The following is a 1,153,433-nucleotide window of genomic DNA, read 5'->3' on the forward strand; positions in this document are numbered from 1 at the left end:
GAAAGTGAAGTTGCTCAATCATGTCCGACTCTTAGCGACCCGATGGACTGTAGCCTACCCTACCAGGCTCCTCTGTCCATGGGATTCTCCAGGCAAGAAGTAATGGAGTGGGGTGCCATTGCCTTCTCCAAAATCAAGATGATAAAGACACAAATGGATATACACAAGACAAGCAAAGAAAATCACCAAGGAGGGGTGCAGACACCACAATGAGATTTAATGATGGAGAAGATAACATCAGACCTGGAAAAATCAGAAAAAGCCTCTTGGAAGAAGCACCATCTGAAATGGGCCATAAAAATTGAGGATTTTTTTTTTCAGGGGAAGAAGAGGCATTTCAGAAAAATCAAAAGCTCAGGGGAAGAAACGTTCAGAAGTTTGCAGGAATAGGTAGTGGTCAACTTGGATGGAAAGACAGAGAATGGGTAAAAACAGTGCTATATAGTTGGGAAATATGCATCTCAAACCATACTTGGGCCTAATGCACGGTTTGAGATGCATTATTTCCCAACTAGATAGCACTTTTATCCATTCTCTGTCTTGCAGCATGGGGCTTCCCTCATACCTCAGTTGGTAAAGAATCCACCTGCAATGCAGGAGACCCCAATTTGATTCCTGGGTCAGGAAGATCTGCTGGAGAAGGGATAGGCTACCCACTTCAGTATTCTTGGGCTTCTCTTGTGGCTCAGTTGGTAAAGAATCTGCCTGCAATGTGAGAGATCCGGGTTCAATCCCTGGGTTGGAGAGATCCCCTGGCGAAGGGAAAGGCTACCCACTCCAGTATTCTGGCCTGGAGCATTATTGCTAAGAGTCAGACATGACTGAGCGACTTTCAAAAACCTTAGTGGCTCAGTGGTAAAGAATCAGCCTGCCAATGCAGGAGACATGGCTTTGACCCCTGATCCAGGAAGATTCCCTGGAGAAGGAAATGGCAACCCACTCCAGTATTCTTGCCTGGAGAACACTGTGAAGCCTGCCGTGCTACAGTCCATGGGGTCGAAAAAGTCAGACATGACTTAGCAACTGAACAAATGTTAGCATCTTAGCCTAACCCTGCACGTTCTATCTCACACACACACAGACACACTACCATCACCACCACAAGCAAATATTTGGAATTTTTAGGTCATAATCTAATATAGTCCTGTATCTTCACCACAGAACACTGGTAGTCTCTCATTGCATTTAATTTCATCTTGAAGAAAAACTTGCAATATTTTTCAGTGTCATAGAACCCCATGACAGTATTTCATAGATCATGTACCAGATTTCCATACCATCCCATTTCATGTTCTATTTTTTGCCTTTGTGAGGGGAGGATACTATAAAGTTCTTTTCCATCATCATGTTAGTAATTTTGTTTTAAAGAGCCTTGAGTAGAAATCTTACATTTTTTTTTTTTGAGGGGCCCCTTGGAGGATTTTGAGCAAAGGAATAAATGCAGGGGGAGTTAGCAAGCATCAAGATACAGAGAAATATATATGGGTATGCATGATAATTGGGAAAACAGTTTAAAGCTCACAAAAGTCAGAGTAAGAAGTACTGTTTCTATTCACAGGTAGGAATATAAAAAAAAATGTGTGAGAGAAGACAGTTGGGAGATTTTTTCAAATTAAAAATCTGAAGAATCTAAGAACTGCTATGAATGACAAATAAGAAAGATCAGTAAATCTGTACAGAGAACAGTAAAAACGAAGGTGTCAAGAGAAGCAGAAATAAAGTATGGCTTTGGACAAAAGGCTGATGAGTTTCCTTAGTGCTGCATTACATGTGATGTTAAACTGTCCAAAGTTTTAATTATTTAAAGGAGTAGTTGGTAGTAGGAAAGAATGAGGAGATAATAAAAAAGTTTTCATGAGAAGACTCCTTGCTTCCACAAATATGAACCAGCATTTAAGTTGCATCACATGCTTATTTAACTGGGAGAGACCAGAGAGGGAACAAATTTAAATAATGAATATGATTCCTCTTTGTTGTTGAATGAGATGGGAGCTGTGAGTTTACTGTTCCCAAAGGCGTCAGTTCTTGCTCACCTCTAGAAGCAGGAACACTGATCTATGTGATTGTGGTAATAATGTTAGCCCAATCTCAATTTTTGCCTTTCATATTGGTTTTAGAACCTAACCCCTCAGTAGCATGATCTCACAGTGTGGTCTGGAAAGGAGAAACATGAAAAACTTAACATCCAAATAATCAGGTGTCTGGAGCATTTAAAAGTCCCTCTATATTCATGCTTTAAAAGAACTTAAATTTGATAATGAAGACAGTACTTCCAATCTGGTATCTAGTACTTTTACTTCCCAGCAGCATAATACCACTTTGGTCAGGTTGAACCACTGCACAATTTTGCAGCTCTTTCAGAAAAATAATGAAAACAATTAGAAAGACACAGTCACATGCAATGGTGAGAAAATAGTATTACTATCGCCCAATCTTTCCCGATAAATGTGAAATATCCTTGACTCACCTCCACACTGTGTATTTATTATAAGCCCTTATAGCAAGGGATTTTGTTTCTTTCAGGGTTTTTTGTAGCACCAGATAGACACAGTGGCTAACAATAAATAATTCGGAAAAGTCATTGCAATATTTATCCCATGTCAGAAATTGTCTGAATCTGTATGTTTATCCATTTCCCTGGCTTGATGTATTCTTCACGAGTAAGCTGCAACATAAGATTGAGTTCCCACTCTCTGCCACTGATGTGGTTTGCCAATCACACTTTACTAATATCTCTTTGTGTACTACTTTACAATTTCAAAGTACTTTTTATATACAGTGACACATTTATTTTAATGTAATGGTATCCCCCAAGCCACAGAAAATATGAAGACATATGAGCTCTTGTGTTACACTGTGTGGGTTCAAATCCCAGTTCCATCTGCTCTGTGACCTTGGACAGGTCACATACCTGTGCTTCAGTTTTCTCATCGATAAAATGGAACCTACTAAAAAGAGTTGTTGAAGGGATCCAGTGATATAGTCTATGAATGTCCTGAGCACAGAACTTAGTAAGAGCTATGTGTTAGTTATGAGTAAATTATTACCTACCTTACTGGCGTCTATAACTATGGTTTTGGATTCCTTGAGCAGCATATTTGTGTGGTTTTTTAGAAAAGCAAGCTTACATAAATATGTGCAGAGAGCCTTTTATGATTTCCATGGCATAAGGGATTTCATTTCTCCTATCAGCTGTGAAGAAGGTCCCATGAGATGGTAAACTCTAGTTAATTGCTAGAGCAAGTGTTGAGTTCCTCACAGCAAACTCCAAGGGGTGGCTATATCTGTCTTGTTTGCCATTTTACATCCCAAACCTAGCATATAGTAGGTACACAATAAATGAATAAACTCATTGAAAAGTCTTAATTGCTATGTGATTAATTTTTAGCTCAGATATATTCTAAGAATCAAATGAGAAAGGAAAAGTGATTTTTTTGAAAGCAGAACATTTAGAGATGGTGTCTCTAATCACAATGAATTGCCTTAGAGAAAAGTTGTTAGTGAACACTGAAGGACATATTATTAATAATATGCTTGATAATTTAAATTTTTTTTAATTAAAATATATTTTACAAAGTTTATAAATGGAGTTCCATGTATGGATCATAACTCAGGGAGATTTCATAAATAACAAGAAAGGCTGAGTTTTATTCATTGTAAAAACTCTGAATATGCAAACATGCCTATCTAAGTGTCCTCAAACTCTTGAACCCTTTGAAGTAATTGATTTCAAATTCATATATCTAAAAAGTATGAAGAGTCAATTCTAGTTCTAATTATGTAATTCAGAAGTTGCCCATCAGTATAAAATAAATTGGTGAATTTTTTCAAATTATTGGAAGGTAAAACTCATTTATTTAATTTCATTCATTTATGTAATTGTTTATTCATTCAGTAAGTATTAACTGACTGCCTCTATTGTGCTGGGCATGTTTCCAGATGCCAGGAGACAGCAGTCCACAAGGCTCTTTCTCAGAGATTTTATAATCTAGAGAGGGATGACATAGGCAAGACCACCCCATGTTTGGGGAGAATTTCCCTTATGCTGGTCTCCCTGAATCTTCAGAGCATTAATTTCTACTTCATGATGCTATGAAAGCTGGTCTTACTAAAAAGCTGTGTTCATGACAAACCCAAACTAGCCAAAAGATGAGAAATTCAGACATTATTCACACATCCACAAATACCTATAGATGTTAAAAATAATGTAGACAAAACTGCTCAATATCTCGGAGTCCTATGGGCACAGCTTAGTAAAATGAACTGAGATCAGATCACTTTGATTTGTCACGGTTGAAAACTGCATTTGTAAATTGGTGTAATCCATCTCTAGTGAAGTTCTTCAGAGACAGCCTTGAATTCTTAAAAAGCTCCTGAATGATAGATTTTGCATTTAGAGCTCAGCATTGTCTTAAAAGATAGTTGTAGTTCACATAAGTAGAGAATTCCCTATTGATTACATGATTGAGGAAGCACAAAATCTGTTATTCTTTCCAAAGTCAATTGTAATTTAAGCCCATTATCTCCCTGTGGATGTTCTACTTCAAACAGCAACAGAATCAAAATGCAAATACCTCAATGAAAAGGTTTGAGGATTCTTTTACTGAACTATGCTCTGTGTATTTTGCCTTCAAAAATCATAGCAGGAAAGAGTTTAGAAAAAGCTGGCTACCAACCAGGCCAAGGGAAAGAACTAAATTTCATTAGGATCACTGATGAATAGTTACAACAAATTTTCACCCTTTTAATATCTCACTTGTTTATGATAATAAAGTTTGAGCTTCATATAGGAGCAACCTATGTCTTTATTTTGATATGATTTTGGACATCTCAGTGGCTCTAATGTGATCAGTAATAATAAAAGGCATTAATACAAGTTGTAGTAATTTTTTTCCTTTTCCCTCTGACTTCAATGAACCTTTAGGGAACCACAAGGGACCTCTCTGTCTTAGGGATAGCTACTTTTGATATAATCTTCACAGAAAGGCTTACATTTCAACAACTAGATTTTACTGAAGAAAACTGGCCATTTGGCTGGTCGTTTGTAAGCAGGACCAATGTGACATGTAATCTGCCCTTAGATGCCTTACGTGTGATGGACTGCCCCTTCACTTAGACGACTTGGCATACATTTATTAGCACTTAATATTATGCAAATGAAGTATAAAATACAAAGACTTCTAAAAACACCAGTGTAAGCTATCTGCTCATTTGACAGTTGCTTCTGTAACACCATGACAATATTTATGCTGACGTGAAAACACATGATAATTTAATATTAACCAACCACTTACAGCTAAATGAAAATATACCTTAAGCTCCAAATTTATACAAGGTACTGAAATGTGTTGAAATGACCATTTCCTCATTAGAAGGGTGCAATGATTTCCCTTTATGAGAGTATGTGGCATAGCCTGAATAACTTTAATATTTTTCTGTTAAATGATAACTAAAATATATGTTTTATTAAATTTTTCTTATAAAAATGAGAACTACCTCTTTCAAACTGAATACTACTCACATATTCTCCATTCACTCCCTTTAGTCATGCTTATCTCTTTTGTAAACCTATTTTACATAACATTCAGGGTCCTCACCCTTGCCCCCCTCCCCCCCACCTCCATTCTCTCTAGTAAAAAATGATATGTGTGCAAGAACGGGAATCTGTCACCATGGCAGGACACTGCTGAGACAGGCTCACCTCCTGATTTCCTTACTGTCTGTCCTCTGCTGAGTGATGGACTATGAAGAATAGGAGAATTTGGTACTGACCGTAATGACCACCTGAAAGGGCAAAATGAAACGTGTGGTGGTTCCAATTGGTTTTATTTTCAAGAAAGCAGTTCCTAAACTGAGCTTCTTAAATTTCTAATTTGGGGGACTATCTGAAATGTGAAATTAATTGTCTCTTGGGGAGTCAATGGCTGCATTTGAAAAAAGGGAATATTCAAATATTTCTCTCAGTTTTAATGATCTCTAGAATGTTTCAACTGGACATTTATTCCTTCTTCAGGTACATGTATGTGGCTAAGGTATTTAAGTGTCCAAATAATTCTTGCTTCCTGCTAATGCCATAAAGTATAATCAAACTTTTGTGCCTAGATTCACAAGTTAAAAGTTATGATCAGCATAGGTGCCTCTAACAGATAATTTTCTGTATATGATACTTTCTGAAAGGAGATGTCTCACTGTCCATTTACCTACATAAACATGTGTAATAAAGTAGGTGGATTTTCACCCGGGAAGCAGCAGTAACTTTTCACTCACAATATTAATGTCACTGGTTTCTATATGCCTAATTTGAAAAAGTATTATCCTTTTGATCTTATATTGCCAAAAATATCCATTTTATATTTGAGAAAACTGATCGAGATTTTGTATGATGTATTTCTGTATATATGCACATCTATAATGCAGTTTTGTAAAGCCCTAGGCTTTAAAATATCAAATAGACTTCTATGATAGAACATCAGTGTAGGTAAAAAGAGTTGAGATTTCTTCAGTTTATCAGTCAAAAATATAAAGTTAACAAAAAATATTTAGAGAAGGGTTATATATAAATATTATATGATGATCAGTTCATCCTTGTTTGTATTCTCTTGCCAGATTCATAACACTTGGTAAGAAAAGACCTAACTTTGTAGCAAATATACTCTGATAATATTTACTTTGTGAAATAAATAAACATTATATTCTGTTAGAACTAATAAGAATAGATACAAAACTTAAATAAAAAAAAAACAAACCAGTACTAGAGTTCTCTATCCTTGCTTCTAACGAACTGAAAGTTGAACTGAAATTGCCTCACTATTAATGCATAATAAAATTCATGGAAATGGAAAATAAAAAGCCAATTGATTCTAGAACCTGAATAGAGTATAAATATAGTATAATAACTTGCCATTTTCAGGAGGGGAACAGAGGTTGAATTTGCAATCAACTGGAATTCTCATTCGGACAACTCAGCATTACGGATGCAGAACAGGTCTAGGTGAGGGGCAATGTGTAGATTTCTTTTAAGTAGCGACAACCTTGAACTGATGCAGTTTGAACTATAGCCTAATAAGGGATTTGTTAATCTCTGGAAAAGCTACAGACCCAAGATTCACTTAACCCTGGCCTTGGTGATTCATGTGAAAGTCACAGACTTTACTCTTCTTGTACTGTTTCCGTCTGCAGACTGGAAAACCTCTCCCTTCACACACTGAGGACTCCCACTGCAGTGAATGGGAGGTCGGTGTGTGGGAAGAGCACGTGAGCGGCGGGGGATCAGCCCCAGAGAAAGAAAGGTGTCGAGCTGTCTTGGTAAAGAATTTATACACCACGTGTTCACAGTTTCTTGACAGGTATAATTATCAGTGTTGTCTTTTCCTTTACTATGTGCTGGGATTCTGAAGCACGGTTTCAAATTTGTGACTATCGAGTGTTTGATCAAGGAGCTTCAAGGACCTGAAAGGGTGGAGGGAGAGTGGAGAGAAATCAGTGATTAGTATTCATTTGTCAACTACAAAATGCTAAAAATATCAAAGGAGCACCTGCTATATGAGAACAGCGAGGATAATTTTAGGCGCTATCATTCATGCAGTCTTCCACAGGCAAAAAAGAAAAAAAACTGATGTTTGCAAAGGAAGTAATTATCAAATGAGGATGGGAAAGACATAGTTATTCCCTAAGATTAAATTTTTAAAAATCAGTTTGGAAACATCTTAAAAGTAAAACATTTTTTTCCTCTCAATTCCAGATGACTCTATTTTTCTTCACGAAGGCAAAGGAGAGATAACTTTTATATGTTATGACTCTGAGTGGCGCTCCTGCTGAGGTACATGCAAGTGCAGCCTCTCTCTGATAGGCTGAGCCTACCAATACCCCTCTGTGAAGCAGTCAGGAGGCCCGGCTCTTCTCCCACGAGGTCAGCCTGACACAGGGCAGAACAGTAGAGGCAGATGCCCCAGGTGGTCAGACCCGGGGGAGCAGCACCCCCAGACACTCCCCCGGACCTGGCACTTTCCCACTGTCACGGAGTCACTTCTTCAGAAAGAACAGTGGTTTCAATCTTTGTTTTTAAAGCTGTGGATATTTTTATTTCAATGAATGTAGAACACCATATTAAAAAAAGATTAAGGAATTGGTCGGGTCGATGTGAAAGTGTGCGTTGCGTGTAGGTTTGCAATCTGCCTCCTCTGCATAAGCACTCTCCAGCTCGAAGCCTTCTAGAGAAATGCCTAAAAGCACCTCGGGCCTACAGGATGGAACTGAAAGTCAAGCATGAGGCCCCTGTACTTCTTCAGGAATCACTTAACAAGATACTGCATAAACATATCTACCATTAATATTGTGACCATTATACCAACGCTACTACCGTTACTAGAGTGCTCCTCAATGGCCACATATTTTAAGTTCTGCATATTTTTTCTTATTTAATTTCCATAAGAGGCCATTTTAATAAATCTTACATTGAATAACTTCCTCCTAGTCCCTTAGCTTCCAAGTGACAGAGCTACCAAATGATTGAGTTTTTAATTACTTATCACAGAGTTACATGTCCCAAGGGAATGGGACTCAGCAGGTGAATTTCAGTAAGAGGCTTGGGTCTCTTCATCTACCCAGAGGGGAAGTGGGCCCATGGGCTATGCCAGCAGCTGAGAGAGCACTGGACCTCCGAAGGGTGCGTCACTGAAATACCCACGGGGAAGAACCACCTGCACAAAATGTTCTCTATTTCCCTCACTCCCCTGACTTGTAATTGAATGGATTCGTGATTCTTTTTTTTTTTTTTTTTAAAGCCTTTCCCACACAGTATAAATTTTATTGATCAAATTGCTTTCCAATTTTTGAATGAGCCATTATAGTAGGCAGAATAATGACCTCTGAAATATGTCCACGTTCAAATTCCCAGAACCTGTGAATGTGTTAAGATTCCATGGTAAAGGGAAATTAAAGTTGTAGACGGAAGTAAGGTTGCTAGACAGTTGATGTTAAAATAGGGAGAGTGTCCTGAACTGCCCAGGTGGGTTCAATACCTTGTACTTAGAAGTGGAAGAAAGTGAGAGAAGAAAGAGTCAGGGAAGGGGAGGTGACGGTGGAAGCAGAGGTGAGTGGGTGCAATGTGAGGACTCTCCGGTCACTGCTGGCCTGGAGGAACGGGAGGATGGGGCTGGTCTGGAGGAAGGGGAGGACGGAGCTGGTCTGGAGGAAGGGGAGGATGGGGCTGGTCTGGGGGTGGGGAGGATGGGGCTGGTCTGGAGGAAGGGGAGGATGGGGCTGGTCTGGAGGAAGGGGAGGATGGGGCTGGTCTGGGGGTGGGGAGGATGGGGCTGGTCTGGAGGAAAGGGAGGATGGGGCTGGTCTGGGGGTGGGGAGGATGGGGCTGGTCTGGAGGAAGGGGAGGATGGGGCTGGTTTGGGGGTGGGGAGGTTGGGGCTGGTCTGGAGGAAGGGGAGGATGGGGCTGGTTGGAGGAAGGGGAGGATGGGGCTGGTCTGGAGGAAGGGGAGGATGGGGCTGGTTGGAGGAAGGGGAGGATGGGGCTGGTCTGGGGGTGGGGAGGATGGGGCTGGTCTGGAGGAAGGGGAGGATGGGGCTGGTCTGGGGGTGGGGAGGATGGGGCTGGTCTGGAGGAAGGGGAGGATGGGGCTGGTCTGGAGGAAGGGGAGGATGGGGCTGGTTGGAGGAAGGGGAGGATGGGGCTGGTCTGGGGGTGGGGAGGATGGGGCTGGTCTGGAGGAAGGGGAGGATGGGGCTGGTCTGGGGGTGGGGAGGATGGGGCTGGTCTGGAGGAAGGGGAGGATGGGGCTGGTCTGGGGGTGGGGAGGATGGGGCTGGTCTGGAGGAAGGGGAGGATGGGGCTGGTCTGAAGGAAGGGGAGGATGGGGCTGGTCTGGAGGAAGGGGAGGATAGGGCTGGTCTGGAGGAAGGGCAATGGAACCAGGAGGTGAAGAGTGCAGGCAGCCCCTAGAAACTGGAAAAGGCAAGGAAATGAATCTTTCCTGGAGTCTCTGAAAGCCCAGTGAGATTGCTGGGCTTCTGTCTTATAATACTGCTAGAAAATTAATTTGCATTCTTTAAAGCCAGTGCACCCCAACATTTTTGGCACTGGGAACTAGTTTCACAGAAGACAGCGTTCCCACATGTGGGGGTGGGGAGTGGCTGAGGTGGTGGTGTGAGTGATGGGGAGCTATAGGGAGCGGTAGATGAAGCTTCCCTTACTCACCCCACTGCTCACCTCCTGCGGTGTGGCCTGGTTCCTAACAGGCCATGGACCGGTACTGGTTCACGGCCCAGGGGTTGGGGACCCCTGTTTTAAGCCATTAAATTTGTAGTAATTTGGGGGGCAGCAATAGGAACCTAACAGACCTGTGATGCTGAAGTACTTTGAAGCATAAGGCACTGTTTTAGAGACAATTGGTGGTGGTTAATGCCAGCTTGGAGCAGTGTGAGACTGAATTCCTGGAAAGCTCATGCAAACGTGTCTACGATGAAGGATGGGACACGTAAGGGCAGGTGTCACCGAATACAGAGGTGGAGCAGCACAGTTGTGAAAACAAAGAGGCTTTGTAGCCCACATCTCTGAGTTTGGATCATGGCCCTATAACTTCCTAGCTGTGAAATCAGTAGACTTTAAAAAAAATCCTACATGACTCAGTTTCCTTCTTTAAAATGAGATTTAAAATAGTACCTAATAGTCAAAGGATGATTGTAACGGTTAAGTGATTTTACATATATGAACCATTCAGAAAATTTCTTGGTGTACCCTGATTCCTTAACAAACTTTATCCAGCATTATGATTATTTTCTGGTTCAAGTTTTCTGCTTGATAAGTCTGGGTTCCTTAAATTCAGTTTTTAATCAGAGTTATCCTTTGGGACCCTTCAATAAGTGGGCTGGCAGTTCTGGCAGTGGTTCCCAGGATCAGAACACAAGGCCGGTGACTGTGGCAGAGGAAGGTACAGAACAGGATGTCGTGGATGCAATAAGGGGAGTGGGGCCCTGAAGAGCAGGAGGAGAAAGAGTCAGTGAGGCTGCTGGCAATGGTCAGCTGCTGTGTATTAATAGATTTGCTAAGATGCAGCCTGTATTTGAATGTAAATGAACTCTGGATCTGCCAACAGAAGCTCAGAGAAATTAAACAAGCTTTTGGTCTTGACTTCTTCAGAATACTGAGAATCTGAGTGAAATATGGATTTACATAGACTCACACTTTTTAAAATGAGATGCTTATGGGGATGGAAGGCAAAATAGGTGAAGGGAATTAACAGGTACAAACTTCCAGTTATAAAATAAATAAATCATGGGATATAATGTACAGCATAGGGAAAATAGTCAATAGTACTATAATAACTCTGTATGGTGATGGGTGGTAACTAGACTTATTGTGATGATCAATTTTTAATGTATTATAAATGCTAAATCACTACGTTGTTTGCTTGAAACTAATAATCAAAGTCAACCACACTTCAATTAAAAAAATAAATGCTTAAAGAAATGTAATATTGTTTCTCAAAACAGTGGTTATGGTATTTTTTTTTAAATCCTATATTCATAGGTTTCTATAAAATAATTATAAAGTGATCATACTTACTACATTTTAGAAAATGTAATCTATTCTTCCTGATAAACAAAGATGGAAGTTAGGGAAAAGACAACTGAGATGTACTTCAGGGGAATTTAAAATTAAAAGTAGGCAGAAGACACATTGTCCACACACTACTTGCATTAAACCTGTTTTCCATCTGTGTGCACCACTGACGATTGCTAGTTATTTCATTACTTCTACCATTTCATAAAAATATTATTTCTAATTTATAGAATATAAATTATATTTCATGTGATAAAAATAAGATAGTATCTGACAAGTAATTTTGCCTTACCTGGTCTTTGCTTGACTTGTCAAAATTAGAAAAAAATTAGCAATCTATTCAAAGTAAACAGTTTCAGATCTCTTCTCAAAAGCAACCATAGACCACAGTATGAGTTAGCAAGTGTAACAAATCCCATTTAATCCCTAAAAATCTAATTAATTAAACGTTGAATAAGAGCTAATGAAAAAAAAAAAAAAGAGCTAATGTAAGTCTCTCTGACTGAATCCACCATAAAATCCATGGATGATATGACTTAGTTGTACTTTGCTTGTACTTGAAATGGTCACTAGTTTAATCTCAAGGGGCCATTATATCATCTATTGCAAGTGCTATCTTGGCAGGCACAAATATAAATTTCATGTTCACTTAAATAGAACTTTACCCTATCCTGTGTAACAAAAAACATGGTTTTAAATGCTTTTTATTAAAACTGTTAGTCTTTGATAATGAGACAGTAGGAAATCCTCAAGTGATTTCATGAACACTGATGGAACAGAGAATGGTCCATCAGTATTTGTGGCCAAGTTGGATACTTCCAAGGATGACTGAATGAGCACAGGAGGAAGCTTTTAGTAAGATCTTAGAAGTCTGAATGTCACATGCTTCTTTCAAAACACTTTTAAACAATTTTACTAAGGGCCAGTGCGGTAAAACAATTAGGGGAATTGGTACAAGTCTGTATTATTGAGAATGGAAGAAAAAATGAGTTCATGAAAAGAATGCCAATGTTTGGCTGAAGAAGAGTGAGTTGTTATTATTAGCAAAAAGACATTTGGAAGGATTCTGGAAGTACAAATGGTCAGTACCTTTGTGTTTGAAATGGATTAGAGAGGAGGAGGAGATGGACAAAATGACTTGTCTGTATGCATCCAAATCATTCCATCATCCCAGTCCAAACCACCATATCTCTTGCCTATTATATAATAGTATCCTAACTGGTCTCTATTTTCACTCTTATCCTGCAATAATCGATTCTCCCTGTAGCACCTAGAGTGATCTCTTTTAACATATAAATCATGTCACTCTTTTGCTTAAAAACCTTCAGTGGTTTCCACTGCAATAAAATCCAGCTTCCCTCAGTGGTTTGAAAAGCTCTCTGTAACCTGGCCGCGTCCGCCTCACCTGTCCTCCTCACTCTTTATCACCTCACTATCTCTGCTTTCTTTCTATTCCTCAAACATCAACTAGCCTCATATCTGTCCCAGAGCTAATGCGCTGGCCTATTTCCTTCACTTCCGATGCCTGTTTCCTGGCTTCTCCTTGTCATTCAACCTCAGCTTCAGTGTCACCTCCTTGGAGAGGTCTGGCCTGATCACCTCCCAGAAAGTCATCACCTGGACAGTCTCTATTAAAACACACTATTTTGATTCTACCAAGTACTGGTCTCAACAGGGTATTTTTTACCTACTTGTTAATTAACTATGCCCTCCAACCATAATGTAAGCACCTGGATAGCAAAGACTGTGCTTTATTCATGCTGTTTCCAAAGTCCATTAAATACTGCCTGGCCCCTCCCAGTAACAAATAGATATTTATTGTTGAATAAATGTAGTTTTTGGAATGGAATGTAATTTCAGACAAAGACACCAAACTGTGGTATCTGTAATAAAATAGGTTATAAAAGAAAGATAGTTGAATTCCCAGGACCCTCTGCGAACAGGTCCCATACTCTATTTAACTTCCTCACGTAGCTTCTTTTCATGAGTTGTCACGAAAAATTGAAAATCTCTTCTCATATCCAGTGTTTCTTGTTGTGCAAACAGTAATCTGATATTGAATGAGTTAAAACCACTATTACCCACTGTCATCTTCCCAAGAATATTTGAACCTCATTTTAAATACACATTTGCATATATTATAGTACAGAGGTATCAAAGATTCAAACTCTTTCAAAGGATAGAAAGGAAAATGTATGTAACTCCAGAATTCCTAATGTTGGCAGATGAATTACTTGGCACAGTAAGAAGGAGAAATAATTCTTTGATACTTGTAAGCGTGGCTGTGGGGAATCCACTGAAACTATTGCAGCTTCATATGATTCATCTAAAAAATGGTGTTTTCATGATACTGCTGTGAAGGGTTTTTGAGGATTAGGGATAACACGTTGAGAAGGGCCTAGCACACAGCAGGCACTTCAGAGATGGTGATTCTTACTCGTAACAGTTTTTCCTGAAGTTTCTCTCTCTTTCTCTCTTTTTACTATTTCTAAAAACATGAAGCAAAACCTGACTTACCCTTGTCACCAAATGGAATTTAGAAAGACAGGTACACCTGAGACACATTTTAAGTGCAGACCCAAAGAGAACTCCAAAGTCTCAGAGCATAGACACTGGCAGGCCTCTATGTCGTCCTCGTCAATGGAGCAGCTTTCTAGTAAACAGTTTCAGTATTGTAAGGGGCATCTTCCCAGGGTTAGCACTAGATGGTTGTTTAGTTTGTACCCTGTGCTAAGGCAGCTGGCCAGGGAGGTAAGCGGGGCGGGAATGGAGCCCACACTCTTGTCATGAAACCGTGTGCCGATCTGTACAAAGGCATCATATAGTTTGTACCTGGCCCTCCTCAAGTATACAATTTTTTCAAAATCGCTTACATTTCCAGGGAATTTGGCTAAATGCAACATAAAATAAGCAACTGTCTCGTTAACATTTCCTGAGGTCACTGTTTTTCTGTTTGATTGATTTTGTTTGGATTATTAAGTCTAATGGTTACGTCCCAGCTGCCTAAGGAGCTGTACTTTTTAAGAAGACCAGACTTGGGTGTGCACGGGGCTCTCCCTGCATGGAGGGCACCTCTCACCTACGACGTGTGGTTTTGCTGTGTTTGTTGCTGCTGCTGCTGCTGCTGCTGCTGAATTAGCAACTGCTGCTGTTGCCGACGCCGGGCTGTCCGCAGCTTTTCAAAGCGAGCCTCCATTTCTTCTAGGACTTTCGGGGTGTATCGCACCACCAGCTTGACGCTGTCCTTAGCAGCCTTAAGCAGTTCTACAGCTTTTTCATGGTGCTCTCCTTCCACACTCTGAAATGACAGTGATATCTCATAAGGGGACAGTTCCCATGTTCTTTTCTCTGGAGCGAAATGCAAAATGAGTGTTATAGTACAACCTCTAAGAACTTGAAATTTAAAGAAGGTATGGCAAATTTATGGCCACCAACGTTATCATTTACTGCACGTGTAGTTGAACCACAAGCAGGTTAGCTGCACTAGGATACAGGATGGATGAAATGGAGATTCAAGATCGGAGGAGGAGAAATAATGAAGACCTAAAAGATAACACTTTTAGAATAGGATTGCTAAATATCAACTGGCAGAGTAATTGCACTGGTCCAGAAACCTTGGAAAAAATTTAAAAGGAATAATGAAGGGGGTAATGAAAAGGAATTCCTACCTGGTATTAGCACTTAAAAACAATCTACAATGCTTAAAGTAGTGTCTTATTGATGTAGTAAGAGGAGAATGAAACAGAATCTAAAGCAGATCCACTGCATAAAACGTATGTTACATGATAAATGTGAAATTCAGACTAAAGGAAGAAAGGATTGTTAAATAACGATGCTGGAACAGATAATAATTAAATGATACAAAAGAATGGGGATTCCAGTCTCACAGTCTATGCTACATATAGCAGAGTGATTAACAATTTAAATATAAAAATAAAACCATGAAACAACTAAATTAAAGCATAGGTCAGTGTTCATCATCTTGCAATGTAAAAGCAATTCTTAAGTAAAAATATCAATAAAAGACACCCCCACAATATCAGACCTAAAAATTGGAAGTTTTTAGACTGAAGAGAACAAACCTATGGTTACCAGCAGGGACTTGTGGTAGGAAGGGATAGTTAGGGAGTTTTAGATGGACACGTACACACTGCTATATTTAAACTGGAAAACCAACAAGGACCTATTGTACAACACAGAGAACGCTGCTCAATGTTATGTGGCGGCCTGGATGGGAGAGGAGCCTGGGGGAGAAGGGATACGTGTGTATGTGCCTGAGTCACCCTGCTGCGTGCCTGGGACTACCATATGTTTAACTGGCTCTGCTGCTGCTGCTAAGTCACTTCAGTCGTGTCCGACTCTGTGCGGCCCCGCAGACGGCAGCCCACCAGGCTCCCCCGTCCCTGGGATTCTCCAGGCAAGAACACTGGAGTGGGCTGCCATTTCCTTCTTCAAAGGAGGAAAGTGAAAGTGAAGTCGCTCAGTCATGCCCAACTCTTAGCAACCCCATGGACTGCAGCCCACCAGGCTCCTCCACCCGTGCGATTTTCCAGGCAAGAGTACTGGAGTGGGCTGCCATTGCCTTCTCCTTAACTGGCTATATTTCAATATAAAATAAAAAGTATTTTTTAAAAATGTAAGTTTCTATGTCTCACACACTATAAAAAGGTCAGATAAACTAAAACAAATATTTTCAATATACAACAGTCAATTCGTTAATATTCTTCAAACAAAGAGCTCTTCAGTTCAGTAGCTCAGTCATGTCCAACTCTTTGGGACCCCATAGACTGCAGCACACTAGGCTTCCCTGTCCATCATCAACTCCCAGAGCTTGCTCAAACTCACATCCATTGAGTCGGTGATGCCATCCAACCATCTCAGGCTCTGTCTGCCCTATCTCCTCCTGCTTCAATCTTTCCCAGCATCAGGGTCTTCTCCAGTGAATCAGTTCTTCACATCATAGTGAAAAGTACAGAGCCAAAGTATCGGAGCTTCAGCTTCAGCATCAGTCCTTCCAATGAACACTCAGGACTGATCTCATTTAGGATGGACTGGTTGGATCTCCTGGCAGTCCAAGGAGCTCTCAAGAGTCTTCTCCAGCACCACAGTTCAAAAGCATCAGTTTTTCAGTGTTCAGCTTTCTTTACGGTCCAACTATCACATCCATACCTGACTACTAGAAAAACCAAAGCTTTGACTAGATAGACCTTTGTTGGCAAAGTAATGTCTCTGCTTTTTAATATGCTGTCTAAGTTGGTCATAGCTTTTCTTCCAAGGAGCAAGTGTCTTTTAATTTCATGACTGCAATCACCATCTGCAGTGATTTTGGAGTCTAAGAAAATAAAGTCTGTCACTATTTCCATTGTTTCCCCATCTATTTGTCATGAAGTGATGTGACCAGATGCCATGATCTTAGGTTTTTGAATGAGTTTCAAGCCAGCTTTTTCGCTCTCCTCTTTCCCTTTCATCAAGAAGTTCTTTAGTTCCTCTTAGCTTTCTGCCATAAGGGTGGTGTCTTCTGCATATCTGAGGTTATTGATATTTCTCCCGGCAATCTTGATTCCAGCATATGCTTCATCCAGCCCTGCATTTTGCATGGTGTACTCTGCATATTAAGTTAAATAAACAGGGTGATGATATACAGCCTTGATGTACTCCTTTCCCGATCTGGAACCAGTCCGTTGTTTCATGTCTGGTTCTAAGTGTTGCTTCTTGACCTGCGTACAGATTTCTCAGGAGGCAGGCAAGATGGTCTGTTATTTCCACCTCTTTAAAAATTTTTCATAGAGTGTTGTGATCCACATAGTCAAAGGCTTTGGCATAGTCAATAAAGCAGAAGTAGATGTTTTTCTGGAACTCTCTTGCTTTTTCAATGAACCAACAGAAGAGCTCTTACAAGTCAATAAAGATCTAAGCAAAATGGGCAAGTGAACTCTTGGACAAATAATAATTTTTAAAAATGGCCAATAAACCTATGAAAAAACTGTCCAACCTCCCTCATAATCAAACAATGCAGATGAAAAAATATTTTGCTTTTAATTTAAAAATGATGAAGATGTATTTTAAAATATGGTGTATTGACAAGGATATAGGGAAAAGGTACTCATACACTGGTAATATTGTGACAAAAACTAATACAGTTTTTCTGCTGGGCACTGTTGTTATGCAATGGATAAAACCCTTTATAAATAAAGAATTTTACTTTAGAGAAATGTGCTAATGAAAAAATCAGACATGCACACATACCTGTAAGACAGATATGATATGACAGAAACAAACAAACAAAAAAACACATCAATTCTTAGCTTTTGAATCTCAAAAAAAATACTCTTTTGAACATAATGGCATAGACAACAGTTGGGGTAACTAAGTTTACTATAAGTAAACATCAAGAGGCTTCTCCCAGAGCTTTAAAAGTATCTCTAGGTTGGGACTGATGGTTTAATTGCCAAGTTGTGTCCAACTCTTGCGACCCCATGGACGACAGCCTGCCAGGCTCCTCTGTCCATGGGATTCTCCAGGCAAGAATACTGGAGTGGATTGCCATTTCCTTCCCCAGGGGATCTTCCTGACTCAGGAATCGAACCCAAGTCTCCTGCACTGCAGGCAGATTCTTTACCGACTAAGCTACAAGGAATTAGGGAGAAATAAAACAGAAGAAAATTATAATCAGACACCATAGAACCCTGAGTAGAGGAGACAGTCCTTTCCACTCAGCTGACCCCAGGGCAGATGACACAACCTCTAGTTTATAGGATCAAAGTGCAAAGGCCTTTTTTTACTTATTTCCCAGGTAAAGCTCAAAGAAATGTGTGTGATGTGACAGACAGGGTTCAAGACAGGCTTAAATACTGCCAGAACACTTAAGAGTGGCTCTGAAGTGGCAGAAAAGGCCACCCCAAAATCGGTTTAGATTACATTTTCACAACCCAAGAAGGGAGACTCGAATGAATATTACATTGAGTTACCAAAAAATGATTTTCAAGCACACAAGTTATATCTTGAGATTCATAATTACAACCATCATACATATTTGAAGATTTAAGAAATTGTGTTCCATTCTATCATTTGCTTCGGCAAGGTGGACGTGGACTGAGGAAAAAAAAAGCTTTGAATTAAACAATGTCATCGGTGGCCTTCAGTCATGTCTGAGAGCCAGGCAGATACTAAGGACTTAAGAAACGACTATGGAGAGCCCTGGGGGCAACTTATATAACCACTCTTTTGCCAAGTCTGGACTAACTAGAGAGCAGGGGGTTATAAATAGCTGTTGAGCAGAGTGAATTTTTATCTGTGGCTGAAGTCTAGGAAAGTAGGCTCATTCCTTGGTTAATTTATTCATTTAACTATTCACTCAGTCATTGACTTGGTCATTCAACAGATGTTTATTAAGCATTTATTTAGTTTACTAAGTTCTTCGGAAGAACATGCACGGGGGAAACTTTGACAACTTTGTACAGTATAAATTCTCTTTCAGTGTGGTTGAAATTTCTTTGTAATTTGCCCCAAGGTGAACTGTTAATGTATGGAATTCCCCTTTAAAAGGAAAACTGGATGATTTGCTTGTTTATGCCCTTCCCTAATTTCTTTTTTAATATTAAAACTAACAAGTTCTATGTTTTAGTAACAATGGTTCACCTGTTTTCTAGGCCAGATGATTAGTCTCCAGACTTCTTTTTGGCATTTGTCCTATTTGCTTTCATTTAATAAGGCTGGAAACTCTAGGTCAGACCTTGAGATGCTCATTATCCCTGGGTAGGCACTCTGCCTACAGTTCAGAGTTGCCCCAGGAGGGCTGTGGGATTAATACAGGGAGCCATCAGGTTCTCACCAGAGTGGATGGCTGAGAGAACTATGACTGGGGTTTCATACTCCACCCTGCAGAACTGGCAAGACTACCTCACTCACCCTCAGCCCTGCTCTCCACCATGCGTGCATGGTTGCATACTAAGTCACTTCAGTCATGTCCGACTGTGCGATCCCAAGGACTGCAGCCTGCCAGGCTCCTCTGTCCAAAGGAGAGGGTTACCATTTCCTTCTCCAGGGGATCTTCCCGACCCAGGGACCAAACCGCATTTCTTATATCTCCTGCATGGGCACTGGCAGGCAGGTTCTTTACCACTAGTGCCATCTGCTCTCCACCACACACTTAGCAATTGATAAAAGGCAGACTCCAATGTTCTTTGAATCCAGAATTTTTTTTTGTCTCAGTGCTCTATCTTTGGCTCAGATAGTGACTCTGATTTTTAGGGGCTCAGCAGAGTTAACAGGCCTCTTGGTCTGAATGTATGTTTCACTGTCTGCCCCACCAGGGCACAGAATTCACATGCGATCTGGTCAGTGTCACGCTTCAACATTTCCACTACTAAAAATGCTACGTTAAAGATAATATACATTACATGATTAAGCAGTATAATAGAAACCAAGAGGTTTGAAGAAATATAAGCATCTTTGTAGAATGTATCATTTCAAACACTTGTTAACTTTGTTGTTTAAACTGTTTTCAGAAAATCTGCATCTAGAAGACTGTTCTGGATGTCTCTCCTTTTCCACTGGCATTGTCTACTTTATTGATATTTTTGAGGGCATATGTTTGTCTTCTTAATCTATAATTTATCTCGGAAGTGCTTTCAGTTCATCAGTATAACTTCTTAATAACAATAAGACAGTTTTCTCTCCTTTCTTTCCCTTTTAAAGTAAGAACAAAAAAGCAGACAACCTTTCTATGGAGTTCCTGTTCCATGAACTAAGGAAAGGTCAAGCTCTCTGCTCCGTTAGGATACACATGCTGATGAACAAACACCCATCAGTAGGGTTCCCTAGCCCTGACAGTTTATCATTTGTTCCTACTTTTGACTTTGTCTCTTTCTCACTCTTAATGAAACTAAGCCTTATTTCAAGCTAAATATTTGAAATATGTTTTGAAATATGATAGTTTATTTGTAAAACAGTTAAGCTGTCTTCCTATTACAGATATATTATACACACACATTCAGGAATTGTCCTTTATAAAAATTAGCCCAGTTTGAGAAGTCACTGAAAACTTGTAGCACTAGCTTTTCACATAGGATGAAAATGTGGCCCTTATGTGATTTGAGGAGACCTAGGAAAACTTCTCCTCTATGACCCACCTCCCAGAATATTGGAAATAAAAGCAAAACTAAACAAATGGGACCTAATGAAACTTAAAAGCTTTTGCACTACAAAGGAAACTATAAGTAAGGTGAAAAGACAGCCCTCAGATTGGGAGAAAATAATAGCAAATGAAGAAACAGACAAAGGATTAATCTCAAAAATATACAAGCAACTCCTGAAGCTCAATTCCAGGAAAATAAATGACCCAATCAAAAAATGGGCCAAAGAACTAAACAGACATTTCTCCAAAGAAGACATACAGATGGCTAACAAACACATGAAAAGATGCTCAGCATCACTCATTATTAGAGAAATGCAAATCAAAACCACAATGAGGTACCATTACACGCCAGTCAGGATGGCTGCTATCCAAAAGTCTACAAGCAATAAATGCTGGAGAGGGTGTGGAGAAAAGGGAACCCTCTTACACTGTTGGTGGGAATGCAAACTAGTACAGCCGCTATGGAAAACAGTGTGGAGATTTCTTAAAAAACTGGAAATAGAACTGCCATACGACCCAGCAATCCCACTTCTGGGCATACACACTGAGGAAACCAGATCTGAAAGAGACACGTGCACCCCAATGTTCATCGCAGCACTGTTTATAATAGCCAGGACATGGAAGCAACCTAGATGCCCATCAGCAGATGAATGGATAAGGAAGCTGTGGTACATATACACCATGGAATATTACTCAGCCATTAAAAAGAATTCATTTGAACCAGTCCTAATGAGATGGATGAAGCTGGAGCCCCTTATACAGAGTGAAGTAAGCCAGAAAGATAAAGAACATTACAGCATACTGACACATGTATATGGAATTTAGAAAGGTGATAACGATAACCCTATATGCAGAACAGAAAAAGAGACACAGAAATACAGAACAGACTTTTGAACTTTGTGGGAGAATGTGAGGGTGGGATATTTCAAAAGAACAGCATGTATACTATCTATGGTGAAACAGATGACCAGCCCAGGTGGGATGCACGAGACAAGTGCTCGGGCCTGGTGCACTGGGAAGACCCAGAGGAATCGGGTGGAGAGGGAGGTGGGAGGGGGGATCGGGATTGGGAATACATGTAAATACATGTAAATTTTTGTAATTTTAGATTTCATCCTCTTGCTTTAAGAGTTCTGTTGTACCTACTGCAATCTGAGGAAGTCATTAGAATGGATTAAGTTAACAAGACTTTCCAACAGACATCAGATAAAAGATGTATGTCATGAAGGAGTTGAGGGATGGTGAGGAAGGCATGGGGTAAACTAGGTATCCAGGAAATATTTAGACCAAAGAGAAGTGGTCCAAAAAGAGAAAAGCCCTGAAAAATATTACCTACCCCACAGAAGCACCTAGTCTGGACATGGGCCTTCACCAAATTAAAGGGCAGAAGGAAGGATGGACATTCCCATCTTGAAAATATTTCTTTCCCTTGCTAAAGTTTTAGAAAGTACACGTAGAAATCAAAATGAAAAGGTGAGTTCAAATGGTTCTATTACCATTTCCAAAGGCTTAAGAACTGGATCTTCTATAATGTTAATATATAAAGTAATATATTTTCATTCAGGAATGTGAGAAAAATTAGCTCAGTAAGTAACGAGATGCATACTTGTTTCATTAGTAATCTCATGCAGTAGTAGAAAGCTCTGGAAAGCTTTAAAGTTAATCTGATTGAAGTTTAACAAATCAGTAGATGGCGAATGAACCAACTTTTCAACATGGTCGTGTTCCGATTTTTCAATAGTTTTTATTTCCACACATTGTGAGTTATCAAAGTGGCTACTGTTTCTTGGTACCCTCAGTGTCCTGGCTGATTAAGAATCTTAATAAGAGGGAGCTCTGGATTACATTGCACACTTGCTCATGATAGGTACTCTCTCTTCCCTGTTATAGAGAAACTAGCTGCTAAATTTTGATCTCAGACCTCCAGTGGAAGAGATGCCTGCCTGGAAAGGGACCTCATTATCTGAGCACAATCAACTGCCAAATGAGCTGCACCCAGCACTCCACGGAGTTCTTTCTCTGTGAGGATTACAGGGACACAGTCCTGACCCCGCTTGCTGATAAGCTGTTTAAACACTTGGTTGGATAACCAAGAGTTGGCTATACCTCTCAGTTACTGTAGGAATATCTAGAGCCAAGTTCATGTTTAGGGTCCTACATACATCAGCCATTCTTTTGGATTAAAGGCTAAATGATGTCATCAAGAAATAAATGGAAAAAAAAAAAGAAAAATAAATAAATGATATCAAGGATATTGGGTTATAATATTTGGGTACAACTAAGCCTCTCAGAAACTCAGAACCTTCACGCTGTAAAGGCCCTGAGAAACCACCTCATTTGTCTCCTTGCATCTTAATACACAAGAAAATAAAGACTTGAGAGTGGCCGTGACCTGGTCCATTTTATAAACTTGTTAGTTGCAATGCTGGATTAGAACACATTATCTTTGATGACAGTTCTTTTAACAATCTTGTTCTGCATTTCGAGATTAACTAATTTAGATTGTGGTGGGTCAGTTTTTACAGGATGTGAGGGATAGGAATATAGGAGTATAAAATGTGTCAACCCTAAAAAAAAAAAAAAAAAAAAAAAAAGATGTGTCGACTCCTAGCTCTAAAGCATATAAGTTGGCCAGTGAAGAAGCACTATGAAACTACAGGCTCACTATTAGTGGATTATAATTCTCAACATTGAAAAGGCCCTCTATAGCCAAAGACAGACCCATTTCTTTCCTACAAAGGTAACTGTGGAAAATTATTCCATCTGAAATGAAATGATCATTTATACATAATAAACATGGGTGTGTGTGTGTGTGTGTGTGTGTGTGTTCTAACATTCATTGAGCACTTAGTGCAAGGCACTGCTAGCTGCTTTGTGTGCATTATATCTAATCCTTATAACACCAAAAGAAAGGCAATACAGAGCTTAAGAAATTTGTGCCCGGTACCCGACTAGTCAGTGAAACAGATGGAACCTAACTGATATCTGTTTCCAGAGACTAGACTCTTACCAATCCATAACCTTGAACAAGATAATGGAAAGTAAATATCGTATCAGTGGCTCTCCTTTTCATGGGTACTTTCAGATCAGTTGTTCTTGAACTTGAATGTACATAGAAATCAACTTAAGCACTTACAAAATACAGAGACCTAGGCTGTATCCTACACTTGCCATATCAAGGTCCACAGCAGTGTGACCTAGGAACGTGCGACATCACAAAACTCTGATGCAGCCAGCCAGTCACTGACATGAAGATTAGTGTTTAGACATGGTGCCCTTGACTATAACTACCTTGAATAGTAAATGCCCTCTTGAACAGTTCCTTTACTATGTCACCCCAGGAGAGAGGTCTGGGTAGGTGAGGGACATCTTATAATACTGCCTTGGTGTAGCCCTCTAGTCAGTATTTTTGGTCATTAAAAAAGGCATATTGATTGGATGCTTAATTAAGAACAGAATATCCCCACACAAATTACAGGATGTATTCAGGAAAAAAAGCAAAAAAAACTTTATGACTCTCTGATCCTCTCCTTTTCTCAAATATGTTAATATCCTTTCTAAATGTATTCTTTTTTCCTGAAGAAAAGTGGCAAGTATAAAAAGTATGATGTTTATCCTTTGGAAAAAATATGCTAATTCTCTCCCAAAGTACTTTGTTCCTGCCTAAATGCTAATATCTTTTTCAGTGCACTGTAATTTACAATTACAATCATTCTGCAGACACCAGACCATCCTAGAGCAGGATGAGTCTTATTTATCTTTGTGCAGCATCTATTGCGTGCTCCATAAATACCGAGTCAATGAATAAGTCATACATACACACATATATATTTCCTATTAAGCTAAGGAGCCAGTACCACCTAGGTTTGAATTTGAGCTTCTTCACATAGCAGCTTTGTGAGCTCAGACAAACTGCTTAGCATCCCTGAGTCTCAATTTTCTCATCTGTAAAAAGGGTATCAGAGAGTATCTACTTTATAGAATCATTACATTTAACATACACAAAGCACATGGAAGAGAGCCTGGCACTTTAAAAGCGTCCAACAAACATTGGCTCTTTGCTGAACCGTTTCCTGTTCGATCATGTTACTGTAGGGCTTCAGGCTTTCAAGGACAACAGCAGTAACAAAATATAATTTGCCTTTGGAATAGGTAGACGTTTCTTTTCTATTATCTAGGAAGTAAAAAAAATATATTTACTAGATTAATAAATAATGTATGGAATGTTGGAAACAGGTTTAGAACTACTTAGGTTAATCAACGGCTTCTAATCACAGTCAAGTAATTTAGAAGCACCAGTTCCCTACATAACAACTGTTATGCTAATTAAAAATGAAAATTCATGACAAACTGCTCTCTCCATCCCTCCACAGTGCCACACTTTGTTAGGGAAAGAAAGAGTGTGCTAGAGACTCATCATGTGCGCAAACCTGAGAGGGGGGAGCTACTACAGAACCAAACACTAGGAGAGAGCAATGTGATCATCACCTGGAGCCAGACATGCTGGAGTGTGAAGTCCAGTCGCCTTAGGGAGCACTGCTATGGACAAAGCTAGTGGAGGTGATGGAATGCCAGTTGAGCTATTTCAAATCCTAAAAGATGATGCTGTTAAAGTGTGGCACTCAGGATGCCAGCAAATTTGGAACAGTTGGCAGTGGCCACAGGACTGCAAAAAGTCAGTTTTCATTCCAATCTCAAAGAAGGACAACGCCAAAGAATGTTCAAACTACCGCACAAACGCACTCATTTCACATGTTAACAAGGTAATGCTCAAAATCCTGCAAGCTAGGCTCCAACAGTACATGAACTGATAATTTCCAAAAGTACAAGCTGGATTTAGCAAAGGCAGAGGAACCAGAGATGGAAGACTCAACATCTGCTGGATCACAGAAAAAGCAAGGAAATTCCAGAAAAACATCTACTTTTGCTTCATTGACTACACTTAAAGCCTTTGACTGTGTGGATCACAACAAACTGTGGAAACTTCTTGAAGAGATGGGAATACCAGACCACCTTACCTGCCTCCTGAGAAATCTGTATGCAGGTCAAGAAGCAACACTTTGAACAAGAAAAGGAACAATGGACTGGTTCAAAATTGGGAAAGGAGTCCCTATTTATTCAACTTCTATGCAGAGTACATCATGTGAAATGCAGGGCTGGATGAAGCTCAAGCTGGAATTAAGACTGCTGGGAGAAATATCAATAACCTCAGATATGCAGATGACACTACCTTTACGGAAGAAAGCAAAAGAGGAACTAAACAGCTTCTTGATGAAAGTGAAAAAGGAGAGTGAAAAAGTTGGCCCAAAACTCAACATTCAAAAAATGAATATCATGGCATCTGACCACATCACTTCATGGCAAACAGATGGGGGGAAAGTGGAAAGAGTACAAGAATTCATTTTCTTGGGCTCCAAAATCACTGTAGATGGTGACTGCAGCCATAAAATCAAAAGATGCTTGCTCCTTGGAAAAGCTATGACACACCTCGACAGCATACTAAAAAGCAGTGTCATCACTTTGCTGACAAAGTTGTGTACAGTCCAAGCTATGATTTTTCCAGTAGTCATGTATGGATGTGAGAGGCGGGCCATAAAGAAGTCTAAATACCAAAGAATCAATGCTTTCAAACTGTGGTGCTGGAGAAGACTCTTAAAAGTCCCTTGGACTGCAAGGAGACCAAACCAGTCAATCCTAAAGGAAATCAATCCTGAATATTCATTGGAAGGACTAATGCTAAAGCTCCAATATTTTGGCCACCTGATGCAAAGAGCCAACTCATTAGAAAAGACCCTGTTGCTGGTAAAGATTGAAGGCAGGAGGAGAAGGGGATGACAGAAGATGAGATGGTTGGGTGGCATGACTGACTCAATGGACAGGAGTTTGACTAAACTTTGGGAGATGGTGAAGGACAGGGAAGCCTGGCGTGGTGCAGTCCACGGGGTCACAAAGTGTTGGACACGACTGAGCAACTCAACAACTACAACAAAACATATATATGGCTTCCCAGGTGCCTCAGTGCTAAAGAATCTGCCTCCCAATCAAGCGACTCAGGAAACACAGGTTCAATCCCTGTGTCGGGAAGATCCCCTGGAGCAGAAAATGGTAACCAACTCCAGTATCCTTGCCTGGAAATTCCATGGACAGAGGAGCCTGATGGAGTATAGTCGATGGGGTCACAAGGAGTCAGAGATGACTGAACACACACACATGCAAACATATGCACAAATGCACACATATACACACACATATACACATATGCATACACATACATGTACATATCTACAGCCATCTTCAACAGTACAAATGTGAACACTAGAGATGTGAAACCAGAACAAAGCTGTGTGGAAAAATATTCCTAGAAAATGAGATCTTTAAATCAGTCTGTTAATTTTTGAGTGGTAGGCTTCATGTGGGAAGTAAAGATTACAAGGAACCCTACCAATCATGATTCATACTGATTTGTGCTTCCAAAATACAGGGTCCGCCCACCTACACTCTCCCAAGCCATGACACTCTGACACTAAATCCCCCCACCCCCACCCCACAACCCCAAGCAGAGCATTTTGCAAGTGTTCAGAAGCAGGAACATCAAAACTGCTGACTCTCAATATTTGCTTCCAGGTCTGGTTTGGTATCTTTTTTGGTGGTGTTAGTTCTAGAAGGTCTTGCAGGTCTTCACAGAACTGTTCAGCTTCTTCAGCATTACTGGTTGGGGCATAAACTTGGATTACTGTGATACTGAATGGTTTGCCTTGGAAATGAACAGAGATCATTCTGTCATTTTTGAGATTGCATCCAAGTACTGTATTTCAGACTCTTTTGTTGACTATGATGGCTACTTCATTTCTTCTAAGGAATTCTTGCCCACAGTAGTAGATATAATGGTCATCAGAGTTAAATTCACCCATCCCAGTCCGTTTTAGTTCGCTGATTCCTAGAATGTCGACATTTACTCTTGCCATCTCCTGTTTGACCACTTCCAATTTGCCTTGATTCACAGACCTAACATTCCAGGTTCCTATGCAATATTGCTCTTTACAGCATCTGACTTTGTTTCTATCACTAGTCACATCCACAACTGGGTGTTGTTCTTGCTTTGGCTCTTGTCTCTTCATTCTTTCTGGAGTTATTTTTCCATTGATCTCCAGTAGCAAACTGGGCACCTACCGACCTGGGGAGTTCATCTTTCAGTGTCCTATCTTTTTGCCTTTTCATACTGTTCATGGGGTTCTCAAGGCAAGAATACTGAAGTGGTTTGCCATTCCCTTCTCCAGTGGACCATGTTTTGTCAGACCTCTCCACCGTGACCCATCCATCTTGGGAGGCCCTACACGGCATGGCTCATAGTTTCATTGAGTTAGACAAGGCTGTGGTCCATGTGATGAGATTGGTTAGTTTCTGTGATTGAGGTTTTCAGTCTGTCTGCCCTCTGATGGAGAAGGATAAGAGGCTTATGGAAGCTTCCTAATGGGCAAGACTAACAGGGGGAACACAGACTTCCCTGGTGACTCAGGTGGTAAAGCATCTGTCTACAATGCAGGAGACCTGGGTTCGATCCCTGGGTCAGGAAGATTCCCTGGAGAAGGAAATGGCAACCTGCTCCAGTACTCTTGCCTAGAAAATCCCACGCACGGAGGAGCTCGGTGCTGGCTACTGTCCATTGGGTCGCAAAGAGTTGGGCACGACTGAGTGAGTTCACTATCTTTCTTTCTTTCTTTCTTTAACAGGGGGAAACTGGGTCTTGTTCTGATGGGCGGGGCCATACTCAGTATATCTTTAATCCAATTTTCTGTTGTTGGGTGGGGCTGTGTTCCTTCCCTGCTATTTACCTGGGGGCAAATTATGGTGGGGGAAATGAAGATAATGGCTACCTCCTTACAAAAATCACATGCATGTACTGCTACACTCTCTGCCCTCAACCCTGCAGTAAGCCACCACTGACCCACGGCTCTGTTGGAGACTCCTGGACATTCCCAGCAAGTCCTTTTCATTATAGGGGACTGGAATGCAAAAGTAGAAAGTCACAAAACACCTGGAATAACAGGCAAATTTGGCCTTGGAGTACAGAATGAAACAAAAGCTGATAGAGTTTTGCCAAGCAAACACCCTCTTCCAACAACACAAGAGAAGACTCTACACATGGACATCACCAGATGGTCAACACTGAAATCAGGTTGATTATATTCTTTGCAGACAAAGATGGAGAAGCTCTATACATTCAGCAAAAACAAGACTGGGAGTTGACTGTGGCTCAGGTCATGAACTCCTTGCTGCCAAATTCAGACTTAAATTGAAGAAAGTAGGGAAAACCACTAGACCATTCAGGTATGACCTAAATCAAATCCCTTATACAGTTATACAGTGGAAGTGAGAAATAGATTCAAGGGATTAGATCTGATATACAGAATGCCTAAAGAACTATGGACATGACTATAGACATGATGAACTATGACACTGTACAGGAGACAGGGATCAAGACCATCCCCAAGAAAAAGAAATGCAAAAAGGCAAAATGGCTGTCGGAGGAGGCCTTACAAATAGCTGTGAAAAGAAGAGAAGCAAAAAGCAAAGGAGAAAAGGAAAGATATACCCATTTGAATGCAGAGTTCCAAAGAATAGCAAGGAGAGATAAGAAAGCCTTCCTCAGTGATCAATGCAAAGTAATAGAGGAAAACAATAGAATGGGAAAGACTGGAGGTTTCTTCAAGAAAATGAGAGGTACCAAGGGAACATTTCATGCAAAGGTGGGCACAATAAAGGACAAAAATGATATGGACCTAACAGAAGCAGAAGATATTAAGAGGTGGCAAGAACACACAGGAAGAACTATACAAAAAAAGATCTTCATGACCCAGATAACCACGATGGTGTGATTACTCCCCTAGAGCCAGACATCCTGGAGTGTGAAGTCAAGTGAGCCTTAGGAAGCATCACTACGAATAAAGCTAGTGGAGGTGATGGAATTCCAGTTGAGCTATTTCAAATCCTAAAAGACGATGCTGTGAAAGTGCTGCACTCAATGTGTCAGCAAATTTGGAAAACTCAGCAGTGGCCAAAGGACAGGAAAAGGTGAGTTTTCATTCCAATCCCAAAGAAAGGCAATGCCAAAGAATTCTCAAACTACTGCACAATTGCACTCATCTCACTGGCTAGCAAAGTAATGCTCAAAATTCTCCAAGCCAGGCTTCAACAGTACATGAACCGTGAACTTCCAGACATTCAAGCTGGTTTTAGAAAAGGCAGAGGAACCAGAGATCAAATTGCCAACATCCGTTGGATTATCAAAAAAGCAAGAAGGTTCCAGAAAAACATCTATTTCTGCTTTATTGACTATGCCAAAGCCTTTGACTGTGTGAATCACCAAAAACTGTGGAATTCTTCAAGAGATGGGAATACCAGACCACCTGACCTGCCTCTTGAGAAATCTGTGTGCAGGTTGGGAAGCAACAGTTAGAACTGGACATGGAACAACAGACTGATTCCAAATAGGGAAAGGAGTACTTCAAGGCTGTATATTGTCACTCTGCTTATTTAACTTATATGCGTAGTACATCATGAGAAATGCTGGGCTGGAGGAAGCAGAAGCTGGAATCAAGATTGCTGGAAGAAATATCAATAACCTCAGATATGCAGATGACACCACCCTTATGGCAGAAAGCGAAGAAGAACTAAAGAGTTTCTTGTTGAAAGTGAAAGAGGAAAGTGAAAAAGTTGGCTTAAAACTCAACATTCAAAAAACCAAGATCATGGCATCTGGTCCCATCACTTCATGGCAAACAGATGTGGAAACAGTGGCTGATTTTATTTTTCTGGGCTCCAAAATCACTGCAGATGGTGACTGCAGCCATGAAATTAAAAGACGCTTACTCCTTGGAAGAAAAGTTATGACCAACCTAGATAGCATATTAAAAAGCAGAGACATTACTTTGCCAACAAAGGTCTGTCTAGTCAAGGCTATGGTTTTTCCAGTAATCATGTATGGGTATGAGAGTTGGACTATAAAGAAAGCTGAGCGCCGAAAAATTGATGCTTTTGAACTGTGGTATTGGAGAAGACTCTTGAGGGTCCCTTGGACTGCAAGGAGATCCAACCAGTCCATCCTAAAGGAAATTAGTCCTCAATATTCATTGGAAGCACTGATGTTGAAGCTGAAACTCCAATACTTTGGCCACCTGATGCAAAGAAATGACTCATTTGAAAAATCCCTGATGCTGGGAAAGATCGAAGGTGGGAGGAGAAGGGGACGACATGGATGAGATGGTTGGATGGCCACACCAACTCAATGGACATGAGTTTGAGTAAACTCCAGGAGTTGGTGATGGAGAGGGAGGGCTGGGGTGCTGCAGTCCATGGGGTCGCAAAGAGTTGGACATGACTGAGTGACTGAACTAACTGAACTGAACTGGTTTGGTATAAGAGTGGAGTTGTGGAGGTGGTGATAACATAAAACTACCACCTAAAACTACCTCCCTCATACTCATAGTCAGTGCTATTACAGCTCCACTTAGGCGTGCAAATACATCTCAGTCACTAAAATCAAGTGTGATTCCTTAATGAAATCATCAGGCCAGCCCTCCGTACAGCCAGTGTGAGTGTGACAGGCCATAAAGGCCCGGGGTTTGAGTCATAACAGATCACAGCTGAAGAGTGTGACCTCAGAAAGTGACCTCTCCTCTTTGTCAGGTCTCAGACGGACACAGTCCCAGTTTAGTACTGAAAGTCCCCAAAATGCCTTGGTCCTGGGCTAGCCTAGACAGTTGGTCACTGATTAAGACACAGGTTGTAAAGACTGAAGGATGCATGGTACACTCTATTTCTTCAATAAATGTTTGTCTTTACAGTATCCCTTGTGGAATTTGAATTTTCAATAGATATGAAGGGGAGCAGTTTTATTAAAGAAGGAAGGGTGTATTAAACACCAAAGGGCAGTATGAGGAAAGGGAAGGAGAGATCTGATATAAAAGAAAGGTTTGGAAGAATAGGTTCAAGGGCAGATGAGTCATTTTGGTTTACTCTGAAATTCTGGCAACACCTTAAAGACAGAACTCATACCATGGAGCATCCTCTGCTTCTGGTACTGCAGAATCCCAAGGATAACAGAGTCTGGTTTAAATGGCAAAGCTAGTTTAGAAAAAGTACCCAGATCCAGTTTCATTAAATGTTACTGAACCAAGGCAGCATGCCTGGACACAGGCTGGATCCCCAAGGACAAATGCCAAAGCCCATCCCTCAAATAGAATCCACTGTTTTTTATGGCAGGTGAGTTCTGATGTGCTGGAGACAGGACTAACGCTGGAAGGTTCTTTGACAGACTTTGCAACCTAGACAAAAGCTTAGCCTATACAAGGTTTTGGAAACTTTCACTAAGTGTGGCATACATACATCATGCCATCTCCTCTCTCTAGATGTCAGCTTGTATCAAGATTCTGTCAACCAGAATAGCTTTCTTTTTTCCTTCACTATCTTATCCTAATGATTTCACAGAGATCATTGTTTTCTAAGTGGTATCATGGAGACAATAACAGGTCCCTGAAATTATTCAACAAATCCATCAAGGGTACGCTTTACTATCTAACCTGTTTCAGAATCCTAAAAGCCCTACCAATTGTATAAAGCGTAAAGGAGAAATACAACAAGTCTCCACAGAAGTTGCCTCAATCCGGAGCTGTCCAATGTGTTTCTTGTACAGTCTAAGACAGCAGGGACTTTTATGTTGCTACGTACCACGAATAATAAACATTAACAATAGCTATAATGCTTAATTTAATTACAGACGCCTTCTTGCAAGAGGAGGAGTGAAAATTTAAGGGATATTTCAGGTTTCAAGTTTTTTAGGTAATTCCCCAAAATACAGCTTTACTGATTTTAAATGCTCTAACTGGCTCTAAACTCCAAAGATTATTTTTACCCCTCCCCTCTGACTCCTGCTGTCACTAGGCAATTACTACTAGAAATAATTTGAAATCACAGTTCAACATGCTTTTGCTGTATGGCATTTCATTGTATGGATAAATGATAATTAACCAAACCTCTCTTTTTGAACAGTTGTGCCCAGTCCCTCAGACATGTCCGAGTCTTTTGCGACTCCATGGACTGAAGCCCACCAGGCTCCTCTGTTCATGGGGTTTTTCAGGCAAGAATACTGGACCAGGTTAGGTTACCATTTCCTCCTCCAGGGGATCTTCCTAACCCAGGGATGGAACCTGTGTCTCCTGCATTGGCAAGCAGATTCTGTACTGCTGAGTCATCAAGGAAGCCCATCACTAACCACACGGCCACCCAAACTAGGCTTCCAGGGGACGCTGTTAACTCTCCCCTCCACCCACACACAGTTAACCGCAGATACTTGATGTTTATTGACATTGTTTATTGCTGTTTACTGATGCTGTTTATTGTTGTTGATGTTTATTCCCCATTTACCATCTCATCTTCTCCTCCCTCTTATTTCTTATGATTTTAAAATATCGTCCAGTTTCTCTCCTGTCTAGATTCTCCAGATTCTAGCCTGAGTCCCTTGGTCTTCCCGCCCTTGCTGACAGTTCAGCGAAGGGCAGAAAGAATACAGCTCTGGTGGACTCTGTCCTTGAAGGCATGGACTGGTCTGCACTGACTGTTTCTCCCCAGAACTCAGCACAGTGCAGAGTCCCCAACCAGCTTGGGGAGCACTGGCTTTGAAGCTTAGGCCCAAAGATTACCAGCTGTACTTCAAGACAGGCAAGTTATTTCATTTCCTGAGCCTCAGTTCCCAACATGCAAAATGATGTGAATAACACTGCCTTTGAAGATGTCATTTAAGATTTAATCAACCACCCATGTAAAGTGCCAAGTGCTACACACCTGGCCCATAGAATGCACCAACGAATGTAGGTCCCCTTACCGCAGTGGCCCTCAACCTCCTTGGCACCAGGGACCAGTTTTGTGAAAGACAACCCCTCACTTCCTGCTATGCAGCCCAACTCCTAACAAGCCATGTCCCGGTACTGGTCCCCGCCCATGGGTCAGGACCCCTGCCTTACTCCATGTATATTTCTCCATCTTCTGGAAATGAAAATAAAAATATCCTGTTGCATGCAAAGCATTTCCATCACACAGGCATGCCCAACTCTTATTTCCTTATACCCAGCTTCAACATGAGCATGAGCACCATGCTCTTGAGTTCACTACATATTTTCGTGTTTCTGTAATCTCTCATTTTATTTCCTCAGACTCGATTGTTCTGTCTCCTTCTCCTGTCTTAGTTAAACCTCCACTCATCATTCAAAATCCATTCCAAATAGTACTTACTCTCTAATATGTTATTTTCTTGCTCAAAGTAAAGTGTAACCACCTTATGACGGCCTGTAAGGACCTTCATTCTCCACTCCCAACTGGCCTCTCCAATTCTAACTTCTAAGACTCTCTTCCCCCTCATTCAAACCCCAAATTAAACTGGAGTTCTTTTTTGTATTGTACATGCCTGGTTCATTCGTGCCAGGATTTTGTGTGACTACCTCCCTCTCATAAAATTCTCAGATAAAAGATGTTTGAATTTACTATTAGTTAGGGAGATCCAGATTAAATCCAGAAGGGAATAAAAACTGTTCACTTATTTTAAAAAATTGATAAGGTATTGCTGAGGATTTGGTGAAATTCGTATTCTCATACAATTGAAATATAAGTTGAAGGTCAATTTGGCAGTATCTATTAAAGTGTGCCCATGTTCTCCTCACCTGGGTTGCCACCTATTCACCTGAAGACATAGTTATTCATATACATGAAGATTTTCACTGAAGCAGGGTTTACAATAACAATGAAGCAAATCAAAACAAAAAAACTCAACTGGGTAGCAAGCTAAATGTCCATCAACAGGGGGATGGTTGAATTAATTCTGCTACCCACATACCATGGACTACTCTACAGCAGATTAGAAAACTTGAGTATGTAGTAAGAAGACAAGATATCCAAGATCATTCTAACTGAAAAAGCAAGTCATAGCAAAGTACATATGGAAATATTAGTATATTTTGAAAACTTAAAATAGTAAAAACTAACATTCCTTGAGTGACTTCTATCAAGTACTTTTCTAAGTGATTTAAATTCATCAAAATAGTTCCTCTTCCTAACAACCTGGTAAGGTATGTAACGTTGTCCTCCCAATTTTATACATGAAGAATCGGAAGCACAGTAAATTTCCATGGGCACACCATGGAGGATAATAAATCTGTCACCAAGCCTGGCCTTATGTATGGCTCTGTATTGTCTTTTACACTTTATATCTAAAAATGAACAAATAATTGTGTGTGTCTCTGTGTGTGTGTACTTGAGTACCAAGGAAAACACTTGAATAAATCCCCACCATCACATAGTGTTTCCTCATGGGGGGAAAAGAACAGGAATGGAGTGATGGAAAGGAAAATGATTAAAGAGGCTTTTTTAAAAATCAGATTTTAGTTTTTTAACATTGAATTCTCCAGAAATTTAAAAGGATTCATTCAACATATTTCTTGTATAATTTGTTCTGATACAGTATCCCAGAATCATCATGAGGAAAGTGAGCGGGAAAGGCATTCTAGGATAAACTGAAGAAGGCGGGACAAAGGATAATTTTAAAAGTGCTTTGAGGCACAGCTTTGAAGTAATTTGAGCAAAAAATAAATTCTACCTGCAATTGCCTGGGCAATTTAGGTGAAATGAAGGGGTTTTTGCGACATTACCTCAGAAATTATGGACATAGAATAGTGGTTTGTGGGGAGCTTCAAAACCCCAATTATAAGGGAATGCCACTGAGATTCCATTCCAGCGGTCATGACTGAATGCTTTTTCTCCTGGCAACACTGTTAATTTGTTGAAACCTGAATTTTCCTTCCCTCCATTTCCTCTTGGTAGTTTATTTGTCCATGCTAGCTTCAGTTATGTGGCCTGCTACATCACTCATGTTTAAGTGTGAATGCTATAAATCCAGGGTGATGTTTGACTGAGAAATGGTGAGGAAGGATTATGAAATACTGCATGGTCAAGTTTTTGTTTCTCACTAATGACTCCTGAAATGAAAAACTACAGTGATTTCAAAGCTTGATGGATGGGAGATCCCAGAGTGAGTTACAAATCAGTTGACCTAGAAATTCTTTTAAAAATGAAAGGAGTTGGTTTTATATTTTTTCTTTGGTATGATTATTACCATCCTCTCCTCCCATTTCCCCAAATAACAACGTGTTGCAACCAAGAAACATAGCTGTTACATAATATCTGTTTCTTCTTTTATTAAACATTCAGTTTAGTTCAGTCGCTCAAGTCCAGTCAGACTCTTTGCAACCCCATGAATCACAGCACTCCAGGCCTCCCTGTCCATCACCAACTCCCGGAGTTTACTCAAACTCATGTCCATCAAGTTGGTGATGCCATCCAGCCATCTCATCCTCTGTCGTCCCCTTCTCTTCCTGCCCCCAATCCCTCCCAGCATCAGGGTCTTTTCAAATGAGTCAACTCTTCACATGAGGTGGCCAAAGTACTGGAGTTTCAGCTTCAGCATCAGTCCTTCCAATGAACACCCAGGACTGATGTCCTTTAAGATGGACTGGTTGGATCTCCTTGCAGTTCAAGGGACTCTCAAGAGACTTCTCCAATACCACAGTTCAAAAGCATCAATTCTTTGGCGCTCAGCTTTCTTCATAGTCCAACTCTCACATCCATACATGACCACTGGAAAAACCATAGCCTTGACTAGACGGCCCTTTGTTGGCAAAGGAATGTCTCTGCTTTTTAATATGCTATCTAGGTTGGTCATAACTTTCCTTCCAAGGAGTAAGTGTCTTTTAATTTCACGGCTGCAATCACCATCTGCAGTGATTTTGGACATCAAGTTATATCTATCCCCTGGTTACCCTGCTTCAAATTCCAGCCTCTTCTAGCCCACTGCTCAGATTGCAATCACAGTAATCTTCCTAAAACGCAAATGTGATCATGTCATTCTCTTGCTTACAATTCTTCTAATCCTCATATGGCTTCCCTGATGGCTCAGTGGGTAAAGAATCCGTCTGCAATGCAGGAGACACAGGAGCTACGGGTTTGATCCCTGGGTTGGAAAGATCCCCTGGAGGGAGAAAATGGCAACTCACTCCAGTCTTCTTGCCTGGGAATTCCCATGGACAGAGGAGCCTGATGGGCTGCAGTTGCCTGATGGGCTGCTAAGAGTTGGACACCACTGAGAGACTAAGCCTCCAAATCTCCGTGTTGCTCAGATACAGCCCCAGGTTTGCAGTCCAGTTTGCTTTGCATTATGATCTGGCCCCTGCTTATATTTTTAGCCTCACTAGCCAACTCTTAAGGGTCCAAAGAGATGAACTGGCAATTTTCTCATGTCTGGCCTCTAGGATTGTTTACTCTGAGGTGGCTCTTTCACCTCACTTACTGCCTCCTTTCACCTACCCAACACCTACTTGCCTGTGAATTTTCTTCAGAGAATAAACCATCTCTGGCCCTCCCATGCCTGGGTGAGATGCCTCTTTTATGATCTCCCATGGAACCCTATACTTAACTTCATTTACAAAATAACCTATGTTGCAAAGATTATCTTCTTCACTGCCTATTTCTCCTCATACTTGTAAGGGTGAAATCAGGGGTATTTATTTTTTTATTTCACCAGTGACTAAAACAGTACCAGGCCCAATAGTACTTTGCCAAATGAATGAATGAATTCATATCTAAGTTTTATGGATTAAAGTTCATCAACAAACTTGTAACTTAACTATGTTGTCACTTCTCTGAGAAAACATAATGATTTCTAATTTAAACCAGTGGCTGCTCCCTTAATTATGAACTCGTGACAATCAACACAACTAACTTATATAGTACCTACTATGGGTCAGGAACTACATTATGTCACTTAACCATCAAAGCATAAAAACGAGGTAGCCACTGTTATTATCATCTCTTAGCAGTGAGGAAACTAAGGTTCAGAGAAGTTACCAGATGGCTCTTCAAGTTTCATAAAGTACACTGAATTAGCTTGTGAAATTAAACTGCCCAGTGCATGTAGAGTGCTGAGCGAATGCCTGGCCTCTAAGCTCTCAAAGGGGCTCTTTTCTGTTACTTCTGTTATCAGCTTTGTTACAACACTTGGGGTCTGCCTGCTTTATTTCTAAACCTCATGTTTGGGGACTTTCAAACTATGATGCTAAATGGGGCATATATATTGAGTAGAAGATACACTTTTTTAAAAGTTGCATTTTTTTTAATTAGAAAAAACTTTAAAAAATTAAAAATGTAAGCTGCTACTGCTGAATTCATCTCGGGCTTCCGTGGTGCTTCTCCAACATGCCAGTGCTCTTCCATCTTAGCGTCTCTGCACCAATTCTTCCCGCTGCCTGGAATGTTTCTCCCTAGATACTCACGTGACTCCCTGCCCACCTTCATCTTGATTCTTCTCAAATATCACCTTCTCACTGAGGCTACTCTGCTCAGCATCACATCCTCCCCTCTCTACCCTGTCACTCCTTGTACTCCTTCATATGTACTGATTTCTCTTTTTTCATTAGTACTTGCCACCATCTAACATTATATATATATATATATATATATATATATATATAAAACGTGCATGTATATATATATAAAACATACACATTATTTACATGTTTATTGCTTTCTACTCTACCAAAATGTAGACTCCAAGAAGGAAAGGATTTTTCTTTTTCTTTTTCACTGAAGAATCCAGATTGCCCCAAGTAATGCCTGGTACACTGAGATGCTTAATAAACTTTTTTCAATGGCTTTTTTTGGGAGGGTTACTTTAATTGAAGTATAATTGATAATAAATACTTTTTGAATGAATGGATGAATATTGCCTATGTCCAGGCAATGTTGTATGTTGTGTAACCTCATTTTGCCACACATGTGCTCCTGATACAGGGTATTTATGTATATTTTGTTAACATACTGCCCTATTCAGTAGCTCTCACACTTAGGGTTTGGTAACTAGCTGAGCAGGTGCTCAAGGTTTGATCTAGGAAGAATAACACAACCAAGAAAGGTAAAGCTAAAAGTTCAACATAGGTTACCCATGTTCCTATAAGTATCAGTAATAAAAAGTGCGTCAAAGGGAATTTTAATTACTATATTTGACTTGTTTTCTTCATGGAATAATAGAACATGCTTACTAAAAATTGAACATAATTAAACCCCTAATGATTTCCTTAAAATTAAATAAGTTTATTAGAGGTGAAGAAGGTTAAAGTGATTGGCTACTTTGTGGAACACTCAAAATGTGTGCAAAATTATATTCAATGCAACTGGAGGAAATTACATTTTAATACCTATAGCTGTTGATACCATAAAATGACGTGAGATCTGATAACCAGCATCAGAAAGTTCTTGCATTATCCCTTCTGCCAGCTGCGTCCAACAAAAGAGGACCCATGTGAAACAGTATGTGTAGTAGGTCCCTGTGGGAATTAGCTGGAAATTGCTACAATCTGGTCAGTAATATTTAAAACTGTTTCTAAGGTTGTGTAAGAGTGAAGAGCAATATAATAGTTATCATTTCATATAAACTGCAAAATAATTTAAACAGATTATGGGCACCAAAATACAGAGAATTTCAGAACGAGAAGCTGTCCCCCTCCTAGCCTTGTGGCCTGCCTTATTTCAGATCCACTGTAAAACTCAGAGGGCTCACAGGTTCCCTATAAACTTCACTTTTGGTTTTATTGAGTAGTCAGATAGATACTGTGCCTTCTAGACTTAAGCAGAAAAGTAGTGAGACCTTACCATATTTCTGTTTATGACATACTGACACAGAATTTCTACAAATCACCCAAAGCTACAGCTCAGGCCAATTATGAGTAATACGGTTATCTCTATTTATGAAAAATTTAAATTGAGGTTTCTAGGAGAATTCAATAAAAGTGAGCTCCTTTAAGGTATGAAAGAAAGTGAAGTACCTCAGTCATGTCCGACTCTTTGCGACCCCATGGACAGTAGCCTGCATCAGGCTCCTCCGTCCATGGGATTTTCCCGGCAAGAGTACTGGAGTGGGTTGCCATTTCCTTCTCCAGGGAATCTTCCCAAGCCAGGGATTGAACCCAGGTCTCCTACATTGTAGACAGACGCTTTACCATCTGAGCCACAAGGGAAGAGGTATGTTTTATTAAACTGTCCCTTCCCAGTGCCAAGCACATGGCATGTGGTTAATAATTCTTTTTTGGCAGCCTGAATGAAGCCTTTAAAATGGTATTCTTAAAGTACTGTTTGCCTGTAGAGACAGGTTCAATAATGGGTTGTCAATCTCCTGGCCTTTGTTATAGACAGTAATTAGGATCAACTGCAGGGCTCTGCCTCACAGATCCTCAATTCAGAGACAAGCCTTGGATAAAGTCTCTTTGCAAGAATTGGCCTCATTTGTGGAATCCCCTGCGTGCTGTGATTTGGGAGAAGTCCATTCTATTCACATACACCATACAGTGTATAATGTATGCAATTTAGATTTTAATGGTGCAGCTAATATTTGGTTTTTATCAGTCTCCAGGAAATTGTACCAGTTTAGTTTAAGGAAATGGTTCTCAGCTAGGCATGATCTGACCGCTCTGAGGAGAGCTGGCAATGTCTGAGACTCTTTCAATGGTCCCCACTGGAAAGCGGAGTGTGGCCAAGGGTGCTGCCAAACATCCTACAATAGATAGCACAGCCTCTCTAACAAAGACTTACCCAGTTTAAAACCTCAACTGTTCAAAGGCTGAGAAACTCTGATTAAGACAAATTTAGAGAAGACTTTACAGAGTAGAATTTAAAAAAATAAAGTTTTCTACTTTAAAATGCTGCCAGTTTGCTAAAACTCAGTTACTGCATTTAAAATTACCCATGGCCTAAAACCTATGTCCTTCTCCAAAACCAGATGGCTCATTCTATTTTGTACACTTTCACACTGATGACCCACAGACACTACAGTTTGCTGAGTACTGGGCTTCTCACTTTCTTACCTGAAACATTTTTTTTTTTTTAAATTGCCAAGTCACCAGAACACATTTTGGATCATCACCAAGTGGAAAGGTACTCTTGGGCCTGGAAATGCAGTTTTCCTTACATCTGTCCTTGATGACTGTGGGCTCCTGCCTCTGATTGAGGCCACCGAGAGCTCCGGCTGAGACATCTTTCCTCCTGTATAGCCAGGAGGCAGGATCCACGCCAGAAACCTGGGACTTTCTTGGTAATTCCCTCCCCTTCATCTCTCATGTCCAGTCAACCGCCAGGTCTTGCGTATAGTACCATTGTCTTCAAAATAGTTTTCAAATCTCTTCCTTTCTCTTTACCCTTTTTATTTCCTCACAAGACCGTCATCACATCTCTCCCAAACTCATAGGTGTTCCCTACTTGATCTCCTCACGTCCAGTTTTTCTCCACTCCTTCACATACTCCTACAGTCACATGCTGGCAGTTGCCAGAACAATTGTATCAATGCAAATAAAAGCATGTGATGCTGGCCATTTTCTACAACCTTCAAATGATAAGTCCAGGTTCTTTATTGTGGCTTATGGGGCACACGACAACATAGCCCTAGCCCATCCCTCCAAGACCAATCCCACATACTGTGCCTTACTCTTTAACTGCAAACATCATGTTGTCCCTTATATGTTTGTGCGTATGTTTTCTCCACTTCCTGGATTAACCCTCCATCAACCTACTCGCTCTGACATTTCTGTCGATAACTACTCTTTATCCTTTTAAGATGCTATTTGTATATTATCTCCTCTACAAAGCCAGAAGGTGTTGTTTTGTTTTCAGGAATTCTGAACTATCAGCCAACACTGTCCATGTTATCCAGTGACAGTGACTAGCTGCAACTGTGATGGGGCATCTCCTCTCTGGACGGCCACAGCTCCCACTTGGTCATCCCCGTCTATGTACATAATCTCCTCTTGGTCCTCACCGTAGTTACATCTTTCACTCCTACTTCTACTTCAAGGAAGCCAAATGTACTCTTACAAAACCAAGTCTACTACAGCACCATGCTCCCTTGGCTTTCAGAGGTAGAAGCTCAGTGACTGTCTAGAAGCCTCAAGTTTTCTAATGTCACAGTTTACTAAATTTCTGAATACGGACTAACTGCTGCATAATGGCGATGAGCTCAGAACAAAAAAGTGAGTTGAGATGCTGGTGCTGGGTGATGAACTAGGCTGATGCTAGGAGATCAGATCTTGTGTATACCAATCATACAAAGATTTAAATTCCTGTTCCATCAAAAACATAACTGCAACATATGCAGATTCTAACTCCAGGATGTAAAAGTCTCAAGCCTTGCCTCATATTCAAAGTTACATTCTTAAATCTTAAGCTACCCTATATTTGCATAGTTGCTGGTGATGCCCGGCACACCTATGAATAAAAACAAGATTTCTGAGAAGCCTTTAGATGCCACTGAAGAGCTACAATGTAATCTACATTTCAGAGTAAAGTCAACAGTAATAAAATTACCAGCTGATGATTCTGCCTCCATGAGAGAAGAGAGAGCAAGCTAAGGAGGGAGAAGGCTTACAGTTCAATATGACACGCATTGCAAGTTTATTAAAACTGTCCACACCCCATGACTGAACTTAGAAAGGTGTGGTTCTGGTACCATAACTTCTAAGACTCTCTCACTGAGTTTCCCATTTCTGAGACTCAGCAACTAACATCTGACTTAAAGTTCAGGCATCTTCCATGAACCTGTCGGTAACCACATATAGTGTGATTACTCATGCAGTGTTATTTGATTCCCATCTGTATCAGTGTCTTCTCTCTTTGAGTACAAGAGAAGAAAGTTCTTATTTCTTTAAGAACCAAGTTCTTGTTTCTTCGAGAACAAGAGAAGATCAAAATCCATTCTAGAAAACTATACAAACTCGGAGATTAACTTGGTTTGAATTTTATTGGACAGACCTATGGAGCTGTGGCTATATTAAAAATTTTCCAACTTTGCTTTAGGCTGGTACTAGTAGTCTCCAGGCCAATATTTAGTTAAGTGAGAAGAATGGTCCTTCTCAGGCAAGCTGGGCTTAAATTGAATCATAAAGAACAGCTTTTAGGCAACAGAAACTGGCTTCTCCAATAATGGTTAAAATGATAACTGATAATTGGGTTTAGTGAGCTCCATAAAGAATAAATGATGCCAGAAAGTGACCTAGCACAAAACTTGAAGGCAAACCCTGTATTCCTTCACAGGGAGCTGCCTGCTTCTCAGTCGACAGAAGAATGATCCTTGCTCGGCTTACATTTTCTGCTTTTGTAAATTAAGACTTTGCTGCCACAAAAGATATGAAGACAGGGGATTTTATGAAAAGGTTGCTTAATAATAATATACAGCAATAATGTTTTATTTTTGTGGGAAGAGAAAGTCATACATTTTTGCCAGTGCTATATTTATCAATTCCCTTTTATATTCATTAGGAAAGGTAGTTAGGACAGGTGTCATTACATCAGTTTTGCTGATGTAAGGACACCTAAAATCTCAATGACTTGCCAATAATCAACAGCACACAAGTGGGAGCCAACTGCCTCTGAAATTAGAATATTTAGTGGGAGACTTTTATTGTCTCTTGAAAATAAATAGAGAGCAGAGGAAATCACTTAGTCTGAGCTAAAAGTTTAAATCTACATGCAGGCAAAATTGTAAGATAGGAAGGAGACTATTACCTCCTTCCAGAAAAGAAATTTATATTAACAGTTAATAATAACTAATAGTTAGCAGCTATTGAATTTATAAAAGTTTTCTGCCACAGTGGCAGATACTTTCACATGCTTTCTTTTATATAACCTTCAGATCAGTCACGTGAGAAAGGTTTTATTATCTGTTTTACAGATGATGAAATAAGAGTCCCTAAATTGTAAATAGTCATATTATAGTTAGACTAACCTCAAGCTCTTCAGAAACTGTAAGAACTTGAGCTGTAACGGCATTTGAAATTTTGAAAATATCAATTGTCAATAAGCCTTTCTAATTTTCATTAAAAGTAGAAATAGAAAGATGACGACTTCTAAAGTTATCAGATGCTAGACCTTATTCAGGTGGTTTAAGGGTTTAGAAAGAAAATTTCAATATAGAAAAAATAATACTACTATACTAAAACAGAAAATGTATAATACATTTCATTTTGTAGTGACTAGCCATAGTTGTTGCTGCTCAGTCCGTAAGTCATGTCTCTGCAACCACATGGACTGTAGCACGACCAGCCACAGTAGGTATCAGAAACTCTTGGCACATGACCAGATTTTAGGATTGATGGACAACACAGAGATTCCTACTGCCCTTAAAATAAAACATAACCTTTCTGGCAGCACCTCTAAGAATCTGACCTGTCTGGCTCCCACCTCTCCTCAGCTCCTTTTGTCCGTCTCTCCGTGACCCACCCCCCCGCTCTTCTTTCAGCCAAGGCTGGGACCACCTGGGACCCCTTGCTGCAGTGCTCGCAAATGGACAACTGTCTCCTCCAGCAACAAAGTACAGAGAAACTATAAAGGACTAAAAATAACTGTGTGCGTGAACAACTGGGGCAGATTATGGACAACAAGATATAAAAAGATCCAAAACACACTGCCTCTTTTGAAGAGCCAGGAGCAAAACCAAGGTGTTGGGAGCTAAAAACAGGGTACCTGTTTTTACATGAACCCTACACTCAACATCACAAAAACAGGTGGGCAAAGCACCTGATCCATCCCTCTGGCCTGACCCCTACCCTCACCTTATATACGGAACTAGCTTCACCCCCTTCCCCTGGGGAGTGAGCGAGGGATCCTGTTACTTGTTTTCACACCCACCACCCACTGCTGCAGCGAAGGCCCCAGTGAAGGCTTTCCTGGATTTCTTCTTCGGCTTCTCATCAATCTGTAGTAAGGAAGGCCAAGAATCCCGGTTGGTAACAATCTTTCACGAAAGGCACGGGCTTTCTCACCTGGATCACGTCACGCCAGCTCTTATGATGATGACTGACTCTTCCTTGCCCTTTTTGTTTTTAGTCACTAAGTCGTGTCCGACTCTTTGCAACCCCATGGACTACAGCCCTCCAGGATCGTCTGTCCATGGGATTTCCCAGGCAAGAATACTGGAGTGGGTTGCCATTTCCTCCTCCAGGGGATCTTTCTCAACCCAGGGATCAAATCTGTGTCTCCTGAATTGGCAAGCAGATTCTTCACCTGAGCCACCTGGGAAGCCCCTTCCTCGCCTTCAGTCTCAGCCTAGATGTCTCCTCTAGAAGCGGCCATTCCTAACACTATCAAAAGGGGCTCCTCTTAGTCTCTTACATGGCGCCTGTTTTCTTCTCCTCTTCCCCCTTTAACACTTCTTTCAGTATTTCATCATGAGGCAGTGTTACACTCTGAAGTACAAATTTGTGGGGTTTTTGTGTATTTCCCTGCCCCTTTTGCTTCCTTCAGCCCACACCTAGGGAACAAACAGAACTCAAAACTAGCTGAGGCAGAAGGAGAGGGCTGCATTTTCCCCCATTATCTAAAGGCTAGGTGAAGGCTGGGGTTGGGGTAAGAAGGAAGAGAAGGAGGACAAGCTTCACTGACTGTACAGGCAGAAGTAAAAGGAGAAAAGTCCTCAAAGTGGGAGGGGGAAAAGAAAGTTGCATTGTCAGAACCAGGAGTAGGGTGGAAAATACTCAGCACATACTATCCAGAGAGTAGAAAAACCAGTGTGCTTATGGGCTGTGGACAACTGATCCCTTTCGATGGTCCTGGAAACTCACAAGTCCTCTGAATTTAGAATAATGGTTTTCCATGACCAAGTCTTACTCACTGGAACTTGTAAATGTTGCCTTGTATGGAAAAAGGTCTTTGCTGATGTGATTAACTGAAGAATCTTGATCTTGAGATAAGGAGAGTATCCTGCCTTATTTAAAAGCTAAGACACTTTAGTCCTGAAGGACTCTCCAACCCTAAGGACTGTACCTCCTCTGTCCATGGGATTCTCCAGGCAAGAATACTGGAGTGGGCTACTGAGCCCGAGTCCAGGGGATCTTCCCAACCCAGGGACTGAACCCACATCTCTTATGTTTCCTGCTCTGGCAGATGGGTTCTTTACCACTAGCACCACCTGGGAAGCCAGGGAAGCTTCCACACAGAAGTTACAAGAAGAGAACTGTCTACCAGAGCCTCTGGAGGGAGTCCAGCCCTGGCTGACAGCCTGGTGTGGGGTCATTCAAGCTGACTTCTAACTTCCAGTCTCCAGAACTGTGAGAGAATAAATTCTATCAATTAAACCATCAAGTATATGGTAATTTGTCATAGCAGCTGTAAGAAACTAATACACACATGGAACAAAAATCTCATTCCTATGAGCAGCATGGAACTGACCTGAATCTCTGAGGGACTTTCCTTTATGCTAGGATAACTGGTGGCTATGTCCACAGTTACATATACCTTTATATGTATACAGGCATATCTCAGAAATACCAAGGTAAATGCCTCCTTTTCCAAAATGCTACTATTTTTAGGAACGGTTCTCCACTTTTTAAAAGTCAAAGCCCTTTATAAGAAATGGAAAAGCAATACTCATCCCAACCAAAACTGCTTATGCAAACCTATACAAGTGAAGAAACCTTGATCTTTTCTATACCATACAGGAAACCACTAGTCTTTAAAGGACTGAGAGGTTAGCTGACCCCTACGTTAGGAGGAATGAAGCCAGACCGTCTTTAAAGGACTGAGAGATTAGCTGACCCCTACGTTAGGATGAATGAAACCAGACCGCCCAGGTTACACTCTCCAGCTGTACCATTCAGTTGGCTGTGCGACCTTGGGCCAGTCACCTGATCTCTCTCTTCCTCAGTTCCCTCATTTATGAGAGTGACGATAAGAGCACTTACCACAAAAGAGCATCATGAGGAAGCAATTAACTCAATATGTAAAGTGCTTAGAATGTTGCCTGGAGGTACATATATATGCAGCTTTGACTATGTACATAGGTGCTGTTCCAAGGGGGCTTCCCTGATGGCTCAGTCGTGAAGAAGATGCCTGCCAAAAGGAGATGCGAGTTCGATCCCGGGGTCAGGAAGATCCCCTGGAGAAGGAAATGGGAGCCCACTCCAGTTTTCTTGCCTGAGAGTCCCATGGACAGAGGAGCCTGGCAGACCATGGTCCATGGGGTCGCAAAGAGGGGGGCACGACTGAGCACACAGGCGTGCTGCACTAAGACTGCAGAGAAGGCAATCAACAAAAGTGACTGCTGTCAGTGGGGCATGCGTTTCAGTGCAGAGCTTAAATGTTCAGAGAAGTCTTATGGTGTATTTCACAGTAATTTAAAAAAAATCTTTGTATTTTCTCTTTGTCCAGATAATAGATAAATAAGATTTAATATAGATTTCCCATGTGGACTCCAGAGTTTCACAAAGCTCAAATCTAGAGAGTTCTAACCTTTGTTTCATCCTCATTCCACATCTGACCGCCTTTCTGCGTAAATAATTCGGGCAATGAGTACTCACCCTACCTATGAGTACTTCACCCTTGGCAGAAGTATTTATAAAATGGGAGAAAAGCCAGGTTCCAGGAAAACAATCTATTCTGTTCCATCCCTCAACTTTTACTCATTCATTTGTTATGCTTAAAAATAAATTAGCAATGTTCATAGACTGTATCAACAGCTTTATTTAGTATTAACTACAGAGCTGGGCAAATTTAACTGCCATTTCCCCACCAATGATGCTTAAAAACAATGCCTGGATTTCAGGAGCTAATGAAGGTCTCCTTTTCACTATGACATAGATTCAAATTTCTTGTGCTTTTATTTTCTCTTTCTAACCTCTGCCTCCCTGTTCCCCACCTGCCTTCTCCCCCGTCAGTATAGGAGGCTATCATACTGATTCTTTTGGACCTTCTCCCTTTTAAAATATTACTATGAAATAATTATTAAGTCAGATGCAGTTGAAAAGAAGTGTACAAGGAGACCCTGTGGACCCTTTAGCCAACTTTCCTCAATAAACATCTTGTAAAGAAACAACTGATTTTTTTAGTATTAAAATCAGGGCATTGACAGGCACAATCCTGGAGCTTACTCAGATTTCCTTGGGATTTACTTTTTCAGTAACCAATTATTACACTTGGTAAGCATCAGTTATGTTAATAAGAAAGGCTGAAATTCACTTTTATGCATGTATTTGGTATGGGCTTGGGGGTGCAAAGGTGTATCCATTTCTCTGTGTCTATCTGTGGGTGTGTGTGCATGTGCGTATGTGTAAAAGAGAAAGAGAGAGAGAGAAACAAGCTCTGGCCCTATCCATTCACAAGACTTTTTTGAGGAACAGATGAGAGAATCTTAGGTAAATACTGTTCATAAATTGTAAAGTACTAAATTAAAAAACAATTATATTGTATTCCATGCCTAATACTTCCATTTAAGATAAATTTCCCATTAGTAAGGTACACAGAGCGCCTCCTTACACGTACGAGGAGAGTGTGTGTGTTTGCGTGTGTGTAGGGGTTTACAGGAGTCTGAGCAAAATACCATCTGGAAACACAGAGTCACAGAGTTAGAAGGGACCTTGGGGTCAACTGTTGTAGCCCTCTATATTGTACACATAATATGAAGTATTCTTGCCAGTTGGTCTTCTAATCTTTGATTAAAACTTCAAAACTTCAAAATCAAAGTTTAATCTTTGATTAAAACTTCATATTGTGACTTGTGATTCTGTCTTTTTCACAATAAGCCTTTCCTAAAATCTGCCTTCCCTGTGGCTTTCCCCCACTGGCCTTGGCTCTGCCATCTGCTGCCTCGCACAATGGCGGACACGTGAAGGCAGTCATCGCTCCCCTGAGTCTCTTCTCTGTCCTAAACAAGCATTCTTCCTGTACAAGACTGCTTGACTCAGGACGAGCTTCTTGTTCTTTGCAAAGTTGGAATCAGGATCAGAGCGCAGTGGGGTGTGAGCTGAACAAATCTCTTCTTCCTTCCATGTTTATACATATTTGTATTAATGGCCCCTATAATCACATTTTCCCCCCTTAACTTGCTTCAGATTTCTCTTAAAATCAATTGAAACCCCCTACACATTTTTTTTTCTTCAGGGTTGTTTTTTTTTTTCCTTCAGGTTTTGATATTTAGCCATTCCTTCCTGATTCTGCCTAATTTTGATTTTCCCTGCCTGATTCCCTGGCGATTCAGACTGTAAACAGTCTGCCTGCAAGGCAGGAGACCCGGGTTGGTCCCTGGGTTGGGAAGAGCCCCTGGAAATGGCTACCCACTCCAGCATTCTTGCCTGGAGAATCCCATGGAGAGAGAAGCCTAGTGGGCTACAGTCCATGGGAAAGAATTGGACACAACTGAGCTACTAACATACTTCCTGATTCTGCACATAGGTAGAATGTTTGGCAAATGGGCAGGAATTCACATAGATTCTTATTAAATTTAGCTTACTGTACCATTCCATTGGCATTTTTTTTTTCCTTTTCATATATCCAGACCCAATCACTAAATGTATTTACTGTTCCTGCTGGCTCCACACTGGCTGCAACCTTCATATATGGCCCTTTAGTTCTTTCTTGATATTGCTGATGATACATTTGGGTATAAAAGAGTGAAAAGGAGATCATTAGGAAGCTATAAATTCTAACTGTAACATTTTGACTTCCTGTTAACTTTAAGTTTTAACTGAGTATTCAGTTCTAAGTTTTTATTGAGGGTTGACCTAAGAAGTAGCCATGCGCAAAAGGCCTCGGCATTTTCTATAAAATTGTATTAGGTAATTCAATATCTCATTTGTAAAAATCCCAGGGGAAATTTCTCCTGGAGCTCAGGGACAGAAAAAAAAGTCTCTACCAACGATGGCTGAGCTGGTGTGAGTCTCCTGTTCTGATTTCTAAGACAATGAAAGAAAAAAATATTACTTGCTCTATTGCTCTATCTTTTAAAAATTTCTATTTATTTTTTCTCCCTTTCTATGCCATGACGTGCCATGTTAATAATTCTTCATTAACATGTTTTACTTTTTACCAGATATCATGATTAAAAAAAAAGTAGTCGTTCAATCACGTCCAACTCTCGCAACCCCTTGGGCTGTAGCCTACCAGGTTCCTCTGTCTATGGAATTCTCTAGGTGAGAATAGTGGAGTGGGTGGCCAGATCAAACCCAGGTCTCCTGCACTTCAGGAGGACCCTTTACTATCTGAGCCACCAGAGAAGCCCAGATAATCATGATATATCCCTTCTAAATGCAGTAGAGCATACATGTAAACATACATAATCAAGACATCTTTTCAGGTATCTTTTCAGATGTTTAAAAGTCCATGCAACAATTTCCTTACTTTTTAAGTAGGACAGTAGGAAATTTTCCCCAGAAGACTTGTACTACTTGACTTCAGCCCTTCAAATCACTCTTGCAAAATTTGTTCTCAGTTTAGGATGGTATGTTCTGAAAATATTCCGTATTAATTTTCCCAAATGGTACTTTACTTTAAAGTGTAAACTGGATCATTTGCTAACATTTTCTCTTTTGTGGTCCTTCCATTACAGAACAATTTTTTTTTCATTAAATACTGCTATCTGCCTGGAATTATTTATATTGAGAAGACGTGTGGATTTAGTGTTAGCAGCCCAGGGTTATTGCCTTGGATTAACTACTTTGACTGACAATTGGAAACCCACTAGGTCATGAAATTTCTCACTTACAGAATGAAAACTACCTTTTGATGAATACCTGATAAATACTAGGTGCTGTTAAAATGTATATAACTTACCTTTAGGTACTTTAAAATAGGTAGTTTACAATACATAGTTTGATTTTATAGATATGCAATATTTTACATTACAAATTGAGAAGCCTAAATCAGTCTAGGTGGTCAGCAAACATTACATCAGAAAGGTATGACTCCAGAGGCTGGTTGCACTACAAAAGCCTTTGTTATACCCATCTTAAGGATGTTTTGTTTACTAGCAACAGTTTTTCAGAAATGGATTCTTACTGGCAAAATTAGTGACTTATGAACTAGCATGATAAATGGAACTTAATCAACAAAATTAAAGGTTTTAAATATAACTGGAATACTAAAGATACTGGAGATATTTCCCACCTTTGCATGACCAGGTTGCAAAATTCTTAAGGAGGCTCACAGCTTGCACCAAAGGATTAGTGGCACAAGTTTGATCACTAAAGCTTCTTATTTCCAACTGCCAGTTTAATAGAATTTCTGGTTGTCTGATGCTGACTATAACAAAAATCTTGGCTCTGGAATGTTATTTCATCTGCCTCAAATAAACCCTTTTTTCAAGGTAATGTTTGGAACATCTGAATGGACCAAGAACTAGGATGTTATCAAACTTAACAGAATGAGTCTATTAATGCCTTTTTGCTAATAAATGTTTGCTAAAAGAAGCTCTTATGGACAACAGACTTTGCTTTAAAACTTACATAACTAGCATTAGCAATATCATAGGGGGACTGCTAACTCTCTTCAAGTTCCTTCACTAACCACACTTACACACTTCATTTGTGTGTAACAAATTATCACAGGATAGTTCTCAACAGACATTTTGCCTCATTTTAATTTTCATTCAACCTCTTAAAATTAGTCCCTGCTCACCTTATTCAGATTAGGAAATTCAGTTTAGGGCTTATTAATCCATTAAATAAATCCTTTTCTACTGACTGGAAAAGGTCAGTCTTCATCCCAGTTCCCAAGAAGGGTAGTACTTGAATGTTCTAACCATCGGACAATTACACTTACCTCCCATGCTAGTAAGGTCATGCTTAGAATCTTGTGTGCTAGGCTTCAGCATTACATGAACCAAGAACTTCCAGATGCCCAAGCTGGGTTTCGAAATAGCAGAAAAACCAGAGATCAAATTGCCAACATTTGTTGGATCACAGAAAAACCAAGGGAATTCCAGAAAAACATCTACCTCTGTTTCATCGACTATGCTGAAGGCTTTGACTGTGGATCATAACAAACTGTGGAAAGCTCTTAAAGAGAGGGGAATACCAGACCACCTTACCTATCTCCTGAGAAACCTGTATGCGAGTTAAGAAGCAAGAGTTGGAGCTCTGTATGGAACAGATAACTGGCTCAGGACTGAGAAAGGGGTATGAGAGGGCTGCCTGCTGTCACCCTATTTAACCTATACATTGAGCTTCCCTGGTGCCTCAGATGGTAAACAATCTGTCTGCAGTATGGGACACCTGGGTTCAATCCCTGGGTTGCGAATATCCCCTGGAGGAGGGAATGGCAATCCACTCCACTATTCTCGACTGGAGGATTCCATGAACATAGGAGCCTGGCGGGCTCCGGGGCTGTGGAGAGTTGGACACGACTGAGCGACCAGCACACACTGGGCACGTCATGAGCAATGCTGGGCAGGATGAGTCACAAGCCGGAATCAAGACGGGCAGGAGAAACGTCAGCAACCTCAGCTATGCAGATCACAGCACTCTGATGGCACAAAGCGAAGAGGAACTAAAGAGCCTCTTGATGAGGGTGAAGGAGGAGAGGGAAAGAGCTGGCTTAAAACTAAATGTTAACAAAACTTAAGATCATGGCATCCGGCCCCATTACGTCATGGCAAATAGCAGGGGAAAAGGTAGAAGTAGTGACAGATTTCCGATTCTTGGGCTCTAAAATCACTGCGGATGGTGACTGCAGCCATGAAATCAGAATACAACTGCTTCTCAGCAGGAAAGCTACAACAAACTTAGACAGTGTGCTCTGTATAGTCAAGGCTATGGTCTTCCCAGGAGTAATGTAAGGTTGTGAGAGCTGGACTAGAAAGAAGGCAGAGTGCCATAGAATTGATGATTTCAAACTGGGATGACTCCCGAGGGTTCCAAGGATATCAAGGATATCAAACCAGTCAATCTTAAGGGAAATCAACCCTGAATATTCATTGGAAGGACTGACGCTGAAGATGAAGCTCCAGTATTTTGGTTACCTGATGCAAACAGCCAACTCATTGGAAAAGTCCCTGATGCTGGGAAAGATTGAAAGCAGGAGAAGAGGATGTCAGAGAATGAGGTGGCTGGATGGCATCACCGACGCAATGGACATGAACCTGGGCAAACTCTGGGAGATGGTGAGGGCCAGGGAGACCTGGCATGGTGCAGTCCATGGGGTCTCAAAGAGTTGGACATGACTGGGTGACTGAAGAACAACAATCTATTAAATCCATGGATACTGAGTGGTAGAGTCTGACGTGTCTGATTCCATTGCTTCAGTTCTGCCCACAGTCTGCCAGATGAAGTCTCAGATCATTGCACGGAATGGCGAAGTGATTATTAAATGCCAACAGCTCTGTTCCCTACAAATGTATGGGTTAAACGAAGATTCTTTTGCCCTTTTGACAGACAGCTTAAATAAAGGCAACTAAATATTGATTTAATATAAATTTCCTGTGGCTTTACATAAATACACTTACTATGAATATATTTTTGGTTCTTTTAAAAATATATATACTCTTCCTTTGATCTACTCAATACATTCAGAGAAATCATAAATTCACACAGTGAGGCACAGATTACTTTGTGACATAATTGCATGACCTAGCTTTAGAGTCCTCCCCTAGAAAACTTGACTATGAAATTATCAGTTGAAACATGCTTTGAAAAAGTGCTAGTTATCTAAATGTCAATAAAAAGCTCATCTTAAAGCATTGTTGCATAGAAAAAAGTAAATGAAATGGTAATTTTAGAATTGGAATGCTGAAGGGATATAAAATATTCATGGATTGGTGATTTTGATGTACATGAGAGATCAGCAGAGTTGAATAATTTGGGGTTCCATAAAACTACTAGTCAGGCCAAAAAAATTCAAGATATAAATACAGAAGAATTTATTTCATGGCTATAAACAAAATATCACCTTTCAAATGCATTTATTTTGGATATTATGTCCTTAGCAGAAATCACTATGACCACAAAGAACACAAATCTTATTTTTTTAAACCTTAAGTTCTTAGAAGACAGATCCCAGGTGAAAAGAAAGGTAAGTTTTGATATGTTTCTATTCATACTTCTGAAATTTTTGCTTTTGGGTTATTATTTTTTATTTAAGTAGAAGTTATAAGGGAAGAATTATTCATTTCACATGACACCATCTCATTAACAACTCATTATTACATGTGGAGGTAATGGCATCCAAAGAATATGAGGCTGTAAAAAAATATATGTTCATACTTTTAACTTCATGTGAAAACTAAGATAAATATAATGGATACTCGCTCTTTTTTTTTTTTTCTGGGAAAGGGGCTAATATATTTTTATTTCACTGTAGCTGTTTACTTGACTTAAAGAATTACCTGTGCATTAGTCTTTTCCATGTGTGTTATTATTATACGTATTAAAGCCATCCTTCCTCTATAATGAAAGTGAAAAACAAATAGGGTAAAAGTTCTAGCTTTGTTTTTTAAATGTGTATATTTGCTTACAGTAACTTTGAACAACTCAATGGACATGAATTTGAGCAAACTCCGAGGGAAAAAATGAATTTGAGCAAATTCATTCATATCTCTGATGAAGGAAAGGGGAGTCTGGTGTGCTGCAGTCCATGGGGTTGCAGAGTCAGACACAACTCAGCGACTGAATAACAACAAACTTTGAATAAAAGTGACTTGAAATTATGTTCTTTTAAGTATTAATTCAATTAGAGTATTATGTGGGGAAAATTCTACTAGCTGGAATAATATCTTGGGATGATTTTCCCAGGAGATCCTCTTTATTATCCCTGAACAAGACAAAATGAGACATCAAAGCTATAAAATTATCTCTTTTGTAGGTTTGATATCCATCAATGCTTAGGAAGTTGTTTGGACACAAAATAAAGATTTGCTCTAGGATTTCAATACTGATTCAATAACAGTGGTGGGGGGAGGGGAGGATGTACTTAGAGTGAAAAACCTCTGATTATGTTATGAACATACCACTCCATTCACTGACAGCAGCTGGTCTCCTCTCTTGAGGCCTCCGTGTCTTTCAGCCACCCCTCCAGGAATGATGCGAGAGATATAAATGGGAGAATTTTGCTCCTTTCCTCCCATCACGTTAAAACCAAGGCCTTCATCTGTCTTTGGCAGTTCGACTACCCGAGGGTGGGAATGGCCTTCACTAGCTGCAAAAGCTGCAACTGTAGCCTGAAAGAAAAGATGATCATTTGGTGATAAATGAGGGAAATAAGGCTATTCACACGGTTTGCAGTGTAGACCAGGCAACTCCTCCTATTTTTATAGCATTCTCCTGTGAAAGAAAGAATACAAAAGGGAGGGGCTTTCTTCATTTAGATGTCCTGCATTTCCTTTCTCTGGTAAAGCTCAGCCCAGCTATTTCCACCTTTCTACGTCTTACCCATTATGATAAAGTTTTCCCTTTTTCATAAAGATCTTTCCCAGAGACCTTGGTTAGATGCAATTCCTCCTATCCTTGGATTCCAAATAGCTTTGGTGCATATAATACCTACATACAGTACATAAACTATAATTATTGCATATTACGTGTGGATCACCAGCACCTTAAGGGCTGAGATTGTGGCCTCCACTTTTTTGTATTACACAGTCTAACCGGGTGTTTGTGCATGCATGAAGTAGCTTCAATTGTGTCTGACTCTGTGACCCTATGGTCACACATGGGGTCACACATGGGGCTCTCTAGGCAAGAATACTGGAATGGATTGCCGTGCCCTCCTCCAGAGGATCTTCCTGATCCAGGGATCGAACCTGCATCCCTTACATTTCCTGAATTGGTGGCCAGGTCCTTTACCACTAGCGACACCTGATAAATATTCATAAATATTTACTCAATACACCACGTATATATACACACACACATATATATATATACACACATATATGTTTCTATATGCATACATATATATACATATACATGTACCCTGATGAATACATCTAGAATTTTGCTATTGTGAAACCACTGGCTTAGCAAATTTAGTTCCTTTTTCCCTAAATTGAAATTGCCTAAAAGAAAAAAAAGCTAAAACAAAATAATAGATTCAAACAGATTATAATATTTCACATCAGTATTCCATATTATTATGAGAGGTCCTCTTATCTGGCACAGGTTTTTTTCCCCCTATATTTAAAATTAATATTTCAACTACTCTAGCAATGTAGGTAAAATGAGAAGCCCATGGTTTTACACCTAGATGTACAAAATGCAATTTAATATGGACATAAGTTTATTTTAAAATTCATATATATTAGTTTAAAAAAATAAGTTAAAGAAACAACTTACCATTAGTTTTCACCCCCTCCCTTCCATGGAAATAAAGAAAGAATATTGCCTGCTTCTTATTTTCCACCTCCAGTAACCTGCCTTAACCACAGCTGGTTAGATGTCTTTTATAAAGTGATTTACTCAACACTGTGAAAATACTGATTCCCAACAACTGTACGTTCCTTTTCACACACAGCATTAACACATCAACTTAGCATTATGTCACTGTCTGCATTTAGTGAAAGATAGTGAATGAAATGGAAATAATGGCTTGTTTTTAGCTACATGCATTTGCTCATGCAAACCCTGTTCTCATGCATAGATTTTAATGGCTGACATGGATGCAATGCAGACAGCCCAGAAACAACCAGAAAATATTGTGCTATTGCAACATTATGCTGCTATCCTGCTGTTCTACATGAATAAGAAATGAGAATGGTAAAATACTACATAATTCACTTTCCCCTTAATTAAACCATGTAGGGATCATTTTTCTGTGTGTGTTTCACTTCAGTACAAGCAAAGCATGATGTAATGATAATAATACCCTTTTTGTGCCTGGGTTAAAAAAAATTAAAAAAAAAACAAAAAAAAAATATTCACAAGTCTACAGTGTTCAGTTACAGAATGAAAACTTAAAAGTCAGGAGAGAAACCAAGTAAGAGGTGATGTAACACAAAAGAATTAAATGGAAAATTCTGATTATTTTCAACAGTTATTTCTTATATATTATTAGAAACAGAAAAGCTTTTAAAAAGCAAATGTTTATCTACTATAACATTTCTGCACTTATAAAATAAGAACTGCACTAGTGATTTTAGGTTAAAACTGTTATTTCCTATGGCCTATTTCCCATATAATCTCACGATCCTACTGTTGTAACATTTTCATTCGTAGGGTCTCTGCAATCTCTGGATTGGAGTTTTTCAAGAGCAAATGTAGTCTCTACCATAATAGCTGACAAGCCTTCCCTTTAGGTCAATATTGTATTCGTTCAGCTGCTCTGCTGAGTAGTACATGGGCAAATCCTGCACCAGTGGGTATCAGGTGAGTTCTTGCCATGTCTAGCTTGAGTCAAACCTTTAGACTTGTGCAAATAAATTTCCATGCATTGAATAGTGAACAGGTTCTTTTGGATCAGAAGAATGTGTCAGAAGTATTTCCTACGATGAACCAGTAGATTTGCTTGTGCCAAATGAACATTTAGTGAGTTTAATGAAATCATTCTCCTTTCTTAAGCTACAGAAGCAGCAGAAACGTTCAATTTTCCATTAGGATTTTTACCTGGGAAGTAGTACTGGTTCTAGACTCTGGGCTGCCACTGATGTCTAAATTCTCTTACAGTGTACACACGAGAAAACCTGAAACACACACGCGCACAATCAATTACTAGATCACTGGGGTTACGTCTGTTTCTAAAGCTGCTCAAGTCTTACCTTTGCTGTGGCCCTGGCGCGGAATTCGGGACAGCCATTAACAGTTATCGTTTCATGCATGTATTGATACACCTAAAATGTGCACATAAAAAAAGAATGCGTAAGAACATTAAGAATATCAATTCTTTCATTGCAGATAGGACAATAAATTTTCATTGTTAAGACACAAGTTCCCTATCACAAAGTGAAACAGGTCTGGATCAATTATCCTGATGATTTGATCCAAAAGTTCCTCCTATTTTTTTTTTTGGATGGGGTGGAGGAAATTGCTGTAGAAAAGATAAGGCAATCACTTTTATTCAGAAGTTTTAAATTTGGCATCCTTGTTTATCAAGTAATAAAACTTTTATATCTGGTTTTATTAAAAAAAAACCCTTTGGTAAAAATTTTTATCATTATTTACAGTTCTCTCTCTCAAATATGTAATAAAAATGATGTATATAGTTATTTCCTGAATCTAGGTGATACTTTAAAAATAGTTTTCAAAATTAATATTCCACAACACTGAGATTACAATATCTTTTCCTTGAACATTGGAAGGCATGCATGTTGGAATGTGTTACTGATACATATCCATAATTTGTAACTACAGAGATTCAGGAGCAAATACAAGTAAAGTAAGAGAATCTCAGAAGTGATATACAGAACAACATATCAACCACAGGTTCATGTTAACATTGAGGTGAAACAGAGAGAATGGAGGCGTAAAATCTGAGTCTACAGTGACTCAGTTATAGTAAGCACATAGGTTTTGCTGACTAATGGACCTGTGTTTGAGCCTTTTAATACAATTTGGGAACTATGAGGTCTTGGTTGAACCACTTTACCACTTTGATTCTTTTTGTCCATCTGAAAAATGAGTAAATAAGAATAATTATTTAGTATGGTTCCTTTCATCTGAAATAACACTCTCAGAACGCCAACCCCAACAGGTACCTCTTAGAAAGAACATATTATTACTAAGTATGATTCTAGACACAACTATAGAGATTTTTTGAAACATAACAGAAATACTGTTTTTCCTCTAAACTACCAGGGATGGGGCTAGGAAATCAGTCGCTAAAATATATTGCTTAATTTTAAATAAACTGAACTGTAGAAGATGACTTTTAAAGGACAGTTTGAAGAAGATGTTTTGAAAAATAACATGATTAAATATGCTTGTTATATGCTCATTTTGAAGATTTAAATAATAAATCTTCCCATGGTGGGAACTGTTCATGCATGCCACATCAAGCCTCTCATTTAAGTTGCTAAAGTAAGAGTCCTGTCTTTCTCTTACTCCCAGCTTAGGTCTCTTCCTGGATTCAGTTTCCTCAAAGTGGCACCTCCCTCTTCCCATGGTGGTTCAGACAGTAAAGAATCTGCCTGCAAAGCAGGAGACCCGAGTTTAATCCCTGGGTCAGGAAGATCCCCTGGAGAAGGAAATGGCAACCCACTCCAGTATTATCGCCTGGCAAATCCCATGGACAGAGGAGCCTGGCAGGCTACAGTCCATGGAGTCGTAAAGGGTTGGATATGACTGAGCGACTAAGCCCAAGACAGCAAAGCACAAAGGTAAAAGTCCATTTGGCATTATACTGGAGCATATTTCAGGAGTGACCTGGAAGCTACATCAATAAAAGATAAAATCGGAAAATTTAAATTGAAGATTTTTTTTCCTTTCTATTAATCTTACTTTATATGCTTAAGTTAAAAGTTATTAAGGTCAATTTAAAAGTTGATCAATTCATCCATCCAATAACCATTCATTAAGTGTCTGGGACTAATTTCCCAACATTTTTTTATTGGCTCATTTCTCAAATACATTTGGTTGAAAATCCCCACTAGTGCTGATTCATCTTCCCCAGGTAGCATATTTAAGGAGGAGAAAGACAAAGTAGTCTGGACTAGAAAGGCAGAAGGACTACTTAGAATCTACCTTTTATCTTGTACTTCCACTAAATAACCGGTTTATCCAATTTCTGTAGGAAGTCTAAACAGGGAAGAGCACAGTTTTCTGAAAAGCATTTTGTGGAACTGGGATCTGTTCATTCAAATTCTTCAGATTATCAAAAATAGCTGCTATACATGCTTCCATGCTACTTCCGAGACGGTACATCATTTTGTTTCATAGAAATAGCCCTTCCACAAATGCCGCTTATTTGCTCTTACAGCCTATTTAAGAGGAAGATTTTCTCTAGCCTGTTTCACTTGTTAAAACTCTCTCAAATTTGACCCCTTTGCTCCATCCTGACTCACTATCTGTTGCTCAAAGCACTGCATTAATGTCAATTGGGTCTTTCCACCAACAGAGCACTATGGACTTTAGTTATCACCATCAACCAGACCATGCTGCTGTGGTGCTCCTGGCTCGCTGTTGCCCTTACAGTAAAGGCTGCAAAGTCAAATGCTTACAAAAGTCCAGCCAGCAAAACAATGCAGAACCCAGGCTCCTCTCTTTAGTCTTGTTTTCCTACTTCCTTTCCTCCTCTCTGAGCATTAACCAGACACAGCACACCCTTGAGTTGTTCAGGCCTTTGCACAGGCCGTGTGTTCTGTTTGGAATGCCCTTCCATCAGGAAGACTCTCATTTATCTAAGTTTAACACAATCTACAGATTCAATGCAATTCTTATCAAAATTCCAAAGACATTTTTCATAAAAATAGAACATAATCCTAAAATTTATATGGAACCACAAAAGACCTTGAATAGACAAAGCAATCTTGAAAAAGGAGAACAAAGCTGGAGGCATCACCCAACTTGTTTTCCAACTGTACTACAAAGCTGTAGTGACCAAAACTGTATGGTGTTGACACAAAACCAGACATAGATCAGTGCGACAGACTGGAGAGCCCAGAATTAAACCTGAGCGTGAATGGTCGATTAATTTATGATAATGGAAATAAGCGTACACAATAGGGAAAGAGCGGTCTTACAGATAAACACTGCTGAGAGAACTGTACAGCCACAGGCAAGAGGATGGAACTAAACACTGATCTTGGACCATACGCACAAATTCATTCAAGGTGGATTAGACATTTGAATGTTAGACCTAAAACCATAAAACTCACAGAGGAAAACATAGGTGGTAAGCTTCTTGATAGTGGTCTTAGTGGTCTTAGAGATAATTTTTTGGATCTGACGCTAAAAGCAAAGGTAACAAAAGCAAAAATAAACAAATGAGACGACATCAAATTAAAAAGTTTCTGCACAGCAAGGGAAGCCATCAACAAAATGAAAAAGCAACTTACTGAATGGGAGAAAATATCTGCAAATCACATATCTGATAAGAGGATAATATTCAAAATATACGAACTCACACAACTCAACAGCAAAAACAAAACAATCTAATTTAAAAATGGGCAGGGGATCTGAATAGACAGTTTTCCAGAGAAGACATACAGATGGCCTACAGGCACAGGAAAGGAAGCTCAGCGTCACTAACACATCACTAATCATCAGGGGATGCAAATCAAAACCATGATGAGATATCATCTCACACCTGTTAGAATGGCTATTACGGAAAAGACAAGAAATAGCAAGAGTTGGAGAGGATGTGGAGAACAGAAAGCTGCCCTGCACTGTTGGTGCAATTGTAAATTAGTGTAAAGTGAAAGTGAAGTCGCTCAGTTGTGTCCAACCCTTTGCGACCCCATGGACTGCAGCCTACCAGGCTCCTCTGTCCATGGGATTTTCCAGGCAAGAGCACTGGAGTGGGATGCCATTGGCTTCTCCAGAGGATCTTCCCGGGGATGGAACCTGGGTCTCCCACACTGTAGGCAGATGCTTTACTGTCTGAGCCACCAGGGAAGTCCCATTAGTGTAACCACTATGGAAAATATTGCGGAATTTCCTCAAAAAATTAAAAACAGAACTGCATTATGATCCAGTAATTCCACTTCTGAGTATTCACCCAGAGAAAATGAAAACACTGACTCAAAAAGATATACGCACACACCATGTTCACTGCAGCATTATTAAGGCGAGCCAAGGTATAGAGACAAACTAGGCAGATATCAATGGATAAACATGCAACGGGATACTAGTTAGCCAAAGAATAAAATCTTGCAATTTGTTATAAAGTAGATGGATCCTGAAGGCATCATGCTAACTAAAATCAGTCAGACAGAGAAACATAAATACCATATGATCTTACTTATATGTGGCATGTAAAAAAACAAACAAACAAAAAAAAAAACAAGCAAACAAATAAAACCAAGCTCATAGATATAGAAAACAGATCGGTGGTTGCCAGAGAAGGGGGATGGTGTGGGCAAAAAGGTCCAAACTTCAGTTACAAAATCAGTCCTGGGAATACAGTGGACAGCAAGGTCACTGCAGTTAACAGTACTTGTGTACATATGCCTGCTTAGTCATGTCTGACTCGTTGCGACCCCATGGAGCTATGTATTGGATATTTGAAAGTTGCTAAGACAGCAGATCATAAAAGTCCTCCTCACAAGGAAAAAAAGAAAAAAATTTGTAACTATTCACAGTTATGGATGCTAACTAGACTAACTGTGGTGATTATTTCAGAATGTAGACAAATATTGAATTGCTATGCTGTACATTTGAAACTAATATATGTTAATTATATTTCAATAAAAAATAAGAGGAGGAAAATTGAAGCGCAAAAGCAAAAAATAATTTTCTAAGAGTCTGAGAGAAATACAAATTAAGAATAATTATCCTTAACACCCCAGTATGAATTGTGAATTTAAAAACGGGCTACACAAGAAGTAGTGTGTATAGATAACTGCACAGGCTCTGAAGGAAACAAACCCTGAGCCACTTATTAATTGTATGATCTTGATCAGTTACTTGATTTCTCTGCAGCTCAATTTTTAATTTGAAAAATGTGCTTAAAGCAGCAACTAACTTGTAGTTCTTCTGTTGTAAAGATTCAATGAGATACGAACTGTCCATAGGATATAGTAAATGCATAAAAAATTAATTACTATTATCACTGTTTAATGCTTCCCAATGTATTTGACCCTGGGAACTTTGAGGAAGAATCTTCTAGGACTAGGAGGCTGTGAACACTTTTAGGAAAAATTGATGAAAGACTGTGGTTCTCCATAATTATTAAGACTGGGAAGACCCAGAGGAATTGGGTGGAGAGGGAGGTGGGAGGGGGGATGGGGAATACATGTAAATCCATGGCTGATTCATGTCAATGTATGACAAAAACCACTACAATAAAATAAAAAATAAAAAAAAATTTAAAAAAAGACTGTGGTTCTCAACTAGGGACAATTTTGCCCCCACCTCCAGAAGACACTGAGCAATGTCTGGAAACATCTTGGGTTGCTACAGATGGGGAGAGTGATGGTGTTGCTGGCCTTTAGTATGTAGAGGCCTGGGATGCTGCTAAACATCCTACAATGGTCAGGGTAGCCTGCCCCCACTCCAATAATGAATTATCTACCGAAACGCCAATGAAGCTGAGATTGGAAAACCCTGAACTAATAAATAAAGATACCTATTTTCTTTCGATATGTAATAATTAGTGAGCTGTAAAATATAACTTGTATAGCACTGAGTAAAGGGTCTTGTAAATGTTCAATGAATAACTTTTGGAGTCAAATATCAAGTATAGGCCAAGTGTAGTGCTAAGCATTTTTATATCTGAGTTCATTTCATTCTCACAACTTGTGGTTCAGGCATTCTGCACACAAGAAAACAGCCGTGGAGATGGCAACATGCCCACAAATCACACAGCTAGTCAGTGGTCAGTTTGGTCCAGAAATTCATATCTAACTGCCTCCCACATCTTTCCTCTTTTAACCACATCAGGTCTTCTTATACTGAGACATCAGACCACTACTGTTTTGACAGCATGTGTTGAAACAGATGTGCAGCTGTCACAAGTTTTTATATTCAGAATAAAAGTTTCTGGATTTTATATGGTATCTACCACTAAACAAGTGGTGGTTGTAAATTTACAAACAAATATATCACTCCAAATGAAAGTGAAACAGCATTTTAATCCTCTTTCCTGGTTATAACATAACTAAGTGAGATCGAGCATTATTGTCAGCTTTCATCTTATAAAATACAATAGATTCTGATTACTTGGCTTTCAAAATTGAGCTATAAAGGTCATGTTCTAAGTCAAAGCCTGGAGACATTAATTATTTTTTCATTAGTTGTGTCATCTTATGAACGTTTCTTAGCCTTTTATTTCCTAAGGGGCAAAGCCTATCCCTGCCTATCTTACTTTTCAAGGACAATTGTAAAAGTATAAATTTTTGAAGAAAGTTGTTAGGGAAAGCTAAAGTACTTTCCAGACACCCTGATAAAGCTTCTGAAGGGAAAACAGAAAACTGTCGTACAGGCTTCTTCAAGGGACAGTGGATGGGGCTTATGGTCCTCTGAATCTTTTGGGTCCCCAAACGTTTGGCAAACTTCACCTACACTATTTCTAAGCACATTCTACTGGATATGATACATTTAATTCCTAGTGAAAAGTCAAATAATTTATAAAAACTTTTCTACAGAGTTTTACTTTACATTTTAATCAGTAATTCCCTAACCTTGAATAAATCCCACAAGTTCAACAAGCATTTTGTGTATCTAGAACCTATTCTGCTATGCTGTGCCATGATGAGTTGCTCGGTCGTGTCTGACTGTGCAATCCCACGGACTGTAGCCCACCAGGCTCCTCTGTCCACGGGGGTTCTCCAGGCCAGAATACTGGAGTGGGTTGCCATGCCCTCCTCCAGGGGATCTTCCTAACCCGGGATTGAACCCAAGTTTCCCGCATTGCAGGCAGAGCCACCAAGAGAGCCCAGAATCTATTCTAAGATACTGAAAATCGACAAATACAGATCAACTCAATAAAAGCATTGGAAGTGTAGTGAGTTGGTCCAAAAAGATTCATTCATTAATTCATTCAGCTAATATTCACTTGTGGGCTATTCTACTCAGTATGTTAGGCATAAGGGCCAAAATATGAAAAAATACTGGCTGCTTCTAAAACTTTGAGCTAATATTAATGTTTACTATAGAGGGGCTATTTTAAAATATTTTAAGTGAAAAAGTTTAAATTTTAGTTTTTCTTTATATTTAAAAGCGGATAGTTTACTTTTTCTGGAGAGAAAAAATGTTACTGAGAGAATAACAAATGCAAATATAGCAAAAGCTTCTCTTGTGTACCAAGTTTACAGTTCCCATTTAGATAGAGTTAAAACAAATAGCTAAAATTCAAGTGTAAGAGGATTTTTGCCTCTGAGCTTTCATTTATCATAGACTATGTAGACAGTATCAATATAAACTTTACACTGAATCATTGTTCTTGATCTTGAAAACTCTGATTGGTACAGAGATGTAGGAAAGGGATGACAACTCTATACCATGAGTTTCTTGTCCTCAGTCGCTTTTTTATGTGACTTTAAGGGACGTACTATCTCTGAATCTTACTTTTCTACTGTGTAAAACACTATCTTCAAGAGTTAGCCAAAGAAGAAAAAGTTATGTGGCTTCATGAACCATGACATCTTATTCTTACACTTTTATTATAATAGCTGCCATATTTTTATTATTACTATTACATGCATGTCTAGGATTCAGTTGGAAAGATGCCTTTAGTGTTTAGCTGCTTGGCCAGCAAGTATAGAAAAAGCTTTTGAGTTCAAAACTAGATTCTGATTGCTGTCTTCTGCTCTTGCAGACAGTTTTATTGACTTGTGCATTCTGATGTTATTTTAAAGTTGCTGCGTGAGACAGACACAGGTAGGCTCACCTTACCCAAGCCTTCTTTTCAACCCCCTCCTCCCAGCACCGACTAGACACATGACCCAGTTCTGTCCAGTGAGAATTCAACTGGAATAGATGAGAGGTTTCTATGAAAGTGTTGCTGTCTTGGTACAGGTACTGTCCTTTTTTCTCCCTCTGTTTCTCGTCTGAGTGAATATTATCAGCTGTGATAGCAACCTTTAACTGCCAGAGAAAGGCCAGCAAAACGTATAGACATTAGCTCTGATCACATGGGACTCCTGAATCCCTGTGATCAGCTGCCTACTCTCAACTTCTTGTAATGAAGAAGAACAGTCTTATTTGTCTAAGCACTCAAGTTGGATTTTATGCTATTTTCAGCCAAGAAAATTCCTCATTGCTGTATTATTCAAGTAAATGTTATATGTAACTATGCCATATTTGGAGTCTGTTTTCTTCTAGCCTCTTCCAATTCCAAAAGTTGCAAGTTTTGTTAGAAATCAAAGTAAATTTGTTAATATGAGGGTTTAGAAACTAAGAGTGAAGAATAAAAACATAGTTAAAAATGCAGAAATTAACTAGGAAAATGAAAAGACAAGTTGACCAAGAGGAAATGTTTGCAAAATACATAGCTAAAAATGACCTCCTATCCAGAATATATAAAGAGCTCTCAAAAGTCAGTAACAAGAAAACAATCCAATTAAAAACTGGGTAAAATAGAGTTTTGGTGGCCGAGCAGTTAGGATTCCAGACTTTCACTGCTATAGCCCAGATTCAATCCTTGGTTGGGGAACTGAGATTCCATAAGCCTCCTGGCAAGTCAAAAAAAAAAAAAAATGGGTAAAGTATCTGAACAGGCATGTCATCAAGGAAGATACATGGGTGGTAACTATGAAAACATAGTCAACATCATTAATCACTAGGAAATTCAAATTAAAACCATAGTTAGATCCATGTACACATTTACTAAAATGTTGAGATTTTTAAAAAAATCCTGACAATAACTAGTATGGAAAGAGTGTTAAATAACTAGAAATCTTGTACATTGCTGGTGGGAATGGAAAATGCCACATCCTCCTGAGAAACAAAATAATAGTTTTCTATTGATTAAAACCTAACCTTGTAAGATTCATTACCTACATTTAGCTATTTATCCAAGATAAATAAAAATGTGTATTCATATACAAATGAGATGAAAGCATGCTTTATTCATAATCACCACAAACTGGTAACAACTCAGTAGCCTTCAAAGGTAGATGAATAATCAAATGGAAGCATGTCCGTACAATGGAATACTGCTGGGCAATAAAAAGGAGTAAGCTATTCATACATGCAACCATATGGATGAACCTCAACTGCATGTTGCTCAGTGAAAGAAGCCAGAATCTCTAATGATTTCATTTATATGACACTCAGGAAAAGGCAAAATAATAAATAAGGACAGAAAACAGATTGAAGGTTGTCAGTAGCTAGGGGTGGGAATAGACTGACTACCAGGCACGAGAAAATTGGGGGAGTGTTAGAACTGTTCTACTACCTTGATATAGGTTATGGTTAAGATGACTGCATGGGATTAGTAAAACTCTGAAACTGTACACTGAAAAGGGGAAGTGTCACTTTATGGCAATTATACTCCTGATTTTTAAAAAGGCAGAAAATATTTCTTACGAGATGAAAATATTCAGAAACTTAACTGTTATTTTGGAAACTAAAAGTAGAGACTTCGAAACACAAAAACCTACATATATTTAAAGTGAAAGTCACTCAGTCATGTCCAACTCTTTGCAACCCAATGGACTATACATATACAGTCCATGGAATTCTCCAGGCCAGAATACTGGAGTGGGTAGCCATTCCTTTCTCCAAGGGATCTTCCCAACCCAGGGATCAAATCCAGGTCTCCCATATTGCAAGCAGATTCTTCACCATCTCAACCACCAGGGAAGCCCTACATATATTTAATAAACTATTTAATATAATAATAAGATGACATTAGCCCCCATTCGTCAAAATTTATAAATGTGGAAAGCAACACATATTTTAATGAATGGTAATATCTCTTTCAAACACAGAAAACTCCAGTGCCTTATTACAGACAAACTAACTACTAATATGTCAATAGAATTATAGTCAAGATTAAATAAACCCCTCCATATCAGTGACTGGAAAAAAGAAAGAAAACTTTCAGCAACGTTGTAAAAAATGAAAATGACATTAAACCTCAAGAGGGAGAAAAGCAGGAAGACATATGATCAAATTACAGAAAACAAATGAAAAAAGTCTAAATGGGAAAATTACATGGCCCAAATCCTACCATATTATCATGTTCATTAAAGCTTGTTAAGTGTAGGTTTTTATTAAAAAGTAAGCAGGAAAAAAAATGCAATGTGAGTATTGAGACTGATACTTATATCTACAGCTATCTATAATTTTTAAATGAATTTCTTGATTTTTCAGACTTGGAAACTCAGATCAAGAGTTGAATAAAGAAAAATTATTTGATGTGGACTCTGATTTTAAAATATTAAATATTTTCATAACATTAAAAGTGAAGGTTGAGATCCCTCATGTTCTTATATAATTAAAGGCCACCTAGGTTTTTGGACAACATTCACAGTACTAAGCCAGTGTATTTATCAAAATATAAACTCAGCAGTTTTTATTTTAGTAAATTTTAGGCCAAGGGAGGTATTAATATATAAAATATATCTGTGTGGCTCTAAATTTAATTGCATTTAATGGAGTCCACGCATGCAGAAATCAAGTGCCCTGATGTGAATATGCATACTGTACTAGATGTGACTAGAATAAAATAGAAATAGAGATTACATCACCAAATACATAGTCTACTTATTTTAGGAGGTTTTGTAGAAATAATTTCAGATCAATTGAAAGTGGCCCATCTATTAAGGAGGAGATATTTTTTAAAATATCTAATTTTTGTCTAGAATTTTTTCCTTCATTTTGGAAAAACAGCAGCCATAATTAAATTTTACACATTTAAATCTATAGCTATTCATGTATAGATATAGCCCCCATATGCTTTTCTTACTGTGGTAATGTTCTGTTTAAATTCACAGTGTTAGAATTCCTATAATCCACAAACTTAGGGTATAAAATTTAATGTCTACAACCAACCACTTTTTCAAAAGAAAAGAAAAAAGTACACACTGGTTACAAGTCATGTCTACTACAGTTAGGATCATCAAGGGTCAAATCAATCCTGTGAAAAAAATTCTCGAGTAATGTCTTTTCCCAGATGGCTCAGTGGGTAAAGAATCCACTTGCAATGCAGGAGACACAGGATCGATCCCTGAGTCAGGAAGAGCCCCTGGAGAAGGAAACGGCAACCCACTCTAGTAGTCTGCCTGAAAAATCCCATGGACAGAGGAGCCTGGCAGGTTATAGTTCAAAGGGCTGCAAAGAGTTGGACAGGACTGAGCGACTGAGCACACACTACATCTCTCTAGGACCACTGACTTGGATGAAGACATGCCAGCCTTTTGGACAAGAAAAATACTGACAGGTATAGAGAAGCAAAAGGTAATACACCTCTATTAGGTTGAAATGATTGAAAAACAGGGTTTAGTCACTAAAGCAGATGTTTGATGGTAATACTGGTAAAATCAATATGTCAACTGACATTTCCTGCCAGAAATGATGGCATTACTTATAACCAAAACCAAAAATAATAAATGCTGAACTTGGAAGATTGAAAACAAATGTGACATGTGGGGGAACTAAATGTTTCTGGTCCTTCCCTTTCATGTGTTAGCTTCTGTACAACTGTCTACTTATTGCCTCAATATCCCCCGGGAAAGAAGACCTGTCTGCTCAGGTGACTGGTCAGCATCCAGTAACTGTTATTAGGCCATGGTTACTGGTAGGGTTTCTAAAAGGTCAGGAGGCATGAGACCCATCTTCTGCTCTTTTTGCACCCATGTCACAGGAACTCAGGTAGGGGCTGCTGGCTTGGAGGAGATGGACCTGTTCCTCTCATTTTCTATTCTACCTTCTAAAGCCGAACCTGACATTGCAGATTCAGACTGGAGGAAATGGGGAATTCATTTGGGTATCTAGGCCCAGACTTCATTCTCCAATCTACGTTTTACCAGAAAGAGACACACTAGAGAGGAGGATTTGGGTGCTTTCCACGCTAATAACAAAGTGGTCATTTGTTTTCTATTTGGGTCCTTCTCTTTGGTTGGTACCCCTTTAAGAAGATGGATGGAATGCAGGAGAGGATTTGTGCACTCCTGGACCACTGGCTATGATGCCATCTTGTGGGGGTGGTAGTGGTTGAGTCACTCAGTCATGTCCGACTGTTGCGACACCATGGACTGTAGCCTGCCAGGCACCTCTGTCCATGGGATTCTCTAGGCAAGAGTGCTGGAGTGGGTTGCCATTTCCTTCTCCAGGATGATACCATCTTAATAGCACTGAAATCTAAAGTCTACCTCTCATGGTTCTCATTTCAAATCTCATTTCAAAACTCAACTTCGTAACTCAAGACTTTCTGCTGCAATGTGATACAACCATTTGCAATTTGCTTTAAAGGACACAAGGAGACTACAACAGCAGAAAAGCCAAATTAAAATGGTCCATAATTTGTGACCTAACTCGTGTGTTACAGTGAATTTATGAAAACAGTATAACCAGGCTTAAGGAAAATACAGTCTCAAATTGCAAGTGATCATCAATGCTTAGATATAGATGAAGGTAAAACTGATGGCTTTAAATACCTATCCATCCTCCTAAGCAAGTTATAAAGGGATGGGAACTTTTTCTAAAATGTTGTTCATGGGCTAATTCTAATGAGAAGTGCACATTAAGAAAGTTCTCCAGCACTCTACTTCCCAAATGATGTGGCAAGGATGAGAGGACCCTCAAGGAGGGTAATGTGAGATCACTTCCCAAAGAGGATTAAATGCCCTCTCATGCCTGATGGCATGTTGTATTTTTTTCTTGTTTTAGTTCTGGAGGAGCTCAGTAGGGAGGCATAAAACTATTGGTTTAAGTTACATATCACAGTCTTCAGAATCTCCATCATTTTAAAAATTACCAGAAGTTAGTTATATCATTTGTTTTAAGTGAATTAAAATGATTCTGGATATACTTAAATTTTCCAAAAGGAACAGAAGATACTTTGTTCGGTTTTATAGTTTCACAACTAATTATAATTATTCTGTTATAAAAAGCAGAAGCATTAATTGTGAAACTATAAAAGTGAAGGATGATTATAATTTTAAAAACTATGCTGTTTACTATTAATGTCTCTATTTATTTTTATAATTGGGTTATATTTCCTAGTGGTTTCTTAACACACAGAACTTTCATAGGGTTGAACAAATTAAATATTTTGTACAAATTATTTAATAACTTTAAGGAAAAAAATGAGATCACAATGGAGAATTTCCACAGGGTCCACATGACAGGTGGCCAAGCCACCAGGGAGAAATCTCCTTCCTTTCCGTTGTCTAAAAAAGAAATCCCTTAAGGCAGCTGTTCCCATCCTGTCCTTGTTACACAGCCAGAGTCCCCTGGGACAGGATATGCCTGAACAAAATTTTGGGAAGATGTCATTTCTGATTAGTATAACACCAAAGGAACTGGACAATCTCTATGTGCTTATTTTGGGTAAAATTCAAACAAAGTTTGGGGCTTAAAATCTTTTTTTCTGATTGAATTAAGACAATGTGAAATCTCAAGAAGGATCCCAAAATTCTAGGATATTGGCTAAGCAGACTTGAAATTTACCAGTGTACTTACAAGTCTGCAAGATTTGTAAAGTCAATCTCTACTTTTTTAAATTATGTATTTATCAGGAAAATGAACTACACATTTTGGATCAACTAGGTATATACTGTCATTGTCATATGAGTTGTTTAAGCTAATCGAATGAATAGTAAAGAAAAAACTTAACCCAGTAAAAGCCAGTCTGATTATTCAGTTTTGGAATAAAATTATTATAGCTAATAATAAAGTTGCTAGAGGTAAAAGTAAAAATACAGGATGCCTCATTAGATTGGATTTTGAGATAAACAATGACTAAATTTTTAGTTAAAGTATGTTCTGTGCAATATTTAAGTTGTTATAAATGGATTATGGTTGAAAATGAGACTATTATTTTCTGGCAAGCAAGAGATGCTGAATATACTTCAGAGAAGGATGGTAAATATAATTAAGGAGTAAACCAAACAGAATTGGGTGTTGGAAGCCTCCGGGTGAGAAAAGATGGAAAAGGGTCTAGTTTGGTGGCATGGGCATGGATGCAGGATAATGAGCTTAAATCACCGTGTCATCTCCAAGAGATGCTCAGTAGACAGTTACATGTAGGTCTGAAGGTCAGAGGAAGAATATGGGCTGTATGATATAATTTGTGAGCTATCTATTTAGTTAGTTGGTAACTGAAGTCCTTTGTGTATATGTTATCCTCTGGGAGAAACTTAAGAGTCAGAAGATGTGAGGGTCTTGAGGGATTCCAACATCTATTTATGTAATTTATAAACTGAGCCTTAGTCTTATATTTAACTTATAGAGCCAAGGCATCTTTTTTTTACTTTAAATAACTCATATATTAGCCTTTTTCAAAATATATTCAGGAAAGAGGGAATATCACAAGATACATTTTTAAAAAGTGATTTGACAGTAAAAGTAATCCACATACACTACAGAAAATTTGTACAACTGTACAAGAAACTAAAATTATTCATAATTCTGTATCAGGATATAACCACTATTAACATTCTGGGGGATTTATTTCTAGTCTGTTCTATTTATTGATTTTAAGAATTCGGTATCAAGTCAGTCATTGCATATCTTTTATAATCTGATTTTTCACTTAAAATACTGGATACATTTCCCCCATGTATTAAATATTCTTCTATATTATTTTGGTGGTGCCATCATATTTAATCTTATATACGTGCCAAGTGTATTTATGAAAGTGACTGAAAAACAAAAGATGCTCTATATGTAGATCTTATCATCTGTTCATGTGAGAGATCTGTTCATTTATCAATTACCCATTTACCATAGTTTATATACTTCATACTCGGTTATTCCTACCTCTGACTTGTGTTCTGACAGACTAAAGAAAATACAGGCCCATTTACTACTGGTAACTAGAAGCCTGATAAAAAATGAAAGAAATGGGATGGGATTGATAAAAAAGATAAACAGTATTCATAATTATTTTTTGATCTACTTTAGCATATTCACTGCCAAATTTATATTAACTCCTGAGCATAAAAGTATACACTGTATAATTTAACTAAGTATTTCACCAACTAGATCAGAGTCAGATTCTTAAAACGCAAAACCAAATTCTATCTATAAGCATTACTCATCAGAATCCTAACGGCACAGACATGTTAAATAGTTGGTTCTGATATTCATAACAAAATGTGAATTAGGGAAAATCCTACTGAAGACAGCCATAGCTTTTTAAACTATAGAATTTTATGCCTAACCCACCCACCCCCAATTATCAGAATCAGCTTGTGTGACTTATTTTATAAACTACTAATTATTTTTGTTTTGTTTTGCTTTTTTTCCTATTTTGATTACTTGAAAGTTAAATGAAGTTAAAACTGAGTTATAGACAGGTCAATAAGAAGAGAAGATATTAACAAATTATAGTTTTAGTAATTCCTTATCTGATTTTCTGCCAAATTATGTGCATATAGGAACAAAGTTCTTATATACTTACATAGGAAGCAATGCTTGCAATAGATAAATTTTTCTGTTAACAATTAAATGGTGAAAATTACTAAAACAGATTATTTCTGAAATTAGGTCAGTACAAAGAAAGACTATTTAATAAATAAAGCTTCAGAGTGGAACAGGTTATAGACACATGTCGAAAATGAGTAAAAAGGAATACTGACTTCTGGTCTGGATTTTAATACCAAATGATTTCATCATCACTTAAACTTTCCAAAGGTTCTACAGATTCTCCTACTATTTAGAAAGTGCTTTTAAAACATGTGCCAACTCACCACTTAAAGACTTTTTAGACAGTAGTTGTGTAGCCTTCAAAGTAGATCTTTAAAACAGAGAAGCAGAATATTTAGTCCTTTTCCAAATAAGTTATCAGGCAGAAACTATAACTGTCTTGGTTATGACCAAATCCTTCAGTGTACACTAACCCTACAATGAGGCACATTTTGGTAATCTCTGTGGACCCTACAAAAATAGCTTAATCATGTTTCACAATGTCCAGATACCTGGAGAATTATGAATTTTGATTCTGTATATTATACAACTGCATTCCTAGGCTTGATCTCTCCTCTTGAATTGATTATATTGAAAATGAGCAACACCACTGATTCCTTTTAGTTGAAATATTTCTAGTCTACAAAGTCTCTGCAAACACTGAATTAGCAAATACTGAACCACTCAATTCAGTTCAGTTGCTCAGTCATGTCCGACTCTTTGCAACCCCATGAATTGCAGCACGCCAGGCTTCCCTGTCCATCACCCACCAACTCCCAGAGCTTGCTCAAACTCATGTCCTTCGAGTCTGTGATGCCATCCAACCATCTCATCCTCTGCCGTCCCCTTCTCCTCCTGCCATCAATCTTTTCCAGCATCAGGGTCTTTTCAAATGAGTCAGTTCTTCACATCAGGTGGCCAAAGTATTGGGAGTTTCAGCTTCAGCATCAGTCCTTCCAATGAATATTCAGGACTGATTTCCTTTAGGACGGACTGGTTGGATCTCCTTGCAGTCCAAGGGACTCTCAAGAGTCTTCTCCAACACCACAGTTCAAAAGCATCAATTCTTCGGTGCTCAGCTTTCTTTATAGACCAACTCTCACATCCATACATGACTACCAGAAAAACCATAGCTTTGACTAGACGGACCTTTGTTGGTAAAGTAACATCTCTGCTTTTTAATATGCTGTCTAGGTTGGTCATAGCTTTTCTTCCAAGGAGCAAGTGTCTTTTAATTTCATGGCTGAACCACTGCTCCACCACTGCTCCTATGGAAAATTCAGAATTGGGATCCTACAAGCCTCTGGTTACATTTCCATCAAGCAATTATTAGTCTTTTTATGTGAGTTTTTGTCTAAAGAGACCTTATTCAATACATACTGTTGATCATTAACATTGAATTCAAGGCCAACAGCACTAAAACTCATGCCTAAACAAAGTTAATCTAGCAAGAACATTCTCTGTGAAAGCTACATCATAGCTTTTGTCCTTAAGAACACCGGACACTTCTGGGCATACACACTGAGGAAACCAGATCTGAAAGAGACACGTGCACCCCAATGTTCATCGCAGCACTGTTTATAATAGCCAGGACATGGAAGCAACCTAGATGCCCATCAGCAGATGAATGGATAAGGAAGCTGTGGTACATATACACCATGGAATATTACTCAGCCGTTAAAAAGAATTCATTTGAACCAGTCCTAATGAGATGGATGAAGCTGGAGCCCCTTATACAGAGTGAAGTAAGCCAGAAAGATAAAGAACATTACAGCATACTAACACATATATATGGAATTTAGAAAGGTGATAACGATAACCCTATATGCAAAACAGAAAAAGAGACACAGAAATACAGAACAGACTTTTGAACTCTGTGGGAGAATGCGAGGGTGGGATATTTCAAAAGAACAGCATGTATACTATCTATGGTGAAACAGATCACCAGCCCAGGTGGGATGCACGAGACAAGTGCTCCGGCCTGGTGCACTGGGAAGACCCAGAGGAATCGGGTGGAGAGGGAGGTGGGAGGGGGGATCGGGATTGGGAATACATGTAAATCCATGGCTGATTCATATCAATGTATGACAAAACCCACTGGAAAAAAAAAAGAAAAAAAAAAAAAAAAAAAGAACACCGGACAGCACCTACCCATAGATGCACACGAACTTCACCAAGCTGCTACTAATGGCAGATTTCATTTGACTTGAGTTATCCAGATTGCTCAGGTCCCTTCCCATTCTATTCTGATGAGTTCTTTATGTAGTATGTCCTAATGACTATGATTGCAGTGTCAACAGCAAAGGAGAAAGAAGGCTCAGAATAACCCCCTGGCAGTAAATAAGTCTTGAAAATGAGAATATTTTGATACAGGCCATCTGATGTCACATTTTGACATAGTCTTCTAACATAGACAAGTAAACATAAAACACTATATATTTTTTAATGACCAAACGGTGGGTACACCACACATCTCCGGTCCTCATCCATCCTGTACCCCATCTGCGTGTCTGGGTCAGGCTTATGGTGATGCTCAGAAATAAACATAATGACTTTCAGCCATGCACAATGCTTACAAATAGGATAAGTGCTAATACTGCTTCAAGATCCTGATTTCAATTCTTCTGGATAAATACCCAGAAGATGGGCTGCTGGGTCATATGGTAGTTCTATTTCTAACTTTTGAGGACCCTCCATTTGTTTTCCATAGCAGGTGCACCATTTTGCATTCTCACTGACTCACTAACAGTGTAGAAGAATTCCAACTTCTCGTTAAAAAGCCCAGACCTGAAAATGAGCTGAACTTCACTTAACTTTTGGGAGAACCCTTCAGAATGCTCCTCTGAGGGTAGGGCAACAGCTAACATTCACTTAAACACCAAAACGTATCTAGAATTTAGTTTGGAAAAATCTCAGTTGCGGTTTTGCAAAATTTCAGATTTTTAAAAAATAAAAAAGATTTGTTAAATTATATATCAATTGTACTTTAAAAAATTTATTTAAGATTATTTACATAGATCTTTCATTATTTCCATCTCTGTAAATCTCTAAAGCAAAGTCACACTCTTAAATTTAAGGATATAATACTAAGAGCAACTATATTTATTTCTTTATTGAAACCAAATGAGCTCACCTATACATAAGGCTCAAGATAGCATGGCAAATCAATTTCAAGAGTCAATTCCCAAAGATTGATGCCATGTTCTAATTGTAACCTTACGGCTCTAAATATTCCCACTCCACTTGGAAATCATGTAAGGTTTTGAAGAAACTGGTTCCATATCAACACCAGAAAGAGAAGTTTCAAAAAATGATTTTATGGCTACAATAGAATAGAGCAAAAATGATGTGGAGAAAGTAATGGACTGTTTACATTTGCCATCTTAGGATAAAAGCATCTGAATTTTTCTGTTTTGAAAAAATGGTATGTTTTTATTTGCCAGGAAGTAGGCATGCATTTTCATTAGGGATATTGTTGGAAGATTCTCACAAAGACAAACATCTGCATCATTATCACTACTGTCAAAAAATTCTACAGCATGCAAAGCAGTGAATGCCACTTGTCTCAGGCAGCAGAGATGCTAACTCATTAAAAAGCCCAGACCTGAAAATGAACTGAAATTCATTTAACTTTTGGGAGTGATATGCCAGGTTTAATTATAGAATGTAAGAAGAAAGGCACCAAAATGCAATATTTTTTATGTGAAAATATTTCATAAGACATTTTCTCTCTGAAAGAAAAAGTGGGTCAATTTTATCAATGTGGAAGATGAGCTGAATCTGAATGCATAATTAACCTGTCCTTAGGCATGACAAAAACCTGCCTTTGTATTTCCAAATCCTTCAAATTAAATCCTATAAGAATCTAACTTTTGAAAGGAGGGTGGGGTGGAAATGCTCAGAAAGTTTTAATTAGGCTGAAGTGTTTCATTGGTATCTACCCTCAATCAGGTAAATGCTATCAATCTAGACTGATGGCAAGAATCTTTTTCTCAGCCACTGATTATTCCCATCACATTGCTTGTTCATTTTTATCAGAGATAACTGTCAGCATAACTCAGCATCAAAGGAAAACAACCTTCTGATTCCATGCCTGGTTCAAACTCTATAGTGTCCTCTTTATTTTCTTACTGCCTATATAAATGTATATTTTAAAAAGTATTTAAAGAATAAGGTTGTGTAGTCACTCCTGTCCTCCGTTAAGCAAATTATCACTGTGTACTATAAAATTAAAGAAACTTTACATTAATATGACCAATAAAATGAAAAGCCCATATACCTGTCAATTTACCAGGCTTAATTTTTTAAATTGAGTGGTCTATTCTGCTGTCTAATGAGACCAGAGATGTTTACTTATTATATAATATCTATATAGATTTTATTATCTTACATAAAGACAAAGAAATCAAAACCCCAGTACAGTGACTAAGCAGTGGAAAAGAGGGATGGGGTCAATGACAGCTGTGGGATATCAAGAACATCTTTGACGAAACCAGAAGTTTTTTTTCTGGCAGCTGTCATATTAGATCATGATCTAGTGTCATCACATACACGGTCAGGATGTAGAGTGCCCAAAATATCTACTCTTACACAACAAGGTGACACTGAAATTCTCAGCAAGATTCGGAGTTCAAAGCATAGTGTTTTATGGAAGTGTGAGAAGAGAAACAGGCTGCTGTCCTCTGGCTCTTAGAGAAGGAGATGAACTGAAAGAGTTATTCCTCTGTGATCGTAAAGGCGGATGACAAGAAACTACCCTCCTCAACATAAGAGGAAGTGCAGCCTTCCAGACAGTGGAAAATGTTTCTCCTATAAAGTGGCTGAGTCACAAAACTGTTGCCACGATTCACCTTGAGCTGTTAGGATTGTTGCCTGTATCTCCCATGTGGGGCATGAGTCACTGTGGACCATTTCTTAGATGCTTTCTAAATTCAATATTATGATAATCATGGGCCAGATAAGAAGATATCAGACAGTCTTAATCTAATTCACCAGTGTTAAATAAAAGTGTGTGTGTGTGTGTGTGTGTGTGTGTGTGTGTGTGTGTGGTTGAGGAGATTTCTAACAGCTGACAAGAAAAATAAATCTTCCTTTCTTGAAATCACATATAATAAAAGCCCATATTTGTTTCTATTTGTAGACCTACTCTTCAAAGGCTAAATGTAATAAAGATGAAAGAATTCTCTCACTTTTAATTATTTTTACATAAATTAAACTTCAGGTTATTAAATAGATACAAAGCTTTATAAAAAAGGAAATAATCAGTAAGACTACTCTATCAAGAGTTGTAGGTACTTAATTATTTTGAATATGGTTCAATTAGATTGCTAAGTAACTGACTTCACAATTCCTTTTGCTAAGTTCCTTTTGAAAACTATTAAAGCATTTTTCTGACTTTTTATTATCATTTTTTTACTGTTATTTCTTTTTTGTAATCCAGTATAGTTATTCATATAAATTATGTTTTTAGTTTAAACTTTTTTTTTTAGTTTAAATTCTGTTGTTTCAGTTAGGGAGCACTCAGATGAAAATAACAAATGAAGTAATTCAAAATGGCTCAAACCAGATGGTTCCCAAATGGTGCTGCATGATGGAATCACCGGGGAATCCTTAAAATATACTCATGTCTGGCTTCCTACCAACACTCTGATCAAACTTCAGTGGGGTGAGAGTGGGCATTAGGATTTTTGAAAGTGCTCCAGGTAATTCTCATGGTGCAGTGAAGTTTGGGAACCATGGGCTCAAGCACTGAGAATAGCTAGTAAAAAGAAATTTCAAGGTAAGGTGAATCTAGACAGTACAGAGTCTTCATCTTGTCATCAAAGACCCAGGTTTTTACTCCTCTGGCATGCTCAGAATGTCAGTTTTGTCTTTTGGAGGCCTGGTCTCTTTGTAATCCTCAAACGACTGTTATAGTTTCAAAAATTATATCCAGACAGGACAGCATCTAGTAGAAAAGACGGGATTACTTGCTCGGATGTCTCTTTTTAATAGCATTGATACTTTCTCAGAAACTCGTTGCTGGACTTGGACTCATGCCACCTTGGCTACATTAGGGTCACCTTCCCATCCTGTTGCACTTCCCTGGTGGCGCAGACAGTAAAGCATCTTCCTGCAATGCGGGACACCCGGGTTCGATCCCTGGGTTGGGAAGATCTCCTGGAGAAGGAAATGGCAACCCACTCCAGTACTCTTGCCTGGAAAATCCCATGGACGGAGGATCCTGGTAGGCTACAGTCCATGGAGTTGCAAAGAGCTGGACATGACTGACTGACTTCACTTTACCACCTTGCTAAACTAATCGCTCACAAGAGGAATACCGCTGTGGCATCTGCCTTATATTGACCCTTCTAGCTGGGGCTTGGGTCACTCTTTCCTGAGTCCTGCTGGGGCCAGGAGTAAACAGGTAGCGGTGTAGCACCTGAAGGAAATCGTATTTCTGCCAGTTAGAAGAGGAGTTGTTTGGTAGGAAGCCTGGAGGATCTGCCGGACTCCTTTTTTCCATTTTCTACTTCACAGCGTGCCATCTACCTTGACTGGTTTCCTCTTATGCAAGACTTCTGTGCATTTTTTCCTTACACTCCTTTCTTTCTATGAACAGTATGCTCCATAAACATGAGAAATCAGGAAGACGTCAGGGCTCAGGGGAATACCACCTAGAACATCTCATTCTCAAAAAACGCTTCCGTGATAGAAGTTGTATTATAGGAATTTTTCATTCTTTTCGGTTTACACTTTTCTAGTATATGCAACCTACCCCCTTCACACCCAGAAATGTGTAAAAAAAACTTTCGCTGCATGCTTCTTATACTGGCAATTTAACATATTAGTAGTATTTCAACTTTCACTTAAGCATACTTCAGATTTACAGTCCACATGAAAATACGTATCTCTGAAGTGTTACTACACTGAGAGCAGAGCAAGGGAAAGCTGAAAACAGCTATTTTAAGCCCCATGCGGTGAAATTATGGATGGTTAGCAAGTTGACTGCACCTTGGTAACTTCTCTTTCCTCTGATCATGCTGAAGTTGCCTCCCACAAGCTTGTAATAATAATTATGGGAGGTCATTCGCCTAGGAGCAAGGTAATCATTCACAAAGTCAATCCAATACGTCACTGTTTTGTCTACTCAAGGATAAAGACACTCTAGCCCTGCTGATACTGAAGGAGTTATACCGTTCTTCACAACTGTGTGTTATTTGTCTTTTGGCATCATTTGGGGTCAAAGTTGCCAGGAACTAATTGATTCAGAAACCAAAAAAGTGGCCAGTGGTATCTCACTGAACTGCCCTCAGACAAGACAGATCAGAAATGCTACCTGCCATGGCGCTCAAGAGACCCACTGCTGAGCTTTAGTCTACTAATTGAGCATATACAACCTACTGGATGAGATCCCTGCAGGCAGCACCTGCCTCTGGGCTGGCTTCACGAGGGGCTCCGATCAACCATAACGGCTATCAAGTCGCAGGACAGGCAGAGCCTTTAGGAAACCCTAGAGAAGACACTGTTTCCAGTGTCAAAAACCTACTCACTGTATCTCAACTGTTCTGCCCTTGACAGCTTAGGAAGACTGATAAGGATATGATATCCAATCTAAACAATGACACAATTCCCAGCAAAAAGCTGCAAGGTGAAGCATAAGGAGAGCTTGAGGGGGCCTAAATTGTGGCCTAGGTGGAGAAAGGATGCTGGCATTCAGCAATGCATATATGCTTTCTGGTCCCACATGAACAGAGCATGCAGTCTGATCAGAGGATTCCCCAGTGGGGGCCGTTGTGGACACCGGGACTGTCCACCCTTTATACCCAGTGCAGTCAGGATGGTCAGAGTGCTTCGTGGCCTGTGAACAGAGTCATCCTCAGGCAGAGGGCACGTGCTCCATACCAGCACCATGGGGTGTGCTTGGCAAAGAGTCTCAGAAGGTTAGGTCAAAAACCAAATCTGCTGGCACCTTTTGATTTTTTTAAATTCACCTTTCAAGTATCCTCAAATAGCCATATCCTTAATTATAAAACTGCTGGGAATCACTTCACTGAATAACACATTTTGGAAGATTCTAAGAAGTTGATAACCATACAATAGTATTTTGTTGTTTAGTCAATGACTCTTTTGTGACCCCATGGACTGTAGCCCACCTGGCTCCTCTGTCCATGGAATTCTCCAGGCAAGAATACTGGAGAGGGTTGCCATTTCCTTCTCCAGGGGCTCTTCCCCACCCAGGGATGGAACTCAGGTCTCCTGCACTAGCATGTGGATTCTTTACCAGTGGACCACGTGAGAAGCCCCGAACAGTATATGCATTGCTATAGATTTAAACAACTATACAGTTACTAAGAGCCTAACTCATCTGAATTCTTCCTTATGCAATGTTTTGTTTTGTTTTGTTTTGACAAATTTTCTTTTCTTTTCAGTCTAAGAGAAGGTCACATCTGAATACTCTTAAATCAGGCCCATGGGTTACTCAGAGTAAGTGGACGTGAATTATATAACTGTGTTGTACATAAAACAATCATACAAAATAGAAAATTATAGAGGCAAATGTTTCCAGTAAGCATTTCTCATAAACTTTGGAGTTCTTCATGGAGAGGAAATAACTAGACGATTTAAAGGAAGGGACACCATGCTGTAAGGGGAAAGTTAAAAGAAACGATGATGTTTAAATCAGGAAGAGGAAACTTGCTGGTTTCAGAGCTCCAAGAACTTCTGCCAAATCCTAATTTGTGGTCTCTCTCAGAATGTCAATGTACATAGTATTGCCTCTCCGTGATAAATGCACAACATGACAAAGAAAATGTTATGAGAAATCCAGTCCTATTCTTAGCACAATTGGAGCTTCTGTGCCTATTAGAAAAAGCTGGCCCTTCCTCAAGACACAGCCATCTGCCAGGAAATTGTAATAATATTCAAATTCAGGACAACCACAAAACTGAACGGTGCACCTAAAAGGTTCAGTGCACATTTTTACATGGTACTCTTGAGAAGTTCAGGAGACTTACTAATGTAAATATACTCTCCTTTTCAATAAAAGGAAGTTGTTCCTTATAACAACTGACATTACATACAAAAAGTGCCCAGAAGTACTGGGTAGAGGGCTAAGGACAAGCAGTTGCTGCAAAATAAGCAGAAATGGGGAGCAGAGCAAACATAGAGGACTCAAGAAATGTTCCAAAGGTACACTAAATTTTAACTATCATCACAAACACCTACCATGCTTGGCACCATCATCTATTGCCTACTGGGAGGCCACAAAGGAAGACAAAGCCCTTCTATAACTAGACGTTGTGAGCAGAAGGTAACTCTCCAAGTTTCAACTGAGCCAAGACTGTGGCCAGGCTGTATAGAGATGAGTTATGAACTTCACCAAGAGCTCCTCCAGCTACTAGCTGCATACCGAAAATCAGCATTTCTTTGCATAGGGTATAGTATTTTTGTTGCACTATCATAGGTTCATTCAGATTCACTAATTTCGAGCCTAAATTACTGTTGTACCTGAAAAGTGTAAATGTAATATGTCTGTATCATTTTAGGCAGCAAATAAGGATTCTAAGGAATTATGTGTATACTTTAGGAAAGGTCAATGGAAAATTCTGCTGTAAATGGAAAAAGCATTCATATAAAAAATGATCTAAGCACCAAGGTCAGAAACCCAGGACTGCTACATTTAAAAAGAAGAAGAACAACCAGTATCATACACAGAATTAAAGAACCTTAGGCTAAAAAGAGAGTGGATGTGGGCTGGAGGGGGAGTGCACCCATCTCACTCTGTTTCTTTCCTTCTTCCAGATTCTAACAGGTAAAGGCTTTGGGAGGACAGAAGGTAAAGAGAATATATCAGTGGTTACTAGGTTTTCAGAAGCCAAGTGAATGGAGAGGTGGAGAAGAGTGGGAAATAGGAAATGTCGCTCAGAGTTAACACAGCATATAGTTTATGTTATTTATTTCCTAAATAACTTGCTCCATTAACATCAAATTATACATGTTGAACTGCAGTATCTGAAATGATATCTCTACAAGGTTACTCCTCTATTAGGAATAATAGAGGAATTACTAAGTAAATCAACAAGCTTAATTACAAGGCAACTACTTCTGAATCCATTAAATAGTTTTATATATTCAAATTAGCCACTGTATTGAGGAAAACTCTCATTTTGCTCCTTTCAGTTGCTAATATGTACATTGACACACTTCCCAGGTGACTCAGTGATAAAGACTGGTGTGTGCGTGTTGCTCTTTCAGTCATGTCCAACTCTTCGCAACCCCATGGACTGTAGCCCACCAGGCTCCTCTGTCCATAGGACTTTCCAGGCAAGAATACTGGACTGGTTGCCATTTCCTTCTCCAAAGCAGTGATAAAGAATCTGCCTGGAATTCAGGAGACAAAGGATGTGTGTGTTCGAGCCCTGGGCCAGGAAGGTTCCCTGGAGAAGGAAATGGCAACCCACTCCAGTATTCTTGCCTGGGAAATCTCATGGACAGAGGAGCCTGGTGGGCTACACAGTCCATGGGGTCACAAAGGGTCAGACACAACTTAGCAACTGAAAACAAATATGATGTACATTGATAGCAAACACACTGAAATATAGTTCAATAAGCATGTGTTTTTCTAATAAATGAAAATGCTGCTTTCCTCAAAGGAAACCAGTATTTGTAAACATCTGAACACTTAACATTAAATAAATAAATAGCCAGATAAATGATTAACTTTTGAGTCTTTTGCCTGTAAACTCATATCTAATTAAGCATCCTTGTAAAGCATCTCTCAAAATTATATAAGTATTTGATGGTCAAAAACTTTCCAGAATCTTATAATAAATGAACAAATGCAAACATTTAAATCACTAGAAATTCAGTGACTGAAAAACATTTTATCTTCTACAGAATGCAGATATTATAAGAAATATAATCACATTAGTCAATATTTATTTTTCTCATTATTAGATCATTATAACTAGCTAATAAAGATAGAATAAATGTTATGGGAACTTTTTTTAAGCTATAAACTTCACAGGGTCCAATTTCAATTACACAGAAAATCAAATTGGGGAAATTCATATGTGTAGTCACATGTTCAAGTATTTGGACACTTCAATCTGTCTTTGCATTTGGCAATGCAAATATTATTAAAGTTGTAATTATAATAACAGTCAATTTCATTTGCTTTTATTTTTATACCATGATGACTAAATCATATTTTATATGGATTCTTTATTACCCAAGTTTACTCTTTCTAAAATGAAAATCTGAACATCAGGTATGATGCAGAGCAGGGTCCAATGGGGCTCCTAGGCATGAAGGTCTTTTTGTCCCCCATTTCTTATAGGCAAGACTCCAGACTTGAGGACCTGAGATCCAAAGGGCAGAACAGTTCCTAATCAAACGAGAAGCAGCCAGGAAACCATTTGAGGCAAGATTAAAGGACAAGATAATCTCATCAAGATTAGGAGACTGATCACCAGACCCTGCACACACTCTATTCTTGACAGCAACCTCACCATTTTGAAACTTTTCAGAAGAAAAAATACAAGACTCTTACTGCCTTGATCCTTTTCACATACTCCTCCCCAGACTATATAACCTCTCAGAGGTGGGGGGAGGAACGGGACAGTTCTTGAGGCGCTAACCTACTGTGCTTCCTCTGCCTGGCAAAGTAATAAAGCCACTCTTTCCTTCTCCTCCATAACTCTGTCTCCATATTTCTGTTTGGCATTGGCCCACAGAGAGCCAAGATTTTGGCAACAGGTATGATTCAGCAATTCTATTACTTTTAAGTCCTTAAGTCATGGCTGCTGCTGCTGCTAAATCGCTTCAGTTGTGTCTGACTCTGTGCAACCCCATAGACGGCAGCCCATCAGGCTCCCCCATCCCTGGGATTCTCCAGGCAAGAATACTGGAGTGGGTTGCCATTTCCTTCTCCAATGCATGAAACTGAAAAGTGAAAGTGAAGTCACTCAGTTGTGCCCGATTCTTAGCGACCCCATTGTCTGCAGCCCAACAGGCTCCTCCATCCATGGGATTGTCCAGGCAAGAGTAGTGGAGTGGGGTGCCATTGCCTTCTCCACTTAAGTCATGGAGATCTTGATAATTCCTCCCTCAGCTGTAGTTGTGTGATACAATTAATCAAGGTAAATGAACATTCTAAATGGATTTCTTCTTTAACTATCATTTGAATAATTGCCTATGCTTGACAAGGTATTTTGCATGAAGTATCAACAGTGTGATTTAAATCATACTCATGATTACAAACTCTTCAACCACAGTAATTAATACATTACTGACCTCTCATGGGACTATGTTCAAACATTTAAAGTATTTATTATTGAAAAGTTCTACTGAACTACTACAGGGCCTCCATAATTTTCTAAGTCCTTTAATTTCTTCCAACTTAATTATTTGGATATATTATTTATTGAAATATAAGTGACATGAGTCTTTGTCATATCTGGAGGAAGGACACATTTTATAGCTTCTTGACACTAGTCTAATTTACTTAGCTAGTGTCTGGTAATACCAATTCTCTCAATGTGCAGTGATAGTTATTTAATCTCTATCCTAGACACAAAAGTAACTGCTGTCCCATCTGTGAGGAAACTGAATGATTTTCAAAGAAATTTTTAATAGAATCCAGTTATAATTCACTTTCTGAAATAAGGAGTCAAAAATATCTGGCAGTTAAGTAAGTAGTCACAGAGTAAATTTAACAGAATACTCTTTCCATCAGAAACTTCAGGAGGCAGTATTCTTTAATTTCACTACACAGCCAGTAACCTTTCCCACGTTGATTCCATACGAGTCTGCAGTTCTCAGAATAGTTAGCCCTGTGTATTCTTTAAGAAATACGTGCTACAGCCCTGTCATCTTTGTGTAATTGCATGCCTACTGATATTTCCAAGTGGACAGGATCTAAAAATTGTATATCAAGGTGTGTGGAGAAAATTATATCAAGAAAATCAGTGAAAGAGAAATAATCTATTCTACTGGGAGTTCCAGAGAGGGCTAATTTCCCTTTCTTTTCTTGACCTTAAAGAAAGAGGAGCATTGCTGTATTTAATGCAGAAGGTACAGATCTGTCCACTGTTATCAAGATGATGCTTCTGTGAGCTATCCAGAAGTCCATGGTTTTCTATTACTGGTATTTCTGGCAAGCCCCATCTTTCCAGTAGCAAGACAGAGGAGAGGAAGAATGTGTGTGGCAGCTAGGCCCTAATGGTTTACTGAGTTGCTTTTGCTGTTTTCTAGTTAGTTCTTTGTTTATGTGATTTTTATATTTGGTACATCTTTGCATAGCCCCTGAGAAACTTGGAAAGATGCCTTTAAAAATGACTGTTGGGGAGGAGCCAAGATGGCGGAGGAGTAGGACGGGGAGACCACTTTCTCTCCTACAAATTCATCAAAAGAATAGCTGAACACAGAGCAAACTTCGCAAAACAACTTCTGATCGCTAGCTGAGGTCATCAGGCGCCCAGAAAAGCAGCCCATTGTCTTCGAAAGGAGGTAGGACAAAATATAAAAGATAAAAAGTGAGACAAAAGAGCTAAGGACGGAGATCCGTCCCGGGAGCTCTTAGGCGGCATTGCTTGGGGTAGGGTCCGGGCCTGAGTGCCCTGAGGACAATCGGCGGGAGCTTCTGTGAGTTGCCAACTTGAACTGTGGGAGACCAAAGGAGAGAGAGTAAATTAGCCGGCCCGAGCACACTGCCGGCCGTTTGCAGAACAAAGAGACCGAGAGGGTCCAGAGAGGAGCTCGCAGGCTGCGGACCGGCCCAGCCCCGCCGGAGGCAGGAGGCAGGGGGGAGGGGAAGGTCGCGGCGAGACACAGGGCGCAGGCACCCGACCGGCGCGGGCGGGGACTGGGGCTGGGACGCGGAGGGCAGAAGGCGCGCGCACCCGACTGGCGCCAGCGGAAACTGAGACTGGGTCCGCGGAAGGGAGTGGGCGCGCCACACCTGGGGGGGGGGGGGGTGCGCCCACCAAGCCCCTGGCTGCCTGGACCGCTCTGACGGGGAAGGCACAGAGAGCAGGCGCAGCTTTTCCTTCCGCGCTTTTGTGGAACACCCGAGGGCTGGAACCTCGCGCAGCGCGGGGCGCGCTCCATATAGAACAGCCGGGAGCCTGAGCAGCGCAGAAGGAGAGAGCAGCGTCAGCCCCTCCTGGCAGCCCCAGCCCATCCCGCGGCGCAAGCCCCGCGGCGCAAGCCCCACCCCGCGGAGCGACGGAACTAGCTACCTGAATGGGAGTCCACCTCCGCCCGCCTGTGTCAGGGCGGAAATGAGGCTCTGAAGAGACCGGCAAACAGAAGCCAAATAAACAAAGGGAACCGCTTCAGAAGGGACTGGTGCAACAGATTAAAATCCCTCTAGGAAACATTGACTACACCGGAGGAGCCTGTAGATATCGAGTAGCATAAGCTGGAACGAGGAGCTATCTGAAACTGAGCCGAACCCACACTGACCGCAACAGCTCCAGAGAAACTCCTAGATATAATTTTACTTTTTTCTCTTTTTTTAATTTTTTTTTCTTTTTTTCTTTTTTCTTTTTATTTTTTCTCTTTTATTTTCCTTTAAAATCCCCTATTACTCCCCCATTACTCCTTAACTTTCATTTCCATAGACTTTTACAATTTTTTAATTAGGGGGAAAAAAAAAATTTTTTTTTCCTTTTTTTTTTTTCTTTTTTTTCTTTTTTTTTCTTTTTCTTTCTTTTTTTTTTCTTTTTTTTCTTTCCTTTTTCTCTTCTATTTTCTATTTTTCTTTTTCTCTTATTTCTTTTAAAGTCCTCTAGTACTCCTCTACTACTCCTTAATTTTCATTTTCAATACACTATAACCTTACAAAAAAAAAAAGAAGAGAAGCCCTATTTTTAAACCGAAGATTATTCTCTCCCAATCTTGACTCTCTGTTTTCTACCTCAGAACACCTCTATTTCCTCCTTTCCCCTTCTCTTCCCAATCCAATTCTGTGAATCTTTGTAGGTGACTGGGCTACGGAGAACACTCTGGGAACAGACAGCTGTGTAGTTCTGTCTCTCTCCTCTTGAGTCCCCCTTTTTCTCCTCCTGTTCATCTCTATCTCCCTCCTCCCTCTCCTCTTCTTCATGTGACTCTGTGAACCTCTCTGGGTGTCCCTAACAGGGGAGAATCTTTTAGCCATTAACCTAGAAGTTTTCTTATCAGGGCTGCATAGTTGGAGAAGTCCTGAGACTACAGGAAGAATAAAACTGAAATCCAGAGGCAGGAGACTTAAGCCCAAAACCTGAGAACACCAGAAAACTCCTGACTACAAGGAACTTTAAGTGATAAGTGACTGTCCAAAAGCCTCCATACCTACACTGAAACCAACCACCACACAAGAGCCAATAAGTTTTAGAGCAAGACATACCACGCAAATTCTCCAGCAACGCAGGAACATAGCCCTGAACATCAACATACAGGCTGCCCAAGGTCACACCTAACACATAGACCCATCTCAAAACTCATTACTGGGCACTCCATTGCTCTCCAAAGAGTAGAAATCAAGTTCCACGCACCAGAACACTGATGCAAGCTTCCCTAACCAGGAAACCTTGACAAGCCAATTGTCTAACCCCATCCACTGGGTTAATCCTCCACAACAAAAAGGAACCACAGACCTCCAGAATACAGAAAGCCCACTCCAGATACAGCAATCTAAACAAGATGAAAAGGCAAAGAAATACCCAACAGGTAAAGGAACATGAAAAATGCCCACCAAGTCAAACAAAAGAGGAGGAGATAGGGAATCTACCTGAAAAAGAATTTAGAATAACGATAATAAAAATGATCCAAAATCTTGAAAACAAAATGGAGTTACAGATAAATAGCCTGGAAACAAAGATTGAAAAGATTCAAGAACTGTTTTATAAAGACCTAGAAGAAATAAAAAAGAGTCAATTACAAATGAATAATGCAATGAATGAGATCAAAAACACTTTGGAGGGAACCAAGAGTAGAATAACGGAGGCAGAAGATAGGATAAGTGAGGTAGAAGATAAAATGGTGGAAATAAATGAAGCAGAGAGGAAAAAAGAAAAAAGGATCAAAAGAAATGAGGACAACCTCAGGGACCTCTGGGACACTGTGAAATGCCCCAACATTCGAATCATAGGAGTTCCAGAAGAAGAAGACAAAAAGAAGGGCCATGAGAAAATACTCGAGGAGATAATAGCTGAAAACTTCCCTAAAATGGGGAAGGAAATAGCCACCCAAGTCCAAGAAACCCAGAGAGTCCCAAACAGGATAAACCCAAGGCGAAACACCCCAAGACACATATTAATCAAATTAACAAAGATCAAACACAAAGAACAAATATTAAAAGCAGCAAGGGAAAAACAACAAATAACACACAAAGGGATTCCCATAAGGATAACAGCTGATCTATCAATAGAAACCCTCCAGGCCAGAAGGGAATGGCAGGACGTACTGAAAGTAATGAAAGAGAATAACCTACAACCTAGATTACTGTATCCAGCAAGGATCTCATTCAGATATGAAGGAGAATTCAAAAGCTTTACAGATAAGCAAAAGCTGAGAGAATTCAGCACCACCAAACCAGCTCTTCAACAAATGCTAAAGGATCTTCTCTAGACAGGAAATGCAGAAAGGTTTTATAAATGTGAACCCAAAACAACAAAGTAAATGGCAACAGGACCACACCTATCAATAATTACCCTAAATGTAAATGGGCTGAATGCCCCAACCAAAAGACAAAGATTGGCTGAATGGATACAAAAACAAGACCCCTATATATGCTGTCTACAAGAGACCCACCTCAAAACAAGAGACACATACAGACTAAAAGTGAAGGGCTGGAAAAAAATATTTCATGCAAACGGAGACCAACAGAAAGCAGGAGTCGCAATACTCATATCAGATAAAATAGACTTTCAAATAAAGGAAGTGAAAAGAGACAAAGAAGGACACTACATAATGATCAAAGGATCAATCAAAAAAGAAGATATAACAATTATAAATATATATGCACCCAACATAGGAGCACCGCAATATGTACGGCAAACGCTAACAAGTATGAAAGAGGAAATTAATAGTAACACAATAATAGTGGGAGACTTTAATACCCCACTCACAACTATGGATAGATCAACTAAACAGAAAATTAACAAGGAAACACAAACCTTAAATGACACAATGGACCAGCTAGACCTAATTGATATCTATAGGACATTTCACCCCAAAACAATCAACTTCACCTTTTTCTCAAGTGCACACGGAACATTCTCCAGAATAGATCACATCCTGGGCCATAAATCTGGTCTTGGAAAATTCAAAAAAATTGAAATCATTCCAGTCATCTTTTCTGACCACAGTGCAGTAAGATTAGATCTCAATTACAGGGAAAAAATTGTTAAAACTTCAAACATATGGAGGCTAAATAACACGCTTCTGAATAACCAACAAATCATAGAAGAAATCAAAAAAGAAATCAAAATATGTATAGAAATGAATGAAAATGAAAACACAACAACCCAAAACCTATGGGACACTGTAAAAGCAGTGCTAAGGGGAAGGTTCATAGCATTACAGGCTTACATCAAGAAATAGGAAAAAAACCAATTAAATAACCTAACTCTACACCTAAAGCAATTAGAGAAGGAAGAAATGAAGAACCCCAGAGTTAGCAGAAGGAAAGAAATCTTAAAAATCAGGGCAGAAATAAATGCAAAAGAAACTAAAGAGACCATAGCAAAAATCAACAAAGCTAAAAGCTGGTTTTTTGAAAAAATAAACAAAATTGACAAACCATTAGCAAGACTCATTAAGAAACAAAGAGAGAAAAACCAAATTAACAAAATTAGAAATGAAAATGGAGAGATCACAACAGACAACACTGAAATACAAAGGATCATAAGAGACTACTACCAGCAGCTCTATGCCAATAAAATGGACAACTTGGATGAAATGGACAAATTCTTAGAAAAGTATAACTTTCCAAAACTGAACCAGGAAGAAATAGAAGATCTTAACAGACCCATCACAAGCAAGGAAATTGAAACTGTAATCAAAAATCTTCCAGCAAACAAAAGCCCAGGACCAGATGGCTTCACAGCTGAATTCTACCAAAAATTTAGAGAAGAGCTAACACCTATCTTACTCAAACTCTTCCAGAAAATTGCAGAAGAAGGTAAGCTTCCAAACTCATTCTACGAGGCCACCATCACCCTAATTCCAAAACCAGACAAAGATGCCACAAAAAAAGAAAACTACAGGCCAATATCACTGATGAACATAGATGCAAAAATCCTTAACAAAATTCTAGCAAACAGAATCCAACAACATATTAAAAAAATCATACACCATGACCAAGTGGGCTTTATCCCAGGAATGCAAGGATTCTTTAATATCCGCAAATCAATCAATGTAATACACCACATTAACAAATTGAAAGATAAAAACCATATGATTATCTCAATAGATGCAGAGAAAGCCTTTGACAAAATTCAACACTCATTTATGATTAAAACTCTCCAAAAAGCAGGAATAGAAGGAACATACCTCAACATAATAAAAGCTATATATGACAAACCCACAGCAAGCATCACCCTCAATGGTGAAAAATTGAAGGCATTTCCCCTGAAATCAGGAACAAGACAAGGGTGCCCACTCTCACCACTACTATTCAACATAGTGTTGGAAGTGCTGGCCACAGCAATCAGAGCAGAAAAAGAAGTAAAAGGAATCCAGATAGGAAAAGAAGAAGTAAAACTCTCACTGTTTGCAGATGACATGATCCTCTACATAGAAAACCCTAAAGATTCTACCAGAAAATTACTAGAGCTAATCAATGAATATAGTAAAGTTGCAGGATATAAAATTAACACACAGAAATCCCTTGCATTCCTATATACTAACAATGAAAAAACAGACAGAGAAATTAAGGAAACAATACCATTCACCATTGCAACAAAAAGAATAAAATACTTAGGAGTATATCTACCCAAAGAAACAAAGGACCTATACATAGAAAACTATAAAACACTGATGAAAGAAATCAAAGAGGACACAAACAGATGGAGAAACATACCGTGTTCATGGATTGGAAGAATTAATATTGTCAAAATGGCTATTCTACCCAAAGCAGTCTATAGATTCAATGCAATCCCTATCAAGCTACCAACGGTATTTTTCACAGAACTAGACCAAAGAATTTCACAATTTGTATGGAAATACAAAAAACCTCGAATAGCCAAAGTAATCTTGAGAAAGAAGAATGGAACTGGAGGAATCAACCTGCCTGACTTCAGACTCTACTACAAAGCCACAGTCATCAAGACAGTATGGTACTGGCACAAAGACAGAAATATAGATCAATGGAACAGAATAGAAAGCCCAGAGATAAATCCACGAACCTATGGACACCTTATCTTTGACAAAGGAGGCAAGGATATACAATGGAAAAAAGACAACCTCTTTAACAAGTGGTGCTGGGAAAACTGGTCAACCACTTGTAAAAGAATGAAACTAGAACACTTTCTAACACCATACACAAAAATAAACTCAAAATGGATTAAAGATCTAAATGTAAGACCAGAAACTATAAAACTCCTAGAGGAGAACATAGGCAAAACACTCTCCGACATAAATCAAAGCAAGATCCTCTATGACCCACCTCCCAGAATATTGGAAATAAAAGCAAAACTAAACAAATGGGACCTAATGAAACTTAAAAGCTTTTGCACTACAAAGGAAACTATAAGTAAGGTGAAAAGACAGCCCTCAGATTGGGAGAAAATAATAGCAAATGAAGAAACAGACAAAGGATTAATCTCAAAAATATACAAGCAACTCCTGAAGCTCAATTCCAGAAAAATAAATGACCCAATCAAAAAATGGGCCAAAGAACTAAACAGACATTTCTCCAAAGAAGACATACAGATGGCTAACAAACACATGAAAAGATGCTCAACATCACTCATTATTAGAGAAATGCAAATCAAAACCACAATGAGGTACCATTACACGCCAGTCAGGATGGCTGCTATCCAAAAGTCTACAAGCAATAAATGCTGGAGAGGGTGTGGAGAAAAGGGAACCCTCTTACACTGTTGGTGGGAATGCAAACTAGTACAGCCGCTATGGAAAACAGTGTGGAGATTTCTTAAAAAACTGGACATAGAACTGCCATATGACCCAGCAATCCCACTTCTGGGCATACACACTGAGGAAACCAGATCTGAAAGAGACACGTGCACCCCAATGTTCATCGCAGCACTGTTTATAATAGCCAGGACATGGAAGCAACCTAGATGCCCATCAGCAGATGAATGGATAAGGAAGCTGTGGTACATATACACCACGGAATATTACTCAGCCATTAAAAAGAATTCATTTGAACCAGTCCTAATGAGATGGATGAAGCTGGAGCCCCTTATACAGAGTGAAGTAAGCCAGAAAGATAAAGAACATTACAGCATACTGACACATGTATATGGAATTTAGAAAGGTGATAACGATAACCCTATATGCAGAACAGAAAAAGAGACACAGAAATACAGAACAGACTTTTGAACTTTGTGGGAGAATGTGAGGGTGGGATATTTCAAAAGAACAGCATGTATACTATCTATGGTGAAACAGATCACCAGCCCAGGTGGGATGCACGAGACAAGTGCTCCGGCCTGGTGCACTGGGAAGACCCAGAGGAATCGGGTGGAGAGGGAGGTGGGAGGGGGGATCGGGATTGGGAATACATGTAAATCCATGGCTGATTCATATCAATGTATGACAAAACCCACTGGAAAAAAAAAAAAAAAAAAAAAAAAATGACTGTTGTCACAAAAAAGACTGCCATCAGAAACAGACCCAGAGACAGAGAAAACAAACTTATGGCTTCCAAAGGGGAATGGGCCGGGGAGGGATAAATTAGGAGTTTGGGGTTAACATATGTACACTACTTTATGTAAACCAGATAACCAACAAGCATCTACTCTATAGCACAGGGAACTATACTCCGTATTTTATAATCATCTACAAGGGAAAACAATAGGAAAAAACAGATATCTATGTACATATAATGGAATCATTTTGCTGCACAGCTGAAACTAACCAACATTGTAAAGCAACTATGCTTCAATAAAAAGAATTAATTAATTAATTAATATGACTGCTGTTTCTTGCTCATTAACTGGTAGGACTAGATGCTGTGATTTCACCTCCAGTTGCTGGCAATTGGGAATAGAGAGCAAAGGAATTTTTGGCTGGACTTTAGCCAGTCAGCCAAGTCTGGGATGTGCTACTGCTGATTTATGGGAAACAGCAGCAAAGAGAAAACGCAGTTCAAAAGTTTTCAAGTATCAGGCTTAATAAATACTAGGGGTCTCTTATAATATGACTAACAGGCGCACATGAGGATATAATGTAGTTCTGGAAGATAAGATTACCGGTAACAGGTTTCTTTTCTCTTTATCTAGGAAAGCAAGCCTTCTCCCTAAAGTTGTGGCTATTGGTTGAAACGGCTTCCCTGCTTGTAGAGCTGAGGCCTCCCCAGTGGTTCAGGAGTAAAGAATCTGCCTGCAATGCAGGAGCCACAGGAGACACAGGTTCAATCCCTGGGTCAGGAAAATCCTCTGTAGGAGGCATGGCAACCCACTCCAGTATTCTTGCCTGGAGAATCGCATGGGCAGAGGAGCCTGGTGGGCTATAGTCCATGGGGTTACAAAGAGTAGACACGGCTGAAGCAACTTAGCACACACACACACGTGCATAGAGCTAACTTAGAAAAGGCCCATGGACACATTTGAACAGACATGCATGTGTGTGATATATTCTTAAAGACTTCCTAAAGCTTGATCTTAAAAATGCTAAACTAAAACATAAGCAGACTCACAGATCTAGAAAACAAGTGAGTGGTTAATTACCAGAAGGTAGAGAGGCTGAGTAAGGTACAGTATAGGTGAAGGGGATTAAGAGAGACAATTTTATAGGAGGCATAAAATAAACGAGTTACAAGAATGTAATACGCAATATATAGCACTAGGAATATAGCCAATATTTTATAACTTTGGAGTATAACCTATAAAAATATCAAATCACTATGTTGTGCACCTGAAACTAATATTATTATAAATCAGCTGTAGTTCCCCCCAAACCCTAAGTTATTCCAGAAGGGACTCAAATTTTCTGGGAATGTCATAACTGTTTTGGTGATATAATGCCAATTATGCCATGATTAGTAATTAAATTTTTACATTGCCTTCTGGAAATCTGTATAATAAACATATGATATAATACATTATGAAAACACCATGCATTGTCTCATGCTAAATGAAGCAAAGAAAATAACTGGAGGCAAAAATTTTAAATAATGTTGTTGGCATACATGGAACATGATATGAAGAGGAATTATGGAAATGGAATCATGATGCAATTTTCCAATTATTTTAGCTCATTACCAGTAAGTAGTGAAACAAATGTTTCACTGTTTCCACATTTCAGAATATTCTGTTTTTGCCACTGTTCACAACAAGTGAAACCAGATTAGACTAGGAATCATGAAATTTGATTCTATACTAATTCAGGCTCTAACTAGCTTGAAAGACAATGTCAACTTTACAGATCTTATCTTCTCATCTGTAAAATTAAGAGATTTAAAAAAATCAAGACACCAAAAGGATCAGTTATAGAGGATTCATCAGCTTCTGAACTAAAAAAAAAAAATTTGCAAATTTACATATTCTGGGAAAAAATTGTCCATAGTTTTTACCAGATTCACAATCATCAGAATCACAAAGAAGTTTATAACTTCCTAAAGGTAAGAAACACATGTTTTACCTGGGATTTGTAAGAACTCACGAGTCCTATTTGAAATTCAAGATTTATGAAAATCAAATATGTTTATCTACAAATGAAGATAAGCCATCTTAATGAATTTCTTCATGCACTCAACAAATAATTATAAATACTCATGATTTGGCACACACTATACACTAGATGCTAATTATACTGTGATGATTGAAACAGACATTCTCTTACTTCATTCTAGTAAGACTAGTTAAAACCTTAATTAACCTTGATGAAAGAAATAGAGACCCACAAATCATGAATGTGAAACTGTTCTCTGAGTACATTTGGCAATGTGCTCTTTTTTTTCCCCCTCATTGGACCTCAGGTGCAAAGAGCAGAATTGGAATTATCATAACCTTTAATTTATGGCGTATATTCATCATTGTCCACTGATCCATGAATGACTTGCTCTTATTAATTTACACACACAAAAAAGCTAGGATCAAAACCAGATAGAATTAAAACTATTCCTCATTCCCTGTTCTCCCCACCTCCAATATTTATTGCCTTGGACCTCCCAATGAGCAAATAGCGAAATGATGAAGAGATAGATAAACTGACTAATCAATCAGAAAAACCAGAAACAGATCCATGTATATAGCTTTTGGTATACAATGATGCAATAAATCAGAGGAAACCATGAATTATTCAATAAATATAGCTGAAAATAAAGTCATCTTTACAGATTAAAAACACTGGATTCCTACCTCATACTAAGGACATAAATTTTAAAAATAAAAATTTTACTTTTAATAGAAAATACAGGTGGAATATCTTTTAGAACCTGAGGTAGGGAAATATATCTGAGGCGAGATAACAAAAAAGCACTGATTATTTAAAAAATGATCAATATGAATATTTAAAAATTAACAATTGTAAGAAATCTTAAAAATAAGGTACAAAGTAGCAGAATATATTCACTATATATACCAGTAAAGAAATGAAAATAAGAATATACTAAATATATATGTATATATACATACATATATAAAAGCACAAACTAATAGGAAAATACATAAACTGATGTTTCACAGATAAAGAAACATATTTCACCAATAATCAAAAGAAGGGATACTCAACAATTTAATGATCAATTAAATGCAAATGATGACTGCAATGAGATCCCATTTTAGTATATTCAGTTGGTAAAAATTCAAATGTTTCATATTCAAGGATTAGAGGTAATGCAAGTACATAATTTCTATACTGCATTTGGGGTATAAATTAGAACAACCAAGTTTAAAAACTGGTATTCTCTCTTAAAAAACCGAACATTTTATACCTTATGATCCAGAAATTCTATATCTACATATATATATATCCATGAGAAGTCTTAATTATCTAATAAATACACATACGCTAATAGCAGCACCAATGATCATAAGTGAAAAAGTAGAAACAACTCACATCCTCACCAATGAGAGAGTGAATATCACACAACAGTAAAAACAAGTGAATCACAGCAATACACACAATAAAAGCTTGAACTTAGCCCTATAATATTATTCCCTGGAGAAGGGAATGGCAACCCACTCCAGTATTCTTGCCTGGAGAATTCCACGGAGAGAGGAGACTGGCAGGCTATAGTCCATGGATTTGCAAAGAGTTGGACATGACTGAGTGACCAACACTTTCACTTTAAGTGGAGAAGAATATATTCCCAAAGATTTCATCAGCATGATACCTTTTTATAACATTTCAAACACATAAAATTAAAATAAATGTGCTTCAGAATTAAACACAAGCACTCAGACTATATAAAAATCAAGGAAATTATGCATACAAGATGCAGTGGTCAGTTTTCAGCCCTAAATCTTATATGAAAGAAAAAAAAGAAGGAAGAAGGGAAAAAAGAAGAGAGGGAGGAAGTTAGTAATTGCCTTGCATATATTTGAATTATAAGTGATACTAATTTCATTCCCTTTTCTGTGTGCAAATCACACTCAGGGATAAAAGCAATCTTGTTAAAAACACCAATTTGTAACTTAACATTCATTTTAGATGGCTTGTACAAATGGATTTGTCTCCACATGTGTTGGCAATATTGAAGCAAGGGAAGGTTAAATGATTTGTTCATTGAGAAAAAAAAAAAAAAACGTAATCATCATTGGTGCCAAAAATAGAAGTTCTGATTTCCAGTCCTATGATCTCAACAGAAGGCAGAATGTTCACTTTATCTGACTGATATAAAACACAACTTCTCTGAAGACTCTATTATTTTGAACTACTGTGTAAGTATTACATGTAATTACACATTTCTGGAAATATGTACTGTTTATTTTATCATTTGAGGTAGCAAATAGAAAGGCTGGAGCTGAGTATTTATTTACCCAACAGTGATGCTAACAGCCTAGTGATGCTCATCATTACAGACGATTTATAAGGGTCTGTTTAGATATCTGTAAGATCAATGACCCTTTAGTGCAATTACAGTCTGAAATGGTTCCTGCCACACAGACCCTGTTCTTGCCACCAGAAAGTGACATGTTGATGCTATAAATGCTCTTCACATTGTTTAAAATGCATCTTCCCTCTGAAAAAGCTGCAGGAATAGAAATAGAACTATAACTGTAGTTTACAAATTGTTTCTCATTGCTTTTGCAATTTCCTGTGATAAAATGATATTAATAGGTTAGGTTCTACAAAAAAACTCAACCAAATGAGGATACATGTTACTATTTTTATCAGTTTAAAAATCTTCATGGTATCTGTCTTTCCCATATCTAATTGATACAGAGTCTCACATAGTCTCATATTCCTACCATGCATACATGCTCAATTTTACATAATTCCATATAATCTACACCAAGGAAAACATTAATTACTTACTACATAACTATGTGTGGATTCATAGAATTGGAGGGACCTTAAGTCAGATGAACTAGTCATGAAGTTTTTCTCAACTGATACCATCACCCTTTATTAGGGAGTTTTCTTGATTTTTTGAGGAGTGAGGTGGGAGGACATATCATGGACCTTTTCAGAGTCTAATGAAGTATACGGTGTTATCCCAAGAAAAACAGATGTGTAAATGTTCATGCCATTGTTTTCCCTTTGACACTGAATCACTTTACAAACAATACTACAGCTCTCTTTTTTTTTTTTTTTTTGTAAAAATTAATCATTTCCTGGAAAATACAATAATTCCAAATTCATATAAAATAGGAAAACTGTGACTACTTAAAGTATGCTTCAATAAGAAGGCTGCTTTATTTGTTTAGAAAAGGGAAAATTTGGACTGATCTTTACAAATATTTAGGTCATTTTTAATTTCCAATCCATTAGTGTCTGTTCTCACAGCAGCAATTGCTCAAAGCTGCAGTTCAGATCAGCTTCAACAGCAGTGGGTTAAATCCTTCATCAGAGCAGAGTAGGACTTCTATCGACACCTGAGCTTTCTCTAACACACTTCAGGTTGAATCAGGTTCTAGCAAAGCCTTTATCCTGAGGTCAAATGATGTTATTTTTGGAAAGGCTGGCATCAGCAAGGAGGCCTCTGTCAGCAAAGAATGACATTTGAATCCTTTTTTCATTTAAATCATCTAAGCAGAAGTAACCTTTAGAAGAGTTTTGTAGGCTTTTCAGTTGTTGCAGATCTTCCCTGTGGATACACTGACAAGGCTTTCTCCTTTTCAACTCCCTTCCCTTCACAGATACCCTTTCAGCACTGGAAACATCACAAATTTTCAGCTCTAAATCTCTCTGGCCAAAATGGCAACTGTTTCCAACAGTAACCATAATAAGATCAGCAAACCTGGAATCTAGGGACTACAGCCTCCTCCTCATGTCCTAATATCGCTACAAGAAAATCCAGCCATGAAGAAGCATCTCTTGTCAAACTTTGCTAAGATATTAGCAACACTTCACTTAGAAAAATAAACACTGAAATTTCTGACCCAAGTTCAACCAAGCATATTAACACTTATCTTCTGGAAAGCCATGAATCTTTTGTCAAATAAAAAGAAAACATTTTGTTCCATGCCTAAATAGAAACTTGAAAATATACATTCCAGGCTAGGGCTGTGAAATTACTGGACCACTTTCCACAGAGTAGGGAAGGCCAAGCATCTTTTAGGATAATTATCAGAGTCCGTGACACTAATTTACCCTGATGCTAAAAGAAGTAAGTCTCTATGAATAAAGTGGGAATGCCTGTCTTCACCAGAGCAAGCAAGCTGGAGGCTGGACCCAGAAATTCCACATGTAGTCCACATTTGCACATGGTGGCAAAGAGTTTTCTTCCATTAGAAATTCTGCTTGACAAAGAAGCTGTTCACTGTTGGAACAACTGGCCTTGAAAATACTCATGAGGTATGTTAACACACACACACGTTAGGGTATCAGCATTCACGAGACAGATAAAAATCAGAACTTCACTGAAACAATCATAGTTTTCACCCAATAATACCATGCCAAATGGAAATGTACAGCTATTATTTTCACCATAACTGGCTACAAAATATTAGCAAAATATCAAAGTTCAGAATTAGGTGAAGTGAACAGAGACACTCATAATTTTTTTGTTTGACACTCTTTTTTCAAAAGACTCAGAAAAAAAGACACTCTTTTCTGAGTAACCCACCAGTTCAAACATTTCTAGAGTACATGATTTGATCAAGCTTTTTTCAATTACTTAATGGTTTCTTTTTGCTTGGAAATGTGTCAAGATACACTGGGAAAAATAGAAGTCTTAGATTTTCACTTCTTAAAAGCTGAGCTTTTTCTGTAAAAAAATGAAAAATTCTATAATGTGTAATGTGCTTTCAAGATGCTCAGAAATAAGCTTCCTTGACTTCACGTTCTTGTTGGCAGGAAACTTATCACAAAAGAAAGTTTGACTTTTGTGCCCCATCACATTTAGCAATGCAAATAAAATCAAAGGAAATGTAAGAGCAACGAAGCTTTCTTTTCTTTGTCATCTGCCAACTTACACTAAGTTCAATACAAACAAAAGATATGCATAAACATAATTTGAGATACATTTTTGTTCATTCTGATCTGTGTAATGCTATTCAAGATGCCATTATGTAACAAGGATGATAATTTTATACAATGAATCCATGCCACTTTATTCATATTTGAAGTAAAACTTTAAAAACATATTTTGCCATAAAATTTTTGCCAATAAAAAAAAGAAAGAAAAATATATATACTTGTTCTTACTTCATCTACAACATGAAGCCTATATATGGTGTGTATTAGTCATTCAGCTGTGTCCCGCTCTTTACGAAAGCATGCAAAGTGGCTTGCCAGGCTCCTCTGGCAGTAGGATTCTCCAGGCAAGAATACTGGAGTGGGTAGCCATTCCCTTCTCCAGGGGATCTTCCTAACTCAGGGATCAAAACTGGGTCTCCTGAACTGCAGGCAGATTCTTTACCATCTGAGCCACCAGGGTCTATATATTACATTAAGTTAAAAACTCTTGTTCTATAGTAACCTGAAATATGACCAAACAACCCCTGTTGTTATTAACTTCTCATCATATGGCAAGGTTTCCAGATTCCTTACTATATTTGTTTATTCTAACACTACTAGACTGTCAACATTTTACTTAAAATGTGGATCCTCCTCCTAAGAAAAAAAATTCTACATTTATTTGGATGATTGATAACTATAGACTATTCTCTATATTTGTAACTAATATTTCTATTAAAACATATTAAAAGTTTGTATTATCACTAAAACCACTAAATTTTTCACCAAAATAGGCACCATTTCCTAACTACTTCCTCTTTTAGCTAGGTACATTAGTCAAGGTATTTTGGGTTTGTTTTTTTTTTTTTTATCTTGTTTGATCTAAAGTTACCTTATTTTATGTAAAAAAAAAAAAAAGCTAAACAAAACCAAGATCACAGAGTTTAAGTAACTTGCCCAAGATCACACAGTTAAGTGGCCAAGCAAGGATTTGAATACAGGCTGTCTGAATGCATTGTCAATGTTCTTTCTGACTCCACGTAACGCTCCTTCTGTCTTTCCATTATAGTACATTATGCCATGAGTAACATCAACCAGCCTCCCTTCTCGCCTTTCTTCCTTCATTCCTCTCACTCTCCCTTCCTCCAACTCTTCTTTCTCCTTCTGCGTATCCTTGTTTCATCTCATCTTGTCACTATTGATTTGAGGATATGTTTTCTTAAGATAATTAGAAATCTATATGCTATGATATGACCAATCATTAGCCGCCTTCTCATAAAGGTAATTACATTTGCTGTTTGTGTTCTCAGCACAGTAAATTAAGATGAACAAAGAGCATCAAGAACAAGCACTTGTGTCATGATGCTATGACCCATATGATTGTGAAATCAGGATGCGACGGCTCAATTTGTTTTAAATGGCAGTGGGGGCAATGAATATGTCTATTAGCCTCCTGGGTTTTCTTAGATCTAGTCTATAGAGGCTACCATTTCTCTCCCTAATTGTTATCTATTTCATGACTTACTAAAACACTATACCTAGTAATAATCTGGGACTCTACTCTTTGATAATAATAGCATTCACTGGTTTTGTAATTATTGGCTGCCAGACTGTACATGGTGGTTGTACATGTATGATCTCTAATTATCAGAATGACCTCAAAGCTGATGGTACTACTCCCCCTATTAAAAATTGACAAATAAAATTTTATGGAGGTCAAAAATAAGTAACTAAGTTGGGGTTCAAACACTGGAGGACTTTACAACAACCTGGCTCTAATAATTTTGCTGCTCCTTCTGATCAGACAAAATATCTCATAGTGACATTTTTTCCTACATATTAGTGGTGGGAGAATTGCAGAGATGATTCCCAAATTACACATCGCTCTAGGAAAAAATCTTACTGGAGACTAAAGGCACTTGAATAGCAGACCAATACATTCTATTTCTTTTATGTTGACTATACCTTAAAGTATATAAAACAAAGAAATTCCTTCATAAAGAAATGGTGTGGGAGTTAGATAGGGTGGGAAGTGGTGCTGGAAGGTTAGTAAGCTCCATCCTAAGGAAGAAAAAAAAGAGTGTAAGAGCAAGTGGGAGCTAGAAGCAAACAAAATATGAGCAAATGCATGAGACACCTAATGTGCATTGGTCCTTATATCAGATACCAATTTTACATAGTTTCAAAATGATTTATCACTGCTTACTAAACATACAACCTACCTTTTAAAAATTAACTTTGTTTTATAGTAGTGAAAGGGCTGATAAAAGCTTATAACCCTTTGCCAAGGTAAATTTGGCTTTGTAACTGTTTTAGTGTCAGTCAGGATAGCTGGGTATTGCTGTGGTATGATAACCCCAATGTCATGGGGGCTGAGAGTAGCAAAGATTTATTTCTTTTTGCTGAGCCGATAAGTTCATTAAGAGCTGGCTAAACCCTGTATTTCTCACTTTATCACTCAGTAATCCAGGATGATTGATTATCACATAAAACATCACTTTGTTGTTGTCTAGTCACTAAATTGTTGCCGACTCTATGCAACCCCATGAACTGCAGCACGTCAAGTTTCCCTATCCTTCACTATCTCCCAGAGTTTGCTCAAACTCGTGTCCATCAGGTCACATGAAAAGGGCAGGGAACATAGCCAACACTGCACTGACTCAAAGGCTTCCATGAGGAAATGGCACGCGTAACCTCGAGTCGCATTTCCTTAGCCAACACGGCTCCCGTAACCCCATGGAGCTTAAAGGAGGATGCGGAAGTCCAACTGCAACATGTGCTAAGGAGACAAGAGAACTACAATGTTTTTCAATGATCCTGTGTAGAGTCGGTTTTATTTCCTTATTCTAGTGTTCTACTACATTAGAAATTACTAACACATACCATCTGGTGATTGCCCAAGGAAGGCAGTCTTTGGTAACTATGTCATTCAGGTCTGTATATTTGGTGACAGGCATACTAGTGGAGTGAGTGCTCACCACAGTCCACATACACCAGATCAGTAAGCACATGACTCTGAAAAGCAGGAAGCCTAGATGCCTTAAAACTTGGAAGATAACGGTAGTAAATAGATGGCTAATTCTTTTTTCTTTTTAAATCATTTTAGTTTCAGAAAGAAATTTTTGGTATTCTGTTGCAGAAATTGGATGTCCTCTTAAAATATGACCATTCCTATATTATTGATTTCTTACTCTGAGGCATGAAGAATACAAAGTGTTGGAGGAAAGTCCATATCTTGCCAGTTGAGCTATTTGAACTGCATTTCAATTATCTTAGGAAATTCTCTTATCAAAAAATCAACATTTAATAATCCTTTTATTTCAATCCTTATTTTCCCCTATATTTTAATTTATAAGTTTGGATCACTCAAGTTAATTAACACAGGGATGAACTAAAGCTTGAGAAAGCCACTTAAAGTCACAGAAATAGTTTTTGCTGAGAATACAAGGAGAATAAATTTATAAATTTCACCCCTCATGCTAAACTTTGTATGAACTTTCCTTGTGAGCCAATGCCTTTCACTTTGGAAAAGCAGCATCACTCGTCACTCCATTTTTCTGTCATGTACTCCAAAATTACTTGTACTGAATAGGTACAAGTAAATTATTAATCAGTCCTTTTAAAATCACTGAGCAAAAAAACACAATCAAGATAAGTATTGCCAACCACTATCTGTATTCTGTGAATAAAGCTCTGCATGGACTGTCATTCAAGTGTAACTCATTTATTAATAGATCAGTGCTTTATTTGTTGTATATATAGATGGCCTTACTTCAGTACCGATCACAACAAAACCTTTTCCGTCTTTTTTACAGACTAAATAAAATTAGTTAAGTAGAGAAAACATGTAATCTCTTTTAACCATCCATTTTCATAAAAAAAAATTAAATTTCATTAAATTATTCTCCCCATATAATTGCTGCACATATGCCAGAAGCTGATTCAGTGGCTTTACCTGAATGTAAAGCAAAATATGGGAGTGCTTCAACATAAAATAATAATTACCATTAACACTTATATATGGGGGGGGGGGAACTACAAAAAAACTGCAATAGGTTGTTCTGCTTTCTTTGTAAGCATAATTTGGGTTGGCAATGGGATGACCTGCACCTATTCAGTGAATAGGTGCTCCAGTGAATGCAACTAAGAATGATACCTCAGACTTCCATGGTGGCGCAACAGACAGGAAGCCACCTGCCAGGGCAGGAGGCACGGGTTCGATCCCTGGTCCAGGAGAATCCACATACTGCAGAGCAACTAAGCCCGTGTACCACAACTCCCGAGCCCACACTCGAACCCAAGAGCCACAACTCCCGAGCCTGAGCGCCACAACTCCCGAGCCTGAGGGCCACAACTCCCGAGCCTGAGGGCCACACCTCCCGAGCCTGAGGGCCACACCTCCCGAAGCCTGAGGGCCACACCTCCCGAAGCCTGAGCGCCACACCTCCCGAAGCCTGAGCGCCACAACTCCCGAGCCTGAGGGCCACAACTCCCAAGCCTGAGCGCCACAACTCCCGAAGCCTGAGCGCCACAACTCCCGAGCCTGAGCGCCACAACTCCCGAGCCTGAGCGCCACAACTCCCGAGCCTGAGGGCCACAACTCCCGAGCCTGAGCGCCACAACTCCCGAGCCTGAGCGCCACAACTCCCGAGCCTGAGGGCCACAACTCCCGAGCCTGAGCGCCACAACTCCCGAAGACTGAGGGCCACAACTCCCGAGCCTGAGCGCCACAACTCCCGAGCCTGAGCGCCACAACTCCCGAGCCTGAGGGCCACAACTCCCGAGCCTGAGCGCCACAACTCCCGAGCCTGAGGGCCACAACTCCCGAGCCTGAGGGCCACAACTCCCGAGCCTGAGCGCCACAACTCCCGAGCCTGAGGGCCACAACTCCCGAGCCTGAGCGCCACAACTCCCGAGCCTGAGCGCCACAACTCCCGAAGCCTGAGGGCCACAACTCCCGAGCCTGAGCGCCACAACTCCCGAGCCTGAGGGCCACAACTCCCGAGCCTGAGCGCCACAACTCCCGAGCCTGAGGGCCACAACTCCCGAGCCTGAGCGCCACAACTCCCGAGCCTGAGGGCCACAACTCCCGAGCCTGAGCGCCACAACTCCCGAAGCCTGAGGGCCACAACTCCCGAGCCTGAGCGCCACAACTCCCGAGCCTGAGCGCCACAACTCCCGAAGCCTGATGCCACAACTCCCGAAGCCTGAGGGCCACAACTCCCGAAGCCTGAGCGCCACAACTCCCGAGCCTGAGGGCCACAACTCCCGAGCCTGAGCGCCACAACTCCCGAAGCCTGAGGGCCACAACTCCCGAGCCTGAGCGCCACAACTCCCGAGCCTGAGCGCCACAACTCCTGAAGCCTGATGCCACAACTCCCGAAGCCTGAGGGCCACAACTCCCGAAGCCTGAGGGCCACAACTCCCGAGCCTGAGGGCCACAACTCCCGAGCCTGAGCGCCACAACTCCCGAAGCCTGAGGGCCACAACTCCCGAGCCTGAGCGCCACAACTCCCGAAGCCTGAGGGCCACACCTCCCGAAGCCTGAGGGCCACACCTCCCGAAGCCTGAGGGCCACAACTCCCGAGCCTGAGGGCCACAACTCCCGAGCCTGAGGGCCACAACTCCCGAAGCCTGAGGGCCACAACTCCCGAGCCTGAGCGCCACAACTCCCGAAGCCTGAGGGCCACAACTCCCGAAGCCTGAGGGCCACAACTCCCGAAGCCTGAGGGCCACAACTCCCGAGCCTGAGGGCCACAACTCCCGAAGCCTGAGGGCCACAACTCCCGAGCCTGAGGGCCACAACTCCCGAGCCTGAGCGCCACAACTCCCGAAGACTGAGGGCCACAACTCCCGAGCCTGATGCCACAACTCCCGAGCCTGATGCCACAACTCCCGAGCCTCAGCGCCACAACTCCTGAAGCCTGATGCCACAACTCCCGAGCCTGATGCCACAAGTCCCGAAGCCGCGAGCCTGCACTCCACCAGGAGAAGCCACCACAGTGAGAGCCTGTCTACCACAATAAAGAGTTAGCGTCCACTCACTGCAGCCAGAGAAAATGGCACACAGCACCAAAGCCCAACACAACCAAAAAATAAACAATGATGGCTAAACAAGAAGGACGCCTCTATAGTTCTAGTTCTTTTCTCCTCCTGTGATGACAACATGTATAACTTTCACACTGGAAAGTATTAACTGGCAAATATCTCTGAAAACTCAAATAATTTAATCAGAGAGACTCTGAGTATTATTTCTATTAATGAATAAGAAACACACACTTAAGTGGTTTCACTCCAGCATAACAGTCAATACCGAAGAGACCAGGAGTAAAATTAAAGCTAATTTTCAGGTAGTCAGCATCTTACATCATACTTCTTAGTTGTACTTTTCTTTACCGGCTTGTGGATTTACCAATCCATCAACATGCATTCATATCTTATATTTTACTGAAGAACTTTCATTAGATGAGGTCACAATGTTATTCTATGATTCAGAATTATTGTATACACATTGGCTACTTTTATCATTACTTCCTATGGTTAACATAAAAATACTATAAGGATGATAAAAATTCCAAACTTAAATATAAACAACACCATGCAACTACTATGAAATGTTAGCTGAGATGAAGGGACCAAATCAATGTTTATATAACATGTATTGCCTTTAAAATTATTACTAAGGACAGCAATGTGAATATAAACTAACTTTATTATAATTTATAAAATATATATAATATATATTATATATATAATTATATTATATAGTATAAATTATAGTATAAATAGTATAGTATAAAGTATAGTATAAATTATAAAGTATAATTTATAAAATATAAGGAAGATAAATTATATCATCTTCTTTCTCCCTTCTAAAAGTTCTGAACTGCTTATACATCAGTTATAAATTCCAACTACCACTAATGATAGCATACTTTACCACAGAGTTTGTAAGATGTATTTATAATATCTATACAATGGCTCCATATTTCTTTACATTTTTCCTTTTCTTACTCAAATCTTCTCTTTCCTTAGCAAACTCTTTAAAGAAAAAGGCCTGTGTGTTTATTTGAACAGCTATCTACACTGCATTTACATCTCGAGCATCAGCTTCTCCCCTGAGCTTCAGACTTAGATGTCTACCAGACATCTCTAGGTGGATTTCGGAAAAGAATCATCAGTTTGATCCAGAACAGAGTGCTTGTATAGTCTACTCCAAAGCTCGTCCACCCCCGAGGATTCCCATCTCGTTACATCACATTGATCCAATTGTTCAGGTCCAAATGTAAGAATCCGTTGAGACTTCTATCATTCATATAACTCTGTAAGTCAATTCCTATTGTCTTTATTCTCAAAACCATATATATTGAATCTGACAACTCCCTACAAATTGTATTGTCGCCACCTTCATCCGGGCTGCCATCATCTCATCTCCTGAACTGCTCATTAGCTTATTACTGATCTCTTTGTTTCCACTCTTGCATGGACCCATGTATTCTCAGCAGTCAGAAAAACATTTTTAAAAAGCTGAGCAGGTGAGGTCAAAATGCTCCAAGGGCTTCCTATCATGCTTAGGATAGGATCCAGTGTTCTCACCATGGCCTGTGAAGCCTAGTGTTTCCTGCTCTCTAGCTGCCTCTAGGAAGTCTACCTTCCTTATTTCACTGAAGGCATAGCCGGCTTTTGGACTATTGCTTCCATGGATTAAGGCAATTCTCGTCTCTGGGTTTTTTCACTTGTGGTATGCTCTGCCTGGTACACTATCCCCTCCAATACCTGTGTGATTTGTTCCGTGACTTCAATTATTTTCTGATCACTCTAATTTAAGAGAGTCCTACCCATACTCCCCTAATTCTGCTTCATTTCTCTCCATAGTGCCATTTTCTGACATTGTATTATATATTTATTAATCATCATTTTCTCACTGGAATTTAAGTTCCATAAAAGTAGAGACTTTACATGGGTCACAAGCCAAATTCCCAGTGAGCAGAGAGATATATTTAATGGATACTATTCTTCAGTTAATTCTGTGGAAAATAGAAAGGTGACAGAATATCTAAGATGAAAAGTCAGCCACCAAATCCCAGGGGAGTAGCACTCTGTGAAGGAAGAAAAGAATGTATAGGGGATGTAGCCTTAGTCTACAGAGTGACTGCGGGAGGCCCGCGGGGTTTCTCGGATCTTATACCTTTCCCACTGAGCAGTGGATGGCCAAGAATTCATACACTTGGAGAAATTTTCTTTCAGTCTTTGGTCAAATTCACAGATTAAAACTTAGAGATAGAATTATGGCTACTTCCTTAAGCTGTATTCACTGTAAACAAAAATTAAGTAGTTAACAACCTCACCATAGTAAAGATTTAGCACAAGCACCGTCTAAGTCAAATCCTAGCAAAATTCAAATATTAACCTCATTGGGTAGGCATGGCTTAAATATGCAGTGAAAGAGGTTTTGTGTATCTTAAATGTTAGTCACGTGAGGCTTTCTACTTAGTGACAACTCAGAAACTAGCACTGTTCAGGCAGAGAACATGCATTAACCACAAATACAGTTGCACAGTGGAAGGCTGAGGACTTCCCTCATGGTAGAGTGGATAAGAATCTGCCTGCCAATGCAGGGGGTGCAGGTTCAAGCCCCAGTTTGGGAAGATCGCACATGCTATGGAGCAACGAAGCCCACGTGCCACTCCTGGCCAGCGCACAAGAGGCCGCGAGTCACAACCACTGAGTCCGCGTGCCATGATGACTGGAGCCTGCACTCCTGGCGCCCGGGGGCCACAGCTGCCAAAGCCCACACACCCGAGGGGCAGCAAGTCACAACTATAAGCCCTTGTCTGCAACTACTGAAGCCAGCACCCGTAGAACTTGTGTTTCACAACAAGAGAAGTCACTCCAGTCAAGAGAAGTCACTACAAACAAGAGAAGCCCGCAAACCACAGCTAGCGAGCACAGCCCGCTCTCCACAACTAGAGAAAGTCCACCAGCAACAAAGACTCAGCACAGCCAAGAGTAAATATATGAATAATAAATAAAGATAGCAGTGTGTTTATGTCAGAAAAATTTTTTAAAAAAAAAAAGGAAGGTTGATACAAGCTTCTCTGAGAGATGCATGCTCTCTGCTACAAAGACCCTCTTGGAAGCCATTGGGATCAACTGACTTTGGAAAGGACGACAGTACATAATTTACTAATTGAGGACTTCGGGCAGGACAAATAATGCTGGATATATGTACTTTAGGTGCTAATTAAATGCAGAAGAGGTGATGGGCTTACTGAATAAAGCATTGTAGAGTATATACCTTAAGTGAACTATCTTATAACCCGTGAAATTCATTAATTGACTAGTCAATTCCACCACGAATTAATAAAAAATTCAAACAGTTATTTTAAACACACTTATTCTACCTCAGGCTTTTTGAAACCATTAACAGGAAAGCATTGCAAAGATTTGTTGAAGAGCATATCAGCCTATTCCCATTACTGCACTAGACAGTAATTTTCGGATACCTATAACTTTAGTCAGTAGTGAGTTACTCTTTCAGATTTACCTGAGAAAAGATTTAGTTGAGTGTTCTTTTAAGAAAAGCTCAGTCCCCATTAATGATGACTACTTCTACCTGAATTTCCAGATGACTTCAAGTGACTACTAAAAAGTTTAGACTATGTGTCAGAGTCACCCACTGAAGTAGTCACTTCATGGGTACCATAAGCTCAACATTTGGTTGTACATGAATGCATAAATCCTAACTGAATCTAATTTTGGAATTTAGCAGACTAAATTATATTTTATCATCTGTCTAAGCAGTTAAAAACAGAAAGCTTAAGTTACAGTTACACTCTTAACTAGTTCAACTGTTTGTGTGGAGAAGACATGCTTTCTATTCAGAAGGCATAGAGCAGAATATAGTTATAAAATATTAGTCCCATACCTCTCGAATAGCAGTACAAAACTCACTCTGAAGCACTTTTTTGAGGGATTGTAGTTTGTGCACTGGTACTTCTCCAGATTCCTGTAGTTTTTCCAGTAATTCAATTGCTCTGGCAACATCTGAAAGAAAAAAAAAAATCAAAATGGAGAGAGACATGCGGTAAACTGTATCTTATCAAAAAGTACCATTACTCCAATTAAACAGTGACTATGAAAAGTAAGTGGAATTTATTGCAAAACCAGAATTTACAATTCATAGTTTTTTAATCTCAGTTTTTGGTAAAAGGTCATTTAAATCTGTTCCATACCACTTGTCACATAATACATCTTCCTCAATGGTATTTCTCATATGTTATTTCTGTAACACAAATTAGTCTGAATATTCTTTCAAAAAAGAAGAGCAGGAAGCAGGTCTTTTGTATATTCTGATACCCCAATAACGAAATGAGTTCTGTCAATTTTACCTCTGAGAGGCTTTTTTTCAGTTTTTCTTTTCTCATTCCAAATTTATCAAACCTGCATGTTTACATTTATTAGTATGATGATCTGATTTATTTGAGTAGAGAAGATGATCTTCTCTACTTGTCTATAATCTCCTTGAGGGTAAGAATTTAATTGGGCTTATTCACCACTGCATCCTCAGAGTCTGGTGTAAACCAGTAAATAAATACTTGATATCATTTTTATGAAAGAATGAACGAGCTCTCTCCATTTTACTGCCATTGCATTATTACAGACCCTCAACGTCATCTCTCCTCTGTCCAACTGGAATAATTTATTCTCCTCCAGCCACTTCATATGATCCATAAAGTTGTCTTCTGAAAATAAAAATCTGATCATGTACCCACCTAGCTGTCTCTTAGCACCAAAAGAGTTTTTCAACAACAATTAGCTTAAATGCTTCTCTTTCACCTGATGATATATATCAAGAAACACAGTCGTTTATAACCATAGCTTTAAAATTCCCAGGATGGTTTTGTACTGTCAAGAGAAAATGATAAGATGAAGGCCATTTAAAAAATATTCACAGTGATCCCTTCTACCTCTGTTGCTGTGGCCAATAACTCACTGAAAAGACACTGAGACATTACATACAGAGATTTTCAATTCCTACGTGATTAACTCCAGGAAGTACCCATATCCCTGCCATCAGATTATTAATTAATTAAATAATTCATTCATTCATCCATCCATCACTTTGTATACTTGGCACTAAGACTGACAGGAAGAATAAGACAAACTTCCTTTCTGAACAATCAGATGAGGGAAAAAAATATAACAGTATAGTCACCCATCATAATAAGACTGAAAGTGAAAGTCGCTCAGTCATGTCTGACTCTCTGAGACCCCATGGACTATACAGTCCACGGAATTGTCTAGGCCAGGATACTAGAGTGGGTAGCCTTTCCCTTCTCCAGGGGATCTTCCCAACCCAGGGACTGAACCCAAGTCTCCTGCATTGCAGGCATATTCTTTACCAGCTGAGCCACAAGGAAAGCCCAAGAATACTGGAGTGGGTAGCCTATCCTTTCTCCAGGGGAACTTCCCGACCCAGGAATCGAACTGGGGTCTCCTGCATTGCAGGCAGATTCTTTATCAACTGAACTTTTAGGGGAAGCATTGCTACCACCTAAAAATTCAGGTGGGGTTGGCATAGGTTTATGTATTTAACCAAAGACAAGAACCAAAAAGTAACTTTAAGGGAGGAGACTCCCTTGAAGTATTGCCAATTGCGGCCCAAGGAAGCACAAATCATGAAATCAGTAAGACACTGTCAGTTTCAAAAATCTGTCTTTTTGTACATTAACTGAAAGTCAATATAGTCAGTTGGACAAAACCAGTCGCATCCACAATCAATAAGATACCAAGCTAAGAACTGTATGCACTTCTAACTACATGAAAGACTCTATCTAGATTCCAATAGGTACTTGGAAATCTCAACATGTTTAAAACTGTGCTTGTTATATTTTTTTCCTGAAAGTAGCTCTTCTCTTCTTACATTCCGTATTTCCATTAATAGCATCTCCACCCAGCCGTATTTCCATTAACAGCATCTCCACCCAGCCTATCTTCCAAGCCAGACCATGGCATCATCTTTTACATTCATCTCCACATGTAATTAGTCAGCAAGTGCTATAGGTTCAATCTCAAAATGCCTTTTGAATGGAAACCCTGTGCTTTATTGCTTCAGGGAAGCCTTTATTATTTTCCACCTAGGGACTATAATATCTCCTAATGTTCTTTAAATGGCTTTTCTTTTTCAGTCCACTCTCCGCACTGCTCCTAGAGTGATAAACCTCATTATTATACTCCCCTGCATAAAACCTATTTCTGGCTTCCTGTTGCACAGGGTGAAGTTCAGACCATTTAGGAATACATACAAAGCCCTTAACAATCAACCTCTTCAGACTCATCTCTAAAAACCTCCTCCTGCCAAACTTATAGATTGATCATCCAAAGTTTTTGCTATTCTAGAACACAACACAGAATACCATGTCTCTGTGATTTTGAACATATCATCCCGTTCCTGGAATGCAATACTTTATTCATCCAGTAGTTCCAGGCATGAGAGACAGTGGTAATAGAGACCACCGGTTGCTCTTGCTTTCATGGCATTCACAGGTCTGAAGGACCACAGATACCTAATAAAGGGGGCATGAGCTATAAAAGCAGCTCTATAGGCTAGTACATGGATGTCTAACCAGGACATGTAGCATCATCCAGGAGGTCAGTGAGGAGCTCTTTGTGAAAATGACAGCTAAGCGGAGCCCTGTGTAGGAGGTACAGATGAGGAAAAGGAGAAAAAAGGTCCAGGCAAACAAACGCAGACTACTGAAGTTTTATCAGAAGAGTGTGGGGCATTCAAAGAACTGAGAGTTTAATATGTTCAAAGTTGAAACCAGATCAAGAGTAGCAAGAAATGCAGTAGAGAGAAATCACATCATGGAGGGTGTGACAGGTCATGTAGGGAGGACTTGGCCTAGACAGCCTCTCCTTAGACATGTCTTCCCTGACTCTCCAAGGCAGATTCAGTTGCTATCATATTGGTATTCCCACAGTCCTTTGTTCACTTATCCATTGTAACAATTACTACTCTCTGCGATAGCTCTTTTTATATGTATGTCTCCCTCCTTTGCCCTGCAAATACATAAGATTTTTGAGAGGTCAGGAGCAGTGTATTATTTATCATCGTATCCATAGTTCAATGAAGAGTCCTTGACAAATACTGGGTGTTTATATTTGCTGAATGAATGATAGATTAGTTGATGAGACTAGAAAAGAAGGGGTTCGAGGCCTATGTCTAGGTGGACATATAACTAACTTCTCATGAGAATAAGCCTCCAGATCACCATCAGCTTTGGCCAAGACTGGGTTGGGTCTGACATGCAGAAGGATGAAAGCCTGAATGTGTAGGCTAAAGGGTATCAAGTGACTGAACTGGAATTTCAGAAAGCTGAAAATGGCTATTCAGGAGTTCTTATCTTGGGCTGCACTTTAAAATTACCTGGGGCACATTTAGAAATTATTTATTTTCCCCTCAATTTCACTGACACACATTTGACATAGAACATTGTGTTAGTTTAAGTGTACAATGTAATTATTTGATATATGTATATTGCAAAATGATTGCCACAGTAAATTATTAATGCCTGAGACTCACCCCAAATGAATTAAACCAGAATATATGGTACAGTGGTCCTCGATCTTGGCTTCAGACTGGAACCATGTGGAGAGCTTTGACAATCTTGGATGCCTGGGTCTCACAAAGAGACTCCAGTGTGACTGGCACAGGTGGGGCCTGAGTGAGAGCTTTTGGAAGCCCTCAAGGGGATGCCAACGGTTGATAAAGGCCATGTTTGAGAACCCCTGGTCTAGTTGGCATGGGTGTTTTTACAGCCCTGTGTGATTCAAATGTGCATGTTGAGAACCTCTGCTAGAAATGAATGGTTCTAAAACATGAGTGTGCCTAAGAATCCCCTGGGGAAATGCATTAAAATATACGTTCCTGACATCCCCCCAACTGCCACTTGAGGGACATTGATTCAGGAGGCATGGGGATAAGGCTCAGGAATTTTAAAATTATTCAAGTGATTTTTTTAGTTTTAGCTTTTATAAAAAAAATTACTAGTGCATGGTTGATTTAAAATGTTGTATTAAAAAATAAATATTGTATTAACTTCTGCTGTACAGCAAAGTGAATCAGTTACACATAAACATATATCCACTCTTTTTTAAGATTCTTTTCCCATATAGGTAATTATTAAGTAGAGTTCCCTGTGTTATACAGTAGGTTCTTATTAGTTACCTGTTTTATATGGAGTAGTGTGTATATGTAAATCCCAAGATTCAAGTGATTCTAAAGTTGTTGTTTCACAGAGATGTGAACAAAATGATAGTTCAGGTTTCCTTTCGTCCCAGCATTCCCCAAACTCCTGCACTTTCTATTATTCTTTGACATCCTATATAACAGGATACTGAATGGGATTCTTTTGAGAGTCTTGGAATTATTGATAAAAAGTCTATAAATGAAAGTAAGTAGTGTCAAGTATCTACCCTATTCTGAAACAGTGCTCCTAGCAAAGGCTGGTCGCCCTGACAGCTGTGGAGTCGTAAAGCCAGCCTGCTCCCCAGACTTGTATAATTGTATTCACAATCTCTAAGTGTGGAATTCAGTCATCAGGTTCTTTAAGATTCCAGATGATTTCTATGACCATTCAAAATTGAGAAATACTGTTCAAAAATGAGCTATCAAGGAAACTAGCCACACTTCACTCCACCAAAAATTACTAAAAGCTGGGTCAGCTCTGTTACATTACACCATAGGCCTTTTCCAGTAGATATGAAGAGGTAACTGTGAGATGAAAAAAAAAAAAATTCATGAAGAATTGTTAAGTCATTAACTTTGGACAAAATACTAGGTCTTTTCCTTTCTTCAACGAGCCAAGCAAGGCGTGTTCCTGCAGCCACCGGGGGTCGCCTGCAGAGGGAGACGGCCGCTTTCCTAGTGGCACAGGTGACCTGCCTGCCCACTGCCCATCGGGTCGGAGGCGGAGACGTGGACAGCAGGCTCTGGCCTGCTGGACGTGGACGTGGATGACAGAGCCGGCTCGCGGGCACCCACCCAAGCGAATCTAGCAAGGTGAGGTCACGGCGTTATACGGCAGTTGGTAAAAGCCAAAAGAAGCCCCCAAACTAAGAATGGCAGAGATCGGGTCCTTCCAGCCTAAGTCTGGCTGGTGCTGCCAAGATGTGGTGAGTGACAAATTGGATGTTAAAATGCAGTTTAAATGGAGTTTAAAATTAATTCTGATTCCCTTTAGCTCTGTAAAAGTACCAGAAACCGGGAAGGCCCAAGATCTGTAAGGAAGTCAAATAAACCTTTCAATAATTTAAAACAACTACAATAAATTGTGTGTAGTTTATTTATGAGCCCCCTTAAGGTTCTTGCTGAGAACCTCCTTACACTCACTTTATGAAACTTCTCTACAATATCTGGTTACTAACACAGATGTCTGGGTTTACCAGGATAGCTCACACTGGACAGAATATTAGAAAAGGCCTGGGGAGGCTACTTGATAAACACTAAGCAAGCAAGAAGATCTCAGAAGCTTCTCCTGAAATGAGCTCCTCCTCTCGTCTACCAACTCTCAGGTCCATACCTCCATTATCCGTCCTATTATCTAAGCACAGTCCTTGGGCATTGCCTTTGCCCCTCCTCACTCTCCCTCACACTCTGGATCCCATTAATCTCACTTCAAAAAGCAACCATAACAATAAACCTTTATTTAATATCTGTGGAGTAGGAGTCACTGCAAGCCAAGAGCTTTCCATCTCTTTACCCATTTTATCCTTCTAACAACCCTGTGTGCTGCATGCCTGCGAAGGCACTTCAGTCGTGTCTGACTTTTGTGACCCCATGGACTGTAGCCTGCCAGACTCCTCTGTCCATGGGATTCTCCAAACGAGAATACTAGAGTGGGTTTCCATGTCCTCCTCCAGGCGATCTTCCCGACCCAGGAACTGAACCCTGTCTTTTATGTCTCCTGCATTGGTAGAGGGTTCTTTATCACTGAGCCACCTGGGAAGCCCCTAACAACCTTATGTGGCAGTAAATATCCACATTTTACAATGAGAAAATTGAGGCTTACAGTGAATTTAAGTATTGCATTAACAAATAGGAGACCTGGGTTTGGAGTCTGGATCTAAGTGATTCCAGACCCTGTGCCTTTTATTTTTATTCCAATAATAGATTTTCTTTTAGTAGCTGTTTCCTTCAACATTCAATACTTTTATAACAGCCCTGTGTCCTGCAGGCTTTCTTGGTCAGAGGCTGAGCTCTTAATTTCCCTTTCTCAATAAAGATTAACCTCTACTTCATTGACCAGTACACCTCTCTCAAGTAATACTCAGTGGTCATCAGAATTATCTGGAGAGCTTTTCTTTAATTCATTTATTTATTTTGGCTTATGGGATCTTAGATCCCCGACCAGGGACTGAACCCAGGTCCTGACAATGAAAACACCGAGTTCTAACACTGAACTTCAGGAATTCCCTGGAGAGCTTTTAAACGACAGGGAAGAATTTTTATCAGCCTTTGCAACCCACTGGAATCACCTGCAGGAATTGAAAATAAACAAACATACAAACAAAAACCAGATACCTAGATCCTAGCTACATATTATTTCTGATTTCACTGTTCTCGCATATGGCCTGGGCATCAGAACCTTCAGAGCTCCCCTGTGATATAATGTGTGGCTATGCTGAGAATCACTGCCATGGCCTCTTAAGGTGTACCCTGTGGGTTCTAAAAACAATGTTACTTATAATACTAATTGTTGTCATGTATTGACTTTAGTACAGCATGAATTTTCAACATTTCCTTCTCTTAGCATTATGAGGTGCATACTATTATCTCCATTTTACAGGAAAGGAAACAGAGACCCATAGAGTTAAAATTACTTCTCTGGAGAAAGAGCTAGTGAGTTGTCGAGTTACGATTTGAATCCTGGCAGCATGGCTCTAGAATCTGGACTACATTTGAGATGTGGCTCAGGAAAGTGTATTCTTAAAATCATTCCCAGCACTTCTTATCTAAGCCTGTTAACAGAGATTAAGCTAATCTGATCAATAAATCCTTGCCTGGAAATGAAATCAGTGGTTCTCAAATTTTAGTCAACAACAACAACAACAAATTAACCCTGTACCATTTATTAAAAATTAAGATGAAAAAAAAAAAGAAGCTGACAGGGAAGCTTTGAAATTTTGTCTTTTACTAGTCATCTTGGGTGGTGCTGATGCAAGAAGTGGTCCACAAATGCACTTTGGAGGTTAATGATAGTTTGATATGCAATCCAGAAAAAGGTGAGTTAAAGGCCATCATTCACTTTCATTTGCCTTACTTAGATCATCTTATAAAATCCTCAAAAACATGTAAAAGGGTTACTTACTACTGTCCTCACTGAATAGTTAAAGAAGAACTTTAAAAAACAGCTAAGGCTGAGAAAGATGAATTATCTAGCTCAAGGCTACATAGCTAGGGAATGGTAGAGTCAGAATTCAAGATCAGATGTGTCAGACTCCAGTGCCCATGCTTATTTATTTTTCTATCCTGCTGTTAAAAAGGATTAGAAATGAAACAATAAAGGTATTGCAAACTTATTTTTAAATACAGCATCATTGCAAACTGAGGCAAACAGACATAACATCACTCAAAGTCCTGGAAGATAACCTTTCAATATGCTACAGTATAATCAATGTATTCTTGCCTTGAGAAACCCATGAACAGTATGAAAAGGCAAAAAGATAGGACACTGAAAGATGAACTCCCCAGGTTGGGAGGTGCCCAACATATTACTGGAGATCAGTGAAGAAGTAACTCCAGAAAGAATGAAGAGACAGAGCAAAGGCAAAAACAACAGCCAGTTGTGGATGTGACTGGTGATTGGAAGCAAGGTCCAATGCTGTAAAGAGCAATATTGCATAGGAACCTGGAATGTTAGGTCCATGAATAAGGCAAATTGGAAGTGGTCAAACAGGAGATGGCAAGAGTGAAAGTCAACATTTTAGGAATCAGCAAACTAAAATGGACTGGAATAGGTGAATTTAACTCAGATGAACATCATATCCACGACTGTGGGCAAGAATCCCTGAGACGAGATGAAGTAGCCATCATAGTCAACAAAAGAGTCTGAAATATAGTACTAGGATGCAATCTCAAAAATGACAGAATGATCTCTGTTCATTTCCAAGGCAAACCATTCAATGTCACAGTAATCCAAGTCTATGCCCTGACCAGTAATGCTGAAGAAGCTAAATTTGAACGATTCTGTGAAGACCTACAAGACCTTTTAGAACTAACACCCAAAAAAGATATCCTTTTTGTTACAGGGGACTGGAATGCTGAAGTAGGAAGTCAAGAAACACCTGGAGTAACAGGCAAATTTGGCCTTGGAGTACGGAATGAAGCAGGGCAAAGTCTAATTGAGTTTTGCCAAGAGAACACACTGGTCATAGCAAACACCCTCTTCCAACAATACAAGAGAAGACTCTACACATGGACATCACTAGATGGTCAACACTGAAATTAGATTGATTATATTCTTTGCAGCCAAAGATGGAGAAGCTCTGTACATGCAGCAAAAACAAGACCGGGAGCTGACTGTGGCTCAAATCATGAACTCCTTACTGCCAAATTCAGACTTAAATTGAAGAAATTAGGGAAAACCACTAGACCATTCAGGTATAACCTAAATCAAATCCCTTATGACTACACAGTGGAAGTGAGAAACAGATTTAAGGGACTAGATTTGACAGAGTACCTGAGGAACTATGGATGGAGGTTCGTGACATTGTACAGAAGACAAGGACCAAGACCATCCCCAAGAAAAAGAAATGCAAAAAAGCAAACTGGCTGTCTGTGTAGGCCTTACAAATAGCTGTGAAAAGAAGAGAAGCAAAAAGCAAAGGAGAAAGGAAAGATACACCCATTTGAATGCAGAGTTCCAAAGAATAGCAAGGAGAGATAAGAAAGTCTTCCTCAGTGATCAATGCAAAAAAAATAGAGGAAAACAATAGGATGGGAAAGATTAGAAATCTCTTCAAGAAAATTAGAGATACCAAGGGAATATTTCATGCAAAGATGGGCACAATACAGGACAGAAATGGTATGGAGCTAACTGAAGCAGAAGATATTAAGAGGTGCCAAGAATACAAAGAACTATACAAAAAAGATCTTCATGACCAAGATGATCATGATGGTGTGATCACTCACATAGAGCCAGACATCCTGGAATGTGAAGACAAGTGGGCCTTAGGAAGCATCACTACAAACAAAGCCAGTGGAGGTGATGGAATTCCAGTTGAGCTATTTCAAATCCTACAAGATGATGCTGTGACAGTGCTGCACTCAATAGGCCAGCAAATTTGGAAAACTCAGCAGTGGCCACAGGACTGGAAAAGATCAGTTTTCATTCCAATCCCAAAGAAAGGCAATGCTAAAGAATGCTCAAACTACTGCACAATTGCACTCATCTCACACGCTAGTAAAGTAATGCTCAAAATTCTCCAAGCAGGCTTCAACAATACGTGAACTGTAAACTTCCAGATGTTCAAGCTGGATTTAGAAAAGGCAGAGGAACCAGAGATCAAATTGCCAACATCTGCTGGATCATCGAAAAAGTAACAGAGTTTCAGAAAAACATCTATTTCTGCTTTATTGACTATACGAAAGTCTTTGTGTGGATCACAACAAACTGTAAAATTCTTCGAGATGGGAATACCAGACCACCTGACCTGCCTCTTGAGAAATCTGTATGCAGGTCAGGAAGCAACAGTTAGAACTGGACATGGAACAACAGACTGGTTCCAAATAGGGAAAGAAGTATATCAAGGCTGTATATTGTCACCCTGCTTATTTAACTTATATGCAGAGTGCATCATGAGAAATGCTGGGCTGGAGGAAGCACAAGCTGGATTCAAGATTGCTGGCACAAATATCAATAACCTCAGATATGCAGATGACAGCACCTTACGGCAAAAAATGAAGAAGAACTAAAGAGCCTCTTGATGAAAGTGAAAGAGGAGAGTGAAAAAGTTAGCTTAAAACTCAACATTCAGAAAACTAAGATCATGGCATCTGGTCCCATCACTTCATGGCAAATAGATGGGGAAACAGTGGAAACAGTGGCTGACTTTATTTTTCTGGGCTCCAAAATCACTGCAGATGGTGACTGCAGCCATGAAATTAAAAGACGCTCATTCCTTGGAAGGAAAATTATGACCAACCTAGACAGCATATTAAAAAGCAGAGACATTATTTTGACAACAAAAGTCCATCTAGTCAAGGCCATGGTTTTTCCGGTGATCATGTATGGATGTGAGAGTTGGACTATAAAGAAAGCTGAGCAGAGAAGAATTGATGCTTTTGAACTGTGGTGTTGGAGAAGACTCTTGCAAGTCCCTTGGACTGCAAGGAGATCCAACCCAGTCCATCCTAAAGGAGATCAGTCATGAGTGTTCATTGGAAGGACTGATGCTGAAGTCGAAACTCCATACTTTGGTCACCTGATGTGAAAAACTGACTCACTGGAAAGGACCCTGATACCGGGAAGGACTGCGGGCAGGAGGAGAAGGGGACAACAGAGGATGAGAATGTTGGATGGCATCACTGACTCAATGGATATGAGTCTGAGTAAACTCTGGGAGCTGGTGATGGACAGGGAGGCCTGGCATGCTGCAGTCCATGGCATCGCAAAGAGTCTGACATGACTGAGCGACTGAACTGAACTGATAATCAACGTGCTCCTGTTGATAACATGCTTTAATCATCAAAAATGATTGATTCATCATCAACTGCCATAACTACTGTTATGACAGTAAGATAACATGTTCTGGAAAAACTTCCTTTAAAATAACTGTGTATTATAACCAAAAACAAAATATTGAAACTTAAGTGGGAGGAGCTTTCAGTCATCTGGAATACTTCAATTATCATATTGTCTTTCCTTAATGATGACTTTTTATTAACTTTGCTAACATTTAGACTGCAGAATTTAACCATGACTCATTTGCATCTGGAACTTGGATGAAGATGGAGCTGGGTCATTTAAGACATATCATCACAAATTTCATAAAAATTTATTGAGTACTATGGCAAACAACATGAATTATCTACCCCAAAGTCATCCAAACCCTCATGTTCCTTGTCTTCTTCTACTACAAAAGCTGGAAAGCAAACACACTTCTCTTTCCAGACTCTTCTGTCATTTGGCCAAGTTGTTTTAAGTGGTAAAGTCACTGGGCCTGGCTTCCAGGAGGCTTTTTAAATGAATAAAATGCTGGCACACACTTCAGCAGTTTGGTCTTTGCACCCTTACTCTTTCCCCATCTCTTGCCAGGCTCAAATGTGCTGAGACATGAACTGGCTATTTTGCGATCATGAAAAGACTATCATGTGCTGAGGAAGGTGGGATATGGAGAAGGATGGGACCAAGCCCTTGATGTCATCACCAAGCTATGCACTGGCCTTGAACTGTACAACCAACCCCATGATTTTTGTCTATGAGAAAAACACATGCTAAACTATTTGGTTCTCTGTGACTTGCAGCCAAATACAAACTAATACCAAACGAAATGACTTTAAAGGCATTATTCTAGCAGGAATAAGGTTGATGTTATTGAGAAACTATAGTCACACATGGATGGTGGTCCTTTGATTAAGATAGTCATGGAGGGGCTTCCCTGGTGGCCCAGTGGTTAAGAATCCTCCTTGCAATGAAGAAAATATGGGTTTGATTCCTGGTCTTGGAACTAAGATCCCACATGCTGCAAAGCAACTAAGCCCACATGCCACAACTACAGACACCGCATGCCTCAACTAAGGCGTGACACAGCCAAATAAATATATTTTCTTAGAAAGATGGTCATGGAAAGCCTCTCTGAGAAGGTGACATCAGACTGAGACTTGAATAGTGACAAGGAGCCAGCCATATGAAAATCCAAAGAAGGAATATTCAGACAAGAAGAAGAGCAAGTAAAGACCCTAAACTGAAGGGAGCAAGCCTACATATTAGAACAGAGAAAACCAGTGTCAGAGGAGCACTGAGACAGGGAGGAAGCAACAGCCACAATGGTATACTGGTAAATGATTAACAACCACTTCTCTAAAACACAAAGCAGAAAAAGTTATTTGTAGCACTTTCTGATTTCTGTTCATGGGGTTCTCATTTAAAAAATGAAGATCATGGTATCCAGTCACATCACTTCATGGCAAATAGACGGGGAAACAATGGAAACAGTGACAGACTTTATTTTCTTGCATTCCAAAATCACTGCAGATGCTGACTGCAGCCATGAAATTAAAAGACACTTGGCTCCTTGGAAGAAAAGCCATGACAACCTAGGCAGCATATTAAAAAGCAGAGACATTACTTTGCCAACAAAGGTCTGTCTAATCAAAGCTGTGGCTTTTCCAGCAGTCATGTACAGATGTGAGAGTTGGACCATAAAAAAGGCTGAGCACCAAAGAATTGATGCTTTTGAACTGTGGTGTTGGAGAAGACCCTTGAGAGTCCCCTGGACTGCAAGGAGATCCAACCAGTCCATCCTAAAGGAGATCAGTCCTGGATACTCATTGAAAGGACTGATGTTGAAGCTCCAATACTTTGGCCACCTGAAGAAAAGAGCTGACTCATTGGAAAAGACCCTGATGCTGGGAAAGATTGAAGGCAGGAGGAGAAGGGAATGACAGAGGATGAGATGGTTGGATGGCATCACCAATTCAATGGACATGAATTTGAGCAAGCTCTGGGGGATGGTGAAGGACAGGGAAGACTGGAGTGCTGCAGTCCACGGGGTCACAAAGAGTCTCAGACACGACTGAGGGACTCTCCAACAACAACTGATCTCTGTAGTGCAAATACTCCTACCATGACCAATTTCAAACTACTGACATGTTATCATTGGCTTGAAAATTCTTGACTACTTAACAATCAGCTCTCACAAAGCAGAAAGTACCAATTCCAACATACCATTGTATAGGAAACAGAGGTTTAGACTTTATGCAAAGATCTTATAAGAAGATTTTATTTTCGTGTAATTACCAAAAAAAAGTCATTGAAGAATTTTTGGCAGAAGACTGATATAATTTGATTCACGTTTCATAAATATCATTATGATCATTGTTTGAAATTAGTCGTAGCAGATCAATGGTATACAAAGAAAACCAGTTAGAAAGAAGACTATAACTGTGGCGTTGGCAAGAAATGGTGAAGACTTAGATTAAATGGTGGCTGCGGGCACAGCAAGACATGGACAGCACAGGTAGGGAGAATAATCAGTACCCCAAAAGGATGCACATCTGTGTGATGAGGTCTCAAAAAAATGTCTCTTGAGCAGAAAAGCATTTATTAGTGAATACAGTCATACATGTTAGCCTGCTTCATCAGTAATTGTGTCTGCTGCTTTACCCATAAGCAAATGGTATCACAAACTTCACAAGTAACGAGAGTAACATGGTAGAAGAATAGCATCAGAACCCTGAAGACAAAATTATTTTAAGGAGACATTAATAACAGGGTGACATTTTCTCTCCTGCTTAGCCTCTTTCTGTCCATATATGACCCCTCCATTCAGGGTCAATTAGGGATTATATAAAATGTTTTATCACTGCACCAAGTGGTTGGAGAATATGGATATAAACCCAAAAGTCAGAGACCTGAGAACTATAAAATGTGGTAATACTGATCATATAGCTATTATGAAGTCTGAAAGAGAATATAATTATGATGAGATTTTCATAGAGAGTGCCTGGCACACGAGCTATATATGAGATCTATACTTCTAACCCTTTCTTTCTATGAGTCCTCACTTCCTGTTCTAGTTAGTGGAAATGTTTGAAGAGGAAATGTTAAATTACAGGAATGAAACTATGCTACTCAAATTTCCTCTGAAAAGGTGAGTAGATGTCCTCTTTTTAATGACATATGACCAACAGAGTTTAAATAGGATGGCTTTGAACCACTAAATTTAGCCATACATTAGTATTTCATGTACAGTATTATAGAAGTCATTATTAAGTCTACATTTTAAATCGTGTACATGAAATACTGACTGATTACTAGCTTTATGATGTATCCAAAAATTGGACCAAAGAACGTCCAGTTTAAAAATCGAATGCTGCACAACAAAGCATGTGTACCAATGAATTAACATATGTGGACAATAAAGCTTTGCACTTGCATTGCTCTGATATGGAAAGCAACTCTGCCAATTTACAAGTTATAATGAGACAAGACAGCCAGTGTGTCCTTCTCACATGACACTCATCTCTGTTTGGATCCACTCACAACTTTCCATGTTCTTTAAATGCAGACAATTTGGTAAATCTCAGGATGAACTAGCTCAATTTAAATGTGCTCAAATTAAAACCCTTACTTAGTATGCTGTTAAAAAATAATCCCACTTTATATTTATTATCAAAAGCTGAATGAATTCTCTTCCCAGGATTCGGGACGACATTGAAGTGTCACCACAAAGAAGTTTGACAATACTAAAATCATAAAATTCTGAATTTATAGAGTGAAAAACCCTGGTCCAGACTCTGCTCAAAGTGTTTGCCAAACCTACTGCAGTCAGAGGAACACTTTATGTAACAAAATGAAAAGCTGTGGTTACTAAGCGATTCTCTGAAGTAGTAGCTACCTGTTTCATTTGAAAGTGACTACTTACTCAATAAACAAATCTTTAGGTATACAAAGCTTAATACAGCCTTCTTTGTCAAACAATCCCTGTTACATGGTCTGAATGAGTAACATGTTGCCAGTTTTTCCAGGAACTATATTCAACCTTTTCTTCTTTTTCTTTTCTTCCTTTTTAAAAAAATTTATCTGATTTTCCCAGGCAGCTAAAATTGAAGCTTAATTTGCCTACCATTACCTGAAACCTCAGGAAATCAAAAGTTTCAACTTCCTTTTCTGTTTGAGCTTTATCTCTACTCTATGTGATGTCCTTCCCTTTTTTCTATATTTTCACCTCACTTTTCTTTTTAATCTTGCCTCCATGTCTTTACATAATGAAAGCCAACTATAACCTTACTTCTAATGATGGTGCAATTAGCTCATCTCATTTTTTCTTGTTTCCAGCCTTCTTGGCAGCTACACAAATGAACACCTGATTTGACTGTATTAGGGAAATATACGAGGACTTAGACCTCGTATGGCCAAAATGTAATCTATTCTTGCATGTCTAAAAGAAGTGGGACAATCTACAACTTTTTTTCACACTAAATACTAGAACACCAGTGTCCTACTAATTTCTGTATGCTCTGTTGTATCCACTACAGAATCATGATAATTGTAGGCACTTAAAAACTGGTTGCTGAATAAGACTGATTGTGAGGAATTAGATGCTGTTGTGAGATAAGTAGTATATATTATACACTTTTAATATTATGTAAGTATTTGTCCTCACTAGTTAACAATGATACTATATTAAGCCTGATTTGACAAGATTTAGATTTTTTTTACAAAATGTGAATTCAGAGAAAATTAGGATTTAAGGGAATAGACTCCATCTTTTTATAAAGATCAAATTTAACCGTCTACAAATGGGAGGAGTAAGAACCATGGGGATGACTTGGAAAGTAGATCAGAGTTTATTTTAGAACTTGTGAAAATTTTTAGAGAAGCCTATTTTTAACTCTCTGGGAGGTATTTTAAAATACTTTCTCAAAACTACATTGTGTATACAGACAAATTGTTTCTGAAATTTCTTGGAAAATGAATATAATGGGTGTTACTTCATTAGCCAATTAAGTACTGGGAGTATAGTTTCAGGAATACAACTAGCACATACAGATTAGCAAGATGATACTTCAATAGTGCATCACAGCTAACCAGCCTGTCCATGCACTATCCCCTATTTATATTTCATCTAAGACCTCAACCGACTTTAGATGCAATTGGATGAAAGAACAAAAACACTTTTCACAAAGCTTTACATTGAACTCTGTATTTTACTTTTCCTTTCATAACTCTTTACCTAATGTTTCTCAACAAAAAGTTAAATCATTATTGCCCAACATCTTAAAATACTGTATAATGTCACGCTGCTTAATTAACTTACATGCAAGGTACATCATGAGAAATGCTGGGCTGTATGAATCACAAGCTGGAATCAAGACTGCCAGAAGAAATATCAATAATCTCAGATATGTAGGTAACACCATCCTACTGTGGTGTTGGAGAACTCTTGAGAGTCCCTTGGACTGCAAGGAGATCCAACCAGTCCATCCTAAAGGAGATCAGTCCTGGGTGTTCATTGGAAGGACTGATGCTGAAACTGAAACTCCAGTACTTTGGCCACCTCATGCAAAGACTTGACTCATTGGAAAAGACCCTGATGCTGGCAGGGATTGGGGGCAGGAGGAGAAGGGGACGACAGAGGATGAGATGGCTGGATGGCATCACCAACTTGATGGGCATGAGTTTGAGTAAACTCCAGGAGATGGCGATAGACAAGGAGGCCTGGCGTGCTGCGATTCATGGGGTCCCAAAGAGTCGGACACAACTGAGCGACTGAACTGAACTGAACTGAACTGAAAATGAAGAGGAACTATAGAGCCTCTGGATGAAGGTGAAAGAGGAGAGTGAAAAAGCTGGCTTAAAACTCAACATTCAAAAAGCTAAGATCATGGCATCCAGTCACATTACTTCATGGCAAATAGATGGGGAAACAACGGAAACAGTGACATACTTTGTTTTTTTGGGCTCCAAAGTTACTGTAGATGGTGACTGCAGCCATTAAATTAAAAGATGCTTGCTCCTTGGAAGAACTAGACAGCATATTAAAAAGGAGACACATTACTTTGCCAACAAAGGTCTGTATGGTCAAAGCTATGATTTTTCCAGTGGTCATGTACAGGTGTGAGAGTTGATAAAGAAGGCTGAGCACCAAAGAACTGATACTTTCAAACTGTGGTGCTGGAGAAAGCTCTTGAGAGTCCCTTAGACAGCAAGGAAATTAAACCAGTCAATCCTAAAGGAAATCAGTTTTGAGTATTCACTGGAAGGACTGATGCCGAAGTTCTAATACTCTGGCCACCTGATACAAACAGCCAGCTTATTGGAAAAGACCCTGCTGCTGAGAAAGATTAAGGGCAGGAGGAGAAGGGGGCAACAGAGGATGAGATGGTTGGATGGCATCACCGACTCAATGGACATGAGTTTGAGCAAACTCCAGGAAATAGTGAAGGATAGGGAAGCCTGATGTGCTACAGTCCATGGGGCTGCAAAGAGTTGGACAGGACTGAGAGACTGAATAGCAAATCTTAAAATACTAGACACAAAAGAGATATGGATCCTTAGGCTCTATGAGTTTTATTATATCTCCAGCTTAGTACATCAAAAATTACCAAGCTTTTACATTGGTAGTGATTCCACCTGAAGTAATTGGCAATGAAGGAGACAGGAGTACTAACTCCCTTCAGTCATGTCCAACTCTCTGTGACCCTATGGACCATAGCCTGCCAGGCTCCTCCATCCATGGGGTTCTCCAGGCAAAAATACTGGAGTGCGTTGCCATGCCCTTCTCCAGGGCATCTTCCTGACCCAGGGATCGAACCTGTGTCTCTCATGTCTCCAGCATTGGGTTCTTTACCACTAGCATCACCTGAGAAGCCTGATTCCTCCTGTGTATATGGCAAAACTGAATTTTTCCTGGTAAGTATTACTAGCACATTCCAATTCCCTTTTTTATAGTGCTCAGGAAGTTGTAAGTGAAAAGTTTTATCTGGGAATTGCTGGAGAGACACCCAATCAAGCTGGGTGTTTTCAAAGAGCTCATTATAAAGAAATCTTACAAATTTAACTTTTCATGTCCTCAAATATCTCCTAAACTAGAGAACAGATGAATGTTTTTATCTAAACTGACACTCTGATATATTATTCTGCTATCAAGCTACTTAATAATATGTTTCCTCTGTTACAGTATCACCACTATATCATGCTGTCACTCGATTTTTTAGTTACTTTGAGGCCTGTATGGTGAGGTTAGTGTGGTGCTATCTTTGTCTTTAAAAGATTAGAGGACTAAGTGAAGCTTGGTGTTTGCAGCAATTGCTATGGTGAATGAATAGTTACTGAGAATGTGATTATCATCAGGCTGTACAAAAGATGACTTAAAATTCCAACTAAAAATGAAGAAATAATGAGTTCCTCCTCATTAGGTTAGACTCCCTGGGGCTGCTTTGTCAGACTTTTCATAGATGTTTCTTTTCTAAAACAAATCTTGGGAATAGAGGAGGAGGAAAAAATAATTGAGTAAGTTATTGTATTTGCAGAGCAAACTAATAGTAACTAATAAAGTGCTATTTGGTCATGAGTATAGTTACACAATCTATTGAATAAATTTAAAGATGACAAGAAGCAAATGGCTACTTTTCCCCCTAATTACAAAATAATTCACTTCTCAGGGTGGTTTACAGGTAAATATGAATTTTACAGGTAAATATGAATTTTAGTCCTATGCTTTAGATATTTTTCTTTGTTTAAAAAATGTATAAACTGTTATCAAGACTATCACTAATCCATTTTTCTAAAATTAAAACTTTCAAAGATGATTCAAAATAATTTAAGTGAATAACTGTAGCTTAAGATTGAAGTAGCTTTTTTATTTTTCTCTAATTCCCCAAATTCATTATTTACAAAGACTTTTAATTATGGGTATATGGCAATTTCATTTCTTTAAAATTTGAGTTTTATGATAATCATTTTCTTTATATTCAGATCCTTTATATAATAAATAGAATTCTATCTAGTATTTTACTTACTGAGTTACCAAATATTTTCCATTAATGTTAACATATACTTTGGAATAAAAGTATTTTTCTGTTATTTGAAAAATATTTTTGTAAATTCATCAGGACCCGTGACCTTTCTTACAGTTAACTTTTACCTTTTTTTTTCCCCCAATGTCTTCTGTTACTGGGCTGTTATGATTTTCTATCACTTCATGGTCACTGTGAAGAATCCCTATGGTCCTACAAGGTATTGCTGTTGTTTGGTGACTAGCTTGTGTCTGACTCTTTTGCAACCCCATGTGCTATACTCCACCAAGTTCCTCCGTCCGTAGTATTTTCCAGGTAAGAATACTGGAGTGGGTTGCCATTTCTTTCTCCAGGGCATCTTTCTGACCCAGCAATCAAACCTGTGTCTCCTGCTTTGGCAGGTGGGTCTTTACCCCTGAGTCACATGGGAAGTCCCCCTACAATGTATATATATTTCATCTTAATTTTTTCTTTTTGTCTTCTTGCTCTAAGGTTGTATACAGTGCTTGATACTTAAAAACAAAACAAAACTCTTCAATATCTACAGCTATGTTCTACTTCTTATTTCAAAGTTATTTATTTATAACATTGCTCTTTTCCTTGATCAAACATGGCAATATATTAATTCATTTTCTGGTCTTTTCAAAGACCCAGCATTTGATTTTATAAAACATATTTTGTTTCATCACCATTTAGTAACATCTACTTTTATCTATACAGCTTCCTTCTTTGTCGTTTGCTTAGACTTATTAATCTGTGTGTGTGGGGTGTGTGTGTGTGTGTGTGTTTTAATTCCCATTCTCCTGAGGATCTTCCTGACCCAGGGACTGAATTCAGGTCTCCTGCATCACAGGTGGGTTTGAGACACCAGGGAATCTGTGTGTTTTAATAACCCTACTTTTTTCTCAGAATCCCATTATACCAATATCTTGCTTCTTTTGACAGATCATTTCTTTGTAGCCCACCATTTAATTTTGATCTATTAAAGTGAACACTTTACAGAAAAATGATTTTTTTCAAGGGAATGCTTTTAAGAGAACTGTACTTTACTCTTTATTTTTTGATTGCATCATATATTGATCAGAGAAAATTACTTGTGTGAGTTCTCATTTCACATTTTAACAAATTTTTGGAGTAATACATGGTAAATATGTCACATATGTTTGAAAATAACAGATAATACAGATACAAACATACATAAAATGTGTGCTTGAGCTTGTTAAATGTTTTACTGAGATTTTAAATAGTCTAACTTTTTATTGTCTATTTATTAGCTGTCAATCTATGAGAAAGTTGTGTTGAACTGCTGATTTTTTCCACTAACAGTTTCTGAATTATACACATATACTGCTAAACTGATGCTAGGTTTAGGATTCTAATAGATTCTTACTAATGTTTCTCTACTAAATATCATCCTTTGTCATAATTAGTTTTGGCTTGAATTCTATTAATATCATTCTGCCTATTTTTGTTCTAACTTCTCCCTGGTATGGCATTTTCCATCTCCTTATTTTCAAATTTTCTCTTTATGACTGTTTTTCATATCAGCTTATTATTTTGATATTCTGATATTTGTTAAAGCAGGTATTGTTTGTTCTATTAACTCTATTTTCTGAGTAATATTTTCTCTAACATAGGTGCCTTTATAAAAATTGTCCGTCTCAAACAGTGGGTGATTTTTTTTTGTTTCTACTTAATATTTAGCTTTAGGATTTAGATTAAATGGTATTATACTTCCACAATCAAACAGGCATTCCCATTCATCAGTGAATACAGTTTCTAATACTAAAAGTCTATTTTCAGGACTAGGTATGAAACTACCTGAGGAATGGCCACTTCAGCAAGGAGGAAAAGGGATGCTTGGCCACTGGATGTGATGGTTCAGTCACATTTTATATTTTCTCTGTAGTCTGACATGTCAATGATGAAGTCGGAATTAGAACTAAGATACTCTGAACCCCAGGCCTGACCTTTATCCACTACACTACTCAATATTTCATTGAAATTGTTCAGATTTGCCTTTGTCACTTGGTCCTAACTAAAAATAGCTTACGGTATACACAAATCTGTACAATTCATGAGAATGACTGCAACATTTTCTAAATCAATATTCTCATATCTCCTACATCCTTTCATATGTTTACCTGCCGTCTGTACATCTTCTTTTCTGGGGTGTCTATCTAAATTTTGTGTTTATTTTTTGAACTAGGTCATTTATTTAAATTGTTGAGTTTTAAGAGTTCTTTATATATTTAGTGTGAAAGTGAAGTGTTAGTCACTCAGCTGTGTCTGACTCTTTGCAACCCCACAGACTATAGCCCGCCAGGCTTCTCCGTCCATGGGATTTCCCAGGTAAGAATACTGGAGTGGGTTGCAATTCGTTTCTCCAGGGCATCTTCCTGACCCAGGGATTGAACCCGGGTCTTCTGCACTGAAGGCATATTCTTTTTTTTTTTTTAATTTTTTTATTAGTTGGAGGCTAATTACTTCACAACATTTCAGTGGGTTTTGTCATACATTGATATGAATCAGCCATGGATTTACACGTGAAGGCATATTCTTTACCATCTGAGCTATTCTGGATACAAAGCCTTTAATAGATATATTGTGTGAATATTTTCTCCTGGTTCTTGAGTTGTTTTTTAATTCTCTTAACAATACCTTTTAATTGAAAATTTCTTTAACAATACCCTTCTTGACAATACCAACAAATTAAAACTTATTATCATTTTCTACTATACTTCACGCATTTTACATTCAGTCTAGGAAATCTTGGATTAACCCAAGCTCTCAAATATTTTCCTCTATATTTTACTTTAAACGAGTATAGTAATTTTAGCTCTTACATTTAGAATTATGGTGCATTTTTGAGTTGAGTTTTGAGCATGATTTTTGAATATGATAGGAAGTGACAGGTTTGATTTTTTGCATAGAGTATCAAATTCTTATAGTACCACTTATTAAAAGGACTAGCCTTTCTCCATTGAGTTTCCCTAGTACAACTATTGAATATCAATTGACCATACACTTGTGGGCCTATTTCTGACCTCTATCCTATATTTCACTGCTCGGCATATCAATACTTACACCAACATCATCTTGGTTACATACCTTTATAGCAAGTTATGATATGAAGTAGCAACATAAACCTTCCAACTTTGTTCTTGGTTTTCAATTTTGCTATTCTATCCTATCTGTATTTTCATACAGATCTTACAATTAAATTATCAATTTTTAAAAAATCACTAACATTTTATCTGGGATTGTGTTACAACTGTGTAACAATTTGGGGAAAAATGACATCTTTACAGTGCTGAATCCCTAAACACATGAGCATCGTATACCATTCTATTTAAATCTTTATGTTCTCTGAGCATCATTTTGTACATTTTAGAATCCAGTTCTTACACAAACTGTGTTAAATTTGACTCTAAGTATTTCATGATTTTGATGCTATCATAAATATTATTGTTTTTTGAATTTTAGTTTTCAATTGCTCACTGCTGTTATATAGAAATACAATTGATATTTTCCTAGTAACCTTACATCTTCTCACCTACCAAAGTCATCTATTCATTTCAGGGGGATCCCCTGGTGGCGCTAGTGGTAAAGAACCTGCCTGCCAATGCAGGAGACATGAGACATGGGTTTGATCAATCCCTGGGTCAGGAAGATCCCTGGAAGAGGACATGGCAACCCACTCCAGTCTTCTTGCCTGGAGAATCCCATGGACAGAAGAGCCTGGCAGGCTGTATAGACCATGGAGTCACAAAGAGTCAGACACCACTGGAGTGACTTAGCATGCACACATACAGGATTTTGGCCACAGACAATCATTCTGTCTGTGAATGAAGACTAATCACTCCAGTGTCTCTGGCACCATGTTCTATTTTGAACTCTTATTATAGGCTTACTCTCTTTTATTTGCCATGGTCCATCTTGCCACAAAACCTTGTTTTTCTCTTTGTTTGAAACTCTCTTTCCTATACTATTTACCAACTGAGTGATTATTCATGCTTCAGATCTCAGGTCAAATATAACTTCCTCAGGGAAGCTTTCTCTAGGATAATTCTCCATATTATCCCTTTCATTCAATTATTTTTCATTAACCCAGCCAACAAATATTAAGTACCTACTATTAAATGCCTACTCTGTGCCATGGTTCTTCCATAGTCCATCTCTGTTTCCTTGTACTTATTATTATAATTTTATGTTCATCTCCAGGATTATTTGACTACTTCTTCTCTCCTGTAGATTGTAAGCTTCAGGAAAACAAGAACCGTGATTGTTTCTGTTCTTTGCTGTCCATGCCCAGTGGAAGGCCGTTAACAAGGCAGGTACTCATTAAATATTTACTGAATAAACAAATGAGCCAGAAGAAAACACACGTCCAGAGATGGAGGAAATATTTTGGAGTAGGGGTGACTTATATGATGCTATTCAACACACTGCACAAAAAGACTGTCCCACTGACTCTGTAACCATAATTTAACTGCTGTATGCATGAAAATGTATCAGAAACATTTTTCAAATGTAATTCTAAGGAAGTTCTAGGAGATGGAATTTGGAGGTTGGGATGCAGACTCTAAGCATGAGGAGCTAAATTTAAAATTCACAAATAAAACATTTAATTGGATAAAAACAGATGCTGCAACTTCAGATTAGATTAAAATAACAATATTTTCTTGTCAGATGAAAAAAAATTTAATCCCATAGACCATTAGATGCCCTTAAAATTATACTTGTACCTTTTCTAATTCATGAGTCATTAGGATCTAATTGACCTCAAAACAAACAGGCAAATGCAATAAACTTGAAATGACTTGCTCAACAAGGTCTTGAATTTATAGGAAATAGCTGGGTTTTGTTCCATTTCAGAGAAAATTAAATAAAGTAAGGTTAGCTTTGTTTTATCTTTTGAATAAGATAATATCCCAATACTTAAATCAGAGTATGAATTCACATGTTTTAATGCAAAACAAGCTACTCTTACATTAAAAAGTTTAATTTGAAAGGCATTATTTTTCAAGTGTCATTAACATAAGCCACACCTGCCATAATTTACTGAGTAGTTTTATCTTATCTTTAATTATACATACACTGAATACCTTAACTCAGGTGCAAGAACATCATAACATTCTAATAAGGCTTTAAACAACTTTACTTTCGTTACATTTATCAAAGATATCTTTAACAGGAAAGGAAAAAGATTAACATGTCTCTCTTAGGAATCCTTCTCCTACATGCATCTCGATGGCAACACTTATTAATGCATATAAATGAAGCAAAACAAAGAGGAAATTGTGTTGGTTTATTAAGCTTGGATAGAGGTAGCGTTACTATTTTTATCTGACATTTCAATAACAGAATGCCAGTTCAAATGCCACAGAGGTCTGAAAGCAGTGGCTAAGAAAAACATATTGTTTACCTGAAAATCACTGTGTATTTAAAGGCATTATGTTCTTCTTATATATGGGGTTAAATGATGTACTTAACAACAGACTGTCACCATCAAGGAACATTTAGACTAAATTAGACATGAAATCAATACAGCTATTTTTATCACGAACCATAGATTTCCTTTAAAAATACATTCTACAGGAAAAAATATATATATACATATATACACACACACACAACTTAAAAGTCCTTAAAAGTTACTCAAGCCAGTGTCCTGAGAAGTGCAAAAAGAAATCCTTTATGTGAGTTGAACCACTATCATACCAGGCAATAAATTGTAAAATTCAAATAAGCCTTTTAGGAATTCCAAAATATGAATAAGTGTTATTTCATTTCAAGAAAAAAAAATATGGGGGTTCTGGTGGAAAAAATCAGAACTTATTGTTTTTATTTGCAATTAAAATGTCAAATGTAAGAATTCACATGGCACAGAGTGAGTTGAAGAAAACACAGGTGCCTAATTCGCAAACTACAAAAAATACAGTATAAAGATGACCATCTGGGGAGAGCTGGCTGACTTAATTTTCCTATGAGCTTACCGTCTGCTCCATATTTTTCTTCCAAACTGCACATTCTGACCTTGAAAATGCATCTACATGTTTTGTGACGTGCCCCTCCTTCTGAACAGAAATGCAAGTAGATGCAATTATGCAAAGGATATTAATACAACAAAGGACATACTGTGTTGTATTTTATTTCATCTCAATTTTCTGAGTTTTTAAAGGTTTTATTTCTGATACTTTTTCAGCCTTTCACAACCATTCTATAACTTCCTAGACTTTCCATGATACACCTGTAGGTACCGACAGCACAGTTCTAGAGAACAAGCGCCTCTTTGAGAGCGGAGGTTCACAAGGAGGCCCAGAAGGCAGACGTGCGAGAACGTCAAGGACAGGAGTCGTAAACCTAGGATGGTCCTCCTCAGATGGACACAGTGGACAGATGACAAAGCTGAAAAAGTGAGGAATTTCCAGCTTATCACAATATACCGACTACCCAAGTATGCAGAGGATTTTAACTGACATCCTTCAGGATTTCTGAAAGAAGCATCACACTTTACTGACATGGGGAATTAATATGCTAAGCATAAAAACAGATTTCACACAGGTTATCTTTTTATATCTCAGTCCAAACACTGAAAATGATGCTTACTTTCAAGTACTTGCTGCTGCGTTTTTTCTAAAACTAGTCTTTTGCTGTACCCCACATTTTTTTTCTGAAAAATAAAAAGCCTGCAGCTATACTTCTTCAGTATCCCTAATTTATGCTTTAATCGTTTCAAGATTATCCTCGTGCACCATATGCTACATGGTATCTGCGCTCCTAAAACTTATTTCCAGCCTTGAATCAAGCCTTCCAGGTTAAAGCCCTAATTTAATTATTGATTTACAATATTATATCGGTTTCAAGTGTGCAGTATAATGTGTTGTACATTTTTTCATTACAATCGTGAAACTATGGTGGCAGACAATAAAAGTATTCTCAGGGGAGAGGAACCCTAATTTACTCATTGGTTGTCTTCCAGCATCTTAAAGTTCACGAGGTGCTAAGCTAAGCTCATCAAAGCTGTGGACCCACATTTTCCCTTTGACTTTTTCCTCTCCCATTTTCACCACCTATCATGCCTATCATTATCTCTTCCTTCCTTTCCATTCTCAAAACTCCTTGTCAAATTCATGTTAGGTCATTCAGATTACAACGGTAATACGATGATAGTCCAAAATTATCAAACTGTTCCAAAGAATAACAGGGTTCCTGGAATAAAGAGTTCCATGATCTGCATATTCCATACAATTTGTAGATTCACAAAGTATCTTAAAGGCTACACATTAGAGAAACATCTTTCAGTTTGTTTAGCCTGACGTTTCGGAAACCCAATATTTCCTAATTCATTTTACCATGGAAAGTTTTTCGAAGAGCATCCAATAAAATCTTCCAGAGTTATGTTTGTAAAGCATTCATCTTCCCCATATATTAAATCCTGCAGCCAATTTTCAAACTAACCAATAAATACACAGCTCAGATGATTTCACTTCCCTGCTCAAAAGTTTAAAAAAATTTTCTTTAATTTTCCCTGCTCTAGATTACCCATCAAACAAACCTAAGTGCCTCTCACGGCAACCTACATGTTTAATCTTATCTTTCATGAAATGGTATGGACCTAACAGAAGCAGAAGATATTAAGAAGAGGTGGCAAGAATACACAGAAGAATTATACAAAAAAGATCTTCACGACCCAGATAATCATGATGGTGTGATCACTCACCTAGAGCCAGACATCCTGGAATGTGAAGTCAAGTGGGCCTTAGGAAGTACCACTACGAACAAAGCTAGTGGAGGTGATGGAATTCCAGTTGAGCTATTTCAAATCCTACAAGATGATGCTGTGAAAGTGCTACACTCAATATGCCAGCAAATTTGGAAAACTCAGCAGTGGCCACAGGACTGGAAAAGGGCAATTTTCATTCCAATCCCAAAGAAAGGCTATGCCAAAGAATGCTCAAACTACTGCACAATTGCACTCATCTCACACGGTAGTAAAGTAATGCTCAAAATTCTCCAAGCCAGGCTTCAGCGATACGCGAACCATGAATTTCCAGATGTTCAAGCTGGATTTAGAAAAGGCAGAGGAACCAGAGATCAAATTGCCAACATCCGCTGGATCATCGAAAAAGCAACGGAGTTTCAGAAAAACATCTATTTCTGCTTTACTGACTATGCCAAAGGCTTTGACTGTGTGGATCACAATAAACCGTGGAAAATTCTTCAAGAGATGGGCATACCAGACCACCTGACCTGCCTCTTGAGAAAATGTATGCAGGTCAGGAAGCAACAGTTAGAACTGGACATGGAACAACAGACTGGTTCCAAATAGGGAAAAGAGTACATCAAGGTTGTATATTGTCACCCTGCGTATTTAACTTATATGCAGAGTACATCATGAGAAATGCTGGGCTGGAGGAAGCACAAGCTGGAATCAAGACTGCCAGGACAAATATCAATCACCTCAAATATGCAGATAACACCACCCTTATGGCACAAAGTGAAGAAGAACTAAAGAGTCTCTTGATGAAAGTGAAAGAGGAGAGTGAAAAAGTTGGCTTAAAGCTCAACATTCAGAAAACTAAGATCATGGCATCTGGTCCCATCACTTCATGGCAAATAGATGGGGAAACAGTGGAAACAGTGGCTGACTTTATTTTTCTGGGCTCCAAAATCACTGCAGATGGTGACTGCAGCCATGAAATTAAAAGGTGCTTACTCCTTGGAAGGAAAGTTATGACCAACCTAGACAGCATATTAAAAAGCAGGCACATTACTTTGTCAACAAAGGTCCATCTAGTCAAGGCTATGGTTTTTCCAGTAGTCATGTATGGATGTGACAGTTGGACTATAAGGAAAGCTGAGTGCTGAAGAATTGATGCTTTTGAACTGTGGTGTTGGAGAAGACTCTTGAGAGTCCCTTGGACTGCAAGGAGCTCCAACCAGTGTCTCCTAAAGGAAATCATTCCTGGGTGTTCATTGGAAGGATTGATGTTGAAGCTGAAACTAATATTTTGGCCACCTGATGCGAAGAGCTGACTCATTTGAAAAGACCCTGATGTTGGGAAAGATTGAAGAAAGGAGGAGAAGGGGACGACAGAGGATGAGATGGTTAGATGGCATCACTGACTCAATGGACATGAGTTTGGGTAAGCTCTGGGAGTTGGACAGGACAGGCCTGGCATGCTGCAATTCATGGGGTCGCAAACAGTCGGACACGACTAAGTGACTGAACTGAACTGAACTTCATGACTTCACTCATCTCTGTAGTCACCATATGTCAAGCCTAGGACCTACTGTACTTCAACAGCTCATCTTCAAATCAAATAAATATGTTTCATCAAATAAATGTGTACCATCATTTAGCAATGAATCAACCTTTCACACACAACTCTGATACTACAAACATCTCTTTAAAGACTTAATGGTTTCTCTGCTATGCTAAAGAAAAACGTACTTCCCTTCTTATCTCCATGATTTGAAAAACTATACTCTAGATAAAGTTACCTGCACTGAATATTTTTAGCAAATTAATTTGTCATTATTGCACTGTTTTCCTGAAATAAAGGTGGCATGTGGTACTTAGCATAATTGAGCCAGATAGGAAATTGCTAAGTAGATATAATGATCACATTATCTGTGACCACTTCATTTCTTAACCAGTGTCAAAATACCTATTCTTATCCAATTTTAAAAAAGTAACATCTCTTGAAAATACTTCTAAACCTTAAAATTTTTTATTACAATTTTAACTGAAACGGTACTTATTGTTCAAGAAATAATTAGTTGTACATTTGCTTTTGGTCAGGCAATGGTACCAGGCAAAATGCAGTCAATAAGATGGATATAGTTGTTATCAGTGTAGTTCTTACCATTCTTAGAGACACAGGAGTTGCAGGCGTGCTGAGTATTTTATCTCCCTCTAGCTAGTACTATACTATTTCTCTGAAAGCAAAAGTTATCCAAAAAAGTTGCCCATACTGTCACTAACATCTCTCTTCTTATTCTCTCTTGAGCCTATACCAATGAAGCTTTTACCAGTATTCAACCACTATTTCAAACCAGTGTCAGGACCATCAGTGACCTTTACACTGCTAACCACAGTGGTCAATTCCCAGAAAAGATCTTACTTCACCTGTTATTAATACCATTTCACATAGATAAATCTTTCCATCTTTTTAAAAGGTTTCATTTACTTGGCCTCTGATCACCGCTCTCTAGTTTTCCTCCCTGGCTGGTGCTTCCACATCTTCTCAACCTTTAAGTGTTGTAATTACCCAGAGCTGAGTCACCAAACATTTCATTTTTGCATCCTCCATAGGGCTTTCAGTTCAGTCGCTCAGTCATGTCCGACTCTTTGCGACCCCATGGACTGCAGCACGCCAGGCCTCCCTGTCCATCACCAACTCCCAGAGTCCACCCAAATCCATGTCCATTGAGTTGGTGATGCCATCCAACCATCTCATCCTCTGTCGTCCCCTTCTCCTCCCGCCTTCAATCTTTCCCAGCATCAGGGTCTTTTCCAATGAGTCAACTCTTCACATCAGGTGGCCAAAGTATTGGAGTTTCAGCTTCAGCATCAGTCCTTCCAATGAACACCCAGGACTGATCTCCTTTAGGATGGACTGGTTGGATCTCCTTGCGGTCCAAGGGACTCTCAAGAGTCTTCTCCAACACCACAGTTCAAAATCATCAATTCTTCAGCACTCAGCTTTCTTTATAGTCCAACTGTCACATCCATACATGACTACTGGAAAAACCATAGCCTTGACTAGACAGACCCCAGACACCTTTAAATACCATCTATATGTTGATAATTCCCATATTTGTATCTCCATCCTGGCGTCTTCTCTTGAGCTCCAGAGTTTTATATACAGTTGCCAATTCAAACTCTCCACTGGAGTGTGTCTAATAGATACCTCTACAAGTCCAAACTCGGTATTTCTCCTGGACATAACCCGTTCCCTCCGATGTTCTTCTAGAGCCTTTTCGATATCAGGTGAAATGGCAGATTGTCTGATTCTCAAAGCAAACACCCGATTCTCTATTAACCACTTTGTTTCTTCTACACCTTATACTCAATCAAGCCTTCATCAAATCCTGCTGGCTAAGTCTTCCTAGCAAGTCCAGAATTTGACCACTTAGCACTACCTTTCCTGTGACTACCCAGAGCCGAACCACCATCATCTCTGATATGGACGGATTCTTTTAATTACTTTCTAATCTCCCCGTCTACCTTTTACCCCTACTGTCAACACAGCTGCGAGAGCCCGTTCAAAGTAAAAACCCTACCACCTGTAATTTTATTATCTTAGGAATAAAAGTCAAAGTCCTCAAAACAGCAGGCGCCAGGCTCCTCTGGGCGGAGGGCCCGTGGCCTACCCCAGGCTCCTCTGGGCGGAGGGCCCGTGGCCTACCCCAGGCTCCTCTGGGCGGAGGGCCCGTGGCCTACCCCAGGCTCCTCTGGGCGGAGGGCCCGTGGCCTACCCCAGGCTCCTCTGGGCGGAGGGCCCGTGGCCTACCCCAGGCTCCTCTGGGCGGAGGGCCCGTGGCCTACCCCAGGCTCCTCTGGGCGGAGGGCCCGTGGCCTACCCCAGGCTCCTCTGGGCGGAGGGCCCGTGGCCTACCCCAGGCTCCTCTGGGCGGAGGGCCCGTGGCCTACCTGCAGCGCTCGCTCCGGACCTCGTCCGCCCCACAGTCTTCCCAGAGGCGGCCAGACGGCCCTCAGCGGCCGCAGTCACCCCGCAAGGCACGACAGCACCTGCGTGCCGACCGGGCGGCCCCAGGACCCTGCCCCGGCCACGCTGGCAGCTCTGAAAACTGCTGCGTGCAGACCTTCTGCCGCGGCGGCTGCGCTGGGCTGGGACAACCAAACTGTGCCTGAAACAGATGGGCGCCACCAGGCCAGGCCCCGGACCGCAGCCCGAAGCCAAGCCCTTCTAGTCTGTCCGCTGGCCCACCCGCCGGCAGGCTGGGCCCGCCAGCGTCAAGGACCCCGGCTCCCAGCCTCGGGCCGCACTTCCGGGAGCGGCCTGGCGCCGCCTCGCGGCTGCTCCTGGGACTGCACCTTTAGGACCCGGCTTTCCGAGGACTGCCCCCCGCAGAACCCACACCCTGCGCCTTCCCCCTCAGCCCTGCCCATCTCACACGGAACTGGGACAACTAAAACGACACCGCTTGTCCGAGTGCGATTCCTGCTCAGTCGTGTCCGACCTTTGCGACCCCATGGGCTGTGACCCGCCAGCTCCTCTGTCCACGGGATTCTCCAGGCAAGAATACTGGAGTGGGTTGCCATTTCCTCCTCCAGGGGATCTTTCCCACCCCAGGATGGAACTCCGGTCTCTTGCATTACAGGCAGATTCTTTACCATCTGAGCCACCACCAGGCAGGCCCCCTGATCCACCGCCCCCCACCCCCCAAAAAAACTGGAGACCCAAAAGTCTCTTTGTCTTCATCGCCTTCTACCCTTCCCGTTGTTGACTCTGCCCCAGGCATACCAGGCCTCAGTGCTTTTCCTAAAATACTTTCCGAATATTATTCATTCAGGCCTTTACCCTTGCCTTTTCCCCTGGGCTGCTTTTCTCCAATTATCTTCAGGGGAAACTCCTTATTTACTAACACCTAATGCAGGAGGACTTCCCCGGATCCACCCCTACTTTCCTTGCCCTGTGTGTCTTCAGATGACTTAAAGTTATTGAAAGTTCTATGTAGTCTATGTTTGTCTTGTCCACTCTCCACCCTCACCTCACTAGAGTATATGCTTCACAAGAGTTGAAATTATGTCTGTGTTCACTGCTGTATCCCCAGGACCTAGAACAGGAGTTAAGACTTAGTAGGCACTCAAGAAATATTGAAGTGAGTATCTGAGTGAATTTACAAAAGGACAGGCTTCACAGATACCTCCAATGGTAAAGAATCTTCCTGCCAATGCAGGAGATGCAATAGACGTGGGTTCAATTCCTGGGTTGGGAAGATCCCCTGGAGTAGGAAGTGGCAACCCACTTCAGTACTCTTGCCTGGAAAATCCCATGGACAGAGGAGCCTGGCAGGCTACAGTCCACGGGGTCACAAAGAGTTGGACACAACTCAGTGACTGAACACACACACACACAAAAGGGCATTATAAACTGCTAAGGAAGCATAAAACGGAGGCAACTAAACTAGTCTCAGTGATCAAGAAAAGATCCTTTGAGGAATCTGAAACCCAAATGCTAAAAAGACAAGTAGGAATTTGGTAAGAAAAGGGAGGAAGAAGAAGGGAAAGTTTCTCCCCACAAAGAGAACAGCGCTAAGACTCTGAGTTTGTTCATTCAACGAACATTCAGTAAACACCTACAATGTGCCAGGCTGTGTTCTTGGCATCTGGGACATACATAGTAGAAAGGAAAGGCCATACATAAATTATTTTTGGCATATGGTCAGTTCATAAAATTAAGAACACATTAAGGTATATTTAAAATGTTGGAAAACGATCAGCCACCAAAGAGTTTAATGCAGAGTGACATGATCACTTTCGCATTTCAGAAAATCAAAACTAAACATAAACCTTACCCCCAGTTCCTGGCTGTTTTGATACTTAACCGACAATAGCTCCCATTCAGGTTCCACAGTCATTTCTAATTTAAACCCACAGTATCAGATAAAGCAAAACAGTGCTAATGTTCCTATATGGAAATTTTTTAAATGGTGTTATAAATAGAAGTTTTCAAGTTTTTCAAAACTTTAATATAATTTAATGTCATTTTATTTTTAAAAAGTCTTCTCTCTTAAGCATACTTACTATTTTTCAGTGTCATGTTTTTTCCTTATACGTTCTATTTTTTAGAGTGCACTTTTAAATCATTATAAATATGCTTATGGTCTCTTTCTGATTTCTTCTATATTTCTCATTCTTCTCTCTGTATTTCTGTTCCTTCTGCACAAAACACAGTTCTCACTCACCCCCTGACTTGTCCGCACTGACTCACTCCTTTTCTCCTCCTCATTTGTTTCTAATGTTTATTTGTGAGCTCCCATTTGGCAGGGATTATTTCTTCTATGAGAAACCAGTGTGACTGGATGTTTCTTAAGAGTGCTTTCATTTTACTTCCTCTAGTCTGTCCTAGGCTCAGATTCATTTTATCTAAGTTCCTGAGAGAAAGTGTTTTGAACTAACTCAGTGGTATATAGTCAGGCTCCAAGCTAAGTAATACAGTTTAGGGTACGGGTATAATGAAAATTTAACATATTCCCTCCAGTACCTGCTTTGTCCCCGGCCATGGGGCTTATTTCTCAGTCTGTGACCACTTGGCATCCACTTCATCTCCCTCTGTCCTCATCTACCAAGATGTCAGCTCGATATCACTGCCATTCCAGCCTTCACTTCCCCTTTCATTCCTGGTGCCTGGAGATTATGCTTTCTCACTTGCAATCCAAACTAGAGAGAGTTTTTTAATTGTTAGTTTTTATCTGGCACATCTTGATGTTTGTAATGGGAGAGGTTCTGTGTTAGCCCAGTCTGCCATACTATGGACTCACTCAAATTAATCTCTAAATGGAATTTTAATTTGAAATGTGAGCAACAACATAAAGACAGTCTGCCTAGCCAAATAGTTGCTCAGATGTGCAAATAAATACCAAATATTATCCAGGCTGCAAAAATGCTTTCAAAGTCTGTCTTCCCAACTGGGAACACACTTTCTTACTCAATTAGGTTAGTGTGAATTACAGCTCACAGAAGATGAGCTAACTTTGCACAACACAAATAGTAAAAGGTATAGAAACCCATCCAGGCAGAGAGGGAAGGTGATCCAGGCGGAGAGGGAAGGTGAGCCAGGCTCACACCCAGCACGGCAGAAGAGACACTAGGTGTCACACAAGTGGGGAAGGAGAATTAGCTAAAATGTTTAACTGACTGAGGAAAGTCCAAACATGAGCTAACATGACAATATAAAACCTCTGGGAGTGGCATATAATTTTAGACCTTCTTTTCTTCAAGATTTTTTTTTAATATGGGCCATTTTTCAAGTCTTTATTGAATTTGTTAACAATAATATTCCTGTTTTATGTTTTGGTTTTTTGGCTGCGAGGCATGTGGGATCTTAGCTGCCTGACCAGGGATCAAACTCACAACCCCTCCTTTGGAAGGCAAAATCTTCGCTGGACCGCCAGGGAAGTCTCTGACATGCTTTTGCACAAACTTTTACTGGGAGCTGGTGAGAAAGAATGGATCACAGTTAAGAGTAAAAGTAAAAACCCATTAGAGCTAGGAGACAGATAAAAGAAAAAACACTTCTACCCCAAGGTGGGGGCTTCCCAGGTGGCTCAGTAATAAAGAATCCTCCTGCCAATGCAGGATATTCGGGTTCGATCCCTGGGTCGGGAAGATCCCCTGGAGGAGGAAATGGCAGTATTCCCCCAGTATACTCCAGTGTTCTTACCTGGGAAATCCCATGGACAGAGGAGCCTGGCAGGCTACAGTCCATGAGGTTGCAAGGAGTCAGATACAACTGAGCAACTGAACACATACTCCAGTATTCTTGCTTGGGAAATCCCACGGACAGAGGAGCCTGGTGGGCTATAGTTCATGGGGTCTCAAGGAGTTGGACACAGTTGGGCACCCATACATGCACTCACCCCAGGGTGGAGGGAGAGGGAGGTAGGGAAGAGTGCTAACTCTGTGATCTAATACCAGTATTACGGGTGCTCCTCTGCCACTGAAGAAGGGACAGGGAGCTCTCCCACCAAGACCCTCCAACAATGAGGGAAAGGTTTAGTCTGGTAGACCAGGGAGAGACAGGATCACTGAGAAAGCCCATTCCTGAAACTCAGGAACAGGGTCTTCCTGAGACCAAGGCTGGGCTGGGACAACAGAGAAGCTCCTTTGTTGCCCACCACCAGGCTCACAAGTACCAAGAATTGAGCAACAGTAGTCTACCTCTGGGGAAGTGGAGAAAGCAAAGAGCAAAAACCATCTGGGACACTGTGTACAAGGAAGACTGCAAGTTGAGGGTCAAGCAACTCAAATGGTTAAACTGAATGCAAACATAAAAGCCATTCTCTCTTTCCTATTTCTTTAATGTTCTAAAAGATTGGCAGGCATTATCTGTAAAGAGCCTGAGAGTAAATAGTATTAGCTTTACAGACCAAATGGTCTCTGTTGCAATTATTCAACTCTGCCCCTGTAGCCGGAAAGCAGTCATAGACAAATGAATGAGCATGGCTATGTTCCAATAAAACTTTACTTATAAACATGGAGATCTGAATTTAATACAATTGTCATGTGTCACAAAATATTTTTCTTTTTTATATTTCCAACCATTTTAAAATAATGTAAAAAAAAATTATTTTTAGCTCACAGGCTGAATTTGGTTTGGGGTCTATAACCAAGCCCTGATTTAAAGCACGATTAGTAGCATTGAATTATGCATTTATGGCACAGAAATAGCAATAGCATAAAAGCCAGGAGGAAGCAGCCAGAAATATATTAAGGAAGGCTGTGATAAGTTAAAGACACATTCTGTCAACTCTACTCCTCAACATTACAAGAAAGACTTACAGCAAAAAACCTTTCCCTTCTCCAGGGGATCTTCCCAACCCAGGGATCAAAGCCAGGTCTCCCACAGTGTGGGCAGATTCTTTACCATCTGAGCCACAAGGGAAGCCCAAGAATACCGGAGTGGGTAGCCTATCCCTTCTCCAGCAGATCTTCCTGACCCAGGAATTGAACCTGAGTCTCCTGCATTGCAGGCGAATTCTTTACCAACTGAGCTATTAGGGAAGCCCAAAATAAGCAAAAGTGAAAGTGAAAGTGAAGTCATTCAGTCGTGTCCAACTCTTTTCCACCCCGTGGACTGTAGCCTATCAGGCTCCTCAGTCCATGGAATTTTCCAGGCAAGAGTACTGGAGTGGGTTGCCATTTAATAAGCAAAGGCTTATATAAATATTAGATCAGTAAAATATTATTTGAATGTAACACGCTTGGTTACAGCTCCTTTACATTTGGAAAAGACGTAATTTACAAACAGAAGATTTCATCTTGAAAGATACCCAGGAGAAACCTGTAAGAAAAAAATAATTAAATGTATTTAAATAATTCAATGCAATGGTGGGATGCAGAATTTCCCGTTGAGCCATGCAAATAAAACCTCATCCTTCCTTTAGTAACATGCACTGGTGTACTGCTTTACTTATTTTATCTTCCACTATATTTTTACAAAAACTTCATTTTCCAGAGAACATTTGCTGTACCCAGAAAAGAGAAGGAAATAAATCCTGTATTTTCAGGTGAAAAATGGTTAAAAAATTAATAATTTTGGCCTAAAGGAATAATTTTAAGTTACCTTACAGGAGGTTTGCTTAGGTGCTAGACAAATACAGCATAGCTTGGACCACTGAAACACATGTTAAAACCCCAAGGCATTTAGTTTAATGATCATGGGTAAGCATAGTATACCCCTTCAGGATATTTAGAGCCAATCTTGAAGGAAGAAAAAGAAGTCACAATTTTTCTCTTTGTGCCTGAAAAGTCAGGTTGTGCTGCACTTGTTCCACTTAAAGAAAAGATTGTAGAGAAAGGGACCCGGGGCCCTGTTATCACTTTTCCAGCTCCCTCTGTGAGCCTGTCAACACTCCAAGTCTGTGAAGTTTCACCTGCCCATGACAGATCACTGAAAGAAAATCCGAATGTCACAGTCATTATCTCTGGGTTCACTGGCACAGCGTGGAAAGAAAGATCAAAATGTGGCTAGTACTTTCTTATAATTTCATATATTGGTATTCTCATCTTTTGTAACTAAGAAAGTAATAGACATGATTAATAGTAAGAACAACCGTGTGTGAAACACCTGCTGTTTTCAAATAATTGTGCTAGACCTTAAAAATACATCGCAATTAGTCTCTACCAACATTGGTATACGTCCCTTCTGTAAGCTTTGGCTTTCCCTTCCGTCTGGACAACCGACTCTCCCGGTGGTACCTCCTACCTGTCCGTCTGCTCTTTGAAGCCTCTGCAGGCACCTCGGTGCCTGCCATGCCTTACAAGTTCAAGCTCCTCGAGGCTTGTTACAGACCCTGTTACAGACCTGTGCGCTTGCTCTCCGCAGTGTAGCCCCGGGATTAAGCTCAAGGCCTCAACATCAACCAGCCTGAGTTCCAATCCCTTTATTTAGCCTCTTTCTGCCTCAATTCCAACGTCTTCAAAATACTAATAGCACCGACACCAGAGGTTTGTTTTCAGGACTAATTGAAATGAAATATGGAAACCTCTAAGCACAATGCCTGGCGTGTAGTAAATACTCAACCTGTGTAAGCTGTTGCTAAAATACTCAAACTCTGTTATAAATTATCTGACAATGTCTGTCTTCCCTGGGCTGCACGCTCTAACCCTAGCCTTGGACTCGGTACCTGGCACATCGCAGATTCTCCTTCTGTCTTGCGTGGCTAAGAGAGGGAAGAACCAAAGGAATGCATCACCACACAAAGTGGGCATCACTATTGCTATGTTAAGGATGAAAGAAATAGAATGTGGAGAAAGTAAGCAGTATTCCAAGCTCCCACAGATAGTAAGTGGCAGAATTGCAATTCAAATCCATATCTGTCTAAATCTGAAGCTTGTGCACTTTACATCTATCACACTGGGAAAAATCCATGCCCTGGGGAGAAGGGGGTGGGGACTAATCAATCAATATTGAGCACTTATTTAATAGTATCAACTTGGCGGTGTTCTAAGCACTTACATACGTTTTCTCACTTTTACAGTAAATTCAGGAGGAAGACACTACTACTATTGGCAACTTTATAGATGAAAAGTAAAGGACAGAGAGACGATTTTAACAGGCTGAGATTATAGAGCAAAGGAGGGGGCAGGTATAGGTAGGATTTAAACCCAGATGTCTGGATCTAGCGCTCACACCCCTGAATGGCACCTGTATGCCTCTCTCAGCATCCTGGGATGCTTCACAATTAAACAGCTAAACAAGAGTCAGAGAGTCACTCTTGGTGATAGATTCAATCATTATTTTTAACTTCTTTATTTTACATAACCGATTAGAGTACAGCTGAGTAACAGTGTGTTGATAGAATCAGATGAACAGCAAAGGGACTTGGCCACACATGTACATGTGTCCATTCTCCCCCAAATTCCCCTCCCCAACAGGCTGTCACGTAACATTGAGCAGAGCTTCATGTGCTATACAGGAGGACCTTGTTGGTTATCCATTTTAAACACAGCAGTTTGTACCTGTCCATCCCAACTTCGCAACTATCCTTTCATCCCATTCTTCTTCCCTGGGAAGCACAAGTGTGTTCTCCGAGTCTGTGAGTCTGCTTTTGTTTTGTAAATAAGTGCATTTGTATCACTTCTTTTGAGTTTCCGCATGTAAGGGATGGCACACGATACTTCTCTATCTGACTTACTTCACTCAGTATGACAATCTCTAGGCCCATCCATGTTAGTACACTTTTGATATCTGCAGATAAATAGAATAAAATAAAACCCCCAAACATCTACATAAATTCTGGTCCATGTCCTTAACAATGACTAAATCTTGAAAGTCCATCTATAACAACTTTTCCAATTTGTCATTCGACTTTCGCCTGTACTTTCCCAGTAATCCAGTAATAGGATGTTCATGAATTCCCGGAAGGCACCTGTTCTAATTTTAAACAGAATAAATGCAGGAAATTTTTTCTTGAATAAAAATTCTGTCATCTTGTATCCTTTGGTAACTTACCTAGGTTTATTCCCTGAAGGTATGCAGTATTTGAAGGAAAAAAAAAATTAATTTATTCAGCACACTTTTGAGCACTTATCTTTCAGGCACTGTGATAGGCAATGCATACACAAAGATGAATATAAATAACTTATGCTGCTAGGGTGACAGCAGCGTAAATGAAAATTTTCTATATTGTGTAGTACAGTTATGAAAAATAATGTTACAGAAGCATCAAGAAGGAAGTGATTTGGGGAAAGAGGTAGCTGACAAATTAGGTAATTGTACAGGAAACTTTTTATTTTGACCTCCAGGCGTCTCTAAGTGCTTCTTGCTTCTACAGAACACCAGAATAAACATGGTCTCTGCCTCTTAAGTGAATAATGCAAAGAAATAAGCAAAACAATGGAATGGGAAAGACTAGTGATCTCTTCAAGAAAATTAGACTAAGGGAACATTTCACACAAAGATGGGCACAATAAAGGAAAGAAATGGTAAGGACCTAACAGAAGTAGAAGAGATTAAGAAGAGGTGGCAAGACTACACAGGGGGACTGTACATAAAATTCTTAATGACCCAGACAACCACAATGGTGTGATCACTCACCTAGAGTCAGACATCCTGGAGTGTGACATTAAGTGGGCCTTAGGAAGCATCACTACGAACAAAGATAGTGGAGGTGCTAGAATACCAGCTGAGCTGTTTCAAATCTTAAAAGATGATGCTGTTAAAGTGCTGCACTCAATATGCCAGCAAATTTGGAAAACTCAGCAGGGACCACAGGACTGGAAAAGGTCAGTTTTCATTCCAATCCCAAAGAAGGGCAATGCCAAAGAATGTACAAACCACCATACAATTGTACTCATTTCCCATGCTAGCAAGGTAACACTCAAAATCCTTCAAGTTAGGCTTCAACAATATGTGAACTAAGAACTTTCAGATGTACAAGCTGGATTCAGACGAGGCAGAGGAACCAGAGATCAAATTGCCAACATCTGTTGGATCATAGAAAAAGCAAGAGAATTCCAGAAAAACACCTACCACTTCATTGACTACACTTAAGCCTTTAACTGATCACAACCAACTGTGGGAAAGTCTTAAACAGATGAAAATACCAGACCACCTTATCTGCCTCCTGAGAAACCTGCATGCAGGTCAAGAAGCAAGAGTCAAAATCAGACATGGAACAACAGACTGGTTCCAAATAGAAAAAGAAGTACGTCAAGGCTGTATATTGTCACCCTGCTTATTTAACTTATATGCAGAGTACATCATGAGAAACGCTGGGCTGGAAGAAGCACAAGCTGGAATCAAGATTGCCAGGAGAAATATCAATAACCTCAGAAATGCAGATGATACCACCCTTATGGTAGAAAAGGAAGAGGAACTAAAGAGCTTCTTGATGAAGGTGAAAGTGAAAAAGCTGGCTTAAAACTCAACATTCAAAAAATGAAGGTCATGGCATCCAGTCCCATTGCTTCATGGCAAATAGGGAAAAAATGGAAACAGTGACAGACTATTTTCTTAGGCTCCAAAATCGCTGTGGACAGTGACTGCAGCCTTAAAAATAAAAGATGCTTGCTCCTTGGAAGAAAAGCTATAACAAATCTAGATAGCATATTAGAAAGCAGAGACATCACTTTTCCAACAAAGGTCCATATAGTCAAAGCTATGGTCTTTCCAGTAGTCATATATGGATGTGAGAGATGGACCATAAAGAAGGTTGAGCGCTGAAGAATTGATGGTTCTGACTGTGGTGTTGGAGAAGACTCTTGAGAGTCCCTTGGACAGTGAGGAGATCAAACCCATCAATCCTAAAGGAAATCAACCCTGAATATTCATTAGAAGGACTGATGCTGAAACTGAAGCTCCAATACTTTGGCCACCTGATGAGAAGAGCCGACTCATTGTAAATCAGACCCTGATGCTGGGAAAGACTGAGGGCATGAGGAGAGGGGGGTGACAGAGGATGAGATGGCTGGATGGCATCACTGACTCAATGGACATGAGTTTGAGCAAACTCCAGGAGATAGCATGGAGAACTATCCACGGACAGGGAAGCCTGGCATGTTGTAGTCCATGGGGTCACAAAGATTAGGAAATGACTTAGCAACTGAACAACTGCCTCTTAGTACCATATGCTTGAAGACAACGAGTCTTATCTAGCCCTGCCTCCTGGCAGTATGGTGGGAGTACAGTTGACCCTCCATATTTGGGGGTTCACTGTCTGCGGATTCAGTTAATCACAGATGGGTTGCTTGAATCTCGGAATGCAGAACGTAAGGACCTAAGGATGCAAATGATCAATTATATCACACCTTTCTATATAAGGGACTAGAGCACCCAAGGATTTTGTTATCTGCAGGCAGTCCTGGAACCAATGCCCTGCAGATATCAAAGGATGCCTTTCTGGACTTTGAAGACTCGGAAAAAATAACTATCATTGATAAATGGTTCCCATGTGTCAGGCCTGTTTTAAGTATTTTGCACATATTAACTCATTTAAAGTCCATCTAACTTGAGTTTAACTATTATTGCCATTCGTAATTCCCATTATTCTATCCCCTTCCCTTCTTTTGGTGAAAGATGATTCTTGGATAGAAAAAAAAAAAAAAACAGATCATACTGAAATTTCGTTAACTATCACCACAATAGGTAAGTAAACAAAAATAGCAGAACCAGTTGAACTTGAAATAGCTACTGTGTTTCTAGAGGAACTTACCACCAGTTTAATTTAGAAGCCCTTGTTTTCGAAGATAGATACCATCTGAGTATAACTTCAGTTTAAGTTTCAATTCAGCATGACTTTTTTTCAAGTAGTCTTTGGGCATATTTACTTTTAATAGGCAAATCTTCAAATTCAGCTAGCACATCAGGTAGGAAAACTCAGTCATGGAGAATAAAAAACAACTTTATCACCTAGACTAGAGTTACCTTTGGTAACATTGATGTAATCAACAGGACTTAAAGGTTGTATTTTCATTTGCCAACCCAGAGTGATTTCAAATTAAAGCCATTCTAACTTGTTTATCAGGACACATCTCTATCATTCATCCATTTGTGGTTAAAAGAAAAATAAGGCAGTATAGCTTATGTGTGCGTTTGGGGTTGGTGGGGAAGAGATGGATTCTGCTTGGCCCTCCTCCTGTCTCTTTTTTTAAGCTTTTCAGTTATCTTCTGGCATTAACTTGTCTGGTTCAATTAACAAGTTAAGATGGCAGGTGGATGCAGGCAATGGACATTGGGCTACAAGCCTCAGCACTGGCAACTCACATCCCTTCTTGGCCCTGGATAGCATTCCACATTTAGGTCTGCTACACACACACACATACACACACACAAAGCAAAGTGATCAAGTATGGTAGCTACCACTTTTACATTATTACAGGTTGGAAGACTTTATTATTATTAAGAATGACTCTAAAATAGCTAGTCCAACTAAGTCAATTTCATTCATCCATTCATTCAATCAATCAATCAATATGAAGAGTGCACCAACCATGTACCAGATGATGCATTGAGCTCTCTGCAAACAAATTCAGCATAGTCTCTGACCTAATGAAGACTTCATCCTAATAGACAGGTGTCAGAACTAAGTAAAGAGTTTCTCCAAGAGAAAGCTTATAATAGCACATCTAAAACTCAGTATATATCTTCCAATTTGATACTACTCTCCAAATAGTCTCTATTCCCTATTAAATAGCTAAACTCTACCTAGTGATTCTGAAAAAGTACTCCAAAAAAAAAAAAAAAGTACTCCAAAAGCAAAAGCATTACTTTCATAAATGACCAGAGTGTACCAAATACAGCTCAGAGGTTAGACGGCTGACACAGGAAACTTGAAGGTATTCACCAAACTTCTGTTTCTTTATCTGAAAGTTCGATCCTTAATTTTTCAATTTCAATTTTAAACTGGTGTCTAAAACTCTCATTAAGTGGAAAATACCTTTTTCAATAATCAAGACTTTTTAGAAGTTTGGTTCCTTCTCTTTCAAACTTTTCATATCAGACAAAAAAGTATAGTGCAAAAAGAAACTCGAATATTGATTTCCAAAGAAAATTCAATAAAAGTATATTTTTTAAATGTGTAGTGAAGCTTATGGAAAACACGAGAAAGAATGCAAATACTTAATGTTTGTAGACTAAAATATACCTGGCTAAAATATACCTGATGTAAAAAGATTTTAGGACAAGAGTCAGAAAATACAGTTAAACCCTCTTTCTTTCCTCCCCACCACAATCAGGGCATACAACCTTAAAACTACATAAAGACTAGTTTGATTTTTACTTTCCTTCTTCCTTAATCTCTCCCTATACTAAATAAACAAAAAATGAAGACAGAGAGAAGAGGAAAGTCCTTTGGACTGTGAACAAAAGTGATTTTCAGGCAAATACAGATTTTATATAAACTGGTGAATACAGCTGATTAGAAAAACTATAGGTTGCCCAAGGCTAGAATTGGGAAATACGTAAAGTAATAAGCTCTGCTTGCCTTGGAAAGGGAAAAGGGAAGAGAGAAAAAAATTTAATGTATCACAAATTTTATGAAAAGTGTGGCACTCATGGGATTTTCATTTGCATTCAACTTTTGCACTCATTTCTTTTTCATAAGGTTGAAACCCACAAAATAAAAGCTCTTGGTTTTCTATTAGAATTTTTAAAGGGCAAAAGTTTTAAGTTCTTAAAGAAAAAACACATCAAAATTTGTTTAATCAATATTTTAGATTACAATTTATTTTAGAATTCAAGAAATCAAGATTTACATTTTTGCAGTGTATCCAAGTTGAGTTTAACTCACAGAAATATTTGATGGCTGTGACACCAGCATTTTATTTTATACTGGTGCCTAAACACAGACTGTAAACTATTGATCATGTTATAAGTAAGGTCTCAAGTATTGAATATTACACAACTTCAATTACTCTTGGAAATTATTTTAATTATCCATTTTTCTCCAGAGTTGAATTTGTGAGTCTTCTTTATAAGTCATGTAAAGACTTCCTTGTAAGTCATGATTTTTTTTTTAAAAAATCTGCTTAAAAATAAGGGTAAAAATATAAGCAGAAGTAAAATTTTGAAGAATTCCATTGTATTATCTTTTCTGACCTTGAGATGGAAAGTGAAAGAGAGTTGGAGCTACTGGACTTAAGAAAAGTGCCTGAATCCATGCAATTTTTAAGACAGTGAAGTATTCCTATGTTCTTTGCTATGATGGTATTAAGTATATGGATTGCACACTGCTTTACTCCCTTGATTTTAGCTGAAGGTCATTCCTGGTGTAGAGATTAAGATCTGGGCAAAGATGTAGGAATTGCACTGGACATTTTATATTCTGGAAGAGACTATTCACACTAATCTCCTTATCAGCATCCTCTCTTTGCCACAAGGGTAAATTACAGCTACTACTTTCTACATCGCAGTCTAAGATAAGATATTACACTGCAAATGAATATATCTCATCACCACTTGGGTTCCACATGTAAATCTATACATAGTGACATGTACATTATAATGTTCAGGATATCTTTGAAAATTTAATTATAGTATACAGGGCTTTAGTCTAGCAATAAGAAGCAGCCAGTTGATCTATAGATTCTCTTGGTACACTTATAACCAAATGCCTACTCCAAATACATACTTAGTGTTGTTATTTCTTGGTGGTTTTTCTTTCCGATCATTCGCTCGGTTATGGATGTCCTCATGGGATGGTCGCCAAGTTGTGGATGTAGAACTGCCCTTTCATGTATTCTTCGCCCTATTCATAATGCTTTTTCTAAGGATCTTATTAACACATCAGAACTCAGATGAGATTTTACTTTCTCAGTGAACCATCTAAATAGGTCCTTCCTCATTATTCTCTCTCTTTGTGTCATGTTCATTGTTTTCAGAGCACATCATATTTTCAACTAATCTAAAATCCTAATTATAAATTACATCATCTGGCCCCTGTCCAGTTCACAAACCCTTTGCTGTTTTGGGTTTTTTTTTTTTTGCCACTCTTCCCTGTGCTCACATTTTCACACTGACTTTCTTGATGCTCCCAGGATGCAGGCATGAGGTCCTTCTCTCGAGTACATTTCTCCAGATATCTGTAAATTTTGTTTCCTTACTTTCCTCAGATCTCTTCTCCCATGGCACCAATTCTTGACTATCGAGTTTCAAGTTAGCACCACATCCCTCCCTTTGATTCAGTGCTAGTTTTTCTACTAGCACTCATATACCTATGTGTTCAGTGTGTGGATCTCACTGGTATGTCAACTCCATTAGCCTTTGTCTACTTTGTTCATTAGGACCACCACACTGCTTAAAACAGTGCTTACCAAAAGGCGGACACTCAGTACTTAGTTGTTGAATGAATGAATTTCTTACTGATGTTTCCTTAGATTCTTAAGGACCATAAAAGCAGAAACTTTGTCTCTGGTGTTCCTGTAACATCTTGTATACAGAAGGTGATAAATGAATATTTATTCAATGAATGAATGAATGATTTACATGAGCATGTGTGTGTGTGCATTTAATCTCTTTCCCTCCTTAGACTCTAACTACCATGAAGACCATGTGGTATTCTGTTTAGCTCCCCAATATGCAGCAACGCCACAGGAGGGTCTGATTTGCTGTAAGCACTCAATAAGTAGTCCTAAGGACAGGGAAAAGAGGGAACAGGAACTCACTATGACCAAAGCCACCCAGAGGCCCCCACAGAGTTAATCTGAGGTCTTAGTTGCAGAAGGAAAAGAGTTTAGGATATACACAGAGCAGTGAAAACGTGAAGCCACCCTATTTGTCCTTTCAGGGGCCAACCTGGTTCCAACCAAGGCTTGCTTCCCAGACGAGACCCAGGAAGCTAGTGCAGACTACTGAGCTTTACTTTCAGATGATATCTTTGGAATTCTGGGGGTGTTCCATCTTAATTTCAAGCTCTAGCTGTGATCTGATTGCTTAAAACCGCTGCCCTAAAGATTCCAGATGAATCTGTGGATAATGCCAAAGGGCATCAAACAAGAAAATTAGATTTTAGCATAAAATCTCCCACTGACTAGCAGAGTAACCTTGAAAACATCTCTTATCATTGCTTCTTTCATGTTTTTCACTTGAAAAATGAAGATGCTAGAAAAGAACCTGTAGAATACACATGGCATACATGTGTATTCCATAGAATAGAATAGAATAGAATAGAATTCTATTCCAATAGAATACACATGGAATACAAATATTCAGGTTTGCTTGATAAGATGCCTGGGAAGGGGGCTTTATGAGGCATCTTCTCTCTCTCCTTCGCCCACCTGCCATGACCCTCCTTGCTTAATAATCACAGCTCAATGAGCTATGGCTGCTGATGGAAATCTGTCAAGAGCATGGGAGGAAAGAAAGCTTAAGAATCACTGGCCTGTGTTCTCCCTGCCTTTTTTCCCAGGGTTAAAATGTTGTGAATCTATGAGCTGTACTTTTCTGTTCACAATGCTGCTGCTGCTAAGTCGCTTCAGTCGTGTCCGACGCTGTGCGACCCCATAGATGGCAGCCCACCAGGCTCCCCCATCCCTGGGATTCTCCAGGCAAGAACACTGGAGTGGGTTGCCATTTCCTTCTCCTCTGTTCACTATGAAACCCCTGTATTTTAACAGTGCTTAAGTTGTTGCAATCCTTTAGTTCACGTACATTAATTTTTTATTTTCTACTGTAATCAGGGACTATGGAAGGCTTTGAGAACACAAAGATGAATTTAGAAATGGTCCCTTCCCTCAAGGAGTTCCGTTCGAAAGGAGACAGATGCAACAGTTTGAGAAATGCTTCGATGAGGCCGAAGTAGTTGGTGACCTCAGAGCACGTCAAAAAACACCTGGAAGAGGTGGGCGAGGAAGTCATCTGTGAAATCCTCCAGTAGGTGACCAGAAACTGAGTCCTAATTTTAATTCACTGAATTCTAGGCTCCTAGAGTTGCACATTGTCTGAATCATTCACTCCAAACTCCTTATGTGCCAAAAAGGAAAACTGCTCCCCAAAGAGGCTGACCAACTCCTCGAAAGCAAGTATCAAGAGGTATGCCTAGGAACCAGATAAGTACTATCTTTTCAGAGATTTTTTACTTTTTGTAGGAAATTTTTCATCAGTTCATCAATTTTATGATACAATTAACAAATTAATCATATTTTAACAACTTAGAGGGGAAATTATGAATATGTATTGACTTCTTACACAGTAATGATGTCAATAACCCACCATCTGTAAATTACAAGACCTTGAAGCCAATTTATTCAGATACATTCAGTCTCACCCAACTTGCCTCTTGAGCTACTGAATCACAACTGGGAAGGAGAGGTACAGTCCGGCTGTGAACAAGAACAAACTTTAAGAACAGATCTTAATCTGATTGCACTTCCTCTCCAAAATTGATCAGGCATTTAAGGTAAGCCCTTCAAAGTGGAATGTTTTTAGTAGTAGTAGTATATAAAATTGCTCAGGTATGCAATTTTCTTGGAGTTTGCTTGCTTTTTTTTTTTTTTTTTTTTCCTTTCTTTCCTAATGCAGTCGTTTTACTTGGGATGTTTAAAGATGGTGATATAGGAATGGGACAATATAAGATCTCATTACATTAAAACAGAAATACTTGGGAGTCCATAATTTCTAATAGCTTGCCATCTGTTAGGTTCTTAGAGGCAATGGATTTATCCTGCTTAGTGGAGATGATGATACTGGGGAGAAATCATGGATTATGCAATGGATTTCTGAACTCTTTAACTACTATTATTAATTTACTAGCAGGCAAACCAACATTTCCCAACATAAAATCAATTATTTTTTGTCTTTCAACTCGTACCCCGAGTAAGGTTGCTATGGGCACCACATAACATCTCTTCTGGCGCCAACAGATTGCGTTAAAGTCACCCCACAATCTCTCCAAATTAAAAAACCTCCCTAACTTTGCACTGGCTTTTTCACTGTACTCGCAGCAGGATGCTCTTTTGCCTTGCCCCACAGTCCGGTTTAATCCTCCAGAAAGAATATTTTTAGAGGCACATCGGACTGAATCATTTTCATCTGAGCACACCATTTCCAAATGGCCGCACAGGGTCCTAAATCCGGTCGCTGCGGGCCAGGGAGAGCAGGTGTCCTCCGCAGCAGAGTCGTGGGACCCCGGAGCATTCATAACTGGACGTCGGAAAGCCAGAAAGAAAACTCGAACACGCAAGCACAGCTATGACCCCGCAGCGGTGCGCGGGAGAGGCCGCGATCGCAGCGAAGGACTCCATCCTTGGGCTTGGGGAAGTCCTAGAAAGGAAGCAAACGCTGCTTCCCCAGTCAAGTCAGAAAGCAGGACGCACAGGGTCGCAGGTCAGAAGTTGAATTGCAACCCAGCCTGCGCTCCGTCCCAGCGCCTTCCGCAGCCCGGGCATCGCCGTGGCACCGGGCTGGGAGAGAACAAGGCTGGCTGGGGCAGGAGAAACTGTGAGCTGCCACGGCCGGAGAGCCGCCCCCGGCGAGGGCAGACGCGACCCCCGCCGCCTTCCGAGCGCGAAGCCGGGAGAGCCGGCGCGGCTGCCGCGACGCTGCGCCCCCGGCCCCGGCCCCGCTGCCCGCGCTTCGCTTCGCCCTTTGCGCCTAGGGCAGCTCCCAGCCGCCGCAGCCCCGCCGCCGTGCCCCCGGGCACCGGCCGCCCGCGGGGACGCCTGGCCCGCCCCCGGGCAACTGCCGGGGTCTCCGCAGCCGGACCGACCCTCGCCCCCCGGCGCCGGGACAAACTTCCTTCGTCCTGGGCCCCCAGCCGCGCAGACTGCCAGGCGGCTCCCTCGGCAGGCTTCCCTGGGCTCCGGCTGCAGGCGCCCTCGCCCGGCCAGGCGAGCTTTCCTCCCTGCCCCTCTCCAACCCCGAGCCCCGGGCGAGCGCCTGGCGGTCCCCGCGCCTCCGCTTCAACAAAGCCGCCGGCCGGGAGGCGAGCCGCCGAGGGGCTGAGAGGGGCGGCGTGGGCTGCTGGAGCCCCGCAGAGGCACCCCTGGGCCGGGCGATGGCAGCGCGAAGGGGCGACGGGGACGCGGCGGGCGGAGAAAGGGGAAGAAAGTGTCCTCGGCGCGAAAGCCCTCGCGGCTCGTCCTCGCCGGCCGGCTCCCCCGGCCCGAGCGCTGCCCGGCGGTCCGGGCGGGAGTTGGCGGCGCCAGGGGAGGCGGCTGGCGGGGGACGCGGTGGCCTGGAGGGCGGGCCGCTCCCTTACCTCTGTCCAGGGTGAGTGGCTGGACCACTGTGAGTGTCGCCATGGCTGCCGTGGGAGCCGAAGTGACGCTCGGCTTCAGCAGCAGCAGCCGCTTGTAGTGAGAAAAAGAGGAGGAGATTGGGGGCGGGGGTGGTGAGGGAAGACGGAAAGGAGGGGGCGGAGGGAAGGTGGCGGTGGTGGAGGAGAAGGGAGCCTGGGCGGGTTGGCAGCCAGATGGAGACGCAACTGTTCCGCGGCGGGCAGACCTTCAGATGCGGCGTGAAGCGGAGCAGGTATCGGAGAGCGAATGCCTCGCTGGCTCTGGGAGGGAACTTTGCCGTTCCACCCGAGGAGCACCGGGTGGGTGTAGCTAGCGTGTTGCTTTCTTTCAACTTTCCACTCGAATAAAATGGTCACAGCTTACGTGCGTTTGGGGGAAGGAGAAGAATGAAAGGGGATAGAGGGGAGGGAGGCAGAGAGATTTTTTTTTTTTTTTTTTTTTTTCTGATTAAGAGAGTTTGTCAATCCCCTAGTTGTAATTGAGGGGATGTAATCCCATCCCCTAGAGAGAAAATGCTTCTAGTTCAGAAATGTTGGGTTGCAATTGTGGTTGCTGTTAATTTCTGTTAACGTTTATTTTGGAATGTTGACTCTTAACAGTACAAAGGATAACTGACTTAAAGCCAGGCTTCCATTACCCCCAGGTCTCCATTAAGGACCTCAGTATATTGCCTAGAAAATAAATTATTTTACAAGTAAACTTCTTTTAAAATGGTTTTAAATTAAAAATCACAAAGAGAAGTTTCTATCACAGAGTTTGAAAGACAGGTACCTAGCACTTTTCCAGGTTGTTCTATAGCCAGTGGTTACTCAGAGTTGCCACTTGCTGATTAATTAACATATTTGACAGGCATTGAACTAGGCCATCGCCTGACTTGGGGGATTCAGTACAGTCCCTGATTCCAGTAACCAGCGATCTAGTGGGAGATGATGTTTTTATTTTTTTTAATTTTTTTATTTTATTTTATTTTTTATTAGTTGGAGGCTAATTACTTCACAACATTTCAGTGGGTTTTGTCATACATTGATAAGAATCAGCCATAGATTTACACGTATTCCCCATCCCCATCCCCCCTCCCGCCTCCCTCTCCACCGCATCCCTCTGGGTCTTCCCAGTGCACCAGGCCCGAGCACTTGTCTCATGCATCCCACCTGGGCTGATGATCTGTTTCACCATAGATAATATACATGCTGTTCATGTTTTTAAAAGGGTGACTTTAGAGTCAATCAATCAGGAATCAGTGACTAGAACTTTCAAATATTGGTTGTGACCCCTTCACCCTAACAGATTGCTTTCACTGTCTTGCCACATAGGGACTCTCATTCTGATCAAGAAATTAAGATATAGTTATCTTATGTAAGCAGAATGGTGATGACTATGAGTTCAGGATTGGAAATGACAAAGCTGCCTCCTTCCCTCTCCTCATGACAGAGCAGAATTGTTTTGGCTAACAGTATACTCCTGAAGACAGACACTGTTTTACAGCAAAATATTTGCACATAATTTACATCATTGTCTTCTGATTACAATATGGATGGTTTCTGAAGACCTTTCCCATCTCATGGTTTATATTTGAAAAAGAAAAAAAAAAACACACAAACAAGATTTCACGAGTGATTTGAGAAAGTCAGAGATGATTGGTCAAACACTAACAGACCTTAAAGACATACCTAAAATAATAGTTGTTGCTTATAATAGCGTGCTTATATTTTCATTTAGTGTCTAGAAAGAACCCTGATCTTGAAATTCAAGGCTTAGTTATATGCTCTCCAGAAACCACATAATCTCTCGCTGATCCCCAGTTTCTTCATCTGTCAAACAAGGACACTTTTAATCTTCAAGCTTATTGAGATTCTGTAAAATGAGGGAATTAATTCTTGCCTGCAAGCTCACTGAGTTTTGTGAGGGTCTAATGAGTTCATGCACATGTATGTGCTTTGAAAACAGTAAAGTATATACAAATATATGCATACAACAAACACATTCCACCTGAACTGTGTGGCAAGCACTCTGCTAGGTGCTAGCCAAACAAAGATGAATAAGATATGGCCCTTTTTCCAGACAGTACTCAGTACAAGTTGGAGACAAATAATGAGCAGGCTGTGAGAATATGAGTAAGCTCTGAGCGAAAATGAGAGCAGTAAGTACTCTAAGCACCGTGGAAAGATAAACTGGGAGAGAGAGAAGAAGCAACAATTCTGGCTGATTGTCATTATTTACATCCCCTAAATCAAACAAAAGAAAGAAGTTGAATCATGGACAATAGCAATAGAGTATGTGCCAGGGCTTTGCACAAAATATCAAACCTCATTCAATAATTTAGGGTGAAAAGAATATACAGATCCTTTGGCCACTTGAGTAGTTCTTAACAAGAAATGTTATCATGAATATGTATTTGAGTGGCTTGATTCATAATTCTAAAAGCCATTTCAACACAAATCCCAGACTGTGAAGTCCAAGAAAGTTGCCTTTTTGTCTTTGGGTTTCCTGATGTATTCTCAGCATCAAATATTTAATAGCATGTTTCTGGACTTAGGCTTTGAGCTCCCTCATTGAAAATTTACTCTGCCATTCTCCCTCTGTGTTGACTCTGGAGAGTTCTTTTAAGGATTGAAAGAGAAAGTAAGAGGAAGAACAAATCACCATATATCTTTGCAAAGAGTCAGACATTTTAATTATTGTTTCTAGTAGTGACAAATTCAATGCCTTTAGCTTATGTCTGCACAGGTGTAGAAAATGAATAGTAAATAATTTATTATCTGTCATGAAGGATGAGTAGCTACTGTCTCTCCAATAACATTTGTGAATTTCTGTTTGAGATATGTATAAATGTAAAGTGATAGTCACTCAGTCATGGAAGAAAAGCTATGACCAACCTAGATAGCATATTAAAAAGCAGAGACATTACTTTGCCAACAAAGGTCCGTGTAGTCAAAGCTATGGTTTTTCCAGTGGTCATGTATGGATGTGAGAGTTGGACTATAAAGAAAGCTGAGCGCCAAAGACTTGACACTTTTGAACTGTGGTTTTGGAGAAGACCCTTGAGAGTCCCTTGGACTGCAAGGAGATCCAACCAGTCCATCCTAAAGGAAATCAGTCCTGAATATTCATTGGAAGGACTAATGTTGAAGCTGAAACTCCAGTACTTTGGCCAACTGATGTGAAGAACTGACTCACTGGAAAAGACCCTGATGCTGGGAAGGATTGAAGGCGGGAGAAGAGGACAACAGAGGATGAAATGGTTTGATGGCATCACCAACTCGAGGGACGTGAGTTTGAGCAAGCTCCAGAGTTGGTGATGGACAGGTAAGCCTGGCGTGCTGCAGTTCGTGGGGTTGCAAAGAGTCGGACATGACTGAGCGACTGAACTGAACTGAACTGATTTGAGATTTGTAGAAACACAATCTTGCTTTGGCAGATAAAGGCCATATTTGTGCTGCGCTGGGCTTAGTCACTCAGCCGTGCCTGACTCTTTGCAGCCCCATGGACTGTAGCCGGTCATGCTCCTCTGTCCATGGGGATTCTCTAGGCAGGACTACTGGAGTGGGTTGCCGTGCCCTCCTCCAGAGGATTTTCCCAACCCAGGGATCGAACTCAGGTCTCCTGCATTACAGGGGGATTCTTTACCGTCTGACCCACCCGGGAAGCCATACTTAGGTCACTTGAATAACTGTGTGGATCACTCCTGTACCAGCCACAGTGTTTCATCAAGGTCAGTATACTTGATCTATTCAAGTATACTGAATATGCTTTGCTGATTGTGTATTAATTAGGAAATTATCAAAGACGCCTGTGATTATACTTTTATCTTAGCTATTTGGTTACACAGTCAATACACTTTTTCATTAAATTATATGTAGCAGTATACTTCTGTGGCATCTTTATTTTCAATGAAATTCATTAATTCAGAAACACTTAGTGAACACTTTTTGTGTGCCAGGCTTGGGGCTAGGTTGGCTTCTCTTTCCTTATCTTTTCAGCCTAAAGGATTAGGTATTATTATCCCATTTTATAGATAAGTAAACTGAGACTCAGAAAGGCTAATCAACTTGCTTAAAAATAGTAGCACCTGTATTCAAGAGCCCCTGTTTGTTCTACTGAAAAACACACTTCATCCTGTACTATGCAAGATTTAGTGATTTCAGCCTTTTATTTCAGAGTGAGTGTATGTGTGTGCATCCTTTATCTTTTCATGTTATGCTTGAGATATACTCAAAGAGAGAAATGCATGGAGGAAATTTAGGTCACAGGAGGAAAGAACTACAATACTGGTTCCATTTTATATAAATACAGGTTAGCATTAAAGCTGACTACTTTGAATATAAAATCTGTTCTTGTTAAAAAAATTCATTCAAAGTTACGTTAAGGTCTGTTTCACTTATTTGAATCTTTGTGAATTATATGACAAAATCAAGAGAAGGTTTGCATAAAGTATTAGCATACTAAGAAAATGTGTTTAGTTAGATTATAAATGTAGTAGAATAAGCACAGTTTCATATGAGGAAAATAGCACCTTCAAACTGGAATTCTTTCAGCCTTGGGTGTTAGAAATTATTTTTGACTGATTCAAGATATCACTTTATCTTCTTTAATTCTCACAGCTTAGTCAAAACAGTGCTAGATTAAGAGGAAGTGCCAACCTATACTTTGGAATATAAATGTTTGTGTGTTTTTTAAAAATAATCATCGAAAATCTTGTTATATTTATTTTTCCTTAGACTTTTTTAAAAGTGGCAAATATGTTCATGGCAAAATATCTGAATCCTAGACTTGTTTAATAACTACTATCTGTTTGTTCATTCAATTGATCCTCTACTTACTGTATCGCAGATGCTGTTGTAGGCACTGCTATATTGTAGTGAACTCGAAAAGGCCCTGTTCTCACCTGGCTTATATTCTACAGGGGGAGAAAGACAACAGACAAACTAAGAAACAAACAAGAAAGCAGTGAATTAGTGACTATGTGTTGTGCAAAGAATGAGTAAAGATTGGATTGAATCTAGAATAATGTCAGGATTACAAAAGACAGATAAGGGAAAGGGGCATTCTGAGAAGCAGGAGAGAAAAGCCAGGGATCAAAAAGCGGACGTGGTATATGTTTGGGCAAAACAGGCAGTTCAGTTGGGAGCATAAGAAGCGAGCCTGAGAGGGCCATGGAGAGGCAAGTTGTGACGGACAATGTAATTAACAGAAATGTGATGAGCCTTTCACGAATTGCCTTGTGCCCACCATACAATGAAATGTACAAAGACCATCTAGGCTAAGAAGAAAAAAATTGTGTTGTAGCATCTAGATTAAAAATTACTAACATCAGAATGAGTTCCTAATTCAGTGTTGGATGTTAGAAAATTGAAAATGCAATAAAAATATAAAATGTCAATTTTAATTATTTTTCATTTCCTTCAGAAGAAATTTTTTAAAACTCTGAAAGAAATATGAAATCTGAGTAATTAATCTTCACTTGTACGGTCTTATTTGCATTACTTTACATTATCTGTTATGCAAATAATGAATATAATAATGTTTGCTCTAATTCTGCCATAGGCAATAGCACATATAATAAGTGCAAAGGCTTCCTGGTGATAAAATGTTTTATTTATGCTTGTTTAACTCATAAAATATAAAATGATGTTTTTGTTTCATTTTGAAATGAACATTTTTCTATTTTCACAGTTAGAAGTTATGATTGATATTTTATAATAAATTTAAATTCAAAACATAATTTTCTTCATTTTCTTTATTCACTCCATCCTCATATTTCCACCTTTGGGAAAGCCTAATAGACACAGAGAGGCAAGATAAAATGACTTTTAAAAGTGATACTGGACTCATCTCTTTCTCACATATACTCAGGTAATATTTCTGAACTTTTAGAACCCACAAATTTTAATGGTTTTTTAAAAATATTTTTATTATCATTACATTAAAATTTTTTAATATATTCAATTTTGAGTCTATAGTTATATGCTTTTTATCCAGCAAATGTTTATGAAGTGAAGTGAAGTCACTCAGTCATGTCCGACTCTTTGCGACCCCATGGATTGTAGCTTACCAGGTTCCTCTGTCCATGGCATTTTCCAAGCAAGAGTACTGGAGTGGGTTGCCATTTCCTTCTCCAGGGGATCTTCCCAACCCAGGGATTGAACCCAGGTCTCCCGCATTGTAGGCAGATGCTTTACCGTCTGAGCCATCAGGGAAGTCTCAAATGTTTATGATGCACCTTCTATATACCAGACACTGTTCTATGTTCAATGGTAAACATAGGGAATGCCTTTCCTTATAGAGCTTAGTTTTTATGAAGGAAACAGATAAAACACAAATAATCAATAAATCAGATAATCTTAGAGAATGGTAAGAGCCACACACAGAGATGTGCCTGTTTACACTGTTATGTGAGATCCAGTTATTGTGGCTTTTGCCACAATGTCATTTTTTGTGACATCACATTGGAATCTTTAAACTGGCCAAGGTAGGAGTATTTAGCTTGCTTGCTTTCTTCTGGAAAGCTGGTTGTTAAATATTTACCAGCATACCATAAAGTCCACAAAGAAAATAAAATAGAAACTAGTGATGAAATATGCAGCAGGGAACAGGCAACGTTAGAATAATCAGAAAATAAGTCACATTACGCTTGATAGAAAATTTTCAAAAATAACTATCCAGTATTTGATGGAGTATTGACTAGGATGCTGGACCTGGGATGGAGTTAGAAGAAATAGGAGACATTCAGGTAATTTTTGAGGAATTACAAAATATTTGGAAAGAAAATAGAAGCATCAGTGGAAAATCAAAGATTTGATTACACAATGACATAGCAACAAGAATAAGTAGCAGTAAATCTCTGTGTTAAAGGCATACAGAATCAAAGGAAAGTCCAGATTCTTTGACTGCTTCCTGGAGGCTGTTTGCAATCACATTTAGAGGAAACTTGGAGCTATTGTTTCTCCTGTATGCAGATAATAAAATGTCACACCTCTGGGGAGAAAGCTACACTGTGCAATTTTGAATCAAAAGATTGCTAACCAAGTGGACCAGGATCTTCTACAGGATTTTCTGAGAACTAAAGAAGAGGAGGGACATGATTATCACAATTGAGTGTCTTTGTTGCTAGAGAATCTTACCATGGTGAGGGGACAACTCTATTGCCTTGATCCTTAAAAAGGACACTAATGATGGTTAAGGCTTATTTGTTTCGGACTTTGGCTTTATTTAAAATTTGGTTTCAATGGCTTTTTCTTTTCAACTTAATTCCTGATTTTCATTTTTTTCCTTAATCCTGCCCAACTTATTTGTTTCTCTCAAATTCTGGTACAATGGAATTAATTAGAAATAGTAGGAATAGATGCAAAGGACATCTTCAAGTTCTTCCCAGATTGTGGCACTGTACAGTAAATGAGGCAGTAACAGAATTTACTGAAGGTGAATTTACTACAGAATTTACCTCAGAATTTACTGAGGGCCATACTGCCAGTAATGAGCAAGCTTGAGAGCAAATTGCAACATTAGCATGGACAGCATGTTCAGGAGAGGTTACAAACTCCTGTTTTTATCCTCCAATGCTCTAAGCAAAAATGATTACAAATTTAATTGGTTTAATATGATCTTTCTGGGGCTCAAACTGAAGCATAAAGATCAATTCCTTAAACTTCTCAGTAGGGTCAAATTATGCTTTTCTTAAACTAAGTGCCTCATTCTCTCCTTCTCTGTCTTCCCTCCTTTCCTGGTCCTCAATTAACTCCCATCCCCTTGCTCGTGCAGGTAGATCTTTCTGTTGCCTATAGTCTTATTGTGCCATTCCCCGAGTCCATAGATATGCAAGGTATATCCACTTACTGAAATACCATCTCTGAGAAATTTCATCTTTCAGAGATTTTTAAATTTTACTTCTTGCTAAAAGCATTGACTTGCATCAGTTCAGTTCAGTCACACAGTCGTGTCAAATTCTGCAGACCCCGTGGACTGCAGCACACCAGGCCTCCCTGTCCATCACCAACTCCCAGAGCTTACTAAAATTCATGTCCATTGAGCATCAGTGATGCCATCCAACCATCTCATCGTCTGTCATCCCCTACTCCTCCCGCCTTCAATCCTTCAGAGCATCAGGGTCTTTTAAAGTGACTCAGTTCTTCGCATGAGGTGGCCAAAGTATTGGAGTTTCAGCTTCAACATTTTATTCCAAAATACACAGGAAGCTGTATCAGTTCAGTTCAGTCACGTCCAAATCTTTGCGACCCCATGAACCGCAGCACGCCAGGCCTCCCTGTCCATCACCAACTCCCGGAGTTTACTCAAACTCATGTCCATCGAGTTGGTGATGCCATCCAGCCATCTCATCCTCTGTCATCCCCTTCTCCTCCTGCCCTCAATCCCTCCCAGCATCAGGGTCTTTTCCAATGAGTCAACTCTTCACATGAGGTGGCCAAAGTATGGGAGTTTCAGCTTCAGTATCAGTCCCTCCAGTGAACACCCAGGACTGATCTCCTTTAGGATGGACTGGTTGGATCTCCTTGCAGTCCAAGGGACTCTCAAGAGTCCTCTCCAACACCACAGTTCAAAAGCATCAATTCTCCTGTGCTCAGCTTTCTTTTCAGTCCAACTCTCACATCCATACCTGACTACTGGAAAAATCACAGCTTTGACTAGATAGACCTTTGTTGGCAAACTAACGTCTCTGCTTTTTAATATGCTGTCTAGGTTGATCATAGCATTCCTTCCAAGGAGCAAGTGTCTTTTAATTTCATGGCTGCAGTCACCATCTGCAGTGATTTTGGAGCCCAAAAAATAAAGTCTCTCACTGTTTCCATTGTTTCCCCATATATTTGCCATGAAGTGATTGGACTGGATACCACGATCTTAGTTTTCTGAATGTTGAGCTTTAAACCAACTTTTTCACTCTCCTCTTGCACTTTCATCAAGAGGCTCTTTAGTTCTTCGCTTTCTGCCATAAGGGTGGTGTCATCTGTTTATCTGAGGTTATTGATATTTGTCCCGGCAATCTTGATTCCAGCTTGTGCTTCATCCAGCCTGGCCTTTTGCATGATGTACTCTGCATATAAGTCGAATAAACAGGGTGACAATATGCAGCCTTGAGAGGAAAGTGAAAAGCTTGGCTTAAAGCTCAACGTTCAAAAAACTAAGATCATGGCATCTGGTCCCATCACTTCCTGGCAAATAGAGATGGGGAAAAATTTCCCATAGTTTGTTGTGATCCACACAGTCAAAGGGTTTGGCATAGTCAGTAAAGCAGAAATAGATGGTTTTCTGGAACTCTCCTGCCTTTTCAATGATTCAACAGATGTTGGCAATTTGATCTTTGGTTCCTCTGCCTTTTCTAAATCCAGCTTGAACATCTGGAAGTTCACGGTTCACTTACTATTGAAGCCTGGCTTGGAGAATTTGGGGCATTACTTTACTAGCGTGTGAGATGAGTGCAATTGTGTGGTAGTTTGAACATTCTTTGGCATGGCCTTTCTTTGGGATTGGAATGAAAAACTGACCTTTTCCAGTCCTGTGGCCACTGCTGAGTTTTCCAAATTTGCTGGAATATTGAGGGGAACACTTTCACAGCATCATCTTCCAGGATTTGAAATAGCTCAACTGAAATTCCATCACCTCCACTATCTTTGTTCATCGTGATGCTTCCTAAGGCCCACTGGACTTCACATGCCAGGATGTCTGGCTCTAGGTGAGTGATCACACCATCGTGGTTACCTGGGTCATGAAGATCTTTTTTGTATAGTTCTGTATATTCTTGCCACCTCTACTTACTATCTTCTGCTTCAGTTAGGTCCATACCATTTCTGTCCTTTTTCGTGCCCATCTTTGCATGAACTGTTCCCTTTGTATCTCTGATTTTCTTAAAGAGATCTCTAATCTTTCCTATTCTATTGTTTTCCTCTATTTTTTTGCATTGCTCACTGAGGAAGACTTTCTTATCTCTCCTTGCTATTCTTTGGAACTCTGCATTCGATTGGGTGTATCTTTCCTTTTCTCCTTTGCCTTTCACATCTCTTCTTTTCACAGCTATCTGTAAGGCCTACGCAGACAGCAAGTTTGCTTTTTTGCATTTCTTTTTCTTGGGGATGGTCTTAATCCCTGTCTCCTGTACAATGTCATGAACCTCCATCCATAGTTCTTCAGGCACTCTATCAGCTCTAATCCCTTGAATCTATTTGTCACTTCCACTGTATAATCGTAAGGGATTTGATTTAGGTCATACCTGAATAGTCTAGTGGTTTTTCCTACTTTCTTAAATTTAAGTCCAAATTTGGCAATAAGGAGTTCATGATCTGAGCCACAGTCAGCTCCAGGTCTTGTTTTTGCTGACTGTATAGAGCTTCTTCATCTTTGGCTGCAAAGAATATAATCAGTCTGGTTTCGGTGTTGACCATCTGGTGATGTCCATGTGTAGAGTCTTCTCTTGTGTTGTGGGAAGAGGGTGTTTGCTATGACCAGTGCATTCTCTGGGAAAAACTCTATTATTAGCCTTTGCCCTGCTTCATTTTGTACCCCAGGGCCAAATTTGTCTGTTACTCTAGGTGTTTCTTGACTTCCTACTTCTGCATTCCAGTCCCCTATAATGAAAAGGATATCTTTTTTGGGTGTTAGTTTTAGAAGTTCTTATAGGTCTTCATAGAACTGTTCAGCTTCTTCAGCATTACTGGTCGGGTCATAGATTAGATTACCGTGATATTGAATGGTTTGCCTTGGAAACAAACAGAGATCATTCTGTCATTATTGAGATTGCACCCAAGTACTGCATTTCAGACTCTTTTGTTGACTGTCATGGCTACTGCATTTCTTCTCAGGGATTCTTGCCCACAGTAGATATAATTGCCATCTGAGTTAAATTCACCCATTCCAGTCCATTTTAGTTTGCTGATTCCTAAAATGTCGACATTCACTCTTGCCATCTCCTGTTTGACCTCTTCCAACTTGCCTTGATTCATGGACCTAACATTCCAGGTTCCTATGCAGTATTGCTGTTTACAGCATGAGGCTTTACTTCTATCACCAGTCACATCCACAACTGTGTGTTGTTTTTGCTTTGGCTCCGTCTCTCCTGAAAAATGTAGGGCTTGATAAATGCCAGAACAGTAAAACATGAGTAAAAGATTTCATGGAACATGGTTGGCATCATGAAAGAGATGGCATTTATATTGGGTCTTCAAAAACAAAACAATTTCTTTAAAAAAAAAAGTTTGTGTATTTGGCAGCATCAGGTCTTAGTTATATGTGGGATTTCTTAGCTGTGGCATGTAGCATCTTGTTCCCTGACCACAGATTGAAATGAGGTCCTCTGCATTAGGAGTGCAGAATCTTAGCCACTGGACCACCAAGGAAATCCCAACAAAAGCATTTCTTAGGTGGAGGTAGAACTGAATAGACTTTCAGTTGAACTGAACAGAATGTATAAATGTATGTCTCAGAAAGCAATGGCATGTATGTTATTATTGAAACAGTATGAAGATGTGAAGGAAGCAGCAAAATTGTAAAATTAGGAAGAAGCTGGTAGGGAAATGGAATGGCAGGTACCATAAAGGGCTTGTGAAGTCACTCAAAAAAGTCAGAATTTATTCAAAAGGCCGTTAAAGCTTTTTGAGCAGGCAGGTGATATGAGGTTCTTCTTGAAATAGTATATTAAAATTTATTATAGAAAAATGATTATAAACGCTGAATAGAGTAGCAGAAAGTCAAAATTATCCATATCAACTGATAATGTTCTAGTCACATATGAAGAGAACAGACCCATTCTGAGGTCACACAGACAGGCCTTCACACAGAACTATAGCTTGGTTGAGTGGTTGGAAACACTCAATGCCATCTTCACTGTCACCATGGCAGATCGGCAGCCCACTCTGGTATGCTTGCCTGGATAATCCCGTGGGCAGAGGAGCCTCGTGGGATACAGTCCATGGGGTCGCAAAAGAATTGGACATGACTGAGCAACTAAACAACAAAACATAGAAGTAATGCTGGTGTACAAAAGAAAAGTAATCAGTGGCTTAAATTTGAAATTCTGAGGACTTAAGATTTCTTAACACCTTACATCTTTCCTAAAACATCACTGTTTATACCCCAAGTAACTCTCTGCTTTTTTGTGAACTCCTATGAACTGTAGTAGCTTATCTTCAGGTAGTCTAAAAAGAAGAATGAAGTAACAGGAAAAAATATGAGAGATTTTGTTATAGATAGGATGTGATGCAGATACTGCTATTACATCAATAAAAAGATCTTCATTAGGATAGATTTTAGGGACTAATTGAGGAAATCTGTTCATTCCAATATAAACTTCGAAGTAATGATATGTTCAGTCAGTTGAAATGTTTTGAAGAAACATTTCTTCAAATGTCCTCCCTGAGGACAGGGAGTGGTTATAGAGATTTAAAGGGTGGTGTCTATACTGGGTCATTTATGTCCATTGTAATTATTATTAACACCAGTTTTAAAATTAGAGACAAAGCCTGAAGAAAAATATGGAACATGTTACTGAGCCTGTAGAAATTATAATATCAGGTGGGAGGTATCTTCCTTTCCTTAGTAAGTAAGTGTTAGCCACTCAGTCGTGCCCGACTCTGCGACCTCATGGACTGTAGCCCACCGGGCTCCCTGTACATGAGATTTTTCCAGGCAAGGATACTGGAGTAGGTTGCCATTTCCTTCTCCAGGGGATCTTCCCAACCCAGGGATTGAACCCAGTTCTCCTGCACTGCAGACAGATTCTTTACCAACTGAGCTACAAAGGAAGCCCTCTAAAAGAAAGTGAAAGTCGCTCAGTGGTGTCCGACTCTTTGTGACCCCATGGACTATACAGTCCATGGAATTCTCCGGACCAGAATACTGGAGTGGGTAGCTGCTCCCTTCTCCAGGGGATCTTCCCAACACAGGGATGGAACCCAGGTCTCCCGCATTGCAGGTGGATTCTTTACCAGCTGAGCCACAAGGGAAGCCCAAATGGACGTTTAGATTTGGTTTTCTTCCAAGCAGTGCGTGAAGGAGGGATCCAGCTTCCCTCTGCTTAGAGGCTCTATTGTGGTGGTTTAGTCATTAAGTCGTGTCTGACTCTTGCAACCTCACGGACTGTAGCCTGCCAGGCTCCTCTGTCCATGGGATTTTCCAGGCAAGAATACTTGAGTGGGTTGTCATTTCCTTCTCCAGAGGATCTTTCTGACCCAGGGATTGAACCTGGATCTCCTGCATTGCAAGCAGAATCTTTACCTACTGAGCTACGAGGGAAAGCCCTCCTTTCCTTATCCCAAGTCTTTTTGAACAACATTCCCACCCTTGATTTTCAGCGTCATAATGTTAGTGTATAGTGACTGGCATGTTTATCCAGATTAGTTGTTATAGAAAGCTAAGATTCATAGGTGTGTAAGACATATTTTAAGCATAGATATGAGATTTTTAATCTTCTATTTTAATGTGAGATATATATAAATGTTATAACTCTTAAGACTTAAAGTATCTGTATTTGATGCCAGTGGAACTTTTACAGTAAGAGATGAGATAAAATATTTAGGGAATAGGAGAGATGGTAAATGAGCAAGTTAACAATTTTGTGTTATGTGCAGCTCATAATTGTAGCTCTGTGAAGAGCTCCCACTGAGTCAATGGGAGGTGTGGGTGGAGGTTAGAGCCAGGTTAATTGTTGCATTCAACGTCATTCAGGAGAAAAAGTAGAGATAAAATTGCAGCATCTATATTTCTGCCCTTCAATTTTCCTTCATCTCTATACTTGTATTTTCTTCACTCGTTATTATTTATTTCCCATGTCTGAATTTTTTCCTCCCTTGACTCCTTTAGGTTATTGAAAAAATACAGTCCATAAAGTTGACTTTAAAGGTGTTTTAAAAATAAAGAAAATGCCAGTCATCTATTCATTTTCAATATAGTGTTGGAAATATAGTTCCTCAGAAAGTATTACCAAGTAATCGGATTGAAAAATAGATTTTGGGAGGAAAGAGGTATTTTACTACATGTCTCTCTGGCAAGCTAGGGACTGTGGTGCACCATCACTGCTAGGCCTGCAGGTATTTTAATTATCATCCGACAGGTCATTTTTCTCTTTTAGTAGTTTTCTAGTCCTTTGGGATCCACCTTCTCAATGACTATTAGTTTCTTCTATGTAAGGAAAGAACCTCTGACTCCAAATATGCAGCTTCAGTAATTTGGCCTTCGTATTCTCTGACCTCTCATCTTCACAGTGTGATTTAGATCTGGTTTATGGTATAATGTGTCAAGGATACTACTGCCTAATTATCGCCAACTCCAGGTTGCAATTCTCTTCACATTTGAGACTTTAAATTATTATCAATGTTCTTTCACTACTTTGTTAATTTAGAAAGTTAACATTTGTGTAGATTAAAGAATGCCTGTATTTTGCTTCTTGTCTTCTTATTTTATTCTTCTCACTCTTCCAATTTTCTACTTCTGTGTTTGCTTTTATTTTCACCCAGGTTATTTTACCAATATTAACATTGTCTTTTGAAATTTTTTTGAGATATTCCATTACTAAATTTGGAAAGCATTTATACAAATCCTGAGGGAACTGAAGGTATCAGAAAGAAATATAAAATAATAGTTTATGGACTGTTAAGTTGTCATGCTTATTAAATGCAAAAAAATCCTTTTAAGAGGAATAAACAAAACTTTCTTTTGTGTCTTCACCTTTCAAAGAGAGCTCTGGAAAACAACTTTCCATCAAGTTACAGATTTTATTGCATAATTTAGTGAAACAATCACGCAAACCAAGTTTGTTAGCTTTGGGCATTAAATGCACATGTGTATAAATTTATCATTACCTTGCTTATCCCATAATTTAAGTTTTTTGACAGAAAAAGTCTACTTTGATTTTTAAAAAATCACTGAAAATTGTCTTTTAATTTTTACAAACCTGAATGTATTCTATCGTAAAAATGGTTGTATTTGTGTCACTGGCTTATTGGTGACCTTCATTTTTCTTTTAACTTCATAGAATCCATGAGTCATACATTCGTTTTCCTGGATATACAACATATAAGTTCATTGTAAAATTTAAACAAATATGTTAAAATGTCTTTTTAAAACTTGGCAACACCTCCATTAGATGAGATCTTCTCAGATGGGCATTACTTTATGGCAATGAAGAACTGTAATTGTGTTTCCTCCAGAATGAGATGTAGGTTGAACTTCCTCATCTTATTGGTCTAGAATCTCTGTCTCCTACAGAGTTTATTTAATAATATTCTAATGTTACTCATGTCCTAGAAGTTTTCATTTGTACATGGTAGCATTTGGGCATCAAACTTGTCTGATTTTATTTGTATCATTGGAACAGTTTAGAAGCTAAAATCCAGGAATTTTTATTCAGAAAATTTTAAATGTAGAAATATAAAAACAGAATATAGACAACTGAAACTAATTTCCCCAGCTTGATAACAGATGGACATTTTTAAGGCTAAACATATTATTTCTATTATCTAGAATTAAAAGAAAATATTGTGATGACAAACAAATACATTTACCAAATTCAAATAGGATCCTTACAATCCTTATCTTGTACCAGAATTTTACCCATTAGAGTTCTAAAATATTAATATGAAAGCATAATTCTATGCATTTAAAATTTTTCTGTGGTTTTAGGCAAAAGATTCAGTTCCACTAATGAACACCGGGCATGTTTCTAAGAATTAAGCCAATACTGAAAAATATGAAAGCTCCTTATTGTTTTAAAGGACATAAGCTGAACATGGACAAGACCATGTTTGAGTTTTGTTTTCTTTTGTTTTAATTTGTCCGCATACCTAACATACAGTAGTGAATGAATACTAAATAGGTTGAAAGAAAGAAGGAAAAGAGGAAAGGGACAAATGAATGAACAAACAAATGAAGAGTGATCAAAATTTGTCTGAAAAGGCAATACTGCAAATAAAAAATATTTCTAAGTATTTATTTTATATCTTAAATATCATACACTAGCTGCAATACAGCAAGTAGACTAGTGTTACCTAAAAACTTCTGAGTCCCAGTGAATAGATAAGCTATCTGTAATTGGCATATCCCAGCACCCTGTTAGGGAGAACTGACTTCCACTTATGTTGCATTTTCTTCACAGGCTGCAGTGATCTTGCAAATTACAGTGAGATTGCTTCTTTCTAGGGTTAAGTTCTAAAGTCAGCTACTAACGCAAAAAATGCCCTTGAAAGATCCTTTCTATCATCTATAAAACTTGATTTGGGATCTATATCCTTATACAGTGGGCTTCCTGGTGGCTCAGACAGTGAAGAATCTGCCTGCAATGCAGGAGACCTGGGTCTGATTGCTGGGTCAGGAAAATCCCCTGAGAAGGGGATACCCACTCCAGTATTCCAGTATTCTTGCCTATATAATTCCATGGACAGATGAGCCTGGCAGGTTACAGTGTTCTGCCCGTAGTCCGAGTCCCCGGTCGGGAAAGAAGACTCCTCGAAACAATGCAACTTGCAATAGGGGAATTTATTACTGACTCGAGCCAGGGCCTCCCGCCCTCACCAAGTGTGTGAGGACGAAAGGCCCCGAGCCCCAGTTCTCTCGGGTATTTATTAGGTCAAAAAAAAGCAGCAGGTAGTTGGCGCAATCGGATTGGCTACACAGTGGGTAGTTGGCGTGAGCGGATTGGTTACACAGTTGCAAGGTAATTTTTGTTGGCCCAACGTGTGGCTTTCAGCTTTCCCCTGATAGGTTCCCTTTTTTCTGGCTAGGCATATGTTGATTGGCTGGCTCCAGGAGGCCTGATAATTATGTTACCCTGGGAAACCAGGCCTACTCCTAATCTAGGCTGCCTGCCATGGTGTTAGCCGTGACAGCCTCACATTTCCCCCCTGTCTGTTGTTCAAGTAGAGGAATCTTCCTCTTCACCCTGTGAAACTGACTGATATTGTTGTCTCAATACCATAATTTGGATGGTATTTAGGCGCTCCCTAATAAATGAGACCAGACGGTTTAAAATGCATGGACCAAAGGTCAGTAACAATATTAATATTATGAGTGGACCTAGGAGGGTGGAAATCAAAGTGGTCAACCAGGGGGAGCGCTGAAACCAAGATTCAAACCAGCCTTGTTGGGCTTTTCGTTCTCTCTTTCGCTGGGCTAGTCCCTCTCTTACTTTCTGGAGAGATTTTTGTACCATCCCTGAATGGTCGATATAGAAACAGCATTCTTCTCCCAGTGCTGCACATAATCTTCCTTGTTGCAGAAACAGCAAATCTAAACCTCTCTTATTCTGTAACACTACTTCAGCCAAGGAGCTCAAGGATTCTTGGAGGTGCGAAATGGACTGTTCCCGTGGTTTCGCAACCCCAAGCGGCGCAATAAAAAGAGTCAACTCCCCCACATTTTTCAATTTGGTTCCGATCCCTTCCTCCCCCCAGGCAGACATAGACAGGCACCTGTTCATAGTACTGTGGGCCTTTTTGCTCACAGTTACAGGTGAACAGACCGAAAGAGCCGTGGGCAAAGAACTTGGTCAGTTGGTGGGGACCAAACCCATTACCGTCAGCCGCCAGCACGCACAAATCAAAGGTCAGTACTGGCCACCATGTCCCTTTGGGGGCCACGTTGGAGCTCGAATTAAGCACTTTTCCAGTCTTAGGATTGTAGATCACCCAAGTCAGGTTAGCTGATGGGGGTTGTGGCTGGTTGCTCCTGGGCCGATGAAAACTGTTATAAACAGGAGAGTTAAGAGGGCTCCCGTCGTACGAGTTTCAGTTTCAAAGGATTTGATGGGTGAGGTCTCGCCTCCCATTCTGCTTGCATCTTCTCCTGTTCTTCCGGGGTGGCTTGCTGCACGTGATTGCAGTGAACCCAGGGCCCGATCCCGTCGACCTTAACAGCAGTAGGAGTGGTAAGGAGAACAACATAAGGGCCTTTCCATCTAGGTTCTAATGCTTTAGATTGGTGTCGTTTTACCCAAACCCAATCACCCGGGCCAATATTATGTGAGGGGATGGTCCCTTTGCTTGGACCCTCGTGTATCTCTCGAATTAATTTCTAAACATGGCTATGCACCTTACTTAATGCCATCAGTGTTTGCTGAAATTGTCCCAAGGTAGGGGGTGGTAGGCATTTTCCCTCGAATATAGGACACACAGGAGGGGGTCTTTCATACAGAATCTCAAAAGGGGTAAGATTCAGCTTATAAGGGGTGTTACGCGCTCGAAAGAGCGCGAAGGGAAGGAGGGTCACCCAGTCCCCGCCAGTCTCTATTGCCAACTTTGTCAGAGTTTCTTTTAGGGTCTGACTTATTCTCTCAACCTGTCCTGAGCTCTGGGGATTATATTCACAATGTAACTTCTATTTTGTCCCCAGAGCTTGGGCCAGCCCTTGTACAATCTGGCTCACAAAGGCAGGTCCGTTATCAGAGCCCATAGTCACTGGCAGCCCGTACCTAGGCACTATCTCCTCTAAGATCTTTTTAGCAACCACTGTTGCTGTCTCTCCCTTAGTGGGGAAGGCTTCTACCCACCCCGAGAAGGTATCTACCAGAACCAACAGATAGCGATACCCATACTTGCCTGGCCTTACCTCAGTGAAATCTATCTCCCAGTGTTGCCCTGGCTCTTCCCCTCGGTACCTCGTTCCAGTGTGCTGCCTCTTCCCTGTCCTCATCAGCTGGCATGCTTTGCAAGCCTGGATTATCTCTCGTACAGTTGCATTTCGTCGAGGGAACCTCAGGCAGGCCGTCTGGAGAAGAGTCAAGGTCTTTTTTTTTTCTCCCAAGTGTGTAGTTGTGTGCAGGTGTTCACATAGGTGATGACCCAGGATGGCAGGCAATATCAGGTTGTTGTTTTGATCTCGGTACCATCCATCTTTGTCATCCTTCTGGAGGGTGGTATCCTCGTTGATCCAAACGAGGTCAAGGAGGGAATAGTCGGGGACTGGCGGCAGAGTCCCCATACCAGGAGGTGGAAGTCCCATGGCTAATATGGGGGCGGTGTAGTCCCGGCTGGCCACTTTTAGTAGGGCCCGTCTGAGTGTCTGGAAAGCCTGTTTCATTGGCTCAGTCCAAGTCCAGTTTGGGGTCTCTTTACTTCCCTCATACAAGGGCTGGGCCTTCTCAGCAAACCCCATGATCCACAGTCTACAGTATCTAACAGTCCCCAAAAACTCTCTCACCTAGCGGGGGGTCTTGGGCTCTGGTATCTGCAATATTGTTTCTTTCATGGCCTGAGTTAGCCACCTTTGTCCCTGCCTGATCTTATACCCCAAATAGGTGACCTCTTGCTGGGATATTTGCGTCTTCTTTGCGCTAGCACGATATCCCAAGGTGCCTAGAGTCTGTAAGAGGTCACCGGTGGCACGGCTGCATGCCTCCTCTGTGGTTCCAGCCAACATAAGGTCATCTACATATTGCAGCAGGATGGGTGGCGAGTCCGATATTCATAGAGGTCCTCACTCAAAGCCTCATTAAACAAGGTAGGGGAGTTTTTGAACCCTTGTGGGAGGCGGGTCCAAGTTAGTTGTACTACCGGTTGGACTCCCCCCTCAGTCCACTCAAAGGCAAATATCTCCTGGCTCTGGGCCGCCAGGGGTAGGCTGAAAAAAGCATCTTTCAAGTCCAACATAGTGTACCAAGTGTACTCAGGCAGCAGACTGCTCAGGAGGGTATATGGGTTGGGGACAGTAAGGTATATGTCACGCACCCACTTGTTGACTTCTCGTGGGTCCTGGACAGGTCTGTGATCCGTACTCCCCGGCTTCTTCACCGGTAGTAAGGGGGTGTTCCAAGGGGATTGGCACCGCTTGAGAATTCCGGCATCCATGAGCCGTTGAATATGGGGAGTGATCCCCCGCCGAGCCTTCTGGCTCATAGGGTATTGCCTCACCCTCACAAGAGTCGCCTCGGCTCTTAGTTCGATGACGACCGGATGTCTCTGTTTAGCCAGTCCCATTCCTGCTGTTTCTGTCCATGTCAATGGGTATTTGTGGACCCATGGTTGTATATCTGGTGTTATAACCTCTGAGGGCTTAGGCACAAAAAGTCTGTATTCACCTTAAAGCTAGAGAGAAGACATGTATCGGCTGTCCAAGTCCATCCATGACTGACATTCCCCCAGGGTCAAAATGGATCTGAGCATTAACTTTAGTCAACAAGTCCCGTCCAAGTAGAGGGGCTGGGCATTCTGGTATCACCAAAAACGAATGGGACACCTGGTGGGTCCCCAGATTTACTTTCTGTTCTGTGGTTCAACAATATCTTTTTTGTCCCCGTGGCTCCCTGCACCAAGCTGGTTTTCTTAGACATTGGTCTCAGTTTTTTATTTAAAACAGAGTGTTGGGCACCAGTGTCCACCATGAAGCCAAGGGGTTTCTCCTCTACATGTATGGTTACCCAGGACTCGGGGAGGGGTGCCGAGTCTTGACTCTTGACACTGTCTTCCCCCTCATATAGAACTCGAGTTCCAGGAGAAATTTTTTCTCTCTGGGTTGTTCTTCTCTTCGGATCCCTCTTAGGGCACTCATTTTTCCAGTGCCCCCGTTCTTTGCAGTAAGCGCACTGATCTTTTTTAGGGCCTGCCTTTTTGGTCTCTCTTTTTCTCCCGACAAAGTCGTTCCTCCCTTTCTTCTGGGGTCTCCCTATTATTAAATACCTTTTCAGCTGCTTTCAGTAAGTCTTGTATTGTCTGTTCTCCTAACCCCTCTATCTTTTGTAATTTCCTCCAAATATCTGGGGCTGCCTGATTCACAAACGCTAGTAGAACTGCAGCGCGTGATTCCTCAGCCTGGGGGTCCATGGGTGTATATTGCCTAAGGGCTTCCATTGGCCTCTCTAGGAAGGCTGACGGGCTCTCAGTGGGCTCTTGCCTTACTAAATTCTACCTTTGCTAAATTTGTTGGCTTTTTAGCTGCGGCCCGCAGGCCAGCCATTAGAGTCTGGCGGTACACTCGGAGACGCTGCCTACCTTCCACTCGCTCAAAATCCCAGTTAGGCCGCAATGGAGGAAACCCCTCGTCCACGAGATGAGGCTGGGTGGTTGGTCTCCCGTCGACCCCCGGGACCCGTTTCCGTGCCTCTGCCAGGATTCGCTCCCGTTCTTCCGTGGTGAAGAGCACCTGCAAGAGCTGCTGGCAATCATCCCAGGTGGGGTTATGACTGAACAAAATGGGAAAAGGGCCAGTACTGATAGGTTCACCCTCCGTCTGGGTTAGCTGGTCCCACCCGGACGGGGAGTGCCGGTACAGTAGATGAAGGTAACTCTGGGTCCCCATGATCTTCCTCTATTTTTTCTCTGGGGTCGGGGTTTCCTTATCCCTTCTGATTCATCGGGGGGGCTCTTCCCCCCGGGGGAACCTCCAATGGAGGAGGGGCATATGGCAGGGGCCTAATTTCTGTCTCCAAGTCAATCAGGTACGAGGATTCCTGCAAGACCGGTTTTGGGCCCTTATTCTTCTTGGCTTCCTCTGGGGGAGTGGGAGTTTCCATAACCAGGGCCTGTACATTAGGAGAATCAGGGAGTTTGTGAACAAAAGGTTTTAACCATTCGGGCGGATCTTCTACTAGATCTTGCCAGACCATAACATATGGGACTTGGCTCGGGTGGCCCCAGGGATCAGGAGCCATAACTTTTTCTTTCACCGCCCGAATAATAGAAGGTTGAAAAGTTTCTTCTGGAGGCCATCCAACTTGGAAGGTGGGCCACTCTGCAGAGCAAAAGGTTATTAATTTACTCTTTGTAACCAGCAGCGACAGATCATATGCTCTAGCCCTGACATCCGAGAAATGATCAGTCATGCGAGAGAGTGGGGTGGATTTTCCTTGCCCCATAGCGAGAGTCAGAAGAAAGTCACCGAGAATTACCACCAATAAATCCTATCGGGAGTGGTGGCGGCCAGGAGGTTGGGCTTGTGGTATGCTTCGTGGAACTATTTGAGTGCGTTAGTCGTTGCACGGAAGTTTTCTTGTTGGGGGCGGGCACCCTAAGGGTTTCTAGCCCTTTCCGTGACCCCCTTATCCTTTCACGGGAGTCTTCCAGTGGCATGCGCCCTATCGGCTCTTTAAGTGCCTGTTCCGTGCCCACACAGACGGGTTTTTATTTGGCCAGATTCTCGGTTTAGAATACGAGAAAAAAGAAAAGAGTTTCACCCTCTCGGGCTCCCGTTACTGGGGCTGACTTGTTGGGAGGCCTTCAGAATCCGCCAGGGAGTAGCCCTGGCCGGGACTCATCAGTTGCCCCGACAACTGTCTGCCTGTTCACTGAAACTCCCAGAAACAGAAATGAGGCTCCAAGGCTTTATAGGAAGAAGTAGACAACGACACACCAGAGAACAATGAGACAGGAGACAATGCCGGCAGTTATACAGAAAAACACACAGACAGACACACATCAGCCGACAACACAGATCCTCTGGAACAAGGGTCACCTTACCGAATGGCGTCCACTGTTCCCCAGATTCGGGCTTAGGAGAGGAGGTCTCCTTCCCGCAGAGCTGGCTGCCTTCCAGCGCGCTCGCTGGCCTCGGCTTCATGCCAGCCGGAACGGCCAATCCGTTCCCTCATGGAAAGCTTTCCTTCACGCCAGACACCTTCCTGCCTTTTAGCAGGGCCTCGGATTTACTCTGGTCTTTCTGCGCCAGATACCTTCCTGCTTCACAGCAGGGCCTCAGATTAATCTGGGCTTTTCTAGACCTGCTTGAGCACCGGTGCTATTACCTGTCCTTTTTCCCCTTTGTTCCAAAGAGCGTTCTTCCCTGGTCAAGGGATCCCGGACGAGCCTCCAAATGTTCTGCCCGTAGTCCGAGTCCCCGGTCGGGAAAGAAGACTCCTCAAAACAATGCAACTTGCAATAGGGGAATTTATTACTGACTCGAGCCAGGGCCTCCCGCCCTCACCAAGTGTGTGAGGACGAAAGGCCCCGAGCCCCAGTTCTCTCGGGTATTTATTAGGTCAAAAAAAGCAGCAGGTAGTTGGCGCAATCAGATTGGCTACACAGTGGGTAGTTGGTGTAAGCGGATTGGTTACACAGTTGCAAGGTAATTTTTGTTGGCCCAACGTGGGGCTTTCAGCTTTCCCCTGATAGGTTCCCTTTTTTTCTGGCTAGGCATATGTTGATTGGCTGGCTCCAGGAGGCCTGATAATTATGTTACCCCGGGAAACCAGGCCTACTCCTAATCTAGGCTGCCTGTCATGGCGTTAGCCGTGACAGCCTCACAACAGTTCATGGGGTTACAAAAGAGGCAGACTCAACTGAGTGACTAATACTCACTTTCACCTTGATACAGTAGTTCTTAAATGCATTAAAATTTTAGGAGTACTGTGCTAAACTTAAGTCAAGACAAAGTTGAAACCCTCAGGAGTGAATGACTCAGTGCTCAGTGAGAGGATGGCTTCAAGATTAAGAGTCTCTGCTTTGATATCAGCCTGCTGTGTAAATCCCAGGTCCAGTGATTGGAACCTGTGTGACCTTGGCTAAATGACAGTATGTCTTGCTCTGTTTCTACATCTGCAAAACTGGATTACTTAATAGGTTGTTATGAAACTAATAGGTTGTTATGAACCTAATAGGTTGTTATGAACCTAATAGGTTGTTATGAAGGTCAAGTGAGATAATCTGTGTAAACTATTTGAAATGGTCTGGCATGCAGTAAGCGTGTTTGCTATTCTTCCTGACTTTATGACAACTATTAAAATTCCTAATAGAGAACAAATGATGGATGAGAATTATAAAATGTTTTTGTTTGCCTGAAGGATTTACTCCATTCTGTTTTAATAAATCAGCCTCTGTAAACTTAATGAATATAAATAAATGTGTCTTAGGAGGAGGTAACAAGATAAAGTGTCACTGGCCCACAGTAGGCAACGCTCACTGGATTTTAACCAAAATTTTGCATGTGAGCAGTTGGACATGCATACCATTTTTGAAAAAGATAGGGCGATGACCTTGACAGCTTACATCTATCTTTCCAGACTGTCAGTACCTATTGAGGCCTCACTGAACAGGAATCAGTCTCCTGTGCTTAGGCATTAAATGCAAATTAAGTGAGGGTTAGGTTCTAAATCCCACTCAAAAGTTGTATTCCTATTAATATAATTCTCCTACACTAAAATATACCAGTTCACTCCTGCATATTTTATTTTATTTTTTTGCCTACTTGACCAAAGAGCCTCCTCTACTATTACACCTGGTAATGATTTCAATCTTATATGTAGCCCCAGCTAGAATTCCAAAAAATGTTTTCTCTAGGTGTTCTGCCTTTAAAGTCTCTGGTTCTGCTATCTACTCTGCACCTCCCTACCTAACACACACACACAAACACACACACACCCTCTGTAACTGTAGTTCCTTAAGCTTCAGTCCTGTCAGACTCTTTGCAACCCTATGGGTGTGACCCTCCAGGCTGCTCTGTCCAGGAGATTCTCCAGGCAACAATATTGTAGTGGGATGCCATGTCCTCCTTCAGGGGATCTTCCCAATCTGGGGATTGAACCCTCATCTCTTGAGTCTTCTGCACTTGCAGGCAGGTTCTTTACCGCTCGCGCCACCTGGGAGGCCCAAACTTCCCCTTTGTCATATCACCTCCATTGAGCTTTTGCCTGAGGAGTCCTGCCTCTGCATGTGTATAAGAACAACCTGTATCTTTTCCTCCTGAAACACGGTAGCAGATGTGTCCCTTGCATACCTAGTCTGAATATTTCATTCATTCATTCAACAAGCATTAAGTCAGTATGGCAGCACACCAGGGATGATACTCTTAGGATACTGATAGGTGAAGGAGGTACACTGATCTCTGGCACCTTTGAGCTGGGAAGAAAGAATGAAAATCATGTTAGTGAAAATTTGTCATATGTCATCAAAGCAAAGCTGTAGCTAACTTTCTTTTGTAGGCTGGCAAGACTGGAATACATCCTGCATAAGTATGAAACACTTGTGAGCATTCCGATACAGGCACTGTTTGTATTTGAGTGGCAAGGGGAGTCACTTGAAAAATAACCACTTTTCCGTGTTCTACTTTTCATCTATGAAGAGAAGGTCCAAAAGAGTTTGACATTTTTCTCATTCTACCAATTGTTATATGATCTCATTTGGGGTGACTATTTCTTTTTTGTTTTGAAGTGGGAAATGAGGAAAACACTGTTTCATGGACACTGTACCTCTGGCATATTTGAGTAGAGATATTATTTTTTTCCTCACTTTTTCTCATGCATGTAGGAGCCAAGTTTTTAGGATATGAAACTGTTGGCCAAAGCTGATCATGATTTTTTAGAAACATCTGGACATCTTATAACATCACAAAGTGTTGCTTTTTTAACTGATATTTTTTAGTTATGTTAAAAAGTAAGGTTCCAAAATAACAGATATAATGATAGTGATAGTGACTGAGGGCCCATTATGTGGCAGGGACACACAAATATTAACTATTTTTCATTTAATCTTTGCTGAATCTCTAGGAAGAAGATATTATTATTCTTTATTTACAGATAATAAAATCAATACCCCAAGAAGCTAAGGAATATAACCACCCTCTCTCATGACTCTAATTTCAAAGCTTACCTTTTCTCATTCTGCATTACCCCCCGCCTCCAAAAATGACATTTAAAGACTGGCTATGGACCATATCAACTTTTCACCACTATTCAAAAACTAATTTATCTATTGCCATCCCAGTCTGTTTCATGTTGATAGTTCTGATATTAATATTCAAGGTTGGCAATTATTTAAATGCCAGCAGGTTGCCTGGCTGAGAGGATCTGAATTGATATGAACACGTTTTTGAATAAGACTCTAATGTGGACAAAGCAGATAGAGACACTGTAATTACAGAAGACAATGTAAATCAGCGAAGAGATTGATTTATTTGATGCTACAGTGGATTACTTGTGGAAAACTAACACTCTCAAAAATGTTTTTCTTAGCTTTGTTACAGATGTACCTGGGCTTCCCTGGTTGGTAAAGAATCCACCTGCAATGCAGGAGACCTGAATTCAATCCCTGGGTTGGGAAGATCCCCTGGAGAGGAAATGACAGTCACTCCAATATTCTTGCCTGGGAAATCCCATGGAGAGAGGAGCCTGGGCTACAGTTCATGGAGTCACAAGAGTTGGACATGACTTAGTGACTCAACAACCACCACCAACAACAAAGATGTATATAATTGGTCCTAAGAATTGCCTAGTGGTTTGAATACACGACATGCATGGAGGAAAATCTTGTTTCTTTTACATTTTGATCTCTTTACTCATTTAAAGTGTCCATCTTCTAGCTTCTTCTGAAAAACCTTCAAGTATTCTCAAAGTGCAGAACCAATGCCTTAAAAATTATTTGCATTTTACATTCAGCTATTTTAACTACCGTGAATGACTTCCTTTAGTTTTTGCTCTGTCTTTATGCTTTGTTCTGTTACCCAAATTGCTTTGAAAAGTTTAGCTTGGAAAACAGCAAAGGACCAGATGCTTTAATTTTCTTAGCTGGCTCCTTCTATCTTAATAAGATTTCTTGTCTGGATTCAAAGTAACTTTTGTCATATGTATGTTCCCTAACGTGATAGCTTTAAACCAGCATAAAGCAGGGACATAGATGTAATATCTCCAAGATGTTCTCTGAAACTGTTTCCTCACAGAATCCCTTATTCATATCTCTCCTACCTTATTTTTTATATTCTTTTAAACGTTGTACTCTGTAACTTTATTATTGCTATGAATGCACTGAATGAATTCATATGTTTAAATCTTAACCCCCAACATGATGGCATTTGGATGTGGGGCCTTTGGGAAGTGATTAGGTCATGAGGATGGAGCCCTCATGAATGAGATCAGCGCCATTATAAAGGAAATCCTAGAAAGCTCCCTCTTTCCCTCCACCACGTGAGGACACAGAGAGAACACGGCAATCTGAGAACAATGCAGAGGGCCCTCAGCACAGAGAGAATCTGCTAGCACCTTGATCTTGGACTTCCCAGGCCCCAGGACTGTGAGAAATATATTTCTCCATATAAGTCACCCAGTCTCTGATATTCTATTACCAGTCTGAATGAACTAAGACAGTTATGAAATTTTATGTATCAACATATCAAAAATAGTTAGCAAAAAACTTTTAAACTTGCACCCAAACTTATCTGTCCTATAAATGTCAAACATTCAAGTTATCATTTCATCCTTTTTTTTTTTTCGTATTTTTTTATTTCTTCAGTGTGAAATTTTTTTAATAGCTTTATTGAGATGTAATTCATATGCCTTAAAATTTACCCATTTAAAGTATTCAATTACACACACTTATGAAGTTGTACATCCATCACTACTATATAACTTTGGGCTTCCCTGGAGGCTCAGATGATAAAGAATCTGCCTGCAGTGTGAGAGACCTGGGTTCAATCCCTGGGTCGGGAAGATCCCCTGGAGGAGAGCATGGCAACCCACTCCAGTATTCTTGCCTGGAGAATTCTATGGACAGAAGAGCCTGGTGGGCTACAGTCCATGGGGTCACAAAGAGTCAGACACGACTGGGTGACTAGCACTTTCACTTTCACTATATAACTTTAGAATTTGTTCATCACCACTCCGCATTCCCACCTTCCTAGCCCCTAGCAACCACTAAACTTTTACCTCTCTAGATATCCTAACCTGGACATGTAATATAAGTGGAATCACACAATATATGCATTTTTATGTTTGGTTTTATTCACTTAACATGATGTTTCAAGGTTCATCCATGTTATAGCATAAGTACTTAATTCCTTTTTACTGACAAGCACTGTTCCTATATTTTTAAAAATATAATATATTTTAATATGTAAGTTATATATATATATATATATATATATATATTGCTGCTTGTGGGCTTTTTCTAGTTGCGGCAAATGGGGGCTACTCTTCATTGCAAGGTATGGCTTCTCATTGCGGTGGCTTCTCTTGCTGCTGAGTCCAAGCTCTAGGGCACTGGGGTTTCACAGCTGTGGTGTGTGGGTGCAGTAGTTGTGGTTCCTGGGCTCTGGAGCACAGGCTCAATAGTTGTGGAGCGCAGGCTTAGTTGCTCCACAGCATGTGGGATCTTCACAGACCAGGGATTGAACCCATGTCTCCTGCATTGGCAGGCAGACTCTTTACCACTGAGCTACCAGGGATGGCTTAGTCTTTACCTTGTTCCTAGGCACAGCATCAGTATCAGTCGAAGGTGAACTATTAGGGCATTCCAAGTTCATTCCTGGGGATATGCACAGTCCTGCATATGAACATCACCTTCTAGATTTTCAGGAATTTTTGGACTCTTTCAAATCCCTCAGTAAATATCTCATACCCTTTTCTTTTATGAGACTTCTGGTCAACCTCTTGTTAGCTACAGATGGTATCACTGCCTCAGCTAGCTATAATATCAAACAATTACTATTAAATATTTTCTACAAATATCCTGGAGATAAGAGTCACACAGAGAGAGTTCTGGGTTAAGTCAAATAAAGGCAAGTTCTAAGAAAGAAACTTTGCCTAGCAGCTGCTAGAAAAGTCAAATAATAACATTTCTCTGGAGATGAGACTAGGAAAATCCAAGCCAGATTTTCCTAAATTTTCTATCAAAATCCAGAATTAGGAAAATCTGTACCTCCAGTGGTTGCTAGACTTCTGGTTGTTACAGCTGTCTAGTTGTGAGTCTGCAAGTTTTCAGTTCTACAACAGAGCTGAAGAGAGGGTAATGGGAGTCACACAAGGTAAAATGCCACAATGCTTATTCTTCTTATTGAGATCCAGTCATTTTTATTGCATAATAGCTTCTGTAATTGTTGCAAGCCTTTAGTTAATGTCAGGAGTCTTTAAAAAGTTGACTTTGAGAATAATTGCTAATGTTCTCAAGGAGCAGATTTTTGGAGATCTTCACTCTGTCATTCTGAAAGTGCTCCTTGGGTCATCCCTTCTTGTATGTTTCAGTGGTATCTTAAAATGAACATCCTAAAATTGAATCATCAATTACACATCACATTTCCCCAAATTTTAATAATCTTCTTTTATAGGCTGTCTTCAATACCCATGAGGCTGTACTAACCAGAAGTCTCTTTTATCTCCCGCCACTATATTCAACCCATCAACAAGTCCAGTGTATATTATTTCCTAAATGGCTCTCAAATCTATCCATTTTTAGCAGTTCCAGTAAAAACATCATGCCTCCTCTTCTCAAAAACTGACTTCTAAGTACTATAATAACCCTTTGAGCAATCTACCTGCTTCCAGCCCAGCCTCTCTCACCATTTATCCACACATAGACTGCATGACATTTTTTTAGATGCAAAAATAATCATGTAACTTTGGGTAAAACTCTTAAACACTTTCCCTGTCCTCTAAAGGCAAACATTTTTACCATGATCTTCAAAACTTATCCATGGTCCAAACTATCTTCCACAGTAAGTTAGTAGCATACATTCTACTCTCTCCCTGGGAACTTTTCCTTCTTCTCTTGGTCCAATGAACTTTTTAATCACTATATCTGAGCCCAAGTATGACTCTCAGAGAAACTTTCTCCAAATCTGACTAAATCACATAGCACCACGCACTTGTCCTTCCTAGGAATTATAATAAGAGCAATCTGTCTCGTTTTTTAGGCTATAAACTCCACGAGGACAGAGACTCTGATTTTGATTACAGTTGCATCCTCTGAGTTTTAGCACAATAGCTGATGAAAATTTTGCCATCAATTAACATTTGTTAAATAAATGAATGTTAATAAATGATCTATTTAAGGCAATAATGGAATAAGCAAAATTAATTCCTTTAAGCCAAGAAGTTAAACAATATAACTAGCAAGCAATCAAAGGAATCAGTCTGTCTGTTTCACCTTAAATGTTTTACTCTTCATTGAAAGAAATATTAGTTGCTTTAAAAAAAAAATGTTCAAACTGTGGACATCAAGCCACATGTGGACAAAACAGGCATATGTAGAATTTATATATTCAATTTGGAGTTTATCAGTAAAATCAGATTTTGAAAATTACTTTGAGAATTAAGTTCATAACAGCAAATTGTATAGATTTTCTACACTTAGCATAGAGTACCAATAAACTAATAAATATTTTCTACTTAACAGATATTCTCTGATATAGCATCACAAAGTAGATACAGTTAACTTGCTTGAGTTGGTTGAGGACTATCCATTTAAAAAATCTATTTTCTACACAATGGCAGGGTGGGTCTAATTTTTTTTTTTTTTTCTGTTATGTCAGAGGAAACTCTTGAAACCACTCATTGTGGTTAACTACATTCCTAATAATATGTCTTTTGAAAGGACTATCATAGGTCTTCTACATGATTAGATTGCTTATCTTCAGGTAGATTGAAAAGAGTTGGACCTTAAAGAAGGCTGAGCACCAAAGAATTGATGCTTTCGAACCGTAGTGTTGAAGCAGGCTCTTGAGAGTCCCTTGGACTGCAAGGAGATCAAACCAGTCAATCCTAAAAGAAATCAGTTCTGACTATTCATTGGAAGCACTGATGTTGAAGCTGAAGCTCCAGTACTTTGGCCACCTGATGTGAAGGGCCAACTCATTAGAAAAGACCCTGATGCTAGGAAAGATTGAAGGCAGGAGGAGAAGGAGACGACAGAGGATGAGATGGCTGGATGGCATCACCGACTCAGTGGACATGAGTTTGAGCAAACTCCAGGAGATGGAGAAGGACAGGAAACCCTTGTGTGCTGCAGTCCATGGGGTTGCAAAGCGTCGGACATGACTGAGCAACTGAACAACAAGATTGAAAAAGATATTTCCTGAGTATTGACTCAAGGTCTATCACTTTGCTTCTAGCATCAGAGGCCCAGGATATCCGTGATACCTTATTCCAACTTGATGTGACATAGCCCTTGTGAAGTATCATTACTCTTTCAGTAAGATTGCCGGTATTGCTTCATTTGGCTTCGAACCATCATTTTATAACTAAGCGTGTTGTCACAGATTTCAAATGCTTCAGATGACAGCTTTGGATTTCTTTGCTTAAGTTTTTTTAAAGTATTGAAACTTTAGCAATCTCTTCAATGAATTGTGTGTCAATTTTAGACGTATTCTTGACATAGAATTGCCCTGCATTTCAAGCAGCACATTATAAGCTGCCTATTTTCTACCTGGGAGATACTTATTTGGGAAATATGTTCATGATGTAGACTATTTTTTTCCTTTAAATGTGGAAAAACTTGTTTTCTTTCTTATTATGCTGATTTTTCCCTCGAAATATACAAATGAATTGTCATTCTATTGTAGCAGGCACTTTGATTTCCCAGATGTTATGCTAACTCTCTTACTGCTTTTGGGTAGTTTCCAAAATACAATACTTGGATTAAATGTGTCCCCAGTAGATCTTACCCTTCAGCTGTGTCCTTCTCTCCTTTTTATACTGCTACTATATAGAGCCTCTCAATGACTTTATTATATTTCAGCGTATGACTGCTATTTCCTGTTATTTTTGTCTTTTCTACTTGAAAAAGAGTTTCTTATTTCTCTAGCATCTTTAGGATTGGAGATCATTAGTTATATATTCAAAAGGTACACATTTTTCATATAAAACATGTTAGTATGGTATATGACTGTGAAAGAATAAACATATTTGGAACTCTGTCTTCATTTTATTCTGCTTTGTTGGATCTATAAAGTGAAATAATTTCTGTATCAAAATGTATGATTTGTGGTCATCAAAATATAATAACTTTTCAAGCATTCTGCCAAATATTAAAACATTTTGTTTTACAATAGTTTTAGATTTACAGAAAAATTACAAAATAGAGCAGAGTTCATGTATACCCCAAACCTAGTTCCCACTATTGTTAATAGCTTATATTAGTATTAAACACTTGTTACAATTAATGTGGGAATAAAATCAGAACATTATCATTAACTAAAGTCTATAGTGAAAGATTTCCTTAGTTTTTACCTAATATTCTTTTTCTGTTCCAGAATTCCATCCAGAAAAACACAATGCATTTAGTAGTTATATCTTCTTAGCCTACTCTGGGCTGTGACACTTTCTCAGATTTTCCTTGTTTTTGATTACCTTGACAGTTTTGAGGCATATTAGTCAGATACTTTGCAAAATATCCCTCTATGGGGATTTGTCTGATGTTTTTCTTATGATTAGATCTGGGTTATATATTTTGTGGAGAAAGACCAGAAAGGCAAAGTATCATTCTCATTATATCATATCAAGAGTACATTCACATCAATCTGACTTATCATTGATGATGCTGACCTCGATCATCTGGCTGAAAGAGTGTTCTTCAAGCTTCTCCACTGTAATGTTCCTCTTTTTTCTTTCCCTTTTCTCTACTGTAACTCTTTGAAGGAAGTCACCATGTACAGCCCACTTTGAGAAGTGGACAGTTATGTTTCGCTTCTCAAGAGCAGAGTATCTACATAAAGTATTTGGAAGTTTTCTGTACAGTAGATTTTTGTATCACCCCCATTATTTATTTATTGAATCACTTATTGAAATCAGTATGGATTCATGGAAATTTATTTTAGACTTTGAGCTATAATTGGATAAAACCTATTTATTTATTTATTTACTCAAATTGTTAGCTTTGGGAATTGTCTCGTGTCTCCTGTGTCCTGTTGACACACTCCTGCTTTTTGTCTGTTTAGTTTTTATTTTTTGCATTTCTTTAATTTCTGGCACTATAAGATGCTCCAGGCTCATGCTATGTATTTCCTGCCTCAGCCCATAGAATCAGACATTTCTCCAAGGAGCTCCAGATCCTTTTATTAGAAACCAAGATCTGGGCACTAGATGTTCTGTTGTATTATTTTTCTAGCTAAAGAAATGAGACTAAAATTTCTTGAGCTTCTACTATTATTTAAGCCAGAGATAAGCAAATATGTTCTGTAAAGGACCAGACAGTAAATATTTTAGCCTTTGCAACCTATCATCTCTCACAATGACTTTGCTGTAAAAACTGACTTTGATGTGAAAAAACAGCCTTAGGCAATATGTAAACAAATGGATGTGACTATTTTCTAATAAAGCTGTATTTACAAAAACAGATGACAGGCTGAATTTGGCCTGTGGATCATAGTCACCTAACTTAAGATATAAGCTGTAGGTGTGGCCTGTGTGGGGTGTGTGTGTGAGAAGGAAGGGGATAGAGGAAAAGGGAGAAGCAGATAAACAAGATATGAATTCATCCTTAGAGTGAAAGAGTCAGGGACTGAGCTCAAATGGTCTGATTACAAAGACAGTGTTATTTTTCTTTTGCCATACTGGCTTCTGGGCTTCCCCAGTGCTTGCCAGTGCAGGAGATGTAAGAGATGCTGGCTCAGTCCCTGGTCAGGAAGATCCCCTGGAGGAGGACATGGCAACCCACTCTAGTATTCTTGCCTGGAGAATCCTATGGACAGAGGAACCTGGCAGGCTACAGTCCGTGGGTCATAAAGAGTCAGACATGACCAAAGCGACTTAGAACAGCATACATAACTGTCTTCTAATCAATGATTCTTCAAATTTTATCCCAGAAGTTCCTTGTATTTTGTTTTTCCAACTTGCGGAAAGTCTCACGCATAGACTAATCAAATGTCTCAAGTGGTATAACTATAATAATGATGCTGGCTTACATGTCATTCCTGGATATCAGTCTTATTTACTTTCAGTCACACGTTATATAGTTACAAACTCTAGGTTATTAATAAAGAGGTCAAGATAGCCAAGCAAACTGTTTGCTGAAATAAACTGTTGGAAAAACTTCATTCAAAGTAAAGACATTTTCTGACTGACATAGTTCATGACCAGCTATATTGTGTAACTGTGTAATGAGGAGTCTCTTGCTTGCCAGCGAAAACCAGAGTAAAGAGATGACAGTTCAACAATAGTCTTCTCCAGAGACTAACAGAGAAAGACAACGAGAAAAGATGAGTATGGCTGTTTCAAAACAGAATTCAACTCTTAAAGAGAAGGAAGAATTAGAACAAAGGAAAAACGTGAGCCAGATCGATCTCTGAACATTTCAAGTTAATCGTTGTACTTTTCCTTCATATCAATTCTTTTACAGACCATTTTCCAGATTGTTCCCCAGTTTTAAGCTCTCACATTCACAAATCCTTCTATGAATTTATAATTCTGGGTGCTAAATCCATTGATCATAGTTTCTCTCACCAAGGCATTTTCCCTTACTACATTAGCTTCAGCTGTGAAACAAAGTTACTTAATGGTATATGTTTTCTCCTTCAAACTGTGATAAGTCATGGGTAATCAATAAAGAGCTGGAGAAAGATAATGTCATAAAGGTTAATCACACAATATGCCTTATATAGGACATAAGAACTCTCCTGTTATTGATTATATATTTTTTTAATTGTTCAAAGTCCATTCTCCAAAATAATATGATCTTTCTTAGACTGGTGTCAAATGAAATAAATCTCCCTACCTACTAGTTCATCGATCAGTGACAGATATACACCTATAGTGGTGTATTTAAATGATAAACCAGTTCATATAACGATTGATCATTCACTCTATATGCTTCTGGCTCAAGGATGAAATCGGTAGAAAAAAATGACTAGAGTGGTAGATTGGAAAAATTGGGTAAGAAGGTTATATTTTTAGAATTTTGGTTCATAGATAATATTTCAGAGGATATTAATAATAACATCTGTAATATAATTGACATTAATAATGGAAATAATATAATATATAATTAATAATGGATACAGTAGTGACTGTGTCCATCAGTCAGAAACACAAAAACCACTCTAGATATTTCAAGTGTAAAGGGTTTTAATGCACAGAATTAGTTAGAAAATTATTGGAAAAGCTGGGTGAACCAGAGTTTAGTGCTCTATCCATTGATACAGAGCTGGTACCATTCCTGGGCTGATGCCTTGCCATGCCTCTACTCTGACGGAGGCTATGTCCCCAGTGGTATTGCAGCTGAGTGGGAACCTGGGTCATGTATGGATGTGAGAGTTGGAGGCTACGTTGGAGGATGTGATGGAGGCTGTGTCCTCACTGGTATTGCAGCCGAGTGGGAACCTGGGAGCCACATTCCCACTGCAGAGCCTGTGTGGCACTCCTGCCACTACTCCTGCTGAAGGCATCTCCAGAAGCAAAGAAAGACAGCACCTCTCTTCCTCTTGCTTTCCAACATTCTGTACCCAACTAAAAAGGGAAATGCAGTTTGCAGGCTCCTACTTCTACAATTCAAAAGGGAGTGAAGGAAGGCAAAAAATGGAACTTATGCCAAGAGATTATCAAAATGCATACAATATGATGGGTACCATTTTAACCATTTTCAGATAGACAAATATTAATTTAGATCTCATAACAACCTTGTGTGGTAGATATGCTTTATACTTATTTCACTGATGAGGAAACTGAGGCATAAAGAAGCTAGGTAGTATCACACAACGATTAAGAGGTGGAATTAGGATTTTAACCAGGAAATATAACTCTAGTGTTCATACCTATAGTCATGGTACTACAAGTCAACAAGCCAGGTGTTCTGGACCCTGCTTCATTTGTCCAAAGTAAAAAGCTAATTTTTTCTAGGACCCCCATTCAAGTGTGTCTGATACAAACCTGCCCAAGTATTTCTGATATGTACCTGCCCAGGTATCTCAGATACATGCCTGCACAGGTATTTCAGATGTCCGATATTCGCTGGTATTAGCCACATTTGATCAACATAGCACCTCTCTTATATGACCAACAATTTCAATGGTGAGTGATTTCTCTTGCTAGTCATCCCCTTTAGCCACTGTTGTCAACATGAGGAAACCACTGCCCTTCCCCTTTTACTTCATGCCTTCCCTGATGGCTCAGACTGTAAAGCGTCTGCCTACAACACTGGAGACCCGGGTTCAATCCCTGGGTTGGGAAGATCTCCTGGAGAAGGAAACGGCAACCCACCCCAGTACTCTTGCCTGGAGAATCCCATGGACGGTGGAACCTGGTAGGCTACAGCCCATGGGGTCCCAAAGAGTTGGACACGACTTAGCGACTTCACTTTCACTTTCACTTACATGGATACCTCATGCAAACAGAAAAGAAACCCCCTCTGTAAGTTCCCACAACACAGCTAAATGTGAGGCTATAATACCACTTGGCTGGATTTTATTGAAGGCTGGAGATAAAGGATTTGAAAATACAGAATAAATTATAATTACACTATAACAAGGTTGCTCTTGGAGTGTGCCTGTCCAGGCCCATCTCTGAAGAGTCCCAGTCCCAAGGCACCTCCTGGTATTATTTCAGACCTGTCTCTTTTTTTTTTTTTTTATTAGTTGGAGGCTAATTACAATATTGTAGTGGTTTTTGCCATACATTGACATGAATCAGCCATGGATTTACATGTGTTCCCCATCCCGATCCCCCCTCCCACCTCCCTCCCCATCCCATCCCTCTGGGTCTTCCCAGTGCACCAGCCACGAGCACTTGTCTCATGCATCCAACCTGGGCTGGTGATCTGTTTCACCCTTGATAGTATACTTGTTTCAATGCTATTCTCTCAGAACATCCCACCCTCGCCTTCTCCTACAAAGTCCAAAAGTCTGTTCTGTACATCTGTGTCTCTTTTTCTGTTTTGCATATAGGGTTATCGTTACCATCTTTCTAAATTCCATATATATGTGTTAGTATACTGTATTGGTCTTTATCTTTCTGGCTTACTTCACTCTGTATAATGGGCTCCAGTTTCATCCATCTCATTAGAACTGATTCAAATGAATTCTTTTTAATGGCTGAGTAATATTCCATGGTGTATATGTACCACAGCTTCCTTATCCATTCGTCTGATGATGGGCAGCTAGGTTGCTTCCATGTCCTGGCTATTATAAACAGTGCTGTGATGAACATTGGGGTGCACATGTCTCTTTCAGATCTGGTTTCCTCAGTGTGTATGCCCAGAAGTGGGATTGCTGGGTCATATGGCAGTTCTATTTCCAGTTTTTTAAGGAATCTCCACACTGTTCTCCATAGCGGCTGTACTAGTTTGCATTCCCACCAACAGTGTAAGAGGGTTCCCTTTTCTCCACACCCTCTCCAGCATTTATTGCTTGTAGACTTTTGGATAGCAGCCAAAAGTCAATCAGTCAATCAGCCAGTCTGATTGACCTGGTGTGTAATCAGACCTGTCTCTAAATGGCTGGGGCCAACTTCCTCTTACCACCTGGCATGTTTTTGAGTCTGTCTCCATTCACAGAGTCCTGGCCCACTGCCCAAGCTCCAGTTAGAGAAGTCCCTCTCAAGACTGAATTCCCAGCTTTTGTTTCTTTTCCATTCCTAAAAAAAAGTATTCAAAACTTGGAGTGCAATATAAACTCAGATTTGTTTGATTAATGATTTACTAATGATAAAGTTCCACACTCTATGCAGTGAGAACTTAACCTTTGAAGTGAAAGTGAGCTTGCTCAGTCATGTCTGACTCTTTGCAACCCCATGGACTGTAGCCTACCAGGCTCCTTTGCCCATGGGATTCTCCAGGCAAGAGTACTGGAGTGTGTTGCCATTTCCTTCTCCAGGGGAGCTTCCTGAGCCAGGGATTGAACCCAGGTCTCCTGCATTGCAGAAAGATTCTTTAATGTCTGATCCACCAGGGAAGCCCTTGTTAACCCTTCAGTTCAGTCGCTCAGTCGTGTCCGACTCTTTGCGACCCCATGAACCGTAGCACGCCAGGCCACCCTGTCCATCACTAATTCCTGGAGTCCACCCAAACCAGTGTCCATTGAGTCGATAATGCCATCCAACCATCTCATCCTCTGTTGTCCCCTTCTCCTCCTGCTCCCAATCCCTCCCAGCATCAGGGTCTTTTCACCTCTTCACATCAGGTAGCCAAAGTACTGGCATTTCAGCTTCAACATCAGTCCTTCCAATGAACACCCAGGACTGATCTCCTTTAGGATGGACTGGTTGGATCTCCTTGCAATCCAAGGGACTCTCAAGAGTCTTCTCCAACACCACAGTTCAAAACCATCAGTTCTTCGGTGCTCAGCTTTCTTTATAGTCCAACTCTCACATCCATACATGACCACTGGAAAAACCATAGCCTTGACTAGACGGACCTTTGTTTGTAAAGTAATGTCTCTGCTTTTTTAATATTCTGTCTAGGTTGGTCATAAGTTTCCTTCCAAGGAGTAAGCATCTTTTAATTTCATGGCTGCAGTCACCATCTGCAGTGATTTGGGGGCCCAGAAAAATAAAGTCAGCCACTGTTTCCACTGTTTCTCTATCTATCTGCCATGAAGTGACAGGACCAGATGCCATGATCTTAGTTTTCTGAATGTTGAGCTTTAAGCTAACTTTTTCACTCTCCTCTTTCATTTTCATCAAGAGGCTCTTTAGTTCTTCTTCACTTTCTGCCATAAAGGTGGTGTCATCTGCATATCTGAGGTTATTGATATTTCTCCCGGCAATCTTGATTCCAGCTTGTGCTTCCCAGCCCAGTGTTTCTCATGATGTACTCTGCATATAAGTTAAATAAGCAGGGTGACAATATACAGCCTTGATGTACTCTTTTTCCTATTTAGAACCAGTCTGTTGGTCCATGTCCAGTTCTAACTGTTGCTTCCTAACCTGCATACAGGTTTCTCAAGAGGCAGGTCAGGTGGTCTGGTATGCCCATCTCTTTCAGAATTTTCCACAATTTATTGTGATCCACAAAGTCAAAGGCTTTGGCATAGTCAATAAAGCAGTTAACCCTTAGAAGATTGTTAAATTGTTAATCATTTTTGTTCATTTGAGATACAAATGATTTCTATCTAATTGAAAAGATAACCTAAAAGGTTACATTTTATGGTCATGGAAGCTATTAAACAGTTTTGCATTTCATTCAGCAATGTCATTTCAGCATTTTTTTTCTCTGACTGTAGTATATACTTTGTCCTTTCTTGTATTGCATTGAATCAGTTTAACATTTGGCTTAATCCCTCACTAATGCTTTTGATTTGAGTCTACATTTTGTTTCTGTGAGTTATATTTTTAACTTTTAGAAAATTATACTTCGATACTTTGATTAGCTTCTTCACAAGATTAGTAAAAATAGAAATGACTACTTCCTTCAGAGTAAATCATCCTCAGATTTATACCTAATATTTGTGGGACTTGGAAAATATTACAAATGTAGGTCCATATACAGTAAGACTAAATGTTTGAAACATAAATTATGACTACAGGCCATTAAATGAAATATATTCTTCTCTCCTCCTTTGACAAGTGTCACTTCATAGTAGGGCTTCCCTGGTCGCTCAGAGAGTAAAGAATCTGTCTGCAATGCAAGAGACCTGGATTCAAGCCTTGGGTTGGGAAGATCCCCTGGAGAAAGGAATGGTAATGCACTCCAGTAATCTTGTGTAAAGAATTTCATGGACAGAGGCGTCTAGCAGGCTAAAATCCTTGGAGTCACAAAGTGTCAGATATAACTGAGCAAATAACACTTACTTACTTCATAATAAACACATTGAAAAATATCCATTAGGCTCTGGTAATTTTTATTACCAAAGGTCAGCAAAATACCAAAAATGAACAAGTTTAAATATTATGATGCATATTTGGTTAGTCTGTTGAAAATAGGAAGATATTTGGATGAATAATAGAGCAAAGCAAATTGAAATTATATATTTATTTCATATAACTTAATATTTTAGCTAGCCCTCAGCAAAATTACTTATTACATTGTTATAATCAAAGTTTTCATATAATTTGTATTCTATTGACAGTAATGCCAAATTAGATCTTGGCTGAATATTATAATTCTTAAATATGTTTATTTGCTTTAAAAACTTCAATCTGGAAAATTTTGTCTGGAATTGTTTATAAAGTTATAATGCAATACTTGGAATTAGTCTATAAAGTTTCATGTTCGAATAGTATAATGAAGGTAACACTTGAAAAATTAACACTCCACAGAAACTATCATCATCTTATGTGACCCTGACTCATCTTTTTATTTCATAAGTAACTTTCCAAAGAAGAATACACAATGTCTACACAGCAAATACTTTGGCATTGCAGGGCATCTTTCTGTAAACAAATTCAAACAAAAGAGAGAAAGACATTTTGGACAAAAGAATAATCAAGTAGAGCTTCGATTTAAAAGCTCCAAATAATTGTACCAGTTTCCCTCAAGAACAAAAAATAGGAGGCAGAGTGCTTGCTTTATTTGTGTAACTGAATAGCCTAATGAGGTGTTTCCCTTCCCCAAGAAAGCAATCAATGTTTTAAAGGACTATTTGAATTCCATCACTTTCTCCAAAGTTCCTTTCCAAGCCTCCTTTTCTACTTTTATCTAATGCTAGAATAAAAGAGTAACATTTTTTTCCAAATTGAGATCCAAAATTGTCAATGAATTTTTTTATTCATTCACTCAAATATTTTATATTACATTAATTCTATCCCACAACTACTCTAGTTTCTGGGGGTTAAACTTCACAATCCACGTTTTTGATCTTTTAAAGGATATATGCCATTGTCTGACTTATTTATTTGTCCAAGTGAAAATATTTCTGTAGGCAAGGTGCCTTGGGAACACAGAAGAAGGATCTATTAGATGAGCAGGCATAACATCCATTCCCAGTGCTATTTCTCCAGAGTAATGAGAATTAAATTCAATTCCCTATATTAATCTGCATTCATTTTCTGACTGTTGATGACCTTGAAACCATGAATAGCCACTGGCAAGGGGGTTGAAGAGCACAGATGGGACTCCCCTTCAGTAATATACTAAAGACATAGAAAGAAGGAATTCATCCTAGTAACAGCCACATGTTTAGTTCCCATAATGGTCCCCTTGTACACAACTGCTTACTCTGTGGAAAGGATCAATGGATTATCTGTTGTTTCTGATAACTTACATCATTATTTCTCTCTATTTAGGAATAAAATGGTGGATTTAAAATAAGATTAAGATTGAAGATAACACAATGACTTTTAAAAGTTAACGTGAAGAATATAATTTGTTAACTTTAGATAGCCACTGACTTACCTGTTTGTAGTTGTAATGCAGGGTAGGAGGCTGTGGGTGTGTTTCCGAATCTAGGCTCAACAGACCACCAAATGTGCTAGTGAATGTTGGCCTGTGAGGACTTCCTAGAAGGATCAGAAATAACAAAGTCAGGAGGAAATCTATAGCATTTATTCTGAGTCACCTGAATCAGGGGATGTGTCACGTCACTGATTCTTTTACTGAAATATGTTGAATATATTTATGCAATTTTCTTTAAAGTACAAAAATCTTATTAAATGCTCATTCTATAGCTCCTCAACAAAAACTAACATTAGCCACATTCTAATTTGTATATTCTTTCAAATTGTCCCAAAAGCATGCTCATTCAAATGTCCCAAAGCATGTTCACATATATTATTCCAGTTATCTTCATAGTAGTACCTAGGAGATACAGAGGGGTTATTATTATCACCTCCTTAGAAACAGGAAAGTGAGGGAACAATAGGTTAAATTAATAGAGGCAAGCATAAATTGATTCATAGCTTCAAAGCCCTGCAAAATAAAATCATGCTTAGTTTACAATTTATTTTTAGAAATTATAGTTTTCCAGGTATTTTAAAAGCAATATTTATCACTTAGACTTTATCTGATAATTGTTAAATGTAGTGGCATTTCAATTTCCCTAGAGGCTTTTATTTTATTTCTGGAGACACACTGCACATAAGAAAATAATGCCAGAATGATGTATATCCTAATATTAACATGATCTTGGTCAATAATTAACATAAGAAGATAATTCAACAATTTTTCCTCATGCATGAATACTTGAGTAATTAATTTATGGATAAATGTCAAAAATGCAATTCACATTTCCCAGTACGACTTTACTATTCTAAACATACCTCATACAATCATTCACTTTCAAAAGTGTCATATTGAGAGATTTCATGAGGATGTAAAATGGCTAATATATAATTCAGAGCACTTTTATAACCTTGGTTCAAATGAAAACATAGGAGAAAAAAGTCCATTATGCTATAGTTACAAAAAGAAACAACAAAAACCCAGACAATAAATAAGACAGTCTCTCAACCTTGCGTTAATAGACAGTCTGCTCTTGTGAGGCAACCCTTGTGGGGATGGATTAATTCATGTCCTAGCCTAAGGGTGTATGCCACAGAGGCTCTCAATCTGCGTTCCAGCGTTTGGTTCTTCCCTTCATCTCCTCCCAGTATTGACATTCTCTTTTCGTTGCTGATCTTACCTTATAAAATGCTTTTTTAAAAAAATCAGAGGCAAGACAATAGAATCCTTTGTTTACTTTCTTTCTTGTCCTTTGTTTTCTATTTCTTTTATCAAAGATATTATGCATGTATAATATGCAAACGGTTACAGCACAGAATTCTCCATCTCTTAAATACAGTCTCGATATTGATTCTGTAAATATGCACTTTTAATCTTTTATGAGTTTGTGTTTACTTGTCTTATGGGAATATGCACACTGCTCTCTTGAACTGATAAACTATACAGAAATGGATCCTCCCTGTTTATGCCCCAGTAAATGCTGCAGAATGACCTGAACATAACTGAAGAGTGTGTAGAAGGGCCAAGGTTGATATGCTGGTAAAATATTCCAGTTGGAAATGGAAGGGCACCTGGGATGAGCAGCCACCAAAAACACTAAATAAAAAGCGGTTATCTTTTCCTTCTTTCCTATAGTCTGCAGGTGTCAGGTAAGTGATTGTCCAGCTTTTGGAAAGTCATCCTCTGTATGAGCATGAGTGAGAAATTCAGAGGGAGATTTTTTAGCGTTCCACGCACTGAGGCTCAATAACTGCCCTCCTAGATGTAAATGAAAGACACAAATCCACTGTGCATTAAGTCTTGCTGACCACGTAATCCACGTGCTATTAGCTTTTCTAAAGGACTATTTCATTTACTGTCGACAGAGAACAAAATACCTTTGGTATCCCCAAGGCACTTGAACTTGTTTCATTTACTTTTTAAAAAGTTTGGTTTTGATTAGAATAATTTGCCTTTTCATATCTGTCAATAAAAGCTTTGTGATGAAAGTGAGGGTCTTTAGTGAATATAATACTGATGATATTTTCAGATCTGAAGTGAATTGACTTTGCATGTCTCCAGGCCTGGGGCATCACTCAGAGCCAAATGCAGAGTCAGAATGTAGTATGATTCACCACTTTCATAAACCCTGATCTTGTTCTGGTGGAAATTTGTGGCTAGATTTGGATCAGGCCTGATGGGTTGGAAGGGGAGCCTGGCGTGCATAGTAACACAGATTCTCTGGAGTCAATCTGGTCCTAGTTCTTCCCCAGTTCACTAATATTTTGGAGGGTAGTTTTCTATCTTCTACTATTTTTGTTTTGCTTCCAGGTGTGTAGTCACTTGGATGAGTCCACAAGTAAAGCAAGGAGTCTTTGCTGACCACCCAATCTAAAGTTGGAGAAGGCAATGGCAACCCACTCCAGTACTCTTGCCTGGAAAGTCCCATGGACAGAGGAGCCTGGTAGGCTGCAGTCCATGGGGTCTCTAAGAGTTGGACACGACTGAGCAACTTCACTTTCACTTTTCACTTTCATGCATTGGAGAAGGAAATGGCAACCCACTTCGCTGTTCTTGCCTGGAGAATCCCAGGGATGGGGGACCCTGGTGGACTGCCGTCTGTGGGGTCGCACAGAGTCGGCCACGACTGAAGTGACTTAGCAGCAGCAGCAGCAGCAATCTAAAGTGATCACCCCCAGGCACTGCCTAGTCCAATAACTGTTCAATTTTATTTGTAACCCATATCACTATCTGACATTTTCTGATTCCTCTGGTTTCTTGTATATTATTTATCTGTCATCTCCATGAGGGCAGGGCCACCAGTACTTAGAAAACTACCTGAACTACTTATCATTATAGAGTAAATATTTATTTCAATAAATAAATAAGTGAAGAACGCAAGGGGTTTTAAGGGTTTCCTCCGTAGGTAAGTAATTATTGTTCTCAGGCTGATGTGTTTAATTTAGGTTAGAACTGTTCAGTTATTAGAATAGGAAAAAGGAGTCCAAAATGGTGGTGGCTAAAAGACAAGGACGGGAAAAGCCTGCAAAAATAGAACAAAGGAAGGTCCAAGGACCTCAGGTAAAACAAACAGACCCCTGGCTAGCCCAATTTACATAGGGTAGGTTCATGGGGAGGAGAAAAAACATATTTTAAAAAAAGGAGCCAAAATTGAGCCAGGAGCTTCTCTTCTCTTCATGTCTTTTGGGTCGGCCTGCCCTCATGCCTCGAGGATGTATTTTCCTTTGCTTGCCAATGAAACTGAGCTATAACACTGGTCCGTCTGTTGCTTCAGATTTTTGCTGCAGCAAGAGAGAACTGAAGAAATTACAAACTCCACCCCAACAGAACTATAGATGCATCCCTGGGAAACAAGGAAACAGTTCTGCTCCTATTACACACTTCATTTTCCTGCAGTGAGAAAAAGGAAACCGGAATGACCTAGCCTTCTACATTTCTAAAATCTGTGAGTAATGACAGCTACTTTTAAGTACTATGAAACAGAGACCAAAGGAACACTGGGCTATATCAGATCACAGGAGCTAGGCTGGAACTGAATATAATCAGGAATGCAAGGAATTCCCCCCCCCCAAAAAAAAAATGATTGATGGTAATTATTTTGAGAAGGTAGAATTTATTTGTAAGAAGGGTGCTGGATAGGAAAGCATTCTTTTAGTCATAAGGATTTGTCTTTTATCAGGGTAAAAGTTAAAATATCAATAGAGAGAAATAGTGGCTATTTTACTTGTGGTAGCTGTCCATTGTAAGCTAGAGATTTTTCTATATTATTATTTTAATGGGGCTTGCAACCTTCCTTTAAATTCTTTATCAACTGCCAAGACACTGAGAGATGGACCAATAATACTGTGAGGTCAGGCTGAAACTCAGTGTAGCTAATGACTTGTGTAGCCCAAGTGATCAACTTTTTGAAAGATACATATGTCTAGGAAGTTTCAATAAAGTTTACTCTTTATTTATGTTACATATATGAACTTGGGTTAGCCAGAAAACTGTGCATATCATGGTGACACAAGGATATGCTAGTTTACAAACTGCTCTCTTAACGTGATGCTTCCGTCTTCACTCTGGCAGGGAGGAGACAATGAACATTTGCTCTCCATTTGGAAATGCTTCTATCCAAAAGAAGAAAACAGATACTCATTACTGCTGCTCACATGTAACAGACCTAAGCAAGTCACATGGACGTTCCGATTTTAAGAGGACCTGTTTTCTTCTTGTCTATCCAGGAAAGCTCTAGTTATGTCTGCCATAACAGCTCTGAGTATAAAAGAATGGTTACAGTAGAAACTGGCTGTTGCAGGGTAGCATAATGTAAAAAGATGTGGAGGGGGGAAAAAAAAAACACTCTTTAGCAAACAATCCAGAAGTATAGGCAACAGGAAAGTGAGGATGGGCATGGTGAATTCAGTAAAAGGGAGAAATGTCACCTCCAACCGTCTCCTCCTTTCTTTTCTTTACCTTGACTTTCCTTTCTTTTTCTTTATTTCCTCCTTCCTTTCCTTACTTTTCCTTCTTCCTTCCTTTCTTCCTTCTTTCTCTTTCCATTTCTCCCTCTTCCTCTCTCTCTTTTTTCCCCTTTTTTCCTTTTATCTTTCACCCAATGTCTGATGTGTTACAAGCATTTTGCTAAGAATTGTGGTTATAAAGTGTTTTATTTAAGTGCATGAGTGATGTCTAAGGATGTTACTCTGGTTATAGACCTGACTCCATGTCTGTGTCAAATTCTATGCTTTAGTCAAATGATGCCTTTCCCAGGATGTCGTCATGGCAGCAGAGCAGGCAAGGTGCTTGTGTGGCTCCATTAAGCTGTTCCTGAAAGCAGGCCTGGCACCACCACCTTTCAGATAGCTGAGCAATTGAAACGATGTTTCTTCTCTGCCATGACCAGAGATGCTCAGCGGGTTCACTTCAGTTCTTCCTAGTCCATCATGCTATTTAAATACAAAGCGACATGTACATCATCATAACAAACTGTCTTCAGTAAGAGCCTAAGGAACTTCCCTGGAGGCCACCTTGCAAATGCAGGGAACATGGGTTGGATCCCTGGTCTGGGAACTAAGATCCCACATATCGCAGGACAACGAAGCCTGTCCTCCACAATAAAAGACCCCGAGTGATGCAACAGAGGTCCCGCATGTCACAACTAAGACCTGGCGCTGCCAAATAAATAAACATTACAAAAATAGGGGCCTAAGAACTTTTTCAAAATTTTTAAATTTCAAGTTGCCAAATTTGTCAACCAACTAGACAGTCTTTGGCAGAGGTAACTATTAACTATCAAGCCCTGCCTAGAATATTGCCAGGATTTTCTCTGGTCAGAAACACAAATACTATGTAAAAAGAATTTATAATATAAAAGATAGAAAAATAAAAAATAATAAGAACCAAAATTTTCAATTTGCTAATTTTATATTTTTGGATAATGTTTAGTAATAAAAACACAAAAATAATAACAAATATTTTGATGAGCATTTACTGTGTGCTAGGCACTCTGTTGGGAGAAGGCAATGGCACCCCACTCCAGTACTCTTGCCTGGAAAATCCCATGGACAGAGGAGCCTGGTGGGCTGCAGTCCATAGGGTTGCTAAGAGTTGGACACAACTGAGCAACTTCACTTTCACTTTTCACTTTCATGTATTGGAGAAGGAAATGGCAACCCACTCCAGTGTTCTTGCCTGGAGAATCCCAGGGACGGGGGAGCCTGGTGGGCTGCCGTCTATGGGGTCGCACAGAGTCGGCCACGACTGAAGTGACTTAGCAGCAGCAGCAGGCACTCTGTTGAGCCTTTTACATGGATGATTAATTTCCACAGTGAACTTATGACTGAGGCATAAGGCATATGCTTACACACATATGCAAGAAGCTACGGGAGCAGAGGAAAAGTTCTGTCCAAGTTTCTCTGAAGAAATAAAATCATAAGAACCTTCACAGAGAAGGTGCTGTTTGGAGGCAAGACATGAAGAATGATTAGGAGCTTGCCAGCCATGTAAGCATTGCAAGACAGAGGGAAAACGTGGTAGAATAAGATATAGATTGAAAGAAGGAAAAGGAAGTAAGACAGTAGGTTCTGGGGATCAAATAACCAAGTGTGGTATGTATAGTATAGTAAAGAATGAAATTTAAGCCATACTAAAGAGTGTAGGTGGTAGGGAACCTCTGAAAATTTATGAGCAAGAGGTGACTATATTAGTTGCTTATGAAAAAAAGCATCCCGTGATAATGGAGGATGGATTGGAATAACATAGAAGGAAGTCATAAACTTCCTTAATAAAGGCATAAATATAGACTCAGTCTTCTCATAAGAAGTCAGAGAAGGTTCTATATATCATCCATGAGGAGACATCTGGTGAAAATAGAAAGAACATTATATGGGCTATGGCTTTTCAGGGGATAGAAAGCAAAATCCATTATGCCACAGGGACTAAGACTCTGATCTCAGCAAGGCATATGAGTGGAAAATTTTTGCTCTCTTGTAGATATTCCAGATGGAGCTACAGCAGTATCAAGGCAAGGGAAATGGCAGCAAGAGAAAGCTTCTTAACGATAGTTAAGGCTTAAAAAAGACTTAAATGTGTAAGTATAATTTTGATTCCATGGTACTTAAAAATATGTGTGTAGCATATCTTCCAACATAAATATATCAGTTATACTTGAAAAATAAACACAAAAATTACTTTAAATAATCCAAGAGGAAGAGATTTAATATAAAGAACTGGAAGCTTCAAAAACCATTGTCTATGTTGGAAGAGTAAAGGTAAGAAAAAGCTATCATATCTTTCAGATTCACGGCTAGCTTTCTGAGACTCAGGCTATTTCAGGAAATTGTAGGGATCTACTATGTAGGTTTACAGTTGCCTGAAGCTCCACGGCAGATAATTTGCAGAAAAATTCTTAGAGGTTATTGCAAAATTTCACATCCACTGAAGCTCAAATATATCCCACTGTTGACCAGGAGCAATGCTTTTTGTTTCTCACATGAGAGCCTTTCTTAGTAAATCTAGGCCACAATCTTGTTGACAAGGGAGACAGACAGTGAATAGAATGATTCAGAAATGGTCCTAAGTTTCCAACTAACATAGATGAGGGAAAATGACATTTATACTAATCCAAGTAGGTACACACTAAGTGAGATAAAGGCATTTATAAAGTTTTTAGCCTGGCCTTTTTTTAAAAAAAAGAATGAAATTTGATTTTACTGATACATGTACTTTCAGTATTATTTATTTATACTGTGTTATGTTAAATATATATATATTTCATAGATGAATAACAAGCAAATAGAAATGCTAGTTGTAGCCATTAACAATTAGGATAGTCTTTCAACAGAAAAGCACTAGGAAAACTGGTTATCTACATGCAAAAGAATGAAATTAAATCCCTACCTCACATAATATACAAAAACTAACTCAAAATGGATTGGAAACCTAAATGTAATAGCTAAAACTATAAACCTCTTAGAAGAAAACATAAGAGTAAATCTTCATGATTTTGGATTAGGCAATGGTTTCTTAAATATGATACCAGTGGTATAAGCAGCAGCAGAAAAAAAATGGATAAGTTCATTTTCATCAAAACTAAAATGCTTAGCTTTATAAAACAGCATCAATAAAGTAAAAAGTCCACCCAAAGAGTAGGAAAAAATATTTGCAGGAGGGAATCAAAGTTGCAAATCATATATCTGATAAGGGAATTGTATCAAGAGTATACAAAAGACTCTTACAACTCAACAATAAAAAGACAAATGATCTAATTCTTAAAATGGAAAAAAAGTATTCTAATATAGATAAACCAATGAGACAAAAAATACACATGAAGAGGCACAACACCATCATTCTTTCATTATGTGTACTGTTAGTCACTCAGCCATGTCCAGATCTTTGTGATCCCTATGGCTGTAGCCCTCCAGGCACTTCTGTGCATGGAATTCTCCAGGCAAGAATACTAAAGTGGATAGCCATCCCCTTCTCCAGGGGATCTTCCTGACCCAGGGATTGAACCCAAGTCTCCTGCACTGCAGACAGATTCTTTACCATCTGAGCCACAAGGGAAACCCCCACTCATTAGGGAAATGCAAATTAAAATTACAGTGAAGTACCACTTCACAGACACTAGGAGGGCTTAAACAGAACAGATAATACCAAGTATTGGTTAGAGTGTGGAGGAACGGGAACCCTCATATACTGTGATGGGACTGTAAAATGCTACAACCACTTTGAAAAACTGCATCACATTTTCTCAAAATGTTAAACATAGAGTTACAAAATGATGTAGCATTTCCAGTCCTACCTATATTCATACCTATATACATACTCAACACAATTGAAAACACAAGTCCACAGAAAAGCTTGCGTATAAATACTTATAGCAGCATTATTCATGGTAGTCAAACTGTAGAAACAACCTAAATGTCAATCAACTGATGAATGGATGAACAAAACGCAGTATAATCCTATAATCCTATTCGTCCTAAAAAGAATAAAGTATTGATACATGCTAAAGCATGGAAAAATCTTGAAAATATCATTGTAAGTGAGTGAAACTAGATTAAAAGTTCACATACATGATTTCAAACGAGTCAATCTTAAAGGAAATCAACCCTGAATATTCATTGGAAGGACTGATGCTGAAGCTGAAGTTCCAGTGCTTTGGCCACCTAATGCAAAGAGCTGACTCATTAGAAAAGACCCTGATGCTGGGAAAGATTGAAGGTGGGAGGGGAAGGGGACAACAGAAGATGAGATGGTTGGATGGCATCACCAACTCAATGGACATGAGTTTGGGTAAGCTCTGGGAGTTGGTGATGGACAGGGAAGCCTGACGTGGTGCAGTCTATAGGGTTGCAAAGAGTCAGACACGAATGAGTGACAGAACAACAACAACAAATACATGATTTCATTTATATGAAATATATTGAATGGAAAAATCCATGGAGACAAAAAGTAGATAGTGATTTCTAGGGACTGAGGTAAAGGAGGAATGAGTAATGATTGCTACCAGGTTTCTTTTGGGAATAATCAAATGTTCTAAAATTAGATAGTGGTGAAAATGCCAAAAACTACTGAATTATACACTTTAAGTAACTGAATTTTATGCTATGTGAATTATATTTCAATATAATTGTAATTTAAAAATGGCAAAGCTGAAATCTGAAAATGAAAACAAAGAAAAGAATGCTAGTCATTTAACCTTCTACTCTGACAAACACTTAGAATTGTAAGCTATAAAACACAAAACAAACTATAAAGCAATGAAATGAGATTTTAAAATTTTATTTACTCATTTTATATAAAATGAGGAGGGATATGGAGTGGCTTATAAATTAGATTACATGCTACCAGATGAAAATGAGCACTTATGCTTTATATGATATTTAACATGGTGTCAACTCTACAACATGGATGCCTAATACAAACTCATGCGAAGAGTTGACTCATTGGAAAAGACCCTGGTGCTGGGAGGGATTGGGGGCAGGAGGAGAAGGGGACAACAGAGGATGAGATGGCTGGATGGCATCACGGACTCAATGGACGTGAGTTTGTGTCAACTCCGGGAGTTGATGATGGACAGGGAGGCCTAACGTGCTGCAATTCATGGGGTCGCAAAGAGTCGGACATGTCTGAGTGACTGAACTGAACTGAATACAAACTTTTAATGATGCTTCTGTCTCAACTTCTTCCAGCACTGCAGTGTTAAGAATGTGAAATTCTGAAACTTTTAGACTTAGTGAAATTAAATAATCTAGAAGTATATTCTGATTTTTAATAAGTCTGTTATTTGCTCATTACCATAAAAATAAAGGTATAAAATGTGAATTTTAAAATAAACAAAATAATTATTAAATAACATTAAATTGGAAGAAACTGGGGGCAAATATGTTTTTGTATTTATCATGTTAAAGTTGAACTAAAGAAGTCTATTTTTAAAACTAGCAATATCTTTCTGATTTATAACAGTAGCATGAAGGTGACTAACTTTACTAGGAGAGAATGACATTGAATTATTCAAGAGAAATATTTAAATTTTTTTAGAACAATGGCAACTAAGAAAATGAAATAATGCATCAGCATATTTCAGTTTTAAATATCTACATAAAGATGAACACTGGCCATATTTAAATTTCAAATAAAACCTATGATTTTGCTGCATCAGCATTGTAGCAAAATGCTATTTTTTTCTATACCAGTCATGTTTGCTTTTAGCACCAGGGCTATTTTCCCTTTCATAGATACTAATTTAAAAAAAATAATTATAGTAGACAGAATAATTCATAAATAGATTATCCCAGCATTCTTTATAATCATTGCTTTTTTCACCTTGTCTTACCCACACCTTTGCTTCATATTCTTTCAGTTCAGTTCAGTTCAGTTCAATTTAGTCGCTCAGTCATGTCCAGCTCTGCAACCCCATGAACTGCACCACGCCAGGCTTCCCTGTCCATCACTAACTCCCAGAGCTTGCTCAAACCCATGTCCATCGAGTCGGTGATGCCATCCAACCATCTCATCCTCTGTCATCCTCTTCTCCTCCTGCCTTCAATCTTTCCCAGGATCGGGGTCTTTTCCAATGAATTATTCTTCCCATCAGGTGGCCAAAGTATTGGAGCTTCAGCTTCAGCATCAGTCTTTCCAATGAATATTCAGGGTTGATTTCCTTTCGCATTGACTGGTTTGATCTCCTTGCATTCCAAGGGACTCTGAAAAGTCTTCTCCAAACTCATATTCATTATCTTTCTAAAATTCAATTTTAATTTCTGACTTCTATCCTATGATCCTATTTGTTAGCTCTTGCCATTTCACATGCTTACTTTTTCTTTTTCACATAATACTTTTATCGTACTCTTAGATATCACTTTTATTCACTAGCTTTATTTTATAAACCTGCTTATTAGATATGAAAATATTTTGAATCTTTCTAAAGCAGTTATTCACATAAATTAAAACCCTGTAGTCTGTCTTTGAAGTTAAACTCATAAAAAATATTGCTAATAGCAGGTTTTTTTTTTTTCACCTACCAGGATTATTTTAATTTTCTACATCACCACAGGAATTCTCTATAGAAATCTTAATCATCTCTTCAACCCATAGCGTTTGGGGTTTACTCATTGAACATCCTTTGAACATCTAGTTGGTTGATATGCCAACAAATTTCTCAGATGCCTTGGCATTACAAACAATGCACTGGAAGCTGAGTAATAATCTTCAGGATTATTCCAGGCCTTGCTCTCTTGGTGAAGTTTCCAAAGTGTCATTGGCCTGTGTCATGATGACATAGTCCTCCCAGAGTAACAGACAAATTGCTTCATCTTGCACCTCACCCCCTTATCGTGGAGTAGAAGGCCCCTCTAAATTTCATAGGCCACTTGCATTGCCACAACTCCCTCCACATGCTTTGTGACCTCATGAGAAGGTTCTTACAGCCAGTCATACGAGAAAAGAAACCTTAAAGGATGGTTTACACAAGAGAACAGAACTGCGACCAGTCAGAATGACACAATATACCATAACAACTCCCCTCATTTGGGGTCCTAGCAGACTTGGCGAGACCTGCTTAGTGGGCAGAAGTTTGAGCTACAGTACATTTAGTGTTTCACTTAGCTGGTAATGGAAATAGCGAGATACATGGAAACAGATCTTCCTTGACTTATCCTGGGGTTACATCTCGATAAACCCATTGTAAATTGAAAACACTGTAAGTTGAAGATGTTTTTAGTATACCTTGCCTATCAAACATCATAATTTAACCTAGCCTATCATAAACGTGCTCAGAACACTTATACAAGCCTACAGCTGGGAAAAAAAATCACCTAACACAAAGTATATTTTATAATAGAGTGTTGAGTATCTCAGATAATGTGTTGAATACTGTAGTGAAAGTGAAAAACAAAATGGGTGTATGGGCACAGAATGGCTGTAAAAGTGTCCGTTGTTTATCCTCACGTGACTGACCAGCATCGCTGGAGAGTATCAGATTGCTTATCACTAGCCTGGGAAAAGATCAAAATTCAAAATCTGAAGTAGAGTTTTTACTTGATGTGTATCACTTTTGCACCATCATGAAGTTGAAAAATCATAAGTCAAACCATCATAAGTCTGTATATACCAATTAACAGATGGTCTCAATGAATTTACTGAGTAACAATGAATATGGAAGGAACATAATTGGAGCATAATTAACAGGGACGTCAGAGGAGGAAGAAAATGGGAAATCAACAGAAGAGAACCTTTTAGGTAATTACTGAATGTGAAGAAAATTGTATTCTATATATACCCTGGCTTATCAAAGGGCATACAGTGCCAAGACTCTCAATAATCAAGTAGCTAAGATGACATGACCTATAGATGTTAATCAGTCTCTCTCAATAGCTACCCCAGTGTTTGCTCAATAATTAAAGAACAGTGTCCAAATCATTCAGATGGAAGTAGAAAGTTAAGCCACATGGGCGTATTTTCTCTAAGGGTAATCTGGCCACTATCTGGTAATCTGAACACTATTGCTGAATATGCAGTCTGGCAAGACTTGAGATGAAAGCTGAGTCCCTAGTATGGTACCACTAGTATGGTCCATATGGTCCTAGTATAGTCCCAGGATCAGCCACTCACCTGGTGACAAACTGACATATTGAATTTTTATATCTTATTAAGGGTAGCAACTTGAGCTCCTTTAGTTCAGGTCAGTTGCTCAATCGCATCCGACTCTTTGCGTCTCCATGGACTGCAGCAAGCCAGGCCTCTCTGTCCATCACCAACTGCTGGAGCTTGCTCAAACTCATTTCCATTGAGTTGGTGATGCCATCCAACCATCTCATCTTCTGTTGTCCCCTTCTCCTCCCACCTGAAATCTTTTCCAGCATCAGGGTCTTTTCCAGTTAGTCAGCTCTTCGAATGAGGTGACCAAAGTATTGGAGTTTCAGCTTCAGCATCAGTCCTTCCAATGAATATTCAGGACTGATTTCCTTTAGGATGGACTGGCTGGATCTCCTTTCAGTCCAAGGGGCTCTCAAGAGTCTTCTCCAACACCACAGTTCAAAAGCATCAATTCTTCGGTGCTCAGCTTGCTTTATAATCCAACTCTCACATCCACACATGACTACCGGAAAAACCATAGCTTTGACTACACAGACCTTTGTTGGCAAAGTAATGTCTCTGCTTTTTAACATGCTGTCTAGGTTGGTCATAGATTTTCTTCCAAGACGCAAGTGTCTTTTAATTTTATGGCTGCAGTCACCATCTGCAGTGATTTTGGAGCCCCCCAAAATAGTCTGTCACTGTATATGAATATTCCTTATTTCTGTAATCCTTTCCCAGAATCCTTTCCCAAAGTTTTGGGCCCCTGAATGTCTTATTCATTGTCATGGAATCTCAAACATTGTTTCAGACGAAGAAACTCATTTACTGTGCAATGTGATGCAATAAAATAAAACCCTAGGATTCACTGACCTTACCAGCTACCCAATCATCTAAAAGTACAATGAGAACATATAGGTGTGGAACTAAGGGAATAAGTGGGAATGATTCAAATCAGTACTATTGTTTCCATTCCTGTCCTAATAACTTCAGGCTCCCTGACACCTAAGGGAGGAATACTTCTACCCTGGAACCAAACAAAATTTCTATAAAACTAGAAGTTGAGATTGCCAATGAACCAGCAGGCAAAGGAGAGGTTTACTGAATAGTCTTAGATGAAGGGTCCTGATAATTAAGGAAAAATAGGTCTTTGCTACACAGTGGAGTGGCCTGTGATACAGAAGGGATTCTCTGGGAAACTCATTGCTTCCATTTAGGGTGGAAGAAATGAATGGAGAATTACAGCCGCCAAATGAAGGTGGGGACTACAGAACTCTTTACCTGGCACTCCACCAGATAAAAAGCCAAAAGAGCAGCTGAGGGAGAAGGGGACAAAGAACAGCTACCAGAGAAAGGAAGTAACTAATATCAGCTGTTGACTCACATCCAGGTGCAGACATCACTGTAGTGCCCAGGCATGGTATAATTTCTTGCTTAATTTGCTGTGAATATATTTATGTATATTAACCTATGTCATTTTTTTTGCTTTCTACTATTTCAAGTATTTTGGTGGTGATTAATTTTATCACTTATTTTTTAAAGTTTGGGCTATTTATCCCAAAAGAATTGTGACCAAACTAGAAGGATAAGTATATCACCTTATTTGGATAAAGTTCAGTTCAGTTCAGTCGCTCAGTCGTGTCCGATTCTTTGTGACCCCATGAATTGCAGCATGCCATGCCTCCCTGACCATCTCAAACTCCTGGAGTTTACTCAGACTCATGCCCATCAAGTCAGTGATGCCATCCAGCCATCTCATCCTCTGTCATCCCCTTCTCCTCCTGCCCCCAATCCCTCCCAGCATCAGGGTCTTTTCCAATGAGTCAGCTCTTCGCATCAGGTGGCCAAAGTATTGGAGTTTCAGCTTCAGCATCAGTCCTTCCAATGAACACTCACGACTGATCTCCTTCAGGATGGACTGGTTGGATCTCCTTGCAGTAACTGATGGAATTTGGGACCATACCTTTACAGGGAGAGAGCTAGCATATATTTATTTGAGTAAGAAATAATTATAATATATTAGAGTTAATAATGTTATTTTAAAATTTGAATATAGGTAGAAGGTTCTATATGAATGCTGAATAGCCAAAGGAATGACTGTGTTGTGTATTATTTGAGGGGAACCAACCAGCCTACACTCTAATTTCTTTTCCTTGCTGTCCTTATTCCACAGTGACTGGAAGCCTAGGAAATCCATTTCCCAGAATCTCTTGTCAGTAGGTTTCTGGCTTAGAGTCCACCAGGAGAGGCCACAAAGTCTGAAATGCCAAGGGAAACAGAAACCGTTGCTCTTCATCCAATCAGGAGACCTCCTGGGCTTCAACAAGAGATGCTTTGCAGCTCCACTGCATCCTCCTGGAAGTTGTTCGTCTGGTTAGCGGTGACCTGAGATCATCGCTGGAAGTTGCCTGGGATCCTGGAAGTTCCTAATGCCCTTGTGGCTGGAGATGCAACGATGCAACAGTGACTAATAAGGAATGCTTTCTATGGTCGTTGCTTCCCCAGCCCTTCCTATGTATTTTTAAGCCATTAGTTCACTGTATTGAATGTCTTCCTGCTTGCAATACCAGACTGGTTTCTTCATTTTTATGACTGAATTCTGACTGATACCACTCAACTGCTTAAATCAATTTAAAAATTTTTAGATTTGGCAATACTGCTTATTTTAGCCTCAATCTTGAAATGAAAATTTTATAGATCAACTCTTACCACACTAAACAAAATCCTTAAACAGGCCTTTCAGGGTAAGAAATGAGAGAATATTATTGATTCTTGGGGAAGAATATAAAAAATCTATGATACTTTATAATTACATTGAGTTAATACTTATTGAATGCTTACTTTGTGTTGGGCTGTTTTCTGAAAGCTTTGCAATCCTCACAACAACCCTATGAGGCAGACACTATTTTTACTCCTATTTTAAGGATGTTGTAACAGAGGCTCAGATAGGTAATTTGCCTGACATTGCAGAATTTGAAAATGGTAAAGATTACATTTGTATCCAGGTATTGTGACTCCAGAGACATGACTTTTATTTAAATTTTTTTACATTTATTATTATTATTACTTCAGTTTAAAAACAGATACTTATTGCTTCACAGTTCTGGAGGCTGGAAGTCTAAAAGTCTCAAATCAAGCTGTCAAGAGGCTTGGCTCCTTCTGAGGGCTGTGAGAGAAAGATCTTTTCCAGATCTCTCTCCTTGACATCTTCTCCCTGTGTCTCTTCACATTCTCTTCCCTCTCTGACAGTTTCAGTGTCCAAATTCCCCTTTTTACAAAGACTCCCATCCTGTTGGATTCGAGAGCACCCTAGTGACCTTACTGCTTCAGTCATGTCTCACTCTTTGTGACCTCTTGGGCTGTAGCCTGCCAGGCTCCTCTGTCCATGGGATTCTCCAGGCAAGGATAACGGAGTGGCTAGCGATGCCTATCTCCAGAGAATCTTCTTGACCCAGGGATCGAACCTGAGCCTCTTATATCTCCTGCAATGGCAGATGGGTTCTTTACCCTAGTGCCACCTGGGAAGCCGTCTGTGCATGCTAAGTTGCTACTCTGCTATGGACCGTGGCACTCCAGGCTCCTCTGTCCGTAGTTTTCTCCAGGCAAGAATATTGGAGTGGGTTGCTGTGTCCTCCTCCAGGCAATCTCCTGACCCAGGGATCGAACCCATGCCTCTTAACACCTCCTGCACTGACGTGTGGGTATCTTTACCACTAGCACCACTTGGGAAGCCCCCAGAAAGGAAGGAGTGTGGGGGATCCCCCTCGTGACCTCATTTTAACTTTACTTCTGTAATGACCTTGTCTTCAAATAAAGTCACACTTCCGGGTACTGGGATTAGGACTTCAGCATATGAATTTGAGGGGCCACAATTCAACCCTTAACATTTCTCAACGGAAAAGTCTCTATCACTATGAGAACTCATAAGAAGGGGCTTGAGGTAGTTAGAGTGACTAAGGAAGGTTTCCTAAAAGAAGTAAAGCTGAGTGGAGATCTGAGGATGAATGAGCATTTACTAGCAAAAGAGGAAAGAGAAGGTTGCTAGCCAGAGAAATCTTTTGGCAAGTGAGAGCATAGTGACTACAAGCAGCTGAAAGAAGGCTAGAAAAGTTGGAGCAAGGCAAAAGAGTGATGTGACTTCCATAATTTAAAATATTTTTTGGAAAATCTTGTTGCTGTGGTTTAGTCGTTAAGTCATGTCTGACTCTGTGAACCCAAGAACTGCAGCACGCCAGGCGTCCATCACTCTCTCCCTGACTTTGCTCAAATCCATGTCCATTGAGTCAGTGATGTCATCCAACCATCTCATTCTCTGTCATCCCCTTCTCCTCCTGCCTTCAATCTTTCCCAGCATTGGGGTCTTTTCCAATGAATTATTCTTCCCATCAGGTGGCCAAAGTATTGGAGCCTCAGCTTCAGCATCAGTCTTTCCAATGAATATTCAGGACTGATTTCCTTTAGGATTGACTGGTTTGATCTCCTTGCAATCCAAAGGACTCTCAAGAGTATTCCCTAGCACCACTGTTCAACAGCATCAATTCTTTGGCACTCAGCCTTCTTTATGGTTCAACTCTCACATCTATAGATGATTCCTGGAAAAATCATAGCTTTAACTATATGGACATTTGCTGGCAAAGTGATGTCTCTGCTTTTTAATACACTGTCTAGGTTTGTCATAACTTTTCTTCCAAGGAGCAAGCATCTTTAATTTTGTGGCTGCAGTCACTGTCCACATTGATTTTGGAGCCCAAGAAAATGAAATCTGACACTGTTTCCACTTTTCCCCCAACTATTTGCCATGAAGTGATGGGGTCAGATGCCATGACCTTCATTTTTTTAATGTTGACTTTTAAGCCAGCTTTTTCATTCTCCTCTTTCACCTTCATCAAGAGGCTCTTCAGTTCCTCTTCACTTTCTGCCATTAAAGTGGTATCATCTGCATATCTGAGGTTGTTGATATTTCTCCTGCCATTCTTGATTCTGGCTTGTGAGTCATCCAGCCCAGTATTTTGTACTATTTCAAGTTAAATAAGCAGGGTGACAAGATACAGCCTTGATGTACTCCTTTCCCAATTTTGAACCAGTCCCTTGTTCCATGTCCAGTTCTAACTGTTGCTTCTTGACCTGTATTTCAGTTTCTCAGGAGGCAGGCAAGGTGGTCTGGGGTTCCCATCTCTTTAAGAATATTCCACAGTTTGTTGTGATCCACCCAGCCAAAGGCTTTAGCGTAGTCAATGAAACAGAAGTAGATGTTTTTTTTTTAATTCCCTTCCTTTTTCTATGATCCAGCATATGTTGGCAATTTAATGTCTGGCTCCTCTGCCTTTTCCAAATCCAGCTCAAACATCTGGAACTTCTCAGTTCATGTACTGATAAAGCCTAGTTTGAAAGATTTTGAGCATAATATTGCTAGCATATGAAATGAGTGCAACTGTGTGGTAGTTTGAACATTCTTGCCATTGTCTTTCTTTAGGATTGGAATGAAAACCAACCTTTTCCAGTCCTGTGGCCACTGCTGAGTTTTCCAAATTTGCTGGTATAATAAGTGCAGCACTTTAACAACATCATGTTTTAGGATTTGAAATAGCTCAACTAGAATTCCATCACCTCCACTAGCTTTGTTCATAGTAATACTTCCTAATGCCCATTTGACTTCACACTCCAGGAAGTCTGGCTCTAGGTGAGTGACCACACCATTGTGGTTATCTGGGTCATTAAGACCTTTTTTGTGCAGTTCTTCTGTGCTTTCTTGCAAAAGTAGTAAGTGAAGAGATATCTGGAATAACAGGCACATTTAGCCTTGGAGTACAAAAGGAAGCAGGGCAAAGGTTAACAGTTTTGTCAAGAGAATGCACTGGTCATAGCAAACACCCTCTGCCAACAATGCAAGAGATGACTCTACATATGGACATCACCAGATGGTCAGTACCAAAATCAGACTGATTATATTCTTTGTAATTGAAGATGGAGAATTTCTATACAGTCAACAAAAACAAGACCTGGAGCTTACTGTGGCTCAGACAATCAGCTTCTTATTGCAAAATTCAGGCTCAAATTGAAGAAAGTAGGGAAAACCACTAGGCCATTAAGGTATGACTTAAATCCAATCCCTTATGTTTATACAACAGAGGTGACTAATAGATCCAAGGGACCAGATCTGGTAGACAGAGTGCCTGAGGAACTATGGATGGAGGTTCATAACATTGTACAGGAGATGGTGACCAAAGCCATCCCAAAGAAAAAGAAATGCAAGAAGACAAAGTGGTTCTCTGAGGAGGCCTTACAAATAGCTGAGAAAAAAAGAGAAATGAAAGGCAAAGGAGAAAGGGAAAGATATAGCCAACTGAATGCAGAGTTCCAAAGAATAGCAAGGAGAGACAAGAAAGCATTCTTAAGATAAAGAAGCTTTCTTAACTGAACAATGCAAAGAAATATAGGAAAACAATAGAATGGGAAAGACTAGAGATCTCTTTAAGAAAATTGGAGATACCAAAGGAAGTGAAGTGAAGTGAAGTGGCTCAGTTGTGTCTGACTCTTTGTGACTCTTTGGACTGTAGCCTACCAGGTTCCTCCCTCCATGGGATTTTCCAGGCAAGAGTACTGGAATGGGTTACTGTTTCCTTCTCCAGGAGATCTTCCTGACCCAGGGATCGAACACAGGTCTCCTGCATTGTAGGCAGATGCTTTACCATCTGAGCCACCAGGAAAGTCAAAATAAACTTCAGATGGTAGCTAACTCTACAGTGAGCTGAGCCAAGAATACTGGAGTGGGTAGCTTATCCCTTCTGCAGGGGATTTTCCTGATGCAGGAATCAAACCAGGGTCTCCTGCATTGCAGGCAGATTCTTTACCAACTGAGCTATCTGGGAAGCCCTACCAAGGGAAAATTTCATGCAAAGATGGGCACAATAAAGGACAAAAACGCAAAGACCTAACAGAAAATCTCACCAAGACCTTACTTTTAAACACTGTAATGTGCTGCTTTTTCATACAAGCAATAAACAAAAGTTAATCCAAAGAGGTATAGTCAATGCTGCTGCTGCTAAGTGCAGAGTCGTGTCCGACTCTGTGCGCCAATAAAAGTAGTTAAAATGTATAATGTAGGTGAGCATATTAAGTTCAAATGTTTTCAGAGGCTGTCTCTTGTAACATAATTATGCTCCTTGCCTGTCTTTCTGCACCCGCCTTCTCTTGACTCCCACCGTTATTCTGGTATTGGCTATTTGTTAAAAAATAATGATGATGGCTATATTAACAACTAATGTTTATTGAGTGGATATTGGCCAGGTACCATGCCAAGCATTTAAAAAATGCATAGCAACCTTATTGCTGCTCTCATTTCACAGACTGGAAAAGTTGAGGCTTAGGTGATGGAGTGATTTTTTCCATGTAGATGACAGTATCAGTAATAACCCAGCCTATTCTCTCTGGAGCCCGGCACCTAATCAAACTATCATGTTTGGAAAACTGCCACCATGAAGGGAATCCATATGTTCATGTGCCTCAGGGAAAGCCCCAGTATCTTGAAGGCACTGGAGAAATTAAAATGTAAACTTCTCTCTTTTTCCTCCTTCTCTTTATAAATACCTCTGTGAAAATAAACTCATGCCCAGGGCCTAAATTAAATGAAAGTGGCAAAGAAAATGAGGACAGGAGGCCTAAGAGAAAATCTACTTTCTGCTTTGTGGATAGTGGATTTTTATAGGACACTGCTTCTTAAGGAGAATTTTGGATTTATTTCGTGTAGGTGAGAACTTTTATATTCTTAGTTTAAAAAAAAGTGGAACTAACCAGGGGAGGATGCAGAGATATAAGGCAGAGTTTTGCAGATATCTTGATGCTTGAAGCAAGCATAAGGCATGCATTTGCCTTTCTATTCCTCTCCTTCTCAAGTGAAATGAACACCTATTTTGGGCTGGTGAGGGGAAGAAACCTGGATCTTAGCTCTTTGAGGTTTCAGGTTCCAGAACTCCAAGAGGAAGTGAGGATTAACACAGCATTTTGATGTCAGCAAACTGGCACACCACACATTACCGTGTGCCTCCGTTTGATCTGCATTTAACATATCAGCTGGAGAAGCCCTGTACCCATCAGTTGCCAGCCTTAGAGTGATCCAGATCTCATCTTAGCATTCCCCCGAAACACACACTGCTTCTCGCAGAGGCAGTTATCTGCCAGGTGCCTCATTGTGTGATCTCACATCACCCTACTGAACTTGGTGGCACTTACCACAATTGTTCTATTTGTAAAAGTATTCTGTTTCTATTTGTCTCCTCTTTGGCCTGGAGATTATGTTCTGCTGTAGACTAAAGAAATTGGTTTAGTTGTAACTGTTGTAAATTAATAGTCAAAGGCAATAATCATATGGTTAAAAATAAACAGGAAAAAAAACACTTTTTCAGGGGATAAACTAGTGAACGTAGGTTTATGTTCTAGAACTTTGGTGACTATATCACTGAGCAGGAAAGTGAAAAAAAAAAAAAAAAACCAACACCCAGATTTAGAGCAGGCTTTATCAATAATTCTAATTCTATTGACACATTAGTATTTGGGAGCTATCAAACCACCAGGTTAAAAATAAAAGTAGTTTGGAGATGCTACATGTAGATTCAGTTATGGTGTAAAACATCAAGAATTTTAGGCTTGGAAGCAAGCCAAATGATGGTTAAATCTTCTAATTTTACAAGTGAAGAAAGCAGGTGCTCAAAGTCAACACGGTTATTTAGTTTCAAAGCTGAAATTACAAGTAGAAGGGACTTCCCCGGTGGTTCAGTGGCTAAGGCAGGCGGTCCAGGTTTGATCTCTGGTCAGGGAACTAAATCTTACGTGCTGCAATTAAGAGTTCACATGAAGCAGCTGAACATCCCACACACCACAATGCAGATCGAAGATCCTGCCTGCCGCAACCAAGACCTCATGCAGCCAAATAAACAATTATTTTTTTAAAATGATGACTGTATTGAAACAGAATGAAAGGCAGTAAAAAAAATTTTTTTTATTTAAAAAGTAGGTGTATTCATATTAACACCAGTACCTTTTCCAATCAATGAAAGACATCGATAAGTTCCACAGATCTGCATCAGCCAGTGAGTGCCCTCTATTGTAAGCAATAGAAATGAACTCCAATTAACTTCAGCAGAAATGAAATTGACAGAATAGTGTCAGGAACTGTGAAATAAAATCACCATGGACTTGTCTTCAGTTGGGCCAACCAAGAGGCAGACTTTGGCCAGAACTCAACCAACCATCAACAAATAATGTTCATGAATCAGGACTCTCTGAGAAGTGATCCCTTCAGCGCAGTTTCAAATTATATTGCTCCCTCTTTTGTGAAGCATCCTCTGTTTTCACACATTTACACACATAAATATCAAAGTTCTGAAGCTCTCTGAGTCTGTATGAAACATGCTGATATATGGCTCCAGTTGGAAGCCTGGAGATCATGAGTATGATTGGGCCATTGGATATGAGGAAATTGATTTAATTGTCTACAGGATACTCTCATGCAAGGTGATTAGTTGTTAAGCAAATGAAAAGGACTTTTTAAATCTGGTTCATAGGATTGGATAATGAGGGTACATTTTCAAATCCTAATAATCACACTTGTATAACCATACCTACTGCATCTTTACTCTTTTTGAACCAGTGCCATAAATTTTGAGCCAGAAATGTGAGTTCTGCGCCCTAATGTTCCCCATAGCACTATTTATAATAGCCAGGACAGGGAAGCAACCTAAATGTCTATCAACAGATGAATGGATAAAGAAGATGTGGTACATATACACAGTGCAGTATTACTCAGTGATAAAAAAAAAAAAAGAATGAAATGATGTCATTTGCAGCCACATGGATGAACCTAGATTGTCATACTGAGTGATGTAAGTCAGACAGAGTGAGACAAATATATGATAGACACGGTGCCTGAAGAACTATGGACAGGGGTTTGTAACATTTTACAGGAGTCAGTGACCAAAGTCATCCTTAAGAAAAAGAAATGTAAGAAGGTAAAGTAGTTGTTTGAGGAGGCTTTACAAATAGCTGAGGAGAGAAGAGAAGCAAAAGGCAAGGGAGAAAGGGAAAGATATACTCAAGTGAATGCAGAGTTCTAGAGAATAGTAAGGAGAGATAAGAAGGCCTGCTTAGATGAAAAATGCAAAGAAATAGAGGAAAATAATAGAATGAGAAAGACTAGAGATCTCTTCAAGAAAATTGGAGATACCAACGGAATATTTCATGCAAGGACTGGCATGAGAAAAGACAGAAACAATAAGGATCTAAAAGAAGCAGAAGAGATTAAGAAGAGGTGGCAAGAATACACAGAACTATACAAAAAAGGTCTTAATGACCTGGATAACCACGATGGTGTGATCACTCACCTAGAGATAGACATCCTGCAGTGTGAAGTCAAGTGGGCCTTAGGAAGCATTACTACAAACAAAGCTAGTGGAGGTGATGGAATTCTGGCTGAACTAAGTAAAATCCTAAAAGATAATGCTGTTAAAGTCCTGCACTCAATAGGCCAGCAAATTTGGAAAACTCAGCAGTGGCCACAGGACCAGAAAACGTCAATTTTCATTCCAGTTCTCAAGAAAGGCAATGCCAAAGAATGGTCAAACTACTTTACAGTTTTGCTCATTTCACATGCTAGCAAGGTTATGCTCAAAATCCTTCAAGCTAAGCTTCAGCTGTACTTGAACCAAAAACTTCCAGATGTATAAACTAGATTTCGAAAAGGCAGAAGAACCAGAGATCAAATTGCCAACACTCGATGGATCGTGGAGTAAGCAAAGAAATTCCAGAAAAACTTCTACTTGTGTTTCATTGACTACACTAAAGCCTTTGACTGTGTGGATCATAACAAACTGTGCAAAATTCTTAAAGAAATGGGAATACCAGACCACTTCATCTGTCTACTGAGAAGCGTGTATGCAGGTCAAGAAGCAACAGTTAGAACCAGACATGGGACAAAGTACTGGTTCAAAACTAGGAAAGGAGTACTACAAGGCTGTGTGTTGCTACCCTGCCTATTTAACTTGTATGCAGAGTACATCGTGTGGAATGCTCAGGGGGATGACTCACAAGCTGGAATCAAGATTGCAGGGAGAAATATCAACAACCTCAGACATGCAGATAACACCACTCTAATGGCAGAGAGTGAAGAGGAACTAAAGAGCCCCTTGATGAGGGTGAAAGTGGAGAGTGAAAAAGCTGGCTTAAAACTCAACAACCAAAAATATAAGATCATGGCATCAAGTCCCACCACTTCATGGTAAATAGAAGAGGAGAAAGTGGAAGTGGTGACATATGTTATTTTCTTGGGCTCCAAAATCACTGGGGATGGTGACTGTAGCCATGAAATTAAATACTTGCTCCTTGGAAGGAAAGCTATGACAAACCTAGACCACATATTGAAAAGCAGAGACATCACTTTGCTGACGAATATCCATATAGTCAAAACTATAGTTTTTCTAGCAGACTTGGGTTCTATTCCTGGTTCAGGAAGATCCCCTGGAGAAGAAAATGCCAACCCACTCCAATATTTTTGCCTGGGAAATCCCATGGACATAGGAGCCTGGTGGGGTACAGCAATGGGGTTGCAAAGAGTCAGACATGAGTTGACTAAACAGCAGCATGCTGTTAAATACTTAAAATTTTAAAAATTATATTTCTGGTTTTAATAAGTCAAATTTAAAAAAATCATAATCCTTCGTAAGGTTGCCAATGTTAATAGTTTGGTAGGTTTTTTTTTTTTTTCTGTGCCAGGAGTACAATTTTAGAGGCTCTCTGACTGAATTATTTTGAAGTGATAAAAAAGCCTTCATAAACTCTTTATCTTTGTAATTTTGAAGTTTTCAGAACTTTAAAGTTTCTAAGAAAAAAATAATTTAGCTTTGAAAACAGCTTTAAAAAAAGCATTAAAAATCTTTTGTTATGATATAAGGGCAGTGGTATTCAATAATTATTTTTAGTGCAAGAGGAAGACAGTCACAGAACTTACTGTTTATATTCATTTCAATGTCACAGTACTAGGATTTAAAATGCATTTTTATTACCATTTATCATGTCATCTGTTTCAAAGGTTAGAAAAATAATGTATGTTATGCCCCAATCTTTCCCATGTTTCATTTTCTCCATACAATGAAACATAAAAATGACAGGACAGTGAGCTCTGTGGGATCAAGGGATCCCACATCACAACCTCATCACAACTGACTAATAAAGCCTCTTAATCAAGAGAACTGTATGCGGGACATAGGACAGCTGAAGTGTGATTCAGGGGCTGGCAGACATATAGCAGTGAAGAACTAGGGACATTTAAAAATGAGTTGTAATCCAGTCTTGATTGACTCTAGATGGAAAATGACAAGGAAATTCAGGTGCTAAGTGTTACAAGTTGCAGTCTGTTTTGTCTCAGCACAGATTTTCAGGTAATCGAAAGCATTCATTGATACCTAACAGAGTTTACGATTAGGACAATACTGCAGAGCCATAATGTAAAGATAAGCCTAGAATTACCAAGAAATCAGTTATGATTTTATTCTATTTTTTATTAAGTGCCTGCCATGAGTACATACGAAATACATAATGTTAAAAACCACATACCGAGGTACTTAATTCAACTTCCTTATAATGGTTTAAAATGCCAATTTGGTAAATGTGTCCTAGCTGATTAAGTTGGGAGTAATTTGATGTAATCAGCCAGCTAAGTGACTATTCTCCACCTGGCATATTGCTGCTTTCTTCATTCTGCTTCAGGTACTAGTGGCAAAATGAGCTATGATTTTAGCTGCTGTGGTATTGATGCACCTGCCTTCTCAGTTATAGAACAGTTTGCTTCATGAAACACTGAGGAGCACCTTAAATAGTAGAGAAACCAACTATATCAAGAGTTTTTATTCCCCAGAGTACCATCCATGCCAAAGACAGGAAAAAATCAACCAGATCCGAGCTGTCTTGTATCTTTCAAGCAGAGTGTTCTTTACAGTGAGAGGCAAGTCACAATGAAGATGACCGAATGGGACCCAGCATCTGAAGGGAAATGGAGAAGCAACCTAGCACAACATAACTGACTCAGTTTTCTGGCTCCTACTACATTCTTACCCCTTCATAACCCATACTCAGATCATTATTTCACTGCTAACTTAACATCTTTATTGTAAACATGAATCCAGACTACTGAGACTTCATTCTTATTTTCTATCTCAAGATTATGCCAAACGTTGCTTTCTTTATAACACCCCTGACACTTTCTATGTGTATTTTTCTGTACGGTCCACATCATTCCGTTTCTTTTTTCCTTTTTTTTTTTTTTGGTTTATTCAACAATATTTATTGAGAACCTACTGCATTCCAGAAACTATTCTGGCAGCAGAGACTGGAACGTGGACCGGGCACATATTATTCCTGACATCAGAAAATGTAAATTCTAAAGAGGAAAGGCAGACAACAGATAAATAAATAAGTAAAACAGACATTATCAGAGGATGATAAATGCTATGGAGCAGGCTTCCCTGCTGGCTCAGTTGTAAAGAATCCGCCTGCCAGTGTAAGAGACATGGGGGTTCGATCCCTCGTCTGGGAAGATCCCATGTGCCATGGAGCAGGAAGCCTATGCATCACAACTACTGAACCTGTGCACCTAAGTCCCGGAGCCACAGCTACTGAGTCCACTGCCGCAGCTACTGAAGCCTGCGTGCCCTGGAGCCTGTGTTCTGCGACAAGAGGAGTCACCGCAGTGGAAAGTCCACACGCTCAATGAAGAGCAGCCCCGGGCTCATCGCAACTAGAGAAAGTCCTCACAGCAACGAAGACCCAGTAAAGCCAAAAAATAAGTAGAAATTTTTTTTTTTTAAATGCTATGGAGCAAAATATTTCAGGATAGAGAATATAGGGGACATTGGAGGTATATTTTTAAATAGGATGGCCAAGAAAGATGTTGCCAAGAAGATAACACTTGAGTTACCACGTGAAAGAAGAGAAGGATTGAACTTTGTAGATATCACAGTTACGTTATTAATAAGAAAATGGGTTGATGCCCTTGGTGTGAACTACATGAAAATGTATCAATGTAGGTATCATAGAAATTATTAATGTAATTACCACAACGCTACTAATACTTTTGACAAAAGTATCTGGTTTACTCTTAGCAGAGTCCATAGAGCCTTTGCAAACTACTAATCAAGTTAACCATGGATGTGTATGCATGTGTGCTCAGTCAAGTCCGACTCTTTGCGACCCCATGGATTATAGACCACCATTCCTCTGTCCATGGGATTTTCCAGGCAAGAATTTTGGAGTGGGTTGCCATTTCCTGCTCCAGGGATCTTCCCGACCCAGGGATTGAACCTTCCTCTCTTGAATCTCCTGCATTGGCAGGCGGATTCTTTACCTCTAGCGCCACCTGGGAAGCCCCAGTCAAGTACCCATAAAAGGTATGAATTAAAATTGCAACCTAAGTGTAAAACAAAAGACAATATGCGGCATTCAAAACGATAACCAAGGACTTTCCTGCTGGTAGAGTGGATCGGAATCCGCCTGCCAATGCAGGGGGCGCTGTTAAGATGAACATCCCTGCGCTGTTCAGATTCCACGTGCCTGGGGCAACTACAGCGCTCCTGTCACAACTACTGAAATCTGTGCACTCGGGTCCCGGGAGCCACAACTACTGAGCCCGTGTGCTGCAACTACTGAAGCTCTCGTGCCTAGAGTCTGTGCTCCACAAGAAAGGCCGTAATGAGAAGTCGTGGATCGCAACCAAGGATAGCCCCCAATCATCGCAAGTAGAGAAAGCCCGCATGCAGCGGCGAAGATCAAGTGCAACCAAAAACACATACATAAATAAAATTTTAAAAACTGAAACCAAAATATAGTGTTGGAAATGAGCCAAGCAAAAGGTAGCAACTTTTAAAGGTAATCATATATGGCAGTTTGAAATGTGCATGCAATTTAATATTATGAGACAGGTTAGTGCTCACTAATATAAGTCTACCACTAGAATTTTTACAGAGAAATTAAGGAAACAATACCATTCACCATTGCAACAAAAAGAATAAAATACTTAGGAGTATATCTACCTAAAGAAACAAAAGACCTATACATAGAAAACTATAAAACACTGATGAAAGAAATCAAAGAGGACACAAATAGATGGAGAAACATACCGTGTTCATGGATTGGAAGAATTAATATTGTCAAAATGGCTATTCTACCCAAAGCAGTCTATAGATTCAATGCAATCCCTATCAAGCTACCAACGGTATTTTTCACAGAACTAGACCAAAGAATTTCACAATTTGTATGGAAATACAAAAAACCTCGAATAGCCAAAGTAATCTTGAGAAAGAAGAATGGAACTGGAGGAATCAACCTGCCTGACTTCAGACTCTACTACAAAGCCACAGTCATCAAGACAGTATGGTACTGGCACAAAGACAGAAATATAGATCAATGGAACAGAATAGAAAGCCCAGAGATAAATCCATGAACCTATGGACACCTTATCTTTGACAAAGGAGGCAAGGATATACAATGGAAAAAAGACAACCTCTTTAACAAGTGGTGCTGGGAAAACTGGTCAACCACTTGTAAAAGAATGAAACTAGAACACTTTCTGACACCATACACAAAAATAAACTCAAAATGGATTAAAGATCTAAATGTAAGACCAGAAACTATAAAACTCCTAGAGGAGAACATAGGCAAAACACTCTCCGACATAAATCACAGCAAGATCCTCTATGACCCACCTCCCAGAATATTGGAAATAAAAGCAAAACTAAACAAATGGGACCTAATGAAACTTAAAAGCTTTTGCACAACAAAGGAAACTATAAGTAAGGTGAAAAGACAGCCCTCAGATTGGGAGAAAATAATAGCAAATGAAGAAACAGACAAAGGATTAATCTCAAAAATATACAAGCAACTCCTGAAGCTCAATTCCAGAAAAATAAATGACCCAGTCAAAAAATGGGCCAAAGAACTAAACAGACATTTCTCCAAAGAAGACATACAGATGGCTAACAAACACATGAAAAGATGCTCAACATCACTCATTATTAGAGAAATGCAAATCAAAACCACAATGAGGTACCATTACACGCCAGTCAGGATGGCTGCTATCCAAAAGTCTACAAGCAATAAATGCTGGAGAGGGTGTGGAGAAAAGGGAACCCTCTTACACTGTTGGTGGGAATGCAAACTTGTACAGCCGCTATGGAAAACAGTGTGGAGATTTCTTAAAAAACTGGAAATAGAACTGCCATATGACCCAGCAATCCCACTTCTGGGCATACACACTGAGGAAACCAGATCTGAAAGAGATACGTGCACCCCAATGTTCATCGCAGCACTGTTTATAATAGCCAGGACATGGAAGCAACCTAGATGCCCATCAGCAGATGAATGGATAAGGAAGCTGTGGTACATATACACCATGGAATATTACTCAGCCATGAAAAAGAATTCATTTGAACCAGTCCTAATGAGATGGATGAAGCTGGAGCCCATTATACAGAGTGAAGTAAGCCAGAAAGATAAAGAACATTACAGCATACTGACACATGTATATGGAATTTAGAAAGGTGATAACGATAACCCTATATGCAGAACAGAAAAAGAGACACAGAAATACAGAACAGACTTTTGAACTTTGTGGGAGAATGTGAGGGTGGGATATTCCAAAAGAACAGCATGTATACTATCTATGGTGAAACAGATCACCAGCCCAGGTGGGATGCACGAGACAAGTGCTCCGGCCTGGTGCACTGGGAAGACCCAGAGGAATCGGGTGGAGAGGGAGGTGGGAGGGGGGATCGGGATTGGGAATACATGTAAATCCATGGCTGATTCATATCAATGTATGACAAAACCCACTGGAAAAAAAAATAATAATAATAAAAAGTCTACCACTAGAATTTTTAAAGATGATTTTGTTAGCTGGAAGAGAGACGATGCTATTATGATGAATAATTAGCTTATATGTAGCAGGCTCACGTGTAGCTTGGGTAAGAGTGGATCTTGTGTATAGATCAATATTTATAGCCTGTAACCTAAAACTTGAAAATCAGGATCTCAGTAATACTCTTTTAATGAAAGATATTTTTAAACTTACATTAATAAATATTAATACCTTTCCTCCATTTAGAAATCTGGATGGACTTTCATTTTATATTTAAAAGCTAAAAGAGTCTAAAATACATGGTGACTTGATCATATCATATCATACATAAAAGTCAATCAAATCAAACTCAGAAAAGAAGTCAAACAATAATACTTCACTAAGTCATATAAATAACTGAGTCCATGATAAAAAAAAAATAGATTATTCTAGCCATTTACTTAGTTTTCTAAGTATTAAAAACATTCAGACAAAATGCTTTATAATATAGCTACCACTGTTGGTATAATTCCCTAGGTATAAAGTCGATTTAGTTTTTAAAATGTTAATCATACATTCTCTGAATAGATACAGGATGCCTGAACAGTAATTAAGGTTAGATTAGTTGATGAAAAAGTTTAATTTAACATTAATTTTAGTAGTAATGAGACACTATAAAAAGTATATTCCTATATTCAATGAGCAGAGACCTTGGTGGAGAGAAAAGATTCTTTTTGCTGTAGCAGATTTATTAAGTTGCTATAAATATTTTACAAATTCAGTCTCCAAAAAATAGTAGCAATGGCTTAGTTGTTTATCTTCTCATTGCTCTTCTAGAAACCATACAGAGCATCGAGGAGAATGGAGAGGGGAAAAGGAGGAATCTACAACCTATATTTTCTACAAAACTAGGAAGCATGGAGATTGTGGAAACCACATGTACATATAAAGAAAGCATATGAGACCTGTGGAATCTGAAGGAGAAACTGCTAGGTGCAGGATGTCAGGGGAGAAAAAGAAGTTCTGATTGGCAAGTATTAAACATTGATAGGAAATAATCTCTCTCAGGAGAGAGCCTTTCAAAGGGTAAGAATTTAAAATTTTAATTTAAAAATTCCCAAAGCAACCATTTGTTCAAATAGAAAATAAAATCTGCATTAAAAAACTTCTTGGATAAAAAGAAAAATGAGAACTTAGGGGATACAGCCAAATGTATACTCAGAAGTAAAATAACATCCTTCAAAGAGGGCATCATGTTTTAAAAAAGAAAACATTGATAAATTATTCATATAAAGAATATAGAAGAGATGAAAATAGTTTATAGAAATATGAGAATGAAAATAAATGGGATCAAAGTAGAAAGATGAAAAATTTTAAAATATTAAAAGAGAAACAATTCATAGGTAAATCCAAAATTTGTGATTTCTGTTGTACTTATTTTTGTTTTTGCATGTTTGTGGAGAGTAGGGATAGAAAGAATGTGTAACACATAGATCATAAACTCTATAACAAATGTGATAAAAGAAAATATTAATTTTAGACATAAAATAGAGATACAGTCAGAGATATGAAATTTGAGACTTTTCATAGACCCACTAATAAATTTGAAAATATAATCAAAATAGGCAATTTTCTGAAAAATTACCAATACTGACTCCAAAGTAAAAAAAATTTGAATGATATCCATGGAAAAATAAAAAAATACATTATTAAATTTATTAAAGAATTCTTTCCTTTATGGCTTAATTGTAGAGGCAACTGATTCTATACAAACTACCACAGGTTAGAAAAATAGAAAGTTTTTCTGTCAATTTCAAAATGAACATCCTCCTGAGCTCAGAACATAGTAAAATTCTCTCTCTTTCACTCACTGTAGGCAAACCTGCTTATGAATATGTAGCATACAAAAACACCTTCGGGATTCATTAAAAAATCACAGCAGAAGCAGATACAGGCTCACAGAGAATAGCCCTGTGGTTGCCAAGGGGGATGAGAAGTGGAGGAGGACTGAATTGGGAGTTTGGAACTAACAGATGCAAACCATCATATATAGAATAGAGGAAAGGCAAGGCCCTATTGCAGAGCACTGGGAATTATATTTAATATCCTGTAATAAACTATAATGGAAAAAGAAAATGAATCACTTTGCTATGCACCAGAAACTAACTCAACACTCTGAGGTGGCTCAGTGGTAAAGAATCCGCCCACCAAGGGAGACGCAGGAGACCGGGATTCAATCCCTGGGTCAGTAAGTTCCCCTGGAGTAGAAAATGGCAACTCACTCCAGGATTTTTACCTGGAGAATTCCATGGACAGAGGAGCCTGGCAGGCTACAATCTGTAGGGTTGCAAAGAGTCAGACATGACTGATCGACTGAGCACACGCTTCGGTAAAAAAAATCACAAGATAATAACCCTCTACAACCACATCGGTTCAGTTCAGTTCAGTCGCTCAGTCGTGCCTGACTCTTTGCGACCCCGTGAACCGCAGCACTCCAGGCCTCCCTGTCCATCACCAACTCCCAGAGTCCACCCAAACCCATGTCCACTGAGTTGGTGATGCCATCCAACCATCTCATCCTCTGTCCTACCCTTCTCCTCCTGCCCCCAATCCCTCCCAGCATCAGGGTCTTTTCCAATGAGTCAGCTCTTCGCATCAGGTGGCCAAAGTATTGGAGTTTCAGCTCCAACATCAGTCCTTCCAATGAACACTCAGGACTGATTTCCTCTAGGACGGACTGGTTGGATCTCCTTGCAGTCCAAGGGACTCTCAAGAGTCTTCTCCAACACCATAGTTCAAAAGCATCAATTTAGAGTTATCCATAGGAATTCAAGGATATATTAGTATTGGGAAAGATACTGATATTATATCATCAATGTATTATAGAAACATATCACCATCTCAACAAATTACTAAAACTATATAATAGAATTACACATCTAGAAGCTGATGAACCAGGAGGAAAATTAGGCAAAACTGGTATTATAGAAACGTAGAGAAAAATGTTTCAGTAATGGGTGGGGTTTTGGTTCTAAAAGTTGAAATATTATGAAGATAGAAAGAAAGCAATTGCGTTAAGATGGCAAGTACTGTGACCAAGATAAACAGAGTTTCAGTGGAATGCAGGGCATAAAAGGGAGAGTAGAGTACACAGAAAGGAAATATAGATAAATCTATGATATTGGCTATGAGGTCAACAACATATAAATAATCGGATTGTGTGGCAAACAATACAACTACTTTAATATCAAACTTTGGAATAACTAGAATTTAGAGGATTGTATACCCAACTAGAGATTCTATCATCTATCATATACATTCATTCTTTCATTCACCAATAGCTGAGCAGCTACTAGGGGGAAAACACTGTAGCAAAGGATTCCAAATTATATTCTGTTCATGAGGAGTTTGCATTCCAGTTTTGGAAATTAAGATAATAAAAATACATAATAGAAGGTTTAGAGCTATAAAAAATTTTGTCTAGGCCAAACACATACACACATGCACATGCAGCAAGACACTTCATAATTATTTCTTGCAGATCATAGTTTAAAGCATATTCCAGAAAAATGCACACTAATACTTTAAAAATCATATTTTAGCTCAGAAAATAAAGGCACAGATAGTTAAATATATTATACCATGATAGAGTGTAAGTCTAAACAAAAGACAATTACTTGGATGCTTCAGGCATAATGAATGATTAAAATGAAGTCATGATCTTTCAAGGAAAACTGTTGGTTGTTCAGAATTTGTTTGGCTATCTCAAATCTCACTTTCTGTTTAAATATTGACCTAACTTTAGCAGTTTTTTTGAAGAATATAAGTAAATCAAAACCTAAAAATGCCAGGAAAAACAGAACTGGACTAGGAAAACAAAATTGTGGAAGTTGGAGAATGATAGGATCGATCGTGCAGATAACTAATCCAAAACTACTTTTTATTTGTTATTTAACTACAAACATGGATTCTGAAAAGATTATTTATTATTACCCTGTGTAAGGTATTGTGACATGCAATAGGAAGAATATATAAAGGAAGCAAAAACAGTCTGCCCAGTCACATTTTATAAAGTCTTCAACATTTCCAGTAGCGTAGGTATCTGAAATGAATTCAGTTCTGTTTTGGCTTATCTCAAAAAAGTGTTTTTTATTCTTACTGTTAAAAGAATAATTTTCCTAACATCAAATTCTGATTTCTTAAAGCACATAGAATTCTGATTTCTCATTAAAGATGCTATTGCATTTTCTTTGTTTTTTTTTCCTAATGAGAAAGAAGTTTACTTAATTCATATAGCTATTCCTCTGATAGTAATGTGTCTTTTCCCCCCTCTTGCTACTTAAGACACTTTCTTTGTTTTTGATACTCATTTGTAGTTTGATTATGATCTCTCTCAGTGTTTTTTCTTTGTATTTATCCTGTGTGGAGTTAGCTGAACTTCCTGTTGGTTTCCACAGTTGTGTAAAATTTCTCCAATTAATCTGCCCTATTCTCCCTCTCTTATATTTCTAGAACTTCATTTGCATGAAAGTGAAAGAGGAGAGTGAAAAAGTTGGCTTGAAGCTCAACATTCAGAAAACTAAGATCATGGCATCCGGTCCCATCACTTCATGGCAAATAGATGGGGTAACAGCGGAAACAGTGAGAGACTTTATTTTGGGGGGGTCCAAAATCACTGCAGATGGTGATTTCAGCCATGAAATTAAAAGACACTTACTCCTTGTAAGGAAAATTATGACCATCCTAGACAGCATATTAAAAAGCAGAGACATTATTTTGCCAACAAAGGTCCATCTAGTCAAGGCTATGGTTTTTCCAATAGTCATGTATGGATGTGAGAGTTAGACTGTGAAGAATGCTGAGCACCGAAGAATTGATGCTTTTGAACTGTGGTGTTGGAGAAGACTCTTGAGAGTCCCTTGGACTGCAAGGAGATCCAACCAGTCCATCCTAAAGGAGATCAGTCCTGGGTGTTCACTGGAAGGACTGATGTTGAAACTGAAACTCCAACATTTTGGCCACCTGATGGGAAGAGTTGACTCATCTGAAAAGACCCTGATGCTGGGAAAGATTGAGGGCAGGAGGAAAAGGGGACAACAGAGGATGAGATGGTTGGCTGGCATCACTGACTCAATGGACATAAGTTTGGATGGACTCTGGGGGTTGGTGATGGACAGGGAGGCCTGGCGTGCTGCAGTTGATGGGGTTGCAAAGAGTTGGACACTACTGAGCAACTAAACTAAACTGAACTGAACAGACCACGTAGTATTTATCACGGTTCAGTGACACTCTTTATTTACTTTTTTATTTTTACTATTTTTTCTTCTATCTTCACACTGGAGAATTTCAGTTGACCTATGTTCAATTTCATTGACATCTTTTTCTGTTGTCTCCAATCTGCTGTTAAGCCCACTGAACATATGTAAAACCCTTATCTGCCATTTTCAATACATCAGCCATCTTAGAGTTTTTTCCTACTGAATACTTAAAATTCTTTTTTTATTGACAATGAATCATTTTTCCCTGATTCTTTGAGGTTGAGTACTTTTTATTACATGTTAGACATTGCAGGGGAAAGATGTAAAAACTGAATTCTGTCATCTTCCTCTGAAAGTGTTTACTTTTGTTCTAATAGTTAAATTATTGTTCATTCACCTTGACTTTGTGGAGGCTTGGTTTAATACATTACTACTTTGTTTTAAAATCTGAAAAGTCTCATTTTAATGACTGATATTTCAGTAAATATAAGTAAGATGTAGTTGAGAGCAATTATAATAACAATAACAAAAACACTAGTGGATTACTTGACAATCACTTTTCAAAGGTATTCAAATAGAAAGAGAGAAAAGAAGAAAGAAAACAAGTTGGTTGCCTTCCCCTTGCCCTTAGGATAAATGCAATCTCCCCAAACTGAGATACATCACCCTTTATAGTCCCATCTCAGAGCAACTTTCCAGTTTTCCAGTCTCTTCTGTCTTCTAACACCCAGCAGTAGAACCTAACTCAGTTCAAGACTCAAACTTTTACATGTGTTCCCCACCCTGAACCCCCCTCCCACCTCCCCCCCATCCCATCCCTCTGGGTCATCCCAGTGCACCAGCCCTGAGCACTTGTCTCATGCATCCAACCTGGGCTGGTGATCTGTTTCACACTTGATAATATACATGTTTTGATGCTGTTCTCTCAGATCATCCCACCCTTGCCTTCTCCCATTGAGTCCAAAATTCTGTTCTATATATCTGTGTCTCTTTTTGTGTCTTGCATATAGGGTTATTGTTATCCATGGCTGATTCATGTCAATGTATGGCAAAAATCACTATAATACTGTAAAGTAGTTAGCCTCCAACTAATAAAAATAAATGAAAAAAAAAGACTCAAACTTTTGCAAATGCTGTGTTCTACACCACAAATAGGCTTATGTCCAATATCTTTTCAATACTACTCACAAATTACTAAAAAAAAAAACGTGTCCTAATTCTGTTAGACAAGGTTAGGTCCTGCATCCTGAGACCTTCAACAATACTTTTTTCATGTGTCTATAACAGATTTTTATCTCATCATATCAGTTCTCTAGTGGAATTCTTGAACATTTATTCATTTATTCAACAACAGCTATTCTGTACATAAGATGTAAGAGGTATTGGTATAGGTGCTCAGAATACCATGATGAAAAAAATAGAAGTGATTTTTTTACCTCAGAATGTATTGGGTTTTGTGTTTAGATTTTGTCTTGAGAAGCACTAATAGACAGTGGCTAAGGAAACAGACTTTGGAACTAGACTGCATTGTTTGCAGCACTCTCGACTATTTATGAGCTAAATATCCTTGAAAAGTTACTTCTCTGTGCTTCATTTTCACCATTTGATAATTTCAATAGTATTTCATAGTTTTCATGTGAGCTTAAAATATGTAAACCAGTAGAATGGAACCTGGCATACAAGAACTCAATAAATATTTGATATTATTTTCCTCTCATGCCTATATTATGATGTCCAAAATATTGTAGGTGCAGACAACATATTGTTGAATGAATGAATACAGAATATGTTTCTGTTTTAAAAGGTACATATCACTTATTGAAGAAATTTTATATTGCTTCTCTGTTTTTTTCTTAACCAATAAGAAGCTATATAAGAAGTCAGAACTCAGGTTCAGAAATATTAAAAGTGGATTTGTTAATGCAATAATAGCATTTGCTTCTTTTCCACTTGCTCATTCAAGAAATTTTTTTTTGCTCCTCTTCATTAAAAACAAAAAATGTAACTATTCTTTTCTTTGGGAGTTTATAAGTTAGACAGGAAATTGATATGTATTTAATTACATATAATAAAATAAAATGTAGTATACAATGAGGAATGAAATAAATCACACATTTGAAAGCATACATGAACTTCTTGTCATATATTAATTTGAATTATATAAAACTACCAATATTTTAATGGTTTGACTAGTCAAATGGCAATTTTATATGATTCAAAACAATATCAGATAATAAATACATTCATGAATCAGAATAATATGTTATTCAGAAGAGGAGAAAACTTTCAAGGATTCCATTTCTCAGGATGACAAATAAAGCTTTAGAATAAGAGGCAACTGGAATAGATTTGAAGAAAAAGTAGATAAAAACAAGTGACTCAGTGATTCTTGAAATGTGGTCCCACAATTTTAGATGAGCATAGGAAGTAATGACCAAAATACAGCTAACCTGAAAGAACAGTGGTCAGATATTTTTAAAAAATATTTCTTTAATTTCATTTACTTTATTTTTGCCATAGTTTTCCATTTTCTGAAGTTGGAAGGGGAGGGGAAAATTGCTCAAGACAGAGTCTTTCTAACTAATGAAATAAATGTTCTTACAATTAAACTTTATAGATATAGAAATTTTATAAATCTAATATTTTTACTTTTATGTTTTGGAAGCTCCACACAGCGGGAAGGATTTTGGTTCCCCAACCAGATATTGAACCCAGGCCTGCCAACAGTGTGAAGGAAGTGTGAAGTCCTAACCAGTAGACTGCCAGAAAGTACCCTAGAAATCTAGCAATTTTAAACACCTATGTCTATGTACTTTATGATAATATTTCCTCCCAGTTATTCTTACTCAATATAACTTCTAAAATGTAGTGCACTAAAATATTCTGTGTTAAGTCAGAAGAATTTAAGTTTATTTTCTTGATCTACTTAGTCATTCACTTAGTAAAATGCAACAGCATGCGTTTCAAGGACTCAGTTCTTTGTTCGAAATATTCCTTTAATGAATAGAAGGATACAGAGCTGCAGGACACTCATACTTAAAGCACTGCATAAAATTAAAGACACTGAGCGAATTTAAACTAAGGATTTTTAGTAAAGTTTCATGCTTCAAAGTGCAAGTAATTTGAACTGTAATTAAAGACAGACTGTTTATTAATACTTCTCACTTGAATACTTGGATTTATGCTTTTTAAAATGGAAATTCCAAACAATATATGTGTTATATATAAGTCCACTTAGCTAAGGGAGAATTTTGATTAGATTTTATATTAACTTATATGCATTTAATAGGGACTTCCCTGGTGGCTCAGATGGTAAAGTGTTTGCCTACAGTGCGGGAGACTTGGGTTCAATCCCTGGGTTGGGAAGATCTCCTGGAGAAGGAAATGGCAACCCACTCCAATACTCTTGCCTGGAAAATCCCATGGACGAAGGAGCCTGGCAGGCACAGTCCATGGGGTCACGAAGAGTCGGACACAACTGAGCGACTTCACTTCACATATGCATTTAATACTGATCATGTCATTTCAGCATCTTCACATGACATGAAAATAAGTAAATAATTACTTAGTATTTGAACAAAATATACACTAAAACATATGACTTCTACCTCTGATACTAATAGCTAGTCAACAGTGCTTTTTCTAAAGCACTTACTCAAAAATTACCTCAATATGCTAACTAATCTGAACACTATTGTCTTACAGATATTAGTTCCATCTCTGAAACAACTATAAATAAAAATAAACATGTAAGGGAGACAATAGCATTTTGATGTTGTGGAATCACCTCTGAACTGGGATTTAGGAGATTGTTTGTCACTTGGGAAATGAGGGGTATAAATCAGATTGTCTTTATCAACTCTAAAGTTTCATGAAGCTGATACTAGATTGCAAAGATTCTGAAATTCAAAGATTCCATTAGGGGCTTAATGGAAAATACAAAGGGTTTGCCAGAAGATAAGCTGTGTGTCTTCTTATCTTTTTCTTTCCCATAGTTTAATCTCAGTCTGTATATATCTACTGGGTTTAGAAAAAAATCTTTCCTGCACAAAGAGGTATTTGTTTAACTGAAAATCTTTCAAATATAGCAGACAGGAGAAATAACTCTCCCTTCATTTAAAATAACCCATATGAAAGGATTAAAAGTATAATTTGCAACTTTAATCAAAGTGTCTTTTTCAGTTGATCCCACTTACAAAATAAATGTATTTTGGCAAAATCAACATACATAAATATATGACAAATCTATAGGAAGACGCTTACTCCTTGGAAGGCAAGTTATGACCAACCTAGATAGCATATTAAAAAGCAGAGACATTACTTTGCCAAAAAAGGTCAATCTAGTCAAGGCTATGGTTTTTCCGGTGGTCATGTATGGATGTGAGAGTTGGACTGTGAAGAAAGCTGAGTGCTGAAAAACTGATGCTTTTGAACTGTGGTGTTGGAGAAGACTCTTGAGAGTCCCTTGGACTGCAAGGAGATCCAACCAGTCCATCCTAAAGATCAGTCCTGGGTGTTCATTGGAAGGACTGATGCTGAAGCTGAAACTCCAATACTTTGGCCATCTGATGGGAAGAGCTGACTCATCTGAAAAGACCCTGATGCTGGGAGGGATTGGGGGCAGGAGGAGAAGGGGATGACAGAGGATGAGATGGCTGGATGGCATCACCGACTCGATGGACATGAGTTTGAGTAAACTTCGGGAGTTGGTGATGGACAGGGAGGCCTGGCGTGCCGCGATTCACGGGGTCGCAAAGAGTCAGACACGACTGAGTGACTGAACTGAACTGGTAGGAAGACAGCTTTCTGCATCCCAAACATTTAATACTAACACTATTTTTAAACTGATTTCTCTCTATAAAGCAAGTGTTCAGCAGTGTAAGGTATGAGCCTACCCTGTGGAATATACGTGGATTTTAACAATGAGGACCAAAAGGGGATGAGTACTTAAGTGGTCAAAAGGGGATGAGTACTTAAGTGGTGGAATCTGAATACTATAATATATTTAAGCAATGTTCTGGTTCATCAGACCACCAAATAGATACTGACAGAGAAAGCTGGTCATACATTTGCAACTCCGTATTAAACCATTACAGATCTATTTCCTTGGGTTTTAGGCACAAACTCAGGTTTACCTTGGCATAAGAAAATAAATGGCATAAACCATTTAAGCATTAAAGATATGGGTAATGATGGACTGAGGTCTAGACAGAGGCCATCAAAGGAATGTTTGGCAGCAAGAGGAATGAGTAGTTGGCATGTCAGCTGAGTATCAGCCAGAACCGACCCAGGCAGAGAGAGGGGGTAAAGCGTTGAAGTGTACAGAAGGGACAGCCTTCTGTCGGACTTCAGAGCAAACACAGTATATGTACCTGGTGTGTGAAACACTGATGACGCTTATTACACAGCTCAGGATATTTAACTCATACATGTCCTTGTCTCAGTATGCATGCCTTCCATCGATCCCTCACTAACCCCTCCAATAACTTGCTATATCCTTCCAAGAGTACCTAAAACAAAGCAAGAGAGTGAAAACACCCATCAACCAATGAACAAAGTCAGGCAATTTTTATTTGCCTGATTTTTGTTTTTTTACTTTATACAGAACAGTATAAATTGAAACTTTGTTTCTTTATACTTTGTAAAAATAAGTATCTCTCTAGTTGACAAGAGGATGATATAGTATTCTAAGATTAGTTTCAAACAAGTAAAATTTTGGTACAATTATAAGTATTGGTAATAAGTAAAAACTAAAAGACATAATAAAGAATTAAAACTCAAAATTCCAAATGTTTAGTCTAATACTGTCATTTCATATTCATGAATTATTCCCAATCTTTAAAAAATATTAAAATTGTATTTATATAAACACTAACTATATGGTAACAAGCGGCTTCCCTGGTGGCCCAGGCAGTAAAAAGTCTGCCTGCAATGTGGAAGACCTGGGTTCGATCCCTGGGTAGTGATTCTCTGGAGAAGGAAATGGCAACCCACTCCAGTATTCTTGCCCGGAGAAATCCATGGACAGAGGAGCCTGGAGGACTGCAGTCCATGGGGCTGCAAATAGTTGGACTGAGCAACTAACACACACACACCCCCCCACACACACAGTAACAAATTCCAGATTTCCCCAAATTCAAGTGTGTTTGCTAAGGTGACTCCATGGTAAATAATCTGACTGAAATGCAAGAGATGCAAAGACATGGATTCAATCTCTGGATGAGGAAGATCCCCTGGAGCAGGAAACAGCAACTTACTCCAGTAATCTTGCCCATGGACAGAGGAGCCTGGGGTCACAAAAGAGTCAGACAAGACTCAGTGACTAAACAACATCAACATATGGTAACTAATTCCAGATTTCCCCAAATTCAGGTGTATTTCCTAATACTTTAGTACCTATGTACAAAAGTGTCTCTAGAATACTTAAAAATATATATCCATATAATGAATGAACTAGTCAAAATATCATGTATTTTAGGTGGAAGCTATCAATATTCAATGGTTATGCAGATTTTTCACATTTTATTAGGATATTTTGACATTATGAAGACATGAAAAAATTCATTTTTATTGTAAGGTATATCCACATTTGGTGACTTATTGAGAGGATATTTAGATGACTAATTCATGACAAACTGCAGTGGATGGAGTAGCATGCAAAGAACAGCCTGAAGTCTTTTCAAACTTTTTACTAGCTCTCTGACTTTAGCTACTGAGATTTCACTAGCAAAATTTATAGAAACAAAAGCCTCTTTTTAAAAAAGGATTTAAAAGACACAAAATATAAACAAAATTTACTTGATTGTTGTTTATGGTCAATTAGTTATGAGACAGAAATAGAAATTTTTCAAATATCTCAACCATTAATAGTAAGCTTACTTAACAGCTTCTAAAGAGTTTATGTCAATAATTAACTTACTCTCTATTGGTAGCTGAGTAGGGGTAGAGATTCTAGAAGCCTGGACTGAGACTAACACAGAAGGACAACAGGATAAATGACAGGAAAAATTCCTTAACAAAGATAATTTACCAAAAATGACATAATAAAAAACAGTTTCTGAACAGTTCTATACCTATGCAAGACACTGAATCTATAAATTAATATTCACAAAAGTATAAATACCAGCCATTACTCATGAGTCCTTCTAAACATACAAAAAACACATAACATTAATCAAAGCAAAACCTTCTTTGGCATATAAAGAGAGGGACTACATTCCAATGTATTTTATAGGTCAGAATAAATCTGATACTAAAATATGACAAGGACAATGTAACAAAGAAATATTACAGGCCACTATCTCTCATGACATGTAGGCAAAATCCTTAAACATTAGCAAGTCAAATAAAGTAATATATAAAACATGATGTGCTATCATGATGAATTGTGATTTGTTTCAGGAAAGCATGTTTGCATTAATATTAGAGGAGTTAATATGACTAACCACATTAAGAGAATGAAGAATAAAAATAATTTAACTATATCAATCAATACAGAAAAGCCGTTTGACAATATTCAACATCAATGATGATAAAAAAAAAATTCTATGAAGTGCAATGGAGGAAAGCTTCCTAAATTTCATAAAGGATATTTATTTTAAAAAATCCACAGCTATGATTACATTTAATGATGAAATATTTAACATTTTTTCCTTAGGTTGGAAAAGGCAAGAATGCCATTATTACCACTTCTATTAAACTCTGAATTGTAGCTTCGGTCCAAGTCAAAAAATATTGAAAAAGGATAAAGATGGAGAGGATAAAGGGAAACAGATGACATGATTGTGTATCTTTATAAAATCTAGTAATATTTCCAGATAAACTAGGAGAAATTACTGTATAATTTAGCAAGATTCAAAACTAATAATAATATACAAAAGTAAATTTTATTTCTATATGTTAAAAACAAAAAATAGAAAATAATACTGAAACTATCACAATATTTGTTAATTGGTTATACTTGAATAAAAAGTTTAAGAAAAAAGGAAAATAACAATAAAATGTCACTTATAACACCAGAAATCTAATTCCTAGAAATAAATCTTCCAACAAATGTGCTAAAACTACAAAATCTGGTTGAGACAAGTTAAAAATAACAAAAATGAATAGAAAGAATGTCATGTTCCTGCATTGGAACTCACTACTTTGCACCATGCAGAATTTTTTAAAGAGCCCTGGTGAGTGCAGCCATGAAATAAAAAGACGCTTATTCCTTGTAAGGAAAGTTATGACCAACCTCGATAGCATATTAAAAAGCAGAGATATTACTTTGCCAACAAAGATCCATCTAGTTAAGGCTATGGTTTTTCCAGTGGTCATGTATGGATGTGAGAGTTGGACTGTGAAGAAAGCTGAGTGCCGAAAAATTGATGCTTTTGAACTGTGGTGTTGGAGAAGACTCTTGAGAGTCCATTGGACTGCAAGGAGATCCAACCAGTCCATCGTAAAGGAGATCAGTCCTGGGTGTTCATTGGAAGGACTGATGCTGAAGCTGAAACGCCAATACGTTGGCCACCTGATGCGAAGAGCTGACTTATTGGAAAAGATCCTGATGCTAGGAGGGATTGGGGGCAGGAGGAGAAGGGGACAACAGAGGATGAGATGGCTGGATGGCATCACCAACTCAATGGGCATGAGTTTGAGTAAACTCTGGGAGTTGGTGATGGACAGGGAGGCCTGGCATGCCGCGATTCATGGGGTCGCAAAGAGTTGGACACGACTGAGTGACTGAACTGAATGATTTATACTACTGCATTACTTCCTCCTCTTGAAAAAATCGGTGGGACTTTTAACTTGCTTCTAATCTGTAGAATATGTATAGATGTGAGTTGGACTATAAAGAAAGCTGAGTGCTGAAGAATTGATGCTTTTGAACTGTGGTGTTGGAGAAGACTCTTGAGAGTCCCTTGGACTGCAAGAAGATCCAACCAGTCCATCCTAAAGGAGATCAGTCCTGGGTGTTCATTGGAAGGACTGATGCTGAAGCTGAAACTCCAATACTTTGGCCACCAGATGAGAAGAACTAACTCATTTGAAAAGACCCTGATGCTGGGAAATATTGAAGGTGGGAGGAGAAGGGGATGACAGAGGATGAGATGGTTGGATGGCATCACCAACTCAATGGACATGGGTTTGGGTGAACTCCGGGAGTTGGTGATGGACAGGGAGGCCTGGCATGCTGCAGTTCATGGGCTCACAAAGAGTTGGACACGACTGAGTGACTGAACTGAACTGAACTGATGGCAATGGTGAAGGGATTTTACAGATATAATCAATGTCTCTAATTATTTTTTTTAAAGGGTCATTGTCCTGAGTGGGTCTGGCTAATCACATGAGCCATTTAAAAGGAGTTTAGACAGCAAAGAAGGAAGAAGTCAAGAAACTCATTCCTCCTGGTCTTGATGAAGCAAGCTGCCTTGATTTCTATATGGTGAAGGAACAGATACTGATTCCTGACCTCTGAGTGAGCCTGAGGCAGATCTGATGTAGAAAGAGTCCAAGGTCTCAAATTAATAAAGAGAAATCACATAACCAATGAGCTGATAAGGCCCTTCATAACATTTACCATGTTTGATGCAGGGGTCAAGTAAGTATTATCACCCACAATGATTCAGGCCACAGTCAACTCCCAGATTCACCCTACACTGACAGTTCAGGAGATCCTAGAGCTCATTAAGAACTCTGTTTACTGTGTCCAGTTACACATGCTGAGTGCCTTTGACCCCTATTCATCATCCAATTTGATGACCTAGCTTTGGGCTACCAACTGCTCTATCAGATCATGCAATGCATGTTTGTATAGGTCAGTCTTAGCCCTTAACTACTACTGTAATTACCACTGTAACACAGATGTTGTTGTTTAGTCACTCAGTTATGTCTGACTCTTTGTGATCCCATGGACTGCAGCACACCAGGCCTCCCTGTCCCTCACCATTGCCTGAAATTTGCCCAAGTACATGTCCATTGCATCAGTGATGCTATCCAGCCATCTCATCCTCTGATGCCCTCCTCTCCTTATGCCCTCAATCTTTCCCAGCATCAGGGACTTTTTCAACGAGTTGGCTATTTGCATCAGGTGACCAAAATACTGGAGCTTCTTCAGCTTCAGCATCAGTCCTTCCAATGAATATTCAGGGTTGATTTCCTTTAAGACTAACTGGTTTCATCTCCTTGCTGTCCAAGGGACTCTCAGGTGTCTTCTCTAGCACCACAGTTCAAAGGCATCAATTCTTTGGCACTCTACCTTCTTTACAGCCCAGCTCTCCCAACCGTTCATGACCACTGGGGAGATCACAGCCTTGACTACACAGGTCTTTGTCAGAAGAGTAATGTTTCTGCTTTGCAACACACTGTCTAGATTTGTCATAGATTTCTTGCCAAGAAGCAATCATCTTCTGATTTCATGGCTGCAGTCTCCATCCACAGTGATTTTAGAGAGCAAGAAGAGGAAATCGGTCACTTCTTCCACCTTTTCCCCTTCTATTTGTCATGAAGTAATGGGGCCGGATGCCATGATCTTAGTTTTTTTAATATTTAGTTTTGAGCAGGCTCTTTCACTCTCTTCCTCCACCCTCATCAAGAGGCTCTTTATTTCCTCTTTGCTTTCTGCCATTAGAGTAGTATCATCTGCATATCTGAGGTTGTTGATGCTTCTCCCATGTATCTTACTTCCAGTTTGTAACTCATCCAGCCTGGCATTTCTCATGATGTGCTCCGCATATAGGTTAAACAGACAGGGTGTCAGGAGACAGCTCTGTCGTGCTCCTGAGCCAATCAGCTCTTCCATACAGGGTTCTAACTGTTGCTTCTTGACACACATACAGGTTTCTTAGGAAACAAGATGGTCTGGTAATCCCATCTTCTAGAGCTCTCCACAGTTTGTTATGATCCACACAGTCAAAGGCTTTAGCATAATCGATTAAACAGAGGTAGATGTTTCTCTGGAATTCCCGTGCCTTCTCTATGATCCAGCAAATGTTGGCAATTTGACCTCTTGTTCCTCTGCCTTTTCTAAATCCAGCTTGGATATCTGGAAGTTCCTGATTTGCATAATGCTGAAGCCTAGCATGCAAGATTTTAAGCATGACCTTACTAGCATGGGAGATGAGTGCAACTTGGGAATTGGGATGAGGACTGACCTTTTCCAGTCCTGTGGTCACTACTGGGTCTTCCAAATAGCTGACACTTATATGAGCCTCGCCATGTGCATCTACCACTTCAACTTAGTCCACCTTCAGCCTTAGGGCTTCAGGAGCATCCAAGAAATCAACAATAAAATCACAGTCCAAGTCTATGAGACCCAGGTGAAATTAATATTTGAGTTGATCCAGAGTATTGACTTAGGTTTGGGGCCTCTTTCACACATTCACAAACTGTGAGGATGAAGAGCCAACTGGATTAGGGGTACCTCACCTTGGGACAGGACTAACCTAAAAGGGAAAGCTTATGTTGATGAAACTGTTGGTCAAAACCTCACTGTAATGCTTTGCCTACCTGCTTACCTCTAAACTCATCCAAGAACAGGATCAGGAGGTGACGGAGGGCAGCAGGAATCTGGTTCTCCCTCCATCCGACTTCTCCACCCCTCAGGTGAGTAGCTTTCTGCCCTCCCACCCCCATCTTAGAAGGTATCTGGCTTCTTTGCTTTATGCTGGTTATTTAACTACTCCACCCTCCAGGTCTGACTTACCAAATGCAGGTATCTCTTTGTTGGTCCTTTCCCACTCCCCATTCCATCCCCGATTCTCCAATTTATTTTACACCCAGAGCAAACTGTGACGCTACCTCAATGGTTACAACAATCAGTCAAATAAAGTGTTCTGTGCAGCAAAAATGGAAAACGAAGGAAGAAGAAATGAATACTTAAAAGAGGACCCTGAGTTTAAGATCCAACCCCAGACTCTGCCGGCAATTTGACTGCAGCCTTGTGAGCCCTGACCCTGGGTAGAGCACCCAGACAAACCATACCTAGACTTTGAACTATGGAAAATGAGATAATTAGTGAGTGTCATTTTAATTCCCCAAATTTGTGGTAATTTGTTATGCAGCAATAGAAACCCAAAGCAATATAATTTCTAAATCACACCCAAATTAATCTATAAATTTAACAAAATTCCAATAATAATCCTAGCAGCTTTTTTTAAAAATTAAAGTTAACAAGCTAATTCTAAAACTTTATTAAGAAAATGCAAAAAAATGAGTCAAAGAAATCTTGAAGAAGAATAAAGCTGGATTACTTATATTCTTAGACATCAATACATAAATCTACAGAAATATTGGTGCAAGGATAGATATACAAATTAAAGAAACACAACAGAGAGTTCTCAGATTCACATGTGTGTGCTCATTGAAATCCCAGTTTACTCAGTGGTAAAGGATACACCTGCCAATGTAGGAGACACAAGAGGCATGGGTTCCGTCCCTGGGTCAGGAAGATCCTCTGGAGAAGGAAATGGCAACCCAGTCCAGTATCTTTGCCTGGGAAATACCATGGAGAGAGGAGTCTGATGGGTTGCAATTCATGGGGTCACGAAGAGTTGGATATGACTGAGGATGCATGCACGTTCGTGTTTGGTGATAAGAACGTCACTGAAGTTGTGTTGTACAAAAATAGTCTTTTCGATAAATGGTGCTGGGTCAGTTGAATATTCATAAATAACATGGATAAACCTTGACTCATAAAAATTTAATTTGAGATGGATCATAGATATAAAATGATCATAATAAACCTTCCAAAACAAAATATAGGAGGTCTTCAAGTGCTTCACGTACTCAGATATCCCTGAAACAGTTCACAAAAACCAAATAATGAAACAAAAAAAAATGATAAGTTGGTTTTTATGAAATTAACAACACCTGTTCCACAAAGGACACTGTTATGAGGGTGGAGAGATAACCCACTGGCTGGAACAAGATAACTGCCTCACATACATCCGTCAGAAAACTTGTCTTCAAAATATGTATACCTCTTATTCAGTAGAAATCAATCAATAAGATTAAGAAAATCAATCAGTAAGAAAACCACAGATCATGATTTTATAAATGGGGAAAAGGTAAAGGCTTACAAAGAGAGGAGATTCAAGTGACCCAAAATATGAAATCATGTTCAGCGTCATTATTCATCAGCAAAATGAAAATTAAAAATATAGTGAGGTATCACTGCACAGAAATTGGAATTGTTAAAATTAGAAAATTAATAATACCAAATGCTTCCTTCTTTAAAAGAACTTGGATATGAGATAAACATCAGATTCTTGATTTTAGATTCAGTTTAAATTGATAATGCAGACTCTTTTAGGGTCTTATTAAAATTCATTTATTTTTAATTGGAGGATAACTGCTCTACAATATTGTGTTGGTTTCTGCCATATATCAACATGAATCAGCCATAAATATATGTATGTCATCTCCCTCTTGAAACTTCCTCGCACCTGCCACCCCATGCCACCACTCCAGGTTGTCACAGAGTACCGGATTTGAGCTCCCTGCATCATACAGAAAATTTCCACTGGCTATCTAATTTTATAGGTATATTAGAGCATATATTTATATGTATAATATAATATATATAGTATACATATATTTATATGTATATAATACATACATATATTTAATGTATATATTTAATGTATGTATTATATACATTAAATGTATATAATATATACATATATTTAATGTATATATTATATACATATATCATTTATATATTATATACATATATAAAATGTATACATATTTATAGTACACATATGTTAGAGTGTATATTTCAATGCTACTTTCTCAATTTGTCTCCTTCCCCAGCTGTGTTCATAAGTCTGTTTACTATGTCTAATGCAGGGCTTTATTTTTTCCTTTACTGCACATGTTAATTCTCAGGGAACATTACAGATACTAACTAGTAAGCTTTTGGGAAGAAAATCTGTGGTTCTTCATGTTAACAAAGAAAACTATGGTATTCTTCAGTACATTGGGGAGAAAGCACAAACAAGAAAGAAGAGAGGGGTTCATAGACAGCTTCTGAGCAGAACTCAATAACATATATTACTCTCTATGAAATGATGTGAAGAAATTTCTAGAGACATCATGTCCAGGGAACTGATAATTGCACTTCTGTGTTTTGTTTGCCTTTATAGTCTTTCTTCAATTCTTTTCTTGTAGAAATAACTAAAAAATAATAAGTATAATGGCAGAATACTTGCAGACAGCAATGTAGCATTATTACCGTGTCCTACAAATTTTGCTAATTATGTGATCTGAGCTAGTATAAGAATTTTAACTATAATTTCTGATGGAAGTTTCTATTCCAGGATAAGTTTATAACAATATTAGGATGGTTTCTTTGACTCAAATGATGAGAAACTGAATGAGGAAAACCACACTACAGAGGAAAATAAGTGTGCTGTGCAGTTAAACACAATTAAATAGCTTGAAATAATTCATACATTTTCCACACTCATCACTAAAGCACTTGCTCAGACCCTTAGACATAAAATGAAGGACCCTACCTTATAAAGTATCTTTCCTTTTCCTTTGTTCAGGCTCTGCTGAACAATTTCCTACAGTCCCACTAAGAACTGATACAAAATTGCTTCCTTTTGTCAGAGGTATTATTACAGCAAAAACTGACGAATCTATAATGTATTTTCTCCTCATCAGGCTCCTTTCTGTCCCCTTTCTTCTCCTTCTTCTTCTTTTAAACTATAAGATTCCTCCTCCTGGTTGTAGCTGAGTGACTCATATCTGGACACTTGACCCTAGCTAGGTCAATTAGATTCTCTCTTCCAGGAACTTGAAGCTATGATTCAGAGACAGGTAGGCAGTCTCCGTGTGTCAGTCAGTCAGTTCAGTCACTCAGCTGTGCCCGACTCTGCGACCCTAGGACTGCAGCAGCCAGGCTTCCCTGTCCATCACCAATTCCCAGAGTTTGCTCAAACTCATGTCCATTGAGTCGGTGATGCCATCCAACCAACTCGTCCTCTGTCATCCCCTTCTCTTCCTGCCTTTAATCCTTCCCAGCATCAGGGTCTTTTCCAATGAGTCAGTTCTTCGCATCAGGTGGTCAAAGTATTGGAGTTTCAGCTTCACCATCAGTCCTTCCAATGAATATTCAGGACTGATTTCCTTTAGGATTGACTGGTTTGACCTCCTTGCTGTCAGGGGATTCTCAACAGTCTTCTCCAACACCACAGTTCAAAAGCATCAATTATTTGTGTGTACGTGAATCCAAAGTTGTAACTTCAGGAACTTCAGAGCTCCTGTGTAGGAGATTGACAGTACTTAAAGAGCTCGAAACTTGGGATGAAGTAAGTCAGAAAGAGAAAAGCAAATAACACATATTAAAACATGTAAATGGAATCTAGAAAAATGATACAGTCGAATCTATTTGCAGGGAAGGAATAGAGATGCAGACATAGAGAACAGACGTTTGGGCACAAGTGGGCTGAATTGGGAGATTAGGATTGACATATATACAGTACCATGTGTAAAAGAGATAGCTAGTGGGAACCTGCCGTATATCACAGGGAGCGCTGTGATGACACAGATGAGTGGGATGCGGGCATGTAGAGCAGGTCCAAGAGGGAAGGGGTATATGTGTTCATACAGCTTATTTAGTTGCTTGTTGTACAACAGAAACTAACACACATTGTAAAGAAACTACCCTAATAAAAATAAAGAGCTTGAGACTTAACACATAGAAGAGATGTGTGCATGTGTGTCTGTGTGTGTTTGTGCTAGAGGATGACTATGAAAGCATTCTTTCTTATAGTAATTTATTCAAACTATAAAGATAACTTCGTAAAGCATACATTGTATTAAAAGACAGACATACTCAAGGGTTCACAAATAATGTGTACTACAGCATAAAGGACCACAACAACCTTTCACAAGAAATGTCACTATTTTGAGGATTAAAGGAATTAATGCATATAAAAAAATTTAAACGGTCTACGAGAAATAATGGGCACTCAATAAATTTTAGCTGTTATCATCGTTATGGAAAAACTGGATTTGGTGAATCTCTTACACACATAAGAAGGAAAGGGAAAGCGAAGAGAAGAAAAATGACGTTTTCATCAGAACATGTGACGAATTTGCCCTGCAAGTTCATGAGAGTGTGGTGGTCAGAGTAGAAAATAAAACTACACAGCTCTTAATATGTAATCCTCTGAAGAGGATAGCCGTATAACTGTGAAATGAGTTTTCATCCCTTCAATTTTCTAAAGTGTGCTTTAAAAAAAAATCCCCCATTTTCTTTTAATCCCTTTAAGTATTCAGCCAAAACTGATGCATTTGAAAGTGTATCATGAATACATGCAGTTTGACAACCAACGGACTAGTTAATGAAATTACTGTGGTTTTTATTGCCAAAGCAGCTGTTGCTAAAAGATTAATTTAATATATAAATATTTTTCATGGAAAAAAATGAAGGCGGATGAGAGAAAAGAATTGTTGAATCAAGATATATGATTTGGTTCTCTTCTAAGCCCAAATTCAACGCATAAAGTTACAACAGTCTAATTTAGTTATATAGAATTATATCCTAGAACAATTATTTTTAAGATACTGACTGTATCTAATCTTCCCTTCAATATTTTCATTTGCCTACTAATAAAATTATCAAATAAAATAAAAATAAAGTAAAAAACAGTAGAAGGATATCATTTAACATTTATGTGTCTTTTACTGTGTATCGGAAGCTTTGCTCGGGGCATTACATGCAAGTTTTCTTTCAGTCTACAACTACCCTAATAAAGCAGGCCACATGGGACACTGATTTTGGCATCCCAAGCCATCATTTCTCTTCTGTCACCGTGAAGCTGCTATGTGGTCTGTTTAAGATTGAACGCAGCCCCAGATCAACACATTGGTCTAAACCTGTAAGAGTGCTCCTTGCCATTTTTCCTCTGATAGAAATGATTTTATTTTATTTTTTTCATTTATTTGTATTAGTTGGAGGCTAATGGCCTCTGGATGATTAAATCCAGATGAAGTCTGAAGGGCTTGTATTTGACATTTGTGGGAAGAGTAGGGCTCTCTTACTCTGGAGGGAACAGGGTGCAACAAGAGGATCACAACTGCTAGACATTCGCCCAGTCCAAAGTCAGCCAGCACTGGCACACAGCCTTGTAACAATGGAGCCAGAGCTGTGATCAAAGCATTCTTGAAACTTCTGAAATCTCAATTTACACAAGCTAATACATTTTAGCTATTCAAATTGGGGGGGGGGGGTAGTTTTTTGAAACTTATAATCAAGAATCCAAAATGATTCAGAGATGTTTTATTATCTCCATTACACACATGGGGAAAATTAAATTTGCTATGTCATTGCCTAAGAATGTAAGTTCTAAAAGTAGAATTCGGATTCTGGAAGTCAGAACTCTAGAGTTATAATGTTCAATCATTACGATAGATAGTCTTCCTAAATGATGTTGGAAACATTGTAGCATTTACTATCACATTCAAAAAAGTTTAAAGAAGTGTTTTTTATTATTTCTTCATCTAATTGAAAAAATTTTGATGGTGAGGTTGGTTTTTGTTTGGGGTTTTGAGGCTTTTTGTTTTGTTTTGTTAATTTCTTGGAGCAATGTGAAATAAAGGATAGACATAATGATTTGGATGCTTTGGAATCCAAATAGTTGGACCACTCTGTATAAAAAAAGGAATTTTCAAAGTATGAACAGTCATAACACTTCTTCCATTTCTCTAACTTGGAATCATTGTTGGGGTCTTGCAAGTCCTCTCTATTTGATGTATTGAGCAATTGATTTGAAATAGTGGAAAGAGCATGAGTTTAGAGGAGTTTGGAGACCTTAGGTTAATCCCTGAAAGGCTCTATGATGTTGATTAGTCTTTGAACTTCAGTATCTTCTATAAAGAGGGGTTAATAATACTTTTAATACTTTTTCTTTTTTTTCACTGGCATGTTTAACAGATGAAATGTGATAAAAGGACTATAACTGGTAGAAAATGAGCCTTCAGTAAATGGTATCTAAATCATAGAAGATTTTTGTAAATTCTAGTAGGTTAAAAGTACCACAATTGCTTTTGTGCCAACCTAATATATCACTATGTGAAAGTAAAGTTGATCAGTCCTGTCAGACTCTTTTGAGATCCCATGGACTGTAGCCTACGAGGTTCCTCCATCCATGGAATTTTCCAGGCAAGAGTACTGGGGTGGGTTGCCATTTGCTTCTCCAGGAGGTCTTTGCAGCCCAGGGATCAAACCCAAGTCTTCTGCATTGCAGGCAGACGTTTTACTGTCTGAGCCACCTGTGTTCCTTAGGTAAATGGTGTTGGCATATATTCATTCCTTCTCTACAATATGGAATAGCATTAAGAGCACACTTGTGCTCTTAATGAACACATTTGCACATATTATCACCCTTAGTCAAAATTTCCTATTTACTTCTCCTTGTTGCATGGCGTTTTAGATAGGATAGGACACAGACTCTGTACTCATATAGACTAAATCAAAGCTTGATTCTGATCCCAACTCTGACACCAACCATACAAACAGAGGAATTGCTAACTTGTTTCAGGTCTTTTGTCAAAAGAAGAAGGTTTTTTTCTTTTTAATGAAATGAGTGGATTACAAGAGATAGAATCAACCACAATAATATAAATATGTGTAAAGTGCTCTGCATAAATTCGTCATTAATGTTCATTTCTATTTGTCTCTCTTGTATATCTCCTTCCCCATTGTCACCTAAGCACCACATCAGAGTATTTTTTTTTTTTTTATGTGTGGAGGAATCAGCACTTTTCTCCTTAATGAGTGAAAATTATTTTCTTTCAAATCTAAGGAAATTGGAAAATTTAGAGTTATCCATCTTAAAGATACCCACTTAAAGTGTTCAAAGTGACCAAAACTAAATCAGACAATATTTCTCCCTATGTTTAAGGCAAATTAATGGATTCCTTCCAAATACCACTGGATAATATTGCTTCCAAAACTACACTGGGCTTAGGAAATGCAGGGTTCTTTGAAAATCTTTTATTTACTGTAAAATTTAAGATCAAATTTATCATGAGCATTGGAATATCAAGATTATAATTCCATGTATTTTGCTGTGTATGCACATGCACACACACACACAAAGGAAACTATACATAAAATAATGTGTCTAAATTATGTAGATCTAAAGTCTTTCTCTTTTTATTTATATATATATATATCAGAATTTTTAATCTGAAAAAGCATGAGTAATTATCTTAGTTCTCCATTTTTATGCATTTCATAGATCAACTTTAAATTTTACTCTTTTAAATTAACTTTGCTTGCTGTCCCAACAGACTAGTACTACGTAGCATATATTAAACATGTAAAAAAGGTGCTTTATAATGCATTATCTTCACCAAAGTAAATTAAGGCTCTCTTCCAATGGAAAAGAATGTCTGTGTAGAATGCTAATAAGTTAAATGTTTGTTTTTATGGCAACCATTTCCATTATAAACAATAGTGGTTCTTTAAAAAAAAAAAAAAGAAGGAGGAGGAGAAAAGCAACAGAACAAAGCAGTAGTCTATAAAATAAAACCTGAGCAGGTGCAGAGAAATACAGTAACCTCTGCCTTTGGGTATTTGTCATCATTTGTATACTTGGAATTAGTGTGGTGTCCGTAGGAGATTAATTTACATGAAGAACGCCAGATTGGAAGTAAAGGCCTCTCTAAAGGAAATGTGTATTATGTAGGGACTATCTATCATTTTGTGTTCTGAGACTGGTTCTAACAAGGGGCCATATTAGTATGCAAGCCCTTGTGTTTTATTCCTTTTCGAGTTTTTGTTCTTGGAATGAGGTATTCCCACGAAACTCATTAAACTTCCATTTCTACAGCTGGCACACCACTCAGGAATGAATAATCTAAGGGGTAAATAGAAAGCTGATATAAATATGCAAACATTTTTGATAAAATATAAAATAATAGGTAGCTAAAAACTGGAAGTGACTCACTGACACACAAAAAAAGAACATTTTATCATTTTTCTTGAGATTTAGTTATGAGAAACTCTGATCTGAGTTTTAAATTCTTGTCCAAATGAATGTTAGAACTCTTTAAAATCGTCAAGTGCTGTGGACACAGCAGGGGAAGGAGAGGGTGGGACATAATGAGAGAGTAGCATTGAAACATGTACATCACTATTTGTGAGACAAATAGTGGGAAGCTGCTGCATATCACAGGGAGCTCATCCCAGTGCTCTGTGACAAACTAGAGGGGTGTGCTGGGGCGGGAGGTGGGAGGCAGGCTCAAGAGGTCAGGGGTATATGTATACTTATGACTGATCCACAGTGTTGTATGGCAGAAACCTACACGACATTGTAAAGCAATCATCCTCCAATTAAATATTTTTTTAAAAAATTGTCCAGAGCCCATGCAGATATGTTAATAGTAGTAGTATAAATATTTAAAGCATGGGCATGAGAAAATTCAAATAAATAATCATAAATTCCCTTTCCTTGATCTTCTGTAAAACAGTGTCTTACATACAAGGTAAAAATGCAAGGGAGGAATGCTTAATACCTTCTTTGGGATATTTGCTTATCACTCTGAAAGAAGTAGACTAGGATTCACAAATCATACAAATTCAGAAAACAGCCCACTTTGAATTTGAAGTAATTATATATTTCAAGAAAACAAATTGAAAGAAAAAATCTTTGTAAAATGACTGCAGATAAAACAATTAGTATTCATCAGGTTGTTTCAAATTAATGTCTGATGACACTCATAGGGAAGCAGAATTCATACTTCGTCAGTGATAGTGTCAATTTGAAAATTCCATTAGGAGAATAATTTCTTAATAGCTACTGAATGAAAAAATGTGCATCCTTTTCATCCCAGCCCTCCACTTCTAGGTGCTACCAAAAGGAAGCACAGTGCTACCAGCTGCAGCATCGTTTGTATTACTGCAAATTGGTCTAAATGTGGTTATTGATATGAAAACATAAATTACTAGAACCATACCTTACATTTTACCTAACATCTATTCCACATGGGTTAAAGACTCTAATGTAAAAGCAAATCTTCATAAAAATGTTCAAGAATTTACAGGGCATTTATTTTTGTTACTGAGGTAGGAGAGAAAAAAAGCCCAAAAACATTATACCACAAACCATGTATGAAAACTTGCTGAAATATACATTATATTAAAATTACAAGGTTTATTTGAGAAAAGATATTGTAAACTAAAAGGACATATATTAAAAAGATCTTTAACTTAAAAAAATACTTAAAATCTATATAACAGAATATACTGTTTTTCAGAATAAATAAAATTGTTGTGAATCAATAAGAAAAACAGAACCAACACAGAAGAAAAATAAAGGATGTGAGCAGATAATTCAGTGAAAGCATGATAAAATTACATTAAAAATGCTCATTGGAAATCACAGAGATAAAATTTTCAATAATACTTTGATAGCGTTTCACGCCCAATAGATAGGAAAAACTGTAACAGGCTGACAAAAGAGGTGGGTAATAAATACAGAACTGTTGATTCTCTAAGATACTGACTGAATATAAACTAGCACAACTATTTTAAATAGCAATTTGGGAATGTTTGAAACAAATTTGAAGAAATTCCCAAACCTTGATACAGCAATCCCACATCTAGGCACAAGCCCCAGTGAAACTCTAGCACATGTGTTCCAAGTTAAAAGTACAAAATATTTATAAGAACATTTAGAAAGTCAAATTGATTTTTTTTAGTTCTGTCATGTCATTGCTGAGAGTGTCTCATTCTGATTCCATGTTGCATCTTTCTTAGTTTATTTATTATGTCTTTTTCTTGATATCTTCTAGCTCACTCAGCATGGTTTTAAGATTTATCTATTGTATGTCTTTTCTGGGGTCTTTGAATTGTGTAGATGTTCTTCCACTTCTTTTTTATTCTTTTTACTTATGAGATTCACACATTATTTTTCTTACTCATTTTTTTCTGTCAAATTAATTTTCCTGAATTTTTAAAGGAAGCTATCGTTTGATTTGATTGGTTCTCTGATCTCACAGAGCTCACTCTTCTGTCATTTCTTGTAGCAACTTGCTTCCTGACATACCTGCCTCTCTTCTCTCCCCAATATTACCTGAACACCCCTATTCCTTCCTCTCTGTTATCTATGCCATGATAAATTTGGGTTCCACTTCCAGAAGTTACTCCCTGGGGGCCCTGCCCTGGAAGTTAGCCTTGGCAGGTCAATTTCAAGCCTTCTTAGAGATGGAATGTCCCCACTCCTTCAGGCTTCCTTACTACAAGCTCTCGCATTTACCTACATTTGGAGCAGGCCAAAACTCCCCCCCAGTGTCAGTTCTGGTTGTTACTGTCTTGCAGGGTTTTCTCTTCTCATGCCCCGTCGGCGGCTCCACTGCTTGCTTCTGCTCCCCTCCACTGGCAGCCTCTTCATCCATACACACACACACCCATGCATGTGTAATTATTCATGTATTTCTTATTCTGTGTAGCTCCTTATTTACATTACATTCTCTCTCTGTCATAGAGCCCTTGTTCTAGAAGAAACAAGTTGCTATGTTATTGGCTTCCCTATAAAGAGGCCCATCTGGCAAGGAAATAAGGAAAGCCTCTGGCCAATAATCCATGAGGAACTGAGGCCCTCTGTCTGAAAGTCTTTAGGGAACTGAATCTTGACAACAACCATGTGAATCAGCTGGAAAGCAGATCCTCCCCAGGCAGGCCTTCAAATGAAGACACAGAACTGGCAAATCCAAATTTTTACAGTCTTGTGAGACTTAATGAGGCAGAAGACTCTAGATAAACTCTGCCTGCATTCTGGGTCCACAAAAAATATGAGATAATCAATGCTTATCAATTTTAAAATGTGAATTTATTACATTTTAATAAATAGCTGATATAACTCATATGAGGAGGGCATGACAACCCACTCCAGTATTCATGCCTGGAGAATCCCATGGACAGAGGAGCCTGGCGGGCTACAGACCATGGCGTCGCACAGAGTTGGACACAACTGAAGTGATTTAGCATCTGTCCACAACTCATATAGGCAAAATTATAATATGTATGTTATATATTGATGCATTATTTATAATTGCTAAAAAATAGGAGCAATCTAAATGTACATTAATAGAATAGTAGTTGAATAAGTGGAGGTTCATTCAAAAATAAAACATGATGCTACACCAAAAAAGGATAAGAAGCCTTTTTATGCACTGATATGAAAAGATAACCAATAAGTTATTAAATGAAAGAGCAATGTACAAAATAATACATAACATGCTAACATTTATTTATGCCTATAAAACTGTTCTGGAAAGATACAGAAAAAACTAGTAACCATGGGTACCTATTTTGGGGGACTGAGGTGGGCGGAAACTGAGTGGCTGTAAGTACAGAAGTGGGAGGGAGACTTTCAACTCTATAGTTTTTTATGCTAATTGACTTTGGAATCTATGTGAATGAATTAGCTGTTTCACAAATTAATTAAATGTTTAAAGGCTTAAAGGGAAAAATAAGTAAAATGTTTAACAGAAATTCATTTTCTTTTTCTAAAACAAAACATAAAATTGAATAAGAAAAAGAAAATTGCATTCTGTGTAGTGCATTTATATGTTTTTACAATAGGAACATTATATAACTTACTGGCACTTGTTTATGTAATATATAAGTAATATTACTGGATGTATGTAAGACTTATTACTCCTGTGCCCCCCTTCTCATTTTCCAATCCGCATTTCAGTCCTTTCTACTGCCCAATCCTTTGATGCCACTCGCCAGCACATCTTTCTCTGATTTCTCACTGTCCACTCCCACTTTTGCTCTTACAGTGTCCTCTCTCCTCGCCTAGATCAAGATCTAAAATAACACTTGTTGCATCTTAAGTAATAGCAGCAGTAAAATCAATAGTCCAAGCTAAGCCGGAATCAAGATTGCAGGGAGAAATACCAAAAACTTCAGCTATGCAGATGACACCATCCTAATGGCAGACAGTGAAGAGGAACTAAAGAGCCTGTTGATGAAGGTGAAAGAGGAGAGTGAAAAAGCTGACTTAAAACTCAACATTCAAAACACTAAAATCATGGCATCATGTCCCATCACTTCATGGCAAATCGACGTGGAAACAGTGAGACACTTTATTTTCTTGGGCTCCAAAATCACTGAGGACAGTGAGAGCAGCCATGAAATTAAAAGATGCTTATTCTTTGGAAGTAAAGCTGTGACAAACCTAGACAGTGAATTAAAAAGCAGAGACATCACTTTGTCAACAAAGGTCCATATAGTCAAAGCTATGGTTTTTCTAGTAGTCACATATGAATGTGGGAGTTGGACCACAAAGAAGGCTGAGTCCTGAAGAACTGATGCTTTTGAACTGTGGTGCTAGAGAAGACTCATGAGAGTCCCTTGGACAGCAAGAAGATAAAACCAGTCCATCCTAAAGGAAATCAATCCTGAATATCCATTGGAAGGACTAATACTGAAGCTGAAGCTCCAATAACTGGGCCATCAGATGTGAAGAGCAGACTCATTTGAAAAGACCCTGATGCTGGGAAAGACTGAGGGTGGGAGGAGAAGGGGATGACAGAGGATGAGATGGTTGGATGGCATCACTGACTCAATGGACATGAGTTTGAGGAAACTCAGAGAGATAGTGAAGGACAGGGAAGCCTAGTGTGCTGCAGTCCACGGGGTCGCAAGGAGTTGGACAGGACTGAGTGACTGAATAACAACAATATATAACTCAATAATAATATGTAATCAATAATATGCAACTTGATACTTGCTTATGTAATAATAATAATTAATATGCATGGGAATGATAAATTCCAAATTTAGGCTAATATTTATTTCTGGAAAGAGAAAGATATGAATAAAATTGGAGAAGAAGCGAGGTGACTTCAACTGTATCTTTCACATTTTCATTTCAAATTAGGTCATACAGGTTGAAAAAGTACAGAGAAGGAGAGAAGTGTGGAAATACTTGATGCTTTTGGGTAAAGGAATTATTGTAGGAAAGCCACTTAAACATATTTTATATCTTGATGATGGAATTCTATAAAAATCAGCATGAAATTTAAAAATGGCTATACTGTATAGCTATTGGACCTATTTTGAGGGAGTTCATATAAAGAACATAAAAGCTCCTGTATCTATCTTTGATATCAGGAACTATCAAAGTAAAAACTCATCCTTCTGACATACTGGGTGAGAAAGTGAACTCTGAGCATCTTACGGGTAACTTTTTCGATAGCCATTCCTTGAAGTTACAAATCTACACTTGATAGATTGAACGCAATCAAACAGCCATACCTGATTTATTGGGAAATGTAATTTAGTTGTGTGCCCAGGGAAAGAAATGAGATTTAGTGAGCACAAAGTATTGTCTCTTCCACAGGGGATGACAGCTGCTCAACATGTGGGAATGCTGACCTGTGATGCCAGACCTTTCTATTTTTTAAGAGCAGATAGAAATTCAACTGTCTTTGAAATTTGATATCTCTGATTTTATATGTTGGCAACTAAATCATTCTTTTAATGACCTTATATGAGTCAAACAAAATATGTCTCCTAGCTGGATCCGGTCTATAGGGCAATAGTTTACAAACTTTGATGGTACTAAATAAAATACCCTATAATTGGACACTGAGAGGGATCAGAGTTCGAGATCTCTTTGCCTGTGGATTTTGGGTACACAGTGTTCCAAAATTACCACATTAGTTGGCACTTAAAAGAAGAGTTGGACAGTGATGCCACAGAAGCCAAGGGGTAAGACAAGATTATGCCCAGTAAATTAGGATGTGGACTCAAAGACCATTGGATTGATCCAGCAAATCAAAAGCTAGGGCCAGCCACAACCCTGTAATAAAGTTATACTGCCTTGCTTCTTGAAACTTGGGATGCTGTTGTAGAAAAGGCCTCACAGACACAGAACCATCTACAACACAATATAGTTCAGACTTTGCGGCATAGACTGAACATCAAAATTAGAGAGCTATATCCTCATTTTGAGATGTGGTTGTTAGGAAAAACTTTGTGAAGTAGGGGAGATGTGAATTACAGTTTGAAGAATGTAACAAAAAAGAAGCTTGAGTATATTCACATAGTAAGTGGAATTGTGAGAAAGAAAGACAAGACAGGACTTCTAATGAGCTGAATTAAATCTCAAGCTCTGCCTTCACCAGCTACCTGAGTACAGAGGCTTCTAATTATCTCCTAATTACTATTCTTACTTTACTCTCAATTTTTAGCTGGGCACGGAGCTTCCTTGCCTTTAAGTATGATTGTATGCTAAGTATTAGCAAATGACTATAAAGAGAACAGGGTGCACAACTTCTAGAAAGTGCTTTTAAAGAGGATCTTTACATCCTTCTCTTCTTGCTGGTTAAAATAAGCACCTAAATGCTGACTCTAACAGTTATCAGGGACCTTGAGGTAGCCTTGGGAATGGAAGTCCTTTTTAGCATAGTAACAAGACAGGCGCCTAGGCTGGAAAACTTTGGGCTCTCTGGATGTGTGAAAGACATAAACTTGTCTCATTTATGCCATTTTGCTTTAAAAAATACTCAAACTTGAACATATTATTTTACTCCCCTGAGCTGCAATTTCCTTACAATGATGGAGGTAAGTTTGTTAAGATAGTCCCATTGATATCTTCATACTTAACATTCTGTATGATTTAGCAGGAAATTTTTAAAAAATCTATTTGAGCAACTGCGCCATGTCAGTTTATATCAACACATCTCAAAAGTAAAAAGTTCAATTACTCAGGTGTTTTCAAATGTAGGGAAGTTTCTCTTTGAGAAAACACATGATAACATACAAAATACCTAAATGGAATACAATATACAGGTATCTGCCTCTTTTCAAGTTTGCTTTATACCACTTTGCTTTTACAAAAGACCCACATTAACACCTGTTTTTGCTAACTGAAACAAATCTTAAGAGGGTTTTCCTTTTTAGGAAAAAGGGCCAAAACGGACCTAAGTATTCAGTATTTGTTTTACAGGGATCCAGTTGTAGAGGCAGTGCTTACCCCTCCAGCTGCAAAAGGGCACCTCGAAACTCCTTTCCTGGGACTACGCTCAGCATCTCCGTGTCAGGCCGCCATAGCTTTGAAATGTCTGTGAGCATCTGTGCTTTATCTCTATTCATTTTTGTATGCTGTTAACAAGATGTGCCCTAGGGTAATTGCTTTTTTACTTTACTCTATTTCTGCTAACCAAAGTTTTCACAAAAACATTCTACTTTTAGACAGCGAAAGAAGATAGCAATAGAAGTTGGAATAGAAAATTATTTCAAGTGTGCTCATTCATTAACATGACACTTGAAACAAAAAATTACATCATTAATGATACTGTAGAAAACTTTTATAATTGATGCCTTAAAACTGATGATTACCTTCCTCCTGGTCAACTTTTCCCAAAGTATATTCATTTGAATGAAAATCTTGACAAGAAATCAACAAAATACATATACTGGGGTGAAAGAACTGTTTATACTACTTTAATCCATATTTCCTTTTGAGAAACTCACCAGACACATTAGAATAGACGTCCTGAGCCATGGGGTCGCAAAGGGTCGGACACGACTGAGCAACTGAACTGGACCTGAGCCATCTCAAACAAGCAGATAAACAAAAATGTTTATCTGTGTTTAATCAGTTATTTCTACAATATATTTGACCATAACAATGTTTTTCTTTAGAAGAGTGGTTGGAAAACAGTTCTAGATGGTCTACTTTTCCAGGATTCTTTCTTTATATCCTGCTGTTTCTCCATTTAGGAGAGTAAACACAGCCCCAAGGTAACAGATAAGTTAAATTCCATTTGCTATTTCACAGCACTCCCTGCAAGAAAACTGTCTGTAAACCACAGCTTGAGATTTTCAGAGGGAAAGAAGAAGGATCAATGAGCTCAGTTTAGACACTGTGCATTTAATTTTGTCTTCTGGGTTCTGTCTCTTGTAGCAAAGCTCTGCTTTAAACTAGAAGTACCATTATCATATTATGAGCTTTAGAAAGATACTTGACATTCACCCTGGACTTACATGTCCTTGGAGAGAGATTTCAAGAAGAGAATTTTAGTGATTGATTTTAGACCTCTCCTTGTCTATAAACCTTACAGTTTATATACACAATAAATATTTTTTGAAATCAGTAAAAATGGAAGCAAGAGACTAACAAGTGAGTGAAGTACAATACAAAAATAAGTAGTTAGTACATGGAAATGCCTCCTTTTTGGTGTAGCATAATTTTTCTGCTGTTCTTTTAAATGTTTTGTCTACCACAAGAACAGAAATCTTCTACAAGGACTAGAAAATGCCATCTGGTGATTTTTATACAATATCAGTACTGAAAAAAGCTCTATTTTCCCCAATTGTAATAGGTCTAAAAGCTCATTCTTTTGAGATTTCAGTGATAGGGTCCAGAAAAACACATTTTTCTTTAATTCCTTTTTAGCATTAAGCAAAATAAGCTAAAAGTTATTTTCATTATTTAAAATACCTATATGATTTATAATATAAAATAAGGAACGCAAATAAATAAATAAATAAATAAATGAAATAAAATAAGGAACAGAAAGAAAAACTGATCAGATCAAGAAACATAAATTCATAAAATTGCTCAGAATCCAAAATAACTTGAGAAATATAATAAAAATTATATTAATACATTTCCTCTGGAAATCATAGCTATCAAAAAGCTATAAAAGGCTATGTTACGAACGTGTGGATTTTTAATCCATAGAACAGATGGCCAGTTTTCATTTTATTCAATGCTTTACAAATGGATGAATCAAACATCCAGTAGAATTTTTATTTTTATTTCATTTAAACTTATAACTATAATTATATATAGTGGAGTGCTAAGAACAGTTAGAATGTTTTTATAGGATCATAATAATAACAACATAGGATTATTAATTCAAAACTGCCATTTCTGGGAAAAGTCTAGAAATCAGTAGGTGGCAAGTAAAATATGAAACATTTGCTCAGAAACAGTTGTCAGCTTTACATATCAAAATATATGGATGGTCCTGCATAGTTTTTGTTAATGATTAGTACCGGTGCATGTCGTTAGGTTAAAACAATGGATATATTGTACATGGAAGAAAGGACGTCTATAGAAGATCAGATTGCCAATTTTGGTTTTTAGCCAAATTCAATTTCACTGGGTTGTTAATAACTTGATTGGAGGTAACTGTTGTTTCTTTCAGGAACCTGTGAATTTTATATGATCACAAAATGTGTTAATGCACGTATAGCTCAGACTGAAAAATACACAATGCTGCAGATATGAGGGATATATTTTCCATTTTGATTTAAACGTTTACGTGTACACAGCAGTATTTTATGAAGCCCCTGAACTATGAACCCATGTCAGTCTACATGGCTGGTTTAACATGTGCCATGTTTGATTGTTCTTCTGAATGGCCACTAGTATTATTTTGTGGACATAATCCACAATATTCTATTTTGAAATCCAGCATAACATTTCATTTCAATCTGCTGATTTAGTCCTCTAGGAAGGACAGAGACTATTAAATTTTCAAAGCTTCACATCGCTATTCCCATACCTAATAGAAATAGCCAACTGAAAATAACCGCTGTGGCTTCTCCAGGGAACCTAGCTGTACTTTGTCTCACGGTGTCCATTTTCTGACACATAATGCAATAATCATTAATCTCAAGCTTATTAACTTTCTGTACCAGCCTTTAGGGGTGACTATTTTTATAAGAAAACCTTTTAAAAGTTCCTAAAGAAGCAGTGAGACACTGCCTGTTACTAATGTCATACACCTGCTGCTGTTTTGAATTACTTTGCTTCAATAAATGAACTTCAGATAACGAATTGTTTCTTTAAGTATCAAGAATAACCTTTTAAAATAACATGTATTTCAAGTTATGATTCTACTAACCTGAAAATACAATATTATTTTTTACTAAAATAAACACACTTACCTGCTTTTTTCAAGCAGAAAATATCAAGTATAATTTAGGTCTTCTTTTAACAATTAGAGTCATGTTTACAATCATCAGTTTTATGCTTGGCTTTAGTATGGTTGCTTCTATATTTCCTTTCTTACTGTTATTTAGCTATTAAACAACAATTTAGTTTGTCAGTGAAGTGCTGAGCACATGAGAAGTTTTAAAAAATATTTATGGAATTAACAGACAAATTCTCAGATGAAGCTCTTACTAATGTAATGTGGACAGAGAAGTAAGATACCCAAGTGTTGAAAGTGTACATTCATTATATCTAACGTTGACTCAATGGTCTAGCCAGTAGACAAGACACATGAAAATTACAACACTAGGTATTTCAGTCGATCAGAACTTTATCCATTTACTATAGGTTCTCAGATTTGTTAGATGCTGAGTTTACCAAAGATTGACCACTGAATAAAACAGATATTATTATCAATGAGAAATGACACGTGGAAATAATACGTAGTGCTCTTGGGCAATCCTATTACATTAACAAGTATATGAAAAGCGAAAGTGAAAGTCGCTCAGTCCTGTTTGACTCTTTGTGACCCCATAGACCGTGTAGTCAGTCCATGGAATTCTCCAGGCCAGAACACTGGAGTGGGTAGCCTTTCCCTTCTCCAGGGGATCTTCCCAACCCAGGGATCAAATCCAGATCTCCCACATAGCAGGTGGATTCTTTACCAGCTGAACCACAAGGGAAGCCCAAGAATACTGGAGTGGGTAGCCTAACCCGTCTCCAGAGGATCTTCCCGACCCAGGAATCCAACCTGGGTCTCCTGCGTTGCAGGTGGATTCTTTACCAACTGAGCTATGCTTTGCCTTAAATGGTTTTTATATTTAGTTGTTGATTTAGCTATAAAGAAAAGTCACACATCAACTTTACAATCTGCTGTCTTTCTATGTGTAGGGCCAGAATCAATTCTATGCAATGGTACCCTGAGAGGATAATGTGGTATATAAGTGGAAAACTGGCATTAGTGAGCATCCTTTGAGAACTCTCTGGGTTTCTTTATATATTCCCAAACTATTCTCTGTGTTTTTACTCATACTGATATCTGCAGAGGGCTGAAAATATTACCTTGTCTCTGTAACATTTATGTTACAGAGGACTTCAATGTATCTCTAAAACTCATTTGTTTTCATGTACTTGAAGACTATTCCCAGACCCTAGTGATGTTAACTTGATTAAGTCAGTGATAAATTAGAAAACAGTGACCAAAAATAAGTTAAGCAATGTTGTTAGATAATTATTTTTATAAAATATTTGTGTACTGAAGCAATACTCTTTTCATCTAGATTGTTGGAGTCCCTACAAAAATATAATTTAATTAGAGCAATTGTATTTCTATATTTTTATTCATTCACTTGTAGTTTTGGTACATTTATTCTTTAATAAAGTTTTTAAAGAATCAATTGATACTAAAGTACTAAAAATTGTTCTGAATTTTAACCTACAATGTTGATTTTGATAATTTTCCTCATGATTTTTCTTGAAATTTCTCAATAAAATGGCAGATTACTTAGATATGGTCGTATCTATTTTGATATTTTTAATGCATCTCCAGTGAAATTCATTTCATGAACAGTAGTATAGACTTTTTCTATGGAGAATGATGTAATCTCTAGTTCATGACTGTCTTGGATTTAGATGGCATCTGTCTAAAAGTTGGAAAGCATACTGCTCATAGAACCTGAAGTTGGGATCTTCAGCCCACCTGGATCTGAGGATGTATTCTGTGGTTTTTAATAATCATTTCACTGGACAATTTAAAAAAAAATTGTGCTGAATTCTGTGTATGTGTGCTGAGTAGCCATGTTCTTATTAAGTCCTAAATTCAACAACAAAAAAATGAAGGCTGAGAAAAAAGCAGCATCAATTTTCTGCATTTTAAAGAATGTGGAAAATAACAAGAGGCTACAAGCTCTCTGATGGCTGGTTCCCACTGCTCATCATTCCTAGTTTCTATCCCAATCCTAGAGTGTTTTAAGCTCAACCCTGGCAAACAGGGAGAGCTGAAATGCAATTAAGTTGTGAATTATTGACCTAAAGAAGAAACTATGGATTTTCACTTCCTTGCTTTAAGAGTGAAGAAATGGTGTTTACCAAATCCATGAGAGAAGTCTCAAGAAGTGCCACCACCAGAAATGAGAAGTCAACACTGGTATCTTCAACAACATTGGCATCTTACTACCCAGGTGAGTTGTTTTCTTATGCAGCATACTTGTTGATTTATGCAAATCTGTTCAGAGGTAAAACTAGATTATGGATACAAAGTGAATATGATTTACTTAAAATTTCCTATAGTTGTATACTTAACATGCATTTTTTCTGGAACCAGTTGGTTCAATATGATCTGTAATTCATCAAAACACAATAACTAAAAGCAAAATTTTATTAAAATATATAATAATTTCTTAGAAATGAGTCTCAGTGAGATTAAGTTATTTCAAAATATTATTTAATATATGCAGAGATGATTATGTCATATTTCTTAGTGTTAGAATATTTTTTATATTTCTTAGCATTAGAATGCAACAAGTTCACATCAATTCTATCTCTATTTCAAATTTTTATAGCTGTACGGATCAAAAATGGCTTTTATAAACATTTTGGTAGGAAAGACAGTATTCTTTAATATAAATATCACTCAACTATTTGAATTCTTTTTATAAGTAAAAATAACCTTATTATAAAAAATTGCTGTTGATAACCTATTTTCTCATAGCTCAATTAGGTCCTCCTTCAATTTTGTCAAAAACTAAACATTTGAAAAATACTGACCAAAAGGATTTGTTACCTCATGGTCATAGTCATGTACTTTCTTCATTTCTGGGAAATATATTAGGAATACTAATTATATTCCTAACTATATCAGGAACCATATGAAATTGCTGTAATTATAGGCCAAAAGTGATTGAACACAGAAATTTCATACAATTTAACCTATATCCTAACCATTCGCTCCTCGTCACAGCCGTATGGATAGGTCCTGTTGGTATTCCATTTAAAAGACGAAAACTGAAGTCCAGACAGGTTAAGTCATTTGCCTAATATTTCTTGGATAAAAAGTGATAAATTCGGAATGTGAATTCAGGTCATCTTGCTCGGGTTTGTTCTCTTATCAACTGAATTAAAAATTGCTCCTCAGTGTACTCAGCAATATTTGGAAAATAAAAGCATTTTCAATTTCAATACATACTTACCAATATAATATTTTTTGATAAAAGGTTTTTATCTTGCCATGTGCTTTAAATAGACTTTAAAAAATTTTGGAGCTGCAGATTTAGCTAAATTTGATTACCAAGCAATTTAATTAGTAAAGTCAGTTCTCATCGTCAAAGTAAAAAGCCACTATCATGGAAAGCCTAACTTTATTTTTCTACTCAAATAAGTATGTCAATACTTATTTTGAAAAGTATTTCAAAACCACTGAGAAATATAGTGTAGAACATGTAAGATAGCATCCTCTTAAGACAAGATTAATTCATACAATTTTATAATTCATAAAATAAAATTATAAAGCAATATACTATTTCTTATTACTTATTTTTAATAATGCAATGTATTACATAGCTCAGATCATAAGTAATTTAGGTACCTAGAAATATTTCCTTGTTAAATCTATGTATACATGTATCAAACTCTGATGCTTGGTCATTTGAATAAATAAAGAATGTGTAAAACCACAAGGAACTCTATTAATTTTACTAGCTATCATTATCAAAAAAACTTATCCTGTATCTAAACAGAGAAACTTCTCTATAGCCAAAACTAACAAGTCTGGCTCGCATTTACTTTTACTTTTTATTAATAGAAGATAGAAAATATAGTCATTTTATAAGATGAAACGAGTGGAGATTTAAATAAATATCTCACAATATGACTTGACTTGATAAAATAGATTTTAACTACTTTGAATAATACATACCAAATCTGAAAGAAAGCATAAAGATTTTGCCCATGAGTTTTATCCAGCGTATCTTGAAAATTTTGGTAATCTCAAAAAATATTCCAATTATGTTAAAAATATTCCAATTATGATCTACTTCATTAAGCTAGAGTGCTCGAGCTCTTCAAAGTTTTTTTTTTCTCTTTTTAGCTAATGATGTTTCCCAAGGATGAGTCTTAAGAATAGCTGAAAAGAAAAAAAAAAAAAAAAAAGAATAGCTGAAAAGAACTGCTTATATTTAAATACATGGAAAAAAAAAACCCTATTTTTGTTATTTAATGTTTCTTAACTATGTTATTTGCTTTGCTGTTCTGGAACTACCTCAAAAATTGATGCTTTCTTTGACAATATGAAAAGTTGGAAGAAATGAAATCTTTAAACAACAATTATCAATACCGATGCATTTTAAACACCAGTTTTTCACTTGTCACACATTATTGAGCTGAGACGTATTAATGTCATAGGTATTTGTTTCTGCAAAAATTCCCCTGTCAGCAGTAATGTGTTAACAGAAATATCTGCAAGATGGAGAGTCATACATCCTGAGGTGGTCTGTATTTCCTTGGCTATGCATTGACACTGATTTGTTTTCTGACGCCAATATTTTGAAGTCACTTTCTTGGATGTCCAGAGAGATTTCTGATACGTATGCCTTTCTTATGTGAAGCAGGATAGAAGACATAGGGAGAGGAAAAAGGAAGGGAGGAGACTGCCTCGAAGTCTTTTCTACAGTCACTCCAGCTATGCCTGTCTCAGGAAAGAACACATTATTGCCCCATCATTCCTTTTAAAGTCTTGGCATTATAGTGGTTTGCATACCGAGGTTTCAAAACTGCTCCAGAGAGTATTGTTAAGCCAGTGATTTGAGAAAACTAAAGCTCTCTATTTGTACCCAACGAAGTCTAGAGTCTTCAGTAACCAAAAAAATAGATAGATTTGCATGTATGTGTACACACATTTTAGATCATCTGATAGATTTTTGTTTTTCATCTGACAGACTATTTTGTCATCATGCAATTGTGTTGCACTTTCCATGTAAATCTGTGTTTCTGGTTTCATTAGACCAAGATATTACCAAATAAGAAATATGTGCTGAGTAGAAATTTTAAACATGTGTTTAATATTTAATTATAGTATTTCTCAATCTAGGGTCCACAGACTCTTTGGGATCCACAGAAACGTTCTCAATCATCTGCAGGGCCTCAGGTCTGAGAAATTTTGGTTAATGGACTGTCATTAAGAGCTCAGATCATCAGAGTCAATCTCAAATTGCAGCTCCCCGCCTTACCAGCTGTGGATCCTTGGGGAAGTTTTCCTTCCTTCTCTGAATCTCAGTTTTCTCATCTGTAAAATGACAATGTACAATGCTCTTATCCTCTTAGGTTGAATTAATTAAGAGAAATACTTCATTTACCCATAAAATCAGTAAGTCAAAAATGCTATTTCAGAACAACAGAGACTTATTATTTGGGTTCTATGTATAATTAAGTCAAAGTAGTGTACACCACTTCTGTAATATTTTTGTTAGCCATCAGGACCAAACTTTTTGTGTGCATTTATTTTTTTTTTAATTTATTTATTTTTGTTTATTTGGCTATGCTGGGTCTTAATTATGGCATGCAGGATCTAGTTCCCTGACCAGGGATTGAACCCAGGCCCCCTCATTGGGAGCACAGTCTTAGCTGCTGGACCACCAGGGAAGTCCTTTTTGTGTGCATTTAAAGAATAAGAAACTTTATATTGCTAAAAACTAATCATTCTGATAGCTAGCATAAAATTTTGGTTTTCTATATATATTTTTTCTATACATTTCTATATATTATATATTTCTATGTATAAATATATTCATTTTATAAGTTCAAATAAGTTGAGGGTTAACTCTAACTGGAATGAGTTTTTTTTTTCCATTTATTTTTATTAGTTGGCGGCTAATTACTTTACAATATTGTAGTGGTTTTTGTCATACACTGACATGAATCAGCCATGGTGGAATGAGTTTTAACTACCAATACAGCTTTTCATTGAATCAAACTCCCCAGAATTCCAAATTTTGCTTTTTCTGCTGATAGGAAATTGTTTTAGCAGAAAATATGGAGCCTGTGGGAGAGGAAAACATCAGTAATCATTAACAAAATCATTTCAATGTTTTGTGGAACAAAGGGGGAATATTTTGGCCCTATGGTAAGCACTGTATAATCATAATTTAGACTCACATTTCGTATTGCAGAAATGCTAGAAACAAGCGATAACTAGATTTCTTAGCAATATCCAGATCAAAGCTACCCTTATTTAGACCAATTAGTGCATAATTAATGATACTTTAACATGCAGCAAGGTTGAGGATGTTGAGAGGAAAACAGGAGACACATTGAATCTTTGGGGCTTTCCTCACATCCTTTGTATTATTCAGGTTAGACTACCTACCAAAACAGACTACCCCTAAATCTCAGTGTCCTAACACAATAGAGGTTTATTTCTCACTCACGCTCCATCTAACCTAGGAAGTGGTAGACTCTGTTCCTTATGATTTATCAGGAACATAGATTCCTGTCAGGCAGCTTTACCGCTTTCTAAGGTCTTGGAGTCTTCCACAGAACTTTTGCAGCCAGACAGCAGACATAGAAAAAAATATTGAGAGTATCTCATCCAAGGGTTTGGGACCCAGCTCAGATAGTATGCCTGTGTACATGCTAAGTTGCCTCAGTCATGTCCAACTCTTTGCGACCCTAGGACTCTAGCCCACCAGGTTCCTCTGTCCATGGGATTCTCCAGGCAAGACCACTGGAGTGGGTTGCTGTGTCCTCCTCCATGGGATCTTCCTGACCCAGGGATCGAACCCCATCTATTACATCTCCTGCATTGGCAGACGGTTTCTTTACTGCTGGCACCACCTGGAAAGTCCTTGGATAGTATACATCATTCAAAAAAAAGATGAGAACATTGATATTAGTCCCAACTGGATGGGCTCTGCTAATCCCCTATAGAAATTCAGGATTTGGTTTAAATTCAAAGATTTCTGTTGATTTTTGTTTCTTTCACAGATGTTTCTGTTATATTCAGAAACTTTTTATTTAATCATAAGTGATATTAATTCATTCATTTCTAACTCTGTGAGATTCTAAACAGCCTTGTATACATATTGACTTAATTCTATTGTAAAGAAATTTCATCTGTTATAACAAGATCAATTAAGTAATTGCCAGCTGGCTAAATATGAATGATTTAAAAATCTAATTTCCTAAAAAGAATCCACAAAGATTAAGTACAATTTTCCATAATACTCAAGTAAACAAGCATCAAAGCTCAAGGTTAATAATAAAAATGACAATCATAAAAGTAAAAGCTCATAAGAGATCTTCTTGCAAATAAATTACTATATTTATGGGTGATAAGACATAAATCTTATGATGACAGGATCTAACAAGAAAGGAACAACACCCAAACCTTGCTAAGTTAAAGGTGTTTGAAGTATAGATATTCTTCATCATCTATTGTACTACTATTTACCAGATGTTAAAGCCTGGCCCATTGCTTTGTATTTTCAAAATATTTGTATTAAGAACTTTAAGTTTAACTTTAATTCTCTCAATATTCTAGTCACTCAAGCTTGGAGGTGCCATTTACATTTATTTTAATTAATGTGCATTAAAAATATTAGAGATATAGATTTTTAAAAATACCCACTCCTAAAAATATGTTTACTCTGAGAAAAACTAGGCAAATGCTGTTGGTTAAAAATGATGATATTTGTTTATCAGCAGATGTAGATTTGTTGTGGTTGTTCAGTTGCTAAGTCATGTCAGACCATTTGTGACCCCATGGACTGCAGCATGCCAGGCTTCCCTGTCCTTCAGTATCTCCTGGGGTTCACTCAAACTTGTCTATTGAGATGGTGATGATATCCAACCATCTTTTCTGCTGTCGCCCCCTTCTCCTCTTTCCCTCAATCTTTCCCAGCATCAGAGTCTTTCGGTCATGTGGCCAAAGTATTGGAGCTTCAGCTTCAACATCAGTCCACCCAATGAATATTTAGGGTTGATTTCCTTTAGGACTGATTGGTTTGATCTTCTTGAAGTCCAAGTGACTCTCAAGAGTCTTCTCCAGAACCACATTTTGAAAGCATCAATTCTTTGGTGCTCAGCGTTTTTTATGGGTCAGTTTTCACATCCACACATGACTACTGGGAAAACCATAGCTTTGACTTTACAGACCTTTGTCAGCAAAGTGATGTCTCTGCTTCTTAATATGCTGTCTAGGTTTGTCATAGCTTTCCTTCCAAGGAGCAAGCATATTTTAATTTCATGGCTACAGTCACTGTCCAAAGTAGTTTTGGAGCCCCCACAAATAAAATCTGTAACTGCTTCCACTTTCCCTCCTTCTATTTGGCTTCCCTTGTGGCTCAGTTGGTAAAGAATCAGCCTGCAGTGTGGGAGACCTGGATTTGATCCCTGGGTTGGGAAGATCCCCTGGAGAAGGGGATGGCTACCCACTCCAGTATTCTGGTCTGGAGAATCCCATGGACTGTATAGTCCATGGGGTCACGAAGCGATGGACACAACTGAGCAACTTTCACTATTCGCCATGAAGTGATGAGACTGGATGCCATGATCTTAGTTTTTTGAGTGTTAAGTTTTAAGCTAGCTTGTTCATTCTCCCCTTTCATGCACATCAAGGGGCTATTTACTTCCTCTTCGTTTTCTGCCATTAGAGTGGTATCATTTGCATATCTGAGGTTGTTGATATTTCACCCAGCCATCTTGATTCCAGATGGCAATTCATCCAGCCTGGCATTTTTCATAGTGTAATCTGCATAAAAGTTAAATAACCAGGGTGACAATATACAGGCAGCCTTGCCATACTCCTTTCCTAGTTCTGAACCAATCTGTCGTTCCCATGTCTAGTTCTAGCTGTTGCTTCATGAGCTGCATGCAGATTTCTCAGGAGACAGGTAAGGTGGTCTGGTATACCCATCTCTTTAAGCATTTTCCACAGTTTGTTGTCATCCACACTGTCAAAGGCTTTAGCATAGTCAATGAAGCAGAAGTAAATGTTTTTTTCTGGAATTCCCTTGCTTTCTCTATGATCCAACAAATGTTGCCAATTCGATCTCTGGGTCCTCTGCCTACACATGGCCCTGCATAGGATAGCTTATAGCTTCACTGATTTATGCAAACCCTTTTACCCTGACAAGGCTGTGATCCATGAAGGGGAGATGTAAGATATCTGGGGCTGAATTTCCAACTCTCAGCTTTCCCACAGTGAAATAAATCATGACCACATGACTCACTGTATGCTTTGGATCATGTGGTCCATGACCCACTGTTTGTTTGGGTAAAGTATTTACTCAAGATCCAAATACTAGGTGGACTACAATACTTTTACCCACATATTTTCAAACTTTAAAAAATGCAATTATTTTATCATGTCCATAAAACTGTGGAAAACCAAAGTTTATAAAAGGTGTTTATAAAAGGTATAAAAGTTCATCAAAGGTGACCATATTTATTTCACTGTAAATATCAATACCTGTGAGTCTACTTAGTAATTGAAGTTCTACAGCACTTAACAATATTTTTGTATTTACATTTTACTCTCTAACTCAAAACCTTTTCATTTCTGATTTGATTCAAGGCTAAGTTCAAGGCAAATAGATGGGGAAACAATGAAAACAGTGACAGACTTTATTTTCTTGGGCTCCAAAACCACTACAGATGGTTACTGCAGCTATGAAATTAAAAAGTGCTTGCTCCTTGGAAGAAAAGCTATGACCAACATAGAGAGCTTATTAAAAAGCAGAAATATTACTTTGCCGACAAAGGCCCATCTAGTAAAAGCTATGCTTTTTCCAGTGGTCATGTATGGATGTGAGAGTTGGATTATAAAGAAAGCTGAGTGCCGAAGAACTGATGCTTTTGAACTGTGGTGTCAGAGAAGACTCTTGAGAGTCCCTTGGACTGCAAGGACTTCCAACCAGTCCATCCTAAAGGAAATCAGTCCTGAATATTCATTGGAAGAACTGATGCTAAAGCTGAAACTCCAATACTTTGGTCACCTGATGCAAAGAACTGACTCATTTGAAAAGACCCTGAGGCTGGGAAAGATTGAAGGTGGGAGAAGAAGGAGATGACAGAGGATGAGATGGTTGGATGGCCATCACCAACTCAAAGGACATGAGTTTGAGCAAGCTCTGGGAGTTGGTGATGGACAGGGAAGCCTGGCGTGCTGCAGTTCATGGGGTCGCAAAGAGTCCGACATGACTGGGCGACAGAACTGGCGGACTGACAAGCTCTTCTAATACTATGAGTTTAGTCTTTAGCAAGCTATTGATTTTTCAGATACCACTCTAATGGCAGAAGTTGAATATGAAGTAAAGAGCCTTTTGAAGAAGGTGAAAAAGCTGGCTTGAATATCAGCATTCAAAAAACTAAGATCATGGCATCCAGTCCCATCATTTCATGGCAAATAGAAGTGGGAAAGGTGGAAGCAATGACAGATTTTATTTTCTTTGGCTCCAAAATCATTTTAGACAGTGACTTCATCAATGAAATTAAAAGACACTTGCTCCTTGGAAGGAAAGCTATGACAAACCTAGACAGCATATTAAAAAGCAGAGACATCACTTTACCAGCAAAGGTCCGTATAGTCAAAGCTATGGTTTCCCCAATCATTATGTATGGATGTGAGAGTTGGACTATAAAGAAGGCTGAGCACCAAAGAATTGATGCTTTTGAATTGTGGATCTAGAGAACTCTTGAGAATCCCTCAGACTTCAAGAAGATCAAGTCAGTCAATCCTAAAGGAAATCAACCCTGAATATTCATTGGATGGACTGATGCTGAAGCTGAAACTCCAATACTTTCACCACCTGAAGAGCTAACTCATTGGGAAAGACCCTGATGCTGAGAAAGATTGAAGACAAAGGGACAAAGAGGAGGCAAAGGATGCAATGGTTAGATTGCATCATCCACTCAATGGATATGAATTTGAGCAAACTCTAGGAGATAGGGAAAGACAGAAAAGCCTGGTGTGCTGCAGTCCATGGGGTTGAAAAGTGTTGGACATGACTTAGGAACCAAACAACAACAATTTTTCTGAGGTTTAAATTCCTTGCCTATAAAATAGGGACAAACCTATTGTTTTAAAAAGGTTTTGTAAAACTTAAATAAGATGAGTGGTAAGCTCTTTGTAAACACTATGGGAGAAGCATCAAGAGTGTTTTGCTTTTTCTTTTTTATCCATGCTCTTGAAGTTTTTTTGTCATTTTGATTTTTGACTTTTTGTATGTGGGTTGTTTTTTTTTTCTTATCAATTCACTCACCCATTAACTCAGTTGGCAAATCAGATATGGTCTCCAAAAACACTTACTAAATATCTACTATGTAACAGTACCACACTAGAGATCATGGATATCAAGGTAAGCTTGACCTTTACCCTCACAAGATGGAGTTTATTCTGGCAGAGGGTGGAGTGTGATGAGTGCTAAGACAGTGGAAATAGAGGCATCTACTGTACTTAGAGCTTCTTGGAAGAGGCGATGTATAAGGAGAGATCTTAAGGCTGTGGAGGAATTATCTCAGAAAAAAAAAAATAAGTTTAGCAAAATAACATACTGTGTATTAGCAGAGAAGTATGAGAACCAGCCATAAAGAAACTGAAAGTCCAGGGAACCATTTGGAGATGTGGTAAGAGATGAGGAAGGGGACCTAAAGAGAGGCGAGGTCATGGAGGGCCTTGTAAGTCATGTTGAAGAATTTTCAGTCTATTTGGAGTGTAACGTTTTTGATCAGTTAACCAGTTATGTCTGACTCTTTGGGATCCCATGGACAGCAGCATGCTAGGCCTCCCTGTCCGTCACCATCTCTTGAAGTTTGCCCAAGTTTATGTCCATTGCATCAGTGATGCCATCCAACCATCTTATCCTCTAACACCCTCTTCTCCTTCTGCCTTCAATATTTCCCAGCCTCAGGGACTTTTCCAATGAGTTGGCTGTACACATCAGGTGACCAAAATACTGGAGCTTCAGCTTCAGTGTCAGTCCTTACAGTGAATATTCAGGGTTGATCTCCCTTAAGACTGACTGGTTTTATCTCCTTGATGTTCATCCAAAGAGTGGAATAGGCAAATCAAATCATTTTTCCAGTTCCTCTTCTGTCTCTGACCTGCATTTCTTGGGTCATAATTTAGCTTTCTCTGGTATTTCCGACAGTAAAGAACCTGCCTGCAATGCAGGAGACCTAGGTTCGATCCCTGGGTCAGGAAGATCCCTTGGAGAAGGGAATGGCAACCCACTTCAGTATTCTTGCCTAGAGAATCCCACGGACAGAGGAGCCTGTTGGGCTACAGTCCACGGGGCCACAAAGAGTTGGACACACTGAGTGACTAACGCTTCCACTTTCGCTTTAGCATAAAGTCCTCTGTGAGTTTTCTCAGGGTACAGTCGTGTGTCTGTTGTCACTGCCGTAACATTCAGCAAACTAAGAGCATGGCATCCGGCCCCATCACTACGTGGCAAATAGATGGGGAAACAAGGAAACAGTGACAGACTTTATTTTCTTGGGCTCTAAAAATCACTGCAGATGGTGACTGCAGCCATGGAATTAGAAGACTCTTGCTCCTTGGAAGAAAAGCTATGACAAACTTAGACAGCATATTTAAAAGCAGAGACATCACTTTGCTGTCCAAGCTATGAGTTTGAGCAAGCTCCAGGAGTTGGTGATGGCCAGGGAAGCCTGGCATGTTGCAGTCCATGGGGTGGCAAATCGGACACAATGGAGCAACTGAACTGAACTGATATATTCTGCACATTTAAACATTTATATCTGGTTGGGTACAGTTTTCCTTCCTCATACACGTTATCAGTCTAGTATCATGGCAGATACTGTTTTCACATTGACCATGGGGCTATCTGAAACAATGCTATTACTTGAAGCTTCTGGATCATTCCATCTATCAGTCTCTTTTCTCAGCAGCCAGGAAGATCCATTTCTCCTTTCTTCAAGGTAACTAATAAAGTATAATTGGGAGTATAACCCTCCAGGAAACAACACTATCACACACACACAGGTACATGCACATGTATTTAAAAAAATTTCAACTTCCTGTGATTTTGTAGATAAATTCCATATAATTTTAAGTGGCTTAAAAGGCACTAATATTAGGTTGCTGCAAAAGTAATTGCAGTTTTTGCATTGTTGAACTTTGCCATTCGATATTGGAATACATGGTTAAATGAATGTGGTTATGTTATTTTAATGTGTATTTCTTGCTTTATTTTTTTTTCCTGATAACTTATTTCTTGCTGTTTATTTTATATTTACTTTAAACTAGGGAAATGATGTTAGACAAAAAGCATATATGAGTGATTTTCTTATTTGAGTTCAAAATGGGTCATAAAGCAGTGGAGACAACTGGCAACATCAGCAATTCATTTGGCCCAGGAACTGCTAATGAACATACAATGCAGCGGTGGTTCAAGAAGTTTTGCAAAGGAGATGAGAGCCTTGGAGAAGAGCATAGTGGCAAGAAAAAGCTGGATAAGCGGGTGCCTCATGAGCTGACCACAAATAAAATAAATCATTGTTTTGAAGTGTTGTCTTCTCTTATTGTACACAACAGCAACGAACCATTTCTTTATCAGATTGTGATGTATGATGAAAAGTGGATTTGATATGACAACCAGTGATGACCAGGGCCAGTGATTGGACTGAGAAGAAGCTCTGAAGCACTTCCCAAAGCCAAAGTTAGTCACTCAGGTGTGTATGACTCTTTGTGCCCCCATGGACGGTAGCCCACCAGGACGTTCTGTCCATGGGATTCTCCAGGCAAGAAGACGGGAGTGGGTTGCCACTTGCTCCTCCAGGGGAATCTTTCCTACCCAGGGATCTAACCCAGGTCTGCTGCATTGCAGGCAGATTCTTTATCATCTGAGCCACCAGGAAAGCCCAAATTTGCACCCAAAAAAAAAAAAGGTCATGATCACTGTTTGGTGGCCTGCTGCTGGTCTGATCCACTACAGCTTTCCAAATCCTGGCAAAATAATTACGTCTGAGAAGTATGCTCAACAAATCAATGAGATGCATAGAAAACTGCAATGCCTGCAGCCGGTACTGGTCAACGGCCAGTTGACTGGTCAAGGGCCAAATTCTTCTCCACAACACCCTACAGTAAGTTGAACAACCAAAAGTTGAAGGAATTGGGCTAGGAAATTCCTAGCAGCCCATATTCACTCATTCACCATACTCACATGACCCCTTGCCAACCGCCTACCACTTCTTCAAGCATTTTAACAACTTTTGGCAGGGAAAGGGCTTCCACAACCAGCAGGATTCAGAGAGTACTTTCCAAGAGTTTGTTGAATCCTGAAGCATGGATTTTTATGCTACAGGAATAAACAGACTTATTTGTTTCTGGCAAAAATGTGTTGATTTTTACAGCTCCTATTTTGATTAATAAAGATGTATTTGAGCCTAATTATAATGATTTAAAATTCATGGTCCAAAACTGCAATTACATTTGCACTGACCTAATACAATCTTATCCCAGGGATGGGGGAGCCTGGTGGGCTGCCGTCTATGGGGTCGCACAGAATCAGACATGACTGAAGCAACTTAGCAGTAGCAGCAGCAATACAATCTTATAAGTCCTGGCCACATCTTCACTTGACCATTAGTAACAACCTCTGTGTTACAGTGGGTACACAGAGGGAGAGTACAAAGAGGCTCAAGTGTGTTCAGACAGAGATTACAACACATGAAAATGGCCAGAGATGAAGATGAGAAAAGCGTATGCCTATCTGAATCTCTGAAAAAATTCCAGCCATTTTCATAAGCTTTTTCTCCCGTCTGGAACACTCTTGCACCTCGTTTCTTGCTCAACCCGTCTGTTCTGAATTTCTAGCTTAAAAATCATCTTCTTGAAGCAGACTTCTCCGGCTTACCTCCTTCCCCAACTTTTTTCAAGAATTATCAAGTACTTCCGTACTCCCACAGCCCTTTTCTTGTAATTGATTATTTTAATTTTCTCTTATTAAACTATAAACTCATGACAACAAGAATTTTGCTCCCGTGATATTCCAAGTAGCCAACAGAATGCCTGACATAAACCTGATAATTAAAAAAAAAAAAAAAAAATATATATGTTGAATGAATGAATAAAAAGAACCATCCGTTTAGGGCCAATTATGAATTAAGCATTTTACCAAGTGCTTTATCTACACTCTCACTTAAGCTGCCCAGTATTGTTCCCATTGTACACATGAGGAAACTGAGTCTTAGAATAAGAAAGTAAGAGTCGCTCAGTCTTGTCCAAGTCTCTCCGGGCCAGAATACTGGAATGGGTAGCCGTTCCATTCTCCAGGGGATCTTCTCAACCCAGGGATCGAACCCAGGTCTCCCACATTGCAGGTGGATTCTTATTAGAATAAGAGACTTGTTCCAGATCAAAGAGCTAGTAAGCAACAGAGTAAGGACTGAAGGCAAGGACTGTCTTACTCAAGAAACTGAACTTCTATCCTCTCTGCTATAACAATTCCCCTTGTTCTTCCTGTTACACGTGCTTTGTGCTCAGTCGGTTAGCTGCGTCCAACTCTTTGTGACACCACGGACTGCAGCCTGCCAGGCTCCTCTGTCCATGGAATTTTCCAGGCAAGAATACTGGAGTGGGTAGTCATTCCCTTCTCCAGGGGATCTTCCCAACCCAGGGATCAAACCCACATCCCTTGTGTCTCCTGCATTGGCAGGCAGATTCTTTGCCACTAGTGCTACCTATTAAGCTTCTTGGTTCTATTCCTTAATAAGAGGACAGGTTACAACTAAGTTTAGAGTTAAAAGAGTTAAGCTCTTTTGCTCTTAATAAATCTGTTTTGACTGCATATCAATGGTATTATTGTTATTTTTAAATGGTTTTTAACCTATGTTCCATTTCCAAAGAGAAATCTGAAGTGGGTTGCATTCTTTCCTTGGCAAGCTTTTCTGATTGTTATCTTTCTAACCCGAACTGATTAAGTATATTTTTGTGAGACAGAGCAAGAATACTGGCTGCAAATCCCAAATCTCTTAGATCTAGATCTTGCACAAAAAATCTTGATCAAATTGCCAAAAGTAAAACTGCAGCAAGTTCAGTTAAATATTCACAGGATTATTTATTTTGAATTGATTTAAAAGTGTACTGCAATTAGTCACTTAAATGTTGCTTTCTAATAATATTTGTGGAGAAACAAGTCAACTTTGGGGTTATCATAACAATCACAAAAATGTTTGGTTACCATTCAGTTACATACAACATAACTAAAATCCCTAGGATAGACTTAATTTTTTTGTTTGTTTGTTTTTTATTTTTATTTTTTTTCCATTTATTTTTATTAGTTGGAGGCTAATTACTTCACAATATTGTAGTGGTTTTTGTCATACATTGACATGAATCAGCCATGGATTTACATGTATTCCCCATCCTGATCCCCCCTCCCACCTCCCTCTCTACCCGATCCCTCTGGGTCTTCCCAGTGCACCAGCCACGAGCACTTGTCTCATGCATCCAACGTGGGCTGGTGATCTGTTTCACCCTAGATAATATACATGTTTCAATGCTGTTCTCTCGAAACATCCCACCCTTTCCTTCTCCCACAGAGTCCAAAAGTCTATTCTGTACATCTGTGTCTCTTTTTCTGTTGTAATTTAGTTTTTACAGTAACCATCTTTATTCTGCTCTACATAGGTATTTTGACTTTCATAGAAATTTAAGAATTTTGTTACATATGTTAATTACAACTTTATTACAATACTTTGGTCTTTCTAATTATCACAAATGCATTTACAGTGTGGAGGCTCAAATTTGTTTTACTTCTATAGAGTCTTATAGAGTGCTACTATACGCAGCATTATTTGACTCAATGGTCATTGCACATGAAGTGAGTGACAAAGAATACAGAGCAGAAGTTAGTCACTTTTCTATTATTGCTTACTTAATCCTGAAAAGAATAAATGTGTATATTTAAGAAAATTGTGTTTTTTGAGTTAAACTTTTAACTCAAATATTGACTGTGGTCTAAATGTCATTCAAAACAGTATTGTTCAAAGACAAAATAAAGGTTTAGTTCAGTTCTGAGTGCATCTGATCTCTATAAATTATAAAGGAGGCATCTACTTAACTGAGTTTCTGCCTCTTCTGTACTTATTTATATAAAGTGATTTCTATTTGTTTTCAATGTTTTCTCATCACAGAGAACATATATGCAAAAAGCATGTCTTGATAATATTGAGGAAAATATGTTTGAGGAAAGGGGTGAGGAATATCTTTAAAATCACTGATCTTTGGTCTAGGTTAGTAGGCTAAGACTTTCGTTAAGCAGGCTGGATGTTCTGGGCCTAGAATAGCCATTAAGTGTACTCCAATTTGGAAAATGATTGTCAGTTATGACAGTGAATGAATAAGGGTAGGGGGCATTTGGCATTATTTAGCACTGTTAATATTATATACTTTGGGAGGGGGTGCTAATGCACTCAACTTTTCTTGAGTCTTAGGAAGTCTAGAATGGAGTTTGAGATGTTGAACATTTTGGGGTTTGTTTGTTTAGGTTTTTTAATTTGTTTTTGCAAGTGAGGAGAATAAAATTTCTTTATAGCTCTCTAATATGGACAAGACAAGAGAATCAGCAAAGGCTGAGAATGATTGAAGAATTAAGTGCCTGTCTATACAAAGGTAAAACTGGAATACAGTCTAGGAGAAAGGGCTTCCTAAACTTGAGTCAGGGTGGGACTCAGTATTAAAATTTTATGAAATAAAACCATCATAGATAAAGAGACAGTGTGCCACTAGCGAACACCAAGCCACCTCTTTGAAGGCCTTTTGTTATAGACGTAAGGACCAGAATGTGTGTGTGTGCTCAGTAATGTCCAGCTGTTCACAACCCCATGGACTATAGCCTGAAAGGCTTCTCAGTCCATGGAATTTTCCAGGCAAGAATACTGTAGCGGTTGCCTTCTTAGGATCTTCCTGAGCCGGGAATTAAACCCATGTCTCCTGCATTGGCAGGTGTATTCTTCACCACGGAGCCACCTGGGAAGCCCCAAGGGCCAGAATAAGGAGGCTCCAAACCCCAAAACTTTATAAGCATAAAGCAGACACACTTTTATTTTTAAAATCCATCCAGCAGCTCTCAACCACATTTAGAGTAAAATCTAAAATCCTTTCTGTATTCTATAAGGTCCTTTATGATCTAGCTCCTCCTGTCTCTAAACAGCATCTCTCCATCTTTCAACATGCTCCAACATCATCTGTTAACTTTCAAACTCCCATATTCATCAGGCTTGTTCCATCCATGGAGACCCTGCAGGTGTTCTTTCTTTTCTTCTATCTTCCCCCAGATACTCATATTGGCAATTCCTCCCTATAGATCAGGTCTTCATTTAAATATCACCTCCTAAGGGAATTCACTCACTTGCCCTTTCAGTTCAGTTCAGTCTCTCAGTCGTGTCTGACTCTTTGCAACCCCATGAACCACAGCACACTAGGCCTCCCTGTCCATCACCAATTCCCGGAGACAACCCAAACCCATGTCCTTTGAGTTGGTGATGCCATCCAACCATCTCATCCTCTGTTGTTCCCTTTTCCTCTTGCCCCCAATCCCTCCCAGCATCAGGGTCTTTTCCAATGAGTCAGCTCTTCACATCAGGTGGCCAAAGTATTGGAGTTTCAGCTTCAACATCAGTCCTTCCAATGAACACCCAGGACTGATCTCCTTTAGGATGGACTGGTTGGATCTCCTTGCAATCCAAGGGACTCTCAAGAGTCTTCTCCAACACCACAGTTCAAAAGCATCAGTTCTTCGGTGCTCAGCTTTCTTTATAGTCCAACTCTCACATCCATACACGACTACTGGAAAAACCATAGCCTTGGCTAGATGGACCTTTGTTAACAAAGTAACATCTCTGCTTTTTAATATGCTGTCTGGGTTGGTCATAACTTTCCTTCCAAGGAGTAAGCGTCTTTTGATTTAATGGCTGCAATCACCATCTATAGTGATTTTGGAGCCCCCAAAAATAAAGTCAGCCACTGTTTCCCTATCTATTTGTCATGAAGTGATGGGACCGGATGCCATGATCTTAGTTTTCTGAATGTTGAGCTTTAAGCCAACTTTTCCCACTCTCCTCTTTCACTTTCATCAAGAAGCTCTTTAGTTCCTCTTCACTCTCTGCTGTAAGGGAGGTGTCATCTGCATATCTGAGGTTATTGATATTTCTCCCAGCAATCTTGATTCCAGCTTGTGCTTCATCTAGCCCAGCGTTTCTCATGATGTACTCTGCATATAAGTTAAATAAGCAGGGTGACAATATACAGCCTTGATGTACTCCTTTTCCTATTTGGAGCCAGTCTGTTGTTCCATGTCCAGTTTTAACTGTTGCTTCCTTACCTGCATACAGGTTTCTCAAGAGGCAGGTCAGGTGGTCTGGTATTTCCATCTCTTTAAGAATTTTCCACAGTTTATTGTGATTCACACAGTCAATGGCTTTGACATAGTAAATGAAGCAGAAATAGATGTTTTTCTGGAACTCTCTTGCTTTTTGATGATCCAGAGGATTTTTAAAAATCACAGCCCACATCATTATCTCAAATAATATTTATGTATTGTGTTATAGTACATGCTATGTTATTATTTTCTATATCTGATCACTAGAATGTAAATACCATGAGCTCTAACAAAAAGTTTCTGTTTTCCATATACACCTGACATAAATTGATATTCAATAGCTCTCTGCTAAAAGGACTGAAAGGTTATTGCTGAACCATGAAAGACCCTAGGATTCTTGGCCTCTGGAGGAGAAGAACTCAATCCAGGGCCAGTGACAAGGCTTGATCTCTCAGAACTTTTGTGTAATAGAGTTTTATTAAAGTATAAAAGAGATAGAGAAAGCTTCTGACATAGACATCAGAAAGAGTGCCCCCCTGCTAGTCTTTAGCTGGATGTTATAGAGCTACTAGCAAGCTGTTAATTATAGAAAGGAGATGTCTCAAAACTCAGAGTGGCACCAGGCCCCTCACCCACAACATGCATTTTGAGATAACATTGGCACCAGGTGAGTTATCCCGGGCAATAAAATGATTGGCATGAATCTTGAAGAGAGGCAGGTTTCCAGGTAAATATATAGTTTCATTAACATAGATTAGGAGAACAATGTAGGAGTAAAACATACTGGTTTGTTGAGCCCTTATCAGTTCTGAGTCTTCAGTGGAAACAACTTGAAGAAAGACAGAGTCTAGGGAAAATACATAGTTCAATAACAAGGCTTAGGAAAAACATTTCCATAAGAAAAATGCATTGGTTAGCTTAAGGTTTGAGAAAAGTTAATTTCAGGTGGAGTCAGGTGTCATCCTGGCAACACAGAATTTTAAGCAAAACCTCTTTTTAAATTTTTATAGAGAAGGGGGAAAAATCTAACATTTGTTTGTTTCCTCCTGTCACTTAAGAGAGAGATAAAAAATGTCTGACACTCGCAGCCTATTTCCTCTGTTTGGAGACCCCTGGCCTTCCTGTCTGTTACCCTTTCAAGACTACCTGAATAAATGACTTAAGTAGTTAGAATAGGAAAAAGGAGTCCAAAATGGTTCTGGCTAAAAGACAAAGAAGGGAAAAACCTACAAAAATAGAACAAAGGATGTCTGAGGACCAGATTGAGGACCTCAGGTAAAACAAACAGCCCTCCTGGCTAGCCCAATTTCCATAGGGCAGGCTCAGAGGGGAGGAGACAAATGTATAAAAGGAGGAAGCCTAGAAGGATTGGGGGCTTCTCTTCTCTTTGTGTCTTTTGGGTTGACCTTCCATCACACCTCTAGGATGTATTTTCCTTTACTTTCTAAATAAAACTGAGCTGTAATATGGGGCTATAACACTTGTTCGTCCGTCGCTTCAAATTTTTGCTGTGACAAGACAGAACCGAGGAAATTACAAACTCCCCTGACATCTGTGGTGCTGTGACTCAGATTTAACCTGGCTGAAACAACCTCAGCCTGGCCCCTGTGAGGTGGAGGCCAAGCACAGTGGAAGCCTGATGCGGCGAAAGCTCCCAGAATGAAAGCAGAATGCAAAGAAAACCCAGTGCAGGGGAAGTGACAAGAAGCCCAGAGTGCCGGAAACCGGACAGCAAAAACAAACTGGGCAGAAAGCTCATGCGGCTCAGTCTCAGATTCCAGAAGACCTCTGGTTAAGGTAGGAAGTCCTTGCTCCCATGGCTGGAAGGACATATGGCTAACAAAATCTTAATTTCTCTACAACCTTGTGTCTCTTTTTTCCTCAGCCCCCACCCCCACCCCATGAACAGGCAAGCAGCGGTGGGTGCAACTGAGGGACCCGGGCAGGGGCTATTCCTCAGGGTGTCCCAAAGGCTCCACTATCTGCTGGGCCCCAGTAGCTGTTGCCCAAGTGGGTAGGGGCCCTTCTGTCCTTACTTTTCTTTATGCCAAGGATCCAGCCAATGAAAACTGTGATTACAGGTCAGGTATATAGCAGATTTTCTGGCAGGTTATGAAGGGGATTCCTTGGCACGTTTTTCCCACTGCTTTTTCCTCCCATCCCTCAGCTCCTCTCTCCCGGGACTTGAGCCCAATCAAAACCCACAGTGCCTGGCCTCAGGACCTAATGAAGCTCATGCTCTGATATCGCATTGCAAAAATTCTTTGAGAGACACAGCATAGGTAAGAGGTGGATGTGTTTGGATTCAGAGAGAAACACACTCCACAGGGTGTGGGCCATTGCAGGAGGAGAGTGCTTCAGTCAGGGAATGTGGTGTGATTTCCAAGCTGGTGATCTCATATGCTTATGAGTGGGAGGATCATTCCAACAATTAGGGAACCACCCACTCCTTGGGACTGTCCTGGTGCCTCTGGGTGTGTCATTTAGCTTGCAGCTTGAGGATCAAGGTTTAGTTGAATTTGACTAGTCATCTTGGACCCATTTGATTTTTAATCCATTTATCTTATACCCTTGGGCTCTGTCATTCTTTCAAATGTTGTGCCCTGCTCCCTTCCCTCCTGTTTCTTGATCTTTTCCTGAGCCCTGTCTGGACCCACAATGTTGCCTCTACAATCTTCTGGAGGAACAACCAGAAAATAGCTGGCCCTTGGGAGGGAAATGTTGTATAATATCCAGTCTTTCTAGATATTCAGGCCTTCATCTTCCATGTTTCCTATAACATGTGCAACAACAGCATCTCTCAGTGAACCTGCTAGGGTGGGTGACAGGCACAATGCCTGCTAGAAGTCCATCTGTTGGCATCCCTTTATTAGGTAGTTAGAATAGGAAACAGGAGTCCAGAATGGCAGCGGCTAAAAGACAAGGAAGGGAAAAGCCCGCGAAAATTGAACAAAGGAAGGTCCGAGGACTGGGGTGAGACCTCAGGTAGAACAAACAGCCCTCCTGGCTACCCCAATTTACATAGGGCAGGCCCGGGGGGAGGAAAAAACGTGTAAAAGGAGGAGCCAAAGTGCGCACTCGCTCGCTCTCTCTCCCCCGAAAGCTGGCATGCCCTCCCACTCTCTTCTCTTCACGTCTTTGGGTCGGCATGCCCTCATGCCTCGAGGATGGATTTTCCTGGTATTTTCTAAATAAAATAGAGCGATAACACTGATTTGTCTAAGAGCTATAACACGGTCTGTCCAAGCCCCGATAGCTGTGACACACTGACAGCTCTATTTATTTATTTTTTCCATTTATTTTTATTAGTTGAAGGCTAATTACTTTACAATATTGTAGTGGTTTTTGTCATACATTGACATGAATCAGCCATGGATTTACATGTATCCCCCATCCCGATCCCCCCTCCCACCTCCCTCTCTACCCGATCCCTCTGGGTCTTCCCAGTGCACCAGGCCTGAGCACTTGTCTCATGCATCCAGCCTGGGCTGGTGATCTGTTTCACCCTTGATAATATACGTTTCGATGCTGTTCTCTCAAAACATCCCACCCTCACCTTCTCCCACAGAGTCCAAAAGTCTGTTCTGTACATCTGTGTCTCTTTTTCTGTTTTGCATATAGGGTTATCGTTACCATCTTTCTAAATTCCATATATATGTGTTAGTATACTGTAATGGTCTTTATCTTTCTGGCTTACTTTACTCTGTATAATGGGCTCCAGTTTCATCTATCTCATTAGAACTGATTCAAATGTATTCTTTTTAATGGCTGAGTAATATTCCATGGTGTATATGTACCACAGCTTCCTTATCCATTTGCCTGCTGTTGGGCCTCTAGGTTGCTTCCATGTCTTGGCTATTATAACCTTATCTTCAACAAAGGAGGCAAGGATATACAACGGAAAAAAGACAACCTCTTTAACAAGTGGTGCTGGGAAAACTGGTCAACCACTTGTAAAAGAATGAAACTAGAACACTTTCTAACACCATACACAAAAATAAACTCAAAATGGATTAAAGATCTAAATGTAAGACCAGAAACTATAAAACTCCTAGAGGAGAACATAGGCAAAACACTCTCCGACATAAATCACAGCAGGATCCTCTATGACCCACCTTCCAGAATATTGGAAATAAAAGCAAAAATAAACAAATGGGCACTGAGGGCTTTAATGTCGGTCACTCCAAATCTTTGTTGTGACGAGATAGAACTGAGGAGCATACACTCGCCTGACACCTTCAAGGGCAACTGGGCTTCCAGGGATAATGTTTGCCACTTTGGGAGTTAGCCCTGCAAGGCCGTTTGAGCCCACTTACCACCCTTCTCCTAAAAGTTACAAACATACCACTGGATCAAATCTCCACTCCACTTTTATGGAACATCTGGTCTGTTGCCTCTTATCAATTTGTTCTTAAGTCACTAACTCCTACAACCAGGACCCTGCCCACTTGTAGGCAACATCACTCCACCCCGCTTATTATTATTAAAATACTCTTAATGCCCCTAACAGAACCAGATAACCCATTTCTTTGTCATTGCTTCTGTTATTACCTAGAGTGGGTCTATGACATGAAATGTTTACCATTGGAGGTACCCTAACCTGCTCTTATAGAGGATTAGGGGAGGGAATCAGTGACTTACATTCCCTCAGAGCAATAAGAGGATAAGGCATATGGCTATTTCTCTAGGTTCCAGTCTCAGGGACAGGCTTGGGTTGCTTTACATCATGGTATCTATTCTTATCTGTTGCGGGCAAGCCAGCAATAAATTAAGATTACAATCCCTTAATCCTACCCAGTACTAGTCAGATTGGAGACTTTGGGGATGCCCAGCTTCAGTCTGGGGACCCCAGGAGGTCGACCTGCCTCAACCTGCCTAGGGATCTGGTCCTCAAAAGGTTGTCACGCCTCAACCTGCTCAGGGATCTGCCAGTCCAGGGATCCCAGGAGGTCGACATGCCTCAACCAGCCCAGGGACCCAATGCCTCGACATGCCCAGGGATTCTATCTCCAAGAGGCTGTCACACCTCAACCTGCTTAGGGATCTGCACCCTGACCTGGGGACGCCTGGCTCCCAGATTGCAATAGTACTGGGTAGGATAAGCTTCAAAAAGACTCACCCCCAAGGAAGTCCACCCATGGAAATTGAAGGAGGCCTATTAGTTTCTTCTTTTTTCTTTTCCTCCCTGTCATCACTGTCTTTCAGAGGGGAAATACCAATCCACTTCCTGACAGATGCCCTTGGGATGCATCCTTATTAATGTAGGAAGCTGTTTGATCCTCTATCTCTAAGGAGAAGTTCCTTAAAATACTTTTGTGCCACTGCTTGGCCATGGTATCCTTTGGGGGACAAGGAACACTGACCTGAGGATTGGAGCTTAAATTACAAAACCATCCTATAGCTAGACTTATTCTGCAAAAGACAAGGGAAATCCACAGAGATCCCCTATGTCCAAATTTTCTTCTGACTAAGAGACATGAAGGAACTCTGTCTTAACTATGGGATTGTTGTATGCTCAAACTTTATCTGACACTGAACATGCTAGGATCTTAAAGGAAGCCCAAAGGTATGCTATGGGGCTTCACATGTCAAGCGATAAATACCCAGTAGGGGAAACTGTGGTCCCCTCCTGAGATGCTAATTGGAATCATAATGACCCTGAGCACATCTGGGAAAGGGATCATTTTCTGATCTGGGTAAAGGTAGGACTGAAAGCAGCCCAGCAAAATGTAATCAGCTATGCCCGGGTCTCAGCAATAACTCAGGAGCCCAATGAGAACCCCATTGCCTTTCTGGAGAGGCTAAAAGAGGCCCTCCAAAAGTTTACCAATGTGGACTTGGACTCTTATGAGAGGCAGGTGATTTTAAAGGACAAATTCCTGTCCCAGTGTGCATCAGACATCAGGATAAAGTTACAACAGCTACAGCAGAGCAGGACCCTGCTTCCTCTTTAGATGAGATGGTCCAGACAGTCACCTTCTATAACAGAGAACAGGAGAGGAAGGCCAAGGCCCAGGAAAGGGAGAAAAGGAAAGAGACAAGGCATGCCCAGACACTGGCTGCCCTCCAGGGAAGCCCTATGGCAAACCCTGAGTCCTTGAAGGACAAGGCATGAGGCAAATGCCTAATCTGTAGACAGGCAGGACAATGGACCAAAGAGTGTTCAAACTGAAACAAGGCTCCTAAAATGGCTTGCTACAAATGCCATCAGTTGGCATGTGCCCTCAGGACCCAAGAGCCTCAAGGTCAAGCGCCAAGACTTCCCTCACAATGGTTCAACAAGACCTTAGCTGAAGCAACCCACTCCAGCCAACCTGCCTGGTACAGATAACTATCACAGGGCTGGAGCCAAGAGTGCAACTGCATGTGGCAGGTAGGTCCAAGAATTTCTTGGTTGACACAGGGGCTACCTACTCTGTCCTAACCTCCTACTCTGGAGCCTTCTCCTCCCAAACCTGTACTATTTTGGGTGCTACAGGAAAAAAATTACAAAAATATTCACCTGAGCACTTCTTTGTTGCTGGGGTGGACAAATATTTTCCCACCAGTTTCTGGTGGCCCCTGAGTGTCCTATTACGCCCTTATTGGGGAGAGATCTTTCCCTGCCTTCAGAATCTTGCAGATATTGCAGTCCTGATAGAAGATGCTTTAAAACTCTCTCTTGGGGGCAAACTAACTATTTTTACCAGCCAGAAAGTTAAACAGCTCCTGAACGGGAGAAGCCATTTATGGATGTCTGATCAAAGGACACTCAGATATGCAGTAGTCTCCAATTTTGAGACCATAGAGGCTAAAGCTTTGCCACCAGGTACTTCAGCCCAATTAGCTGAGCTCATAGCCCTGACTCAAGCTTTAGAGCTGGGAAAAGGAAAAAGAGTAGCCATTTACACTAACTCCAAGTATCCTTTCTGGTGCTACATGCACATGCTGCTATTTGGAAAAGAAAGAGGTCACTTGGGGACCGAGGGTCCCCAAATATGGTGATTGAATCTTTAGGCTCTTGGAGGCAGTACATCTGCCCACTGAGGTTTCAGTCTCCCACTGTAAAGGACACCAAAAGGGAGCACAGAAGTGGCACGAGGGAGCCAAGCAAGACTCCAACCAAGATCAAGGAACCAGCCAAGATCAGGGAACCAGCCAAGATCAGGGAACCAGCCAAGATCAGGCAGCTCAGAGAGCAGCATTACAGAACCATGACCTAATAGGTGTTGCTACCTTAGTTTCACAGACTAATTTGCCAGAAAATTCCTTCATATACTGAAGGTGAGACTCTTAAAACTAAGACTGAGGGCTTCCAAGAAGATCATATGGGGTGGTTCCAAAAGGAGAGACTCCTTTTTCTGCCTGGGAACCTCCAGTGGAAGTTGGTTAACTCCTTACATGCCACCACTCACTTAGGGGAAAAGGCCCTCCAAAGATTAGTAGAAAGGTCCTTCAGAGGAACAGGCCTCCAAATGACGATAAGGCAAGTGGTCTCCTCTTGTCCCACTTGCCAATTAACCCCCAAGGAGCTCGAAGATGCCAGCTTGCCCAGCCTGTCCAATGACATGGGGCCTACCCAGGAGAGGACTGGCAGATGGACTTCACCCAGATGCCAGTTTCTCAAGGGTATAAATACCTATTAGTAATGATAGATACATTCACAGGTGCCGGGAGCCGGCACACGAGATCCCAACCATGACAAGGTCATGAGGGAGAAAACCTGACAGGCAAGGCGGATCAGGTTTTCAGGGATTTCGAAAAGCTGCCCCCTGCGCTCACCTTAAAGATGATATCTGTCTTTCTGATGCCTGCCTCAATAGACTACTCCCTGATTTCTGTGACACAGGCAGAAGGCCTTCCCCCATCTCTTCCCAAATAAGAATCAATTTAGAACTTTAATCAATAAGTTTCCCAGGTGGTGGTATTTTATGAGATTATCCAGGGTGAAAAGAGTGTTTTACTTTAAATTCCTTTGCTGGTATTTTAGTTTGTTTGGCAAATGCATTTATGCCCTTGGTACTAATATGCATGATTGCTTATAATACCCTAATCATAAAATAACATAAAGAACTTCATCATATAAAGGCCCTAATAGACATAGAGCCTTTTTGAGGGGTGAAGGAGTCCTATTAGAAAACATCAGAAAAATTATTCTAAAGGTGGTTATTGGGTTGACGTTTGCTTGCTGTGTTTTGCTTGCTATGTTTTTGCTTTTAATGTGCTAAGGTTGTGTTACAGAATCCATTGTTAATATAGCTAAAGATCTAGAGAAATAAGAGCCTAGAGAAATACCACCCTAGTGTGGTAACAATGAGATGGTTGTTAATTGTCAGCCAGGAGTGCTAGGCAGAAGCTGCCTCACCAAAGCCGCAGAGTCTGTGTGGGGTAAACTTCTTAGATAAACGCAACTGACAACTCCTGCAGAAGGATTAATTTTTGTGTTAACAAGGTTATACTTCCACTCTGTACTGTTGCCCTATGAGACTGCTACCTTTCAGTTAAGGTCACCATAGAAACAGAAAATAGGTTGACATTCACCTGACCTGCATAAAATGTTAATAGGCCCCAAGGCCAGAAGATAATGGACAAGACCCTCATAAACAAAAAAGTATGCAGAAAACACCCTGGTTTTGTGAAGGACAAGCTGACGTAATGTTAAACTATCTTCCCCTTAGAAATGTACTAACTTAGAGTATAAAAGCTATGGTAAAAAATAAAGTATTGCCAGACTCTGCCAGACCCTGCAAACACCGCTGTCTGGTCATTCACTCTGTCTCTCTCTCTCTCTCTCTGTCTCTCTGTCTCTCTGTCTCTCTCTCCCTCGCAGACTTGGCCCCATCAAGGCGGGTCTCAAGTGTCTTCTCTCTCTCTCGCCGACGCTGTTCATCCTGAGGGTGCCCCCTGGATCCTGCCGAGGCTGGACCCTGGCAAGTGGCGCCACGAACAGGGAACCCGAAGGTAATCCCCACCCCGCATTGTTCAGTCTTCAGGACGGCTAGGACCCCACTAGGGCAACGCGGGCCCCCCTGCATAAGATAGGTAGGGTAAGGAATGTAGGTAGGCTTCAGGTTTTAGAACCCCACTAGGGCGCTACAGGGCCCCCTACATAAGAAAGGTAGGGTAAGAAAAGTGGGTATGTTTCAGGTTCTTTCTTTCTTCTCTAAAATTAAGCCTCTTCCTTTTTTCTCTTTTTTTCTTCTTCTAAAGTAACAAAAATGGGTAACAGTGAGTCAAAAGAAAGACAGCTTTTTATTGGAGTCATAATGCAACTCCTTAACCGCAGAGGAATTAAAGTTAAAAAGACCAGTGTTCAGTTCTTTTCTACGTTTGTCCAAGAGCAATGTCCTTGTTTTCCAGAAGAGAGCAGTTCTCCTGGGTCCCCTTACCCTCCGGCCCTCCACCCTGGTGCTCTTTCCAATGAGATCTCTTGCTTTGTCAGCACATGTGTCTCCTCGGACAGTTCATTTATAAAAGCCCAGTTACAGGCCCTGGAAGGGGTCCCCCTTCCTGCAACTGGTGGGGACTCTTCTTCGCTGAGACTGACATCCTGACCACTCGGGGTACTCAGAGGCCAGCTTGCCTGCAAATGGACCAGACCCAGCGGCCGCAACTGGGACCCTTTTGTCCCTGGTCTCCTCCTGACGCAGACTACTGGCCAGAGTGCCCCAACTAGTGAGGAACAAGAGACTTTATTGACCTCTCTCCCCTTCCCTCTCTCTGTTCTCTCCTTAGCCCTTCCTATCCTTCCTGTTTTTCTAATCCCCCGGTCCTGGATGCAGGAATTTGGTCAAAGGGCCTCAGCTTGAGCTGAAGATTGGAGACTGATCACCTTCTCTTGGCAGAGAACTCGGATTCCGGTAGGACCGAGTTCCAGTCCTCCCTTCTCTGGAAGCCCAGGGGAAAGTCCCGTAACGCCTGGGTATCTGCAGGTGGCAGGAGACGTCTGTAAGGCCACCTCTTTTGCCCCCCTTTCCCGCCTCCTCCTCCTCCTTCTTTTCCTTTCCTCCTCTTAAAATCTTTGAAGACATCTGAAGTTCTGTGTCTCTAAAGAAGGTTTTCTGAGAGACTGTATTCTTGTATTTAAGGGAGTGTCTGATGAGGACTGCCAGGTTTATATGTGTGTGTTTTAACTCTGTTCTGTGTTGTGATTTTTGATGGCCATTTTGCTTTTTGTTAGAACTTGATTTTCTTTCCCTGTGCCTTGAGACCAGGGCTCTCCGGAACACTTATCTAGACCATCTCCAAATCCTGAGACTGAGGGAAAAAGGGAAAAAGCCTTTAAAATTTTTATTTATTTCAACTTTTTTATAAACTAGTAAATTTTATATTGTAATATCTAATTCATGACCAAACTTAAAAAATGAAGCTAGATCTTGCACTCTGTCTAAATATGTCTTGGTATGTCTTTGTCTCTGGGTGATATTTTTTCGGTTAATTGGTAAATGAGCTCTATTTAATTGGCTTTAAAAAAAGGTAAGCGCTTCCAAATCAAATAATTCTAAATTAAACAATAAATTCCAGGTTCATGTAAACTGGAAAATATTCAGTATTAAATACCTGATATTAATGTTTGTTTGTTGACCTATCTAATATAGACATGTCTTAGAGTAATTAACATCAAGTAAAATATTTTCATCATGCCTAGGTTTATTATAAGTTAAATATTGTTATATTGTAATATCTGTTACAAGTTTGCCAATAAGGAAAGTATCTCAAGTAAAGAAACTTAAAAAAAAAAAAAAGTAAATGAGATATGAGCTTTTGAACTTTATTAAGATTAAAAATGTCTGTCTAAAACAGTTTCTCTAGATTTTGGTAACCTAAATTTCTAAGGGTTGTGCTAAACCACCTTTAAATATTGGAAGTATATTGAATAATTAGGTCATTTCCAAATAAAGTAAGATTTTGAAACATTTACTACTAAACACTGATTTCCCTTTACAGAAAAATTAAAGAAATTTGGGACTACAAATAAATAATGTTTGATGCCATCATGAGATGTTCGCTAGAATTTTTTTAGAAATTATCACTGGTATTTATGTTCACCAATCTATAGAATGCTAATATAAAAGTAAATTCCTGGTTGCTTAAAGAAGGTAGGATGTGTGTGTTCAGTAAAGAAGGTATGAAAAATGAAGTTACATTTTATATATATATAAAAAAAAAGGAAGTAAGTCTGACTTATAGGTGGCTGTTTCCGGATGGGAGAACAAAGTAATGGGTACAAAAAGTGTTAAGAAGGTTTGATGGAAAGTGCACTCCAAGGGAAGAGTTTTGTGCATAAATACAAGTTTTCTTGAGACGTTGAACTGCCTTTGATAATGGATTTTAAGTTTCTTTACCTCTGAAGTGATCTGTTCTATGTTTATCTTTAAAATCTTTTTTACTTTGGCTAAGTAAATATATTATTTCACAGTGATCTATATGATTCTACTTGACAGAGTACTATAAACCCTTTTGATATTTATTGACAAAACTGCCTAAATAGTTTGACTTCTAGCTGACTTTGGGATGCTTCAGAGGGCCCCTGAGACATCCCAAAGAGCTATTAAACTACCTGAGTTCATCTGACATGTTAAATTGCATGGGAATTATTGTTGGAGGAGTGATAAATCTTCTCAGGTTATATTGTATGGTTGAAGTTACTTATATAGATATCCTAGAAATTATGTAAAATTCATGAAAATCTGATATGTCCTGGTAAAATGTTGTCAGTTATAATTTTAGTTATCATGTTAAAGTGTTACAAGTCACAGCAATGACCAGGCTACTTTGTCAATTACAGTTTAATTAGATTTTAAACATGCCTTGTATGGTTTCACTCTCATGCCTTTAGAAAAATACTGCTAGTTCTTCAAAATTTATAAAAAAGACTTTTCTAAGATTAACTGAAAAATTTTGTTTGTCTGCTATCTGGTAAATTGGTAACAGACTAAAATTTAGTCTACTTTCTATGTTAAGAGAACAAAGTTTTCTTAGAATGAATCTTTCAATAACAGATTATGAATTTCTTTGCCTTTAAGTGATTTATATTTGTTTTTAAAATCTTTTGTTACTTTAGTAAATTAAATACATGTAAAAGCTCATTCTGCTTCTACCAAAAATAACCCCTCACGGTTAGACTTGTGCTATCCTAATGTCTTAAAACTGACAATGCCCCTGCTTACACTTCTAAATCGTTTCAAGACTTTTGTACAAGGTTTCATATAAAACATAGCACATGTATCCCTTATAACCCACAGGGACAAGCCATCGTAGAAAGAGCACATCAGACCCTAAAAACTCAAATTTTAAAACTACAGAAAGGTGAATTTAAGTATAGTTCCCCTCACCAGATTCTACAACACGCTCTTTTTGTGATAAACAATCTAAACACTGTTTCATTTGGGGTTACTGCAATGCTCCGACATTGGAGTCCAGAGCAGCAGAGTACAAAACCTCTGGTTAAATGGAAAAACCTTCTTTCAGGACAACGGAGGGGTCCTGACCCATTACTAACCAGCGGCCGAGGGTGTGCTTGTATTTTCCCCCAGGATGCTGAGTAGACAATTTGGATCCCAGACAGACTGATTCGCCATGTCGCAGTCCCCCAGACATCGGGTTCCCCCATTGCTTCGACCACAAAGGAAGAAGGACACTCCTCTGCCCCTGCCTCCGCCGCCCACCTGGAAGGTCCAGCAGACTCGGAAACAACCGGCAGTGGAGATCCCGGAAGAACAAATGGAAACCACCAGGACGTCCTGCGAGGGCAACTCAACAAGCCTCCATACCCACATGCGGGCAAATTAAGTCACTTTGCCATCTAGCACAGGGAATAGCTTCTCTACAGGGATCCTCAGCCTCTCCTGAAAGGGTTTTTATTGCTATGCTTGCTTTACTGTCTTGCCAGGCAAGTGCTACCTCTTCTACATCAGAAAAATACTGGGCATATTTCCCTGATCCCCTGACCTTCCAAGTAGTTACTTGGAACAATGACCCTATATGGGTCAACACAGACCAGCCTCATCTCTTGGGAGGATCCTATACTTCTTATAATAAAATCATTATCCCATCATGTTTAACTATACTTTTAGGGGATTAACGGATGACCTTCCCCTTTGCTTTAACTTCCCCCATAGTCATACAAGTGATCTTATCACTCCCTCTAAGGAGGGGTGTGTTGGAGCCTCCAAGAAAGCAATTCTGACAGATTCTCCAGCATCAAAATTTTCAGACAATAACAGGAGATCGGCTGGTTTGGATATTACAGGCCCATATGCCCGGGGTCCTTGACCCCTATAAATCCTTGTTCCTTAATGCTCCACCAAAATATCCAAATTGTATTGATGTTGCTTCGTCAGATGTCATATGGAAAACTATAGACAACCGCCTTGGATACCCAGTATGGAAATCCTGTACTTATAATTCAAAAACAGATTATAAAATACCAGGAGGCGGAAACTATTTGGTACAAGACTGGAGCAATCCAAACCCAAGTCAGAATCCAGGATCTGTTTCTGACCATGTCAGCAGGTTTAGCAATTGGAAAAATGATTCCCTCCCTTGGCCATTGGTGGCCAACAGATGGCATTATAATCAATTTGTTCCTCCCATGTTGTCCTATACAACTAAGGGTAAAACATTTTGGCAACCAGAAATTTGGAGAGCCCTTGCTGCCACCTCCCTTGTTACTCTATCTCGGCCAGAGAATGATCCCACCTATTCTGTGCTGGCTTGTTTACCCTCCCCATACGTTTTTTTCTTTACTAATGATTCAAAAAGGCTTCATATACAAATGAATTATTCAGGTGGACCAAATATAGTCTACTGTGAACAATGCATGCTTTCATCCTGTTTAACCCCTCAATATAATATTTGTTCTTTTGTGGTGCTGCAACGTCCACCCTGCCTGTCAGAGTGAATGCCTATTGGTATGACAATTACAGTTTAGCCATTCTGCAACAACTACAAGATTTTATGCGTTCCCAACGGTTTGTAGGACTACTTATTCTAGGGGTTTCAGCTTTGATAACAGCAATTACCTCTGTCACTGTGGCGGCAATATCCTTGACTCAATAAGTACGTACTGCTCAATATGTCAATGATATGTCAAAAAATGTTTCTTTAGCTCTAGCTATGCAAGAGATTATAGATAGGAAATTAGAAGTAAAAATTGATGCCCTAGAACAAGCAGTCATGCATATTGGAACTGAGTTGCAGGCTTTAAGGGTAAAGTTAGCACTATCCTGTCACGCCGACTATTGGTGGATCTGTGTAACACCCCTGAAAGTAAATGATACAGATTACAATTGGGAAAGGGTTAAAAATCATATTTCAGGTGTATGGAATAGCTCCAGCATTAGTTTAGATCTTGGAAAGCTTCACGGTCAGATAAAAACCTTAGAACATTCCCGCCTGGACTTTACTGCTACAGGAGCTGCTAATGATTTTTTTCATACCTTTTCTAACTTTATTACTGGAAAAAATATCCTATCAACTATCTTCAGTTATGCTGCTGTAGCAGCCCTAGTTTTACTTCCTTCCTTGCATTGTCAGAACTCGCCGGCAGAGTACTCAAAAGCTCGCGACTGAGATCCATCTGGCTGTCTTGAAAAATAAAAAAGGGGGAGATGCCGGGAGCCGGCACATGAGATCCCACCCATGACAAGGTCATGAGGGAGAAAACCTGACAGGCAAGGCGGATCACGTTTTCAGGGATTTTGAAAAGCTGCCCCAGGCGCTCACCTTAAAGATGATATCTGTCTTTCTGATGCCTGCCTCAATAGACTACTCCCTAATTTCTGTGACACAGGCAGAAGGCCTTCCCCCATCTCTTCCCAAATAAGAATCAATTTAGAACTTTAATCAATAAGTTTCCCAGGTGGTGGTATTTTATGAGATTATCCAGGGTGAAAGGAGTGTTTTACTTTAAACTCCTTTGCTGGTATTTTAGTTTGTTTGGCAAATGCATTTATGCCCTTGGTACTAATATGCATGATTGCTTATAATACCCTAATCATAAAATAACATAAAGAACTTCATCATATAAAGGCCCTAATAGACATAGAGCCTTTTTGAGGGGTGAAGGAGTCCTATTAGAAAACATCAGAAAAATTATTCTAAAGGTGGTTATTGGGTTGACGTTTGCTTGCTGTGTTTTGCTTGCTATGTTTTTGCTTTTAATGTGCTAAGGTTGTGTTACAGAATCCATTGTTAATATAGCTAAAGATCTAGAGAAATAAGAGCCTAGAGAAATACCACCCTAGTGTGGTAACAATGAGATGGTTGTTAATTGTCAGCCAGGAGTGCTAGGCAGAAGCTGCCTCACCAAAGCCGCAGAGTCTGTGTGGGGTAAACTTCTTAGATAAACGCAACTGACAACTCCTGCAGAAGGATTAATTTTTGTGTTAACAAGGTTATACTTCCACTCTGTACTGTTGCCCTATGAGACTGCTACCTTTCAGTTAAGGTCACCATAGAAACAGAAAATAGGTTGACATTCACCTGACCTGCATAAAATGTTAATAGGCCCCAAGGCCAGAAGATAATGGACAAGACCCTCATAAACAAAAAAGTATGCAGAAAACACCCTGGTTTTGTGAAGGACAAGCTGACGTAATGTTAAACTATCTTCCCCTTAGAAATGTACTAACTTAGGGTATAAAAGCTATGGTAAAAAATAAAGTATTGCCAGACTCTGCCAGGCCCTGCAAACACCGCCGTCTGGTCATTCACTCTCTCTCTCTCTCTCTATCTCTCTTTCTCTCTCTCTCTCTCTCTCTCCCTCGCAGACTTGGCCCCATCAAGGCGGGTCTCAAGTGTCTTCTCTCTCTCTCGCCGACGCCGTTCATCCTGAGGGTGCCCCCTGGATCCTGCTGAGGCTGGACCCCGGCACACAGGATGGATTGAAGGCTTTCCCACCCAGACTGAGAAGGTTGAAGAGGTGGTAAAAAAAAAAAAAAACAAACAAAAAAAAACTGCTCCATGAAATCATTCTGAGATTTGGTCTGCCCAGGTCATTACAAAGTGACAATGGGACATCAATTACTTCTAAGGTCACCCAAGGAGTCTCTAAAGCATTGGGCATTACTTATTATCTCCACTGTGCCTGGAAGCCTCAGTCTTCAGGAAAAGTAGAAAGAGCCAACAAATTCTTAAAATCAGAGATAAAAAAGATAACCCAGGAGACATATTGGCCTTACCAATAGCTCTCTTCCACACCCGTATTGCCCCTAAGGGTCAGGTTGATCTTAGTCCTTATGAGACGCTCTTCGGGATACCTTTTGCTTATGTCAATGACCTCTTCCTAGATCCACAGGCTCAGACCCTCCAGTCTTATTCCATGACCACTAGGCAATTCCAACAGGATATATGCTTGTGGGATGTCAATCAGGACTCAAAAGATTCTAAAGAGCCACCACTATATGCTCCATGGATTCAAATCCTAATTAAAGTCTGGAAAGATGGGTCCCGAAAGGCTCAGCTCCAGCCCACGTGGATGGGCCCCTACCCTGTAATACTTTCTACCCCACAGCAGTCACGGTTCCAGGACATGACTCCTGGATTCACTATTCATGAGTCAAATCGTGGAAGAAAACAGAAGAGAGGACATTCAATCCACCTGTGAGCCCCTGGGAGATCTCAAATACATACTCAGAACTACAAACGAGTGTCATTCCAACGAACACCCCCAAAATCAAGTTTTTGGGGATAAGATTTCTCTTGATAGCACTAAAGCGCCAACACAGCTTGGCAGGGGTTGTACTCCAAAATAGAGAGAAGATAGATCTCCTGATCCTTGAACAAGGAGGAACTTGAGCCATCTTGAATGAGACATGTTGTTTCTGGGTAAATACTTCCAGCTAAGTTAAACAAAGTCTACAGTTCAGTTCAGTCGCTCAGTCGTGTCTGACTCTTTGCAACCCCATGGACTGCAGCATGCCAGGCCTCTCTGTCCATCACCAACTCCTGGAGCTTACTCAAACTCATGTCCACTGAGTCAGTGATGCCACCCAACCATCTCATCATCTGTCGTCCCCTTCTCCTCCTGCCTTCAATCTTTCCCAGCATCAGGGTCTTTTCAGATGAGTCAGTTCTTTGCATCAGGTGGCCAGAGTATTGGAGTTTCAGTCCTCAAGAAAAACATTCTAGATCCTGCTGCTGCTGCTGCTGCTAAGTCGCTTCAGTCGTGTCCGACTCTGTGCGACCCCATAGACAGCAGCCCACCAGACTCCCCCGTCCCTGGGATTCTCCAGGCAAGAACACTGGAGTGGGCTGCCATTTCCTTCTCCAATGCATGAAAGTGAAAAGTGAAAGTGAAGTCGCTCAGTTGTGTCCAACTCTTAGCAACCCCATGGACTGCAGCCCAGCAGGCTCCTCCATCCATGGGATTTTTCCAGGCAAGAGGACTGGAGTGGGGTGCCATTGCCTTCTCCGTTCTAGACCCTACAGGACCTCAAAGAATGAGCTGGAGAGTTCCTGGGGTGGCTACCATCTCTCTTTGGGGGACCCTCCTGGTGATGGGAAATTTGGAGTTGGCTAATGCCCCAATAGTTCCTGTCATCATGATATTGATCCTGCCCATGATTGCTCCATGTATTGTCAATTGTTTAACCCATTTGGTCTCTGCCCAGGTCAACAAGGTACAACATGCAGTGCCAGTTCAACAAGGATATATAAAACTACACCTGACCACAGAAAATATCACTCACCCTTAGATGGACACTGCTAAAAGGACTCTGAGGCCCGAGACTAGCAACAGGGGGAGGCCCAATGCCCCTCACTGTCCCAGTTCATCAGGAAGTAGCCAGAGACACCTTGGTGCCCCTGTTCCCAAAGAATTGGGCCTCCCATCTCTTGGGGGGGGGAATGTTAGATAGTTAGAATAGGAAAAAGGAGTCCAAAATGGTGGTGGCTCAAAGACAAAGAAGGGAAAAGCCCACAAAAATGGAACAAAGGAAAGTCCAAGGACCAGATTGAGGACCTGGGGTAAAACAAACTTCCCTCCTGGCTAGCCCAGTTTCCACAGGGCAGGCTCAGAGGGGAGGAGACAAATGTATAAAAGGAGGAAGCCTAGAAGGATTGGGGGCTTCTCTTCTCTGTGTCTTTTGGGTTGGCCTGCCATCATGCCTCTAGGATGTATTTTCCTTTACTTTCTAAATAAAACTGAGCTATAACATGCGGCTGTAACACTGGTCCATCTGAGGACTATAACACTGGTCCATCCATCGCTTAAAATTTTTATTGTGATGAGACAGAACTGAGGAAATTACAAACTCCCCCAACATGTTGAACCAGTCATATCTCCAAACTGAATATCAGAGGCATTTTTGAGCAGGTGAAGGTCCAGGAAGTCACCAACATCTGGAAAATTTGGCAGAAGTTTGTCAGGGCACATTTATGACTGGCAGGTTGAATCTTTCATAAAGAGAAATTCATGAAAATGAACAATTCTGGAATCCAGCACCAGGAGCAAAATCCAAGCCCTAGTAGGATATTAAATTATTCCTAAATAGCATAGATGCTTTAGTTAATAAACTAATCCTCAGGTAAATGCATTTGGATATTACATTAGCTCTTTTAGAATAGAAAGCTTCAATTTTCATAGTTTCAGATTCCTCTTGCCTATAACGTGGCCCATTTGGTGCTTGTAATATCTCTTTTAGAATAGTAACCTTTTGATCTATTACTGCAAATTCATTTTAATAAATCTGATTGGCTGTAGCACATTTAGAATTTGTATTAACTCTTTGAGCTTAACATTTAAACATCATTAAATGTGCTGAGGCAGAATTATTCTTTCTTGATTTAGAGAGGATCTTAAATTCTTTAACATGAACATTTTCTGAAAAATAAGTATATTACTCAGGTAGTGCCTCCTAAAATTCATAGACATGTCTATGAAAATATAACTTTCAGCTATCTTTTTGACAAAGATAGAAAACATATATTAAAAAAATAGATTATGGGATATGAAGGCAAATTTGTACTGAAATGGGAAACAAATAGAAGAAAGCAGAGTCTGGATTGAAACACAGCAGATCAGCTGTTCCCAAGGTTTTGCATTCTGCAATTCTCACTTAAGTGGCACCATCCTTGCACGCTCACATACAAAAACACAGACAACATGCCACTAAGTTGGTCATTCATTTAACTAGCTTGTTGTATTAGGTGTTTTCCATGTGTGGTAACTGTGTAAGGCCTGGGGACACTGAGAGTAAACTTGTAACACACATGATTTCAGGGGCTCACAATCTTCTGAAGGAGAAGGTAATAATTACAGCAGTGTAATAGATGATATAACAAATATATGGATAGGGCAGAGAACATCAAGGGCTCATCTGCTTAATGCCATCAGGGGACACATTCAGGAGATGAAGAGATTTGCATATATTAAATCCTAAAAAGGGAGTTGGAAGGGTTGCCAAGGTGAAGAAGGCACTGCAGCTGAAGGAAGATTTGTGGAAGTTGAAGGACTAGGATTTTATAGGGAACTGTAAGAAGCGAGGTACAAATAGAGCCAGGTGTGAATACATAGGAGAAAGTAGTGTACACAAGGGTAGAACAGCTATTTGCAACACTGTTGGCAGCTTGCTAGGGGGTAATAATTCTTTCCTGTACAAGATTTTAATATCCCTGGTCTTTACCCATGTTAATAAGTAAACTCCAGTCATCATGAAAAGCCAAAAGTGCTCTTACTTTTGGCAGTCAGCCTCCAAGATGGTCCCCAGTCTTCAAACTCTTCCTAGTCACACCCTTCTATAGTCTCCTTCCACCCTGTAGCAAAGTTTGTCTGTGTGACCTCCACCATAAAGCAGAAGTGATAAATTTCCCTTCTGAGATGGGACTGGGAGTACAAGTGCAAGATGGTGGAGTAGAAGGACGTGCACTCATCGTCTCCTGCGAGAACTCCAAAATTACAACTCGCTGCTGAACAACTGTCGACAGGAGAATGTTGGATCCCACCAAAAAAAGATGCCGTACATAAAAGGGCAAAGGAGAAGCCCCAGCAAGATGGTAGGAGGGGTGAAATCATGTTTTTAATCAAAGCCCATACCCATCAGAGACACTTGGAAGGCCCAAATGAAACCTTGTGTACACCAGGAAACCCCACAGAGACTGAGCCAGACCTGCCTGTGAGTGTGTCCTGAGGAGGTACAGGTCAGCAGTGGACTGCCGCAGGGGCAGGGGCTCTGGGTGCAGCACACCTGGGTATGGCATAAGCCCTCTTGGAGAAGGTCAGCATTAACCACACCATAGAGCTGCCAGAACTTACACAGGACTGGGGAAACAGACTCTTGGAGGCCACAAACAAAACCTTGTGTGCACCAGGGCCCAGGAGAAAGGAGCAGTGACCCCCACAAGAGACTGACCCAGACGTGTCCATGAGTGTCCAGGAGTCTCCCGCAGCGGTGTGGGTTGGGGGCACTGAGGTCTGCAGTGCATGCTGACCTCCTTATGAAGGAGGTCACCATTATCTTCATCACCTCCACCATTGTTTGGCCTCAGGTCAAACAACTGGGAGGGAACACAGCCCATCCATCAACAGAAAATTGGATTAAAGATTTACTGACCATGGCCCCACCCATCAGAACAAGACCCAGTTTCCCCCTCAGTTAGTCTCTCCCTTTAGGAAGCTTCCATAAGCCTCTAATCCTTATCCATCAGAGAGAAGACAGAATGAAAACCACAATTACAGAAAACTAATCAAACTGATCACATGGACCACAGCCTTGTCTAACTCAATGAAAACTATGAGCCATGCCATGTAGGGCTACCCAAGATGGACAGGTCATGGTGGAGAGTTCTGATAAAACATTGTCCATTGGAGAAGGAAATGGCAAACCACTTCAGTATTCTTTCCTTGAGAACCCCAGGAACAATATGAAAAGGCAAAAAAATAGAACACTGAAAGATGAACCTGCCAGGTGGGTAGGGGCCCAATATGCTACTGGAGAACAGTGGAGAAATAACTCCAGAAAGAATGAACAGATGGAGCCAAAGCAAAAACAACACCCACTTGTGGATGTGACTGGTGATGGAAGTAAAGTCCAAGGCTGTAAAGAACAATATTGCATAGGAACCTGGAATGTTAGGTCCCTTGAATAAAGATAAATTGGAACTGGTCAAACAGGAGATGGCAAGAGTGAATATCAACATTTTAGGAATCAGCAAACTAAAATGGACTGGAATGGGTGAATTTAAATCAGATTACCATTGTATCTACTACTGTGGGCAAGAATCCCTTAGAAGAAGTGGAGTAGCCCTCATAGTCAACAAAAGAGTCTGAAATGCAGTACTTGGATGCAATTTCAAAAATGACAGAATGATCTATGTTCATTTCCAAGGCAAACCATTCAATATCACAGTAATCTAAGGGTATGCCCCAATCAAAAATGCTGAAGAACCTGAAGTTGAATGATTCTATGAAGACCTATAAGACCTTCTAGAACTAACACCCCAAAAAGATGTCCCTTTCATTATCAGGGACTGGAATGCAAAAGGAGAAAGTCAAGAGGTACATGGAGTAATAGGCAAATTTGGCCTTGGAGTACAGAATGAAGCAGGGCAAAGGCTAACAGGGTTTTGCCAAGAGAAGGCACTGATCAAAGCAAACACCCTCTTCCAACAACACAAGAGAAGACTCATGGACATCACCAGATGGTCAACACTGAAATCAGATTGATTATATTCTTTGCAGCCAAAGATGGAGAAGCTCTATAGAGTCAGCAATAACAAGACTGGGAGCTGACTGTGACTCAGGTCATGGACTCCTTATTGCAAAATTCAGACTTAAATTGAAGAAAGTAGGGAAAACGATTAGACCATTCAGGTTTGACCTAAATCAAATCCTTATGATTATACAGTGGAAGTAACAAATAGATTCAAGGGGTTAGATCTGATAGACAGAATGCCTTCAGTCTCTGTACAATTCCTGACATTGTACAGTAGGCAGTTATCAAGACCATCCCCAAGAAAAAGAAACATAAAAAGGTAAAATGGTTGTCTGAAGAGGCCTTACAAATATCTCAGAAAAGAAGGGAAGTGAAAGGCAAAGGAGAAAAGGAAAGATATTCCCATTTGAATGCAGAGTTCCAAAGAATAGCAAGGAATGATAAGAAAGCCTTCCTCAGTGAGCAATGCAAAGAAATAGAGAAAAACAATAGAATGGGAAAGACTAGAGATCTCTTCAAGAAAATGAGAGATACCAAGGGAACATTCCATGCAAAGATGGGCACAAAAAAGGATAGAAATGGTATGAACCTAACAGAAGCAGAAGAGATTAAGAAGAGGTGGCAAGAATACACAGAAGAACTGTACAAAAAAATCTTCATGACCCAGATAACCCAGATGGTGTGATCACTCACCTGGAGCCAGACATCCTGGAATGTGAAGTCAAGTGGGTCTTAGGAAGCACCACTATGAACAAAGCTAGTGGAGGTGATGGAATTCCAGCTGAGCCATTTCAAATCCTGAAAGATGATGCTGTGAAAGTGCTGCACTCAATATGCCAGCAAATTTGGAAAACTCAGCAGGGGCCACAGGACTGTGAAAGGTCAGTTTTCATTCCAATTTCAAAGAAAGGCAATGCCAAAGAATGTTCAAACTACCACACAGTTGCACTCATCTCACATGCTAGCAAAGTAATGTTCAAAATTCTCCAAGCCAGGCTTTAGCAATACATGAACTGTGAACTTCCAGATGTTCAAGCTGGATTTAGAAAAGTCAGAGGAACCAGACATCAAATTGCCAACATATGTTGGATCATCGAAAAAGCAAGAGAGTTCCAGAAAAACATCTATTTCTGCTTTATTGACTATGCCAAAGCCTTTGACTATGTGGATCACCACAACTGTGGAAAGTCCTTAAAAAGCTCTGGAATACCAGACTACCTTACCTGCCTCCTGAGAAACCTGTATGCAGGTCAAGAAGCAACAGTTAGAACTGGACGTGGAACAGCAGACTGGTTCCAAATTGATAAAGGAGTACATCACAGTTGTATATTGTCACCCTGCTTATTTAACTTATATACAGAGTATATCATGAGAAACGCTGAGCTGGATGAAGCACAAGCTGGAATCAAGATTGCTGGGAGAAGTACTAATAACCTCAGATATGCAGATAACGTCACCCTTATGGCAGAAAGCAAAGAAGAACTAAAGAGCCTCTTGATGAAAGTGAAAGGAGAGAGTGAAAAAGCTGGCTTAACACTCAGCATTCAGAAAACTAAGATCATGGCATCCAGTCCCATCACTTCATGGCAAATAGATGGGGAAACAGTGGAAACAGTGAGAGATTTTTTTTTTGGAGGGGGGTGGCTCCAAAATCAATGTAGATGTTGACTGCACCCATGAAATTAAAAGATGCTTGCTCCTTGGAAGAAAAGTTATGACCAACCTAGATATCATATTAAAAAGCAGAGACATTACTTTGTCAACAAAGGTCCATGTTGTCAAAGCTATGATTTTCTCCAGTGGTCATGTATGCATGTGAGAGTTGGACTATTGAGTGCTGAAGAATTGATCCTGTTGAACTGTGGTGTCAGAGAAGACTCTTGAGAGTCCCTTGGACTGCAAGGAGATCCAAGCAGTCCATCCTAAAGGAAATCAGTCCAGAATATTCATTAGAAGGATGCTGAAGCTGAAACTCCAATACTTTGGCCATCTGATGTGAAGAACTGACTCCTTGGAAAAGACCCTGATGATGGGAAAGATTGAAGGCAGAAGGAGAAGGGGTTGCCAGAGGATAAGATGGTTGGATGGCATCACTGACTCAATGGACATGAGTTTGGGTAGGCTCTGGGAGTTGGTGATGGTCAGGGAGGCCTGGCGTCCTGCAGTCCATGGGGTTGCAAAGAGTCAGACACGATTGAGCGACTGAACTGAACTGAACTGATGGGAGTGGGTTATATAAAAGATTGTGGAGTCTGTCTTATTCTCTCTGTCTCTCACACACACCCACACATAGCACATCACTCAATCAATCCATCACTCAGTCACTCATCTTGGTCAAAGGGAAGTCAGTTGTCATGTCTTCTGAACAGCCCCATGAACTGAAGCTTCCTGGCAACAGCCATGCTAGTGAGCATGAAGCTGATCCTTCTGCCCATTGGGATGATCTTAGTTCTGACCAAGAGACTGCCTGGCTACCACTTCATTAGAGCCAGAACCACCCAGCTAACTAACACATCCTGATTCCTGATCCACAGAAGCTCACATGAGAGAATAAACCTCTGTTGTTTTAAGCTGCTCAGTTAGGGAATAATTTATTAAACAGCAACAGATAATAATACACTACTCGTTTCCAAAGACTTCTAAGAGGAGCATAATAGATCCCAAGTGAAAATGACAAATCAATGCTAACAGCTTCACAATCCTCACTATAGGTGGTGGGAAGCCATTGACAGATTTTATGCAAGGGAGTGATACAATTAATTCATGTTTTAGGATGATTACTTTTGCCTTAGTCATAGGGTTTTTCCATTCCATTTTGGGGTCCTTCCTCCACTATTGCTTTTTCATCTACCTCTGAAGAACGTAACAGTGTATGACACTTGCTGTCTTATTTTCCTGACTATACTGTGAGCTACTCAGGAACAGAAATGGATCTATTAGTACCTCTTAGTAATTTATAAATAATTCTTGGTGCTCCTAGAACCCTGCTGAGCATTAGGAAGGAGAGGACTCAGTAAACACTTGCAAATTAATTGAATGATAGGAGGTAGTTGGGCTAGCAAGTTACTAGATTAGCTTGTTGAAGGAATGATGAAGGAATGGCCTTTAGAGATGTCAAAGGAGAAGAAAGGAGAAATCAGTCATTTCACACACAGTACCACACACACACACTGATAGCTAGCTTTGCAGGTAAAATCACCTATTAAAAAGCTTAAACCTTTGTACTGCCTCCTGGTGTTGTCACAGCAGAGATCAAAGGAAGAGAATTCTGGTAGCTGGAATAGTCTGGCAGAACCCAGCAATCTTATTCGTAGTTCATAGATATAAAACAATGCTACCAAAAAGTGATTAAAAAGTAAAAATAGCAACAATAGTTATCTTACTCTTTCAAAGCTTATGACTTGGTTTGTACCAAACTAATAAAAGTTTCAATGGAAAGAAGCAGTATAATGTTATAAAGAAATAAACCCTATAACATATCCACATAGTTATACAGATATAAAAAGACAAATTTTATATTCACACCAAGTTATAGGAGTATCTGGATTAAGCAAAAAAGCAAGTGTAATCAAGTAACAAAGAGAAGTCCACTGAAATCCTTTCTATACACAAAACATCTTCACTGGAGATTCTGAACACACACTAGAACTCTAAATATTCAGTTGTTTACTTTTTTAAAAGGTAGGGATTTGAATGAACAGGTAACGCATAAGAGTATCACAAGAATCAGCTAAACTCTGCTCATACAGAATGATGGTTGGAAAAAATGTCCAAATACTTTAAAACTGTCTTAAGCATATAAATGAGATATCTGTTTTTATGATCTACTAAAAGTAATTTCTTGTCTCCATATTTTCTTCCACTTTAAAACAGTACTCCATCTGAAATACTTGTGTTGTCTTTAAAACCTCAAAGTGATTACCCACTTCCTTGTTATGTAAGAGCAACTCTTGTTTTGGACTTGTTTCATTTTCTGGTTTAACTTCGTATCTTCCAAGTACACACACGCATGCACACATGTGCACACACAAACTGCGAACCTGAAGTAATGTTAGGTAATCAACTACATTTTACAAAAACTTTTATTATAAAGGATATTTCTTCTCCTTTTCATCATTTGTTCCCTGATAATGAGATCCTTTCTTATATAAAGTTTTATTATTAACACAAAAATTGAGTAACAAGCAGTGGTCTTTGTTTAAGACTATAAAATAGAAACAATACTTTCTAAGGAATTATCTTTGAAGAAGAATTAAAATGATTTTTAAAGGATTTTGGTGATCAGATTAAAATATTAACCATTTTTATTCACAGCTCCATTGATGAGATTTTTTCCCCCTTCAACTGTAAATTGTTATACAGAGAAAAACAAACACAAACAAAACCCCCAAGAACTTGAAAAAAAAATGATTAGAAATATTTGCCTAGGTTATTCCTTTTCAGTTTTTTTCAAATAAAAGCAACTATTTTTATAAACTTTTACTAACTAAAAATAAATTTTAAGATGTTTTATTTTTTACTTTAAAATTTTTTAATTTTGTGTTGGGGTTAGAGGTGACCAATGAAGGGACTCAGTTATACATATACATGTATCCATTCTCCCCCAAACACCCCTCTCATCCAGGCTGCCCCACATAACACTGAACAGAGTTCCATGTGCTATAGAGTAGACCCTTTTTGGTTATTTAAAATGGATAATACGGAGCTAGTGGTAAAGAACCTGCATGCCAACGCAGGAAACATAAGAGACGGTGGTTTGGGTCGGGAAGATCCCCTGGAGGAGGACAAGGCAACCCACTTGGGTTTTCTTGCCTGAAGAGAGAATCCCCATGGACACAGGAGTTTGGCAAGCTACAGTCCATGGGGTCGTAAAGATTTGGACACAACTGAAGCAACTTAGCACTCACGCAACTGATAAGGATGTCTTTAAAAAATAAAAATTAAGCTGGTGGATGAATCCCATACCTTATATTTGGTTGATAGGATGAACTGAAGTTGTAGAGTTCTTCCCATTCACCGAAATATTGTTTTAAAACAAGTCTTTCATCTGCCTTTTCCTCCTTGACTTTACTGCAGTTAACTATGTAAGCAAAAAAGAAAAAAGTTTCAAAACAGGAGTCTATAATTACATTACTATTAGCTATTTCACTTCAGAAGTTTTAAAAATATTTACTGAGCTATGAAAACCAGCATATTTTCCAGAAATTCTTTACTAAATCAGAATTAATCTGCAGTGTTTCTGCAGGCTGAAATTTCAGCACAGTCTGTACCTGCTGCAGAAATAATTTATGCAAATGCTTCCATGCCAAGTTTTCATAATATCCAGGAAATCTGATATATGAGACATTCTTACTTTTGTCAGTAGTAAAAATCTTAGTAGTTCCAATACACAAAGGTAGACATTTAACTCTAAACAAATTTATGTGAAAATTCTGTAGCCAGCAGAATACATGATCAGGGTAGTCTACACTTATTTTTAAACTGTGTACTTTTTAATTCCTTTTACTCTCTCTGTTAACAAAAGCCTGGATAGCCAAGACTATGATTTTTCCAATAGTCACGTATGAATATGAGAGTTGAACCATAAGGAAGGCTAAGCACAGAAGAATTGATGCTTTTAAATTGTGGTGCAGGAGGACTCTTGAGAGTTGCTTGGACTGCAAGATTAAACCAGACAATCCTAAAGGAAATCAACCCTGAATATCCATTGCAAGGACTCATGCTGAAGCTGAAGCCCTAACACTTTGGCCCCCTAATGTGCAGAGCTGACTCATTGGAAATGACCCTGATGCTGGGAAACAGTGAAGGCAAAAAGGAACAGGGGAGGCAGAGAATGAGATCGTTAGAATCACGGACTCAATGGACACGAGTTTGAACAAACACCAAGAGATAGTGGAGGGCAGGGAAGCCTGGTATGCTACAGTCCATGGGGTTCCAAAGAGTCAGACAAGACTTAGTGACTGAATAGCAACTCTGTCTGCAAAAAAAAAATTTAGCCTGTACTAAGGATGACTGATCATAGGCTGAAGTTATAATCCTAGGAAAAAGTTGTAGGATTCCTGTATCTTTTTCCTCTTAATTCTAATTCTACTCTGCCTTCCTAATTTTCAACATCTTTTTCTTAGGCAGTAAGTGTTTCAACTCCAATTTCCTTCCTTTCTCTCATTCTTTCTTGAGTAGTCTTTCACACTTTTTTGAATCTCTATATGCTTTCCCTGCATGCCTCTTCATCATATGAAAGTTTCAGATAATCTTGATCTATTAATCTTTGCTCAAGGTGTTTAATATGTCATCTTGAAGAGCATATTAAACATACCATTTATTGCCATACAATGAAATAAATATTGTACTTATTACAAATAGCTAGAATTTTAGAGGGCGTGAAAACTGAAAAGACTGCAACCACGTTGCCCCCAAATTAGTTAAAAATATAATTTTGCTTTTTTGAAGAAGTCCAAAATGTACATGCATGCTTCAATTAAAATAATTTCTTGCAAAAATTTCTGACTGTAAAATTTTAAGGGTGTTAGTGAAGTTGGAGGTTTGAGGGATTGATATTTTGGACTGGGTGTTGGTTTGCTAATGCCTAGGTGCTATGCAGTTTATACATATTTAAATCTTGTAACAATCCTGTGAGATAAGGATTATCAGCCTCAAATAATGTTTGATACTAAAGGTGAAATGGTCTAACCTCAGGCAGACCTGCATTTGACACTACTTTCTAGCTTCCTATCTGGCTCAAGTTTCTAGTTTTACTGCTCACTCCAGCTGTGCATCTCCACTACTCTCCTCCTGCGGGCTGACCTTCACTTACGCTCTTCCCTTTTCTTGAAATGAAATTGGTATTCACAATCTATTTCAAAAAATACTTAAACCAAGACAGCACACTGCAGGGTCCAGAAAAAAACAGTTTAATCCAGCAGTGTGGGGGTCTAACTTGTCTTACACAATCTTTTAATAAGCGCTAAGTTCTTAAACTTCGTCCTGAACTTTCAGAGGAACCCAGAGCCTCCTAATGCTGAAACATTTCAGGTTTCTGATAAGGAAATCCATTTTCTCCTTTCAGCTTCCCCCTGCCACCCTCCTACCCCCTTAAGTCACACACCATGAGTTTAATTTCTTTCCATTGTCTCTTTTGGTCCATTATCCTCTCCTGTTTTCTTCATTCTTACAGATTTTTACCACCACCATCACAGTCACCACCACAACCATCACCACTGTCCTTTCTTTTTTTAGAAAGAAAAGGAAGATGAAGAAGAGGAATAGATGTGGGTAGTCACCTTGTTATATTTTGTCGGAAGTCTAAAATCTTTCTTCTTTTTAATCATCAGCCTGGTGTGAAAATCATGGACTTCGGAGTCAGATTCCCCACCTTTTCCAAGTTGGGGCACAGAGAGAAAATGTATTTGTTTGGTATGCTGGGGTAAGTGGCAGCACTGACATGACAGATCAGTGCACCTTGAATTACAGGTGTGCCAAGGCATCCACCACCTTGTCTCAAGGGGTAAACATGGGGATTCCAGTTACTGCTTCTGCGTACTGGTTGGGAAATGCAAGAGCTGACATATCTGAAAGTGCCAGCACGATGTTGACACACAGGAGGAACCCGCAGAGATCTGCTTGCTTCCTTTATATCCATCCCCGCCCCCAGTCAGTCTCAACTTACACAATGCAGGGGCTAACATATTTGTAAATGACTAAGATGGACGTCATTGTGACACCACAGAGGATGATCTGGGGTCAGAGCATCCTTTGGGCCAGATAGCAGCATCACACAGCTGGGCAGAGGAGAGGAGGAGGCCAGGAGGGTATTTGGCTTCCAAACTCTGCACTGAAGTGATAACTGCCTTTGCTTTTGGAAATCACTGGCCCTGAGGCCTTAGGAAGAGTTGGCTGCAGGTGTTAAGGAAAAGTCTAGTGGCTTGTGTTTTAGATGAAAGGAAAGAGCTGAGGTGATTAAAGATATGTTCTTTGTTTTATTATATTTAGCCCTGTTCTGTTTAACCTTCATTTTCACATTATTTTTTTCCTGCACACACAAAAAATCTGTTTACAGCTTCTCAAGTTTACAATCTTCCTAGGGTCGGGGCATTCATTCTTTGTTACTTCGGATTTGGGCATACACATCTTTACAGTTAAACGTGCAAATGCAATCACACCAAACAGCATGTGGCATAATATAAGGCAAACGAGATAGACTCTGAATTTCACTAATGGGTAAAGAAAACAAACCCAAAAAACCCCAAACCCCAAACCAAACCGAACAGTGAGGAGTTTAATGAATGTTAAGCCCACCAGACAGTAACTTACACAGCCTGACTTTCTTTTTTGTTTCCTCAGCTTCCACTTTTTTGATTCATTTCACCTTGACTTTGCTCTTCCTTTTGACTGAAATTTTTGTTTTGTTTTGTTTTTTTAGTTTTTTGACTCATCAAAAAACAACAACAATAAACACCAAAAAAACCGGCCAAAGAAACTCCAAAGAGGCAAATGGGAAGGGAGAGAAAGCAACAGGTCGTCCTGCTTTCTGCCGAGCTCGCGTGGGGAGTCGGATCCGAAGGTCCCATCCCGGAGTCGGGTGCCGGGTACCTTCCTGCGGCCTGTCAATCACCCCCACCAGGCTCTTCCCAATTCGGTTGGGCAACCTCCCTCTCCTCCTCCTCTTTCAGCTGTCAGGAAATCCTGGAGCCGCCCTCGCCCCGGGGCCACTTGTTTCCTAAGTGGCGGGGTTGGAGCTTTGTTTTCAAAAGAAGTAAATAAAAAAAAAAAAAAACCCTGAGACTTCAGGGGCCCGAGGGCCGCAGAGCTCGGCCCGGCAGACTGCTCGTGCCGCCCGGGGCGAGGCGGCTCCTCCCGCCGGTTCTCCGAGACCGACCCCGAGCAGCGGCGCGCAACTTGTTTGTTGGAAAGCCGGCGGGACTGGGCCGGCGGTGCTCGCCTTAGGGGCTCTCGGGTGTCGGGGCGGGGCGCCCTCCGGGCGGAATCGCGGGGCTGCGGACGCGCCGGGTTTGTCGCCGGGACGCGGGGACCCCCACCCGTCCGCGGCTCCGCGCCCCCTCTCCAGCCTGGGGCTTCCCCCCGCCGCTCCAGGTCGGTTTTTCCCGGCGACTCTGGTGGTGCCTTCCAAAGTCCCAGGGCTCTGGGCACACCTCGGGGTTGTCTCCCGCCTCCCGCCTGCTCTGCTTGGGGCCCCAGGAAGTCGCGAGCGCCCCACGGGTGGTGCGTTCCGGGCGGCGCGCGGCGGAGCCTGCAAGGACTTGGGGGAGGAAGGGGCGACCCCGCCGGCAGCGATGAAGCCGTCTTGGCTGCAGTGTCGCAAAGTCACCGGCGCGGGGGGCCTCGGCGGGTCCCTGCCCGCGTCCTCTCCCGCGCGCGGAGCCGGCCCGGCCCGCCGGGCGTACGTGGCCCCCGGCCCGCGGGGCGCTCTCGGGGGCCGGGGCTGCAGGGCGCTGTCCTCGGGCGGCGGCGAGTACAAGACCCACTTCGCGGCCTCGGTGACCGACCCCGAGAGGTTCTGGGGCAAAGCCGCGGAGCAGATCAGCTGGTACAAGCCCTGGACCAAGACGCTGGAGAACAGACATTCGCCTTCCACCAGCTGGTGAGTGACTCCTGAGCCCACCCCCGGCTCTTTTGGGCGTCCAGGCTCCACGTCCCCTGCTTCGGAGCCTGGAGTTCTTTTGGGAAAAGAGGATGAGACTGGAGGTGTGATCACACCTTTTAAATCCGTGTTTAATTTCAGCTTCATAGTCAAGCTCTCTTGCCTTGTCTTGAGCGATTCGGTTACCAAGGGTGAAAGCCCTGGTTGCTACAGACAAAAAATTTACCTGTATGGCCAGGCTCTGCTTAGTTGAGCATGAGGCAGCCCCCCAGAGACCCACAGTCTAGAAAGGGAAGCAGCCACCGCAACAGGTGAAAGCAGAGTGAAGAACTAAGGGAGTTTCTAAGTATCCTCACCCTGTGAGGAGGAAGAGAGTGGGTGAAAGACTTCAGTAAGATCACACTTAGAGATTGGAAAAGTGGATATGTCCTCTCAAAGTTGACAAGGTCCCAGTTATTAAAGTCCAGGAGATGGAACACAGGTTGAAATTTGACTGTTTATGTGGCTGCGAATAATTGTGTTGGTGGGAAAGGGGACTGGTGAGTCAGGGGTTGATTTGGGAAAGGATTTATGCATCACGCCAAGTAGGTGGGATCTGGTCCACAGCCCCATCCTGTATATGAAGCTGCAGTGTATTCCAGAGAGAATACGCAGTACATTTGCCTAGGAGATGCTAGAAATCATGGTAGGAATAAAGTGTTTTTTTTTTTTTTTTTCTTTTAGAGTTGCCATTGTAAGTAGTTATAAATACTGTTTTTGTGTTACAACAAACAAAAGATACATTTGTAGAATAAATGCCAAACTTGTCAGATTCTTAAGGGTGAATCACACAGGAGGACTGGAGAGTTATGGCTGCTCTTTGGGCCATGTGCCTAGCTCTTAAGAATGTGATTGCTTTTCTCAGCCAGCCCTGAGGGAGAGAGGTTTTCTCTAGAAAAGTCTGCAGAACACTGCAGTGGGGTTTCCCACTACCATTTCCAAGTCCCCAGCAGTGAAATGGGAGAATGAGATGGTCAGGTTTGCATTTGATGAATGTCTTCTTGTTGAGAGTAGGAATCTGGAAGGGAGAATGACCTCTCGACCAGAGACTTCTTCTCTGTCCCCACCATCTCTGTCGCCTCTTGATTGTTCGGGGCTGTTTACATGGGTTTACCTTTAGAGTCTAGCACATTTCCCCATCCAGCTCAAGTTTTCCAATAGTGTTTGATTGATCCTCTCTTATGTACCCGTCAGCGAATCAAGCACTTGGTATGCATGTGGCAAGGGGGGCGGGGAGGCGTCATGATGGTTAACAGCCTGGTCTCTGGGGCCAGAAGTTTGTGTTTGAGTTCTGGCTCTTTACAGTTACTGGCGGTGTGTTCATAGGCAGGTTGCTTAATCTCTCTGTTCTTCAGTTTTGTCATATATGAATGTGTAACTAGTAAGATTAATTTAGTAAAGGATTAAGACCAAGTCTCAAAAGAAATAGACCCTATAAATGTTAGAGTAAGAATAGCTATCTTTGCCCTCTCATTCCACAGTTATTTAAGAGCGGGAAATCTTGCTAGATCTGAGAAGATCAAAACACAGAGATGATTGTCTCACCTAAGAATGTGTTCTCAAAGTTCTGTGTCCATATATCTGTCAAAAAGTATGGAACTGAAATTATTTATGTGACCACCGTCCCATAAAACTGTGCAGGAAACTCAAGAAATCACTGGGATACTCCAAGTAAAAACCAATGAGGGCCAGACCTAAAGTAGTGGCAGTGGCGATGCCAAGAACAGCCTCTGGAAAGAGGCTTAATTGAAGCTGGGGAGGACTCAAGGGAGAACAGACAATGTGGAACTCAAAACATCCATCAAATCAACCTTTAAGATCTAGAGGTTTTCCCTCTATGTTTTCTCTCTTCTTAATTTCTAGTTGCTTGCTGGAATTTTTAAAAATTGTTTGCACAAAATGTCTGCTTTTAAAGAGGTGTTTTGCCAAAGGGTCCTTGTATGTATTTTCAAAAATTTAGTACATTGTAGGTCACAGTATTTGATAATACTGTATCTGAATTCTTCATCTTTGTACTCTTGGAATCACGTGGCTCTACCTGTTTTATAGCAGCCCAACAGATCAAAGTGAATAACAGATAAGTCTTTGAGTCTGTATTTGTTTTAGCAGTGTGATTCAATCTTACTGAGGAGTTTGGTTGGCAGAGCAGAGCTGCAGAGGCAGGTAGACATAGGAGACCATCCATCCAATCTGAAACTCCATTCAAAAAATCGTTTTAATCCAAATCCTATTTGCAGATATTCTTCGTTGGTTAACATTTTTCTGCAAAGGTAAACTCAGTTCAGTTCAGTTCAGTCGCTCAGTCGTGTCCAACTCTTTGCGACCCCATGAATCGCAGCACGCCAGGCTTCACTGTCCATCACCAACTCCCAGAGATTACTCAAACTCATGTCCATCGAGTCGGTGATGCCATCCAACCATCTCATCCTCTGTCATCCCCTTCTCCTCCTGCCCCCAATCCCTCCCAGCATCAGGGTCTTTTCCAATGAGTCAACTCTTCGCATGAGGTGGCCAAAGTATTGGACTTTCAGCTTCAGCATCAGTCCCTCCAATGAACACCCAGGACTGATCTCCTTTAGGATGGACTGGTTGGATCTCCTTGCAGTCCAAGGGACTCTTAAGAGTCTTCTCCAACACCACAGTTCAAAAGCATCAATTTTTCGGCACTCAGCTTTCTTCACAGTCCAACTGTCACATCCATACATGACCACTGGAAAAACCATAGCCTTGACTAGAAGGACCTTTGTTGGCAAAGTAATGTCTCTGCTTTTTAATATGCTATCTGGGTTGGTCATAACTTTCCTTCCAAGGAGTAAGCGTCTTTTAATATCATGGCTACAATCACCAAAAGGTAAACTCAAGGTCAGGGCAAATGTCCATCCTGCCCCACCCCCTCGCCCCTTTATATCCCTATGTTCTAGGGCAGAACAGACATATGAATTTAAAAAGTGATAGGTAACAGGATACATGGACTTGATGATTTTTGATTCTGCATGTCTTGGGAGGTGGCAAGTGGATACAGGCACAATTTGATGTGAAGGTGCTTTGCTTACTTCTTTTTGATTTGAAGCTGGGATCTGGGGAAGGGAGATGTTGACCACCAGTCCTTAAGTAAAATGAGGAAGGGTTGCTACAGCTAGCTGTTCTCTTTGAGGTGGAGCTGACATAGGTGTGTAGTCAAGATCTCTGAAGACCCATGGTTTCCAGAGGTGAGACGGATTCTTCCTCATTATACACTTGTCTGTTTATTCTTCGTGGAAGCAGACTCCCCTCTAAATCTGCAGGCCTACCAAAAGCCCCAACACATAAATAGCAGTGCATATTAGCTTTCACAGTGGCATAAACTACCCAATAGTAGTTTACACATGCAGTAGTATGAGCATGGAGTAGAAATCTTTGAGGGTGATACATTAGGGACCTTCCATTGTAGTCAATAGCCCTGTAAAATATATTTCTGGGACTTTAATCTCTGAGATCTTTGAAAAACAAATTACATGTAGGTGCTTTAGGAACATGTGAAGAATTACCTTTCCTCATGGTTTGTTGGTTAACTCACATTGTTGACACCTAGCTTTGGGGAGAATAAAGTCTCTATTATAGAGACTTCAGTGGAGAACTGAATATATGGTGAAGCAATTAGAACCCCTAGAAATTCTCTAATCCTGGAACCACAGAATGGATGTTTTGGTTGTTTTCTCCTGATGAATTAGACATCCTACTGCCTTTTCTAAAATTGAAATCCAGCTACCCCTCTCTGAAGAATTAGGCAATTCACTTTTGCATTATGCATTGTGATTAATTTTTTCAGTCTGGGTCATTAATTATCCCTTTCTCTGGAAACATCGCAGTCCTGTTTTAGTTTATTTTTATTTAAACAACATTCAATGATCAGACTCTCACATACTGTTTGATTTAGAATTTAATATGTGTTAACAGTGACTATAAGCTAACAAAAATCTAAATGCAGATGATTGGAAAAGGATTTCTGCTTGGTTAACATATCTACAATGGAAATTGTGTAGGTACTTTTTTTTAACATGCAAGATCTCAGTTTCTGACTAGCTGTGAGGTAAAGGTTGTTTTCTTAAAATGGCTTATAAGTGTTAAAGATATCAATTATTCACTCATTGTGTGTATAGGACAAAGAAAATGATGAAACAGATGGGAGACATACAGTAAATTATTATAAAACTATTTCTTTAGAGTTGTAGTAAGTGCTATGAAATAATAAGGGGATTTACCATAATCTTTTCTGGAAGGATCGTGGTAGGAGAAGAAATGATGAAGAAATGATGGTTAAACTGAGATCACAATGTGTAAGGATTAGACTCAGAAGGAGGAAGGAACATTCTAGACAAAGAGAACAGCACATGAAAAGGTTGTGAGGTATGAAGTGTCTCAATAAATTCTAGGAACTGTAAGAAGGCTAACTTGGCAGGTAATAATTAAGAAACAGATGAAGAAAGCCATATCATGAATGATCTGGTGAGTCATGTTAAGGATTTAAATTTTTTTTCCTGGCACAAAACAGGTCACATAGTGGATGATCAAAACTTGAACTTCCTACTCTTCTTTCTGCACTGGAACAAGAAATGTTTGGGTTCAACCCCAGTTCTGCCACTTGCTTTGGATAGGCTTCAATATCCGTATTGGTGAAATAAGAGTAACGATAGTATCAATTTCTTAGGATTATGGAGGTGGGTGGGAGCATGTAAACTGTCTAGGACTGTACCTGACACACAGTACTAGTTACTGATGTTTTTGAAATCTGGAAGAGAGGTTCCCAGAAGCTAGTGTGGACCAGAAAGTCTTCAGAGAAATGGTAGCATTTGGACTCAATCTTAAAGTAGGATTTAGAGAGAAAGAAAAATACTTTTTGTGTGCAAAAGAAAAACTTCTGTGTGCAAACCAAACACGACAGAGGCATAGAGGAGAGAAAGAACCAAATATACTTGTAGGTCAGAATGAATAGCAGATCAGTTGGCTTGTAGTGGTTATTTTGGAGTTACAGGTACTCCAGAAGGTAGTTTCAGGATGGTTTTGGAAGGCTGAATAGTAAGCTCAGACATTTGCATTCACTTTTTAGGCTGTAAGTCACAACCTCTCTGCAAGCCCGCAGATAGGTTTTGTGTGACCTAAGTGCTGGGTTTTTGTTTGTCTGAAGTAGTTGTTTTTGAAGTAGTTGTCAGTGTTTAAACATTGGAGGATTTCATCTAAAAATTAAATTTCCTTTAATGACTCAATCTGGGGGGGGCTTCTTTTGAAAAAAAGCAGATTAACTGTCAGGGCTTGGTCAGCATTTTCTCCTGGTAACACTTGGCTGGAACCAAGTGACTGCTGTCCCAGGTGAAGTTAGACGTAAGGATCACCAGGTGGGGTGTAGGGAAGTAAAGAAGTTATGATAAACCTGAGAATTTGACTCAGATACCCAGGTGGAGGAATTGATTGTGAATTAAAGATAATGACTTGAAGACTTGGCAAGGGCTTATTGGATTGTAGATTTGACTGAAATTTGTAAAGACATGAGAGCTAAAGCTTAGTGAATGTTGAGTGGGGCGGGGGGGGTAGAGAGAGAGCAATTTAGAGAGAGAGAGAGAGAATGAACAAAATACTAAAAACTGAACTGGAAAGATAAATAAAAGAGGGGGGATGAGAGAGTGTGAGAGTGGATGAGGCTTGTTCAGAGAAGTAGGATAAGGAAAAGCAGAATATTTTGGTGCCATGGAGTAAGAGGGAGAGAAGAGATAAAAATAGGGAAGGTCAATAGTGGTCAAGGGCTCTAGAGATGTTTTGAGGCTATTGAGGATTGAAAGATAACAGTTTTGACGCAGAAATCTTCAGTGATTTTTAATAATGTGATGTCAATGGAGAGGTGAGGGCCAAAACCAGGATCCCGAAATACAGAGGGAACTGATGGTAGGCAAAACCAATTCAGGGACATATTGGACAGTGACAGGAAGGGAGGGGAGATGCCAGCATGTGGAGGAGTCTGGGTTACCTGGAAAGAAGTTTCCTCATTATCTTTCCTTTCCCAACCTCCCCCTTTAAGAGACTCTCTTGTTTAAAGGAAGAAGTGAAGAAATCTGTGAAATAGGAATGAAGGGAATTTTGCTTATTTTGAAACCTGTTCCTCATTAACAGGACTCCTTGTTTTTACAAGTTGAACTTTGTGTGGTTTCTTATCTGTTGTTTTCTTTAGATGCCAGAAGTTCATGGAAAAAACAAAATGGAAAAGTCTAAAAGATGGAATAAAAAGCTACTTAACAGATTTGTTATGTATTGCAGAGATTCTAGTGAGCTAGATATCTAAGCATTTGATGGTGAGTTTGACAGGGAAGATAAAGAGACAGTTAAAAAAAAAAAGATGAAAGAACTAATATTTGTTGATTTGTTAAATTATTCTGGGGTTTTAGACCTGTCAGTAAGTGATTCAGAGGGAAAAAAGTTCTTTATCTTTTACTTGCAACTTTTCTGAGTTTGACATTCTTTCAAAGGAAAACAAGGAAAATATAATGTGGATTTTATATAATCAGAAAGTAATTTATTCCTCTACTGAATTTTGATTCTTTGGCAAACAATTAGCCACATTAAACTGTCTTGGAAATTCAGCCTCCCTCCCTCTCTTTCTTTTCTCTAAAATTTCCTTCATATTTATCAGATATTATTAAAAGTGTATTTAGTTCTAGTTGAAAGGTGAGAGTTTTATCTTGGGATGAAAAAAAGGTATCCCCTCTGACAAACTCTAAATGAAATGAATTTATTCTTAATATTGTGCACAGTACAGATAGATTTAAATTTTAAATTATCATTTTTTATAAATGAAAAAATATTTTATGAAGGTACATGGTGAGCATGAAAAATGGCCTGTTAGCAATACTCTCCCTCAGATAGACTCATCGAGAAACCAATTTAAAAAGATGGGCTTTATTTTATATTCTGAAGGTCAACAGTTTCGTGCTGTGCTATATCTAATTTTCTCAGTCTGTCATGCTGCTGAAAGTTCAGGACAGAACAGAGTGAACTACTGGAATGCTGCGATTACATAAGCAAGGATGGACTGCCTGACAAATGGCACAATCAATGAACAATGGAAATTCAATCAGCTGTGACCAGTCTTCTACCAAGTGTGGGGTAAAGTCCACACTATTAGTACCTCCTGGAAGGTGGCTTGCTTTTTCCTTTGTCCATGCCATATACTATTAGTTGAGAAAAAAATCCAGTAGTTGAAGTTATTTTTCTCTTCTTGTTCTCCTTTTCCCCCTCCAGCTCCTCCTTTTTCTCATTTTTCCCTTCCCCTCCCCTTCTTCCCCGCATCCTTCCTTGTTCTCCTCCTCCTCCTTCTTCTTCTTCTTTTTTTTTTTTTTTTTAAGAATTTCCACTTAAGCAGTGACTGTGAAGGTGGAATCATTTCTTTCTATTGTGTGAAATTTCTGAGAGAAACCTGTCGGAGGCTAATGAATATTTGTGATAATGTATGTGAATGTAATAACCTCTTTACAGTTTTAGGAAACACATCTGACAAACTTATATTCTTTATGTAAACCATGTGGTTAGAGAATTTATAAAAGGTATGAATTATATGTACTTTTGCTGGCATTATGGCCAAATGAGTTAAGGGGCAATGCATAGAAAGGAGAAATATTATTCTTATCTAGGAAAATTGAAGTTTAAGAATTTCCAGTTTGAAATCGTCCAGCTGAAAGTCTTAGAATAGCTGAAAACAGATCAGGTAACTATGTTAGAGTACAGAGTTCGATTTATAAATTTTAGGTAAGTAGTGAATTTTACTGATTTAAAATATTAGTTGCTCTAAGTGGGATAAAAGCATCTAAAGTCTGTAGGTCTTGACTTAAGACCTAACTTAAGAGATAACTCTCGACAAGAGGAATACCTTCTTCAGGTTTTGATGTTAGAATAGCAACATTTCCCAAGTATAATTTTTGAGTTGTCTCTCCCAAGTGACATTAGTTGGGAAGATTAAGCGAAAAGGAAGAATGCTCTGTAGACATGATCAATATAGATATCTGTGCAAAAAAAGTAGCACAATAAAATGATTAAAAAAAATTAGTAGCCAAAGGGACATAAAATCATTATTATTGACTGTTTGCTAAAATAACGATAAGTGAAAGCACTGGAACTTAGAAAAGTCTACTTTTGCACTAATCTCACTTTGCTTTCTCTCCACACTTTTTAAAATTTTCAGTTTCAGTGATTCTCAGTTGTGACTTAAGTGCTTTTCTAAGTCGCAAATGCCCTGGCATTGCCTTGCTCCCAACTCTTCCTGCTTAATCAAGGCTGAATGAAGTTTACCACTGTTACCGATGCAAATTTGTACAATGTGCTATCGTTTTCCCTTTGGGTAAAAATGTGGGTAGGGGAAAAAGTGTTGAGGAGTGTTATTAGTGGAGGAAAACACATTGACTTCTGAGTTAAAACTTAGGTAACCCCCGCCCCCCCAAAAAAACTTAGGTCCCCAGTCCTTGAGCAGTGAACTGTACCGAAATGTGGACCGTGGTGAGGATCACTGTTCAGCGGTGTCTGTTCTCTACTTTCGAGCCCACAGGAGGGCCCAGCTTCCCCTCCTGGGGTGGTTATGTGATTAGCTTTGACTGAAGCAACTAGGGCTCCCCTGGTGGCTCAGAGGTTAAAGCGTCTGCCTCCAGTGCTGGCGACCCGGGTTCGATCCCTGGGTTGGGAAGACCTCCTGGAGAAGGAAATGGCAACCCACTCCAGTATTCTTGCCTGGAGAGTCCCATGGTCGGAGGAGCCTGGTAGGTGGTAGGCTACAGTCCACGGGGTCCCAAAGAGTTGGTCACGACTTAGCGACTTCACTTTCACTTTCAAAGCAACCAGAGAAAGGCGTGTTTCTTCCTGTGAAACCATTAGAGGCTGTACTTCAATCCCTAGTCCTCCCTGTCTCTCAGAGCCACTGTGGAAGCACCTATAGCCTGGGGAACCGAGCAAATGCGTAGGTGATGGTTCTTTGGGGAGTCCACTTGAAGCCTCATCAAGGGTGCATGAGTGAGAAATAAACATTGTTTCAAGTTATTGAGTGTTCCCTATTGTTACTGTGTGTAATCCAGCCTATTTTATTGATTGTGAAATCATTAATGTATATATTAATAACATATAATAATAACATAGAACTTTTTGAATGAAAGTGTCCAGCATATGGTGGAAACAGCTAGCCTTACGGTATCTGTGCTCTGAGCCAGATAGAATACTAAGTACTTGGATTTATTTAATGTTTCTAACAACCCTGGTGAGGTAGGGGGCCTTTTACTATTATTTAGTGTATATGGAAATGAACATACAGAGAGTTTAAGAAAACTTGCCTAAATGTGTAAAACTTAATAGGTAGCAGATCTAGAATTTGAACCCAGGCAGTCTGAATTTGCAGAGAAGGCAATGGCACCCCACTCCAGTCCTCTTGCCTGGAAAATCCCATGGACGGGGGAGCCTGGTAGGCTGCGGTCCATGGGGTCGCTGAGTCGGACACGACTGAGCAACTTCACTTTCACTTTTCACTTTCATGCACTGGAGAAGGAAACGGCAACCCACTCCAGTGTTCTTGCCTGGAGCATCCCAGGGACGGGGGAGCCTGGTGGGCCATAGTCCGTGGGTCTCAGAGGGTCGGACATGACTGAACACAGCAGCATAGCTCAGCACAGTACAGGTTGAACTCAGGGCCTGTACTCTAAATATACACTGCGTTCTATTGTCTCCATAATAATGGCCTTAGTTAATTTCAGCTTGCTTTTTCTTTTCTTACCCCTTCTCCACTAAAACCGCTAAAAGTAACTTTAAAAATCTAGATTTATATCTCAGAAACATTTGGAAAATATCTCTATTTTATTTAGAATGATAGACTGATGTTCTTTGAAAAAATAAACTGTATGTTTTCTGTAAAATATTTAAAATGTATACAACAGTCCCAAAAGTGGTGGGAGAGGGACTTTATATTAATTGTTACCTACTTTAGAAATGTTGAACCAGTTCTAATGAGATGGATGAAACTGGAGCCCATTATACAGAGTGAAGTAAGCCAGAAAGATAAAGAACATTACAGCATACTAACACATATATATGGAATTTAGAAAGATGGTAACGATAACCCTATATGCAAAACAGAAAAAGAGACACAGAAATACAGAACAGACTTTTGAACTCTGTGGGAGAAGGTGAGGGTGGGATGTTTCAAAAGAACAGCATGTATACTATCTATGGTGAAACAGATCACCAGCCCAGGTGGGATGCATGAGACAAGTGCTCGGGCCTGGTGCACTGGGAAGACCCAGAGGAATCGGGTGGAGAGGGAGGTAGGAGGGGGGATTGGGATGGGGAATACATGTAAATCTATGGCTGATTCATGTCAGCCATATGGGTATGACAAAACCCACTGAAAAAAAAAAAAAATGTTTCCTGAATAGTAGAAAGCAATATTAATCCCTTCTCTTAAGAAGGCTATGTTGGTTTTCTGTCTTAAGGAAAATCTATAATGACCATATTATTACTCATTGCTTGTAGTGTGCTTTAACATTATTTTTATGAGAACATGGTAATAAATAGCCTAATTAATTCATCTAATTATGAGTACTTGAAAAATTTCCTTTCCTCCAAGTTCTCAGGAAAAAATAATAGGACTTGTTTGTAATTATGGAAGTTGTTTTGATTACTTTTTTTTTTAATGCATTCAAGTATAGTATTCTTTGCTGTTTTGCCTCCATTGCTTTTCATCTTGATCCTAATGCAGGTGGACAGACCTTGACACATAACATATGTTAAGTGCAGAGATGAGTTTTTCCCCAAGGAATCATATTGCGTCCATCTCTCTTGTTTCTAACATGAATATCTTATTTTTGAAATCCAGTACAAGGACCATGAACTGTGGGCTCTCTCACTAACCTGTGTTATTCCATAGGCGTTTCCAAACTTTAGGGAACAAATGATCTAAAAATGTTAAATCTTCCTTTGAGTGTCTAAGGGATGAGCCACAGCAATATCTGAAGAGTCTGTAATAGATTGAGAAGAAAACACACATGATTGTTCTCTAGCACATGACTGAGTTTTTCCTTCTTTAAGACTGACGAATGAGTTTCAATAATGATAATAACAGTAATAACAATCTTGGCAATATAACAAAAGTCACTATGGAGCACCTTTGCTGGGTCAGACTCGATGCTAATACTACATGTATACCTTGAATCCTTCTGACTCCCTATGAGATACGTATAATTATAATGCATTTTTATGACTGTGTAAACTGAAGGACAGAGAGAGTAAATGACTTGTAATATAGTGGTAGACTTAATTTTTCACGCCCATTGGGTCACGCTGTATGAGCCCAATTTCTGTAATGGGTTGTGACTACACTCTTTAAAACTTCTTTTACCTGGAAAGTACAAAGGAATGAGAGCAATGTTTGAATTAAAAAAAAAATTAATCAGAGATGTAACTTCCTTTCTTTCATTTGTCATCTATGTTTCTATGTGTCTTCCATTTTCTTCTCTCATTTTAGTGGAATTTAAATCTTCACTATTTTCCCAGAGTCAACTTGTACCTGTCTTCTTGGTAAATGGTTCTTTCCTAAAAAACCTATCACCTTGAATCTTATTTCCCTTTAAGCTAGTTTGGCAAAGAATGCTCAATTCCCATTTGCATTAGTCACTATACATCCACTATATAAGCGCATACTCCACTGATACTTTTCTTCTAGCAGTAATTTAAACGATCTCAGCTAGGTGACAGAAGGGCAGGGATCAGGTCTCAGACATCTTCGTTGTCTCCACGGTGGAATGCAGCTGACTTTGTATATGTCTGTCAAACTACTTCAGGTTTAAGAATTGTATCAATGTCATTTTACCAGATTGTCATGCTTTAGTCACCTTATTTAGTAAACACATTAGCAGATAAATGAAAGAAAACTCACTGTTTAAAAGTAATAAAAGACAAATATCACATGATCTTACTTATGTTGTTTAGTCACCAAATCACGTCTGACTCTTTGAGACCCCATGAACTGTAGCCCATCGGGCTCCTCTGTCCATGGGATTTCCCAGGCAAGAGTATTTGAACTGGGTAAGCCATTTCCTCCTCCAGGGAATCTTCCTGGCCCAGGGATCAAACCCATGTCTCCTGCATTGCAGGTAGATTATTGACTGCTAAGCTACCAGGGAAGCCCTGATCTTACTTATATGTAAATTCTAAAAATCAGAACAAACAACAAAACAGAACAAAAACCAGGCTCACAGATGCTGAGAACAGACTGGTGGTTGTCAGAGGAGAGGGAGTTGGATGCAGGTGAAATGGGTGAAGGGCATCTTAAATACTTAAGTACTTGCTTGAGTCTGTGTGCATACACATATGTGAGTGTGTTTGTGAGTGTGTTAAAGCATTAAAGAATACAAATATATATTATTACAGTAAGAATAGCCCGAGTAATATTCCTTACCATAGTTTTTTAACTTCTCAAGAGCATGTGTTCTTAAAGAAGAATTTAGAGAAAGTTAAGTAACTTGCTCATGTTCACTTAGAAAGCAGGTGGCAGATCTGGTATGAAAAACGAGATCTGTTAGACTTCAGCTTCTTATTGTGTCATATTTCATCTTCAGTTAATCCTATTTTATCCTCGTAATACCAATTTAACACATTAAAAACATGTCAGGTGCATACACACACACACACACACACACACACACACACACGTATGTTTGCTGACCTGTTATAAAAGCGGAGTTTTTTTGGCTCTAGAACTTATTCATTCTAAATCTGTTTGTTCCTTCATTTATCCTTCCTTTCTTTCTATTGTTCACTCATTAAATGTTTACTGAATGCTCATATAGGCCAGGCAGTATTCCAGGTGCTGAATTCCAAGTAGAGTATAACTTTGAGGAGTGATTTCATACATCAAAGGAAAAAAGTGTTTTTGCTTGTAATAAGATAGCTTTCATTTTCCTATTTAATAAAAGGAGAGTAATCATGAGTGATATGGACTATAGTTATTTCCTGAAAATATGGGTAATAAAATTTGCTTTATTTTGCAATCAAGTCTACTCTGAATTACCTTTGACCATTGAGACGTGAGTAAGTAGAATATACAAGCTCACATTATGGTGAACTGTGGCCATTTTCTAACTAATAAATCCTTTGATACATAAAATAATCAACCAATTTTAATTTTATTCCTTTGTGCAGCTTCTTATTTTCTGCTAGAAGTGCTAACACCCAGGAAAGTGGGGGAAAGACAAGTAGCACAAACAGAATAAAGAGAAATAATGGGCTTGGTTAGCATCAGCTAGGTAATGAACTCTTGGATAATTGAGCAGGCTGCACTGCATTCAAGTTTCAAATTAACGAAATGTGAATGGAAAATGTTTATGATATTATATATAGACAGTGACGGAATTGGCAAGGATAGAGCAAAGACATAGTTTGTGACCTTGTTGTTAGATTATTTTGAGGATAAGACTAGGGAAAAAGACAATAAAAATTTTGCCTACTTTTCTTAATGTTTTAATTTACACTCAATGGTATCTGGTTGGTTGAGTTGGCTTTAGTTTCTGGCTGTGTGTTAAAGTTGTTTTGATGAGAGTGAAGGTGGAAAATTGGAAGAGATTTAGTGGGGTTTAACTAAAAGAGCAGAGATTTTATCATTCAAAAGCCTTGGTTTGAGACATAGATTTTGAATTACTTTTCATTTACATTTCTTATTCAAAAGTAATTCTGATTGAAATTTAGGTTTATGCTTTTTTTCCTCAGATAGATGTTACTTTATATTTTAATTGTGTAAACTCAGGAAAGCCAGAATAGATGGAATGTCAATTATAGTTCAATATCTAATCTCAATATATCTTGGTATAGTTGGTATATTTCCTTTCAGTCTTTCATTTTCTTTTTAAATTTTTGTTTTGGAATAATTATAGACTCCTCATAAGTTGCAAAAATAGTAGGAAGCTGCAAAGATAGTCATTTATACCCAGCACTTAGCTTCCTCCAATGGTAGCACCTTACATGACTATAGTGAATTATCAAAACAAAATTGACATTGGTTCAATACAATTAACTTGACTAACCAACTTATTCAGAGTCACCGGTTTTTGTTTTTTGTATGTGTTGTGCTTTTAAAAAATCTATTATCTATTTCAGTTGGTCAGTTTGACTCTCTAGATCTCTACTGTTTTTCTTACAGAAAAATAGAATTATAAAAAAATAGAATTATAGAACTATACTGTTCATATTATTTGATAGCTTATTTTCCCAGTTGGAGTAAGTTATGCTTTTTTTCATACCTCTGTTCTTCTATTGGAGAAGGCAATGGCACCCCACTCCAGACCTCTTGCCTGGAAAATCCCATGGACAGAGGAGCCTGGTGGGCTGTAGTCCTTGGGGTCGGGAAGAGTCGAACAGGACCAAGCGACTTCACTTTCACTTTTCACTTTCATGCATTGGAGAAGGAAATGGCAACCCACTCCAGTGTTCTTGCCTGGAGAATCCCAGGGACAGGGGAGCCTGGTGGGCTGCCGTCTATGGGGTCGCACAGAGTCGGACAGGACTGAAGTGACTTAGCAGCAGCAGCAGCAGCTGTTCTCTTGCGTGATTTTAATGTATGCAGAATATTTAAACATACTGGATGAATGTAAAATTATTTTTTTCACAATCCCTTCCTGTTGATTTTTAGGTGGTTTCTCTTTACTTGCAAGAATACTTTCTTCTTTGGAGACAGCATTCCAAAGATCTCTCTGTCTCTGTGTCTGACTGTCCATCTGTCTCTGTTTCTTTCCTTCCTTCTTGCGGATGAATTCTTAGATTTCTGAGTCAAAGAGGAATTATATGCTTTCTGATATATATTGTCAAAATTTTTCTCCAAAAATATTAATAAATATTGTGAGTAAGGCTCCACAACCTTTTTCCTTATGAAATATTTAGAGAATCAATAAAGATAATAATTTAGTGGACTGAACATTGGGTGTTTTAAGATCTTAACATTGTGTCACATTTGTTTCAGCTCCTTTTATTTTAAGAAATAAAACAAAATTGATGCTCCCTGTGTATCTCCCCCAATTACATAGTCTTTATAGAAACAACCTCAGAACAATTTAGAAGTCTCAATGGGAAGAGAAAATTCTTTTTAGACATTCTAAAATGATTCATTGTATTCTTCCTCTTTAATAAGAGCTTGTATAGACCATTTCTCTGCGGACATGAGCTAAGTGTGTAGAATGAGTTAATAAATGTGGTGTCTGCCTTCTGGGAGCCTCAACTGTAGAGGACAATTTCCTCAGAACATTGCAGTGTCATTCTGCCTGAGTTACAGCGAGAAAGAAATGGATAGCTACGATGAAGACATAATGTGAATGTAGAAAAAATACACAGTCCTGAAGTCCTCAGGTTTAGAGCACATTAGTTTCAATCCTCTATTTTCCCCCTCTGTTCTTCTCATGTCTCCCTACCCAGAGCAAAATAACACCATGTCATCTAATTGGCTTTTTCTTCCCTTGTATGGTTGCTCTCTCCTTTATTTTTTCCCTTTCCTTTTTGTTCTTTCTTTATCACGTCATCATCACTGTCATCAGCATTAAATGCTAAAAGGCATCTTTTCTTTCTTCTAGCAGATACAGGTTGGCACTGGAGAGTGTGCACCCTCTTCTGCCCCACTCTGATTCTCTGGATGGTTCGGAGATTTCAGGGTTACCTGCTTAAGGTCTTCATGCGCATCCTCGTCTGTAGGCCTGGTTTTCCAGGAACCTGCTCTGAGTTGGAGTTCTGTTCCTCATGAGCTCATTGTGATCTGTTTCTGAGTTGGTTGACTGAGGACCACTGCTCCTGAGTTGCCCTAAGTAGTTATTTTGAAAAAGGCTGACTGATAAAGTTAACTTTCCTTTAGAATGTACTTTTAAATATATATTTATTGAGAATTATATTTAGATTTTAATAAATTTATGCTTTGAAATTTAAATGTCTTGATCTTAACTTTTACATTTGACCTTTAACTTTACTTAATTATGATTTTAGCCTTTCCTTTTTTGAATTGAGTTGAATCCTACTCCCTTTTGCTTCAATTCTTCATTTTTCCTGCATTTCCTCTAGAATAAAAATAAAACAAATGAGATAAAATTGTGTCCTCATCTTCTGCTTTGAATTTCGCTGCCAGGCATGACTCACAACCTCGGACTCTTTAGGATCACTCATTCATGCCTTTTCTGTCTATTGACAGTGGATCCAGTTCAGATAACAGGTATTGATTTCTTGAAAGCCTTTCTTTTTACTCTTTTTCCTGTTGGCTGCATTTCTCACCACTGGCAGTTCTCTCTGTTTTAATCCGAGATGATCTGGCGGGGGTGCAGATCATTATTTCATGTCCTTTCATGCTGAGATGGGACAGTTTGTGGTGAAAGCTGGTAGGCTGAGGCCAGGTTCTGAGTGTATTTACTAGTGTGGAAATTATCAGTAGGGCTAAAGAGCACCTCTCACTTTATGTTAGGTTTCTCTGTTAAAATATTGTCCTATAGAGAGATATGCTTTCCAGCTTCTTTTACAAACACAATATCCCTAGTGGTTAAATGAGCATGAGGTTATTATGCTGCCCCAAGTAAGCAGTTACCCAATTTGGAGGGTTTCCTGGAACAGTCAGTTGATACTGTCCAAGGCCGAGTACCTGTAACTTAGATGAGATGTCACAGTGTGAGAAAAGCAATATGATGCCCTCTTAAAAAGGCTTAAAGCCTTCTCTGTGTCCGATAGTAGTCTTTTGAGCTAGCCATTGTTTTTGCTGAGCAGTTACCTCATGAGACCCTTATTCTTATTTGTGTTAATGTGTCAGAAGAGTGCTATTTCAATATACATTCATTCACACTTGCAGCATTAATTTAAAAATAATAATTAAGCATTTGCAATATGCCATTAATGAGCTAGCACATGGCCTGTGCCAATAGGAAATGGTGTCTAGTGAGGGTACAAAAATTACTCAGATTAGCACACAGACATGGAAAATTGGAAATTCATCACATTTTCCCTGGCGTTGGAAAGTACTGGGTTCTAGTCTGTGATGTGTTAGTTTGATAATTCTGGGAAGTTTTTTGACCTCTTTAAGCCTCATTTCTCATCTGTAAGATAGATATAATATTGTCTTTCTCAAGGGATAGCGCATGGATTAAATGCTTTACCAAACTCAGTTCAAATGACCAAACTCAGAACCTGGCCCATTATTGGCAATTAACAAAATGCTGTTCCCTCTCTTACTTCAAAAATATTTATTTTTCTTTTTTATTTCAGGTCTCCTTTAAAGAGAACATAAACCTGATACCCAGAAATGATAAAACCTCAGTTTTCTTTGATACACCCTTCTTCCTACTTCAAGCTCCTTTGATTTGTTTCTACACTTCCCCCACTTTTTTTTTTTTTAACTTCCTGTGATTTTCTAGGCTAGTCAATAGATCCTAACTGATTATCTTTCCTTGTTTGCCTCCCAATGTGACCTGAAATCCCTTTCTGAACAGGGCATTCCCTTTAAAAGACCTCCCCTTCCTTAACAAGGTATTCAAGGCTTACAAGGCCTGGTCTTTCTTGCCTTAGCTGTTGTCATGCTCCCAGCTCAAACACACATCTCTTCCTTCTGCAGCAGTGATGCACTTGTAAAACAGAACCTGAACTTTGCCCTGTTTTTCACTTTCCCACTTGCCAATGCCATTAAAAAACAAACAGTATTTCCACTAGCGTTCAGTCCTTCTCCTCTCAGCTACCTTCACGTTTTACCCTTCTCTTTTAATAAAATCCAGCTGAAAGATCGGCATAAATAAAGAGAAACTTCTCTTCACGTCATAATGTCTTGCCCTGTTGTCTGTTTTCCAAGTCCTTTTCCCTTACACTCCTGCGTCCACTGAAAGGTGACCTCAGGCCTCATCACTTGACCCAGATTCCTCTTCCAAAAATCCATCAGTGTCAATTTGTTGCTTAATTCTATGTATTGACTTGAAGTCCTTAGCTTGTTTGATCTCTCTTTAGTGTTTGACTCGGGACCATCTCTACCCCTGAAATTCCGCATGGCTGTGTTGTCCAGGATGGTAGCCTATAGCCACATGTGGTTACTGAAATTTAAGTTTAGTTTAATTAGAATTAAATAAAATTTAATTTACATGGCTAATATGGCTATTGAGTATTTGAAAGGAGGTGAGTGTGACTGAGGAACTACATTTTAAATTTGTGTTTTAATTAGTTTAAATTTAGCCATCCACTTGTGGCTAGTGGCTATTCTGTTGAGCAGTGGAGATACAGTACAGTTCCATCATCACAGAAATTTCTGTTGGACAGGGCTTCTCTGGAGTAAAGATTGGCAGAATTTTTCTTTAAGGGGCAAAATGGTAAATATTTGGCTTTTCACGCCAGAGAGGTGCCATTGTAACCACTTAATTCTGCTGTTGTCAAGCAAAAGCAGCTACAGAAAATATGTAAACAACTAAGTGTGACTGTGTTTCAACAAAGTTTTATTTATACAAAGAAGTGGTGGGCCAGATCTGGCTTGTGGCCAGAATTTGCTGACCCTTCTTGAGCCCTGGTTTCCTAAAACATTTTCTTTTCATTCTTCTGTATTTCTCAGATCTCTCCTTCCTTTCCATCTTTATCATCACAATACTTGATTACTGCAAAAAATCTCATCAGTCCCTTCTCCTTGTGTCCTGCAGTTCATTGTACCCATTGCCACAGAACTGTTCTTTCATAATTCAGAGGTCAGATCATCATTTGTCAATGTATGTAGTGATGGTAATCACCTCATAGGGTTATTGAAAGGGGTCAATGAAATGTGTATAAAATTGTGCTGATGGTGGATTTAGATTTCTTTCACATTAATTCATCCACATAGAATAGTGTTTGTGATCCAGAGTGTGACATCCTGACATCCAGTTCCAGCTTGTCAGACTCCACTATGGACCTGACATAGGCCACATAAACTCTGTGTACCTCAGTTTCCTCATCTGTAAAAAGAGGATATTAGTATACACGGAAAATTTTGGGGAGAATTAAATAAATTAATTTGTATTAAGTGCTCATAGTATTATGTTGATACAGAGTAAGGGCTACGTAGTTGGTTTTCATTGTATTTTTCTAGTTTCATAGGTGATTGAAGAAAGACCTAAATACGTTAATTTGTCTGCATCCATGCAACTTGTAAACGACATGTCTGAGATTTGAACTCTGGTCTTTTGACTTTAAAGCCCAGGCTTACTACATTCATTTCAACATCCACCACTCCTTACACATATCCTAGTTGGAATTAATCTCTTTTTGCTCTGCTTTCATCATACTTACTTTGTACTTCTGCCAGGAAATTTGCCACATTTTGCTTCTTATTATAGTTATTGCAAATCAGTCTGCCTTTCAGAGTAGAGAAGATGTACCCAGTTATATTTTTTCCCCTTCCTTCACAGTCTCAGCTAATCAACAAGAAATTGTTTATTGTTAAATTTGTTGAATAGAAAAATGTTTTAAAAGTATTATAGATAGTTAATAGTGGAGACTGTAATCAGCTATAGTCTTCTTGTAAAATAATGAATTATTAATTATAAAGATTATATGTTTATTATTATTTTAGTTCATAGATTTAGTATTTTAGTATACAGATAACTAAATGTATTCACCATCATCAAATTGTTTTCAGTATGTTGCTTCTGGTTTATTTAATTTTTGAAAAAGAGCTTGGAGTTTCTTTTTTTCCCCTGAAACTATGATGAAATGAAGACCCACATAGGAGATCTTCAAAGAAGGAAATTGTAATTTGATCCAAGGAAGAAAGCTCATATCAGAAGGTAAATTATAAGTTAGACTTTCCAGTTATTTAGTAATGAAAATTTGCGGAGAAATCAGTAGCTGAGTATATAGAGAGGGTTACAACGTTGTCACCACTAAATATGGTTTTGCTGGAGGAAGCTTTCAATAGTTATTTCATGGAATCTGAAATATGGCAGTCTGTGAAAGAGTTTCACAGGCCACACTGTTAAAAGCACTGCTTTATTAAATTTTATTCTTGGCATGGGAGGCAGTGGTAGAATTGAGAGGAACATTTTAGACTTTACTGATTTAACTTTTCATTGCTGGATAATCAGATTCACAGAATAAATTTCTATCAATTTCCCCTTCTGAAACAAGGATTTTTATTTTTTTGAGTGTCAGAGTTTCTTTTTCCTTTTGTAATGTTTGAAGATTGACTTAATAAATACATCCTTAGAAAGGAAAAGTTAGCCTTCAACAAAGGGAAGGTTGGTGGTGATGAGAACTGATGGAAACAGAAGAATCATATACACATTTGCCACTGGCTTTTTCTGGCTTCAAGAGATCAAGACCATGGAACTTGTTAGGCTCCCTGCTTCTGAAAAAAATTTCAGATATCCATCCACATTCACCAACTTAGCCCACTGTGTAGGCCAAGTACACACTCCAGTCTAATGCATATGATGAAAAAGCTGAAGTCAAATACAGCATTGGCTAGAATCAGCTGTTAGGAAAGACAGGGAAGATTCAGGGTAAGCTGAAGTGAAGAAACAAGAAAAATACAACTCAAGGCAGATTTTTTTCGAAGAGCTAAGTCTAAGATTTTATGCTAGATATGAAGCTAGCAGGGGTTGATGAGGAAGAGGCAAATCAAAGTAGTAAATTATCTTCAGGAAATCTAGAAGGAATTTCAAGATGTTTCTTCTTTCCAGAGCCCCTTCTAAAGGGGGACTTTTCAGAGTCCCCCTTAGTCCCGCCTCTGTGAGCTCAGACACTGATAATAGCTCATCTCTGACTTCTTTTCAAGGAATCTAACATGACTGCTACAGAATTACACTAGGTGAGATTCCTCCCATTTCATTTGTCCTAGAATTCATTCCTTTGGCTCTTAAATTATAAAATAGGACAATTTTTAAAGCTAGTTTGAATTTGTGAACGTGTATGGATCTTAAGACTTGTATCAGGATAGATTAAGTCATCCTGCAGGAATAAACAGCCCTCAAATCTCTGTGTTTTAAAATAGCCCAGGTGTATCTCACTCATATTACAGGTTTGTTTTGGGTTACCCAGGAGATTCGCTCCATGTCATCCATCCTAACCCAGGGATATAGGCTGATAGCGCAGTTGCCGTCTGGAGTATCCTTGTGGCAGGGAGAAGGAGAAGTTGTCAGCGTGCATTTGCTCTTGAAGACTCTGTATATTACCTCTGTTGCCATTTCATGGGCCACAGCAAGCCACACAGCCATACTTCATTTCAAGTGGATATGAAAGTGCAGTCCTACAAGTGCTTGGAATGAGGACAGCCAAAATCATAGTGGACAGCAGGAATAATGACCACAAATTTATGACAGATCTATGTGATTTGGAGGTTCTATCTAGCTTTTTATTATTGACTCTTCAGCTGCTTGAGGTTAATTCTGGTGAAAAAAAAATAAAAAGAACAAAGGTTTTATGGCCCAAATTTTGGTTTCTTCAAACTGAGTTTAGACATTATCATATATGTAAGAAATGCTTCTTTTTTTACCAGAAGAATATTCAAAAAAGATGTTTTTATTATAAAAATTTTCACTAATGGTAGCTATGCTGATTACAGAGTTGATGATTCAGTCAGATCAGGAGAAAAGCAATCTAGACAAAGCATTTAAAGTTATTTAAATGTATTTAAACCATCTATTCAATATAAATACATGCTCATGAAAATTAAATAACACAGGAAGTATTTATCATGTAAAAATACAGACTATCCCTTCTCCATTCTGTCCCTCAACTTTCTCTTATGCAGAGTTTACCACTGTTAATATTTTCCTGTCCATTTTTCTAGACTCCTTGTGCTTTTATGCAACCCAGAGATGAACATGTAAGCAACTTGCTATGGCTATGTTAAAAGTACATTTTGTGTGTGTGTGTGTGTGTGTGTGTGTGTGTGTGTGTGTGTATGCATATTCCTAAATTGCTGAACTAACTTATTTGCTCACCTACTTTATGTGAGAATGCCAGTTTCTCTCTACTCTCACCAACAGTGTGTATATTATATTTTTTATACCAGTTGGCTCAGATGGTAAAGCATCTGCCCACAATGCGGGAGACCCAGGTTAGATCCCTGGGTCAGGAAGATCCCCTGGAGAAGGAAATAGCAACCCACTCCAGTACTCTGGCCTGGAAAATTCCGTGGATGGAGGAGCCTGGTGGGCTACAGTCCATGGGGTCGCAAAGAGACGCAACTGAGAGACTTCACTTTCACTTTCAGTGTAGAAAAATGACATTATTGTTTTAATGTTCATTTTTCTGATGTTTGTAAGACTGAGTACCATTTTTATGCTTATTGACTATTATCATATTTTTCCTCTGTGGATAGTGTGCTGAAATTCTTTGCCTATTGGATTTAAATTTTTTTTCTTACTGACTCATAGAAGCACTTTGCATATTACTGAAGCTGCAAATGTACCTTTCCCCTTGTCAGTTAGGGCTTCCCAGGTAACTAGATGGCAAAGAATCTGCCTGCAATGCAAGAGACCTGGGTTCGATCCCTGGGTTGGGAAAATCCCCTGGAGAAGGGAATGGTTACCCACTCCAGTATTCTTGCCTGGAGAATTCCATGGAGAGAGAAGCCTGGCAGGCTACAGTCCATGGGGTCACAAAGAGTTGGACACAACTGAGCGACTAACACGTGCTTGCTTGTTAGTTATGCTGAGAATATGCCCTTCCCACCCTCCCCACACCTCGACTTTATCTTGTCTTCTATTTTATGCACACACAAACACAGAGTATACACACACACACCTGCACATACACCCAGACGTGCTCATCTGAGTGTGAGGTTCAGCAGGTAGCTGAGTGGAGAACATTTCAAAATCCAAGCAAGGATCCATGTTCACTCAGCAGTGGATGCAGGTTTTGATTGCTGCAGTCTTTCTTTCTATAATTTTTCAGGGAGAAGAGGGAATTTCCACGTGGCAATGGTATACAGAGTTTCTGGGCCTCTTGGAAGTTATATAGAGCATTGTTCCTATTTTACAGGTCTTAAATCTGTAGGACAGTTATGCATGCAGAGATTATACTTGTTTCAGAAAGACTCTAGGAAGGCAAACTTTTGCATGATGCATATGTGTGAGTGTGTGTTTGATGATTATTAATTTTCCGTCTAAACACCAATGACCCATTCTTTATTCCTACCTGCCTCTGATCTGGGAGTTATTTCAGAGCTTTATTAAAAGAGAGGTTTTCTGTTAAGTGTTTGTATTGCCTGCTTAGTATTTATACATTCCGTATGAATGTATTCTGGGGTAGGGCTGTGTACATTTTTCTACCCCTTCTTTTTCTTTCTTTTATTTTAATTTAGCAGTATGTAAAATGTCACAAATTCTATGGGTCTGCCACATTTCTCATGATTTCTAGATTTAGCAGTCATCGATCCTATCTGTTCTATAAATTAAAAATATTTCCACTTTTCTGATCTAGTGGTAGCACCATTTCTAGTGGTTCCATATTGCTTTCAATTTTATTTCAGTTTTACATTTTTTCTGTTATTCAGGTAAATACGGCAATTTCAGATTGCTTCCAATTTTCTGCAGAAGGAATTCAGGGCAGGGGTTGGATAGGATAAAGAATATGAAGTTTTTTCCTTTTTGCAGCAGAATTAAATCTGACTGAGTCTATATATATACACTATTTCTGTGTGATACATGAAATACTAATACATTTGGGAAGACTGGAGCATCACAAATGAATGAAAACAGGATTAGTCAAAAAAACGATGCTTGGCAAGCTGACTGCTGATGAATAAACAAATTTAACTGTACTGCCACATCAAAATATATATATATATATATATAGACACACACATATACAAACATATATATATATCATAATGTGTGCCAAGTCACTTCAGTCATGTCTGATTCTTTTCGACCCCATGGACTGTACCCTGCCAGTCTCCTCTGTCCATGGGATTCTCCAGGCAAGACTACTGGAGTGGGTTGCCTTGCCCTCCTCCAAGGAATCTTCCTGACCCAGGGATCAAACCCAAGTCTGTTATGACTCCTGCATTGGTAGGCAGGTTCTTTACCACTGGTGCCATCTGGGAGGCCTATATGTCATAATATAAATATTAATATATAATACATAACAGGTTTTACACACAGATTACATATGTGTATAAATATATTAATGATACTTTTAAGACATCAGTATTAAAAATTAAATCAGAAGACAGTAATATGAATTATCTTAGAGGGGAAATTGTGATGGAAAATTGTGAATTTATTTGACAACATATGAATTTAAAGTATCTTTCTGTCAGGAAATATCATAAATTAAAATTTGTGATAAATTGAGAAAATAATTTATAAGTGTTAGACTTAAATTCAATATCCTATATAAAGTACCTTTACAAATTGGCAAGACATCACATAGAGCAAAACTAAAACAATTTTTACTTCTAAAAATGAAGAAGATTGAGAACAACCTGTGTTTAGAGGAGTGTGATAAAATGAACTTTCAGGTAATGCTGATGGTAATATAAATTGATTTAACACGTTCAGAAAGCAATTTGGTCATTTGGTGTGTGAAAATATGTGTGTGATTGTAGGAATTTTGTTGGCATACATAATAAAAAGCAGTGTGACCAATATTTCTCTAAAAGAAGCATCATCCTAGGATCATTTAAAATAATGACAATATTGTGAAGAGCAATTTGCCACAATGCAGAGTAACTTGTGCTTAAACAGCTGCCGAAGCTATTATTGAACATCAATTGAATGGAATATAGTGCCTTGATTAAACATGTTTTTAGAATTTTTCAGGTCATTGGAAAAAACTTATAATGTGTTCTTAAACAGAGGCAAAATATTTACATGTAGAAAAAATAAAATACTCCAAAGTGTATTTTCTGGGTTTTCTGCAGTGAGCATTAGGGATTTTAATAATCTGGGGTGGCAAACCATTTAAAATCTTCTCATAAATTTTTAGAAGGGGTAGTGAAGAGACAGCACATAGAAGGCATCCAGTTGATCTGTACTGAAATGATTTGATTTGAAATGAAATAAAATCTTGCAATGGTAGAGTAATCAGATCTTTGAGCTGTGAGGCCTTTTGCAGGTCACTTGGTCCCGTTATCCGCAGTAATCCGGCCCTTAAGTTTAGCCAGTTTATAGCGGTATATTCATTACCTGTAACCACCTCTGGAGCCGCGCCAACATGTCACTCCATTCAGCAGTTCTTGCTTATCAGTGCTTGCAGACCTTTCCTTCTGTTTGAATTTCTTTCCTGTCTGTCCCAAAGGGTACCTTAAAATTCTTTAAATTTCTCTAAGGGCATCCTTAAAAAAGAAAATGCTAGTGTGCAAATAATTTAAATTTTAAGCCACTCAAAATTTGCAAATAATTGGAAAAAAAAAAAACAAAGTTCTTTGAGTATAGGTGAATTTTGGGTGCCTTCTATATCTTGGCTTTTGTAAATAATGCTGAAGTGAACATAAGGGTGTATATATCTTTTTGAATTAATGCTTTTATTTTCTTCTGGTAAACACCCAGAAATGAAATTGCTAGATTTTATGGTAGTTCTGTTTTTAACTTTTTGAGGCACCTTGATACTGTTTTTCATAGTGGCTGAACCAATTTGCATTCCAACTAATAGTGCACAAGGGTCCCTAGGGTTGTTTTTTGATTAGATGATTTTATACACATGAAATATTGGTCTAGAGTAAGCTATTAATAAATATTACTTAGAGACTTTCATGACAAGGTGGACAAAATGTACTTTTTCCTATTCATTCTGTTCAATATAGCTAAAAACATAGGACATTACTTATAAAATACACATAAGACTCTGAAAGGAAGAGAGAAGAAACCAAATCAGCTCAGATTTGGGACTGGAAAAATGACATGACACTTGAATTCCCCAAGTTTTCTTTTTTGCTTTTATGTCCTAGACTGAGTGCTAGAGAAGGTGGCAATTCAGAAGTGCCAATGGGTGTAGAAAAAAAGTCCCAGAAAATTTTCTCTTTGGATCCCTCCCCCTACTCCCTAAATAAAAAGGGGTAGGGAAGGGCAGCCTGCCAAAAGAGGATCTTTGGACAGTCACCACCCTAATCCAGTCAAGCAGTATGGCAAACTGTGATCCCCATCCCATCCTCATCGGTGAAAAGATGGTGAGGAGTCTAGACTTCTACTTTGCCAGGCTGTATTATATTGCCAACTCCCCTAGTGGTATCAGAGAAGGTTTTCTCAGGAATTGGAACTTTCATTACAGCTAGGATAAGAGGTAAGGAGGCTCTTGGTCCTGGCAGTATCAGTGGGGTCCATGTGGGCAGTCTCGTGAGATGCCATTCCCCCTATCATCCAGAATGATGTAATGGAAGCCTAGTGGGAGCCTGAACTTTGACCCGAGCTCAGTGGTAAGGAGGTCCCTCTTACTCTCATGAGTGGAAGCAGAGGCCTAATGAGGAGCTGGAGCTTAAACCTGAGTAAACATTTTTTACTTTTTTCTTGATGTATTAGTTAATTATGGCCGTAATTATGCTTCATATCACCATTAAAATCGGAGTCAGAAGATGCTTATTCATCAGCTAATCTGTAGGTTGTCATGGGATCAGCATGAATGGAAATGTTGCTCTCAGACATCTATCTGGCTGAGTTGGGCTGCAGGCTGAAGAGGAGGCAGCAGTAATACCCGGAGGCTCTCCTCCAGGGGAGGGTCGAGGTGCAGCAGTAATACCCCGGGGCTCTTCTCCAGGAGAGGGTCGAGGTGCAGGAGAGCGAGCTTGATTATATCTGCTGTGTCAAGGGCTTTCAAGTCAGAGCATGCCTCATGGCTGCTGATTAGCCAAAGCGAGGCACATGGGTGGCCCCAAAGTCAGGGGACGTATTCTCCACTGATGAGAGTGGAGGCTGGAGGAAGAGACAAAATATTTTTAATAGAAGAGGCGAGGAGAAGAGACCGTGTTTTTCAACAAAGGTGGAATCTATTGCACTTGGCAGTTCAGAATCACTGTGTTAATTACTCATTGTGCTGTACTGTGAGGTCATCATTTTCACCATCATTGATGTGTGCAGGGTCATTTGATGCTGATTAAATGATCCCTCCTACTGCCTTCTGTATCTGTTATTTCTTATTGCTTCCACTGTATCTGTAGATGTATTACCTGCTTCCTATCACACAGGCCTATTTGAATGAGTACCTGATGGTGACACTCAGTTTTATAAGGGGATTTTTATAATATTTGCTACTCTGATGTTGGAACCAATGAACCATTACTGGACTTGTATTTTTTTTTATCTAATATTCTCTTCCTAAAAAAGTGGAAAATTCAATTCTCAGGGAAATGAGTTACATTTTCTTAAAATTTATCTCCATCTATCTACATTATATCTGTATTTTCAAAGGGATGCACTCAGCAATTAAGAGATAAGGTAGTGAATTGAGAAGTTTTAAAAATTTATTGACCATATGTGCATGTTGATTGCTTATTCAAATTATGAACCGTCTCAAAATTCTGAAAAGAACTTACCTACACTTTGTGAAATTGGGGGTATTACATTTAATTTGAAACAAATATATATCTTTCAAGGAATATAAATATTTCAGAGAAGAATTGATTTTTTCCCAGCAAGTCTGTCTTTTTATAGCAGATCCCTAGACTTCAGTCATGCATCTACCATTTGCCCTCTCAGCGTAGTGCATCTGTCCTGGACTTGGATACAACTCATTTCATCCATGTAAAGTTGATTATTTTGGTGCTGTATACTCTAGTTTCATCCTAAGCAATAAAATCCACAAAATTGTCACCTTGAAGCGCAAGGTATATTTTCTTCTAGTGCACATGAAAATAAACACATGTTTATTAAAATCAAAATGTCACTTCTGTACTATCTTAAATAGTTTACAGCCATCATTACTTGGTATAACATGCACGGGAAAACACTGTTTTAAGGACAGCTCGCCAAACTGGAACTATGGAAACCTAGTTAAGCAACATATATGTTTTGAAAAGAGTCATTCACTTTTACTTTCCAATTATTTTTCAGGTTTGTGGAAGGGATGCTTAACATTTGTTACAATGCCATCGATCGTCATATTGAAAATGGTGAAGGAGATAAGATTGCTATCATTTATGACAGTCCTGTTACAAACACTAAAGCCACTATTACCTATAAAGAAGTCCTGGAACAGGTAATATTATTAACTTTCTATCCACGTTCTTTGGAAATCATACTGAAATTAATTTTTTTTTTTTTTGACAAGGATATATTTTACAACAAAGGGAATGTATCTAATATTTTATAACTATACATGGAGTATAACCTTTACAATTATGCATCAGTATGCTGTATACTTGATACATATAATATTGTAAATCAACTATACCTCAATCAAAAAATAAAACGTAAAGGCAGCTGGTTGTTTTATTTATTTATTTTTTTTAAATTTTTTTATTAGTTGGAGGCTAATTACTTCACAACATTTCAGTGGGTTTTGTCATACATTGATATGAATCAGCCATAGATTTACACGTATTCCCCATCCCGATCCCCCCTCCCACCTCCCTCTCCACCCGATTCCTCTGGGTCTTCCCAGTGCACCAGGCTCGAGCACTTGTCTCATGCATCCCACCTGGGCTGGTGATCTGTTTCACCATAGATAGTATACATGCTGTTCTTTTGAAACATTCCACCCTCACCTTCTCCCACAGAGTTCAAAAGTCTGTTCTGTATTTCTGTGTCTCTTTTTCTGTTTTGCATATAGGGTTATCGTTACCATCTTTCTAAATTCCATATATATGTGTTAGTATGCTGTAATGTTCTTTATCTTTCTGGCTTACTTCACTCTGTATAATGGGCTCCAGTTTCATCCATCTCATTAGGACTGATTCAAATGAATTCTTTTTAATGGCTGAGTAATATTCCATGGTGTATATGTACCACAGCTTCCTTATCCATTCATCTGCTGATGGGCATCTAGGTTGCTTCCATGTCCTGGCTATTATAAACAGTGCTGCGATGAACATTGGGGTGCACGTGTCTCTTTCAGATCTGGTTTCCTCAGTGTGTATGCCCAGAAGTGGGATTGCTGGGTCATATGGCAGTTCTATTTCCAGTTTTTTAAGAAATCTCCACACTGTTTTCCATAGTGGCTGTACTAGTTTGCATTCCCACCAACAGTGTAAGAGGGTTCCCTTTTCTCCACACCCTCTCCAGCATTTATTGCTTGTAGACTTTTGGATAGCAGCCATCCTGACTGGTGTGTAATGGTACCTCATTGTGGTTTTGATTTGCATTTCTCTAATAATGAGTGATGTTGAGCATCTTTTCATGTGTTTGTTAGCCATCTGTATGTCTTCTTTGGAGAAATGTCTGTTTAGTTCTCTGGCCCATTTTTTGATTGGGTCATTTATTTTTCTGGAATTGAGCTTCAGGAGTTGCTTGTATATTTTTGAGATTAATCCTTTGTCTGTTTCTTCATTTGCTATTATTTTCTCCCAATCTGAGGGCTGTCTTTTCACCTTGCTTATAGTTTCCTTTGTTGTGCAAAAGCTTTTAAGTTTCATTAGGTCCCATTTGTTTAGTTTTGCTTATATTTCCAATATTCTGGGAGGTGGGTCATAGAGGATCTTGCTGTGATTTATGTCGGAGAGTGTTTTGCCTATGTTCTCCTCTAGGAGTTTTATAGTTTCTGGTCTGACATTTAGATCTTTAATCCATTTTGAGTTTATTTTTGGGTATGGTGTTAGAAAGTGTTCTAGTTTCATTCTTTTACAAGTGGTTGACCAGTTTTCCCAGCACCACTTGTTAAAGAGGTTGTCTTTTTTCCATTGTATATCCTTGCCTCCTTTGTCAAAGATAAGGTGTCCATAGGTTCGTGGATTTATCTCTGGGCTTTCTATTCTGTTCCATTGATCTATATTTCTGTCTTTGTGCCAGTACCATACTGTCTTGATGACTGTGGCTTTGTAGTAGAGTCTGAAGTCAGGCAGGTTGATTCCTCCAGTTCCATTCTTCTTTCTCAAGATTACTTTGGCTATTCGAGGTTTTTTGTATTTCCATACAAATTGTGAAATTCTTTGGTCTAGTTCTGTGAAAAATACCGTTGGTAGCTTGATAGGGATTGCATTGAATCTATAGATTGCTTTGGGTAGAATAGCCATTTTGACTATATTGATTCTTCCAATCCATGAACACAGTATGTTTCTCCATCTGTTTGTGTCCTCTTTGATTTCTTTCATCAGTGTTTTATAGTTTTCTATGTATAGGTCTTTTGTTTCTTTAGGTAGATATACTCCTAAGTATTTTATTCTTTTTGTTGCAATGGGGAATGGTATTGTTTCCTTAATTTCTCTTTCTGTTTTTTCATTGTTAGTATATAGGAATGCAAGGGGTTTCTGTGTGTTAATTTTATATCCTGCAACTTTACTATATTCATTGATTAGCTCTAGTAATTTTCTGGTAGAGTCTTTAGGGTTTTCTATGTAGAGGATCATGTCATCTGCAAGCAGTGAGAGTTTCACTTCTTCTTTTCCTATCTGGATTCCTTTTACTTCTTTTTCTGCTCTGATTGCTGTGGCCAAAACTTCTAACACTATGTTGAATGGTAGTGGTGAGAGTGGGCACCCTTGTCTTGTTCCTGATTTCAGGGGAAATGCTTTCAATTTTTCACCATTGAGGGTGATGCTTGCTGTGGGTTTGTCATATATAGCTTTTATTATGTTGAGGTATGTACCTTCTATTCCTGCTTTCTGGAGAGTTTTAATCATAAATGAGTGTTGAATTTTGTCAAAGGCTTTCTCTGCATCTATTGAGATAATCATATGGTTTTTATCTTTCAATTTGTTAATGTGGTGTATTACATTGATTGATTTGCGGATATTGAAGAATCCTTGCATTCCTGGGATAAAGCCCACTTGATTGTGGTGTATGATTTTTTTAATATGTTGTTGGATTCTGTTTGCTAGAATTTTGTTAAGGATTTTTGCATCTATGTTCATCAGTGATATTGGCCTGTAGTTTTCTTTTTTTGTGGCATCTTTGTCTGGTTTTGGAATCAGGGTGATGGTGGCCTCATAGAATGAGTTTGGAAGCTTACCTTCATCTGCAATTTTCTGGAAGAGTTTGAGTAAGATAGGTGTTAGCTCTTCTCTAAATTTTTGGTAGAATTCAGCTGTGAAGCCATCTGGTCCTGGGCTTTTGTTTGCTGGAAGATTTTTGATTACAGTTTCGATTTCCTTGCCTGTGATGGGTCTGTTAAGATCTTCTGTTTCTTCCTGGTTCAGTTTTGGAAAGTTATACTTTTCTAAGAATTTGTCCATTTCATCCAAGTTGTCCATTTTATTGGCATAGAGCTGCTGGTAGTAATCTCTTATGATCCTTTGTATTTCAGTGTTGTCTGTTGTGATCTCTCCATTTTCATTTCTAATTTTGTTAATTTGGTTCTTCTCTCTTTGTTTTTTAATGAGTCTTGCTAATGGTTTGTCAATTTTGTTTATTTTTTCAAAAAACCAGCTTTTAGCTTTGTTGATTTTTGCTATGGTCTCTTTAGTTTCTATTGCATTTATTTCTGCCTTAATTTTTAAGATTTCTTTCCTTCTGCTAACCCTGGGATTCTTCATTTCTTCCTTCTCTAATTGCTTTAGGTGTAGAGTTAGGTTATTTATTTGGCTTTTTTCTTGTTTCTTGATGTAAGCCTGTAATGCTATGAACCTTCCCCTTAGCACTGCTTTTACAGTGTCCCACCGAAATTAATTTAAATAGCATACATTCTCATTGCATAGCCTTAATTCTCTTAGTTCATTGACATGCTGTTGTACTTTTAGTGCACGCTGTAAACAGATGTGTGTTTACTCATTTAAATTGTTTTTATTCTTTATATTTTACAGTACTAAAAGATACTCATTTTATTACTTGTAAACATTTTTATTGCATTATAGTTGCTTTACAATGTTGTGTTAGCTTCTGCTGCATAGCAAAATGAATCAGCCCTACATACACATATATCCCCTCTCTTTTGGGTTTCCCTCCCACTTAACCCCCCAGGGTATATTAAGTAGAGTTCCCTGTGCTACACAGTATGTTCCCATCAGTTGTCTATTTTGTATATAGTATCAATCATGGAGCATTTCCCAGGTGGCTCAGTGGTAAAGAATCTGCTTGCCAATGCAGTAGACATGGGTTTGATCCTTAGGTGGGGAGAAGGAAATGGCAACCCACTCCAGTATTCTTGCCTGGGAAATCCCATGGACAGAGGGGCCTGGCCGGCTGCAGTCCATGAGGTCGCAGAGTTGGTTGGACATGACTTAGCGACTACACGACAGCAAACATCAATAGGCTGTATGTATCAGTCCCAACCTCCCGGTTCTTCCCAGCCCACCCCTTTCCCCCTTGATATCCATGTTTGTTCTATATCTGTCTGTCTCTCTTTCTGCTTTGCAAATGAGATCATCTATACCATTTTCTAGATTCCACATATATGTGTTAATGTATGATTTTTTTTCTCTTTCTGACTTCCCTCCTGTATATGACACTGTCTGGATCCACGGAACCAGACAGACATCCCAGAGATAAACCCACACACATGTGGTCACTTAATCTATGACAAAGGGGGCAAGAATATGCAATGGAAAAAACACAGCCTCTTCAATAAGTGGTGCTGGGAAAATTGGGAAACTATATGTAAAAGAATGAAAATAGAACATTCCCTAACATCATACACAAGAATAAACTGGAAATGGGACCTTATTTTAAAGGAAGAGGTTAACAGATCTCTGACAGTGTGCTTTTATTCTCTCTGGCCTTCATTTTCCCTCCACGCTGGCATCACCTGGCCCTCTCTCCAACCCTTGTGCTGTTGAAGTGGTCTCCCTGCCTTCTGACTCACCTGTTACCAGGCTGTGCATCTGTCACATTATCACCTAAGATGACACTAGAATTTTCTTCCTAAGAAATGACTTATTAAAAAAAAAAAAAAAAGAAATGACTTATTACTCTACCCCCGCTTGAAAACCTTTTCTTTAAAAACTACTGTTATTTAGAGAGCAGAATCTGGATTCCTGTGATGTATAAGACGCTTTGGAATCTGATCACAGCATCCCTCCAAGCTTCATTTCCCAATGCTCTTGGCCATGAACACAACTCTTTTTCACCCTAGATGTCCTTACACTCCCTCAGGCACTCCTGGCCCTTTAAAGATCTTTGTACATGCTCATTCGTTCCCCTTATTTGCTCTTTCCCCCTTCCTCCCATCTGGGTAGTTCTCAAGTGAATCATGATATTGGCAGATAAGTTATGAGATTCTTTTCTTCCAATATTAGGGTAGAAATGAGATGTCATAAGTAATTATAAAAGTATTTGGGTTTTGTGGCCTGGAGGAGACTTATTCTTGCTCTGGGGGAGGGCATTTATTTATTTGTGGTTGGAAGGGAGCTAGACTGGAGGGCAAGGTTCCTCAGCCTTGATACTGTTGACATTTTAGGCCAGGTAGTTCAGTTGTGGGGAGCTGTCGTGTACACTGTAGGGTTTTTAGCAGCGTTTCTGGTCTCACTCACTAGTTGCACCCCTTTCCCAGTTGTGATGACCAAAAATGTCTGCAGATATTGCTGAAATGTCCCATGTAAATGCCTTTACTTTTATATGGAGGCTTTTTGAATCACATTCTTTTATTTTGCTTTTTTTTTTTTAAACTCATGTAGAATTTCCATGCAAGTTTTAGAGTATTTGGTTAACTTCCCCTGGCTCTCTGAAATAATATCCTTTTGCACCAGCATTGTTTCTGTTTAGCCTTCTAAGGGATTTCAAAAAAGGCAACTGAGGGAAAACTATTACTGCCCCAATCTCGGGTTGCTGCAAGCAATAAAGTTAGGAAACAAGGGGGCTTTGCAGCCTGGCTGCAGCAACAAATTCTGCCTTCAGCTGACTGGAACAGAAGAGGAATTTATGAAAAGTGAAGACCCCAAGGGAGAAGGGCTAGCAGTGAAGAGTTAAGGAGAAGCCACCAATTGCCTAAGAAGTAGAGCTGCTGACTTGACTTCTAGACTGCCAGAGTAAGCACTAGTTGGCTCACGAGCTTCCAGGCCTCCGGCCCGGGGCAGCTGGCAGGAACTGTCTTGTCGTTTCATTTCACAATAGAAATAGGGCCTTGCCTCTTTCTGGGACTCATACTAGGGAAATTCCAGTCTAATAAGAGTCAAATACTGGGCAGCTGACTACAGAAAAAAAGAAAATAATGCTGCAAATACAGTGTTAGACACTTTTCATGAGTCTGAACGTGGGAACTGTGTATTTTCAGAGTGAAGTTTCTAGAGACAGCTCACACTGGTCTGAGGAGGAAACGCAGTCTGTTATCAGGTGATTTTGGTTTTCATCTGAGGCTGTGTTTTATTTTAAAAGATAAATCTCCTGATAACCTGTTATATTCTGTGTTTTATTTTAGGTTTGCATTTTCAGCTTTTAGACGAGGTTTATAGCCTGTGTTCAAAAACTGAATCCTATGATTTGGGTATATGGCCATAGGCTCATTAATAATTAAGACAGGTTGATATTAAGATGGGCTTCTTAAGTGGCTCAGTGGTAAAGAATCCACCTGTACATGAGACATGGGTTCAATCCCTGGGTCAGGAAGATCCCCTGGGGAGGGTAATGTCAACCCACTCCAGTCTTCTTGCCTGGAGAATCCCATGTACAGAGGAGCCTGGTGGGCTCCGGAAAGAGTCAGACACGACCTAGTGACTAAACGGGAACAACAATATTAAGATCCTGGTTAATCTTTTTTTTTTTTTTTAATATTACTTTTTTTATTAACAACTTTATTAAGGTATACTTTACATTCCATAAAATTCACTCATTCATTAAATGTATGGTTGAATGACTTTTAGTATGTTTATGGACTTGTGCAACTGTCACCACAGAGTAATTTTAGAACATTTCCATCATCCATACCAGAAAGAAACCTCATGCCCATTCGCAGACACTTCCTTCCCATCCAAGGCCTATACAATCAGTCATCTAAATTCTATCTCTATAGATGTTGCCTTTTCTGGACATCTCATAAATGAAACATTACTGTATGTGGTCTTTGTAACTATTTCTCCTATTTAACCTGTTTTCGAAGTCCATCTCATGTTGCAGCACATGTTATTACTTCATTCCTTTCCATTGCTGGGTGAATCTTAATTGCTATCCTGCTTAGGAAGCTTACTTATATATTTAACATATATGATCTATATCAGTATGTTGAGTTTGATACATAACCAAACATCAGAGTCAAGGAAGACACTTTGGGAATGTAAACTAGGAAGTGTTAAATAAGTTGTTCCTCCTCTCATTTTCTGCTGTTTTGTTTTTAATTCGTAAGTGTATGTGATAAGTACACACATGCATTTTGCTTAGAGGCCATTCTGCTAACTCATCTTGGTTTTCTCATATGGAGTCTGGACTCTTAGACCCTTTTGAGGTTTGTGCTGGTTCATTGGTTTCAGCTTGGCCTGACATCAAAGTACTTAAAAGGCCTGTTTCTCTCACCTGCTGACAGCTTCTGATTCCCCAGGGTTTTCTTCTCTAAAGTACTAAAGGAAGGACTGTTAGGAAAGAGGGAGGCGTTGTGCTGTATTTTGATTACCTGCTCCTGGTTCCCTGTGGCTTTTACTTTATTAAGTAGAGAAGACAGGGAAAGAAAGATTTAATGGGTAAGGCCATTGAGAACAAACAAAAAGAAGAGCCTTTGTACTTTGCTTGTTTTCATCTCTGCTGCCTCATTTCTGCTGGGAGTTTTTGTCTAGGTAAAACTAAAGTTCGTACTTCTTAATTAGTGAACCAGAACATTTCAGGCTAAAGTATTTCAGTGACGTGAAGGATCTGAAGATTTTACAGAACGATTCAGAGGTAGAGCTTTTCTCAAACTGCCATCTCTTGTAGGGAGCTGATAATGAAAACACTTGTTTAAGATATTTGTACTGTACATCTGTGTCTCTTTTTCTGTTTTGCATATAGGGTTATTGTTACCATCTTTCTAAATTCCATATATACACGTTAGTATACTGTATTGGTCTTTATCTTTCTGGCTTACTTCACTCTGTATAATGGGCTCCAGTTTCATCCATCTCATTAGAACTGATTCAAATGAATTCTTTTTAATGGCTGAGTAATATTCCATGGTGTATATGTACCACAGCTTCCTTATCCATTCGTCTGATGATGGGCATCTAGTTGCTTCCATGTCCTGGCTATTATAAACAGTGCTGCGATGAACATTGGGGTGCACGTGTCTCTTTCAGATCTGGTTTCCTCGGTGTGTATGCCCAGAAGTGGGAGAAGGTGAGGGTGGGATGTTTTGAGAGAACAGCATAGAAACATGTACATTACCAAAGGTGAAACAGATCACCAGCCCAGGTTGGATGCATGAGACAAGTGCTCAGGGCGGGTGCACTGGGAAGACCCAGAGGGATGGGGTGGGGAAGGATGCGGGAGGGAGGATGGGGATGGGGAACACATGTAAATCCATGGCTGACTCATGTAAATGTATGGCAAAAACCACTACAATATTGTAAAGTAATTAGCCTCCAACTAATAAAAATAAATGGAGAAAATAAATAAATAAATATATATTGGGCAAAGTGGCCTAATATAATAAAATATATATATAAAAAAAAGATATTTGTAGAGAGACGGCTTGGTTCAAGATCCCTTGTTCATTCAACACATACTTAGTTTGCATGCCACACCTTCCTTGGAACAAGGAGTATAGATAAATGACTTATTCTTTATATTTAAAGAGCTACAAAAATCATGAAACATAACACCCGGTTATGTAGGGTAGTGTTGTATTTTGTGGGAAGGCACCCAACTCAGCCAGGGGCAAATAGGGCACAGGAAAGCTTTTGCAAGAGTCACTGTCTTATATGAGTCCTGGGACCTCCTCCCCAGCCCCGCCTTGCATTGCATTGCACACCCCAGCAAGCACCCATACCACGCCCCACCCCCACCTCATGCAGTCACGTCTCCAGGCTTGCTGCACGCCCACCTTCAAGCCTTTATACTTACCTGCCTTCTGCTTGAGATGGTGTTTCTTCCAGATATCTTATGATTCATGGCACCTGAATATTACTTTCTCGGTGAGATCTTCCTCGGCCATGTTAAATACAAAGGTTCTCATGCACACCACTTCATGAGTCCTTTTTCGGCTTTCCTTTTAAAATTTAACTATTTATTACTGAGTACCAGTCTTGATATTTTATTTATCTTTCTTTAGTATTTTTCCTCTTCTGGATGGCAGTTCCATGGAGGAAGGCATTTCTGTTTTGCTCGCAGAATAGTGCCTGGCATGTAGTAAACATTTGTTGACTGGTGAAGCAATGAATCAACGAATGGGCTTCCCAGGTGGGCACTGGTGATAAAGAACCTTCCTGCAGTGCAGGAGACGTTAAAGATGTGGGTTTGATCCCAGAGTCAAGAAGACCTCCTGGAGGAGGGCATGGCAACCCACTCTAGTACTCTTACCTAGAGAATCCCATGGACAGAGGAGCCTGGCAGGCTCCAGTCTATAGGATCAGAAAAAAAGTCACTTCAGGACATGACCGAAGTGACTTAGCATGAATGCGCAAAAAAATTAATGAATGAGCTACCATTTGGAATTTCTAAGTGACTGTAGCTTCCTTTATTGTGGGGATTTTTTATCTTCGAATTGTACCAGTAGTTTAACTTGATCTTCTTTCCAAGTAAATTCTAACTTCTTACTATCTGTGAAAGAAATTGTAGTTTATTTACATTTGGCTTGGAAGTTCAAGATGAATGTTTCTTTCTTGAATTTCCCACACTAGCAACTCTAGTGTCCACTCTAGGAGATAGGTGTTTATGGTGTCCTTCTCTTCAGTTCCGTCGCTCAGCCATGTCCAGCTCTTTGCCACCCTGTGGACTGCGGCATGCCAGGCCTCCCTGTCCATCACCAACTCCCGGAGCTTGCTCAAACTTATGTCCAGCGAGTCGGTGATGCCATCCAACCATCTCATCCTCTGTCATCCCCTTCTCCTCCTGCCCCCAATCCCTCCCAGCACCAGAGTCTTTTCCAGTGAGTCAGCTCTTTGCATCAGGTGGCCAAAGTACTGGAGTTTCAGCTTCAACATCAGTCCTTCCAATGAACACCCAGGACTGATCTCCTTTAGGATGGACTGGTTGGATCTCCTTGCAGTCCAAGGGACTCTCAAGAGTCTTCTCCAACACCACAGTTCAAAAGCATCAATTCTTTGGTGCTTAACTTTCTTTATAGTCCAATTCTCACATCCATACATGACTATTGAAAAAACCATAGCTTTGACTACGTGGACCTTTGTTAACAAAAGTAATGCCTCTGCTTTTTAATATGTTGTCTAGTTTTGTCATAGCTTTTCTTCCAAGGAGCAAGTGTCTTTTAATTTCATGGCTGCAGTCACCATGTGCAGATGATTTTGGGGCCCCCAAAAATGAAATCTCTCATGGTTTCCATTGTTTCCCCATCTATTTGCCATGAAGTGATGGGGCCAGATGCCATGATCCTAGTTTTCTGAATGTTGAGTTTTAAGCCAACTTTTTAACTTTCCTCTTTCACTTTTAAGAGGGTCTTTAGTTCTTCTTCACTTTCTGCCATAAGGGTGGTGTCATCTGCATGTCTGAGGTTATTATTTCTCCCGGCAATCATGATTCCAGCTTGTGCTTCATCCAGCCCAGCATTTCTCCTTCTCTTAGCTTTTTTCAAATTACTAGTTATATCAAAACTCAGTGACATAAAAGAGTGTGTGAGTTTATATTACATGTGCATGTGTATATTATATGTAGTAGTTATTATGTTTAGAAATTCCTACTTTGAATTTATCTTCTCTGCATCTAATTACATTTTAAATTTACTTCTACATGTGGTAAGTTTGTATTTTTTTGGTATTCAGACAGTTGTAAATTTTTATGTATGTATTCACTAAACAAAAATATGAGCCCCTACAGGGCATTTGAGAAATTTTCATAAATGTATGTATGCAGGGAAAATGAAGTCCAGTGTGTACTACATTTTCCTGATTTAATTCGAACTGAAAGTGTCTATTATCTTTACTAAAGGTAGCTTTTGAAATATAATTATGGCAGGAGTTGTAGTTATAAAGGCTGAATAATTTAGAGGAGAAAATTACTCTGAAATCAAGGGCTATATCCCATGAGAAGTCCTTCCAACCTCTGCCCCCTTTAGGAAACTCTCTTCAAAATGTGAATTTCATCTTCTCAGAAACATGTCAGGGTAAGATCGTCTCATATTTCTTTGCTTGCCACATCATCAATATTTCCATAAGTAAACTCCTAAATCACAAAAGCCAGAACATGAAGTCCAGCCCTGCCAGAGGTTGCCTTATTGAGGAGAAGATATACAGCAGTGTGTATATTTAGTTTTCTTTTCTTAAACTTCCTAAATAAGCAATAAATACTTCAGTTGTATTACAGTCTGCATCACTAAAAATTGTATCTCTGTAAAATAATGTTTTCCATGTTTGGTAAATTGTGAATGAGGCTACTATGAGATTGAATTAACAGTGGTTCATGTATTTTTCTAGCATGCAGTTTTTTAAGCTTCTATTGAAATGTGATATACATTTAGAATAGTGTACAGGTCATAAGTATTAACTTGATAGATTTTCACAAACAGAACACACTCATATCACCAGATCAGGAAACAGAGTATTCCTAGCTCCCAGAAGAACTTATTATGCTTCCTTTAGTCATTTCTCTCTCAGCACGCACGTGATTATTATCCAGACATCTGAACACCATCTATGATGAGGTTGCTTTGCTTTCTTGAACTTTGTGGAAATGGAATAAATCAATATAGTTTTTTTTTTTTTCAACTTTTTGTTCATGAGACCCTTTCATTTCATTGCAAGAGGCTGTAGTTGGGTCAGTTGAGTAATGACTAGTTTGGGGCTGTTATAAATAATGCTGATATGAATATATTTGTGTGCAAAGTTTGGTGACAATAAGTGTGCATTAATTTTGGGGACATGCTTAGGAGTAAGATGGCAGATTACGGGGCAGGCACATGCTTGGCTTGCATAGATAAGGTCAAACAATTTTCAGAGTGGTTGTACCAACTTAACATTCCAAGTGGTGGTGGTAGGAGAATGCTAGTTGCCAAAACTTGATGTTGACCATGCCAAGTCTTTTGAGTTTGGGCCTTTCAAGTAGCTGTGCAGTGATATTGCATTCTGGCAATAAGTAAATTTTAAATATTTGTGATTTATCTGGCTGTGTCGGGCCTTAGTTGTGGTTTGCATGGACTTCATTGCATCACACGGGACCTTTAGTTACTGTGCCCGGACTCAGCAGCTCCAGCAGGTGGGTCAGCAGTCGCGGTGCACGGGCCTAGTTGCTCCACGGCATGTGGGATCCAAGTTCCCCGACCAGGGTTTGAACCCACGTCCCCTGCATTGGAAAGCGGATTCTTAACACTGGACCCTTGGAGAAGTCTGGATTTAATTTTGTCATCCCTAAAGGCTAATGCAGTTAACTCCTTTCCCTGAGCTTTTGGGCCATTTATTGTTCTACTTTTCTGAAGTTCCCAATCAGGTCTTTTGTGCATTTACTTTTCTTTTGGATCGTTATGATGTCAGGACATTTTGGTGAGAGATTTTCTCACAATTGAAGAGAATAGCTTATCAATATCTGAAAACCTTAATAATAAAAGATGAAGATCCTTTAGTAAAAATGTTGATGATTAAGTAGCTTTAAAAATCTAAAGATGAGGACATTGTCCCCTGTTTTAAAAATAATTAATGTGAAAGTCTGTTCTTTACTAATCTTGACTAACCTTTTTTCTTTTTTTTTTTTTGAAGAAAGTTTCGAAGCAAATTCCTTACAGTAGAAGCAGGAAGCGTGAGCTCCAGTGTTAAGGCTGTAAATGATCTAGTGAAGACGATGCTGTGTTAGTACTTTCACGGATGTTAAAAGGCTCTACTTACATTGATTTTTGAGTGGTCTGGCTTCATCTCATTTTCCCAGAATCCTTGTTATTTTTGTGAGCTAATTTGTGCAGTACAAAGTTGTATAATGCAGTTTAGCAGAAACATTTATATTTCATTTGAAACTGAAGATGTTTATATATGAACTACTGATTTAAGTTTTTATATAAATTGTAACTGGAACTTTATTTGAGTAACTTTTCAGCTTAATGAAATTTAAGTTAGATTCTGAGAGTACTCCACAGAAAGAAAATAGGTATTAGATCAATCTAATAGATAATACAGAAGGGAATAAATTAAATGAGAAAACACCATTTTGGTATTTCCTGGCTTCTTTTTTTCCCACTGTTAGAGCCATGCATTCAAAACTAGAAATGTCTAAAAATAATTTTTACATCAACCCAGAATAGCAACAATATGGGCAACCCTTTCGAATTGTCTCAGCCAGGTTTTTAAAGTAATTATATTTCTCTAATTTTCTGAAATCAATTTTCTGTCTGGAGTATAAACTCATTTCTTTTCCATTCTCCCCATGCCAGAAATCCTCACCATACTTCGAAGTCTAGACCACTTTACTTGTACCTTTCTCTAAGCACTGGTTTCTTTTTGCTTTTTATATTACTTAGCAGTGTACCTACACTATTGGTATACCTACTTATTTATTAATGTACCTCCTGACTATAGTAAAAGCTTCTTGAGGATAAGGGTTATATTTTATTTATCAATTTATTTTATCTATACAATGCTTTATCATTTATACTATATATATATTTATATGTATAAATATATATATATTCCAATATATATATCATTGGAAGGACTAATGATGAAGCTGAAACTCCAATACTTTGGCCACCTGATGCAAAGAACTGACTCACTGGAAAAGACCCTGATGCTGGGAAAGATTGAAGGACAGAGGAGAAAGGGATGACAGGATGAGATGGTTGGATGGCATCACCGACTCGATGGACATGAGTTTGAGCAAGCTCCGGAAGTTGGTGATGGACAGGGAAGCTTGGAGTGCTACAGTCCATGGGGTCACAAAGAGTAGGACATGACTGAGCGACTGAACTGAATTGATTCAATGTTTAATATAGGCCTCATAGCATAAGCTTATATTACATATTGAATGAATTAATAAAGAGAATATTCAATAACTTTCTTTAAAAAGTAAAGAAAAATTTAACTCTTGTCTAAGAGAAATAATCATTTCCAAAAATATCACTTGTCTCTTCCACATTGTAATTTTTTTTTATATTGGGAAATTTAAAATTTTTAATCAGGTGAAAATCTTCTTTATTTTAATGCATTGCTTGACTAAAAGTTTCTATCTTTCTGCATTTAAAAGCTCTGCTTAAACCATTTACCTTGGTCATTTTGGAAATGTAGAAGTCTGGTCTCTAGTAGTTTTCATTCCTGCATTTGCTTAATGAATTTATCTTTATCATTCACTGGTAGGTTCTTGTTAGATGATTTGTCTTATCTACAAGGTGGTTAAACTCTGACCTTTTTGAAAGTTAACTCCGTAAGATCAGTGGATGATCTGCTTTCCAATTTATATTCTTGGACTGGGATGATGATGGAGCCAAGTTTATTTATTTGTTCAAAACATACTTTTAGAATACCTAATGTGTATTTGGCACTTCTGTGGACACCATGCATTACAGTAGTGAATAATACAGTCTTTTCCTATAGGAAAATTGCATTCTAATTGGGGAGATATGTTATGAATAAAAAGATAATACAAGTGAAAAGATAACACAACATAAGGGAATAAAAGCATAAGGCTAGAGTGACCTGGACTCTCTTGTATATAGATTTGTCTGAGAAAACTGCTTATCACTGAGGGGATAACCCAGTGACATAGACTCAGATAAAGGCTGGGAGAAACCCTGTCAACATTTGGAGGAAATAATATCAGGCAAAAGGCTTCCCAGGTGGCAGTAGAGGTAAAGAACCTGCCTGCCAATGCAGGAGACATGGATTTGATCCCTGAGTCGGGAAGATCCCCTGGAGGAGGACATGGCAACCCACTCCAGTATTCTTGCCTGGAGAATTTCATGGACAGAAGAACCTGGTGGGCTGCAGTCCGTGGGGTTGCAAAGAATCGAACACCGCTAGAGTGACTGAGCATGTGCACAACAAATACCAGATTTTAATGTATAAATAATTGTAGCCTGTTAATGTTATAATAGACATTTTGTTTGAACAGTTAATAATTCTTCAGGGAGACAAACAATAGCTGAAAACAAAGTCCCATAGGTGGCATACTAGAGAAGGAGAAGGAAGACGTCTTCCGTGAATGTATATTCAATCATATATTGAATGCTTATTGTATGAGGCAGTGAGCTCAGAAAAATGAATGTTTCCTACTCTCAAGGAACTCTTAGTTTGCTGGTGAGAATAACACAAAAGCAACTGTGTGTTATGTAACAAAAACATTTGTAGCACAGAGGAAGAGGGGACTCATCTGGCTCCAGCACTTGAGAGAAGGCTTTGCTGTGAAAGTGAAGCATCAGTTGGATCATAAAAGAAAGATAGAAATATGTGCCACCTGTCTTGGCTGTTGTAAATAGTGCTACAGTGAACATTGGGGTACATGTGTCTTTTTGAATTTTGATTTTCTCAGGGTGTGTGCCCAGTAGTGGGATTGCTGGGTCATATGGTAGTTTTATTTTTAGATTTTTAAGGAGCCTTCATACTGTTCTCCATAGTGGCTGTATTAATTTACATCCCCAGCAACAGTGCAAGAGGGTTCTCTTTTCTCCACATCCTCTCCAACATAGAAAAATATCGTATATTAAGGCATATGTATGAAATCTAGAAAAATGGTTCTGAGGAACCTATTTTTAGGGTAGAAATGGAGATACAGATGTAGAGAAATCGGTGCCCCATACGCAGATGGCCTCCCTACCAGTGGCCCCGGTCTGTAGCAGATTTATCTGAGAGTTGGACCTGACCTGGTTCATAATGATGGTGTGCACTCTGAAGGCAAAAATGACTGCATTTGCTGACCTAAGTGGGGCCAACAAGATGGATTAAATGGGATCCAAAGTGGAAGGATGGTTGAAGAGTAAAAGAGAGAGAGACCGTTACTACAGTCAGGAAGGCACAGAGTAGAAGAGAAACATGGGCTCCTGCAGGTGGAAGTGCGAGGACTTGGTAACAATTATTTTTCTGTTGACTAGCCCCTGCACCTGTCCTATTCTCAGCAACTTCAGGACAGCGGAGCGTGTCACCAACATTCAGTTTCTGACCTTTAATAATAAATGTTTGAAACTACAAAATTATTTGACTCGATAGAATTTTCAAAGCAAGTTGAGGATAAAGCTAATTAATATAATTGAAGACATTGATTGGCTTAAGTGATGCAAATCAAGATATGAGGATAGAATCATATTTCAAGTGTATGAAATGAAATATTTTGTTAGACTTTTTGAAATCAATAAAGATCTACACATGGGAAATGATGCTATTAACTTTAGTTTAATTCATTTGACAGGTTTATACTCATATTTTTGACATTTGTACTATTTAAGTAACATAAATGTTAATAAATCAATGCATGTTGCATTCAGTAGAGTTATTGTGAAGACTGGAGATTGGAGGGGAATTGATTGTTCATTTTTTTATGCTATACTTGATTGAAGATAATTTTGTCTCCATTATAAAGCTAAATTATGTTAACTTTATCATATGTAGTTTTTATCGGAAATTTTATCTATTTATGGGTATTTATGATATATTCTTGGCATTTGTGATGATCTACATTGCTTTGTATATTAGCTACTGTGCATGCATGCTTGCTCAGTTGTGTCTGACTCTTTTTGACCCCCTGAATTGTGGCCCACCTAGCTCCTCTGTCCATAGAATTTTCCAGGTAAGAATACTGGAGTGGGTTGTCATTTCCTTCTTCAGGGGATCTTCCTGACTCAGGGATTGAACCCGTGCCTCTGTGTCTCCTGCATTGGCAGGCAGATTCTTTAACACTGAGCCATTGGGAAGTCCTTATTAGCTACTAGTGTGTGCATTATATTTGTGAATTTTTCATTTTTTTAAAGATATGTGTGCCTTTTTTTGGTGAGTGATGGTAATGCTACTGGGAACAGACCCAACTATTGCAATGATCTTGTGTCCTTGTACAACTCCTGCGATATTTAGCAACTTCTCTGTGAGCCGTTTGTATATATTCATTGACTTCTAGATTGTATTGACCAATGAAATCATAAAGGTTAACAGGAACACAGGCAGATTCTGGGAAGTGTGATTAGTGTACCCAGAGTAGTTGTCATGTTTATGTACTGTCTATAAAAATGCTGAGGGTGTTTGTTTAATTAAAGCTTTGATTAAATAATCAGTGTAGAATCGATCTAAATGATGCAAGGTTCCTGTTGACATCTGTTGCCATCTCTTGCTGCTTTTTATATTTGTCTTTATGAGAAAAAAGATCAATGAAGCAATTTTTTTCCTCTTAAAAATTGAGACATACAAATACTTCATAAAGGAAAAGCATTCTTACATACTTTTTGTATTGACACAATTTATTTTTTAATGTGCAATTAAAACTAAGTTTTAATGTCTTTTCTTTATAGCTCAATGCATACATAAAGCCATCTATGATTTATAAGCCAGGATAAAAACAAATCTACAAAGTCAACCAAGCTCAGATTGACAAAATTAATTTCATAGTGAGTAATGTTGAGGTAGAACTGAATGTCTAACTGCAAGGCGCTTATGGTTTGAGTGCTGTGGCCCTGGGTCCTTTGAGTTTTGGCAACCTGTTCTCTGTGATGCCTCAGTTCTTCTGTCACGTGTGTGTGTGTGTGTGTGTGTGTGTGTTTGTGTGTGTTGCTTAGCCACGTCCGACTCTGTGCAACCCCACAGACCGCAGCCCGCCAGGCCCCCCAGTCCATGGGATTCTCCAGGCAAGAACACTGGAGTGGGCTGCCATTTCCTTCTCCAAAAGGAATGATAGAAAGGAAGTGAAGTCGCATAGTAGTGCTTAAACTTTCATAAAGCCTTTTATTTTACAGTTGTATTACAAAAAAATCATGACATCACCTGGCTTTTACTTAATATGCATGAATTATAAAAAAATTACAAATAAATACAGTGAAATTGCCTGAGTGCTCATAAATCCAGAATATGCTTCACGTTATTAATTTTTTAAAAGTTGTCATCAAAATCAAAATACCAAGTTTAAAAATTCTCATAGAGAATTGATGGATGACCATGAGAATGTCTCCTTAGACCCCAGGTTGAGAAACACAACAGTAATCAGTTTATTAGACCAAGAAAAAGGAATCTAGTTTTAATTCACTTCAGTTCAGTTCAGTCTCTCAGTCGTGTCTGACTCTTCGAGACCCCATGAATCGCAGCACGCCAGGCCTCCCTGTCCATCACCAACTCCCGGAGTTTACTCAAACTCACATCTATCGAGTCGGTGATGCCATCCAGCCATCTCATCCTCTGTCGTCCCCTTCTCCTCCTGCCCCCAATCCCTCCCAGCATCAGGGTCTTTTCCAATGAGTCAGCTCTTCAAATCAGGTGGCCAAAGTATTGGAGTTTCAGCTTCAGCATCAGTCCTTCCAATGAACACCCAGGACCAATCTCCTTCAGAATGGACTGGTTGGATCTCCTTGCAGTCCAAGGGACTCTCAAGAGTCTTCTCCAACACCACAGTTCAAAAGCATCAATTCTTCAGCACTCAGCGTTCTTCACAGTCCAACTCTCACATCCTTAACACGACCACTGGAAAAACCATAGCCTTGACTAGACAGACATTTGTTGGCAAAGTAATGTCTCTGTCTTTTAATATGCTGTCTAGGTTGGTCATAACTTTTCTTCCAAGGAGTAAGCGTCTTTTAATTTCATGGCTGCAATCACCATTAATGATACTTAAAAAAATATTTTCCATTGGTCTTTTAAATTTTAACATGGTGTTTATAGCAGCCACACTGTAATTTCTTTTTAAATATTAACTTGTTTTACATTTTGCTTGTTTACTACTATATACACAAATATGTACGGCAGTGATTTTTTATCATGGTCTTTATGTTCATTGAAGAATATAGCCATATCCAGGTGACTTACATGAATTTGTATTTAATTGAATGTTCTTTATTATTAGAGCATAGTAGATTCTGTACCTTTTAAACATATAATACATTTGGGAAAATGTGTACATTAACTACTGTAGTTTTTTTAGAATGTCTTTGTAAAGTTATGAGAGTACAAAATTATGAAAAGTGACTTCTCTAATAGTTGAATTCTGTTTCATTGTAGTCCAGGTGGGTTATATTGTAAAAAATGTAATAAAACTTGCTTTAGGACTTGGAATATTTCCCTTAGAAACACTGTAGAAAGCATACAGAAAGTAATCAACTTTGACTTGAGCTATGCTTTAAAAATTCATTTGAGAAGTCTATAATTGGAATCTGTATAAATTTCTCCATGTGTCTCTGAATGGTGCTTTTCTGAGTGGTGCTTGGGTTCCAGACTGGCTATCCACATAATTTAGCTGGAATACAGTGCATTAGCAGTGACAAATAATATGCTTGCAATACTTGTAATTCAGGGATTAAGGGAGGAATAGAAAATGAATGAAAATTTATTGGAAGTATTGGTACTAGAGAAAAACACGTTCAATCAGAGGAGAGTGTAGAGATAGAGACCAATGAGTTAGTTGTGAGAAGTCTTTCTGGGCATTTTAAAGGGTTAGAGAGGTGGGTGTCATTGTGAAGAAGACAGGTGGAGGTGGTCTGTAAGGAGATTCGCCTAAGGTGGGATAAACTGAGAGGATGAGCAGTGGAGGGAAAGGGGACATGGTGTAATGTCCCTGGGGCAAAAGGAGGATGTTGTGAGGATCAGCTGGAAATGGATCCAGGAGGGCACCCTGGAGTTTGGCTTTTTTGGTAGATGGAAGGTGGGGAAAGGGTCAAGATCACATGCAAATTGGGGTTTATAACTTTCATAGTGTCTGTTTTAAACCTCTGGTAGATACTGCAACAAAACCACATTTACAGACAGTCTGCCTATTTAGACACAGTATCATTTTGTTGTTGTTGGACAAAGAATATGACTTTATTTAAAAAGCTGGCTGATCGAGAAGATGGCAGACAAATGTCTCAAAGTTTTAATATCATAGTTTTAAATGGTTCTGTGTGTAGTCGCTACCAAAGGGTTCTTCTGTTTTTCTCTCTCAGCTACCCGGCTTAGACTGTTTAACCACAGAGCCCTCTTGCTAACATCCTCACCTGTCTTACCTGTCGTGGTTCCATCTCACCTCCAGGATGGAACGGCAGGCCTTGATCACCCCAGTTCTTTGCCATCTGCACATCTGTATCTACATGTGTTGAATGCATGCTATGTGTGCTGAGTCGCTTCAGTTGTGTCTGACTCTGTGCACCCTCATGGACTGTAGCCCGCCAGGCTTCTCTGTCCATGGGATTCGCCAGGCAAGAATACTGGAGTGGGAAACCATTCCCTTCTGCAGAGAATCTTCCTGACCCAGAGATTGAACGCACATCTCTTATGTCTCCTGCATTGGCAGTCTGATTCTTTTCCACTGCTGCCACCTAGGAAGCCCACCTCGCTTGAAAACTGTTGAAGAAAAATGTCCTAACTGCAAATACTGGTTCACTACAAATTCATCGTCCCCAGTATCCAGGGATTTCAGTGCTATATCTTTTTCCCTTTGGCATTTCTTTAATAAATTTTGTCTTCTGCCCTCCAAAGCCCTATTTTAAACTTTTGACCTTCCCATTTCCATGCCTCAAGCTTAACAGGGAACTTTGATTCAAGCCTGGCAACCAATTTTGGAATGAAATCATTTGCAATATCATTCTTCAAATGCAAACCTGGACCCATTCTTTCTTTCCTACCGTAACTTCTTGCATCCTTCAACCATCATTCCCCTTATGGTCTACACAAAGTATTTCTCAAATCATATCATTTATTTTTTATCACCACTGTCACAGCCCTAGATCTTGCAAAAATAATTGCATTGTAAGGATAAGGAAAGTGCCTACTTCTACAGAGATCTTAACTTGAATATAAATCCAACTTAACAAAACTTAGCAAGGTTCTAAAAGATACATGGTACTGAATCTCTATATCTTTCCAAGTCATCTTACAACATTCTTCACCCTGAATTCTTGCTCTGTCTATTCTGAACTGCTTTACTTTCTCAGATAAATGCCTAATCAAAATATCAAATTTCCTGAGGATTAGGAATTTTGGCAGAAATTATCAAGTGCATAAAAGCAGGAGGAAGTCATTATTACTCAACCATTAATGCCCTGAGTGAAAAGACGTTAAAATGGTAAAAAGTGGAAGCAACCGTTAATTATTCTTTTCTATATAGTTTCTTTCCTTTTAATTATACATACAGTAGTCATGTCATGAGTAAATGGTAGGTATCAATTACATTTTTTATTCTTTTAGACCTTGGACTTCTTGATGGAGGATTATTTTCTCTGTCAACAATGGCCAGACTGAAATAGAAGTACTATCTTAAAATGAACAAGATGTCCTTTTTAAGATGTGATAAATTTTGATGATCTACTTGTAAATCACAGCATATCAACATTAAAGAAATGGAAGAACATATTCCTTATCAAGTCTGTGAGCACACATGCATAGAGAAGTGTAGGATTGAACTAATTTTCTGTGAAATACCGTCTGAAAATCACATTAGTCTTGAAAGCACACAGATTATTGAAATTGTGGTTATTTTGAGCCTGAACTAAATAGATGAAACAATTCTCCATTTCATTCTGCTTGCGAATACACAGCCTTAAAATGGCCGAATATTGATTGAAACCCACTTGTGAAGAAAGTGGGAATGAGAAAAATGATTATTCTCAGGAATTATATTTATTCCTTCATTTGGGGAAAACTCTTTGAGAAGAGATGTGTTAGTATATATTTTCTAGCTCATTATCAGATAACTGTTTTGAACATAAGATACTACTTTATATTCTTTTCTAAAACTCAATAGAATTCCATTTAAAAATATGAATATATATTCTTTGTTTTAGATAGTAATAATACATTTTACTCTTGAATATAAATGATATAGTTTTATCTTTTGAAGACAGGTTGATTTCTCTTCTTTTAATAACATCATATCACCTCTACTTTCTTTTTATTGAAAGGCATAGCTCACAATTGAATGGACTTAATATAGCATCATATTTAAAAGAGAATTATCTCAATGGCATATCCAATAAGTAGTCACTGTCTTAAAAAGTTACATTTGTAGAAACTTCTTATGTTAGATGAAAATATTTGCATTCTTGAAAGGTTCCTTTCAAATAAATAGTATTATTTGAGATCTTAAGCAGTTTTGATATAATTTATTCTTTTCACAGATACTTATTTACCTGGATGCATGGTTGGTGCATGACCAAAAGAAAAAACAATTCATTAGAGATAAATTTTTACCTTCTTGGTGGCTCTCTATGTATGTACAAGTAAAGAAAAAGCAAAAACATGACTGTATGATGTGTGTGTACCAAATATGTGATTAAGTTATATGTTTAAAAGTGAAATATAGGTACTTTAGGTACTTAACTCTTTCTATGGGAAATTGTGTATAGTCTGAAGAACAGGTCATTCATATCCAATTTGAGTAAACTGTTTCCTCAGATATCATAATTGATATTTCTTTGGTAAAGAGCTACTTTTTTAATCACAATTTTATTTATTTCATGATGGTTGCGCATGGTCTTTGTTGCTGCCTGGGCTTTTCTCTAGTTGGGACTTCTCCTGAGTTGTGGTCCATAGGCTTCTCCTTGCAGTGGCTTCTTGTTGCAGATCACAGGCTCTAGGGCACACGGGCTTCAGTAGTTGCAGCCCCCGGGCTCTTGAGCACAGAATCAGTAGTTTTGGTGCTCGGGCTTAGTTGCTCTGTAGCATGTTGGATCTTCCCAGATCAGGGTCGAACCCATGTCTCCTGTATTGGCAGGCAGATTCTTTACCACTGAGCCACCAGGGAAGCCCCTAAAATTGATTTTTAAGCTATTTACATTTTCTGATATTGATTCAAGCTGCGTTTGCAGAGTAACATCATTGCTGTTTAGAGAGATGCTTTCTCTCGTCTTCTCTTTCATATAATTTTCTTTGACATGGCCCTGAGGTTGCCTCTGATTGTTATCTTTTCACTATAATTTGGACACCAATGCTATCTTTGTCGTACAAACAATGATTTTCTTTAGATGGACACACTGGCAGTTTGTGAAGCAAGTGCTAATTTACTCTGTGGAACATAATCTTTGATCAGTTTTGACTAATGTTTATATTTGTGTTGTGGGAATATTTTTTAATGAAACATTCTCAAATGCTTTCATACTGTAAATCTCATTTTTTCTGTGACCTAGTATTTTGTTTTTCATGAGTGTGTTTATTAGAAGTCTTGAAACCTATTTCCCCATTCATTTTCATATTTATAAAAATATATTAATTATATTTATTTTATAATTTACAAGTAATGGTGGAAAATTTTGCTGGAGTAACATTTAGCCCCAAAAAGTACTAAAAAAAAAGGTATTTTCTCTATTAACATATAAAATGTGTGTCTTCATAGCAACTCAAGTGTGGTTAGTATAGCATCTAAACATTGAGGAGTCGCTGCCTGGAGGGAAGGAGGTTAACAAGGCCAAATGTGCACCATCTAGTGGTGATACAGACATAGTGCAGCTTAATTTGACAAGATGGTCCCAGGGCCGTGGTTAACAGCCCAGATGCCTGCAGGAACCCGGCTGGTAGTATATATGGGAGAAACGGATGGGAGAAAAATCAGTCAACCGTGTACATCACATCTCTGTGGGCTTCTCTGGTGACTCAGTGGTAAAGAATCCGCCTGCCACTGCAGGATACGTGGGTTCAATTCCTAGGTTGGGGAAGATGCCCTGGAGAAGGAAACGACAACCCACTCCAGTATTCTTGCCTAGGAAATCCCGTGGATGGAGGAGCCCGGCAAGCTACAGTGGCCGAGAGTCGCAAAGCATCAGACATGCCTGAGTGATTAGCAACAACAGAGCTCACGTCTCTTTAATTATGGAACTGTGGTGTAAGCACATGACGAAATAAACAGGGTGTAGAAGAATATATTTTAAACTGAGAAGGAAAGAACAATGCAAGCTCTGTTATGAATTGCCCTGGGGAATGGCAAGTTCATGGCCAACCCAGCAGCTGATCTTTGGGTGCAGTTGATTGTTGTCGTTCAAGAACACAGCCACTGTGACTAGACCTTCCAGTTTTTTAAGAGAACCTGGAAATCTGATTTTGCATCTGAAATCTTCTGATTTTAGTATGTTGGCTCTTTGTCTTTTTTAGGTGTGACATGACATCACCTTAAATAACATCTTGGGGCTACATTTAGCCATTGTGAGATCTTTTCTTTTCTTTTCTTTTTTTAAGAAAAGAGCTTAATTTATTGATTTTCATTTCTTTAAGAGGACAGAAAAATTTTAGACATCTTCCAGCAATGTTGTGAAGTGAGACTGGATTTTAAAGTTACTGAATCACTGCTGGATGGGTTTTGGTTGAAAATTCTTTTTATTCAACACTGTTTAAGATGCCAAGACTGTAGCTGTGAATAGGACAGACTCTTCTCGTTGGTCTCTCCCAGTACTGCACCTTAAATGGAACACCCAGTAATGCAATCCCAGAGCGTGGCCACTTTCTGCAGGTTTACAGGGAGATGTTTGGATGTAACTTTCGGTGTTATCTTGGTTCTTGAACTCCTTTAGGAATTTAAGTTCATGATTGATGTTACTTTGATTTATTTTTCTTATAACTTCCTACTGGGCAACTTGGGGTTTTTAAAAAATAGCACAAAAGTAGAGTTTGCGATACAGGGCAGGATGAAACACTGAGATAGCTGTTTGTTACTTTCTGTATTTCCCCAGAGCCCTTAACCTTGACCACATCTTTTGCCATCTGCACAGAGGAAGTGAATAGAGGGAAAAAGGAAGAATGATCAGGATTCAGAATCCTTTGAACTTGTTCAAAAAGTAGGAGAGGCAGAGTGAAATGAAAGGAACCGCTAATAGCGGTGTGGCCTAATTCCTTCTCCTAGGCCTTCTCTTTTCACTCTTTTAAACGTCACATTTAAAGGCAAGCATAGTCCCTCTATTGCCCAACGGATCCCTACCACTCCTTCAGTTCTCTGACCTGATATGTGACTGCTTTCTCATTTGTTCTTTCTGCTTCAGCTCCCCCGGTCTCCTTGTTCCACAATCACATCACATAAGATCCCTCTTACACCACCGTTCAGGTGTCCTGTCTGCCTGAAATAGTTTCCTCACAGATGGCCACTTTTGACCTACTTGTCATTGCTCCAGTGTCACTTTCTTAGGTCTGTCCTGATTGTCCCATTGAGAATTATACCGCCTGTATCCCAATCCCCTCTGGTTTGCTCTACTCCCCCCATCAAATACCACTCAGTACCTTTTAACGTAATATATGATTATTATGTTTATTTTATATCCTCTGTTAAAGCAAACGTAAGTACTCTGGGGGTAGAGATCTTTGTCTTGTTTGTTTCCTGCTGTATCAGAAAACAATGTGTGTGATGTATGGGAACTCAGTATGTATTTTTTAGATGAAAGAATGTTGAAGTTCTTGTTCACTTAAATCTGTGCATACTTCCCGCAGTCTTCTGTAATGGAAAGGTTTCTTGCAACAAACTATATCATGTGTAAGCTTATGATCTATGTTGTCTTTGGACTTGGATTTGCCTGCGTGCTCAGTCGTGTCCAACTCTTTGCAACCTAGTGGACTTTAGCCTGCCAGCCACCTCTGTCCATGGAATTTTCCAGGCAAGAATACTGGAGCAGGTTGCCATTTTCTTTTCCAGGGGATCTCCCCTACCCAGGGATCGAACCTGTGTCTCTTTGTGTCTCCTGCATTGGCAGATGGGCTCTTTACCAGCTGAGCCACCAGGAAAAACCCATTTTTGTCTTTATTACTAGAAATACATGTTAAGATGAAAGAAATATTTCTTTGTTTGGTTCCTAAATGCATGTTAGAAGTAAAAAAAGTTTGGGTGTATGCTCTTAATATAGAGGGCAGTCACTTTGTATAGATAATTAGTATTAAAAACTGCAAAGAAAAAATACACTTGCTTTTAGGGCAACAGAAAGAACCAAGAATATGAGGTCAAAAGGCCTGTAATGGATTCTGGTTACACCTAAAGTTATCTATTATTTCTGAGTGTCAGTTACCTTTTCTTTAAAATAGGAATAATAATAATAATAGAATCTGTCTTATTTACCTAATAAATGTTTGAGGATATGTTTTCCCTGTTAATCCATGCTTGTTTCCTTCAATTCCTATCTGAATTTGAGACTGGTTTATTTATCTGTTCACTTGACAGATCACCCTTTAACAGACAAGCTCCACAGGGAAAAGCCTGTGTCTTTGTTTTTTGGTGTTGTTTTCCCAACCTTGAACACAGCAGCATATAATAGTTGTTCAGTAAAAATATTGTTGAATGAATAATTAAGCAAATTTAAGACATGAAATTCACATGGCATAATAATAGTAAATCAGCTTGTAGTCAAGTGAAGTGAAGTGAAAGTCGCTCAGTCGTGTCCGAGTCTTTGTGACCCCATTGACTATACAGTCCATGGAATTCTCCAGGCCAGAATACTGGAGTGGGTAGCCTTTCCCTTCTACAGGGGTTCATCCCAACCCAAGGATTGAACCCAGGTCTCCCGCATTACAGGCAGATTCTTTACCAGCTGAGCCACAAGGGAAGCCGAAGAATACTGGAGTGGGTAGCCTATCCCTTCTCCAGCGTATCTTCCCAACCCAGGAATCGAACTGGAGTCTCATGCATGGCAGGCAGATTCTTTACCAAATGAACTATCAGGGAAGCCCTGTCGTCTATTACAATAGTCCAAATGTCTGTTGTTATTGTCACCATCTAAACTCTTATCATCATCATCAATATGTATTACTCAGGCTTCTATAATCCACTACCAATGGGGTGAGTGTCTTCTAGGGTTGCTCCTATAACTTACAAGTTTAGTGAATTAATACAGAGGACACTTTGCTGATCTGATGATGTCGTTACAGGTCTCTAAGCTGGCTGGCGTTTTGGTCAAACATGGTGTCAAGAAGGGTGACACCGTGGTTATCTACATGCCCATGATCCCACAGGCGATGTATGCCATGCTCGCGTGTGCCAGGATAGGCGCCATCCACAGTCTCATATTTGGGGGATTTGCATCCAAAGAACTAAGCACTCGCATTGATCATGCGAAGGTAAGTGTTTTACCTGGGGAAATCAAGCACTAACCACATATGGTCCAGCTGTGTTTATCTGCAAACGAACCATGCAAGAGTGATTGTGTTTACTAGACCCTCTTATCAAATGAGATAAAGCTGACTTTTTATTTGGCATACACTATTAACCAAAATTTTATTTTTGAGTCAGTCCTATGTGAAAGATATCATTCTAAATACTGTGAAGAGTATAACATATAAGGTGCAAGTCTTTCAAGTTAATTTGCCATTTACATTTGGATGTATAAGACATTTAAGAAAAATAATAACTAATATACTCATTCAGCATATATTCATTAAGCTTCCACTCTATGTCTGGTACTCTCCTTGGAACTGGTTAATAAATGATACTTATCACATGGAGAACTAGGGGCCCATGACTACTTTTATAACCTATACATTTCCACGAATGGTGGTATATAGCACAGTGGTTAAGAGGGAGGGTCAGGGATGGGCAAAGTTATACATTTAGATGGTGTACTGACATCACAAACTTGAAAGGCTGTTGTGACAGATCATTGAGATATTGAATTTAAAACACTTAACATGGTGTCTGGCATATAGTACCCATTAAAAAAAAGGTTAGCTGTTATTATTCTATGAATTTAGAGCAGGGATTAGCACACTTTTTTCTATAAGTTACTGGGTAGTAAATATTTTAGGCATTGTGGGTCACATGTGAGCTTCTGTTGAAACTATAAAGCTGTGTTGTTGTAGCACTTAAGCCCCACAGAAGCAAAGGGCATGCAGTGTCCCAACAACGCTTTACAGAATGTTATTTGGGCAGGATTGGGCTCTGAATCATAGTTTGCAGACCTGTAATTGAGAGACAGGAATGATATCTCTTTGTTGGGGTGGCTGAAGAGGGCTTCCCGAAAGAGGTGAGATTTGAGTTATATAATATCTTGGTTATGATTCAGCTAGTTGAAAAGAATGATATAGTCAGATCCAAAAGGTGAGAAAAAGAATAAGAGGCTAGTACTAGAGGCAGGAAAGGGTAAAATCCTTTTGAAGGACAGAAGATAGATCCATGTGATTGAAGAGGAAGAGAAGGTGAGCTTGTAAAGGCAGTTTTTGTCTGAGTTGCATCCTGTAGATGCTGACCAACCAAGTTTTTGAGCAGGTGACTGTCGTGTTTTGAGCAATGTTAAGAGGAGGCAAGCCTTGCAATTTGGTGTGAGTAGGAGAAAGGCTGGAATGGGAACCTTTGGTCGATGGTCTCTTTGTGAATCATTGGCCAGTGAGCGACGTACAGGAGAGGAATAGCAGTGGGAGGGTTAAAGAAGGACTGCCATTATGGGAGTAGGAGATGATTGATCTGGAGAGTTTTACAAGCGCAGGATGAGACATTCTTAACAAAAAGGGAACTAATATACACTGAGGGTCCCCTGAGTGCTACTGCTGAGGGAGTGAGGTTTTACACATGTGATTTCATCTGGTAATAGGTCAGTTATTAGAACTAGGAAGCTGGTTTGCACACAAATTGGCTGGATTTTTTTTTTTTTTTTTCCTCTCTCCTTTTAGAAACATGTTGAGTTAGTCCTTTGAAAGGAAGTCTAGGGGGAAATGTGTCAAATTTCCAACTGCAAATTTCCAACTGCAAATCAATGGGCAGTTGGAGACTTCTCTAGTTTTTTAGCTACAGAAAGTCTTGAACAGCTTTTGGGCATTTGGGTTGGAAAGATCTCCTGGAGAAAAGAATGGCTACCCTCTCCAGTATTCTTGCCTGGAGAATTCCATGGACAGAGGAGCCTGGCAGGTTACAGATCATGGGATCAAAAAAGTCAGATACAGTTGGGCAGCTAACACATGAGATGCACTGTTTTTTAGAAAAGGCTTTTATATGACATGGGGAAAAATATATATACACACATGTCATAAGAATTTATAAAACTTATGCCGCATTACTGGCATTTTTCATTCATAATAACACACACATACACACACACACGCACATACACACACATGCACCCTAGTCTTGTTAAGAAGTTTAGGCAATAAGTGTGTGTTCTTACAGACAAGACTTTTGAGCACGTCAAATTAATGATGAGAAGATGGAGACAGCAATACATACCTGAGATATTTGAATATAGTTAATATTTGAAACCAGGAATGATTTTGATGTCATGATTTTCATCTAAATAGCTTGAAAAAAGTTTTATTTTAATAGATGAAGATGGGAAGAATGTATTCTGACTGAGATGGAATAAAACCTGAATAAAAGGCTGTTAATAAAAATGCAAAAAGAATGATTTTCTAGAGGAAGAGTCTAATCTTGACTTTATTAATTTATTCAACCTTTGATATATTCTATACATGTTTTTAATTTGATGTGTAACTTTCAATAATCAGAATTCTAATCATAGGGGGTGTTATCTAAAGTTATTTTTGTACATATTACAGACATTAATATGTGAATTATATTCAAATATCTGACCTTTAAACATATAATAAAAGGATGCATGATTTACTTTTTCATTGCTTTCCTTTTTTTTTTTTTTTTTTTGCTTTTAAAAGGCAGCTTGAAATAGTGGAAAGAGGAACATTTTGAAATCAGTCAGAACTAGCCCTCTTTCTGATTCCACCATTTATAAGCTGGGGCTCACTCTGCCACCAGCACTGGACCTCAGTTCTGTGAATATTAAATGATATTGAAAACTAGAAAGTGCTATATATGCATATATTTGGCATAATATAAACCTTCCCTAGAGGAAACATTGTAACCAGAAATCAAAATTCAGGAATAGATGTACCTTCTGGGATTGATTTTTCTGTCTCCTGAATAATTTATCTGTCTCCTTTGCTTTGGATTTCTCTGTGAAGAAGCAGTGTACTTAAAAGAACAAAGACATATTTGTTTTGTAAATTACTGAGAATTTTGGTTCCTTGCCACAAGTATTTTGTTGAGACCTTATGTTATGACAAGGATTGCACCAGGCGTAGGAGACAGGGGGGTGCTGGGGCCCAGATTTGTCCGTGGCGAGCTTCCTGTGCAGAGGTGGGCATGGAGGAGCACCTTGACTCTAGACGGATGTCTGAGGCCTGCTCAGAACCTACCAAGGAGGAAGACTGACCGAAATCTCTCGGCTACACCTGTGCATATCTTGAAGGATGACTAGCCAATTGTCGGGCAAAGAAAGTGCCAAGTGTGTCTTAATGACAAGAGCAGACACAAGACTTGGTGGGACTTGAAATTTAAATCATTTGAGGGCCCTTTTAAGAAACATATGACACATTTACAATATAATATTTCGTGAAAATGAGAAATAATATTTGAAATGAGAAAGAATCATAGAATAAGTATTAGCGATTCCAGTCTCTTCCTTCGCGGTCACTTTAGGTGTTTAAGCAGAGACGCTTACATGAAAAACCTTAGAAATGCTTATTGATAGCAGTCAGGCTGGTCTCACCCCTCTAAGAAATACTACAACTTCAGTAACAACCAGATGTTATGTGGGCGTATGCAAGTGAGGGGACTCTAAGATTCCACTTCACTGGTTCATGGCAGATTTACATCTGCCTGGCTTAATGAATTCTTTGGAAAGTATTTTTTTTTTAACAGCTCCTGTTTGTTAGCCTAAAGCATCTTTGAAGGTGGAATTCTGAACAGGTAAGTGAGATTTATGTGGAAGTGGCTAGGGCCATAATGTTTAAAAATAGTTGGTTGGTTTTCAGGCCATTTATACATGAGAGAACAGAATCATTTCTAAAGAAATGTTTGTCAGCCTATACCTGAAATATTGTGATTGCCTTAACTAGGACGGTTCAGCTTTGTCATTTATTTGTTCTTCATTGTAGCCCAAGCTGGTTGTTACAGCATCATTTGGCATTGAACCCGGAAGGAAGGTGGAGTACATACCACTTGTAGAAGAAGCGCTGAGAATAGGACAACACAAGCCAGATAAAGTTCTCATCTATAATCGTCCAAATACGGTAATCTGAATTTTGAATTTGGTTCTTGCTATGGTGGTGTGCTAAGGATGATTCTTGTTGACTATTTGACAGGAGCACTTGATTTATAAACTCTTAAGTATCCTTTATGAATGTCACTATTCGGGGCAAAAAAGAGTGACATTTTCTGTCTTTATAAAAAAACTAATTTAAAACAAAAAGATTGAAACATAGAAATATCTGTAATATTAATGAGTTGGATCCAATGAATAGTCTATTGTGGTGTCCTTTATTGATTTACACTATAGCTATAATAATAATATAGTTAACCCAATGCAGGGTTTAAGGACCCCAGCCCCCAGACAGTTGAAAGTCTGCTTGTAACTTTTGACTCTCCCATGAATTTAACTGTTGTTGACTGGAAGCCTTACCAATAAAATAACCAATCTATTAGCACATTTTGTATGTTATATGTATTATATGCTATATTCTTACAATAAAGTAGGCTAGAGAAAAGAACTGTATTTATCTGAATTATATTTATCCATATTGTAAGTTTATGTCTGTTTATAAGAAGAACTGTCCATCAGTACCTGCATCAATATTGTCTTATATGACATAAAACACCACAGATGTACTATATATTATAACACTAGACATCAAAAATGAAAAGATAATGTGAAAAAGAAATTCATATTTAGTTATGGATGTCATGATTCATGCATTCACAGCAAAGAAGCAACAATACAATTGTTTCATGATAGCCTGGCCTATACACTAATGAATGAAATATACAGTTTTTATGGCATATGGCATGGCCTTATAGTCATATTCATTGGAAACATTGTTAAATTAAAAAAAAATCAGTTCCCTGTGATGATAGACTGATGCCCAGTTTCTCTAAGTACCAGAGAAAGAAATATACTATACAGTAATGTAATTCTAAGTTGGGAAACAGTAGGAACTGTTTTTTAATAATACTACCACATTATTAATTTTATATTAAATATCACTTACTTTATGACTATATAAAGACAAACTAGTATCTCCACTTATGCATTCATGACATAACTTTTTCTTAAATTTTTCAATATTTCTAAGTAGTATGGTTCATTTGAGAGTTTTTCAAATTGCTATAAATCTTCAAAAGTTTTTTCAATATATTTACTGAAAAATATCTACATGTAAGTGGACCCTTGCTTTTCAAACCTGTATTGTTCAAGGCTCAACTGTACTAGAAACATTTACTGACAGCTTACCATATAATTTTTAAGACACTTCATTCATGGATAATTTTTTTTTAATTTCCTGATAACTTTATGAGCTTGGCATTATTCCTGTTTTAAAGAAGAGGAATCCAAGGAAAAGAGAGATAAAGTAACTTGTCTAGCTAGCATCAGGGTCATGATCTGAATGCATGCATTCTGACAGTATGCTTAATCTCTCAGCTACCTAGTCTTGTGGTGAGGTATGATTAATTTCTTTTTAAAATGTCTTTTAAAAACTTTAGAAAAAGTTATTGGTCTGGATATAAAGACTATGTTCAGGAAAACAAAATATGAATATTCTAAACAGATAAATTATCTGTGATCCATGAAGGAAGAAAAAGCAGTATAATACATAAATGACTGTGTTTTACAATGCTTTTCCTAGTAAATTTGCCCAAATAATCAGCTTACTTCCGCATCCCTAGCTAGGTCTCCAGCTATTTATAGTTAGACTCACTGGGGTTTCTAGCAGATTAAAATTTTTTACAGAAGGAAAATTGCAAGTGTGCAAGGAATCACGTATAATTTGTAGAACTCTTGAGAGGTTATCTGTGGAAAAATGCTTAAATGACAAGATATAGGAACGGAGAGCATTAGAGCTCTCTCAGTTTGATTACCACCTAGGAAGTCCCATTACCACTTTTCACTCCAGTGTAGTTTGAGTAGTCTGTGGTTCTTCATGAAAGGCTGCACTCAGGGATTTTAATATTTTCAGTGTCTTGAAGAAGAATTATAAATTTCTTTCAGATGACCTCCAGCATGTTTTTAAAAAAGGCTTGTTGCTGTTGAGTCAAGGAATGTAAAGTCAGTAATACAGAAGGCTTTGAGTAAGAAAAGCTCAGGGGAAGGGTTCAGTTCAGTCAGTTCAGTTGCTCAGTCATGTCCGACTCTTTGTGACCCCATGAACTGCAGCACACCAGGCCTCCCTGTCCATCACCAACTCCTGGAATCCACACAAACCCATGTCCATCGAGTCGGTGATGCCATCCAGCCATCTCATCCTCTGTCGTCCCCTTCTCCGCCTGCCCCCAATCCCTCCCAGCATCAGGGTCTTTTCCGATGAGTCAGCTCTTTGCATGAGGTGGCCAAAGTATTGGAGTTTCAGCTTCAACATCAGTCCTTCCAATGAACACCCAGGACTGATCTCCTTTAGGATGGACTGGCTGGATCTCCTTGCAGTCCAAGGGACTCTCAAGAGTCTTCTCCAACACTACAGTTCAAAAACATCAATTCTTCTGCACTCAGCTTTCTTCACAGTCCAACTCTCACATCCATACATGACCACTGGAAAAACCATAGCCTTGACTAGACGGACCTTTGTTGCCAAAGTAATGTCTCTGCTTTTTAATATGCTATCCAGGTTGGTCATAACTTCCCTTCCAAAGAGTAACTGTCTTTTAATTTCATGGCTGCAATCACCATCTGCAGTGATTTTAGAGCCTAAAAAATGAAGTCTGAAACTGTTTCCACTGTTTCCTCATCTATTTCCCATGAAGTGATGGGACCAGATGCCATGATCTTAGTTTTCTGAATGTTGAGCTTTAAGCCAACTTTTTCACTCTCCTCCGTCACTTTCATCAAGAGGCTTTTTAGTTCCTCTTCACTTTCTACCATAAGGGTGGTGTCGTCTGCATATCTGAGGTTATTGATATTTCTCCTGGCAATCTTGATTCCAGCTTGTAATGGTAAAAGAGCAATATTGCATAGGAACCTGGAATGTTAGGTCCATGAATCAAGGCAAATTGGAAGTGGTCAGACAGGAGATGGCAAGAGTGAATGTTGACATTCTAGGAATCAATGAACTAAGATGGACTGGAATGGGTGAATTTAACTCAGATGACCATTATATCTACTACTGTGGGCAGGAATCCCTTAGAAGAAATGGAGTAGCCATCATGGTCAACAAAGGAGTCTGAAATGCAGTACTTGGATGCAATCTCAAACATGACAGAATGATCTCTGTTCGCTTCCAAGGCAAACCATTCAATATCATGGTAATCCAAGCCTATGCCCCAACCAGTAATGCTGAAGAAGCTGAAGTTGAATGGTTCTATGAAGACCTACAAGACCTTTTAGAACTAACACCCGAAAAAGATTTCCTTTTCATTATAGGGGACTGGAATGCAGAAGTAGGAAGTCAGGAATCACCTGGAGTAACAGGCAAATTTGGCCTTGGAGTACAGAATGAAGCAGAGCAAAGGCTAATAGAGTTTTGCCAAGAGAACACACTGGTCATAGCAAACACCCTCTTCCAACAACACAAGAGAAGACTCTATACGTGGACATCACCAGATGGTCAATACCGAAATCAGATTGATTATATTCTTTGCAGCCAAAGATGGAGAAGCTCTATACAGTCAGCAAAAACAAGACCGGGAGCTGACTGTGGCTCAGATCATGAACTCCTTATTGCCAAATTCAGGGGAAGGGTAGGAACACACACAAGTGTTCAATGTGTGTGTATGCTATTCACACATGTATGAATTCATGTAGAATTTACAAAGAGCTTAAGGCTAGGCCCAAAGTACTTTCAGATGTTCTTTATTCAATTCTTACATTCTTACAAACCAGTAAAGTAGATGTTATTACTGGCCCCGTTTTACAGATGAAAAAACTGGGTCATTGTCAGGTCACACCACAAAGTCACAGCCAGTAAGTGGTAGAGCCAAGATTTAAACTCAGTTTAATGACTTTTAACCGATGAGCTGTTTTCTTTTGCTTTGTAAATGCTGTGGATATGGATATGTTTCCAATCAGATTTTTCTCAAGCAAATATCATCTTTTACCTTTTTTATTATTAATATTTGCATACATCTCTTTGACATTCACATCTTAATACAATATTATGCATACTATAGGCACTCAAATTATTATTATTTTAATTTTTGAGATATAATTTAATACATTAAGATGGACAGATCATAAGAGTACATTTTGATGCATTTTCAAAATTGCATGCACCTGTATAACTCCATCCAAATCAAGATAGAGAATTTTTCCATATTTCTTCCTTTTTCCAGTCAACAATTCCCCATTCCTAGAGGCACATGCTTTCTGATTTGTACTGTAATAGATTTTTTGTTGTTGGTGTTCATTCCCAAGCTTCAAATAGATCAAATCATACCATGCATACACTTTTATGTCTCCCTTCTTTTGTTCAATATAATGTTCTTAAGATGCATTTCTTGTGTGTCATGTACTAATAGTTCATTGTTTTTTACCGTTGAGTAGTATTTCATAGCATGAATATATAAAAAATTGTTTTTATATCCTTTTATTTATGGAAATTTGGGTTATTTCCACTTTGGAGCTATTATGACTAAAGTTGCTATGAACATTCTTAATCAGGTCTGTGTGTGGATCATGTGTTTCCATTTCTCTTATGTAAATATCTAGAGGTAGTATTGCTGATTCATATAGTAGATGTATATTTGACTTTACTAAGAACTTTGACACAATTTTACATAGTGGACATAATCATTTTACTATTCTAGCAGAAAATTATGAGAGTTCTAGTTGTTCATTTTCTTTATCATTTGGTATTTTATCAAAATCTGCTTTGTTATATAACTGTTTAATCTTGTACTTTCAGTTGCATGATGTAACTTTCTCTGCATGATGTCTTTCTTTTTATCAGTAATGTGTTTGTATTTAAAAAAAAAAAACTCATAGATAACATTTTGGGATCTTAATTTTTTTCATCTAGTCTGACCATCTCTGCCTTTTAAATAAAGTATTAACATTAAATTCATGTACATTTGATTTTAAAAGGTGATAGCCTTCTCTTTCCTCTTAATAGGTAGAGATCCACTGTCATTTCCCCCCCTCTGATAACTAGCTCGCTTTCTCCCTCTCCTTATTTTTCCTGAGACCTTTCCTCTGTTTTGACTTTCCTTTATTTTAGTTGGATGTTTCTTGTCCTTCATATCTGACCTTCTGTTGAGGCAGTAATTAAGCCCAGTGGATTGGCTTTGCTTTGAGTTTAGAAAAGATACAAATTATGAGGCTCAGTGATGCATCTCATAACTAGGACTGCTTTTTTGCCAGAGGAGATAAAAACCTGGCTGCCACTCCTAAGCCTCAGGGAGGCCGTGAGGGCTCAATTGGCAGGTCACATCAGTCACCTGCTGTGCTGCCCCAGGACTGCCTTTTAAGAGTGATAACAACTAGGAAGGATATGTCTATAGAAGTAAATGCATGTATGAAATGGCTAATGTTGATTTTTCCCCTGTCTTCCTCTCATTAGATCTTCTTTAAACATGCCTGCATTTCTTAGCCTGAAGAATAACCCTTCATTCAAATCCTCATTTCGTTTGAACTGCAGTTATTTTTGTGATTACTCAATTGACATTTTTTTATTACGCAGTGTGATGATTTTTTTTATAGGTTTGTAACTGTGATGCCCTAGGCTTGATAATTTGAGATGAGTTGTGTTTATCAATGCATAAAAACAAATGGAAATGGAAATATACAGTTTGATCACAGTTAATTATATTTATTTATCTAAATGGTGCCTCCAGGACATATCCACGGTGAGGCTGGGCCTAAAACTTCCCCTTCTTGAAGGTCCATTCAGATTATTGTCTATCAATGTGCTATATAGGCATTATATTTGTGCTACTATTAATATATTGAAGTATCAATTTGTAATTGTATCCATTTAAATATATGACCTTTTCTTACAACCCAATCAGTAAATTAAGGAACCAGAGAAAAGGAAATGACCTGGCTTTTAACAATCTGTCAGTGTCTCTGAATTTAGCTGAGGGATTACCTGGATGAAATGTAATGGTTACACGCTCTCTAGGTGGTGAACTTATTTTCCGTGAGGAGTGTGTAGTCTTGCCTTGTGCCTTTACCAACAGGTTCACCAACTGTAAATTTCCTGTTTTGTCATCTTGAGATCAGTCAACATTTCAGAAAATAACTAGACACGTACTGGATCATAACTCTAATAACTCTCGGCTACAGTAATTTTTCCGTAAGCCACTTTCTTCTTCTTCCCTGGCTTGTTTCACTGGCACTTTTTGAAGAAACCTGTCTAACTTAAGATGTGTCTGTCCAATTCATGGTTCAATTATCATAGAGTTTATAACACAGAGCTTGGTTCTAGGAACAAAAAAGAATACAAGCATTTCTACCATATTAGTCACTATCGTTGATGGAGAAAAACTTGGGTAGCATTTTATACATGTCTCATACTCTCATTAATTTCAGAACTGATTTTTGTTCTTAAAAAAGTGAAAGTAGATTACCCCTCCTCCCCTGAAAGTGATTTAGTACTCTCCCATTTGGAAAAATGGCCACAGTATTACCCTTAACTGGCCCTTGTGTAAAGAGAAACTTTAGTGGGTTAGTTGGGATTTCATTGTGAAGACAGTAGTTCCAAAGTAAAAAGAAGTAGATTATGATAGAAGTTAGTTTTTAAAGTTGATAGTGTATATACAATTGTAGAAACATGAACCTCTGTTAGTTAAGCTCTTACGGTTGATGAAATCATGCCCGCATCACATTTAATTTCTTAAATATATCTCTAGGTTTAAATAAAACATTTTCTGCGATATGTTCAGTTGAAGTCAACATCAAACTGTTGAATTTCTTATGAACATTTATCTTAACTCAAGGCCCTGAGATATTGAGTTATAGGTCTGATATTTAGCTGTCTAGGCCTAGATTTCAGTCAGACACTCAGACTGATATAGATTTAGTTACTCTCCAGCGTAATCTCTTTTGTTCAGTGCATATTCCTATGTTTTTGTTTTGTAGGAAATGGTTCCTTTGGCTCCAGGTTGTTACCTTGATTGGGATGAAGAGATGGCAAAAGCACAGTCCCATGACTGTGTTCCTGTTCTTTCTGAACATCCACTGTATATCCTTTACACATCTGGAACGACGGGGTTGCCAAAGGTATGTTCTCCCTTGCTGCATTCTTCAGTCGCTAAGTCGTGTCTGACCCTTTGTGACCCCATGGACTGCAGCACGCCAGGCTTCCCTGTCCTTCACCATCTCCCGGAGTTTGCTCAAACTCATGTCCATTGAGTCGGGGATGCCATCCAACCATCTCATCCTCTGTCGGCCCCTCCTCATCCTGCCCTCAGGCTTTCCCAGCATCAAGGTCTTTTCCAATGGGTCAGCTCTTCGAATCAGGTGGCCAAAGTAGGCACTCTCTTAAGGGTAATTATAGTGACAGAGTTTTTTGCACCAAGAATATTTGATTACTGATGGAAAATGTTTGCAGACTTTATCTTGAGGTTTAGGCTTAAGTAGTTTATACCTTAAAGAAATACTGTGTCTAAATATGTAGAAATATTTGTTATATTTAATGCCAAATGCTTTGTCCTTATTTCATTAAAAATCATAACAAATATCAGCAATATTCAATTGCTTTAGTAAGCTATTAAAATTAAAATATATTTGATTGAATATCAGTTGGCTTAATAAAATTTTATAAAATATATTTTAAATGAAATATTTTTATTTTTTAAACTGAGGTATAACTTTGAGTATGAAATTGATTTTTGATTTAGAGGAATTCAATTTATCATTATAAATGCAACTTGGAGAACTGGCCTAGACAGTTTGAACAACAGGTAATTTATCCAGAGTGTTGAGCTATTTGATTTACAGCACTGAAGACACTCAAGGATTTTTAAATCTTTTTACCCTGAAAGGTGTTTTCACAAAGCAAAGTTAAAAATGTCAATATTCTTGAATGTGTCAGATACCAAACCATTACCATGTTTGCCTGGCATCTCCAAATAATACTGTTTCTTTATATAACTTCATAAAGATTTGTGCAATCATCTTTCATCTATATTAGGGAGTTCAATATTCATTGAATCACAGAATGTTACTGGGCAAAGGGACTTTTCACAATCACTCAAATCCTGTATGACATTGGCCTCTATTAATACTGGAACTCTTAGCATCAGAATTCTGAACCATAATCTGTTAATATTCTCAAAATTGTGATTCTATTAGTTTAGACTTAAATAAAGGAAGATCAAGACTTAAAACATTTTATATGAAATTCACTTGCTTGTGAAAAAGAAAACATATGATAGAAGGATATATTCTCTTGGACTACAGACAGTGTTTTGTTACATTTTGGTCTACCATCGTGTTCTGTATGTAGTTGGCACTCACACTTTTGTTGTGTGAATAAATAAATTAATGCATATACATAAAAACATTTGTGTCGTCATAGAATCAAAGCCTTGTGCTTTTTTAAGAACTCTGGTCATCTGAAAAATAAATTTTTCTTATGTTACAGATTTGTCTGTTTAAGCAGTCCAAATGATTACTGGATGCAGTCTGTACCTTCCACTTTTTTCAGTGAAGCATTATGTACCAGCCACAAAGAATCCAAATGAACATTTGGCTATGAAATAAAAGGGACTCAGCAAGTTATAATCTAATATAAAAGTATCAACATGAGAGGAAACCACTGACCCTGAAAACATAGTTTAGCCTAACAACAACAACAACAAAAAATTCAGTTTAGCTCCTTAAAAGCCTGAAGGAATCTTATAAAAACTTTTGGTGCTACCTTGAGACTTTTAATCACTGAAATTCACTGTTGCCTGGACGGGGATCTATATGAGAGGGCAGAAGAAGAGTTTGCCATCAGTTTAAAACGGACTCAGCTAGTGTAGTGGAAATAAAAGTAATATATAGGGTATTAAATCTGAAAAGTGATGATTCCAAATAAGGAAGAAACCTAGATATCCCATGTTTTCTCTGGGTCAAGAAGTACTTTGTGGAATTCTTAGATGCCCAAACTGAAGATTGCTTCATGTTTTAATCATCCTCATTTTTTTATTACATTAGTAATACCATCCTGAAGATAAATCTATTTCTATATATTGGAGAAAGCTTTAATTGTTTGAAGATTTCTATTCACATTGAATTTAGTTCATGGATGTTCATTAGGAGCTAAAAGAGATAAAAAATTAGTAAACCACAGTGCCTTCAGCATAGTGGGGTTGCAATATATATCAACATAGATGATGTAAGATAGACTGTGATCTTTCCCTAAGAGGAAAAAACCCTACTTGTGTCTCTTGAAGAAAAGATGAATTTGAATGGCATCTGAAGGATTAAATTCCATTAGTTCAACAAATATTACTGAGCACCCAAATACATATCTGACCATCTCTTTAGAGTTCTGTGGCTGGATACAGGCGCTGAACAAAGAGCTATGTAATAGGTGATGTGTTATGAGGAAAAATAAAACAGAGTAAGGGTGATGGGAGAGTAAGAATGCTGTTTTATCAGGGAGATGTCACGGAAAGCACTCGATGGTATGACATTTGAAGGATGGGTAGAAATTTTTCATCAGGTGACCTCATGGGGAGGAGGGCATTCCAGGTTGATTGGGTCAATATAGAATAAAGACAGGAGCGTGTAAGGTTCCAGAATGGCTACTGCAGTTGGTGCAAAAAAAGTAGAGAAATGGCCAGACTTATAAGGAGGGGCCAATTGTTTAAAATTTAGCCAAGAAGTTTAGGTTATATACTGCCTGTAAGGAATAGAGAGCACTGTTTCTTAAGAAAGAGACAAAAATATGAAGGAAGGTAACCCTTGCACCATTACACAATGGTAGCAAGGAGATTGGATTTCAAGCTGTGCTTAGCTTTGGACCATTTATTAGGGAGCAATCAAGAATAAGAGTAAGACAGAGGAAGAGTCCAAGACTTTGAACCTGAGAACATAGGAACGTGGTTTTGTTTATTTACTAAACTAGAAACAAAGGAGAATGGTTTGGGGCTGGGAAAACTGGGAGGTTTTGTGTATACTGAGTATGATGTCTCTTTGGGACATTAACATGGAAATGCCCAGCCAGTAGTTGGAAATGAAGGTCTGGGTCCAAGAGTACATCTAGGTTTGGAGATAGACCCTTGCAATATCATCAGCTGTAGAGGTCTAGTGTTTAATTCATGGGATGGAGTAGGTTTTACAGAGCAGAACATGCAGAATGGAAGACAAAGTAGTCAATTTTCCAGGTCTTTGAGCAATATTTCTCTTATCCCTTCAGTAGACTTTAGAATTTCAATTGCATTGAAAGTATATGTTGCCAACAAATACTTCTGCCACTTATTTTATCCTACTTTTGAAATATATTACTTTTCATTTACTTATCTTCATAACACTGCATGTTCTCTAACATTGTAGAATTTATTTCATACACCTTTGAATCTACTATGGCATTAACCTTAGAACTGGGCCATAGCAGATCCAAAATATTTAATAATCTACTTTTCCAGTTAGCTCCAGATGCCTCTTATTTTTTAAATTGAAATATAGTTGATTTATAATATTGTGTTAATTTCAGATGTACTGCAATGTGATTCAATCATTTATGAATATATATGTTAAAATCAATTCACAATTTAATAAAAACTACGTGAACCAAAAATCCCATGTATATAAATATATATTCTTTTAAAATATTATTTTCCATTAAGATTATTACAAAATATTGAGTATCCTGATGCCTCTTTATTAATAAGATTCTCACTTCATTTTTGGTAGGTATAATCAGGATTAATAGGATCTGAATTTTTAATATTGAGATCCCAGGAATAGAAGTACAGGAAAGATGAGCATACATGAAACATTTAAATATAAATTTCATGTCATCATTTAGTTTGTTTTCTTGATCTCCATGAAGAAGAATAGTGTTGTGAGCCCATAAAAATATTCTGCTTAAAACTGCTCATTTCCCATAGGTGCATGTAAGCCACACACAGTTCAGTCTGTTCTTTGGCTGGAATTTGCAGATATACTTAGGGCCTATTTGCATTTCTGCATCTGCCAACTCTGGATTTGTCAGATTGTTGTATGACAGGTTGATCTTGCTAGCTGCTGCACATATTCTAGCATATTCTATGACTGAGCTGCTTTGCATACATTTCTGAATATTGTTATGCATGTTTAGTCTGTTTGGTTTGGTTGACCATATTCAAGTTACTTAAAGGAACTACACAATAGAAGAATACCTCATCTGGATGGGGTGTCATTTTGGGAATGGGAGATTTAGTGATGGTCATATTTATCTTCTTCCAGTTTGCAGTCATGGAGGTATGGTGATAACCAAAAAAGAAAAAAAAAAAGTGCCACAGAAGCACAGGGGAAAGAACTAGAAAGGAAGACATAACAGGAAGGTGGTAGATAAGGCCTTTGTTCTGATGTGAGTTTTCTATAACTTACACCAACTTTTATTCCTGTGTTTTAGGTGACTTACTTATATTCTAGACTGTAGCAAAAAACAAGAGAAAGTTAAATAAAAAAACCTGTGAAAAAAATATTTTAATCTGTAGTACAATTCTTGCGGCTTCCCTTGTGGCTCAGCTGGTCAGGAATCTGCCTACAATGTGGGAGACCTGGGTTTGATCCCTGGGTTGGGAAGCTCCCCTGGAGAAGGGGTAAGGCTACCCACTCCAGTATTCTGACCCTGAGAATTGCATGGACTATACAGTCCATGGGGTCGCAAAGTGTGGGATACGACTGAGCCACTTTCACAATTCTTGCAGCTAAAGGCTGAACTCGCTACACCTTTGCCCCTGATCTCACAGTTGCTCAGATCCATATAAAAATTATACTGCTGCTAGAGAAGGAAATGGCAAACCACTCCAGCATCCTAGCCTGGAGAATCCCAGGGACCAGGGAGCCTGGTGGGCTGCCGTCTATGGGGTCACACAGAGTCGGACACGACTGAAGCGACTTATTAGCAACAGCAGCAGCTGCTGAAGTATCATCCATGGAGGTGGCTTCAGAATCATCAGAAAGCCTGCAGCAAGAGATTTTATGTTTGACGAAATATACCAAATGGAATTGTTCCATTTCTACTAATGTGGCATTAAGTTATGTACGTTTCAAGGATTTCTCTTGAACAAAGAATAATATTTTTTTAATTATAGTTGTTTTTTTTTTTTTTTTTTTAGAGTGAGGATGTCATCTCCTATTCTTAGTTTTCTGATAGCTTCCCCCCCCCACCCGTGGGTGATTCATTTTATTTTTTTTCCATTTATTTTTATTATTGGAGGCTAATTAGTTTACAATATTGTAGTGGTTTTTGCCATACATTGACATGAATCAGTTATAGTTTTCATATATTGTTTATTCATTTAATTGTTCACTTTTGAAATCAGTCGACATACGTATTAATTGTCTATTCTATGCGGAAGATACCAAGGCGATCTTATGGCGCTGAGAGTGGAGGAGGAGACTGAGCAGTGGGTGGATGTTGTTAGTGGCCAGAGGCTCAGAGAACTTGTGGCCGTGAGAGAGGAGGGAGAGGCTTTTAACACAAGCAGTGGGTTTGGATGGCTTCCAGAAGAGGCGGCACGTTCACAACGTTGTTAAGTACTCATGTGATGAATTAGGAGATAACCAGGTGCAGAAAAGGGGTAAGGGTTCATTTGAGGAAGAGGGGATATTGTCTGTAAAACTACTATAAGAACAAGAATATTGTTGGTTGTTGGATTTTTTAAGTAAGCAGAGCCGTCCATACCTCATACTTTTCAACTCATTGACTCCAATGGTCCCATGATGGTGGATTTCTTTTTTTCAGGTAATATTTTTGTTTCCCCTTTCTTCTTGTTTTGTTTTTGCTTAATTTGCCAGACTGAATTGAAATGTATATATAAGCATGCATACATACTAAGCAAATGCATAATGCATATGCATATGTACATATAGACACATATGTATGTGTGAATGGATATATATGTGTGTATATTTGTCTGTTTGTCTTGTACAAGTCTTTATTACTTCCCTGATGGCTCAGCAGGTAAAGAATCTGCCTGCAATGCAGGAGACACAGGAGACGTGGGTTCGATCCCTGGGTCGGGAATATCCTCTAGAGGAGGGCATGGGAACCCACTCCAGTACTCTTGCCTGGAAAATCTCATGGACGGAGGAGCCGGGCAGGCTATAGTCCACAGGGTTGCAAAGAGTCAGACGCAACTGAGTGAGTAAACTCCCAGCACAAGTTAATAGTGGGGCTTAACTTAGGAAGTATGTTTTGTTGGTTACTCTATGTAGACTTCTCCTACCTGAATATTTTGAGATTTGCCATTCAAATTTTTATAGATCTATTAAAACACATTTTTCAGATAAGACTCCCAAACTCTTAATCTTAACTGCATATCTCAATCTTCCTTCCTTTTTGTACTACAACTGATGTTATTCCAACTGCATTCTTCTTGAATTGTAGCACCCAAACAGTACACACTTGATATAAACATGTTTTCTGTTTTACATTAACTGACCCATTTATGATATTTTGTGGCTTTCTTTGTTCAAAGGCAGCTCATTAAACTGGAAACCATAAAGAACCATCTGGGATTAACTGTTGTCTCATTCCTGGGGGATAAATAATTAGCCTTTAGTTTCACTTGTGTGGATTGAATTTTTTGAATATCTGTATACATTAAAAGTGTTTTGTGTTGTTTAAAGAACACCTTCACATTGTCGCCTTTTGTACTGAGATAGAATTCACTTTTGTGTCTTTATATGGGGCACAGAGTTTTATTCCCACCTGAATGTCTTTAAGTTTTCCGGAAGAATTTAAGTATTATGCTGATCCTACAAAATCCAAAGTAGCATACTGGGAGGTTATAGGGCTTTTCTGAAAATATATTAGGTCATCTAATGTCTTTACTTTTAAGGAAGGTAGGATATAAGTGCATAAAGTAACAGATTCAAAAGAGTGAAATGCAGCATGCTTGTGTTGTAGGGGTAAGCACTGATGATCAACAGTATTTTTGCCTCATACTCAAATATACTTCAAAATGCCATTTTTTGTTTCTGGTTAATTTTGCATACTGGAATATAATAATTTGTGGGGTTTTTAAAATTTGAGCACAGTTTATGTATTTTCAGAGGTTGAACAGAGTTTACCTATTGCATTTTAATTATCATTACCTGGAAAATATGATTAGAAACAAAAATGCTTTATCATATTTTAACAATGTTAGTATTATAAGAAAGAAATTATCTTTTTAAAACTAATCTTTCAGTGTTTTTACTCTTGAACTTCTTATGAAAGATCTACATGGAGTGTATGATATTATGCAGTTTTTTCTTACACTGTACTAAATAACCAGAAAATTGAAAGCTGTCATCTGAATATGTTAGAGGCAAGACCAAATTTCATATTGAGAATCTAGAGTAATGAATAGACAAATGATGCCAGATGAAAATTTTATACTCATTGTTAAAAAATTAAAAGTAAGTGGATATTAAAGATCAGTGATAACCAGACATGGCTTTTCTGTCTCTGTTAGCTCTGTTTTCATCATTTTTAATGAGAATCTCTGATAATAACCTCTAATTTTTTGACATTTCTGTCTTTTGTGTGGGGGAAAAATAAAAAACAGTAATTGCTAGAATTAATGAAATAATTTTGCTTGTAAGACATTAAATTATTGACTGTATAATTTTAAGTTTTTTCATGCAAATTTTCATTTTCAAGTCTAACTTTTTTGGGGTCAAATGATTTAAGTAGCCACCATTTTATAGACAAAGCAACACTGGTAAATAACCTTTAAAGAAGGGTTCACTTGAGAGGTAAGTGGAAATTTGACAACCTGTCCTTTGAATTATCTTCTAAGTTTTACAAATGAATTACTAGTCATTTATGTTCTCTTTGGCCTTTTATTCCTATCACTTCCAGTTGATTACTCTTATTCTCTATCATTTAATATAAAAAATTTACCCTTTTGTAATGATATTTAGAATTATTAATTAAAAATGACCTCTAAATGCAGGGACAGCAGACAGGTGAAGAGAAATTCTAAAATATCTTAAGGGAAATCATGCCTGACATTAAATTTCACAGAATATTGATAGCATATTGTCTATGAAAAAACCTCCTATTTTATCCTTTACCAGATGAATAAAACTTTTTAGAAAAGAGTGTTTGCAAATTGATTCATGTCAAATTCATCAAGATTTTGAACTGTAGGAAAAGACCTTCTCAATAAGACAAAAAATTAGCAAAGTACATGGAAGACGTGTATAGTATATGCTGATTGAAGACCTGCTCAGTTTATATGGGAAAATGCATGTGTGAAAATTATTGGCAGGAGCTTAGGATTTCTAATTCTCCCAAGATGATCAAAAGAGCCAGCTGCATGCTAACCATGTCATACAAGCTAGAAAGCATACCTGTCAAATGCCAGCAAAGCTCCCTGTGACATTTGCCAGGAGACCAGATGTTGCTGCTGATAGATAAAATGTATTCCACAGCTTGATACCTAAGTTTTATTAGTGGTACCTGAGGAAAGCAGCAATTTTAGTAACAAACAGAAAGTCAACTTCGTTTTCATTCTCGTGACTCATGTATGTGTGTGATAGTTACAGAGCTGTGCCAAAATAGTTCAACCAGTAGCACGTTCATTAATTAGAGCCATATGTGCCCTTTCAGGTAAAATAATTATTTTCTTCACGGAGTGATTATAGTTGCTCTACTAAGAGATGTTTGAAAATACTTGTGAGTGAACTATAACATATTTCTTAGGAAGCATTCACTTTCTCGCTCTGAATATTCACATCCTGAAGTCATTGTGAGCCAATAATGATTAATGTTTATAATGAAGCAACGAATGAAATTAGTTATTAAATTTGCTGTCAGTTCTTATCTGTGATGACTCTTGCACTTACTTTTCAAATATTAATCTTGTATTAACATTGAATACATTCACTGTCAAGAATACCTGCTCACAGACTGATTCATGAAAGTTGTAGTGCCTGGGTGTAACAGTCCCTACTTTTCCCCAAAATGTAATATAAGGAAAATCTGTTGGCCTTAGATCTAACTCATCAGGAGTTAGACCTGAAGAACTGCTCAGCTCTAATACTGTGATAGCATGGTCCTTCAGGTTAGCATTTTAATGAGACTCCAGTTAGAATATGACTGTTTCCTCTGCGCATCCTATTATTATTTAATACTATCAGGGAAGAAATACTCTTATGGTAGTCTGTATCTTAGGCACACAGCTCTCTTTGACCTTTCTGTGGACTTAATTTTGAAAGTTTTCATTTTTGTTCTGGAAATATGTGTTAAAATGCAGTGTTGATAATTGATGTTACCCCTGGAAATTTTTATTTTTTTTTTTTTTGAATGTGATTCTGTGAAATCATGTTTTCTTTAGACAGTCCAGAATGGTCTGTGAGAAGGAATTCTACAAATGGACTGGTACGAACAAATTATTCTGTGTTTGTTTGTGGAGGCGTCAAAGAAATAGTGATTCAGATACAATTATTAATACATGACAGCCAAAGTTATTTATAGCTTTAGAATATGAAATACTTTAAACAGGAGCTTTTCTTAAGTGGATAGTATGAAGAAAGAGCGTCTTTTAACACAGTGTTTATTGATTTTAACTTCATCTCTTCTTTCCTTTAGGGTGTGGTGAGGCCCACTGGAGGATACGCTGTAATGCTTAACTGGTCAATGTCTTCCATATATGGACTTAAACCTGGAGAGGTAATCGTGGTTTTAAATTCATATTATATGACATTTATCTGATTAAGATATATGCATTTTATTTTCTTCTTATTGTTTAGGTGTGGTGGGCAGCTTCTGACTTAGGCTGGGTTGTTGGACATTCCTATATCTGTTATGGACCTCTTCTACATGGAAACACTACAGTTTTATATGAGGTAATAAAATAAAATCATACCACATATACATAGTGTTAATTTTACTGAAAGTTTCTGAGAAGTAGTCTAAGTAGGAACAAAAAAAATTGAATGGGGACAGGGAACATTTTTATGTCTTCTTCCAGTTAAAAATATGATTTCATAAGACAGAGAAATATATGGAAAAAATAAACAACTATTTAAATTCTGTTGAACAAAGCCATAAAATTATATTCTGAAAAATATACACTAAAAAGCTTCATGTCTATCCCTTTCTAGAAAATATCATTGGACTGATCCTGGTTTAGAACCTTAGAAAACAGTCATCACAAAACAGAGATTCACCTTTTTTATGTTTTTAGAGAATTAATGGATTTCAACTATATGGTTTCTTGATTTTAACAGATATTTTTGGTAGTTTCTGATGATTGTTATATGTATAAGGAAGAGACTCCTAGACTGATCATATTGAATCTTCATAGCTTTAAGATTCAGTTGCATGGATTAATGTTACCCAGGAATAATATTTTTGTGTGTATACTTGGAAATTCTGCTCTTATGCCTATTCTATTTAATTTTAGTGAATGCCTTGTATAAATACTTAAAACACATGTCCATCAGATTTGTAGGATATCGGAAGTTGAGAGGAACAGTAAAATGGTAGTTTGCTAAATCAGTACACAAAATAATCTTGGACTTTCAGGATAAAACACACAAGATGGGAGAATATGGAAATCCTTTTATAATTATATTAAAAATATAATTGCAAAAATGAAGTCAGGGAAATTTGAGTTGCTTGCAATTTATGCAGTTAAATCCCTGTGATTATAATTGTCTATAGTTCAAACATCAGTGGTTGATAGGATGACTTTAAAAAATAGTCACCATATGCAATAGTATAATCTTATTTCCCTTTTCACATTTGGAAATTTATGTTCAGTTTAATGAGGAGGAGAAAAAAATAATTAACTTATTAGCATTTGGATAAAAGGGAATAGAGTGAAAATGTCATACAAGAAAGCGATGAAGGAATTGTGAATGGTTAGTCTGATAATAGTAATATATTTAGTGTGCATATATGTTAAGAATCTTTTGACATTTAAAGAGTTGCCACATAGTAATGTAGTAATGTGGAATTCCAGAGACCTATCTTTTGGGCATAATCAGAGAAAATTTGACTGTTCATTAGTAGAATAGGCAGCTTCTGAAATAGAAGGCTCTCTTTCACTTAAAGTCTTTCAACATCAAGAGAGGAATCTGAAGAAGAGAATTTTATATGTGAGGTGTGGAAAATAGATTATGTCAAAATTCTTTAAAATCTTAACATTCTGCAAGTCAATGATTCCAAAAAAATCAGAGACTGTTCTTAATCTTTGTGGCAATCTCCTAGTCCCAGCCAACATTTAAAAGCATGGTTATTCCCGCATTTTCGGCTGGCTGGTTTTCTGTATTGAAATGCTCAGAGATATTAAGGCAAACTTTGACACAAATGTTACACCATCTTGTACTACTCCTCATTTTTTATACTATGCCTCTGTCTGTAGACTTATTATGTCCTGTGGTATTTGTAATAATTAAAGCATAAAATAATCTTGACAATTGTGTCCCATACTGAAATTCTTGCAATAGAATGTTTTTTTTATTAAAATAATAATTCCCTTTGAAGTAAACAAAATAAGCCTTAACACTAAATACTTATAATAAATTGTGGAATTGCTAATATAAAATGACAAAGTCAAAGATGCCATTATATTGATAAGTATTTATAAGAATTAATTTGCCTTTAGGACTATAGTACATGTAATTTTTGTCCCTTTACCATTGGCCTTTTTTTATTTTTTAAGCTTATTTAAAACAATTGTAACACCATTAAAAGGGCTCTGTTGTTTGTCTTTATCTTGAAATGATGAGCTCAAGAACAGTGTAGATGCTCTATCAGTATTTGTTGTACAAAAGAGTGATTTTTTTTTCTTTTTTTTAACCTTTTAAATCTTATCTGTGCCCTTGGGTTTCCTTCCTACAACTTATAAACATCTTCAATTCTCTCTTATCATAAAACAAAGCCTGTTAGACTTCTGCACATTTCTAGCTATCCCATCTTTATATTTTTCTCCACTGAGTCCTTGGAAAAAATACCCTTCCCGTATTGTCTGAACTTTATATTCTTCCAGTTATTCTCCATCCCAGTGAAGTCCAGTTTTTCTCCACATTGTTTCATAAAGCTACTATATCAGAGGTCAGTGGTGGCTTAGTAAGGGACAAAGTCAAGGATTTTCTTCAGTTTGATTTTATTTTTTCTCTCAATGGCATCAACCCTGGTGACTGTGTTCGGTGATGGTAATTCTCTCTGCTCTCTTGAGTCCCCATATCCTTTTGCTATTGTTTAGGCTATTTCTTTTGCTTTACATGACTTTCCCTCTGTCTTTCCCTGTCTGGTTAATTCCAGCTATCTTGTAGACTCTGATTAGATGTAATCATCACTTGGAAAATTTCCTCAAAGTCTTTGACTGCTCAGTTCCCCTTTCTGTGATTCCATTGCCCCTTGAACTTATGTCTGTTAGTTAGCTGACCCCACTATTCTGAAATTATATCTAGTAAAGTGAGGGACTCACAAGCCAGTCTCAGTGTAGTAGACAATACACACTAAACATGTAGTAAGTCCTTATGGAACTAAATTGGACACGACTTCTCTGTTCTCATTCTGCCTCTCTGATATCCTGTCTTCCATTTCCTCCCCTGGTTTCTTTTACTTTGATCCTCAACATTGAGTGATAGTAGAGTCTTGTTCTTAGCCCTCTTTTCTCATTCTGCTTTTATTTCCTGGATAATCTCCATGCAATTGGATTTGAGTATTACTAATTAAACCCAGGCTCCTAACGCCTCCTATCTATGTCTAACCTTCCTGCTAAGCACCAGCTTATTATTAGGGACTTTCAGATGGCCCGGCATCCCTTATGGTCAAGGTGCTGTGAAATGAACTCACAATCTCCACTTTTCCCTACAAAGACATTTCTTTCCGAGTACTTTTCAGTGTTGTTAACGTTACCTGCTTTTACTCTGTTGGCTAAACTAAGGATTAAGAAGTGATCCTAACTCCATTCTCCTTACATATCATATTCTGCTTACCACATTTTGTTGATTTACATTTTTTGTTCTTGTTGTTCATCTGCTCAGTCATGTCTGACTCTTTGCAACCCCAAAGACTGCAGCACGCGAGGCTTCCCTGTCCCCACTGTCTCCGGGAGTTTGCTCAAACTTGTGTCCATTGAATCCATGATGTCATCCAACCATCTCATCTTCTGTCACCTCCTTCTCCCTCTGCCCTCAATCTTTCCTAGCATCAGTGTCTTTTCCAATGAATCGGCTTTTCACATCAGGTAGCCAAAGTATGGGAGCTTCAGTCTCAGTCCTTCCAATGAATATTCAGAGTTCATTTCCTTTAGGATTGACTGGTTTGATTTCCTTGCTCTCAGATGTGAAATGACAGGGTAAAACGTGTTTGAGGAACTTTCAATGAATCCTTATGTTGGTTGCTCTAAGATGCTATTTGAGAGGAGTCCAGCTGCCTATAAGAAGTCTGGCCAGATTTTGGAGCCCAGGAAAATAAAGTCTGTTACTGTTTCCATTTTTCCTCATCTATTTGCCATGAAGTAATGGGGCTGGATGTGATGATCTTCATTTTTTAAATGTTGAGTTTTAAGCCACCTTTTTCACTCTCCTCTTTCACTTTCATCAAGATTTCCTCTTTGCTTTCTGCCATTAGGATGTTGTCATCTGCATATCTGAGGTTATTGACATTTCTGCCAGCAATGTTGATTCCAGCTTGTGATTCATCTAGCAAGGCATTTCACATGACGTATTCTTATTTAACATAAATTAAATAAGGGTGACAATATACAGCCCTGATGTACTCCTTTCCCAATTTTGAACCAGTCGGTTGTTCCATGTCCAGTTCTAACTGTTGCTTCTCGACCTGTGTATTGATTTCTCAGGAGGCAGGTAAGGTGGTCTGGTTTTCCCATATTTTAGCACCTGTCAAAAGTGTCCTCTTGTTTCTATGCCTCCTGCCACATAGTCAAGGCTATGACAGTTTAGTAAGTATGTTGCTGACTGGTGTGTATTCTGTGTTTGGTCTCTGATCTCACTTGTGCCTGTGCTTTCCAGTTGTATGTTTCAGAGCCAGTCTAGACCATGTTCTAATAAATACTCCTGCCTTCAGATGTCTTTCCAGGCCATCTCTACCCAAACTCTAATTTCTGAGCTCTCCTCACTAGCCATCTAAAATGCAAAGAATAATGCAGAACTTCATTGCTTAAATTTTTTCAAAGGGTTGAGTTCTGCCTCCAGGAAGTTAGAGATGACATACTATTCTTCTATTCCTCCCTCTAAGTAGAACTGAACATTTTAGGCATTGTGTCTAAAACAAATGCAAGACTAAAAGATGGAGAAAAGAAGGAAAATTGACTTTAGGGAACTTGTGATTTGAGAAACAATGTAGTGAGGAGACCTTGGCTTTCTTTTTCCCTCACATGTCTTAGATTTGTGTCTAAAGAAACTGACAACCTAGAAGTGCCAACAACTGCAGACAAAGCAAATCACAACGAAACTAAACCCTCTGAAAACAACAACAACAACAAAAAAAAAAACAAGCCTGACCTCTTAAGCCAAAGGTTAAGGAAGGAGCAGCTTAAGACATGAAACTTTTAGATCACTCCATTCCAGACAAATGACACAGAAAAACCCATGGTCCCAGCCCCACCGCCAACAGCAAAGGCTGAGTGGGAAGTTTAGACTTCCACAAGCGTTAGGCTTTAAGGAGGAGCTTAATCCTAACCCTCTTCCCACGGGGTGATGTCAGAGGAGTTTAATTAGGGAACCAAGATTTTCCTTCCTGTTAGGTTGTAGTGAGGACCCGTTGAACAAGCAATAACAGTAGAGAGCAAATAAGGAGCCTGGGCTTATCCCCCTAACCTTCCAGTAATGAGATACCCCTTCCATTCTGCATTGGGATAGAGTCAGTGGAAGCCTAGTAGAGAGTCAGGATTTTGGAAGAGACCACCTGTCTCTTCCTTGGATATCAGTGGAGGCCTTGTTGGGAGCAGGAACAGGGAGGTGCCATTAGAAGCCTACAATTAGAACGGGAACCAACCCAGAGTAATGAGGAGCATTCTCCCAAGCTATTCTCTTCTCCAGGGGCTCTTTCCCACCCGGGAATCAAACCCAGGTTTCCTGCATTGCAGGCAGATTCTTTACCATCTGAGCCACCGGGGAAGCCCCAACTGGGTATCAGTGGAGGTCAAATGATGAACCTGGATTTTTACCCCTATGTCTTCCTTCTTTGCTGGAGTGAAATCTAAATAAGCCACCTGAAACAAGATTTAAATACGAGTCTGTCTCGTAATACCAAGAAACTGTCCAAGATTTGATGACCTCATCCCAAGAACTAAAAAGATCTCAAGCTGAATGAGAGGAGACATTTGACAGGTGCCAGAACTGAGATGACAGAGATGTTAGAATTATCTGACAAAGGTTTTAAACTAACTGTGGTAAAAGTGCTTCAACAAGTGATGATGAACATTCTTAAACATTCTATTTTTTTAAGGTCAAAAAATAGTTACAGTTAAGAAATTAAAAGTTTCAGCAAAGATATAGATGCTATAAAGAATAGTCATAGGGAAATTATAGAGTTGAAAAATGTAATAACAAAGATAAAAACTCAGTGGATGGGCTCAGTACCAGAATAGAGAGGACAGAGGAAACATTAGTGAACTGGAAGAAGCAGCAATAGAAATTACCCAATCTAAACAACAGAAAGAAAGCAGATGGAAAAGAAACAACTAACAGAGCCTCAGGGATATGTGGAATGATAACAAAAAATATAGCATTTGTGATTTCAGTCATGAAAGGCAAGGAGAAAGAGAGCAGGCCTGAAAAAAATGATGGAAAGCTTCTGAAAATTTAGCATCTTCTCAGATTTGGCCAACGATATATATCTGTTGGTTCAAGAAACCGAGTAAACCCTCAAACAAGGTTACTATGAAGAAATCCACATACACAAAAAAATCTTAAGCTTCTGAAAATTGAAGGCAAAAAAAAAAGGATATCTTTTCTGTATGGGTAAAACCCTTTGAATGATAGGATTTTTTAGAAACTAGGGAGGTCAGAGGAAAGTGACAGAATGTTTTTCAAGTGTGAGAAGAAAGGAACTGTCAATCCAGAATTCTGTATTTATGCAAATATATTTTGAAGATAAAGGAGAAATGAAGACATTCTCAAGGGAGAGAAAAAATTGGAAAATTTGTTACCACTTTCTTATTGTTTAGTCATTAAATCTGTCTGACCCTTTTGCAACACAATGGAGTGTGAAGCCTGCCAGGCTCCTCTGTCCAGGATTTCCCAAGCAAGAATACTGGAGTGAGGTGCAGTTTCCTACTCGAGGGGATCTTTCTGACCCAGGGATTGAACCCGCGTCTCCTGCATTGGATTCTTTACTGCTGAGCCACTGGAGGAGCGATAAGCCTTTCTAAAAGGGACAGCTAATGGCCAGTAGTTAATAATGAAAGACTAAGTACTTCTTATGTTTGAGAACAAAGCAAGGATGTCCACTTTCACCTCTTTATTCAGTTTACTTCTGAAAGTTCTAGTCAATTTGATAAGGCAATATATGGAAACAAAAAGAGAAACATATCAGAAAGGAAGAAAGAAAATTGTCTCTATTTGCATGTGGCATGATTGTCTAGGAAATTATAAAACATATTTAAAAGCCTATAATTAATAAGTGAGTTCAGCTGAGTCTCAGGATACAAGATAAACATACAAACATCAGTTGTTTTTCTACATACTGCAGTCAACACCTTTGGCTACAAAAGGGCAACATCTCCTTGTAGAGATGTTCTTTATCTTGATTATATCATGTCCTAATTGTGATATTAAGCTATAGTTTTGCAAGATGTTACTAATAGGGAAAGCTGTTAAGGGTACATAACATACTTCTGTATTATTTCTTACAGTTTCCTGTGAATCTACAATTATTCATATAAAAAACTTAGTTTAAGGTTACTAAAAAGGACTTCAAAGAACTCCTATCAAAGAACAAAATTAAAACTTACTTGCATGATATGAATGATCTGTAGTCATCTGCTCTTTGCCCACCTTTAAAATCTGTCTCTTGTTCTGACCTCTAATTCAGCTTCCTACTCAGCAATCCAGTCATTATTAGCACTTACATGAACAGAAAAAAGTGAAAGTGAAAGTCGCTTAGTCATGTCTGATTCTTTGCCACCCCATGGACTATACAGTCCATGGGATTCTCCAGGCCAGAATACTGGAGTGGGTAGTCTTTCCCTTCTCCAGGGGATCTTCCCAATCCAGGGATCAAACCGCCAGTGATTCAGTTGTCTCCTCTACTGAAATTCCACTTTTGTTCTGATCACATGGGAGAGTGATTCTTTTTCTTAAGGGATCAGCTTGAATTTCCTCTTCCCTCTGATATTTTCATGCCTTCCTCTGGCTGATCAAAGTTCCTTATAATTCCATTATGCCATCTGGATTCCTTTGGTTTTGTGAGTACAGGCCTGTGATACCGTAAACTTTGAGGGCAGTGGACGTTTGTCATTTCTGTACCCCCAGTGTCCAGCACAGTGCCTGTCAGGAGATACAGAAAATTCATCCTGTAAATGAATTTCTAAGAGGATTAATTGCCAACTGGAGCATGCAGAACACAGGGTGAAAACTTGCTTGATTAATTAAAGCAAAGCTAAAGTATAACAGAGTCCTGACTTGTCACTAGGCCAGCAAATGGAAAAAGTCTTTATTAACTTCCACAAAATAATTGTCCAACTTGTGCCCCAATTTTAGTTGGATTGCTAAACTAACATTGTTTTATTTTAGTGTTATTATTATTTTTAATTTAGGAAGCTAAAATCTTCCATTATATAATAAAAATACATTCTTTTTATAGTGAACAGAATAATTTAGTGGAGCATTCATATCTTCATAGGATTATCTTTTCTGAATAGAAGTAAACTCATAAATTTAGTTGATCAAAGATTTATTTTTATTCTTAATGAATTATAGCATATCAAAACTATAGTATGAGGTAGACAGTAAATTGGTATCTGTGATGATATTTTTCCCTAGTGATGCATTTTAATTTAACAAAAATAGATGATCTGAAGTATTAGGAGATTTGCAGATCACTCTGTGCCAAATCATCTAGAGTACAAAAATCAGCTCATGAAACATTTCTCTTTTATTGAGTACAAATGGTTTATGATATTTTATGGATAAATAATTATATTAGGTGAAAAAAAATTAAAAATGGTTATAATTAAGTTGGGTATTCAGTGAAACCTCCAAGTACAGAAGAGTTACCCACTTGAAGCAATCTGTGCTTCACCATAAAACTTACAGTGGATATTGAAATAAGATTTTCTTTTTTGCCACAGAGCAGCAGTCCCCACCCTTTTTGGCACAAGGGACCAGTTTCATGGAAGACAGTTTTTCCACGGACTGGAGTTGGAGGATGGTTTCAAGTGATTCAAGCACATTATACTTATTGTGCACTTTATTTCTTTATTATTACATCAGCTTTACCTCAGATCCTGGAAGTTGGGGACTCCTGCCATACAGGACATTTAGGCATACATTTTCCTGGTTGTCTGCTTTTATTTTAGCTTCCTGATAATTGCCAAATTTTCAACACGTTCCTGTTTCTTTCAGTAAAACAAACAGCATAACCCGCCATAAATCGTTGGTTCCCTATCCCCATGCAGTTACAACTTTCTTCATCTTTGAAGGCTCTTGCCTATACCCAAAGCTCCACTTTCTAACCTAGAACTTAACTTTGCAATCCTCTCAAACTGGCCTCTGAAATCTTCATTTCATAATAACAGCTTTTGATAATTTCCTTAGTGACTGGAAAAGTCAGTTTTCATTCCAATCCCAAAGAAAGGCAGTACCAAAGAATGTTCAGATTACCATACAACTGCACTCATTTCACATGCTAACAAGGTAATGCTCAAAATCCTTCAAGCTAAGCTTCAGAAGTACACGAACCGAGAACTTCAGATGTATAAGCTGGATTTAGAAAAGGCAGAGGAACTAGAGATAAAGTTGCCAACATCCTCTAGATCATAGAAAAAACAAAGGAACTTCAGAAAGACATCTACTTCTGCTTCACTGAATGTGCTAAAGCTTTTAACTGTGTGGATCACAACAAACTGGAAAATTCATAAAGAGATGGGTATACTAGACCACCTTACCTGTCTCTTGAGTAACCTGAATGGAAGGCAAGAAGCATTAGTTAGAACTGGACATGGAATGATGGACTGGTTCCAAATTAGGAAAGGAGTACATCAAGGCTGTATATTGTCCCCCTGCTTGTTTAACTTATATGCAGAGTATATTATATGAAATGCTGGGCTGGATGACTCACAAGCTGTAATCAAGATTGCTGGGAGAAATATCAACAACCTCAGATATGCAGATGATACCATTTTAACGTCAGAAAGCAAAGAGGAACTAAAGAGCCTCTTGATAAAGGTGAAAGAGGAGAGGGGAAAAAGCTGGCTTAAAACTCAACATTCAAAAAACAGAGATCATAGTATCTGGTCCCAATACTTTATGGCAAATAGATGGGGAAAAGTGGAAACAGTGACAGATTTTATTTTCCTGGTCAAAATCACTGCATATGGTGACTGCAGCCATGAAATTAACAGACACTTTCTCCTTGGAAGAAAAGTTATGACAAAGCTAGACAGTGTATTGAAAAGCAGAGCCATCACTTTGCCAACAAAGCTCTGTATAGTTAAAGCTATGATTTTTCCAGTAGTCATGTACGGATGTGAGTGTTGGACCATAAGGAAGGCTTTGGTGCTTTCAAATTATGATGCTGGAGAAGACTCTTGAGAGTTTCTTGGACTGCAAAGAGATCAAACCAGTCCATCCTAAAAGAAATCAGTCCTGAATATTCATTGGAAGGACAGATGCTGAAGCTGAAGCTCCAATACTTTGGCCTCCTGATGCAAAGAGCCAGCTCTTTGGAAAAGACACTGATGCTGGGAAAGATTGAGGGCAAGAGGATAAGGGGGTGACAGGATGAGATGGTTGAATGGATCACTGATGCAATGGACATGAGTCTGAAGAAACTCAGGGAGATAGTGAAGGACAGGGAAGCCTGGCATGCTGCAGTTCATGGGTCGCAAAAAGTTGGACAGGACTTAGTGACTGGACAATGACAAGAACAGCTAGTAATTACATTTTTTCATATGCCAGTGGACATTTTCAGTCCTCTTCATACTTGACTCTTCAGTGGTTGACAGTTTTTCCTTTCGTCTATCTTACTTTCTTCCCTTCCGAGGAAAACACGCTTCTATTTTTCTGAAGTTATTCTTATGCTCATCTTTGCTACAGAAATTTTCTGACACGTTGCCTGGAATATATTCCTCTTATCCTTTACAGCACAGCCAAGTGTCGCTTCCCGGGAGAAGCCTTCCTGGACCTCTCTGACGAGGGCAAATCTCCGTAGTCTCTCGTAAGCACCTTGGGTTTTTCCTTCTTGGCTTGTGTCACTGTTGCCACTTCACTTTAATTTTTATGCTCCTTTGAATTATCTGCCTCTCTCTGCTCTATACTCTGTGAGGGAAGGAGTCATGTTAAGTGTTTGCTCACCATCAAGTCTCAGCTTTTAGCCTTGTTCTGGACAAATTTTCAGTCCTCAATAAATATTTGCTAATAAATACCTGAATGAAAATAACAGGGGAAAAAAGAAAAAGCTTGATTTGTAAGTAAAGACTTTTTTCCCCTGAGAAAGGAAAAAGTAATTCTAATTTTCTCTTTAGTAGAGAACTTAATGAACAAATTAAGTAACCCATTGTACCTTTTTTAAGAAACAAAGATTTATTTTGGTTCACTTACTTGTACTTATTTAATATATGTAATTCTGGAAGTCACATTGAACTGCCAAAATATGCAAACCAATTCTGAATAATTCAGTCCTTTATTTCTCATCTATAAATGTTACTATTAATAGTACCTTTCTTAAATGACATTAAATTGGTTAATCCATTGACATACCTTAGGATAGTTGCCAGAATATAATTGTGCCATAAATGCTAAATATTATAAGCTGCTGTTATTCAAAACTATGAATATTTTCTTTCCCAGAATAAAATTCTACAATATAAACACCAGCCGTTCATTCCCATGCAGTCCAGCCATTGTAATGCTCGAATTTTCACATATTCCACATTTCTTCTTTCAAAGCGTGTTTGTCCTCCCAACTCTGAGGCAGTCATCAGCCCATTAGAGTCTGCTCCCTTTGGAGCCCATTAATTCTTCTAAGCACCAGTCAAGGGAATCAGCACACAGGGATGTGTTGATCCTGCTCCTACCATCTTTGAAGAATGAGCAGCAGATGTGGAAGATAACCCAGTGGTCTCTCCCCTCAAGAAGCTGTCCTTTCAGAGTAGAACTCATGATTGAAATGAGAGTGGCCTGGAAGTCTTTCATCTGCAAATAATACAGAACATTTCATGGTTCATTATTATCCAAACATATATAACCCTTCACTTCTACTTTTTGATGGGCTTTATCATTACAAGCTTTTAAACTGTCTGTGTATCTTTCAAAACTTCAGGGTATTCAGCTTGATAGTCTCTTTCTGAATGTTCTTTTCCTGATTTCATGGGAAGAGTTTAGATAGCCCTATTTTTTCTTTCTTTACAGTATGGTTAGTGTAGAAATGAACTCTGTACTCTCCTTGACTTGTGTAAAAATTTAGTAAAATAATGTATGTGAAAGTAGTTTGAAAGCATCAAAGAAATATTATGATATGGATATGTATCTATAAAATATATACAAAATATGATAGCATGTACAATATCAATTTATATAAAATAGTAACATTATTATCACCATATATACATGGATCAAAACGTTAAAACATTTTGCAATATGAAAGTCTCATGTTGGTGAATATTGAGGATACTTCTTTGAACTACTTTCAAGTTATTTTAGTATTGAACACTCTTGTTAGGTTATCCTCAGTGTTTTTTCAATGTCTGTCATCTATTCTGTTCGGCTTTGTATCTGTAATCTCTGTGAAGACTTCCTATGATGTATTTTCCACATGTGGATGTTCTGAATTCTCAGCACCTCCCAGGCTTCATTTTGACAATGTAATTGTAATTTGCACTTCCATCTGTGTTAACCTGTTTTATTTATTATCCCCTTTTCAAGGACAGAGATTTGCTTCTTTCAAGTATGAAGTCTGTTACTTTTTTTTTCAACCACTAATTGCCATAATATTACTAACTAATACACTCCATAGGCATACACCAAAGACTTTCTCTCTTTTTCCTCATATAATGGAAATTTATTTCTTTCTTTTAAATCTAGTATAACAACAGTGTATTTTTTGTGTTTGTATGAAATGAGAAAAATGATGACTCAGTTATTACTTTGATTCAGGCTATATAATTTCAGTATCTCAGTTGGAACAGATTGTAAATCTGATGCTAGCATCTTTTAGGTTTCTTACAAGACTAGTTGTTGAAAGATTCCTTTTTTTGAGTATTTTTCTCTGTGTGTGCCTGTGTTTTATGTTAGAACAAGCAGGTGCAACTGTTGCCATAGCTCCAACAACATTTATTGGGTACCTGTTGTGAGCATAGCATCTTGCTAGGATTGATAGAGAAACAGAGAAAGTATCAGATGCCCTCCTTGCAATGAGAGCACTGACAATATAGTCAAAGAATTAAGAGTAGTGTAAAGGAAAAAAAAAAAAAAGAGTCGTGTAAAGGGCAGAAAGCAAACAAGTTGAAGACAGCACCTAAGAAACATATTACAGTGTGTAGAAAATGTGAAAAAATTTCCAGAAGCTACATTGAACCATTAATACTCTACATTAAATGCTTGCACCTGGTTTGATGCAGTTTTCTGATGACAGAACTAAATGAAGATCAAAGAAATTCAATAAGCTGCCTTAGGTCACATACCTTGTAAATGGATTATATCTGGCTCAAAAATCTGTCTATTAGTCCCTTAAGAGAAGTTTAGGACTAGAGGAGACAGGTAAAGGTTTGTGGATGATACAGTATAAGTAATAACAGCAGCTTCTATGGATGAGTGTTGGTTGATAGGAACTCCTCTAATCAGTTTATATGGTTTTAATTCTGTCTCCAAACTCATGGGATAAATATTTTGCATACCTATTTACAGTTGTAGAAACTTAGTTTCGGAGAAATTAAACAACTTTACCAATAGCATAGGAGTGATGGAGCTGGGATTTGAAGCAAGGTTTTCTGGCTCCAAAGTCTGTATCCTCGGGTTCATAATTTTGAGGTGAACAGTTGGGAAACTTGAGCAGTGCAAACTAGTTTGCACCACCATATACCAGAACCAGAGTATCAGTGATCTGAACATGAAGGAGAAGGCAGGATGTTAGAGTGCCAGGTGGATATTGTAAGACAAAGGTAAAAAAGGAAATTGAAACTAGTTTAGATGTCTTCAGCTAGGACAGCTGCTATAGTGGCAATTGTCAACTGCCTATAGTAGGAGTGACAGCTATTGTGGAGGAGAAAACAGTACTTTTAGTTTTGGTAATGTTGAGTTTAAAGGAGCTACTCAGACATTTATGTGGTGTTGGGAAGTGAGGTTTGAAACTCAGAAGAACTTTCAGAATTAGAAATGTGAAAGAGTTAATAATTCAGGTACCTAAAGTAATCAAGTTATGCAGAGAGGAGAAGTCTGAGAAAGGAAAGCAATATAAATTGAGAGTGAGAAAGTGAAAAGCGATAGAAGAATCAGAAAGCAGTGCCCTAAAAACCAGTGGAGGGGAGGTTTTCCAGAAGATGAGGGATTGGCAAGCCAAGTGCTATGGCTAGAGAGGGCTGGTAGGACAGAACTGGAGAGAGCTTGGGCAATTTGGGTGTAGCTAGTCGCCCTTATGAGGGCAGTTTCCTCGGAAAATTTGTTCATTTTATTTTTTAACATGGAGAAATATGAGCATGCTGAAGTTTGTATTTGGTAAATTATGGAACAGTGTGGGAGAGTTAGACTTTGTACAGCCTCAGGTTGAATTGCCATATACATATGTAATAGTCACACTTTATTTTCTGGGCAGAAATCTGTTGGTGTAATAATTCAAGAGGCCATTTAATTTCTCTAACAGTGAATTTTCACTACTTGTTATGAGTAAAGAGAGCCTGAATTTGTTCCTTCATTACAGGATATAGCAGTGATTGCTCATCAGCGTGGAGGAATTCAGAGGGGAAAGCAGTCCTGCTTTTATCTAGCCTTGAACTACCAGCTATCCTAGTGATAAATATTCTCTGATTGCTGAGAATGGTACATGTGTCAGATTCCCTAATTAGCTCAGCACTGGGTCTGTGGAATTACCAATTACTGTGCTCAGCTTCATTTACTTGGCATTAATAACTTTTGAAAGTAAGCATCTTTTTAATATGTTTATTACCTAGGTGAAGGAAATGGTTTATCCCATTGCGGGTAAGATTGTCAAAAGTGTCAGTATGGTCAACTCTGAGTTGGGAAAAGGCAGGGGAAGAAAACAAACCAAAAAGTGCAGACCTATGTTTGATTTTTTAAAGCTCTATTGAGGTATAATTGGCAACTAAAGTTTAGGTTATTTGATACATGTGTACATTATAAAGGGCTTTCCAGGTGGCTCAGTGGTGAAGACTCCACCTGCCAATGCAGGAGATGCAAGAGACACAGCTTCGATCCCTGGGTCAGCAAGATTCCCTGGAGGAGGAAATGGTAACCCACTCCGGTATTCTTTCCTGGAGAATCCCATGGACAGAGGAGCCTAACAGGTTACAGTCCATGGGGTCGCAGACAGTCAGACATGATAGAATGACTGAGCGTGCATGCCTGCATGTACATCATGAGAGGATTTCTCCCATTTGCTTAACTAAAATATCTCACATATTAATCATTCTTTTCCTGTTGAGAATGTTTAAATTCTACTCTCTTAACAAATTTCAGTGATACAGTATTTTCAACTGTTAGTCACTATCTTCTATATTAGATCCTCAGATTTTGTTCACCTTATAGCTGAAAGTTTGTACAAAAGGGATTGATCTAGATGAGGTTATAGCTCAACATATGCAGTCTGAATATAGTAATGGAGAAGTCTTACCTTTTCAGGCTGGAAGCTAGAGCCTGTCCTTCTTAACCGAAGAAAGGCAAGGACTCAAACCTGAGGAATTGCAACTCTTGGTATCTACCACAGGAGATAGTAAAGAGGGATTGTCAAAATAGCAAATTTATTGAAAGCATTAATTTGAACCATATGAAACTGCTGATATTTGACTGGCTTTGATTTACAAAAATGGCAAATTCTTGTAATCAAAATAATAGGGGGATAAAGAAGACAGTTTGGTTGGGCACCTCAGACAGGACACTAAGTTTGGATTTTGAGACTATTTGTAGCCCTTTGTTAAAAGTGGATTAAGAGGGTAGCAATAGGGAGGCTTATCCACCCCGTGGGGGGTGGGGGGAATGAACTGAGTTATGATATCTGCCTGTTAATCTGCCCTCTAGCTTCATCAAGCTGTTTCTCAGAGTGAAGCAAAATCTTAAAGAGATTTTACCTAGAAACCTAGGGATATATATAGAAATATTTTGCTTATGAAGGATTTCAGAAACTGATAAAAGCAATTGACTTCCTTCCCTAGGAAAAAGGGCATATACACATTAAAAAAAAATTAGAATATTTATGAACCCCTCTGAAATTCAGGTCAGAAACCCTTCATTTAAAGATAAAGGTATATTGCTTTCAAGCAGTAATAAAACCAAAGTAAAATCCCAAACTAAAACTTAATTTTCAAAGGTCTGTGGACAACACGTTAACCTCTGCTGAGCAGGGGTTAATCGGTTCATCTTTGTGGATGAGGTAGTTTTACACAGGGTGCTGGGTCTATAAATCATGATATATAGATATAGATATCTCCAGTCTGGAATCTGATTTAGGGATCAAGGCATAAGTAATTGGGGGAATAAGGCATTTCTCTCCAATTGTTTTCTCAGTAAATGGCCTCCTATTATCAGATTTCACTTATATTAGTATATTCTTTTTACCAATACTTAGATTGGCTTATTTACTGATAACATATGGGGAAAAGGCAGCAAAATTTAGTGTTAAATTCTAGGCTCATCTACTAGGATAACCAGGCAGGTAGATATTGAAAAAATAGCCTAGCCTTAGGTAATGTGTTCAATTGTTTCAATCATGTCTGACTCTTTTGCAACCCCATGGACTGTACCCTGCCAGGCTCCTCTGTTCATGGGATTTTCCAGGCAAAAATACTGGAGTGGGTTGCCATGTCCTCCTCCAGGGAATCTTCCCAACCCAGGGATCAAACCTGTGTCTCCTGCAGCTCCTATATTGGCAGGCAAATTCTTTACCACTGGGCCACCAGAGAAGCTTAGTATCTAGGTAATGATTAGTATCTAAGGACTAGGCATTGGTTTCTCAATCCTGGCTGTGGATTAGATGAATAATTACTTTGGGGACACATAAAACATAACAATGTCCAACCCCATATCAAAGCTGATTAGATCAGACTCTCAAGGAGTGGGGACCAGGCATGGGTACCTTTCAAAGGAATTCTGAGAAGTTCTAATGTATACTTAGGTGTGGCAATCACTGGTTTAGAATCAATGTAGATGGTGGTATGGATACAATGGGGGCTTCCCTGGTGGCTCAGTGGTAAAGAGCCTTCCTGCAGTGCAGGAGACCCGGGTTCAGTCCCTTGGTCGGGAAGATCCCCTGAAGGAGGGCACGGCAGCCCACTCTAACACTCTCAGAGAATCCCACGGACAGAGGAGCCTGGCAAGCTGCAGTCCTTAGGGTCGCACAGAGTCGGGCATGACTGGTGACTCAGCGGCAGCAGCAGCATGGATACAGTGAGGGAAAGCAAGATGAAAGCATATTCTCACAGGTGAGACCCATGGACTGGTGAAAGATCTCTAGCAAATAGAGTCAGTCAATATAGTTTTTTAGTTATTAAATTGCCTTTATAGGTATATTTACCCTGGGTCAGGAAGATCCCCTGGAGAAGGAAATGGCAACCCACTCCAGTACCCCTGCTTGAAAACTCTCATGGATGGAGGAGCCTGGTAGGCTACAGTCCATGGGGTCGCAAAGAGTCAGACATGACTGAGTGACTTCAGTAGTCACTAGTTACTCCTTAAAAGGGGGTCTGCTCTAGGAAGACAAAATCTTACAGCTGAGCCTCTTAAAGCATGGGGCAACCATCCCATCTGGCTTTAAAGCAGTGGTAATATTTTCAAAATCAGAACAAAATAATATGAGTTATCAAGAGAAGAACTGTAGGGAAGAAAAAGCCCATCTTTAAAAGAGCTTATGCACTCATGTGGACCTCCCTTGGGGCTTGGTGGTAAAGAACCTGTCTGCCAAGCGGGAGATACAGGTTTGATCCCTGGGTCGGGATGATCCCCTGGAGAAGAAAAACGGCAGTCTACTGTAGTATTCTTGCCTGGGCAATCCCATGGACAGAGGAGCCTGGTGGGCTACAGTCCATGGGGTCGCAGAAGTCGGACATGACTTAGCGACTAAACAACAAAGCATATAGTCACTTGGCACATGTCTCAGAGCTCACAAAAGGGTAAAGAGCATGTATCTCTCTGTTCTCTGTTCTCAGCTCTCCAATTTCTCTCACTGGAAGCGGTCAATCTCTTGTTTATAGTAGCTCATTCATGTATAAACCGTGTCTTTTCTTTTTGTATACAAACAGCCTTGTACGAACGGTATGCACACTATTCTGTGTTTGGCTTTTTCACTGAAAAATATACCCTGGAGAATTGCTTATGTTTTGACAAGTCTCAAGTTTAGATGTTGCATGCCCAAACTCGTATCCCTTGATAAAGGCACCAGGCATATAGTAGGAACTCAACAAATGCTATTGCCAATTTCATCATTCTCCCAAAATAAATAAGCCGGCACTGCTGCACCTGTCTCCTGAAATGAAATTCAGGAGTAGTCCATAAGGGATTTTTGCTGTCTTCACTTTAGAACTGCAATAAAAACATGCCTTCGATGACGTTCTCAGAAGTAGTGTTCAAAAAGAAACCAAATGTATTTCAAATCCTGCCACAAAAAGAGGCAAAAACTGTAGTTGATTCAAAAATGTTATGTCAGAGTCTAAGAAATCATACATATTCTTGACACCCAAGTCTTGAATAAAATGAAATCATAGGATTAGTAATTAAGTCAATTTTTTTTTGCTCAAAAATTTAGTATTTAAGTATACCTTTGTTTTAAGTTGTTGTATTCCACACTCTTCTGTGTTGAAAAATTAAGCTCTCGGAAACTGTGAGAAGTCTGGATATTACCTGTTTTCTAGCTCTGAACTTACACTAGTGGTCCATTAATATTAACACCTTGAAGCAGTAAGGCTTAGATGGTTTATAAGTGAAGGTTAATTTTATGATATTTGGTGTCTAAGAAAACTGTCATGTTCTCCATGCTTTGTACCATTGCTAACCACAATGTAAATGTAAGCAGTTGATATTTTATAAATCTCCGATGTTAAAAATTCATGATTTGTAACAGCTGAAAGCTCATAATCTCTGCTTTGCCATTTAGCGATTGCTTTCTGCCTTTGTTTTCTGGGTAGCAACCAAAACACTGTAGACTTTAGAGGAAGGAAATCAAAGCAAATGGTAATGACATTGACTGAATTTTAAAGAGATTTTCAGTTATTGTTGCCTTTTAGCTGTATTACTGCTTTGGATGTGTGTGTTTGTTGAAAATTCCCATAATCTCAGACTCTTCTTATTTTAAAATTGAATGGGTTTGGGACTATTGCCCCTTATTGAATATGCAAGTTCTGGAGTCAGTGTCTCCAAGCAACTCAGCATGCTTAGTGTATTAATGGTTAATTTTTAAAAGCATTGTAAAGGAGTTGTATTACTTATGTGTGCATGCATGTCTATATGTGCACATGAGCCTATGATGTGCAAGAGGGGAGGAGCGGAGAGTATTCCATTTGATTATTATTAAGTCATTTTCATTTAGAGTTTGTGGTTAGAGAGGCTTACTAGCTTTGCTTCAGTTTTCTGAAGCTACTAGTGCTGAAGACATACAGGTCTGATGTTTATTATGGTGGTCTTTTCTGTTATTAGACACAAAATAGCTTACAGCCCTTACTATGTAATTTTTAACAGTATTACTACATGAAAGTGAAGATGTTAGTCATTCAGTCATGTCTGACTCTTTGCAACCTCATGGACTGAAGCCTGCCAGCCTGTCCGGGCTCCTCTGTCTACTGAAGTGGGTAGCCATTCTCTTCTCCAGGGGATCTTCCCAACCTAGGGATTAAACCCATATGTCCTGCATTGCAGATGGATTCCTTACCATCTGAGGCACCATGTCCTCCCTAACACCCCATAATTACTAGAGTATAAGTTTGTTTAGAGCAGGACCTTTCCTGGCTTATTCAAAAAATTATTCCTAGAATTTTGAAGAGTATCGAGCCCATAGTAGATGAGCAATAAATATTTATTAAATTAATGAATATGTTAGCACTGTCTAATGTTTTATGATTGTATGCAACAATGGTTTCTGATGACAGATCTTACAGTGCTGTGTTGTATTTGCTGAGCTGTTATATTATTCAGAACCTAATGTTTATGTTAATCATCAGGCTGTTTTGGGAAACAATAATTTCTTTGATATAACATCTTTTAATCAAGATTTGAGATCAAACAGAAGTTTTAAAAAATAAAGAAATTCATAAATATTAAAGTAATTCTGAAATAAGGAGTTCATAATCATGATCTCCTCACTGCAAAATTCAGACTTAAATTGAAGAAAGGGAAAACAACTAGACCATTCAGGTATGACCTAAATCAAATCCCTTATGATTATACAATGGAAATAACAAATAGATTTAAGGGATTAGATCTGATAGAGTACCTGAAGAACTATGGACGGAGGTTTGTGACATTGTACAGGAGGCAGGGATCAAGACCATCCCCAAGAGAGAGAAATGCAAAAAGACAAAATGGTTATCTGAGGAGGATAACCTTACAAATAGCTGAGAAAAAAAGAGAAGCTAAAGGCAAAGGTGACTGCAGCCGTGAAATAAAAAGATGCTTACTCCTTGGAAGGAAAGTTATGACAAACCTAGATAGCATATTAAAAAGCAGAGACATTACTTTGCCAACAAAGGTCCATCTAGTTAAGGCTATGGTTTTTCCAGTAGTCATGAATGGATGTGAGAGTTGGACTATAAAGAAAGCTGAGTGCAGAAGAATTGATGCTATTGAACTATGGTATTTGAGAAGACTCTTGAGAGTCCCTTGGACTGCAAGGAGATCCAACCAGTCCATCCTAAAGGAAATCAGTCCTGAATGTTCATTGGAGGGACTGATGTTGAAGATGAAACTCCAGTACTTTGGCCACCTGATGCGAAGAGCTGACTCATTTGAAAAGACCCTGGTGCTGGGAAAGATTGAAGGTGGGAGGAGAAGAGGCCAACAGAGGATGAGATGGTTGCATGGCATCACCAACTTAATGGACATGAGTTTGAATAAACTCCAGGAGTTGGTGATGGACAGGGAAGCCTGGCATGCTGCGGTCCATGGGGTTGCAGAGTCGGACACAGTTCAGAGTGACTGAACTGATACTGAAAGGCAAAGGAGAAAAGGAAAGATGTACCCAATTGAATGCAGAGTTCCAAAGAAGAGCAAGGAGAGATAAGAAAGCCTTCCTACATGATCAATGCAAAGAAATAGAGGAAAACAATAGAATGGGAAAGACTAGAGATCTCTTCAAGGAAATGAGAGACACCAAGGGAACATTTCATGCAAAGCTGGGCTCAATAAAGGACAGAAATGGTATGGACCTAACAAGCAGAAGATATTAAGGAGAGGTGGCAAGAATACACAGAAGAACTGTACAAAAAAGATCTTCATGACCCAGATAACCACAGCGGTGTGATCACTCATCTAGACCCAGGCATCCTGGAGTGTGAAGTCAAGTGAGTCCTAGGAAGCATCACTATGAACAAAGCTAGTGGAGGTGATGGAATTCCAGTTGAGCTATTTCAAATCCTGAAAGGTGATGCTGTGAAAGTGCTGCACTCAATATGCCAGCAAATTTGGAAAACTCAGCAGGGGCCACAGGACTGGAAAAGGTCAGTTTTCATTCCAATCCCTAAGAAAGGCAATGACAAAGAATGTTCAAACTACCTCAAAATTGCACTCATCTCACATGCTAGCAAAGTAATGCTCAAAATTCTCCAAGTCAGACTTCAATAGTATGTGAACCATGAACTTCCAGATGTTCAAGCTGGATTTCGAAAAGGCGGAGGAACCAGAGATCAAATTGCCAATATCCACTGGATCATCAGAAAAGTAAGAGAATTCCAGAAAAACATCTACTGTTACTTTATTGACTACACCAAAGCCTTTGACTGTGTAGATCACAACAAATCTTAAAGAGATGGGAAATTTAAGACGCCAAGCCTGGCGTGTTGCAGTCCATGGGGTCGCAAAGAGTTGGACATGACTGAGCGGCTGAACTGAACTTGAATTCCGTAATAAAAAAATATCACTCACTGCCTCATGTTCTTCTGAGGAATAGACAATCTAATGCAAGACAACTGAACCTTTCATAGTTTAACTTACAAAAAAGTGTGAGATTTTATTCATCACTTCCATTAGTATCCTAATTGTAATGACATGTTATCATCATTTTTTATGCTTAAGAAATATAATATTGATGGAATTTTGTTTGATGCAGGGTCAGAATTTATTATCTATAAAAATATGGTACAGTTTGTAACTATTGTTTCTAATAAACTATTGTTTCATTATCCTTAGATATAATTAATTTGAAGGTGCTGTAAAAGACAACACATGGTGTCCTGTGTGTAGGTAGTCATTGTGGTGTAGCTTTTTCTTTATGACTAGTACCGTTCTTCAGTGAGTATGTTATCATTGTCTCGTGATGCTGGCACTGTAGTGGAATTCAACTCAAATTGGCTATAAAATCACCTTCTTCAGTAGAGGTCAAACCACTTTAAAATATTATCTCAGGGCTTTTAGCTTATCAAAGACTTATTGGGAAAGCGATTTATTCTTATTTAGCAGACAAGAAAATGGCAGCATTGACAGGGCAAGTCAATTGTGTAAGGTCAGTTGAAAAATCACTTATATGGGGGTGAGGTGAAGTTTCCAAGGTTGCAGTCTGCCTCCTGGCGATCATTGCCTAAGACAGACTGAAGAAATAAAAGTCAAATGTTTACCTCCCTTGGATAGAAATAATAAAGTTGGTGCTGATATGCTCATGCCTTCAAAATATATAAGTTAAATTACATACATGAGTTGCTTGAATGTATTTGGTGGCTTTTTATACTACGCCAATGTGTTGACCTGTGTGGGATGGTAGTGAAAATAAATTAAAATCAGGTTTTCAGGGTAGTTGTGATAATGAAAATGAATTTCTAATTGCAAGAAGTATCTTCTTTGGTATTTAAAGAGCAAAAGGAGAAGTAACAATATAATAAAGAGGTAATTAAAAAAAGGAAAAATATAACTATATTAAAGAATATTGAGAGTAACTTTAAAAAATATGTAAAAACTAAATAGTACCCTAGGAGAGATCCAATTAGAAATGGATCAGTTCAGTTCAGTTCAGTTCAGTCACTCAGTCGTGTCTGACTCTTTGTGACCTCATGAATTGCAGTACGCAATAGTGAATTAAAATTATTAAACGGCTATGGTTGGCCTCATATCATCATCCACTCCTTTATTAGTTGTTTGGGGAGACCTCTAAGTTGGCTTCTAGCAAATTCTTTCCTTCCTTCCTCCCTCCTCCTTCTTTCTTTTTCTCTTCTTTTCTTTGCTTACCATAGTTCAGTGTTTCCCAGGTGTGTTTTCCAGGATATAAGGTCCAGAGGATGCTCATACGCTCTTCAGTTTTCAAGAAATGGTCCAAAATAGGGAACCAATTTATCTCAACCACTTCCAAAAGGATTTGACTGTGAAATAGACACATATACATATAAACATTCCAGGACCTGACTTCAGAAACAAAGGAAGAAGTACCAGTGATGAGAATGGATTGAGAAATGAGGGAATATAGTTGGGCCAACATAGATTTTATGGGATACTTTGATTTTTCACAGAATTACTGATTTATTTATGCCATGCTCATTTTCAGTTAAAAATACTTTGTGTCCTTTTGAATTGCATAGTCCATGGAAATTGGTAAATTTTTGTGAGTGGATTGCCTGTTGAACATGCATAATGTCATTTTGAGGCTGTGGAAAACCTACATTTCGAGATATCTTATTAGATTTTTTTTAATTCTTAGAAATTGGTTTTCTTGAAGCGAGACATCTAATTGAAAAGGTCAATGCTGAGAAATCACTGCAACTCCAGGTTTTTCTGTCTTCTCATATATTTTGAGACTTGCTATTGTCATTTTTAATGGAGATCATGAAAAATGCGTAATGTTAGAAATACATAGCAACCACATTTCTCATTTAGTCTGCCAGACAAAACAATGTATTTAATTGCTTGGAAAATAGAAGACTGCTATTATTGATTTGAATTATATATATATATATATATATATATACACATATATATATGTGTATATATATATATATGTATTTCTAGTCCTTTATGTTTCAAAACTTAAGAAAGGAAGAGTTGCAATTTGAAAAGCTTTAGGATACCGTATTGGAGCAAATCGCTTGTCTGATGCCTGGGTATTTTGTTTCTTTATGATAGGACATGGGAACATATTAAAACTAAGATACGTTGAGAACCCCATTTTATCAATATTGCTATGTTACATGTGTAAGTATTGAACAGTCGATGAAACAGGAGACATTTCACCCAGTGACGTTCTGAATGGCTCTCTTGTAGGGGAAGCCGGTGGGAACGCCAGATGCCGGCGCCTATTTCCGTGTGCTCGCGGAGCACGGAGTGGCCGCCTTGTTCACGGCGCCGACTGCAATTAGAGCGATCCGTCAGCAAGACCCTGGGGCAGCCTTGGGGAAGCAGTACTCTCTGACAAGGTGAACTTGGGATGCGCAGGGCAAATTACATTAAAAACTGCAATCACAGTGAATAACTGAACACTGTATATTTTTTCTAGCACGGCAGTACCGTTATGGAAAAAGTCAAAGGTTCTGAATGTTAAGAATGGCTGTTCTAAGTGTATTTTGGAAAGAGTTGGAAATCTAGCTATACTGCAAATATTTTTTAATACCATATCCTGTTTATTTCTGTTCAAATTTTCTCACAATAGTTCTCTTTTTAAAATCACTCTGCTTATATTTTCCTTAAAGCAGAAGGCTATCTGTGATTTATACATATATGTATATGTATGTGTGTTTGTGATCTAGTTCTTTACCACTAGCGCCACCTGGGAAGCCCCATTCTCTCTGGTAGTAAAGAACCCACCTGTCAATGCAGGAAACATAAGAGACGCAGGTTTGATGCCAGGGTCAGGAAGATCTCCTGGAGGAGTTCATGGCAACTCACTCCAGTATTCTTGCCTGGAGAATCCCATGCACAGAGGAGCCTGGCAGGCTACAGTCCATAGGGTAACAAAAAGTCAGACAGAGTGAAGTGACTTAGCATGCACATATACATATATAGAAATATATATGTGTGTGTATATATATATATATATATATAATATCTACCTTTTGAAAATAAACTAATAATCTGAATAGAGGGAAAATACTTGATTTTACTTATAAAGATAAAATGTGCAAATTATAGTCCAAATTACCTATGTCGAAAGAGTGAAGGAAATTATTTTCCTGTTGTTTTGTAATAATGTGCTCAGAATAGTTTAGATACTTTTGTGCTGGTTTATTGCCATTCATTTTAGTTTAATGATATGTACATTCAGAGATAATTATAGCAATTTGTGTCTTCAAGGCAGTTTCCAGCATCAGTTCTCATTGAACTTTTCTGAGATAGGTCACTGCTATCATAAACTAAAAGGATTTTGTAGTTTCTTCAAGTCAAAAGTGCTTTTAAATTAAGTCAGTTTGAAATTTTTAAATTAAATGCCAGATGTTATGAATTTTATGCTGCTTTGGCCTAAAGAAGGGGTTAGAACTAGATACCATACAACAATTGCAGATGTAAGCAAGAATATTTCAGTTTGGGCAGGGTCAGTGATTTGGTTCATTTGTTTCTTTTGGGGGGGAAAAAAAGGATCTGGATTTACATAAAATGTTCTTAAGATGAGTGTACAATGTGTTCATAAAATAATCTTATATTGTATTTCCATTCACTTTATTTACTACACTGTGATTTAGTTTTCTCCATTTCGGGAAAAGAAGAGAAATATAGGTTTTGGTAAAAACATCTGAGGCTGTGTATGGTCTCCATGTCTTGAGACAACTCCAGGGGTTTTGAGGAAATAGTGACCTTGTTCTTTCACTGTCTCTTTTCTGACAAATGCATTCTGATTACAGGGCATGGAGGTGTGTGACGATCAAGCTAAAGTCTGTTGTTTGCTACATCATCTTTCCCCATTTGTTACGTGGGTTTCAGATGATATCCTTTACTACAAAGGCAAGAAGCCATTTCTAATTTTCCTCAAGTATAAAGTGTCAAATAAATACCAAATGAATACCTATTAAGTCACCAATAAATGAATACCTATTAAATGCCAGATTTACTAGGTATTCATTTGGTATTAAATGAATTTCAGTACCAAAATACCAACTCTTTAGAATGAATAGGTATAGACATAGAGTATGAGATTTTAGTCCGTGAGATTTTAATGTAAGAGAAATTGCAATAAACTCCCCCGATCATGCCCCTTTGTCTTTAGGCATTTAAGTTATTCGTGATGATAACTTGTGAACCTATGTTTTAAATATCTATTTAGGAATGCAGACTCTAAAACAGCCTCAATTATTCAAATGACTACTATTAATAAATGCAAACACTTGCTGATCACCTACTATGTGCTAGGCATAAGCAGCCAAAGTTTGTTGTCTCACTGGTTATCACAATAAGTAGGAATTATGATTATTCTCATCTTATAGGTAAGTGAGGTTAGGGCCAGAAGTTCAGTGACTTCTTAGGAAGAAACTAACTCAGGTGATCTAACTAGAGCCTACACTCCTTACTAAATACCATGAAAATAACATTTCCTATGAAAAGTAAGTTAGGAGACTAACCTGACCTAGGGATTTTTGTCATTCATGGGATAAATATAGCTTTTCCTTTTCATATATTTATAGTCTATACGAATAGTACCTTCACTGACTGACTTTGATAGATTCTGACTTGTGGACTAAGAGAATGTTAGAAGAGACCTCCAAAATCCAACTATCTTACTGTAGGCAACTGAGGTTCAAAAAAAGTTAGGTTTGGATTAGAGGCAGAATGAAAACCAGAATCCAAGTCTTCTCATACAACTATACCTTTAAGTTATATTTATGTTCAAGACAATTTCATGCTGACTTACTGAGTGGACATTTCTTAGATATTATAATTGCAGCCTCGTGATTGATTTGCAGTTCGCTTTTCTCTTCTTTTACAGAATGTTTTGTGATGGTATTTTCTTTTTAAATGTTACACAGCTCATCAAAGGTTGTTTTAAAATAAATTTAAAGATGTTCCCCTAAATTTAAGAGGGTACTCTGAAATAGATAACTAACCAGAACTGTAAGTTATTTTATCAGACAACTAGAATTTGGAAAAATAGGTAAGACATCATCTAGTGAAATCATTTCATTTCACAGTAGAGAAAACTTTGCCACAAAGAGGTAGAATAACATTCCAAGGATTACAGAGCTACTATAGGGCAAAAGCTGGGCTAGGCAGTACTGTATGGTAATTTGGATTCTGACTATGGAGTTAGACTCCCTGGGTTCAAATCTACCATTTACTGACTATGTGACCTTCAGAAAGTTATGTAATCTCTCTGTTATTTGTGTGTGTGTGTGTGAATTAGTGCAAGAATATAATGAAAATAGAAGGTACATAATCCATGCAGAGCACTTGGAACTGTTAACATAGACTATCTTAGCTATTATTATCATGTGCCTTCTAATTCACTGCTCTTTTTCATACATCATAGTGATTTTTATGATCCCCCCATGATCTTCTAGTTCAATTTTAGTAAAGTTTGAAAAATAACCTGTGCTGGGATTTCCATTCAAGATAGCGCAGTACCTCATACTTTGATGTAGCCTTTCTTTTCCAATTACACAGCAATGAGTTAATGCGAAAAAGAAGAAGCAGAGCCTCAGCGCTGAGCTGAAAAATAACCATTTCTGCGGACTAGAAATGGATTAGAGTGGCAAAATGGTAAGGGTGGCTGAAGCCAGAGGCTTGCTCGGCGTACGGGCAGTGTTGGCAGAGTAACAGGGACTCAGTGTTGCTTTGTACTCCCGATGGAGTCAGAGTTTGCTCAGTGGTTGAGGATGGGCTTGAGGATGGGCTGGGGTGTTAACACGCCACTCAGGAAAGGCGGCTGATAATAATGACTGTCTGTTGTTTTCTGGGACTGTGACTTACAGCAGACGTTGGTCTAGGGGTCTGAATGAGACAAAGGTCAGCCCAGCAATCAGAGACTGAACCAAACTGCCCATCTGTCACCCTGGAATAGGATCTGTGATATCCCAAGCATCACTGTGAATTAATAATTCTGAACCATCATTATGGCATCAGATGTCACCAACCTATTGAACAGAGAAGGTGAGCATAGGAAAGAGAGAGAGAGAGATACAAATAACAACAAAGAACTTCTATCTTGAAAAGATTGTGGGAAATAAAATTCCAAATACATGAAGAACTCTAATTAAAAAATCAACAGAACATGGATTTATTCCAGTTGACCTTATTTTTGTAATATAGTCAAATCAAACTTGAAAATAAATATTTTGAGGATAATCAATCATAAACTAATCACTTTTATGTAAAATTATTAAACTTGGATATAAAACAATAAAAAGGTACAGTGGATAGTGTAAACTAAATAAATAAATATATGGACACAATGAAAGATTCTGTTAAAATTATAGGATATTACTGAGGAAATTACTCAGAATGCAAAACAGAGAGATGACATAAAAAATCTGAAAGAACAGTTAAGAGACTTGGAGGGAAGAATCAGTTCTATTTGAACAGAAGCCAAAATAACAGTAATAAAATGGTGGAGAGTTTTTTTCAAAGGGTTATTTGAATTTTCTAGTGGGGAGAAACAGAAGAAAATAGAATGAAGGAAAAAGATGGAGATAACCACTGGGACATTGATGTAAAAATAATGATGTTCTGTTGTGTGAACTAGAAGTTGATGAGGTATTACTGAAATAATACATTTTATTTAACCTATGTTGACACAAGTGAAGAGTAGTTTTCTCTTCTTTGGTAGCTTATGGACCTTGAAAGAAATATTCATTTTAGTTTTCTTCTGCTTATACTTTATTACCAAAAATTCTTCACCATAATTTGGTTTTGGCTTTTTATCCATTACTATATGCAGGTCAGGAAGCAACAGTTAGAACTGGACGTGGAACAACAGACTGGTTCCAAATAGGAAAAGGAGTACGTCAAGGCTGTATATTGTCACCCTGCTTATTTAACTTATATGCAGAGTACATCATGAGAAACGCTGGGCTGGGTGAAACACAAGCTGGAATCAAGATTGCTGGGAGAAATATCAATCACCTCAGATATGCAGATGACACCATCCTTATGGCAGAAAGTGAAGAGGAACTAAAGAGCCTCTTGATGAAAGTGAAAGAAGAGAGTGAAAAAGTTGGCTTAAAGCTCAACATTCGGAAAACTAAGATCATGGCATCTAGTCCCATCACTTCATGGGAGATAGATGGGGAGACAGTGGAAACAGTGTCAGACTTTATTTTTGGGGGCTCCAAAATCACTGCAGATGGTGATTGCAGCCATGAAATTAAAAGATGCTTACTCCTTGGAAGGAGAGTTATGACCAACCTAGACAGCATATTAAAAAGCAGAGACATTTCTTTGCCAACAAATGTCCGTCTAGACAAGGCTATGGTTTTTCCAGTGGTCATGTATGGATGTGAGAGTTGGACTGTAAAGAAAGCTCAGTGCTGAAGAATTGATGCTTTTTAACTGTGGTGTTGGAGAAGACTCTTGAGAGTCCCTTGGACTGCAAGGAGATCCAACCAGTCCATCCTAAAGGAGATCAGTCCTGGGAGTTCATTGGAAGGACTGATGCTAAAGGTGAAACTCCAATACTTTGGCCACCTCATGCGAAGAATTGACTCATTGGAAAACACCCTGATGCTGGGAGGGATTGGGGGCAGGAGAAGAAGGGGACGACAGAAGATGAGATGGGTGGATGGCATCACCGACTTGATGGACATGAGTTTGAGTAAACTCCGGGAGTTGGTGATGGACAGGGAGGCCTGGCGTGCTGCGGTTCATGGGCTCACAAAGAGTCGGACACGACTGAGCGACTAAACTGAATTGATACAGCATCCTATGTATTTTGGAATAAAATTAATTTAATAACAGTACCATTTTACTGTTTCCCTTATTGCTTAATTTTCAACTTCATTTGAGTGTTGAATTGTGCTCGATTTTATGTAGAAATGAGGAAAGATGGATAGGTCTCATTCCCATTCATCTCTCTCTCCATTTTTCTGTTCTAGATACTGTATATTGTCATTTTGTTTATCCTTTTAGTGTTTCACATTTGGAAGTCGGTTCATCTTTTCATGTGTTGCCATCATCAGAGTATCTCTCATATATTGAATTATTCTATACCAATCTAGGGCAGCGCTATCCAGTAAAACTGATATCTACAGTATAGTAAAGCAACATGTCACTACTGAACTCTTGACAAAGGGTTACTACTGTAAAGAAATTGATATTTTTAAATTTTTTCAACTTTAAATTAAATTTTAAATAGCCAGAGATAGTAGCTACCATATTGTACAGTGCAGAGACAGGATGTATATAATTAATATGAGTAAATTTACTCTCCAGAGAGTCCACATAACTGTGAAAAAATGGCTAATTTTCACTTTTATAAATTTTTAAATAAAAATATATTTTTGAATTTTTAAAATGGGCGTTCATCTGTTTGTAATATTAATAAAATAGTGGCAAGGTCATTAATGAGAAATGTCACTGTTGGAAAATGTTAATATTCCTTTTTTGCAAATCTAAAGGACTAAATGTCCTTTAAAAAATAAGAATACAACTCTTGCCCTTAGGCATGAGTTTATCTTTAAATTATAATTTGTCTTTCCATTATAGACTTATACTAAGTTATCATTTGGTTTTAAAAATATAAAATTACATAGTATGGTTTTGTTTATTGGAGGAATTAGGAGTTAAATAATACTGGATTAAATATTTATTAAAAGATTTTAAATTGTTCTGTCAATTATGTCTTATTCTTGAATTTTACCTTTGTTTATAATGTGTTTATACTCATTATATAATTTGAAGTTGGTAATTGATAAAACGAGTAACTTTGGGGCAGTTTTAGGAATTTTAATACAAATGTAGATAGATAGTTTCTAGTGTATTTAGGGAGAAGAGATCATCTATGCTATTTGATGTTAGGCAAGAAATACTGGAGTAGCTTGCCATTCCCTTCTCCAGGGGATTCTTCCAACCCAGGGATTGAACCCAGGTCTCCGGCATTGCAAGCAGACTCTTTACCATCTGAACCACCAAGGAAGTCCCTAAATTACCAGTGAACCCCAAATTTTACCTCTGCTTTTGGTAAATACTCAGGTGATTTTAATGAAAATGGAGGGGATTTTTCTGACTTGCAGTGAAGGCAAACACCACTTTTACTATTGTTTGTTGAATATCATACCTTTCTGTTTTGCTTATTAGTGCCATTATGAAGATTGCCATCATGTATAATGTATAATTAAAAGAAAAAAAAACAATAGAATTATAATATAAAACCATAATATTAAATAATAAGTTTAAAGATAAGTAAGGCTGAAATTTATCATGAAATAAGGAATCAATGCTATGCATGATTTTTTTTATTATTTTAATCAATTAAGTTAGTTGAAGTTTACTTGGCTAGGGAAGGAAAGCCAAAAAATTAATTAAAAGTTAAAAAAAATGATGGTAATATCAAGGTATTAGTTGCCCCTTGATTAGCAAAAGATTATTTTGTATTGTGTGATAACATTTTTCAATGTATTTTACATTACATTTTCATTACTAAATACTCTTGAAATTCTAGTTCTTGAGCTTCATATATAAACTAAACACATGACTATCTGGATCTTGTAGAGCTTTTTGAAGCCATCTGTGGCTTGACAGATGATGGGAATGTGGCCTCTGATGTCCATAAAGTACTTCCTTTTTGTTGTTCTTTGCCTATAGTATTAGAATCAGCCGAACCTATTCATTTTATACATTTCACTACAAATTATCTAAATGCATATTCTTTTTCAGACCTCAGACAGTTGGATATTTACTTCTGCTCTTAAAGAAAAATTTGAGACTAATAAATTCTGTTACATGTGTTGTTACAAAGAAAGAAGGTAGAAAAGGTACCATATGCTCTAGAATATGATTACACTTTCAGTGAAAAAAAAAATAACTGCTCTGTTGGATAGTAAGAAAACCATGCTTGAAACCTCCTATAGTCATAAATGGCAAAAATACAACAGAAATCCTAGTAGGTATATATGCCTGTATGTGTTCTTTCTGTTCTTCAAATTTCCTATAATATTATACAACAGCAATATGATTCTGTATAGTTAATCTAAATTGTGAAGCACGTATCCATGATCAGTCATGAAAGGTGTCTGTTTAGTATGGTGTGAGGCAGCCCCAAAACAGTGAATAGTAGACCTTTTCATTCAGCCTTTTTTGTGTCTATGATTTGTCATGGATACCTGTGTTTTCCTTCTAGTTCTGTTTTCTTGAATTTTACTTTGATTTAGGATCAGGTATTTTAAAGTTTGGGTTTGGTGTTTGTTTATGTATTGGTTTTTCTTCTTCCAATGACATACAAATATTTCTAAAAGGCTTTTCAAGGAAACAGGAGTTGTCAGAGGTGATAAGTCCTGTTGCTCAGGCCTCTCAGATAATCTGCACCTCCATCTTTCTCCCTGGGGCTGCCTGGGTTCAGGTCTCACCACTTCTCTGTGATGGGAATAGCCTCCCAAACCCGGGGCCCCTGGGCTCCTGCCCTGACCTTCCTTCTATCCTCCCCATTCCTGCCAGTGATGTCTTCTAAACCAAAAATCTCACTGTGCCACTCTCCTGCTGAAAAGCCTTAACTGGCTTTAATTAGCCTCTCACCACCTTCAGGATGAAATCCAAATTCTTTAGAAAGTTCTATAAGCTCCTTTGTGACAAGGCCCAGGACTGGCTCTCCAGATGGCTTCTTGCTCCTCATTTACCCTGCTGCTACTACTGCTGCTAAGTCACTCCAGTCGTGTCCAACTCTGTGCGACCCCATCCCTGGGATTTTCCAGGCAAGAACACTGGAGTGGGTTGCCATTTCCTTCTCCAGTGCATAAAAGTGAAAAGTGAAGTCAGTCAGTCGTGTCTGACTCTTCGCGACCCCATGGACTGCAGCCTACCAGGCTCCTCTGTCCATGGGATTTTTCCAGGCAAGAGTACTGGAGTGGGGTGCCCTTGCCTTCTCCCCTCATTTACCCTAGAAACGTATAATATACTTAATCACAAAAGTTTTTTAAAAAATGTTTGATAGTTTGAATAAGATACAATTAAAATATTTTCATATTTTTTAGTCATAAGATTATCAACAGTATGGCGTTTATATCCTTATTTTGTCTTGTTTTTATATAGCATCTAAAATCATAGATGTATCAACCTTATTTAAACTTTAAAACTTTAGTATTTGTTATATTTTAGCCTACTTTAATAGCTTAATGTGTTACTATTTATTTCATCCTGCTATAACATTTCTGTCTGATGAGGTTATAATTGATAATCCAGATTTTAATTTCAAGCAAATTATAAATGAATACATATTTGATTACCTAAATTTTAGGTAATTTTAGGTAATATATTTTCTTGAATTGCAAATATATATGTAGTTTGCGTAAATTTTAAATATCTAAAAATCTCAGATATTTTGATTGATATCGATGTCATAAAGATGAATGATCCTAAGGAGCTGTGAGAAATAAACAAGAGGCAAGAAATTATAGAATGAGATATATGTTTGTAGCAGAGGCAGCATAGAGGCTCCATAGTTGTGGAGCACTGTGTGGGAATATTTGAATCTTCATGAGATTTTTATGAAATAAGGGAATGATAAATCTTTTATGGCTATACTACATTGTACAGGATGGGTAGGCAGGTTTTTACATTTGATTTGTATTTATTTATTTATGTTTTTATTTTAACGATAGTGAATTAGCTCTTCATACACACCTTCTTTGTTTTGACAGACAGACCATGGAGCATTGAGAATGGAAGAAAAAAGTAGTCATTCTCTCAGTGAACCACCAGTGGTGTCAACCCAATTCTGTTTTTTTCTATTTCATCCTTTCTACACTGTGGCATAGTGTTCCCTGCAAAGGATTGTTCATCTCTTAGTAATCATTTATTCCTTTTGATAAGAGCCTTTTTATCCTGGAAGGCCACAATGCCATTTCTTTTAAAATCACCTACCAAAAAAAAAAAAAAAACAAAAATAAAATAAAATCACCTACCTTTCCTATATATGTCCTTGGAGTAGGAGAAATATATGTTGAAATCAGAGTAATGTTTATTGAAGTAACTCATGAGAAGGAGCAAGTGCATCATATCTATGAGCACATTTGTTGCCTTTGCTGATACTCTAGAGTATATTTTTGTGCATAGACTTAAATAGAATACAGCGATCAAATTTGGAGCTAAAATTAGCAGAGGTAATGTCAAGGAGGAAAAGATTTTTCATTTTTTGATTATTAGATGAATATGACAGATATATTACAAAGATCAACTCAGTTGCTTTTCTCAAAACTGAAAAGCTATAGCTGTGAATTCTGCTTTTGAAGCGTTTCCAGTGCTGTGATACGCCTTTAATTATACTGGGGTCTTCCTGCCTGGCCTAGTGATGAAGAGCCCACCTGCCAATGCAGGAGTTTTAAGAGACGTGAGTTCAATCCCTGGGTTGTAAAGATCCTCCAGAAGGAGTGCATGGCGACTCACTCCAGTATTCTTGCCTGGAGAATCCCATGGACAGAGGAACCTGGTGGGTTACTGTCCATAGAGTCACAAAGAGGCAGACAGGAGTGAAGTGAGTTAGCGCTACATAGCATGCTGGGTCCACACAAATGACGCCTGCATTCTACAACCATTCTATGGTGTTTTCCTCTGAGAATTAATGTGATTAGATTCTACAGTGTTTAAAAGAAGGCAAAACCTGAAATTATTTCAGTTTATTTTCAGGGAATAATTTGAATTCACTCTCCCTCTAATATTCAGGTTCAAAACACTATTTGTGGCTGGAGAACGCTGTGACGTGGAGACGCTGGAATGGTCCAAAAAGGTCTTCAGAGTACCTGTGCTAGACCACTGGTGGCAAACTGGTGAGAATTTTCCAAACATGTACATAAATATTGCAGAAATGCTGAGAAACACTGCAGGGATGGGAGGGAATTCTGAATTGTGACCATCAGGCACAAACAGCGATCAGGCGGTTCTGGCTTCGGTAGAAGTAAGCAGTTATCTGATTATCTTTTTGTTAAAAAAACTTCTTAAATTACATTGATACTATCATTCTCCTGACCCTGGATATAAAGCCCTGAGACCTCTTTTGCTTTCTCATCCTCTTGGTTTCATATATCTGGTGAGTCACTAAATCTCAGATTTTCCTTTGCATTCATCCCACCGTCAGCACTCCAATTGCCTTTGAGCTGCAGCAGCCACACGGTCATCTACCCTTATTGAAATTATCGTCATCACTCATCTCTGTTCTCTCTGCTTTCCTGTAACCTAGCTTTCCTATAACTGCTCCAAGAGTACTTTTTTAAAGCACTGTTTCTTTGATAGAATTTCCTGTGCTTCTCTGGTCCTTTATTAGGATCAAATATCTTCTGCTCAGCACTTGACAGACAAATGTATTTTTCTCCAACACACTTATCATTATATGTGTAATTTATTTATTTACTTATTTATTCTGTATTTTCCTCCCACTGAGTGATCCTTGGGAAACAACTTGTCATATTAAGTGGATAGAATAAAACTTTGGTAACTTCTTTTGAGGGATGATTGTGTACATATGTGCAAGTAAGTAGTTCATCTGGAATTTGTTTTCCCTTTCACCGAAGGTAGCAATTTTGCTGGCTTTGCCATCTGGCTCACTGAAAGTAGCTATGAGTTATGAGAGCCTTGTAGCCTTCATATGGATATATTTCAGTTCAATCCTACTTAGTTCAACTAATTAGATCAACAGTTGTATATGAGTGTTTTCAGAATTTACATCTTCTGAATATTTTAGGCAGGGCATCAAATTTGAATTAAAATAATAAAATTTCTTAGCAAAAAGTAGATCTCATTTTAAAATGACTCAGTCTCCTAGAAGACTGAGAGACGAAAACTGAAGTTTAGTGTTTAATATTTAGAACTCTTTGATTCTGATAAATTATACTTTTTCTGTTACCTTCTTGGATGTTGCTCTTTTGGAAAAATTGTGTTTTCTATATTCTTTGTAATTTGGAATATAAAATGAATGATCAGAGAAGAATACACGTTCTTTAAATAAGATGAAAATCAGAAAGAAAGGTTCTATTCTGTCTAATTTGATTTGCTAAGAGAAATTTCTTATCTAAATTCAGATTTGTAACTATCTGGGAAATAAAAAAGATAAGATTGAATGTGGAGAAAGCAATGCTCTGTGTAAAATACGTATTAAAAACAAGTGAGGAATTACTGCTCTGTATGGAAGAGTGACTATAGACTTGATGCATCTCCTATGCACCAGGAAAATTCCAACAGTTATTTTCCTGGGCATAAAGAGGAAAATATTTGATTACCTATAAGATTGCTTTCCATGATGGTTTTCCTTTCCTGGTCAACATGAAATTTGTTTCCAATATACAAGTGACCTTATACAAATACCTACAGAAGAGTTCCGTCCCCCACCCTGACTCCATTAAAGGTGACTATGCTGAAGATTGCTGAAGGAAACCAGTGCATTCATAAATAAAATTATGATTCCTTTACTTTTTCGTGTTGATGTTTGCACATAATAGCCTGTGCAGATGTATGCAGTTAGTGAATCCAGGCTTACAGAAAAGCTCACTGAAGCCTGAGAAACAGGCATAAGAGGTCTCTGGTGAGTACTGAGTTCCATGTGAGTTTGCAGTTTTTCTTTAATGTATCGTTCAGAGGGAATTAATCACCACATTATGTCCGTGTGCTGTCATCTTAATCAGCTTTGAATGGCTGCTCATTACTGTGGAAAACATCGTGAATTTCTACTAACAATAACTGATTCTTTCCATCCACCACATTTATTTTGACAGCATTTGATACTGTATCCAATTGAGTTCACAAATACATACATAGGGATAGGTATGTAGGTGGGTAAGTATCTAGCTGCGCTTCCCTGGTAGCTTAGATGGTAGGTAAAGAATCTGCCTGCATTAGCCTCCAATTAAAAAAAAAAAAAAAAAAAGATCAAGTTGGAAATGGTCCTAGAATAAAGGCTTATATATTTTGATTTTGAAAAAAAAAAAAAGAATCTGCCTGCACTGCAGAAGATCCGGGTTCAATCTCTTGGTCAGGAAGGTCCTCTGAAGAAGGGAATGACAGCCCACTCCAGTATTCTTGCCTGGAGAATTCCATGGACAGAGGAGCGTGGTGGGCTACAGTCCATGGGGTTGCAAAGAGTCAGCCATGACTAAGAAACCTACACTTTCACTTTTCGCTTTCAGATAACTAGCTAGTTTAGTGGTTTTGATCGTCATAAAAAAAAAAATTCATCCTAGGTGGTGCAGGTGTCTGCAACTAACAGAAAATTTAGTTAGAATCTTTATTCATTGGCATAAAAGGAATTAGTTCACTATTTTCAATGATATATGTTGTGGTAAATAATCGAAAAATGATATTGAAGTTTAATGTTTGCAACTGTTCACCTTTCTTAAGATATCAGATTACTAGCAGAAAAGGTAAACACTTTATGGGTTATTATTAACTCAGAAAGAAGAGAAGATGTGATATTTCTAGCACGTTTATGAGTTTCCTAATATTTTGCATATCAAATAGATTGTGTGTGTTTCTCCAAGAGGTATGTCATTAAAAACCTGATAACATTTGGAGGAAGGTTAATCTTTCACCAGAGGAATATTTTTCTTTATTTAAAATTTCAAATTTTCTACAAGGTTGTTCTTACTTGTTATTGACTTAGAAATTGATATTATTTTATACAATCATACACTTTCACGAGCCTCAGATACAATGCATAATTTATGAATTTGCTCTCTGATTACATTAATATATGTATACAAATGAGCTGCTAAGAAACCATGATGTATAATTTGGAATTAGTAAGGGATTGTTAAGTAACTAAAACGTATGAGTGAAAATTGATTAGTTCCTGTGACTTAGGTTCTGAGAAGACGTTCTGTAGTCAGTCCATTTATATTACGACATGGTTTTTGTTGGGCTTCCCAGGTGGCGCTAGTGGTAAAGAATCTGCCCGCCAGTGCAGGAGATGCAAGGGATGCAGGTTCGATCACTGTGTTGGGAAGGTCCCCTGGAGTAGGAAATGGCAACTCACTCCAGTATTGTTGCCTGGCAAAGTCCATGGACAGAGGAGCCTGGTGGGGTACAGTCTGTGGAGTCAGAAAGAGTTGGACATGACTGAGCATCTCAGCAGCAGCAGCATTTTTTTTGTTGTTACTCAAGAGAAATTTTTATTAGCAACAACAGATTTCTAGTGACTCTTTTGATCTGTTAATATCAACACTCTCTGATGTCTGATTTAAATAACACCTAAGATTCTAAATCTGCTAACTAATCTGTAAAAAAAAAAAAAAAAAATCCAGGAACAGATCAACTCCTTGTAGGGGCATTTAATAAAGAGTTGTCACTGTTCAACACCACTGAAGCATTAAACCCTTGTTTTGGATTGTAATAATGTAAACATGAAGTGCTTTCATGAAGGAAATTGGTCTTGCTAGTTTATATAGGAGAGTTGTATCTACATGATTCATAATTCTGGGTAATAGATGAATTGTCATTTACCCATTTATCTTCACAGTAATTTATCCATAAAATGATTGAAAGCATCTGGATTATCGACTGAATTTTTCTTTTTTTTTTTGGTTTTTTTTTTGTTTTTTTTACATGGAGTTTGAGAAACAGAGGTATTGCAGCCATAATCCTAGAAGGGGAAATTAAGAGAATTGATGATTGTTCCCTTAAGATATGATAATTTGTGCACAAAAATATGAGCAGCCAGAACTTCATTATCCTCAGTTGTACAATCACTAGATAAAACACTGTACTGTTGTAGATAATTTTTAGTCCTAAGATGAGCTTTTCCAGTAATCAAACGGCACAAAGAAAGAACTCTCAATGCAGTGCGTTGTGTCTCTAGCAAGAATTTTTTTTTTTCTGACTTAAGATGACTATGAAGGAAATGTTTTCCTTATGAGTGAATCACCTAGTGTAAGCAACTAACTACTAAAACCCAAAACATAGTAGACCTTATTCCTTTTTGAAGTTTCCTCCTTCCTTTTCCCCTTCTTTCCTTCCTGCCTCCCCTTCTCTTCCCTTTTTCTTTCCTTCTTTCTGTCCTTCCTCCCTATTTACTGTAAGATACGGCACAATCACTTCCAAACCTGTGCCATGCATGAGCAGCCACTTCGGTCATGGCAAAGAATCAGACATGACTGAGGCGACTGACCACGCATGGCAGTGGTGTAGAAATGATTGTAACAAAAAAGTTGGGCCTCCTGCTTCGTTATGTTATTTAATTAAGTAGAAATACTGTATTCTTTCATTTGCTATCAGTCAGTTAAAAGGTATTGACTGCAAAGTTAGAATAATTGAATTCTACAGTAGCTTTTATAAGAGGGAACTTGGTGAAGGGTTTAGATCAAAAGAATCCATGATTCTTTCCACCTGCTGGCAGAACACATCTCTGTGGTTTCCGTCAGAAGATACAAAGCCTCTGTTGAAAGTGTTTTAAGTGATGCCCCAGTAGTGATGAAGTAATTGAAATGAGGTAATGACCACCAACTTGAGTAGCGCTGGGTGATTTCGTTGTTTTGTTTCCATCACTTTAATGGAGGAGTAAAATTCTTCCTAGAAATTTTAAAGCCTCTAGGAGGGATTTCAGTGAGAAAATGGTAGTCTGCTAATGGATTGAGACATTGGTGCTGATTGAAGTTATTGATCTTACTTTTGCTGCCTTGAGCCATCTTTGCTGGGTTCTTATATTATAAAGCAATCACAGTGTTTCACTCCCTGTTTGAACTGTTGCAGTTTTAATTGCAATTGCTACTTCTGAAGTAAATATATTCTATCTATAGCCTAAATCCTCCTCCTTTGAGGAGGCTCCAGCAAACTTTAATCAAGCTGGCTGTTAAATCAGAATCATTGATCCTAAAGGCACATACATCCTAACACCATATTATTAAAATATGTCAAGGCTGCCTGATCCAGTAATCCTTATTTATGTAGTATTCAATAGGATATACTTCCTGAGGGCCACAAAGATTGGTTAGGTTGACCAGATTCAGTCATTATCGTTAGGTGTATCTGGAGACTATCCATTAGCCCAGGATTTTTTTAAAGGCAGCAATGCTTTTTATTTACAAGAATCAAAACCACAAAGTGGAATAGTTCATTGTAGTTAGCAGTTATCCTAAACAGAGAGTTCTATGAGAAATGATACAGGCTTAAATGTAGTACTGTCTCCTTCCTCCTGGGTAGACGCATTGTGACTTGATACTTGATAGGTAGAATGTCAGAGTTTGTCATGCTTTTTTTTCTTTTCTGAATCATCCTCTTCCTTTGTTTCATTTGTGTTTTCACACATTCCACCTTCAGGCATCTGAATTGGTATACTTACTGCAGAGGAATTTCCATCTGTCAGTGTGTAGTCCTGAGTTTAGTCTGTGATGGGGGTTTTCTTCATCCCTGGAAGTCTACATTGGGAATTTTATGAGTCTTGTTATCGTGCCTTTGAAAAATCCATGTTACAACTCTGTGCTGGATGTGTGACTTTCTTCCATCTTAATATACCTAGCTTGGCCCCATGCAAAATCCTGTATGTTTTCCTGCAAACTGGCTCCCTAGGGCTAAGAGATAAAAAGCTCTGTATGGCTAACAGTACAGCGAGGAAAAGTATCTTCCTGGTAATTTGATCTTGATGACACTATCTTTAATTATTCAGAAATCTGTTTTCTGTGGTTTGGGTGCCTATAGTCACTAGCAAACGTTCCTTTTGTTGCAGATCTTAAAGTAAAAGATTTCTATATACAACCAAATGCTGCCTTCCTAGATTTTAATACTTGTAAACTGTCATCCCCTGCTTTCTGGGTTTTACTTAATATTTTCTGAGCCCATCAAATTTGGGCTGTGGTTGTAGGGTTTGGTTAAAGTATAGGCCTATATTTTTAAAGACAATGGATTGCACTAGACTTTTGAAATACGCGTTATGGAACTCAGAGAGCTGGGTCAGACTGAACAGACAAGGCCACTGCCCCATGAACTGGTTTGTCCAGAATATACCCTATGGTGCAGAGTGTGAAGGGTCTTTAGTAATAGGAATGAATCAGTACTGTCTGATGCATTTTTGTTTTTCTCAACATAATCATTGAAAATAAATTCATCTCTTTTTTTATTCATTCATGGGAAAGAAATTGTAGGTAGTTTGGCATGAGAAGTTGTGGTTGGGAAGAACCGTCATAGGTCACAGAGTCATCTCAGCAATGTTCCGCTGGTGATGCTGTGATAGTGTTCATCATCCGTCTTGATGGCATCTTTGTTGCCTGGCAACTGGATTTTTTTCTCATTTAGAGCAAGACTTCATTAGTCTAAAGTAGATAATTTTTACTGATAATTTGAGAAGAAGAGCTTAGAGGCAAGCTACATGAATTTGGTTTGTGGAAGGAATAATCTTTTGTCAAATGTTAGGCTTGATGAGGCTTTCTCTTTTTGAAATGAATAACTGTTTACAGATTGTTAATCCACCTGAAAATGAATATCCCAAGTCAAATAGCAGCCATTGAATCAGACATTTTCATCTTAATAGCATTATAATGTGTGAAGAATACCATGTTGTTATTTTTTCAGATGTAATTACTATACATGAAGCTATTCAGATATGTATAATTGCTTTTTAGAATCTCTATTTATGCCCATTATTATATTAGTGATAATCTTTTTGGATCATTTTTAAAGTCTTTGGTGAATTTGTTACAATATTGCTTCTGTGTTTGTGTGTTTGTTTGTTTTAATTTTGGCCATGAGGCATGTGGGATATTAACTTCCTGACAGGGAATCAAACCCATACCCCTTGTATTCGAAGTCTTAACCACTAGACTGCCAGGGAGGTCCCTTAGTGACTAAACACTGAGAAATTAAGAATATAAAATTGATTTGGTCTTAGAAATATCATCTAATTGCTCTACCCTTGGCAAGAATCACATTTAATTCATTCTAGAAGGGTGAAAATATGTAATGATTTTGTAGATCTTTATAAGGAAAAAGAGTTCCTAAACCCACCCTTGATAAACCTTATTGTATGGAAGTTTGACTTTCCCCTCTTGCATGCAATTCTCTGCACTGTGGGCCCACTGGCCCCATGAAGTAGTAGTCCCCAATTCTTCTTTTGTCGTCAGTTCTAATTAGAAAACAAAAGTGACTCTCCTCCTGAACAGGCAACGTGGTTAGTAAAAAGTGACACCGAACCCCAATAAGACTGTTTAAATCCTGGTTTAGCCACTTACCGTGTAGCCGCTGGCAAGTCCTTCATCTCTAGTGAACGTCTGTTTGCTCAAAGGTTTGTAGAAATCCTGAAATGAAGTGAAATATGTATGAACAATGCAGCAAGTTCCTGGCTTATACTAACACTCAATGAACGTTTTTCTTTTTCTTTCATTTCTATGAATAATAACCTTTCATGAATATAAAGGCCATCTTTTAGCATTCTGGTCTGTACATAGTTCAGACCCAAGAAAACTTAGAACATAAGAGCTTAATTCATAAAAGAAAATATTAATCATAGAGAATTTAATTTCTTAGAGTCTACTAGTTAAGATTAGGACTGGGAGTCTCCTTGTTCTGTGTTGATTAGAGCCCTTTCTTCATAGGTTTTATCTTTTGCCTTCATTAATTCAGCATTTCTTATCTAATTCAGCTGCAGGTTATTTATGAAAGTCTCTAAGGTGAGAGGCAGCATGCTGGTAAGAGAGTAGGATAAGACCAGTGTCTCACAGCTTGAATTAATGGTCTACTCCCAGTACCAAAAGTTAGGCTGCTTTGAATTAAGTAGTTTAAACTGTAATCGTCCTATCTCGTGAACACAAAAGATTAAATTGATTTTCTTTCACTGTGGTACATCTCACTGCTTCTGCTTTCTTTCTGCTACCACCATTCAAGTTATTTATAGCTCACAGTATAGATTTAGAGGTGTAGAGAATGGTTTCTTTACAAATTGCTTCTGTGCCCATCATGATGCTGTGATTAATATGACTCAAGGGCCCTGGGCCACTGAATTGATTTATTTCCAGGACCTTAGCTCTCTGCATGGGCCACCAACTTCTAAAATCCATATTGCTTAAATGTAGTGTTTCTACAGCCTCAGTGGGAGCACAGTGGCAAACTTCCAGATATAGCAGGAGCTCTTATTTATAGATCTAAACCTGCATAACGTTCTTCCTCTTAGCCCTCACTCACATCTGCTCTTCTTTCTATGCTGTCTTTCATCTGTAAACCAAAACCCTGGAGGTTGTCCTGGATTTCAACCTCTTTTCCTGTCTCTGTATCCAAACCATCAGCCAGGCCTTTTAAAGCTGAGTGTAACTCCAGGTTGGTCTCGTCGGCTACTACTGCTGCCTCGGACCACCAGCATCTGATTGATTTCTTGCTCTGGGTTGGGACTCTCGTTTTAGTACTCCAGTTTGCAACTGAAGAGCTTTTTCTAAAATGCAGTTCTGAACAAATCTCTGTTACAAATCCCTGAGTCCCCCAGTGTTCCCAGAATAATAGCCAAACCTCTTACCATGGTGCAGAAGGCACTTTGTGATCCTCCTTTGCTCCCCTCTCTCATTTTGGTCCTTGTTATCTCTCTTACTTCACCTCTTCTTCTCATGCTCGACCTCCCCCAACTCCCGCAAAGTTTGCTCTGCTAAATAGCTTGAGGTCAGCCTTGGTGGTTGGTCTAACTTCTCAACTTTGCACATCCTTCTATTTCTGTTAGGCATGTCTTTCCACCTTTAACACTACTTTATCCCCAAAGGAAATGCATTAAGTAAGTCTGATATATTTAATAAATATTTATTGAAGGACTGACCTTTGAATATCACTCTTAGAGTAAGAAAAAGATTGTAGCAGAATTATAACAGAAATATACAGCTATTTTTTTTCCTTTCTCACTTACCTGAATCTTCTATTTGTCTTGCTCTCTTATCCATTTTGGGATTGCATTGTGTGATTTGCTACTTATTTTTTTAAGAACCTTGATCTTAATACTGGAAGCCCGAGCCTAAATTATGTAAGTATGTATTTACCAGTCAGAAAACATTTCCTGAGCACAAATTGTCAGGGATTACACCAGTCCTACTGATAGAAATGATTCTCAAAGCATCCAAGAAGAATCTGATTTCAGCTTCAGGCTAGAAGAGTGTTTTCATATGATTACATGCACAATTCTTTTCTGAAAGATTTTGTCACATTTATAATGGCAAGTGTTCCAAGTATATACTTAAAACCTAGTGGCTTAAAACAGCCACCCTAATTCATGATTTTATGGATCAAATATACGAGTTGAGATCAATTAGGGATTTTGACGATTGATTGAGATAACTCAGAGAAAATTGTGTGATGAATGAGCTGTTCCAGGGGGTCCAAGATGGCTTCCCACTCATGCCTGAGATAGGCCAGAAGGCTGGACTCAGATAGGACTGCTGTCTGGAAAGCTTGCAAGTGGTATTTTTAGCTTGGAGGAGTTGGAGTAGCAGACCGTCTTACATGGTACCTCACTCTTGAGACAGTATTCTGAATTCCTTAAGGTCTGTGCTTAGAAACTGACAAATCATCACTTTCACTCTTTTCTGTTACTCAAAGCCATCAAAAGCCCAAAGTAAATTGCATCCACCTTTAATCTACCACCATGGAGAGATTTCAGAGTTGTAGATGTAGCCTCAGGACTCTTCAATGTAATTTCCCCTTTGTTTATCATTCAGAAGTGGTGTTCAGAAATTCTGTTAATACTTTAATGTGTACCTTGCCAAAATATATATTTTTCCCCAATGTATAATATTTATAAAAAACTTAAATCATAGTATGCATTGTTTTACAACTTTTATCTAAACAGTGTTTGGTGAGAATTATTTCCTATCACTAGACATTTTCCTATGGTATTTGAATGATTTTGCATTACTCCTTAATATGGAATAATTCCCATTTTTTGGATAACCTTTTAAACTCTAATATAAACATTTACATGTGATAAACATCCTTGGTGCTTAATGTTTGTGAGCTCTTTCAAACATTTCCTTGTGTATATCTCATAAAGTGGAACAACTGCATTAAAGGCTATGATCCGTCTTTAAGAGTTTTTATAAGAATTGTCATTTTTAAGGCTTTTTATAAGAATTGCCATATTGGCTTTCAGAAATGCTGCATGGACAGAGGAGCCTGGTGGGCTGCAGTCCATGGGGTCACAAAGAGTCGGATATGACTGAAGTGACCTAGCAGGCATGCATATATTGGTAACAGTGGTAAAGAATTTGCCTGCCAGTGAAGGAGATGCAGGAAATGTGGGTTCGCTCTCTGGTCAGGAAGATCCCCTGGAGGAGGAAATGGCAACCCACTCCAGTATTCTTGCCTGGAAAATCTCGTGGCCAAGGAGCCTGGCAGGCTGCAATCCATGAGGTCACAGAGTCAGACACGACTGAGCATGCACACACACAACACTTACATAACAAAAATGACTGTCTTTGGCTTGTCTGGGCAGTCTGTCTCCTGGACTCTAGTCTTTTTGTCATTCTTTTGAATTGGTTCTTGATGTTCAGGAAGCCACAGGAATCTCTATCATTAACCAACCATACTAAAACAGCTCCCATCTGTCCATTTTCTCCCATATATCTCTCTCAAAACCCCAGATAGAATAAACCTGATCATAGAACCTATATGATGCTCAAATATTTAAGTAAATTCTATCTGCACTGTTGTTGTTGTTCAGTTGCTAAATCATGTCTGACTCTTTGCAGCACATGGACTGTAGCCTGTCAGGCTCCTCTGTCCTCTCCTATCTCCCAGAGTTTGCTTAAATTCATGTCCCTTGATTCGGTGATGCTATCTAACCATCTCATCCTCTGCCATCCCCTTCTCCTTTTGCCTTCAATCTTTCCCAGCTTGCATTGTTGTGATTCATTAACTTCTTTGTTTGAAAGTCTTCATTTTTTGCAACATTCAGTTCAGTTCAGTCACATAGTCATGTCTGATTCTTTGCGACCCCATTGACTTGTCAGAATTCCCTGTCCATCAGCAACTCCCGGAGCTTACTCAAACTCATGTCCATTGAGTCGGTGATACCATCCAACCATCTCATTTTCTGTCGTCCCCATTTCCTCTTGCCTTCAATCTTTCCCAGCATCAGGGTCTTTTCTAATGAGTCAGTTCTTCACATCAGGTGTCCAAAGTATTGGAGCTTCAGTATCAGTCCTTCCAATGAATATTCAGGACTGATCTCCTTTGTGATTGACTGGTTGGATCTCCTTGCAGTCCAAGGGACTCTCAAGAGTCTTCTCCAACACCACAGTTCAAAAGCATCAATTCTTCGGTGCTCAGCTTTCTTTATGGCCCAACTCTCACATCCATACATGACTACTGGAAAAACCATAGCTTTGATTGCATGGACATTTGTTGAAAAGTAATGTCTCTGCTTTTTAATATGCTGTTTAGGTTGGTCATAGCTTTTCTTCCAAGGAGCAAGCGTCTTTTAATTTCATGGCTGCAGTCACTATTGTAGAAATTTTGGAGCCCAAGAAAAGTCTGTCACTGTTTCCATTGCTTTCCCACCTGTTTGTTATGAAGTGACGGGACCAAATGCCATTATCTTAGTTTCTTGAATGTTGAGTTTTTCAGCCAGAGTTTTCACTGTCCTCTTTCACCTTCATCAAGAGGCTCTATAGTTCCTCTTCACTTTTTGCCATAAGGGTGGTATCATCTGCATATCTGAGATGGCAACATTACTCAGACTAAAAATTTAAGGTCTTATGGGAACTTTCTGTGATTGTGGTTTTCATTCTGTCTGCCCTCTGATGAGAAGGATAAGAGGCTTATGGAAGCTTCCTGATGGGAGAGAGGGACTGAGGGGCAAACTGGGTCTTGTTCTGATGGGCAGGGCCATGCTCACATCTGCACTCAGTGCCCCTGACCCTGCAGCAGGCCACTGCTGACCCACGCCTCCTCTGGAGACTCCTGGACACTCATGGGCAAGTCTGGGTCAGTCTCTTGTGGGGTCACTACTCCTTTCTCTTGGGTCCTGGTGCCCACAAGTTTCTCTTTGTGCCCTCCTAGGGTCTTTCCCAGTCCTGTGTGAGTTCTGGCAGCTCTATGGAGGGGTTAATGGTGACCCCCACCAAGAGGGTTTATGCCACACCCAGGTCTGCTGCACCCAGAGCCCCCGCCCCTGCGGCAGTCCACTGCTGACCCGTACCTCCTCAGGACACACTCAGACACAGCTCTGTCTCAGTCTCTGGGGTCCCTGGGTCCTGGTGCACGAGGTTTGCTTGAACCCTCTGAGCGTCTCTGGTGGGTAAGCGGTTTGATTCTAATGTGATTTCACCCCTCCTGCCATCTTGCTGGGGGCTTCCCCTTTGCTCTTGGACGTGGGGTATCTCTTTGTGGTGGGATCCAGCATTTTCCAGTTGACAGTTGATCAGCAGCGAGTTGTTGTTTTGGAGTTCTCACAGGAGATGAGTGCACGTCCTTCTACTCTGCCATTTACGCCACAAAGGTTCCCTTGGTATCTCTAATTTTCTTGAAGAGATCTCTAGTCCTTCCTATTCTATTATTTTCCTCTGTTTCTTTGCATTGATCACTGAGGAAGGCTTTCTTATCTCTCCTTGCTATTCTTTGGAACTCTGCATTCAAAAGGGTATATCTTTCCTCTTCTCCTTTGCCTTTAGCTTCTCTTCTCAGCTATTTGAACTGTGGTATTGGAGAGGACTCTTGAGAGTCTTTTGGACTGCAAGGAGATCCAACCAGTCAATCCCAAGGAAATCAACCATGAATATTCATTGGAAGGACTGATGCTGAAGCAGAAACCCCAATACTTTGGCCACCTGATGAGAAGAACTAACTCATTGGCAAAGACTCTGATGCTGGGAAAGATTGAAGGCAGGAGGAGAAGGGGATGACAGAGGATGAGATGGTTGGATGGCATCACTGACTCAATGGACATGAGTCTGAGAAAGCTCCAGGAGTTGTTGATGGACAGGGAGGCCTGGCGTGCTGCAGTGCATGGGGTCGCAGAGTCCGACATGACTGAGCAACTGAACTGAATTGATTAGAACTTTGAAGTAGTTTTACTGCCTCTTCACTCTCTCTCTTACCTTATTTCCTATTAATACTTTCCTCATTTGTTCTGCTTCAGTCACATTGGCTGCCTCACTGTTCCTCAAATATCTAGGAATAAATCTACCTCTGGGACCTTTGCACTTGCAGTTCCTTTTTCCTGGACTCTTTGTCCCTAGATTCAAGGCACATGTCCTCTCTTCTTCCAGGTCTTCACTCAAAGGTCACTTCTCTGGGAGTTTATTTTCTGGCTCCCCAGTTTAAAATTGCAGTCTCTTCCCATCACATCTCATCTCATATCTTGTCTATACTGTCTTTATTTTCTGAGTAGTTATCTCTTTTTAACTTGCTATATACTGTACATTTATTTGTTATTATTGTTTGTTTCCCCAAATGAATTATGAACTCCATAAAGATAGAGATTTTGGTCACTTTTGTTTGTTGCTGTATCCCCAGTTCTAATGACAGCGCCTAGCACATAATAGCTGCTCAATAAATATTTGCTAGCTAGTGATATGTACTTCTATCTGCAAATATGAGAGACTGGACTCACTCCCTGTCAGAAAGGTTTTTCTTCCTCTGCTGTTATGTAGTCTGGATGAGCTCTCTTTTCTTCTCATTGTCTGTATTCTACATGAGAGCCTTCCAAGTAGTACCCTTGTCTGTTCCATTCTGCTCTTTGAAAGAACTCGGCGGACTAGGGTAATGGTTTAAATTTTCTATGTTAGGTTTCAATACTTTAAATCTGTTAAAATGATATTTCCTTTTCTATCACCTTGTAGCTGAATTCAATGCAGTAATACAAGCGAAAAGCACTTATACATGGTACACAGCATAATTCATATTTGAGAAAATTATGTTTACTTGTTCTCTTTCCTTTTTCTACTTTAGAGTTAGAGGTTTTAAGGAAAATTCATGGCGGTAATAGCTCACTGATGCAATAAGGTGGAGTGAGGCAGTAAAAATACTGAGATAATAGTGAAGTGTCTATATTAGCTTCTAAGGCAGTATGAATATAAACATACCCAGGTGACTCATTCTTCACAACTTCCAATTTCCACCAATCTTCTTCCTGGTTGTTGCTTATCTAAAGAAATTATGCTGGTGAGTTGCTGAGCATTGTGCCTTTCTAAGGTTGGATGTCTTTGGAGATTTCTCCAAATGAAGTGTCCAATTGTTTTCTTCAAAGAGAATGTTGTGGTTTCTTCATTGCAGCTATTTCCCAGTCCACATGTTACATCTGGATTTCCTGTCTGCTTAGATTACTGCAGCCAGTTAATCACAGCCTGCGCAATGTGAGGCAGATGTGTTTAGCACATCTTTGAAAACGGGGCTTTGGGAGTCCTTTGGGGTTTGATTAAGGACTGCAGCATTCCTGGGGGCTTTCCCCAACTGGAAGCCTATTCTGTATATGGACCCACTGGGAAGCCAGGGTAGTTATACAATCAGTGAGTGTGCAGGAATGTGTGAGCACGCACCTGTGTGCCTCCAGTGATGATGGATCAGTTCTTGGGCCTCGGGACGCTCAGAGGTATAAAGAGAGAAAGCAAAGTCTCTAACAACTAGTCTTTGTTGAGTCTTTCGCATCCCATTTTTGTCCTAACTGTGGCTCCTTGTTAGACTTCGATTCCTAGGATCTGTCATCTTGTCTGTGCCCTTTGTATGTCACTACGAACAGTTCTTTTTTAATCCCCAAGATGAATATCCAGATAAAGTCAATGAGTGCTCTCTCTGGTAGCACATACACTAATATCGGAAAATCTAGAGAAGCTGAGCGTGGCCCCTGCACAAAATAAAGTCAACAAGGTACTCAAATTACTAATTTTCGAAGTAGAAACTTATATTATCTACTTGAGGTAACTGAATGCATAATCCTTTCCATTGCCCTTAAAAGTCAGTCAAGATGATCACACAGAAGAATATACTTTTAAAAATTTTGTTTATTTTTTAATTGAAGGGTAATTGCTTTACAGAATTTTGCTGTTTTCTGTCAAACCTCAACATGAATCAGCCACGGGTATACATAGGTCCCCTCCATCTTGAACCTCCCTCCCACTTCTCTCCGCATCCTGTTCCGCTAGATTGTTCTAGAGCCCCTGTTTGAGTTCCCTAAGTCATATAGCACATTCCCATTAGCTATTTATTTTACATATGGTATTGTAAGTTTCTACTTTTCATAGTTGTTTTATACTCCTAAACAAGACAGTTGAAGGTTGAAGATTATGAATATGTAATCACCATGAAAAGATGGTTAAGAACCTTGGGAAGGATGTATAATGTCACCTTCATTGTTGTTTAGTTGCTAAGTCCTGTCCGACTCTTTGTGACCCCATGGACTGTTGCCTCCAGGCTCCTCTGTCCATGGGATTTCCCAGGTAAGAATACTGAAGTGGGTTGCCATTTCCTTCTGTAAGGAATCTTCCCCACCCAGAGATCAAACCTGCATCTCCTGCTTGGCAGGCAGATTCTTTACCACTGAGCCACCTGGAAAGCCCCATAGTGTCAGCTTCTGACAGTGCTCCGGTTTCTTCTGTCTTTATTTCAGAGCAGGTTTTCTTCTCACCTCTCCTTCCCACCCTCCCTACTCCCAATGTTATCAGAAGAGCAGAGAGCCTGCGTCCTTTATAAAAATCCACACTGAGATGAGATGAAGCAGGGTGCAGTTAAGAGTTTGGTTGTGGTAGTTTGTTTGCTTTTCTTGTAGGCAGCAGATTCTAGAAGCGTCGATAGGCATTAGAGCCCCCGGAGGGTGCCTTTGTGGGTTCTGGAGCTGTCCACTGATAAGTTGCTGAGAGGCCTCACGGTGTTGAGAAGTGTGGAGAATTTGAGCTTCAGATGCCTGGAGTGGCCCTACTACATCAACTCAACTTGACAAGATATGCTTCAGAAATAGCAGATTGACTTCAGCAGCTGCTTCTCTCCAGGGTGGGAGGGCGGCAGCAGCATCTCGAAGGGGACGTCTTCTTTCCTTCTGTGTCTTAGTAGCTTCTGTCCCTCTTGTCACTCTGTTTTGCCTGAGTACCTTGCTTTAAGCACCTCATTCTGCAGGGCCGCTTCCTGTCATCACCACGGCTCTTGTCTCCCTGCTCTTCAAGGGTAGCTGAGATGAGATGAGTGCTCAGATATTTTCCGAAAGGCAAAAGGAAAATACTGCTAAATTTCCAAACCTGTGGATTTCCTCCCATGCTTTGATTGTGCTGTGGGAAGAATGTGCATGGCTGATAGGATGCCATATCATAAAATACCTCCCGATTTTTTGTCATCGTATGAAAATATTTGAGAATTCTTTGTTAAACATCAGCAGTGTCTGCTCTGGTTACTCACTGCTTCTGCTCAGCGGTGACCATCTGGCTCAGCATCTTAAGCATTGGACTGTGACTCAAGACCTGGGTTTTGATGTGTGAGTTCTTCCTCTGTTACTGATGCCAGCTGAGCTGCCATCAAAATGTGAATAATAAACTGAACTACTCTAGAAGGTAAAGAACAGTAATAAATGTATTCTAAAGTGATACAAATATGTGATATATCATGGTGAAACACATTCTGGGTCTTTAGGAAGATAGATGTTATTAATATTTTGGATTACTTTGTATCTCATTATTTTGACAGTCAATCCCTTGCATGTATGTAGGTGTACATTTACGTGTGTAAAATAGCTTGGGGCTGGTGCACTGGGATGACCCAGAGGGATGGGATGGGGAGGGAGGTGGGAGGGGGGATCAGGATGGGGAACACATGTAAATCCATGGCTGATTCATGTCAATGTATGGCAAAAACCACTACAATATTGTAAAGTAATTAGCCTCCAACTAATAAAAATAAATGAAAAAAAAAATAGTTCTGAAACTTTTTAGTATCAATACCCACTTGCCCCTCACAGAGACAAATCTCATATTCAAAATATTCTGGTAACTTCAAACTTCTATTTGCCAATAATAACAAATGCACTGTTTTATAAAAAATCATAAAAGTTTCAGAACTTACGATTATCATGTATTAATAATAGATGCTATTATTCTGTTATAACTTGAGACAGAGAAGACAAATTTAAAAGTTTTTGATAATCAATGCAGGCTAATTTTAAGTCTCTGGTCTTGAGGAAATAACCAGTGTAACATAAATAGCTTCCTCCCTAGGTTTTGGGCCTTCAGAAGTCCAGGAGCAACAGATTAAGAGGAATTTGATGAAACAGTTGATGAATTTAGTTTTCAAAGCAAGGTTTCTAGGCAAAAGTAGTTCTTAAAAAATTAGAATATGATACTGCTTATATATATTTTAAAAAATCTTGGTGTTACCTATTCCAGAGACTAAGTTATAAATTACAGAAATATTTCTCCTATCACTGTTACTTACCCTGATAAAATAACTTTAGGTGAATTAAAAGAAAGCATCTTTACTAGAGATTTTTCAGTGTTTACTGTCTTGTAAAACTCACAGCCACATAATTTCCATTCTTCATGCTCGCTGATCCAAAACTGAGAACACTAAAGACACCTGTCTTTAAAAGGAGACCACTGTGTATATGATTCTAAATTTGTATCCTTAAGTTTAAAAAATGCCAATATGATATAAATTACTGGATTTGTTTCATTTTTTAAAACAGGCTTGCCCTACTTATTCCTTATGTAATGAAATTCTGTGGAGGGAGAGGGGCAGTGCAGGCGCCGAAGAAACAATATGATCTCAAGTTGAAATATTAAATCATAACTATTACTTGTTTCTCCAGAGACTGGATCCCCAATTACAGCATCTTGCATTGGATTGGGTAATTCTAAAACACCTCCTCCAGGGCAAGCAGGAAAAAGTGTTCCAGGATACAATGGTGAGAAATTACCTTGATTACTTGAAATATTTAATGTTAATGAATTTGGTATTTTTCTGTATTTAGTGTGAATCATATTGATTGAAATGTATTAGGTGCTTAATAAGTATTTGATTGAGTGAATGCCTTGTATTAAAAATGTCTAACTTTTTGTGACAACTTTTGTTATTAGCCAATTTTATCAGAAGTAATACTGTAGACCTCTAAGGGCATGTTGTAAATGACTGTCAAAATATAAGGCAAGTTAAGGATCTGTGGGCTTCCCAGTGGCACTGGTGGTAAAGAACCCCCTGCCAGTGCAGGAGACGTAAGAGACACGGGTTCAATCCCTGGGTTGGGAAGATCCCCTGGAGGCGGGCATGGCAACCCACTCCAGTATTCTTGCCTAGAGAATCCCTTGAACAGAGGAGCCTGGTGGGCTATCGTCTACTGGGTCGCAAAGAGTCAGACACCGCTGAAGCGACTTAGCGTGCATGCAAGGAGCTATGTGAGAGATTAATACTTATGGAATATATGCTTGGTGCTGAGGACTTTGCATACATTATTTCAATTAATGATGAGTTCATTTAATTTAGTGATATTATTCCCATTTTAGCCATGAGTTAGCTGGTGCCCAGAGAGACTAAAGAACTTTACTAAAGTAATTCAGCTGGTTACGTCCTGAAGACAGTGCAGACCATTGTGTTTTATTTTGTTTGTTTGTTTCTGTATTAAAAGCTGCAGTTTTTCCCATTATATATATTATCTTTTATTTTAGGGGTGATGATAAAGTTTTTGAAACTTGTTGGCTAGAAGATGAATATGAAGAGTAAGGATTCTAAAAAGAAAAAAAAATAGTTTCATCTTTGTTGGCAGTATGTGACAATGAGATACACTATCTTTTCCATCTAAGTTTTTTTAAGTCATCAGTAGTGGTTATAATAGTTCAATAATTTCCTCTGGATTTCACCTCTTAGTTGTATATGTTATATAAAGTGACTTGTGTTAGTTATGCTTTATTGTACAAGTCAAACATTCAATTTCCTTATTTCTAAACAGGAATAATAATTCTGTATGCTTCATAGGGTTGCTTTTTGTGATGGAACACAATGAAGCACTAACCCAGTGCCTGCTGGTAGGAAAACTGAGCTAAGTCTTAGCAAGTAGGGTCATTAATATTTCAGAGAAGCCAGAGGGACTGACTTGTTTTAGATGTACACATTCATTTTACAGACAAGAAAAATGAGATCCAGAAGTTATGCTATTTGCATAAGGTCACACATTTAGCTTAAACCCAGCATCTGGAAAGAGAATAATTCTTACATACAGTTTGTATTTGCATGTAAATTACAAAGTTTAGAGATTTGTCTTTTACTTCTGTAGTATAAAAATATATTTTCTTTCTAGGACAATGACTGGTTAAGGATTATTTGGTTTAGCCTAGCAGATATATTTATAAAAAGACACAAGTATTTTTTTTCTTTTTTAAGTGTAAGAATAGATACTTTATGAAGTCAGTGACTTCTCCAGGCACGGAAGGGTGAACCCAACTTCAGTGAAATCCTCCCTTTGAACAATTCTATCATCTCGACTCCTTTTATCAGAAAACATGCTTTTGTGTTGGGCCATTTTTAGGGGCTGATGACCATGGGAGATGTTGACTACACTTCCCTTTCAGTGTTTCAGTACCATTTTTATATCCAGTTATAAGAAAGAGTTAAAGCTTTGATGCCTCATGGAATTTCAGTACAGACATTTCTCATTGTCTGAAAGTCATTGGCTTACAGACAGCACAGCTTAAACACTAGAACTAAAGTATAACCAAAGAAATAAAGACTTTATGACTCATGATTTTTATGTTTTGTGGTTATTCAGAGATTCAAAAGTATAATGTAACATTTAATATTATAATGAAAAAGCCATGTCCTTTTGGGAAAGGAAAGAACACCATTTTGTGTAGAAAATGTGCAATGTAATGTAATACTTAATCTCTCATTCATTTAGTATGTTATGCAAGATTGTCACTGAGTTTTCTTTTCAAGTGATTATTGTACAACACTATGAGAAGGGAATTATTTCCAGTTTTTAGATAGAGAAATTGGAGGGGTAATAAAATAAGAATATGTTCCAGGGCACCTAGTAAATTGGCCACCGTGCTGAGATTTGGGGAAACAAAGATGAATTATCACACATCATGGCCTCACCTTTAATGAGCTCACATCTGGAGGGACAGATACTGACACCGCTGATGACTGTCAGAACAGAATAGTGCTCTGGGAACAGAGATGGGAGCGATTAACGTTTTTTGGAAGTAATGCTCTTCTTCTCTGATCCGTTTTTTGAGTAGAATAATTTGGCTGGATGAAGCCACAAAAAGGATCTATTAAAGCTTAAAACATAATGATATATTCTTATTTCTAGTTTGTATTAGGTTACTGCCATGGGTACAAGCTTTGGTTTCCTAAAATCCTTCAGGGTTTTAACAGTATAGCATAGAACACATTGCGATAATATTTGGGAAGGTTAAATTGACCTTTAAAGCTCATAAGTGGATATTAAGCCTTAAATCAGAAAAAAGAGTTTGCCAGGCTTTTAAATTCTTTATTTTTATTGTTCAAAATATGTTTTGGTTGTATTTTAAAACTTTGTATCCTTTAATTTTGAAAAGCTGTACATATTTTTAATATTTTTGATAGAATGAAAGGTTATGTTTGAAAGGGTATAAACATAGATTTTAATGTTACCAGCATGTTTAAAATACTGTGTCTTTATTTAAGGAAGGCTCTGAAGAAAGTGAATTATCTAATCAAAAATCAAAAACATGTACACTTTAAATTTTCTGTGAGACATTTTAGCTTATTTATTTAGATTCGTGATCCCACAGGAGTTAAAGGATGCCTTTTTTTAAGCTAGAGTTTTGGGAGATTGAATATAGAAAATATGAAAACTTTCAAGCTTTAAGGTTATTTATTTTTATTTGTTTATCTATATTTTACTTTGCAGTTATGATTTTGGATGACAACATGCAAAAACTGAAGGCTCGGTGTTTAGGAAACATTGTGGTAAAGTAAGCAAAATTTGCCATCTATTATTTAAAAGAGCAAGAATTGATATATAAGATTAAGAAAAAATAGAGTGGTTGCAATGGTATTACTAGTGAAGAGGTTGCAGAAGAAGCTTGTGTGTTGTTTGAGAATACTCATTGCCTGGTCTTGTAATTTAAACATGGAAGCCCCGTAAAGTGGAATCAATTTAGATATGATTTTTAAAAAGATAAACCTTGCAACTTTTAAAAAATGTTTCTGATTATATGAGTAATGCACAGATGATAAAATTAATATGAATACCAAAAATATAAAGAAGTATATAAAGTTTTTATACTGCAACCCTTCAGTAATACAGTGTTAATTTTGTCATATATATATATGACTTTTTTTTGACAACCATTTTAGATTGTTGAAATTAGTTTATTCTCATGTATTCCTGTTTTTACTTAGCCCTATCTTACAGCATTTTAAATTTTATCTACCTCTTAAAAATGTTTATCCCCTTTCTAGGCCTATTAGTCTTTTTTGAATATTATGACTATAAATAATGCTGTATTGAATATCCTTTTTGTGTTGTCTTTTCTGATAATTGCAATGTTACTGAATAAATTTCTAAATGTGTAATTAGCAGCATGGGTCAAATAGTAGCATGACATGTAATTCCTGACTCTTCAGGTACCACAGTTCCTTGCTAACAGTTTTCATCATTGTTCATTTGACAGATAAAATGTTAGAATTTATCATAAAAATATTCAAATTTACTTTGGTTGAATCAATACTTTGAAATTGTTAAGCTTGGAGCAGCTGAAATGGAAGTTAAGTTAGAGACACAATATGTGACATTTTAATAACTGATCCAGGTAGCTTTAGTGCCTCTGATTTGCACGATGTTGGCATCTTTACTGACATGTGTTAAGTAGTAGAATTTGCCAGAATGAGCTGTTATAAGTAAAGAACATTGCATGTGTTTTTTGTTTAATTTTCTATTTATTTAAAAAAAACTCATTACTTGGCATTCTCAGATTGGTATAAAATTTTTCTCAGGTTAATGAACATTGTAAGTTCTTTAAAGGCTACATGAGAAGTAGTAATTTTTAAAAGCATGTGTTTTTCTCAGGGAGAGATGCTGTAACCTTACAAAAATCTATAGAGGAGATGCACCTTATGATACAGTTCTTCTCAGATTCCTATTGTGATCAGTAAACACGAAAACACCTTATCACTATTTTAATTTAAATTTTAAGACATGTGTTGGCAAATGGAAAAATTAATTCTGAATATGCCATTTGTATTCATATTTTTCTGAATAGGAATCCATATTAACATAGAATTGATTGAAATCTTTCAATTAATTGAAATTGAAAGGGGAAAAGTGTTGAGGACAAGGGGAGGGCTTGCTAAATGATAAATCTGAACAAAATTGTGGGTGAATGTCTAGCTCACTTAGGGAAGTACATGGTTTGTGAGAATTTTTAAAAGCTCTCCAGCAGCTTACATTTTTATATCCCCTAACTCTAAGTGAGTCATCTGTTTCATAAAGCAGTGCTTGCAGGATCCCAGAGGTAGCATTTGATGCCAGTGTAGTTTTAATCCCTCATGCATCCTGCCACGCTAATTACTGGTGGCTTCACCCCACAACCATTCCAGAATAATAAAGCAAATAAACTATAATTTTTTTTCTCATACCCATTAGTGTTACTTCAAGTACTTGAAAATGACACAACTATTGTCTTAAAACATTCTGTGCTTTAGATTGTCTCCAATTCAGAATGATTTTTTCCCCCCTCTCTGTTCGTAAACAGGGAATTTTATTGTACAGATTCGGGATTCTGAGGTTTCATTATAAATTATTTGATGATACAGAATATCATGACATGCAGTGGACTTGGATTCCTCCCATAGGTTAATAGTGAAACTAGATGTTTGTAAATATTTTTTTTTTTTGGTAAATATTTTATATATATATATATATATATATATAATTATATTCAAAAAATATATATATAATTATTTTCAGAAAGTAAGGTAGAAATAATGAGAAAAAAACACCCCAAAAACAGTTACCACCAATATCTCTTTTTTTAAATCTCAGACTCTTGAAACCTTATTTCAGGAACTCATTTTTACCTGTGATAGTAAGGATTTCATTTTGAAACTCTCATCTGCAGTAGCCATTCCATTCTGACTCATTGACCTGAAAATTATTCATGCATCCCAATAGTTGCTTGCGTATGCATAGGGTATTTCATATTTAAAGTCTATCAAGACTTGTGTGTATTCATCTAGAGCTATTCTGTGTGCCTTGAGGGGACATATCATTCATTCAGAGTGGAAAATGTCCAATGAATGCTTTTTAAGAGCACACAATAGATATATGTTTAATTGAATTAAGGGAAAAGCACGCCTTCTTGACTTACAAACATTACTGTGGCTTAAAAAAGCTGTGTAGTTTGAGGAGAGAGTAATTTTCCAGGTAGACCATATTCTAAAGAAAGTCAGTCATCTGAGAAGCAGGGTCCTTTCCAGGGACCAGCAGCTACCTGGGTCCCCAGAACCGCGTGGTGGCTGTGGGCTTCTCTTATGGCTCAGATGTAAAGAATCTGCCTGCAGTCTGGGACGCCTGGGTTCAGTCCCTTGGTCGGGAAGATCCCCTGGGGAAGGGAATGGCCACCCACTCCAGTATTCTTGCCTGGAGAATTCCGTGAACAGAGGAGCCCGGCGGGGCTACACTCCATGTTGTCGCAAAGACAGGACTGAAGTGACTAATGCTTTCACTTTCAAAAGGTTTTTGGTTAAGGGTTATATATGGTGTCTAAGGTTCACAAAATATCTGAGCTTCTAATCTTTAAGAAATGTATTGACTCAATACATTGTATTTCTCAACTGTACCGAGAAATTAAAATTTTATAACATTTAACATCATAACAACTTCATTGTCAATATAGTCTTCATAAATGTTTCATTTTATTTGCAAACATGTAGGTTGTATTTTCTTCCCATCATTCCTGAATCTGTACGGTGATAGTTAAGAAATAGTAATCAATGGTAAACTATAGGTATGTCTACTTGCTATATGACTTCAAAAGGAAAATATAACCTTTTTCAGAAAATGTTCTAGTTTATATGGTGTATTGCTATATTTTATTATCTTTGCATGGATATAAAATAGGGCCACCAATGATAAGAATCACTCAGTTCATGAGGGACTTAAAACTGATCTGGCATTAAAAGCCATTGTGGAGAGTGACTGCCAGTCAGAGTTAGATGTCATTCTTCTCCATTATTCCTACTTACACTTTTCGTTAGTACTTGTATAATAATTAAGAGGAATATTCTTTAAAAGAACAATATTCTGTAATGCTGTTTATGTTCACTAATTATACTTGTAGTGATTAGAAAGAATAGAGAGAAAAATCTGCATGGGATATTTGAAATGTATGGGGCTCAAACTACATTAAAGTAATTCAGTAAAAATACATATATTATGTCTCACTGTTTTAATCCCAAATTTGTTTGCTTTTTGTAAATACAGCTGTAGCTTCTTGTTGCACTGTAAAATCTGTTGTGACTAGTGTAAATGATATTTGAAATTATCTTTCTCTGGCAGTTTCTTTAAAATCTGAAACTATAATCTTATGTCCAAGTTTTACAAGGTGCTAAGCATAATGATTCATTTTATCATGTTACAATGACTCATCCCCAAATCAGAAATAATAATATGTTGTAATTTTGAAAAAAACCTCTTGATCCACTTTTGCTCTTTTAACTTCCTTGGTTAAGGCTTTCTAAAGATCTCTGCTTTTCTCTTCAGGATCCCTAACGAGAAGGTAGACATTTTAGTGATTCCTAAACTACTGTAGAGCCTATGATGTAATAAACATGAATCTTACAGTTCTTGTAGATTTCTTGCTTTCAAAGAATTTATCTTTCTATAAGAAGAGAAAATGACATGCCTGCATGGAGGTAGAAAATTCTTTTGATTCTGAAACTTACTCCAGGCAGTTAATTTTGTGGGTAAGTTATGATATCTGAATTGCTATGAATACAGAACGTTCATGAATTTTAGAAGGTTTTTCTGTAATTGCATCCAGAGCTCCAGAGTACAGAAATAAAACTATGAATCAGTAATTTCCAGGCAACAGCGTGCAGGGCTTGAAAGAAAAGTTGAACTGCAGTTGCTTTCCTCAGTGCCACAACGCTCACTGTTATTAAAGCCAGAGGTCTCTGACTCCTCCTGACTCGTGGACACACGTTTTTCTTTGACCAGACAGGGTTGTTGCTATTGGAAGCGCAGCTTGTCTGCCTCTGCTGTGTCCCGCTGGTCTGTGCCCTGCAGGCAGTAATGGGGCGCCAGGGAGTCAGATGGCCTCGTCTGAGGGGCTTTTACTCTGGTGCCTGCCAGTTTCTCAGCCTCCAGATATTGAACACTTGGTCCTTATTGTTTGTTCACATCTTTACAGTTTGGCAAGAGTGACTTGGTCACTCACTGGGCTGCCGTCTTGGGAGAAGATCAGGATACCTTTGGTTCACCAGTGTATCTATCCTTTGACTAAACCAGGGGTGGCATGGAGTTGTTACCCCATTCCTTCCTAATCTCCTATGCAGATTTTAGTATGATCTTTTATTAGCCTTAAAACAACACTGTGAGTTAGGCAGTGGGACATATATTATCTCATTTTTTATCTAAAACATCATTAAAATCTAAACATCATTAATAGTTATACAGCTACAACTCAGCATTTCTTACCCAGTTGTTTGTCTACCCAGAGAGAAAGAAATTGTAGCCTACTAAGTCACTTCTGGGGAGATGAAAAATTCCTGGGAAAATCTCCAGTATAGCCTGAAGACCTCACAGGAAACTCTGAGAGTGCCAAGTTGGGATCTGCCTCTAGAATTCTCTAGGGAACAGGAGTTTTGTCTTCAATTTATTTCTGATACAAATGGGCATTCCTGACGGAGTATTGAATATAGACCATCCTTTATGTGGGATTGGAGGCACCTAGGAGTTTTATCTTTCAGATTGGTCAGGGATGTTTACCTTCTACAGTGATGGATCTTCTCTTCCTCATTAGCTATTTAAGGGTTTCCTTGGGAAGAATGGGCTTCCCTGGTGGCTCAGATGGTAACGAATTTGCCTGCAATGCAGGGGTCCCAGGTTTGATCCCTGAGTCAGAAAGATCCCCTGGAGAAGGGAATGGCAACCCACTCCAGTATTCTTGCCTGGAGAATTCCATGGACAGAGGAACCTGGCAGGCTACAGCCCATGGGGTTGCATAAAAGTCAAACACAATTGAGAGACTAACACTTGGAAAAAATATTCTTTAAGAGGAACTCCACATTCACAATTGGATGGATTGTAACAGAGCTCTCCTTTTCACTCTGGGAAGACTTAGGGAAGATATCACAGGGTGGTAGCATTTGATCTTATATTTGAAGGATGATAATCAGCGCCTTAGATCTGGTAGACAGAGTGTCTGAAAAACAATGGATGGAGATTCATAACATTGTACAGGAGACTGTGACCAAAACCATCCTAAAGAAAAAGAAATGCAAGAAGGCAAAGTGGTTGTATGAAGAGGCCTTACAAATAGCTGAGAAAAGAAAAGGCACAAAAGGCAAAGGAGAAAGGGAAAGATATACCTGACTGAATGCAGAGCTCCAGAGAATAGCAGGAAGAGAAAAGAAAGCCTTCCTAAGTGAACAGTGCAGAAAATAGAGGAAAGCAACAGAATGGGAAGAACTAGAGAACTCTTTGAGAAAATTAGAGATACCATGGGAACATTTCCTGCAAAGATGGGCACAATCAAGGACAGAAGCGGCAAGGACCTAACAGAAACAGAAGATATTAAGAACAGGTGGCAAGAATGCAAAGAAGAACTGTACAAAAAAGGTCTTAATGACCCGGTTAACCATGATGATGTGATCACTCATCTAGAGTCAGACATCCTGGAGTGTAAAGTCAAGGGGGCCTTAGGAAGCATTACTATGAACAAAGTAGAGATGATGGAATTCCAGCTGAGCTATTTCAAATCCTAAAAGATGATGCTGTTAAAGTGCTGCCCTAAATATGCCAGCAGATTTGGAAGACTCAGCAGTGACCACAGGACTGGAAATGGTCAGTTTTCATTCCAGTCCCAAAGAAGGGCAATGCCAGAGAATGTTCAAACTACCATACAGTTGTTCTCATTTCATATGCTAGCAAGGTAATGCTCAAAATCCTTCAAGCTATGTCAACAGTATGTGAACCGAGAGCTTCCAGATATAACAACTGGATTTAGAAAAGGCAGAGGAACCAGAGATCAAAGAGCCAACATCTGTTGAATCATAGAAAAAAACAAGGAAACTCCAGAAAAACATCTACTTTTGCTTCATTGAAGAAAGCCTTTGACTGTGAATCATAACGAACTGTGAAAAATCTTAAAGAGGTGGGAATTCCAGACTACCTGGTATGTATGTGGGTCAAGAAACAGCAGTTAGAATTGGACATGGAACAACAGACTTGTTCCAAATAGGGAAAGGAGTACATCAAGGCTGTATATTGTCACCCTGCTTATTTAACTTATATGTAGAGTACATCATGTGAAATACTGGCCTGGGTGAATCACAACCTGGGATCAAGATTTCCAGGAGAAACAGCAACAACCTCAAATATGCAGATGACACCAATGACACCACTCTAAGGAACTGAGAGCCTCTTGATGAGGGTTAAAGAGGAGAGTGAAAAAGCTGGCTTAAAACTCAGCATTCAAAAAACGAAGATCATGGCATTCAGTCCCATCACTTCATGGCAAATAGAACAGGAGAAGTGGAAACAGTGACAGATTTTATTTCTTGGGCTCCAAAATAACTGAGGATGGTGATTGCAGCCAGGAAAAGAAAAGAATCTTCCTCCTTGGAAGAAAAGCTATGACAAACCTAGGCAGTGTATTAAGAAACAGAGTAATCACTTTGCTGACAAGGATCTATATAGTCCCAGCTGTGGTTTTCCCAGTAGTCATGTGCAGATGTGAGAGTTGGACCGTAAAGAAGGCTGAACTTGTGGTGCTGGAGAAGACTCTTGAGAGTCCCTTGGATAGCAAGGAGATCAAACCAGTCAATCCTAAAGGAAAGTGAAAGTTGCTCAGTCAAGTCTGACTCTTTGTGACCCCAAGGACTATACAGTCCATGAAATTCTCCAGGCCAGAATACTGGAATGGGTAGCCTTTCCCTTCTCCAGAGGATCTTCCCAACCCAGGGATCGAACCCAGGTCTCCCACATTGCAGGTGGATTCTTTACCAGCTGAGTCACAAGGGAAGCCCATCTTAAAGGAAATCAACCCTAAATATTTATTGGATGGACTGATGCTGAAGCTGAAGCTCCAATACCTGGCCACCTGATGTGAAGAGCCGACTCATTGGAAATGACTCTGATGGCTGGGAAAGATTGAGGGCAGAAAGAGAAGGGGGCGACAGAGGGTGAAATGGTTGAATGGACATGAGTTTCAGCAAACTCTGAGAGATAGTGAAGGAGAGAGAACCTGGGGTACTGCGGTCTGTGGGGTCACAAAGAGTCAGGACTTAGTGACTGAACTTGCAAACAACAAGGCATTAACCAGCATGTTTCTTAGTAATTTCAGAAAATTTCCTTCCGTCTACCTTTCCAATGAATTTTTATGTTATTGTAACAACAGAAAAAAAAAGTATTCTTTTTCTTAGTAAAACCTGCATTTAATACAGAATAAGCATTAGGTGAGCGACAAGAAAAGTGTTACTTTTGAATACTGCAAAAAACAATTCTGCTCTAGCTCATATACACCTAACTTTTTTTCTTGAGACTATTGCTTCTCTTATAACATATTTTATACATATTCATGTACAATATCACTGATACTTCCAATTCGAGAACCCCCTCTTCTTTCCTGCTTTGCATTAGGACCGTTATGTGTTACCTTCCAAGGTTCCTTCTTTAGAGTCTCTTTTCAATAGACAGTTAACATTTGCATTTTTCAATTCACCAAACTTTATTAGTGAAGAATGGGTAGCATTCTCTTACTTTATCCTACTAATTGTTAACTGAAACTTCATATCTTGCTTTCCTACCTGTTCCTCAGTTAGATTTGGGGACAATAAAGACATTTCCTAGGGTTCATCTCAAAAATGACTTAGGACCAGACATATATGCCATTTGCCACAGATCCATACCTTGGCTGGTGATAAAAAACTTCCCTTCCAAGAGTTCCTGATAGTACAGGGTTTAACCATCTGCTGTAAAACTTGCCTGACAAATGTCTTGAATATAAACACTCAAGATGTTTTGATGTTATATCATTAATTTAATGGAATAGACATCATTCTTTAGTCTTTCTCCCTACATGTATTCTAAAAAAATACTAGATTTCCCATAACATACAATATGCCAGAATCTCTGTGCATCTTGGAAATAGTTTATATATATTTATCATTTGTGTCTCCTGCAGTGATTGAGGAATGCCAAACACTCCACAAATACTTGATTGAATGCAGAAAATAAATGCCTGAGTTAATGTGTGCATGAATGAATAAATTAATTAAATGATCAAAGAATTCTTCTGGTGTTTTCTTCTCTAACTCTCAAATCTCCACCCTCTCTCCACTGGCTACTTCTGCTTAAGTATTTCACGTCTTAAATCAGCCTGTCTCTCTGCATTAAACCCCAGTTTGCTTCTCTCCTTCCAGTCACCCACAAACTTTCAAAAAGTAAAGTCTAACCTTACCATCTGCACTTTTCTGATTACTCCCTGATCACTGCAGTCATTTCAGCTTCCCTCTGCAGAAATGGTGATCCTGGGGGTGATTCACAATATCTTAGTCATTGAGTTCCATGACCTCTGGTGAATCCACTTGGAAAATAATTTGCCCTTCACTTGACCTTATTGAACACTCAGTATTACTAAAATTCTGCTTGGGAGGCTCTTCACATACTAGTGTTTCCTGGTTCTCATACAACTCTGATTTTCTTCTTTTTCTTCATGGTCTTTTTTTTTTTTCATTTTATTGGTCCCTCTTTAAAACTCATATTTGACCTTATATTTCTCCTTAATATTCTATACTCCTCTCCATGGATCATCCTCTTACTTAATTCCCAGGGTCTATAGGTGTATCCAAACTTAGGCAGACCTTTCTCACAGATGATTTAAATATTCTTCAGAAAATTTGTGCAGATATTTAAAGTTTTGTGCAATGGCTGAGAAAGCAAGTCTCCTTAATTTTTCTGAAGGAATCGCTATCTGTACTTATAACCCTGTAGACTTCAATTAATTATAAGAATATAATCTATCTGTTGGGCTTCCCTGGTGGCTCAGGTAGTAAAAAATCTTCCTGCCATGCAGGAGCCCCGGGTTGGATCCCTGGGTCAGGAAGATCCCCTGGAGAAGGGAATGGCAACCCACTCCAGTATTGTTGCCTGGAGAATTCCATGGACAGAGGACCCTGGCAGGCTACAGTCCATGGGGTTGCAGAGTCGGATACATCTGAGTGACTAACACACAATCTATATGTTACCAATCCTAGTATCAAACTTTTTCGGGAAGTAAGAGAAAACATCATCAGGACGTCTTCTTTTAAGAACAGAGATTGCAAACTTAATCAGCTTCTGGGAAATGTAAGATTTCCTTTTCTCTCCAGGAACACTCTTACCAGAAAATGCTAAACTCTTGGTCCTATTCAGTCCTATACACTGAATTAGGTATATTCTAGGCCACTAGAAAACGCAGTCCATCCTAAAGGAAATCAGTCCAGAATATTCATTGGAAGGACTGATGCTGAATCTGAAACTCCAATACTTTGGCCACCTGATGCAAAGAGCTGACTTATTGGAAAAGACCCTGATGCTGGGAAAAATTGAAGGTGGGAGGAGAAGAGGACGACGGAGGATGAGATGGTTGGATGGCATCACCGACTTGATGGACGTGAGTTTGAGCAAGCTCCAGAAGTTGGTGATGGACAGGGAACCCTGGCATGCTGCAGTCCATCTGGTCTCAAAGAGTTGGACACGGCTGAGCGACTAACTGAGGAAATGCAACTCACGTTCTGTACATGAAGTACTAACTCATTTGGATTATTATTGCAGACACTCAGAAGTCTCTATTTACTGGGAGGAGGCAGTACATGGATGTTGAAAGTCTTACATTTGGGGTAGATACAATGGATGAGACACTTGAGCCACATGTCCTTCTGTACGCATTGTTCTTCGTATGGGCAGTGTTATGTGTTTAAGAATTTGGATCAGCAGTTCTGTGTATTTCTGTATCAGGTGGAACTGAGTCAAAACTGCTCCCCCTCTACCCAATGTGTGCATTCAAATTTCCCTCCCACCCCACCCTGCTCCGTTGTCTCCAACACGGCCTCACACAGAAAAGTCAGTTAAATGACCTGAAGGGATGACACGCTTCAGCTTGCTGCCTTCCTGCAAGTTGGCGATGAACAGTAATAGTAACGGCAGTAACAATTCAGCAGCATCTCTGTAGCTTTTAATTTTTCAGGTTACAAAATGCTTTCATGTGTATTTTATGAAATGATAACGAGGTCCAGAAACCCTGGGGTCACAATTTTCCTCCATCTTAAAACAGTACAAAAAGGAGACTTACCAAGGGAAGAGCTGTGGGCAGGCTAGACGTGGTGGAAAAGGACGGTCCTAGCTGGATGGCCGATCCCACCCGGGAACAGCGTTTTCTCCTGGCAGAAAGTGAGAATACAATTCAGTGACTCAGAAGCCTAATACCGGGGTTGGAAGTGGGTGATGTTGCCTCATGTCGGCAGTCACCGTGTCTCCTTCCCATTTTCTCACATCAGCGCTGTGAAATCACTGCTTCACTTGGCATCTTTTGTGAGTACCAGAGGGTAGGGTTTTGAAAATCTTGACATTTTACAGTATCTAAATTTACAAACTATAAAGCATCTCAAAAGTTTCTGTGTCCAGAAAGTACACTGAGTGGTTATTTTTGATAGGTGATACTTCTACAGGGCACTGATATGAGAATTTACTTATTTATTTATGTAAAGATAGACAGACACGGGCTTCACAGGTGGTGCAGTAGTTAAAAATCCGCCTGCCGATGCATGAGGCACAAGAGACGCAGTTTTGATCCCTGAATCTAGAAGATCCTGTGGAGTGGGAAATGGCAACCCACTCCAGTATTCTTGCCTGGCAAACTCCGTGGACAGAGGAGCCTGGCAGGCTACTAAGCCCATGGGGTCACAAAGAATCAGACTTAACTGAGCAAACACGCATGCACAGATAGAGAGGAGCCCTTGTCATATGTATGCATTTAATTGCTCAGTCGTGTCTGGCTTTGCGACCTCATGGGCTGGCTGCTCTGTCCATGGGGATTCGCCAGGCAAGAACACTGGAGTGGGCTGCCATGCCTTCCTGCAGGGGATCTTCCCAACCCCGGGATCAAACCCAGGTCTCCCGCATTGCGGGAGGATTCTTATGTATAATCCCTGTTTGATACTATGGAAAAAAAGAAGGAAATTGAGGAGGGAATTGATTACAAAGAATAGATAAATGCTATCTTCTATTTTATATGCTCACATGTCTTCATGGGCTCATAGGGGTGAGAAATAACATAGGTCTGCATTGTCATGAAAAGGAAGACCAGGAGAGGAAGAGTGGGGAGGCATTGATTGTGAAGATAAGACTATTCATGGATGTTTCATTGGATCATCTCCCTGCACAACGAGACTGGCAAAGGTGGCAGTTGGTACCTTGATACTTCAAAAGAAATTGATTTATTTGCCTATGGTGGAAGGAAATTTCCCTTAAAAAGTAATATAATGATGCATTTCTGGTTCCTTTTTGCAGATGTTGTGCGTCTTACCAAAACAGTGACTGATGCTAATCACTATCTGAATGCCAAGATGGCATGCCTTGTATGCACTTCTCAGAAACTGCAGTTGCCCCTCCGTGACTTTTCTATGTCTTGGTCAGCTGCTTCACCCTCAGTCAGACATGATCTATCTAGCAGGTTTAGGGGTTACAGTTCAATGTAGGATTTGAATTGTTCTTACCCATCATGGTGGAAAATTATTACTTCTAATCAGTCTGTCTTTATTACCACTTTCATCCTAATTCTCATGCTCTGTTTTTATATAAGGTTGCCATTACCACCTGGAGCTTTTTCAGGACTCTGGAAGAATCAAGAGGCATTCAAGCATTTATACTTTGAAAAGTTTCCAGTAAGAATTTCATTATTCTTTAAACTCACCTTACGTACTTCTCTGTAGTTCACTGTAATAAAGTGAGCAGCTTACTCTTAGAATCATGGATCACAAAGCTACCCTTAAAGGTTATCTGGACCAGTTTCCAGATCTCAGAGGGAAAGAATGCCCAAAGCTCAAATGTCTAAATAAGTCATTTTAATATGTTTTTCATCAGTTTCTGGACCTACAAATATCTCAGTTTCTCTTATTTTTTTCTGAAAGTTACCAGCCTTTCATTTTAGGAGAGGTTTTGCTAAACTAAAATGTTTGGAGACTTTCTATATGATTTCTTGCATTGGATTCCTCCTCCCAGACTGAGAACACCTGATCAGAACTGGACAGTTGTTAGAACCTCGTTAATGGTAAAGAACCCACCTGCCAGTACAGGAGACATAAGAGACATGGATTTGATCCCCGGGTTGGGAAGATCCCTTGGAGGATGAAATGACAGCCCACTCCAGGATTCTTGCCTGGAGAATCTCATGGACAGAGGAGCCTGGCGGGCTACAGTCCCTAGGATTGCAGAGTCAAACACAACTGAAGCGACTTAGCATTCATGCACACCTCCTCTGTATGAGCAAAATTTGAGGAACATTTGCTCTGCTTGCCAGAAATTGTACATTTTTTAAAATCTCTTTGCCTATTTTGGCATTCATTCTTGAGTGCCCCCTGAGTTCTTTATTTTGAAATACAAATACAGGATAAAAACATCCAACTTCTAGTGCTTTGGATAACAAAAAGTGTCTTTTTGCATTCTGCTTTATCATTTACCTGTTACTCTGTGCCAGGGTCATGTGGTTTATGTTTATAATAGTACATAATTGATAATGCGCAAAAGGGTCCCACTCTCATCTTGCTGCTGTCTTTTCACCTCTATTTCTTTCCCTTAGAGAAATACCTGGTCCTCATTATACACTGGGTTAAAAAAGAATGAATGATTAGAATTGCATTAAAAAGCAAAGGTGAGTCTAAGTATTTAGCATTCTCTCCTTATTATTTGTGAGTGAAGGACACCTAACCTAATCAACTAGACAAATGACAAGAATTAAAATAGCTTCCTTGAGAAAGACATCTCAGGGTTAAATGACCTCAGTGGCCAAGATTAAACATGCCCCAAGGGACTGTGGCAGAGAAGATTTGTCTGTAAAATTGACGCCAATAAGCCCCATCTATCTGCCTGATGGGCCCCAGTCAAATCATCAGAGTACTGATGTGATTAATTACACCCTGACAGTGACACATGATATGTGCATGTGGTTTTCAACATGACCACCTTTAACAAAATTGAAAGCTCCTTCAAAGCCCCGTAAACCATAGTTTATGATTAAACTAGATATAATGAATCTATACTTTGTCTTGTTACCTCAACCAGAAGGCTTGAGTAACTTGCGCCCTGTTTAGAGTAACAGAGCTGACCTGTAATTTTGGACCCATAATTTCTGGCTCCAGAGCCCGTGTTCTTAACTGTATTCTAGATGGCCTTTCTTACAGTAATTGCTGAGAGGTGCCGATTATTGAGGATTTATGATGTGCCTCAGTCTGCCCTCTTTACACGCTCCATCTCATTGAAGCTTCTCAGAGCCTTATAAGGCATGGTCCATTACCCGATTTAATAGATGAGCATACTGATTCTTAGGAAGATTAAGAAACACAAATAGTGACTTGCCTGAATTTATCTGGAAGCCCAAGCTCATAATACAGGTATTAATGCAATTCTGAAGCATTAGGGGGAGGAATCTTTCTTTCTTTCTAATTCTTATTCTTCTTGATTTTTCATTCTGTTGTGACATCTGAAACTGTACTACTACTCTGAGTTGACAAAAAAATAAGTTTTATACTTACTATTTAGCTATAATTTCATTGAAGCTCAAGTCCAATCCAAATCTATGTTAAAAAAATTAGTGGTCTATTTTGTAATTTTTAATAGAGAGCTTTAACATCTTTACAAATTAACCCAGAAAATCTATCAAAGAACTACTTTTGCAATACCAAAGCATACTGGAACTATTGAGCTATTACTTCTCCATTAAAAGAAGAAATTGGGTTCGTAAACTTTGAAACTCTCAGTCCAAACGCTTAGCTTCAACATGTATAAGAACACTTTAATTTATTCCTGAATGTCAAGGGAGCAAAGAGATTCTATTAATAGTAAGCTTTCAAAATCAGAAATAATGGAATTCAATAGGCTAGTTGTGAGAAAGCCAAATGCAAATCTATCATATTTTATATTTTACCAAGATTAAAAATAATTACATTACCCAATACTAGATGCTAATCAGACATTATTTATTCTTATTTTCAGGGATACTATGACACCATGGATGCTGGATACATGGATGAAGAAGGCTACGTTTATGTTATGTCTCGAGTTGATGATGTGATAAATGTTGCAGGTCACAGGATTTCTGCAGGTGCCATTGAGGAGGTATTGATGAATATTGGTCTTTTATTCTAGATAGTGTTTAGGGACAGAACTAAGTTAAAGTCAATCCTGAGGTTGTCATTCGACCTGAAAAATGATCGGGCCTTCCTTTGAGGCACAGGCTCGGTGGTCACTTGGGTGTTTCCCTCACCTTCCTTTCTCTCCTGTTCTCCATAGTCCCCTGATTTCTGCCTGCATGATAGACAGGAAGTATAAGCACTTACATATATTTGTAATTTATGGGAGAGTCTGTATACATTTGCACCTCGATCTTTGCTACTTGATTGCTTCTAGCATCTTGATTTGCTCCTGTTTGATAACCAGGTTTGTATATAGTCTTTACTTGGTGTGATATTTAAACATTCTATTGTACTCTAAAATCTTGAGAATTTTCTTCCAATGTAAATTATACCAAGTCCCCAGAAGAGTGTTCTAAAATGTTCTCTCTCTTTTTTTTTAATTTACCTTAAAATAGAGTAAAAATGCTCCTTTTTATTGTGTAATGTTTGTGCTAAGTCGCTCAGCTGTGTCTGACTCTTTGCCACCCCACGGACTGTAGCCCACCAGGCTTCCCCATCCATGGGATTCTCCAGGCAAGAATGCTGGAGTGGGTTGCTGTCCTCTTCTCCAGGGGATCGTCCTGACCCGGGGATTGGACCCATGACTCCTGTGTCTCTCCTGCTTTGAAGGTGGATTCTTTACCACTGAGCCACCTGGGAAGCCCCTATTGTGTAATACTATGAGCTTTTTACTTGTATGGATTCTTGTAACCATCACAAACAAACAGGATAAAGAAAAATTTCAGCACTGCCAAAGAGTTTCCCTCTTTATTCTGACACTTCCCATGCCTAACCCCTGGGAACCACTAATTTTTTTCTGTTCCTATGTTGTTTTTGCCTTCTCTAGAATGTTGTATAAATGGAATAATGCAGTATGTAACCTTTGGAGACTGGGTTATTTCATTCGAGATCCATTCAAGTTGTTGTGTGTATCGATAATTTGTCCTTTTATGGTTCTGTGTGGTATTTCATTGTGTGGATGTACTAACCCATTTGTGTTTCCTTTACCCTTAAAGGGTTTTTTAAGTGCTTCTAGCCTGAGGCAGTTGTAAATAATGCTGTTGTATACATTCAAGTTCAAGTTTTTGTGTGAAAATTAGTTTTCATTTCTCTAGGTTACATACTAACAGTGAGTTTGCTGGGTTACACTGGTTAAGTGTGTGTTTAAGATTATAAGAAATTGCCAGATGGTTTTCTAGGGTGGCTGTGCCATTTTATATTCCCATGCATAGAATCTGAGTGTTCCTGTTTCATCTCATCTTTATTAGTCTTGGAATTGTCATTATTCCTAATTTTAATCATCCTAATAGACATGTAAAGGTATCTCATTGTGCTTTAAATTTGCTTGTCTGTAATGACTAATGTGGCTTGCCTGGTAGCTCAGTGGTAAAGAATCCGCCCGCCAACACAGGAGACATAGGTTTTGATCCCTGGGTTGAGAAGATCCCTGGGGGAAAAAATGGTAACCCACTCCAGTATTCTTGCCTGGGAAATCCCATGGACAGAGGAGCCTGACAGGCTACCGTCCATGGGATCGCAAAGGAGTCAGACACGACTGAGCGACCAAACAACAGCAGTAATGACTGGTGATGTTAGAAACCTTTTCTTGTGTTTATTTGCCATTCATGTATCTTCTTTGGTGAAGTATCTGTTAAAATCTTCTGCCTATTTTTTAAAAATATGTAAACTCCTGGGGAGTATATGTATATATGTATATATATGATGATGATGATGATCTAGTTGCTAAGGTGATTCCGACTCTTGTAACCCCATGGACTGTAGCTTGTCAGGCTCCTATATATATATATATATATATATAAACTCTCAATACTGAGCACTAAGAAAAAAAAAAACCCAATTTTTAAAAAATAGGCAAAAGATTTTAACAGATTTTTCACCAAAGAAGATACATATATGTGTGTGTATATATAAATATAAATATATATATATTCTGGATACAAGTCCTATATTTTCTAGTCTGTGACTGGTCTCTCTATTCTTTAAAAGTGCTCTTAATCGTGCTTGCTCGCTCAGTCACGTCCAACTCTTTTGCAACCCCATGGAGTGTAGCCTGCCTGGTTTCTCTGTCCATGGAATTTTCTAGGCGTGAATACTGGAGTGGGTTGCCATTTCCTACTCCAGGGGATGTTCCTGACCCAAGGATCAAATGAACCTGCGTCTCCTGTGTCTCCTGCATCGGCTGGTGAATTCTTTACTGCTTAATGAAGTGAAGTGAAAGTCGCTCAGGCGTGTCTGACTGTGTAGTCCATGGAATTCTCCAGGCCAGAATATTGGAGTAGGTAGCCTTTCCCTTCTCCAGGGGATCTTCTCAACCTAGGGATTGAACCCAAGTCTCCCACATTGCAGGTGGATTCTTTACCAGCTGAGCCTCAAGGGAAGCCCAAGAATACTGGAGTGGGTAGCTTATCCCTTCTCCAGTGGATCTTCCTGACCCAGGATTAAGCCATCTTAATAAAGCAAAAGTCTAATTCACCATTTTTTTTCTTTTATGGATCATGGTATTTATCTAAGAACTCTTTCCTAAACCAAGGTCATATTTTCTTCTTTGTTTTCATCTAAATGTTATGTAATTTTGCCATTTACCCTTAGTTTTATTGTTTTACATTTTATATCAGCTTACATTTACATTTTGAGCATTTTTTTTTTGTATATGGTGCAAGGTACAGGTTGAAGATTTTTTTAATATGGGTGTTAATTACTCCACGTGTCATTTGTCGCAAAGACTGGACTTTCCCCATTGAATTGCCTTTGCACCTTTGTAGAAAATTAGCTGACAATATTTGAGTGGCTCTTTTTCCAGAGTGTCTTCCATTTTTTTTATCTCTGTGCTTATCTTTTCACCAATACTTCTCTGACTTGATACTATTGCATTATATAATGTCTAAGAATTGAATAGTGTCCACAGTTTTCAAAATTGCTCCACTTTTTCAAAATTATTGTGAATATCTGTTCCTTTACTTTTCCATATATATTTTAGAATGAGCTTTTCTATAGTTAAAATTAATCTTGCATGGATTTTCGATTGCAATTGTGTTAAATCTGTAGAAAAATTGATATCTGGACTATATTGAATTGTCTAATCCATGAATTTCATACACCTCTCCATTTATTTAGTCTTTTTTTTTGATGTCTCATTAACATTTTGTGTTTAAGTATGTAGAATATTTTCTTAATTTATATCTAAGTATTTAGTTTTTTTGGCTACTATAAATAGAAGTTTTAAAAAAAAATTTGGTTTCCAAATTTTCTTGGGCTTCCCTGGTAGCTCATCTGGTAAAGAATCTGCCTGCAGTGAAGGAGACCTAGGTTCAATCCATAGGTTGGGAAGATCCCCTGGAGGAGGGCATGGCAAGTCACTCCAGTATTCTTGCCTGGAGAATCCCCATGGACAAAAGAGCCTGTCTGGGCTACAGTCCACGGGGTCGCAAAGAGTTGGGCATGACTGAGGACTAAGGACAGCACAGCAGATATAAAAATACTGTTGACTTTTATGAACTGATACGTATCTTATGATCTTATTAAGTTTGCTTATTAATTCTAAAAATTGTATGTATAGATTCCTTGGGATTTCCTATGGAGACAAACACGTTGTCTCTCATTAGAGATAGTTTTATTGCCTTCTTTTCAACCTGAATGTGTTTTCTTTCTTTCTCTTGCCTTCTTGAACTGGCTTGAACCTCCAGTATAACATTGAGTAAGAGTGATAGTGGCAGTTACCCTTGTCTTTTTCCTGATTTTAAGCTAAAAGCATTCACTCTCTTACCATTAAGAGTGATGTTATCTGTAGGTGTTTCTAAAGATGACCTTTATCAAATGAGGAAATTTCCTACTATTCCTGATTTGCTAGGTTTTTTCTTATCTTGAATGAATGTTAGATTTTGTCAAATGCTTTTTCTGCCTCTATTGATATGATTTTGTGGGTTTTCTTTTTAAGCCTATTAATATGCTGAATCACATTAATTAATTTTTAACTGTTGAACCAATCTTGCACTGCTTGGGATAAGCTTTATTTGCAGTATATTATTGTTTTAATATATTGATTTTTTAAAAATTACAGTAATTTTTCTTGATCTGAAGTCAACTGCTGTGTAGTAAACTTTTTTTTTAATAATGTTAGTATTGTTTATCTTTTCTGTTTTTATATTTATAGATTATTATATTTCCTGTGACCTTCTTGCAGATAACATATAGTTGGGCTTAGTTTTCATTTTAATCCAATTTTACAATTTATATCTCTTAACTGATGCTTTTAAGACCATTTACATTTAAATGAAGTATTGATATATTTATGTCTCCAGGTTTATTATTGCCTTCCTTTTTACTTTTCTCTTTTTATTTCCTTCATGGTATATTTTCTCCCTTTTGTTTCCTGTTTTTTTTTTTTTAAGTTATTTATTTACTTTTGGCTGCACTGAGCCATCACTGAGGCACGGGGGCCTTCTCTAATCGGGGCAGGCAGGGGCCACTCCTTGCTGCCGTGCTGGGGCTTCTGTTGTCGCAGAGCACGGACTCCGGGCATGGGGACTTAGGAGTTGTAGCCCACGGACTTGGTTGCTCTGCCGCATGTGGAATCTTGCCCAGACCAGGGATGGAACCCAGGTCCCCTGCGTCGCAGGCGGATTCTTATCCCCGCACCACCAGGGAAACCCCTGTCCCTTCTTGTAGGTCATTTGGTTGCTTTTTGTAACTTCCATTTCTTTGCTGAGAACCTCTCCCTTCATTCCAAGGGTGCTTGCCCATACTTTTGGGCCATGCTGCTTTGTTAATTTTTATTTGTTTATTTTTGTTTGTTAATTTTTATCTTTGTTAATTTTATCTTTGTTAATTTTACCCTTAATATGTAGATGTGATGTTCTGGGTCAAAAACAGATTTCTTTTTCTGCTCTCTTTCTCTAGGTCTTATCCCTAGGTGACCCAACAAGAGTCAATGGGAAATTTCTCTACATAAGTAGCCAGACACACTATAGATGAGAGACAAGGAAAATAACTTTTCTCTGCTTATAAAGAGGCAGGAGGCAACTGTCTTTCACTCCTCCTAAAGAGGTCTTCTTGGTAACATAATGGCCTGAATCCAAACTCCAGCTCTTTGATATGTACATAACATCTCTCCAGGAGGCAGATAGCCCTGTGTGTCTTAACTTTTATAACCTAGCAATGTTTCCAACTTCTAAAACTGTCTTTTTTGACATGTAAATGCCAAGGAAGATAGTGAGCCAGTCTCCTTGGCACCTTATGAGTTTAACCTAGGGATCTAGTCTGTGCTTGCTTGCAAAGTTGCTTCAGTCTGTCCTTTTGACCCTATGGACTGGTTCCCATGAGGCTCCTCTGTCTGTGGGATTCTCCTGTCAAAAAATATTGGAGTGAGGTGGCATTTCCTCCTCCAGGGGATCTTCCTGACCCAGGGATAAACCAGCATCTCTTAAGTCTCCTGCATTGGCAGATGGGTTCTTTACCACTAGTGCCACCTGGAAAGCCCCAGGGATCTCGTCTAGGCTGTAAGCATTGTATAGCCCAGGAAAATTAGAAAATTTTGTTATCCTATCATATCAGAGCAATTAACTAAACCAACAGCTATTGATCAAATTCTCAAAGCATTTGAAGAGTCTCAGAAGGCTAGGTTTTTTATAGGAGCAACGAGAAATCTAGAAAAGTTTTATTTCCCTGCACTGGAGGGGTCCCCAGCCTCCAGGATCTAATGCCTGATGATCTGAGGTGGAGCTGATGTAATCATAATAGAAATAAAGTGCACAACAAATGCCATCTGCTTGAATCATCCTGAAACCATCGCCCCTCTCCCCCGCCCCTGTTCCATTGAAAAATTGGCTTCCATGAACCGGTCGCTGGTGCCATAATGGTTGGGGAACATTGCCCTACAGATACAATAGCTACATTAAAATTTTTATCTGGTATTTCTAATACTTGGATCATCTTGGGTTTGGCATTTGTTGAGCATCTTTTTTAAAGAGGTGTTATTTTCTTTTTTTAAAGAAGCTCAGTTCAGTTCAGTTGCTCAGTCGTGTCTGAGTCTTTGTGGCCCCATGGACTGCAGAATGCCAGGCCACCCTGTCCATCATCAACTCCCAGAGTTTACTTAAACTCATGTCCATTGAGTCAGTGATGCCATCCAACCATCTCATCCTCTGTTGTCCCCTTCTCCTCCCACCTTGAGTCTTTCCCAGCATTAGGGTCTTTTCAGATAGCCAGTTTTTCACATCAGGTGGCCAAAGTATTGGAGTTTCAACTTTAGAATCTGTCCTTCCAATGTATATTCAGGACTGATTTCCTTTAGGATGGACTGGTTGGATCTCCTTGCAGTCCAAGGGACTCTCAACAATCTTCTCTGACAACACAATTCAAAAGCATAATTTCTTTGGCACTCAGCCTTTTTTACAATCCAACTCTCACATCCATCATGTGACACGACTACTGGAAAATCCATAGCTCTGACTATATGGACCTTTGCTGTGAAAGTAATGTCTCTGCTTTTTAATATGCTGTCTAGGTTGGTCATAGCTTTTCTTCCAAGGAGCAAAAATCTTTTAAGTTCATGGCTGCAGTCATCATCTGCAGTGATTTTGGAGCCCAGAAATATACTCTGTCATTGTTTCCACTGTTTTCCGATCTATTTGCCATGAAGTGATGGGACCAGATGCCATGATCTTAGTTTTCTAAATGTTGAGCCTTAAGCCAACTTTTTCACTCTCCTCTTTCACTTTAGTCAAGAGGCTCTTTAGTTCTTCTTCACTTTGTGCCATAAGGGTGGTGTCATCTGCATTTCTGAGGTTATTGATATTTCTCTCAGCAATCTTGATTCTAGCTTGTGCTTCATTCAGCCCAGTGTTTTTCATGATGTACTCTGCATAGAAGTTAAATAAGCAGGGTGACAGTATCAGTTCAGTTCAGTTCAGTTCAGTCGCTCAGTCGTGTCCGACTCTTTGCGACCCCATGAATCGCAGCACACCAGGCCTCCTTGTCCATCACCAACTCCTGGAGTTTACTCAAACTGACAGTATACAGCCTTGAAATACTCCTTTCCTGAGGTGTTTAGGTTTTCCGAATTCTTTTTATGTCCCGTAATTTTACATTATGATATTCTGGATCCTTTTAAAGTCATCTGGATTTATGTTCTTGTGATTGTTTCTTTTAGCAGATGGTCAGCCCAGTTCAGATCAGACCACAATTCCTTACTCACTTTCTGTGGATTGTGGTTCCAGGGTCAGTCTTGTTTTCAAAGCCTTTACAGTGCTATTCTGGTCCATCTCACTGTGTCTTTCTCCCAGAGGCCAATCTGAAACTCACATGCTCAGAATTTTTGTTGTGCTGATTCTGGTGGGATTCATGCATGCACAATTTTGGGAGTAGGCTCAAGACATCATACTCGGATTTAAAGTATCCCTGTTTTAGCTCCTTTCTCTCCGCGACATTCTCCTTTTGGTTCTCAGGGCTCTTACTGTTCTACTCAGTATAAAGTCAGGGCTTCAGCCTCCTGGCAGCCCTCCCAGGGTTCAGTCCTGCAGAGTGTCCCTGAGGGGAGGAAGGAATTCGTCTCTTTGCTGGCACTTGCCTAGCATAGGACAAAGGGATCAATAGGGACCCACTCTCGGGGACTGGATGTTCACTAGTGGGGAGGGCAACTGATACCGGATCTTCCCAGGGTCTCGTGGTGTAGGATAGGGGAGCGCCTGAGGCTCCAGCCCCAGGATCTGCTGCATAGTGATGGTGGAGAAGGGGAAGGCCACGGATTTGTGGTGAGAGGCATGGAGCGTCTCCAAGGTCACTACATCTCTACAGGAAGGAAGAGGGGCACCACTTCTTGGTTGGTGGCCATCGGGGTTGGAGTAGGGAGGATAAAAGCCAAATGATTCTGTTCCCCAGCTGCTTTGCTCCTTTTCCTATACCTCTGGGTAGACGCTGCAAGCATTTCTAGGGCTTTTTCTGTCTGCAATTATCCATATTTTGGACTGCTGTAGAACCCAACCAGGATATATAGGAGGCAAAACCAACAAACCGTAACCACAACAAAACCCAAAAGCTTCTGAGCAGGCAGAAAACAGGGGACTCAACCACCGGGTTGCCTCTCAAGTTCCGATGGAGTCTTCTTCCACAAATTATGGCCCAGAGTATTCCATTGCAAGTAGTGGAAGTGATAGGGTGGAATGTATCTACTCCATTATTTTGAAGCCAAACCCGTACTAAGTTTTGAATGAAATGGGGAACACTGCCATATAGATGAAAGAAAATGCTTAACATAGTATGATTGATGATGCAGTATGATCAGAGTATGCAGAAACATATTTTAGTTCTCCTTTCTCTACTTAAAAGATGATCACTTTCTCTAAAGGTTATACTTCAGCTCAGACTTAATGACTTAACACTACTTGTCATGTAGGCCTTCTTTCCCCTTAGTGACAGTCAGTGTGATATTATTTGAGTAAAAGGAAATAATTTTATAACATATTTTGGAACATGTAACTTTTACCTGCTATTATAATATTGTCTTGTTTTTAACCAACTGTGAATTTTGTGATAACCTGAAATTGAAGTTTACGCTTCATGTATTTTGGCGTGTTGACAAAAGCTGGTTCCAGGTGCATGAACTTTTAATTTCTTACTCACAGATTACCTCCAGTATTCACCTGCATTTCTGCCAGACTCAGCTGATCAAAATACAGAGCTTACATATGCGTAACTCTTATCAGTCGAAATTCTTAGTTCTTTTATTTTAGAATGAAAAATGCGAACTTATTCAAATATATATTGTGTTTGATATGTTTCTACTGACATGCTTCTCACTGTATGTAACACCAGAGTGAGGCAAGCAGAAGATAGGCAGTTAAAAATAGCAAAATTGAAAAAAAAAGGACAGGACCCATGGCATCTAATAATTTTGCCAGTGGGTCTTAAGAGTACTTATAGCTCACAACAGGACAGCTCTCAGGGTTAAGCCTTCTTGGGATGCATGTCTCCCTTCATATGAATGAAATAATTCTCTTTACTGCATATTTATGTCTAATAAGGAAATTATTAATAATATCTTAATTCATATCAAGTTTGTCTTCTCCATATTAGAATCTATTAGAGGGTTGTGAGCCAATATTTTTACTGGCCTTTTCCTGGCCCCTAGAAAAATTGCTTAACAAATTGATAATAATGTGTATGAGATGTTTATATTGATGACATCACCAGCTTTTACTACAGTGCCCCAAATTTTATCCTTAAATGCTTTTTCAGGATTCTCAGCAATGAATACTGTATTCTACTCTAATTTTTTGAAATAGGACTTGAGTGTCCTAATCTGCTGGGAGTATTACTTGTAGAAATAAAAATACTATTGTTTTTATATACAGTGAAAATATCTGAGCTTTTTTAATTTCCCATAGTACCATTTGACAGTTTATTACCTTATATAAGACTAAATCAAAGAGAAATTCTACTAAAATGACTATATCAAAAATATATCAGGAAACTATTAATATGTGTCTTTCTCTTCTCAACATTGTTGTTTAGTCACTAAGTCATGTCCTACTTTCCTGTGACTCCATGCACTGTTAAGTCTGCCAGGCTCCTTGGTCCATGGGATTTCCTAGACAGGAATACTGGAGTGGGATTTCCTCCAGGGGATCGTCCTGACACAGGGATCGGACCTGCGTCTCCTGTATTACAGGCGAATTCTTTACCACTGAGCCACCAGGGAAGCCCCACCATAAGAAAAGAGAATTCTAGGATGGCTTTTAGAAATTTAAGAGGACATTATTCTTGCAGATCTCAATGCATGCCTTCTATAGATATTAAGTAATAAGCAAATCTGTTTTGAACAGTTGATCTTTGAAAGCCTAGCATCTAGCTGGACAGTAGGGACTTTTGGTGGAAGTTCAGGGTATTCTTAAAAAAGTTGTGTTCTGAACCTAGTTCAGGTCTTGTGAGCCCAAATTACTAGGAGTCAGTGTGGTCCTTCTGCTTAGCTCTCTTTTATTTTTGAGAGCAGATCTTTTCATGCAAAGACATCTGCAGGGAGCAAATTGGGCTCCCTGATTTCATTCTTTTGCTTGTAACTTAAGTTTTAGTTTGTTAAAGAATCCTAGGAGTATCCTTGGGAACTTGGAAATCTGGTATTAAAATACTGTATTTAAAGCCTAGCGCTTCCCTAGTGGCTCAGACGGTAACGAATCTGCCTGCCATTCAGGAGACCCAGGTTTGATCCTTGGGTCCAGAGGATCCCCTGGAGAAGGGAATGACTACCCACTCCAGTATTCTTGCCTGGAGGATCCCATGGGGAGAGAAGCCTGGCGGGCTACAGTCCATGGAATCACAGAGTTGGACATGACCCAGCGACTAACACTCACTTTCAAAGCCTAGGGGAGCATTCACATAAAATTTGCCCTTTCTTCTGATCACACTGTCACTGTTTGTTTTTCCAAGTTAGCTATTTTGTTTGCTATTTTAGGAATGATTTCATCAAGATTGGATACATTTCTATAAAGGATGCATTCAACAAAGATGCCATGCAATTTCATTTCCACCCAATATTAAAGGAATATTGATTTAAATAGTTGTGAAATTGCTGAATATTTTTCTAGGCACTGATGTGAATATTGATGAAGATGTGGAAGCTGACAGTTTTCTAGATCACTTCAGTATCAGAGCAAAGAAAACAATATTCCTCCTTTTCCTACTGCAGAGACAATCTTCCACTGAAGAGTGGCTCCTTGCATCTTACCAGGGTGCTTGATTTAAACTAATTTTTCTAAAATTATCTAAAGCATAATTGAGAAACCTGTGTAATTTAGCCAACTAAAACCCTAAAATTCATTAAAATTTACACAAAAATGGCAGTACCCCAGAAACAAAGAAAGACCATTTGTTACCATAGCATTTATGTGCTCACCTTGGGCGAAACAATCACCTTTTAAATTGTATCGCATTTTGGGTACTGGAGTGCCAGATCACTACAGATGCTTCATGGATTTTATATGGAGGGAATATATGAATGTGGCTTTTGATTTTTCCCCCTCTTTAGGACATTTGGTTGGCTTCTGTCTCTTAAATGTTGCCAAGACATATTTTGATGCTTTTCTTTTTAACGAGTCAGTTGTTGAAATCATTATTTGGCATGCAAATACTGTTTGTGGAGCCAGCATAGAAAGCTGCCTCCTGCCTGTATGGCATCTTTTTAGCACTGATAGATTAATATAATGTTTTATCCACTATAATGAACTTTATTTACCGATGATGTGGAATTCTGGAAAACGACATGTTTGTCACAGATTTTTAAGACTTTGTCCTCAGTCTGCAAAAACAGGACGCTTTGATACTACAATTGTGTTATATATTACTTCTGATTTTAAAATACTCTCAGCCCTTATAGAAAAACCAGTCAGCATTTTCCCATCCTATTCTAAAAACACTGCAACTGAGGATGGAAATTAAAATAACAAGGTGAAATAATAGCACATTAGAAGTTTTTGTTGTTCAGTTCAGTTAGAATCACAGTCATACTGGATAGGTGACAAAATATCTGGATGTATAATTTTTTAAACAGTGATTTAAACTAAAACTTTAAAAACTCAGGTATAGAAGCACCAGTGAACACTTCAGTAAGTGAGTTTTTGACAATTAAAACTCTGGCTAGCTAGGTTAAATTATTTTTCTCTATTGACGAAGGGAGTCTTAAATTGGGATGAATGTCTTCAATTGAACCTAGCAAGTCAGTGTCCTCCGTGCTATCGAGAGGGTATTGTCTTCCATGATCGGCGACTGTCAATACGAACTGCCCAAACAAAACTCTCGCAGTAAAATGTGTCTCTACTCTTAACATATGGACTGAAAACTAAATAAGACCTTAACAAATGGGAAAGCTGTTAGAAACATTTTCAGAGTTCATGCTGAAGCGGTGAGAGAAGGTGGTATTTTATCATCTGCATAGTGTGTTTTGCAGAAGCTTTTGAGTCTGTACCAACTGAAGGAGAGGGTGTGGACACATTTACCTTAGCAATGAAGTTAATAAAACAATAGTGTAAAAATCATTTATTTAACTCATACTATCCAGAGCACTGTAGGAGTTAAAAACTATATGGATGGCAAGCCTCACCACTGAATTATCTCACAATTGATGCTAGTGATAGGATATGGGAAATGCTGATTTGCATGCTTAATTAGGGGCAGTGTGTAACAGTCCACTGGGCTTGTATCAAACATTCTAGCAGTTCATCGAGGCTTCTAGGAGTATGGAGAAGAGAAAGCTCATTTTTGGCTTGGACTAATTTTTAACTTTTTTCTGTGGAAAGTTAGGGATTTTTAGTGGCATGTCAAGTTTTGTTGGTTCTTCTCTTCCCTCTCTGAATGTAACTTTTTAATTGAGTTTGTCAGCCTTTCCTTCTTCATACAGTCATTAGATATCAGAGTTCTTTTAGGCTTTTGCCCTTTTTTCTCCCTTCTTTGTCCCCAAATAATCTCATCCATGTCCATAGCTTTCATGATCATTAATTGCATTCAGATACACATTTTAAGGTAAAGACTCTCTTCAGACCCAACTGCCTCAACTTGGATATCTTTAAAAGTACTTCAGATGGAATATTTCCAAGACTTAACACATGATTTTTCCTCCCAAGCTTAGCCCTCCACTAGCATTTTCTGGCTTAGAAAATGACACCAGCTATTCAAGCCAAAGCCACAGAATCGTCTTTAACCCCTCTGACTTCTTGCTTCATATCCCATTTATCATCAAATTTTGTCCATTTTACCTCTAAAAAAACCCTGGATCTTTTTATACCCCCTCCTATGACCTCAGCCTACTCTTACAGCCTCTCTGGGGTCTGCCCTGTGTAAACTATGGCGCCCCCACTCAACACCCTTTGTTTATTCTTCACGATGAGACCAAAGTAAGTCTGTGTTTTTCAGAATCCATGCTGAAGTGAAAGAAGCCAATCGGTAAAGGCTACGTATTGTACGGTTCCAAATATATTAATGTTCCGGATAAGAACTTTAGAGACAGTAAAAAAGATCAGCGGTTGCCAGGAGTTATAGAGAAGTGAGGGATGAAGAGGCGGAACATGGGATTTTTAGGGCAGTGAATGTACTCAGTAGGATACTGTAATCATGGCTATGTGGCATAAAACCCACGAAGTGTACACCAAGCCCGATGTCAGCTCTGGAGTGGGGTGATAGTGGTGTTGGTGTTGGCTCCCCCCCTGTAATGACTGAACTGCTCTGGTGAGGGATTTTGCTGACGAGGAGGTTGTGTGTAAATGGGAAAGGAGATACATGGGAACTCAGGACTTTCTGCTCAGTTTTGCTATGCATCTAAAACTATTCTGAAAAAAACCAAAGTCTTTTAAAAATCCATTCTGATCTTGCATAGCCTCCTTACCTCCTGAAAGTGCTTTACCACCTTCCAAAGCTACTAAAGGGAAACCCCACTGGCTCAGAAAAGAGCCCGCCTGCAATGCAGGAGACTCGGGGGACAGGGGTTTGATCCCTAGGACAGGAAGATCCCCTGGAGGAGGGCATGGCAACCCATGCCTGGGCAACCCCATGGACAGAGGAACCTGGAGGGCTACAGTGCCAGGGGTTGCAAAGAGTCAGAGGTGAATGAACACAGACAATGCTACTAAAATAAGAAAATCCTTCCCAGGCACAGCCCTTTTCCTGCCTCTGTAGCTGCGTTTCCTCTCCCACCATCCTCACTTTTGCTCTAGGCTTTCCAGAGACCAAACTGCTGACATCCACCAGGTCATCGAAAAAGCAAGAGAGTTCCAGAAAAACATCTACTTCTGCTTTACTGACTATGCCAAAGCCTTTGACTGTGTGCATCACAACAAACTGTGGAAAATTCTGAAAGAGATGGGAATACCAGACCACCTGACCCACCTCTTGAGAAACCTGTATGCAGGTCAGGAGGCAACAGTTAGAACTGGACATGGAACAACAGACTGGTTCCATATAGGGAAAGGAGTACATCAAGGCTGTATATTGTCACCCTGCTTATTTAACTTATATGCAGAGTACATCATGAGAAACGCTGGTCCGGAAGAAGCACAAGCTGGAATCAAGATTGCCGGGAGAAATATCAATAACCTCAGATATGCAGATGACACCACCGTTATGGCAGAAAGTGAAGAGGAACTAAAGAGCTTCTTGATGAAGGTGAAAGAGGAGAGTGAAAAAGTTGGCTTAAAGCTCAACATTCAGAAAACTAAGATCATGGCATCCAGTCCCATCACTTCATGGCAAATAGGTGGGGAAACAATGGAAACAGTGTCAGACTATTTTTTTGAGCTCCAAAATCACTGCAGATGGTGACTGCAGCCATGAAATTAAAAGATGCTTGCTCCTTGGAAGAAAAACTGTGACCAACCTAGACAGCATGTTAAAAAGCAGAGATATTACTTTGCCAACAGAGGTCCATCTAGTCAAAGCCTTGGTTTTTCCAGTGGTCATGTATGGATGTGAGAGTTGGACTATAAAGAAACCTGAGCACCGAAGAATTGATGCTTTTGAACTGTGGTGTTGGAGAAGACTCTTGAGAGTCCCTTGGACTGCAAGGAGATCCAACCAGTCCATCCTAAAGGAGATCAGTCCTGAATACTGATTGAAAGACTGATGCTAAAGCTGAAACTCCATTACTTTGGCCACCTGATGTGAAGAGATGACTCATTTGAAAAGACCCTGATGCTGGGAAAGATTGAAGGCGGGAGGAGAAGGGGTTGACAGAGGATGAGATGGTTGGATGGCATCACCGACTCAGTGGACTTGAATCTGAGTAAACTCCGGAGTTGGTGATGGACAGGGATGCCTGGCGTGCTGCAGTTCATGGGGTCGCAAAGAGTCGGACATGACTAGGTGACTGAACTGAACTGAACTTCCAGCCACACTCATCTCCTTTATATTTGAATGGTACATGCCCAGCGCTTCCCTTGGGCTTTAGCCCCGCCATCCTCTTGGTCTAATCACCCTGCCTGCTCAGTTGCTTGGTCTTGTCCAGCTCTTTGTGATCCCATGGGCTGTAGCCCCCAGGTGCCTCTGTCCTGCGATTTCCCATGCAAGAATCCTGGATTGGGTTGCCATTCCCTTCTCGGGGGATCTTCCTGACCCAGGGATTGAACCCAGTTCTCCTCCTTCTTCTGCATTGGCATGAGGGGTTCTTTACCACTAGCGCCACCTGGGAAGCCTTCCTTTCTAAACTGCAAGTAGTATTAAGACAGTACCCAGCCTATTTTTGCTCACCACCAAGCCTACTGCAATATAGGGGGTTAGAGGTTAGGAGGTATTCGTAAATGTTTGCTGAAGAAAGAATGCGAACTGCCACACCAACCCTTGGTTACAAGTTTGCTTACTGTTTTCTCCAGCCATTGAGGGTTTGGAGTCACTGAAATGTATATCACACAACTCATCTAGGAGAGAAGCCCTATAGATGTAGTGAGTGTGGGAAAACCTTCCTTGAAAACTCAGCCTTCGATGGGCACCAGTCGCTTCCCACAGGGGAGAAGTCGTAAGAAATGTATATTAATCTCATGGAAAAGAAGTTTTTGAACATTCATTTTTAAAGGTCCCATCACAGCAGAATTTTTTTTTTTTTTTTAATCCTGAGCGCCTGTATTTCATGTGGTTACTCTATTCTGTGGGTTCTCATGATTCCAGATAGAAATTGCTTTACTCTTTACGGCGTTTAGAGTTTGTGCTGGGTTTTGTCACTCAGTTGAGTCCAACTCTTTGCAACCCCATGGACTGTAGCCCACCAGGCTCCTCTGTCCATGGGGATTCTTCAGGCAAGAATACTGGAGTAGGTTGCCACTTCTTGGAAAATCCTCTCTGGATAGGTGGGCACTCAAGAAGAGAAATAAAGTCACTGTTTATTCATGATTTGGGGTTCTTCTGGTAGCCAGCCCTAAAGTCAAATCGCCATAAGGCCACCTGTTTTCCAAGGCCCATTGCAATTTGTTCCCAAGTGGTATCCATTGCATAGTTTCCCTGACTTCATTAATAAACTGAGATGAAGAAATCATTCCCTTACTTTCCAGGTAAGCTAAAGCAATTTGTCTTAATTACTGCCAGTCTTTAGTGAGTGACTACATGGGGATCTTAACCATTCACCTCAGTCATAAAGATATGAATAGTGAATTGATAGTCATTTTCACAGAGACAGCTCTGGGTTTTTAAGTTCCCTGTCACATATTTTTTTCCCCAATTGAAATTATATATACTGCATATATATGTGTATAGATATCTAAATGAATGCTTTTTTAAATTACAGTCTATCCTTTCCCTTGGCATTGTGGCCGACTGTGCTGTTGTTGGGAAGGAAGATTCTTTGAAAGGTCATATCCCATTAGCCCTCTGTGTGTTGAAGAAAGGTAAGTTGTCTTTGTCCTCCCTGACTGTTTGGGCCCTGAATGATTAAGGTTAATTCAGAGCTTACCATCTGAACTTTCTCCCTAGATATAAATACAACAGAGGAACAAGTTTTAGAAGAAATTGTGAAACACGTTAGACAGAGCATTGGTCCCGTGGCTGCTTTTCGGAAAGCGGTGTTTGTCAAACAGTTACCCAAAACCAGATCTGGCAAAATTCCCCGCTCAGCTCTCTCTGCCCTTGTCAATGGCAAGCCATATAAGGTAAATTATCAAGGATGTTTAGTGCTTCATTCTGAAATGTTTTCCCCCATTTCTTTTGTGTCAACAAAACTCTTTAAATGGTTCTCAATCATGAATTATATTCCTAAAAAATAGTAAAGTTAAGGAGGAGATTGCATAGCCATTCTGTCTGTAGGAATGAGGTTTTGGAGGAAACACGTTAAGATCATATTCTTTGATTATAAGAACCAGTATGTGAAATATTTTTTAATTAAAAAATTTTTATTTTTTAAGTAAAAATATTTAAAATATTTTTATTATTTAATAAAATATTAGTGAATATGTCAGTTAATTTCAAACAAACTTGTGGAAACTCAGTCTTATTAAATTAAGGATAAATTTTGCTTCATTGCAGTCGATAGTAACTTAGTGAGAAAGCAAACACTTGAGACTGGTTATAGATATTTTAACAGTTCTAACTTGATATATATGCTCATTATCTTTCCTGCTTTGAGTGAAAATTATTTTAGGGTATTTAAGCTGATTCAAGCATATGCATTCTTTTAATTTAGCACATTATATATGCATAGATATACATATTTTTAATCATAAAAATTTTGTAAAAAGTGATACAACAATAAAGAGTGGTTGTATGGGCAAAGCAAAAAAAAAAAAAAAAATCTTTCTATGGAGGCTCATTGAAAGACTGATAAAGAAAGTGCCATTTAGGACTGAAAACAGACATGACTGAGCGACCAGGCACAGTGCATGTAGGACTGACAGTTTTCTAACTGAACCGTTTATTTTACTGTTAAAATGTGAATCACTCCGTCATTTCGACTCTTTGCCACTGCATGGACTGTAGCCCAGCAGGCTCTCATGTCCATGGGATTCTCCAGGGAAGAATCCCACTCCAGGGAGTGGGTTGCCATTCCCTTCTTCAGGGGATCTTCCTGACCCAGGGATCGAGCCCAGGTCTCCTGCTTTGCAGGCAGATTCTTTACTGTCCAAGCCACCAGGGAAGCCATTTTAAAATATTAGGTTCAAGTTTGCTGTTTTTGAACCTTTCCATGTGTATATGATAATACGGAATACAAAATTGCATTGAACTGCTTAACTGTATAGAGAGTGGCAGGGGTTCATGAAAGCACTTTCATCGGACTCTAATCTTTCTAGGTGTCTCCTACAATTGAAGATCCTGGAATTTTTGGGCACATAGAAGACATGCTGAAGCAGGCTTCATGACTTTTTTTCTTCTTTTTTGAGTCACTTTTCTAATTGGAGTAAGTTTTTAGAATTACTTCCCAGAAATAAATATTGAAATAGAAATAACATGCAAACTGAAATGTAAATTGTAGGGCTTAGTCTAAAAAAATGTACTTGAAGACTGGTAAGACCTGTGCATTCTGTCTGAGCCCAGTGAGCACTGTCAGCAGTTGCCTGGACCATACTCATTATATAGATTTTCCAGAACTTCCATTTAAGAAAAATATACCCAATGTGTGATTTTTATAAATTGTAACCCCCACCCCCCACCAAAAAAATGACACTAATATCGAGCCTCTTCCTGAAATTAGGACTCTGCAGCTTTGATCCAAGACCTAAACCTCAAGTTGAAGTCAGAAAACAGTTATTATTTTCTTATAGAAGTTCTGATTATCTTTGAATATTCTTGAGATGCCCACAGGCTTGGTTATTTTAAATGGGTGAAATGGGAAGTTCCAGATAAGCATTGAGACAGGATTTTCTAGGTAGGAGAATTTGTCTCCTCACACATCCTGAGGGAACGCTGGGTACAAAGGTGCAGCTCTCTTCAGCCCTGTGTCCTTAGTCAAGGGCGGTCACAGGCCTGGTAGACAGCAGAGAGGTCGGTTAATCCAATCCAATCTCTTCTTAGTCATGCAGATGAGGCCTCTCTGCAGCCCCTCTTACCCTTTCAGGTTCAGAGTTGACTATATGCTTTGTAATGATCTCAACTTCTTTTGGAAAAAAGGAAATGATGTAGAAATGGGTAAACTGTCAAGGAAAGCTCTTAAGGAAGAAATGTAAAATTTTTTACATTGTACATATGCTAAAGACCAGGAGGAGTTTTAAGAGAAACCAAAATTCCAGATTTTATGTGAAATCTCTCATTTTAAAATAACTCACTGAAAAAAAGTTGTCACATCCAAAGCACATCTTTCTATTTAAACTTTTGTAAAATTATTGAGCATTAAAAAATAACTAGAAATGAGTCTTTGTGCCAATTAACCAGAGTATATACAGATAATTAAATATTTGGTTTACTTAGGGTTCTACATGGTTATCAGTTGTTAAAGAATACATTCAAACTAAAAAAAAAAGAAAAGAAAAGCCATACCTATTGGGTCTTTGACAGTTCTCAAAGTATTCCTCAATCTTTCAGTCCATCAGTAACGTTATTTTAAGAGCAATTGTCCTAACATAAAAGTCTGGTAACATATGAAGAAATATATATGAGAGACAATAGGTGAGCTTATTTACTTGTTTGTTCCATAAAAATTGCTTACAAATTGTATGAAGACATTCTGAAAATGTTATGAGTTTTTGGATCATACACTATAAAACAAATGGCTTCTCAAAGTAAATTGTCATTTGCTAAAATTGACTTTTTGATTGTTACCCCTGAAAAAATATATTCATCTAATTGTTCCCTTTATTTTAGAAGCCTGAACTAAACTGATTAGATAGATATTCAATTTATAATTTGAAGCTGTTAGGTTCCTTAAACTGTCTCTTCTCTTCGGTACGTTTTATCTATTGTCACAACTGTAATCTTAACAAATAATACACTTTTTAATGTCTTAGCATTAAGATGTATTGCCTTGTTTTTCATATAAAATTCAGTTAATTTGAAATGGCACGTTCTTTATTAGTTCATTTGTGAGGTATAAGCTCAGGCAGATCCAAGAATTGTGTAAAGATTGTCTTTGATCCTCTTGCACATTTTTCCTGGAGAAGACACTTCAGCAAGCAGGCTTGAGTTATTTTCCCATTGAGTGGGATTGGAAAACATTGCACAAGACCGGGCAAGTAATGTTTTCTTGTATCTGGTTGAGGAAATTGATCTCCTTCGCAGGGTCAGAGAAAGTACTGTTATTCTCACAAGACTGAATGTGGGGCAAGAAAGATACAGTCATCAGATTGCTTAAATATTGAAGGAAAAAAAGGAATTTTCTATCTTAATACTGACTATAAGGTACTTTCACTTGATAGTATTTAAAATACTTTGAATTAAATGTGTCTTTAAAAATAACACTAATGTTACTAAAAAATGTAATTTGCTGAAATAAATTCTGTATGATCTTCTTTTGTCATTTCATAGAATGTTTTTACTGTAAGGTATTAGAAAAATTAAAATGTAAGTATTTAAAAATCTATAGAAAAGTGCCAATTAATGAAGCTAGTTTGCTTTTTAAAATGTACTAAGTATATATAAATGAGAGCTGTTTTACATTTAAGAAGCAGTTTTATTTATAGGAATTATACTTGCAAAAGTTCTGATTATTAAAAACATAAAAATTCATGATGATGGTGGTTAAAAGCAAGAAAACCAAGGTTCTAAGCTTAATCAATTAATTGGGTTTTAGAATCTGACACAAATGATCTTATACACTGAAGAATATTTTATGGGTTTTTTTTTTATGGGTTTTGAGGTAAGTAACTGGATCTCTTATATCTCTGTATATTAGAGTCTATTCTGAATGATTAATATGTCTTGCTAGGTGATCTCTAAAGGGGAAAAACTATTACACAATTAAGTCATGCATAACAGTAGATACAAATCTAGTTTGTTATTATGATACCATAATTTCTATGTTATATTTCATTTCTATAAGTCAAGATCCCCATATTCAGATGAACTCTTTCCCGTTTCTAATCAAGCAGCATTTTTAGAAAATTTAAAATCACTTTCATGAGCAAGTTTAGTGCACCCTCTTGTGGCAGCCTCACTTTTGTAGATAAATATTAGATTGAGAATCACTGAAAAGAATGATTTTCATTATAGTTTGAGTAAGTCTTTATATGTGACTAGAAAACAAAGCTTAAACAGAGAACTGGAAGTACTTTTTTTATTGACAATGGAGAGGTTTTCTGTTACCATTACCTTTTGACTGAGTCTGTTAAACAAAAATCGACATCCAAACAAATGTAATGTACGTGCAAACATAGCAAATTAAATACAAAAAAAAAAGAATTACTAATGACAGGTCTTGCTCTTAATAAGATCAAGCAGCAGAAAATCAGCAGTTAGATAAATGATATTATTAAATAGATTTTACTTTGAAATCTCCCATATAAACAAAGAATAAACAACAGTTAACACCACCAAATAAAGCCACAGGGAAGAGATTACTCTTCTATACTTTTATACACTATATATGTTAATCATTCTGTCTTTCAGTTATTTCCTCTGATAAGACTGACTTCAGGGAAGTCCCAACAAGGCCTTCTGGGCTAAAAGCTTATAACATTAGACATGAGTCTGGCTAATGCCCTGTTACATTGACAAAAAGGAAGGGTTTCTGGGGATTTTGTTTTTTCCAGTGGAGATGACCTCAGACTCTGCAGTGGTTGACAGTCACTGAACAGTGCTTCTGGCTGGCGGTTCAGGATATTTGGATGAACATGTGGTTCTTAGTAAAGAAGGTTTTTGTTCCTTGGTCCACAGGTAACAAGAGAAGATAATGTTTTTTCTTTATAAATTTTTTTTAAATAATTGCTTTGATTCTTGTAAACAGTTTGGCTTTGTTTTGTATTGAAAAGGAGATCGAGCCATCACAGTGCTATTTCTAAAGATATAGGACATCCCTGATTGCCTTTAAAGGTCTATTTTTGGCTCCAGTTCCAGGTTAAATCATTCTTTTTTACATGATCAGAGGCAGGTTTTCAGCTTTAAGGATTGACAGACTTGAAGGAGAACCATGTGGAAGCATGAAGCGTGCTTCCAGGAAACATACCGATTTGACTGTTACAATTCAAAAACTATAAAAATGGTGGAATGGTAAAATACAAACAGTACTTGGAATTGTCAAATGTTTGCACTCAAGACTCCATGAACCATATATTTTATTTTTTAAAAAATCATATTTATATCCATTTACATAAGACTTACACATTTAAAAAGAAATACATACACAGTAATACATAAAGGCCTAGTATATTACAATAAAACATGAAAAAACAAGTGGCTCCATTTCATAAAAGCATCTGTTGTACAGAATTTATGATGTGGATGATGCTTATTATTCAAATGACTTAAGCATTTTCTTATAGTTGTAGTAAACTAATCAAACTTAATATCTGACTCCCCCCAAAATCACATTTCAGTGAATGAACCATTACTTGTGATTATTTCCTTAGAATTCAGTCTTCACAAAGGTCTTCACTGCTGTCTTCGTAGACGGTAGTGCACTTTTAGGCAGAGTAGACTGAAAAGACGGCATCTAAAATGTGTAATGGACATTAGTTTACTGAAAGATCCCAGACTGGAAAAGCTCCCTCTGCTATTCTTGGTGCACTTCCATGCATCTTGCCCACTTTTGTCCTAAGAGATAATGAGTAGGGGGTTATCTTGGGGCTAACCAATAGCTGTATGTAATTAATATTTGCTCCTAATTTTGTGCAGGCAAGCTTCAAAAATAAGATGTGCTCAACTTCATGGAAAGTATGGCAGTTAAGACAAAGATATTCAGAGAAAATGTCAGCAGTCCTTTTTGAAAAATGTACGGCTTGCTCATTAATACACTGAGCTGACCTATTCCATGGAAGAGATCTCTAGTCTAACTTCTATATGGTCTTCAAAAGACACTGTTGTTTAATAGTGACAAAAATATAGTGATCATCAGTGACATAAAGAATCTGGGTCAGTGATGTGTCATCACAGATTCTTTCCAGTCATAATAAGGAAAAGATCACAATTACTATCCCAGCACAAGAAAAATATTAACATTGGATTGGCCAAAAAGTTCATTTAGGCTTTTCCATCCATAAGGTTTTGTGGGGGCTTCCTAGGTGGCGCTAGTGGTAAGGAACACTCCTGCCAGTGCAGGAGACAGAAGAGATGTGGACCTGATCCCTGGGTCACGAAAATTCCCCTGGAGTAGGGGAAAACGACAGCCTGCTCCAGTATCCTTGCCCGGAAAATTCCAGGGACAGAGGAGCCTGGAAGGTTACAGTCTATGGGACCACAAAGTCGGATGTGACTGAGTGCATGCAGATGTACATACACTTACATAAGATCTTACGGAAAAAGCAGGATGAACTTTTTGGCCAACCCAATATCTTCTGAATTACATAATGACAAAAGTGCTGACAGTTCCTCAAAATAGAAAGTGGTGTCCCGGATTAATTTACTGGAAATAAATATGTTTATCCCATTTAATGGTAAAAGCTAGGAAATAAGGACTAGAATGCCATGCACAAAATACGGATTGCAAATAGTTAAAGAGTAGTTCTACCCATCAGTTAAGAGCTAAGAAGCAAGCAGTACTCAGTATATTAAATAGTCATTTGTAAATCTGTGATGTATTCAGTTCCTTGTAAATTATTATATTATGTGTAGAAACTATTATAAATGGTATTTTGGAAAACCTCATTTAGCCAAATTATTAATTGTATACTGTAATGAAATTTTTAATGTTAGGGTTTTACATTCTGAAATTAAATCTCTTATCTGAAAGCTTTTGTTTTATCATCAGCAGCTTCAAATAGTGACCCAAATAAGGCAGCGTACCAGCTCCTCTATTAGGCCCCAAAGACCATCAGTAAACCGGGTGGAGCTTTTAGTTCAAGGCAATGAATAAACAGCACAAGATGAGCTGTTCCTCTCCCCATTCCTGTGCACACATTTGTTTCTAAATATTGCCCTAAAAAATATTTTCCCAAAATATTGATCCATATCCATGGTAGACTATTTTAGTAGAGTTGTAGATTAAAAAATGTCTTTGACATTTATATTCTAGGAAAACTCAGTTTTACTAGGACTGTTCTTTAATGAAACTTTGGAAGTAGGTTCCATCAACTAGTATTTCTCCAAGTACAAATACCTTATATCTTAATGATTATACAGCACGGTTTTCTATTCTGTCCACCATTGTTATAAAGTTATTTCACTTTGTTCCTATGCTGTACATCTGATATACTTAAAATTCCTATATATTTCAACAAATATAAATCATTTTGATGAAAAACAACATACCAGAAATTCAATTTTCTCAGTTATATTTTTGTTTTTTAATATGAAATCACCTCCATGTCATTTGCCTGTCTCTGCTACTATTTTGACTCTGGATACCTACTAGAATACTGTTTGCCTATTTCAGCTTCCCCTATATAAAATACTCACTTAATAGTGTCTTATTCTGTAAATGCCAAACTCTCATCAATCAAATGCTATGTGCATCAATATAAAATGCTCCTAAAAAGTAGAAGCCAGGGTGGTAGCAACGCATCGATGTGAAATAAGATAGTGACAGGCCTCCAATAGAGAGGTCTTAAACCATAGCAGACAGAGAGTGACAGAAAATCCTAGATTAAGAGTTACATTATGAAGAGGCCTTTGTACTCTCTAGAAATTCAAAGGGGTTATTATTTCACTTCTGTACTGCTAGGCCCTACCAAAGAGAGCATCATGTATATTTCTAGTCTATGTAGATTCCTTTTTTTTTTTGTTTGTTTTGGCAGTTTGTTTTTGTCAGCCAACGAAAACTACTCACAGCAAGTCAGTGCTGCCTCCTTTGAGTGGCTTGTCAACATGAGTATGTACGAACAGTGGAGTTGTCTAACCTCTGCAGTCTTGATGAAGCAACTGCAAATGGAGAAAAGGGCTTTAGAGGGACTCAGGTGATGAAGTACAAATTTTCAGATGAGAAAGGTTTACTTTCCCTGCATAAAGGGATCTGGACATATTAATAGATCTTCTTTCTCTCAGACAGAAGCCACTCATGTTCCTTTTCTTGAGACCAAGCTACTAATGAAAATGTATTCCAGTGTGATTCATCTGAGCTTTCAAGTTGTGTATTCCTCCTAAGATGAAGTCTGTTAATAGGAACGGTTCCCTTGGGTGCTCCTGTTTTTGAAGCAAAGATTGCTCTTGGAGAATGCAGTATGATGGATTTTCTTCCCCTCCCATATTGAAAAGCTTCTACACTCATTTTAATCATATTAACTTCCTCATGAACTTTGATATTGTATTCCATAATAGTAACACGTTAGAAGAAATGTAGACCAAAACTCATGGCTTATACTAGAACTAATTTTAAGGGCCATGATAACTATCACCTTGAAAAGAAATAATGATTTATAGGTGGTTTTCTCAATAAAAGAGAGTGGGACTTTTTTGTTCAGTGCCTACCAAACAGACAAAACTTTGTGACTACAATTTCAGGGTTGTCTCTCTCCTCCAGATTGGCTGTTTTCCTTTGTGAAATATATAACACAAGTCTAATGTCCACAGAAGGAAATACTAATTGGGAAATTACTGTCGGTTTTGTGTTTGTTTAATTCTCTTCTCATGGTTGTGCTTGTTTATTTAAGGCCTTCTGCCTTGGTCAGAGATGAAAATATCTGATGAGTCCAAGTTTTTAAGATGAAATATAAAACTTTGCAATATTCAAGCATGTAGGGCAACCGTGGAGTTAATTTCCATTTATTAAGGACAGTTAGTCCAAATCCAAACTCTAAACAAATTATTTACTTGGTGAATAGAAGAGTAAAGAAACACAAATCATGCAGATGTTTTTCTTCCTAGATGTGGACATTAGCCAAAATTGTCCTTTTTAGGATTTAATTTTAAATTATTTTTTAAATGTGAATAAAGTGCTGTGAGTTCATGCATTAGCAATTTACAAAAGAGAATAGTCTGATGAAAGCAAAGCAAACTTCAAGCAAAGCAAACCAACTTAAGAGTCAATTTCAGAAAGCTGTGCAAGATCAGAGAATAATAGCATTTGCTAAACAAGCGTTTTACTTTATAAGCAGAAATGCAAAACTACTGTACCATCCGTTGTCATTTTCCTCGACTGCCCAGACGTTGTAGTTAACCTGAATCCAGCCGGCAGTGTTTCTGAGGACCCGGGCATCATGCTGATTCCATGTACTTCACGGGGAGGAAACTGCCTTCTCCAGGTTGACCCACGCCTGAAATTCTTGTCCTCACTCTGCCAGTACAGAGTTATAATTTGATGTAATGAAAACAAGTAAACTAGTCCAGGTGCTTAAAACCGTGTGCTTAGAAACATGTAACAGAAAGTTAATGAGAACGATAAGCAACAACATCACAGGAAAAGGTTTCCATGAGAGGATATTAAAAGATACACTCTCTAATCTCAAATGAGGATGTGCTCTCACTGGCATCTATAGACGCCCATGAGATTATTTCAGTGGGATATGAATAATCAGCTTCTCTCAGAAACAAGTCTGTTCTGGCTCTAGCTAAGTTGTTTAGACATTTTTGTTCACATTCAAAGAATAAAACCAAAATCAAGCATAGTAACAAACAGAACACTAAAACAAGAGACTAGAGGTTTTGAATGATAAAGTCATGTGCTGCTCTTAAGAAAAAGAGGCAGCATATTTTAAGGGCAGATAGTCATGTTCCATTTAGGCTTTTCAGCTTGTCCATTATTTTCAAGAAGCAACACTAGAACCCACATAGACATGTACCTCGGCCTAGACATCTACTTCACGTCAGTCTGTGTTTTAGACTCTAACAATATAACAGATCTTTAACAATTTTTATTAAAATTCCTTTTCTAACTTTTACGTAAGGATAATTGTATTTTAAACTGTGTATGGGTTTATGTACACTCTTTTTGTTTCAACAATTAAGAATAAAGATTAAAAGCAGATACAACCTATTTTGTACACAATATATAAACAGCATGGTCCTACTATATAGCACAGGAAACTATATACAATATCCTATAATAAACCATAATGGAAAAATATTATGAAAAGAATTGATGTAGAACTGAATCACTTTGTTGTATACCAGAAACCACAACATTGTAGATTAGCTATACTTAAATACATTTTTTTAAAAAAGAATAAGGATTGAAAATATTATCCAACAAATTATAAAATTAAAGTCAGTTAAATATCAACTGGCTTTTAAACATAATAAATATTATCCTAACTGGACAAGAGTAAGAATTTTAGGAAGCTAGCTGAGGTTCAGACTGTAGAACTTCCTCTAACCTCTAACCTCAAACCTCTAATCTCCTCCACAAAGCTTGAGTTTTATAAAACCAAGATCATGTTCCCTGCCCATTTGAATGTGGTATTACTGTGCCATTTTTAAGAATTGCTGGGTTCACTCACAAAGCTATTGTAATCAGCTTTTCTTTGCAGCCAAGAAACACCTGCATTTTGCAACACATAATTATGCATCTCTGTATTTTCCACCTCATACTCAGATTTTCCTCCCCATTTCTTCCAGAAAGATCCTTGAAAACCTCAAAAGGACTATTAAAATCCACAGTTCATCAGTGCAGAGTGTGATAAAGTCCCCTGTATTCCTTCATCTCAGGAGGCTACTTACCTGTTTACTATTTTCAAATCATTTAAACATGCATATACTATGCATAGAGATTCTCATACTCAATATAGTTTTCAACTCCTATGACTGTTAAAATGTTACTCATGTTTTTAAGGAAAACACAATAACGATATCTAAAATAAAGCTTCCCATTTATTGAAAGCAACTTTTCTGTTTCTTTAAATATCCTAAAATTTCCTGTGAAGATAAACTGGTGTTTAGAAATAAGCATGTTCCTTATTAAAAAGCTGAATTTATCAGGATGTGTGTTACCATTACTTATAATTTAAAAAATGTTGCTCAACAGTATTTTGCTGTTACAACCCATGAAAAATGGCTGATTCTGAATTATTTCTTACTATATCTAACTGCTGATATGATAATACTTATGAATCCACAAAGTTCTTTTCCAAATCAAATGAATAACAAATATCTAAGTGGAGGAAATTCTAGACTCCGTCTATACAAGCATCTGGTTAACTTGAGCAGTGGTCCTTGAAAGCCATCTTGCTTGCACTAAGGCCCCTTTTGAGTGACAGACAAGGACTTACTTCATCCAGGCGCCGTTCGGTTCCCAGAGCCAGGAGGTTATTGTATTCCCTTTCAAGAATCTGCCTTGCCTGTTGACATCCAATTACAGTTACCATCACTGAAGGCACATTTTATTGGAAAAATCATAGCGATTATATTTACCTCAGAAAACAACCTAATTCCCTGTTTTATTTACAAGGGTCTTATTTTTTCGGTCCTCCCTGTATAAGCCATTGTAAATTTTAACTGTAAGCACAAGGAAGGGCGATTTTCTTTAGTCTGTGGACAGCAGACATATAGCCTCACACAAACATCTGAGGTAAAGGGGTTTGACCTCACTTATTACTTTTTCTAATTGAATCCTTGATGTAAACTTTGAAATGCACAAAAATGAACTGGAAAGTAAAGTCAGACTGCCGTATTTTTATCAAATCTACGCAGATAGTTCTCAAATCTGACCAAGGATCATCATTTGGGGAGACTAGATAATTAGGATTTCTGTGCCCTCTCTCTTGATATCTGATTTCTTAGGCCTGTGATGTAGATTGCAGATTTTCTTTTAAATTTTTAAGGAGCTCCCGTCATTCAAGTAATTACCCAGACTTGGGAATCAATGGCAACAAGCAAAGCCGCTTGTCTAAATAATTCAGACATGTGAATAGAAATGACTGGCCCAGAGAGAGGCAGAGACTAAAGGCCATCTGTCAGGGCCATTGCGTGGGGGAATCTGGCATTCAGGTGGGAGGGTGGACCACATAACTTCTAAATCCTGTGCTGCTTCATTTTATGATTTTGTTTTGGCTAGAAATCCAGTAGCTTAAAATTAAAGCTCCAGTGACATATTTCAAAGGTTGAGCTAACTCCCTTAAGAATCATGAATACACAGCCAACATTTTTTTTTTTCCCTAAGAGTTTACTTTGTCCTTATATACAGCTTCCGTGGTGGCTCATCTGGTAAAGAATCCACCTGCAATGAGGGAGACTTGGGTTCGATCCCTGGGTTGGGAAGATTCCCTGGAGAAGGGAACGGCTACCCACTCCAGTATTCTGGCCTGGAGAACTCCATGGACAGGACAGTCCATGGGGTCGCAAAAAGTTGGACATAACGGAGTGACATTCACTTTCACTTATATCAGCTAGGACACAACTACAGCACGGAGGGGCTTGCCTGGGTGTTCTGTGTTGGAATCTGTAGCAATAAAGCTAAGCTGCTGTAGTCAAAGTTCTCATCCAGGGCTATAAGGGAGCCGTGCACACCGCTTTCAAGAATATTATTTGCATATTCTCGAAGTCCAATTGCTTGTATCCAGCGAATAACACGATCATTGCTCCACACCAACACATCTAGGAAAAGAGGTGCAATATTTTAGGCTTCGGTATTTTGCATAATAAATAAAAAACTGCTAACTAAAATGAGTCATGGGCGTCTGGCCAGATCATTTATGCTAACTTCTTTATATACTTCCTAAGGCACCTAGCACCCTTGTGCTACATGTATTTACTCTTCTAATAACTATACTTTTAGCCTAGAAAAATTTTGTCATTTTAAGAGTGCTTGTTATCACTGAAATGAGAGCATTTCCATCACATGGAACATAATGTCTCAAAGCATTTCTTGTTTTCATTCTCGAGCTCTCGGGGTCTGTCTGAAGTTCAGTGCTTTTACCACCAGATGGGGACATTTCTTGATCATCTGAGTCAAATTCACCCATTCCAATCCATTTTAGTTCACTGATTCCTAAAATGTCGATGTTCACTCTTGCCTTCTCCTGTTTGACCACTTCCAATTTACCTTGATTCATGGGCCTAACATCCCAGGTTCCTATGCAATATTGCTCTTTACAGCATCAGACTTTACTTCCATCACCAGTCACATCCACAACTGGGTGTTGTTTTTGCTTTGGCTCCATCTCTTCATTCTTTCTGGAGTTATTTTTCCACTGATCTCCAGTAGCATATTGGGCACCTACTGACCTGGAGAGTTCATCTTTCAGTGTCCTATCTTTTTGTCTTTTCATACTGTTCATGGGGATCTCAAGGCAAGAATACTGAAGTGGTTTGCCATTTCCTTCTCCAGTGGACATCGTTTTGTCAGAACTCTCCACCATGACCTGTCCATCTTGGGTGGCCCTACATGGCATGGCTCCTAGTTTCATTGAGTTAGACAAGGCTGTGGTCCATGTGATGGGATTGGTTAGTTTTCTGTGATTGTGGTTTTCATTCTGTCTGCCCTCTGATGGAGAAAGATAAGAGGCTTATGGAAGCTTCCTGATGGGAGGCAGGGACTGAGGGGAAAACTGGCTCTTGTTCTTATGGGCAGGGCCATGCTCAGTAAAGCTTTAATCCAATTTTCTGTTGATGGGTGGGGCTGTGTTCCCTCCCTGTTGTTTGACCTGAGGCCAGACTATGGGGGAGGTAGTGAAGATAATGGGACTTCCTTCCAAAGGTCCCATGCACACACTGCTACACTCATTAAGAAGAGGTGGTAAGAATACACAGAAGAACTCTACAAAAAAGATCTTCATGACCCAGATAACCACAATGGTGTGATCACTCACCTAGAGCCAGACATCCTAGAATGCAAAGTCAAGTGGGCCTTATGAAACATCACTATGAACAAAGCTAGTGGAGGTAATGGAATGCCAGTTGAGCTATTTCACATCCTAAAAGATGAGTCTGTGAAACTGCTACACTCAATATGTCAGCAAATTTGGAAAACTCAGCAGTGGCCACAGGACTGGAAAAGGTCAATTTTCATTCCAATCCCAAAGAAAGGCAATGCCAAAGAATTCAAACTATTGCACAATTGCACTCATCTCACACCGTAGCAAAGTAATGCTCAAAATTCTCCAAGTCAGACTTCAATAGTACGTGAACTGTGAACTTCCAGATGTTCAAGCTGGATTTAGAGAAGGTAGAGGAACCAGAGATCAAATTGCCAACATCCACTGGATCACTGAAAAAGCAAGAGAATTCCAGAAAAAACATCTATTTCTGCTTTATTGACTATGCCAAAGACTTTGACTCTGTGGATCACAACAAACTGTGGAAAATTCTGAAAGAGATGGGAATACCAGACCACCTGACCCACCTCTTGAGAAACCTGTATGCAGGTCAGGAAGCAACAGTTAGAACTGGACATGGAATAACAGACTGGTTCCAAATCGGGAAAGAAATACATCAAGGCTGCATATCGTCACTCTACTTATTTAACTTATATGCAGAGTACATCATGAGAAACGCTGGGCTGGATGAAGCACAAGCTGGAATCAAGATTGCCAGGAGAAACATCAATAACCTCAGATAAGCAGATGACACCACCCTATAGCAGAAAGTGAAGAAGAACTAAAGGGCCTCTTGATGAAAGTGAAAGAGCAGAGTGAAAAAGTTGGCTTAAAGCTCAACATTCAGAAAACAGATCATGGCATCTGGTCCTATCACTTCATGGCAAATAGATGGGGAAACAATGGAAACAGTGAGAGACTTTATTTTCTTGGGCTCCAAATCACTGCAGATGGTGATTACAGCCATGAACTTAAAAGCTGCTTGCTCCTTGGAAGAAAAACTGTGACCAACCTAGACGGCATATTAAAAAGCAGAGACATTACTTTGCCATCAAAGGTCAACAAAGTCAAAGCTATGGTTTTTTCCAGTAGTCATGTATGGATGTGAGAGCTGGACTATAAAGAAAGCTGAGCATCAAAGAATTTATGCTTTTGAATTGTGGTGTTGGAGAAGACTCTTGAGAGTCCCTCAGACTGCAAGGAGATCCAGTCTATCCTAAAGGAAATCAGTCCTGAATATTCATTGTAAGGACTGATGCTAAAGCTGAAACGCCAATACTTTGGCCACTTGATGTGAAAAACTGACTCACTAGAAAAGATCCCGATGCTGGGAAAGATTGAGGGCAGGAGCAGAAAGGGACGACAGAGGATGAGATGGCTGGATGGCATCACTGACTTGATGGACAAGAGTTTGAGTAAGCTCCGGGAGTTGGTGATGGACAGGAAAGCCGCGGCATGCTGCAGTCCAGTGGTTCGCCAAGAGTCGGACACGACTGAGTGGCTGAATTTACTGAACTGGGGACATTTCTTATTTGTGTCATTATACAGCTCTTCTGTCAAGACAGCAAGATGAGAATTTAATATTGTTCTTCATCAGAGTGGTTTTCAAACTACTACCTAATTATTACATAGACTGGAAGAAATTCTTTTTTCATCTGAAGCAATAAGTCAGAATAAGATAGAACAGACATTGAATAGTTTAATACTTACACTGCTATTTTGTCAACCCACTATTTCTCAGTTACATATTAATCCAAAAATCAATGACTCTCAAGTCATAACTTTTTTTTTCCTTTTAGGTTGAAAAGCAGTATTTTACTGAGGTATAAAATACTTTGAATTTTATTTTCTAAAATTAAAACCTTTAAAGAAAAATATTAGGTACACCTTTATTTGGACCAAAACATATCAAAGTATCAAAAGTATCAAAACATATCAAAAGTTTTATTTTTTCCTCATTTCCTTTCATTATGAGTGACAGAATACTATATAAAAACCATCAAAATAGTCAGAAGTACCAGAATGTTTCACTGAAAAAAAAAAGAATTTTTAAGAACTTAGGGAAAATGAGGCGGGGGGGGGGGGGCGGGGAGGGAGTTTTTCTCAATCCTGTAGAAAGGGAAATGAAGCCCATAGTTTACTAGTGCAATAAAAGTAAGCTTTCCTTAATTTTTAAATTTTTTTTCTTTTCGAGTGAAATTTATACCTTATCCACAAAATGTATAAAGAATACTTTGGGAACTGCTTATTTCCCAAATTATCTGCAAAAATCTTAATATTATTTTCTTTTTAATATGTATGTGGGGTATTTATACATTAATTTCAAAAACATTATACTAATTCGTCCTAATACATTAATTAATAACCAATTTAAGATTTCTTGTGTAATATTAAAGCAGTAATACCTCAGCACCAGGCCTTCATGTTGTTTCTCAGTCACTATCCTCACTCCAACGGTAACTAATATTCTGACTGTTCTCACCACAGATTAGATTTGTCTGACTTCTTAGCTTTTTATAAATGAAATCATGCACCATGTATTTTTGTGTTTGTGTCTTTCACTCAATATATGGTTCACCCATGCTATGGTTATTTTCATTGCTATTTAATATTCCATTATATGATTATGCCATGATGGATCCACTCTACTGTTGATGGAAATGTGGGTTCTACTGTGGGTTAAGAATAGAGCTGCTTTGAACACTCTTATTTATGTATTTTGGTGTATATTGTGAATATACATATATAGCTATTGAGTAGCAAATGATAGAATTGATGTTATATACATACATTTAATGTTAGCAGATATTGCTAAATAAATACCCACTCTCACAATTTAAAACCCCCAGTGCTGCAGGCTTACCTCTCAACACATTTCTCTTTTTCTCAAAATCATGACCTCTCAAGGCTTGGGTGTCTTAGTTGCTTTCTGCTGCCTTCAAACATCTGTTTATTGATTGACCTAGTTTTTCTACTTGTTCATGGTTGAAGATTGATCTGATTGAATGTATTCCATTTATAGTCAGAAGTAGAAATTCCTCAGATTAGTTTGTATTCTTTTTGTCTCTGCCAATCCATGGTGATGGTAAAGTATTTGCATATGAATCTGGAAGGCATAGCTACTTCACATAATTCTCCTTAACTCCTATTGTGGCTTGAACAATCTTATTTCAGAACAAAGGCCCTAAGATTCTCTTGGATTTGGTTTAATGAGAAACCTGTGAGGAAAGACTCAAAATGCCCACTTTTCAGAATCGCTTTACTATATCTTGCTCCAGCCCAGGCAGAATGAATTTCTTCAGGAAGTAGGTGTTTACTGTCTCAGAATTCTAGCTCTTTCTTTCCCCATGTCTTCATCAAAGCAAAGGACTTCAGTAATAATCTTTACTATCTAAGGACATTTTATACTATGTATATTCACTGGGTTTCCCTGGGTCAGTCCTAAAGTATATGCATTCCTCTGTGTTCATTAACTTTTTCCATTGTGGTGTTAGACCTCAGAAAATAGGATGTAAGTTGGTGGTATTATATTTTGATTACATTTAATCAGTTACTGTAGTTCTATCTACTGATTATACCACACTGTATTTCAAAAGTTGGGTAGGTATGTATGGTTGGCAGTAACAGTTCTGTAATTATTTTTACTAATGGCACAACAGTTCAACAAAAATGTCAAGTTCTTTTTATGCTAAACAAATTTGTAAATAGAAAGCGTTCTTTCCTAGAGCTGGGTCTATGTTTTGTTAGTCTATGACATATATAGTTACCATATTTCTATAAATATATGTCTACCAAAAATTCCACTGACACACCTATAGCTGTTTATGAAATAATAAATATAAAATAATCCATTTATTTACAGGCTGAAGGTAAATAAGATACTACTCCCAAATTATCTTCTTCAGAACATCATAGTTTTTTTTAATTTCATTTTGTAAATTAGATCCCATTCTATAAATCTGTTTCGAAGCAAAACTTATGCTCTGACTTTAAAGCTTTGTAAGGATCCTCTTGACCTAAACAATAAATGGCTAGAGATCAGTGTTGACGGTTTCCTAGCAACAAATTAAATGCTTGTAGATCCTTGATATGCACATGGCCTCTTCACTTCAAAAAGCTGTTTATTAAGGTCAAGGTTAATAAATACTTCAGATAATAATAGAGACCCCTAGTCACAGTCAGGAGTTATTCCTGTAAATGTCATCAGATCAGTCACAGGAAATGGGTTATTTTTATGATCTCACTCACAGCTACATCACACATGGAGTTGCCTGTGTATAATCATGGTGAATCATGGTAGTTTTTCTCAGAGTTATGCTTACAATTGCCAAGTACTAATATAATATTTGATGTAGTGCCAAAAACATCTATATCTGAAGCATTCCGTGGTGAAACCAAGCATAATAAAATCTAATTGGAAAAAAGCACTTCAGAAAGAAAACCAGAAAGGCATATCCCATGGTAAAATCTTTTTGTGTGCTAAAACATCTTTTGTTAGGTTAAGCACAGACTTCCTTTTGGGGTCTTTCTTGGCCAATTAATCCCCAAATTTCAATTCAACTGAACAGCGTGGTCTAAAGATAGCTTGCAATTTCCTGGGTCCCCAAAACAAAGTGAAATCAAACAACTCAATTTTGATAATGGAAAAACACTTTCTTGCTCCTAAGCAATGAGTCAAATGAAGTGTTACAAGAAATCCATTGTGTCTGTCTAGTCTCCAATGAACCATTTATAGAAAAATATTTTTAATCAATCACCTTCACAGGCATTCAGACCCATTCTACTATAACTAATGTACTGTCCAAGAACTGCCAAAGGTAAAAGTAATTTCTAACAATGCTTATCACAAATGAAAACTACACAAGTCTAACATCTTAAAGAGTAAAACAGTGCTAAACTTTAATATGGGGAAGATGGATAACATGTAATACATACTGTTTTCATATCTAAAGTAAGCCCTAAAGGCAGTGAAAATAACAACAAACTCATGCCTAACTTTGAACAATTAATTACAAATACTTACTGGATTCAATGAAATACTTCTAAATATAAACTCCCAGGAAACAGCAAACAAATAATAACTTATAAGGAGTTCATTTTGCTTATACTTAAAATTTTTTTCAAAAACTTTGAGCCTTTTTTCCATTAAAAATAGACATAAAAGGACATGATCCCCCCCCCCCCCGCCCCAAAAGTCCTATAGATAACTTATATCTTACATCAAGTCATTAAATTTTCCCTCAACAACAACAATAATAAAAATAAAGCGGTCTCTAACAAGTGTAAGGCCTAACATGTTGTTTTTTTTAAACAGTTCTTTCCTCTGTATACTAAGGTATATCTCAATGTTTAAAGGTCAGTTACTAAACACAGTACTTTTCTAATAGGTCTGTTACAGGGGGTGTCTTTTCTTATCATTCAAATCAAATATTTTCATACAAATATTAGTTGCAGCAGCCAGTAATCTTTCTAAAACCATTTCTAGTTAAAATTATTAGTGAATTAGTCTCATAGGGGAAAAATCCCTCTGTAACTTCTATATTAAAATTCCTATATAATTTCTATGTCTTACAGAAAAAATCTCTGGGCACTGAAATAAAATCAAATGATACAAGTCAAAGATGATGCTATAAATAAATTATATACCATGTTTCTCTGAATCATAATAAGAAGGTTCTATTAAAAGTTTGACAAAAATATCTATGTTGAGGCATCTGTAGGATAAGCAATGTATAATTAATAGGTTCAGAGGAACAGACCTCAATTCAGAAAATCAAGAATATGCCCCCAATGGAATATCTATCTTATATAGTGATGATAACCCTTTCTGAGTTTTAACCAGAAAAGTAATGAAAAAGAAATAATGATGATACTTCTAGTTGAATATTTATGTTTTCTAATGACAACTGTAATGCATACAACATTTTAGGTTCACAAAAATGAAAACTAAAAATCCCCCCCCCCCCAAAGAAAGACTTATGATTTGATATGAAAGAAAGACATAGTACCTTTTATTTCATGTTGGCTTGCTTCTCGTCTTCTTTCTAGTTCTTTTCTGTCATAATTCAACCTTTTTAAGCACATAATTCCATATTGTAAACTTGTTCTGTTATTTTTTTTAAAAAAGGAGAAAACACAGTGAGTTTACTCAGTAGATGATTAAGCATAGTCAACACTATGCCTTACTTCTTTGACAATATGTTAATAAGTTATATCTGTAATTAAATTCTTTAGGATTATAGGGAAATAAAATTATAGTTTTCTAAGCACTCAGTGCTTCTAAAGAGTAAAGAAAGTATTTTTGAAATAAATTAAGAATAGTCTTAAAATTATCTTGGATTTTGTTGTTCATCCACATTTTTGTTTTCTGTTAGGTTATTTTAGCATTGTTTGAAGACAAATGAACATCTTACTCACTTGAAAATAACTCAAAGAGAGTCACTATTATGGAGTCAAGAAGGAATTTATAGGAAATGGTTACCCTCCTTTTCATGATGAGAAAAATAATATAAAAATATGAGTACGTTAAGTATTAACATATAGAAGCAAATAACAAATGGTCACTAACTCCTAAGTAATAGAGAAGTATGTGAAAGGAAAAAGTCAACAAACAATGGAACTCCCTATGGAGAAGATATTGTGGATGAACAGAGAACTGACTGATCCTTAAAGATCAAGCAGAGAAAGATGACGGGGCACCATGAACATAGGATTGCTGATGAAATGTTAAATATGTGGTGATAGTGAGACCCACTGTCCAGGGTTGAGAATCCATGTCAGGAAATAAGGAGGAATGTGATTTCACATGGAGAATGGGGTTACATTAAGAGAAACATGCATTCAGAATAATGTGGGACACGTCAAGGTGATAGAAAATTACTGGACAATTTTCAAAGGAGAAAAACATTAAAGGTTTTGATTTAAGAAAGAATGAATATGATAGCAAAACAGGAGTTGGGAAAAAGAGGTAATTCTAGGTAATAGGGAAATAAGTTGAGGAATCAATGCTGTCAAAATTATGGTCACAATAGAGACATGAAAAGAAAATCCAAAACCCAGAGATGTTTGAAGAGAAGAAAGAAGACTCAGTGACACTATATATAAACGTTATGGAAGAGTATAGTAGGTAGAAAGAATCTCTAGGCCTCAAGAATGAAGAGCACTGATTATTAGTGATTTCTCAAATGTTTAGAATTATAGACAAAGACATACACTGGAGAAGGAAATGGGAACCCACTCCAGTATTCTTGCCTGGGAAATCCCATGGACAGAGGAGCCTGGTGAGCAATAGTCCATGGGGTCGCAAACAGTTGGACATGACTTAGTGACTTTCACTTCACTTCACTTAGACACAATACACTGGCCAGGCTACTCTTACATGCTGGATGCACATCTAAGCCCTGCATTTTTAGTAAAACAATGCTGAGTTCAAACAGTTCAGAATCAGGAAAATGAAAAAAAAAAAAAAAACTACATTAATTGCTACTATTGGATGAATTGTGTTCCCCCAAATTCCTGTGTTGAAGCCCTAACCCACCCTACTTCCGAATGTGACTGTAATTGGAGATCGGGTCTTAAGAGAGGTAATTAAGATAAAATAAGGACATCAGGGTAGACCTTAATCCAGTATGACCAGTGTCCTTACAGAAGAGAAAATTTAGAACACAGAAAACTGGGAAGTATTCATGCACAGGAAAGACCACGTGTGGATACACTGAGAAAGCAGCTGTCGGCAAGTCGAGGTGAAGGAACCAACAATGCTGACACCTTGTTTCCTAGATTCCAGAACTTTAAGAAATTAAATTTCTGTTGTTTAAGCCACCGGTCTGTGGCATTTTGTTATGTTAGGCCAATTAAACTAATTCAGTGGATACCAGATAATACTGATATGAAAACCATCACAGACATTAGCCAGCTTGAGATTAAACCAGTGGCTCTTTGCCTAATTTCTGCCAGACTTTTATATGTAATGCAAAATTGTGCTATAAAGGCGATATATATATATTGTTATAACAATGTCAGTCAGATGGAAAACTGAGCTACAAAGACAGCAGGTTGTCATATGCAGTCAAGACCTACCTCTTTAGGTCAGAGCTCAGAACAAACAAGAATTCTGCCATTTGAGTAATTTTGTTTCCTTTAAAATATTTTTTAATACCCAAAACATTTTTTATTGGGCTGTGGCCAGTTAACAATGTTGATTTTTTTTTTTTTTTAAACCTGATCACTGTGTTAACCATTTCTCTAATAACAATAATAACTAAAACTGATCTACTGAAGAATACAAAACAGGCACAAGTGTGTCATCAGAAATTCTGGTATTCAAAAATCTATTGCAACCACACAGAATTTGAGGGCTTAAACATTCAACCACAGAGAACTCACTACCTCACAGTGTGTGCTATAGAGCAATAGCGATACAATGTTTTTCTATTGGACATAAATCACCCACTCTATAATCTACACCTATTTGAAATAGGAAAGTATATATTCAAGAGAGCAAACATTATTCTTCTATCACATATGTTAAAACATAAGTAAATTTATCTGAATTCTTCCCTATCCAATCTAAATTTAATTCCTTCCTTTCCCCTAGACTTCTACCACTCTATCACAGTTTAATATCCATAAATGAATACAGTTTCTTGTCATCATCTCACCACAGAGTAGGATTTTTATTGTGCCCGCCAATAAACACAGTACAGATATGCCCTGTCAAGCCATTAACCAGAACTGAGACTTTTGTGTCAACTATAAATATTTTTTTCAATTGAACTGCTTTTAAATAATGAATTCCAAATCAAGCATTTTAATGGTTTTTAAAAATGGTATTATATTTATCTCTACTAAATTTAATCCAATAGTGTCAACAACTGTTGAAATTCAAAAGATTTTGATAAATTTGACTGAAGAATCTCAGTTATTATCTTTTCATCCTAACTTTATGTCATTAACATATGTGATTTTTATACCTTTTAATTTCAGTCATTAATTAAATGTTGGACAGGATGTGAGCAAATAGTTTGCCAAATTGTATAGATTTATATTTATTTACTATAATTAACTATATATAAAATGATAATAATACAACTGACAGTTTTGCAGATGACTTACAAAGAGATCAGGCTATAACATTACATTTATGACATGGTATTATAAGAAGTGTTTTTTTACCCCCTGGATAATAAACAACTTGCAAAAAGAATTTTCATATTTTTAATCACAGCAATTTACTTCTCTGTGTTCTTACCACTGTCTTATGTATTATTCACTGTTTTTTTTTTTTTTTCTGAAAATCAATGCACAAATAAGCAAAAGCACCGAAAGATTTATATAAAAACAAAAATGTTTTTCAGAGAATTCCTTCTCAAATTTTTTTCTAGCATATCCCTAAGTTATTTAATTTATAACTACATATATCTATAGTTGAAACTGATGAATTTATTCTTAATAAATATTTTTCTACAATGAACACATAGATTCAAATTGCAAACATGAAATTTCCTAAAGATACAGGGGGGAGAAAAGATCCACACTGTATAAGAATTTTGTACTGTCTAATTCTGTCAACTTTGGGCATGTAATATGCACCCAGCTCTACATTAGACAGTCCCTGCAATTCATTACATGAAGATATTTTTGCCAAGTAGATGTACACAGATGTTTCAAAGAGCACATACTCTATATTTCTTAAATATCTCTTTATGTTCTAGCAATATATACATTAATTACTTTTTCACTTAAATTATCTCAGAAAAAACCTAAAACCTACCGATGGAAACTATCCACCATTTTTAAATGGACGCGGAGATCTTTTTTTGTTAGGTGATCTAGCATTCTTGCATCTACCAAGCATTCCATAAAATAACTTCTGTACTGAGGTAACCCCAGGCTGGGAAGCCATTCGTTTCCAATCCACTCATGGTTCATATCTCCATATGCCAGGGTCTGTAGAAAAACCGGACACTAGAATTGTTTTATAGCAGTCAAGTTTCTTAACCAATAAAATGAGATGGTAATTGGATGATATGGGCCATCATTTTAATTGATATTTAATTCTTTTATATATTGAAATGAAGCAGAAATTATATTTAGCCTCTAAATTTGATTTATTTTGTACAAAGTGGAAGTCTGGGTCCTTGCCTACAAGGTCCTTGCCTAGAGTGAATCATTATGCTCACTTTTGTTTTCTCAAAAGAAAGTACATTTTATACAAAATACATTTTAAATTCAAAAGTTAAAAATGAATGATATAAACAAAGGCTGAGCTGAAAGATCCTGACTTTGTATAGATAGATTTATTTAATTCAACTTATTTTATCTTTATCTGTCAGCCAGTATGCCACCATTTCCTTCTTTTCAATGCTACTCTTATATTGCGGGGGTGTAATGGCAAATCTTGACGTGAAAAGAGAAACTCCAGTAAATGAAGGGAGAAAGGAGCCCCAAGGCTAGAGGGCAGAATGCTGAAGCTTTATGTGGCCTCTGTTGTTACCTAGTGAAGCATGCAACCAGGACTCTATAAAAATTGATGAAATCTTTTATAGATATCAGTCAATACAGACTTTGTATTTAAAGAATCAGAGCATGACCAAAAAGTAAAATATAATCTAATTCTTTAATATAACAATATAAACTGATCTTACCAAACACTGTTGGTAAAAGTCAAAAATAAAACCCAAAAAATCAACCATCGCCACTAAAACAATTTTTAAAAAGAACTATTACTCTCTATTAATTTGACAATATTTTCCATTCAGATCCTTATCAAAGTCCCAATTAGAACATGTGTTTCTAATTAAAATTGAGGTGTCCCTCTTATTTTGTGTGTTCTTAAAAAATGAAATGCTTAGCAAAATAAAAACCTAATGCAGCCCTAAGTTACTAAATGTAGGTCCTAGCAGTATCTGGGCTTCCCTGGTGGCTCAGTGGTAAAGAATGGGCCTGCAATGCAAGAGACACAGGAGATGAGGGTTCAATTCCTGGATCAGGCAGATGCCCTGGGGAAGGAAACGGCAACCTATTCCAATATTCTTGCCTGGGAAATCCCATGGACAGAGGAGCCTGGCCAGCTACAGTCCATGAAGGTACAAAAAGCTGGACATGACGGAGCGACTAAGCAGCAACAGCAGCAAGGTCCTAGTAATAACTACCGAAAAATTCATACAAAGTTTGAATCACATTACCTGTAACACATTAATTCTTTTAGTTTAGTAGTATAATGCAGAAGTGTTGAAAAAGGAACAGCTTCCCTACAAACGTATCTGTATGTTCAAATTACAGATGTTTGGCTCATAATGCCGTCTCAATAAACGGGAGTGACTTCTGACGTGCAGTCGCAAAGCTAACCCACGTCCCTCCAATTCCATTTCTCACACACTTTCCATTACACTATAAAGCTTGTGTGTGCTCAGTCACTCAGTCGTGTCCTACTGTGTGTGACCCCGTGGACCACAGCCTTCCAGGCTCCTCCCTCATGGGGTTTCTCACGAATACTGGGGTGGGCTGCCATTTCCTCCTCCAGGGGACCTCCCTGGCCCAGGGGTTGAGCCCATGTCTCTTGCATCCCCTGCATTGGCAGGTGGATTCTTTACCACTAGTGCCACCTAAAGAATAGGTGATTCCAAACAAATTTTTTGAAACCTCTCCTCTTCCCCTTACATCCAACATAAATGATTCCTGATTAAATATATTCAGAGGGCGATTTCCAAGAAGTTTACATTGTAGTTCTTTTAAAGGAGAAAGGAAATTTTCCTTTCAAAAGAGGCCAGGTGTAAAATGACAGTCATCTTCTTGATTGCAAAATATGGTGATTTAAAAAGACCTATATAGTATTAAACATAATAAAGTTGAATACACGATTAAGCTAATCTTAAACTAAGTGAAGATTTAAAATATTATGACATACAGTTTTCTTACTTTATATATTCATAGCCTACTAAATGATACTGTTTTAAAGCATATGAATTTCCTACCTGGGCCCAGCTTCCTTCCTCAGATTCTTTCTGTGTTAGCAGCAGGAAATGATTAATAAAGCAGATAAATATAAATTAATCTCAAATTAATACAGTAAATTTTTTCCTAGTAGAAGCAAAATTGTTTTGCTATTAAAATGTTAATTAGAATACAGGAAGATAAATACACAGGTCCTTATTCAGATCCACAGTAATCAACTGAGGGGTTCAAGGGCGACTACAAGGGCACCTATGTAATTTCTAATTTAGGCTAATTAAATACACACATGTGATATATGGAGTTTTCATGATACATTTGACCTGGTCATTCCAAACCTTTTTAACTCTTAAAACTGTGGAATTTTTCGTAAGTTATAATAAAAAAAATTTTGATTATATACCTAAAAATATACAATGCACAAATGTGTATACATACATATGATGGAGAAATCCTGTACAAAGTAAATTAATGGAGTGGACAAAGGAACTGCATCCCTCCAGCTAAGCTTTGCGGTAATAAAATGGGTCTCAACAACAAGCAGCAACAAATAAAACTCAATAAGAAAAGACCAAGTGCAACAAACTAGAGTAAAAATGTAATTAGTAAACAACACTGGCATTTCTATTCATCATAAGGTAAATAATCAATTTCAAACATGAATCAAATGAAAAGGACACTAAATTAAAATAAGTTGCTCATAATAAAATGCATGGCATGCCCAACTTTGCTACTTTAAATGAGAAATTACTATACATAATATTGTATTTTTAAAAGCTGACAATTATGAGTCACCATGAATTTCTTTAAGCATGTACTTTTAATACCAAATGGACACTTTTCATGGGGGTGATGAGAAGGAAGCTCTGTATCTGAGATGGGAAAGTACAAGAAGCTAAATGATTGCATTTAAAAAGGATATTCAATCTATACATTCTATTACAAATTTAATTGGGTTTGGTAACATGCATTACCTGGGAATATGCTGAGTTTTAAGTGATATTTGCTATCAAACATTTCCAATGTTGCAGAATAGACAAATATTATTAAATCCTTTATTACTTGTTTGCGTGTTACAAACTCTTATATTAACCACATTATGATAATCTAGTATGACTTTATTTTAAAATGTCTAAATGCAGTGAAATTAGACCATAATCACTGCATATCACTGTGTGAACATACCCATTACTCTGATTCTACAGTAAACAAAATAGCTTTTCCATGCAAATAGCAGCAAAATAATGTTTTTGTATGTTCAACAAAGCTGTAAAGACTAACCGTTTTTGCTGGAGCGGCAAGATTTTCCATTTCTTCATGGGTCACCCAAACGTTGCCTGAAGGCTAGCGAGGAGGCCCAGAGGGGAGCGGGGGGATCCATGGGAGGAAGCAGCGGAAAAGAAGAAAGGCAGCGCCTCTGTAAGTTAATGGTACCCCACAGTAACACCACCATGCTCTTGCTTCTATAGTGTGCAGGAGACAGCACTGCTGGCTGCTCACAGCTCCCTTTTGCTTCTACTTCAAAAGATTAAATAGAAAGAGGCATGCTGTGAAGGTCACGTGGGACAGATTTAACATGACACTTCTGTAATTATTAATCAGGAAAAAGGCTTAATCAAAATTTGCATTTCAAAGGTATGTGGCTATTGGATCCATCTTTTTGTAATCATGGAGAACTGAATAAATTCAATCTGTAGAAGAATATTTTTTCTTCAGTAAACAAAGGCACATGTGTTTTGTCATGTTATTACCAATATTTCCTTCACAAAGTTTTGATTCTTCAATGCCCTTGGAAAGAGAAAATTGGTTGTCAATACAAAGCTGAAAGTACTATCATAACCTGCCTGGAAATCAATATCAGTTTTTCCCAAATGACCTCTTCCTTTTACAGTTCAGTGAATATGTTGTTTTCCTACATTCTTATAGAGAAAAAAAGAAAGGGAATGCTATTTTGGATGTAATAAAAGGTTTTTTTTTCAGTAAATATTGTCAGAAGTCACAAAACTTGGGTTACCTGATTTTTCCAGCAGTATCCTACACCATTATAGAGAAGAAGAATTGTAAAAGGGAATTTTCCCTCTAGCAGGCACTATTCTATTATGAAGTCTCATTTTCCTTTTAAGAAAAACAACCCATGATATTTGTTTTATACACTGACTTACATACAATTTCTAAACCAAAGTCCATTTAGTAACATACAGATCACTGGGAACCACTTCCCATCAAATACCATTTCACTGGGATATCTTTATGAACATTTCAACATTTTCCAAGCACATCAATTCTACAGTTACAGTGAAATATATATCCTATGTATTACTGGTTACTTATTTTGGAAGGAGTCTCGTTTTAAAGAATTGGCAGTAGCAAAATTGATACCCCAATATACGTCATTACCATAATTTTCTCTGGCCTTTTCTACCAACACAGTACCATGTTAACTTAGCTTCTATTATAAATAATGCAATTTAATATAATTTTTAAAATAACTGCATATAAACTAAATTGATGAGTATAATTCAACATATGGTAAATCTCATGGAGAAGAGAATTAATCATGGTTGAGCAATGAAACAGTAAATATTCACTATTATAAGTAAATCATACAGGCATAAATATCTCAAAGGATAAGTATCATTTATACATATAGAATTCTCATTTTCCTACCATTTTGGAGTTTTGAGTATAAATGAATTTTTTCTTAAAAGATAAAACTACACAACTGTAAAATATAATACAGGAGGCATCCATGTCATTAAAAGCCCCTCCCTCTATCCCCAGCTTCTAAAAATGGTGCTCATTATAAACAGAAAGTTGCATGTGAATGTATGATTATTAAACCACTTGGCAGAAGCTGCTTTCACTGACGTTTTGAGGAGTGTACTCTGCGAAGAAGAGTTTTACACTCAGCTGTCACGTTCCCCTTAAACTCAGTGATGACGCCGCTTTGCCTGAATGGCTGTGCTATCTCTTCATCACGAGCTTCAGTGATGGTTACTCGAGAGGAAATTCATTTAAGCCAGATTGTTTTACAATGCTGTCTACAGATTCCACCTTGTTTGTGAATCCAAGAAATGAAGATCTCCCTCCTTCTGTAAGAAACCTGACCAGTATTATTTCATACTGAAATGTAGACATGTACAACCTCTTTCCTTGTGGCTCAGCTAGTCAAGAATCCACCTGCCATGCAGGAGACCTGAGTTCGATCCCTGAGTTGGGAAGATCCCCTGGAGAAGGGAACGGTTACCCACTCCAGACTCTGGCCTGAAGAATTCCATGGAAATAGTCCATGGGGTCACAGAGTTGGACATGACTGAGTGACTTTTCACTTCACTTCATATAATCTCTTTTGCAGGTTATTTAAAGTCTATATCTGCCAGTCTATCACCTTATTCTGGAGTGAGTAGGATTCAAGGCTATGAATTAATCTGTACCTTTGCATGCAAAATGAGTATATATCCAGGACAATTTTCTAAAGTATGGTTGGCAAACTTCCCCAAGTTGTAAGCTGGTCGTTCACTTGTGCTCTGCAGTTTTACTTGGGAGGAGCACTGCCTGCTCTAGAGTCTTGAAAAGTAACCCATAAAATGACTCCTATATGACCCAACCACTTAGGCATTAGTTGAGGTTTTCAACAAGTTTATTTTATAAGCAAGCCCACGGGTAGTAAGTCAATTATTAAGATTTGTTTCTTTTTATCACCAGCTTCAAGGATGGAACTTCTGTCTGGGTAAGTCATAAAAAGGGTGCTTTAGAGCATGAGCGTTTCAGCAAAGAGCACATCTTAGAGAATAGCTAGAGTTGGGATGCTTCGAGCAAGCAGAGGACATAGGACACTGGTGCCTTGAGTCCAAGGATAAAGACTGCAAAAAGTAGCCTGGAAAAGCATAAGGACAAGCATCATATCATTTGGCTGTGGCTTTCTGAGAGCCACTGAAAATCATTTACTCACTGCCCTTGGTAGTCCATGTTGCAACCCCCCAATAAATGAACTGGAGAATGCAAACCAGTAAATGATTTTTTTTTGTATGTGTATGGCAAATACCATTTGAGCCTAGAAAATGATTTCTAAAATTTTAGTTATCTGGAAATTTAATAAATTATAATCAAGAGGTTTGACTTCTAGCAGTGCCACTTCTCAGCAACTAGGACATTTCCTAAGCTTCTCTAGATTCTACATCTGTTAAGTAGGCTAAAACTACATACTCATACTATAAAGACGCTAATAATTTTAAATTATGATGTAATATTCTGATCCAGGGCTGGGACTAGGATGACACCCCCCTTGATGGGGTGTCAAGGGGGCTCCATTTAAGGAAGCACTCACTTTCAGGATCATGCAAATGCAAGGTCCTCACTGACAGTGAGACCCTCACTCAGTTTCCTTGGAGGTGCCTTGCTAGCCTTACCTTAGCCCAGAGGCAGTAGAATATTCAGCTAGTATTATCAATCGACATCTAGAAGGGAAATTCCTAAAGGCGGCTAAGAATTAAAGCACTTACCTAATTAAATCATTCAGGAGAGAGTTATGATATAAAAATAAATATTAAAATGAGTTTAAAGGATAACTTATGAAAGGTAATTGGGGGGAAATAATTCTCTTGCTGTCAGAAAAACAAAATAAATAAAGCAGCCAGACCTCAGAACAACCCTGAACCTTATCTAGCTGTAACTTCTGTAATGACTTACATCATTTTGAAGCATTTTTTACTTTATAATTGAACTTCAGAGTAAATTAATTTGAAATTTACTTTCCACATTTAAAATGGCCTATATCCACATTTCTCCCTAATCTGACTTGATGTTTCTCTACCATAAAAGGAAAAATATTTCTCATATAATAAGACTAGTTTAACACAACTATATTTCACCTTATTTACTTAAAGGTTGAGGCTTAGGAGGTTAATAATTATGTAAAGGGGAACCAAAGTAGCATGAAAGAATGTTGTGAAAAAGAAGGAAAACTGGTAGGAAGCAGGAAAGTAGACTTGTCAGGAGCACAGACTCTGGGGCAAAACCACCCGGGGTGCGACCTTAGGACCAGTCACTTAACCTCTCTGTTCCTCAATCTCTCCCATTTGTAAAACAGGTATGAAAGTACCCATCTCACAGCATTGTCCTCAGACTCAAATCAGTTACGGCATGTAGAACACTTAGACCAGGGCCTGACACTTAGTTCTCACTGATGTTGGCTGCTACTACAATTTTCCTAGAAATCTCATTAAACAATCTCTACCCAAGTAAATCTTTAGTTTAACAAATGCTCTTTATTTCCCCTGTACATTGTGTTGAAGCTTATCTTATGCCCTCCATGTCTGCTCAAAATTGCTAAATTATATGTTTACCAAAGATCATTTGTTTTTGTTCCCAAACCTTTTTACTTTCACAGCACTTTTTTTTTTTTTAATTAGGCAATTTAAGTAAATATTATATAGGGCCAAAAATTAAATAAACTTGGTTCATATCTGAACACTAAGCTGAATAATTTGGAAAGACTAGATAAGGGCAAATATTAAAACACATTATCAGTGAGAAATACAACTTCAGCAAAGTCTAGGGAAGAATTTGTAAATTTCCAGGAGAATTCTACACTCACATAGCTTTTCAAGTATCTTAGTTATCACTTTAAAAAGAAACTCAAACTTAAAAAGTTGAAAATGTTTAAAGGATGAAGCTATCAAATAAACATGATGTGAAACTCCAGGCACTGGAATTATACTAAAAGAAAAATCCTAGGGTTTCATCTAAATTTGCAAGTGCCTGAATATTTACATATTTTTACTTAAGATGAAATATTTAAAGAATTTATGTATTCTTTATGATACACCCCTTAAACCAAATATTTCAATTATCAGATATCTCCATCTCTATTCTATTATATAGGAGGCCTTCTATAGTAACTATAGTAACAGCTTAGGAAAAAGAAACAGAAAGCTGGAAGATTAGGGCTGGCCCAGAGAAATAAAAAATGTAAATAATAATAATGAATGAAAACATTAGATTTTTCTATTAGTCCATCTCATCTAAACAGAAAGGAGGCAGAGTTCTGTTCAGTTTTTTGTTTTTTTTTGTTTTTTAATCTAAGTATCTTGTTTTTTTTATCTTAAGAATTTGAGTGAATGAACAAGGTACATCTTTCTCAGGAACCCAAACCTAAACACATGGAATATCTTGTATGATCAGAACTGTTGGCAGTGTTCTAGAAGACATGATAACATTAAAAAAAAAAAAAAGCCAACTCCTTTTGAAATTTCAAAGAGCGAATCCTAGTATATAATTTTAGGTGATGACTTTAAAATGTTTTCATCTTCACTTTATGTAGTGGATTAAAATCACATGTAATTTTTTTGCAAAGCAAATCATATTTGAAATATATTAAAAATAAGTAAATACTTTCATGTAGATAGAGTTAAAGAAATATTTACAAAAAGCACTCAATAGATTATTTTTAAAGCAAATAGAGACAAATTCTCTGTTGTGCAACTTGTATTGATATTTATCTAAAGGCATATGTCTTCTGTGAATAAAGAGCTTTTACACATTAGCAAAAAAAAAATGAAAATTCCTATAATCTGATAGAAAAGTGAAAAAAGCTATGAATAGGAAATTCGTTTAAATGCTAAAATAAATAAGTATATGAAAACATTTTAACTTTCCTAGTAACTTTTAAAATGTAAACTTAAGCAAGGTAGTCATTAACACTGACAAACGGGGAGAAAAGACTACACAATAGAATCTGGCAACTAAGGTTCAAAAGCAATAAAAATATAAATGCCCTCTATACAAATATTGCTATGGAAATAACCACAGTCAATGTAACAATATAACTACAGTCATACTCACTATGGTACTGTATGTAAATACAATGAAAACGGCTAAATAAGCAAAATGTCCCATATTAGGGGGTTGGTTAAATAAATTAAAGGAGGTATGCAGCAATTAACAATGATACTACATTACATATTTAATATTAATAAAATGGGGAAAATATTCATGCTCTATTATTATTGGGTTTTAAAAGTACAAAATAATATGTAAAAATAATTTATTTTTATAAAATGAGAAAGAAAGTAGAATGTAAAGGTCTCTATCAAAAAGTTAAGAGTGAAAATATTAATGATTTTAATAATTAACAATATATTACCTGTCTTTCAAATGTTAATTTCTCTTTGAGCCTTAATCAGGAGTGACTTTTTCCTCCTTGGAATGCCAGAGCACTCTGCTTCTATCTCACATTAAGGAATAAAACTCTGTCATCTTCTACTAAACCTGCTTGTGAACAGGTCTTCATTTTCTTAGCATGGCTACCCTCTCTCTGTAGTCAGGGCATACATATTTCATATCCTGTGTAGTGGTGGGTAGTATGACTTATAAAATCATGATATTAAGATGCATATTTATTGACTATTTACAATTTGCCAGGCACTGAGTTAAGGCCTGCTGCGGCTGCTGCTAAGTCGCCTCAGTCGTGTCTGACTCTGTGCGACCCCATAGACGGCAGCCCACCAGGCTCCCCCATCCCTGGGATTCTCCAGGCAAGAACACTGGAGTGGGTTGCCATTTCCTTCTCCAATGCATGAAAGTGAAAAGTGAAAGTGAAGTCGCTCAGTCCTGTCCGACTCAGCGACCCCATGGACTGCAGCCTACCAGGCTCCTCCATCCATGGGATTTTCCAGCAAGAGGACTGGAGTGGGGTGCCATTTCCTTCTCCAATGCAGGAAAGTGAAAAGTGAAAGTGAAGTTGCTCAGTCGTGTCCGACTCTTCACGACCCCATGGACTGCAGCCCACCAGGCTCCTCCGTCCATGGGATTTTCCAGCAAGAGGACTGGAGTGGGGTGCCATTGCCTTCTGCGGAGTTAAGGCCTAGGGACTATGGAAAACCTGATAATATACTTTCTTGGCCTAGTGTGGGATGAATCAAGGAGAGAAAATTATGTAATAGCTTTTTGTAAGTATACAGAGTGATAACTCGGGAAGGGAAGCAAACCCAGACTTTGGAGTTTGGTGAAAACTTTTCAGAGGAAGGGCATTCAGGGATCATCAGAGGGAGGAAGAATTGGAGGCCAGTGACCCTGGAGAGGGAAGAATGTGCCAGGCAGGAGAAGAACAACTGAAAAAGCTTATGATCAACCCAAATCATATAAGTTTAGGAAACTGAAAGTAGTTCTATGTTCCTGGGATCCTGATCTGAGGAAATAAAGCCTTTGAGGTGAACTGAGAATAGATGAAGGAGGGTCTCATCAGCTCTCTTCACATTTGACTGTTCTTTGAACAACTGAGTATGCCCTTACCTTTCACAGCTTCTGATTTAAGTTCCTTCAGTTTGCTTAGACATTTTTAGAAAAACAGTGCTTAATTATTCAATTTTCCTTTAAGAAACAGGATGCTAAATATAAGTCAGTTACATTCTATTTTTCATCTTTAAGTTGGGACTTCCGTTGCTTTTACTTTTGCAAGATTAGGAATTTTAAATATTTTTGTTCAAATTTGCTCTTGGGAGGAGAATGTTAACAGAAACCAGTCATGATACTTCTCTCTCAGTTGGAAGTTACTCAGGAAAACTCATCATCAGATCTGAATTCTGTTTATAGTAACTATTTTAATGGCCTTCTCAGCTTTTATTTTAAATATATTCTGAATCACGTTTTTAGCTTCAGTAGTACTTCAGCTATAGTATATAACATTTATATACATTTTAATATGTTATCAGTTCAGTTCTGTTGCTCAGTCGTGTCTGACTCTTTACGAGCCCATGAATCGCAGCACGCCAGGCCTCCCTGTCCATCACTAACTCCCAGAGTTTACTCAAACTCATATCCATTGAGTCGGTGATGCCATCCAGCCATCTCATCCTCTGTCGTCCCCTTCTCCTCCTGCCCCTAATTGCTCCCAGCATCAGGGTCTTTTCCAATGAGTCAACTCTTCGCGTGAGGTGGCCAAAGTATTGGAGTTTCAGCTTCAACATCAGTCCTTCCAATGAACACCCAGGACCGATCTCCTTTAGGATGGACTGGTTGGATCTCCTTGCAGTCCAAGGGACTCTCAAGAGTCTTCTCCAACACCACAGTTCAAAAGCATCAATTCTTCGGTGCTCGGCTTTCTTTACAGTTCAACTCTCACATCCATACATGACTACTGGAAAAACCATAGCCTTGACTAGACAGACCTTTGTTGGCAAAGTAATGTCTCTGCTTTTAAATATGCAGTCTAGGTTGGTCATAACTTTCCTTCCAAGGCACAAGCATCTTTTAATTTCATGGCTTCAGTCAACATCTGCAATGATTTTGGAGCCCCCCCAAAATAAAGTCTGCCACTATTTCCACTGTTCCCCCATCTATTTGCCATGAAGTGATGGGACCAGATGCCATGATCTTAGTTTTCTGAATGTTGAGTTTTTAGCCAACTTTTTCACTCTCCTCTTTCACTTTCAAGAAGTTATATATAAGAATTTGTTAAAGTATATATTTTCTCCTAAATATATCTTAGGAAAAAGTTAAAATGGAATTTTATAAGAAAGATAAACACTTTTAAATTTTGACTGTGTTTCTAGCACTGGAATCTAGTGCATTGGGAAGGAATATAAGAATATATGTAATAAAATGAAGCCAATTCGCCAATTTACTGTGATGTTTAGTTCAGCTCAGTTCAGTTCAGTCACTCAGTCGTGTCCGACTCTTTGCAACCCCATGAACCGCAGCACACCAGGCCTCCCTGTCCATCACCAACTCCTGGAGTCCACCCGAACCCATGTCCATCGAGTCGGTGATGCCATCCAACCACCTCATCCTCCGTCATCCCCTTCTCCTCCTGCCCTCAATCTTTCCTAGCATCAGGGTCTTTTCAAATAAGTTAACTCTTTGCATGAGGTGGCCAAAGTACTGGAGTTTCAGCTTTAGCATCAGTCCTTCCAATGAACACCCAGGGCTGATTTCCTTTAGGATGGACTAGTTGGATCTCCCTGCAGTCCAAGGGACTCCCAAGAGTCTTCTCCAACACCATAGTTCAAAAGCATCATTTCTTCTGCGCTCAGCTTTCTTTGCAGTCCAACTCTCACATCCATACATTAAGACCATATAAAAAAAAGTTATCCTCAAGTTAGCTGTGTGCCTGAAAATTGAAATAATTTTACTTTCCTATCTTTTGCCCAGTATTTGAACTTACCTCATTTTTCCTTTTTTTTTTTTTTTTTGTATAAGACATGGAACCAGAAAAATCCAATTAACATCAGAAATCACATCCTTTATCAGAAAATGATATAATTTGGAGAAGGATTAAGGAAAGAATGAATGTTATTTGCGAGTTTTTCTCAATGTTTGAATTCGTCATCTGGCATTCCTTTTTAAAATATTTTGTTCTTTTCTAATATTAAGACAGGGACAAAATTATGAGAGAAATAGGGATTTATAAATAAAAAGCAAACAGGTTTTGGGGGCAGGTAATTCACATGGTATTTATAAAACATTAAATATTAAGGTACTTTCATTTATGAAAACTGCTTAAGAGTAGTGAGTTTAGCATTACATCTTCAAAAAGTACTGCTGCCTAGAGTTCATCTCTTGAGATGCTGGATTACATTAAAAAGGAAAAATCTCACGAAAGAATAAACTCTTTGTCTTGCTTGGGAGAAAAATCTCTATTTTGGTTGCATCCTTCAAGTCTGATAGGACTCACAGCTCTTCAATTGAAAACCTATTAAAAGTAGCAGCAAGGTTAATGAAGAGCAAGCTAGATCTCCTGGGAATAATGCATGCTGACATTGACATGCTTGCTGCCACAGTTCTGCTCTGTGAGCCTGGGGAGGCTGCTGTCTGCCCAGCCCTGGGAGAGGGAAGGAGTGCAAACCGACTCACAGTTCTGGATGTTGGAGGAGCTGAAGGACTGGTTAGGGAAACCATCTCCTGGATTGCTAATCGGAGCTTTAAGCGATGTAGAGGATTGCTGATTCCAATTTCTCTCTGGATCTCAGTGTCCGATAAAGCAGACATAATGGCACCGCTCTTCACATTGGCTCTGCAGGCTGCCACGTACCAAGCAGGCATTCCCAACCAGAGCTGTTGGATTGGGGAAAAAAATGTACCCAGATTATAACCATAGTTAACTGTTAACGCTATGTGCTAGATTGTATTCTAATTACCTTACTTGTATGAACTCATTTATTACCACAACCCCGTGAAAGAGGTGCTATTATTATTTCCCCCAGAGCAGAGAGAGGCACAAAGACATTAACTAATTTATTCAAAGAACCAGTTAGGCAGTAACGGAAATAAAGATCGGAAAGGTAGCCTTCAGGGTCTGCAATTTAACAACGAATTTATGAGGGATAAATATAATAGCTGCACCTCACCAAATCTCCTCTAGAGTTTAAGGAGAAGAACAGCTACAAGCCACATTTGGTAAAGGCTCAATTAACACATTCGTTTAATAAATGACTTCAATTTATAATTCTCCTTCGGAATTCTGAGTGCTTTTGATCAAAGGCTTTAATGTGGCTAAGCGACATTTCCAACCTACCTACCTATGCTATGTGCTAATTTGTATGTGCTCAATTAGATGCTAAATAGGAAAATACTTCTTGGAGAATGAAATGATGGGCTAATGGAAGAGGCTAACAGTATCAGCACCTGTAAAACATTAATTAAAGAGAGTTACGAAACGAATAACGCTCTAGAAATTACGGATTCTGATTTTTCAACTTTGCTGTGAGGCTTTGGAAAGACAGTTGAATTGGGAGTGCAACGAACAGAGCATAATGCCCAGCACACATGTGAAGCCCAGCGTGGATGCGCTGAGTTGGAACATCAGAATTACACACGCTTAGTAAGGAATATTCTTGCCATCCCGCTCCCTGCTCCCTCGTCGTTAGCTGTGAATAAGAAGTGGGGCACCTACTGGTGAGTTTAAATTTTTAAGAAGCTAAAATACTATTTTGGGGGGTATTTTATTTGTTGATATGAACAGACTGAGCAAAAGGAGAGAGCACTGAGAGTGAGCGCAAGTGAAGGAACAAGAGAAGAAAAACCATAAATCAGCAATATATAACGCCAAGAGCTCTAGACGAAGAATCAGAGGGCTCGGGCCTTCCCTGTCCCTGGTGAGTTGTATAAGTCCTCTATACCTCAGCCCTATTGCCCTCATTTGTAAAATGGAAGGGATTTGGCTTTATTATTTCTAAGGCTTTGTTTTAGGCAGCTTCTAAGATGATTCCAAATTATCTCACTTCCTGATATTCCTCCACTTGTATCACCCACTTCCTCCAAGTTGGGGCTGGACCTGGAGTCTTACTGTAATGAAAAGACTGTGATAAAAGGGACTGGCGCTGGTGGTGAAGAACCCACTTGCCAGAGACCCAGGTTCGATCCCTGGGAAGATCCCTTAAAGGAGGACACGGCACCCCACTCCAGTACTCTTGCCTGGAGAATCCCATGAACGGAGGAGCCTGGCGGGCTACAGTCCATAGGATTGCACAGAGTCAGACACAACGGAAGCGACTTAGCACACATGCGAAAGTGATGGGATGTGACTTTCTAGGTTAGGTTATGAACAGACGGGCTTCATTCCAGCTGGTCCTCTCTGCCTCTCTCCTCTGAGCTCTCGCTCTGGGGGAAGCCAGCTGTCGAGCTGCAAGCACTCCTGTGAGATGCTCACGTGGAAGGGAACAGATGTCTCTGGCCAACAGCAGCAAGGAACGGAGTCAGCTCAGAATTGGATTTTCCTCCAAGTCAAGTCTTGACATGACTGGGGCCCTGGGCTGACACTCTGCCCGCAGTCTTGTGAGAGACTTTGGATAGAGGCCATAGGTAAACCATGTCCAGGTTCCTGACCAACAGAAGTCATGAGGAAAAGAAATGCTACGTGTTGGGATAATTTGCTACGTGATGATAAATAAGTAATACTGATTTTTTTAATTTTAAAAATTCTTCTATGTTAAAGGGTTGCTTGCTTCTGTAGAGGAATTAAAAAGTGAAATCATTCATCCAACGTGGCCTGGGCTGTGACTGAGATAAGAGAAAGGAGACAGGTGTGGTGCATGGCTGACAATAGCATCTCCTACATGTTAGGCACAGGAATTGACCTTGCCTTGACAGATATGATTATATACGAGAAAAGACGGGATTTGAATTCATAGTTTGTAAACTGAAGTTGTTCAAAATACCTAAACATCTAAATATACCTTCACTGGACCTGGATGATTTTCACTTCTTTTCACCTCCTTTACACTAAGATATTTGGACTTCCATACTGGTTAACATTACCAATACATGGTTGCCAATACCTGGTTACCAAGGCCATTGCTGATTTTGCTGTGTGTGCTAAGTCACTTCAGTCATGTCTGACTCTGTGACCCTATGGACTATAGCCTGCCGGGCTCTTCTGTCCATGATATTCTCCAGGCAAGAATACTGGAGTGGGTTGCCATGTCCTTCTCTAGGGGATCTTCCAGACCCAGGGATGGAACCCACAACTCTTAACATTTCCTGCCCTGGCAGGCAGGTTCTTTACCGCTAGCGCTACCTGGAAAGCCCCCATCCCTGATTAGACTTTCACAAAGTTCTTGGTGTCTATAAATGGTGTGTGAAGCATCAGACTTATTTGTATCCGTCACTCAGTGGGCTGTGTGCTCAAGGAGGTACTAAAGGAGGTGAAAGTTAAGAGCTCTCATTCACTGGATCACCCACCTCACTCACTGTGTTTATTCCATTTTATAATTTCAGTCACTTTAGGGAGCAGACTAGGAACAATTTTTGTGTGCTCAGGATAGTTTTAATTAGCAGAAACGTCACTGCCTGTCATTTTTAGGCCCTTAATGTCAGTAAATCTTGGTTGTTTGTTTTTTTTTTTTAATAAAGGATCTGTTCATCACTTGCCAAAATAGCAGCTAACTCTGTGAAACTATAGCTCATTTCGCTGGAGAGAAACTGCACAATGAGTTGCTCTCAGTTTTGTGGCGGGCTTTCTTAAACATTTTGTCTTATAATTGATTTTTTAAATATAGTAATTTTAAAGACATATTTGGAAGAACAGCTCTGATCACTAATAAGCTAAACAATTTCCTGACTGATATGAAAGAATAAAATAAAGCAAGACACAGGCTTCTTTCACTCAGTCCAAAAAAAAAAAAATGCAAAGCATGTTTTTATATTTATCTGTGCAAGATGATTTTTTAAACTGAAATGAGTTTTGTTGTCCCTCATTGATTAATTCGTTAGCTCTGGATTTGATGTAACAATGAAGGTGAACGATTTTATAATCCTGAACCTTTTAAAACAATGGGTTCTACTTGCCTCGGCCAAACAACAAAAGTTCATACAGTCAGTCCCTTGGTGTTCTTGGGCTATTGGCTCCAGGATGTTGCAATCCAAAATCTGCAGATGCTAGAGTCCCTGTGGGGCCTGACTATCCAGGGCTCATCCAGGGATTTGTTTCAGATTGAACATGTTTGGTTCAATCCATGGACAGGGAACCCATGGATATGGTGGACTGACCATACTCCCCTTCATCATGACATCAGCATATCCTAGCAGCTGCCAACAGCCCACATTAGAGAACTGAACGGAAGGGGCAGTGAAACTATTGAGAAGTGATATGAAAGGGCCCTTTGTGGTCAAATATGTATTTTCTTCACCATCCTGGTCTGCTTCTGCTGATCAGGTATTGATTCATTTATCCAGGCCATTGTGTTGTGCAGGATATGCTAAATGTAGTTCTCATTTCATTAAAAACATTCAGTCTAGACACTGAAGGGAACAAGGGTTTGTGTATTCTGCAAAACTCCACAAATGTCTAAATCTAGCTGGCTCCTTCATGTTCAGGAATGTTCTACAAGCAAAGGAATGGCTGCAAATGTCTTGGATCACACAGAAGTGCTAAAAATATGGAGATGGCTCTTCTCTGTTAACCTGCTGATGAGGAAGGGCCCTGGACTAATGTACTGGACAGATACTTCCTAGCAACCACACAGCGAAAGTGTTAGTCACTCAGTCGTGTCCGACTCTTTGTGACCCCAGGGGCTGTAGCCCGCCAGGCTCCTCCGTCCACGAGATTCTCCAGGCAAGAATACTGGAGGGGGTTGCCATTCCCTTCTCCAGGGCATCTTCCTGACCCAGGGATCAAATCCAGGTCTCCTACATTGCAGGCAGATGCTTTACTCTCCGAGGAGTGTTACTCAAGAATTGTTTCTTGATTTACTCTAGATATAAAGAGCACGGAATTTACTAAAACTTTCTTTCATCTCACTGCCTACTGCTCTGCCACAGTCACAAGAAAGCATCAGAGAAAAATCACAGCTATGACTGTGGGTCCCTAGATCAAGCAAACATTCTCTTTATAAGCTATTCCAGACTACCGGAAAAATGAAGATGTCAGGAACCTGGCTTTACTCGTCTCTAAAAATTGGATTGGATTGAAAGTCTTCTGATTTAATTCTCTTACCTCTAGCCATGCGACTACAGTGGGCCCATCCCATTGGGCAAAAGGTAATCCCTTTCTCCGAGCTTCTTCTAGAAGTTCATGCCTGAAGTATACAGCAAGGATTGTTAGTCAGATAATATGGGAAAAGATGGCTGTGATTATTTTTAATGACAATATTTTTTAAAAGCCCCATAATCCTTTATAAGCTTTTTATGAGTTAATACAGAATAACAGAATTCTTTCTTCCTTTGAATAATACATGCAAATCATCCATTGATTTTATTAGAAATGAAACACTGATATCTAAAAATAATCTTCCTCAAGACTGATTCACTGAAAGTCAAACATTAAATGTTAATGGGCTAAGAAACTGAATTATATTATCAGCAAATAACTTTATCCCTTAAACAAGAAAGCGCCCACATAAACATATTCCTGCACGCGTTACAGGGTCTAAGTGGAGTTTCTTCCATCTGTCCTGTCTGCTCCTCCTCATTTCAATGGTAGAAACAAATGCCTGTTTATAGAGGCAGAAGATCAAGGCAGTAATTTTAGCCCCATTCAAATGATACACTTGATTTTAGTATGCTTTCTGGGTCCAGGTGGCTATCTTAGGAGTTAGTTTTTTGTGTAGACTACAACATTACTTCTCATTTGAAGGGAACTCCGAGGTACATTGACTTCCATCACTAAAAACAATGTAAGGTATAAAATTCAATAGTACACTTATTTTCATTTACAATCACTACTGGTTTTAAAGAAAGCAAAGCATCTCAATGACAAGAAATGATTGTTTCTGATAACAAAAATAAGTGAAGAGCCTAGACAAATGCATCTTTAATCACTATCCCTACTACTGACCCTTGACATCCATTTACAAAACCAATTTCAGCTTGTTCATGATTGAAATAACAAGTTTGTGTTTCTTTGAAACTCAAATTGATATATACCTGGCCAGGACTATATTGGAAAATATATTCTCTATTCCTTAGATACATTGATCTTACACACACATTTTAGACATATTGTTTTATTTTGAATGTGTGTCTTTCATGCTTAGGAACTCTGAAATGAAGCATTTGATTACTTCCTGCTATCAATTGATTAATTGCTTATTGTGGTGGACTATAACATGTTAGAATATACAATAAAGATGTTTTCTAACACAAAGGCTTTCCGTGTGCAATAGATGCTACCACAAAATGCAGTGCAACAAAGTAACAAGGAGGCAAAACAAAGATTAAAGTTAATAGTAGCTGAAAAGACACACCAATCAACTGCTTTTTCACTTCACGGGATAGTAAAGAAACGTGTCTCAGCTATTCAGCACCTGGGAAGGGGAACAGCGACACTGGCGTCCCAACTCCAAAGCGAAACTAGAGTAGCTCCCTCACCTGGTTCGCTGGACTCTCAGCCATCCCCTCAGGCTTTCCGAGGACATGCCTGCATTGAAAACTCGGCTTTTTGAATAGCCTAGTCTCACTGTGATAAGATATATTGACTAGAAATGAGTCGAAGGGTTAAACTACAAAGCATCAGGTAATTATTGAGCACCTATTGTGAGCTGAGACCTGAGACTCACACAGACAAGCACCCAGTTTTACAGGAGATCCCTGGTTAAATAGAAAAAGCAAATACATGAAACTGTTTAAAAACATAGTGCAATTCACAAATGGATGCTAAACTCGATGACGCACATTCTGAGCGTGATGTTTTGGAGAAAGTGTTAATATTTGTAGCAATGGAAATGAGCAGTGGAGACTTTAGAGGAACTGAACTGACTTTGAAGGGCTGGTGGAAAGGAGTCAGGGATGACATTCCAAGCAGCATGAGCAGTAAGGGTGGAGGGACAGAGGCAGGACTGAACACAGGACAGGTGCAAGAAAATTTAGAGTAGGTTTCCACAGGGCCCAGGAGCATTATCAAGAGTTGTAACGTTATATCCACTGGGGGGGAAAAACTCTTCAGTTATGTGACAGGTGAGTAGCATTAGAGGGGAAGAAACAAATACACATTTACACCTGGTTTTTGCTACATTTAGCCAAAAAGAGCAAGTCAATATGCACTCATCACCTGGAAAGCACATAACATTTTCACAAGGAAATTACATAAATTGTACATAAGCCATTTTTGAAAAGTAGAACGTTTCAATTGTGAATCTTCTAATGAGTTCCCTAATTTAAAAAGCGTGCCACAGGAACTGGAGTGATCCTGTTAAAAGTTAAGTCAGATAATGTAACTTCTCTGCTCATAACCCTCCAATTAATATCTGCCTTACTGAGAATAAAAGCTAAACCAGCTGTTAGGATCCATTCTACCCTTTGTTCTCTGACTCAACGCCCACATCAGCAAGCAACACTGGTTTCCTTGTTGTTGCCTGGACACGGCCCAGACCTTTTTCTGCCTCAGGACCTTTGCATCTGCTGTTGCCTCATTCTGAATGCTTGTCTCCTGTATCTTCACGTGCCTTACTCTTTGTATACTTTTAAATCTTTACTCAAATGTCACTTTCTCTCTGAATGTCTCTTCCCCTCTTTCCCATAATACAGAGCAGACATTCCTTATCTCCATTCCTTGCCTTATTTTTTCCCACATCACTTATCTTCTAACATAATGTATCATTTATTCCTCGACCTGTCATCTCATGAAAGAAAATAAGCTCAAGAGGGACCAATGCCTCAAGTACATACTCTGTTCAGAGGTGCTTCTGAAGCATCTAGAACAGTCAGGCACCAAAGAGGTGTTCTGTAAGCAGTAGTGAATGTTGAACACGTCAGCCGGTATTTATTTACATTTAGTTGCTTCTGGTTTCAATAAATTACATCTCATAATATCTTTTTAGTACATTTTTTTCAGTCACTTTATGAGAACAGCACCCACTGCAGATGATTCTAAGAGTTCAATCTGGTTTGCGACCCCTGATAGGAATCTGGTTAAGAGGCAATCCAATGAGCTCAAGTAATCCTGTTCTCCTTTTGAACAGAAATTTACCATACAGTTGTTTGAGAAATCACTGGACATTATACCCCTTGGAAAAGTTTTCTTTGTGCTTTGTTACCTTTAAATCACAAACACTCACAGCACAACAGCTTTAGGAAGAGTATGCAAGTGTCAAGGGGAGCGTGTAATTTCCTTGGTTCTGTCTCACCACAAAGAACTGAAACAGGAGACCCATGTTACAGCTCGATTACAGCTCCCAGTTTTACTCAGCTAGCAAAGGAACGGACACCCTCGAGGCATGAGGACAGGCTGACCCTAAAGGAAAGGCGAACAGAAGAGAGGCCAGAGGCCCAATTTTGGCTCCTCTTTTTAAACATTTTTTCTCTCCCCCCCCGCCCCCCGAGCCTGCCCTATGTAAACTGCGCTAGCCAGGAGGGCTGTTTGTTTCACCTGAGGTTCTCACTCCAGTCCTCCGACCTTCCTCTGTTCTATTTTCCCCGGGCTTTTCCCTACTTTGTCTTTTAGCCACTGACATTCTGGACTTCTTTTTCCTATTCTAACTACTTAACACAAAGATACTGAGATAAGGGTCCAGGGGATTCTGCCCTTTGGCCCTTAGCTGGCAGGGCTAAATCACAAATAGAGGCCTCTGAACGGACACATTTGGAACTGTGAGAAACAGGCCAGACTGGAGTGGGTGACTGGCTTTTACTCTAGGGCTGTGTTGCATGATATTAATCCAGATCTGCCTTTCCTTAACCCAAGGGTGGTAGTAATTATGTAAAGCAATGCACTGAAATTCTCCAAGAAATATTTCATTTTTCTCTATTAAAAAAATCTGCATCATATGGAATTTATTTAAGAGACATATATCTGGACATGCTGGCTTGGGAGAGAGGCATGGTTAGGAAAACAAAGCAATTTGGTTACTGCTAAAATTCTTGGAAATCACTGAGTTTAATACATGGTGATCTCATGAGAGATGATTAAGGGTAAGATAAGCATAGCATCAATTGCATGAAGGCATGCTTGTGGCCATCAGATATTTCAGAGAAATAGTGACCTGAACTATTAGGAAATACTAAATTTTAAAAAAGTGATTTGGGATAAACAGGCATTTTGGATACACGGGTGTTCTCTTTCCTCCTTCCTTCCCTCCTCCCTCGCTTCTGCCTTACTTCCTTCTCTCTCTCTCCATTTCTTTCTTTCTCCCTTCCTTCTTCCTTTCTTTCTTTTAGATAATCTAACCATCCTTTCCCCTCAAATCACTTACATGTACACATCACTATAAACAGGGGCACCCATATTTGTTTTAAATTTTAGAACAGATTTTAGAGGACAGTCAGTAGCACTTCCTTCTACAGGAAGTTTCAGGTACAAGATTGTCATTTCCTGTGTGGAAACAAAGTACTAATTGTAAGGGAAGGTCAGTTTTGAATCAGAAAAACTCCTGAGTCACTGAGTCTTTTCAGGAAACACATTCTTGTCTGCAATAAAGAATGCCATTAATTTCCCCAAAGGCCTCAGACTCTCTTGAGAAGGGTGTCAGTGAGTTGCCGTAAATGGAATGCGGCATATCAAGAAGGCCCAGAGTGTGGGGAACACTCAGGTGTGTGAATAATTGGCAAGTTCATAGGGAAACGTGCAGAGGGCAGCCTGCACTTGTTGTACCTGATCCGAAGACAGGAGCAAAGAGTGGGCACCCTAGTAATATCCATCACCACCACAAGGACATCTAGATGAAGGGCTGAAAATGTCTAAAAAATGTAAATCTATCAAGGGCATTTTCTGGGCTTGTAGTTCCTAAATCCTAATCCAGACTAATTTAAGCAAGGACGGTTTTGCTTGAGTGATTCCATCCAAACAGAAATGTCTGCTTCCTCCTTTACAGGTTTTATATCTTCAACTGTTTCAGTTTTGACCTCATAGGTAGAGTGTGTTTGCACTTCTTAGCTTTGTGCCTTTCATACTAAATGATATCCACATGCTCTTCTGCTTTGTCTTCCCACTGTATCTTGTTTTTCAAGACACAACGAAAACTCTTTCTCTCTAAAACATCCTACCCTGGACCTGGAGGCAATATTTAGTACTTATTTTTTTAGGCCCCTCAGTACCAAGCAATTTTTCTTAGACTATCTTTAACATTTTGTTGAGTCAGAAATTTTGTTAGTTTTATTTTTTGTTTTGAGGTCAAAATCTCAACACATAGTAGGTCTATAAGAATCTAATGACTGCCTGCCTACCCTAGTCCCAGGACATACAGAGTCCTTGATCTCAAGCTCTTACAGTCTGGGAGAACAACTTGTAAATCAACAATTTCACTAAGATGTTAAACGCTGAGAAATGAAATTCATTATTCAAAAATTCACAACGCTGGGGGCAGTGAGGTCTCCTTCTCCATATTCTTCCCAGTGTGGATGGTTCATTGCTGTCAGAGAAAAGAGACTTTATTCTCGGACCACTTAGCCTAGGAGGCTATTTTGGAACTGCCAATTTGCGATAGGACTATCTAAATACCACATGGTTCCGTTTCCTCTGTCACTCAGGCTGGCCATTTCAGTCACCGTCCATGTAATGCCTGTCTATTTCCATTCTTACTTCCTATTTTATCTCCTTTTACTTTCTGTTTTCACTGCCACTGTTCTTTTTTCTCAGGCTTGTAATTGGCCTTACTCTCCAGGCTTCTTACCCTTGCGGTACATTGCCATGGAAAATAAATCTGTAAGAGCAGATCCGGTAATAAGTACAATGGACTCTGAGATGGGGATGCTTGGGCTGGATTCCTGGGGCCCTCCTTCCTAGCTGTGCATCCACAGACAAGTCACTTTTCCTTTTTGTAGATCAGTTTCCTCATGTGTAAGATGAAGTTGATAATAGTACCTACCTCAGAGGGCTGGTATGAGAGTTAAATAAGAAAATATATTTAATGTGATGACACCTATAACTTGTACAAAAGAAACAGCCAATTAATGTGAGCTAATTATTATTGAACTATCCTCTGAAAACCCTTCAATAGTTCCTCAGATGCCTACCACACAATCATCAGCTTGGACTAAACCTGTTTTAGTCTTGATCTTCCTTTCTGATAGTCTTCTCTGACTTCTAATTAGACCTGGAAACTTACTTTGGCAAATAATTTGAACATGAATAATTCCATCTTTGCAAGTACCATTTTCCAGTGATTGTAAGTTGTTTCTCTTCTTTGATGATCACAATCGTGAGTGCTCGCTAAGTTGCTTCAGTCATGTCTGACTCTTTGTGACTGTAGCCCGCCAGGCTCTTCGATCCATGGGATTCTCCAGGCAAGAATACTGGAGTGAGTTGCCATTTTCTCCTCCAGGGGATCTTCCCAACCCAGGGGTTGAAACTGTATCTCTTATATCTCCCACATTTGCAGGCGGGTTCTTTACCATTAGCGCCACCTGAAAACTGAAACTGAAAGTCTCTCAGCCACGTCTGACTCTTTGTGACCCCGTGGACTGTAGCCCGCCAGGCTCCTCTGTCCATGGGATTCTCCAGGCAAGAATACTGCAGTGGGTTGCCATTTCCTTCTCCAGGTTATCTTCCCGACCAGGGATCGAACCCAGGTCTCATGCCGCAGAGGCAGATTCTCTACCATCTGAGCTATCAGAGAAGCTCTGGGATGTCTAAATCATAAAACGTCCTCTTACTTTTGATCCATCCCAGATCCCACAATGACTCTTTCATCCTTTAAAATCTGGAAATTCATAGTGTCAGCGTCACTCATAAAGTCTGCTTCCTGCCTGCCTGCATGTGCGATCAGTCATGTCCGACTCTCTGTGACCCCATGGACTCTAGCCTGGCAGGCCACTCTGTCCATGGAATTTCCCAGGCAAGAATACTGGAAGGGGTTGCCATTTCCAACTCCAAGGGATCTTCCCGACGCAGGGACTGAATGGCGTTTTTTGCATCTCCTTCACTGACAGGCAGGTTTTTTTTTACCACTGTGCCACTTGGGAAGCCCATTAATGGCACCAAATGCATGAGCTTCATCTCCCTTCCAAGACTAACATTCAGGAGTAAGAGGTTACTCTTCTACTGCACCATGCATCTTTGCTTGATCTAGCCAAGAGTATCTTTTGATAGACTGCTGTCTCGTAATCCATGAAAATCTCAGTGTTGACAACCATCCAGGATCCTTGATCGAAGGTTGACTTTTAAGTATTCTATGTTTCTGTTAAGATCCAACTACTTATTACATCTTAATAAGGAGTAAGAATTTTGCTTAGCAGCTACAAAGATTGGCTGCAGAGATTAAAATGCCCTCTCTAAAATTAAATATGATATTTTGTAAATTGATTGGCTCCTACCAAAGATTTTGTTCAAACTCATCTGTAGCTCATGGCAGTAAACTCACAGTCTGCCTCTCCTGTAGCATTCCCTACTTCTCATCCTTGTTCTAACTTCCAGAAAGACCTTTGTAACACAAATATTTTTGTAAGGGTTGCCTGCTTTAAAAACTTCCATCCCACTTTGAAGTTTTTAAAGCAGGCAACTGAAAATAAGCTTCCCAGGTGGCACAGTGGTAAAGAATCCACCTGCCAATGCAGGAGATATAAGAGATGCAGGTTCGATCCCTTCAACAGGAAGACCCCGTGGAGGAGGAAATAGCAACCCATGCCAATATTCTTGCCTGAAGAATCCCATGGACAGAGAAGTCTGGTGGGCTACAGTCCATGGGGTCACCAAGAGTTGGACATGACTGAGTGCACACACAGAACTGAAAATAAAGGTCAAATATCTTGGCACAACTAAAAAGACCCTTGGTGAAATGGCCCTTGGATTTCTCCCAGCTTCTTTTGCTCAATCAATACTTCAGTGCTTGCTATGTTCCAAATACCTCATTCTATTTTTTTTACCCTCCATGACTTTGTATATGCCTTTATCTTTTGCTTGGGACATCCTTCTTTACATCATAATTGTGGCAAACTCACACTTATCTTTCTGACTCAGTTTAAACTTAATCCTTCCTGTTAAGATTCCAAGACCTTTCCCAGGCAGAATTCATTTTCTCTTCTACACAAATATTATAACTTGTGTATATTCTAGTTATTGCACTTGCTATATTTATCATTTATGATTTAATATTATATTTAAATGTAATTAAAATGTGTTAAAATTGAATACAGTGAGTTATTGAATCTATTGTACTTTCTTGTTTATATGAACCACTTCATATTCTGAGATAAAATATCATGGTTTGAAAAATTGAAGTTTCTGCATGCAGACAAATTAGGCTTTGGATATTAGATAATAATTGCTGGCATGCATTTATCACTTACTCTGTGATAGTAAGTGACAGTGTGAAGCACCATCCTTAGGGCTTTATTTGTATAAGTCATTGAATCTTCACAGCCATCCAGTAAAATACATGCTGATAAACATTTGCAGATGAGGACACTGAAGACAGAGACGCTTGGAACAGAGTCAGTGAGCGCAGAGCCAGAATTTGAGCACCAACAGCCTGGCCAGAGTCAGCCTCTGAACCCCCAGTTATCCTCGGGCTAACTAACCTCTCTGAACTCTACATGAACATTAAAGGAGGACAGGAGTAACCACCTCTTCGTTAAAATGAAAGGCAATGATGCTCTCCCACCTTTACTTCTCCCCTCATTGTTCATTCATGTGTAGACTCACATTAATTTGACTTCTGGTAATATAGATAGTCTTTACCACCTTCACCATCACACACTTTGGTCCCCAACACTATAAGACAAAAAAGGAACCTTCCTTTTTTTGCTGTTTCCTATTAAAAACAGGTTCTGAATCTTGGCCAGAGGAAGGAAGTGAGCCCCATTTATATAACCAGGATGGAAAAGCTGAATTTGTAATTTGTTTCAGTTTAACTTTGCATTATTGTAATACAAAGTAATTCTCTGGCTGAAAAATTTATCTTTAGGGTCTATTTATTTACTGTGGCACACAGCAAGTACTTACTTATTGATATAACCAGGAGAAATAAATGACTTGATAAAACCAAGAATGAAATGTAAGTCAAAATAATTTGACAGTTGAACCTACTTCTTAACAGTACAGTACAGAGAATAAATCTGCACATAGTTCTAAAAGCAAATTTACATAACTTTACACTATTATTAATTATAAAATGTATCCTGGTCCTATAAACTTCAACAGTCAAGAGGGTAAAGAAAACATGATTTCTTTGAATTTCAACCAGACAATGGGTTATAATGCCATTATTCAGAAATCTATAGCTATTGACCAATTCTGTGAGAATCAAAAGTACAAAAAACTGTTTCAAATTCTGGTCAGTAAATATGAAGGAAATATAGCACCATGTCAATTTTTTTTAAACATATGTAAGTTGGAAATATATAATCTTAATTAACATAATTATTCTAAACAGAAATATATTATAAATCCCAATCAACTGCTTCAGACATTGATTACCTAAATATACACATTTAGCTCCATAAAATTAAGAGTTTCAAATCCAACATTAACAAGGTTGACTTGATTTTGAAAGCACAGCATGCTGTGATTCTGTATGTGGGTAAGTGCAAGTGTATGTGTAGGTATATCCTATTATGGCACATATTCACACGTAGTACATATAAAAGTCCATTGCACATTTAAGTAGTGCTTTATTTAGATCCTCAGATACATGCTACATTGCTTGGAACTGAAATTATTTGAATACATAAATCCTAAGTTCATTCATGTTGAAACCTTTTTTTTTTTTTCCTGCAAGCTACTTGAAATGGAGGGCACAGCCTCAGGAAAGAAATATATTTGTGAATTTGAGTTGGGATTTACATAATTTCACTCTCATTTTATTTTGAATTTAATTACTTTCAAAACCATTAAAAAGGTGTAAACACACACATGCACGCAAAAATGTGATGGAGCAATGCAATTACTCATGCTGTTACTGAAAGCTAGAGGGGCTTGTATTTCTTTCCAGTAAACAATTTCACTTTTGCAATATACTGTGGTCTGTTCTCCCCAGTCCCTTCCTGATTGTTAAATAGGAACTTACTGGAGAGACATTGGTAAGTTTTCAGGTTTATTTGGAGGCCATTTGGACTAGATTGCTTTGGTGCTTCATCTAATTTTGAGTCCTCTTTAAATCAGATTTGAAGATTATAGTTCTAAGCTTCTGAGATTCTTTTTTTCTCATACTCTTGTGTTAGGAAGTTGGCAGAAAGTACAGATAATATAAGTCATTCACTCAAAGGTATGCAGAAAACACATGGAGCTTAAAGTCTTGTCTTCTGTTCCTAATTCAATATTCTTTCCACCTCAAATCTTCCCACATCTTTACTATGTTTGTACTATCTTCTCCTGACATTTAACTTCCCGAGTTTCCTTTTAGTAATTGGACCAAGGAAATGATTTTGAGGTCTTAAAATGTTTAAATTCTAGGACCATGTGCAAGACAAGAAATTGAATTTTAGAATTAAGGTAATTATATCAATCTCTTAAAGTCCACAGATATTGATGTATTATGAACTTATTAATTTTCAATATTTCATTCAAAAAGAAAAGGGAGAATAAAGTTTTATTTCTTGGCATTATTTTCCTCATGAAACTTAAAATCATTAGAAAAGAAAAGGCCACTATTACATGATGACATGTAAATAATTCTTCAAAATCCAGTGTCAGAGTATTCAATATTTTAAAAAAGTAAGGTCTTAACAACTTGCATTTGGCCAATGTAGTTGAATAGTACTCCAATCACAGCGTGCCTTGCGTTTTCTAGAGCTTTCCTTAATATCATAAATTATCCTAACTTGAGAAAACATTGCATTGTTAAATAATTAGTAGTAGTAATTATATCTTAAAGTTGGACTAGGAAAAATATAACAAATGTAAACCAAACTAATAAACAAAGCACATGACCTTGTATTGGTATATACAATATACACATTGCCAATTAGTGCCACTTTCCATAGCTTCCTGAATAATTGCATCTCATTGAGCTGTTTTATTTGCTCCCTCAAAATGTTTTGCTTAAAGTGTAAAAATCAATACCTCTCTCCATCTAAAGTGCTTTATAGCTCATCATGTTGTCCATGTGGGCATTTATAGAAATGTAATACTTTATATTATGCATAAACTGAAGCTTACTTGGTTTTAGAAATAAATAACATATTCTAAATTTAGTTCAAAAAGCAGGATTTGAAATTTGGAACAGTAATCTTAGTAATACACCTTTCAAAGCTTTAAGAATTAACTCGTAGTATAGGAAAACAGGGGAAAGAAACACAAGACCAAAGAGTTCAGTCAGAACCAAGGATTACTTTGGACTCTAAATGTAGAGTCCTACTGGGGAAGTCCTACTGGGGAAGATTCAGCATTTAACCCTCTTCATCTAAGGGCAGTTCTAGTAACTGACAAATTCATTTACCTCTTGAATATAATGCTAGTGGAGAACCACAAAGCACTTCAAAACACACAGGCAGAGTCAGCCATGCAGCACAGTCAAAAATACCCAAGTGACCTGCAGCTATTACTTAAGCCTCACTGAATGTCACACTAACCCCTAGAGAGTGACTTAAGAACTAGGGAAAATGTCATCTGGATTGTCTTTTGATATGTGTCTAGTAGAACCGAAGAAATTGAAGTGCCTGAAAGGCCAACATGATTCATTTAAATGTGAACATTTCTCTGAACCAATGATTCCTTTTATGGTTAAGAAAATGAATACACTTCACAATTTTCATTTTAGGTCAGAGGCAGTGCAGCTTGTGTTACAACTGAAAGGAGAAATACTAAAGATAAAAGAAAAAGAGGATGGTGCTGAAAATAAACATGTTCAGCAGCCATTGTGATTCAACTTACCCTGATGTGCTTTTCATGAGATGAAGGAGGACAGATGAAAAAGAAAAGCACACAAATGTTAATGGATACATTTCAATCCAAAGAAAGCCATGGAATAAAACAAGAGCATCATTTCAGATGTGCTGAAGCTCAGATACGAGAAAGACATGGTGTTCTGTTTGTTTGTTTGTTTGTTTTTAATTTCACCAATACACACATACTCACTGCATCCAAAAGCATAATCAGGCTGAAGGCAGTTCTAATAGTTGACCAGTAGTCTGTCTCTTGAAAATGAGCCACTCTGAAACATGCATGACCACATTTTCCCAGCCTGTAGTAAACCCCGGGAGGAAGTCAGGCAGCTTGTTAAAAAATATTCTTCACCTCGGGCCACTCAGGTTATTTTACAAATAGAAGCAGTAACCTATTAAGTGGTGCTCGGGATCTCAAACAGATTTATAAGCTTAGAGCTTAAGAAAAATACAGCAGACTCTAGAAAGGCAGGGACTCAAGGAAAGCACTAGTTTGAGGGTGGGACTATCTGGATTCTAGCACACATACATGGTTTGGTCAAAGTCACTGGCAAGTTTCTGATGTTCAACCTCCCGAACTTAATCTGAGGCAGGAAGAAATTTTCACATCCCAGATTTATAATTTTATTATGACATTACACAAGTGCTATAAAATAATAATAATTATGTGCCAGTAATCAGGTCATGAAAAAGTTCTAAAAAATTCTATCACTCTTCTCCCCTTGCCACACTAATTCTTCCTCCTCTATTTGAGCTGGCAAAATAAAGTTTGAGCTTGTGCCAACTGGGTGTCTTTAAGTAGACACATTTATTTATTTGGACAGATGTTGATAAACATTGCTCTGAGGGGGAAAATGAACTAGATTAGTTCACCAATGTTACCAGATGTCATCACAAAAATGTTGATTTAGTTGTGGTGTTTGAAGTAGCCCACTTGTTCCCTGGGTAGAGTAGAGGCACTGGGAAAATATGGAGTTTAAATAACCCAATAAAAAGTCATGAGAATATTATTTTAAATTTTTATAAAAGCATAATAGATTCTTAGAAAAATAAAATTTACTACATAAAATATAATCAATGTAACAAAATATGAAGCAGATATTCCTATCTAAGAAATGAGGCAAGTTAGAGAGTTCCCTTTTTTTAATTACACAATCATTATAAAGAAAAGCTGGAAGTGCAATGAACACCCTGCACGTGCCTCCTCCAAATGCATTCATTCAGAGAAACTGTGTATTCTTTCACTAAATGTGCATTTTGGAGAAATGCATGTTCTTTGACCTTAACTTCAGAACAGCTGTGACAAGTTTTTAAATTTTTCACATAAACAAAAACATAGCAGTCCTTACAAACTGGCATCGCAATGTCCTAAGAAATTTAAGGCATGTTTCTTGCATCATATATGCAACAGAAAGAAAATTAAGACCCAAAGAGATACATTCTAGGTGGTTAGAATGATTTTCCTGTCAACATACCTGTGAACTCTTTGATGAGTTCTGAGAAAAAAGCAATTTCTGAGCTCTTCATGAAAGCTATTTTTCATGAAGTCTGGGGCCAGTTATTACTGTGGACAAAATAATCCTCAGCCCACAAGCGACCTGGGCACTGCTCTCCAATAGGGTTGAATAAATATGCACACAGTGGAATATTAATATTTTTCACATATTTATCATTTTTAAAATAGGAAATCTGTACCTATAGAAATACCCTAAATATAAAACATAAGAGAAATTGTGAAAATAAACAGGAAATACAAACATATGACTCAAAAAGTATCGCTTAAAGTTCTAATATATTTATCAGTGTGTGTAAGTTATCTGACTTCTCATAGTTTTTACTAACTTTCTTCTCCTCCACAGCCAATTAATTTAAAAGCAATCTTGACTAGCTATTTCACTTTAGAATTAAGTATTTCAGCTCACAACTTTCAAAAAGACATGTTCTGCAAAGGACAAAAAGCTGTAATTATAAATGACTCTTTAGAGAGTTTGTGATAATATATCATAAATGCATATCAGAGGTAATATATATTTGTGGTGCTTTTGGTCTAGATAAAAACAGTTTTCTTCTTATAAAAACTGATATTCTTTTCTACGTGCAATTATTTACAGGAACATATAACTTATTTTTTTTCTTTCTACTCCAGATTGTCAAAATTATGAGAATACCAAGAGAGATTCTGTCAAAAATTAATCTTCTTCAGTTAAATACCACTGTAGTATATAATAGACAAATAACAATTTTTCACTGACCTAGAAAAAATATGTTTTAAGTTACCCTTTAACCAATAAGAACAAGTCAGTTACTGGCACAATATTTTCCTTGGGAACATCAGCATACATCCAGACACAAATAAGATATTATCAACTAACATATATCTTATATTCAAAAACAGGATTCTTAAATGCTTAATTGCCTCACTTTAATCTTCTAGATCTTCTACTGAGTGAATGGACCTTCTATTTATAAACTAGTTAACTTTGAATGTAAAATTTCACATTAGAAATATTTATAAAATGAACTTCATATGTGGAATGTAGTTGCCTTTTGCTTCTTAAAGTTCAAATTGATGACTCAGAAATTTTAAAAATCAATTGTTAACACCAGATTGAGGAGTGAACAGGTAGTGACTGAAGTAAAAACATAGAATGAAGAAGGGATTTCTTTTAATAGGTGAAACTTGAGAATCTTTAAATGCTGAAGATCACAAGCCAGAAGAGAGGAGGATTTGAAGAGAATTTGAAGCACAAGTGGTAAACTGGCAGAACCGGACAGACAAAATCAGCAGGGATGGTCTTATATGAGAAGAAACTAACCTAGTTTCCTGTGTTAAAGCAGGATGGGGGCGAGAGTTAGTGTGAATTCAGCAGCAAATAATTCAGAGGGCTGAGATGGTCTCTTTATCTCTCCCTCTAGAGTAGAATGTGAACGCACGTGCAGAAGATACAGGTTTGAGGACAGTGGAGGTCTCTGACAATAAGTTGCAGAGAGTAGAAAGAAGACTGGTGACAGAAAAATACTGGGATTACTTGGCAGTGTTGAATTCCCACATGAAGCTGATTCAAATTCCCTTGCGTTAATTTTCTCTTGTAGCACTCAGGTAACCCAAACGGAGCCATGGAGAAAGAAAATTCATTGGTGGCTGTAGTTAAGATATGGACATAACCAAATGAAAAAGAAATGATGGGTTTGGAATTTTTGAGCATGGTGAAATTATGGTCATAGAATCCAAGCGAAACAGGGAGACAGAAGAGGACTGAATTCAGCTGATGCACTAAAAAGTGATAGAAGTTTTTAAAAAGATGATAGTAGAAGAAGTTGATAAAAGAAGCTGAAAGGAGGAGATAGGAAGGAATGATATGCACGAATTAGTAACTTTTGAGTAAGGGTGATTTGGAGGTAATGACAAGATTCAGAATATAATATGGGATGTGTCTGACCTGGAAGAGAGGATGACATTGGAAGTAATGAAGCCATGAACTTAAAGGTTAAGTTGCGAACAGTTGATTTATGTGGATATGAGCACCCAGGGGTGATGGCAGAAATTGCTTTATATACAATGATGGGATATAGATAAAAATAAATAGCCAAGCACATTTCTAGTGATCCTTATAAACAAAAGAAAATGATTCAGAAGTTTTAAGTATGGTTTATTGTACTTCTTCAGAAATAATTTTTCTTCAAAGTCAATATTGAATCCAAATAGCTGAAGTATTTAAGGCTCTTTAAAAGAGGTTGAGAAATCTTTATTTTTTCAAGGATTTTATTATTCTTTTGCCTGTGATTATATCCCAGTCAAGCCCCAAATTAAAAATTTAAGTATGTAGAATCTGAAATAAATGCATTTAATTGTATGCTATATATATATATATATATATATATATATATGTATCAGTCAGTTCAGTCACTCAGTCATGTCAGACTCTTTGTGACCCCATGGACTGCAGCATGCCAGGCTTCCCTGCTGATCACCAACTCCCGGAGCTTACTCAAACTCATGTCCATCGCATCAGTGATGGCAACCAACCATCTCATCCTCTGTCATCCCCTTCTCCTCCTGCCTTCCATCTTTCCCAGCATCAGGGTCTTTTCCAAGGAGTCAGTTCTTCACATCAGGTGGCCAAAGTATTGGAGTTTCAGCTTCAGCATCAGTCCTTCCAATGAATATTCAGGACTGATCTCCTTTAGGATGGACTGGTTGGATCTCCTTGCAGTTCAAGGGCCTCTCGGGTCTTCTCCAACACCACAGTTCAAAAGCATCAATTCTTTGGGACTCAGCTTTCTTTATAGTTCAACTCTCACACCCATACATGACTACTGGAAAAACCACAGCTTTGACTGGACGGACCTTTGATGGCAAAGTAATGTCTGCTTTTTAATATGCTGTCTAGATATATTCATCTGTGTGTGTTCAGTCGCTGTCATGTTCAACTCTTTGTGACCCCATTGACTGCAGCACGCCAGGCTTCCATGCCCTTCACTATCTCCCAGAGTTACTCAAATTCATGTCCATTGAGTCAATGATGCTATCTAACCATCTCATCCTCTGCCAGCCCCTCCTCCTTTTGCCTTCAGTCCTTCCCAGCATCAGTTTTATATATATATAATATATATATACATGCATACATATATTTTTTGAATGAAAAGTCTCTTGTTATCTATTTTTTTCGTAAAACCCTGTCAATAGGATATAGGTAATCACTGACCTTAGAAATGTGGAAACAAAATGTAGAGAAGCTTGCTTCTGAAAGGCTAACTTTAAATAACTATAGGGGAAAAGCACATCTTCAAAGACCTTATAAAAATACCATACAGAACTAATATAAGATTCTACATTGTGTAAATAAATATAGAGAACACCTTTTAGATTAAGATTTCAGTGAGCATTATATTTAAATGTACCTTAATTAGTCACTTTTTTCTTTCAACAAAAGAACTTTGTCATCCTTGCTGTTAGACACTGACTTTGAAAGCTTTATTGGGATAAATAATGTTAGTCTGATTCAAGCAGACATTTACATTTCTTACATAACTTATCAGTAATCATTACTATACTTATATCAAACTTTGGTGATAGTACGTGTGGCTAGTTACATCAGAACAAAATCAACTTTATAAAGTAACTGAACTACTTTGAAATTACCTCCATTTCTCATTCTTAAATAAGTGTTTGATTTGAATACATTTGTAGCCTATTTGGAAGGATGGGATGGGGTCAGATAAGAAACTAATTATTCTCTGTGGAAAAAACTATGCTTCTCTTTTCAGAGTATAAAGAGAGAGATTCTTTTTTGATTCCCCATGGAGACCATTTAAAATTAGATAGGGTAGACAAAACCCACTGAAATGTTGTGAAGTGATTAGCCTCCAACTAATAAAAAATAAAAAATTAGATAGGGTACTTAAGATCCAGCTGAAAGTTTGGACTACATAGTCTTTAAATTGCAGCCTTATCCTGAGATTCTAAATAATTCAGAGAAAATAGGGCTCTGGAGGTCTGCACTTCTGTATACCACAGTGCTTGGAAAGCTGTGTTTCTTGAAAGCTGTGTTTCTTCATGTGTGGAAGCAACAGCATTTCTACCTCAAAGGCTTTGTGAAAACTAAAAGACACAATATGTGTAAATGTATAGAACAGTGCCTAGCATACTGCAACTACTTGACGTAGTTATTAAAGATTTATTACATAAAAAGAAGATTATTATCATTACCACACAAAGGATGAGGAGGAAAACAGGACAGGATATACACACACAAGGAGACAGAAGTAGTCATAAAAAAGACATAGATATTAAGTATATTAAGAACAGAATGTGCAAGATGGGAAGTAGAGACAAAGGGATAGATAGGAAGCAGATAATGTGGGGATTTCTGGGCTATATGAAGGCATTTGAGATTTATCCTAGGGATGTTAGGAAATGATTGAGGGATTTTAGGCAAGCTTAGAAATAATGATTTAGATAGATTTCTTTAGCTGAAGTGTGAAGAATGAATTAGAAGAAGGCAGGACTAGAAGTACAGACATCGTTTTAGTATGATGGCCTGAGCAAGAAAAGAAGAAAATCAACAAGCTTGAGAGATTTTAAAGTACTAGTACCTAGAGCCACAGGGAGGTGACGTGACCTTGTGTGGAGGCACAGACGGCAGAGCGAGGATAAGGCTGGACGAGGGCAGAGATGAAGCCCTGGTTTCCGGTTGGGTTAGTGTGCGGAAGTCGCTGCCCTAGTTCCCGTTCCACATTCTTAGGTTTTTGTTCTTCTTTTTCCACCCAGATTCTATTTATGTGTTCAGTTATTCAGAATGCATGTCTTGAGTAGCTACACTGTGCCAGGCACTGCACTTGTTTAAAAAAGCGGAGGTTCTCTGAGTCCAGCTCTTTGAATTATGTAGAGAAACACAGAATCCAGGGCAGGGACAATTTGAAGAGCATGTAATTCAATTTCTCAACTGAAATCCGAATCCCTCATTAACAATCTTGCCACATTCATATGCTTGGCAGGTCTATGTTGGACATAATCATGAGAAACAGCTCTCTTTCTAGAAAGGGGGTCAATTCTTTCTTCTCAGATCTGTGATTGTTAGCAGTCCTCACTTATACGCAGCTCACATTTATCTGTTAGCAGCCTTTCACTTTGGGCCCAAGATCTTCTCATGCAGCCAAAAGAACACGTTTGATTGCTCTTTTTTCTTAGGAGCATCTGGATCTTTGTTATCTACACTCCACATATTCCTAATTGTTTCCAACACTCCTTGAAGGTGTTCGGTGTCATCTTGCTATGCTGATCATGTTCTTCTGAATATATCTTGTTTGAATATATCTGCTTCAAGCATATTTCCCAGAAATTAACATAATATCCAGCTATGCTCTGGTCAGTGCATAGAATTTTGGCCTTATCAGTTGCTTTTTTGGGTACTGAAAATCATTAATGTCTTTATCAGGCATTGGCAATTTGTCTTTTTTTGTAGAAACATTTTTCTTAGGAGTTACAGTTAAATTATACATATCTGCCTATACAAAGGCAATCAGTATGTATGAAGTTGGATGCAGATTTATTAACATATAAATGACCCTGTTAAACTTCATTGTCTTAGATTTGCATCTCTCTTCAAAGGTTTCCCTTAAACAAAATCGTTTATCTAAATTTAACTATGTCTTCTAGCTTCATGCTTTCACAAATATCATATTCATATTTAAGTCAAATATTAAAGTGCTGAGTCCACCAACTTCCATTTCACTCAGTTATCATGAATTCACTTATCCAGCCTCTGCGATTACAATGATCCCACCAGTTATATTTTCATGTGTTCAGTCTCATTCCAATCTTATGTTCGTTTAGAAAGTAATCAAAACACTTTGCTGAACTCAATATGTGGTATTTCTACAGCCTTTTTCTCATCTACATGTATAGAAAATGAAAAGTTTAAGGACACAGTTTATTCTTAAGGAATTCCATTTGTTCTTGGTGATTGAAAATCCCTTTCTTACTGTTCAAAAATAACCTATTGGATGTTTTATGTTTATTTTGAAAAACTAACGAGTCTAATCAGAGTGTCAATATACAGTCTTAACTTGGAGAACATCTTTTAAATAAGAACATTAAGTGGTTTTAGGCATATGGCACTCTTCTCATTCTGCTCAAAGGCCAGAGACTGAGAGAAAGGATCATGGACGCTGAAATACTAAAGTGCAATAATCTGTTTTCATGACTGTCTCTCTACAAGCTCGCTGAAGAGTAGAACTGTATAATTCAAATATCAGTCGCTTCTGACACAGTTCTTGGAAAAAAACAGGCACTAAGGAAATGACTGAAAAGTTATCATTTGTATGTTTCATTAATCCAGGACTTACTTCAGTCAAGACAAATAATATGGATCTTTTTATAAAAGGAGGTCATTTTTCTGATATATGTAACTATCTTGAGTTTTCACTTACTATTTATTGATTCTTATTTTATTCTTTTCATTTTTTATGGGCATAAAATACAGAGGCTATACAGGGATTCTGATTCTATTGATACTGACTCTGTAATCTATTAACATTGCACCATAGGTTCATAACAATATCCCTATTTCTTCCATGTTTCTTTCCTTCCTCCAAGAGGGCACACTGGTTTTGCTTAGATTTATTTTTTTCCTAACAAATTTCAGTAGATTTTGGCCTTTAGCCTTTGGCTATTATTATTTTTTTAGGTTCACAGAAGCCTTAGAATTGTTCACGGCTGGAGCTTGGCAGGACATGCATGATCAGATGGTAAGGCAACGATAGCTCTAACTCAGTGCAGGCAGAGAGGGCAAATTTCTGGAGTTCAAAGCTGGAAACTGAGATATATTTTCCCAGATAAATATTGAGAACACTGGGATTCTGAAATAGTCTACTTTATTAGATCTTTTTGTGTTGATTGCCCAAGAATGTCCCCTTTAACCATGTCTGTACTAAAGGAACACTTGACTATAACTAATTGATTCAAGTACAAATATCTCTTCCATATTAGGCCAGTCAGATTCTTTCACCCAGGAGCTTAAAAATGTGAAATGGAAAAGATAAGTTATTGACAACACTCTAGAGGAACATTTTATAATCTGTCTTGGTTGAAGTTTTAGAGTGGTCCTGGCTCTGTTGTTTCTGTAATTTCTGAGACATTCTAATATCCTACAGGTGAATTCCTTTTTTTTTTTTGGCTTTATATGGCCAAGTTTAGTTTCTATAACATTCTTCAAAACATATCTTTGTGGAGGGAAGCAAAGACATTTACCTTCCATATATATGACCTTACTTAGATGGAAAAATGTATTCAAAGCTTATAACACATGTCTTACAGATTAACCTCTGAAATACAACTCTTTTATAAGTTTAACTTGGCACATAGGTACTTAATAAATATTTATTGAATGAAAGAATGTTGTGGAGATTCTGTGATACCTTTAGTTATGAATATTTTCAGTGACATTTATTTTGCTTAGAGATATGCAAGCTCTGAAACTTCTAAATGCTAAAGATTAAAAATGCCAAGTCTCAAAACACATTAATGTTTATGCACTGAAGGAGACCCTTAGGATTGCAATAGAAATAAATTAACTAAATCTATAGAGCTTCACTTTTATGTCTTTGATGTTCTAACATAAAGATTCATTGGTAGTGATTAACTGTGACTGTTATGCTCCAAGGAGAAAACTGCTTCTCTGGAGGATGCTGCTGATTGCCAAGTTGGAATGTTAATTTCATTTTAATGATGTTGAAAAATTGATTTCAAATACGGAATCCATATTCACTTTGCAGTGGTATCCATTCAAGAGAGCATAACAAATCTAACATATAATAATATATTACTTATATTATAACTAAAGTTTAAAATGATAAATTAGTATATTAATATTTATATAGTGTCTTCCAATTTAGTCTCAAAATACAGATTTCAACATGCATATATGTTTTAATAAAAAATTATACAGTGTTAAAAATGCAGGAGGAAAACATTAGCAGATAAAAAACATACAAAAATTTAGGATTTATATTTCTGGAGCTCAGTAACTATTCACTGGGTAACTGTCGATTTTAATATGCTTACTGACTATCAAGAGTTGTCATGAGTGTTAGACAAGTGTATTACTACTGAAACAGACAACTGCTCTTTAATCTCGTCAGTCTCTGTAAAAATAAGCTTCTTAGAATCGAAGTTAAGCCTAGAAATAAAAATCTTTTAAGTCAATATATGTAAAACAGTCTAATCTAACAAGTCTTTAGATTGAAAGTATAAAGTAGAAAAATGAAACATAGAAGTTATTTGAATATAAATATATTATGACGTTTCTGAACCTCAGGATTAAGTGAGAAATAAAGCTTTCAGGGAAAGAGAAGGGAAAATCCTATATGTTATACCACAAAACAATGACAATCAACTGATATTAGACATAAGTGGAAACCAAAAGATTAGTATGTTTAAAGCTTTGAGGAGAAATTATTTTAAACTAATACTTTTATAATTTTCAATTAATTTAGGTATAAAATATATTTAGAGATCTCTAAGGATATAGGAAGTTTGTCATAAACCTTTTCAACACATTTATAGAGATGGTGATATGGGAAATTAGCAGCTAAATATGTTCCAGAAGGAAAAAAAGGATAAGAAATCTGAAGAGGTATTAATACATATAATGGATATTTCTAAAGCTCTTTTTTAGGCAAAGATGCTAAGGACAAAATTTCATTTCTTTTTTGGTGAGTTCATAGCTATTGATTATAGAGTAACATATTTATGGCATCATAATGATGCAAATGCTATTTTTAAGAAGAAAATCCCATGGACGGAGGAGCCTGGTAGGCTACAGTCCAAAGGGTCACAAATTGTCGGACACAAGTGAGCGACTTCACTACACTACACAGACCTTACACTTGTACATCCTGGAAACATGTGACTAGCGTTTCTTTCTTTCTCTGTCAAGTGACTTTAACTGGGGGTTCAGTTTTAGGAACCTCCTTTTATTTCCATATACCTAAGCCGTGTTCTAACAGCTGCATCAGTAACAAAGCTGACATTTTGATCTCTTGTTGTCTGACTCCTCTGTTTATCAGCAAATAAATTCTAAACTTTGGCAAAGAACAGAGTTTCTATTTACTGGGTACTAAAACATTAATACCAACACCAGATTCTAAATGAAGTTCAGGGAGTTAGGGAGTCAAAGAATATTTATAAATTGAGGTTTTTGGTGAGCTAGGCCATGTACATTTTTGATCTGCAGTAGCTTCTTTTAAAAGGTGCAGTTATTTTATAGAGTTGTGTGGTTCACTTTAACTGGCCATCCTGAGAAAGAAGGTTTAGGGTTTAGTCTAAAACATTTGCTGGAGAGTTAAGAAAGGGAAATAGGTTCTTGAAGATCAGGATGGAAGGTATAAAAGGGAAGAAGTGAAGTTCTCAGGTTTAGTCTGGGGAATGGCAAAGATATTCAATTAATATTAAATTAGAAAAGATGCTTGCCATCCATTGAAATCAAACAAAGGATGATAGAAAAGACCTCAGATATTAGTGACACATTAAGAGAACTCTGGAGAATCACAATTATTAAAATTGTGGAGACATATTGAAAACAAAAAATGACTCAATCCTTTAAGATTGGGAGAACTATATCACAAGCTACAGAAACGCTGGCCCAATTTTAAAGGGGAAGACTAGGCAAATTAATGTGAAGTACTCTGAGTATTAATTGGAAGGACTGATGCCGAAGCTGAAGTTTCAATGCTTTGACCACCTGATGCGAAGAGCTGACTCACTGGAAAAGACCCTGATGCTGGGAAAGATTGAGGGCAAGAGAATAAGGGGGCGACAGTGGATGAGATGGTTGGATGGCATCATGGATTCAATGGACATGAGTTTGAGCAACCTCTGGGAGATAGTGAAGGACAGGGAAGCCTGATGTGCCGCAGTCCATGGGGTTGCAGAGAGTCAGACACATCTTAGCTACTGAACAACAGCTCAAAGAATTACAAGATGGGTTTCAGTTTGACATAATTATCATAGGTATTAACTGTATTCCATGTAAGCCTGCTGAGGAAATTTATGGAATTGAAGCTTTAAAGGAAAGTATAACAAAGATAAGATATAATAAAAATGAACCAGGCAGAACAACAATAGGTTGACTTTAGACCTTCAGGTTAGATGCTATTCTGAGGAAAGAATAGCACCAGTGTGATAATATACAACTCAGGAAGATAATACTCAACTCAATAATTTTTAAAACAGGGGATGCTTTAGCAGATCTCGTATTCTTGATTTCCTTTTTCTCATCATAGGACAATAGCAAGAAATAGAAGAAAAACAAAAGGCTGCACCAGAAAGCAAAGCAAAAGCAGAACAAAGTAGGAACACAGACCTAGTAAGATGTTTTAATCTATATGACTTTAATTGCTGGATGGTAAGTGTACCTCAAATTAGACCTTTGTCTGGGACTGCCAACATTGTAAATTTCTGAACTTTACAAGCATTTGGAATATCTTGAATGCTGCTCTCTGATTTCTCTCCCATATGGTTTTTCAAAATGTGTCATAAGTAACTTATTTAAAGATTTCTCTCAATTAAATTTAAATTCACAGATTGTCAATCAGAGATACCTGATATCTTAGTAAAGTTAAAAATAAGATTTTCCAGCTGGGCTATGTCCACAGGGAGACTAATGAAATGAATCTTTGATATGAACTTTGGTAAAGTGATCATAAGTATAAGTACTGTGTTTTGGACACAGCATTTGGCTTGGTCATTGGACAGAATGTAGAAAAACAACTGATGGGAAACCATAGTCATTGCAACCATGTATGTACAGACTATAGTGTTTAAAACTTTGAAATTGTTTTCTCCATTTTTTGTGTGTGCACTTAAAAAAAAAGTATATGAATTTTTTTTTTCCATCTTGAGAGTAGATATATGAAATTTGAACACAGAAGGGTATGATTCATTGAAGCACATTTAAAGAGGATATAGTGTTTTTTAAACAAAGAACATCAGAATTGTTTAAATAAAATTTTAAATGCTTCAGAAAATTTGAGAACATGACCAAAGTTTAATCATGTAATAAGAAATGTGATAGAAGTAAAGTCTGAAACTATATCATTTAAAAATAATTTACCTTGCTTATCTTGTAAAACCCATCACATGAGGACACGTGACTTTAGTAACCCAGAAACCCAGGCATGGCGCCACAGAAGGCACGGATAAGTGTTAGCACTTCCTTATATGTCTTACAAATACCGGTTGAATATCTATGCTTGTTGGTCTTTTGCTATGAGATGGTCAATAATAAGAGAGATGCTTCGGTCTTTTCACTAATTAGCAACACTTTGCCTTGTTGTATCCATTTTAACTCAAATACTATTATTCTATAGGAAATAGTTGTGCTAAGGAATGTTAGCCTTTCTTGTATTATGGTTTGTTCTTAATATTCTTCTTGATCTTCAAGACAAGGATTCTATGTACTACATTTTAAAATTATATTTGCCAAAATGTACTTCAAAATGAAGTAATGTAGTCAAGGACAGGAAGGTCTTCAAACCAAGTCCAGAAGTTACAATCATTTTCTTACTGTGAGGATACTTAGGATTTAAGAAATAATTCTATAAGATTAATATCAAATCAATCTAACAGTGTATAAACTTAACAATTACTAAACTTTAATTCTAAATTTGTGATTTTGTTAAGTCATGGTATAATTGGAATTTTTAACTTCAGTAGCTGTTAAAATTGACATTTAACTTGGTCTTATAAACAGCAAATGAATTATGTGAGGCATTGCCTCCATATCGCCTTATATGTCAGATGAAAACTGGCCAGATTGCCATTATTTTTAAATATTTCATTGTGGAAGAAATGAGAATTAACTTTTAAGGGAAATAAACTAAGTGCATTAGCCAGGCTAAGATTTGATTATTATTACTACTTTAGACTTAAAGCAATCTCAGATAAATACACTGGAAATCCTTTAGACTTCAAATAAATTTAATATTTAAATATATACTTTGAGTGACCAGTAATTAAAAAGGTAATACTTATTAGTATGGAATGTGATTGAGCATTTAATTGTGTTCAAGAAAGAATGCTCTCAAGGTCACTTCTTTTTTCTGTATAGCATTTCTACTAAATTTAGATATATAATTAATTTTAGTAAGTAGAAAGTTAATACAACAGTTGTACTAGTGGATTCTTCTATAACTTTTAAATACATTTTCTTTTCATTATTAGCAAACATCTGCAAAGCAAGTGAGAAGGGAAAATATGAGGTAAATTAATTAGCACAGTATAGCGACATGCATGCCAATAATAATGATGACTAGAGCAATCAACATACTTTCATAGGAAAGAAGGTAAATATGAAAATTACAAGCCTAACATAATAAATATTTGAGAGGGAAGAAAAGGAATAACCAACCAATAGATCCTGGAATAAAGAGAAAGTATTTGGATTTTAAAGAACATGGTCTAAAGGTGCTATTTCATCACTGAAAATGTTACTATGCATTTAAAAAATATGTTATATATAGACCCACTTGTGTCTAACAGCTGCTGAGACTCCAAAATTGCCAATTTTGCAAGTTCATTTAAATGTTCCATATTATATGTGAATGAAAAAATATACTATCAGTTTCCTGACAGATGCAAAACAATCTGCTGTGATTCTAAAATAAGTTTACATTCAATCAGTCAGAGAAACAGTCTCCTTTTAAATACTCCATTTTAAGAGGCGGTTCTTTAATTGTCATGAGAGGAAATACAAAGTTGGATGGTATACTCTCTATTTTATCATACCAGTTCAGTACTGAATTCAACTTCAAATGGAATATTACATTATTTATAAGCCTACATTTAAATATTTTAAATATCTTTGAGTTTTGAAATAAAAGCTTTGATCTCTTAAAAAAAACTGTTTATTTATACTAGGGGCCAAAATTGTTTAATAGTTAGATGATTATAACCATCACACTGGAGCACCAAAGAGTTTCAGGATAACACTGGCCTCGGTCTATTGTTTTGTTTCCAATTACTATGTTTTTAATTCCCCACAAACAGTGATACGAAGTAAGTAAAAGTTAGAAAGAGAAGGGAAAAAAAATCTCCAAACCTACTTTTTCTTCAGTCTTCTATCCTTCTCAGCTTGAGTTCCCAGTTTGCCTAACCCCAGGGACTCCTGAGCTGCAGCTTCGGTCTCCATAAAGCCTCCTGTGAAGAAGTAACCATTCGGATTAGGTTGGATACATTGTGTCAATTCTGAAATTACATTTTTTAAAGTTTATTTGAACAACTGTTTAGTATCACATTTTTTTTTTTCTTTTTTGGCTGGACATGAGTTTGAGTAAACTCCGGGAGTTGGTGATGGACAGGGAGGCCTGGCGTGCTGCGATTCATGGGGTCGCAAAGAGTCGGACATGACTGAGCGACTGAACTGAACTGAACTGTATTTCCAACTCAATATGCATCCAGTGGCATGGGTATACACATAAATACACACGGAGAGAATGAGGGGAAAAAGTACCTATAAAAAAAAAAAAGGCAGGCCATTCAATCACACCTAGTAGCAACTAATACATGTGGCCTGTACACTGAAAAACACTTACATATGTAATCTGCAAGTGTCAAGGTTTGTTTTTCTACTTTTCTTATGAAAAATGAAAAAAACTGTGCAGTGTGTAAGGTTTTTTTTCACTGTTTGAAATATTTGAAATTTTTCATGTATGATGGAATAAATGATAGCCCAATGCACAGAAACTCAAGTGTATGTCTTTTGTTCCAAATTGAGAGAATGGAGAGATATTTACTAAGTTAAAACTTTTTGTCTTTTGCTCTAGAACCCTCCTCTGCTCACCTGGCTGACTCCTATATCCTTCAGTACAAACCTAACTTTCAGAGCTTACTATGTTCTGGAAGGCTTTGCTTTGTTTTGTAATTTTAATCAAATACCTGAAAAAAATTCTAAATCTTTCTTCAAAAGAGCCTGGTAAGAATTGTTTTACCAAGCAGTTCATAAACTATTTGATGTAGCATCAGTTTCACTTGGCTTTAGGATATATATGATTTATTTATAGAACTTCAGAATAAGAGGAGAATGTAAGTGTGTTGGGCATCGAACAATTTTACAAAGCAATTATTTAGCAACTGGGATCAAGACCATCCCCATGGAAAAGAAATGCAAAAAGGCAAAACGGTTGTCTGAGGAGGCCTTACAAATAGCTGTAAAAAGAACAGAAGCAAAAAGCAAAGGAGAAAAGGACAGATATTCCCATTTGAATGCAGAGTTCCAAAGAATAGCCAGGAGAGATAAGAAAGCCTTCCTCAGAGATCGATGCAAAGAAATAGAGGAAAACAGCAGAATGGGAAAGACTAGAGATCTCTTCAAGAAAATTAGAGATACCAAGGGAACATTTCAGGCAAAGATGGGTTCGATAAAGGACAGACATGGTAGGGACCTAACAGAAGCAGAAGATATTAAGAAGAGGTGGCAAGAATACACAGAAATGTACAAAAAAGATCTTCACAACCCAGATAATCACAATGGTGTGATCATTCACCTAGAACCAGACATCCTGGAATGTGAAGTCAAGTGGGCTTTAGAAAGCATCACTTCGAACAAAGCTAGTGGATGTGATGGAATTCCAGTTGAGCTATTTCAAATGCTGAAAGATTATGCTGTTAAAGTGCTGCACTCAATATGCCAGCAAATTTGGAAAACTCAGCAGTGGCCACAGGACTGGAAAAGGTCAGTTTTCATTCCAATCCCTAAGAAAGGCAATCCCAAAGAATGCTCACACTACTGCACAATTGCACTCATCTCACACGCTAGTAAAGTAATGCTCAAAATTCTCCAAGCCAGGCTTCAGCAATACATGAATCATGAACTTCCAGATGTTCAAGCTGGTTTTAGAAAAGACAGAGGAATCAGAGATCAAATTGCCAATATCTGCTGGATCATCGAAAAAGCAAGAGAGTTTCAGAAAAACATCTATTTCTGCTTTATTGACTACACCAAAGCCTTCAACTGTGTGGATCACAATAAACTGGAAAATTCTGAAAGAGATGAGATGGGAATATCAGACCACCTGACCTGCCTCTTGAGAAGCCTGTATGCAGGTCAGGAAGCAACAGTTAGAACTGGACATGGAACAACAGACTGGTTCCAAATAGGAAAAGGAGTACATCAAGGCTGTATATTGTCACCCTGCTTATTTAACTTATATGCAGAGTACATCATGAGAAACACTGGGCTGGAGGAAGCACAAGCTGGAATCAAGATTTCTGGGAGAAATATCAGTAACCTCAGATATGCAGATGACACCACCCTTATGACACAAAGTGAAGAGTAACTCAAAAGCCTCTTGATGAAAGTGAAAGAGGAGAGTGAAAAAGTTGGCTTAAAGCTTAACATTCAGAAAACTAAGATCATGGCATCTGGTCCCATTACCTCATGGGAAATAGATGGGGAGACAGTGGAAACAGTGTCAGACTTTATTTTTGGGGGCTCCAAAATCACTGCAGATGGTGATTGCAGCCATGAAATTAAAAGATACTTACTCCTTGGAAGGAAAGTTATGACCAACCTAGATAGCATATTTAAAAGCAGAGACATTACTTTGCCAACAAAGGTCCATCTGGTCAAGGCTATGGTTTTTCCAGTGGTCATGTATGGATGTGAGAGTTGGACTGTGAAGAAAGCTGAGTGCAGAAGAAATGATGCTTTTGAACTGTGGTGTTGGAGAAGACTCTTGAGAGTCCCTTGGACTGCAAGGAGATCCAACCAGTCCATCCTAAAGGAGATCAGTCCTGGGTGTTCATTGGAAGGACTGATGCTGAAGCTGAAACTTCAATACTTTGGCCACCTCACGCGAAGAGTTGACTCATTGGAAAAGACCCTAATGCTGGGAGGGATTGGGGGCAGGAGGAGAAGGGGACGACAGAGGATGAGATGGCTGGATGGCATCACCGACTCGATGGGCCTGAGTTTGAGTAAACTCCGGGAGTTGGTGATGGACAGAGAGGCCTGGCGTGCTGCGATTCATGGGGTCACAAAGAGTCGGACACGACTGAGCGACTGAACTGAACTGAACATATCATTGTTCATAAATTATCTGTTGTAATTGAAAAATGAAAACTTAAACCTGGGCTCTGTTTTCCCTCTGCTATTCACTGTTTGGAAAACATTAAGTCAAGGTAAATGAAAAATGCTCATTATTTTTAAGTGGGTTAAGGTATACATATGCTTTTAATTAAGAGATTTAAATTCCATTTAAGCTCAAGATTAGGTAGAGAGATTGAAGCTAATACTCTTACAAAGACTACACAAAAACATTCACCAATATATCAGTAAGTATGTACCATTAAAGGTAATTTTGCTGTAACTGTTTTTCATAATTTATTTTAGAAAATAATTTAACTACTCAATACTATTAGTTCTGGAACACTGTCATAAATAAGTTAATCTCATAGCCTAGTTATTCTGTTACTGAACTGGATAATTACAAGAAAGTGATCTTTAATTGAAACATATCGATTGCTATCTAGATCTTACTCAGGGATTCAGAGTTAGAGGAATGATATTAACTTTATTCAATTATGCACATAAGCAATTAAAACTTAAAGAACTTTATATTGTGAATGATTTTCATTACTGGTATCATTAGGGAAATCATCTACTAGTTGACTAAAGTACTCTTAGGGAATATTTTCAAATGTGGAAATTTCCACTATGCAGAATGAGTGAATATTTTCATTTTATTTTTCTCATTGGTATCCTTGCCCTACTGTACATCCATAAATTACTATTCACCATATGCAATTAACAATAAAATTGCTCTCTGGAAATATAAGTGGAAATGAATAGTGATTCACTTAAAAGTCACAAAATTCTTCATCAGTCCAGATGGGGACACAGAGATTGATGAGTAGACATATTTCATAAACAATGAGATATTCTCAACCACTATGTGGTTGGATAAATCAGGCCTTTTATTCTTCAGAGGAAAGAACATATAAATTATGATTTAAATTTTTTACATTTTAATTAGAGAAAAGAACATTTTAAAAAGTTTAATGCTCTGGAAGAGAAACAAAGAGAGCTCTATAGGAATTTTGAGAGTCCAAACTAGATCCAGAAAAAAAATAGTAGACTTTTCTTCTCACAAATACAATTCTAAAAGTAAAAGGCATGAGGGGCTTGGAAATATGCTGATCACTTCAAAATCTAATATCCTTTAAAGAAATCTGATAAAGAATTGTTGCTACACTGTGTTTGAAAATGCCAATAGAAAATGATACATAAGTCACAGTAGGCAAAATTAGTTTTAAGCAGCATGGGCTATACTCTTAAGCAGGAACAAAAGTCTACTTATGTGCACTTTTAAGCCCAAATAAAAACATTTATAGATGAGAAAAACATTCTTTCATAGCAGTGATCCAGGAGTCCTATAAATCTAAGGTTCATCTCTCCAACCATCTGACCTGCTAACCGTAGGATAACCTTAGCCAAACCTTCTAATGAACTCGTTTACTCTATGAATGATTATATAAATCTGGTGAGAGTCTGTTTCAATTTTTCCTGGGCATCAGTGGACTCCCATGGCCATGAGGATTTTAGGAATATCTATTCATCTAGATCCGTGTTTTATTCATTTATTACATACAGCTATTGAATACTTGAAATATGGCTGGTCCAAATTAAGAGCTCTGAGTACAAATTATGCACAAGATTTTGAAAACATAGTGCAAGAAAGAAAATAATAAATCTACTTAATAATTTTATATTGATGTCTAGTCAAGGCTATGGTTTTTCTAGTAGTTATGTACAGATGTGAGGAGTGGACTATAAAAAAAGCCGAGCACCAAAGAATTGATGCTTTTGGACTGTGGTGTTGGAGAAGACTCTTGAGAGTCCTTGGACTGCAGGAGATCCAACCAGTCCATCCTAAAGGAGATCAGTCCCGGGTGTTCATTGGAAGGACTGATGTTGAAGCTGAAACTCCAAAGTTTGGCCACCTGATGTGAAGAGCTGACTCATTGGAAAAGACCCTGATGCTGGGAAAGATTGAAGGTGGGAGGAGAAGGGGACAACAGAGGATGAGATGGTTGGATGGTATCACTGACTCAATGGACATGGGTTTGGGTAAACTCCGGCAGTTGGTGATTGACAGGGAGGCCTGTTGTGCTGCAGTTCATGGGGTTGCAAAGAATCAGACATGACTGAGTGACTGAACTGAACTGAACATGTTGAAATGATAATTTTTCTATATTTGTTTAAATAAAAACATTATTAAACTTAATCTCACCTGTCTCTTTTTACTAACCCTCTTAATATGGCTACTAGAAAATTGAAAATTACTTATGTGACTCGTATTTGCAGCTTGCATTATATCTCCATTGTATTGGTTCTATACAGGAGACAATACCAATGTTGAGAGGGTATGTAAATATTTGTAATATATGTAATACATAATAAACATATGTAAATATTTGCATATGTTGGTGGGGGGAAGGGGGCAAATTTTTAGATGCCACAATGATTGCAAAGTGCAACAGATATACATTAGATAGGAGTCAAGAATTCTAAACACTCTTCAGTAAGTAGAAAATTCTTTCAATTACCCATCTTGAAATTGTAAGAATGTGCCCAACGAGAAACACTCATTCTCCAGGAGACCTCTTAGGAATATGGCGTGTGTACATACTAAGTCACTTCATCTGTGTCTGACTCTCTGTAATGCCATGGACTGTAGACGGCCAGGATTCTCTGTCCATGGGTTTCTCCAGGCAAGAATACTGGAGTGGGTTGCCATACCCTCCTCCAGGGGGATCTTCCTGGCCCAGGGATCAAACTCACACCTCTTAAGTCTCCTACACTAGCAGGTGGGTTCTCTCCCACCAGCCACCAGGGACTCTGTGACCCCTCTGTACAGTCCATGAATTCTCCATGCCAGAATACTGGGGTGGGTAGTCTTTCCCTTCTCCAGAGGGTCTTCCCAACCCAGGGACTCAACCCAGGTCTCCCACATTGCAGGCGGATTCTTTACCAGCTGAGCCAGAAGGGAAGCCCAGCGCCTCCTGGGAAGCGCCTAGTGATCCGGCGAGAGCATCATTAACTACACCCCACCTCATGGCATAAGCTGTTTAGGGAAAGAAGGCTTCAGTCCCATGATTCAGTGGATACTCAGGCAATATATTGCTTATCACCTTGTCAGTGGCCCCCTAGAGGTGGCACATGCAAAAGCCCAAGGCAAAGTCCATACCCTCTATGAAGTTCTCTGGGCTTCAGGCACTCCAAAGTCTCTTTCGTGAGGTTTTTGACAACTTTGAAGTATTTGAGATGGGATCACTTTTAGGGTGTGAGGGGCCTAGTCAAATATTTCTTACAGACCCCTTTCTATACAAATATTTTGAGTAACCCAAAATTAGTGGAAATACAATCTATTGTGATCCAATCTCATGTGATACCATCTGACAGCAGGAGTGATTCAATTATTAGGCCGCCCTTCTGGAAACAAGGTCAGGTTGTTCTGGCCCAGAGCAACCCTACAGGTAGTCTCCAGGCTCCCCCAGGAATCCGGAGAACACTAGATACAGTACAGAGAATTAGGGAGGAACAGGGACCCAGGTGCACATGCTTTGGTTGTATTAGGCATCGTGCCCAGACGGCACTGCCTTCCTGTCTGGTTCCATCTTAAAGGTAACAAAAAATTTGAATGCTTCTAGAGACTTGACCTGGGGCTTCCCTGTTGGCTTAGTGGTAAAGGATCTGCCTGAAATGCAGGATACCCGGGTTCATTCCCTGGGTTGGGAAGATCTCCTGGAGGAGGGCACGGCAACCCACTCTAGTCCCCTTGCCTAGAGAATCCCATGGACAGAGCAGCCTGGTGGGCTGCGGTTCATAGGGTCACACAGAGTCAGACACAGCTGAAGTGACTCAGCAGCAGCAGAGACTCAACCTACACAGGTACAGGTCTGGGGAAAGGGTGTGCTGCCAGGATAGCATCGCCAGTCCCAAGCTCTCCCAGGCACCAGAGGAAGACTTAGAGAATTTCAGGAGAGGTGCTACAAAGTATAAGATTCCCTAAGATCCAGGCTGAGGAATTGAGGAAAGGACGTGCATATGCCTAGATCTATGTATGGCTTTGTTACTGTCCAGTCGCTAAGCTGTGCTGACTCTTTGTGACCCCATGAACTGTAGCCTGCCAGGCTCCTCTGTCCAATGGGGTATTCTAGGCAAGAATCCTCTCCAGTAGGAGAGGATTGACATTTTCTTCTCCAGGGGTACTAGAGATATCTGTTCATTGGAATTGTGAAGGCAAATATCTCTTTGTTGCCTGGGCATTAGACTCCATTGACTATAATTTATTTCCTCTTGGCACTTGAGGTATGAATCTGTAGGAAATTCAGGCCAAGACCCACATGGCAAGGCCTCTATATCTCCATCTGTCCAGCAGAGTTCCTTGCTATCTTATTAAAAAGAAAATCTAATCCAAGAGAGATTAAGACTATAATCTGCAGCTGATCAGTAGTTCCATTTTTCATCTACTTGACCTCTCTTTGGAATGAATCCTTACTACTCATTTTGATTTTAAACACACTTGAATTTATAAATGATAACTTGTTTCATAACTCAGTCTATTAGTCCTCTGGAGGAGGCACCTAGGCACCGTGCCTGGCTCCTAAATGGCATGTAATAAATGCATTCATAACTGAACCTAAACACTGCTTTCTTCATAAGAAGACCTTTTTATTATGTAGAACATGATTCATCTCTAACTGATGCTTTGAGAATTTATATTGTATTTGCTACTTCCGTAGCATCTAGGAACAATCTGAATTTTGAGGTAAAGGCTAGCACAGCAACTCAAATTTTAAGTGTAGAAACGTGTTTGCTAAACATCATTGCTCTGATGTTGATGTTGCTTCTGCCCATTATTTTCTTATGCTGATTATAATAAATAACAGAAATCAGACCATTATGATATAATACAATCTGACAGATGACCATGAAGAGAACTGCGATTTAGCAGGCAAAAACATGTCTTTGAAATGTTTTGCCTCTCATATGCATTTAAAGGAAATTTGCGAGAGTAGTTTTTATTTATTTTTTTACTCAATAATATACACATTTTATGAATCTGTAATTAGGGATACTGCCTGTATGATTTACATGTATTTCTCTGCTTTTGCCATTTTCCCACCTGCCAGGGTAATCACGTGCGCTCTGTTCATTTTTGTTTACTGTCATTATTATTAGGACTCTGAAGACTTGGGTGGGTCTTCTACCTGGGTGTTTTCCAGGTAGTAAATGTGTTAAAATCATGTGGAACTGATGACCTACCAGAGGTAATAAATGTATTTAGCATCACTACCTGTTCACACTCTGTTGCCATCTTCCTAACTGGGTGGCCGCCTCTGAAGTGTGGCATGGTGTGCGATTGCTCTGACTCCTCACTCTCACTTGTGCTCGGACACTTGACCCAGGTCATCGCCTTTTCGAGCTTCCTTCAGGTTGCTGCCTCCTAATCGATGCCTTTCCAGTCTCTCCACAGCTAGGCAACTTGATCCTCAATCCTCACCACTTCTTTGGCTTGATAATTTGGTTTCACACTTCACACCCCAGCCTGGTATCCATTCCTAACTAACCATATAAAGACCCAGGTTCCTTTCCATCACATCTCCCATGGAGTTTATCCTTTCATGTGGCTTCAGTAGTTTTTTTTTTGAGAGATAAGTCTTATTTGAAACTCAAGTTTTATACCTTTTCAATTCTAAAGGAAAACTGCACTTAGATGTTCCGAGGAGAATCAAACATATCCAGGGAGAGAAAAACTTAATAATTTGAACACCTTACTGACCTTATGTCTATATGTTCTATAAGAAAGTTTATAATATATTCTGTGATGTTTTTACTATTGTCTTGAATTGTTCTTTACTTTTTCCGCATTTATGTGTAATACCCTCAAGAAGTTATAAACTTTTTGAAGAAAAAAGTTTAATTTCATTAAGTTTCCAAACACATGTTCCATGAAACTATGAGCTCAGTGAAGCACTTTTTGATGGAAACAGTCCCAAGAGTATATTGTCTGGAGCACTAGCCCAGGAAGTGAGAACTGGGAGCCAAGCCTTGTACCAGTGGCTGCTTCTCCTGGATGATTGGTAAAATCATCTGTTTCTGTATAGTATAGAGTGTGGGTCATTACATCGTCTTTAGATATCTTCTAACTCTAAAAGTCTGTAATTTGAAAAATAAAATGCGTTTTCATAGTACGAAACTCATGTCACATATTTTATAGAAAGAAGAGCTCCTGGGTCTAAGGCTTAAACGTCAGAGCTTCATAGATTCAGGACTACTAGGTTTGAAGTAGATCTTAAAGATCATCCTGTCCAACTGCCCTTCCAATTCTTGGACCCCTTTCTACAACAGTTCTTCCTACTATTTACCTAGCTTCTGCTCGATGATCTCCAGTGACTAATAACTGATTATTTCACAAGCCAGTTTGTTTGTATATAACTCTGACTCCCCAGTGTTCCCTTTCTTATTGAGATGAAGTTAGTCTTTTAACACTTTGCCTAGAGTTTTGTAGCCTTACTAAACAATGAAAAGGCCAAAGATTCTGCATATAAGAAGCTTTTCAAATATTCATAATCAGCCATCCAGACAGATCAGCAAAGGGAATAGACTTGCCTTTCTACTGAGTTACTCCTCACATAATTCCAATTCTCCTTATCAGCTTAATATTTCCCTCCAAACTTCCTGCAAAGTTATGATATGCCTCTGAAAGTGTAGTTATCAGAGACGGATTCTATTCCCCACCTCATGTTTTACAATAGAATAGGATGAAAAAGCCTTCTTTTATCTCAATACTCTTTGTCTATTAATGTGTCCTAAATTCATTGACTTATTAACTTTAATGTTACATGAATATCCAAATTTTTCTTGCAAAAAATGCTCCCAAGAGTTACACTTTTAAAAATAGGATATTTTGGACCTTCCATGTCTCAAGTTTTTGGGGTAATCCTAAAGGAAGAACATTTATTTTTCTTTCATTTGTGATTTCTTTCCATATCATCAATCCATAAATCAGATCACTGTGCTATTGAAATATTCATGGTCAAGTGATTGGGGGATGTGTTGGTCAAAAGCAGTGAATCCTGATCAAGCCATTAGAAACCTGGATTCAGAGTGTCATCACTCCACTCGTCATCACTATTAAAGGAGGATTATTCACCTGGTTACAAATTCCACCTAATTTTTCCATCACTCAGGCTCCATTTTGACATTCTGTGTACATGGCAGCCATGCATCACAGCTCACTCAAATGCCTTTCCTGTTCTATTACTGAGTAACTTTGTCAAAGAAACAAACAGGCTTTATCTGACATGGTTATTTTGAACACAATTTAATTTGCTTTGCTTCAAAACAGGTTGATATCTTTGGATAAAATTAAAAGTCAAGCCAGTCAACATTCTGATTCAGTTCAATTCAGTTCAGTCACTCAGTCATGTCTGATTCTTTGCAACCCCATGAATCGCAGCATGCCAGGCCTCCCTGTCCATCACCAACTCCCGGAGTTTACTCAAACTCATGTCCATCAAGTCGGTGATGCCATCCAGCCATCTCAACCCCTGTCTTCTCCTTCTCCTCCTGCCCCCAATCCCTCCCAGCATCAGGGTCTTTTCCAATGAGTCAGCTCTTCGCATGAGGTGGCCAAAGTATTGGAGTTTCAGCTTCAGCATCAGTCCTTCCAATGAACACCCAGGACTGATCTCCTTTACGATGGACTGGTTGGATCTCCTTGCAGTCCAAGGGACTCTCAAGAGTCTTCTCCAACACCACAGTTCAAAAGCATCAATTTTTTCAGTGCTCAGCTTTCTTCACAGTCCAACTCACATCCATACATGACCACTGGAAAAACCATAGCCTTTACTAGAGAGACCTTTGTTGGCAAAGTAATGTCTCTGCTTTTTAATATGCTGTCTAGGTTGATCATAACTTTCCTTCCAAGGAGTATGCATCTTTTAGTTTCATGGCTGCAATCACCATCTACAGTGATTTTGGAGCCCCCCAAAATAAAGTCTGCTTCCACTGTTTACCCATCTATTTCCCATGATCTGGTCCCATGGGACCAGATGCCATGATCTTAGCTTTCCGAATGTTGAGCTTTAAGCCAACTTTTCACTCTCCTCTTTCACTTTCATCAAGAGGCTTTTGAGTTACTCTTCACTTTCTGCATAAGGGTGGTGTCATCTGCATATCTGAGGTTATTGATATTTCTCCCAGAAATTTTGATTCCAGCTTGTGCTTCCTCCAGCCCAGCGTTTCTCATGATGTATTCTGCATATAAGTTAAATAAGCAGGGTGACAATATACAGCCTTGACGTACTCCTTTTCCTATTTGGAACCAGTCTATTGTTCCATGTCCAGTTCTAACTGTTGCTTCCTGACCTGCATACAGGTTTCTCAAGAGGTGGGTCAGCTGGTCTGGTATTCCCATTTCTTTCAGATGACCATTACATCTACCATTGTGGGCAGGAATCCTTTAGAAGAAATGGAGTAGCCATCATGGTCAACAAAGAGTCCAAAATGCAGTACTTGGATGCAATCTCAAAAATGACAGAATGATCTCTGTTCATTTCCAAGGCAAACCATTCAATATCACGGTAATCCAAACCTATGCCCCAACCAGTAATGCTGAAGAAGCTGAAGTTGAATGGTTCTATCAAGACCTACAAGACCTTTTAGAACTAACACCCAAAAAAGACATCCTTTTCATTATAGGGGACTGGAATGCAGAAGTAGGAAGTCAGGAAACACCTGGAGTAACAGGAAAACTTGGCCTTGGAGTACAGAATGAAGCAGGGCAAAGGCTAATAGAGTTTTGCCAAGAGAACACACTGGTCATAGCAAACACCCTCTTTCAGCAACACAAGAGAAGACTCTATACGTGGACATCACCAGATGGTCAACACTGAAATCAGATTGATTATATTCTTTGCAGCCAAAGATGGAGAAGCTCTATACAGTCAGCAAAAACAAGACCGGGAGCTGACTGTGGCTCAGATCATGAACTCCTTATTGCCAAATTCAGACTGAAATTGAAGAAAGTAGGGAAAACCACTAGACCATTCAGGTATGACCTAAATCAAATCCCTTATGACTATACAGTGGAAGTGAGAAATAGATTTAAGGGACTAGATCTGATATACAGAGTGCCTGATGAACTATGGACAGAGGTTCGTGACATTGTACAGTAGACAGGGATCAAGACCATCCCCATGGAAAAGAAATGCAAAAAGACAAAATGGCTGTCTGAGGAGGCCTTACAAATAGCTGTGAAAAGAAGAGAAGCGAAAAGCAAAGGAGAAAAGGAAACATATAAGCATCTCAATGCAGAGTTCCAAAGAATAGCAAGGAGAGATAAGAAAGCCTTCCTCAGTGTTCAATGCAAAGAAATAGAGGAAAACATTCCGATTACTGATGCGTAATCGTGGATCTTGAGATTTAGAACCTCTGTTCCTGATTGCCTTGAGTTCAGACAATGTAGCAGGCAAAGCTCTTTTGGGCCAGAAACATACTGAAGCGTTTGTTTGTTTGCTTTTTAAATGAATGGCTGTCTATGTGTATACGCCATCCACCTCGCTGAATTCAGCGTTCTTCGATGTCAGCGCCATGCTTTCACCAATTTCCTTAAGTCCACAGTCAGTACTCTACACTTCACGCTGGCTCATCATGTGCTATTCATTCAAAAGAGAGTAAATACATGACTACCTGCCCCCACCCATGAAAATATCAGTTCTCTTGGGCTTCCACGTCTTCTTGTCAATGCCTCTTTTCTGGCTGAAGTTTTGCTTTTCAAGTAAGAAGATAGAGGCAAAAGTGTTTTGGAATAGTTGCACTTATTTGCATATTTTGTTCAAATACATTAAATCTTTGTTTTATTCATTTTCTTTAAACTTAAATAACTACACAAAAATAATAAAAATAAGAATTTTATAATTCCCCTTTTGACCTGGGCAGTTTTTTCAATTATCACTTTATTTTGGTTAGTGCCTTTTTGGACACTGTTCTTACTTATCTATGACATTCAACTATATCTGTCATTCACAAAGATACAACTTATGCAAAAAATCTTTTAGAATCTGTTTTTAGGAAGAGGTCACCTATTTTAGATATACTGCTTAAGTTTACATCATCATAAATATAATTGTGAGTTTGTTACATTCCTCAAATTTCTTTGATAATATCCAGCTTTGATGTCCTAACCAGTCTTCCATGTTGGTTAAGATTGAACTTGTTCCTAGAATTTTATGTGTGGAAGTCAGGACATGGAAGGTTGTAATGTGACTGACAGATGAGGAAGGAAAAACTCATTTAAGCTTTGATGATACAGGTAGGGAAAAATAAGTCAATATTTAGGGAAGATGGCAGGATCAAGTAATGACTTTTAAAATGAAGGTTAGATATGAGCATGTTTAAACATTTATGGAAACAACAGAGATGCATTGCATTTGGATGCATAAATCAGGGGGCAAAACTGTAGTCACTGGGCTGTTAAGTCTTTCATAACCTGCTATATAGCCCAGGAAACTCTACTCAATTGAGTTTTACTCAACTCTGTATTGATCTATATGGGAGAATAATCTAAAACTGAATGGATATATGTATACATTTAACTGATTCTCTTTGCTGTAGAGCAGAAACTAACACAACATTATAAATCAACTATACCTCTAATAAAAGCTAATCTAAAAAATGTATCTTATTACATCCTGAATATATGCTATACTCTAGGAAGTAAGCAGAGATATTTATTGGCCTGCTTTTTCCATATCTCTCAATGAGATTATTAAACCTTTCCTTTTTTTTGTCATCTTTTCATTTAGGGGTTTGTAATATAGAAAGAAAGTGAGAGAAAATCAAAGAAAAAAGAGAGACAGAAACTAAAACCAGATCCCCAAGTCTGCTAAAACAATATTCCCTCTGTCAGGACACTCTCCCCAAATTCATCTGTGACCTTCAAGGAGACAAGGCTCATAAACATGTTTTATCGTTTTAAATCCTTTATCTGTAAAGTATTTTTAGCTTTATTCAAATGCTTTCCAGTGTGTTCCTTCCTTTGACTTTTGGAGTTTCCACATTTATACTGCCTCTGATAGCAACATATTCGTAAAAAATAGATCTATGTATATTGAACTGGAGGCTCCATGGTTAGCAGTTATCAATGTGATCACATCGACTGATCCATCACATCTGACGTTCACTTTATTACCTTAGCTTTTCAGACTGTATATAACAATCTACAGGGTGAATAACACCCCCTTTACAAATATTCTATTCTGTGAATTACTAGGAATTTCTCCTTTGTTGCTTGTCAAACCTGACAGAATTGAGTGAACATTTTCATAGTTTTATTTAGAAAGTTTTCTTCCTCTGTACCACATTTCATTTAAATGCATCTTTACATTTCTTTGCTTTTATGAGCTAAACTCTTCAAGAGTTCTAAGTCCTGGGACACGGTCCAAAACTTCAAATTTGGTTCTTTGACACCATCATCCCTCTACCATATTACTTTCCATGGCATCATCTTCTATCTCCTATTTCTATTTTCATTGATAAAAGAAAGAATATTGGCACAGTGCTTCCATGTCTGAATTTTCTAGATCAAGTTATTAAAATCATGATCATTAGAGATGTTTCCCTAATTCCTTCTAATGTGTCAATCAGTAGCACCAAGTGGCAAGCCCTGGATTTGGTTAAGCTTTCACGGTCTTCCCCTCACAACGGCGATGTCCATTTTTCAGGACAAAAGTAAACATGAGTCTATATTCCTCCACCAAAGCGCGAGTGGCAGCAGGGACCATTTCTTCATGAAAACAAAACAAAACAAAAGAAAACATGATTTACTGAAACCTACTAGTGCCTGTGTTTTCTTCTTATTTTCTCGTGTTATATCCAGCAAAGACCTTTATTTTTTGGTTTCTACAGGAACTCTGTTTCACCCTCAGGGCCGCTTTTCTCTAGCTCCTGAAGTGGAGATTTTTGCCTTTGTCTCCCTCATCAGCATTGTAGTTCTCACTCCGCTACGTCACTGGCTTTGTTTATACTCTATTGTTCTACATAGCAAAGCAAAACTGCTCAGAACTCAGAAATCTCAGGTCTACAGTGTGATCTTGAAAAACAATTGCTATTTTCTGATTTGGAAGGAGTTGATAAGAACATAATTGTAATTGATTCTCTTCCCATCTCATCTGTTCTAACATAGAGACACACAGTCACTGAAAACGAGTAAAAAGGCTACGTTTCTAGAAGCTTTTATATTTTTGTAGGCTTTAAATTATATCCTAGATATTTTTATTTTGACCATAAATAGTTGTCAAGGGAAACAGATTTTAAAATAATGTCTGGTTGTGCACATTTTATATCCCCCCAAATAACCACCTTCTTTTACCCTAAAAGGGTCCTTTCCTGAGAAAGAGAAACCCAAGGAACATTCTGGTCTTCTGTTGAGTGACAGTCACAGAGCTGACTGCCCATGTGTCACGGAGACGGCTTTCCTACGGCTTCCCATGCTTTTTATGGGTTTCACACAGAGAAAGCACAAGGATTGGAACTTGGGAAAGGTATTTTTGAATAATACTACAGTTGTAAATCTGCAAATATGAACATTATTCTCAGAAATTCTAGTAGTGCCAGGGCAGTAAACCGATTCTGGGGGATGGGACTTTCTTTGTGAATAATCATTCCTTTATTTGAGAACTCAAAATGAGTCCTAAGAAAGGGAGTGCCGCATTCTGTTCATCACTTACCATCAGAAGCAGGAGCTAAATTTTTTTCTAAATCTTTTTCTCTGTAATTTAACTCTAGTTCTGAACTCAACAGAATGAGAAGAGCAGGGGAAAAGTAAAGGCAAGTACAAATAAGTAAGATGATGAAAAGGATTTGAGGAGAAAAATTCAACACGTAAAATGACATCAAAGGAAAAAAAAAAGCCAAGAGTATATATCATCATTTAGAAAATACAATTCACATATTATTTTTGTTTCAGACTATATTTATTTATCTACCTATCTATTTATCCATCTACCTATTTATCAACCTATCTATATATTTATATATTTACCTAGGGTCATTTCAGATGTACTGATCTATATTCAATTAGTCACTGACAATAATTCTAATGCAACTCCTATTGCCCTTTCCTCTGTCTCCCCATCTATGTGCTATAGAGTTTGTTAATACAAAGTTGTGACACTTGAAAACAAAGAAACCTTACCCTTTACATCTAGGCCCTTTAAATGCTTTATTTTGACCTAAAAAGAGCTGTTTTGGATTTTTTGTAGGTTTCTTAATTTTTTCAACAGAAAAACTTAAAATTCACACAGCTAGTTGTTATATATATCTATGCAGTGTGCTCAATGGTTTCAAGCTGGTTTTGAAACATGGCCTTGGATGAATATTTCAGTTTAGCAAATTATTAATACATTGCTTACTCCTCAATAAACAAGGATGACACCAGTGACCCCTGTCTGGAGAGCCCTTGTGTCTATCACAGTGTTAAAATTACCTATATTCTTGGTATTATTATTAACAGAGAAATCACAAGGATTGGAAGTTTCATAATATTCTTCCATTGAAACTTTTACCAAGCATTATTCAGCTAAATTGGTTACAAAGATGATTAAAATAGAAAGTTTATCAGGTAGGGGAAATGAGATGAAAGATAGATGGGTATTAAGAAGTAAGGAAAATGAGTGGCAGTGGAAGGTCAAACATGCATACTTACGGAGTTGCCCAAGACGAGCTTTTTCTTTTTTACCAAACAAACGTCCTATTGAAGACTTGATTCCTTTCTTCTTGGGGGCTTTGTGAAGAGAGTCTTGGCTGCTGTTGGCACTGCCAAGCCCAAGGCTTTCAGGCTCGAGGGAGACAGATAAACTACTGCGAACATAAAAGATGGAAGACTGCTTGCTTTGGTGCAACATTCACAAGGTACACAAGACAGTGTACTTTGTCACAAGACAATTCTGGAACACCAAGGTGCGTGCGTGCTAAGTCATTTCAGTCGTGTCTGACTCTTTGCGAGCCCATGGACTGTGGCCTGCCAGGCTCCTCTGTCCATGGGATTCTCCAGGCAAGAGTACTGGAGCGGGCTGCCATGCCCTCCAGGGGATCTTCCACAAGGTACATGAGACCTAACCCTTGATAAAGGTACAAAATGAGGAACAAGGACACTTGAATGTTACTTTCTCCTTTTCTTCCCATGTTTCTTCTTAAGCACATTAAAGTGTGATTTCCTCCGCCTTAGGACCCTAAGTCTCCAAATTTTCTCTAGAAAATATTCTTCCTAGTATTTTTTCCTTGTTTCTCATACAATATCAAACCAATCAGTGAACATAGATTGGTTTATTAAGTTCATGTGAAGTGATCTTCTATAATTTAGTCCTTGACCCTTTACATATTTCTTTTTTGCAGTTTAATTTTTTAGATCTTTAACATAATGACCTATGACAAGAAATTTAAAAGTAACTAAGGAGATCCAACCAGTCCATCCTAAAGGAGATCAGTCCTGGGTGTTCACTGGAAGGACTGATGCTGAAGCTGAAACTCCAATACTTTGGTCACCTCATGTGAAGAGTTGACTCATTGGAAAAGACCCTGATGCTGGGAGGGATTGGGTGCAAGAAGAGAAGGGGACAACAGAGATTGAGATGGCTGGATGGCATTACCGACTCAATGGGCATGAGTTTGAGCAAACTCCGGGAGTTTGTGATGGACAGGGAGGCCTGGCGTGCTGCGATTCATGGGGTCGCAAAGAGTCGGACATGACTGAGCGACTGAACTGAACTGAATGAAGTTTATGCTCATATTCTAGCCCATGGTTTAAATGGATTTTCCTCTTGCTATCTTTCTCAGTTTTGGTGCTTAATTTGTTGAATTCTAAATCATCTGGGTGAGATTTTGAAGTAACAAATCATATACCCTAGTGATCACTGTATATTTTCCTTACAATTCTCAGGTCTTCTTATAAGTACATGATAAGCTGAAATGATTTCCAAGCAAGCTGATCTAGGTTCCATTCTTGGTCAATATATTTAACACTTTTAATAGGATAGGTTTGATGATACTGTTATCACTTTTATAGCTATTAATTTGATAGTATCATGATGAATTATTTAACTGTACTTATTCATCTTAATTAATCTGAGTTCAGTAAGACAGTAAGGAATCTGCCTGCAATGCAGGAGACCCCAGTTCAATCCCTGGGTCAGGAAGATCTACTGGAGAAGGGAATATTAACCCACTCCAGTATTCTTTCCTGGAGAATTCCATGGACAAAGGATCCTGGCAGACTACCGTCCATGGGATCGCAAAGAGTCAGACACAACTGAGTGACTAACACACACAACACACTAAGTATAAATTTTGAACCTGGAGTAACTCTTCACATTAGGAAATAAAAATAAAACAAAGAAAAAATGTTTGATATCACAAAAAAACTCTTTTCAAAAATGTTTATTGTAAACCACATTATAGATTCTTACTTAAATCATTAAATCATTATATTCAGTTATATCAATTACATGTTCAGAGATGCTATAAATGATGACAGTGAAAGAACATACATTTAGGATGTAAATTGTATGCTTAGATTTATTTATTTATGACATTAGTTATTGTAGAAATCTGCTTTGATTTTTAGGCAGATGGAAAGGACAGTATGAAGAGTTGCTATGACAAATAGGGTATTTTCCCATGTAAACTTATCTTTTCTTTTAATATTTCAGGTTGTTTTTTCCTTTTCTACAGAGGAGCTTTATAGCTGGCAGTAGCAGCACCCATAGGATGATATACATACCTGTTTGTTAAAAGTATCTGGGGTACAATCATGGACTTTTAAGATCTTAATTATCTTTACACTAGAAGCCAAGCTTATAGTCTTGCCTTGGAATCTCTTTAGTTTTTGGTAACTATTCCTAACCAGTACTTCCTATACTCTGACTCCATTTTAATAGGGAAAGGCTATTCTCAAAATATTGACTAGTAACAAGATAAAAAAAATATACAGTTAATTCTAAAAATGAAAATTTGACCTCAGAATGAAAATTTGGCTTTTTCACAAGTGATATTGTGAAGGGGGAGCAGGAGAATTATAGCTCAAATAAAAAACTTCATATAAATTTTAAGCAGTCTGATAACACTAAAAGGAAGAATATTTCTGGAAGGAGGACATACAGTGTGCAGTGTGCTGGGACGGTCATACCTTCGGGCATCATTATGGTAGGAAGAAGGGAGGGTGTGAGTCATCCTGATGGCTCTAGGGGTAGGGGGAGGAGAAGTTTCACATTTAATTGTTGCTTTATCCTCCCGACCATCTTCTTCTACCACTGCAATCTGGAAGCAAAAAAAAATATACCAGATTCACTTTTTCTAAATTCTAACTGAAACTGATGAAAATAGAGATTCATTAAAGCAAGGCTATTTGAGTAATTCTAATATAAAAGCAAAACAAGAAATTTAGGGCATATAAGTCTTACACATAAAAACTCACATTATTAAAGAGTAGGAATTTCATAACTATTTAAAAGTTAAGACACTCCAGTTAAAACACACATACACACACATAAATGGACTTACTACATAAAAACATTATTTAAGTGTAAATAAACACCATACATCAATATCCAGGGACTATGGAAAAGCTATCTTGGAATCCATTAAATATACCAGAATGTAAAAGCTTTACAAAGTTATTGAACACATATTTGAACTAATTCACTAAAAATATGCATAGTCAGGTTATCATACCATGAACATCTTTTAAGTGGGAGATTTTTGAAGTGAGAGTTTGACAAAATAAAATGTTATCAGATAGGATGTTTTAAATCAGGCTAATCAAATGTGTTCCCAGATATTTAAAAAAAGAGCTGAAGTTTATAAGAAAAAAAAAAAACTTTCTTTTTAAAGTGAAAATAATAAAAGGTAAGAATGGAATTTTTGCAAACTGTTTAATTTTACAGCTTCTCGTGGGAAAATTGAAAAAGGCATATAGATCACCATAAAGCAGATGGGATGAAAGGGATTTCTTTAAAGAACTTAGTTCCAAGTCCAGAACAATTCAAGATACCATAACTTTTGCCAGAGATGGATATACAGAACTGTATTAAAGTAAGACTTTTCAACAACCGAGTTGTACAATAAAGATTTTTTTAAAACAATGCTACTTTTTTCATAGTACCATTGTGTATTAAATCATATATATATATGAAGAGAGAGAGAGAGAAAGATTGTGGAAAGCGTAGCTAAAAGATGTATGGTTCTAGAAGGTCTGATGAAATATCTCAATATGGCTATAACAAAAAGTTTAAAACTATGTTCTTGTCTTTTGTCTATAAAATGTCTTGCTAGTTTCTTTCCATTAAGCTATTATACATAAATGCATTTATATGTGATACTTTATGTATTCGAGAAACTTAATAAAAGTGCCTGTCTGGGCTCTTGTCATTCAACCTAGGTTACTTTTAACAGCACAGCACACGTGTTCTCAGGTGCGTCAGATGTGTGGGACTCTTTGCAGCATTATGGGCTGTAGCCGCCAGGCTCCTCTGTTCATGGTATTCTCCAGGCAAAAATACTGCAGTGGGTTGTCATCTGTTGTTCCAGGGGATCTTCCTGACCTGGGATCAAACACTCATCTATCTCTTTCTCCTGCACTGCAGGTGGATTCTTTACCACTGAGCCACCTTAGAAGCCCTTAACAGGATAAGAGAACTTAGAAGATCTCTTTTCTCCATTTCAATGAATATAGTGCTATTAGAAGAATCTTTTTCAAGAACTGCTTTCAGCATAATGTTGACACTATGGAAAACCCTTTCTAAACTCACATCTCATCTAAACTTGTAAAGTGTATTTCCAAACTCTTCCTAATACATATTTATGTTTTCACAGTTCTATTATTTTACCAAGATTGATTTCCACAATTGTTTCTGTGAAGCCTGATTATTTCTGTTTCCAGACTTTTTCTCTGAACCACCCTCTTATAAAACACCTTCTTCTCTCCAGATGGCAGGTCAAACTAGGCCAAGTTTCAAAATATCAGCTCTTAAAAACATCATACACAAACCCTTTCACTGAATAATACTTAAATCTCACACTATATAAATAAAGTGGAGGAGAAAGACTTCAGAATCAGAGATGGATTTGAATCTTGACTTCTCTTATTTATTGAGTGACATGTCCTAATTACTTATCTACTCTAAGATTAAATATTCTTATCAATAAAACAGAAGTGAATATACTCAGTTTAATTTCTTTTGAAGTGCAAATTAAATCATGCATATAACTCCTTACCCTGATATACAATAAATGTTAGAGTTTGTGGTTTTTCTTTCTACAACCTACCTTTCTTTCTTTCTCTCTCTCTTTTTTTTTTTTTACAATTACACAAACTTTAATTACATGACATATGGAAGAATGCAAAAAAAATAAATACATAAATAAAATAAAGAAACCACCTCAGTTTTTCAGCTCTTTGGAGCGATCTGGGGCAAAGGAATCAGAATTCAACAATAGGATTTTCTCAGCTGAACTAAGGATGGAGAACAGATGGTAGGGAGTCAACTCCCGGGCTGACTGGTCTTTGGGGCAAGTAAGGAAAAATGCCTTCTACAGCCAAAGGATGAGAAGAACCTCATTAGGTGGATGGACTTCAGGCTCTGCACTGACATTAACTTCATTTGGGATGTGGCAACATCCAGATGAAGGCCAGTCAGGTAATAATGGACGTCTCCCGGTCTTTGCTCTCGGACACTGAGTTGATTATGCTTCTTAAATACTTGATGAATTCCATCCTGATCTCTTCCGGGTTGTCCTCAAGATTCGAGTGTACCAGCTTCAGCTTGTTCAAGGGTGGTGCCAAAGCTGGGTTTTCTTTGTCACTTCCGGAGCTTGGTTTGTGGTGTGCGATTAACAGACACGGAGTATTCTGTAAGAACTGCTGCTGGACGAAGCAGGAACACCACATCTCAATTTCCTTCAGGGGACTTAGGATGCTGGCGTTGAAGACGATCACCACCCCGTGAGAGTGCTTCATCAGGGCTGGCCAGCAAGACTCGGACTTTGAATCACCGCCATGATCCCAGAGCTCAAATTCACACCCCGCGCCTTTATTGTTGCTGGTTACACGTGGGTTCTCTAATTCCAGGATCCTCACTCCTTGGGTTGGGTTGTATTCAGTGATGTCAGAAGCTTCTGTCAGAAAGTTGGCCAAAATTGTTTTTCCACTCTCGCAGGGCCCCCCAAGGAGGACCTTGGCCTTCAGCAACTCGGTCCCGGGCCCACGCAGGCACCGCTTGAGTCCGCGCCGCAGTCTGCGCGGAGCGGAAGTCACCACACTATAATCTACCTTTCTTACCAATCATCTCTGTATTCCCTAAATTCCTTGAGGCTTTATTTCTGCACAAGATCTTCCTTTACATTTTCTTCCCCTCTTATACACACTGAAATTATTTCACATATCATATACTCAGATTTCTTCCTCTATTTCCAGTATAATCCTTTTAAGTGGTGAAGGAAGTCAAAGACAAATGGTAATAACATTTTGCGTAATAAATTTGGCAGTTGAGAACTAACTGATAGTGTCAAGGAGAAAATATTAAAAGAAGATAGATGATGGACAATAAAAAGAAAATTTAAACAATTTAGGTCATGTAAGCATAATATGGATTCCCTTAATTAAAAAACAAAGTTCCCTAGTTCCAGAAGTATTTGGGCATAGGCTGACTATCACATCTTGAAGATGCTGAAAAATAGATTTATTTATGCATTGGATAGTAGGCTGAATCTTTAAAATTTGTCCCATCTGATTTCCTGAATCTGAGCTCTGCCACTCTCAGTTATCTAACCCAATGTTATTTTGTGAATCAGAACTTTATTCCATTGTGTTTCCAACCCAGGGATCGAACCCAGGGCCCCTGCATTGTGGGCAGATTCTTTACCAGCTGAGCCACAAGGGAAGCTTGTTTCCTATACCCAAGATTTATTCTCCTGACTTCATTCTAAACAGGAAAGTAGTACCTGGAGCCATGCTGAGAATGCCCCTCCCTGGGCTAGCTAATTCCTAGAGATAGCAAACGATGTTCCTGGAGTTCCATATGTTCCACATGCAGACCGAACACTCTAGCTCAGTATCCCAAATCATCTTTTTTATCTGGCTCTTGCACTCTGATTGTGGTTCAGTCAGTAAATTGTGTCTGACTCTTACAAACTCCTGGACTGTAGCCTGCCAGGCTCCTCTGTCCATGGGATTTCTCAGGCAAGAATACTGGAGTGGGTTGCCATTCCCTTCTCCAGGGGATCTTCCTGACCCAGGGATCAAACCCCGGGTCGCCTGAACTGCAAGCGGATTCCTGCATCGCAGGCAGATTCTTTACCGAGTTATAAGAGGAGCCCTTACCCTCTAGGAGGCGCTATTCCTCCGCCTTAATCATCACAGGCCAGGTGTCAGACAACTAGAGATAGACCCTAAACCCTATGACCCACTGAAATTATTCAAACTAGTCAATCCTAAGCTTACTTACCTTACCTTCACAATAAACATTCCTGCCCATGATTTCTCCTCACACTTTCTGAGTCCTGACCTGGTGCCTCCCCTTGGCCAGGCACAGCATGGCATGCCCGGGCTCTTGGGAAGTACAAGTAAGAAGCTATCTTTTATTGGTAATTGTTTCTTGATTTGCTTGTCTTACATAACTAAGTAAACTTCGGGAGATACTGAAGGACAGCGAGGCCTAGTGTGCTGCAGTTCATGAGGTCACAAAGAATCAGACAGGATTTAGTGACTGAACAACAATGTTAAAACCTACATTTTAAAACAAGCACCACTGTTCTAGTATCAACAGTAAACTATCTAATTCTACCAAAAGAGGTCTAAAAATTCTGTGGAAAATCAGGATAATTTAGTCCTCACAGTCTAAACATTCCCCTAGAAAGTATAAAAAATTTTATCTTTAGAAACTTGCTCTTATGATTGCATTTAAACAATTCAAAACCACTTAAATATTTTTAATATTTTTATGTTAATAAAATGCTTCAATTATCAGAAAAATAATTTTAAATCTTTCATAGAAAAAACAACATTCAATTAGCAATCATATCAAAGAAATGTACAATACCTTTCTCCGATGTTTCCTTAGATCACTTGGCTATGATTGGCAGGAATAAAAACAACACAAAACAGAACCAGTTAATGATTATCATTTGACCATGTTACAAATTTAAATAGTAGCTATAATTTAACTTTCTTTTTTTAAACTTTCATTCCATTCTTTTCAAAATAAATGTCTTCTAATCACTTTATTTTTTTGGGCTCCAAAATCACTGAAGATGGTGATTGCAGCCATAAAATTAAAAGACACTTACTCCTTGGAAGGAAAGTTATGATCAACCTAGATAGCATATTAAAAAGCAGAGACATTACTTTGCCAACAAAGTTTCGTCTAGTCAAGGCTATGGTTTTTCCAGTGGTCATGAATGGATGTGAGAGTTGGACTGTGAAGAAAGCTGAGCCCCAAAAAAATTGATGCTTTTGAACTATGGTGTTGGAGAAGACTCTTGAGAGTCCCTTGGACTGCAAGGAGATCCAACCAGTCCATCGTAAAGGAGATCAGTCCTGGGTGTTCATTGGAAGGACTGATGCTGAAGCTGAAACTCCAATACTTTGGCCACCTCATGCGAAGAGTTGACTCATTGGAAAAGACCCTGATGCTGGGAGGGATTGGGGGCAGGAGGAGAAGGGGATGACAGAGGATGAGATGGCTGGATGGCATCACCGACTCAATGAGCATGAGTTTGAGTAAACTCCGGGAGTTTGTGATGGACAGGGCGGCCTGGCGTGCTGCAATTCATGGGGTCACAAAGAGTCGGACATGACTGAGCGACTGAACTGAACTGAACTGAACTGAATCACTATAAAAGCATTCCTCCAGGAAGCTGTTTTCAAAAGGAAACTTCCTAGATGGCATGGTAGAGGGGCAGGTCTTCATGAAGGGATCATGTGTACATGCCTGAGACATGAGATATGAGACACGGACCCTAGGGAGTATAAAACATATATGAAGTGACTAGCCAGAAATAAACACAGGACTATATCCTCCCAAGGAGATACAGACGGGAGTGAAGAAGATTATGTGTGAAGGGAGAGCCAATGCACACACAAGTAGTTTATAAACATTCCCTTTTATCTTGCCTTCTCACTTTTCACTTTCATGTATTGGAGAGGGAAATGGCAACCCACTCCAGTGTTCTTGCCTGGAGAACCCCAGAGACGGGGGAGCCTGGTGGGCTGCCGTCTATGGGGTTGCTGAGTCGGACACGACTGAAGTGACTTAGCAGCAGCAGCAGCAGGCAGGGCCTTGGACCTCCTTTGGGCAGATATGCTATTCCTACGTGATCTCAAACTTCCTGACATCTGAAATACTGAAAGCGTCCGCTTTCTCAGATGCTATTTCCCAAATACTGAAAACTCCGGCTTCAGTACAGCATATGTCTGGGGCTGCTGTTTTCTTCACAGTGCTCTCTTATAGAATTAAAAAAAATAAGTTATTTCTTTATGACCTCAGATAAAACTTATTCACTTAATATTTGTTAATTTTTCTTATGTGAGGAAAACACTTTGTTAAACTATTTCATTATACTTTACATTTTTGCTGCTATTGAAAAATGGGTTGATTTACCTCGTTCAATATTCGAAATAACTAGATATCACTAACGTTATTTATGCCTCTGAATTTGTGGTGAGGTAAAGGTAGATATAAATAGGTTTTATTACCAGGACAAATAGTTATATTTGCTAAATATGTAAATATAAACAATATGAGTGAATACAATGTCTTTTCAATCTCTGCTAGTCTGTCCCTAAAATTTCAAGTTTTGCTTTGGTTTCAAATTTATATTCAAACATGAATTACATCCAACAAAATTTTTTTTTCTCCAATATTTTCTACAGGTAAAGGAAAACCTGTCTTTCACCATAACAATAATGAATTTGATGATAAAGTTCTACTAGGTGATAAGGACCTCCTGGATTTTACTTTTTGTTTTATTGAGTCAGATATTAAACATTTTAAATGTTTAGTTTTTGTTTACTTTTTTCCTTTTTACCCTCAGGAAATTCTCTAAATAGCTTTTAAGTACTCTAATTATAGTATAATAATGTTCATTTACCACTGTTTTATTTATAACTGCTCAAGAAAATGCATGAGAGCAATGGCATCCTATTCATACATAACCAAACATTATGTTTAAATGGATACAAATATATTATTTTGTTATTATAAAAATAACAACACTGTCAAGGGTTTTAATGCTAATATATAATGAAAATACTTAAAAGGTCAAAATAATAGGTTGAAAAAGTGTAGAAAATAATAGCAATACAGAAATAACCAAAGTTTTCTTGGCTTGAATGCTAAGCAAATTACACCCTGTGGGCTAATATTCTTACTACAGCTTTGATGACAAGTAGATCATCAATATACATAGCATAAATTACACATTCAGAAACTAAGCCAGATACAATATCATTTTTAATGACTCTAATCAGATGGATGATTCCAGGATTTTAGAGGGGAGGGCATACCCCACAGTCTGTGGGGTTTCAGTTCCCTGACTAAGGATCAAAACTGTGTTCCCTGTAGTGGAAGTGTGGAGTCTTAACCACTGGACCACTAAGGAAATTTGTTTTCTAGATTTCTAAAATAAGGAGATCATAATTTTGTCATAGATCAAAATGTAGCTCAGTATAATGGGTTAGTTTATCTTAGTACATTGGCTAAAAGGTTGTGCTGAATCTAGCTGGGATCAGCTTTGATTAGTCTTTATTTGGATTTTCCATCTGGAAATAAGCAAGGAATAGGATACTCAATGGTTGAAGGAGGTATTTCCTTTTTAATTGTTTTTCATCATTTCTCTTTTATATAGATTTTATTGCATGGAAGTTTCATAATTGTAAAGAGTTTGGATATCGGAAATACAGCCTCATAAATAACCTTCTGTTCCAATTTTCAGTTGCAAAGTTAAAGAAAAAGATACCTAAACTTATATACATAGTAGAAATTTTATGAAGATAAAATCTAAAAACCATTCACTTACAAGGTGGTTTTCCCCTTGGGGTGAGAATATTATATATCTATATATACATACACGCACATACATATATGGACATATGTATGCATTTATATAAATTAATTCTAATGCCATTTTTTGCCACAAAACACATTATTGCAACATATTTTTTAAAGATTCATTTAACAATCATTTAGAAATTGAGTTAAACTTCATTGTTCATATATTATACACACATACACAGATGCAGGCATTGTGACACTTTTTATAGAGGCTTCACAGCCTTCTGACCAGAAACACTGTATACATTTAATATTCATATTCTTCTGTCCTGTCCTATTATTAATTTCTCCTCCATTTGTTATACTTGTACTAGATTTTTGCAGTATATCATCTATTAGTTGATCTATTTGCATTTTAATTAATCTTCATCTCTAAACATTTATATTTAACTTAAATTTTATTGTTTTAATATAGTTCTAATATTCATGGCAAAACATAGACTTTCCCCTCATAAAGAGTTCAGAATATTTAAATCTTCATTATTGTTGTCATTTCAACATATTTCCCAGGTAATCACAGAAAATATATTGAAATATATTTCCCTCCTAATCACTGAAAACAACGAAGATAAATAGTATATGCTTTTGACTTAGTAAATTTGAAGAAAAATTCAGCTCCTCTTTACTAGCTGTGTTGAACAAGGACATTTATCCACTCTCAACATTTCAATTACTTATGCCCAAGATAATGCCCTCAGATTTTCAAATGCTATCTGAGAATAAAGTGACATTCAACAGTCACTCTACCTACATTATTTTTGGCATGGGGTATTTTAATTTTTCTTTTGTATGTTAAGAGTACTTTATAATTTAGATTTCTGACTTTTAATCTCAAATGAAGATACATGAAATCAAAAATTAAAGGATAAAGAAGGGTGAAACTATTGACATGGAATTATAAAGCTCAGGAAATTGCTGCTATTGTTTTAGAATTTAAGCTCTTCTTTTAGAATTATAATTTTATACTATAAAATTACAACATTCTATGTTGGTGTATTGAAGAAATTATAATAAATAATTCTGAAACTTACTGTGTGAAAAAAAAAAAACAAACCCAGTTTCAATGTACTTCATCAAGACATTATCAGTAAAAATGAACTTAATGGTTTAAATTATTCAGATTTCTGATGCGCTATTTAGATTTCTGCTCTTCTATTTACTAATTATGTGACCTTGGGAAATTATAACTGTGTAGGCTTCATTTCCTTATTTTATAGTTGGATTAATATTTGTACTTATCATATAGGTTTATTAAGAAAAAATGAAAAATGATAAAACACAAAGAAAGCCTTTAGATGAGAAGAAATATCCAATAAATTTTAGCTAATGCAACAGTAATTCTAATGGAAGCAAAAGTTTTCTGGACACATCATACCAGTGTCATGACTCCCATACGATCCATTTCCCTGGCAGGACTTCGAGGTGTGAGCTTTGGTGTTGAGTGTCCACTAGGGGGAGACGAGCTGGCCAGCGAAGACGCTGTGACCGAGGCAGTGATGGAGGTACCTGGGTGGACCCGGGCTAAATTCAGCCCTTCCAGACTCACACTAGCCACTCTGTTCTCAATTTCTTCAGCACGTAACTCTGTGGATTCTTTTTCTTCTTGAATTAGTCTGAAAGATATAGTTTAATTTTGATATATTACATGTTGTTATAAAATTATTAATATTTGGAATTCATCAAATAAATAAATGCATAAATAACTGTGAATATTTTTATATCAAATCCTTTTATTTTTTTCCCTAGACAATATAACTTTCAATAAATTCCAGAGACTTTTTGGCTGAGAACTAGAAAATCTTTCTTTCCAAATGACATATAATCCCTTGGGTTTTCAGTTGGATACCCTTTCTATACTACTACCTATTAAAACTCTTTTAAAACTGTAAGTGTCTAGTTAATTACTGCCTCTAATCTTAATGTTACATTTGTACTTAGGAACCAATATATGAGACTTTTAAGAACTCAAGTCTCAACAAGGTCATTGACTCTTACCTCCCATCCAATGAAACAGTATGATTGATAGACTCCTCAAAAAATGGTCATTCATAATTATAATTTGACCAAATAAAACCCTGACTTAGCCAACTTGCTTTTACATAAGCACTAAGATTTAAATAATGTATATATGCTAGATAGTTAAATGTTTTAAGAAAAACTGTTGCTGTAAATGCTTTTGAGAAGACAAACCACTATTACTCTTTTTCTTTAATCAGGGAGAAACTTCAAGAATATACATAAATTATTTATTACAAAGAAACAAAGAATAAAGAACTTTAGCAAATTGTGTACTCATATAGTTTATTTGAAAAATGGGGGTTAGAAACATCTCTCCTGAGATATCTTCCTCTTAACTATAAATGGATTATTGTGATTTCCAATGATATATAATCTTTAATTTCAAGGTAATAATCACCACAAAGTTTTCTTTTTACATATTTACTTTGGACAAGTTTGGCAATTTCTTATAAAACTAAACATACTCTTAATATATAATTCAGTAATTGTGTTCCTTGATATTTACCCAAAGGATATGAAAGCTGAGGTCCACACAAAAAACTACACATAGATGTTTAGAACAACTTTATCCATAATTGTCCAAACTTGGAAACAATTAAGATATACTTCAGTTGGTGAACGGATACATAAACTGGTACATTTATACAATGGAATAACATTCAGTGCTAAAATGAAATGAGTTATCAAGTCATGAAGAGACATGGGGGAACAATAAATGCATATGACTAAATGAAATAAACCAAACTGAAGAGGCTATATATTGTATGAGTCCAAATATATGACACTCTGGAAAAAGCAACCATGGATACAATAAGAAGATTAGTGATTTCCAGGGGTCTAGAGGGGAAGAGGCATTAATAAACAGAGCACAGTGAGTTTTTAGGACAGTAAAAATATTCTGTCTGTATGATATCATGATGTTGGGTATATATCATTATACATTTTCCAGACAACCAACAGTGAACCAAAATGTGCAAATACTGTTTGATTCTCTGATATGAGGCTATTTAGAATAGTCAAGTTCATAGCATCAGAAAGTATATTGGTAGATGCCAGGAACCAGGAGGTGGGGGTACGGTGGGGAGGGTGAATGGGGAGTTAGCATTTAATGGGGACAGAGTTCCAGTCCAGGAAGGTAAAAATTCAGATGGGTGATGTTAAGAGTTGCAAAACAATGTGAATGTACTTCGTGTTACTGAACTATACAGTTAAATATGATTAAAATTGTTGGTGTTCAGTTGCTCAGTCATGCCTGACTCTGTGACCCCATGGACTGAAACACACCAGGATTCACTGTCTTCTCCATCTCCTGGAGTTTGCTCAAACTCATGTTCATTGAGTTGGTGATGCCATCCAACCATTTCAGCCTCTGTCATCCCCTTCTCCTCCTGCCTTCAGTCTTTCCCAGCAGCAGGGTCTTTTCTCATGAGTTGGTTCTTCATATCAGCTGGCCAAAACATTGGAGCTTCAGCTCCAGCATCAGTCCTTCCAATGAACACCCAGGACTGATTTCCTTTAGGACTGACTAGTTTGATCTCCTTGCGGTCCAAGGGACTCTCAAGAGTCTTCTCCAACACGATAGTTCAAAAGCATCATTTCTTAGATGCTCAGCCTTCTTTATGGTCCAACTCTCACACCCATATATGACTACTGGAAAAACCATATCTTTGATTATATAGACCTTTGTCAGTAAAGTCATGATGTACTCCGCATATAAGTTAAATAAGCATGGTGACAATATACAGCCTTGACTGTATATACTCCTTTCCCCAATTTGGAACCAATCCATTGTTCCATGTCTGATTCTACCTGGTGCTTCTTGACCTGCGTACAGATTTCTCAGGAGGCAGGCTAGGTGATCTGGTATTCCCATCTCTTTCAGAAGTTTCCATAGTTTATGGAGATCCACACAGTCAAAAGCTTTGGCATAGTCAATAAGGCAGAAGTAGATGCTTTTCTGGAACTCTCTTGCTTTTCGATAATCCAATGGATGTTGGCAATTTGATCTCTGGCTCCTCTGCCTTTTCTAAGTCCACCTTGAATATCTGGAAGTTCTCAGTTCACATGCTGTTTTAGTCCAGCTTGAAGGATTTTGAGCATTACCTTGCTAGCATGTGAAATGAGTGCAATAGTGTGATAGTTTGAACATTCTTTGGTATTGCCTTTCTTTGGGATTGGAATGAAAACTGACCTTTTCCAGTCCTGCGGCCACTGCTGAGTTTTCTGAATTGCTGGCCTATTGAGTGCAGCAGTTTAAAGCATCATCTCTTAGGATTTGAAATAGATCAGCTGGAATTCCATCACCTCCACCAGCTTTGTTCACAGTGATGCTTCCTAAGGCCCACTTGACTTCATAGTCCAGGATGTCTGGCTCTAGGTGAGTGATACACCATCACAGTTATCTGGGTCATTAAGATCTTTTTTGTATAGTTCTTCTGTGTATTCTTGCCACCTCTTCTTAACACCTCCTGTTTCTCTTAGGTCCATACCATTTTTGTCCTTTATTGTGCCAATTTTTGCATGAAATGGTTAAAATAGTATGTTCTATATTATGTGACTTTTACTACAATAGTGTTAGTTGCTCAGTCATGTCCAACTCTTTGTGACCCCATGGACTGTAGCCTGCCAGGCTCCTCTGTCCATGGAATTTCTCAGGCAAGAATGTGAGTGGGTAGCCATTCTCTTCTTCAGGGGATCTTCCCAATTCACAGATCAAATCCAGGTCTCCTGGATTGCAGGAAGATTCTTTACTGTCTGAGCCATCAGGGAAGCCCCTTTACCACAATAAAATGACATTAAAAAAAAAGGGTGAACAATAATGTAAATTATGGATTTGAAAAACATCCTGTACCAATGTAAGTTCATCAGTTGTAACAAAATCTACTCTTATTAAGGATGTTGATAGTGTTTGAGGCCAGGAGGTATACAGGAACTCACTCCACTTTTCTCTCAATTTTGCTCTGAATCTTAGACTTCTCTAAGAAATGACATTAATAAAAATACTAATATAATTACTCTTAATTATAATATTTCACTTACACAAAGAATATGAATTCTGTTATTCTGAAGTTTATTTTCATGGTGCCTTTTAACTTCACCAAAGATCAGAATCCCAAAGTAAGTTTTAATAAAGTAACATAGTACAACATTAATAATGTTTAAACACATTCCAATGGAAAAACTGCCTCCTCTTCAAAAAAAAAAAAAAAGAAATTTTGTACTTAAAAATGATTGGTCATAAATGACTCCAGAAAAACTTGGTGAGAGGTGACATGGTTCTGCTAAATAAGAAAATACAGTTTTAAACTCTAGGCATTCTATTAATTGCAAAGGAAAATCACATTAGAGGAACTAGTTGAGTAAGAGATAGATTGAAGTTTAATCAAAGATCCAGTGCTACTCAGATATTCAAATCATTTGGAAAATTCATCTAAGATTTCACCTTTACCTCATTCATTTATATTGTGCTAATATCATTAATCTGCATTTTTCACATATGTTTCTTATAGAAGTTGTCCTAAGTTTATCCTGGAAAACTGTGAAATTGCACATTATAATTCAGTAGGGTGTAGGGTGAGGTCTGACTATCTGGATGCCAGTGCTTCTGATCTGATAATCACAATTTTAGAATCAAGGTCTTCCACAGTCCCTTGAGACCATCAGAAATCATTGAACTCACCTGATTTCCTTGTTGATCGCATCAAGTTGTTCCTGAAGCATCATGGCCAGTGTCTGGGCATCAGAATGACCGCTTGGAGAGAGAAGGTCCATTGAGCTGAAGATTGTTTCTCTGTCGTCATCATCAATGTCAGACATCTCTGTATCACTTTCAAAAGGGTGGCTGCTTAGCACTCCAATTTGTTGAGTTCTATTCCACTCATGATCTCCAAGAGATTTCACCTGGAAGGTAAAGGAAAAATTACAGTATATTTCATATTGCTCATTTTCAAAGCACTATTTTGAAAATAAAAACCAAAAACACACATGCTTTTATAGCTTACTTGGCAAAAGCAGAATTGATTATTAACACTTTATTTATCATGTCAATAAAATAGTTCCTTGATACTTAAGTAATGGAAGGTACTAATTTCAGCATAAATATCAATACTTTAATAGGAATAAGAATGTTAAACTTCTGCATGATTTCTAGTTCAACCTCAACTCAAGGTAGTAATTATTTTAAAGCATCTATGTTTCCAATATTTTCACTTTTTGTAAATGTAACAGTCTCTATTCACTTGTACTTGAGCATGTCCATTTCTCATATTATTAATAATTAGACTGAGGGTACAAATATTTTCACACAATAAATTATACAGGAATTCTTTCTCCTGTATTTTAATCAAATATTAATAAAAACATTGCAAAGATTTAATTTAATCTCCACTGCTCTGGTTGCTTAAATGCCTCATTGATTTTTTTAAGCCCAAGGCACATCAATTTACATAACTATGTTTTTAAAATTAATACAATACATCCTCCATATGAGTAACAGTCTTAAGTAACCAACAGACCAGTGCTTTTCAGGCTGTGACCTAAAGGCAGGAGATGGCTGAAAGAAAGAGAGCAGTCCTAGATTTTCTGCTATTTACAAGTGGACTTTCATTTTTGTGATGATATAAAATGATTTTGGGGGAGACCACAAAAGTGATATTGCCCAAAAGCCCATTTATTTGGCCACATGGCATAATAGATAAAATTATGGAATTTGAAATTACTCAATTACAAACACAAGTTTAGACTCATCATTTGGCTGACTATGTAAGGTAGGACACATAAAATTCCTGAGCTTCAATTTTTTTCATACATGAAATTAGTATAAAATAGTACTCAATTTATAAGGTTACACGAATAAATACTTGACACACGCTTAGTTCAACTTCTGGTACCTAGCAGGTGTTTTATGTTGGACTTCCCAGGTGGCGCTAGTGGTAAATGAACCTGCCTGTCAAAGCAGGAGATATAAGAGACGCGAGTTCAATCCCTGGGTCGATAAGATCCCCCTGGAGAAGGGGATTCTTGCCTGGAGAGTCCCATGAACAGAAGAGCCTGGTGGGCTATAGTCTATAGGGGCATAAAGAGTCAGACATGGCTAAAGTAACTTAGCATATGCACAGGGGTTTTATGTTAGCTATAGTTTTAAAAAAGAAAAATCTGTCATATATCACACCTGAAACTAATACAAATGAATGCTTTTAGTATAAAAATATTATCCAAAATGGAAGAGCATATTTACTTAAACCATCAAAGACTTGAAATCAAAAGTTTAACCTTTGTCTCATCTCTCCTCACACCCATGCGGCCTCTCCTTGGTCTTCTTATTACTTTAGTTGTTCTGTAATCAGACTGGCTGTCCACTAGGGATCCAACAGAATACCGCAGCTCAGCTGAGGTGTCTAGATGAGTTCTGGAAATAAGGAAAACTTATCAGCAAATCATTATGCACCACTTAACTGGCAACAAAACTCAAACCCTCAAGGGGGAAGAAAATATGTTATAAATCTTAGAGGTCTCTTCAGAGGCTTATGTCATAAATTTCAGTCTCAGGTTCATTCTGAAGATCAGGTTCATTTGAGAATATTAAAAAGCCTTTCTGTTCATTCATTATCATTTTCAAACTCACTAGTCAATTGAAACACGTTAGGATTGACAACCAATATCCATCGGCTTACATTCTGGCAACTCTGTTTTATTTTGAGCTATTTAGTGGATAATCCAATACATTTATCACTGTGTTTGTTTTGTGTTTGTTTTAAATATTCTTCATTAACCTAAAAGAAAAATGTTTTAATTTTTCGAGTCACTGCATTATCTATTTTCCACTGTTTTGTGTTTCAATTTAGGAAATCAACAAAATACTTAAAATCAGATTGACCTAAGGTTAATAATTTTTTTTTTTGGGAAATAAAATAGGATAGTCCACCAGAAGTTTTTCAGGTTTTGTTAAGACATTGTTCCAAAAATATTAAGGAAGGATCTTTTAATAAGCACATTCAATTCTTAAATCTGCTTACAGATGAAACACTTTGAAAATTCTTATCAGAAAATATCATCAGACTAATTTTCAATAAACACGAAAATAAAGTACATTGCACTAAAGCTTTCTCCAAGTATATTATTTATATATGGATTTATATAAAATTAAGTTTACAGCTACAGTAATGATGATAATAACAAATGCAACATGCTGTCATATAAAATGATCCATCATCAGTAGGAAATATTCTGAAATATTCTGAAAGCTGTTTCTCTTGAACGTGGGGCTTCTGTTGATCTACTATGCTCTTACTCTAAGTTCTCTTTGTGGACAAAAACAAACATCTCTAAATACTTGGCAAGACTATAAAAGGTTAGGTGAGTTCTGGGTTTTTGAAAAAGTAGAAGACACTGACTTAATTGATGCAGGTTCTTGTTTAGCCCAATTGGATGTTAAAGCAGATGAACTAAGGAATCATCCTCGAAACAGATGACAGCTATTGTTTTTATAGCAGCGAACTTGAGGCTTAATCAGGCAAAATGGCTTTATTGTGAGTTAGTTATATATTAAAAACTAGCCAATCAGGCCACAGCCATTAAATGGCACAACTGTCAGTTTTTATTTATAGCAGAGGATATAAGTTTTATTAAGCCAAAGATCAAATTTTAGTCACCATTGTGTGTTCAAGGAGATATTCCTAGAATGTAATAAGAACTTGATAAATATCTGGTAAGACAAGAAATGAATGCAATTGACTATATTAATAATATAGTCCAAACTGTTCAGGTCAGCATATTCCCTGTCTAAGGACCTTTATTGGTCTGTGACTGCTTAGGGTAATGTCTCTGTGGGCACTAGAGTTTCTAAAATTATAACTCATCATGCTAGGAGTATTGTTTTCTTGTGTTTTATCTCTCAATTCCAGGTCATCAATAAAAACATTAAATAAACATTGATCCCATTGATGGGATCAAACAGGTCCCACTGATGCCCTGCTCACAACTCTTCATTGTTCTTACAAGGCCCTCTACCTGGGCTTCTTCTACTTTCCACTTTCATTTCCATTTACTCTCAAACTCATACTTTCTTTTGATTCAAGCCTTTGAACATGCTATTCTTTCTGTCTCTTCACACATTTATGTGATCACTATTTCTTAAGTTTCAATTTAAGCTGAGGCTTAAAAGTCTCAGTGTCATCTACTATTCTAGCTGCTGGTATTCCCTGTATGAATGCGAACTCCCCATGTGAATGTGAATTCCCTGTGTGAATGTGAATGTGTTAGTCGCTCCGTTGTGTCCAACTCACAGAGTCCGTGGACTGTAGACTGCCAGGTTCCTCTGTTCATGAAATTTTCCAGGCAAGAATACTGGAGTGGGTAGCCATTCCCTTCTCCAGGGGATCTTCCCAGCCAGGTCTCCTGCACTGCAGGCAGACTCTTTACTGTCTGAGCAAACAGGGAAGCCCTGCAATCTTCAAATCTGTATTTGTGCATTTTCCATCTGGAACATGTATTCTTCACTACCATCACCACTATATCTCCAATGTCACAACATCTCACAAGTAGAAAGCATTTAAGTTATCTTGAAAGAACAAAAGACCTCAACCAACACTAACTGTAGGAAGGCATTGCTTATACTTTATTTGAAGCAGTTACTCCTCACCTCCCTCCTTTTATTCAACTCTGATCTGTCAGAGGCAGTATTTCCATATATTTCAATTTTAAAATTATTTTTAGTGTACAATATTTTGAGAGGCATTTGCAGATGTAAGTTACAATATAGTCACTGGTTCCTTTATTTTTTTTTTATTTATTTATTTTTTAATTATACTTTAAAGTTGTTCTTTTTTTTTTTCATTTATTTTTATTAGTTGGAGGCTAATTACTTTACAATGTTGTAGTGGTTTTTGTCATACATTGACATGAATCAGCCATGGATTTACATGTATTCCCCATCCCGATTCCCCCTCCCACCTGCCTCTCTACCTGATCCCTTTGGGTCTTCCCAGTGCACCAGGCCCGAGCACTTGTCTCATGCATCCAACCTGGGCTGGTGATCTGTTTCACCATAGATAATACACATGTTTCGATGCTGTTCTCTCGAAACATCCCACCCTCGCCTTCTCCCACAGAGTCCAAAAGTCTGTTCTGTACACCAGAGATAAATCCACGCACCTATGGACACCTTATCTTCGACAAAGGAAGCAAAGATATACAATGGAAAAAAGACAACCTCTTCAACAAGTGGTGCTGGGAAAACTGGTCAACCACTTGTAAAAGAATGAAACCAGAACACTTTCTAACACCGTACACAAAAGTAAACTCAAAATGGATTAAAGATCTAAATGTAAGACCAGAAACTATAAAACTCCTAGAGGAGAACATAGGCAAAACACTCTCTGACATAAATCACAGCACGATCCTCTATGACCCACCTCCCAGAATATTGGAAATAAAAGCAAAACTAAACAAATGGGACCTAATGAAACTTAAAAGCTTTTGCACAACAAAGGAAACTATAAGCAAGGTGAAAAGACAGCCCTCAGATTGGGAGAAAATAATAGCAAATGAAGCAACAGACAAAGAATTAATCTCCAAAATATACAAGCAACTCCTGCAGCTCAATTCCAGAAAAATAAATGACCCAATCAAAAAATGGGCCAAAGAACTAAACAGACATTTCTCCAAAGAAGACATACAGATGGCTAACAAACACATGAAAAGATGCTCCACATCACTCATTATCAGAGAAATGCAAATCAAAACCACAATGAGGTACCATTACACGCCAGTCAGGATGGCTGCTATCCAAAAGTCTACAAGCAATAAATGCTGGAGCGGGTGTGGAGAAAAGGGAACCCTCTTACACTGTTGGTGGGAATGCAAACTAGTACAGCTGCTATGGAGAACAGTGTGGAGATTTCTTAAAAACTGTAAATAGAACTGCCATATGACCCAACAATACCACTTCTGGGCATACACACCAAGGAAACCAGATCTGAAAGAGACACGTGCACCCCAATGTTCATCGCAGCACTGTTTATAATAGCCAGGACATGGAAGCAACCTAGATGCCCATCCGCAGACGAATGGATAAGGAAGCTGTGGTACATATATACCATGGAATATTACTCAGCCATTAAAAAGAATTCATTTGAATCAGTTCTAATGAGATGGATGAAACTGGAGCCCATTATACAGAGTGAAGTAAGCCAGAAAGATAAAGACCATTACAGTATACTAACGCATATATATGGAATTTAGAAAGATGGTAATGATAACCCTATATGCAAAACTGGTTCCTTTAAATAAGGAACCATGTAGTTTCCCCTCCAGAATCTCCTGGGACTCTTGAATACAGTCTCATAAAGGAACTTGCACAGATAAGTTGGTATGAATTCTCTTGGAGAAAACCTGTTGCTCATTACTCTGCTTCCTGGGATGTTCTTCATTGTCCTCTGCAATTATCCAGACTCTAACCTTTCTCCAGAGATGGGCCAAATCAGGCCTTTTTCAGTCACTCTGGAACTCATTTTTCTTTCTTATCATCATCATTACCATATATATCACTGAATTAATAACTTCAGTTCAGATATATAAATCATAATAAAACATTAGAAAAAGAAACATTATTTTCAAAATCAAAGATCTACATATCTAAAAATTCCTTGGGTGTATTTACACCTGCAGAACTGTGTTTCTTATATTAAACTGAATTCAAAATTCTAAAGTTTGTTTTTATTAGTACTCACATTGAAGAGAATGTAAATACTTTTAGGATTTTTTAAAATTTGGAGTTTTCATCTGAATGCTTGAAAAATGCTTTACTAGATATGCATTTCTTCAACAATATCTATTGAGAGTCTAATATATACATATTTTTTGGGGGTGCTGAAATTATAGTACTCAAAACAGGCAAAAAACTCCAACCCTTGTGGAGCTAACATTCTTAGGATAAGTTTAAGACCAAAAAAAAAAAAAAAATGCACTTTTATAATAGAAGTCTGTGGGGGTCAAAAGTTTCAAATAGCTGATACTGTGTTGTTTAACAAATAAATGCTTGTTATCAAATTAGATATGTGTCTATCTACATAGTAAATAAGCATCTCTTTGCTTTTTTTAAAAGATGAGGTGTTGACTCAAAGTAGCTGAGTACAAAGAAAGTTATTTGAAAATTTTTTAACGTATTTCTCCTTCCCTCTTTTGCCTTGACAAAACAGATCATTACCAATGATGAGTAAATATAAGTAATCATAACCAATGATGTTTCTTCAGTAACAGGATACACTGAAAACATTTCTGCACGTAGAGAAAACGACTGATGCCTTTTCCTAGAAAAACATGTAATCTCTGTACCTATAGTTCCAGTTCTTAATGTAGGGTTTATAATATATAAGAAGACATATATTTCTATATATATTAAATGACAAATACAAAAGGAAATGATTTATATTTTACTGCATGTTTGAGGAAAGAATTACTAAGTTAGAGAACTATTTTGGAGCATAGAAACTATAAATCAGTAAGGAATCAAAACGGCAATACCTGCTGACCAACAGAAGGTACTTAGTTATTTTATTTGAGGAGATATAAAACCCATAAGAAAATTCACATTGATTTTTGGTGAACTATAGATAAGCTTTTAATTTAATGTTACCTTGACATTGTGGGTTCAATTAAAGAGCCAGTTCTCATTTTCAACTGGTCAAGTTCGGATCTCAGCTTTTCAATTTCTTCTGCTAACCTTTCCTAAAAATCAAAGAGGTTAAAAAAAAAAAAAAAATCAAAGAAGTGTTACTCGGATGATAGGCATATACCAATAATACCAACATTTGATTATGATAAACCAACTACTAAGCTTAATAACTTTCTAAAAATGGAAAAATAATATATTGTTATTAAATACTGTTAGATACGACAGCAAAAAATGCCTGACTTTCCCCTTGAGATGAAAATGTAACAGCAGAAATTAATACAATTTTACCCACATTCCCTAGTACTCACTAATCCTAAATCTTTCTAAACATATGGGAAAACTAAGGTCATGACTAGCTGTACATACGTCACTTCAAAATCAGAGTAGAAAACATAGCAGTTTAAAAAATTAAGAAAAGGTTAAGAAAAGAATGATAAAAAGTCATCACCTGACATGAGCTAAAATTATTAACTTGATATTGGTACAATAACTTGTGCATCTGAGAATTTTCTAAGATTGGCATTATCAGTTTCAGTCTGTAAACTTATGAAGACAAGGGTGCTCTTATAGCCCTTAATTAAATGCTCATGTAAGCACTCAGTTTTGTTTTTGTGATTATAAATTTTATAACATTATAAATGTTTAAATGTGTCCTTCTGTATTTTCCATTGCTGTTAGTTTTCCCCCTCGCAAGGGCCAATGCTGGCCACTTTACTGGACTCAGGCTTCTTTTCTCACTGTGACCTTTTGTCAGTGTGGCCTTTGCAATGTTTATTGTATCTGCTCTTTTTATTCTTTCTACTGCCATCCTATGTTACACATATTTTTACCTTTTTCCTGAATTATTTTACCAACTTCCACAGAGGCATTGTTCCCTTCCATCTCTTCCCCATACATTCCTCTGCTAGCTGTATCATTTTTAAAGACATGTTTGATCAAATAAAACTCTTGCTTATAGTTATCTGATACATTCTGATTATATTTATTAATACATTTATTATTTCCACAAATACACAATAAGCACCTCTTGTGCGGTAGGCTTTAAAATACAGCATGCATGCTACAGCAATGAGCTATCAAATTTCCTGCCTTATGTAATTTACAGTCTAGCAGAAAAGACAATAAACAATTTGGGTTTATAGGATGTTGGTAGGAAGTAGAAAATAGGAGAGTAAAGGAAGGCTCTGAATTAAGTGATATTTGAGTAAAGACCTAGAGAAAGGGAGGGAGTTAAAAAAATACCTTAAGGAAAGGAATGGCAAGTAGAAGGAATGGTGGGTGCAAAGGCCTCTTAGGGGGACTACATTTGGTGAGGGAGAGGACTAGGAAGCTTTTGTGTCTGGACTAGAAAAGTTAAGGAGAAAGGCAAGTGGTAATGGGTTTAGGAAATCTTGCTAACAAGATTTGGTAAGGGTAGGCCTGAAAGCTCTGTAAACCATCTTAAAGTGTCTGGCTTTTACTCCCAGTGAGATAGGAAATGACTTGGGGATTTTGGAGTAGAGAAGTGACCTGATGATTTTGATTGCTGTGAGGTGAAGTGATGAATGGGACTGGAAGGCAGGGAAGAAATAAAATTATTACTGCTATTCCAAAAACAGGCAAGAGGATTATGGCTTGGACAACCATGGTGTCAGAAGAGAATGGCAAGGATATTGGTTGCATTCTGAAGACAGAACTGAGAGAATTTGCTATTGAACTGGCTAAGGGGTGTGGATAAAGAAAGAGTTCAAGAATAGCTCCAAGATTTTTAACCTGAATAATTAAAGGGAAGAAGTTGTGATCTACTGACATGACTGCTGGGTGGTGATTAGGTTAGTTGGTAGTTTGGGGAGTTGAGGGGATTACTTGTTAAGATTGAATGACCATGTGTCCAAATAGAGATAAAGAGTTGGCTCTTGAATAAATGAACTCCTTCAGGAACAAGGACACAGTAGGTGATCTAAATTTGTAAGTACTCAATTTACAAGCGGTATTTAAAATCCATGAACTCACCAAGGACTGAACATACAAAAGATATCCAAGGATGGTCCTAGGAACTTTAGAGATCAAGATAATGAAGAGAAACATGAAGAAAAGAGGTTCAGTATATGAAGGATTTTATTCATAATGGACTTTGCTGCTGCTGCTAAGTCGCTTCAGTTGTGTCTGACTCTGTGCGACCCCACAGACGGCAGCCCACCAGGCTCCCCCGTCCCTGGGCTTCTCCAGGCAAGAACACTGGAGTGGGTTGCCATTTCCTTCTCCAGTGCACGAAAGTGGAAAGTGAAAGTGAAGTTGCTCAGTCATGTCTGACTCTCAGCAACCCCATGGACTGAAGCCTGCCAGGCTCCTCCGTCCATGGGATTTTCCAGGCAAGAGTACTGGAGTGGGGTGCCATTGCCTTCTCCATAATGGACTTTGGGTTATAGACAATTGAGTGGAAATTTGAGGAGTTATAGGAGATGTGGTTAGATTAGGAAATGTGTTCAGCTCTATGGAATGACATTCAGAAATGACGTACGACCTGGGATTTGCTTCCTCTAGAGACTGACATGGACAGGGATGTAAAGCATGGAATGATTTGTACTGCTGATTGCCTGGGCAGACTGTTGGAGTTATAAGGTTAAGGTAGGTGGAGTGGGTTCTGGGGATCCTGCCAGAAACACACAGAGCTTTGAATAACATAATATTCCATAATAGGATCGAGTCCAAAATTCACAATCTGGTAACATTCTAGTCCTTTAAACACATACCAGTCACAGCAAACTTCTGGTGATTCAGCAAATCAACCATCTTTGTTTTTTCTCCACACTATTGCATAGGTTTTGTCCTCTTCCCTACCCTTCTCTGTTGGTTAAGATCATATGTGCCTTCAAGAGCTTGATGAAATGTCATCTTCATGTAGACTTTCTGAACTACTCCCGAAAGAATTAGATGCTATCTTCTAGGCACCATACTGAATTGATCTAATACATCTGTCTTTCAGGGGATAAGAGTATGTACATCCTGATTGTGGGACAAAATAGCTATTTTTAAATTAATATCATAATATGTAGCATTCAATACGGTTAGATGTACAATTGTTCCTTATCTTTATCCTCTCATCTTTTCCAATACCTTCCAAATGTCATATGTTGTCAGATCTTCCGTCCCTTCCTTCCCCGTCTCCTCCCTCTCTCCCTTCATTACTTTCTTCCGTCCATCTGTTTCTTCCTTCCCTGTTACTCCCTCTTTCCCTCCCTCCTCCCTTTTCTATTTCCATTCCTTTCATCTTTTGTTGAGCATACATTTAATAAGTCACTTATTAAGAGAGTGATTTGATATTACTTCATTTACCTATGCTGAACAAAATAAGACAAAATTGCTAACAAGAATTGTACATGCTAAGGAAGGAGGGAAAGACATTATCAATCATAGCTTTTAACACTTCATAATCTGGTCCTTATCTGTCTAGTCTATCACATATTCTACAATAAGAATAACTGATTCCAGTAAAACTTTTAAGCCCATTATTATTTAAGATCTCAAACCTAACTACTCATCTTCTCCCAACTCCAAGCACCCACAATCAGGGCACAGGTACTGTATTTGAAAGACTTGCCCACAGTCCTGTGTTTCCTTAAAGTTTTCTGAAACCTTCTTTAGGGCGTCAGTGTATGGTGATCTCTCTTACCTGTAGTTCTTATTGTCTGTTTCACTCATTTGGCACTTGGCATCTGCTACTCTACAATCCATTGCTTTGTGATTTTTCTCCTGAGACTTTTTCAGATACTTTAGAACTAAGATTGTGTTTGCAAAGAGGTAACTTATCACAACTGTTATGCACAATAGATATTTAATACATTTCAGCTAAATGTATTAACTAGACACAAACTAGACACAAATCAGTGCATATATTTTTATATAAAGTGCAAAAAGCCAAAATAATTTTTCCTTTTTCTTTTTCTGTTAGCAGTCAAGATAGTGATTATCCTTTAGGATAAAAGTAGTGATTACAGGCTAACAACGGGGGCTTCCAGGATGTTGATTTTTAGTGTGTTGGCTTGTAAAAATTTATCAGGCTCTCTTTCTATATGTATACTTTTCTGTATGCATTATATAAAATTTAATTATTTTAAAAGATAACATCCTAAAATTATTATCAAATTTATTTTACAAAAAAATTCACCACTGTGAAGTAGAAAAGTGGACAAAATGTAAGCTTCCATAATACCTTATCATGTAAAGATTCTTCCAGATTCTTTCTGAAAGTTTCTGATTCTTGAATTAAAACATTCTACAGAAAAGGAAAGAAGAACAGATAAATAATTAATAAACTAAGGAGAAAATCATTCAATGTGTAGATTAATTTTATATGACTCAAGAATTTTCTTTGATTCCTTCCTTGGCGCCATCTATTTTTTGGTTTCCATGGAAACTACGTTTCAATGGAATCTTTAAACAAGACACTTGAACATTTTTAGAAATACATAGTTAAAATGGGAAATGTCATTTTGTAACAGTTGGATTGACAAATAAGATAACTATTAACTTTTAAACTATTTTTGTTGACCTCTTCTTAGTCTTTTTAAAATTTGAAATAATCAGTTTACTCTTTAAATGAGAAAAAGTGAATAAAAAGCAAAATATTAGTCAAAGCTGTCACAGAGAAGAAGTCAGATGAACTCATTTTTATTACCTGAAGAAAGAAAAATTTAAGATCATATATTTTAAAGATTCAATTTCTGAACCTTTATTTCATATACAGAATGAACAATTTCTAATAATGATTACATTATTAAATAAAAATAAAATTTAGCTATTTAAAAATCAATGTTATATGTCATGATATATAAATAACTTGCATGACAGATTTTTAAAAAATCCTTGCCATAAAAGTATTACTATTTTAAAAATATTTATATTTTTCTTATAGTATTACAAAGCATGATTTATAATAATGCATTCTTTTTAAATTTATAGATTAAAATTAAAGTAAGAGTTTGGTAACTGGCCTGCATTTGGAACTGAAGAGGAAGAAGGTATGCCTTACGACTTGATGGGTAAACTGATCAAATTTCTTTAACATTTTCTTGAAACATTTTTTCTGTTTTGCTTTAGTGTATGGAGCAGGGGGAAATGTCTAGTTTAAGTAGTGGCTGGCATTCAGTCTAAATTTCCAAAATGATTTCTCCACCTGGGTTTTAATCCCTACCTTTTTTATATCATGGAACTGGCAACCAGCTGACATAACTTTTGTTGATCTGGTAGTTGCCAACTATTAATGAGACATATAAATTGTGAGTGAAATTACAGATTGTACAAAAGCCCATTTTTGGAAATAATATGGCTGAAAGTATGCATTTCTAAATTCTGTGGTGAGATTGACACTGGTTTTATTGGTGATATAAACTCACTCATATTTTGGCTTTTAGATTAGTAGCAGATTCAGATACTTGAAACACTTGAATGGTTCATATCAAACCTCCCTACCCTCCACTCCAAAATACTATTTTTTGTCTTAATCTTTTTTGCATACCAGGTGAGAAATAAATGAAACACTTTCATTGCAAAAGCATACCACATTTCAATACACTTGTCTATATGATCATGCTACACATGTTATATAACGTAAATTTTTTCATTCACTTAAAACTTGATCTTACATATTTTTATAGAAGCCATTTGTTCACCTTTAAGATGTATCAGGCTCCTTTCAAATTAAAGAAAGTAAATGGATCCTCTGACCAATACTATGATTGCAGCAGAGCATAGAACAAGCATGATCATAAGAATATAGCTAATAATCATGTGATTTTACTGTTGGTCATTTTACCTTCTCTTCTAGAGCAGCCATCCGTTCCTTTAAATGTAGCTGTAAGCGTTCATTGGATTCTGTCAGAAGTCTGTCCACAGTATCAGATAATCTTTTGTTGTGCTCCTCATTCATTTTCTCTCTTTGCCTAGCCTTATATCCAAATAAATAAATTTAACATAAGAATCATTTAAAAATTATTTGGGCTTGTTTTTATATTTTTTCTAGTTTAAATACTGGATTTAATTTTATGTCTATTTTGATTAAACTGGCAGAAGCTCTTTTTTTTAATGCACAGGGCATATCCATATGATTTTAAATATAACCCATAATCAGGAAAGGCATTCATTTCTTATAGGTAGAGTATAAACCCATAAACTGATGCTTAAGAGGGATGGCTCTTAAAATACATACTCTTTGAAGTTCTTGATTTTTCTCTTCGAGTTGACCTTCGAGATGCCTCATCCGTTCTTCAATGTTTCCGTGTCTTTCTTCAGCCTGTTAAGAAACATGAAGAATGCACCTGACACGTAAGGTGTGTTAAGACTCTTCCTCTAAATAAACTGAAATAAAATGTAAAGCAAGCTACTACCAACTGCAAATGTAGTTTTCAAAAAATAAACTTTCTTTCAACAGGCAGCTGAACAGCATTGCTTGAAATGTGTCAGCTACAAAGGCCTGTCACATCCAAGCATCAGCAAAACATTGGAGTCATTTATGAGCAATGAGATCAGCCAAATGTAACATGCAGACTGTGCATGGTTTGAACACAAACCTGCCATTGTCCAATCTTAAGCTCCTGAAGCACTCAACTGCACAGATGGTCGATTATCAATAAATAAAAAGTAACAAAATTTTTAGAAATGAAAAGAAAAAATTAGATGGATTCTATTTAGCAATAGAAAGTAAAGTCCAGTAGGACTACCTTCCTACGTATGGAGATCATTTCTTGTAGTTTAGCTTCCATAACATATTGATAATCATCAGATGAGGTAGAAGAGGTTGGATCAGACTAACAAGTCAAGGAAAAGGAGAGGGACAAAATTGAAAAATCAGAACGAAAGACACTGGCACTGAACAGAACATAGCACAGAATGCTTAAAAGAAAAGTGTGACAGCAAATTTAATACTTTAATAGACAGAATTGTATGTGGAAAGAACTACACTGATACTTGGTGAACATGATGCAGTTGATGGTTGTAAGTGAAAAACAATGATATGCTCAAATAAAAAGCTCCCAACCTAAGGTATGAAGGGTTAGTGATGGCTGGCGATGAAAGATTACTACAGAAAGAATTAAAGCAACTCTGAGAGAGTCATGTAATAGTTGGAATTATGGAAAACCAAACACTAAGATTATGCTTCTGATACACTGTCAAAAGTTTTGTGTTTTGGTTTGTTATATTACTTAAAAAGAATGGAAACAGTGTGCCTCAATGTTGAGGAGTAGGCCAAGGCAATGATCTCAGGTGAAATAAATTTGGAACAGTATTTATTATAAACCCAACTCTGTAGAAATCAGAGAAGCAGCTAAGCTATGGGGTTGATTATTATGGGGTTAATTAATAATTGGAGTATTCTCCAGTTCAGGCAGGACTGCGTCCTCAGCAACAGTGGAAAACTTACAAAATGATTCTGGTCTCTGAATACACACTACGGTTGGAGGTGTAAAACCTTAGCATCTACTCTTAGACACAGCCTTAATTTGACATTTTAAATGAAAATGATTAGAAGTCCTCAAAGTTCCAAAGTGACGATAGTGCTGTGAGGACAAGAACACCTACAGTGAACTTTCCTGAATGAGACAAGGGGCCACTCCAAAACTGACTCTGCATTGATTTGTTGCTATGGAAACTAAAGAGGGCCCTAAAGTGGAAAGGCAGAACAGTGCCTTTGCGAGCTGCTCTTTGCCCAGTGACAAGGTTAGTTAGTGTCTCGGGGGTGAATGTCAGGTAACCACAGATGCAGAGTGTTCAACATATGACATTGCTGATAGCTGAATTGTATTAGTATGTTATGCACAGATTACATGTAAAGTTACATCAACATTTTAATCGTAACTACAAGTTAAATAATCACAACAGCCAAAATACCTTATGTCAGTAGAAATGATATTTAACTCCAGAGCATATTCTATTACGTTTTAAAAGTTTATTCTAAAACAGTGAAACTTACTTTATGCAAATATAAGACTATATATAAATATGTCATGCAGTACCTGAAAAGAAATAGTAACCTATTCATGTATTGGTTCATATGCATATGTACTATTTTATGCAACAAATTCCAACTTAATCTATAAAATGAGCATTTAACATTTAACTCATGGGCTTATGTGAAGTATTACTCAACATTTACATTTTGTAAGATTTTCCTTCTGATATTCTTATTTCATAAATTGGCAAAGTAATGAAGAAAAAAGAAATAACCCGTTTCTCTCCCCAAATCTCCAACCAGAAGCAATACAGAATGCTACCATAGTCTTCAAATGCTAAAAAACAATTTTATAATATTATTTAAAATTTATAATTCAATTATTAATACTGTATATAAGTCAAAATATTGCTGAAATGATATACTTTAAATTCTTAAACAGATCTGTAATCTCTTGAAATTAAATTTTAACAAGTAATGTTATGACAATTAGTCAGGTGATTGATTCAAGGTAGTCAAAGTATGAACATTTCTATTTCCAAAACTGTTCTTTCCAATATACAAGTAAAATTAGTATATCTTTCAAAGGTCCTTAAAACTTCTAGCTGTTTACATCGTAACTGTTGAAAACACACCACACATTGTGAAACTTCACTTCAGAGATTAAACAAGAATTCTGTCATATTTAAATCACTATGTTTTGTTGATATTTTTATTGGTACTAAAAGTGGATGAAATACCTTATGAAATTCAAGGTGAATTATGTCCTTGCTGAGGGAATATGCATTTTAATTAAAGAAGTAAACATCATAAATCAAAAGATTGGGAGCCCAAAATGTTTATTAGTTGTGTATTCACTCACTAAAGCCAAATTTTTCATTTTATCCCTAGCCACCAGCATTTAAAACTTTTGACTTCCTGAAAGCCTTAAATGAGCTTTAGCTACCTATTTTTACACATACACACACACATACATACATACACACCACCAGCAGAAGAAAAGATTGTCTTATCAACCAAACAGTAAATTCAGACATCATCTCTAAACAAGAGCTGGATAAATGTGCAAGCAATACTGATTTATGTTCATCTTAACCTGAGGAAGACTGCAATTTAAGAAAATGATGTAAATACTGCTGCTGCTCCTAAGTCGCTTCAGTTGTGTCCGACTCTGTGCGACCCCATAGACGGCAGCCCACCAGGCTCCGCCGTCCCTGGGATTCTCCAGGCAAGAACACTGGAGTGGGCTGCCATTTCCTTCTCCAATGAATGAAAGTGAAAAGTGAAAGTGAAGTCGCTCAGTCGTGTCCAGCTCTTAGCAACTCCATGGACTGCAGCCCACCAGGCTCCTCCATCCACGGGATTTTCCAGGCAAGAGTACTGGAGTGGGTTGCCATTGCCTTCTCCAATGTAAATACTAGAGTCATGCAAAAACAGTCTGCAATTTTATGACTCCTTGATGGGATACAGGGCTTATCTTACTTTCACTCTCTAATGTGAACAGACAATTTTGAAACGAGCTAAATTTTTAGAAAAAATTACAGGAAGAAATGGTTTTGAGAAGAATGTGAATATATTTGGAAATGGAGAAGGAATTAAAATTAAAGAGAGGAGGGCCAAAGAGAAGAAAAAGTACATAACAGATAATAAAAGAAAAAATACATATAGACCAAATAAAATATATGAAAGATTGTTAATAAAATCATTCAAAACATAGGATAGGGAGTCTAGATTTAAATTAAGCATACATCATAAATTAGTGAGAAGTCAAAAATATTATAAAGTAGAAAAAGACTATGGAGGTCAATAATAGTAAGATACTGAAAACAAACAGGTATTGAAACAATGAACAACTAAAGCTGGTTTTAGAGACAGTCCCTTTAGGTCTTAAGAACAGAAGATAAGAAAATGCTTAAAAATTATTTTAGCCATCAAACTTGGGAGAGCAAATGAAAGACTGAAAGACTGATTTTCAAATGTTATAAAAGGGTTACAAGCAGAGGGAGTACATTGAAAATAAAATCTCAGGACCAGAGGAGCGTGAATAATGAATTAAATATAGCCATTTGAAAACTATATATCTGAAATAATGTGTTGATATACAGCCAGTCAGTAGAGAAAACAGAAAAAAGGACAAGCAGAGTGAATTCTAGCAGCTTCACACATTTTAAGAGAGATAAAACTGAGCAAAAGGGAGGAAATCAAAAGGTCTAGATGAAGTAGAATTTTAGTAATGTATTATTAGGTAGGAGTGAACTGAGGAAATACTTTGGTGCATAAATGAATATAGGTATCAAATATGATTCCAATACAATTAAACGGAGGGCAAGACAGATGAGATACCTACTTTAAGTTATTTTTAAATTCTAAATTAAGGATTCTTAGGGATATTTAATTAAAGCCTCATTTGTCAAGTATTATATTTTAAATTATGCTTTATTCTCAATCAATCAGAGGTTAATTTGGGGCAAATTTGCTGAATTTTAAATTGTGTTTTGGGGAGTGAGAGTCCAGACTTTCTTGTATTTTACTCACACAATATTGATAACTATTTTATACTAAAATATCACAAAAGTTCCTTTTATTATATAACCACTTGCCTAACTCCTTCTAAAATATTTCAATTCAATAAGATAACTATAAAAATCCTTTATATTCCTCAGATGAAAAGCCTAAGTACACATATCTCAATCCATATTACAGTAATTTAAAATGTGCTTCCAAAAAATAGAATACTACTAATCTGTTTGTACTTTTTATATAATTTCAAGAATATTTCTCAAATTAAATAAGTTTATATTTATTTTAGAAAGCATACAGTTCTGAAACTGCCAGAATGGTTTATGGTAATCTGACCTGTGACTATAGAAGGATCCACATTGTATCACCCTAATCAGACAAAAGTTCTGTTCAGCTAGTTAGTCCAGTAACTCTACAGACACTCAACTATTCCAATACTTTCTACTTTGTCAACTGTTTGTCCTTTCACTATCTGATTAACTACCCTGTCTTAATGAGCAGGCATCAGTTTACTGTTCCTCTCTAATCATTTGCTTTTTCTGGAAGCAACAATGTGTGCCTACTTCTACTTTGCTGCATCAGTTGTTTTGGATAATCCCTAATATCAGAGTTTATAATTTGCAGCTTACATATCTATCTGAGCCATTTACTACAATGGCATGAAAAAAAGCTTCCATGACCTAGGAGCCTGGCAGGCTACCATCCATCCTGGGGGTCGAAAAGAGTCAAGACATGACTGAGTGACTAACACTTTCACTTTTCACCAACAATGTTTAAACATCTAAAGCGTGTGTACATTTTCGAATTGACATTAAAATTCAAACATGCTTTTAGTGACAAAATCTGGACTTTTATTCTAGTGACATGCATATACACTTTGAAGCAATTGCCATTTCCATTTAACTGTGAAAGGTAATAGTCATTTGGGCTTCCCTAGTGACTCAGCTGGTAAAGAATCCACCTGCAATGCAGGAGACATGGTTCAATCCCTGGGTTGGGAAGATACCCTGGAGAAGGGAAAGGCTACCCACTCTAGTATTCTGGTCTGGAGAATTCCATGGACTACTCCACAGGGTTGCAAAGAGTCAGACATGACAGAGCAACTTTCACTTTCACTTTACAACATTATAATGGTTGCTAAGTTCTAAAATAAGCAAATAATTACAGAACTTAATGTCCATAATGGTGCAGTTAATTCTGAACATTCTTCAGAATATTATTGATTTTATTGGTTCAGAAGAAATTTCAACTATTAAAATCACTTTCTGTATTTAATACCTTTAGATTTCACAGCTCTACAAATCTAATTTTCAACTTCTAACAGATTTTTTTCATACTGTAATCAGAAAGAAATCAACTGCTTATGATACTTCCTGCATTTTTAAAACTGTACAATTTATATTAAGCTTACTAAATTATTATGTCTCATGTATATCCATGTTAAAATCATCATTATGTTTTTATATTTGGTGATTATTCTTATGTACAAATATTACCATGGAAAATTAGCTATAAGAACATGAAGCTGTTTTTGCTAATGTTTAAATAGGCAAAGAAATAATCACATTCATTTATCAATCATTGATTTGAACATAAACAGGATATATGTATATAAAAAGTCATCTAAACAACAGACCAATATAATATAAACTCCATAAAGCCTAAAGAAAATCTTTATAGATTCCATTTTGATTACTAGTCATCTCTATAAGTATTAACATATCTAGGTTGACCAGTTGTTTTATTGTAGTACCTTTGTCAAGGCTGCGATTCTCTGAGCCAATTCAGCCTCTACTTCAGGTAAGGTCTCAGCTTTTCTCATAGTTTGCTGCAACTTTTGCTCAGCCAGCTCAAGACGCTCTTGTAACTGTCTATTCTTCTCTTCCATCTGAACCAGGGATGAAGAAAGAGACACTTAAATTGTCACAGTTAGGATAGCAAACACCAGTCACTAGGGACTGTGGGCTTCAGCCTTTATCCTAGAGTTAAAATCAGCTAGTACTACCACATGTTTTCATATATTGCTTATCAATATTCCTTAATAAATTTAGCACATAAAAAATGAAAGCCTTTTACCAACAACAGCAAAAAGAAATGAAGTTAATAGTGAGAATTAACTTGGACAAATGAGACACAACTTAGTACTGAAACCTCAAATGCACCATAATAGCAATTTACTGAAAATCTTAACATTAGCTAGAGTAGGAGAGGGAATGGATCATAATGATTGAGTGTTCAGCCTCTAGAGATGAAGTTGGCAAACTTTTTTCTGCTAAGGACCAGAGAGTAAATACTTTAGGCTCTGTGTATCACAAAGTCTCTGATCCACCTATTCAATTCTACTGTTGTGACAGAAAAGCAGTCAAAGATGATGATTAAATGAATGGATATGGTTATGTTTCGATAAAACTATACTTACAAAATAGAGCCATAGTTTTGGCATGTGGGCTATAGTTTGCCCATTCCTTCTCCAGAGCCGGATAGACCTAGGCTTCCATTATTGACTGCAATTACTGTATGTGTGATTCTGGGAAAGCAGTCATGTTCTCTGAACCTGGCTTCCTCAGTATAATAAATGTACTTAGTTTACTGTCAGTAAAATGACTGTATAATAATTTTTATACTTTACACTATAATGATTGTACTTACAGGTGGTGGTTGGATTTAAGTGAGGTTTTATATATATATATATATATATATATATATATATTGGTTAGCAAAGTTTCTGGTTCATGTCTAGATCCAAAGTAAATATTAGTCATTATTTTTAAGACAGATTTCTAGATTATATACTGAAAATCACATCTATTTAGTTAGCTTGAATCTAAATTGCAGAGAATAATTTACTGCTAAGGAATACCACATTTTATGTACTCCATGTTTTGTGAGAATAGTGAGAACACAAACAGACCAGAAGGGAACCAAGACGGGGATACTGAACCTGCCGGAGGATGGCCTCCTTATTCGCCAGCTCATTCTCCAGTTTGTCGTTCATGTCGTGGATGGAGGTAGATTCTCTCTGAGCACTGAGGTAACGCTTCTCAAGGGTCGTGATTCTTTCTTCCATGTCTTCCTTCTGTGCCATAGCCTAAAATGAAAATAAGTAAAAATCAAATCAGATTCTCAGGTTGTGTATTGTCTTATTATCATTTAAATAAAATAGTAGGATATAAAAAAAAAAAACTATTGCTTTCCTGAGGTAAATTTCATTCTTTTCTTTTCATAAAAGGGATGCAGGATTTCATATGTGTTTTCTCAGCTTATCTGTCAGAATTCTTACATCTTGGGTTAGCAAAAAGCATTGTCTCTTTGAGAATGCAACAAAGTACATTTTAAATCGCTCTACTGTACAACTGGTATTCTTATAAAAGAAGTGGCAGACAAATTAGCTCATAGTAGAGATAAGTACAGATATGGATAGAGTTACAAACCATAAAATTGCCACAAGGGTACTTATAGTTCCAAATTGCATAGGAATTCTCAAATGAAGATAATAAATATCATCAGTATCTTTATCTTCATGTATAAGTAAGAATAACTCAGTGGTTAAAAGAGAAGGCAAAAATGAAATAAAAAGTAAACGAGTCACACTCACAAATGAATTGGCAAATTTACTTTGGAACTTCACCATTTCCCTTGTTTATTTGGAATATGATATTTTTCAATTAAAAAAGAATTTAGAGACTTCAGCGAACACAGATCTCTAGCGGAAAAATCAACTATTAGTGCAAAAGGAGCAATAATTCTAAATACTATATTATAAATATAATGTTAAATATTACATTAAGCAATAATTTTAAACCACATAATTCACAGATAACATGGGCATAATTTTATCTTCCAAAGAGCTTAGATGAGAATTTATTAATAGGCAGATAACCTACTTCTTTGAGATACTGGGGAAAATCAGCTACAGAAGTGGGCCTGGTGTGGTTTTCTGATAATTTGGAAAACTCTTTTACATGGTGGTGGTTTAGTCTCCAAGTTGTGTCTGACCCTTGCGACCCTATGGACTGTAGCCTTCCAGGCTCCTCTCTCCATGGGATTCTCTAGGCAAGAAAGCTGGAGTGGGCTGCATTTCCTTCTCCATTGTTGTATAAGAAGCCTAACACTGAGGAGATGGCGGAAGTTTCCATATGTTACTATCAAGGTCTCTTTAATCACTTGTTCCTAACCGCTCTCTGTTTCTCTCCCACAGGCAGAGCCAATCCTGCCGCACCCACAGAATAGATAAATTCTCTTCCTGTTTTCCAAAAGAAGTAGAAGCCCTTAAATGGACAGCCTTTCAGCATCCTGAACTTCCCTCAGCAGCATCTGGAAATTTAACCACGTCCACACATCCTTAACTTCTACCTTTCACTTTAGAACAGGTATTCTGCCTTCTCTCAAAGTTTGCTCATTAAATGTATTCTGGGTTTCATGCTTTTTCTACTGCAGAGATCTTGATCACTTTTTTTTCTCCTGAATTTTCAAGGTGATAGTAGAGGTAAATCCCAAAACAATAGCTGAGAGAATGGAACAGGCTTATAAAAGTTTTGGTATACATTAAAGGTGGAGAGCAGAGGAAAAAGAGGTGATTCAAAGAAAATAAAAATAAAAAAGATAAATCATTTGCTTGACTACTGTCCATAACTGAACTGAAACTATGAAACCAAACTGTTGGGGAGGGTAGGAAGATTCACCGTAGCTTTAAAAATAAGTAAGCAAATTAATTTATCAGGTAATTAATAAAATCCTAGAGAAATAGCAGCTATTCAAAAGAAAATGTTATTATTGCAAACCATTGCTTGGATCATTTGTGGAAACTATGTACATGGTCATAATAATGATGAATGTAATAAAGAGTCAGACATGACTGAGCGCGTGCACACACACACACACACACACACACACACACAATAATGATAACACTGAATGTGATTTTGAGATGAGTATAGTGGAAGGATGGATGGAAGAGAAAGGAAGTGAAGGAGCAAAAGAGATAAAACCCTCTTGCTATTATATGATAGCAAGACATAGTGGAAATGAAAGTTGGTCAGTTGTGTCCGACTCATTGTGACCCCATGGACTACAGAGTTCATGGAATTCTCCAGACCAGAATACTGTAATGGATAGCCTTTCCCTCCTCCAGGGGATCTTCCCAACCCAGGGTTCGAACCCTGGGTTCTTTGCATTGCAGGTGGATTCTCTACCAGCTGAGCCACAAGGGAAGCCCAAGAATACTGGAGTGGGCAGTCTATCTCTTCTCCAGCAGATCTTCCCAAACCAGGAATCGAACTGGGGTCTCCTGCATTGCAGGCAGATTCTTCAGCAACTGAGCTATGAGGGAAGCTCATTCACATTTCTTAAATCTTATCAGTTTACACACAGAAAGGTTTTATTTTATTAACTAACAGTTGTAGTTTTATAATTAAAGTTGTTGAAAGTAATTGTTTTATTTTTAATGTATACAACTCTTCTAGACCTCACAAAAAACATATGTTGAACTGTTGGCTTTTTTAACAAATAACCACAAATGTAACAATGTGAATAATACTTCAACAGCAGTTGCTATTTCTAAGTAGCAAACATATTTTTAGAGAAATAAATTAATTGATATGGCTCTACTTTTACAAGTATGCTTTCATGATATATAAAAACATATTTTTTTAATTTTATTTTCATTAAAATGTCTGTTCTTTTGGGAATTCTTTCAGTAATAGCATAATCCTCAATTCTATCACCCACTAGTCCAAATAATTTTTAGGCTTATCAAAAAGCAATACAATTGTTTGCCAAAACTACCTATGTTAAAAATATCCTTCATATCCAAAATCAAATTTATTTAAGCCAGCATCTCATATTGGGAATTTACACTTTATCACATTAAACTGTTATAAAGGAAGTTATAACTGACATACTAATAGGGCTTTTTAAGCTCACCAAAAAAAGGAAGTCAGTGAAAGTTTCCTTTCAGAAAGCTGGTTCTTTTTAAAATAAAGGTAAAGAACTTGTGAATTATAAGAATTTGTTTTATGATTATACCAAAAATGTTTTCTATACCTGTTTTAAGTTAATAGGATTTTGACCTCCTCTAGTTTGGAAGTTACATGCCTCAAATACAAAATATAGCTCTTTAGTAAATATCACTTACACAGGCAGTTATATAAGACTAGGGGCAGTTCTAGACAACAGCGGCACTCCTCTGAAAACGTGTCTGCCTGTGGAAGGTATAGAGCTGCAATAGAATCTCAGACTCCAACCTCACTCCTAGGAAACGTACACCCCCAGAAGGAAGGAACAAAAGGTAAGTGATCACAACCACATACAAAGCAGAAGGGCAACAGCATGTCTTCCTTCCTGTAGAATACAGCAAAATGATTTTTTGTATTCTTTTGAAATCAAAAAGCACTTAAATCTCCTTTCTGTCATTACTACTATTGCAACTAGTAACACTTCTGTTTTAAATGCAAGCCTTTGAAGGGCATGAACCAGGTCTCAAAGTACTTTAAATACCTCTCACAGAAGCCTTTAAGACTTTAGGAAATGTCAAACAACAATTAATATAAAGGTAACATTTTTTTGGCTCAGAAAGTCTCAGAGCATTTCAGTCTTTAAAACTACAACTGATAATTTTCTTAGACATCTAGGTTAAGTTTAAATAAGAGAGAAATACCAAAAGTAATGGCTAAAAGGATTGAAATTAGGCTTTGTTGCCTTCTTTGACTACCTTAATCCTGCTGAACTTCAAGACCAAATTAACACCTACTTGGTTATTTATGTTTATACTAATGTTCAAAAGTGTGAAACTCAATTAATCCATCAATTTGGCAAAAATTATCCAAATTATTTTTTCAACAGTATATACACTTCCCTATATCATAGCCATCCAAACAAAAGCTACTATTTAAAAAACTCTTCCATAAAATTTAGACTTACTCTATTTTCTATATTTTTTAGTCCAATGATGGTAGGGTTTTCAGAGTATTCCTTCAGAGTGCCTACAATTGTTAACTGTATTGTTGTATATCATATTGCTAATTTCATTTTCATTCAGAACTCTGGGAATGTTATAACAATTTTGTAGCCCAAGAAAAAATTCTAAACCTAGTTTACATATATAAATGTCTTACAAAATTCAGTTAAAGGCATACATGTGCTTCTTCAGAATGTGACTATGAGGTAGCACATACTTGCTTTTAATCCTAGGTTTTGATACTTATTAGCTCTGTTCTAGGTAAGCATTGCTCAATTTTTCTATGTGTCATCTTCTTTTTCTTAAAATTTGGTCTTTGGTTGGGATATTAATACCTACTACATAACATTGTCATGATACAATATTGTAAGTGCCTTGCATGATGTCCTATCTATAATATACACTCAGTAAATGCTAGCTTTTTTATTATCATGTACAATACTCACTCAAAAAAGAATAGCTTATTATTATTATTTATTTATTATTTTTATTACTATTATACCTACAATTACTAATAGCTGACTATGACATGTAAGAGTTATTGGATGGGACTTTGGTATTTCACTTTTAATTCAATGATTCATATCAGAGATTCAATTTACAACTGCAGGCTGTGTTGCCAAAAATACATTTTGAATTTACAAGTTGGAGAAATGTCTTTTCACTGTGTATTACGAAAAATTCTAAACAAGAAAGCTTTTACTAGTTCCTGAAAACTTCAGCCTAAACAAAGGAGAAAAACTGTATAAATAATTAATTTTCTCTTGGCTTGAAGGCTATAAACTATACTTTATTATATCAAATACATGTAATTCTATAATAACTTAGAGCTACTAAAGTGCAAAAATATAACTCCATGTTTCAGATAACAGAAAAGATTAAATTATATGTACTCATTCATACAATCACTTAGTGAACATTCAGAGGTCTTAAGAAGTTGGAGTGATGAGCTGTGTTTATTCATAAAACAAAATATAACTGAAATACTTCACAGAAAATTTTAGCTCTTTATTTATCAATATGTTTAATGAGATATTACTATCCAAATACCTAACTAGTAGCCTTTTTTAAAGGGTGGAGAGGTAATTCAGTCTCCACCATGAGACTGACTATATTTTCTAGTGTGAGTCCTGTGCAAAGCTTCAACCAAGCCCCTATTCTAACAGGCCACAGTCAATTTAAGGAGCATTTATGATGAAACTTCAAACAGAAATAAAGTTTGAATAGATTTATTTCTTGACAAAGAATATTTGCTAAAATAGAGTCTGAAACCATTAATGAAAGATAACCACACAATTTGTTTCAGATATATTTGACTATGCATATGCACAGCAACTGCATTTCAGTTTTTAATTTTATGGTCAATTTTTCCTATTCTCTATTTTTTTCTTAATTAGACAAAAACTATAGAGATAGCAAGGAGAATCACCTTATTTTGTTTTCTACTTAAAAATCTTGCAAGCTAGTAGTCTTTGTAGCTTGCAAGCTAGTAGCCAAGGATACAAAGCAAAGTCTGAAATATTTAATATTTATATGATACCTTTTGAAAGTACATGATTTTCATATTTTTTTGCTTATAGAAAAGGTAAAAAGCTTGATAATATAGGAAGCAGTTATAGTGAGCTGCATTCTTTTTGATGGCTGCTATCACTGAATAAATGATTGCATCTTGCTGATTTCGAAGCTACCCCTAGTGTAAGAAGCACAGATTCTAAAGCTGAATAGTCTTGCATTTTTTATGGTGCTGGGAAGTGGGGAAGTGGTGTGTTGGGAGAACAGTGGGTAGGCCTTGGACAAGTTATTTACATAACCTGAGAAAAATGGCACAATTAGAAGTATCTTCCCTATAGGATGGGAGAAATTAAGGAAATTAAACATAATGCATCTGTAATAGATTCCAAGGTTGCTTTTCAAGTGATTTCTAGCAGCAAACCAGAGTCCCAGGGCCTATGACCTGGATCTTACAGGAAATAATTTATTTGGCCTTCACAGTGTCCTTAATACACACACACACACACACACACACACACACACACACACACACACACACACACACACACACACGATGCATCCAAAAAGACAGGTAGAATATAGGTTCCTTGTCCAGATCTCATTAACCCTACCACGTCCTACTATATGTAGATCCTCTTCACACAGTTATATTGCTTGCCTGGGCTCTAGAAGCATTTGTGTTTGCACCACTCTCCTTCAAATGTGAATGATGAGAAATATTCCTTTCTCATGAAACCTTTCTAAATTATAACTACATAGAAATTATAGAGCTGATAAAAATAGTTATATTTGAAAAGAATTTCTTGTGAAAGCAGAGCACACCTTAGCTATTGAAAGGAATTCCTAATTTGAACAAAAACATCCGGCATCAGATATATGACTGATATTTTAAATCTGACTCAACTTTTTGTCACCTACATCCAAAGACTATTTAGAATCAAAGTTTTATTTTTACATAGGTCACAAGAAACGGGTAGCTGGGGATACTGGGCTCTATCTGCGAGTGACACTGGATTAAACAAGTGTAAATAGAACAGGTGAGTCTTAAGTGAAAACAAAACGAAACACTGATAATTCTGTGGGACTAAGAGATGAAGAAATAGAAAATGAGAAAAAGTTCAAGAAATGGCCCTGGTGGTTCACTGCTCAAAAATCCTAGCATTCTGTAACAGTAATATAGAAGAGAGGTTACACTTCACCTACTTCATAAATTCTCTGAGTTTGAGTGGTGGAAGGAGTGAAGATGAGAGATGCATTTGTGAACTGTTAATTCATACGAAGGCGGGCATGCATGCTAAGTCGCTTCAGTCATGGCTTACTCTGTGTGACCCCATGGACCATAGCCTGCCAGGCTCCTCTGTCCATGGGCTTCTCCAGGCAAGAATACTGGAGTGGGTTGCTATTTCCTTCTCCAATATAAAGGCATAGAGAGCAGAAAATCATTATCTAAGCAGTGGCAGATTGGTCTCTCACTTCATGGATCATCTATCTTACTCTGAGATAGTAGGCATTCTTTGCGGACATATTCTGATTTCATCCATGCCTTTCGATGTTTACACCAAACACTCATAAATATCCATTCTTTCAACAAAGAGCTTTTGAGTGCCTATTATACACTCAATAGTTGTATATGTGATTAAAATAGAGCAATGAACAAAACTAGACAAAACACAAAATCCCAGCTCTTATGAATATTTATGTACACTGGAGACGGAGGCATATGACAAACAAGTAAATCAACAAAGTATATGCTGTTGTCAGATGGCAGCAATTCTGTGAGGTTTTTAAGAAATGTAAGAAGGAGGGTGTATATTTATAAACACTAGGCTTGGAGAACATTCCACTGAGAAGACATTTGAGTAAAAAGGAGAAGGAAAAGAAAATGCAACAGAATAGATGTGGCTTAAGAGGCCACAGTAACTGAACTGAATGGATTAAAGTGCAAGAGTAGTAGATGAATTCCAAGAGGTCAGACGGTGGTAGTGGAGATGGTATGATTGTAGACCGATGCAGGGACCTTGCTTTTACTGTAAGTAGAATAGGTAGTCATTGAAGAGCTTCCAGGAGAAAGTGACTTGAGCTGACTCACACGGTAACAGGTTACTCCGGCTGCAGTGCCGAGTACAGACTATTATGATACTCCAATGAGAGATGATTGCTGTGTGGAATAAGAAAGAGCCATGAAGACTGGGGCAAGAGGTCATGTGACAGATATATTCTGAAGTTGGAAGTAATAAGATTTGTGGATGAATCAAATATAGAGTGAGTAAAAGAGAGGTACCGAGGACAGTGCCAAGGTTTTTGGTCTGAACACCAATAGTAGTATTGCCATCAGCTGAGATAAGTAAGGCAGCAAGTAAGTCTGACTTCTTAGGGGGAATATCAATAAACCAGTCTTGAGGATGTTAATTTTGAGACACCCATTAGAGATCTAGATTCAGGCATCTGGAAATCAGGAGAGACGGATAAGCTGCAGATATAAATTGGGAATCATAAGGCCATGGGTAGTTTTTGGAGCTATGAAACAGCATGAATTTACCAGGGGAGTTAAGGCTGGTTGAGGAGGGAAGACATTCCCTGGCTGGGGGTGAGAAGCAGAGCCAGCAGAGGAGCTTGAGACAGGGGCAGCCAGTGAAAATGCAGGAAAATCAGGGAAGAGTGTGGTGTGCTCTTAGCAGGGTGAGAAAGCACATCGGGAATGATATCAAGTGCTTCAAAGGGCTGAGAAGTGGCTCCTGGATTTAGCAACACGGAGGTCAGACTAAATAAGAACAGTTTGGATGGGACTGTGGAAGCAAAAGTGTGACAGATAGAAGGGGCTCAAAGGAGAATTGGAAGAAAAGAACTGGACAAACAGAATCAACTTTAATAATAGCTAGTTAATGAAACACAAAAGATAAAAAAATTTAAAATATGATTTAAAAGAACATGGAAAATGGAAAATGTGAAAAGTCAAAGAAATTTCAGAAATGTAGATAACTTTTCTTTTTAATTAAATAGAGTGATAAAGTGAAGATTCTAAACTTTGCACTTTAGTTGGTAAGATGATTCGGCAATGTCACAAACAAGACCTCTCCTTGTAACTTTTGACATAAAGTACTCTTTTTCAAATAGATGAAGTGATGTTATGTTTAGAAAGAACTGAATATATAGAAAAAGAAAGGTTCCTACTGTCACACATGTACATTCACATTCATAGATACAAAACCAAAATAAAAGAGAAATTTTTAAAGTAATGTCTGTGGGTATTCCCATCTGCTGAGTATAGCAATTCATTATTCATATGCAAATCTAGAGTTATTTAAAATTAACAGCTTAAAACTTTTAAAAATTCATTAAAAGACTAGTTTTTATTACTTTTGAGACTTGATACCAACATTTTCTTTCTGTACATATTGAGAGGAGTGATGAAATAAACTATTTTTGCCTTAGTGAATAAGTTTCATAACTAACATAATGTATTCCAATTTATGATCTTTTGAGAAAATATAAGTATATGCCATTAGGGGAAATTATGGGAAAAACATCTCAGAGGCAGCATTTAGGGAGCAGAGACTGAAAGTGTTATGAATCACTTACCTCCCTAATGTCCCTTTGATACTTGGTGTTCATTTCCTCTGTTTTAATGAGGTCCTTTCTTGCTGTCTCAGCTTCCTGTTCCACCTCTCCCACTCGGGAAGAAAGGGCTGCTAAACGTTCTTTCATTTGGGCCATTTCATAGTTTTGTTTTTCAAGCAATTCTTGTAGTTCAACTATTTGACTTGTTTCATCAGTTGAGTCTATAGAACCATTGGACAATCGCTGTGGAAAAAGAGAAAGAAATGACACTTAGAATTGTCTACCTCTTTAATTTGAAATCCATGAACTTAAAGATTAAGACTGATAAAGATTTCATACTGAACAGTAAGAACTCTAATAGAACTAACTTTGGAGGAAAACTAAGCTTCTCAGAAAACTCTTAATTGACATTAAAATATAAAAGTAGACCAGTAATTTTCAAATAGGTTAAAAAATGCATTTGAACTGGAAGGTACTATACATACACTATACACAGTTTAGCACAAAACACAGCTAAACCCTAAACATTCATTAAATGTCAGCTATTTTTAATCAATTACATATGAAATTTACTATAAATAAATAATACTACATTTATGTAACACAGCATATCATTAGTAAGAAACTATGTAATATTTTCTATTTTTATTCAAGATCCTTTATGAATTTGCAAGTCATTTTCAATGACACTCAGTAAAAGAGCTTACACAACATTTTTCTTTTAAATAAGGTTATTCCTATTGTGAATCTGACCTTGTTGGAACAAAGGTATAGCATAGAAAAGTCTTGCTTTCTATATTGCTATCAACATAAAAGTTATGAGTCTGCATAATCCACAGGAAAGAGGCTGAAAGAGTTTAAATAATTTGAGACTGATTTTTCCTCTTTTTGATGGGGCTGGCTGGAAACCAGGGTGATCCACGTCTTCAGAAGGATGCCCTACAGCCAAGCTGCAGGAACTGGGGAGAAATAAGTGCTAACAGAAAAAGATCACAATCAAGTAGAACTAGGAAAGTGTGGACAGAAAGCAAAGAAAGTACTATCAATTCTGCCAGAATGCCTGTTTGAGAAATGTGAATTTGTTCTAGCATGATAAATACATCAAGGAACAATTTGAACATAATGTAATTTGTGTTTTCTTATGTAAAGTCTCATTCTTGAGAATCACTGGCTGAACGCAGAAAAACAGACTTTGCTGAATCAATCAGTGTTGGAATATATTAATCAAAATGCCACACTTGCTCATTCCTCAAGGATCAAACACCAACCTCACACTTCACTGAGCAGTTCTGGTTAATCCATCCATATCTGTTACACCTGTCTGATTTTACTTACCCCTCCCTCCACCACTTCACAACAGTTCACACTTATACCCCTTCGGACACCCACTTTAATAAGCAAAGTTCACATTTTTTTCAAAGTAAAGAGTTAAATTTATCATAGCAGTTACGGAATTCTTAACCATTTAACATGGGTAAAACTGTACATCCAGTTTTACTACTTTTCAATTTCTTTTTGAAGTCACTAAGCTGTGCTGCAAACCCCCTTCCCCCATGAGCTCTGTGTTTTTTATTTTGCAACTTTGCATAACTCATGACACTTTGGAATGCAAATGTCACATTGGACAAAAGGTGGTGCTAGTGGTAAAGAATCTGCCTGCCAATGCAGGAGACAAAAGAGACTCAGGTTCGATCCCTGGGTTGAGAAGATTCCCTGGAGGAAGGCATGGCAATCCGCTCCAGTATTCTTGCCTGGAGAATCCCATGGACAAAGGAGCCTGGTGGGCTACAGTCCAAAGGGTGGCAAAGAGTCAGATAGAACTGATGTGATTTAGCATGTGCGCAGATAGGAGAAAAGGAGGACTGCATCACAAAAGATAAGTGAGAAAGATAAAACAGAGAGAATGGGAAAACAAACAAATGGCAAGGCGTGTTGATAAGTCCAGTTACCTAACATGTGGAGAAACAGTCGGATACATCAAAATTAAAAGGGCAGAGAAAGACAGTCTTAGCACCTTAAGATACCAGCTGGATCTGCAGTTAGTACTTCGAACATATTACTGAATTTCTGTATTGCAGGTGCCAAACTTCTAATTACCTAGTAAAATGGGTAAGAGACATTACAATTAGGTAGGGATTTTGAAGAGGAACCACAGATCAGTTGACCAGATGCTCCTTCAGTCTTGATTCCCTTAGGGGCTGGGACTGCTGCTCACTGAGGGATCAGAGCTGAGAACATGCCTAGGAATTGCTCTTGGTGGAAAGGAGCTGCCTTCCCAAAGTTAAACGTCCTTGCTGGGGTATGCATTACCGCATACAACGCAGACCAGTATTGTGTTTGTGCTCAGTCATTCAGTTGTGGCCAACTCTGTTTGTGATATTATGGACTGTAGCCCGCCAGGCTCCTCTGTCCATGGGATTTTTTTCCAGGCAAGAATACTGGAGACGGATGCCATTTCCTACTCCAGGGGATCTTCTTGACCCAGGTTGATCTTCAACCTGTATCGCTTGTGTCTCCTGTACTGGCAGGTGAATTCTTTACCGCATAGACCAGTAATATTGTGAAACTGATAAAAATCCAACATTCTAGACAGTTTTTAAGAACACAAAACTGAAACCATTGATTGTGACCTTTATACATAACATTCACAGGCAAGTCTGGATCAGTCTCTTCTGGGGTCACAGCTATGAGTGTCCAGGAGTCTTAGGCAGAGGCGTGGGTCACCGGCGGTCTGCTGCAGAGTTGGGGGCACTCAGCGCAGCATATTAAATGCAGAGACATTACTTTGCCAACAAAGGTCCGTCTAGTCAAAGCTATGGTTTTTCCAGTAGTCATGTATGGATGTGAGAGTTGGATTATAAAGAAACCTGAGTGCCAAAGAACAGATGCTTTAGAACTGTGGTGCTGGAGAAGACCCTTGAGAATCCCCGAGACTGCAAGGAGATCCAGTCAGTCCATCCTAAAGGAAATCAGTCCTGAATGTTCATTGGAAGGACTGATGCTGAAGCTGAGACTCCAATACTTTGGCCACCTGATGCAAAGAACTGACCCTGATGCTGGGAAAGATTGAAGGTGGGAGGAAAAGGGGATGACAGAGGATGAGATGGTTGGATGGCATCACCAACTCAATAGACATGAGTTTGAGTAAGCTCTGGGAGTTGGTGATGAACAGGAAAGCACTGCATGCTGCAGTCCATGGGGTCTCAAAGAGTCAGACACGACTGAGCAACTGAACTGGTCTGAAATATGACATAATTATCTGTACATTGAACTGGGAAAAGCCAAGTTACATTCATTAGACAGCAATTGAGAATTGATTTAGGAAGAAAGGCTAGAGCCAATTGCCAGTCAGTTATGTCCAAATCTGGGATCACTGAGGTATGATATTACTGGGTTTCTATAATAACAGCAAATTTTTTTGAACTCTATATACCACCTATAAGTAAGGAGGAAACCTTAAGCTTTAACAGAATTTCTACCTCTTCACATTGAGAATTTTCTCTAGTCAACTAGAAAAAAGGAAAGTTTTAGAAACTATGAAAATTAGAAAATAAATATTTTGCTTTGAAAAATGTTTTATGTTATTGAAATATTACATTCAAGATTAAAGTCCTTAAGAACTTTGGAGAAACTGAGACTTAGGGAATTACACAAAGCTGACTTGAATTAAAATGCAGAACTTTGAATTCACAGTTCATTTCATCTATACTTTATTATTTTTAGTTAGGACATATAAATCTAAAGGATAAATAATACACGTTGGATGGTATTGACAAGTACCAAGAATACAGTTGTGTATGTGTGTATAGCTATATGAACATACGTAAAACAGCACACACACACGTACACAACCACACAAATATGTATATAAATTCTACAAATATTTGTTCAGTGCAACTGATTGATCTTAATTTTCTAATTAGAAAAATGATTATTCCAATTTTGTGCACCTGAAGTCCATTAAAAACTTATCTAAAAATTGCATAGTTTTAATGGGCTCAAGGTGAGAGAAATTTAAGTAAATATAAACAGTAATCAGACAACGAAAATAAAACAGTTTCATAATGTTAACATCCTTAATTCCTTTAAGTTCCATTAACAGATGTGTATTACAAAGTCTTTATGCTACTTTGGAATTTTGGACTATCCATGGAAATTTTTTGAACTCTCATTTTTATCTTCTGAAGTACATGAAAGTGAAAGTTGCTCAGTCATGTCCAACTCTTTGTGAATACAAAGAGTAGTTTTTGCCAGGCTCCTCTGTCCATGGAATTCTCCAGGCAAGAATACAAGAATACTAGAGCATTATATGTTTAAAAAATATATATATTTCATCTATTCAAATAATCTTAAATATATTCTGTGCTGAGTTTAATATATGCTTTTATAATTTCAGAGTAGAAAGATCATTTTAAACCTGTGATTTAGGTCTTGAAAAAAGAATATATAGCTTTTATTCCAAATTGTTATTCTCTTGATCTAATACCCTTGCAAATATTTGCTTTTATTCCAAGAGATCATTGTCCTTCTCATTTTACTTTAAATTTTCAAATTTGGATTTGCCTCCAAATCCAAACTAAGATTGCATTTTCACTAGAATAATGAAAGTTATAGCTTCCAGGTTTACATACACCCCCCTCCCTCCTGGCCTTCCATTCCACCCCCACCTCCCCTCCCCTCCCAACCATCCAGTCACCCCAGAGCACAGTGCTGGCCCCAGTGCTATGCTGGGGGTCCCCACTAGCCATTCATTTACACATGGCAGCACATATACATCAATCTCATCTCCGGTTTATCCCGCACCTTATCCCTACCCTAGCGTCCACAAATCCAGTCTCTATATCAGCATCTCTATTCCTGCCCTGAAAATATGTACATCTGTACCATTTTCCTAGATTCTACATACGTTAATATACAACACCTGTTTTTCTCTTTCTGACTGACTTTACTCTATACGACAGACCCTAGGTCCATAACAACCTATTGGGTACAGAAAAGGAAATTGAAGCACAGAGTGTAAATATTTCCCTTAGGGTCAAATTACTGAAATGTCGTAAGATTACGATTTGAATGAAGGCATTCAAGTTTCTGATTCCTAGGAGTCTACTCCTGTCACTCTTTTCTTATTTCTTTTGTTGATTTTCTCTCTCCTTCCATGTTTTTGTTCATTCTCTTTTGTTCATTTATTGTCATTTAACCATTCATTAAATCTACTTGTTGTTTGATTTACTCATTCAGTCAATCACCAAGACTCTATTTGCTTTGCTTCTACCATATGCCAGACACTAGGCTGAATGTGCTGTGAGGCAGGAATATGAAGATTCCTGCCTAAACACAAGATAAGGTGGGAAAAAAGAATAAATCAAATAAAGCGACCAATTAATAAATGACACCACCCTAATTACAGAGAGCAAAGAACTAAAGAGCCTCTTGATGAAGGTGAAAGAGGAGAGTGAAAAAGGTGGCTTTAAACTCAACATCTAAAAAATGAAGATCATAGTATCCAGTCCCATCACTTCACGTCAAACAGACGGGTAAAAATGGAAACAGTGATGGACTTTATTTTCTTGGGCTCCAAAATCACTGTGGATAGTGACTGCAACCAGAAAATTAAAAGACACTTGATTCTTGGAAGAAAAGCTATGATGCACATAGATAGTGTATTAAAAAGCAAACATATCACTTTGCCGACAAAGCTTTGTATATTCAAAGTTATGATTCTTCCAGTAGTCATATGTGGATGTGAGAGTTGGACCATAAAGAAAGCTGAGAACCGAAGAATTGTTTTAGAACTGTGGTGCTGGAGAAGACTCTTGAGAGTCCCTTGGACTGCCCCAAGATCAAACCAATCAATCCTAAAGGAAATCAGTCATGAATATATACTGGAAGAACTGATGCTGAAGCTTCAATACCTGGGCCACCTGATGTAAAGAGCCAACTAATTGGAAAAGTCACCTGATGCTGGGAAAGGTTGAGGGCAGGAGGAGAAGTGGGTGATGGATGATGAGGTGGCTGGATGGACTCAATGGACTCATCGACTCAATGGACATGAGTTTGAGCAAACTCTAGGAGACAGTGAAGGACAGGGAAGCCTAGCAGGCTGCAATCCATGGGGTAGCAAAGAGTCACACACAACTGACTGAACAACAAAAAAAATAAAATTCATAATGACCAGATAGCATTTAAGCAATGTGGATTCCTAATGCTTCAAGGTTATTGCTTTTGGGCATCTTAGCCTGCCTAGACTGTTTTTATTTTTGTTTTGAATCTCCAGCACACATATTGCTTTTTAGCTCTCAAAAATCAGACTTGACCTCAGATTTCAAATACTGTTCAACAAGTAACATTTTGTCTTTGATTTGAAATTCTCCAGTACAGATTTCACAGCTTTTATTTCCAATTCCACAGTGACTCCTTAAACCTGTTTTGCTATATATAAATCATCTATTTACAAGCCCTACAAACCTAGAGCCTAGAACAAAGCACTAATATTTGTACTACATATGAGTTATTCTCAACTATGACCACACATAGAATCCTTGGAAGAACTGAATATAAATATAGAATGGAAATCACTCTATATTCCATCCAATGGTGGGGTCCAGACATATAATTATTGTTAAATCTTCCCAGGTAATTGCAATGTTTAGTTGAGGTTAAGAACCACAGACCTCTATTATGCAGGTACTTTACTAATAACTATATCCAACTTATTTATTAAACCTAAAAAACTCTCTGGCAAAGAGGAAAGCTTCAAAACAATAAAAGGATTGATGAAATGAATTTTAATAAAAGATCTGATAATAGACCCAAGAAATTAGTACATTTTATCCTAATATCAACTAATTATTTTTAATGTCCTATTTCAGATGGAATGACTTGACTTTACCTCTTATTTAATTAACTACTTATAAAAGTTCAAAGGCACAGTTCTTAGAATTACTAAGAGGTTAGCAGGTTTGCTGGATGCCATACTAGTGTTTAGAAATCAACTGTACCTTTATATGCCATTATTAATTTATTTAGAAAAAATTAAAAGGAACTAACAATCACAATAGCAACAAAACTGTAAGTACCTAGACATAAATCCAACAATCTTTAAGACCACTATATGAAAAGTGAAACAACTGTACTGAAGAACATAAAATAAATGGGTATTCCAACCATATTACAAATGGCAAGACAATATATCATAGAGGTGACTATTCTTCCAAAATTCATTTATTTACTTAAGCAATTCCCATGGAAATATGATAGGGTTTTAAAATGGGACTTCAAAAACTGTTATTATAATTAAGCTCATTAGAGCTTAATCAGGATTTAGGTAATAATAGTTAAAATAGTGTGGCATTTAATTATTTAACATACTCTTATTGGACTTTCCTGGTGGCTCAGATGGTAAAGAGTCTGCCTGCAATGCAAGAGACCCAGGTTCCATCCTTAGGTCATGAAGACTCCCTGGAGAAGGGAATGGCTACCCACTCCAGTATTCTTGCCTGGAGAAGTCCATGGACAGAGGAGTCTCGTGAGCTACAGTCAAGGGGGTTGCACAGAGCTGGACACAACTGAGGGACCAACACTTTCACACTTTCACTTTCAGAGCTTACCACGGCCAGGAGCTGTTCTAGGTACTTAAGCCTGATGAGGAATAAAGCAGGAACTTTAAACCTCATGGAGTCTATTCTTAGCTAGAGCAACAGACTATAAATTATAGGTATTATAAATAAATGATTATACTCTATATTAGAATATGTTAATGGCACTTGAACAAAGGCTTGATGGAAGAGAGGGAAATAGCTACACAGGTATCTGGGAGAAGGGCATTCTAGACAGAAGGGAGATCAAGTCACAAGTCAACAGGGAAATGGTACTGATAAACCTATTTGTAGGGCAGGAATAGAGACACAGACACAGAGAACAGACCTGTGGACACAGTGGAGGAAGGAGAGGATGGGACGAATTGAGAGAGTAGCATTGAAACAGATATTATCACATGTAAATGTTTACTAGAAGGACTGATGTTGAAGCTGAAACTCCAATACTTTGGCCATGGAACTGATTCACTGAAGAAGACCCTGATGCTGGGAAAGATTGAAGGCAGGAAGAGAAGGGGATGACAGAGCATGAGATGGCTGGATGGCATCACCGACTCGATGGACATGAGTTTTAGTAAACTCTGGGAGTTGGTGATGGACAGGGAGGCCTGGCGTGCTGCAGTCCATGGGGTCGCAAAGAGTCAGACACGACTGAGCGACTGAACTGAACTGAGTTGAAAATAGATAGCCAGTGGGAAATTGCTGTATAACAGAGGAAGCTCAGCCTGGTGCTCTGTGACAACCTAGAGGGGTAGGGTGTGGTGGGGGGATGGGAGGGGGGATCAGGGGAGAGAAGACGTATGTATACTTATGGCTGATTAACAGTGTGGTACGGCAGATATCAACTGGCACAAAGGAGTCAACAGGAGGCCAGTGTAGCTGGGGTGAGGGAAGAGGTGACGTCAGAAGATGAGGGAGGTCACATCATGTAGTGGGCATGCTCCGTTGCTCAGTCCGTTTGTACTCTTCGCCACCCCATGGACTGTAGCCCGCCAGGCTCCTCTGTCCACGGAATTCTCCAGGCAGGAATACTGGAGTGGGTTGCCATTTCCTACCCCAGGGATCTTCCCAAACCAGGGACTGAACCCACAGCTCCTGCAGCTCCTGTTACTACTGCACCACCTGGGAATCCCCATAAGTCATGTAGAGTCTTGTGGTAAATAGGAAACATTTGCAGAGTTTCGAGTATATGATTGACATGTTCAGATTTAGGTTTTAAAAATCACTGATTCATGCCATGTTAAAAAATAGACAGTGAGAGTCCCTGAGAGAAGCAGAGAGCCTTGGAAGGAGTCTGACTACAGTAATCCAGGTGAGAGATGATAGTGGTTTAGGGCAGAGTGCTAACTGGAGGTGGTGAGAAGTGGCAGATTCTAGACATATTTTGAAAGTAGAACAAACAGAATTTCTGTACAGTTTGATGTGTGGTATGAGACATAGGTGGCTCAGCTGGTTAAAGAATCCGCCTGCAGTGTGGGAGACCTGGGTTTGATCCCTGGATTGGGAAGATCCCCTGGAGAAGGGAACGGCTACCCACTCCAGTATTCTGGCCTGGAGAATTCTATGAACTGTATAGTCCACGGGGTCGCAAAGAGTCGGACACGACTGAGTGACTTTCACTTTCACTTTCATGAGACGTAGGGAAGACCTGAGAGTAACTCCAAATTCTTTAGATTGAGCAACTGGAAAGGTGAGATTTATATCACCTGAGATAGAGCAGATGCAGGGAATTTTGGAGGGGAATTTCAAAAGATAAGTTTTTTTGACATTTTAAGGTTCAATGTCTTTTAGATATATTAGTGGAGATAGATGTTCAAGAGGCAGGTGAATATATATGCTTGGTTTTAGGGTCTGAACTAGAAGTAAAGATTTATAAGTCATTCGCACACAGATAGCATTTATGATATACGGATGATTGAAATCACTGAGAGAAAAGATGGAGGACTAAACCCCTGGATTATCCCAACATTAAGAATTCAAGAAGAAAACAGGAAGCAACTCTAAATAGAGTATAATCTATAAAAAACACTGAACTACTATGCTGTACATCTGAAACTAATATTAACATAATATTTGCATCAACTATACTTCAATAAACAAATAAATATTAGAGCAAGATCTGACCATGAGAATGTAATCTTTCTTGAATCTGAAGAAATCTTGGAAAGTATATAGGAGTTTCTATTTTATGGGAATAGGAGTTTAAAGCAAATTTAATGCAACTCTCATTGAACATGAATATCTAGATGCATTAAAAAAAATCAAGAAGAATATTATCCAGGAAGGGAGACGGAGACAGAATAACTGGTGGGGTAACAGAAAAACAGAGTATATTTTCCTGTCCTGCAAATGAAAAATAAAAATGAACCTAGAAGGAAAGAATAAATTAAACAGTTATGCATCCACACATGCATGCTCAGTCGCTCAGTCATGTCCAACTCTTTGTGACTCCATGGACTGTAGCCCACCAGGCTCCTCTGTCCATGGGATTGTCCAGGCAAGAACACAGGAGTAGGTTGCCATTTCCTCCTCCAGGTGATCTACCCAAGGATCAAACCCTCATCTCCTATGTCTCCTGCATCAACAGGTGTGTTCTTTACCACTCAGCTACCTAGGAAGACCCGAACAACTATGACGTTTACTCAAAAAGGGCTGAGCATTGGTCACTGTATTTAGCAACATAAAATCAGTGATGATGGTAACAGGAGATGTTCCTGTGCAGTGATGGAGCAAAGACCTTCCTGGAGTAGGTTTATAAAGAAAGCAACCATGGACAGTGAGTAGACCACTATTTTGAAGAATTTTGCTACATAGGGGAGTAAAAAATGAAGCAATATCTGATTGTATAAGTAGGACCAAAAGAGAATTTCTTTTGAGTTGAAGAACTTAGTATGTTACAACAATGGGATATACAAAGAAAAAAAAGGAAGACAAAGGAGAGCACAGTAAGAATTGCTGGAGAAGGACATGTGACTAAGGGACTTTCTTGACGGCTCAGCAATAAAGAATCCACTTGCAATGGAGGAGACGCAAGAGATGTGAGTTCAATCCCTTGTGGAGAGGAGCCCTTGGAGGAGAAAATGGCAACCCATTCCAGTACTCTTGCCTAAAAAATCCCGTGGACAGGGAGTCTGTCACATTGCAGGCCGGACAAAACTGAACATGAGCATGCACACTTGAGCAGATGACCGGGGAAATACCGACGTGGGTGTAACATGGTTTTCTTTGTCCGAGGTCTTTTTTTTAAAGTTCTTAAAGGCTTATGCTTCTGTCTGAAAAGCTCCTTCATGCTTCTAGATACCTGGCCAGATTTCAAACTTCATAAATAGTCGTATATTTCAAAATTCATGAAATCATGTAGTTTTTATGATACCTTTTTTACCCATGTTCACGTTTAATATTTATATACTTGTTACACTATTTATCTTGGCTCCTCCTTCTCACAAGCTATGTGACTTAAGAGCCAATAATCCTTGCTCTACGAATCTCACAGGGTTATTACAGAGATCAAATAAAACAACTATATAAAAGCACTTTTGGAAACTGTAAAGGGCTTTACAGAAGTTATTTATCTTGTTCTCATTGGCATGTAGCCCTTTTGTTAATGAGGCTTATGGACAACACTGAAGAACAGTCTGCCTATCTTTAAAATTCCAGAGCCACTATTAGGGAATATTTTTCAGAATTCTCATCTTGGCGTGTGCAATTCTCCTGTGGATTAATAAGATTTTTGGTCATACAAATTTAGGAAACACTGAATAGCATTAATATGTAGTCCTGGGGAATTTGAATAAATACTACAGTAAAGATAACAGTTCAAAATTGTATAGCATAATATATCTTAATATTCTCATCCCCAGGAAATCTCTTTTTGGGGGGAAATGGGTTCTATAAAACACCCATTAAATTTCTGGAGAACTATAGCTTTATGAGAAACGTTAAGATGGATAAACCCTACCAAAGTGAAAAATAAAATTAGGTCAATTGCAAACATCTGAATGATAATCTTAAAAATTCTCCTGAATTGACTTAAAGATCAGACAAAACAATGCCCAGGGAAGGAAAAGTACTTGTTCTTCTCTGTCTCCCTACATGAAAGCAGAGTCCTTGGCACAAAAGAGACACTCAGATTATACCAACAGGACAGAGGTAAATGAACAAACTTTCTGTCAAACTCTTGTGAATCAGTCAGCCTTTTAAAGTCTGAAATTATCCTCCTTCAGCAAAGATGTGTTTATCCTGCTTCCCCTGGACCTGGGCTAACAATACAACTGATACTAAATCTGTTATTAAAGATAGAGGAGTCAATTTCACTTCCCATCTATTGAAACCATAGTGAAACATAAAAACCCAGTCACTGCATTCAAAGGGTTTGTCTTGAACTTAATAAGTCTTCACACAACATTAGAAGATTTTTGCTTCTTATTTTTGCCATTGTTTATAAAAGATGGCTTTTGGTTATAATCTTCCTCTCCTATAACTCAGCTCCTATAAAGCTGATACAGGGTAACTTCCTGTGCCTATGGATGAACCATGAAACAGCCTAACCTTGCCTCTTCTGGGCCCTTTTCTAGCCAATCATAGACTTCTAGGCCACTCCAGCCTTATACATGTTAGGCTATATACTTGGACCCTCTATTTCCTGGGAGGTGCACCAATCCCAAAATGGCAAATTCACAAATCTCATCTGTTTGTTTGGCTCCAATGCTTAAAAATTCAGTTGATGGATAAAAGGAAATTGTACACTTTACTATAATGTCAATATGAGGAATTACATCACTGCATATGGGATCAACACACAGAAGAAACTATTCTGTTAGGGCTGCACCTTTTCCGGCTCAGTCGTGTCCGACTCTTTGTGACCCCATGGACTGCAGTCCCCCAGGCTCCTCTGTCCACGGGATTTCCCAGGCAAGAATATTGGAGTGGGTTGCCATTTCCTCCTCCAGGGAATCCTTCCTACCCAGGGATCAAACCCAAGTCTGGAGTCTCCTGCACTGAATTCTTTACCACTGAGCCACCTGGGAAGCCTGATTAAGAGGTAAAAACAATTCCAAGGATAATTACCTTTGAAACAGAGAAGAAACTGGAGCTTAACAATTAATAAAATAAGCCACAATTAAGAAAGAATTGAATTTTTTGATGAATAGTTACTGAAAGTAGTTGACATGGGGTGAGGAAAGTGTATAAAAATTCGCAAAAAGAATTAATTACTGGAGATATCCCGATGGATGAGGGATATCAGCTGTAACACAGTAATGATCTTTAAAAGAATGGCATTTGTGTTAATGGTCTTTTATAGTATTTTTAAAATAGATATGTAGTATATTCATAAGCCAAACACTTAAATGTATAGCTACTAGGTTTGTGTGAGACTATGTAGAATCTGCATACTACAGTATTTCATAATGCAGCTCAATAGTGTGAGGAAATCTGTCATCACTGAGGAGCACACTGATCACAAAGTTATATTACCTTTTTCTAAGTGCCCATTTTCGTTATTGGTGGTTCAGTCTAAAACAGTCCTGCATCACTAAGAATCCACAAAACCCTTAATTTTGGTAAAGGCACATTCCATATTTCATCTTTTATAAAACTTCAGTGTTCTTTACGCACAGAATGCAACCATTAGACACTTAATTACTAGATTTTTTGATCTGAGTGTTATTCTTGCCACCGATCCTTCATTTTGTTTTACGTGTTTTTGGCCAAAGCTCTTCTGCCTACCTGGCAGGAATTAAAGAACTGAAAAAAATGCAAACAAAAATCTATTTCTGATTTTATATTTACTCAGCTTGCACATTTACATTGACTGTTACCCAATTATTCTGCTGCATTTTATTAAATAACAGTCGCAAATGAACATCAAATTCTAAGAGGAATGCATAATGAGAGCAGCGCTGTTGAAAAGCGAAGCATCAGCTCGGTTCACTAAGAGACCTACGTGCAAAGTGGGGTGACAGACAGAGAAACTTGAGAGGTGCGTGGAGGCCAGCCCGCTGGGGAGGGCTCTCCTGTGACATGCCAAGGATGCACGGTGTGATCACTGAAAGATCGGCCGCCCACTTCACCCTGAGCTCGAGGACCACAGTAATCTCTTAGTCACTGATGAACAACAAATATCAAAATGCATTGTCTAAAGTGTAACTACTGTTTTGTGAGACTTCAGTTTCACACACACACACACATACAGACACACACACACACATATATATACACACATACATGTGAACATAAAAGTGCATAGTAAACTGTTGCAACTGAATTACATTTTATATAATGGGTAGCAGACAGGTGGGTCCTTAGTGTTTGTGGAACCCAAGGCAAAAGAACAAAGAGAATAAAAAAGAACAAAGAAGCTTACATGCCATAAATCCAAATATGTGACAATTTTTTATTTGACAGTCAAATAAGAAAATCATCCTACTATCTTCCTTGAAATAATACCTTTCACACTGACTTTTAGGCTAGATTTGAATGAATAATTCTAATGAAGTTCCACCGCAGAACTTAGTTACCCAAATATGGCCCTAGACTGTAGCCTGCTCTCCATCTCTTCCCAGCCTCAGCTCCTCCCAGAATCCTGGTCTGCTTTATCTGCACAAACAGTGCCTCTAAAAACATGTGTCCCTTAGCCTCTTCTGAGGTCCAGGGGTGGGAGCACTGGAGTGGGGGAGAGACAGACGCTGCTCCTAGGAAGAAACTCACAAAGGCTCTGGAGGGTAAGGTCTGTTTGGTCAGAAAGCCTGGGCAGCCAGGAACTTGGCAGGCTGTCAGGAAGGGGTGCAATTTCTCCCTGGGCCCATCCTCAGAGAGGGGCACGAGGCGCCAGGGAAAGACCCCGCTCAACTGTGGACCCCTCTTGCCTGGGTTTAAAGACCATACTCATAGCAGTCAAAGTTTGTAAATGCCGCTGTCTTTGAGCACGTGTTCAGAGTAAAAAAGGATAAAACTGGGAGATTTGGGGGGAAAAACATTGAAGAATTTTTTTTTAAAGCATATTCTTAAATAGACTAAAATAATTCTAGAAAACAAGTACATATGCATAATTATGAAAGACTAAACGTTCAGAAAAAATTAATATTGGATTAGAATGACTTTTCAGAAACCAATAATAACACCTAGAGAAAGCATCCTGGCATGAAGGAACATGCGAGCACAAAGCAGGTGAGAAGACCAAAGTTCTGGTCCTCCTCTGGACAAATAAGAGTAGGAGTCACTTAATCCTACTTAATCTAAACAGACCTCAATATCACTGGCTATAAAATTAACAAAAAGGAAAAAAAAAATCTCTAACTGGTTCAGAAGTCTGATATGAGAAAAAATCATAAATGGATATAAAGATGTAGGACAAATGATTCGCTAAGAAATATCTAATCAAGATGCTTGCACGTTGAAAACCCTTCCCATTGCTCTGAAAATAAAGCTGGACTTCCTACTGCAGCCAACTAGACGGATCGTCAGTGGTCTGGCACACACACTGCCCCCGTGTGCCCTGTCTCCTGCTTCTCCCTCTCCTGACAATCAGGCTCCAGTTACGCGGCCCTCCTTTCTTCCCAGGAGCACGCCCAAGAAGTTCTTCCCCGTGGTCGGAGCACGTGCACGTAGCGTGTCCTTCGTTTCAGGAACTCACGACGCTTTTCCACGGACTCCCTGTGCTACTTCAGGTTCCAGTTCAAACACCACTTCCTGAGAAGCCATTCAGTGCCCTGCCTACTTAGCAACCTTCACATCGACCTTGCCCCTGCCTCTTGATCACATTCATTTCCCTTTATGTGTATGTGCTTATTTTACTTACCTCTGCCCCATTCATTAGCATTCCCACCACCCAGAACAGAACCTATTTCTGAGCACTTCCGTAAGTTCACCACTAAATATTTACTGAAAAATGAATGACCATGAGAACACGGTATTAATAAATACAATGACCTCAGTGCTTATCTATTGCTTGTATTCTTTACAACGAAGTTACAAGCAAGGCATGACTAGTTACCTGTAACTGATGCTCAGGGAGGTTATAGCATAAAGACACCAGCTGCTATTTAAATGGCACAGACGGGATTTGAAGCCAGGTCTACTGACTTCAACCAAATTACTATTTCACGCGGCCTCACTGACACCTCCTATCACAACTGATGCATCTCTCCTTTAAACTCTATTATCATTTTTGACATCACTTTATTCATCACGTTTTGCAATATTAATTTGGGCAGATTATTTTCACTCCTGCAAAATTTAGTCACTATGTCTTCTGAATCTCAATCACTGTCTAACATTCTACTCATCCACTCACTTAGCAAACATTTTCAGCTGAAAAAAATAACTGCAAGTAGAGTTATAAGTCAGGAGCATTATTACCTCTTTTACCAGAGCAGTGTGTTTACTAAATTTCTTCCACACGTTAACTCCCCTGTAGAAAGCAACAGGAAGAGAAATATTGGTCCTAGTCTGAACCTTTAATGAGGCAAAATTTAGTGTTCTGAAAAATTGTTATTATCCTGTGGATATTTATGTTCTTCTAGAACAATTGATTAAATATGTGCCATAAAGAAACAGACCTATTTCAGTTAAACTTATTTTTTCATTTTTATTTTTTAAATGTTGGTAATAATTACACAACGTTTCTATGAGTAATAGGCCTGTTTCAGAGTATGCTTTGTAAGACTGTTTTTATCAACTATTTTGTCAACAGAGGGTTGAAGCCACTGACGTAAAACATCTCCTCTTGGCTAATAACCCACTCTGACCATGTAATTTAAATAACTTTACTGCCCTAAACAAAGAGCAATCTTGTGACTAGGATTTACCAGGCACTTTCTGACAGTTCCACAGTATCTAGTAATAGTTTTGTGTTTTCCCCTCCAACAACTACTTTGCAATTTATACACTAATACTACAGTCATCCTACACTGATAACCTTCATTACACAGACACTCCCCCAAATAATACGCTTTCCCTTTGTTTTAATATACTTTCTAAATACTCCTTATAGAAAAATTAAGTGTAAGGAATTAAATTACAACCTTCTAACACTTGTTATTCAATGGTATAAATGCACTTTCAATAATCCTGTTAGAAGGGATACTTTTGAAAAGATTTATAATGTCCATATATATAATTTAAGTATTTATAGCAGGATGATAAAATGATACTTAGGATATTATGTCATCTTTTATCAAAAAATGTAGGCAGCTAGAAGATGAATAAGTTTTGGGGATCTAATATATAAATTGGTGACTATAGATAATACTGCAACTATACTTGAAAATTACTAAGAGAGTAAATCTTGAAGCTTCTCATGACACACACACACACACACTCATAGAGACATGGTGATGACTGCACTAAGTAATCTTATCATGGTAATCATTTTACATAATTATACAAAATCATCACCCTGTATACCTTAAACTCATAAAATCTGCATACCAAACCACCATATTGCATTCCTGAAACTTACATAATCTTATATGTCAATTATATCTCAATAAAGTTGAAAACAAAAGAAATGTCAGGTAGAGAAATGTGATATAAGTTAAAATTTAAAGTACTTTCTTGAATAATCTCGAGAGTAATATGAATTAAAGCACAGATTACTTATTTTTAAAATTAAAAAATACATATGACATATATTTTAGGATTATATTTCAGGATAGGTACATGATATTTTGAAATATCCTAGTATACCATTACTCCAAGCATTTGGAAATCACTCTTCCTACAATTCAGGGAAACTGAAAAACAGAATACTGTTAATTACAGTATTTAAAAATCTTTAATCCATGTACATCCATTCTATACACCCATTTAAAAAGAGTGAGTTAGCAATGGCACAGAATTCCTCTTCCGCACTGGCTGAAATGCCTTCCCCCAGAACAGGAAGGCAAAGACAGTTAAAGAGAAGTTCTTTGAGTTTTAAAATACTCAGAATCCCCCACACATACACCACTATCTGTTGCGTCCAACAGAGACAAACATCATTTATTTGTAGGTTCTCATCCTAATTCTGTAATCAGTTTCTAAAAATCAATCTGACATCAATTGTCTTATACTCTATAATGCCTGAATATTTAGGGGTTATATTTCAAAGAAATAAATTTGCAAATAAAATACATGTATGAGTACTCCTCACTCCCCAGAAGTACTAGAGAAATGCTTTAAGCACCAAATGGTTCGTTAGCAAATAGATACGGTCTACACGTATACATCCATGGCGGATTCATGTCAATGTATGGCAAAACCATGACCATATTGTAAAGTAATTAGCCTCCAATTAAAATAAATAAATTTATATTAAATAAAAAACACTTGTTATACCTTTGAAAGCATATTTTTTAAATTTTAGTTTGGATTAGCATAATGTGGCATCATTATATTGTGAAGATTTCTAAGAAAAAGACTAAATGACCATAAAGTCCATTTTCACATCCAAAACAGTGTGATTATGTAATTCTCTGAGAAAAGGTGTATCACTGTATCACTGATGACATAATTAAACTGAAACAGTAATACAAAAATGGCATGCTAGTTTCCTAAACTATTTCGTGTAGATGCCTTATTCTTGAGAGCTTGGTGGTTTATTTACTGAGTTAATGTCAGTTAACTTATCTAAAGAAAAGAGAAATAAGTTTTATTCAAATTTGAAATATAGCTCATGAAATCTGGCTGTCGGATTGTAGCTTATTTTTAATACCTAGCGTAAGATTTCTATAAAATACATGGATAAAGGCTAAAATACAAAGGCCTTTAACAAAGAGTTGCTTCTCAGCCACCAGAATTGGTGTTCCTGGGAAATTAGCTTGATTTACTGGACTTCTTTTGCTTTAACACTTAAAGGAGGAAACATAAGAAGCCCCTTCACTTGTTTCAATTGGACAAATGAGGAAATGTGCAATTTATTTTACGGTAAGAAGTCTAGGGCTTCCCTGGTGGCTCAGCAGTAAAGAATCCACCTGCAATGTAGGAGATGCAGAGATGCAAGTTTGATCCCTGGGTCAGGAAGGTCCCCTGGAAACGGATATGGCAACTCCCTCCAGTATTCTTGCCTGGAAAATACCATGGACAGGAGCCTGGTGGGCTACAGTCCGTGAAGACTCAGTGACTAAACAACAAAGGTCGAGTACTATTTATATTATGGTCCATTCACTTGCTTCTTAATCTCTATGTTTTAAAACCTCTTGATATTAACAATGATACTAGTTTAGATACCTGCTTCATGAGCTCTTGATGATTAAGGAGTTCAGCCATTCAAAGCTATAACTTGCAAACACCCAGGAGATGGTCCAAGCTTCATGCACAGGATGTACAAATACCTATATTTAATATTCATGTGATTCCAGGTCTACCAGCAACTGACCTTCTTTCTCTTGTGCTGGGAACAAGTGGTTCAGCACAGAATAGCGCAGAAAGGCGCCAGAAGAGACTGTAGGTTTCCTTGATCTTGGTCTATGCCCCACCCACAAGGAAACTCAATTCCTTCTAAAAAAATAGCAAAAGTTGGATGACTTCAGATATCCTTTCTTGTAATTTCTCATTAACAGAGGTACCGCTAGAGTACCTCTAGCATCAAACACATGGAAAATGAAAAGTCAAATAAGACATTATCAACATTTTCTGCAGTGATAAGCCACAGATAAGTCACCAACTATACATAAAGCCACTTATAAATCAACCTTATTTTACTTTAAACAGTCCTGGATATATATTACTAATATATATATATATACACACAGGCATATTTATTCAATTAGAAATATGTTCAGTCAGGTATATAATTAAATTCTTAAGAGAATCAAGTTAATAACAAGTAATCAGAAATTCAAATATATATATATATATATATATATATATATATATATACACATAAACCCACACACATTATTTTTGAGAAAATCAGATTATGAGCAATTAATGATAAGGGAAATCATAAGGTACTTTTGACCAAGCCAAAACATAGTAATGTTTATTACAAGAATTACACAGATATTTCATGTTCCTATTAAAGGATATAGCAAGTAAACATTTCCATGTAAGAGCATGTCATATGCATGATACCTTTTCATGGACTTTCTGGCCAGGTTCCATCCCTTCAAGATGTTCAGATTCTGTGGATCCCTCACTTGATACCATTTTTCTTTGTATATGAACATTTTGTTCACGCAAGGCAACAATCTGCAAAATAAAAACATTGTGCCTTTAAAATCTAAAATACCAACATGAAGTATAAAAATATTTGAGTTTACTTGAATGTGGTTAAGAACTAGTAAATACAAACAAATAATCATAATAAACATTAAATTGTATTCATTATTTCATAAATATTTCTAAAATTTAGATTAGCATTTTGAAAAATATTTATAATATTTATGGAATATAAAATTTACTTAAAATATTTTCTAGTTGGAAAATATATCTATCAAGTTTGAAATGTTTGTAAAGTGGTAGGATCCATGAGTTATTAATTGAGAAATTCTTAGTTTATGAAATGTAATAAAATTCGTAGTAGTCTGAATCCTTAAAGTATTAAAAAAAAAATAAAGACTGAATACTGAAGACCATTTATGAGCACAGTCATCTTCCTAAGAGACAGCACATCTGCAGTTTTAAAACAAGCAAATAAATAAACTGGACTTAATTTTGTACCACTATATAAGCACTTAGAGTTAAATTGGTCTCACTGTCATTATTTTAACAGCCATTATCTTAGTAGTTCTAGTCCAATTACAGTTAATTTACAAAAAAAATTCTCAGAAGGCAATTAATTCTTGTAAAACATTAGCTCAGTTCGATACACATGATACTTTGAACTAAGAAACAGATTCTCAGATAGTTGTAGTTTAAGTCATCTTAATAATGTACAGAGTGGAGAATCATATTCTAGCATTTTAAAATGGTGTTTTAAAATATATTGCTATTTACACATATTATTTCAAAAGTCTTTTACATTATATCAATACTACAAATTATTCATTTCTTGGCAAATTTTATTATAATATCAACTTAGATATTGAGTCAGTATTGGTTCTAGGGGAAATTAATGTCCATTGTATTCAGTACACAATAAATATTGAATCATATTAAACTTATATGTTGAAATTATAAGATGAACATGTCACATAGACAAATAATTATCAAATAAACAAAAGACATCAAGAGACTGGTTATTTGTCCTACTGTCTGCCACTGCTGCCTGTATGCCAATGGTGTATTTCTGAGAAAAAGTGATTTTGCGTATGACCTCCAGCAGTTCAACACACATTTCTTAAGGGCATATCAACATACTGAAAAACAACTCTGCAAAGGTTCATCTCTCTTGAAGTACTGCGACCACCAAATAACTGGTTCCCTAAAATATCATTCTTGCCCATCTACAATCTATTATCCACAAAGTAGCCAGATTCATCTTCTAAATTTAAGTTATATCGTGTCGCTCTTTAGCTTTCCAAATAACCTCTCTGTTTTTCCCTATTTAGCATAATTTTAAACTTCGTGACCTTCAGGATCCTTTTGACTACAATGGATTCCTTTCAGTCCCTCAAACAGACTGGACCCTTTCTCACTCAGAACTGAGGAACTTGCTCATCTTCTTATCTGAAGCATTCTTCCCAGCTCAAATTACACCTGACACAATCATATTTTAAAACTCAGCTGAAAAACATGCTCCTCAGAGAAAGTGTACCTAACCACTATATGTTTTATAATATATCTGTGTTTATTTCAGTGTGCCCGTTACTCATTAAAATCTAATATTTTATTCCTTTATTTGCTTACTCACTTTGCTTGTTTATTTAGCTAGCAGAAGTCCTAATCACATCTCATGGGAAAATAATTTTCAAAGGAATACCTTATTGAAGACAACATTTTCAAATGAAGCAGCACATCACATTAGTATGTGCAAGGATTCAAATATAAATGTTGAATTAAATAGTGAATGGGTATGGAAAACCAAAGAATATAGATCTAATTTATTCAGAAATAACCATAGATAAAGATTTAGAGTGCTTGAGAATCTTCAGAGACGTTCCTCTCATGTTGGCATAGAAATGAAGTACACCAAAGGAAAAGCAGGAGTGAAACAATCTCTGAATAGATCATTTTTATATTACATTCTTAACATCTTGTCTCTTGCAGAAAGCAATAATACTATACTACTATCAGTACATAAAAAAACTTTATTATGAAATTTTAAAAATTAAAGACTTGTATATTGAGATCTCACTAAGGCAACATCCAGCACAGTCATGTCCAGCTCTTTGCAACTCTATAGACTATAGACCACTAGGTTCCTCTGTCCATGGAATTCTCCAAGAAAGAATACTGGAGTGGGTAACCATTCCCTTCTCCAGGGGATCTTCCTGACTCAAGGACTGAACTAGAGTTTCCTACATTGTAGGCAGATTATTTATCATCTGAGCTACCAGGGAATCACAGATAACATCCATGACTTAACAAATAATGTTAAGGCAAAGGTAACAACAAATTTAAAAATTCTTTGCATTTTCTTCCATTATTTAATTTACTTAGAAGTGAAGAGAGACCTTTTAAAAAAATTTCTCACTTTACAGAATAACTTCCATTCGTATAGTAATTCAAATAAATATCAAATATACTCTAGTGCCTAAAATAAAGTGTTCATCTGTAAACATTTACTGACATGACTCAGTGAAAGGATGAATTAATGACCTTAACTAAAAAAGTCAAAATGTCAAATTCATATAGAAAACTTATGTCAATATGCTTGTGCCACTATGTTAAAAATTGCAAACTTTCAGTTTTTCATAACATATACCCATGACAATTCCAAGAAAGACAAACTTTTCAGCCACTAACATGCAAACTCTGCTTTTTCTAAAAAAACATCAATCTCACAAATTAGATTTCTGAAACTGGAGAACAGATGCAAAATCCTCTATATTCTCTATCATTCTAATATGGTTATATTCTGTTCTATTTTTGCCTAACAACAAATTATCCTGAGCAGTTCTGAAAGCAAAGCTTCAGCCTCTGATTTAATTGTAGGTGTTAATAAGCTTGCTCCTTCCTTTCACGCTGGGGAAGGTGAGAGGTTCTCTCCTGTGAATACTATTTTGAGGGTTGGGCTCGCTCTTCTGTGTGTGTTCAAAGGGGCAGAGAAGGTCACCTAGAAATCTGTAGCTGAAGGTAGCATAGACCTCTTTAGGAAATTCTTCCGGCTGGCTTCACAAACGAATGCAGAAGGTGGCTTGGGAAGTATTTTACAAATAGCAAGTGGAATGAAAAGCGACTGATTCTCTGGGCTGTACTGACAGTGGATGCTCTTAAAGGGAGGGCTGAAGTGACTTGTCTGGAATCCCAAAGCAGGACTGAATCCCTCATTGCTAAACTGCTAAACCTACTACAAATAGGGTGGCGTGGTGGGTAAGAGGAATCATTCCTGGGGAGTCTCTATTGCTTACTCAGTTGCTATGTAACTGCAAGAATGTACTGGGAACCCACCATGTTAAACTATTTTCATCTGAAAATTAGGTCTTACAATCCACATTTAGCAAGTGATTAAACTGAGACAAAGAGAATTTGATGAGAACTAAGGAATCAAATAAAAGTCCTTATCCTTCGGTTTTTTACTCTATCACATTGTCTTACATGGCTTTGCATTTGGGCTCTGTTAAGTCAGGGGAAATTAACAGTGGGTGAGGGTGGGTAGGAAGCATTTCTTTTCCAAGTACTGTTGTCTGCCCACCCTGGGCTCCCCTGTACTTCATTAAAGTTATGGACCCCTCCCTGGAGAGATCCACCTGTAGACAGAACTTTGCATGTATTTTTATGCATATCAATCCATTGAAGGCCCATGACACTCTGGTCAAGAGTCTTTCCACAACCATTTTAACTGATAAACCATGATTTGTCAAGTGTTTGTTGACATTTGTTTTTAAATGCCCAGAATTCATTCATATTTCTCTTGGTGATGACATATTACATTTTCACTGGGGAATTTTCCTTCTCAGCTCTCATCCTGGACATCCCAGGTGGCGCTAGAGGTAAAGAACCTGCCTATTGATGCAGGAGATGTAAGAGATGCTGGTTCAAAGCCTGGGTGGAGAAGATCCCCTGAAGGAGGGCCTGGAAACCCACTGCAGTATTCTTGCCTGGAGAATACCATGGACAGAGGTGTCTGGGGCTGCAAAGAGTTGGACTTGACTGAAGCAACTTAGCACACACTCTAATCCTAGAGACATTGTCAGTCCAGCAGCCAGAGCCCATGGCAGATGGGGAGCGCGTGATCTAAGTCAGCAGCTTCTCCTTGAGAGAAGCTTCTGGCAGAATTATAGGGTAAGAGCCTCTTTCTAGTATGGAAGGTAGGCTAGTGGGATATGATCAGAGCATTGTTTGCCATCAGTTCCTCCTCAAAGAGAAGCAGATAGAAATGATGGAGCCCTGATGAATGACTTCTACTGCTGGTTTTAGCCATTCTTAAATCAATTTTATACCTGGCATCTCCATAAAATGAGCCCTCAATTTTGTCTTTGTGCTTAAACTTTGTATTGATTTTCTGTCACTTGCAACTAGAAGTGTCCTTGCAAATATAATAGGGAACATGGAAGGCAACACAACACATTCAATATCTAAATGGGGATTTGGAAAAATGACTAAGAATTTATGAGCGAGGCAGTAGAAGACAACTTTTCAGTAGCCAGAAGAGCATGAGCTCTTTGTGTTCCTAGTGCTGCAGGCTGTTTAATATTCCTGGGGCAAAACATATCTGGAAGAAGATAAAAAATGTCAGGTGACTCAGAAAGCTAATGTATTTCAACTAAAACTCAGGCATCTGTGTGATTCTTGCTCTTCAGCTTATTGGTGTGTGCCTTGACCCTTCTTTGTGTTTCTTGATAGGTTATTAAGCTTCTGACAGCCTGACTCTGCTTCTAGGCACTCCCAAATCCATTATATTTCCAAGGCAACCTTCCAAATTATTATTATTATTTTTTCTTTTAACCTTTGCCTCTGTCGGGTTGCTTTTGGCCCTTATCAATCTCTGAGAAGCTCTGATCTCACACAGTGGACTATGGGTGGTCTTGGTGGCCTATCTTCCAGTTAAGAAAATTACCCAGTGCTCATTCCTTTATTTCTATCAGACTATTTTGTCAGGAAACATTTAACAGGAGGCTTCCTGTGTGTTGTTTTGGATCTGTCATGAATCCTCTGTTCCTTATTAATTCCTGAATATTCAGGAATTAAGAGGAGAGCTAAGCCTCTCCTTGGACTGAGGAATCCATGCATTTCCTTCATTAGTTTTTCCATACGGTGAAAAGTAACTATTTACAACCCTCTTTTGATATGGATCGCCTTTTGGCCTTATGGCCTCTATTGTTCCTTGCTTCCTTGGTAAACTTGTAAAGTCTGGTCTCTTGATCTTTATCTAAAGAAGCTATTGGTATATATACTCTTACAGAATTCAATAAAGCACCCTTGTTCCTTCAGAGCTTGGGTCCCTGTGTCATTTCTCTCTCTCTCTCTCTCTCTCTCTGGCTGATTCCCTGGAGCGCGAAGGCCGGCTGCATAACCCAGGGAATACTAGCCTTTTTCCTTCTTTCACTTTCTTATCGTTGACTCCAGACCACCAGGGTCCGGTCCATTAAAGGACCCCAACATGTGGCGCCCGAATAGGAACCTGGTACACGTGGCAGATTCAGACGGAGTGACCCCAGGGCCTATTGAGGCCGGTAAGTACTAAGACGGGTCAATTGGCTGGGAGGCCCCCTCACTTTTCTACTCTACTTCATCACTTATTTAAAGTTCAGGGACTTTCAGTTTTGCGCCAGGAAATAGAGGCTTGCCTTCAGACAGTGGTTGAATGTAACCCTTGGTTCCCTGATGAAGGTAGTTTTGATTTAGAAATTTGGCATCGGGTCAAAGAGAATGTTGAATGAGCCACCAGACAGAGAAAAAATATTCCAATAGATTTCTGGCCCCTATGGGCTCTCATTAAAGCCATGATTCTGCCATTTCAAGGTAATTCTAGCCCTCCTGATACTCGGCAACAGGCACAACACTTATTACATGAATATGAATAGGATGATGAAGCCTTACAAAAGGCCCAGTTAGGACAACATAAGACATTTCAGAATTTTCCTACTAACCCTGCCCTGGTTGCTCCAAGAGCTCTTCCCCTGCCAGTGGACACAAATCCCAAAGTCTCTCCCTTGATAGAACCTAATGAGTCTGGCAACGATTCCCTCAAGACACCTTTTAACATTAAAACCAACAACACCTTTCTGAATAACAATAATCTACCTCCATCTCAACAGAGGCTCTCTGAATTGCTAGCTTTGCAATCGCAAGTCTCTGAAGCCAATGGTCTCTCCGCTTTTCCAGTTTTAAGAAATGCTGACAATCAAGGGCAGACAATACCTCAATATGAAGGTATTAACTTTTTTCACATGCAACAAATGAAAAAAGCTGTAACTCTGTATGGCCCACATTCACCTTTTATGAGAAAGATTCTAAATGCTATGGCATCTTCTATTGGAACCTTTATTCCCTATGATTGGCAAATTTTAATAAAAGCTCTCCTTAAACCAGGAGAATATATTCAATGGACAATGTGGTTTCAAGATATAGCCAGAGATCATGCTAACAAAAAACTCGAGCTGGCACTCCCCAAAACCAAATTACTTTTGAAATGTTAACTGACACCAGACAATTTGACACTATAAAAGCTCAAATACAATGCCCTCCTTTGTTGCATGGACAATTAAAAACAGTGGCCCTTAAAGCTTGAGATAAAATTACTCCACAAAAACAAAAAACAAAAAAAAAACCTACAGGTAGTTACACTAAAATATTATAAGGACCTAATGAAACTTATGCTGATTTTTTAGCTAGATTCAGTTCAGTTCAGTTCAGTTGCTCAGTCGTGTCCGACTCTTTGCGACCGCATGAATCGCAGCACGCCAGGCCTCCCCGTCCATCACCAACTGCCGGAGTTTACTCAAACTCATGCCCATCCTCATGTCCATTGAGTCGGTGATGCCATCCAGCCATCTCATCCTCTGTTGTCCCCTTCTCCACCTGCCCCCAATCCCTCCCAGCATCAGGGTCTTTTCCAATGAGTCAACTCTTCCCATGAGGTGGCCAAAGTACTGGAGTTTCAGCTTCAGCACCAGTCCTTCCAATACCCAGGACTGATCTCCTTCAGGATGGACTGGTTGGATCTCCTTGCAGCCCAAGGGACTCTCAAGAGTCTTCTCCAACACCACAGTTCAAAAGCATCAATTTTTTGGTGCTCAGCTTTCTTAACAGTCCAACTCTCACATCCATACATGACCACTGGAAAAACCATAGCCTCATATAGACTGACCTTTGTTGGCAAAGTAATGTCTCTGCTTTTTAATAGGCTATCTAGGTTGGTCATAATTTTCCTTCCAAGGAATAAGCGTCTTTTAATTTCATGGCTGCAATCACCATCTGCAGTGATTTTGGAGCCCCAAAAAATGAAGTCTGACACTGTTTCCACTGTCTCCCCATCTATTTTCCATGAAGTGATGCGACCAGATGCCATGATCTTAGTTTTCTGAACGTTAAGCTTTAAGCCAACTTTTTCACTCTCCTCTTTCACTTTCATCAAGAGGCTTTTTAGTTCGTCTTTACTTTCTGCCGTAAGGGTGGTGTTATCTGCATATCTGAGGTTATTAATAGTTCTCCCGGCAATCTTGAGTCCAGCTTGTGCTTCTTCCGGACCAGCGTTTCTCATGATGTACTCTGCATATAAGTTAAATAAGCAGGGTGACAATATACAGCCTTGACATACTCCTTTCCCTATTTGGAACCATTCTGTTGTTCCATGTCCAGTTCTAACTGTTGCTTCCTGACCTGCATACAGGTTTCTCAAGAGGCAGGTCAGGTGGTCTGGTATTCCCATCTCTTGAAGAATTTTCCACAGTTTATTGTGATCCACACAGTCGAAGGCTTTTGTGTAGTCAATAAAGCAGAAATAGATGTTTTTCTGGAACTCTCTTGCTTTTTGGATGATCCAGCGGATATTGGCAATATGATCTCTGGTTCCTCAGCCTTTTCTAAAACTAGCTTGAACATCTGGAAGTTCTCGGTTCACGTACTACTGAAGCCTGGCTTGGAGAATTTTGAGCATTACCTTACTAGCGTGTGAGATGAGTGCAATTGTGTGGTAGTTTGAACATTCTTTGGCATTGCCTTTCTTATAGCTAGATTAGAAACTGCTATTTCCCGTACTGTAATTGAAAAAGAAGCTAAAAAGCAACTAGAGTAATTACTTGCTTATGAAAATGCAAATCAGAAATGTCAAAAGGCTATAGCCTCAATTCATGAGACAAGGACTATTATTGATTATTTGAAGACTTGTCGCAATCTAACATCAGAAACTCAAAAAATGCAAATGCTAGCTGAGACAATGACTGCTTGCTTTAATAGGAAAAATGAAGGATGCTTTACATGTAGAGATAAAAACCATTTAAAAAGGGACTGCCCAAAGAAAGCTAATAAAAAACCTCCAGAAGTCTGCCCCTCCTGCCGTAGAGAAATACATTAGGCCAAAGATTGTAAATCTAAATTTTACATTGAAGGAAAACCTATTCTGGGAAACTCCAAGCAGGGGACCCCCCCAGGTCCCCTTCAACAAAAGCCAGGGGCAAATTCCATCTTTTCCCTCAAACCCTCAACATCTGGCACTGCTGCCATCGATATACCAGCCCTAGATGACTTTCTCCTTTACCCTCAAGCTCCTCTACCCTCTAGAATACCTACCAGACCTTTTGGGCCCCTGCCCCCACAAACCTTCAGTCTTTTACTTGGCCGATCTAGTTTGACTTCTAAAGGGATTACTGTTCACCCTGGAGTAATTGATTCAGATTATAAAGGAGAAATTCAAATTATGATGTTATCTCAGATTTTATGGCAATTCAAAAAGGGAGACAAAATTGACTCCTTCTACCTTACATTTCTATTAACTCCTCTAATAATGTACGGATGGGCAGATTCGATAGTACAGATCAAAAACAGTCCTTATGGACATCATTGGTATCTGAATTTTCCCAACCAAATATAAATATCAAAATTAATGGTAAAAGGTTTTCTGGTCTCCTCGACACTGGATCTGATACTACTATTATTTCCAAACATCTATGGCCCAAATCCTGGCCTATACAAAAAATTTCTTGTCAAATTACAGGGATTTCTCAGTACAAGAGGTTTATCAGAGCACTCAAATTTACCCATGTGAGGGACCAGAAGGCCAACCTGCAACATTAAGACCTTATGTGATAGATGCACCCCTTAATCTAACAGGAAGGGACTTACTTATGCAATGACAAACTCAGATATACATTCCACATTTTCCCTAGGGGCCACTGCTCATTTAACAAATAATACAATTATTAAAATAACTTGGAAGAATGACGAGCCTATTTAGACAGAGTAGTGGCCCCTCACGAAAGAAAAATTACAGGCGGCTAAAAAACTTATAGATATACAACTAAAATTAAAACATATTGAAGAATCTTGTTCTCCTTGGAACTTTCCTCTTCTTATTATAAAAAAGAAATCTAATAAATGGCGTCTCCTAACAGATCTTAGAAAAGTTAATACATCTATGAACCTATGGGTGCATTACAACCAGGAATCCCATCACCTACCACTATTCCTCAAAATCGGCACATTATTATTATTGATTTGCAAGACTGCTTTTTTAATATACCTCTACACCTTACTATTACTTAGGGTTTGTTGTTAATAGACAACGTATTACTCCCCAACTAACTCAGATCCATACTGAAAAATTATCAACCTTAAATGATTTTCAAAAGCTCTTAGGTGGTATAAATTGGATTAGACCTTCTTTAGGCATTGCTAATTATCAACTGAATAACCTATTTAATACTTTAAAAGGAGATCCTGATTTAAATAGCCCTCGTTCACTTTCTCAAGAGGCACAAGAGGAGCTCTATTTAGTGCAAAATAAATTTAAAAAACAATCTGTTACTCACATCAAACTAGATTTACCTCTAAAATTATTTATACTCCCCACTCCATTCTCCCACAGAACTTCTTGCCCAACAAAATCACCCAATAAAATGGATCTATACCGGTTTTAGGAAAATAAAGTCACTTACACCCTACCTTGATTTAATTGCTCTAGTCATTATCAATAATAGAAATAAGACTAAAACTCTAATTGGCTCTGATCCTCATAAAATTGTAATACCTATCAATAAATCTCAATTTGAAAATACATTACAAACTTCTACTGATTTCCAAATAGCTTTTTTGGAATATTTTGGAGAAATTTCACTTCATTATCCTTCTGGTAAGCTGTGAAATTTCTTCAAAAATACTAAATTTATTACTTCCCACATTATCAGCTCACAGCCTATACCACAAGCTAAGGTTTTCTATATAGATAAAGCTAAAAACACCAAAGCTTCATTCTGGTCTCTTAAAAAATATAGTCTTTTATACTAAATTTCATTCTGCTCAACAAAATGAATTATATGCTCTTATTCAAGTTATTTACCTACATCCTTACCCCATTAATATAGTCTCTGATTCTATATATTCAATTTTTCTATTAAAAAATATAAAAACCTCCACCATAAACTCCAATCAACCTATTATTCAACAACTCTTTTTCGAACTACACTTTAAACAATTTTTACAATCTTCTTCTATTAAATATATTACAGGTATTCCTTATAATCCAGACACAAGATATAGTCAAACAAACACATCACACACTAAAATTACAAATAATTAAAGAAAGGGGAATACACAGGAACACTACTGTCTTCCTTATCTAAAGCAGACTTTACTAGGTTCCAACATAAAATATTTTCTAAACCTATAACTATTGTTAATACAGCTTTGTTTTAAATTTTTTAAACTTACTACATGGAGATATCTTAACAAAAGCAGAAAGACATTTCGAGGAATTGAAGGACATTTCTCTTCCTCTGCCCATTTGGTATCAAGACAGGTTCAATAAACAATGGAAATCTGGGAAATTAATCTTACAGGGAAAGGGATATGCTTATATTTCCCCAGATGGATCCAACAAACTCACAGGGCTTCCTCCTCGGAAAATTCAACCCAAGGGGGCCCCCGGCATTCAAAATGGAAATGAAACAACAAGAGCCCCAGGAAGAAGAAATTCCAATACAGGGCATGTTGGCTGTAAAGATCTCCAGGAAGCACTGCCCTCGGTGGTGGTGCTTAAGGCATCAACCTTATGACCTCCCCTCTTGGGGACAAAAAAAAACCCCTTATTAATTAAGCTAAAAATCTGGTTTCTCAACAGAGAATGCCTCGGAGTCCTGAAATCCTTCCTATCACTATGCTGGCCTGCGACCCCTGCTCCAGCCTGATTAACTAATCAGACTTACCTGGGCTTACTTACCCAACCCCCCCTTAATTGCAGGTCATAAAATGGACAGAGAAAGGACTGATGCTATCAACCAATGACTCCACCCATATGCCCCCTCCCTGAAACGTGAAAGAGCCCTCACACCCTGGGGAGGAGGAAAAACTAATTAACATTTCTTTAGGCTATGAAGTCCTTGCATTGTGCCTAGGCTCAGGGAAATTATGTGTAAACCTCAGGACAAATGGGTTTTTGTCCTGCCTCCGAGAGAAGACCTTCGGACATTGCTTGGATTATTTACTGTGAACCATGTTTACACTATTGAAACTTTAGGGAAAGAGTTAGGGAAAGAACAAAAAACATTATGTATTATGCTACTTAAGTGGCTTAAAAGGTTACTAATACTATGATGAAACATTACCATGACAAAGGACTTCTTGGCTGGCTTGATGGTGGAATGGCATCCCCCTGTCCTAGAATCATCCTCGATGAACAGAGTGGGCCTAAACAATGGGACATCTGGAAACTTGCTGCCAGCACCAAAGAACTTGGGAGTTTGACCGGACATTTCACAGAGACCAGTCGTGGTCATAGTAACTATTTCTTTCGCTATAATCAGTCATATTTTATACATGCCCGTGTCCCACTTCCTTTTGTTATAGCCATAGAAAATTTACAGTTTAATAAGACTTTACGTTCTGTAACTTGTATTAATTGCCAATTTGGTGTTACTCCTGTTCATTTCAATCATAGTACCTACAACTGGGAACAAATCAAATTTCATTTACATGATAATACCTCTCTGAATGTACAACTACTGCAAAAGGAAATCTTTGAAACTTTTTCTAAACGTCTGCCCTCTTCCACTAATTTGGAAACTTTAGCTAAACAGCTCGCTGATCAATTGTCTGGGTTAGACCCACGAAGATGGTTTCAAAGTATTACCCACAGCATTGGGTCTGTAACTGTAACTTTGGTGATTGTCTTGGTAATTATATTTTTTGTTTATCGTTGCCTTTCTATAAGGTTTGTTAATACAAACCAAACACATTTGGTCAGGACCTTTATTACAAGTATAATAAAATAGGGGGAATTGTCAGGAAACATTTAACAGGAGGCTTCCTGTCTGCTGTTTTGGATCTGTCAGGAATCCTCTGTTCCTTATTAATTCCTGAGTGTTCAGGAATTAAGAGGAGAGGCAAGCCTCTCCTGGGGCTGAGGAATCCATGCATTTCCTTCATTAGTTTCTCCATAGGGTGAAAAGTAACTATTTATGACCCTCTTTTGATATGGATCGCCTTTTGGCCCTGTGGCCTCTATTGCTCCTTGCTTCCTTGGTAAACTTGTAAAGTCTGGTCTCTTGATCTTTATCTAAAGAAGCTGCTGGTATATATACTCTTAGAATTCAATAAAGCACTCTTGTTCCATCAGAGCTTGGGTCCCTGTGTCTTTCTCTCTATTTCTGGCTGATTCCCTGGAGCGTGAAGGCTGGCTGTGTAACCCAAGGGAATACTAGCCTCTTTCCTTCTTTCACTTTCTTATTGTCGACTCCAGACCACCAGGGTCCGGTCCATTAAAGGACCCCAACACTATTTCAAGGATCCTAGCATGCTTTACAACAGATTTTCTTCTATCCTCTTTCTTTGAAAAACAGTTTTCCTTGATGGCCTGGAGACATTCATTCACTTCACAAATATTCACTGATATTTCACTGATGATGTATCAGGTATTCAGAAAATTATTGGGGGGGGAAAGGCAGAAACCCTTTAATTCATTCTTGTTGGCTGAGGGAAACTGTAAACAAAAATAAGTGGAATACATTTTTAAATGGTGATCATTGTAAAGGGAAAATTAAAGCAAGGGAGGGATGCGATGAGGTACAGCTTAATTAGGAATTAGGTGTTTTCTGAGTATGAACCTGAACGAGAGAGAGGAAGCAATGTGGCTGTCTGGGAGAAAAACTTCTCAGGCAGAAGGTTCAGAAAATGAAAATCATTACTGAAAACAAAAGCTTGAGATTCATAAAAATGTTTTAGTGAGTTCTTCATATGATGGAAGATGTTTTCTTCAAAAGATAGCCACAAGTTGACATCTTGAAAACTGATACCTTCAAAAGATCAGTGAAAATTTGTGTCTTGGAAACTTCAGGTGTCAGGAAGTGCACAGAAACATGTGATTCTTAAGAGAAAGGTGATTTGGAAGAAAATAATAGTCTATTTCATATCTCTATACTCTCACATTTTGGGATTTCTCAAGTGTTGAAACTATATTAATTCATTCATTGAACAAATATTCATTCATCACTGTTCTAAGCATGAGACCCCACTGGGAAAAAAGTCCTTCTCTCAAGAAACTTACATTCTAGTAAAGGAAAGAAACAGAAAGAAAGAATAAGACAACAGCAACAAATACCAATAATCTCATGAACTCTTAAAATGTGCCAAAAACTGTGCTTAACACATTATATAAATTTGCTTCTTTATATCATCTTTTCACCTATAGTATCTTTTCTTTCCAAGTTCAAGATTTCTTGAAAGCAGACCCTAAGACAAATAATTGCACACAAGTAGTTTATTTGGGAGGTGATTCCTGGAAGCATAGAATTCTTAAATATTCTTAAAAGGCCTAGGAGGAATCCTGGCCATTCTAGTTGTTACTGGTTTCTGACTCTAATTTTTTTTTTTCATTTTTAATTTACTTTTAATTAGGAGAAAAGGTTATCTGACTTTGTACAAGTTTCTTGATCTCAAGGTCATGTTCCTCTGCTATAAAATGAGGGATAATAATACCTATGTTTTAGTGTGTTTGTAATGTAAAGTTCGTAGTCAAATATGATATACATTAAGTGTTTATTATGTAAATATTTGTAACGTGATAATGAGGATCACCTTTGTCTTCTTATTCATACTTCATGTTCTAGCTGATGAAGGACTTGCAGTCACACACACTCAAAATGCCACCTTGGCTGTGTGCTTTTATATGCATTTGGAATGCTTACACATAGAGATCCTAAAACTCTTGTAAATTCCACAGTGATAACAGTACTCATTCAGAGCATCTTTTCTTCCAATGGGGGATTCTGGGTGTGCTCCTGGATGAGGGCTCATCACCAGAAGGATTAAGTCATTATTACAAGTTTGGAATTTTAGGTCTACCCACCATTCTCCAGACAGGGAACAGGGAAATGAATCAATGACTAACTATTCATTCAATAAATGATTGTTCATACCTATGTAATGGAGCTTTCATAAAATTCCCAAAAGCACAGGGATTCGGGCGCTTCCAGGTTGGTGCACATACCCACATTCTGGGAGGTGATGCATCCCAACCCCACAGGGACAGAAGCTCCTGAACTCAGGACCCTTCCAGACCTCATTATGCTTTCATCTGGTTGTTGATCTGCATCCTTTATTATTATGTTTTTGTTGTTAAGTTAATAAGTCTTGTCTGACTGTTTGCAACCCCATGGACTGCCGCACTCCAGGCTCTCCCATCCTTGACTAGCTCCCAGGGTTTGCTCAAATTCACGTCCATTGAGTCAGTGATGCTATTTAACCATCTCATCCTCTGCTGCCCACTTCCCCTTTTGCCTTTAGTCCTTCCCAGCATCTAGGTGTTGGACGCTAGCATCCAGTGAGCTGGTTCTTTGCATCAGGTGGACATAAATGTAGGTAAATGTTTTCCATGAACTGCTCTAACAAATTAATCGAACCCAAGGAGGGGTTAGTGGGAGTCTCTGATTTGTACCCAATCAGCCAGAAGTACAGATGACAAATTGGACTTGCAACTGGCTTCTGAAGGAGGCTGGGAGTGGTCTGGCAGAACTGAGTCCTTAGCCTTTAGGATCTGATGCTACCTCCAGTGTCAGGACTGTTGGCAGTGTCAGAACTGAGTTAAACTCTAGGATATCCTGCTGGTGTTGCAGCGGATTGCTTGGTAGGGGAGGTGTTGGTGTCAGAAGTATTGTTGAATATGACAGTAGAGTGAGAGTAAAGGAGAATCATAGGAGGCAGAAGAGAGTTTTTCTTACACACCTTTCCTCCTTAACTGCCTCTCAAAATCTTTTAGGAATTAGCTATTATAGTCAACAAGAGAGTCCAATACACAGTACTTGGATGCAATCTCAAAAATGACAGAATGATCTCTGTTGGTTTCCAAGGCAAACCATTCAATATCACAGTAATCCAAGTCTATGCCCGACCAGTAATGCTGAAAAGGTGAAGTTGAACAGTTCTATGAAGACCTACAAGACCTTCTAAAACTAACACCCAAAAAAGATGTCCTTTTCATTAAAGGGAATGGAATGCAAAAGTAGGAAGTCAAGAAATACCTGGAATAACAGGGAAATTTGGCCTTAGAGTACAGAATGAAGTAGGGCAAAGGCTAATAGAGTTTTGCCAAGAGAAGGCACTGGTCATAGCAAACACCCTCTTCCAACAACACAAGAGAAGACTCTACACGTGGACATCACCAGATGGTCAACACCGAAGTCAGATTGATTATATTCTTTGCAGCCAAAGATGGAGAAGCTCTATACAGTCAGCAAAAACAAGACCACAAGCTGACTGTGGCTCAGATCATGAATTCCTTACTGCCAAATTGACTTAAATTGAAGAAATTAGGGAAAACCCCTAGATCATTAAGGTATGACCTAAATCAAATCCCTTATGATTACACAGTGGAAGTGACAAATAGATTCAAAGGATTAGATCAGATAGACAAAGTGCCTGAAGAACTATGGATGGAGATTTGTGACATTTTACAAGAGGCAGTCATCAAGATCATCCCCAAGAAAAAGAAATGCAAAAATGGCAAAATGGTTGTCTGAGGAGGCCTTACAAATAGCTGAGAAAAGAAGAGAAGTGAAAGGCAAAGGAGAAAATGAAAGGTATACCAATTTGAACGCAGAGTTCCAAAGAATAGCAAGGAAAGATAAGAAAGCCTTCCTCAGTGATCAATGCAAAAAAATAGAGGAAAGCAATAGAATGGGAAAGACTAGAGATCTCTTCAAGAAAATTCGAGACACCAAGGGAACTTTTCATGCAAAGATGGACAGAATAAAGGACAGAAATGGTATGGACCTAACAGAAGCAGAAGATATTAAGAGGTAGCAACAATACACAGAAGAACTATACAAAACAGATCTTTACAACCCAGATAACCACAATGGTGTGATCATTCACCTAGAGCCAGACATCCTGGAATGTGAAGTCAAGGGGGCCTTAGGAAACATCACTATGAACAAAGCTAGTGGAGGTGATGGAATTGCAGTTGAGCTATTTCAAATCCTAAAAGATGATGCTGTGAAAGCGCTGCACTCAATATGCCAGCAAATTTGGAAAACTCAGCAGTGGCCACAGGACTGGAAAAGGTCAGTTTTCATTCCAATCCCAAAGAAAGGCAAAGAATGCTCAAACTACTGAACAACTGCACTCATCGCACATTCTAGCAAAGTAATGCTCAAAATTCTTCACGCCAGGCTTCAGCAGTACATGAACTGTGAACTTCTAGATGTTCAAGCTGGTTTTAGAAAAGGCAAAGGAACCAGAGATCAAATTGTCAACATCCGTTGGGTCATCAAAAAAGCAAGAGAGTTCCAGAAAAACATCTATTTCTGCTTTCTCAACTATGCCAAAGCCTTTGACTATGTGGATCACAACAAACTGTACAAAATTCTAGGGAATACCAGACCACCTGACCTGCCTCCTGAGAAATCTGTATGCAGGTCAGGAAGCAACAGTTAGAACTGGACATGGAACAACAGACTGGTTCCAAATCAGGAGAGGAGTACGTCAAGACTGTACATTGTCACCCTGCTTATTTAACTTATATGCAGAGTACAACATGCAAAATGCTGGGCTGGATGAAGCACAAGCTATAATCAAGATTGCCAGGAGAAATACCAATAACCTCAGATATGCAGATGACACCACCCTTACGGCAGAAAATAAAGAAGAACTAAAGGGCCTGTTGATGAAAGTGAAAGAGGAGACTGAAAAATTTGGCTTAAAGCTTAACATGCAGAAAACTAAGATCATGGTATCCGGTCCCATCACTTCATGGCAAAACAATGGGGAAACAGTGGAAACAGTGGCTGACTTTATTTTTCTGGGCCCCAAAATCACTGCAGATGGTGACTGCAGCCATGAAATTAAAAGACACTTATTCCTTGGAAGGAAAGTTATGACCAACCTAACAGCATATTAAAAAGCAGAGACATTACTTTGCCAACAAAGGTCCATCTAGTCAAGGCTATGGTTTTTCTAGTAGTCATGTATGGATGTGGGAGTTGGACTATAAAGAAAGCTGAGCACCAAAGAATTGATGCTTTTGAACTGTGATATTGGAGAAGACTCTTGATAGTCCTTTCGACTTCAAGGAGATCCAACCAATCCATCCCAAAGGAAATCAGTCCTGAATATTCATTGGAAGAACTGATGTTGAAGCTGAAACTCCAATACTTTGGCCACCTGCTGCGAAGAACTGACTCACTGGAAAAGACCCTGATGCTGGGAAAGGTTGAAGGCAGGAGGGGAAGGGGAAGACAGAAGATGAGATGGTATGGCATCACCGACTCTATGGACAGGAGTTTCGGGAGTTGGTTGATGGACAGTGAGGCATGCTGCAGTTCATGGGGTCACAAAGAGTCAGACATGACTCAACTGAGCTGACTGAACTATAATGTCACTCACTTTGAGATGGGTGGCACCCCAGTGATTTAAATTACATAATTCCTTAGCATTCTCTAGTAACTCATACCCTACAAATTATCACTTTTCAGCATGACTGGCTATTTTTTTTTCTGACTGCCCATTTTGACACTGAGTTTCTTGAGACCAGAAACTGCATCTGATTGTTTATTCCCAGTTCTTAGTAAACTTGTTGACAAGTAGAGAGCACTCTAGAAATATTTATGGAGTGTTGAATGACAGCAGACTGTATGAATGGAAAAGACCTACGGGGAGTTGGAAAAATACTTGAGAATGTATATATGGAGAAGAAAATTAGTTATCCAAATTAAAGACCATATGAACTTGAAGTCTTTCCTAATGTTCATATTACATGATTCGAGGTTAAATAAGGCACCCTGAGCATGGAAGAGCTCACTGGGTAAAGAAAGAAAGAAAAGAACAAGAAATATTGCCATAGTCTTGTAGAGTATTCACAAGTCTCAGTGTGAGGGGGCAGACAAAGCAGACAGCACAGGCAACCACACAGCAGGGTCGGAATAGGATCATGGAAGGGCAGTTTATGGAACGTCTATAAGAAATATTATATAAATACAAAGTAATAGGAAATGACATTGTGTCTTAAAACGTTAAGAAACATTTACAATTGTATTGTAACCTAGGTAATGTGATTCAGGTGCACTCAAGCACACACTGCTTAAATGCTTTAGATTTAGAAGAGATTTACATTAGATGTGATGTGGAATTCCAAGGGTATCTAGGAATTTATTTGTGCCAAAAAATTCTTAAATTGGACACAGAAAAGCAATGTAAATTAATTGTCACTTTCCCCCCTTTTCCTCATGTTTTCGAAAATGTCAATGCACAGGATGTTTCCCTGAAGTTGAATGAGGGAGGAAGACAATAAGAAATAGGATTTAGAAATTAAATTTCTAATTAAGAATTGCTAACAATAATAACAGTCACTGAATGTTGAAAATTAATTATATGCCACATATCCCTGGTGGCTTAGAAGGCAAAGCATTTGCCTGCAATGCGGGAGACCTGGGTTCGATCCCTGGGTCGGGAGGATCCCTTGGAGAAGGAAATGGCAACCCACTCCAGTATTCTTTCCTGGAGAATCCCATGGACAGAGGAGCCTGGTAGGTTACAGTCCATGGGGTTGCAAAGAGTTGGACATGACTGAGCAACTTCACTTTCACCTTTCATATGCAAAGCAATTCATATGCACTTACATTATTTCATTTAATCTTCCCGGGAACCTTATATATTTGGTATTATTTTTATTTTACAAATAAGGAAACTAACATAAGGGGAATAAGTAATATATTTCAAGTCTGTAGAAAAGGATATGACAGAAACAGGTTTCCAATCCAGGTATGATACCTTTAAAAGGGATGGTTTTTAAGTATTATGTTATAATGCTTTTTGAAAATTAATGAAATCATTCACTGTATACACAATCCAAATATTTATCTAGGTCAGGACTACAGTTCTGTGGTCTGATGGGAGGGGAATTTAACTGCCCTGATTTGGCAAACAATTCAGACACAAAATTTGTCTTCAATTACTTTTTGGAATAAAAATCATGATGTTTACATTATTTATCATTTTTATTTATAGCTCTTCTGTGGCACAGGTATTTCATTTTATGTTGAAAACTTCCCAAACTTTTAAAAATAAATCATGTCTACCATCCTCATGCTAATTCTCTAGGGATTTTCATTCTGATGCTTTTAAATTCATATTTGCCTTTACCTATTCAACAACAACTTCCAGACAGTGCCCACATCTAATTAGCAAGATTCTTTTCATCTATTTTTACTCCAAACTCAATTAACAATTCCAAGAGTGAGAGTTAGAGAAGTCTCACTACACCAAGCACATAATTTGCTTCTGCACAAATAACTTATTCTAATTTAGCTGAATTCTCTGCTTAGATTACACTGATAATGCAGGAACAAAAAGCAAAGACAGGAAACTAGGAGAGCAGTAGGGATTTACAGTTTACATTTATGCAACTCTCCAGACACACAGTTTGGATTTGTGTTGTTATATATTAATTGGGAAACCAAAAAGATTGAGACACTTATTCAAAATAGATCTAGGGACACTAAGCCAATAGCAATTTCACTTTCCAACTCTGGCTTTTGGATGTGAGATTTAAAAGCATCACTGAAGCATATTAAAACCTGTGTAAAGGAACTTCATGTAGTTCAGTGCGGTTCGATCAGTTCACGTGTAATATTCACTTTCAATGTCTGTCAGTGAGAATGGATAGACTAAAGACCTGTATAACAGAACTGGTCCATTGAATGATCAAATTGTTTTGAGATGAGAATCAGAGGTTTACATTGTGAGGATTCACCTCTTGTCAAGTTCAAAAAATAGTTAATTAATAATTTAATGAGTGAATCCATTTATTCTAATGAATGACTTGGAAGGGGGAAGTATATTTCAAGTTGGTGGTTGCTTAGAATTTTTACCACTGCTCTATCTCTGTTCAGTCAACAAACATTTATTGAATGAATGAAAACACACTATGCATCTTTAAAAAAAAAAAAAAAATTCCTCCATTTTGACTGACGAACCTGCCCAACACCCATTAGATGAATTGACTAGGAACTATAATTTCGCCCAGTTGTGTCCAACTCTTCACTACCCCACTGACTATATAGTCCATGGAATTCTCTAGGCCAGAATACTGAACTTGGTAGCCTTTCCCTTCTCCATTAATTTAAATGCACATCAAAGCTTCTGGTGATCTTTTGATGAAAAATATAGTATATGAACAGTACATGAATTTTCACTGCTTCCAAATTTTATATCTGAACTGATTTGGCTTATCTCTAAAAACAGGAAACTCTGTCTGACCATGGAATCTAAGCTTATTTAGTTTTTAATGATGAAAAAATTCTTTTAAAAATAATATTAAACATTTTAAGACTAATTCTTAAAATAAGAGGCCTGGAAAACTGTTATTTTTAGTTTTAAGTTTAAGACAACAGTAGCAATAGCAATAAAATTCAGATGTTTGCTTATGGTGGATGACTATAATCTCTATCTCCAACATTAACTATAGCATTCAAAATAGCTATATTAGAAATATTGATATATAATTCTAATATAAATTCAACTCCCTATCAAATGAATCTCTATTCTGTTCATCTAATCGGTATTTGAGTCATTACATTTTTGGATACTTGGTTATTCTTTATTTTTATTTATTTCCACTATTCAAATTGTTGTCTGATATTTAAAATGACAGTAAAATCAAATGCCAGCATTTTCATCAGAAGCATATAAATGGCTTCAGAAAATACAAACTACTTAAATTGGACAGAATTAGTGGATATTGTTAAGGCATTGTACAGCTATTGTAGTAGATTAGCAGCTAAGAATGGGAAAAGATGAAAGAATAGGAATAAAAATGACCGAGGAAACCGCTAGTGTGATAAAGTACAAGAATTAGTCCAGAGAACAAAAGCAAACATTAAGTCCTAAAAGAGTTTTCCAAAAGTATCAGTAAATAGGAAAACACACATTGGAAAAAATATATTTTTCATTGAAAGCAAACCTCCATTGAAAATATAAATAAGCAAATAAACAAATGAGGACAGGTGGAAAATATTCATTGAAGTACACAAAGATGTTGAGAAGGGCAAGACCTCATGTAGAGCCATAATTTGGGCTTGAGTGCTGAGAATGTTGGCAGCTACTTAGTTGAAGGTTTCAAATGTCATGGAAAAAATACATTACAATGTCTATCACCCAGGAAGATACCATTGCTGACAACTTTCCCTGCCCAAAGAGGACAGCAAAATTCTATTTAAAAATAAACTGGTGTCTGTTTAATTAGAAAAGGAGACCAGTAAGTTGAGGTGGCTTTAATGCCAGGGCAACCTATAGAAGTAAACCAAAATTTAAGCCTGTAATGCCTCAAGGTTACAAAATCGAAATGCTTAGGCTAACCAACCACGGACAGCCAAGCAGGCTTTATTTTTTAAGCTGTCATCAGTTGAATACTGTAATTTCTCTTGTTTCTGCACTGTATCTGAGGCTCACCTGTGGTGGAGCTCTCCTGATCATGCATGCCTGGTTTGACATTGCTTGATTTGAGTTGATTTGTTTTCAAATAAACTCTTACAAATTTTTAATCTGCCTCAGTTTACCTTTCAACTCTTGTGTCACAATGAAAAAAAGCAAATAGGACTTACTAAAGGTGTTGATTACGATAAAGTATCAATACTTCTTGACACAGAACAAGGCTTCCTTTCTCATACTCGCCCCAATCACTTTCCCTAAGGACCATTATTCTGTAAAGTCAGAAGTATCAAAATATGCTAATTTGGTCTGGGCTTCAGCCAAAGCAGCGGAATGACTGAAGGAATTATCCTTCCTCCTCCAAAGAAGTAAAAAAGAGGGCAAAACAAGGAGACCAAGTTATGCTGAGAAGGTCACCGGAAACTGAACAGTCCAATGAGTCCCTACATGATGCATTCACGCAGTAGCAAGTACACTCTGAGGCTTAAGAGTCTCTGTCTTCAACACTCTCAACATTTTTTATGAATTATGCTGACATGAATAAAAGCTTCTTTAGTTATTTCATGTATATTAAGCAGTATTAAAATTCATCAAGCAAATACTGATTATTAAATTAATCAAGGTAAGTCTACATAATATTAATCACATCTCTGTCATCTGTTTATTCAAGTGCAGCCCATCTGCTGTTAGGAAATTTGGGATGTTTTAGAATGAACATTCTGTTTCAGTAATCCAAACATGCTATATTTCCATCAACAAATATTTGAAAGGACCACATTAAAATTCATCCCTGCGATCTGAGTACTAACCAGGCTTGGATTCTGCTTCAGAGATCAGACAACATATTGGGACTTTCTGGGCTTTGGGGGTAGGGGAGAATGGGAAGTTGCTGCTTGATAGGTATGAAGTTTCAGTTATGCAAGATGAATCATTTCTAGAGATCCGCTGCACTACATAGGGCCTACGGTCAATGCTATGATATTAGGCACTTTAAAATATGTTAGGTATTGAAATAACTTCGTAGGTCCAAGATGAGGCCACATCAGCACACCAGAACTTAGGTAACTTTTGTGTCCTTGTAAATGCTTTGCTTGACCAGAAAAGTAGCATGTCTGATCAGCCATTGCAAATGCCAAGCCAACCCTGGGCCTTTCCACCCCTATCAAGGTGACAAATGTGGCCCCAGCCAAGCGGATGTTCTCTATTACTTGTTCTTTACTCTTTATCTTATAAAACATTTTTGCCTTCCATCTCATTTTGCAGTTATTTGAAAAGAGACTATTTCATGGGGTGTTAAATAAAGTTGGTCTGTATCAGCTTAATTGTTTCCTTCAAAAAATTTTAATGGAGGATAGATCTCATCTAAGTGTTCTTATGACAAAAGCAAAAATAAAAACAAAACAAAACCTAAAAAAGAACCGAGAGGAATTTTTGGAGGTGATATATAAGTTGAGTACTTTGATTGTGGTGATGCTATCAATGGGTGTATGCATATATCCAAACTTATCAAAATGCATACTTTAAAGTGCACTTTTTATATACCAGCTATACCTCAACAATTCTTAAGAAATCAAAATGGCCAACAAGAATATGAAAAAAATTAATCTCTTTGGAGATGGACTATACTATCCTTCCAGCACCATGAGAAATGACCTTTTCACTTTTTTCATCCAGGCAGGGCTAACACTATTAAGAACACAGTTGCTTTTTTTCCCTCCAATCAGGGCACAAGTGATAAAATTACAGGCTATGTCTTGGAACAATTCCTTTTAGCTCTGATATGCTAAGGGAAGGAGTCTTAAGGCAAAGAAAAGCATTTCAAAGTGCTTGAAAGTACTTGAAAAAATGTAGAAGGCAGAAACAGTATCCATTAGTATTTCTTGCATATAAAAAAAAGCAAGCCAGGGTAATAAAAAGGATTTATCCATTTAGTTCCTTCCTTGGAAATCCCAAAAGAAGTATACTAAACCCACTATTCTCAACAATTCCTTTTAAAGCAATCCATTTAATTGGGTTCTAACAGTAATAATCTTGTGTTATATTCATTGGCATGCATTTTGGAGAAGGCAATGGCAACCCACTCCAGTACTCTTGCCTGGAAAATCCCATGGACAGAGGAGCCTGGTGGGCTGCAGTCCCTGGGGTCACTGCGAGTTGGACACGACTGAGCGACTTCACTTTCACTTTTCACTTTCATGCAGTGGAGAAGGAAATGGCAACCCACTCCAGTGTTCTTGCCTGGAGAATCCCAGGGGCAGGGAAGCCTGCTGGGCTACCGTCTATGGGGTCGCACAGAGTCAGACATGACTGAAGCGACTTAGCAGCAGCAGCGTGCATTTTAGTTTTGTATTTATGTGACTTTAAAATGTGTACATTTTATAAAATGTCAAAATGGGAAGTGTCCAGAACTTATGTGGTCTTTATACCTTTTTTTTAATAGATGAAGAAAATGATATTTACAGAGAGTGAATGATAAATCACACCCCATACTCAATAATTGCCAGCTGGTCAGTCCCACTGTGGACATACACTCCAACTCTCCAGATCTCAATTCAATCGTCTTATTAAACAGAAGTCCAACAATATCATGGCTGAAAAGATCAATGTCAACATCAATAACAATAATATTTACTGAAAAATACTACATGCCCAGCACAGTTTTAAGCACCCTATGTGTGTCACCCACAAATTGGCACTTGCCATTGGCACTTGCAATCTGCAAGGTGTGAGCTCCAGGAGGTGTTGGCTTCACCATCTCCTGAAAAGAGTTCAGGGTGGGGATCAGGAGTGAGGTACTCTGAGAAAAACTGGCAGAACAGGTCTTCAGATAGTTAGATATTTTCAGGGGAAGATTTTATGAGCCCAACTCTCACATTTCCTCATATCTATAAAAGCACTAAAATCCTTTATGACTAGCGATAACCTTCTGAAAAATATACGTGCTGGATTGCATGGACTCCCCCTTCACAAAAATCACACATGTTCCGACTTTCCCCTTGACTCTTTGGAGCTGTTTCTCAGAGCTACCTGAAATGCTGTCTCCCAAGCTATAGTCTTCATTTTGCCCCAAATAAAACTTCACGCATAACTCTCATATTTGTTATTTATTTTCAGTCAAAAGTGTATTAACTCATTTAAACCTTTTGACAAGCTGATGAGGAATATTCTATTAGAATTGAGGTATTGGGCTTCCCAGGTAGCGCTAGTGGTAAAGAATCCTACTTCTAATGCAGGAGACATAAGAGGTGCAGGTGGGCATGGAAACCCACTCCAGTATTCTTGTCTGGAGAATCCCATGGACAGAGGAGCCTGGCAGGCTATATAGTCTGTGTGGTCGCAAAGAGTTGGACATGACTGAAATGACTCAGCACGCATGCAATTGAGAGAAACAGGTTATAAGGAAATTGCCTGTAGTCAAGAGCTAGCAAAGAACAGAACTATTCAGCGGGAAAATAAATTCCCCCGGGTGGAGATTACAGCTCCTGTTTCGAGTGTGCTCAGGCCTTGCCTTTCTTGTAATTGGCCAGGGCAGAATATATGCACAGCACTCAGCTGAATAATCTATCCAGAAGGAGGGTTTTGTAAAACACTTGCTACTTTCTCTCTGCTTGCCAACACTAACTTCTAACTGCTCTTTACTACCCACTTTTCACAGAACATTTCATATTTTTGTCTCTTCTTTATTGTGATATAGATCTCACTGTGTTGCAATCTGCAGTTTATAGGTTTTATGTCCTATATTTATGTTATATTTAGATCAAGATTCTTAGCAGTTCAACATCATCATCATGCTTCTTTAACCATTTTTCTAGATTCCACGCATCCATTTTAATATATGATATCTGAACTCTACTTAATGCACTGTGGTATCCTAAATGGGAGGGAAATCTAAAACGAAGGGGATACATGTATATGTATGGCTGATTCATTTTGCTGTCCAGTAGAAGCTAACACATCATTGTGAAGCAACTATACTGCAATAAAAATGAATTAATAAAAAATAAATTTAAAAATAAATAACTCAGTGTAAAACAAATAAATCAATTAAATGCAGATCCCATTTTAATGAATCTGCATTTTAATATTCTTTCAGTGGGTTTCATTATTTTAATATTAAATTAACAAAATTAATATTTTAATATTCCAACAGGGGTGACTGTTACACACCCCTTTTGTTTGAGGACCAATGCACATGAAGTCTTCAGGTGCAGAGGGTTTTTTCCTGTCTAACACTGTATGGCGGGCAGAGGCAGCAGCCCAGTGAAAGACTGCTGAAGGCTGTGACAGAGTAAGCCTCGGGACATGACCCATGTGACCGTGTATTGTGGGGGTGGCCAACTACAGCTTTCAGGCTGCCTATTTTTGTCAGGCCCGCAAGTTAAAAATGGTTTTCACATATTTGAATGGTTACAAAATATCAAAAGAAGGATAATACTTTGTGATACATAAAAATGAAAAGAAATCAACTTTCCACTGTCCATAAATACATTTTTATTGGAATAGGGCTAAGCTTATTTATTTACATAATTGTCTGATTGCTTTTGCTCTGTAATGATAAAGAAGCTGTGATAAAGAGCTTCCAGCCCACAGAACCTCAAATATTTACGAGCTGGTCCTTAATGAGAAGTCTGCTGATCCTTGGTGTAGCAGCTCATGTCCATCTCTTTTTTTTAAAAACTATTCAAGTGAACTTAGGAAAGACCAGAATTATAACTCTACTTCCTGATTTTTAGACTTATGCCTTCTATTCACTTTCATACATTATTTCTAATCTCATTTAAATCAGTAGAAACACAGAATAAATTATCCCTGAAAAGGAATTATTTGATGAAGTGGAGTTTTTTTCCCACATACTCTTCGCTAAACTTGTGTCTAAATAGGAATATTTTAGATGACATTAGTTAACATTACAAATGTAAGAACTGAGAGAATGTAGAAAAAAACTAAAAATAAGTGTAGATGATATTTGCAATGCTTTCTATTCATAGCTCTGTGTAATTTGCTTTATAGAATCTTTCTCTACCTAAACTTAATTTTAGATTTATAAATTTCTAACATCAGCTCTTTGAGAGCAGGGAGTTAGTTACTTCTTACTTGGTCACCGGTATGTCCTCAAGACCACAAACAGTACTTGGTAGCTGTCCAGTAGATTCTGAAGAGTACTTATTTAGATCATGAACTATGAAGTAGAATTCTGGGTCTACCACTTTCTGACAGTATGACCTTATTTCCCTTCTCTGTGACTTCTTCCTTTTCTATAAAGTGATAATATTTGTAAAAGCTACATTTTGTAATCGGCAGACTGAGTCAAACCTATGTCTGTCTCCTATAGTTTTTCTCTACTATATCCCTCCCTACTCTAGTTCTCAAATCAGAATTACACTATTTAATTTTTAAGTGTAGATAGTCAGGCTTCATGCTAACAATGAATCAGAATTTCTGGCTGTGCTTGTATTTTTCAAAAGCCCTACAGGTGAGGCTGGTGTTCACTCAAGATTGAGAACTAGTGCGCTAGGGTGGACAGCCTTTCTGTTCTTCCTCTGTGTGAGAGGCTTCTATGTGTTAGAAAGAATACTTTTTAAAAGGATATCAGTGGGTTTCTCTTTTTCTCACATTGAAATATTAACTTATTTTCCTCACCTAGTCATTTTGTTCTTGATACAACAGAAATATCAGCAAGGGTGCAAACCCATCCAATTCCTTGGATAGAAAATAGCTATTTCTCTGGGAATCAGTGGGAATTAATCACTACCTTGTGAAAAGTTTTAAAAGGTAGAGATGTGAAGAAATGAATAGAATCAAAGAAAGAACAGTTGCTCAAATATTTACTAGCTGTGTATTTTAGGCGAGTTACTTTATGCTTTAGAACCACGTTTTTTGCCTCTTTAAAATTGTGACACCACATGCTGTCTTATAAAGTGATGAGGCATTAGCAGGATCTCAATAAATGCTCACTGTTAATAGCAGCAATTATCTCATAATGTGGAGTTCCACAAACGTGAATGTGAGGAGGGTAAATCAGAGAAATTTCCTGGAAGTGCATTAAAACAGAGCACTTAAGTGCTTGACCCAGTCCAGTGCCCCCAAATAGTAGGCTCCCCTAAAATATTTCTGACACTATAACTGTATTGCAGTTTTATCTTAATAAAATTATATTTTCTTTCTCCACTCCTTTCCAGGCTTTTCTCCCTCCCTCTCTTTCTCTCTCTCTCTGTCCCTCTCAGTTTCTTGTTAATTGGTTTTATAAAACTTTCTCAACACATACTCTGATTCCACTTACAGGTTTCTCTCCCTCCTTATCTCCCAATCTCAGTATTTTCTGAGTGGAAAATAACATATTGGCTTTATGAGCATGTTATTAAATAAGGAGATACTATCAACACTAATCATTCCTTAAAAAAACTTCAGTTAGGATAGACAGTTAAGATGATCTCTAGTGTGTAGTGAAGAATTTGGCTCTGCCTGAAGAGAGATCAGGCCTCTTCCTATAGCTTTTGGAGGTAATCTGCATCAAACTTGATAGGAATGTCTTCATTTAGAATGAGGTCTAATTATCTAACTACAGAGGATCATAGGATGGGGTTGGTCACACTTAACAGTCTTAAATCAGGACTGATAATGTCAGTAAGACCAACAATATGATTTAGGAGGGCTTGTGTCTTGACCTGAAGTCTGAGATCAACCACATGGATAATCAAACTATCAATTTTGCTTATGTAATAAGTAAAATAAAATTCAATCAAAACTCTGGAGAGTCAAAGCTTGAGTGAACTTCCCAGCTTGGAGAATTATCTCACATCAGTTCTAGGAGGGTAATGTATACTGGGGACAATGAAAATTTAGCATTTGAAACCCTCCCAGACTCTGCCCTATGGACTTCCTTCCTTGGTTAATTTTGAGCTGTATCATTTCCCTGGAATAAGCCATAGAGGTAAATGTAATAGCATCCAGTGAGTCTTCCTAGCGAACTCCATAAACTTGGAGTTAGTGTCAAAAGTGAGGCCAGTCTTATGAATGACTGAGTCCCTGGACTTTGAAGTTTGGCTAAATGCTGGTAATGGTGTTAAAGGCTTGAAGGCTTATACCCACCCTCCCCCCTTCCCAAATCCATACCTTGAATCCAAACCCCCAATGTGATGGTTATAGGAGGTAAAGCCTCTGGGAGATGATTAAGCCATGAGGGTGGAGTCCACATTAGTGGGATTTAGTGCCCTTACAAAGGAGACTCTAGAGGTCTCTCTCATTCATTCTGCCAGAGAAGGCATCATCGATGAACCAGGAAGCAAATTCTTATCAGACACCAAACTTACAAACTCTTGATCTTTGATTAGGTAGCATCGAGAACTGTGAGAAATAAATGGTTGTTTAAGCCACCCAGTCTACAGTAGTTTGTTTCAGCAGCCCTAAATGTTAAGAGTCGGTCACAACTTAGCGACTAAACCACCACCACCAAAGGCTAAGACAAACAAACAGTATATGGCAAATATAAGCTGATCACACTTGAGATGTTTTCTGCTACCAAGGTTTTAAAAAGTAAAATTATGAGCAGTCAAATTAATAATTACACACACATTGACATATACACACAAAACAGATTAAAGAACTTCATGCAAACTTTCTGTCCATATATTTCCTTTTAGTATGACCGTAGCTCATTTATTTGGAACTTCCAAATTTCTCAACATTTGAGATCCATTGTCCTTCCCTGCCAAAGTGAAATGGGAATAGAGAAGTGCTACAGAAATCCTCTGATTTTGTTTAGTAAAAGTGAGGTCTCAAATTTTCTACACTGAAAATTTAGGGACCAATACAACGCTCTCAAATTCAAATTCAAAGTAATGCTCAAATTTCTCCAAGCTAGGCTTCAATAGTACATGAACCAAGGACTTCTAGATATTCAAGTTAGATTTAGAAAAGGCAGAGGACCCAGAGATCAAATTGCCAACATCTGTTGGACCATCGAAAAAGCAAGAGAGTTCCAGAAAAACATCTGCTTGATTGACTATGCTAAAGTCTTTGACTTTGTGGATCACAACAAATTGTGGAAAATTCCTAAAGAGATGGATTACCAGACCACCTTACCTGACTCCTGAGAAATCAAGAAGCAACAGTTAGAACTGGACATAGAGCAATTGACTGCTTCCACACTGGGAAAGGAGTACATCAAGGTGTATATTGTCAACTTATTTAACTTATGTGAATACATCATGTGAAATGCTGGGCTGGATGAAGTACAGGTTGGAGTCAAGACTGCTGGGAGAAATATCAATAACCTCAGATATGCAGATGACACCACCATTATGGCAGAAAGCCAAGAGGAATAAAGAAGCCTCTAGATGAAGGTGAAAGAGGAAAGTGAAAAACCTGGCTTAAAACTCAACATTCAAAAAATGAAGATCATGGCATCTGGTCCCATCACTTCATGGCAAATAGATGGAGAAACAGTGGGAACAGTGACAGACTTTATTTCTGGGGGCTCCAAAGTCACTGAAGATGTTGACTGCAGCCATGAAACTAAAAGACACTTGCTCCTTGGAAGAAAAGCTATGACAAACCTAGACAGTGCAGTAAAAAGCAGAGACATTACTTTGCCAACAAAGGTCCATCTAGTCAAAGATATGGTTTTTCCAGTAGTCATGTATGGATGTGAAGATGGACCATAAAGAAGGCTGAGTGCTGAAGAATTGATGCTTTTGAACTGTGGTGTTGGGGAAGACTCTTGAGAGTCCTTGGACTGCAAGGAGATCAAACCGGTCAATCCTAAAGGAAATCAGTCCTGAATATTAATTGGAGGGACTGAGGCTGAGGCTGAAGCTCCAATATTTTGGCCATATGATATAATAAGCCAACCTACTGGAAAAAGACCCTGATGGTGGGAAAGATTGAGGGCAGGAAGAGAAGGGGAAGACAGAGGATGAGATGGCTGGATGGCATCACTGACTCAATGGACATGAGTCTGAGCAAGCACTGGGAAATGGTCAAGGACAGGGAAGCCTGACGTGCTACAGTCCAGTTCAGTTCAGTCACTCAGTTGTGTCCGACTCTTTGCGACCCCATGAACTGCAGCAAGCCAGGCCTCCCTGTCCATCACCAACTCCCGGAGTTCACCTAGACAGCTGCAGTCCAAGGGGTCATAAAGAATTGGACACAACTGAGTGACTGAACACAACAACCATGATGCTCTCATGCTGTTTACTTCAGGATTCCAGGTAGAGTTATACTGTAGTTTACACCAAGGGAAAACATTTAGATGCAAGGTCTAAAATCTAGCAATCAAATTTATCCAAATAATTGCAAATAGCATCTAGATGTTTTAATGTGCTTTTTTCTATACAGTTAAATGTGTAATTTCAACACAATATAAGGCAGTTCAAATGCATGTTAATTTAACTAATTGATTTGTGTGTGTGTATGTGTGTTCAGTTGCTGAACACTGAACACTGTGTCTGACTCTGTGATCCTATGGACCACTGTCCTCTGGGCTCCTCTGTCCTTGGTATTTTCCAGGCAAGAATACTGGAGTGGGTTGCCAATTCCTACTTCTGGCAGTCTTCTGAACCCAGTGATCAAACCTGTGTCTCTTGCATCTCCTGCATTGGCAGGCAGATTCTTTACCACTGCACCACCCAGGAAAGCCCAATTGATTTAATGCATGTCATTAACTAATGTCTGTTGCATTTTTCTGTCAATATAATGAAGCCACGATCCTTGAAGTAATCCATAGAAACGCAACAAATATAAAGATGTCATGATGAATTTAAATAACTATTAATAAGTAAACTGTTGATTTAGAAACAGTTTTCATATATAAAGAAATCTTGTTATTAAGAGAAAGGCCAGGTAGTCGTGTGCCTACCATTAAACACTAAAATCTGAAGTCTTCTGATATCCTGGCTTTGGATCCCTGCTGAGTAGTGACAACATGCTAAACAATTCACTTATTTCCTTGAGGTTTCAGTTTCAAAATGCAAGAAATAACTATACTTTTCTCATAGGTTGTAATGATTAACTGAAAAATATGTCTGTGTGTGTCTGTGTCTAATGGGGGGTATGTACAGTGCCTAGCATAATGCCAGGCACACAATAATCTCCCTCAGATTTGCAGGTGTTATTATTTTTACAAACTGAATAAATGAGTAAATTGAAAAGTCATATATAAAATTCATGTAGTGCTACAGAATCATCCTATGAATGAATTTATTTTTTGTTTCTTTAATAAAAGGGGATTTTGTTCTGAGTTCAAGTAAAGCACTGCTATTGTATCATCAAGTTTGCACTGTCAACAGAAGAGAGTTTTCATCTATTTAACTAATTAGCTAATATTCACTTTTTAAACCTAATAAAAGTAATACAACTTAAGTACTTCAAGTTTACAAAGTGTTTCCTTGTATACTATTTTATCTAAATATCATTACTCCCTTGAAAGATAGGCTAGCCCAAAATTTATTAATATTCCATTTCACAGATGAAAAGGCTTAGGTGCAGAGGTTAAATAAATTACCATGGGTCATAGAATCAATAAGTGATACATACAGGAGTCAACTCAAACTGAAATCTTTTGATGTGAACTTAATATTCTTTTTTAATTTGTACTTTGTACCTTGTCTCTTACTAAATTCAGTACTATACTTAAAAAGGATAAGTAATCTTGCTCAACTTTTTAGCTTTAAAGTTAATAAGAATATGCTAATAAACACATGGGTAAAATAATATCCATCAATTATGATGTTTATGACCAAAGTATTAATATTAATATCAAGCATGATTTTACTACTAATAGAAAAAAGTAATTCATGATCTCCATGTGCAAAGATAAAATAACCAAGTCTGCTATCACAAGAAAAACAAACTTTATACTTTCATCAAAGAAAAGATTCTAACCAAAACACAGACTTTTAAAAGACTTGAAGACAGACTTCAAATGTCTCATAAACAACAGGAGACAATTTTAAACTATATTTTAAACAATTGCTTCACACAGGTCTAGAAAATAGTAAAAATAATGGAAGTAGCAAATAGCAGTTTCTTTAGCTCTCTTTTCACTGCTGAGATTTAACATACATTGTTGTAAGATGTCTTGACTTCTTTCTATTTGGGAAATATTCTTTGTACTGGAACAGTACAATTAGCAACAACAAAGAAGACATTTTCTATTGATGATAATAATTTGGGTAATTTACAGTTTCTATATTTAATGTTCATAATGCAGTATCATCATAAAGGAATATCTAGAGGTGTCATAGGGAATTGTAAGCCTTTGTAAACAACTATAGGTTTGACAATGCTGAAACTTTGAGTTTATCAATATCAAGCAAAAAAGCACATCCTTCACTATGATTAAACGCTTCCATTAAATAAAATCAATTAAGAATTACACAATTTTCTAACTCCAAATGATACAAGTCCAACAGGAAGAGTAGGTTCCCAATAAGTGGCTTTATGGAAACCCATAATAGTGTGCAGACAATCTAAACACACCATGTCAGAGGATTTTTCATTACCTTCAAGGGATCTAAGTTTGCAGCTGCAAGGATGCCATTATCTTAGGCAAACACTGTTGTCTTTTAAAAAGTTTTACTGATGAACCTATTTGCAGAGAAGCAATGGCGAACAGACTCATGGACACGGCTGGTGGGGTGGGCAAGGAGAGGGTGGGATGTGTGGAGAGAGTAACGTGGAAACATACGTTACCACATGTAAAATCGACAGCCAATGGGAGTTCACTCCACGGCTCAGGGAACTCAGACAGGGCTCCTAACAACCTAGGCGGTGGGGTGGGGAGGGCGTGGGAGGGAGGTCCACGTGGGAGGGAACATGGGTAAACCTATGGCTAATTCATGGTGATGGCAGAAACACACAATACTGTAAGGCAATTATCCTTCACTTAACAACAAACAAATAAAATAAAATGCAAATAAATAGCTAGGAAAAAAAAAAACCCTGAGCCGTGATGACTTGCTTCAAAGCTAATAAAACATGAAACTTACATTAGACTTTCTGTTGGACTGAGAATTCAAGTTGATCAAGGAACTTACTGATAATGAAAAGTTTCATTTACTAATGGTGAAAATAAACCAACCAGTTGAATTAGGATATGTTGTATACATAAACATGTAGGAAATCAGAAAGCTGTTTTAAGATTAATCATTTTAATAAAGGCAGTGAGAGACATAAAATATTAAATCTGCTTTTATCTCATAGAACTGGGAAAGAGAGAGAATGAAACGAACCAAGAAAATGAGCAATTGGCAAAAGGTCTATCAAAGTAAATAATTACCAATTTTAGGATTATGAAATAATGTAACTCAAGAACTTTTTTGGTGGTGTCCTTTTCTATATCTGGACTTTTCCACTCACAGAAATGGCAGGTTTAATTTAAAGAGAAAAATTACTTGGTCATTTCATTAATTCTGCAAACAAGTGATCCTACAAACTTCGATAAGTATTGATATCAGTTCCCCCAAGGCAAATTTTTCTAAGTACTGCTCAACCACTTTTCCACTTTCCCCCTGGTTCTTCTGGTTTATCTAACCAAATTTCTTTCTAATTATTTAAATATTGAGTTGCTCATGAATTTCAGAAGCTTCCTGAATTTTACTCCTGTCAAGTTTTAGGACAACATTTTACCTCTGAACCAAAGTCACCTGAGACAACTTTAGTTTCATATTTGTATCTCTTTCTTTCAAATTATGATGAATAACATAACTTCATAGATTTAGATAAGGAAATACCATGATGAATCCATGTTGTTTCAGTTCATAAGTGCTGTGGAAACTGGCTTTATTTAATTTGCTAGGGTAACTTAATGAGAGCTTCCTCTGAGTCTACCATCCTACCCCAAATTGTCCTTGCTTTGTCTTATTGACTCTTTGCCATATTCTACATTACGGTATTCTCAATCTTTTTAAACTCACAAAAGTAACTCTGTTTCCACCCTCCTTAGCAGATAATCCATTTCCTTGGGATGACCCTCTGATAAAATTCCTATGTCTGCTTTCCTCTCCAGATCAAAATCTTCATTCATGTCTCTACTACACATTCCATTTTCCTTCCCACAATTCTCAAAGGAAGGAGTTCTACTACTTGCCATTGATCTCCAAATCACTCTTATCCTCTTCCCTGTTGTCCATCAATAATCCCTTCTTTCTCCTTTTTTGTAGTGGCTGTAAGTATCTTCAACAGACTGTCACTGAATATTGCCTACTTATTTAGCTTTCACCCTCCTCTCTCCTTCATTGCTAAACTTCTCAGATGAGTATTCCTCAATGTGTCCCATTTTTAGACTTCTAATTTACTCAAATTCTTTTCATCACAGACATTCCATTATAGTGCCATTATAGTTTCCTTCCATTACAATTTACTATAATGTCTTTGCAAACATTTTCAGAGACTTTCTAATTGCAAATCTAATAACCTCATATTAGACATAATCTCACAACTTTCTATGAAACATTTGATGCTGCTGACACATCCAGTCTACACTTAAAACTGTCTCTCTCTCCCTCTTTCTATCATTGTTTTTGCTTCAAGGACTCTTGACTACTTTTTGGTGTAGGTTTCACCTTTGCCTGTAGTTATATACCTTTTCCACATCCATGGATTCAATACAGTACTGGTTCTTAACTCAAAAGACTGTAGTGATGATTAAAAGTATAATGTACTTAAAACAATGGCCATATTCCAAGGTTCCATAAACTCCTCAAATGTGAATTTGCTGTCTCTAGCCCCTCTCATCATCTTGATCCAGTATTCTGAATGTGAATGATACCTGGTTTGCCCATAAAGTTCTTTAATTTTTCCTTAGGAAATAAGACTTCAGGAATAAGGCTGGTTGTAGATGAAATAACATTAAATGCTAATTTCCTTAAGATAATTCTTATTGAAAGTTGATAGATTCAGTGGCTGGAATAAAATAAAAACATAGAATAAAAGCAACATAAAAATACAGTCTACAACTAAATGTGCCAGTTCTTTTTAGATATAATACAATCATGTAGAAAAGCTTTTAAAATAAGTACAGCTGTGTACTCAGTGAAATTAGTCTGTCAATTGAACTTTTACTGTAGCTTCTGAATAATCCATTTTGTCTGACTTAATTAAATAATTAAAAAAGCATAAGGGCTTCTGCTAAATCAGAACACATTGTTAAAATGTAATCTATTTATTCCTCTGCACTTCCCTTTATTGTACTTTTTTTTTCTTTTTGCAGTTTTCCAGTTTTAAGCAGTAACAAAAGTACTCTTTAAGAAATAAAGACTTGATTGCATTTTCTCTGTCTAAAGAATCTGGACTCACTTTTTTAGGACAATGGCCTGGAAGATGTATTCAATGTTAACAGTACAGTCTGCCCTTGTGGGGCTATTCAAAGAGGCATAAAATAACAGCAAATTTTCATTACGTATATGTATTTATTTACAATGTTGTTTTGATTCTTTCATTTATTAGTATTTCCCATTAGTAAAAGAACTTTAGAAATGCCAGATTGTTCAAGTTCTGTATTTTGCAACACTAGTCCTGTTTCTTTCAAGAAGCAGTAGTGATTTTTATCTGAACTATAAACACAGTACATTGACTCAGACATATATTTTTTAGCTGTAACTTTTGTATGCTAAACTGAACATTAAAAATCTGATTATATTTCTTCCCTCTAAAAAAACTTGTTGCTGATTCACCATTGTCTAGAGGACAAAGCCCAGGCTCCAGGCATCCCAGACTCAGGTCTGCCTTTCTCTGCAGCCTCGTCCCCGTCTCTTTTCTTTTCTTCCTCCAGCTTCATCTGACAAACTCGTAGTCACCCTCAAAATTGTAGGTAAATATTTTTCCCTAGGAATATTTAAAAATTTTTTCCAGCTTTATGGATATATAACTGATGAAAAACATTTGTAAGTTTAAGCCATACAATGTGGATATTTGATATATGTATATATTATGAAAGACTACCACAATAAGGTTAACTAACTGGAGTGGGTAGCCTTTCCCTTCTCCAGGGGATCTTCCCAACCCAGGGACTGAACCCAGGTCTCCCGCATTGCGGGCAGATTCTTTATCAACTAAGCTATCAGGGGAGCCCTAACTAACATATCTAATACTTCACATTCATGTGTGTGTGTGTGTGTGTGTGTGTGTGTTGAGAACATTTATGACCTACTCTTAGAAAATTTCAGGTATACTACACGAGTTTGAGCAAGCTCCAGGAGTTGGTGATGGACAGGGAAGCCTGGAGTGCTGTAGTCCATGGGGTCACAAAGGGTTGGACATGACTGAGTGACTGAACTGAACTGAACTGATAAAGAGTGTTGTGAACTATAGTCACCATTCTGTATATCAGATCTCCTAATCGTAATCATCTTATAACAGAAAGTTTATATTCTTTGACAAACATCTCCCCATTTTCCCCAAACTCTAGCCTTTAGCAACACCAATCTAGTCTTTCTGTGTGTTTGACATTTTTAGAATATGTATATAAGTGAGATCACACAGTATTTGTCTTTCTTTGTCTAACTTATTTCACTTCGCATAATGCCCTCAAAGTTCATCATTATCCATGTTGTAAATGGCAGGATATCTCTAGGAAGTTTTTTGTAATACCATCTGCTTTTCCTCATTCATTCCATACAATTAATTACTACTAAAGCTTACGGTTTCATTTTCACTTTAGTATCATTGTATTATAATTAGCTTTTGTTGTGATAAACAGTATATAAAATTTGCCATTTAAAACATTTTAAGTGTACAGCTAAGTGGCAATAAGTACATTTACATTGCTATATAGTCATTACCATTATTCAACTTCAAAAATTTTCTCGTCTTCCCAAACTGAGATTCTAGGCCCCTTAAATAGTAACTCTTCATTATAATTAGTTTTTACCATGTCTATTTTCCATAACAGATTTGAAAAAACTGTTGCTTTATTAATATCTGAGTTTATCAATATATTTACACCCAGTACTTAATATAATGGCTGGTAAACAGAAAATGCTCAATAAATGTCTGTTGAATTGATATATCATGCTCAAAATCATATTTCATTATGTCAGCTGCCATATCAGATTGTCAACTTTCCAGCTTTACTCCATCCTAACCCCATAGTTTATAAAAAGGAAAAAAAAGTACACATTTTCAGTGGATTTCACTTTACCAACACAAACACCAAAACCAAAAATAAAACACTACAAGACAAAAACAAAACTACACCTTCAGTGCTTTTTAATTTCACAAAGAGAAATTCCACATTCTGAGCATGGCATTCAGGGTTTTCTAGCATCTGAGTCCTATTATCCTCTCTCCCTTCCTCTTCCACATCTTTTCATACCTAGATTCTTACCAATACAATCCATTATTTCTGAAACAGGCAATTTCAGGTTTCCTTAATCATGCTGTGTGTTCAGTTTTAAATGTTTCCCCACAGTTTTGAAGCCAAATCATAGTCTTCCTTCATGGGTGAAACTTTCTCTTATAATTTGGTGCAGAATGAATACCCTTCATCTCTCTGCTCTTTCACACTTTGTTTGAGTCTCTATTTTATATTTATTTAGTTTTGTACTAAATTACATTTTACTTATATGTTTATATGTTTGTCTTCATCACTGGAGGACAAATTATATAAACATTTTGTTATTGTTGCTTAGTCACTAAGTCATTTCTGACTCTTTGACACCCCATGGACTGTAGCCTGCCAGGCTCCTCTGTCCATGGAATTTCCCAGGCAAGAATCCTGGAGTGGGTTGCCATTTCCTTCTCCAGGAGATCTTCCTGATCCAGAGATTAAACCTAAGTCTCCTGCACTGGCAGGCTGATTCTTTACCACTGAGCCACCAGGGAAGTCCATATAAATATTTGCATAATGCTTATTTATCATTTCATTTTTTTCTATTTCTACCATCAGAGACTCACAGAATTTTCTGCATACAGTAGTTACTCAATAATTATATTTTGAAAGGACAAACACCCTTATTTAATACATGTGATCAATATAGCGCTGTTTATTGAGCATGATGAAGGCTGTTCCAACTACCTAATTAAGGAAACACCCAAGGAACAATGTGAAAACACCAAATAAACGGAACTCTATACAATGCAAGCTGACAAATATATATTGATCACAAGGTTTATATCACTGTACTGAGTGAAATAAGAACAAATAAGCAAGACATAGCCCACTTTCTCAGGGAACTAACAATCTAGACTTAGACAGGTATATAATAAACTCTAATACTTGTTTAACAGTCAAAACAAATATTGAAGCAATGAGATTAAGCAATTTAAACTAAGAAGCAATGACTGCTGGCAAGAAATCATAAAAGATTTCATTAAAAAGGTGATATCTGAACTTGAGTTTAAATGGGGAAGTATGATTTCAATGGGTGAATTGGGGTTGTGGATACATTCCAAGAGAGACATTAATGTAACTAAGATTTAGAGTCAGGAAAAATGTTGACTGCTTTCAAAAACAATGAATACTATAATTCAACAAGATGTTAGAATGACTCAGAGAAGAGTTAAAGGTGATTTTTAGACTAGGACCACTGAAGAGGTGCTCAATAGTATATTACAGGTCTAGTAGTAGACATCATTATATTATTAATATTCATAAATATGTAAATTTTCAAAAAAGCAAAGAAAGTTCCAGAAAAACATCTGTTTCTGCTTTATTGACTATGCCAAAGCCCTTGACTGTGTGGATCACCACAAACTGTGGAAAGTTCTTCAAGAGATGGGAATACCAGACCACCTGACCTGCCTCTTGAAAAATCTGTATGCAGGTCAAGAAGCAACAGTTAGAACTGGACATGGAACAACTGACTGGTTCTAAATCGGGAAAGGAGTATGTCAAGGCTGTATATTGTTACCCTGCTTATTTAACTTATATGCAGAGTACATCATGAGAAATGCTGGGCTGGAAGAAGCACAAGCTGGAATCAAGATTGCTGGGAGAAATATCAATAACCTCAGATATGTGGATGACACCACCCTTATGGCAGAAAGCAAAGAAGAAATAAAGAGCCTCTTGATGAAAGTGAAAGAGGAGAGTGAAAAAGCTGGCTTAAAGCTCAACATTCAGAAAACTAAGATCATGACATCTGGTCCCATCACTTCATGGGATATAGATGGGGAAACAGTGGAAACAGCGGCAGACTTTCTGGTTTTGGGTTCCAAAATCACTGCAGATGGTGACTGCAGCCATGAAATTAAAAGATGTTCACTTCTTGGAAGAAAAGTTATGACCAACCTAGACAGCATATTAAAAAGCAGAGACATTACTTTGCCAACAAAGGTCTATCTAGTCAAGGCTACGGTTTTTCCAGTAGTCATGTATGGATGTAAGAGTTGGACTACAAAGCAAGCTAAGCGTTGGAGAATTGATGTTTTTGAACTGTGGTGTTGGGGAAGACTCTTGAGAGTCCCTTGGACTGCAAGGAGAACCAACCAGCCCATCCTAAAGGAAATCAGTCCTGAATATTCATTGGAAGGACTGATATTGAAGGTGAAACTCCAGTACTTGCGCCACCTGATGGGAAGACCTGACTCACTTGAGAAGACCTTGATGCTGGGAAAGATTGAAGGCAGAAGGAGAAGGGGATGACAGAGGATGAGATGGTTGGCTGGCATCACTGACTGAATGGACATGAGTTTGAGTAAACTCCCAGAGTTGGTGATGGACAGGGAGGCCTGGCATGCTCCAGTCCATGGGGTCACAAAGAGTAGGACATGACTAAGTGACTGAACTGAACTGAATATGTAAATTATATCACTATGTTAGTAGTATATTAATATGGCATAGATTACATTATATATCAGAAAATATTATGATAATAATCAGTATGAATGGAGCTTTGCTTAGTAGGTTTATCCTTGAAGAATTATACAGCAGAAACCCTATTGTAATATCCCAGTTGAGAAAAGGAAGATTTGAACCATGGTGGTTTCGATGTATATGGAAAAATCAGAACAAATGAATGCAGGATAGACTGTGGATAAGGTTAAATGCATGGATCGAAACCCCCTGAATGCATAGAGCTAAGATAAATTCAAAGACAATCATACTTTCAAGTAGGAGAGAATAGTGATACATTAGGAGAAATAATCTCTCTGGATTCACTTGTAAAATAATAGTAGTAAGCCTGGCATGCTGCAGTCTATGGAGTCGCAAAGAGTCAGACACGACTAAGTGACTGAACTGAACTGAACTTCCAGTATTATTCTGCTGATATGTGTGTATTTAGCCTAAAGCCTAGAGATTTAAAGCACTCAATAAATATTAGCTATTGCTATTATTAATTTACCAATAGAATAAATATGGAAAATGGCATCTGACTCTAAAATGTTTATTATTTCATTTATTTATAAATATAATGGAAAGTTACTTAAAAAAATCAAAGACTATAGAAATATATAGTACATGTTTGCAAACACCAAAGACAACTAATGGTAACAGTTTGGCTAGTTTTTTTCCTAGGCCTATAATAATGCATTATTTTCTTAATTAATTAATTTTTTAAAATTGTATTACTATTACTAGTAGTTGTGCAAAATCGGGAGCTATCTGTGCAACTTCTTCCTTTTTCCATAATAGAATTCTTTGGTGCTTTCAGAACAGAACATATAGTTATCTCATATTCTTTTTAATAAGACTCCTTATTTCATTTCATTAGTGTGCCACAGAGAATCTAGGGCCACTAGGGAAACCTAGGGAGGCCCATCAGCCCACATGGCAACTTTTTGTTAAATAGAAAAATTGAAATTGGTGCCTATAAATGTTTACAGTCCCTTTAATGCATGTCTTCATTATTAAATCTTAAACTGGTTTAATCCTTGATTAACGCTTGCTGGACACCTGTGGCAGAGAACAATCTATACAAACATTAGCAGAGCCCTTGAAGATGCCAAACCAATTTTTAAAATCTTTAGTGGAGCTCAGAAAAGAGCATGAACACTGAGTTATAGATTTGGTTTCTTTTTCACAGGAGTCATGGTTGAAATCTTGGATGAAGGAGATATGTATGAAGTCTCCGAAGAATAGATTACATAAAGAAAAGTGTTAAAGGATGCTAACTCCAAAATCATCTGTGAAAATGGCAAATGCATTATTTCTGAAATTTAAATTGTTAAGCCTAGAACAAACAAAAGCCTATAGAAGCTCATTTAATTAGCCTAGCTAATTTTAAAAAACAAGGGAGTTGGTACCAGACAAGATTTTTAGCATGGTTGTAAATGTATACTTGTTTGTATGTGAAATGCAAATGTAAGTATTATTTTGTTAAGAATCTCTTGGTAAAACGTATAATTAGGGACACTGACCTCCCACTTGCTTAAGTATTTAAAAAGAGGAAGATTTTGCTAAATTGTTTAGTAATAATAATACCTGTATTTACATTCCTGGAACAGACTTCTGAAAAAAGGTAGCCTTGTAAATAATTATCAGAGAGAAGGAATGAGACAGAGAGAGATGGGGCTATTTTGGTGGCCTGTATACATTTACTTTGAGATCCATCTATCTCTCACTCATCTATATCTTATCCAATGACTCAAGTTCATTGGTAGACAAACAACCAAGGAAATAAATATTCTAAAGGAAAGAATTAAATGTAAATCGCATGGATGATTATAAAATACTTTCTTAATGTCATGAATGAGAGCAAAAGAGTGGATTCAGTGATGCCACTAAACATGGGCACAATGCTTCATTTGTAACAATTTCCTAATTTAACAGATATTTGACAAGTTTTCCAGTTTTGAAGCTGTGTTTTACTTCTTAAAAGGAATGGCAATCTGACTGCAGTCTTTCTAAATCCCCATCTCAGTACCTCTCATATCACTAGCTCTTGATAATTTTCCTTTCATCTCTTAGTGACAGATCTGAATCACCAGAAATCAGAAAACATGATTCTGGCAACTAGTTTGAACAGGCCTTGTTCAGTGGCATATACAGAATGTAATTTATTTTTTGTGACAGTTTTAATAAAAGTGACGTGAAACACAAGGGATATAATGTTATAGATATTGCACCTCAAAAGAGGAGAAAGTTTGGTATGTTACCTCCTGATTAGCAGCAGCTAGTTCTTCTTCCAGTGCAGAGACTCTTTCTAAAGAAACCCTCAGTCGCTCCCTTACCTAGAAGAAAAACCAAAATATGTGCAGTAATGTACATCCCATACATATTGAACTGTGCTGAATCCATTAATATTACCAGAGACAGTCACATTTGGCAAACTATTAAACTATTTTTAGCCTTAAGTGCTCAGGAATACTATGACTATACTGTCACTTTACAATATGACTGTATCAAGGGATTTTTCTTGTAAGCAAGTCCTTCTAGTGTTTCGATTAAGATCAACTCCTCTTGTACTGAATTCTGATACATAGTAAGTGGAGGCAAAGTTCAAAAGCTTTTTATGAATTCATCTGAAAAACAGTCACTGATTAATCATAAGATACAGGCAAAAAACTTTTACTGCCTTTAAAAATAAGCTTTTTTCCTTTGATGTTTAGTACAAAATAATTTGTCTAAAAGCAAAGGATTCTTAGAACCTGAAAATTGTTGCCCATTGCTCACAAAATTAATTTTGTATTGGTTAGAGGTCTACATTGTTATTGAGGGATTGGAAAGTATGCAATTCCTCTGGAATTCCTAACTACTTTTCAGATACCAAAGGTTAAACCATTATATTTCACAGAACCAAAGAATGCACATTCAGTTTGAAAGTAATGATTTCCAAATGTTTCATATACAAATGAAACTCAGAGAAGAGTTTCTTTGATCTTTGTTTTCTTAGAACTTCTAAAATTGTTTTAGTTATCATATGTTCAGGTTTGTAGATATGCTTCATATTAAATGCATCAAAAGTAGAAAAGCTCAGAGAAAGAAGTTTGGCTAAACTAAAATAAATGACTACAGCAGTTTAATTTTCCTTAAAAAAATCAACAAAATTTATAGATTTAATTTAAAACAGAATTCATGGTGAGTTTTAGATTATTTATGATTAACATTGATTTTCCATGGGAATATAACAGTAAGCATTTATAATACGTAATTATATAAATATATAATAAAGTTCAATTTTATCAATTTATTAATGGTATAGTTTAATTAATAGTCTTTTTCTTTTTTAAAGTAAGATTTAACTCGGGATATAAGTTAAATACACAGAATATCTAGAAACCTATACACATAATAAATTTAAAATTGAAGTACATTTTCTAGTTAGCAGACATAAAAAAACAAGTGATAGCTTATGAATCTAGACTCTAATCAGAATTAAAAAAAATCTCAATTATTTTAATACAGCATAATGAAAACTGAAATTATTGAGGTGACTGGGTGTACTTAACTCACGAAATACATCTTAAATAAGAAAGAATTAATGCCTGAGTGGAGTTTTAATACTAATTTCATTAATATTTTCATTATATTTCATTATGTTTAAAATCTGAAAATTAGTAATACATGCATAAATGGATATTTGATATCAAGTATAATTACAGAAGATCCTTCATGATATTTAAGTATGCCAGATTGGCTGCCAGGTACCAATGCTGTTAGACAAATATCCAACTGTTCATAAAAATGCATGAAACTTATGCTGATTAATAACTGAACAAGAGTGACTTAGAAGGAAATCTTCGATGATTTGACTTGGGAAATACTTTTTTCTATGAGTGCTTGGAAAGACGCAAACAAAGTAAATATTCCAAAGGCATGAAAATGCGGAGGACTGCTGGTATGTTGAATGCAGATATCAACAGAAATATTAGTAGATGTCCTTGATATTTAACAGGGGATGATTGTAAAGTTTTATGCACCATTTCCTAAAATACTAGATATAAAATATGCATATTCTGATAAAAATCTAAGAATCTTGGTTGATGAGAAGAGCAATATGAAATAGTCGAAATGTAGATTAACCTCAACATATGCAACACTAATCAGATCACATTTAGACTGAAATAAATAGGTTAGAATACTACATTTAAAAGACATACATTTTTCTTTCCCTCTAGCCCACAAAATTGGTAAACATATTGGAGAACTATGTCAAAATCACTGCTGGTCTTAGCTAATTGGTGTGTATTCTACCCTACAGCTCAGTGACTGTATAAATGAGGACATTAATAATGAAGACTGCCAGTCATTGCAATTGTTAAGAGCCATGCTTAGTCTGTATTTTATTTAGCTCTTCTTGTGTTCTAAACCTTCTGTGGCAAAGTAGGTAGCTTCCTACCCATGATATAATTACATCTTCTTCTGATCTTTCATATATGTTTTATGTTAATAACCGTAGCACTTAAAATAGAATATTGTAAGTACTTGTTTTATATGGGTCTCTCCTCACCTCTGATCTCCACAAGAAGCTGTGAGCTATTCTTAGTTAGTAAAATTGTTTATGAAGGTGCTCAGGCATATGTCAACCTCTCAACTAAATGAAATGCTAATTTAAATAAGCATGTGAATCAACAGTGATACTAATATCTTTACGTAGTTTGTAATTTTTGTCAAGTGTTGAAATTTATCATTAATAATAACATTCATTAACATTTACTGAGCATTTGTTATTTACTAAGTACTGGCTGGGAGCTTTACATGTAAGACAACTCTACTAGGTAGGGTAGGTATTATTATTCTCTTCATTCAAAAGAAGAGAAAACAGCTTAGAGAACTTAAGACACTTGTCTAGTTCAGTCTAACTCCAAAGTCCAAGCTCATAATACTTTTCCTTCAGGCTCTTTGTTATTACTTAGTTGATGATCAGTTCAGTTGTCCCTGAACTTAGCAACATCCAGGGTACTTCTGGTGAGTCACTAAACCCTATTACAGTTCCTACAGTCACAGTATGAAATAGCTTCTGCTAAGCTCACTGAACTTTAATATGCACTAAATTACTTTTAGATCCCAAGTTGTACAACAACCATTTTCTTCTTAAATGTACTCATATTTGTACGAAGTGCTATTTTGTTTATTGCCTTCTATTCAGTTTTTTCATAAGAGCATCCCTCACTTAAGTGATGTCGGAGCACATCTGGGGAACAGCCAAAATTATTCACTCTCTAGACCCTCATTCAAGTCACTGAAAACTTAAATTTTCTCTGAATAGGCCATGCTCTTTTCAAAGCTCTTGGTTAGGTCACATACTGAGCATATTGCTTAGAGTATCTTTACTTCTCTGCCTAACAACCCTTACACATTTTAATACCCAGGTCAAATGTCACCCCCTCTGTGAAGACATTCTTGACATTCTTACTACTTCTTCAAGCACAATTAGTTGCAACTTTTCCTGTGACTCCATATCACATTGTATATATATCTTTGCTTCACATGGCCTGTTATTGACATGTGAACTCCAGCGTTATGAACTCCTTACTTGAAAAGAGAGTGTGCCAAATATATGCCAAGGAGTCTAACACATAATAGCTATTCTATAAATGTACAGTCTTGCTAATTCTTATTAATGCAGTTTTATAATAAGAAAAGAAATATAATAAGAAAGTAAACATTAAATATATTAAATTATGATTTGATATTAGTTGATATTATAGACAGGGATTTTTATATAATATCCATTTGTATTTTATTCAAAATTATTCATAAACTAGTTGCCTCTCGTACTAAAATTAAGATACAGTTTCTTATTAATAATCTTGAAGACAGAATTGTAGTTATCCTTATACATGCACAAAATCCCCTGCTCTAAGAACATCTGAAAGACTGATGATAAAAATATGCATGGATATAAATATTAAATACAGCAAAAGTATCTGTATGCTCAAAATCTATATATAACTGAGTAATAATCCCTAGTTTGGATTTTAATGCTCAGAACTTGTCAGATACTTTACAATGAAGTGCCCCAATTTCCACTCTACAAAATCCTAAAGCCTTATTAATTTTAAAAATTTCATCTTTGAAATTTTACAAAATTGAAATCATGTCATAAGCCTTACTAATCTCCAAAGAATATTATCATCATATTGGCTTATTAATGTCCATAGGACTTATTTGAGTAACAGTTAAGAGAACTTACAGTTACTTTAAAAAAGACCTAAAGCAGATTTTGCTACTAATACCTTATGCTGTTCCTTGTGGAGACTCTTAAAAATGTGTGTTCAGTACTAAGCTATTAAAAATCCCCAAAATAAAAGGGCAAACTTCTAATGTGACTCTCTAAAGGTTAAAGTACATCCAGTTTACATCTCAAGATGTTTTACTGTCAGCTACTAGTCTTTGACATGGCAACACACTTCAGAGAGCTAGGGAGGAGAGAGGCTGTGGGGTGGGCAGAGAATGGGAGAGAGAAAGGGAGAAAGAAAGAAAGGCTAAATGGCAATATTAAATTTCAAATGGCCATCTGGACTAGGACCACAGTGTGCCAAAATAGAAGTCTTAATAAGCCACAGAGTCAGTGGTATTAAAAAAAAGGATGTGGTTATGAATATTACTTACATACATGTAACAGTCCAGTTGCATTTTTTGAGTGGTTTTTCCTGTAACTCAAATATGCTCCTCTGAAATGACTAACTTCAGCAGTCAGCTGAGTCGTGGATGAAGACAAGGAGTTTGATGATGATGACAAAAGCATAGTTAAGCTTGAAATCTTTTGGCAATACTATACCTTTTTCCCAGTAGTTTGATTTTTAATTTCAGCTTTATTGAAGTTATAATTGACATATAAAATTGTAATAGTCCTTTCACAGTACTATACCTTTTCATCCAAGGCCTTGTGGTGCTCAAATAAAGATTTCAGCGCCTTGAGAACCTCAACTTCGCTGGACACTCCCGAGGGTGACTGGGCTTGTCGCTTCACCACCGTCATTCTTAGTGACCTTTCATGTCGTGACACAAGGCACTCCAAATGCTCCAGTAATAGCTATTGGGTTTAACAGAAAATGTCATTGCCTTATGAACACAGGTCACTAATGCACAGAGATGATTTCTATCTTAGCAGACTGCAGATTTATATATTATCTAATGATAACATCAGATGATACTAGCATCAGTGAAACACAAACCTGAGTTCATAAACCAGGGTTTATGGAACAAGATACTAAAAGTAAATTGCATTTCTGCCACACAACAATTTATTAAATTAAAATATAATGTGAATTATATGCATTCTTTTATAAGATTTAATAATTTCAGTTTAAATTGAGGAGAACTAGAACACACCATATGTGAAAGTGAAAGTTGCTTGGTCGTGTCCAACTCTTTGTGACCCCAGGGACTATACAGTCCATGGAATTCTCCAGGCCAGAATACTGGAGTGGGTAGCCTTTCCCTTCTCCAGGGGGTCTCCCCAACCCAGGGACTGAACCCAGATCTCCTGCTTTGCAGGCAGAGTCTTTACCAGCTGAGCCATAAGGGAAGATCCAATGAATAGGGTAACTACTGAAAAATGTTATACAATGATGACTTTGTTATAAAATAGAATTCAAAGTCAAAATTAATTTCACTTATATCTATTCATTTAAATTTTTTAAGTTGAAGGAAATGAGCATAAACTTCATGTTGCTTTAAACTTGATTATAATGACAATCATATGTTGCTATAGTAATTAATGTGGTAACACTAATGATTTTATTCACAATTAAATTCTTGGATTACATAATAGAAAAATATATGCAGCTGACTGGAATATAGTAATTGAGACCAGCAGTAGAATTTTCGGAAAAGAGATTAAAGGACATAATTATTAAACTGTCTACTCTGGAATGTACATTCACCCAGAGTAGTCTCTGATGCCATGATAGAGATTAGGGGAAAGTCCAGTGAACAATGTCTCATTCTGTCACAGACTTTATGCTCTGACTTTTCCCAAATAAATTTTGCTTTTAAATGTTTTGTGAGTTGGAGTTTCACCTTTATTTTATAAGGCAGTTCTGCAACTAAAAGCAAAGATATATGGAAAAAAAAGAAAAAACCATTATCAGTTATTAAAATTTTGCTGGTGAAGAACTGTGGCGTTGGAGAAGACTCGAGAGTCCCTTGGACTGCAAGGAGATCCAGCCAGTCCATCCTAAAGGAGATCAGTCCTGGGTGTTCACTGGAAGGACTGATGCTGAAGCTGAAACTCCAGTACTTTGGCCATCTGATGAGAAGAACTGGCTCATCTGAAAAGACCCTGATGCTGGGAAAGATTGAAGGCGGGAGGAGAAGGGGACGACAGAGGATGAGACGGTTGGATGGCATCACCGACTCAATGGACATGAGTTTGTGTAAACTCTGGGGGTTGGTGATGGACAGGGAGGCCTGGTGTGCTGCGGTCCATGGGGTCACAAAGAGTCGGACATGACTGAGCAACTGAACTGAACTGAACAACACAAAACTAGTAAGGAGAAAAGATTTTCGGAAGGTGAGTGAAAGCATAGGCTAATAAATGGTGTCTAGGCAAAACAAGCAGGATAACTGAAACAATAAAGGAAAAAGCAGATATAAGATACTGAGTTGGAAAGATGTAAAGAAAAACTATTATCTTTCAAGAGTTTTCCTAAAGCTCATACTATAATGAAAAATTTAGTTTTTCCACAATACTGCTATTAAGTTCAGTGTCACATATTAGGGTCATGTTTCTCAGTTCTTAATAAGTTAATTTTTCTGTATTCACTATCATTAATTATGGTTCAGTGTATCAGAAAACTTTGCCTATTATTAACAATAAAACCCCACAAATATCTGAGATCCTAAATATATATAGGTCAGTCAGTAGGAGTCATATTTAAGCATCAAAAAAATAGTTTAAGTTCTTCAATATGAAGATGATACAATCAATATTTTCAAAGAGCTTTTGTTTACCAACCTTTGATTATAATCATGGTATTCTACTCCCCTGAATTCTATATAGATTCTATAGACACATCTATAGATGTGTGCACTGGTTAAATCCAAGCTGTTTTACATAAGTTATAGAGCTCTGCCTATTGCTCCAACTTTATCTGATATTAGTTTTCCCTTCTCAGCATTTGTCTATATCTAATTCCCCATTTATTTTACACATTTACCTTGTTTAAGTCTGTTTCTCAAAAAACAGTGTAAGTTCCATGAGGAAAGTATTTTTATTTATTAATATTTCCCTATTTTGTCCATTGCCATATCTCTTACTGCCTAGAAGACTGGCACATAATAGATGTGCATAAATTTTTGTTGAATGAATAAATGAACAATGATTAAAAGAGTAGTTTGTAAGAGCTATGTCTGTAAGTAACAACTCCTCAAACAAATGGGAATCTGGGATATCTGACCCAGATAGATTTGACAAATCAATAATTAGATTAACATCAAAAGATGGAACATTATCTTCTATGATTCATGGATAGTTAAATGACCACCTGAGTTGTCCTGAAATGAGGTGCCTCTAAAAGTAAGGCTTTGATGGACTGAGTCATAGGGACAAGAGACCATCTTGAAGGGCAGGAAGAATATAAGGACAATGAGGTGAGCTGGCTTCTTTGAACTGCACTGAAGAGTTAAAAGAAATAAAACGACTAGCATAAGGTTTTAAAATTTAGGTCAATGCTCAGAGAACCCAGAAGTTGCTGTGGCTGCTCAGAAGAGCCTCTTACTGAGGTCCCAAGACAAAACAGAAAAAAAGATAAAGAGCCTGATCTAGGAGAGGTCACTGAATTACAATGTATCATGAATTCAGAGCCTTACCAGATATCTTATTTGGAAACCTTGGAACTACTCTGAAAATAAAAAGGCACCCCCAAGAATCAGAAAAAGGAAATTTGGAAAATATTCTTATTTCCCAAACTCCAATGAGCTGCCATGCTTCACTGATAAGTTACGTCTTATTTGTCTTGATGACCATGCGTGACTTCACATAAAGCAGTTACCTTGCAAAACACAACCTGTGTTCCCTCTGCTTGAATCTGTGGAGGTCTGTGACTGTTCTAACCAACCTGTGTTGTAAGTTACAATTTGTGACTTTTGAGTCTAGGTCCTAAGAGGCAATGAAGTTTCCAGCTAGTTCACTGGAACACTTGCTCTTAGGTCCTGGAGCCACTGCATAAAAATTCACTACTCTGAGACCACTGTGCCCTAGAGCTCACATGGAGGTTCTTACATGTAAAGTCCCAGTCAGACCTGTCTGTCTTTCAGTCACTCCAGCCTATGTGCCAGACACAAGAGCAAAGAAGTCATCTCACAAGTAGACCTTTCAATCTGCAGATATTGAGTCACCACCTAAAGACCATATGCTAAAGTTGTCCCATACCATCTTATGAGAAAGGATAATTTTCAGAAATCTTGTGAGCTTGTGGTTAAACACAGTTAGTTAAAGCTTAAATTCTGTAAGCTTATGACTCAATGGACATGAGTCTGAGCAAACTCCAGGAGATAGTGAAGGACAGGAAGGCCTGGTGTGCTGCAGTTCCTGGGGTCGCAAAGAATCATACATGACTTAGAGATTGAACAAGAACAAATGATTAAATATTTTAAAAAACAGTAAACACTCAAAATATATCATTTCCTAATTATCTTACTATATTTTACTATTACCAATGTCCATGGGGTTGCTTATTTCAATTGTATTTGAATAATAGAAATACTATATAATGGTTCACTACTGTGCATTTTTTCCCAACTCTGCATTCAGTGGCAGCATGTTGGTAGTTTGAAATCAGCAACAGTGGGAGTATTTCCACCGTGAAAAATAACTAACACTATATATTTTTTGCACTTTCAGATAAAAAAAAAAAATCATTTACCAGTCACTGTGTGTGTGCTCAATCGTGTCCAACTCTTTACAATCCCATGGGCTGTAGCCTGCTAGGCTTCTCTATCCATGGGGTTTCCTAGGTAAGAATACTGGAGTGGGTTGCCATTTCCTTCTCCAGGGCATCTTTCAGACTCAGGGATTGAAACTGTGTCTTCTGCATCTCTTGCATCAGCTGGTGGATTCTTTACCACTGAGCCCCCTGGGAAGCCTCAAGTCATCCCAGCTGAGAGCCCAAAACTTAAGAAGCAGAAAAGGGCTGTCATACCCGTGCCCTTTCTGAATCTCTGACCCACAGAACTGTGAGTGTAGTAAAATATTGATTGTGTCACTACATTTTGGGGTGGTCTGATATAAAGCAATAGATAATCAGAAAATCTTCCCTAAAGGGACCTACAACCATGTAGTAACTGCTAAGGAAAAGAGAATACAAACATTTCTTTGGATATTAGCTCTAAGCTAAAACTACATTTTTGGTACTCACTGGTGTAAAGCTTTCCAATAATCTGGTAGACAAGATGATTCATCCAGTGGATATTGGCCTATTTGTTTGACTACCACAGCATTTGCTCAGTGGGCATAAACTAGTGACCATGGTTTCAGGGATAGGACTTATTTATTGACCTGACAAAATGGGCTTCTCATCATTAAGGTTGATAGTACTAAGGTTGATACTACTCCAGACGAACAGCCAAGTTATTTGCTATAGCCATCAACCTTGAACCTCTGAATACAATATACTTGGAAACCAACTATCCATTTTGAAGCAAGCAGATTAAGTCAAACCCTCCCATTAAAAAAGCAGCTGTTTTTTATTACTGTAATAAACACTTTTTCTGAATATAGATTTGCCTTCTCTAATGGCTATGCCTCTACCAGTAACACCATCTTATTAGATTTTTGCTAACAATCCTGTTATCAGACACAACACTAATTTTGCACCACCTCCTAAAAAAATACAGTGAAAGGGCTAATGCAATTGACTGATGCTCTCAGTCCTGGTTTTACCATGCTATCACATCGTTCAGAAGCTGCTAATCCTAAAGAATGGTTAAGTCACCCAAGGAAGAATCTATTTTGATTTAAGCTGAGAGACAACACATTGCTAGGCTGGGATGTTCTCTTTCCGTAGTAAGTATACACTCAGAATTAATGATAAAAGCAAGGTTCAGTTTTTCTCAGGATATGTATGGGTCTATATACATAGGTCCAGGAATCAAGGTTTAGAATTGGAATTTATATTTCCTAATAGGACTTTGTGACCAGTTGGAGAAAAGAAGATCTTTCTACTTTATTGTGTCATATACATAGCATATATTAAATTATTTTCCCATTATGTTTTTACTTTTTATTCTATTTTACATTCATCAAAAAAGGAAGAGAGTTCCAGAAAAACATCTATTTCTGCTTTATTGACTATGTCAAAGCCTTTGACTGTGTGGATCACAATAAACTGTGGAAAATTCTGAAAGAGATGGGAATACCAGACCACCTGACCCGCCTCTTGAGAAATATGTATGCAGGTCAGGAAGCAACAGTTAGAACTGGACATGGAATAACAGACTGGTTCCAAATCGGGAAAGGAGTACGTCAAGGCTGTATATTGTCACCCTGCTTATTTAACTTACATGCAGAGTACATCATGAGAAACACTGGGCTGGATGAAGCACAAGCTGGAATCAAGTCTGCCAGTAGAAATATTAATAACCTCAGATATGCAGATGACACCACTCTTATGGCAGAAAGTGAAGAAGAACTAAAGAGCCTCTTGATGAAAGTGAAAGAGGAGAGTGAAAAAGTTGGCTTAAAGCTCAACATTCAGAAAACTAAGATCATGACATCTGGTCCCATCACTTCATGGGATATAGATGGGGAAACAGTGGAAACAGTGTCAGACTTTTTTTTGGGGGGGGCTCCAAAATCACTGCAGATGGTAATTGCAGCCATGAAATTAAAAGACGCTTACTCCTTGGAAGGAAGGTTATGACCAACCTAGATAGCATATTAAAAAGCAGAGACATTACTTTGCCAACAAAGGTCAATCTATATAAGGCTATGGTTTTTCCAGTAGTCATGTATGGATGTGAGAGTTGGACTATAAAGCAAGCTGAGCACCGAAGAATTGATGCTTTTGAACTGTGGTGTTGGAGAAGACTTTTGAGAGTCCCTTGGACTGCAAAAAGATCCAACCAGTCCATCCTAAAGGAAATCAGTCCTGAATATTCACTGGAAGGACTGATGCTGAAGCTGAAACTCCAATACTTTGGCCAACTGATGCGAAGAACTGACTCATTTGAAAAGACCGTGATGCTGGGAAAGATTGAAGGCGGAAGGAGAAGGGGATGACAGAAGATAAGATGGTTGGATGGCATCACTGACTCAACGAATATGAGTTTGAGTAAACTCCGGAGTTGATTATGGACAGGAAGGCCTGGTGTGCTGCAGTGCATGGGGTCGCAAAGAGTCAGACATGACTGAGCGACTGAACTGAACTGATCTGATATTAATTCTGATGAATACCTAAGTAGTTCATAGGTTACAAAATGTTAAGATAATATTGATATTTAATGAGAACATAATTGTGCACTGAAGAACCATATGCATATAGCTGAATACAGTAACGAGAGACTATGAATCTTCTTTTTTGTGAAAAGGAGATTTTATGTTTGCCTAAGAAGTCTATTTGTATTGTTGGGTAGGTACACATCAGTATTGCTGCTTTTTGGAATTTTAATACGAAAACAAATATGATAAAATGTGGGTGGTAATGCAGGCTGACATCTCAGGTTGCCTCAAATCTTTTGAATACATCTTCCATGTTAGATAGGTCCCCACATTCTGAATGCCATCATTCCAACAGACAATCCAAGAAACACTTCTCAGGCATGTTTACCACCAGATGGCAGACATGTGACTTAAGAGCCGGCCCCCTGCACAGGAGAGATTCTGAGGGGAGTCAGGTGAGGTAACACGCTGGGTAAGGGCCATCCCTCTTGCTGGTACAGGTATTAGCAGAAGCTGCGTGTTTCTGGGACTTGGGATGGAAGAAAAACTTACAAAGCTAAGAAATGTGGTCCTAGAAATTGTGCACGTAAGCTCAGTTTAGACATTTCTCATAGGCTTTAATTAGAGCCTTCTTGAGTAAAATGGCAAGCTGTACTGTTTTGTGCAATTGGGAACTCTCATTCATATAATAACAAAAACAGTTGTGTTTTTAGTGATATAAACCAGACTCCTTAAGGGTTTGACAATTTAACTATTCTGAACACTCTTTGATGCCTAGAAAAATATTCTATATAATAGAGGCTTAATACTTGTTGAACTGAAGTAATAATGCATGTAAATTATCTATCTTGGAGAATGTGGCCAAAAAATGTTCTAATCTAGAAGGTAGCTATGGCTTTTAAGCTTCAAATGAAAACCTATTACAAATAAAAAGGAACTTACCTAAGATGCCACTAACAGTCTACTAATTTGTACACCTTTGCTAGGAATAAATCTTTAGTCTAATGTTTAATGAGTCTTGCAGAAGGCACCTTTTGGCATACACTCAAAGGGATGGAGGGACTATGTGAGGGGCCCATAATTTCTGTTGGAATTCACTTTAAATGACCACAGCCTAGATATGTATATACACAAACATATCAAATCCTACATCCATAGACACATATTGCCTCACTGAAAATTTTTAAACTAAATTTGTAAAACTATAAGTCTTTCTACAATATCACCTTACGTGCAATTATCTTCAGTCACATATAGTATTCAAGTAGAAATGTATTCTGCCCTGTAAATTAATTTGGCCTCTGTAATATTGTGGTCAAATAACACAATAGCAACATCTGAAAATGAAAACATTCAAATCGATTGTTTTCTTAGTCAGTCCACTTAGTATCCTTTACTCTCAAACATGGCTTAGATACCCTACAGGATCTTGTTTTCTTTTCACATTAAGAAAAGAGTTCCTTGGAGAGGGAAATGGCAACCCACTCTAGTATTCTTGCCTGGGAAATCCCATGAACAGAGGAGTCTGGTGGGCTATGATCCATAGGGTTGCAAAAGGGTTGGACACGACTTAGTGACTAAACAACAATGTGTTTTATGCACATGCTTGAGTCCCACATTGAATAGCTGTAGGGAGAACATATGTTGTCCCTTACTCACTCTTGTATTTGTCATATCCTATTGTAGCACTTCATAAAAAATACACATGAACCCAAACACACACATATTTTACTTGCTTTTAACTACTAGGGTCTTCCTTTTCTCAATTGGATTGTAATTTCTACTCCTCAAGAAAATAACTTTAGAGGGATTTTAATTTATACAGACAGGCTTATCAAGAATGGGAAGCTTTTCTTTAGTGTCTGATTGTATTTGAACATTTATTTAATGTAATTCTTTTGGTTCAAAACAAAAGTAAGGGCATAGCAAGGAATGTTTCAAACTCAGTCTTTAATTTAAACTAAGGATGATTGTCTTTTCTTTTTTAGTTTATGACCTGTGAAATGAAATTATAGTGTCATTATTCATGACCAACATTAAGACTAGTTCTTGAAACCCTAACTTCTCTTTCCAAGTCACGCAATAGTTGCATTCTGCTGCTGCTGCTGCTAAGTCACTTCAGTCGTGTCCGACTCTGTGCGACCCCATAGACGGCAGCCCACCAGGCTCCCCCGTCCCTGGAATTCTCCAGGCAAGAACACCGGAGTGGGTTGCCATTTCCTTCTCCAATGCATGAAAGTGAAAAGTGAAAGAGAAGTCGCTCAGTTGTGTCTGACTCTTCATTACCCCATGGACCGCAGCCTACCAGGCTCCTCAGTCCAGGGGATTTTCCAGGCAAGAGTACTGGAGTGGGGTGCCATTGCCTTCTCCTAGTTGCATTCTGAAACATTGTTAATAAGTCATCTTTCAGCTCTTCAGGTACCAGAGCAGTTAAAACAACAAACAGCAAAAATGAAACAACAGAACTTTTCTACTCTTGTATTAAGAAATAATAACTATATATTTCTATTTTTCCCTCACCCTTTCATTAACTCAAATAATTCTGCAAAAATATGGTAATTTTCAGCAGTTGATTTCAATATGTTGAAATAATGGCAGGAATGCTGTTTTCTACAAAAACAACTTGCCTGGGTATGGTTAGAGAAGTTTTAGAAATAACAAATTTTGTTTCATCATTTTTTGCTACATTCTTTTTAGTGTGGAAACATTAAACAATAAAGATTTTTGAATGTTTCTGTAAATATGCACTACAATTTTTGAAGTTTTTATTTTTGTACAATCATGAATAACAGTAAGATGACTTTATTTGGATTTTCTCAATTTAATTACTTGAGGCGGTTGGGTTTAAGAGCAACTCTAGTGATTACTTTGTTTTTTCTCTTGTACACTTTTATTTTGGGGTCAAGGATCAGGTTTATCTGTAGTGACAAAATGATAAATGGCCACAGCTTTTACCTGTGACATCAGAATAAATTCCTAGCACATTACTTTCCACACAACTGATAGAAAATAGATTACTAAACAGATTGGGACTGAATTACAAGAAGTTGAACAAACTCTGCTCTTACCTAGAGATAATCCCTTAAGTCACACATTACTTGTGAGTAACAAGAATATGCTTTTTAAAATATATAGCCTTTGCTTAAGCCACAGAGCAGACTCTGGGTGTGTCACTTATGAGCTGTGTGTCTTGGGGCAAGTTACTATGTTAGTTTTCTCATCAGTTAAATGGGGACAATAGGATTGCTGTAAGGATAATGTGAGTTAAACATGTAAAACATTGAGAAAGACATTTCATGTTTAATTAATATGTTACTATATTATTATCATTATTACTGTGTGATATACAAGAAAAAATTTATTCATTCACCTTCCTCTGAAAATTCTATTTTCTATTTGAGAACAGATATAATTCACTCAAATATCATACCTTTTTGATCTATTGTTTTTGCTGATACTCAAAATAACAACAAAACCTCCATCCACTTATGAGTTCTCTTTATAAACTGTCTTTTCTGTGTTATATATTTCAATTTGTGAGCATATGTTAACCTTTCAATGTGGACAGAGAGTCACAAGCTTATCAGGACCCTAGAAATGGAGACACTCAGTTCTGCTCAAACTTTCCCACAATCTAATAAAAAATTCTCTTTGGGTGTGAGATCACACTCCTTTGTTGTTTTCTCTCCATGACCAGTAAGTGGGCGTTTATAGCAAGAAGAAAAATACACCACATAGAAGGAGAAACTATTACATAAATCTATTCAAAAATCTTACACTTAGCAACATTTAATAGGGCATTATGGGAGAAGAGAAAAGTTTTTCTGATTTTCAGACCTGGATATTTTTGAGGTGGTGGGGGAGGTGATTATGTAACTAAGTTGTTATATATAAATCAATAGGTTTGCACAAGGAAAACTTCATAAATCTATTTTCCTTGATGTAATTAACAACAAAAATCCTCCACATCATTGCTTTTAGAAAGGCAGAAAAAATGTTTTCCAGCTTTATTCATGCTTTGTCTTACAATATTGAGTTGTCATTTTTATATTACTATCTAAGACCAAGCATACAATGAATACACAATTAACATACCTTACTTTCTCAGTATTAATCTGCCAGAACTCTTAACACTTCAAATATTTTCACTTACTTCATATTGAAATCGAACTACAGTCACACCAAAGTGGTTTTACTTTACATTATTTTACTAGAAAAACTTCTCTCATTTATGAGTTATATGACAATTTACACTGTCTGAAATTTAGTAAAGTTTTTTTCTGAACTAGAAAATAAGGTCATGTGATTAAAGAAATGCATGGGTTTTCAAGAGCAGAATACTGTAATTTCCATCAGGTTCATGAAATAAAAATATCATAACTGGAAGTCTCCTTCATGAGCTTCTAAAATAGAAAAGATATGTATGCCTCCTTTAATTAGGAGAGTCATCGTTCAGTGAATTTACGTTTTTAATATCTTTTAAAAAAATTATTATTTTTCTGGGGTGAGGTGAGGATGAAGGTCAGGTCATTCCCTCATAGTACCCAGAAGGCAAAATCATGCTCCCCTTTCAAACCTATGACCTGACCATCCGACCCACTCCCAGTCTCTGAAGCATGACCCATCTAACTCCACTACAAAACAGCCTGGAACTCACTACTGAAATGCCACTCTTCCTTTTAAAGTCCAATACAGCAAAGGTCAGAAGAGACACTAACATTTTTTAAGGCAACACCGTGATTTAGTAGGGAAGGCTGTAATTTCGGTTTCTTGTCTTCCCGTTCTGAGTTTTGTAGTATACTCTCTCTTACTCTAAGTAACAGACAGTGAGTTGGTGTCTGCACGAAGCCTTTCTGAAGCTTTAAAGGCCTCTGTTTTTGTGACTGTGTTAGAAGTAAGACTCTGAACTGCGGAATCACCTCCAAGCAGAGGCGGATTTATACTTACCCTTGTGTTGTTTCTTTCAGCTTTAAGTTCAGAAATCTCTTCTTCCTTTTCTAAAAGTTGTTCCCTGCAAGCATTTAATTCTTTCGTCAGAGCAGCAAATTCCTGAAAGGGGAATAAAAAAAATTTGAAGGCATATACCAGATTTTTAAAAAATGTATTCCAGCAGGAAGGAAAAAAAACATCAAAATATAAACTGTTGAGTGTAAGGAATAGAAAAAAAATGGCCTAGTTGACTATACATTGCTGTTATGTATACATACATTGCTGTCATTAAATCAACCTCATTCCAACTCTGAAGAAATGCTAGCCCATGATACTTAACATACACATATTCTGATAATACACTGTTCAGATGAGAGTATAAAATATATTTCAGAATGTATCAGATATAGCATACTGAATTTAACATTAGTATGATAGCATATTGATAATATGGAATAATTTAAACTTTGCTAATTTTGTGAACAACTCTGAAGATCTTACAGTCTCACTCCATATCACAAAGTTTAGACTGAGTATCTAGACTTTCGTATCATAAGGAAAAAACAGCCACCATCAACACCAAGCTAAAATTCTTAAAAAAAATACTATTTAGAGATTAAGAAGTTTACTTATTTAATACGATGAAGAAAGAGAATACACCTATATCCTACAAAATAGTAAATGCATCTAAGACTTGATAACATTATCTAAGATTCTCCTCTTAATTTATGTATTGCTCAGTTTTTCATTCTGAAAGCTAAGCTCCACGTAAACTGGGACTTCAACTGAATTCACTGCTTAAGTTCTAGTGTCTAAGGCATAGTGGGTGCTCAATTAGTATTTATTTTCAATAAATGAACACAGGTAATGTATTCTGGAGGGCTTCCCAGGTGACTCAGTGGTAAAGAATCTGCCTGCCGAGGAGGAGACGGGGGTTCAATCCCTGGATCGGCAACATGCCCGGGAGAAGGACATGGCAACCGAAGCCAGTATTCTTGTCTGGGAAACCCCTGGGCAGGGTACAGTCCATGGGGTCACAAAAGTGGGACACGCCTTAGCAACTAAACAACAACAACATATTCTGGAGTAATCCTTTCTCCATTACAAATGACACTTTGGAGTAATTGTCAATGGTTTTCTTCCCCAAACTGGGAACAGAGATTAAACAATGTGGGTATTTCTACCATTAGGTAGTATGTTTAGACAGAATAAAGACTGTTAAAAAAGAAGGCAAAAACACCTATTGAACTATTCTGTTACTCCAACTTGCAAATAAATATTTTTAAGTAATTTTAACATATACATATTATTATTAAATTCTTTACAGTGGTTCTTTAGTAAAATTGATGGCTGTCAAATGTGTGAAGTATTTGGGAAAATCTGACACTAGACTGGGAAAGCACTGTCAGAATATCAAAAAGAAAAAACAAAAACGGAGAGACAGTTTTGGTTAACCTAACTTTCACAAAGGCAAATTTAGTAAAAAGTAAATGAATATGATGATCATGCAAAGCTGGGAAAGGCTTAGGGTTTATATTTTTGCGTCCTTCAAGCCACTTATTTTGCTGATTCTCTGAGTGGCTTCAAACCAAGTGGATGCTTCAAAAACCTCGGAGCAGACTTAGAGTTTAGAATCAAGATGAAAGAGTTCATTGTTTCATTTGGCTGCCATTACAGATAAATGTTTTCTCCTTTGATTGCTGCTTGCTTAAATGCTGATATTATCTGAGTATATCATTCAAGTGGAGAATGGAAATAAGCAACAAGAAAACAATAAACACTTGCATAGAAAACAAAATTTTCTTCATATAAACTGCATAGTTTTGATGGAGAAAAGAAGAGAGTAACAAAGATCCTGCACTGCTTTTTAAAACTAATCCTATATTCATGAATAGGGCTTCCCAGATGGCGCTAGTGGTAAAAAAACTCGCTGGCCAATAAATGAGAGACAAGAGACGTGAGTTTGATCCCTGGGTCAGGAAGATTCCCTGGAGGAGGGCAAGGCAACCCACTCTAGTATTCTTGCCTGAAGAATCCCATAGACAGAGAAGCCTGGAGGGCTATAGTCCAAAGGGTTGCAAAGAGTCGGACATGCCTGAAGGGACTTAGCATGAACACATGAATACTTATGAATATTGTAAGACAAAATATTAATCAAATCTGTAAATTTAATATCATACCATTTTTTAAGTGAAACATATATCTGGATTATCTTTCTAGAGGTTTAACTTACAGAAAGAAAAACGCTCAGAAGAAAATAATTTATAATTTTAACATTTCTTATCTCCAGATGGTAAAATTATAAGTGAACTTTGTTTTTTGGCTTTCTGCTATGTATTTTGTCATCAAAACTCTCTAGAATAAATATGCTTTTATGCCTAGTGAATAAAAGAAAGTGTGAATCTATAAATTCACTGAAGCAATCATGTGTTCATAACCAATGACAGATATTAGTCAAGATGTTACTGGTAATGGATGACTTTGCATTTTTAATTTACTATCATGGCACTGACTCTGAACAAGCTATTTAGTGACTCCATGTATTAAGATTAGTCTTACATTTATTAACTTTCTCGCAAACTCTAGGCACTATTTTCTTTTTTTTTTTTTTTTTTTATTATTATTATTATTTTTTTCCAGTGGGTTTTGTCATACATTGATATGAATCAGCCATGGATTTACATGTATTCCCAATCCCGATCCCCCCTCCCACCTCCCTCTCCACCCGATTCCTCCGGGTCTTCCCAGTAGGCACTATTTTCATATTCATTATCTTATCTACTCTCTCAATAACAAGTGAGGGAGTCTCATTTCCATTTCATGGCTGAGGAAACTGAATTACCAAGATAAAAGTTCAAGTTCACAAAGCTCATAACCTATAGTGAGGTATGTTCTGAATACAGCTCTCCAGACTAGACTTCCAATGGTTTTCCACTATACCATTTTGACCTGGCATTTATGTATGGTTCAGAGTTGGAGTACCTTCAGCAATCCTCTTCTTTATCTGGAGTATTACATAACCATTACTTATAATTACCTGACATGACCCTTCTTAATTAGTCCAAAGAGAGTGTGCAGATCTAGGAAGTGGCGTATTTCTTCCATGCAGGCTTACAAGTGTGAGACAAGGACATCCTGAAAATCTAGGACGGCAGTAGATGCAGCTGTCTTGTATGGAGTTAATCATCAAATGTTTTTACACTTTTTCTCTGACATTTCTCTATTCTGTACCAACTTCTCCATCCATACTGTCATATGAACTGAGTTTTTTAAATCAACTTTTCCTAGATAACATTAATAATAACAGCAGAGCTAATTAACATTGAGTGAGCCCTTACCATATGCCAGGTACTCTGCCAAGCAATTTATATTGATTATCTCATTAATCCTAATGAAACTCTGTAATGTGATACTAAAATCTCGCTAAACAAAGCTAAGTGCTTACCATACAATTCAGCAAATCTTACTCCATGGTATCTCACTCCAAAGAAATCTCACTCCAAAGAAGTTGAAAACTATGTCCACACAAAAACCTGCATACACCTTTTATAGCAGCTCCATGCATAATTTCTAAGACTTGGAAGCAATCAAGATGCCTTTCAGTTGGTGAAGGGATAAACAAACAGTAGCATACTTAGACAAGCGGGTATTATCTAGTGCTAAAAAAAATGAGCTATCAAACCAGGAAAAAACATGGAGAGACCTTCAATGTATATTAGTAAATGAAAGAAGCCAATCTGAAAGAGGCTACTATTGTATGATTCCAACCATATAGCATTCTTAAAAAATAAAATTATGGGAAGAGTAAAAAGATGAATGGTTGCCATAGGGGTTGCAGGTGTGGAAGGGATGAATAGACAGAGGACAGATGATCTGTAGGGAAATGAAAAAGTTTGTGTGGTATTTGATGACTTATACACGTAATTAAACATTTGTCCAAATCTCTACAAACTATGGACCAGCACTAATAAAGATGTATCAGCGTAGGTTCATCAATTGTAGCAGATATACCACTCTGATGTGGGATGGAATTAACGGTGGAGATCACATGTATGTGGGGGTAGAGGGAACATGGGAAACCTCCGCACCTTCCTTTAAATTGTGCTATGACCCTAAACTACTCTATGACTATAAAATCTTAAAAAAAGCAAACACACACTGAGGCCCAGATAAGTGAATAAAATTTGCAAACTTGGACACTTAGTCATGGTATAGCTGGGTCTGAATTCAGACAAGCTGTTTCACACTGGATAGCTACAATAGACTGTTGTTTGTTTCCCCTCTCCTGACCACATTCTTTCCCCTTCTAATTTGCCCTTCCTTAGTCTTTGAAAAGTTATACTTTCCTCAAGCTCACAAAACTTTTCAGAGCTTCCTACTTTTAAACAGATTAAATTTAAACATATTTTTAACTTTGAAAATCCAAACCATCCAAAACATGACCTTTTCTCAATTAATTAGCTTTCTTTTTCATTGAAAAATAGAAACTGCCATTTTGAGCAAGAGCCACTTCGTGCTGAACTTAGCATTTTATATGAATTACTTCATCTCTTTCCTATTTTTTAGATGAGAATATTGAGGCTTAGCATGGATGAATAATAATTTGCTCAAGGTCACATAGCTAAAAATAATTCACCTTGATTACAACACTGCTTTCTGCAACACTGCTTCTTTCTCACTGAAAACGGAAAACCATCAAATTTTTCAATAGTAATGATTAATATAAACATATCATCCCTCTAACTCTCCATCCATACATATAACATTTATTGTGCACCTAGACATGTTTGGATGTGAGAGTTGGACCTTAAAGAAAGCTGAACACTGAAGAATTGATGCTTTTGAACTGTGGTGTTGGAAAAGACTCTTGAGAGTCCCTTGGACTGCAAGGAGAGCCAACCTGTCAATCCTAAAGGAAATCGGTACTGAGTATTCATTGGAAGGACTGATGCTAAAGCTGAAACTCTAATACTTTGACCACCTGATGAGAAGAACTGACTCATTTGAAAAGACCCTGATGCTGGGAAAGAATGAAGGCAAGCAGAAGGAGAGGACAGAGGATGAGATGGTTGGATGGCATCACTGACTCAATGGACATGAGTCTGAGTAAGCTCCGGGAGTTGGTGATGGACAGGGAGGCCTGGCGTGCTGCAGTCCATGGGGTTGCAAAGAGTCGGACACAACTGAGCTACTGAACTGAACTACACATACCAGACCCTGTGTTAGGTGCTGAAGATATGGAAATAACTTAGGCATAGTTGTTGCACTTGACCTCATGGATCTTTTGGAATTCACATTTCAGGCATATCAGGAGCTTTCATCACTGATAAGCACTCAAAGTTCAGTTCAGTTCAGTTCAGTCACTCAGTCATGTCCGACTCTTTGTGACCCCATGAACCACAGCATGCCAGGCCTCCCTGTCCATCACCAACTCCCGGAGTCCAGCCAAACCCATGTCCATTGAGCCGGTGATGCCATCCAACCATCTTATCCTCTGTCATCCTCTTCTCCTCCTGCCCTTAATCTTTCCCAGCATCAAGGTCTTTTCAAATGAGTCAGCTCTTCGCATCAGGTGGCCAAAGTACTGGAGTTTCAGCTTCAACATCAGTCCTTTCAATGAACACCCAGGACTGATCTCCTTTAGGATGGACTGGTTGGATCTCCTTGCAGTCCAAGTGACTCTCCAGAGTCTTCTCCAACACCACAGTTCAAAAGCACCAATTTTTTGGTGCTCAGCTTTCCTCACAGTCCAACTCTCACATCCATACATGACTACTGGAAAAACCATAGCCTTGACTAGATGGAACTTTGTTGGCAAAGTAATGTCCCTGCTTTTTAATATGCTATCTAGGTTGGTCATAATTTTCCTTCCAAGGAGTAAGCATCTTTTAATTTCATGGCTGCAGTCACCATCTGCAGTGATTTTGGAGCCCAGAAAAATACCCACCACCAAAGTGCCACACAGGAAGTAATACTGGTTTATGTGCTTAGAGGCATTGTTGACTAATAGGTAACTCTTGCTCTCTAGTACCTTCCTCTTAGCAGGTCTATCTTCTGCCTCTACCAAAGATTTCTCCTTCCTGTTTCTATCTCTACCTTTAGATTTTCTCATCTCTCTTTTTATCTACTCCTTTCACATACTATTTCCTTTACCAAGAATACTTTTCCCTGTCGTCTCTGACTAACTGACATATTTGTAAAGTACCTGCTTGACTTGTTAATGATCTATTATAGCTTGTTCACGATCTAGCAATGCAGTTACTGTATTTTTCATAATAATTGAGTTATGTGTTCATCTCCTCCAAATTAACAGCATGATCCTTTAAAACAATGCTGTTACCTTGTTTATTTTTATAGCTTTAGGACTTAGCAGAGTTTTGGACAAATTGTAGATATTCAGTAAATCCTTGTAACAATAAGTGAATAGTTCATCTCATAAATGCTAGTTTTAATACCAAAAACACTTTTTAAAATGTATAAATAATTAAGAGTTCATTTCTTTTTTTTGAGATTGTTAGAATTTGATCATTTATAACATGCCACTTGATGCGAAGAACTGACTCATTTGAAATGACCCTGATGTTGGGAAAGATTGAAGGCAGGAGGAGAAGGAGATGACAAAGGATGAAATGGTTGGATGGCATCACTGACTCAATGGACATGAGTTTGAGTAGGCTCCAGGAGTCGGTGATGGACAGGGAGGTCTGGCGTGCTGTGGTCCATTGGGTCGCAGAGAGTCGGACATGACTGAGTGACTGAACTGAACTGAACATGCTCAATATTCTTTTTGCTTCATTGCTGTTGTTTTCTCCAATATCTGAAATTATACTGTCCTATATTCTACATAGCAATGGTGTTACTCTTTGCTATATTTTATTGCATATATATGAAGTAATACTATTGTTCCTACCAAATCACACATTCGTATTTATCATTTGTTCATTGGACATGCTATTTCAGTCTTATTCAATCTCAAAATAAAAATGCATATTTAACCCATATGTTACTTCTCTAATCTAGAGTTTCTTAAACTATATTCCATAGAACAGTATTTCCACACATTTCCCAGCCAAGAGAAATGGCCAAATAGATTTGAGAAATGATTTATGGTCTATATTTTGCTCTTGAAAATATACTATAGACATCAGCACAGAAGAGATTATGACGAAAGCTGGTTTTGTGGCCAAGAAATGGAAACAATCAAGATTTTTATCTATAGGAAAATGGATGAATCAAATATAGTAAATGCACATGTGTAAAAGGCAGAACAAGTTGGCTAGATCTTGATATAATAACACGTGAATGTTTCAAAAATACAATCTTGTGTGAAAAGAGGTAAGTTACAGAACATAATGTATAACACAGCGTACTGTCAGAAGCTAAAGGCAGCGAAGGATAAATTTTAGATGAAAACTTCATTTCTTCCTCCGCATCTAAAGTCAAAGGAGATTGCTCTGAATCACTGAGACAGAATTAGTAGGTCAGTTGCCAATCACAAACCATATTCAACAACTGTTCAAACTAGTCATTTTGTTCCCCAAACACAGCCTGCCAAAATTCTTACTTTTCCCGAGAACCAAAATGACTTTCCCCACTCTGCACTTTTTTCTTGGAATTTTAAGAGCGGTCAGGACACAGAGTGCCACAGAAATCCTCCCAGACAGAAGGGAATGTCCTGTTTCCTTTTTAGTATGATTCATGCACACCACACACACTTACATGACCACTCCCTCTATGCTAGGGAGATGACAGTGAAAGAAGCAAGTTAAAGTCCCTACTCTCAAAATGTGTATACACTTTCAGGCACTTAGCACTCAAAATACTTTTATTCAGAGCAAATCATTTCTAGTTATGTCAATCCCCTCTTAATACCAATTCAACTCATGATATACAGCATTAGTTCCTTTAAAAAGAGAGCAAAAAAAAGACATTTCTTAAAAAAATTGAAGGTATAATTTCCTTTTTTTGGCTTCTCTTCTTCCTGCTTTCCTTTTTTTTTTTTTTTAAAATCAGATTATAGTTGATTTACAATGTTGGGTTAGTTTTGGTTGTACAACAGAAGAAGGTATCACTTCTTAGAAATCAACACAAGTTATCTAATTTCTGTGCCCTCCTAATTCTAAGTTACAAGTTTCAGAAACTGCATGAAATTTAGTTTCTCTATTGTCAATTTTTAACACTAACTTCTTGGTATTACCTCTTTTCTCTCCTGCCCACCTCAACCTTTTTTTAAGCTATTGTTTCTTGAGCACTTATTATAGGTTAGAGATATTGTTAGGATCTTTACATTTGTTATATCATTTATTCATCATGACAGCTTTATTCTTTCTGGATGAGAAAACCTGAATGAAAGAGACTAAATAGCTCTAGCAAGGCTCATGCTGATCCACAACAATATCCGTGCTGGCATCAACATCCCTCAAGCTTGTCAGCTCCCCAAAGAGAGAGAGCCTGCCTCTGTACCTTAGCAGTGGTTTTGCTGGTGCATGCTGGCAAGTGAGCTAAGGAGGGTCATCAGGATATTATGCCTGAGCTGCTAATACCTCAGTGAATATCCCTTAGGTTAGTGAGGTGTTCTCAGTTTAGTGCAAAGAAACTTCTCCTGTTTTGGTCTCTCCATGTGTATTTTCAAAGGAAAAGATATATCAGCAAAGTATACATTGACTCCGATCCTGTGCCTACAGGATCTGGTCAGGTGAAAAGTGTATAGATTCAGCGCTTCCTCAGGCCATCCTCCCTCTTCTCTTCTCCTCATGTCTCTTTCCACCTTGTAAATCACTGCAGACTACAGGCTGCCAGCTTAACACAGATACGGGAACAGTATGCTGGTTCGTCTTCAAATGCATTTTTTGATAGCTAATATTAAAGATGGAAGGGTGGAAAGAGACTACTGACTTCTTTGCCTCATTTCAGGATGGTGTGCTTACTCGAGGAGATTTATTTGAAGAAAAAATGATATATTTTCCCACTAACTAAATGTCCAAAAGGTCTTGACTTCATAGATGAGTCCTCACCTCCTAAAAGCAGGTCCAGAGAAGCTTCGTGACAGGAGGGGAATTCAGCCTTTTAATTTCATGTCATTGACACCAGGCAGCAGTCTCCAGAGTAATCTATGACAATCCGTTCATCATAATTACAATTTTAACACTCTTTATCTTTCAATTAAAGCTGCATTCTGTGGGCCACTTAATTAATGAACTGACAATGGCCTTATTTCTGCAACCATATAAACTGAGTAAGTACTGGCTGAAAAATCATGAGTGTAAATCAGACAGAGAAGAGAAAACATAAAGGATGAGCTAAAATGCAGCTTTCCTACACACCACCAACACCCTCCCTAACCACAGAAAGCATTTCTAAAATTTATTCTCCAAGCATCTAACATTTGTGCAATTCAAAAATAGCTCTGAGGAAAGCATATGGCATGAAAGCATGCTGACTTGACCATCTAGCATTTAAATTAGACAAATTAACTACTTCAACATGTTTTTATAATGACTTCCTTAGGCTGTGCCCCCAACTTAGTATATTTTGGTTCCTCCTCTTTTGAAAATGGAAAATTCTTCAAGCAATTCTATTTGTAATACTTGGTGGAAAGCTCTGGATTTTAACTTTGCATTTATCTGGATATAACTTGTCTTAAGTTTACAGATATAAAGATATACATCTTCTCCACACCATACATCCTGGATTTAATAACAGAAGTATTACACTAGAGAGGTGAAAACAAATCAGCTAAAATAATTGATATAGTGCCTAAATTTTATATCTGTACAAATCTCAGAATATTAGTTGCTATAAATTCACAAGAGTCTTTATAAATTTAGTTAGGAAACAAACAAACAAACAAAAAAATTTATTTCCTAGGAATCCTATCTCTTCTTCTCTACATATATTGTTTCCTATTTTATTATGTTATGTAATCAAATGTGGTGTTAATGACCTCTGGTCTTATAATTGCCTCCTAGACTTGCGGGAGCCCAGGGAAAGCTGTCATCCAAAATTACTGTGTGAAACAGCCGCGTCTCACAGTCGGCTCTGGGCTAGACAGCTTGAAGGTAGAGTTGCCCGCATAACTAATACAATCTGACAGGCACAACTGGACTTTTAGCGTCTTCACAAAAATTGTTGGGTAAGCCTGCTCAATTTAAAAGGAAAATTAGATTCAAACTTTATGCAAATACTATTTTGTATCCCTTTGATTTTTATGTATGCCTGTTTCAATAAGACACTGTTTTGTCTTTTTGCTAAAACTGCATAATAGAAGATTATGTTAATGTAAGAAGATTCTGTTAATAATGACCTGAGAGATGCAGGTGTGTTTAAAATCAAACATGCTTACAAATGACACTTCACGGTAGATGTGGACATGGGTACTGGGGGATTTTGTTTTCAAAAATCTTCCAATCAAGGTAATTGTCATTAACCAAAAGTGGATGTTTCTTAAGTCAGATACAGTGCTGTCAGGCTGCTTCAGGCTACGTGACCATCAAGTCATGTTCCTTATCATGCTTCACTTACTACACTGCCGCTGAAATGTGCCCATCTCATATATTACCCCTGCTGGTTTCCCAGACGTTAAGTTGTCAGAGTGTGTACAGAGCTGCCCCAGGTACTGGGTGCTCTTTAACAGCGTCATTTGTTTGACATGATTCAGCTTTGTTGTTGAATTCTTGAGAGCAGGCAATGTACTTATTGGAAACAACCCAAATGTCCTTCAATAGGTACAGAGATAACCTTTCAAAAAGAGAAATGGTACATCCCTACAATGGAATATTATTCAGTACTAAAGAGAAATGAACTACCAAACCATAAAAGGACATAGAGAAACCTGAAATGCACTTTACTAAGTGAAAGACACCATCTAAAAAGACTACATACTGTATTATTTCAACTATGTGACATTCTGAAAAAGTCAAAACTGTGGAGACAGTCACTTTTATCATCAGTGGTTACCAGGATTTGAACTGGAGTGGGCTGTGACAAATAGACAAAGCACAGAGGATTTTTAGGGCAGTGAAAATGCTCTGTTACGATACTGTGATGACTAATACATGTCATTATACATCTTCCAAACCTCAGAATGTACAATATCAAAAGTAAACTATAATGTAAACTATAGACTTCTAAATGATAATGCATCAAAGTATCATCTGGTGGTGGCTATATGGATAACAGGGAGGCTATCTATCCATGTGGGGCAACAGGAGTATATGGCAAGTCTAAGTACTTTCCTCTCAATTTTGTTATGAATTTAATATTGCTCTAAAAAATAAAGTCTTAATAATAATAAAAAAATGAGACATTAGTAGAAATGTGAACAGCATAGGTCATTGTTATAATAGATATTCATAAGTGATATATACTTAGTAGTTTTTGAGCTAGATGTGGTTATTTGACAGTTAATACTTTTCTTCCAAGACAAAATTTTCCAAGTTAGGATGGGACATTTCATTAGATGCTTCAAGAAATTAAAGAAAATGCATGTTTTTGTTCCTTTATGGTAACTGAAATTACATGAATCTCATTGCTAATTATCTATCCCCTCTTTTTGAGGAAGATACTGATAGCACTCCTAATAATAAATCAGGGACAAAAAGATTGTTCTCAAGAGTAACTATAAAGAAGAGGGGGTTCCACTCTATCATTAGTGGACTAGAATGATTAAAAATTATAAGTCATGTGACACAGTAAACTCAGCACATTTTTGTAAGAGAAAGTGATTATTTTACCCCTCTTCCTTTGCACTTGGTAAATTACTGCTGATCAATTAATCAGGTTATTATTATGCAGCACACTGAACAACACAGTATGTTCTCTTATTAAACTAAGCCATAATAGTAAGAGCTGTAAAGATAGAAACCATGAGAAAAATCACTGAACATCATGAAATTGTTCATTAAAGTTTCTTAGAAAACATGTCTCTGACCTTATCTGCTATTATTCTCTTCGCATTTTTTTTTTTTTTTATTGTATCTATTACCATTACCCTGGGGCTTACACAACTCTCAAGATATTATCTGATGTAGATGTGAAATGACAGAGTAAAATATATTTGAGGAGCTTTCATTGAATCCTTGTGTTGGCTTTGATAAGATCCTATTTCAGAGGAGTGAGGCTGCCTATAAGTCTGGCCAGAACCCAGGGTTATAACATAAAACCTTTTGTAGATTTTCTGACCCAAGAGATGAGGATGAACGGTGTCTAATGAAGAGCTCTCCTCCTTGGGCTGGGTCTCTAAGCTTGAGTAGCTTCTCTGACTCCTACATCCTGCCCTCTGCCTACTATTACAAATTAGAATGAGAAAGACAAAGTCGATGGCCTAGAATCAAGATTAAAGTTACCCACTTCATGAATCCTTTCCCTTTAACCTCCTCCAGCTCCCAGTGTCCTTTAAGTCAAACAGAAAAAGCCTGTGGGCCTGATCTTATTGTATCAGATGTATGGAGGTAGAGAGAGGCAGATCACCAGAGAGGAATCCTCACAGAGGAACCAAGGCTTCTACTTCTAGAACCCAGTTAACGACCTTGTCCTTGATTTAGACTCATCTTTATGGAAAGGGGGAAAGAATCTTTTATCTCCACCAATGTCCAAAAGATATCTGTTCATTTGGTGCTTGAAAAATTTGGACACTTATTAAAACTCAACATTCTGGATATATTAGTAAAATCACCTGGCCCAGCAAGCACTGTAGCTAAAGCATGTCAGGCTTAGTCACCGCCAGCCAAAAACCCTGTTGGCAGGAAAAGCCAATTTTCAACAGCTCTGACAGTGTAAAGCAGGAGGCATGTTTGACAAGATGCTGCATATTAATTTAAAAGGCTTTAGCATCTGGTTAGGTAACACCTGCTGTGGCGAGCATCCCCAGGCACATAAAATAGCATTCAAGCTGAATATTTAAATCTCCCAACATAGCCCAACAAAGCTCTAACTCTAAATAAAATAAAACTAAATCATGTCTCTCTAGAAATCAACAAGAGTTATAATTATATAGCCAAAAATATTTTCTCTATGACATTGTTTGCACAGTGGTAAAGAATCCGCCTGCCACTGCAGGAGATGCAAGAGGGGTGGGTTTGACCCCTGGGTCAGGAAGATCCCTTGGAGTAGGAAATGGCAACCTACTCCAGTATTTTTGCCTGGAAAATTCCACAGACAGAGAAGCCTGGCAGGCTGCAGTCCACAGGGTCATAAAAAGGACACAAATGAACGATTGAGCAAGTACACACACAAAATGCTACAGGGGGTGTTATAGAAGTTATAAAGTATATTAAAATGTACTGTCCTGTGTTGGAGAATTATATTGTGTGCAGTATTTAGAAGAGGATCAAGGCCCAGAGAAAAACACTTTGTGTTCTATTATGTTGCACTGATATATAACTAAAGCAGAAATTGTCACTGAAAAGGGGGAGATGATGGCACCAAATAACAAAGAAACCCAGGCCATAGGACAGGAAGAGCTGGCAAGGCTCTTCTAAGTACTCTGTCTTTGAAAGAGAGTCAAAGCTCAAGGATTAGAGTCATCAGGGAGAAGGGAGAGAGAAGTGGAGTTTCAGAAGTCTAGAACTGTCAGGACACACTACACGACTTAAAAGTTCAGTAACATGCATATACAGAGCACATCATGAGAAATGCTGGGCTGGAGGAAGCACAACGTGGAATCGAGATTGCCGGGAGAAATATAAATAACCTCAGAGACACATGACACCGCCCTTATGGCAGAAAGTGAAGAGGAATTAAAGAGCCTCTTGATGAAAGTGAAAGAGGAGAATGAAAAAGTTGGCTTAAAGCTCAACATTCAGAAAACTAAGATCATGGCATCCGGTCCCATCACTTCATGGCAAATAGATGGGGAAACAGTGGAAACAGTGAGCGACTTTATTTTTCTGGGCTCCAAAATCACTGCAGATGGTGACTGCAGCTGTGAAATTAAAAGATGCTTGCTCTTTGGAAGAAAAGTTATGACTAACCTAGACAGCATATTAAAAAGCAGGGACATTACTTTGCCAACAAAGGTCCGTTTAGTCAAGGCTATGGTTTTTCCAGTGGTCATGTATGGATGTGAGAGTTGAACTGTAAGGAAAGCTGAGCATGGAAGAATTGATGCTTTTGAACTGTGGTGTTGGAGAAGACTCTTGAGAGTCCCTTGGACTGCAAGGAGATCCAACCAGTCCATCCTAAAGGAAATCAGTCCTGAATATTCACTGGAAGGACTGAGCTGAAGCTCCAATACTTTTGGCCACCTGATGCGAAGAACAGATTCATTTGAAAAGACCGTGATGCTGGAAAAGATTGAAGGCAGGAGGAGAAGGGGATGACAGAGGATGAGACAGTTGGATGGCCTCACCAAGTCGATGGACATGAGTTTGAGAAAGCTCCGGGAGTTGATGATGGACAGAGAAGCCTGGCATGCTGCAGTCCATGGGGCTGCAAAGAGTCGGACACAATCGAGTGACTGAACTGAACTGAACATTTTCTGAGTCCGTGGATACCAAGAAAGATTGTTAGAATAGTTGAATTTTTTGTGTAGTTTTCTACAGTGAAGAGATCTGTCAGCCCAGTTTGGATACCAAGTTATTTGACAATTCTTTCTCACTGTAAATGAATAAACTGACATTTTGAAAATTCCTTTAACTCCCCAAAGTATTATTGACTCCCCAATATGTAGGGGATTCTGCAATTTTTTCAGATGTTGCAGTGTGAACAATGTGAAAAAGATGTAATAAACCAAGGTAAGTGAAGCAATTACAATATAATATGAGAAACACTACAGTGGAGCTATAACCAGGGTATTCATCATGCACAGGCAAGTTTCAGCTAACCCCTGGAGTGGTTAAGGGTATGGAGGGAGCATGTAAGGCAATGTGTGAAAAACAAGCAAGAGTTAGCCAGGTAAAGTATCTGTTGAGTAAAAATTTTTCCAGATCAAAGGAGCAGCATAAACAACTACCCCCCCCCACCCTTAAAATGTTAAAATTGTAACACTTTTAGAAAAAGCCACAAGGGTAAATTAGAATCATGGATTAGCTGATGGCTTCTTTGAGATGACACTGAAAGCTCAAGCAACACCTGAAAAAATAGATACACTGGACACCATATGCTATGGCCTGAAATGCATTCAGGTTTTTAAGCCCTGACTCCCAACCTGATGGTATTTGGAGATGGGGCCTTTGGGAGATGATTTAATTTAGATGAGGTCATGGCAGTGGGATTACTGGCCTTTGTAAGAAAACAAAGAGGCAGTAAATAGAGATTTCTCCCTCTACCATTTGAGGAGAAGACAGAAAGCAGCCATATGTAAGCCAGGAAGAGGACGTGGCCATGCTGGTATCATGAACTCAGATTTTCAGTCCCCAGAACTATGAGGAAATAAATGGTTAAGCCACCAAGACTATGGTATTTGGTTATGGCAGTCCAAGCTGACTAATATACTATCAAAACTAATAAATTTTGCACTTCAAATGAAATCATCCAGAAAAGGCAACCCATACAATGAAAGAACATTTTTGAAAATAATGTACCTTATTATAAGTACTTGTTTCTAGAATACATGAATAACTGTTACAATTCAAGAATAAAAACACAAGTAGCCCAATTTAAAAATGAGCAAAGAATCTGAATAGACAGTTCAAAGATGTACAAATGGCCAATAAGCAAAAGAAAAGATGTTCAACATCATTAACCATCAGAGAAATGCAAATCAAAACCATAATGAGATACCACTTCACATGTACTAGAATGGATATAATCAAAAAGATAAATAATAAATGTTAGCAAAGATGTAGAGAAACTTCATACACTGCTGATGGAAGTGTAAAATGGCACAGCTGCTTTGAAAACCAGTTTGGTCATATCTCAAATGGTAAAAGAGATATCATATGATCCAACAACTCCACTACTAGGAATGTACCCAAGAAAATGGCAAACATACATCCACACAGAAACTCAAACATGAATGTTCACAGCAGCATTATTCATTATAGCTAAAAAATGGAAACAAACTAAATGTTCAACAATTGAAGGACTGATGAAAAAGATAGTATATACATAAAATGGAAATTATGCAGAAATAAAAGAAACAAAAGTCCTAATACTTGCTATATCATTCATAAACCTTAAAAATCTTGTGCTAAGCTAATGAAGCCAGTCACAACGGATGGTATATTTTATAATTTGATTCATATCAAATGTCCAGAATAGACAAATATATAGAAACAGGAAATTGGTGGTTGCTAATACTAGGTGAGATGGGAAAGTTGGAGGAGGTGATATTTGGGGGTAATAAACTATTCTAAAATTGATTGTGGTGATGGATGCACAGCTCTATGATTCTAATGAAAGCCAACGGACTGCATTTTAAGTGCGTAAATTAGATGGTATGTGAATGATGCAGATGACACCACCCTTTTGGCAGAAAGTGAAGAGGAACTAAAGAGCCTCCTGATGAAAGTGAAAGAGGAGAGTGAAAAAGTTGCCTTAAAGCTCAACATTCAGAAAACTAAGGTCATGGCATCCGCTCCCATCACTTCATGGCAAATAGATGGGGAGACAGTGGAAACAGTGGCTGACTTTATTTTTCTGGGCTCCAAAATAACTGCAGATGGTATTGCAGCCATGAAATTAAAAGACGCTTACTCCTTGGAAGGACAGTTATGACCAACCTAGACAGCATATTAAAAAGCAGAGACATTACTTTGCCAACAATGGTCAGTCTAGTCAAGGCTGTGGTTTTTCCAGTGGTCATGTATGGATGTGCGAGTTGGATTATAAGGAAAGCTAAGCAAGGAAGAATTGATGTTTTTGAACTGTGGTGTTGGAGAAGACTCTTGAGAGTCCCTTGGACTGCAAGGAGATCCAACCAGTCCATCCTAGAGGAGATCAGTCCTGGGTGTTCATTGAAAGGACTGATGTTGAAGCTGAAAGTCCAATACTTTGACCACCTGATGCGAAGAGCTGACTCATTTGAAAAGACCCTGATGCTGGGCATCAGGGCAAGAGGAGGATTGAGGGCAGGAGGAGAGGGGACGACAGAGGATGAGATGGTTGGATGGCATCACCGACTCGATGGACGTGGGTTTGGGTGGACTCCGGGAGTTGGTGATGGACAGGGAGATCTGGCGTGCTGAGGTTCATGGGGTCGCAAAGAGTCAGACACGACTGAGCGACTGAACTGAACTGAACTGAATGATGCTTCAGTAACTGTTTAAAATCATGTTTAAATAATTCAGAACCAGGCTGGGAGGTCCCGGGAGCTGCCCCTGACGTCACCCCATCTCGCCCCCGACTCCCCCATCCCAGCTGACCTACACAAGGCGGAACCCGGGGAGGAGGAGCCGGCCTGGGTGCCGACGGAGCGGGAGCAGTTCCAGGACTTCCGGGATCTGCACAAGGACCGGAAGCTGGACGGGAATGCGGTGGGCCACTGGGTGCTGCCCCGCTCAGGATCAGCCCCTGGTGGAGGCCAGCCACTTAATGCACGAGGGCGACACGGCCAAGGACGGGCGTCCGAGCAAGGCTGAGATCCTGGGAAACTGGACCATGTTCGTGGGCAGCCAGGCCAGCAACCACGCCGAGCCTGAGCCCCGTGAGCGCGCGGCCGCCTCGTCACCCCGCGGGCTGACCTGGGGCGCCGCGGCGGCCGGGGCCCCACCTGTCCGGCCCTGCAGGAGGTGGGCCCCCGACCTCGGCGTCCCCTGCCCCTGCGCTCTCCACGCTGGTGAGAACCAGTGGGTCAACTTCACTCCCTGAGACACCGCAGCCCCTCCCAGCTCCCCAAAGGGGCTCTCAGGCCTGAATGAGGAGATGAGGGACCACCCCTTTCTCACTGGCAGAGTCTCCCAGCCCAGACCAAGGCCCCCTGACATCAAGCCCAGCCTCCATAGGCCACTAACCCCCCAGTTCCAAATCTGAGCCTCACCCCACACAGCAGAGGAACACCCCTGCCCACCCCCCCACCCCCCCCCCCCGGGGGGCTCTGAACTCGCCCCCAGCACCTGCCCAAAGGATGTCTCTTCTCTGCCAGGGAGGCAATAAAACCCAGTGCTGGGGCAAAAAATAATAAATAATAAATAACAGTTTAAAACAAACTGTTTAAAAAAGACAGTTCACTATGGATTCAGTGTAGTATGTATGTGGGCTCAGTTGTGTCTGACTCTGCGACGCCGTGGACTGTCTTCGGAATTTTCCAGGCAAGAATACTGGAGTGGGTTGCCATTTCCTACTCCAGGGGATCTTCCTGACCCAGGGATCGAACTTGTGTCTCCTGCGTCTCCTGCATTGGCAGGCAGGTTCTTTATCACTGACCCACCTGGGAAGCCCTTCAGTGTAGTATATGATAGTCTAAATATTTCGAACTTTGGTAAAGGGCTATGGCAGCTATGGAAGAGATTTAAGCAGGAGAATGACATTGTTAATTTTATCTTCCTTCTTATGAGTTCAGCAACTACTCAGAGATAGTAAAACAACAAAATTCTGGACTTGCCAAGCTAAAGGTAGGATCATAGGTCTTATTAAACTTATCAAGGTAACAATACCCTAGCATATTCCTTTTAATAACCATTCAGTCTTATTATAGACATCCAATTCTTTTGATTTCAATAACATTCATTGATTGTTATCATTAGAAATTTTTCCATTCCTGCTTCTTGGACCATCTTGATATCCTTTCTCCAGCAACAAAACATGTTAGAACAACACTTTACATAAAAAATATGCTACTTTCACTTCTTTGAGGAAACGTCCCCTAACATCTGAGTATCTTTCTGGCCAGTAGAAGCAGGAAGAAGCTCAGGAGGCTGCTTTCTCTGGGAAGTACTCTTCAAGATAAATTTTTCAAGAGGAAAATATGTGGAAAATATCTCACATATATTCTTAACCTCTTCAGTTCAGTTCAGTTCAGTCGTTCAGCCGTGTCAGACTCTTGGCGACCCCATGAACTGCAGCACACCAGGCCTCCCTGTCCATCACCAACTCCCAGAGTTCACCCAAACCCATGTCCATCGAGTCGGTGATGCCATCCAACCATCTCATCCTCTGTTGTCCCCTTCTCCTCCTGCCCTCGATCTTTCCCAGCATCATGGTCTTTTCAAATGAGTCAGATTTTCGCATCAGGTGGCTAAATATTGGAGTTTCAGCTTCAACATCAATCCTTCCAATGAACACCCAGATTGATCTCCTTTAGGATGGACTGGTTGGATCTCCTTGATGTCCAAGGGACTCTCAAGAGTCTTCTCCAACACCACAGTTCAAAAGCATCAATTCTGCGGTGCTCAGCTTTCTTCACAGTCCAACTCACATCCATACATGACCACTGGAAAAACCACAGCCTTGACTAGACGGACCTTTGTTGGCAAAGTAATGTCTCTGTCTTTTAATATGCTGTCCAGGTTGGTCATAATTTTCCTTCCAAGGAGTAAGCGTCTTTTAATTTCATGGCTGCAATCACCATCTGCAGTGATTTTGGAGCCCAGAAAAATAAAGTCAGCCACTGTTTCCACTGTCTCCCCATCTATTTGCCATGAAGTGATGGGACTGGATGCCATGATCTTAGTTTTCTGAATGTTAAGCTTTAAGCCAACTTTTTCACTCTCCTCCTTCACTTTCATCAAGAGGCTCTTCTTCACTTTCGTCCATAAGGGTGGTGTCATCTGCATATCTGAGCTTATTGATATTTCTCCCGGCAATCTTGAGTCCAGCTTGTGCTTCCTCCAGCCCAGCGTTTCTCATGATGTACTCTGCATATAAGTTAAATAAGCAGGGTGACAATATACAGCCTTGACGTACTCCTTTTCCTATTTGGAACCAGTCTGTTGTTCCATGTCCAGTTCTAACTATTGCTTCCTGACCTGCATACAGGTTTCTCAAGAGGCAGGTCAGGTGGTCTGGTGTTTCCATCTCTTGAAGAATTTTCCACAGTTTATTGTGATCCACACAGTTGAAGGCTTTGGCATAGTCAATAAAGCAGAAATAGATATTTTTCTGGAACTCTCTTGCTTTTTCAATGATCCAGCGGATGTTGGCAATTTGATCCCTGGTTCCTCTGCCTTTTCTAAAACTAGCTTGAACATCTGGAAGTTCACGGTTCACGTATTGCTGAAGCCTGGCTTGGAGAATGTTAAGCATCACTGTACTAGCATGTGAGATGAGTGCAATTGTGCGGTAGTTTGAGCATTCTTTGGCATTGCCTTTCTTTGGGATTGGAGTGAAAACTGACCTTTTCCAGTCCTGTGACCACTCCTGAGTTTTCCAAATTTGCTGGCATACTGAGTGCAGCACTTCACAGCGTCATCTTTCAGGATTTCAAATAGCTCAGCTGGAATTCCATCATCTCCACTAGCTTTGTTCGTAGTGTTGCTTCCTAAGGCCCACTTGACTCTGCATTCCCGGATGTCTGGCTCTAGGTGAGTGTGAGTGATCACACCATTGTGATTATCTTGGTCATATAGATCTTTTTGTACAGTTCTTCTGAGTATTCTTGCCACCTCTTCTTAATATCTTCTGCTTCTGTTAGGTCCCTACCATTTCTGTCCTTTATTGTGCCCATCTTTGCATGAAATGTTCCCTTGGTAGCTCTCATTTTCTTGAAGATATCTCTTCAACTATCTCACATATATTCTTAACCTCTTCAATTGCTCATAAGAAATCTACAAAGACTTAGTTAAAGCAGGAAAAGCTTTTCAGTTCCCTCTACCCTATATTTATTTATGAAACAAATCTTATCAATACTGAATTGCCACACAAACATACATATGCATAAAATTACATATAGAGTATAATGTATAATGATATATATATAATACATAGATTTTTTTTACTATCTTATAAGGCCTTTCTACAACTTCATGAAATAAATCACATGTGTGTTGGCACAATATCTTCCCTTGCCTGAGACAACATGAAATAATCATTTATTTATTGAAGCAGTCTTGCAATATTCCTTGATGCTGAACTTTAAGTAGCAACTACTTAGTTACCCAAACTGGCACAGGAGATGAACCCTATTTGCCATCCTGTTTTCTTACCTGGAGAATTCTATGGACAGAACAAGCCTGGCAGGCTGCTGTCCATGCGGTTGCAGAGTTGGACACAACTAAATGACTTTCATTTTACTTTTCATTTTTGAAAAGTGTACCAAAAAATTGTACATTTTTTTCATGTCTTCTTAAAAAAATAAAGTATTGCAAATAGTCCAAATCATTAACTTCTATAGAAAATTTTTTCAACTGTGGAACCATAGCTTAGATTATCTTTTGTCTACATACATAAGTTGAATTAGAATGATTGACTCTTGTCCACATTATGCAGATAAAGCAACACTGGAAAGTCTCTTTATTTGACTGAAAGTCCATAGCACTCCTTACTTGTTTTTAATTTACTTAAGCTAATGTTTCTTGGAGAATGGAAAATAGCTATGAGTCAAAGTAAATATTCAGATGTTCCTTTTTCCCAATTTTATTTTTCAATGTGGAAATGGTTTAATATTAGTTTGCTTGATTTGTTTAATATTAGCTTTCAATGTGGAAATAGTTTGTTTAATATTCCTCAAAAGGAAGATTATATTTTATGAGTAAGAATTTTATACAGTGAAAAGTAAAAGGAGATTATTTTTTCAGGGAGGAAAACATTTCCCACAATTCCTGCATGCTGAGTTTTTGCATTTTCATTTAACAGCCCCACACTTGCAAATACATACTAGCACCCAGACTCACTGTAATAGCATTAATTACTCTGAAATCTATTACTGCCTTTGGCTTTACTGTGTTTTTTTTTAAATCTTGTATTTCTACTTCACAAGTAAGCAAAAATCAAATTAGCTGTTCTATGTATCTGCTTTTAATGTATTAAAGAAGATTTAGTCCATGAGTTTGCTAAATTTTGAAAAAAATTACTCTTAGAATTATTTAAGTGGTGAAGTCAGTGGTACAGGCAAAAGGAGGACTTAGACTGGTTGAAAAATCTTCAGAGATGTTAAATATGAATTGCCTAGAGCACAATGATACATATAACATTAAAATAAAATGTTCTTTTAAAGTTAATGAGATTTTTTTAGGTGGCTTATCTCATTTAAATTAGTCATGCCATTCTTCCTTGAATTTTTGTTACTCAAGGGTAGTAACTCTTCAGATCCCAGTAAGACGGTAGACTCGAAGTTTTCATTCTAATCCAATATAATAAATAACTCTGGATCTAGGTGGTAAATTCTGTGAGGGCCAGATCTAAGGCTTTCTTCCCTCTGTTAAATTGCCAATTCCTCACTCTGGGTCTGTCAAAGAGATTACATTTGTTAAATAAAGACAGTGTTAAACTGTTCACATTTAGTAATGAAAACTTTAATGCAGATGAATTAGCACCAGAAAAATGCACAACTAAAATATTATTCTGATAAAGCTACTGAGGTATGAATTTTAAAACATGCCATACCAGGTTCAGTCTTTTAAAAGTGCTATTCCTTAAACATTTTAAACACATATTACATTCTTTCTATTTGATATCCTTGATATATTTGATATCCTTGAGAATAGAAACTATTTTTTCTGATTTTTGCATAGGGCAACTTAGTTCTTGGGATTTAAAATAGTGATTGCAAGTTCATGTTTGGTTATTTTAATGTGTGGGAATTCTGTGAGGTCTGGCTGAAAGAGCTTCTTTCAGAGAGAATATATTTTTCCTTCTGGTAGGTACTGTGAAGCAGGGGCTAGTAATTTAATATTCTGAGTTCAAAGACAGCACTGTGGTAATCACTGTTTTTTCCTAAGCCTTAACTCAGGTTCATAGTGACAGCCTGAGCATCTTTTTGCTGATGACAGTCTTCTAGGCTATCCTGTCTTTGAGGGTATAGCCCCCTTCAGTGGTTCTGGATTTATACAGGGGTTTGAATTTTTTCTTCTTCCTAGATTCAAGACCCTGTTCCCAGCGTACCCTACTGACAATAAGCCCCGAGTTTTTAGCTTCTGGGATCAGCAAAGGTCATCAGGATGCTCAAGTCTTCAGAAAACACTGCATTAGTTTTTCAACAGCCTATATGTTATTTTTATCCAGGCTTTTGTACTATAAAGGTCCTTGAGGCTTTCCTATTTGCTACATTAGCAGAAAGTGGAAGCTGAACATGATAAAATATTCATAGATGCTTATTTCCCATACTGAATTAACATTAAACATAATTCAAGCCATCAGGGAATTATCACTGGGAATTTTTTTTTTTTTTTCTCTGCAGGTTATCTAGTTTGTGAGACACATGATCAAATGTGACATAAAAAATTAATGAGTTCATAAAAGAAAACACAAGGAATCTAGGTTTATATAACATAAAATATGATCTGTTTTTAAAATAATTCAGTCAACTAAAATATTCATATTTCCTCAGTGAAAGTGCTTTCTGTTAAGAAGTTTGGCCTGAAGAAGAAAAACAAAACCTCGGGATGGGAGCTACCTTCAATTACTTGAAAAAAATCAAAATGGAAAATGACTTTCATAGAAGGCAGTTTCCCCAATTTTTGCAATCTAGTATTTTCAATTCTGTAGGATATAGTGAAAGTAGTGTTAGTCACTCAGTCATGTCACACTCTGCGACCCCATGGACTGAAGCCATGGGGCCTTTGAAGGGCTTTTGGCGTAGGGATCACTTTTAAAATGCCATATTCCTTCCTCTGCAGTCATATATTCTTAAAAGACACTGAAAAAAATTAAATGTTGGATTGCCTGGGCAAAGGTCATTTCCTTATAAAAACTCCATTATATTCTAATAATTTTAATTTAATTTTGCTGCCCTATTTAAGACCAAATAAATGGCTGAAAATGCCACCAGGGTAAGAACCAAATACTCTTGAGGTACAAGGCACACATTAAAAAAAAATTAGTCCACATTGTTTTATGCCTGACTCTCTGCTAGACATTTTTGAACAAGAAGTAGTTTAAACCACATTGATTCTGATTATCTACTGGGAAGAACAAAGCAGATAGCTATATACTTGGGATAGGGCCTTATGGTTAAGTCTGTCATTGAGTCTGTCATTAGTTTATTTACATGAGAGAGAAAGGTGACTTCTGGGAAGGTAAATTAGGAAACTGATTAAAATCGCCAGCTCTGGAGGCAGTTGTTTTTTGTTAGAATCCCAGCTCCATCCCTTTAGCAGCTGCTTGGAAATTTACCTTTTGTATTTCATACTGTATCTTCTGTAAAATAGAGATGAATCACAGAACTAATCTCACAGTCTTATTGGGTTGCTATGAGAAATTACTACTTTATTCATGTAAAATGCTTCAGTTCCATTCAGTTCAGTCACTCAGTCATGTCTGACTCTTTGCGATGCCATGGACTGCAGCACGCCAGGCCTCCCTGTCCATCACCAACTCCCGGAGTTTACTCAAACTCATGCCCATCGAGTCGGTGATGCCATCCAGCCATCTCATCCTCTGTCGTCCCCTTCTCCTCCTGCCCCCAATCCCTCCCAGCACCAGGGTCTTTTCCAATGAGTCAACCCTTTGCATGAGGTGGCCAAAGTATTGGAGTTTCAGCTTCAGCGTCAGCCCTTCCAATGAACACCCAGGACTGATCTCCTTTAGGATGGACTGGTTGGATCTCCTTGCAGTCCAAGGGACTCTCAAGAGTCTTCTCCAACACCACAGTTCAAAAGCACCACTTCTTCTGTGCTCAGCTTTCTTTGTAGTCCAACTCTCGCAAATATAAATACTTTCTGATTAACACTATTATTATTATTAATTGTTTTTATTATTACTTGAACAAACTCAGAGCCTGTATCTTTAAGGACAGAAGCTCATGTCACAGGTGATTATAGGAGTAAACTCTATATTCCTAAGCCCCACCTATCAACAGGGACTGATACTGTCACATTAATCACCAGCTTCCATGGACAATATTTCACATCCATGCTCTCAAGTCCCTCCTCAGAATTCTATGATAGTCAATTTCAGTTAATTCTGTTGTAGAGAGAAAAAATGGTGGCGTTTGGGTCAAATATCATAAAAATATGATGTTCAATGGTCAACCTGATGTTTAAAGGATCTGAACAGAACTGGACAGAAAAAATAATTAATATAAATGACCACAGATATAAAAGGTAAAAAATATATCACACTAACAAACAATTTAGAATGTGTGCGAGGGTAATGAGCGTCATAATCTGATAGTTTGATTCAGCATTAGCATTTCCGTTTAACTTTATATTTATTTTCATATTTAAATTAGCAATTTAAAATACATTAACATTGTTAAATGCTTTGTGAATACATTAATTATTGCTGAGAATTCTAGCACTTATCCAAAGAAAAGTTCTTTTATGTAACAATACTACACAAAATAAATTGCAGAGTTGATAGTTTATCTTTCAAGTTTATCTTTCACTGTCTTTTCCTCTTATTTTATTATTCCAAGTTTTTAAAATATTTGCATTTGGAGAATAGGATGGGACAAATGTGAAACATTTGTCACATACAGAGGGTATGGCCATATTGAACCAGAATCCACTCCAATTTTCATGAGCAAATGAGTAAAAGGCACTACTTTGTCATCTGTTTCCTCCCACCAGCACTACTGATAATTTGCATCACCTGCCATTATGACATTTCAGGATTTTTAAATTAAGGTATAATTAACATATAACATTATATTAATTTCAGGTATACAACATGATTCAATATTTGTATATATTGTGAAATAATCACAAGAAGTCTAGTCTGGTTTAATGTCTCAGCAACTTTCAAATATATGCAACAGAGTATTGCAAACTATTGTTCCCATGCTACACATGACATCCCCAAGCATTTCTTTTATAACTGTAACCTTGTACCTTGTCATCACCTGCATACACTTCGCCTATCCCTCACCCTGACTCTGGCAACCACCAATCTGTTCTCTGTGTCTATAAGCGTCTTTCTTTTTTTTTTTTTCAGAGTCCCTCTATAATTGAGATCATACAGTATTTGTCTTTCTCTGTCTGATTTATTTCAATTAGCATAGTGAAAATCAGTTTCAAGTTCCATCTATATTGTTACAAATGGCAAGATGTCCTTCTTTCTTTCGGTTGAATAATAGTCCACTGTGTGTATATATATGTATATATTTCATATATACATACATATATATATGTATGTATAAATATATATGTATAAATATATACATATATATATATATGAAAGTGAAAAGTGTTAGTCGTTCAGTCATGTCTGACTCCATGGGCTGTAGCCCGCCAGGCTCCTCTGTCCATGGAATTCTCCAGGCAAGAATACTGGAGTGGGCAGTCATTCCCTTCTCCAGGGGATCTTCCTGACCCAGGGTTCAAATCCGGGTCTGCGGCATTGCAGGCAGTTTCTTTAGTGTCCGAATCATATGCTAGTTCAATTTTTAGCTTTTGGAGGCACCTCCATAATCCTTTTCATAGTAGCTGGACTAATTTACAATACCACTAGCAATGTCCACATCCTCACTAACTTTTGTTACTTTTAAACGTTTTCATAACCATTTTGATAGGTATGATGTGGTATCTCATTGTGGGTTTTGCATTGCTCTGATGATGAGAGATGCTGAGGGTTTTTTTTCCCATGAGCCTGATGTCAATTTGCATATCTTCTTTGGAAAAATGTCTATTTAGTCTTCTGTCCATTTTTAATTGAGTTCTTTGTTTTTTAGATATTGAGTTGTTTGAGCTACTTATAAATTTTGAATATTAACCCCTCACTAGTCATATCATTTGCAAATATTCTCTCCCATTAGTAGGTTATCTTTTTGTTTTGTCTGTAGATTCCTCTGCTGTACAAAAACTTTCACATGAACTAGTCCATTTTATGTCCTAGAGGGTTCTGCCTAAAACTCCTCTAGGAGCTTTATTATTTGAGATGTCATACTTAGGTCTTTAATCCATGTTGAGTTTGTTCTAGTTTGCAGCGTGAGGAAATCTTCTAATATCATTGTTTTATATTTAGATATTCAGCTTTCCTAGCACCACTTTTTTTTTCGTTTTGGCTGTAACCATAGGGTTTGTACCATGGGGTTTTTTCCAGTGGTCAGGTATGGATGTGAGAGTTGGATTATAAAGAAAGCTGAGTGCTGAAGAATTGATGCTTTTGAACTGTGGTGTTGGAGAAGACTCTTGAGAGTCCCTTGGACTGCAAGGAGATCCAACCAGTCCTTCCTAAAGGAGATCAGTCCTGGGTGTTCATTGGAAGGACTGATGTTGAAGCTGAAACTCCAATACTTTGGCCACCTCATGCGAAGAGTTAACTCATTGGAAAAGACCCTGATGCTGGGAAAGATTGAGGGCAGGAGGAGACGGGGGTGACAGAGAATGAGATGGCTGGATGGCATCACCAACTCAATGGACATGGGTTTGGGTGGACTCTGGGAGTTGGTGATGGACAGAGAGGCCTGGTGTGCTGCGGTTCATGGGGTCACAAAGAGTCTGACACGGCTGAACGACTGAACTGAACTGAACTGATGGGTTTTATGGGATATTAGTTCCCCAGTGAGGACTGAACCCAGGCCCAAGGCAACAAAGGTGCTGAGTCTGAACCACTGGACCACCAGGGGACTCCCTAGCACCACTTACTGAAGAGACTGTCTTTCCTCAAAAATATATACTATTTCCTGCTTTGTTGTAGGTTAATCAATCATAAATAAGTACATGGGTTTATTTATGCATAATTTCCTATTGATATAGTACCCATCTTTCAAGGTTCATTTTATATTCTACCACTATAGAGAGGCCTACTCAAATATTCTCCTAGTTAGAAATAAGTAGTCCTTATATTTCTCTTTCATCTACCGATCTATCTTTCTATATCACTTGTTCTTATTATTACAGTCTTTCTTTTGTATATATGTCCAATTTCCCCATTACAAGATCTTCCCTGTTATAAGACTTAACATTCATTTTGGTATTATGATAAACATGTTAGCAATGTTGAGCATATGGTAGATGACTAATAAATTCATACGGTATTAAACTGATTAATTTGGTTGGAAATACAAATTCTCAAACTTATGACATCTGCTGATTTATAGTTGGGTGTACCCAGGGAATTTTAGGAGCTGTAAGGTCACCTTTCAGAAAATTCTGATTTTTTGTCTATGTTGCTAATTTTACCCTGGGCATATAGCTTTGTAGGATATTTCTATCATAGAAAGGCAACTCACTGAAAATTGCAAATGCAAATATTAGAAATTCAGCATAAACATAAACACCTGCCTCAATGGAAGCTCATAATTGTCAAAGAGAGAAAAGTGCATCTGGATATCAACATCATTCTTTTCCATTGTTCTATCACCATTTTGCAACCAATAATGTTTCTAAATAAGCAACTTACTATTTCTTCTAAATTGGATGTTTATGTTTAAGAAAATGCAAAAATAAGAGAACTAAATACAATTAGAGGTTAAGTAAATTTGTATATTTAGATTCTATAGGAATTCTGTGTGTCATACTCATGTCAGATAAAAGTAATTTTTGCTACATAGCTCTATGCAAGGGAAAAAGCAACAAAAATTTCTTCAGACTTCTTAGACTTCCAAACCATCAGATTCTCTATAACAGAACTCTCCCTCACTTTTCCAATATGCATTTTCCTTCAGTCTCACTAGTCTTTTCCTGCTTTCTTCTTTCGAAACTTAGGCATTTGCTTAAACATGTTCCGTTGACTTCACTCATGTTCACCCTCAATTCATTCATTCTTTGACATATAACTCCTCTACTAAGAATCTTTCAATGCAAGGAAATGACAGCCTAACTTATCAACTGTAAGTGATTATTTGACTCCATTTTTTCAAGGCCTCTGACAATTCCTGGCCCCACCTGTTGCCATTTCTCACTTGAGCATAATGCTACTTCCACCCCCCCCTCTGGTACATCAGACTCTTGCTGAAAGACGGGCTTCCCGTTTGCTTTTCTCTAAGCCTGGAATGCCCTTCTGTCCTCAATGCCACATTCTGAGAGAGGGCTTCTCTTTCACCCGCTCTAAGTTAGGTTTCTGCAGCCTCTCCGTAACAGTTTCTCTCTATTCCGGCATGCTTTTGGAAAATTACCTTTTGATATTTTCTTTGAATTTAGCTTTTCTTTTTGCTTTATTTCCCCTCTACTGAAATAACTGCCAATCTGGGTTTTCTCCCTTCAGTCTTTCTTATGTTTAATTCATCTTGCAGTTAGAATGCACTGATCCCAACACCTTGTTTAACCATCTCATTCCTCCACTCTCCTACTAAAATATAATAAATAACTGATAAGTACCCCATGCCTAGAGGATAAAAGTAAAAGTCCTTAGCCCTTTGTTCAAAGTCACCATGTAGAGCCTCTTTTTTTTTTTGCATTTTTTTTTAATTTTTTTATTATTATTTTTTTTTCCAGTGGGTTTTGTCATACATTGATATGAATCAGCCATGGATTTACATGTATTCCCAATCCCGATCCCCCCTCCCACCTCCCTCTCCACCCGATTCCTCTGGGTCTTCCCAGTGCACCAGGCCGGAGCACTTGTTTCGTGCATCCCACCTGGGCTGGTGATCTGTTTCACCATAGATAGTATACATGTTACAGCCCTAAAGCATAACTTGTTTAGTTGCTAAGTCATGTCCAACTCTTTTGCAATCTCATGAACTGTACCCTCCCCCAGCCTTCCCATGGGATTTCCCAAGCAAGAATACTGGAGTGGGTTGCCCTTTCCTTTCCAGGGGATTTTCCCAACCCAGGGATCGAACCCAAGTCTCCTGCATTGGCAGGCAGATTCTTTACCACTCCACCAGGGAAACCTCAAACCATAACCTTTATTACTCCTTTAAAAGGAATGTTCTGCCTCAGGGAATAAAAAACATGTTAACATACATTCTTGCCTGTTCAGTTCAGTTTCACATCATTTCTATTGCCTCACTCACTCATCTACATTTCTAAATCTCTGTTCTTTATTTTAGGACTAACACTTCAATGAACACTTCTCCAACTGTTACAGAATTTAATGATCATTCCCTTTTTCTTCATACTTACTCAGATCTAAGCAGAAAGATTTTTGTGTTCCTAAATATTAAGATAATTTAAAATACTCAGAAATTGCATGAAAGAATCATTATGCTGTTTGTATTTGATATAATAAAGTAAAATTTAAAAAAAAACTTAATTATCATTTTTAAAAAAATTTCATCACATTCACCCAAAAACGCGGATAGGCTTCTTAGTTGAGGATCCAGCACTCTGTCAGAAAATGGAAATAGAGCAGCAGACCATATTCGGTCAAAACAGACAAAAATCATTGCCCTTAGAGAGCTTACATTCTTGAAGAGACGGTGATAGGGGCTAAGAAGCCAGACAGTAAAGAAGACAAATAGGCAAACATAGAGAACAGTAGATGGTGAGTGCTAGGTGAAAGTCATTCAGTCGTCTCTGACTCTTTGCGACCCCATGGATTATACAATTCATGGAATTCTCCAGACCAGAATACTGCAGTGGGTTGCCATGCCCTTCTCCAGGGGATCTTTGCCACCCAGTGATCAAACCCAGGTTTCCCTCATTGCAGGCGGATTCTTTACCTTCTGAGTCAGCAGGGAAGCCCTGGTGAGTGCTGAGTATGGGGTGCTAACAGGGAAGGGTGAGGTTGCAATATAGATCAGGAGGCAGAAAGCACTCAGGGAGAGTGTGACATTTGAGGAAAGGCCAGAGATGAGGAGGGAGTTAGACATGAATATCTAAGGGGTGGGTGAAGTGCTTCTGGTATGATGGAAGGGCAAATATAAAGAAAGGATGGAGTATTCTGAGCAACACTGGTGGCCCAGCGGTAAAGAATCCGCCTGCAATGCAGGAGCTGCAGGAGATGTGGGTTCGATCCCTGGGTTGGGAGATCCCCTGGAGGAGGGTATGACAACCCACTCCAGTACTGTCGCCTGGTTCCAGGTACAGAGGAGCCTGGCAGGCTATAGTCTATAGGGTTGCCAAGAGTTGGACACGACTGAAGCGACTTAGCTTGCATGCATATTCTGAGCAAAAGGAGCAAGGAAGAGAAGGTGACCAAGTCCCAGAGGTAACTTGGGGCTCAAGCATGTAGAACTTTATAGGCCACTGGGAGGACTTGGCTTTAGGGAAGCATTTGGAAGTGACATGATGGGATTTCTGTGTTAATGGAATCCTTTGAGTAGCTGCTTGAGAGAGAGCAATTTAAGTGCAGTAAGAAAAGAAGTAGGGAGACCAATGAAAGGGCTCTTTCAAAAATCCAGAGAAAGGCAATGGTGACTTGGACCAGACTGAAGCAGCCAGTTTCAGGAACCAGTGTATATATGAATATACTTTAAAGATAAAGCTAATAGGATATGTTGTAAAATTATATCTGGGTGTGAGATAAAGAGGAAAGTCAAGCATGATGGGTGATGGTTTGGAGAATTTGGGCCAAAGCATTTGAAAAACAGAATAGAGATCTGGAAAATAATGAGAAGGTTTGGAGCAAGGGCAGGGGGTTAGGAAGTAAGTTTTTGATGTCCTACATGCAGATGCCATTTAGAAAACTAAGGTGGATTTTTTTGAAGTCTGGAGTTTAGCAGAGGAATCCACATTGGCTACACTAATGTTAGAATCAATACATATAAAATGGTACTTAGATCTGTAATTTAGCCAAGATTATCAAAGGGATGAGATAAACTGAATAAAATGTGAAGAGGTTCATAGACTGGGTCTGGGGCACACCTCAGTGTTTGGATGGGGGAGATGAGGAAGGAGTCAATGAAAGAAACAAATAGAGTCTAAGAGGCAGCAGAAGAAAAAAACATAGAAATGGTATTACTAGAAGGCTGGAAGTTGTTGCAAGGAGAGAGTAATCAAGTCTGCCAGACACCCCCAGAGACTAGAAACTCTAGTCACTGGATTTGGCAACACTGAGATCACTAATGTTTTTAATATTGTCAGTTTCACTGGAGAGCTGGTGACAAGAGCCTGAGAGAATTAGAAGAAGTTGGAGACAATGAGCATTCACAATTTTCTGAGTCACTTTGCTATAAAGGAAATGAGAGAGAGTGGGGTCGGGCGTCATTAAAGCCACAAGTGGAGTCAAGCGGACTTGTACAAATGTCATTATTAACACTGGAGAGTAACAGAGTTTTGAACATTGATGGAAAAGCAAAGGAGAGAGAGAGAGGAAGAGGACAGAAATTGTCTCTGAGTAGGCAAGAGGGAGCTGAGGAAGGGACTGGTCTTTGCCGGGAACAGGGCATGTTTTTCCCCAGTAACAACAAACAGGGAAGCAAGAACAGAAAGGCATGAGATGCAAGGAGACCGGAGAGGCGATGGTGGGAACTTCTACCTGCGAGTAAGAGGCAGTCGACGACTGAGAACCAGGCTGGGGATGGTGGTGCTGCAAACTTTAGAGAAAGTGAAGGCGTGCAAGCGTTGTTTAGGACAAAAGTCTTCAACTATGTTTGTTCAATTATCCTCTAAAAGAAATTTAGAGAACATACCTCCTCACGCATCTTTAGAGTGATGTATAAAGTTTGTTATGCTACGTAAATTGGAAGCAAAGTATGCAGTTTCTGATATATCATAAATTCTGGCTTATTAAAATAAAATTGCTACATCATTCTTTTAAATATATCAAATTAAATCATAATCATAATACCTTCACAATTTTATATCACCATTATCTACCAAACAACAAAAAACACATATTCTTCCCTAAGACAGAAATTTATACTTTTCTTTGTCCAAATTTGTATTTCCATTTTTACTTCTCACCATATGGAACATATATTTTAAGCTTAAAGTCACTTATTGATTACCTAACATAATTTTCCGCAATAAATATATTTAAATAAATTGAATTATAAATGTGTAATATCATAAGGCTCCAATTTCTTAATCTTCCTTCTAGTTTGAGTTCTCATAAATTGCTATTAGTCAAAATAGTTGATTATTCGTCAAAATTTCTATTAGAAGAAAACCAATATACATATAATAACATATTTAATTATAAAACATTTCATATGAAGCAAGTTTTATTTGCAATACATAGCATAATTTAAAAGATAAGGAAGAAATATTGTAACTTAATTCAGGAAAGCTTCACAGATGCCAATGCATGTTTCATCTTATTGTTTGGTGTTTCAAGAGCTTTTCTAACTTAGTGCAATGTACCATGAAAAATTTGGGATGGATGAAAGTGATGCATTGTCTCTCTTTCTCCTTCCCTCCTTCCTTTCTTTCCTTTCTTTCTCCTTCCATATTTCTTTCTTTCATATAGATGGAGATAAGTATTTGAGAAATGGGATATGAGAAAGGAGAATCAGCTTGATTCTTCAATAGGCAAATCAGTTTGAGGAAAGGGAGCTCATGAAAGGTCCAATTATGGATCAATGTGTGATCCTTGGTTAAATTCTGGACTGAATTAAAAAATGACAAAGAATATGAATATTTTGGGGAAAATTGGAGAAGACTGAGTATGGATTATTTCTTTGATACCATTGTATCATGTGAAATTTCCTTGGTGTGATAATAGAATTGCAGTCATAATAGAAAGATATGCTAAGCTTTTAGGGTTGGGTTGAGGCCCAATGTAATTTGCCACTTAATTTATAATGTTTCAGATAAAAAGTCAGAGAAAGAAACAAGTGAAGCAAATGTGTAAAATAGCATAAATGGAGGTGAAGGGAAAACTTGATAAGAATAAACTTTTGACTCTATACGCTTTGTCAGCTTTAGTACACATGGTCAGAGTTCAGTGTTTCTATTAACAGCACCCAACCTGCTGCATAGTACGGGATGATCCAACACCCAGCAATGAAACAGAGGGGATGTGCCAAATATTAATATATGTGTGTTACAGGATGTTGATGATGTTATGTTTATATGCGTAAGACTAGATGGACGGGTTAGTACAATAGGAAAGGAGACAGATTTGAGGCATAAAAATAAACTTGAGAAGCTGGTATATTATGCAAGGTATCACAACTTGCCCTTCTTGACTGTAGCATGCCTCCGAGCAAACAGAGCTGACATATTAAAATGGCTTTAGTCCTACTGGAGCACTGTCTCCCTGGAGAGTGAGGGTACAGGTTGTTTTCTAAAATGCAACAACCAGGAGTGAAAATCTGCCATGATGAATACTCCAAAATCATAAAGGTCAAAATATATGTTCTAACCCAAGCTTAGTTCCTCATGCGTATGAGCTGTCTGGCAGCAGCCCCACTTCCCTAGAGACAACCAAATGCTTTAGTCACCAATGACAGTTGTGACTACAGAAATAACCCTCTTACAGATTGTTCTTTGTGATTAATAGCAATGAAAACAGAAGCTATTGCGCTGAGGCCACATTTTCAGGTCATTTCATGATTATATTTGGTTCAACAATATTGAAAATTAAGGATTAAAAAAATGAGATGTCTTTGAATTCCTAAGATGAGGCTCGTGACTTGAGATCTTTTCTTACTGAGAGTATTTGTAAATTAATCTTTTTACTAGAATGCAGGTTTCCCTATGTGTTTTTGGCATATGCATTACGTAAGAAAATGTAATAGGGATGAACTATAAAAGGCCTCCTCTCTGCCCTCACACCAGTCATGATGATCTTGGATCTAAATAAGGCCCCATAACTCACAGTTAGGATCCTTTTTGATCCTCTTAAGCACAAGCTGAAGTTCTTGATTTAAAGCATTTCTTTCACATTTCATGGGTCATGCTCAATTTCTTTTCTCCATAATTTTGCTTTTCCCAGGCTTTCCAATAAAACTGATTTGGAGGAGGGGGGAACAGTATTCCAAATACATATAATATAAACAGAAAACCCTAATAGATGCTTCTGTCACAAATTTACGTAAAGTTGGCTTGGCTGGTGAGGGCATACTGTGGTATATGCCATAGAGGACTTTTTTTTTTCTTCAAATGTAGTGTGAACTAATTCTAAATTTATAGAAGAGTTACAAAGATAGTATAGAGATTCCCATATATCCTGTACCCAAGTTCATCTACTGTTAACATCTTATATAAGCATGGATCATTTACCAAAGCTAAGAAATTAACACTGGTACAAAATTATCAACTAAACTATTCAGGTTTCCCACCTTTCTCCACTAATAATCTTAGTCTGTCTCAGATCCAATCCGAAACACCATGCTGTATTTAGTCATCGGTTCTTCTTAGACTCCTCTAATCCATGATGATTTCTCTGTCTTTCTGTGTCTTCCATGATCTTGACATTTCTGAAAAGGACTGGCCACATACCTTCGATTTGGGTTTATCTGATATTTCCTCATGATTACATGGAGATGATGAATTTTTATGCCCCTCTTATTGCATCCTCGGGGCATGCAGTTATGGAGATTTAAAAATGCATGTTTCCCCTTGGGGAAGAAAAGCATAGTGCATGAAGCAATGGGAGAAAAAAGTTATTATGATACTTTCCCTGTTGGCATTTTTGGCCTGCTCCTATAAGCCAACGCTAGAAGTCAGCAGGTAGGGTGCTGAAAGGACTCCAGTACCTCTACCACATTCATCTTTGCAGGCCCGACTGCCCCTGCAGTGAATGCATGGAACGTCCTCCCTGCCAGGACACACATCCTGAGTTGGCACCATGACTCTGCAATGCCTCTTCAAAAGGTGCCCCATTACATAGCTGCTCTCCATCTCCTATTGTCAACAATTACAACAATAAAGGGAGTCCCTGACTGTTATTTGTTGTTGTTGTTCAAACTAAGAAAATTGCTGATAACTTCAAAAAAATGGCTATTAACTTTTATTCTCTCTTTAATTTTCTCAATCGTCGCTTTTAATCTACATCAGAGCAGAGAGGCACAATCAAAAACTATGCCCCAGGGGAGTCCACACTCTTCCCTAAGTTAATTCTCACCTTGGAGATAGTGGCTCAGCTAATAATAATTATATCGCTGAAGAACAACGAAAGGGGAGGAACGGAAGATGAGTCACGATTGATGTGCCATGCTCAGCACTTTCCATCAGATCCCATTTAAATCTGAGAACCTATGAAGTGAATATTATTTTCTCTCTTTTACAGATGAGGAGAGGAGAGTTCAGTGGGATTAAGAAAATTCTTCAAAGACAGTCAGGTAGTAAGGGGTAAAGACCAAAGGTCCCTCCCTTTCTCACCTGGAGATATAAATCATGCATACTGTCTGAGTTCAAGGTTAAAAGGCCTACATTTTCATGCTATCACCAATCAAATCCAATCCTGACACCATTCCCCTAAAGGGTGAGTACCCAGATAATCACCCTGAGATAATTGGTAAAGGCTATTTCTCTGACTCTGATCCCTTTTAAAAGGAAGAGATGGATATAAACAATAATATAAATAGCACAAAGGGTTCCACAAAGTTCTTATTCAATTCTGTGTGATTATATATGAATTGGACCCTGTTAGAGGTCTGAGAAGGATTTTGCTCATCTCCCTTAAAGAGTTCAGTGTCTCTCCTTTCACATGGCTGCTACTGCTGCTAAGTCGCTTCAGTCATGTCTGACTCTGTGCGATCCCATAGACGGCAGCCCACCAGGCTCCCCCGTCCCTGGGATTCTCCAGGCAAGAACACTGGAGTGGGTTGCCATTTCCTTCTCCAACTCACATGGCTAGTCCTACTCTAATACAAAAAGGTACAAACAAAAATGTTTTTTCCCTGTTTCTGATGGCTCCCTGTGTCATATACAACTATAACTAAGAATTCCTTGTAGAAACGTGGCAAAATAAGAAACTAAAGACTAAGATTCTGACTTTAATTCTTGGCTTTATTTATCTGTAAAGATCTTAAATTTAAAGAACAAATTTCTTCATGCTCAAGGTCTTAAAGCGCTAAAGTGAAAGTGTTAGCCACTCAATCGTGTCCAACTCTTTGCAATCCCAAGGACTGTAGCCTGCCAGGCTTCTCTGTCCAAGGAATTCTCCAGGCAAGAATACTGCAGTGGTTTGCCATTTCCTTCTCCAGGGGATCTTCCCTATCCAGGGATCAAACCTGGATCTCCTGCATAGCAGACAGATTCTTTACTACTCAAGATCTTAAGGCTCCCTATTTCTCATGGCAGCATGGGCAGTCCAGCACTTTCTGAAAACTTCATTTCTTAAGAGATTCCATGTCTGGGTCTCTGATTATTCTTACGCCTAAGTGCCTACGTTGTAATCTCTCCAGAACACTACCCTTGCAATATTATGCATTGTGATTTTGAGCCCTTACCAGGAAACTTCACTTACAGGGCTTCTCTAGTGGGTGTCTCAGCGTAAAGAATCTGCCTGCAATGCAGGAGATGCAGGTCGATCACTGGGCCAGAAAAATCCCCTGGAAAATAAATGATATGGCAACCCAATCCAGCATTCTTGCCTGGGAAATTCCATGGACAGAGGAGCCTGGAGGGCCGTAGTCCATGAGTCACAAGAGTCGGACACAACTTAGTGACTAAACCACCATCCCCAGGAAACCTTATACCTAAGGACATGACCCTCCTGATCTGACTTACTTCAGCCAGTGCAACTCTGATCAGCCCCTCAAGGTAGCCATCTGTGGATGTCACTAGGGATGCTTACAAATGTCCCAGGTTTTCTTTTCTTTTGGGCACATAGCAACATGCACTTCCCTTCTCTCTTTGAAGTTAGCTGTGGTTACCTTCAAATCCTAATTCTTCCCTTTGCTAGTAACCTGGACAAGGGAGAACATTCCCAAACCTTACTTTCATCTGTGACATGAAGAATACATACTTGATTCATAGGTTTGTTGTAAGGGTTACGGGAGTATGTAAAGCATCAAGAATGGATATTGCAGGATTTTATTTTCATTTTCTTTTTTTCATTATTGAACACAGATTCAAACTTTACCTTGTTGCCACTCCACTCTCAGGGCATACAACTTACAGGTAGATTTAGGAAACACAAATTCACATAGTTTAACAGTTGACATTTTACAAGTTCTTTTTGTCATCATAGTGGAAAGGGTAGGCAAAGATAATTTCTTACAAAGGTTTGCATTTTCAGTTCCAGTACAGTTTCAGGATATAGCATACACAAGATAAGTGCATGTTAATTAAATGACTGACAGTGAATGAATGATGACCTCCACCTGGAAACTCAAATGCATTCTTCAAAATTCGGCTTATTGGCCCCCTCCTGACATCTTTCTTGATTCCACCAGACACCTTTAGATAACTTTCCTGCAATTACATTGAGCCATCTATCTCTATATACTACCCAATCTATTTTATAACACATAACATTATGAAATGTAGAGTTTGCTATCATAACTTGTAAGCTCTTAAACTCAGACAAAAATCAGCAACAGAGCAATAGGCACCATTAACTGAGTCGCTATTATGTGCAGAACTCTTTAAGTACTTTATATAATTATGTAATCTTCCATCAGCCCTATAGTACAAAGCAGAGATCAATTACCATTTACACTTGAGGAAACTGTGGTTTAGAAAGATTAAATTATTTACTTAGTGTCATAAAACTACCCAGTAGGTGTGCTGAAGTTCTAGTCTCTTTGGCTGAAAACCTGACTTCAGAACCACTGCAGTAAATACTCTCTATCCCGTGCATCCTTGTAACATCCAGCCCTGCCCAGCCCCTTCTTGTAAGATCCTTGGAACACAATGAACATTCCATCAATTTGACAATTTCCATAAGCTTTCAGTTTGAGTTCATTTTTTTAGCTCATTTTTCATTTTGACTTCATTTATACATTTTACCCCAAATTTTAGCCATTTCAGGTTGGAAAGCTTCCAGATCAAAGAACACACTCCCCATACAACACTACTTTTGGCAAACAGCATCTAACATCTTGTCATGCTAAAAACCTGCTGCCACTGATACACAGTAGAAGCTGCTCACTTTCTATTTTCAAAAAAAATACAGTAAATTATTTGTTTTAAAAATCTAACTTAAATTAACATAATTAACATAGTTGTCTTACTTGGGTATCATGTTACATTAAATAGCATTAAAGATGCTATTTATTGAAAGCATTTAGGGTGTCACATGGTCACTCATTCATTTGTGCTAATAATGTTCAAATCCTGACCTGCTATATGACCCATATCTTTGAACTGTGGGCTTTTCTGAATTTCATCTGTTTATTTGAGCCTGATTTCTCAACTGCTGTTTCTGTTTGTCCATGGACTTAACTCTTGTTCTCCCGATTTCTGCTACTCATAATCAGATTAATTCGGATAAAGCTGCATCAGGGAAGAGGTCAAAACCATTGCCAATAATAGCAGTTGCCCTACTTCAGTCTATTTTCAACACTGGCTGGGAGATTCTGTTCACACCAAAGTGAGCTCAGCACCTCCACCCACTGCTCACAATCTCTGAAGGGCCTCTTTCTTCACTCACAGTAGAAGAAAGAAAAAGTCAAAGAAGAAAGACAAAGTCACTGCTATTGCCTACAATGTCCTACATGATCTGCACACCTCTCCTCTGATTTTATCACTGATTACTTTTTCCCTAATCTATTCTTTTATAGCGGAATTGTCCTTTTTGCTCAGACATTCCAGGAATGCTTTCACCACAAAGACTTTCCACTTGTTATTCCCCTTGCCTTTCCCAGAGAGTTTCTCCCTCATGTCATCAAGGCATTCTGTCACCTTACTTAAATTTGTAATACCTCTTCTTTGCTTTATTCTCAATAAGGGCATTTATCACTATCCAACATACTATATATTTGCTTAAATTGTGTTTATTGTCTAGTCCCCCTGAACACTGTAAACTCCATGACAAAGGCACGTTTCTGTATTTTGACCATTGTTATATTATGGAGCCTAGAGATGCTTGAAACAGATGCTGGAAACATATTTATCAAGTGACTGAATAAATAAATGGGCATGTCATTATCAACTTTTGCAAATGTTTGTGGCATGGATTATTTTTAGTAAATAATATGAGCCAGTTCTTAGAAGCTGATGTGTGGTCTTCCTGTACTAAATCTTTATACTTAACCATTAGCATTTTGATTTTTTAATGAAAATTTTAAAATAATATGCTAGAGGCAGTATTATTTCCAAGATGAAGATGGTCTCCTAAGTATACTTAGCGCTTCTAATACTCCTATTGTCAATTTGCTGCTAAGGTAGATCAAAGAAGAAGACAGTGACAGCCAAGGATGCCCGGAGCCACAGACATTAGTGTGGCTTTGAAGAGAAAGAGATGTGAGCACTGGCATTGAGAGGAAGTTACATAATGAGGACTATTTTTCTCTCAGAGAAAGGGATGTGCATTTGGGGGACACTTCTTTGTTCCCCAGTGGCATACCGTATTTCTGTGGAATCCATGCCTTGACCTGATTTATAATTTTAAGAAAATAGATAAAATTACCTTTTCTTACTATAAGCAAACCTTTCAGTCTTTCTTAGTTTCAGCCTTAGATAATCTGAACTCAAGCTAATCTACAGCTATTTTTCATCATTAATCTAAATAAGACTGAGGATTAGTAAACGTAGGCCACTGTCTCTTATCTAATAACCATTCCTTTACTTGGTAAGTCCTCTAGGAAAAAGCCCAGCCTCCATCAGAAGCTACCTGCCTTCAGAAACTTCAAAAGAGTAGAGACAGAGACGGAGATAAAGAAAGACAGACAGAGAACATTTACTTTAAGAACAAACAAGAACACTTCAGTTATTTTGAAATCCTGTGTGTGACTTTTATTCTCCAGACTGAACATTTCCATCTCCCATAACCACTTCTCTCTAGTGCCTTTTTTTCTCTCATATTCTCCTTCTCACTGCCACAGCCCTGGTCCAGATTGGTTCTTCTGGTAAGGGTTATGGTAACAGCCTTCTAACAAGTTTCCTTTCCAGAATCTTTGCATTCTAGATAAACCTTCAGATCTCCAAAAGATATCCCTGAAACTTAGATCTGCTCATCACACTGTTAAAAAAAAAAGAAGTCCAACATATTCCCATTGTTCTCATGATAAAGTTCAAAGATTAAGAAGTTTGGCATGATGTACAAAGTCTTCCATAACTTGACTCTGATCAAATTTTCTGGTGCAACTCTAGCTAGCCAAGTCTAGATATACAAAATTATTCACTCCTTTGTTGATTTGTAAAAAGAATAACCTTTACTAACTGAAAAAACAAAACAAAAAGATGCAAACAGTACTCTGTCATTAATGCATTTTTGATAGCCTTTTGGTAAAATATGAACTGAAATCTCAATCTTTGTATAGAAATTTATTTTCCTGAGTCCCTGGTAAGTTGAGAAGATTGTTCATTTTTCCTATGTACCTTTCATTTAAAAAATTGACCTCAAAGGCCAAGTAGTCATGCCAAAGGTCACGAATAAACATACAAAAAAGTTATTTTAATCTGAATCTACAATGCATAGAAAACTAGGTCAGATTTCTAAGTAATACTTGGTATAAAACTCATTAAAAAGAAATAAAAACTTCATTTTTGTTGTTATAGCAGCCCCAAAGAACTGAACAGATCCCATATATTTTTATAACTTTTATATACTTTGCTCATGGGTGTCCTTCTCTTAGAATACTTTTTCTTTCTTGTCTTCCTAGAAAATTCCAAGGATTTTTTTTTTTTTAACAGCTCAGGTCAAATGCCTACTCTGTATAGAACTTTTCCCACTTCACCACCAGAACTAACTTACATTTGGATACCACTTAGCTTATAGCTCTACCTTAATATTACCACATAGCATTATATTTTATGTATATTTTCTCTATTTAGATATTAGTTCATTGACATTGACAACATGGATTATGGCTCATTCTTTACTCCAAACAAAATACAGTACTGATATATACTAAAGATACTATTTGTTGATAAATTGATATTAGGTTTACTATTCCTATACTGTTCTGTTCATCTTTATCTCAAAACCAATGTTTACTGATGTCTTTTGTGATAAATGTGACATAATATTTAGATATTATATAACCAGAAAGGTCTACGGTCGATCTATTATTTTCATTGATCCAGACTATCAGTTGGATAGTAAAGGGCGAGACAGAAAATATTTTCAGATTTGCAGACCATACACTCTCTTTCCCACCACTCAACTCTACTTTTGCAACACAAAAGCAGCATGGATATGATGTAAATGAATGGGTGTGGCTGTGTTCCAACGATCGTTTATTCACAAAAACAGGGGACCAGACAGATGTGGTTCTCCTCTAGAGCAGTCTTCCTCAATCATGATTACACACAAAATAAGGCATTTTAAAGAACAGAAACAAGACCACCTCATTGGGGTCTGAACTAAGGCAGAGCTATCTGTCCATTAATTCCCAGTGAAGTATGGATGTATAGATGATGGAAATCTGGGTGGTGCCCCTCCACAGTGGTTCTCAGACCTCAGATATTACACAGAAATTGGAAAATAGTAAGGGAAAAAAGATTTTTAACATTAGCACTCCTGCTGATGAGAAAAGACCTTCAAATTCTACTACTAGTGCACCTGTTCCATCATCCTCTTCTCCTACCTTTGGTCTGAGATCATACATCAAGGCCAAATCCAAGATATAATGCCAAAGTGAACAAGCTTTTATTTACAATGATTTATATAAAGTCCTCTCTGTCCTAGGGATCTCAGGACTCTTGATATGTCCCTCTGATCCACGTCGTCTAGCTTCAGGGAACACTTCCAGGCCTTGCTGTCTGAACCTGCTTACTCTACCCAACCCCACATCAGGACCCTTCACTTCAAGTTTAGTTCTTGATTTTATTAAAAATTTAAACATAATCTCAAACTTTTAATTTTGTATTGGGGTAAAGACGATTAACAATATCGTGATGATTTCAGGAGAACGGCAAAAGGACTCAGCCATACAAATACATGGATCCATTTTCTTTAAACCTGAAATTGCATAATGCCTTCTTGTGTGAAATTCAGTCTTTGCTTTCTCTCTGCCCTAAGTTCAAAGCTCCAGGTCACCTCTGCTCATTCCCCTTTCAAATGTGGCTCCTTTCAATCCAGGACAGGTCAGGTTCTGAAAACGGAGCTTGAACAAAAGAGAAAGCCAGACACCACCTTTAAAGAAAATATTCTCCCTTTTCCCTGACAACAAAGAACTCAAGATCCTCTCTGTGAGAACTAAACTTTGTGTTTCTTCATCAGAAGTAATGTGAACATTTTACAAAGTTGAGAACCATTATATTCTATCCATTAGATGTTAAGGAAGACTAGAAGAGGAAAAAAGAAAGGCACATATTTCACAAATACAGAGCAACCTAACTATTCTAACTACCTGATTGTCTAATGCCTTATAATTTGGTTTCTTCACTTGGCAGATTGCAAATTTTTTAACACATATTCCAAATCCCAGCTAAACCCCCCAAAGTTGAATATTTTTCAAACAGCTATTTTATATATATTCCCATAATAATATACATACAAATAGACACATAAGAGATGCATTTGTGTGTATGTGTACATATTATATGTATAATAACTTTCCTCAGAAATATACCTTTCTCAGGTAATTTGAATCTCAAATGTCTATATGTCAGCTTTTCCAATTTTTACAAATAAATTCACATTTGTTTTTTTTTTTTTCACATTTGTTTTTAAGTTTGAATTTGCAACTTGTGTAACTTTATCAGTACAGCCATAATAAAATCATTGACTACTGAACAGAATTTTAAAAGAAAAATATAGAATCCTATATCTAACATGATTTACCACCTGTTAGATACAAGGTAGTATTCAGATCTCTTTACAAATTTTAATGTGTTTAATTCTGAAAACAATGCTATGAGATAAGTTTCATTATACCAATTTTATACCAATTTTAGTGAAAACAAAAGAGGTACAGAAAGCTACAAACACGTATGGCAAGGCAGGGATTTAAACCCAGGCTATGACCCAGAGTTTTCATTCAAAACTACTTCTGTTTTTCTTTTTTTCCAAATTAATGTTATGATACACTAATTTTGTACAGTTATCATAAAAGAAGAGTCTTCAAAGAAATTTCTATTGCAAACGAAACATTCATGACAAGGAAAAATAAAAAGAGCCAAGTCTGAACACATATCCACCCATGCAAAACTAACCAAGCTTTAGCTAGTGAAGTTTATGTACTTTTTAAAGTATTCTAATTAGCTCTCTTCTGTTTTTCCTTTATTTTCCATCTTTATTTCTTCCATAGTCTTCAGAAGGAAGTGGGATGGATGCATAGTTGTTAAATTCACAATAATAATTTACTGGTAAAAGGAAATGCCACATATTGTAAGATTTTCATTGCAGAATATATGACAGATTTTCTGAAAGTGATAGCAATAGAAAATTCTGAAAAATTTTCAAATAAAACAATGAAAGCAGAAAACTCTCTGGCATACAAAGAAGATTCCATAAAATTCTAGTTCAGTCGTGTGACCACGTCTGACCCATCTTTGAACATTTCCCAACAATATGTCAAGAGAAAATATTTACATTTGAAAAACCATTTTACAAAAAATCCTCTCATCATTGCTACTGAACACTTTGTTTGTGAGAGGTGTTAACTGGTATAACCTTCTGCAAAGTTAATTTTTAAAACAAATAATATACCCTAAAGGGAATCACCATAAGAATAACCAGAAATGCAAATCAAAATTTATATATGAAGATATCTGTAATTAAAATTGACCAAAATACAACTTATAATCATTCAAATTTAAATGGTTTAGAAAAATATTCCTAAATAGTACTGTTTTATAAAGCACTGGACAATAATATGTATATGTATATATAAAATTTTATTTCAAATACATAGAAATACACTGAAAGCTGCATAAAGCTTCCCTCAATACTGGAGAGTCTTTGGGGGAAAAATTGTGCTGTTCACTTTCATGTCTCAGGCATGTAATTTACATAATTAATGCTCAAAACTCTCAATAAATGCAGAGTACATCACGAGAAACACTGGGCTGGAGGAAGCACAAGCCAGAATCAAGATTGCTGGGAGAAATATAAACAACTTTAGATATGCAGATGACACCACCCTTATGGCGGAAAGTGAAGAAGAACTAAACAGCCTCTTGATGAAAGTGAAAGAAGAGAGTGAAAAAGTTGGCTTAAAGCTCAACATTCAGAAAACTAAGATCATGGCATCTGGTCCCATCACTTCATGGCAAATAGATGGAGATACAGTGGAAATAGTGGCTGACTCTCTTTTTGGGGGCTCCAAAATCACTGCAGATGGTGACTGCAGCCATGAAATTAAAAGACACTTGGAAGGAAAGTTATGACAAACCTAGACAGCATATTAAAAAGCAGAGACATTACTTTACCAACAAATGTCCGTCTAGTCAAGGCTATGGTTTTTCCAATGGTCATGTATGGATGTAAGAGTTGGACTATAAAGAAAGCTGAGCGCCAAAGAATTGATACTTTTGAACTGCGGTGTTGGAGAAGATTCTTGAGAGTCCCTTGGACTGCAAGGAGATCCAACCAGTCCATCCTAAAGGAGATCAGTCCTGGGTGTTCAATGGAAGGACTGATGCTGAAGCTGAAACTCCAGTACTTCGGCCACTTGATACGAAGAGTTGACTCATTTGAAAAGACCCTGATGCTGAGAAAGATTGGGGGCAGGAGGAGAAGGGGACAACAGAGGATGAGACAGTTGGATGGCATCACCGACTCAATGGACATGTGTTTGGCTGAACTCCGGGAGTTGGTGATGGACAGGGAGGCCTGGTGTGCTGTGGTTCATGGGGTCGCAAACAGTCGGACACGACTGAGCAACTGAACTGAACGCTCAATGAAAAAAGTAAAATTAACAAACGAATGAATGTTTATAGTTGGATATCTGGTAGGGGGGCTTCCCTCATAGCTCAGTTGGTAAAGAATCTGCCTGCAATGCAGGAGACCTGGGTTGGGTTCGATTCCTGGGTTGGGAAGATCCACTGCAGAAGGGATAGGCTACCCACTCCAGTATTCTTGGGCTTCCCTTGTGGCTCAGCTGGTAAAGAATCTGCCTGCAATGTGGGAAACCAGGGAGACCTGGGTTCAATTCCTGGGTTGGGAAGACCCCTGGAGAAGGGAAAGGATACCCACTCCAATATTCTGGCCCGGAGAATTCCATGGACCATACAGTCCATGGGGTCTCAAAAAGTCAGATATGACTGAGCAGCTTTCACTTCACTTCACCTGATAAGAAGTCCTTTAAAGATCTTACCATTTCCAACTCCTGAATTGATTGTTAATCTTGAAAGACCAAGCACATCTACGCAAGCAGATATTCTTGCATTCTCTTTCAGCATTGCAAAATTAAGTTCCTGATGTTTAGGTGCTAAATCCTGTCTCACTCTTTTGCAAAATCAACTAGTAAAGTGTTTTTATTTGCTCATGAAAAATAAAAGAGTCTAGTTACAATCTATAGAATTTTTGTGCAGTTTAGATGACACAAGGCATGTAAAGCATTTTGCACATAAACATACAGCACGAAGCAAATCAGTGCTACAGTTACTGAAGCACAGTTGTCTCTTGGTATCTGAGGGGAATCCATTCCAGCACCCCACAGATAGCAAAATCTGAGGATACTCAAGTCCCACATATAAAACCGTATAGTATTTGAATATAACCTAGGCATATCCTCCTAATACTTTAAGCATTTCTAGATGATTTATAATACCTAATAATAAATAAATATCATGTAAATACAGTAAATCATTTCCAGCCTGTGGCAAATTCAAGTTTTACTTTACAGAACTTTCCTGATTTTTTCTTTTAGTATTTTTGACCTGCCCCAAGTTGAATCCTGGGAAGCAGAACCTGGGGATACAAAGTGCTGACTGTAAACTGAAGCCCTTAGGGCCTACTGAGATGCAGTGTTTACTGCCTACTTTCAGTTGTTTTCTATAGTGTCCATCAATGTCAGCATGTTAGCTAACAGTGTATTTCATACTTAGTAGATATTGCCTTATCATCCTTCATTTACTATCCCATAATATCTCCCCAGTGTTTGTGTGACAAAGTCTCAGCTCCTCATGCTGACACAAGAGACCCTGGGTGGCCTGGCACCTCCCGACCTGTCCTGTCCCATCTGCCACGAGTAGGTGCCCCTGGCCAAACCACATTACTTTTATTCCCTGACTTCTCTCCTCCGGAGACTTTGCCATGCTGTACCCCAGCTTAGAATACACTTTTCCCTTGACCTGATTTCCAATCGTTCTCTAAAATTTAAAACTGCCACCTTTTCTTTCAGCTGGACTTGTGGTCTTTCTTCCATATTCGCATGTTTGCATGCGAAGTCACTTCAGTCGTGTCCGACTCTTTGTGACCCTATGGACCACAGACGGCTAGGCTCCTCTGTCCATGGGACTTTCCAAGCAAGAATACTGGAGTGGCTTGTCATGCCCTTCTCCAGGGGATCTTCCCGGCCCAGGCGTCAAGTCAGTGTCTCTTAAATTTCCTGCACTGCCAGCTGGGTTCTCTACCACTGGCACCACCTGGGAAGCCCATGTGTGCCTCCCACATCACTGCAGCTTTCCTTGACTCTCCTCCCCCTGACTGGCACCCGTTCAAAGTCAAGTACTGTGTTATACTCTCTTTTCCAGTGCCCAATACAAAGCTTAGCCCCAGATAGAGATTTATGAAATCATTTCATTGATGTGCTGCTATACTAAATTAGTTTAAAAATTACAGTATTCCGTTTCAGAACCAAAAAAGGCTTAAATTTTCAGAGAAATTTTTTTTTTTAATTCTTTAAGGCAAGTTTACCAAAGAGACAAGTTAAACCTAACAGCACTCTCAACATGGATCTAGCTTTCCAAGGTACTTTGAAATTAGAAATGAAACACTTTATGTTCATGAGCATCTCATTGGCATGCCTCTTTTCCTAATACAGTACTTTATTGTTACAGGCTTTCAACATCTGACTTTTTTCCATCGTAAGTATATGTGTAACCTTGTGTGTGATAAAGTCATTTATCATATTTCAAATACCATTAAGACTTCTTTCCTAAAATAGTCTAACAGCTAATGGGAAGGCCTTAATACTTTCTAATAAAACTAAAAAAATGATATTTGAGAGTACATGTAACTTACTCCCTAATGTCTTCAAAGAGGAGACTTGGGAAAATATAAAATAAGGAAACCAAAAAGTTAATACTCTTGTTCATTTTTTTATTGGGATGTGTGAATAGTGTTAACAATTAAATAGATACATAACACCCATCGTAGAGTTATTGGCAAACAGTGTCAGTGGCTATCAATGAAAAACAAGGGCTTGGTAAGATTAACTCAAAATAATCAAAATTTAGAGATAAATTTAAAAACATGAATACCTTGCATTTTTACAAAAACTAAACCACACTTGTTTTGTAAAATTGGGTAAAAGGCAGAAAAAGAGGCTATATCAAGTAATACAACAGGTCAGTAAACCAGAGAAAATAAATATCCATATGACTATATATACATTTTCCTCATTTATAAAAGGAAGCCAGTGTTTCCTCATAGTATAGTTGTCACATATAAGATCATAAAAGTCACAAATATCATTTATCAGGTGATTCCAGCAGAGGAGGCACACATTCAACTAGTGAGGTGTAAGTCACACATTTCTTTGGAAAACAACTTAGTAACATTTATCAAAGTTGAAAATGCAGGTACTCTTTAATTCTGCTTCTAAAAATTTATCCTACCATACCATTCTAAAGAAGAGGGCCTGGCAACCCAATCCATTGTTCTTGCCTGAAAAATGGACAGAGGAGACTGGCAGGCTATTGTCCATGAGTCTTAAGAGTCAGATATGACTGAAGTGACTGAGCATGCATGCATATACTATTAAAATTATTTAAAAGGTGTGTAAATGGAAGCTCACTGCACTACTTTTTCTGTCAGCAAAAAACTGGAAACTCAACAGCCATTCCTCACGTGTGATTACATGCAGTACTGTATATCAACACAAAGGAATACTATACAGTCATTAAAGGAAGGAGATTGTGTGTTTTAGTTTTTACTGAGTTTTCTTTTATAACTTTAGTTTTTTTTTTAAAACAATGTTTGCTTTCTTAACTGTTTATTACAAAATACTTTTAGACTTATAGGAGACCTCTTTTTATCAACATGAAATACTTCTCCATTGATTTAGTTATTTGATTTCATTCATCAGTTTTGTATTTTTTGTTATATTGATCTTGTATATATTTTATTTCATTAATACCTAAACATTTCATTTGCAGGGAGCTAATGTGAATGTTGTTGTATTTTTAATCTCAAATTTCTCTTGTTCATTGTTGGTATATAGGAAAGCAATTGACTTTAGTGTGTTAGCCTATCACCTTGTTTATTAGGTCCAGAAGTTTTTGTCAGGATTCTTTTTGATTTTATCCAGAGACTATTACGTCATCTTTGAACAAAGACAGTTTATCTTATTTTCAAAGAGCTCTGAATATATAGTTCCCATATACTCTTCATCCTAATTTTCTTAATATCAACATCTTACATAATGCTGATATATTTATCAAACTAAGAAATTAACACTCACTTTTTTTAGTTATTTATGTATTTTAAAAAAGCTATATCATTTGAAATAGATCAATAACACATAATAAATGTAGACTAACCAAGCATAGATAGGTAGACTGATCTCAAGATCAGTTTTCTAATAGCAATCAATCAGAAAAATCTAGATTTACTTCTCATTTGTGACATTTAAATAGCAATAAATTAGCAGCCCATCTTATATATGATTTTCCCTTCTGTGCCACAATTAAATCACATTGCTCTATAAAAATAAACAAATGAAACAATAAAAATAAAATAAGTGTGATATGCAAGAAATTGTGTTTCTATTTCTTGAAGACATCCTGAACCAGTACTACATGAGCAGACTGAGTTGGAATTGTTAGGATACACAGAAAACCTTTTTAAGTTCTGTTTCAATAGAATTCTTAGAAGGATCTAAGTAACAACTATATTTGTTCATTGGTCTTGCCCTTTTCTGTCCCAGCCCAGATTCCTCCCCTGAACCCTTCCACACAAATTAAATACACAGAGTTAGTCTAATAAGCAGATCTGCTCAGAAAATTTCTTCTTTTTCTTTAAGCCCTACCCACATGTACAATCCTGTTGCTGCTATCATTCAGAATACATCACCTTCTTTTTACCCTGGGGGCAGACTAATTTACAAGCAAAATGAAGGCCTTGACTTTTACATCCTATGACAGTAATTCACATACTGAATTGCTAAATAAAAAAGGCTTGTAACTTATCTTTTGCAACCATCTGAGAAAATGAATTACTTGTAAGTGAGGATACTTTATTTTAACCCTTTTAGAAGTATCTTTTTAAATAAGCATTTTCACCCACACAAAGTTAGGATCTTTACGGAGACACGCACTCTCTCATAGGGCTTCCCAAGTGGCGCTAGTGGTAAAGAACTCACCTGCCAATGCAGGAGACGTAAGAGACCTCTGGGTTCAATCCCTAGGTTCGGAAGATCCCCTGGGAAATGGCAACCCACTGCAGTATTCTTACCTGGAGAATCCCCATGGACAGAAGAGCCTGGTGGGCCAAAGTCCATAGGGTTGCAAAGAGTTGGACAAAATTGAAGCGACTTACGACGCACATAGGCACTTTCTCATAACTTATTCACATATCAATAAACACTTTATTGAGGCCAGGAAATCAGGGGGGAAAACATCTTTAAGGAGGAATCATAGTATTCTGAAGCAACTAAACAATACATTATTGACAAAGTTGGAAATTCAAAATAATCACTTTTATACAATAATAGTAAATATGATTTCTATTGCTTATAGTAAACATACTAAACTATGCTGCATGGTTTGGTTTTCTCCTTTCTGCAATCCTTGTCCTTTCCTTGATAACAGATTGTGGAAATAAATTTAACTCATTTGTTATTCTATGTCATTCTAGTATTTCAGCTGTCACCAATGCTTTTATCATAAACAAGAATCACTTGTGGATTCTGTGTTTTTCTTCTTACGTATTTTTTTTTTGGCATTCCTTCAGTGTTCTTTCCTGCTATTTAATCTGTGAGATGATATACATGATAACTTAAAGGGATTTAATGAGAGAAAAAGTATAATATGTTCCTGTTACTGACATCTCCATGAATTTTATAACACTCATTTGCTTTTAAGTATTTTTAAATCACTATAAAAGTGGACTGGCAATTAATATTATACTTTATGAGTAATGAGCAGTATCTGACACTTGAAAAATAACAGATAAGGCTAACTCAACAGTAATGTAATCTACCACAAGGCTACTTGCCTCTTTCCTACCCCCTTGATGTACTGGATCATCAGCAAAGGGTAAAGCAAAAGGAAACTTACATGGAGGACAAAACCTGTTGTTTTTTAGAAATCTGGAGTATCATCTAACATGCATAAATACACTTTAATGACTATAAACCATGCACAAATCCAAAAGGATATTATTTATGTTGATCAACATACTTTGCTTACTTTGGCAAAACATTCTCAACACTGCCACAATTATGTCAGCTTCATCATCTATTTTTCTGATTTCTGACTCATATATGGAATTGGCTGCTTTTCAACATTAACTCTGATGTTCAGCGCAGGCCTCCAGAGACTATCATTAGCTTCTTCCATCGGTTCAGATTCTCGTATTTGAACTCAGTTTACATCGCTTGAATGTTTCAGTCACCTCAAACTCAATGTCCTCAAAACTTATTTTCCCTACATCCTCTCTTTTTGAATACAGTTTTATATATACATGAATGCTTTTATGACTGAGAGAGAAAAGAGAGAAAGTGAAGTCGTTCAGTCATGTCCAACTCTGTGCAACCCCCTGGACTGTAGCCTACCAAGCTCCTCCATCCATGGAATTTTCCAGGCAAGAGTACTGGAGTGGGTTGTCATTTCCTTCTCCAGGGGATCTCCCCGACGCATGGATCGAACCTGGGTCTCCCGCATTGCAGGCAGACACTTTACCATCTGAGCCGCCATAGAAGTTTATGACTGAACTTTATTCAAATAAGAAACTTGGGAGTCATTCAAAACCTTTTTTTTTCCTCATTGTTACACATCCAATACATCATCAAGACTTCTAAACTTTATCCCAGTCACATTTACAGGATCTTATTCATCTCTCCCTCCCCACAATCATCACCTCTTACCAAAACTCTTACCAGAGTTTCCACACAGTAGCATCACATACCTGGAAGGACCTTAAATTCCCAGCATATCAAATTTCTGTCCCTCATGCTTGAAACTTCCCTGCATGGACTTTCCTGGTGGCTCAGACAGTAAAGTGTCTGCCTACAATGTGGGAGACCCGGGTTCGATCCTTGGGTCAGGAAGATCCTCTGGAGAAGGAAATGGCAACCCACTCCAGTCCTCTTGCCTGGAAAATCCCGTGGACAGAGGAGCCTGATAGTCTACAATCCATGGGGTCGCAAAGAGCCGGACACGACTGAGCGACTAAACTTAAGCTCATGCTTGAAATAGTTCTAACAACATTAGTTTTCCCATGAATACTGTGAAAATCAAGGAAATATGCTTTCTACAGTAGATTTATAAGTCTTGTGTAGATTTATATTTGGGGAGAACAGTGTAGAAAAGTAGCAAAGTGAACTGGATTTGTTTCAAATAGACTAATTTTAGAACTTTAGAGTTCAAATTGTTTTTTTTTTTCTTGTTTAAATTTGGTTAAATAAGGCAAATACCCAGAATGTCAACATCTTATATAATCTTGGTACATTTATCAAGTTAAGAAATAATATCCTGACAGTCTAGTCATTAATAAAATAAGGATGATATTTTCTGACAAAGTTCTTATGGAGATTAGCAAATTAGATATAACATACAATCTTATCTCTTTATCAACTCTACTATACATTTCCTTTTCAGTTGCCAGATATTTATATTTTTACTATGTTTTTGTTATGGGATGAATTGTGTTCCCCTCAAAGATGCTAAAGTACTAATACCTAGTACCTATAAATGTGGCCTTATTTGGAAATAAGATCTGTGCAGATGATCACACTAAGATAAGGTCATGTGGTTGGATCCTAATCCAATATGCTTCTGTCCTTATAAGTAGAGGGGAAATTTGGGTAGACAGACACAGATGAATGACAACGTGAAGACACAGGGAAAACGTTATCTAAAGCCATGGAATCCCTGAGGCAATACGAAGCATGGATCAGATTCTCCCATATAACTCTCAGAAGAAATTAATTCTGCCAATAGCTTGATTTCAGACTTTGAGCGTCTAAAAATGTTAGACAATAAATTTCTATTATCTAAGCCACCCAGTTTGTAACACCTTGTAAAAGAAATCCAGCAAAGTAAGGCAGCAGTTTTGTTTCATGTAAATGTGCCCATTCTCGTGTTAACCATTTTAGAAGGTTAAGTAAGAAAAAAGACACACCTGGGATATGTAGATCATGTGTCTCATGTCACTTAGTACACAGCTAACTAGATAATTCAAGATATTTACAATGCCACACATGAAATTCTATAAAACTCAGAGGGAAACACGTCAAAATAATTACACTTACATTCTACCAAGCCAAAGGGAAGCCTTCATGATCAAAAGAGAAGCTGAACAAAGTCGTTCATGTAATATTTTCCTTAACTCCTCTCTGTACGACTACCATTGAAATTCTGTGTAATTTTTCTAACTGCTGGATTATTGTGCTATTAAAGAGGCTTCTATTAGAAAGACCATATTTTAAGTGAATCACTTGGAGGGCTAAATAAACAAACTTTAGATTAGACATTTAGTAACTAACCCTAAAGTAAACCCAAAGAACACGGATCCAGGGGACCTGCCCTCTTTTCCCCAGTCAGGAAATCTCCAGCTTTCAGACAACACACAGTGATCAGGAAAACAACAGCGGCGGCAGCTCCAGAAGCCCAGCCTACCTGCTAGAGCTGGCACAGTGAGATCTGTGCGCACGCCCTGCCTCTTAGCATCCACAAAGGGCCGAACAGGATGCTGAGACCTTTTCTAACTCTGCCACAGAAGTAAGTCCTACATTCCTCTCTGCTGTGCATTTCAGCTGATAGGACAGAAGCCACAGAGAGAGATCATGACATTGACAGAACCTGAATCAAATCACATTAGGAGCTCTGACTGCAAGAGAATCTTGAAAATGTAGGTTGTAGCTGTCTGCCTTCTGCTAGTCATCAAGACCCATTAGAAGTAGGATGGTATTGAGCACCAATCTACCATACCACCAGATAAACTAGCAATGTCGGTTTGATATGGAAGCAACTTAGGAGCACAATGAAATTTCTTGTATAGCAGTTCTTACTCTTCATTGCTACTTTCAAACTGTTTCCTTCCTAAAAGCCTCCAGTTTTGAAACCCAACTCTTAGGCTACACTGCCAGCCACACTTCTTTGTGTAGTAATTTAAAGATGTGATTGAATTACTTTCTATCATATATTAAATACTTTAACATCTGGCTCGAAATCATTTTTTTCCAATCGGAAATTTTGATGCATACAAAAGAATCTTGACCTATTTTCAATGATTTGATCCTCAATTGTACCTTAGTCACCCATTTTTGATGATAGAAAAGGTAATGGAATTCCAAAAAAATCTACTTCTGCTTCATTGACTACACCAAGGCCTTTGAATGTGTGGATCACAACAAACTGTGGAATATACTTAAAGAGATGGGAACACCAGACCACCTTACCTGCCTTCCAAGAAACTTGTATGCAGGACAAGAAGCAACACTTAGAACTGGACACAGAACAAATGACTGGTTCCAAATTGGGAGAGGAGTATGTCTAGGCTGTATATTGTCACCCTGCTTATTTAACTTATATGCAGAGTACATCATGCAAAGTGCTGGGCTGCATGAAACACAAGCTGGAATCAAGATTGCCAGGAGAAATATCAATAACCTCAGATATGTAGAAGAACCACTTGAATGGCAGAAAATGAAGAGGAACCAAAGAGCCCCTTGATGAAGGTGAAAGAGGACAGTGAAAAAGTTGACTTAAAGCTCAACATTCAGAAAACGAAGATCATGGCATCTGGTCCCATCACTTCATGTCAAATAGATGGGGAAGAAATAGAAATAGTGACAGATTTCATTTTCTTGAACTCCAAATCACTGTAGACAGTGACTACAGCCATGAAATTAAAAGACATTTGCTCCTTGGGAAAAAAACCTATGAAAACCTAGACAGCATATTAAAAAGCAGAGACATCACTTTGCCAATGAAGGTCCATGTAGTCAAAGCTATGTTTTCCCAGTAATCATGTATGGATGTGAGAGTTAGACCATAAAGAAGGCTGAGCACCAAAGAATTGATGCTTTCAAACTGTGGTGCTGGAGAAGTCCCTTGGGCTGCAAGGAGATCAAACCAGTCAGTCCTAAAGGAAATCAACCCTGAATATTCATTGTAAGGTCTGATGAAGAAACTGAAGCTTCAATACTTTGGCTACATGATGCAAAGAACTGAATCAGTGGGAAAAAAACCTAATGCTAGGAAAGACTTAGGGCAAGAGGAGAAGGGGTGAACAGAGGATGAGATGGTTGGATGGCATCACTGACTCAATGGACATGAATTTGAACAAACTCAGGGAAATAGTGAAGGACATGGAAGCCTGGTGTGCTGCAGTTCATGGGGTCGCAGAGTTGGACACGACTTAGCAACTAAACAACACTACCACCCGCTTTCAAGGTCATGCTTTGGACTGGTAACATCAATAAGTGAGTGAAAGTCACTCAGTCATGTCCGACTCTTTGCAACCCCGTGGACTATCCTTGGAGTTCTCCAAGCCAAAATACTGGAGTGGGTAGCCTTTCCCTTCTCCAGGGGATCTTCCCAACCTAGGGATTGAAACTAGGTCTCCCACATTGCAGGCAGATTCTTTTACCAACTGAGCTATCAGGGAAGCCCACTGCTAACATCAATAGCTACACTCTAATATCATAATCTAAATTCTAAATACCTCATTTCTATATACCATCTTCTTGATTTCTAACTATTCCCTTATATACCCAAGACTCAGTAATTCTCCAAAGTGAGAAGGACCTGAATCCACTGCATATCATCTTTACATTCTATCTCAAGTCCTTACATCCCTAGACATCCATCTTAGATACTGTAACTCATAATTAAAATTGTGCAGACACCTACATCTTTCCAAGCATCTCCTTGTCTTCTCTAGCACTTTCTAAATCACTTTTCTTGACATGTAATTTTCCCTAACACTTGTGTGGCCATCTATCTATCTACCTGCTTCTTTTTTCACTTGACTCCAACTGCCACGAGGCCAAAGACTGTTTTATTCACTGCTGCTGCTCCAGACTGTACAGTAATGTCTGGCATGTAATAAGAACTCAAATAATATTTTCTGAGCAAATAAATGACATAGTTATCTTATAATAATTCTTTAATTTAACTAGAATAGTGGCTGTCAGACTGTAGGTGCTCAAATGCTTTTTTGAATAAATGTCACAAAGAATTGCAATTCTAAGATGAAGTAAGCCCTTACAATTCTATTTGGTATATCTATTAAAGGTAAGTGGAAAAGACCATTTTGTAAAGTCAATAATACTTAAGAAATACAAAGTTATCTTGATCTTTTATTTATAGTTTATGAAATTTAAAATTTCATATAAAATTGAAAATTTCAAAATATAAAATTTTTAAATTTTCCTCTTTTATTTTCCCTTATAAAATCTCCCACCTTTTTAATGATAATTACTTCAACTCAAGTAACAATGGGCTTGCCTGGTAGCTCAGCTGGTAAAGAATACACCTATAATACGGAAGACCCTGGTTCGATTCCTGGGTTGGGAAGATCGCCTAGAAAAGGGATAGGCTATCCATTCCAGTATTCATGGGCTTCCCTGGTGGCTCAGATGGTAAAAAATCTGCCTGCAATGCAGGAGACCTGGGCTCAATCCCTGGGTTGGAAAGATCCCCTGGAGGAGGGCATAGCAACCCACTCCAATATCTTGCCTGGACTCCCTATGGACTGAGGAGCCTGGCGGGCTACAGTCCACGGGGTCACAAAGAGTTGGACACGACTGAGTGACTAAGCACACAATGTAACAATACAACTTCTAAAGATTAAAAATATGTGCGATAACTAAATGAATGAATTCTCGGATTGGTCAATTAAAATAACTATAGTCATATTAATGTTGTACTGAAACTCTTATTCTTTTCAAGTTGATTCTACTCTCTTCAATTTGTCTTTGAGAAAGGAAATTAAATAGCTTAAAATATTTAAAGATTCATTTTAATGATGCCTTTCATCAGTCATAATGTAGTTCCCAAGCTATTAATTACATCAGGTAAGTCAACCATGACAATCTGTTAATAGGAAATGAAGAAGAAAATTAAATTAGTGGAAACTACTTAAACTGATTACCTAATTATAGAGGCTCACATTACATAAGCATGCAAAAGGAGAGCCTATATTTGTACACTTACATGCACCTAACTTTGATTGCTGACAGTGATGTTGCTTTCATTACTCTAGTGAACCTTCCAGAGATCTATAGTATGTCAAATTGCATGAAGTTCAAGTCCTTTTGTAATTAGCATGTTCCTAAAACCTACACAATCTTTAGCTGTAGAAGCATATCACCAAAAAATGCTATTTAGAGATTATCATAATAACATTTATGATGGGTTATTTAAAGAATGGAATTATCTGATTTTATGTATTTTGTAACCTCTCACAGTACAAAAGGCAACTGCTGCTTTCTTCCCCTTTTCCTTTCTGATTTCTTTCTTTCCTTCCTTCCACGAATATTTTTTGGTTACCCACTACGTGCCAGGTACTTTGACAAGTTTGGCAGGATAACACATAGCAAGACAGAAAAAACTGTCTGAGATCTGAAAGATAAGAAGCACTCAATTAAGAGAATAGCTGTGAGGAAGCGGGTCAGGATGCTTTCCTGTTTTTCTGGTGGGAAAAGCATAGCATATTCTAAGTTAGTATGTTGGAACAGAAGGGATGACAGTAAGTGTATGGAAGGAAGAGGGATAGTAGGTGGTCAGCATTCACACCATGCAGTGTCTGGTGGCCCAAAGAGGGAATCTGCATTCTATTGTATGCACAATGAGCAGCCAGTATAGTGCTTTTGGGTCTTCCCCCTGTAGCAGTGGCTGAGTGGTAAAAGAATCCCCTGCAGTGTAGGAGACAGACACAGGAGCTGCGAGTTCAATCCCTGGGTCAGGAAGATCCCCTGGAGGAGGACATGGCAACCCACTCCAGTACTCTTGCCTGGAGAATCCCATGGACAGAAAAACCTGGCGGGCTACAGTCCACGGGGTCACAGAGAGTCAGGCAGGACTAAGGCGACTGAGCGCGGCACACAGGGCTTTTCAGGAGGGAGCGGAGATGGGTCAGCGTCAAATTCTCTAAGTGTCATAAAAGGTAACAGCAGAAAATCTTTTTGTTATATGCTGCCCTACTTTGTGTTTAATGTTAGAGAATGACATAAATCCAAAAACTAGAGTATATATATATATTTTTTTAAGTAAGGACGGTGCTAAATATTCATAGATGGACTGCTAGAGTATAAATAAATGATTAGTTAATGGAAAGTGATGTTTTGCTGACCCTTACAAATTTAAGGAGCCACATGAAGGAAAATGTGGCCTGATGATCATTAACAAAAGATCAAAGTAAGTTTTGAGACTTCTGCATACCCTAGATAATAGTCCTTAATAAATACTGCTTAATACAGTAACTCTGGTGAGTGGTAATTTGAGATATTAATCATCTAATTGAGTGAATGGAGGTTTATTTTAATCTTTACTAATCATGAATTCTTGGAAAGGAACCAATATATTGCAAGCTTCTGCAGTGTATGATCCACAAGAGCAAGAGCAATGTATGTATCAATAAGCACTCAATATGGCTATTTTCTTAACTGAAGTATTTTAAGTAGTGACAAGGCACCCAAATGAAAAATTTTAAATGTTAACAGATTTTGTTAAAAGTGTTTCACATTTTATATGTTTATCAATTTTTTATCTTATGAAGAAGATAAATTATATCCAGGACTGCTTGATTTTGTAACATAAAATTTACACTATAGATTGTTATTAATATGTAAAGGCAACAGCAAGAACTGACTTTTGCAGTGGTTCTTATTCCACCCAAACATAATAAAAGAATATATTTCTCTAAGGGAATAATTGTCATGCATTAAGGAAAACACTAAAAATATTGCTTCTTACAGATATTTGATCCATCATGACTTTTTGAAAATATTAAATCTGTAGATTTGAATATATAAGAAATGTGAACTGGGCTGCAAACCTCCATTATTCAAAATATTTAAAGCTAGCTATTTCACTGCTTCAAAATAATCTATTGCAGGTTATATTTTTCCTTTGATTCCACTGCCTACACCTCCCTCTGAAATGGATATGTATTCTCATAGGTATACATTTAACTTCATCCAAGAAATATGCATTGACTCTCTACTGTGGATTCTATACATAAAATACAATATAGGCAAAATCTGATGTAACTCTATGTGTCTTTACGTTCAGAAGGTATGATACATTGAAACTGACTATCATTCCTATCTGAAGATTGCATGCCTGTTAAGTCTCTCCTCTGTGTCTGACTCTTTGCGATCCTACGGACTGTAGCTACCAGGTCCCTCTGCCCATGGGATTCTCCGGGCAAGAACAGCCAAGTGAGTTGCTGTCTCCTCCTCCAGGGGAGCTTTCCGACCCAGGGACTGAACCCACATCTTTACCACCGAGCCACCTGGGAAGCCATCTGAAAATTAGCTCTCTAAAAAAATGTTTTAACAATTCTCATAGAGAAAACTTTAGATACAAAGACTTGAGTCAATCGTCTACATGTCTCAGTACACATAGAAGTGCTTCTGACTCAGAAGCCACACAAGCTTTCTGCCTCCAAGCTCCTGCTAGTTCAGTAGGACAGTCCATCCTACATGTCACTGCAAAACCTACATCAGTTCTTTATTTCACCCCACGTTATTTCCCTCCCATCCGATTTTTTCCGTAGAAGCCCTTTTTCCACAATAATAACTCTATTTGCTTTCCTTACAAAATACCTTTCCAATTGCCTGCCCTTACTGAAGCCCAGCTTTCTCTAGAAGGCATCACTCTCCCAGTCCCTTATTTGTGGGGACAGTATTCCATATCAGTTAAGGGAATGGTAGCTCCTATAACAGTCAGTCACTCAGTTGCGTCAGACTCTTTGTGACCCCATGGATGGCAGCACGCCAGGCTTCCCTGTCCATCACCAATTCCTGGAGCAGAGAAAGCCTTAAATCTCAATAGAAGCATTTTCTAATTAGTGGGCTGGCAACCTCACTCCACGTCCTCTATCAAGGACCCAGGGTGATGGAGGTTCTGCAGTTTTTAACATGTTGCTTCTAGTTTGCTTGGGGAATCAAGACCCACCCGTCAGAAGATTACATAGGATTTAATAGGCCAGAAACTGGTGTTTGCTTTTGTGGCCACTAATTCATTGGCCATAAATCTGTCAGTTGGCTGCTCTTGAGAACAAGGGAAGAAGGGACATATACTATAGTCAAGTGCCTGGAAGCAAAGGAAACCAATTTTGCTAAATAGCTAAGCAGTCTCTCAGTATCCTATGCTTCACGTACAATAGGCACAATTTGCTGGCATTTTTGATGTTAAAAACAGTTCTTTATTCATTGAGACTTGCATAAGAATCACATCTTAGACTTGACTACCTTCTATATTTTCAGCAATGTGAGAAGTTTTAGTCTTTATGTGGTCAACCCATTCCAAAACCTAGCTTCCAGCTTTTATTATTAAATTTATTTCAACATAAGTAATTGTTCTTTACCTTCCATCTCTTCTGCCACCCATATTCACAGACACTTGTGTAAACTGCTTTACGCATTCTTGTCATTTGAACATTATTATTGCAGCTCTTGAATTCTGCATCCTTTTTCTCATTGGCATCCCTCTTGAAACTGCTATTAAGCTCTACTTACAAGGGATTCCTTCCTGGCCTTTCCTTCCACTGTCTGAAGGTGGATCTGTACTCTGTGTTGTCTAAGAAACTAGAACTTGACTCTATAATGTGAAGGATTTTGAAAAATGAAAATTTTCTACTAACTTCAGCAAGTTAGCCTGACTTTTTCCACCCAAATCTCTTGTCTTGCTAAACCCATACTGACCCATCAATAGCTGTTAAACCATGGCCCCAGTGATGCTGTCTCTATATCCAGTTTTAAGATGCTATGTTTGTGGTAATGTATTATTCAACACCGAGGAACATTTAACATACTCTAAGTATGGCACATTCATGCCTTTCTTCATGGTGAGACTCTACGTTCCTTGAAGGTGGGAAGCACATTTCATCTATAAAACTTAATAATTTGTTGCTGAATTAAATAACATATGTCTAAGAAATCTAGTCATTAGTAAAAGAGATAAAATTTAAAAATCAAGACATTCTAATAAAATCTAGGTCTCAGTAATGGATATTGCTGTGTCCTTTTCTTCTTTCTAAATATCCAGATTTTAGAACAGTTATTTCTCCCTCCTACATGCATCCCCGGTAGCCTGGGAAAAGCTAATTAATCTCCTAATTTCAGAGTACGTTTTTGACTTGAGATAACCAGAATTTTCTTTTCTCTGTTCTCAGACACTATCCTAGGGATGTACCCTTAGTGAATCTCTTACTTGGAATCCTGGAAACGGAAAGTGTCTTGTCTTCACTAGACGTCGATAAATATTCCTGTGGTCCTGCTTGCTAATGGAAGGTAATGTTTGGCTCTGAGTTTTGCCTGTTTAGGGATGGTGATGACATTTCTGGAGGGCTGAGCAGAGAAACATGAAACTGTGTTCTTGATGACATAGTTGAAGCCTTGTACCAGCTAGTGCTGAATCCTACCTTATTTTTGGATGAGTTACTGTTAAATCTCTTCATGGTTTAAAACTAGTTTTAGATGAGATTTCGTTGCTTTAACATAGTTTCTTAAATTATATACTTAGGGCTTGATATAAACTTTTAGTCATTTGACCAGTTGTTTATTGAATGTCAAATAGATGAATTGATAATTTTGACATGCTAATACATTCCTCATATGATAATGTAAACAGAAAATAATGCATTTCTTAGCTTTATGTTGCTACATAACTAGAAATAATATCAGATATTTAAAAATATTTAATATGCTTAATTTCTTGATAGTGTTTATCTCTAGCTCCTCATACTCAAGTGGTTCTGCATAAGTTTAGGCTACACATGATTTATGTCTGTTTTAAATGATATAGTTATTCATATTTTTGAATTCCAATAATAAAATTATACTTATGCTTCTAGATGGGAGTATGACTTAATGGTTAAACTAAATAATTTCTCTCCACGAGAATTTAAATTAGCCTTTGATTAAAACCAAGGCATTGATCTAATAGCAAAAATGATGGGAAATTCTGCTAGTTTTATAAAAAAACACATGCAAATTATATGGTCAAAGTGTTTGAGTCTTGATCTATTTTTTAACCATAATATAGGAACTGGGATAATCAATATTTAAACTTAATAGGTGTCAGTACTACATGAAAACAGACTAATTAACCAGAATTATGCATCTAATGCATCATTACTTGTCTCTTTTCACTGGATCATTTCCATCCTAAAAGATGCTTTATTTATCCTTCTGTCTCCTCCTACCTACTAACTACTCCTACCATTTTTCTACTTTCCTTTAGAATAAAATTCTTTTAAAAAATTGTCTCTACTCATGGTATTTACCTACACTCTTTCTATTCCCTCTTAAATCCTCTTGACCAAAACTTATTTTTGACAAGGTACCCAGTGACCCCCCACACAAACTCTCACACATCTGCACAGTACCTTCCTCACCTCATTTGCCTTCATGTCCAAATGCAACATTCTCAGATTAGCCTTACACAATACCTCCAGCACCCCTGCTTTACCATTCTCTTTAGTGCTTAATGACCATCTGATATTCTCTATATTTTATTTATATATTTATCATCATCACCATTCACTCCCACTAGAATGTAGGCTCCATAAAAGAGGCTTCTATTGATTTTTCATTTCAGTATCACAGGTCCTAGAACAATGCCTGGCAATTTGTAGACACACAATAATTTTTGTTGAATAAATGAGAGAGAATAAATGATGAAGTAAGCAAGAATTAGGGAAGCCACTATCGGTAGACAGACGATGTCAGGGTACAGTCTAAAACACACAGGCTGATTGAAAAGGATTAAGACGTCAAAAAATGGTATAGGTAACAGGAATTCAGATTCTACAAAAGAGTAGGTAAAATGAAAGAGCAGAACTAGATAAAACATCAGCTTTCTACTGAAAATAATTTTCATACATACTTCATATATTCTAGAGCCAGAACTTATTTTAAACAGAGCTTTTTTTAATAAGTGGAAGCAGGCAAATATAACTTCTGCGGGGTGAAATAAAAATGAGCTCCTGACAATGAGAGGAATCTGCATTCCATTCAAATTACTGGGTACTTATGTGTTCAGGCCTAAGCAGCAGTGACTTATAACTGTCTGTGCCCACAAAATACAATTTAAGTTCACAAATTTGCAAATAAGTAAGCAGAAATATTATACAGCAACACAGCTACCAAAAGCATGATTAAAAGTACTTCCACAGCAACGTCAGAATAATTATCTCTATAATCAGCAGCAGAGGAAGTGCACTAAAGCCACGTTTTACCTTTCTCAGATTCATGGGACTGCGGAGCTTACCCACACAACAGAATCAGCAGCATGAAATTATATTTTACACATAAATCAGTCATTGTGCACTCTAAAATTACACAGAAACCAATGAGTATAAAAAACATACTTTATATAACCATAGCTATGAAAAGAAACAATAGTGGTATTTTTCAATATCAGTAAAATGGATCATATTCCAATTTTGGATTACTTCTAAAATTAAAGCATTGCAGAAAGAGTTCCAGTTTTAAAAGAAGACATTCAAGAAATCATTTTCATTTATAACTCATTCGGGAAATTATTCTCTTCTTGGCACAAAGAACAACTCATCTGAAAACAAGGAAGGCACAGACTAGCAGAGTCAATGTGTCAGAGAGAAAAAAAAAAAAAACTGACCACCAAAATGAGAATTATTTTCATTTTCATGAACATTATTAACAAAGAAAACATTTCTGTGTATTAAATAAAGGTTTAAGAAACAAAATATAAAAATGAAGTTGTTATAGATTTCTCCAGACAGTCAAAGAAGACTTCTGACCCTAATGCTAATATCTTATTTTCCTTTCCAGGATCAAGTGATGAACTAAGATCTTAATTTCTTCAAAATTACATTTCCCTATTTTCAATATAATATTCTTAATGTTTTATTTTATGATTCTAAAATAATAAGTAAGGCATTAAAAAACAAAAAAAGAAAGGGTTGGGGGAGAAAAGAGAAAAAAAGGGAGGTCAGATGAGAGTGCTAAATCCCAATCCAATAGTCCACCAAGAAGGACTAACCTCTAGGAAGAATATAATCTGTATATTTATTCCAGTTATAGGTGTATAGATGGAGATGAGAGAGGAAGAGGGAGATAGAAATAGAAACAGAGAGATAGAGAGAAATTATCTATGTAACAAGATTGTTCTAGTTACAATGGTGACCAAGGCTATTTCTCATTCTATGTCAGTTAGAACAGTTATTTTAAGTAAAATATTTACTAAGTTTGCAATATTAAAATATTTAAGGAAATTTAGACTTGCATATATTATACTTATTAAAGTGTAATTTAAGCAATTTATAATGTTATCTTTCAAGCAATTTAAACCATTAAAGGGAAATCAAGGTATTCACTATACAAATGTGGAACAAAATATAAAAAGGTACTAAGCTTGTCAATGACAACATATAAATTTAACAAAGCTCTGTAAAGGTGAATGCTAAAATTTGCTAGAATTATGAGCAGAAAAATATGATTTCCAAATAAAATTTAAGGTTTATAAATGAGAGATATAACTATAAACCAATGAATACTAATTCTTAAAATAATCACCTAATAAATATTTTCTACATGTCTCTCTAGATATTTGTGAAGAGTGGGAATGAAACAAAAAAAATCAATAATCATAATGCATATTATTTTACATAGTACTGGATATTAAAAGAGAGTGGATCACAGTATAATGAGAGAAACATGAATTGAACTCTTGACCAGGGGAACCAGTGGTAAGGAGGTGTCATTTAAGAGTGAGTCAAAAATCTGGGGGCAGAGCACGCCTACCATGAATGAGCATAGCAGGGGAGGACTATGCAGGCTAGAGTCAGGATGTGAAGAATTCTTTTTACCAGGTACCCTGGAAAACCTTAGAGGGTTTAAGTATGGAAGACAGGAGACTTGATATGTATTTTAAGAGACCACCTTGGTTGCTATGGTGGGGAGACAAAATGGAAGCATGGAAGGCCTGCTGAAAGGCTATCCTATTTCAGTGAAGAGTTGACATTGTCTTACGCTGGAGGGAATTAGAGTATTTGGATGTATGACATCAGGTAAAGTTGACAGAATGTGCTTATTTCCACTGAGAATTGGGCGATGAGGTATACACAAGCAAAATGATGAGATCAAGAATGAATCCTAAAAAGGAAAAAACGAATCCTAGAGTTTTGGGAGAATCTGAAAGTGACTGTTATTTACTGAATTGGAGCTGGCTAGAGATACACAAGGCTTGAGGTGGAAAATCCTTTGAGGATGTCTGAGGTATATACTTAGACATCTCAGTAGAGATGTGAAGTGTGAGGCTGGATATGCATGTTATGTACGGCTCTGTGGAAGTCAAGGCAGCAGAAATATACCTGAGACTTATATCTGTTGTTCTGGTTCTTTGTTTTAATACATTTCAAATTCATTTGTATCAGTTTGGTCATAAGCCTAGAGTGCAACTGTCAACACATAACTTTGATTTCAGTTCAGTTTAGTTCAGTCATTCAGTCCTGTCCGACTCTTTGCGACCCCATGAATCGCAGCACGCCAGGCTTCCCTGTTCATCACCAACTCCCCAAGTTTACTCAAATTCATGTCCATTGAGTCGGTGATGCCATCCAATCATCTCATCCTCTGTCATCCCCTTTTCCTCCTGCCTTCAATCTTTCCCAGCATCAGTCTTTTCAAATGAGTCAGTTTTCGGCATCAGGTGGCCAAAGTTTGGAGTTTCAGCTTCAGCATCAGTTCTTCCGATGAACATTCAGGACTGATCTCCATTAAGATGGACTGGTTGGATCTCCTTGCAGTCCAAGGGACTCAAGAGTCTTTTCCAGCACCACAGCTCAAAAGCATCAATTCTTCAGCAGTCAGCTTTCTTTATAGTCCAACTCTCACATCCATACATGACCACTGAAAAAACCATAGCCTTGACTAGACAGGCCTTTGCTGGCAAAGTAATGCCTCTGCTTTTTAATATGCTGTCCAGGTTGGTCATAACTTTCCTTTCAAGGAGGAAGCGTCATTTAATTTCATGGCTGCAGTCACCATCTGCAGTGATTTTGGAGCCCCCCAAAATAAAGTCTGTCACTGTTTTCACTGTTTCCCCATCTATTTGCCATGAACTGATGGGACCAGATGCCATGATCTTAGTTTTCTGAATGTTGAGTTTTAAGCAAACTTTTTCACTCTCTTTCACTTTCATCAAGAGGCTTCATAGTTCTTCTTCACTTTCTGCCATAAGGAGGTGTCATCTGCATATCTGAGGTTATTGATATTTCTCCTGGCAATCTTGATTCCAGCTTGTGCTCCATCCAGTCCAGCAATTCCCATGATGTACTCTGCATATAAGTTAAATAAGCTTAAATAAGTTATATATAAGTTAAATAAGTTAGAAGAAATGGAGTAGCCATCATAGTCAGCAAAAGATTCCAAAACACAGTACTTGGATGTAATCTAAAAAATGACAGAATGATCTCTGTTCGTTTCCAAGACAAACCATTCAGTATCATGGTAATCCAAGTCTATGACCCAACCAGTAATGCTGAGGAAGATGAATGGTTCTATAAAGACTTACAAGATCTTCTAGAACTAACACCCGAAAAAGATGTCCTTTTCATTACAGGGTACTGGATGCAAAAGTAGGAAGTCAAGAAATACCTGGGGCAACAGGCAAATTTGGCCTTGGAGTACAGAATGAAGCAGGGCAAAGGCTAATAGAGTTTTGCCAAGAGAACACACTGGTCATAGCAAACACCCTCTTCCAACAACACAAGAGAAAACTCTACACATGGACATCACCAGATGGTCAACACCAAAATCAGATTGATTATATTCTTTGCAGCCAAAGATGGAGGATGGAGAAGTTCTATACATTTAGCAAAAACAAGACCACAAGCTGACTGTGGCTCATATCATGAACTCCAAATTCAGACTTAAATTGAAGAAAGTAGGGAAAACCACTAGGCCATTTATATATGACCTAAATCAAATCCCTTACAATTATACAGTGGAAGTGAGAAATAGATTCAGGGTTTAGATCTGATAGGCAGAGTGCCTGAAGAACTATGGACGGAGGTTCATGACATTTTACAGGAGGCAGGGATCAAGACCATCCCTAAAAAAATGAAATGTAAAAAGGCAAAATGGTTGTCTGAGGAGGTCTTACAAAGAGATGTGAAAAGAAGAGAAGCGAAAGGCAAAGGAGAAAAGGAAAGATATACCCATTTGAATGCAGAGTTAAGAAAGCCTTCCTCAGTGATCAATGCAAAAAAAAAATAGAAGAAAACAACAGAATGGGAAAGACTAGAGATCTCTTCAAGAAAATTAGAGATAACAAGAGATTACCATAACAATAATTGTGATTAAAAAAAAAAAAAAAAAACCACTGATGTTAGTACTAAACCCTAAGCAAGTAAGTACTTTTTTATAATACCAATGTTTTAGTGTTGAAAACTTACTAGAGAGCATTTATTCCTTGTTCTTTATTTTATTGGTGAGAAATCTAAGGTGCAAAAAGTTATAATTCTTTGTAAGTAAAAATATAAACAGAATATTATTATTCTACTTTATCATTCACCTTTCTCAAGGGAAATTTTTCATTTTTCTAATATTTAGGAAATGGAAACAATGCCAGCAAATCAAACTGGCATAAACAGTATTATAGCGTTTATTCATTGAAAAATGCCTGTTGAGTAATTAAGTAATTAGTTACCATGAGCCTGGGATTCAGCAAGGCTCTTAGTTCAGTTCAGTTCAGTTGCTCAGTCATGCCCAACTCTTGGCGACCCCCATGGACTGCAGCACGCCAGGCTCCCCTGTCCATCACCAACTCCCAGAACCTACTCAAACTCATGTCCACTACGTCGGTGATGCCATCCAACCATCTCATCCTCTGTCATTGCCTTCTCCTCCTGTCTTCATTCTTCCCCAGCATCAGGGTCTTTTCCAATGAGTTGGTTCTTTGCATCAGGTGGCCAAAGTATTGGAGTTTCAGCTTCAGCATCAGTCCTTCCAATGAATATTCGGGACTGATTTCCTTTAGGATGGACTGGTTGGATCTCCCTGCAGTCCAAGAGACTCTCAATAGTCTCCAACACCACAGTTCAATAGCATCAATTCTTCAGCACTCAGCATTCTTTATAGTCCAACTCTCACAAAGATAAAAGATAACAAAACTAGAGAAGAAATATGATGATAGTGTAAGTAGAGTATATCATGACATTACAGAAAAGGGGAAAAAATGCAACATCAAAGAATCAGAGACTTTCACAATAAGTTAATGTTTGGATGGAATTCTGAACAATGAGTTCCCTAGGTTATGACTCGATCAGTCAAACTGCAGAAAAACAAAAAACAAACAAATGATGAAGAAGATAATAATTGGCAACCAGCAAGTGATCAGATGATTGACATATTGGCATGTGAGGATATGGCAAGATATGAGATAGGATGGAAGAGGGTCTTCATTCCCACATATAGGATATGAAAGGGAAGATTTCTTCCAAAGGGTGCTGGGGGGGGGGGGGTTTGAAGGGCTTTTTTTGTTTTTTGTTTTTTTTAAAGAGAATGACACAGGAGGAGTAAGACTGAAATGGACCAAGACTGAAATGAACCAAGACTGGAGGCAAGGAGGTGATTTTAAGGGCTATGATAATAACAAATTTGGTAAGAAATAATAAGAACAACAAAATCTGAAAATTAGAAAGCAACTCAGAGATCAACTCCCAGGTTTATGATATCACTTCTGGAAATAACAGATTTATAAATGTTAATTAAGAAAATAAACATAATAGACACATTTCCTGGGAACTGTGTTGCTCAGTTTTCGAAATGGTCAGCATTATCTTTAAGGTAAGCCTGTCTCCCCAACCACAACCTTTGGTCACAGTTAATTGGATAAAAATAGTCTTCTGAAATAAATGCAGCCACGACATTGGCTGGACAGACTTTATGACTTGGGTGGTCTGGCTTTAACAGAGGAGTTAATCCAATCACATTAGAGGTTGAGAGATTGTTACTAGCGAGCTATAGATTTCATAGCTGGAAGAGTTTGTATCTTTAGGTTCTGGGGTAGATATTTTTAGACTTGTGCAAACTGCTGACTAAGCCAACTTGTAGAGAAAGGAGGATAGAGCAGATATAAAAAAGAAGGTGAGATAATATTCATGCAGTCCCAGAGAGACTGTTCATGCAGCTCAGCTCCCAGCCTGAACTGGCTCATTCTGCTGGTTCTGAGTCAGCTAATCCTTTCACTCCTATCCTTGGATTTTATGAGGTCCTTTAACACTTTATAATTAATAGTCTCTGTTATTTGATCTAGTTCACATGCATTAGTTGCTTGCAACTAAAAGAACACTGGGTGAAAATGCAAGAAATCAATAATCAAACACACAAGATGCTATACAGTTAGGATTTTCTTTTATGGACAAAAGAAAATCCAGCTTCTTTGTGAATATCTAGTTAATAGAAGTATATCTTTTTTGGATACACTATTTTATTTTTAGAATTTTAGGTATCAATTATTAGCAGTTTCTTAATATTATCATGAAATAATCAAAGCATGAACTATGCCTATTGCTTGCTTTTTTTCCTCATCCTCAAACCCACCTATCTTTAGCAATATGCCTTGGAAAGTTTTTAAATTTATATTTGCATCTTCCTCTCTTTCAACATATTAACAGAAGTAGCTTCTCACTAAGAGAAGCAAAAGCCCCTTTATCTCAATTAAGTTGTCTCCATTTATCAAATATCACTTAAGAATTTTCAATTAATAGTGTATGTCTCATGTATCTGGTTTTGGCCAAAATGTAGCTGACATTACAACTTTGTAACATAACATTGGTATGAAATGCTGTGAAGGGGCACTTAGCTTTCTGAGCAAATTAGGGTTCAGTTTCACATTCAATGTCACCAATACCTTGGCTGAAGAAAGGGATGAATGAAATGCAGTGGGTAACCAGATGGAAGGGTCACTGGTCAAAATGTTCACAATGTTTATACGGATTCAGTTTGGTACTGCTATAAATAATGCTGCAACATTTGATGTAAAGGGGTATTCTATAAAGGTACTAATCTTCTCCAAAGGTCATATATAAATCTAGGGTCTATCAAATATACACATATATTCTTTCAATGGTGTGTGTCCCTTTTTATCCTATTCTTTAGGTACAGGTTATTTAAAAGCAAACCAAAAATACAACTGATCAGACCTCAAAATCTATAGCAATAAGGGCTTATAGATTATACTCAGTTGCAGACTTCCTACAGTGATTTTCAGCACTTTAAAATTTTTACTACTTTCACTGCTTTTTAATTTTAAAATTTGTAAAAATTTTGAGTGGGAATGAAATTGGGTGCGAAAATTTTGACTTAGAATAGTACTATAGTGACAAATGTTTGAAATAAAAACTACAACTTATCAATATTATGACAAAGATCCTCTTCAATTACAGTGGTTCCTAAACTCACATTTCCTTGCTTCAAATCATTGTTCTATCCTAATGTCTTGTCCTGGTTCTTAATGACCTTGAAAAATGTCATATTTATCTTTCAATCATCACTTCCTTGCTGGATATTTCACCAAATAAGAGTACAACTAAGAAGGCCCAAAGTTTTAAAATATTTTCAATGCATTTTCCCTTCTTGGAAATTAAATTACTTTCTTGTTGTTTTTCATTCTTTAAGAATTATTTTAGGGAAGACCATGAGGGAACCTCTAGGACTAAAAGTTCATTACTGAACTTTGAACTTCAAACTGAACTACAAAAATCATAGCTAAGCAGACTTTCAAAAGAGAGAGTAAAAGTTTTCTCTTGAAGCAATCAAAGGAGAGTTTTTATCTATCAAGAAACAAAGTTTAGATGATAGTCCATGATATCAGAACAAAGAGCAGATAAAGTAACTGACATACAAATAGATTTAGGTATATTGAATCAACTCAGGTTGATTAGAGAAACTGATCATCTTGGGGAAATTCCCTGCTTTCTCCTGTGTAGTCTTGGCAAGCCACAATGCCCTCAGAGACACCCCACTGTTACCAGGTGCTATGGTCCCCACAACACAACACCATAATTAACGACTCAAGAGGCTGTCTAGATGAATAAACATGGTAGCATCCTCAGCAGATCTGGCACAGTCCAGTCTGAAGTACGAAATATGTACTCAAAATTGGTGTCCAAGACAATGGACACCAATGGCTACACACACACACACACACACACACACGCACACACACATAATATATAGAAGTTCTGAGAATGTTGGTGGATTTCAAGAGGCCTGGGCTAAAGAAAAGGGCATCCCCGAGTCTGGAAACTCTTGACTATGGGCAATGGCCAGGTCTATAGTCATTAGCACCGGGCTCTAGAACAATACTTGAAAAATCAGATGGGACCAGCCACACTTCAGTGGACACCAGGTCATGATGCCCAATTTCCTGGAAAATAAAACCTAACTGCAACTGATGTTATGAGATCATGGTGAGACATCTAAAACAATGGAAATTTAATTCATAGTCAAAAAAATACCCAAGATTTCCTCTCCATCCAGACACTCTCTGAGCAAGGAGGGAAGGAAGAAGGTCTGTGAGCATAAACCCCTCCACTGTATCCTCTCCTTAAACTGAATAGTTATGTAAAAGCTGTTCATTTGGGTTTCTTTATGATACTATCACAAGTTTCTTCATATGAAGAAATGATGGCTTAAGAACAAGAAGATACTCATTATTAGAAAATAAGGATGTTTATATCACTTTTCTTTCATATTTAAGGATTTTATGAAAATTTAAGTTCTATTATAAGACTTATAACTTGAAAAACTCACTCATGTGTTCTTTGTTGTAGCTCAGTACAAATCTATCTTTTACATATGAAACCAGAATAAAAATATAAGGTAACAACAAGGAAAAAAGGCATTAGCAAACTGGTGTTCAGTCACATCACTAAGTTAGGCAAGTCATAAAAGACAAGCAAAGTCAGATTTTCAGATTTGTTCCTCAAATTCATTTTCACAAACTACTGAAGCTAACATTTCAGTGAAAATATGAGTATTATAAATATAGTAGGCATCTTAGCATGTGTAGAATACACCATAAGAATTAAATGTCAAAGCACTTAAAATTCACCAATGATCATGACAAAGCTAATAGCTATTACTTATTGCCACATCAGATTAGCTGAAGAAAAACATGAAACAAGATAAATGTATCATCCATTCTGAATTATCAACCCAGCAATCCTCACTGACTCAGCATAATTTCTAAATTTTAATCTAACATAGTCAGATATTTAACATTACAGATAAACTATAATTTTAAATCTCAGATTCTTATTGTACTTTAGTGCTTAATTGTATATTCCAAACTACTCAAGTACCATATTAAAAATTACTTGTAGATATCAGCTAAAGACTTCTTATATTCCCCTCAGTGACTTCATTAGAGAAAATAAAAAATAGAAATATTTTTAAAAGTCATGTATGGTTCCCTGTCAGTGCCTGACAATTTTATGTTTTTTTATATCAGTAAATACTAATTTATCAAGCATGCAGTATTTGTAAAATACAGGCCCTAAAACCTAGGTGGAAAGTAGAAGGAGAAAGAATTAAAAATAAGGATCTTCCAATAAAGCACTTAAATATGTATATATGTACTTTATAGATGAAATACAAAGTTTAATCTGAAACAGTCATAGAGAAATCATCAACAGAGAATAATTATTTGATGTGATATAAGGTTTCAAAAAATCTCTGCTGGATCAATTAAGTCGTAGATGACATTCAGCATCTAGACATTTGACTGAGTTTTATCATTTTTTTTCACAAATCCTTCCCACTAGCCATCCAGCCACTGTCTCTAAATCCTTTACTCCCTAACTTGCAAGAAAAAAGATAAAGAAGTAAAGGAGGAGAGGGAGGGAGGGAGAGAAAAGCACAGAGTGGCCCCAACTAGAACTGAGGACATCTAACAATATATCAGCTTTTCTCAGTCTGTCTCTTTGACCACGCAGAGCCCTGTAGATAGATTCTTCTCCTGCTTTCAACCAACATTTTCTGGATAATTTACTCATCTAACCCAGATCCCTGAGGTGGCTTCCTATATACCCCCTGGTAAATGTAGATGCCCTTGGTAGAAAACTCATTCCACTGTCAACACACCTCTACTAGAGTGCAGATCACAAAGTATTTTAAGAATCTCATCTTCTTCTTAGTGAGTAAATTCTTTGTTTCACTAATGTTTTCCAAGGTCTGACATAGTGCATATATTAATGCTTTTACTTACTTTCATATTCCTTATTCTTTCATTTTCCATTTCTATTAGGCATGATTGCTTGGAGCTAGTTTTATCTTCCCAAAGTTTTACTAACTTCAGTGTCTTTCTATTTAATCTGATTAAGTCTGATTAAAGCAACTTAAGTTAACTAGAGCTTTATTTAACCAGGGATAAGTAACATTCCAAATAGTACCTCATTTACCCAAATGAATTCCCATAATGGAAGGGAGGGAAGAGACCCAGAGAGAGGATAAGTGAACCAGTAGAGGTTTGTGTAAATTGCCTATTTTACACAGATTTTACACTTCTTATCAGCTACCACTCCTGCCTTACCAAAGCAAACAAATCAAACAAAATGGCAAATAGCAAGAGAATAAACACACAAATCAGGGAGTAAACACCTGACAGACCTTTTGAAGTTCTCTCTAATGTTTAAGGAAGGTAGGATGATTTACTGTAAGAGTTAGCAAGTAAGAATGAAAAGAACTGTGTTGGATACTAACTCAATAACTAATCTGTGGAAAGTGATTTATCATCTCAGAACCTCCTCACGTTCAACAACAAATATGTATACAACTAGAAAGCCTTTCCTGCAAACCCACCATGAAGGCTGAGACGAATCTCTCATGTGACAAAAACTTTTTCAAGCTAGGAACTCAGTAAAGGTTAAATTGCTATTAAAGTAGATGGAAGAAATTCTCTCTCATTAAAAAGGGAAACTGACATGGGGAATTTATCAATCATTTAATATTAAATAAATATAGCTCTTTATGGCTTTAAAAATATTTTTAAGAGTATAAAGCATATGTCTATGTATTTATTTGTGTTATTATTGATAAAAACAGGGAGTGTTCAAAACAAAAATTTACACAAATAAATATCCATATTTTAAAAATACTATATTTTAGAAGTCTAAGACATTTTGCTCCATGTAAAGTAACAGAAAGTAACAGACAGAAAAGCACAGAAATAATATGATAGACAACTCATACATATGAAGACTTTATAAATGCTTCATATTTCCACATTAACTATAGATCTCTCCTTAGGAATGTCAGACACAATTAAAGCCTGTACCCCCTCAGCTCATCCTCTTTTATCTCTTTTTCCAGGGATATCCACAATCCTGAAGATGGAGCATATTATTCCCATAATGATTCTTGCATATCATACAAATATACATGTATTTGTAAGCACCATATAGTATTGTGTCCAAAATTGCATAAATAACTTAGTATTTTTACTTAACATTACATTTTTGAAATTTATCACTATGGATACATGTAGCTGCTGTCATCCATTTGTTTTCATTGCTAAACAGTCTTCTACTACAAGAACGAAACAGTTTATTCTTTCATAAAGAAATCAGGTCATTTCCCACTGTTTTCTCTTCTTGCATTACAAACGGCTCATTGGCAAGCGTTTTCTCTTTAATAAGTGCAAATTCTGATGAACTCAGTTGTAGGAGACTTTCCAGGGCACAGGCAAACCTGGCAATCCTGACCATAAGCCTCACCTCAACAGCTGTCCACACTGATGCAAGATAATTTTACGTATAAATTAATGTTTCTGTAAGAAGTTTCCATGAAAAGAGTTGTCTCCTGTGGTGGGAAATCAAGTGCCAAAGGAAAATCATAATCTCCAAGAAGAAATATACAACACAGTAAATTTGTTTTGGTGGCTCTCCACGTGATGTTTACAGTATATATGATAATGTGAAAAAAAAGGCTTTATTTTCTTTTGTGGAAAATAAAACAGACTTGTGAAAAAAATGTTATTGCTCAACAAAATAGTTCCCTTTTTTAATATTAATCAGATTGACTATGTCTTTAAAGTGATCAGTAAACAAAAGACTAGTATTTTCTTGAGTATTTAGGATAACTATGATCAGGCTTCTGACAAAAAAGCACTTTTTCTCGAGTTGATTTGCTCAGGAATTGACCTGCTCCAGGCTCTAACTTAACAGTTTTTGAAACCACTGTAGATACATAATGGAATTGAACAATTAAGTAATGTTTGGCCAACGGGGGCATTTAGGTTTCTCTTTTGGATTGATAGGTTATAGAGAAGCAAGGGAAGAAGACTAGAATGGTCAATATGAAACTGAATTAGAGTTGGAGACATTAGTATGAATTCATGCTTAGTTTAATAGAGATAAAGAGGAACACTGTAGTGGAATACTTGCGTGTGTCCTAAGTCACTTCAGTAGTGTCTGACCCTTTGCGACCCCAAGGACTGCAGCCCACCAGGCACCTCTGTCCATGGGATTCTCTAAGCAAGAATACTGGAGTGGGTAGCCATTTCCTTCTCCAGGGGACCCAGGGATTGAACCCGAGGCTCCTGCCACATCTCCTGCATTGGCAGGCAGATTCTTTACTGCTGAGCCACTGGGGAAGCCCTGAGTGGGATACTTAAAGAACCTTAAAAGGTGTCCTATTTGTCCTAATCCTTGAAACCTATTAATATTACCTTAGTTGGCAAAAGATATAATTAAGTTAAGAATCTATTTGTGGTTGTTTAGTCACTAAGTTGTGTCCAACTCTTTTGCAATCCCTGGAAAAAGCCCACCAGGCTCCTTTGTTCATGGGATCTTCCAGGCAAGAATACTGGAGTGAGCAGCCATTTCCTTCTCAAGGGAATCTTCACCCAGGGATGGAACTCAAGGCTCCTACCATGTCTCCTGCATCAGTAGGTGGATTCTTTACCACTGAGCCACCTGGCAAGCCCCTAGCTCATTCTAGTTTATCCTGGTGGCCCTAAATGCAGTCACATGTATCTTTACAAGAGAAAGCAGAGGAAGTTTTGAGAAAAAAGATGAAGAGGCAGTGATATGACAGAGCAGAGACTGGAGTGATGTGGCCAAAAGTCAAGGAATATGTGGACCCACAAAAATTGGAAGAGGCAAGGAATGAATTCTCCTCTAGAGTCCTGGAATAGAGCATGGCTCTGCCTCAGTTTTGGGCTTCTAGCTTCCAGACTGTGAGAGAATATATTTCTGGTTTTTCGGGGGGTTTTTTGCTATTCAGTTTATGACAATTTATTATAGCAGTCTCCGGAAATGAATATAGATCTATATATCTACATTGTCTGTCTAATTTCTAGACAGATATCTAGATACATTTCTTTGTGGATAGACAGACATTACTAGATAGATAGATTAGCATGTATATATTTAATTGCTCTCTCAGGTGAAAGGGCCTAGAAGTAATGATACCCCGATAGCAAAGGGAATACTGACCAGACCCTATTTTATATGAAAACCTTTCCGAAAGCCTAACTACCAATGACTCAAGTCACCAATATAACATACCTCATCAGTCACATGTACAGAGATTCTATATGTAAGTAAACACACCTTAAACATTCATTATGTCTGGACATGCCTGAATATTTACATATTAAAATATGTGCTATTTATTACTGCATTAACTTTCTTTTACATTTCTGGAGAAAGAAATGGCAACCTACTCCAGTATTCTTGCCTGGAAAATCCCATAGACAGAGGAACCTGGTCGGCTACAGTCCATGGGATCGCAAGAGTCGGACATGACTTAGCGACTAAACCACCACATTTCTTTTATACTTCAGTTAGAGTGTTACATTGACTTTTTAAAAATTTAGATGCATTATATGTTGTATGAATTTCACTTTAGGAGGTAAAAAAGAGCATTGCATTGAAAAGCACTGGATTTATTATGTCAGGGTTGTAGGGTCTAGGAAGTCTGAAGACCACTGGTTCAGGATCTTCTGATCTTTTTATTTTCCTGCAGTATAGAGACAGCAGGCTGTGACTCCTCGGTTTCAAATATGCCCTAAGCCTGGCAGTGATAAGTGTGGCAGATGCTGGGGGTGGGTGTGCTGGAAGGGAAAAGAAAATAATATTTTCCAGTATCTAGATTTTGGTGTTGGCAGTAAAATTATTTGTCCATGACAATCTGCATTTATCTTCTGTGGATACTGTGCTCAATTTATGGAACTATGCTCACTTTAACTACAAACCTAAGCTATACTGTATAAGTTTCATTGGCATTTCATTTTATTACCAAAAAATGTATTGATCAATAATATATTTTGAATGATTTCAAATCCAGGTATCAAAAGTCTCCTTCTGAGTCTCAGTCCAAAACAAAGTTACACACTCTTCACTTTATGGTAACTGTTAACTTGCTGACTAATAAATGGATAAGTGATGTATTTAATGAAAGAGGCAACCAAATTAGAGAAAGAACGAAGAGAAGAGCAAATTTGAGCTATATTTCACCATAATTTGTTCTGGAACAAATTTAAAATTCTTTGACAAATGATGTAAATTCCATGTGACTAATATTTTAATAAGGAAAACAGGAATAATAAGTGATCTTTAATTAAAAGTACCTAGGAACAATAAAAGTATCTAGGAAATTGTAATAAGGAAATGAAGTGGAACTCTGTTGTGTTTTATCAGCTAAGGACTATTATTACTTTTTAAAAAGTTAGAGAGAATTAGAATATTTACTTTCTTTTAAACAATAACAATATTAATTCATGACTCCTATAGCCTTATTATGAGGTCGGTCATTAAAGTAATATTACAATAGGTACTATGATTTATACACAGAGACTGCAGGTGCTTTTCATACAAATATAATACTACATTTGCAAATAAGATACTTATGCCATTTCAAAGACTTAGTTGGTAAGCTTTTAATTAGCAAAAAATATAAGGAAGCTTAGTTTCTCACAAGAGAAATAAATAGCAAAATTCAATGTCTTTGAGCCATAGCTTGCCTCCACACAAGTAGTGAATCATGCTCTCCCATCTGTCCCAACCCGACTGCATCCTTTAGAAACACATGCCTCTTTGGAAAGAGCATTGTCACATATATTTATTATTCCCTTCATTTATATATAGTTCTAGCTTTGCCACTATATTCCGAGAGCCTTCTGTCCCTTAATGATGTTGAGTAAGCTTTGTTGGAAAGATGCCAGTCTCTACCATTCATAAATGGAGATAATATTTGAATTGACAAGTGAAATATTAATGTATTCTAAGGAAAAAAAGTCAACTTTTAAGATATCTGATGATATATGTTAGATACTAGAGAAACTGAGAGATTTTAGTTTCCACAAAAATTACTTAGATGTCAACTGAGGCCTTTTACATTTTGAGATTTAAGTACTATTGATGGTTACTCCCATATCATGTCCAATGGGAAGTGTAAGACATTCCTTGATGTTTTTAAAAATATGGGCATGCTTATTCTCCTAACAGCCTCTTCACTTCAAAATTCTTGTCTCACCAAATTCTTGAATATGGCCCTTTCCCCTAAAGGGTCTCAAAACATTATTTATATGACTCATTTGCATGTTTAATAAATAATAGTAATAGGATAAATAATAGTTGCACATAGTAACAACAGAATAAATAGCAGTAATCTGAGTATGAGGCAGTCTTATTCTGAAATGCTATTTTAGCCACTTTTTCCCACATCACTATGAATTTGTTGCTGCCAAGCTGACCGGTTTTCTGTTGGGAGGTCTATTATTTTCTCTCCATATCCACAGATCCCAATTAACTTATTATGTAAAGCAATTAACTTGTCTCTGCCTATCCCAAATCAGCCTCAGATCATTTTATCTTAATTTAAGAAAATGAGTCATTAAGATACATTCTGAAGCAAAGACAGTAGCTTTCTTTCTGAGATGAGTTTGTGAACTTCTTGGTAAAACAGATAATTTAATATGAAAACATTTAAAATTTTTAATCCCAAATAAATGGACCAATTATACAATTAGCACTAGACACAGGAGATACAAATTTTGCTCTTTCAGAATTCACAGTCTAGGGGTTTCCCTGCTGGTCCAGTGGTCAAGAAAAAGCCTTACAATGGAGGGGACACCAGTTTGATTCCCAGTTCAGGAGGATAAATCCCAACATGCCTTGAGGCAACTAAGTCCATTGGCCGCAATAACTTAAGCCCACACAACTAGCGTCAGTGCTCTGCAAAAACAGAAGCTCACCTACCACAGCTACAGAGGAGCCCCCTCTTGCTGCAACTAGAGGAAAACCATGGGCAGCAACAAAGACCCAGCACAGCCAAAAATAAATAAAGTTTTAAAAAATTCACAGTCTAGCCAGGAAGAGGGAAAAGTGAAAAACGTTATATATAATAAATTAAATCCTGTAAAAGGGTTGTACAGGGTGTTTAAGAAGCTGGAAAAATCCAAGATTATCAAGCTCATGGCCGAAGGGGAGGATTCACGTACAGAAAACATCTGATTTGAGCTAAATCTTCAGAGATGAATAAGAATGTGCTAGGCATTTGGGAAGTTAAGGCATTCCAGATCTAAGAAAGAGCATTCGTAAAATCATGAAAGTAATTTATCTGGAAAAATAGTAACGGAATATCTTTGATAGGGTATGTACAAAATGATATGATGCAATTAACCAGAAGATAGTAGGTTAAAGTGATAGATGATCTGGGTAAGGCAGAGAGTGGAAATAACTAGTACTTAGAGGATTTGGACATAAACAAACTTCGTATTCAGAATCTGGGTTTAGTGGACTGTGAGGATTCTGGTTGAGGTCTCTCCATAGAGCAGTGTAAGAGTAATGTTTACTGGAGTTTTGTATTTGGCATTTAAGTTGAACTAATATTGATATGCACACAAGATGATTCTTTAGTAGAAATAAAAGTTAAAAATAAACTCAAGATGCCTTTGCAATGTCATTAGAACACAAGAAGGAGTGAAGGTAAATATATGAGTAAAAATGTGAAGAAAGAAAATTTAAGTGAAAAGACTAAGAAGTGAACTCTGGTGGAAATGGATATTTAATGGCTAAAGAGATGAAGAGTCTGAGATAGGAAGAAATCTGAGAAGGAAATCTCATTAAGTATGATAACTACAACTAAAAAACATTGACACTAATTCTTCTCCTATCTTTCCCAAAAGGGATTGCACGTGTGCTAAGTCACTTCCATCGTGTCCGACTCTTGGCCAACCCCATGGACTGTAGCCCGCCAGGCTCCTCTGTCCATGAGGATTCCCCAGGCAAGAATACTAGAATCAGTTGCCATGCCCTTCTCCAGGGGGATCTTCCTGACTCAGGGATCCAGCCAGGATCTCTTAAGTCTCCTGTATTGGCAGAAGGGATCTTTATCACCTGGGAAGCCCAAAAGGGATTATGCCTCACTAATCTGAGGTTCTTTGAATTGATAATGTAAATCTTAATAGGAGTAATTTTCAAACAGTTACAGAAGTAATGAAAGGAGAAAACAGTCCTTAGTCATGGGTTTCTGTTATTTCATCTTTTTGCTGATACTTTGGCAAAACACAAAACATTATAATTAATTCCATAAAAGGACAAAAATAATACTTGAGCACAAATCAGCAAATCAGTAACTTGATAGAGTTGAGATAGTTTTCAAAATAAACAATAGAACTTTAATTGCAGATGAGAAACAAAAACACATCCAGAATCTCAATCCGTGTCTGAAGAACACAGAACTGGAGGTTCAGGGATGTGTGTGCTACAGTTACACTTCTGAGTGTTCAAATGTGACACTGATAAATATTGGAACAGAACAGAGTCAAATTCAGTGGCTCCTATACACTGCTGCCTGTCAGGATACTTCAAATAGTCTCTAGAAATAGAGACTTCCAGGGTTTAACCCTAAATTAAATAAACTGAATAACAATAAGTTGGCATGGAACTAATAAATTCTTATATTCAGAAGCACCCTCGGTGATTTTTACACCACTCATTTATGACTAGCCGTGACATGAGGAATGACTAGGTTGGATGTACCTAGTTCACTTTCCAATGGTTTCCAAATACTTTAAATAATGTGCATTATATTGGTTGGTATACTTTCTAGTTATCACGACTTATTCATCATAATGAAAACCTACTGATTAGGCAAAATACTTTGAGGTGAAGATTGTCCAATAGAGAGCTGTCATAGCTCAGTCAGTAAAGAATCTGCCTGCAGTGCAGGAGACCTGGGTTCAATCCCTGAGTGGGGAAGATCCCCTGGAGCAGGAAATGGCAACCCACTCCAGGTTTTTTGCTCCTTTGTCCCATGGACAGAGGAGCCTGGTGTGCTACAGTTCATGGGGTCGCAAGAGTTGGACATGACTTTGTGACTAAACCACCACCATAGTACAATAATTATTCATTTATAAATGTATCATGGTTATTTTACCAAAATTAACCCAAGGAATAAGCAAAAATCTATGGCTATCAGATGAATAATATATCTTACTATGAATAACAGGATGGGTTTATTCACATTCTAACATTTTAAAGAGGCTCCTTGTTGAACCTCATTCACTTTGGTTTTGTGATTATTTACAGAATATTTTCACACAAAAAAAGAAATAGGATATATTTATTTTAATAATTTTCATGCATTTTAAAAGATGCAAAATTCTGTACTGTTTTTAACCAACTAAATGTAAAATGTGTTGATTGGGTGTAATAGGTCATTCTATGAGTGAAAGCTTATTGCTTAAGGTGAGATTAAGTAGGCAGTGAAAGGGAAATGGGGAAATTTGAGCAAGCTTTTCATGAATGTTAGGTTGTTTTGATTCAGTTTATCTACCCCCTCCACTAACTTTTGAGATCAAATGGAATATAATTATGTTTAACTATGGAACCTTTTCATGTTCCCTCTACAAATGAAAGGAAAGACATTCTGACATATTTTTATAGAACTGAATTTTCTTCTGTGATCTACAGTTATATATTATTGTATTTAGACTGATTACTGTCTGCCAGCAGGACTGAAAGAAAGCTGTATGAATGAAGAGATCAGGCCCACTACCTTCATTCATCAGGATATTCCCAGATCAAGACAGTTTCTTGCACAGGAGAGACTCTCAAAATACCTAAATACCAAAACCTTAAAGGAATAGTTAAAATATTTTCTGTTACAGGTATATAAAATCCCTTTGGTTAGAATTTTTGCATATTTTTTTTTCTGCTTACCTGAGCAGAGAAGGATCTTTAAAACTTATCAACTTTTAAAAGTTATATATTAGAGTTAATGCTTTCTTATTCAAAGTTCTCATCACAAAGGCTATCAATTATTCTGGGAAGCAGCATTATTTCAGCAATTTCTACCAGTTATCATTAAAATTAGTCTTTGAATAGGTGAATGGCTACAATAACTTCATTTCTCTATTATTAGAGCTAATTCCTGAAAATACAGAAAGTCTAGGCTATTACTCAGTTAAATAATTTCAGATCATAACTGAGCCTTCTCAAATTAAACATCATTTAGTTCACTAAACGGGTAATTTACTTAAAAGTATTAATAGTTTGAGAGAATTAATACTTATGGTAAAATGCATGTATAAAGTTTCTGGCCATAAATTACGGCCAGAAGCTCAGGAAAGAAGTTCTGAAAAAGCCATGGTCTAATTTGTATGAATGTTTATATGAATAATTAATAAATGTACTAAGCCTCACACACTCATATGTGACTAACATGTTTCTCAAGAGCCAAATGAACTATCATAGAAAAAGGGATCAACAAACTCCTTCAAGTATGGTGGGTTTCCAGCTATAAGTTATGTGCTGGGAGTCAGTGGCCCTGGATCATAATTGTACAATTACACAACAATCCTTTTCTAATTGCATTTATTTGGTTCATATAATATGCTTGGGCATAAAATATGGTGTTTTCTTTTACTCATCAGATAAGAAACATGTTAGTGATACTGCTTAAAAATATGTTCAAATGATTCATGTATTTTTTAAGAATTTCGTGTAACTAATACAAACAAAATATAATGTTCATGGTGCTATTCTATCTTATTAGGTAAAAAGTGGCAAAGAAATTTTCTGCCTTGACTTTCTAAAATCTGAAAGGTAGAAATATGGAATTGTATTGGGTCAAATTTTATGACAGCTGTTAACATAACTCAAAGAATTTGTTATATTAATATGTTTACATTGAATAATTCAATTTTGTTACAGTGTTCACATGCAGAAGTATAATACCACACATTTCATTTATTTTGAATAACAAATTAAATGATTTTTACAGGAGTAAGAAAATATAACAAATTTATCTAGATTTGCAAATATTGGTATTATAATAAAAATTATATTGCACATTTTATTGACACTATCCAATACAGAATGCAAATAAGTAATATTTTAATATGAATCTATAATACATCTTGAAAACAGTATAGAATAAGATATACATTTTCAAAGATATACATTGCAGAATGCAGAGAAAAAGCTATAATTGGGAAAAAAAATAGTTGTAAAAGCTAAATCACTCTGACAAGAAATGTACATATTTTATTAAACTAAAGAATTTCTTAAATAAAAGTCATAGTATGGCACACCTATAGGGTTTCCCCTAGAACCAAGTGGTTCTGCCTGAAATCTGCCAGTATAGGAGAAATAATAATAATGTTGAAAACATTTTTGAGTCATCATATTGTTATTCTTTCATACTGTTCACGGGGTTCAGGAGATGGAATCCCAGCTGAGCTATTCCGAATCCTAAAAGATGATGCTGTGAAAGTGCTGCAACTCAATATGGCAGCAAATTTGGGAAACTCAGCAGTGGCCACAGGACTGGAAAAGGTCAGTTTTTATTCCAATCGCAAAGAAAGGAAATGCCAAAGAATGCTCATACTCCCACAAAGTTGCACTCATCTCACACACTAGCCAAGTAATACTCAAAATTCTCCAAGCCAGGCTTCAACAGTAGGTGAACAGTGAAATTCCAGATGTTCGAGATGGATTTAGAAAAGGCAGAGGAAACAGAGATCAAATTGCCAACATCCATTGGATCATCAGAAAAGCAAGAGACTCCAGAAAAACATCTACTTTTGCTTCATTCACTATGCCAAAGCTTTGGACTGTGTGGATCACAACAAACTGGAAAGTTCTTAAAGAGATGGGAATACCAGACCACCTTACCTGTCTCCTCAGAAAACTGTATGCAGGTCAAGAAGCAACAGTTAGAACCATACATGGAATAATGGACTGGTTCCAAATTGGGAAAGGAGTACATCAAGGTTGTATACTGTCCCTCTGCTTATTTAACTTATATGCAGAGTACATCATGTGAAATGCCAGGATGGATGAAGTACAAGGTGGAATCAAGATTGCCGGGAGAAATATCAATAACCTCAGATATACAGATGCTACCACCATTATGGCAGAAAGTGAAGAGGAACTAAAGAACCTCTTCAAAGAGGAGAGTGAAGAAGCGGGCTTAAAATTCAACATTCAAGAAACAAAGATCATGGCATACAGTCCCATCACTTCATGACAAATAGCTGGGGAAACAATGCAAACAGTGACAGACTTTATTTTCTTGGGCTCCAAAGTCACTGCGGATGGTGTCTGCAACCATGAAATTAAAAGACACTTACTCCTTGGAAGAAAAGATATGACGCAACCTAGACAGTATATTAAAAAGCAGAGATGTTACTTTGCCAACAAAGGTCCACACAGTCGAATCTATGGTTTTTCTAGTAGTCACATATGGATGTGAGTTGGACCATAAAGAAAGCTGAGAGCCGAAGAATTGATGTTTTTGAACTGTGGTGTTGGAAAAGACTCTTGAATCCCTTGGACTGCAAGGAGGTCAAACTAGTCAATCCTAAAGGAAATCAACCCTGAATATTCATTGGAAGGACTGATGCTGAAGTTTCAATACTTTGGCCACCTGATGTGAAGAACTGACTCACTGGTAAACACCTTGATGCTGGGAACAATTGAAAGTGGGAGGAGAAGGGGACAACAGAGGATGAGATGGTTGGATGGCATCACCAACTCAATGGACATGAGTTAGAGCAAGCTCCGGGAATTGGTGATGGACAGGAAAGTCTGGTGTGCTGCGGTCCATGGGGTTGCAAAAAGTAGGACATGACTGAGTGACTAAACTGAACTGATTGTTATTTAAAGACATCCTTTTAAACACAATCACCCCAAAAGGTAATATGCTACTGTGTTTATCAAAAGGTTCTTGAGATCCCAGATGTTGGCTTGTTTCTCAAAGGAGATACAGATGATTCACTCTATAAGTAAGAAATACTATTGTATCATGCCCAGTTTGTCACACAACTAAATTGAAATATATAGAAAACTAAATTCATGGTTTTCCAAATGTTCTCTATAATTCTCAATTTCTGGAGCTTGGATTTCAACCAGTATTTAGAACACATGGAGGACTGATACATAGTTAATATGATCTATATTTATTTACCCAAATGTGAGTATATTTTCTCATCATTTGTAACATGAGATAAGCTCACTGAGAAAAGTCAGGAAAACTAGACAAGTAAAACACATGCAAATGCTCTCTCTGGACCACCCAGAGAGAGTATTCCCGTGTTTCTGCATAGAACATAGCATAGTCCTGGAATATTGGTGATAGTGGAGACAAGACCACCTGAGTATGACGGCAGAGCTATAGAGCAGTGTGCATTATAGAAGCCAGGACAGCCAGTGAAGGTAACAGTAGCTCAGTGAATTTATTTAGAACTCCTGAGGTATCTCTGGAGACCTTTAAAATACTTAAAGATGTGGTTGGCCCTATGCTAAATACTTAAAAGTCCTGCAATGGCAAATGAGACCATAGCTAGTGAAATATGTGGGTCAGCCGCTCAGTCGTGTCTGACTCATTGTGACCCCATGGACTGCAGCCCGCCAGGCTCCTCTATCCATGGGATTTCCCAGGCAAGAATACTGGAGTGGGTTGACATTTCCTTCTCCAGGGGATCCTTCCCTGACCCAGGGATCAAACCCAGGTCTCCTGCATTGCAGGCAGGTTCTTTACTGTTTGAGCCACTAGGGAAATAGGGGTTACTACTTGCCAGTTGGGGTTCCCATGTGGCACTAGTGGTAAAGAACCCACCTGCCAATGCAGGAGATATAAGAGATGCAAGTTTGATCCCTAGGTCAGGAAGATCCCCTGGAAGAGGGCATGGCAGCGTACTGCAGTATTCTTGCCTGGAGAATCCCATGGATAGAGAAGCCTGGCAGGCTAGAGTCATGCATGCACTTGTCAGTTTAAACTCTGGCTGGACTTGCCTGCGGAAGCATATGCACTGCAATGCCTGTTACGAACCATAAGCATGTTTCCATTCTATCTCACATTCTATCTTCCAGTCTTATCTCTCACAATGGACTTAGTGCTATTTCTAGATGAGAAGTTATGCACTAAAAAAGCTGAAATTTAGTCCTTTTTGCTTTATAAAAAGCGTAAAACTTGTTTTATAAGTTCTTGAATTTCAGCAAAGGGCTATTTGGCTTAATCTCTTTTGTAAAACTTATCTCGGAATTAACACTCCTGAAAATTAAGAAATTTTGAACCTTTAAAAAAATGCCACATTTCATGAAACAGTTGAAAAACTTTTAAAACACAGGGAGAAAAGGTCCTTTCCATTTCACTAAAGGAATCAAGAATTGCTTTACGATACTCTAACTGGTACAAAATTCAGATAGTAACAGCTCTATTTCAAAAATAAGTGTTAAAGAGCCTTGCTTTTCTTTTTTAAAAAATGGAAGGTGGGTAAGATGACAGCAGAGTGTGTATATATATATGTGTGTGTGTGCATGTAAGTGTGTGTGTGTGCACATATTTTAGGTAGTAAGACAATTAAAGGTCAAGAAAAAATGATCCAAGATTGGAATTCATGGAGTTGAGTGGTACAGGATTCCATAGTTTTATTCATTTGAAAGGAAAATAATATTTATTCCAAAGTTAAACTACAGTTTTCCTGTTGCATGACCAAACATATGATTTCAAGCTAAAGAAATTTTATAAATATAGGGAAAATTATACCCAAGACGCCATTAAAAGATTCTTTGTTTGGGGCTCAGTAATTCTAGACTTAAGAATAAATTCATGTGTCACTCTATCAAAGAGTTCATAAGAACATCAAAAGAAAAGATTTTCTTAAATAGGATGTTCTCTTTAAAATTTCAAAGTAAAAATATTTATTAAATGATTTTACATTTTTCTCTTATCCAGTACTTTTTCCATAATGCTAAGTTCTTTTGTAGTCTTATGGTTCATTTATTTCCCCAGAGTGCTGTTGACGTACATCTGCTCAAATTAATTAACAGTGTATCTCAGTAGACTCATTTAGCCTGAATAAAAAGTTCAAATGCTAATTTGTGGGCCAGCGTAGCTTCCTTCAACCAAAGTATAACACCTTATTATGCTTCACACTACCAGAAACAGAAGAGTTGTAGACCTTTTTTCTTGTTTTTGTCTTTTTAAATGACATTTTGGCTCAGACGGTAAAGAATCTGCATGCAATACAGGAGACCCAGGCTCAGTCCCTGGGTTGGGAAGATCCTCTGGAGAAGGGAATGGCTACCCACTCCAGTTTTCCTGCCTGGAAAACTCCATGGACAGAAGAGCTTGGCAGGCTACAGTCCATGGGCTGCAAAGAGTCAGACATGACTGAAGTGCCTATCACTTTTACTTATTGGACTATACTTGTAATCATGAGAAATACAGGTACCAGAGACTGAAAAAGTACCGGCATCTCCCTCTTTTTTTTTTAAGAAACATAACTCTGTGCATGTGTGAGAGACAGAGAGAGGAGAGAGAATTCTTTAGCACTATATTAAGAATTATATGTGAAAAGCAATGTGTATTCATATATTAGTTACAAGTATTGCCATGACCTCATAATTTGATTGTTCTTATAAAATATGAGCAGAGAATCTTATGTATTTTGAAAAGAACTAGAGTTATCCAAATGCTTATTCAAATAAAAACAGCTGACTTATCTTTGTCAGGCAGAAAACTGGGCTCTCTCTCAGAGAAGACTTTTTCAGATCTTAAATGTATCGCTCTAAATATTTTAATTTGACTTAAAGTGTCAACAATTTGCCTTTACTATTTTTAAGCATCATACAACCTTATATTTGTAAGCAACAGAAAGCATAGGCTAGGAGAAGGCAGCCATATCCGGAATCACAGAGACCTAGGTCAACTTTCGTCTCTAGTACGGGTGCCTCAGATTCCATCATTATAAAAATAATTTAGTGGTGACTATAGAGATTTAAGTTTATAAAATTTAACAAAATATTTCTGTCTAAAAACAGCTGATACATTTAATTAATTGAGATTTCTGATCATGAAGAATATACATCCACAAACCATCTTTCATGCCAAAGACATTCTGCGCAAATTATAAAAAGAGTTTTGATTCTAAAACTGAAAAGCTAATTGCTGGTTTCTATTCACATTTTACAAATATACAACTAAACTCATAATTCATTAAAACTTTCATATGAGGCTTACCTCAGGTATGAGACTGTGTATAGGAAAGATGTGGCTTTATAAAGTGTGGGTCAGGAGAAAATCAGTGTATATAGACATTGCTGTAGGTACTTTGGGGGTTCCTAAACCTATGTAGATAAAAGGCTTGGTTTCTATTGGTGATTAATTTTTGTATTCTCTGGAGAATTTACTGAGCCAGTTTCACAAACCTCTTTGTCCTAATTATAACAGAGTTCTGATGGAATTAGTATCAGATGCAAGCCATTAACTTTTGTTTTCTAGGCTGTGTGTGTATATATATATGTGTGTGTGTGTTTCCTAGGCTGTGTGTGAGTGTGCATACATATATATACGCACATACATATATATACACATATACATATGAAACAGCACCTACTTGCTTCATGGTTCGGTTCAAGTCAAAGTTTCTGTCTTTAGATACTTATTTTCATCACAGGGAGAATTTGTATAAACTGAGCACTGAATGACTATCTCAAAAGTTAATGCAAACATGAAATTAGATGACATTTGTACAATGATTGATATATTTTAGGTACTTTGTACAGATGTCATTTAATTTCATGTTTGCATTAACTTTTGAGATAGTTATTAGGAGATAATACATGGAGTTCAAGGAAAGGAGAATACAGTGTGGGGAGAAAATCAAGGATGATTCATGGAGGAAGATAAAACAGGTGTAGAGCTCATCTTACAGATGATGTAACAGGGAGCCAGGGGCTTGCTGATATAGAAGCAACTCACAGAGTTTGGAATAGGCACTCATGGTGTTGAAAAGCATGACATCATCAGTCTGATAAAGTTCCAGGTGGGTACTTTAAAATAACTAAAAACAATAAATACGGTCATACATTAAAGTTTAAAGAAAAACAATTTTAAAAATATCTACTCTTCTTCCAATTGCATACTTATAAGTTAAAAAGCAATGACTTTCATAAAGAATAATTGCAATAATAATTCAGGAATTGTGTATATAGCTCAGCATCTTTTATTAAAAAAAAAAAGCTGTTATACATCTAATGATAATAATTCAGGAATTGTGAGTACAGTTCAGCATCTTTTATAAAAACAAACTAGCTGTTATACATCTACAATCAAGAGGGTATGAAAAGCATGAATGCATTTTAACATCAACAGTTATCCAATGTAAAACTCTGCTCTCAGTATTACTCTAAAATACATAGTTGAAAGTTTGGATAAATGTTTTGAAAAGCTTTTCAAGAAGAGGCCCCTAAAATCCAGAGAGTATTATAGTGTGAAGATTAATTGAAAAGTTTAATATACCACACAGATATATAAACCAGTGGTTAATTTCTGATATTTCCTGATCATAAAATTATAACAAGTAAAAGATGATTGTCAGCATATAAAATGAAAATAATTCAAGAATGTTAGTGCACTCTTTTTAGTGTCCATGGATAATTTTATTCTACAGATAATGGTAGAAACAATACTATTAGAGAAAAAATTTAAAACTCTTCTGTAGTTTGGACTAAAAGTGATAGCTGAAAATAATTCATTGAGGAATATTTCAAAGTGAATAGCCATTTTAGGGGCTTCCCTGGTGGCTCGGATGGTAAAGAATCTGCCTGCAATGCAGGAGACCTGGGTTCACCCCCTGGGTAAGGGAAGATCCCCTGGAGATAGAAATGGCTGCCCACACCAGCATTCTTGCCTGGAGAATTCCATGGATAGAGAAGCCTGGTGGGCTATAGTCTGTGACCCCATGTCTGCAAAGAGTCGGACATGACTGAACAACTGACACTTCACTTCTTATTTCAGAGCCATTTCATAAGAGAGTTTGTGTTGACTGAACCATAGCCACTTACTCTGGAGAATTCCAATATGCTAATATAAATTCAGTCAAGGAGAGAAATTCTTATAAGTCATTCTTCATCACAATGGACAATGAATATTGTCTACACAGAGAAGTCATGGTCTCCATTTTTAGTCTTTTTTAGGTGTGAATATCTTTATCTTATCCTCTTTTCTATACATGTATTCATTTTACTTTTAAAGTTTCTTTAACGAAGAACCCGGTCATCTGTTCCTTTCCACACATATCAATTTGCTTATCAGTTACTTTTATCTTCCTCTACCTCCTCTGAGGTGTCATACCTTGGGTACCTTCTCCCAGCATCTCCACTGAATCCTTCTGCATGATGACCTTCAAATATTATATATCATTAAAAACGCCTTTAATGTATTTACAACCTCTACTGCCTTAGATTTTTCCTTTTCGTATCTATGCTTCTTAAGTGGTCTAACTTCACTGCTTCCACTTGGTTTAATTTGTTCATTGCAATCTGGCTTCATTTCTAATGAATTAAATCCGATGATCCTTTTAGTCCACTTCTAATCATCTGTTGTTGATAACAATTGGTTGCTCCTTTCTTTAAAACTGTCTCCACCCTTGCCTTCTATAATAACACATTCTTCAGTCACTACTCCTTAATTTATTCCACTTAACAGATAGTAAACCATTATCATTAGGCAGACATTATTATAGATGCCAAAGTATAAACTTCAGTAAGATGTGGTCCTTGTAACTTTGAGCGGAAAAAAGCACACAAATAATTATCATAAAATGTGATAAATGCTGTAGTAGGGATATTTACATTACAGTGCAGTGTCAGGGGAGAGGAATCCTTTTTAAAAATTTTAGTATAAATATCTGCCTCAATTCAACTATATAAAATCAAGAAAAGTTACTCAGTATATAGCTCATCATTTAAATAGAAATAATGGCTTCTAAAGAGTTCTGTGTGAATGACATAAGAATTACTCATTCATTTTGTAAAATAGACGAGTATGAAAAATGATTATTTTGAATGATATTAGTTCTGCTTAACATTGTAAATAGAAAAGATTCATCCTCATTGAAAACTTATGAAATTAATCATTATTCAAATGGCACTTCAGAGGTGGTATATTTGAACTGAAAACAAACCAAAAAAAAACCCCACAAAAATATAGTCTTTTAAAGCTGAAGGGATCTTAGAGACCATTTAGTCCCAGCCTATTATTTTATAGGATTTCCCTGGTGACTCAGCATTAATCCACCTGCAACATGTTGCAGGTTGGTCCCTGGGTCAGAGATTATCCCCTGGAAAGAGAAATGACAACCCACTTCAGCAGTCTTGCCTGGGAAATCCCATGGACAGAGGAGCCTAGCAGGCTACAGTCCATGGAGTCACAGAAGAGTCAGACACAGCTTAGTGACCAAACCACCACCATTATTTTATAAAGAAAGAACTGATCTCTGAAAGGTACTTGCTCCACATTACACAGATTTTAGGGGCATAATTGAATTAGAACTCAGGATGCTCTTTTCTAAATGATCTTTCTAAGACAGGAAAATTGAGCACAATAATAACTCTATATAGTGAAAGGCACACATCCCTTTTTGAAAGTATTTACAATAGTCTAAAGGTCCATCTAGTCAAGACTATGGTTTTTCCAGTGGTCATGTATGGATGTGAGAGTTGGACTGTGAAGAAAGCTGAGCCCCAAAAAATTGATGCTTGTGAACTGTGGTGTTGGAGAAAACTCTTGAGAGTCCCTTGGACAGCAAGGAGATCCAACCAGTCCATCCTAAAGGAGATCAGTCCTGGGTGTTCATTGGAAGGACTGATGCTGAAGCTGAAATGCCAATACTTTGGCCACCTCATGCAAAGAGTTGACTCATTGGAAAAGACCCTGATGCTGGGAGGGATTGGGGGCAGGAGGAGAAGGGGACGACAGAGGATGAGATGGTTGGATGGCATCTCCGACTCGATGGACATGAGTTTGAGTAAACTCCAGGAGTTGGTGATGGACAGGGAGGGCTGGTGTGCTGCAGTTCATGGGGTCGCAAAGAGTTGGACACGACTGAGCAACTGAACTAAACTGAACTGAAAGTAAATATTTTAATGAGTATCACATGTGTTTGTGAACCCCCTCCCCCCACAATTATAAAATGATAGACCAACTCCTAAACACTGTTAAACTCCCAGGAATGATCACATTGATGTTACTTAACATAACTGGAACTGTGCTGCCCTAAGAAACAAGAATGAGAAAATTAGATTCCTAAACATGTCTTTTATATAAAAAATTATGAGCTGTGTCTCAAAAACTGTCACAGGCAATGCAACAAATATTTATTTTACCTGTCATCTGGTCACTTTATTTTAGGACAAATCCGAAACTATTCATTCTTTTTTTTTTTTTAATTAGTTGCCTAAGGCTGAATTGCATATGGTGTCCTCAGTCCTGTCATTTATATATGTTTGCAGGGAAATCATATCTTCTCTGTGGAGAGGGTTAGGGTTTAAAGTCAGCCTATAAGGCAAAACGACTGAAGCGACTTAGCAGCAGCAGCAGCATAAGGCAAAAACCAATTTATTCAAAACCACTCTAGACAGTACCCCAGGGAAGCATCACACTGGAGATCAACATCCTACAATCCACTAGGTCCACTCCAGGCAGTTCTCCTCCCAACTTAGAACATATGACTCCCACTGGGGAAGAGCTCTGGATGGATGAGCTGCCCTGCTATGGGGTTTTGTGGAATGAAAAGTACAATGTGTACTTTTTGATGGATGAGAAGTATCTTTTAAAACAGGGATTGCATTCAGCCTCACAAAGTGCTCACACTATAAGAAGCACAGGAGCTACTACAGAATTGTTTAGGTTTCCCATATCACAGTCACTTGGGGAATATGCTCATTGCATAGCATCTTCTGTAATATTTACATCTTTATTTGTCTCCCTTTCTGCTGTTGCGGTACATAAATAGTTGAGTTTACCTAAGATACATGTGCAAATGGTGCCATCTCGCTTAATACACACTTTGTTCATATGAATATGTATGTATATACTCTGATATATATATTATACTATGTATACCATGTATATATTATGTGTATGGATACTATGTATATGCATACCATCACTCAACTATACGCATGTATGTAGTACAAAAAATGTTTTACTGACGTGTTTCAGAAAGATGCTGAGTTTTGTTAAAATTCTAATAATAAAATTTCTAAAATATGTAACTATTGCATAATAACAAATTTGTCTGGTCTTTCGTCCCACCCTCCTAAGAGGAAGCTTCTGAAATTTTGGAATGTGCCCAGCGATGAGTCTCTTTATTAGTCATGGTGGGTCCCAAAGACCACACCTGAGTTTATGCTAATGAGATGACTCAAGATAGGCCCTCAAGTAGTTTCAGGGTCAGAGCAATCCAGAAAGTTCAATCATGTGATTGATTAGAGGATTGGGACTTAGAACCAGGTGCTCTTAGCCTGATCTCCAATGAGCAGATGAGATTGTAGATCAAGTTCAATCACTCTGCCAATGATTCAATTAATCATACCTGCATCATAAAACCCCAACAAAAATTCTGGATGTCTGAAGCCTTAAGAACTTCCTGACTGGTGATACACATCAGTGTGTTGAAAGGATGATGTATCCTCAGAACACAGAAGGTTTACAGCTGGGCAGCAAACAGGTCTCACTCTAGTGTCTCTGCTTTTGGCTGGTCCTGATTTGTATCCTTTGCAGTGAAACTTAAGTTAAATAGAAGTATAGTAGCTTCCTGAGTTCTTTGATATGTTCTAGTGAATTATTTTGGAGGAGGAAATGGCAACCCACTCTAGTACTCTTGCCTGGAAAATTCCATGGAAGGAGGAGCCTGGTAGGCTACAGTCCATGAAACTGAGAGGGTAGAGGGGACCCTCAAATTTAGAGCCAGTTGTTCTGATGTGTGGGAGGATTGGGAACCCCAGAGCTCGTCACTGGTGTCTGAAGTATTAGAGTCTTGTGGAGGCTTATGCCCTCAACTATGAGGTCTGTGCTAATGCTAGGTAGTTGGTGTCAGAATTGCACTACAGTAACTTTGCCATAAATGTGACCAGCACCATGTCTGAAGGTAGAGTGAATTGTCTGTTTATTATGTAATTCATCTAATTTTCCTCAAGAAGCTACACATATTGGGTGAGAGATACGAAGTGAACTTAATCCAGTCTGATAATTTAAACTGTCCCTAGTTGAGGGAATCTCATCTCAGAGTAACTAATAAGAAGTCCATTATGGTCAAAACATCCCTCTGCCTTATATGCCACTCTTTTTACCTACTATATGTGGACTGCTCAATTCTTCTCTATCCTTCCTTTTAGAGCCAGGCTTTATCTCATTCTCTACATCATTACTCAGTGTCAGAGGTCAGAATGTATCAATGAATCTATGGCTTGATGGGAAAATAACTCTTTTCAAAACATTATCTTTTATTAAATAAGGATATAGATTTTTAATTACTTAAAATAATAAAATATGTGTAGCCAAAAATAGAGAACCACTGTTTAAAGTAAAACTGAATTAGGTATTTTTATACTTTTCTTAATAGTGATATTCAAATAGAATTGTTTAAAACAAACCAATATTTGAAGTATTTACTTCAGTCACCAATATGCATTTATCTTGAATCATGCCTTTTCATTAATATTACTGAAAATTTACTTACATGGTATCACAATTTGCATAAATAATGTCATCTTTCTATGCTTCAGTTCTTCAGGTTTATTCAGGTCAGAGCTAAACAATAAACAAGCTCACAATAATATTATTTAGACTAAAACTATGCACTGGTGACTTGCATAGTCACCAGTTGAGTCACTTGAGTTGTTATGTCCTTTTATCTTTAATAACCAAATATATGATAAATACCTAGAAGGCTGTCCATGATTTGAAAGAACTTTGGACCTTATATATTAGCTATATTGTACAAGTGAAAAATTACAAGGATGTTTTAAGATTAGCACTGTATGCCAATTTTATCTCTGCTAGCAAAAAAGTAAACTACATTTACTCTAAAACAAATTAAAAGTATAAATAAGCAAAAACAAAATAAAAATTATCTAATAATTTGCAAATCTTACCTAAAAAATCTTTAGCATTTTTTGACATGTAAAATCACGTAAAACCTTAGTGGTCTGGAAAGAAAGAAAACTGGTCGCAATATGTTTCAGGGCATACTTGCAGAATTTTCTAAATATAGTCACTCAAAAAATTTATAACAATAAGATTGCACTGTGCATGGAACACTGTTCCCTACATGTTTAATTTAATATCAAATAATAAACATAAAATTACAATATTAAAAAAGTTCAGAACACTTTCATTATGGAATTAAGGAGCAATTAAATAACACCAATCAGTAGCTTTCACTAGCCCTCAATGAAAATGAGAATTGCACAAAACTCTATATTCTGTTTTACTTAATATGCAAACACTATATGAGCACTATCATTATTTCTTTTATTGATTTTTTAAACTATGTTAGATGTGGTTAAGTCAGTTACTCAAGGTTACAGAACTGGTAATAGTTTGTATAGGTGTTTGAAGTCAAGCCTACCTGCAATCTAAACTGCAAGTTTAAGTTCAGTTCAGTTCAGTCGCTCAGTCATGTCCGGCTCTTTGCGACCCCATGGACTGCACCATCGCAGGCCTCCCTGTCCATCACCAACTCCCGGAGTTTACTCAACTCATGTCCATAGAGTCAGTGATGCCATCCAACCATCTCATTCTCTCATCATCTTCTCCTCCTGCCTTCAGTCTTTTCCAGCATCAGGGTCTTTTCCAATGAGTCAGTTCTTTGTATCTGGTGGCCAAAGTATTGGAGTTTCAGCTTCAGCATTGGTACTGCCAAAGAATATTCAGGACTGATTTCCTTTAGGATGGACTGGTTGGATCTCCTTGCAGTCCAAGCGACTCTCAAGGGTCTTTTCCAACACTACAGTTCAAAGGCATCAATTCTTCTGCACTCATATAGTCTAATTCTCACATCCATACATGACTACTGGTAAGACCATAGCCTTGACTAGACAGACAGACCTTTGTTGGCAAAGTAATATCTCTGCTTTTTAATGTGCAGTCCACTTTGGTCATAACTTTTCTTCCAAGGAGCAAGGGTCTTTTAATTTCTGGGCTGCAGTCACCATCTGCGGTGATTTTGGAACCCAAGAAAATAAAGTCTCTCACTGTTGCCATTATTTCCCCAACTCTTTGCCGTGAAGTGATGGGACCAGATGCCATGATCTTAGTTTTCTGAATGTTGAGTTTTAAGCCAACTTTTTTACTCTCCTCTTTCACTTTCATCAAGAAGCTCTTTAGTTCTTCTTCACTTTCTGAGATAAGGGTGGTGTCATCTGCATATCTGACATTATTGATATTTCTCCCAGAAATCTTGATTCCAGCTTGTGCTTCCTCCAGCCTGGCATTTTACATGATGTGCTCTGCATATAAGTTAAATAAGCAGGGTGACAGTATACAGCCTTGACGTACTCCTTTCCCAATTCAGAACCAGTCTGTTGTTCCATATCTAGTTCTAGCTACTGCTTCTTGACCTTCATACAGATTTCTCAGGAGGCAGGTCAGGTGGTCTGGTATTCCCATTTCTTGAAGAATTTTCTACAGTTTGTTGTGATCCACACAGTCAAAGGTTTTGCCGTAGTCAATAAAGAAGATTTAGATGTTTTTCTGGAACTCTCTTGCTTTTTTGATAATCCAACAGATGTTGGCAATTGGATCTCTGCTTCCTCTGTCTTTTCTAAATCCAGCTTGAAAATCTGGAAGTTCACGGATCACATACTGTTGAAGTCTGTCTTGGAGAATTTTCAGCATTACTTTGCTAAGACCCAATGCAACCAAATAAATAAATATTTTTTAAAACTCTATTGCATTTATATATTTTAATGACAACCTTCAGAAGGGCAAATTAAGAAAATAATCCATTTACAATTGCCTCAAAAAATAATCAAATATCTACTAGTAAAATTAATGAAGAATCTGAAAGACTTGTGTATGAAAAATTATAAGACATTGATAAAAGAAATTAAGGAAGACAGAAATAAAGAAAATATATTCTTTGTTCATTAATTAGGAGAATTAATATTACTAAAAGGCTTCCCAGGTGGCACTAGTGGTAAAGAATCCATCAGCCAATGCAGGAGACATAAGAGATGCAAGTTCAATCCCAGGGTCGGGAAGATTCCTTAGAGGAGGAAGTGGCAACCTACTCCAGTATTCTCACTGGGAGAATACCACGGACAGAGGAGCCTGGCGGGCCAAGTCCATAGGGTTGCAAAGAATCCGACACCATGAGGGTCTGAGCATACATGTACAATATTGCTAAAACCCAAGCAATCTACAGATTCAATGCAGTAAAAATTCCAATAGCATACTTCACAGAACAAATTTCTAAAACTTTAATTTGAGACCACAAGAGATCTGAATTGCCAAAACAATTCTGGGAAAGGAGGACATAGCTAGAGGTATCACACTCTTTGATTAGCTTCATAAGTGACAAACAGATTCAAGGGATTAGATCTGATAGACAGTGTCTGAAGAACAAGAGATGGAGGGTCATGACATTGCACAGGAGGTGGCGATCCAAACTATCTCCAAGAAAAAGAATTGCAAAAAGGCCAAGTAGCTGTGTGAAGAGACCTTACAAGTAGCCGAGAAAAGAAAAGTGAAAGGCAAAGGAGAAAAAAAGACGCATCCATCTGAATGCAGAGTTCCAAAGAATAGCAAGGAGAGAGAAAAAAGACTTGCTAAACGAAAAATGCAAAGAAATAGGGGAAAACAATAGAATGGGAAACACTAGAGATCTCTTCAAGAAAATTAGAGATACCAAGGGAACATGTCATGCAAAAATGAGCTCAATAAAGGACAGAAATGGTATGGACCTAACAGAAGCAGAAGATATTAAGCAGAGGTGGCAAGAATACACAGAAGAACTGTACAAAAAAGATCTTTATGACCCAGATAACCAAAATGGTGTGATCACTCACCTAGAGCCAGACATCTTGGAGTGTGAAGTTAAGTGGGCCTTAGGAAGCATCACTACGAATAAAGCTAGTTGAGGTAGTGGAATTCCAGTTGAGCTATTTCAAATCCTAAAAGATGATGCTGTGAAAGTGCTGCACTCAATATGCCAGCAACTATGGAAAACCCAGCAATGGCCACAGGACTGGAAAAGGTCAGTTTTCACTTCAATCCCAAAGAAAGGCAATGCCAAAGAATGTTCAAAATACTGCACATTTGCATTCATTTCACATGTTAGCAAAGTAATGTACAAAATTCTCCAAGCTAGGCTTTAACAGTACATGAACCGAGAACTTCCAGATGTTCAAACTGGATTTAGAAAAGGCAGAGGAACCAGAGATCAAATTGCCAACATCCACTGGATCATAGAAAAGCAAGACAATTTCAGAGGAATGTCTAATTCTGCTTCATTGACTATGCTAAAGCCTTTGTGTGGATCACAACAAACTCTGGAAAATTATTAAAGAAATGGGAATATTAGACTTACCTGCCTCCTGAGAAACCTGTATGCAGGTCAAGAAGCAACAGTTAGAACTGGACATGGAACAATGGACTGTTTCCAAATTGGGAAAGCAGTACATCAGGGCTGCATATTGTCACCCTGCTTATTTAACTTATATGCAGAGTACATCATGCAAAACGCTGAGCTGGATGAAGCACAGACTGGAATCAAGATTGCTGGGAGAAATATCAATAACGTCAGATATACAGATGCTACCACCATTATGGCAGAAAGTGAAGAGGAACTAAAGAAGCTCTTAAAAGAGAAGAGTGAAGAAGCTGGCCTAAAACTCAACATTTAAAAAACGACAACCATGGCATCTGGTCCTATCACTTCATGTCAAATAAGTGGGGAAATAATGGAAACAGTGACAGACTTTAATTTTCTTGGGCTTCAAAATAACTGCAGATGGTGACTGAAGTCATGAAAGTACTTCATGACATGAAGTCATTTGCTCCTTGGAAGAAAAGCTATGACAAACCTAGATAGCACATTAAAAAGCAGAAACATTGCTTTGCTGACAAAGGTCCACACAATCAAAGCTGTGGTTTTTCCAGCAGCCGTGTATGGATGTGAGAACTGGACCATAAAGAAGGCTGAACTCCGAAGAATTGATGCTTTTGAACCGTGGTGTTGGAGAGGGTCCCTTGGACTGCAAGAAGTTCAAATCCAGTCAAACCTAAAGAAAATCAGTCCTGGATATTCATTAGAAGGACTGATGCTGAAGCTGAGGCTCCAATACTTTGGCCACCTGATGCACAAAACTGACTCATTAGAAAAGGCCCTGATGCTGGGAAAGACTGCAGGCAGGAGGAGAGGAGGACGACAGAGGATGAGATGGCTGGATGGCATCACTGACTCAATGAACATGAGTTTGAACAAGCTCTGGGAGATGTGAAAGGACAGGGAAGCCTGACGTGCTGCAGTCCATGGGGTTGCAAAGAGTCAGACTCCACTGAGCGACTGAACAACAACAATTACAAAGCTACAGTAGTCAAAACAGCATGGTACTGGCACAAAAGCAGACACACAGGCCAACGGAATAGAACTGAAGGTCCCCAAATAAATGCACACATATGTGAACAGTAATTGATGACAAAGGATAAAAGGACATACAGTGGAGAAAGGATAGTCTCTTCAATAACTGGTGTTGGGAAAACTATACAACCACATGCAAAAGAATGAAACTAGACCACTATGTTACACAATACACAAAAATTAACTCAAAATTAATTGAAGACCTGAATATAAGACCTAAGCCATAAATTGCTTAGAATAAAATGTAGATAGTGCGCACATTCTCATTGGATTTAGTGATGTTTTGTGGATCTGATTCCAAATGAAAACAAATAAAAAATAAACAAAGGGGACTACATCAGACGTAAAATCTTCTGCATATCTAGAAAACCATAAGCAAAATGAAAAGGCAACTTACTGAACGGAAAAGATATTTTAAAATCATATATCCAAATTTTGTGAGGCAACTGAGTTGTCAGCCTGCAATGTGGGATATCTGGGTTTGATCCCTGGGTTGGGAAGATCCCATGGAGGAGGGCATGGCTACCCACCCCAGTATTCTTGCCTGGAGAATTCCCATGGATAGAGGAGCCTGGTGGGCCACAGTTCATGGAGTTGCAAGAGTTGCATAGGATTGTGCAACACAGCACAGGTGAAACTACAGCTATATTGATTGTACTATGTCTAAAATGATTCCTGTGCTATTTTACAGGTGAGAAATTTTACCTATAAAATCTCTATGCATGTACACATACAAAATAAGAAAATTTCTATAGCATCAATTCTTTAGTCTATTGGTAATTCAGAGGAACTCTGTTATTAGGTGGAACTGTAGCTCATCCACAGTTCATAAGAGAAAGCCCTTCTTTACAGTGGTTTCCCAGCTAATAAATAGAAAAGAAAATATAAAGTTACTGTTTCATAACTGTCAAAGAAAAACATGACGTTCAATGACCATGGATCCTTGAATGCTAAAAAAGTGGGGTAACTATTCTAGAATAAAAGAGACTAAAAAGACAAAAATACAATGTGTCATACTTGATTTGATTCTTCTTCAAAAGAAAAAGTCATAAAGGATATTTCTGGAACAGCTGGAAAAGTTTGAACTGTGTATTAGGTGATAGTGTTATATTCTTACATGTGTCGTGACGGTGGTTATAGAAGAGAATATTTACTCTTAGGAGCTCATGCTGAATTGCAATGAATGTATACAACTTACTCTGAGATTGTTCAGAAAAAGGAAAAATAGATATACTATGACCAAATATTGCACAAAGAAACTATTGAATCAAGATATGGTAATTCAAATCTTCATTATACTATTCTTTCAATTTCACTGTCTTTTGAAATTTTCCATAACAAAAAGTTGAAATATAAGTGCCAAAACTTGAATGGCCTGAAATGGGCATAATGACAATACATAATATAATATTTATATTCAATTTTAAAATGTTAATGAAAATTAATTGCTAACCTTTTTGGAATACAACACCCTATTTGAGATTTCTCTATCTTGGCGTTAGTGACATTTTGGATAGCTGTGTTGTGAGCAACAGCCCTATGCATTGTAGAATGTTTAAAAATATTTCAGCTTGTGTCCACTACATGCTTGGATATTGTCCTTTTACCCTTCACCCTGAAAAAAAATCCCTCAGAATGTCTATAAACATTGTCATATGTTCCCTGGGGCAGCAAAATTTTCTCTGGTTGGGAAACACTGCTTTATATGTTGATTTAAAAAAAAAATTTTTGGCCATTCCTCCAAATTGCTACTTTTCAGATATTTAGAAAATAAAAACTAATTCATTATTAATATAAACGTTGTTTGTTAAAATCCAACTCTTCCCATTAAACACACTCAAAGTATGTCTCTACTCTGATACTTGTGGATAAAAACGGTTGAATGGATTGCTAAAAAAGAGTATTTTTAAACATGCAATTTTAAAATGCTTTTATGATAAAGCCTCTAGCAAATTTTTTAAAATAAAATCTTGTCTTTTCCCACACCATTATTCTGAATAGAGATCAAACAAAAATTTTTTGGCCTGGTATTTAAATCTTGCTGCTTCTAGTAAGAGATATTACAATTATAATTTGGTCCATGGCAAATTTACTAGGATAAAGATATAGGCACTTGGAACAAAAATTACCACCAGAACTGTGTATAAGAAGCTTTTAAAAGCATGCATATTATTAATACATACAATGACTGAGATGCATCTCTATAGGTATTAGGTTGAATGAAAGCAGGTATTCTCACAAGGTTAAATTATGTATGATTCCATTTACATGACATTCCTGAAGGATAAAAGTACAACTATAATGATGGAGAACAGGTCAAATTGCCAGGGGATAGAGACAGAGGAGAGTTGGATGACTTAGTGATAGCAAGAGAGGGTTTTTCAGGTGATGGAATGGTTCTGTACCTGAACTGCAGTGGTGGTTACATGAATCTATATACATGTTAAAATTCACAGAATGGTATACAAAAAGTCAGTTTTACTGTTGTTGATTTATAAAACATAATAAGAATTTTCTTATAATCCTAATTATAATCACATAAAAAATTCAATGCTTAATAAAGCATTTTCTTTTTCTAGAAAAGCCTTTTAGTTGCTTAACAATAAGGGTGAGTTCCCTGGTGGCTCAGATGGTAAAGGGTCTGCCTACAATGCAGGAGACTCGGGTTCGATCCCTGGGTGGGGAAGATCTCCTGGAGAAGGAAATGGCAATCCACTCCAGTATTCTTGCTTGGAAAATCCCATGGACGGAGGAGCCTGGTGGGCTACAGTCCATGGGGTCACAAACAGTAGGACATAACTGAGCCACTTCACTTTATTAACACACTATATGTAAAGAAAATACTTAAGGAAAATTAACAAAAATTCATAATCCAAATTAAAAAATACTTATAAAACATATAATAGGAACTAATGTATTGTGGGTGTTCATTTGAAGGACTGATGCTGAGGTTGAAACTCCAATTCTTTGGCCAAATCATGCGAAGAGTTGACTCATTGGAAAAGACCCTGATGCTGGGAGGGATTGGGGTCAGGAGGAGAAAGGGACGACAGAGGATGAGATGGCTGGATGGCATCATTGACTCAATGCACATGAGTTTGGGTGAACTCCAGGAGTTGGTGATGGACAGGGAGGCCTGGCGTGCTGTGATTCATGGGGTCACAAAGAGTCGGACACAACTGAGCGACTGAACTGAACTGAACTGAATATAACCTGGTTGATATCATAAGAAGGCATCGATAAGCTTGGTTAACTAATCTATTAATTAAATGAATGATAAGTTTAATTAAATGTCATACTCCAAATGTCAAATATGAGTATCTTTAGATCATCAGGTTGTGCTGCATGTTGGTGGGCAGAAACAACACAGACACTCTAGTCTTCTAGCGCGAGTGCTAAGTTGCTTTCAGTCGTGTCCGACTCTTTGCGACCCCATGACTGTAGCCCGCCAGGCCCCTCCGTCCATGGAGTTCTCCAGGCAAGAATACTGGAGTGGGTTGCCATTTCCTTCTCCAGGGGATCTTCCTGACTCAGGCATCAAATTCGTGTCTCACGTCTCTTGATTGGCAGGCAGGTTCTTTACCACTAGTGCCATCTGGGAAGCCCATGCATGGTCGTTAAGTTCCCAATTATAATAAATGGTGACAGTCACAGACCTAATGAAGAGAAGGGGTACCAGTCAAAGCAGTAGCATCATCTGGGTTTGTCTTTTCCTTATCACTGACTCCCTAAGGGATGGATGCACAACTGTATCACATTCTCTGTAGTTGTGAGGAAACGGCCAATTTCTTTCTAATAACAATATGACAGTGTTCTATACTTAGACCTTATGTCATCATTCTGGAATGTCAACAGTCTATGTGTGTCCATTTAAATGATGTTTACAGACTCTGATTCTTCTGATTTTTGACCCATACTTAGTTTTAGCGAGACTATCTCCTCAAAGGGGAAATAACACAGTTAATACTAAGATTTCACAAGTTGTCTCTACTCCTAGGCTCTTTCTGGTAAACTTGAATCCCCACATTCCATTCTGTCTCTAAAATCAGAGCCTTATCCTGGTGATTTTGATCCTGGGTTTGGTCTGACAATCACAAACACTTTCTTCACTTTCCCAAGAATTTATAAGCCCCTTATGGAAGACAGAGAAAGAGCAGCATGGTTTCAATCACTGATGCTAGAAGGTTCAGAACTGTTAATTACAATGCTCCTGTGGAATAGCAATTCATTATAGTCCTTAAATGTATTATTTTTGAAATGTCTACTGCTGTTAAAGAAGTTTTAGTTGACCCCAAGATCCTAGAATGATCAATATTTCTTTCTAACTTAAAAGCACTCTAATATCTTAACTGAAAGGAAAAATTAATCCAATCTGTATACTATTCTAGGCTGGAAGCATTCTCAGCAGGAACTGTACCTCTGACTTTCACCCTATCATTAGAACTTTACTTAATATGCCTGATCTGTGATCATGATTTTGGCTTGCAATTAGACAGATGGTATTCAATTGCACATTTAATGTTACATCTTCTAATATTGCAATACAAAAATAGTTATAATGGGCTGCATATCCATTTTCTGTAGACACCCAGGAAAAATAACTTTCACATTTCCTCTTTTATCATCTACTTCTGTGCAGCCAGAAGGTTGCATGTCACGCCTTACCATCTGTTGATGTATTGCTTATTAATATATTTTTGTTTTAAACCAGGGAATTAATGGAAAATTCTAGATAATAAAAGATTCTATTTAATAGCAATTTATTATCTTTTTTAAGAAATTAAAATATATCTAAGACTAAAACTTCATGAACCATTATTGACTTTTTTTTTTTTATGTTTCAGAAGGACCACCAGAATTTTAAGATTTCTTGCTTAAAAAAAAAAAATCTTAGAGAAATCCCACTGAATAGAAAATGGTAAGAATTTAGAGGAGGATTATTCTTATTTTTATGCCACAGTGTTCAACTTCCCAGACATAAATGTTTACATCCTTCTATTAAGACTAAATGAACGCAATGATAATAATTTGCAGTTATCAACCTACCAATTACCTCTTTAGGAATATGAGCCTTAGAATAGCCTTCAACTTTCCAGTTCCCATGAACAAAATACAGATTCATTTCTACCTGTATTTACCATGATACCTCTACAGACTTTGTTTTTCTTGGGGGAAGAAACCTTATTCCCCTGAGGCTTACATTCATGTCGAATTACAGAAACAAAGTCCTAATTTAATTTATTCTTTTGTGCTTCACACTGCTCTTACATTTGCAAAGCTTAAATTGCTTTGGTAAGGCTTTGTGTTCCTGAGGTTAGATGACAGGAAACACAGTTTCTTTTGATGTTTTCTCCTGTTTTCATGGAACTGTATCAAAGCTAATTTGAATGCTAAACAAACTAAAACAAAACTGGTCTTGGTTCTGCCAGTTTTATATATATATATAAAAAATATATATATACACATATGTATATATATTATATACATATATGTATATAATATATATCTGCCAGTATATTATATATACATATATATATATAAATTATTTTCAAAATATGTAGGAGGTTGAAGAATATCCTCTAGATTTAAGTATGCAATGTTTGTGAGATCACTGATTTTAAAATCTCCCTAAGATTGTTAAATTTCTCTTTTACTGTAGATTTGTGAACTTCCACTTAATAATTACTTTTCAATATTCCCATCTCCAAATGGGAATAGTTCCTGAAAGTAGAGACAAATGTAGTTAAGAAAACTGGAAACTGAGAATTTCATCAAAGTGATGAGGACACCAAAACAGAGAATATGTCACACTCCTTTTCTCACTAACTAGGTCTTATGACAAAGCAGAGAGTTATAAATCCACTACTACTCCTGGACAGGCAACTGGCACAAACATGAGAATCTATGAGATATTTAAATTTCCACTTAAGCTTGTCAATCTCAGATCATACATATTAACCTTCCTTATAGAATAGATATTTATGAAATATTGACTTTGTGGTCAGCATCAAAATAGGCTTCAGTTAATAAAAGTGAGCAAAAACATACACGGGCTCTGTTCTCTGGAGTTTTCAATTTAAAAAACCCAATATATGTACGTGTACAATTATATACTGAGATGACTAGCATCAAAGAAAAGAGTGTGATGCTTATAAAGTTGTAAAACAGAGGAACTTGACATGATGTAATGAGTTTTCAATAGCTGTTTTACTAGTTAGGATAAGGTTCAGTTGATATAAAAATTACAAAATAACAGTGACAGAAGCAAGGAAGAAGTTTACTGCTGTCTCAGATAAAAGACTGATAGATGTATGCGGTCCAAGCTAATTGTGGAAGTTCCAATAAGACAGAGGCCCATATTCCTTCTCTTTTTTTTTTTCTCTCAATTTGAGCATGGGCTTTTACCTCATCATCAAAAATGACTGTGTGAGCTCCAATAGTCAGCTTTGCATTCCAACTATCAATAAGGAGTAAAGTCAGGAATGACTTTACTTTCAACTTTTTGAAAGAGCTTCCTAGAAGTATTGCACAAATATTCCTATTACATCAGTGGGTAAGAACTTGGTCATATAGTCATACCTAGCTTTGAGCAAGGATGATATAGACACATAAGATATCACTAATTAAGAACTGAGCTACTTAAATAGAGAAGATGAAAACAATACATATTTGGAGGCAAGCAGTACCTATCATAACTTGCCTAGGAAAATGACTTTGAAACTGAGGTTTGCAGAATGCATAAATGTTAACCAAATGGTGGGAGGAAGGGGAAAGTGGAGAGAATTCCCGGCTGACACACAATCCACATGATTACATCAGCCTCCAACGCAGCTGGACATAGACTACTTGTATTCAGTATTCTTTTAAGTAAGAGAGAAAAGAACTTCTCTCTTGTAGGCAATGCTATTTTGAGAATTTAGAGATGTGCAATTCAGCTGAATCCTAACTGTCTCTAAAATAACAGCCTTTGCTAACCCCTCAGATAAGTTCCAGGTTCTCTATTTTACTATTTTGAGCCTGGCATTAACATTATTAATGTTTTTTGCTTTTTTACTAATTGCATTAGGTTTACTCTTATGAGTTTATATAAGCTTCTAACATTATTACAGATACATAAGGAAATAAATCTGGTCAAGTTCACATAAATGTCATCAGAATGAATACATATATATATATATATATACACACACACACATATACATATATATATATATAGACACATATACATAAACATTCTATAAGAGGATCTGCTTGAAATACTTTTTGTTGAGCTATAGCAAAGATTTTGAAAATGTTTGATAATAAAATCTCATATTTCAGGAAATATTTATCCAAAAACTTATGCTAAAATAAGTCAACTCAAGTACATATGTTTTCTTCTGATATATACATTCTCCAAAAATATCCCCGCCAATATATTTTTTGAGGAGAGGGGGTTAGAAATGTATCAAAAACAATTTCAAATACTTTTAGTCTAATCATTTGTTTGTTGACAAACCCAGAGTTGACTGGTATAGTTTTAAAGTACAGCTGCCGATACTAAAATTTCACATAAACACTATCAAACCTCAAATATGAGAATTCATGCTATTCCAAATGTTGTTAGGATAATAAAATGCATTACTAACCAGGCTATTTTAATCTGTATATTTACTTAATAGAGGTTCGATTTTCTTCCACGCAAAATGCTATTTTATTCGAGGAACATAAACATTAGTATATTTTATCTTTCATAAAATAATTAACTACCCAGATTACTAAAATAAACATTCCTCTGCTTTGAAAAAAAAAACACATAAATTAATTAAAATATTCCACCGTAAAAAAAAAAATCCTATAGAAGGTTGCTTTTTTTTTCTTCCAAATTTTCTCTTTGGACTGGTTATCCACTCCCTGAAATACTTCTGTCCTATGCATAATCATAGCAAGCAAACATGACCTTCAATTGCATGACTTTTTTACTAAGAAAAGTCATTGCTAAGTAGCAGAGAGCACATAAATATTTATTTAATTCCATAAAATGAGATTACACCAGATGAGCTGCCAGAAGAGTACAAAGAAGAAAAGTTAAGGTACTTGCTGATAAGCAGTGTATACATGTATTTTGTAAACATCTTAGAAAAGACTTTCTGAAAGAAAGGCCAATGAAATAGTTTTCATTGAAAGATATTGATGCTGTAAGACTGAAGTATTTATGAAGTAAAACAGGGAGATAAGTGAAAAACAAAGATAAATTAAGTGGAGAAAGAGCAAGTTGGTTTGGGTAGAAAAGCTCTGTGAGGGGTGATGAAATATATATATAGACAGAATGGCTTACAACGAACTTGCTTAGAGATGACAAGGTTGCCTCGGCGGTTGTGTTAATCATCTAGTCCTAAATCGAATCCTAAAATTTAATGTCTTAAAACAAAAGTGATTATTTATTATCTCATTATTTTGTGAGTCAGGGATTTGGGGATGGCTCAATTGGGAAGTTCTACCTCGGGGCCTCTCAGAAGGTTGCAGTCAGAGACTGATTTGGGCAGCAGCCATTTAAGGCTTGACTGCACTACCAGGGGATCCACTGCCAATGTATTTCAACTGCATGGCTGGCAAGTTAGTGCTGGCTCTTGGCTAGGGACCTCAGTTCTGCGGGCGCCTCTACAGGGCTCCTGGAGCACCCTCACAGCAAGGGAGTTGGCTTGTGAACAAGTAAGTCCAAGAGAACAAGGTAGAAGCTACATGACTTCATAACCTCATTTCCGAAGGCATATACTTTTACATACACCACACTTTATTCACATAAGGGCAGTTTTAATTTAATGAAGGAGACGTCTACACAAGAGGTATGCATTTTAGGAGGTGAGAATCATTGGTGGTTATTCTCGCAGTCAGAAACCAAATCAGGGATCAAAACATCTACCTCTGCTTTATTGATTATGCCAAAGCCTTCAACTGTGTAATCACAACAAACTATGGAAAATTCTTTGAGAGATGGGAATACCAGACCACCTTACCTACCTACCTGAGAAATCTGTATGAGTGTCAAGAAGCAACAGTTAGAACTGGACATGGAACAGTGGACTGGTTCCAAGTTGGGAAAGGAGTACATCAAGGCTGTATAATGTCACCCTGCTTATTTAACTTATATGCAGAGTACATCATGAGAAATGCTTGACTGGATGAAGCACAAGCTGGAATCAAGATTGCTGGGAGAAATATCAATAACCTCAGATATGCAGATGACACCACCCTTATGGCAGAAAGTGAAGAGGAACTAAAGAGCTTCTTGATGAAAGTGAAGGAGGAGAATGAAAAAGCTGGCTTAAAACTCAACATTCAAAAACCAAAGATCATGGCATCTGGTCCCATCACTTCATGGCAAACAGATGGAGAAACAGTGGAAACAGTGGCAGACTTTATTTTCTTGGGCTCCAAAATCACTGCAGATGGTGACTGCAGCCATGAAATTAAAAGACACTTCTCCTTGGAAGAAAAGCTATGACCAACCTAGACAGCATATTAAAAAGCAGAGACATTACTTTGCCAAAAAAGGTCCATATAGTCCACATAGTCAAAGCTACGGTTTTTCCAGTAGTCATGTATGGATGTGAGAGTTGGACTATAAAGAAAGCTGAGCGCCGAAGAATTGATGCTTTTGAACTGTGGTGTTGGAGAAGACTCTTGAGAGTCCCTTGGACTGCAAGGAGATCCAACCAGTCCATCCTAAAGGAAATCAGTCCTTAATATTCATTGGAAGGAATGATACTGAAGCTGAAACTCCAACATTTTGGCCACCTGATGCCAAGAACTGACATTTGAAAAGACCCTGATGCTGGGACAGATTGAAGGCAGGAAAAGAAGTGGACGACGGAGGATGAGATGGCTGGATGGCATCACTGACTCGATGAACATGAGTTTGAGTAAGCTCTGGGAGTTGGTGATGGACCGGGAAGCCTGGCGTGCTGCAGTCCATGGGGTCGCAAAGACTCAGACACAACTGAGCAACTGAACTGAACCTCCGTACTTGGTGGTTTACCCATTTTTTAACCTTCATAAAATTCCTGAGATATAGGTTTTACTGTGTTCATTTTATAGTGAGAGGACTAAAATTGAGTAGTCGAATAACTTTCCCAAAGTCACACAGGTGGCAGGATATATGTTGATCTGATTTCTAATCTTACGCTCCTTCATCCATGCCATGAAGTCTCAGAAAATATTGTCCATTCTAGGATGATTCTGCTGGATGAAATGATGTCTGCATGGTGACTGCTGCATCTCTTAAATACAGCATAAAGGGCAAGAGACAGAGATATTAATCAGCACAAATAATGCAGGTACTTTTAAAGCATTTGTTTTTAAAATGTATTTAATGATGATACTTATTTTATAATATTAGAATAAGATTGCTATCTTCTCATTGAAGCTAAATTCAAAATAATCTTGAGACAGCTATTATTGAACTTTAACCAAACACAAAATAGTACTTTTCTTCATGATGGTTTTAACATAATTTTCCTATGAACTTGTAACTTTGAACTTGCAAATCTATCTTGACATAAGCGCAGATATTTTATGAAAGCAAAGTGATACTTCATAGGCCTTATTACTGATATTCAGCTGAACCCATAAAGATAATTATCAAACATACAAGGGGTGTGTTCTTGGTATTCAAGAATTAGGTAGTCAATGAATAGCAATCATATAACACCACCTTTCTAATGAACATTTATTACTTTAATCAAGTTCTATTTTGATTTTAATATTTTTTAAATAGGACAGATCACATTTATTGTGGTAGATAATTTAAAGGTTTTATTTCATTTTACACAGCTTCTGGGTTACAGACAAATCATTAACTACTAACAGATGAGTATCATTCTTGACACATCAATATATTAAGTCTGAATTGGGAAATTCCCTGACAAACACATGCCCTAAAGGATATAGAAGGTAAAGGTCATCATTAGTGAGGGCCAGTCCTTAATATAATTAGCTTATTTTAATACAAAAAAAAAAAGGTTTGGAATCTTCACAATTAGTACCTCAATTGGAGTTATAAATTGGTCCAAGAAGAAATAACTAAATGACTTTATCAGAACAAGTAAAAATCATGCCTTTCTAAAACAGAATAATTATTTATAACTAGAAGAAGGCCTTGTGAATATTTAACCTTCTACCCAGCAGTTGTCTTTCAAATAGAAAGTACCATTTATAGTGCTGAAAGAACTCTATCTCCTGTCCACTGTTTCTCAATGTGTGACATTTCTGCACTGACATCAGTTGGAATTCTGTTTAAAAATGAAGAATCCTTGGCCCTTACCAGATTTTCTGAATCATCTCTGGGGGTGGTAATATGGTAGCTTGAATTTCTGGATAATTATGTATTCTAAAGTTTGACAACCCCTACAACAGCTCTAAGTATTTTTATTATGATTCACAACAGAGGAAGAATAAAATAAGCTGGAGTCAATAACATAAAATCTGAAAGCCCAATTTCAATTCCCAGAGAGAATTTGCATTGACGGCATGAAGTATTATAGCCTTGGAAAACAAAGTATTTCATTCAACTATTTGATACTTTAATAAGAATAATACTAAAAATTATGCTGTAAGAACTACTATGTTGTATCTGTATGTTTTGAGCCCACAGTAAACAATTCACTTCACCTTAATGACAACCCTTTGAGGACAATATTCCAACTGCATTTACAGATGAGACAACTGAATTTAGACTATGTCACCTGTTTAGTAGGTGGCAGAGAATGATTAATACTTAGGTCTGACTTCAAACTGCTATACAATAGCACTATAACTGGAGTGGGTTGCCATTTCCAACAGTCAGTAAAGAATCTGCCTGCAATGCAGGAGATCCAGGTTTGATTCCTGGGTCAGGAAGATCCCTTGGAGAAGGAAATGACAACTCACTTCAGTATTCTGGCCTGGAGAATCCAATGGACAGAGGAGCCTGGCAGGCTGTAGTCTATAGGGTTGCAAGAGTCAAACACAACTTAGCAACTAAACCAGCACCACTACTACTCAAACCTGATGACTTTAGGAAAATATTAGATATTCAAGAAAATTGAAGCTGATGTACAGCGTGGTAAGATAGAATATCAAACAGATTGAAATGGAACACCTAAGTGTCACATGCAGTTCACATGAAGTGCATTGATCCTGACATCATTTAGTAGACATTAAATAAGAAAGAATATATTTATTTAAAATTTCGGAATGTTTTAAATTTTTTCTTCCAAAACTTTTACAACAATTATTTTGTTAATTATATCTTCTCTCCACCAAATAAACAAATAAAATAACATCAAAAATAACATACACATGTGCTCACAGGCACATGCGCATACACACACACTCAGGCAACTTAATGGGGTTAATCACCTATCTTCTCTTGGATAATTCATATTTTATAGTCACAACGTCAAGTTTAATTGACATAGTCTCAACATAAAGCTTGGTATAAAAGGTAACTTGTAACTTTTGAGATAATGACATGTATCCTTTATATAATCAGATATCTGTTAAGCACACACAATTTGTTCACCTAACAAATATACATGGGGAAACAGACACACCTACTTAAATGTTGTGTGTGTGTGCTCAGTCTCTAAGTTGTGTCCAACTCTTTGCAACCCCATGGACTGTACCCCGCCAGGCTCCTATGTCCATCAGATTTTCCAAGCAAGAATACTGGAGTGAGTTGCCATTTCCACCTCAGGGAATCTTCTCGACCCAGGGATCAAACTCGTGTCTCCTCATCTCCTGCATTGGCAAGCGGATTCTTTACCACTGAGCCACCTGGGAAGCCCCTACTTAAATTAGATTGGTGTTAAATAAGTAAGCGCAGCATTTTGCAGGATCTCACCAAGGATGGCGGTGAACCTAACTGGGAATTGTGACACATTCATGAAAGACACATATTGCACATGGTTTGAAAGAATGAATGAGTTTGGAATGAACAAGTAGAAAAAGGGGAAAGAAAGTTCTAGGACCTCTGAGGAATATAGAGATGCAATTGCTATTTTTTTTTTTTTTTTTTGTCTTAAAAGAAGCCTAAAATATGTTTGAGCACCACAGTCTTTCGATACCTCATTATATAAATATAATGTATACCTCATTACAGTATACCTCATTATAGTAAATAGAAAATTTGGGGACCTAGGTTGAGCAAGCCAGGTAGAAGGTTAATAGATATAGATAGATGATGGCATGTTTATGGTTAAGTGAGATCCAGGTTGGATCAAACAGACTTTATCTCTCTTGACTTTAAATCTTGGGAATGGAGAGAATACATATAGAGTTAACCTATTTGGTGGCAGCACTGTGAAGAGAATGCTCTTCAATTTATCCCAGTACAACAATCCAAAGCTGTTCTGATTCATATGTCCTCTTCTCCAGATTGTCTTCTCTGTGCGCTTTGATGCTTCCTATCTGCTTCCTACGCTCTATATTTCTCCTTAGCATTTATCAACATCTAACACACAATACCGGAGAAGGCAATGGCACCCCACTCCAGTACTCTTGCCTGGAAAATCCCATGGACGGGGGAGCCCAGTAGGCTATAGTCCATGGGGTCGCGAAGAGTCGGACATGAACGAGTGACTTCACTTTCACTTTTCAGTTTCACGCATTGGAGAAGGAAATGGCACCCCACTCCAGTGTTCTTGCCTGGAGAATCCCAGGGATGGTGGAGCCTGGTGGGCTGCTGTCTATGGGGTCACACATGGTCAGATATGACTGAAGCGACTTAGCAGCAACATACTATACATTATCCTATTTATTTTACTATCTGTTTCATTCAACTAGAATATAAGCTTCATGTTTCACTTACTCACTGCTACACATTATCCTATTTATAATCCATTTCCCACCCCCCACTGAATATAAGGTGATTTTTCACTTGCTCACTAATTTATCCAATGTACAGAATAGAACCAAGCACTTAATTGACTGCATGAGTCAATAAAAGTGCTTCCCATATCATTCAAATATTTCTCTTTTGAATAACATACCACAGTCAGTTTCTGTTGCTTGTAAAAGCCTTAACTGAACTGTGTTTTTAAACGTATAAAATGCTTTCAAGTACATTTTCTCATGTCAACCCTGGAAAATGTATTTATTATTCTCATTACTTAAAGGTGAAGAAATTGAATCTCAGTGAAGTTTAATAATTTTTGTATATGTACACATTTCAAGTTATAGATATGAGACTCCAACAGTCTCACTTGCACCCTGCTTTTTGTACTCTGCCTCATTCTGAAAATCCCCAATACAAACGTTCCATTGAGATGTCACTGACAGCTACCCACTTCTGTGTTTTATCACTCCAACAGACTCATTTTCTATATTCAAGTGAAACCTCTTCTGTTTTTATTCAGACTCACGTATTCCTTAAATTTTCTCACCACGTATGCTGAACAACTTCATTGTATTCAAACCAAAAGAACATTTCTTTTGAGTGGCAATGAAAGTGAAAGTGAAGTTGCTCAGTGGAGTCCAACTCTTTGTGAACCCATGGACTGTAGCCCACCTGGCTCCCCCATCCATGGGATTCTCCAGGCAAGAATACTGGAGTGGGTTGCCGTTTTTTTCTCCAGGGGATCGTCCTGACCCAGGAATTGAACTCAGGCCCCCCAGATTGCAGGCAGACTCTTTACTGTCTGAGCCACCAGGGAATCCTAGTGGCAGAGATGGTGTCTTTTTTCCACATTTCTTTCCCTGATTACATAACATCCACAATTTTGTCCACCTTTTCTTCAAAGATCTATTTTTCAATAATAAATTGTGTTGGCAGCATTCTGTATTAAAGATTTATCTCTGTACTTAATTTAAACTGTTGTACCATAATAGGCTATATATAATGAAATTATATTAATGTAATGTGAAAAGTAAGAGTAATTTTCTGGACAATGTAGTCTGTGGCATTCCATGTATATGATTGTAATGCTGACCTTTCCCCACAAAGGCACAAACTCTCCTACATTTTCTTTAGCTTATAATAAGTTACTATTGTACCCTTATTACTTACAATGTTTTATTTGCTCCATTTAATCTTTAATATTACATACAGGCAAAATATTTAAATAAATTTGAGAATTACCTACTAGTGCTAACTATACTAACTTTATTTCAGTAGTAATATTTCATGAGGTAAACAACCCTTTAAATTTATATTTTTAAAGAACATCTATTCATTCTACTTACACTTTTGGAGAGCTTACTAAGTGCCAGGCATGATAGAATGCTCTGGGAATCACTGTTAAATAAAGTATAATGTCTCAGAATTTATGTTTATAACAGTATATTATAGAAACACTGAGTAATTTTTCAGTGATTTTTTTTCCTTAAAAAATGAAACTTCAATCAATTACTTCCTATGTTCATTAAGACTGAAGACTGACCCACACTCAGACAGTTCAACCTTAATCTCATTAGCACTTTGATTGCTTGATTTTTTTTGCCACATTTGCCAATATTTATTCCCATTCCAATTTCCATTTAGGGAGATTAACAAGAAACTCATTTATTAAGACTGATCTGAAACTATGCTTCCAATCCTGGCTCAATTCTCAGTTCTACTTGATGTCTACTATTTCAGGCTCAGCCATCTTCCTCTCTCTTGATGTATTTTCACTGTGTTCACTTTGCTTCTCAGAAGATGAAGCATTCTTCCTTCCAAGGCCAAGGCTGCGGTTCTTCCTCCGCCCTCACCCTTCTTCATTTCCCTAGTTCTCTCTACCCTCTGTCGTTACATATGTACACGGTGAAAGGAAATACGTAGTTTCTTTCTTGTTTTGCAAAACCCTTTTTGCTTTAAAAAAGAGTAAAAGTTGAATGTTTAGGATATAGTAAAACAACAGTCATTGCTCTTTTCAGAATACCAGGCTAGTTCAGGAATGAGACTATTTATGAAAGTCTCTTAGAAGAACTATTTTTTTCTTCATGATCACCATCATCATAAGGTTCTACTGAATAAGTATATGAAATTACATAAATTATAATAGTATTATCTATATAAACAACCTCAGATATGCAGGTGATACCACTATAATGGCAGAAAGTGAAGAGGAACTAAAGAGTCTCTTGAGGAAGGTGAAAGTGGAGAGTAAAAAAGCTGACTTAAAACTTAACATTCAAAAAATGAAGAGCATGGCGTCCAGTCCTATCACGTCTGGCAAATAGATGGGGGAAAAGTGGAAACAGTAATAGATTTCATTTTCTTGGGCTCCAAAATCACTGCAGATGGTGACTTCAACCACTAAATTAAAAGACGCTTGCTCCTTGGAAGAAAAGCTATGACAAACCTGGACAGTTTATTAAAAAGCAGAGACATCACTTTGCTGACAAAGATCCGTATAGTCAAAGCTCTGGTTTTTCCAGTAGTCGTGTATGGATGTTCTTGAAAGTGAAAGTCACTCAGTTGTGTCTGACTCTGTGACACCAGTAGAGTTGGACCATAAAGTGCTGAGTGCTGAAGAATTGATGCTTTTGAACTGTGGTGCTCAAGAAGACTTGAGAGTTCTTGGACCGCAAGGAGATCAAACCAGTCAATCCTAAAGGACATCAACCCTGAATGTTATTGGAAGGACTGGTGCTGAAGCTGAAGCTCCAATACTTTGGCCACCTGATGTGAAGAACTGATTCATTGGAAAAGACCCTGAGGCTGGAAAAGATTGAGGGCAAGAGGAGAAGTGGGCAACATAGGATGAGTGGTTGGATGGCATCACCAACTCAATGGACATGATTTTGAGTAAACTCTGGGAGACACTGAAGGTCAGGGAAGCCTGGCGTGCTGCAGTTCATGAGGTTGCAGAGTCGGACACAACTCAGTGAATGAACAACAACAACACATAAACCCTTAACATCAAAGTATTTTCAGAGAAACAAACAATGTGCTATTATTATTTTTGGATAATTTTCCACAAGGCTACTCTTTATGAGTTTTGAGCATAGAAATCTGGTGTTTTGCTCATTATCACTGAAGTCTGGCATAATGGGGATATAGAACAAGGTGTGTCAAATGACTTTACAAACTAATATAAAAGAATTAATTTTAAGTACTCTTCAATTTACACACAAATTCATTCATTCAGAAAACACATATAATCTATACGACAAGCATCAGGCTAGGTGTCAATAAACAAATACAAGTAGTTAAGTAAAATAAATTCTATGCTTTTCTGGAGTTCAGGGGATAATATTCAATGGCAGGGCTGGCGGCGGGGGATGCCAGAGGGGGCTAAAAGGAAGCGTTAGTTTCCAAAATGTATTTACAAAATAAAGCAAAGACACACACAAAGAGGCAGGAGCATCTAAATTAGATTCAGAGGTGATATTCAAGGAGAGGTAATTAGGAAAAAGCTTTCAAACTGTATTTGCAAAATAAACCAAGCACACACACTCCAAATGACAGTAATTCTGGGAAGTCAGTAGGTTCAAGGATTTCATGCCCAGCCCCACCCTTCTCCCCCATTCTCCTCATTCTCTGCCAAGGTTGTTTCATCCACTTCCAGTTTCCCCTACCCTGTAAACAGATGACTCCCACATTCACGTCTACTCTTCACACAGACCTCTCTCCTGAGAGCCAAGCCCATACTTCCAACTGTCTCCTCAGTCTGCCCAAAACCAAACTCAGTACATTGTTTTTCAAAGCTGCTCTTCCTCTAAATTTCTCTCTCCCTCAATAGAAACTTCGGAGGTAATCTTGCCTTCTACTGTCTTGTCTCCTATATTCATATGTTAATGAATTTTTAAAATCTATCTCCCAATGACTTTTCCCTCACCTTAACATCTCTTAGTTCATACCCTTGCCACCTCTAGTGTGTTTTGCAGACCCCACCTCTGGCTCCTGCTGCTGCTGTGATCGCGGCTTATTGACCTCTTACTACACATGGAGCACTATGCTCCGTGCCTTAAATATTTTACCTTAAGAGAACCCTAATTAATGTCCCTACTTCCAGTTTCCTTCCCCTTCAGTCAATACTTGAAAGCTTAAAGTTATTGTAGCTAAGTATATAAGTAAAATATATCTGTGGACCTCATGCTGGGAATTTCCTATGGGGAAGTCATTCTAGATGAGGATACATCCTTTTCCGTTTGTAATTCAATTCAACACCTATTTACTAATTACAGTTTTGTGCTGCACAATCTCTTGGTGTTAGTGATTTAACAATGCAAGGAAAAAAAAAAAATGAGGACACATGGGCCTGTTCTCACAGAACAGATAGCCTAGCCAACATCTATTGAGCAGAAACCTCTACAGATGGAAGAGATATGATCTCCTATGGGGAGCCCAGGAGCTATTCATTGTTTTCTATGGTTGGTCTCACTAATGTAAAGAGCATTCTTGTATAGACAAAGGTGTGTATTAAGTGAATATTTTCCCCCCTTGATTTCTCTTTTATTTTTCAGCACAATTTGATTGGCAATTTGATTACTATAAAAACATATTTCTAACTAGAAGAAAACTGTCAATAGGATTAAATGAGGAGATGTAACTAAACAAGAATCTCAAGTTTAAAAACTCAGTGAGTCTGTGATACAATGTTTTGAAGAAGTAGAGCTAAATTTCTATAAGTTTTTGAATTAATAGGCCAACAGAGGATTAGAAATTACATACCTTGGAATAATTTTGCTGATGTATTTAATCATCAACAATTTCAGCAGAAGAACATAGAGGAAAGAGTATGGAATTTTGGGTTCTAAAACTCTGGATTCAGACAGAAACCATGTTACATATATCTCGTATTATTAACAACTACTTAAGTACATTTTCGAGCTTCAGTTTTTTCTATCTTTAAAGCAGGGAAATCATAATTCCTCTAGTTTTTTTTTTTTTTTTTTTTTTTTTACTTTGGAAAGCCACTGAATAGTTTTTGCTGTCCCATCAACCAGCCAAGGCACAATCCAGTATTCCAACTAGATGGTAAATTGAAGCCTATCATTTCTCATTGAAAATCCTTGAACCCTAAGATCAAGTTCCTGAGGATCTGGACTTGACATTCAAACCTTCCTTTATATTTTTGAGTTTGGACATTGAATTTTAGCCATTTCCTGTCTCCAGCTTATGTTTTAGTTATATAAAAGTCTGCCTTTCCCACACACCAAGAAGGACATTTAAATTTGTCAGTCTACTTGCTTGAAAGGCTTCTTGTATTATCTCTATGATTATAATCATAATCATGACTGCATATAATTGGGTAACAGAGAAAAAGTTCAGTTCTCTCATTGAGCTGGGAAGTCTGCCTATATTACTCTATAACCCCAGAGCCAAGGGGTCTGTCTTATTTCTATTGGGCTCCTTTGCTTTCATTTTTTTAATTAAATATATAACATGTTCCAAGCATACTGATAGATATAATCAGTGCATTAAAAAAATATATCAACAGTAAGAAGTTAATATAATGTGCTTCAAATAATATAAGAGTAACAGTGGATTCCCAGGTATTAAAAAAAAAAAAGATAGAATATGAAAAAATCTGTTTTCTTCCCCTGAAAAGCCAGAATTACCTCAACCTCATATGATCACAAAGATATGGTGCCCCACACTAATTATCAGTAATACCTTTTGAGTGAAATTCTTCATGCAATTGAGATTTCCAATTTGCCTATTAATCTCCTACATATTTCAAGTAATAGTATCTGCTAAATGAAAAATTACACATTAAACAATTTTAAAGTTCTTTTGATAAAGTATGAAAAACCTCAATTACTAAGGAATTATAAATAGGTATAAAGAAAAAATCTCAAAAATGTTTTGTCTAGCTGTAAAATAAATCTATTACAAAAACAATGAAATTAAAACTTTTCTGAGAACCATAATGTAACTGTTATTTATTTTGAAGAACCCAATGGTGGTACTCAAAGGCTTAGTTTTAAATACATTTACCTTTAATTATCTTTAGCTATGTTTCTAATAATATATATGTCTCAACAAACATTTACATAGCTTAAATAAAAAATTATAGTTTTTGTGTTGAATTTTCAAATTTTAATCATTTACTCTCCAATAAGCCCCACTTATTATACATGAATAATAAGTATACCCATTTGCTAGGGATGCAGATTAATAAAATATTCTCAGTGATTAAAACAAAGCATATTAAGTACTCCTGTAGCGATATAAACAGGCAAATGATCAAAGAAAATGTACTTAATACATCATGAATAAATCAGGTGAATGAGTGAAGGCTTCATGGGGAGGTGGTATCTTAAATGAGTCTTTAAATAAAAACAACTTTGCAATAGACAGGTTCAGTGAAGAGGCAAAGAACAGAAGCATACAGATAATTTTTGGGGAAAGCAAGTCAAGAAAGCAGTATGTTGCATGAGCTCCAGATCAGGAAGAGCTTCTTTATAACAAACTAAAGAAATGAATTTTACTCTTTAAGGACAGGGGATATATAAAGTATTCTAAACATGGAAATGGCACATTAATATGTTTCCATGCTTTGTGACAAAGTGTCTTTCTCTTGTTTTCAGTGGGTACCAGCAGGCAACAGAGTCAAATACTTTCACACATTCTTGGCAATAAATGTTATTAATGCTAGGATTAAATGGCAAAGAAATATATCATAAGCAGAAATAATTGCTCTGTGGGTTCAATAGATCAAAACTGGTCCCATCAGAAATTAACTCCTTTGGTTTGAGGAAGTGGTTTGCACACCACTTTTGCTTTGTTTTTGAAAGGAGTATGCCATTTGTTACTTGCTGTGCCTGAAAGCTTGCATAGAGTTCCAATGAATAAAATAGGTAAATGTAGAATAAGGAAGCATTAAGAAGCTCAAAAGAATGTATATCTCCTCCCTACTGTCTCTAGCAACTACTGACAAGCACCCATGAAATCTTAGGATTCTGCAGACAGTGTGAAAACCTCTAGATGAAGATACTTAATTTCTAGGAGAAGACGGGTAGCTTGGTGGCCATCAGTACTTCTGGGAGAATTTACACATTATGTTATGATTAGTTTATCTAGATATTTAATAAAGTATAGTAAATAGTTTTACTTGCAGAAATAGAGCTACATATGAAATGATGTTAGGACATCATCTTTTATGGACATTAAAAAGAATTTACTGCATTCATATATATAATTTAATTTTGTTTTAAAGTAGGTTTCCCATTTGTACCTATTTGAGGAACATAAACTGACAGCTTTAATCCATTCAAATATTATAATGAATTTTAATTTTTGTCAATCAAAGATCATTCTAGACAACTATTCTCTAGAACTTGAATTTTTGGAGGCAAGTTACTAAATATATAGTGCAAATTGGGTGTTGGCATCATTCAAGGTGCAGGGACCTCTGAATGAAAAATGCAGATTCAAGTATTTTCATAGTATATAGATGTGAGATCTCACTTATAAGGAAATTAATTTAAATTAAGTGTTAGTCTATACAAGATAGTATTTGCACTTGTGAATAGAAGTATAAACGTATTTGGCTAAATTGAAATGCAATGAAAAATATAGGCTTGTAATTAGAATATTCTTCAGCTTCTTATTTGTCGTCTTTTTACCTTAAACAGTTCAGGTCAAATATGTTCTAAATCTTACTTTTAAAATTTGATATTGTACAATTTCAACAAAAAATGACAGGATAGTTTAAACATTTGATGAGAAGATGGAACTGAAACTGAATATTATTCATGCTAAGCTATCCTAAATGTTTTTGCATATGTTAACTCTTGGGCTAGAATAATTTTAAGAAGGTAAGCATTAAAATCTCAATTCCTTGATGTAGAATCATTTCAGAAACACATTTATGCCATTCCATAATGAGAACCATTTTCAAAAATTTAACTAATCATTTCCACAAGATACACTTTTGACAAACGGCCTGTTATTTTACAGCATCTCATTTCTCATGACAGTACTACAATCGAAGAAAGCACATCACCTTAAAATAGGCTAATGTATATATAAATAAGAAAGATATTCATGTATAATTCAGTCCCTTGAAGATAAAAGCAAAGAGTTAACTTTTATAAGCTGGTATATTTATGCTTTAAAAACCATCCTTCTCTTCCACCAAAAGCAAAAACAAACAATAGCAACAAAAAGTTAAACACACAGTGCCTGTTACCACAAATGTCAGGATCAAATACCTTTTTGTGATTTTAAAAATGTAGCAAAATAGAGCTCATATTTGTCAACATTTCTATTTTATCTGAAATCTTGGTGCTTTTTACATGAATTGTTATAACACCAGCAAAAAAAAGAAATGAGTGGTTAAAAATCATTCCAGTGTGTTTTCAAAGAAAATCACCTGTCAGGAAATCTGTCAGCAAGACCTGCTGAAAGAATTGTAAAAAGCCTGTCATGACTGAGCATATGGAATTTACTGACCCTTAAACTTTAAGAGACTGAAGCAGAATACCCAATGTCAAAAACTACCCCTAAGAGGCAGCTACAGGATATTGTAAGGAGTGTTTATATCTCAGTGTACGGAGAAGAAAAAAGTAATAATTCCGTACAAGAGCCCCAGGGCAGTTGCATTTTGAATCACTGCCACAATAAGCTGATCGCTACTGGGAAGCAAAAATATTCTGTAACAGCACAGACTTGCACTATCAGTAGACATCAGTGTAAAGCAGGAGAGGCAACAGGATTAAAAATAGAAGTATAAGAAGGAGGAGAGAGAGAAATTATATCTGCTGCTATTGTGCGCAAAGGCAAGAGATTTTAACAAATCATATGTGCATTTATTCAGAGCTCCTTTTTAGAAGACATAGTACCTCTACTATATTAATTCTCTAGGTCTTTGCATTTGCTTTTTAGTACATTATAACTCTATAGCTAAAATAATTAAATGCTAGGCTGTTCATATTCCCATAGTGTAAAATATACAGAGATGAGTTTCATTCCCCCTTTTAACCTAATGATGATATGATTGAACTAAAAAGTAAACCTTAGAACTGGAAAATGCAATTTGAGGATAAAAATGAGGTAGAATATGATTTACTTTAGACTTAACCATTTTCTAGACTGATGACTGATTTATTCAAAGGCAACTGAAAGTCGGTAACAGCTTTGTAGCACACATTTACATTTATATTGCAAATCATTTTGACTTTTTGATAACACAGAAAATCTTCCATCTTAATGAGTTTCTACTTTACCTGAAATTGAAAAAGCATACTAAACATGACACTTAAGCTACTGTATTATTGATTGTGTATTGCACTCATAAAAGTAAATAACAAGAGTCATGTTAAGCTATGTATATAAAATACAAAATTTTTCTAAGCCCACAGAACATAGTTTGCAAAGTTCCATAAAATGTCTTTTAATTCTATCTTCTCTGTAATATATCAGGGAAGTAACTTAATAACTTTCACCACATTATATCTATAAAGAACAATTTCAGGAGATTATCTCATAAACCCTATAAATATGATAATCTAGCAGATTTAAAAATCCTTGTGAAAATTAGTTCACTATTATTTTGCTTGAATTCACAGAGAATCGTAATGCTATCTCATTTCCATATCAAAAAACCTGGATTAAAAGGACATGCACATTTTCTACATCTTACATCCTCTTTAATACTTTCACACTTTGCAGTTTTCCTTCCCTTATTTTTTTTCTTTATTAAAAGTTGGACTATGTATTAACTCCCTAGGTAGTGAAGCCATTCAAAGCACACTTACTTGAAAAGTATAAAACCGGGTCCCATTAGGAGGATGCACTTTAGGGGAGCCAGAAACGGTGTTCATATCCGAGAAGATCATTTCTGATCAGAGAGACAATATAATCCACAAGGAGCTACAGATGCAGAGCAGAGAGCTTAGCGTACAGATAAATCCGTGCATGCATTGAGGGAGGCTAGAGTGTAAAATGAAACCTGCCCCATCCTTCTTAGATACACAGTGAGAGCATTTTGAATCTTTCTCCTACGTTTGAAATCTAAGCTGAAAGGTCATCAGCTACTGACCTTTTGTGCAGCTAGTTCTTTAGAACATACAGTGTTAAAAAAAAAAAAAAATTAAAACACCGAAGGGAAAAAGCAAGAAGCAGCAAATAAATGGAGCTTGTGCAGAATCTGGCAGTGCTGTGGACCTGCCCATCTGTTCTCAGTGATAATCACCTCCCTCCACCACAGTCTAGCAGAGTGATTATGCTAAATATCCTGGTTAACCAATAACATACAGTTTCAATTCAGGGAAACACGCACGGTGTAATTCTGAGGACCTCTCCTGACTAACCTGAAGCGTGTTTCCTACACCATTTAAAGATATATCTAGTAACAAAGCAGAGTTTCATCATGATTATTTCTGTACCTTTCTAAACCTCTTTGTTATTCCCAGTATTTTCAATATGATTCTAAATTTTAAAGCCTTTTAAAAAAAACAGTTCTTTTTAAAATGTATAAAATGTATAGATAAAATCATATTGTAGCTGGCTAAGACTTTCTGGGGCAAGGCATATAATTCAGTAACACTATATAATCTAGGCATATTATCAAATAAAATGTATCAATTATTTTTAATTTTCTGCTCTTAAATAACACCATGAATATGAATGTATCATTGCTTTCTTATTTCCCTCACCTTAATTTAAAAAATGATTTCACAATAAATACTTTACCAAGTACCATACATTTATTCTAAATAATTACAACTCTATCTCATATGCAGAAAATAATTAATAAAACATACTTTAGATACATGAAAATTTTGACCCAAACTCTCAAAATATTGATTATAAATATTTAGACTGTATTGTGATGCATGTCCATTTTTCTATGTCTTTTCACACAAATTATTCAGTCTGTCTAAAGGATCATATTCAGATGACTTTACACTTTTCAGAGGTAAAAATAAATGTTCCATTTACACATGGTTCAAAGGTGGAGACTTCAGGAAGACGGAGATTAAAATGAACCAAAAAAAGGTGTCTTTGGGAATGTATCTAAGATGACATAGTTATTCACAACCAACAACCAGGAACTAACGGTTCTGAATTTGAAGACTATAAAAGTAATATGTTGGTGATGAGCTCTTAAAACTTAAATTACTATTCCTTTTTACTTTTAAATTTCTAGTTATGATTAAAATTCATAATATCAAAGAGTAGAAAGTAGAAAGAAATTCTCAATTCCTGGAATTCCTATATTCTGGCAACTTATGTACGTAGTAGTACCAAGCTACTAAACAAATCAGAAGATAATGTGCTAAATTAATGGTTAATTATTAGGGGGATAATTTTAGATTTACAGAAAAGTTGCAAAGGCAGTACAAAGAGTTTTCATGTATCCTTCACCCAATTTCTTTAATTGTTAACATCTTACATTACTATATCTTTTTAAACCAAAAAACCAATACAGTACATTCTATTAATGAAACTTTAGACGTTGCTTGGATTTCACTAGTCTTTCCGTTAGTGCCGGGTACCACAGTTATTTGGTTTCTTTGCTTTTTTCCGTAGTTTCCTCTGGTCTGTGACCGCTTCTAAGCTTTTCCATGTTTTTCACAATCTTGAAGACTATAAAGAGTTTCTGGTCAAGTATCATGTAGGGTATCTCCCAATGTTTGGTCTGATGTTTTCCTCAAGATTAGACTAGGTTTATGGGTTTGGGAGAAGAACACTACTGGGGTGAAGTGTCTGTCTCATCACATCATATTAATATTATTGTGAAGCAACCTCACCACATCATATTAGGCATGAATGACATCCGCATTTTACTAGCGGTGTTAACTTTGGTCCTTTGGTTAAAGGAGTATTTGTCAGGTTTTTCAACTATAAAATTACTTTTTCTGTTTCCATACTCTACTCTTTGTAACTTGTTCACTCTATTTTTTGGAAGTTGCACACTCTCCAAGAAGAAATAGGGAGAGGTGAAGTTAAGCTTTACCTTCCTGAGGGGAGAGTATGTACATATATTATACTGAATTCTTCTGTACAGAAGCCTTGCATCTCTCCTTCGATTATTTTTTCAATCATTTATTTATGTAGGCATGAACTCAGGTATATTTATTTCATACTTTGGATTATAAAACAATCTATTTGATGCTTAAATTGTCCTAGCATTGGTCACTGGGAAACCCTTCAGGTTGGATCCTGTTTCCCTTTGATATGGTCCCATCTTTTTTTTTTTTTTTTAAGCACAAATGTTTCTTTTTTTTTGTTTTTTTTCTGGTGTAAATATTATTTGCTAAGATTACTTTTAGTGTCCTTAACTATAACTCTAATTACTACTGTAAGTTTCCTTGAAAAGTCTTGTTTTCCTTTTCCATTTCTATGTTAAGTAGCCGTATTACTTCATTCCTCAAATTAACTGCTTTTCCCCTTCTGATTTCTTAGCCCACATGGGATTTGTTCCATTGATGCTCAAATAACTATACACACATACTAGTTGTGGTAATCAGTGATGTGTGTGTATATATATATATACACACACTGTGTGTGTATATATATATATATATATATTGGTTCTTCCCTTTTAAAGATAAATGTTGGGATCATATTTACTCTTAAGCATGGGTTCATGTAACTCATGCTCCCCAAGAGTTCTGAGTGAAAAAATGTCTCAAAAGAGATAAAGAGAAGGATGCATGTGTGAAAGGCATGAGATGGCACAGAAGTAGAGTGATTGGGAAAATATGGCTGAAAATTTTGCAGGGCATAAGAAGTAACCCTGCTAGGTATTTTTTTTTCTTTCATATAGAAACATTTACTCAAGTGAAATTAGTGAAGAGACTTAGTCAACATCCTTTTCCTAAGAAATCCAGTGAAATTAGAACATACTTGTCTTCTAAAAATATAAGAAATGTAGAGACATATTCTCTTACTTATAGTTAATTAGTTTTCCAAATAGCTTTCCAGGATGATTGTGGCTTGTCAAGAAACTTCATACTTAGTTTGACTGCTTTTGAATTAAAATAAGACTATTTTTAAGTATTAACTTAAAAGTTTAAAAAGTACATCATTGTTCTGTAATATAAAATTTAATTCACTAATGGTAGTAATCATCAGTTTCCAGGCAATATTCGCCACAGGATGGGTAAATATGTCTGTTTCAATTACTACACATAGATCACTCCCTTAAATCTCTCGAGATCTATCTTTCACAAAGAGAAGTAAATTAACAATATTAACTCTAGATGGCTTAATGATCTCAAGCGCTTGAATTTTTACAGAAAAAAAACCTGAATATAAAAAAGGATAAATAAACTACACTTTTTTTAAAATGAGTAAAATAGAAGTCTTCAAGCCAGACACTTGTTTTTAATAGACTTACAGAGATGATTCCCAGAAATCATATGATATACCCTTCTGCCTCTGGGAATAATTACTCTTAAGTCTTCTGAAATATAGGTTATCGGTTTGGTTTTATAAAAAGTTCAAGAATAGTTTAAAACTACCATTTCATATCCTGTCAGGAAAATTAAGCACAAACATTTTTATATCCCTTCAACACATTTTTTTTCCCCAACAAATAACATATCCTGCTTCAAGACAAGCAATTGAATATAAATTGTCTTTCATTCACTTATAGGCATTGGATAACACGCTCCAACATTTGCTAGAATAAGAACTTGCAGAGTTAAAGGAGTACACTGCAAAGGGCTGTTCATTTGCTGTTAGTTTCCAATAAATGCTCAGGGGGAAATGCCATACTGGATGAAAAATAGGAGAGAGAGAGCAGAAGAAAGAAGAGGAGTAAGAACAATGAGGAGGAGTGGGGGAGGAAAGGAGAGATATCTATATAGTTTTCATCATAGCATTATAAGGTAACAAAGAATTTTGTAGCCAAGCATTCAGTTAGAAGTCATGCCATATGGAGTGAAATTTACAGCCCAGATGGGAAATACATCCTAGTGAATCCATATGGATGGCATATGGAAGAGAGTTAAGTATATAATGCTATCTATCATGTATCTATCAAACACCTATTTATTTATCTAAATATATATTCATACTTATGCACCTCTATCCATATCTGTATTGTCTTTATATCATGAGATTTTCAGGATGCAGCAAAGATGACCCTATACATGTAGCCAAAACTCTAAGGTTACTTCAGATCCTGCTTCTGAGTTTTCTATTTCTGACACTCACAGCAGGTTGTTCATTCACTCACTCATTCACTGATTCAACAAATGTTTATTGAAGAGAGATGATGTGCCAGATACCCATTATAGTTATGACAGAAATGAAAGACAGGCGAATTGAGGGGAAATACTCATTTAGTAGCATGTCAATGAGATGATCGATCCAACAGGTGTCATCAAGTCTAGCAATGAGAACTTGACTAAAGTATTTCAATTAAAAAAAAAGTTTCTAATGTCTCAAGGACATTTTGCCAAGTTCAAGGCTGCTTTTTAGCTAATTAATCATTCATTCATTGAGGTTGTCCCAAATAAATCAAGACAATCCCTGGTATCCTTCAAGATTTGTGACCATGTGGACCAAGAAAAAGAAAATGGGCATATTGAAGTAAAATTTTACAATCTTCCATTTATAACAAAACAAATATATTAAATTTGGCTTTAATCCATATCTTGATAATAGTATGTTGCATTTTCTTACATTATCTCATAAAGCTTTATATAAGTCTGTACAAATACATGCATGTATATGTATATGTGAATTATATACACATAAACATATATACATGTTTATGCACACATGTGCATATATGCATATGGACACATATATGCAAGTATATTGTCTTCAAAATTCAAATTAGAAATTTTAAATATTATCTTTTTATATTTTTTATTCTCTTTCACTTTAGTTTCTTCTTACCTGAACCACATTTTCCACAAATGTTTACCTGTATTATGATGATAGCCTATGAATATTTTAATTCTTAAATTATAAATATTAATTGTCTGAAATTCAGGATTCAATTTTGTTTTGTCTTTTAATAAAGAAAAATATTAGTTGATTAGAATTCTAAATTTTACAAATCAGTAATTTCATTACATTACATTGTTTATGTTCTGAAATATATATCATCAATTTGATTTTATAAAAATTACATTAAAGTTTTATAACAGGATGTTATTTCCTAATCTACCACTCTGGATATCAGATGCTCACATAGCTCAAGTTTTTATAATAATACTTGAAAAGATTTCAGAGCTCTGATTTTATACACATTAAAAACAGCTGAGAAGCTGTGGGTCCATTCTATGGCATGAAAATTCCATATACAGTATTATATGTTGAACTTGAAATTGGATACACCCCACATGCTCTACTATACAGTAAAGTTTTTGCACTAAATTTCACTTTTCCTTAAAAATTGGTAAAGTTCTTATGCATTCGTGACCAAACAAATACTTTCATTCCGGACAAATTTGTATTTTCTTTTTCACTATCCACTTTCCATATATGTTCTCAGATACTATGCACTGAAATTACTGCATCAAGATTCAGAGCATTCTCAGTTGCTCATAAAGGATCTGAACTTTAGTCTTTTTTAATCAGCAAGTATAATTCCTTGTTAAAATTTGAGATAAAAGAATCTTCCTTAGTGTGCAAAAGTTGTGACATATATGGAACTTATCTTCTAGTCTGTCCCTGACAAGAACCAGCACCATGCATGCCATAGAGTTATTGTTTAGTCACCAAGTCGTATCCGACTCTTTGCGACTCCATGGACTGTAGCCTGCCAGGCTCCTCTGTTCATAGGATTTCCCTGGCAAGAATACTGGAGTGGGTTGTCATTTCCTTCTCCAGGTGACCTTCCCAACCCAGAGATCAAACCCATGTGTCCTGCATTGGCAGCTGGATTCTTTACCACCAATGAGCCACCTGGGAAGCCCATGCCACAGAATAGGTATCCAGTAAATACTTGGGTAATGACTGAAACATTTTCCTTTGACTGCTTTGCTTCTCTCCTTTCATAGATTACATTTTAATATTATCTCATTTTGACCTGCTGACTAGTTTGGACCATTAAAAAATCTGTTTTCTCAGTCAGATTCTTACAGCTAATATGTGGTATATTTAATGTTCCAACTTTGGACTGAGTGCACTGTTTGGTACATAATAGGCAAGTCTTTGCTGAATGAATGAACAGAAATAAAAATGAACAAATATAGATATTCTATCAACTTATATTGTTTTTATTAAATAATGCTGTATAATGGTTTAGAAAATACATTTAAAAATATATGTTGAGACACCTCATTTTGTACACTTATGTGAATGCACTCACCCAAGTGTATACATAGATAAATTCACCTCCATGCACACATCCACAGAGCTTTGAGAGAAATATCATATTAAAAAAAATAAACATATACTCCAAGCAAACAAGACAGATATTCTAATGCTTTTTTTGCAGTTCACTTTACACTAAACATCTTGATTATATCATCCCAGAAGCAACAGATTTGACTGATAGGATTAGAGAAATCATGATGGTAACCAATTCTATGCAAAGACCTTCAGGATAGCATTACCATGGTTAGCTTGGATAATAAGATGATTAAAAAAAAACATTAATTTATATGGATGCACATGCCATTCATAATCCCATGTTAAATTAGAAAGACTGCAAGATTACAGGAACAAGGGAATTATTATGCAAAACTGTGGAGTAGACTATCCAAACTTTAGAATATCTTATTTCTAACTCTTTAAATTCTCTACTGCCACAGTTGCCATGGTAGAAAATACATTATTTTCTTCTTAATTTTACTTTATCCAAGAATTTTTCTTGAAAGCTAAAGCCAATCATTGTCCTGTTTTATTTTCTTTTAAGAGCAAGAACAATGGCTCAATAGTTAGCATTTATCAAATGATATTCTATGTTAGTCATAGTGTTTCCTTTTTCAAAACCTGTTAAAGGAGGTATTTTATTTCTCAGTTATATATAAGGAACCTGAATCTTAGAAAAATTATAACTTGTCTAAGGTCACACAGCAGGTAAGTGAGAAAGTCGCTTACTTTCAGGTTTATCTGATAGCAAAACCACACTATAACTCAAAATTACATGTTGGCATGCTTATCCACCACTGACTTTAATTCAGTATTGAAATATAAAAAAAGGAAAAAAAAAACCTGATTGATTGAATGATTGATTTCATACATCTAAGAATCTCTAGGTGATGGGCTATCTGATGAACTATTTATTTTAATGTTATTAAAGTGTGCATTTTCCTAATGGATCAGTTGTGGGTTATGAAAGAAAAGAACCTACAACTTCAAGTCTTTTGACCTGAGCAATTTCTCAAGTGTTTGGTCTGATCCACGGAAGGACCTTCCCTGATGGTTCAGATGGTAAAGAATCTGCCTGCAACACACGAGACACAGGTTCGAATTCTTGATGGGAAGATACTTGGAGAAAGGAATAGCTACCCATTTCAGTATTCTTGCCTGGAGAATCCCATGGACAGAGAAGCCTGACAGGCTACAGTCCATGTGGTTGCAAAGACCTGGACAACTGAGCAACGAGCACTTTCATTGCAGGTTGCGTTTTGTTTGTTTGTTTGTTTGTTTTTTTGGTCTCATCCATGGAAGAATGAAATAGCTACCAACCGAGATGAAGACTGCCAGAGAAGCAGGTTTGGGGACAATTCAGTTGTTCAGTTTTGCACATGGTGAGTTTGAGGTTTCTACTAGTTATCTAAATAGAGATTTACAAAGGCAGCTAAATATACAGATCTGGACACCAAACAAGCACACAGACTAAAACCAAGAGACAGGAATGAATGCAATTAGAAGAGAAAAGAGGTCAGAGCTGAAGCCCGAGTGCACTCTATCTATAAGCATATTGGTAGATCAGCAAAGGAGAATGAGCAGAATTAATCAGCAAAGCAGAGGGAAGACCAAAATGATGTGCCTGAAACACTGCTGATCAACATGAATCCAAGAAGTAAAAGTGATCATCTGTATCAGATGCTGAGACCAAGTAAGATGAAGATTGGCTCTTGGAGTTATTAATAACAAAGCAGAGGTTGGCCTCAGTGGAGGGTTGGGAGAAACGCTGATTAAAGTAAGCTTAAGATAAAATGGGAGGAGAGAAATTGGAAACTGCAGCAGTTTAAAACATATTGCTGCAAAGGGAATTAAAGAAATGGCACATTGGCTGGCAAAGGAAGGAGAGAAATAAGAACACATTTTGCTGAGGGAAAGGCTCTAGGAAGAAGATGAAAAACTGATGATGTAGAATGAAAAGAGGCAAATTTCTGCAGTAGATGAGAGGAGATAGAATCTATTAGAAAAGAGACTAGCTTTAGAGAGGAAGAGGACCCCATCTTTGATAACACATGGAAGGCAGAGCACTGAATACCTATTCTTGTAACTGTGGTGGTGGGAGGTGGTACGAGTCTTTGAGGACTTAAGAAGAAAGGTTATCAGCTCAGAGTAGGTTGGGGAAGGGTCCTACGAATGTTGGAGATGTGACAGAATGGTATAAATTAATTGTGTAGGAGAGAGAGAATATTAAGATACATCCATATTAAAGAACCTAGATTAGATATGTGAGCAAATTAGTTGACTTTACTTCTTTAAATTAAAGGCTTTGGTAATAGATGAGTGGGCTGGGAGAAGCTACAAAGTTTTCCACTTGGCAAAAAGCAGTTTAGCATGGATGCTCACTGGAGGCAGGAAGTTCGAGAGTTTGATAAAGGGAGGGAAGAATAAAACAAGCCATGATTCCAGTTAATCTCTCAGTTAATTCTCTCAGTCTGGCTTACCCAGGAAATCAGTTCTGCTTCAAAGAGTGCAAGTTAGGCCAGAAGCATTATTATAATGGTGTCCCTGCCGCATGGGGTGGGTGGGGGGTGCTTCCCTAGGGGCTCAGCAGGAAAGAATCTGTGTGCAATGCAGGAAAGTGAAAGTGAAAGGAAGTGAAGTCGCTCAGTCGTGTCTGACCCTTTGAGACCCTGTGGACTGTAGCCCACCAGGCTCCTCTGTCCATGGGATTCTCCAGACAAGAGTACTGGAGTGGGTTGCCATATCCTTCTCCAGGGGATGTTCCAAACCCAGGTCTCCCGCATCGCAAGCAGACGCTTCAACCTCTGAGCCATCAGGGAGGCGTGGGTTAATCCCTGGATTGGGAAGATCCCCTGGAGAAGGAAATGACGACTCATGCTAGTATTCTTGCCTAGAGAGTCCCATGGACAGAGGAGCCTGGCTGGAGTCCAGGCTTCGTGACTCTCTGGGTCAAAAAGAGTCAGACACAACTTAGCAACGGAGCACACATGTACACAGGGATGCACAATGTCTCATAAACTAGAAGGTATTTCCCAGAACAAACATTCCTCATTCTTTCATTCTGTATTCTAATTTGTTGTTGTTCGTTCACTAAGTCGTGTCCAACTCTTTGTGACCCCCATGTACCATAGCACGCAAGGCTTCCCTGTCCTTCACTATCTCCCTGAGTTTGCTCAAACTCATGTCCATTGACAGCAAAGCCATCCAACCATCTTGTCCTCTGTTGCCACTTTCTCCTCCTGCCCTCGATCTTTCCCAGCTTCAGGGTCTTCTCCAATGAGTTGGCTCTTCACATCAGGTGCCCAGAGCAGTGGAGCTTCAGCTTCAGCATGAGTCCTTTCAACGAATATTCAGGGTTCATTTCTTTAGGATGGTCTGGTTTGATCTCCTTGCAGTCCAAGGGACTCTTAAGAGTCTGCTCCAACACCACAGTTCAAAAGCATCAATTCTTCAGGGCTCAGCCTTCTTTACGGTCCAACTCTCACATCCATAGATGACTACTGGATAGCTTTGACTATATGGACTTCTGTTGGCAAGTAATGTCTCTACTTTTTTAATACATTGTCTAGGTTTGTCATAGCTTTTCTTCTCAGGAGCAGGCATCTTTTAATTTCATGGCTGCAGTCACCATCTGCAGTGATTTCAGAGAACAAGAAAATGAAATCTGTCACTATTTCTACTTTTCCCCCCTTCTATTTGCCATGAAGTGATGGAACCCAATGCCAGGTTTCTGGAATGTTGAGCTTTAACCCAGCTTTTTCACTCTCCTCTTTCATCTTCATCATGAGACTCCTTAGCTCCTCTTCGCTTTCTGCCATTAAAGTGATATCATTTGCATATCTGAGGTTATTGATATTTCTCCTAGCAATCGTGATTCCAGCTTGTGCTTCATCCAGCCCAAATAATTCACATGATGTACTCTGCATGTAAGTTAAATAAGCAGGGTGACAATATACAGCCTTGATGTACTCCTTTCATTTTGAACCAGTCTGTTGTTCCATGTCTGGTTCTAACTGTTGCTTTTTGACCTGCATACTGGTTTCTCAGGAGGCAGTAAGGTGGTCTGGTATTCCCAACTGTTTAAGAACATTCCACAGTTTGTTATGATTCACTATATTTTTTTCCTGGACATCCTAAAAATAGGAATCATCTGACCCAGTTTTCTCCTAATTTATCAGTTAATTTTCATTTCTATTCTCTCCATACCTAACCAGGGATCCATGATCTATTACATCTTCCATTCTCTTGCTGATATGGTCATCCTATTTCCCTAATACATTTTTATTTGATTCATTCAGTAAATAATTTTTTAATCCAATTGTCCATTTTATCTGCTACAACCTGAGTGAATATGTGCTACCGGAGTACATCACACAACTGATGCATTTTCAAGCTGGCCATTCTCCACCTCAACAGTGCTCCCTAAGCTGTCTGCCCTTCCTTATCTCCCACTTGTCCCCTTTCACAGCACTTCCACAAACTTTTAAATCTGTGTAAGGCCTTTCTCCACTGCTTGCTCACTCACTCTTCACAAATTTACCGCAGTTTTATACTCAAATCCCTTTCTTTGTACTCTTACCTATATTTGCACCCATGCTTATCTTTGTGTCTCATCTCATCTCAAAGTCTGAGACTGATCCTTCCAATCGATTTTGTCACAAGGAGAAAGAGAAGCTTCCTGGCAATTTCAAGTCTACAAGGGGATCTTCCTAAGCATCATTCTTTTATGGTACCTTTTATCCATATCTCTTTCATGGATTTTCCTTGATTGGCCCTGTAAAGCATCCAATTATTCATTGGCCTCCAAACTTAGCTTGCTATAGACTATCTCCAAACATTATTTAAAGTTTCAGATGGTTAGAGATACAAAAGGCCCTAGCAATCAACTAGCACAGTAGACTCTTCCAACATTAGAATTCTCTAGGGTGCTTTTAAAAGTACTAATATTTAGGCTGTACTTCTAGCCCTCTTGGTTTAATTAGTTTAAGGATGCCGAATTAGTATTTTTCTAAAGCTCCCCTGGTGTTTTTCAAAGTGCAGTCAACATTAAGGGATCACTGACATAGTGCAATTCTTTTATTTTGCAGTCAAACTGAACATGAGAGAGAGAAAAATGTCCTACTCTTCTTGGTCATACCATGAATCATTCTGAGCTAACTAGGGCAGAGCCTCTCAACTAGCATGCTGCAAATAGGTTACAAGTATGCTGCAACACCACTCTCTCAGCTTCAGGGTGACTCCTCAAAGTCTTGACTTCCGAGGCTCCTGAGGTTGCTCTGTTCTAGGCTTGAGTATCCTTCCCTGCCTACATTAATGTGACAGAGAAATACCATGATGTTCTCTTTGTGTCATTATGTGAACAAGCTTGAGAAACACTGATCTAGTATACCCTTATCCTCAAAATTTGCTGACTAATATTTCCTGTCTGAGAAGATTGTCTTTCACCTTGTTCTCTATTAAATTCCATTTTTTTATGTTGATCTTCTTCTCTAAATCCAGATCATGTGACCAGTTTTGTGTTACTAGTACATTCTTCAGTCCAATAACTAAAAAGGAATGAATGGTTGACCACCACTGGGACAGGGAATGACCTCAGTAAAACTTTATTTTGAACATACTGACAGTGAATTATTATTCCAGAATTCAATTTCTTAGCTGGAAATGTGGAGAGATAACTGAATGACTGTGATCAAGTCACAGTTTTGTAGCTGATTGATTAGGAAGCTGTATAAACACAGAATTAAGAGTTTATTATTACATGATAAATTGTGGGCATTTATTAATTCCTTCAATTTATCTGCCTTGTACTTGACATCCACCACACATAAATAAATGAAAGGAACATAAATATTAACACTTCATGACAGAGGCAGAAATTTTTATTTTAAATGCTTTGCTTTAATTATCAAAAGGGCACATAATCAGCAACATAATTTTAGTGTCTTGGGCAGCATTATATATACTGGCAACTCCAGTCATACAAAAAATGTTAATTTGATTGAACTGATTAAATTTAAGGAATTGGATAGTTCTTGGATTTATGATTATATTTTCATTCAATGACTGACTCAGTACAAGGGCTCTTGGTCAAACAGAGTGAGAGCAAGCCAAGTCGCTTCAGTCCTGTCTGACTCTTTGAGACCCTGTGGTCTGTAGCCTGCCAGGCTGCTCTGTCCATGGGGACTCTCCAGACAAGAATACTGGAGTGGGTTGCCATGCCCTCCTCCAGGGAATCTTCTCAACCCAGGAATGAAACCCGCATCACTTATGTCTCTTGCATTGGCAGGCGGGTTTTTACCACTAGTGCCACCTAGGAAGACTGGTGTCAAACAGACCCAATTTCAAATCCCCATGCTTCTACTTTCTTGACCAATAAAACTTTGAGTTAGCCTCTCTGCGCCTCAGTTTTCTTTCTCTCCAAAGGGAGGATTAAAATAGGTTTTAGCAATCGGTAGTGTTGTAAAAATCAAGTAAGATTATGTAGGTAAAGCTCTAAGCATCATCACCACTCTCAGAATCAAATCTACATTCTAAATTTCTTTTTTTAACCAATAGACTGTATTGCACTTACGCCTTTCTTGACTGCCTACTGTTATCCAGAATTCTCTTTTCACTGAAATTCAGGGGCCAGCTCCAGTGCCCATTTCCTATGAAGTCTCACCAGTCCAGAATCTTTATTTTCACACCACTAGTCTGTGCTTCAGTCGTAGCCCTTATCAAGGCCTGCAATGGGTGAGCAATTAGCATATTGGTGCACCTGTCCACTCAACTAGATCCTAGAAAATATGAATTGCTTTCTTCATACAGACATCTATAATGTCTATAAATATGTGAATCAGACCGTGCGTTCTCTTACTCTCATCTCTTCAGTACGTTTCTATCACACTTCAGAGGAAATCCAAAGTCCTTCCCAAGCCTACAGAGTCATGCAGTATTTGATCCGGGCCTTGCGTGTCCACTGCACTCCACCACGCCCTTTCACACCATCCAGAGGCCACACAGTCTCCTTCTCAGCCCCAGAACATAATATCATTTGACACAATGAAGATCTATGGATCAGAAGCTATGAGTTAGATGCCATTCTAGGCATCTGGGGAAATTGGTGAATACAATAAACAAATACCCTTCTTTGTAGAGCTTTCACTACAGTGGGAAGAAGCCCAGAAATCAGCAATATAAGTAAATTATATTGTATTTCAAAAGGGGATACATACAATAGAAAGAAGTGGAGCAGGGTAGGGGACAGGGAGGGGAGCCAGGGAACAAGGGATTAGTTGTGATTTCAAGTCCATGCTAAGCATGTTCTCCCCCAGCACTTGCAACTGCTAATCCTCTGGCCTGGCTCTTCCCCTGCCAGCCCACCCAATATTCACATAGCTCCTTATACCAATTATTTAAGTGTCTCCCTAAATGTCAACATTTCTGAAAATCATTATCTGAAGAGAGGGTAAAATGTATGCTCCTGCTCCCACACTGCAGCTCTCTACTCCCCTAATTAGCTTTATTTTCTTCACTACATTATATATCTATTCATTTAACAATGAATATATATATATATATTTATTAACTGTTGTATTTCTAGTGCATAGGACTGTATTTGCCATAGTTATAATAGATATTTATTAAATAAACAAATGCAGGCAATAATTAGCTTCAGCTCATGGTTATTAAATGTAAAAGGTAGAGCCAAGAAAAGTGAAATTTATTCAATAATATATTATTCCTTAACAATTGGGAAAACAATTTCTATTTAAAAATTCTGCTTTTTTATGCTCATGGCACTTTTTATAGAAAACAAGGACCTGCCAAACTTCTTTAAATGAGAATCTTTTAAATCCCTCTTCATTAATTCAATAGTTGTTGAGTGCTCGTAACATTCTAAACTATGTACTAAGCACAGAATATACAGACATTCAGAAGATGGATATAATTACTTTTAAAAGGGCATCTTTAATTATTAACAGCCTTGCATACATATGTATATATAATTATAAAAATCAAAGCACAAAGCTTGTGAACATCAGCACACTAGTTCTTTGGAGTGAAGTCCCCATTCAAAAACGATGGGTTGAGAACAAAAGCATGCAGAGGGGTAGTCAGGCAGAACCAGGGAAACAGGCGAGGAGGCTGTTCAGGTGAACACTGACGGTGGCTCAGACCGAGGTGGTGGAGGGAAGGTGCTGAGACTTACCTAGGCTCCAAAATATTCTGAAGGTAGGTTTGGATACGAGGGAAATAAGAGACAACAACAACAAAAAAAAAATTCTAAGAATTTTACCTACATAAATGGAAGGATAGAATAAACGGAGATGGGAAGACTATGGTTGGATCAGGTTTGGAGGATGATCCAGAGCACAGCTTTCAACAAGCTGTGTTTTAGATATCTATTAGACATTCACGTGCATGTCAAGTAGGCAGTTAGACGTATGAACTTGGATTCAGTGGAGAGTTCTGGCAAGAACTACACATTTGGAAGGCTTCAGTGTTTAGGCTTAAGTGTATAGGAGTAAATTTAAGGTGAGAAGAGGAGAGTTCAAGAACAGAATCTTCCACCCCAATATCACAGAATCCAGTGAAATGAGGAAGGATTGAACAAGTAGCTAAAGGGGGCTAAAAGGGGGTGTCAGTAATTATAGTGCTGGGATTGGTGTTCCATGGGTGGAGCAGTCTACTCTTAGGCTCCTTCCTGAATAAAGCACCTCCTGTGTAGAGCAGACAGTCTTTTTGTCCAAGCTGATAATCTGGACAAAAAGCTAGGTAGACTGAAAACGGAGGTTGCCTCTTTCCAGCCAACCAGGGCAGTCAAATCCACAGTAGTGACCAAGGAAGTGACAAATTATCACATGATTATTATCCTATTCTGACTTTAATGGAAGGCAGGATGGAAACACATCAATAAACAACATGTGCTTGCAATTTGATATACAGAATGTGAGTGCTAAGTAGCTTCAGTCGCATTCAACTCTTTGCGACCCTATGAACTGTAGCCCACCAGGTTCGTCTGTCCATGGGATTCCCCAGGCGAGAATACTGCAGCAGATTGCCATGTCCTCCTCCAGGGGATCTGTCCACCCCAGGGACCAACCCTGCATCTCTTATATTTCCTGCACTGGGAGGTAGGTTCTTTACCACTTGCACCGCCTGGGAAGCCCATAGAGCTCAACGCCAACACCAAAATAATCCGGAGGGGCAGACGTCAGTGCTATGGGCTACATTATAGATTCTTTGAATAAAATGTTGATATAGTCCAGTAACTAGTAATTTAGACTCTTTCCTAAACAGACGAATGTATGTTAAATAAAATTAAACGTGGAAACCCATGATATAGACATATAAAAGTGTGATTTCTTTGTTGGAAGCAGAGGTAGCAGAATCAGAGACATGCTTGTTCACAGCTCCTACTGGGCTGTTCTTGGGCATCTTGACACAGTCCCAGAGCCCTGGTAAACATGGGCTGAAGAACACTGGCAGAGACTTAAATATAAAGCAGGTTAGACATGAAAAAAATTGGCATTTGAAGCTCTCAGGAAAGGTCTGTGGAAACAGGACCAGATACACAGATTGAGCCCAGGTTGTCAATGTTTTGGATTTTCCTGCCTCCAGAATTGGGACATCTCAGTTGTAAGACCTCCAAACTAAAGAAAAGATCTTGGAGATAACCAGAATCATCTAGCAAAAGTGTTAAATAAACTGTATTTTAAAGGAAGAGATAAAATGTATAGTCCAGAAGAAAACTAAACTTGATGTGAATAAGAATATACATATTCAGTGAGTTTCATCCATTTCACGAATACATTGACTCTAAGGTAAAGGGGTTAAAAAATGCATTTAAAAGTTTTTAAAAGCAAAAGGAAAACAAGACAGTGAATATGCTTGTCCACAACCACCTTGGGAAAGACAGAAGTTGTGATGGAGCACACTCGATAATGAACCTACAATTGCATCCAATGTTAATCTATTTTAATCAAATGGGAAATTAGCCTTCCTGCCAGCACTAAGTGGAAGTGTGAATAAGAATGCAATCTTGCAGGGTCCCTCAAGAGGAATATTCCAACTTATTTAGAGATGTGAGACTGTTAGGAGGTATTCAAAACAGGGAAAATAGAGACACTCAAAAGGCATGGACTAATTTAAAAGAGCTGATAAGATGGAATAAGAGTCATGAGAAACACAAACTAGTATTTATAAATGCTCACTTCAGTGATAAGGAACTTTGGCAACTTTAATAGCCTAAATGATACAACATTAAGTTCGTCCATCTACTACATCAAATTGGGACATTATTTCTTCTAAGGCTGAAAGATGTATTACTAGTTTATAAATGGGAGCAGTGAAATGATCTGCCAAAGATGTCCCCTCTGTCCATGGGATTCTCCGGGCAAGAATACTGGAGTGGGTAGTCATTCCCTTCTCAAGGGGATCTTCCTGACACAGAGCTCGAAACTGGGTCTTTTGCCTTGCAGAGAGATTCTTTACCATCTGAGTCACCAGGGAAGCCCTAAAGATGTCAGAGTAACTTACGTTAACAATACAAGATACCAGAATAAATAGTCTGTGCTACTGTGATACCTGTAAGTTTAGAAAGCTTATACAAGAAATCTTAAACAAGTAGAATTCAAGTTAGATGAATCAGGACGCCAAGAAATTTTTTGTGTGAAAATGGAAATTATTATGTGCTAGCTAAAGATATCAAGTTTTGAATTTGGAGTCTATTTTGAATAGGGAAGTGTTATCCACATCATTTTCCACCTAAGATGTGATGAAAGTAAGGCTGTGATATTGGGGTTAAAAAAGGTAAATTTTACTTAGTACTCTTTTATCTCCTGTAAACAAGTCAGCTAAATTTTGGGCACTACTTAAATAACTACATAAAAAGAACAGACACACAACCAAAAACAATATTCACGATTTCCTTGATCAGGACATTATACTAATAATCTTTTATATAATCACATGTCATATTATTTTGTACTCATTGGTTATTGGGATCAATGTCTTCCTTTTGCCAAAGGAAAAGATTCCATGTGAAATGGTACTTAGGAAGGAACAGGTTCAATGGAAGACAGGATGAAAAATGGATCTTCATTTCTACAAGCACTAAAGGTCAAAATACACTCTTCTTAGAGTAGTTGATAATCATATGTCAACTTGCAAATCCAAAAAATACACAGTAGATATGTGGCTGTTATTACTCTGTATACCCCATTTTTTAATTATTAATTTCTTAGGTTCAGAACCAGGCCAATCCTATAATTTGTACATTGCTTAGCACTTATCTCAGGCCACACTTTTATACATAATATCTGATCATGATAAGGATGATGATGAGATATCTTAAAGGTTTACCACTGAAAACCTACCATAGACAACAAGAATTAAGATAATGACATACACTTTACTGGTTTTGGCCTTTCACAAAATTTTGATAGAAGTAATTACTTCCAAGTTACAGGATGCATATATTTTAAAATCTTTCCATATGTTAAATATGATATCAACATGCAAAAGTCAAGGAGGTTAGGCTATCTTGCAATGAACTACATTATTAGCAAAACACTTCAAAGTAACTTAATTAGTCAATTAAATGTGAATAACTGAGGAAATTTCACGTAGAATGACATCAGCTCAGTTTGTTAAAGCATAGAGGTTAATGACGTTATGATGCTGCTCATGTAAATTAACCACTCTCTGAAGTGGTACCGCCACTGCAAGCTCACCACTGTCTTACAAACAGTGGTCATGTGCCACAGAGGAACTTGGCTCAAAGCTGTGCTCATTTAAACAAAAATTCATGACAGAATGGAGCATGTCACTATCACATGCTTACACACTTTAACTAGGGTAACGGTAACTGATATGTCAAGGTTGCCTGTAATACGTCCAATTTGCATGGACATGTCCTAAGTAGTTGTTAGAGATGTGAATGAGGATTCAAAGCCTGTGTTTACATCCTGAAACCAGAAATTTAACAAGAAAAATTTTGCTTGCCCTCAGATTCATTACTGAAATCTGAAGTCCCTTTGGATGGCTCACCAAGAAGGCAGGAAAACTCAGTGTGAAAGGAAAGAGCTGAAGGCTGTGTATTAAAATCCTCAGCTGGTATCACTGATATAGTAATGCCATGGCATGATCTTCTTTGGTTCCTTGGTCAGACTTAACAAAAATCTCTCAGCTTTAAAAAAAAAAAAAAAGAGCCTGAGCCAAAGGCCCAAAGAGCTTTCAAAATTCAGCCAAAGTTGACTGACGTAATATCTGAGAGGAAGCCTTTCCACCACTGGGAGAGACGCTGCTTCTGCACAGACCGGAAGGGATGACGGCCCAAGCAGAGAGCAGGGTTCAGGATGGACGGGCCACAGGTGAGCAGGAGCATCCGTGTGAGAAGGGGCTTCCATCCACTACGCCCTGGGGCCTCTCCAGTACAGAGCCCCAGACTCTCCACCTCCAGTTCTGGCGACCTTTCCTCTCGTTTGCTCTTACTCTGTTTTTCCTCCTTTTATGTTCTTTCTCAACCTTTTCTATCAGGCCAGGAAACTTGTTGATCTCTAGTGTTTGGGTAATTTAGTGACTGTCATTAGAAACTTTAATAAGATGAAAAAAAAAAAAAAAATCACCCAGGTTGGCCTCAGATGGCATGAATCTCGGCTCTGCTACTTTGTGTAGTGGCTATTTTGTGTCCCTGGGCAAGATTCTTGACTTGCCTTGTTTTGATTCTTGACTTTGAAAGTCATGGTTTCTAAGGCTGTAAACTGGCTACAATAACACATATCTGACAGAGTTCTTGAGCAGATTGTATTCGAACATCTTATTTGAAGCTAATTATCACGATAGGGAGTAAACTCATTTCTGCTATTTCTATTATTCTCCTGTATTGTCTAAGTATTATCACCATTTCCTGACTTTTTCTCTTTTGTTTTTACTCCCCCATAATTATTTTGGGTGCTATAACTTAGCTGTTTGTGATAGAGAGAAATGATTCGTAAGCCATGGAAAGAGGAGAGACCGATTCTCAACAGCAATCATTCTCAGATTTCATTAAAATCACTCTCTGAAGTGGTGCTGTCCATGCTCAGCACCACTGTCTTACAAACAGTCGTCCTGTGCCACAGAGAAACTTGGCTCAAAACTGTGTTCATTTAAATAAATAGAGCCTTAATTGACAGAAATGTCTAGTTCCCATAGCAGAATATTTAAAGCTAGTTTTTGTTACTCCTTTTCTAAATTAGATTATTAACTCATGCAGATAGCATTTATGGCAAGTTTGTAAATGTAATTTATATATCCTACCAATTTTAGGAACATTAAAGCCAGTGAAGAGGGCTTATTCGAGGTCAAAAAGGACTCTAAAGTTGAAAGAATTCTTCTCTGTAAACTGAAAAGGAAGCTATTTTCAAGCTTTCTCCATTGCACATCAAAGGGATGTTTTTCTACTAATATAGCCTATTTCAACTTACAAAATCTCAAATCTAAGGCTATATTACATGGTGTGAGGGACCATCAAAAATAGAAATCCATAAACTATTTAATCTAGTATATTATTACATCCTCACTAAATTAAATATAATCTTCATATAATCATACAATCTTCATATAATCTTCAAAACTAAGGTATGTGATCAAATAGACACAATGTTGGATATAAATAGAAATTCTCTCAAGCTATTTGAGTCACCCTGCAGTATGTCTGGTTGGATGGGCAGAGTACTACAAACAATAATGAAATTAATACAACAGGAATTGTGTTCTGAACATTATGTTCTTGGCAGGGATTAAGGTGATGCTATCATAAAGGACACCTGCTTCCAGAAATTCAATTGGGAAACGATTGCATTATTTCCCTGGGAACAAAGAAAACAGATATTTTGAATGATGTGCATTATTTGGCGATTTGAGGTTAGCATGGACAGAGATTTTTGAAGTATTCAGTGTATTAAATCTTTCTTTACCCTCTAAATACTTTTTCTTCTTTGTCCTAGAAAAAGTAATTATTTATGCTACATTACCTTGAGTCATGGGGATACAGACAATATTTCTAATAAATCTACTTTTAACTCTCAAAATAGATCTTAATTCATAAAGGACCTTTTTTTTCTTTTTTGTCTTGGTCTTAGATGACGTGCTTGAAAGCAGGTAACTACATCCATCATCAGCCATCAGGCAAGGGTCATCAATATCCATGACAGTCTTTAAAAATTAGAGTGATTTTTGATCACTGAAAGACTGCCAGTCTCCTGGGAGAGTACTGGCTGTTCATTACAACTGTTTTTCCACGACATCCTTACAAGAAGGATGTACTCTTATTCTAGTATCATACATGGGATGATGTATCAATTGCATAACTGTGACTATCACAACCTAAAGGAAAAGATTGAGCTTAATTTGTCTTCATTTCCAAGTTAAATACTATGGAGCTTTATATTGTCAGAACTGACAATAATGTTAAATTCATGATCAAAGATAACTACAACATCCTCACATTATACGTAGCTGAAATAATCCTTGGAATTTCAATTATTTTCTTCGATCGCCCTCTTGTGGCCATATATATGATGCTGCTAACAACAAAATGAAAATGCTGTATGTATTTTGCTTTGTCCTATCTTGAGGTTTTATTAACATTTGAAAGTTCATTTTATAGTTAATGATAAATAGCCATGCACATTATTCAATTTAAATTATAAGCAAAATCTTTATTTCTAAAAATTCAGTATTGGCAGCAATAAAATTATTCAAGAAATATAATCAGTAAAAGGTTTGCTCTGGTTATTTATTAGTTTTGAACCATGAACATTCATTGATCCACAAAACTAATATAATGATATAATATCATAATATAAGGTCTTAGTGCTATATTTGATATAATTTTCAGGAAAAAGAAATTTTAGAATAGTAATATCTAAGATTAGTATTAGGAAAGCACTGGTATGGGTGTTAGAATTTCTTCTTGGTTCTCTAGCATATTTAGTAAAGCACGTTTAGTCTCAAAGACACCTTAAAAATAATAATATACCAGGCACATAAGCTGTTGAAATGTATTGATCCTGGGCTACTATTTAAGTTTTCTAGGCCTCGATTTCCTCGTTGGTAAAGTAAGGAATTTGAGCCAGGTGATCCTGACTAACACCTATTTTAGATCCGTCTATTAATATATCCCACTCACAAGAACTAACTAGCAATCAACAGCTCTGTTCTCGTTTTTCCTCTCTCCACTTGATTTCTAGAATGCAAGTCAAAATATCTACTGAGTTCTCATTTTGTTTGAGACTGCTGCCTCCGATTCACGTTTGCAGGCCTCAGAGAAGGTTCTTTTCAGAACAAAGGAGTCCAGTGACACACAGTGTTTACAGTCTCCTGTTGATTCCAGTGCTGGTTAGCAAGATGTGGCCCCGAGCCTAAAGAAGGAAGGAAAAGGGCCACCGGCAGAGGGAGGCTGAGCGGGACCCGTGGGTAAATGGAATTAGTTGACCTTTCTACCTCTTCCAGAAGGGATATATGCTGAGAAGAAAGGTAAAATAAGTTCTGTGGCTAACACTGGAATAAAAAATGGACATAGATTAGATCACCTAAGCTTTGCAAATATTTATATAACACAGACCTGAGAACATGTATTTATCTATAATATATACATTGATTTTATAATGCATTGATTATACCAATAAAATTTATATTGTATTGAATGAGCTTTGATAGTATGATTTAACTAGACAGGGACATAAAACCTATGCACCATTTAAAAAATTTTAAATATAAAGACTTAAAAAAAAACCTGATTAATCTCCAGCACATTTAAAACTCCCAGAAGAGAACATAGGCAGAACACTCTTCGATGTAAATCATAGCAATAATTTTTTGGATCTATCTCCTAAGACAAAAGAAACGGTCAAAATAAACAAATGGGTCCTAATTAAATGAAAGGTCTTGCACAGAAAAGGAAACCATGGACAATACAAAAAGACAATCTATTGAATGGGAGAAAAATTTGCAAATGATATGACCCATGAGGGGTTAACATCCAAAATACATAAACAGCTCATACAATTCAACTGATATGGAAGCAACCTAGGTGTCCACCAATAGATGAATGGATTGGATAAAGAAGATGCGGTGTGTGTGGAATAATCCTCTACCTCACCTAACCCAAAGGTCTGACAGTGTGTTAAAATATAGGGAAAACAAAATGATAATGATAATGCTGTGTGAAATTACAAAACTGTCATATAAAAATACAGACGCAAAAGGCAAAGCTCAAAATGGCCTTTCATTCTTTTTTTAATATTTTCTGGTGATAAATACATAACATCTAACTCATGAATTGCTGAATTTTCATTTGGAAGATAATCATCTCAGTCAAGTTACAACATAATCACCACAATGTCTACTAAGTATTTATGTTTCCATAATACTGTCATGGAGGATGAGATGGTTGGATGGCATCACCAACTCAATGGACATGGGTTTGGGTGGGCTCCGGGAGTTGGTGATGGACAGGGAGGCCTGGTGTGCTGCGGTTCACGGGGTCGCAAAGATTCAGACACGACTGAGCAACTGAACTGAACACTGTCATTCCAATACTGCATTACAATGGCTTCTAAACATTTAGGAAGTATAGAACTGTGTTCTATGGCAAAGACTTCATTCCTGACAGACCTGACACACAGTTTGTCACCTAGTTCCAATGTCCCAACAACCTTCACATGTAAAATGGTAGTAATCACAGTACTTACCTCATAAGTTGGAAACATGACCTAGTGACATAACGCCTTAGTGATTTGGTACATTATCTAGCAGAGGATAACTACTCAGTACATGCTAGTTATAAATATCAGTAATGTTAAGTCAAGGATGAGTCAAATCTATGTTGAGTGAATAACGGTTGTGTCCATTATTAGGGACACATACTACGTTTATTTAGTCCATATGTTTCTACTGTTGTAAACCATTAACATGAACAAGTAATAGGTGTTTTATAATACACTGCATTTTTCTCTTGGAAATACCTTTAATATACGTTTCTTTACATAATTGCATACATGTACCACAATCTGGTGAGCACATTTTTCTTCAATGAAATAAGCAGATAGGAAAACAAATCTAATACAATGTGATGTATGGTCACCTAGGAACTCAGCTAGACATGGCTGTAGTCATGGTTAGGTTAGGATGGTATTTCTTCTTCTTCTTCATTTTTTTCTTTTTCTTGTAGGACAGCAAGAAAATACTTGCAAAGATTTCCCAGAGGAGGTGACTTTTAAATTTGTTCTTGAAAGCTAAAACGGAGTTGGCGAATAGAGAAGGATAGGTTTCCCTGGTGACTCAGACAGTAAAGAATCCACCTGCAGTGTGGGAGACCTGGGTTCAATCCCTGGGTCGGGAAGATCCCCTGGAGAAGGGCATGACAACCCATTCCAGTATTCTTGCCTGGAGAATCCGCATGGACAGAGGAGCGTGGTGGGTTACAGTCCATGGGGTCGCCAAAAGCCGGACATAACCGAGCGCTGAGCGACCAAGTGCAACATGGTAGATACAGCAATAAAGTATTCCAGGCAGGAGGAATTTTATGATCAAAGGAAAGAAATCTAAATAAACTAAAGATCACACATCTATACAAATAAAAACTGTATAATTAAATACAAGAAGATAATAAGACTAAATGAAAACTATTAAACAAGATAGGAGAGTATAAAATGAGCCATAATCCCTTATTACGATGATATTTAAGGTAATTTTACTTTTATTTTGTGCATGAGTGTTTGCAGGGGGTTATAGAGAGACTGCTTCTATTTTTATTAGGATCTCAGGAAAATTCATGCCAAAAATAAGAGAAAGTGAAAGTCGCCCAGTCATGTCTGACTCTTTGCGACCCCATGGACTATACAGTCCAGGGAATTCTCCAGGAGTCCAGGAATTCTCCAGGCCAGAATACTGGAGTGGGTTAGCCTTTCCCTTCTCCAGGGGATCTTCCCAACCCAGGGACTGAACCCAGGTCTCCCACATTACAGGCAGATTGTTTTGACAGCTAAGCCACAAGAGAAGCCCCCAAATGAGAGAATCAAGTACTCAAAACTCTGCTGGACTCTTTGGCAAAGTTTGAAAGTCTACTTACAGGTACTCATTGTGGTAAGCTGGTATTCACTTTGGAATGACTTGGAATATACATATTACTTTTTTTTTTTTCAGTAAAGCAGTTTTTGTGTCCTTCCACACCAAGTATGAATGCAAATAGAAGTTGGAGTTTCTTTCACTTCTAGAAATGTCTGTAATCTTTTTAATAGATTTTGATCTCATGAACTGCTGTATATAAATTGTTGGTTTGAAGGCTGGCATCTTTCTGTGGCTTGAAATATGAACTCTATAGCTAAAGGGTTAAAATTATTGATAAGGCAAGATGTCTCCATTATTTCTTTGAATGATCTTGCTGCAACTAACTAACCTTAATTTTCATAGCCAGAATGAATTTCTGTAAGCTTATTTTGTGGAAAACATTTAAGCTTTCATTTTGTATTCCTCGGAGCAAAGAGGATATTTCTGATCTTTAGATGACTTGATGAAGTGGTTCAATTCAACTGTAAATAACTTTGCTGTTCCTCAAAGCAGGGTAGGCATTAATAACTTTCTGAAATTGAGTCATTTTCTTGTCTTAGGCATTAATTCTCCACAGTTAAAACAAGTTCCTTCCCCCCAGGGCTCTTACATTGCCCTCTTGTGGAGAAAAGTGAAATATTTTTCCTTTAAGGAACATGCTGCCCATTATGACACAATTTTCATAGATATTACCTGTAGTCATAATTAGTTTTGAGAACCACATCAGAGTAATAATTTTTATTCCAAACATCAAACATAATTTTGAAAACTCAAGAGGAGAAGGAAAGTCTATATTTATGCCCCTTTAATGTTTTTCTTTTTTCCCCTTATGTTCCAAGTTTCTTTCTTTTATTATTTCCTTTCTGTTTAGAGAATTTTCTGCAGACATTGTTTCTTAGAGGAAGCCTATTGGTGCCAAATTTTCTTACTTTGCCCTCATCTGAGAATTTCCTGATTATCCCATGTTTTTAAAGGGTATTTTTATTGGCTATAAGATTTTCTGTTGACAGACCTTTTATTTTCAGCATTTAAAAACATAGTAGACTACATTCTTAGACATCTAAGGTTTTTGATGAAATTCCACTGTGATTTGAATTGGCTTTCCCCTGTTAATAACATGTAACTTTTCTCTGGTTGCTTTCAAGATATCTTCTATGTCTTGTTTTCAGAAATTTGGGTAGAAAGGGAAAATGGGAAAATGTCAGCTATTATTTCTTAGAAGACTTTTCCAGCCCTCCATCTCCTTCCTTCCTTTTTTGGCTTGCACTGACATGAATGATAGAGATTTTGTTTCAGTTGCATAAGTACATGAGAATATTTATGTTGTCTTTTAGTTAATTTATACTTTCCTTTTCAGATTAGGTGATATCTATTTCTTTTTCAATCTCCAAATCCAGTGATGCTTTCCTCTGCTTTCTCCACTCTGCTGCTGAATCCAGCCACTTGAGTTTTTATTTTTGTTATTGTACTACTCAGTTCTAAAATTTCCATTTGGCTCCACTTATATTCTCTATTGGAGAAGGCAATGGCACCCACTCCACTCCTCTTACCTGGAAAATCCCATGGACGGAGGAGCCTGGCAGGCTGCAGTCCATGGGGCCGCTAAGAGTCGGACACGACTGAGTGACTTCACTTTCATGCATTGGAGAAGGCAATGGCAACCCGCTCCAGTGTTCTTGCCTGGAGAATCCCAGGGACGGGGGAGCCTGGTGGGCTGCCGTCTGTGGGGTCGCACAGAGTCAGACACGACTGAGGAGACTTAGCAGCAGCAGCAGCAGAGTATATTCTCTACTAGGGTTTCCCAGGGGGCTCAGTGGTAAAGAATCTGTCTGTCAAGCAGGAGACGTGGGTTAGACCCTGGTGGAGGGGGGGCAGATGCCCTGGAGGAGATGGCAACCCACTCCACTGTTTCAACATGGGAAATTCCATGGACAGAGGAGTGTGGCAGACTATAGTCCAAGGTGTTGCAGGAGAGTCGGACATGACTTAGTGACTAAACAACGATGTATTCTCTATTACTTTGCTGAAACTTCATTATTTCTTTGAGACACTTTACTTTTTGTTTCAAACATGTTTATAGCTGCTCATTGAAGCGTTTTAATGATGGCTGCTTTAAAAAATTTTACAAATAATACTAACAATTGTGCCATCTCAAGATTGATGTCTGTTGATTGTAATTTTCATCCTGTTTGAACTCTACCTGGTTCTTGCTATGCTAATAATATCCTATTGAAACTTGGACATTTTGGGTATCATGGTATGAATTCCGAACCTTATTTTAAAAATTTATATTTAGCAAACCTCCACGGACTACTCTCTAATGCATAAGAGGGTTGCTGCCTCATTAATTCTAGGTAGAAGTCCAGGTTCTCCATCTATTCCTACCACCATCCTTAATGGCTTAAAAAGTGAAAGGAAATTCATTCAAAAGCCTCCTTTTTTAGTTTAGTTTTCTCAGTTTCTTCTCCTCCATTAGTTTGTCAGACACCCATACTCATATTGCAATACTTGATCTTTCATCACCAGTGACTGCCTGATCTTCTAACCCCTAGCTTGAGGAATCTATTTGACTACCATCTCCTGTGCCCCAACTCACTGCTTCCATGATTCATTGCAACTATGCTGTGATCAGATTTACATTTCACGCGGCGACTTAGTATAGAAGTTAGAGAAAATTTCAGGGAGTGAAGCTGTGTGTAGGGAGCCTAATGAGAAGGCTATTGCAGAGGTCCAGTTAGGACACCAGTTAGGAGACAGTTAGGAGACCAGGTTTGTAACAGTGGAAGGGATGTTTGGGTTTGAGATTTAGTTTAAAGATTTAATTGATGAAGCTTGGAGAATACATTGATGCAAGTTGTGATGAAAGAGTGGTTCAGGAAAAAAAGATTCAAGAACAATATTTAAGGGCTTCACTGAAACCACTTGACTTTGCAGTAGAACCATTTACTGAAATATAAAATCTAGGAGGAAAAAAAAAGGCAATACCAGATTTGTACTTGAGGTGTTTGTGACATGAAGGCTATAAAGCAGATCTAGAACTCAGGAAGACATCCTTTGTCTAGGAATTCTCCAGGCAAGGATATTGGAGTGGGTAGCCATTCCCCTCTCCAGGGGATCTTCCAGACGCATTACTCGAACCCCAGTCTCCTGCACTGCAGGCAGACTGTTTTACTGTCTGCGCCACCAGAAAAGCCTCAGTAATAAATATTAAGTAATAACTAGCATATGTTGAGATAAATTTATCTTTATAATGATTCATAACTTTTAAAACTATATTTGCAGTCATAGGTTTAGATGCTTTTTGGAGAGATGATAGGTAGAGATCTGATGAGGGATCTTTGAGCAATATTTGTCTAACTGATTTCATCCACATATGATCTATCTAGGATGATCATCATTTATGAATGTGTGGCATCTCTATTCAAAGATTTCTTAGAGCTCCAAATACAGCATGGTAAGATGAAAACTGCAGTTTCAATTTTTCTTTACTTGTCTTATATTTTCTTTCTCACTCCAATATATTTTGAAGTCTCCTTCGCATATTTTTTCTCTAGTTTCCTGTGGCTTTTCCCTTCTCTCCTTTGAAGGCAGTAATTGTTAGCAAGGGGACTGTCAAAGCCCTTCTTATGTCAAATAGGAAAGCCAACAATCTTGTTCATCACTATCCATCTCCTGAGGAAAGCAGTCACAACTACCAGATGAGTAGTGTGGGAGGAGGTTTGACTGCTATCAATTTTCCCCCTTGTTTCCTCTTAAAACATGTTCCTCTGGATCACATTTCCAAATACCACTTGCAACAAAAACAACATTCAGCACATCTCTGACAAAAGAAAACAGAAACTACAATAGAACATTCACTCCCAAGTCTTGAAATATCCCCCAATATATCAACATACCACCTACAGCCTAGAAAAATAAAATACAACCACCTACAACACCCTCCCACAGCCAACATGACTCAAACACATGCTTTCCTTTTAACCTCACTTACAGAGAATGTCTACTCAGTTGAAAAATTAAATTTTCCTAAAGTCAGCAATAAAATATAATACATTATTCAGCCACAATAGGTTTTACCAATGCTAAAAGATATTTTTGGATTTAAACTAAGAAAGTTAAAGTATATGTGTTTCATACAAAGGTTATAAATGTTTTCTTAATTGATAAACAAGAACATCCTTCACAGAATATAAGCTCAGTAAGTATCTATTAAATAGAACCAAAACTGTCATATATCACTAAAGAGTTCATACTTGTAATAACCTATAATGGAAAAGAATATGAAAAAAATATAAAAATAATATATATAATAGAAAAAAATCTGAAAATAATATATACATATAATATATATATATATGATTCAGTTAAAAATAACTGAACCACTTTGATGTAAACCTGAACTAGCACAACACTGTAAATCAACTAGACTTCCATTAAAATAAGAGCTCACAGTAAGATTATAATAGCTATATAAGAGTCCAAAATTGTTAACAAACTAGACAGTGTTCTGCTCTATGTTGAGCCATTAAAAAAATGAATGCAAGGTTGTTTTTGAAAGAACCAGATGATTCCATGGTTTTCTATATCAAGCGCAATTAGTTACTACCATTTGTTTCAGTTCAGTTCAGTTCAGTTCAGTTGCTCAGTCGTGTCTGACTCTTTGCGACCCCATGAATAGTAGCATGCCAGGCCTCCCTGTCTGTCACCAGCTCCCAGAGTTTAGTCAAACTCATGTCCATCAAATCGGTGATGCCATCCAACCGTCTCATCCTCTGTCATCCCCTTCTCCTCCTGCCCCCAATCCCTCACAGCATCAGGGTCTTTTCCAATGAGTCAGCTCTTTGCATGAGGTGGCCAAGGTATTGGAGTTTCAGCTTCGGCACCAGTCCTTCCAATGAACACCCAGGACTGATCTCCTTTAGGATGGACTGGTTGGATCTCCTTGCAGGTACTGTTAATTTTATACTCAATTATGGGAATAACTATTTGGTTTTTTTAAATAAATATTTGAATTTTGAGTTTAGGGGAAGTTTAACTATTTATGATTGATGTTCCTCAAATGTGAACATGATTATGTTAAAACATATATGGTTAGATATGTTTAGATTGAATGTTTATGCAATATGAAGGACAATCATAACATTTTGGGAAACTTATTTATATTATGAACCTTGCATCTTCTCTTTTAAAATTAATTAAAATATTTCCTGAGCTATTGTTACTCACCTACACTACACTTCAGGCTGAGATCATTAAGCACGGAAAGTTGGGGACATATGAAATGTCACTACAGAGGAAAAGGATTCTAACGGTTGATGATTCCAATGACCAGAAACATGATGAGCAAAAATATAGTGCCAGAAAAGCAAACAAAAAAATACCATCTTATCCTATGTATTTGATCAAGCTTGCCAACTTAATCATGATCTAGTCTTCTAAAATCCTAAATATTTAGTTTGACTGCCTGCTCTTTTTCTTATACAGATCACTGCTCTAAATTTACATCACCGCCAAGGATTTTACTGTCATCTCTACATGGACATTTTATCTGTGATTTCCATCTAAAATCCCAGTTTTAAACTTTCACTGCCCCAGCAATTATTTCCCTTGACAATGCAATCAAATCTAGTCCAACACAGATTACTTTCAAGAGAGTTTTCTTTCTGACATGTGTTTTTGTTGTAATCAGGACACTATTCATAATACTAAGGACATCATTAATTCTATAAATAATATACTAATGATATGTTCTGAGCAGTTACTATTTTAAGCATACAGTCATGCACTTGCATGATTTCTTTTAATCCAACCAATTATCTGATGAGGTAGCTATTATCATTTCCAGCTTTTGCAAATAAACAAATTTGAACTTATAGAAAATAAATGACATGTCTAAGGTCAGTTTTTAGGAAAGGGAAATTAGTGCTAAAATGAACAGACTTTTAATCAAGGGCAATCTTACTGTAAATCTTTAATCACATAAATTATTTTGCTTGTCATTAACAAAGTCACTTAGGTCAAATGATTTCCCCTGACTTTTCTCACTTCTTAAATGTTTTCCCTGATATCAGGTACCATTGATTATTATCTCACAGGGTATATCATGATATTGTGAAATATATATACACACACACATACATAGTCATTCAGATGACCAAAATATATTACTCACATACATTTGGTTTTTGTGTGGCTCTTGGCTCACAATTTCCAAAGCCCTTGTAATTTCCTAAGTGTGGAGAGTGATGAAATTGTCTTTTGGTTAGCTCCTAAGAAAGTGAAGCCAACCAAGCAATTAGAGGATTTGAATTTTCAGTCCCACTCACTGACCTCTGAGGGGGGTAATGGGCTGGACATTGAGTTCAGTCACCAATGGCCAAAGAGCTAATCAGTCATGACTATGTGATAAAGCCTCCACGAAAATCCAAAAGGATACAGTTTCAAGAGTTTCCGGATTGGTGAACAAGTGGCGATTCAGGGAAAGTGGTGCACCTGTGAAACTCCACACCTTTTCTTTATGCTTTGCCATAGGCATCTCTTCTGTGTGGCTCTTCTTGAGTTAAAGCCTTTTATAAGATATGGATCAGTTCAGTCACTCAGTCGTCTCCAACTCTTTGTGACCCCATGGCTTCCCTGTCCATCACCAACTCCTGGAGCTTGCTCAAACTCACGTCCATCAAGTCGATGATGCCATCCAACCATCTCGTCCTCTGTCATCCCCTTCTCTTCCTGCCTTCAATCTTTCCCAGCATCAGGGTCTTTTCTAATGAGTCAGTTCTTCACACCAGGTTGCCAAAGTATTGGAGTTTCAGCTTCAGCATCAGTCCTTCTAATGAATATTCTGGACTGATCTCCTTTAGGATGGACTGGTTTGATCGCCTTGCAGTACAAGGGACTCCGAAGAGTCTTCTCCAATAGCATGGTTCAAAAGCATCAATTCTTCGGTGCTCAGCTTTCTTTAAGGTCCAACTCTCACATCCATATGTGACTACTAGAAAAACCATAGCTTTGACTAGACGGACCTTTTTTTGGCAAAGTAATGTCTCTGCTTTTTAATATGCTGTCTAGGTTTGTCATAAGAAATGGTAACCCAGTGAGTAAACAGGTTTGCTGAGCCACACTGGCAAATTTATCAAAATCAAGGAGCAGGCCATTGGAACCTCCAATTTGTAGCCTGTTGGTCAGAAACCCAGGTAATGCCTAGGTTTACAACTGACTGGTATCTGAGTGTGTGTGTATGGGGTGGAGGTTGGGGTGGAAGAATCTTAAGAGAATGAACCCTCAACCTATGGAGTCTGATGTATCTCTGGATAGACAGTGTTAGATCTGAGCTAAATTATTAGACTGCCCCCAACCCCTCTTCACACACACACACACACTGGAATTTGGTTCAGGAATACAAAAAGAGCACCAGTTCCATTTCCACTGCTACAAACCTGGTTGTAGTAGATTACAAAAGTGATCACAATCTTTTGCAGATATACCCACTGACAAGTGAAGCGCAATTTGCTGCTGTTGCTTCAGTTGCTAAGTTGTCTCCAACTCTTTTGCACCCCCATGGACTGCAGCCCACCAGGTTCCTTTCTCCATGGGATTTCCAGGCAAGAACACTGGAGTGGGTTGCCATTTCCTTCTCCAGGGGATCTTTCCAATCCTGGGATCAAATGCACAGCTCCTGAATTGGCAGGTAGATTTTTTTACCCACTGAGCCACCAGGGAAGCCAGAGTACAGTTATCTACATCATGAATCTGGGCTGGCATGTGATTTACTGAGGACCAGAGAATACACAGATGACACCACGCTTATGGCAGAAAGTGAAGAAGACCTAAAGAGCCTCTTGATGAAAGTGAAAGAAGAGAGTGAAAAAGTTGGCTTAAAGCTCAACATTCAGAAAACTAAGATCATGGCTTCCAGTCCCATCACTTCATGGCAGATAGATGGGGAAACAGTGGAAACAGTGGCTGTCTTTATTTTCCTGGGCTCCAAAATCAATGCAGATGGTGATTGCAGCCATGAAATTAAAAGACACTTACTCCTTGGAAGGAAAGTTATGACCAACCTAGACAGCATAGTAAAAAGCAGAGACATTACTTTGCCAATAAAGGTCTGTCTAGTCAAGTCTATGGTTTTTCCAGTGGTCACGTATGGATGTGAGGGTTGGACTGTGAAGAAAGCTGAGCACCAAAGAATTGATGCCTTTGAACTGTGGTGTTGGAGAAGACTCTTCAGAGTCCCTTGGGCTGCAAGGAGATCCAACCAGTCCATCCTAAAGGAGATCAGTCCTGGGTGTTCACTGGAAGGACTGATGCTAAAGCTGAAACTCCAATACTTTGGCCACCTGATGTGAAGAGCTGACTCATTTGAAAAGACCCTGATGCTGTGAGGGATTGGGGGCAGGAGGAGAAGGGGATGACAGAGGATGAGACGGTTGGATGGCATCACCGACTCGATGGACATGGGTTTGGGTAAACTCCGGGAGTTGATGATGGACAGGGAGGCCTGGCGTGCTGCAGTCTGTGGGGTCGCAAAGAGTCGGACATGACTGAGCTACTGAACTGAACTGATAGAATGGTCCAGAAATGAGGTTGTATGAGTTCTAAATCAAAGTTTCAAGAGACTTCTCAAGCTCTGCTCTCCATCTTGAAACCTCTGTCACTGCTGGCTACTGAACACACCTGCCCTATTTAAAAACTAAAAGGAAAACTTCAAAGACCTCTCAGCTACTAAAGCACCTTCACAGACTCCTGTCCTAAAGCTACCATGAATTACCCTACATAACGATGTCTGAAATTATGCAAAATCCAATAAATCTGTGACTGGTTCTTCAGAATCATACCTTAATTACACACAATGAATTATTAATGCAAGAGAAAATGTTTATTTGAATTACAATTTGTTATGAGAAAAGAAAGATAAATATCGCTACAGTGCAATAATCCTGGTGGGTATGATTATTTGAATTGAGGCTTTTGGAGAAAAGATAAGACATGAATAAGTGGACTACAAGTCACCTGAATGTTGGTCACCAGAATAAGACTCAAGTTTTTTTAACTGAACCATTAATAGTTTGCCATTGCTATCTATGAAGACAGAGAGGCACCTTTACAATTTATGTTTATCACTCAAAGTTATAGAAATAAGGAATAAAGAACAGAAGCAAGATATATAAAGATTCTAACAAACTAGAAGAATGAAAGTCACATTGCTTAAGACTCATTAGAAAAGTCACCCAACTCAAACATGTTAGAGTAGTGGTGAGGAAAACCGGGCTCAAGAAAACTCGATGTTTAGGGGCTTGCCTCAGAGCTCAGTCGGTAAAGAGTCTGCCTGCAGTGCAGGAGATCCGGGTTTGATTCCTGGGTCAGGAAGATCCCCTGGAGAAGGAAATGGCAGCCCACTCCAGTATTCTTGTCTGGAGAATCCCATGGACAGAGGAATCTGGCAGGCTACAGTCCATGGGATCGCGAGAGTCAGACACGACTTAGCGACTAAATCACCAAACAATAAATCATTAAAAAACAAAAACTAGAATGGATTTTATTCTTCTACAGTTTCAACACAGAGGAGTAATAGGACTTATAAAATGTTGTAAGGTCATTTGGAATCCCAAAGCATGAGTACAATGTTTGAGTTTGCAAGATGATGAAACCCATGTTTTTTTTATATTCACGGAGAGCTGTGGGCTCTCTGTTGCAAGAGGAGTAGCAACAACCTTTAGTTCAACCTTTCAAAGTAAATTGAGATGAAATAACGTCACACATGGAACCTTTAAAAGAACCAGCATCAATATAATCCATAAAAATAGTTAAGCTTTTTCAAGTTAAATTCCATGAAATACTAGATAAACTACTTGTTCTTAGAAAAACTGGGATAATGCACCAGAATCTAGAAAGATGCTAGAAAAGTATTATCTTCAAGTACACAATAGTATATGTGAGCACTGCTTTATTATTAAGATAACAAAATTCATTTTTGTTAAATAATCTTATCCCCAGTAAAGGTCAATGAAGGATTCCCCAGTGCTGGCCAATGAACTATTACTATATACTAATACCTGACAATTGATCAAAAACCAGTCAGGCAGACAGGACTGACGTTTTCATGACCATATTTCATGACCATACTGGTTACATGTAACTTGGTGAACACAATAAATTCACTCCCTCAATTTTGGTTTCCTTACTTTTAAGGTAAGACTTTTTTTTTTTGGCTCAGGTCTTAATAGTTTTCTATAATTTATTATCTTATGCTAAACATTAGTTCTAAAATAATGTTCATATAAAAAGAATCATTAGTATTATAATTTTACAGATGATTTTCATTGCTTCACTAAATGAAAAAAGTTTATGTACAATATGGTTACAATAAAATTTTTCTATCTTTCCCTTTTAAAATTTTCCTTAGGAAAAAGCATGAGGTTTTATTTCTATGCTAATAACTTCAGTTCAGTTCAGTTCAGTTCAGTCGCTCAGTCATGTCCAACTCTTTGCGACCCCATGAATCACAGCACGCCAGGCCTCCCTGTCCATCACCAACTCCCAGAGTTTACCCAAACCCACATCCATCGAGTCGGCATCACCAACTGCCATCCAGCCATCTCATCCTCTGTCGTCCCCTTCTCCTCCTGCCCCCAATCCTTCCCAGCAGTATAGTATAAATTACAAGCACTGCTTTTTAAATGAACTATTATTAATATTCCTGTCTACCAGTACATATAAGCATATATTCCCACAAGGTGGTGCTCTTTATTTAAAAATTCCAATGGGAAGCAGTTTTTCTGTATTTGCATAGTGCTCAAAGACATAACACAGGCTTCACAGCATATTGTAAATGATCAAATGAGGATTAAGTTGTGGTAGCAATTCAGTTATTGAAAATTTAGAGGTTTTAAGAGTTAAGATCTGAATGGCAAAATGCATTTTATTCATAAGCAAAACATGGCAGGAAAACATAGCAAGAATATAACTTTGTATGCAACAGAAGTTCTTCTCTGGAAATAGAAGGAAGCTAGAATACAACATGGAAACTGTCTAGAAAAATCTCCATTATTAAATACAAAGAAGTCATACATTAAGCACATTTTATTAACTAGACTTCAGCTATGGGGGATGGAGGGAGGAAAGCAAAAAGATGGGGAGAAAAAAAAATAGGAAAAACGAGAAAGAAGGAAAGAAATAAAGAAGACATTGAATAATGACAGTGATTGTTTTTACCCGTCCCTCTCGAATATGAGGTAAGAAGACTGAATTCGCGGTTTCTTCAGCACCCTTTGTTCTCTCAGCCTCTCAGAGTATCGTCACATTTCACCTTTCTGAGGCTCAAAATAATATTCAGAATTTTCTGTTATTTGTGTATATCACTCATCAGTACAAGCCAGAGTTTATCCAATAACCTCTACTTGATCCTTCCTCTCAAGGCCAGCTTCCAAGGTGATGATTCAAAATCAGGTTACTTTAATAGTGCTATTGAAGGCTACAAGAGGCTCAGAATCTTAATTTTAGTTACTAAAGGAATATGACAAATCCTATGACATAACAGTGAAATGTGGGTTTAATTTTATAGATGAGAAAACTGATGCTCTGTGAGAAGAAGTAGCTGGTCTAAAATCCTAACACTTATTAAAGTGATAAAATTGGGATTAAACCCTAGGGTCCTTTCTTAAGACTTTATTTCTATCTTATATAATCATGGTATTTAATAAATATTCTCTCTCAAAAACAGAAAATATTTAGTTTCCCTCAATGAAACTAAAATCTAATATTGCATTTTAAAGAAAGTATCCCCTTGTGATTAATTTCAAAGAGGAGTTCCCAGTTACAGTTTTGACCAGACAAAAGAAAACCAGTGATCTCAGTTCCACTTCTGTCACTAACAAGATATGACCACCATGGAAAGGTTGTTTTTCTGAATCCTGATACCCTTAATTGTCAAGTAAAGGGATTACAGTCATACAGTTTGTGAGGTCAATTCTAGTTCTACAGTATATAAACATAAAAACTGACTGTGAAAGACCGGTTCTACCATATAGATGATCCAAAGTTTGGATTGGGTGTAAGTTTGTACCCACCTTTCTTTTCATTTGGATTTTATATATAAACATTTTAAAGTTTACTATTTGAACTGGCTATGAAATTAAGAATAGGATACTATTGAAATTTATTGCTCATAGAAGCTATCAAAAGCAATGTGATTTAGATTTGTGGATTTACAAAAATGTCATTGGCAATTTGTTTCAGAATTCCTTATCCCATCTTAAATAGTAAAAAGTAGCATAAGGACTAAAAACACAGAAGTGACAAAGACTACTCTGAATGTATTACTAAGGAAAATTCTTAAGATGATAGGCAAACAGTCCTAAACACTGAATCATTTGACTCATGAATCCCTTGTTTATATACAAATAAATCTGTTATAGTCACTATAGCAGAGGATAGAACTTAGTTCCCTACTTACCTCTATTTCTATAACATTCACAAACATTCATAAATTTTCCAGCAGGAAGCTTCTTATTTAAGGTCCTGTATTGCATATTCTGGGGTTTCATAGTTGACTTAGAGGGTAGAGAACTGGCCTGCAGTACGGGGAGACCTGGATTCGATCCCAGGGTCAGGAAGATCCCCTGGAGAAGGGAATGGCTACCCACTCCAGTGTTCTTGCCTGGAGAATCCCATGGAGAGAAGAGCCTGGTGGTTACAGTCCATCAGGTCCCAAAGAGTAGGACATGACTGAGCAACTAACACACACACACAGAAAATTACATATTTTCCTCTAATTTTCTTCAGTTTTGGCTTGGACTTCTCTCTTTCTACAGTTTCTCCCTAAATGACCTTAGCTATTCACATGCCTTTCAATATTATTTACATACTGGAGTCCCTGAAATTTAAATCTCAATCCATACCAAAAAAACTCACCTGTGTCAAACTAAAAAACAGCCTTCTTTTTCACTCCTCCCCAATTTTTATCTCCCTCATGTACTCTGTTTTGGTAAATTTCATGAACATCTATCCATTAGCTCAGCTCAAATCTTAGGAAGGCATTTTTAATTTTTACTCAACATGTATTTACAATCCATCAGTAAGTCATCAGTTCTAACTTCAAAATATATCTCAGCCTGCTTTACTTCTCTGTTGCCATCACCCTACACCAAACTCCCACCATCTCTAACCTGGACTTCCATGGTATCCTATCCCCTTACCAGGCTCTTCTTGCTTTAATTCTTATCCTATTCTACTCAGTTTTTAAGAGCATCCAGCATATTATTTTAGCACATAAGTTTTATGCAATTTTCTCTCCGAGAGGTGGACCATAAAGAAGACTGAGTGCCGAAGAACTGATGCTTTTGAACTGTGGTGTTGGAGAAGACTCTTGAGAGTCCCTTGGACTGCAAGGAGATCCAACCAGTCCATCCTAAAGGAAACCGGCCCTGAATATTCATTGGAAGGACTGATGCTGAAGCTGAAGCTCCAATGCTTTGGTCACCCGATGTGAAGAGCCGACTCATTGGAAAAGAAGCCTGATGCTGGGAAAGACTGAAGGTAGGAAGAGAAGGAGGCAACAGAGGATGAGGTGGTTGGATGGCATCACTGACTCTATGCACCTGCGTTTGAGCAAACTCCAGGAGAAGATGAAGGACAGGGAAGCCTGGCGTGCTGCAGTCCATTGAGTCACAAAGAGTAGGATAGAACTGAGCGACTGACCAACTGCGACTTCTATAGCACTTGAAATAAACTCCTGTAAGACCCAACGTGACCAGGCTATTGCCTCTTATTCCAATCAAATGCAATACTCCAAGCAAATGTACTTGGTTGTTAACTTACTAAGCTTTTGTCACTCTTAATCCCTGTCTTAGTTCCCCAAGGTGCTATAATAACCAAAAGCTTGGTAGCTTCAAATGACAGAAATGTATAGTTCTAGGTGCCGGAAGGCTGAAATCAAATTATTGGGCAGCTTTGGTTCTTTCTGGAAATTCTGAAGGAAAATCTATTCCATGACTCTCTCCTAGTTGCTGGTGATTGCTAGCAATCCTTAGCAGTCTTTGATTTATAGGTGCCTAATTCCAAACCCTGTCTCCATTTTTATAAGGCATTTTCCTCTGTGCTCTCCTCTTCTCATAAGGACACTAACGACTGGATTTACAGCCCAGTTTATATCCAGGATGTTTTCATCTCAAAATTCTAAGCTATATCTATAAAGACTATACTTCCAAATAAGGTCACATTCCAAGATGTTGGGTAAATATGAATTGGAAGGGGACATTATTTAACCCACTACACTCCACAGGTTATTACATCTGCCCAAATATTCATCGACTATTCTTCTTTATTGAAGTCACTTCCTCAGAGAAAACGTCCTTGACTTGTCTTCCATTCTGTTGTTTCTTTCACAACACCAGCCAAACATGTATAATTTCAATATTATATTTAAATGTAGCATATAAAATACATACATATAGACAGACATATATAAATACACTAAATGTATACATATAAGAGAAGACATACAGTAACATGTGTTTGTGTGTCTGTTACTATGTACATAAATATTTAAAATTTCTGTCTTCCTGATATACCATGATGTCATACCTTATGCATTGCTTCATTTAATTAGCCAACATTTTAAGTTAATATATCATGCTTTGCTTCAAGTTTTTTTGGCCTTATATCACAGACAGATCCAAAGGTGGCCTCCATGTTCATTCCTTCCATAAAACCCTCTTTTTGAGCAGCTGGAGGGGGCTGACAAAAGGGATGAATATAGGGGCCACCGTTGAGCATTACAGGGCCTGCGATTTGCTTCTAATTAAATAAAATGCAGATAAATATGCATGTCTATATATGTGTATGCACATACACGTACATATAATAATATCACCTAGCCCACAACTTGATTGCAACCAGTTAAAACCCTCAGCAGAGGAGTCACCTAAGCTATTCTCAGACTCCTGACCCACAAACTGAGATAATATGTGTGTTGTTTTGAGCCTATTGTGTGTGTTTAGTTGCTAAGTCTTGTCCAACTCTTCTGCTACTCCATGGACTATAGCTTGCCAGGCTCCCCTGTCCATAGAATTCTACAGGCAAGAGCTCTGGAGTGGGCTGACATCTCTTCTCCAGGGGATCTTCCTGACAACAGGGATCAAACCCACACCCCCTGCATCGCCAGGCGGATTCTTTACCACAGAGCCACCAGGGAAGCCCCTTTAATTCCATTGGATTGGATTAATTCGTTATATAGCAACAGGAAACTGATATACCTCATAAAACAACATTAGAAGTGCTTCTTCTCTTAGAACTTTAACAGTATAATTCCTTTCTTAAATGGTCACAGAATTCACAGGTGAAGCCATCTTGTCCTTGGTTTCTATTTGTGAGATTTTTTTTTTTTTAATTGAAGATTCCATTACTTTCATTCAAAGTATTTGTACTTTTTTATTTCTTGGGTTAACATTGTTAAGATGTACTTCCTTAGGAATTTTCTCATTTCATCTACAGTTTTAAATACACCCAAATAAACTGTGTTCAAACTTCTATTATTTTAAATTTTACCAACCCACCAGGGAATAATGTCAATTCTTTAAAAAAATGTTTTTCTTTGCTAATACTCTATATTAAATATTTATACTTTATTAATTTTTGTTGCTAGCTTCATTTTTGCCTTCTTTCTCTATATCCTAGGTTTTATTTGCTGTTTTATTTCTCGAGATAATGTTTCTTGAGATAATGCTTGGACCATTGATTTTTGGCCTTAATCTTTTCTAATCTATATTAATGATATAAATATGTCTTTAAGTGGCACTAACTTCATCCTAAGATTTTTCAGTATGTAGTAGTCCAATATCACTGAATTCAACATTTTTTTTCTTACTGTTATTTTGAATTTTCTGACCAATTAGAAATATACAGCATACTTTCCAAAAACTTACATACTTTCTATTTATCACTTTTAATTTCATTTTTATATTAATTTCTAGTTGAATTCTGCTATTGTAAAAGAACATACTTTGTATGATTTCAATTCTTCAAAATTTTTTGAGTCTTTCTGTAAGACTCATATTTGTTCAGTTTGGGGAAATAAAATGCAAGATTCTTTATACATTACTGAGGAAAAGTTTATCACATTGCTGAAATTACCATTATCTTTATAGTTTTTATCTTTTTGTTCAGTCCAGTTTAAAAGAATTATTGAAATGTTCCACCATGACAGAGGACATTTTTATTCTTCTTTTATTTCTGCTAACTTTTTTTTAAAATATATTTTAAGTGTTTATTACCATGTACATAAACATTTAAAATTTCTATCTTCCTTGTATACCACTTTTTTTATATTTAAGTTTCTCTTTTTATATTTAGTATTTCTTTATGAAGGACTACACTTTCTGGTATTAATGTAGCTATACCTCTTTATTTTGTTACCTAGTTTTATATGGTATGCCTTTTCTACCATTTGGGTTTCAACCTTCATTTCCATATTTTAGAATTCTTTTACAAACTACATATAGTTTTAAATTTTTTTCTGACAATCTGTATTTCACATTGACTATTTTTCACTTATATTTAATGCAATTACTTACATACATTTACTTAAAAGTTAGAATAATGATCTTGTTTGTAATGTCAAACTTTAATGAATTATCTGGCCTTTTAGAAAATGGTCATATGAATTTAATGACACTTGGTGTTTCTGGATATGAATATTAAGATTTTTAATTTTTCTTTTTTTGTAAAAAGTGTTGTTCATAGAAGAAAAATAGTCAATTGTGGATTACTCATTTTAATCTATGATGAAGAAAAGGAAAAACAGAAAAATTAGCATTACCACAAAATTTTTCATCATACTCCAATAAGAATATAAATTGTTCCTATGAGTAAAACAAAAGAATATCTGGAGAATGTATTATGTAGCCAAAAGATAATTTTGCAAATTTCAGGGAAGCTTGATGAATGTTTTTGACCAAATATTAAATTTTTTAAATTATAACTCTTCTATTTTTCCTATGAAGTGAAAGTGAAAGTGGCTCAGTCATGTCCAACTCTTTGTGACCACACAGACTATACAGTCCATGGAATTCTCCAGGCCAGAATCCTGGAGTGGGTAGCCTTTCCCTTCTCCAGGGGATCTTTCCAAGCCAGGGATGAAACCCAGGTCTCCCGCATTGCGGGCAGATTCTTTACCAGCTGAGCCACAAAGGAAGCCCAGGAATAGTGGAGTGGGTAACCTATCCCTTCTCCAGTGGACCTTCCTGACCCAGGAATCAAACCGGGGGCTCCTGCATTGTAGGCGGATTCTTTACCAGCTGAGCTAACAGGGAAGTCCATTTTTCTCCCCCTATAATACTTATAATTTCATAACTATATATCAGTAACTTCAAATATCTTTTCAAAAACAATTTAATAGCCTATCGTAACATCTCAGATTCCTATTATGTGGTATTCTTAACACAACACAGATTTTATTTGAAAAGTAAGAATTCTGTATAATATTAACTTTATTATCAACATATAATCGGATTCCTTTTCAAAGTGCCTTTGGGGGTTATAATTAATGTTAAGTGAAAAATAAGCATATGCATGTAATTTCACCGTTCACATTTTGCTGATTCATGTTTCCCTGAATTTTCATTTGAAAAAGACAATCTTCACTGGGATGTAGCTACAGTAAGTTGCTTTCCTTCCAGATGAGTGTTCTTTCACATAGAGGCACAAGTTCCTAGACTGGACCAGAGAACAAGGGAGCCTTATGCTGCCTCCTCTGGAAGCCCAGTGAGGAAAAAGGGGAGCCACAGAGTCCCCAGTTTCTAACCCCGCTAAGTTTTGAATACTAACGGTAGAAAAGGGCAAATCCTCAAAAAACGAGCTCATTTCTCATTTTGCCAAAGGAGGTGGAGTATCACCTCATTGGGATCCCTGGAAAAGCAGCAGCAGCAGCAGCCCTAAATCGGAGCAAATCCTCTTGTCTCAGGTTATCTGGAATGACCCACCAGACCTCCTTTTAAGAGAGCCAGCTGTGTGCAGTCATGGGCTTCCCTGAGAGCTCAGCTGGTCAAGAATCCACCTGTAATCCAGGAGACCCCAGTTTGACTCCTGGGCCAGCAAGATCCCCTGGAGAGGGGAAAGGCTATCCACCCCAGCGTTCTGGCCTGGGGAATTCCATGGACTGCAGTCCACGGGGTCGCAGAGTCAGACACGACCTAGTGACTCGCTTTCACTGTGCGCAGTCATGACCCTTCTATTAGGGAACAGCCAAGCAGCCCTCGGCCCAAAGCCTGATCTCCTTGAGGCTGAACAGGTGTTTAGCCATTAAGATGCACAGGCATATGGAGGGTGTCTGAGGCTTCCTAAAAAATAAAAACATATATACTTAAAAAAATACCCCAGACCCCTTAAATCTTATATTCTAAGCTTCAGTAATTACATTTAAACTGATACACTGTATATAAGTTGCAGTAGTCAGTTTTAAGAGTTGCTGAAGTCTACAGAATTTAACTATTTTTGGATACAAGAGAAAGACAGATCCTTAATTCCTTCCATCTGAAACAAAGGTTTTAATTAAATGCAAATTAGATCTTCAAGATTTGGTTCAACATTCACCTCTCAAAATAAGTCTTACAAAAAAATAAAAATAAAATCCCCTCAAACACACTTACCATGGTTATTTCCATTTAAAAGAAAAGCAATTATTTATCTATGTACCAATTTTTACACTTATCAATTATGTTTTAAAAAGAAACAACTGCTAACCATGTTAAAGTACAAAAATCTATAGAGCTTAATTGATATCTTTCATTTCTTCTCAACTGCCCAGAATAGTATTGCACACATAATAGGCATTACAAATATGTTTCCTAAATAAAACTTTATTTTTACTTTATATTTTTCACATTTTAATGAGCAGTTACATGTATAAAGCTGTATTTATCCATCTGTCTTTTCAGATAAACATCCTAAATTACAAGCATCTTTGATCAAGAATAAAAATAGTTCCACTTTATTATGTTGGATAAGAACAGTCTAATTAGAAACCAGCATCTTGTTTAGTTGAGAAACTAAAAAGGTCCCATTTTTTGTAAGGTGAAATACATATTAAAACATATATATATGTATTAATATGTATGTATATACACAATTAAATGTGTGTGTATATATATATATATAAGTAAATTCATGTATAATAAAAATAAAGAAAAAAGCAACTAGGAAAAGAACATAATACAAGTATGTACAATGTCTATAATTGAAATTATATTACTATTTTTGATATAATTATTATATAGATTTTAAGGAACAAAGACAGGTAAATTAAAATGATTCATATTAAGCTTTATATGATCAGAAAACTGAGTATATATTAATATATAGTTCAATGTTTTATTATTAACAAAAATAATATATCTTTGCAATAATGCAAGTTCCTAATTTATTTTACTATGTTGTTTTTCATTAACATATTGCTTTTGCCTCAAAAAATTTCAAGAACTATACCTTTATTTTTATAGATTGATTAGAAATTAATAGTAACATGACCCTTATTTCTAATAAGTTGTTTTATTACTCTCAGCTTCTCATATAACTTCACCTATAATAGAAACACCATTTCTAAAATGTCTCTTATTATATTAAAACACCAGTGAAGCAATATTCTGAGAGATCTCAAAAAAATGCTTCCACATTCAGTGTTATTCTGATGCAACCTTTGGATGTTAGTCTACAATTCATATCTTTTTTTCCTCCCCTTTCTTATTTAAGATGATTCAGATTTTTGAATACAGGAAACCATGTTCAAAGGTACCCTGTAATTAATTAGTGTTGAAATACATATATTTAAATTGATCTAATCAACAAAGCATTAATAAATAGGAAACTATCTAACATGTAAATCTTTTGGTATCATTTACACTAAGCATTATATTTCTCTCATGATAAAATTCCTGCATATGAACTTTCATTACTTTTGCTACATATTTATGACACTAATAGCTTAAGTACCTATTCTGAGTAGTTAAAATATTAATAAATTAAATAATTAAAATGAAGTTATTGATTCCTTTCATTCCTATCCTTTATCCATATTTACATAGAGAAAGCAAACATCTGATTCAGTTGTTATGTGTATCTCCAAACTCTAAGGGATACACATTATTTTTTTTCCCCTTGCCTTATATCCCATGGAATTGCCTGCTGATGTAGCTGTTGAATAAATATCCAAACAGAGAGAGCACTGCTTTCTTCTATGAGTCATTGTTCTGGGTCCAATCTCATTTGGCTTAGGAGAAGCACACCCTTCTCTTCTTCATGAGAGTTAAAACGCTGCACCAATCCTTACCAGCTGGAATTCTGCTAGTAGGGCCTGTGCGGTCACCAGTTATCGAGGCTAAAGGTGGTGAGTCACAGCGGCAGTGCTGACATTATCATTAATTAACAAGTCTAGGGCGAGTATGGTCTTCCCTGGTGGCTCAGTGGCAAAGAAACTGCCTGCAAAGCAGGAGACCTGGGCTACATCTTTGGGTCAGGAAGATCTCCCAGAGAAAGAAATGGCAACCTACTCCAGCATTCTTGCCTGGGAAATCCTAAGGACAGAGGAGCCTGGTGGGCTACCCTCACAAAGAGTCAGACACGACTTAGTGAGCATGCACGCGTGGTGAGTGTGTCTAGCACTACCCCATGCAATGTGGAGATGCTTACCACCAGTGATCATATGCTTTGAGGCCCTGAGTGTAACTTTAAACCAACAATGAAAGTTCCATTTCTTTTCTTTTACTCTCTTATTTATTGAAATTTTTCAATACCTGGTTCACATTAATTCAGTCTGAAGACCTACTAGATTCTTCTTCATTCATTTGTTCATTGGAATGTATAGTTATAAACCAGACAGAAATTTCTGCTTTCAAAGGGATTATACTTAGTGACATTAAATGAGACAAATAAGATATTTAGTACCCAGATGTATCCTTATGCTTTGGCATTGCCGGTATTTTCCCCAATGGTCAATATTTGAAGTTAGCCTTGAGTCCTAGTTCTTTTCCCCCTGGAAGATTCTACTAACACTGCCTTTGTAAGGTTTTATTCTCTACTATTTAAATTCCTGCTACCTCTAGGATATTGTGAAGTACACTCCGGTAATCTCATTCCAGAATTATTATTAAAACAGGCTCAATCCCTTTCACCAGGCAGTATTCTGCTAGAGTTATTACATTAAGCACACAAATACGATCATATATATCATGTGTTTAAGTTTTCTTCTTATTCATTCAGCAAATATACATTGAGGGACTCATATGACAGGTATTAGTCCAGATCTTTGCAATATAATAGTGAACAAATGAGATAGTCTCTAACTATATGGAGTTTTTATTATAATAGAAGAAAACAAACAATAAGCACACAGGAGCAGAGAAAAGAATATTAGATGATCTCTCTGATAAAGTAGCTTTTGAACAGAGACCTAAAGAAAGTGAGGGAGTAGGCTTAGCAGGTCTCCGTGGAAACATCATGGTAAGCAGAAGGAATAATGGTAACAGCATGCCCTCGTAAAGACTAGAAAATTGTTAGTGCAACCAAAGTAGAATGAACTATGGAAAGGAAGCTACGACTTGAGTTCCTAGAGACATTGTAAGGAGAGAAGTCATGAAGGGTCTTAGAAACCACTCCATGGGCTTTGGGAATTTTATTCTGATGGGAAGCCAACAATGATTTAAGCCTTGATGTGAAATGAGTGACATATTCTAAGAAATTTATCCTGCTTGGTTCGCTGAGAAAGGATATGTGAGAAAGTATGGTGATTCAGACCAGGGTGGTAATTTTGTAGGGGTGGTGAAAATTGGTTAAATTATGAATAAATTATGAAGACAAAACCTACAGGATGACTCTAAGGTTTTTACTTTTAGAAACAGTGGTATGAAATAGACATTAATTTTTAGGGGTAAAATGCAGATTTGTGGAAACTGACAGAGAAGACCAGAAGCTCAGTTTTTAATCCATTGTGCTTTAAATTTCTATTGGATATAAAAGTAGATATGTCAAATATTTAGTTGGGTTATATAAGTATGAAGTCCAGGGAAGTGATCAGTCTAGAGATGTAAATTACTCAATTATCAGTGTCTAGATGGTATTTAAGCTGTAAAATAGGTTAGGATTATCAAGAGAGTAAATATGGGTAAAAAAGATTGCAGAGTCCACATAAATAATCCATCAAACTGGCTTCTCAGTTCCTTGATGTCATCAGTTCCAATGAACTTCATGCCCTCTATACTTCATCTATTTCCATGACCACAACCTGGATTTAACCAGCAGCTGGTAATGTTTTGGTCCTATAGTGCTTAAATCAAGCATTCTACTCTCTTGTAACCTCTTCCTACACTCACTGTACCAGTTTTTCAACTCATTGAGATCCTTTCCTATATTCGCTGCAATTCTTATTCATCTTAGACTTTATGATATTCTTGCTAATATTTTCAATTACGTTGCTTCATTGGTCTTCCATAGTAATTGCCTGTCAGAACAACCTGAAATCAAAATGACTGCAGAAATTCCTGTGTCCCATACCTGAGCTACAGAGCACTGTCAAAGCAAAAGCAAGCACAGCTTTATTGACATATTTATAACCAGTACAAATTCACTACCTACAACAAGTAGACCCAAAATCTTTCCACTAACCCATCTATGGTTTGCATAGTTTGTCTACAATCCATAATGGCTAAATATATCTTCTCTATGTTCTTGAACTATCTTAACTCATCATCTCCCTACCAGAGTCAACTAATTAATTCTTTTTTACTTTGTGGGGAAAATAGAAGTCATTCAATGGAAACTGTCTCAACTTTATAAGAGCCCCCCCCCACAAAATGTTTGCATCAGTTTCCATAATTTTTTTCTACCCTTATTTCACATTTGAACTGACATTGCTCTTTCTATATAACATGCCCTGGAGTCCACCTTATTCTGCTTCATCCAGTGACCTATTAACTTCTCTTGCCTCATTAAATTCTTTCCCTCTCTATGAGCTTTCCATAGGTTTCAACACACTCAAATTTTTTCTCCTTAAAAATATTTCTCAAGCTTATCTCTAATGTTGGCTATTATTTCTTTTCACTACATTCATAATTAAACTCTTTGCAATTATTTCCTTAAACACAGAATTCAATTCTTATCTTCCTATTGCTCAGTCCAGTTCACTCGCTCAGTCGTGTCCAACTCTTTGTGACTCCATGAACTGCAGCACGCCAGGCCTCCCAGTCCATCACCAACTCCTGGAGTTCAGCCAAACTCATGTCCATTGAGTCAGTGATGCCATCCAGCCATTTCATCCTCTGTCATCCCCTTCTCCTCCTGCCCTCAATCTTTCCCAGCTTTCAAATGAGTCAGCTCTTTGCATTAGAAGGCCAAAGTACTGGAGTTTAAGTTTCAACATCAGTCCTTCCAAAGAACACCCAGGACTGATCTTCTTTAGGATGGACTGGTTGGATCCCTTTGCAGTGAAAGGGAATCTCAACAGTCTTCTCCAGCACCACAATTGAAAAGCATTGATACTTCGGCACTCAGCTTTCTTTATAGTCCAATTCTCACATCCATACATGACTACTAGAAAAGCCATAGCCTTGACAAGACGGACCTCTGTTGACAAACTAATATCTCTGCTTTTTAATATGCTGTCTAGGTTGGTCATAACTTTCCTTCCAAGGAGTAAGCGTCTTTGAATTTCATGGCTGCAATCACCATCTGCAGTGACTTTGGAGCCCAAAAAAATAAAGCCAGCCACTGTTTCCACTGTTTCCCCATCTATTTGCCATGAAGTGATGGGAACAGATGTCATGACCTTAATTTTCTGAATGTTGAGCTTTAAGCCAACTTTTTCACTCTCCTCTTGCACTTTCATCAAGAGGCTCTTTAGTTCCTCTTCACTTTCTGCCCTAAGAGTGGTGTCATCTGCATATCTGAGGTTATTGATATTTCTCCCCACAATCTTGATTCCAGCTTGTGCTTCTTCCAGCCCAGCGTTTCTCATGATGTACTCTGCATGTAAGTTAAATAAGCAGGGTGACAATATATAGCCTTGATGTACTCCTTTTCTTATTTGGAACCAGTCTGTTGTTCCATGTCCAGTTCTAGCTGTTGCTTCCTGACCTGCATACAGGTTTCTCAAGAGGCAGGTTAGGTGGTCTGGTATTCCCATCTCCTTCAGAATTTTCCACAGTTTATTGTGATCCACACAGTCAAAGGCTTTGGCATAGTCAATAAAGCAGAAATAGATGTTTTTCTGGAACTCTCTTGCTTTTTCGGTGATCCAGCAGATGTTGGAAACTTGATCTCTGGTTCCTCTGCCTTTTCTAAAACCAGCTTGAACATTTGAATGTTCACGGTTCACATATTGTTGTAGCCTGGCTGGGAGAATTTTGTGCATTACTTTACTAGTGTGTGAGATGAGTGCAAATGTGCGGTAGATTGAGCATTCTTTGGGATTGCCTTTCTTTGGGATTGGAATGAAAACTGACCTTTTCCAGTCCTGTGGCCACTGATCACTTTTCCAAATTTGCTGACATATTGAGTGCAGCACTTTCACAGCATCATCTATCAGGATTTGAAATAGCTCTATTGGAATTCCATCACCTCCACTAGCTTTGTTTGTAGTGATACTTCCTAAGGCCCACTTGAGTTCACATTCCAGGATGTCTGGCTTTAGGTGAGTGATCACAGCATTGTGATTATCTGGGTCATGAAGATCTTTTTTGTACAGTTCTTCTGAGTATTTTTGCCACCTCTTCTTAATATCTTCTGTTTCTATTAGGTCCATACAATTTCTTTCCTTTATTGAACCCACCTTTGCATGAAATGTTCCCTTGGTATCTCTAATTTTCTTGAAGAGATCTCTAGTCTTCCTATTCTACTGTTTTCCTCTATTTCTTCACATTGATCACTGAGGAAGGCTTTCTTATCTCTCCTTGCTATTCTTTGGAACTCTGCATTGAGATGCTTCTATCTTTCCTTTTCTCCTTTGCTTTTTGCGTCTCTTCATTTTCACAGCTATTTGTAAGGCCTCCTCAGACAATCATTTTTCCTTTTTGCATTTCTGTTTCTTGGGGATGGTCTTGATCCCTGTCTCCTGTACAGTGTCACGAACCTCCATCCATAGTTCATCAGGTACTGTGTCTTTCAGATCTAGTCCCTTAAATCTATTTCTCACTTCCACTGTATAGTCATAAGGGATTTGACTTAGGTCATACCTAAATTGTCTAGTGGTTTTCCCTACTTTCTTCAATTTAAGTCTGAATTTGGCAATAAGGAGTTCATGATCTGAGCCACAGTCAGCTCCCAGTCTTGTTTTTGCTACTGTATAGAGCGTCTATATCTTTGGCTGCAAAGAATATAATCAATCTGATTTCAGTATTGACCATCTGGTGATGCCCATGTGTAGAGTCTTCTCGTCTGTTGTTGGAAGGGGGTGTTTGCTATGACCAGTGAGTTCTCTTGGCAAAACTCAATTACCCTTTGCCCTGCTTCATTCTGTACTCCAAGGCCAAATTTGCCTATTACTCTAGGTGTTTCTTGACTTTCTACTTTGGCATTCCAGTCCCCTATAATGAAAAGGACATCTTTCTTGTGTGTTAGTTCTAAAAGGTCTTATAGGTCTTCATAGAATCGTTCAACTTCAGCTTCTTCAGTGTTACTGGTTGGGGCATAGGCTTGGATTACCATGATACTGAATGGTTTGCCTTGGAAACGAACTAGATTGTACTTGAATTACTCCACTACAATTACTCTCACCTAGAACACCTTTTGGTCTCCCCTGGTGTCTCAGTAGTAAAGAATCCACCTGCCAATGCAGGAGAAAGAGATTTGACCCCTGGGTCAGGAAGATGCCCTGGAAAAGGATATGGCAGTCCACTTTAGTATTCTTGCTTGGGAAATGCTATGGACAGAGGAGCCTGGTGGCTACAGTCTATGGGGTTGGACAAAAAGAGAAGAGTTGGACAAGATTTAGCAACTATATAGCAGACCATCCTTTATCCTCCTATTGCTAAATTTCAATGGGGCACTCTGTTCTTAAACTCTCAACATCATGAATCTGCTAAAAATCCTTTTCACCATCCTCTTGTGACCTTGGCATGTATAACTGCACATTTTTCTGGTATTCTTTCCTTGTAATCATTTCTGTTTTTTTTCTTTTTTGAAGCATACTCTTCCTCTTACCTTTACCTTTCCTCTGATCTTTAAATACTTTTCTTACTCAGGGCTTTATTCTGAATTCTCTTATCTTCTCATTAAGAATACATTTTTTATGTACTGATGAACCTATCTGCAAGGAAGGAATGATGATATAGATGTAGAGAACATACTTGTGGACACAGTGGGGGAAGAAGAAGGTTGGACTTGAGAAAGAAGCATTGATATATATACACTACCGTGTGTAGGAGAGACAGCTCTTGAGAAGGGGCTATATAACACATGGAGCCCAGCCTGATACTCTGTGATGACTTAGAGGAGGGGGACAGGGGGAGGGGAGGGAGGCTTGACATGCAGGGGATAAATATATAATTATGACTGATTTGAACTGCTGTATGCTAGCAACCAACACATCATTGTAAAGCAATTTTCCTCCAATTAAAAATAAATTTAAAAAAAGATGAATTTTGGTTATTAGTTCAAAAAATACTAAATTTTTTGGAGAGATTTCATCAACTCCAATAGTATCAACTATTTCACATGTTCTATTTTATTCAACTACTCTAACTATTCTACATGTTCAAATCAATGACTAATATCTGACCTCTAAATTCCAAAATCATTCACATATTCCCAACTCTGACACCTCAATTTAATGTATCAAAAATTGAACTCAGTATCCCCTCTCCAGAAACGCTCCACCTGGTAGGATTCTTTTCTCTATGTATGGTACCTTTATTCACTAAATTGCCATATTAGAAAGTTCAAAAGCAGCCTGAACTTTTCCATAAGTTTTTTTCTCTCCCCTCCAAACCACCCCCTATTCCTGTGTGTTCATTAAGTCCTTAATAGCTCGTGAAGCAGTTTATTCCTCTCCATTCTCATTGTCACTTGATGGGCTCAAACTAAAAATTTAATGTTTTAATAAAATAAAATGTTGACTTTCCCCTGAGATATTGCCTCAATTAGTTTTCTAATACACTGGTACAAGAGCCAAAAAAAGTCACCATGATCGTTTTTATCATCTTCCTTTGGAAGACTGTAAGAGCCTCTTTCGATGGTTTTTCTTACTTAAGTTTTTCTCTAAATCTCTCTTTAGTGGAGCCAGAAAAATGTTTCTACAGGACAGAGCTGATTAAGTGACTCTCCTGTTTAAAGACGTTAACGGGTCCTCATGTTTAGTACAGAGCACAGTGCTTTTCCATGGAATTTCCTCCTCTTGCCCTGTGCTATCTTTTACCTTCTATCTCATCACCACCTACCATCCTCCAGCTTATTTCATATGCTGCTGCTGCTGCTAAGTCACTCCAGTCGTGTCCGACTCTGTGCGACCCCATCCCTGGGATTCTCCAGGCAAGAACACTGGAGTGGGCTGCCATTTCCTTCTCCAATGCATAAAAGTGAAAAGTGAAAGTGAAGTTGCTCAGTTGTGTCCGACTCTTCGTGACCCCATGGACTGCAGCCTACCAGGCTCCCCTGTCCATGGGATTCTCCAGGCAAGAGTACTGGAGTGGGGTGCCATTGCCTTCTCCTACTTCATATGCTAGCCACTCTGTTTTCTAATTTTTCACCTACACATATAGTATTTCCTTATTTCAAATTCCATGCTTGACTTTTTTCAGTTGGCAAGCTTCAACTCATTCTAAAACTAGATATTGTTTCCTTTTATTTGCCTTCTTTGATCCTCCAGCCACCTCTTACTCCCAACTTGGATTACATGATCCACTTACTTACTTTCATCTCATCCTGTGCTTATATTACATTGCAATTATTTTACCAACCTGTCACTTTAACTATATTATAGGATGCTGAAAAAAGAAACTGTGAATTGCTTACCACGGTATTTCCAAAACCTAAGTAAACGTCTAGCAGACAGCATACACTCAAATATACACTAAATTCTGACTAAACGAACAGGACAATGAAAGTAAGTAATAAAGCAATAGAATGTTCAAGGTGAAAAAAATTAAATTAGATCACAATTCAAACTCACATTTTGCATTGCCTTATCTTTTGAAGCAAGTGAGTAGAACATTGGCATTTTTTGAAAAATCAAATTAAATTCAGTTTGGAGACTTTAAAATTTTTATGCTATTTACAATTTGAAAAATATATAACCCGATCTAAATAGCACCCTCAGGAAAATGAATTGGTTTTAAGTTCTGTGGAGTGTTTACTCAAATTGCTAAGAACCATCAGGAAGACCATTAAAAAGAGAACAGAAAGTACAAAAACATGGAATGTACAATTCTGGTTCCTCAGTGGGAAAAAAAATTAATACAGCTGGAGAATGTTCAGGACAGTGTGCATATCAAGCCTAAGGATACAGATTAGCTGGATAGTCACTTATTCACCATACTCTAAAAATAAAAGAGAACCAGTAGCATTTGACTAAAAGAAGCTTAGAAAAATTAAAACTTTAAGTTGTGTAGGAAGCAAATTTATAGATCTTATTACGCCAAGGTAACGAATAGAAAGAAACTAAGGGATGAACCGAATAGCCCCATGAGCACTGTTGTTGTAAGTCCCGGGTGAGGCAAGGACGTGGACTTCATTCAAACACTGATCCCAGCTCTGAACTATCAGGACACCCTGACATTTGACCAACGTGCTCAGAAGTTTGCTTCATATAGTCCATCCAGGGTTTCTCTCACATTACTCCTTATTAGATTTTGTCCATATTAACTCTTAAAAATAATCAGAAATAATAAGAAAGTGAATAGCTGGTTTATATCAGCATATAAATAGTAAGAACATTTCTTAAACCAAATGACAAAGAGAAACTCCTCTCATTGTGTACATTAGTCTGCTTAGGTCTGTATCACTAAACTTAACTTTTGTGGCCAAAGCTTAGCTACTAAATCCCCTCTGCAGACTTAGACGTAGCTAGCAGTATGGGACAAATCCTGGCTCCTGGGCCAACGGTTGGCCAAAACCTCTGCATCATTGTCTCATGGGCTCAAGAAAAGATCTGTCACACTGCTGATTCCGCATGGCCCTGCCTAGCCACAGCTCTCCAGAGACGAGGTTCAGCTGGTGTAGCAGTTGAACTGTTTATGCTTTGTACCTGTTTTTCAGCACCCAAAATCCCCTTGGCCATCAGAGACTGAGTTGTTTAGACCTTACCCTGGCCTTCCTATCAGCTGGCCTGATGGCCTGACAACTTGATAATGTGAGACATCCCTGACATCTAACATTTCACAAGTTTTTCACTTTTAATAATGCTAATATTTACAATTTAAAACACTATGGTGAAATGGTGTATATAAAAATCACTATTTAATTTAATAATGACATTTTAATGATCTATTTTTCTTCCCTTTATTTTATATGGGTGTGTCACTCAGTCATGTCTGACTGAGAGAAGGAAATGGCAACCGACTCCAGTGTTCTTGCCTGGAGAATCCCATGGACAGAGGAGCCTGGTGGGCTGCCGTGTATGGGGTCGCACAGAGTCAGACAGGACTGAAGCGACTTAGCAGCAGCAGCAGCACGTCTGGCTCTTTGCGACCCCATGGACTGTAGCCCACTCCTCTCTCCATGGAAATCTCCAGGCAAGAATACTGGAGTGGGTTGCCATTTTCTTCTCCAGGGGATCTTCCTAACCGAGGGATCAAACTTGGGTCTCCTGCATTGCAGGCAGATTCTTTACTGTCTGAGCTATAACAGAAGCCCAAAGAACACTGGAGTGGGTAGTCATTCCCTTCAGGGGATCTTCCCGACCCAGGGATCAAACGTGGCTTTCCCATGTTGCAGGCAGATTTTTTACTGTTAAAAAGTTTACTTATTTTTATATGTGAATATACACAATATGCTTACACTAGAGGTTAATCTGTGGTCTAATTTTTGTGAATAAAAAATATATGCAGAATATATAATATCTTTGATACAATTTTTCAAAGATAATTTTAAGTTAACATAACAGGCAATATTTTTCTCAATGATAGAAGACATTTTGTCTAAGATAATTGTGTGATTTAGAAAATTCTGTAAGTTCTATATGAAGCAACAATGGGTTTCCAGTTTATGAATTTAAAAACATACTTCCCGAAATTCTTTTCAGAAGGAAACCATTATAAAACATCTTGAATTGTCCCCTGAAAATAATGAATGAGCCAGTCTTCCTTTCATTATTAGAATAACAACTAGACTACTGGAATGTTCAAAATACCTCCTTAACATTTAGAGTTAAAAATATCATGCAAACTGAATTCCTAGAGTTACACAAATTTATTCTTACCAGATATGCAAATATATAAACACATTTGCAAATTTGAAAAAAATTTTATATACACTTGCTATCTGAAAAAATGTAACATTCATTTTTTTAATCTTCAGAAATCATATTTATATCTATTCACAGAAAATTTTTCAAGCTTTAAATACACTCATACTTAAAGATGTATCTGGTATTTCTATTACACTGGTAAAGATATTACTCCACAGCTATGCTATTCAATGAGAGACCATTCATTCAACATTTTATATTACTCTGTTCAATAAGCAAAAATTATAAGACCTTGAATTTCTTACCAATGAAAATTTCAACACAGAATGACTTTAGTAATACACTGTAAACATTTATTAAAAATACATAACTTTAGAGATGGATAATGAATAATAGTATTTAGAAGATCTATTATAAAGACCCTTCCTAAAGAAAGAAAAAAGTAATTTGAAACTTCAAATGCACTTAGTTTATGTATAATTTAATCTGACTTTCAGTTTTCTAATCTGGGGGCAAAAACAGTATGATGATTCAAAGTCTTAAATGACTGATGCAACTGTAGACATTATTACCATTTCACCTTCATATCTGGACTACTTTTATAAGCTATACAGAATATTAAAAAGTGGTTTTATTACATAGCTCTCGGTAACATGCTTTGGCTATCTCTTTAACAAGGGGATAGCTATTTAACAACAGTAAAAAAAAATGTATACTGTTAAAACCCTAGATTGTCTAAGCGCTCAAATACTCTGACATTTGTGTGAAGAATTTCCACTCTACAAAATGTTACAAAATAAACACACCTTCATGGTAGGATATGCCAAGAGAGAAACTCTATCCTCATGATATTATAAATTATGTCCAAAGAAAAAACAAACATATGTGTAGTATAAAACACAGACACATATTCACTTCACTTTAGCTCTTAGAAATGAAGTTGGTTAAGTTTGCCTTCAGGTCATCAACTTTCATTTCTGGGACCTTTTTGCCACAGGGGCTTCTTCTAATAACAAGGTTTTAATGCTGACTCAATCTTCCATGGTTTGAAATTGGCCTTCTTGAAAGGATGTGATTAACTTATTTTAACACGAAAAGAGCAGGTAAGAGTTTTATGGCCACATGTAGAAGAGAGGTATTTTGCTTAGTTTTGAACAAGAGACAAATCCTCTTAAAACCAACTTATCTCTAATTGCAGAATTCTTTCAGGAATCAGTGAACAGTGAGGGAGGTATTTTAAAGGGAATGGACTTATTCTTCTAATAAAAGAGGAATGCTATGCACAAACATAATGCAAAACAGCAGGGTGAAATTACATCACATAAGCAGTGACCTATACTACTTGCATATAGGACTGGCCAAAAATCCTGTCATAATATACTTGCTGGGCTGACTTACATTTCATCTTTTCTTATGCTTCAGTGTAATATATTCAGGGACTAAATATAAGCAGCTATCTGAAGACAATACATTTTTTTTCTGCATAAATTCAGACCATGAAACTAACAGGACAGGAATGGACTAAAATACATTGTTTAGCCTACTTTAGGAGCAATTTGATAAAGATTAGATAGCATCATGAGATATATGAGAGTAAGACAGGAGAGAAAAAGCTACAATTAGTTTTAACACTTCAGTGATGTCTTAATGTAATTATGGACTTCAGATAGATGCCTAGATGAAGTATAGCTGAAAATTGATAACACAGGATTTTGTTTCATATTAAACCTCACAGAGCTAAGTGAAAAAGAAGCAGTGATAAAAAAAATTATACTTTGGCTATTTGTTGAAATACATTGAATTTTATCACTTGAGATAATGCCATAAACTTATGTTTGTGCCTGAAGAGTGAAATCACAGGAATGTTATTTTACTGAATGTTTTCTGAGATCAGACATCACAGAAAAGACTACAGTGTTCCAATATTAGACTATCAATCTCTTATTATTGTCTAAAAATAATAATCTTCTAAAATTCTCATGTATTTCATGGGTAAAGTAGGAAAGAAACAGTGATATCAAGAATTAACACTGTGAAAAAAATGGCCTGAAAAAAAAAATTTTTTTTCTCAGTAACAAGAGAGTATATTGCAACCAAAATCATACACTTATTTGAAACAGTAAACTCTCAAGTTCCAAAATGTTTTAACTTCTGTTGTAGCCCATTAGTAGGATGTAAGGTGTTTATACATTCTAATGAAGCTTTCATCCATATTTTTAGAGTCAATGTAGGGGTGAATTTTACGAATTATTAAAACTTTTTAAAAGATCAAATGACACCACGAAGCAAGCTCACATTTTTATATTAGTTATTGTAATAGCTATAAAGTTTGTAAAGAACCTATTCCAAAAATTTACCTGTATAACTACTTGTATACAAGTAATCCTGATGATTTGGTATGTACATAATTCAATTTGTCAATAGTTAAATTTAATGAAGAATCTAACTTACCGGTGGATCAGCCCCCTTAGAACCAGCCAGCCCTCCTGTTAGGGATTCGATATCCTGAAAAGGGGAGAGGTGTTGATTGTAAAATGCTACTGAACAGCATGGAGAATTTCCCAGTCCCACAGTGTAATATATTTTTTAGCTACAAAATGAGGGTACTCAACTACATTTTTGTTTTGTCTTTTGATAATTTTGCTTATGGTAAAGCTATGCCAGTTGTTGTTATCTAAAGATCTAGATATTTTCTATACAATCTGTAAATAGAAAAAAATAAAAACAGATTAGTTATTCTTGAAATATGCAAAGAAAATGGCCCTAGGTTAGAAAGCAGATGTTTCATTCTCTAATAAGCTGAAGTGAGGGTGGAACTGAATAAAGAAAATTAAATGAAATCGCAATTTAACACATTATTTGCAAGAATTTTGAACCTATGGAAAATGTTCAAACTACAAAAAAATCTAATTATCTACAGTTCACTCAATCACTATACATGTTCAGTTGCTAAGTCGTGCCTGACTCTTTGCGACCCCAAGGACTACAGCTCACCAGAATCCTCTGTCCATGTGATTTTTCCAGGCAAGAATACTGGAGTGGGTGACCTTTTCCTTCTCCAGTTACTACATACAGAAGATGAAAATTTAAACAGATCTGGATAGATTAGCTATTCTTTCACAAGGATTGATTTCTAATCTTAAATTGATAACCACAGTAGATCATGCCTGAGCAAAGATTACAATTGACAAAGATATCACAAATAAAGAAATGGGTGATGCTGTGGCAAACTAGAAAGCAAGTGCCCTGTTTTAGGGACAGCTGCAGCTCTTTTTTATCAGTTGTATGGCTTTGGTTCCAGGGTTACTAATCATGATCTTTTCAAAAGAATCTAGAATTGTAGGTTTTTAAGTAAAATCTCTCGGGATGTTAACCTTTGCAGCTTTTAATTTTTAAACCAGCCCCCTCTCCTCCCAAATAAAAAAAAGGAAAACAAACAATCTGCTCAAAGGTAGCAGAAAGAAGTTTAGAGTTACATAAACAAATCACACTTTTTGCTAAAATGTTTCTTTCTTGTGAACCTGGTCACTCCTTATCTGTTTGCATCTAGCTGAATGCACAGGTTTGAGGAATCTGGGGAAATGCAGTTGCAACTAGAAATCAGAGATGAAAGAAAGGCATCAGCGTAAAGACAGAAGGCAAAGAAATTTAAATATTTATGATCAGAGAATCAGCCGAACACGCGGATATTAATAAGAATGCTACTAATTCTCACGGTCTTGAGAAAAATTAATCAACAAGAGAATTCTGAAGATGCATGGAAAAGGCATTGTTATTCAAGATTTTTAACGTGCTGAATTAAAGCAAATTATGAATTCATGGCTCTAAAGAGAATACAGATGTATACTTTTACTCTTTTAATTAAAAAAGAATTTTTGAGCTCATATTCTACTCTGAGTGTAAGTTGAGACAGTGTCCTACTTGCACAAAAACCCAAGTTAAACATGGCTTATCCATCACTTGACGCAAAAATAATTTTCAGGTGTGAACAACAAGAGACGTATGCGTGAATGCATTTATGTTGTAAAATTAATAGGTGAAATAAGCAAATCCCTTGAGAAACTCTGAAAAGAGTTTAAAGTGAATCAGTCTTTTAGATGATTGTTGAATATTTTGTCTACCAAATATAACTTAAATCTTTGACAAATGTGTCTACCTTGTTTTCACATGTCTTCTTAAATACATAACAAAAAGGGAGAAACTAGAAAGTAAAAACATTAATTTTTATAGATAGTTTTAAAATTTGCTATTGTAATAATGCTATTTGATTAAAACATTCAAATCAAACTTTGATTTTTTTTTAGGTTATGGAATTTAGATTTAATAGCTAATAAAATAATCAGTACTTACTGAACATTTACTACATGCAGATATTCTTTAAATGCTTTGTATACATTATAAACAGTCCTAGAAAATAGCTACAACAACCTTATAAAGTAGTTATTCTTTTCTCACTTACCAGGTTAAAAGGTTTATATAGCTTAACCAATATCATACAGCTATTAAAAAGTGGGGTTACAAAATATATTTGTATGATTCCAAACCTGTTTTATTTATTTATTTATTTATTTTCAAGACTGTGTGTTTAACACCAATAGTAGGGGAACAGCTTCACCTTGGCATCCTGGTGAGTGTGCACATATCCACCTGGGCCATGTGGGCAAGGCTAACCTTTGGCTGGCACAGGTCTTGGTGGAACATCCTTTGGGCCTCCCAGGAACATGACAACATAAGCAAGCCATGAAGAGCGTCCACACAACTGGTTCTCATTCTCCTCCCTGGCACCCGTGAGGCATGGAATTTTCCCTTGCACTCCCAGATCCATCTACGGGATATAGAATTGCTAAAGCTCAGGATGGAATGGGCTCCCCCTCAACAGAAGAGCCCACTGCTCTTACTGTCTGTTATCTGGCTTAACCAAAAGTGGTGTCCTGTGGGCCTGGGGTCCAGGTCCAGGACTGGACTTAGGCAAGCAATGTGACTATGGTGAAAAACGTAAGGAGACACTCAGTTTGAAGGTCATACGGGTGCTGATCCAGCCCTTATAGGATCCTGAGAGTGATACCCCTTAAATGTTATATGCCATTCTTAAATAGCATAGCCCATTCTTAGACATCTGCAAAACAAACGGACATTTGTAGAATCCTAAGAGTGAATGGCTCTTTAAACTCCATGCCCTAAGTACCTGATTTGCCTCACCCTAGCTGGCCTTTCTGGGGATCTGGAAAGCTGACACAGAGGTGACTCCGTTTATGCTGTATATGTAATATACCCTGTCAGTCCCTTTGGACCCACTGTCTCCTCAGTCAAATCTACAGAAATGTGGGAAGCTAACCTGGCACCTGCCATGCGCTTCTTGGTGATGGCCTGCTGCTTACCATCAGCATTACACAGCCTCTTTTATATGGGTGGTTACCACCTATACAGAACCCAGTAAACCAGGATTAATGAACTGCATGAACTATGTAATCAGCTTTCTTAAAAAGAAAATCCAGCTGATGAAAGTTTCACTTCCTTCTCCAAGGTGTCAAACACCTGAGTGAGGTTATTAGCCAGTCTTTGACAGAAGCTACGGAGAGTCAGTCTCTTTTACACGGGAAAACTCTGCTCCTGAGATGGAAGGTTGGTCATTCAAGGCTGATCCATGAATCAGAAATCTCAGGAAGGCTGATCTGCAACTGGGATGGAGCAATCAGTGTCATAGCTCTGAGCACAGGAGATTTGAGGACAGCCCTTTGAGGGAAGGTTTAAAATAAATCCCACTTGGTGCCGCACTGATGCTCTTGGTTGCCTATCTGCACTGCCTTCCCATGATGGAAAAATTGATGTATTTTTTTCCCTTTGACACGTAATTTGAATGATTGAGCTGTAGGGATTCATCATGTGGTTTTTCACGCAAATCATTAAGTTCAGATGTTGAAAATCCTGCTTCTTCTGTGTGGAGATGGGAAAAAGGAGTACTTTGGGAGTGCAGGGCCATTGATGGATCCTTATTTTATCCCTGAAGAGCAGGATCAGCCAATTATGGTAAAGAAGAAGATGATAAGGTAATCTGGGTATTAAATATGCCCAGGTATTTAATAAATAAATAAATATTTATTTATTTATTTATCTATATACCCAGATTTATTAAAATAAAATCTGGGTATAAAATTTTCTTCATTTTAATGAAGAAAATAAAGCTCTAAACAGTCAACTGAATTTAACATTGCACATGTCATCAAATTCAGAGCATCTTAGAACCCAATAGCTACATTTAAAGTTAATATCAAGTATTCAAGTATTATTCTTCCAGTTACTTTACATAATATGAAAATAGTTAAAGCAATATAATATTGTTACCAGCTATGAGTATGTTAAAATTTGATTTATGTATATTTTTAACTTGTAATAATTTTAGAAATTCTTTAGAGGAAAGTGACCATATTTCAATATAGAGTACATTTTTGTGCACAAAACAACCTATGAAAAATGTATTAGTACAGTAAAATCAATATAAAATAGTAAAACATCAACCATATTTATTGAATGATTATATACTCAATATAATGACTACATAAAATTTGTTTCAAGGTCTTAAAAAATATGATGAGGTACCTTATGTTTGTAGAGAAGTTTACACAATTCATATATTCAAAATATCAAAATTCAGCATTTCTCTCATTTCTTTCATGAAAAAACCCCCCAAATGTCCCTTATGTTCCATTTCCTCTCAGTGCAGGCTTCTATCCCCACTACATCATTGCTACCCCTCTTACCAAGGTTACTAATGACATCTAATTGGCTGAATCAATGGGCAGTGTTCCATCATCATTTTTCTTGATCTCTAAGCCACATTTGACACAGTTAACCACTCCATCCTTCTTGAAATACTTTTTTTTTTTCCCTCAGTTTATTTAGTACCATGGCTTTTATCCTCAGAGATTTACACTGCCTACTCCAATTTCCACTTGGGTGTATTACAGTCATCTAACACTTAACACTGCAAAATCAAACTTGGTTTTTCACCTCAACCTCTCCCTCAAAGTAGGTTTCTGTCCCAGTACTGTCTATCTTGACATCACCATTTATCAAATATCTCAGGTCCAAATCCATCAGCAAATCCTGCCAATTCTATGTTTAAAATATGGCTAGGAGCAGACTATTTCTTATTATCTACATTGCTGTTGCTATTAAATCTCTAAGTCACGTCTGACTCTTTGCAACCCCATGGACTGTAGGCGCCAGGTTCCTCTCTTCATGGGATTCTCCAGGCAAGAATACTGCAGTGGCTTGCCATTTCCTTCTCCAAGGGATCTCTCCAAACAAGGTATTGAACCCGCATCTTCTGCACTGCAGGCAGATTCTAAAGAATCACTGAGCCGCCGAGGAAGCCCAGCCACCTATGTTGCTACCATCCTAATCCCTTGGATCATATCAACAATATCCTCCCTTGGGCTAAAGAATTATCTTCCTAACTGTCGTCCCTTCATGTGTCCTTGTCTCCCCTTTCCCCATATATTCTCCACGCTGCAGTCAGGGCTATCCATTTAAAATGAAGGTTAGGTTAGATCACTCCCATGATCCAAACCCCTCCATGGTTTCCCATTAATCTTAGAATAAAATACAAACTCACTACTATGTCATGCAGGCCCTGTGATGATCTGGTTTTGGCTGTTCACTGATCTTGTCTTTTGCCATCATCCCTCTCTCTCATGCGAGCCAGCCACACTGGCTCCACCGCTGTTTGAAAAACAACCCAAATACAATCGACTGTCTGAATCAGTGAAGGTGCCACCCAAAAGCAACAGGCAAACTTGAAAACAAGATGCTTAATCCGAGGGTATTTTACAGAGATATGGATGGTTGAATGGATCCAGTGCAATGGTGAAGCATGGAGACTGGCAGGAAGTTGTAAACACTCCAAGTCCAAAGGGGTTCGATGAAAGGACAGAATTGTCTGGAGTTCAGCAAGGGACGATCACCACTCACCAGCCTCTAGAGCAGTTTGCCATACAGTGGGAGCTCAAGAAGCACTTTGTAGACGAATGACTGAATGAATAAATCAGGTAATATAATTTATACTTGAAAAAGGCAAGTCTCAGAGGATGTAATTGAAGTATTTCTCATTGTTCTATAAATGTATCACTTTGAAAGCATAGCTCAAGGCAATAGTGTCTGCATACCAAGTATTTTTAGTATGCCTGAATGAACAGATTAATGAATGACTTGTGTAAGAGCACATGTGTGGTAAATGCTCCGAAGAAGCTTTGAAATCCTGGGTGTTGTAACTTCAAGCACAGTATGCATTTTTTTTTTCCATTATACATCACTAAAGAGATATCCTCCTTCAAAAAAGACACTCAACTCTATATTATCTTGAGGCAATACATTTCTCTATACCCATAGTTTCTAGTTCAAAGAAGGAAAATATACAAAATGATTTAATAGAAAATGAGAGTCAGACATGACTAAGCGACTCAACTGAACTGAAACATTAAATTCATCTTCTGGTGAAATACTGCCAATATTTCAATTAAAGACCTGATACCCTAATCATTGTACAATAAATAAATCAATGGTTGAAAACTTTATATAACATATGTGCTGAACATTAATAAACAGTTCAAATACATTAACGTAAAAATAAGAAATGCTCATTTTTAGGTAACATTTCAGAGTGTAGGTACATAGTACTGGGCATGAGTAAAAGTCAGAAAACAAAATTTCCTTAAAAAAATCATTCAGTGTTTTACATAAGGCTTAATGGAAACAATCTTTCATCACAGAACACCAACTCCTTGAGGCAAGCATCCAAATAATGAATCTGAGTTTATTAATGAGGCATCTTTCCTCTTTTACCAGACTTAAGCTGTTAGTGTTTCCTTGGCAACTTTACAGGGTAAATTTCCTGGGAGGCAGAGAAGATGCAAGAAACACACAACCAATTTCATAAATCGTCTTTCTTAAGGAGGCCAGAGAGAGTCTTATTTAGTAGTTCTTTAAAATTTTTAATAGAGGAAAATAGCTACATTTTTACTTTGAACATAGTCTGGCACAAATATGAATGTTCTCTGAGCCACAGAATTAATTCGTTAAAATGAGAATGACTGAGGCACTGGGGTGGACACAGACAGCATGGTGTTGAATAAGTCAAAGGCACAGCTCTCAGAGTTCAGAATCTAGTTGGCCATCAGAAGGATGACAACTTAGTCAACAACATATCACACACAAAATAAGCATAAGGCACCACATTGAATCAGATGGATGGAATCCAGAGACTATGACATCCTCCCTGACTTCAAGGATTTTTCAGTATATCAATCTGAAGAACAACATGAGGAAGAATTCAGGGAAATAAGGTGCTAAATTTACAACACATAGGGGTTATGGGGGTAAATTTCATAGAGAGACAGTAAGTCTCGGTATTTCATGTTGCTGGAATTGTATTCATTTTTGCATGCATACCAGGTAAGTCTGCCCTAAGATCTTGGTTGGGTAACATAATAATTAACATTTATTAAGCACTTATTGTACCAGATGCCATGTTGAGAGCTCTACTGTCTCATTTAAAGCATCCCAGCTCATTTAGCTGTTAATATTTTCATCATTTTTAAGATGGTGAAACAATCTTCAAGACTCTAAATGATTTGACAAAGGTTACATAACTAATAAGTGTTCAAATCTAGACAGGCTAACTTCAGAGGCAATGATTTTTAACAATATGGCTCTCTTGACTAACTGGAGGTGTGATAAAACTATGGAGGACATCTTGGCACACCACACAGAGACTTAGGAGAAAACATATTTATTTAATATTTGTATAAGGAATGAATAAAATTGCAAGCAGAATTCTCCTGAAGTGAGGTGGATATTTTCTGATGGGACAAAAAACATCCTGGTTTGACCTACAGATATGAGCGTTAACACCATTGGATTTAGCAAAAAAGTAAAATTCCAAAGATTTTTGCTCTATATTTCTAAATTCAAAGTATCCTCCTCAAATAATTTAAACTAGGACAGGAACTCTACATATATTAAAAACCTAATTGTGTCAATGTTGCATGGAATAGGGTTTTCTGAAGAAAGTACAGAAGAGGTTTAAGGTTCTGCCTTTTCTACAGAGGGCCCTCTTGGAAGAACTTTCCATTATCGTTTGTGTGTGTGTATGTGTGTTACTTTTTTTCATTCGTCTATTCCCCTGCATATGGCTGAGGTGATAAAGGGAAACTTTTGCTAAATCTTGACTCAGACTCAGCTCTGTTTTTGCCGACTTTTCCACACTGATGGGTCCTTGTTACCTCAAACTCAATACAGCCAAATCAGACACCCTCCCCTCTCCTCCTATCACTACGCTGGCCAACTGCCTCCACCCAGCTTCTTCCCTCAGTGTTTATCTCTATTGGCATTTCCAAAAAGCAGTCGATCAAGATTTCTGGAGGTCAATAGAGTATTCCCTCACTCTGGTATTCAAATAACAAGGCCAGTCAATTTTTCCCTTCTGGGTATCCACTTAGGTCATTCTACTACCTCCTTTCATTATCACTCCATTCACTACCTTAGCTCAAAGCCTCATCTAATTTTCCCCCTATTCCTAGCTTTCTCCAAAACAGTGTCTTTCTTGAGTTTTTTCTACTCTAATCCTTATATTAATATGGCCTCTTCTCCAGAGAAGTGCTTCTTGCAATGTGATCTGGAAACTAGGAGCATCAGTGTCACCTGGAAACTTTAGAAATGCACTTTCTTGGGCTTTACTCTCGTCCTGCTGAGTCAGAAACTCTGTGTTCAATGCTAGTTTAGCCCTCCAAGTGAGTTTTGATGCAGGGTAAAGTTTAAGAATCACTACTTCAGAATGATGTCTTTCAAATGCAAACATGTGTATGTTAACTCCTATACTCAGTCCTTAATGAGATCTTTTTCTTCTTAGAAAGAGAAACGTATCAAGTATCTTTATGCATGACTTTTCATTACATGGTTCTAGACTACTTTTCCTATTTCACTTTTTACCACCTCTTCAAAAGAAACCATATACTCCCATCATAATGAATCCTGTGCTTCATTTTGTGACCAGTGTTTTCTTACTTCTGTGCTTCTACACCATAGATCCTTCTCCCTAGAAAGCCATCCTTCCCTCCTCTGGGTAAATCTTACCCTTTGAAACTCCACCCAGGCGCCACCTCTTCTCAGGAGACTTTCCTGAGCCCCGAGAGCTAGGGTAATGGTTCTGCGGCTACTTCCACAGCATCTTGTACTTAACTCACTCACAACTCTACCAAATCATTTTATAATCGTCATTCTCCTCATCTGTCTTTGCCATTTGAGGGGTAAATAAGCTCAGTGAGGCACTTGCCATATGTGTATCTTCAATAGTTATTGTGAAGCATGACCACTAAATGTTAAAGAAATAAATCTATGTTGAATTTCACCTCCCATGAACTCCTATAAGGAGAGGGCGAGCTGAATGGCTGACATTAGTATTTGGGACCACTCTGAAATGTGCATTATCCTATAATAGTCCATTTTCATTTTGGATATATATCAGTTTCGTTAGTGTATACCAGCCACTGAGGAGCTGGTTTTCTTTGAGTTTACTGCAAAATTTAAACTTCTGGAGGACAAAACTGATGATCAGATATCTTTGTTCACACAACAGAGGACCATCCCAAGAGAACCTGGCTGAGCATTCAGCAGCCCTGTATTTCTACCTCACGCCTACAAAATGTAACAGACATGCAAGTAGAAATACCTCAGTGATCAAGAGAACAGGTTCAAGCATAGTTTTACTACTTACTAGCTATGTTATCTTGGGCAAATTGTTTTATATGTCTCATATAAGTCAACTTACGTCTTACTACTTTATCCTAGAAGGACCTTGGGTTATTAATTATAATAGTTCATAGAAAGTTATATTGATAAGCTATATAGTAAATTATCAATTAAAAGTAGCTATTATTATGCATGCACAGGTATAGATTAGATTATACATGTATACAATAAAGATGGGCTACGGACACATTACATATTGATATGCATTAAAACATAACCGTTACCAGGCATATAGATGAGATCCAGATCCAGATTAATTTTAGGTATGAATCCCCATTACATTTCTAGAATGTATTTTCCCCAAAAGGCAAGAGATCCTAAGTGTCATGTTCTACCTCCTCAACTATCCCTATAATTTTCCGCATTTTATGGCTTTGGTTCTTATAAATTTTTCACCAGTATCTTTTTTAAAATGAATAATTTTTATTCTCTCTACTAAAGCTTGAGCAATCTTTCTTCAGCAGAGCACAAATGACTTTTTTTAATAGAATTCATGAATGTACACACAATTTATTCCTCTTTCAGTGTTGTCATATGACATCATCACATATTTATACACCGCAGTGGGCAGCTTTAAGTCTGTTTGAAATGCACTATAGCAAGTGAGAGGAAGAATCCAACATTTAAAAGAGGATATCAATGCTCTGATCCTAGGTACACAAAATTTGTGAAAATTTATCTTATTATCCTTCATTTGTTAAGACTCAATTTCTGTGATCTTAATTTACAATTAAACCTCCAATTATATGATGCTTCATCTTTTCCTATCTGATACAAATACAAGTAGATAACTAGAAAAAAATACAATACCCTACCTATCCTTTTTACAAATCAGGTTTTATTTTTAACTCAGTAAATAATTGCTTAAAACTTTTACTATGTTAAAAAAAAAACCTGAATATTATCCTGAGGTGACTTTTTTAGAGAAGAGTAAAATATAACTCTTTTCCAACTCTTATCTGACTATAATATCTCAAAGACATGAATCCTTTTGATTTTCATCAGATATTTCTAATAAATAGCTAACAATATCTCTCTGAATTTTATGTATTAGGCCAATTAACACATAGAGTTTTTAAGGTAATCATGAAAAACTGATGAGAATGCAGATGAAACATTTTCAAATTCATTAAGTTCATGCTTCCAGAAAAGTCTGACACAGGATTTTCAGCTAAACATTAAGTATTTATAGATAATACCTTAATTTTGGAAATAATAATCATGAAAGAGAGAGATGAAAAATAGATAAAGCAGTAATAAGTAGCATTGCCTAAAATAAGACATGCAAAATTTTCAGAAAGAAGTCTAATTTGAATCTAATGGGTATGCAGATGAGTTCTCTTCATAATGCTATTTTTAAGAGAAAAACTTAAGTTCTAATTCACAAGAGGTAAATTTTACATTCATTTCCTGTTTCTTCTGCTTTTGAAATAAAGAATGATGACTAAAATGGTAATCAGAAATAGCAAGGGGATATATAATTTTTCTATTTTTCTTATGGGCAGCCCTATTTCAATTGATGCTAACAAGATTCTGATACTAATCGATGTTTACAATATCAACATCACATTTTAAAAATACTATTAAATAAAAGGAAAAGGAAATGAAACTGACTGCAATCAGAGCATGAATGCACTGATATTATGCTACTAAATGAGTTGACATTATAGCATAAGAGTCTTCCAACCTGGAGATTCAGAGGCAATGACAAAATGTTCTAGTCAGTATACATTCTATAGATAGTCTTCTCTTCTATTCAACTGAACAAGTTCCAGAAAAAAAAATCAAAAGCAAGTTTCAAAGTTTATAATAAATATGCTTTGATTTGTAAGACACAATAAATACATAAAATTGGAATATTTTATCTCCCCTTTCTGTAATATTTCTGGAACTTACTTTTCCTTATTTATCATTCCTCCTAGATGTAAATGAGAGCCATTCAACTGAGCCACACAGCCAAGAACTCCAAAGTGCAAAGGATTCTAAGTCTCTTGAGATTAGCTCAGTGGCAAAGAAATTTGACTGTTTCTCTTAAGTAAAGCCAGCCAGGCAGAAAATGCAGACAGCCAACACTTTGCTCGATACAGTGTTAATCAAATCTGGTGACTATAAGACCCACGCCCTGGTTTTCAATGGCTCTGTCTCTGGCAGTTCAGCCGCTGTGTGAAGCAAGAGGACAGCTCTTCTGTTTCCAGCATGCACTGGCTTCAGTTAACGTAGCGGCATGCAAAGTAGGGACTGACTGCAGTTACTTTTTAATGGCAGATTAGTCTTTATCCCTTGCCTCCAGCATCCCCAAAACTGGAATGCGAATCCTGAATACATAGTGCAATAGCTATATATAACCAATATTAGAACTGGAATCTGTCTCAATTTTAGGCTGGCCCAAAGGCCCAGAACAGTGCTATGGTAACAGGCACCCCCACATCCTCAAGCAAGGAGCTCCACCAGGTCTTGCTAAAACACTGTAAAGAAAAGTTCTGCCAGAATTGCAAAGCATCTTCTCTTAATGGGGGCATTATTAGCATATTGAAAGGAATATATATAATTTTACATACCTTAAGCACATTTAAAATGGGTTCTATCCTCTTAACAAAATTTTAAGTGCACAATGCAGTACTATTAACTGCAGGTGCAATGTTCTACAGATCTCTAGAACTTACTCATTTCGTATAATGGACATTTTATACTTGTTGGTTGGCAACTCCTCATTTCCTCATCTCCATAGCCCCTGAAAACCACTAATCTCTCCTTCTATGACTTGAACTATTTTAGGTATTTCATACACGTGGAATTGTGCAGAGTTTGTTCTTCTAGGACTGGCTTATTTTATTGAGCATATCCTCAAGGTCTATTCATGTTCTTGCATTTAGCAGGATTTCCTTCTCTTTTAAGCCGGTATAATATTCTATGTGCGTGTCTATGTGTAAGTCTCTGTGTGTAAACATCACATTTTCTTTATCCATTCATCCATGGGGATCTTTTGCACATCTCAGCTGCTCTGAATAGTGTTACAGTGGAAAATATTTTTGAGATTACAATTTAAATACTTGTGGGTAAATATCCAGAAACAAGATTTCTGGATCATATGGCACCTCATCTTTAGTGTTTTCAGGAATCTCTTCATAGTGGCTACACTATTTTGCATTCCCACCAACAGTGCACAAGGGCTCCAGTTTCTCCATATCTTCACCAAAACGTGTTGTCTTTTTGTGTGTACAGTACAGTATCTTTGTTTTTCAGGATGTTTGACACCAAAGCCTGTCTTTGTTTCTCGCTCCCTAACCTCTAAGCACACATGTGCACACATGCACACATGTGTGCACACACACTCAATTCTAAGACTAGCTGTTGGCTACACAGGAAGAAGTGCATCCAAGAGGAAACCTAGAAGGATAAAGCAAACTAGCCTGGAAGTGGATAAAAAGAATGCCCAGGGGTAAGATGTTTATTAATTTTCTACTGCTGCTTTCACAGATTACTACAAATTTGGTGACTTAAAACCAAACGAGTTTATTTTCTTACAGTTTTCGAGACCAGAAACCTGAAAATCAAGGTGGGGGCAGGGTTGTGTTCCTTCTGGAGACTTCAGAGGAGAACCTACTTTCTTCTTTTTTTCCAGCTTCTAGAGGACACCGACGTTCCTTGATTCATAGTCCCATTCTCCAGCTTCAAAGAACATCAGTTTGATTTCTGGTTGCACCTTCATGTCTCCTTTTTCCGACTCTAACCCTCTGGCCTCCCTCTGAGAAGGGCTCTTAAGATAACAGTGAACCACCCAAGTAACTTAGAATAATCTTCCCATCTCAAGATCCTTAGACATAATCTACAAAGTCCCATTTACCATGTTAGGTAACATATTTTCAAGTTCTGGGAATTAAGATGTGGACATCTTGGGGGGCCATTATTCAACCTACCAAAGGGGATATTAAAAATGCAAGCCAGAGTAGGCTTGGCCTGAAATCACAGGATGTATGAGGACACTACAAATTCAGAACAAACACTTTCTTGACCAGCCCAGGAGGTTATTAGGTTGTTTTTGTACTCTAAAATAAAAATGCCAAATATAATTTTCAAAAATTGCATCCACTGAATTTCTATTTTATATATATATATATATATATATATATATATATATATATATATATATGCCCTATATTTCTTTTCCATGGGGATGGTCTTGATCCCTGTCTCCTGTACAAGGTCCTATATTATCACTCTATGTGTTTTCTTTCCATATAAATTCTAACTCACCTAGCAGAGATTTATCTACCTCTCTATGTTCCGTGGATTCTCAAAAATATATTGATTCAAAAAACCCCAAAGTCATGGAAGGAAGTTTGCAGTTAACAGTTGCCTGTATGGTTGCAGCAAAGCTTTCTTAAGGACTCTGCCAAAAAGTAATCTCCTTCAGACCCCAGCAACTTATATTCTCCTATTATAAACTATTTTTCTATTCTGGGGCATTGAAAGATGACACATTATTGGAATTAGTCACTGACACCAAGTGAATCATTTCCACAGATTCTATCCAATCTCAAACATCTCAAGTGCAAACTCAATGGGAAGAAGTTTATCCTTCTTCATTGTCCACGATGCATTTGCCAAATGTCTTTCATATGAAACATTACTTCAACAAGTACCTACTGATGGATAATAGCTCAAAGCAAATTTTCATCAGTCATGGGAAGGAGGTGCATCATTTCAGACCAGAGGTAACACTCAGGGAGAGAATTCCATAAAGGAGATAATTACCAAAAAGGGAAAGGGAGAAAGGATACATCTCACTTATTTTGCAATATTGTTTAATATATCTTTGAAAATTGGGGTAGAGAGACTCTAAAATGCATCTAAATGATCCCATCTCCTAAATTCCATAGCTTTGTGTACTCCCCTTGAATATGATATGGATCTGTTGGAAACATAGTAAAAGTGATGAGATGTAAGATTCTAAGATTAGGCTGCAAAAATTGTGATCTCTCTCTGTGTCTCTGTCTTTCTCTCTCAACCCTTAGGGGAAGCTGCCCCTTACAAGTATCATTATGGGGACGTCCATGTAGCAAGAAACTAATGTCTCATGTCAACAAGCAGCCAGGACATAAAGCTTGTGAGCTCATGTAAGTGAACTCAGAAGCCACTGTTTCCCTATGTGAGACTGAGGTGGCTGCAGCCCTGGCTGATGCTTTGATTGCAGACTTATGAGAGACCTTGAGTCTGAGGACCCTGCTAAACCACCCCAAATCCCTACCCACAGAGGTCATAAGATAACAAATATTGTTGCTTTAAGTCAGCTGGTTTTGAGTTTTATAAAACTGTGTAATTGTTTATACAAGGATGGATAGCAGCTAAATAGGAATGGATAACTAACACAGCAATTAAACTCAATATACATTTCACATTTCTAATACTTTCTGCCACATAAGGGCTCAATATAACATAAAGGCATTTCACAGAATTAAAATTTTTATACCAATGAGTCAATAAAAGAAATAACATTTCTCTTATTCTGGTTTTTATGCATTTATACACCTCTATCTAAAAACAGTATTTCTAGAAACATTCTAAAAGCAATGTTGGGGTATAAACACTAAGTGATCAACCAATTGCTTACATTGTTATTAACAACTCTCAGTATGAATCATAAAAGTATGCAAAGCTCACAATATGTCTTCTTCCATACACATTTCTGTTGTCTTAGCCATTTCTGAATATTTAAGAATTCTTAAATTTCTAAGAAAAAATAATTTTTGCTATGATTACTACTAGGTTGAATTTTGATACTTCAAAGCCACATGTAACTATCAGCTTTGACATGGAATTCTATTAAAAAAAGGCAATTTCTTTTCAATTATGTATGAATGACTCAGTCAAACTGACACAAAAGAATATTTAAAAAGCACCGTGATTTTTAGATGCTGAATATACACCATCATGGCTGATGACTCATATGTTATTTTTAACCAGAGATATTTTATAACATAGATTAAAAATATTCCTCATTCAGTATCTGATCACATATTAAAAATATGAACACATGCATCCAATTTATTTCTATCTAGTGCTTGAGTAATAAATAAGGTAATTAAAAAGCATCCATTCAAGAAGGCACAAGGAAGTACATGACAATCTTAAAACTCCATGTATAGAACTCCCCCCTCCTCCATAGGAGCTTCTACAAATGGTCTAGCCTCACTCTGCACATACACATGCTAGTCAAAAAAAAATGTTTCCCTTAGAAAAATATATTCTGCTCCAATGACCACCTCTATACTTCAACTGATTTCTGCTTCTTTTAAATGGTTTTGCATTTTCTATTCCTCAACTCTAATTTCCTTAGGCAGTTCCCTGACCTCATTCCTAATTCCCAGTGTTGTAACAGAATTGTCTGAACAAGCAGGACCCCCCAAAATGACAAAATTTATCCAGAATTTTGCAATCAGAAATTCAACAAAGGTGATAATTTAATTTCAATATATTATGGTTTTGCCAGGTAGTTCATGTTAGTGTTTTATTAATACATGGGTCTGTATAGCTTACTTAGAAACATGAGCTTTAGAGCCAGGGTACCTAGGTTCAAATCTTGACTTTGACACAGATTAGATATGTAATCTTGGCTAGCTACTTCACATTTCTGTGCTTTAGTGTCTCATATATGAAATTCATCTAATAAGAGTGTCTCACATGATTGATGAGGGGAGTGAATGACTGCACATAGAAAGTACAAATGTTTTCGGGGCAGCAGCATAGAGTCGGACACGGCTGAAGCGACTTCACAGCAGCAGCAGCAGCAGAAGTGGCCACAGTAGAAACAACAGCGGTCACCGATATGCTTTCCTTTGAATCACATGTTGATGCTGTGCTGCGCTCAGTCGCCCGGTCGTGTGGGACTCTTTGCGAACCCATGGACTGTAGCCTGCCAGGCTCCTCTGTCCATGGGGATTCTCCAGGCAGGAATACTGGAGGGGGTTTCCACGTCCTCCTCCATGGGATCTTCCCAACCCAGGGATGGAATCCAGGTCTCCCCCACTGCAGGTGGATTCTTTACCATCTGAGCCCCCAGGGAAGCCCATGAGTACTGAAGTGGATAGCCTATCCCTTCTCCAGGAGATCTTCCCAATCCAGGAATGATTCTTTACCAGCTGAGCTACCAGGGAAGCCCCCACATACTGGTAGGGGGAGAGAAAAAGCTGGTTTTTCCATTCTTCTACCTAGAGGTTCCCCATTCTCCTACCTACAGGTTCCCCATTCTCATAATCCAGTCATAAAGAATGTGGCATCATAATTTCATCAGGATACATTGTGACTGAGTCAAGTTTAAGGAAAAAGACACAAAATGCATATTTTTACATTTAAACCTTTTATATTTGACTTACAAAACCATGAAGAAACCAGGCTTATCTAATGAAGCACAGACACAAACCAAGATGAGCAGATCTCACAATAGTTTTGCAGATTTAATTGGAACTTATAATTAAATATGGTTTCTTAAAGTCTTCTTGATATGTAATGGCTTCAGCAAAACTTTTTATCTACATGTTAATTTATTTTCATTTCTTTGGAATTCATTATTGATCAAGAAATTTTTTAAGCCATATCATGAATTCCTCTCTCAGGAAAGGAATTAAAGATTTTTTGGACAGTTTTTTGAAAATGCGCAATAAAAAAGTTAACCTATTAAAATGGGATCCAATTAGTCCTGACCTATTTGATCTCCTGCTGTTTTTCTCCACTAGATGAAAAGACAGTCTTTCATCCTTAAACCTCATACACTTAAAAGGACATCGATGTTCTGACTTTTGACCTTCATTTTTTCACTTAAGAATCAAAGACTTTTTTGCATGTGAAAGTAAATGATTTTAATCTCAAATCTGGGTTTATTATGAATATAGAATCATTTTTATTATTGAAATGAATCATAGATAGACATTACCTAATGGGAGAAGTGTCAGGCTTCCATATGAAATGTAGATTTTCCTCTGAATTTCTAAATTTTATTTAATGAACATGTTTCTAATTGTGTAATGAATTAAACATAAAAAGGAAGATATCTTTCCTCCTCCCTCTCAATTGGGAGGTCTTACTGGAAAATATATATTCCAAATGAGATAATTTATCAGTAAACAATTTTTAAGACCTTGAGGCTATGTTGGTTCACTAAATGCTATAGTATATAATAAACTATTTAAAACCAACTTACAAAATATTATTATTTACTGAGTTACAATTTTATTCCCTCACAACAACTCTCAGCTCAGACTTAGAGAGATATATCCAATTAGTTTGGGGAAGAAAAGGAAAAGAAAAACAGAGAAATTAAATGTTATATTTGTAATTATGAAGAGTTTTATAGGCCACTTCAGCTGAAAAATCTATACATAATTATATCACACTATTGGATTTAGATTTACATTATTCAGAAGAGGGCACTTTACACTTTCTAGCGATAACATTGACCTAGAAACTGCAAGAGAACATGGGTTTTCTTTAGTAAAATTAACATCAATCAATAAAAACTTCTAAATTGTTACAAATGCTCTCAAGTTGTCTCTCCCCTTCACTATTCAGCATGTTTCCTCAAGACAAAGACTTTGTTTTGTTCACTGCTCAATTTCCAGAATCTGGATCAATGTGTACATATGACAGGCCCTCAATAAATATGACTGAGTGATTGGATGAATATACTATTTCAATTCAAGTCAGGCTAGAATGATCAGCCAAGGAAATAACTGACATTAATTTTTTAAATAAATCTATATATGGTGTTTAAAAGTCTGCAATACAGACAACTATAACCAATGTGATAAGAATAGTTCTATTCAGATAAGTTTACTGAGGGAAATTTTAAAATAAGTTACATAAAATATATATAAATTTCATCATGGATATTACTATTCCATTAGAGAAAGAAGATGACAAAAATACTGATGCCATGTCTTACTCAGAGACTTTCTGATTTAGTAGAGCAAAAGTTGAAAATATTTGTTTCTAAGAAAAGAGATTTGTTTATGTAGGACTGCTGTGGGTAAAGAGTCAGAAGAAGAAGCATGAAGATATAGGCCCCTGAGGATAAAACATATTTTTTATCTAATTTGAGGCAAATCCCTTAATTTGCATAACTTTTGACCATTTCCTGCGCCTGTGGAGGGGTGGTGTTCAGAGAGTATGGCCTAGAGTTGTGATTAATTTAACCTACCTTATCCTTTTCATATATATGCACACACTTACACACAAACACTGTTATGGAAACAGATTCATTCCTTTTCTTCTTTAAAGCAGTGGTTTTGAGTAACCTGAATGCAAGTTATCTGTTGCATGTCCCATGATAATTACCATGTACAATAAAATACATTGGAACACAGGAGATTTTATAACAAATATTGTCAGAGGCTATGATATTTGCTAACTTTTAGTAACTGTTGAAAGAAAGTGAAGTCGCTCAGCCGTGTCCAACTCTTTGCAACCCCATGGACTGAAGCCTACCAGGCTCCACCGTCCATGGGATTTTCCCGGCAAGAATACTGGAGTGGCCTTCTCCATTGCCTTCAAACTGTGGAAAGCAGAATTATTTTTTTCTAACTCAGAAAAGCCTCTAGATCAGATATTCTACCATCAAAGGATGTGCAAAATCAAAACCTCAGAAATAAAACATTATAGGATTCAAGAAATTATAAAGTTACTAAAGGTGGTACATAGTGTATAAACCTCTTTTAATGGCAAGATTTATCCTCAAAGATAAAACCAGATCAATTGACTACTGATTTGAATTTGATTTGTTTCAATAGCAGTTTAAAAATGTGATAGGGTTGAGCAGACCCTACTCTGCTATATATTGCAAGCTTTTTAAAGAATAAATATAATAATATTGTGTTGGCCAAAAAGTTCATTTGGGTTTTTCTGTATGATGTTATCAAAAAACACAAATGAATCTTTTGGTCAACTCAATACATAAAATTATTTTAAATTTTTTATGATGTTATAATTGGGTAAATATGACTTTTTGCAGAGATATTTTCTTCTTATTTTTTCAATGTTTATTGTGAATATTTGATGTAAAAAATTGTGTAGTGGTAAAATTACTTTATTCATATTAGTAATATAAGTTTTTGTTGAGAATATATAAATTAAAAATTATGAAACACACTCTAAAACAAAAGTGAGTTTCTCCCTTGATTATTAAGAGTTTGGTATAACTCTTATAGATTATAACAGGTTAATTTAGTACAGTCATAATGAAAGGAAAGCAAATGATTGGATTCTGGATAGGTCTATAAATACAAAAGTTTGCTTTCAGTGGATTTTATCACCATGATGATTCTCCATCTTATAATATTGGAATAATATTAATTATTGTCTCTGAACATATGATTCATCCCCAGGTATCTCCCTATCTCTCTTTTCAGTTCATCCTCTAGATGTAGTATACATTTTTATCTCTCCATATCTTTACTAATCATTCAATCCCAAACCTGTTTCTGCGTCCACAATTGTACAGAATCTTATCTTAGGGTTAGGGGTTAGGGTTAGATACATTAGGGATCATCAAAGGCACAATGATCTCAATATGCTGCTAAATAAAATTCTTACTGGATGTCAGAATTACTATAACATGGGTGAATCTTTGCTCCTTAAAATTTTAATCCATGAAACTTTTCTTCCATAAAATATTGGAAGCCTACTCTTAACCCCACGATTACTTCTTCACCTGAGTGCCCCTGAAACTGGTATCCCACAGAATTCTATCCTTGACCCATCTTTCTTGTGCTGTGATTCCCTGGGATGATCTCATTCATTCATAGAGTCATAACCACTAGCAGTGGTTAGAAACCATATACTGATGGTTTCTAAATTGTTACCTGTCCTGGTGCTTAATGTCATCAAGATATCTCAAATACACTGTATCCAAACTGAAGTCTTCATCCTTTCAACTGTCCTTCATACCTCAATTACTATCACCATTGGTTCAGTTCAGTTCAGTCGCTCAGTCCTGTCCGACTCTTTGCGACCTCATAATCGCAGCCAGGCCTCCCTGTCCATCACAAACTCCCAGAGTTTACTCAAACTCAGGTCCATCAGTCGGTGATGCCATCCATTACCTAGAGCAAACTTTGAAGAACCCCTGGATTTAATCAGCTCTATCGTGTTTAATGACCCAGTCCTGCTACTTTTATTTTGTAAGTCAGTATCAAATTTCAGTGCACAGAGAGTAACCTGGAAAGCTGATAAAAAGACATATCCCAGATCTCATCCAAAAGTTTTTGATCCAGAGGTTCTGGGGATGAAAATCTACATTTCTAGTACAGGAAGTTTGTTTTCTAAGATGAGCAAGATCTGAACACACAGGCTGAAGACTGGCTGTGGATAAGGAGGAGTCGCCAAAGAAGAACAGAAGGAACTAATAATGTTGTTAGGCTTGTAGGCACCCCTTTGTTGTGAAATCAGTCCTGTAACTTTTGGTAATACACAACACGTGCAAAGTAGTGGAGGCGTGGGGGATGTATAAAGGTACCTTGTGTTTTCTTAGCCGTATAAGCCAGTAAGATTCTTTTTTTTTTTTCCTTTTTCAAGTTTTATTCTTCTATTTTATACTGCATTAGAAAAGGCTATTCTTTATTTAAAACAAGAAGCCCAAAATGGAGTGGTTCATGGTAAGCACATCACCAAACAGCGCTGGCTCTCCCAGAAACAGCGTCAGAAAACACCTGTCAGCAATCAGTCGCGGATTAGAGCTAGTTAAGTAATCTGCCTGACAGACCCCTGCCATCCCTTAAAAGAAAGTAACTCTGCTATAACCAACGCGCTTTGGGGTCTATTTTCCTTGTTCCTGCTCCCGTCTCCATTTTCAACTTGGAGCCCCTTTCTATTTGTTACAAGTGGATGCTGCCCGACTGAATCGACTTTTGCTCCTATAAACTTTTACATTTTTTAACACGCCTCGGTTTATCTTTTAAAAGCTCTTAGTGTGAGAACCAAGCAGAGGCCCAGGGCCCCGGGAGCCACTGGCAAGCAGCCGCGGTACCTGCGGAGTGCTGAGCGCGCATCCTTCCCACGAGGGGCTGGGTCCTGCCCTCTCGAGGTCTCCCGGGCTTCAGACTCCGCGCGGACATCTTCTCAAGTCGGACCGGGTCCAACACAGAGACAGGACCAGACGAGGGGCCGGACTGCGGTCCGACTCAGAAACAACCGGGTTTGGGGCCGGGCCTCGGACAAGCTAGAGACGGACTGGTTCCGGGTCAGTGTGGGTCCGCCTGAGGCTGGACTGGGCCCGGCGAAAGCCTCAGCTGAATCCTATTGTGTTTTGAGGCCGAAAAACCAGGTGAACCTTATCCAGGATAATCCTGAGTTACAGCGGCCACCGCGAGAACCTTTAACCTGGATAAACTTTTCCATTTACGAGGTGCTTTAGTGGGAAAAAAAAAAGGGGTGGGGGGCGAACACCCCCCTACAGTCTACAAGAGTAGACTCAAAGCTATTTTTCCGCCTCCTCATGAGCTCCTGGCGACCAGGATAAGGCCCGCTGGGATGCCCCACTCGCTCCAGAGCCTGCGGAATCCTGGGGGAAACTGGCAGAAGACAGCCAAAGGTAAGAATGCTTATCAAAGTCAGCTCTCCTAGATCTCTTATCAGCGGTGCCTGGTGGAGAGAGGAAAGTAAAACTTCAGGTGGTCCTTTCCTTCCCAAATTCATAATGGCAGGCAGAAAGCCCTAGTAAGATGTTTGAACTGACTTGTGCATTTGCTTTTGGAGATCGATTGGTTGTTGTTTCTTTTCCAGGAAAGCTATTGCCTTCTTGATTGTCTTGCTGGCTTCCTAACAGTCAGGTTGGTGCGCGGGGTGCTGGGGGGGGGGTCCCCAAAGTATGGCTGGACAGAAATGTGGGTTGCACTCTCCAGCTAAGGTTCCTACTGACTGTTGGGAATTGTCTGAATCCTTTCTTGTTGTCTTGAGGAGTGGCACTGGATTTGGGAGGGTAGTACTTTTTGATTCTCTTTGGGGACACCTCTTGCATCCACAGGGTTGTTCCCTACTGCGAGCGATGTCCCTGAGTAAGGGCCAAAATGACAAAAGAAAAAAAAGAAAAGTAGAATGTACTGTCTTTGCCATCTAGCTATTTCTGAGCTTGCTTGTTTATAACATTATCTGGGTCTTTGAGGCTACCCTCTGCAGACCAAAACTGCCTTTGAAAAGCAAAGATAAACCTATGTAACTGTAAAAGTGATAACAAAGATCATTGTACTTGATGTGTAAATGAAAATGTTTTGAAACATTACACTGTTCATCAAAGGCAAAGTTTTACTAACTATGTCTATAGCTTTCAAATTTTAAAAAAGTTATAATTCCTGTTCTTAGGCTTTCTAAAGCTGTTTTCTTTTGCCAAATATAAAACTTGTCATAGCTTGTGAAAAAAATAAACGATGAGCTTATTCTTATAAGGAATAAAGATTCTTATTCTTTATAGGAGTAAAACATGAAACCTGAAAATTTCTCTGTCCAAAGTTTTGTTTTGTTTTATTCACATTCCAGAGCATATGGTTCTAGAACATGTGTTTCAAAACAGTTTTATATCACTATATAAAAGATTACTAGTTCCACTTCTGGCATTATGTTTGAATTTACATTTCAAATGTATACAGTGTTGAGAATGATATAAAAAGTAAAGTGATGGCTAAAAATTACTACAGAAATATTTCAAAGGACAATTACCAGTAAAGGCAGCAGGGAAGAAGAAAACAAACAAACATAAAGTTCAAATAGTTGACTACTAAAATTGAGTAAAAGGAGACATTTTGAATGGAAATGAGCTTCACCGAGAATGCTCAAAGTATGGACTTTCTATATTTTGCTTTCATTAAAAATCAACAAAATGTCACCTACAAATGGCTCCCAAATTGAGATAAAAAGGTTTAGAAAATAGAAATGGACTATGGAGAAATGGCTACACACAGTATAGAATTTTGAACGAGTACAGAATTTTGAACAAGGAAAAAGTATCCAAGATTTTGAGACTGACAACTTAAACTGTGGAGTAATATTGAATCCTCCTACACTTAGAAGCTAGGTTGTGGATTCCTCAGCCACTGTGAAACCCATTTCCCTCATCTGTGAGATCAGCATGAGCCCTCTGCACAGCACTGTTGCAAAGATGAAATGCCACAAGTAAAGTGGGTGGGACAGTGCCTGACACTTGGGCACCATTCAGCAGAGGAAACTCTTATTCAGAGCAGTTGCTATAGCTGCTGCTATTACTACTGCCTGTAAGTTTTTGACAGAGACATGGTTCTCTCCATTTGGGGCTTGGATCAAACTGATCCTTTCATTTAGAGGGCACCATCTCTGAGGAACCACATGATTCTGAACTTTGCTTGGACCTCCATCCATAGCATCTATTGGCTCCTCATGTAGTAGAATTTAAGGGTTAAAGCTTAGGCTTTGTGTCAGATTACTTGAATGAACTCCTGACTCCAAAAATTCCAAATGCATGATCTTAATTCACTTAACCTCTTTATCTATACAATGAGGATGCAAATAATAGCTGACTGAGTTATTGTGAAATTTAAATAACCTTTCACATAAAGCACTTATACCAGCATATGAAACATAGTGCTCAATAAATAAATATCAATCACTGCCTAATCTACCATTTTCTCCTTCAAGTGTGTTGTAAAAATATTAATGAGGTTATCCATTAAAACTATCTAAGCAGAGACTTATTACTTATGCATCATTACATCACAAAACTGTTCTGGTAAACGCTGAACTGAACTTTTCTGATTTCAGCTGACCTCATAAGAGTAAGCTGTATATATTTGGGGAAGCTAAAAAGAATAAAAAAGAAAGTGGCTGAAAGCTGAGACTTATAAGAGTTGGATAAGTAAGGAATGAGAAAGAAACAGCAGAGTGGTAATAGAGAAAGTGAGAGAAAACATGGGATGTCTGCAGGAACTTCCTACCACTTGCTCCTAGCAGCTGGCTGCCGGATTGGAAACAAGAAAAATAGCGCAGGTGGCAAACATCGGGCTGTAGCTTCTCTTTCTGAGCGACAAAGGTCACTGCAACTTCTCTTGTCTAGGGACACCCTTGAGCCCAGATTTTGCAAGCTCATGTTGCGCCACCATGTACACCCCACTTCCATATAGAAAGGTGCTATAGCATGTTCCTGTCTAAATGTATCTTTTCTCTGTCCATGTTCTTTCCCAGTTACTATGTTTCTCTCTTGCCTCTGACAGCCACAATTATAACCTTGTCTCCACTAGCTCCCTCCTCTGTAAGTATCAGCCAATTCAGGCCAGTCTGGCTTCAAATACCTTCAGATGCCAGTCTTACTGACATCACCAAATTATTTAAGTCCATTTTGCTACATTTCAGCAGCATTTCCTGGAGTTGTTCACATCCTTTTTCAAAACACTGGGATTTATACAGCACAATAAGCCTTTTGATGTTTTATCCAAAGTGCACTACAAAAACCACAGAAAGATTTTTGGGGTGGGAAGACTCCAGTGACACTATACTGTCTGGGCTTTATGCCTGCTTCTACAATGCAGACTCCTCAAACAAAATTCTAAACGTCAGCTGTTATAAACTAAATGTTTTCATCTCCCCAAAATTTACGTGTTGAAACCGAATCCCCAGAGTGATGGTATTAGGAGAGAGAGCTTTGGGGATGTGATTAGCTTTAGATGAGTTCAGAAGAGTGAAGGTCTCATGATGGGATCAGTGCCCTTATAAATAGAGGAGGAACACCAAAGCTCTCCCTCTCCCCTCCATTTGATAACACAAAGAAAAGGCAGATGTCTACAAGCCAGAGAGAAGGCTCACCAGGAACCAAACCTCCTGGCAGCTTGATCTTGGACTTGCCAACTTCCAGAAATAAATGATGTTAAATCACCCAGTCTATAGTATTTATTATGGCAGCCTGAGCTCATACACAGATGTTCCCCAGGGTTCAGTCTGGAGACCCCCTCCTTCCTTCTCTAAACTTTTTCTCCAGAAGTTTTCATCCAGTTCCATGAGTTTTAAAGACTATCTACCTGTGTCAATAAACTCCAGATTTGTACTTTTGTCCTCCTAAATTTCCTCTGAACCCCAGGTTTTTATAACAATGTGTTTATCTTGCATTTTATGGGGTATCTCACAGATAACTCAAACTTAAGTTTCAAGTTTGTTTGTCTTACAACCTCCTAATTGTGTTTCTCTCTTAGTCTTGCCCATTTAAAAAAAAAAAAAAAAGTTTTAACACACCCACAGGTTGCAAAACAGGAGCATGTTAGTCATTCCTGATTCTTTAACTGCCTTTAATCCTCCTATACTATCCCTTACGTCTTCTCCAAATCAATCCAAAATATGTTGTCTTCTCCTCTCCATCACCACTGCTATGACTCTGCCCAAGTCGTCATCTTCTATTCTAGGAACTCCTAGAGTGTGCCCTTTATTCTTATTCTGTTTGCTCTCTTGCCCTCCTCCACTTGCTTTTGCAGATTCTTCTGTTAAATACTAATGACACCGTCATTACACAAAATCTTTTAAGTAAAAACCTATTGTTGCCTACAGATCTCAGCTTAATCCTGTGCATTGCCTACCCTTCCACCTTCATTTCATCCACGGAGTCTCAGCTGCAGTGGCCATCTCTGAAATCCCAGGGGGCACCATGCTCTGTCTTATTCTCGATGTTGTCTCTCCTGGGAATGCTCTCTCTCCTGATCTTCATATAGCAATCTGTGTTAATCCTTCAGATCCAGTTTGAACGTCCCTTACTCATGGAGGCCCTACCCACTTCATCTATGGGATTCCCCTTGTTATTCTTTCTCAATCATGTGTTCCTCATTGAATTAAGAACATTATATGTATACATTTGTTACTTATTTTCTATCTGTATTTCTCATTACACTGTAAAATATAAAAGGGCAGGATCTTGTTCCTTGTATTCATTAATGCACAATCAGTCTCCAGCACATTTGCTAGACTTGTAGCACTCAATATGCTAAATGAATGAATTCAAGTATAAAATGGGCATTCCACATGCACTTGAATAACTAAGTAGGGTTTATTATAAATTAGACAATATAAACATATTTATATTGCCAATTTAGTAATGTTTAAATATTATACATAACTGTTACGGAGAAATATTTTGAGTTCACCAATACATTTTTATTGAAACCAGTATCTACCTTATGCTTGGCTTTTGGTGTTAAGGGGAGAGTTTAACAAAAATAAAGATAATCATTGCTCTTGAAAAGGGTTGCAGTCTAGAGGAGCTAATATTTAAATACACAAACAACATGGGAAAGATGTATAAAATGATTTTCTACTGTGAAAAACAGCTGTAGAATATTTAAGGAAACTTAAATTGCCAACATCCGCTGGATCATCGAAAAAGCAATAGAGTTCCAGAAAAACATCTATTTCTGCTTTATTGACTACGCCAAAGCCTTTGGCTGTGTGGATCACAACAAACTGTGGAAAATTCTGAAAGAGACGGGAATACCAGACCACCTGACCTGCATTTTGAGAAACCTGTATGCAGGTCAGGAAGCAACAGTTAGAACTGGACATGGAACAACAGACTGGTTCCAAATAGGAAAAGGGGTACATCAAGGCTGTATATTGTCACCCTACTTATTTAACTTATATGCAGAGTATATCATGAGAAGCGCTGGGCTGGAGGAAGCACAAGCTGGAATCAAGATTGCTGGGAGAAATATCAATAACCTCAGATATGCAGATGACACCACCCTTATGGCAGAAAGTGAAGAGGAACTCAAAAGCCTGTTGACAAAAGTGAAAGAGGAGAGTGAAAAAGTTGGCTTCAAGCTTAACATTCAGAAAACTAAGATCATGGCATCTGGTCCCATCACTTCATGGGAAATAGATGGGGAAACAGTGTCAGACTTTATTTTTTTGGGCTCCAAAATCACTGCAGATGGTGATTGCAGCCATGAAATTAAAAGATGCTTACTTCTTGGAAGGAAAGTTATGACCAACCTAGATAACATATTAAAAAGCAGAGACATTACTTGCCAACAAAGGTCCATCTAGTCAAGGCTATGGTTTTTCCAGGAGTCATGTATGGATGTGAGTTGGACTGTGAAGAAGGCTGAGCGCCGAAAAATTGATGCTTTTGAACTGCAGTGTTGGAGAAGACTCTTGAGAATCCCTTGAACTGCAAGGAGATCCAACCAGTCCATCCTAAAGGAGATCAGTCCTGGGTGTTCATTGGAAGGACTGGTGCTGAAGCTGAAACTCCAGTACTTTGGCCACCTCATGCGAAGAGTTGACTCATTGGAAAAGACCCTGATGCTAGGAGGGATTGGGGGCAGGAGAAGGGGACGACAGAGGATGAGATGGCTGGATGGCATCACTGACTTGATGGGCATGAGTTTGAGTAAACTCCAGGAGTTGGTGATGGACAGGGAGGCCTGGTGTGCTGCGATTCATGGGGTCTCAAAGAGTCGGACACGACTGAGCGACTGAACTGAACTGAATGATAATGAATGGTCTTTTTGATGAATAGTCGTGGCCCTTCAAAAAGTGACCACTTATGAGAGGTCCCACTGAAGTTACAGAATCACATCACATATGTGTGTACACATGCAAAGTCAATGTGCCTTGTGAATTTTTAATACCTGCGGATAATTTATAAGAAAAATTCAGAATTGTAGTTATCTAAAGAAGTCAAATAACATAATACTTCAGGGTGGCAAAATATAATATATAAACAATAGTAACCTATCTTGTATTATATCCTGACTGATGTCAGACTGGCAAAAATGAATAATGTATACTACCTACTCACAGGGTCTCCATAGTGCAGTTGGAGGGAGAGGGAAGTAAAATAATCATATAAATACCAAATCAACAGGTGGTATAGAAAGAAATACACACACAGATCCTATGCAGTTGCCATATTTGAAGAGTCAACTAATTTGCTTGTGGGAGTCTACAGTGAATTTACACAGAGTAAATGGCACCTATAGCCTTGCTTGAGGGTGTGTCATTTGAACCAAGCCTTGAATATAAGTAGAGTTTGGACTTCTTGAAAAATGTGTGTGTATGTTAGTCTCTCAGTCATGTCCAACTCTTTGCAACCCCATGGACTGTAGCCCACCAGGCTCCTCTGTCCACGGGGATTCTCCAGGCAAAAATACTGGAGTGGATTGCTGTGCCATCCTCCAGGGGATCTTCCCAACCCAGGGATCAAACCCAGGTCTCCCACAGTGCAGGCAGACTGTTTACCACCCAGGCCACCAGGGAAGCCCTGGTGTTTTGACTGCTTGAAAAATGAGAGAAGCTTATCCCAGATAGAAGGAATGACTTGTTCAAAGTCCGTGACTCAGACGGCAAAGAATCCGCCTGCAGTGTGGAAGACCTGGGTTTGATCCCTGGGTTGGGAAGATCCCCTGGCGGAGAGAATGGCTAGGGAACTGGAGAGAACTCCAGTATTCTGGCCTGGAGAATTCCATGGACAGAGAAGCCTGGCAGGCTACAGTCCATGGGGTCGCAAAGAATCAGACACAACTGAGCAACTTTCACTTCACTTATTCCAGGTAGAAGGAATGGCTTGTTTAAAGTCATAGGCCTGAGAGGAAATGAGATATCTGTGGAATATGGAATGCAGAGAAGTCTCGGTGAATTAATACAATAGGTTCTTGGAGCATACAAGACTTTGCCTGCCCAGGCTAAAACATCCTACTTAAAGGGAAGATGCAAAAACTCAAACCACATACTGTGAATACAGCTGGTTGTTTTGTCACAATGTAAAATTGCCTGATCAGTCATTTAATTTCTTTCCACCTTGTTAGCTATCTTTGTTAAGTGAAAAATAGTTTACCTTTTGGAGAAACTATAGGAACTCTTTTAAATCATAGATCAACGCATGTTCTAGAGCGTCACTGCCCGCCTGGGAGCTGCAAGCACAGGTGGCCATAGAGCCCTGGAAATGGGGCCATTACCACACACTGAAATGAGAACATTTTAGATACACTGGTTTAAACAAAACATTATTAGTATTATTTCACCTGCAGGCATGCCACAGAGATATTGCTAGTTTTGTTCCAGACCACAGCAATAAAGCAAATATCACAATAAAGTGAGTCACACAAATATCTTGGTTTCCCAATGCATATAAAAGTTATGTTTACACTGAACTGTAGTCTTTTAAGTGTGCAATAGCATTATGTCTAAAAAACAAATAAACAAACAATATACACACCTTAATTTAAAAATACTGTGTTGCTAAAAAAATGCTAACCATCATCTGAGCCTTCAGGGAGTCTGAGTCTTCTTGCTATATTATTATCAAAGATCACTGATCACGGATAACCACAAAATAATAATGACGAAAAAGTTTGAAATATCAAAATGTGGCAGAGTCACAGAGTGAGCAGAGGCTGTAGAAAATGGCGCTTAGAGGCTTGCTTGAGATAGTGTTAGTTGCTCAGCCATGTCTGACTCTTTAGGCTGTAGCCCGCCACGTCCCTCTGTCCATTAAATTCTCCAGTCAAGAATACTGGAGTAGGCTGACATTGCCTCCTCCAGGGGATCTTCTCAATCAGGGACTGAACCCGGGCCTCCTGCATTGCAGGCAGATTCTTTACCTTCTGAGCCACCAGGGAAGCCCTGCTCAAGATAGGGTTTCCACCAACCTTCAGTTTGTTTAAAAAAAAAAAAAAAATCCACAACATCTGCAAAGCACAAAAAGCAAAGTGCAATAAAATGAGGTATGCCTGTATTTATTTTTCCTGTTTTAAATGACTTCTAGAAAATTTTAAACTACATGTGCAGCTATTTCTATTAAAGAGTTCTGTTCTAAAAAAGGTTTATAAAACAAATTAATAGTATTTTCTAGGAATGGACAACACCAATTTAGAAGATTAGGGATTATTCAACACTGAGCGCATAAAATCCTTTCTAAAATTTATGTGATTAAAATGAAAGCCATAAAAGTTTAGTACTCTTATACACGTGGGAAGGACTGAGCATTTTTTTTAAAGTGATTTCACCTAGAGAAGCTGTATTTTGTAATTTTAATTAAACTTGGAAAGTGGAGTATTTCATGACCCCTTTAGTTTTTATTGTGAGGCTATTTATTGTGTTACTTTTGTTATTTCCACAACCACAGAAACTTAACATACAAAATACTTTTCGATCCATGTATGATACCCTTCCTTTGACTCTATTTATTTTTAAAAGCACTTTGTATATATGAAAGGCAAAATTAAAAATAAGGTAGAAATGTAGAGCAATTATTTTTAGTGTGACTAGTTTTTTTTTTTTTGAGAAATATAGAAGTAAAGAGGATAACATAATTTAGAATCAAATTGAAAATGGCTTAAAGTGGTCAATATTTATTGGTTAAAATTAGAGATTTGGGGGCCCATCTACCAATGATTATAAAATTAAGAAAATACACCTAGAAATTGTTTGTAATAAACCTAAAATAAAAAGTTTTCTGAGTTTGACAAAATTATTACTTATACAAAAATTACAACTAATATTTATTTAGCAGAGTTAGCATGAAGCAATAGTGACATTCAGTAACATTAAACTAATTACACAGATCCACTAATTTCTGTGAAGTGCCTTAAAATAAAATGGATTGTTAGTATCTACTGTGTTTAGGGAATCTCTGCTAATAGAAGAGACTCAGTCAGCTTCTTCAAATGATCAGGAATAACACAGCTTTTAAAATGCATGAGATTACACTGTAATGGCATCTTTTACCTAGTAACAAATCAGGCCAGAAAAACCAGTACACGTAATCACTGGGCCCTTAGTGGAAGATTTCTGCTAATTTTGAAAGCTTTACAATTAGCTGCGATTCAGTGAACCTGATCCCGTTAAACTGTTGGGGAACACAAAACACTGCTGTCTTAAGAGGGCAATGCTGAAGATTTTATGTGAGTTTTTACTTGACCAAGGCAAGGTAATTTTAAAAATAAAATTGTTTCATTGTTTTTGTAACTATAAAAAATTCATAGACTGCACTAAGACTAAAGTACACTTTTTCTTTTAAATACTCGGGACCCACCAGGGCCATTATACTGCCAGGATCTCAGACTTTCTCTCACACACTTCTCGGGGTGCAGGGACCCCCATCATAGAGACCTTTTTTCTGCTGCAGCCGTCCCTGCTAGCTTATTCCAGTCTGAGAATGCTCGTCCTTGCTATTTCTCCTCCCAAGAAGGCAGTGTTCCTCAGATCTCTCATAACTAGCTTTCTTTTCATTTAAATCTCCATTCAAACATTACTACCTGGAAGGCCTCTTTCCAGAGTTCCCTTATTAAAGTGCCATCATTTTCCCTAATGCAGGAATTATTCCTTTCTTTGCCTCAGAATAATCCTCAAATTAGAATTTATTTTGTTAGTTTGTATGCACCGTTGTTTGTTGTTAGCCTTTCCTTTGCAGAACATTCACTCCACGAAAGCAGAAACATTATTTGGGTTGTCCACCTCTGCTAACAAACTGATGATATATATACATACAGGCTACACACACATATATTTATAAATATATAATATGTATTTATTGTCATATTGCTCCTGATATTTGGTAGCATATTTTTTTCTATTAAAAGTCTATTTAGAGCTTTTCAGAGTTCATAAGCATACCTCTGCAGCTGTGTTTTAATGCTTACAGGGTGTTCCACCATTTCAATATACGAGAGTTGGTTATCACATCTTCTATTGCTGGATATTTAGGTTCCTATCATTTTTTCACTGTTATAAACACAGTGTTGTAGGTAGATATTTGAACACTTGACTGATTATTTCCTTCAGATAAGTTCTTCTAAGATAAACTAAGTTAAAAAAAATACAAATTTAAAATTTTGACTCATATTACCATTCTTTTCTACAAAAATATTTTACCCATTTCTACTTATATCAACATTGTATATAAATGGCTATTTCTCCATAGTCTTACCAATATGGAAATTATCAATATTTGTCAATTCAAAAGGGGAGGATATATCATTTCTCTTTAAATAAATTGTTCATGGCCTTTGGAACATTGGGAAATTTATCTTTTTCATTGGTAGCTAAGATCTATTTACATATTAAGATTGTTTAACAGATAGTCAAATAACTGTCAGTTACATATAAATTTTTCCAATTTTTAATATGTATTCTATCTTTTTTATGTGTGTTTAGCAACCCCATGGACTGTAATCCACCATGCCAACCCACAGATCAAACCTAGGTCGCCCACATTTCAGGATTCTTTACTGTCTGAGACACCAGGCAATCCCAAGAATGCTGGGGTGGGTGGCCTCTCCCTTCTCCAGGGGATCTTCCCGACCTAGGAATCAAACTAGGAAGCAAACCGCCTGCATTGCAGGCGGATTCTTTACCAGCTGAGCTGCCAGAGAAGCCCGTTCATATATTAAGATTATTTAATATATAGCCAAAAAACTCTCAGTTACATATAATTTTTTCCAGCTGTTTTATAGTAAAATCTGTTTTCCTTCAAGTTTTTTATTTTTACTATCAAGTTTTTAGAAGTGCCACTTTATCCCGAGATGATGAAAATCACACACACATATATAAAATGTGTATATATTGTAATATGTCTCACACATATATACACTATATATTTTCTCACTTCCATCTTTATTCAAAAAAATCTATAAGTATCAGAGAAATTACTTTGCAAGTTTGAAATATTAAGGCTTATATCAATGTATCATTCTAATAGTCTGATACAAAATGGTAAATATTTTCTATTGCTCTCAAAGAGAACCTCACAAATAATACTGTTTCTCTACAGGACAAAAATGCTAAAAGCTCTTAATTGTAAATGTGTCTTTCCCAACTGACTTTAATTTTGGTTTATAGGGATATACCTTAAAAAGGGCTGCCTAGACTTCAAAACAGACTTAGGGACTTAAAGTAAGAGTTTAGTATAAGAAGTACCAGTTGTGGAGGTTGCACTTCTGTACCACCTAATGTTTTCAGTTATGACTAAGGAACAGCCCACTCTTAAATATATTCTAAAGGTAGACACAGTTTGAAACATCATGATTTAACTGGTGGCTTAGTGAGTGACTCAGCCCCTTCACTCTGGCTCTAACAATAACATAAAGGGATTTTTAGAGGACATGATTGTTCTTTTTTTGACACCAACCACACACAGAAATGACTGAGTTATACTTCCAATTATGCTGACTGTCTTTAACTTGGATAATGAAGCTACCATCCTGTCAGTGCCTAAGACTTCTTTAACTGTTGTGTTATTTTCAACCACATCTCCAAGAGAAGTGATGATGTAGCTAGAGTCCCACTATGTAGGTAAAGTTTGCTTTTATCATAAACTCATTATTCTCATTATTTGTGAGCAAGGGCTGGAGCCCAGTTTTGGAAGCTTGAAATACTGCATTTTTCATTTTCATGATTAACATTTTTAATTTTCTTGCTCTTTTTATGCATAATAGAAATTAATCATAAGACAAATTTTCACCTGTGTGATTCATGGCCATGATTAGTATTTCTACAGTCCCCTTTAATATTCCAGTACAGATTTGCTAGAAAATACCATAAATAATAACAAAGTTGTGAGGACTGACTGGATACTAAGAGTTTTAAGTATATTAATTCATTTAATCATCATAGCAAATTTATAAGGTTAGTACTATTTTTATTTCTATTTGACATGCAAGAAAACTGACCCACCAGAAAAGTAAAATACTTAGCAAAGGTCACACAGCTAGGAGCAGCAGAACTAAGACACTAAGGCAGGCAGACTGCTTCTACAGCCCCTCCAAAGAGTACACTCTCCACTGCTTCATACAACTTACACTTTTCTCCAGCTTCCATAATCTGAAGTTATGATGGGGTTATAATGAAAGTGATAGACATTTCCCTGTTGAGCAAGGCTAGCTTCTCTAGTTCTACAGCAAGCAGTTACTCTTAAGAAGCTCTGGAAATCCTAATGCACTAAGGGTGTATCATAGGCTCGCCAATGTGTTTAGTCTATGGCATATTTCTCATGTCATTGCCATGAAGTTTTCTGCTATGTATACTAACTTGTAGGTCAGCCTGGTTCTAGTCATCAAAATTTATTCAATACTTACTATGAAACTAAAATAAAATCCTTGTTGTTGTGAAGCTTATATTCTAGGTAACAGTGCTAAGTGATAAATAATTTGTGAGCAATAAGTGCTGTGGATGGAAAAATCAAAGATGGAAGAAGTCATTTTATATGAGATGGTAAAGTGAAAGTGAAGTCACTCAGTCGTGTCCGACTCTTTGCAACCCCATGGACTGTAGCCTACCAGGTTCCTCCATCCATGGGATTTTCCAGTCCATCCTCCATCCATGGGATACTCCAGAATACTGGAATAGGTTGCCATTTCCTTCTCCAATGAGATGGTAAAGGTAGGCCTTAACAATAAGATGATATTTGATTAAAGACCTACATGAAATAAATGCATGATCCATGTAGATTTCTGAGACAAGACCTCTTCAGGAAGAGTTCTGAAGAATAGTCAATGTGATTGGAGGAAAAACAATAGAGAAGGGGCTTCCCAGGTGGCACTAGTGGTAAACAACCTGCCTGTCAACGCAAGAGTCATAAAGAAACTCCGATTTGATCCCTGGGTCAGGAAGATCCCCTGAAGGAGGACATCACAACTCACTTCAGGATTCTTGCCTGGAGAATCCCATGGACAGAGGAGCCTGGGAGGCTACAGTCCATAGGGTTGCATAGAGTTGGACACGATTGAAGTGACTCAGCATGCACATAGTGTGGTCAAAGAGATAGAGGGGCAGATGAGATGGGAAATGTGTGTGCGTGCGTGTGTGTGTGTGTGTGTGTACACATGCATTATGCAGACATGCACATATTTGTATGTATTTAAAGATTTAAAGTAGAGCTAGAAATATTAAATGCTGGTTAGCATTTAATCAAAGATCTTGAGGACAAATGGGTAAGTAATTTAAGGTCGGGGTTTGGGGTGGAAGTTAGATACTCAAGTTATGGACATGTTAAATTTGAGATTCCTATTCCGTGTCAAAATAGAGCTATTGAATAACCAGTTGCAGTTGTAAATCCTTCTTGAGGAAGCAGTACTAGCTGGAGATGCAATCTGGGAGGTGTAACATTATGAACTGTATTCAATGCCATGAGACTGAATGAGCTTACCCTCAGAATCCACATAAAAGCAAAAGACAAAGGACCAACTTTGATGTCCGCTGACATTTAGAGGCTAGGAATATGAGAGAGAAATTACATTGTTTGAATAAAGAAGAAGAATTAGAATATAAATTCTGAAGCAATAGGATCTGAATATCCTTCAGATGATATTCTATGTGTATTATGTTTTGCAACTATACTTTAAAAGATTCATGGTAGAGTTCATGGAGATAATGAATTTAAATAAAGGAAAAGCCTTTAGCATTTCCAGTGAACTAAGAAGAATATGAAGTTGATGTTATTTTAAGAAAATAAAGGCAATAAACAGGGATACATATGTTCATTCTTGGCATAGTATTGGACCAAGAGCACATGTCAACACTTAACATTTCCAAGAGGTAAAGATGGAGAATTTGTTATAAAAATCTTTCAATGGTCAATTGATATTAATGGAAAGGAAAGTCTGTTTACAAATTTCCCTGAGTCACTTTGCTTATTATTAGTCTGGCAGGCAGTAGGAGGTAAAGTTGTGGAGAAATCAAAGTGCTCCTCAGCCCTGATCTCACAAAATGGCACAAGAACCCTGGTACAGAAAATTTCCTAATATACACAACAGACCATAGAAATAACACAGTGTTTACATAAGAGTTCTAGTGCTAAGAACACTTTCTGTACATTGATAAGACAGAATTTTTTAATCTTCATTCACCCATTTCTCTCCTTTACTTATATTAAGAGAATTTGCTGCATTCATAGCTACATATTAATAGCAGAATCTGGTACATGTTCTTAAATTCATGCTTGTGTTCTAAGTTTTATATAAGAAACATTTTAAATTTTTAAAATAGGGAATAATAATTAAGGGTACATTTTTATCAGATGATTTTATGTTGAATGTTCAGGTGAAAAGAAAGCTGCTGGGGATAGGCAGATTAGATAATAATCAAATGTTACATGCTTTTTTCTGTTTGGTTTTTTTTTTTTTCCATAACATTAAGGTGAAGGCCATAACGTTAATGAGAGGAATGCAGCATTTGCTTTCCGATTTTATGAACATAAACTTCACTGCTAGGTGAATAATGAAAACTCATTTGTAATTTAAATAGTGCTTTGCAAACTGGATGTACAAAACTTAGGCAAAGAAATCTAAATTATATAAATCAAATGAACAACTACTGGCAAAAGTATATAATTCACATGCGTTTAAGAGAAGCTAATAACTTATACTTCCTTAATCTCATTTTACCTTGTATATTTTACCATTTAAAAATAAAGGGTAAAAATTTACCATTATAAACAAGTCATGGGGATATAACGCACAGCATGGTAACTATAATTAATAATATTATATTGTATATTTGAAAGTTGCTAAGAGAGTAGATTTTAAAAGTTCATCAAAAGAAAAATTTTGCAACTATGGTGATGGATATTAACTAGATTTATTGTGGTGATCATTTCACAATGTAATATATAGATATCAAATCACTATGTTGTAAACCCAAAATGAATACAAAGCTATACATGTCTATTATATCTCTATAAAAATAATTTAAAACAAAACAAAGCATATCATTATCAACATAATTATATCTCAATGCTTAGGATTGACCTTATACATAGATAATTTTTCCAGCCTTACTGAGATATAATTGACACATGACATTGTATAAGTTAAAGGTATACAAGGTGATGATTTGATAATCATATATATTATAAAATGATTACCTCAATAAGGTTAAATTAGTTAATACATTCATCTTCCTACATAGTTACTTTTTATTGTTGTTGTAGAAATTTTAATATATAATACAGTATTAGAAACTATAGTCACTATTTTGTATATTAGATCCCCAGAACTTATTCATCTTATATGAATAAAGATATAATAAAACACTAAAGACCATCAGAAACCTATTAGAACTAGTAAATGAATTCAGTAAGTCTAAGGATAGCATCATCAACCCAAAGGTCATGAGTTTGAGCAAACTCTGGCAGATAGTGAAGGACAAGGAAGGCTGGTGTGCTACAGTCCATGGGGTCACAAAGAATTGGACACGACTGAGTAAGTGAACAACAAAAGTCTAAGGATACAAAGTCAACATATAGTAATCAGTTGCATTTCTATATACTAACAGTGAACTATCTGAAAATAAAATAAACAATCCTGCTTACAATAGCATTGACAGCAATAAAATACCTAGGAATAAATTTAACCAGGGTAGGGAAAGATCTCTACACTAAAAACTGTAGGACATTAATGAAATAAATTGAAAAGAACACAAAGAAATGGAAAGATAGACTTTGTCCATGGATCAGAAAAGTTAGTATTGATAAAATGTCCATGTTACCTAAAATGATCTGCCAATAAAACACAATCTCTATCAAAATTCCAATATTATTCACAGAAATAGAAAACATATCCTAAAATTTGCATGGGACCATAAGTTTTAAATTTCAACTCATAATTCAGTTAAAAACTTTGGATATAACCAGAGTAAATTTCTTTAACAAATTTCTTCAATAAAGCATTATTGAGTAAATAAAATAATAACATTTAACATTGATATAGTTCTAAAAACATTTGGTTTAGTATTGCTTGTCATAGCCTTAATTAATAATAATGACTAATGTTCACTTTTACCTTTGATTTTGTATTTGTCAACATGTCATCTAGAAGAACATTTCATAAATATTAAAATGTAATCTGAATTTCTTATATAAAATTTCTTCTAGAATATGATTACAAGCTATGTAATTAAGCTTTACCAATTTCATCCACTCTGTTGCCTTATTCTCATAAACAAAAAGAACAAAGAGTGTCACTGATCACTGCCCTCCACACAGGGTTAGGTCACAACCCATTTCAGTCCCCACTGCCAGGACACCCAGAGGAGACTTTAGAATGAAAAAAAATAGGAGGCATTCTGTGCTTTTGCATAAAGGGACCCATAGATAACATGCATATCTAAGGGAGAATTTCAGTGACCCCAGATTCTTGCATCTTCTCATACATGGAAAAACACTAAAATCATTAACTTGAGATATCTGTTCTTTATGATTAACAGTAATTGCTTTATGCTTGACTACATGTACTTCCCAGATCCCCCCCGCCAAAAAAATATATCGTATATATATATATATATATACTTGCTCCTCCCCCACCTCTTCAGAACAGTTCCTCATATCTATCTGAGAGAGTGTCTCTCAGGTTATAGTTCTCAGTAAGGTCCCACTATAACACTGAAACTCACTGATCTTACGTTGTGCTTTTTTCCTTCAATTGACATTTTCTATCTTAATAAAGAAATGGACCAGCAAAACATTTCACTAAATTCAAGTTATGTGATCAAAGAATAACAGAGAGCTAATTAGCTTAGAGAAAATTAGCTCATCCTTTTCAACTCATTAGAATCATGGTCTAACTACTGAGATAGTTAAAGCAGAAAGCAGTTCCTAAAGCTGCCAAGACATTTATTTTTAATATAAAGTGTAATCCATGGTTATTGTTTGAGATTCTGTTTCTCACCTAACAGTTCTTCAACTAGATAATAAACTACCTCTTAGAAAGCCAACACACACACACACACACACACACACACACGTGTACTTTTTCTTCTCTGTATACTGTGTAGGAAGAAAGATACCGGTGATCTAAGAAATGCAAGTTAGAGGAGATGCAGATAAAATTAGTGTTATTCTGGAATGAAGTATTGTGGGACACATGCATGACAAGAATAAAGACTTCTTAGAAGAAAACTGCCACAAATGGGAGTCTTCTGTCTTCTGTTCATGTTCTATTTTTTTCTTGTTTCTGCTAGCAAGACTTGTGCTGGGGATGTTTTCCTGGGTAAGACAGCAAATGTATTCAGTTGTGAATGCTTTGGATAGCTAGGAAGGAATACTAGCTGAACAAGTAGCATCTGGTAACAAGGAATGGAATGAAGCTTCTTCAAGGAAAGAACAGTTTGTCTTAAAGAAGTCAGAAAATGATGATATGACAAAGTATGTCATAGGTCTTATTGAACTAAGGACATTTCATGATCCAAACTAATGCTTATAAGACTCCAAGAGATGGTGAGACATCATAAGAGTCTAGGTCTAAAGAAGAAAACAATCAGCAAATGTTTTCTGCAGTGAGCCAGATAGTAAAATTTTAGGCTTTGTAGGCCATATAACCTCTGCTACAATTACTAAAAAATCTGCCTTTGTATCATGAAAGTAGCAATAGACTGTACATAAATAAATGGTTCTGGTTGTGTTTTGATGCAGCTATGGACACTGAAAATTGAATGTCATGCAATATCCATGTGTCACAAAATAGTATTCTCCTTCAATCTTTCTGAATCATTTAAAAATGTAAAAAGCATTTTTTTTATCTTGTGGACAAAACAGGACTGTATTTGACTCACAGGTTTAAGTTTGGCTTAAATTATCATAGAGCTTCAGAAAATGCAATGTTAGTTGAAAATATTAGTAAAGATTTATGTTAATGACTGTTTCTAATTGAATTTTAAGATGCTTGCAAGGTGGTAGGTGGATGTTTTGTTTGTTTGTTATTTAATTGTCTTCATTGTCTTAATTGTCTTCACCCAATGCAGAGTGAATGTTCTGACCACCTAGGGTGTTGCTCTACATAAAATAATGAGGGCCTTCAAGTCCAAAACAGTCATTCAGAACCACTTAAGCGCTTCCAGTGCCAGCCTGGGTGCTGAGAGTATAGCAGCGAATGCAGGAAGCCAACTGTGGAACCCCTGAGAGCTTACATTCCAGAGGGGTGTCTGGGATCAAGTTCTCCAGAAGCAAGAGCCTGAAGAAGAGGGTAAGGGAGGAAGCAAGGTTTTGTAGGAAAGTAAAAACTAAGCAAGAGTCCTAGTTTTAGGTAGATCCTGGTTTCAGATCAATCCCGTGGAAAAGATTTGAAGTAGGAACGCACACAGTTGGCCGGGCCTTGAGGGAAGGGAACTGGACTTCATTTGTCCTGTCTTGGGGTGAGCGGGCTCACTGGACCGACAGCTCCTATTTAACGTGGGGGCAGTTCTCCTAAGATAAGGGGATAGGCACGTCAGGGAGAGGTCACTAGAGGGATCCGGCCAGGGAACTATCCCCATCCAGTAAAAGGGAGCGACGGACACTAACACATAAACATTTAACATGTCAGCTCGTGCACGGTTGTGTGGGTGGAGGACAGATACTGACGCTGGTGAAATGACTGCTTTCAGCTAGGGTGCTCAAGGAAGCCCTCTACAACAAGGTGAAATTTGAGAAGAGATCTGAGGACATTAGAAATCATGGACATGTGGCTATCTGAAAGAAGAAAGACAGTAAATGAAAATAGAACTAGCCTCGGAATGTTCTAGGAAGAGTGAGAAGGTGGATGTGGCCGAAGTAGTTAAGAATGGATAGATAGCAGCTGAGGCTAGAGAGGAAACAGGTGGTGACAGATTGTACACAGCCTTGAAGATCATGGAAGGATATTAATCTCCTACACTAAGAGAACAAAAGCACCATGTTCTATAAAATACCTGCATCACGGTTAGAAACAGACAGGCTCGCAAAGCCATCTGGTCTGACTCCTCAATTTTAGAGAATTTCTACAGTGGAAAAATCTCATTGAAGCTAAAAGGCAAAAGTAGAATTCTGAACTGTATGAAAAGCAACTTCCCATCTAATATATTTGAAGGAAATTCTGCTATAAATGTTGGAACAGTTTCTATATATAGGTTCCATTTGTTTAAGTCTTAAATCATAATGTCATCCTATCAATGGCAAAACTGTTGATGATGAGATCTAGCTGGCTGATATACAGAGAATGTATGCTCACAGTCTGACATTAGCTTGGCATTTATTCTAACTGTAATTCCATCACTTTGGGGAAGAAAAATAGTGATAATGGTTTCAAGCAAGCAGGCCATATTTTCCTTACATGCAGTGGTCAGCTACTGCCAGGATGATTATAGCTCCATAAATTGCCAGTTCCACCAAGTCCAAAGTATTTTTTTATGTTCAAGTTGATGAATGGAGAATGGCAGACTACCCTTGAAGGATAATCAGTGACTAGTTATAAAGTAATTTGAAAATAACACTGCATATGAATACCCAATAACACTAATGATATCCTGTCGCTTCTATTAGTTTGAGAGAAATATTCCATTTCATTAGTATTAGCCTTCATAGAAATAGTTATTAGTGGCTTCAGCTCTCTGATGTTGTTTTTGTTTAATATAGAGTTACTATATCCAGTGCCTCTATTAAATCAAAGCACATTTATATGCTCCAGTGCAAAACCATACTTTGTTTTCTTGAAACACAATGTCTTAAGTTTCTAGACATTTATTATTTACTTTAAGTATCCCACATCTTACTCTGATGTTAATTCTTCCCTAATACAAATTTCTGATCCTAATAGTGCTTCCTGACTATTTGCCGTTAAAAACTTCTCAATGTGGTGACTGTGCCTTACTGAGGAGATGTCCTTGGAAAAGAAGCCTAATTTTCATCTTTGTGTCACACTTCTTCAGCTTCTTTTTTTTTAAACATGTTGAGATACCAATGATATCAGAGAGAAACTTGGCATACTGATGCATTTGGAGGAGTTAAAATTTTTACCTGAACACATGTGTCTATCTTAGTTTAATTAAGTCAATGTTAAATCAACATTCAACCATAGCTCTTAAAAGGGTCATTGAGTAAAAAATTCATTCAGTTCAGTTCAGTTGCTCAGTCCTGTCTGACTCTTTGCTTTCCTGCAGCTGTATATATTTTAATATCTTGGTGGGACAAAGTCATTTCAAAATAGTGTGTGTGTCCACTGACTTTTAAAATAGGGTGTTTCTGATAAATAACATCATGACATACTTAGCTTAATTTATTTAAATACCCTGTTTTAAATATAAAGAGTATTTAAGTGTGAAAGAGCATTAGTTCCTTTCCTTACAGTTAAAGTATTTTTATTTTATTAACAAATTGTAACCATTCTAATGTATTTAAAGTTAGTAAACGTCAAGAAAACTTAATGCAATTTAAACATAGTCTGAAAAAAAATAAACATAGTCTGGCATTCTCTTTTTAAGAAGTTAAATATGATTCCTGTGAACCAATCTGTGATATAATTGGTGAGAAAGCATAGCCTACATATGCCCACATCTTAAATTTCAAATAGAATAAAATCCCTAATTGTTACTCTCTTCTGTGAAGACAGTTGCTCTCAACAGGATTCTTTAATTAGGAAGAGAAATGGTTCTGGAAAAAGCTCTAACTGATTTTAAAATGTTTTTGGAATAAAAATGGGTTGCAATTACTGGCACTAAATACATTTGGGTCTGCATGTCAAATGCATATACACAATAAATTCTTTGGCTAAGAGCTACATACATATAAATGGAACTAAAATGGATAAATTTAAGACTACAGCAGAAGTGTTATCTATGGATTTTCTAGCACAGCATTAGTTCCCTTTTTCTGTTAATTAGACTTCAAATTCTTTGGAACACTACCCCCTCCAATACAGACACTTAGACCTTGAATTAAACTATTGATCCCTTGTGGCCATGATGTGAGCTTGTGATTCAATTTGGGCTGCTTCAGTTCTGTCATTTGGGTATGTGAATTTTGAACAGAATTTGCCAAATTCTTTTGGCATGAAAAGAATTGAAGGTGTTAGAACTTATATGCAAACACCCCTTTAACTGTTCTTTTGTTCCTGCTCACATCCCTGGAGTTTCCTTGGTTCCTATTCTTTCTGAGACCTAACTATTGGGTTTCCTTTCTGAGACCCTACACTGCCTTGCATACTTTCAATAAATTATTTTTTGGCTCTAGTTAGCCAAAATCAACTTTTGTTACTCATAAGCAAAAATCTCTGGCCAATGAAAACTCACAAAAAAATGATAACATATTATATGTTAAGGGAAAAAAAATGTTTCTGTATGGAAATAAAACTAAGTAAATTAGAATTGGCACATAAAATGTGCCATAGACCTTAAGTTGGAAAGAGAAACAGGAAGTTGATTAATGAATAAATCTTGACACCCTATCAAGAAAAACAAATAGACAGTTTTTATTGCTTAGCTGTTGCTATTAGAAATTACATTAGTTCATCAATAAAGAAAAAAGTGAAATAGGGATACAGGTGTAGATGAAGCCAAGTTTGGATATTCTTTCACATTGATCCCAGAGATTTTCCTAGAAAAATTCCACTGATCCATTTTGCTGTCCCCTCGGCAGGGGGGACATGTTTTCCATGTGTTCTAAGCTCTTTTGCATTCTTTAATGCATTTTTAAGCTGAAACTGGACAGAGCTTTTGGTTACTAGGTTTTCTATATCTAGTAGAGTGACTCTTGCAGAATTTTTATTCTATTAACACATGTTGACTTCATTCCTGTTAAGTGCACCCACACATATACACATTTAGTGACAATTTGATTGCTGAGTGCCCTGAATGATTAGGTAACTGTTGTTGAGACACAATTTCAGAAGAATTGGGGGTTTTACAAAGCGTATATTGCACCATTTTACCATTAGAAAAACATTATTTTACTACAAGTCTTTTCTAAAAGCAACTGTACTGCTTTATTCATAATCTCATATGTAACACTGGTACTATACCATCTAAATAATTTTTTAGTTACATAAACTTCATATACTTAAGGATAGCATGGTGGAACTGTAGACGTTCTAATACTCTTCAGTGCCAATCTATTTAAATTATTTATGACAAAATTTATGTCTGTTTAAATCCCAAGGCTTTTATACAATTACAGAAGAGATTCAGCACAGTAGTCAAAACATCCTATGAAGCTTTGACATGCCTAAAAATAAATGCACACAAAAATTTAGTGAACTATGAAGATTAAAATTCAGCACCAGAGGGGGAAAAATTACTAGTCACAAACATCATTCTGAATATCCTGGTGACCAAAACAAAGAGGAGAACATGATCACTTTTACTATTTAGAATCTCAACCCCTGTGAGCGTGAGCAGTTGTGAGAGCACTGCAAGAACGGGTCTAAAGGGCCACTTGGCGCTTCTCTCACATTTGCTGGTTCTGTGAAGAAATGCAGACTCTAGTTACCAGATTGCCCACTTTTTTAGAGACTTATAATTTCAGACTTAGGTGAAATCTCCCAAATTTGAAGCTCGGAAATTAACCTATAATTAGCAGTTTAAAGTAAAAAATTAGCTCTGGAATCAGACTGCTGGAGCTCATGCCTTGACTTCATCATTTACTATTGTTTTTCCATGGGCAGGACAATCATTCTCTCTACACCTCATATGGAATAACAATAAAAGCAGCTTCATGAAAGAGGTTTTTTAAGGATTTCAGTGAGATAGTAGAGTATCTAAGAATTTAATAGATATTAGTTATTTTTATATTTAAAACAATGTGTAGTAAAACAATATATCTGTAGTGTTAGATATAGGTCAGTAGTTTAGATCTGTGCTTTATAATTGTTCCTATTGTCCAGAAGGGGAAATACCCATTTTTCAGAGAAAGCTCTTGTAGCATTTGTCTCTAAAATAATGTTTCTCTGCAGAACTTCATAGAGATAATGTAATGTATAGAGCAGGTATAACCCAGACAGAGAGTTCAGTGATGTGATACACCCTAACTCTCTTCCCCAGCACCTACTTTCCAGCAAAGTTTGATCTTAACCAAAAATCAAGTAGTATCTTGAGCCTTGCATTTGAATTGAATTAGAATCCACTATACAATAATCAACAATAAGAACTTGATGTCATATATATCAACCCATTGCTAATATAGACTTTTCTCTAAACAAGATTCACTGTCCATCAAGTCATATGAGAATTCTCACAATGTACATAGATCTTATTACCAAATCTAAGCTGGCTAGATCTGAAATTAAACTTTCTGGAATATTTTAGGATAAAAAGTAACAGTGCTTCTGTAGTTTGCTTCAAAAAACATTTCTTTTAATTCCTTATTTATCAACAAAGGATTGTCTAACATCACAGAACCACATGAGAGAAAGAGCACCCATCTCACTGTTTATGAAACTTCAGCTTCCCACAGCAAAATCTCTCAAGAAAAAATTACTATATTTTCTTCTCCTTGTCTCCCCAAAGACAAATCAGGATACCATCTCAGCAAGCTCTGGTTCTATGGAGGAACTTTTTATTATTCAAAATTTTGGTCTTGATACAGATTTTATAGATTGTTTCATTCCAACCCACATAAGGAAGATCTCTGTTCTAGAAACCTTGCCGACTTGATGCTTATCAAAACTGTTGCTGCTTTGCCATGACATGATTTATTTCCAAATTTCTCTTCTGATAGTTCACAGAGTGCTTCGTGTCAAACATAAAGGATACTAATTACCTCTTCAACTTGTCCAGTCTCCGAAACACATGAATCACATGTCCATTGGCATCATGTAACACCAAACAACAGAACCTAGCCTGAGGACATAACCTTCTATCATCTGTGCCTAGCCTCAATTAAAATTTAGTTGCACATGTGTACAGGTTAAAGCATACAGGCAAACATGTTCAGGAACACAAAGGTTAGAAATATGCTGTGCCTTTCCTTGCCTGCCTCATATTTCACTGCACCACTAACTTCACGCAACCTCTTTGAAACCTGTAATTAACACTTTGAAATACTACTTCACTGCACCCTTTCTGCCTGCAGTTGAAAACATAAGGACATGCATTGTCAGTCCACAGAAAATACACAGGCAAGATTGCACAGGCTGCCTCAGTTTATGGTGATGATTAATTGAAATAATATACAGCACACCTACAGTTCAGTTCAGTTCAGTTGCTCAGTTGTGTCTGACTCTTTGCGACCCCATGAACCGCAGCATGCCAGGCCTTCCTGTCCATCACCAACTCCCAGAGTTTACCCAAACTCATGTCCATTGAGTCGGTGATGCCATCCAACCATCTCATCCTCTGTCATCCCCTTTTCCTCCCGCCTTCAATCTTTCCCAGCATCAGGGTCTTTTCAAATGAGTCAGCTCTTCGCATCAGGTGGCCAAAGTATCGGAGCTTCAGCTTTAGGGTCAGTCCTTCCAATGAACACCCAGGACTGATCTCCTTTAGGATGGACTGGTTGGATCTCCTTGCAGTCCAAGGGACTCTCAAGAGTCTTCTCCAACACCACAGTTCAAAAGTTCTTCAGCGCTCAGCTTTCTTCACAGTCCAACTCTCACATCCATACATGACCACTGGAAAAACCAGAGCCTTGACTAGATGGAGGACTTCCCTGGTGGCTCAGACGGTAAAGTGTCTGTCTACAATGCGGGAGACCTGGGTTGGAGACCTGGGTTCGGTCCCTGGGTTGGCAAGATTCCCTGGAGAAGGAAACGGCAACCCACCCCAGTATTCTTGCCTAGAAAATTCCATAGATGGAGGAACTTGGTGCAGGCTACTGTCCATGGGGTCACAAAGAGTCGGGCACGACTGAGCGACTTCCCTTTCCTTTCCTTTTCCTTTTGACTAGACGGATCTTTGTTGACAAAGTAATGTCTCTGCTTTTCAATATATAAAGTTAAAGTGATGTTAATAAAATGTTAATAATTTGCTTCTTAGTTTCATGAAAACAGTGACCAAAGACTATGACTCTGTTGAAAGCTGTCCATATTGATGTACTTAGGAGAATCAATGAGACCCAGTCTTATGTATCAATACAATCACCTATTCTGTCGTTGGTATTTTAATTCTAACACAGTCTCCAGGTGTCCAAGAAAATAATTACTCTTCTTCATAAAAAAAATCATGTCATAGCTTAATAGAATATAGTTCTCTGTACACATTAAAGAGCTGCTAGTTGAGCGCCTTGTTTTGCAAAAAAATCTATTATAATGCAAATTATGAAATATAAACACTCTCTAGAATTCCTGTCTATAAAGCAGCTCATTGAAAATTTTTCATAATACAATGGGATAATTCCTGCCACTTAAGGTGCTTTATATCTGAAAGCACAAATTAGAGGATAAAATTAAAGACATTTCTCAATGAGATGAATTATAAATGATATTTTATGTTAATTTTATCTAAATTGTCAAGTCAAATGCCTAAGATTGAAGCACATTTTAGGGAATTTCATATTATTATTGCTTTGCTTATTTTAAATAATGGAGTTATCTGCAAATATTAGAAAGAAAGAAAACTATAACATTTCATTTGAGAATATTTCCAATTATATTTTGGTTTGGCCACAACTGTTTATCTCTAAATTTGAATAATCTTAAAAATAATACTAAAGATTTGTACAATATCTTCTTTTAAAAGATTGTGCTTGACATCATTAATAGTGATTGTCAATTGTACTTATTATGTTTCCAAATGACAGTTGGCTGATATACCTTGCTGATAACTTGAAATCTCTGTAGTTATTAAAAATGTCAATGTTATTAATTTTCCTATATAATGAATTCAGCCTTTTTTCAATTCATGTGAGGTCAACTGTACCAAAATTAAATAACAGTTTAGAAGAATTGCATAAAAAGATAGGTCTACATAATATATACATTAATTTTACCTTGAAAACAATAGCATAAAGTTTTTTTCCCCCAAATTGCTTTTGAAGGGTCACAGGTTTTACCATATAAGAATATTAAAAAACCAATAATTTGAAAGTTGGCACTAGTAGAGACCACATTTTCTGATCAGAATATATTGAAAATAAAAATAGTAATAAAACTAGATAAAGTAGCCAAAACTATTTCATCTGAAAAGTTCAAAACTACTTACTCTATTATTTAATTTTTAAAAACTGCAGCATACTATTATTTTGGACACTACATATCAGAATCTATTGATGAGACTCCATCCAATTCTCAGGGGAAAAAAATTCTTATTTCTCAAAATAATGATGAGAAAAACTGAAAATAATTGAATTAAACATCCAACATATAAAGTTAGAAAAGGAACAAGATAATAAAGCTACAGGTGAGAGAATAAAGAATTTGAAAAAGATAAAAAATAAATTGATGAATAGGGAAACATAAATATTATAGAGCTAATAAGTCAAATAATGGAGGAGAAAGTCGCAACTCACTCCAGTTATTCTTGCCTGGGAAATCCCATGGACTGAGGAGCCTGGCAAGCTTCAGTCCAAGTGGTCCAAAGACAGGCATATTACTGAGCGACTTAGCACAACACACAAGCCAAATAAAAACTCAGTAAGGTGAAGAGAAAAAAAAAAACACAAAAGATAACCTTTTGAGTACTCTAATCAAGAAAAAAGGAAGGAGGAGAATACATAAGCAAAGAGAATAACAGCAAAATAACAATAGGTACTATAATAAACTTTAAGAGGATCTTTAAATGTTTTTTTAGCTACCATACTCTACATTCAAATTCATTTTTCTTTCATTCTCTTAGAAAAGTATTTCACATCTATTCTTCTATCTTCAACTTAGCACCCATATTCAGTCTTAATTGATTGCCTTGCTCTCTACTGGACTAAGAATATTGAAGTAACCAGCAGAGAACTTTCACAGGCTCTCTAGCATCTTTACTGATATACTTTAACTTTTCATTTACTATCACAGGAAAAAAAACCTGTGTATTCATCTATGTAAAATGCTATATATTCTCCCATTCCCACAACTTTCTTAAAGATGTAAATCCCGGAAGGCCCCCCTATCTTCATACATCACAAAGTTTTGGAGGTTATTTTCATCAGTACCAACTGTATAAAAAATCCTGTTATTCTATCTATAAGAAAAGAAAATATTTATTTCTTTTGATTCCACTTTACCTATCAACTTCCTATATAGCAAAGTTTCTTGAAACATATCTTTGTACTTGAAATCTCTAATTCTATTCAATTCATTTTCTCTGAAACTCAGAGAAACTGCCTTTTGCCCATTCTTCGTCACCAAAAATTTGCATGAAAATTATTAATACAATATGCTAAAGATAATGTAAAATGCTGGACATACCCAAAGTTTAATTAGATACAGGCTTTGCTTCTGAGAAATTTCTAGTGTAAAACAGTTGTTACTTTCCCTGGGGTTATAAATAATTAAGGTAAAAAACAGATACCATTAACTAAAGCAAATTTTTTAAAAAGCACAGTGAAATTGTTATACATGCAAATGGTATTCTTTAATGACAGCAAAAAAGAGTCACCAATTTCTGTAGCTCCAGACCTGGATCTGCTAACTCTGTTCAGTTTTTGTCTTCAGAAGTCTTGCTTTGGATGCTAATCCGGTGGACGGGTGCTGGCTGCTGTCTTCTCTTTCATTTCCCTTTCTATTTTTCTTCTTTGAATTCAGCAGTTAAAAGAAAATTATCTCTGGTCTGTCTGGGAGAACTGAGAACTATGACAAAGTGAAATACTTGAATTTGGAGGCTCAGTCCTTTTTGCTGATTTTTCTTGGCTATGGATGTGAACCTTAGTAACTATTAAAAAGTGGAAAATCTGCAGCACAGCGAGTTTGGCTAGATTGATGTAACTAGAAATATAAACTTCAAATTTCATAGGGAATGCTTTTTTTTTTTATATCACTGTCTAGAGTGTAGACCTTGGTGTCTTAGGTTTGCTGAAGGGCTTTATTTTGCTAATATCTTAACAGGAAAAACCTTAAACTTTCCTTTGGGGATAAGTTTGAAATAGTCATCAAAAATTGTATATCATATATGACTATACCAATGTAGAATGATGGTCAGTGTGAGAGATCAGAAACTAGACTTTGTTAGAAATGGAACCCTGACTTATACTACCTTTGCAACCTGAAGAAGGTGAATGAAACCTCCATGCCAGTTTCCTCACCTGTAAGAGAGGAATAATAATAGTACTTTTGGTCCATAGGGTAGTGGTTCCTATTGAGTGCTACATATGCAAAGTCCTTAGAACTGTCTCTGGAACATAAGTTCTTAAACAATAATTATCATTTCTGTTTCTGATTCTAGTCACCACTCTGAAAGTTGGTGGTCCATGGGTGCATGAAGAGCAGTTATAAAAGATTTCAGAAAACATGATAAATAATGAAAATCAATTATTAAAACCTGTGTCATAACATGATATGATGAATATATATGGAATTTTGCCATATAAAAAGCCAAAAGAAATTGTTGAATATGTAAGGACTGAGAAAATATACCAGCACTCAAATATCTTTCATAGAAAATTTACTTAAGATTACATTTCATCTGGCCAAGAAATGAAATCAAAGGTAAAATTATAAAAAATATATAAATGATGTATTCAGGAATGATACAAATATTCAAACATATTAAACATAAGTGGCATTTAATTAGCTGCTAAACACTATATTGCAGCCTTGAATACAATTATACACAATACGTGTTGTTTTTTAGTCCCTAAATTGTGTCCAACTCTTTGCAATGCTTTGGGCTACAGCACACCAGATGCCTCTGTCCTCCACCATCTCTCGGAGTTTGTTCAGATTCATGTCCATTGAGTTGGTGATGGTATCTAACCATCTCATCCTCCGCTGACCCCTTCTGCTTGTGCCTTCACTCTTTCACAGCATCAGGGTCTTTTCCAGTAAGTTGGTTCTTCACATCAGGTGGCCAGAGTATTGGATATTTAGCATCAGCAACCAATGAATATTCAGGGTTGATTTCCCTTAGGATTGACTACTTTGATCTCCAAGGGACTCTCAAGAATCTTCTCCAGCACCACAATTCAGAAGCATGAATTCTTCGGCGCTCAGCCTTTTTTATGGTAGAACTCTAAACCAGATATATGACCTCCAGAAAACCCATAACTTTGATGATACAGACCTTTTTCAGCAAAGTATTCTCTGCTTTTTAATATGTTGTCTAGATTGGTCAAAGCTTTCCTTCCAGGGAGCAAGCATCTTTTAACTTCATGGCTGCAGTCACCGTCTAGAGTGATTTTGGAGTCCGAGAAGAGAAAATCTGTCACTGCTTCCACTTTCCCCCCTTCTATTTACCATGAAGTGCTGCAGGGTTGGGGGCACTGAATTTGCAAGTATGGACCTCCTTTTAAAGGAGGTCACCATTATTTTCATTACCTCCACCACAGTTTGGCCTCAGGTCAAATAACAGGGAGAGAACACAGCCCCACCCATCAACAGAAAATTGAATTAAAGATTTACTGAGCATGGCCCTGCCCATAAACAAGACCCAGTTTCCCCCTCAGCCAGTGTCTCCTATTGGGAAGCTTCCATAAGCCTCTTATCCTTCTCCATCAGAGGGCAGACAGAATGAAAACCACAGTCACAGAAAACTAAACAATCTGATCACATGGACTACATCCTTGTGTAACTCAATGAAACTATGAGCCATGTCACTGAGGGCCACCCAAGATGGATGGGACATGGTGGAGAGTTCTGACAAAATGTGGTCCACTGGAAAAGGGAATGGCAAACCACTTCAGTATTCTTGCCTTGAGAACCCCATGAACAGTAAGAAAAGGCAAAAAGATAGGACACTGAAAGATGAACTCCCCAGGTCGGTAGTTGCCCAATATGCTACTGGAGATCAGTGGAGAAATAACCAGGAAGAATGAAGAGATGAAGCCAAAGCAAAAACAACACCCAGTTGTGGATGTGACTAGTGATAGAAGCAAAGTCCGATGCTGTAAAGAGCAGTATTGCATAGGAACCTGGAATGTTAGGTCCATGAATCAGGGCAACTTGGAAGTGGTAAAACAGGATATGACAAGAGTGAACTCCGACATTTTAGGAATCAACAAACTAAAATGGACTGGAATGGATGAATTTAACTCAGGTGACCATTATATCTACTACTGTGGGCAAGAATCCCTTAGAAGAAATATCCATAGTCAACAAGAGTCCAAAATGTAATATTGGGTGCAATCTCAAAAATGACAGAATGACCCCTGTTCGTTTCCAAGGCAAACCATTCAGTATCACAGTAATCCAGGTCTATGCCCCGACCAGTAATGCTGAAGAAGCTGAAGTTGAACGGTTCTATGAAGACCTACAAGAGCTTCTAGAACTAACAACCAAAAAGATGTCCTTTTCATTATATGGGACTGGAATGCAAAATAGGAAGTCAGAAGATACCTGGAGTAACAGGCAAATTTGGCCTTGGAGTACAGAATGAAGCAGGGCAAAGGCTAACAGTTTTGCCAAGAGAACGCACTGGTCATAGCAAACACCCTCTTCCAACAACACAAGAGAAGACTCTACATGTGGATATCACTATATGGTCAATACCGAATTCAGATTGATTATATTATTTGCAACCAAAGATGGAGAAGCTCTATATAGTCAGCAAACACAAGACCAGGAGCTGACTGTGGCTCAGATCATGAACTCCTTATTGGCAAATTCAGATGGAAATTTTAGGAAGTGGGGAAAACCACTAGACCATTCAGGTATGACCTAAATCAAATCTGTTACAATTAAGCAGTGGAAGTGACAAATAAATTCAAGGAATTAGAGACAGAGTGCCTCCTATGAATGGAGGTTTGTGACATTGTACAGGAGGCAGGGAACAAGACCATCCTCAAGAAAAAGATATGCAAAAAGGAAAAATGGTTGTCTGAGGAGGCTTTAAAAGTAGCTGTGAAAAGAAGAGAAATGAAAGGCAAAAGGAGAAAAAGAAAGATACAACCATTTGAATGCAGAGTTCCAAAGAATAGCAGATAGTCATGCCCCAGATAGTCATGATGGTGTGATCCCTCACCTAGAGCAAGACATCCGGGAATGTGAAGACCAATGGGCCTTAGGAAGCATCACTACAAACAAAGCTAGTGGAGGTGATGGAATTCCAGTTGAGCTATTTCAAATCCTGATAGATGATGCTGTGAAAGTGCTGCACTCAATATGACAGCAAATTTGGAAAAGTGATCAGTGGCCACAGGACTGGAAAAGGTCAGTTTTCATTCCAGTCCCAAAGAAAGGCAATCCCAAAGAATGCTCAATCTACCGCACATTTGCACTCATCTCACACACTAGTAAAGTAATGCTCAAAATTCTCCCAGCCAGGCTACAACAATATGTGAACTGTGAACATCCAAATGTTCAAGCTGGTTTTAGAAAACGCAGAGGAACCAGAGATCAAACTGCCAACATCTGCTGGATCAGCAAAAAAGCAAGAATTCCAGAAAAACATCTATTTCTGCTTTATTGACTATGCCAAAGCCTTTGACTGTGTGGATCACAACAAACTGTGGAAAATCCTTCAAGAGATGGGAATAACACACCACCTGACCTGTCTCTTGAGAAACCTATATGCAGCTCAGGAAGCAACAGTTAGAACTGGACATGGAACAACAGACTGGTTCCAAATAGGAAAAGGAGTACATCAAGGCTGTATATTGTCACCCTGCTTATTTAACTTATATGTAGAGTACATCATGGGAAACACTGGGTTGGAAGAAGCACAAGCTAGAATCAAGATTGCTGGGAGAAATATCAATAACCTCAGATATGCAGATGACACCACCCTATGGCAGAAAGTGAAGAGCAACCAAAGAGCCTCTTGATGAAAGTGAAAGAAGAGAGTGAAAAAGTTGGCTTAAAGCTCAACATTCAGAAAACAAAGATCATGGCATCTGGTCCCATCACTTCATGGCAAATAGATGGGAGAACAGTGGAAACAGTGTCAGACTTTATTTTTTTGGGCTCCAAAATCATTGCAGATGGTGATTGCAGCCATGAAATTAAGACATTTACTCCTTGGAAGAAAAGTTATGACCAACCTAGACAGCATATTAAAAAGCAGAGACATTTTATTACTTTGCCAACAAAGGTGTGTCTAGTAAAAGCTATGGTTATTCTAGTAGCCATATATGGATATGCAATTTGGACTATAAAGAAAGCTGAGCACCAAAGAATTGACGCTTTTGAACTGTGTCCTTGGAGAAGACTCTAGAGCATCCATTGGACAGCAAGGAGATCCAACCAGTCCCTCCAAAAGGAAATCAGTCCTGAATGTTCATTGGAAAGACTGAGGCTGAAACTGAAACACCAATACTTTGGCCATCTGTTGTGAAGAGCTGATTCATTGGAAAAGACCTTGATGCTGGGAAAGATTGAAGGCTGGAGGAGAAGGGGGTGACAGAAGATGAGATGGTTGGATGGCATCACCAACTCAATGGACATGAGTTTGAGTAAACTCCGGGAGTTGGTGATGGATAGGGAAGCCTGCCGTGCTTTAGTCTTCGGGGTTGCATAGAGTCCGACATGACTGAGTGACTGAACTGAACAGAACTAATGGGACCAGATGCCACGATCTTAGTTTTTTGAACTTTGAGTTTCAAGCCTGCTTTTTCACCCTCTTCTTTTATCCTCATCAAGAGGCTCGTTAGTTCCTCTTTACTTTGTTTCATAAGGGTGGTATCATCTGCATACCTGGAGACTTCCCTGGTGGCTCAGACGTTAAAGCATCCACCTACAATGTAGGAGACCCAGGTTCAATCCCTGGGTCAGGAAGATCTCCTGGAGAAGGAAATGGCACCCACTGCAGTATTCTTGCCTGGGAAATCCCTTGGATGGAGGAACCTGGTAGGCTACAGTCTGTGGGGTCGCAAAGAGTCGGACACAACTGATCAACTTCACTTTCCTTTCCTATCTGCATATCTGATGTTATTGCTGTTGCTCCCGGGAATCTTGATTCCAGCTTGTGCTTCATCCAGCCCGGCATTTCACATGATGTACTCTGCATATAAGTTAAATAAGCAGGGTGACAATATACAGTTTTGATGTAATCCTTACTCAATTTTTAATCAGTCCATTGTTCCATGTGTGGTTCTAACTCTTGCTTCTTGATCCGCATACAGGTTTCTCAGAAGATGATTAAAGTGTTTTGGTACTCCCATCTCTTTAAGAAGTTTCCACAGGTTGTTCTGATCCACACAGTCAGACTTTAGCATAGTCAATGAAGCAGAAAAAGATGTTTTTAAGAAACTCCCTTGCTTTCTCTGTGGTCCCATGTATATTGGCAGTTTCCCATGAATACTGGTTCCTATGTCTCTTTGAAACCCAGCTTGAACATCCAGAATTCTTGGTTCACATACTACTGTAGCCTACCTTTAAGGATTTTGAGCATAACTTTGCTAGCATATGAAATGAGCAAAATTTTATGGTAGTTGGAACATTCTTTGGCATTGTTTTTCTTTGGAATTGGAATGAAAACAGACCTTTTCCGGTCCTGTGGCCACTGCTGAGTTTTCCAACTTTGTTGATGTGTTGAGTGCAGTACTTTCACAGCACCATCTTTTAGGATTTAAATTAGCTCAGCTGAAATCCCATCACTTCCACTAGCTCCACTAGCTTTGTTCATAATAATTCTTCCTAAGGCACACTTGACTTCACACTCCAGGATGTCTGGCTCTAGATGTGTGACCACAGCATCATGGTTATCCAGGTCATTAAGACCTTTTTTGTATAGTTCTTCTGTTTATTTTGCCACCTCGTCTTAATCTCTTCTGCTTCTGTTAGGTTTTTACCATTTCTGTACTTTATCAAGTCCATCCTTGCATGAAAAATTCCCTTGATGAATCTCCAGTTTTCTTACAGAGATCTCTTGAAGAGTCATTCCCAATCTATTGTTTTCTTCTATTTCTTTGCATTATCCATTTAAGAAGGCCTTCTTATCTCTCCTTGCTATTCTCTGGAACTCTGCATTCAGTTGGGTATATCTTTCCCTTTCTCCTTTGCCTTTCACTACTCTTCTTTCCTCAGCTATTTCTAAAGCCTCCTCAGACAACCACTTTGCCTTCTTGTGTTTCTTTTTCTTTGGAATGGTTTTAGTCACTGCTTCCTGCAGTTTTACAAACCTCCATGCATAGTTCTTCAGGCACTCTGTCTACCAGATCCAGTCCCTTGAATCTATTCATCACCTGCACTGTATAATCATAAGGGGATTTTATTTAGGTCATACCTGAATGGCCTATTGGTTTTCCCTACTTTCTTCAATTTAAGTCTGAATTTCACAACAAGGAGCTCATGATCTGAGACACATAGTCAGCTCCCGGTCTTGTTTTTACTGATTGTATAGTACTTCTCCATCTTCGACTGCAAAGAACATAATCAGTCTAATTTTGTTATTGACTATCCAGTGATGTCTCTGTGTGGAGTCTCTTGGATTGTTGGAAAAGGCATTCACTATGACCAGCATCTTTTCTTGACAAAACTCTGTCAGTCTTTGCCCTGCTTCATTTTGCACTCCAATGCCAAACTTGCCTATTATTCTGGGTATCTCTTTCCCCTATTAGGAAAAGGACATCTGTTTTAGGTATTAATTCTAGAAGGTGCCACTGATATTCATAGAACTGGGCAACTTCAGCTTCTTTGGCATTAGTGGTTGGGGCAGAGACTTGGATTACTGTAATATTGAATGGTTTGCCTTGGTAACAAACCGAGACCATTTTGTCTTTTTTGAGGTTGCACTCAAGTACTGCATTTCAGACTCTTGTTGACTGTGAGGGTTATTGCATTTCCTCTAAGGAATTCTTGCCCACATTAGTAGATATAATGGTCACTTGAATTAGATTTGTTCATTTCTGTCCACTTTAGATCACTGATTCCTAAGATGTTGATGTTTAATCTTGCCATCTCCTGCTTCACTACATCCATTCATGGACCTAACATTCCCGGTTCCTATGCAATATTGTTTTTTATAGAATTGGATTTTACTTTCACCATCAGATAAATCCACAGCTGAGCATCATTTCTGCCCACCTGCTTCATTCTTACAGGAGCTACTAGTAATTGCCCTCTACTCTTTCCCAATAGCATATTGAACACCTTCCAACCTGGGGGGCTCATATTCCGGCATCTCATCTTTGTGCCTTTTCATACTCTCCATGGGGTTCTCCAGGGAAGGATACTGGAGTAGGTTGTTATTTCCTTCTCCAGTGGATCAGGATTTACCAGAACTTTCCACTATGACCTGTGCATTTTGGGTGGCCCTGCATGGCATGGCTCATAGATTCATTGAGTTATGGAAGCCCCTTCACCATAATAAGGCTGTGATCCAATAGACAATATACATTTAAGTATTATATAAAAGTTTCTAATAATATGAACTTATGTTAATGTAGATGAAGCCGTTCAGTACAGGAGAAGAGCAAGAATACAGAAATATTCAATTCTTCCAGTTTATAAGTTGTGCAAAAATGATACAATTACTCTAATTTGCTAAATAAAGAAATAGAGATGATTTTTTTCAAGGAAAAATATGATCCACTAGTTTGATTACAAATAATTTGTATTTGTCATATATTGCAGAGAATAAACCAAAGAAACCCAGTTCAACACCCAAAGCAAGAGAAAAGGGAAACATCAAAGAAAAAGGAAAGAAAATTGGAAGACAGGAAAAATTGCTCATAATAGTTCAATGAGAAAAGCAGCATATAAAATTACACACAGTATGATTCTGACTTTGAGAAAAGCGTCTCAACTATGCGCTCATTCTTATGCTTCATTGCTAGGCCTTGCCTGACTGTGACGCCATGGACTGTAGCCTGCCAGACTCCTCTGTCTGCTGGATTTTCCAGGCAATAATACTGGAGTGGGTTGCCATTTCCTTCTCCAGGGCATCTTTCCAACCCAGGAATCAAACTCTGGTTTGATTTTCTGCATTGGCAGGAGGATTCTTTACCACTGAACCACCAGGAAAGCCCTTTAAACTAGTTTGAAAGATGATAAATATCTATTTAAATTGAACTTTAAATAATTGTGGGTGTAGATATGTGAACATTTTCTGCAAATCATAAAAAAAGCAATACACAAGAAAGTAATTTCCAAGAACAGACCAAAATTGAACAAGGTTAGTATGTGACTCAAAATGGAAAAATCAGCAAAACATATATCACAAACTGTGTTGAAAATCAGCTCAGAGCATCCGAAAAAAATTCTCATAGTTATAGCTGATCTTATATTTTTGACAAGTCTCTTACTGAAGAGATGTTATAAATTAAGATAGCAATCCCTTTGAGGTCTCTATATAGTAGGATTATATAGATTATATTAAATTTATGATGATGATGATACAGATAAAATTATGGTTCTAAAGTAGGTCAGCATTCTTAAGAATTTTTTTACTTTAATAAAGTTTCCAGTTAAATAATTTTTCCAGAAAACTACTAGTAAGTACCAAGTGTTTAATATTGCTCTTGATTATTTGCTGTGCTTAGTCGCTAGTCATGTCCAACTCTTTGTGACCCCATGGACTGTAGCCCACCAGGTTCCACTGTCCATGGGGATTCTCCAGGCAAAAAATACTGGAGTCGGTTGCTACGCCCTCCTCCAGGTATCTTCCCAACCCAGGGATTGAACTCAGGTCTCCCACATTACAGGCTCTCTGCTATCTTTGACTCTAAATCTTAAGTGCTTTCAGAGAGATTGCATCTTAAAGATACAAGTGTAGAAAGTTTCAGTTATGCAAAATGAATAAGTTCTTGAGATTTGCTCTACAGCATTGTGCCTGTAGTTAAGAGTCCTGTATTGTGCACTTAAAAAAATTAACATGGTAAATCTTATATTGTGTCCTTAACATAATAAATAAAATTTTGTAATGAATAAATGATAAAATAATGAGGGAAACCTGTATTTACACCCTGATTCTAATACTTACCTATAGTGTGAGAGAGAAAACATACTTTTCTGAGATTTTATCTTACTGTATATAAAATAGAAATAAAGTGATTACTTTCAGAACTTTTCTTTTTATGGGATTGTTTTAATCCAGATGTTTCTTTTGTATTTCTTCCTGTCATGTTATTTTTTATTTTTTAAATTTTTATTTTATATTGGACTCTTTGAGAACAAAATAAAACATTTCAAGGAGTCAACTAATATAATACATGATCAACATGCTTCCCTCCCACTATTCCACTACTCTGAAATTTTTGCCCTTGTTCATTATCTGCATACCTCCATCATTGTCAAACATCTGTCATACATCATCATAAATATAGGTTTGATCATCAGTCCCCTTAAATAAACTAAGTATTCCTTGAAGGGAGAGATATTTTTCATTTACCTTTTCCATTTCTATAAAGGAAAGTACCCATAACTCCCCAATATAACCTAAACATCTACCCGTTGTTCTCCATTACTACTAGTTACATGCCTCTCTGTAACATATACTTTTATTATAATTTTTGATTAGGAATCTGTATCTTCTGAAAATATGTAATATCATTAAGGGTAGGAATACAGTGTCTCCCTGCTTAAAAATGATCAGTACTTGTCCTAGATAAAACCATGTTCTCATGTTACCACTGTTTTCAATTTAAGGTACATATAGCACTCAAGGTTGGATGGCATCACCGACTTGATGGACATGAGTTTGAGCAAGCTCTGGGAGTTGGTGATGGACAGAGAGGCCTAGAATGCGGCAGTCCATGGCATAGCAAAGAGTCGGACACGACTGAGCGACTGAACTGAACTGATAGCATTCAAATCTGAGAAGCATGTTGTGAAAAGGATAGGTGCTCTCCTGTGCTTGTGGTGTTCACAGTTTAATTTTCTCTCTAACCCAGGTGAACCTCTTCAAATATCTAACAACTGTTAACCACAGATAAAGCAAGGCTTAGCACTGTGCTAGTAATTTGGGGAGATATGGAGATATAAGATAAAATCTCTGTATCCTCAAGAGATTGCACTGCATTTGGAGAAGAAAATACATGAAATGACACTGAGCAAGACAGCATTAATAAGAAATTTAGACTTGTATTTTAAGTTATGAGGCAGTCAACAGAATGTGAGGAGGAAGAGAGGCAGATTTGAGGTCAGATTTTGAGATATAGTAAGAAGATTAATAATTTATTTTCCAGATTAGTGTTTTCAAATCTAATTACATGAGTTATCTAAGGTGATATTTAAAATATGAAGTTGAAATATCGAGAGAGAAAGATATCATTGGCAACAAGCATTGTGATTCTTATTTTCAATGAAGTTTCTGAGGACCGAGAGCCTTACAAAGATATTTTCTATCACCTTCATTGAGGAATAATTTAAATATGACAAAATTAATCTGATTTAAGTATACGTTGCCATGATTTTAATGCACAGTTATATAGTCATCACCATAATACAATTTTGGAATATTCCCATTATCCCAAGAAGAACCCTAGTGCTCACTTGCAGTCACTTCATTTTCCTATCATTTTCCTATCTCTGTTCAACTCAGTAACTCTTTGCGACCCATGGACTGCAGCACGCCAGGCCTTCCTGTCCTTCACCAACTCCCAGAGTTTACTCAAAATCATGTCCATTGAGTCGGTGATGCAATCCAACCATCTCATCCTCTGTCGTCCCCTTCTCCTTCCGCCTTCAATCTTTCCCAGCATCAGGGTCTTATCCAAAGAGTCAGTTCTTCACATCAGGTGGCCAAAGTATTGGAGTTTCAGCTTCACCATCAGTCCTTCCAATGAATATTCAGGACTGATTTCCCCTAGGATGGACTGGTTTGATCTCCTTGCAGCCCAGTGAATTCTCAAGTCTTCTCCAACACCACAGTTCAAAAGCATCAATTCTTCGGTGCTCAGCTATCTTTATAGTCCAACTCTCACATCCAAACATGACTACTGGAAAAGCCATAGCTTGGACTAGACAGACTTTTGCTGGCAAAGTAATGTCTCTGCTTTTTAATATGCTGTCTAGGTTAGTCATAACTTTTCTTCCAAGGAGTAAGCGTCTTTTAATTTCATGGCTGCAGTCACCACCTGCAGTAGTTTTGAAGCCCTCCCAAATAAAATCTGTCACTGTTTCCACTGTTTCCCCATCTATTTGCCATGATGTGATGGTACCAGATGCAATGATCTTAGTTTTCTGAATGTTGAGTTTTTTTAAGCCAACTTTTCACTCTCCTCTTTCACGTTCATCAAGAGGCTCTTTAGTTCTTCTTTGCTTTCTGCCATAAGGGTGGTGTCATCTGCATATCTGAGGTTATTGATATTTCTCCCAGCAATCTTGATTCCAACTTGTGCTTCATCCAGCCTGGCATTTCTCATGATGTACTCTGCATATAAGTTAAATAAGCAGGGTGACAATATACAGCCTTGACGTACTCCTTTCCTGATTTGGAACCAGTCTGTTGTTCCATGTCAGGTTCTATAACTGTTGCTTCCTGACCTGCATACAGGTTTCTCAAGAGGCAGGTCAGGTGGTGTGTTATTCCCATCTCTTGAAGAATTTTCCACAGTTTGTTGTGATACACACAGTCAAAGGCTTTGGCATAGTCAATAAAGCAGAAATAGATGCTTTTCTGGAACTCTCTTGTTTTTTCTATGATCCAGTGGATGTTGCCAATTTGATCTCTGGTTCCTCTGCCTTTTCTAAAACCAGCTTGAACATCTTAAAGTCCATGGTTCACGTACTGTTGAAGCCTGGCTTGGAGAATTTTGAGCATGACTTTGCTAGTGTGTGAGATGAGTGCAATTGTGTGGTAGTTTGAGCATTCTTTGGCATTTGCTTTTCTTTGGGATTGGCATGAAAATTGACCTTTTCCAGTCCTTTGGCCACTGCTGAGTTTTCCATATTTGCTGGCATATTGAGTGCAGCACTTTCACAGCATCATCTTTTAGGATTTGAAATAGCTCAACTGGAATTCCATCACCTCCACTAGCTTTGTTCATAGTGATGCTTCCTAAGGCCCACCTGACTTTGGAGTACAGAATGAAACTCTGTAAGGCTAACAGAGTTTTGCCAAGAGAATGCACTGGTCATAGCAACCACCCTCTTCCAACCTCTGTCTCTAGGAAGCTATTACTGTACTCTCCATTTCTATAGCTTTGCCTTTTCTAGATATTTCATATACATGGAATCATATGGTTTATAATCTTTTGTGATTGGCTTCTTTCTCTTATCATGATGCTTTTTAGTTTCATTTATACTGTAGTATCAGTAGTTCGCTATTGGTATTTCTGAGTAGCATTTTATTACATGGATATACAGTGTTTTGTCCATACATTTGCCATTTAAGGGATATTTATGCCACTTCCATTTTTGGCTGTTACAAATACTGCTTTTACAAACATATGTAAACAGGTTATATGTAGACATATGAGTTCATTTCTCTTGGTAGATTTCTAAATTGAATTTATGTTTATCTTTTTTAGGAAACTGCCAAAATGTTTTTAATAGTGGCTGCATTATATTAGATGCCACTCAGCAATTTATGGAAGTTCTAGGTTTGCTACAGTATCCTCAGCACTTAGTATTGGTTCTGTCTTTGATTACAGGATTCTCATGGATGTGAACTGTAATCTCATTTTGGCTTAAATTTGGAATTCCTAATGACTAAAGGTACTGAGTATATTTACATGTGTTCATTGATATCCACTTATTGTTATTAGTGAAACATCTATTCAAATTGCCCACTTTTTTAATGTTCCACTATCGTAATTTTTTCCAGATTTATTGAGCTATAACTAGCATATAACATTGTGTCAGTTTAAAGTGTACAACATGATGATTTGATACACTTATACTCATAGAATGATTACCACAGTAGAATTAGTTAACACCTCCATCACCTCAAATAATTACCTTTTCTTCCTTGTGCTGAGAACAATTTTCAGGAATGTAATATAGTGTTATTAACTATAGTCACCATGCTGTACACTAGATCCTGAGAAATTATTCATCTTATAACCTGAAGTTTGTACCCTGTGACCAACATCTCCCTATTCTCTCTTCACATGCCCTCAATCTCTGGCAACCATCATTCTGTTAATACAATCTATGATCATCTGTTTTCTATGATTTCAACTTTTTTAGATTCCTCATATAAGTAAGATCATTTAGTATTTTTCTTTCTCTATGTGACTCATTTCACTTAGCATAATGCCCTCAAAGTCCATCTGTGTTTTTACAAATGACTGGATTTCCTTCTATCTCGTGACAAACATGAGTCAATGCTGGATTATATGATAGTTCTATTTTTACTTTTTTGAGGAACCTCCATACTCTTTTCCATAGTGAAAGTACCAATTTTGTTGGTGCTGCAACCTGTCTATTGGAATTTTGGATTTCCACAAAGCCTCTCTTGATTATTGGTGATTGTCTAAGACAGTGTCCTCTAATGCCTTACATACCACAGTCAAGAGGAATGTGTGCTTAGTCGCTCAGTCATGTCTGACTCTTTGCAATCCTTTGGACTTTAGCCTGTAGGTTCCTCTATCCATGGGATTTTTCAGGCAAGAGAGAACACTGGAGTGGGTTGTCATTTCCTCCTCTAGGGGATCTTCCCAACCCAGGGATCGAAACGGTGTCTCCTGTGTCTCCTACATTGCAGGCAGATTCTTTACCTGTTGGGTCACAGCCAAGAGGGGCTGGAGACGGTTTGTGGACCACTGCATGATCTGCAGTTGGACGCAGGGTCTGTGTGTCTATCACTCAATGCACAGTGGGCGAGACCCCTTACAGGTCCCTGGGCATATAGTGCTGAATCCCACAGCTTCCACAAAGGCATCTTAATGCATGAATTGATGCCAAAGTGTTGTTGTTGAGGAAGCAATATGAGTGACTACACTTTTGATATCATGTTCTATTTGGGAATAATTTAAATATCTCATTATTGAATTGTGAGAGTTTTTATTATATTCTGAATACAAGTCCTTAATCAGATAAACATTTTGGGAATATTTTCTCCTAGTTGTTCTGTCTTTTCATGTTTCTTTATGGTCCTTTTTAAAGTATGCATTTTAAAATTTTGTTGAAGTCCAATATATCAGTATTTTGTGAATTGTTTTTAGCATTATGTATCTTTGCGTAATAGGCCTCAAACATTTTCTCCTAAGATGTATACTGTTTTGCTCTAACATTTACATCTTTGGGCCATTTGAGTTAATTTTTGTGTATAATATGAGATAACGGTCTAAAATAATGCTTTTATGTGAATATCCACTATCCCAGCATCATCTGTTGAAAAGACTGCATTCTCCACATTAAACTGTCTCATTATTTGTTAAAAATCAATTGACCGTAAATCTAAGAATTTGTTTTGTATTCTCTCATCTTCCATGTTCTATCCTTATATCTGTGCTTATTATATCTTAAGGACATGTTTATTCTTAAGCTAGCTTGATTATAGCACTTTTTGAATAAGTTGTGAAATTAGTAAGTCCTTCAATTTGTCATTATGTTTCAAGATTGTTTGGCTATTTGAGGTTTTTTGCCTTTCCATATAAATTTTAGAATCACTTTCTCCCTTCCTGCAAAACGTCTGCTGACATTTTGATAGGAATTGTGCTCAATATGGAGCTTCCCTGGTGGCCCAGCAGTAGAGAATCCACCTGCAGTGCAGGAGATACGGGCTGGCAGGCAACCCACTCCAGCATTCTTGCCTGGAGAACCATGTGGACCGAGGAGCCTGGAGGGCTATTGTCCACAGGGTCACAGAGTTGGGCGTGACTGAAGCAACTGAAGATACACATGTGCTCAATACATAGATCAGTGTGTGCTCATGTGTTATCTTAATTTTGAGTCTTTGAAATATGGACATGGAATGTGTCTGTTTAAATTTTCTTTCATTTTTATTGGCAATATTTTGTAATTTTTTAATGTGTTTTTTCAGCATTCACTTTCAGTACATACAGGCTATGTATTTTGCTGAATTTATTCTCAATTATTTTATTTTGACGTTATTGTAGATGGAATTATTTTCTTTTTATTACTTTTTGATACTAGGTAGGAACATGATCAATGTTTGTATATTCATCTTTTATTCTGTAACCTTGCTGAACTAGTTTATTGGATAGTTTTGGAGGTTTCTGATAGTTTTGGAGGTTTTGATAGTCTGATAGTTTTGGAGGTTTCTCATTGTCTTTTTTTTTTGCACATGAAAGAATTTTAAGAAAGGGAGTAGCGTAATCATATTTGAATTTTAAATAGATAAGTTTGCAGCTGTGAGGAGGATGTATTTGCACGAGGAAATGATGGAGCAAAAGAGATTATTTTTCAACACTGTTGGAATAGTTACTGACAACCAGAATCCAGCAGGAATATGTAACAAGACTAGAAATACATTAGAAAATGAATTAAGAAACATAATTGCTTACTTTTTTTTCACAGAACCAGATATGTTTATTTTAAGAAAATTGTTTTAAACTGTCTTTTCAATTAATTACATTTTTGAGCTCATTAAAGCTCATAGACTTATGCTTCCAGTAATGGCAGACTGCAAGTAAAATCAGCTTTGTTGATAAGGAAAACTACCAATGTTCCACATTAAAAAAAAAAAAAGGTTCACCTATAATCTAATATGACACAAAGGATAGTAAAGAATAGAGCGTATGGGATCAGGAGAAGATTAGGTTGCAGACTTTTAGTTGCTTTTTTCCCTAATTTTAGAGGGACTGGATCAGCACATTATGCAGCTTCATGAGGCTAGACAGACAGATATTAGAGTCAACTCCTGACAAGGTAGAAAGGCCCTGGTGAGTCCTCCTCATTTGGAGTTGAGACTCTGAAGGGCTGTACTCTAGAAGGATCTTCCCAGAAATTATTTGAATGGAGGTAATCAAGGATTGCTGTATTTCCTAGGTACCTTGCCAAAATAAATTGATATTTCCTGTAGAGGAAGATAATCTAATCCTAGAACTAAAATGACTTCCACTAACAAATTTAAAATAAATGACTGCCACACAGTCAAAAATAACCATGCACATGAAATGACAAGACAGTAGGAATTAGCGATAACAAAAAATGGAAACTAGCAGAAATAGGCAGAGGAGGTACAGACATTGAAGACAAAACTATGCTTCCAGCACTCAAAGTGATAAAAGGCAAGCTGGTAAATTTTCATAGGAAACCGAAAGTTTAAAAAGCAAAACAAATGGAAATTATAGAATTAAAAGGAAAGTAAACACAATAAAGAACCAAATAAATGAACTGAACAACAGATTAGACACAGCAGAGAAAACTAGTGAGTCAAAAGGCAGGTACAAATAAGATTTTTGACAAATCACAGACAAAGACGTAGACCATACAGAAAGGTTATATGAGGCATAGAATACAAAATGAGAAGAATAAGTATATGGGAAGTAGAAATCAAGAATGAAAAGAAAGGAAAAAAATTTTCCCCAAAATAATAAAAAGCACTAAGTTACAACGTCAATAATCTCTGTGAACACAAAACAGGAAAAAGAAATACATTTAATTGTAAGGATCATCATTTTAAAACTTCTTTAAAATATTCCTTAAAGCAGACAAAAAGAAAAACAAAAAGTACTATTTATCCTTGGTGAAAGTTGCTCAGCCTTGTCCAACTCCTTACGACTACTGGACTGTAGCCTGCTAGGCTCCTCTGTCCATAGAACTCAGGTCAGAATACTGGTGTGCGTAGCAGCTGCCTTCTCCAGGGATCTTCCCAACCCAGGAATCAAGCTGGGGTCTCCTGCATGGCAAGCGGATTCTTTACCAGTTGAGCTACCAGGGAAGCCCATTTATCCTTAAGGGGGCCACAATTAAATTGGCAACTACCTTCTCAATAGCAACGATGAAGTTTAGAATAAAATGATATGTTGAGTCATCAGAAAAATACTGCTAATCTAAAATTCTATATCCAGTGAAAACATCCTTCCTTCAAGAATAAAGGCGAAATAAAGGCATTTTCAGAAAGTCCTAAGCTGAGAAATAAGTTATCTTTAGGTCTATACTACAGGAAATATGGAAGGACTGCTCATCAAGTAGAATAAAAATGACCTCAAATGGAAGATCTAAGATCCAGAAAGAGTGATTAGTAACAAAAATATATTATAAAAAAAGCAAAAAAAAAAAAATGCCTATAGACAACTACAAAATAATACCTTCATATCATACACATGGAAATATAAAGCAGGAAAAGTACACATTAACATTACATTTTGGTACACTGAAATAGACATTGCGATCTATACATTAACTATTAGAAGAATAGCAAAAGAGTGTAAAACTGCCAGAGTAATACAAGGTGAAAATTGAATGATTAAAAAAGCATTGTTAAACAATTCAAAATGAGACATGAAATGTTAATAACAGAAATGCAAAACATACAGAGAAAATGAAAAGCCCTTAGTAAGACAATAGATTAAATACAAATACACAGGTAATCACAGTAAATATAAAAAGAGCAAATAATTTTAAAAGGAAAATTGACAGACTACATAAAAAGAAAATCCAGAAACTATTTGCTATTTGTGAGTGGTACATGTGTAGACGCAGACACATTGAAAGTAAAAGGATAGGAAAAGATGTATAGCGCAAAAGCTAACCAAAAAGAAATCTGCTACAATACTATTAAAATCAGAGACAACAGAATTTACGAGAAAATGCCTGTCTAAGAAACCTCATGATGGCATAAGGTTAAATAGACCATGAAGAGAACAAGGACACAGCTGAATACAACTAATAAAAACCTCAAAACATATGCAAGAAATTATAGAATTGTGAAGAGAAATGGGAACTCTATAATCATATTGGGAGCCATTAAAATTAGTGACTTATACCAACATAGAACTTGAAACTTGGAATTGTAAAGTTAAGTTGAATTTTTAGAAGAAAAATTAAATTTACTTAACAATGTTCTGAAAAATACGATTTTAGAGATCAAATATTTTCTATGAAAAAAATATTAGTAGGTAAAATTTTTCTGCCTCTAGCAATATAAACTGTGATGGAATATTTTGTATAGAATATATTGTATAGTTCATAAGACCATATTCTGATGACAGAATATATCAGGCAATAAAATGTTTAAATGGCATTTTTAATAAGAATTGTTAAATAATGTTTCCCATATATAAAAATAACAATAGTCTTGCTAGTCAGTTCAGTTCAATCCCTCAGTTTTGTCCAACTCTTTGTGACCTCATGGACTGCAGCATTCCAGGCCTTCCTGTCTATCACCAACTCTGGAGCTTGCTCAAACTCACATCCATCCAGTCAATGATGCCATCCAAACATCTCAATCTCTGTCGTCCCCTTCTCCTCCCACCTTCAATCTTTCCCAGCATCAGGGTCTTTTCTAATGAGTCAGCCATTCCCATAAGGTAGCCAAGTACTGGAACTTCCCCTTCAGCATCAGTTCTTCCAATGAGTACTGCAAATTGATATCCTAAGGATTGACTGGTTTGATCTCCTTGCAGTCCAAGGATTTCTCAAGAGTCTTCTCCAGCACTACAGGTCAAAAGCATTAATTCTTCAGTACCCAGCCTTCTTTATGGTCCAAATCTAACATCCACACATTACTACTGGGAAAACCATGGCTTTGACTAAATGGACATTTGTCAGTAATGTCTCTGCTTTTTAATATGCTGTCTAGATTGATTATAGCTTTTCTTCCAAGGAGCAAGTGTCTTTTAATTGCATGACTGCAGTGACCATCCAAAGTGATTTTGGAACCCAAGAAAATAAAAGCTCTCACTATTTACATTGCTTCCCCTTCTATATGCAATGAAGTGATGGGACCAGATGTCATGATCTTAGTTTTTTGAATGTTGAGTTTTAAACCAGCTTTTTCACTCTCCTCTTTCACTTTCATCAAGAGGCTCTTTAGATCATCTTTGTTTTCTGCCATAAGGGTGGTGTCATCTGTGTATCTGGGGTTATTGATATTTCTCCCAGCAATCTTGATTCCAGCTTGTGCTTCATTCAGCCTGGCATTTCACATGATATACTCTGCATATAAGTTAAACAAGTAGGGTGACAATATATAGCCTTGACATACTCCTTTCCTAATTTGGAACCAGTCTGTTCCATACCAAGTTCTAACTGTTGCTTCTTGACCTGCATAGAGATTTCTTAGGAGGCAGGTCAGGTGATCTGGTATTCCCATCTCTTTCAAAATTTTCCACAGTTTGTTGTGATCCACACAGTCAAAGACTTTAGTATAGTCAATGAAGCAGATGTTTTTCTGGAACTCTCTTGTTTTTTCTATGATCCAGTGGATGTTGGCAATTTGATTTCTTGTTCCTCTGTCTCTTTGAAACCCAGCTTGAATATCTGGAAATTCTCAGTTCATGTACTATTGAAGCCCAGCTTGGAGAATTTTGAACATTACTTTGCTAGCGTGTGAGATGACTGCAATTGTGGACATTCTTTGGCATTGCCTTTCTTTGGGATTGTTGTGAAAACTGACCTTTTCCAGTCCTGTGGCCACTGCTGAGTTTTCCAAATTTGATGTCTTATTTAGTGTAGCACTTTCATAGCATCATCTTTTATTTATTTGGAATTAATTGATCATTACATAAGAACTCCATAAAGAAAACTTTCAAATTAATGACTAGTGATTTTTAACTTATTCAATTAAAAATATACTATAAGTAACCAAAACATGAGTGAATTTTCTAAACTTTAACAAGAATAGAAAAAAAAAATGAGCAAAATGTATGTCTTAAAGCAGCTTATCCTAAAAGTGGGCATAAAAAGAGAGAACCATAGGTAAAAATAATCCAGAAAAATTAGCTTACTGTAGAACACTGTAGTGTAAAATTTTGATCACACCAATTCTTGAACAGTTTCCTCTAACATCAAAATTAACATGGGCTTACAGGCAAAGGAACACTTCAAAGCAGAAGTCTTCTGTCAAATACTCTAGGAATAACTGTCAGTTCTTATACCTGCTTTTGAAAGCAACCTGAAATCTATTCAGGACTTCCTGGAAGGAAAGGGAGGAGGATATAAGAGCCAAGAGAGATGAGATTTACTTTGCTCCAATAGTACCCATTCCAAGTTCCAGGATAAGAGATCTCAGTTTATGGGAGGCAAAAAAATATTTTAAAATTTAATTTTGGGAGAAATCTATCCTAATTCATGGACCAAGAAAGAAATTACCTATTATTCAGAATCTCAAAAACCTGGAGTAACAGGCAAATTTGGCCTTGGAATATGGAATGAAGCAGAGCAAAGGCTAACAGACTTTTGCCAAGAGAACGCACTGGTCATAGCAAACACCCTCTTCCAACAATACAAGAGAAGACTCTACACCTGGACATCACCAGATGGCCAACACCGAAATCAGATTGATTATATTCTTTGCAGCCAAAGATGGAGAAGCTCTATACATGCAGCAAAAATAAGACTGGGAACTGACTGTGGCTCAGATCATGAACTCCTTATTGCCAAATTCAGACTTAAATTGAAGAAAGTGGGGAAAACCACTAGACCATTCAGTATAACCTAAATCAAATCCCTTATACTTATACAGTGGAAGTGAGAAATAGATTTAAGGGACTAGATCTGATAGACAGAGTGCCTGATAAACTATGGATGGAGGTTCATGACATTGTACAGGAGAAAGGGATCAAGACCATCCCCAAGAAAAAGAAATGCAAAAAGACAAAATGGCTGTCTGAGGAGGCCTTACAAATAGCTGTGAAAAGAAAAGTGAAAAGCAAAGGAGAAAAGGAAAGATATACCCATTTGAATGCAGAGTTCCAAAGAATAGCAAGGAGAGATAAGAAAGCCTTCCTCAGTGATCAATGCAAAGAAATAGAGGAAAACAATAGAATGGGAAAGACTAGAGATCTCTTCATGAGAATTAGAGATACCAAGGGAACATTTCATGCAAAGATGGGCTCAATAAAGGACAGAAATGGTATGGACCTAAAAGAAGCAGAAGATATTAAGAAGTGGCAAGAATACACAGAAGAACTGTACAAAAAAGATCTTCATGACCCAGATAATCAAGATGGTGTGATCATTCACCTAGAGCCAAATATCCTGGAATGTGAAGTCAAGTGGGCCTTAGAAAGCATCACTACAAACAAAGCTAGTGGAGGTGATGGAATTCCGGTTGAGCTATTTCAAATCCTTAAAGGTGATGCTGTTTCAAGTGCTGCACTCGATATGCCAATAAATATGGAAAGCTCAGCAGTGGCCACAGGACTGGAAAAGGCCAGTTTTCATTCCAATCCCAAAGAAAGGCAATGCCAAAGAAAGCTCAAACTACTGCACAATTGCATTCATCTCACACGCTAGTAAAGTAATGCTCAAAATTCTCCAAGCCAGGCTTCAACAGTACATGAACCGTGAACTTCCAGATGTTCAAGCTGGTTTTAGAAAAGGCAGAGGAACCAGAGATCAAATTGCCAACATCCGCTGGATCACCGAAAAAGCAAGAGAGTTCCAGAAAAACATCTATTTCTGCTTTATTGACTATGCCAAAGCTTTGACTGTATGGATCATAACAAATTGAGGAAAATTCTGAAAGAGATAGGAATACCAGACTACCTGACCTTCCTCTTGAGAAACCTATATGCAGGTCAGGGAGCAACAGTTAGAACTGGACATGGAACAACAGACTGGTTCCAAATAGGAAAAAGATTACGTCAAGGCTGTATATTGTCACCCTGCTTATTTAACTTATATGCAGAGTACATCATGAGGAACGCTGGGCTGGATGAAGGACAAGCTAGAATCAAGATTGCTGGGAGAAATATCAATAACCTCAAATATGCAGATGACACCACCCTATGGCAGAAAGTATAGAAGAACTGAAGAGCTCTTGATGAAAGTGAAAGAAGAGAGTGAAAAAGTTGGCTTAAAGCTCAATATTCAGAAAACTAAGATCATGGCATACAGTCCTGTCTCTTCATGGCAACTAGATGGGGAAACAGTCGAAACAGGGGCTGACTTTACTTTTTTGGGCTCCAAAATCACTGCAGATGGTGACTGCAGCCATGAAATTAAAAAAACGCTTACTTCTTGGAAGGCAAGTTATGACCAACCTAGACAGCATATTAAAAAACAGAGATATTACTTTGTCAACAAGGCTCTTCTAGTTAAGGCTATGGTTTTTCCAGTGGTCATGTATGGATGTGAGAGTTGGACTATAAAGAAAGCTGAGCACTGAAGAATTGATGCTTTTGAACTGTCGTGTTGGAGAAGACTCTTGAGAGTCCCTTGGACTTCAAGGAGATCCAACCAGTCCATCCTAAAGATCTGTCCTGGGTGTTCATTGGAAGGACTGATGTTTGGGCTGAAACTCCAATACTTTGACCACCTGATGCAAGAGCTGACTCATTTGAAAAGACCCTGATGCTGGGAAAGATTGAGGGCAGGAGGAGAAGGGGACGACAGAGGATGAGACGGTTGGATGGCATCACCAACTCAATGGACATGAGTTTGGATAAACTCAGGGAGTTGGTGATGGACAGGGAGGCCTGGCGTGCTGCGATTCATGGGGTTGCAAAGAGTCAAACATGACTAAGCGACTGAACTAAACAGAATCTCATTTAATAAATTCTGTCATGTTTTGGGGAAATTAGCAGACTTTTATGTAAAAAAATAATCACTAGAATCACAAATAAAACTTGGATTAGTATACAATGAGTAATTTAAAATTTGAATCCTATGTACCTTTGACCTACTAATCTTCAGTAAGATTAAATCACATAATCTTTATGACTGTTAAATAGTCAGATAAGAAATACTAAGGGCTTACTAAGGACCATACAGAATAAGCTAACAGAGCTACTGCTTTGTAAATTAAATTGCAGTGATCAATACAAAGATGTATGATATAATTACCCAGGGTGTGATAGTTATGTTTTAGAAGAATTTCACTGTAGTCTAAACTCTCCTTTCCCAAACTACAGCATTTTTGTGGCTGCTACCTAGCTTTGAGCCATAAGACTATGAAGAGAATTATCCAGGGAAAGTAAATAGTGTGAATTTCAATATCTTTGTATGGAATCTAGATGTTCTCTTTAAAGATTAACAAAAAACAAATGAATCATATGGATGCTAACATCAAGTATGCCAAAGTAGACTATAAGATTTAGTGGAAAATTCAGGTTAGAAATTCATCTTGAGAATACTAATGGTTTTTTTCTCTTAATATTTTCTTTTTTGAGAGAATGACAATGAGAGCAAAACAATAAACTGCTTCAAAAAAAAAAAAAAACTAATCCAAACATTCTACTTTTATTATTGTTTTCTCATAATGAAAGTCAGATATAGATACCAAATAGTGGTAGTAGTTTTATAACATCACAAAACTATTTTTACCATTTCTTTTATGAAAGCTGACTTGATTTAGGTGCTAAATTCCTTAGTCAAAGAGCATAAAAATGCTAAAAGAAATTTGAAGTCAAAGGAATTTATTCATATCTTAAAAGAAAGTTATTTACATTCTGATCTTCCATGCTCTGATTTGTAAAATATTCAAAATGCCACCACCTCTTGATATAAAACTCACTTCATTATGGAAGGGGTTTGAAGTATAGTATAACACCAGCCTCATATATACTATGACTTTAGTGTTATAAACACTCTAGCCATAAGGCTTTATAAATTATATTTGTTCTTCTGTTTTATGAAGATACTTAATATATGCTGTCTAACATGTTTATGACTATATGACTTGCCAAATAAGCATAGAATATAGAGAATGTGTTCAGAAAGCAAAGAACTGATTTTTGTGTTCATTTTATTATTTAGAATTTTTGAACAACTAAATGCCAGATACTGCTGTAGGCAGAAAACACAGCTGTGAACCATTAAAAAAGAATCTCCTGGCTTCATAGAATAGAATATAGTGAGGGAGAATGAGATAATAAACAAGACAGACAAATAAAATATGCACTATGATAGATGCTTATAAGTGCTATGGAGTAAAACTAGAGAAGAACTGGGAGTATTAAGGAGGGGCTATTCCCAGATGGTGCTAGTGGTAAAGAACTTACCTGCCAAAACAGGAGACATAAGAAATCCACAGCTTCGATCCCTTGGTTGGGAAATGCCTTAGAGGAGAGCATACAACCCACTCCAGTATTCTTGCCTGGAGAATTCCATGGATAGAGGAGCCTGGCGAGCTGTGGTCCATTCGGTCATAAAGAGTCAGACACAATTTAGCATAAAGAGAGATTATAATTTTAAATAGGGTGATCAGGCAGGGTCTCACTGAGAATGTGATATCTGAGTAAAGCCCAAATGAGCTGAGAGAGCATGTTTTTATGGAGAGGCAACTTTCCCAGGCTTTGGGAAGGGTCACGGCAAAGTCCCTAAGGCAGTTGAATGCCTGACATGTTGAAAAGAAAGAACATCAGGATGGTAGGAGTAAAGTTGAGTGAGCTAGATAATAGCAAGGGATGATATATGACAGATAAAGAGGAGGGGGCATATGTTAGACCTTTGACCCAGTTTAAAGACCTGGGCTTTTACATTGAGATGGAAAAGCATTTCACAGACTTGAACAGATGTGAAACAAAATCTGACTTGCCTTTTATCAGAGTCAGGATCTCTCTTGCTGTTCTTTTTGCAATAAAATGATAAAGTACAGGGATATAAGCAAGGAGACCAGTTAGGAAAATCCTAGTCTACTTGGAAAAGACAGTAACTCCTAAGGTGCAATTGTAGAGGTGAATATAGTGGTTCAGTTCTATGTATACTTTGAAGCTGTAAAAACTGAAAGGTTTAACTGCTAAATTGAATACAAATGTGAAAGAAGCAAGACAGCAATATTTTGGCCTAAGCCCACATAAGATTGGGATTTCCAGGTGGCTTAGTGGTAAAGAACTTGCTTGCAATGCAGGAGACCTGGGTTCGATCCCTTGGAGGGACATGACAACCCACTCCAGTATTCTTGTCTGGAAAATCTCAAAAAACAGAGGAGCCTGGTGAGCTATAGTCCATGGGGTTACAAAGAATCGGACACAACTGAGTGACTAAACACATATACACGCGCATAAGATTAGCATTGCTGTTAATTGAGATGCGTAAGCCTAACTGAAGATCACAAACTCAGTTTTGGACATTTTAAATTTCTAAATCTTGGCAATATGAGTCTGAAGGTCAGAGGAAATGTCTGGATTAGAAATGTGAATTCCAGTGTTATCAATATTAAGATGTTATTTAAAACCGGGAGATGGAAGAAACAATCAATGGTGTCAATAGAGGTAGAAAGAGGAGAAATCAAGTATTAATGAGTCAGGGGGACGAGAAGCAACTAACAACGAAGACTGGGGAATAACCAATAAAGGTAGAAGGAAAACCAGGCAAGTGGGCTGACTTAGAGCCAAATGAAGAAAGTACAAGAAAAGTGTCTAATGATAAAACAAATGGAGACTGAAACTTTATCACTATAGTTAGCAATATGGAAGTTATAAATAATATTTGCAAGAGTAGTTTAGATGAAACTGATGGGGTGAACACCTGAGCGGTATAGATTCAAGAGAAATAAGGAGAGAGAAATTAGAACAAGTATAGGGAAAAAAAAATGAACTTTTCCTGCAAAGGGAAAGATAAATGTGGTGCCATCTTGGTATGGCAGGGTGTTGATAGGTTTTTTAAATGTGAGAATTATAGGAATATTTAAAGCTGTTGGTTATAATTCATTAGAGATGGACACATTATTGTTGATGTAGGAAAAAAGATGGAAAATGTTTTGTCCTAGAATAGCAGGAGGTGAGGAGATTCTAGAACACAAGAGGGAACTAGCCTATTATAGAAACATGGACAGTTCATCACAGTTGAGAATAAAAGGCAATAAAATAACTAGAGATGATAGTTTCAAAGAATTTACAAATAAATATAATATTCAGTGGATTATAGACATTATATTCTTAATACCATAACAGATTCCTAGAAACCATAATTGACTAAAGTCTTAAAATAAAAAAAAAAAAAACAAGTATGTATCAGCCACACTATACTGTAAACACAGAACCTGACTCAGAGTAGGCCCTAAAATATTGTTGAATAAACAATAATTGTATATTAAGTGGCTGTGAATAAATTAGTAAAGCTGAGGTGCATACCCTTTATAATCATTTGAAATTGGCACACGTATACAACATTTTAAATGGTACTAGAATTCCTTCTTTTATATGTAAGTAAACAGAAGCCTCAGAAGTTCAGTGGTGTTCTATTGTCACAGGGTTTGGCAAAATTGAAACTAGAATCCAGGTATTGTAATTTCTAATTAAATACTTTTCCATAAAGCCTATACTGTCCTACTTATTAGGTGGACCTAATGGGCTATAAAGTATGCTCAGTACATAAAAAGGCAAATTCATGGTAACATAAATATGAAGATTTGGGGTCCTTGAATACTTATTTTCAGTATAATTATACCAGCTCTAATAATCATTTCACATTTCCTTAATGGCAACCCACTCCAGTATTCTTGCCTGGAAAATCCCATGGACAGAGGAGCCTGGTAGGCTGCCGTCCATGGGGTCGCAAAGAGTCGGACATGACTGAGTGACTTCACTTACTTATTTCCTTCCTTGTTAGAACTTAGGAGTATTTCTGATGAGTGCTTTCTGTGGCCCATGTCTCTTAAAGGTTTCTGTCCATGGGATTCTCCAGGCAGGAATACTAGAGTGGGTTGCCATTTCCTTCTCCAGGGTAGCTGCCAAACCCAGGAATCAGACCCAGGTCTCCTGCCTTGCAGGCAAATTATTTACTGACTGAGGCACAAGGGAAGCCCTAAAGGTTTCTAGAGAAGTTAAATACTTCATTATAAATATAATGAAATAAAGATGACTAAGAGTAAAACAAAAGTAAGCCATGAATAGAACCCTGGTGGAACAGGTTATTTAACCTGTCTATGCTTCAGTTTTATCATCTGTAAAATGGGAATGATAACACTCTCATTGGAATGTTTTAAGGATTGATTCAGAAATTAATATTATTATCTGTCTTCTGACTCCCTCAGGTAAAGAAATTAGCCCCAAATGAAAGTTCAGCCAAATGTGCTAAGTTTTTTTGCTCATGCTTAGAATATAAACTATCTTTCCTTTTGTTCTGAAATTATCCAGTCTCACAGTTTCATAGGGCTAGTTCAATATAGTCTCACAATTCCATAGTGCTAGTTCAGTAACATACTAGTTCTGAGCTCCTGTTCCAACCTGAAGATGTGCTCTGTCCTTCCCAGCCCCAGCCATCCTCCCCACCCACCCACAACACATAGTTCAGGCTTGTTTCAAACCTTGAAGCAGGTCTGCCTTGGAGGAGGAGGGCATGGTCTCTCTTTACTCTGACATCCCCTACTCATAGCAATAGTTTCTGACCCTTCTAAGAATCAGGGCCATGGAAGGGGAACCTGGGGAGAAAGATCACAGTGGTATGGGCTGAACTACATGTCATCCATGACGGGGCTTTCTGAATGGCAGATAGATAATCAATGGTCCTTCTCCCAAGGTGCATTCGTGGCTTCCTCAAAAAAACCCCTCTGTAGATTCTTTGGTTTTCATTGACTTGCTTTCAGTATCTTCTCTGAAGTCAGTCTCCCAATTTGTCATTGCTCACCAATTAGAAACTCTGGGTTTTAACATTCTACTTTGTGGGTTTACACAGAAATTACCCTAAGTAATATCCCCTTTAGAGGGAACTTCTTGCTCTTCAAAAAACTAACCTTTGTGTTGATACTGGAGGAGTTGCAGTTTGTCTGACAGGTGCCACCTGCTATAGAGACAGGGGCGTCTCTGGCCACAGCTGTGGCTTTTAGACTTCAGCCTCTGTATTCTTCAACTTCTGGAGGAAGCACATCAAGCTCTCTGAACATTTCCCATGAAGCCCTTCTCACCTGACTATGTTGAACAGGAATCACCCCATGCTTCATACGTGGTGTGGTAGATGATGCACAGCATACCAACTGCTATGTGAAACAGTTCTGTCTCTCTTCTAGCTTTACCAACTTTTGTAGAGTCTTAAAATGGAGTTTTAGCTCATATTGGACAAATTAGTTGGATTATATCTTAGCACCTCCTGCAAATAAAGTCTTGCACCTCACTAGTTTAGCCTCCCCTCAAACAGAAAGATGGCCTCCCATTTTAATATCTGGATGCTTCAGTGAAACATTACCTGGCATAGGTGGAGTGTTCAGAAATGTTAGATATTACTGTCAGTCATCTTCTATTTATTATTTAGCATTTTAAAAGTGGCTAAGTGAGGAATTGCTCACAGAAAAAAGTATTAGGAGAAAAAAGTTTGAAAGATTTAGGAATGAAGACAATGTGCTATCATGAAAGTTAACAGTGAAATGTTTTTGTTGTTGTTGTTGTTTGTTTATCTTGGGAGGTATTTTTTGAGAAGGGAGTTAATCACAGTGTCAAATTTTGCACTGAATTTTAATAAAACAAACCTACTACATTCATCAGCTGGTAACTGGTAACATAATTTTTAGTAAGGTTTCAGAAGGAGAGTCCAACTGCAGTTGCTCAAAAAGTGGATAGAAGATGAAGACATCGAGACAGTGAAAATAGACAAGTTGGGAAATAAAGGAAAAAAGAGATTGGTAGCTAAATGGAGACACAGTGTTAAGGAATTCTTTTGTTGTTATTGAACTTACCATCACTGTACTTTTAAGAAACAGATTTGAATATGTTACCAAAAAGCCAGTTGAGAAGGAGAGGGAGAAATTCAAGATAAGGAGACAAAAAAAAGTCAAAGGCGGAGATAAAAAGGAGGGGATCAAGGATTTGGACGGAAGTATTAAAGAAGAAGGTAGTGCTTAAGGTTGGAGAACATAGGTAAATAAAGATGAGCATGGATAGAAATAAGTATATGAGAATATGTAGGAAAAGAGTGAGTACTAGAGAACAACACAGCTTGTAGCCTCTGAGGGGAGTGGTTATGAAGAATTAAGGGCATGAGAATTTCAAGATGAGATAATGAATAGCATGTTTTGGTACAAAGAGGCCATGAACATGAAGAATGTAAGAGGATCACTAGATTTGCAAAATATGCACACATTGGTGGCATACAGGAGTGTGTTTTTAGGAGAATGGTGATGATAGAAGCCTTATTATAAGAGTTAAAGAAGAAAAGAGAGGGACTTCCCTGGCAGTCCAGTGGTTAGAACTCCACCGTTCAACTGCAGCGGGCATGGGTTCAGTCCCTGGTCAGGGAACTAAGATCCTGCATGCCTCACAGCACTGTCACACAAAAAAAGTTATAAATAAAGACAAATAAAAGGCTATAAATAACAGGAAATAAAGGCTGAGGGTAAGTACCATTTCATTTGGCTGGGGGAAAAATAACTGGAAGAAAGAGAAACACATTTTAAGAACAGAATAACCATAATCAGAGATAGCAAAAGATATAGCATCTCTATTTTGGACAAGCGTGAAGGATAAAACCCTTCTGTGTGTGGTATGATGGCATTAGGTCTCACTGAAAAGGAAGGAGCTCTCAATCCAGATGTGATCTTAGCACAACAGGAAGGCTATTGTTTGACTTAAGAGACGTGAGACTGGCCATCAAGGAAGTGAAGAAATTGGGAAAACAATTTAAGAAAGTGCAATTAAGATTTTTTTTTAATAAGATGAATCAAAAACTTACAAAATTTGATAGTGATTGTGGAGAGTAGAATTTTTAGTACGTTCAGTTTGCGCTGGTGTTCATTATTACCCAGGAAAACTGTGCCATTAAGATTGGCTAAGGATAATGATGGTAATATCTATGGTAATAATAACATCAATAGCTGCATTTAACATTTATTGAGCATGTACTATCTGCGAGGTACGGAACTGATCATTTGACATGTTCCAGTTCATTTATGTCTCATAATGACCTTATGAGGCAGGTTCTATCATTATTTGAACTAATTACTTTGACCAAGGTTATTAAGCTAGTAAGTAGTAAGTAGCAAGCCAAAAATATACCTAGGGACAGCGTCTCTGGAATAAGAGTGACTTCTGTCACTTCCAGTAAGTTTCACTTAAATATTTTGTTTTTTAAAATGTTAAAGTATTAATGTTTCCCTCTTCTCCACAAGTAGCCTCTTTTAACTTAATTCCTCATCAGAGTAGATACTGGTGCATTGCAATTTATGAAAAATACCAGGCGACATTTAATAATGTTTAAGGTTTCTGAAGCACATACGCACACCACCTTTTGACCACTCATATGGTAGATATCATCCTCTCCTTCCAATTAAAAAAATAGGGTTTCAGAGAAGTCAGTCACTTACCCTTGACAGCTTAGCTAATAAGCGGAAGAACTCCAATTCAAATTCAGATCTTCTAACTTCAGTCCAAAGTCACAGCCATTTAGTTCATTTTCTCGCTATGTCCATTCTCTCTCCTCAATATTCTCTACATTGACATGCCTTTCTTAGTTTCAGGGTTCACAGTCCTATTTCCAATTCCCACACCTCACCAAAATGATTACATTATCACAATAAGCTCTTCTAACATAATAATGACCCAAATGACTCTTTTAACATCTATTTGTGGTAGTTTTGTTACACTGATGTTAACTGTGTTTCATGCATCCTTGTAATTTTGCCATGTAATATTGCTTTCCACTCTGTCTCTTGGCTTGGCCAAGGAGTATTACCAAAAAAAAGAAAAAAGACCCAAGCAGAAGCTTAAAAAGTATTTGCTTTTTTTTGCTTTGCCCTTACACTCTTGCCATCACCATGAAAACATGCACAGACTATCTTATTGAAGGATCAGATACAGACTTAGAGTTGAGGGGCCCAAGTTGGTCCAGCTAAGGCCATCCTAGATCAAACAATAGCCAGTTAACATACAGTTAATTGAGTCCACTTTCAGACAACCAGTGGCCTAGTGAGCCCAGCCAAGATTAACCAATCCAAGTCAAGGTCAGGCTCAGGCACTCAGTCTTGTCCAACTCTTTGCAACTCCATGGACTGTAGGCTGCCAGCCTTCTCTGTAGATGGGATTCTCCTGGCAAAAATCTTGAAGTAGGGTGCCATTTTCTCCTCCAGGGGATCTTCCTAATCTAGGAGTCAAACCCATGTCTCTTACATCTCCTGCATTGGCAGGCAGATTCTTTACCATTAGCACCACCTGGGAAGCCCAGTAAAGGTCAGCTGAATTCCTTAAACCCATTATATTGCATGATAATGAAGTTTCATGTTGTTTGTTACATAGCATTATTTTAGCCATAGGTAACTGATACATAAGTATTATATAACCTATCCTGAATCAAAATGGAAGAACAATATCCCTTCATTATTGCCTTATCATGTCACGAGTTCACTCAAGCTTCTATTGATTACTCTGTATACAAATGTCCATCCTGAGCTTTCACCACACATACGAACAGGCCAGAATCCTCCACTATCACTAAACAAAAGATGCATTCCTACCCTACAGCCCTTCAACAACAAATCTCTCAGTCATTCTCCTTATTTAATTCCTATTTACTCTTCTCTTTTTAACCAGGGATACGCTACCTTAGCTGGTTCCTTTCTGGGAATTAGGAACACCTCACCTAGCCTGGAGCAGAGCACAGGCTGAATTTCAGTCCCCACATATTCTTCAGCAGGATCATCCCTGCATAATTGTACTGTCTGATACAAAATATCCTCTAGTCCTTTCTAACCTTCTCTTAAAAATATCTCTAATAGCATCTTCCACATGAAACTTTATGTAGTTTATTACATATCAGTATTGTGGTACAAATACTTTTAGTACCTCTATAATCTTCTGGTACTATATTAATTTCGACCTATTAATGTTATATCTACTTCCTACATTCTCTGGGAAAAAAACTATGTTCTTTTTTTTTTCTATCCACATTACAAACATATGTAATCATTCAGTAATAAACAGAAGACCCACAATATATGCTAAATAAGATGCTGAAAAAGGGCTTCCCTGATACATTAGTTGGTAAAGAATCAGCCTGCAGGAGACCCTGGTTTGACTCCTGGTTCAGGAAGATCCACTGGAGAAGGCATAGGCTACCCACTCCAGTATTCTTGGGCTATTCTTGGGCAGTCAGCTGTGAGGACTATTAAGTGTCTGGATGAAGAGCTAGAGCAACTTTGGTTGAGTGAGAGGCAGATGATAACTGAGTTTGGGCATCTTGAATCTCAGATTCTATGGCTCATTAAAATGGATCTGTGCATTATACATCAGTGTGCTGCTTAGAAACATCAGGCCTAAATGTGGAATGATGTGGAATTATCAGTCCTTGTTGAACACCTTTAATTACATAATGAAAAAAGTAAACAATATGACTACACAATATTTTCATGGTTAAGACTGTAAAAATCACCACTGCATTTGTTCCTGAAAAAATGATAGGAGAGAAAATGACTAACACAAAACACGAAATCATCAACAACTAAAAATTATTGTATAGGCAATTGAAAACATAATATGTCATAAAATTTGACTCAGCTTTGAATTCTATCCCGTGTTTGCTAAAACAAACTTCACTCTTACATTATTGTAGTTTTTATTTTATATACTTTATTTCTGCCTAAAAACTCAAAATACCAAGGGAACATTTCATGCAAAGATGGGCACAATAAAGGACAGAAATGGTATGGACTTAACAGAAGCAGAAGATATTAGGAAGAGGTGGCAGGAATACACAGAAGAACTGTACAAAAAAGATCCTCACGGCCCAGATAATCACGATTGTGTGATCACTCACCTAGAGCCAAACATTCTGGAATGGGAAGTCAAGCAGGCCTTAGGAAGCATCACTACGAACAAAGCTAGTGGAGGTGATGGAATTCCAGTTGAGCTATTTCAAATCCTAAAAGATGATGCTGTGAAAGTGCTGCACTCAATTAGCCAGCAAATTTGGAAAACTCAGCAGTGACCATAGGACTAGAAAAGGTCATTTTTCATTCTAATCCCAAAGAAAGGCAATGCCAAAGAATGCTCAAACCACTGCACAATTGCACTCATCTCACACACTAGTAAAGTAATGCTCAAAATTCTCCAAGCCAGGCTTCAACAGTACGTGAACCGTGAACTTCCAGATATTCAAGCTGGTTTTAGAAAAGCCAGAGGAACCAGAGATCAAATTGCCAACATCCGTTGGATCATCAAAAAAGTGAGAGAGTTCCAGAAAAACATCTATTTCTGGTTTATTGACTATGCCAAAGCCTTTGACTGTGTGGATCACAGCAAACTCTGGAAAATTCTGAAAGAGATGGGACTACCAGACTGCCTGATCTGCCGCTTAAGAAACCTGTATGCAGGTCAAGAAACAACAGTTAGAACTGGACATGGAACAACAGACTGGTTCCAAATCGGGAAAGGAATATGTCAAGGCTGTTTATTGTCACCCTAATTATTTAACTTATATGCAGAGTATATCATGAGAAACGCTTGACTAGATGAAGCACAAGCTGGAATCAAGATTACTGGGAGAAATATCAATAACCTCAGATATGCAGATGATACCACCCTTATGGCAGAAAGCAAAGAACTAAGAGCCTCTTAGTGAAAGTGAAAGAGGAGCATGAAAAAGTTTGCTTAAAACTCAACATTCAGAAAACTAAGATCATGGCATCTGGTCTCATCACTTTGCGGCAAGTAGATAAGGAAACAATGGAAACAGTGAGTTTATTTTTGGGGGGCTCCGAAATCACTGCAGATGGTAACTGCAGCCATGAAATTAAAAGAAGCGAAGAAAAGTTATGACCAACCTAGAGAGCATATTTAAAAGCAGAGACATTACTTTGCCAACAAAGGTCCATCTAGTCAAAGCTATGGTTTTTCCAGGGATCATGTATGGATGTGAGAGTTGGACAATAAAGAAAGCTGAGCGCTGAGGAATTGATGCTTTTGAACTGTGGTGTGGAGAAGACTCTTGAGAGTCCCTTGGACTGCAAGGAGATCCAACCAATCCATCCTAAAGGAAATCAGTCCTGAATATTCATTGGACGGACTGATGTTGAAGCTGAAGCTCTAATACTTTGGCCACCTGATGTGAAGAACTGACTCATTGGTAAAGACCCTAATGCTGGGAAAGATTGAAGGCAGTAGTAGAAGGAGACGACAGAGGATGAGATGGCTGGATGGCATCACTGACTCAATGGACATGAGTTTGAGTAAACTCTGGGAGTTGGTGATGGACAGGGAGGCCTGGCATGTTGCAGTTCAAAGAGTCAGACACAAAGAGTCAGACACAACTGAGTGACTGAACTGAACTGAAAAACTCACATTTACAGGAGTCATTTTCTTCTCAGGTACATTGCTTACAAAATATTTTAAAAGGTTGAAGGATGCCAATTGAAGAATTTTATATTCCTCTGTAACTTGCAGAAAACTTAAATCCCTGAAGTTGCAGATTAGGTCATGAAGTATTTGCTTTAACAAATTAAAGGGCTATCACTATATTTAATGTCCTGTGGATTGCTAAGGTTATTAAATATTTCTAATAGTAAAATATAAATATTGAAAACTGTGTCAAAGTGTATAAGAGACTAGAACTATACCCATGTAAATATGCAGGCTCCTAATCCCTAATCTATAATTCCCAAACTCAAACACTCTGAAAACTGACATTTATTTGTAAGTATGAGGCCATTTATAGTCTTAGTATTTTTCACACAGTAGGAATTTCTCATATTTCTTCAGAAATATGAAGTGTATAATTATATAGTGTTTCCTAGAGTTTGGCTAGAGGAGATCATAGTTTAAGTTTTATAATACATACACAGAACATAAATTAGGAAAATTCTGAACATTAAAACACAAGGGGTTTGGATAAGAGATTGTGTATCAATATAATTAATTAAAAGTCAAAAATTTTAAATTTAGGTGTGGCTCAGACAGTAAAGAATCCACCTGCAATGTTGCAGACCTGGGTTCGATCCCTGGGTTGGGAAGATCCCCTGAAGAAGGGAATGGCTACCCACTCCAGTAATTTTGCTTGGAGAATTCCATGGACTGTATAGTCCATGGGGTAGCAAAAAGTCAGATACAACTGAGCAACTTTCACATTTTGAAATATAATACAGATTTTCATATATAATACATATAATACAGATTTTCAACATAACTGATTGCTATAATTAAAATATTTTCATTCCTATGCCATTTAAAAGAGGTTTATCTACACTATATATATATATATATAAAAATATATGAAAAATTTTCAGTTTTCTCCTTTCCCTCCCAGATATTCTAGCATTAATGTTTTACTTTTACAACATCTTTATAAAAGATTCACCCATGTCTCTATCATGTCACCATGATAGAGAAAAAAAATGTAAGACCCAAATTATTCTTAGAATCATCTTAATAGGGTTAGCATCAGAAACTAATAGCATCAAGCTTAAATAAAATATATAAAGATAACCTTAGGAGGGGTACCTGTATAGTCCTACACTTAGGACCAAAGAGTCAACTTCTAAGAAGAGTGTGGGAAAAATACATGGTATTTTTGCAACTCAATTACAAACTTCAGTTTTTTGCCATTCTAATGCATAATAAAAGTATGTTGAACTGGGCCCCCAAATAATAAAATAATACTTCATGAAACACTCTATCCAGAAAAAGAAATGATTGCCCTATTCTGTGCTCATCACAGAAGGTAAGGAATAGTGTGGTTGGTTATAAGACCATATTTTAACAACAGCATTAACCAACTCAGATAATTCTGGAGGTGAGCGAGCATGATGATAATCATTCTAGAAGTGACTGTATGAGGAAGAGTTGTAAATACTGAAATGTCTCGTCTGAAAAATATAATTCTTGGTGAAGTATGACAGTTGTCCTTTGAAATGAACCAATACAATACATCCTGTGTAAACAAATCAGTGTATGTCAACAGGCTAGAGTTATTGGAAATATTATTGCATCTCAACACAAAACAGACTGAAAATGAACTGGGATGGGAATCATGGAATTACCTAATGGGAACGTGACAGAGCAATCTAGGAGATCCTTTTTATTCTGAAAGTCATAAATATCTCAACATCATACTACATGTTTATAGTATGGCTGGTTTAGAATTTTATCAACATTGATTATGTAATTTTCAGTTATAAAAAGATATTACCTACAAGACATAAATTTATGGAGAAAGATCAACTCTTCAGCATTTGCTGTACTGTCTTTTAAGTAAAGGGCCAATCAAACTTGCTTTTAAAAGAAAAATATTTATTGAGGGGTGATTATTAAAAACTTAATTCATTCTATGATGCTTCTCATACCTAAAATATGCTATTCTTAAATAAGAGAACTGACTCATTATTAAATTTGTATATAAATTAGCTGAAAATCCTTAAAATATCACTTTTTTCTGTAAAATAAGTATATGACAATAATATATTAAAAATGTTATTTTATAATATTACTACATATAATAGTAATATTATTATTATTATACATATACATAATGCATATAACATGTTATTACATATCACATAAAATAATTATTTTATAAATATTTACTTAAAATTGTTAAAATCTAACAATTTTAAGTTTGTGAGAATAAAGCTGAACTTTTGCCTATTCTCCTATCTCCAAAATACTTTTCTTTTTTAAAGAAACTCGTTGAAATGTCTTTTTTGAAGGGAGGGTAATACATCATTAAATTCAATAATTTTAAGCAGTATTAACCTTTTCTAAAGAAAGACAAATAAAAACTATTGGACAACAGACTTCCAAGCACTATCATTTCCAAAGACAGACCACAAAACTGGAAATGTAAAATACATCTTTCCAAATGTCATGTGTGCTAAGTCGCTCAGCTGTGTCCAACTCTTTGTCACCCCATTGACTGTAGCCCACAGGCTCCTCTGTCCATGGGGATTCTCCATGCAAGAATACTAGAGGGGGTTTGCCCTTCCCCAGGGGAATCTTCCCAACGAGGGATCAAGCCCAGGTCTCCCACGATCAGAGCCACCAGGGGAAGCCCAAGAATACTGGAATGGATAGCCTATCCCTTCTCCGGGGATCTTCCCAACCCAGGAATCAAACTGGGGTCTCCTGCATTACAGGTGGATTTTTTTTTTTTTTACCAGCTGAGCTACTAGGGAAGCCCAAATATCATAATAGTGTTTAAAAAGCAAGAAAGAGAAAACTATCTATTTTCACACTCTGGTAATTAAAAGCTGATCAACAGGTGTTCTTCCACCTCCACCAAAAAACAAATAAAATTTCCAAGAGAAACACGATTGGCACCCATGCTTCAAATCTCCCACTTCAAATTCCCACTTCAAATCTGCCACTATTTTGTTTGAGGCAAAGTTGCATGTGAACTAATTATCTATTCTTAAATTTTTCTCACCAAAATTTGCATATCATATCTACTAAGGGCAAAAGTAATTATCAGAATGGAAATAAAGAAAAGCTTATATCTTATCACATTTTCAGCTGCAGTAGGAAGGACAGAAGCTCCCAGGAGGCATACCTGTGGCAGGGCTGAATTGAGCTGTCTCTGGAGTGAATCTCTGTCATAGATGACATCCTGCAGTCTTTGCTGGGCAAGTGAGAGGCTTTCTTGGGTTTCCCGAAGGGTGTCTAGAAGACGATCCCTTTCATCCAGCATGTTCACCATCAGCTGCTCAAAATGGGAGTCTGAGTCCGAGCCACTGCTTTGGGAACCCCTTTGGCTCATTGGGGTGTCCTCATTAATCGTGGGCATCACTTCACACATCATTGCTTAAATTAAAGGGGAGAGAAATCTTAGTAAAAAAAGATTTCCAATAAACCCACTTGACCCTCAGCTCACCCAACTCTTTGTAGCTCATCAGCCTTTCTCCTTTCCCCACTGCCCCAAATCCTACCATACTAAAAGTCTGACCTCAGTGAAATATGATTCACTGACTTCCTCAAACCAACATGCTTTCTCTTTGCATGACAATCTACATATCTCCTGCCTACAAAAACACAGCTTGATTTCATTTACTTCTCAAAGATTTTTTTTTAAATGATTTACCCCACCCCATTCAATTTATAATAAGATGTTGCAACACTTATTAATTGATCATCTTTCTTCCCATTCAAATTTACAAATCAGTTATAACTAATACCTCCATTTTACCCTTATTTGTTATTACGTTGTTAAAAGCAAGCATAGTGGCTGACATTTAACAGGTAGGAAGCAAATTATGTTTGTGTTACTTAAATAAATGAATGCATTTATGTTCATTCTTTCATTTAGAAGATCTGAAAATAATTGAGCATTTATGTAAAAATCAGCTTTTACTTTTTAATTTTATCATATTTTTAATACAACTATTTTAAAGCTTCTTGACTTTACAACTCCCATTTTATTATTACAAGCTCTCTTCCTGAATTCCTACAGTATTCTACACAGAGTAGACAAGTTATGCTGACTAAATTAGACACATGCTTTAGGATATAGACTAAAATGAATAAATTTGTTTAGGTCATTATACTACTAATTATACTTATTCTTTTGTTTCTTGCAAATTACTTTGTCTGCTTTCCATCCAAACAATACAGACTAACACTCTTTCAAATATTCCACAAAACATATGCCATAAATTACATTAGCTAATGTAGAAAGTTTACATCCTAACTGTTAATCAGAAGCAGCTAGTCATAAAATAAATGAACTCTTCAGAATATTTTAAAATTAATTTATTTAAAATAGAAAACACAGACATTAAGATGTAACACTGACCTGTTGTGTAGCATTTTAAAAATCAAAAATTATCTCATTTACTCTTTTCTTTTCTTTCTTATGTTTAAGAAAACATCAAATCCATCTCAGTTTCAGTTGTACTGAAGCCAGGAGCTATTAATTAGAGGGCTTGGTTTTGCAAAAGTCTGATGTGGAGAAAGGCTGGTTTGGCTGTTGATCCTGGAGCATTCTTTGGTTTTATAATACAAGGTCAATTTATTTTTCTGCCTACATAATCCTGTCCTTGGGGAAAATATTTCTGGTGATATTTTCAGATAAAATGTCAAGATTTGACAATTCATTAGTTAATTACTTTTTATGTAATTCTTCATATAAATTGAGTTATTGAATAGAGAAATTCAATTATCTGTGAATTATTTGGTCAAGGCCCACTGAAAACTAGGAGAAACTTTTAAAAAGATAAAAGGAAGTATTCTGTGACTGACAGCCTATACAGAAGAATTAAGGCAGGGGTAAATTTTAGAAAAATTCAAAGTAATGCTTTGAATTACTGCTCATCATTCAAAACACTGGGCTCCCTGAAGGCAAGAACTTGACTTGTTCAATTTCTTTTTCACCCTAAACTAAAACAAGTGATTCAAATAGGACGTATGAATATTTAAAAACACACATGTACACACTCAATCACACTCATGCATTTGCTAATATTGTTAACCACTTAATGGTTGCAAAGAAATAATTTTTATTTTTCTCAACCTGAATTTCATTCAAACAGTTTCACAAAGCTGGGAAAAATGAGGCTCTTTCTGTTATAAATTTCTTCACATTAATTAAAAAGAAGTTGGAAAACAAACAAACAGCTCCAATACAGTTGAATATTTAAAGCAATTGGTTCACATGCCATGCATAAAATCCACAGCACTGAACAGCTGTGTCATTCTGAGAAATCATTATCAAGAGCCAATGTGTTTCTTTCTGACATTTAAGGTTAAAACAAAATACTGGGCAAGGAAATGGTAGCACAGTGACAATGAGTGCCAAAACATTTACTGGGTATCAGTTTAAGGTTGGTTAGACATTTTCAAAGTTGTGTTCTAAATGTGTCCTTCCTGAAGGAAAGCTCTGAGCCCACCTCTACTCTAAGTCACTCATAATACTTTAAATTATGAGGAAAAACTTAACTGCAGCAATTACCTCAGCTACAGCTCTCTTCCGAATACGCTACTCTAGTTGTGACGACCATCATCATCAGGAAACATTAGACATTCACAAACTTTAGGCTCTTTGATCAGTATAAAAGTTGGTCTTTGACTTAGTTGGAAGATGCTATGATGAGAAGCAGCTAAGGGATTTAGAAAGTCCATTAAATTTACACTCAAAAGAACTTGATTCAATTCAATTCCCAAGACATGTGAGCCAGAGCAGTTCACTTCCTGTCTCCAAACTTCAGTTTTCTTTTCTGTAAAGTAGGAATAATAATGTAGGCATTTTTAAAAAACAAGCCCATAGATCCAATAGGATACCTGACTGAGAACACATAGTAAAATTATAAAGAACTATTGCAGATTCAAGTATTTATTCTTATTATAAAATAGCCAACATTCACCTTTGCAAAAAGAACATTTTACCTTTATGATTCATTCTGCTTCTATGCCTAAAGGTTTAATTCCAGTGAGTGCTCTAAACTTTTCAAATCCAATTGGGAAAAAAAAAAAAAAAATCCAACTATGCAAAAGTTACTTAGGAAATAAGATGAACACATGGTACCTGCTTTTTCCCCTCACAGTCAACCTGAATGAGTAAACCTAAAGTCTTCTCATCAAAATTAGAAGGAAAACATTTGTCTACAAAAAACAAGGCAACTTTCATGAGCTAGCTTAGTTTCTTGCAATAAAACTGATATTACATCTAGTGTAAATTACAAAATAGTTGTATATTCTTTGAAATATACTATAACTTATTAAGTGCATGTTTTAGGTGTTAAAAGCAATTAAAAATCTGTATTCAGTGTAACTTGCATAGTTCAGAAGGCTATGGTCATTCAAGTTATCTTCTATTTCATCCTCATATTGCCACTTTTAACTTTTAGAATCATTTTCAATATTAAGAACTTCATTGTATGACATAATTCCTAAAAAACTAGAAAGAGCATACTAACAATTTGCTTTGATATTTGCCTTTTCATCATTCCCTTCCCAAAATCAACTGATACATGAATTATGTTATACTCTTCTAGACGATGATGCCCTGGTCATTTAATTACTGAAGGTTTCAAGGGCTAGTTAGAGACATTGTTTATTTTTTTGTTAAAAAAGAAAAATAGCTGTTTTAATTATCTCAGTGCTGAAATTTAGCTTGAAGTATTTTATACCAGGAAAACCAACTCCCTTATTCTTAGCACATAACCTTGACTGTCTTCTAAATCTCTGATTTCAAAATAAAACTTTTGAATGCCCACTGGAGTCATTACCCAAGGGCTTTCAAGATCCAGAGTGTTTCTTAGCAATATATCCTATTCAAACAGTATGTGTCCAGATATGACAGTGCTACAAAAGCCTTTTTTTTTTTTTTTTCCTGTCAATGACTCACTTTATTCAAACAGATAATTAGGATTTAGATCCTACTTGAGACAAAAATCTAATTATTCTCGGTAGTCAGTTTCTTCTGCAAAGATTTAGTCTTTAGAACCTACCTATCTCCACCTCAGTTAATCCACAAGGAATAATTTGGTGAAAGAAAGCCTAGCCATTGTCTGATTACACTACATGAATATTCCTCCTCCTATTTAACTCTTTGAAGTCCCCTGTCCTCGGGAAATATTATTCTATTTTTAATGCCAGCATTTTGCACTTTCTTTACGCTAGTGCACTCACAGCTGGCCAGAGGGCCAGCACACTCCCACAAGGCTGGCTGGACAGTTCTCTCTCAGCCACACCCCCCCACCACCCTGAAGAAGTTGACTTCATAATTTCCACACCAAAATTGTCCATCCTGCCCAACAGGAGACAGCCAAGAAACAGGAGAAGGGAGAGGGTGGGGGTGGAAAGCAAAAGGTAAGGAACAGTAATTGACAAGGAGGGAATGTGCATCTCATCTTCCCTGGGGGCGGGGTGGGGCCGGGGCTGGGGAGGGGGGAGGGGGAAAAAATAAAGCAGGTGGGAAACCGTGTAACTCAAACACAGTCTCTGTACCTAATGTCTGTAGTTTCGGGTCCCGCTTCTTCAATTGAGCAATGACAACCGCAGTCTCAGGCTTGACGAGAGGGGAGGCTCACAGCCGGCACTCCTGGACCATTTCCCTAGCAACGGGAGGAGAAAAGCAGCTTAGACACTCGGAGCCCCGGCGTTCTCCCGGAACGTGCCCCGGCTGGCTGGCGTGGCAGCAGCTCGGCATCTTCCCGCGGCTCCGTCAGCAGCCAAAAGGAGAAGCGTCCATCGGAAAAATGGCATATTACAAATTTTGCTTTGGGAAGCAGAGCTCGGTTCAGACCATTGTCAAAGGGAGGAGAGGGGGAGGCGGCTCTTAAAGCAGCAGCGACCCGTTTGCCGGAGCAGCCGAGCTCCTCGCGGGCAGCTGGAGGCGCGGGGCGGGAGTCGGCGAGTGGGGACTGGGTTTGACTGGTAGAAACTTAACCAAGGGCGCTGCTCCGCGACCGGGCCACCTGGAGGGTGTCACCCCCAAACGTGAGCTCTGGGAAGAGGTGCGAGGAGAACCTGGAAGGGAATTTCTCCAACCAGCCCCCGACCCGGAGCCCCTCTGGAGTTTATGGCTACCTCCAGGAGTTGAGAAGCTAGAGGGAAGCGAGTCCGCAGGGATGCGAGAGGCAGGGCAGAGCCCTTCCTGGCCCCCTGCCTATTTCCACGCGAAGGGTGTCTTATTTCACTTAAAAGAGCTGCTGTCTCTCCAGAAGGGCACGCAGTCGGAACCCCCACGCCCAGCCTCGCCTCCCAGCCTCTCTGCTGGCACCGGTCGGCCGGGAGAGCCAACCTGCTGGGCGCCAGTGCGGATGCTACAGCATCTTCCTGCTTGCCTGGGCGCCAGTGCGGATGCTACAGCATCTTCCTGCTTGCCTGGGCGCCAGTGCGGATGCTACAGCATCTCCCGACTTGCCTGGGCGCCAGTGCGGATGCTACAGCATCTCCCGACTTGCCTGTGCTCTGGCCGCTCCTCCTCCGCCGGCTGTCTCCCCCCGCCTCCGCCCCCTTCCTCCTCCTCGGCAGCCGCCGCCTCGTCTTCCTCTGAAACAAGGGCTTCCCCTGGAAGCTGGTGCAGTGGTTTCCACCGGTCCTTAAATAAATTCTGAAGTAATCACGTCTTTGCTCTCCTCCTCACGTACACGCGCTCGCGGATACACACGACTCCCCCAAAGCTGCTGAGGCTCGCGCTGGTCCCAGTGCCCCCGGCAAAGGCAGGGGCCGGGGCCGGGCAGGTGTGACGAGGCGGGTGCGTTCCTCCTCGCCCGGGCTTCACGCACAATGGTCTCCACAGGAAGACGTGTGTTGGCCCGTACTGCTAGGGACAAAACAGGCTTGGGCATCTTCTGGCTCTCTGGCCTTCCGTGCTTGTCATTTCTTTAGCGGCTTCCTTCTCTCGAGACCAAGGGCATGGTCCTCGGGCAGTAGAGACCCGAGTCAATGTAGGGTGTGGCGGCATCTGTCACTTCTCATTACCTCTCCAGCTCTTTTCCATTCACAGCTTTGGAAATGAGACTCGTGTGTTAAGTACTCCCTGCCGGAGTACATTTTAGCTTTGAGCGGTCTGCTCCCTGGGTCTTTTCCAGCTCTCTCATAGCTGCACACCCCTTGACATACTCTCCTTTCTTCTGCCTCTGCTGTCCGTTCTTACGACCCATCAGGGACAGGGAGGAAGCCAAAGACAAAACTGGTACCTGCTCTAAACAAGAAGGAAAGGTTTCAGTAAGGGAAACTGAGATATCCTAGTTTTAGTATAAGGAAGAGGATATGCAGGAGGGAATTGGGAGAAGGGTTCAACATTGTGTATAATTTGGAAGTTAGTACAAATACTCTTATGATGTAGTGCAATAAATTCAAAAGATATGTTTCACTTTTGTGTTAGGCAAATAGTCCAAAGCTAACTGTAGAAATACTATTCAAATAACAGCTCACTTACATTAGGTACAGTATTCAGTATTCAAGAAACATACCATTTTATGTTACAGGTAGCATTTAATTGAGTTGATGACCTCACAGTAGAAGGTGAGCTCAGGCTCACATATTTACCCGCTTCTCTTCTAGACTGTTACTCAAATTCTGCATCACAACATAATCCTATTAGAATTAAGTATTAGAGTAATGTAAAGAGTCATTAGATGTCAACTGGAGCACTGTTTCTCAAACACAGGGTACTTATTGCTGTTGTTTAGGTCACCAAGTCATGTCCAGCTCTTTTGGGACCCCACGGACTGTAGCATGCCATGCTCCTCTGTGCATGGGATTTCCCAGGCAAGTATAATGGTTGTCATTTCCTTCTCCAGGGGATCTTCTCCAACCCAGAGATTGAACCCATTTCTCCTGCACTGGTATCTGGATTCTTTACCACTGAGCCACCCCGGAAGCCCCATAGATCACCCATGGATCTTGTCCTATTGTAGATTCTGACTCACTTGGACTGGGGTGGACCCTGAGATTCTGCACCAGTAACAACTCCCAGATGAAACTATACTTTGGGTAGCAAGGATCTCGATCACCCAATCAACCTACCATTTGATGTTGACTTAAATATTCTTAACCACAGGAAAACTCAGTAAGTCACAAAGCAGCCCAGCCCATTTTCAGATAGATCTAATTTAATAACAGATTTTTCATTCTGATCATATATCAGTACTCATAATTTTCACTATCTGGAATTCCCCCAGAAGATATAAAATGTTCTTTATACCTCAGAAACATTCTTATTTTTAGAGACAGTTGACACATCTCTTTGTACAAGAATTTCTTCCTTCCTTCCTTATAATTTCCTTGGTAATCAACATTTGCCAAATATAGCCACAAAGTTGTTATTAATAGTATTTCCAAGAAAAGTCTTGATTTGTCTAATATCTATTCATTTAAGAAGTACAAATATTAATTCTAAATATAATGCCCACATATAGTTGACACAACAGAGTTGAAGGCCAACTAAGAGTTGATAGCACAAAAGAGAACAATTTCATAATGGATGGCAGGAAACATATAGTAAAGAATATTTTACAGAGAATAAATTGTCTTTATGGTCATTCTCAGCTTAGAAACTGTATGTTCTCACATTCTCACCTTTAAAACCACTGTGTAATAAAAGTGTAAATAACATGTAGGTGATATAGTCAACCCTACACTAGTTTTAATCTAGTGGATCTCAAGTTTAGCATGCAAGAGAATCTCTAGAGGGATGGTTACAGAACAGATTTGGGGGCCCCATCCCTAAAGGTTCAGATGTGCCCAAAATGCTACTGGGGAAGAGCATAGAAATACTTCCAGAAAGAATGAAGAGGCTAAGCCAAAGTGGAAACAGGCCCAGTTGTGGATGTGTCTGGTGGTGTGAGTAAAGTCTGATGTAAAGAAAAATATTGCGTAAGAACCTGGAATGTTAGGTTCATGATCCAAGGTACACTGGAAGTGGTCAAACAGGAGATGGCAAGAGTGAACATCAATATTTTAGGAATCAGTGAACCAAAATGGACAGGAACGGGCAAATTTAATTCAGATGACCATTGTATCTACTCTCTGGGGAAGTATCCCTTAGAAGAAACGGAGTAGCCCTCATAGTCAACAAAAGAGTCTGAAATGCAGTACTTGGGTGAAGTCTCAAAAATGACAAAATGATTTCAGTTCATTTCCAAGGCAAGCCATTCAGCATCACAGTAATCCAAGTCTGTGGATAAAAAGGCAAATGAAACTGAATTTGACTGGTTCTATGAAGACCTACAAGACCTTCTAGAACTAACACCAAAAGAGATGTCCTTTTCATCATAGAGAATTGGAGTGCAAAAGTATAAAGTAAAGAGATACTTGTATTAACAGGCAAGGTTGGTCTTGGAGTACAAAATGAAGCAGGGCAAAGGCTAAAACAGAGTTTTGCCAAGAGAATGCACTGGTCATAGCAGAAACCCTCTTTCAACAACTCAAGAGAGAACTCTACACATGGACATCACCAGATGGTCTATACCAAAGTCAGATTGATTATATTCTTTGTAGCCAAAGATGGAGAAGCTCCATAGAGTCAGCAAAAATAAGACCTGGAACTGACTGTAGTTCAGATCATGATGAGATCCTATTGTGAAAATCAGACAGAAAGAAACTAGGGAAAACTACTAGGCCATTCAGGTATGACCTAAGTCAAATCCCTTCTGATTATACAGTGGAAGTGACAAATAGATTCAAGAGATTAGATCTGATAGACAGAGTGCCTGAAGAACTATGGACAGAGGTTCATACCATTGTATAGGAGGTGGTAATCAAAACCATCCCCAAGAGGGGGAAAAATTGCAAGAAGGCAAAGTGGTTGTCTGAGGAGGCCTTACAAATAGCTGAGAAAAGAAATGAAAGGCAAAGAAGAAAGGGAAAGATATAGCCAACTAAATGCAGAGTTCCAGAGAATTGCAAGGCAAGATAAGAAAGCCTTCTTAAGTGAACAATGCAAAGAAATAGAAGAAAACAATAGAATGGGAAAGACTAGTGATCTCTTCAAGAAAATTAGATATACCAAGGAAATATTTCGTGCAAAGATGGACATAATAAAAGACAGAAACGGTAAGGACTTAACAGAAGCAAAAGAGATTAAGAAAAAGTAGAAAGAATACACAGAAGAACTATACCAAAAAGGTGTTAATGACCCAGATAACCGTGATGGTGTAATCATTCACCTAGAGCCAAACATCCTGGAGTGTGAGGTCAAGTCGGCCTTAGGAAGCATTACTGTAAACAAAGGAGGTGATGGAATTCCAGCTGAGTTATTTCAGGTCCTAAAAGATGATGCTGTTAAAGTGCTGCATTCCTTATGCCAGCAAATTTGGAAAATTCAGCAATAGCCACAGGACTGGAAAAGGTCAGTTTTCAATCTAGTCCCAAAGAAGGGCAATGCTGAAGAACATTTCAACTACTGTACAATTGGGCTCATTTCACTTGCTAGGAAGCTAATGCTCAAAGTCCTTTAAGCTAGGCTTCAACAGTATGTGAACCAAGAACTTCCAGATGTACAAGCTAGATTTAGAAAAGCCAAAGGAATGAGAAATCAAAGTGCCAACATCCATGGATCATAGAAAAAGCAAGAGAGTTCCAGAAAAACATCTAATTCTGCCTCAGTGACTACCCTAAAGCCTTTGACTGTATGGATCACAATAAACTGTGAAAAATTCTGAAAGAGCTGGGAATACCAGACTACCTTACCTGCCTCCTGAGAAATCTGTATGCAGATCAAGAAGCAACAGTTAGAACTGGACATGGAACAACTGACTTGTTCCAAATTGGGAAAGGAATATGTCAAGGCTGTATATTGTCACCCTTACTTATTTAACTTATATGCAGGGTACATTATGGGATGTACCAAACTACTAAATCACAAGCTGGAATCAAGATTGCTCAGAGAAATGTAAATAACCTCAGAAATGCAGAGCAGACCACCCTAATGGCAGATAGTGAAGAGGAACTAAAAAGCATTTTGATGAAGATGAAAGAGGAGAGTGAAAAAACTGGCTTAAAACTCAACACTCAAAAATGAAGATCATGGCATCCGGTCCCATCACTTCATGGCAAATAGATGAGGAAACAATGGAAACTGTGTGAGACTTTGTTTTCTTGGGCTCCAAAATCACTGAGGACGGTGACCTCACTCATGAAATTAAAAGCCACTTAATCCTTAAAAGAAAAGCTCTGACAAACCTAGACAGCATATTTTAAAGCAGAGACATCACTTTGCCAACAAAGGTTCCTATAGTCAAAACTATGGTTTTTCCAGTAGTCATGAATAGATGTGAGAATTGGACCATAAAGAAGGCTGGGCACCAAAGAATTAATGCTTTTGAACTGTGGTGTTGGAGTCCCTTGGACAGCAGGCATATCAAAGCAGTCAATCCAAAAGGAAATCAACCCTGAATATTCACTGGAAGGACTGATACTAAAGCTGAAGCCCCAGAACTTCAGCCCCCTGATACGAAAAGCCAACTCACTGGAAAAGACCCTGATGCTGGGAAAGATTGAGAGCAGGAGGAGAAGGGGATGACAGAGGATGAGACAGTTGGATAGTATCATTGACTCCATGGACATGAGCTTGAGCAAACTCTAGGAGATGATGAAAGACGGAATCCTGGTGTGCTGTAGTCCATGGGATCACAAAGAGTCTGACCCAACTGAGCAACTGAACAAGGACCACAAATCTGCGGTGTGGCCAGAGAGTTTGCATTTCTAATGAGCTCCCAGGTTACAGAGTACTGCTCGGTCAGGAATCCCACTTGAGAACACTAAATAAGTAAATCTGAAGGAATTTGGGAACAGTATGACTACAGAACAAGAAAACAACTGATATTTTATACTTAAGGCAAAAAGTCTCCTAAACAATTATAAAGCCCATTATTATGCTGAGGTTATCTTCTACTCCTACTGGTTTTTGAAAGCCAAGGAACAGTGGTTAAGATAAAATATGCTTATCCTCTAAGAAGTTAATTACATTTAGGCAGAAGTAGTGGAACCCACCTCTTTCATTAATTTTAGTGCCTACCTTGAATGAAAAAAAATAATTCATAGAGGCATACAATGTCACTAACCACACTTATTAATTCTTATTCTGTGTATTTTATTTCAAATACCACTTTTTTGTCTGCTTTCTTTAAAGGGGAGCCTGTCATACAGCTACTCTCGTGTTTGCTATGGTGGCCAGCCCTTCCATCTCTTTGGATATTCTGAATATCACATGGTGTGTTTGTAACATAATAGCATAATAATAATAATAATGAGCACTTGTTCTATTCAGACCAATGATGGCTTTGTATGCCACGATAAAGTGTACTAAGATCAGGCCCCAAAGAAAATGAATAATTAAGTATGGCCATGACTGTGGCAAAGATTGAGTAAGTTGCCGTAAGTTGTCTTTTAAATGCAAATATAGCTATGGAAAACAGTGTGGAGATTTCTTAAAAAACTGGAAATAGAACTGCCATATGACCCAGCAATCCCACTTCTGGGCATACACACTGAGGAAACCAGATCTGAAAGAGACACGTGCACCCCAGTGTTCATCGCAGCACTGTTTATAATAGCCAGGACATGGAAGCAACCTAGATGCCCATCAGCAGATGAATGGATAAGGAAGCTGTGGTACATATACAACATGGAATATTACTCAGCCATTAAAAAGAATTCATTTGAACCAGTCCTAATGAGATGGATGAAGCTGGAGCCCATTATACAAAGTGAAGTAAGCCAGAAAGATAAAGAACATTACAGCATACTGACACATGTGTATGGAATTTAGAAAGGTGATAACGATAACCCTATATGCAGAACAGAAAAAGAGACACAGAAATACAGAACAGACTTTTGAACTTTGTGGGAGAATGTGAGGGTGGGATATTTCAAAAGAACAGCATGTATGCTATCTATGGTGAAACAGATCACCAGCCCAGGTGGGATGCACGAGACAAGTGCTCGGGCCTGGTGCACTGGGAAGACCCAGAGGAATCGGGTGGAGAGGGAGGTGGGAGGGGGGATCGGGATTGGGAATACATGTAAATCCATGGCTGATTCATATCAATGTATGACAAAACCCACTGGAAAAAAAAAAAAATAAATGCAAATATAATTTTGATGCAAAATAAAGCAAATATTTACAGTTGTAGTAAACATTTTAATTTCAGTGTCACATCATTTCAGCTATAGAGTTTACCATTTATGAAAATAGTTTGCCTATATTCACAACACTATATTAACTATTATGAAAATTATTCATACTATAAATGCTAACATTATTGAAACAATTAAATTGCATTTTCTTATTATGCTTACTGACATTATGCTCACTGTTGAATTTAAAATTTAACATGGCTTAGGTTGATATAACTCCTACCATGCACTTTACCTATCTATAGTTTTGTGGGAACATGAATTTATTTTATTTCCATTAGACAGTAAGACCACATAATATTATTATGCTGTATTAATTAGAGCAAGCAATAAAATAATCCCAAATAAATAATGGGTCACAAACTCAAGAGAACTTAATTTTTTACTTTTTCAGTATTCCAAGGTTAAGAATTGGTCAGTGGGCTACTCTCGTCCATACAATAATTTAGGGTTCTTGTCTGATCTCTACCATTTCTTTGGGTTTTGAACCTACATGGTTCAAAAGATGGAAGAAATAAGCACACCATTTCTAAAGCCCTTGGTCCAGAAGTGACACATACTTTTTTCATTTGCTCCTGGTAAGAAAAACTCACACGGCAGCATTCAATTACAAGAGAGCCTGGGAAGATAGTCTATCCTTAAGGCTGGAAAAAGAATAAAAACGCTTTTGGTAAAAACTTAGCCAGTTTCTGTCACATACTGTTTGTGAAAGTGACAGTGGAAATAAAAAGTATGTAAACAATATGTTATGTTTAAACTTTCTGTTATTTGTACATTAAAAAAAAATGCAATTAATTGGAATCAATGGTCATATAACAGTCAGTACCCAATTCTCTCACAGTTAACATTGTTTATTATAGAGGTTTCATGTATCGTATGTTTATCCTACACATTTTTCTTTTTACCTGGCTAAAAGAGCAAACTGAAGAATATGAAAGTTATTTAAAAACATAGTTGCTGACTCTTGTGCTTCCACACAAATGTATGAGCATCAATTCTCACAAGATACATTTTTTGCGAGGCTACATTAATCAGCTTTTATCTATGCATTTATATGAGATTGTTACAATATATAGCAATTTGACAAATAGTCGCAGGGATTTCAGTTTATAACTAAGGAATCTTAGTGTTGTAGAAGAGCAAAAACTTATTTTTTGAAGTCAAAATATAAGAGAAGGCAAGTTTCAGAGAACTTTATTTTGTATTATTCAATACTATGTAACATTAAATCGAAGAGCAATATAAGGGCACTGAAAACAAATAAATTAGAATAGTGATGCCTTATGAAATAACATTTTCTCCTTTTTAAGGAAAAAAATAACATTTCATGGGAAAACAATTATCTTACATTACTCTTTAGACTACTGTGAGGGAAAATATTAAAAGAAGCATTCTAAATGCATTCAGTAGTTATTTTATTATCTAGAGAGGAAATTTATTCTAACATAAAGTTCCATAATAAAGATTTTAATTTTTGCTGCTACTCCAATTCAGGGAGCCTTGCTTTATTTTTTGGGGGGGAGCCTTGCTTTAGAATTGTAGAATCATGGAATTTTATGCTGAGAGTTCTGACATAACACCATTCTTACAGATGCATGTAGTAACACTAATTCCTGGGTTTTCTAGCTCAAGTACCTAAAGAAACTAAGCAGGCACTGGTTCAATTTTGATATCTACTTTTTGACACCTCCTATTAAATATAAGTATTCCAGAACTTGACTCAGACTTATTCATGATTACCTACCTACTTTTATCATTGGTATCACTGATACTAATCCAATTATTTCTTTCAGTCAATTGACAGCACAAATAAACTGCATAAAGTTGAGATCAGTGATCACTGCTGTTCTTTGGTTGAGAAATCACTGGAAAATAATAATCACCAATGTGAAAATGAGCTTTACCTTAATGCTCACTACTTCAGGACATGTGCAAGCTTAAATGATGAAAATAACGGATATGGGTAATCCTCATTTTTTATATAGTTTAAAGATTTACAAAGTGAATAGAAATGTAGGTTTTAGAAATATATAAATACACAAGATACACATGAGAATTATCTTTCATGAAGTCTTTATTTGGCCACCCATTGGTGACTTCAGTTGTGGCCTTATATGTCTTCTGCTCAAGTAACCGTATAAAATCCATAGCTATTCATTAGGCTAATTGGAGAGCTAGAGCTATTGGCCAGGTGTATTCGTCCCTGCATCTCTCTAGTGGAACATGTGTGTGTCATTTACCCAGAGCACCTTTTGGCATTTCGCCACCAGCTCAGACTTTATCTCTGGCCTTTATAACCACATCCTCAGTCAGCGCAGTTGATGCGGCAGAAGGAAGAGGACATTTGAGCATAGATTACCCAGCATTCAAGTAGTGTGGTTCTTTCCCAGTGCACCTTATCCTATGTGGGTTAACATATCTTATCTCTTTTTCCTTGCTTTGGTGTGTTTTTAATAGACTTGATAAAATGAATGATTTTGAGTATTTTTGTTGTGTGAGCTTTTCTAGTCTGTGACCTCTGATGTCATTTGCTGGTAATGTACTTGGAGGCTACCATTCCCTCAGGGTGATGTCTCATATGACACTTTGTCTTGGGCAGTGGGAAGGGAAATTTGGGGATCTTTCTATTTTTCCAATCTTAACTCTCTGGATTAGGTTCACAACAACAACAAACAAACTAGAAGCAGCAATAACGGCAACAACAAAAATCCCAGATACTAACCAAGTGCCGTCCTCCTGGGTGTTCTCTGAAGTCTCATTCAGTCACAGAATGCAAAATCATCTCACAGACACATATGTTGTGGAAGACAACTATCATCAAACACGCCAAACTGTAACCGGGTCCAACTTTGATTTATATAGGGAAACCATAAAGTGGACTCCGGCAAGCTGGTGTTAAAGTGTCATTAGGATCCCTTTGAGTAATCTTGAAATTATGCAAACTGGCATATTGTGTAATTAAGTTTATTTTAGTAATCATTTCACCATGGTTAGTAAATAATTGTTGCTGCATGCATCAGCGTTTTCTTTGCCTTTACTTTCCCCATGAATTTTAGAGTTTTGAAGTTGTCAAATGGGTCTTTGGTACTGAAACTTATGTTATAATATTATATATTTTAAATAAAGGTTTTATTCATAATTTTAGGTGTTCATGCATCATCTTGGAACTGGCTGTGTAGGGAGTCAGGAGTCACACAGTATGACTAGATATAATGGAAGTGATATAGGAGCATAGTAAGTAACCATCTAATCTACTTGTGGAAGACCAGGATGAGAAGTGCTTTCTAAATAAGTCTGTGAGTGAATAGTGTGAAAATGTAACAGCAAGGGCAAGTAAGCAGAGGCAGATAATCTATAGATTGCATAGGAAACAGGGGAAAGTGCCAGTTTGGCTGCTGTGTAGACATAAGAGAGGCTTAGACTGACAGAAGTGAATGGAAATCTAAGCAGAGACCATGTGTGAAAGAATATGTAAATCTTATTAAAGAGCTTCAAATGTATTGAGGGGAATGCAAAGTCTAGTAAAGTTTTACATCAAGAAAAGTTAGAGCACATTTTGGAAGGAAAAGGGTAACAATTGGGAGCAAAACAAGCTATAGTTAAGATATGAAGTTCGAATCATCCTTCAAAGGGGTATGAAAGAGGCAGGAGTATTCTCAGTGAAAACAGAGTAAATTCACTTTTGATCATGTTGAATTTTGTTATCTGACTGTGAGCTGTGCAATTAGAGATACTAAAAAAGAGCTGAAAATGATAATCTATCAAATGAGAAACCCGGGACAGTGATAAATGTTTGAGAATCATTGGTGACATTTGAAACAATGAAAGTGAACAATATTGACAATGAAGAGTGTATAGAATTAGGCAAGATGAGGGTAGAGGCATAGAACCTCCATAAATATAAACATCTAAGAAATAATTCTAACAAGTTAGGCAGAGACAAGGGAAGAAATTAGGTGAGTATATGTCACAGATGGTGCTTCCATTATGGCTCAGTGGTAAAGAATCTGCCTGCAATTCAAGAGACCCAGGTTAAATCCTTGGGTCAGGAAGATACCCTGGAGAAGGGAATAGCACTCCGGTATTCTTGCCTAGAGAATACCATGAACAGAGGAGCCTGGCGGGCTGCAGTCTCTGGGGTTGTGAAGAGTTGAACACGACTGAATATAAACACACACACACAGACACACACACACACACACACGTCATGGATACCAGGGAAAGAGAACAAACATTTGAAGGAAGGTCTGAGTGGTGGCTAATGTCAGATATGACTGAGAAATCAAGTAAGGTAAAAACTGGAAAATGTCCTGTAGATTTAGCAACAGACATTACTAGAGTATTTCACAAGGGAAGTTTTACTGAAGTGAAATTGCAGAAAAAAAATCACAATGACTTAAGAAGATTACAGGTTGAAATAGTGGCCATCCAAGAAATGTAGCTACTAATGGTATGAAAAAGATGGAAGGAAGATGAAAAGATACTATAAAAAGTTCTTGTGTTGGGAGTCAATAGAGCTCTAGGTGGTGATTAATTGGGCATTAGAAAATTCCAGAATCTCAAAATTGTATCCAAAATTTGCATGTATATGCATGAAAGTGAAAGTTGCTCAATCATGTCTCACTCTTTGTGACCCCAGGGACGACAGCCTATGAGACTCCTCTGTCCATGGAATTCTCCAGGCAAGAATACTGAAGTGGGTAGCCATTCCCTTCTCCAGGGAATCTTCCCATCTTACGATTCAAACCCAGGTCTCCTGCAGTACACTAGATTCTTTACCCTCTGAGCCACCAGAGTATATGCATAAGTGCATTTATTTGAGGTGAATGTTTATAATATGAGATTTTTGAGGCAATTAGAGATCAAAATATTAGTTCAGTTCAGTTCAGTCATTCAGTCATGTCTGACTCTTTGCGACCCCATGGACTGCAGCACACCAGGCTTCCTTGTCCATCACCAACTTTATGAGCTTGCTCAAACTTATGTCCATCAAATCAGTGATGCCATCCAACCATCTCATCCTCTATTGCCCCCTTCTCTTCCCACCTTCAATCTTTCCCAGCATCAGGGTCTTTTCAAACGAGTTAGTTCCTCGCATCAGGTGGCCATCAAGTGTTGGAGTTTCAACTTCAGCACCAGTCCTTCCAGTGAATATTCAGGACTGATTTCCTTTAGGATGGACTGGTTAGATCTCCTTGCAGTCCAAGGGACTCTCAAGAGTCTTCTCCAACATCACAGTTCAATTCATCACATCAATTCTTTGGTGCTCAGCTTTCTTTATAGTCCAACTGTCATTTTAATATTAATATTAATTCTAATTTTAAAATATTAATAACCAGAGCTATATTTGTGTGCATGCATGCTAAGTCACTTCAGTCATGTCTGAGACTCTTTGCGACCTTATGGACCATAGCCCATCAGGCTCCCCTGTCCATGGGTTTCTCCAGGCAAGAACACTGGAGTGGCTTGCCAGGCCCTCCACCAGGGAATCTTTCTAACCCAGGATGGAACCTGCATCTCTTGTGTTTTCTGCATTGGCAGGTGGGTTCTTTATCACTAGCACCACTTGGGAAGCCCAAGCAGAGTTGTATATAGTATATTATTTAAATAAATACCCATTAGTTTTATACACTATTTGTATAATCTTTATAACTTGCATAGACTTGAGGTTATATATGATGACAATATATTATTGAGACTTTTTTTTTTTTGGTTTGGGACAGGAAAACAAATCTTGTTACTTTACTGTAAAACATATTGTGGTGTATTTTATTACTGTTCGCTATTATTCACAGTATTCCCTGAAAAAGATTATAAATCACTACTTGTTACAATGCTCATTTTACTGCCCTTTGTGGAAGGAGTATGTATCCCTTCCATACTGACACAGACCTTGTCTTGTTACCTGTTTCTGTTCATGGAATATGAGCAGAAGTGGCTATGTCAAGACCTAATAGAAATGTGAAAAATCACCACAGTTTCCTATGCCTTTTTTCCCCTCTGTCATACATCCAAAATAGTTGCTATTCTTTCAGCCTAACTAGTACATAAATGTACTCTTCAAAGCTATACCTTTTCTAATGTGTTCACATTGCTATTATTTGGATATTGTTGCCATTTTCAGGTATTTTCCCCTTTCTGTTCTACATAAGTAATGAAAAGGAAGGACTACATCAAGACTTTTTCACAGAACAGGTATATATTGAATGATGTCATTATATTACTTAATATGAATGATGCAAAGAGAAAACTGGGGTTCCTCAGCCCTTGGCCCCTTAAGGGAGAAATAAGACAAAATCACAAGGGACTTTAGCATGAAGAAGCAAAATTATAAGCCAATAAAAATCTATGCAAATAAAACTAGTAATGTCTCAAGTAAATATGAATTTGGTTTTAACTGTTCCTTATGAGTTACAGTAGGAAACTGTAAGGGAAAGTATGAGTACATAACTTGAACAAATATACAGAATTTATTTGGGGCATGAGAGAAGCAGAGAAAAGGGTTAAATAATGAGAAAGATCATCTGACTGAGAGAATGACCTGTGTACAGAGGAGTGAGACACCTAAATTATCAGACATGAGACTATTAACTTATTCAAATAGGTGACCCTAAAGCTTTAGTGATAGAAGAACCAAAAGACATTTGGTGTAAAGATCTTTTGACATTATGTTAATTTTATATGAAAATAAATACAGGAGAGGAAGAATTGGAAATTAAGTTAGAAATCTAAGGTGTTACTTGATACTTGGTTGAGAATTAAGAAGATACGGATTGGAGGGCAGTGTTAATCCAAGTAGCCCGAAATACATTTTTATGCTTAGATAATTTTCCCTGTTATTACCTTGTATTTATAAATTTCATTTCTTTCATCCTGTGTATGCTTTATTAAGCGTCTATGATATTCCAGACAATGTTGTAGATGCTGAGAATGTAGCAATGAATAAGCAAAACAAGACAAAACACACTTGTGCTCATGGAGTTTGCATTCTAATATTCATTCATCCCAAAATGTTTTATTATGTATCTTGTCATCAGATGATTCATCAGTAGTATGGGACTCAGTTATAAATATCATTATAAATATCAATTTATAGTTATAAATATCAATTATTGTATGGTACTTTTCAAACCATAAACCCACAGTCTGTGTGTGTGTGTAGAGAGAGAGAGAGAAAAAAAAATTTTTTTTGACCCTAGAGACATGTAACAAGTATCTGACTTTTAAAATGCAGAAGGCCTGAATAGGCATTTTTCTAAAGAAGACAGATGGGCAGTAGGCTCATGGAATGATGTTCAACATCACTAATCACCAGGGAAATGAAAATCAAAGCCACAAAATATCCCTTCACATCTGTTTCAATGGCTATCATAAAAAATGCAACAAATAACAAGTGTTGGAAAGGATATGGAGAGAAGTGCACTGTTGATGCGAATGTAAATTGTTGCAGCCATAGCGAAAAACATCATGGAACTTCCTCAAATAATTAAAAATAGAGCTACCAGATAATCCAGCAACTCTTCTCTTGGGTTTACATCTGAAGAAAACCAAAACACTAATTCAAAAAGATATATGAATCCCAGTGCTTATTGCAGCATTATTTATAATAACCAAGATACAGAAGCAACTGAAGTGTCCCTCAGTTGACACTGAGAGTATCCCTCATAGATGAATGGGTAAGGAAGAAGCAAGATATGTGCGTGCACACACACACACACACAATGAAACACTCCTCAGTCATAAAAAGGAATGAAGTTTTGCCATTTGCAGCAACATGGATGGGCCTGGAGAGTATTATGATCAGTGAAATAAGTCAGACAAAGAAAGACAAATAATCTATGTTTTCACTTATAAGTGGAATGTGAAAATAAATAGAATATAACTATACAGAAACAGACTCAGACACAGAGAACAGAAAGTAGTTAGCTTTGGAGGGAGCAAAGCAGAGAGGGCAAGATAGGGCTAGGGGATTAAGAGACATAAACTACTATGAATAAAATAAATAAGAAAGAAGAATGTAATAGGAAGCACAGGGAATATAGTCAGTATTTTATAACTTCACATGGAGTATGATATATATTGAATTACTATGTTATTCAAGTGAAATTATTATAATATTGTAAGTCAACTACATTTAAAAAAGCATTTCACTTCTATATTCCTATTAAGTTACAGAAAAGCTTAGATGCAAAATGAACTTATTTACAAAACTGTTCTTTATTTCTTCATTGTGTTTGTTTATTATCATATGTGATTTTATGACTATTATGATACTTTCAGGTTATAATAAAATTGACAAATTTGCAATAATATTTGAAAATTTTAAAAACCACAAAATTATACTAGTGTTGTTTAAACCCCTTCAGAATCTGAAGATATTCTGAATATAGGAGAAAGGAGATATTCCGAATAAAGGAGAAGAATATAATTCTCCTTTAATTAATTTCTGTTGAATTGGATTTGTGTTTGAATTAAATAACTCAAAAAAAAGTCAAAGAAAACAAAAATTTTTTGCTCTATAAATATTAATGCATTAATTATCAGGAATAAATCTTAAAATACCTTCCTTTAAACCTCTCTTTCTTTATAATATAGAAGTCTATATTAAGATATTTGCTGTAACATGAGGATACTATGACATCTAAAAATTACCTGCAGTTAAGACCTAGGATGTGAACTTTTAGACTGATTTTTTATTTCACTTTAAAGTTATTAAAGTCACAAAAATTATTAACAGTATTCTTAAATTTGACACTGAAAGTTGTTGAGATTAATTGAATATGTCTGTAAAGCAGATTCTGCCTTAGTGAGAGCATTTGATGTATTTTTTTTAATTCATCATCAATTGAGTGTAGCAAAATGTCAAAAGTAGATATCATCTATGCCTTTTTGTGATAATTACAATTAAATTTACAATGAAATTTCTGAATATTGTGTAGATTTTAGTGCAACTTACAAAGCTCCTACTTGATCACTCTATGAAATATTTAAAAAGTAGAAGAAAAAATCATGCTATCATGCAGAGTGATTGATAAACATGTGAACATGGTGGTGTCAAGATACTCTGCATGTATTTCTCCTTTTCCTCAAACTTAATGTTGCCAAAACCAAATTTCTTTGTTTTCTTTTTTTTATTCCTGACTCCTCGTGGTGTCCATTTTCTGAGTATGACACATCCATCCTCCCAGTAAGTAAGATTCATAATTTTGGAATCTCCATTTAATCCTAAATTTCTATCCAGTATCTAAATATGATACTTAGATTTGTTGGGTTTTAAGTACAAAATATTTCTCAGTTTTTCTTTCTGTTTTCACCATCGCAACTCAATGTTCACTCCACATTAGCTGCCGTCTGTGGGGTTGCAGAGTCGAACACGACTGGAGCAACTTAGCAGCAGCAGCGTCTAAGTTTTTAAAAATCTTGAAGGAGTTCAGCAAGTGTAGGAGGAAGTCAGGATATAAAGAGAGGCTTGGGACTAAAATCAGGCAGAGAGATATAGTGCTGAAGTGCAGTGATAAACTATACATAAATATTTCAGCAAGCAGAGCGTCTGAGTCATCATATGTCCGTACATAATAGGTCACAATCCAGCAGTCAAGTAGGGGCAAGTAGGATGCCTGGCAGCGTGTGGGCTTTACTCCAAAATAGACAGAAGCAGAATTTCAGTCCTTCGGAGGTTGAAAGAGCAAGGGAGGGCATCAGCCTAAGTAAGGAAATAAAATATTATACTAAAAGCATCATCTAAACAGTTGCCTGCTTCACGTCTTCTCATAGGCCAGCTTATCTTAGGCAAATTATTTAGATTTTCTGTATTTCCCGTTATATTATGTGTAAAATTGGGATAAAAGAGTATCTTCATCATAGGATAAAGGAGATCATTTATATACAGAGCTAAATAAATGCCAGCTATTCTTAGCACCAGTAATTCCAGACCTGAGAAATCAGGCAAAACCTAGTATTTGCAGCTGAGATAAAAAGTAGAGGTCACACACAGTAGAGCAAATTTGTGTAAACAGCTAAAAGTCAGGGATGGTCTTGATAGATGAACATACCTTACTTTACCCTCTCAATTCTGAGATTTCATCTAGAAAATACCTAGCTAAATTATATAGAATTTATGTTAGTATGTATGCCACCAACATACCGTTAAGTTTATTAATGAATTTATAAAATGCTTTTTAATATAGTTACTGTCATTTCCGTTTTATCAGAATATAAGTACTTGAGCAGTATGAAGGTTCTTTAAAAGACTAAAAATAGGAGTACCATGTGATCCAGCAATGCCACTCGTGGATACAGATCCAGAAAGGATGAAAACTCTAACTTGAAAAAGTACATGCACCCCCGTGTTCACAGCAGTGCTCTATACAGTAGCCAAGACATGGAAGCAAACTGAATGTTTATCAACAGATGAATGGATAAAGAAAATGTGGTACATACACTAAGTCCCCTACACACAAACATTCAAGTTGCAAACTTTCAAGACGCAAACACACATCTGGTTCCAGCAAACGCCGGAACCTGTGCCATCATTGCGAGTCATTGAGTAAAATTGCAGATTGCCCCCCATCTCCTCCAAAATGTAGGCTTCACAGTATGTGAACTGAGAACTTTCAGATGTACAAGCTGGATTTAGCAAAGGCAAAGGAACCAGAGATCCAATTGCTAACATTTATTGGATCATGGAGAAAGCAAGAGAATGCCAGAAAAACATCTATTTCTGCTTCATGGACTGTGCTAAAGCCTTTGACTGTGTGGATCACAATAAACTGTGGAAAATCCTTAAAGTGATGGGAATAACAGACCATCTTACCTGCCTCCTGAGAAACCCCTATGCAGGTTGAAAAGCAACAGTTACAACCAGACTTGGAACAACTGATTGGTTTAAAATTGGAGAAGGAGTACCTCAAGACTGTGTATTGTCACCTTGCCTATTTAACTTATATGCAGAGTGTATCATGTGAAATGCTGGACTGGATGACTCACAAGCTGGAATCTAGAAATGTCAACCTCAGATATGCAAAATGATACCACTCTAATGGCAGAAAGCAAAGAAGAACTAAAGAGCCTCCTGATGAAGGTGAAAGAGGAGAGTGAAAAAAACAGTTTAAAACCCTTTAAGATCTGTTTCTTGGGAAATTAGCTCTCTTGCCTCTTGTAATTCTCTTCCCAAGGAGAATTCAGTAAATAAGAAATCGGCATTTTATGTCTATGTCCTGACTGAGTAGGAGGAGGACACGGTGTAAAATCAAACGTGTACAGTATCAGAGCCAGACCCCAGGACCAAAGATCCAGAGCATGCTGCCCCACAATGCGGTGCATTTGGCAGATTCCAAGAAGGAAGTGCCGAGAACTGGAGTTGGTGCTTTGACATGGTGAGAACAGCTAGCTATTCAAAACAAAGGAAACACTCATGAGCCAGCTCTCAATCGCCTGTCTTTAAGGCCTGTGGTATGATTTTCCATTCTCAGAGCCTGAGAATTATAAAATGTGGCTTAAAAAGAAATGAGTTCTTAAACATAAGAGTTTAAGGATCCTTCGACCCGTTCATGAGGTTAATCAGGACCCATGTTTGTGACAAAGCTCCCTGTAGAGGTTACAGAAGGCTGGTCCCTTGGGAAAAGGTACTGCCTAGATGAGCAAACTTGAGCTTGAAGGGAAAGAATGACTGAGTTTACAGAACAGCAACGACCGAAGTGAGAGTGAAAGGGGAGGAGGGTGGAGCATGTCCCTGACCACAGCTCATTCCAAACATGGCCTGGAAGTCAAATCCTCTCAGTAAAGAACTCCGATGACACCTAAGCTTTGTGCAAAAGTTTCAGTGACAGAAGATCATGGCTATTCCCTCTCTTTCATGCAAATTTATACAAAGCTCAAGTTATTTTCATAGGCCTTTGGAAAATGCCAGCTACCTTCCCTGATAGCCCATGCTTGGTCAGAGGAATGAAGAAAACAAATCACTTAGCTTATCTAGTCAATTAAGCTGGCAGATAAATACATGTTCTAAAAGGAATCTAAACAAGGAAAAATTTGGAACATGGTCATTCCTTTATAAACTGCCTTACACTGTTTTTATAATCCCTTGTGATTTCTTCTCTCCCCATCTGCATTTTAATTTTGAAGGTGGGGGATGTGTATTTTCCTTCTGTGCTGGCATTCACTGTGCCCAGCACACATGGGACAGGGAACTCTATCATTTTAGGCTGGTGGTTTGAAGCCAAGAAGCCACACACAGGCAGGCGATGGTGACACAAGGCAGAAGAAGCAAAATTTTCAACAAATTAAGCAAATCAATTTGCGACTAATCAATAGTTAGTTGTAGCATCTTGAAACCCATTCCAAGACCCAAAGTGTTTTAGAAATTAATCCCATGAAATGTGTTGCACATTTTAGTGAACTGAAAGCAAAATCACAGTTTTACAAGGAATGTATATTTTAATAAATCATGTGTGTGATACCTTGAAAAAAAAAAAAACTCAACATTCAAAAAACCAATATCATGGCATCCGGTGCCATTACCTCATGGCTAATAGATGGGGAAAAAGTGGAAACAGTGACAGATTTTATTTTCTTGGGCTCCAAAACCACTGCAGATGGTGACTGCAGCCACGAAATCAAAAGATTCATGCTCCTTGGAAGAAAAGCTATGACAAACCTAGACAGTGTATTAAAAAGCAGAGACATCACGTCTGTATAGTCAAAGCTATGGTTTTTCCACTAATCATCTAGGGATGTGAGAGTTGGAACATTAAGAAGGCTGAGTGCCAAAGAATTGATGATTTTGAACTGTGGTGCTGGAGAAGACTCTTGAGAGTCTCTTGGACTGCAAGGACATCAAACCAGTCAATCCTAAAGGAAACGAGTCCTGAATATTCATTGGATGAACTGGGGCTGAGGCTGAAGCTCCAATACTTTGGCCACCTAATGTGAAGAGCCGACTCATTGGAAAAGATCTTGATGCTGGGAAAGATTGAGGCCAGGAGGAGAATGGGGTGACAGAGGGTGAGATGATTTGATGGCATCACAGATTCAGTGGACATGAGTTTGCACAAACTCTAGGAGATAATGAAGGATGGGGAAGCCTTGTGTGCTGCACTCCATGGGGTTGCAGAGTTGGACATGACTGAGTGACTGAATAACAACTCCATCTCCTCTTGCTGACAATCCTTCAATTCTACCATCTCCCATCTCCTCTCCCTTCTCCAGTCAGTAGCTCTTCTTGCCTGTTGACCTGATGCCAGCCTCTATATGCCAGATGTTGTACTGTACTTCAGTACTTTTCAAGGTACTGTACTGTATGCTTAAAAGTATTTTCTTTATTGTTTTTATGTATTATTTCTGTGAAAAGTATTATAAACCTATTACCATAGAGTACCATAGAGTTGATTGTGTTAGTTGGGTACTTAGGCTAACTTTTTTGGGATTAGGAACAAATTGGACTTAGCATGCTCTTGGAATGGAACTCTTTCATATGTAGAGGAGTTACCGTGTATGTGAATACTATGCTGTACTGTGTTTAGTCGCTCAGTCGTGTCCAACTCTTTGTGACCCCATGGACTGTAGCCTGCCAGGCCCCTCTGTCTTGCCTGGGGATTTACCAGGCAAGAATACTGGAGTGGGTAGCTGTTCCTTTCTCCAGGGGATCTCCCCAACCCAGGGATCAAACCCAGGTCTCCCATATTGCAGGCAGATTCTTTACCATCTGAGCCATGAGGGAAGCCCCAGAATACTGGAGTGGGTAGCGTATTCTTTCTCTAGGGGATCTTTGTGACCCAGGAATCAAACCAGGGTCTCCTGCATTGCAGGTGGATTCTTTACCAGCTGAGCTACCAGGGAAGTCCAGTGGAATACTCCTCAGCTTTAAAAAAAAATGAAATAATGCTATTTGCACGTCATAGATGGACCTAGAGACTGCTGTACTAAATGAAATCAGTTAAAGGAAGATGAATAGCATATGACATCTCTGATAAGTGAAATCTGGAAAAATGATGCAAGGGAACTTATTTACAAAACAAATAGACCAACAGACATAGAAAACACTGATGATATCCAAAGGGGAAAGGGTGGAGAAGGAATAAATTAGGAGTTTGGAATTAGCAGATACATCCTACTGCATATAAAATAGAGGACCAAGGATCTACTATATAGCATAAGAAACTATATTGAATATCTTGTAATAACTTATAATGGAAAAGAATCTGAAAAAAATATATGTATATAACATATGTAACTAAATCATATTGCTATATACCTGAAACTAATACTTCAATTTTTAAAAGGCAAGCAGTATCTAATCAAACTATTATAAGGTATTATTTTTTATTTTAAAAGGTATAAAGTTGTCTGTGCTCAAATATCACTCTACTAATGCATAAAGTGACTGACAAATTGAACTTACTCATGAAAAGAAAAAATAATTACATTTTAGAATTGTAAACTGAAATATTCAAAGATAGTTTACTTGATTAACTTCAAAATTGCTTCACTCTCAGTCAGACTTGGTTGTATTTGTTAAAACTCAGTTTTATTTATTTGTTTATTCCTCGTTATTCACCAAGATGTCACTTATTTGATGAACATGATAATAGTCTCAGGTTAATTTCTGATACCATCAAGGATAGCATTTATGAGAAAATATTTTCATCTCCAAATGTTGGGATTTTGCATTTTCTTAGAAGGAAACATTTCCAAAATTTTAAATAAAATGTGGGCTACTAAAATAATTACCTCATAGAAGCTACTGTTCCAAACAGAAGACAATTATAGGAAAATCTCTTAAGACTCTAAGGTAATTTGAATATTTGGGTTTGTATTATCAAAAACTGAATATTAAAATTATATTGGGATTAAAACTGGGAGTTTGTTTTTCTAATATGGGAAAATGTAATTTAATTTAACTTTTCCATTTACTGTAAGAATAGACTCAGTATTCCTATCAGTGTTTAAGAATATCATTATACCCTGTTATGTTTATTGCCATATACATTATATTAAAAGAATCTAAATGTGTTGTTTATGTTTGGTTCATTTTAGGAAAGACATTACATTATACTTATATCAAAAACTCTAATTTTAATGAATAAATTATAATATTCTATATGAATATAATTTAAATATAAATGAAAACTGTACATAAGGCATTATGCAAATTTAAAATTGGATAAATTGCTGACAATATGACTAATAAAATAGGTACTTTTCACGACATTGTAAAATGAGCCTGCAACTAAATATCTTTCATTTATCAATAACTATCTCTGTGAAGTATTTACACCCAGTCTCTTTGTATTACTTACTTCCTACATGCACACTTATTTTAGGTATTTAAGTTTGCATGCATGCTCAGTCACTTCAGTTATGTCTGACTCTTTGCGACTGCACGGACTGTAGCCTACCAGGCTCTTCTGTCCATGGGACTCTCCAGGCAAGAATACTGGAGTGGGTTGCCATGCCTTCCTCCAGGAATTCTTCCTGACCCAGGGGTCGAACCTGTGCCTGTTATGTCTCTGGCATTGACAGGCGGGTTCTTTAGCACCACCTGGGAAGCCCATTTAAGTTTATATATTCCTTTATATTATCTTATAAACCTTTGTTATACATTACATGAAGATTTTCTGAAATAATAGTTGTACTTATTTATTTTCTTGTCTTTTACTGGAATGATGTATTTACCATGTAAATTGAAGGCTGCATTTCAAGATATGCTTAAACTTATTCAAGTGGGAAAACTATTCAAGACTCCAGGGTTGCAATGATGTCATTTTCTTGGAAAACTTTAGAAAAATCTATACTTGATGAAGGAAGAATATCTTTTAGAAAGGAGCAACCACACTGGCCAATCTGGCCAAGATTAATAAAACTCCAAAGGGCTTAATAGGCTGCATATGTTTATGGGGCAGGCACCAGGGGGAACATCAACAAGAGTAATCCAATATTCCCTTCCTTTGTCATTTACCTATTATGGGACAAAGGAAATCTACAGATGGACAAGGTGATTTAGTTGAGACTAATTTACAATGATTGTTTTGTGATCACTTAGACAGTGAGTGTTAGAAGAAGTAATTTGTCCTTTAGAAATTAGATCAAGATATTGAGGATAGCCTTCAGATGGTGACCTTTGTTCCTTTCAACTTTGGCTAATTAAAGATCTTGGTTTCAAGGTTAACGATATTATATCCATTACACTGTCAGTTTTCTAAGATAAATCAATTCCTAAGTGATATCACTGTAGTGCAAACTTTTCACATCAGGAGCTAATCTGGCCATGCACTTTACAATTTAATTATTGTAAAAGGAAAATGCATTAAAATATAGTCATTATATGACACCTTTAAACAGAGGGCTGCCACTATACTTTCATTTAGATCTTTGAAAATGAGTAAAGGTACTTTAAAAAACTTCAACTTAAAAATGCACAGAACACACAGAAGAAAACAAAGCATTTGCTTATCTTTGTATCATACATTAAAAACATGTATTTATATTTTATATGTATGCACACACGCATATGGGCTTCCCTGGTGGCTAAGCAGTAAAGAATTCTCCTGCAGTGCAGGAGACATGGGTTCGATCCGTGGGTGGGAAAGATCCCCTGGCGAAGGAAATGGCAACCCACTCTAGTATTCTTGCCTGGGAAATCTCATGAATAGAGGAGACTGGTGAGCTATAGTTCATGGGCTTGCTATGAGTGGGAAACAGCTTAGTGATTAAACATGCTTGTGTGCATGTCAAGTCCAACAACACACATGTATGTATATATACACAAATATATATTTTATATTTGTGGAAGATAGTAAAGCTAATTATACTGCATGTCTTCAAAGAATTTCAAGTATGATCAAATAAAATGTTAAGTAGTAGATATAGTATGGGAGGGCCTGAAATACATTTGTAAATTTTTATGTGCAAATAATTTATTCACATAAAAGGAACTTGAGAAAAATATGATTTCCATAGTAAGACCTATTCTTGCCTACCATGACACATGACACCATTTTATTATCTTATTGTGAACTAAAAAAAAAAAAATCCACTAGTTATTGGTTAGTAATACTGACACAAATAACAATAAAACCTTCTGTTTAAGGTAGTCAGGCCCTAAGTATTAAATTACTCTTTTCATTTTGCACAGTGCTTTAGGATTAAAGCTAGAACTCAAATACAACATTTACTCCTGTAATCTGCATCTCTGATTAGTTAAGAAATGTTTTCCAATACTAAACAATTTAAGAAATATATGTGTAAAGTCTGTAGTAGCTCAAAATGTCATGGGCATTTTAAAATGCCACACTGAGATATGTTTCAAGAAATGATTTAAGTGAGTCGGTCATTAGATCATCATTATTATATCTCAGTTTAAAGAATTTTTAAAAACTTGCCAAAACCTAACTAGGAACTCTGATACAGCATTCTAAAGGATAAGGTTGGAGGGTTTTGTTTATTTGAATGTAATTTGATGAGGGTAAGGACAACATTATCGAAAAAAAAGTATCCTTTTCTGTGTCCATCAATGTTTGACTGATATGTCAAAGGGAAGTTAATTTACTATCTTTGAAGGTTTTGCTCTGAGAGCTTTTAAATTTAAACTTCACATTATAGCTATTAATTTAATCAGCATGTCACAAATCTGTCCATCAATATAAATGATGTGTAATTTAACTTCATCATCACATAGTATTGTTCAATATTATTTACCAAAGAAGCTTGTGTTTTTTTATTTTACATATTTTAGAAGATTTACTGTCTTCCAATTAACGTGTGAAGCTGGTATATGCATAAAATTTCCCTGCCACTGAGTGAATTAAAAGCATAATCTGTAATTTGCATCTTCAATATTTTCCCCACAGGTTTGCCCTCTTTATTTTTTTATACAAAATAAACTAACAATGAAAATACCTACAACAGATACATAAATCACAAGTCTGTTGATTGTTGCTATCCATTTTATACCACATTTTAGGGACCATATTATTTGAACAATAAATTTGCCAGCAAGTAATTCAAGCAAAATGGTCTCTACCCTCAAATAGAAACTGTAATCACAACATTTAAGCATTAGTACTGACAGTTTGTCTTAATGTTTCATCATGAATTTAATTCTTCACAACAGATTGTAGTTCAAATTAGAGGCACTGCTTTGGCATAGGAATCCATATCACCTTTTGGAAATTAAGATATATACTTAAATCTGTACTCACATAAAGCTCAGCTACCTTCCTTTCATATTTTATTCTGTCATTTTATATTCAGATTATCCTGGTATCAAAAAGTCCTGCAGTTTTGCCTTTCTCCAATAGAACAGGGAACTAACAATAGAAATGTTCAATGATGAAACCATGGTTACGTTACAAGAAGTTCTGCATTAGTCAGAGATTCTATTAATTTGTGTTATGTCCATCATTTGAGACATATTCCAGTATTTTTAAAGCAACTTCTATTCATGAGAGAGATACAATAAGAGATAGGGTTTTAAAAGATCAACTAATTATATTAAACTATATCAGAGGCTTCTAAATAAAACAGAAATGAACAAGGTATACTCTTTCATTTAATGTGTAAAATAGCATTCTGCAGATAAAAATTATCATCACATAAGTTTAGTGCTAGCACAAAACCAAAAATGCCTCTCTTGTAGCTAGAAATATTCTTCTTCATATCCATAGAAAACATTATTTTCTCTGTTATAACTATATATTGTTAACATGTAACATATATTATTTTATTCAATGAAACAAGTTTTAAACTTTTGACTATTATTCATTGGCTACAAGAAAATATATGTTCTTTACATTAGGAACTGCAAGCAAAATAACAAAATGCACATGCTAATTTTTGTTGTATATGTATAAAGAAATTGTCACATTTTAATGTATATATGTACACATTTATAGATAGATATTAACATCCATATTTATAAAGGTGAAGAGTATACAGATGTACACAGAGATACCTACATAATTTACCCTGAATTCCTACAATTGTATTTTTAAAATAATGGCTTGATGAATAGTCTTCCTTGACATAGTCTCTGAACATACACATATTCACTTATATGGAAATCAAATACTTTAACAGTAACAATCATAGGTATTATTTACTTAATAAGTGCACGTAAAATAAAGATTGTGTTCTAAAGCCTTTCTAGATCCACACTAAAGGTAAATTTCTGGCTGGATATACTAACCATCAGTATTTAAACTCTCCATTCCCTCATGTTTAAGCTTAGGAAATCAAGAAGACAGTGACAATAATATAAAACATCTGTATAATACTTTCCACAATCTGAGCACTATAAGATATAAAGGTTACATGTCGGCCTGTGTAATGGCCCCCACTCATAAAGCTGTTGAAGGCTGAGCAGCTGATGCAGAGTTTCTAGAATATGTGGAACATGCTGAGCGATCAATGCATGTTGCCTTTCATCACTAACAACCCGTCTTTTTTGAATGGTACGTTCCCTTCATCCTCTCATTTAATTCTCATGATAACCCAGTGGAGCAGACAATACCCACTTTATTTAGAGATGTGGAATTAAGACTTAAAGAAGTTAAGCCATTTTCCTATAGCCCCTCTTTGTCGCTTGTGTAGCTGGAACTCAAGTCAGACTCCAGAATCTCTAACTTCAACCATTATGATTTACTGCCTCTCATACTCAGCTTCCCAGCTGTAGTTAGTAGTAAAGAACTCACCTACCAATGCAAAAGATGTAAGAGGTGCGGGTTTGATCCCTGGGTTGGGAAGATCCCCTGGAGGAGGGCATGGCACCCACTCCAGTATTCTTGCCTGGAGAATCCCATGGACAGAGGAGCCTGGCGGGCTACAGTCCATGGAATCACAGAGTCAGATATGACTGAAATGACTTAGCACTGCACACGCAGCATTTGGCAGCTTGCTTTTGTTCTACTAAACAATATATATTGCCTAGGATTCTAGCTGACTACCTAAACAATTCTAGGAGAGATTAATAAAGGGAATCTTCATAAAGTTATGGTTAAGGTGAAGGAAAATCTCAGATTTACTCCAAGATTACTGTATCTTGGAGTCAGTAATTGCACAGACTGGTAAGGAGCAGGACAGCACCTTCTCATCTCCCCAGACCTGAAATGTTACCAAAAAAATAGAGTGGATAGAATAGCAATGCTTTCTAGGAAACCATCTAGTCTAGTCCAGTATTAGTCGCTCAGTTGTGTCCGCTTCTTAGCAACCCCATGGAATGTAGCCTGCCAGGCTCCTCTGTCCATTGAATTCTCCAGGCAAGAAAACTGGAGTGGATTGCCACTCCCTTCTCCAGAGGATCTTCCTGACTCAGGGACCGATCCCTGGTCTCCCGCATTGCAGGCAGATTCTTTACTGGCTGAGCCATCAGGGAAGCTTCCAGCTAGAAAACAGATGGATCAGCTGTAGCCCTTCCCACAGACTCCAGCTGCCTTCCCTCAGCCACCAGCATCACTTTCATGCTTTCCAGAGTGTTTCTCCCCCATGTTCCTACCTCTGCAACACTTGGTTAACTGTTAATGAAGACAGGGCAATAGCATTTTGGCTCCTTCATCTAGCTCAACTGCAATCAACTAAAGAGATTCACCCAGATGAATGGATAAGGAAGCTGTGGTACATATACACCATGGAATATTACTCAGCCGTTAAAAAGAATTCATTTGAATCAGTTCTAATGAGATGGATGAAACTGGAGCCCATTATACAGAGTGAAGTAAGCCAGAAAGATAAAGAACATTACAGCATACTAACACATATATATGGAATTTAGAAAGATGGTAACGATAACCCTATATGCAAAACAGAAAAAGAGACACAGAAATACAGAACAGACTTTTGAACTCTGTGGGAGAAGGTGAGGGTGGGATGTTTCAAAAGAACAGCATGTATACTATCTATGGTGAAACAGATCACCAGCCCAGGTGGGATGCATGAGACAAGTGCTCGGGCCTGGTGCACTGGGAAGACCCAGAGGAATCGGGTGGAGAGGGAGGTGGGAGGGGGCGATCGGGATGGGGAATACGTGTAAATCTATGGCCGATTCATATCAATGTATGACAAAACCCACTGAAATGTTGTGAAGTAATTAGCCTCCAACTAATAAAAAAAAAAAAATTAAAAAAAAAAAGACAACAGTCTGTAAATAACACGGTCCTATCATATAGCACAAGGAACTCTACTTCACATCCTGTGATAAACTGTAATGGAAAAGAATATGAAAAAGAATGTGAATCTATATAAATGAATCACTTGGCTGCACAGCAGAGATTAACACAACACTGTAAATCAACTATCCGTCAAAAAATAAATTAGAAAAAAAAAAAAAAGAGAGATTCACCCATTCTAACTTTAATGACCCATCAGAGGGTGGGGATGACAGAAAACTCTCACGCTGCTTTTCCTGTCCTAGCTGGAAACCAAAGGTCAAAGTAGTCTATTGGTGAAATTTTTACACAACTAGGAAGCACAAACTTAGTGTGGAGAGAGGTGGCCAGTTGATCTGGAAGGGTAAGAATTCTGTTATACCATATTCTTTTAAAAGATTTCAGAATGTAAAACTTCTATTTTAAAACCTTAATTTATTAATGCAGTCCCTTATAAATGGTCATTAAGTTTTCAGTTTTGCCTATTATAAAGAGTGACTATACATATATTATTCCAAACTTTTGCAAGTGGAATTTCTAGAGTTTTAAAAGAATAATTTCAACATTCATTGTCTTATTAACAAGAGTGTTAAATCCAGTTATATTAACACCAACTGTTTGATAATTTCTGTTTTACATAGCAGATGTAAACACTGCTGTTTATAAACTTTATATTTTTACAAATCAGTATTTTTATTAATACATCCATATAATCATATATAATGGCCTTTGGTATGTGATTTTCTTATATTTATTCATTATTGATATATAATTTTATAAACTTCCATTTTATCTTCTTTTTATATTATAACCACATATTTATTATAATTTTTACAAATGTAGGGTTATACTATATTGAAATTCTTCAGTTTTGTTTTATTTCCACAATAATCTGTCCTATTTGTCTCTTCATATCTGGATATAGATATTTTTCTTGTTCTTTCTATGGCTAAGTAATATTGCAGTTTGTGAGTGTACTAAGATATATTCACATTTTTCTTGATAAGAATATAGAAAAATGTTTTTTAAAACTAGAAATGATCCTTTAATAATCACACTTCCCCATACTTTGCAACTTTCCAGTGTTTTTCATTTTCCATTGGGCCGTTATCTTTCTCTTAACTAATTATGGATTATTTTGCATATTTAGGAGACTGGCCCTCATCTGTTTCATGTGTTGCTTACATTTTTATCTATCATAATTTGCCTTTTGACTTTTTTGATGTAGTGTATCCTCAGCTATTTTGTAAAGAAATTCACTAATCTATTGCTTTTAGGGTTACTGTATTTCATGTCATGCGTATAAACAACATCCCCATCCTTTAGGGATTTCTCTCCCTGGTCTTAGGTAGTCTTATAGTCGTGCTCTGAGCAGTATTGTCTTCAGTACTCAGGGAATCCACTGCAGATCTCTGGGCAGGTTTTTTTTTTCAGGTGTTCTGATTTGCAGAATTCTTTCCACCTTGGCTTCTCCCGACCTCAGCTCCGACTGCTTAACTCAGGGAGATGGCTCTCCACCTGGGTACCCCTTCTGTGCACACAGCATGAAGCTCTCTGAAGGCAGAGAGCTGGCCGAAGTCTCGCCTCATTTTTGTCGTGTCTCTTAGGGATCACTGTCCTTCCTTGCTTTATGTCCAGTGTTTTGAATATCTTTGATTTACAGATTTTGTCCATTTATTTTTTTCATTGTTTTTAGGTTAAATTGAGTTTCTGTCACGTCATCTTGGCAGAAGCAGAAGTCCACACATAGGTTTTTTATTATAATTCCCCGGGGCTTCCCCAGTGGCTCAGTGGTAAAGAATCAGCCTGCTATGCAGGTGACACGGGTTCTATCCCTGGATGGGCAAGATCCTCTGGAGGAGGAAATGGCAACCCACTCCAGTATTCTTGTCTGAAGAATCCCATGGACAAAGGAGCCTGGCGGGCTATAGTCCATGGGGTCACAAAGAGTCAGACATGAGTGAGGGACTGCATGCCCTAGAGACTCAACAATATTTTATTTTATTTTTTATTGAAGTATAATTGATTTACAGTGTTATACCAGTCTCTGGTGTACAGCGGAGTAACTCAGTTATATACGTATAAACATTCTTTTTTTAAAAAATATTCTTTTCCATTATGGTTTATCACAGGATGTTGAATCTAGTTCCCTGTGCTATGCAGGAGGACCTTGTTGTTTATCCATCCTATACATAACAGTTTACATAGTTTGCACCTGCCAATTCCGTGCTCCCAGTCCTTTCCTGGTCTCCGCTTCTCCCCTTTGGCAACCACAGGTCTGATGATCTACTGTAACTCCTTCAGGGTTGGAGTTCCCCCCTGAACCCTCATCCACATAGCTCTCGGTAATACTCTGCCTCCTGCTCCTAATTTCCAGCCTCCTGGAAGTAAGTGGCTTCTGCTGCTTGACTCCAGCCTTTCTTCATATGCTCCAGGAAGCTAGATGATCTCTAGGACCTGAAAAATGACTCTTGCCTGGCATGAAGCACTGCTATGGGCTAGGAATTCCACTTGACAAGCTCTGGCCTTTGAATACTATCACCATTCCCAATTACTTATTACTCACAAGCACCCTTCATTCCTCATCCCCACTTTGGGATAAATGCTGTCCTCTACACAAATTAATTTCCCTGCATTTCTCGCTTCCAAATTCATTTGAAATAAAAATTTCCCTTAATGTGGTATAGTGTTGAAGAATTAATTATTCCACTTTACATGCCATACTGAATTATCTTTCAAGTTATTTTTTCCCTTTGCTTTTACATTATATGATTAAGTTCACAGTGAAGAACAAAAAGACACTTTATGGAAACCTATTTCAGTAATATGGGAAAATTTTTATTCAATTCTGTGAAGTCACTGAAAGAATTATTTTGTAATTAGGGTTTTTCAAAACCTAATTAAATGCATGTAACTTAAGAAATGATGAGCTACAGTTTATATTTTTATAGCACCTGTTAGTTGTTCAGTTGTGTCTAACTCTTTGTAACCCCATGGACTGTAGCCCACTGGGCTCCTCTGTCCATGGAATTTTCCAGGCAAGAATACTGGAGTGAGCTATCATTCCCTTCTCCCAACCCAGGGGATTTTCCCAACCCAGGTATCAAACCTGGGTCTCCCGCACTGCGGGGAAATTCTTTACCATCTTAGCAATCAGTGACCCCTCTGGTTTTATTGTACTTAGTCCATCAGAAAAATAATAAAAAGATCAAATTAGTTAATTAATAATGTATTAATTAAATGATGAATATATAGAATATGCTTCTTCAAAGCGTTTGGGGTCAGGATGTGTGGGTATGGAATTATCAAACTTTATGGCAGATGAAAATAACATTTCACAGTTTCATAAAATCCATCCTAAATGTTTACTTTCCTGACATCACCAGTTTTGATAAATTAATCTATTAATAACTGCCAGAATGCAAATATACTAGTAAGAAAATCTTTGTATACAGCTTTGCAGTTTATGAAGGGCTTTCACATATTGATAATCACTATAATAAAAAGAGTAGAACTAGTCAAATTTATGTTTCTTTAGTTTATGTTACTCTATCTTTTCTTGGAATAATCTTAATATTCAAACTGAAGTCACATGTCAAAACATATTTTATTTCAATTAAAAGACATATTTAATTTTGAAATCCATCTATTATTCTCAAAGTGTCTGCAGATGTGGCATCTCTTATTTGCAGTCTTTCACTGCATAAGAATTAGTTTCTTACCCACATTTTAACTTTTTCACCACTATAAGTAAAAATCATTTAAATTATGTTGTCTCACTCTGACAGCAAGTGAAAACTATTTCATTAAAAATTTGAGCACATTGGGTAAAATAAATAGTAACATTAGTAACAGACTATATCACTGATAGTATTGTTAAAATGCCTAGGAGGATAGGATGGTTGTATCTTTACAGAAAAGAAAACTCATTCAGTTTCACTTGTAGCAGTGAAATATCAAAAAGATAGACTGATGTTTGTATTGTTACTCAATGAGAAAGTCACATTCTTATAATATGATATAGGGTTTCTCATTTTTATATTTTTTACTAGAGTCACTATATCATGTACCTCAATAATGAAGAAGCCTTTTTATCAGTGATAGCATATAAACAGATACTGATTTCCTTCTAGTACTGGCATGAATAATAAAAGGGTGGAATGTCACAGCCAAATGTAGGCAATAAACTCAACCTTTATTGAGTCACACTGTTACGTGAGAAGTGAAATAATGACTGAATTGAATCAAAGTTTTAAACAAATGAATTCTTAAATTATATCTCATTTGAACAGCAGTTTCACTGGTTTTCAACTCTTTGAAAGCATTTTTTTTTTCAATTCTAGAAGAGTTTTATAAGTTCTCATCCAGAAATTGTAAAAAATATAAAACAGAATTTTAGTTTCTAGAAAAACATTTAAAGGCAAATTTAATTGGGATTTATTAGGATCCTAAAATTTATTAGGATGATAACTGAAAGCTCATTATTTTGAGCCAGAATTATATTTATTTGAGTACTTCAATGATAACCTTGTTATAAGTTACAGGGATATTTTGCATCTCTAAAGATGATCACTCATTTTCCACTTGAAAATTCTATCTTAATTATCACAGCATTTCATAAAACTTAAAACCCATTACTGCCATGATCAATCTTCTTAATATTTTCTCATTTAATGTATTTTATAAGGAAATTCATTTCAAATTGCTGAAGGCTTGTCTTCATAACTTATTATTTTATCCCTTCTTAATAAGAGTAATAAGAATAATTTTTTCTGTTATTTCTGTTGGTTCTAATTCACTTGAGGTTTGTTTCACACAAGTACAAATGAATTTTTTATAGAATGTTGAAAATCCATTTAAATAGGTTGAAAATACATTTCTGTGTTTTGGAGCGCTCTCTCTCTGTTTTGTTCTATTGATCTTCTTTCTCTCTTTCATTACCAACCTCTTACTTTCTTTTGACTCCTTATTATTTGAAACAAATAAACCTGCTCAAATCTCATCTATCTTTTAAATTCCCTTCAAGGACCCATCTCCTCTCCCAATTACTACTCTAGGTCTCTTCCTATTTACAACCAATCTCCCAACATACTCATCTATAATCTCTCCATTTTATTAACTTCCACTCATTCTACAACCCACAGTGATATTCTCTACCTAAGATTAACTTTGAGCTTCATATTGCTAAACCAAATGGGCATTTGCAATCTTTATATAATCAGAATGATGAGATTTCTTGGTTTGCTCTGGAGAGACTTGAATTATGCTTGCTGTTACGGTGTCATATTCCACGACTTAGTGACCAAACAACAACAACAAATTGTGTCAAATCCAGTTCTATATTTGCCCAAGACTTTTCATCTTCTGGTAAAATCTAACTGTTAACTCTTGCATTAAGTATGGCAAGTTGTATTTGGTAAACTGCTCCTGTGAAATGTCCAGCTTCTGCTGTCATCTCACCTAGCAGGTGAAAAACATGGGCAATGCACAGACTTCTCATGTTAATAATACTTTAAACATTGTTATTATGGTATTGTCATATTAATATATCACTGGACAAGGTCTCATATAGACTGTAGATTAAATTTATATTCACCAGATATTTGAACAGACCAAAAGATAAAGAGTGCAGCACTTTCACAGCATCATCCTTTAGGATTTGAAATAGCTCATCTGGAATTCCATCACCTCCAACTAGCTTTGTTCCTAGTGATGCTTCCTAAGGCTCACTTAACTTCTCGTTCCAGGATGTCTGGCTCTAGGTCAGTGCTGATACCATCGTGATTATCTGGGTCATGAAGATTTTTTTGGTATAGTTCTTATGTGTATTCATGCCAACTCTTCTTAATATCTTCTGCTTCTGTTAGGTCCATACCATTTCTGTCCTTTACTGAGCCCATCTTTGTATGAAAAATTCCCTTGGTATCTCTCATTTTCTTGAAGTGATCTCTAGTCTTTCCCATTCTATTGTCTTCCTCTATTTCTTTGCACTGATCACTGAGGAAGGCTTTCTTATCTCTTCTTGCTGTTTTTTTGGAACTCTGCATTCAAATGGATATATCCTTCCTTTTCTCCTTTGCTTTTCACTTCTGTTCTTTTCTCAGCTATTTGTTAGGCCTCTGCAGATAGCCATTTTGCTTTTTTGAATTTCTTTTTCTTGGGGATGGTCTTGATCCCTGTCTCCTGTGGTGGTGGTGGTGTCCAGTACAATGTCAAAAACCTCCGTCCATAGTATATCAGACACCCTGTCTATCAGATCTAATCCCTTGAGTCTATTTCTCGTTTCTATTGTATAATCTTAAGGGATTTGATTTAGATCGTACATCCATCCTAAAGGAGATCAGTCCTGGGTGTTCATTGGAAGGACTGATATTGAAGCTGAAACTCCAATACTTTGGCCACCTGATGCAAAGAGCTGACTCATTGGAAAAGACCCTGATGCTGGGAAGGATTGAGAGCGGGAGGAGAAGGGGACGACAGAGGATGAGGTGGTTGGATGGTATCACTGACTCAATGGACATGGATTTGGGTGGACTCCGGGAGTTGGTGATGAACAGGGAAGCCTGGCGTGCTATGGTTCATGGGGTCGCGAAGAGTCGGATAGGACTGAGTGACTGAACTGAACTGAACTGATACCTAAATGGTCTAGTGGTTTTCTCTACTTTCTTCAATTTAAGTCTGAATTTTGCAATAAGGAGTTCATGATCTGAGCCATAGTCAGCTCCAAGTCTTTTTTTGCTGACTGTATAGAGCTTCTCCATTTTTGGCTACAAAGAATATAATCAATCAGATTTTGGTATTGACCATCATGTGATGTCTATGTGTAGAATCTTCTCTTGTGTTGTTGGAAGACGGTGTTTTCTGGGACCAGTGCATTTTCTTGGCAAAACTTAATTAGCCTTTGCCCTGCTTCATTCTGTACTCCAAAGCCCAATTTGCCTATTACTCCAGGTAACTCTTGACTTCCTACTTTTGCCTTCCAGTCCCCTGTAATGAAAATGACATCTTTTTTGGGGTGTTGGTCAATATGCCACCCAATTTGGAAAATTCAGCAATAGCCACAGGACTAGAAAAGGTCAGTTTTCATTCCAATCCCAAAGAAAGGCAATGCCAAAGAATGCTCAAACTTCTGCACAATTGCACTCATCTCACACGCTAGTAAAGTAATGCTCAAAATTCTCCAAACCAGGCTTCAACAGTACATGAACCGTGGACTTCCAGATTCAAGTTGACTTAAGAAAAGCCAGAGGAACCAGAGATAAAATTGTCAATATCCGTTGAATCCTTGAAAAAGCAAGAGAGTTCCAGAAAAACATCTACTTCTGCTTTACTGACTATGCCAAAGCCTTTGACTGTGTGGATCACAACAAACTGAAGAAAATTCTTCAAGAGATGGGAATACCAGACCACCTGACCTCCCTCTTGAGAAACCTGTATGCAGGTCAGGAAGCAATAGTTAGAACTGGACATGGAACAACAGACTGGTTCCAAATAGGAAAAGGAGTATGTCAAGGCTGTATATTTCATCCTGCTTATTTAACTGATATGCAGAGTACATCATGAGAAATGCTGGGCTGGAAGAAGCACAAGCTGGAATCAAGATTGCTGGGAGAAATATCAATAACCTCAGATATGTAGATGACACCACCCTTATTGCAGAAAGTGAAGAAGAACTAAAGAGCCTCTTGATGAAAGTGAAAGAGGAGAGTGAAAAAGTTGGCTTAAAGCTCAACATTCAGAAAACTAGATCACAGCATCCAGTCCCGTCACTTCAAGGCAAATAGAGAAACAGTGGAAACATTGAGAGACTTTATTTTTTTGGGCTCCAAAATCACTCTGAAATTAAAAGACGCTTGCTCCTTGGAAGGAAAGCTATGACCAACATAGACAGCATATTAAAAAGCAGAGACATTACTTTGCCAACACAAGGTTTGTCTAGTCAAGGCTATGGTTTTTCCAGTGGTCATGTATGGATGTGAGTTGGACTGTAAAGAAATCTGAGTGCTGAAGAATCGATGCTTTTGAATTGTGGTTTTGGAGAAGACTCTTGAGCATCCCTTGGACTGTAAGGAGACCCAACGAGTCGATCCTAAAGGAAATCAGTCCTGAATATTCAATGGAAGGACTGATGCTAACGCTGAAACTCCAAACTTTGGCCACCTGATACAAAGAACTGACTCATTTGAAAAACTCTGATGCTGGGAAAGATTGAGGGCAGGACGAGAAGGGGACAACAGAGGATGAGATGGTTGGGTGGCATCACTGACTCAATGGACGTGACTTTGAATAAACTCCAGGAGTTGGTGACGGACAGGGAGGCCTGGCGTGCTGCAGTCTTGGGGTCACAAAGAGTCGGACACAACTGAGCGACTGAATTGCACTTACTGAAAAGATAGAGATAATATAATTAAGTCTTAATTATTTCTATACCTTCCCCAAATATGATGTTTAAACTCTTTGGAAATGTAATATTAATGAAAATCTTGGAATATTTGCTTTGAAATTCACAATACTTTATAGCACTTAAAAAAGTCATTTCCAGTTTTGTTTTCTTTTAACCTCAATTGTTCATCCATACTCAATGTTTTTTTTTTCCCCCTTATACACACAGAGAGAGGGAGAGAGAGCAAGAGAGGGTAAAAGACTCTCTATTTTACTTGTTCTTGGCTTCTTATGCTTTACCAGTGATATCCTGTAGTTGAAGAGCTGAATCTCCACCCATCCACTCAAGGCAATACTTCTTAAGAATACTTGCTTTCTTGTCAGAAACGCTGGTAGATATATCGCGACTTGCATAGCTCATCTTTATTAGAGTTCATGATAAACAAGACATGCTTGTCAGCTTTGGCATTTGTCCTTGAGGATGCTGTCTCTGCATCACTTTTAATACTCAGAGAATACTTATTCTTCTCAGTGTTGGAGTTTACAGTCCTAGAAACTCCAGTCTCTTTCTGTAAAGACTTACGAAACCATTTTAATGTTACACTGATGCACTAAAGAAGCTGAATTGAGATATAGGGGGAAATGTTACTGTTTTCTCTATTGCCCAGAATCTTCAAGGCCCCATTTCAAATGCTTCATTTTAATTTCTTAAACAAAATCCAGATCCTTCACACTTCTGTTGTCTTTCCTACCAAGAAACATAATTATTCTGACTTAACTTCTAATTCTGGCTTAACTTCATCTAACATCTCTAAATGATTTGAAAATAGGGACATCTTAAATGATCTTTTAAATTTAATTCTCAGAAAAAGCCTCCAATAATATGTGAATATTATATAGCCTTGGAAAAAATAAAATATTTGTGAAAAATATCTTCAGGAACTTAGGAAAGAGACAAAAATTTTCAGTAGAAAATGTATGTGACTGTACTTTGACAACTGCAAGGTAGTAAGCAAATGGAGAACAATACAGTCATTATGTTACTCTATGGGGCACAAGAATTAGTATATCTTTTCAACATCTGTATGTGGAAGCCCAAGAGGAAAGGGATGGCTCAGAATTTAGAGGAGAGCAAATACGAGGTACATTCTGTGGATGTTACATACCCTGGGGAAATGGTCTGGATAGAGCCCTGCGTGGCCTTCCTCAGTTCTGCAGCTAAGCTTCATGCTTCAGTTGCCACAGTTACTTTGGCCCCATTTTATTAAATTCAACACTAGCACCAGGGTGTGAAGTTGCTAGGGAAGAATTTTGGAAAGATACTTATTCATAGCCCCAGTTGGTTTTCTATGGATTAATAAGTAGCTCAGTGCAATTTAATTCATTTCAAATCAATGATGCTACCCATCTCTCTGTGGAAGAAAATTATACTTATCAAAAAAAAAAAAAAAAGAAAATTATACTTATCTCTGTGTACCATTTGGTGAGCGAATTACCTATTTGTGCTGCTTGCTGCCCTCAGTACTTAAATGTTAATTTTAACGTAAACAGAATTATCTTTCTGTACAATTCTGGCCTTTAACACCTTGTTAGATTTTTGCAGTAGCTTTCTAACTTTCCACAGCCCCAGCTACTGTCTTGGGGCAGCTGTTGTCAAGAGAACCTGCCTAAGACAAGAATTTCACTGTGGTGTTTTTGGCTCAGAAAAGGTCACTAGATTAAGAATGTGATTGAATCTTTTTCTTGGGCTTCTAAAATTCCCTAGTCACCATCCCTATTGATCATTTTGCGAAATTATGTACTGTATTCTAAAACTGATTGTGTGTATGCGTGGCATATTTCCAGTTATATTCTAAGCTGCTTAAGGACAGAGAAATTAAATTTTACTTTTAACTTCTAGCTATCATTTAAATCATACCTGCAGTATTCTAAGAACATTGTATATGTCATATATCTAATTACACAGCACCTCCTGCGAGGTGTTATCATCACCATTTTATATTAGGGAAACTGAGTCACAGAAGATATGTGACTTGACTAAGTCCATACTCCCAGGTAAATGATAAAGCCACTTTTAAACTGAAGACTCTTGGCTTCAAAACCCTCCCTCTTCATTCTACAACATATGCATTTAGTAATTTGTTTTTGTTTTTAATGATATTTGGCCTCAAGAGAACGAAATTGTCAACCGGGTGATACATGCTGGATGAAAGAAAAACCACCGAGATTGCTGATACCTTTCTGTTTGCTTATTGGAGTCAGATCAAAGAAGCAAAGTGAAGAATCATGAAACAGATGTCAGGGCAAACATTCAGCAGGACTGGGGACACGCCACATTGATCTTGTATGACACAGTTCCCCTCATTCAGTAAAATATGCAGAAATAGTAATGTCCTCCTTATTTAAACACCAAGGCAAACTGAAATGAAAAAAAAAAATATGATGAGAATTGGCACCTGTTCATTAACATTCTTTCTAGACTAATGAAAAAATAAAAGAATCTTTAGGCCACCTTCCTTGAGTGTTGAAATGCATGCAAAGTAACTTTTCTGAGCCACTGGTTGCTGGGAATTTTTGGTAGTCATGGTCCATAGACAAGTAGAAGGCAGTATATACAATAATAGTACTTTCCTGAGACATACGTCCATACTCTAAAAAGGAGGAGGTACTTCAAATATTCCCTTTGTGTCTATTGAATGTTTTGCCTGATTTCATGTGCACTCCATTAGGAAAAAAAAAAATAATCTCTTTATCCCAGTGACAAAACAGTAGAAATCTTTTTCATTCTGGAAAGTTGTAGATATGAATTCCTTAATTTAAAAAAAGGAATTTTTTTTAGTACTAAGTTTCTGTGCTACCTAATCAGCTCTTGACAGCAAGACAAAGACAAAAAAACGTTTTTTGGTAGAAGACATAACATAAAATGAGTTATCTGTTATTTTAAAAATGTTGGAATTAACAGCATTTAAAGTTCATGACTTTGAAAATCTCCATTGAAAACCTAAACAACGTATTCCATCAAGACTCTTTCTTTGACACCCAGGTTCTCAATGAAAATCATCTTTTTCACCTGGCCACGCGCTGATTTCCCCCCCATTAGCTCAGTTCTCCCCGACAATTATTTTAGCAATAAGTATGTGTTCCTTTGTGAATGTACATTACAAGGATTTTATGTGTGTACAAAATGGTAAACATCTTAAAATTCTTTGATGGTAATTTTAGGTGAAAGTCTTTTGTGAGAGGGCAGGCGTTATCTATCAGGGACAGTGCTTCAGTAAATTTTATCCATTTCTAGACCTATAGAAAAGAAAACATAAGAGAATCAAGTGGAAAAGGGAAGATTAGGGATACACCATAATAAAATACATTTTTTAAACATAAAAGTACTGATAGTACCCTTTGAAGGTGCAGCATTCATTTTTTTCAAAAAGAAATGTCAATATAAAAGATAGGCAATTCTTGCTATTACTGTTTAGTCCTATCAGTATTCTTTGCTGGACACAGTAAAACACACTGCCTCTTAAGTTAAATTATGTAAATTGAGAGGAAAAAGCAAGGAGGCCAAATAAGTAGGTCAAGCAAGTAGGTCAAATAAGACAAATCCTACTTTGTAAATATTGATACCAAATAGCAAGTGACCTTCTAATTAAATGTGATTTAATAACAATATGAATATGATGTAACAAAAAAGACTAATTATCAAAGGTAAGCCCAAATCAAATATGTTCTAGGATAATTCTCACATGTCTACATTTCAGAGAAGTATAGTAGACTGGAAATATGACATAATTTTATTTTTGTAATGAATACATTGCTGTAGAGCTAGAAATCATTTTTTATTGTTTACCAAAAATGCAACTGAAAAATATTAATAGCATATTTAACTGTGCAGATATTAAGTTAGAACTGCAAGTGCAATGTGGTTCCCATGATCGTCATCTCATTTATTTTTCCCATCCTGTGTAAGAACGTTTTGCATACCCTTCCCCAAAGTAGATACAATTCTAGAAAGCAATAATTGCAGTGTACATTTTACTGAAAATGGTAATTTATCGCAACCACATAACAGAACTTCTGAAAAATCTTTCTAAGCACCTTCTATTCCTTGTCCCCCTTGAACAGGAGCTCTCCCTTTCCACACAGGCCTCTCCAGCATCAGGACTAGCGCTTTTCAACCTCTGGAATCTACTCTCAGGGTCTTCTTATTTCACAGCTCTTCTTCAGCAGAAAACAGTTACCCCTCATCTTCTCAAGTCTTGCAATTTCCTCATTCTTATCACCCAGTTCAGCAAGCAACACATGTTCTTTATAAAGCTTTGGGGTCTTGAAATATTTTAATATTTTCCTACCATGAATGTGTTTTTATTCACAAGTAAAATAGATATCTGAAAATCAAATATATTTAGGGATGGGAACAGGAGAATAAAGGGAGTTTGTAGTACAGATTTACAGGAACTTATGGGCACGAATTGGTTAAATAGGCAATCAGAAAAGGAAAGGGGAGGAGGAAATACTGATGAATGAGACAGGAACAGTCCTATAGAAATTTTTATTAAGTTCTGCTGCATGTAGTAATATCTCTCCAGTTGCAATACATTTTTTAAAAAACTTACTTATCAAAAGGTACTATGTAAAGCCAAGCTTCCTAGAGATGATGTTTGTAATACTTGTAACTAAAGAGAACTTTCATTCAGAATATTTTAAATTCAAAAATCCAGCAATAAAGAAATAGATGACCCTTTCAAAATCAAAACAAAACAAAAAATGATAGACAAATGATTTGATCAGGTTCTTCACAAAAGGGGAAATCCAAATTGTCTTTAAATGTATAAAGTAGTGTTTCACATCCTTAATCATCAGGGAAAAGTAAAATGAAAACCAATAATGAGATATGACCCTACACCCAAAAGATGGCCTTAAAAAATAGTAGGCATAGCTGGCAATGCTGTGTCCTTGAGAATGAGGAAAAACTTGAACTCTCATATACTGCAAGTGGGGTATAAATTGGTACAATCTTCTTGGAAAACTGTTTTGTAGTTTCTAAAAAAACAGACTCTAATCATCTCTTCAATTCCATCCCCAGGTAGATATAACATACAATACACAGTAGAATTGTGACGAGAACCATGTAATATGAATATGGTGCTGTATATTCATAACAGCATTCTTCATAATAACTCAGCTGGAAAAGAACAAATAACCATCAGCAATAGATTAAGCAAATAGTGTTAGGTACTTAAAATGGAGTATTGCAGAGCAATAAAAAAAAATCACTGTCACACACAACAGCATGGGTCATGTCAGGTGTATTATGTCATACAAAATTAATACAAGCAAAAAACATACACTCTATGATTCCACTTCTCCCATAAAATGCAAGTTCAGTTCAGTTCAATTGCTCAGTTGGTCTTACTCTTTGTGACCCATGAACCACAGCACACCAGGCCTCCCTGTCCATCACCAACTCCCGGAGTCCACCCAAACTCATGGCCATTGAGTCGGTGATGCCATCCAACCATCTCATCCTCTGTCATCCCCATCTCCTCTCACTTTCAATCTTCCCCAGCATCAGGGTCTTTTCAGATGAATCAGCTCTTCTCATCAGGTGGCCAAAGTATTGGCGTTTCAGCTTCAAAACCAGTCCTTCCAATGAACGCCCAGGACTGATTTCCTTTAGGATGGACTGGTTGGATCTCCTTGCAGTCCAAGGGACTCTCAAGAGTCTTCTCCAACACCACAGTTCAAAAGCATCAATTCTTCAGGGCTCAGCTTTCTTTATAGTCCAACTCTCACATCCATACATGACCACTGGAAAAGCCATAGCCTTGATTAGACGGACCTTTGTTGGCAAAGTAATGTCTCTGCTTTTTAATGTGCTATCTAGGTTGGTCATAACTTTCCTTCCAAGGAGTAACTGTCTTCTAATTTCATGGCTGCAATCACCATCTGCAGTGATTTTGGAGTCCAGAAAAATAAAGTCAGCCACTGTTTCCACTGTTTCCCCATCTATTTGCCATGAAGTGATGGGACCAGATGCCATGATCTAGTTTTCTGAATTTTGAGCTTTAAGTCAACTTTTTCACTCTCCTCTTTCACTTTCATCAAGAGGCTCTTTAGTTCCTCTTCACTTTCTGCCATAAGGGTGGTGTCATCTGCATATCTGAGGTTATTGATATTCCTCCCAGAAATTTTGATTCCAGCTTGTGCTTCTTCCAGCCCAGCATTTCTCATGATGTACTCTGCATATCAGTTAAATAAGCAGGGTGACAATATGCAGCCTTGAGGTACTCCTTTTCCTATTTGGAACCAGTCTGTTGTTCCATGTCCAGTTCTAACTGTTGCTTCCTGACCTGCATACAGGTTTCTCAAGAGGGAGGTCAGGTGGTCTGGTATTCCCATCTCTTGAAGAATTTTCTTCAGTTTGTTGTGATCCACACAGTCATAGGCTTTGGCATAGTCAATAAAGCAGAAATAGATGTTTTTCTGGAACTGCTGCTTTTTCGATGATCCAGCGGATGTTGGCAATTTGATCTCTGGTTCCTCTGCTTTTTCTAAAACCAGCTTGAGCATCTGGAAGTTCACAGTTCATGTACTGTTGAAGCCTGGTTTGGAGAATTTTGAGCATTACTTTACTAGCGTGTGAGATGAGTGCAATTGTGCAGTAGTTTGAGCATTCTTTGGCATTGCCTTTCTTTGGGATTGGAATGAAACTGACCTTTTCCAGTCCTGTGGCCACTGCTGAATTTTCCAAATTTGCTGACATATTGAGTGCAGCGCTTTCACAGCATCATCTTTCAGGGTTTGAAATAGCTCAACTGGAATTCCATCACCTACACTAGCTTTGTTCGTCGTAATGCTTCCTAAGGCCCACTTGACTTCACATTCTAGGATGTCTGGCTCTAGGTGAGTGTTCACACCATCGTGAAGATCTTTTTTGTACAGTTCTTCTGTGTATTCTTGCCACCTCTTCTTAAAGACTAGAGGTCTCTTCAAGAAAATTAGAGATACCAAGAGAATATTTCACACAAAGATGGGCTCAATAAAGGATAGAAATGGTAAAATGCAAAAAAGCAACAATAATAGTTTTTGGTGAGTCAAGTCAGAATAGTGGTGATCTGCGGAGTGAACATTGGAGGGTGATGTAGCAGAATCTTTTCAGAGTGCAGAGTTTCTAGTGTATGCTGGTGTAGATGGTGGTTACATAGGTGTGCTTATTTTACTACTTAAGCTATACAGTTTGATTTGTGTACTTTTAAGTATGTACCATATCATTTGGTTGTAAAAGTTACAAAAAAAAATAATGAATTCAGTGACCTTTTGAATTTTTTTCCAATCTTTTCATTCCAACAAAAGCAAATGTAAAATATCTACTGGTTCAGTTTCTGTGTTTTTGAGACATAAATGCTTAAATTTATTTACTTATTGCTATTGGCCGTGTTGTCCATATCCTAGGATCCATGTGAAATTGTAATTGTAAGGGAGAGATTACTTATATCGGTGCTTTCTTTACCTAGAAGTATACGGAGCAGAGTAATTTGTAGAGGTTTGTCCAAGCAACAGAATAAGATGCTGCATCTTGAGGAATAATAAAGATGAAATATTTTAAGTCATGACCTAAACAATATACCCACAGAGACAACATGAAGGATCATTTCTTTTTTTTTAATATTTGTGACTAATATGAAACTTTCATGATGAAGTCATCAAGGAATGATGATGTATCAAAACCCATTTCTTAACTGTAATTATTAGAATGTATTGGGGCTGGCAGTCAGGAAAATTATGGACAGTTGATCCCCTGTTGGTCACTTATTCTACAAAATCATAGCTCTTCCCTACTAAGACTTGCCTTCATTGGGGCCACCCATGTGGTACATTAAGCCTGTGTCCATGCTGATGAAGGGAACAGCGTCATCAAAATGCTGAGAGGGAACAAGTAGCATTGTCAAGGAAGTATGAGTTATTAAGTTTATTCGAAGTAGAGGCTTAGGAAAAGACATTGAATCGTAAGATCAAGATCAAGGAAGTCAATTGGGCTCAGATCCTGGAAGATCTAAATATAATGGCCATGAAAGAGACTGGGCTTGCCAAGTGGTGCTAGTGGCAAAGAATCCACCTGCCGGTGCAGGAAACATAAGAGACGTGGGTTTGATCCCTGTATTGGGAAGATCCCCTGGAGGAGGAAATGGCAACCCACTCTAGTATTCTTGCCTGGGAAATTCCATGGACAGAGGAGCCTGGCGGGCTACAGTCTGTGAGGTCATAGAGAGTCGGACACAACTTTGTGACTACTAAACACTACTAAACCAACTTAGCATGCATCCATGAAAGAAATTTTATTTTTAAAAATAGTTACTGTGATTGAAATAAAGAAAGACAAGCCATTCCTAAAGTCGCTGATTTTGCCAGAAAGGAAAAAAGGTTTCATTCTCCACCCACGTCTCTATACACACAAATGCTGTTTGAAAAGATATATTATAGGACTTTCAAAACAAATGTGCTAATAAATGCATAGTCACATCCTGAGAGTAATCATTTGATGGTAGAAGAATTAGATTGATGGTTTCTCTCCATCACTATATTATTTGGAAATCCAAAGTCTAATTTCTAATTTTAAGAAGATGGTATATAAAGTTTAAAGGGCCTCTTAAGGGTAATGATTAATATCACGAGTGTACTTAATTGTGCTTGAAGCTTTTGTGGAGGAATACAGAAACCTGTGGTCCCCACACAACCCCAAACAACCAAGGTACTTTCAACTCTCCCCGTGGTGGAGAGCTCATTGTTTCCTTACATCTTGAAAACTTACCAGCTTTTTACACTCCCCTATGAAAATGAAAAGGAAGTACTATATGTGTATATATTATATATAATTAAGTAAATATAATTATACTATATTTAGTTAACTAAAATCTCCCTAACAGCAGAAGAGGAACAAGGAACCCAAAGTTTGTAAAGGTATATACTAAAGTGGTCATGCCAAAGACATCTCTTTGTATTATCAAGCTCAAACAAACCATGATATTTTTACTTTCTACCATTCAGTACATCATATTCATGTTTCTTTTAATGTGTACTTTAGTTTTCTAAATTACTTAAAATTTGCCTACCAAAAATTTAGAGCAAACGTTTAAAATTGTGTAAAACTGATGCCATAAAAAGAGGTATCCATGAGTTTTGGACTCAGATGTTGCCTACTCACTTGATTCTTTCCTTCTGTCTTACATCACAACTCTGATTTTGTTTTTAATAGCAATATTTCAATAGACATATTCACCACCCTAGACGTTTTCCCAGTCATGGGAGGCCATGTAACCCATTTTAGTTTCATGTGCTATAAAGAGTCTAGTAGCTGGAGGTTCTGGAAAAGCTATTATTTTTTCTGGAAAAAAAAATGAGGATAGAATCAGCTGTAATCAGCTTTTTGGCACTTATTCTTTCCCTTTTTCCTGCCTGGAGCATTGACATGAGGCCTGAAGTCACTCTGAGCTGTGGAGTCATGGACAGGTGTACACAGTGAACAGCCTGGTAAAAGTCTCATAGGAGCCCGACTGCCACCCGTGCTGACTGCCATTGTCCATTGGAGATTTCTGCTCGGTTAGGTGCTGTCCAGTACGTCAGCCATTGTCCTCCCAGAGTTACAGAGCGTCTGAAATGCACCTAGTAAGACCGAAGAGTCAAGTTTTAATCTAATGCATTTTAAAATATAAATAAGAGCCACATATGTCTAGTGGCCACTATATTAGATAGCACAACTAGACTATATCTCTATTTAGTTGAGTAGATAGGCATGTTCTTTAACATGAAATTAACTTCACTCCTAATTATCTTTATTCTGGAGCTTCATATTCTCTCTTTTTCCTCTTGGTGCACACACACATACATACATACTTGTAGTCTGAAAATCTGTCCCTTAAATTACTCTCAGATCAACACCTTAGTGGGACTGACCTACAAATAACTGAGATTTTCTTTATAGTGGGACACAGGATGGATAAGAAAAAAAAATGGAGATGTGGAATACTGAAAAGAGAGTGATTTACTACAAGCAAGCTCCAATCCCTGAAGGAAATTTCCCTGATTCCGAATGTAATCAAGCTTCTTATCTGTACTACTCAATGAAGACAACTACATCACACAGAAGGACATGTGTTCCTTGCAGGTTGAGCCTTTCCTTCTCAAGGAAAACGGGCTCTGCCTCTCCTCAAGGGGTATGTCACACCCTGCATGTTCTGCTGCTCTAATTCGTCTCAGCTCATATTCAGACACGGTACCTCTTCTGACGTGGGCTTGTTTTACATTAGGGCAGAAAAGGAATGGACAGAATGCCCTGACTGATGGCTAGCAGTACACGTATGTTCAATTTCTTGTGTCTGAATCACTCACACAGACCCGAGAAAGAGTGGCGATCAGTGTGACAGCCAGCAGAAGGAACAGAACGCCAGCTTTGGACAACTGGAAGGGTTAGCTGCTGCTGCCAGCAGGCAGGAAGCAGTGTAGGAAAGGTCTTGTCTTTGAAGACTGTGAAAAACAGAAAGATCTGAGTCTTGGAATCCCAATCACAACCGTAAATAAGGCTTTCTGTGAACAGAAAGTATTAAGAACATTGCTCTGGTTGTCATTTTCACCCTAGGTTGCTAATGGAAATACAGCCTGATAGTTTTTCATACAGAGAAACTGTTAGGCACCCTCTGTAAAAACTGTCTTTGGGAAATGAATTATTATACACTTCCATTTTAAACATTAGAAGATTTAGAAATTACCTTTACCCAATTATGGCCTTAATGTGTGCCTGGTACTAACTGAAGCCATGTTGTTACACAGCAATTGCTTATTTTCACAGAGCTTCATTGGATATACAAAATACGTAAGAAATAGTAGGGCATAAAAGCGTTTTAAACTTTTTTTTTCAAACAGAAACTATGACAAACATTATAACTGGACTTGTGAGAGTGTATTTCTTTCCATCAAACACAGTTCTGTAGCTGGCTGGTTCATTGCAGCATACAAATGCTGCTGCTGCTAAGTCACTTCAGTCGTGTCCAACTCTGTGTGACCCCACAGATGGCAGCCCACCAGGCTCCCCCGTCCCTGGGATTCTCCAGGCAAGAACACTGGAGTGGGGTGCCATTTCCTTCTCCAATGCGTGAAAGGGAAAAGTGAAAGTGAAGTCGCTCAGTCGTGCCCGACTCTTCGTGACCCCATGGACCGCAGCCCACCAGGCTCCTCCGTCCATGGGATTTTCCAGGCAAGAGGACTGGAGTGGGGTGCCATTGCCTTCTCCAGCAGCATACAACTAAAGGAACTTAAATAAATTAAGAAAAAAAAATACCACTCTGACGTGTAAATTCTAAGTCGTTTGATAATATACAGATATTTCAATTATACTGGAAATGATAGTGGGTAAATATAATAAACCTAAGGAAAATATCAAAGCCCCAGAGTAAATCCAGAACAATTAAGTAATGTGCTTCTAAGGCTTCCTTAGCTATAGAGTGAATAGAAGCTTACCTGGCATCTGTTAGCCACTTAAAAGACAATAATAGCAAAGACTGATTGAGTACTTACTATGTGCCAGACCCTGTGCTAACCACTTATATTTATTGTCTCATTTACTCCCTTTAATCAGTTGTTATAAAATTTAATATAATCAAGGCAGTTATTTTATTAGCTTTATGAAGGATTCACATTATGTCATAGTTTATCAAAATACATTTCATATTAATTTGTAATCATTATCTTTAATATGAATGATAACCTCCAATGAAGTAATGACTATATTGCAAAGAATTTTAAACTGCAGATTCACAAGATTCACATCCTTACATCCACTTTGAGCTCTACCACTGATATATCAGTTATATGACTATGGGCAAGCCACTGAAGACACTCCTAACAATTTGCCTTATATTTTGAAAATTGTTTCAAAATAATAACTGAGGGAGGAGGAGGAAACAAAATAGAAGATACTCTTAAATCACAAATTGTTGACCCAGGAGAATAGGAACAGGACTTCATCATGTGTGCCTCTTAAAGATAAGTGAAGTAGAAGGAATAGAAAATGATTTGGATGTTTTTTTAGGGCCAGTGTAACTTTTATCTGAATTTTCATGAAGAAAAGCATAGTAACTAATTGGGAGTGATTGGAAACTATAGAGCAAAATGGTAAGAGAGGGAACCTTGACTCTGAGAAGTCAACCTACAACCACTAATTATGTCTCACAAAGACATTATAGTGCTGGGTTCCATGAAGAGAAATAGATAGGAAAAAGTACAAAGCCTGGGCAAGAAATAGGCAGAACTTATGCATTAGTTTGCCTGAAATCATGAACTACAACAACAGTTCTCAGGGAAATGGATTGAAAGGATGTGTCACAAGTTTGTAGCTCTTTGTAGTTTGTGTAATATTAGAACTCTTATACAAGTATGGCTTTTGTTTTATGTTGGTGACTAACACTTTTCTATGATTGACTCATCTGCCTCCTCTACTTTCTCTTCAAATTACCCATGAAATCGCAAGTGTCTGATTCACGATGGCTCTAGAAGGGAGAATACTGATTCTGATTTGCCATATTCTGGGAGGCATTCCCTCTGCTACACAGCAGATATACCAGACTCTGCAAATACTCAGAGCTGCTCTATATTTTGGTGGATGGAACAAACACCACCACACAGGGAAGTCATGAATTTGAAATTCAAGTCCAGTCACATGAATGGTGGTGCCCTTGGAGCAACACGATCTGCACCAAAGCTGACTCTGTTTTCTTCAGTGTCAGGTCATTGCTAGACCTGTCTTTAAGCATCTGCCCTGGAGACTAGTTACCCAAGATGTGGCTTGGCCAACTAAGACATTGTCCTGACAGGGATTCAGTCCTGGGACATGAATGGCATTGTATGTTGGGGCAGCCATTCTGGGGCTAGCAAAAAATACCATTTATCTCAAAATATCCAGGGGGGGAAATGCCATCATTCAGAGTTGGAAGAACAAGCAAAATGAGAAGAACAAGCCCATTCCTTAATCCTGTAGGCCCACACTGGCTGCTAAGTCACTTCAGTTGTTTCCGACTCTGTGTGACCCCATCGATGGCAGCCCACCAGGCTCCCCCATCCTTGGGATTCTCCAGGCAAGAACACTGGAGTGGGTTGCCATTTCCTTCTCCAATGCATGAAAGTGAAAAGTGAAAGTGAAGTCACTCAGTCGTGTCCAACTCTTAGCGACCCCACGGACTGCAGCCCACCAGGCTCCTCCGTCCATGGGATTCTCCAGGCAAGAGTACTGGAGTGGGGTGCCGTTGCCTCCTCCGCCCCCACTGGCTAAAGGCTGCCAAAGATGGGAAATGCATACATTGAACTGTACCCAAGCTGAAGCTCTAAGAGGAGTGTTCTAGCAGCATCCAGGTGGACCCAGAGAGCCCAAGGGGGAAATGCACATCTTGTCTTTGCTGAAGAGCCAACTACTGAGATATAGCTTCATTATTCATGAAAAAGGAAACTATAGGAAGTGTTGAGGGAAGGAAATGGCCTTAGGGTGATTAAAAGACTATTGCAAGGCATACTGGGGACATTGCCTTAAAAATGTAGAAGACAGTTAACTCTAAAAGTGTTGTACCTCAATAAATGTGAGAAGATGTTAGACTGTGCTTACTATGTGCTGTCACTAAAATATATGAACAATACATGCTGTCTGAAATATGAAGGAAAGGAAAGGAAGGAAAATAAAATGGAGACAGACAGGCATGATGATAGCTACATGGCATTATAGCTTGAAAATTTGCATTCAAATCCAGGTTTGGCCACATCAATTATCAACTCTATGATTTTAGTTGGTTATTTAGCTTTATTAAATCATAAGTATCCTTGCAGATGATAAAGGAAAATTAAAATGATACAAAAATTTAGAAAGATAGTACAAAAATATTAAAAGAAAAGTAGAGGATAATGTCTGTAATATAGGCTTAATTAAAAGCCTTAATAAGAACAACTGAGAAGAAAGCAATACATGGCATAGCTACAAAAATTTGAGGGAAAAAAACTCGTTTTCGAATCTCATGCCATGTAATAATGCCAAGCAGTCTGAAGAATTATACGTGAAACATACAACTGATCTTGGCAAGGCAGCAGTGAGTGGACTTTACAGCTTCTACTGTGAAGCCAGATCTGAATTCTCTGCCCAAGAACTGAACCTGGGTAGCCTGGATGAGAATCAGAAATCCCAGCCACCAGACCAGCAAGGGCTAGAGGCTAGAAACTGTTTTTTTTTCCTGGACCTTAGCTGCCAGTGAGACATGCATTGATCAGGGAGGCAGAAACTGCAAATGCGGGTACAGAGTTTAATCATCAGAGGCACAGTGCAGCAGCAAGTGCGCCTAGAGACACAGCTTGTTTAGTCAAGACAGGAGCAACCTGGAGAGAAAAGGCGTGGGCATCCCCGTCTCGTGAAGAAGAGCAAAATAAGAGGTGACGAAACCATTTTGGTCTTCATCTTCCTTCGGGCAAATTATCTGATTTCTTTCCCCACACCTGGCCTGCCTGAGTTATGCATGCGCCCCTCAGCCAAGATGGATCTCGAAGTGAAAGTTTTTGGGAGGAACAAGATTTTTTATGATCTGGTGTTGTCCCTTGACTTCTGACCCACAAGGAGCCTTTCTGCACATGTGTGGTGCCTCCCTTGTCCCGAAAGTGGGGGGAGGAGAGATCCCTTAACCCTTTAGTCAAACAGGGTTTTACCCCTCTTTGTCCTGGGCATGACTATTACCTTGACTATCACTGTGACTATTACCTCAAAGAGTTTACAAGTGACAAACACCTGCTATTTACCCTGTTTCTGCATCCATTTTGAAGGGCAGACAGGAGGCTGATTGCAAATGTCTTAACTAGAGCACACCTATCTCTTGTCCTAGAAAATGCAAGTATCCAGCCTGAAACCCTCTTCTTCATGCCCCTTGAAATATAGAGGCCAGTTATAAATGTCTAAGCTGGAGCCCATCTATCTCCTACTCACAGCTACAAAGGAACAAGATGAAACTATAGACGAACATGCATGTGTGTGATCTAGGGGAGGGAGATAATAAAGTTTCCTAAGCACAAAATCATGAAATAAATCATAAAGGAAAAATTAATGTGAATATATTATTAAATATAATTACCTTTTAAAACAAGAAGACCATCATAAACAAAATGTAAGCATGAGAATTTAAGCAGATACAAGCTACCATACATAAACTAGATAAGCAACAAAGATTTACTGTATAGCATAGGGAATTTTAAATTGTTGTGCAAGAGAAGACTCTTGACAGTCGCTTGGACAGCAAAGAGATCAAACCAGTCAATCCTAAAGGAAATCAGCCCTTGATATTCATTGGAAGGATTGTGGCTGAAGCTCCAATACTGTTGGCCACCTGATATGGAGAGCTTACTCACTGGAAAAGACCCTGATGCTGGGAAAGATGGAGGGCAGGAGGAGAAGGGGACGACAGAGGATGAGATGGTTAAATAGCATCACCGACTCAGTGAAGATAAATTTGAGCAATCTCTGGTACATAGTGGAGGATGGAGACGTCTGGCATGCTTTACAGTCCATGGGGTCCCAGAGTCAGACATGGCTTAGAGAATAAACAACAACAGTGAAGATATATATATATGTATGTGTGTATATGTATATATATATATGTATATGTCGTTAGAATAGGGAAAAGGAGTCCAGAATGATGGTGGCTAAAAGACAATGCAGAGAAAAGCCCATGAAAATAGAGCAAAGGAAGGTTTGAGTTATGGATATTTCTCCTGGCAATCTTGATTCCAGCTTGTGCTTCATCCAGCCCAGTGTTTCTCATGTTGTACTCTGCATATGAGTTAAATAAACAGGGTGACAGTATACAGCCTTGACGTGCTCTTTCCCTGATTTGGAACCAGTCTGTTGTTCCATGCCCAGTTCTAACTGTTGCTTCCTGACCTGCATACAGATTTCTCAGGAGACAGGTATTCCCATTTCTTTCAGAATTTTCCAGAGTTTGTTGTGATCCACACAGTCAAAGGCTTTGGCATAGTCAATAAAGCAGAAGTACATGTTTTTCTGGAACTCTCTTGCTTTTTTGATGATCCAACAGATGTTGGCAATTTGATCTCTGGTTCCTCTGCCTTTCCTAAATCCAGCTTAAACATCTGGAATTTCACAGTTCACATACTGTTGAAGCCTGGTTTGGAGAATTTTGAGCATTATTTTACTAGCATGTGAGATGAGTGCAATTGTGTGGTAGTTTGAGCATTCTTTAGCATTGCCTTTATGTGTGTGTGTGTGTGTGTGTGTGTGTGTGTGTGTGTGTGTATAAAAGATATGAGTAGACAATTCATAGAAGATATATGAAGGGCTAATACACATACAAAAATTTTCATCCTCATCATGAATTATTTAGATTAATGTCCTAAATTGCTTAAATTAATATTTTGTTACCTGTTGAATTCACAAAGAGAAAAGAATAGTAGTGTGGGTGAAAGTGCACAAACTAAACACTCTCATGCCCCCTGGGAGTATGGCCCAGAACAACTTTTCTGAGAAACAATCTCATCTCATATATTAAAAAAAAAAATCTTTAAAAATACTACATACCCTTTGACCTAGTGTGTTACTTTGTACTATTCAATCTAGAGGCAATAAAAATTCTGACAAAGATTAATGTACATGTGTATCATTGTGGCATTGCTTTTAACAGCAAGATATTAGAAACAGCCTACATGTTCAATGTTTGGAAAATGATTAAAAGCATATTGGCACATCCTTCTGCTGTTGGGAGATTAGATAGGCATAGATTTAAATCCTGATTCTCTGCTTTATCTGTGCCTTTTTCTGAGTTACCTACTTATCTTCACCTTTGTTTCTTCAAATGCAAAATGGGGTTAATAATATCTATTCCAGGGTATTTTTTCTAGAGTAAATATGATGATGCATTCTAAGTGTTCTACACATATGCATATGTGACAATGGAATGTCACACTTAAGAAAAGTTATCAAAATAGCATTTGTCAAATCAAATTATATGAATTGCTATGAACATTTTTGAAAAAAAAGTCATCCATAAAATTCAGAATATTTTGTTTATTTCTTTCCAGCCGTGATTCTGGTATGTTCCTGTAGGGTACTTTTTTCCCTCCCCATGCCAGACTGAATTAGGAGTCTGGACCCCATGTGAGCTGAGCTCCACTAGATATTTGCCTGAGTCATCATGGTGAATGGCATGATAAATTGGAGAAGGAAAATGGCAACTTCCTTGGAGTTGGGAGTTCCTTCCTTGGAGACGGAAATGGCAACCCACTCCAGTATTCTTGCCTGGAGAAATCCATCGACAGAGGAGCTTGGCAGGCTATATAGTCCATGGGGTTTCAAAGAGTTGGACACGACTGAGTGACTCACTCTATCATGGCAAACAAGGCTCCTTTCCCAAAAGTAGAAACAGTTTTACACACAAGTGGCAGGCCTGAAGATGTTGCCCCCAGGCAAGCTTTCAGAATTGCAAAAGCCTCTTTATCACCTAGTACTGTGTAGGTGGGTTGAGTAAAGGGAAAGGAAAGTCGCTCAGTCGGCCCGACTCTTTGCGACCCCATGGACAATAGCCTGCACCAAGCTCCTCCATCCATGGGATTTTCTAAGAAAGAATACTGGAGTGGGTTGCCGTTTCCTTCTCCAGGGAATCTTCCTGACCCAGGGATCGAACCCAGGTCTCCCGCATTGTAGACAGACACTGCTCTCTGAGCCACCAGGGAAGTCCGGGGTTGATAAAGGGACCGCCTAACGGGATTTTTCCCCAGTGGTTTATGGGATCCAGGCAATGCTGTTTGGAACACACAGTGTTGTGACAAAAGTGATGTGACAGGCTGAAAGACTCAGAAGCATCACATCAGATTACTCAGGTTTTAGCCACTGCTAACTGAAAGGGACGGCATCACCATCTCGATGGACACCAGTCTGAGTCAACTCTGGGAGTTGGTGATGGACAGGGAGGCCTGGCGTGCTGCAGTCCATGGGGTTGCAAAGAGTCAGACACGACTAAGTGACTGAACTGAACTGAACTGAACTGAAAGGGAAATGTGCAACCTAACAGCTGCAAGTTAAATTGTATTCAGGGACCTAACTTAGGAGGATAGTTGGGAAGCAGCCTCTCATAGCTCTGAGGCTACTCCAAAGAGGTCAAGGAGGAGCCAAAATGTATATGAATTTTTTTGATGAAGAAAAGAATGTAGTCCAACATCAAATGATTAGTGCTAATCACAAAGAACAGACAACTCAGGATAATGATTTTAGTGCTTTATTGTGTGTGGGAAGATGCAAGAATCTGGGTCCATTGAAATTGTTTTCTTTAGATATGCATCTTAACTATCTGGGCTTCCCTGGTGGCTCAGACAGTGAAGAATTTGCCTGTAATACAGGAAACCTGGGTTTGATCTCTGGGTCAGGAAGATCTCCTGGAGAAGGAATTGGCTACCAGCTCCAGTATTCTTGCCTGGAGACTGCCACGGACACCATGGGGTCTCAAAGAGTTGCAAACGATTGAGCAACTAACCCTCTTACTTTTTTTCAGTTCAGTTCAGTCGCTCAGTTGTGTCCAACTCTTTGCGACCCCACTCTTTGCACAGCAGGCCTCCCTGTCCATCATCAGCTCCTGGAGCTTACTCAAACTCATGTACATCCAGTCGGTGAGGCCATCCAACTACCTCATCCTCTGTAGTCCCCTTCTCCTCCCACCTTCAGGCTTTCCCAGCATCAGGGTCTTTTCAAATGAGTTAGCTCTTTGCATCAGGTGCTCAAAGTACTGGAGTTTCAGCTTCAGCATCAGTCCTTCCAATGAACACCCAGGACTTCTTTACTTCACTTAATTACATAGGGCCAGTATCCATAGCATAGAAGGCTTCCTGTTTTTCCTCCATCCTAAACTCCCCTCAGGGGCACTGTCAGTGGATAACATTGTCACTGCTAATAGGTTCAGGATTTCTTTTGGGGGTGGATAAAAACTGATTATTGTGATGGTTACATGACTCTGTAAAACTACTGAAAAAGACTGAATTGTAAGCAACTAAAATGTAAATGGCTAATACATTTTGATCCATGTAGAACTAGAATGGCAGCCATGTGGGTTTGTTTACAGTACTGACATATACACAAAACTCTCCAGACAGAAAAGGTGAGACCCTCCGATGTGGTAAGGTAGAGAATTTAAAGCAATTCTTCGTCTTCTTCTTTTTTTTTTTTGTATATTTTTTTATTTTTTATTTTTTTTCCATTTATTTTTATTAGTTGGAGGCTAATTACTTTACAATATTGTAGTGGTTTTTGCCATACATTGACATGAATCAGCCATGGATTTACATGTGTCCCCATCCTGAACCCTCCTCCCCCCTCCCTCCCCATCCCATCCCTCTGGGTCTTCCGAGTGCACCAGCCCCGAGCACTTGTCTCGTGCATCCAACCTGAACTGCGATCTGTTTCACACTTGATAATATACATGTTTTGATGCTGTTCTCTCAGATCATCCCACCCTCGCATTCTCCCATAGAGTCCAAAAGTCTGTTCTGTACATCTGTGTCTCTTTTTCTGTCTTGCATATAAGTTATCATTACCATCTTTCTAAATTCCATAAATATGCGTTAGTATACTGTATTGGTCTTTATCTCTCTGGCTTACTTCACTCTGTATAATGGGCTCCAGTTTCATCCATCTCATTAGAACTGATTCAAATGAATTCTTTTTAATGGCTGAGTAATATTCCATGGTGTATATGTACCACAGCTTCCTTATCCATTCATCTGCTGATGGGCATCTAGGTTGCTTCCATGTCCTGGCTATTATAAACAGTGCTGCGATGAACATTGGGGTGCACGTGACTCTTTCAGATCTGGTTTCCTCGGTGTGTATGCCAGGAGTGGGATTGCTGGGTCATATGGCAGTTCTATTTCCAGTTTTTTAAGGAATCTCCACACTGTTCTCCATAGTAGCTGTACTAGTTTGCATTCCCAGCAACAGTGTAAGAGGGTTCCCTTTTCTCCACACCCTCTCCAGCATTTATTGCTTGTAGACTTTCAGATAGCAGCTATTCTGACTGGCGTGTAATGGTACCTCACTGAGGTTTTGATTTGCATTTCTCTGATAATGAGTGATGTTGAGCATCTTTTCATGTGTTTGTTAGCTATCTGTATGTCTTCTTTGGAGAAATGTCTGTTTAGTTCTTTGGCCCATTTTTTGATTGGGTCATTTATTTTTCTGGAATTGAGCTGCAGGAGTTGCTTGTATATTTTTGAGATTAATCCTTTGTCTGTTTCTTCATTTGCTATTATTTTCTCCCATTCTGAAGGCTGTCTCTTCACCTTGCTTCTTCAATAAATAATATGGGGTATTAAAATTTACAAAGCCTCTAGGTGCTTTGCTTGGCTTTTTTCAGTATTCTTTATTTTTTAATTAGTTTTTATTGCTATGTATAGTTACTTTACAATGTTGTGTTAGTTTCTACTTGCAGCAAAATTAATCAGACATACATATTTGTATACCCCCTCCCTTTGGCCTTCCTCCCTGTTCAGATCACCACAGAGCATTAGGTAGAATTCCCTGTGCTACACAGGATGTTCCCCTTAGTTGTCTGCTTTATACATAGATAGATACCAAGGAGGAAAGGGAGGGAATGAGCGGAATTAGGATATTGGAATTGATACATATACACTGTTGGTACTATTTTAAAATGTTTACCCTGTCGAAAACTGGAACCCTTATACACTTCTTGTAGAATGTAAGATGTTACATCAACTTTGGAAAATAGTTTGTTATTTCCTCAAAAGTTTAAACATATAGTATCATATGACCCAGTGATTCCACTCCTAGATATATGCCCAAGAGAAATTAAAACACGATCCGCACAAAAACGCTTACAGTAAGGAAGAGTAAGAACAAGTAAAATGTAAATCAGCTGATGAATGGATAAATAAAATGTGGTAGATCCATACAGTATAATATTATTATATGACAATGAAGGAGATGAGGTAGTGATAAATGTTATATGGATGAACCTTGAAAGCACTATGCTAAGTGAAAGAAGCCAATCACAAGGATCACATATTGTATGATGATGCCATTTATGGTAGATACTCAAGAGTATGCAAATCCATAGAGATAGAACCTTGATTAATGATTGCCTAGGGCTAGAAAAATTGTTTGAGGAAAGTGGTGAAAGTGGTGAAAGACTGCTAATAGGTTCAGGGTCTTTTTGGGGGGTTGGATAAAAATTGATTGTTTTGATGGTTGCATGACCCTGTAAATCTACTGAAAATGATTGAATCGTATGCCCATAAATGCATGAATTGTAAATTATATGAATTATAGAACAATGAAGTTCATAAAAAAGTACTTGCCTAGACTTTCACTTATATCAAAGTCTACAATGGCAGTTAGTCCTTGACTATTTAGAATAAGAATCACTTAAGTTTTCAAAGTGAAAGAGACATTAAATATTTCATATTCCAATCTCTGTTTATGTATCATATAGCATAGTCACTGTCCCCCTCCGCATGTCAGACCTAGGTGTCCAAACTGGTTTTTTAAACCGAGGATTATTTTCTCCCACCTAGTATTCATTTATATGGTTAGCAGGCAGTTCCAACCACCTTGGTTTATATGCATTTTAGGAAGAAAAGCTCCCAAATCCTGTTGATACCTGGAAAAGAAAACCATCTGATATAATTAAAACATAGTAAAACAAAACATGCTTCAGTTCATTTCCTTCAGATCTTGGCTCAACCATCATTCGCTCAAAGGCATTCTGTGAATACTCAATAAAGTAGTTTAATACATACTGTTATTACCAAACTCAGGTCCAGCTGCTTGCCACTCAAAAGCCGATACTCAAGAGAAAAATGCCGTAGAAAGGAAAAGTTGCTTTATTCAGGAAGTCTGCAACCCCGGGGGGAGAGCCAAGGTCCCCTGTCAATCAAGGGGAAGGAGTTTTTAAAAAGGGAGTTTCGGGTGTATATGGGCAAACAGAGGAAGCTACATGCATAATGGTGCAGTCAGCTCTGACAGTTATCTTGAATTTAGTCAGGTGGTGGTCTGATCAGCATTATCTTGATTTTTTTAAGTGCAGTTAATCTTCACCACCAAGGATTGATTTTTGCCCCATTTCTTTGAGGCCAAGTCTCAGAACTGTGGCAGTGTGTTTCATGGCTACAGTCTAGTCATTATGCAATTAATTTCTTCCACCTGGTGAGGGTTCCAGTCTCTACAAAACAGCTCCAAGGATATGGCTCAGAATATTATCTATAGCCCTTGAAGAGGAACTAAAGGTCCTTGAATTTCTTTAATGACTAAACTATTATTTTGATCTGTTTTGACTGTTTTTCTTTTGATTCTGCATGTCCTCACTTCTCTGACTAAATTTATTTTTGACTAAACTTTTCCTACAGACAAAATGCAGGCTGAGGGCATGAGGTGCGGCAAGGATCTGTCCTGGGAAGGCTCCATAAGTCTTGCACTGTTTCACTATATTTTTGTGTATATTGTTCATTTCTCCTAGAATATAAGGTCCATAGGGTAAGATATTTTTCATTGTCATCTGACCTAAGTAGATTTGGTCATGCACAATGTTTAAGTTTTTATTCTTTTAGTTTTATATTTGTAGATTACAGCACCTGGCAAAGAGGTCTTTGAAGTAGGCTAGCCTTCCTCCGCAGGCTTCCTTTTCTTCTCCCAGCTCTCTGTCCTCTTAGGGACGGCAGCTCCACATTGCACAAAGGGCTGATAAAACAGTGTTCTGTCATAGTTATTGTCATCTTCAGGCAGCAAGCCAGCACCCTGCCTGAGGTTGATTGTAAGACACAAGATTCATGATTTGCTAGCCTTTAATGCGCTATTGTGCAAAAGAGGGAAGGAGCTCTAAGACATTTTAGCCTGTGGATATTTCTTGAATATTGTTAGGTTTTTCCACTAATCTCCAAATGTAGCATTCACATAATAGCCAAGAGCCACACTTTTCACTAAAATAAATCCACTTCTGAAGTTCAGTATGGCAACTCGAAAACCACGAGTTTTTCAACAAACTGATACCTAGAGCTTTTACTGTAGCCACTGCTAACGTCCTGTTCCTATATCACAATGGAGATCCACCACCCCAGACTGTGATTCTTGATTACACTAGCTAATGGCCCCTAAACTCAGTATGCATAGTAATATCATGTTCCGTAGGCTGAGAAGTTCAAAGGATGGCTCAAAGATCTTGACATCTCTCTCCTTTGCTACTGTATTCTCCTCACTAGGTGTCTGTCACTGTACAGCCAGTTGTTTTAGACAAATTTAAGATGCCATCTGACCCTTATCCTCAGACTTCTCATCCTGTCATAGTTATAGTGCATCAGTTCAGTTCAGTTAAGTTCAGTCACTCAGTTGTGTATGACTCTTTGCAACCCCATGAACTGCAGTATGCCAGGCCTCCCTGTCCATCACCAACTCCCGGAGTTTACTCAAACTCATGTCCATTGAGTCGGTGATGCCATCCAACCATCTCATCCTCTGTCATCACCTTCTCCTCCTGCCCCCAATCCCTCCCAGCATCAGGGTCTTTTCCAATGAGTCAACTCTTCTCATGAGGTGTCCAAAGTATTGGAATTTCAGCTTCAGCAGCAGTCCTTCCAATGAACACCCAGGACTGTTCCTTGACTAGATGGACCTTTGTTGGCAAAGTAATGTCTCTGCTTTTTAATATGCTGTCTAGGTTGGTCATAACTTTCCTTCCAAGGAGTAAGCATCTTTTAATTTCATGGCTGCAGTCACCATCTGCACTGATTTTGGAGCCCAAGAAAATAAAGTCAGCCACTGTTTCCACTGTTTCCCCATCTATTTGCTGTGAAGTGATGGGACCAGATGCCATGATCTTAGTTTTCTGAATTTTGAGCTTTAAGCCAAATTTTTCACTTTCCTCCTTCACTTTCATCAAGAGGCTTTTTAGTTCCTCTTCACTTTCTGCCATAAGGGTGGTGTCATCTGCGTATCTGAGGTTATTGATATTTCTCCCAGCAATCTTGATTCCAGCTTGTGCTTCTTCCAGCCCAGCATTTCTCATGATGTACTCTGCATATCAGTTAAATAAGCAGGGTGACAATATGCAGCCTTGAGGTACTCCTTTTCCTATTTGGAACCAGTCTGTCGTTCCATGTCCGGTTCTAACTGTTGCTTCCTGACCTGCATATAGGTTTCTCAAGAGGCAGGTCAGGTCGTCTGGTATTTCCATCTCTTTCAGAATTTTCCACAGTTTATTGTGATCCACACAGTCAAAGGCTTTGGCATAGTTAATATAGCAGAAATAGATGTTTTTCTGAAACTCTTGCTTTTTCAATGATCCAGCGGATGTTGGCAATTTGAGCTCTGGTTCCTCTGCCTTTTCTAAAACCAGCTTGAACATCTGGAAGTTCACGGTTCACGTATTGCTGAAGCTTGACTTGGAGAATTTTGAGCATTACTTTACTAGCATGAGAGATAAGTGCAATTGTGCGGTAGTTCAAGCATTCTTTGGGATCGAAATGAAAACTGACCTTTTCCAGTCCTGTGTGGCCACTGCTGAGTTTTCCAAATTGCTGGCATATTGAATGCAGCACCTTCACAGCATCATCTTTCAGGATTTGAAATAGCTCAACTGGAATTCCATCACCTACACTAGCTTTGTTCGTAGTGATGCTTCCTAAGGCCCACTTGACTTCACATTCTAGGATGTCTGGCTGTAGGTGAGTGATCACACCATTGTGATTATCTGGGTCATGAAGATCTTTTTTGTACAGTTCTGTGTATTCTTGCCACGTCTTCTTAATATCTTCTCCTTCTGTTAGGTCCATACCATTTATGTCCTTTATTGAGCTCATCTTTGTATGTTATAGTGCACAATCTGGTATAATTTCTTCAACTGTAGCTCTAATAAAAATTTTTACCTATAGGAAACAAAGCAGCTAAATATGATGTTCTCCTGAATAAGTTCATCCTCATTCATCAATTTTGCCTTTTCCTTTTTTAATTTTTGTATTCCTTTGAATATGCTGACCAAAGGATTTTTTCACTGAGGCTCAGGTAGAATTTCAATTGAAAATCAATTGCTTTTGTTTCCTGGGAAAAAATGAATATTGAGCACCTTAACTTTTTACTATAACTGAAAATATTGTCAGCTTACTCTGTTTTTAGCTGAGTATTTTTGTCTCAGTCATGAAGAAATTTTGCCATGATAGATCAGGATTAGTTTTTAATTATACTAGATGCTACATAGCATGTAAAATGGTACAGTCAGTCACTAGTTAATGTACTCTTTACCCCAAATCATAAACATTTGCTATAAATAAATCTTTATTGTAGAAGTGTGATTTGTAATTTCAAAGATCCTTTAAGTTTGAACTCATGCCAAAAGACAGCCTTCTGCCAGGGTGGCTGCTGACAGTTGGCTCACTTGTAACTCTCTGCAAACCGTTCTTCATCCTTTACTATCGACTGGGAAGCAAAACATTCCTTACTCCAGCCTCTTTACAAGTCCCTTACAGAGTTGGTCAGGATATAGAGTTTTGACCAGTAGAATGTAGAAGGATACCCCAGGATTTACCTCATGAATAAAATGTCAGAATTTCTTGAAAATAAGGCTTTTGCTTTTGACCCTCTTTTATCACCTTTCTCATCTCTAGAACTTGAAAATGATGATCAGAAGTTCAGCACCTTTCTTAAGGTCAGGGAAGAAAAGGTATATGTTAAGGGCAGAAGAGAAGGATAGAAGCATGGACTCCTTAAGATATTCTTGAGTAGCTCTGCTGGACTTGGACCATGTAACCTCCAGATTTTTGATCTTAAAGAAAATTAACAGCCTCATTATCCCAATAGAGCAAATATCTAATATAAATAGTTGCAGTGATTGAAAAAATAATTTTAAAAGTGATTTTCAAGACAGAATTCTTCCCTTTCTTCCTATCACAGAAAATATGACAAAAGCTAAGGATGTTTTTATTATATTCCTTTTAGGCATCAGAATAACAGAATTTTCTGTGAGATAAGTTGGGACTCTGTGTTACCATTTGGTACTTTAACCTATACAGTTTATTTTTATTAAATATGTATTTAAAAGAAAATAAATCTGAGATGTGATTTGAGAGTTATGCCGTAAGTTATGACAGAGTACTGATAATATTATTTTTATTCATATGCATAAAAGTTTCAATACTCTTATATAGGCATTGTTTCTTGGGCTTTGCTCATGAAAGTTCTTTTATCTCAGGAAAATAGAATTCATAATTTCAAAGGGTACTAACAATGGCTGGAGCAGAGATTTTCTTTTAATTTAAAACTATCAGTTTTATATTATATACTCTTAAAAAGTGCCTCAGGGTTTATTTTATCATTTTTCTGTTTCCATTCTGAAAAGAAGGGTTATGAACAAGATAAGTGAAAAAGAAAAGCTGCTTAAAGACATAAGCTTGTGTACCATGATTAATATTTTGCAAATGATGACCCACATGCATTTTAATTTCCCCCTTAAATCATGTTTGAGTTTTCCACCTCCCACTTCCAGAACTAAGTCAGGAAGTTTATAGATCCTGGGAAGGAGAGGGTAGAGCCTTCCTCTTTTTAGCAAGACATTGAACATGATAAACAGGCTCTGTGAAGAGAGAGAGAAAAAAAAATGACCAGACTGTTGCAGCTCCCACTTAACATTTTGCGGGCTTCTCAGGTGGCTTAGTTGCTAAAGAATCCGCCTGCCAATGCAGGAGATACAAGACATGTGGCTTCGATTCCTGGGTGGGGAAGATCCCCTGGAGTAGGAAATGGCAACCCACTCCAGTATTCTTGCCTGGAAAATCTCAGCAGGCTACAGTCCATGGGGTTGCAAAGAGTCAGACAAAACTGAACACACAATAAAGTACACAGCCATAGCAAACAGAAGATGCCTCTTCCTCCTGTAACACCTAGGCTTTAAAGGAGTTAAGATATAGAGAATGGGAATAAGCCAGTCATTCTCTGTCCCATGCAATTGTGGAAGCAGGAAGACAGAAGAAAGCAAAATTGCTAAAACTCCTTCGGATTTTTCTTTCTAGTCTTTGACATGGGATGTAGAGTCAGATAATGACATAGAGAGGATGCCCTAATCCATTTCCTTTCAGATTAGTGTATAAAACTATCTCCCAGGTGTTTTCTCCCACATCAATCTTGGGTCCCAATATCAGAGTAGATGGTCGTATAACATAGTCAGGCAATAATGGTAGGGCTTGATTTTTCAAAATTCTTGCATGAATTGAGGTGGGACCTGCAAGGTAGTGAGAATGCTGACTGCTAGGTTCTGAGGATGGTATTGAGGTCACCGAGGAGGTGAGTCACTCAAGTAGGAAGTCACAGGAAGTACTGAAATGAGATTAAGTCTATAAGGAAGGACCATCATGCTTTAACCAAACTGAAGGGAAATGGATTTTGAGTATTACTGGTCTCTGATTTCAGACCTAACTCTTGGTAGTGTTGCTGCAGGTTTGTGCCCTACAAAACTGGACTCTGATCAATTCTATGTCAAGCATAGAATTGTTCGACATAGAATCTCATATATATTGAGAGAGAGACAGAGACAGACAAAGGCAGACACGGAGAGTGGAGGGCAGACAAAGACGGAGAGACAGAGACTCCCTGGGCAATTTTACGATTTGATAATTGGAAGAAATTTTTTAACAGATTAACTTCTGGCTCTGAACATTTAATACATTTTGGACTTTTCCTCTTCCATCAATACCCACACACTTCTGATCTCTGATGCCATCAGACATGTTCATATGATATTAAATCCTCTTGCCCTGCATCCTCATGTCTTGAAGTAGGTTGAGCTATCACAGTAGAGAGTAGTAGGAGTAATTCTGGGAAGCCATTGCTGCACTGATATAGCTAGCATAACAGAACTCTATATGACAGTAAGGGTGATCTTCAAAAATATATCACCCTTAACCTAAAGCAAGGAAATTCTAAAGATACATCTACTTCTGCTTCATTGACTACGCTAAATCCTTTGACTGGGTGGAAAGGCTTTCCACACCTAACTGGAAAATTCTTAAAAAGATTGGAATACCAGACCACCTTAGCTGTCTTCTAAGAAACCTGTGTGCAGAACAAGAAATGACAGAACCAGACATGAAACAATGAACTGGTTCAAAATTGGGAAAGGAGTATATCAAGGTTGCATATTGTCATCCTGCTCATTGCAGAGTACATGTGAAATGCTGGGCTGAATGACTCACAAGTTAGAATCAAGATTGCCAGGAGAAATATCAATGCAGATGATACCACAATAAGGACAGAAAATGAAGAGGAACTAAAGAGCCTCTTGACGAAGGTGAAAGAGGAGAGTGAAAAAGCTAACTCAACATTCCAAAGATGAAGATCATGGCATCTGGTCCCATTGCCTCATGACAAATAGAAGGGGAAACAATGGAAACAGTGACAGACTTTATTTTCTTGGGTTCCAAAATCACTCTGATTTTGTGACTGCAGCCACAAAATTAAAAAACAAAACAAAACAAAACAAAAACACTTGTTCCTTGAAAGAAGAGCTATGACAAATCTAAATAATATATTAAAAAGCAGAGACATCACTTTGCCAACAAAGGTCAATATAGTGAAAGTTATGGTTTTTCCACTAATCATGCATGAATGTGAGAGTTGGATTGTAAAGAAGGCTGAGTGCTTTCTTTTTTTAATGCTTTTGAACTGTGGTGTTGGAGAAGATCTTGAGAGTCCCTTGGACAGCAAGGAAATCAAATCAGTCAATCCCAAAAGAAATCAACCCTGAATATTCATTGGAAGGACTGATGCTGAAGCTGAAGCTCCAATACTTTGGTCCCCTGATGTGAAGAACTGACTCATTTGAAAAGACCCTGATGCTGGGAAAGACTGAGGCCAAGAGGAGAAGGGGGCGACAGAGGATGATATGGTTGGATGGCATCACCGACTTGATAGACATGAGTTTGAACAAACTCAGCAAGATGGTGAAGTACAGGGTAGCCTGGCATGCTTTAGTTCATGGGGTCACAAAGAGTTGACATGACTTAGCAATCAAACAATAACAACAACAGCATTTTCAGCGAAACCCCTAAATACCAGCAGCCACTCTCCTTTCACTCAAGATGAGGAAAGTGCAATGGAAATATTGTTGGAGTGAAAAATATAGCAGTCTTAACTAATTAGAATTAACCGAACAACAAAACCAATAGAACTACTCTTAAAATTCTAACAAAAGATCAACCATGGTAAAACATTGCAAATAGTTCACAGTAAATATTCTTCTGAATGAAAGAGTGAAACAAGTGAGAGACTGAGCCCTGTGTTCTATTGTGTCTGTCTCTTGATTAAATTGTCTTCATGGGAGAGGGTTGAAACTGAATAAAACTAAAATCTAAAATTTCTCCCACTGAATAGTGGCTGCAAGGTCAGTAGTAAAGAGAAACAGATTTGTTATTTTAAAAAATCCATATTTAACCTACATTCAAACTTTAATGTGATTTTCCTACATTCAGTATATACACATTTTGAATAAGCTTCATTCCATACATCTTATCTCTATTGAAATCTTCCTCTTTCTTTAAGATCTGACATAACTGCCACCTCTGCTTTGAAACCTTCCCTGGTCTCCAGGGAGAATTTAACTAACCCAATTATGAATTGCAATGGTCCTTGCTTTGTGCTTATTTCCTAATAGCTATTACTTACCACTTTGTATTTTAATTATTGGTTTATATACATTATCTCTAGGGTGACCATATGATTTATTGACATAGCAACACCACCTTTAAAAATAAGCAGAACATCTTGTTAATTAAGCCAGGAGCACAGGTACAAATTCAGGCTGCCTTGAGGAAACTGGGAAGAATGATTATTCTTTATCACTCTTATTTGAATGAAATTTTCTGAACACATAAATTGGAGCTTTGGCTTTTTTTCCTTTAGGGTTAGTAATTTCATTAAAATCACTACAGAGGAGTTTAATAGAAATTGTTAGATGATTACTTTAGTTGATAATTTTAAAAACTTCCCTTTATTGACTTATAAACACTTACCTTTCTGGTTTATGGACAATCAAGTCATGACATAGACACAGTTCATATAAGCAAGAATTTCATAGGCAGTTTAAATTAATAAAATTTACTCAATAGCTGGTTCAATAAATACATATTCTCATATATAAAGTGGGAAGACATACATCATTATGTACAGAGATCACTGAATCATAGAACAGATATTTCTCCTTTTTAATCTGATGGGTCACAGTGCAAATCTGAAAGATGTAGATTTCCAAAATGGACTAAATCAACAAAGTTTATCAGACTACAAAGAGGAAAATCCAAGTGGTTCATTCCCCATTCTAGAAAATTGTGATTATTAATTTAAATATCTGGATCATGCATCATTTTAATTGATAGAGTTGACTAGAGTATTCTCATGTTTTTGTTATTGATCATGATTACTTTTTATGTCTTATATCTCTAAAAGATTATATAAACAAAATTTGAAAATTGTCAACAATTTTACATTATATTCATTTTCATATTATTTTGAATTTAGCTTAGATGCTTAGATTTTACACAAGACTTTTGGATCCTCTATGTATTATCTTCTGTAGTTTTTTTTTTTAAACTAGGTTTTGTTCATTCAATAAATATCGATTGTTTATTATAATTCATGAAAAGTAGGTCATTCACTGTGCTATACCCTGAAGAAACAGTGAGGATGATACATTTAATCAGAAACTTCCCTGATAGCTCAGTTAGTAAAGAATCTGCCTGCAATACAAAAGACACCAGTTCAATTCCTGGGTCAGGAAGATCCCCTGGAGAAGTGCTAGGCTACCCACTCTAGTATTCTGACCTGGAGGATTCCATGGACTACAATCCATGGGATCGCAAAGAGTTGGACACGACTGAGTGACTTTCACTTTCCTTTTCCTAAGAAAATCATCTTAATTATATTTTAAAAATATTTGAATTGGCCTCTAGTTTTATATTTGGGATTATAAAATTTATAAATAGAATTGTTAGTTTTTAAAAATAATCACATACTAAGTCAAATACATTAAGATACATTAAGTGTACAATGATTTGTACTTGCATATGATTGGAAAAAATGCAAATATAGAGAATAATTCAATTAAGATTATTGTCCTTTAGTGGAATAGTATGTAAATTACCATGCAGTCTTCTGAAAACAAACTTGGTTTTCAATAGAATGATGTCTTACCCTGTTATTATTCAACTTATCTTGTCAGATTGTGTTCTGTTTTTTACACGCTAGCAATTAATTTTATAGTTTTCAAGATTAAGATTACTTTCTTTGGCTCCCCCAGTTTAGCTTTAAATACCATGCTATAGGTAGTATGACTAACAATAAGTTTATGATCTTGGAATTAGGCTCATATAAACAAAAATATCAGTATGTCAGAGTTAATGTATAAGTCAAGGTCTCAACAGGATAAAGATGGTATACTCATTTAGGATAAATTGAGGAGGATTTATTAAAGAGATTGTTTTAAGAGTTAGCAGTGTGAAAACCTGTGAAGAATTCCATAGGGGAGGGACTGGTACACTAAATACCCAGAGTGTCTGTCTTCCTTCCCTCTGATCATCTGCCTGGGATTCTTTATTGGCAAAACTCAGCTGTAAGAGGACAAGAGAGCCTTCTGAGATGGTCAGTACAGGTGTACTTTCCAGGAAGGAGAGTAGAGTGAAGAGTGAATCTAATAAGACAAACAAGATACATGCACCATTCATTCTTCTGTTTCTCAGTATACACTGTAGTTTTTGGCCTGAATGTGCTGCAAATAGAGGAGACACATAGAGACCCACAGCAAGTTCAGTCAGTCAGACTCCTATCTGACATCTAAAATATTAACTGCAACCAGTTTTCATATAAGAAAGCTGGAGAAAAAGAGAGAGAAAGAAAGAGTTAAATAATATTAAATATGGCTAAGTCACCACTTCTTTACCTGGTTAAAAGATCTAGGTTGATTATAACTGCCTTAATCCACAATATATTCCATATTCTCCTTACCCGCTGCCAGTAACTTTCTGGACAAAGTTCCTTAGAATGGTAATCCAAACCATCTTCCCTATAGAATCTGACACCTTGCATTGCCACAGTATTTCACTGATTAGGGATACAGCATATTAAAAAGCAGAGACATTACTTTGCCAACAATGGTCCATCTAATCAAAGCTATGGTTTTTCCAGTAGTCATGTATGGATGTGAGAGTTGGACCATAAAGAAAGCTGAGTGCCGAAGAATTGATGCTTTTGAACTGTGGTGTTGGAGAAGGCTCTTGAGAATCCCTTGAACAGCAAGGAGATTCAACCAGTCCATCCTAATGGAAATCAGTCCTGAATATTCATTGAAATGACTGATGTTAAAGCTGAAACTCTAATATTTTGGCCACCTGATGCAAAGAGCTGACTCATTTGAAAAGACCCTGATGCTGGGAAAGATTAAAGGTGGGAGGAGAAAGGGACAACAGAGAATGAGATGATTCGATGGCATCACCGACTCAATGGACATGAGTTTGAGTAAACTCTGGGAGTTGGTGATTAACAGGGAGGCCTGGCGTGCTGCAGTCCATGGGGCCGCAGAGTGGGAAACGACTGAGCGACTGAACTGAACTGAACTAATTCACAATATATTCCATATTCTCCTTACCCTCTACCAGTAACTTTCTGGACAGAGTTCCTTAGCATGGTAATCCAAATCATCTTTCCTATAGAATCTGACACCTTGTGTTGCCACAGTATTTCACTGATCAGGGCTATTAACAAGCACAAAGAAGTGTAAAGAGACACCCAGTGAACCTGTGGATTCCAATTGGTTTTCTTTTTGTCTAGTACATCCCAACTAAAGGGATCAATGACCCCAGTTAGTTCTCTTCTTATTGATTTAGAGACATGAGAAGCCCCCAATGGCCAGGAGTAAATTTAGCCTCCAATTTGCTGGAATCATGACTGTGGTTTTTTTTTAACTAACACTTCTAACATTCCTTCTTTGAGCTCTGGGGCCCCCACACCTACCAAGTTCAATGTTGCATTGACAAGAATAAAAATTTCTCAAAATGTTACTATACGTTATATTGAGAGAGGCCATCTTCACTGTCATCTCTTGGTTCCCATATCTATGCATTCTGGGTATACATGAGCTGAGGTTTAAGGCATATATCACATATCCTGTAAGGCTACTATATCCTGTTCCCTCCCCAAAATTGAGGTCCTTGATGATGTGAATATGAAACCCTTAAACCCCATTAGGCTACTTATTCTTTTATCGCTTTTCCATTCATCCTCAACAGGGGTATCCTTAAGTGGGGGATGTTGAGTTTTGAGTGTAAAAAAAATCTGGAGTATCAAAATAGTATTTGATGGAAGGAGAAGGGCAGGAAGTGGGGGTGGCACAAATAGAAAAAGGAAAGTCTAAAAAAATTCTGTAGGAGAGAGATAATGAAGAAACATTGAGAAACACTGAATTACTATATGTTGTTGTTGTTAAGTTGGTAAGTCTTGCCGACTCTTTGTGACCCCATGAACTGCAGCACGCCATGATTCCCTGTCCTTCACTGTCTCCCTGAGTGCAGTTCATGTCCATTAAGTCAGTGATGCCATCCAACCATCTCATCCTCTGTTGCCCCTTTCTCCTCTTGCCCTCAGTCTTTCCCAGCTTCAGGGTCTTTTCCAGAGTCAACTGTTCTTTTCAGGTAGACAACATATTGGAGCTTCAGCTTCAGCACTAGTCTTTCCAATGAATATTCAGAGTTGATTTCTTTTAGGATTGACTGGTTTGATCTCCTTGCTGTCCAAGGGACTCTCAAGAATCTTCTTCAGTACCACAATTGGAAAGCATCAATTCTTCAGCACTCAGCCTTCCTTATAGTTCAGCTCTCACATTCATACATGACTACTGGAGAAACCATAGCCTTGACTATACAGACCTTTGTCAGCAAAGTGATGCCTCTGCTTTTTAATACACTGTTTAGGTTTTTCATAGCTTTTCTTCCAAGGAGGAAGCATCTTTTAATTTCATGGCTGTAGTTACCACCCACTGCAATACTTTTATTAAAGCAGAAGGATGTTGGAAAACCATAAAGGGTAATGTAATAACCCGAGGGTAGGCACCACCTATTTTTCAAAGGAGACAAAAAAGGAATAGTTAAAAGCACATGATCATATCTAAATGACTGACGAGAGGAAATACAACTTTTGTTGAGAAAAACAGCCAGTTTAAAGAACCTCTTCAGGAAAGACTTCATGGCAACAAGTTTTCCAACATTATTTTCATATTTTTTTTCTTATCTTTTACCACAGTCCCCAATTTTCTGTACTGCAAGCTATACAGAAATGGAACCCATTGATATAGGCTATCCAGGTCAGTCTCTTAGGTCAGAAAACAGAGTGTACAAAGGTGGATGGGGTAAACAGATGCTATTCAATATAATCGCATTTAAGGGTAACCAACAAAGGGAAGATAGTTTCTAAAATTTGTTGCTTTCTTGAAAGTGAAAATATATGGATGAATCATTATCTTTGAAATATGTTTCTAAGTAAAATCTTGCATTAATCTTAATCTAATTAATATGGGAAGCAACTGATGAAAGTATGGTGAGATAATGGTATGATACTGGATAAAACTGTCAGAATTTCTAACAAGGTATTACAGAGCTATCACCTTCTGAGTTCAAGGTAATCTTCATTATCACTTTTATATAAGTGTATATAGAAGTCTATGGAGAAAAAAAAAAGAAGTCTATGGAGAAAGTCTATAGAGAAAACAAGTTTTTTCTAAAAATAAGCAGTTTGTTTTTTAGCCTAAGGTTGGCTAAAGGTTGATACATTGAGTAAATTAATCAATACTAAGTAAAAAAAAAAAATCCTTATAGAACATCCCCTCTGATGGTCTGAACACTTGATAGTTATGCCCTTCTCAGTATACTGCATGTCCATCCACAGTTAAAGGAACCAGGGACTATCAGGAGGGATCCCAAGTGGATCACCAGGGTTTCACATGTATCACTCCCTGCTCTCATGTGTAAAACTGTCTTAAAGACTTCTGCTGATTAGGGTCATAGCCTGATGGTTCTTAAGGAGTGGCCTCATGTGGAGGGCTCAGTACTGGCTTCTGTCTTTTAAAGTTAAACATTCAAAGGCAACTGTAATAGATATTCATTGGTAAAATACTTTGTAAAATTGGGCGCATAAATAGCCTCCATGTCTGCCATTTTGGCCACTTTTTTATTGTGCTTAACATCCCAGTTTTGGGGTGGTCACTGAAGAAATTTGGCTAAGTCATCTTGTCTACTTCATTATTCAGTGCCTCCTCCATGATGGATGTTTTCTGGTGTAAAGTAAATACAGTTTTTTTACTTTGTACCCTGACCATATGTCCATTTGCACACCTCTGCTGGAGATTTTGTCTCTGATCTTTCAGGCTTTTTTCACCTAAGCTGCTGACCAGTTGACCAAGTCAGTGATCAATAATATGGATCCATATAAATACTTGACTCGGGTCACTTTTTGCTCACTGTGTCACATTGGCATTGTGTCCATCAATGTAGTTTGGTTTATGTCGTTTTGGTTTATATGGAATTGATCTATGGCCGAAATCTTTTTGACTTAAGTATGATGCAAGGCAGTAAAGTTGAGACTGTCCTGTGAAAAAAGTCTAAGTAATTTTTTTCCATCCCACATGAATGCAAACTCTTTCTTATTTATTTTATAATTGGAATATTAAAAAATGCATTTGTGAAATAAATAACCACATACCATGTGCCTGAAATATTAATCTGCTCCAGCAGTGACACAACAGTTGCTATTGGAATTGCTACTTGGTAGAGCCTGAAATAGTCTATGGGTAATTCTCTCAATTCTGCAATGACCACAACAGCAAATTAAATGCTAACCTTCATCATATTCCTCAAGAAAAACATATTGTTTTCTTGGATAGAAGTTAGGGGGGTAGCTTCAAAGTATTCCATCTGACTTTCCAAATTTCATTAGCTCTTATGCCATAGACTAGGGGGGGCTTCCCCGACGGCTCAGTGGTAAAGAATCCACCTGCAATGCGGGAGATGCAGGAGACACAGGTCCAATCCCTGGATTGGAAAGATCACCTGGAGCAGAGCATGGCAGCCCACTCTAGTATTCTTGCTGGGAAAATCCCATGGACAGAGGAACCTGGTAGATTACGGTCTGTGGGGTCGCAGAGTCAGACGGCTGAAGCGACAGAGCACACACACGCATAGACCAGGGACTCAGTGCAGAGTCACCCCTACAACCAAGTATGCTAATTCCACGTACATGGTTAGGAATTGAGAACACGAGTGCTGACCGCATGTGCAGACCCAGCGACTCACTGCAGGGGGACTCTCACCAAAACTCCGCTTATTACCTGGCTCCCATAGGTTCCCATCTACTCAAGAGAGAAAGAAGGAGAGGAAGACAGTGCTTTGGGGCTCTGGGTATTGATGCCAACTCATATTCTGTTGGCCATAGTCCTTGAAATGTTTGTGTATAAAGAAATAGAGGGAACTATGGAAGGATGAGAAAGCTGTCAGACTGGGTTAAAATGAGTGAAAGAGAGGGAGAAGGTTGGATGGAGACAAAGCCATTTGTGAACTTGAACCAAAAGTGGTCAATTGAGTCCCGTGTTTATTTCCTAGAAGCGACTGACCTTGGCATTCCTACACACTTAGTCACTTAACAATCCTCACACCTTTTGTTTAGAGATTCAGTTTCTCTCCTCTATTACAGTAGTCTTGAATAAAGTCTTCCTTGTTTCTTTAACTTGTCTTGTGCAATTTTCTTTACATATAGGAAGCAACCACTAATCTACTTTTTATCTCTACGTATTTGGCTCTTCTGGACATTTCATATTAGTGGAATCATACCATACTGAAGTGACTGACTCACTTCTTTCCTTTGACATAATGCTTTCAAGTTTCATGATGTTATAGTATATATTAGTACTTAATTCTTTTTTGTGTGTGCTTAGTCACTCGGCCTTGGGCGACATTTTGCACCCAAATGGACTGTAGCCTGCCAGGCTTCTCTGTCCATGGGGATTCTTCAGGCAAGTATACCAGAATGGGTTGCATGCCCTCCTTCAGGGGATCTTCCCGACCCAGGGATTGAACCCAGGTCCCACATTGCAGGTGCATTCTTTACTGTTTGAGCCATGAGGGAAGCCCTAATTCCTTTTTACTGCCAAGTAGTATTTCATTTTTATGTCTATGATGTTTTGTTTATCCATTCATCAGGTGATAGATGTTTGGGTTCTTTCTTTTCTGTCTATTGTGAATGCCTAGAATAAGCATTCATGTTCAGGTTTTATGTGGATGTATTTTCACTTACCTGGGATACATACCTAAGCGTGAAGTTGCTGCATAACTTCCTGTGTAATATTTGGAGTAACTGACAAACCGTTTCCCAAAGTGGCTGCACCATTCTGTCTTCTGACCAAGAATCTATGAGGATTAAAGTTTCACCCTAACCTTGCCAATACTTTTTATTATCTATTTTTTCATAGCAAGTCTAGTGATTACAAAATGGTATTTCATTGTGGTTTTGATTTGTATTTCCTAATGACTAATGAAATTGAGCATCTTTTAATGTGCTTATCATCTTTGGGGAAATATCTGTTCAAATCCTTCACATAGATCTAAATTTAAAATGGCCTTGTCTTAATAGTTCAAGTTTAAAAAGATTTTCAAAAGGACATTTCAGTTGTCCTTTTTTTGCTGTTATATACGATGCAAACAGCCAACTCACTGGGAAAGACCGTGATGCTGGGAAAGATTGAAGGCAGAAGAAGAGGGCAACAGGGGATGAGATGGTTGGATGGCGTCATTGAGTCAATGGACATTAACTTGGGTAAACTCTGGGAGATGGCAAGGGAAAAGGAGGCCTGGCATGCTGTAGTCCATGGAGCCACAAAGAGTCAGACATAACTTTGCAACTGGACAACAGCAAGAAGTATTTAGCAAAAAACAACAAAAATTTTCATGTGGGTCATGAGGTAATAGAAGCTTTTTTTCCCTTTTTTAGTCATGCTGTTTACTTTTTGGATCTCAACTAATATTGACATTAAACCATGAAGCATGTCTTCAAAACTTGTGCTTGTTCCCTAAAATATACAGAGTTAAAAAGCTGATATTCAAATTCTTGGTTATTGAATGTTATCTAATGTTCCTTTTTATAAATCCAAGTATGCCCCATCTAAAAAGTACTGGAATAAAAAAAGATTCTACCTTTATAAAACTAACAAATTAGGGTAAAATTATATATACACTATAAAATATTATTTTGCCAAGACAAGGAAAAAAGAAATGATTAGAGAATTCTTTTAAAACATTTGTCCACTGTTTAATCATCATCTGACTAATTATAGTGAGTCTGTACAATATATTTATGAAACATTAAAGGATAAAAGCAAGTATATGAATAGTCATGTTCAAATAACAACAGATGTGGGAATATATACAAATCAATCTTCCTAGTATAGTTAAATCAATTTAGCTAAAAGTATATTGCTCTTCCTCCTATAGAATAGTGGAAACAACACTGGAATTCGATTCAGAAGAATTGCATTTGTGGTGTAAATCTATAGCATAATGGTTGCATGAACTTGGGCAAGAGAAGAGAAAATATTTTATAAACTTTTAAGTTTTATGCATACATAAGGCATTAATAGTTCTGAACCTGACAACTAAAAGTAATATATACATATCACATCTTCTTTATCCATCCCCCTGTTGATGGACATTTAGGTACAGCAGGAACTAACACCACATTGTAGGGCAACTATACTCCAATAAAAATTTAAAAAAGAAAAAAAAGAATATAAAGAAGATAAGGAAGCTCATCTGAGTAGAGGGGAGCTACCTATGTATATCTGCATCTATATCTACCTATATAGATATAGAATTCTAACTCTAATTTGGTGATAAAAAGTTGCAATGACTTTAAAATGACTTTTAAGTAGCTGATAATCAGTCATACAAGTAATGGTTGACAGTTATTTTCCTTCTTTACCACAGACAGAACAAGAGGTTTTATAATCTAGGAACATTAAAATAAAGACTTTTCTTAAAATTTCCAAGTATAACAACATTCTGTACCAAAGAATGTTTCCCTATGAAGTCAGAATGTCTAGACTTGTATTGAAATAAACTTCTGTGAGATAATACTTTGAAAAGACTTTTAAAAACACAATCACTTATAAGAGGACAATTTTGCACTTACTTCCGGCAAGAATTCTATAGTAAGCAAATGTATGATAACAAAAGTAACAGTAACCTTGAATCCCACCCAACAACTGATCTACAAAGTTTCTCTGGTCAGATCGCTTCCTTACTCTATAGATCATTTGCAAACTTCTCCACTGTCTGCATCCTGTCCTCTGCGCCTTCCCTGTCATCAAGTGATCTCCCTTGCTGTTTCACAGAAGAAAAGAAAGAAAAAGTCATTTAACGTCCTTCCACCAGTCTTGCAAACCATCTGTCCACGTTCTTCCATCTATCCTTCCCATTTCAGTAGAGGTGTCCCTCATCACATTCCAGCCCAATTCTATCTTTGCTTCTTTCTTGCACCTTCCTGTCTGCTCGGGAACCTCAGCTCACACCACAGGTTATCATTTCTCTTTGCTTTACATTCAAGTTTTCCCTCTTAAATGTTTGCATTAAAGCATGATCAAGCCTATAATCGAGCAAACAAGAGCAAAACCTTCCTAAATCAAACAAACTTTTCTGGCTAACATTGTTTCCTTTCTGCTTTTGCTGAGAATATATGCAGGAATTTTAAAATTAAAAAAAAAAGTTTTTGAATCTTAAAATCTGCCTAAAGGATCTTTTCAAATTACATTAAAACAAAATCACAACCCTATCTCAGTATTTTTCTAAAAGCTTCAACTGCTGAACTAAAAATTTCCTAGATAATTCTTTGGAATTTTAACTCAGTGACCTTTGTTTCAAAATGAGGTCAGATACACTGTGAATTTCTTATTCTTTCGTATCTTTTGATGAGTCTAGATATTCTGGAAATTTTCAGTGGCACATTAAAAAATGTATAATTGCCCATAATAAAAGCTACATCTCACTGCTGCTTTCTCCAGTTTTTCTATGGAAGAATTTCTGCTAATGAAAGAGCAATAAAGTGATATTATAGTAAAATAACAAAGTCTTGCCTACTGTAATAAGGATGTACAGGCTGAAATATGAACTGGTCTTTCTCTAACCTAATTAGAGTTCCCAAACAAAATTTATTGAAAAACCAAAGAAGTTTCAACATTGAAGACAATTTTTAGAAAGTAATTTTATAGAACTTACACCATCAGATTATAAGGATTACTGTAAAGCTGTAATAGTTCAGACAATGTGATGTTAGCATAAGGCTCGTCAAATAAACCAATGACTAGAATAGTCAAGAGTGAACCTATACATAGAGTCATTTTATTTATACATAAATATGCCAGTGTCAGGCGGTGGTCTTTTCAATAAATGGCACTAGAAAATATAAAAAAGAAAGATCTATCTGCTCTTATGTTTCCCATAATAAAGAAGAAATTCAATTACAAATATTTATACAAAAGAGAAGGGTAAAACAATAATACTGATAGAAAGAAACCAAGGAGTATATCTTCATGATCTTAGAGTAGGCAAAGACTTCTTTAGTAAGACACACAAAAAATTCAGTAAAAATTTCTAATTTTACATTAAATTAAACTTACTGTTCATCAAAAATTATTGTGTTAATAAGTAAGACATATTTAAGAAATTGTTCACAGTAAATATATTATACAAAGGACTCATACTGAGAATATAAAGAACTCTGCTAAGCAAATATATTTAAAATCTCATTTTGATAGAAAAGTTTCTATTTAATTGAAAATGGCCAAAAGACTGACCAAATATCTAACAGAAGAAGATGTTCAGATTGTCAATAACCATATGAGAAGTTTCAAATCATTAATCAAAGAAATGCAAATTAAAACCATAGAACACCCAGCAGAGTGGCAAAAATTAAAATGAGAGAGTATCCCAAGTGTTAGAACAGAGGAGTAAGGAAAACCCGCTTATGTTGCTGAATATAGTGTAAATCAGTACAACTACTTTGGCAAACTTTTAGGTAGTATTTAGGAAAATTAAACCTACACTAGACTCATTACTTTTAAATTCTTTGGTGTTCCCAAGACTGTATATCTCTTATAAATGATTTATTTGTAGCAGCTTTATTTACAGTACCCAACTATTTGAAAAACTTAAATGACTATAAACAATAGAATGGCTATATAGATTGTGTGTTATACATACACAGAGGAACACTACTCAACAATAAAAAAGAACAAATCAGTGACAGCCACACATAAATAGATCTCACAACCTGTTGATTAAAAGAACTCATGCATAGTGGACAACTCAATACATCAGTTTCGAGGACAGGTGAAACCAGTGGTGATAGATATCAGAATACTGGTTAATTCTAGAGGAAGGACAGTGGGGTGAAACACAGAATGAGGGAACTTCTAGAATTTAATATTGTGATCTGGGTTTGTTGTTAAATGACTGTATTCATGTTAAAAATCATATGTTAAAATTCATCCATCCATGCACTTAAAATTAGAACAATAAGCTGTATGGATGGAGACTTCAGTTTTAAAATAAACACACACACACATGCACACTCACACTCACACAAGTATGATCAAATGCTCTGAAAACATAGAGGAGAAAGTCATTACTTTTTCCTGTGACACATTCAACTGAAGAGGTCCCTAGTCATCCTGTCACATGCTTCTTGCCTAAGACTGAGCGTGAGCAAGTCTGAAAAACACCTAGTCGTAAAAATCTTTTATGCTGATGCATAATGACTCCCTTCTATTTTCTTCATGCTTTGTAAGACTTTGCTGACAAGATCCTGAATTTTTTATAATGAATATCCTGACATGATATATCATAATAAAGCCTTTGTCAGTGATCAATCCTAAGAAATAGAGGGAAAAAATACGATGGGAAAGACAGATCTCTTCAAGAAAATTAGAGATACCAAGGGACCATTTCAGGCAAAGATGGGCTCAAAAAAGGACAGAAATGGTATGGACCTAACAAAAGCAGAAAATATTAAGAAGACGTGGCAAGAATACACAGAAGAACTGTACAAAAAAGATCTTCATGACCCACATAATCATGATGTGTGATCACTCACCTAGAGCCAAACATCCTGGAATGTGAAGTCAAGAGGGCCTTAGGAAGCATCACTACAAACAAAGCTAGTGGAGGTGATGGAATACCAGTTGAGTTATTTCAAATCCTAAAAGATGATGCTGTGAAAGTTTTGCACTCAATATGCCAGCAAATTTGGAAAACTCAGCAGTGGCCACAGGACTGGAAAATGTCAGTTTTCATTCCAATCCCAAAGAAAGGCAATGCCAAAGAATTCTCAAACTACTGCACAATTACAGTCATCTCACACGCTAGCAAAATAATGCTCAAAATTCTCCAAGCCAGGCTTCAACAGTATGTGAACTATAAACTTCCAGATATTCAATCTGGATTTAGAAAAGGCAGGGGAACCTGAGATCAAATTACCAACATCCACTGGATCACCAAAAAAGCAAGAGTTACAGAAAAACATCTACTTTTGCTTTATTGACAATGCCAGTCTTTGACTGTGTGGATCACAACAAACTGTAAAACTCTTAAACAGATGGGAATACCAGACCACCTGACCTGTCTCCTGAGAAATCTGTATTTAGGTCAGGAAGCAACAGTTAGAACAGGACATGGAACAACAGACTGGTTCCAAACTGGGAAAGGAGTATGTCAAGGCTGCATATTGTTACCCGGCTTATTTAACTATGTGTAGAGTACATCATGAGAAATGCTGGGCTGGATGAAACACAAGCTGGAATCAAGATTGCTGGGAGAAATCTCAATAACCTCAGACAAGCAGATGACACCACCCTTATGGCAGAAAGTGAAGAGGAACTAAGGAGGCTCTTGATGAAAGTGAAAGAGAAGAGTGAAAAATTTGGCTTAAAACTCAACATTCAGAAAACTAAGATCATGGCATCTGGTCCCATCACTTCATGGGAAATAGATGGGGAAACAGTCGTAACAGTGGCTGACTTTATTTTGGGGTTCCAAAATCACTGCAGATGGTGGCTGCAGCCATGAAATTAAAAGATGCTTACTCCTTGGAAGAAAAGTTATAACCAACCTAGATAGTTTATTTAAACTACCTTTGCCAACAAAGGTCCCTCTAGTCAAAGCCTTGGTTTTTCTAGTAGTCATGTATGGATGTGAGAGTTGAACTATAAAGAAAGCTGAGTGCTGAAGAATTGATGCTTTTGAACTGTTGGAGAAGACTCTTGAGAGTCCCTTGGATTGCAAAGAGTTCCAACCAGTCCATCCTAAAGGAAATCAGTCCTGAATATCCATTGGAAGGATTGATGCTGAAGCTGAAACTCCAATACTTTGGCCACCTGATGCAAAGAACTGACTTTTTGAAAAGACCCGGATGCTGGGAGGGATTGAAGGTGGGAGGAGAAGAGGATGACAGAGAATGAGATGGTTGGATGGCATCACTGATTCAATGGACATGAGTTTGAGTAAATTCTGGGAGTTGGTGATGACAGGGAGGCCTGGCATGCTACAGCCCATGAGGTCACAAGGAATTGGACACCTCTGAGTGACTGAACTGAACAGATGATGAATCACTTTTGAAGATGGAAGGTTTTTTTTTCTTTAATATTTCGTTCTTCATAATGATTAGCAATTTTACCTCATAATAATAGTATCCTTAAGTTGTTACTTCCTTTTTCCTTCAAAATAGGAGACCCATAGTTAATCTGGGTGTGCTTTTCAAATAGAAACATAGTGTAGAGATTTTCTCTAGTAATTTGTAGTTTTCAGGATGCCTACCATTCTCCCATCTACTCTCATATTTTGACATCTCTTTAAAAATGCTTACATTAACTTATTTTGTTTCATACTTGATTTTGTAGTACTGACAGTTTCCTATTTATGTGATACAAGTGAATGAATTGAATGTATTTCATGTAATGTGTGTTAGTTGCTCAGTCATGTATGACTCTGTGCAACCCCATGGCCTGTAGACCAGGCTTCTCTCTCCAGGTAAGAATACTTGAGTGGATTGCCATGCCCTCTTCCAGGGGATCTTCCCAACCCCAGGATCGAACCTGGGTTTCCTGCATTGCAGGTGGACTCTTTACCATCTGAGCCACAAGCTACAGGTGTATTATTTCATATAATACTTGATGTTAAAATTTGAATTGATGTACAAAATGAAATAAAAGATAGTTTATTAACCTGATTACATTTATATTTATTTTTCTGAGTTGCACAAGAAAAACTTTTAGAACCACGAGTGTCAATTATCAAGTGAAATATGTTGAACTTCTTAGACATGTAAAGCTATATGTTCTATCTCACATAAAATGTTTGACTTAATAAAGTTTTTTCTTTGATACAATCAAAGCAAAAGGCTTTGCAGAATAAAATAATTTAAAGGGAAATTATTAAAACTATAAACATAATTTAAATGATAATTATTTTCTTCTTTTAAGATATAACTTCTATTTGGCCATAATATAGATGAGATGAGTTGAAAAGTAAGCAATACATTTTTAAAATGCAAGTTACTTCAAAAGTGATAAATTCTACTTGAAAACTAAATATGATCTGAGTTTAGCAAAAATAATTAATCAACTGTAATTGATTTATTTTCAGCTTTGTGAGTCAACATAAAAATTCACACATCCAGAATATCATTCAAGATTAAGTGTTATCATTTTAAAATAATTTTTCTAACTATTTGTCCTACTTGTCTCTTTACCTCTACAAACTGTTTTCTCCTTCAGTCAATATTTAAAATAGAATATTAATATAGAATTAATTCCTAACATTTATCATACTTTTCTGTTACTAAGCCAAAGATCTTGCCACAAAATAGAAATTAAGTGAAACTGATTTGAGCAGTGACTTTTAAGGCTCTGGGTTTTGAAACATTCACTGTCTACCACTATTGCATTCATACTCCGTGGTCCCTTTGGTTATGCCCCTGCCTATAAGTAAAATTCCACCTCCCCTAGACTGAGAATCCATTTCTTGATTCTTTCTCCTTTGATGTTCTTCTATATCTTGTCTTGGTAAGTATAACTTTAATAATGGAGATTCAGGATTTTTTGCTTAAACTGGGAGAACAGGTGAAGAAGGGGATCTAAAATCAAACTGTTGGTAAAATAGTAGAAAAATAGTAGACTGAACTTTTATACTGACCTTTAGCTCACTGTCTTTTCCTTAATTCAGTCTATTCCCCTCAAATCATGTTTAAATGGAAATATGATCATGGTATTTGAAAGGTCTTCAGTCTTTCTTTTGATTCAAGTGTTGAATTCAAAATCCTCAACATGGCCTACATCATTTGGTACCTGCCTAACAAAGTCAGCATTCTACAGGCTAAGTAGTTTTTTCTCAGAAACACATATTCAGCTAATCACTTGAATGAAGCAAACTAACTGGAGTAAAGTGCCAGATGCCTTCCATATTCCAAAAAATACTGAATAAAATGCTTTAAATGAGATATGATTCTGACCAACTCCTCCTTCTTTTCATGCAAATTTTATACCTAATCCTGCTGGGCTTCTGGAATTAAAATGCATTTAGCATAGCAAGGGTGTTATGGCTATGGAAATCTCTTCAAAAAATGGATGCTAAACAAATAAGGAAAATTTTTAAACTTGTTTTACAACAATATATATTTAAATAAATTAGTAGCTCCATGATATTGTAAGATATCCCATTTCAACTAAAATTTATTTGAATGAAACACTAAGTAGATAAATATCAAAATATGTATATATTTGTTTAGTATATAATATTTATTACATATAATGTTTAAATAATTGTTTCTCAGGTATCGTTTCCTTGCAGGTGTTCATAGATGTATTCAGGACATAAGAACTATATATATAACTAAATAATATTTGTTCATGTCAACTATCAGTAAATATCAATGACTTAAGTCCTTCAGAATTCAGTAGAGACTTAGCAATCTGGTTTTTTTTTTTTCCTTCCAGATATAGTCTAAAGTATATCTTTAGCTATTCTCCTGTGACTAAAATTTTCAAATCTCTTTTTAGTGTTTGGTGATATAGACATATTTTCCAATAAGCCTCAAAATGCATATCATGCATCAAAAACTTACTATGGGTTTTAATAAATGCTTATGAAATATATATGTGAAATGTCAAATACCATACTAGGAAAGTTTGGGATTAAATAAAATTAAATAGGTTTCTGAGCTGCAGGACTTCTTAGACACTTTAATAGTGTAATAGCTTATGTGTGTCCTACACAATAGCTCAGTTGTGTCCTACTCACTCCTCTGTCCATGGAATTTTCCAGGCAAGAATGCCGGAATGGGTTGCTATCTCCTGCTCCAGGGGATCTTCTTGACCTAAGGATCAAACCTGTGTTTCCTTTTTTTTTTTTTTAAACCTGTGTTTCCTGAATTGGCAAGCAGATTCTTTACCACTCTGAGATTTAGTAATAGTAAAATAAAGTATGCTACAATTTCCAAAGTGATTTAATAAAAACAAATCCACTGGAAAAAAAAAAAAGAGCAGTACTTCATGAAACTTTGAAAGAGCTGGCAGAAATGCACATTGATAGGTAATTTTCTTAATTGTACACTTTCATAACTAAAATTAAATATTGTTTCTTCTTACTGATGATTTACTTAGTATATGAATAGAATTATCGTGTTACATCTGGTCTCATTGAAATAACTTGGAAAGTTGAAATCATCTTTCACTTGGAAGTTCTCATCGTAAACGTTATTTCTTATGTAAGATGCATTACTCTGACCATACAGTAAGTACATAGTCTATCTTCTCTTGCAGCACCATTTAAATTCCTCATAACATGTATTAAAACATCCTCGCATCTGTTTCCTCTCTCTAGAGTTGTTTTCTAACTTCACTGCTATAGTCCAGATACCTAGTCAATGGTTGACACAAAGTAAGTTCTCAATTAATATTTACTAAATAAATGAAAGGATTCATTAGGCTTTATGGCTTGTAGAAATTTAAACCAAACAGTTGTACACTTTGTGTGATTAGTTGCTCAGTCATGTCTGAATCTTTTGTGACCCATGAACTGTGACCCACGGGGCTCCTCTCTCCATGGGATTTGCCTGGCAAGAAACCTTAAGTGGGTTGCCATTTCTTTCTCCCCAAAATCTTCCTCTATCAGGGACTGAACCCACGTCTCTCACCTCTCCTGCATTTGCAGGCAGGTTCTTTACCGCTGAGCCGCCAGGGAAGCCCAGTTAAATACATAAAAGCAGTCTAAATCAGGATCAATGGTCACATGCCCTACTAAAGGGTAGTATCATTTGATTTAGTTACACTTTTACTAATATTTTGGTGAAAAACATCAAGTCAATAGGCACGATATCAAAAGATGTGTTTCTGTGGAAAAAGTCAAGAATCTGTAGCAACCATAGCAGGTTGTTGGATGGGAGCCTAATGCCTTCAACGCGATAGTTCATCCTCCTTTGACAGTTCACCATTTCCTTTAAGGCCAATCAGTACTGACAACTATGAAGTAACTGGAGAAAGCTGTATTTGCTATTTTTGGAACCTGTTGACAATAAAAATTTAAAACACACATTTAAAATTTACAAACCCGAAGCACTTCACTTCATAGGAAGAAGCTTAAAACTTGGATATTTATAATATACTTAGCTATATAATATTATCTCAAAAAAGTATTTATTTCCTAATAGGGAAGAAAGCTTTTAACTATAAAAAAAAGTAATTACAAAGGTTTTTAAGAATAGTTAGCCAAAATCCTCAAATAGGACTCTTTCACTCTATAATACTTCTATGTAAAGCATTATTGAATGCTATGCAAAAGCAGTAGTACTGTGTTAAATTATACTTGCACAGTAATATTTTAAGCTATAGTTTCAAATATGGAAAATTTTAGTATTCAAAATATTATGTTACTATTTCTTTTTCAATATTATTTGCCCATTAAATAAAAGAGATTTTTAAAAATGAATCATTTTAGTTTTTAAATCATTTTTTGTGCTTCTGATTACTCACATGAAATTGGATTTGGTCACTATTTGAAAAAAAATTTAGTAATGGCAATGAACATTTTATTTTCTCTTAATGCTCCATTTTGAACTGTATTCAACTTGAGTTACATTCAAAGAAAATTTTAAATTGCTGGTAAATTTTAATCACAGTAAATAATTGTTTCCTTTTACTTGGGGAAGAAAAAGCACACCCAACAAAATAATTGTTTCTTGTTTGCATACTGATAAAGTAGAAAATGTTATTATTAGTGTGGTCATTTATTTTATTGTTGAACTGGGACAGTTTTGAGAGGATAAGAAGACCTAAAATTAAGTCAATATTTATATATTGACTTACAAAATTCTTTTATTATTTGTGGTGGATATATAAAATGATTATAACCATAACTACAATCATATGACCTTCTGACTTCTACTTATATACTCAACAATAAGCCATTAATATATTTTCAAAATCATACATTAAAATATTCATAAAGCACTTTTATCCACTAGCCCAAATGAACATTACCAATATGTCCATCAAAATTAGAATGTGTAAGTAAATTTAGTGTATTCACGTAATGGAAATCTGCAGCACAATAAGAATGAAATAACCACAAGTCTAACTATTAGGGAACATGAAAAGATTATTATCAATATTTTGAGATAAGAACCAAATAAAGACTACATAGTATATGACTCCATTTATGTAAAATTTGAAAACTGGCAAAACAAATGTATAGCTTAATCACAAGTAGAGCAGGGCATAAATAGTGCTCATGTCTTTTGGTAGTGTTCTGTTTCTTGATTACATTGTTTGGTTCAATTAGTGAAACTCTTTGGAGATGTACACATATCTGTGAACTTGTACACATATACTTCAAATAATAGTTTCTTTAAAATCACTGGTATACTCCATAAGCAAAGTTATTCTTGGTGAGCGTGCATAATCTTTAATGTGATCCATAAATGTGTCTTATACTAATGTCATGTCTGCTATTTTTCTGAAGAATAAAGGGTCTCTTTTTAAATTTTTCGTAAAGTTGTCTTTTGGAATTATCTTCAAATTGCATTTATGGTTAGTACATTTGCTATGGTTGACATATTTAACTGAAGCTCTTCTAGAGACCATAATCTTCTTTGAGAAAATAATCTCCATATAGGCACTGAGGTAAAGGAAGCTCAGAAGGTTCTAGTAAATGGAGACTCTCGCTATTTTTTTTTATACCAAAATAGATAGTCATTTCAACCCACACATTTTCAAATGCCTCCACTCACAAAATTTTTTTCCTGCAGTTTACAGCAGACAAACAATAAATGGGCTTCCCTGGTGGCTCAGTGGTAACAAATCCACCTGCCTTGTGGCTCAGTCGGTAAAGAATTTGCCTGCAATGCAGGAGACCTGCATTCGATTCCTGGTGGAAGATCCACTGGAGAAGGAAATGGCAACCTGCGCCAGTATTCTTGCCTGGAGAACTCCATGGACAGAGGAACCTAGCAGGCTACAGTCCATGGAGTCACAAGAGTTGGACATGACTTAGTGACTAAACCACCACCAAAGCAGGAGACATGGGTTCAATTCCTCAGTCAGGAAGATCCCCTGCAGAAGGAAATGGCGACTCGCTCCAGTATTCTTGCCTGGAGAATCCCATGGACAGAGGAGCCTGGTGGGTTATAGCCCATGGGGTTGCAAAAGAGTCGGACATAACTTAGTGACTTAACAACAAACAATAAATAAACTCTATATTTACTTCTTTTAAAATGCCACAAAATTCATACGCTACAAAATCATTAGGCTTCTCCAGTTCATTCAGTTTTGGCATAGAATACAAGTTTATTCAGTTAAATATACAATTCCTTCAAAGAGCTTTAAGACAAATCAATATATAATAATAATGGCCCTGTTTCAAAACTACATCTCATATACTCCATATGTTGCTGCTGCTGCTAAGTCGCGTCAGTCATGTCCAACTCTGTGCGACCCCATAGACGGCAGCCCACCAGGCTTCTCTGTCCCTGAGATTCTCCAGGCAAGAGTACTGGAGTGGGGTGCCATTGCCTTCTCCTACTCCTTATGTTTCCATCATCCAATTTGTTCACTTCCTCCCTTGCTTTGATAGGAAACATCCATTCCTGTTTGCAGGTGTCAATTTCAGTAATTGTAACTTATTAAAATCTCCAAAAGCTGTAGATTGTTATTGCATCATTTATTGGTTTTAGGCTTCTAAATAATTTTGGCCAAATGCAACCAGTTTAAAACACAAATTCATAAAATAAGCTCATTATTATTCTAAGGCACTTAATTTACAAGGTAGTTTCATCAAAGGCTCAACATTTTAAAAATCCAGTTGGTGATGGGCAGCAAAGAAAGCAAGCATGTAATGCTCTGCTGAAGTATCAGTATTTAATATCAGCTTCTGGCTCAGATGGTAGAGAATCTGTCTGCAATGCAGGATACCTGGGTTTGATCCCTGGGTCCCGAAGATCTCCTGGAGAAGGAAATGGCTACCCACTCCAGTATTCTTGCCTGGAAAATTCCATGGACAGGAGAGCCTGGTGAGCTATAGTACATTGGGCTACAAAGAGTTGGACCGAGCACCTAACACTTTCACTTGTCATTGTAAAATAGTTTAAGTAGTATAAACAGTGTATAATTAAAAAAAAATACTTGTGAATGTTGACAGTTTTATTTCGATTAGTAGAATATCACAGCTTATTTCTATGCAGTTATAAATTGGGGTGTTCTGCAATCAAAATCAAACCACATTGCTCCTCGAAGGGTTCTGAATTTGATAAGAAAACAAGTTTTCCATGACTGTGCTCCATCAAAATTTGTGCTTAACTTTTCACTACAAAACCACATGACTGTGCTCCATCAAAATTTGTGCTTAACTTTTCACTACAAAACCACTAATTTTATGTTTAATGTTGAATTTTAAACTGAATTACAGTATTATTAATAACTAGTGCCAGGTATTTCACTTTGTACAAAGTGAACTTCTAATGTTTTACTTTGATTTCATGAAAACTGTAGATTAACTCAACAACTGATTTTCTCTCTGAAGCATCAGATAACACTGACAAAAAATTAATTGTTGGTATGAAATAATTATCCATCCTTTACCTGTTTCCAAAGTTCTGCTAATGAACAACACATTAACAGTTAGTGTTTCACTTCTGCATGTAAAAGAAATTTGGGGCAAAATATGAGTTTAGAAGAATAGTTACTTGCTTTAAATAAAAAGTCATGGTTCAGAGTGAAATCCAAAAACACATCATCTACAGCTACATGAATTAATTTCTTATCTTGTGGAATACCATCTTCTTAAAATGAATACTTATATTTGAAGTAGATGCTAATGCCTCTTAAGCAGATTTTACGACTTTTAATTTTCATGGGCCATTGATATTACCATGAGACCAATGGCAGATGTTAAATGTAAGCAAACAAAATTTCAAAATGTTAACAAACATGAAATAAATTCATATTTTATACTATGTATTTATATCAAATAATAAATGGCAAAACTATAGAAGTAGGAACATTCATTATACCTATGCTCTCTAAACCACAGGGTTCAGACTCTTTTTCTTGCTCATATTTCATATAGCTAACCTATAATTTCCAACAGATAATGCTGTTTTCATAAAGCTTCACACATCTGACAGACCGTGAATAGGCCATGACAGAACTGATGGTCACATCAGGGCCCAGCAGAGGCCCAGAATATCTCCATGTGTTGTTGTTTAATCACTAAGTTGTGTCAGACTTTTTTGTGACTCCATAGACTATAGCCCGCCAGCATCCTCTGTCCATGGGGTTTCCCAAGTAAGAATACCGGCATGGATTGCATTCCTTCTCTTAGGGATATTCCTGACCCAAGGGTCGAACCTGTGCTTCCTTCACCAAACAAGGCTTCTTTGCCACTGAACCACCTGGGAAGCATTGTTCACACTGCCCGTGAAGAGAGGCGCTTAGTCTCTTGTGCCTGGAAAAAGGCAGGGGGAAAGAGGTAGATTGATACTCATTGCTTTTTCCATTTTGTGTGCACGTTAAAGTGAAAGCTCTGTACTCTGCACATGTATTTCAGATACTGCTAGAAAATATGATGGCAAAAAATGGGCAGCGTATGGTCAACCAATTGCATGTCAGTTTATTTTAATGTACTATTGGTAATAACTAAAAAGCGAAAACTCTGGGACATATACTAGATCAGTTGAGATTCCAGGTCAACAGTCATAAACTGAGAAGAAATGTTTTGCTGACTGTGATCATGAAAGAATTCTTAGAAGAAGTAGCACTAAGTTTGGGATTTAAAAGGTGAAGAAGTGTTTAACAGGCAGAAACGGCAGTGAAGACACTTGAGGCAGAGAGAATGGCTGTAGCAAAAATTCATGACCTATTTTACTGTCAGTAAGTAAACCAATGTTCTCATTCTCTGTAGCAGTAACTCAAAAACTCCAAGATGTAGTCAAATCCCCTTAGAAACACTGATGCTTTCCATACCAATAAAATCTCCAGTACATTTTCTTGATACGTCCCAATTGTGGATCACACAACTGGTGGTAAAAGATGATTTCATTTATGTGAACACAGTGTTATAAAATTAAATCAAATACTAAGACAAATATTCTCTTCAATCTTTATAATTATTTCAAAAGGAAAATCTCACCTTACTGCGTGTCTTTAACACCTTTCAAGACTTGATATATATGTTTTTTAAGTAATAATTATCTGGAAAAAAATTGAATATTTGTTATCTTTAATAAATTTTATTTTTATTGATTAAAATTTTTATTTAGATTTATCTTTTTTGCAAAAAATAATGCTTTTTTTTAAAGACATGATATAAAGTTTTCTTTTAAGTCTAAAGGGAGGAAAAAGTAAATTTAAATATCCTCTATGACCCACCTCCCAGAATATTGGAAATAAAAGCAAAACTAAACAAATGGGACCTAATGAAACTTAAAAGCTTTTGCACTACAAAGGAAACTATAAGTAAGGTGAAAAGACAGCCCTCAGATTGGGAGAAAATAATAGCAAATGAAGAAACAGACAAAGGATTAATCTCAAAAATATACAAGCAACTCCTGAAGCTCAATTCCAGAAAAATAAATGACCCAATCAAAAAATGGGCCAAAGAACTAAACAGACATTTCTCCAAAGAAGACATACAGATGGCTAACAAAGACATGAAAAGATGCTCAACATCACTCATTATTAGAGAAATGCAAATCAAAACCACAATGAGGTACCATTACACGCCAGTCAGGATGGCTGCTATCCAAAAGTCTACAAGCAATAAATGCTGGAGAGGGTGTGGAGAAAAGGGAACCCTCTTCCACTGTTGGTGGGAATGCAAACTAGTACAGCCGCTATGGAAAACAGTGTGGAGATTTCTTAAAAAACTGGACATAGAACTGCCATATGACCCAGCAATCCCACTTCTGGGCATACACACTGAGGAAACCAGATCTGAAAGAGACACATGCACCCCAGTGTTCATCACAGCACTGTTTATAATAGCCAGGACATGGAAGCAACCTAGATGCCCATCAGCAGATGAATGGATAAGGAAGCTGTGGTACATATACACCATGGAATATTACTCAGCCATTAAAAAGAATTCATTTGAACCAGTCCTAATGAGATGGATGAAGCTGGAGCCCCTTATACAGAGTGAAGTAAGCCAGAAAGATAAAGAACATTACAGCATACTAACACATATATATGGAATTTAGAAAGATGGTAACGATAACCCTATATGCAAAACAGAAAAAGAGACACAGAAATACAGAACAGACTTTTGAACTCTGTGGGAGAATGTGAGGGTGGGATATTTCAAAAGAACAGCTTGTGTACTATCTATGGTGAAACAGATCACCAGCCCAGGTGGGATGCACGAGACAAGTGCTCGGGCCTGGTGCACTGGGAAGACCCAGAGGAATCGGGTGGAGAGGGAGGTGGGAGCGGGGATCGGGATGGGGAATATGTGTAAATCTATGGCTGATTCATATCAATGTATGACAAAAAAAATAATAATAATAATAAAAAAAATAAATAATAAATAAATAAATAAATATAGTATTTCGTAGAAAATAGTTAATAGAGTTTGCAAAATGGTAAAAATTTCAAAGGTCACATGTAAGTGCCTCTATTTGGGGAAATAGCATGTTAAAGATTTGAAAACAGTCTATAAAGAAAATTTTAAATTCAAAAAGCACACTGACCAGGCATTTCAATGTGTCAAAATAAGGACTGCTTAATTTGTCTTTTGCAAGGACATTACTTTTCTAGATGTCCTATGTAAAATTCAATGTTCATTTAATTCCAAGCTTTACTCTATCTTTTCAACATGTAGTCAACCTATAAAATTTTAGAATGGTTCATATAATTTTGTTTAATATTTCCATCAATTCTACAATTACAATAAGATCATATTTAATCTGACCTCTCTCTTCCAAAAGAACATATTCAACACATTTGCCCATTTAAGTCTAGATTTAAAGTATTCTACAGAAATTGAAAGGGAAACATTGTATTAATATAAAATATTTTAGAGACTATTCAGTAAGTTAATATTATACTTACTGTGGCATATTTTTACTACTACCTACATAATAAATTTGGTTCCTTTATTGGAAAAATGTTTCTGTTGTTTCAGAAAAAATTACAAGTGTATAGTTATTATTCATTTAGTCAGACCTTGATGCATTTTAAAAATAAGCTTAAGCATTCTATAGCAATCATTCTTTTATTTATCATACAGCATAAACAGCTTATTTAGAAAGGATCTTTTCAAATGATACCAAAAGAAAAAGAAGTTAAGTTGTGTTTTGTGTCACATGCATCATATCCTTGGTTAGACCAGAAATTGTGCTAATAGTTTAATTTGGTACATTGTAATTTATTTCTGAAAATTTGCCAAGACACTTCAGTTCAGTTCAGTCGCTCAGTCGCGTCCAACTGTTTGCAACCCCATGAACTGCAGCACGCCAGATCTCCCTGTCCATCACCAACTCCCAGAGTCTACCCAAACACATGTCCATTGAGTCGGTGATGCCATATAACCATCTCATCTTCTGTCGTCCCCTTCTCCTCCTGCCCTCCATCTTTCCCAGCATCAGGGTCTTTTCCAGTGAGTTAGCTGTTCACATCAGGTGGCCAAAGTATTGGAGTTTCAGCTTCAAAATCAGTCCTTCCAATGAACACCCAGCACTGATCTCCTTTAGGATGGACTGGTTGGATCTCCTTGCAGTCCAAGGGACTCTCAAGAGTCTTCTCTAACACCATAGTTCAAAAGCATCAATTTTTCAGCACTCAGCTTTCTTTAGACTCCAACTCTCATATCCATACATGACCACTGGAAAAACCATAGCCTTGACTAAACGGACCTTTGTTGGCAAAGTGACATCTCTGCTTTTAAATATGCTGTCTAGGTTGGTCGTAACTTTCCTTCTAAGGAGTAAGCGTCTTTTAATTTCATGGCTTCAATCACCATCTGCAGTGATTTTGGAGCCCAAAAAAGTAAAGTCTGACACTGTTTCCACTGTTTCCCCATCTATTTCCCATGAAGTGATGGGACCAGATACCATGATCTTAGTTTTCTGAAAGTTGAGCTTTAAGCCAACTTTTTCACTCTCCTCTTTCACTTTCATCAAGAGCCTCCTTAGTTCCTCTTCACTTTCTGCCATAAGGGTGGTGTCATCTGCATATCTGAGATTATTGATATTTCTCCCAGCAATCTTGATTCTAGCTTGTCCTTCATCCAGCCCAGCCTTTCTCATGATGTACTCTGCATATAAGTTAAATAAGCAGGATGACAATATACAGCCTTGACGTACTCCTTTTCCTCTTTGGAACCAGTCTCTTGTTCCATGTCCAGTTCTAACTGTTGCTTCCTGACCTGCATATAGGTTTCTCAAGAGGTGGGTCAGGTGGTCTGGTATTCCCATCTCTTGAAGAATTTTCCACATTTAGTTGTGATCCACACAGTCAAAGGCTTTGGCATAGTCAATAAAGCAGAAATAGATGTTTTTCTGAAACTCTTGCTTTTTCAATGATCCAGTGGATGTTGGCAATTTGATCTCTGGTTCCTCTGCCTTTTCTAAAACCAGCTGGAACATCTGGAAGTTCATGCTTCATATATTGCTGAAACCTGACTTCGAGAATTTTAAGCATTACTTTACTAGCATGTGAGATGAGTGCAATTGTGTGGTAGCTTGAGCATTCTTTGGCATTGCCTTTCTTTGGGATTGGAATGAAAACTGACCTTTTCCAGTCCTGTGGCCACTGCTGAATTTTCTAAATTTGCTGGCATATTGAGTGCAGCACTTTCACAGTGACATCTTTCAAGATTTGAAATAGCTCAACTGGTATTCCTTCACCTCCACTAGCTTTGTTTGTAGTGGTGCTTCCTAAGGCCCACTTGCCTTTGCATTCTAGGATGTCTGGCCCTAGGTGAGTGATCACACTATTGTGATTATCTGGGTCATGAAGATCTTTTTTGTACAGTTCTTCTGTGTATTTTTGCCACCTCTCTTAGTATCTTCTGCTTCTGTTAGGTCCATACCTTTTCTGTCCTTTATTGTGCCCATCTTTGCATGAAATGTTCCCTTGGTATCTCTAATTTTCTTGAAGAGATCTCTAGTCTTTCCCATCCTATTGTTTTCCTCTTTTTCTTTGCATTGATCACTGAGGAAGGCTTTATCTTTCCTTGCTATTCTTTGGAACTCTGCATTCAAATGGGAATATCTTTCCTTTTCTCCTTTGCTTTTCTCTTCCCTTCTTTTCACAGCTATTTGTAAGGCCTCCTCAGACAGCCATTTTGCTTTTTTGCATTTCTTTTTCTTGGGGATGGCCTTGATTCCTGTCTCCTGTATAATATCACGAACCTCCGTCCATAGTTCATCAGGCTCTCTGTCTAGTCCCTTAAATCTATTTCTCACTTCCACTGTATAGTCATAAGGAATTTGATTTAGGTCATACCTGAATGGTCTAGTGGTTTTCTCCACTTTCTTCAATTTCAGTCTGAATTTGGCAATAAGGAGTTCATGATTGTGCCACAGTCAGCTCTCGGTCTTGTCTTTGCTACTATATAGAGCTTCTATATCTTTGCCTGCAAAGAATATGCTCAATCTGATTTCGGTGTTGACCATCTGGTGATGTCCATGTGTAGAGTCTTCTCTTGTGTTGTTGGCAGAGGGTGTTTGCTATGACCTGTGCATTCTCTTGTCAAAATTCTATTAGGCTTTGCCCTGCTTCATTCTGTACTCCAAGGCCAAATTTACCTGTTACTCCAGGTGTTTCTTGACTTCCTACTTTTGCATTCCAGTTCCCTGTAATGAAAAGGACATCTTTTTTGGGTGTTAGTTCTAGAAGGTTTTGTAGGTCTTCACAGAACTGTTCAACTTCAGCTTCTTCAGTGTTACTGGCTGGGGCATAGACTTGGATTACTGTGATATTGAATGGTTTGAGTTGGAAACGAACAGAGATGGATTACTACCCTTCTTTCCTTAAGGTCAATTCCTACATCATACCCTATGTTTCTAAATTAGGTTCAACATTAACCTGTAGTCAGATCTTCAGATAAAACTTACCGAACATTAATTATAAGTTGATCTCAGAACCACAAAGATATTAGAATGTTACAAAAATTGAAAGAAGCAGAGTCTCTGTTGTTAAATATAAGTGCTAGTTAGGGAAATCCAAATATAAACATGAGAAAACTAAAGAAACTTAAAAAGCAAGTTGCAATTAACTATAATTAAGATAGTCATTGAGAATTAAAGAGATAGGAAACAAAAAGGCAGCAGGTTCTCAACAAAATCACTTATTAGCCATGTCATCTTGAGCAAGTTTCTTAACAATTCTGTAACTCAGTTTCCTCATCAGTAAAATGTGGATCACATTAACACATGCTAGGCAAGCAGGTTGGCTATTCAACTCTCTCCAATTCCTTGTCAGTCAGGTTTTGACGGGCAAGATTTCCCAACTATAGACTCCATTTCTCAGCTACTCTTTTAGCCAGCTGTGGCCATGTCATTTGTGTAGGTTCTACTGAAGAAATATGGACAGAAGTAATGCTTGTCTCTTCTGAACCAAGATTACTAGAAAGAGAGTGTTTTGCCCGAATGCTTTCTCTGATTTCACTGTCTGTTGGCAGGTCAGTGTGTGGAGTACTGCTTTCCACCTATCATAATAATCTCTTTTGACCATTTAGCAAAGCCGTTGGGGCGAGTTATCTGTTAAAGTAGATTTTTTTCTACATTGTGTGTGTGTGTGCTTGATTGTGTCCAACTCTTTGCGCCCGCATGAACTGTAGCCTGCCAGGCTTCTCTGTCCAGGGCATTCACCCGGCAAAATACTGAGGTGAGTTGCTGTGTTTCCTACTCCACGGGATCTTCCCAACCCCGGGATCTAAACTGTGCCTCCTGAATCTCCTGTATTGGCAGGCAGATTCTTTACCACTGAGCCCCCTGGGAAAGATTACCCTATTCTAATACAAATGACCTAAGGCTGTTGTGAGGAACAATTTGACATATAGCCTCATCCATAATAAAAGCTCAATAAATGTTATAAACAGTGCTTTTACTGTGAAATATTTCTGATATTTGCTTAGTTGTCTTATCAATCAGTTCTTTCTATAAGATAGCTGAAAAAATGTCAATCAACTCTAACTTGAGAGAGTTAAATAATAAATCCAACTTTTTTAGGCCCATGTTACCTGTATGAAATTTGATCCAAAAAGTATTTTGTATTAGTCAAAGAAAACAAGGTATTCTGACAGAGGGGAATCTCCAGGGTTTTGCACAATGAATGTGTGCTTTTTTATGTGGTTATTGTCATTATTTTATAAATGAACAAATGCATGATCCAGATTGATAATCATCTCCAAAGCTAGCATGTAGCAACTCTACTTATTAGTCTTGTATAATGCACTAAAAATGACAGGATAGGGGGTTCAGCAATTGTTTTGCAGGCTTCATGTATGTAGAAGAAAGTCAGTTTCTAAAATAACCTTATGGTTACTTTGACAAAGTGGTAACACTACATTTTTCTGGTTGCGCTTTCAATGGAGTCTAATCACATCTTCAGTAATTCATTTCATAATCAACAATCTATCAATTTTGTTGGATGTATAAATCCTACCTAACATAGAAGTTGTTATTTGACAGCTTATATCAGACATGTTATTTCTTCGGAGTTCTCTTTGCCTTGGCTGTCACTTTCTTTGTCACGTTTGGAGCATCTGTCATCAGTTTCTTGTTTTCACAGTAGCACCCTTTTATGACAAACCATTATTCTCTAGCTCCTTCCAATCATATAGGATTCCTGTCATCCACAAACCAGATATTTTCCACTGGCTCAGAGTATTTCACAACCAATATGCTGGCAAATGATCATTACTTTTTTGTTTTAGTCTATAGGAAGGATTATAAATCCAAGCGAGTGATACTGAATTTAAGTTAAAATTAAGCATCTGCTTTTGCACTGTAATGAACAACTTAAATGCACCACATTTGTCACTTTGATACTTTTTATAAATTAAAAAAATTAAAACGTTTCCCACAGATATAGAAGACAATAGTCTGAAGACGTATGGACTAAATATAAGCATGAAAATTCTTTGTTCTGAGTCAAAATTTGGGAGTTGAAGAACTAACTGTTCTCTATCAATAATCAGGATGATTTCATCTATAGATTTCTCAAAAGTATCTGCTATAGATGAATGTTTAGGATGGGATAACAATGATAAAAAGACAAATATAAGTCAGCATTTTCTCCAAAATCCTCCCATAATTGATTTATAAATGAAGAAATAATTATAAATACCTTGGTAACTTATCATCCTGAAATAAATAATGAACTTTCACACAGACATATTCAAGAGTGATTATCTCCTGACCAATTATATTTCTACTACTGATGATGTTTCCTGAGAAATTTAAGTAAACTGTTTCATATTTATAATGATTGAATTCTCCATGCATAAATTAAACAACAAACTTGTGTTTCCCACAAAGAAAACAAGACTTTTATTTCTTAAATTTTGCTTAACATCTTGAAGATTAAAAAAAAAAGGAATCCCCAAATCCTATTTTATTATAAAATATAAGACATGAATACATGAAATAGTACAGTCCTCTGGTGTTGACCGTGAGTGTAATACATATAATTTCATTTCAATTGTGAGTTTATTCAATCTGATGGTGATTTGCCTAAGATAAATGAGTGAATGCTATTCTAAAACAAGAGGCCTACAACACTATATTAACTAAAGCCCTATACTTCTAACCAAACAGATTACCTCCGTCTTGCAGTTCTCACGACTCAAAATCTAATTCCTTCTTCACATGAAAAAAAATTGTATTACTATATTCTTGTCCAAATAATGTCTGAATGTTATATTTTTTCAAAGTCTTTTGTTCAGCATAACCTATCCCTACTGAAATCAAATGCCAGGAAAATCCACCTACATGGTGAGCATCATTTCAAAGGACTCTACGTGGTCTGAGTGATTATTTGGCTTCCCATTTACACAGAAAAACCAGGTGAAAATTTGAACACAACTATAGAAAAAGGTATCTGTGATAGGCCAGTGCTTCTGGATCCACTAAATGCTGTCATTTTGCCTAATTGAGCAGCTTTTGTCCATCCATCCTTTCCATTGGAACTAGATAATAAAGGCTAACATTTATTCATGTGCATCATATGCCAGGTTCCCTTCTAAGCACATTACATACAGCAAATTCTTTAATCCATACAGTAACTATAAAAGTAGATACTACTATTATCCTTTCTTACGTTTGACAAATAATGCTGCCAAAGTTAAATATTGTCCGTAGTTATAGTTAGTATATAATTTGTTGTCTTTTTTGAGACACTTTGAGAATCAAGGTATAAATAATAAAGATAAGAGAGCAGACATAAACTAGGACAACCCCAGACACATGAAAATATATGGTCGTCCCCCTATATTTCATAACGAATTTTAAAAAGTAGAAGTTATGTTACATGTTAGTCATTGTTTTTCCAGCATTTAAATATCTATAATTCTAAATTTTTTATTTCACTAATTCCAAATCCTTGGGACTGACTGTATAGTACCTACTTAGTAGCAGCATTGAGAAACAGTTTTCAGCAATGTCTGTTTTCTACTTCAAATAAGCAAGAAAACAGCTTGGCAGAGGAGCAAGATAGGAAAGATAAAAATAATTTTATGTTCCCTTTATATATACAGAAATGTCAAACTTTTAAGCAAAATTGCTTGTCATTTCTTTAATAGTGGTAATTGAAAAACAAATTAAAGCACTGTATGTAAACCTAAATCCATTTTCACAGGTTAATTGTTCATCTCAGAAATGTCAGCATGAAATAGTACTAAAAGATATTATCCTTTCCTTTCCACATTTGTTCAGGACACACATGGAAGCTAATATTTTAGACTTGGTCTAAGTACTGCACTATACATAGTCTCAGTTATTTAGAGAATTTGATTTAACTGGTATTTATGGACTACTTACTGTGTACCAAGCAAATAGGGATGGTAGGAACTAAACAGTCAAATACTATTCAGAGGTCTTTAGGGGGAAAAAGAGAAAAAGGCTAATAATTAGAAATAATCACAACATATCAGGTATTAATAATCGCTGTAAAATACATTATTAGTATAGTGACTGAAGGGTACTTTTGTTTGGGTTAAGGAATTCCTTTCTCAAGAATAAACATTTGAGCTGAGTTTTTTTATTCTAGGAAGGAACCCATCACGAGACAGGTGGGAGTAGTGTATAATACGGAGGAAAGAGCAGATTCACAGACCTGAGACAGGATACAAGTTGGCAGGTGAAGAGGATGAAGAAACCAGTGCTAGAGTTTAGGCACAGCAGGAAAGCAGAGGATCAGGAGAGTCTAGGGACCTCAACCCTGGCCAGGGCACCAATCTTGTGGGCCCTGGTACTTGCTGTGGGTTTAATCAGAGTGCAGTAAAATGCCTTTAGAATTTTAAGCAATGGCACCATGAATTGGTATGCCTTTTAGACAGATCACTCTGGCTGCGATGCGGAAAATAGATTATAGGAAGGCAAAATGGACACAGTGATACAAACTAAGAGGTCTTGTAGGTAGTCAAACTGTGGTTTAGGTCTGGGAGCAGGCTTTGGAAGTGAAAAAAGTAAATTGATTTGGAATTTATTTCAGAATTAGAACAAGTGAGATTTACTGGTAGACCTTCTGGTAAAGGAATTACAGCTTCTTTTTTTCTGCAATAATTTTTAACTTAATTAATGAGACTAGTTTTTGCTGTTTTGTTTTGCTTTTCACTTGTCACAGGATTCAGTGAGTCAATTAATAGATTTCAGGCTCTTAGTGAGCTGTCTAAAACTGTGTGCAAAATAATCAAGTACATTTCTTAATATATACAATTTTGAAGGGAATTCAGTTCATTTGTTTTGTTGAGTAATGAGATCAAGATTTGACTGAGACATAAGTTCCTCCAGAATATATTTTCTAAATTCCTCAACTCAAGTAACTTTTTTCCTGTATGTCCCTCAAACATATATATTTGTTCTTATTATCAGGATTATTTCATTAGCTAAGACCCACAACACAGATGTTATTAGATCAAAGGTTATTAACATGAAGATTTCTTTCAATCGTTGCCTAACATATTTCTAATACAATTGTATGATTACAGTGTCACCATCAGTGAAGGATGAAACTATTTTGTATCATATTCTCCTGAATGTTGTTGTTTTTATCCAGTCACTAAGTTGTATCTGACTCTGCGATCCCATGGACTGCACCACACCAGGCTTCGCTCTCCTCCACTGTCTCCCAGAGTTTGCTCAGATCATGCCCATTGTGTCAGTGATGCTATCTAACCATTTCATCCTCCCCTGCCCCCTTCTGCTTCACCTTCAATCTTTCCCAGCATCAGGATATTTTCCAATATAGGCTCCTCACATCAGGTGGCCAAAATATTGGAGTTTAATTTTATTTAAAGAGTACATAAGAATTGCTTTTTCATTTTGTGTTTGTTTAATAATGACCGAGGCAGAAGTTTTAAAAATAAACATTTAGGTGCTAATTATGTTTCCTCTTTTGTTTGCCTACTTATATTATAATTATAACTTATTTTATCTTTTCTCATTAATTTGTAAGAATTATTTATAAAACAAGCAATTATTTCTGCCATATTTGCAACTTTGTTTTAAAATTAGTTAACACTTATTGAACACTAATTGAACTAGTTTATGTCATAACCACCATGCCTAGGGGTTTACATATGCTAGCTCATTAAATTCTCAAAGCTAATTATGAGAAAGGTGCTATCGTAGCCCTCATTTTAGAGATAGGAAACTTATGTATAAAACAGTTTAGTAGTAAATTCTAGTAAGGAAAACCAGAAATCAGATTAAAACAGACTCCAGAACTACTTCCCTAGAAAAATCTAACCTATTCCAGTTGACATACTGCTTTTGGTCTGTCTTTGAACATATTTAAAGCCCTGACTGTGTAAGCTTCCCTGGTGGCTCAGACGGTTAAGAATCTGCCTGCAATGTGGGAGACCTGGATTTGATCCCTGGGTTGGGAAGATCCCCTGGAGGAGGACACAGCAACGCACTCCAGTATTCTTGCCTGGAGAATCCCCATGGACAGAGGAGTTTGGTGGGCTACAGTCCATGGGGTCACAAAGAGTCGGACACCACTGAATGACTAAGCACATGTGTAAGATTATATTATTTCTTAATTTGTATTTTAGTTTCTTGATTAGGAGAGGGTAAATACTAATTCCTGGTTATATTCTGCTTCAGTTCAGTTCAGTCGCTCAGTCCGGTCCAACTCTTTGTGACCCCATGAATCACAGCACACCAGACCTCCCTGTCCATCACCAGCTCCTGGAGTTTACTCAAACTCATGTCCATTGAGTCGGTGATGCCATCCAGCCATCTCATCCTCTGTCGTCCCCTTCTCCTCCTGCCCCCAATCCCTCCCAGCATCAGGGTCTTTTCCAATGAGCCAACTCTTCGCATGAGGCGGCCAAAGTATTGGAGTTTCAGCTTCAAAATCAGTCCTTCCAATGAACACCCAGGACTTATCTCCTCTAGGATGGACTGGTTGGATCTCCTTGCAATCCAAGGGACTCTCAAGAGTCTTCTTCAACACCACAGTTCAAAAGCATCAATTTTTTGCCGCTCAGCTTTCTTCACAGTCCAACTCTCACATCCATACATGACCACTGGAAAAACCATAGCCTTGACTAGACGAACCTTTGTTGGCAAAGTAACGTCTCAGCTTTTTAATATGCTGTCTAGGTTGGTCATAACTTTCCATCCAAGGAGTAAGCGTCTTTTAATTTCATGGCTGCAATCACCATCTGCAGTGATTTTGGAGCCCCCAAAATTAAAGTCTGACACTGTTTCCCCATCTATTTCCCATGAAGTGATGGGACCAGATACCATGATCTTAGTTTTCTGAATGTTGAGCTTTAAGCCAACTTTTTCACTCTCCTCTTTCACTTTCATCAAGAGGCTCTTTAGTCTTCACTTTCTGCCATAAGGGTGGTATCATCTGCATATCTGAGGTTATTGATAGTTCTCCCGGCAATCTTGATTCCAGCTTGTGCTTCTTCCAGCCCAGCGTTTCTCATGATGTACTCTGCATATAAGTTAAATAAGTAGGGTGACAATATACAGCCTTGATGTACTCCTTTTCCTATTTGGAACCAGTCTGTTGTTCCATGTCCAGTTCTTTTTCTTTCTTTCTTTCTTTTTTTTTTCTGCTTAGTGAGATACATAGAAAAGGTATGGGTTGCAGTGCTAACTCTTTGAATCAAAAGTCTAAAATGTGTTGGAAGTACATATACAGAAGTTGGATATTTATTTAATAGTGCTTCATCTCAGTTACACAGTATGCAACATGAATAATGCCCACTAGAATTGTGTGTGTACAGCACCACAACTGTACATTGTTAACCCTGAGTTACTGTAGTTAGGTGCACAACTACTAGCTTATAAGATCAGGTAAAATAAATATTTAAACTTATCTGCTAGATATTTTTAGTTCTGTCTTTGGGAATATTGGGCTTTTTACATATTCATGCTACTATATTGTGGGTACAATGCTGTATGCCCATATAAACAGTTGTTATGTTTCTCTTGCCCATATAAACAGTTGTTATGTTTCTCTTGAAAATATTCCTTAAACCAAATAAGTGATGTACATATTAATTCCTCATCATAAATAGTGGTTTAATAATGAGCATATAGGAAGTCAGCATCACAGGGGTGAAAAATCTCAGGCTCTGAATTAGAAAGACTGTAGAAATTCATGTTCTGTCATTTACTGTGGGACCTTGGGCAAATGAATAAGCCTCAGTTACCTTACATTTAAAATATGCACCATAGTAGCATCAACCTCTGTCAGGTATATTTTGGTGATTAAATGTGATATTTAACGTACAAGAAGAACGTTAAAGTGTTATTGTTAGCTATTGATATAAGATAAAAAAATAAGTATTAATCTCAAAACAGTGCTATTAATAGTATCTAGCAACTGTCAATATAGAGCTTTGTGAGTTTTATTCTTAGGGCTCTGCTTTCTGGCCCTCTGAAGTCTCCTTCACTCCAGTGGATATGCATACCAATAAATTAGGCCATTGTAAAAAATACACACTTGACCTGGTTGTCAGTGAACTACAGCTTTCTTCAACTGGGAAAATGCTTGCTCCTCTCCCATTAACTGTTTTTCAGTTAAATCAAAATTGAAACATAATTATTTCAGTTTATTTTCCAGATTGTTGAAAGTGATGATTTCATTTATTATTAAGAGCAACATCTGGTAACATCTCAGAGCATGCAAATCAGTTAGCCCCCTTTGATTTGGTTTTCTTCTCTCTTTTCAGGAGGGCTGTAGGTTTTTTACTGGTCCAAAAAGGAATTGTGTTTAATACAAAAGAAATAATAAGCAGGTTGTTTATCAATATCAAACAGACCATGCACTGTGAGTATATAGATAGTTTTGAGTGGATAGAATCACTCCTCACATATTACAAGAACTCTAATATAATGTATTTAATTTTATCATTAGAAAACACTTCTTTAATGTGAACATTTAAATGCTGCTTTACTTATCAGTGTCACCTGAATGAGTTATATTATAATAATGGTCAAGGCTAATTTTGGCTAACATCTCTAGGAAAACACAATAAATGAAGCTGATTTATTTTGGGGCATTGGCTTCATGTGAAATATTATTGTTTAAAAAAATTTTTAAATATAAATTGGCTTTAACTAGAGTTTTAAAATCAAGATGGAAAATTTTGCCTAAAAGTATCATACTTAATAAAATCACAAACCATTTCTTCATTAAAAATTTTTACTAAGTCTTTAGTAATGGCATTTATATTTTTATCACTAGAGACAGTTTTTCATGTTCATTTTATCTAGTCTTTTTGCAGTATAAAGAACCAACAAAGTGATAAACTTTATAACTTCTTATACAAAGAATAAAATATTTCCTACTCAAAAAACTTGGCTTTCCTATTTATCATCTGCTCTTTGATTCCAAAATAATTATACTTGTTTCTACAGAATTTGCAGCATATTATTCATTTATTGCTAAGCGTGTTTGGAAATACAAAAGTCCTATCATTCTCCTGGAACTATTATAAATATTAGATATATATTTCATAAGTCTGTTCCAGTAAGAAAAACATGACTAACAATGACTAAAACTCTAGCTCTTTCCTAAATTATGCCAATTACTTGATCCAGATTTTATTTTTCATTTGATTTATATTGCATGCATTCATGACAATATTTTTAATTATTATTTTCAGAAAGTATCATGGATAAATAGTATATTATCTTCATCAACATCACCACATTTGCTGTATTATGTCTATTTGATAAAATAAAATTCATAACCTAAGATACTGCTGAATTTTAAAATACACAGAAATATTTTAAAAGCAATAAAATGATCATCTGCATTTGGAGAGCCAAATGAGAGTTCTTAGTGTCCAAAACATCCTGAATTAAATTTGACAGTATTTCAAAGAAATTGATTTTTAAATATTATTTCATCATGTTGGTAGCTGTTTTCATTTTAATTCATCCATTTAGTTAATTTAGTTAACTCACATTTCTACTTTTTTCATAAATTAGTTCAAAAACCAGAGAATCTGGTGTCATTAAAATTAAGCTACTTTTGCTTTTGACCACTTTTAAAGAGAATATATTGCCAAACCAAATTCTTTTATCTACATGCTCAGAATATATTTCTATTTTTGAAACTACATGAATAGGGAGATGTTTTGAACTTCTGGTATTCTGGATCATGGGACTTCCTTGGTAGCTCAGCTGGTCAAGAATCCACCTACAGTGCAGGAGACCCCAGTCTGTTTCCTGGGTCGGGAAGACCCCCTGGAGAAGGGAGAGGCTGCCCACTCTGGTATTTTTGAGCTTTCTTGGAGGCTCAGATGGTAAAGAAAATGCCTACAATGCGGGAGACCTGGGTTGGATCGCTGGGTTAGGAAGGTCCCCTGGAGGAGGGCATAGTAACCCACTCCAGTATTCTTGCCTGGAGAATCCCCATGGCAGAGGACCCTGGTGGGCTACAGTCCATGGGGTCACAAACACAGGTTTATTCAAATAGCTTGTTGAGCATGCCTATATAAGAATTGAGACATTCATGACTTCCCTGGTGGTCCAGTGGTTAAGAAAGAATCTGCCTGCCAATGCAGGGGACATGAGTTGGCTTCCTGGTCTGGGAAGATTCGACATGCCTCAAGTGGAGCAACTCAGCCCCTGCACCAAATCTACAGAGCCCTGTGCCCTCAGCCCGCAGGCTGCAACTACTGAGCCCAAAGGCCATTGCCACAGAAACCCGAGCGCCTGGAGCCTGGACTTCTGACAAGAGCAGCCCCCGCACCACAACAGAGAGTAGCCTCTGCTCATCACAGATAGAGAGAGCCCGCGTGCAGCAGTAAAGATCCAGTGCAACCAAAGAAAGAAAGAAAGAAAAATAAATAAATTAAAAAAAAAAAGAAGATCTGAGACGTCCAGGACAAGGAAGTAATAATTGCCCTGGAGAGTTGGAGACCTTCGAATGAAAAGAGATTGAAAGTTCAGTTGAAGTATAACCAAGAGAAATATAAACATTTTCTTCCCAAATTCCAAATAATATTATTCTTTTTCTCTGTTTAGAACTTAAGTGCAGAGAATTAGATAAATAGCTTATTATAAAATATCATGAAGCTCATGTTACACCATTTAACTTTGGTTAATATATAGTCTTCTGTGCTGTTTTCCTTCTTTATAAAAACAAGTAGCACCATAAATGCAATTCCAACTAAAAGCTATAACATTAACACTAATTTATACTTACTATTCATTCCTTTCCTAATCAAATCTGTATTCTGAGTTTTACATTTTTTATCACCATATGTAGTCTGTTCGAACCTGCATTTTTCACTCAATATTGTTACTAGGATTCACTGCATATTTTCCTATACTTGACTATTTCTTACTGTTACTATTTCTTGACTTTTTAAGATACCTTACATGCAATATTTTTCCTTCTGTGACTGGCTTATTTCACTTAGCATATTGTCCTCCAAATTAATCCATGTTGTTGCATGATTGCATGATTTCCTTATTTTTAAGGCTGAATAATAATCCATTCATGCATGTACCATATTTTCTTTATCCAGTCATCTGTTAATAGATATATGAGTTGTTTCCATATCTTGGCTACTGTAGATAATGCTACAATGAGCATGGGAGGGCAGATACGTCTTTGAGATCTTGATTCCAATTTTTTGGATATATACCCAGAAGTGTTAGTACTGAGTTGAATGGTCATTCTGTTTTTAATTTTTTGAGGAGCCTCCATTTCATTTTCCATAGTGGCTGTAGTATTGAACAGCCCCACCAATAGTGTACAAAAGTTTCATTTCTCTACAATCTAGCCAATACTTGTAATATTTGGATTTTGTTTTGTTTTGTTTTGGATAATAGCCTTCTTAAAAGATGTGAGGGGATAACTCATTGTGGTTTGATTTGCATATTCTTGATAATTAGTGATGTTGAACATCTTTTTATAATATTGGTCATTTGGATGATTTCTTTAGAGAAACAACTATTCACGTTCTTTGCCCATTTTTACAACTGAGCTATTTTCTTTTTTACTATTGAGTTGCAGGAGTCCCTTATATATTTTGGATTGTATGTATCTCCTAGTGCAAATATGCCAACATTTCTTTTCAGTGTATGTAATTTGAGGTGGAACTACTGGGGAGTGTATAAATGTTGTATATCATAAGACAATGACAAAGTGATTTGTGGAATGGCTTATTTATTCAAAAAGTATTTATTGAAAACATACTGTGAGAAGCATCATTTTGTACCCATAATGTATTAATGAATGAAAATAAAGGATATTTCCTTCATACAAGTTTACAGGTAGGTGTAGAATATAAACAATTCATATAACAAGTAAATTATAGAGTATGCTAGAAGGTGATAAGCATTATGGGGGAAAGTATAATAGGCTTAAGTGTATTGAAAGGACTGTTGAGCAAGGTCAGGGAAAAATTTAATTCCATTGAAAATTCATTTGAGCAAGAATTGAATACCCATTTTCACTATCCAAAAGAAATTGAAAGAGTATTTTTGTTTTATGGAAGTGTGTACTAATGTGTTTAGATCTTTCACCAACGTGAGATGGACTAGTGTAAAATTTCAGAAAGTGGAGGATATCTGCACTTGAAGGTTAAGCAGACAAGGATTTTCTAAAAAAAATGTATGTGGTGTTTAAAGATATATGGAAGTCAAATATAACCCCAGGACTTCTATTCTGAGCGACCAGAAATTTGAGTTGCCATCTCCTGAAATGATGTCTAACAAAAAAAGTTTGTTGAAGAAAGATCAGGAGCATGGTTTTGGGTATGTTCACACAAGTTTAAAATATCCATTTGGCATCCAAATAAAGATGTCAAACATACAGGGTTTTTCATATTCTTTTCCATTATGGTTTATTATAGGATATTGAATACAGTTCCCAGTGCTACATAACAGGATCTTGCTGTTATCCCCTCTATATGTAATAGTTTGCATCTGCTAGTTCCAAACTCCCAATCCAACCCTTCCCCACCCCCTCTTCACCTTGGCAGTCACAGGCCTGTTCTCTATATCTGTGAGTCTGTTTGTTTCATAGTTCATTTGTGTCCTATTTTAGATTCCACATTTAAGTGATATCATACAGTATTTGTTTTTCTCTATCTGACTTATTTAGCTGAGTATGATGATCTTTAGGTACATCCATGTTGCTGTCAAAGGCACTATTTCATTCTTTTGTGTAGGTAAGTCATGTTCATCTTCCTATCCATTCATCTCTCAGTGGACATTTAGGTTGCTTCCACGTTTTGGCTATTGCAAATAGTGCTGTTTTGAAGATAGGGATTCATATGTCTTTTTATAGTTTTGTCCAGATACATGCCCAGGAGTGGGATTGCTGAATCATGTGGCAACTGCGTTTAAAGTTTTTTGAGGAACTTTTATACTGTTTTCCATAGTGGCTGCACCAACCTACGTTTCCATCACCAGTACAGGAGGGTTCCCTTTTCTCCACACCTTCTCTGGAATTTGTTATTTGTAAACTTTTTAATGAGGGTCATTATGACCAATGTGAGGTGGTATCTCCTTGTAATTTTGATTTGCATTTCTCTAATAATTAGCAATGAGCATTTTTTTTTTCATGTGCCTGTTGGCCATGTGTATGTATTCTTTGAAGAGATGCCTATTGAAGTCTTCAGCCCAGTTTTTGACTGGGTTGTTTTTTGGGTCATTGTTGTTATTGAGTTGTATGAGCTGTTGGATATCAAAGAAACAGTTTTATTCTCTGTTTGAGAAAGGGGAGTTTGGAATTAGAGAGTAAATTCTTAGCAGGCAATATAAATTTGGAGAAAGTTAGAATATCCTGGACAAAACTATAAGGATGTGATTGTATACAGAGAAGAAAATAGAAGATCAAGAAGAGGAGGGGCTGGTAAAAAGTAGCAATTAGACAGGAAAGAAATCAAAAGTGTGGTCTCCAGAAAGCCAGAAACAAAAGTATATTAAGGAGTACACAGTGATTAATGTTGTTAAACACTGCTACAAGGTCACATAAAATAAGAACAGAATTAAGCATAAGGATGTAGCAACATACAAATCATCTATGTCCTTCCCAAGAGCACTTTCACTGGAGAAGTGGAAGTGAAGTCCTAATTAAAATAGCATAACAGAAAATAGGAAGAAAGAAGTACCAGTTTATAACCCCAGCAATGATATATGAGATCCTGCATAGAACGACAGAAATAGCCATGTCATTTACCAGGTCTCACTCAGTGATAACCATTCTCTATTAGTATTATCTTCCACATTTAGGCAGCAACTCTTCTATTAATATCATTTGCTGTGTTTTGTGACTTATTTATAAATCTCTTCCCTGCATTCTATGCTCACTCACTCAGCTTCTCTTATTGAAACCGTTGAAATGCATCCTGTGGGCTTCCTACCTCACCCCATCCAACCCCCGACACAATAACTATAGCTTTTCTAAACCAAATCTGACATTTTATAGATTCTTTGGTCCCCTACATACTGCACACTCACAATTTTAAATGGAAATTTTTGCTTCCCCTCATCAACTTAAATTTAAGATTGAGCAACTTTAAATTATTTTGAAAATTTCCAGCAGCCTTAAAAAGAATAAATAACGTTTACTGAACATCTCTAGGAATAAGTTGTGGAATTTCTGACTTTGACAAAAAAGAGTAAGAGAAATTGCATAATATGTTATACAGGATAGTAAAGTTCCTGAAACTTCTCAGAAGTGAGAACAAGATACAAATAAAATCAAGATAAGATGTCAGGGGCATGCCAACTAGTACTTTTGATATTGTAGAACAAAGAAAAAATAATGATAATGACAAAGTGGCCTAAGAATGGAGGCTGATGAATGTTTGTATGAGAAGTCTGAAGGTATTATTGAGAAAAGACTAATATTGATAAGCCTTCTTTCCAGTATCATGTCCCACCAGGGTAAAATATTCTTAACAGCAATCAGTAAATTGAAGTAGCAAGCTATTTGTTAATTTATTTTTTTATTAAACAATGAGATCCGAATGTGCTCCATACTGAAATTTCAGAATCTCTTAATATATTGGGTCGCCATGACCTTAGGCTATTACTATTAGGGCAATCATGGAAATTTGAAAATACCACTCTTTTGCTTAAAACCCTGATTATAGGATAAAGTCAAGTCATTACTCCTTTAGCAAAATGAAAATCCTTCACATACAGTAGCTTCCTTTTCTTTTTAGCTACTATCTTGTGTATTCTGTGTCACCAGTGTCCACAAAGAAACAGTACATTCACACAGGTAATTATGGAGAGTTTAATAAAAGTGTCAAATATATGTTAGGTATCATAGTGAGAACAATTCAATAAAATAATTACCAGAAATACTATAATGAAAACACTAATAAACGCTTGTAGTTGCTTTATGAAGGATTTTATGTTTGAAAAAATTTTTCCCAATTGAGACATAAACCCAGATCAGGGCAAGTTATAAATAACCAAATCAAATGCAAACAATCAGAGTTGACAATGTACAATGCAAATTAAAAATGAGTAATAAAAAAATAAAAATGAGTAATAGAATTAATAAAATTATCCAGATCTACAAATTAGTCTCAACATTTTAATAGTCATACTCCTGTCCTTGGCAACCTTCTTAATTTTACTATATAATTGGTTCTAAAGAAAAGTGTATCAGTTAATATTAGTGGACAAAGCTTGTTTTGGTTTTGATAAAAGAAATAGGAATAAGACTTTACCAAGGTTGGCCTTGTAAAATCTTGGCCCTGTAATTTAGTATCACTTAGTAAAGGACAGCTCCTGACTGATTAGAAAGGAAGCAATGCTTCTGTGGTAAACCAAAAGGCTTTCATTCATATTATTGAATGAAATAGACCTTAGAGGTCAGCAGGGCAGAGAATGTTATGATCCTTATTTCAGAGCTGAGAGATCATAGAGTCAGTGTTTGCAACCAGTTCAGTATCCCACAGATTATTTATAGAAGAGTTAGAATGTGAATTTATGTCTCCTGAAATCAGACTCCAGAAGTCTTTAATGCAGTTCATTTTAATCCAGTCAAAGCAGCTGTGAGTACCAGGTACTGATGAAAAGGAGCTCTGTCCTTTAGGAATTTATAACATGGTTTGAGAAAAGAAACCTATAAATTTGATAACATAATGCAGAAACTCATTCTGAGACATATTTTTTTAATATAAAGCCCTATATATAGAAACAGCAAAATCTTGTGATTATTGTGTATAGAGAGGGATACCGGCAATAAACACCATGTAGTAAACCCTTCCTAAACTGGTTTTCTCCAATTTATTGCCAAGTTTTTCCCCAAATAGTTTATAAAACACTGATTAAAACATTTGTCAGCCCTTCCTCTGATGTGTTAAAAGTTATAAGTGTGTGCATGAAATGGTTTTATACAAATTTAGCGTATAATTATTCCTGTTACTTGGTTGAAGTTACTGTACTTAATTGAAAATTAGATGGAATTCAGGAATATTCCTATAATGTGGTAAAATTGCCTTTAATATTTTAATCCTTAAATATCTGTCATTATGCTTTTCAGGGCATTCTGTGGCATAAAGGTACACTCCTATGTCTTAAACATATATCCATTCAGAATATGCAAATATTTTAAATACTAAATTACTCAAGGAAATTGTAGTCATATTGTTCCCTCCTTCACCTCACAAGGGTTTCCCTAGTGGCTTAGTTGGTAAAGAATCCGCCTGCAATGCAGGAGACCTGGGTTCGATCCCTGGGTTGGGAAAATCCCCTGGAGAAGGGAATGGCTACTCCAGTATTCTGGCCTGGAGAATTCCAGGGGCTCTATAGTCTGTGCAGTTGTAAAGAGTTGGACAGGACTGAGTAACTTTCACTTTCACCTCGCAAAATGCTGATTATTTGGTATATTATAGTATGCCTTGGAAAAAGTATGAATGTATGTTGTAATCTTTTTCTGATGAATCATTAAAATTTGAGGGAAATGCAGAAATGACGTTGAAAATTGTATTTTTTCTGAAGCTTCATTGCTAGCTTTACCTTGATCAACAGTGCAACCATACAAAGGGAATAGAAATATGAAGTAAATTTATGTTAATTATGTTGAATGAAACACTATATGCTGAAAAATAAATATAAGTGCAGTGATAACATTTATTGATTGTTTACCATCAACAATACAAAGTGTTTGCTAAAGGTGTCACACATATAATCTCATATTTTACTTGCAGTTGTTAACTGTTTTCTCTGTTTTGTAGTTGAGAAAATTGGGTTTTACATAAGTTAATAATATACCCAATATATGCAGTGGATATGAGATGAAAACTCACAATTTTCTAATTTTAGCACCTAATTTTTATGCTTTGATTTCACCACCTTAGTATCAGAGTAATTATCTTTATCACTAGGAAAAAAAAAATTAAGAAGAGTTTTTCTTTCCTTAAAATTCTAGAACTAATTGATGATACCCAAAATAATTTTTTCTTGCCATCTGTTTCTTGGATAATTTTTAGCTAGTAGACATCATTTTATAGTTTTACTATTTTAAAAATAATAATAATATGTCCAGGCCTAGTTTAAAAATATTATTTTCTTATGAATGCCTGGCAGTTTTTTCCTCTGACAGAATTTAACTTTTTCTTTTGATCATACCTTAAAGAAAAGATGTGTTATCCATGAAGTATTGCTGAAACAAATGAGGAAAATATTTAACCCAAAAAATTATATTTAAAAATTAAGTTCCTTTTCCAAATTGTCATAAATTTTTTGTATGGATAAGATATGCTTATGTCTGTTTCATTACTCCATAAAAAATTCCTGAAAACCTCACTGATAAATTATTAACCTTGAAAGACATTAAAATGTAAGGAGGATTTCAGCTAAAGTTTTCAAATTCTTTAAACATACAAATAAAACATTCTAAAAGCAAAAATACACTTTTTTTTTTCTTTTACTAATCTAGAAAATCCAAAGACATAAAAGCAAAACAATATGGATGGGATTCTTAAATGAAAGTAATGAATCATGTCAGCACTAATAAGACAAAAGATCTCACAATATTTTTGCATCTTTTTATTGATGAAAGCAATTACTTTGCTTCGCCATGTGTGGTCTGCTCATTTTTTAAAATCTGCATGATTTTTTAACTCTTCCTTAGTTTCAAAATTATAGCTTCAAAGAAAGCACTGTTCTGTAAATTCCTATGGCAAAATAGGATTCATGAAATCTTATGAAACTTGAAGATGGTGGGCAAAAGAAGGGAAACAAGGCTTATTGGCATTGTGCTCAAATCCTTAAAATCATTTATCAATTTGCATTAGGCATTATTTTCAGCATTCTGAAGATAAGGAAATGAAGGTCAGAGAAAGATCAACTAGAACAATTCAGCAACTATGCTTCTTCCTTAAAAAGAAGAGAAAGCAGCATGGTGTCCACTAGTAGTAGGCACACTTGTAATTTCTGGAATTTGCTTTCAAGCCTTGAATGTATCCTTGAAACCATTGACTGGCATTCTTCTTAACTGTTAAACTTGGATTCTTAACCACAAGCTCCTAACTTAATTTTTTTTTTAAGTACTCTACCAGTCTCTGTCATTATTGGATAAATACAAACATGATTATGTATTAATTTTACTACATGAATTTTCAAACTATATTAGAAAGTATTGGGCTTCCCCGGTGACTCAGTGGTAAAGAATCTGCCTGCAATGCAGGCGACTCAGGAGGCATGGATTCAATCTCTGGGTCAGGAAGACCTTCTGGAAGAGGGCATGGCAACCCACTCCAGTTTTCTTGCCGGGAAAATCCCATGGACAGAGGAGCCTGGGCGGGGTATCAAAGGGGTTTCAGAGAGCCAGATATGACGGAAGTGACTGAGCACACACACATAGATTTAAATTGCATTCATTATATTGTGCAGAAACTAAACATTTAAACAGTTTTGCAGTTGGCCTTTTGTTTCTGGTGTGCAAAAAATATTCCTGCAGGAATTCTACCACAGGAGCTGCATATTTCTAGGACGCAGTACTCTCTTATATCACTCACCGTTCCCCTCAGCTAGCAACACTTATGTCTCTGTGGCTTGCGTACTTTCATGGGAGCAACAAAAAAACAATTTTACTGGATGATTTGAACTTAAGCAATGATCTGATCAGCAACAAGAAAGTGTCTTCTCTTTTGTAGAAGGTGTATTAAACATTTGTTTCCATCTTAACATACAAGATTTTAAAAGGTATCTCTATTTTCTCTTATTCTATATACATTTTCTTCAGTTTCTCACACATTTAACATTCAACTAATTGTTAATGCAATTCAATTTCATATCAGTAACTAATGATCAGGATGCTTTGAAAATGATTTACCATTTTTAAAGATGTTTTTATGCTATTTTGAATAAATAGTGGCAGTTTTATTCATTACTATGGCAACCTGAAATTCTATTTAAAACTGTGACATTCCATTTTCTCAGAAGGCATTTTAATTAAAACATACTCAAGTGTTTACTGAAATGAATATCTAATCTTACCATCATAGCAGGAAATCATATAATATTGCTATGACTGATAATATAAGGTGTACCTATCACTGAAAATGAATTGAATTTGGAAAAATGTCTTTGTCTACCTGATTAACTTTCTTGTTAATTAGGTTTGCTTAGTTTTACCACTGCTACCTATAGTTTAATACTCTTATGCTTTTGATATACTGAATCTATTGAAATTGCTGTAACTTTGAATACTAGATACTATTTCATATTTCTTCTCCTTCATTCTGAGTCTTACAAGTCCATAATGTTAACAAACAGCTTTTATTTTCAGCACTCAACTCAGATAGTCTTCCTTAAAGTTTTTAAACCATTTTCCCCTTTTAAGAAGAACTGCCCATTCCTCTAAGTACCCCTCAGTTCAGTTCAGTTCAGTCGCTCAGTCGTGTCCAACTCTTTGCAACCCCATGAATCGCTGCACGCCAGGCCTCCCTGTCCATCACCAACTCCCGGAGTTTACTCAAACTCATGCCCATCAAGTCGGTGATGCCATCCAGCCATCTCATCCTCTGTCGTCCCCTTCTCCTCCTGCCCCCAATCCCTCCCAGCATCAGGGTCTTTGCCAATGAGTCAACTCTTTGCTAGTGTTTTCTATGTAGGTCATGAATATGTTTTACATATATATTTAATTCTGTTTCCTCTTCACTGAGCTGGTATGTCTCAAGGGCAGAGCTACATTTGTTTCCCAGCATCTAGTTCTAGCACTCAAAATAATAGACTCTCAATAGAATTAGTGCCTAGTGTATAAGTGCATGCTAGAATGAATGAAAATCAACCAAATTACAGATGGCAATAGTTTATAAAGGCACATATTTGAAAGATCTCTTGAAAAGATAAGAATAAATATGATATATATAAAGTTTTCATTGTGTCTCAACTAAACTATCCTCTTGAGTTGTCTCCTCTTTGTAATTTTTTAAAAAAAAATTGTTCCTGTGCAGTTTAGAACATAGAGAAAAGACTAGTTACAGAACAGCATGTATATCATAATATTATATAATATGCTATATATGGAAACGGTGTGTGTGTGTGTTTGTGTGTCTCTATTTAGAGATCTTGAAAGTGTTTATTAAAGTATTAGAGTGGTTACATAAGGGTGCTAAAATTTTGTGTCATTTTTTGTTTCAACTTTTAAAGTTTATTTGAACTGCTAGGTTGATCACATGAACTTATTTTGAAATATATTTCCTAAAGGAAAATAAGTTAGTTACATTAAATGAAAAGATATTAGTAATAATGCCTATGTATGCTGGAACTGAATAATTCAAATGATAATAGTATTTTGCCAATATCCATTGGATTATTAAAAAAAGCAAGAGTATTCCAGAAAATCATCTACTTCTCCTTCATTGACTACACTAAAGCCTTTGACTGCGTGAATCACAACAAACTGGAAAATTCTTCGAGAGATGGGAATACCAGTGAGCCTTACCTATCTCCTGAGAAACCTGTATGCCCATCAAGAAGCAACAGTTAGAACTGGACATGGAACAATGGACTGGTTCAAAATTGGGAAAGGAGTGTGTCAAGGCTGTGTATTGTCATCCTGTTTACGTAACTTCTATGCCGAGTACGTCAGGCAAAATGCTGGGCTGGATGTCGTACAAGCTGGAATCAAGATTGCCGGGAGAAACATCAACAACCTCATACATGCAAATACACCACTCTAATGGCAGAAAGTGAAGAGCAATTAAAGATCGTCTTGATGAGGGTGGAAAAGGAGAGTAAAAAAGCTGGCTTAAAACAACATTCAGGAAATTAAGATCATGGCATCTGGTCCCACTACTTCAAGGGAAATAGATGGGGAAGCAGTGGAAACAGTAACAGACTTCATTCTCTTGGGCTCCAAAATCACTGCAGATGGTGACTGTAGCCACGAAATTAAAAGATGCTTGCTCCTTGGAAGAAAAGCTATGACCAACCTAGACAGCATATTAAAAAGTGGAGACATTACTTTGCCAACAAAGGTCCATATAGTCAAAGCTATGATTTTTCCAGTAGTCATATATGGATGTGAGAGTTGAACCATAAAGAAGGCTGAGTGCTGAAGATTTGATGCTTTTGATCTATGGTACTGGAGAAGACTCTTGAGAGTCCCTTGGATAGCAAGGACATCAAGCCAGTCAATCCTAAAGGAAATCAGTCCTGAATATTCACTGGAAGGATTGATGCTGAAGCTGAAGCTTTAACACTTTGGCCACATGATGGGAAGAGCCAACTCACTGGAAGAGACCCTAATGCTGGGAAAGATTGAGGGCAAGAGGTGAAGGGGGCAACAGAGAATGAGATATTTGGATTGCATCATTGACTCAATGGACATGAGTTTGAGCAAACTCTAGGAGATAGTGAAGCATAGGGAAGCCTGGCATGCTACAGTCTATGGGGTTGCAGAGTTAGACATGACTTAATGACTGAACAACAACAATTTTTCTATATGAGGGAATCACAGTTGTCATTTTTCCTCTTTTTAAAATATATAATTGCCCAAGTATACATTTTTTTTTCAAAATGAGAAAATCATAAACTTTAATATTAACAACAACAAAAACCCCAGACGTAAAATATCTTATGCTGTTTGAAAGCTCTAATGGGTGACTTCCAAGGTTTTTTAAAAGAGAAAAGAGTAATATCAGTTAAAAAAGAAAGTACAGCACACTAGTATTTCAGATTATTTTGTAGATTCTAACAATGAAAGATCTAGGAGATAGTGATGACAAAAGCCTGTATATAGTTAATGTTACTTCTGCTCCACACATTATGTTTTTAAGTGACTAAGTGTACACTTGATAAACCACTGTTACAACAGTCCAACTATGTCCCAAATAGAACACTTCCCAAAAGGCAGCGCTGGTTTCATAAGAGATAAGGATGTCTTTAATTATTCTCCTCATAGTAAAAATTACTATGTATAAATTGCTAAGTAAAAATTACATGTATGTGATCTGGTGCTAGAACAGTATATGACCATAAAAATGATTGTTCTGAGGACATCTTCCAGCAATAACACTGCTGAGAAGATATTCATCCTTGGATGGAATGAAGTTGAGACACGAAGTCTGTAATTTCCCACACTGACTATGATCATCAGGAGGCTAAGATTATCTCAGTGTGGATACTAGTAAATGTAGAAGTAAATTGCCTAAGAGAAAAGATTTCCCCATTTGTGGTATGCTTGATTCTCAATGGGTAAGAAGAAGCTATAAAGTCTGCTAAAGATAACCAAATGTGAAAGAAGTAAAGTCACTAAAAGTCAAAGTCAGATGAAACAATGAACAAAAATATGTTTAGATGTTCAATCATAAAGATATTGAATTTCAGATATTAGCACATCTACATATCAATTATTTTTAAATGGTTAATGTCTGCACAAAAATCCTGAATATGAGATAATTTCTTAATCTTATGAGATACATAAAAAACATACTCTCCTTCTATACCAGTGGCTATTAAGATCAAATCATGAAGCACCATCCCTTGTTATCTATGTAACTTATATGCGTTAGGTTATTGTTATTACCCTATTTTTCCACGTTCTAGTTTTAAGAGAATGACTTCAGCACCACAACACTCATTCTGCTCTTTCCCCAATCTCCAATTGTTTCTGAAGGTCGTCAGTGTATATTTTATATGATTCCAAAGACATTCTCTCAAGTTCTTCTACTTATTTCTGTCTGTATGTGAAGCTGTCTTAGACATTAATAAGGTTTCAGATCTCAAGGTGTCAGAGCTCTAGTATGATCCTCACAGAAATCGAAACAAGGCTTCTGATCACTCAACATCATACTTTGTCTCCTAAGCCGAGACAACACTGTATAGTCCCTGTATTCTAAAATCCCTTTGAAAACATTCACCCTCACCTGTAAATTATAGGGCTCTTTTTAGAGATTTCAAAAGTAGTAAATGGAAGCGTTTGAGCATAAGCCATCGTGTGCGCTCCTTCTCCCCATCCAATTTTTCACTGCCTCCAGACACTTTTCAAAAAACTTTCTTTCTGTCCCCTACATTAACTAGTATCTTGGTCCTGATCATATTTCACTGTATATCAAGCTTTAAACAATGATAAAGTTCAGTGTTTTTAGAAGTTTGTTTGTCAAAAGAAGTGCCTGAATAATCAGAACACTCAGATGGTATGTCACACTGGCATATATTAGTACCAGCTGAATCATATAGCTATAGTATAAAGCTCTAGCAAAGTTAGGTTTCATCTTATGGTGGCCTGAGCAGGTTGTCAATATCTTATATGGTTTTCTTGTTGCCATTGTTGCTGATTCGATATCTGTTCTCCAGTGTGCTGTAAAAAATAAGAACTCAGAGGTTTTTGATACTTTGATGGTAAGTGAGTTATAGTCCTAGTAAAAATGTTACAGCGTTATAGTATCTGCAGAAGTGCAAGTCTTTATTAGCTGGATCAAGTTTACAGTTTTATATATTCTGTAGAAACAAAAGGCTAACACTCAAAATGGCCATATTCTTTTATTCATGGCCAGTCTATTGTGTGTTAAAATAACTTTTCAATTCTGAACATCATGGTGACTGATAAAGTTCTCTAATGACTGGACGTCAGCTGGCATGAACAGTCTGACATGGGCTCTTGCCGTAGTCACATTAATTTATGTTATAAGCAATTGTGGAAAGTAGATATTTAAGATTCAAATATAATCCTAAACAGAGAAGAAGAGTAGAGAGACAATACATCCATGTCCTTTATTTCTAAGACAATGTCATCATATCTTTTTTGGACTAAAACCATATCGTTTGCTACAAAGACAAAATTGCAAATGACAAAGGGTTGTGTGTAGGGGGTTGCACGTGTATATAAACATACTTGCATACACTAAGAGTTTGAAACAGTCCTTGGGAACAAACACATTTCTGTATATAGGCAAACTGATTGGGAGGAAGGCAGGAAATAGAAACAAGTTTCTCATATTTCAGCATTTCAAATGTCCTTATATAAGCTCAATTAGGATACCCACTTACCCTTGATGCCTTCATTTTTCTTCCTCTTTACTAAGCTAAATTAACTCCATCATCACCCAAATGTATCCAGTACCACAATTAGAGAAGCATGTAGAAAAAATATGACATAACACATTTTTCCATTTATACTTCTTGCTCATTTATATCTCAGCAACCAAAAATTGGCTTAAGCCTAGAAGCCAATGGAATATCTTAATATAAGGGTTAACAAAATTAGTGAGAGAATGAATGAAAGAGATTGCAAGTGGTAGCTGGAAAGTGTATGAATACATACAGTCCTGGCACCTCTGCCGTAATTTTCAAAGTATAAATAGTGGGACAGTAGAGTATTCTTCTTTTTGCCATTGGATAGAACATAAATCTTTAAAAGAGGAATTGAAAATATCCTCACCTCTGTTATTCAATTCCAAACCAGCAGAAGTAAGACTTTTATTAAATTATGTCCTCCACAAAATTCTGCTCATATCAAATATTACAGAACAAATTTATAACATGACCCCTAATATACAGAGATTGCGCTACTTATATGCCATCAAGATCATGTACACTGAGTCCAGAAATTGAGACACGTTTGCACTGATTTAATCAGAGCATTTCATAATTGCTTTTGCAAATGACATTCTTTATAGCATTTTAAAATTTACAAGTATATTAATATATATTTAAATTATTGAATTCTCAGTAGGAGATAAATAAAAATACTTTTCTCTGTTGAACCAATTAAGAAAACAGGGATACAAAGACCTAAATAACTTGCAAATTGCATGTAGGTAGTAAGTGGGAATTAAAATTCAGATTCTCTTAATTTCAAGTTGCATATTTTTTTCTGTATGAAGTAGTATCTTGTAATTACAGAATAGTTTTTAGCCATGAAGATAAAATAACTAACAGGGCCATATGAACATTGAAACTAATTAATTCTAAGTGAGAAATTACAGGGAAAAAAAACAGGCTAAGCTTAGAAGCTTAGTTCTTTCTCCCAAAGGATGCATTCCAAAAAAATAGAGGAAATCTTAATGCAGATGGATATTAGAATATATTTATTATTATTAATTTAAAAATGAATACATAGTACATTATTTATGGAAAAATATATGATTTATTGGATTTATTTTAAAATGTTTATGCCAAAAAAGTGTATGTCAGGAAAATAGATGAAATTAAACAGTAGAATGTTTCTATACTTTAATTGATGTTGGCAAATGGATATAGGGGAATTTATTAATCTATTTGATGAATATTTGGAAATTTTGCATAATAAATGTTTTAAAACTCAAAGTAGTACAAATCTACTTTGTCAGTGAACTTGAAGACTTAGTTAATATGGGCAATTTTCCCTAGAACATATCTTATCAAACCTCACTTTTAAAAAAGAAATAAAAATCTCAACTGGTATATGACTGTTAAAGAAATGGAATCAATCATTTAAAAACTGCACACATATGTATCTAAACCTGCTGATCTCAAGTATTTTTTCAGGTGAAGCCTATTTTCAAGAAACAAGGTAATTTCAATTACATGTAAATCCTTTCAAAGCATCATAAAGTGAATATACTTCTGAATTCACTTTATGAAGTTAATACATCATTGATCCTCAAATCAGAAAAGGGAAATAGGGGAAAAGAAATTTATAGACTAATCTCATATATTATCATAGATGAAAAATTCTCAATAAAATAGCAAATCTTATTCAGCAAAGCCTTAATACAAGTAATGGAAAAGTTTGATATGAGAAATATCTCCATATGCTTTGCATTAGTCATAAGAGGAAAATATAATAATTTTAATTTTAACATGAATAAAAATAATTAAACATGATTAATTATGCATTTATAGTGAAATAAGAATAATAGTCATAATAATAATAATAAATCCCCAGGAAACTAGGAGTAGAAGACAATCCCTTAATCTGACAAATATTTCAATACAAGCCCACAACAAATAATCATACCCAATGGTGCAATATTAAGATGGTCCCTTTTAAGGACTTTCCTGGTGGTTCAGTGGTTAGGAATCCACCTGCCAGTGCGGGGGACATGGGTTCAGTCCCTGCTCCAGGAAGATCCCCCATGCTGAGGGATGACTAAGCTGGGGGCCACAGCTACTGAAGCCCACACACCCTAGAGCGTGTGCTCCTCACCAAGAAGAATCACCGCAAGGAAAAGCCTGTGCACTGCAACTAGACAGAAGGCCGCATGCAGCAACCAATGCAGCCAGAAAATAAAATTAATTAATTAAAAAACAAGTGTAACAGAACACACTCTTACTAAATATTTTTCTGGAAATCCAAGCAAATACTGTAGAAAAGGAGTCATTTTATGATCACTAGCAGGATAAGTACAAATACTCCACATCCTAGACAGTATGATTGCCCACCTAGAACATTCACACAAATCTAGGAGTTATCATACTTGAGTTCAGTCGCTCAGTTGTGTCCGACTCTTTGTGACCCCATGGACTGCAGCACACCAGGCTTAAGGCTAGGATTTAGAGCGCGCTACGCAGGCGTTGGAGGTCCGTGATCATTGCTTCCCTTGACTGACACTCGGGCTTCACAGGTGGCACCAGCGGTAAAGAACCCGCCTGCCAATGCATGACCTAAGAGACACAGGTTTGATCCCTGAGCAGGGAGGAAGAGCCCCCGGAGGAGGAAATGGCAACCCTCTGCAGTATTCGTGCCTGGAGAATCCCATGGACGGAGGAGCCTGGTGGGCTACAGTCCACGGGGTCGCAAAGAGTGGGACAGGACTGAAGCGACTTGGCACGCAGGCACAGTTTAGTCAAACGGCAGGCAAACTACACAGCCTGCAGAGAAAATCTAGTTTGCTGCCTGTTTTTTTAAGAACTGTGAGCTACAAATGATTTAAAATGTAAAAAATTTCTTAGCTGTTTGTTGAGAATAATTGCTGGATTTTGCTCCTTGGTCTACAAAGTTAAAATATTCACTAACCAAACTTTTATAGAAAGAATTTGCTAATCCCTGACTTAGATCTCTAAACAAAATATAATCACACACACAAACAATTAGAAAATGTAATTTATAAATGTCATTTCCAAAAGTTAATATATAGGATAAGGCAAATATATTGAAAGTAATGTTAAGACATTTGTAGAGAAAATTGTAAAACTGTGTTTAAAGGCATTAAGAGTAGCATGCAAAAAATGTAAAGAAATTCTACTGGTCAGTTTTTAAATGTCGAATATTCCCATAGGAAAAATAGACAAAAACACAGAAAACATAAATGTCCTATAAACTGTGCATCACTAGTAATTAGTGAATTGCATATTAAGACCATAAGGAGAAACAATTTCAGGTTGGTAAAATTTATGTTTGACGTTGTCAAGTATTAATGAGGATGTAGATCAAGTAACATTCTAATATTTTGGTTCAATCTCTTTGGAGAAAATTTGACACTTTCTACTGATGTTAAAGATATGTATAACCAATATCCCAGCAATTTCATCACTGGAAATTTGCTCTAGATAAACTCATGTTTGTTTGTAAAAGAGGATGGATTTGTACTGGAATATAAGCTTCAGGAGGACAGAAAATTCATTTTTCTCTTATATTTTTGATGCTCAATAAATATTTCTTTAAAGAAGGATAAATGAATAAAATATAATCAGATATGAACTAAATATCCACCAACAGTACAATGGATTCTTTCTGTTACACACATAAAAATCCATACAAGAGGAAAAATAAATGATCTAGAGCTACATGAACCAACAGAATGAGTCCCAAAGGCATAATATGGGAGAAAAATAAGTTATAGAAGGATACATACAGCATAAATATAAAATACCAAATGTAAAAATGATACAATGTATTTTTAAAGATAGAAACATTGTATAAATATAAAGACATTTGTGAACCTGGTTTTCTCTGAGGTTTAAGAAAGAAGGTTAGATTAGGGGGGAGCACATAATGAACATCCTGAAGATACGTTTAATGCTTTTTATTTTATTCTGGGTAATTAGTATATAAGTATTCATCATATTATCTTTTAAACTTTTTCCTACGTCTAACATAGTTATTAAAAATAAAAATGATAGTAGTGAAGTATTATGGGAGCAAAGAAGACAGTTTATTAAAAAATTGAACCACGATATTTGTTTAGCAGAAGATGAAATGCAAACACAGACGGCCTTTTCTTCTTTTCTGCTATGTTCTCTGTCCTGAGAATATGGAAATCAACTTTGGTTGCAAAATATGAGTTTGGGAAACTAAATATTAGTTTAATCATAAAGAGTCTTGAATGTCAAGTTTGAAAATTTAAACCAATTTCTGAAAACACTACATTTTCTAGCAAGATAATGACGTGCTCAGAAAAGCGTTTCAGGGTAATATGCTGAGCAACTAAGTTTATTATAAACAGGAAAACAATATGGAGACCATTAACATAGTCTAAATGCTGTGTTATGAAAATCTGAACATACACCCAAAAAAAAAAGAAATGAAGAAAGTAGAAAAGCTAAAAATGAGTCGAAGCTTTTGTATGAAATTGAAAGGGTTAAAAAATAAAATGACAGCATTCTCTGGATTGGGGGCAGTCTTCCTGAAGGGTTCACACTGCAATTTTTTTTTTTTCTTAAATCATGAGTTGGTTATTTCAGTGCTAAGTTTTACTTTACCTGGTTTATAGAAACAGACTAGATCTGGGTAGCTGTTATAATTGGGGAGTATATCACAAAGAACAACTGTACCTATACTTTTATTTTCATTTTGGTAGATAGCTTGAAATGTTAGCTAATTATATGAAAGAAAAATCCTTCCATAAGCTTTACATTTGATTCTCTCAAATGTCCTATGAGGTAGTAATATCAGTTTGTTAGGACTGCCTTAACAAAATACCACAAACTGGGTGGTTTAAACAACAGAAGTACATTGTCTCACGGTTCTGGCGGGTAGAAGTCTAGAGCCCAAATACGCCAGGTTTGGTTTCTCTGATGGCTGTGGGGAGAACCTGTCCTACGTCTGTCTCCTGGCTTCTGGGCTTTGTTGGTGCTCCCCACCATTCCTTGGCCTGGAGATCTGCGCCTCCATCTCACTGTACCATTCTTTCTTTGTCCACGTCTGTGTCTACATTTCCCCTTTTGATAAGAACACCAGTCACATTGCATTGGGAGCCCACTCTACTCCCAAATGACATCATTTAAATCATAATTAAATGATTATTACTTAATCATATGTTCAGTGGTCCTATGTTCAATGACAATTACATGTGCAATGATCCTATTTCCAACTAGGGTGCTATTCTGAGATATTAGGGGTTATGACATCAATATTTAAATATTTGAGGGACACAATTCAAGCCATAACAGGTAAATATTAATTTGTTTTAAATTTTTACAGTTGACTAAACTGAGGAAGAGAAGGGCTAAGTTTATTGCCAAAGGTCACACAGGTAGAATATGGCGGAATATGGTGGAGGCAAAGTTTGCAGTCAAGCTGTCTGACTTCATATGCCATTTTTTAATTTAGAAGCTAGAAAGAATAAAAGAATTTCCTTTGATAGGAGGTTGTCTTAGTATATACTAGATATACAATGACTCACATTTTACATAAACATTATAAATTTGTCCTGAAAAGTGTAAATAAAATGTGTGAACAATAGATACCAAAGGGAGAGAAATGAAGAAATGGATACAAATGCAGAAACCTAGCTCTTGCTCCCGAAGACTCAGGTGTCAATCAACCATTTCCCCCAGGCTTCTTCTAAGTCTACTGACTTCTTCACAAGTGATTAAAGTCAATGGGAATATTGCAGATGGGGATGTGAGAAATAGTTAAGTCTTGAAAGAATTAGAGACACTGGAAGCTGATCTTTGTATAACTGAGTTTCCTGTAACTATAAAATCCTATCCTTGATATCAAAATGTAGGTAATTCTAAAGGTCTTTTCTAAGTTTCCACTCCTATTTCCGGCTCCTATTGTTTCCCATTTAAAGATTCTTCCAAATTTTTGTTTCTAGATAAGCCTGTGAGTCACATCATTGCTGCTGTGTCAGACTCTATCCACGTGGTTTTCTTAGAAAAAACTCCGGTACATAAAATTGTTCAAGGCGTATATAACTTCTGAGACCCTTGGACTATTTTGCAATTGTCCTCAATTTTCCTTCAACAAGGTCTCAGTATGAAATGTGCTATCTTGTTTCAATACCCTTTTACAGTCTTATCTCTCATCAAAGTTATTTTTCAATCATGAGTTTGTTTATTGGCTCCCTGAAACTACTTAATGTGCTTTTTCTATATCCTGGTGAGATCTGATAATATCATAGTCTTCTAACTCCAATTCACGGTTATTACGTTTGGGGGGGAACTCTCGGATTCTCATAACAATATTAATTTATCCTTCCTCTGTGCTCCCTCTTGGAGAAGGGAATGGCAAATTAGTTTAGTATTATTACCTTGAGAACCCCACGAACAGTATGAAAAACCAAAAAGATAGGACACTGAAAGATGAACTCCCCAGGTCAGTAGGTGCCCAATATGCTGCTGGAGATCAGTGGAGAAATGACTCCAAAAAGAATGAAGAGACGGAGCCAAAGGAAAAACAACACCCAGTTGTGGATGAGACTGGTGATGGAAGTAAAGTCTGATGCTGTAAAGAGCAATACTGCAAAGAAACCTGGAATGTTAGGTCCATGAATCAAGGCAAATTGGAAGTGGTCAAATAGGAGATGGCAAGAGTGAACATTGACATTTTAGGAATCAGTGAACTAAAATGTACTGGAAAGGGTGAATTTAACTCATATGACCATTATATCTACCACTGTGGGCAAGAATCCCTTGGAAGAAATGGAGTAGTCATCATAGTCAACAAGAGTCCTAAATGCAGTACTTGGATGCAATCTCAAAAACGACAGAATGATCGCTGTTTGTTTCCAAGGCAAACCATTCAATATCACGGTAATCCAAGTCTATGCCCTGACCAGTAATGCTGAAGAAGCTGAAGTTGAATGGCTCTATGAAGACTTACACGACCTTCTAGAACTAATACTCAAAAAAAGATGTCCTTTTCATTATAGGGGACTGGAACACAAAAGTAGGAAGTCAAGAAATACCTGTAGTAACAGGCAAATTTGGCCTTGGAGTACAGAATGAAGCAGGGCAAAGGCTAATAGAACTTTGCCAAGAGAATGCACTGGTCACAGCAAACAAGCTCTTCCAACAACAGAAGAGAAGACTCTACACATGGACATCACCAGATGGTCAATACCAAAGTCAGATTGATTATATTCTTTGCAGCCAAAAATGGAGAAGCTCTATACAGTTAGCAAAAACAAGACTGGGAGCTGACTGTGGCTCAGATCATGAACTCCTTATTGCCAAATTCAGACTGAAATTGAAGAAAGTAGGGAAAACCACTAAACCATTCAGGTATGACCTAAATCAAATCCCTTATGATTATACAGTGGAAGTGACAAATAGATTTAAGGGACTAGATCTGATAGACAAGAGTGCCTGATGAACTATGGACAGAGGTTCGTGACATTTTACAGGAGGCAGGGATCAAGACCATCCCCAAGAAAAAGATGCAAAAGCAAAACAGTTGTCTGAGGAGGCCTTACAAACAGCTATGAAAAGAAGAGAAGCAAAAAGCAAAGGAGAAAAGGAAAGATATCTGTGTGAATGCAGAGTTCCAAAGAATAGCAAGGAAAGATAATAAAGCCTTCCTCAGTGATCAATGCAAAGAAAAAGAGGAAAACAATAGGAGTGGAAAGACTAGAGATCACTTCAAGAAAATTAGAGATACCAAGGGAACATTTCATGCAAAGATGGGCACAATAAAGGACAGAAACAGTATGGACCTAACAGAAGCAGAAGATAGTAAGAAGAGGTGGCAAGAATACACAGAAGGACTGTACAAGAAAGATCTTCACAACACAGATGATCATGATGGTGTGATCACTCACCTAGAGCCAGACATCCTGGAATGCAAAGGCAAGTGGACCTTAGGAAGCATCACTACAAACAAAGCTAGTGGAGGTGATGGAATTCCAGTTGAGCTATTTCAATCCTAAAAGAGACATTACTTTGCCAACAAAGATCTGTCTAGTCAAGGCTACGGTTTTTCCCGTGGTCATGTATGGATGTGAGAGTTGGACTGTGAAGAAAGCTGAGTGTGAAAAATTTATGCTTTTGAAATTTGGTGTTGGAGAAGACTCTTGAGAGTCCCTTGGACTGCAAGGAGATCCAACCAGTCCATCCTAAAGAAAATCAGTCCTGAATATTCATTGGAAGGACTGATGTTGAAGCTAAAACTCCAATACTTTGGCCACGTGATGCGAAGAACTGACTCATTAGAAACAACCCTCATGCTGGGGAAGATTGAAGGCAGGAGGAGAAGGGGACAACAGAGGATGAGATGGCTGGATGGCATCACCGACTCAATGGACATGAGTCTGAGTAAACTCGGAGTTGGTGATGGACAGGGAGGCCTGTCGTGCTGCGGTCCATGGGGTTGTGTAGAGTCAAACACGACTGAGCGATTGAAGTGAACTGAAATGAACTGCACTCCCTTTGTACTTGCCTCAAGATCATTACAACAGTTATTGGGTTGTTCTCGTTAGCTGACTTTCTGCTTGGTTAAGGTGCTAGCTCTTTATGAATGGGAACAACAATATATGTAACAATGATTACATATATATAATCTAAGCAAGGAGTAATTTAAGTAATATATAATCAAATAATCAGGTTTTAGTAAATGTTTTTGAATGTGTAAAGAGAGCACACACTCTGTTTCCTCAATTAGTCCTATGTTCTCTGAGTCAGTTTTCATCATCTTTTACTGCAGCAAATGATTCTGATATTGGCACACTGTGGTAAATCTCAGTTCCAAAATTACTTGAGACAAAGTTCAAAGAGTTGAATAGATTTATAGAAAGAACTATTTGGGAATTTAAAAAAATAGATTTAATTCATATTTTATTAATGGCTGTAGGAATGGTTTCATTACCATTTAATCATGTTTATTCAATGTAGAAAAAACTATGTGTTTTGAAGAGAAAATAACAGATTTCAAATTTTTTCTGTTGAAAAGCAAGGGAAACATGAGAATTAAAAAGCACTTCTGAGATCAATGGACCATAGAGTATTTAACATATTATTGTAAAATTTTAAATCATTTAACACTTTTGAAATATCATGTAATCCAAAGAAAACATGACTTCAAACAGGGTATGACAAGAAGGTATCCTGTTTGCAACCTCTGTGATACATAAGTTGTGTCAAAAATACAACCCCTTTGGGGCTAGAGGCTCTAACCCCTAAGCCAACATGCCTTTCAGGGTTCAAGAAAGTTCCAAGTGAAGCATTCAAGTTGGGAATCCACTGCAGCTTCTTCTTTTAAAAAAAGATGTATATTTAAGCACGTATTTTAAAAAATCTGCAATGTACTCAAAATAGTTCAAAAGCCAATGTAAGCAGCTTTGTAATCTGCTCCTAGTTGTGTTCATCTAGGTCAGGGAATTGTTACCTATTAACTTCAAAAGTAAATTAACTCTTTTATTTTCTGTGAACTGTTGTTTTAAGTCTCCTCTCTGCAGCCTGAGCACTCAGGCTTTTACATATATTTGGTACCTATGGCTTCTAAGTGCATCCCTTGTGAACATGACATATTCTCTGTACCGCCCTCTCAGAACTCTGCTCCCTACTCGGGCATTAGCACACCAATCTTTGTTAACATGAGGATGAAGTTAGTGATCTTTTCCATGATACACATCTGCTCTCTGCCTGAAAATTCTGTAGTTTCATAAACCAAAAAGTGTCTTTATTTGTAGAAATTTGATGACATAGCAAGCACTTTGGGAAATCATTTTCTGTCAGGCAAGACTTTGGACATAGCTTAAAGAAGTGATCATAAATTCAAATTCTGTAGTCTGACAAGTAAGACACACGAGCAATGCAGATATTTTGTGGCAAACTTAAATGTGAAGCGCTTGTCCTGGTAGCTTTATTCCAGAAGAATTTCTGTCCTGCAGGATAGTAAGAATGGAGCCAAGAATCCCAAATTTCAGTTGCTATGAAATGAAAAATTTTGAAATTGTCGTTGAAGTACCATGTAAGCCAAAGAAAACATGACTTCAAGCAGGATGTGATAAGGAGGCATCCCATTTGCAACCTCTGTGACATAAATTATATAAAAATATTGTGCCTTTGGGACTAGAGGCTCTAACTCCTAATACAACATGCCTTTTGCAGTTCAGAAAAGTTCCAAGTGAAGCATTCAAGTTGAGGACCCACTGTAGCTACAGATCAGATTATTCATAGCTATTCAGAAATAGGAAGTTTAAAACTTTTGGAAATGTTCAAAGTTTGTTGTAAAAGGGAAAATCCACAAAAAAAAGGCTTTTGCTTCAAAAATTTTTAAATAGTGGGTGAGAAACATTTTTCAAAAAAATCAGTGAGGAATATTTAGCAATGATCAACTTATCAGTTCTCCCAGCCCCTGCTTAAATTGTTATATAGAATTTTCACTTTTCCCATATGGCTATATTTTAATCAGAAATAAAATAAATTTAATGTGTTATATAATATTCTTAGAAGTTCTTACCAGTTTAATCATCAGTGACATTATTTCTCTTTTTTTTTTTGTAATGTAGTTGATTTGCAATGCTGTATTTGTTTATAAATATGTGTGTGTGTGTGTGTGTGTATACACATTCTTCTTCCTATTCTTTTCATTACATTTTATCACAGGGTATTGAATACAGATCCCTGTGTTATACAGTACAGCCTTGTTGTTTATCCGTTATATATATAATGTATAAATATAGTTTGCATCTGCTAACCCCGAGCTCCGGCTCTGTCCACCTCCCTCCCCCTTGGCAATCACAGGTCTGTTCTTTATGTCTGTGTGTCTGTTTCTGCTTCACAGATAAGTTCATTTGTGTCATATTTTTAGTTTTCATAGGACTTCCCTGGTGACTCAGACGGTGAAGAATTTGCCTGCAATGCAGGAGACCTGGGTTTGATCCCTGGGTGGGAAAATCCCCTGAAAGAGGACATGGCAACTGGCTCCAGTATTCTTGCCTGGTGAAGTCCATGGACGGAGGAGCCTGGTGGACTCCAGTCCATGGGGTCACAAAGAGGTGGCCATGACTAAGTGATGAACACTTTCGCTTTCATTCGCTTTCACTTTTAGATTCCACATATAAGTGATATCATATGGAATTTATATTTATCTTTTTGACTTAGTTCACTTAGTATGATAATCTCTAGTCTGATCCATGTCACTGCAAATGGCATTATTTCGTTCTTTTCTATGGCTGAGTAGTATTCCATGATATCTAGGTACTACATTTTTTTTCCCATTTATCTGTTGTCAGAGATTCAGATTATTTTCATGAGTTGGCCATTGTCAGGAGTGCTACTATGAACATAGTGGTGAATGCATCTTTTTGGAATTATAGTTTTGTCCAGATCATATGCCCAGGAGTGGGGCTGCTATATCATATGGCAACTCCATTTTAAGTTTTTCGATGAACCTCTAAACTGTGTTCCATAGCAGCTGCACGCAATTATATTTCCAACAGTATAGGAGGGTTCTGTTTTCTCCACACTCTCTCTAGTGTTTGTTATTTGCAAACATTTTAATGATGGTCACTGTGACCAGTGTGAGGTGCTACCTCATTGTAGTTTTGATTTGCATTTCTCTGACCATTATCAGTGATGAGTAATTTTTTTTTGATGAGTAATTTTTTATGTGCCTATTGGCCAACTGCATGCCTTGTCTGAAGATCTGTCTATTTGAGTCTTCAGCCCATTTTTTGCTTGGGCTGTTTGTTTTGTTATTGAATTGTATGAGCTGTTTTTATATTTTGGAAGTTAAACCCATTTAAAAATATTTTCTCCCATTCTGTAGGTTGTCTTTTCATTCTGTTTATAGTTTCCTTTGCTGTACAAAAGTTTGTAAATATGATTAGGTCCCACCTGTTTATTTTTGCTTTTATTTCTATTGCCTTGAGGTACTGAACTAAGAAAATACTGATTTGAATTAAGTGACATTATTTCTTAACACTAATAAATATAGCCCTAATTACCCTTTCTCTTTTGTTGAATTTCATTTTTTTCTGTTATAATAATGAATAAAACCTCACTGCAGAAAATATGGAAATAAAAAATTAATAAATAAATTTAAAAAGTAATTATGAATACCCTATGCATAGAAACTTCCAGGTTAATTGTAGATATACACGTGCAAATTCGGTCATTGTTTTACTTAATAGGTTAACAGATATGAATACGCAGTTGACCCTTCAACAGTGTGAGAGTAAGTGACATCAACACCCCATGCAGTTGAAAATTTGCATATAACTTTTGACTCCCTCAGAGCTTATCTACACTGGGAATAGACTGGTTTACCAAAAGTCTTACTGATAAGATAAACAGTTGATTAGCACTTATTTTGTATGTTATATGCAGTATATGCTATTACATACCTTATTCTTACAATAAAGTAAGCTAGAGAAAAAATGTTATAAGAAAATCATAAGGCAGAGAAAATGCATTTACAGTCTTTTTTTGATACCATGTTTATATTCTCTGTTTTCAAAATGAATCATTTGTCAGTACCTACATCAATACTGCCTTAAATGATACAAACACTGTAGTTGTTCTACATGTTACTAACACTAGACATCAGAAATGAAAAGATAACGAGAGAAGAAATTTATGTTTATTTACAAGTAAAATAATTCATGTTGATAATGAAGAAGTAATATGATTGGTTTAAGATAGACTAGTATAATCAATAAAATTGCTTCAAGATATCCTAGCCTGTACACTAATGAGTGGATTTTTGCATAATTTTTTGGCATGCAGTACTACACTCAAATTCTTATTACAGTACTGGATACATTGTTACTTTATTTAAAAAAGGTACTTACTGGTGATGCTAGGCTGATATAAATTACACAATTTCTCAATTATGATAGAGAGAGACATACTATATAGTAATGTGATCCTTTGAAAATAAAGTTATAAAACTGTAAGAAAACTAATACCTTATTAATTTTATATTACCACTCACCTTATACCTATAGAAGATAGACTGGTATATACATGTATTTTATGCATTCATGACATATCTAATTTTTTGTTTTCCTTCAGTATTTCTAGGCTATGCAGTTCATCTATGATTTTTTTCAAGTACTGCTAATCTCCAAAAATTTTTTCCAAAATATATATTGAAAAAATCTGCATATAAGTGGACCCCTCCAGTTCAAATCCATGTTGTTCAGAGGTCTCATTGCAGTCGTTCAGGTGTGTCTGACTCTTTGTGACCCCATGGACTGAAGCACATGAGGCTTCCCTGTCCATCATCAACTCCCAGAGCTTGCTCAGACTCATGTCTATCAAGTCAGTGATGCCATCCAACCATCTCATCCTGTATCATCCCCTTCTTCTCCTGCCTTCAATCTTTCCCAGCATCAGGGTCTTTTCTAATGAGTCAGTTCTTCGCATCAGGTAGCCAAAGTACTGGAGTTTCAGCTTCAGTGTCAGTCCTTCCAATGAACATTCAGGACTGATTTTCTTTAGTCCTGACCAGTCTAGGACTGGTTGGATCTCCTTGCAGTCCAAGGGACTCTCAAGAGTCTTCTCCAACACCACAGTTCAAAAGCATCAATTCTTCGGCACTCAACTTCCTTTACAGTCCAAATCTCACATCCATACATGACCACTGGAAAAACCATAACTTTGACTAGATGGAGCTTTGTCGGCAAATAATATCTCTGCTTTTTAATATGATGTCTACGTTTGTCACAGCTTTTCTTCCAAGAAGCACGCGTCTTTTAATTTCATAACTGAAGTCACCATCTGCAGTGATTTTGGAGCCCAAGAAAATAAAGTCTGTCACTGTTTCCATTGCTGCCCATCTATTTGCCATGAAGTGATGGGACCAGATGCCATGGTCTTACTTTTTTGAATGTTGAGTTTTAAATCAGCTTTTTCACTCTCCTCTTTCACTTTCATCAGAAGGCTCTTTAGCTGTTCTTCACTGTCTGCCACAAGGGTGGTGTCATCTGCATATCTGAGGTTATTGATATTTCTCCTGGCAATCTTGATTCCTGGTTGTGCTTCATCCAGCCTGGCATTTCACATGATGTACTCTGCATGTAAGTTAAATAAACAGGGTGACAATATACAGCTTTGATATACTCCTTTCCTGATTTGGAACCAGTTCACTGTTACATGTGCCATTCTAACTTTTGCTTCTTGACCTGCATACAGATTTCTCAGGTCAGTCTTCAAGTCTGGTATTCCTATCTCTCTCTTCAAGAATTTTCGACATTTTGTCATGACCCACACAGTCATTGGCCTTAGTGTAGTCAATGAAGCAGAAGTAGATGTTTTTCTGGAACTCTTGCTTTTTCTGTGACCCAACGGATGTTGGCAATTTGACCTCTGGTTCCTGTGCCTTTTCTAAGTCCAGCTTGAACATCTGGAAGTTCTTGTTTCATGTATTGTTGAAGCCTAGCTAGGAGAATTTTGAGCATTACTTTGCTAGCATGTGAGATGAGTGCAGTTGTACTCAGAGGTCTACTGTATATTATTTTTTGAGAGGGCAAAATATCTAGATGTACCCTTATTTGGGGGACTCAGCATTAAAGAGTGCAGTGCAGGAGATGTATGTTCAATCCCTGCGTTCGGAAGATCCCCTGGAGATGTGAATGGCAATCCACTCAGTTATTCTTGCCTGGGAAATTCCATGGACCGAGGAGCCTGGCAGGCTACAGTCCATGGTGTTGCAGGAGAGTCAGACACAATGTAGTGACTAAACAATAATAACAACAACCCTTATTTTTAACACATATGCTTTTAGAATGTATCCATGTACTAATCCATAAACTTGTAGAAATTTTCTTACTTTCTTACTGTTGTATACAGTACCTCAATATGTATAAACTTCTATTATAATGTGAAAGCTTTCAAATGTGACAATTTAAAGTCTGAGAACAATCCAAGATAAACACAAGACTACAAGACCAAATCTTATCAACACTACTAGTACATTCACTAGCTGAGCATTTCTTTTTTAAATTATTTTTTCTATAAATTTTATTTTTAAAAAATTCAATATAATTGATTTACACTGTGATATAAATTTCAGGTATATGACAGGGACTTACAATTTTTAAAAGTTATGCTTCATTTATAGTTAATATAAAATATATTCCATGTTGTCCAATATATTCTTGTAGTCGCTTGTACCTCTTAATCCCCTCCCCTGATCTTGCCTCTCTCTCCTTCCCATTCTCCACTGGTAACCACTGGTTTATTCTCTATATTTATTTGTTTCTTTTTGTTTTACTCACTAGTTTGTTTTGTACTTTAGATTCCACATATAAATGATAACATATAGTATTTGCCTTTCTCTATTTGACTTATTTCTCTCTATATAATAAACCCCAAGTCCATCCATGTGATTATATATGGCAAAATTTTATTATTTTTTACAGCTTATTGTATATATGTACCATATCTTCTTTGTCTATTCATCTGTCTACGTACACTTAAATTGCTTCCTTGACTTGGTTATTGTAAATAGTGCTTCTGTGAACATTGGGGTGCCTACATATCTTTTCAAATAGTATGGAAAACTGCTGTTTTAGATGGCATGGTCAAGGAGGTGCCCTTGGAAGAGTGACACTTGAGCAGATGCCTGAAAGAAGCAAAAAATTAATTACATGAATCTCTTGGAAGGAAGCTTTCTAGCCATATGAGTGGCTCAAATAAGTATATTCATATCATATTCTCAGTTATAGAAAATATAAATTATGCACATCTCTTAAAGATTGACAACACATCTGTGGTTTTGTGGTATTCAGTGAACCATCAGTTCAGTTCAGTTCAGTCACTCAGTTGTGACCGACTCTGCGACACCATGAATCGCAGCACGCCAGGCCTCCCTGTCCATCACCAACTCCTGGAGTTTACCCAAATTCATGTCCATCGAGTCGGTGATGCCATCCAGCCATCTCATCCTCTGTCATCCCCTTCTCCTCCTGCCCCCAATCCGTCCCAGCATCAGGGTCTTTTCCAATGAGTCAGCTCTTGGCATCAGGTGGCCAAAGTAATGGAGTTCCAGCTTCAGCATCAGTCCTTCCAATGAACACCCAGGACTGATAGCACTAACTAAAAAAAAATTTTATATGATAAAAACTATTTCCTCCCTTGTGTGTATTGTAACTATGTTCAATGTTATATCCATGGGTCTTAGAATATCTGGTTAGTTAGGGGGTCAGTGCATCTGCAAGAGGCGTCTGCTTCCACTTGATTACTAGGTTTTCATTTACACTCTGATGTTGCCGGACTCAGATCACAGGCTGACTGACAAACTCTTACTAGTCTCAAACTTCTTATACTTCCCTGCAATTAAATCATGTATAAATTATCTTGAACTATGGGCTCAAATATATATAAACCTACATAATTTCTATTTCATATCTTTTGATAGCTTTAATATAAATATATGTGAATAAGGGAAGGACTATGCACTAGTAAATTACAAAACCTCTATTAAATGTCAAGTATTCAATAGACTCTTTACATATTGTATTCCATTTGCTTGTCTTAACAATTCATGAAATATTGTTAGCTCCATTTTGCAAATGAGAACCTAGGATAGATGGTGCTTAAGGAACTTGTACCAGACCATTCAGATTATGACAGATGGAAAAATAATATTAATCCAGAGAAGACTGACTCTTAAATCCTATCTGCTTTCTAGCTTGTTCTCTTCATAAAACTGAGAGCTGCTTCTAAAGAAAGTAGTCTGCTTATGCTGCCTCCATGTTCAAGAATTTTGAATGTTTTTTCTACTGTCCATGGGACTAAAACTAAACTTTTTAATATGTTTTACATACCTTCAGGAACTAGTCCTTCACCTGCCCTGCCATAGGCTAGCACTCTTCCTTCATGTGCCTGCCATATTCCCAAGTATGAAGCACACTTATTTCCCTCTAAAATGTCATGTAAAGGAAAAGTATTTTTTAAATTACAGTTTGTTTCTTTCCCTCTGCTTCATTTCTAGTCCCTGAAAGCTCATATTCTCTCTTTATTTGACCTTTTGTATCCCCAGAGGATACAACAAAGTCAAGCATTATTTTAAATAAATAATCATGTAAGAAGGAGATTATATTTTTTCTCAAAATTTTTCTAAGCTATGCATATTAGGGGAAAACTTGGTTATGTTGGGATGTAATTTTAAATATAGTTCTTGTACTTTATAAAATCATGGACGTGGTGATTATAATTTTATGTATCAACTTGGAGAGTAGTTTTGTTTGATATTGACAATTAATTCAGTAAAGTATAAGTAAAGCAGATTACCCTCCCTAGTGTGAGTGAGCCTCGTCTAATCAGTACAGGCCTAATTAGAACAAAAAGAATGGCCTCCCCTGGGAAGGAAGGAGCAAATTCTCCAGCAGGCTACATTTGGAGTTTATTTGTACCATTGGCTTTCCTGAATCTTCATCTTTTGGCCTTCAGACTAGAATTGCACCACCAACTCTCCTGGCTTTTGACCTTGCTGGTCCACACTAGACATCTGCCGGTCTCCATCGCTGTGTAGGTCAGCTCCGTATTCTCTCTCTGTAGATAGATAGATAGACAGACAGATAGATAGATAGATAGATAGATAGATAGACAGATATATTTACATACATACACACATCATATTGGTTTTGTTTCACTACAAAACTCTCATATAATGGACTGCTAGCGTTTTTAATTTCCCATTAGTGTGTCTTTTTCAACATTATCTTTTCATATTTTATCATCTTTGTGATTATAGACTCTCACCAGAGAATCCAATAGCAACAATATCAAATTTATGAAAAAAGAAAGTCACTAACTTTATGAAAATATAATCAAGAAAGAAAATATAAATCACAATATACTCAACAATGAATAACATTTAACATTTACATAGCCATGATATTCTAAACACTGAATACTGATTTAACTAAAAATTATGAGTTTTTTATTGTGTGAAAGAAAGGGAATAGCAATATACAAGGAAACAAAATCTTTGTCTGCAGTAAAAGTAAATCAATATTTATTATACAAAGACACAAATTAATAAGTAATGATATTAACATGTCACCTAGAAATTTGTAGGTAAATATCACAAGAGACAACTGGATGAATGAAAAATGATTACTACTGTGGATTAGCAATGGAGACTGTGATTTGCAATATTATATATTTTTAAGTTGCATTTCATATTACTTTGATAAATATCTTTACATGAAAGCAAAATTGGAGTAGCGAGTAGTCAATGAAGACAAAAATGCAACAGTCTATGAATTCCATTAAAAAAAAAGAAACCTTGGAAAGAAATGTTATAATATGCCTGATGCAGCAATTATCTCAAAACTTAATTTTATTATAGTTGCTGAGTGTGTATGTAAAGAGCACTGTCTAGGCAGAAGCGCGATTAAATGAGTAATTTAGAGTATAATCTCAGGCCCCAGACTCTTCAAGCCAAAAGACACCATAGAGATCATCTATGTATTTCCCATCCACTTTCCCCTTTACCTCACAAACAGGCATAAGCACGAAGTGTTAAAACTTAGCAAAGGGGTATGCCGCAGCTGTTGCCTCTCTCCCTAGCAGCTTCCAGTTGGTCAAGTGGGAGTCGCCAAAGTAGGGAATCTGAATTCTATGAGGAAAAAAGATCATTTGATCTGATTAAGAAAGTATTAATAAAATTATTGAATTAATGAAGTTATTGAGTTAAAAACAATTATTGATCATCTTATTGACTGCATATTAAGCTATTTTAGTATCAACAAATTTAAATTAACTTTAAGAACCTTCTGTAGACTTTCATGGAACTTAGGCATTTTAGATCTTTAAAAATGCAGGTAGATTAGACAAATTAAGATGAACACTCACAACAGTTAGCATTGTTTTTGTTGTTGAGTGCCTGAGTCGTGTCCGACTCTTTGCAACCCCATGGATTGCAGTAAGCCAGGCTTCCCTGTCCTTCACCATCTCCCAGGGTTTGTTCAAACTCATGTCCTTTAAGCCAGTGATGCTATCCAAGCGTCTCACCCTCTATCACACCTTTCTCCTCCTGCCTTTAGTCTTTCCCAGCATCAAGGTCTTTTCCAGTGAGTCAGCTCTTCACTTTAGGTGGCCAAAGTATTGGAGTTTCAGCTTCAGCATCAGTCCTTCTAGTGAATACTCAGGATTTATTTACTTTAGGATTGACTAGTTTGATCTCCTTGCTGTCCAAGGGCCTCTCAGGAGTCTTCTCCATCACACAATTCGAAAGCATCATTTCTTCAGCACTCAGATTTCTTTATGCTCTAGCTTTCACAGTCGTACATTACTACTGGGAACACCACAGCTTTGACTGTATGGACCTTTGTCAGCAAAGTAATGTTTCTGCTTTTTAATACACTGTCTAGTTTGGTCATAGCTTTTCTTCCAAGGGCCAAGAGTCTTTTAATTTCATTGCTATAACCACTGTCCAAGTGATTTTGGAGTCCCCCAAAATAAAATTTGTTACTGCCTCCACTTTTTCCCCTTCTATTGGCCATGAAATGACAGGACCCAATGCCATGATCTTAGTTTTTTGAATATATAGTTTCCAGCCAGCTTTTTCACTCTCCTCTTTCACCCACATCAAGAGATTCCTCTTCACTTTCTGCCATTAGAGTGGTGTCATCTGCATATCTGAGGTTGTTGGTATTTCTCCTGGCAATCTTCATTCCAGCTTGTGATTCAGCCAGCTTGGCATTTAGCATGATGTACCCTGGGTTGGGAAGATCCCCTGGAGAAGGGAAACACTACCCATTCCAGTATTCTGGCTGGAGAATTCCATGAACTGTATAGTCCATGGGGGTCACAAAGAGTTGGACGCTACTGAGCAACTTTCACTTTCATCCTGCATATAAGTTAAATAGCATAGTAGTCTTTATTTTACCCTGGAGTGGGAAATGTTCAGAATTAGACTCCCTGAAGCAAAAGACGTTTCTTTATCCTAATGATCTGTGAACGAACTAGACTTGTGGCCATTTTTATCATTAGACGGGAGAACTGGAATGGCCTTTGTTTCCCAGAAGCAATTTTTTGTGGTGTGATATTATGGATACCCACATTTGTAGTTGTAGTCAGCCTTATTAATTGTATAATGACATTAGACGTGTACTTGCCAATGTTTTTGTAGGATTTTAAGCTTGTTTATCTTGCCTATCAACAGAGAAATCCTACTTTCCACACTGCCCACTCCAGGAGAATGCTCAGCAGACCCTACAGTTGTGAAATGTAGCTATGGGTATGCCCACATCCTCAAAGAGTTGGCATAGGCAGAAATGAGACACTGGATGGAGATTGATCAAGGACGTTGTGTACTCCAGAGCTGTCAGTGACGGTCAGGAAGTATGACACTGTTATCTCCAAGATATAAGAATATAGAGAACAAAATTTCCAGACAGGGTGGGAAGAAAAAAAAGAGAGATGTTGTTTGCTAAAAGTGCAAATCAATTTGAAGGTTAGATGAAAGGAATATAATTTTCAACAAATTTTGTGTATAGTGAATGTTGAAAATTCCAAAGAAGTTTATTATTCATCATCATATTCCAAGGCATCAGTGATTTTTTTTTTTTTTTGAGGTGAGATGTTGTCACTGGGCCAAAAGAATTGGAAAGGATAAAAATTGTAAACAGTTGGTTGGTTTCTGTGTGCCAGGAGTGAAGAGATGCCTGACAAATTGCTTAACTGTGAATCTGGAAGACAAACGTCACAGGTAGTTGACATAGAAGAATTTGAATTAAAGGAATTTATGGAAAATAAGGGAATATGAATTTTTTTGCCTTTTGTAATCATAGTGAATAGGAATGACAGAAATATAGATTCCACATGGATTTATTTGGAATGTCTCAAGGGACATTTGGCCTTAAACAACATCAGATTTTTTTGGAATCATGTATTTTGTACTGCTGATAAAAGTAAATGTCTAGACTAAATGACTAAAATTATTAATGACTAAAATTATAAATGACTAAAATTATTAATTATATAGTTTAAAATTTATAAGTATAGCATGACATAAATTACATTATGTAGCTATAGAAGTAAAACTATGGAAATTTTTTTTTGATCTTTACCAAAGACCCTGTCTTCCCTCTTATGAATTTTATCTTCTTGACAGTGAAGGGCTTGCAAGATTCCCTATAGTCATCAGCATAATTCTTATCTAAGCTCATTAAAGATCTTCTGGGGTTCCATGCAATGTCTTAGAGATTACATTTTGCTCAGGTGTGAGCTCAAGGGGAATTCCATACAGAAGGCTGCAACTTTGATTTCTTCACTAGGGAGAATTTGTAAAAGTCATAAATAGCATCATGTAGATTTTACCTTGGAGAAGGCAATGGCACCCCACTTCAGTACTCTTGCCTGGAAAATTCCATGGACGGAGGAGCCTGGTGGGCTGCAGTCCATGAGGTTGCTAAGAGTCGGACACGACTGAGTGACTTCACTTTCATTTTTCACTTTCATGTGCTGGAGAAGGAAATGGCAACCCACTCCAGTGTTCTTGCCTGGAGAATCCCAGGGACGGGGGAGCCTGGTGGGCTGCCGTCTATGGGGTCGCACAGAGTCCGACACGACTGAAGTGACTTAGCAGCAGCATATATATATGTGCAACGTTAAGTAGAAGAACACAGAATTTGAAACCGACCTTTAATCATTGATTTCCCCATAGCTTTATATTAGGCCATTTGGACTTTGTGGCTACTGTCTGAATTAAGTAGAAGTGAGTCGCTTTGCTATAGCAGTCTGAAACTCAGATTGCTGACATGTAATTGCTGGCTATTTTTAGAATCATTGTTCTATGATTTTTCTTCTTCTTGCATCATAAGTTGAGCTGTATTTGAACTATATTATTGTACACAGAGGAATCATCCAGTTGACATAAAACAAAGTAAATATATTTTTGCCTCTCCAGCAGTTTTAGAGAATGTATTTTATGAAAGGACAGCAAATTAATCATTAAGACCTATGTCTTAATAAAGTTGTTACTATATTATGTTCTAGTTATTGATGACATATTTTAATCTGGGAAAGGGCAGATGGATTTAGTAAAATGTTATACTGCATGCTATAGTAAATTCTAAAATGTTATACTATATACAACATGGTATACATAATTTATTAAGATGCCAATATTGAGAATACATTTTGGCTTAATAATTAGTACCATTTATTGAGCATTAACAGTGTACTTAGAAATATACCATGCTTTACATTTCTAATTTCCTAGAAATAGCTTTATTAACAGTTTTCTTGGTCTTATTGTTGAATGCTTAGTTTATCAGTCAGCATCCCTACAGAAAATAGATGGCATACTCTAGTGAATAACTGAGATTTGATGAAAGATAAATTATAAGGATGAAGAAGCCAAAGAAACAGGATGAAAACCTAGGAATTCAGAGACATGTCCCTTGAGAGGCAAGGACAGCTAGACCTGATCTGGGGATGCTGCAACTTTTGTAAAGGTGTTATGGGACAGCTGTGGCCTTAAATAGAGAGCACAGCTGCTAGCTACTTGGGTACTTTAAAGGGAATAAATATCCATCCTAATTTTCCTGTCTCCTCTGAGTCTCTGAAAGTATTTCCCACTGGCAAAATTCCACACAGGTAAAGCCAGAGGGCAAGGAGGCCCAGATTGGCGATCTGTAGAGGCCAGCCTCCCATAGAACATTCAAGGAAAGAACTTGAAGCAGATCTGGTAAAGCAAATGCAGAATATGTAGCACTATGTTTTTGGTACTCTTTCAGGCTCTTTGTTATTACTAGTACACAGAGAAAATGTCTTCAGCCAGGAAGACTACATCCCACTGGGACAGTGCATAAAAGGAACAAAATAAGTAAAATATATAGTATACAAGATAATGGCTATGGAAAAAAACTAGGGCATTGAAAGAATAGAGGGAACAATAGGAAGTGTATAAGTTGGGGTAAAAGTTTTAATTTTAAATAAGGTGGCCATAGAAGGTCTCACTGAGGAAGTGATATTTGAGAAAAGACCTTAAAGAAGAATCTACATGGTCATTTAAGGAGAAAACATCTCAAGCAGAGGGACTAGCAAGCATATATCTCTAGGTGAGAACAGGATACAGGTAAACCTCATTTTACTGTACTTCACAGATACTGCATTTTTTGCAAATTCAAGGTTCATGGCAACCCTGAATTGAGCAAGTCTGTTGGCACCATTTTTTTAACAGCGTTTACTTACTTTATGTCTCTGTGTCACATTTTGGTATTTTCACAGTATTTCAGAGATTTTTATTAATATTATACCTGTTACGGTGATCTGTGACCAGTGGTCTTTGATGTTACTATTGTAATTGTTCGGGTACACCTTAAATAATACCCATATAGGATGGCCGACATAATTGATAAATGTTGTCTGTGATCTGACTGCTCCATTTACCAACTAGCAGTTCCTTCATCTTTCTCCCTCTCCTCAGACTCCCTGCTCCCTGGGAGATAACAGTTTTGAAATTAAGACAATTAATAACCCTGCAATGGCTTTTAAGTTTCTAAGTGAAAGGAAAAATTGTATATCTTCCACTTTAAATAAAAAGTTAGAAATGATTAAGCTTAATGAGGAAAGCATGTTGAAAGCTGAGACAGGCCATAAGCTAGGTCTATTGCCCTAAACAGTTAGCCAGGTTATGAATGCAAAGGGAAAGTTTTTGAAGGAAATTAAAAGTGCTACTCCAGTGAACACACAAATGATGAAAAAGCTAACTTGCATTCTTGATGATATGGAGACAGTTTCTGTGGTCTGGATAGATCAAACCAGCCATAAGATTCTTTTGAGCCGAAGTCTAATCCATAGCAAGTCTTGAATTCTCTTCAGTTCTATGAAGGCTGAGAGAGATAAGGAATCTGCAGAAGAAAAGTCTGAAGCTAGCATAGGTGGGCTCATGAGGTTTAAGGAAAGAAGCCATCTTAATATCAAAGTACAAGGTGAAACAGAACTGATGAGAAGCTGTAGCAGGTTATCCAGAAGATCTAGCTAAGATCATTAATGACAGTGGCTACACTGAAAAACAGATTTTTCATGTAGATGAAATAGTCTTACATTTGAAAGAAGATGCCGTCTAGCACTTTCATAGCTAGAGAAGAGAAGTCAATGCCTGGTTTCAGAGCTGCAGAGGACAGGCTGACTAACTTTCTTGTTAGGTGCTAATGTAGCTGGTGAGTTTAAGGTGAAGCCAGTGCTCATCTACCATTCCCAAATAAGGCTCTTAAAAATTCTGCTGAATCTGCTCTGTCTGTGCTCTCTAGATGGAACAGCAAATCCTGAGTGACAGCACACATGTTTACAACATGGTTTACTAAATATTTTCAGCACACTGCTGGCATCTGTTGCTCAGAAAAAAGATTATTTTCAAAATATTACGGCTCACTGACAATACACCTGGTCACCCAAGAGCTCTGATGGAGACATACAATGAGATTAATGTTTTTTTCATGCTGCAAATACAGCATCCATTCTGAAGCCCATGGATCAAGGAGTAATTTCAACTGTCAAGTCTTATTATTTAAGAAATGCATTTCTTAAGGCTGTAGCTGCCATAGATATTGATTCCTGTGATGGATTTAGGCAAAGTAAATTGAAAACCTCTGGAAAGGATACACCATTCTAGATGCCATTAAGAACATTCATGATTCATGGGAAAAGAACAAAATATCAATGTTAATAGGAGTTTGGAAGAAGTGTATACCAGGCCTGATGGATGACTTTGAGGGGGTCAACACTTCAATGGAGGAAGTAACTGCAGGTGTGGTGGATATAGTGAGAAAACTAGAATTAGAAGTGGAGTATGAAGATGGGACTGAATTGCTGTGATAATTCATAATAAAAATTGAATGGATGAGGAGTTGCTTCTTAGATATGAGCAAAGGAAGTGATTTCTTGAGATGGAAACTTCTCTTGGTGAAGATGCTACGAATATTGTTGAAATGACAAGAGAAGATTTAAAATATTACATAAACTTAGTTGTCAAAGCAGTAGCAGATGTGAGAGGATTGATTCCAGTTTTGAAAGAAGTTCTACTGTGGGTGAAATGCTATCAAACAGCAATGATGCTACAGTGAAATCATTTGTGAAGGGAAGAGTCAATTAATTCAGCAAACTTTCAGTTCAGTTCAGTCCCTCAGTCGTGTCTGACTCTTTGCGACCCCATGGACTGCAGCATGCCAGGCTTCCCTGTCTATCGCAACTCATGGAGCTTGCTCAGACTCATGTCCATTGAGTCGGTGATGCCATCCAACCATCTCATCCTCTGTCATCCCCTTCTCCTCCCGCCTTCAATCTTTCCCAACATCAGGGTCTTTTCTAACGAGTCAGTTCTTTGTAACAGGTGGCCAAAGTTTTGGAGCTTCAACTTCAGCATCAGTCCTTCCAATGAATATTCAGGACTGATTTCCTTTAGGATTGACCAGTTTGGTCTCCTTGCAGTCCAAGGAAATCTCAAGAGTCTTCTCCAGCACCACAATTCATAAGCATCAATTCTTCAGTGCTCGGTTTTCTTTATGGTCCAACTCTCACATCTATTCATGACTACTGGGCAGACCATAGTTTTGACTAGGACTTTTGTCAGCAAAGTAATGTCTCTGCTTTTTAATATGCTGTCTAGGTTGGTCATCCTTGGAGAAGGAAATGGCAGCCCCCTCCAGTATTCTTGCCTGGAGAATCCCAGGGCAGAGGAGCCTGGCGGGCTGCAGTCCACGGGGTTGGAAGAGCCAGACACGACTTAGTGACTAAAGCACCACCACGACCAGATTGGTCATAGCTTTCCTTCCAAGGAGTAAGCGTCTTTTAATTTCATGGCTGCAGTCACCATCTGCAGTGATTTTGTAGCCCAAGAAAATAAAGTGTGTCACTGTTTCCATTGTTTCCCCAGCTATTTGCCATGAATTGATGGGACCAGCGGCCATGGTCTTAGTTTTTTGATGTTGCATTTTAAATCAACTTTTTTGCTCTTCTCTTTCACTTTCATCAAGAGGCTTTTTAGTTCCTCTTCACTTTCTGCCATAAGTGTGGTGTCATCTATATTTCTGAGGTTGTTGATATTTCTCCTGGCAATCTTGATTCCAGCTTGTGCTTCATCCAGCCTGGAATTTCACATGATGTACTCTGCATATAAGTTAAATAAACAGGGTGACAATATACAGCCTTGATATACGCCTTTACCAATTTGGAACCAGTTCGTTGTTCCATGTCCAGTTCTAACTGTATTGCTTCTTGACCTTCATACAGATTTCTCAGGAGGCAGGTAAAGTGGTCTGGTATTCCCATCTCTTCAAAAGCTTTCCCCAGTTTGTTGTGATCCACACAGTCAAAGGCTTGGCATAGTCAGTAAAGCAGAAGTCGATATTTTTTCTGCAAAGATGTTCACAGCAAAGTTAATTGTTTTATTTTAAGGAATTGCCACTGCCACCCCAGCCCTCAGCGACCACCTCCCTGGTCAGCCAGCACCATCAACACTGGGGCGAGACCCTCCACCAGCAAAAGGATGCAGCTCCCTGAAGGTTCAGGTGGTGCTTAGCAGTTTTTAGCAATAGAGTTTTTTTGAGCAAGGCATATACATTGTTTGCTTAGATATGGTGTTATTGCACCCTAAAATATAGTGTAAACCTGACTTTTAAAAGCATTGGGGGAGCAAAAAAAATCCATTTTATTGCAATATTTACTTTATTGCAGTAGTCTGGAACCAAGTTTACAGTATGTATGACTGTATGTAGTTTGTTAGTGAAATGGTAAAAAAGTAACATAAAGCCAGTGTGGTTGCTGAGAAACAGCAAAGGAGAGAAAGTCTGGCAAGATAGGACTCTTGAAAGTCATATAAATTAATTCTGTTTTATTCAAAAGCAAAGGGAAACCATTGAAAACTTGAAAGAAGAGGTTGATGTGGTTGTTAGCTCTACATTCCAGAAAACTTACTCCAGCTGTAGTGAAAAGTGGGAAAAATGCTTTGGTGCAGGAGGTGATGAAAGGACAAGGAGGAAAGATATAGATGGTCTGGACAGTTGCAATTAGGTAGATGTTAAAGGATGCTAGTTTGGATAAAGGTGGTGGCAGTACAAATGGACTTCCCTGGTGCCTCAGCTGCTAAAGAATCCACCTGCAATGCGGGAGAGCTGGGTTTGATCCCTGAGTTGGGAAGATCCCCTGGAGAAGGGAAAGGCTACCCACTCCAGTGTTCTGGCCTGGAGAATTCCATGGGCTGTAGAGTCCATGGGTTCGGAAAGAGTCGGACATGGCTGAGCCACTTTCACTTTTAGTACAAATGGAGAGAAGCATAAAGGTTCAACAGATATTTAAGACAATGTAATCATCATAGGTCATGGGAAAAGCACTGGATAAAGAGGTTAGTGAGAAAAAGGGAAATGAGCAGGGTGTTGCCTTTCACAGGATAGAAGCAATGGATTGCATTTGGTTTTAATTCAGCTTCAGGTATGCTGAGGTGCTTTTCTGACACCCAGAAGAAGATGCCCGGCAGACTGTTGGTATTTGCTTTGAAGTTTAGAGTACAGTCCTTGATCAGATATGCAAGCTGTGACTCATCCAGTCATCCTTCATATGAATATACAAACAAAAAACAACAAAAAGCCACAGTCATAGATATAATTGATCAGGAGAGTTTTGGTAAACTTTGCTCTGAATAGCTTCAAATTTAGCAACAGATAGAATGAGCTTGAGAAGGGAACAAGAAAAGCATTATATATATATATATATATATATATGCAACCTCATACTAAAAAGAGCTATACTTTATGTTCTAATGATTAACTTTAGCTTGAGCAGCTACAAAACTCTAAATAGTAAAAGGCTAAATCTGTATAGTTGTTCTAATATTAATATTCAGTTTCTCATTGAGATATAAAGTGGACTTCAGCATTTTCAGAAAATGGCTTCTTTTCCCACTTCTGCAATTTTTCATCATAATCCTTTGTTGACTTTTTCTTTCTTGTCTTTTTCCTTTTGCAAATGTACTTTCTATACCTAAATAGTCATTCTTTTGTTTTATATAAGCATATTTATTCCAAATGCCTTTAATTGCAGCATTTTTGGTCATATCTAATAGACAATAACCTTAGATTTGCCCTTTCTTTGTTCAAAAATACCACGTATTTTTCCCTTTTCCAAGAGATTTTATAGAATTATTCTCCCTTAAATACTCTAACAACATATTTCCTTATGTACTTTCACCTAGCTTAAAAAAAAAAAGACAGCTCAAGAAGCAGAAGGTAAAAAGTTTTAAGCCAAAAGAGACTAGAGCCTTTGGGGATACTAATTGCATCTCAAACAGAAAAGAGAGAAGAAAACAATTTTCTGATGGATCTTATTCAGTGAATTGCCTGAAAGAATTTTTTTGTCATGCAATGATTTTTATGCTTTGATTTACAGTTTATGGTTATGCCAAACCTCCCACAAAGGAGCCCTGATGTACAATGTTCCTTTGTAGTTAACAGGCAGGCCTATTACTTTTTCAACAGTTGGGCTCCTCCTGGCCCCTCGTTATCTATGACAACAATTTGGCTGCTTTTTCAGTCTAGAATAGAGTCCTCACATCTTTTTGCTTGTTATATGGAAGTCTTAGTTTCACGGAAGTATAGCTCTTTGAAGTAAAACAAAATGTCCAACTAACAAAATTCTCTCGAGGTTAAACATAAGATTAACTTTGAATAGTAATATATCCATAAATGCCTTGAAAAACATCGAATATGAAATACATTGTTTTATGACATCCTCGTTTCTATCCAGTGTTTAGAATATTGATATAGTTGACCAAGATGGACTTTCCTTAATGTTTCCCTCAGTTTGTCTAAACATTAAGCATGTTTTCTCCTGAGTACATACCCCTGAACTACCTACTTAGAACATTTAATTTAGAAAACTTGCAATTGTAAGTTACTTTTCTGTCCTTTGTAAAGGACAGAAAAGATTTCTGTAAATCTTCTACAGCGCAGGAAAGTCTTTCTCAAGGACCTGGGATTCATTTTTATTTTTGAAATGTAATCATCAGAAAAGATTTCATTCCTGTCTCCCAGTTTCTGTGGGAGAGTAGTAACCTAACTTCTCTAAGTGTTAACTAGTAAACACGGCTGACCCGTTCACGCTGCCTGAGTCTCCCTTCCCACAACCCCATGTCCTTCAGTACTTCCCACTTTTCCTTTCAGTGGAGCCGAGTTCAACATTTCTGCCCTGTTGCAACAGTCTCTCTTCTCCATTGTTGTGTTGAAGAAGGTCTTCATTGCCTGTTTAACGGACCTGGTGTAATTTCTCTTTCACTAAAAGCTATGTGAATATGTTGGAACAGAGCATGCAACCCACTCCAGTATTCTTGCCTGGGAAATCCCATGGACAGAGGAACCTGGCGGGCTACAGTTTATGGGGTTGCAAAGAGTCAGACATGACTGAGTGACTAACATGAATATGAATATATGGGTCAAATGGACAAAGATTCAATGCTGACTTGTAATGTAGCTTTTATTCAGTCAGTTATATAGCCCATGCACAAAATTGAATGGGACTGTGATACTCAGAATCTCTTGACCAAAGTCATTCTTATCTTGCTAATTTAGTACAGTTTTGAAATCAAAAGAAATAGCATGGTCTTGGTCCATGTGGTTTTTGCCAATATAGTTTCCAACACATGTCTTTTATTTAAATTCTCATCACATTCATGTCACAGTTTTTAAAATTACTGTATGCTATTTTTTGAGGGATATCTTCATTTTAGAGTTCTGTAAATTATCATTTGAATTAAAGATTAACAGTAATTTTAGCTTTGGGTTTCTTTCAAGTGTCCATAATTATTTAAACAAAGGTTAAAATGTATTATAATTAAGAAGTTTGGCAAGTAACGGAGAAAGTATAACACTGGGAAAAGGGACATTTTAGTATACTCTAAAATATAAATATAGTGATCAAATATTATAAAAATGTAATGTTTAGTAATTCCACTTAAGACAATGAATGATTTTTTCACATTTAGATATGATTGACAAAATTGTAAGATATAAAAGTATAGATCATGATGATTAGACATATATATACATGTGAAAGAATTCCTATCTAGTTAATTAACAGATGCATCATCTAACACATTTATCTTTTTTGGTGAGAACTTTTAAGTTCTATTCTCAGAAATTTAGATTATATACAGTACTATGTTATCAATTGTAGTCACAATGTTATTAAGTAGAACCTCGGACTTTGCTCATCTTTCAGCTGAAAGCTTGAACCAAACTCTCCTTATTTATCCAACCTCCCAGTCCCTGGCAACCACTTTTCTGCTTTATGTTTCTATGCGTTTGCCTTTTTATTTAGATTCCACATATAAGTAATACCATGTAGTATTTGTCTTTCTCTTTCTGGCTTATTTACCTTAGCATAATACCCTAAAGGTCCATACATGTTGTCTCAGAAGAGCCAAGATATAGAAAGAATGCACATGGATTACAAATACACAAATTTGACAGGTATTACCCTTACTGTGAAGCTTCTGAAAAACTTGTAAATTTCACCTTAAGTTACCTGAAATTATTGCAAACAAAAACAAGATTTTTAGTGGAATGAACACTTAGATTAACACTTTTCTCCATTGCACTTTTCCTCACCTCCCTCATCTACCACCCATTCTCTGCCTACCTCTGCCTTGACTGTGCTCCTGAAGCCGGCTTTCTGTGGAGATGGAAAACACCAGCCCTGTATTAAAAGATGATGCTTTCTCCTGCACACACCTTGTTTCCACAGTGCTAGCTGCTTTCCCGTGGCCCATCTACAGGGCTTCAGCTTTCATAGATTCCATTAGCACTGTTCCATTCCCTGTTCTTGTTTTTTTCAGGCCCACGATAATACTGGCTTCCATAAATCCTTTCAGTACAGTTCAGTTCAGTCGCTCAGTCGTGTCCGACTCTTTGCGACCTCACGGACTGCAGCACACCAGGCCTCCCTGTCCATCGCCAACTCCCGGAGTTTACTCAAACTCATGTCCATTGAGTCGGTGATGCCATCCAACCATTTCATCCTCTGTCGTCCCTTTCTCCTCCTGCCTTCAATCTTTACCAGCATCAGGGTCTTTTCCAATGAGTCAGCTCTTCGCATCAAGTGGCCAAAGTATTGGAGTTTTAGCTTCATCAGTCCTTCCAATGAATGTTCAGGACTGATTTCCTATAGGATGGACTGGTTGGATCTCTTTAGGCTTCACCTTTCCTTGGTTTCCTTTACCTTGATCTCATCTCTAAGAATAATTCATCTGTTAAACTTTGTCAGTTAACTTCTTTAAGGGTGCCATCTGCTCCCTGCTGGATATAATATGTATCATATTGATGCTACCTGTGAACTGAGTTCAAGTTCCTATCTCAGACAATTGAGAAAAGTAACATCATATTTTAAAGTAAGGCCTGTTTTAAACTTTTCAAAGACAGTAAAATATAACTTCACAGGTATCTTCATTATCTCTTTATAAATTTACATTAATAAAATTCCAAACATACACTATAGTATGGTAAAATAAACTCCTGTGACTTCCATCACCCATTTCAAAAACCCTGTATATGTTATTGTATTTGTTTCAGTCGACCTTCCTTGTCCTTTTTTAAGGAAAAGAAGGGTGGTAAGAGAAGGAATAGGCCTGAAATCTTTTAAAGCTAATCCCAGATAGCATATCATTTCACTGTTTTAGTATACATCAAAAGCAAAAAATCCATGTCATTATTACTATGAACAAAACAAAATTAGCAATTTCTTATTATCCACTAAAATGCCTGTAATTGTCTCAAAAAAGCTTTTTAATTAGCTGTTTTGAACATTGGAATCTAATCCAAATGATCTATTCGAATTGTATTTCCTAAATCACTCTCTTTCTGTCTTTCACTATTTTTTTTTTAATATAGATAAGTCTCCCCTCCTTCCACTCCATTTTCCTTGGCATTACTTTTTAGAGGAAATTAGATTAGTTATCTTATAGATGATCCACTGTCTGGTTTGGGTGATTATTTCCTGTGGCTTTTCACACTGTATTCTGTTAGACTGGATATAAGTCCTTAGAAACTTGATTTAATTCAAGTACTTTTTTTTCCTTTCTTGCAAAAATGTTTTATAGATGATGCTATGATGCTTTGTACATCATATTGTATCACTTTGGAGGCATATATTCTCCAATAGTCTCAGTTCAGTTCAGTCGCTCAGTTGCATCCGACTCTTTGAGACCCAATGAATTGCAGCACGCCAGGCCTCCCTGTCCATCACCAACACCCAGAGTTTACTCAAACTCATGTTCATTGAGTTGGTGATGCCATCCAGCCATCTCATCCTCTGTCGTCCCCTTCTCCTTCTGCCCCCAATCCCTCCTAGCATCAGGGTGTTTTCCATTGAGTCAACTCTTCACATGAGGTGACCAAAGTACTGGAGTTTCAGCTTCAAAATCAGTCCTTCCAATGAACACCCAGGACTGATCTCCTTTAGGATGGACTGGTTGGATTTCCTTGCAGTCCAAGGGACTCTCAAGAGTCTTCTCCAACACCACAGTTCAAAAACATCAATTCTTCTGCTCTCAGCTTTCTTTATAGTCCAACTATCACATCCATACATGAAAACTGGAAAAACCATAGCCTTGACGGACCTTTGTTGGCAAAGTAATGTCTCTGCTTTTTAATATGCTATCTAGGTTGGTCATAACTTTCCTTCCAAGGAGTAAGCGTCTTTTAATTTCATGGCTGCAATCACCATCTGCAGTGATTTTGGAGCCCCCCAAAATAACGTCTGACACTGTTTCCACTGTTTCCCCGTTTATTTCCCATGAAGTGATGGGACCAGATGCCATGATCTTAGTTTTCTGAATGTTGAGCTTTAAGCCAACTTTTTCACTCTCCTCCTTCACTTTCATCAAGAGGCTTTTTAGTTCCTCTTCACTCTCTGCAATAAGGGTGGTGTCGTCTGCATATCTCAGGTTATTGATATTTCTCCCAGCAATCTTGATTCCAGCTTGTGTTCTTCCAACCCAGCGTTTCTTATGATGTACTCTGCCTATAAATTAAATGAGCAGGGTGACAATATACAGCCTTGACGTACTCCTTTCCTATTTGGAACCAGTCTGTTGTTCCATGTCCAGTTCTAACTGTTGCTTCCTGACCTGCATACAGGTTTGTCAAGAGACAGGTCAGATGGTCTGGTATTCCCATCTCTTTAAGAATTTTCCACAGTTTATTGTGATTGACACAGTCAAAGACTTTGGCATAGTCAGTAAAGCAGAAATAGATGTTTTTCTCGAACTCTCTTGCTTTTTCGATGATCCAGTGGATGCTCGCAATTTGATCTCTGGTTCCTCTGCCTTTTCTAAAACCAGCTTGAACATCTGTAAGTTCATGGTTCACGTATTGCTGAAGCCTGGCTTGGAGAATTTTGAGCATTACTTTACTAGCGTGTGAGATGAGTGCAATTGTGCTATAGTTCGAGCATTCTTTGGCATTGCCTTTCTTTGGGATTGGAATGAAAACCGACCTTTTCCAGTCCTGTGGCCACTGCTGAGTTTTCCAAATTTGCTGGCATATTCAGTGCAGCAATTTCACAGCATCATCTTTCAGGATTTGAAATAGCTCAACTGGAATTACATCACCTCCACTAGCTTTTTTCGTAGTGATGCTTTCTAAGGCCCACCTGACTTCACATTCCAGGATGTCTGGCTCTAGGTGAGTGATCACACCATCGTGATTATCTGGGTCGTGAAGATCTTTTTTGTACATTCTTCTGTGTATTCTTGCCACCTCTTCTTAATATCTTCTGCTTCTGTTAGGTCCATACCATTTCTGTCGTTTATGGAACCCATCTTTGCATGAAATGTTCCCTTGTTATCTCTCTTTTTCTTGAAGAGATCTCTAGTCTTTCCCATTCTGTTGTTTTCCTCTATTTTTTTGCATTAATCACTGAGAAAGGCTTTTTTACCTCTCCTTGCTATTCTTTGGAACTCTGCATTCAGATGGGAGTATCTTTCCTTGTCTCCTTTGCTTTTCACTTCTCTTGATTATATTCTTTGCAGCCAAAGATGGAGAAGCTCTATACAGTCAGCAAAAACAAGACTGGGAGCTGACTGTGGCTCAGATCATGAACTCCTTATTGCCAAATTGAGACTGAAATTGAAGAAAGTAGGGAAAACCACTAGACCATTCAGGTATTGCCGGGCCTGCCGGCAAAATGAACAGGTCGAGGATGCAATCACCAGAGCACCTGAGAAATAAAAGACTAGGAAAGATGGGGTTGAGAGGGACGGAGTCAGCTTGCGACTGATTCTGAGGACTTTATTGAGGGGTAACATACATATATATACTAACAGGATTCACCAAATTTTAGATCAAAGACTCGCATACGTGCAGAACTGCAGACACTAGTTTTAGCTCAGGAGTTTTATCTTAGCTCCAGCAGAGCATGGCACCAGCGTCTTACAATCAGGTAAAGACTACCTAGACATAAGCCATTCACAGGAGCCCGATAATCTTATCACAGTCAGGAAAATGGGCAAATGGTGGCTGCAGCGATTTCCTTGAGGGAGGTGAGAAAGGCCAATTTGCACTTTAACAAATCAGGGGTGGCGGGACAGAGACGGACCTCTTAGATCTCTTTCAGGGCCGAGAAGGGGCCTGAGCAGTCAGGCCGGCTCCCCGCAAGGTATGACCTAAATCAAATCCCTTATGATTTTACAGTGGAATGAGAAATAGATTTAAGGGACTAGATCTGATAGACAGAGACCCTGATGAACTATGGACGGAGGTTCGTGACATTGTACAGGAGACTAAGATTAAAACCATCCCCATGGAAAAGAAATGCAAAACAGCAAAAAGGCTGTCTGAGGAGGCCTTACAAATAGCTGTGAAAAGAAGAGAAGTGAGAAGCAAAGGAGAAAAGGAAAGATATTCCCTTCTGAATGCAGAGTTCCAAAGAATAGCAAGAAGAGATAAAAATGCCTTCCTCAGGTTCAGTGATATTTATTGATACATAGTTTCAGATGGTTACAGCCTGATTCCTTCATTGCAAAATTCTCCATCTTTACCTAATAGTCTTAACATCCATTATTGACCATTGCCTAAATCAGTTCTTTTGTTAGTGTTACAAAACAGTTTTTTTTTCTTATTATGTTATTTCTTCTACATTTATTACCTGGAATTCTTTTTTTTTTTATAAAAGATAGCTTTCTTCACCTACTAGGGTCTTTTTGTTACATTGAATTTCAGTTTATGTTGAAAAGGTAGAATAATTGATTAATATTTTTTGAAGAAGTATCATACTTTAAATCCAATTGGAATCATTTCTATGTTATTTATTTCCTGTGGTATGGGGTGAATTTTGTTACTTAAAAATACTGTGATAAACTTGTGACCTTTTGTAGCACTCTGTTTTTAACAAATTTAGTCTTTTTTTTTTTTTTGAGGTTCATGCTGTCTCATCTTTGGTCAGTGTGATACTTCCTTTGAACTTTGATATCTCCCCGTTTGTTTTCTATAATTTACTTTCTAGCACAAAGGGGCTGTCCCAGGCTCTTCTTGTACATTTCATGACACAGACTTGAAATCAATCATGTTTTCAAGAAGGCTCCCTTTTTAGTGTGAAAATATTTCATGTGAGAGCTGGAAATGCTTGATATTAGTATGTGGTCATTGCCCCTCTGCTGCTCCCAGTCACTCAGTTGTGTCGAACTCTGTGTGACCCCGTGGACTATATCCTGCCAGGCTCCTCTGTCCATGAGATTCTCCAGCAAGAATACTGGAGTGGGTTGCCATGCCCTCCTCCAGGGGATCTTCCCAACCCTGGGATTGAATCCAGGTCTCCGGCACTGTGGGCTGATTCCTCACCATCTGAGCCACCAGGGAACCCCAAGAATATTGGGATGGGTAGCTTATCTCTTCTCCAGGGAATCTTCCCAACCCAGGAATCAAACTAGTGTCTCCTGCATTGAAGGTGGGTACTTTTCCAGTTGAGCCACAAGGGAAGTCGGGTCATTGCCTCTAGGCCTTTTCAATTGAGAAATGTGTAAAGTTTTAAAAAGGGAAAAGCAAAAGAGGTCATGTGGCTATTTCCCGTGAATTGCACAATTATAGGGTTTTTATTTGCTTGCTTTCTTTGATTTAATACCTGCACCATGTTGCTTTATGCTAGAAAGCTCAGTTAACAACAAATAGCATAAGTTACAAAACATAGTTTTGATTTACTTGATCCCTGGCTTGGGAAGAGCCCCTGAGGCAGGAAATGGCTACCTACTCCAGTATTCTTGCCTGGAGAATTCCATGGACAGAAGAGCTTGGCAGGCTACAGTCCATGGGGTTGCAAAGAGTGGGAGATAATTGAGCAACTGACACTTTCACAACATACAAAGGATGCCTATGACTTTAAAATTGACTCAATATATACATTTCAGGAAAGAAAAGAGGTCTTAGGAGAGTAGACAACAAATAAGAAGCAATTTATCTATAGTCTAGCTACAATGGAGTAATTGAGACTGGACCTATCTGCTACTGTAAATAATTATAGAAATATATAGAGAATGTAAGCCATGGTTTCCCTGACCTAAAGATCACAGATTGGAATTAAGGATGATGAAATGGCCGCCAATTTCAACACTAATGATCATGATCCAGAAACCTATGTGGGGGTTCCTTATGAGTCTCTGATCAATAGCTGTGCTACCAATGCAATGGGCAAGACCTAGTGTTACATGATTGAATGATGGTCATACCATGATATTCCAGCCTGAAAAAAGTGAAGAGAACTTCCCTGCAAGGCCATCACTCAGGTGAAATTCTTAGAAACACAAATCTTATCAGAAGGAACTATGCATAGAGTAAGACTACACACCCTAGGAGTAAAAATAAAACTAAAATACATTTCCCAAAGAATAAGACTGTATGGGATCAAAAGGATCTACTTAACTGCCTTCCAGAATGATGCCCAATACTCTTTTCAAAAAGTCAACATAATCAAGACTTTCTATAATGTACTATCCAGAATGTTCATCATAAAATAATTTGTCTAAATATTTCTGACTGTTGTAATTTGTGTTTTTAAACATAACAGAATTGTCTCATATATCCGTACATGTCGTATTTTTCTGAAAATTTTCATTTTGAGCAGCCTTAACATGTTCCACACTTTCTAAGACCTGCTCTGTCTTGGTGACTTGCCCCTGTCATTGAATGAGGATGAGGGGAGTGGAGTTACATATCATATTAGTTTGCTTCCTGTGCAGTTTGTTTTGACTGCCAATGAAATTATTTTGCATCCTACTAACTTTGTATATATCAAAATCTCTTTTGGTGATGTACATGTTTCTGAGATTTTTTTTTTTTAATATTAACTACAGAAAGCAGAATAGAGGTTTCTTTTCTCCAGTTTATAAAGATTTCTCAAGTATTATGAGTCTCCTATGTATGCATAGCATCAAATATTTATCTGCTAATGTTGTAAAATGTTGGTTGAAGTTAAGCTGTTGATTTGTAAATAACCATAAACTCTAATAAAATGGCAGAATACACAATGTATTTTCCTATTATAGAAAAATGAAAAAGAATTACTGATATTCAGCAGCATCTGTACAGTTACTTTCTGACATTGCACTATTTTCAAAATGAAGATATTTTACCTGAAATTCAAGGTTTTGTGAAAATAGCAGTGGATTTTTTACATTAAACATATGGTGTGTTGTTAATTTCAAAAATTATAAGTAATTATTGGGTATTAAATTATATAATAAAATGGATGAATTAGCAAATAAGGACATATTTTGAACTCTAAAAAATACATACTAGTTTCTAAGTGCCCTCCCTTAGGAATTGCCTGCTAAGTACTTACAAGAGTGCCAATGTGGTCTTAAGTCCTTAAAAACGGGAAATAAAGAAAGATTATAATAATTATTTCCAACCATTATCATAAAATTTATACCCTGGGAAAGATGTATGGCAAAAACAAGCACAATATTGCAAAATAATTATCCTCCAATTAAAATAAACGATTAAAAAAATAAAATAAGTACTTAAAAATATTAGTGTTAATTTTTCATTAAAATGAATTTGAATAGGTTTTCATGCATGTGGTTTTCAGTTGTTTAAGCAATGATGAGTTATGGAAAGAACAGGGAGTCTAAAGTCAAGCAAACTTTGGTTCTAAATATTGACTTTGTCATTTCAACGTTTCATGTTGGACAAAGAGCTTATTCTCTCTGTCTCTCAGTTACTTGTCAACAAATAGTCATACTAAAGCCTTTATTTCAGGAGTTTTATGAGGATAAAGTGTGATAACAAGTAAAATTTCTTTAGAGTGTGTGGAATGTAGTAATATTCCATAAGTGTCAGTATCCTTATTCTTTGTCCATTTCTCGCTCATGAAATAAGAAAGCTCAAAAATCAGATCTTCTTCCAGAACTTTCAGAGAATAGGAAGTAAAGAGATATATCCTAGTCTGTCAGAACATTTTCATTCTCTCACCATGATATACCTCAATCTACTGTGCTAATACTTGCATTCTCTACCTCACTTCCATCATAAGAAATGGACTACTGGCATTTTTGTCAAAGATTTCATCTGGCACTTATGACTGCATTTTAACTGATTTTTCACAGTCTATAATTTTGCTCCCACTGTATCCCTCTCTTACACTCCTATATTTCACTTTTCTTCTGAATTCTCTTTCTTAACATATAGTCTTGCCTTTGGGGGTGTGTGTGTGTGTGCATGCTGAGTCGCTTCAGTTCAGTTCAGTTCAGTCCCTCAGTCGTGTCTGACTCTTGGTGACCTCATGGACTGCAGTACGCCAGCCTCCCTGTCCATCACCAACTCCCAGAGTTTACTCAAACTCATGTCCATTGAGTCGGTGATGCCATCCAACCATCTCATCCTCTGTCATCCCCTTCTCCTTCTGCCCTCAATCTTTCCTAGCATCAAGGTCTTTTCTAATGAGTCAGTTCTTTGCATCAGGTAGCCAAAATATTGGAGTTTCAGCTTCAAAATCAGTCCTTCCAATGAACACCCAGGACTGATCTCCTTTAGGATGGACTGGTTGGATCTCCTTGCAGTCCAAGGGATTCTCAATAGTCTTCGCCATCACCACAGTTCAAAAACATCAATTCTTCGGCGCTCAGCTTTCTTTATAGTCCAAATCTCACATCCATACATGACCACTGGAGAAACCGTAGCCTTGACTACACCCACCTTTGTTGGCAAAGTAACGTATCTGCTTTTTAAGAAGCTGTCTAGGTTGGTCATAGCTTTTCTTCCAAGGAGCAAGCATCTTTTAATTTCATGGCTGCAATCACCACCTGCAGTCATTTTGGAGCCCCCAAAAGTAAAGTCTGTCACTATTTCCACTGTCTCCCCATCTATTTGTCATGAAGTGATGGGACCAGATGCCATGATCTTAGTTTTCTGAATGTTGAGCTTTAAGCCAACTTTTTCACTCTCCACTTTCACTTTCATTAAGAGGCTCTTTAGTTCCTCTTCACTTTCTTCCATAAGGGTGGTGTCATCTGCATATCTGAGGTTATTGATATTTCTCCCAGCAATCTTGATTCCAGCTTGTGCTTCATTCAGCCCAGCATCTCTCATGATGTACTCTGCATATAAGTTAAATATTAGGGTGACAATATACAGGCTTGATGTACTCCTTTCCCTGTTTGGAACCAATCCATTGTTCCACATCAAGTTCTAACTGTTGCGTCCTTCCTGCATACAGATTTCTCAAGAGGCAGGTCAGATGGTCTGGTATTCCCATCTCTTTAAGAATTTTCCAGAGTTTGTTGTGATCCACACAGTCAAAGGCTTTGGCATAATCAATAAAGCAGAAATAGATGTTTTTCTGGAACTCTCTTGCTTTTTTGATGATCTAGCAGATGTTGGCATTTTGATCTCTGGATCCTCTACCTTTTCTAAAACCAGCTTGAACATCTGGAATTTCATGGTTCATGTACTGTTGAAGCCTGGCTTTTAGATTTTTGAGCATTATTTTACTAGCATGTGAGATGAGTGCGATTGTGCCGTAGTTTGAGCATTCTTTGGCATTGCCTTTCTTAGGGATTGCAATAAGAACTTAACCTTTTCCAGTCCTGTGGCCACTGCTGAGTTTTCCAAATTTGCTGGCATATTGAGTGCAGCACTTTCACAGCATCATCTTTTAGGATCTGAAATAGCTCAACTGGAATTCCATCACCTCCACTAGCTTTGTTCGTAGTGATGCTTCCCTAAGGCCCACTTGACTTTGCATTAAGTCGCTTCAGTCATGTCCAACTTTTTGCAACCCTACAGACTGTAGCCTGCAAGGCTCCTCTTTCCATGAGATCCTCCAGGCAAGAATACTGGAGTGGGCTGCTATGCCCTCCTCCAGGGGATATTTCCAGCCTATGTATCAAACCCGCATCTCTTACATCTGCTGCACTGTGGGCGAATTCTTTATCACTAGTGCCTGGGAAGCCCAATCATGCTCATAGAGGTTAACAAAAATTCTTCAGTGGCCCTAACAGTAAAGCCTGACCTTCAAGCCCAGGTTCTTCCCACTATACTGTAGTATTGCAATGTCTACTTATACTCTGACAATCAAGTCTCTTCTCCTTCACATCTTTTACAAGTATGATTTCCACAGACTTCTTAAATTTACACGTGTGCAGCTCTGAGCCCAAAATACTTAAATACACACACACACACACAATATGCATTCTAAAAAGTAACTATTTGTTCTCAAATAAGATAGTGTAATAAGAAGGTAAATATTTACCTGAATATTACCAAAGTTTACATGGAATTAGAAACTCACAAGCATGCAAACTATTTGTACCAAACACTTAGATTCTCACTCTCGTTTCAAGCAGTTTTCCTTGGCCTTGCTGAGAATGAGAAATAAGCTGATTGCTGAACCTCGTCCTTCTTCACGGCTACTCAAATATCAACAGAAATTTCCAGTCAAAGCTGAAATGACTGCACTGTTTCCACATCTTAGTGTCTGACCTACTTTCAGGGAGCAGGGCTCACTGGAGCCCTGGCAACCATGGTTTTGTTCCTGTCTTCATAGTTTTGAGTTTTCCAGAATGTTGTGTAGTTGGGATCACACAGTATGTAGCCTTTTTAGACTGGCTTCTTTCACTTGGCAAAATACACCTAAGGGTTCTTTATGTCTTTTCCTGGCTTAACAGTTCATTTGTTTTTATCACTGAATAATACCTCATTGTGTGGATGTACGACAGTTGCTCATCCACTCATCTATTGATGGACATCTCTTCTTCCACTTTTATTAAGAAATAATTGACATACATCACTGTATAAATTCAAGATTTGTAGCTGAAGGACGTATTGGTTGCTTCCAAGTTTTGGCAATTATGAGAAAACTGCCATAAATGTTCATGTTCAGGTTTCTGTGTGAACATAAGGTTTCTTCTCCTTTTGGTATGTATATATTTAGGAGCAGAATTAATGAATCATATGGTAAGACTATATTTAAGTAAATATCAAACTGTCTTCCAAAGAGGCTATACCATCTTGCATTCCCACTAGAAATGAATGAAAGTTTGTCTTGCTATACATGCTCAGCAGCATTTGATATTGTCAGTGTCCTGTATTTTAGCCATTCTGATACATGTAGTGTGGTACGATGGCATCACGCGTGTATGTAGGTATATATATATGTGTATATATACCTACATACACACACACACACCCATTCACACACGTACACACACATATATATCTTTGCTGCTTAAAGAGTTTTTCAATGTTATCGCCACTGTTTAGGTTCTAAGAATATCTTTCTCTGCCAGCTTTTTAAGACTTTAAGTTTCTGGGATATATAGTCCTGTTATTTCTTACTTGCAATGCTAGCAAATTCTTTTTTAAGCTCATTTCCTTCTGTGATTCCTGGGCAAATGTGATCAACAAAAACCAACATACACATTGGTATTGTTTTCTGACTTCTTACCCTCAAGCTAAGTTCTGTGTGTACATGGTCTGCCTCCCAAGTTTCCACTGGAAGCAGACTCACCAAATATTTTGCTACAGAATAGCATGAATTGTCACCACATAACTTGATGGCCTTCTTAGCCACCATCTACTAAGCCGACATCATATATTACTTTTAAGTTTTTATGAAAGACCCCTACTACTCATGATCAATTCCTGTATAAGTAAAAAATAAGCTAGTTTCTTATTTTTTTAATGAGTCTCCAAATCAGAGTGATTTAAAGCAAAAGTTTATATTTCATTCATGCTGCTTGTCTGTCTTGGGTGAGCTGCTCTACTTCATTCTCTCTTTAGGGCTTCCCAGGTGATTCCTGGTAAAGAATCCTCCTACCGGAGCAAAAGCCACAGGAGACTCAGGTTCGATGCCCAGGTGGGGAGGGACCCTGGGGGAGGAAATGACAACCCGTGCCAGGATTCTGGTCTGGAGAATCCCATGGACAGAGAAGCCTGGTGGCCTACAGTCCATGGGGTCACAAAGAGTTGAACGTGACTGAAGTGATAGCACCTTCTCTTAGGGTTGCAGGCTGCTGGAGAGGCCACCTCCTGAAAGGTTTGCCACAAAAGGAAGAGAACACAGCCAACAACGTCTCAGCCCTCAAAGGCTTCTGCTCTCAAATTACACATGCTACTGCTGCTTACACTGCATTTCCCAAATGCAGTCATGTCCATGCCTGCTGTCAAAAGGCTAAGAGAGAAAATCCTGCCCTGTGTTTGGAAGGAAAACCAGAAACATTGATGAACAGCCCCCATTATAATCACAGCAGCAGAGGCTGAATCCAGAGAGATGTAAAAGCCCTACTTCAAAATAAAAATACCATTAATTTTTTAAATTATAAAAATATTTTATCTCAGTCTTTTTTCTCTAAAATAAATGTATTAGCATTCTTTAGAGAAACAGAACCAATAGGATATATATATATATATATATATATGCATATGTCTATATATGTATATATGGCTTTATATAAATAATATATTGACTATATAATAATTATATTATTATAATAATTATATCTTATAAATATATAAGAGCCTTATTAAAGGCTAATTCAAACTGCTATGAAGGCCAAAAAGTCCCACAATATGCCATCTATAAGCTGCAGAACAAGGAAAGCTGGTAGTATAATTGAGTCTAAAGGACGGGGAACCAACAGAGCAAAGAGTATAATTCTTAGTCTGAGACCATAAGCTTGTGTGCAGGTAGTGCCCATGTCTGAGGGCAGCTCAGGAAGAGAGGAGAGAGAATTTATCTTTCCTCTACCTTGCTTTTTCATTTTATTTAGACCCACAGAGAATTGATGATTCTCTCCCTTACAGAGTTGAGAACTTTACTCAGTCTATTGTTTCGAATATTAATCTCTTCCAGAAACACCCTCACAGAGCTAACTCAAAATAATGTTTTCCCAGCTACCTGGACATAGCTTAGTTCAGTCAAGTTGACACAAAATGAACCATCACTGGAAACTGTCCCTAACAAGTGCCCCACAGAAACTATATTACCACTCTAACTTTGGTTTCTGCTCTATGCAGGGAGGCCAAATGCAATTAAAATAGCAAAATTACACTTCTTTTGATCTACTCACCTATATACTAAAGGATCTCCAACCTTTTGCAATTTGAAAATAGATTTCTAAGCAATTTATTTTTTTATTCATCAGAAAGGGTCTATCAAACAGATAAGAGTGTTCCAGGATGGTTTCATAATGAGATAAAACCAGGCAATATGAAAAAGTTCAGGACCAGCGTAACCTGTTGTTCAGTTGCTAAGTCGTGTCCAGCTCTTTGCAACCCCGTTAACTGCTGCACGCCAGGTTTCTCTGTCCATCACTATCTCCCTGTATTTGCTCAAACTCATGTCCATTGAGTCAGTGATGCCATCCAACCAACTCATCCTCTGTCGTCCCCTTCTTCTCCTGCCTTCAATCTTTCCCAGCATCAGGGTCTTTCCAATGTCGGCAATTCACATCAGGTGACCAAAGTATTGGAGCTTCAGCTTCAGCATTAGTCCTTCCAATGAATATTCAGGGTTGATTTCTTTTAGGATTGACTGATTTGATCTCCTTGCTGTCCAAGGGACTGTTAGACATATAGTGAAAATAAAGCCCATTCTAAATAGTTGCTTCTGCCTGCCTTAGAGTAAAATTCCAAGAGAATTAGGGAATAAGATTTTGTTTCTGCTTGTTTTAAAGAACAAAGGTACAGAAAGTGAACATTAGTATTTTAAAAGGACATGTGTACATATTTTTTCTAAAAAAAAACCCAAAAAACCTTAAAGGTTTTTTTCAAATGCAGCCACATTTTAATTGGAGCAATATAAATAAGACACTTTGTTTTCAAACACAAGATACATTGCTTTAATAGTCACGCTTAGTTTAAATCTCGCAACTGTTAAAAATCATGATAACTTATTTTAATAATGCTGGTTGTTCCAAAATAAGAAAATTGTATCAAGCTACTTTAATTAATTCACTTGTAAATGAAAATTAGAAGTAAACGTTGAAAGATATTCCCAAATATTATGATTCTTTATTCACACGGAACACTATTCTGAGAATTTAAAAGAACATCAAATACCTATTATCTGATTTTCTTTTCTCTTTGTAGTGTGTGAGGCAGAATCCCATATTGTTCCCTTCCTGCAGAATAGAAAGGTTTTAATGGAAAGAAAATATATCCTGAAATATATCCTTCCTGAAAATATATCCCTCTCCTTGTATTCTGGATCCTGTCCTCTCCCAAACTTGCATAAATCATCCACCTGTTCATTCATTTATTCATCCTTCCACGTACTCTGCAAAACTGTGTGGCAATCCAACTGTGTACTGAGCACCATGCTTGGCAATGAGGATACAATAATCCTAGAGAACATGCTTGGAAAATGGGAAAAATGGGCAGCCCAGTGGAACCTGGCAGTAGGCTCCTGTCCTCCGACCAGCTCCCATTCTCAGACTAAAGCAGATCAGAACTTTTGTTTCCTCAGGGGAAGAGACGTGTGTGGAAGGGGGTTGGAGTCAGGCAGGGAAACTGCAAGCATTGCAGATTTTTATGTTTTCAGTATTTTTCAGTCGTGGTCTCAGGGGCAAAATGACTAGGAATATTGGAATTGCAAGTGCTATCCTGGCTATTCACAGCCAGCTTCAGGCCCTAGACTTATCTTCATGTGTATTTAAACCAGAGTGGGAGCAGCATTAAATGGTACTGAACAGCCGCCAGAACAAACTGGACTTGTACCTTGAGGACAGATCCCTGGAGCTCAGGATGGTTGCTGTGCAGGCTTGGACTCCATTTCATTAATCTTGCTATAAAGTGACCCCCACGTATTCCGTTATTTAATTTGGGGATCTACTTATACTAGAGTGGGGTAAGTTACCTGAAGACACCTTTTTCCTTTGTGACACAGTGCAAAGAAAAACAAGGGAAGGAGCAAAGATGCTGATGGTTCCAGCATTGGTAGCAAGGAGCTGAGGAATTTTCTACCTTGTTGGTGGTGGTGTCTAGTCAGTAAGTAGTGCTCAACTCTTTGCAACCCCATGGACTGCAGCATGCCTGACTTCCCTGTCCTTCACTGTCTCCCACAGTTTGCTCAAATTCACGTCCATTGAGTCAGTGATGCCATCCAACCATCTCATCCTCTAACACTCCCTTCTCCTTCTCCTTCCAATCTTTCCCAGCATCAGGTATTTTCCAGTGAGTTGGCTCTGCACATCAGGTGGCCGAAGTATTGGAGCTTCAGCTTCAGTATCAGTCCTTCCAATCAATATTCAGGGTTAACTGGTTTGATCTCCTTACTGAGTTCTATTTTTTTCTGTGGCTCAGGAGGCAAGTTCATCTGGTGAGAATGGCAAGGCAAATACATTAAGACATTACAACTTTAAAACAAAACAAAAACTTTTCCAGTCTGTATGCTTTTTGCTCCTCAGCCTTCTCCAACAGTTGCTTCTTTCTCTGCTGAGACCTTTTAAACTCTTTTATTTCCCGACTTGTTCCTGGCTTTATTTTTACTTAATTTGTCTTACTTGTTTGTTTTGAACCAGCATGCCGTATGTGGTATCTGTGTCTGTCAGTTCTAAATTTCAATTTATTGGAAAAAAGAACATGACAAGGCCAGCTTGGCTCAACTGGACCCACTAAAGCATTCAGCTGTGGTCAGGGGTCAAGTCATGGTCCTGGCGGCCGTACCTGGGTATAGAGACTGCTTCTGGATAAAGAGAAACTGCTGTAAATTAGTCAGAAGATGTATGGCACGTTCATCTTCGCCATGGACCCCATGTTCCTGGTTTTCTTTATTTTCAGGAGAATCTTCCTCAGGCTCTTTGCTGGACTATTTTCCCTCATCCTGAAACTTTGCTAGTGTTTTCCAGGATTCTCTTCAAGGTCCTCTTCTCCCCTCTCTCTGGGACCCTCTCCTGGGTGATTTCATCCTTTCTCAAGGAGACAATCAACACTGATCCAGTGATAATGCCTAAATTTATTCCTCTTTTACAGATCTCGTTCCTAAGTATCAGGCCAAGAACAGAGTTAAGAGAGGTAGAGAAAATTTTGATGACATCAAAAATGTTAAAACCCTGGATTTAGCTGACCTGAAACTAGATCTGTCTCTGCATTGTTTTGTAATAAGAATTCTTGCTTAAGCCATATTGAGCTGAGTTTCTATTACTTACAAACAAATGATTATTTGACTGATTCAGGGATGTTTTTTAGACTGGTTTCTTCCTCAATGTTTCCTCCTGCCATTTGCCCCAGAGTTCCTGTCTTGGTCACGTCCTTCTTTTTCTCCCAAGGTCAGGGAAGTAGCAATCACAGGAAATATTCTTATGCTCTTTCAGAAGCATTCTCACTTTCTTATTAACATGAACTTTTCCTCAGTCAACACACGCATGCATATACAGACATGATGAAACAAACTCAAAATGCTAGTTATCATTTTGCTCTTAATTAATAAACAATTCTTTTGAGAATGTGTAGCTATCAAAGTTAATCTAAACAAAGTTCTCTATTTTCACTAGAGAAAGAGATAAGGTATAAGCATGACTGGTAGTAAAATATAAACTCAAGAAATCTGGGACTCATTCCATCTATTTTGACAATAAAACTAGCTGAGAAAACACATATTTTTAAAAATGATTTCTACCTTTTTATTGCTCCCCTAATAAAAATTATAATACCTACCCCTCATAATGCTGTGTGCGTGCTTAGTCACTCAGTTGTGTAGGACTCTGTGAACCTTTGGACTGTAGCCCGCCAGGTTCCTCTGTCCATGGAATTCTCCAGACAAGAATACTGGAGTGGGTTGCCATTTCCTTCTCCAGGGAGTCTTCCTGACCCAGCAATCAAACCCACATCTCTAGTGTCTCCTGCATTACAGGCAGATTCTTTACCTGCTAAGCCTTCAATGTTACAAAAGTCTAATTAGTAGGAGCTCTGAAATAATTGAACCATGAGAAATTGTTCTTTGATAATGACATCTCAAAAGAATTAGATACATATTTAAAAGTAAAAGAAAATTCAGTTCAGTTCAGTTCAGTCGCTCAGTCATGTCCGACTCTTTGTGACCCCATGATCCGCAGCACGCCAGGCCTCCCTGTCCATCACCAACTCCTAGAGTTTACTCAAACTCATGTCCATCAAGTCGGTGATGCCATCCAGCCATCTCATCCTCTGTCGTCCCCTTCTCCTCCTGCCCCCAATCTTTCCCAGCATCAGGGTCTTCTCCAATAAGTCAGCTCTTCACATCAGGTGGCCAAAGTATTGAATTTCAGCTTCAGTATCAGTCCTTCCAATGAACACCCAAGACTGATCTCCTGAACACCCAGGACTGGTTGGATCTCCTTGCAGTCCAAGGGACTCTCAAGAGTCTTCTCCAACACCACAGTTCAAAAGCATCAATTCTTCAGCACTCAGCTTTCTTTATAGTCCAACTCTCACATCCATACATGACCACTGGAAAAACCAGAGCCTTGACTAGATGGACCTTTATTGGCAAAGTAATCTCTCTGCTTTTTAATATGCTATCTAGGTTGGTCATAACTTTCCTTCTAAGGAGTAAGAGTCTTTTAATTTCATTGCTGCAATCACCATCTGCAGTGATTTTGGAGCCCCCCAAAAAATAATTAGGAGACATTAAATGGACAAAATCTTAAAAGAAATACCTATATAAATACTTACCTATATGTCATTTTTATCTTGAAATATACAACAACATTTGTATTCTTGTTCAAATAGCCATACTTTTGTAAATAAAACTGCAAGTTCTTTCATGTATTTACAAATATAGTAAACCGTATAGATTTCATATACATTATAGCAGTTGAATGTGCATACAAAGTATTTAATTTAAAGGGAAAGGAACTCAGCTATTGTTTAATACTATACAGACATAGTTATATCTTGGCACATTAATAGTGATCTAGCCAGAACTGCAAAATAGACTGATCATAAATATACTTAGTTTCTATATATAGATTTATTTTATTTTAGATACTGAGTGCAATGTAAGATGTTGTAAGCAGATCCAAAACAATGCTTTAGAATACTTCTAAGCAATTCCTGATGCATCAAGTAAAAATAAAATTCAATACAAATTAAAAATAGATAAAACATTTTACTTCCAAGTTGTATTTTGCCTATAGTATATAACCCAAAGTAACCTCTCAATAAGACCTACAATCTTCATAGTAACATGTATTAAATATTAATTTATCTTGTTTATGAAAAAGAATGCTTTTTGAAATTAAGACAAGAGAGTAATTAATTGCCTTGTATTTTCAAACAAATTCTTCTTAAAAATAATTTCACTAAGCTAAATTGCTCACTCCTTTTAAAATGTACAGCTACCTTTAAAACAATTTATATTTACTAAGAATTCAGAAAGATGATACCAAAAGAATACAGAATAAAAATATATATTGATGTAGTAGAAAAAATAGAAAGAGACTGATGTCTTAGTATCTAGTTTAGTTCTTGAATTAGATACCTTTGTTGACTGAAAAAAAAAAAAATGCAACCTAAAAGTTGAGAATTATGTTTTATTTTGTGGACTTACTGAGAACTTAAGCCCAGGATACTGCCTCTCTGACAGCTGTGATGGACTGTTCCAAAGACATAGCAAAGAAGCCAGGATATATAGGAGTTTTTCATGAAAAAGTAGTAAAACATCAAAAGATTACTGTTAATCACAAAAACACTCAAAGTTAATGATTTTAGTGTTTTTCTATGTATGGGGGTACTCAAGATGACAAGCTCATTGAAATCACTCTCCTGACACATACCTGCTTTTCTCCACCCTGTTTTCCCTTCAGGGTACACTCGCAGGGCAGTTGCAGTGGGTGATGGCTTTATGGCTGTGACATCCTTGTTTATGGAAACGGCAGATGATATTCTTTGTCAGCAGCTGTATGACCTTGTCACATGGGTTCCTTGGGCCTCAGTTTTCTCTCCTGAATAAAGAGAATGTCAATTTTCATCAAGGATATCTCTACTCATCCTAGGTTGCATTTTAGTGCAATAAGGAGAGGAATTAACTAATACACAATGAAAGTGGGTGCTCAATCTTAGGTAACTTTACAAAGAAAAGTAAAAGATAAAATTTTTCTAAAAAGAATCCACTCATCTTCTGAAATTATCAAGTGTTTTTATGAAAGGATTAGCTCCAGCTTACTCTTAAGAAATGAGAAACTGGTTATTCATATATTGTGCATTATTTGTGATAATTCTGCTATATTTTTCTTTACTAAATTGTGTGCCTTTTTGTTGCTCTTCCTCTGGTTAAGAATTTAAAGATTTGACCAACAGCTGGGAAATAGGGGAACTCCCTTGGTGACCTAAAGTTGTTTAGAATGCATTTGTATTCCACTATAAGAAATACAGTAAATCAAAGAAGAGTAAGTAAAAAGTTGCCCAGGGCTACTTTAACTGATGCACCAATGGCAAACACAGAATTCACATGGTGCTTTGTACAACTATCGCTTTTCTCTTTCTATTGAAAAACAAATGAAGCAGTATCCACTTAAGCATTAGCCTTGTCAAATCAATGCTGGATTTCTCTTCTTTCCTGGAGGCACTTATACTAACAAAGTATCATTATTATTATTAAAGAAGCTGAGGCTGGCTTTGTGCTCAAAATGCCAAAATAATTTAGTCACTACCAAATGAATTGATTGGCATCATATAAACATAGCTTTATTTGGAGCAGTCTAGCTCGTTTGAAATTGTTTAGGGATAAAACATAAGGCACCAGTCAAAAAGAAATGAAGTCAAGCTTTAGTCCAAAAAAAAAAAGGTTAGGACAGTAGTCATTTGGGGATAGAGTAATACCAAGTTTACAACAAAGTTATTTCTAGAACAAAGAAAGGCAATTTAGTCCATTTAGTGGGGGAAACTCTAATGAGACTTTAATAATAGAAGAAATATACATCTCCAGGCTTACAAGGGATACTTCATCAAGTTCCTGGCTGTGAATTTGAAAGCTTCATTGCCTCCACACCTGCTCTTCTGCCTCTGTCTATTCACATAGTAATTATGAAACATCTACTATATGCTAAATGCTTGCTGGTCTAATGGAAATGAAAATGTAGCATATGATCTGTAGACTGATAATTGTTGTGGCAGGCTTATGCATACAATTAAAGGGAGAATGTTTGACTAATGATGGAACTTCAAAGAGGATGTCCTAGAGAAGGAAATTATTGACCTAAGCCTTAAAGACAGGTAGAACCAAGCCAGGTAAAGAAGGGATGGTGGCTATTCCGGGGGGAAAAGACATCTTTCAGTAAAATAATACAGAAAACTCCTAGCAAATAGGTTACTTGTACCAGAAGAGTGATAGATGAAGTTTCAGAGGCAGGGGTGAGATCATGGAGCCATGAAGATTAAACTAAGAAGCTTTAATTTTGAATATTATGGGGAGCCATTGGAAGAATACAAAAAGGCAGAGTAACAAGATTTTGATTTTTTTTTCAAAACATTCTTTGTATCTAAAGTTTAATCTTCTCTTCATATATTCAGCAAATATTTGTTGAGATCTACTGGGAGAATGTACTGTATCAAAAAATAAAAGTGCAACTATAAATTAGAAAGTCAGGGTCCCTGCCCTCATGGAGTTTATAGTTCCTCAACAGAGATAGCCAACTGCTTATAATTTAATAAGTTATTTCAATAAATGTGGTGAGATGGGGGCCACAATTCAGTCAGTAGCAACAGGTACTGTTGAGAATGTAGAGAAGAAATAGTGTGTAAAATAGGAGTAGAAGTAACAGGATTTGGTTATTCTGTTTTTTCCAGTAGTCATGTATGGATGTGAGAATTGGACCATAAGGAAGGCTGAGTGCTGAAGAATTGATGCTTTTGAATTGTGGTGTTGGAGAAGACTCTTGAGAGTCCCTTGGACTGCAAGGAGATCAAACCAATCAATCCTAAGGGAGGTCAACCCTGAATTTTCATTGGAAGGACTGATGCTGGAAGCTGAAACTCCAATACTTTGGTCACCTGATGCAAAGAACTGACTCATTGGAAGAGACCCTGATGCAGGGAAAGATTGAAGGCAGGAGGAGAAGGGGATGACAAAGGATGAGATGGTTGGATGGTATCATTGACTCAATGGGCATGAGTTTGAGCAAACTGGAAATAATTAAAGACAGGGAAGTCTGGTGTGCTGCAGTCCACGGGGTCGCAAAAAGTCAGACAGGACTGAGCGACTGAACAACAACAAACAAAGGTAAGTTTGGTTTTGTTTTTTTTTTTTAATTGAAGGATGATTGCTTTACAGAATTTTGCTGTTTTCTGTCAAACCTCAACATGAATCAGCCACAGGTATGCATATGTCCCCTCCCTCCTACATCTCCCTCCCGTCTCCCGCCCACCCCACCCCTCTGGGTTGATGCAGAGCCCCTGTTTGAGTCTCTTGAGCCAGACAGCAGGTTCCCGTTGGCCATCCATTGTACACATGGTGATGTGAGTTTCCATGTTACTCTTCCCACACAGCTCACCCTCTCCTCCCTCTCCCCATGTCCACAGCTCTACTCTCTATGTCTGTTTCTCCATTGCTGCCCTGTAAATAAATTCTTCAGTACCATCTTTCCAGATTCCATATATTTTTTAACAATAGCTATGTAGCTGATAGGAGAAAGACATGGCGACCCACTCTAGTATTCTTGCCTAGAGAATCCTGTGGACAGAGGGGCCTGGTGGGCTGCTGTCCATAGGGTCACACAGAGTCGGACACGACTAAAGCAACTAAGCATGCATGCATGCATGCCTTGGAGAAGGAGATGGCAACCCACTCCAGTGTTCTTGCCTGGAGAATCCCAGGGACGGGGGAGCCTGGTGGGCTGCCGTCTATGGGGTCGCACAGAGTCGGACACGACTGAAGAGACTTAGCAGCAGCAGCAGCCGCATGCAGCTGATAAACAGGTACATATAATGAGTGGCTACTCTTTGTCAGGCACTGAAGCAAGCACTGTATTTTACTCAATGCTCATGAAAACTATCAGGTATATATTATATGTTAATCTTATCAAAAATTAAGGATGTATAGATTTCAAATACTCTGCAGGTTCTCCCATTAAGAGATGAAGCCTTTTTCCTCTCAGGGCTTGGTCATGTAGCTTGCTTTGACCCCTTGAAGGCAATGGGAGTGATGTCATATCAGAGGTTCAGAGTCTGGACCTCTGTCTTTTATGTCCTCCACCATCCGTACACCCCTGATTCAAAGCACACATTAAAAATAATGGGATGAACGAACAAAACTGGGAGTGGACCCCCAGCCATGAAGCTTTCCTAAATTTGTATTTGGGAGAGTTACTTTCAGATTTCTCAGAAAAGATCCTACTCTGTACATATCTTCCATTTCTGGGCACACATGTCACTCCCCACCTTTACTGTCATAGCATTCTGTTCTTCAGACAAATCCAGAGACCATTTAGATCGACTCACGTACATGGATAAATCAAGATTTACTAGCAGTTTCTAGGATCCTGTTTCAGGTTCTTGTGGTACAACCTCTCTCATTGGCAGTGAGCCTCTGATGCGGTTTCATAGATATTTTTAAATGTAATTCTCTGGTTGTGTGATTGTTTATCATAATAACCATAAAGCCAGAAATATGCCCACAGAATCATTCGTAGAAGAGTAGGTCAGAGCTAGAAGGGTAACTAAAGAAAATGTATTTTAATGTATTTCATGGATGAGAAAACTATGATGAGTTTCAGAAAACAGATGAGGTTCAGAAATGTTGTGGCCAGCCCAAAGTAATACAGTTCATTAGTTAGAGAGTTAGAATCAAATACAGGTCTTCTGAGGTTCTGTCCAGCACTTTTTCAACTATCAAAAGTACTGCTTAGAATCAATGACTGGTTAATAAAAAAGGAAACCAAAATAGGCACTTTCACCTCCCTAGGGAATTTTCAAGTCCTACAACATAAAGTATAAGTGTCAGTCGCTCAGTTGTGTCCAACTCAATGTGACCCCATGGACTGGAGTCTGCCAGGCTCCTCTGCCATGGAAATCTCCAGGCAAGAATACTGGAGTGAGTAGCATTCATAAAAGTACAACTAAATGAAAAAGAGTTGAAACAGTGCAAGAGAACATGGGGAAGGAAACAAAATGAAACAGTCTTTCCTTAACAAGCTACCTATTCAACACTCTTCTTGAAAAGTAAAACTCAATTTGTACATAGTTTACTAGAGAGGTAAAACTCTGTGGAGACTATTGTTAAGCAAAATTACATATCCAAGAGAGCAGTTAATATACACTTCAAAGAATTTTTAAAAAAATAAGCATTATAGAACAATGATTAGTACCTAAAAAAGAATCATTGTTGAAATAAAATGATTGTGATTATTATCTTTCCCAAGGTAGTATTACCTGCAGTAATCATTTTATGTTTTTTAAAGTAGTAACAACTTTTGAAGTTTAAACAACTGCTCCTATTTCATCTGAATTTTAATATATACAATTGAACCACCTAAAACTTCAATGAATTGGGCTTTTCCTCAGACTCTCAAAATGGTGCATATAATTATCTCATTTATTTTTACAATGAGAATGTTTATAATTTTGCAATTATGGGGTGAAAAGTTTCCATGGCTTTTTGAAATTGCATAGAAGACCTGGAATAAATACAGAAATAGAAAAAAAACCTAGTGATTCTATAAGTATACTATGGGATGTCTTCCCAGCCAATATTTATCCAAGAAGCCTCCCCAGACCCAGGCTGTGATGCAGTTAAACTGCCCTCCTGTGCACCTGTGGCTTCCCTGCAAGCACTGCTAATGAAACAAAAGTGGGCATAACTTCCAAAATAACCTAACCTTACTGTTTCTTTCAGAAGTTTATGTTTTCCGATTCAGGGGCTTACTTTGTTGGTATTGGTTCTTGGAGTTATAAGGTATTGTTCAGTTCAATTAGTGTTTTTTTTTTTTTTTCAGTGGGTTTTGTCATACATTGATATGAATCAGCCATGGATTTACACGTATTCCCCATCCCGATCCCCCCTCCCACCTCTCTCTCCACCGGATTCCTCTGGGTCTTCCCAGTGCACCAGGCCGGAGCACTTGTCTCATGCATCCCACCTGGGCTGGTGATCTGTTTCACCATAGATAGTATACATGCTGTTCTTTTGAAATATCCCACCCTCACCTTCTCCCACAGAGTTCAAAAGTCTGTTCTGTATTTCTGTGTCTCTTTTTCTGTTTTGCATATAGGGTTATCGTTACCATCTTTCTAAATTCCATATATATGTGTTAGTATGCTGTAATGTTCTTTATCTTTCTGGCTTACTTCAATTAGTGTTTGAACCAGTGTCTCCGAAGCCTAGAGTCATCATGAGCTAGGAAGAAACTCATTGACAAGATTGCCTATCTGAAGAGAAAGAATGAAGGCAGTGTGTAGTACGCAGCCTGAGGCAAAAAATGAGAAGAGAGAATTTGAGTGTAAGAGGACAAAAGAATAGAACAGAGGCTACTTATTAACCTTATACATGAAACTATCTGTTTTCTTTACAACTTGGTTCCTCGAGATTACTCTGGTTCCTATCTGTATTCTTTACAACTTGGTTCCTTGAGAGTACTCTGGTTCCTAAGTGCTTCACAGACATATCACGATGGTACAGAGCTAATTGTATAAGTCGTTTCCCTGTCTGAGGAGATTTTACAAACAGCCAAGGAATAAAGAAAAGTGAAAGGCAAGGGAGAAAGGGAAAGATACACACAACTGAATGCAGAATTCCAGAGAATACAAGGAGAGATTAGAAAGCCTTCTTAAATGAAAAATGCAAATAGAGGAAAATAATAGAATGGGAAAGACTAGAGATCTCTTCAAAAAAATTGGAGCTATCAAGGGAATATTTCATGCAAGGATGGGCACAATAAAGGACAGAAACAGTAAGGACTTAACAGAAGCAGAAGAGATTTAGAAGAGGTGGCAAGAAGATACAGAAGAGCTATACAAAAAAAGATCTTAATGACCCAGTTAACCACGATGGTGTGATCACTCACCTAGAGCCAGACATCCTGGAGTGTGAAGTCAAGTGGACCTTAAGAAGCATCTCTATGAACAAAGCTAGCAGAGGTAATGGAATTCCAGCTGAGCTATTTCAAATCCTAAAAGATGATGCTGTGAAAGTGCTGCACACATTATTCCAGCAAATTTAGAAAACTCAGCAGTGGCCACAGGACTAAAGAATATCAATGCCAAAGAATATTCAGACTGTCATACAACTGCACTCATTTCACATGCTAGTAAGGTAATGTTCAAAATCCTTCAAGCTAGGCTTCAGTAGTATGTGAACCAAGAAATTCCAGATGTACAAAAAATGGAAACAGTGGCATGTTTTATTTTCTTGGGCTCCAAAATCACTGTAGATGATGACTGCAGTCATGGAATTAAAAGATGTTCTGTCCTTGGAAGGAAAGCAATGACAAACATAGACAGTGTATTAAAAAGCAGAGACATCATTTGCCAACAAAGTTCCATACAATCATAGCTATGGTTTTTCTGGTTGTCATGCATGGATGTGAGAGTTGGTGCATAGAGAAGGCTGAGTGCTGAAGAATTGATGTTTTTGAACTGTTGTGCTGGAGAAGACTCTTGAGAGTCCCTTGGACAGCAAAGAGATCAAGCCAGTTAATCCAAAAGAAATCAACCCTGAATCTTTATTGGAAAGACTGTTACTAAAACTCCAACACTTTGGCCACCTGATGTGAATAGCTGGCTCACTAGAAAGACTGTGATTTGGGGAAAGAGTGAAGGCAAAGGGAGAAGGGGGCAGCAGAGCATGAGAAGGTTAGATAGCATCACTGACTCAATACTTCAGGAGATAGTGGAGGACAGAGGAGTGTGGTGTGCTGTAGTCTATGAGGTTGGAAAGAGTATGACAGGACTTAGCAATTGGACAACAATGGAGCTCGTAGATTAGGTCCCTAGCTTAGAACCAATGGAGAGACAACCTTGGACGCATGACAGAGACCAAATTGTTAGCTTTAATTAGTAATAAAATCTAAGAGAAGGGCAATCTAATAACTTATCCTAAATTTGTCAGCTATATATATCCAGTTACAAACCTAAAAGGAATACTGTCGGTTTCACTCATGAGGTCCCGATCCTGAAGAAGGAGGTATAGGTGATACATTTCTCTGCACTCAAAGGAATGGGCAATCTATATGCATTCAATGTGTTCTCCAAAATTCACTAAATAATGTCACGTCTACTTGTCTGTGATGTCAGTTCTCATCAAAGATAGTCTTCTTTAATTAGCCTGGGTGTTAGCAAGACAATGATACTATCTAAAGTTCTCTGGGTGCTTCTAATATACAGCCCATCCTGGAAACCTCCTTTCCAGAGAAGACTTGCTAGAGAAAGAAGTGGCCATTGTCAACCTCCCAGGACTTTTTTCTCTCAGCTGTAGTACTCGATCATCTGATTTATGACCTACCTAGGTGTGGTCTTCCCTCTCAGGTAAGCAAATCAGCAATTTCCTCAGGATTATCCTGCTACCATTCCCAAGAGGCTCCAACCAAAATACCAATAGCTCCTATTCAGACTATCTTTGATCTTATGGTTGGTAAGGTATATCCCAGGAAAAACTGCACAATCCATCCTAAACTCATCCTAATACATCAATTAAATTAACTCCATGTGTTTCTCAATTCAAAATAATACCTTTTACTATTTCCCAACCCAAATTACGTCAGTTCATGTCATTATAGCCCATTAACTTCAGCAAGAAGATTAAGTGACTTTAAGTACACTAGTTATAAAATAACAACTAAGATATGTGCCATATTTGAATAGAAATCTTCCATTATTAATTCATAGGAAAATGTGAAAAAGCAGTCCAAAGAAGTTTTATATTTAAAACTAAAATAATTTTTTCAGATGAATTTAAATCCTATCTAATTTAAAGGTTTACCCAGTTTCATAAATCATTTAATCTCTGCAAGAAGAGGTCTCAACACTTGCAGCCATAGTTTCCGTTTTTGTCTGCTGAGTGAAGTATAAATCCCACAGCACCAATAAAGTTCAGCTTATCTCAGCCGAAGTCTCTTGTGTGCTTTATTAAAAAAATTTCATGTGTATCCCCCATTACAGTATTATACAGAATAGTTACACTGCCCTAAAAATCCCCTGGGCTCCTCCTATTCATCTCTTCTTCCCCCCACCCACCCTCTAGAAACCACTGATTCTTCTACTGTCTCCATAGTTTTGCCTTTCCACATGAATACCCTGGTTGGAATCACATAGTGTGTTCACTTACCACTAAGCATTTGAGATTCTTCCATGTCTTTTTATGATTCGAGAGCTCATTTATTTATTGTTGAATAAAATTCCAACACAAAGATATATCACAATTTGTTTATCTATTGACCTATTGAAGGACATCTTGACCCAGGGTATTTTAATGTCCAGTCAGAGTTTAAAAAATCACTGCTATAGACCACAGCAGAAATTTAATTGGTTTTGAAGGAAGGAGAAGAAATTGGGAAACATTTATTTTAGCCATGGCTGGATGCCAGATTACTCATTGTCAGTGTATATTTAAACACACTTTTAGTATATAAAGTCAGGAGAAAGCTCCCATTGAGGGATTAGTGTTTTTCACTAAGTGTGTTTCATCTGGAGCTGGGAAAGCCACCTACTCACACTGTCTTTTCATGCAACATTTGAGCTATTGTTGCATTCTTATAAAGCCTAGAAATTTGCTGTCAATTCCAGTCACCATATGCTGTCTTACTCCTTCCCTGTCTAGCCTTTAAATTTAATTCAATCCCTTCTAATCAATTTCTCTTTGGGGTTGTATGCTTTCACACTATTATGTAAGCAAGCGTTTTATCTTCGTACTTTAGGTCATTTAATAAGCGTAGATGCTTTTGGAATCTGTGGCATAAGAAACGTTTTCTCTAGTCCTCTAGTATGTTTCAACTGGAGAATCACTGTCAGCATATTTCTAAGGTAAAACTTACCTGTTCCCCGCCCCGCCCTCCGCCCCGGGGCTTGTAACCCCAGAGGCTTAGAATGGGTCACCTTCTGTCAGGCAGTCTTAAATACGTTGTCTTGTACAGCTTTGGAAAGTCTCAGGTCTTGTATATCGCTGCTCTTTTTGTTGTTTTTTGTTTTCAAACAGCTTTATTGAGATATAATTAACATACTTATGTGTTATCAATTTAAAGTATACAATTCAACATTTTTCAGTATATTCACTAAGTTGTGCAACCATTATGAAAATCTTAGTTGAGAACATCTTCAGTCTCCCTGGAAAAAACCTGTTCCCATAAGCAACCAACCTCCATTCTCCCCATTAAACTCTAGCACTAAGCAACCACTAATTTACATTCCATTTCTATAAATTTTCTTATTCTTGCTACTTAATATGAATAAAATAATCCAGTATATGTTCTTTTGTGACTGACTTTAACTTAGCATAGTATTTTCAATAGTCATCATGTTACAGCATGTATCGATACCTCAGTTTTTGCTGCTGTCTAACATTCCACTATATGGATATATGACATTTCATTTACCCATTTGTCAGTTGATGGACTTTTCGGTTGTTTACACTCCTATATACTGCTATATACTGCTGTTCTGAAAATTCATATACAAGTTTTTGTGTGGACATATATTTTTATTTCATTTGAGTATGTACCTAGGAATGGAATTTCAGGTCATATGATAATACTGTGTTTAACTTTTTGAAAAGCCACCATCTGTTTTGCAAAATGGCTACAGTGTATACTACCCACCCCCCCCCCAATGATGCTATGAGTTCCAGTTTCTCCACATCCTCACCAAACTTGTTATTGTCTGTCTCTTTTTTTATTATCACCTTTCTAGTGGGTGTAAAGTAGTATGTCACTGTGTTTTTAATTTTCATTTATAATGTAGAATATCTTTATATGTGCTTGTTGGTCATTAATATACCTTCCTTGGAAAAAATGTCTATTTAAATTGTTTGCCCATTTAAAAATTTCATTATTTGTTTTTTTTTATTATTGAAAAGTCCTTTTTAAATATCTGGATAAAAGTCCTTTATCAAATATATGATGTGCCAGTGTATTTTCCCAGTCCGTGAAGCTTATTTTATTTTCTTGATGGTATCATTTGAAGCACAAAAGTTGGAAAAAATGTAGTCCATTTTATTTTCTTTCATCATTTGAGCTTTTTGTGTAGTACCAAAGAAACCATTGTCTAACTTATGGTTGTTAAGATTTACTTCTGTGTTTTCTTCCAGGACTTTTATATTTGTAGTCCTTATATTTAGGTCTATGATCAATTTTCAGTTATTTTCATTTTATCATATTGTGTTATATTATATTGTGATTCTTTGTATATGATTTGAGGTAAGGCCCCACTGCATTCATTTGCATGTAGTCATCCAATTTTCACAACAGCATTTGTTGAAATGACTATTTTTTCACGATTTAATTTTCTTTTGTCACTTTTAAAAAATAAATTGACCATATATTTATAGTTATGTCAGTACTGCTGGAATAACAACTGTCTTGATTACTTAAGTTTGCAGTAGGGTTGAAATCAGAAAGTTTAAGCCCTCCAACTTTGTTCTTCTTTGAATATATCTTTCGGCACACACACACACAAACAAACACCCATCTACCCAATCATCTATCACTGGGCATTTGCATTGCTTCCATATCGTAGGTTTTATGAATAGTGCTGCAATTAATTTTGTCTTCTGCAAGTTTACTGAATTCACTGTGTAAGTTCTGAGAGTTTTTTGTGGCATCTTCAGGGTTTTCTATATGTAGTATCTTGTCATCTACAAATAGTGACAGTTTTACTTCTTCCTTTCCAATTCTTTTTTTTTTTTGGTGATTGCTGTGGTTAGGACTTCCAATACTATGTTGAATAAAAGTGGTGAGGTTGGGCATCTTTGTCTTCTTCTAGATCTTTGTCTTCTTCTTGAAAGAAAATGCTTTCAGCTTTCTACCACTGAGTATGATATTAGCTATGGGCTTGTCATATATGGCCTTTCTCATGTTGTGTTATATTCCCACTGCTTTGCTGAATGGTTTTTATCATAAATAGATGCTGAATTTTGTTAAAAGCTTTTCTGCACCTATTAAAATAATCATATGATTTTTACTTTTCAATTTGGAATATGGTGTATCACATTGATTAATTTGCAGATATTGAACCATCCTTAGTTATAGGTTTTTTCTTTTCATCACTTTAAATATATTGTTTCACTCCCTCTGGCCTGTAAAGTTTTCATTCAAAGTCAGTTGATAATCTTATGACAGTTTCCTTATACATAACTATTTGTTCTCCCTGCTGCTTTTAATATTCTCTCTTTACCTTTAATTTCTGCCATTTTAATTATACTGTATCTTGATGAGGCCCCTTCATGGATCACTGCCTTGTCATGGCAAAGGGGCTTGCATCACATGATGAAGCTACGAGCCATTCTGTGTAAGGCTACCCAAGATGGACAGGTCACAGTGGAGAGTTTTGACAAAACGTGGTCCACTGGAGGCGGGAATGGCAAGCCACCCCAGTATTCTTGCCGTGAGAACCACATGAACTGTATAAAAGGACAAAAAGATAGGACACTGTATGTGAATCCCCCAGGTCTGAAGGTATCCAGCTGCTACTGGGGAAGAGTGGAGAAGAACTACTAATAGCCCCAGAAAGAATGAAGCAGTTGGGCCAAAGTGAAAATGATGCTCAGTTGTGGATGTCTGGTGATGAAAGTAAAATCCAGTGCTGCAAAGAACAGTATTGCATATGAACCTGAAATGTTAGGTCCATGAATCAAGGTAAATAGGACGTGGTCAAGCAGGAGATGGTAAGACCAAACATCAACATCTTAGGAATCAGTGGACTAAAATGGATGGGAATGGACTAATTTAATTCAAATGACCATTATATCTACTACTGTGGGCAAGAATCCCATAGAAGAAATGGAGTAGCCCTCATAATCATCAAAAGAGTCCAAAATGCAGTACTTGGGTGAATCCTCAAAAATGACAGAATGATCTCAGTTCATTTCCAAGGCAAATCATTCATTCAGCATCACATAATCCAAATCTATGCCCCTACCACCAATGCCAAAGAAGCTGAAGTTGATCAGTTCTATGAAAACCTAGAAAACCTCCTAGAACTAACACCAAAAAAAAAAAAAGATGTTCTGTTTATCATTGACAATTGGAATGTGAAAGTAGGAAGTCAAGAGACAACCTGGAGTAACAGGCAAGTTTGGTCTTGGAGTACAAAATGAAGCAGGGCAAAGGCTAACTGAATTCTGCCAAGAGAATGCATTGGTCATAGCAAATACTGTTTTCAACAACATAAAAGATGATTTTACATATGGACATCACCAAATAGCCAATACGGGAATCAAATTGATTACATTCTTTGTAGCCGAAAATGAAGAAGTTGTATATAGTCAGCAAAAACAAGATCTTGGAGCTGACTGTGGCTCAGATTATCAGCCTCTCAGAAAAAATCAGGCTTAAAATAAAGAAAGCAGGGAAAACCACAAGGCCAGCAAGGTACAACTTAACAAATCCCCCATGAATATGCAATGGAGGTAATGAATAGATTCAAGGGATTAGAACCTGTAAACAGTGTGCTTGAAGAGCTGTGGACGGAGGTCTGTAATATTGTACAAGAGGCAGCAAGCAAGAAAAGAAAGAAAGAAAGAAACCTCAAAGAAAAAGAAAAGCAAGAGAGTGGTTATCTGAAGAGGCCTTACAAATAGCTAAAGAAAGAAGAGAAGTGAAATGCAAGGGAGAAAGGGAAAGGTGTATCCAACTAAATGCAGGATTTCAAAGAACAGCATGGAGAGACAGAAAGGCCTTCTTCAATGAATAGTGTGTCAAACTAGAAGAAAACAACAGAAGGGGAAAAACTAGAGCTCTCTTTAGGAATATTGGAGATATCAAGGGAACACTTTGCCCAAAGATAGGTACGATAAAGCACATAAATGATAGAGACCTAGTAGACGTTGAAGAGATCAAGAAGAGATGGAAAGAATACTTGGAAGAATGGTACAAAGAAAATCCAGATGAACAGGATGACTATGATGGTGTGGTCAGCCACTAGAGTGAGACAGCCTGGAGAGTGAAGTCAAGTGGGCCTGAAGAAGCACTGCTGTTAATAAAATTGGTGGGTGTGATGGAATTCCAGCAGAACTTTTCAAAAACCCTAAAGGATAATGCCGTCAAGGTGTTGCATTCAATATGTGAGCAAAGCTGGAAGACCCAGCAGGGGCCACAGGACTAGAAAATGTCAACCCTCATCCCAGTTCCCAAGAAGGATAGTACTAAAGAATGTGATAACCACTGGACAGTTGCATTCACCTCCCATGGTAGTAAAGTCATGCTTAAAATCATGCACGCTAAGCTTCAGCTTATGCAAACCAAGAACTTTGAGATGTCCAAGCTGGGCTTAGAAAAGGAAGAGGAACCAGAGATCAAATTGCTGACATCTGGTGGATCATAGAGAAAGCTAGGAACTTCCAGAAAGACATCTATCTTTGTTTCATCGATGACACCAAAGCCTCAGACTGTGTGGATCATAATAAACTGTGGAAAGCTCTTAAAGAGATGGGAATAGCAGACCATCTTACCTATCTCCTGAGAAACTTGTATGCAGGTCAAGAAACAACAGTTAGAACCCTGTATGAAACAACTGATGGGGTCAAGATTGAGAAAGGAGTACGACAGCTGTTTGCTGTCACCCTGTTTGTTTAATCTATATCTGAACATAGCATAAGAAATGCCGGGCTGTATGAGTTACAAACTGGAATCAAGATAGGCCAGAGAAACAGCAACAACCTCAGATATGTGGATGATACCACTCTAATGGCAGAAAGTGAAGAGGAACTAGAGAGCTTCTTGGTGAGGGCGAAGGAGGATAGTGAAAGAGCTGACTTAATACTAAATATAAAAAAAGCTAAGATCATGGCATCTGGCTCCATTACTTCATGGCAAAAGAGGGGGGAAATGTGCAAGTAGTGACAGATTTCCTCCTCCTGGTCTCTAAAATCACTGTGGATGGTGACTGCAGTCATGAAATCTGAAGACGATTGCTTCTTGGCAGAAAAGCTATGACAAACTTAGACAATGTGTTGAAAAGCAGAGGCATTACTCTGCCAACAAAAGTCTGTATAGTTAAAGCTATGGTCTTCCCAGTGGTCACAAATGGTTGTGAGCGCTGGACTGTAGAGAAGGTAGAGCACTGAAGAGTTGATGTGTGGTGTTGGAGAAGACTCCTGAGAGTCCCTTGGACAGCAAGGGGATCAAACCAGTCAATCTTAAGGGAAATCAACCCTGAATACTCACTGGAAGGACTGAAGTTGAAGCAAAACTCCAGCATTTTGGTTATCTGATGCAAACAGCTGACTCATTGGAAAAGCCCCTGGTGCTGGGAAAGATTGAGGGCAGAAGGAGAAGAGGGCATCAGAGGATGACATGGCTGGATGGCATCACCAATGCAATGGACATGAATGTGGGCAAACCTCGAGAGATGGTGTGGTTCCCGGGGTGGCTGGATGTGGGGCTCAGGGTCTCCCAGAGCCAGCCTACTGGTAGATAGGGTCCGGTCCCAACTTGACTGGATGTATGGTCCTGGAGGATCCAGAGATAGTGCTGACCCACTGGTTTGTGTCGCTGGGTGCTGGGTCATATGGTGGGCAGTGCTGAATCCCAGGGTGGGTGGAGGTCTTGGTGGGGGTGTGGGTGGAGGACTGTGGCTGCTGCCAGCCTGCCGATGGGTGGGTTTGTGTCCCTATGCGGCTGGCTGGAAAATCGCGAGAATTGTGCAGACAGGCCAAAGTTGGCGCTGGATTCTGACACTAGTAAGCTAAAAGGAGAACTCCAAAATGGCACTTGCTAGCACCAGTGTCTTCGTGGTAGAATGAGCTTCCAAAAATGACTACTGCCAGCGTGTGTGTGCCCAGCGTGAGTCCACATTGTCTCCTGCCCTCTCTGAGAGGCTTTCTAAAATCAGCAACTGAGTCTGCTCCAGTCCAGGCTCCTTTGCCATAGATCTCAGAGCATGTGAGGCTTGTGTGTACACTCTAAGAGCAGAGTGTCCCTTTCCTACATCCTTCTGGCTCTCCAAAAAGCAAATCCCACTGGCTTTTGAAGCCAGACATTGGGGGAGCTCATATTCCCAATGCAGAACCCCTGGGCTAGGGAGCCTGATGCGGAGCTTAAACACTTCAGCCCTTGGAGAGAACCTTTGAAATTGTGATTATGCTCCTGCTTGTGAGTTATCTACCAGGAAATGTGGATCTTGGCTGTACTATATCTCTGCCTCACCTGTCAGTCTTGTTGTGGTTCCTTCTTTATATTTTTAGTTGTAGATATGTTCTGCTAGTTTTCAGGCTTTCTCATCAATGATTGTCTGTAAGTAGTTGTAATTTTGGCATTTCCATGGAAGGATATGTACTGAGGGTCTTCCTACTTGCATCTTGGTCAGTCCCCTATTGACTTCTTTTATATTAAGCAAATTTTGTTTAGTGTTAACAATTTAGTCACAAGCAATTTTAACTACATTTTGAGAAATTTGTATTAGATATTACTTTCTCAAGGATACACATCTTAACTTATAAGAGTCTACTTCATGTTTATACTGACTAAATGTAATTCCCAAGTAAGATAGTAGGCGCTGAGAGAGGGCATCAGAGGGCAGACAGACTGAAACTACAAACACAGAAAACTAGCCAATCCGATCACGTGGTCCACAGCCTTGTCTAACTCAGTGAAACTAAGCCATGCAATTTGGGGCCATCCAATATGGACAGGTCATGGTGAAGAGGTCTGACAGAATGTGGTCCACTGGAGAAGGGAATGGCAAACCACTTCGGTATTCTTGCCTTGAGAACCCCATGAACAGTATGAAAAGGCAAAAAGGTAGGACACTGAAAGATGAACTCCCCAGGTCGGTACGTGCCCAATATGCTACTGAAGATCAGTGGAGAAATAACTCCAGAAAGAATGAAGGGATAGAGCCAAAGCAAAAACAACACCCACTTGTGGATGTGACTGGCAATAGAAGCAATGTCCGATGCTGTAAAGAGCAATATTGCATAGGAACCTGGAATGTTAGGTCCATGAATCAAGGCAAATTGGAAGTGGTCAAACAGGAGATGGCAAGAGTGAACGTCAACATTCTAGGAGTCAGGGAACTAAAATGGACTGGAATGGGTGAATTTAACTCAGATGACCATTATATCTACTACTGTGGGCAGGAATCCCTTAGAAGAAATGGAGTAGCCATCATGGTCAACAAAAGAGTCTAAAATGCAGTATTTGGATGCAGGCTCAAAAACAACAGAATGATCTCTGTTCGTTTCCAAGGCAAAGCATTCAGTATCACGGTAATCCAAGTCTATGCCCTGACCAGTAATGCTGAAGAAGCTGAAGTTGAATGGTTCTATGAAGATCTACAAGACCTTTTAGAACTAACACCGAAAAAAGATGTCCTTTTCATGATAGGGGACTGGAATGCAAAAGTAGGAAGTCAAGAAACACCTGGAGTAATAGGCAAATTTGGCCTTGGAGTACAGAATGAAGCAGGGCAAAGGCTAATAGAGTTCTGCCAAGAGAATGCATTGGTCATAGCAAACACCCTCTTCCAACAACACAAGAGAAAACTCTAAACATGGACATTGCCAGATGGCCAACACCGAAATCAGATTGATTATATTCTTTGCAGCCAAAGATGGAGAAGCTCTATACAGTCAGCAAAAACAAGACCAGGAGCTGACTGTGGCTCAGATCATTAATTCCTTATTGCCAAATTCAGACTTAAATTGAAGAAAGTGGGGAAAACCCCTACACCATTCAGGTGTGACCTAAATCAAATCCCTTATGATTATACAGTGGAAGTGAGAAATAGATTTAAGGGACTAGATCTGATAGAGTACCTGATGAACTATGGATGGAGGTTCCTGACAATGTACAGGAGATAGGGATCAAGACCATCCCCAAGAAAAAGAAATACAAAAAAGCAAAATGGCTGTCTGACGAGGCTTTACAAATAGCTGTGAAAAGAAGAGAATCAACAAGCAAAGGAGAAAAGGAAAGATATACCTATTTAAATGCAGAGTTCCAAAGAAGAGCAAGGAGAGATACGAAAGCCTTCCTCAGCGATCAATGAAAAGAAATAGAGGAAAATAACAGACTGGTTCCATATAGGAAAAGGAGTACGTCAAGGCTGTATATTGTCACCCTGCTTATTTAACTTATATGCAGAGTACATCATGAGAAACCCTGGGCTGGAAGAAACACAGCTGGCATCAAGATTGCTGGGAGAAATATCAATAAACTCAGATATGCAGATGACACCACCCTTATGGCAGAAAGTGAAGAAGATAAAGAGCCTTTTGATGGAAGTGAAAGAGAACACTGAAAATGTTGGCTTGAAGCTCAACATTCGGAAACCAAAGATCATGGATCCAGTCCCATCACTTCATGGCAAATAGATAGGGAAACAGCGGAAACGGTGGCTGACTTTATATTTTGGGTTCTAAAATCACAGCAGATGGTGATTGCATCCGTGAAATTAAGAGATTCTTTCTCCTCGGAAGCAAAGTTATGACCAACCTAGACAGCATATTAAGAAGCAGAGGCATTACTTTGTCAACGAAGTTCCGTCTAGTCAAGGTTATGGTTTTTCCAGTGGTCATGTATGGATGTGAGAGTTGGACTCTAAAGAAAGTTGAGTGCCGAAGAATTGATGCTTTTGAACTGTGGTGTTGGAGAAGACTCTTGAGAGTCCCTTGGACTGCAAGGAGATCCAACCAGTCCATCCTAAAGGAGAGCAGCCCTGAGTGTGCATTGGAAGGACTGATGTTGAAGCTGAGACTACAATACTTTGGCCACCTGATGTGAAGAGCTGACTCATTTGAGAAGACCCTGTTGCTGGGAAAGATTTGAGGGCAGGAGGAGAAGGGGACAACAGAGGGTGAGATGGTTGGATGGCATCACCAACTCAAGGGACATGAAATTGGGTAAACTCTGGGTATTTCGTGTTGGACAGTGAGGCCTGGTGTGCTGTGGTTCATGGGGTCGCAAAGAGTCGGACACGACTGAGCGACTGAACTGAACTGAATGTAATTCCTATAATGGGGCTTCCTTTGCAGCTCAGCAGTGAAGAATCCTTCTGCCAATTCAGGATATGCAGGTTTGATCCCTGTGTTGGGAAGATCCCCTGGAGAAGGAAATGGCAATCTAATCTAGTATTCTTGCCTGGAAAGTCCCATGGTCAAAGGAGCCCGGTGGATTATAGTCTTTGGGATTTCAAAGAGTTAGACACTACTTAGGGACTGAAAAACAACAATTTCCTATAATATATGGAAATTTTATTGGCCCCATTTCCTCCTTAAATTTTGTACTATTATTATCATATATAATACATTTATATTTTTACAAACTGAAAATATAATTATAAATATTTGTTTGTATAATATATATATTTTAAGAAAGCTAAAGAAGTAAAAGCACATATATGTGTTTATAGTTTGTTATGGGGATTTTCTTATTTACCCTTTCTGTTTCCCTTTTTTTCTTCTATCTAGTGTCAGTTTACTTCAGCATAGCTTTGTCCCTGTCCCCCTTCTTCATAGTATTATTATCAAATATATTACATTTATCTGTTATTACTCAGTAATATACTCATATATATGTTGTATTACAGTTGCTTTTTAAATCAATCAGGAAAAGACAGGAAAAAATCTGTGCAATTATACCATATTTTGTAATGAAAGGTTGTTGCTAAACCATGAAAGATGCCATGATTCTTGGCCTCTGGAGAGAAAAATTCAATCTCGAGCCAGAGACAGGCTTGATCACTCAGAGCTTTTGTGTAATAAAGTTTTATTAAAGTATAAAAGAGATAGAGAACGCTTCTGACATAGACATCAGAAGGGGGTAGAAAGAAATACCCCCTTGCTAGTGTTAGCAATGGAGTTATATACCTTTTAATTAGTTATTACAGTGAATCAAAAGAATGTCTGGAGGTTGTAAAGATCTTACTAGACCCACTCCCATAATTTACATCTTAAGATAACAGGATTAGCCAGAAGGTATTCAGGAAGGAGAAACTGTCCTCAAGCAGGATACATTTTTGTTGTATAATCCCTAGTACAGAGATTAAACTGAGTTGTGTAATTGTCTAAGACTACAAGATGGGTTCAAGAAAGGACAGAAATGGTATGGACCTAATAGAAGCAGAAGATATTAAGAAGAGGTGGTAAGAATACACAGAAGAACTGTACAAAAAAGATCTTCACGACCCAGATAATCATGATGGTGTGATCACTCACCTAGAGCCAGACATCCTGGAATGTGAAGTCAGGTGGGCCTTAGAAAGCATCTCTACGAACAAAGCTAGTGGAGGTGATGGAATTCCAGTTGAGCTATTTCAAATCCTGAAAGATGATGCTGTGAAAGTGCTGCAATCAACATGACAGCAAATTTGGAAAACTCAGCAGTGACCACAGGACTGGAAAAGGTCAGTTTTCATTCCAATCCCTAAGAAAGGCAATCCTAAAGAATGCTCAAACTACCGCACAACTGCACTCATCTCACATGCTAGTAAAGTAATGCTCAAAATTCTCCAAGCCAAGCTTCAGCAGTATGTGAACCGTGAACTTCCAGATGTTCAAGCTGGTTTTAGACAAGGCAGAGGAACCAGAGATCAAATTGCCAACATCCGCTGGATCATCGAAAAAACAAGAGAGTTCCAAAAAAACATCTATTTCTGCTTTATTGACTATGCCAAAGCCTTTGACTGTGTAGATCACAATAAACTGTGGAAAATTCTGAAAGAGATGGAAATACCAGACGACCTGACCTGCCTCTTGAGAAACCTATATGCAGGTCAGGAAGCAACAGTTAGAACTGGACATGGAACAACAGACTGGTTCCAAATTGGGAAAGGAGTACATGAAGGCTGTATATTGTCACCCTGCTTATTTAACTTATATGCAGAATACATTATGAGAAACCCTGGGCTGGAAGAAGCACAGGCTGGAATCAAGATTGCTGGGGGAAATATCAATTACCTCAGGTATGTAGATGACACCACCCGTATGGCAGAAAGTGAAGAGGAACTAAAAAGCCTCTTGATGAAAATGAAAGAGGAGAGTGAAAAAGTTGGCTTAAAGCTTAACATTCAGAAAACTAAGATCATGGCATCTGGTCCCATCACTTCATGGCAAATAGATGGGGAAACAGTGGAAACAGTGGGCTCCAAAATCACTGCAGATGGTGATTGCAGCCATGAAATTAAAAGACACTCCTTGGAAAGAAAATTATGACCAACCTAGATAGCATATTAAAAAGCAGAGACATTACTTTGCCAACAAAGGTCCATGTAGTCAAGGCTATGGTTTTTCCAGTGGTCGTGTATGGATGTGAGAGTTGGATTGTGAAGAAAGCTGAGCACTGAAGAATTGATGCTTTTGAACTGTGCTGTTGGAGAAGACTCTTGAGAGTCCCTTGCACTGCAAGGAGATCCAACCACTTCATCCTAAAGGAGATCAGTCCTGGATGTTCATTGGAAGGACTGATGCTGAAGCTGAAACTCTAATACTTTGACCACCTGATGCGAAGAGTTGACTCATTGGAAAAGACCCTGGTGCTGGGAGGGATTGGGAGCAGGAGGAGAAGGTGACGACAGAGGATGAGATGGCTGGATGGCATCACGGACTGGATGGACATGAGTTTGAGTAAACTCCAGGAGTTGGTGATGGACAGGGAGGCCTGATGTGCTGTGATTCATGGGTCTCAAAGAGTCAGACACAACTGAGCAACTGAACTGAACTGACAATGGTACCCCACTCCAGTACTCTTGCCTGGAAAATCCATGGACGGAGGAGCCTGGTAGGCTGCAGTCCACGGGGTCACTAAGAGTTGGACATGACTGAGCAACTTCACTTTCACTTTTCAGTTTCATGCGTTGGAGAAGGAAATGGCAACCCACTCCAGTGTTCTTGCCTGGAGAATCCCAGGGATGGAGGAGCCTGGTGGGCTGCTGTCTATTGGGTCACACAGAGTTGGACACGACTGATGTGACTTAGCAGCAGCAGCAGCAAGGAATATAGACAAAAACGTTTGTCCTTTCCTCCTCCTTGAGAATTCCGGACCCCTCTCTCTTTGGGGCCCCCTGGATTTCTTATCAACCTGCCTAGGAGTTGACTCTCTCAATAACTACCTACATAATTACTCTTAATGGCACTCTGTTTTTTCTTGTGGCTTTGAATTACTATCTTTCACTTGTTTTCAGTCTGCAGAACTTCTTTTAATATTTCTTTTAAGGTAGATCTACTTGCAACAGACTCTCTGTTTTTCCTTATCTGGAAATGGCTTTGTCTCACTCTCAGTTTTGAAAAATAGTTTTGCTAGACCTAACAGTCTATGTGTGACAATTTTTGCTTTTAGTGTGTTGAATATGTCATCCCACTGCCTTCAGACTTCTGTTGTTTCTGATGAGCAGTCAGTTTGATGTTATGATCCCTTTTCTCTTGTTCTTTTCAAGATTTCTCTTGGTTTTTCAACATTTTGTCTGTGATTGGTCTGGGTGTTTCGCCCTTGGCACTTATTTTACCTATAGTTTGGTGAGGTTCTTGGCTGTAGTATATGCTTATTTTTCATCAGTTTGGGGGAGTTTTTAGCCTTTATTTCCTTAATTGTTAGTCTTTCTTGCTTTCCTCTCTTTGTGGTAGTCCTGTTGCATACATGTACATTGGTGTTTTTAATGGTCTTCCACATTTCTCTTGAGGATCTGTTAATTTTTCTTTTTTTGTTTTCATTCTTTTCATGTCTTTTTAAAAAAGTATTACTGAAGTATAGTTGATTTACAATGTTGTGCATGTTTACATATATATATATATTCCCTTTCATACTTTATTCCATTATGGTTTATTATAAGACATTGAATATTGTTCCTTGTTGTGTACTGTAGGATCTTGTTGTTCATCTATGTTATGTATAACAGTTTACATCTGCCAGTTCCAAATTATCAATCAATCCCTCCTTCACTCCTCTCCCTGGGCAACCACAGGTCTGTTCTTTATATCTGTGAGTCTCTTTCCATTTCATAGATGGGCTCATTTGTGTCATATTTTAGATTCTAAATGTAAGTAATATCATATGATATTTGCCTTTGTTTTTCTTTTTGTTTTTAACTTCACTTAGTATGATAATGTCTAGGTCTGTTTATGTTGCTGCAAGGTGGCATTATGTTATTCTTTTGTATGGCTGAATAATATCCTTTCATATACATAAATCACATTTCCTTTATCCATTCATCTCTTGATGAACATTTAGGCCATTTCCATGTCTTGGCTGTTGCAAATAGAGCTGCTGTGAATATATGAAGCCTGTGTCTCTTTGAATCATAGTTTTATCTGGGTTTATGCCCAGGAGTGGGATCGCTGGATCATATGGCAACTCCAATTTTAGTTTATTGAGGAGCCTACATGCTGTTTTCCATAGTGGCTGTACCGATTTACATTCCCACCAAGCGTGTAGGAGGGTTTCCATTTCTCCACACCCTCTCCTGCATTTGTTATTTGTAGACTTTTTAAAAATAATATATTTATTTATTTATTTATTTTTGGCTGTGCCAGGGTTTCGTGGCTGCGTGGGCTTTTCTCTGGTTGTGGTGAGCAGGAGGCTCCCCTTTCATGTGGTGAGCAGACGTCTCGCTGCGGGGTCTCACCTCGCTGCTGAGCACGGGCTCCAGGGCACACAGGCCTCGGTCGTTGCACCTGAGCCGAGTAGTTTTGGCCCCTGGGCTCTAGAGCACAGGCTCAATAGTGGTGGTACCCAGGCTTAGTTGCTCTGTGGCATGTGGGACTTTTCCAGCCCAGGAATCAAACCCATGTTTCTTGTGCTGGAAGGCAGATTTTTTTTTTTTTTTTTTTTTTTTAACCAGTGACCCACCAGGGAATCACCTATTTGTAGACTTTTTAGTAATGGCCATTCAAACTGGTGTGACATGGTACCTCATTGTAGTTTTGATTTGCCCTTCTTAATAATTAATGATGATAAGCAACTTTTCATGTGTCTATTTGCTCTGTATGTATTCCTTAGAGAAATGTCTATTTAGGTCTTTTGCCCATTTTTCAATTGGGTTGTTTGGGTTTTTCTTTTGTTGTCGTTGCTGTTGAATTGTATAAGCTATTTGTATATTTTGGAAATTAAGTCCCTGCGGGTCCCATTGTTTGCAGATGTTTTCTCCCAGTCCATAGATTGTCTTTTCATTCTATGACTTTCTTTGCTGTTCAGAAGCTTAGAAGTTTGATTAGGTTCCATTTGTTTATTTTTGCTTTTATTTTTATTACCTTGGGAGATTGAACTAAGAAAACTTTGGCACTATTTATGTCAGAGAATGTTTTTCATATGTTTTCTTCTAAGACTTTTATGGTGGCATATCTTAAATTTAATCTCCAAGCCATTTTGAGTTTATTTTTGTGTATGATGTGAGAGTGCATTATAACTTCATTGATTTGTGGCTCTCCAACTTTCCCAACATCACTTACTGGAGAGACTGTCTTTGCCCCATTATATATTCTTGACTGAAGTTGTTGATGTTTCTCCCACCTGTCTTGATTCCAGCTTGTAACTCATCCAGCCCAGCATCTCTCAAGATGTGCTCAGCACGTAGGTTAAATATACAGTGTGACAACAGACAGCTCTGCTGTACTCCTTTCTCAATAATTAACCAAACAGTTGTTCCATACAGGGTTCAAACTGTTGCTTCTTGACCTGCATGCCGGTCTCTCAGGAGACATCTTACTTATAAGTAAGATGATCTGCCTTTCAACAACCTCAGATATGCAGATGATACCACTGTAATGGCAGAAAGTGAATAGGAACTACAGAACCTCTTGCTGAGGGTGAAGGAGGAGAGTGAAAAAGCCAGCTTAAAACTAAATATTAAAAAAACTAAGGCCATGGCATCTGGCCCAATTACTTCATGGGAAATAGAAGGGGAAAGGTGGAAGTAGTGATAGATTTCCTCTTCTTGGGCTCTAAAATCACTACAGATGATGACTATAGCCATGAAATCAGAAGACAGTTGCTTCTTGGCAAGAAAACTGTAACAAACCTAGACAGTATGTTGAAAAGCAGAAATATCACTCTGCTGACAAAGGTTCAGATAGTCAAGGCTATGATATTGCCAGTGATCATGTATGGTTGTGAGATATGAACTGTAAAGAAGGCAGAGTGCCAAAGAATTAATTCCTTCAAACTGTGGTGCTGGAGAAGACTCCTGAGAGTCCTTGGACAGCAAGGATATCAAAGCAGTCAATCTTAAGGGAAATCAACCCTGAATACTTATTGGAAGGACTGATGCTGAAGCTGAAGCTCCAGTATTTTGGTCATCTGATGTGGACAGCTGACTAATTTGAGAAGTTCCTGATGCTAAGACTGAGGGCAGAAGGATAAGAGAGCATCAGAGGATGAGATGGCTGGATAGCATCAGTGATGCAATGAAAATGAACTTGGGCAAGCTTCAGGAAATGATGAGGGACAGGGAGGCCTGGCATGCTGCAGTCCATGGTGTTACAAAGAGTTGTACACAACTGGATGACTAAACAACAATATACGTACCTCCTTTGTCAAAGATTGATTTACTAAAGGTGTGCGGGTGTGTTTCTAGGCTCTCTATTCTGTTCCATGGATCTGTATGTCTGTTTATGTGCCAATACCATGCTGTTTTGATTACTGTAGCTTTGTAGTATTGTCTGAAGTCTGGGAGCGTTATGTATCCTGCTTTGTTCTTTTTATTCAAGGTTACTTTGGCAATTCTTGATCTTGTATGGTTCTATATAAATTTTAGGATTATTTGTTCTAGTTCTGTGAAAAATGTCATGGACAATTTGATAGGGCTTGCATCGAGTCAGTAGACTCTGTGTAGTATGGCCGTTTTAACAATACTAATTCTTTCAATCCAACTGCATAAGATACCTTTCCATTTCTTTGAATCATCTTTAGTTTCTTCTATTAATGCTTCATTGTTCTCAGCATATGAGTCTTTCACTTCCTTAGTGAGGTGTATTCCTAAGTATTATATTTTTGATGCAATTTTAAAAGGGATTATTTGCTTATAT

The 1,153,433-nt window shown here is 37.7% G+C and overlaps 4 protein-coding genes across 9 annotated transcripts; 1 reads left to right on the forward strand and 3 right to left on the reverse strand.

Annotated features, from left to right (window-relative positions):
• Positions 1-2,225: 2,225 nt before the first annotated feature.
• On the reverse strand, positions 2,226-159,169 carry LIN7A (lin-7 homolog A, crumbs cell polarity complex component). The gene is made up of 6 exons (XM_061125195.1): positions 159,083-159,169; positions 110,363-110,481; positions 57,297-57,368; positions 54,558-54,767; positions 14,654-14,872; positions 2,226-7,449 (listed from the first exon to the last, which is right to left on the reverse strand). Exons 1-5 carry the CDS (start codon positions 159,123-159,125, stop codon positions 14,654-14,656), a joined length of 663 nt encoding a protein of 220 aa, XP_060981178.1. The 5' UTR covers positions 159,126-159,169; the 3' UTR covers positions 2,226-7,449.
• Positions 159,170-314,889: 155,720 nt separating this feature from the next.
• ACSS3 (acyl-CoA synthetase short chain family member 3) lies at positions 314,890-481,056 on the forward strand. Its single transcript, XM_061125269.1, has 16 exons — positions 314,890-315,284; positions 343,328-343,472; positions 370,339-370,527; positions 374,347-374,481; positions 381,474-381,614; positions 391,123-391,203; positions 391,284-391,379; positions 415,287-415,438; positions 425,814-425,917; positions 443,818-443,913; positions 446,896-446,959; positions 459,053-459,134; positions 461,461-461,583; positions 477,910-478,009; positions 478,095-478,270; positions 479,405-481,056. Exons 1-16 carry the CDS (start codon positions 314,977-314,979, stop codon positions 479,471-479,473), a joined length of 2,061 nt encoding a protein of 686 aa, XP_060981252.1. The 5' UTR covers positions 314,890-314,976; the 3' UTR covers positions 479,474-481,056.
• Positions 481,057-481,684: 628 nt separating this feature from the next.
• On the reverse strand, positions 481,685-810,992 carry PPFIA2 (PTPRF interacting protein alpha 2). Of its 6 annotated transcripts, none has more exons than XM_061125227.1 (29): positions 810,585-810,992; positions 686,704-686,805; positions 675,244-675,408; positions 670,586-670,660; positions 627,506-627,622; positions 607,878-608,099; positions 598,773-598,919; positions 597,585-597,719; positions 591,572-591,655; positions 591,179-591,310; positions 589,577-589,639; positions 585,346-585,437; positions 579,984-580,119; positions 578,392-578,612; positions 574,069-574,306; positions 569,682-569,711; positions 564,773-564,903; positions 562,295-562,449; positions 545,624-545,717; positions 519,264-519,345; positions 514,685-514,885; positions 505,115-505,177; positions 503,857-503,886; positions 501,654-501,847; positions 497,890-497,987; positions 490,486-490,661; positions 489,338-489,406; positions 487,248-487,407; positions 481,685-483,693 (listed from the first exon to the last, which is right to left on the reverse strand). In XM_061125227.1, the coding sequence occupies exons 1-29, from the start codon at positions 810,663-810,665 to the stop codon at positions 483,665-483,667; spliced, it is 3,522 nt and encodes a 1,173-aa protein (XP_060981210.1). In that variant the 5' UTR covers positions 810,666-810,992; the 3' UTR covers positions 481,685-483,664. The 6 variants fall into 6 exon arrangements, with proteins under 6 accessions (XP_060981210.1, XP_060981200.1, XP_060981190.1 ...); XM_061125217.1 differs by having other exon boundaries at positions 481,685-483,794; XM_061125207.1 differs by lacking the exon at positions 481,685-483,693 and adding an exon at positions 483,826-486,056 and having other exon boundaries at positions 501,654-501,829.
• Positions 567,278-569,107, reverse strand: LOC133048969 (intraflagellar transport protein 22 homolog). Its single transcript, XM_061132962.1, has 2 exons — positions 569,088-569,107; positions 567,278-567,878 (listed from the first exon to the last, which is right to left on the reverse strand). Exons 1-2 carry the CDS (start codon positions 569,105-569,107, stop codon positions 567,278-567,280), a joined length of 621 nt encoding a protein of 206 aa, XP_060988945.1.
• Positions 810,993-1,153,433: the final 342,441 nt, after the last annotated feature.

Source organism: Dama dama, chromosome 3, assembly GCF_033118175.1.
Source record: "Dama dama isolate Ldn47 chromosome 3, ASM3311817v1, whole genome shotgun sequence".
In the NCBI taxonomy this organism is placed as follows: Eukaryota; Metazoa; Chordata; class Mammalia; order Artiodactyla; family Cervidae; genus Dama; species Dama dama.

Coding starts and splice junctions, on each gene's coding strand:
- LIN7A (XM_061125195.1), bottom strand. CDS start 159,125: ATGGCGACACTCACAGTGGTCCAGCCACTCACCCTGGACAGAG. Junction 57,369..110,362: donor TTTGTACTGCTATTCGAGAG/GTATGGGACTAA, acceptor TGCACATTTTAG/GTGTATCAATACATGCATGA. Junction 14,873..54,557: donor TGCTGTCAGTGAATGGAGTG/GTATGTTCATAA, acceptor CTGTCATTTCAG/AGTGTGGAAGGAGAGCACCA.
- ACSS3 (XM_061125269.1), top strand. CDS start 314,977: ATGAAGCCGTCTTGGCTGCAGTGTCGCAAAGTCACCGGCGCGGGGGGC. Junction 381,615..391,122: donor GAACGACGGGGTTGCCAAAG/GTATGTTCTCCC, acceptor TCTTTCCTTTAG/GGTGTGGTGAGGCCCACTGG. Junction 459,135..461,460: donor TATACTTTGAAAAGTTTCCA/GTAAGAATTTCA, acceptor TCTTATTTTCAG/GGATACTATGACACCATGGA.
- LOC133048969 (XM_061132962.1), bottom strand. CDS start 569,107: ATGTTTATTGTGAAGGTAAG. Junction 567,879..569,087: donor ATGTTTATTGTGAAGGTAAG/GTAAGTAAGCTT, acceptor CGCTCCGCGCAG/ACTGCGGCGCGGACTCAAGC.
- PPFIA2 (XM_061125217.1), bottom strand. CDS start 810,665: ATGATCTTCTCGGATATGAACACCGTTTCTGGCTCCCCTAAAGTGCAT. Junction 589,640..591,178: donor TGGCTGCTCTAGAAGAGAAG/GTAAAATGACCA, acceptor CCTTTTCTGTAG/AATGTTTTAATTCAAGAATC. Junction 574,307..578,391: donor GCGATCAACAAGGAAATCAG/GTGAGTTCAATG, acceptor TATATCTTTCAG/ACTAATTCAAGAAGAAAAAG.